The sequence below is a fragment of the Erithacus rubecula genome, assembly GCF_903797595.1.
Source record: "Erithacus rubecula genome assembly, chromosome: 2".
NCBI classification, from domain to species: domain Eukaryota; kingdom Metazoa; phylum Chordata; class Aves; order Passeriformes; family Muscicapidae; genus Erithacus; species Erithacus rubecula.
Window position 1 is genome coordinate 77255970 of NC_136685.1, and position 1143637 is coordinate 78399606.

General features: G+C 39.8%; 13 protein-coding genes and 4 long non-coding RNA genes across 34 annotated transcripts; 9 read left to right on the forward strand and 8 right to left on the reverse strand.

Moving 5' to 3' along the window:
• The first annotated feature begins 20252 nt into the window (after positions 1–20252).
• Positions 20253–44658, forward strand: SRD5A2 (steroid 5 alpha-reductase 2). The gene is made up of 5 exons (XM_079299084.1): positions 20253–20561; positions 39930–40093; positions 41633–41734; positions 42665–42815; positions 43346–44658. Exons 1-5 carry the CDS (start codon positions 20278–20280, stop codon positions 43410–43412), a joined length of 768 nt encoding a protein of 255 aa, XP_079155210.1. The 5' UTR covers positions 20253–20277; the 3' UTR covers positions 43413–44658.
• Positions 44659–63779: 19121 nt separating this feature from the next.
• On the forward strand, positions 63780–102318 carry LOC306812618 (protein ELYS-like). 6 transcript variants are annotated; one of them, XM_079327362.1, is made up of 37 exons: positions 63796–63919; positions 68631–68727; positions 68829–68955; positions 70127–70380; positions 73667–73847; positions 74636–74843; positions 75676–75792; positions 76528–76612; positions 79723–79873; positions 80601–80733; positions 80820–81001; positions 81436–81497; positions 82331–82459; positions 84482–84572; positions 84659–84748; positions 84927–85067; positions 85821–85925; positions 86015–86108; positions 86408–86531; positions 86636–86692; positions 87833–87979; positions 88626–88813; positions 88988–89132; positions 89230–89361; positions 89896–90043; positions 90129–90279; positions 90820–90927; positions 91392–91587; positions 92462–92656; positions 93823–94252; positions 94752–94851; positions 95770–95876; positions 97038–97198; positions 98086–99868; positions 100648–100781; positions 101230–101336; positions 101853–102318. In XM_079327362.1, exons 3-37 carry the CDS (start codon positions 68835–68837, stop codon positions 102040–102042), a joined length of 6747 nt encoding a protein of 2248 aa, XP_079183488.1. In that variant the 5' UTR covers positions 63796–63919; positions 68631–68727; positions 68829–68834; the 3' UTR covers positions 102043–102318. The 6 variants fall into 6 exon arrangements, with proteins under 6 accessions (XP_079183487.1, XP_079183488.1, XP_079183491.1 ...); XM_079327364.1 differs by lacking the exon at positions 63796–63919 and adding an exon at positions 63985–64001; XM_079327363.1 differs by lacking the exon at positions 63796–63919 and adding an exon at positions 64047–64227.
• A 1683-nt stretch (positions 102319–104001) lies between these two features.
• LOC306812650 (protein ELYS-like) lies at positions 104002–128013 on the forward strand. 2 transcript variants are annotated; one of them, XM_079327417.1, is made up of 27 exons: positions 104002–104458; positions 107785–107911; positions 108967–109220; positions 110640–110820; positions 111624–111831; positions 112962–113078; positions 113735–113819; positions 114617–114767; positions 116438–116570; positions 116657–116838; positions 117078–117139; positions 117859–117987; positions 119301–119391; positions 119478–119567; positions 119746–119886; positions 120660–120764; positions 120885–120978; positions 121278–121401; positions 121506–121562; positions 122585–122731; positions 123475–123662; positions 123837–123981; positions 124080–124211; positions 125387–125534; positions 125620–125767; positions 126251–126446; positions 127848–128013. In XM_079327417.1, exons 2-27 carry the CDS (start codon positions 107791–107793, stop codon positions 127875–127877), a joined length of 3459 nt encoding a protein of 1152 aa, XP_079183543.1. In that variant the 5' UTR covers positions 104002–104458; positions 107785–107790; the 3' UTR covers positions 127878–128013. The 2 variants fall into 2 exon arrangements, with proteins under 2 accessions (XP_079183543.1, XP_079183544.1); XM_079327418.1 differs by lacking the exon at positions 104002–104458 and adding an exon at positions 106868–107146.
• A 96-nt stretch (positions 128014–128109) lies between these two features.
• Positions 128110–138436, reverse strand: SCCPDH (saccharopine dehydrogenase (putative)). Its single transcript, XM_079327569.1, has 12 exons — positions 138046–138436; positions 137798–137910; positions 136970–137050; positions 136384–136513; positions 135021–135070; positions 133452–133582; positions 132783–132900; positions 131574–131693; positions 131425–131481; positions 130364–130475; positions 129483–129564; positions 128110–129043 (listed from the first exon to the last, which is right to left on the reverse strand). The coding sequence occupies exons 1-12, from the start codon at positions 138419–138421 to the stop codon at positions 128938–128940; spliced, it is 1476 nt and encodes a 491-aa protein (XP_079183695.1). The 5' UTR covers positions 138422–138436; the 3' UTR covers positions 128110–128937.
• Positions 138437–140601: 2165 nt separating this feature from the next.
• On the forward strand, positions 140602–159248 carry LOC306812822. 2 transcript variants are annotated; one of them, XR_013776910.1, is made up of 4 exons: positions 140602–140982; positions 141462–141595; positions 143660–143810; positions 152800–159248. It is a non-coding gene; the product is annotated as an uncharacterized lncRNA (long non-coding RNA). The 2 variants fall into 2 exon arrangements; XR_013776909.1 differs by having other exon boundaries at positions 140602–141595.
• A 4927-nt stretch (positions 159249–164175) lies between these two features.
• Positions 164176–209949, reverse strand: CNST (consortin, connexin sorting protein). Of its 7 annotated transcripts, none has more exons than XM_079327464.1 (13): positions 209810–209949; positions 207945–208041; positions 205660–205681; positions 195756–196190; positions 189292–189485; positions 186433–186463; positions 183857–183943; positions 183299–183413; positions 181291–181312; positions 181021–181117; positions 175161–176032; positions 167697–167832; positions 164176–166089 (listed from the first exon to the last, which is right to left on the reverse strand). In XM_079327464.1, the coding sequence occupies exons 2-13, from the start codon at positions 207945–207947 to the stop codon at positions 165884–165886; spliced, it is 2220 nt and encodes a 739-aa protein (XP_079183590.1). In that variant the 5' UTR covers positions 207948–208041; positions 209810–209949; the 3' UTR covers positions 164176–165883. The 7 variants fall into 7 exon arrangements, with proteins under 7 accessions (XP_079183590.1, XP_079183588.1, XP_079183589.1 ...); XM_079327462.1 differs by having other exon boundaries at positions 189292–189497; XM_079327463.1 differs by lacking the exon at positions 209810–209949 and adding an exon at positions 209763–209804 and having other exon boundaries at positions 189292–189497.
• On the forward strand, positions 209854–220106 carry TFB2M (transcription factor B2, mitochondrial; the record flags this gene model as incomplete). Of its 2 annotated transcripts, none has more annotated exons than XM_079327617.1 (8): positions 209854–210202; positions 211083–211171; positions 211923–212076; positions 212454–212602; positions 214181–214270; positions 216435–216497; positions 217719–217870; positions 219180–220106. In XM_079327617.1, the coding sequence occupies 8 exons, from the start codon at positions 209854–209856 to the stop codon at positions 219364–219366; spliced, it is 1233 nt and encodes a 410-aa protein (XP_079183743.1). In that variant the 3' UTR covers positions 219367–220106. The 2 variants fall into 2 exon arrangements, with proteins under 2 accessions (XP_079183743.1, XP_079183744.1); XM_079327618.1 differs by having other exon boundaries at positions 209983–210344.
• Positions 220107–225302: 5196 nt separating this feature from the next.
• On the forward strand, positions 225303–595159 carry SMYD3 (SET and MYND domain containing 3). Its single transcript, XM_079327644.1, has 13 exons — positions 225303–225428; positions 225459–225766; positions 270058–270121; positions 276911–277018; positions 278113–278170; positions 282451–282587; positions 518608–518675; positions 521128–521230; positions 527680–527790; positions 547393–547480; positions 550741–550915; positions 588740–588848; positions 594447–595159. Exons 2-13 carry the CDS (start codon positions 225603–225605, stop codon positions 594546–594548), a joined length of 1287 nt encoding a protein of 428 aa, XP_079183770.1. The 5' UTR covers positions 225303–225428; positions 225459–225602; the 3' UTR covers positions 594549–595159.
• Positions 595160–609735: 14576 nt separating this feature from the next.
• On the reverse strand, positions 609736–874109 carry KIF26B (kinesin family member 26B). Its single transcript, XM_079298877.1, has 15 exons — positions 873795–874109; positions 873156–873557; positions 789320–789853; positions 764562–764728; positions 706751–706934; positions 668019–668225; positions 667215–667308; positions 664891–665153; positions 662083–662266; positions 658147–658306; positions 630467–630629; positions 625914–629340; positions 614481–614680; positions 613292–613442; positions 609736–611762 (listed from the first exon to the last, which is right to left on the reverse strand). Exons 1-15 carry the CDS (start codon positions 873855–873857, stop codon positions 611614–611616), a joined length of 6348 nt encoding a protein of 2115 aa, XP_079155003.1. The 5' UTR covers positions 873858–874109; the 3' UTR covers positions 609736–611613.
• Positions 874110–891194: 17085 nt separating this feature from the next.
• On the reverse strand, positions 891195–921137 carry DRC8 (dynein regulatory complex subunit 8). Of its 2 annotated transcripts, XM_079298776.1 has the most exons (7): positions 921040–921137; positions 903264–903348; positions 898334–898406; positions 894260–894339; positions 892601–892643; positions 892436–892502; positions 891195–891442 (listed from the first exon to the last, which is right to left on the reverse strand). In XM_079298776.1, the coding sequence occupies exons 1-7, from the start codon at positions 921059–921061 to the stop codon at positions 891306–891308; spliced, it is 507 nt and encodes a 168-aa protein (XP_079154902.1). In that variant the 5' UTR covers positions 921062–921137; the 3' UTR covers positions 891195–891305. The 2 variants fall into 2 exon arrangements, with proteins under 2 accessions (XP_079154902.1, XP_079154903.1); XM_079298777.1 differs by lacking the exon at positions 892436–892502 and having other exon boundaries at positions 891195–891441; positions 892566–892643.
• A 6000-nt stretch (positions 921138–927137) lies between these two features.
• Positions 927138–937210, reverse strand: LOC306798620. The gene is made up of 4 exons (XR_013773416.1): positions 935948–937210; positions 934557–934645; positions 931746–931847; positions 927138–928126 (listed from the first exon to the last, which is right to left on the reverse strand). It is a non-coding gene; the product is annotated as an uncharacterized lncRNA (long non-coding RNA).
• A 3558-nt stretch (positions 937211–940768) lies between these two features.
• Positions 940769–954125, forward strand: HNRNPU (heterogeneous nuclear ribonucleoprotein U). The gene is made up of 14 exons (XM_079298774.1): positions 940769–941653; positions 942441–942552; positions 942675–942748; positions 944928–945067; positions 946653–946752; positions 947791–947903; positions 948303–948566; positions 948820–948939; positions 949563–949691; positions 950054–950222; positions 950761–951000; positions 951232–951431; positions 952512–952583; positions 953006–954125. The coding sequence occupies exons 1-14, from the start codon at positions 940918–940920 to the stop codon at positions 953057–953059; spliced, it is 2523 nt and encodes an 840-aa protein (XP_079154900.1). The 5' UTR covers positions 940769–940917; the 3' UTR covers positions 953060–954125.
• An 11292-nt stretch (positions 954126–965417) lies between these two features.
• On the reverse strand, positions 965418–968683 carry COX20 (cytochrome c oxidase assembly factor COX20). The gene is made up of 4 exons (XM_079298778.1): positions 968424–968683; positions 966911–967025; positions 966709–966772; positions 965418–966244 (listed from the first exon to the last, which is right to left on the reverse strand). Exons 1-4 carry the CDS (start codon positions 968454–968456, stop codon positions 966103–966105), a joined length of 354 nt encoding a protein of 117 aa, XP_079154904.1. The 5' UTR covers positions 968457–968683; the 3' UTR covers positions 965418–966102.
• Positions 968684–984881: 16198 nt separating this feature from the next.
• On the reverse strand, positions 984882–999548 carry DESI2 (desumoylating isopeptidase 2). The gene is made up of 5 exons (XM_079298775.1): positions 999101–999548; positions 992891–992963; positions 990955–991048; positions 990325–990466; positions 984882–988461 (listed from the first exon to the last, which is right to left on the reverse strand). The coding sequence occupies exons 1-5, from the start codon at positions 999137–999139 to the stop codon at positions 988228–988230; spliced, it is 582 nt and encodes a 193-aa protein (XP_079154901.1). The 5' UTR covers positions 999140–999548; the 3' UTR covers positions 984882–988227.
• A 20338-nt stretch (positions 999549–1019886) lies between these two features.
• ADSS2 (adenylosuccinate synthase 2) lies at positions 1019887–1056380 on the forward strand. 3 transcript variants are annotated; one of them, XM_079298784.1, is made up of 13 exons: positions 1019887–1020200; positions 1035117–1035219; positions 1037092–1037160; positions 1037887–1037937; positions 1039836–1039902; positions 1042680–1042787; positions 1043069–1043150; positions 1044820–1044946; positions 1047711–1047865; positions 1048300–1048424; positions 1049418–1049515; positions 1054170–1054319; positions 1055074–1056380. In XM_079298784.1, exons 6-13 carry the CDS (start codon positions 1042747–1042749, stop codon positions 1055124–1055126), a joined length of 831 nt encoding a protein of 276 aa, XP_079154910.1. In that variant the 5' UTR covers positions 1019887–1020200; positions 1035117–1035219; positions 1037092–1037160; positions 1037887–1037937; positions 1039836–1039902; positions 1042680–1042746; the 3' UTR covers positions 1055127–1056380. The 3 variants fall into 3 exon arrangements, with proteins under 3 accessions (XP_079154910.1, XP_079154909.1, XP_079154908.1); XM_079298782.1 differs by lacking the exon at positions 1019887–1020200 and adding an exon at positions 1020449–1020884; XM_079298783.1 differs by lacking the exons at positions 1019887–1020200; positions 1054170–1054319; positions 1055074–1056380 and adding exons at positions 1020444–1020884; positions 1051219–1051340.
• Positions 1056381–1090900: 34520 nt separating this feature from the next.
• LOC306798074 lies at positions 1090901–1101800 on the reverse strand. Its single transcript, XR_013773279.1, has 3 exons — positions 1101634–1101800; positions 1093141–1093237; positions 1090901–1091216 (listed from the first exon to the last, which is right to left on the reverse strand). It is a non-coding gene; the product is annotated as an uncharacterized lncRNA (long non-coding RNA).
• Positions 1101801–1117051: 15251 nt separating this feature from the next.
• Positions 1117052–1118300, forward strand: LOC306798230. The gene is made up of 3 exons (XR_013773302.1): positions 1117052–1117181; positions 1117381–1117439; positions 1118041–1118300. It is a non-coding gene; the product is annotated as an uncharacterized lncRNA (long non-coding RNA).
• The last annotated feature ends 25337 nt before the right edge of the window (positions 1118301–1143637 follow it).

Sequence of the window (1143637 nt, forward strand, 5' to 3'; positions counted from 1 at the left end):
ATCCTTATCTACAGCTTTGTTAGAGACAATAAAGATGGAAAATAAATTATCTTCCATGGTAATAAAACCTGTCAAATGGGCCACAAAGAGCGTGGCACCAAAAGGCTGTGAGTTATACTGTGTTTCCTTGAAATGGAAATGTTACCAAACATCAGCCAAGGCTAAATTACTGATCAGAGAGGATGCAGTTCTAAATGTTTTCCATGTAGCATCTAGCTAAGAGTGTTTCAAATCACTCCCCCAGGGTAAAAGGTCAGGTATCAAACAATTTGCCAAAAGAACAGATAATGTCTATGGAAGAAACATAAACATTAATTAAAGAAGAGATTGCATTGATCAAAAGAGGCACTTAATGTGCATTGCACCAATAAACAACCTGGAATTACTTCCTGAACAGAAATAAAATAAAGACAGAGCTGCAAGTTCTACAACACGACTCAGGAAAACTTCCCTTCCCTACTTAGTAAAACAATCAGTGTAACTGTGTCTACCCAAGTGCACCTCTGGAGAAACATAAATCTGTCAGCTCTTGGAACAAGCACTATATAAAGAAGAGACACACATTTTGAATAGTTCAAAAAACACTTTTTGCAGAAACTGAAAAGGAGCCAATTGCTAAGCCTCAGACAAACTACTGAAACTAAAATGGTTCATAGTCACTAATCCCCAGCACCATCACTAATCCAAAACACACAGCAGTTTTCATTCTTTAACCTTTATCATTTCCAGTTGCCAGGCTTTAGGTATAGAGACATGAATTTCAATACATTGATCAGGCATGCAAAACAAAGCAAAATCCAGAAAAAAAATCACTCCTATACCATCTTCAGATCCATCTATAAAACTGACCAAGCATATTCTTCCCAGGGTGTGGTGAGAGCAAAACCATCCCTGGTTCCCTGCTCCCAAGCTCAGATCTGTAACCCTCTGCCAAGATGGTTGTCACTCAGACCAAAAACTCACAACTGGTACACAAAGTGGACACTGAGTGGACACAGATGAAGAACACTTCATTAACTTTAATCACAAGAGAAGTTAAAGCAGCGTCCTTAGGCCTTGCCTTTGAAATCAGACTTCTCACAATTAGTTTCAAGAGAAGCCCAGTGTAGGTGGCAAGAGTGCCAGTTGCAGGTTTCTCTGATGCACCCAGAACCAGATGCTGTTGAGGGACTCTGGAGCTTCCCTTATGTAGCAATTCCTTCTCTCCTACATAACGTGCTGGGAATTTGCCTTGGAGATTGAGGTAAGACATGGCACCAGCTTTTGGCTAAAACATAAAGCTGACATGTTGGTACAAAGATGTGCTTGGGCAAATTCATTTTAAACCTTATCTTCTCAGCATCAAGTAACTTTATAGCTCTTAAACCCATGCTTAGTGCAACTGTTCTTCTGAAATAGGCTTGAGAGTAACCACATACATTGAGACAGGCACTCAGAAACACTAAGGTGAGCTGGAAAGAGAGAAGTGCATGTTGTGTCACCAAACACCATGCTTTGTTCAGGCCATGACCTCTGTTGTTTGGATGATGAGCCTTGGCAGACAAGCTGTGAAGTGGAAAGTTTTGATCACAGGCAGACAGGGAGAATATTGATGAGCACCTGATGTGTTGCACGAGGAGACCATTGTCACTGGTGCTGTGAAAGTGTGGCAGATGGCATGTGGCTGGAGTTTGGTGCAGATGGATTAAAGCCAGTGTGACAGACAGGCACATCAGAGCAGGAGAGACACATAAATATGGTGTGTCAAATGGCAGCAGACACCTGTGTTTGGGGACCTGCCTCCTGCCCTTGTGTGCTGCCTGGCCTCCCCAGCTGCAATGCTGACTGGGAGAGAAGGCAAAGGGCTGTGAAATACTGACACTTGCTACTCTGCCTCTGGGCATGGTGGCCCTCCCAGCGACCCAGAGTCACTGTGGCTGCACACCCTGGAGCTCCTGCTGGATTGTCATCAGTATTTATGGCAGCTGCTGTGTTCGAGGCTGCAGCTGTCAGGACAGCTAACAAGGTGCATCTCACAGCACTGCTTTCATGAGACTTTACAAGGTGTTGTTAAGACTTGTTTGCTGTCACAGAGCACAACATTTGAACGAGATGTGAAGTCTTCAGTGGAAACCCAGCACAAAGTGCTGAGACCCTGAGATGCCAAAGAAGATATGCAGGACATGAGCAGACCCTGAGGCTGTAAGTGGGCACTGCAGAACTGTGTTCACTTTCCAGTGAGCTTGTGGGTATCCACAGGGCACATCAGTGGGGATGACAGTGCAGCAAGGTCTCCATCTCAGCTCCTGCTGTGTCTGCTGTGTCAGACCCACAGACAGGGATGAGACTGGCTGTGTGCACATCACTACTCAGGATATCTCTGTGTATAATTTCCTAGGAAATTAAAGTGGCCTTGCATTCTTTTTTACTCTTTTTTTTTTCCTGGAGGAAGTGAGCTATAGATGAGAGTTTCCAAGCGTAAGTGGAGCTCCAAGAAGTGGGACTAGCCAAGAAAGTCACTGAGTGATGTGTGCCATTAGTTTCAGTAAATGGAAGAGCTTGAATATGGGGTTTTGCATCCCAAGGAAAGGCTGGCAGAAGGCATCCTAGGGCTGAAATCAGTGACCAGCACTTCATCTGCCTAGAGGCAAGTGAGCCCCCAGTAAAATTCCTCAGGGTGGGGCAGATGGGTACTTACACAGGTTCAGAGAGCCTGGGATGGAGACAGTGCATCTGTCTGCAGATGGAGATAAACTGTACTCAGTTCTTAGGAATCTGATATGAGATACAAGACCTGTTACTGACATGATTCAGCTGTGATTGAATTCTGAGCTGGTGATAAAAAAAGTAAATTAAATCCTAAGGCAAATTCTTACATTTTGGATCTTGTAGACATAGAAACAGCAATGCAGACATAGACAGGCATAGACAGCAACACTTATAACATTAAAAAACTGCAATGTAACAGTTAAAGGGAAATGGGAAGGATGAAAATAAACAGAGGGAGTTGGACTGCAATCTCTCATTTTAATTTTAAGTCATTCAAATATTATTAGTTTGAAATTTATTTTAGAATTCATACAAATGAATGAGATTTCAAAGAAATTGATTTTTCATCTGTTTTTAAAATAGTAGAGGAAATGAGCCTTTAGTTGGTATTAAGTGATAACACAGAGCTCTTACTAATCTTCAAACTTACATTTAAAAATATTGCATGGATGAAACAAACTCTTTGGAAGGAACTGATTTTCATTGAGCAAATTCCTGTTCATGCCAGCTGAAGCCATAATTTGGGTCAGATGTCTCAGCAATTCACAGCTTGTAATAGATGAAGAATTGCTGTGATTCACTTTGAAACACACGATGGGGTGAATTTCAATTGTCAAAATTCTTGTAAAATTGAAGCAGGGTAGGTTCCTGCTGACCAGAGATATTAATGAAAAATAGCTAGCAGCAAAAGAATGGAAAAAATGAGTGGCAAAATGCAAACCAGGGGAAACAGCAAAAAGCTTGAACAGGAAGCCAAATCCTTGGGAAACATTTTGACACCCAGAGCTTGAACCTATCTTCAGTGGGATCTGTTGTCCCCACGTTTCAGGGCACGGGTGCTTTCAGAGCAGCAAGGGTTTAGCATTGTGATGCAGCAGGAGTGCGTGGTCGCTCCTTGAAGCAGTGCTGTTCCCATGCTGAAAAGAGACAGTCTGGAGCCTGCAAATGAGACACACACAGCCTCTGCTGGAACGTGGCAGGACAGCTGAGAGCTGCCTCCTTTCATAAGTGTCTGGGATTTTCCAAGGCACCTTGGGTGCTTAGGTACCCTCTTCTCACTGGCATCCAGTGAAACCTGGTTTTCCCTCATTCCTTACCATGCCTTTAATAGAGACTGCTGCAAAGGGGCTGTTTATTTTTGGGGTAAACCTGTTTGCTTCTCACAGGGAAGGGAATATTCTCAACTTGCAAATATTCTCATCAAGGAAGGACAAAGCTACATGGGTCTAGGAGAGCCCAGGTGCCAGGGAGCCCCAGATCCACGAATATCCAGTGTCCATTGTTAGCATGAGTGGCTGTGGCATTGTCCCACATCTGTCCCTGCACCTCAGCATCCCCTTGGCAAAACCATCCATGGAGATGCTCACAGGGAGGGAGTCAGCAGGGTTTCCATGGGAGCCAGCATGTTGTAGGTACATGTGCTTCATGAGCCACTGCTCCAGGAAACAGGAATGCAGAGCTGAAGCACACCAAGGCCTCCTCCCACACAGGTCAGACTTTCTTAGACTTCCCTAAGAATCCAAAAGAAAATAATTCTAAAAGCACAGTAATTTCAGAAACAAACTAAAGATGCAAAGTCATCCAGTGCTTAAGTTCTGCTAGAACAGGGAGATCTTACCCAACCTTGCCTCAGCATGCTACCATGCACACCAATCAGAAAAATTAAACCTCTCTGCAATGGCAAAGTTTGCTTGACGTTTGACTTGTAACAGTGATTGCTAGATGCCAATCTCTCAACAAACAACAATTTTTTTATGCTTTTCAACTGAGCAAAGAGTATGGAAAAATGCAAAAGGAAACCTTATTCAGACCAAACTGACAGTGTTTTGGTAAGGAAAAAGCCTTTACAAACCCAAAGAAAACATGAGCTGATGTCCCCACAGTAAATCTCATTATTGCTAGCCACTGTTCCATAAAGCAAAGAAATGCTGTCCTGAAATTGCAGTTAAATTTAAAATGCATTTTAAATTTAAAATAAAACCAAGTTAGATTACTTTTTCAGTACCATGATAGTCTTGGTTTTCATCCAGCACTTATCTTGTGAACCTTTCTGCTGCAATATTCCTTCACTGCCAAATCTGTTTCACTTTCTTCCATAAAGAAAAATGCAGGAATGTGGTGATGTTTCAATGGATTGTACAACAGACAGAAGTAGAAGCTCAGTGACACCATGTTTGAACACAGGTATAATAACTTGGCCTTCAGGAAATGAAGACAATTCTTTGAATGTAATTGTGCTAACAAACAAATGTGCTCAGATCTAATACAATTTGTTCTCACTAAGTTTTGCATAGAGAAAGATGAAAAGGTAATTGGCCAACTAACCCACATTTCTAAATTAATAGATCAGTGGTAATATATTTGTCTCTAATATGTTTAGTGTACTTTTGTCACCTTCTAAAGTTTGTCACATAAAATCAAAAGCCCATACTGGCTGAAGTTATTCACCATAATAATTTATTATAGAATAGGCTGCTATGTATTTGAAACTTAGTTTTGGTAACATAGAATTAATTTTCAATACCAACTTTCATGTTGATTTTTCACCCCAATTCTCGGTTGGGAGCTGCTGTTAAAAAACATAGATGAGAATGTTATCTCTGCGGTCTAAGCAAACAAACATACACATTTGTATAAAATATCTTCTTCTCATCACCTTTCACTGCTAGATTCAGAGTAACTAAAAAAAAATGGTTCTTTTAATCCAAAAGGAATGGTGCAGAATGAGATTGGGATAGTAAGATGGAGTATAAGTGCAAAAAAAGAAATTAAAACTGAAAGAGAACAAGAAATGCCTCACAGCAGGCAACCTCAGGCAGAGATAAACAAATAATTGATCAGTGGCTTTTTTTTCAACAAAATAAAAACTCAGTTAAATAGGATATTTTAAAAGTTCTGCATGAAATATTAACTCATGCTTTACAGATTTAAGCAGCTTCAGCATTTTTTCACATTTTGAATTAAAACATCTTTTTGAAATGCATTATTGACTTATAGTGACTAATTTTTTCTCTTTATTTTCTTCACTTCTGTTGAAATATTGAACTGAACCTTAAAACACATTTCCATATTTCTGTCCCTAAATTGCCTTAGTTACATGGTCTACAAGGTACTGGAATAGATTCTCATGCCAAGATGTTTCAAAAGTAATTTGGTTGCATATATATTGTATCCCCCCCCACTTTCCATAGACTCACATTACAGACATTAAATGATCTGTTAGTACTACTGTTATTTTGATTTTATCTACTCTCAGGGTGACAGGCTTCTCAATAGAAATCTGAGAAAGATATCTTCTGAGCTACAGACCAATTTTTGAATAATAAGCATGAATTCTGGAAGAGGGAAAGAAAAATGGAGACATGTCAGGACATGGCTTGAAGCATTTGAGAAATTTCTGACTTGTGTTACCAATGCATATTGTGTTTTAGAATTTTCTAAAGGCAAATGCCTGCTCGGTGGGTGGTGGGACAGCAGAAAGCTCCTCTTAGCAGAGCACAGAAGGAGAGAAGGAGAGAAGGAGAGAAGGAGAGAAAGAGAGGAGGAGAGAAGGAGAGAAGGAGAGGGGATTTTTCAGTGCCCCTTTCAGCTGGGCAAGTGTGTGGAGGCACTTCTGTCTTCAAAACCAAGGAGCAGAGGCATCAGGTGTGACCCAGTGCCTCTTCATGCATTGATTCACATAGAGCCCCCAACCCTTTTAATGAGCTCATTATCAGTGTTGAAGCTGCTGTACATGTGTTGTCAATATGTTATGGTATTTGGAATTGAATATGACCTTCTGTGACATTGAAAATCTGCCTGTCCGTCCCAGAAGACATCCACATGTTTTAGGAAGGACAAGTGTGCTCCAATAAACCTTTTAATCAAGAACATATGCTCAATAAACAAAAAAGCTTTTATTGATTTCATAAATAGCAAGACAATGTCAACCCTGTGCCAAGCAAACTGTTGCACAGCTTACTAAAGTCTGTGGTACGTGTGTAATGGAGAATGGTAGCTGTATGCCAGAGGGACCATTAGTGGTCTCCTTGTCTTGGGGCTGGGACCAGTGAGACAGCTGTGCCTTCTTTCTGCTCTCTCTGGGGCTGCCATGGGCTCCCTGCACACCAGCAGCAGCTCTGCAGGATGGCAGGAGCACAGGGAGCTGTGATCATGCTCTGCATCTCTCCTCCGTGCCCATTTCCTTAGTCTCTCTACAGTTAATCCCCTGGTTGCTTTTTAAACACCCTCCAGTTCCTTTGGTTTTCATCCTGTAACATGTGTCTTGTATTGCAGTCTTTTAGTCATCTTTGCCATCTCCTGGGAATGACTCATGAGATCAACAGAGATTTCTCTGCAGGCCATGCTCAGGCAGGGGTTACCAGAACAGAGAAACCACACAGCTACATGGCATGAAAACGTTAGCCAACTGCCAGCAGCACTGCCAGATTAAATGGATATTTTCCCACAATTTCTTTTTCAGTTTTTGAATTTAATTTCTTTTTGCTCTTGCCATTGTGGGGAGTGCCTGAAAATGGAAAGGCATTTTTCCAGTTAAATCTACTGGCAAATTTCTGGTGCCATTGTTATGTGTCCTAATGTAACACTCCTTTGTCAGATGAGTTCCACTGGAGATGTTTTGATGATTATGAAGAGATGATATTATCCCCACTTTTTTTGTACAATCCTAATGCAGTTCACTGTTTTTGTCACAATACAGGGTGCGTTTCAGGAGTGGCTCTTTTCCCATATCCTTGATATATTTTTTAGCATTCTGTGGTTGCTGGGAAGGAGCCAGTGGGAAGGCTTGTACCCATGGCAAGACCCCTCAAGGTTGTTAGGATAGAGTTTGATCCTCCATCAGGCCTTCCATAAGCTCTTTGGCATATGCTAATAACTTTCAGAGAAAAGTGGGACATTCAGCCCAGGCTGTGACAGAACAATGTATGCACATCAGCAGGCATTTTTACATATTTTACTTTCAACTCCTAAGAAAGCAGCAAAATTCTTTCCAATTATTTTGAGAAAAAAGAGTGTGTTAAATTGGAAAAAGATACAGTATCAGTAGAAGTATTTTTTTCTCCTATTAAAAAAAATCGTCAGTTACTACTGTGTTCTTTTGTAGTTGCCTCTAACATTTCAGCAGAATAAACTTTTCTGTTCAAATGATCATATTATACCATAGATGAAGAAAATTGAATTGCCTAAGCAAAATTTAAAAAGCATAACCAAAAAGGGCATAAATAGACTCAGCTTGTTTTTATTATTCCAGAAGATATTACAAGCACTAACAATAATCATGCCTTTGCCTAATGTTACTGGCACTCAGTTGTAGAAAAACATATTTACAATTTCATACATGCTGAATTGCCTAGATATTTGTAAAAACACATGCTACTTTGATATATGATGCATGAATTCAGAACATTTCCCAAGAGGCCCCCAAATTTATTTTGAGTTGTTCCTAGGTATGAACTAATTTAAATGCTCATTCTAGTTTCAGAAATTTAATTTAGGCTCATTTGAATTCGTATTCCACTTGTTATCACAATTAGACATTTTTAGAAATTCTATAAAGCTGAAAGTAGACATTTGCTACATTTGCTAAATTTTAAAAGTGTATGAGTTCTGTATGCTTGCCAATACGTAGAACTTCTTAAGTTATGGGACTTGGCATATGGCTTAATGCAGGCAAAGTTGTTCCTCTCCTGTTCTCCTGTCATTGATGCCAAGTCAAAATGTTCTCAGTTTGTTCTTTTTCTTTATGTAGGTCAGCACTTAACTAGAGTTGTCCTCTAATTCTGCCAAAATCATGTTGATTCTTCTCTAATTCTCTTAATAAAAGCCATACATTTTAATTTTAGCTCTACTTAATGATTACAATACTTCTAACTTGAACAAATGTACGTGGGGCTTCAAGAGACTGGCAAATGCCACATTTCTGAAACAGAGCCTAGATTTCAGTGCTCTCAAACAGCAAGTCCCTGTCTCCAACCATGGAGGAGGCAAAGCTTAGAGAAAATGTCAGAATATCCCCACGAGGAGGTTATTCCCCTACTCCTCCCCCAGCCCATGCCAAGTCTCAGCGTGCTGTGGAGCTGTGCTGGCTTTGCACCAGTCCTGTAAACTCCCCGTGAGAGGAGAGCACAGCTGATAGTGAGATGATCGAGGAAAGCCACATCTTCTGCCACTGTGACCCGAGAGGAGACTTGGCAGGAAGGGCCTCTCTGCTCTGCTCAAGTGTTCACGCTGAGCCAAGCCTCTGGAGAGGGCTGCTGGCAGCCCTGCTGTACACAGGAGGACATCTGCTTACAGGGGACAATGTGGCTTTAGAACTGCTACTCCAGACATGCAGTTTTTGGTTCACATGCTTACCCCCTCCTATTCCTTTCCACTCACTCCACCCTTGCTCCTCAGATATTCCTAAATGGACAGCAGGATGGATGGTGTCACTGGACACCCTCAAGAGACACAAAAGGAACACAATAAACAAAATAGCAATCTAAAACAGTCAGTGTAGGCTTGATACATCTCTTAGTGCAGCCTTTAGGAAGGCAGGCTCAAAAGCCTGAGTACTGAACATAGAGATGTTGACTTCCTGTAGGATGGCCAGAGCAACCTGGCAAAACAGAAATAAAGAGTATTATGGCCTCTCCCTTATCACTAGTGGTATACCAGGCTTGCAACTAGGCAAAAAGAAAATAGAAGAATGACCAAAGATGCTTGTAATTAAGCAAGATGCATGAAAAACTATTCCTAAAAGAGTAGACTGCCATGAGTAAAAGAAAAGAAGTATGTTTCAGCTGCAGCCACAAAACCAGCGTGGCCCATGCTGTTTAGGGTCATGCCAGCTCCACAGGCTGTGAAGTCAGCAGTGCTCCATCACTGGTACAGTGGTTCTCTACCACAGATACAGCTGTGCTCCATCTCCGGTACTGTGCTCCATCACAGGTACACAGTCATCCATCCCATCTCCAGGTACAGCTGTTCTCCATCCCATCTCCAGGTGCAGCTGTGCTCCATCCCATCTCCAGGTGCAGCCGTTCTCCATCCCATCTCCAGGTACAGCCGTTCTCCATCCCATCTCCAGGTGCAGCTGTTCTCCATCCCATCTCCAGGTGCAGCTCGCTCTGTGCCCCGGGCACACGCTGGGCTCTGCTGCCAGCCATGAGGTCTCTCAGGGTCGGCGATGCACACTCCCCTCCCTGGGGCTCCTCCCGGGCTATTTTCACCAGCAGCCCGCAGCACTGCCGCGATGAAGGAGGTGATAGTCCCGAGCCTTCTCACCAGCCTGGGAATCGTGACTTTGCAGAGTGCTGTAATTGCCGCTTCACTGAACACACTCGGAGGGAGAAAATGACTGAATAGCTTGCTCAAAACTACCTGGGGAGTTTCTGGCAGATCAAAGAAATGAACATAGATCTCCTGAGAGCTGGATAAAATATTGGAACAATCTTTCTCTTGCTAAACTTCTATTCTTTCCTCAGGAATACACTTTTGAGCGGCAAAATCTGAAGAAACAATATAAGAACCCATCCCCAGGATCTCCTCTTGCATGGTACTGATGAAATCTCACACAAAATGGTAGCCAATTACTAATAAAATGTTCTCTTGAAATCTAAGAAAAGGTTACGTTCAACTTTTCTAAAGTCAAGAGGAGTCTTGTCAAGTAACCTCAATACATTTATGATGAATTTAGGGGGTGAGGAGGAGGCATGTAGCAAACAGAAAACAAGTAAGTGTTAATCAGATGCTATGCTGGCTAGCCCATGAAAACTACAGATGTGTACATAAAAAAACCAACAAGCCATAGCATTTGGTGTTAGCTCACAGTTTAGAAAAGAGTCCTTTTTGCTATACCTTGTCACCTGATAACTCTGCACTGAGCACATCACACTTGAGGTACTTCAAACATTCTGCTTGAATCCACAAACATATTTAATCCTATGTTCAGTACTCCTGCTCTGCCCCACATCACACACTTGTCCATCTCACATTTATTGCAGATCTAGCAGCCACCAGTCTCTGCTCAGTTCACGGCCAACCCTCCTTGTGTCTCCCCTCCAACTCCTGCTGGCACTTCAGACACTGCATTTCAGATCTTTAGCTGTAATAACAAATATAAATGCTGTGTGCCTCTCATTATACAGATGGCATTACCCTGATTCTTACTGTAACTGCCAGACACAACTCATTTCATTCTGCACAACACTTTCATAAGGGTCTATCCTCTGCTTATTATATTGTTAGAAGTGGAAGTTAGTAGACATTGGCAAACAGTGATTATGCAGCCAGGCTTTCAACAGTTACAACACAGCAACATGTGGTGTCCTGTTACTAGATCAGTGCCAAAGATTAACTGAGCCAAAAATTAAAACAAACTGTGAGATAAAAAATTACACTAAGAAACAATTGGAGATATGATCAAGAATATGAACTTCTAGCAGACCAAGTCTAAAAAGACTGGTTTTCCAACTTCTACATTGCACAATCTTTACTGTCACCATTTCCCTATTTAATAAAAACAGATTAAATTATTTGCAAGATGGTATATAAACATAAGCAATGAATTCAACAATCCACCTCACTAACTAACCACATAAAATTTCTTCATTAATCTAATATCATATTAATTTAGTGTTGCTGCAAATCTAATGGAACCATTCAGTGCAGGATGTGAAAGGCTGAACTCTAAAGGCTGGGCTGGCAGGTCTGTGTGTTGGTAGTTGTGTTGGTGGCTTTGTGCTTCTATTTATTTTCTCTGGCTTCTGTTGGAGAAACTCAGCCATGCTCCATACAACAAGTGGAAGTGGCTGGGTTGCCATGTCACACTGTTCTGGAGAGCTCTTTATTTCTAGGCTCTTTGCTGATTTCTGGAATGGTCAAAGAAGTGAAGACTATTTCTGGTATGACCACCACAGCTATAATCTCATGTTTATAACCTGAACAGAAGTGGATTTAACAGATTCAGTAATAATTTCTGCTTGCTTCTCAGAGGCTCACACTTTTCAGGGCCAGAAAGAACTTAATTCATCTTCTCTAAGTACCTAACAGAGGCCACTTCATTTTATCCAGCTGTTTATGTATTGCATTCAGTAATTATACTCACCTGAAGTACAATACACTCCCTGGAAATGCAGCCAGTCTTACTTGGAAATCACATTAAGCAATAGAGAATCAAATACTTGTCCTTGAAAATTTATTTTATTATAGTAATTTCCAGCTTTAAAAATAATGATTTTTTGATTGGCATTGTCTGTATTTTTATTCGAGATGTTGTTTTTTGTCAAACATTTTTCTGAGAAGCTAGAGAGTCAGCATCAGTATTTTATCTCTGTGAAGGTACTTTAACATGCATAAAGTCACCTCTCAATTTTTATAAGCAAGTAATCTTTAATTATTGATGAATTGGGGGGTTTTTTTCAGTCCTTGCACATTTTATAGATAATTTCAGAACTTTTGGAAACATTCTTTACAATAATATCAACAGCAAATTTGGAAACAGAATTCCTCTTGTAAGTGGCACTGTAACTTGTAAAACTTGTAAATATGTATTTAAAAGAAGTAACAGGGTAAATGGAGACAACTGCGAAGGTTGTCACAATTCTGCCCTGTTTGGTGTGAGGTCAGGGAATGAAGATCCTCATCTTACAAGGCATCCCATTAGGTCCCACCTAAGTATATTTATTTGAGACAGTTGTTTGCATTTCCTTTAGAAGTGCTGATCCCTTGTAGTTTGGGAAGACCAAACCTGCACAAGACGATGAGCAAAAAATCAGCAAGGAGCTGTCCTGTCAGGAGGGAGGGAGGATATCCACGTTCCAGGAGTCAGTTTCAGAGATGGCTCTGCAGATACTGAGACTGGAATGGCAGACACCCATAATTGCTCCTCTTGCTCAGATGCATGGCTCAAGGAAAATCTACTCTGTCACTATTTGCACTCTGCTGATTGGCTTACCAAATTGCCATCTGTACCACCACTTTAAAATCAAACCAAAAAGTGCTGATTTGTGACAATGAAATTTACTTTAGAAGCTGCTAATGGCTTCAGACAGATGTAGAGGAATCTAGTTTTCCATTAAAAATAAATATGTTCTGACAAACTTTGGCTGCATCTACTCTGCTGACTTGGATGATGTTGTGAATGGCACTAGAGGGGAACTGTTAAATTGCTAGAATGATCTTTGGCACACTTTTGGCCAAATAACCCTCTGTTGGGATCATAATGCATGCTTTGGCAGTTTCTGCTGGCAAGGGTCTGTTCCCTGTAAACATCTTACATGCAGAATGTTTCCATGAGTCTACAGACTGCCTGGAGCACCCTCACTGAAAATACAACCTGTTCTGTTCCTCTCACCAGGACAGGTCACACTTCAAGGTACATTTGCAATTCACATGCCAGTTATTCTCAGCTGTGTCACCAGTGGCTGTTTCTGGCTTGGATGAGGCTCTTGCACTTGCCCAAACTAAAGTTGTATCCATGATACAGCATCATCATTTTAATATTATTGCTACTTTTAGGTCTATTGAGTTTCGTTGTAAAGCCCTAAATATGAGGATCAAGAGTTTACATGAAGATATTAGATCCATTCAGTTCTTGTGATTCTAGCAGAGTAAACAATTTGAAATGGAAAACAGAGTACCACAAAGGACTAATAATCTTAAATATAAATGTGATTATGTGTATATGATCATAAAATCTGTGATAAAGTGAAAATGCATTAAAAGCACAAACAAATACACCCAGTTACTGAAAGAAATGTGGTACCAGCATTCAAATGGTTCACTTGGTAACTTCCCCACCTCAATTTAAGGAAACATCCACAGAATTGAACAGAATCACAGAGCAGCTGAGATTGGAAGGGACCCATGGAGGTCATCTGGTTCAGCATGCATATTCAAATAGGGTCACTTAGAGCATGCTGCCCAGAATCATGCCCAGACAGCTTCTGAATATCTATTTTCAAAGACAGATATTTCCACAGCCTTTCTGGACAGCCTGTGCCAGTGCTCAGTCACCATAGCTGTGAAAAAGCCTTTATTGACATTCAGAGGGAGCCTCTTGTGTTTCAGTGTGTACCCATTGCTTCTGTTCCTGACACTGGGCACCACCAGAATGTTCCTGGCTCCATTTTCCTTACACCCTCCCTTCAGGTATTTATGTGCATTGATGGGATCTGCCCTAAGCCTTCTCTTCTTGGGACTGGGCAGTGCCACCAGCCCTCTTGGCCTTTGCTGGCACAGGACAGGTGTTCCAGGCTGTCCTGTCTTCTTCTTTTTTTTTTTTTTTTTTTGTGAGAGTTTGGGCTATCCTGGTTTGTTGCAGGACACCTAGAGTTTTGTAGCATCTGGGGATTGCTGCAGGTCAGGCTCCACCTGCAGACTCTCCCTTCAGGAGAAAATTTGGGTACTGGAGTGCTCAGAGGAGCCCAAGTGGGACTGGTGCTTCAGGGCAGAGCAAACAGGCAGAACAAAGCAGCACAGCCCACTAGGAAGGTGCGTGCTTGTTTTGAGAAAACTTTCCACATCTCCCCATTGCAGAAAACAATTGCTAGAAGTTCAGCAAACCACAGACCTAAAGTATTCATCAAATTTCCTGTTTCCGAACATGCTAACCACCACAAGAGTTCAGAACCAACAGGCTCCCTAATTTCCATGGCTGGAAACAGATTGTACAGGGGCAGATGAGGTATAAAGGTGTGTCTGCAGAACCTGGATACTCAGGAGTTACTACCCAGTCAACTCCTATATAAGGACACCAGATCTAATCTGTCCATATCTTGCCTTCTTCCTGGATCCTCCATTTCCATGGAGGACAAACCCAGCAGTATCAGCCAGAGCTTCCACAGGGTGAGGCACTGCTGTCTCAGACCACCAGTGCCACCAGTCACAGGCTGGGCAGACAAACCTTTGCAGTCTGCAGCAGCAAACCCTGCTGCTGGGGTTCAGACAGGGAAACAGAGCACAGGGGCAGCTCTGCCTCATCTGTTACTTACATACATGGCAGGCAAGGGAAAAAAAGACCAAAAATCATTAAGGATGCCTGGCATTTCCCACAGTTAGGCTCTGACTTGTGTTGTTTTTAAATTTTCCAGCTCCAACCATACGGTCTGCCATTTTCCACTCTTGGTGCCTGCTCAAAGTTTTGGAAAAGGTCAGCCAACAATTCAACTGTTTCTGAAAAGAAAATAACTAACCCAGCTAAAAAAAATTGTGGCATTTTCTTTGAGCTGCTCTAGCACCCCCAAGCTTTGGAGCATTCACATGAAATCTGTCAGGAGGTGGTCTCCCCATCTGGGACATGCCAAGAAAGAAGCCTTTGAAAATATGTGGTTTGCAATGATCAGGAGAAACATATTACAGTTTATAAGTAATTTCCCCAGAGAAACTGTCTGCAACGACAATGTCCCAGCTTCTGGTGAGCACAGAAACTGCAGTTCTGTGCTGTGTGGGCTCAGTGCTTTACACCAGACACCAGATGAGGAAAATTCTCTTGTGCTCCTCAAGCTCCCCCTGCTTTTCATTCTGTGATTCTCTGCCTCAGCTTCAGTTAACAGTTAACCTGAGTGTGTTTCCTCATCTTCTTGTAATATTGAGTGGGTAGGATGTTTTAGTGCTAACGAACTGGAATAGGTGGGGCAGTGTGGGTGTAAAGGTACTGTCCCTCTCTGCTGAAAGAACTGTGCGGAGATCAGGATGTGAACACCATAAATCATTGCAAGAGTGTCACCAGATAAAAGATTAATTAAAGGAGAGAACTGGTTATTGTCGGATTCTGATCTCATGGCTTTTCTATATAGATACTGCTCAAGAAAATATGAAATAGAAGGAAAACTTTTAAAAGCTTTAAAATATTAAGCCTCCACCTATCCTTTGTGGGTTTCTGTTTGTCATAGATTTTATATTCATTCCAGTAATGATGTGAATACACTATTAAAAATAACTCACTGCAAAACTCTGTGTACACTGGGTTAAAGTTAATTCTGTAAAAGATGTATTCCTCCTTCCTCATACACACTGAACTAATGTGCCCTGTCTTCCTCAAAACCTATTCTCACACTTTCATCAATGTTAGGAATAGAAGTAACAGTTGCTTATTAAATGTCACAAACAAAGTTAATGCCCAGTTCTCCTGCTTTATTTGCTGTTTTACAGTTGCTTGCACAACTCGAAGGAGAGACCTTTACAAGGAGAGTTACAATAACCACACCTTGCTTGGTTCCCACTCTTCCTATGCACAAACATCTTTGACTGAAGGAAAATTAAAATAATTTTCTCTTTTAATCTGCTGGATCTAACATGCAACACAAAGTGGTCATGCAGCTTCTAATGTCAGTGGATGAAAATTCCTGCAAATAGTAAAAGACAACTTGTGACTGAGAGGGAAGTGTCTCTATCAGATTATTAGCTCTGTGCTCTTGTGGAACTAACAATTTTATGAGAATAGCTCAACAGCAAATAGACCAAGAGCAAATGGAGAGTTCCTTATGCAGCACAGGATATATATGATGCAAACCAAACAGTAAATGGCAGCTGATGGCTCTCAGTGTTTCCTAACTTCAGCCAAACTACATTCATGTCAGCACTAGAAAGAGATTTGTTTAAAGTTGCACCAGTGCACAGGCAGATCTGAGGAGCTGCCTTATGCAACTGTTCACCTTATTGAGCATTCTCATTCAGAACTTCATCCTGAGCTCTTCCTAAAGATTATACCTGTGCAACTGTTGTGGTCTAACCCCAGCCAGCACGCAGTCACTCACTCATGGAGTGACACTCCTGCTGGTACTCCCTATGCACAAGCTCCAGGTCCTTCTGGTAAAAGGGGCAGACCACTCCTGCCTTCCCTGTGCTCTGATCCTGCTTTACAGGAGCTCTCTCTCCCAGAGGAGTTTCCCTGTGCTGCAGGAAGGCACTCACACAGAGCCCTGTTCTCACCCAGAGCTGCAGGAGCACAGACACGCCGTGGGGTGTGAAAGGGGCACAGTGTGCAAGGTGACAGGCTGAGCTTGGGGATGCTGCACCCCAGCCATTCTGGGATTCTACAGCAGGCCACAAGGACTCTTGGCTACCTCCTGAACTGAGGGAAAGAGACCCACACTACTGCAAAATTACCTTGATTTTCATCTATAATTTTCTTCTGAAAAACCTCCACAGGCCTCTAGATATATAAATGACCCACAGCTTTTCTCCAGATGGCTCACATGTATAAATATATAGCTATGACATATGTAACTTCATACCTCCCATACATTTTGTACAATCCAATTCTTTGGAAGCGTTGGATTTTTCTTTTTAAAGATAAAACAAGCCAAGAATTCTGAAATCCTATCAGATATGCAAACAGAGCTTAACATGTACATTCTCCTCCTCTTCCTTCAAATTCAGCAGGCCTGCAAACATTTACTGTTGAAGTATGTTTTTCAACAAACACTCCCACTAAATTATCCACTGTTGAGACATAAAATGCATTCAGAATAATTTTAATTTACTGGACGGGAAAAAGTTTGAATTGAATGTTTTGTGTTTTGTAGCTTTATCATACTGACCTGAAATAACTTCAGGGCAGGATTTATGCAGGAGCAACTGACCTGTTGCTCCTTTGGGCGGATGAAACAAATATCCAAATATGCTTCCATGGAAAAAAATAAAGCCTGGTTAAAAAAAAAAAATAATGTTTTTTTGGTGATCCTATGCAAACCTCTTTTTTTTTCAACACTGGACTTTGCCACTTTCTCTAAACCCCTGATGAATACAAGGAATGATTTTGCAGCACTGCTTTCACCTTTCTCATCACCATCCCTCACATGGTACTTAGGCAAGAAGAAGAAATTCTCATGAGAAGATTTGTGCAGTGGTTGAATATGATGAATAATCATGCAGTGTTTATTTCCAGCAATGAACATGAACTCCATGATGGTACTTAACTCAGAGGAGCATTTCTTCTGAACCTTAGTTTACAGAGCAAGAGTGGGACTCAGTCCTCCTGACACAGTTCTTTACACATCTTTTAGAGCCAGTAGAGAGAAACAAGCTTTTCTACATTACTCATTGGTCTGTTTCATTACCTCCTTGGATGACATGAATCTCACCTTAAAAGTGCCTCCTTGGACTGGAAATGGTTTCTGTGTGAGTAGCTCACTGCTTCACCACTATAACCATTTCTGTTCATTAGTCTTCCCCTGCAAACAAGAACAGCTAGACCCCTTCAGCTTGAATCCAACCAGCCAGGGTGATGAGCAGGGGACTGCCTGAAGCTGCCAGTGCTGTTTGAGTTCACACCCCTCTCCAGCTCTTATGCTGTGCCTCTTTTAGGGTTTTACTTTGGATACAAAGCATTCTTTGGAGGTCATCCCACAGTCATCCCCAACTAACTACTGAGCTCTGATATGCTTTGTGAAAGTCTGAGTCCATCACTGGTTCTCCTCCAGAAGGCACTGTGGCAGAAGATGCACTCCATAAATGCCCCTAATGTGCTTCTATTCTATTCTATTGCTAATGTGTCTTCAATTCACAGGATCAGGCTAGAGGCAGTTCAAAGTAATTCCCCATGAAACTTGCATATTAAAGTTGACAAATTCTCATATTCAAATATTTTGCTACACAGCCATTTGTTTTGCATTCCACTTCTCGTTAATTAAGGCACAGATGCAGGTTTCTAAAATCTGTCCTACAGGCACCTTCCTCCGCTGGTGGCTCACAGCCAGAACTATTGCTTGGATACAGGTACCACTGCTGCCAGCCTGTGATGGCGTGTGCTGCTGACACAGCCCTGGTCCTGCCCTCTTTCCTACACAGCTGGGACACAGCATGTACCAGAGACAGCGAGCAGCAGGCAGCTTGCAAGCAGACAGGCATCTTCTGTGGGGGAAGAGTGCTCTGGCATGTGCCTGACAGCCATAACATGTCACACGTCTTGGAGGCCAAAAAAACCTTGACCTGCTTTACTCACTGCAACAAACATGACCTTAGCAAGTACAGCACTCTGTGAGAGAGAGTGAGGGAGAAATTGTCTATGGCTGAAAGAGTTCTGCTCCCCTAAGTAGCTGCCCCAAAGAATAGGCAGTGTAACAGAACAAGTGCCTCCCCTGGACTACAGCACAGACTACAGCCAGTGGTTTGATCTCCCTCTGCAAAAGGGAATCCCCTTAAGCAGAGGATGCAATTCTCTCACATCCTAAATCAGTGCACTTGCCACTCAGACCTTGAATAAAAATCAATTACCACCTCTGCTCTAGAAGATCAGTTTTGTGTGGCATCCAATCCTTTGCAGAGCTGCATCCAACTGCTTCCTCAGTGAAGCTGCAAAATGACATGGATGACACAGTGATTTATGGCCTTGAGTTGATAGGCTGTAATGGCCAGGGAAAAAAAATACAGAGTTTAATATTCTGCTAGCCCTCCTGCTGTAATTCAGCATCCTGTTAATTCTTACCAAATGAAGATCCCTGAGGAAACAGACAAAGAAAAGGGCTGTAGTTCTAGGCAAACTTCTAAAAACGACTTCATGTTGTTCAGACTGAAGGGTTACTGTGCACACCCCAAATCTAGCAGGTACCTTAGGACCACCTTCATTAAAGCTTGGGGCACTTAAAAAGTTTCAGCATGCTCGGGTTATGCCAGGACTCGTCAGACTCGTAGGACTCGGACCGTGTGTTCCTGATCCTACCGCGAGCATCTCCATTCGCTCGTTTCCATCCGACCTTTGGCACGTCTCTGCCTGGGCTCTCCGCCTGCCCGCGGTGAGCGGCGCTGCCTGGCACGGCTCGGCCCTGGCAGCACAGATGGCCGGGCGAGCCCGGGGCACGGTGACACCCCGGGGCAGCGGAAGGGAAAAGGGAACTCCGCCGCGATCCCACCGCGCCCGCAGCCATTTCCTCCTGCCGAGCTCACCTCGATCACCTCCGCGCCGCGCCCCCGCCTCGCCCCCGGCCCTTCCTCCTTCCCTTCCTCCTCCTCTCCCTTCTCCCACCGCCGCCCCGGGACGGACTGGAGCTGACCCCGACAGCGCGGAGGACGGGAGGGAGGGAGGGGGAGAGAGAGAAAGAGCAGGAGGGACAGGGGACTGCTCCTCTCCGGGCGGGATGGATGGCGGGGATGGAGGGGGACAGCTCCGCTTAGATGGGATGCGATGGAGGGATGGATGGACAGGTACAGCTCCCCTCCGGGAGGGTGGGGATGGAGAGATGGATGGATGGATGGAGTGGTACAGCCCCTCTCCGGGCGGGTCGGAATGGAGGAAGTGAGGGATGGAGGGGTACAGCTCGCCTTTGGACGGGTCGGGATGGATGGGTGGGTGGATGGATGGATGGATGGATGGATGGATGGATGGATGGATGGATGGATGGATGGATGGATGGATGGATGGATGGAGGGGTGAAGCTCCCCTCCGGGCGGGTCGGGGCGCCTCGCCCGCTCCGGCACGAGGGGCTGCACCCTGTGACGAGCCCGGGCGCTGGGAGGCAGCGCGGCGGGGCGGGGTGACGGCCGCGGCTCTAATAAGGCCGGGGCTGGCGCTGGCCGAGGGCTGTTTGCCCCCGCCCGCCCCCGAGCATGCAGTGCCTCCCCGGGCTGGTGCTGGCGCTGAGCTCGCTGCTGGGCGCCCTGGCGCTGCTGCAGCTCTCGCTGCACCTGCGGGTGCCGTCCCGCTACGGGAAGCACGAGGAGCGGCTGGCGCGGCCGCGGGGCCGGCTGCCGGCGCGCTGCGCCTGGTTCCTGCAGGAGCTGCCCTCCTTCCTGGTGCCCGCGCTGCTGCTGGCGCTGCGCAGCCCGCCCCGCCTCGAGCCGCTCGGCTGCCGCCTCCTCTGCTGCCTCTTCTGCTGGCACTACTTCTACAGGTACCGCCGCCGGGCGCGGCTCCCGCCGGCCGCCCCGGGAGCCCGCACCGAGGGGAGCTGCGGGAGCGGGAGCCGGGCGGGCGGCGGGGCCGGGGCAGGTCCCGGCTGCAGCATCGCTCCCTCCCGATCCCGCTGGCCAGCCCCGCAGCGTGCGGACCGGCCGGGGGGCATCTCTGGGACGAGCAGGTGGTGCTCGGGTGCTTGGAGCGGGGAAGAGGATGGATGCTTTGAATTGTTATCTTAGCGGGAAGGGAAAAGAAAAGAAAAAGAGAAAAGAAAAAAAAAAAAAAAAAAAAAAGAAAGGTTTCTCTAAGCTGAAGCCAAGGTTTGGATGAAACTCATCCAAATATTATGTAAAGTTCCGTAGGGAGCGCTTGTTGCGGGCAGGAAAAGCAGCGGCGGCCGTGGGAATAGGCGCGAGGCTGGCCGGGACTAACCCGCGGAGCGCCGGGAGCGGCACCGCCCGGCTCCGGCCAGCGCGGGCACCACCTCGGCTCCTTGGGCTCCGCTCCTCATCCTCGCTCCACTGCCCAAGCACCGGTTATGTCTGCCTTTCTTCCTTTTTCTTTCTTTCTTTTTTTTTTTTTTTTTTTTTTTTTTATTTTTTTTTTTTTTTTTTTTATTTTTTTTTTTTTTTCCTTTCTATATATTTTCTTTTTAGAAACCTGGTCTTGTCAGGCTACAACGAATGCTGTAACTTTAATTAATTCTGTATTTACTAACCAGGAGCTCAAAGAAATACTAGAGTTTTCATCCAGTGTTGGTGATAACTTTGAAGAGACATAGCTCTACGATTGTCACTCATTTCTGCAGTCAGCGAGACTTGGTTCTGGAGAATGTCACCAGAATCCATCTTCTGCTCCACTTCCATTTTCAGTGGAGTTCTTTAGGAGAAAGTTGAATTTTAGTTTTCTGTTTATGGGGAAAAAAAGGCTTTTGTTCACAAATGGCAAGTGCAGGTGAAAATGTTACACCATTATATAGTAAAGAACAATGTAACATCTGAGGCAAAACTTTGACTTGATTTGCCATTTTTCACCACCATTCATCTGTTTTTTATTTTGTTTCATATTTGATTGTAATTTTGCTTGTAATATTTGATGAGAAATTGTTATTTGCTACTCAACCAAAACCAGTATAATGAAAATCCAGTTGCAGTATCTCTACAGATAGTTTAGGGATAGAAACTCAAGGCTGTTGTGGAGAAATTTAAAACAGGGAATGGTTTACGGTGCTAAAACACTATTTTAGACGTGTATTTGTTATCACTCCCATTGTCTTTGCTGCAGGAGTCAGCTGGAGGACACACCCATGACATATTTGGCTTCCAGAAAGCTAGATGTATTGATTATATGTAGTCACACAGAGTTTAGTTTAATGTGCTCTGTTATTGTACAAGAATTTCTGATTGTTTGAGAAACACAACTATCAATGAACACCTCCAGACAACTGAAAGAAATGTTACCCTGCCAGCATGCATACATCTATTGACTCTGTGGCTTCTTTTACAAATTTACTGCTGGACTTGGGCAAAACTTTTCACACTTTTTCTTTCCCAGACAGCTCGAGGATCTTCTCATCTGTAGCTGGAGTATACTTCTTCTCCTGTAAAAGTAAAAGCCCTCACTTCAACCAAGTCTCTATAAAACTTTTCTTTCTAATACAGCATGTTACTCCAATATTATTCTCACAGAATGCAGCCCCTTCTCACACAAGCCATTCTGACATTCTGCTGAATCAATTAATATTTGAAATGTTGTATCAAATACTAATACTCTGCTGTTATGAAATAAAACAGCAAAATCACAAAATAGAAGTTTTTCTGGGTTTTGCCTGACAATATGTAGGACAGGCAGGTAGGTTCTTTGAGGGATCCTTGGCAGAATGACCTATGGCCACATAGTTGTGGTTATAATTTAAGTCTTATTGATAACATTAAAGTTTTAACAATCAGCACAACTAATTGTTATCTACAGTTTCTAGCAGGTAAGATAATTTATTGTTACAGAGAATTTTTTAGCCATTAGCATATTTTATAATTAAACAGTTTCTGCATCTTATTTTCTAGACTTTTTAGCAATCTAGACTTCTTGGTTACTTGGACACTCTGGAGGTTGGGTCAAATTCTTAGCAATCAGTAGGTGACCCAATCACAGTAATTTGGATTAAGCCTTTAACTAAAAGAATGGGACTTAGTCCGTGGAGAAAGATGACAACAATGGAGGAGACATCCCTGACCACTGGGAATTCACAGGTTTTGCCATCCAGAATCAGCTCCATTCTAAGCCCATCTCCAGCTCCTGGATTTTCTAGGCAGTATCTCATGGGATATTCATCCCTGTTCCATGGCTGAGTGGCTTCCCTGTTCCATGCTGAGTGCCACCACATCCTGGTGACAATGCTGGTGACCCAGATGTCTTATTGCACAGCTGAAAAAGGTGTAGAAAGAAGTGCACTTACATATTTTGTGCACATGCATATTATGGCTGTTTGCCTATAAAATGATGTGGAATAGATCATATTACCAAGGGTTTCTGGTAACACAGGATTAGAACATTCCATTGCCATACAGTGTTTGAAAAGAGGTTCAGTAATTTCACTGTTGAAAAGAGGTTCAGTAGTTTGATATAACAGTCAGGATATAGTTTGACTTTTTGGGTTTTCTTTTGGTTTGTTTTGATTTTCTTTTTTTAAATTTTATTATCTTGGAATAATCTAACAACAATATGAAATACTTCTGTGATTAAACTTGATTGCAAGGGTAATGAGTAAAGTGTTAAATCAATCAATAATAAAATTGCATCTACCTAATGGGTGTAGCCTACTGCATTTTCTGACTAAATTTTGAAATGAATAAAGATGTTCCACTCTTAATTATAAATGTATTTTGTTAATCCACTCCTCCTTTTACTACTCATCATCTGGTATCTGTACTTAAGCATTCCTCTATGTATGAAACAGTTTCTTTGTATATTGTTGCACAATTTAGTGACTTCTTTCTCTCCACAGGGAAGCTTTTATAATTCCTAATTTTGTCTCATCTGCTATAGCAAACATACATGAGCAAGGGAAGTTTTCATTTGAGGTATGCTCTGAAGGACATTATAGTCCATAATGGAGAAACACAGACTTTCAAAGGACTGCTGTGCTTAGCTGTTCTACCTTCTTGTATGTTCCAGCCTGCTGTGTTGCCCTAGTAGCTTCTTTTAGACCAAAGCATGTATCTCAGAGTAACCTCGAGTCTTGATCTGAAGATGCCCGAAAATGAAAAATCCATCATTTTTTTAATGGAGAAATCCAGTGTTTTCTTTGGTAGTGCTAACTTCTGAATTATTTTACCCTTACTTAAACATGTTTAAAATGTCTTGCTTAAATTTGACTGGTCTTGATTTTCTCCCAGTGGGCCTTTCTCCTTCTGTCCACCCTGTGCTAATTTGAAGCACTCCATAGTGTCCTTCAGTATTTTCTTACCATGGTATCACTTACACGGTACTGGATCATGTTTTAACTTGCTTGTTGTAGAGCTGTCAAGTTCTCTGTCAGCATCAGTTTGATCCAGATAATATAGGAGCACGATTGTATTTCTGGTGCATTAATTACTGCACATGATGTGGTATTTATGCTGAATTTATGGGCTTGTGGTGGACTTATGCCAGATACAGGGGAATAGACATTACCTGATCTGACACAGAGTTAGAGTAGTGCAGACACATGATACTTCATCCAACATGAAGTTGGTCAGGATAAAGTTACCTTTTCATAAATTTAGGAACAGGTTTAAGCCGGCGTAATTAACTTGTCCTGCATTTGGACATGGTGTCAAATAGCTACAATATTTTTTTTTAATTTGAACTGAGTTATCCTAAACTAGATTTATAATATCACTGAACCACAGCAGACAACTCTCAATGCAAGAATATTTTTCCCCCTCTCAGTCCTCAGATAATTTCTGTGGCTTTTTTTCCCCCCTCTCCTTTTCTTTTCTATCTCAATTTTAAAATGAAGACATCAGTGTGTGATGTGAAACACAGTACCAGAGTTGCAGTAGCGTGTCTAACATTACTTTCCTGTTCCCTCATCCTATCTGATGTTTACAGACTGGGAGAGTGCTTTTCTGTTTGGAGTCACAGAGGGACATCCTGTGTTTCCAGGCTACTTAGAGCACTCTGGAGCTGGTGTAACCCAGATTGTAACCAAGGTTACAATCTATTGCTCCTTAGGAGTGGTTTTCATTTATGTCACTGTATTTCTTTTATTTTAAAATAACTTTTATATGAGCACGCTGTCTAGAATTTGTGCCATCAGTGGTGCAAATAAATCAGTGGCAATTTTGTATTTATTGTCAGGTTCTTAAGGAATATGCTGGAGTGTTGAAAGGACCACCCAAGTCCTGTTCTGGAAACTGGGTTGAGGCTGATGGTGCCTCATTGACAAGGACTTTAGAGGACCTCTCTGCTGGCCAGCAGGAGTCCTGTGAGCAGCTCTGGCAGGTGCTGAGCCCCATCTAGCCCAGTGCTGACACAGAAAGGAGAGCTCACCTGGGCACTGACCCTGCCCACTGGGCCAGCCCTCCCCCAGTGCTGCCCAGAGCTGAGACTTTCTGTCTGAGGATTCAGGGGGAGTGGATGGAGCCAGGAGACCTCCCCTCCATCCTGCCTTGTCCAGTGGTGAGCTGTGACAGCAGCATGCTCTCTGCCTTCCTCTGCCACCGCTAGGCAGCAGCCTCTCTCTTTGTGGCTTTCAGGGAGGGACAAGGCAGGATGCTGCTGCTGCTGCTGCTGCTGCTGCTGCTGCTGCTGCTGCTGAGGGGAGGAGAAGGAATGGAGAAATCCCACCCCCAGCCTCCTTGGCTGCTCTCCTTAGTTAGCCAGCTCTTTGTATCTCAATGTGCACTTTAGTAGCACAGCATGGTGTGAATGTCATCAAATTCAAATCCTCTCTGCTGCTAAAGATAACATTCTTAAAACCTGAATTACTTGGAGTCTGAAAAGAACTGAAATCTGAGTTTTCACGTCTGTTTTCAGCAGTGTCTTCACTTTCCCAGGGTAGGTTCTGTGATGGTAGGAGACTCCAAAAGTGATGGGGTGGGAAGGCAGAGAAAAGGAAGGAGAAAGTGAGAAAATAAACGACTGCCAAGTCTGCCATCTGTGTATGCAGTCTCTGTGGAAAGCTGGTCATGAGCTGGAAATGATGAGCAGTGTAAAATGTATGTACAGGAACATTTCTTGTACTAATGACTTACAAAGCATTTTACTTTGAAATGTAGTTTGTAATACAGCCTTTCCTGCTGGAGGGGCAGTGCTGGGAATGCCAGCAGAAGCCCTTGGGTGGCAGGGAGAAACCTGTTTGCTGCCTTTCCATTTTGCAGTCCAGCTTCAAAAACCAAAGGTGGGAAACAACATGAGGCAATGAGAGGAAGCCTTTGCAATCCAATTCCATACAAACCTTAATGCTGCAATTCTCTTGCCAGTGAGGAAGACAGAGTGGTGAGGGAGCAGACGAGATGCCACCATGTGCAATGGCAGCAGGGAAGGCCCCACTGACTTACCAAGGGAATCCTCAAAGCAGAGGTGTAAGAGACAAGGTGCTGCACTTATCCCTTCTGTGCTGCCCTTAATAGCTGGGGCACAAGCAACTTAAAGAGGCACTTCAGTTTCAAAGACCACCTAGAATTACTTTACTTATTTATTTTCTTCTCTTGCAACTTTGTTTTAGTCAAGTCAAATCTTTGTTTCCTATTTTACTTTGTTATTATATTAACAAACCAAACTGCTGTTTTCATTTCTGGAGTGCCCTGGGGTGAATCTGAAAGACATGAAGGCTGCTCTTTGAGACCCAGACTCCTCTGGTTGCAGGTGACCCCTTTGGTGTGCCTGTAGCTGGCCTTCTACAAATTGACATATTTCTAAAAAGATCAGGGAACGCAAAATTTTGTGGCAAGACAATAAGAAAGAGGAGCGTTTGAAAACTGCATCCTCACATGAGTTTTTAAGACTTCTTTTGGCCAGTTCCCCTCTCTCTGGAGCTAAGCTGAGGGGGGGAAAGAAAAAGGCTGTTGCTCTCCCCTGGCTCTGCAGAAAGCAGATCCTGCTGTACTGCTTGGTTGGTCAGGCAGGTGCCATGTTTACCTGGACACACCTGGGCTGTCTCTTTTTTCAAGTGGGAATAGCTACTCATGATCAGTAAGAAAAGCAGCTCAAGCCTCCAGAGAAATGCAGGTGGATGGAGGCTCCAAATGACTAAGTCATTTATAAATGAATTTGCTCATAATTTTTAGAGGTATTCTGTATCAGTTCATTCAGGGTTTGAATTTGATTTTTGAAACATGAAGTGGATAAACAAAAATTAGGTTAAGTTTGAAGGATATTTATGTATTTAAGTGGTACTCTCCTTGCTAGTGGTGCATATAACCAGACTGATAATAACCACTAGGTCTAATAGTTCCAATTCACAGATTATTTTTTTCCCCCACAGAGATAGTTATTTCATCATTTGGTCTTAGAAAGTTACCATTACTAAATGTCAATAACTAAAGACATTTTAATTGTTGGCCTCTTGCAACCTCTATAATTAACCTCCCAACACAAAATCTGCAGGTATTTTGACAAATAAAAAATCCTGTTCTCTTTTCCTTCACCTTGATGCTTTGGAATAGACCCTGACCAGATTCCTTTTGGCCCTCACCAGCTACACAGTAGCACATTTACATCCTCTCTCCTGCTGTTTGGCCTTGGCAGTAATTCTAGATCTGTCAGCAATATCCCTAACATAGGCTGGCCATTTGCTCTGCCTCTTCTATGTATTCCTAGCTCCCCAGCCATCCCAGTGCATTCCAATAATGCTAATATATAATTTCTTCTCTTCTGTGAAAATACTAGATTCATTTCTGCTATTTTTTTGTCCAGATTCCTCATATTAATGTATTAATAGCTAACAAAAGTGTCTCTTCACATGCTTTGCCTCAGAATTGTAAAATGCTCATGTAGCCAGTGCTGGTGTGGAGTTTGCTTCCTTGCAGTCTTGTCTAGCATTATGAATTACCTTCCTAATTCTGCTCTCAAAACAGAATACTCTCTGATTGCCTTCCTAACAATTAGCACAAATAGTCCTACCTATACATTCCTTTCCCAATGGAAAGTAGGCTAACATTACAGAAACCTAATTGCTCATTCCAAATTGTGCCTGTGTGATTTTTTCCTTTTTCTCTTGGTCTGCAAAATTTTCTGTAGAGATAACTTAAGGCTTTTCTGTTTCTTCACTTCTTTTCAAGACAACATGCCTCTTGGGAGTATCTTTAGATGCTAATTGACTTGTGCTGTTTTGCTGGTACCAGGCAGCTTTACATGCACTAAAGAAGTTCCCATGCCTCTCTGAGACCTCACTTTTACTGTTAATTGCAAAATTACTGCCCAAACTGCAGGGGGCAGACACATGAGCCACCAGGACATCACCAAGGCACAAAAATGTTCCTCTGACCCCACTGATCCCAAACCTGCGTGAGGTTTTGAGTCCATTGAGGAAGTTAAAGCACTTGCTATCCTTATATCCTTAAATCCTTAGGATGAGCTTAAATCCTGATAAAATGATAATATTCTGAGCTCCAAACTCCACTGGGCTTTGGTAAGGCTGGTAGGGATATAAAGGTCTGGACTTGCATTGCAACAGTCCCAGTGTTGATATCAGAAAAACAGTTATAAAGTGTTATAATAACACAGAGACAGAAAAAATAATGAAATTATATGCAGGAGTTTTCGTAAATGTTTTTACTTGAAAATAGTAATGTTTCTATCAAAGAAGAAAATTATTTGTTTTAATCATGAGATGTCTGTAGTATTCCATTATTGGGGAATTTGTTTGGCTACTCTTTTAAGTAGGAAATAAAAACCAAGAGAAAAGTGTTAAGGTCTGTTCCATATGCCCAGTGGGAATTTGTGATGGATCTTGCTCCTTCGAAATCCACAAATCTGATTTTTTTTTATTTCATATCATAGTAGAGGCAGCCATTATGGAGGAGGTAAGCTAATAAACATTGTTTGACAAAAGGGCACACTTTAATAGCCCCTTTGTGCACTCAAAACCTGGTATAATTAGGTAATTTGCCAGTTTTATTGAGCTCCGTTAAGAAAAATAAAATTGTGAAATAACATCCTAGTAGTATGATTATAAATCAGTGTCCATTCTAGACATTGCATATTTCCCTTGGTGTAAGTTATATTCTTGGTATCTCCTTCAAAATTAATTATGGTCAAGAAAGGTTATGATAAAGAAACACCTTCAAACTTAAATTAAGAGAAAATTCTTAAGTTATACACCTCCAAGTCCTTCTTTGTTCAGAAACTGATTGAAATGTGGCAGCTGAATTGATCAGTAGGGTGATCCTTACTGAATTTGGTCAAATAATTAAATCCATATACATCCGCACCCATTTAAATGTAAGAGTTGCATGACCCTTTGCTGGCCACTCAGCTGACAATCTCATCATTTATGCAGCATCTCATTGTTACAACAATAGCAATGGGATTACTGTGTTATAAAACCCAACAAAACAAAACTAATTAAAACTGAGTTAAAATATTCCATATAGGGAAATGTGAAAAGGCAACTCATAAGGAGAAAAAACAGTATATTTTTCCACAGGTCTAAATTTATTCTAAGAACCAGCCAAATACTGCATAGCTGTGAACTTTTGAAGCACCAGTTGCTACTGTAATAATGCCTAAGGACGCCAGAATGTTTCACCATTCCTAGGAAGCTGTATCCAAATAAGACCTTCAACAACAGTGAAAAAAAGTGCTGTTTGAAGGAAGCTGGGTTTGACCTCCTCCTTCCTAGCCACCCTTTATAAACATAGAATAGAGTAGCAGCACCCACAGATAGCTTTTGCCAGGTGTAAGATACCATTTTGCTAGAGTTCACCAAATTAATCCAACACCTGCCATGCTGGGAGAGTGTCTCCCAGAAATGGCTCTGGAAAGTGTCACCTTATCAAGTCTGCCTTCAGGGAGATGTGTTGTCTGCTAGAGAAAGAGGGTTTGCCGAGGGGGGATGCTGAGGAACATATCAGTTCCCAGGCAAGACCTTGCTGAAGCAGATCTGGAGGCAGGGTGATGACCTGCAGCTCTTTGACCTGCTGGTAAAGATGGGCTGGGTGACTTTCCCACAAAGCCAAGTCTCCTTGATCTAGGTTGTCATGCCATCATTCAGGGTGGCCTGGAAAGCTACAGAGAGCTCTGAGTAAGTTAGCTGGGCTACCCAAAGAAATATAGCCATGTTAGCATGGTCTCCTGCAAGAGATGTATCTGTGAATGCCTCCAGACAGCGTGGTCCTAAGCAAACCTTCCAGTGACTCCTGTCACACATCTAGGGTAGGACAATGCATGGAACTCTACTAAACTTCTGCTGCTCCTGAGAACAGGAGAGGAAGAAATGCTGAGGGATGACAGAGAGAAAGAAAAGTACTTACTGTACGCTGCTGAGGGGTTTTTGCCTATTTGCTTCTCTTTAGATCCCTTTTTGTTGTTGTTTTTTTAAATAAGAAAGAACTATTAAAGCATTCACATTTTAAAACTTGGCCCAGATGAAGGTTGCTAAAGTGAGACACGTCTCTGGCTCTTCCTAGGGAAAGCAATTTAAACTTGGCGGAGTTGTGCGAGAAGCGCGTTTGTATCTGTGCAAACACAAAGGTCGTCAGCTAACATTTTTAGAGTCTGTTCCCCTGGTTCATCTGAGGTTATGAGCAGGACCACAGCACTCAAGCCTGCAATCCAGCCAAGTATGCTCTAGGCTGGCACTGTAGGGGCAGAGCAAGACTTTTCTGGCTGCTAGGATAATCAATGGGGAAGAAGTGGTCTCCAAGTTGCAGTTCTGGCAATATGTATTAGGAAAAATACAACCTGTCTTGAATGCAGGGAAATAAAAACCACTGTGAGGTTTACAGTCAGGGCTACAAGGTGGGAAGAGATAGAAAGGTCAGGTGAAAGAGCACAAGGAGGGACAAGTAGGAGAGTTAAAAACAGCTGGGGCAGTAGTGGGGCAGGAGTGAGGAGAAATGGGAAGGAAAATGTTATCATGTGAGAGGGCAATATCCAGGTATCAAGAGATGGTACTGACACTGTGCTGAGTGATTCACTCAGCAGCTTTCAGTGGTAGGAAATCTTTGGACATATTTTTTGAGGAAACAGAGACAATTGTTGCTCAGAATCAGCTCATTGCATTTTTTCTTTAAGAAAAAAACATGGCTTATAAATCTTCTAGTTATTTTAATGTAAGCACAAACTCAGAATCTGATCTGGTCACTTCAAATTTTGTTTCTGTCTATGTGTATGTACTGCCATGAGTGCCATGAGATCGTAGAGGTTCAGTATGTTGGCTGGATGTAATCTGACCAAGATTTAATGTTGAATAAGGATAGATTACCAATTGTCTGTCTTCCTTTGGTCATTTCTCAGGCCCACATGGACAATTTATGGAAAATAATGACACTATCTGGCAAGCTCAGTTGTAAGAGCACAGGTCTGTGCATCATTGGATTTTGTGCCAGTTTTCATGTAGATGCGTCCTTCTGCTCTGGTCACGATCTCAGCCTCTGTGAACTCTTAGAACTCTCTGCCCCAGTAGAGCAGGGAACTTTTTGAAGTGCACAGCATAGTGTCTGATTAAGTTACTCTGGCATGTATTTCACACTTTTGGCAGACTCCCCCAGTTTAGCCACAGGAACAAAGTGATCTGCTTTCATAAATATCAAGAGATTATTTCTGAAGAAGAAAGGAGGGAGATACCTTTGGCTGGCTCAGGCTTTGACACACTATGTCTTAGATAAAACAACAAATATTCTCATAATCTCCAAGTAATGTTGCCCTTTAGATGCTATTAAGTAGTAGAAGTAATCATGGAGCACTGTGAGATCTGCATATTTGTCATCACCTCAATCCATCTAGTCAAATTGAACTTTAATCCCAATATAAGTAGTCCTGTCCTCTAATCCCCATGAAAGTACAAATTTGGACCAAGTTTAGTTAGGGTTTCAATTGTGATAGCTGGCCTGGTTCTGAGTCCATCAGAGCCTCTCTCTGACCAAAATAGCACTATGTTCCCATTCCCAGGCAGCTCCTGGCCACATACAGCCCTCAAATTTTTTTCTCATTCCTGATGGACATTTGTCTGGTCTGTCTTCAACAATTGCTGCTTGTTCAGACTCTTAGTATGTTCCAATGCTTCATTGTCTTTCCCTAATATCTTAGCTGCATTTTCTATACACCTATTCAGGCTTATTGCTACTTACTGTGTTCTCAGCAGACAAGGAGGATGCTTGACTCCTTTCTTCTTTGCAGGAACTTTTTATACAGTTGCAGATTGTGGTGATGTCTTCCACTGGTTTTCTCTTAGTTATTTTAAAGAGCCCTGAGTCCTTCAGTCTTTCTTCATCTCACACTTCCCAGAACACCGTTGTTTTTCTTTGGGCTGCTTCCACTTTGTCTCTTACAGAGAGCTGGGCAGAGTATCATTTAAGCTCCTACTAGCACCATGCAAAGGGGAAAGATGACCTCAGGTGTCTCCAACAACATGCCCATTCCCACAATACATTCTTAACATTTGTCTTTTTCACAATTGCCTGACATCACTGGCTTATGCTCAGTTTGCCACCTACCAGCATGCCCTCTCCTATCCAGCCCATTTTTCAGCTTGTCTTTTACATTTGGTCTTAGTTAAATGCAGTATTTTGCCATTGTCTTTATTGAATTAAATTGACTGTTTTAAAGCTATCAAACATGTATTTCAAGACTATTCTAAATTCTGGCTTTCATTCTTGATGTGCTCAACATCTCTCAAAGCTGCTCCAGCCACAAACATTACAAATATTTTTTTTCCCCCAGAGGCATAATATTAATGAAAAAACTCCTGAGTAGGACCAGAAAAGTGTTTACAGAACCTCCCTCAAAAGATCTTTCTAGTTTGATAGTAAACAATTGTTAATTTTCTTGATATAATTTTTCAATCAGTTTTGAAGCTGCTTAACATTCTCTAAACCAGGAAACTCCAAGTTACTTATAAGGTTGACAGGTGAGACAGAGTAGACAATTGAAGGTTAAGACACAGGACATCATCTGCTCCTATAATACATCCCATTTAAGTCAATTCCTTCACTCAACAAACCTATTTCATGAAAATAGGGTTACCTAAGTCCCATGTTGAAATGAGTCCTGTCTCCTCGCACATATTCAGGACCCTGAGTCAAAGGGGCTGTTTCAAGTATTACTGCATAGACAAGAAGTCCACCAAGCTGCACATTCTGCACTCCACTAACTTGGCTCTCCATTGTCTGAAGACAAACTGAGTTTGTGATCTCAGCAGGGATCTGTACAGGGCACACATTCCCTTTGCTCTATTAGCTGCACTTTACCTACTTTGGCTATGAAAGAAAAAAGAACTTTTAAAAGATCCTCATCTTTCTGATGAATATGCCAAATTTAACACAGGGTGGTGAAAAAGGTGTTAATATTTGGTTCATTTGACTTTTGTTAATATTTGGTTTATCTGGTTCTTGTTTCAGTTGCCTTTGGTTAAGTGCAGTCAATCAATTCTTCCCTTTTGTTTAGTTCAGCTCTCATTCTGATCTCCTTTCCACACTACAAACAAAAATGTGAAAAATAAGTGGCTGGGTGATAGCAAATGAAAATGAAAGATTATTTTAAATTAGGAATATTTCAAATTTTTTGGTGTTATACCAAAATAGGAACATTTAAGAAACAAATATGCTGGTATAAATGTATACTGAGTGTAATTTGCTGATGGATTGTGCCATGCTGTGGCAGCTTGATAGCGCACCAAAACCAGCAATTCTGTTCTTGGTGTCTCTACAAAATGCATAATAATTGAAATACAGTGCTTTGATCCTATATTTGCAAAACCAGTATGGTACTTTTCATGATTCAATGCCTTTTTACAGAAGAATTCTCCCTTGTTGGTTCTGTCTAGATGCTGGTAGTCACTGGGAGATACCAGATTTTCTAGTGACATTTTCAAAAATAATGGAAGAAACCCAAGAGGAGTAATGAAGTAATTTATAAACAAAATTGCAAAACACTTTTGAAACCTGGCCCCTGTTGCAGTGAATTTAGAAGAGCAAAAATTTTTGCCTTGGAGTCAAGCCTACACAATTCTTCTCTACTAATTAAAACCAAATACCCTTTTTAAGGTCTTATTCCTTTCCTTTTCCCTAATTTGTTTTCCAGCCACTTATATTTTATTAAATATAGCACATCCAATAATATGTCTATTTAATGTGAAGAGGACTAAGCTTTATCCATAAACTATATTTATCCTTCTTACTTTGCTAAATGCACATCATGCCTACAATTTATATCAATCAATGAGGCATTACTAACTAGTTCTAGATGGTCACAATGACTAATTGAGGTGTTTATAATGTACAAACTGAGTATTACATAGCTCAGATGTCTTAAATTTATCCAGGGTTAAATGCACCACGGTCTTTTTTTCTTCAGTGATTGACACTGATGCAGAAGCACCATTTTTAGCCTTTCTTGTCAGATACACATGCTTTTGAAAATACTTTTCCCTATAACCCCCTTTATTCAAAGGCAGTAGTAAGAAACTAAGCTTGTCTGACCTGTCACTAAGGTTTCAACCTGAAGTCTGTTTTTAGCTCTGTGGCCACTAGTCAAAGGCAGCTGCTGATTCCTTCTGCAAGTGCTGTCACCCATGGTGTCAGCCTTCCTGGCACAGCAAGTACCACTCTGGAGCTTTACTCATAAATGCTGGTGTTAAGCAACTGCTAATCTATTCTAGGGAGTTTATCATCTTTGAGATGTGCAGTTTGTATAAAATGTTAGATGAGTCATGAGGCATTATGAAAGCCTGAAGGTGTCATGCTGGATTTGAGCAGAGGTCCCTCACAGTCAGCACTCTGTCTTGGCAGAAGCCAGTGTCAGATCATTCAGAATAAAATGCAGTAAATGGTGATCAATTGTCCTCAGCAGCTGTTACCTTCTGCCTCTCTTCAATGGAAAATAATTTATCCCCTGAAATAAAAAAATTAATTCCAAATCTTTGTACTCTCCTTATTAAAGAACATGCCTTTGTCTGTAATTTCTGATAATTCCCCTTCTCCCAGTCATCCCTAGCTTTTTACTTGAGTGCTTTTTCTATATTACATTTAATAGAAATGTCATTGCATTCAAACTAACTTCCTTTCAGTATCATGACAGTTGTTGGTCACAGCTATTCAGCTCTCCAAATAAATTATTTTCTAGTACTGTGTTTCATTTTTTATTTCAAGTAAGTTTATTCTTATTAATCTTCAGTACAAGTTCAGCAGCCCCCAGAGCTCAGTACAGCAGTCACTTACAAGTCTCTTCTCATTTTGCCTCTGAATTCTACTGCATTTCTGATGTCCTTGCATCAAATCAGAGCTGCCCAGACCTTCTCTTTCCCATTGCCTTTCTTCTCAAGAGCTCCTTGAAGCCAAATTGTGGTGCCATGTGTCTCAGGGTTTCCTCAGTTCTTCTCCCATCCCTTGATCAGATGTATGCCTCTATCTTTTGCCCAAGAAAGATGAGTCTGCTCCTGCCAGAATTCTTCCTCCAGCCCTGGACCTGATACTGAGAGACCACAAAGACAGACAGTCCCTACAAACAGGCTTCAGGTTGGATGAATCTTGGAAATGAACCACAAACATCCCAAGGACAGCAGATTGAGCCAATTTTTTTAGATAGAATCCTCAGAAATGAGCCTGATATGGCAGGTTTAGTATTGTTTTATACAGCCGAATCATAAGATTTTCAATCATATATCTATCTTTTTATTCCTTAAACTATAGCCATTGAAATTTGTCCAAAGATCTTCAGAGGAACATAGAAGTAGAAGTGGAAGTACAAGTAGAAGTAGGAGCATTTTGGATGTGGAAAAATACTGCTGCCTTGGGAAGGGGAGCTCATTCCAACTTTGTTTTCTCCACCTCTAGATAAATAAATCTGCATTATTAAAACAAAAAGTTAGTTCTCTCACTCCCCTCACTGACTCTGCTCAATGATTTGAGTTTACAAACTGGGCCACAGTCCAGCAAGTGATTACAGTTATCTGATGGTTTCACATTGTCCCAGTGATGCAGGAATGAGGAACATTCCTGCCCCAGTCAGGAAATGTGCCCTGCAGCTGGGATCACCCAGTGGCACTCACAGCACTGTTGTAGCTCTGGCTGGACATCAGCTCCAGAAAAAGAGCTCAGCTCCTGAATTTACAGCTTCCTTACATCAGGAGCTGAGATACAGCTGCAATACAGGAGATGAGGTCTGCTGTCTGTCCTGCACCTGCAGTGGGTGTTGGCAGAGGCTCAGTGGGCAGTCCGTGATTCCTGCCTGCTGGAATTGCTGCTGTGTCACCTGGGTGTAGCCCAGGTTTTGTTCCTGAGTCTGTGACAGAGCATGTCTCACTGGGCAGACCCTAACAAAAGGGACAAGGTCCACTCTGCACACTACAAATAGCTGCTAATAACCTGCTTTTTGTCTGAATATTCCTGGCTGATGATGTTCTCAGACTGTTGCAGAGTAAATGGGGAAGGGCAAAGCATCTCAGGGTAGGATTTTTGAGGAGAGGAATATGACAGGTGAGGAGTTTTTACTTGCATTGTGATGCTGGGGCATCTGTAGATATCATGATGAAGGAGGGTTAAAATGATTAATTTCACTTTTGAAAGTATTTTGGAATATTTTGTTTTACTTTTCCTTTAAACTGATAGCAAATTAGCATGCTGTTCAGAACTGAAGGCTTACTCATTGAATTTTTTTAAACCCAGTCTGGGATAATTGAAAATTTTTAATTTGCCACAGGAAAATTAGGTGCCAAGTTGTGTCCTGGTGTGGACTTTGGACAGTTTTCTCCTATAAATATTCAATGAGAATTAGTGTAACACAACTCAAAACCAGTAAAAGTTTAAAATTACCTCAGAATGCATTTAACCTACAAATAATGGGGCTCAGAAAGTATGTGCAGGCTAAGCAGCAGCAGATGTCTTTGGGACCTCTCATTTGACATACACCTTTTGCACCTTGGCTCATCCTCACCAGGGATTCAGGGCAGGCACTGCCCCCCACCATCTAAGGAGAACCCAAAAATCCCTGCAAGGACTCAGAGCATTCCTGGTCAGGGGAAGTCCATAAGTCTCTTCTGGAAGCTGGCCAGGGTCACAGGGGATGGGGCCAGGGCATTCAGACCATGCCCCAGCATGAGTAGGACAGAGCTGGGTCATGGCCAGCACCTGCTGTCGAGGAGAAAGGCACCACATCAGCCCTGCCCACCTTGCAATCTCTCTGCTTCCTAGTGCTTTGCTCATCCTGGTGAGGAGAACGGGCAGACACAGCAGCAGGCTGGTGGCCCACAGGCCTGGAGGAGCCAGGGGTCCTCCATTCTTGGCACCCTTCACCCAGTTGCCCCAGATGTAAAGCACCTTTAGTTTCCAGAGTGACACGTGGGCTGTTACTGCCTGAAATACAGCATCTAGGGTCTGGAGAGGAGAGGAGACAGCAGGAGCATAAACATCTGGTGACAATGTCTGGTTGTCATCTCTGACAATCTACTCTTAGTGGACTATGACAACATTTGGGGAAAGATTCCTGCCTTCCATGGAAAGAAGAGCAAACCTATACTTTCCCTTGGTTTAGGTGAGAGTCTCCAGAGTTTTCAAGAAGCTGGACTAATACCTTTAAGATGAAATTTGATGCAATGTCAAATGATTTTCTCATCAAAACTTGTTCTTTTGGAAAATAAATGATGGGGAAGAAAATGAATAATTCATTATTCATTCATTTGAAAAGAAGCTGTTGGCAATGGTTTAGTCAGATGCAGAGCCTTTGGCTGGTAAAGATAATAAAGGAATAATGAATTAGTCATCAATACTGCACCGAAAGTAAAAGGTCAAATTTGTCATTGGACTAAAACCAAAAGGCCAGATTTGTTCTATTATTCTAAAATGGTGGTCTTCAAGCCCCCTTTGATTTCCACTCTGCAAAATATCTCCAGCAGAGCTGCAGACTCCTCCATGGAATAGTTAAACCTATTAAATGCCCCAGCTTTATCTCTGCTGCTTTTTCAAATCTCATCAGGAGTAGTTTGTGCACCCTCAACTAGCCATGTAGTACAATCTGATACAGAGAATTGAATCTGGCCTCTGGTTTTACAGATCCACAGAGATTTCCTTGGGGAATTTGTTCCACAGCAAAGATTCTTGGATGAAATCCTGACTGGGCTTGTCCAAACTGTTATGAGGCAGGATTATAGTGATGCCAGGATTTTACTACCTCAACAGCTAAACAAAGCTGGTGCCTCCTGGCTCCCCTGCCATTGTACTTTTACTTTGCATGCAGATTCCTTCTGTCCTGTGTGTACTCCGTGGCAGAGAGGTCTGTGGCCTCCTGTTACTGCAGGAATAGTCACCTTTCAAGGGTCTATAACCTCTACCCTGCAACAGCAGAACCAGGAAACAGCACAGAAACAATCAGTTCTTCTGGGACCTGAGCAACTTCTGTTTGCATCAGCTGTAAAAACTCAGAGACTCTTAAAACTGACTGGTTTTGGCAAAGGATAAAGCAGTGCCAGTCCTACTTGAATCTGTTGTATAAATTCACCTCCTAAACTCATTTTGTGTGGTTTGCATCATTCTCTCTTCCATCCAATTTGCTGTCTTCAAGCATGCATTTGCAAGTTTCACATTTTTGTCATAATTGTTCAGGTCAAATTTGTCAATATGACTTCAACAGCAGATCAGAATGCTAAAGCTGGCCTCTCCTACTCATAACTCCAGCACCACATTCCCAAAGGGCAAGCCCAGTGATTATTGGTGACATTAATCCAAAGAGCATTCCTTTCCATTCTGTCATAAATATGACAAATGTGATACTACCATCTGAAGAATATTTTCCATACCTCTTACGTTTCTCTTTCTTTAAAAATATTTAGCACTTCTGCATCACAGCTGCCTTAATTGTTGGAAATCTGTCTTACCTTGCTTTGGAAAGCAGTGAATATATTAGCATGTTGCTGCTTGTACTCTGCTTACTCACTTCCAGACATAGTATGACTTAATCTAGATTTATAATATTATGACATTTTATGCCTCATCTTGCTTAAGTTGACACTGGCAACATGGGATGTGAATTACTTATCAGCAATGCTTATATACTGACATGATGAGCACCATCCAAAGCTCAGGAGGGCAAAAGAAAGAAATTGAGAGTGTAGATTTTACCAATTGGCCAGGTGAGAAAACACTTACTAAAAAATTGATTTAACTTCTCTGTTTCACTCTCCCAGGGATGATATGGATTGTCCAAAGTGTGAAGGGGAATACTCCCACCTGAGGCAAACATATATATAAGTTAAAACTATACAAGCACTGATTATTTGCTCACACAGATGTTAATGCTACTGTTAGCACAGCTGTCGTCTAAGAAACCCTAGGTGCTGTAGCTGCATGGAAATCTTGGTGTTTAGCATATTAAAGGGCTGTAGCTCTTCTTATTTTAAACAAAAGCTTGTAAGCCTGTAGGGGAGGCAGGGACTGGAGGCAAAGCAGCTCCCCAGGCAGGCAAAAACTGTTCTGCCTGTAGGTTAGAGTGTCCAAGCAGAGCAGGACAGAGCTGCTGTGTGTTAAAGATACTTGGGGGTCTCTTTCTGACTGAAGTGGGAGAGGCTGGGAAAGGAGATTTCTTCTTAGGCTGTAAGGGGGTGAGAGAGCCAGTGGGGTCTCAACACTGCCTTCAACCCCATCTGCCACCATGGATTAAAGCCTTCAGGGATCAGTCTTGTAGTGGGATCTGGAATGCCTTCTCCATAGCAAAGCTCCTCCAGGATGCTGATGCTCCCTGGCACAGTAATCCTCATCTGGAGAATCAGTATTGCAATGGGCACTGCCCTTCACCAATATCAGTGATGTCTGAACATCACTGTCCCCATGTCCTTCCACAGCAACCCATCTTCCCTTGGCTCACTGGAGCATTAAATCAAGTCTTAAAATGAAAAGGCTGATTGTGGGCATGAATTCCTCATTTTTGCCAACAAGTGCAGAGAAAGGCACAGAGACATTCTCAAAGCATCATTGAATCTGGATGAGCTTTCTAACTTCCCACCTTGTGTGCAGTCCTGAAGGACCAGGAAAAGATGAGTATCTGTAGGATTTCATGTTCCCATTAATTGCTGATCTTATATTGTTGCAGTTATTTTCATTTTTTTTGTCTTTATTGACCTATTTTCTACTTTGTGCTTTGTTCAAGTTTTTTTCCCCCACAGCAGAGAAATTGCAAATACAATGTTATCATGAGCAATGTGCTGACTTTTTTTTCTTATCTACCTTAGGACATTTATTTACCCTTTCTTCACTAGAGGCAGACCTTTCCCACTGCAATTGCTTTTCTTTGGCATGTTATTCTGTATCTATAATGGCTTCCTCCAGGGGTACTACCTGATTTACTGCGCTGAATATCCAAACGATTGGTGCACCGACATCAGATTTACATCAGGTAATTACAGCTGCAGGATTCCCAAGATATAATCTCCTAGCAATTTGTAAGCATTTTGAATTATGTCCTAATCTCCAGTGAACATGTGAGTCAAACCTGTTGTGATGGAAATCAGCATAAGACCTGCCTGCTGGCCCGGATAAAACAAGTAAATGTGCAGTAACTTTTTTATTATTTTTTTCTGCTAGGCAGCCACCTTTGAAGGTATATGATGCTATTTGATAGTCTCAAATCTCGAGCTTTGTTTTCTTGACACCACTGCAGAGCCTCCTGCTGCTGTGGGCCGTGGAGAGGCAATCTCAGGCCCCAGGTGCATGGGGGTGTGCCCTTGCCCAGCCAGAAGCGTGCACCCAGCAGCAGCTGTGTGCGAGACCAAGCTGTGGCTTTCTCTGCCCTGCCAGGGGGCTTTGCACTTGATACAGCTATTCTGAATAGGAGAGAAAAGGAGGGCAAAACCCCAGCATGAATGAGGCTTTAGGGACAAAGAGCTCTTTTTTCTCGTGTAAGGCACAGGGGAAGATTAGAGATCACGCACAGTCTGGTTGTATGTTAATACAATTCCTTTATATTCTGTAACTTATTAGCCTAGCTGGATTTCACCCTGTAAAATCCCTCAGAGAATAACTGAACAAGAGCAGTTAGATGGCATTACAGATTCGGTACTGTGCTAAGAGTGGTTCTTAAATGTAAACGTAGAAATGAGGATTTTGAGAAACACAGAGGTCTGAGGAAATGTTTTGGATATGACAAGCACAAACTAACCAAGGTATTCCCTGTACCCTGTTTCAGACCATGGATCCAAGCTCAGCGGTTTCAGACAGCATCATATATTAAAAATTCTGTACCTTGTTTAGTAAGACCTCCCATACCTAACATAGAAAATACCAAATCACCTAATTTGAATGATTGATAAAACATGTCTTTATTATGGAAAAAATCAGCACACATACTATTTCTTTTCTTGCTTTCCAGTCATTGTCACAGGTGGTTTGCTCAGTGTCCAATGTGGCATGAAATGCAGGGCATGTCACCTGCATGCCAGCATCCTTCAGCAAGAATCTGCTTCCATCCACGCCCATGCTCTGTCCAGGCAGCCTCACTGGCAGTGGACTGAGAGGTGCTGAGATGCAGGTTCCTTCCCCAGCTCCAGTGATGTGCTGGATATGTTTGTATCTCTGTGCTGCTCTTTGCTCAGCAGCAAAAGCAGGGTATTGGCACTTCTACAGCTCAGAGCTTACTCTGCTGTCATGTCCACAGCTGTGGGGTCCATGGGGTACTTTGTGAGCCCCCCTTGAGTGTTCAATAAATGGTGACAGTGGTAACCTGGAAAGTTCACCTGAAGGTGCTCTGGTGTCACCTGTGCTTCTCCTGTTCAGTAGCCTTCCTGGTAGCAATGCATCTTTTGACTTCAAAAAGAATCCACCCACCTGACATTATGACCCCTATCTGTCTGCTGCAAAGACAAACCTCATATATGAGCCTCAGTAGGGATATCTAGGCAGAGCTCTCCTTCTAATCCATTTCTTGTTGTTTTCTTAGGCCTCCTCTTATTTCTGCTGGGAATGGGAATCAACATCCACAGTGATCTCCTGCTGCGCCAGCTGAGGAAACCCGGGGAAGTCACTTACAAGATTCCTCAAGGTATTTTCTTATCCCCCATTTCCTTGAAGGAAGCAGGGCAGCAGAATAAAGGATGTTTCCTGACTGAATCCACAGGAGAGTGACAGTAATGGCAGAGAAGCTGGTCCTGCACAGGTGCTTGGTTCAGGTGCCCCCCTGACCTGCAGGGGCAGGAGTCTCTGGAAAACATCAACAGTGAGGAGAGATTTTAAGACATTGGCTGGTAATTCTGAGAAGTTTGAAGTGGGACACAGGAAGAGGATTTTAACTTTGCAAAAGGCAGCTGCAAAGAAGGAAATAGTCTTCTCTATGCCCAGTTAGAAGTAGTAGAGGACTTCTTACTGTGCAAAAGGTGGATTCAAAGTGTAAACCTTAGGGGAAAATAGTAACAACAAGGATGCAAGGTGCTGAGTTGCCTTTCCAGGAAATGTCTAGCTTTGTATAGCAATATTGATGGGGATCTATGAATTTCTTGGGCTTGGTATTGACTCCTTCTGCTGGCTTGTTATGGATGGTGATGTGTCTCTCCCAGTTTCTCCAATATTTACCTGCCTCTTGTAAATGCTGTGAAAAACTGAGATCCAGATTTTGCATTCTCCAAAGGTAGTGAAGTTGCAAAATATTTTTAGGGCATAAAAAGAATTGACTAATGCTAATTATTATAATTTATATCTAATAATGGTTTTTCTTAAGTTATTTTCCAAATGAAAATGAATAATTGTGAAAGTGCTGGAAACATCTGAGTCAGAGTCCCCCTTGGCTCCTGTATTTATACAAGAATTTCAAGAAAGATCCCCCTGTGGCATGGCTCCACTGGCTTCAGGGAAGTGTTTAGGTTCTGCTATGGGCTGAATAAGAAAGCGTACATATTCTGCTGCTGACTTTATGTGAAGAACCTTCCATGTGCAGGTGATGACTCTAAAAAATGAAATATTTTGTCTGTTGCTGCAGGAGGACTGTTCACCTACGTTTCTGGAGCCAACTACTTTGGAGAAATTGTGGAATGGTTTGGTTTTGCCATTGCAACCTGGTCCCTGCCAGCCTTCGCCTTTGCCTTTTTCACTCTTTGCTGCATTGGTCCACGTGCTTATCACCATCACAGGTATCAAACTGTTCCTTGCCATATGCTGCTACTTCCCCTTGGAATGCAGTGTGCAAAATGCCAGGGAGGACCAGAGCCAGGCTTTGGGATAAAACTGAAATGTAATGCCACGTAGAGGAGGTGCATTGGCTGATTTGTGTAAGGCAGGCAGTCAGCTGGAGCCCCTGTCAAGTGGGCCTGGCCTGACTCATTTCATCCATGAGCTGCGTCACTGCTTCCACCCTGCTACAGCCTCTTTTTACTGAGCCTCATGAGTGTGAGCCTTTCCTAAGCTTTCCCTTGCAACCTCTGCAGTCCCTTGGAGTAGGTATGCTCTAAATTCCTAAAATTTCTACTTAGACCTGTTAGAACCTTAGCAGTATTATCAGTTAATTAAATAACCAGGTGTAAATAGTTTCTGAACTGCTCTTTTGCTGAGTAACACACAGAGATAACAAAGCTTGGAGCAGCTTTAAGGCTCCTCAGCTGATCTGTATTGAAATTGTGCACTTTATGTATGCAGGTTCACTGTCTTGCTTATTTTTTTTCAGGTACTATCTCAAGACATTTACGGACTATCCAAAATCAAGGAAAGCCTTGATTCCTTTTGTTTTTTAATGATTGAAATATGGACTCTTTCTTTTGTTTTTATAGGATATTTTTTTCAGGTCCTAGTTTTAATGCTAGGTCTGACTATAATTAATTGTTTTGATGATAACCCAGGATTGTAACAGAAAAGAAGGTCATTTGGAATGGAAGTTCTTGTTTTAATTAGAGGGGAAATTGCAGATACCTGTGGGCAAAAGGACTCCCAAAAAACCACATTTGCTTCTCAGTGCAGTTCTATCTACAGGAAAACAAATATGTAACTGCATTGACATCGGAGAAAAAAAACATTGGCTAAATATTGTTGCAGAAAAGTAGAAAGTCTTCAGCAGCCACTCCAATTTATAGCACTTCTGCAACTGCTTCTTCCTGCCTCCACGCTGTAGCACGTGTGCCCTCGCTCTGCTGGCAGTGCCCCACGCGTTCCCACACTTTAAACCAGAGAGGGGTCTCATTTGCCCCAAAAAAAAATTACTTTTCAAGTAAATAAAATGAAATAAAATGAATTATTTTTCATCTAAAAGCCATCTTAACTCCCAGAAACATGATGTAACAAGAGGGAACTTGTGCTGGCACAAGGCTGGAGCAGCGTGCCGTGGCACAGAGGTGAGGCGAGGTACACAGAGATGAAAGCTGGCACTCACAATGTCTGTGTTCCTTCCTTAAGCATTGCTTTCCTCACTGTCAGATAATTAATCTTCAGCCATCAGGGTTTGTTTTTTAAATGTACTTTGTTATAGAAATTGCAGCTCCATTAGCATTTCTTTTCTCTTGCAAATACAGATCTTTTTTTCCGAATAAAAATTTTTCCACTCAAAACCGCTCAGTTGTTGTTCATAAAAAGATTTGAAATGGTGATGTATGACAAAAATTACAACAAATAAAAAGCTCTGTGTTGAAGAAAATGTTCTCTGACACTGGCAGTACATTTTGTCTACGGAGAATATTTTCAGATATTCTTATTAGGAAATGATGCAGAGGTATTATTGAATTTTTACAGAAAGACAGAATGCCTTTTCCTAATTTCAGGGTAGTTAGGAATTTTCCAAAAAATGTCATTAACCCAAATAAGGAAGAGATGTCTTCTTGGATGCTGATAGTTTTAGTTACCCTTTAGAGCATAAAATCCTGCTAAGAATTATGCTGCTGAAAAGAAAAAGACCAGACTGTATATATGAAACATACTACCTGCTGTTGGAGTAACCTGATTGATTGTATGCAATTTCCTCCAAAACACAATAAAATTTACATGAAACACTGAGCTGTGTTGGCCTATAATTTACTGTTTTCAGAAACAAGTCTCTGTGATGTCACTTACCAAGTTCTGCTCACACCAGCTTCCTCCTTCTGGAAAAACCCTCCCTTCTTTGCTCATATTATAAGTCATCTTCACTACCACAGAGCAGAGCAGCCAGCTGAGGCTGGGTCCTGCTGTACAGTCCCTCTTCAGCCCACAGGACAACCATGTGGAGGCAAAGGTAAGGAAGGAAGAAAATAAGATGCAAGCAGAATTATTGTTGCACGGGATGAGAGTTTCTACATTAGCACCACATCGTGTTTGCTTTGGGTACCTTATTTAAAGCAAGGCTGGAGGCAATGAGGATACCAGGTTGGAGGGTATGATCCCTTCCCCAGGAGTGGATGCTGAGTGTGAGCAGCAGCCTTGCTCTCCAGAGCTCCTTCCCTCAGCACATCCTCCTTGATCATCCTCCTTGCAATTTTTCCCTCCAAAGCTTTACAAGTGGAGATACATCAAATAGCCCATGTGTGCCAGTGTCCCTAGCTGCTGTTTTCATCTTTTTCTGAGCTGGGGGAGAGCAGGGACCATGCTCTGTTTCACCCTTTTGACCAGAACAGGACTGGTCATGGAGAGGTGAGCAGGCTCTCCCCATATGGAGATCCCCTGTGGGAGTGTACCAAGGCAGCACACCTCCTGAGAAATTTCTTTCATCATTCCTCACTTTCATAAGGAAAAGTATATTCCCCTTGTCTGTAGGAGAAAAAATGCAGGAATCATTTTAATATCCTTCTGCTCAAGCCTCTGAAGTTATGTACACATATACATATACAGTATTTTGCAAAGCAGCACCTCTCTGACTTTCTTTGCAATGTCCTTTTGTTCTGCCAAAGCCCAACAGATGTGTCCTCTGCTGGTTAGCATTTTAAATAACAGCTCATTCCTTTTCTACCCCTTTGCAATACTGTTTTTTCTTGTTTAGTTTCCTTCCATCATTCACATCATAGTCTTCATTAATCTTGGAGGAACATTTATGTTTAGGTGCTGTTTGCCTGGAAAGAGCCTCCCTCAGAACAGCTCTTAGTGCTGCTGCTCTGACAGAAAGACCTCTCTCTTTCACAGAGCTGCTAACCCAGCCTTCATCCCTGCTGTCAATCTACTGGGAAAATGAGTCCTTTATTCCCAGGACTCTTGTTAATTTAATTATTTTTGTACCAAGCGGTTTTTTTTCAAAACCTGACTTCCTGCAAACATGCACTATACTGCCATGGTAATGTACAAATGGTTTAATCATGCATCTGACAGTTTCTGCTGCAGAATGTATTTTCTGCTCCTAAGAGATCAGTCAGACCACTTATAAACTCCAGAATTTAGATATCTAATCTCTTCTGACAACCAAACCCAGAATTAAATGCTGTTCACTGGGAGGCAAAGTGGAGAACAATGGCACTTGCCAGCCCTCATTCCCATCTCAGTGTGCCACACACACTTCAGCCTTTGCCTGGCTTTAGTCCATGCTTCAGATAAGAGGTCACTCAAGACAATAGAAATCGGTTCCAGGCAATGTAGGGCACTCATAGTTGTTGTTTTAATGTACATGTTTTATGTAATTTATTTTACACAAAAGGCAAAGCACCCCCAATTTTGGCCCCTGAGTGACTGTCTTTAGCTCAAGCACCCATCTGAGAGCTGCACTCCTGCTCCCATTACCCTCCTGGAATAGAGCCTCTTATGTTTGGATAGAAGCTCTGAATATGCCTGCAGAAATACCAAACCATGGTGCATCTTGGTATCACAACTGCTGAGGAACTGCCTAGGCAGGCAGAATGCTCCAATGGCTCAGGCTCAAGAGTTCAGTTTTGTACTGTTGACTGATGAATTCCATCCAGTGTAACCCATCACTTCTGGGGTCTTTACCTTTCCCCTTCCCCTTTTCCTTTCCCTTTCCTTTTCCCCTTTCCCCTTTCCCCTTGTCTGCTTGTATTTGATTTGCTTGTCCAATTAACAAAATCCTTTATAATGCAAATCACCACAGGATCTCATTTAAATTCAAACACAGCTCTGGAAGCTTCATGTCTTCTCATCTGCACCTCTGGGTCCTCCTGAAGCAGTCTAATTTCTCAGAGCAGGCATAACTAGAGATGTCTCCTGTGTGACTGGAGCACTGCTGTCCCTGTGTGAGTAACGTGATCTAGGAAACACAAACATCCAACACCAATTCAGAGCCAGGGCTGCCAGCTCCTCACCAGCAGTACCATGCTCTGTGAGTAAAGCCATTCACAGCCACTGAGCTGCTTGGGAACATGCCATTATTTGCCTCAAAAAGAGGTAGCAATTTTGATCTTGGCAGAACCAAAGCAGGGGGGCAGATACCAAGAAGTGCCCAAGAGCAGCACCTGGAAATGTAATGGATCTGGTTCTGGTCTATGTTATCACAAGTTACTGCTGCCTTTCCAACAAACCAACCTTCAGTGCTCTGAGTCTGAAAGGTAAAAGAAAAGGACACAGTTTCTGGAAATTCACTATCACAGAATCACAGAATGGTTTGGTTTGGAAGGGACCTTAAAGGTCATACAGTTCTAAACCCCTGGCCATGGGCAGGGACACCTTCCACTAGATCAGGTTGCTCCTGGTCTAATTTAATATGCAAAGTTAGTTCCTTTGCATACTAAGAGAGGAGACTGATCTTAACTGATTCAGTGTTTGGAATAATCCCACCAGCATGCTTTTCCTGTCAGGGTCGAGGTCTTCCCCCTCCAGCAGTCAGTGGAGACATGAGCTCCTCCAGGCAGTAATTTACAACACCCAGGCTGGAAGGCTACAACCCCAAATAGCAAATACGGGTGCTAGAAGTACATCCCAGTAAGCCCACATCCATTCATTTAATGGCATGAGCATTGCATGTGATCAGGTGGGAAACACCTGTGTCTGGGTCCTCTGACCAGCAGTGCCATTCCAGAGCTGGAGTTATCCTATTTGAACACCTCTCATATCTGCTCCAGCATCACAGGATGTGACAGCATGCATTCCATTTTACTTGCCTACTTTTCTCAAGTTTGCCATGTAAGATCACACATAATGTCTTGACCACACTTTCCTACTAAAGACACTTTGTCTTTCTCATCCTCAATCCTGCCTAATAGGGGGCTGCCACATCTGGTGATGTTACCCCAGAGCAAAGCTCGTCTCACCCAGCACAGCAGGTACATATATACAGCCCTGAGTGAATCTGTTTTCTGTCATGGAAACTCCTCAAACAACTCCCACCTCTCCTCTCACCTGTGGCAAGAGAGCAGCTCACAGATATGGAAATCACTCTCTGCCAAAATAGGATCTCTGCCATTTGACCAGAAAATCTGTGTTTCAGATCTCTGAAGGAGCAGAAACCCTGTCCTTTTACCAATTAGAAACTTGGAAGGTATTCAAGTAGAGGAAACCAAGAAAATTATGTTCACGGTGGATGTTCTAGAGATGAGGGAAACTGGCTCTGGCAGGCCTACAGGCAATTTTAAAATACCAGCAAACAGCACTCTTGGGATCAAAAGCTGGAATTAAAGTACATTTACATCAATGGAGTCTGCTGATCTAAATCCTCTCTTTCCTCTGCTGGTAATTTATAACTGGTAGTAAATAGGAAAATGTGTATTTCAGCACTGAATGTATTAATCTTGCCTTCTGCACAGTGGGGTTACCCTTGCACATCCCGGCAGGCTTTTACACTGAGAAATATTTCTAGGTATGGTAACTGAGCTATGCCAGGCAGTCCTCTAAGATGTGATATAACTTTGGCTTCACAGCCAGCAAGCCAGAGCATTAGCCCAAAGGATTACAAGCATATCTACAGATACAATCATAAACAGAAAATTGGAGACTCACAAAACTGAGCTGGACACCCTAGAGCTGCACTGATAACATGGGGCTGAACTTGGGTTGGCTACTGGCACTTTGCAGCATGTCAAACAGTGAAAATCTCCCTGACTTCAGCAAGGATCTGGTTCACATGTGTTTTCTCTGTTCAGATGTACTAATGGCCTGTAGCCAGTGATTTTCAGCTCTGTTTCTACCCAGCATGTGTTAACTCTGGCAACTCAGGCAAGCTCTTTTTTTTCATAAAACAGCATTGCAGTTTCCCCTCATTTCTGCCAAGATGCTTCTTCACAAGCATTTCAGAATTTCTTCTCTCCCTGGGTTTTGGACTCTTAAACATTTCCTACAAGGAGGAGTAGGATAGGCTGAGTTTGTATACCTCTGCCTTCCCCTTCTTTTCTGGCTTAGCTACTAGCTCAGGTAGAGACTGCCATTCCTGCAGCCCAGCTGAGAGCATCTGTCCTCCTGGCAGGATAGAGGCCAACACAAACAGCTCTGCCTCAGCTTGCCACTATGGCAAAACCTTGCACCATTTGATTAACTTATTGTCTGCTCTGGGCTTTTTTTGTTGTTGTTGTGCCACAAAGAATCTCCTTGAAGAGTTTCCTCTCCTTCAGTCCCCTCCAAGGTTTCTGAAGTCTTCTGAATTGTGTGGCATGCTGCTTGGGTCTGTGTCAGCAAGTTCAGTGTCACCATTCAGACTCCACCTGAACTGGCAGTCCCTGAGCCATGTCTTGGTTCTGTGGGGTTTATGCCCTTCTATCTCTTACTTTTCCTCTAGTCCATCTCTTCTCTTTTTAAAATAGATCTGAGCATTTGAGGCTCTGGGCTCTATCTGATGCTGCAGTTGGGATTTTGCCACCCTGGGAGATGCAAGCCTGTACCCTGCATAGTTTCACTATGCACCTACCGAGCATGAAGCCTAAACTCTCAGGTGGCAAAGAGAAGCCAGTAGAGGAAACAAAATGGAGTTCCCTGCTCTAAAAGCAAATGAAGCTGGAAGACACTTGAAGAGGGCTGAATTTCTACCCTTCAGCAGGCCAGGAGGAGGTGATCTCAGAGGCAATTCCTTGTATGCCCTGGCAGGGACAAAAGGGTCAGGTGTGGGACTAGGGCAGGCAGTCCATGGCAGGACTGGCTTGCTAAGGAGGTCAGCCAAGGTCAGATGAGGAGCTCTATGAAAGGTTCAATTACAGTAAGAAATGGGAAAGCTGTTGGCTGGGAAGGTCAGTGGGAACTTTGAGGATGAAGTTCAGTATGGCATAAAGGCATCAGTGGGGCCAATGACCACTGACCAGACAAGCCATTCCCAGTCTTAGCACTTCAAGCTAAGGATGAAGGAGCATCTCTACCACCAGCTCTGATGAGTATCAGTGGACTGGTCTGCATGTTCAGGGTGCCATCCCTGCCCCAAGCATGGTGCTATGTTCTCTGAAGAGGGGTCATGCTAGTGGTTGATGCTGAGCTGTGAGGCCCCTGGGACTCTTTGCTGACCAGGACTCTTTTTAGACCCAATCTGTCTCTGACTTATCCAGACCAGAAAGGCTACTAATAAGTTTACTAATTGGGCTTCCTTTATTAGAAAGGTGCTTCCTAAGCCTGCTTCAAATGTACCCATTTGTGCAACGTTGTCTGGATGATGTCTAGATGTTCTTGTAATCCAGACATCACCTGGTTATATCCAAACAATTGTTTCCATTAATTTGAAAACAATATTCAGTGAAACTGACCCACAACTTCTGGTTGACCCCTTGCTTTGCAGGGCAGTGGTGTCACAGCACCATCTCCTCAGTTTTTCTTGCTGTGAGCACATCTCATTTGAGGTCTACTGACACTGTGGTGCTTTTGCTGCTCAGAGAACATGATGAGCTCTTGCCAGCCCCAGCCACCCCTGCTCCCTGGTTGAAGCAGTGACTGGGAACTAGTGAACTGGAATTTGAGCAAATGAAAGGAATGGGCTTAAAGGAATGCCAGATGTCCTGAGCAATTAGTGTGTTACAGAGAGGAAAAGATCTTAAGCACAGCAGTGGGTCTGCCTGGGCATCCCCCAGGAGGTCAGGGAGTGCGTGATGGTTTCTGACAAGAACACTATGCCTCCTTCACTGAACACAAATTTGTTTGGGGTTTTCTATTGTGCTTTAACTGTGAGAGGAGGAACAGCCAAGGAGGGATGACTCACAGCCGTGCTGGAGGCAAGGCAATGACTCAGAGGTGGAGCTGGCTTGCAGTCCAGCTGCAGCTTTACATCACAGGGCAGTGCTGGGGATGGAGAGGCTCCCAGCACACTCTCCTTACTAGCAACCCTGTCAAAAGATGCACTGAATTCTTCTTGACATCTTTTAGCACATTGTCTGCCAAAATTTGCCCCATACGTTCACCTGCTTCCATCTGACTCAATGTTCTCTGAACCCAAGTGACCAAGCTTAGTCCCAGGATTGCAGGTGAGGCCTCAACCTCTGCCTGTACATAATAGCAAAAAAGCCCACTGCAAATGCCTGGCCTGATGCATTTGACAGCTGTATTTACCACCTGGGTTTACATCTGTATCACACTGGGGACTCATCACAGTCCTGGGACTAATTAATGCACAGTGCCCAGCCATGACACCTCCTCAAAGGATGTCTGTGACTTGGAAGGACCTCCTGGGGAAGCCTCATCCAGCCTGGAGACCTGCTCAGCTGAGCAGGTGAGCCTTGCAAGAAGCAGCTTGCTAGCACTGGAAGCAGGCTGTGCTGTAGGAAGCTGCTGTGGGAGGCAGGTGCACGTTCACTCTCAGGAGGTGGATGCTGTGCACTCCCCACCCTGCTGTCTCAGAAAGTCCTTCAGTGTGGAAACACTGCCCAGCTGCTGTTGGGGGAAATGGCAGAAAGGGCTAAGAAGGACATGCAAAGGAGCCCAAAGAGTAATGCTGACTCCTTCCCCAGGGAAAAAAAATGTACACACCCAAGATGGGACAAGGATTTATTCCCCCACTTCCTAGAGTTGACAAAGGTAACAGGAGCAATGATCCATTATCTCATGTGGAAATGGTGAAAACAAAGGTGTTTTGGCCCTGCTGGTCTTCAAGGAGCAAGGAGTGAAGAAGAAAGGTGGCTGGAGGAGCAGCTCACCCATAGCACTGCCTGAGCTGGGCACTGCATGTCACCTGCTCCTGATGCCAGGCTCAAACCCCTTTGGTTTATTGGCTTTTATTTCTCTTCACTGGAAAGATTTCTCAGTCACAGCAAAGTGTGTTTTGGTGATGTTTTTGTCCCTTGGTCTGAGGACATGTTGATAATCTCACTTCCTACCAACTGTAACACTGCAATTGCTTAATGCAGAATGCTGTCACATTACCAGCTTCTCAGACAGAGCATTTCAAGTTTTTAACCTCTCATTCAAATGATTTCATGGAAGTGCCATGATAATTTTACTGTTATAGCCATAAACATCAGATGCTGTGCAAGTTTCTGTCCAAACAGCCCAAAACCCCATTTATTTCAATAAAATTACAATCAGTAATTTGAATCTTTTCATTTAAGGATGTGTTTCCACATGAAAGAAATTAACTATTCTCAGATAAAATCAATTATTGCCAGCAAATGACTATTATTTTGACTTGCACTAACAGTTGCTAATAATGCAAGATAGGGAGGGAGAGGAACATGTGTCTGTACCAGCTGTTATCTCACTCTTATCCAAAAAGCATGAACAAATTGCTGGCAGTAATCACAAAAAGATTTTCTTTCTTCCTCTTCAAGCACAAGTGTAACAGCTGTTGCCTCTAGCAAGTGTAATGTTTGCCTTGTTGATGCTCATCCCATACAGAGTTTTATAACAGACCAAAGACAAAAACAACTCCCCAAAATGGTAACAGTTGTGCAATGAATCAAACTTGTTTCCTATGGTTGGCACTCAAATAAGAAAAAAAGCCAAAACCAAAGTGGCCACATGAAGATGGGATGTCCCTACACCCAGACCTGTCCTGTATGAAGAAAGACAGTAACAGCAGAAATTATCACTCTGGTCTCCTGGCAGGGCACTGCCTGATTTTACCACAAATCCTTTTCTGCTGCTGTATCAACAACTGCACTCCATTCTCACCAGTACACTGTATTCTGGTACTGTCCAAAAAAAGTTTCAGGCTGAGGTGAAATAACTTAGGTCAACTCACTACCAAATAGTCTTAAAAGAGATGCACTAGTATTGGGAACTTGGAATCCCCTCTTTAAAATCCAGCAGGTTAACCTCAAGAGAATGTACACAACTCTAAGTGCATGCTCAGGGATCCAGTGTATCAATCTCCAGAGTAATGTTTCTGTAGTTACAGCAATACTTTTTTTTCTGGCACACCTCATGGGCAACATGGTCAAAAGCAGATTCTAGATCAAATGCTCCTTCACTGTCACATGCTTTTGATTAATAAATCAAAAAGCAAAGAACAGCTAAAATCTATAACATATGCAAAGACCTAAAATAATTTGTGATATTTTGGGACAAACCTCATCCATTCAGAAGGGCAGTGGGCTGGAGAGGAGGATCCTCACTGCCACGATTTAATTTCAGCTGAAGTGAGAGTTACTCAGCTAGCATGCAAACTGTAGCAGCATAATTTGTCATGCAACCAGAAGTCATGATTTGGATGTGGAAATGACTAGGTAAAATCCAGTGATTTGTTCTTATGCAGAAAGAGATTAGAATATTGAATCTGCTCCTTAAAGCTTGAAAAGTCTGTGCATTTTTATTCCCAAAGCCAGAGCCAAGTCATAGCAATTATTTTGGGGTAAAAATATCTGATGTGACCAAGGGCACATGTCGACTAGAAGTCAATGGTGCCATTTTGCCCTTCAGTAGGTCCTTGTCTGTTGTTAGCCTTACAAAATTCAAGGAAGGTGATGTTCATCATCCAGCACGAGTAGTGCTGCTGGAGCTGTTCCTTGGCTGAAGTGCTGGTGAGCCAGGGGCCAGCAGCTCCTTCAAAGTATATTTAATTTTGCAGTGTAAGTTTTTGAGCATGTTTCTTAAGAGGTGGTAGCCAGTGATATGAATAAATACACAGGTCCACCTGCTTGCCAGTTTGAAGCAGGTCTACTCAGATGCCAGGAACTGGGATAGCTGGTTAACATTTCTGTCTCAGCTTTTGATCTGTTGCATGAATTTTGGCAAGGCATTTCTCACTGTAGCTGCTTCCCTTGCAGTTTGCTAAGGTGCAAGCACTTTGTGTGACAGGATAAATGTAGTCTTGTCTTTATATGAAGCCTAATGAGATGGGACTCTGATCTCAGCCAGTGCCCCTAGACCAAAGTTGTTGAATTTAGGTTTTTTTGGTTAGGTACATCTGAAAACAAAACAAAACAAAACAAAACCAGCCAACCAACCAAACAAACAAACAAGACTCAGGAGCCTGTTTGCAAGCAGCAGCAGATCCAGGGGCCACAGTGAGACTGCAAGGAAATGTGAACTCTCCTCTTATAGGATGGGTCCCAAAGCAAAACCAGGCAAAAGTTGCTCTCAGTGAGATGCCCAACCCAAGTCCTGTCACTTCCTGGCACTGTAATATCAATGATATTAAGTGAATTCAGCTTGCTCACAACCAGATTTGGATCACACAGCTGGTGAGGTGTCCGACAAGGCCACATGCACTGGCTTTCTTCCTCTGGAGACCACTGGCAGCTTTTAAATACCCAAACCTTTTCCAAGTCATATAAAATTCTGCATGGGAAGAAGCTAGACACCATGCAGCTTCCTGGCACTAGTGGTTGCACCCAGGAGGAGGAGTTGGCTCTGTGGAAGGAACTGGTGCCAGGGAAGAGGCACCTTGCCCTATGTCCTTATTCAGATGTTGAAATAATTTCTATATTCATCCATTGTTTGAGGATCAGCATCAAGAAAATATATTGTATCTTTGTCAGCACTTTTTCAGAGAACTCTGTGTTTTTCCTATGGGCTGATGTTGGATGCCATACAACCTGCAGCGGAAATGTTTGCTAGCAGAAGGGAGAAAATAGTAAATATACCTCCCTTATTAAAAGGAAATGTTTTCCTAAAATCATCAAGCAACACAGGTTGGCAAACATACTCATCTTAAATGCTCATTGTAGGGCATCACCGTCCATTTATTTCCTGAAAGCTGCACTGTCTTGTGTAATTAAAATGGTACAAGCTGCTGGTGTAGTTTCTAGTGGAAGTGGGGAAACAATCCAGCTGATCCTTGCCTAGGGTGATGTGTTTCAACAGTTGGTGCTACACAGAAGCTGTGTGTCTCTGGAAGGAAAAAGATCTCTGCCCAGAAAGCCCCTTGGAGCCCCAAGCAAAGAAGCCAAGTCTCAGAGAGGTCAGGCAGTACCAATTCTGGGAGCTGTCCCAGCTGTGCCGGGAACATGAGCCCAACACAAACAATACAAACCAACCGAGGCATTGCAGGCAGGGGCTGTTAGGCAGGAGGGAAAACCATGGGGACTACCTTCCACAGGCTCTCTCAAAGCCTGGCTGGGCATTGCCCTATGCCTGAGGCTGCCAGGGAGAACCTCAAGCTGGTGCCACTCAGTTAATTTCCATTATACCACATCCAGAAAAATATTTTTTAGCTTTCAAGTCGTGGAGTAGAGAAAGCTAAAAGGACTATTTATTCACAGCAATTCTTTGTTCTAGCAGTTAATGAGCAGATTCAGCAGACTGAATGATGTCTCCTCTAAATTGCTCAAACCAGAGGTCACAGTGGCTCTTTCAAGGGCACGGGCTTTATGGCAGCTGTCTCTGTTTGCAGAGGATGGATCACCTTAATTTGTCAGTACTGGTGGGTCACAAACCCAACAAGGCTCTGAACACTTTCTGCAAGGCACCAAGCATGCACTGACAAATGAGATGTCTTAGCACTTCTCAGGAGGTGATCAGCATCTGGCAAAATAAAAGGCTGCAGGGCTGAACTATCCAGACAGCCTACACAAAAATAAATTACACATTGAAGTTGCTGTGCTGGCAAATGCATTAGTCACCCACACTCAGCAGTGCTTCTTGTACAGCTGGGCACATTGACATTAAACCTTACCTGCACTGGGAAATGACTCTTTCTCTCAAATATTTTCAAGAGCCAGCCTGTTGGAGATGGTTTGAGGAAACACAGATATCCTGAGCTCTCCTGCACAGGACCGTGAGCAAGTTCTATAATTTGCTTTCTTTGCTTATAAAGGAACTGCTGGGTACTGTGTGCTTTGCAAAAATCTGTCCTTTTCAACATGTACAACCACATTCCTTATGAAAAGAAGCCAGTCTGAATTTTTTTTTTCCAGGTTACATTTTCCAGCATTTGGGGTTTTGCTACATAAGTTTGGATTTGATTGCCTCCAAGTTGTCTAGTTAACAGGATTTGATTGCCCCCAAGTTTTCTAGTTAACACCTATTAGTACTTTGCCCTGGGGTCACACATGTAGAGATTAATCACCAAGGAAAATGTCAAATACCAATAATGTCATAGTGATCCCCAGCTCAGCTTGTGCTGAATTAGAGCATTCCAAATTTGAACATTATATAAACCACCTTACACATGCAGTATTTGCACAGTGATAATGAACTGCAGTCAGCAGAGTGGTTTTGGTGCAAGTGGAACTGGAGTGTTTTTATTTTAGACCTCAGAAAGCATCTGGAGGTCAATTTGCAGCACCTCAGCATAGCAACCCAATTCTTCAGTTCAGTTCACTGTTCCTATTGCACTACATCAATTGAGTTCAAAATACCCCTGCACCAGAAATCACAGAGAAACTATATTTCCAAGTTAGATGTTAGGACCTTATCCTTTAAGGTCCTAAATTTGGTTATTTTCCAAATATGCAAGCTCATTATTCCTTTATTTCAATATGAAGGGTAATGGGGATTTGTCAGAGCTGGAAGAGAGGCCAGAAAAGCAATGAATAAATTATCTTTTTTATTTTGTGGGAAAAGCTTGATTTTGGATTACTGATCATTGGGATTTATCATCAAAACCGTAGGCATAAAAACCATTGTGCTCAAATAGCACAATTAATTTAGCCAGATTGCACATGTGCTATGCAGGGAATTCCACTCCTTTCCTGTGTAAAGGGTTGTTTGTTTATGCCATTGAGCTCCATGAAACTCCATGTTTCTCAGGACATGCAATGCAGCCCAGGTGCTCCAGAACATGAAGGTCCTTCTCTGTTGGCTGGTGGGTACTCTCATTGTGTGACCTTCATGCTGCATGAGGAGGAATATCAGCTATCAAAAAGGCTGGGCAAGTGAAACACTGATGGTGAACTTGAGAATTTCTTGCGTGCTCAGCTAACAAAACAACTGAGAGGAAAGAAACTTCCTGCTCTGAATTGCCTGGTGTAAGACATGTCCCCATCAGTTGTGCTTACCCTTGGTTTGCTTTGATATGTTGGTTATTTTAGACACATTGAAGCAACCATCTACCTTCACCTGCACAAACCTAAAAATAAACATAAAAGGAGGGATAAGCAAATACAGACCATGGACTTCCCTATAAAGAACTGCAGTTTAGAGACTCCTGTATCTGGGGAGTTATTTTGCCTTTCATTGCATGATCAGCATGGATAATTGGAAGGTTTTAGAGCAGTCTAACAAGCACAACTCATGGGAGAAGCTCGCTTTAAGGAGATTTAATGGGCTATGCACTAAACAAGGTGTGCAACCACAGCCCCCTCCCAACTCCTGGTGCACACTGATCCCTGCCAGCCACAGGCAGCTACCTAAAAGTGAAGCAACCTTTCCTTGCCACTTGTCTAGGCTCCCTCTCATGTTAGAGGGAGAACCATGCACTCCAGAGGGTCTGACCTATCCAGGTGTCTTTCCTACAAAGGGACAAGCAAGGTCTGCTGAAATGAGTACTCTTTCTTCCAGACAAAAAAAAAAAAAAAAAAAAAAAGAGAAGAGGGAGCCAAGATGGCTTCTTTAATTTATTGGCAATGGTGCTGTAGCTGGGGCAGGGTATGACACAGGGCACTGCAGGGCTGTAAGCAAGGGAAATCTGATTTAGAGACCAGTTTTGAAGAAAAACAGTCCATGGGCGCACTTAAAGTCGATACCCATCTTTCTTACAGCCAAAGTCAGATGAGATAAATCCTACAGTAACAACCAGCTTGTTTCTAGAAGAAATAATCTCCCTTGAAGATACATCTACATTCCTTCTCAGCCTTGCTATTGACAGAACCATATTAATTTTGGGTTAACATTAAGGTTATTGCATTCTGAAGAAATACATTGACTTTAAGGGGTGAAAAAAGGTTTATGTGGGCAATGTAAAGTATTTGAAATCCCTCATTTCCTCACTTTTGACTGCTTTGTGCAGATTTTAGAAAACGATGTGATGCCTATAAATTATGAAATTAAAAGCCTGAACAGTGTTAGTCAAGCTACTAATATTACTCAGAGGTTCCTACCTGCCTAGCCAGACCTTGCAATGTTTGTGTTCTGTCTGCTGCTCATTTAGGAACACACGTATGCAAACTAAGTGTTTGAGAAAGGACAGGTCTTCCCAGTGTCCCAGCTCACACCAAACCCACTAGCCACAGAACCTCCCCAAATGCTACACACAGCAGAAGAGGACCAGAACAAGAAAACTCTTTCCTGTCCCAATTGATTTAAGAGAAGAAAAGCCATGTTTTCAGTCTGCAAGCAGATGATGTCTAGGCTTCAGATTACCACAATGGAAAGAAACCCAACAACAACAACAAAACATGAGAAAAAACAATTCCCAAACTTAGTAATGTGTAATGGTGTAATGCAAAAAATGCAGCTGGGAATAGCTCTGACAACTGAGCTGTAACATTTCCTACAGGAGAAATGGAGATGTGATAATACTCAGTAGGCTGCTCAATGATGCAGTTTTCCAGGTCTCCTAAGGTCCCTCTTTTTCTCTTTAAACTGAAATGTAGACACTTCTCTCCTTCCCTTTTTTTGTGATTATATGACTCTTCTGCAACTGTAGTTTCAACTCAACCACCACTTAATTTTCTCTTTCTCTGGGAAATTCTGGAGTGCCTCTCTTCATATCAAATTATTTCTGCTTTAGTGGAGAATAGAAGAGATCCCGTTATAATATGTTTGGTTCATTAAGTTTCTAATTACTTTGATTTTGATATGGAAAAGCTCTAATTAATTCTTTTAATGTGTAATATTATTAAAACCCTATAATTGATTCAATACAGTTTTAAAGGAAAAAATAGTAAATACTTATTCCAAATGAAAGATATAGTAGAATTAAAGGATGAGAATTCTTAAATATTACTTAAGAGTAAGAGATGTATAGAAATAATTGCTAGTATCTCATAACCAGGCATTCTGAGTTCAGAAAATTTAATTAAGATCAGACTTTAAAACCTTACAAAAATCACAGCTAGAACAATTCCATCAGCTGAAACAATTCACAGTGAAACCCCTCAAAAAGCCCAAACACCTGTCTTTTGTGCCTGAGTCTTTTTAATATTTGGCTTTAAAGACACCACATAAATTTTCAAAACAGATTCCTTCTATGTAATTACTGAAAGACAGTATTTAATCCTTGTTTTTAAACTTGTACCCTTGTAATTTGGATAGGTAATAGCCACATTGCTGAGCATCCTGTCTTTATAAACAATCCTGTGCTTGAAAATAATCATTACACCACTGCAGCATCTTCTTCTTTGCTTCACCTTTACATCCCTGATACATGATGACAGCACGAACTTCATTTTAACACAGGGCTTTCTTCATCTCAGTATTTGCTCACTGAAAATGCTAGACCATGAGAACCAAGAAGTGCTTGTAGAGGGTGTTACTGTACTCTCTTCACTGTGATTTGAAAAAAAATATTATCAAGCATGCAACACCTTCCATTTTAACTCTTTGAGGCAGAATCACAAATACTCAGACACAACATGAAGGCAAAAGTGGATGCCAACAGGATACACCAAAGCAACTGCCACACCACAGTGCTGGGGCAGCACAAAGCAGCAGAGTGCTCGTGGGTCTCAGCCATAATTAGATATTGACTTATCGACCTGGAGGAGAGGTTGTGCTGCCCAGGATGCCACCAGGGAGCTTGAACTTCACCTCCAGCTCCCTGTAATTCAAAACCTGCTTTTGGGGTCTTCTCCCAGCTTTCCCAGAGCAGAAGGCAGCAAGGCTGGAGCCCTTCCTTGGACCCAGTGCTGTGTTTCAGGCTTCCCAATCCTCTGTGGAGGGGCTTGCCAGGGCCAGGTACCCCATGGGTACATCAGGACCCAGTGTCCAGGCACCCACAGGCATACAGCAGCCAAATTGTGCCTGAATCTGGGGAGCTCCACCTCAGAGCTGCTATGCTGCTGCAGCTGTGGCTCCACTGGTTCCCAACCCAGCCTTAACAATTAGGCTTGGCAATCATTAACTTAGCTGGGAAGAACATTAGCTTTCTAACACAGCTTGTCCATCAGGTTTTCAACAGTCTTAACTGCCCAAAACCTGATGACATCTGGTACACCAAGCAGCCCAATTTTTACAGCTCAGCTGAACATTTTCCATTTGCATACACTTTGCATACATTTTCAACTGCAGAATCTTCCCTCTTTGCTGCATTTTCCTTTCTGCTTCCTTCTCTATTTGCACAACACCTCACTGCTTTCTTCCTGTGCTTTGACTTTGCAATCCCTTCATGTCAAACCCACTTCCACTTATCTCTCTACCAGTCTTTGCTGGTGCCACAGGCACAGAGATCTCTTCTTTGGTTTTGCCATCCTGTTCCTTTTCTTGCTGTTGGTTCCATTTTCTCTCACCTCCTTAATTGTCTCATGCTCATTTTACCTTGTTAATTGCTCAATCTTCTCTGGCTCTTCATCATTTCAATAAATTCATCGATTAATATTCTTACTGTTTACAAACCACCAACTGCTCCATCATTCCCCTCCTCAGCTGGACAGGGGAGAGAAAACATAATGAAAGCTTGTGGGTCGAGATAAGGACAGGGAGAGATCACTCATCAGTCATCGTCATGGGCAAAACAGGCCCGATCCAGTGAAAAGGAGTTTAATTCCTTAAAAATTGTATCAGAGTGAGACAATGACAAATAAATGCTAAATATTAAAACACCTTGCCCCCACCCCTCCCATCCTCCTGGGCTCAGCTTCACTCCAGATTTTCTCTGCCTTCTCCCCTTTCTGCAGCACAGAGGGATGGGGAATGGGGGTTGCAGCCAGTTCATCACACATTGTCTGTGCTGCTCCTTTGTCCTAGGGGAAGGACACTTCACTTCTCCCCCACTCCAGTGTGGATTCCCTCCCAGAGGAGACAGTCCTCCTTCTCCAATGTGAATCCTTCCTATGGGCTGCAGTGCTTCATGAACTGCTCCAGTGTGGGTCCCTTTCCCAGGGGTGCAGTCCTTCAGGAACAGGCTGCTCCAGCATGGATTCCCTGCTGTGGGATCACAAGTCCTGCCAGCAAACCTGCTCCAGTGTGGGCTCTTCTCTCCATGGGATCCACAGGTCCTGCCAGGAGCCTGTTCCAGTGTGGGTTTCCCACAGGGTCACAGCCTGCTTTTGGGTATCCACCTGCTCTGGTGTGGATCACAGGCTGCAGGGGAATCTCTGCTCCAGTGACAGAAGCATTCCCTCCCCTTCCTTTTGCACTGGCCTTGGTGTCTGCAGAGCTGCTCCCCTCACATATTCTCACTCCTCTCTCTGGCTGGAGTTGCACCTTGCTTTATTTTCTTAAATCTGCCATCCTATAGGAGCTACCACCATCACTATGAACTTGGCCTTAGTAGGCAGCAGGTCTGTCTTGGAGCTTCCAGACTCAGTCAGATACAGGGGAAGCTTCTGGCAGGTTCTCACAGAACCCACCCTTGAGGCTCCTCTACTACCAAAAACTGGCCCCACAAACCCAGTACAAACATGCACCTCAATTCTCTTTGCTTTGTAAGCTCAGTGAAAGGCTGGACTCCTCCTCTTGAAACTCCTACTCCCTCATCTGGCCCCTGTCCCCACATTCAGTCAACACTTTTTGTGGAAGCCGCAGAATGACCTTCTCTAAAGCAGCTCCAGCTCTCCCCTACATCTCCCATCACCTGTCAGGCACTTTCCACAAGTCAGCTCTCCCTGAGAGGTTATTCTCTGTCATTCAAAGCTCTACCCTCTCCTTTCCCTTCCCTCACTCAACCACCATGTCTTTTGGAGACTCTTTTTTATCTCACTCTCCAGACTCTAGAATGGGTGGTATAAAATTGTGTTCTTGTCCTCTTTCTCTTCTATTCCTTACCTCCATGTAATCCCTACCACAAACATAAATTCACCTGCCAAGCTACTTAAAAATCCAGTGCTCTATTCAGATGAATCTCTAAAACAGAGATCAATCTAACCAAAAGCAAAAGAGTACAGTATAGATGTCTCTACCTACAATGCCATCTAGGCTCCCATTACAGCTAATCCTACAGGAGGTATCTAAAGCCAGCCAGGACAGGCACTCAGGAAAAAGCTGTTTCCTTTCCCATCTAAAAAGGGAGTCCAGCTGAGTGGATTGATGACTGTACCATAGACACTTAAAACTGGGCAAGATGAGTCATAGACCCATTTTCCCAAACACACCCTTGCCCAGCTCCCTGATGTCTGCTCAGATAAGCCTTGCTGTCAGTTGAAGCTCAAGCTTGGCTAAACCAGCCCACAACATCCCACGGCCCCTCTGCTGCTGTTTAGGCCAATGTTCCCCTATGCCTATGACAGAGAGCACAGCCTGGGCCCAGACTGCTCCTCATGTCCTTATTCAGATCACACCCAAACCTTGCCAGCATTGTTCTACAAATACTTCCTGACATGAATCCCTTCTGTCTCCATGCATGGAGCTAAGGCTCTCATTCATGCTGAATTGCCACTTTGAATTGTGCTTATTGCTAAAGCTCTTGTCCTTCTCTTAATAAATGCAGCTCTGTCCTGCACACAATCACTTGAAATGTCTTTGCAAAGGATATGCTGGTTCTCGGTGCTGCCATACCTATCTTTGCATTTCTCCCTTAGCTCCCTACTCTCTGTCACATCAGATAAGAGCTGCTTGTCCTCACTTTCAAGCCCTTCCATAGTCCACCCCAGATGTGTCTCTCTCATGCACAGCCTCCCATGTGTGACAGAGTCAGCTCTGCCATCACCCATCAGCTGGTGACCAGGGCCAGGCTTCCTTCTTTGCAGACAAATTCTGTCCCACTGGCACCCTGTGACTTGCACAGCCTCCCCCTAAGGTCAGGGGCTGGGCTGGCCTGTGAAATCTTCTTGCTTGGCATGGCTGGTTCCTTCTCCATGACCTGTGCTCCTGTTTGATGCAAATTAATAGATCTAAAAGGGCAACAGCAGCCACTAAGTCACAAAAAAGATTTGTGTAATAATACCAAGAATGATGACTCAATGTTAAGAGGCACAGCTGTATTTAGAGATAACGTATGCTGGGAGAAATTTAATGTTTTTGTCACCCCTTTGATGATGCTGCCACTTTTTAGAAGTGTTGAAAATTTCATAGAATCATAGAATTGTGTGGATTGGAAAGGACTTTAAAGACCATCTAGTTCCAGCCCCCTGCCATGGGCAGGGATGCCTTCCACTAAACTATTTGTTTATTAATACCTGAAAATGTTTTTTTAAGTCACAGAATGTTTTGAACACATTACAATATATACACTGAAAGGAATAGCATTAGACTTTCACTTTTGACTTCATAGTTACTTTTTCTCCTTTCAGTGTAACATTAATCTTATATTAATTTGTTGGGTTTTTACATATACATTCTTAAAAATAGAAGGAAATCTGCAGCTACATAGCCTACCCCTTTAAAACCTTTTAGATTGGTGACCTAGTGATTGGCCTTCCAGTACCTGAAGGAAACCTACAAGGAAGATGGACAGGGACTTTTTACAAGAGCATGTAGTGACAAGAGAAGGGGGAACGGATTCAAACTGGAAGAGTGTAGGTTTAGATTAGATAGTCTTTTACTGTGAGGGTGATGAGGCCCTGAAACAGGTTGCCCAAAGAAGCTGCGGATGTTCCATTTCTGGAAGTGTTCAAGGCCAAGATGAAAAGGGCTTTGAGCAACCTGGTCCAGTGGAAGGTGTCCCCGCCCGTGGCCGGGGGGTGTGGAACTCCATGATCTTTAAGGTCCCTTGCAACCCAGAGCATTCTGTGATTCAGTGAAATCCAGACAGACGGGAGGGGGGCCGGGCGCCGGTACTGCCGGCCCAGGAACTACAGCTCCCGGCGTGCCCCACGGGAGCCAGCGGCCGCCGGGGCGGGAGCGGAAGCGGAAGCGCCTGCCGCGAGGCATGCCGGGATCCGTAGTCCGAAGGCCGCCGTCGCCAGCGCCCGGGGCCGTGTCCCGCGCATTTGAAAATTCCCGCGGAGGCCCGCTGCGGATCTCGCGAGAACTCGGCCCGCCCCCCATCCCGTCCCGCCCCCCGCGCGGCGGGTGAGCGAGCGAGGTGGGTGCGCGGGCGCGCGGGGCCGGGCCGGGCCGGGCCGTGCCGTTGTCGCCGCTGCGGGAGGGAGATGCCACCGGCACCGGCACCGGCACGTACCGGGAGCGCGGGCTCGGCCGGGCTGGGGGCAGCGGCGCGGACGGGAGGAGGGGGCGGCAACGGCGACCCCCGCCCGCCCGTCTGCCTTCGTTCCTCCCTTTCTTCCTTCCCCCCAGTAGCAGCGGGTACCGGGCGCTCCCGAGCCGCGTAGGCCGGCACGGCCGCGGGCGCAGCGCGGGGGCCCGGGGCGGGCCCGGCCGCCCGTCCCTTATGTAAGTGACCCCCGGGCTGCGGCGCCGTGCCCGCCACACGTGCCCGGCCCCCGCTGGCGGGGGAGGCCCGGGCGGCGCGGCCTGGGAGCGCACATGGGCGGGAGGCTCCGCACCGGGAGGCTCCGGCAGCCGGGGGGGCGTGGGAGATGCGGCGCCTGCCGCCAGGAGCTTTCCCTCCTGCCCGGCCACCCGCGCACGCCCTCTGTTCTCGCCCCTTCCCTCGTGTTTTTGGAGGGTTTTTCTTCACTTTTTTCCTAATTCCGCCTCCCCCGCCGTGCTGCGGGGTTGTATTCCATGAGGAGGCGGGAAATGCGCTCTGCGCGTAGAGCGGCGATTGCGGGACGAGGCAGGGCTGCAGTGGGGAGGCCACAGCTTTAGAACAATCCCGTGCGATTTGTGGCGGTCTCTGCGTCTTTGCACGAAGCAAAACATCGCCAAGCAAAGTTGCTGCTGGCTTAAACAAAAGTGCTCGGTGTCTTCCTTAGTAAACTGTGAGTCTGAGTCTGGAGCTTCTGCCAAGGAATGGTTGGTGTCAGTCTCAGGTGTAATGGTTGTTCGTGGTCGAGTCTGGGGAAATTGGAGGATTGATGGTGTCGGGATGGCTGCACCCCGTTTGGGTGCAGGGTCAGCGTGGCCGTGCAGGTGCCTTTGCAGGGCCCGTGGGTCTGGCTGGTTGTGTCAGCCCTGGCTGGCAGCTGTCCCATGTATTCGGGCACAGGGCTCTGGATCCTGGGGAGGACAGCTCCTCATTCACGTGCTGCCTCAGCTCTCCTTTCTTCATCGATTTGCCCGAGATTGGCTTTTTCAAGCGTGATCAAGCTTCTATTAATTTTATGTCTTCTGCCTAGTATGATGTCAGATACAGTTTTGGAGAAACAGTAGTGACAGGTCTTTCCTGGTGTGATGCTGGTTTACTGGTGTGGTGAAGTGAATAGAATCCTTAAATTGGCAAGAGTCACCCTGTTGCATGGTATTTCAGTTGATCTTGTCATGTTGCTGGTTGTAGAAGCCTGTTGGAGAATTAAATGTTCCAAATCCATCTGGATACAGCCTTGGGCAGCCTGCTCTAGATTACAGCTTCAGCAGTGTGTTTGAAGAGGTGAATGCCAGTGATTCTAGCTGATCTTTCTCTTCGATGTGATTCTGGAATTTGTACTGGGAAGGGCCAGCAGTGGGCTGGCATACCAGTGTGGTATGCTGGAATTGTCTTCCAAAATGCAGTAGTAGAACAAAGGAACAAATGCAGAGATGAGAGATGGCTGCAAGGTCTCTCTTTTGATGTCAGTGAAGTCAGCATGTCCTGTGAAATCTTGTCTTCAGCTGTGTCTGACCATATTTTCAGCTTTTTCTTCAGTGAGCCCATAATGTTGTTGGCCTTTTAAGCTGGTTTTTATGTAATACCATCAGTCAAAACTGACATCTCGGAACTCTGACTTGGCTGTATGGAATTCTGCTTGAACGTACAATATCTCTCTTTCTCTGTTTCTTTTCCCTCCTTCCCTCTTCCCCCTCCCAAGATTTTTAATCAAAAAATTTATGTCATTTCTGTTTTTGGAAATAGTTCATGGTGTTAAAAAGTTGTAAGTTCTAGGGTGAAGAAGAATGGTCATTTTGGCAGCTTGCACGTACTGCATTGCTATAGGATACAGCTGGGAGGTTGAATTCTGGTTTATTCCTGAAATTGGAGTAAGCATGTGACATTTTACCTTAATCTGATTTCTAACAGTCAGAAATAAGTATGTGATTGTAGTTATTGCTTCAAAGAGAGCAGAAATGCAGTTGCTATTGGATATATCTCTTAAAGGAGAGGCTTCTTGCCTTTAATGTAGATCTAAGTATTTGCCCTCTGTTTTGACTTCCTAGAGTTCTTGGTTTAAGTTAGCAAAGTGATGCAATGAAAGCATCCTTATAGAGAGGTCACTATATGATTTCATAATTTTATTCATAATTTGTTATAAAGTTTATCAACCTTGCTCCATGCTTCATTTCTTATGAAAAATAATAATAGGTGTTTAAAATGGTTATTACCTTACTGGAGGAAACCTGAGCATTCTTGTTGTTCTAGTATTTTCATTTCCTACAAAAATGGTTCAGGTCTTGGAGTTCTACTTACTTGATGGTTCCAACTGGTGTTTGTGGACTGATAAGCACTTTTTTTAATATTGTGGGCAAGGGTACACTGTTAGCATATGAGCTTTCCATCAGGGAAGAATTCTTTTTGAGATGCTGGGGAGTTTGGGATGGTGAGCGGTTTGTTTTTTAAACTCAAATCTCACCAGTAGAGGATGTTTAAATTTGATTTCCAGTTTGGCCACACAAGGTTCTGTGCTCTTGGCACAGCAAGTGGGCAGTGTCCCAGGCAGGGTTGCTCAGGGTGACTCATGGAGAGCATGCAGCTGAGAAGTTTCCTTGCATGCTCTTACCTGCCCTACTGCAAAATATTTGTTTTCTCTTTTCTTAAAACTATTTTGCTATTATTGTGGTATATGGTATTATTAATCATATACTTACCACACAGACATCTCCATGCTTATTTACAAAAAAAAAATACAGATTTTAATTCAAATTTTGTTCTCTTTTCTAAAATTCTTTAATATATGTTGTCAGAGTCTGTGCTTGGTCAGGCTGGAGAAATGGGCTGACAGGAACCTTGTGTAGTTTAACAAGGGGAAGTGCCAAGTGCTGCACTGGGGAGGAGCCACCCCAGGCACCAATGTGTGCAGGGGCCTGCCCAGCTGGAAAGCAGCTTGACAGAAAAGTTGGCATGAACCATCACTGTTCCCCTGCAGCAAAGGAAGCTGATGGTATCTATCCTGCCTGGGCTGCATGAGGAAGAACCTTTGCTTGCAGGTGAAAGGAGGTGATCTTTCCTCTAGTACAGCAGCTGGAATGCTGTGTCAGGTCCAGGCTCACCAGTCTCTGAAGATGAGAGATGAAGGTACTGGAGAGAGTGCAGCAATGTGCCACCAAGATGACAGAGGAGACTGGAGCTGCCTTTTCTCTGAGAAGAGGCTGGGAGACTGGGGCTGTTCAGCCTGGAGAAGAGAAGGCTTAGGGATTCTCATCAATGCACACTAATATCTGAAGGGAGGGTGGAAAGCAGATGGAGCCAGGAACATTCCAGTGGTGCCCAGTGACAGGAACACAAGCACACACACTGGAACATTTTAAAGATGCTATTCATCAGCCAGATGTGTCTGAATCAGTATTTGGTGCTATGTGTTAGTCCTAAAATATATCCACTAAATTGCAATTAAACTAAGCAAGAATGCTGGTCAAATTGTGGGGACTTTTACTCTCTGGAACCCCTGGATGCAGTGCAGAAGTTGTCACTTGAAACTGGTGACAGGGACCAAAAGAGAAGCTCAGCAAAACCACTGCAAATACGTTGTCCCACTTGGAACCTGATCTGTGCTTGTAGTAAATGCTGGCAGAGTGGTCAGGCTGGCTGGCTGCAGTACTAGCTTTGCCATCAGCAACATTTTTGTCAAAATGTTGACTTGTGCTTGGTGCAAGACCCTGACTTGCCATTCTGTGCTTCATGTGCTTGCTGTTGTCCTGCTGGCAGCAGATACAGGAATACAACCCAGCACTAATGACCTAGTGTATAATATCTTGAGATATCATGAAGAAAGCACTACTGTTTGAACAAGACAATTTAATTTGTCTTGTCTGTCAGAGGCCTTTTCTATAAGACAACTTGCAAAACATAGATACTTAAAGTAATTTGTATTTCCATGCATATAGATTATCTCATATTTAGCCATGTGTTTAATCATGTAAATCAGTCCAGCTCTTCATTTTTTTTTCACCAAAAAAAAAAAAATCTGTCTTGACATACTGAAATGTGAACTCTTGTGGAGCACCTGTGTGAGCATGAAACTGTCTGAGAGTTAATAACTTTTTTCTCTAATACTGCAGAGATAAGATTAAAAAAGGCAATAGGAAGGAAGGGACTGGAATAAGAAATACAAGGATTTCAGTGGAGAAAAAAAACCTGTATTTTGAGGTGCTGTGTTACAGTCTCCTTTTAAGTGTATGGAAAAATACTTCTAATTGATGAGCTATGAAAGTCAGTATTGTTTGCAAGTATTAACAGCATGTTTTCTGGAAGAATTGGAGGATGAATTAGGTCAAGAACTTTGTATTCCTGAATGTCAAAAATAGTCATGCAAAAAATAAACGAGACATCTACTAGAAGACAATTGACAACAAATAGTAATGTGTTAAATCAAGGGAAATGGCAGAGAGTTGTACCTCCTGCTGAGAAGCTTTTTTAAAATACAATTTTTTTGAGATTACATTTTGCTAACCTGTATGAGTAAGCTTGAACTTGGTGTGTTTTTCTGTTCCCTGTTATTTACCTTGTCCCTCTGTGTCACTTTTTGTTGGTGATCTTATAGGCATCAGAAAAGCTCAAGATTCTCCTTTTGCTGTGCTGTGAGATGAAGAACTGTCCCAGATGCCATTTCTTTTAAGCAAAAAAGAGCTACAGATGATGTATGGGAGATTTGTCACCGCATACTGATGAAGCTTGGGTCAGTCTCAAAGATATTTATGGCTGACATGAGTCTTTTTGCCTTTTTTTTTTTTATTTACAGTGAAGAATGCGAGACCTAACGGCTCAGGTAACGAGCAGTCTGCTGCAGTTTCCAGAGGTGACTGTTGAGGCACTTGGGGAAGATGAGATCACCCTAGACTCTGTGTTGTGTGGGAAGTTTTCTGGAGGTGAGCATTTTCCTTTAAATTTGGATTTGGTATAAGGTTGTTACTGCCTGAAGCAGAGGGTTGTAGCATCAGATTGGTTCTGTTAAATAAATGCATCAGGTTCTGATAATGCTAACAGGATATTTTAACAATCAGAAATGGTAGCATTGCAAGTGCAACAGCCTACTCCAGTCCTGTGCTATTTAAATAATATAACAGACCATGCTTCCCTCAGTTTTAAATGAAATAGAAGGCAGTTTTCAAGGAAGCAATGGTTTTGTTTGACAATGTATTTCTTTTTACATGTAGGTCTTTTTTTTTTTTTACATAGAGCTCAAGTCCTATGCAGAAATAGTTGCAGAGACAAAATATGCTCCTTTTTCTTCACTAGTCTAAATAAATAATGGAAAGAGGACAGCTTTGTTAAGTGCTGCCCATGTATTTCTAAGGTTTTTAATAGGATGCAGATGAGGATCCAGTGAGAGTTGCTGACAGCAGCAAAGCAGATTAGGCAGTTGACTTTCTAGGGGATCTGAAGGTAGAGCTGGATGCCTGTCTGAGAGTCTGGGCTTCTGTTAAGACCAGGTAGAATCTTATCTACCTGACTTTACGTGCAGTAATGGAGCTAATCCTTCCTTTGAGCTTGAAGTCCCTTGCTAAAGGAACAGATTCTTCAGTGAAAACAGCACTCGTTAAACTCTTTCTGGGATCAGCAGGTGAAAAAGTTGAAATTTATGCATGCAGTGCTGATTTTAGGATAATTTCCTGTCCAAATCCCTGCCCAGAGTAGTCATGTATCAAGCAAAATTCCTAACTGGAAATGAATTGGTTTAAATGGGCTGTGTTTGAAGTATGCTCAGAGGCTTGTATTCCTGTACATATTGAGGTGTTTTCTAGCAAAAGCAAGCCAAGTCTGGTGTACAGACTAGAACTCAGTCTATTGTAATCTTTATCCCCAACAGTCTTGAGTGCAGGAATGACAAGTACAAATGCAAAAGAATGGGTTTATTAATTTTAAGAGGTACTGGTTGAGGACGGCAATGGGCGGTTGAAAGGAATGGCGCAGATGTGGGTGGGTTGGCCTTCCTCCGTCCCTTTGGTGCATGCGAGGGAAAGGCCCAGTGTCAGTTGCAGAGCTGGTGTTTGATTCTTGTGCTGGGGATGTGCTCAGTGGTGTTGTTTCCCCCTGCAGGCAGAAGTGGCCTGGCCTGGCTGGCGTGTGGCCCCCAGCTGGAGGTGGTGAACTCGGTGAGCGGAGAGCGGCTCTCTGCGTATCGCTTCAGCGGGGTGAACGAGCAGCCTCCCACTGTCCGTGTGGTGAAGGAGTTCTCTTGGCAGAAGAGGACTGGGCTCCTGGTGGGCTTGGAGGAAGCAGAGGGGAGTGTTCTCTGTCTGTACGACCTTGGCATCTCAAGAGTGGTTAAAGCAGTTGTTCTTCCAGGGAGGGTATGTATCTTATTGGGAAAATGAAAATTTTGTGGTGTATGGTGCTTCATATTTGTGTTTCAGGAAAAGCTCTTGTGCGTCTCTTTGTACTTATCTTTTTATATTGCATTAACAGATTGTCACTTCACATTATCCAGTCAAGAGAGCCTTGATGTAAAATCTTGGAGTTAGCAGTAGTACTATCTCTTGAGTTTACTTATAGGAAAAAAAAAATATTGTAGACCGCATCGTGATGTAATTCTCCACTTTGAACAAAAACTGGCATTGAAAGCCGTTATTTTTCAGAGCAGAAAAGGAAACTCCACGTATGGTGTCTATTATAACTTTTCCGAATGGCTAATTTCTGTCATAAATTCTGTCCTTACTACTGTCTCACACTCCCATCATTGTGCTGTTAATGATTTTTACATGTTCCCATCAATTTCAGACTAGGAAGCAGGTGACTTGGAAACAACAGATTTTTCTGTTAATTTAGGATTGGAAAAAAGATTTTTGTGAGTTATCTGTCAGATTGTTGGCAGATTTAGTTTCAGTCTGCAGTCCTTGAATCTCTGGTTGTTGAATATAGTGTTTGTGTAGATGGGATACAGTGGTGTAATGTTAATAATTTTGTCTGCCTTCTATAGCCCTTGAACTCAAATGGTGTAGTGTCCCTGTGTGTTATTAGTGTAATGGAAACAAGAATCACATTAAGTTATCAGAATATCAAGATTCACTGTGTTTTTATCTTAGAATCTGCAACAAATAAATGCTTACTACTCAACTTTCCCTAACATTATTTGTTTGACTTGCTAGAGTACAGGTGGGAGTGTTGATAGTATTAGTAAGCGTTTGTGTTGTGATAAGTTCTAAAGATACGAGTCAAATCAGTGTTCCAGTCTGTTGTTTTAATATTTGCTCACGTTGTAGATGGAAAGTCAAGCTATGTGCTAGTATGAACATATAATCAATAAGTAAATTATGTTTTGGTAAGTGCTGTTGGTGTGTTAGGTTTTATTTCTTCTAAGTAAACTAGGAAAAGCAAAGGTGAAGAAGTAAGGATTATGTTGCGTGTCGAATCCGTAGCTGCGGAAGTGTTTTGAAATAGAAGCTAGTTCCAACAATCAGTTGTATTAGAGTTGTTCTATACCACAAAAACTGGTTCAGGAGCAAAGATGATGAAGCCCTGCAGGAAAGAGTTGGCTTTTGTGGGATGAAGGGTAGGAATTTTGAAATAAAGCCAAAGCTGCTCTGAAAGTTTTGGTCTTAGGCTCTGAAAGCTCTTGATTACAAGTATGTTTGGTCTGTTGCTTTCGTTTTGCTTCCTCTGTCTTTGGTATTGTGTTGCTTAAGTCAGCTAGTCAGGACACATGTATTGCTAATTGCACTGTTAACTTTCAGGCTGCGAGTGGGAGTAAGGGTAAGCAAAAACAAGTAGATAAAACTTGCACTTGGCTGCTGTCCATATTTTGAATTCTTTCAGAAACTCATATTTTCATATTATGTAATGTATAGTTTGGGGGGGGGAGCTGATCCATGTAAAAGTTTCTCTAATTTTCAGATTGATTATTTTTAAAGGTAAAATGTTGATCTTTTCTTAACATCACTTTTTGCAGTTTTGTCAATACTCTTTTAATCCTTTAATGAGCACTGTGTTGTCAGGACTGTTTTCTTAATGGGTATAACTTCTGTGGACAGCTGTACAGAGTTGTACAGTTTAGCTTTTAGTGACTCTGCTCCAAGGTGTCAAGTTGCTCGTGTATTATTACAGGGTGTTTATTGTGACTGTGTGACTGCTTTTTAGTGCAACAGTGGATGTTGAGTCATTCAGAAAATAAAGCAATGAGTTTAAAAACCCAAACGTGGGAGTTTAGAAATAATTTTGGCATAGTATTTTTGCATGTGTCTGTGATTGTCTGTCAATGCCCTCTTGATGTATGTATGAAATGCAGCAGGAGACTTGAAGTGCTTATAAGTATGATTTGAATTGGATTCTGAATTAAAAAACATGAATTCCATTGAATTGGTTTAAAACAGTTGCATGTTTCAGAACTGCTGCATGGTATTTTCCCAAATTTTCCTGGTTTGTATGAGGCAGAAGGGCAGCATTCAGATTCAGTGAGCTGAGAAGAGTTTTCTTTGTTCTTTCCCAGAATGAGTTGGCAAAGGACTGGGAGAATAGGAAAAAGCAATGCATAGCATAGTGGAAAAATATGTCATTCCAGGAGCTTCTACATGGAAAATTGAAGTAACCAGAGAACATTTTTGGAGAACTATGCAAAACTAGTAAAGATTCATTTGAAGCCAGTTGTACAATGAAAGAAATACCTTGAAAAGAAGTTAGAAGCAGCACTTGAACTTCGGCTAATTGCACAGCAAGATGTGTTCTATATTTCCTCGTCACAGTCACCAACACTTGGAATGCAAGAATCTGAGTAATCAAAATACTTTTATTAGTCCTCTGAGCAGTAGAAAGATTGAAAATTTCATTTGAATCATAGGAATTGTGAAAGAAAATAAAGTTGCCTGAATTTACTAGAGGTACCTGTAAGGCTGGTGTTTTTGTGACCAAGATAAAAGGTGGATTGTGTGGCAGGGGCCAGGCAGTGCAGTCATAAGCCAGTGCTTGATACAGGAGAGAACTTCAGGGGGCCTAGGGGTTTGGATATTTCCCCCTACTTCTGTGGGTAAAAAAACCATCCTAAAAAGATGGATTGCCTTGTGGTGCTCACGTCTTTGCTTTGTTTTCAGACAAACCTTTGTTGTTGATGTGAAGCTCTCTGTTTTCATGGTGCTGCATTTGTAAGAGGCAGGAAGATAGCCCCTGTTCTTGTGTTACCCAGCTTTAGTGCAGGAGCCTTGTTGTGCTTGTGTCTCTGCTAGAGCAGTCAGTGTTGTCCTGGGTGTGTGTGGGCACTGAAGAGGTCTGCCTTCACCTGGGTCTGAGGCTGTGGGGACTGCTTGGCCTGTCAGGGAGCAGAGAGAGCCCCTGCCTCAGGCTCAGCAAGTTCTTGTTTGGTCTGTTGCTGTTGTTTTAGACTGTCTTTTGCAGTTTTCCTTACCATTTCCTTAAAAGTGCTCGTGTGCATTTTAAATTTTTGTTGGATATTATCAGTCAAAGCGAGGACCAGCATAGATATTAGTAAGCCAGCATCTCACTCCAGCCCTTTATAGGAATGTTTCATTCCCATGGAAATCTTATCCTGCATTTCCTTTCCTGTTTCTGATGTGCTGATGCTGGCTGCCCTTCTGAGGGTTGCTCTTGAGCCTGCCCAAGAGCTGTGATGCTAACTGCAGCTCCCTGCAGGTGACTGCCATCGAACCCATCAGCAATGACGGCGGCGCCAGCGTGAGCACCCGGCACCTGCACCAGAGCCTGCGATGGCTCTTCGGGGTGGCAGCAGTGGCCACGGATGTTGGCCACGTCCTTCTGGTTGACCTTTGTTTGGATGATTTATCTTGCAGTCAGAATGAAGTAGAAGCATCAGGTAAGCTGCAGTTTTTAAACCTGAGTTTAGAAGTAAGGAAATGTGTTTCTTTCCAAAAACCAGCTTGTATCCCAGTGAAGATTCAGCGTGCTGATGGACCACTGACATTTCTGACATTGCTGATTGCAAATGGCAGTTTGACATGGTATGGTCCTGAACTGATCAAAAAATGGGAGTCTCTTAGTACTCCTCCTGATATTAACAAGGCCCCTTGCTGCCCACACCCCTTTGTCCCTGTGATTCTTACCAGTGGGATGTAGGAATTTTTCCATTTGAGTCAGAGCAGCTGTGTGATAGGAAGTTGTGTCAGAGGTACCTTAATTCTTGGGAGTGGTCTCCTGTTTCCATTAATGGGACAGGCTTTAAGGGGCAAGCTTCAGGCTAGTGTTTTAAAATAAATTTGGCTTATCAAAAATTCTGCATTTGAGTGAATGAGTATTACAATATGTTTTCAGGTTGCTTACACTGTTGTGGGTGTTGTAAGAGTGGCTTCAGGAGCTCATGTCCCTTCAAATAGCTTTATCACAAGGCCCAATAAAGAAATTTGTCTACAGTAGTTATATTTGTACCCAGTTTTGGAATAAGAGTGAGAATACCTGTCCCATTGGAGAATCCTTTTGTTCTCTGAATGGACTCAGAAACAGAAATAGCAAAAAAAGTGTTGCAGAAATGGCTGTTTTGCCTGGCACAGTAGAATTAGATTATACACATTGTGTAATCACATCAGTTTAAAAGGGAACTGAAGTTGCATAATGCATTAATTTCTTGCCTACTTTTTTTGTCTGTAGATCTAGAAGTTGTCACTAGAATTCCTGCTGAAGTTCCACAAAGAAGAGAAGCTGTGACAAGGCAAGGGAGGCATCTCTGTTTTCAGTTACGAAGTCCTTCAGGAACAGCAGTATCAACCCTGTGCTACATAAGCAGAAGCAACCAGCTCGTTGTGGGCTTTTCTGATGGCTACTTGTCACTATGGAATATGAAAACTTTGAAGAGGGAGTAAGTAGTCACTTTCACTTGGTCACACTTGGAGGTGCAGGGGTGTCAGTTTTTTGATTCAGGAAGTCATGCAGTAGGGATGTGATAGAGCTGGTTTTTATAAGTCAGTTCTGTGCAATAGTATTTTGTGAACCCAGGCAATGTGTGTGTTTACTTGAAAGATTTTGGGTTCAGAACCAGTTAATTGGGTCCAGAACCAGGCAGTTATGGAATCCACTGGAAGGCTTCACTGTGTGAATAATGTGATTTTGGTGATATTTTTTAAAGTGTCCATGATGCATCTGGTGAGACGTGATAATTCAGTAGCTAATCTGTGCCTGCAGATACATTATTTCCTACATTTCAGCCCTGAAATTGGTGCTTGACTCATTCCCAGACAAGGGTGCATATGTAAATGAAAGTTTATTTGGAAGACTTGGTCATCAGAATAAGGGATGCATAAATTTATAAGCAATAGTGAAATTTAGAGGTGATTTGAAATCTGCCACTTGAAATAAATGACCGCATTCAGATGGGTGTTACTTAAGGAATCTACAGTGGCTCACTAGAAACTGCATTTGTGTTATCGGTGCATTATGGATGTGTACATAGACAGTGGGCGCATGATTAGAGGTCAAGAAAAGATGGAGAAGGTGCAACCGAAGTTCAGAAGTTGGGAAGACAAATACTTTAGAAGTAATGGCTTGTCAGTCATCAGTTGTATTAGGTGGAACTGTGACCATCTGTACTTTGAGGGGGACCATGCAAGCTGCTTTTTTTCCAGAAGGTGCCGTCTACAAACAACCAGAGCCAGTAGACTCCTTTTCTCTATATTATTCTTTTAAACCTGTAGGCACCACTCCCAGCTTGAAGGAGGAAGGATTCCTGTCTATGCAGTTACTTTTCAAGAGCCCGAGAATGATCCCCGCAATTGTTGCTACTTGTGGGCTGTTCAGTCTACACAACAAAGGTGAATAAAATCTTGCCATCTTGTCACTGTTTTGTTGTTGTTGGTTTTTTTAATATTTCTTCACATTTGGTTGATATCTGTGTATTCATTTTGTTTATTTAACTGTACAGCAGATGAAAAGTGTTAAGCTCTTAAGCTTACTGTGCAGTTTTTTCAGGATTTTACACTTGCAAAGAGGCGTTGACTCTTTCCTACCTTGTGAAGATGGGAAAGGGAGCAGTGGCTATATTTTTGTGCTTGCAGTCTCAAATGCTTTCCCTTGTTTCTTGATGACTGCTTCAAGATTTGTTTGGTATTCCCACCATGATGTTCAGTACCATTTGAAGTGATTTAGGCTGCAGATGCAGAGCAGTAAACATCATCAGCAAGCTGCTTAATCAGCCCAGCTGTTCATAGAGTGACAGTCTTCTTAAGTTTGACTTAAGAGCAGTTTTCATGGAGAGCTTTACCGTTGTGAGCTATTTCTAGAAATTCAGTGGTTTTTTTTTTTCTCCATGTTGCATATTAAAACTTTCCAATGGTGCCATTAGCATTTGCCCCTGAAGCTGTTAATGTTAAAATTTCCTCCTTTCCGTTTTAGTGGCTAAATGTGACCAGTTGTCATGTTTTGGGAAACAGTGTTTTTCTTTTCAGGAAGAGCATGCTTTTAAGTGTCTCAGTCTAGATCTTATAAAATGATAATGAGTATTGTAAAGCAGCTTTGTAATCAAATTTCCTCATTTATACCCTTTTCAGTGAAGGTGATGTTGTGAGTTTACATCTGTTGCAGTTAGCATTTGGTGACAGGAAACGCCTGGCGTCAGGACAAGTCATGTACGAGGTAAGACAGGCCTGTATGTGAAATAGTAATTTGTCTAAGTAAGGATCAGTTAAGTTGGCCAGATTAATATTTACCAAGAAGGATCAGTGAGACTTAAGAAAAAAGTATTTTGATGAGTCTTTTTAGGCATTATTTTTTTCATGCTTTTCAAAACAAGTCATAGAATCATAAAATGGTTTTGGTTGGAAGACCTTAAACATCATCTAATTCCAATCCCCTGCCATGGGTATGGATGCCACCCACTAGAACAGTTCGCTCAGGGCCCCATCCACCCTGGCCTTTGACACTTCCAGGGATGGGACATCTATAGCATGTCTGGGCAGCCTGACCTGACCTCCAGATCCTCACCACTCTCACAATAAAATTTTTTTCCTAACATCTGATCTAAATCTCTCGCCTTTTAGTAGAAAACCCCTTCTCTTTTGTGCTATCAATATCTGCCACTGTAAAATGTCAGTCTCCCTCTTTTTTATGAGCTCCCTTTTTGTGCTGAAAGCCTGCACCAGGATGAGGTTGGACTTCTGGGTTGTAAGTGCATATTCCTTCTTGTCCACTAGAATTCCCATGTCCATCTTGGTAGGGCTGCTCTCAGTCATTTCTCCCAGTCTGTAGTCATGTCTGGAATTGCCCCATTGGCACCTGGGCACATTGCACCTTGCACTTGGGCTTGCTGACCTTCATGTCATGAGATTCCCATTGGCCCACCTCTCAGGCTTCTCCAGATCCCTCTGGGTGACATCCCAGCCTTTTGTTTGGTCAGCTGCACTTTTCAGCCTTGTGTCATCTGCAAACTTGATTAAGGTGTGCTTGATCTCACTGTTGGTGTCATCGATGAAGATATGGAAGAGCACTGGTCCCCACACAGGTTTCTGAGGGACACCATTCGACACTGGCCTATGCCTGGAGATAGAGCTGTTCCCACAACTCTCTGGCTTGGTCCTTCCATGTCTTAATGTACATGTCATGTCTTCATGTGTAGTTTTTAAATGACAAAAATACACAGTGCTCTAGGGGAACGGAACACCTTGTTTGTTTGAGGTTTTTGTCGTTTGTTTTTTTTTAAAGGGCCTTCAATTGCAGCTCACTCCTGCAGCATGTAGTGCTCTAAGCACTTTGGCAGGTTAATAGGAGAAAGTTTCTTTAATCTTTTCAAGATTTGCTTTTGAATTTCAGTTTTGTTTTATCCTCTTTTAAAAGTTATTTTTAGCTACAGTCTCGGCAGTGACAAAGACAATACCTTTTGCTGTGTGATGTATTGGGGAAAAAGCAATTGTCTCCATTTCTCTCGTGGCTACTACTTTTTTCCCATCTAAACAATTTAATACTAAAATGTAAGACCTTTAACTATTTGGCAGTTATTTGTCTTGGTTGTCTTTTCTGAACAAGATGTGACAGATATCAGTTTGTACCTCAGAGGGTTGAAATGTTTCATCAGTCTTTAAAAATGGATTTAGTCGAAATTCCAGTTGACACTCTTTAAAAACAAACAAAAGCTTACAAAGTGAGTAGAAAATGTTACTGTGTTTGTGACCTGGAAAACCTGTGGTGTAGTTAAAGTGAGACTTGGAACCCTCTACAGACTATACAACCAGTAGTACATTCTCAGGCATGTGTTAAAAGACAGTAACAGGAACCAAACTTAGAAGATTGTTGAAGAGAGCTAAACACCTGCACCCTCTGAAAGACTGGTTCTTCAGCTGGCTGGCAGATAAACCACTTAATTGCATTGTTTCATGCTGAGACTTGATAGCATCTACTGCCAAAAAATCCCCCTAAAACAATTCTTAGTCCCTCCCCAAACGATGCATCGTGACAGGATCTGTGCCCACCAGTGGACACTTAAGTGTCAGAATGCTTCTTGTGGTCCCAGGTTGGCCAGCATGATTTGATGGCTCTCTGCCTACGTGACTGATTCAAGCTTCTTGTTGGTCTTCAGTGACATAACACTTAAGAGTTGTTCCTGTTTGTCAGACCAAACTTGAGTAAACAAAGAGAAATTAATCTACTGCTGCTCCTTGTTCACTGAGTAGCAGTAACTTAAAACACTTGTCTGCTTACATCAGTGCTGTACGTCCCAGGAATCAGACTTGAGGCTATGAAACTGTGAATTTTTGACTTTATATCATGGTAAAAGTCACAAATGGAACTTTAGGAACATGTAGCACTGTTTTTGACAGTGTCAAACTTGAGTCTCTGTTGCCTTCAAGGCTGATTTAAATCTGCTCAAATAAGAAAACTGAAAGATAGGCTTAAATTAGACTTCCAGAGACCTCTTTTAGATCATCTCAGCAGCTGCTGTATCTTGTGGATCAGTTAATGGTCATGGAGCACATCCTTACCTTGTCTCTACATGCATATCAGTCTGACCAGTGCAACTCCTTTGAAAACTGTCCTGTTTAACTAGTCTGGAACATCATTGTTTAATACCTTCTGTGCTCTAGAGCTCCTTAACTTAGATTTGCTTGCCCCCTGTGGAAAACTTAAAATACGCAGCTTTGGTTAGGAAGTTGTCATTGGCAGGAACTGTTTGGTATTATTTTCTCTTCCCCTTCACACTGAATTTATGTGGAGTGGCTCTTCATATATGAATGAAAGCTGAAATTTCTAGTCATTAAAATTAATGCTGGACAGGTTTATAGAGTTTTAGTGCTTTATCTTGTGGAATTGTCATTTGGAATGGTAAACTTGTTCAAGACACCAGCTGTTAAAATTTGTTTTACTGTTTAGTTATCCTGCAGTAAAGATGAGTTTCTTTGTTTAGGCTTCATGTTAATTTTTCAAAGAGATGGTTTTGATTTTTCTTGTCTAACCTGAAGATATCTGTTACTTCCAAAGTTCTTTAATGAAATAGTGTGAACTGTACATGCTTCAGAGCAAAGTTTTGTGAAGGAAATGCTAATATTTGAAAATGTGCAAAGCCTTTTTAGCCACTACCTGTTAAAATTTCACTCTTAAGTCTCTTGAATGTCAGATGTAGTTTTTATTTCCTATCAGAAATAAGTTCATTAGAAAAGAACCAATACCATATGCATGTTTTATTAGATATATACATTCTTTCTTAGTAGAGCTAATGAAAATTATCTTCTTTTTTCATTTTTTTCCCTGCTCAGGGTTTGGAATACTGTGATGAAAGGTACAGTTTAGACCTCACTGGTGGAATCTTTCCCTTGAGAGGGCAGACCAGCAATACGAAATTACTCAGCTGCCAGACCATAGAAAAATTTCGCAACCATGCTGACAGAGAGGATAACATTAATGAAGGTTTGTTCTGGTGTCCCTGCTTGGTTATTCTAAACTATGTGGTTTGGAAATCTAAGCAATGAATGCTGTTCTATACCCATAGTTTTATATTCTTAAATAGTTGTCTATCTTACATTAGTGGGCTTATTGAAAAAGAAATATTGTTTGCTGAAGCTGCGTAGGACTTGTTTATCCCTCTGAATGTTACTCTTTAAGGGAAAAAGTAGGTTTTATTTTACGTTTGGTGAGATGCTAGAGCAGTGTATGGGGTCATCTGGGGCCATCTGTGTAAGGCTGGTGAATCAGTTTGTTCTGCCAGTTGTCTTGATTGAACAGTAATACCATTCTTTCTATTGCTTAGGAATGTTACCTGATTTTCTTTTGTTCCTGCTCCAACCTCTGGCTGCATCCATTTAGAATGTGGTCACTGGTGGTGTTCCCCAGGGCTCCATATTGCAGCCAGTTCTGTTCAATATCTTCTTTTGATGATCTGGATGAACAACTAGATGAGATAATAATTGTGTATTTGGTTTGTTTTGGAACAGATACAATTTGAAAAAGAAAAAGAGGCAGTATAAGTAAAACTATCACATGGAGTTTGCCACACCATGTATTGTGTTTTTCATTATTAATGAATGATATGTTTCATGAGTGAAATGACAGAATTAAGCAAAAATAGAAAGTAATGTTTTAAAACCAGCAGGCATCTCATTTTCTGTAACAAGAAACAATGTCTTGTCTTTGACAGTAATCTCTCCTGACACCAGTGTATCAATCTTCAGTTGGCAAGTGAATACCTATGGTCAGGGAAAACCATCTACTTATTTGGGTGTGTTTGACATCAATCGCTGGTATCACGCTCAAATGCCAGACTCACTGAGGTAAGTTTTAATTAAATGGTTTCAATATCCCAATAAAGGATTAATTTGAATATTGCTGTTGAGCTTATGCACTTGTTTTCTTTCAGGCCAGAAGAATTCCTTCACGACTGCCCCTATTTTGCACTGTGGTCACTGGATCCTGTCATAAGCATGACTTCTCCAAACCTCATTTTGGATATTCTAGTACACGAGCGTAGTCTAAGTCGGGGGGTGCCTCCTTCTTACCCACCACCTGAACAGTTTTTTAATCCAAGCACCTATAATTTTGGTAGGTATTTCACTGCTTTTCATTTGAATTGTGACAAGCTTCAGTGGAAGTCAAATGCCACTAAGTGGCTCTCTTTCTTCTTGTTCATTGTTTGTCACACAAAAACCAAAATAAAAAAGCCCCACAAACCTTCTCAAACCTAGTTACCTTGTCCTAACAAGGTGCTTCCTCTTGTGAAACATATCTGACAGGCTGCTGAGTTTTCTGGTTGGGGGCTCCTGTAACATAGTCCGGGAAGGGGTGATGGTCAAAATGAAATGCCTTTGGGCTGAGGCCCAAAACATAGCATCTGGGTGCCACTCCAGGTTGTGTCTACAGACAGAGAGTAACTACTTTTACAGGGTGCTGGAGGTTTGTCTTTGCAGACAGCACTATTCAAAAGCATCAGCTGGTGACAAGGTAACAAGGTCTGTCAAACGTTGTTGTTTCTGCAGATGTGACGTGCTTGCTGAACTCTGGAGTTGTTCACATGACTTGCACCGGCTTCCAGAAGGAGGTGACTTTTTTTACTATGTTGAGACTGTCAAGAGATGAACCTTTTCTAACTTTTCTCTTGCAGTGCTTTGAGTGTCAGAGAGCACTTTATGCTCATCCACAGGCATAACTGCAATCATATCCTGCCAGTTTCATGCAAATGGTGCTGTTTTAGGGAGGCATGAGCAGGGATTGAATGGCTAGAAAGGAATGCTGTAGTAGGAAGAAAGAGCATGGTGGAAGTTGGTGAAAGTGTTTACTTCTTTGTATGGTGTGGAGTTAGGGCTTTGATCTCTGATGAACTTGAGACAGGAAGAAGCAGGGAGAAAGGGAAAAGTGATATAACTGTTTAAGAAGAAATGCATGTTATTTCTCGCAACCTTGGCCAAGTTATAACTTCTGAGCCACTCCACAGCTTTTGACAAATATTTTCAAATTAAGTTCCAGCTCACTGAATATACCCATATAAATAATCTTTTACAGAAACAAGCATGGAATCTTTCAAAGAGTGATTTGTAGTTGCATTTGTTTTAACTTCTGCAGGATGTAATTTGTGTCAGTGTTCAGGGAAAAGCAAGGCCTTTGTATTGACAGAGGGGCTGGAAAATATTTTCTTTCCCTCAGAATTGCAAGGGTTTTTCTTCTATAGGATATTTTTTTATTTTCTAGAGGATATTTTTTTAGAAACTTGAATTGTTAGTGTGATGCTGTCTTTAGGACTCTACACTGCAATGCTTACCAAAATTGCTAAGCTAAAGCCTTCTGCTACTAATGCAGCTTTCTGACAGTCTAAGTGATTCAAAACCGTAAGGATTGAATACTGTCTTTACCTGTGTGTTTTCGTTGCTGTTTCAGACCCTGAAGTTTTTGAAGAAGTCTGGTCCTTTAATAAGTGAAGCCATTCGTGACAGCTACACTCGGTGTCTTGTAGCTGGCTTACTGTCTCCAAGACTGGTTGATGTCCAGCCATCCAGTCTGACCCAGGTGAGTGTATGTTGGGGAATCCAGAAGGAAATATGTCCATCTGGTTTGAAGGTTGTAGAGGCTGTAAGACCATGATTTTTGAGTGCAAGCTGCTCTGACAGGCAGGTTTTGAGATTCAGTTAGCAGAAGTAATAATATTCTTAGATCCAAACTTCTGACTGGGAACAGCCATGAGAGGTCTGTTTTTAGTGGCTGCTCTGTAAATTCCAAGTCCCAGGTCTGCATGTGGAAGCATTGAGTCAATGCTAGGCATGTGCAGCAGAAAGCAGCTTTCCCTGGGAACAGCCTTCATCCTCTGCATGCCCTCAGTGTCTCAGAGCCTTGGCGGCAGTAGGTGGCAGTGAAGGTGCCTCCTTCAGATGTGCACTACTGTTACAAACACCAGCATAATGCACTGGACATTATTTCCTTCTTAGGAAGTGCTAGCCAGTTAGACTTTTCCACTCTACCAGACAATTTCATCACCACTTCCTCTCATTTTCCTGTCGTCAGTAGGCTTCTCTGCACCCTCTCAAAACTGATCTTTACCTCTGTAGCCTTTGCCTTGAGCTGTGGTAGCTCGATTTCCTCCTCTTAGACTGCCCTCTTGCTACAGCACCTGCATCACCTGTATCTCTCAACTGCTACATTCTGTCTGTCACCACTGTGGCTTCACACCCATCTCTGATGCCTTTTCCATTTTTGGTGCAGCAAACTTTGTCTCTCATGTGAAGAGTTTCATGAAGGAAGGAGCCTTTCAGATGAACAGCCCATCTTTGTCCAGGCAGGGTCAAAGCTGAAGGGTTGGATGATCATCATGGAGTGGAGCAGCAATCACTAGGAAGGGTAGAGCAGTCTTCCCCCTGCCTTCATCTTCCTGTCTGTGGGGTTCTTCACCAGACTATGGAAATGTGTCATGAAAAATAGCACTTCTGCATAGTGTGGTAGCTAAAACAAATTTGGCAAGCAGACACAGCCCATAGAATGCTTATTTTGCAAGCCTGATGTAGGCTCTTACATTCTTATTAGATGTCCTGATGTCAGCTCTGGTTGGGAAATAACATGGGAAAGAAGAACTTTTATGATGACCTTTCCTGGATTGTGACTGTATTGTTCGGGTACTGCATTAAGCAGGGATTGCTTTTGAATACTAGAAAGAAAAATTTCATATTTAAGGTCAAATAGCTTGGAATTTTGCTTGGTAAAGTAGTATTTGGCATGCTTCCTTGTCTGAAATGCATTTTCAGAAAATAATGGAAATATACTATAAGTCTTCTGATATGTAGAAATCGCTTTCAAATGTCATGATTTTGCTTAGAACCCAAACTTCTAAAATTTGTTTGTAAAGAAATAGCATAAAGAAAAAAATTCTATGCAGGATCATTTTACCTGAAGGAAATGTCTGAACACAAGCTGAAATAAGTAACTGTATTGTTTCCCATATGTGTGCATGCCTGTGCAATATCCTTCTTAATGCTTGCCATGGCATTAGAATACAGCATTTGAACAGGCTGAAATTTCAGCCTGTTAGAACTGAAATGTTGCACTTCTTTATGGTACTTTACCAGATTGGAACTTAATGTTTTGGCTGTCAAAGCTGCTTCATGTCTTGCTAGTCTCAGGAGCTGCTTGGCCTCAGCTTCACTGTTCCCATGCAAACACAGTTTGTTTGCTCTGTCCCCTTCACGTGTTGCTGATGGCAAAGGGGTGTGCCCAGAGTGCATAATGATTATTAGCAGAGGATATTACTGAAAATACTAAGTTGGGACTCAGAAAATGAAGACTGAAACCCCAAGGCACAGAAATAGAGATGAGAAGTAGCCTGTGTGAAGTTGAAATGTCAAGAGGAAAACTTTCCTGTGTTCCTCAAACCAGCAAGCAGTCCAGCCTGTGGCTAGAATTAAGACAGAATCAAGAATATGGAATAAGTTGCATTTCCAACTAGTGTCTGAATGAGTATCCAGTTAGAAAGAAACACTTCTGTTGAGGCCCAGATATGAAAAGTATGTGAGGTAGTGATTTGCTTTTGTCTGTTCTGTTCAGGAGGAGCAGTTGGAAGCAGTGTTGTCAGCTGCTGTGCAGACAGGTTCTTTAGAGCTTCTAACAGGATGCATTAAACACTGGACTTCTGAAGGTAATGCTCCCTACGTTGCTTTTCTGTTGTGTCTGTTTTGCTTGGAAATTGTGGCTTCATGTCTTTTTTGTTTTTTCTTTTTAAAGAGCAGCCAAGTTCTGCTGTGAATTTACGGTTTGTTCTTGAGTGGACGTGGAACAAAGTGATCTGTACAAAAGATGAACTGGACCAAATCTGTGAGTACTGGTGTAGTCGTTTTGGAAACCTGGAGTGATTCTTTGTAAAGGATCTTCTTCAGTAATCTGCATGTAGCCAGTGTATGCTCCTGGTTCTTTAAGTCTTCTGTGCTTGTGTGAGTGTCCTTTGGAAGTCTGCAGTTGCTGTGCTGATGATTGACTATTTCTCCTTGACAAGGTGTTCCACTGTTTGATGGCTCGTGCAACTTCATTGACCCACAGACATTGCAGTCCCTTCAGCACTGCCAGCTGCTTCTGAGCAACCTCAGCACAGTCCTGAACTGTTTTCTAACAGAAGCCCGAGAGCTTACTGAGAGAGGTTGGTGGGAGCACTGCTAGGTGTTTGGTCTGATTGTTAAGATTTGGGAGGATGCTTGGGTTGTAACTGTGGAGACAGGAGCTGATTTTCTTTTTTGCATGGTTGGGAGAGAATCCGATGGAGCTGGGAGGTGAAGTTTAAATCTGAGCAGTTGATTTAAGACACTGAGTACAGGGGAGCAGCTTGTTGTGGAGTTCATGAGGCTGGGTAGGGGAGGCTACACTGATTCAGCAGTGAGCTGAGTAAGCTCCTGGGTGGCAATTGCAGCAACTGAGTGTGGTAATGCTGAGAATTGTTCCTAATTGTTAGCTAGCAATTGATAGTCGTGTGCAAAATTGCTAGGAAATATAAAGAAAACCAAAATGTGTAATGTTTGAAGCACATTTATTGATGGTTTTTTTAGCTTCTGATTTTATAAATTGTTGTTGGCATATTGAGGGAAAGACAGGACTAATAATCTGTTTTGCTGAAATAAAAATCTCTGCTACATTCTTCTCTTCCTGAATTAATTTAATAGATTAGGCTTTGTTTTTTCATTTTAAATTTAGTGATTCTGTTTCTTTGTAGTGATCAGTTTTTGTTTTAAGGGTGAATGATGGGTTTGCCCTTCAAATTCATAAGTGATTCAGAGGGGCATCTGTAAGTAAAAATAGTTCCGCCATGGATTTTTGTACTTTGTTTGTTCTGCTGAAGGAAGCTTTGTTAAAAGGAGAAGAATTGCAAAATCCAAATCATCTTATGCCTTTTTCCCAGGTTTTACAGATTTGACAAATAAGCAGATGGTAACCAGCCTCATTTCTTTGTATGCACAAGTGGTGATCTGGTTCTGTCGATCCAGTCTCCTTCCCGAGGGTTTAGGTAAGCAGAAATTGGTTTCTGTCTGTTTAGTTCAGTTTTAGTTGAAAAACATGGCCTTCTTTAACTTGCTTTTACTTTATTACCTCTAGATGATCATATGCATTTGTCTAGACCTTTCTACAATTACCCTCTGATTCAGAGCTACTATACAGGTCATCGAGAGAAACTCGAGCATTTATCAAGGTAAGACTCAGAGGAAATCTCTAGAAAGCTGCCACTGTGAGACTGTGTGAGAGTGGTTATTTTTGCAGTTCAAACCTTTTGTCTGCACTTCCTTGACATTGCATGTAGGAGAGTAAGAAAGCAAACCTGGAACTCAAAAGGTCATTGCAACTCTTCTCTTGGATTTGTGCTTGGACTCCTTAATTAATGAGTTCATTGTGAGCTAAGGAGTGTCTTTGCTGTGACTGAGAAATCTGTGCCACTGAGAGGCTGGAATGAGTGTTTTTCTCTGTCCAAGCCCTTGTTCCCTTTTGTTGCAGAGGCAAATGGGATTCTGACTGCTTGATGATTGATGGAATGGTTTCCCAGTTGGGAGAGCAAGTGGAGAAGTTGTGGCGGAGAGATGAAGGCGGCACTGGGAAATACCCACCAGTTAGTTTACACGTGAGTGTTGTGTTCACTGGAAACCCCAGCAGCAGCAGTGGTGCCCTAAAGGCAATGGTTCTGAAAGACAGGAGCATTAAAAACCTTTTCTTCTTTCATTTCAGGCACTGCTGGATCTCTATTTGCTAGAAAGCATTGAAGAAAGTGATAAACATGCAATTGTATCCTTTCCAGATATTATTATTCCTCCTTCAGTGTGTGCATGGAAATGTTCTTACATATTTGTTACCTGTGTGATAAACAACACTTTAATTTATGTCTCAGAGTGTAAGTGAACAAATTTAGAATAAAGTCTTTGACAGAAGCATTGCTTAATTTCTCTCTAGATTGGAATTTTTCTGATTTCTTAATTAAGTGTTACATTGCAAAGTCTCTTCTCGTATGAGAAAACATATTCTCTAAGTTATATTCAAAATAGCAACCTTGCTTAGTTCTTCTCAAATTTAACGCACTAATTTTTTAAGGCAGCCCTATCTGTAGCATAAGACTGCTTGTTAGAATGGTGCCCTAAAATGTAGTTTCAGAACAAAAGGGTTTGGAACAGTGATTTTCCAGTTGCTGATTTTTTGTCAAAATAATTTGTTTGCTAGCCCAGCTGACAGTGTTTGTCCTTTTTTGTATAAAATGCAGGCACACAGAATATTAGTTGAGCTGAAGTCTAATTTTTAGGCTGTTGAAACATGCAGAATTACTGTTGTTGTTTGTTGGCTGGACCAAGAGGGAGCCTGAAGAGCCAGGGGTTAAAAATTGATGTAGTCCCAGGCTGTCTAACTCAGATAGGTCCCTAACATGTGATGTCAGAAAGGAAAGATGACACTTGGAGTGAGGGATCCACATGCAGTTCTAAACACAGTTTCAATCAGTCAGTGCTAAGTTGCATTGTAAGGGGACCATAACCTGTGTTGTTTTGTGACGTCAGGAAATTGGGAAAACAGAAGAGCTGTAGAATTTGTTTGCTTGAATAATTAAGCATTGGATGTTCAAGTGTGTTGAGTGTCCAACTTTTTTTCGTAGCTTCACTGATGGAAGTAGATATAACAGCAGTATATAAATACCCAATATCTGCCTTTTGATTTTCTTACAAATTTCTACAAATATTTCTGGAAGTATTTTCAGAATGCAGTTCTGTGAATAGGACTTGACTATTGATACAATGAGTTGTAATAATTTAAAATCAAAAGATTTTAATAGATTAGGATTTTCTGCTTCCTATGATTATAATATTACTCTGTTTTTCTAAATGTTATGTGATACAAGTTTTTGGTCTTAGTGATTTATTCACCTTAATTAGTTACTCTCAGACAATTTACTTGCTGCTGGACATCATGCATTCCTTTCCAAATAAAACAGAAACTTCAATCGACTCCTTTCCAACTGCCTTTGCTATCCCTTGGGGTCTTGTTAAGCTGATCCAAGGGTTTTGGCTTCTAGATCACAATGATTATGAAGTAAGTATGAAACAGCTGAGTTAGACACACATTGTACTGTAGACCTGTAATTAATAAAAATCAATTTTAAAAATTGGTGCTTAGGTAGTAGGAGATGTTGTAGCATAAGCAGCTTTTTTGTAACACTGCTCTGGTATCTTCAGCAGTAAGTTGGGATTTGAAATTTTGCTTAACTACTTTGACAGGAAATTGATTAAAACAAAGGTGTAATCAGCATAAATAATGCTTCATATTTTAATTTTCTACGGTGTCTGTGCTAGGTTTTTAGAAGACTGGTTGGGCACTGTTTCTAAAAAATATTCTGGGTACTTGAAACATGGAAACTCTGATGGTAGTAAGAAGACTTGAGGCAAAAGACTGCAGAAGTGACTTTTCAACTTAATAGTTATTCTTCCTGATACTGAATTTTGTTCTTGCCACTGAGTCAATACAACCATTTCTTTTATATAATGTAAGTTGTCTAGTAATGTATCAATAAAAAGCAGTGTCTTTACACAGGGTTTTGTATGTCCTGGATCAAGTAATTTGTTAGATAGACATCTAAGTTAGTGTAACCCACATCCAGCCTTGCTGCAGAAAGTTTTGACTGTGTTGGTTGCCTGGCTGTGTGTATCTGTGTTAATGGAGCTGCTCTCAACTTGTCCAGAATGCCCTGGCCCTGCTGTTCCACCCAGCTACAATCAAGACTGTGTCATGGCAGCACATGAGGATAATTCAGTCCCTCATGTGCCAGGGAGAGCACAGGAGAGCCCTCAGGTACATCCAGATGATGAAGCCGTCGATGTCCAGCAGCAGGGAAGTGCGGCTGTTCCTCACCGTGTTGTTGTCCAACAGGTAAGGAAATCTCCCACTCTTGTGGCATTCAGCTGTTGGGAAATGTGAAGAACTGGTGATGGAAATGGGGCTGCCCTCCATTTCTTTTGCTCTTTGAATTAATACTATCAGTGTGGGACATTTTTTTGGCTCCAGTGTTGCCATTCCTTTCCATGTCCAAAACCTTAACTGCAGGTGCATGGTGGAGGCTTGGGGTCTGCTGCAGCAACACACCACCAAGTTAAACATAGAAGAGCTGCTAAAGCACATGTATGAAATCTGTCAGGAGATGGGGCTCATGGAGGATTTGCTGAAGCTGCCCTTCACAGACACAGAGAAAGTGAGTTTGGAGAAGAAAGGAAAAAATCTTCATTGTCTCTTTGGCAAGAGAAGAGACAGAATCGTAATTGATGTTTGAAATGTGTTATTTCCCACAGGAGTGTTTGGAGAAGTTTTTACAGGCCAAATCTGGTGTTCAGAACCATGAATTCCTCTTAGTCCACCATCTGCAGCGTGCCAACTACATCCCAGCACTCCAGTTGAATCAGTCCATGAAGACCAGTCTGATGGTAAGGGTAGATGTCCTGCTCTGTGAAATTATGATTTAAATGTTACAGACTCCAGTAACTCCAATTTAAAAAGTTTGTTTTCATCTGAGGAATAAATATGTATCTTGTCTTTTTATTCAGTTCCTCAGATCCTGTTATGTATGGTTTACCTTATGGCAGTTTTTTGTGTTACTTGTTTCTGTGGAATGAAGATTATGCTGCATGTCATGTCTTGTATCTTGCTTTTACCAAGAGCACTCTTGATGCTCCACAGGTAAAAGTTGCCTTATGGTTTTAGTTATGAGTTTTGGATTTGTTGAGGATTTTTACATTTTTGTTTTTCCAACTAGTCTTCTTGCTCTTATCCAAAACTAGCAGATGAAATTGCTGTGTGCTCCTGGGAGGAGCTTGGAGCTTGCTGTGTCTCTGCAGTGGATTTATTCTCCTTTGTCTGTAGAGCAAATTTAGGCCTTGGTTAGAAAGAGCAGAGATAGTTCTGTACAATGAGCTTCTGGGAAATTATTAAATTCTTGCTTTACACATTTCCTTTGTCAGAATGACCGTGATCCTCGCTTGAGAGAGAGAGCAGTTGCCAGAAATTCTCTATTAGACCAATATGGCAAAATCCTTCCCACAGTGCAAAGGAAGCTGGCAGTGGAGAGAGCCAAGCCGTACCGTTTGCCTTCATCAGTCTTAAGAGAAGGTAATTGTAGAGAAGGGAAATACAATGTGCAGCCAGCCATCACTGTGATTACACAAGGCTGATACTTTTCCCTCTTGCTTTACAGTCCCAAGGCCAAAGCCATTGTCAACAGCAACAAGGCAAACTAATGCAGGAAGTGTGCATACAAGAGCAACTTTCATCAGTAAGGTGTTGTCCAAAATTGGGGAAGTATGGTTTGGAAATGAGCAGAAAAAAAATATCTCACAGTGTGATAGGTAAGCAGCCTTTAATAAAAGTTGGTCTTGAACTATGTGTTTGGAGAGAGAGGGGCGGGGGGGAGAAAGATAATTCAGTTTGTATGTGTTAGTTTTTTGGTGGGAAGATGCACATGAATAAAGCTTTTTTTTTTTTTGTTTTTTGCACATAGAGTATGTAACATCTAAGAATTCATAAGTGGTGTTTGGAGAGTTTTTCTGCTATGTTAATCTTTTCTATACAAATACATGTATTTACATTATGGCAAGTATGTTTACAGTGTTTAAGACAGCTGAAACTTAATATTTTTGTCACTACCACGAAGCTGTTGCTCTACTTTTGTAGACTGTTGCTGACTTTTATAGACTTGTGTGATCACATAATAGTCTTTTACCAGTTCCTGCTTGGTTATTTAAAAATAAGCAGAATTACAAAGAGTGGAGAAGAGGCTCATAATTGTCAGGTGATTGTCCTACATGGGTTGTGGTTAAATAAACTTTAATTCTGGTATGGCTGGAATTTGATGGAATGAAATAGTTTTCTTTTCATTTTCCTTCTAGTCCTAGAACTACAGAGCCAGCAGTCAGTACCCATCCTCTCCCTGGTGCAGAGTTGCCTGATGCATTTCTTGGTACACCTATTACAAAACTTTCTCAAAAGTGTTCAAGGTATAGCAGATCTACAGACTTTATATTTCCAAATGGTATTGATTATCGTGTATATACATGTGTATGCTTTTTGCTTACCAAGGATTCTGTTGCATCTGGTTTTGTGTCTTAAATAAGTCATCAACTTAGGGACAGAATTAGGTGGGCAATTTGAAATGGTTCCTGCATTGAGATGTAGATGAGTTTTCTCCACTGCTGAGAATTAGGTCACTTGTGCACCTTAAAATTGGGGTATTCTTACATCAGGGATTTTGGAAATTAGGTATGAAATGTAAAGAAATAATGAAAAAATGCCCCAAAGTGCCTGTCACTCGTTTCTGATAAATCACCCCCACTAGTAAGGTTGTATTTCTTGTTCATCCAGTGTTTTAGTTTTGCATTATCTGATATGATCACAGCATGCTTTTTTACATTTATTTTTTGATGTTCCTAGTTTAGATTGTGTATTTTAACATTTTTTAAAGGTTGCTGGATTTGGTGGTTCGTCCTGTCCCTTCTGGCTCTGTGGCACAGGATGAGAGCCAGCAGTCCCCATGCAGGCCTTCTACATCTTTTGTGGCATCCAGCCCCCTGAGATCAAAAACACAGTGCTCCAGCTCCCAAAAGAATCTGCCAAGAGCATCAGAGTTGAATTTACTGGAAACTCCTCTTGTGGTCAAGGTTTGTATTTTAGAAAGTCAGTAGCAAACAACTAAATGAAAATCTTCTGAGATTTGTTTTAAGTGAAATCATCAAAATATTTAGTAGAAATGGTTTGGATTGAAATTTTCAGTATGCATGTGATTATTGTATACACAGCCCTTTTGGAAGCAGTAAGGTGGGAACAGTTTTTAAGCAAGGAACTTTAGTTCTCACTTCATTGAAGTGGACAGCTTGTCCCATGGCTTTGTGAACTAAATTTATTTTCATTGTATGGAAGAACTTATGAAGTATCATCCATATCAATGAACTAGTTTCATTCTCCTCTTTTGAAACCATTCCAATACTGTAAAATAATCTGAGATAAGAACAGCTGAATGCTTCTACATAAAGATGTGTAGGTACTTTTGCAGCAATGTCACTTCTCCTGTGTGGAAGGGAATTCTTAGCTGATTAATTAGTGAAAAAGAAGTTGTGGCTGTTGCTTTCCAGAATTGCTGTCAGATGCAGCATCTGAAAACACTGTTATACAGAGTAGAGTTGAAATTGTGTACCTTTCATAAGAGCAGTGCAGGAATTGCAAAAATCAGTGGGGTAGGAAATAACCTTGCAGAAAACCAGATATCATGTCCTTATTTCCTTAAAAAGTAATTTTGAAAAATAACTTCTGTTTTGTTGGCATTACAAAGGCAAACCAAGGGAACTGTAAAAAGCAAGCATTTTTTATCTTTAAAAGGTTGGTAGTTTTGGAAGAAAACAGTGCAGAGGCAAAACTTTCTGCTGCTATATACCCAGTTCGTAATTTAAGCTAATTTAATTTTTGTAATTTAAATACAGTCTTCTGTTTTGGAGATTTAATTGGTCTTAAATTAAGTGTTTTTATTTCTTTTCCTAGAGAGCTAAAGTTTTGGCCACGTCTTCTGGTTTTCCTGGGTTTACTCCTCAGTCTATTCTCAGGTCCAGCCTTCGCACTACACCCCTAGCAACTCCCTCTGCATCCCCAGGACGATCAGTTACTCCTCCTCTACGAGCAAAGGAACCTAGAATATCTTTCAGGGAAGAGAGCTCACATGCAAAGTGGACTGTTGGGGTAAGCTGGGCTGCAGTTAGTTAGTTTTGCAGATAATGCTGTGATTTAATTTAGACTTGAAAGTTTGCCAAAACTCCTTATACTGAGAATCTGGATTGCGAATGAGAATGGCAGTATTTGGTCCAAAAAAATTGTGTTGTGCTAGATATTCTCTATCATGTTCTTGCAGGAACATATTTGTAATAAACATCAGGGACCTTGGTGAGTTTTATTCAGATGTTGTTAGGATCTCTTGTTTTTCAGAATGTTAGTTCACCTTTCAGCTGTTCCCTTTCAAATGACAGTGTTGCAAGAAAATAATGAATATAGATGGAGCCTCTTGTTTGGGTTTGTTATATTTTGCAAATTGAACATCTGGGAAAGTAGCAAAAGTCTTAAAGATGCATTGATGTTCAACCTGTCTTTTTGCAATGTGGGTTTACTTAAATGATGGTAAAAAGAGACTTCTGATGAAGAGAACTGTAGTATTTTGTTCCCTCAGTGCTAAGTTCTCAGGTTTGCTTCTTGCATTGCACCAGGAATAGATAGCATCCATGCAGTTTTCAAGTGCAGTGGGTCCATCTGACCAGCTATGGTCTCTTCTGCTCCTGCAGCTGTGTAGCTGGATTCTGTGGCTCAGCCCATCAGACAATTGCCAGCATCAGGGGTACAACAGGGGCATGTGCTGCTATTCCATGTGTGAGTAGTTCATGTATGTTACAAGGAGCTACTCAATTGTAACAAGATGTGCTCTCTTATTGATATGAGCACCAGATTAATTTACTTGTTCCTTGCCGCAGGCATAGTTGAACACCTGCATGTTTTAGTAGTGCATATGTGTTGAAAGGGCAAGCATAAAATGGAGAAATCTTGAGTTAGGATTTTATTAGGCAAAGCTTTGTCTTCCTGAAAACATACTAGTAAACCCAATGAAGAGCCTTGAGATGACATGAGCAAGACTGATTTAAACTTTATTCTTCAATGTAGTGAAAACTCAATAAGCAATCTAAAGTGCGATTAATTTTTACACTGGGTATTAAATATAAGATAGTGCTAGAATGGGAATTAATTTATCATTGCCTCAGTAAGAGGATGTGTAACTTAGAAATATCTGTCTTTGTTGGGTTTTTTTGTTTCGTTTTGACAAAAAGCAGACTGATGTTGCTGATCTGAACATTTTTCTTTAGGTGACAGAAGATGATAAAGCACTCTTCGGAGCTTCATCTGAGCATCATCATGGCTTGGTGGAGGATGCTTGGTCTGAAAGTAGAGCTAAACCAACTCTGTTTACTCTGAGCAATCCTGGGGATGATGGTGCTGAATTGCAGGGGTCTTTAGAAAGCATTCCTGGGGAAGATTTGGAGAAGATGGATGTCAGCAAGGAAAATAGTAACTTCTCTGTCAGATCAGACCAGACTACTTTGGAATATCATGATGCAAAATCGCCTGGTGATTTTGAAGATGATGTCATCTTTATAGCTGCTAAACCAGCTAATTCTTCCACTGAAGAAACAGGTGATGTCCAAGAATTGGAAAAGGAGGAAGAAAGCGAAATGGTTGAAGATAAACCTTCGCAGATGAAACAACCAGATCCTTCAGGACAAAGAAAAGAAGCAGGTGTGTTTTGTCCTGTAATAATCCAAGTTTCTGTATTTTTAAATGTCTTCAAAAGATTGAATTACAGATGAGTGCAGCAATTAATGATGAGTTTTTACAAGCACCCTAGGTTTTAAAAATTTTCTGTATTTTGAGTCCTTTTGTGGGTATCCTGGACCTTATGGATATTTGCTTTCCTTGACTGACTTTTTTTTGGTGTAGTTGCAGCTGAAAGGCAACAGTATGGGAGTTTTGAAACTTTGGCTTCTCGATATGTTTTTGGGGTACATCTCTAACTTGTAGGAGTTTTTACATTGTTTGACTGAAGTCATGCATCAGGCTTCTTGTTCTACTGGAATGAGCACAGGCTGTGTGTGCATTTGAAGTCTTGGTAGTAGTATTTTGTTAAGTCCCTGTCCTAGATGAAATGCATAAAGGATTGCTTTAAACTCATATGAGCAGTTTAAAAGAAGTAATGTTGAGTGCAACAGGAAAGTCATCCATCTTTTAATTTTTGTAGGATTTGTGGAAGAATCAAATGCTGAATGTCCTACCCTTCCTGAGCATAAGTTGGTGTTTAAAACTGCTGAGGCTGCAACTTCTGGGGCTGGAAATGAAGGGTGAGCTTATGAAGTAGATACATCTTTAGGTTCACATGACATATAGCTGCTGGCTTTTCTGTGTTTGAAAACTGATTTTGTCCTGGGATTAGTTCTTTCCTGTGTTCTTATATGTAAAGGCCTGTCTATTCTGTTCTGTCTATGAGCAAAAGTAATCTGGCATGAATGTAATGCATACTGACTAGCTGTCTGAGTCTTTTTTTTTCAAATCATTGCAGAGCCCAGAGTATGATGGTAAAGGCTTCATTCAACAGTCCTGTACAGACCTTGTGAGAGTTACTAAGCAGATACTGTGAACATAAGCCCTGGTTTTTTTTCTGAAAATAATGTAGTGAAAAATGAATCCTGAGATTCCTGTAACTTCATTTGGTATATTAGGGAGTTTGAGTTCTTTCTGACAGTATTTTTTGCACTTATTTTATGTTTTCTGTATGTGCTCAACTATTTGTTTATGGGAAAGGGAACCTGTTTTCTCATCAGGTACTTTAAAAGCCACAACTGCTGAGTGATAAAGACAGGATGTCAGCAATGAGAGAGCCCTTAATTTCGGGTGGTAACTTTCACTTCTACTGGCTTTTGTTCAGTTGGTTCTGAACCTCTGTTATTGTAGTTGCCCTCTTTCTGCAGAAGACAAGTACTGCATTATTCTGTGATACACCTCTGTTATGTTGTTACCTAGTGTTGGATAGCTGGAAAGAATGTTAAGTACTTGATTAATTGCATAAAATAAGTTACAAAATTAATTACAAGTTGAGTCACAAACTGAATATGCTGATAAAGGAATTTCTAATGTTTCTTGTATTTTTTGTGTTTTGAAACATGAAGATTTTACAGTGAGAAAGTAACTTGTAAAGCTCTTAAAGGTTTGGAGTTTTATTTTTCAAGCTTTATGATGAATTTCTCTTTCTTTTCATGAAGTGAAACAATCTACCAGAAGTCTGAAATGACCTCTTCATCAGAAGAAAAAGCTGTACTGGTTACAACAAGTCCACAGCTCGCTGAATCCCAAGAGGCAGACAGTGAATGTATGTTGGAAATGTTCTCTGTGTTAGGGTAGCAGAGCTCCTCAAATGAAATGTGTAGTTTGCCCTACCACTGTAGGTGTCTTAAATTGAAATAGAAGTAGCATGTTACTATTAACTTTCATTAAACTATAGAAAGAACACCCTCCATAAAGAAAGTCCATGTAGAAAGTGCAGGGTGAATCTTTTTGTTCTTGATCAAAATATTGAGATGCTGGTAGAATTTAAAGTATTATAAGGAGAGATCAGTATTTATTTTAATGCTGTACACCACTACTGATTTGTCTGCCATGGGATCTGCTGCTTGGTTTACTATTTTAAAAGATGATGCATCCTCCGTATTCAGACTGAAGCAACTATCTAGCAGTGTGCCTTTCCAGACACATTTTCCTCACTTGTTCCCTTCTATGGACTTGATAGCTGGTTTTGTCCTCCTTTCTTGCTGTGGGGCTGCAACCTTTACCTGATCTGGAGTTGTCACAGTTTAAAACCTGTTGACAGCTAAGCCCTACACAGCCACTCACTCATGTCCCCTGGGTGAATGGGGGAGAGAATCAGAGAGCTAAAGGTGAGAAAACTCGTGGGTTGAGATAAAGACACCTCAACAAAAGGGGAAAGCAAAAGTCTTGCATACAAGTCAAGTAAAACAATTCGTTCACCATTTCCCATTGTCAGGCAGGTGTTCAGCATCTCCAGAAAAGCAGGAAGATGGGTCATGGGAAGACAAACACCATAACTTCAAATGTCTCCTGATTCTTCCTTCTTTCACTTGCCTTTTATGCTGAACATGATGCCATATTTTATGGGATATCAGTTGGGGTCAGCTGTCCTGGCTGTGTTCCCTCCCATCTTGTGCACCCCCAGCCCACTCACTGCTGGCTTGGTGTGAGAAGCAGAAAAGGCTTTGGCTCTGTGTAGGTGCTGCTCAGCAGTGGCTGAAACACCCCTGTTATCAACATTGCCCTCAGCACAAATCCAGAATAGAGCAGTATCAGCTACTATAAAGTTAACTATCCCAGACAAAACCAGCACAAAAGAAAGCCCAATGTATGTGGCGGGATGAAGCACCATATTGTTGGCTCTTGCTATCTCTATTACTCCTTTTTGCTTAGACTTAAGTCATTTATATAAAGGTTAAGGTAAAATTACATAAATCTCTTCTAGCTGTGATAAGTATCCATGACAGTGAGGACATGGTCAGTACTCCATCTGAAAATCGCCTTGAGGACAAGTGTGTGGATTTACCTGGAGAATGTAACCCTGAAGTTGCTGAAATTGAAGAAGGCCCTGTTTCTAGCAATCCTCCAAAAACTGAGGAAATTAATGTAAGTAAACTATTTTCCCATTTTCTACAAAATTGAAAATTGAGGACAGACCTGTTCTACTGACAATTAGAAGACACTCAAAAATGAGTCTGTTTCTTGAGCTGCTTAACAAAAGTGAAAAACCTCAGTGTTGTAAGGATAGATATGCTTTTCTCTTCTGCATTTTCTGTTCCTATAACATGAATGGAACATGTTAACACTTAGGCCTTTGAGGGCAAACAAAACCAAAGTAAAAGCCTAAACTGTTTATTAAACATCTAGTCATTAATTTGATTTACTTGAATTCAAGCTTTTCTGTTTAACATTAAAGCTACTTTTTTGAAGTAAGAGACAATATGAAAGTTACAGGTGTGCAGCTTCTTTGTACTGGTAACCATTTACCAAATGACAAAAAGATGACAAAACCTCAGAATTATTTAGGTGTTTCAGAACTGTACTGTTTGCTCCTTCTTAACACAAACAGAATTCCCAGTAATGAGCTCATTTTGGTGTCAAGATATTTCTTCATGCAATGGAGGTATTTATAAAGTATATGTTACCTCATGCAATCCAAGTGACTTCTCAAAGTATGGTGTTGAGTTGTTGGATGTGATACCTGGCCAGTCCAAGTGCTGCAGTCAGAACTATCATGACTGAAGCTTTAAGCATTGTGGACCCAATTGTATTTTACCCTGTTGGAGGCAGAGGCTGTGGAGCAGTGCAGAGACACTGCGATGGGATGGTCACTGCTGGTTGTGTACACAGCTTGTGTTGGGCAACTGCTCCTGGCCATGGGTGGTGGCAAATGGCCCGTTCTTAAATGAACTATCCTCATTTTCATCTAGCTTAGTGTGAAATTAGTCTGTTTGGTATTGTATAAAGTATTAACAGACATTTTTAAACTTTAGGTTATAGAAGATACCTCAGAACCGGCACCTGAAACATCACCATATAGTGAGCTAGATCCATCGAGTGATCTTCATTATAACTATGAAAATATAGAGCAACAGTTTGCATGCGATTTGCCTGATAATAAAGATAGTGAATGTGATGCGGCTGAGGGAGATGGAGACATTTATTTATCTCAGAGTAATTTTACCTTAGTTTTGGAAGGAGAAGAAGGGGAAGCAGAGATGGGAGACCCTACATCAGTAGATGCTTCTAAACCAAATGTCACAACAACAGAAGAAAAGCCTGTGGTCCATTTAGGAAATACTGAAAGCCAGGAGCATGTTACAAACTCAGTGTCCACTGTAACTGGTGATCAGGAATCTCAAAATATTGCAGAGTCACTCCCATATGTGCCTGAACCTATTAAGGTTGCCATTGCTGAGAACTTACTGGATGTAATCAAAGACACAAGAAGTAAAGAATTTACATCTGAAGTTGTAGAACAATCTATTCATGAAACCATAGGTAAAAAGGTAACTAGATTCCAGAAGGCGAAAGCTCCCTTAACACCTGTGCTAGAAGCAGTGGGAGAGGAAACCAGCAGACATCATTATGGCATTGCTCCAAGAACACGCGCACGGGGACAGCTGAGTAGAAGTCCAGGTGTTCTGTCAGCAGGCACTCAGCAGCTGCTGAAGACAGACAGCCCAGCTCTGCTTGGACTGTCTCCTCGGAGAAGTACCAGGAGAACAAAAGAAGCAACTGAGACTCCCAGACTTCAAACAGAGGAAAGTGCTCAAGAGGAGCAAATACCTGTGACACCTGTTACTCCTAGGAGAGGTAGGAAACCTAAACTGTCCAATATAGAAAAAACAGAAAGCAGCCATTCTGATGCACAAACCTTGTCTGACACTACACGACCTGTTACTCCCAGAAGAGGATCAAGGAGGGCAAAGGAAGCTGCATCTGAACCCCAAGAAGGGGTTAATGAAGAAACACCTCTTGCTGAAGGCAGCATTATTGCTCCTTCCAGAAGGACTAAAGGAGGAAAAGGTTCAACTGCAAATCTGGAAACTAGCAAGACTGACACTGATAATAAAATAAAAACAGTCAGTCCCAGTAGAAGTACAAGAAAATTAAAAAGCTTTAACTTACAGTTTACTGAAGATATTGTCAAGGATCAACAGGTGCAGCTTAGTGACCAACCCCTTTCACCTGTGCCACGTAAAAGAGGCAGAAGAAGAAAAATTAGTTTAGCAGAAGTTTCAGAAAATTCTGATCTTGATGTGTCTAAATCATCGCTTCCTCAAACAGAATTTAAACTTCCTGTTACGCCTAGAAGAAGTGCTAGGAAGGCGACACAAAACCTCTTGGCAGACCCAGAGCCTACCTCTTCTCAGGAAGACATCCATTCAGGTGTGAAAGTAGAAATCCTTGATACTCCTAAAAGAAGAACTCGAAAAGTCCCACATGAGAATCCAGAAAAAGTGGATACTCATGAGCAAACTCCTGCAGAGCCAAGTGAGGAGCCAGCTACACCCAGGACTATAGTAAGGAAAGGACATCGGGGCAGGAAGAGGAGATCAATGTCTGAGGAGACTTCCCAAGGACCTGTTGGCAGTCCTTTGCTGCTTGAAGACATAAACCCCTCAGGACCTGGTCAGACATCAAGAGCTCTGACAGATCGTGTTACAAGAACCAGATCCCGCAGGACTACCGTCCATCAGAAACTCTCTGTTGGGGAAAATGAGGCTTTCCTTTTCTCTCCTCCTCTCACAAAGCTGACAAAGAAATTTGAAGGTAGGTGCACTATGTTTATATGGGGAATGGGGCATATCCTCTTCTCTAAACCACAGAAAACAAGCTGTGAGGGTGGCTTTAAGTATTGTAAAGAATGTAAGCATGCAGAAAAGAAAAAATTGCCAAGAGGCAGTTCATCCTTTGGCTTAAGTCCGTGTGACTGCTTGCTTAGTTTTGGTAGAAACAGATTATGAAGCTGATCTAAGCTGTGAAATGAAATTCAAGATGTATTTCTGTAAGGAACTTAATTTCTGTCAGGTCTTGAAAACCAGAGATTATTTGTGAGTATGTGATTGCCATCCCTTGCCCACAAAACCAAGATAATAATGGACATGTGCTTCCAAATTCTGTTCAGTTTCCAAGTTCAGATGAGCTGCATCTTGCAGCAAACTGTGCAGCTGTTTAATTATGTGATTCTTTTTCATGAGTGTTTACTATGTCAGTGAAATTAGTGTACACAGGAGTCTTTTTAATTAGAGTACATGATACATTTTGTTGAGATGTGTAAGGACTGTTGATGACTCTGGAATATATCTTTGATTATTTAAGTGCAGGTAAAATCACTACACTGGCTTAGTTTTGTTTCACTATTTATGGTAAAAGAATGAATCCCAAGAGGTGGTTACTAGGGGGAAAAATACCTTTGACTGGAATGTTTATAAAGCTGATTGGATCTTTATTTTGGGAAGCTATTGTGCTCTTACTTGTCAGGTGTAATTTAGTATTACTGTCCCTCATGTATAGTGTATGTGCATGCTAACAAAGCATTGTCATTTTAGCTGGAAAGACAGACCATCCTGTGCAGTTGAAGGATTTAGACCCGGATTTGTCTTCTCAATTTGTCTTTTCACCCCCTCTTTTGAGGTCAAGGAGAAAAACTGTAGCTAGCATTTCCCGGATCGTGAAAGAAGTGGTAAGTGAAAACTCCAGCTGTCCTATGTTCTTGATTTTAATTCTGTACCATTTTTTGAGATCATGCTTTGCAATGCTTTGCCTTTTTCATTGGAAGCACACCTAAAAATAGCTTTAAATGAATCAACTAAAATTTTTATTGTTTTTCTTCATAAAAATTAGCTACAAAAGTTAATTTTGAATCTATGTATATCAAAAACTGATAAATACTGTTTTAACAAAAGGCATAGTAGCTCTCTTTAAACTTCCTTGGTATGTTACCTGTTAATTTCAGAATTTTAACTTTTGGGATGGTAAAATAATTTTATGTGGAAGGTTTGTTTTTCCAAACAAAGACTACTTTTGGAAATAACTTTGGCATGATTTCTTAATGAAAAAAAAAGAACATTATTATTCCACAGAAGTCTAAGAACTTGTTCATGAGTAACATTTTTGTTGTGTTAACATAGGAGCTTCCAGCTAAAGAGGAAGAGGATACCAAATCCGTAGAGTCTGGGGAAAAGCAAAAATTGAAGAGAGGCAGAACTCCAAAATCAAAAATGAAAAAAGCAAGCAAGTATGAAATAAGTTTTGTACAGTTATTTGCATTTTTTAATGTGGTGGTGGTTCAACTGTTAAGTACCTAACTACTTCTTCCTCACTTGGTTGTACAGCTTTTCTCTCTCACTCTATCAGCCTGTCCAACTTGCTGATCTAATAGGCACATTTTCCCTATTTAAGGGTTTGGTTTGGTCATGGAAATGAAAGAGGAAGCGAATAGGAAAGGACAGGGGGATACTAATTGCAGTGGTGACTTAGCAAGGCTCTTAATATTAAACCTTATGAAACCACACTCTTCCAGTTTAGTTTCTCATACAAGGTGGGAAGTGACCAGACAATGAGTAAAGGGAATGAAAGCAAAACAAACCTTGTTTATGTACCTTTTCTGCCTTGATTCAACAAAGGCAGATTTCTGATTTCTACAAAGAAACCCATGCATTCTTTTAATATTGATTTTGGAATTCCATGTTAGTTTTCTCTTTAAATACTGTTAGTAATGAAAAATTGATTTGATGCCTGTCCTTCTTTTCAGAACCACAAAAGAAGGTTCTTGGTCACCTCCACCAGTCGAAATAAAATTCATCTCTCCTTTTGGAAGTCCAGTGGATGGAACAAAAGCTAAACAGAAAGAAACTACAGATGCAGCAGGGAAGACCTTAAGAAAGAACAAAAAAAGACTGTCTAATTTTCCAAAGCCAGTTGTGCGTCGGAAGATGCTGTAACTGTTTTTTTAAGTTTATAATGTACACCACTGTTTGTAAAGTCATCAAAATTGTATGAATTAGTAAAAAGAAGAAAAATCATCTAATTTGGAAGAGATAATTTATATAAATTATTGTAAAATTTCATAAAAAATGGTCTTCAGTAAGTAACTCCATATGGAGTGTGATTTCCTCAGTCAATGCAGTTTTCTATTTTATATTAAGACTTCATACATTTATATAATATGTAAATACAGCTTATTTTAGGAATGTTAAATAAAAGTGTATACTTCTCAATGTGCTCACTGTCTGTTAGCTTTTTGAGGGAATACTGGGTTGAATGACCTGTATTGCTCAGAACTTTTAATGCTGGTTTGTGAGAGTTACAGACTCTCAAAAGTGATTCCAAAAGCTCTTTTAAAGTTAGTTTAGAATTCTTGTAACAAGTAAACATTTTAAACGTACTAGTTTTAATTTTTAAATTATGTTTGACCTTCTGGCACAAATAATTTGACTTAGAATACAAACTGGTAATTCCTTACATTCACGGTTAAGTTGTACTGTATTGAAGTCAGAATGTAAACAATTGTGTTTTGAGCTGTGCAATATTTTGTTTGTATTTGTCTTAAACTTTGGGAAAGCTGCTCTTTAGTTCATAAAATCAGATCACACCTCAGATGTGTCATTATTTCTTTAAATTTGTTGTCAGCAGAAAGTACAGATGGTGTGATGCTTGCAATAGCATATCAGATTTAAAGGGATACTACCCAGATACTTTGAAATTTAAACCAAAATTATTTTCATAATATGACTGCTACTATAATTGAAATACTTACTGTCTGTAAAAATACTTTGCAGTATTTGAAACCTGCATATCACAGCACTGAAAACCTGATGGTAAAGCCTATATAATAGTCTGGAAAAGGTACAAAAATGTACAGAAATCTTAGTTACAAACCATATTTTTGAATAATTATTTCATTATCAGTCTTTGTTCAAGGAGTATATGTCCTTATAAAGTTTCAATTTGTATAAATAAAGTCACAAACCTATTCTTTTAAAAGCAGACATGGAGGTATTATTTTGATGTGCAGTCTTTTAAACAATGGATTATTTTTCTGTATGTTAATTTATATATGGATGCAACTTTGAAGACTACATAATGGTGGAACCTGATATTAAACTTCTCAATTAGTAAAAACTACTACAGTTACTTTAAGACATAAGTTATTTATTAACTAATAGCTTGTACATAATGAATGTATTAATAACAGGCTAAGCTTGTGAAAGAAGATTGTTCTGGGGCTGTGATTTTTCTATCTCAGAACAAATCATTCTAGAGAAGCAATTGCATGCACTTGAATATTTTTCTCTTTGGGGAAGTATTCATGACTGAATGAAAGCTTAAAAAAAAGTCCAACATTTAAAATGTGAAAGTGGCAGTAAATTGAGACCTTTGAGTCAAGGTAGTAATTATTTTCTCTGTATTTTGTACTTGAGTGACTATAAATATGGTCAAAGAGGAAAGGGAAGGGAAGTTTAACAATATTTTTTTAAAGGTCAACTTTTCAAAATTGAGATAGAATACAGATGACAAATCTGATTTTTATAGTGTGCAAGAGTATTTGTAAAATACTCATGATTGTCAAATGGATTTGACTGATGAAATGTTAATGAATATTGCTTAATAGGGTTTTAACACATTTCTGTCATTTATACTATATATGTATATTTTTTTGGTATGAAAATTAATTAGAACAAATGAAAATACAGTGTTAGCTGATTTTATTAGTTTTTAGCTCCTATTTTATTTACACCTCAGCTAAAATATCCTTATTTGTTTGTGCTTAAGTAGAAAGCAAGCAATATCAAAAGACAATTGGCATTAAATTTAGTAACTTCCTAAAGGTTTGCAATTTTCCAGTAATTTTTTACTTAATGGAGTTTTAATTATGTGTTGAAATGTTTTACTGTTTTTTCCCTTTCTTTGTAACTGATTCAGTGCATAGTTCTCAAGTGGTGACCAGTTTCACCGAGGAGCAGTTTTAAAAGGAGTGTGAGCATAATGTGTGGGAGTGGGAGCTCAGAAATTTGAAGGACACAGAAGGAAATGGAAGCAAAACCAGACACTGTGACTGTGTTTAGAGCCTGAGAAAAGGAAGAAGCTGGGGAACAGTCTTAAGGCACCAACTCAAGGATGGGTTTATAACGAACTGGAGAAAATAGACTTCATGTGGGTGCTTTCTGTGTAGGCTTGCTACATACGTGAAGGATGAGTGAAAAGTTTTGCAGCTGTTTGCACATGGATCTGAGAGGGAGAGAATAGTAGTGCCAGAGAAGTGCAGGAGGAGCCTGTGAGAAGGAGGTGGGATGCATTGTGGTGGTGGATGCATGCAGGAAACTGGGGGCAGAGAGCTGCAATTTTCTTGAAAACAAGGTGGGAATTTCACAGGAACTACTGCTGGTTGCTGAATAGAACATTCTGAAGTTTTTCTATAGGAAAGTAATTCCATGAAGGGTGTATGTTTTTATCCCCTAAAGAAGTGCTGGATGGCTAAAAGCTGAAGCCAGATTGTGTTGTACCTTTGGGGTGTAACACCACAGAAAACTCCACTGGAAGGCTGACCACCTTGGGACAGCTGAATCTTAGCTTTCAGGAAGAACAAAATGGGGAGCAATGGCAGATTTTATTTCCAGGAAGCACACAGAAGGAGATATTAGTGATGGGAGTATGAATAACATTAAGGGCTGTTGTTAGAAGGTATTTTGTAAAGAAAATTAATGTTACAGTGGAAATGGTTCTCTTGACTTACCTCAAACTTTTTTTCTTCAGATATTTATAAGCTAAAGCTGATGGAAGTATTCATTCCAGGTTGTAACATAGAGTTAAATCTATTTAACTTTCAATAGCTACTCAGTGCTTGAAGTGCTAATTGATTCGTGTTGACTTTATTTGCCTTAATATTTCTATATGTCTAGTGTGCAAGTAAGGGCACAGATAACTATTTAATCCCCCATCAGAACTTCCTCTCATGGAAGATTACTCTCAGGGTTGTCAGTGCAATAAATTTGCTGCAATTTTATTACTTCCCATGTAACTAAAGTTGTTGATTTCTGGTGAGAAAAAAGCTGTAAGTAGAAAACAATCTACATTTTCTCATGAATAGTTAGGCAGTGCTTGCAACAAATTAGTCTAAGCCAGTCTGAAAATACTGAAATAATAGAATTGTAGGTAATAGAACAGTGTTTTTCTTTTGTTTGTATTTTTGTTGTCTGTGCAAACTTCTGGGTTTACCTTCCAGGAATGCTTTTTTCACCAAAGTAGTCAAGATGAGTCTCTTTGATATGCTTGAAGATAAATGCTCTGTGGTTCCTGTTGACTTAAAGCTGTTCCTAAAATAAAATGCATTTTTCAGCACTGGGCTGTGTGGTAGTATGTGAGGTAGAGGGAAAAATACAGTTTATGGTTACTGATGTATCCATTTGTGTCAGTTCCTCCTTGGCTGTGTCATGACTCAGAGCAGGCATTTGATGTGCTGTGCATTGCTGCAGAGCTTGGATTAAACCTGAAGTGAAACATGAATTATTAGTGAATGATTGCTTGCTTGTATTTTGATACTACAACTGGGATTTTAATAACATTGGGAGAAGGATGCAGGAGGTGGGTGTGTGATTTCTGTGAAAACCAACAGCACGAGCATGTATGACCCCAGGAGTCCAGGGCATGGAAAAAACCTTTGCTTTTGATCTGACCTGTTGTGTTTTCTGACCATGGTGTCTTCCTGAAAGAACAAGAACAGTGTGCTCATCTCAGCAGGATCCAACAGTTACATAGGCCAGGTAAGATCTTATTCAAAGAACCAACTAAAATCAGGTTTTGTTAATACACTGTTGTAAGACTGCTCAGATTTTTTTATCTCTCCTTATTAACATAAGTGTAATACGCTTCTGGTGTTCATTGGTTTGGAGTGGTTTGTAGCATTTCCTACATTTCTGTCATCCTGGCACTGAACACTGAAATGTAACAGATGCTCTCACACAGAATCACAGGATAAACTGAGTTGGAAGGTATCATTAAAGTCCCTATCCTGGCTCTGCACAGCACCATCCCCAAGAGTCACCATGTGCCTGAGAGCACTGTCCAGACATTTCTTGAGCTCTGTCAGGCTGGTGTGATCACTTCCCTGGGGAGCTGTTCCAGTGCCCAGCCACTCTCTGGATGATGAACGTTTTCCTAATATCTTTTTCCAATACGTAGGGGGCCTAAACCTCCCCTGACACAACTCCAGCCTTTTCCTCGGTTCCTGTCAGCTCGGTGCCTGCCCTGGCTCTTGCCCTCACAAGGAGCCATTGGCTGCACTGAGGTGTCCCCTCAGTCCCCTCCCCGCTGACCAGACCCGGCGACCTCAGACTCCTCATGCACCTTCCCCATAGGCCCTGGGGCCCCCAAGGCCCCTCTTCGTTTCCCTCCCCTGGATGCTGTCCCGGAGTTGAGTATCTTAGATGGTGTCTCCCAGCCCTGCAGGGTGCCTGTGGCAGGTGCTGGCTGTTTGTGGAAGCAGCCAGCGCCGGCTCTGCCCTGGGCAGCCCCTGCCGGGCGCGCGCCCTGCGCTGCCTGACAACAACATGGCTGCTGCCGAGCCAGGCCCGCGCGCCTCTGCAGGAGCCCGCGCTGCCTGACAGCCCAGCACTGCCCGACCTGCTGCTCTGGGAATTAAGGTGTGTGATAGAGTACTGGAGAAACAGTGGTGACAGGCCTTTCCTGGTGTGATGCTCCTCTACTGCTGTGGTGGAGGGAATAGAATCCTTAAACTGGCAGGAGAGTCATCGGACACCAGGCCCTGCTGCACAGATTGCAGTTGATCTTGACAGGTTGCTGGTTGTAGAAGCCTGTTGGAGAATTAAATGTTCCAAATCAGTCTGGTTACAGCCTTGGGCAGCCTGCTCTAGGTGATGGCTTGAGCAGCTGGGCATTGGACAAGATGACTGCCAGCAGTTCCAGAAGGCCATTTTAGAATTTCGTTATACAGCCAAAATTCTAGACCTTGTGCTGGGAGGGACAAGCGAAATACCACACTGCTGTGTTCTGTACTGAGCCCCTTGGCACTTGTGATTGTCTGTCCAGGTAAAGGAAGCAATGTAGATACAAGCATTAACTCACTACAGACTTCAGGAACTTTTGATTGCTTAGCCATGTTAGATAGGCTGCAACTCTTGAATAAAACCAGAGCTGTGTGTCAGACAGCAGATAGCTTGGTAAATTTGCTCTAATTTCAATTTCTGATCTTTGTTGGTTTTGTTTGTTTTCTCACTTAAAGGAAAATCATAATTCTGGTTAGCATCGAATGCACAATTTTAGCTGTTGGGAGCTGTTGGGATAGAATGCTAAAATCCTTTCTACTTCTTATCCTCTGCTGTAGGTTTATGCTTCCTGGAGAGCACACTTTTAAAAACTTTTCTGAGATCAGATCTTGCTAACCTGTATGAGTAGACTTGAACTTGGTGTGTTGCTCTATTCCCTGTTATTTATCTTGCTCATCCCCCTATGTCACATTTTGTTGATCTCATAGACATCAGAAAAGCACTCCTTTTGCTCTGCTGTGAGATGAAAAAACTATCCCGTGTTCAATTTTTTTAAGTAGAAAGAGCTACAGATGATGTATAGGAGATTTGTCACTACATACTGATGAAGCTTGGGTCAGTCTCAAAGATATTTATGGCTGACATGGGACTATTTTTGCCATTTTTCTTTTTTTTTTTCAGTGAAGAATGCGAGACCTAACGGCTCAGGTAACGAGCAGTCTGCTGCAGTTTCCAGAGGTGACTGTTGAGGCACTTGGGGAAGCTGAGACAACTCTAGACTCTGTGTTGTGTGGGAAGTTTTCTGGAGGTGAGCATTTTCCTTTGAATTTGGATTTGGTATAAAGTTGTTACTGCCTGAAGCAGAGGGTTGTAACATCAGATTGGTTCTGTTAAATAAATGCATCAGGTTCTGATAGTGCTAACAGGATATTTTAACAATCAGAAATGGTAGCATTGCAAGTGCAACAGCCTGCTCCAGTCCTGTGCTATTTAAATAATATAACAGACCATGCTCCCCTCAGTTTTAAATGAAATAGAAGGCAGTTTTCAAGGAAGCAATGGTTTTGTTTCAGGATGTATTTCTCTGTACCAGCTCAAGCACTGCCCATGTATTTCTAAGGTTTTTAATAGGATGCAGATGAGGACCCAGTGAGAGTTGCTGACAGCAGCTAAGCAGATTAGGCAGTTGACTTTCTAGGGGATCTGAAGGTAGAGCTGGATGCCTGTCTGAGAGTCTGGGCTTCTGTTAAGACCAGGTAGAATCTTATCTACCTGACTTTACGTGCAGTAATGGAGCTAATCCTTCCTTTGAGCTTGAAGTCCCTTGCTAAAGGAACAGATTCTTCAGTGAAAACAACACTCGTTAAACTCTTTCTGGGATCAGCAGGTGAAAAAGTTGAAATTTATGCATGCAGTGCCGATTTGAAGATAATTTCTTGTCCAAATCCCTGCCCAGAGTAGTCATGTATCAAGCAAAATTCCTAACTGGAAATGAATTGGTTTAAATGGGCTGTATTTGAAGTATGCTCAGAGGCTTGTATTCCTGTACATATTGAGGTGTTTTCTAGCAAAAGCAAGCCAAGTCTGGTGTACAGACTAGAACTCAGTCTATTGTAATCTTTATCCCCAACAGTCTTGAGTGCAGGAATGACAAGTACAAATGCAAAAGAATGGGTTTATTAATTTTAAGAGGTACTGGTTGAGGACGGCAATGGGCAGTTGAAAGGAATGGCGCAGATGTGGGTGGGTTGGCCTTCCTCCGTCCCTTTGGTGCATGCGAGGGAAAGGCCCAGTGTCAGTTGCAGTGCTGGTGTTTGATTCTTGTGCTGGGGATGTGCTCAGTGGTGCTGTTTCCCCCTGCAGGCAGAAGTGGCCTGGCCTGGCTGGCGTGTGGCCCCCAGCTGGAGGTGGTGAACTCGGTGAGCGGAGAGCGGCTCTCTGCGTATCGCTTCAGCGGGGTGAACGAGCAGCCTCCCACTGTCCGTGTGGTGAAGGAGTTCTCTTGGCAGAAGAGGACTGGGCTCCTGGTGGGCTTGGAGGAAGCAGAGGGGAGTGTTCTCTGTCTGTACGACCTTGGCATCTCAAGAGTGGTTAAAGCAGTTGCTCTTTCAGGGAGGGTATGTATCCTTTTACATAAATTAAGATTTTTGTGGTGTCTGTGCTGCATATTCCTGCTTCAGGAAAAGCTTTGGAATGTCTCTTCACAGTTTGTATGTTTTCTGTATTGTATTAACATATTGTCAGCCAAGAGAGCCTTTTTGTTAACACCCCTTTCTGCATTTTCATCAGTTTTGTTTTAACGCTCTAAGAAGCACCATGTTTACCGAATTATTTTCCATAGAGTGGTTGCATATTTCAGGACTGCCACATACTATTTTCCCAAATTTTCCTGGTTTGTATGAGGCAGAAGGGCAGCATTCAGACTCAGTGAGCTGGGAAAAGTTTTCTTTGTTCTTCCTCAGAATGAGTTAGCAATAGTCTAGGAGAACAGGAAAAAGCAGTGCATACCATAGTGGAAAAATATGTCATTTTAGGAGCTTCTACATGGAACATTTTTGGAAGACTGTGTAAAACTAGTAAAGATTCACTTGGAGCCAGTTGTACTATGAAAAAAAATACCTTAAATTAAAAATGTTAGAAGCAGCAACCCTTGAACCTTGTCTGATTGCGCAGCAAGATGTGTTCTGTATTTTCTCATCACAGTCACTAAGCACAAGAATTTGAATAATCAAAACACTTTTTTCTGTCCTCCGAGCAGCAGAGAAAATTGAAAATTTCATTTGAATCATAGAAATTGTGAAAGAAAATAAAGTTGCCTGAATTTACTAGAGGTACCTGTGAGACTGGTGTTTTTGTGACCAAGATAAAAGGTGGATTGTGTGGCAGGGGCCAGGTCATAAGCCAGTGCTTGATACAGAAGAGAACTTCAGGGGGCCTAGGGGTTTTGATATTTCCCCCTACTTCTGTGGGTAAAAAACCTACATAAAAAGATGGACTGCATTGTGATGCTCACTTTGCTTTGTTTTCAGACAAACCATTGTTGTTGATGTAAAGCTGTCTGTTTTCATGGTGCTGCATTTGTAAGAGGATGGAAGATAGCCCCTGTTCTTCTATTATCCAGCTTAAGTGCTGCATTTATCCTATGAAATGCTTGGCAAAGAAAGCCTGGACAGTATCACAGAGCTGCTAGGCTTTAAACAGTTGGAGAACTAGATCTAGCTTTGTCTTTCTTATTTAAATCCTCTACACATGATGAAGCTACTAGCATGTAATTGATTTCGTGTCTAAGACACAGTTATTTCTAAGAAGGAAATAGAAATTGATAAGCTGTAAAGACAGAATACGCCATATAAGTGGAGAGAGCTTTCTTTCTACTGATTTCCTTTTTGCTTGATATAAAAGGGAACAATGCTTTGTTTTTAAGTTATGAACCTGCATTTCCTTTCCTGTTTCTGATGTGCTGATGCTGGCTGCCCTTCTGAGGGTTGCTCTTGAGCCTGCCCAAGAGCTGTGATGCTAACTGCAGCTCCCTGCAGGTGACTGCCATCGAACCCATCAGCAATGACGGCGGCGCCAGCGTGAGCACCCGGCACCTGCACCAGAGCCTGCGATGGCTCTTCGGGGTGGCAGCAGTGGCCACGGATGTTGGCCACGTCCTTCTGGTTGACCTTTGTTTGGATGATTTATCTTGCAGTCAGAATGAAGTAGAAGCATCAGGTAAGCTGCAGTTTTTAAACCTGAGTTTAGAAGTAAGGAAATGTATTTCTTTCCAAAAACCGGCTTGTATCCCAGTGAAGATTCAGCGTGCTGATGGACCACTGACATTTCTGACATTGCTGATTGCAGATGACAGTTTGACATGGTATGGTCCTGAACTGATCAAAAAATGGGAGTCTCTTAGTACTCCTCCTGATATTAACAAGGCCCCTTGCTGCCCACACCCCTTTGTCCCTGTGATTCTTACCAGTGGGATGTAGGATTTTTTCCATTTGAGTCAGAGCAGCTGTGTGATAGGAAGTTGTGTCAGAGGTACCTTAATTCTTGGGAGTGATCTCCTATTTCCATTAATTACTTGGGGCAAGTTTTAGGCTTGTGTGTTTTAAAATAAATCGGGCTTATCAAAAATCCTTTATTTGGGTGAATGAATACTGCAATTTGTGTTTTCAGGTTGCTTACACTGTTGTGGGTGTTGTAAGAGTGGCTTCAGGAGCTCATGTCTCTTCAAGTAGCTTCATCATGAGGTCCAAAATCCTGGTTTAAAGGGTCCAAGAAAAATTTGGTTACGGTGATTACATTTGTATCCAATTTTGAAATAGGAATGAGAATACCTGTCCCATTGGAGAATCCTTTTGTTCTCTGAATGGATACAGAAACAGAAATGGCAAAAAAGGTGTTGCAGATACAGCTATTTTGCCTGGCATGGTAGAATTAGATTATACACATTGTGTAATCACATCAGTTTAAAATGGGACTGAAGTTGCATAATACATTAATTTCTTGCCTACTTTTTTTGTGTGTAGATCTAGAAGTTGTCACTAGAATTCCTGCTGAAGTTCCACAAAGAAGAGAAGCTGTGACAAGGCAAGGGAGGCATCTCTGTTTTCAGTTACGAAGTCCTTCAGGAACAGCAGTATCAACCCTGTGCTACATAAGCAGAAGCAACCAGCTCGTTGTGGGCTTTTCTGATGGCTACTTGTCACTGGGGAACATGAAAACTTTGAAGAGGGCGTAAGTAGTCACTTCCATTTGGCCATGCTTGGAGGTACAGGGGTCTTATTTTTTCTGCTTCAGGAAATAAATTAATTTGAAGAAAAAAAAATTATCTCTGTGACTGGATGTTGGGTATAACCAAGGAGTGTTCAGAAATCCCCTTCTGAAATAACCATTATCTCATACATGGATTAAGCTCAGTACCTTTTCTCCAGTGGACTGCAATTTATTTCTTACCTTATCTGTAGATAGAGGTCTTGGGGAAAATACTGGGTCATGTCAGACAGTAGGGATGTGAGAGATCTGATTTTTATAAATCAGTTTGTTCTGTTTAGTCATATTCAGTGAAACAGGGCAATGTGTGTTTTTCCATGAGACAGATTTTAAGACAATAGGACATGAACTGAAATGCTTCAGTGTATTTATAATATGATTTTAGTGATTATATTTTTTTAAGGGACTAGGATGAAACTAGTGAAGCATGATAATCCAGTAGCTGATATGTGCCTGAAAGCATATTCTTTCCTACATTTAAGCCTTGATGAAAGTAGGGGTTTGATCCATTTCAAGGCATAGATGTACATCAACCAAATTTTCCTTGGAAGCCCTTAAGGTGAGAATAAGAAGCATGTAGATTTATAAACAACAGAAAAAATAAAAAAATAAAAAAAATTAAAATCTTCTGAAGAGCAATATCATTTTTAATACTTGGTCAAATTCAGATAGGGTGTACTTTACCAATCTGCAGTTACTCACCAAAAATTACTGATACATAAATAGATAGTGGAGGCATAATTAGGGGCCAGGAAAAGATTACAAAGGTAAAACTAAGGTTCAGAAATCTGAAAGAAGAAATTTTGTTAAAATGTCGAAGAAATGAGAAGCTCTTTGTGTTTGGTGTTGTTTTAAATATGTTCAGATTTACTGCATTTTAAGTTCAATATTGAAATAGGCTTCAACAATAGCAGCAGTGTTTTCCCCAGCCACTCAACTAATCATTTCTGTTCCTCCTCCTTAGGCAGAGGAGGACAGAAACAGAAGTTATGGTTTTGATGGACAGATATCTCCTCACCTTGACTGCTGCATAAAAGGTAGTCACTTGCTTGACTCAATTATTTGTCTTTTCTGTTTTTTGTTCAAACCTGTAGACACTACACTCAACTTGGAGGAGGAAGGATTCCTGTCTGTGCTCTTACTTTTCAAGAGCCTGAGAATGATCTTCAAAATTGTTGCTACTTATGGGCTGTTCAGTCTACACAACAAAGGTGAATAAAAATTACCATAGGCCATTGATTTTGCTAATGTTTTTTTTAATATTTGTTTACATAGAACAGTCCCTAAAAGAGTATTGCTGGTTGCTTCATGAGAGCTTCAGAATTCTTTGGCTTCCTTGTATGCCAGTTCAGCTTCCCTGACAGAAAAGGAACCGTGTTCAGCAAACAAATCCATGGTTTCCAGAGGGGATAAGGCATAAGTCAGAGTGTGGAAAGGTGTGCTGTATGCAAGAGAGGGACTGGAACATAGGTGGGAAGGGGACAAGCATATCTCTCTCTCTCAGCATCAGCAAGCCATTTAGTCCAGCTGTTCATTAAATGGCAGTCTTCTTGAGCTTGACTTCAAAGCAGTTTTCATGGAGAATGCATTACTGTGAAAAGCTATTTCCAACAATTTTAGGTCCATACTGCATATTAAAGCTTTCCAATGGTACCATTAGCATTTGTCCCTGAAGTTGTTCATGTCAAAATTTCCTCCTTTATGTTTTAGTGGCTAAATGGGACCAGTTGTCATGTTTTGGGAAGAAGTGTTTTTCTTTTCAGGTAGAGCATGCTTTTATCTAAGTTTTAGCCTACATCTAATAAAATGGCAATGAGTATTGTAAAGCAGTTTTGTAATCAAATTTCCTCATTTATACTTTTTCCAGTGAAGGAAATGCTCTGAATGTACATCTGTTGCAGTTAGCATTTGGTGACAGGAAATGCCTGGCATCAGGACAAGTCATGTATGAGGTAAGACAGGCCTGTATGTGAGAAGATGGAAAGAAAGTTTCCCTTGAGTATCAGTTAAATTGCCTCTTTTTATATGAATGAAAGCTGAAATTTCTAGTCATTAAAATGAATGCCTGATGAGTTTATGGAATTGTCATGCTTTATCTTATGGATCCATCCTTTCTGTATATCTATTTCTGTGTATCTCAAAGCAGTTTGCTTACTCTGTAGTAATTTGGGATCTTAAACACATTGTCCATGTTCATCCCATGTCCTCTTCATAAGGAATTGAGTGATATTTCCCTAATAAGAGCTCATGTGGTTTGAAAGAAAGTTTTAAATCTCTAGGAAGTTCTCATTGTTACTAGAGAGATGAGTATTCACTCTACTGATGTGTCTGTCGATAATGTAATGTGACAGACCTTTAGCTGCTGTAATGTCAGGCTCTGTAACCAAAACATGAAGCAAAGTCTCTGTGTGAAGATGTGTTCCACTGTTTCAGATGTCTCTTTGTAAGTGCATGTTCAGGTTTGTGAAGACACCTTGATGATTCAAAGAACTCTGCAAAACATGTTTAGATCTAGACTAATGTTAGGCAAATGCTAAATTTTGAAAGTATGCAAAAGCCTTTGGAGCCAAACATGCCCATTATGACTTGACACTTCATTCTCTTGCATGTCAGATGTAGTTCCTATTGATGGGAAACATACAGTAAAAGAGATACATCATATCCTGTTTGCATTAATTAATATTTAGATATAATGTATGTTGTTATTTCAAAATTGCCTTTCATCTTTTTTTTTATTTTTTTCACCCAGGGTTTTACACACTGTGTCAAACTGTTCAGTTTAGATCTCTCTGGTGCAATCTTTCCCTGGAGAGGGCAGACCAGCAATACTAAATTCCTCAGCTTTCAAACCATAGAAAAAACTCACAGCCATGCTGACAGAGAGGATAGCATTAATGAAGGTTTGTTCTGGTGTTCCTGCTTGGTTATTCTAAACTATGTGATTTGGAAATTAAGCAATTAATGCTATTCTATACCCACAGTTTTAAAGTCTTAAATAGTTGTCTAAGCTTACATTAGTGGGCTTATTAAAAAAACCAAACTCTGTATTTAAGTTATGTGAGACTTCTTATCCCTCTGAACACCATTCTTTAAAGGAAAAAGTAGGTTTTATTTTATGTTTGCTGGGATGCTAGAGCAGTGTATGGGGTCATCTGTATAATGCTGGTCAGTCAGTTTGTTCTGACAGTTGTCTTGATTGAACAGTAATACCATTCTTTCTATTGCTTAGGAATGTTACCTGATTTTTTTTTTTCCTGCTCAAACCTCTGACTGCATCCAGTGTGCATCCAGTGAAACTAGCTCCCCAGGGCTCAAAACTGGGGCCTGTGAAATATCTTCATCAATGATCTGAGTGAGGGGATTGAGTGCACCCTCAGTGATTTTGGGAAACATCATTTGGACAAGAGTGTTGGTCTGCAGGAGGGTAGGAAGGCTCTACAGAGGGATCTGCACAGGGTGGATTGATGGACCTAGGTGAATTGTAGGAGGTTCAAACACCTCTTGCAATGTTACAGGCTTGGGGAAAAGTTCTTGGAAATGTGCCTGGTGAAAAAGTACCAAGGTGTCCTACGTGACAACTGGCTGAATATGAGCAACCCCAGCACATTAAAAAAACCCAAATCCCCAAAATAAAAAGAAGAAAAACCTTTTCTGTCTTGTTATTATCAAGGATGAGGCATGATGAAATACCTGTTAGTTTTTTGATGGTTTCTAATTAGGTTTTATTCAGAACTTGTTCAAGTTAAGTTCTTGGCACACATGAGCTTCTGCTGGATGTGTGTGGAGGTTACCAGTGAAGTTGTCTTCTGAGTTGTGAAGATAATTGTTATACTCTAAGGCAGTGTTAGCAGCTGGCAAAAGTGAAATGCCACAGAAGTTCACAATGAGGCATAGCAAAGTGTGTGAGGATCCCTAGTGAAGAATTGAAGAGAGAGCAGAGAAGGATTTTGCAAAACATACTGACTTCTTTTGTTTCTTGCTCTCTTAGAGTAAATGATATTCACAGACTTTGTTTTACACCTAGAGAATACATTCTTCCCAGAGAACACAAAACATTCTACTTACTGAGGAAACTGGAATAAAGCATTGGGAATGCTTTATGTTAAAATCTTTATTACTATGTCCTGTTTGTATTTTTAAGTATTATATCATTTATTTAGTCTGATAATTTCAATATTTTACTTTGACTCTTTAAACTTCCTCTTTGGTCATATATGGAACTAAAATCACACTAGCTGCGTGATACAACTGTATCACTCATGTAAATACAATTATGCTTTCTAAAAATAGCTATCTATGTGCTCCTAGCATATCTTTCCCTAAAATATTCATCCAGCAAATGCAATTAATAACATGCAAAACTTAATTCATAACTGTGTATTTGATTTTGTTTAAAATAAATGTAATTTGGATAAGAAAAAGAGGCAGTATGACTGAAGCCTATTGCAGAGTTAGTTGCTATTTCACACTTTTTAAAATTGCTCCTAGTAAAGTGTTATGCTTCATGAGTGAAATAATAGCATATATCTCATATTTTCTACAATAAGAAACAATGTCTTGTCTTTGACAGCAATCTCTCCTGACACCAGTGTATCAATCTTCAGTTGGCAAGTGAATACACATGGTCAGGGAAAACCATCTACTTATTTGGGTGTGTTTGACATCAATCGCTGGTATCACGCTCAAATGCCAGACTCACTGAGGTAAGTTTTAATTAAATGGTTTCAATATCCCAATAAAGGATTAATTTGAAAATTGCTGTTGAGCTTATGCACTTGTTTTCTTTCAGGCCAGAAGAATTCCTTCACGACTGCCCCTATTTTGCACTGTGGTCACTGGATCCTGTCATAAGCATGACTTCTCCAAACCTCATTTTGGATATTCTAGTACACGAGCGTAGTCTAAGTCGGGGGGTGCCTCCTTCTTATCCACCACCTGAACAGTTTTTTAATCCAAGCACCTATAATTTTGGTAGGTATTTCACTGCTTTTCATTTGAATTGTGACAAGCTTCAGTGGAAGTCAAATGCCACTAAGTGGCTCTCTTTCTTAAGTTTCTTCAGGCAGAGAGTAACTACTTTTTGTGGCAAGTTTGTAAGTGATGTGATGAGGGAAAGGGGTGCTGGAGGTTTGTCTTTGCAGACAGCACTATTCAAAAGCATCAGCTGGTGACAAGGTAACAAGGTCTGTCAAACGTTATTGTTTCTGCAGATGTGACGTGCTTGCTGAACTCTGGAGTTGTTCACATGACTTGCACCGGCTTCCAGAAGGAGGTGACATTTTTTTACTATGTTGAGACTGTCAAGAGATGAACCTTTTCTAACTTTTCTCTTGCAGTGCTTTGAGTGTCAGAGAGCACTTTATGCTCATCCACATGCATAACTGCAATCATATCCTGCCAGTTTAATGCAAATGTTGCTGTTTTAGGGAGGCATGAGCAGGGATTGAATGGCTAGAAAGGAATGCTGTAGTAGGAAGAAAGTGCATGGTGGAAGTTGGTGAAAGTGTTTACTTCTTTGTATGGTGTGGAGTTAGGGCTTTGATCTCTGATGAACTTGAGACAGGAAGAAGCAGGGAGAAAGGGAAAAGTGATGTAACTGTTTAAGAAGAAATGCATGTTATTTCTCGCAACCTTGGCCAAGTTATAACTTCTGAGCCACTCCACAGCTTTTGACAAATCTTTTCAAATTAAGTTCCAGCTCACTGAATATTGCCACATGAATCAGCTTCTGCACAAACAAGCACATAAGTGTGATTTAAAGTTGTGTGTTAGGTTTTTACAGAATATAATTTGTGTCAGGGAAAATAGCAGGGCCTGTGTAATGACAGACACCCTGGAAAATATTTCCTTTAGCATTGCAAGTGTTGGTATTTTCTTCTTCAGGGTTTTGGTTTTTTTTTAATTGAAACCATTCATTTGGCTGTTGTTTTTAAGACAGAAGCTCTGCGATTGAATGCTGTCTTTACCTGTGTGTTTTCGTTGCTGTTTCAGACCCTGAAGTTTTTGAAGAAGTCTGGTCCTTTAATAAGTGAAGCCATTTGTGACAGCTACACTCGGTGTCTTGTAGCTGGCTTACTGTCTCCAAAACTGTCTGATGTCCAGCCATCCAGTCTGAGCCAGGTGAGTGTATGTTGGGGAATCCAGAGGGAAATGCATCCATCTTGTCTGAAGGCTGTAGAAGCTGCAAGACATGACCATCTGAGTTTTATGTGACTTGCAAGCAGCTCTGACAGGCAAGTGTTGACATTATTTAGGAGAAGTAATAATATTCTTAGATCCAAACTCTAAATTTGACTGGGAAGAGTCCTCTTGGCAATCAGACCCAGCCCATAGAATGCTTATTTTGCAAGCCTGATGTAGGCTCTTACATTTTGATTAGATGTTCTGATGTCAACTCTTGTTGGGAAGTAACTTGGGAAAGCAAGAAATTTTATAATGACCTTTGCTGGATCATGACTCTATTGTTCAGATTCTTGTTATGCATTTGAGCAGGGATTGCTTTTGGATGCTAGAAAGAGAAATTTAAAAATTAGGTAAAGAAACTTGGTTTGGAATTTCATTGGCCACCCTAAGCAATATTTGGCATGTTTCCTTGTCTGAAACCAGATTTCAGAAAAAAATCGACCTATCGCACATGCTTTCAAATGACAGAATGTGTAGAAATGTCACTGAATGTAATAATTTTACTTTGAAGCCAAACATATTTTTGAATATATTCTTAAAAATAGAGACAAGGGGAAAAAAGAAAAAATGCAAAATTCTATGCAGGATCATTTTACCTGAAGGAAATGTCTGAACACAAGCTGAAATAAGTAACTGTATTGTTTTCCATGTGTGTGCATGCCTGTGCAATATCCTTCTTAATGCTTGCCATGGCATTAGAATACAGCATTTGAACAGGCTGAAATTTCAGCCTGTTAGAACTGAAATGTTGCACTTCTTTATGGTACTTTACCAGATTGGAACTTAATGTTTTGGCTGTCAAAGCTGCTTCATGTCTTGCTAGTCTCAGGAGCTGCTTGGCCTCAGCTTCACTGTTCCCATGCAAACACAGTTTGTTTGCTCTGTCCCCTTCACGTGTTGCTGATGGCAAAGGGGTGTGCCCAGAGTGCATAATGAGTATTAGCAGAGGATATTACTGAAAATACTAAGTTGGGACTCAGAAAATGAAGACTGAAACCCCAAGGCACAGAAATAGAGATGAGAAGTAGCCTGTGTGAAGTTGAAATGTCAAGAGGAAAACTTTCCTGTGTTCCTCAAACCAGCAAGCAGTCCAGCCTGTGGCTAGAATTAAGACAGAATCAAGAATATGGAATAAGTTGCATTTCCAACTAGTGTCTGAATGAGTATCCAGTTAGAAAGAAACACTTCTGTTGAGGCCCAGATATGAAAAGTATGTGAGGTAGTGATTTGCTTTTGTCTGTTCTGTTCAGGAGGAGCAGTTGGAAGCAGTGTTGTCAGCTGCTGTGCAGACAGGTTCTTTAGAGCTTCTAACAGGATGCATTAAACACTGGACTTCTGAAGGTAATGCTCCCTACGTTGCTTTTCTGTTGTGTCTGTTTTGCTTGGAAATTGTGGCTTCATGTCTTTTTTGTTTTCTCTTTTTAAAGAGCAGCCAAGTTCTGCTGTGAATTTACGGTTTGTTCTTGAGTGGACGTGGAACAAAGTGATCTGTACAAAAGATGAACTGGACCAAATCTGTGAGTACTGGTGTAGTCGTTTTGGAAACCTGGAATGATTCTTTGTAAAGGATTTTCTTCAGTAATCTGCATGCAGCCAGTGTATGCTCCTGGTTCTTTAAGTCTTCTGTGCTTGTGTGAGTGTCCTTTGGAAGTCTGCAGTTGCTGTGCTGATGATTGACTATTTCTCCTTGACAAGGTGTTCCACTGTTTGATGGCTCGTGCAACTTCATTGACCCACAGACATTGCAGTCCCTTCAGCACTGCCAGCTGCTTCTGAGCAACCTCAGCACAGTCCTGAACTGTTTTCTGACAGAAGCCCGAGAGCTTACTGAGAGAGGTTGGTGGGAGCACTGCTAGGTGTTTGGTCTGATTGTTAAGATTTGGGAGGATGCTTGGGTTGTAACTGTGGAGACAGGAGCTGTTGTTCTTTTTTGCATGGTTGGGAGAGAGTCAGGTGGAGCTGGGAGGTTAAGTTTAAATCTGAGCAGTTGGGACTTTGATTTAAGATTTATGATTTCAGACTTTTAATACACTTTGAATTCAGGGGAGCAGCTTGTTGTGGAGTTAATGAAGCTGGGAAGGGAAGGCTACACTGATTCAGCAGTGAGCTGAGTAAGGTCCTGGGTGGCAATTGCAGCAACTGAGTGTTAGTTGCAATTAGCTAGCAATTGATAGTTGTGTGCAAATTGCTGGGAAATATAAAGGAAACCAAAATGAGTAACTTCTAAAGCAATTTCCTAGAGATTTATAGCTGTTGATTGAAAAAAGTGTTGTTGACATATTGTGGGCAAAAGATGACTCTTACTTTGCTCAAGTAAAAATGTAGTTTTCTGCTACATAGAAAACAAGCACCTTCTTCCTGAGTATATCTAATTGTTTTGGGTTTTTTTCAATTTTAACCTTTATTGATTCTATTTCTCTGTAATGATTGGGGTTTTTTTGCAGGGGGAGTGAAGGTTTTTTTTCCTTCAAATTCATAAGTGTTCCAGTGGAACAACTATAAAGACAGGTTTCTAATGTGTTTGTTTATACTTTTTGTTTGTTCTGTGAGGGAAGTTTTGTAAATGAAAGGAATTGTAAAATCCAAATCATCTTATGCCTTTTTCCCAGGTTTTACAGATTTGACAAATAAGCAGATGGTAACCAGCCTCATTTCTTTGTATGCACAAGTGGTGATCTGGTTCTGTCGATCCAGTCTCCTTCCCGAGGGTTTAAGTAAGCAGAAATCATAGTAAGAGAGCACTTGAGGCTCTGTGATTTCCATCTTTCTAGTCCAGATTTAGTTGAAAAACATGGCCTTACTTCTTTAACTTGCTTTTACTTTATCACCTCTAGATGATCACATGCATTTGTCTAGACCTTTCTACAATTACCCTCTGATTCAGAGCTACTATACAGGTCATCGAGAGAAACTCGAGCATTTATCAAGGTAAGACTCAGAGGAAATCTCTAGAAAGCTGCCACTGTGAGACTGTGTGAGAGTGGTTATTTTTGCAGTTCAAACCCTTTGTCTGCACTTCCTTGACATTGCATGTAGGAGTGTAAGAAAGCAAACCTGGAACCCAAAAGGTCATTGCAACTCTTCTCTTGGATTTGTGCTTGGACTCCTTAATTAATGAGTTCATTGTGAGCTAAGGAGTGTCTTTGCTGTGACTGAGAAATCTGTGCCACTGAGAGGCTGGAATGAGTGTTTTTCTCTGTCCAAGCCCTTGTTCCCTTTTGTTGCAGAGGCAAATGGGATTCTGACTGCTTGATGATTGATGGAATGGTTTCCCAGTTGGGAGAGCAAGTGGAGAAGTTGTGGCGGAGAGATGAAGGCGGCACTGGGAAATACCCACCAGTTAGTTTACACGTGAGTGTTGTGTTCACTGGAAACCCCAGCAGCAGCAGTGGTGCCCTAAAGGCAATGGTTCTGAAAGACAGGAGCATTAAAAACCTTTTCTTCTTTCATTTCAGGCACTGCTGGATCTCTATTTGCTAGAAAGCATTGAAGAAAGTGATAAACATGCAATTGTATCCTTTCCAGATTTGGTTATTTCTCTGTGTGTGCACAAAAATATTCTTACAAGTTTGTCACCTGTGGGGTTTTTTGTGAAGTCTTTTCTGATACAAGAAAATAGGTTCCCTAAAATATTCAAGATAAAAACCTTGCTTAGTTTTTCTCAAAATGTAATACAGTTTTAATTTTTTAAAGCACTCCTTTCTGTAGTGAAGGACTATGTATTAGAACAGTGCCTGAAATGTGCTGTAACAGTGGTTTTCCAGCAGCTGTTCTTTGCCAAAATAAATAGTTTCCCAGCCCAGCTAATAGTGTTTTCTCTTTTTTTTTTTTTTTGTTAAAAGTGCAAGCACACAGAATAATAAAGAGGGGATTGAGAACAGTCATTGGGCAGAAGCCTAATTTTTAAGCTGCTGGCACATGCAGACTTGCCTTTTTTGTTTTTTGGCTAAACTGAGAAGGGAACATGGAGAACTAGGGGTTAAAAATTGATGTAGTCCCAGGCTGCCTAACTCAGATAGGTCCCTAACATGTGATGTCAGAAAGGGAAGATGACACTTGGAGTGAGGGATCCACATGCAGTTCTAAACACAGTTTCAATCAGTCAGTGCTAAGTTGCATTGTAAGGGCACCATAACCTGTGTTGTTTTGTGAAGTCAGGAAATGGAGAAATCTAAACAACTGTAGAATTTGTTTTCCTTAATCATTAAGTATTGGATGCTCAATTGTGTTGAATGTCCAACTGGTAGCTTCACTAATGGAAGCAGAAGCCTGAATTTATAATACCACTATATTAGTGCTGCTTTTATATCTCCCTTTTTGATTTCCTTTTCTTTCTAGAAGTATATTCAGAATGTTGATTTGTGGTTAGGACCTGAGTATTGATAAAAGAGGTTTTAATATCTTTAAATGGCAAGATCAATACATTGGGGATTTCTGCTTTCTGCCATTTAATACTCTTGTTTCATTGTTTCTAAATATAATGTGATAATTTTTTGGTATTAGTGATTTATTCACCTTAATTAGTTACTCTCAGACAATTTACTTGCTGCTGGACATCATGCACTCCTTTCCAAATAAAACAGAAACTTTACTTGTTTCCTTTCCAGCTGCCTTTGCTATCCCTTGGGGTCTTGTTAAGCTGATTCGAGGGTTTTGGCTTCTAGATCACAATGATTATGAAGTAAGTATGAAACAGTTAAGTTAGACACACATTGCACTGCAGAGCTGTAATTAATAAAAATAGTGTTAAAAATTGGTGCTCAGGTAGTAGGAGCTGTTGTAGCACAAGCAGCTTTTTTGAAACACTGCTCTGGTATCTTCAGCAATAAGTTAGGATTTGAAATTTTGCTAAACTACTTTGACAGGAGATTGATTAAAACAAAGGTGTAATCAGCGTAGATAATGCTTCATATTTGAATTTTCTGCATTGTCTGTGGTTAGGTTTACAGCAGACTGGTTGGGCACTGTTTCTAAAAATTTTTTTGGTTACTTGGAACATCGAAACTGTGATGGTAGCAAGAAGACTTGAGGCAAAAGACTGCAGAAGTGACTTTTCAACCTGTTCTTTGTAATGCTTTATGTTGTTTCTTGCCTGCCAACATACCAATACAATAAATTTGTTTGGCGAGTAACTTCATATTTAGTAACGTATTTATAAAAAGAGATGTTTGTACACAGAATTTTGTGAATTTAGGAAAATCTGATTTGTTCTTCTTAAAGCATTCTCTTTGTTTTTGTATGGTTGCTTTTTTTTTCCTGCAAGTGCAGAAGAATTTTTAATGGTATGTCCTGGATCAAGTAATTTGTTAGATAGACATCTAAGTTAGTGTAACCCACATCCAGCCTTGCTGCAGAAAGTTTTGACTGTGTTGGTTGCCTGGCTGTGTGTATCTGTGTTAATGGAGCTGCTCTCAACTTGTCCAGAATGCCCTGGCCCTGCTGTTCCACCCAGCTACGATCAAGACTGTGTCATGGCAGCACATGAGGATAATTCAGTCCCTCATGTGCCAGGGAGAGCACAGGAGAGCCCTCAGGTACATCCAGATGATGAAGCCGTCGATGTCCAGCAGCAGGGAAGTGCGGCTGTTCCTCACCGTGTTGTTGTCCAACAGGTAAGGAAATCTCCCACTCTTGTGGCATTCAGCTGTTGGGAAATGTGAAGAACTGGTGATGGAAATGGGGCTGCCCTCTAGTTCATTTGATCTTTGAATGAATACTATCAGTGTGGGACATTTTTTTGGCTCCAGTGTTGCCATTCCTTTCCATGTCCAAAACCTTAACTGCAGGTGCATGGTGGAGGCTTGGGGTCTGCTGCAGCAACACACCACCAAGTTAAACATAGAAGAGCTGCTAAAGCACATGTATGAAATCTGTCAGGAGATGGGGCTCATGGAGGATTTGCTGAAGCTGCCCTTCACAGACACAGAGAAAGTGAGTTTGGAGAAGAAAGGAAAAAAATCTTCATTGTCTCTTTGGCAAGAGAAGAGACAGAATCGTAATTGATGTTTGAAATGTGTTATTTCCCACAGGAGTGTTTGGAGAAGTTTTTACAGGCCAAATCTGGTGTTCAGAACCATGAATTCCTCTTAGTCCACCATCTGCAGCGTGCCAACTACATCCCAGCACTCCAGTTGAATCAGTCCATGAAGACCAGTCTGATGGTAAGGGTAGATGTCCTGCTGAGTGCAGAAGTTTCTGTTGGTGTGATTGATCACTTTTAATAGTCCTCAACAAAAAACCTGCTTTTATACTATTCTTTGAAAGACTTAGGAGTAAGTTCCTACATGTCAAGTTGTAGCTGACAGCTGAACCTAAAGGCTGGGTGAAATAATTTTACTACAGCAAACAGCCATGTGAAGTTATAAATGAAATGTTGCAGACCATGGTTGACTCCACTGAAAGTTTGTTTCTACCTGAGGAAAAAATAGGTATCCTTTCTATCATCCCATCTTTTCATTCAGATCCTCAGATCCCTCTGTTATATATGGTTTAGACTATGAAAGTTATTTGTGTCACTTTTTTCAGTGGAACAAAGAGTATGTTGTATGTTATGTCTTTTATCTTGCGTTTATCTGAGAGCAGACTGGACACTTGACAGGTAAAATATGTGCAGTGGGGTTTAGTTGGGGTTTTGGGCTTTTTATTTTCTCAAATTATAGTGCAAGCTCTCTGATTCCAGTAGTTTCATGCTACAAATTTTATGACATAAATTCTAACCTATGTTTCTCAAAATATCCAGATTAAATTTTGTGTTATGTGAACTTCTCTTAGGGACCCTCTGATGCATGTGTTGTTTTTTGAAAATGTATTTTTCCTGTAAGTCAAACTTAAAAGGTAGTCTTGGAAGGTTTAAGTCCCTTATGTATGTGAAAACTGTGCTCCAGACAGGAGGTATGTGTAGGAAGATTTTCTTAACTTGTTTTTATTTTCCCATCATTTTGTCCAACATAATTTGCAGTTTGCCTATGTATTCACTAATCTCAGACATCTGTATTTCATGATAAATAGAGCAAAGCCTGCTCTTCCATAAGCCATTTGAAAATTGCAGGTGCTAAGAAGTATGCAAGAATAAGGCTCTGCAAAGTGCCAGTCCTTTGAACTAGAAGTTTTATGTTCTGCTTTTATTCCAGTCTTTCCTACACATATTCAAATCTAGCAGGTGAAATTGCTGTGTGCTCCTGGGAGGAGCTTGGAGCTTGCTGTGTCTCTGCAGTGGATTTATTCTCCTTTGTCTGTAGAGCAAATTTAGACCTTGGTTAGAAAGAGCAGAGATAGTTCTGTACAATGAGCTTCTGGGAAATTATTAAATTCTTGCTTTACACATTTCCTTTGTCAGAATGATCGTGATCCTCGCTTGAGAGAGAGAGCAGTTGCCAGAAATTCTCTATTAGACCAATACATCAAGATCCTTCCCACAGTGCAAAGGAAGCTGGCAGTGGAGAGAGCCAAGCCGTACCGTTTGCCTTCATCAGTCTTAAGAGAAGGTAATTGTAGAGAAGGGAAATACAATGTGCAGCCAGCCATCACTGTGATTACACAAGGCTGATACTTTTCCCTCTTGCTTTACAGTCCCAAGGTCAAAGCCATTGTCAACAGCAACAAGGCAAACTAATGCTGGAAATGTGCATATAAGAACAAGTTTCATCAGTAAAGTGCTGTCCAGATTTAAAGAAGCATGGCTAGGAAATAAGAAAAGCAATTTCTCAGAGTATAACAAGTAAGCAGCTTTTCCACAAAGTTTAGCCTTGTTCAGTGTGTTTGAGGGGAGAAAGAAAAAGGAGAGAAATCTGTTTGGATTATGTTACTGTCTTGGTATGTGGTATGTGTGAATACAGCTTTGTTTTGCTTTTGACACATAAAATAGATAACCTTTGAGACACAGTGCCTCATAAGGAATACTTGGAAAAACCTATTTTTCTGCTGAGAATGTTTGTTATGCAAATGTGCTTGCAGAGTTTAAGACAGCTGAAACTAAAACTTTGACTACCACCAAGCTGTTGGTGTACAGACTTTGACAGACAAAAAGAAGTCCCTGTCACTTCCATGTGGGCCTAATGCATCACCCCAGCACTGAGGGTTCACCTATTTCTTGTTCACAGGATGTTTCTGTTCTGCATCATCTGATATGATCACAGCATGCTTTTTTAATTTAGTTTTTGATGTTCCTAGTTTAGATTGTGTATTTTAACATTTTTTAAAGGTTGCTGGATTTGGTGATCCATCCTGTCCCTTCCTGCTCTGTGGCACAGGATGAGAGCCAGCAGTCCCCATGCAGGCCTTCTACATCTTTTGTGGCATCCAGCCCCCTGAGATCAAAAACACAGTGCTCCAGCTCCCAAAAGAATCTGCCAAGAGCATCAGAGTTGAATTTACTGGAAACTCCTCTTGTGGTCAAGGTTTGTATTTTAGAAAGTCGGTAGCAAACAACCAAACCAGTAGAAACAAACAAAGATTGTGAACTTTGTTTAAAATGAAACCCTTGGATTCAAACTGTGATGTATTTTTAGCATGCATGTAGCTATTGTATATACACTCTTTTTCAAAGCAGTAAAATGAGAACAGAGGGAAAGTTTAGTTTTCAGCTAATTGTCCCACAGCTTTGAGAAATACACTTGTTTTCAATGCATGAAACAAAGTAAGTTGAACCTGGACTTTTCAATCTACACATAGCAGCTTAAAGATGCAATTTGTGACTCAACCATGTCAGTATTAAGTGCTGAGTAGCTTTGTGTAGTTTGATGTGCATTTCTACAACTAGGAACTGCATGCTTCAGACTCTTAATCCTGTCACATGAATGACAACTAAGCCGTGTCAGTGAAGTCAGTGTCAGATTCTGTGATGGCTCTGCAGGACTTTTGCTTATCAGTTGTTTGTATCAAATTGTATTTGCAGTCACTGCCATGAAACTGTTACCATGCAAGGCAACAGCACCTGACATGGCCCCTTGGTTCTGATCTTTTTGCCTTTGCCTACCTGAATGAAATCATTGCCATCTCCCTAAATTATAACCTTTTTTTGTTATAAAATATCACCTATACTATTGAACTAGCTTCATCCTTCTCCTTTCTAACTCTTTCAATACTGTAAAACATTTCTGACCCAGGAACACCTGAACACTGATACATGAAGGTATGCAGGTATTTTTACAGCACTGTAAAAATCTCATGTGCAGATTGATTAATTAGTGCAGAAATAAGCTGTGGCTGTTGCTCTGTTGACTGGCATCTGGAATATGGTAACTGAAAATGCTGCCATTTGGAATAATGACTGTATGCCTTTTACAAGAGCAGCACAGAAATTGCAAAAATTACTGAGATAGAACACTGTAGACAAGAAGATGCTTTATTCTTGTTTCTTCAGGAAATTTGAAAAATAACCTCTCTGTTGTCATGACTGAAGCTTTAAGCATTGGGAACCCAAAACTGTATCCTACCCTGTTGGAGGCAGTCACTCTGGCTGTGGAGCAGTGCAGAGGCACTGCAATGGGATGATCAGTGCTGGCTGTGTACACAGCTTGTGTTGGAAAACTGCTCCTGGCCATGGGTGGTGGCAAATGGTCAGTTCTGAACAGAAATCCCAGAAACAGAGCATGTGAATTGCACACTGCTCTGATCTCTGTGCTCAAATACATGAACTCTTAGCCCTAAGGCTGCATAAAGTGTGTACCTATGTTAAACATTCAGGGGTGATCAGAAAGGAAAAGCAGCTTTCCAGTGCCTTCAATGTCATCTAGCTCAATGTGAAATTAGTCTGTTTGCTACTGAAGAAAACATTAATAGATATTTTTTAACTTTAGGTTATTGAAGATAGTGCGCTGACAACATAAACTTAAGAAGCAGCACCTAAAATACCACCATATAGTGAACTACATCCATAAAGCAATCTTCAATACAGCTATGATACTATAAAACATCAATTTGTATGTGATTTGCCTCAGAATAATAAAGGTGAATGTGATGCAACTGGGGGAGATAGAAACTTTTATAACCTTTATATATCTCAGAGTAATTTTCATAGTTTTTACAAGTTCTACTCATAAAACAAAAAAAAAGCCTCTATACAGAAACAGAATTTAATGTATTCACACTCCTGAAAATCATGAAGGCTACCTTACAAATATCCTGTGCCTCAAGTCTTCCATTGCCCACAAATACAAACCCAGAAATGAGACAGCAGATCAACACACTCACATAATTCTTAATGCTAACAGCAAAGCTCAGGCTCATCAACCACAGAATCAAGCAGTGTGAAACTGTGAAACACAGTAGCAAGCCAGTGCAGCCAGAACCTGGATCACATCAGGACAGATTTCAAAAACCATCAAAGGAACAAGCCTCCTTCTTAACAGAAGCAAAAGCACAATACACTTCATGACTACTTACCTAACTACAGAAACTACACATAGATCTGCACTAAGAACAATTATTAAATAAAGATTAATTGAAGAAGTTAATAAGACATATACCAAACACATGAGGAATAACTGGTAGCTTCATCTGCTAAGGCACTTGTGTTCCCAGGCTGCCTGCTTTACATAGCTGCAGAATGGGGTGAAGCAAGGCAGCAGCTATGGTTACTTATGAACAGATCTACAGTGGGTCCATGAAACAGGAACTTGAACTTAGATGAATGAGATTAGAATTCCAGAATTAGTAACCAAGAAGTTACCAATTTAATATGTCTGTGAATTAACATTCAATACCCACCCTTTAGGGACTTGCTCAATATAGCAAATACTATTAGAACTTTTAAGTCAAATTTTCTTCTATTTCTGCTACAAACAATAGCATAGTGAAACTGTTTTATGATTAGGCTTTTGCAGCCAAATGGGTTTTATTAGAGTTAGACCCAGGAAAGGTGTTAGTTCATACAGTTATATTTTGACTTCAGACTTCAGGCTTGCTAATAACAGAGAACTCAACACCACGCTTGTTGAGGCGATCAATCAGTTTTGTTTTGGAGAAGGCAGCTCCTGGAGAATATACACCACCCCTGTTAATGAAAAGCAAAAAGGAAAACCATTAGTGGCACAGTTATTGAGGGACACCTTTTTGGGAACCTAGAGATGTGTCTCCCTGACTAAGAAAAAGTCACTTTGTCCAAGAACAGAGTGGTGAGGAATTTGGCAGGGAGATTATAATCATAAGCTCATTTCTGCTTTCATCAAGATCTATAGAAACAACTTCACTAACTGAACATGAAGACATTGATGCTAAGGCCTGACTAAAAGCCTATGATTAAATCCTTTCAAACTGATTGACTGAAGAGCAAGTGGCTTTAAACCAGCTTGTGGTGAAGCATCTCCCTTGCATAGCTAGTTGGGCGAGGTAACACAAATCCACAGGGCTGATTAAGTGTATTTTCAAAGAGAAACATTTGCACACAGTAGTTTTAAGGGACAGCAAGCTGCTCAGCATGGAAAGGCACTTACTTTTTTGGCAAAGAAGCTGCATCTTCCAGAAGAGATAGAGCTGCTTGAACCATTGCAATTGGTGTAGCAATATATCCAGGCTCTGACAAAAAAAAAAGCCCAAAACAAAACCCCTCAATGAAATACAGTGCGTTGAAATGTGCAATGTAATCTTGCTCTTCCCTACAGAATTCTGAAAAGTAATGTTTCTGGCAATGAAACAGCCTTTCCCATTTAATAACAACTTTTTTTTACCTAGTAATCAGACCAAGTAGTTGGTGAAATCCTTAAGATAAGGATTCACATAACGGCCTCTAACCACACAGCTGTGACTGACCACATCATGGTGTCAGAGGGCTCTCTGACACAGCAAAAGCTTCCCCCATTCTGTGCTTAAATTCAGAATTTTACCACGAAACATTTGCATTCTGTGATATCACATTTAAAGAAGCTATGCTACAGCAACTCCTTTCTGAAACATTCTTGCTCTCTCCAAACTTCTGATGTCATCTTCCCTCAAGGAATGACCTGAACAGAAGTGTGTGATAGTTAGCAATTATACCACACTGGAATATTTTCTCAGGGAACTTGAAATAAGCAAAGTACTAAGTTCAGGCTGCAACAACTATCTTTAAAGCCCTCTTCCTTTAATAGGTCTGCTCTGCAAAAATAAAAATTACACCAGGGAAAGTCAGAGGAAAGAAAACGACAATACTGCAAGTGAACTGGCTATTTCAAAAACCAGGTCACAATGAATTCTAGTATCCAAGATAATCACTGTAAAAGTTGGTGGCCTTGTTCATGTTGCAAGTGCTTCTCAAGGGTGAAAGGGACAGCAGTGCAGTCATAAATGTAATTTAGAGCAGGGATGCTGGGCAAAAACAGCTGCTACTAACACATACCTGGTCCTTTCACTTCAGTGCAGATCTTCACATTTGGTTTGCCAGTCTGGGGATCTTGTCCCTCACTGTAACCCTCACCAAAAAACGTCATTGTAAAAGAGGTTCCATCCATCTGTAATGGACAAGACAAGCATGGTTACCAAAAGAGAAATTGATTGCTACCAAGAAAGCACAAGTAGTAAATATAAGTATCCAAATTCTATATACAGAATCCTGCCAAATACTATAAGCCATTTAAACATGAGAGGAGTTACTTGGAATTACTTAAAAGGTATAATCGAAATTTTTAATTGCTTCCACTTTGTTGGCACTGTCCTTGTACTAAAGTCTGTTTATTCTCTCAGTACTTTCAGTCCTGCATTTTGCTAATCAGTCTCCCTTGGTCATCACCTTTGATAGAGTGCTCTGAGACATCCATAGGAATACATCATGCCCAGCAACATTATCCATTTATTCCTCATAGGAATTACACATATTTTGATGTCTAAGAGCATGATTATTTAAATACCCAGTAACCATCTGAACAGGCACACACAACATGCATTTGGGCCTAGGGGGAAGCTGTATGAGGAGTGGTTGAGGTCACTTGGTCTGATCAGCCTGGATAAGAGGAGACTGAGGTAACACTGCAGTGACACCTTCCTTGTAAGGGGAACAGGAGGGGCAGGCACTGATCTCTGCTCTGTGGTGTCAGTGACAGGAACTGAGGAATGGCTTGAAGCTCTGTCACAGGAGGTTTAAGGTGGATATCAGGAAAAGATTCATCACCCAGAGAGTGGCTGGGCACTGGAACAGCTCCCCAGGCAAGTGGCCACAGCACCAGCCCAACAGAGTTCCAGAAGCATTTGGGCAATGTTCTGAGGCACATGGTGACTCTTGGGGCTGTTCTGGGTCAGGAGGTGGACTTTGATGATGCCTGTAGGTCTTTTCTAACTGAGAATATTATTCTGGGATTAATTTAGAAATTATTTATTCAAGGCAAAGTAGTTGACTCTAAATAACTATTCCACAATTACCACAAGGAATGTATTCTACAATTGTGGTAGAAAACAGTCAGTTACCTGCTTCTGGGTTGGTCCTTCCTTTGAGAAGTATCCACCAGAGAAAAATTTCGGGTACTGGAGAAAAGAAAAAGAAGAAAAAAGACCAAATCAGAGGGGGGAAAAAGATATCTCCAAACACTAAATTATGTTGTGTTTTGAAAACTTACTTTTGTCAGAAGTTTTCTTCCAAAGTTAAACTTCACCAGAAGAAGAAATAACATGCCCATAAACATCAGCTTAATAACAGAGCCAAGACCACCTAGAGTCACGTAAGCGCCATACTGGACCTGCAGCAAGAATGTATTTTCAGTGATAGGATTTACATTGATTTATAAAAATCAATTGATGGAAAAAATTCATCTACCCCCTAAGTAAGATGCAGTTTTTTTATACAATATATATCAGTTTAAATAGGGCCTTAAACAATTATCTTAGTTCTAAGGAACTGTTTGAAGAATGCTTCACTTTATCATTCATTCTGGGAAGACAATGTAACTATAGAGTGAAGAGGGATCAGACATGCTAAACGGAAAATTTTACAGAAAGATGTGTTTTAGTATCCATCCAATTTCAGCCTTCTTTCCTAGATCTTCCTTTTGTCCTCTTTGTGCTTTTCTTTAAGAGAAACTGAAATAGCAATGGTCTTTCTCATTTGTAGATTCCAAGCAATTTTTAAAGCACCATCTCACTCTCATCACTGAACTGATGCCTGTGATTCTGCATAGCATTACAGATTGTTGGTGCTCATCTCCTATCAGGAAACCATGGAAAAAAAATTAATTATCTTTTCCCACCACCATTACTTCACACTGCCTTTACTCTGCACAGTGGAGACCCAAGCATCAAAGAAATCTTAAGATATATACAAGCATATTGAATTCTTTGTGAGAATATTTACTAGAGCTATAGCTACCATAGACTACAATTATGATGCTTTTAGATGCTCTGCTGATAAAACAAGAAAAAGCTCTGCACAGAAACAGATTTTAATATACTCATCATGAAGGCTACCCTTCAAATATTTCTGTGACTCAAGGTTTCTATTCCCTACATATACTCAGAAATCAGACAGCAGGAGAATCTGGCAAGACACTCGTAACTATCATGCCACAAGCCAAAGGCAAAGGCTCATCAGCCACAGTCTCAAGCAGCATGAAACAAGCCAGTGCACCCAGAAGACACAGTGTGTGTGTGTATATATATATATATGTGTGTGTGTATATATATATATATGTGTGTGTATATATATATATGTGTGTGTGTGTGTGTGTATACATATATATACACACATATATATGTATATGTATAGATATATATAGGTATACGTATTCATATATATAGGTATACATATATATATGTATGTAGCAGTAACTTACAGGTGTTTGCTGCAACTCGCTATGCAAATAACGCTGAGTCCTTTTCACAACAGAACCATCAGATCCCATGAATGTAATGCAGTACTCCTTGAATTCCGGACTGTAAAACACAAATCCTCTGCAAATGAAAAAAGAAATTAAGTCAGAAAAAAAAGTCCCAATCTTCACACAAACTGAAAGAAAGTGACCATAATGGCCCTATCATTACCAGTTTTCTCTCAAGAGTTTTTGTGGAATTATCTCTTTTCACTGAAAGCAAGCAATTCCAAATACATCCCTGGTTCTCTCAACATTCACTATATCACTATATATAATTCACTATATGCACTACATCAAGGATAAATTTGATAATCAATATAATAGTCTTTCCATTTTTTCCCCTCCATTCTACTAATCACTTCTGAAATCAAAAGCTTCCCATGTCACTAAAAGTTCTTTAGAACATGTTAACTCTGAGACCCAGTAAATGCTGGGACATGTTCTTTTTTCAGTAAGATATGAAGAAATCAGTAAAACTGAACTTACCTTCAATTCTGCTAGATGAGCATCTATGTGTTCATACTATACAAAGTCCTAAATGCATCTTTTTAGTATTTAATACTGTAGCAATCTGTATCATAAATACTGGAACTGTTAGGAGACTGCACATTCCACATCTTATGCTTATACCTTTTTTTAAGCTTTGCACCAACAACTGGAACAGGGGCATATCCTATCTGTTTTCGAAGCTTCTTCAAGTTGTCTTCATCTGCCAGGCCATAGACAGCTGACTTCCAGGTCCCATCGTGTACACCAAGACCCTTTTGACATACCATGAAACAGTGATTAGTTCAGTATTTAAAGGTTCCATGGATTATTTAAATAGTGATATTAAAATAACTACATGTGTTGCAATCATTACATATTACTGTTATAATGATGGTATATTGAAATGGTGTTGGGATTGACCTTGGCTGGATGAGTTTGGTGCTCACCAAGACACTATAATTCTATTCCCAGCTAAGATAAGGAGAGGAGAAAATAAGATGGAAAAATCCCTTGTGTGTCAGGATAAAGGTAATTTAATAAAGCAAAAGCTGCACATGGAAGCAAAGGTATAGTAGTAACAAAGGCCTCCCCACCCTCCTCCTCCTTTCCTCTGCCTTTATTGCTGAGCAGAACTCACACAGTACAGAATATCCCTTTGGTCAGTTTGGGGCAGCTGTCTGGGCTATGTCCCCTGCCAGCAGCTTGCCCACCACAGCCTACGAGGTGAGGGAGGGCATGCTGCAGAGACAGCCTTAGTGCTGTGCCAGCACTGCTCAGCAGCAGCCAGGACACTGCTGTGTGTGTTACTGACACCTCTGTAGCTGCCACACAAAGCACAGCACTGTGAGAGCTGCTGGGGGGAAATGACCTCCAGATCAGCCTGACCCAAGGCAATCTCCACCCCTCTTTCCACATGATCTGCAACATACTCAGGACCCACCCACAGAATTTAATACATATCTGTAGCTCTTCTAACCATCTCAGTGTAATCAATTCTCATTACTGAAATTCTTCTTACTAACACTTTGAACTTATGCTATATATTTAAATATCTATCTTCATACCCAACATACAGATCTATACACTCCCATTAACTACTATCGCCTGTTCCTTAACAGGCAAAGACTACTCTCCCATTCCATGGCCTTCTTCCACTCTTCCAGATGCTTTTCAGAATAAAAATGGTTTCTAAGGCAAGAAGGGTGCTCATGGCAAGAGCAGTAGTGTTTGGTTGTTGGGCAAGACTGTCTTGGATCACCATTGCATTGATTTAACAACATTAGAATTATTATATGCATTACACATTATTACAATTACTACCTACGGGTATTATCATAACATGCATTAAAGTACATTGAAACAACTCTCCCGCCACCAACAAACAAAAAGCCTGAACAGCCTAACACTAGGATTACTGGCAATACACTGTGGACCTGTTACAGTTTCACTTGTGTAAGAATCCTTCCCACATGTCTGCAAAAGCAAAATAATTCTTGGAACAGCTTACCAGAACAAAGTGTGGGTAGACAGCTCTGCAAACAGACCTTACAAAAGGTGTTTGCTTAGGATATTTTTAGTAGCTCCTAAAGAATAAATTATCATCAAAGACCTGCCAGCTTGCTCCTTGGTCTGACTTAACAGTTATTCTGACAGGCTAGGTGATGTTATCACAAATACTCCTGAGTTTCAGGAATGCAGATACCAACTAACCTCAGGCCCAGATTTCACCGACAGGAAACTCTCAACAGCAGTTAAGGTACCTGTAAGGGAGGGGAAAACATTACTTGGCACATGCAGTCATTAGTCTGCAAAACCAGAGAATGCTCTGGTATACTTAAAACAGCAGGCCACATTATCAGTTGAAAATGCACAATTTATATCTTTATCTCAGAGCAAAATAACCTAACATTAAGACACACATCTATTTGAGTAAGCAAGTATTAAATTTCTTATGTAAATTACTTCAGTACAGGTCACTACTATTACCTCTATTCATTAAATTTTCATTTCTCTTATCTATTTAATGAGATAATGTAAAAAAAAAAAAAGTATGGATAAATTTCAATACAGCAAGCAACTGGATAGACAGGGGTAATGCCATAAAGTCAAAATAGGAAGAGATAAAAGACATCTTTATTCAAAACGGGTATCAAACATCAAATTACAGCCTCATGAACATCCAGATACTCATTTCCATGCCTTGTTTCTCCTCCTCCAGTCAGATCTGAATTGAGGTTTCTTCAACTGAATGCTGACTCCAATGTAAACCAATCCCATTTAGCAGCCTTTCAAATAGTCCATAAAAGCAAAACATTTGGATACTCTTATGGGTCCTCCCAACTGAAAGTCAGACCTGATGAACAGAGTATCCTCATTTGGGATCAGGATCAAGTACTATTTACATAGAATGAAATCCTCTCACGTATTTTCTTAAATATACTTCTCTTTCAGTTACCCTCTAGCTGCTATTAAAAATGCACTGTATGGCACTGTCCTGTTACTTACACTCACACAACAGCTTCTTGGAGCTTGCAGTTGAAAAAGGAACTTGGGAAACCTCATTGTCCCCCAGTCTGTGGACCCCTTCCCACTATCTCTTCCCTACAAGATTCTCACTGCACAAGAAGCAGTGTGCTGAGGCTGCCTAGGGACATCCACACACTGGCTGAGCAGCCTGCTGCTGAACATTCTTTCCTCCCAGATTCACAGAATGTTCTGAGCTGGAGGGGACCCAGGAGCATCATTGAGACCAGCACTTAAGGGAATGGCCCATATGGGGATGGAACCCACAAGCTCAGTGTTATTAGCACCATGCTCTGAACATCTGAGCTCATCACAGGGCCCTCTTGGTGAGCAACGTGACTGTGAATCCCTCCCTTACCCAATGACCCATCCAACTGGAATAATATTTAAATTTCTCTCTACCACATCTGGCTGAAACTGGTCACCTGGCAAAGGCAGGCAAAAAGAGACACTGGAAGAGTTTCCACAGCACTACTGCTGCTTTAGGAAACCAGATGAGAGCATAATCTGCATTCCCTTTTCACCATAAAAATAGACTTATTCTAGTCACCTTTCAACTTGTCTCTGGTGTACAGTACTCCCATATCCGCCGGTATGGAGTCAAAGCCACAGCTTCCAACAACATATACTCCCTTTTCTGCAGCTTTTTCATTGTATTTCAGGTACATTCCTTCCAGAAACTGAAACACAAACAGAACAAATATCTTAAGCTGAAATTCATCCTTGGCCATACCCAATACTAGCCATCAGTGCTTCAGTGTCATATCATAGCACCCTCCATGCTTCAAACCACTTACAAGTATATTTGACAAATATATACAATTCCTGCTCTGTAGTATGAAAGTTTCACAGCAGTGAATAGTACAAAATTCCTATCCAGTATTATAACAGAGATTTGAAGCAGAATTCAGCAATTTGGGACTTACACAGAGAACCAAAGAGGCTCCTGTCTTAAAAGCAAGAAAACAATACAACTAAATACAGTGTATTTAAAATAATTACTGCATCTTAAAATTGTAGATCAGGAGGCAGAGTTTGTCACAATGTTCAGAATTAGCAGAAGCATGAAACATACAAAACAAACACTCCTTTTGCAGAGCCTTGATATAATGCAGTGTTTTTCTACTATCACATACCTGGGGTTCTCCACTAATGTCAATGCAGCTTGCACCATTTTCAACACAAGCTTCTACCACAGGTTCTCCAAAGAATCTATACTATAGAAGGAAAGAACACCAGATGTAACAAAAAACCCTACACACCACAACTCACCCAGTGTGCTTTACTTAAAGTACATCTCTGCAACAGAAATGAACATGGTAGCTATCCATTTTTCTAAGTGGGGCTAAAATGCAACAGCACTTCTATTTTTTGGGAGTGCGGGGAGAAGAAAAACTTCACTGTTGGTAATGGAGCTCACTGCAGGCTACTGCACCAGATTTCTCTCAAAATCAATCAGATCACCAAGACCAACGGAATACTGCCACTAATTTAACTGGACACTTTCTGCACTCTTATTATCATCATATTCTCTACTTAAACACTAAATTTCAAATACATGGTCATGACTCAACTTCCACCTCGCACACTTTGATGCTGTCTGAAAGCACCGAAAATAAATACTGCCACTGTAAGTTTCCAAAGAGCCAAGTGCTTCTGGCAGCAAGCCCTTTTCCAGCTCCATCTTTAATCCCAGCACCACTGACATTTTGGCCCAACCTTTACCATCAGCATCTTAGGCTGTCTCTGAAAGACTGAAAGCCGAGCCCGTTGTATTTCAGTGCGGAGACCTGTCCGTGAGCCGCGGCCCCTGCGACGGCGGTGCAAAGCCCTGGGCCACAGCAGCACACAGCCGCACCTGGAACCCCGGGGTCGAGTTCCAAGAGCCGCGCTGTCGCCGCGCCGCAGCGCTCCGTGCCCTGCGGGAGGAGGAGGAGGCCGCCCCGCCCGCACCCCGCACTCACCGGGCCCACGCAGTTGAGCACCACCCGCGTCTGCCTCGCCATGGTGGCCAGAGAGCCCGCGTCGCCCACATCGCAGAGCAGCACGCCGACCTCCTCCCCGGGCGCCGCCTTCCCTGCGCACCGGAGACCGCCATCACCGACACGGCTCGGCCCGGGACGAGCCCCCTCCTGCCCGGCGCAGCGCCCCGCTCCTCATCCCTCCCCGCGCTCCCGACCCGCTGCGCCCCCGGCCCGGCCGCGGCCCGTACCCAGCCGCTCGGCCGCCCGCTCCAGCACCGCCCGCAGCTTCTCGCGGCTCCGCCCGGCCACGGCCCAGCGCAGGCGGCCGCCGCACAGCTGCCCCTCGCCGCCGGCCGCCGCCCGCGCCACCTCCTCCACCACGAACTGCCCGGTGAAGCCCGAGGCGCCGAACACCACGATGTCGTACAGCCGCCCGCCCGTCTTGGTACCGCTGCCGGCCGCCATGGGGACAGCTGCCCTCGTACTGGCGGCGGCGCCGGGCGGCGGGGGCACCTCGGTCCCGCTGCGCTCCGCCCCGCTCCGCCCGGCCCGGCCCCAGCGCGGCGGGCGCGGCCTTGGCGGGGCTGCGGCGGGCGGGGCCCGAGCTGCCGACTCTCGGGGCATTGCCGTGGCCGCCGGGGAGCCGGGCTGTGCTAGGCCGCGGCCCGCGGCGCCTGAGCCCGGCGGCGTGAGCGACGTTTATTGCCGGAGGCCAGCGCACAGTCAGAGGGGTTCGCGTGCGAACGGCCTTAAAGGAGTGGTTTCAACCCCCTTGCCACGGGCAAGGGCTTTTTACTCGACCAGGTTGCTCAAAGCTTCATCCAGCCTGGCCTTGAGCTCCTTCAGGAATGTGGCATCCACAACCCCTCTGAGCAACCTGTTCCAGAGCCTCACCTCTCTTAGGGTTTTTTCCCTAATATCTAATCTAAACCTTCTCTCTTTCCATTTGCACCCATTCCCTCTTTCCCTGTCACTACATGCTCTTGTAAACAGTCTTTCCCAGGCTGCAATTAGGTCACGCTGATGTCTTCACTTTTCCAGGCTGAACAATCCCAATCCTCCCAGCCTTTCCTCCATCCCTCTGATAAACTTGCTGGCCCTCCTGTGGGTCACCATTGTTTGGTCCCAGAGCAGACATCCTCTCTCACGATGAGCACACCTCTTTGTTATGAGCTGCTGCTGTAGCCATTTCAGCACAGGTCATACAGGTGGTCAGAAGACTGTTACTAATAAAGAAAGAGAAATTTAATGACCTAGAAGTAAAGCGAAACACCGTTCACCCACAATTGCAGCAAATATTTATGCTTTGCTCAACAACAGAAGCAGAGCAACACAAAATGGGAAGTTCCTTTTGCAGCAGGGAGCACTTGCTTGTTGCAGACACACTTCAGTATGGAGCATCTATGACTGTATGGAGTGGTGAGGCCACGTTTTCTGTGTTTTTGATAGCCAGGCTGCTCACCTGAATTCCAGAGGCTCGCAGCGAGTCACGCGAAGGGAAGGATCTCAGAAGGGAAGCAGCCTCGTGAATCCTGCTCACTGGCCCATCTTCCCAGGCAGCACCTACCATATCGAAATTGTTCCCAGCAGAAGCCTGTCTAACCTGTTTGAAAACCTCCAGTGACAGACACTTTCAGAGCATTCCTCAGGCAGTGTCCTCCAGCCTCTGTTAAAAATGCAGCTGGAGACAAGAAGCTAGATCTTCAGATCTTGTAGATTTAGCCCTATACTATTTCTCCTGTTTCTTGAGGACATTGGCAAAAGATTTAGCCCCTGAGGACTATATACAAAGGTGCTGCAGAACTGGAAGCTGCCATGCATCTCCTTAGTCTTTATTAAAAACAGATTCCTTCAATTTTTTCCTTACAGGCCACTTTGAACATATATTTATCCTGTTTTCTTCTGAACTATCTTCAGCTGGTTTACATTTTTTGGAAACACAATGTCCACTACTAGACCCCACATTCACCCTGTCAGCGCTAAATCAGTTGAGAAGGTTATGTGATAGGCTGGAATTTGCATCTGTTTCTACATGACTCAAACATTTGCCTTCTTTTTTTCTTTTGCAAGTGTCATGTTGTTCCTGCACCTGCAGGTCATGATCTGTTCCACCTCAGAGGCTTTTTCAAATTACTGCTGCCTAGACAGTCTTTTCCCATCTCAGATGTGCACTGAAGAGTAATGACCTTTCTGAATATATGCTAAGCATCTCATCTCCAAGGCAGCAGATCCTCTCCTCCAAGCATCAGTAGCAACTCCTTGAGTAGTGCTGAAGCAGTTGTTTGTAGGCCTACACATCAGCTGTGTCAGTAAAACAACCCAGTCTAACAAAAAACAAAGAGTGGGGGAGGGAAGGACAAAGACTTTTTTGTGCTCCTTTTTAATTCAGATAATTTTGTTGATGTGATTTACAGAGCAATCCTGCAGAACCAGTTTCTTGTATATGAGGTCACTGAACATCTCTTAGTCAAGCTGTCTCTACTACCTTCTCCTTCCTACACACCAGGATAATTTCCATCTGTGCTCACAACACTGTGCAACTCCTCTGAGCTACTTTGCTGTCATGCTCAGTTTTTCCCTTCTGCTACGAACTCTCAAAGCAAAGTCTTCTTTGAGGCCACTGGTTTTGGTCTTCCATTCTCTTTTCTCTCTTGTGAAAGTTTTGGAAAAACATTGGAAGAATAAACATTAGATTTCTTCCCCCTAATTTGAAGTTGACAAAAATATTTTTTCCTAGACTTTTAAAATTATTCAGTGTGCAGATTTGCAGAGGGATCCTGACATAGCTTGCAGGGCTGGCTGGGATCCTCAATCTGATTTCTTCATCCCTTTGCTTTCACGTTTCTCACTGTTGCCCACTCTCCTTGTCCACACTATCTCCCAGAAAACAAGGCAATTTATAAACCTATGTTTCTGACTCAACCATTTGTTAAGAATTGCGACTGCACAAGGCTCCTTGGACCATATGTATTTGATGAGACCTTCATTGTGTAATTAGGCAGAGGCTTGGCAAGCACAGGCTTGCATGCAGTGCTGAGTGCCCTGGCTCCTCTTGATGAGTGAAACATTACACCAAATTGAGCAGACCTACCCCGTTTATCAATCCACAGCTCTCAAGATTTCACCTGCTCTTTCAATGTCAGCTCTGTTTCTTTAAAACACACTGCTGGTGCAAGATAACTCATGTAAGTTGCAACTTACACAAGAAAGAAATCAGGATTTAAGAATTGCAGAAGGACAAAAAACAAGCAGAGGGCTACCAAAATATGTGGCAAACCTAGGGGATTTTTCTTCTCTTTTTGTTTGCATAAAATATCACTATGGTAGCTCCAAGTAATTTTTTATTGGGAGAGCTGTGTTTGGCAAGTTGAAGAATTCTGTATGCAGTTTCACTCCAGTTCTCTGAATAAAAAGAGAACAAAATTCAAAATCTGTAAGCCAGTTTCCATTCCTTCTTTGAACTAACAAGTAGGCGGGTAGGTTTCAAAATAGCAAACATCAAGGTGATGTCAAGGCTCTGATTTTAAATGGGAGACTTACAGCAGATTTGACTAAAGGCAGAAGTTAACCTGTCTCCATAGTTAGTATCACCAATGCAGGATTGCAAAAAAAATATTCTGTGGGAAAGCAGTGGGATGATTTACAGGTTTTTTTTGTCCAATAGGAATACAAGAAATGCCAGATCTGCTGCCAAGTGCAGTTCTGCAAAGGAGGTTCCGACCTGAATCAGCTTCAGAAACTCACTCCAATAAAAAGATACTGCTGTTCCTTCTAAAATTTTGTTTCTCAGATTTGAAGGTAAGGGTTTTTTCCACCTGTATCCACATACAGATACTTAAGGATTTTAAGCCTCTATTAGCTAGATGGATTCAGTCTAAACCAACTTTAACTACTGTAGGTCCCTGCTGGTTTCTTTGGGATAGAAAAGCACATGAAAAACACAGCACTCCTGTGTGTGCTTTGCTGTATCTTTTCAAATTCCTGAAATTAGGTGGGCTTGCCTCCCTTAGCTAGCTTCTCCTGTTCCATCTGGAGCATCTGACAGAGTCTGAGGAATCTGTGCAAGCATTTATAAAAACACCCATATGCCCCTTCATTTCATGCAGCAGTTGTTCTAATAAACTCCTTTATATCAATATTTATATATGTTTTGGATGCCAATAATTGTGGTAGAGTTTTTTATACTCATTTATAACTTTAGGGCACTTTTTGTTTACTAAAGTAGAAATGCAGATGTTCTATTACTACTATTTCTAATTAAAATTTTGCCAAGGTAGCAGAAAAAGTGCAGCATTATGTCATTTATACAATGCTGTATGAAGGCAATTTTTAAATTTTCGTGTACCTCCAAGGATGAAATAAGATAGTTGACTTGCATAATTGCAAAAGTTACAAAGGAACATTAAAAAAATAGACTATAAGAGTAGGCAGAGGTGTTGGGAAATAAGGTTGATTAACAATGCATGGATAAATCACTGCAGAGTATGAAGAGTTATGTGGGTGAGTATAAAAGGGATTTAGAAAAAGCAAAAAGGCAATCATCTCTGTACCTGCCACAGTTGCTACAGTTACTCACTACTTAAGATCATGAGACCAAGAGTTTCTGGAACAAAGCCCACAATTTTTGGTGCCATTTTATCCTTAATTTGTGCAGATTATTATTCTATAATCAAGAGGCAATTGGCTCCAAAATACCAACCCATACAGAACTTAAAAATTTGTAATAGACTGAACTATCTAGACTGGGACAAAAAAGAGGAGCTCGAACTAAAAAACTGGACTACAAGCCAAGAGGCTTGCCACATATGGCAGTTCAGTAATGCTTTATTTATTTTACTTTTATTTTAAAATTAAAATGTCAACTAACTTAAAAAAAAGAAATTCCAACCTTGAATCATGAAATCATTTAGGTTGGAGAACTTTAAGTTCACTGAATCCAAATGTAAGTCTGACATTGCCAAGTCCATCACTAAGTCATGTCCCTAAGCACCATATCTACATGTTTTTTAAATATCTCCGGGGATGGTGACTCCACCACTTCCCCCTGTAGCCTGTTCCAATGCTTGGCCACTATTTCCATGAAGAAATTTTTCCTAATATCCTGTGTAAGCTCCCCATCCTTCAACTTGAAGCCATTTCCTTTCATCCAGTCACTTGTTCCCTGGGAGAAGGGAGAAGCCAATCCCCACCTGGCTACACCCTCCTGTCAGGGAGGTGTAGAGAGTGACAAGAGCCTGGGCCTTCCTTTCTCCAGGCTAAACATCCTCAGCTCCCTCAGCCATTCCTTGTAGGACCAGACCCTTCCCCAGCTCTGTGTCCCTTCTCTGGACACTCTCCAGCCCCTCAGTGTCCTGGCAGTGAGGGGACATTGACACAGCACTCGAGCTGTGGCCCCAGCAGTGCCCAGTACCGGGGACAGTCCCTGTCCTGGTTCTGCTGGCCACTCTATTGCTGATACAGGCCAGGGTGCCATTGGCCTTTTTGGCCACCTGGGCACTGCTGGCTCATGTTCAGGTCCTTTTCCACTGGGCAGCTTTCCAGACACACTTCCCCCAGCCTGATACGCTGGATGGGGTTGTTGTGATCCAACATGTCACAGTGTGTGACACTGTGGTGTGTGGGACCATCCTAATGTCTATGTATACATACAAATGTGTAATATGTATATTGTAAACATATATATATATATATATATTCAACCAAATATATACTTAGATAAGCCATAATAATGCATTAACAAAGCTACTTCTACCTATTTTGCTTATTTCTAAATTGGTGATTACAAAACAACAGATGGCAGCCTATAATACTGCAGATCCTATCCTTCCATTTTTTAATAAGCACATTTCCATTCATCCACAGCTCTAAACAGTCTCTTGAGGAAAGGAAACGAAGGCACCATCGACACACAGAAGTACAGCAGAGGTCAAAGCTTTTGATTTTCACTGGAGTTCAGGCTCTTCCTTGTATATTTACTGCAATTACCACTTCTCACACTGAACTTGAAACACAGGTATGAAAAGACCAATAAATGTACAGTTTTGTCACTTCAGGGACACCAAACAAGATAGTGTAGAGGAAGAGCATATTTTCTCTGGTGACAGTAAGTAATAACAGTAAATTAAGACTTAAGGAGTTAAATGTCTGAGTTCTTTTGCTGAGGGCTCTGCAGTACCTCACAGCTCAGTTTTCATTTTGATGACAACAATAAAAGATTTGAAACTTTCTCCCATAGCTGCAGAAAAATAACTTAAAGTCTGGTAACAAACTGAAAGTGAAAATATTCAGGAAATGCAAGCTAATCTATACTAGAGAAGTTAAAACTTGGAATGCAGCTATTCTAAAAGAAACAAGGATAAATGTTTTGCCCAGAGACAATAAATGTGGGAGACATTAGCTATGTAGAGCATCAGATTGCATAGAAAGAAATAAAAAACCTGTCTCCATTTGAAACTGTCATTTAAAACACTGCATTCCAGTTCAGCCAGTTTGTTACAAATTGAAGACAGTTGCATGAAAATCACCCAGGAAATAATGAATGTAAAAAAAAAAAAAATAAATCCCAAGTTCAAGAGATATTTTATTAAGCTAAAAATAGCTACAGAGGCATGATAACACTTTGGAAATGTCTGAGGATATAACTTTTGGGGGTGGAAGGTGAAGGACTTGGAGCACAAGAAAAGGTGCCCCCTGAGCAAACGTGGCTGACAAAGTGACCAGCACAGCCCATTCCTCACAGCAGGGCAGGTGTCCATAGGAGAACAAGTGCTGTGATTTTGCAGCTGCCAATGGACAGGACATCTGAAACTGTCTGTGATTTTGTGACAGAGCAGCAGAGTGTTAACTGTGGAGAAAGACTTAGGATACAACAAGAGGAAGTGGATGGCTGGATAGATCCCCTGTTCTTTTCTCTCTGCAGTCTTCAGTGTTAGACTGTATTGTAAAATTCTCTAGCCACCTTTCCTTCAAATGTTGTGAATACAAAACCAGAGTCTAATAGTCCTGGAAATACTGGTTGCATTTTACTTAAGCAGGGTCATTATAAAGGGAAATTATCTGTATGCTCTAATTAGCTGAAACTGTTCTCAGGCAAAAGCCTTGATGCTATTCTCCATACTCTACTGTCTTTAGCTGCCTACAGGACTCCTTGGGGGCCAGTTCAATGCCTGGTCCCACACCCAGGTGCTTCTGTTCAGTGCATTTGAATGATCTGTCAGTGCTTATGCAGTGTCCACAAGTACTTTTCTTCTCTCAACTTAAATACTCTCTGTTCACAGACAAAGAAGGACTATCAGATTATCCAGTTTACACATTGGCAAAAACACAACTTCTCATTTTTTGTTACATCTACAAATCACAGCTGAACTACACACCTATAACTCTTTGCAAAAGCCTTGTAGCTATCTTTAAAGTGGTAAATATTCCATCTTTTGACCTCCAGAGACTTCTTTTTTCTCAGTACTATCTTGAAGTGCTGTGGTGGGGGGCCAACTATCCACAACACCTATTTCCTTTTGGTTACGTGTTAGGAAAGATGGTCCTTTATAATACTCTGACCTTCATCCCAGAAACTACAGCATCTCAGTGCAAATCTCCCTCTCTCATTCTGCAAGCAGAGAACATAGTTATTTCTTCTGTTCCTATAGCAGTTTTAAAACCTTTGTGCCATCATAATTTTCCTGGAAGCCACCCTCTCTCTCTGAAATTTGTTGCAAATGAGTGGTCTGGGCTGCTTATGGAATTACTGGCAAAGGTATCAGCAGAAGCAAGATAAATATATGTCTTAGAAATGTATATGTATCATATTAATTTGAAAAAGCACAATGAAGTGTGATGGCAAGGTTATCTCTACCACTGTTACTCAGATGAAGCACACAAAGGAAAATCAGATTAGAACCAATCTAGAATGATTTATGAATAGACTGGAGATCCAAAAGTGTAAAGATGGAGAAAGGCAAGGGTGCCAAATGGCAAAGGGGCTCCTTTTGTTGACTCGTGAGGTTCAGAATAGACCCCCTTGCCAAACTTAGTGCCAGACTTGATCAATGGTTTATGTCCAAGCAATGTAGCACAACCTAGTCATTGACTAATTTTATTTACAAAATGATCCATTAGGATTTGCTATAAGCACAACAATAACTTAATTACAAGTCTAATTAAGCTATGAATGTGGGATGGGAATGCTTGCAGTATGTTTGCTGTACCACATTCAAATCAATTCATACTCAGACACAAAGTATGTACAAAGGTACACCTGTGAAAAACTCCCCCTGGGTTCAGTGAAGCACTCACATCAGATGCCTTTGCATCTCTCAGCAGCTGAACCTTGGGGAGTGGGGGGTATCAGCCCAGGCCCTGTCTCAGTGATCCTCTGAGTTGTTGAGCTCTAGAGATGTCCTGCTCAGAGAGAGATGTGCTGGAGCCCAGGGGATCTCAAAGGGTTTCACTCAGGGCCACCCTTTACAGAGTTGCAAGATGATTGACTCTGGTGATCAGTAAATTTCCACTGTGGCCACAGTCCAGGTCGGTAGTTACTGGAATTTTCCTTGAGAAGTCTAATAATAATATTATTCCACTTAGGCTGTTACTCAGACAAAAATAAGTTTTCAAGGCTATTTGCTAGAAAACAGGAGCTTGTTAGGCAACAGAAGTTCCTGGGAGCAGACAGTTTTTCTGATAAGCTCTGGGGGAGCTGACTGCCCATGAGCCAATAATCAAGGCTGAGGCTTTAGAAGTGTCCCATGAAGAAGCCAGAGAGGGGTAAGGGGCCAGATCTTGCATCACCACAATGCTACATCCTCAGGATTTATCAGAGATTGAAGGGCAGGGAGTTCCTGATAAGGTGAGAAGAAATGGTGCAGTGGTGGAGCTTTTTATTTCTCCCTCCTGTTCCTGTGGAAGAAAGTGGGAGAAAAGAGCACACCATTCAGTTTTCTGCAGCTGTCTTTGCTCTGTGTGGATGTTTCATGCAGCAGAATTGCTGCAGAGTTTTGGAGGGGTGAGAGCAGAGTTTCTAATGGTGCTCTCAGCCACTGTATCCTGATGAGGTATTCTGTTCCTATGCTGAAATAAGGGGAATGAGCAACATTTCAAAGCTGATCCCTCTGTGTCTCCCATGTAGTGACTATTCAACAGCCCCTAACTGACCTTGGCACAGCTGCAATTGAATTTAGATCTGTCTGTAGCATGGACAAAGGCAAGGTGTCTTCTGTCTCTGCATAGCAAAGATCCTAACAGATCCCTATTGTCTGTAATGTTGGAATGGGGCATATTTTTCAAAATCTTCTGCTCACAAAACCTCATTGAGGAGGTTTTCTTAGAATTGCCATAAGATGAACCAACTATTAAATTTTGATCATTCCGTAGCAAGCAGAAATTTAACTTTCACACAACTGCTTTGCCTCACTACTGAGTTTAGTCCTAAACTGAGCAGACAGTGCATGGAGCATTTACTGTGAAGATGGAAACACAGAATGTAATGCAGAGACAGCAAATTCCCATTGTTTTGTAGAATTGGCTGCTCAGCAGCACGAAGAGCTGGTAACTGAAGTTTGAGAAATCCTAAATAACTAAATGATCCTCTAACATGAGGAATATCTGCAGTGCAGCAGTTTTTGCCATGTTCTTGAGAGACCTGCATTGGTTTGTACCAGGACAGAGTCTTGCTTACCAACAGGGAGAGAATTCTCGCCCACTTTTGTGAATTTCTGGGTTATCACTAAGGTGTTTAACCTGGACTGAGAACTAGTTATTTAACACTTTACTTGAATAATGAATTATTTATCATCTACTGAAGTTGGTTCAACTCATATGAGATAAGGAATTGACCTTATTACCCATTTTCACTATGATCTGAACACGTGCAGGGTGATAAGGGTAAAAGTCCACCGTCTGATCTTCTCTGACCTCCTCCTGTAGCCCCTCCCCTCTAGCAGAGTGCCTAGGACTCTCCAAAGTGCTTTGGATTGTTTTTCAAACTCATATCAGTATTTCAGTCTTCTCCAGCAAAAAAAGGCTTCTGAGGTGTGCCAGTTAAAATTTTTTACAGGTGTTTTTAAAATAAAAATTCAACTAACATGGCACAGCAGCAGATCCCAAGTCTGCCATGTGCTGGCTCTTGCCTGAACAAGAGCAAAGGCTTCCACGTGAGCAGCCACTGCATGACATGGGGCAGATAATACCTGATGGCAGATAACACCTGACCACATTGTTAAAGGGCTTTATTCCTTAATCACTTGTGGAACAGCAGATAACACCTTCCCAAAGCAGTCACAGTGAGCCAACAGAGCCCTGCTGCTGTGCAGAGTGCAGCCACTGCTCCTCTCAGAACGCCCCCAGCAGCAGCACAGGCGGTGCCCAAACCTGCACTTGCAGCTCACAGGAAAAACAAGGAGAAACAGCCAGGAGAAACAAGGGCAAAGCATAGACAAAGCACACTGGTGAGACCTAATGTGCTGTGGGTGGGTGGGTGGGTGAGGTCGGGGCAGAGGCCAAAGGCTGGGCTCTGGCTGAGGTGTGTTACTCTGGAGGAGCAGGGCTGGGGCAGGTGCACTGGGGCACTGGTTTGGAGGGGCAGGACGTGCAGCAGAAGGGGTCAGGACACCCACCTGAGGTTCCAGTGAAGGGCAAGGGAAGCACTAGCAGGGAATAGGCAGGCAAGAAACGAAACAGAGCTCTTCTGACCCATTTCTATGGTTTCAAAATAGGTATTCTGGTAATATTTACCAGTGTAACAAACAAATTAGAGTTTTCCCTGCCCAGCTCTGTATTGATTTGAAAATTATCTGCAACTGAAATCTAAGTGTACTTTTCATAATGCAGGCTATGTAGCTGCCCACACCGGGACTTTAAATTAATCAACTGGAGAGATTTACCAACAAAATACATGGCAAGTGACAGGGTGAGGTGCAGTAGCTCCTTGCTAAGTTCAGAAATTGTGTCTGGGCTCCCTCTAGTGAGATATGTTGGTTTTCTATGCTCAGAGATAGCTGCCAGCTACTGTATAATTATTGACTGAAAAGCTAAATTCAAACACAAATGCTTTCAAAACAAATAAACAGGCAAAGGATCTTTGTACCTGTGCCATAAGAGTTCACACCACTTCTGCTTCACAAAGCTAAGTTCCTCTTTTCAGAAGTTTCTGGGAAAGCTCAAAAGAACAAATGCAGTTTTAATGGTGACAGAGACAGATTGAAATTAAACTGTTTCCAAACCACTTGCAAAACAAAATCAGCACAGTTGTATAAATTCCTTCTGCAGGTAAGATAAATATTTTCTAAAACGTGGAAGGGAGTGTGGTAGAGGGTTTTGCCACAATGAATGCAAAACAGGTGTCACAAATAAGGCTGCCATACAAATCAGTTCAGTGGATAGCTTATGGAATAAGCAAAGTGTTGCATCAGTAACTTTTTTAAAATTCAGACTGCTCAATTTTTTACATGACATATGAAATCTAAGACATGGCCACTGTAAGCCAAAAGAGGAGATTTTGCAATTAATTAAATCCCCCGCAGGATTTGGCATCCTCACACAATAACATCTTATTTGTAAAGTTTGGAAAATATTTGAATTTGTTCAAATTTTGCAATAATTAAAAACAAAACAAAATACAAAAACCCTAAAATAGAAAAAAAATTCCTCTTTAAACATGCAGCTTGAGACATGTTTGTTTTTCCTAATGTCATTTCTCTACCTGCCAGTTTAATTATTTCCCCATGGAATGAGGAATGGAAGGGACCTTTTTGTATGCAATGAACTTAAGGTACAGAGGAATAGTGAACCCTTTGTCTTGGTTATTCCCTCTTCTCTAGGCACTACTGGCTGCTACAGCAAACTGTGGGCACCAGCAATGCTGTTCCCAGCTGCTGATATCCTCTGTCTTGCTATCATTTTTGCTATGCTCATGAGACTGCATTTTACTGCATCATTAAGCCACACCCACAAATTATCTTCTGATATATATATATTCTTCCATTTTCAAGGTTCCTGTTTCACCAAAAAAAAATCTTGTCTCCTAAATATATGCCACTAATAACCTTTTACAGTCCTACCCTCTTCTGGGTGCAGCAGAGATGTTCCCTCATAGGTCCTGTCTTCATACTGCCCTGCCTCACCAAGAGCTCGTTTCTGGAGTTCTCAAATCCAGATACACATTTAGGAGTGGGCAAGAGAGCAGCTATGAATAGAGCAGAATGAGAAGTGTTATCCCACCAGGATGAGTGAAAGCTGTAAAATTAATTTGCCCAAGTGAGGACAAGGAAGAAGAGCTGCAGCTTTGCACTTGGTGTTACCAGGCATTTCCCTGCCTGTCACATCAGGCTTATCACAGGCTCACCAAGAGAAGTTTTGTTTGCTTGTTTTAGCAAAAGATGTCAGAAGAAGGGGATACGCCTAAATGCTGTGGTAGTAGAAACCACTGCACTGTCTCCACACACCTCCCAGGCTAGTTCACCATTTAATCACACACTAAACACTGAAATGGAATTTTTCAAAGCAACTGCTCTACCCTGTCCTACAAATCCAATGGCAGTTGAGGCTTCCCAAGAGAGTAACAGCCCCATTGACAGCTCTGCTCGGTCACCAGCTCTACTTGCTGCCTAATTCCAACATGCAAAATTTCCTAGGTTTAGTTTAAGCTGAATGCACAGTGATACACAACAAAATATATATAGCATGTGGGATGAAGGTAATTTGGAGCACTGTGATCAGCTTTCATATTAGAGGAAGAATATGATGCTGAAACCATCTGGCCTGCGGCTATGAAAACACCAAAGAGACATAAAACCGAGTTAATGGCAGCATGCCAAGGCCTTGTTAAAAAACAGCACATCACTAAAACAAAGCAAGTGCTGATGTAGCACCAGCAAAGGCTCATTAATGGGCTGGAGACAGAGTGCTCTTATATTTCATTATGTGCTTAACTGCCATACCTGCCTCTGCAGAAGAAAGGTAATTTCTAATGAACACTTTCTCATGTCCTATAATGATTCTATACCAGAGGCAAATACTAAGAACTCTGGTTGTCCTGCTTACTCTGTTTTGGTTTTTTAATTTTTTTTTTTTTTTTGCAACACCCTGTTTTTTTGGTTTTTTTTTTTCAGTTACTAATCTTCTTTAGAGGAATAAATAACAAGATGCATCAGGTAAAGCTGAAACTAAAACTAGGACATTTTAGCTTAAAAATAATTACAGGCCATGGATACTAAAGTATTGATTGGATACTAAAGCTCAATTTGGTGGAGGCATGGAGGGGTAGGAAAAACCCAAAGAAAGGCTAAATATGTAAAAGGCTCTATTTTTGAAGCAGCAGCCTGCAAAGTGCTTGCTGCACAAAGGTCAACATTTGTTTTGAAATAAAAATCTGGATGCTTGTTTGGGTTTGAGGTTTTTGCTTATCAGCATTCCCAGAGACTGTGACTAATTTTCTTTCTGTGGGAATGCTCAATAATCTCTTCTCTCAAATCATCAGGCCACACACTCCTTGTTTTCTCTCTCTTGCAGAATTGTGGAGAAGAGTGAAGGGATGAAAGTGAAAATAGTAATTTCTTGCAAGAGTAAAACTGGGGATGGACACACAGCTAGACTAAACACAGCAAGGGGCACTGTTGTATCTGGGCTCTTATTGGAACAAGATTGTCTCTAGATTTCCTTCTGTTCTTCCTTCCAGTTTTTGGAAGCCATCAAGCTCTGCCCAGAGCTCGCTCCTTCTATCTCCATCCTCCACTTATGTTGTCTTCTAACTTATGTCCTCTTTGCTTTGTTTCTGGTGCATCTGAAAGTCCCAAATGTGCACACAGAACACAGGAGCTCAGAAGGGAGACAGAAGGGACAAAAGTTTTAAATTAAAAATTCCAGTTCTAGTAAGAATACACACTATTGAGCTGAGACTATGTAAACACTGTTGGACCTGGGATAAAACACAAAGAGTTGGAAACACAGCACACAGAGGAAACCTTTACCTTTGGATTATCAGTCTCCTAGAAACAATTGGTTGTTATTGATAAAATATCTGAAATCTCAGTTAACATATTGTGTAATCATTTAGCATCAGGTAAGGATTTTAGATTACACAGAGGATACCCCTAAACAAACCTTGCAAATAGGGCCCATGAGGAGTTTCTCTTGCATTTAAATCCAAAAACCGTGGCTGTAATGTTTTCAGTTTTATTCCCTCCCACTCCCCTGGGCCTTTTTGCTTTCTCCCAGGCTGAGCTAGCATCACCATTAAATGCAGCTGCATCTCTCCCTGACCTACAGAATTCCCTGTGGCAGCTGGGAACAGAAGGGCAAAGGACTCTGGTGGGTATGCAGGGCACAAAAGTCTCCATGGACTGTTTATACATCCATACTTAGAAGGGAAAACAGCAGAAACATTAATAGTGAACAAGTTATTACAGAATTCAGCTTTAATCACTGAGCAGCTCCAGGAATGTTGCTCTGCGGATCCTGCCACCCTAAAAACCCCCCGGAGGCACTTTGGGAATTTGTCCAAGATTCCACCAAAAACTCCTGGCCAAGCAGCAATACCTTAGATCTGCATCCAAATCTAAAGCATAGTAAAAAAAAAAAAAAAAAAAAAAAAAAAAAAAAAAAAAAAAAAAGGAAGTTGAACTTACCTGAAGTCCACTGGAAGTTGTAATTACTAACAACTGCATTTTCCTTATGGACATCAGAGATTTATGTTGACTTACATGTCCAGGAAATGAGTCATTCATTGATGGAACTGGGACAAATTCCTGTTCTAGGTGGAACCAAAAAAAGTCATAGCCATCACCCTCACAGCTGCAACCTCTTGTCCAAGGTCAATTGGATCCAGCTCCTCCCCAAAACCTGCTAGAAGTGGCACAAATTGCCAAAAAGCTTTGAGAGAACTGATTTCTCCTCTCAGGACTACCAAAGTGAGAGCAAGCAAGCAAGAATCAGTCACCTGGAAGGGATGGCAAGAATCACCCAGATAACCTGCTTTATAACCTGCTTTTCTGTCTTCTTCCACTTTTTAACAGGGTCACTCATTCTGCGCAGTGCAGCAGAACCAATTACACAACGTGGGTTTCCAACTCTAATTACTGTGGCTGCTTCTGCCTCGGTATTGCTGGAGGGAAACATCCATGCAATGAAGCTGGGGTGTCCCTGACAACTGCATCATGTGCCATGCTGGTCAAATACTAGTCTGTGACTCAGTTTCAGTGTCACCCTTCCTGGCAGTAATTACACCTCACAATTAAAAAGGAATCATTGTCACAGCCAGGTACAAAGAAACTGTTTTCATATGAAACAAGGGACTCAATATGAAAAATATTGTAACATAAAATAATCAATAAGATATATTTTTTAAAAGTCTCAAAGGATGATGCTTTTGTGATAATGAATAGTCTAATTTTTCATAACTGGAACTAGGTCAACAACAAATTAAATTACCCAGCAAGCATGAGAAAGATGAATTGCAGGGAAATAAAAACCTGCCATTAAAATAGATTTCCAGCCTCTCTTGTTAACCTGGAAGGAAAAAACCAGTAATTTCAAGATGTCAGTGTAATGAAAAGGAATTAAGCAATGTCATGCTGCTTTCCCCCTTACGAAGTGCAGTGTTACAAGAACCAAAGAGATAAAATTTATACCAGAGTAGTAACATATAAAAACAGCAGAAGAGTGATAGAAGCCAGTTATGGGGTTCTTTCATTATGTCATTTATTGAAAAAATATGAGATTGTTAGCTTGGAATTAAACGGTGTCAAATCATAACAATGAGATATTTTTCTCTTCTCTAGCATTAAAGCAAAAAAAGTCAAGAGTGTCTCAAAGCATTTTACTAGGTACATGGTACATTTTATTTAGGTACGTGTCAAATGTACTTGAAATTGAATTCCTCTGTGGGGCTCACAGCAGTGGTGAGAGGGAAACTGAGCACTCTTCCACCCCAGGCATGGTGTGGCAGAGTCTGGGGCAGATGTGCTGCTGGAGCCTGGGGAGCTGGGCTGCTCCTGCCCTGCTGCTCTCTGTGGCAGTACCACACTCTGGGGAGGTGGAATAGGGCAGAGCAAGGATTGCCTGTGATCCCAATGGCTTTTGTCTGGGGAGATGCAGGCCTAGACCAGAAGTGAAGAAGGACCTGTGCACTGCCAAGCAGTATGGCACATAAAGTGCTTTAAATGCTAATTATAATAGCAATTAAATACTTGTCTCCAAGATTGAAAGGTCAATGACAAATCTATACAAGAATATCTGTGTCAGAATGGTTGTGAGCGTATAAAAATCTGGCTTTGCTCTAGCTAGAGATGACATTGCAAGACTATCAAAAGGCATTTTCAATTTCACTGTGATTTTGTTTTGGAAGAAAATAGCCTAACACTCAGAAGTGTTCTGATTTTGATTGAGCTGAATATTTTAAAGCAGTGCTGCTCTGCTGCTGCTTCTCTAAAGAGCACTGTTTATTAAGACTTTAAAGCCAGTGCCTCAAATCCCAGAAATGAGACTGCTTGAACTTTGTGATCTGGGCTTTTGGTACCTATGTGTTATGATGTTGTCTTTAATTACATTAGCATATCCTGTTGTTTCAAGGATTCCTGTTCATGTATTCACTGGGAAGCTGCTCAGTATTCTTTTTGCCTTCCTTACCCAATGAGTGGTTTCATGTCTTAGTTAAAATGCCTCCTCCACATCAGGTTCTGCTTATGGAACTATTCACTTGAAGTGATGGATTAGCACTAATTTAACTACAGTGTTTGAAGGCTTTCTTGTAAATATTGAGCTATTTAAATATTTAAATATTGAGGCCTTAAAAAGAGAGAAGACTCGATCTCTGCCAACAATTTTGCATAATTTGAGAGAAGGCTGCTCAACAATGCACATTAAATAGTGCAAGCTGGACCAAGTACAGAGACCATGCATGGGTCATGTGCTGGTTTGAAGCAAACTTGAAATTCAAAGGTAGTTACAATTGAAATTTGTAGTACACCTAAATGAAATTGTTCTTCCAAAGAAGGAAATCTCAGAAGGAAGCAAATATCTTATGATTGCTGGTGACATGCCCAGCATAGTGTATCAGTAATTTACTTTAAGAAAGCAGTGCTCCTCACAGTAATGGAAGCAGCAGCAGGAGTCTGAATTTTTCTTTTTGTAGAATGAGGTATTTGAGGTCAAGAGACAATGAGAAACAAGAAATAGCCTGCAGAAAGGACAATACAGTTACATTCCTTGCTTCTCTGTCTCTCTCCAATTTGAATAGATTGGCAGCAATGAGTGTTTCATCACAAGGAAAATCCCATTTATACGACCTATTTTCATCTAATTACATTACCTACCCTTTCCCTCCCCCTGCTAAAGGATTTTTTTCCATTTACTCAAACATGCCCTGGAAATCATGAGGTGCTGAAAAGCAGCACCTGAGTGAGAAGTGCTGAGATCAGTACCTCAGCTCACAAAGACCTGACAATGAATTTTAATAGGGGCTGATAGGATTGTTCATCTAACATCCATTTCTGGTTTTCTTGTGTGACATAGGCATAGACACCATTAGATGGTGGCTTCTCTGTATTCAGTACTCCCAGCAACAACTGAAAAGGATGTGCATGGGTCTGAAAAATGGATCCACAGAAATCTAACAATAGCCCCAAAGAATGGGTGCTACCTGCTGTGACCATAACATTTTTCTGTTTCAGTAAGAGATTATGATACCATTACTCTTCTCTGCCACCAGCTGGGTACACATTTGGAAGAAAATGGGTGAAACCTCTACCTTCTGCACAAAAACCTACAAGAAATTGACTTACAAAAAGGGGAAAAAAACCACAGAACCAACAAGATGCCTGAATTTCTCTGCAGTCAAGGCAGTTTCCACAGCTAATACCTGTGACAGAAGGGTGCTTCTAGAGGCAGCTGCAGTAGAGAATTTCTAGGTTGTGTTTGAACTGGAAGGTGTAACCTAATTTGGCTCATTTCTTCCTTTATATCAGCCTCCCACATTATTTTCAAGATTTCCAGTGAATAGCTTATGATGGGCAATTTCTCAGTGAACCTGAGAATCTAAATCACTAAATACATCTAAATCACTAAATCCCAACTAATCCTGTCACTACAGTGAGTCACACGTAGCAAAAGGCTTAATTGGTATAAATGTGAAAAGGATGAGGGACAGACTTCCACATTCCCTGCCAAAGCTTTTAGTACTGACACTAAAAAACAACCTGGCTGTATTTTCTAGTTTATTTCTGCCAAACCCCCCTCTCCTTTCCCCACCCTTTGCAGAGATCACCTGCAACATTAAGCCCATTAAAAGTTCTGCTCCTGTGCAGGTGGTATACAGTGGGAAGGACCAACAAGCCTGTGCACTGCAGATACCAGAAATGAAATCCATCAAGTAACTGGCTTTACCCCTCACTCCCACAGGGAAATGCAGGGAGGCAGAAGCAGTATTTATTTCTACAGGGATTTTAAAACAGTTGTAAAATCCCACAGTATAGTCATTATGATGGTAAAGTAATTCACAAAAAACCCCTGAAACTCAATGCAATTTATTCACCTGATGACACAGCACAAAAGGTGACATATATTAAGGAGTATCTCCCTATTTTTCCATACTTCTTTACTATATGCCTTCTGAAACTTTCATATTCACAGAAAACTAAAAAAAGAAAGTGAATAACAAGAAGGGTTTTCTTCTTTTCTCAGATGCAGGGTTCATTGCAATTACTTGTGACAATGCAGGATAACCGTTTCAGTCAAAGCGTGACTAGCAAGTTGCTGATATTGCTTAAAACGTTTTACTTCTGAAATTACCATGACTCCACTCCCTCTAAGGATCATTAGAATGAGCCACAGGGAGCTTCAGAGAATTGTCCCTGTTACATATGCAGTGTTCTGAAACACGGGAGAATTCAGTGATGTGCCTAAGACCACACAGGAAATTTGTGGAAGAGCAGACAATTGAGGTAAACTCTCCCAAGTTCCCAGGTTTGTGTTCTTACACTTCATCAACTCTTCTTTCCAACTACTTCAAACTGTGTCACAGCAGAGCCTTTTTCAGCCACAGCCATTTCCTTCTCTACCCATATTTAAAAAAAAAAACAACAAAACTGAGCCAATTAGTTAATAAGGATTTTGTCCAGATGCAAGGGTGAAGATTTGAGGAAAAAAAAAATGGAGAAGAATATAAAGACTAGGCAACAACAAAAAACCTGGAAAGAATGTGGTTTTCCATTTAACAGTGCAGTTCAGAACAACAGCCAGAAAAAAAAATTAAACTTGCCCTGCCTCTGATCTAGTGTGAGCTGTTAAGCCTATTTAAATTCGTGATTGTGATGGTGTTATGTGATGTAAGTGCCACAGAGTGTGGCCTTTTTACCATAAGAAACTTGTTAATATTTGAATGATACTGAGATAATGAGGCAGTCTCAGCAGCACTGCTTCCACTCATAACTTTCTACAAGTCTTTTTAGGCTTTTCACAAGGCTTTTGTCCAGGGATCCCAAAGTCTTCAATCCCTCATACTACACATATCTATTCAATTATCACAATGTTAATACCACAGGACACACTGTGCAGTCTTATCCATGCTGTACTGTAGCAAAACAATTTCAGGCTCAGTCCTAAGGGACACTGCTTGATCTGCTGGGAGCAGAACATTTGATTTGCAGTTCTGGGGTTTCCTTACTGCAACTGCATGTGTCTTTAAAGATCACTCTTGGCTGTTCTGTTCAGCTTTGAGAGACCTGGTCATCTCTGTGCTGAAAGGAGCAAAGGGAAGAATACTCCCTCCCTGCTTGCTCTGTACTGGGAAATTTTAGCCGTGCAAGATCCCAGCACAAATTCCAACAAAGTGCCAGACTGAGCTGGCAGTGTGGGTGGGCTGTGCAAGGCTTGCTACACATTGCAAAATTCAGCTAATTCACTGAAAATACTGTTTCATCATCCTACTGCATGACTTGATAGGGATGGCTCTTTTTAATGGGGCTGTTTTATAATACATGAGTCACTTATTGCTAATGGCCATCTACTTTGCCTTTGTAGGAAAATCATGGGCTATTACCCAGCGAATTGACTCAGAAAAGTAATGCCCTATTTATAGAAAAATACAGTACACACCAAAAACCCCCTCAAAAATATTGCATAATGTTCTTTTCCTTCAACCAAGGGAAAGCTTTCAGTAACCCAAAAATTGACATGAAAATAGGGTTAATAAAGTCATTTTTAGGGATGCCAAGAACATTTGAAATTATTTTCATCTTTCACATTTGCAGACAGTGATGACAACATCCACTCCATGGTCAAAACATTTCTGTGCCTCACAAGAACTTCATTTCTGCCGGGAGGCAGAATCTGGTGACTGTGGCTTCTTTCCACATTGCTTTGTTTGCTCCCTCTTGGCAGAGCAATAGGTATTGTGTGAAGCCCGGCAGAGCTGTGAGATCGTGCCTTGATTAGGATTCTCAGCAGGGCCCCTTCTGCTGAGAATTGTTATTTTCCTGGTACTTAACAGAGCATGAGGAGTAAGGGTGAGATGGTGAAACACAAAGTAACTGCAGACAGCCTGAGCCTCATTTTCTGATGATAGAAATTGCCATTATACTTTGTGTTCCCACAAGTGTGTGGTCTGTTGATACCATTTGTTTTAATACATGTAAATAGCAACCAGATACCATGGCTATGATGGTATCAAGCACTAAAAATACACTAAAAGGGCATTTGCATGTCCTGCATACTAGAAAGGAAATTCATCCCTTGAATTAAACGGATTCCTTAAGATCACCACAAAATTTATAAAAGTATCTTCAAAGAAAGTCTTCAAAGCTGTGCAAAGTCAAAGAGACTATGAACAAAAGGTACTCATTTATCTTCCCTAATCTGTGTTGTCCTAATGGAAACTGGAAACAGGCAAAAGATCATAAAATAGGATTTATAAGCTCTGATCTTGCTCTTCTTTCTTCCTGCTACATGACTTTGTACAAACCACTTGCTCCTAAGAAGTTGTACAAAGAATTTAACAATATTTTAATCCTTAGTCCCTTTTCCTCCCTGATGTCATTAAACTATTGTGTGTCTTTTTTCTGTTTCTATAAAATCTAATAAAAAAACCCCATCACTGATAGATATCTTTATCAGAAATATTTTTTATTCTTTCCAGTAAAAAATTACCATAGTTGATCTAAGGTCTTTGCTAAACTGTTTCTGCAGCCCTTCTGCTCATAAGACACTTCATCTTTACCTTTGTGTAACACTGAGAAGTTGTTCCCCCTCATTTATCAATTTCTACATAAATCTTCAGATCTTTGAAAAGTCACTAGAAATCTCAGAACACTTTTTTCTTTATAACTCTTTTCAAACATAATATTTTCTATTATTTATGGTGGATATTTTGAAGCAACCTTGGTGGTTTCTATGATAGTAGATACTGACATTTTGTCTTGCAGAAATTGACTGTATAGATCCTTAGAGATTCAACTGTTTCACTCCCTTTTTTTTTTTTTTTTTTTTTTTTTCTGCAAGTCCCTTCCATAGTGCACTGAATTCAGCTGGCTCAGAAAAAGTAGTGTGAAAATATTCTTGCTACTCTGATAGCCTCAGAGACTATCTATCAATTTCATTAGAAATTCTGGCAGAAAAGCTGTACAAGCATGAAGATTCTCAGCCAGCATCATGTGGCAAGATGCATGTTCGCTCTGGCAAAAAGCATTAATTCCTATATCTGGAAAAGAAACAGAGAAATTTGCTTAATGCTGTATTTCTCTAATAAAAAGAAAGAAAACTAATTAATGGTTCCTAGATGAAAGTTAAAAAAAAAGGAAGAAAACACCTCTATTTTTTTAGGTGTAAGGTTTACATGGAAGGAATATCTCCCATCTGACACTGTTTAACTCCTAGTGCATGCATGCTCTCACCACCTCTGAAGTAACCACGACCCTCTGAGGAGAGCAGAGAGAATCCTGGCCAGCTTAAGGGGTGCCCTGTTGGAAACACAGCACGGGCACTGCTCCCGTGCATTGCTAACAGCAACTGTGGAATCTGGACATGTTGTGGCAAAACCAGTCAAGTTTTCTCACTGCAGAACTTGGCACATGGTGCTTTCTGAAAAACATTTAGCTCTCACTCTGAAAGTTGTTTTTGGTAACAGCTTTAAAGTTGATCAGTCTATGAAAGCACAATAGTGGGACTTAAACTAATTTTCAGTGCCAGGCAATGAAATGGGACACGATCATTAACTGGCACTTGACAGAAATGTTGCTGGAAACTTCCCAGCAGCCTAACAAATGAGTGCTACATCAGGGGCCCAACTTGGCTAAAAGATGGCACTTTGCTAGACAGTTCCTTGGCAAAAAGCAGAGTGAGAGAACTGATGGATCTGATGTCATGTGAAGATGGATTCAAGCTTGTTTTCAACAAGAGCGACTTAACAATTTTAGATCAATGGAAGACTTTGGTCTAGTATTGGACATATATTAGAAATTTTAGGTGTGCTTCAGTGCTGTCTCAATATTTTCTATTTTAGGCTGTTTGCATATTAAAAAAAATCAGGATGAACCCAAGTGCATGATTTTGGCTGAAATTCCCTGGTATCAGTTCAGTAACAGCTGTCACAGAGCAACTGTAAAACAGCATGCATCTACTCCCCACCATCATTTTCTTGAGATGACCACAATATTTGGACATTACTGAAATCAGTAAATCCTATGCTCATGTTACGACAACATGAATTACCACAATATTCAATTCAAAGTAATGCAAATCACAAATGATATAAAGGAGCTTCAAACCACCAAATTCTAAATTTTCATTTTTAAAAAAGGACTTTATAGTTAAATATTTTAGGCTTCCTTGCATAGCTATTTTAGAGAAAAATATTTCAAGTATTTCATTAAGATATATAGGTGTCAGCATGCAGTCCTTTAAACACCAACAGTTTAAGAGCAGTACAAGAATCAGCATAAGTTCTGCAATCACTGGTATACACTGGTGAGCCAGTGAGAGTCATCAAGAGTTTTTACTGCAAGAGTAGTTGTAATTGCTATTTTGGTTTTGCCTGTGGTCTCACTGCTGATTTCTAAATCTTACTATTGAATTTCAGAGCGTAAGGTGGAAGAAGAAAGGGATGCAGGATCCCTATTTTAATAGAAGAATTCTGGATCCCTATCAGGAAAGAAGACACTGTGAACAAGAAAGTGAGAAGAATCAGGACAGTGGTAACAAACCCTGTATAGCCTGGAGGAGATGATTTCTCTAAGGAGGTTACTAAGAAGCACCCTTGCAGCAGTGAGTATTGGGAGGATGACAGACAGCAAATTGAATGAGAGATATACAGGGGATAAGGAAAAACACTGAGAATAGCCAGGCAGAGGGATATTCCCAGGGAGGATGTGCAGTCTTTATCCTTGGAGGGTTTCAAGACCTGACTGGATAAAGCCCTGAACAATTTGGTCTGATCTCAGTTGGCCTTGCCTTGAGCAGAAGGTTGGACTAGAGACTTTCTGAGGTCCCTTCCTCACTCCATTCCCTTATGGTCCTGTGAATGATAGAACATGTGATATTTCATACTGGGAAAGAAGTGGTGAAGTGGAAAGGAGACAGAAGGAATAGAAACGGGTGGAAAAGTGTTGCAAAATGTAGCACTGATATATTTCTGTTCAGATCACAGGCTAATAGGTTGGATTGACTTGCAACTGTTTGTATTTTTATTTATTTAATTGAGTTCAGAGAGCAGAATGTTTTGTGACCACTATCCAGGTCACCCACCAATTACTAGGAATTCTCAAACCATCTGTCAATTTCCTTTCACAATGATTTAGTAAAGCAACACTTTAGTACTTGGAACCCACCTGTCTGGTGGCACCAGGCTATGTGAGAAAGCTCTGTTTTTGTTTAACTATTGAAACAAAGACAAATCACCCAGGAAAACCACACCAAAAACCACAGCAAACCTTACACATTTTATCCTCACTTTCCATTCTGGTTTGGGCTTGATCATGAAATTCTTATTGGAGATATTGTTCTTTTACTTGAATTTCACAGAAAATCTCAGTCTTTTCAGACATTTAGAAATCACATCATGTATTTTCTTTGGGACAGTTTTTATTTTTTTTTTTTTTTGCTACAGTATGTAAATTACAAGCTTGGGTGACTTTCAAAGACAGTTATTTACTCCTTTTGCTAAAGGAAGCTTAAGATAAATTTGTTACAAATAACTTTGATTCCTTTCAGATGTTCTTGGTTTTACATTACAGTACAAAGTAGGCAAACACGTTTCCTTAGGAGGGTAACATCCCTTTAGGTTATAAGTGGATCAGTACCCAGGCACACAAGAATCTGGACTTCCAATGCACTCTACTTGATACTTCAAACTTGCCCTTTACTACCAAGAACCCCAAATGAAAGTTTCCCTTTTTGTTACAATAATTCCTACTCCTTGTCACCAGGGCTAGTATGCATTTTCCAGGTATGAATGCAAAGACAATGGGAAAAAAAATTAGAACACAGCCTGTGTCTAGATCACAAACTTCTGCTGGCATATCTGGGCTGTGGAATGTCTGTTCCTTACACTGCCTTGAGAAGAAGTCTGTAGTACAGTGTAGTATAGGCACTACAGCACAGTACCTTCTTGGTCTAGTCTAGGCTGTTTGGGGTGAGGGTGGATATTATGTGATCAGATATTTTTGTCAGTACAATGCTGATTCTACATAAAAAGCCTTGTTGGATTTTTCTTTATCACGAGAATCTCTTTGAAATAATTATGCTCAAAGAATAAACAGAAAGGTGGGGATTTCTAGCAGAGCAGGTGATTAAGTAGCACAACTTCTCTGAAGGTTCACTAGCAGCCTGAAATTCAGTCATATTTTATGAAAAGTTTTTTAAACTACTGTCAAGTATGGAACCATTTACTGAATTTTTCTACCAATCACAAATGTTTTCCACTCAGCCCAGTATGGGTCCCTATAGCCAAGCAGAACAGCCATAAAGACAGTGGCAGGGAAGGAAACAGAATACATAAAAAGTTACACACAAAAGGCTTTAAAATGCACCAAGCATGTGTGTGAAGGGGAAGCCTTTCCCCACTGTTTTCTTCCTCCTGAAAGAATCTTAGCTGTTGCTTGGTATTATTTTACCTCAAACACTCAGATGAGCAATAACTGTTCAAATCCACTATTTCTTTTTGCTTTGATTTACCTGTCTGTAAGATCCTAACCCCTCAGGTCACCCAGCTGGAAGCAATATACAGAACACATAGGAAGGCCAACATCAGGCCTTACCTGCACACTCTTTGGAGCTCCAGCATAAAGCAAATTTTGTTCTGTTGATAGCTGCAAGCTTGATAATGTACTACAGACCATGCAAACCAATTGCACTGATAGAATTGTCACACGAAGCAACAATCTGCTTCTCATAAAGGAATGCCAACAGAAATTGGATCCAGATTTGAACCCTTGGTTGCAACTGAGGAGCTGGACAGCCTGTGCACACGTGCCCCTTCTGCCCCCTCAAATCCTGGGAGACTTTGCAGGGGTGGTACCTTGGCATAGCTTGGGAGGGTGAAGAGCTGCCCCAAGTCACAGGTGTAGGTGTGTCTGGGTTACAGAGAATGTCTGGCTGCTCACTGCTCAGTGGGTGCGTGCTGGTGAAGTGCTGCCCGACCTCCTCCTGACCTCGTAGGCACCTCTGCTGACACCTGTGAGTCTTTGCACCAGGAACATACCAGGATTTGGACCATTGATTTGAAACTGAAATACTCATAAAAAATTGCTCTGACTTTAAATAAAATAATTGTTTTAAAATAGTTTTAATTAAATGAACCTACAAGTCGTGGATCTTTGATATCCATGTCTGATATACTTTTGAATAAATAGATCTATAAATACCTCTTGATCTTTTTGGTGATGAAGTGCAAAAAGTTAAACATTTTTTTTTTTAAGCTGAAATGAACAGTTGTCTCTTTAAGAATAAACTTAATATCCAGAAACACTCAATGCAAAGTTACAGAAACTCAAAATATATTCTAACTACACAGTCACTATAAATACATACTTTAACTGAAAGCATGCTTTTTAATTACTCTGAGAGTAAATTGCCAAAAAAGAAAATTAAGCTTCTCTTTAAAAGAAAAACTAAATAAATAAACAAACAAACCCAGAATTCCAATAATAAACTGAACCAGCAGTAACACTTTCAAATACAAGTGTCTTTCCCTTTCTCCTTTACAGTAGCCCAGTAATATGATACTTTTGAGGACAACAAACAAACAAACAATGAACCCCCAAACTACCAATCTCAAGTTTCATTCTAAAAGCCAAAGTTTTCATTAATTTGGGCATTTGAAATTTGCTAGTTTAGTATGAAGCTGCACATGAGGCTCCCCAGGGTATAAATAAACTAAGCCTCCACAGTGAAAACCAAAAGAGAAATCATACATGCAGTTTATTCTAGAAAAAACATGATTTTAACTTTCACTTTAAAAACCTGTTAAGTGTAACAGTGCATTAGGAACAATCAAGCTCACTGGAGGGACAATTTGCTTGCAAATGTCAGAAAGCATGATCTTTAATGTTATAATTCTCAGCAGTATCTCAAAGATTTCACTTCAAAGCTTTTTACAAAATAATATCCTAAACCTGAACACACTGCATCATACAAGGTTAGTAAGCAGAAAATCACAGAGTGGAGTGAAGTGGACCCCTCAAAAATGTTGTTTCCTGAGGTGTAAAGGAATCATTTCACACTCACACCATCAGCAGGGCTGGACCATTGTGCTCTGTGCAAGAACAGCTGCCACATCTTGACCAGAGTGTGGCCCAAAGGCCTGTGTATCTAATTCTCACCTTCACTGTCCTATCAGTGTTTCTCACCACCACACAGGGAGGGCTGAGCACCAAGTGATAGAAATACCCATTGAAAATTACTCTTTGTACTGATCTAAATTTGTCTGTAAAGCTGATAGAACAGATTTTACAACACAGGTCTCAGAACCGCAGGGCAAATAAATGCAAATGTGCTTTATCAGCTGGAAGAAGTGCCCTGGAATACTGTCAGGCTGTGGATCTGCAGTGAACCCCTGAACCTCTTCTGTGGGATCAGTCCCACTTTACATAACTTTCACTCACTGACAGAGGCTGCAGCCACAGAGTTCCCTGATCCTGTGCACTCATTTGGGATGAATCAGACACGAGCCCTAATTCCAATAAATATTCATAGACAAAGGCAAGGATCATTATTCCCCATTTATGGAGGAGAAACTGAGGCACAAAGTGATTACTCCAAGTCAGTGACATAGCTGGAGGAGAACTCAGTTAGCCCCACACCTGCTACCAGGTGCTTTAAAATGGGCCAAAGCCACTTGATTATTTAATATGAATAATTTACGAAACATCTCTTGTTTCTGTGTTTAGTGAGACCAGTGATTTCTTTTTTAACCTTCCATTTCTAAAACAACCCACATGATACTGCAAGTAAAGGTCCAAGAAATTTAGTGAAATCTGCCAGCAGATTTATCCCATTTATGATATTCACTGCAAGCTATAAGATACAGGGTCAGCCTGGTAATCACCAAATGAGGGCTCCACAAATGCCACCCCACTCTCTCACTCCACCCAAATAATTACATGGCTCACCAGGAGAAATAAAATGGATAAAAACATTAAGACTTAGGAAAAAAAAATAATGTTTCCATAAAACAGAGACTTATTGCATGATAGCTGGAGGCAACACCTTTGCACAAACAGCTGTAAATTAAAGCTGTCCTTTTACTAAGCTTCCAGAGATTGCTTACACAATGTGTGGCAATGGGAGAGAATACAGAAGACAGTTAATTTTCTTCCTTCTTCTTTGCTTGCTCATGTGGATGAAAAGCTACTTGTCTACTCTTAAAAGGATGAAGATAGCAACTCTTTATGCTCCCATACCACTCTGCTACAGTTGTGAACAGATGTGAACATTTTGCCACCTGATTGCTAAACTAAATTTTTCTTGATTTCTAAGTAAATGTGAAAGTATATAATGAAATACACATCACCTGCAGGTGGCAAGTGTTAGAGAACTTGAAATCACAATTTTGTTCTACTCTCTCCAGTAACCACTGGTGAGCTCTCAATGTGCTGTGTCCACTCCTTTCAGCTATGAGAAGGCTATCCAGTGTTTGAGCTCTTCCACACGCTGCAGTATCTGTGTATAATAGAAATCCATGTTGGCTGCAAATTCAGTACACACAGGGGATTCCATGTCACCAAAGGTGCAGTACAGTGCAGTTCCTCCAATGCTAAGGAAAACAGTTGCTATGCACAGCAGGATCAGCAAAATACAGGAGCCACCAGACACTTCATCTGTAAGTAAAAGCAGAAAAGGTAAAAAAGATGCTATGCAAAGCAATAGAAATGCATGTGAGAAAACCTGAGATAGGTTTGGATCATGGGTCAGGAGATAAACACTTAATAATGCTCACCATACCAAAGCCACCACAATACATACAAGTCTTTTCAGAAACCTAAATAATTACACTGCTTCATTTCTGCAGCCTGTGTACCTGTCCTTGCAGAGATCATTTGTGGAGTCATTTCATGCAGAAGCAAAAATACACTTACCTGTGAGATTGGCCACAACCAAAGCTGTCCTTCATGGAATAGTTGAAATGAAACAAAGGCTTTGAAATGAAACCAAATGGAAACATTCTTGCTTTGTTTGTAATGACACTGACTGCACTACAATAAACTGCTTGTGATAACTCACATTTTGACTATAGACACAAAACCTTCAGTGTAGGCTAATGTGAGGGGTTATTTTACATCCCAGTTATTCTCTGCTATTTTCTGGATGATTGTTTATTCCAGAGTAGGAGCAATGCAGAGGTTGCAGAGGTGCTGCTACATCCTCACAACCTCACTTGTCCTTGCTAGTCTGTATACATGAACAACATCTGCATCTTCTGTCAGACTGATGTGGCTCTAAGAAAATTTCTGTGCTCCCTTCACTCTACACCAGGGAGAAGAAATGGTGTAAAAAGAAACATTCAAGTGAATTTTTTTTGGTGTGTATTTGAAATAAAATTTAAAGCAATAATTGCAATATAAAACAACTCTCATTTTGAATCAGTAAATCCTTGGGGAAAAATAATAGAAAAAAACTCTAATTGGAATTTTAAATAAAACTTTAATACTTTAAAAATAGTTTCAAGAAAAAGATGGGATAGGGTCTCTTTTTTGGCCATGAATGATTGAGATATGCTAACACACTTTTAAGAATTAATTTATACCACTTAGTGGCTGGCATATACAGTAGATAGCACTTTCTATATCACTGGCAATCAGAAGTATCTTTCTTAATATCTCATCAGTTTGAATAAAAGAGACTCTAAACTCCAAAAAAAGGCATAACAGAATAACATACTGTGTTTCTCATAAGGCTATTTAGCCCATCAAAAAGACAGTAAGGTGTAAACCCAGATTTAATGACAGCTAGCAAATATGTATGGATGTTAAATCCTAATGCAAGGTTAAAATCTGACACTATCTAATCCCATGGTCTAGAAAGCATTGGAAGTGTACCCATGGACAAAGCACAACAGACTTGTTTCTTTTGCATCCCTCTATCTACACAGTAAATGGATTCAGGAAGAAAGCCTACACCTCTAAGCAATGAACATTAATGAAAGGACATCAATTATCTGTCACTTGTAAATCATTCAGCCAGAGGAAAAAAGCAGTGACTTCATTCTCAACAAGCTTTAAAACACAAGTGTGGTCATTGTATCCTGTAGTCTTGTTACCTAAACCTGGTATGGATTAACAATCTTTGATCAATCACCTTTACCTACTAAGTTTAAAAAAACCAAGAGAGTATGTTCAATAAATGCCTGCTCTGCTGTTGTGAACAAAAAGATCAACAATATCTGCACCTCAAGAGCATAACCCATGAATTAATAGCTTTAAACTACCTTGATCCAACGTGTCTTCCATTTCTTGGAATCTCACTCTTCTCTTTGTTTGCCTTTGCTGGACTTGAGCAATTGCTTTTCCATCCCTCTCATCTCTCTTCTTTAGTATAGACACCAGTCCTTCCACTGGGGTAATCTATCATGAAAGTCAGCAAGTGGCACAAGAAATGTTAAACAGAGCTCATGCTTCGATTTCTCACAATGATTCAGGGAGGAAACAAGCTAAACAGTTAATAGTTTATTTTTCTTAAACAATGCAGCACTTGTGAAACCTTCTTGAAGACATCAAGTCCTGAACAGACAAGACAGCTACAGTATCATTCTGCTGCTTGCTGACACTGCTTGCCCTTGATTGTTATAAAAGTTAAATACACACACGTTTTCTGCTTGGATCGTACGTTGTGTTCCTTTGTAAGCTCACATGGGCAGGGGCAGTGGTGAGGCGGATTTGTGTCAAAATCACTGTCATCAGGGGGCAATAAGAAGTCAATGACACACTGCTGCTGCCTCTCCAAAGATATAATCCTGCAGAGACCATCAAATACTTATTGTGGGATTAATTTTCCAGCACTGCAATTGGCTCCCCAGGGGAGACAAGCAGCTACAACAGTGCTACGAAACCAGAGGGAACACCAGGGAAAAAGAAGCTTCAGTGCTCTGGATAGATTCCCGCCCCACATTGAAATAAGCTCTCTGAAGCAGCAACTCAAAAGTCCTTCCCTACAGACTGGTCACCCAAACAGTTTGCACAAACAGCAATATGGTCAACAAATCAATAAACCACAACTTCTCTTTCATTTGCTAAAGCATTTGGATTAGTTAGAAAAATATATGCTAAGTAAACCATACTGGGTTGGCTGAGCAGTGTGTTAACTTCCTAGTTACTAATGAAATGAAAGTAGGTGAAGTATCAGGAGAAAAATGCTTTCCTAAGCAAGTAGTTCCTGATGTGCTAGAAATAAACAGAAATTGAAGTATAAAGTATGTTTAAAATTGCCCTTTTTTTTACCTTGTGAGCATCCTTGCCTCAAAAAAAAGATGTAATTAATTCTTCCTGGATCTTAGTAGGACTTTAAAAAACCTAATTCTGTAGATTAGCAGTAACATTTGTTAAACTGAAAAGTAATATGTATACATTTGTGTTGCAGATAAAACATATCACATTTACAACTGAATTTACAACTCATCTACTAGACAACCCCAAAGGCCTCTTATTTTCACAAAAACTCAAAAAACTCCAACTTTCCAAGAAACACTGCAGTTGCAGACAACGGACTGATAACATAAATCAGAAATGCAACATAAAAAATTGTTTGCACTGCATTTCCAAGAGCTGTAGAGAAACAGAAAACAAACAACTTGATGTCCTTAAGCTTGCCTCATGCCAGAGCTTATGTAACACACGGATGTGTGCTGTAGTCAGGGGGACGGTGCAGAGCACACAGAGAGACACAGGCACAAGCCAACAGGCACTGGAGCAGCTTTGGCTCTGCAACACTTCACTGACAAATGTGGCAACTGCACTTGCAGGTCTCTGGTCTGGCAGTATTTTACAGCCCTCAAATGGACAAATAACTTTACCCAGGACAACTCAGAGGATAAAACTGATCTCTGCCACACTTTTCATACTCACTTTGCTTTTTGTTTATCTGCTCAAGAGCTTGAATGTATTATGTGCATTGTATTAACAATGCAAGGAAGTACTTGGAAAGTAGTGAAAGTGTGGAGGCAGAGGAAATAAATTGTTTAAGTTAACATGCAGAGGAGCAGTAGTTGGCACAAATGATCCAGAAATAAGTCTGCAAGTGTCTCATCACAACAAATGAGTGCACTGAGGTGCAGCTTCTACTGGTAATGTTAAATTAGCCTTGCAAAACTGCCACAATAATTTAACAGGCCAACAGAAAAATCTACACTTATGTTTCTTTGTTGTGACAAGGAAGGGGGATTATGTAGGAGTGCTTTAATTTGACTTATTTATTTGGAAGGGTGGAGATGAAATGATATCCTTTAGTAGAGTAGATTATTTTAAGCTTCTGCTTACAGCATTGCTTTCATAAAGAGGATCAATGGCTCCTCCCACACCACCCACACAGCAGGCTGCCTGTGCCTGGCATGATTATTCCCAAGTAGCTTGGACAAGGTGGGAATGTCACCCAGAGATGGCAGGGCATTCCTGCCAGCCTGCCCTAAGGTTAGAAATGGTGGTCTGTTCTGCAAGTCACATTGCAACCTGAGCCACTTCATTCTGTCTGTTGGCTCTTGGTAGTTTCTGAATGACTTAGTCACAAACTCGCTTCTTCTCCAAGCTTAAAACCAGAGGGCTATCCTTGACAGGATTATGTGGAAATGTGCTTCAGTAATTACAGTTACATAAAAGGCTTTCAGGAGGAAAGTCTTGCTACAATGAGGCTCATTTACTTTCCCCGTCAGCCTACATGACTACATTTCAGGATTTATTTTAAATGTATAAAGAACTAATTTGATGTAGCACAGGTTTCTCTATTTTGAACATCTTTTGCTTAACAAGAGAGAGAAAGTGCTTTTGATTTTGCAATAAAAATCAGTGTGACTAGCATTACTTCCCTATCCCAACAAAAGCCATAAACTGTATTTTGAAAAATGGCCCTTTTACATGACATGTAATTCAAACCTAGAATAGAATCATAGAATATGTTGAGTTGGAAGGGACCCACAAGGATCATTGATTCCAACTCCTGGCCCTGCACAGGGCACCCCAAGAGTCACCATGTGCCTCAGAGCATTGTCCAAACGCTTCTGGAACTCTGTCAGGCTGGTGCTGTGACCCCTTCCCTGGGGAGCTGTTCCAGTGCCCAAACACCCTATGGGTGATGAACCTTTCCCTAATACCCAACCTAAACCTCTCCTGACTGAGCTCCATAGCATGACTATACTTCATCTGCCATACTTCATCTGCCTTTGAATTTTACGAGTTATGCACTTAAGGTTTTTTGTATTTGTCTTGAATAGACAAAGTGATTATATTAGATCCATCTCCCACTAATTAAACATTCAAGGAGAAGGATTTAGGTGCCACACAAGATGAAGTTTTACATCCCACTCTTTAGGAGGCAGGAGGAATTTAAAAAGGCAGAATATATTATTTAAATTGGAAGTTAACAAGGGAGCTGTGGTTAATGCAGTTGACCACAAGTCCAACAGAAGCTTGACTTGAACCACAGGCAGAAAAATACAGGCTTGCACCAAACTGCATGCAAACAGCTCTTACATGAAAGAGCTGTATGAAGGGCCCTATTGAAATGTCAGATATTTTCTTAGTTCTATGCTGGATAATTAAAAAAAGATGGTCTTGGAGCATCTGTGTAACTGAGCTTACTCAGCTCTGCTGGCCTTCACAAATCTTTTGACTGCAGCTTTTACAGTCCCTGTACAGGAACTGAAAGTGGCATGCAGGCCACTGTGTGGTGGCGTTTGCACCAACACTCAAATAGGAAAGTGGCAATGGCTGCTGGTTAATTGAAACTCTGTTAAATAAAGCTTTTCTCCTGCCCCTACTGCAATAGAAAGTGAATCTGCTTCAAGCAAAAGTGTCACACTTTTCAGATAAATTTTAATAAGGTTGCAAAATCAGAAGAAATGAACTCTAATTATAAAATACCTGTCCCTTCTGTGTTTAAACAGCATTTAGTAATAAAATATCAAAAAGCTTCTTACATTGTGCTTATTTTTAAGAAATATGATATGTATGTTAGATTTATAAACATACCAGACAAAAATATGAAAATAAAGCCTTGCAATTCAAGTTCCTAGAGAAAACATTGAAATTGACAATTAGAATTAGTAGTAGCATATAGACATAAACAAAAACCCCAAAATGGGGGCACTACAAATTGGGAACTAGGAAGAAAAGCTCATTGTATGAAGTAGTTTGGTCTGAATGCAGAAAACTAGTCAAGAAGGTTTATGTATTCTTCTATGGGCTGTAGTCCTTATTCAGTTGCTTAGCAGAGGACTGTAATTTTATTCCAAGCAATACCAGATTTTTTTAAAGCAGTAGTCCCTGAAATTATAAAACCCAAGACTGCCCTGTGTTATAATAAAAGCAGCAGACAAACCCCTTTGCTAATAAAATACCTTAGATAAGTGAGTAATTTGAGTTTGAAAAAGAGCTAACTCAGCAGATTAAGTATTCACACCACAGCTACAGACAGTAACTATTTTTCCTGCTGATACATTTGCCATGCAAGTACCTGAGCTCCTTTATACAGCAACAAATACCTCAGACACCCTGTAAGCACTTCACAAGGAAGTGTAGCTTTTACAAACTCAGAGCTACAGGACCCAAGCCATACAAGAGAACAGAGGATCCAAAACATTGCCTCCAAACCTAGTGGAGACTTCATTTCTTGGTATACAAACTGCCATTCAAAAGCTTTATTTTTCAGTAGACAGTCTCATTATCTTTGCTTTCTAAAAAGAATTTCCCAATTATAATTTTCTAATAAGGAAAAACTTTAAGATTTTACTCACTTCCCTAACTGTCTCACATAAAAAGTTTATGCTATTACCTTTTATTTTATATAGCAAAATGCAACTTCAGTGAGGTTACAATTTGTTTTGCTGCTGGTGTGTCATTTCATTCTCATAAAAATGACAGCAAAGATATTTAAGAAGAGCTATATATTTCTAGTATTTGTTGTTGCCATCTTCTGACTGTTTTTCAAAGCTCTTTGTTAGCTGTACAAATCTTGTTTCTATAAAATGACTGTGGTTTTCCATCATTTGCATGTTGTTGTACATGGTTTGTACTAGTGAAAAAATATCCATTGCAATACATGTACAATACAAAAACTACTATTTCAGTTTTGCAACTATTGAAATCCAGAGTCAGAATCTGGTGAATTTTCACTCTTGTAATTAGTTATTGTAAATGATAAACTAAAAGGAAGTGACAAAGTATCTAAATTAGAAAACTGCATGAGATGATTCTTGGATCTCAAGATGGAGCCAACTAACTGTAAATACATAAACAAGTATTTACCTTTCCCCATTTTCAACAAATTGTGATCACATGATAATTGAGGAACGTTAATGAAATTTTATCTTACCACATAGTTTTTGTCCCCAGATTATTTCAAAATCATCTTTACTTCCACCTTCCATTCTAATTTGTTTGTGGCAGCTCTGTAAGCACTTACTTCATGACAACTTTTATCAGTCAAATTGATTATTTTTGCTTTTTTGCTGCCATATTGGTACATTTTGTGTGATTCATTTCATTTCACTCATGTGGCTATCAATGGATTTTCTAGATACCCCATTAACAACCAGTGTATGAAAATATTGTTGTCCTCTTTGGTTGCCATAGCCTGAACAATGCAATTTCAAAGCCTTCAAGAGGACAAGAAAGGAAGAAGTGTTACAGCTGGGGACAAAGATGTCTGTCTGCTTGTCAGAACTTCAGTGCAATCTTATTTTAGCACTAAAACAGAATCAATGAACCCAAGTTAACAATGCTGCTTTCTCAGGGGTGCCAAACTCTTTAAAATGTGTCTTCCAAGAAAGCTGTGGATGCTCACCACTTCTGAAAAACAGCCCCTAGGCTACTGATGGGTGGTAAGATTAACTGGAACAACATCCCATAAGTGTATAATGAAACAATACAAGCTGGTGTGCTGTCCTTAACTCACCCTCTGGCACCTAGAAACCTCAAGTATTGTGAAACAACCCCAGATACTGCACATTACAGATTTTAATTGCTACTGACTTCCATTTGAGCCCCCTGCCTCACACAAAACTCAGGCATCTTGCTAAGAATGATTCAAGTGGACTCTCACCAATGCAGCCAACATGATGCTGTATATGGCCAGAAAAAGTACTATGGAAAAACTCAAAGTACTTTTTCCTCAGCAGACACTCAACTCTGCCATCAGAGTACTGGCAGTCCCAGCATCAGCAGAGCAAACTGGAATTGAAATTACATGCCCTGTACAGCATCATCATCAGGCACAGGGACAATCAATACAAGCATATTTTTTCTAACAGTATCAATATGCTGCTTCCTATCCCATCCTCTGAAACACAAATGGCACAAACAGAACTACTTAAAAATAGATGCTGTTGGATTAATTTAGACTTCATCTATGTGAAACAGAACAGTACTCTTCTGCTAAAATGCAGAACTTTCAGTGGGCTCAAAAGAAATTTAATGTTGAGGGATGATACTTAAATTATTATTTTGTTATACATGTATATAGGCTTAGCACAGACTGTCAACAAAATGCTCTTTTTTAAAACCACCCTCTGAGTGAACACAAGCCAATGGACTCAGTTGAAAATTTGGGATACATGTATTAACATGTATGTGTGTTTCCACATCTCCATTCCAGTCCTGGTACGTGGCACACTGCCTGAGAGCCCAGAAAAAGACAAGAGGCATGATCTTGGAAAGGTGGTAAGAAACTGTTAAGGTGGGGAGAGAAACAAAAATGCTCTCTTTTCTGTTCTGGAGACTTTACAAAACATATAATAACTTCAGCACTGATCTCCACTATTTAGTTCCCTGCTTGGCCACTGTCCTTGAGCAGTTGTGGGGGTTCTTGGTCTCTGTGCATTAGCTTCATCTATAGAGAAGTACTGTAACTTTATTGCCAAGGGGATAGTCTATTGTTAAAGATCTTAGAAATAGAGATGAACTAAGAAGATACATTTATACAAGTCTTCCCCCTCCAGCATCTGAAATAACATCATTTCACAATACACTCATTCTTTCATTTAAAAAAAAAAAAGCTCTTAAGGTCCCATAGATGCAAATGTAGCAAAACCAAAAGACAAATAAAGCAAAGATGTCGTCATTACACTGTCCAAAAAAGTCCCAAAGCAATAAATCTTCTCTATTTTCAGAAGAGCAATTTAGCTTATGAAGCACTCACCCTTCTTACAGGCCTATCAGCAGTGCTTAAGGAAGGTGGATTCAGGGTTAGAAGCTCTTTCTTAGCTTGGGTTGAACAAATCTGCCTAAATTTCACAAAATTAGAAGCCCATTCATTCATATACAGAATTTATATATACAGCTCTCACCTCTATGGAATAAGCACAAAAAGCAAACTTTTTTCTATGCATAGAAATGAATGATGGTACATCACAGGCAATATGTAGATCTCTGACACAAAATTAGATTAACAGGATTGTGAGAACATCTCTTAATAGACTATCTGAATTAAAAAAAAATTAAAACCCCCCCAGGTATCATATATAAGATCAATCTTATTTTTGAAACACAGTGCACTGCTGGTCAAGAAGGAGACAGAGAGGCAAAATGAAACTTTTTTTCTGAGTAACTCAGAAAATTAAACAGGTATAAATTTCATATCTGAAAAAATGATACATAAATGAATATTTAACACATTTTGAAGTTGGCAATATATAAAATATTTTCACGGAGATAAACATGAAAGATTTTATAGGATTCATAATATTTACCTCAGTAATCTCTATCCTTCTTGTAAGTTCATCAAGAGAAGAAAAGCTGTCATCTAGTGATAAAGCTTCCAGGGAGTTATAAGATGCTCGTTCAGATGAAATATCTGGGAGAGTGTCAAAGTCCTCTTGGTTTGCTAAGTTTGCAGATTCTTCAGTGTCTATTATGTTACCATTCAAAAATCTCAGAAATAAATCTTCTTGTTCGTTATTGATCTTCTCCTCCTGTCCTGCTGCTCTCTGTATTTCCTTGGACACCTGTGAATGGGCAGTACTCTCGTGCTCACACTCTTTATTACACCCAGAGCATTCATCTGATACAGTTCTGTCCCATGAAGACTGTTCATCATCATCATCATCAGGCTGTATCTCTTGCTGCTTCAAATCACTGTTTCCAAGCTGGCCACAAGCAACTTTTGAAGACCCAGCAGCATGTTTTGATCTAAGCAGATTTCTATCAGCTGGCACATCTTCATGAGAAGGAACCAAATCAGTAGGCATATAATCAGCATCTGTTGAAGCCAAAGCATCTACCATTGGCTCAAGAGGGAGTTTTGCTCCAGGCTCCCCAGCCCCTTCTATTTTTGCTGCATCCTTGGAGAGCTGTCTTTCCCTCAGCTGCAGACTGTTATCTTTACCAGCATCCCCAGATGATAAACAGCCCGAGGAAGGCCTGCCCACTGTCCCTGTGGACTGGGTGTGTGGCTCCAGTGCTGATCCAGCACTGCAGTGCTGCTCCTCCATGTGGTCCTTTCCTGCAGCTACCCGAAGCCTTGCTGCCTCTCTCTGTCTCTCAGTCTTGTTCTCACCTGGGCAAACAGCGCTCAGCTGTTTATCTTCTTTCTTTGGTCCAGCGCCAGCGCAAGTTTCAGTACCTAAGTGCAGTAGGAAAAACAGTTCCAGAGTTTTTAAATGATTCAAAGCATCAGCCCAGGGGGGAAAGAGTATACTGTGATTTGATAACATTGTAACCTAATGCTTCAAAATGCTCTCCCATAAAGGGCAGGCATTTTATGCTCCGGTCAGGATAACTTTTGTTAGTAGTCTCTGACTCCTGAATTGGGACAAAAAATAGTATTTGCACACATTCTTGCAGGTGAAGCACATGATTCAGTGCCCTTCTGAAAAAAGCTACTCCCAATATGTAAGCAGATATCTTTCTTAACAGTCACTTTTCTTCTAATGGATATTTTACATGAGTCATCTCACAGAGGCCTGGAGTTCAAGCAAATGCACTTAATTACAGAAAACTGCATCTTGATGCCAGTGTATCTATCACCTAGGGAGATATATGCATTTCCTTTAAAGAAGGTGAAATCATACAATTTAATACATTTTAAATTTGCCATCTTTAGCTCCTTTGGTTAACATTAAACTAAAGAGAAATTACATTTCCCATAAATGAACAGCATAAAAAGACGCTGCTTTTTGGATCATTATTAAAAATATTATTTGGATCATATTAAAAATACAATCTGATGCAATTTATTTCTGTCTTCATATTTTCAACACATATAAGAATTATTTTTTCTTATCTGAAATTTCACAGACACACAAGAGGTTCTACATAGGTTGGGAATTCACCTGCTGTTGGCATGATCTGCTGATGAAGGAGTAGATGGTTAGCCCAAGTTGTCTATGAAATTATTAGATATTTACCATTACAAGAAAGCCAAAACTCTGTTTTTAGGCTTAAAAAGAGAGAAAGGGGCTGTCAAGAATTAAAATATCAAAGTAAGCTAGCCATGACAGAAAGTACCTTTTATTCTATACTTGTTAAAAACTAAGTTAAGACTATGTTATAATAGGACTACTGTTGCAGTAATAGTAATAACCTCAATCAACAAATTGATAACTTTAGAAAACACTTATTTGTATTTTTTGGCCACAGTAAAGAGCAGAAAGGTCTTATGAACAGATTAATAAAGATATCAAAAAATGCCCTTCTTAACTGAGTTCTCTATGCCATTTTTATTCTTTCTCACCTGTTAAAACCTCTCTTAAAATATGAGCCATTTCCTAAACTTGTTACACAAAACAGTCACATTCATTAAAATAAGCATTTGCATTAATTCATTGTACTCAACTATTTTATTAAATTCCAAACTATCCCCCTTTTAATGGACATTGAAATGCAAGGTAGCACAGAAAAGACTTGAAAATTGAAAAAGATAATATCCAAGCAAATCAGAATGTGGAAAAAATATCAGAATGACATTAACAGAAAGAAAGAGTACAAGGAACCTAACTTCTGTAAAACACTGAAAGAATAGGTGTGAGACGGAGACTTTTTAAAAACTAGACGTAGATGAGTAGATAGCTCAAGGGATTTGTAATGAGATACTGAGCCCTTCACATACAGGTCAGGAGTTCAAACACAGCCTGGATTATTGGTACAAGATTTTATTACCATCTGTCAATTTTTGCTAGTGGATACATCCACATCACAACAGGCATCTTTGTTGGCAGCCCCAACAGCAGCAAAGATTAAATGGAATCGGAAATTAAATCAGATTCTTTACTGTGAAAGGTGTCCCTTGAGCTCAGGGCACTGTTCCTAAGAAAGTAATAAATGATCCTAGCACTGTTATCTAACCACAGATGTACAAGAATTGGGATGCAGTGATCATTCACATCAGGTTTTCAGCAGTGTTCAGTATTTACAACTACTTCAGGGAACCCTTGCCCACTACAGACTGAAGGCAAGTTAAGACAAATACTTGAAGACTTAATTAGAAAAGATGCCTTTGCCTACATTAAGTTAATCCCTACCTGGGGCATCAATTCTTACCTGACTAACAGAACTACAACCAAGTGTCTACTGAAAAAATTTTAGTAACAAAGCACTTGAGGTAATTTTAAAAATTGTTTCTTTTCCCCCTAACAGAGTTGCACTAGAATCCATACTTGGTTTGCTCATCACAGAAACCTGCAGGCACCACTTGATACTGTTAATCCAAGACAGCCTAGCAGACAGAGTACTGATCTACAGTAATCTACCAATGGAGAATTCACACTTCTCCATCCTTGTCCTTCTCCCCAGTTAAAAGCAAATCCCATAGGACCTAAAAGAAAATATGGTATAAAGCATTCCTCCCCATCCTGGAAACGAGTCTAAACATTATGTTACATATGTACATGCTGCAAACTTATGCTAAGGGTTTTCTTAAATTCAGTATTTCATTAGGAAGGTTTTCATGAAACACATTAATTTATCTTTAGTTAACACTAAGGCTATTAGGTTTCTGCTTTCACTCAGAAACTGAAGAAATTAATGGGTAAAGGATGTATCAAATCTCATCTTTTAATATACACACACAGTATTAAGGACCAAATTCTCTCTGTTGGTAAATTCAGAGTGAAAACCTGCCAGAAAGTAAAATGTAATAGAACAGACCATTCGCAACCCTTGCTCAGAAGGGCAGAAAACTAATTAGGTACTGTCCCAGGAATCTTGACTGGATGACTTCTTATAAAGCTTTTTGTTGGTCTCTGTAGCCCCAGGAGAGAGGAATGTGAATTCTTAGGATCAACTGCCTACAGAGACTCATGTGTTTCCATATACCTTAGCAGATAAATTGAATAATTTTTGCTTCAGATTACCAGGGAAGTTTGATTTTACTTCAAAGATGCTACTATAGTGCAGTGCAACTTTCTCTACAATTGTAATATAGATATTGCTACAATGCATTTTATGTATTCTTACTGATAACTGCTACATAAATTATTATTAAATATGAATCCATATGAAGTCCAGGTCTCAAAACACTTGAGAGTTTCCTTTTCCTGTCTTACTGTAAGTCAGACTTCTATTACAAGCAGCTAAATGAGTTAAGTAGTTCTTCCTGTGGTTTGGCAGATACATGTATAAGAAAAGTAAAACTTTACATGTTTACTTCTCATTTTTCATTTCATTTCATTTTTCTTTTTTTTGTAGAGAAAAAAAAGCCCCACACCTAAAAAGCAGAAGTCAAGCATTCTAAGTTTTCAGTGAGAAGGGCCATGCATTTAGGCTACTGCTTTTCAGCAGTAAAACAGGTAGAATATTAGGAACTGTATGTTTATTAAAATAAAGAATTCTGCTGGGGTTCAGGCAAAATCAAGAACCAGTCCCAAACAGCCATACTGCTTCTAGTCCTGAGGTGGGTCACTTGGGCACAGTTTGTTACCTGAATGCTATTTCAGATTATGAATCACCTTTGTCAATTTTCTGTACTGGTTCATACTGATGACTTCCCTACCCAAATCCTTCTAACTGCAACAAAACCCATTCATCCTCATGCTGCTGATGCACTGACACTGAAGGGCAGCAGAAGCTAATGACCACATGCTGCCTGAACAGCTGCTCACACTTGTCAGGGAGAGAATTCACTGCTTCCTCAAAATGCACTCATCTTGTGAAAAGCATTTTTAGCAAATCTCAAAGGGTTAGGGTGTTAGGGTGGAAATATTCCTATCTTTGTATTGAAAATATTTAGCACTGCTGAAAAATTCTCAGCAGAACTGCTTTTTATTGGATGATACAGCTCTATTAATTTACCAACATTTCACAGGAACCCAAAGATTTTGATGATATTTTGACAAGATTTACATTAAGAGAAAGGCATGAAAATATCAATTTGTGCCATTAATTCCTTCCACATTAAGTCAAGATGTTATACTAGAGTATTCCAACATTGTAACAAAATGCTCCTGAATTCAGAATGTTCAAATGTTCAGAAATTCTGCTCTCCAGAAAGCTTTTGTCCCCACTTGGAATAAAATCAGAGGGAACTCTGTCTATTTTTTTTCCATGGGAATTTCTAACCAGCCAAAAATATAAAGCACTGTGTTCTTTTGATCTGCTTTCTGAGCTGTAGAACATGTTTGTTCCATGTTTCTAATGCTTTATGTTTAGTTAGGTTACAAGAATAAAATGAGGAAAAGGCAGTAGAGGAGTCATGGTAAGACAGCAGGGAGGATCCACACATAGAGAACTGTGACTCTGTATCTTCATTAATTTCTGATTCTCCTGAATATGCTGGCTGATACACACTTGTAGGATAGTTTAGGTTCAAAGGGATCTCCTAGGATCAGTTCTCATCTTCTGAGGAATTCTAGCTGGTTTTGAGGAAAGGTGCTTAGCTTAAGCCAATTTTGGCAACCGAAATATGGCAAAATACCAAAAAATTTTTGCTCAGAGAGAGGAGAGATAAAGCACAGACTGGTTGTCTACCTATATACTTTCCCACTCTGTTCCCATTTTAACAATTCCTTAATTTGTAAATGTTTCATTAGAAACCAAAGTTTCTAACAGAATTCAAACAAAACGGCCACTGCCCCAAGGCAGAAAAAGGAAAATGAGGCTGACATAAAAGTATACACTGAAAGCAATTAACTGAATGTTTTCTCTTCAAGACCCCCCAAAGGCTTCATCATCTTCTGTGTTGCTTCAGAAAAATGCATCTCACAATCAGTACACTGCATGTAACTTAAAACAGTGACTGATACTGTTAACTATACTCCATTGCCACAATTCAGAATGTCTGTTGATCTAGTATATATTTGTATATATACAAATTATGCATTTTATCTTTAGTTTTATACAGTTTTCTAGCTTAAATAAGCTACTATAGATGCATGCACATTTAACACTTTTTTTTTACGGAGGTTATAATTACTTTACAATTATGAATATCAGTTACTAAGTAAAATTGCATTATTTATCCATTGTGCTGAGAACAAAAATCATCCACTGCATCTGTAATGATACAACAAATGCTGTAGCTTCAAATGAAATAGCTTCATTGTATTTATAGGAATATGTCATTACAATGTAATATTTAAAACAAATGTATGCACATGTACATACATACACACATACCTGATTTAAGAACAGTAGCTTCTCTTTCCTTTAAAGTTCTGGATTCCATTAACTGAGGTAAATGACTGCTTTCCCATATATTTTCTGCAGTTACTAGCTGTAAAATATGATAGTATTACCTGTAATTTTTGGAATTAAACAGGAATGCTGTGACTTTTTGAGACATTCAAACTTCAAAAAGCTTCTAAATTTGAAAGATTTTACCGAATATTTAAAATATATTTATTACCATTTTTTGACAAAGCAGAATTCAATTAAACAGCTGCTTACCTTATTTTTGGATGCCTGTGGCCTGCAGCAATAAAGGAAAAAAGAATAAATTAAACAAGCTAGTGACAACATTCTTCATAATAAATGTAAGTGAAATCTTAGAAACCTTTGCTCTGCTCTAATAAAATTAGCACAGAACTTTTCTTCCACTGTCAGCCTGCTAGCATAATTTCAAGCACACATCTGCACTTGCATGAACATCATCAGAAGACCTAACATTATTCCACCTAATTGAGGAAGCAGTCAGAAGAAAATTTACTACAACATATCAAGCAATGTACATTTCTGTAAAAGGTTATGCTCTGAAGAAAGTCTACCAATTTTAAAGATCATATAAGATCTTGATATCTAGTACTATTTAACATAGTGATCACTATAAAAGAGACTGAGGAATTAAACATCCTCCCCAAAAAACGTATTTCCCTCTCCACAGACTGGGACATTTTCAAGATTCTCTAATGTACAGCAGCTCCCACGGACTCCATTCAGATTCACAGGTGAATCAATGCTGCTCACAGCCAGTGTGACTTGCCAGCTGGATAGAGATTCATGCACAATGTGGTTTATCACACACAATCTGTCTTGCAGTCTTTCAGCAATGAAGATAAAACGTGGAGCATTTTATTTAAAGCTACTGAAAAAAAAACTGGAGAGACAAGGGAAGAGTACTGATGTTCATATTCTCCAATAAAAACTTCAAAAAGTTACATTGACTTTTAAATTGTACCATTTAAACTTCAAATAAGAGACACTCAAAACTATTTCTAAAGAGCAAACATGTCCAGTACGTAGCGGTAAAACTTGTGTATCAGAAAGTTACATTACTTTCAATTACAAAAGCAAAATGCTCACTTTTCCAAGACCTGCATCTATTAATTAAAAATTAAAGTGTAATTTTAATTAAAAAGTAAAACGAGTTTAAAGCCTAGGAAAAAAACCCTATACAAAACAATAGAAGCAAATAGGCTTTTGCCTAGAGAGGTTGACAACAGCAATAATATTAAATACAGAGCACTGATCACGGCAAATGAACACAAGCTTTAATTTTTATCAAATTGCAGGGTTTCTCAGAAGAGAGAATGATATTTCAAAACTGAAAAGAAGGAGAAAGCAGAGTTATTCTCAACAAGGTGACAAGCCAGGTGACACCAGGGAGGTGCTGCTCGTTGCAGCATATAAATCCCAGCAGACCTGAGCCTCAGCCCTTCTGTGGCTGGTGCAGTTGTGTGCAGGGGGCTGAGGCAGCTGCAGGGTTCAGGGCAACCTCTCAGCAGCTCCAGTGCTACACCTGCCCCGTCTTCCTCTGGGAATGCAGGAATGCCTTTCCAGGGGCTCCCTCCCAAAGGCAAGCAGAATACACATAAAAAATCCCTGCATGGGTTCTGGCTATCAGACAGGGTGTTTTCAAACGTTGGTACCAGACAAAGGTGCCATGAACTGAGATTTCACTGCTCAGAATACTTCACACTAGGAAAGTACAGAATCACTGCTTCAAGTAAATGTAACCTATATGAAATTAATAGAAGACAATGAGAACTACTTCAAGCATTTAGGAATTGTCCTAAAATGTGGAAATTTGGGAATAAAATTCTATAGGGTAGGTATGGCTGCTGAGGTCTGACATGCTGGACACCTGCATTTTGAAACAATTATTAAATCAGTAAGTATTAGACATTAGTTCTACAGTCTCTGTCTTCCTGAGTTAACACTATTCAGTTTTCCCTTTGGTTGAAATAATAAAACTCAAAAATTCAGTTCTGGAAAACTGATGATTTTCTAAAATGAGTTCAGATTTAGTCTTCATACATTCCTCAAACAATATTAAAACAATGTGAAAACGGATGGTAAAAATATTTTAGTTACATATCAGAAGGAACCACTACTCTATAACCAAATTCAAGTTGGTGATGAAACTTTTATTTTGACACTGGTTATTTTTAAACACCCATAATGGCAAGGAGACAACAGCTGCAGTAACAGAGGAGTAGCAATACTTTCTTATACTTACTGTTGATGTGAGGAGCAAACTCTAGTAAGCTCTTCCAGTTCTTGGCCACTCAGTTCTTTATCTGAATTCCTCGGTGCTGTAACTGGACTGGGAGCAGCTGTTTTCCATTTTCTTTCTAAATTAAAAATAACTTTTACTCAAGATACTGTTGAAGTAGCTTAATATAAAACAAATAGGTGAAACTAACTAATGGAAAAATATTGACAACTCTTCTGTGTATGTTCTACAGTCTCGTTTCAGACTATGGAGAACAGCATCCTATTCTTTTATTTTCATCACATCACCCTTACCAACCCTAACCCAAAAATAATCTTGAAAGAACTGTGGATCAAAGTCTTGATTAACAGAATAAAGAATTACAAACTATCTGCACCTTTATAATTAAATGTGTGCAAACAAATCCAAAGCAGGAATACTCTTCTTGTAACTATCTCAGAGAAATTCTGATATAAATGCTGCTTTTGCTATGTAACTTTTTTAGCCTGGAAATGTAACTCTATTACTTAGAGATACAAACTAAAGCTTTTCTTCTACCATATTAGTTTAGCTGGTACTCACCCCACTGTTCCTGTATGGAAGAAAGATTTGCAAGTAGCTGCTCATGATAAAGTCGTTCAAGCTGAATGAACTTCATGGCCTTCTCATCTGAATGGAAGGTTAAAGGCAAATGCACATATGTGGACATGGTATGACTTACTTACAACTGGCATCATGGTTGAAAGGGAAGCAATTATACACTGGAAATATGAAATAAGTGAATCAAAATTAATAATGTCTAGCATCCTGATTTCTGTGCAAGAAAAAAAACCAGCAGAAATGAAAATGGCAGGAAAGAATGAAAGTAAAGTAAGTTGAGAAACATTAAAAAAATGAAAATCCTGTTCTTTTCAGCAGCCTCTTCCCATGTGCCTGAAGCACAACAAAAGATTTTTCTGCAAAAGGAAATCCTGAAATGTTATCATGCTGATAACTTTTCCAAAAAAACAAAATCTCTGGGAGATGAAAAACAGAACAATGGCACAAATACCAGCCAATAAGCACAAATATATGCCAATAAGCATGACTAACTGAAAATATGGCTCCTTTCTACTGACCAGCTGGAGACAGTACTATAACAATTGATCCACCTTCAGCTTTTGAAAAATACCTGCCCCATTTTCAACCATTGCATACAACACTGACTGCTGAATTTACCTTCTGTCTTCCTGAAGATTTGCCCACATTTCTTCTATATGAAGAAAATATGCTTAGGGTTATCAATATGTTAACAAAGTACACTGATAATCACATATTTTACAATTGTCAGGACAATTCTAATTTCACCAAGACTGAATTATTAGTTGTGCTGTTTAAAGCTGTTTAACCAGCCATTAGAAATGTAATTCTACAATACAATGAGGATGTAAGTACAGTAGATGAGGCTCTCAGTAATACAGAAAAACCACTTTCCATTATTCATGCTAATTAAAATACTGGAGTAATTATTACAAAAACACAACCTATACTTGTTATTCTGGTTAGCCTCATGCAACAGCATGGATTATGAACAACAAGATTAATGGAAAGAATATTCTCTGTCTTCAGGAAATCTGTTATTAGAAAGAGAATTACAGATCACAGAGAGAGCCTTAGAGCATCACAGCAACAAACCCTGAATTATTGTTAATATGAGGTTGCACACTGGACGAATTAAAATGTCTGTCATGGATAATTAATACAGTGCAACATGATCAAGTAAGTTCTTTATTAACCTCAGGAAACTGATGGCTGGAGGTACAGTGGAGATATCCTTCATAAATATGTATTATATAGTGGTGTTGAATTCCACACATCAGGTGTGCATTGCATTAAAAAATATTTCCTTTGATCAGCTTTAAATAGAGCGCCTTTCAATTAAAGCAACTTAGATGAAAGAGGAACTGTTTCTACCATGTCATTTAAGTTTTAAATTTATTGTATTTCCTCCTGCATCATAATTTACTACAGATTTTTTTCCATGCCTTTCATTTATGCTGTGAAATTCACATTTTCTGAAGGACTGAATTAAGATGACCAAAACAAAAGTGCAGTCCTCCAAAACAGTGATGGATATTTTATTTTATATGTTGCTTTCATAGTATTGCAACTGTTAGCTCTCAGGTTTTATCTACAGGCTAATGTAATTTGTCTAGGTTTCTAATGCCTTATTACTGTTAAACAACTGCCTATTGCTATATTTTGTCAGTACAAATTACATAATAAAGAAATAATCTATATGTACAAATTCTGTAATATATAGTGAATCACATATACTTTAAGGGCTTACCACTGGCCTCTTCTTTCTATGATCTGATCATTTTTCCTTTAGGGCAAAGAGGAAATCCCAATCCACCTTTTCTAAAATTCTAAGTCAGCTTTGAAGTTTAATATTATTATTCTCTCACACAATTACTGAAATATATCAGAGTAATTATCAGCAGTTCAATTACTGCAATTTTTCTACCAAACTTAATTGCATTATCTAGGAACAAATCAAAATAAACTGGACTATTGAACTGCTCCCAGAAGGAATTACCCATATTTTCCTACAACAATTTCTCAGACTACATTGATATGATTTTGACTAGTTAGCATTTGTGAAACACCATTTTGCTAAATTGCTTGCAGGTTGCTGATCTCAGCTCCATGTGTTTGGTATTTTTATTCCAATCTAGATGTTTTTAGTACATATTCTAATCAACTGTTGTGACAATTTTATCATTACTATAAGTACCCTATTTGATGTAATACATATCCTATCTCTAAATTGGACACTTTCCCAGTTACTAATATTTAGAATAGAAGTTCTGATAAAAAAGAAATTATTTTAAAATGTTTTCTTACTTCCTTGCTTGTGTCCAGCTACTAATGATTGCAGTAGTACAGCTGTTGGAAGTGAATTTATCCCCTAACTCACAGTCCAAATGCTCCTTGCTTCATTAACGAGGATTTGTTAGAATATTGTGCATTCACTCATGGGTAAATTATGGTTGTTCACTTCTTTCTAACCCTGACCCATAAGATATGAGTTAATAGCAAAGCAGTTGAGTTGACTTTTATGCTTTATCATACCATGTTATTTTAATACTGCACAATTTCTACAAGCAAAAGGATACATTCCTCCTCTTGAAAATAGGTCTCAGCTATCTGCAAAAGTGAAAACAAAAATTAAGAATCTATGATTTTCATGATGGTGGTAAGGACAAAATGCAATTATTTTATCGTAGTTCTAAATATCTGGTTTGAAGGTTCCTATTTAGTGTGGGTAAAATATGGAAGTTCAGACAAAATACATGTATTCCCATTCTAGGAAAAATGTTTAAAAAGAGCATCAAACACCAAAGAAATATTAAGTCCTCTTACACAACCAAATCTTGTAGTGTTTTATGTTGCTACAACAATAAAAATTATTACAGATACATTTTTAGTTCTCTTAAAAGAAAGCTTTAAAGTGGCCTACAAGAGAAGGACTATTTCTACTGATACAAGTTCAAAAGTTTGAATTCTGTGCCTGACCAATGTTTCTTTATGTTTGATCAAACTGAAATCATTACTGCACTCTCCTGAGTATTACACTGCAACGTGTTAAAACAGAAATGGTTTCCTGACTGATGAGAAAAGAACAGCCTTTTGTCTCCCTGTAGACAAAAAATATTTGAGAATTGCAACAATAACTTATTTGTGCTTGTTACAAAACTGTGCAGGCTTTCCTAGAAAGCTGAGGAATACTGACATCTTTGTTTGTAAATGCAATGAAATACAAAATAATATAAACCTCAGAAGTATTCCATAGAGCTCTACACTACCAGTGACCTTTACAAGCAGCAACTAATCAGTCCTCAGGGACAGCAAATTTTGGCAGCCTTCCTATTTGCCATGTGTGGTGATGCAAGGCCAGAGCTTGCAAAATGTGTCCAGGACCTGCAGTTCTGATACCAGAACATTCAGGTTGAGGCACCTCATAAAGATTCCCCAATTACTTCTGTGGGAGCACTCAAAAATTCAGTCTCAAAATCTTTTGGACATACAGATTTAAGTTGCCACAATATGAAGGGCTCATAAAAGACAGCAACTTGATAGAGGAGTCTAGATTACAAATTGTATTTCCTGGCTCTCTGCCTTACTACTAACCACTAGATCATTCTGAGCCCAATACCTTTGAAAGAGAATAGGTAAATGACTTCTAATGTTCTTTATCTGCACATTTTGTATGCTGTCCACAATAGCCTCCTAAGAATTTTTGGAGCTGTCAAAGAAATACCTATGTTTTATATAAAAATACCTCTTAGATTCTGTAGCAAGTCCTAAACAAATCAAATGAATTCCATTCAAGACAGGAAAAAAACATTACATCCTATTTTAATTAGAAGTTTATTCCCTTTACATATTCAATACAGGCTTCCCACAAACACCATGGATTGTTAACACTCCAGAATATCTGACACAGCTCTTGATTTTACACTGAATTCTGGCATAGAGAATAGAAAAATAACATGATAGAAGAGGATTTGCTAGACTTGGTTTAATGCTACTGTCAGGCTGTATTAGCAATCTGAAAAAAAAAGAGGACTGAAGACGACAGGGTAATTCAATAGAAGGGGAAAAAAAATTCTTAATAGACTCACTTTAGAGGAAGGCTATGCTTAAAATCCCTCCCCCTCCTGTCCTCTATTAAAAAAACAGGTTATGAGCCTTGTAAGTTCCATGAACTTTCTTTCAAACACTCCATTCAAAATGCTTGATAATTTTTAGGAAAAAAAGAGATAGTGTTTGAATACATATTTCAATCTGAATATGCTGGTTTTTGTTCTCAGTTCTGTCACAGATCCTGTATGACTTTCAAAAAGTTCTTGCCCTTAGGGTTTGGCTTCCTCATCTAAAAAACAACAGATTTCACCTCCATCATGTGAAATTGATCCCCTTGATGTTTGTAGAGCTTTTAAAATTTTTGCCCTAACTTGTTTTCAAAAAATTACCTTTATACTGACTCATGAAAAACCACCAAGTTTGATGGGGCTAAAAGTACAAATTGTTAACCCTAAAGCTAAGTTGAGTTAAGAAGCAGCATCAAGTATCTGCACTCAAGCATGGATTAGAAACCATAATTTAAAATTCTATGTCAAATGTAGTTTACCTATAATATGCAATGCCAAAGAGAAACCTATTTCTCCCATATAATTGCTCACTTGTATCAAAGAGGATAAATGCAGGAATGTCATTGCAGTTTAGAAATTTAAAATATCTTCCAAAATAAAGACAATGCAGCTAAGTCAAATCAGACATATAGTATCTGTATGTGGCCCATATTATACATCACAGCCAAAAAAAATGGTCTTCTAGTCTGCTGTTAGTCTGATACAACTGAACTGTAAATTAATACAAGTTCTAGACACATATTCATTCTGCATCATAATCTCCAGAAAAATAAAGCAACATACTGGCCAGTTTGCATGAAAGATTGATTTTCAAAACACAGTATTTCCTTTGGTCTTGCAGGTGTGGCAACTGTGCTTATACAAATGTATATGTTAAGAAACCTTGAATCCTAATATTTATGCATAATATTTATGCTAGAAGGACATCTGTAGTAGTAAAAGCAACTCCAGATTTAGAATTTTATTTAGGTATCTGCTCTCCTGTAACTATACCAGTGTCTTACAAATCTTATTCAAGGTACATTAAAGAGTGATTTTTCTAAATCTTCCTGCCAAACTAATTTTACCATTTGAGAAATTAAAACTCCATCCTTAAGGGTTTCCTTTAACTAGAGAATATATTTCAAGGCAATTTATAATTTAACAAATATTACAAGATCTCAGAAGAGATATTTGCCTTGACCATCTGTTATGTATCAAAATATCCTGTCCAGATATAAGTATTGGCATAAATTGCATTTATACATAGTTTTCCTAATGGAAAAAAAGTCTCAAATAAAAATAAAATTGGGTGCAGCACCCCAAAATCATAGAAAGTACCTGATGGAGACACAGGGGCAGTATCTTTGAATCCATCTGCTCAACCTCTTCACGGAGCAAAGAGAAAAGAGACTGCAATGTTTGATTTTGGTCTTTTGGAGGAAAGTTTTCCTTTGCCTCAACAGTACCTTCAGCCTGCACAAAATCTGAATCTGTAATAAGAGTATTTTCCTCCTGGATTGCTGTGGTTCCCACTGCAGAAACGCCTTTAAAAAGAACAAGGACTCAGGTTAGGATTCCAAAAACATACATTGAATTTTGGTTTTTTTAGGAAATTTCAGCATGAACATTATGAATAAAAACTTTGCATGTTAAATAACATCACTGCTAAACTAAATACTGGTATTGTCAAAATTAGTTGTGACAGGTCTGTCTCACTGTCAGCTCACCTACCTGTCAGAACACAGCAATATATATCAGATACATTTGTACACTTCTAACTGGGACCCTGCTTTCACTTACGGGAAAAAAACCTCAGAACACTTATAAAGTGTTACACAGTTATTAATGAGACCAGGATGACCTAAAAGTGCTCAGAATGCAGTTCTGCTGAAAAAGGGCCAACAGCAGGTGGGTTCTCAGTTTGTCTCTTTGCTACTGGCAAGGACCTCAGAGAAGGAGGTGTCCTGGGGATGGACAGACACGGTAACACAGTGGCTCCTCACAGAGACAGCAGGATCTTAAAGGACAGAAAGAAGCAGATGATGCCAGTGTGGGATTCTATGGTAGGAGAGAGATGTCTAAGGGGGCTGTCCTGCTGGGTGAAAAGGAAGACCCCTCTACATAGTTGGATAGTTTGAGCATCCAGAGAAAGAGGCAGTAGTACAGATCTATGTTGGTAATAATGACACTAGACTGTGTAAACTGGATTTAGATCCCAGAACTTCTTGCTAGACAGAAAACTGCATTCTTCATGGGACATTTCCTGGCAGTTCACTGTTGCCTGTCCCCAGTTTTACAGAAGTCAGAAAAAGTCAGGCATTCAGGTGGAGATATGAAGAATAATGTAAAGCATAACATTAGAAGAATATTACAGGAAAAAAAAAACTTTCTGGGTGCAAATTCCACATTTTATTGTTAGAAATGAAAAACTTGTTATGTATTTGGATCATCAATATAATAGTTATGAGAAATGAGATTAAGAAGGAAGTGTCTTGTAGTAGTAGTGGGAGAAATCAACTACCCATATACTGACTTGATCAGTTTCTCACAAAGATCAGAGAATAAAAGCAATAAATTACAGCTTCCTGTAAAACATAGTCTTAGGAGCAACCAGAAAATTACAGCTGATTCCAGAAGTTAATAAACTCCTTTTTATTTCTCAATAAAACATTCAATTTCACACACTTGCATAAGACTGAACTTTAAAAAAATTCCCAAAATTATTTCAACAAAATTTAGAGAATTTGGCCACAGAAATGTGCACAAGAAACTTTTAATAAACTCAAATTATGATGTGTATTTTTCCTCAGCTACAACTATTTTCTGGAAACATGTTATCATCTGAAAGATGGACAGCTGAGGGCACTGTGTCAAGTATCTCTGTCCTCAGCTTGGGCACTTGGTTTCAGACCCCTTTATTTCGTTGCCACTCAAATCCAATAATGATGACTCAGGTTTAAGATTTAGACCTAAAAAAGGCATTAGCTTGTCCATGGAGGGCTCCATTTTACTTTTGATTATTTTAAACTCTTTATTTAGTAAACTGTCCAGGTTAGGAGTACTAATAATCTCTGTGGGTGGCTATTTTCACAGGGCTTACTGCCAGAAAAAATATGGGTGTAACTCAGCATTGCTTTTTCAAAATTAATGCACATCTCTGATTTTCTGGTATTTATTTGGGCTTCCTGTGGGCCAAAAGCAACAAGAGACATAACTGGATGAAAGATACAAACCAGGAAATACTTCTAGAGATGGAATTAAAGCTGTCTTTAAAAATACAGCTTTCTGTTTAGCACATTATCATGAAGCCAGAAAAGAGGGTCCTGATGTTCTGGCAAACCTTTTCTCTCAGAAAAACAAAGAAACCAAACATCACTTCAAGCTGTACTTTATTAAGCAGTTAATAATCACCTGTCATATCAAAGCATGAACATTGACTGCAACATGCTCAATAGCAACTATTATGAAAAACCTTAATTTTAATGTTTTTGTGATACTGTTGCTAACACATTATTTATAAACTGCATTATTATTTGTACATAAGGTTGAGCTGTCACTTGGAATCAAATTCTACCCTCAAATTATTCTCTGATTTTAAAAGTGAGGCCTTACAGTTATGTGGGTTAATTCTAACTTGTTTGATTTTCAACACATGACAATTTTTGTGCCTTAGAAGCGCTACAACAAAACTTTTATTGTAACACTTAGTGATGCTATTTCATCATAAAGATGTGAGGGTCCAAGACCCCTATTTTTTTCTTTTCTCCCTGCTCTTGAAAACAGTACACTACTTTTTCCAGGAATCAATCATCTTACTGTCCAAAGCAGATAAACTTAATTTATTTTTTACTAGATATCAGTATCTTACATACATTTTAATAAGAAAGGACTAAGTTTTTCCCTTTATAAAGCACTGATATTCACTCCACCCCAGAATGTAACCAAAGCCTTCATGAAAATCTATGTGAAAAGACATAGAAGACATCAGTGATTAGAACACTCAGCAGACCCTAAGCAAAGAGCAAACTTTCAATTTTCCCAAAAGCTCACAGAAGCAGCCTCATGTTTGAATAACAAAAACCACTTTTTTGAATAAAAAATCACATTTTTTAGTATGTCTCAGGTTTTTCTTTGTCAGTACTGCAAGTATATGGAATTAAGAAGCACTTTGTTGTCTGCCTGAGAATGAATCCAAGGTGCAACTATGAGGGATTTGCTACCAAAATAAAATCATGGATGTTGCTCTCAGTTTTTTATGTGAAATTGCATTTTTATATTCAGTGGCACTAGCTTAAGTCACCAGTAACAGAAGTTTCTAGTACAGAAAACATATGGCAATCTCTTTTTTTAAACATTCTTTGGTGCCCAATACAGAAAGCTGTTTCAGACTGATTCATTCAAGAACTACTGAGGAGAACAGAAAACAGACCAGCAAGTATTTAAAAACTATTCATTTTTAAGAGAAGAGATTTTGAGACAAAAGTGTTGGTGGTAAAGATACAACTTTAACTGAGCAAGCCCAGAATCTTGTTTAGTTTGGCAAAGAATCCTAAATAAAATAGCATTACTTGAATTTTAATGTAATTTGACTATCTTATATAGTTATATTTTATTTGCTTCAATATCAATTTCACCCCAAACACTTTCTTCCTTCTTCCACCTTCAAGCTGCTTTAAGAAATAAGTGGAATAATTTACAGAAAAAGCATATGTTGCAGAATTTACCTAGGGAAAAAAGATTGAGTGCAGGTTACTGTGCTATACTATATTAAGGAATCATATAATGATTTTACAATATTAATTTATGCCTTTTGAAAAAAGATGACCCTGGAGAACACGGACAATTTGAAGTCCATATTTACAAAAAATACATTGAAACACATTAAACTTGATGAATCACTGTCTCTACCACAGTAAAGTTAGTACAACTCTTTACAAGGTGATGAATAATCACCAAAGTTTAAATTCTGCAGTTAAAATTCTTTGGTCACCAGTCTTCCCTAACCAGATATAATCAACAATCATTCAAAACTGTGATGAGTATACAAAAAGAATGTGAGAAAAAATTGGGATCCAGAAGCTATAGACTCGTCAATCCACTCTCAATCTCCTACAGCATTAAGAGAGCTAAAAGGAGGTGTTTCTTCAAACAATAAATAGATGAAATCCAAGAATCCTTACTCCAGGACACTGAAATGGATGCAAATGACAAGCCAAGTGACAAATTCACTGAGATTACTGCAGATGGGGAGCAGAACATGCCAACAAATCACTTCATGTTTGCCTTGTCCTTGTACTCTCACCTACAAATCCTCTGTTGGCCTCTTTCAGGGGAAGAATATTGAACCAAATGGATCTTCACCCAGATACAGTGACTGTTAATCTTGCATTCCAGCCTACTAATAGGAGAAGCTAGGATAATTTTAGCTTCAACACATCTCAAGCATATACAGACAGATAATAATCCAACTTATAACTGCTCATTCTTCACAAACAACTATTTAGAGGTTTCAAACACATTGCAAGTGTGAGTACTTGTTCTCTCTTCTAAAGTAAAACATGTTGAGAGTGAAAGATTGGCTTCTCTAATGATCCCCAATATTCTGCTGAGCAAGTCACAAGTAAACAAAAATTACTATAATGTAATTTTCCATATCCCACTTAAAGTGCTTTAGTCACTATCAAGAAGAGGAATATGAACAATGTTCTTTTTAAGTCAAACATCATCTTGTCTAGAATGGCAACATTTAACAGCAATTCTAACAGGTGTGCCTACAGGGAAAAAAGATTCACAAATCTCTTCCTTAGTTATGAGTCAAAGTAACTCATCCATGATTTCTCAACAGTTTAAAATATCTTTTTATAAAAATCTCAACAACACATGCCATGCAATTATTTCGTTTGATATTTCAGCTTGCTTGTATGGTGCTCTGCTGTCACCCTCTCAGGAATCTTCCACTCTAGTTTGATTATTCTCTCCTTTAATTCTGAGTTAGTATGAAGAGAAGAAAGCTTGTTCGGACCTTTATGTAAAGGGTGTGCTGAGATATTCAGGAATCATTTAAAATAGCTGATTCTGGAAATTAAATAGAAGATTGACACTAAAATAATGACATTTGCAAAATCAAGGAATTGTGACACAGTCAGCTGCATTTTGTGAAAACAGAAGAAACATCACATGAGAGTATCGAAAAAATGACTAAACATATATTAGCCCATAAACAATGGGAGATATAATGTAATTTTATATTTTGATCTTACTCTCTAACAATAAAGATTCTTTACTAATAAAGTAACAAGCTTATTCATAAGAATACAACAAAACTCTAAAGAGTTTTGCAGACAGGATTTCCTCTTGTGTGGTTTTCTACACTGCCAGGCTTTCCCATGAAATTTTCTATATTTTCAGAATTCTACTTTTTCTCTTAAAACTTCAATCTACTGTGGACAGCTCGTTTTGTGGTTCTTCTGCATCAGTTCATTCAATTTATCAATAAGAATACTAATGGAGAGAGAAGACAAGCCAAGTTTAACTTCCAGTGTTTAGATGAGTTTATTCCTTTTCTTCCTTACTGTGCTTCAGATACCTATGTCAACACATACGTATAACTTCTCATCAGCTTGTTTTTTGTTATTCCTATCATACAGATGACTGGTTCTGAATTACTTTGCCAATCCAACTTTAATTATTTTATTCTGTCATTAAAACTTAACTCTGCAAATGAAATACATCTACTTATTAAGTGCTGAAGAAAGTTATTGAGAGATCCTTCTCCCTGAAAGATTTCAGAATGTCTATTCATATGTCTACTAGAAAATATAATTTTTCTTTTCAGATTTTGCCTATTTGTACAAGATAAGGAATGCAAGGCCTCCTTTCTTTCCTGTCTTAACCTATTCTATAATCTCTTGAAACAATAATCAGTTTTCTATTAGGTCACAGAAGACCTGCCATTTATGAGGAAAATTTTGTTTAAAAATTATTTAGTTTAAAATGCATGGAAAAAACCACACATTAATCAGCTGTTCTTTCAAAGAAACCTATGAATGAAACATACTGATTTTAATTAACATATGCAGCACTATGACACATAAGCTTTAGGATGTATGGCAAAAGCCTAATATAACACATTATGCTACACTAAATCCTACTCCTTCAAAAAGGGAAGAAAGATTTCAACTAAGAACATGCAATACACATTACATTTTCCTTATCCAATTCACATCCAAAATATCTAAAGAAAAAGTAAAATCAAAAATTGGTAGGAACACATTTTTTAACAATTTGTCACCCAAAACACACAACATAGGCATATCTGGTAAACTTTGAAAAATCTAAGTAAATTTTACAACAGCAGGGCAAGATTAAGCTATTTGGTACTCATAATGAGATTTCAAATCTTGACATGAGATCAAGATACCAAAACCTTGCACTCAATCATGATGTTCAAATGAGCAAAACCACAATGCCAGAACTTCTGTCTATTTTGATTTGGATGCCAGCCCAGTTTCCATACTGACACTGTACCTCCCTCTACTCCTCTTTACTTGATGTGTTACATTTGCTACATAGCCACTGTTTAAATACAGAAGGTGAAAACATGTAGAGTTGTATCTGATTGAAGACTAACAGTAGTTCTGGGGAAAAAAAAAAAGTAAAACAAACCAAAAACCACTAAACCTTTAGTGAAATGCTAAAAATAATCAATACAACAATTAAAATATATTTCTTATTAGCTCACAGATTTAAACTACAGTGTTACTTCTGAAGTAAACAGTACAAAAAAAATTTAAATGAAGTACCTTTAGATTTTTTACTAGAGCTTCTTTTGCTTCTTGGACTTCTTTTTCCACCTGGCTGTTTTTCAGTAATAGGCTTTTCCTCCAGCTGAGGGTCCATATGGACATTTACCGATCTCTCAGTCTCACTTTCCTTACAGCTTGGGATCCAGACTCCACTGTCCATATTCTCATTATTATTGATGTTATCCTGTTCACCTCTATCCTGTCGTCCCATAGCAACGCTGCTACTGGTCAGAACTTCATTCCCATCACTGTCAAGTTGGTTTTCATTTTCATCAGCTGAAGGAATCAAATGAGATGCCAAACTTTCTACCCTATAGTTAGCAGGAAGGCTGTCCTTTGAGTCTATTTGCAGATCATTTGGTGGAAAGTCTCTGTCATCCATTAGAGCGTTACTTGTTGAACCACTTAATCTCCCTCCAGATATTTTTAGACCTGAAATATAAAATGGAATGAAGCATTTATAATATGTATATTAGAACACATAAATAATGTCAGCCAGTGCCAGCCAAAGAAGATACACATTAATCAAGTGATGCAGCTTAAAAGTAGAGGGAATTTCTTTCATTCACTGACCCATTTAAAGTCTTAATGCGGGGGATATTTACAGTTAAAAAAACAATAAAGTTATATTTTTATCAAATTATAATTGTTTCACTTACCTGAGCAAAAGCACAGCTGTTCTTTACAGCAGTGCTGCTGTAGTTACAGCTGAAGTAATGAGAAAAAACAAAAAGATAAACAGAATCCACCTCATGTCCCCTTCCCCCCACCTTTAAATCCATGGCTAAAACAAAAGCATACTTGCCACATAAGATCATAGTTTGTGTGAAATAAAAATAAACCAGGAGGGAATAAAAGTAGAACAACTTTTAATTCTGTATGTAATGGTATCAGATCACACTTGCAGATAGATTAACTGTGTTATCAGAATTAGATGGAAGTGGAACCTGTTCATTGCCTCAATTGTCATATTATTTTCAAGAAAACATTCAACATGTCTTCAGTATACACAGAAGCAGATGGTTTGTTGATAAAAAACCTAAACCCCCACCTACTCTCAGCAGGAGTCAATTTTCCCTTTTTGTGAAGATGCAACTCCAATCAATGCTGCAATTAGACACATTCACAGGAACAAAAAAAGAGTAATTTATGAGAAGACCAACATGTTACAGGACCATTGTTGTATAAGTTCCTATCTTTAGCCTTTAGAAGCATGGCAATACTGCTGTTTAATTTAGGAACCTGAAATACACCTGAAATAAACCTGAAATACAGCTCCATTATGTACATCTCACTAGATTCAGATCACATTTTAAATAATGAAGCCAAGAATCAGCAAGCACTCTTGTATTATAGAAGAGCTTAGGTTAAACCTCCTACAGCAGCTTCCTATACTTTCCTTTAAATGAAAATACATTTTAGGACACCTGTTTTCACCAGACTTTCTTAACTCTGGGTATGCACAAGTTGAGTAAATGAAACGCACACTTGTGAAATATGCAAGGTAATCTTTCCTTTTACTTGCTAGAAGAATTAAAATTAATAAATGAAAAAAATCAAAATATTAAGTAAGTTTTCCTTCATACAGAGAAACGTTTCTGATAAAGTTTACTAAAGAGATTATCCCTAAATTATTCCTTCATAAACTTTACATTTGGTAAAAGGACTGAGAGGGAAGGGAAGGAAAGGAAGGGAAGGGAATCACTCCTGTCTTAGGTACAAGAAGGGAGATAGAGGCTGGTCTGCCTCACCTCAATCCTTGCAAGGTATTACAGCAAGTTAGCCCCCAAAGCATTCTCAAACATCTGAAGGATAAGAAGGTCATCAAGCACAGCCAGCATGGATTTATGATGGGTAAGTTGTGCTTCTACAAAACATTAACTTGCTTAGCAGAAGAAGCAGAAATAATAGATGTGATTTACTGTGACTGTGGTAAGGCTTTGAAAACTCTCTCCAACAACATGCTCACAGACAAGCACACAAAATACAGGCCTGAATAAACAGATGGTGAGGAGCTCCAGAGAAGCACACAGAGGACAAGCCACCACCAATGGCCAATACAAAAGCAAAAGCCAGGACAACTCCATCTCTGCTTCCAACCTGAAGAACTGGCTAACCACTTCCAGCCCTACCAGTCTAACAAAAATTACTGCCTACCCTAAACCATATAAGCAGCACCAGGGAAGGTCAGACTGGACATGAGGAAGAATTTCTTTACTGAGGCTGTGGTCAAACACTGGAACAGGCTTCCTAGAGAGGTGGTCAATGCCCCAAGCCTGTGTAAAAGGCATTTGGACAATGCTCTTTACAACACACTTTAACTTTTGGTCAGCCCTGAGGTGGACAAGGTGATAACTGTAGGTCCCTTCCAATGGAAATATTCCATCCTAGTCTAGAGCTCTGTATTGTACATTAGAGATGAAAGCTGCATTTTCCTTTGACAGCCACATTAGATGATAACTGGTGTTCCTTGAGCACTAGAGAGACAAAAGGAACTCTAGAGGAGATACTGAGGACTTATCTGGAAAAGGCATCTGTTCACTAGAAGGATGCTTCTTAATCAAGCCATTTTCTTTCAAAGAGAGTTAAACACAAAATGAAAGGTTAAGAGGAGGACAGAACTTTAATCAGACCAAAAAGAATCAGAACTAGACGTTGTTAGACACCCACACTACAGTTATGTTGATTTATTGATACCTGTTCTAAAGCACGAAAAAAATAATCCCAAACACAATACTGTATTTGAAATATTCATTTTTTAGTCTTTCTGTCACATGAAATAATAACTACTGCTGCTTTCCCCAGCTCATAGATCAAATGATGCATCAAAAGAGGTTGAAGTAAATTGCCCAAACTCGATGAGAAATTACTTTTAACAACAATAATTAAAAATCAGGATGTCCTACCACCACTGTCCTGCTTCTGTCCATAGAAAACAGTTTATCCTTTCAACAGCTAGCAAAGGGAAAGAAAAATAAAAATGTATTTGAACAAGGTGTTTCCTATTTGATTGTGAAAAATGAGAAAATATGCTTTTGACAAGTCATATTTGCTGTAGAGGAAGCTAACATTCTGATGGAAAATGTTAACTCACTTCCTTTGAACATTTGGTTAGAGTGATAGTCCCTCTGTAGTTGAGAAGCTGAAAAGCACAACACCTCTTGGTTTATTGCTTGAAACTCAGTATTTCTCCAAGTAAAAGTAGCCCTGAAAATCTATTCCCTTCTACAACCTTTAGGACTCCTTAGAGAATGAAAGCCCAAAAAGAGCTAGTTCAAAGAATTTAGAACAGTCTTGCCCTTGATCTTTTAAAATAATTTTCCCTCCTGCCCATATGAAACTTTTTGCATTCTTAATTTTCAATGCTGCTATTTGCCATTCTTTTTGAGTTCACCAAGGCACTAGGCAGGTATCAAAGTGAATCTCAATCCTGTGAGAATGAACTATAGCTCTGTCCACACAAATAGAAATAACTTATTTATAAACAAAAATTACATTCAAATATAGTTTAAATAACGATTTTACAGACCATTAACATGCAGTTTCTGTATTTACTGTTTTGTCACTGAAATGAATTGTAAACATAAACAGGTTAATAAAAATGTTGGTTTCTTCATCGGCCCATCTTTCCTCCCTTCACTGGTTGCCCAAAATTGAAATAAAAGCTAACACTGAGTAGAACTGTGCTGACCTTTGTTAAAAAGTACTGATGAATAAAAGTGCTTCAGTTGCCACAGATTCATACAATTGGCACATGTAATCATGGTGATTATAGGACAAAGTAAAATAAAATGGAAAATATTTGCCAAGTGGCTAAAATACAAAGTCTGTATTGCATAAATTACTTGTATGTATGTTTGCTTTAAAACAAACAGTATGTATATTAGAGAAATGGCCCTCACTTGTATTTTAAACCTTCAGTTTTAAAAGGCCCATGCTCATCAGTGTTCTCTCTCATGTACTTCATGCAACTTAATATAATTTTGACAGCTTTTCCAGTTGCTGACTTTTTTTCATCCATCTTTACTATGAAAATATAAAACCTTAAATACAGCTGTTCAGGGGAAAAAAACAGTAGTAAGAAGTAGGATGTTCCTGACCTGGCACAGATAAAATTTGAAGAGGGCATTGAAAACAAAACAAAACAAAACAAAACCACAAACACCACCAGGCCCCTTAAACTGTCATACTAACTCAGCTCCTCTATCCTGGACAGCTGGTGGGCTCTGTGAATGTTTACTGAACATATAGTGTAGTATATCATTTACTGATCTTGGATGTATCTTACAGAACAATCCAGATCATAACACTGTTTCTTCTAACATTTCAAAAGTTTACTTCAAACTGTTTGTTTATTCCATTTGATTGCCTTCATACAGCTGCCAAAGACACTATTTTCCCTCTCTCATTTTCATACCATTTAATTTTTCTGTGTTTATTACAAAGTTTAAGTCTTTGAATTCTTTGAAAGTCATCTTCCCCACTGTATCACCAACACTGTTCTATTCAAAATGAATGGGTATTTCAGATTGGTTCCCAGCATTGCTTCTATGCAATATTTTCTTCAATTTTGATGATAAACCACAATAGCACTATATAGTCTGCAGTTAGAAGCAGTTATAAGCATTTTTGAGATTTAATTCCAAATAATTTGTAGCAATAAGTGCTCCAAAAAGAGTAACAAACAATTCAGTAAGACAAACAGAATATCCCCAACCTTTTGGAATAAATAAGGTACATCTATGTGAAATAGCGATTAACTAGTCATTTTGTTAAGATAAAAAGCATCTCAAAGAGATACCAAACAGAAAACTGACCATGAGTCCAAGTTTTCTTTTTCTCCTGAGATATAATACAGCAAGTGTTACTTGCACATGTTACAAGAGAATTCATTATGTCATGTCAAGCACTAATCAATTACAGTTGTGGGGTTTTTTGCTGTGCACAATACACAGAACAAGATGTACACAAGAGAACCTGGAACCCAGCAAGTTAAGAGTTTTATGAAAGGAAGAGTCAGCACCACACCTGGCAATAGCAATTCAGTCTAAAAAAGGTTTGCTATGTAAACAACCAAACAGGCTGCCTAGAGGTTTTGTGGAATCCCCATCGTTTTAAATAAGATATTCAGCAAGTCACAGGTTTAAGGACAGGTAAAAACTAGGCCCTAGTATGAAAGGAATTTAGTTTTCTTTATTGTTGCAGGGGTTTTAGCATAATCTCCCCATTTTTTACTAAAATACAAGCAGCTTTACAAGTTCTAGAAAAACAAAAGACCCAAAACTAATTCTATGAAAATGAAACAAGTATTTTTAAAAATCATTATGTTTACAAAGTTGGTGTTCTCATCATTAGAAAAAAAAGGTAGAACGAAAAGAGGAAAACTGTAGAAACACTAAAATTTAAAGAATTACTAAACCTTACTCACATATTTCTTAAGAATAAATATGTTGATCTTTCTGATACCTGGTGTGAAGATACTATAATTTAAATATTCTCTTGTGATGTATCTCTTTTCATATTGATAAATATACTTAATATAAATTAATAAAAACTTAATACTTAATAATACTTTATAATACTTTATACTTAATAAATTAATAAAAACCAATGTGAAAACTATAATGGCCATACAGAATCAAAACATTCACTACAAATTCTTCTCATTGCCCATTACCATCCACATGGAAGGGAAAAGGTTGATCTCATTTTATGAACATTTATATTTAATACCAAAATGAAGATTCAGCCATGGGGAGGGGGAAACTCTAAATGACACAGTATCTACATGATACTATGTAAAAACTACATACAACATAGCATTACCAGTTCATTAGCTTGCTAGAAAAAGGTCAATGTCTACTATGCTCTTACTATGCTGTTAATAAACAAAGAGCACATATGGTCTTTAGAGAAATGCAAATGTAAATTCTCTACAACAGTTTGCTTCTTCATCTAATGTGGAAGCCAAGATAAAGAAGGCTGGAATATTATCACCAGAGAGCCCTTGCCTTGCCACAACTAAGAAAAGTACTAGTTGCTGAAGATGTGCTTGTCCATCACAGAGTTTGCTACAGAAAGAAAGAGACAACAGACAAAGGTGACAGGCAATTCATGGAGCTGTAATCATCTCACAAAGCCAGACCAATTCCACCTAACAAGATTCTGCTCTGCATTGTGTTTGTGTGAAACACAATGGTTGGAACACTGCTGTTTCTAAAGGAAGGGAAATAAAGATATTCATATGTATGTTACCATTATCCAACCTGACACCTCTGCAGGAAAAAACACCCCAAGCTGTTGTGTGCCTTATAGCATGGACTCATGGTAGCTTATCACTTCAGAAGACAGACTAATGTACAATCCCTTTACTGGATAGCATCACCATGAGAGACTCTCATTAATATCCTCCTGATTGTTCAGTTTACCCTGCTTGGCTTTGAAAAAAATGTACTAGGGGTAAAAATATCTTTCTACATGCTCTCTGCTTCTGTGCCAGACACACAGATTAAAATGTCTATTTTTTTCAAATGCGTTAAGTCTGCTGTTCTTCAAGAAGTATTCAGGTACAGGAATGGTTTATCTAATTTCATTGAATTTACAAAAACATCTGAACATGAACACTTTGGTGGTTTTGTACTTTCTGACACTGAAGTGACATTTCTCAAGTGGCAGTGGCATTTAAAGGCATAACGATCTTCACATCTATAAACAGCAGGAATAGTGAGGTTTAAAGAGGAAGTTCCACATGCTATTTTCAACTTCTAAGCTTCCTAGTCATACTGCTTATTCACAGTTTTAATAAACAATGATAAACATACTGCCAGGCATAATCTACTATTCCATATTTAACATCACTTTAAAAATATGTTTCAGTCATGTAGCCAAATACAAGAGGTTTGTCTAGGAACAAATAGAAGCTTTTAGTAGAACATATGACATTTCTGTCAAAAATTTCACACAACCTCTTTGTCAGCATTCAAAATACACAATGATGAGTCCCCCAAGTGTCTGAAAAGTTCTGGGTTTCAAGCCTCACTAGAACAAATCTAACTGAATGTTACAAGAACAAAAAAATAACCTCACCATTTGATGTGATTTTTTTTTTTTTTTCCTTGTCTGTAATAAAATACCAGAACATATCTTGGGCAGAGAAATGGTAGAAAAGGCAGTAGACCAGACTGCTTTAGGAGAATGGAGAATTCTCATCATTGCAGCTCTTTCATAAACAGTCTAGACAAATGCTGCTCAGTAAAGACCTATGAGTAACTTGTCTTGCCTTGGGATGCATGAACCTCCTTTCAAGTCTTCTGAAAACTAGTAATTTGCCTTTTTTGATTTTAAAATTTTTCTTCTAATTGAAGAACTCCCAGATTTTTATTATGCTTCAGAACATGTGCACAGGTTTGATTACATAGCATAACAAATAAAAAGCTTTCTACTAGACAAATGTATGCATCTTTTGTAGGATAGGTACTTTTTCCATATAGGGGAAAAGCAATAAAACCCAAAAAAACCCCCAAAAATGCAAGAAGAACGACGCAATTATCTAGAAGTTGCCCAATTGAAGAAAGAAGAGTGCTCAAGACTTTCTGAGAACTCAATTTCATTGTGAGAGTGAATTCCACAACTTTTTTATATTGATGAGATACAAGTTTTACAGCCCTCATCAACACAGAAAATTTGTACCTTAAAAATACTCAGTAAGGTCCTAAATCATATCAAGGCCAGAAGCAACCACAAGTAGACTGGAAAGCTGTCCATAAAAGTTATGAAACAATTCCTGTCCATAAGTATTAGTTACTTGCAGTCCCTCTGCTATCAAGCCTGCAGGTCCAGCCTGAAGGTTAATTAAGAACAGAGCTAATTGTTAGTTTCAATAACTACCGTCATTAGAAAATCAGAAAATCCAGAATCTCTACTAAAATCTTGCATCTATTTGCCTTATATTTCCAAAAGAAAGTCTAATATGTACATCATTCAGTGTCAGATAGAAATGAATGAGATCAAATCCCTTCTTTGCACTGAACTTCCTCCATGAAGTCTGTCACACTGTTACATTATCTGTATTGCATTTCTTAACCACAAAGTACTGATATAGTTCACAGGGACATAGCAAAAATTAATACACAGAGATTATGAAATAAATATTTTGGTAAAGGGAACCATACAAAGACTGCAAGGAGGTACAATACATTTAATCTGTTCTTTTTTCTTCTTTCTTTTTTTGGCCCTTAAATGCATGAACAAGAACTTAATCATGTATGAACTGTAAGAGACCTATGCTAAGCAAATCACAACCCCCAAAAAATTAATCACTGGTGTAACTTGATTGAAGTTAATGAAGCTGCAACCACTTAAACCCAGGGGTGAATTTAGCCTTTAGTGCTGTTTCAGATCTCCTCCTTCCAACAGGAAGTTATTATGGTAAATTCATTTCAGCTCTAATTGTGTAAACAGATATTGGTATATGAGCTGTCTCTAACAATTCACACTTACTTTTGACTAATAGATCTTAGAGAGGTTTTCTGAAGCACACAGTTACCAGTTTCTCCTTATGGAACTTGAATGCTTGCAATACCTGAGCTTGTAAACAGAGATCTAATTTGTTTCAGATCAGCTTTTCAAAAAAACATTATCAAGGTCACTTTAAGTAGTTTCCATTAAAAAAGATCTTTCCATTACAAAATCCCAAGTATCACAAACATGAACAAAAACTCAGTATTGTAAGGTGGTCAAAACTAATTTCATTTTAAACCAAAAGTGAGATAGTTCCAGTGATTCCATGACAGAAGTTTAGCAGCCCATGGAGAAACCAAATGAATATTATTTCTCCTTGTGTTAATGATGTTATATTTCAGTATTAACATAGTAGACTTCAACAGTCTCCCAGGAGAAAAAGAGAAACCCAGGTAAGAAACTAAGCAGCTCCCAAAACAACATTGGATAAAGAGTAATTTTATATGCCAACTCTTGCTAAAATCAAATCTTCCTAGATTAAATGTGTAAGCTCTGCAAGCTGTACATCACTTTATAAAAATAAAGACAAGAGTCAGTGAAAACGCCAAAGTATTACTGAGCAAGTGACAAACTTGTCATTTCAGTACAAGATGTACCCCAATTTGCTTATTTTACCAAACTGGGTCAACTGTAAAACTGTAAAAACAACACCTGAACTGTGATGCAGGTCCAGATAAAATGTTCATCTGAAGTGCTAAGATCATCATGCCCCCACTTAGAGGCTAAAAGCACACAAAATTTCAAGTGGTAACCATTAAGAAAGAACCTACAAAATGTACATTATGAATTTCCATACTATTTCAGTAACATATTCATCAAGTGAACCTAAAAATCTTCCTAACACGCTCATTTTACCAAGGTAAAATGAACACCATGATTAGTTTTAGGTTCTTTCTTCTTAAAAAGTTATTCTGAATTAATCCGAACTTGCTCTGCAGTGTAATATTAAAGTTCCAAACAAAAAAACATTGGCATGGACAGAGAAAAGCAGTGCTAAAGCTCACATTCTAAGGCCACACATTAGTAATTTACTTGGGACAGGTGGAACAGTGTATTGGAACAACAGTGGAAAAAACTTCACACTCCTAAGCAACTTTGTTCCTAAAAAGCAAGCACACAACACAGCAAAATTTGTCTACAAGAACCCCTGGCACTAACAGCATTTCACCTCTACACTTTCCTTATCAGTCAGCCAGACAGTTTCAAAGACATCACAGTTACACTGTAAGTAGATTAATAAGAAAAAAACAAGTAAAAAGATCTTTGGTGCGACAGGCTCTCGAGCAAGACAACATTTTAAAAGCTTTCTGGATAAAGACTTATGATGAGATAGACACACAAACACATGCTGAGTGAATGTAAATCAGCAGAATATGCTTACCAGTATTCAGTGAAGAGAAATTCTGAGAGAAATAAACAGAAAAAGTATCTATTTGAATGTTTTCACTCCTGCCCACAAAGGTTTAATAACACTTTTTTTGCATGCTCACAAACAATATTCGCAGAAAATTTAGTGCTGATGAAAGATGCCAGATTGATAGCCCTAGGGACTGAGATTCTCTGTACACACAGATAAAGCACAAAGTGAGAAAGTTTGTAACCCTGCCAAAATGCTTTGTGATACACAGCTTAAGCAACCATCTTCACACGACAAAACCCTTCACCCTTCCACTGAAAATGTAAAAAAATATTGCTTAGTTTTCATGAGAAGAGAAATAAAACATGGCCACTGTTGTTAGCATCAACAGGGACAGAATTCAAGGCAGCAGATCATTTTAAAAATATTTATTTTTGTTCTGAATGGTTCTTTTGTCATCTGTGAAGCTTGCTGCAGTGTTTGTAAGGCTGCAAAGTCAACCTGCACCTGGTATGAAAAAGCTTTCTTATTAAAAAGCATGGCATTACATAAGAAAAATAGCAAAGGAGTAGTTTAACTTTTTTATTCAAATAAGCTCATTCTAACATACATGACCACACACCTAGTGCTCAGAAACTACCTCAAAGGAGAATTGACTTGATAGTTTCACTTAATTGCTACCTAGGCAGCCACTCTCCAGTGATCTGCACAATTGACCTAACAGACTTTTAATGGACAGTAACTCCCTATTAATCAGGTTTCAGTGCTAGGCTGGAATCTACATTGTCACATGGAGCAGGCGGGCATCCAAGGAACCCTGGATTCTAATTTCCCTTGCTACTAATAGCTTGGCCAAAGAGCAAAACTCCCCCCACTCCCTAGCCACTGTCCCCATCCAAATGTCAAGCCATTTTTAATTGTCAACAAAGGACATGTAGGAAAGCAGTAAATTAAGGTTTGTAGACCATAACAGCTCTAAATAAAAAATTGCTGACCTCCTTATAAAGGCAGACTTTGGATTCAAAGGAAGATGTCCAACACAACCCACAGGCTGCAAACTCACTGGAGCTCAAACCAGATCCTGGCATAGGACTAAATGCTACTTCAGTTCTTGGGACATTTTCTATGTGCTTGGAGTGGGGGACAGTGATGGCTAGAAAATATGACAAAAGAATCAGGCTGCTCTGATAGATTTATCAAAATAATTCTTCCTAGAGATTCTTCCTGAGTGTGTAGTGCTTAGAGCACTTTTGAAAAAAATCTCTTACCACTCCTTCTACTATTTTCCTTTGTCACCAACCAAAACATTACAAAAAATTATTCAAGTATGCTTAATAAAATAAATGAAAACAATAATTCTGTAGAATCCTGCATCTCAGCACCAGCAGAGACATTTCTGCCAACTCAAGCATGTAGTAGATTATTTTACTTTCATATTACTGAAGCAAATAGGCTTAAGTGATTCTTTCAGCTGTATTGTAAGAGCTTTTTTCATTTCTGTTGAAAGGTTTTTCTAAAATTCACATCAGAGGTGGTATTTGGTAACATGTAAACCTTTCAAACTTAATCTGTACTCTGAGTCTTTAGAGGAGACTCTAATGATAAGTATCCACTAGGAGGACAAGGAAATAAATACCATCATGCAAATTTCCATTCACATACTCATGGGGTTCTTTTTGTGGAAGATAGAAATTCTGCCCAATTTGTACTTAAAATAAACATAAGAGTTTAAAAAACTGAGATCAAGATCCAGGTACTTCTGCAATTTTCACCCTTACTTAGAAATGACTACCAATATTTAGTATGGCTAAGTGGTTAGTTAATACATAGCAAAATAATACTAAAGGGCTAACACTTTAATATTATCTTGAAAAATAAGCTTTAAATTGAGCTAAATAAAGGTAAATGTGAAAGGTATTTAGGACCATTGGAAAAAAAAAGATCAAATTTCTTTACTATCTTTTTGACCATACAGCTAATGAGCTCTTTTGGTTCAAGCATAGATTGGAATCCAATAGAACAGGTAACCCTTTTGACTCCCTCTGATTTATTTCAGGAAACAGTAATTAGGAGGAAACCATTTCAGAGCACTCAACAATGCACATAAATTACAAAGACACAAGGCTGTATGGGGTAAGACTGTCAATTCAAATATTTGCATGTGGTGATAACTGGATTTGACTAGAAAACATACACCACAATCATCCATTAATGTAAAAATAACTGTCCAAATATCCCAAATACATTTAAATGTATTAAACAATTTTCTAAATTGTAATTTCTAAATTAAAAAAAAGTAATAAACTTACCATTTTCCTATGGTTTCAACAGTTTGTCAAAGATAATGACCAGGTCATAAAGAGGTAGTTCTTTATGCATGAGATATTCACCATATATCTGGCAGTTCTAGTAAGGGGGGAAAAAAACCCATGAGTTTAACCCACACAGACCTGTGGTTCAATCCAGGAAAGCACTAAGCTAAAATAAATAAAATCATGAAGAAAAGTGTATCATTCTACTGTATAAAGATTTGTCAGGGCATTTGAATAATCTCAGTTGCTCTGAACAGCCCATTCAAAGATGACTCTAGCATTTCTGAGCCCTCCAAATGACAACAAAAATTTCCAAAATTCATTAATTAAGCTTAAAACTGTACATAATCTTTCTGTGGCCATAGCTGTCACTAAACTTTGGTAAGGCATGCTGAATTAGGACATCACTAAACACTTGCTCTAAGAAAACCAAGTTCTGCTTGATGTTCTAAAAGTCCTACAAATTACTGAATTATCAGACTAATTAGTAAGAGAGGGAGAAAGCTATTAAAACATAAAGTCCAGTTTAAAAATGGATTGAGGTCTATCCCATCATCCAGCTGAACAATCTGTCCATTTCCCTTAAGGCACAGGGAGAACTATTACAGCACTTAGTGCAAAAAAAGCTGAGTATTTAAAAATAAATTGCAGGTATGAAGGACTGCTGCATTTGCTAAGGCATTTTTCTAAACTCAGCCCAGCCGCTCTTCATGCCACATGTAGGTCCCCCAAAAAGAAAACCACAAAGCCGCAATTTTCTATCCCAATTTCTGGTTTTGAGCAATATACCAAACAAAACGACTTGGTTTAGTAAGCATGGAAGTGTTAATTTCTCACTTCACAGGCACAGAAGCAAGACACAAGAAATTAAGCAATTTGCAGAAAATCATACAGAAAGTCTGGTTCTGAAGCATTAATTTGAAGACCAGCTGTACCCTGCGATTGCCAGATCACCCTTGCCTTCTGCACAAACGAGACAGGGAACAGGGAAACACATTTGGGAAGATTCCCTTCCCCATCACAGTGGGGCAACTGACCTGCAACTGACAGATTTTCGCACAGCATCCCTGAAGGATGAACTCCAGTTTGGCACAACTCGAAAACCTTTGGAAGATGGTCGTAAAGTTATTTCTCCTTCAGGCACTGGGGACGTTGCCGACAGCACAACGTCACTGCTATCGAAAATCACAGGTTTCGCCTAAACCGCAATCGCAACAGGCTATCGAGCAGAGGGAAGGCGGCAAGGAGCGATGCCGGAGATCCGCCGGAGCAGGACCCTGCACCTGCTGAGAGCGGCAGGGCGACACAAGCAGCCGAGTCCCGAAGTGACTGTTTAGCTGCAGACGCGGAGATCAAAGACTCCCGCGAAACACCCAGGCAAACCTCAAACTAAATACGTAGCTCCTGGGACTTGGCCGCCGCACGGAGCGCACATCGCTCCGCGGGCGCCCGGCAGAGCGCTGCCCGCCGCCCGAGCCCGCTCCCGAGCCGCCGCCCGCCCCAGCCCTGCCGGCGCTCCGCTCCGCCCCGGGGGCACCGCCGGGGCAGCAGCCCGGCACTGCCCGGCCCGCCCGGCTCCGGCTCCTGCCCGGCACCGGCTCTGCCCGGCCCCTGACCCTGCCCGGCACCGGCACTGCCCGGCCCGCCCGGCTCCGGCTCCTGCCCGGCACCGGCTCTGCCCGGCCCCTGACCCTGCCCGGCACCGACTCTGCCCGCCGCCCGCCCGCCGGCCCTAACCCGCCCCTGGAGCGCCCGGCGGCGGCCGACACAAGCAGAAGGCGGCGGCGGTGCGCGGCACCGGGGAAAACATCTCCCCTTCCCCTCCTCCTCCTCTCCGTGCGGACAAGCCGCTGCCAGCTCACCTCAGCTCCGCGGCGGCTCTGGCGGCCGGGACCCGGCAGCCGGCATGGCGTGGAGGCGCGGGGCTGGTGCTGCCGCAGGCTGCCGGCGGTGCGGGGCGGGCACCATCGAGAGGGCGGGCGGCGGGCGGAGAGCCCTCCGCCGGCGGAGCGGAAGCGCCTGCAGAGGCCGGGCACGGGAGGAAGTGACGGCGCGGTTGCCGCGGCGATCACGCGCCCGGAGCTGGGAGCGCGGCGATGCTGGCGGGCCGGGCCCCGCTGGGCGCCGCGGGCTGCGGCCGCCTCCTGGCAGCGGGGCTGCGGCCGCTGCTCTGCGGGCTGGCGCCCTGCTGGCTGACGGCGGGGCGGCAGTACCCGGCCCTGCGGGTAGCGGAGCCCGCCAAGGAGAAGCGGCCGGTGCGTAAGGAGCAGCGGAGCGGCCTCGTGGTCCGCCGCTTCATCGCCTGCCCGCAGCTGGTTCGCACCGTGCGGCGCTGCCTGCAGCTCGGAGCCGTCGCCGGCCCCGGCCCGCAGCCCGTCCTGCTCGAGTTCGCGCCCGGTGAGCTGCCCCGAGGCTCCGGCGCGCCCCGGTGACCTTGGGGGGTCAGTGCGAGCCCTCGCACCGCCCGCGCTGGCGCCCCGGCACGCGCCCTGCCTCTCCCGGGATTTCGGGCGGGGAAGGCGGCGTTCGTGTCCCGGACCCGCGCCCCGGCACCTTCCCGGGACACCGGGGTGTGCCTGGGGCTGCGTTTGTGCAGAGCTGGGGGAATGAGTGGGGATGCAGCCTGGAGTCACTCGTGTTAAAACTTTGCTGTAGAGTGACCAGAGATGAAATTTTCTGTCAGGTAATGCTGCGATTTTGTAGGCGAGCTTTATCAGTAAAAGCACACCCAGGATTATGGGCTGTGGCCAGACCTCTACAGTTACCTAATTTTTTTTTTTTTTTCATTTTTGCGGAATTTATTTCAAAGATAACATGGGTAAGGTTTCAGAGTATATTACAGTTGGCAGAGGAAAAAGTAATAGAAATAATTGAAACGTTATCTCCAATGCTGCTCAGCATCTAATTGCAATGCTATGCTTAGTGTAATACAGTGAGCAGTCTCGGGCATGCTGCCTGTAAATCATTTCTCTTAACTCTTGTTTTGAAACATGTTTAACAAACACAAACTATCTCCTGTGGAAGGGGATATATCCCACGTGCTATGTTGGGTAAATCACGAAAGGTAATCACTTAGATACAAAAATGCACTTCTAAAATTTTTTTTTTAATTTTTTCTTTATTTTCCTACTTCAGGTCCTGGAATTTTGACTCGATCTCTGCTTGAGGCGGGTTTTAGAGTGGTAGCTCTGGAAAGTAATGCAGATTTTCTTACAGAATTAAAGGTATGCTTTTGATTCAATTGCACGTTTCTGAAACATAATTAAAAGGAAAAAGAGAAATCAGCTTAAATTGTTGTATAATTGTTGGATCCAAAAGGAATTAGGCAGTGATTGTTACTTGCAACATCTGACATAGTGCCTAATAACAGTATGTAGTTTTGGTATTGCACATCACAAATGCAGATTATGTTTTAATTTATTTGGCATTTTGTGTATGTAGGAATTCAAATTCATACATAGTCTTTCTATGCATCAATAAAATTTCATGTATAAATTTGAAACTAATCAGATTCATTGTAGATATTTATGTTTAAGCAAGAGTTATGTATGAAACTAAGAAATCTGTAAAAATACTCTTTGTTATTCTGATTATCTCACAGTTTTATTTAATGTGTTTTCATACAATTGACACTTACATGCGTTGCCCTCTCCTGCTCACCTGGGCTTTGCATGGATTCAAAGGGGGTCAGACACAGAGCTGCAGAATTTGCTCTAGAAGTTTTGCATTACAGTGCTGTTTGAAACCAATGACTTCACACATTTTAAGTCATGTGAATCACACATATCTCCATATGAAGACTGACATGAAGAATTCTAGTTTTAAATTGTAAAACTGTATGAAGCAGCTCTGAGTTTGACCCTTGTTGACTGGGTGACAATTTTAGGTAGTGCTTGAATGCATTTTTTTTGTTGCGTGTTTTGCAAAACTAGTTACTGTATCCAGATTTCTTCAACTAAAGTTATTTTTATTCAGTCCCTAGAGAATAGCCTGGATGGGCAGTTAAAGGTGATTAATGGTGACTTCTTCAGACTGGATCCTTTGGCAAAGGGAACTTTGAAACCACCTGCTGTGTCTTCTGACAAACTTTTTGAAGCCATGGGTGTAGCAGCAGTTCCATGGAGGGCAGGTATGTATTTATGATCCCACATGTTACAGACAGTAACAGGCAGTTTGGCAAAACCTTTGGGATTTGCTTGAGCTGTGTTCTAGTTAATACACATGCTGGATTAATGCATACTGCTTTCTACATTTCAGCTTTACTTAAGACTCATGATAGAACCCTCCCCTCCTCCATGGCAATATCAGATAATTAGGTATTTTCTTGTCATTTAAAGTTTTAGTCTAATGCAAATTTGGTTTAGCTTTGACTAAGGCTTAATTGTATTTGTTCTTGAACAACATGAACTTACAGATTTTCTTCTCTTAATTTTTTGTAGTTTAGACATAGATTGTCTAATACATACTGCAAAATTTTAAAGATACTTTTGCTATTGTATGAAACAGATGTTCCTTTGAAAATTTTTGGAATGGTACCACAAGAGTTGGAAAGAAATAGACTTTGGAGACTTCTTTTTGCCATGTATGAATGCAGTTCCATATACAGATATGGAAGAGTGGAACTCAACCTCTTTATAAGTGAAAAAGAGTATACGGTACGTGCAAGGCATTTTACAGGTAATGAAGGTTTAGTGCTTCACAGAACACAAACCCATTTGTATTGGATACCTAATGTCTTTGCTAGTGAATTTCTTTTCTACCAGAATTTTAAAGTATTGTCAGTTTCGTACTTGTTTGCTTTATGCAGTGATAGCACTATTAAGAAACATTCTGTTGTCATATAACCACAGATCTTACAAATGTGAAGACTGGTCCTTAAGAAGTATATGCAGCAGCAGACTAGCTGCTTTCCATTGTAAATTGTGAGGTGATTAAATTCTGTGCCATGCTTTTTGCAACAGGTTTGTTTACTAGTTGCAGGTAATAGTTAAGGAAGACTGAATTCAAAACACAAGTGAAGAGGATTCCAAGTAACTAAATACCAATACAGTGAGATGACCTCTTGAGTTGTTTTGTATGCAGTACTGAAAACAGGCAAAATATAATGATTTACACACCATTTTATTAATGCTCTGTAGATTAAAGTGCAGACCCTTTTCTGGATTACATATTCCTAATTTATGCTGCCCCAAAGTTCTAGAACTGTACTTACACATCAAGGATGCCTTTTTTTTCTCCCCCCCCATGAAAATGGGAGGTTTTGTACAGAGTCATAAACCTGTAATTACTTGAAGAAGACAAGGACTTCCAGGTCTGCCTACACAACCAGTGTTGTGTCTAATACCCAAGTGAAAAAAATTAAATGCTTTAAGTATATTCTTCTGTGAAATGACAGGTTGTACACCACTTAAATATCCACTTGTATGGTATGTTTTAATGGTCAGATTTTTTACTAAATACAGGGCAGCCTGGTTTCATGTTTTGGTGTTTTGTTTTTTTTTTTTTTAATTAACTTTTCTGGTTGTAATGTGAACTCTGTTGCATAAGAGTTGGGTAATAAAAGCTATTGGAACGTTCTTTAACTAGGCATTTTTGACTCCTTTTTGTTGGTTGGTTTGGCTTTTTATCATTACAAGGCTGTGTATATCTATTACATGAAGTTAAATCTCCCTGCTACAATTTACTACTCTTTTTGCCCTTTTGGAGAATAATCACAAGCTTTTCTTTTTTCCTGCTCCAAGAGTTGTTTGATTTGTAGCATCGATCACGACGATGACTGTGCAAGTTGCTTAATGTTCAGTGAGGTCACCTGATGTTTTACTTTTTCTGCTTTGTGTGTCTTCTTGGGAATATTATCTTATCCGTGAAGGCTGATAATTCTGCCAAAGTTACGGTTTTTATATGAAATCTGATCCTTATTTATCTTCTATGTGAAACTTCTCTACCTTAAAAGGGACCAGAAAGCATATACTGGAGATTCATACATAGTTCAGTTATCCAAATAACTGCTGTGAAGAAATACTTCAAATATTACAATGTCTTCTAGCCCTGTTTTCTGACAAGATATATTAAATAGCACAAAGTACGTGTTTGAGGCCTAATGTAACTTTACCTTGGAATTTTACACTTAACTGAATTTCTTACTGTTTTATGTATACATGTGGATTTTGCTTAGATAAAGACACAGTCTTGATCTTTGCAACAATAATGCTTGCTCTTTGCCATTTTTTTAGGTATTAACAGCAAAGCCTGGGAAGTCAAAGATTTATCAAGCACTTAGTGTACTTGCACAACTAGGGTATGAAATTGAATTACTGCATAAGGTAAGAGTTTGTACCTGCAGATATGGGCTAATTCCATTTCATTTAGAAAAGGGTTTATAGTGGTTTACCACTGCAAACTAATTGGAACCTAATTTGATGTTTAAATGAGTTGGAGAACTGTTGAAAACTGTTGTAATAAGCTAAAATATAAAGCTTTATGTTTTGTGTAAAACTCTTCCAATTAAGCAACATTGTTATTCATTATGATGTCAGTGTTTTCACTGCAAGCCATTGTAATAAAAAACATTTATTCTCAGATTCTTGTACATAAAAAAAGAGATGTTTACACACCAGATAAACCTTTTCCATTTTGCTAATGATTGTGTGAAATTAGAAGTCTGCTTTTCCAATCTGTCATAGTCTACTCTTTGTTATAGTCTCTGAACTTTCCATAATGTATGCTTTTGACTTCCTAAGCTGTGTTCAGTAGAAATTTTTTTGAGTCTTGATGCTTCAGTGTTCCAAGCATACCTGCTTCTTCTACTAGTCAGTACCTTCTTACCTTGTGAAACATGCTATGGTTTAGTTTTAAAAGTTTTTTTTTATGTTGTCTCCCCAGTTCCCTATGAGCACTTTCAGTTAGTTTATGCTTTTCAGATTTATCTTTGTGCTTTGCTTTTCTAGAAACCTACCTTCATAATTTAAATGTTTTGCTAATCTAAAATTAGGTTTCACTGTCTACTGTCTCCCAAATACCTTATACTACAAGGTATACATTAAGGTAAATACTAAGAAGTTGAAGAATAGTACTTTTTAAAGGGGTCACCTGACTAACAGGGATAAAGTAGAAGTGGAAGCATTTGATCTCTTTTGGTTCAGTCTTTAATAATGCTGATAAGCCTTGAGCTGCCTGGCCCCCTGAGCAAAAGGACCATGAGTGTGAGAACAGTGAATTTCCATTTATGGAGGCTGAAGCTGTAAGGGATCAGCTGGATCAGCTGAATGTTCTCAGGTCCTTGCGTCCTGATGGAATTCATCCCAGAGTCCTGAGGAGCTACTGAAGTTATGGCAGGACCTCTCTCAATGCTGGCCAATGTCATTCCACATCCTCCTACAAAGGATGGGAGGGAAGACCCAGTGAACTCCACACTTGTTAGCCTAACCTCAGTACATGCAACCATTATGGAGTACCAGATTCTACTGGATGCTATGGAAAGGCATTTGAAGAATAATACACTCATCAGGCACAATAAACATGGATTCACAAAGCAAAGTCTGGTTTAACCCATTGGACACCCTCCTATGATAAGGTCACCTGCCCACTGGATGAAGGGAAGATTGTGGATGCAATTTTTCTGGATTCTGGGGAGGCTTTTGATACTGCCCCTCACAGCATCTTTCTGGAAAAGCTGCCCAGCTATGGGGTGAGCTTGTTCAGGGTGTGCTGGGTGAAGAACTGGCTGAAGGGCAGAGCTCAGAGGGCTGCAGTGATTTGGGTTATACCTGGCTGGCCAGTGGTCACCTGGGGCTGCTGGCTGGCAGCAGCTCAGTCTGAGTCAGCAGGGTGTGCCCTGGCAGCCAGGAGGGCAAACTGCACCCTGGGGTGCCTCAAACAGCATCAGCAGCCAGTGAAAAAGGTGATTGTCCCACTGAATTCAGTGTTGGTGCAGCCTCACCTTGAATACTTGGGCAGTTCTGGGCCCCACAATTTAAGAAGGATGTGAAGGTCCTTGAGTGCATCCAAAGGACAGCAACAAAACCAGGGAAAGGACCAGAAGAGAATGTCCTATGAGGAGCAGCTGAGGGCTTTGGGCTTGTCTTGTTTGGAGCAAAGGAGGCTGAGGGGTGACCTCACTGCTCTCCACAGATTGCTGAGAAGGGGGGAGGGAGGTCCTGAGCTCTTCTCCCTGGTAGCCACTGACTGGATATATGGAAATGGTTCAAAACTGTGCCAGGGAAGGTTCAGACTGGACATTAGCAAACACTTCTTTATGGAGAGGGTGGTCAAACACTCTGAGAGGTGGTTGATGTCCCAAGCTTGTCAGCATTTAGTAGCATATTGGACAATTTGATAACAATTTTTATAACATGCTTTAGCTTGGCCAGCCTTGAATTGCTCAGCCAATGGGACTAGATGATTACTGTAGGTACCTTCCAACTGAAATGGTCTATTCTATTCTAACAGAACACTTTAATTCCATAATACATTTGCTTCCTCCCATAGGAACCTTGGTCTTCATTCGCAACTAATTTGAAAAATGGGGGACTGGCAATACCAAAAACTGGGGTAAGATTGTTGTGTGCACTTTTCTTCTGAAGATGCAGCTAAACTAGTTTTAATTGAGGGTTAAAGTAACTTTATAGCAGCATTTACAGATGTACTTTTTTAAGAACTCTTCTAATTAAAATTTAAGGCAGCATAGAGATTCATCAGAAGTGGAGTGAAGAATTGTTATTATCTTAGAAATTGAAATAAACTAATATCTTTATTGTCTGTGATGGAAAAATATAGTGAATTAACAGCATAAGGGAATATGAATAGGTAAAGTATTTTTCAGAGAAAGTTACTGATGGTTACATCTACCTGCTTGAACAAAACAAAGTGTTACCACAGTTAACACAATTAGTATGCTGCTGGTTTTGATTAAAATAGTAATTCGCATGCCTATTATAGATTTCATGTGCAAGTTAATTGTGGAAGAGCATGAGTCTCCAAACTTAAATCTGAGAAGTGCAAAAATACCTTGTGTAAAGTTATTTACTTCTGTCCTTTGGAGAAGTAATGATATCCTTTTGTATAACAAAGGAATATTCCTATTTAACTCTGGTAGTATAAAAGCATGTTTACTTAATATTTTTAAGTTTCACACTCCCCAGAAAACTGCTATGGAGCTGTATTGAGTTTAGTTTGCAATATTTCTGTAATATGGAAATGACTGGTGTGCCTTGTATGCTTAGTGGTGTTGCTGAAAAGACACGTAGAGAGGCCCATCAGGTGGGCTGTGCAAGATGAACTCAGACAACTTCAGAAGTACAAATGTCAGATCTGATATATCCATTGCTGCCAGTACAGAAGTACATTTATTTCACTTGAAGACTCCACTTTAATAGAGTCCCAGTTTAATAAAATCCTCATGTTGCAGTAGTGTTACACTCATGTAATTCTATCTTTATATATAAAAGGCAGGTCTGATACCTTGCACAGTATAGAAATACAATAGACCATATGATATCTTGAAAACTCACATCAAGCCTGTATTGGTTATTTCAACTAAGAAAGTCCAGTTTTAAAACATAGAAATAAACCCCAAGTGATAGAATGTTTCTTTTGTTTTCTATTTCCTTTTCTGTTTGAGGCACAGGGAAGTGAAGCCTCATCTTCTGATGAAATCATCCTGTTAAGACTTTTAATGACAAATGTTACTGGTAGCAAAGATGAAACTTAGTTTAAGATAGATACTGTCTTAAAAAGTGATTTTTTCAGTGACATACTCTGTTTTTCTTGCAGCTGCTGCCAAATGACCATTTATGTTTGGTACGACTGACTCCTCAGCAAAATCTATTTACAGGAGGCTTGAAGCCCTCAAATGCATCTACCTTTATTTTCATGGTGAAACAGTCTTTTGCTAAACCTAAGTCTAAACTTACCGATAGATTATAGTAAGTAAGAAAGAATTACAGTTTTTATACTTCAGAGAAATATATGAAAATATTAAAATGTTCCCAAAGCAGTATTTATTTGCAGATGAGATACAGCCTTTTTAAAAACTAATTATTTTTTTTTTTTATTAATCATCAACATGTAGAATAGAAGATTTTATTTGTGCAACCTACTATGCAGTATTTTGGGGACTGTTCCTTCAGGAAGGTTGGCAAGTATTTAGAATGTATATGTGCAGTAATTCCTGTACCTCCAGGAGCTTAGGTCATGTATCTGCAAGAAGTTTTCACTTATTTTACAGATACAATAATAAAGGCACCAAGAGTTTTGCAGTTACAGGCATTAAAAGCTGAAAGAGATTTAGCTTATAACAGACATCAAAGTGACGCTAATGAAAATAGCTGAAGGTTATAGAAGGTGGAATGGGGATGTCCTCAAATGGCTGTTATCTAATTAAAAAATTAGGCGTTAGACTACCAATTATGCAAGCTATTCACGTTTGATCAGAACATTTCTGTTTCCCAGAAATGGAAGGTGTTCACAGTTTGAAAAGCATTGACTTCTTGCTGATGAAAATACTGAATGTACTTCTCATTTGCTGATAGGAGGTTATAAAAGTTAATTTCCAGAAAGGGGGAAAAAATAAGCTACTAAATTCTAGCAACTCCCTTAGCAAAGACAAGTACAAAGAGCCTAAATGGGTTTCTTTCTTAAAGCTCAGTGGTACACCTCATCTTCTACTTGATCCTTCAGCCAGGAAGTTGAAGGCTTCTAATATGCATCTTCCATGTATTTATACACCCTTTTCCTGTCTAAGAAATAGTTAATGTATGTGCACATTTATAAAAGTATAGCTTTCATAGCAAAGATGTAGATGGCAGGAGGGTGGATACATCTGTTTATGTGTAAAAGAAAATACCTGGGAGGTGTAAGTCACTAGTTCATGCTATACTGAGTCATCCTTAGCTTTAATTTCTCCAGCACTGAAACACCCTTTTTAGGCTGTAATGCCTGTTACTGACTTAGGCATTTAGGGTGGATGAGGGAGAGAGAGCACCTATCCTGTAATGAGGAGGTTTGTGTGGTTTGGTATTGTCTGTGTGTGCTGGGGGCTTTATTTACTATTCATGTATTTTAATAGCAGAGGTTTCTTCCTGTTTGCAGTATGGATTGAAAGTAACTTGTGTTGCAAGAACAGGTTAGCTGCTTCTAGAGGCTGTGAAAGAGTGGGCCTTCAGATAATATTTATTGCTTTTGAATTTTTCACAGAAAGAAATGCTCCATTATGTTTTTCTTTGTTTGTTTCAGTTCCTGGAGCTTGGACAATAGTGACAAATTACTGAAAGCACTAGAAATTCCCAAAAATGCTGCAATGTATAACTTGTATCCAGAAGACTATAAGCGTCTTTTCGAGGCTTTGCAAAACTCCGATATGTTTGCTGAAACCTTCTGCTATGATGAAGTCTTGGCAAGTACAAGGACCGTGAACATATAAATCTAAAGCTTTTGGAAGATCACCTTTGCTTCTGGAAGATTACTTTGGTAAAAAGTGATTTAAATAAAATCAGAGATACTGTTAGCTAGATGATTTCCTGTCCAAACAGGAAAAATTTAGCAAGTAACAAGAGCCCTTCTACATAGGATAAGAGTAATGAATTCACAGTTATCTTTCACAATCCTATCTGGAATGGACAAGCTTGCAACTTCTGCAGGAGCTCATTAGCTCTGCTACTTTTGGATGTACCACTTAAATGCAACTTTTTGTTACACTGTTGCTGTATATTTACAACATTCAGAAAAAAACAAACTCCAGACCAAATTATTATTTGTCTGGTTTGTATTTTAATGCTTAATGATTTGAATGCCCTTTTGACATATTCACAAAATACAAAGGTCTTCACAACCACTGAGTCTGCTACATTGTCTGCTTTTCTGAATTTGCAGCCTAAAGTCAACATAATTCTAACAAATTAATAATGATGTGTTAATAGAAGACAAGGTAATGACAGGGTGATAAAACCTTAACTGAGAGATGCTTAAAATAAAGATTGTGATATCCCTGAGGAAAAGTTGTAACAGTTATTTCTTTGGAAAAAACAGGGGCAACCTGTACCAGTTTATAATACAGTACACAAACACCTACATGTGTATAATTATTATTTTAGGTCTAAAAGTCACCAGACTATTCAGTGCTGTATAAATTATTAAAAAAAAAATAAATCATCTTACTTGAAACCTTTGCCAATATCTTTCTTTAATGTGTAATGTATGTACCAAAAAATTACTCAAAACCATATGCTATTAAAATTCTGTTTTTAGACACAGTACTCCATAAAGCAACCTGTTCCTAATTTCTCTTTCTCTCTTACCATGCAACTGTTCTGTTGTTCGACAATGCTGAGAGATTCTGTATTGTACCCTCTTGGGAAAAGCTGTGGTAAAAAATACACTTCTTTAGCAAAGCACTAGTTTATAAAATGGCACTTTCGTGAAGGCTGAGCTATTTTCAGGTTGTGGACAACAGCAGTGCCCCAAACAATGCAAATAGAACTGTGTTTCTTAAGCTTAGTGTGAGGTATAGATATGATAAGCATTCATCTCTGTCTTCTTCCTGCAATTCTGGCTGCAGATGAAAAATTGACTTTGAGCAGCCTTAGTTCACTCTGCTAGGCTGCAGCTCTCTCTTGAAACTGCTGCTGGGCTTCTCTAATGTTATGATGAAACTCCTGGAAAGGCTGAGGCTTAATTTGCAGTCTCTCTCAGAGCCTTGCTGGTGTTCTGGTGCAGGTTGTTAAAGACTTGAGGCTTCCTTTCTGTTTAACATCTCTGACTGTTTCAGAGATAGTAATTGCTAATTGTCAATGAATGGCAAACTTGCATTAACAGAAACAATTCCACCTTTTCCAGTCCCATTAGATAGCAACTGTCTTATCTACTGGTCTGCAAGGCTGCTGTGTCTCTTGGGCTGATCCCCACCCCCCCTTGAATCAATACATATTGTTCTTGTTGCAGCAAGATGTCTTATACATCAAACATACCAGGAAAAATATTCTATACAGGAAATATAAGACCACCACTGCCTAAATAAATTTCTCCAACTGTGTGCTGATAATATTTCAAATATGAAATAAAAAAAAAAGAAAATTGTTTTATTTTGATGCTGTTGGAAAGCAGCACTTAATGAGCCAATGCAGAGACTAACAGCAGGAGTCTGTAAGTGGAAGGAATATTCCATATTGAAATGGGATTTCATGCTCAACAAAAATGCACCATTAAGGCTAAGTGTAAGCAATGTTTAGCCCTGATCGCAAATTTGAAATGGAGAGAGAAATTCCTGCCATTATGAAAATGACTTTAGTATTCATGAAAAAGATGGAAAAAGTGAAAATTTCTTTGTATGTGAATAAATACACAGGGAGTGAAAATTAAGTAGGTCTATGTATTTCATTAATTTATACTATCCACTCAGTAATTCCTACTGTTGCAGGATTATAGCTTTTTGTAGGATAATGTTGAACTTCCACTTCACTTTCAAATTTTAAATTGTATCTAAAGGCTTGTCATACAGTTCTGTTACAATTTTTAACCAATGCTGCACTATTATGTTCCTTTCCTTTGCAAAACTGCCTCTTCTTTTTCTCAAGACTGATTTAATACCTCTGAAATATGAACCACATGTGATGCACTGTTCAGTAGAACACTTCTGAGTGTTGCTGTTACTCTTCCAATTTTTTTGAGGAACTGCCCAAAAATGGTTTGGCATTCCACATTAAAGCACCAGTATATCATAGCTGGTATATTGATTGTAACTTTAGAGATGCTAAATCTTTTCTAGTGGCCCTCATCATTTGTGCCATCTGTCTGGGAAAGAAAATTATGACTGTGCTAGCAATTGCCCAAGCTTTTCCTACTTACCTATATTTAAATCAAAACAAACACAAATAGAGACAGAAACAAACTTGGCCCAGTTAATAAGAAATCTTCCTATTTGGAATTAGGACGTCAGTTCTATAGTCAGTTCACTTTTGATGTAGAAGAAGGATTTGTGACCTTGCAGTAATTAACAAGTAGATGTTGTGATAAGGGGTTGTTAAGGTGGAATGTGTCTGGACTGGCTACTAAACCTGTTCAGCATCGGAAATGAGAGCTCAGCCTTGCAGGTTAATGATAATGTTGATAAAAATATCAACAAAAAACTTGAGAAATATTGTGTGGTATAGTTTAAGATGTGCAAATGTGATAGGAAGAAACTGAGGCTTCCTGAGAAGCATGTTGAATTAATTGTTTTGTCAGGCTGAACACAATCTGTGAGGCTGCAGATTGAAAACTCCAACCTGAGCTTTGTATGACTTTAATTAGCCAAACCACACCTTTCTTCTGTAAACATTGGGAAAATGGAAATAACAAGTAACTTTTCCAGAAAGGACAAGTCAGTAGGAGATGTTTATTTGCTCATTATATCCTTGTTTAACAGCTATTTCATCTTTCGTTGTGTGGGCTGTTTGACTTGTCATTGCTAAAAACAGGCACACAGACTCTCCCCAGCTGATGGAACACAACATGCAGCAAGCACATGAAGCCCAAAGGAAATTAGGGGTAGTTAGGATACACCAAATCAGTTGATTACTCATAATGTAAGTCTTTAACTATTGATGTGGCTGATCCTATTGATATGACCTCAAACAGACAAACAGCTCAGAACTTTGTAAGCTTGCTTCTGTTGTTTGAAGGAACATGATGTTTGATGTGTTTGAGACAGGCAAAATACAAATAAAATAGAATAGTTTGGTAAATTTCCCAGTAAAAAATCAACAGATAAATCCACGTGAAATTTATTATGAATTTGTGCTTTAAATGCTTCTGCAGTGATCTTTAACATTCTAGAATCAATTTTTCACTAGCACATCAAAACTGAAAGTGAAGAGACCTCTTCAAAAGATACGTGTTCATAAAAGACTTGTCTGTAGTTACAAGCTTTCAACTAATTAATTGATAGATATTCTGTGCTGTTAGTGACAGATTTTGTACAATCCAAAATTTAACATTTTGTGTTTTAAGCCATATTTTGATCCCAGAAAAAAAAAAATCCATTTTGTGCTGTGTTGTTTGGAATGGCTATTTCACATTTATGAGTAAGGAGCAGAATTTGAATTATTTCATTACTGCAGCTGTTTCTCTAAATTCATGTAGTAAAACATGCTGTCCTGAGATAGAAGAGCTGAAGTTCCACCACGATGTCTCCTGGCAGTAAGGATGTATGACTAATTCAGCAGCATCAGCCACAATTAAGTGATATTTCCTACAAAACTGCCTTCATTACACTCCTTGCCAACTGCTTCCTCCAGAATGTGTCATGCACTTCAAACAGCTGCTGAGAAGTCTGACCTGTTTAGGTCAGTGTATGACTTGGTCATGTAAAAACACCATGCTGATAACAGGGATTAAATTCAACTAAATATATTCTTGGGCTAAATAAGCACTTATTGGGATATGTAGCCCTAGCATCATTACGCTTTTGAGAAAATTTAGACTGATGATTTCAAAGACATCCAAGCTGGGCATTCCATTGATTACCACTTCCCAAAGACTGCTAAATGGCCATTCTAGGCAGATCCATCACTGTAGGTATAGATATCCAGAATCAGTTTTTCAGGCCCTGCATACAGATGTCCAAATATCCAACACCACATAAAAATGTTTAATGTTGTGTTTGAAAGCTTATCTATACAGGAAATCTCTATCACTGCAATTATGTTTTCATATGACTTGAAATGCAATGACAGCTAAAAGCTGTTTTGAAGTTTCTGTGGCTTATTTCCTGTACAGCTTATGCCAAGCTGATGGAAGTCCCTTTCTTTGGGTATTCATACTTCAGATTTTCTCAGAGTAGCTTGCTTCTTCAAGGTTGTGATTTTTATTTTGTGTGTCAGTGAGACAAAAGACTGGCATTCCCTCAGATGTGCTTTCGTACTTCAAAACATTTTTTTGTGTTACTGGCCATACAAGTGAAAAAACTTGTCAAAAAACCCCTGAGAAAATAATGAAAACTAAATCTGGTATTATACATTTATCTTAGTTATTCCCTGAGTGCATTTTTTTGAGTTCATGAGCTGGCCTTTAGGTTCATTGCTTTTTTCACTTCTTAAATTTATCCACTAATAGAGATAGATGCTAACTTCTGTTATTATTTGGCTTGTTTTTGGTACAGGTTTTGAGTGATGCCTGCCTAGAAACTAAAACAGCATAGACAGGAAAATGCAGAATATTTAATAGGTGAAGAAGTAAAACATACAGGCCAAATACAGAACTAATTGCCTAATGTTTTAATAATTACTAAGTTTAATTCTTGAGAAACTCACAGTATCACTGCAAATTAACACATTTTTAAAAGTTGCTAAAAGAGCTAAAAATAAGTATAGTAACATGCATAATGATTTCACTAACAGCTAAACTGCTAACAGTTCTTTTGATGATGAATTACATCATTGCAGCATTAAGCAAATGTCAAAATGTAATTTTCTGTGAGAATCCTCTGGCTTTAGGTACCAGTGTTTTAGATATGCATATTGCCATTCTTTGCTACCTTGTTGCAACTTGGATGAAAACAATTGCAGACTGAAATAATAGTTACCGAGACCGAAACTGAGTGGTTTTTAGCCCTGCACAGCTGCTTGGCAGAACTGTTAGGTCTGTGTCTGTGTTCTGTGACAGCAGGAATCGACTCTCCTTTCCAAAACACAAGCCCTACCTCCCTCTATAGGCGTGATAAGGAAAACCAGACAAAGTCCTGCAGAAAACCAGACCTGCAGTTTAGCACATGTAGCCTGTGTCATGTGTGTCATCTCAGAAATGAACGAAAGTCATGCAGACCGTACAGAAAGCACTCGTTTCATGGGCTTTCAGCATTATCATTTCAGATTAAGTGCTTAGTTAATTCTGCGAGTGTTTCGCTTTTTCTGTTGTCATTTTCTGGTCCAACTCATGGTTCTGACAAAAAGTAATCTGGTGTATCTGGTGCATTCTCAGTGAGAAACACCACCAGAGCTGAGTTGCCCACTCATATTTCTTTGTATTCAGATCACAGAGAGACCAGAAATATATCCAGATGCCAGCTCATAAATATAATGTGCTTTTTTGGAATGTCTTTTGACTGAACCGTTATCATATCACTTCCTTTGTAAATCAAATTGTTAAATATTTTGTGTGCAAGTATTGAAAGTGAGGGTGCCAGGAGGATGGGGCCAGGCTGTGCTCAGCGTGCCAGCCAACAGGACAGGAGGCCATGGCAGAAACTGATGCACCCGAACAAGAAGAAAAGCTTTACTGTGTAGGCGACTGAGCACTGGAGCAGATTGTCCAGAGAAGCTGTGGAATCCCCCTGACTGGAAATATTCAATATCCCTCTGGATGCGGACCTGAGCCGTGTGCGCCAGGTGACGCACTGTACTCGCCTCCAGCCTGACCCACTCTGGGATTCTGTGATGTGTATTACCAAGTGCCTCTATAGGCAAAGGGCTGCCCTGCGGCTCTCCGTGCGGCTGTGCTGTGTTATGCTATGTTATGCTGAGCTGTGCGGGCCCGGGACAGGCAGTGCCGCACGCCCCGGCTCCATCCCCGCCGCGGGGCCCGCCCGGCCCTTGCCCTGCTCTAAGATGGCGGCGGCAGCGCCGGTCACGTGCCGGCGGGCGGGGCGGCCCGCGCTCTCCTCTCCGGCGGCGGCAGCGCGGCAGGATGGAGCCGGCGGCGCTGGAGCGCTTCCACAGCCCGGGCAAGGGCAGCGGCCTCCGCTCCCGCCGGCGGGTGCGGCCCGGAGAGCTGCTCTACCGCGACGAGCCCTTCGCCTACGTCCTCAGCAAGGAGCAGCTGGGCAGCGTGTGCGAGCGCTGCCTGCGCAGGTACCGGCGGGAGCGCGCCGCGCCGCCAGCGCCGCCCCTTCCGCCGGGGCGGGGCCGCGCTCTGCTGCGGGGCCGGGGCAAGGGGAGCAGCCGGCAGGGCTGCGGTGCGAGCGGGTGGGGATGGGGATGGGGATGGGGATACGTGCTCCGGGGAGGAGCTGGCTGTGCCTGACTCCGCTGCCAGGGCTGGAGTGTGAGGCGTGCCGCCGGCGTGGCCCGGGGTTTTCCCGGTGCGGTGGGAGCTCCCGGCCCCGCTCAGGTGTTCCCGGGCCCTGGCGGGGGCAGAGGAGCCGTGCCCGGGCGTTGGCGGAGCTGGGCAGGCTCCAGCCTCCAAGGAATAGGCAGCGCTGGAGTTCGGTGTCACCTGCCCGTGTTTATCCCGCTCAGGAGCACGTGGGTTTGAGACATGCCTTAAATGAGTTCCTGCCTTCCTCCCGCAAATCCGTACGGAATCCCGAAATCCTTCCTTAGGTGGAAACCGACAAGCGCATAGTAACTTTCTGTGTTTGTTTAGAAGGAAACGAACAAAGCTCTATTCTAATCTTGAGCAGTTTCCCAGCAAGACGGATTGTGGTAGAGCTGTTAAAAGAACATCTGTAAATTAAAACCTGAAACACACTACTAGATAAACCAAACCCCTGTATAGTTGCCAAGACGTGAAGAAGAGAGGCTGGTGAAAATTCATACTGCTAACTTTTCTTTTTTATGCTTTTGCTTTGGCTTTGGTTTGATTTTTTTTTAATTTTTATTAGGGTTATTTTGAAGATATTTGAAGTTTTGTTTGTTGAAACAGTCCAGGTGATTTTCTTCATGTCCTTTACAGGGCTTCTATCTCAACTTCTATTTAAAGATATGAGATTGTGGTTCTCATTTAATCAAAAACGTTGACAATGTATTCCAGGTGATGCTTGCATCTTATAAGATGCATCTTGCATCTTCAGCATATTGAAAAGCAGCCCCAACCAAAGCAAAAATGCAACAAAAATGTCTCCAAAAAAACCTCCAAATAAATACCAAACTCAAAAGATTTTTAACTGTTACATCTCTGAAGTCTGACTGGTGGCATCAGGGTCCTTTTGGGTGGTGACTGAGCATTTTCCACTTGGTGGGAGACTGCAGACTTCAGAAGACAGGCTGAGTGCAGCAACAGGTGGAATAAAAGCAGAGCTGAGGTGTTTGGATGTGTAACCAGGGCATGTAGGGAGAAATAATGGTATTAGTAACTTGTTATATCATGAGAGGTTATTCATTTGTGAGGTGGGTATTTTCTTTTTTTCTATAAAGTGATAGCACTTAAATTTTAAAAAAAGTAAATAAGGAAGTAAAAATATATATTTCCATCAGTCTGTCTTCCTTTGCAAAAATGTTATGGCTAGACAAAGGTTATAGATCAAGACTGTCCAAGCTGGCATTTATCTAATTAAAGGAGATGTATACATCCATACAGAGACCTCTTTTTTTTTTTTTTTTTTTTTTAATAACATATGGAAATTAGGCAAATAATGAAATGCTGCTAAACTGTGATATGAAATGGAACTGTTTCATCAATTCGGTTTTGATCTGGTTGAATCTGGTGTGGTCTTAGTTAAAAGTGAGGTATCAGAAAAATGTTACTGCTCTCTTCCAGGACTACAGGTAAAAGTCACACTGTCCACTACTGTTCCTGTTTTTCATTCTAATCTTTAGGTGGCAGTACAGGAACACAAATTAAAAAAAGTCTACTTCTTAACGATTAAGTGTTTTAGCAATCCTTTTATATATGCAATTAATGTTTGAGGCATTATACTGCTGTGTAATTCTATGCTTGCATTTGTCTCTTGCTTGTAGTAGTGAATGTTGTTTGGTGCAGTTTTAGGCTCTATGAGAGGTGCTGGGTGAACCAGAAGATGAGTAATGAAGTACAGTGTATCTTCCTTCTGGACTGCCTGCTGAGTGGCAGCATGGTCTTGCCAGGATTTGGGGTCACAGGCTTGTGATGGTGCTGGCTTACCCTATGACCTTTGCCAAGTTCCTACAACAAGGGTCTGATGTACCAAAGCAGGATAAGGTTGGTTGTTGGGGGCAGTTTGCTGCTCTGTTTTAGAAAGGAAAACTCAGTGCAGTAGTTCTGCTTAGCCTTACCTCAATTAAAATGAATATAATTGTGGATTTGAAGTGCTGCAATGTTTATATACAAGGACATATATATACACACACACACTTAATGCATCTAATGGCAGAAAGATTAACAGACCTTCCTTATCTTACTGGGCTATTGGTACTGTTTCTATACTGACAGTAAGTTTCCAATCATTGTTGTTAGGTCTATGTTGTATGTAGAGCAGATGGCAGATTTTTGTCACTCTCCCCTTTTGTGATTTCTTCTTGCTTCAAACAGAACCCTGTATTTTCTAATGAAGAAGTTCATGTTGCTTTTTTGGGCTAAAATGCTCTGCTGTGGCTGGTTTAATATGATAGCTTAGCTGATTGAATGGTATTCTGTTAGCAATTATAAAAAATATCATCCTGAAATAGGATACATAATAAATATTTGCTCTGAAATACAAATTTTGATTGAGTGTTGACAGTGTGTATTTCTGTGGAAGCTGTGTGTTGGAAAACTATGTTGTAATTATTGCATGATGGTACGTTTTTTGCAAGATTATCTGTAGTGTGAGAAAATTTGAATGGCCAGCATTTTTTCCAACATTTTCCTGGAGAAAGCAACAGAAATTATTTTTTTTCTTCTCTTTTTTTTTTTTCTCTTATGAATTAAAAGTTTTGTTTATGGTTTCTTCCATGCTTTGATGCCTCTTTAATGTTGGTCTGATTCTCAGATTTTGGTTTGAAAATATACCCAGCCTCTTATAGATTGGAATAAAAAATAAATGCAAGTTAATGATATCTCTGGTGTTTATTTGCTTTTCACAGAACATTTCTGTGATGCCTTGTAGTTACAATAATCCACTACAAGAAAATGTAAGTCTTAGTTAATACTTAGGAGCAAGCAATCCAACTTTATAGAATGAGAGTCTCAAAAAAGGTAGGCAAAAGAGGTAACACTGTGCTATTTTAAAATGCCATACCATTTATGCCTTTAAAGGAAATGAATATGGGAGAATAAGTAATGAATAACATTATATATAGACTGTGGAATAAAAGGCATTAGTGTTTCTTGTTTGGGTAAGATCAGAGGTTCAGAAACTGGAATTGGGTTAAGGGGAAGTATGAATGTATTTTTGAACTACTACAAGTTTTCTAAACATACTTAGAAAGAGAAAAACATTAAATCTAGGAGTGGTGATAAGCTAGATGTGGCAGCAAGCATTATACAGTATGGGAAATATAACCAAGCCTGAATAGTTGGGTGATTACAGGGTACTAAACTCAGGCCAGCAGTTGTGTGGCCCTTGCTTGATTTCACCTGATTTAAAAATAGCCAAATGGAAACATCTTTAATTCAGAACTGTGCATTCAGTCCTGTGTCTTCAGCGTTGGCACACTCTTAAATTGCTGCTTTGTTATTATTATTACTACTGTTGTGATTACTGCTACCAATACATTGTACAATACAACTTCATCACCATGGAAGTTGTCATAACATTGTTGAAGTTGGAGTGTCAACGTTAATGGCAGCCTGAAGGTACAAAAATACCTTTATATTTTAACCACAGTGTGGAATTTTTTAAGTAAAGAGAAGCAGGGTTTGACTCAGAGAGTGACAGGGGGGGTGGTTGTGGTTGTGTGATCTTTCCTGCCTCTGTGCCTGTGGCTTAGAGTGATGTGGTTCTGCCTGAGGACAGCTAATTATTAACTGTGCAAGTGTACCCCTTTCACATTGCAGCAGGAAGGTCAAGAGAGGAGAGGAGCCCATTATTTTGGCTCTTCAGCAGTGGGAGTTTCTCCATGAAGATTCTCTCATTCACTAATAAGGCTGAGGTGCTTCCTTAAGCACCAGAGAGAGCATCCCTTTTAGCACAGCACCCGAGTTCTGCTGCTTCTAGCTTTGCTGGGTGATTAGGTGCAAGCTAATGGATCTTGTTTTGTTATGTGGTGTTTAGCATGTATGAGACTTCCAGTAATGCACAAGGCTATCTACACTGCCTCCTTACTTATTTCTGAAAAACACTTCTGTGACTGGTTAATACAGAAATAGCTGTAAATTTAAGCTAATTTCTTGAAAACATCCTGTTTTGTTGCTCTAGGTATTCTTCGTATATGTATATTTTGTTCTAGAGGGATTCTAAAGTGTGGAAAACGAATATTTGATGATACATTCTTTGACTTTTAACTTTTCATCAGTTCTCATCAAAATGAAGATAGTTAATCATTATAGTTCTTTAGATATAAAACAATGCCCACGTTTTATAGTTTACTTGTATAAAAATGTGTTTTTCTCTCCAGTAGAATGTTGTATTTCTGTGATTGTTTGTAGAATGGAACAATGTTTTAAAAATTCCATAAACATATGTAAGGACATTATTCTTAGACTTATCACATAAATGAATGAAGTTGGTCAGCATGACTTAGTGCCATGTCTGTATGTCAATAAGGTTTTTTAAATGTGAGATGTATGGTGTATTTGGTGTCCCTTTGGTGCCAGTCAAAATTCTGGACAGAGTTCCAGTAGTTTTCAGGATGTGTAACTTCTTATGGAGTAGAGGAATATAAAAAGAATCCTCTTAGTCACAGTGTGATTATTAGGAGCAGGTATGTTTTTGTGCTTCCAGGATAGGATAATCTTGGGAATAGTATGCTATAGTTTGATGGAGCATCCTGACAGAGTGAAATTGCAGCAATGACTCTTGATGTACCTGAAGTGTGAAGTAAGAGCAAAGCATGTGAAACAAAATTGTATGTGAGTCAGAAGCTATACAAAATATTATAAATTCAGGTTCTTGTGTACATTTGTGGGAATGTTTCCCAAGACCTAAGTAGTTGAACACCACCACCACCAGTAACATTTCTCTCTAGCTGAATGATAGCCTGCAAAAAGGCAGAATTTTCCTTAGAAGAGACTCTCCCTCCCCCATCTCAACTTGCTCCCATAGTGTTGTAGCAGCTTTATGAAAAGTAGTACAGAAATGCTTATTTTTCTGCCCTCATGCCAGCTGGAGCCAAAGAAGTGGCTTTCAGGCTGTTGTCCCATGCTGCCAGGAAAATCTTTAGTGAGAGAGAATGAAGACATAGCCTGTGCATTCCTGCAATGTCTCATCGAGGGAAAGTCTGTAGCAGAAATTACACTTGCAGTCTCCATCTCCCATTCCTTCTGTTTGGAGTCAGGTTGAAGCAGGGAGAGAAAGAAGTTCTGGCATTCAGGATAGCATTCATAAGAAATTGTCCTGGCTTGCCTGTTGATTTGGTTTACTTCCCTCACAGCACTCTTTTCAGTGTGGTCAGGAGTTTCATGTGTTACTCTTAGGAATATCCCTTGGTGGGTACTTTTGTCTAACTGTTCATTTATCCTGGAGGCTTGTTTTGAGAATATAAGTCAAATTCTGTTAGGTGTAAACCCTTCTTTTCATTGCATAGTCCTTTGGTCTTCAGTTGGTGCCTCCTCTCTGCTTTGGATATTCTGGGCTTGCTTTAGGTAATATATGGGTTATGCTAATCTCCTTCTTCCTTCCTCCCCTGCCTTCTGGTCTTGAGACTGTTGTTCATGTCTGCTGCTGCCAATCAGGCTCTGCTCCTGTTAATAATAGGAGAAACAGAAAATGGAGAGGCATTGTTAAAAATAAATTCTCCCAGGTCAAGTGTTTTTATTGCCATGCCTGTCATTTATGGAAAATGAAATTTTAGACATGCTTTAAAGGGCCCTAAAGCTATTACTGTGTTGGGATTTTGTGTATGCAATTTTCATGCTTATACTGCTCTGTAATTTGAAAGGTATTGTATCAAAATTGTTGTCCTGTCAAGCTGTGACTGACCATTTAAGTTGTAGTCATCTTGTAGATTTTACTCAGTTTATGTTTTACTGTGTATCTGCAATCCACACCTGGTATTATATTTCTGTTCTGCATGGTGGAGTCCCTAATATTAATGTTTTAAAATATTAATATGCTCTGTATAAATATTATTTGCTTGTGGTTATTGATAAAATGATGAAAATAAATTTGTGGGTTGGATTGTCTTTAGTATTCATTTCCTTAGGTTGAACTGTAATTGTGCAAGTATAAAATTATAATAAGCACTAGAAGGGAAAATGGGTGATTAAAATAAGGTAACCTCTAGCTAATGTAACAACACAGTTAGTTCCAGATATTTCCCAAAGAAAGTTTTTAATTATGTGTGAATTGCTCAAAGTTTTGTGCTGCATTAGGAATTTATTGTTTAAATTCTTTAGGAAGTGTTACAGGTATCTTGTAATTCATGAATTGTTAGTGGTTATTTCCATTGTGACTGTCCTCAAAAGCCTCTCTGTGCTTTTGCCTTTATGGAATGATGGTGTTTTCCCTTGAAGAACCTTGTTGTCTTCAGAACCAGTTGCAAGAGCTGTTTTGAATTATCCAAAATTAGATGGGTGAGGCTGATAGAATGTTCTGCACGTCTGTCTGCCCCAGCCATTCATGTTTTGAAGTGGGTTACAGATCTGCATGACAAGTTACTGATGTACTGGTTGGGAGCTGCTGAAAGGGCAGGCATTCTTACTGCTCTCCCAAGCCCTTACTCTCCTTCCTGCATGCACCTTCTGCTTCTCATTTGGCACTTTGCTGCTCATATGACCTATGATACACTGGTGCAGAGAGATAAACTAGCAGAAAACATACTTCACCAAAATAGAAAAGTCATAGTAGTTTATTGCTGGGGGAACAGAGTTGAAGTGGCCATTGAACAGGAGCCAAGGTCTGATGGTCAGGGCTGTGCTGTCTGGTAGTAGCTGGCCTTTAGTCTGCTGTAGCTAAAGATGAAACTCTAAGAAGGACAGCTATAGGAATTTCATAGCTCTTGTGGATGTCTTTTGGGGAAGTAGGGCTTTCAGGTGTGCAGGATTGACTGGCTTGTTAGTGTTGAGAACAATTTTTTCTGCCTTGTAGTCCAGACTAGTCCTGGACTGTGAGACCCCACACTCATTTTTTTACCAAGGCATGTTTCAGTCATATTTTACTTCCTCAGAAGCATATCCTATCTTCAGTTTAGCAGAACAAACACTGCAGACATTTGCAGTTGTTTCTTACCACAAACAAAATACTTTTTCTTTGACTGAAATCTTGGTTCTGTGGGAGTTTACCAACTTTTCTGATTTCAATTTTGAAACTGTTTTTACTCATTTTGGGATCTGTGCTTAATTCCAGCAATCACAATTCTCACAGTGCCTCTGTGGCTGGCTGGGAGATTTTATTTGGAGGCCAAGTGAAAGTTCTGAATCATTCCCAAGGGTGTTCTGATGACTGCAGGGTCATTGTCAAGTGGCACAATTGATTGAACACCAGTAATTCCCATGCTAACTCAAGCTGCAATCCCCTATTCATGCAATATTTAGCTTTCCTGTTTATCATCATAACTGTAGCTGCCTTCAGCTCAGGGCTTGCTTTACTATTAATTTCATTGTTCAAGCTTAAGTTAAATTAAAGACTGAGTATTTTTTTGAAGTATCATCTTGGCATCTGAGTTCCTCATTCTGCAGTCAATAAATAGTAAACACAATTTTGGCTTTGCTCAGGGTGTGCTTGCCCTGGCTGTTCATGTAGTGTTTGTGTGCTGCCTGTGCCATCAGGTTTAAGCATTCAAAGCAAAAAAAGCCAGCAAGTGTGTTGAGCACTACTTACGAGGGTGTGATTAGGGGTCAGAATCACAGAAGATGTGGAAGTGCAGAAAAGGAGTAAAAGATCATCACTAAGTAAAGAGGAAATGAAAAACGGTCTTGCCAACTGTAAACCCCTTCTTACAGTTCACCCAAATATGTCTCGTTCATACAATCTAATTCAACTGCTCAGAGTGTTCACTGGTGACCTGAAAAGACAACTGCTTTGGTGATTTTTGGTAGTGGGAAAGAGCATGGTAGGATAGGGAGAAAGAAGTTGAGATGTTTGGTGAAGCACGGTCCTCAGGGAGGAGGGATTTGTCTCAGGGTATAATGGGCATGAAATAAACTGTCTATGTTTCTTAGGATAAAATATTTATTCAGTGTATTTTGTGCTTCTCAGGCAGAAACTTGTTGTTATGTATTAGTCAAGAAGAGCTTGAAAGCATCTCACTTGAACATGAAGATTCAAATTGGAATACTGCCTTGGTATTGTGTGTTTTTTTTTTTTGTTTTGTTTTTGTTTTGTTTTGTTTTGGTGTTTTTTTTTTGTTTTGTTTTTTTTGTTTTTTTTTTTGTTTTTTTTCTCCTCCTGTTGTGTTAAGTACTATTCCTCCCTGTAAGACAAAATATTACACATCTTCTTTCTGTGGCCTGGATGCTGTTTTCCATCACAGAAACAGACCCTGCTACTCCTTCTGAGATAAGTGGCATATCAAGAAATGCTTTATACACAGCAAGTCTATCTCATAAATTTTCTCTCCACCATTTCCATGCACCATGTGTGTGAGAAATAAATTTCACTTTGCAGATCGTTGTGTTTAAAATCTTTATTGAATATTGTATGAGATGAGAAAGTTTATGCCAGGCTAGTACACTACAGCTTAATTTCCTTTGGAAAAAAAGTTAAGATTTTTTAGATCAAACTCTGGATACACATATTTTAAGCATTGAGTGAATGTTGGCATGGGTTTGTACTTTGTGTAGCTGGCTTCGATTTCTGTAATGTATTGACTCCAAGTCCTCCAGCTGCTGAAGGTATCTTAGACCAGATTTCTGAAAAAGCAAAAACAGATTGAAAGATTTGAGAGAAAAAATGAAGTGGGACAGAAAACCACTTCAGAGATTTATGGTCAAAAGCATCTATGTTGGTTTAGCAAATGAGATTGGCTACTCAGCTGTTTATGAATTTTATCCACTTGTCATATTAAAACAGTCGTAGTCATTGATATTCCTGCATAACAGATGGAATACCCATGGAAACAATTTCTTGAAATACTATTTGAAACTCAACATGTGATGATTGATTTATATTTTTCCTTTGTCCCATGAAAAAGAGGCTATGCAGTAATCCACACAAGAGATGTATAATACCAGGTATAAAACAGATATAGCTATGAAATGTATTTTATCATGAGTAACATCCTTTGCAGTATTATGTTGGGTCTTCTTTCTGTTTGTTTTAGTTTTGGTTTTGTTCCACAAAATAAGCACATCATACTTACCTAAGTAAGTAAGTATATCTTACTATAAAATGTCCCTTTCTGTGGCTAGGAAAGTAGATTAATTGTGCTGATGAGCACTAAAAAATATGACAGGTATAAAAATAGCAGGAAACTTATAGAGTCTCTTAGTTAGCAGCCCAGTTGCTGAAAGAAGTTATTTTTGCCACTTCCAAGTGATACCTAGTACTTTATTAGACATGTAGTCAGTGTATTGCTTGTGTATGGGTTTTGCTGCCAATAAATTGCCATTGCTGTTTTGGCAGTCATTTTGATTGAGTTTCATAGACTGTTTTATGTGATTACTGCTTTATTCTATGTTCTGATGAGTCAAAACTACTTAAATTCAGTTTTAAGTGAAATTTCATAACTAGTGCAGATTTGCTGAATGTTGTATGCAAAAGAATTAGACCCCTCTAAAGACTTTGTTAAAATTTGGCATGGGGTTGTTTTACTGGATTCACCTTTCTATTGAAAAGCATACTGACAGGAGATTCCTGTTGCATGTTTATAAAATGTGACACAGATTGGATTCATTAGTGCAGATGTAATGCCCCTTATAGAATTTAGGATAAAAAATGAATGTATGGAATTTGGTATGTGTGTGCTGAATTATGCATTCAACTCTTTTTCATTAACTGGGAAGTTATTGGAATTTTCAAGATTTTATTTTGATAGTGTTTGTTTTATTTGGTATTTCAGGGAGCATTTGCCACTTTCTGGTGCTGTTCACTGCATTTTTAGAAATTCCCTTTGCAATAATACACATTACATAATTGTGTTCACAACCCACTTACAAGGACTGGTTGTCATTTTTTCCCTTCTCCATGTACAGTATTTGAACACAGCTTGGGAGAGGCAGGGGTCAAGAAAATCAAAGAATGGCAATGCTCACCTCTTTTTTTAAAATATCTTACTCCTGTATAAAACTGATGATATTGTCAGCTGATTTGTATGTTTTAATGCATGTATGAGGAGTATGACAGATGAAGGATAACCTTGTAGTTCAGATATTGGAGATATTCAGATATTCAGAATTGGAGGATTAGAGCCCTTCTTTTGTCTGTTAAATTTAAGGTCTTTCCTAGATTACCTGTTTGAGAGTGGTTTGGGGCTTATTGCATTCACTCATATATTTAGAAGTTGTTGATAGAGTGTAAAATAAAAATATTTAAATTATATGTTTGTATATCACCTTAAGGGCAATATTTGACCTTAAACCACTTGAAAAATCTTAAAAAAGTGATTATAGGCAGTAGAAAGCATATCTGCTATAAATTTAATGGCACCACTAGGAAACAGTCCAACACCAACAGGTTTATATGTACACTTGGAATTAACGTGGCTTTTTAAAATTGGTGAATACATCCTAATTGTGCTAGAGCTGAAAGCTTTGCCATGCAGAACTTTATGGCCCATGCAATTTGCTGGATGTTATGATTGTTCCTTTCAGTTTCAAAAGCTGTGAAACTTGATTATCCTTAGCAAAAAGAAAAAAAGGTGTGTGGAAAAAACCCCGCAGCTTAACTGATATCATAGATGGAACAGTAAAGAGACCAGTGGAATGTGAATTACAACAGACTAAATGTCGGTGTGAAAAATTGTTTACTTGAAATGGACTCGGGAGACATCACCTGGAGAGCTGCTCATAGCAGAAGGGATATTAAATATTTCTGGGAAAACTGATCATAAGTGAAGAACATGACAGTTTTTTAAAATACTTGTCTACTGTGGATGTTATTGTGGTATAAATCAGTTATCTAATCAATGACAAAATTTAGAGATGGAACCTGAAGTTAACAATGTATTTATGGAATAAAAAGCTATGAAAAATACTTTCCAGTTTTTGTGTAAAAATCTCAGAGATTTGGAAACGTGAGACCTGAAGTCCTAGTTTTCCCTGGAAAGTTGCATGGCTTTCACCCTCTGCGTGACTCACGGGAACATTTAAAAAAATGACAAGGAAGAGATTTATAATTTCTGTACAAGATTTGAATTTCCAGAAGTTGCAAAGCATCTTATGGAGAGGGTAGAAATGGTTTAAATAGACAAGACTTTTTTTTTTTTTTTTCAATTGAAGAGATCTCTATGAGCTTGTAGGCAAAGTGGTGTGAAGTGGATTTTGAGCTGGGCAGTAGAAAGTTGTGTCTTTGTATTTGCTCACAGGGGCTGTGAGATGAAAGCACCAGTGTGAGGTGTGTAGCTGCAGAGCCTGGGGCTGTTTGCATCATGGCTTTGGGGTGGTTATGCTGCCTGGTGGCAGAAAATCACATGAGGTATCACCGTGTGTACCAATGAACGTGGATGATACCTGCAGCTCTGAATATCCTCTCCAAAGTTGGTTTTATCTTGTTCTTGAGTCTTGTGGGAATTGAATGATTAAAGGACATATTTTGTCTTTGAACAAGTAGCTCTCAGCAATGTCAGTGTTTGGCATGCACAGAATACAGCATTGTTTGGCTTTCTCTTGTGGGGAGCTGACATAGGGCTCTGGTCACTGCTGCAGCTTTTCTTCCCCTAATCTGTTTTTGAGGCAGATGAAATAATTTATAGCACTCCCAAGTGCATTAGAAATTATTATGGTGCAAAAGATACTGTCCTTAGAGATTGCCTTGGAAGTTGTGACTTTGGGAATATGTCTGTTCAGAACTACTGTGCTGTAGACTTACTAATTTTTAATTTTCATATCTTTTTTTAAATCTACCCCCATGGACTCTTGCAGGCTGTATCTGTCAGTATACATACTATTTTGTGACCCCTGTAGTTAGGGTTGCTTGTGAAGTACATATCTGGTACTTCTTCATATAGGGTTTAATATTAAAATTAATTTTCACCAAAAAGTACTTTACTAATAGCTGTTTATTGTAATTGAAAGACTATGCTTACTTTTATGCTTATAGCACATAAGGATTCAGAATCAGTTTTAAAAACTGCATTTGTTGGAACATCTCCATGTCAATTCATTTTATAGCTGGAAGGTAATGGCATTTTTAAATATTCATTTTATTTTCCCAATACAAAGTCACCTGTACTGTGTGTTTGCCTCCCTTTTATTGTAAATTCTTTGAGGCATGAAATAGCTTGCCAGTTGTCTCTTGTGCTCAGAAGTTAATGAATGGTTATCAGTTTATTGCAGATAATAACTCAGCTACAAACCATAATGCATGCTTAAGCTCATTGTGTAGAATTTTTGCCTTAAGACAATGTTTAATCAGTGGTTGTAGGTTTAAGAATGTCATTCCAGGCTGTGCTTTCTCCCAGGACTACACAACAGAAACCTTCTCCTCCCCTGCCATCCTGCCCCATTCTGTGAGCAAAACTTTTCCCAGCTTTGAAATGCCTCCAGTTTTCCCACAAACTCACAGTAGTGTTTAGTAAAGCAGCTGTTTTGTATTTATCTTGTGGTGAGTCCTTAGTATTCATTCTGACTGATGAAAATGAATGAACTCCAGTTTTTCCTAGGCTTGTGCCTATGAAATAAGCTCTATCCTTGACATGTATATCTCTTGTTTACTGCTGTTGGGGATGTGAGTTCACAATAAGGAAGAATAAAATCTCTGTGGACTCACCCCTGAAATTGTCTCCTATTAGAATAAAGGCAGAAAAAGCTCTTAATTTTGTTCAACTTCTATGACTCCTAGAATTGGTAATTTCCAAAATGCTTTTTTTTTTTTTTTTTTTGTTTTGTTTTGTTTTGTTTTGTTTTGTTTTGTTTGAGCGTATTTTCTTTTTATGCATATGTATGCTTCTTAAGCCATAAGAAGTTCTGGATTACTTTTAATTCTCTTAAACTTACCTTATAGCTGAAATAAATTAAAAAAAATATGTTTGAACAGTCTTTAAAAATTTAGTTCTTAATTTTGCAAAGTTATTTCCTAGTCAGTTTTAGATTAATTACAGAAATCCATTCATTCCTTCTTGATTATTATTCTAAAGTTACTGATGTTCTATTTAGCAAATTAATATGGTGTGCATTTGAGGAAGCAAGTTTCTACTAAAGCAATGCAATTGCTGCTGGCACTCTGTGCAAGGTAATATGGTGGTGGTAGTCCATCAAATAGAGTCATTACTTAATGAGATTTACCACAAAACTGTGCAGTATTGGCTTCAATATCAGGCTTCTGGAGGAACCCTTCAAAAAAAGTTATATCTTTTTCTATTTTAAAAATATCATAGCAGTTACTGGAAAAACATTAAAAACATTTGGACTCTCTTCTTGCTTTGTACTAGTTTTTGATCTGTTTCATAATTCTGTGTTGACAGCGGACAGGAGATTGACTCTGAAATGTGTACAGCATCAACACAGTGTGACTGTAGTTCCTACAGAACTGTCCATGAGGAGTGATATTTTCCAATTACACAGTCTAGTTCCTTAGCCTGTTTCATCAGTGAACTTGGAAGCAAATGTCCCTTCTCATGCTGAAAGACTGAAAACTGCTTCATTGTGCTGTGGGGTTGGGGATGTCAGTGCAGCAGTATCCTTGTGCTTTGCTTTAAAACCCCCTGTAAGAGCCGACGGATGCAGGACTCCAGGTGGCTCTTTAAAATGTTGTTTGTTGTATTCAGAGGATACAGCAATTTTCAGGGGTTGTGGGTAACAGGAGCCAAGCCCACAGTGGTCAGCATCAGCTGTAGTCTCATCTGAAGCAACTCTACTTCTGGTTGCAATGCATTATACACTTTTCATTGTAGAGCATTTTAATTTATGACAACCAATCAATACTTTACTATTACCTATAGCCTATCATATCTACTAACATTACCATATTTGTGTTACTGTTTCCCAATCACAGAAAGTATGTTATGGTTTAAGCTAGAAGTTGTTTTTCAGTTTTCTTGCAGTGGAAAATTTTGAGACCTTTCTTTCTACCTGTAACATGGCCTTTTTATTTGCTTATCAAAATCTTTTTGCTTGGTAAAAGCATCTTTTGTTCGAGGTGGATTTATCCTTTGCTCTGAGTCATAGAAACTCCTTCCAACTCTTTTTGCCTTTTGGCTTCTTAGTTATCCAGTAAGACTGGCTTAGCAATTCCTTTTTTTCTGTATCAAAACTTTCTATAATTTCTATTCTTTCCTCAGATTCTCCATTCAAAGATCTTTCTGTTATACATACGTATGTGTAAGACCTTCCTGTCAAATCCTTATTCTTCCCAACACCCCCCAAAGTGGTATTTAGGTCATGTTGTGAGAGATGCTGTGGGGTGTGGAGGTTGGGGTGCTCTGTGTTATTTCTGGATTACCTGCTCCAAGCAGAGCTTGGCCCTGTCTTTGGAACTGTGCTTTCCTTTCACCATGTGAATTCAGCTGTTGGGGTTTCACCAATGACCAAGGTTCTCTGTGGCTTGTTTTTTATTGGGGCCTCCACAGCCAAAATGCTTCCAAAAGGAGGGCAGATGTGTCCTGGTTTGCTGTGTAAACAAAGCTGTTTCACAATAAGAATTGTGAAATGAAGAATTTTTTCCAGGATGTTGTTGTGAAGAGAAGCGGTTTCTGGTGAACACAGGTAGTAGAAGCCCAGGGAATGAAGATTCAAGAGGTTCAATATAGCTTGGATAAGTGAATGGACATGATTGGGACTTAAAAATATGCCTGGAGAATAATTTACAATAACCTTAATTGTAGAAAAAAGCCTCTAGCCTAAACAAAAAAACCCACCCAGAATTAATCTGCTTTTTTATGTCATCCAAAAGCACTATTCTGCTTTTTTAAAAACTTAATCAACAATTTTAAGTTGCATTTGACTAGCATTCTTCCTAAACTCACTTTAAATACTCAACCTTAGAAAAGCTAATTTGTCTAAAATAACACTTTGTAGTGTGATTAGGTTTTTAATTGTGTGCTCAGTTTCACTGAAAAGATGATCATGAAAAAAATCAGTGCCAGACACAGAAACAACATTTAGTTAGGCTGTAAGACTTAGACAACTTCATATTCCTTGACAGATGTTAAATTTCTCTATGTAGATAAGTTTAAAATAAAAAAAAAAAAAGAGAAATTACTAGTGAAGCTTGTCTAGCCACTTGCAAAACAGCCAACAGCAAGAAAAGCAAGTGAAACCCACCAAGATTTAACTGTGGCTTCATGATGCTTTGGTTTTGTTTTCTAGTTGGCCAAAGTACACTTGTGTGTCTTTCCAACAGAATAGGAGCTGGTGTTCCTCAACACTAATTTTGGTTGATGCCTTCCATCTACTTCAGCTCATCTGAAATTTGAAATTATGCTCTATTTTAAAGATATTTTTGCAGTTGCAATCAGATTTCTCAGCAAGAATTAGGTTAGTAGCTTTCTATTCTCTGTGAACACAAGGTCTGACCTTAGGAGGTGTTTGGGTGTGTCCAGTCCTGTTGAAGGGATTAGACATTGGACATAAGGTACAGGAGATGGGTTATCTTCTAGGATTGAGGCATTTCACTTCATTTCTGACCTAATCAGTATTTGAACTCAAGTTTCACAAAATGAAATATTGCCATTTAATTTCTATAAGATGCTGCAATGGGTTGGAAAATTATTCTTCAAAAATACATGAGAACTCAGAACATCTGTTACAGTACTAGTGAAATGTGCATTTCACATGCCTGGCACAAGAAAAATAAATCCTTTATATCTTGATATATTTCGGAGTGGCTTTTTTATTTAAGCACTTCAACATTTTTCTTTTCCCTCTTATTTGCAGAAGACCTAAAAGTAAGCCTGTGGCATTTTTCAGGACTGTGAGTTGTTTAAACAATTAATCTGCTAGAGTTACTTCTGATTAAAACTTGGACTATGGATTTGGATTTCACTTAGAAAATCAAGTTTGAATTTTAAAGCCTGATTTATGTACATTAAGATCTTTTAGTTAGGTTTTTTTTTCCTCCTGCTTTTTTTTTAACTATTCTGTATAACATTTTTGATACAAAATGCAGATCCCTTTTGCTACCAAAAGATATTAAACTGTTTCTCTGAATGTCAGTATATTAAATATTCTAGTGCTGAAAAGTTTTCAGTAATACAAGAGATGATTTATATCTTCAGATGTGCCTCTGTTTGGGTTTGGGTTTTTTTTGTTTTTTCATTTCTAATAGCAAGTGAAGATTTTGATAAATTGTCTTTGTTACTGTTGATGCAGTTGTTCTTAAGTATCTTTGTTCATTCCTCATAGTTGATTCCATCCTATGACACTGCATGGCTGACATTGTTCTGGAGTTTAGCTCTGCAGGCAAAAAACCCAACCCCACTGGAAAAGGATAAGAACTTTCAAAACAGAAAGATGAGGAGGGTTCCAATCACACTGATAATATAAGATGTGTTCAGACACCCTGGCTTTAATCTGCAGATTCTCCCCAGATGTAAACATACCCTCAATTCTCATGGTTATCTTTCTGGTGAATGAGGAGGTACGGTCAACACTGAAATGAAAAAATATTTTCCAGTGATAGATCTGTGTTATTGGGAATTGTTTAGCAGAATGTGAACAATGACTGTGAGCCACTCAGTGACTAGAAGATGCTCTTAAACTGGGAACCTCTTGTGCTAAAGTGTTTAAAACTAATGTAGATAAGAGCTGTCATCTAAAGCTCTGTACCTACCTGAGAAATAAATATTTCTTTGTTCTGTATATTGATGCTTAGTGCATTTGTTGATTACTCTGCCAGCTAAGAAATGAATTTGCTAATGAGAAACAAAATGGCTACAAAGAGCTGGAATTATGAAGGATGAGTTAGGCTCTGAAAAAGGTGTGTAGATTTGACTTAAATAACAAGTAAACTGTGACTAGAAAAAAAACTAAATTGTGGATTTTATTAAGTAAAACTTAGTTGGTATTATAGTCTTGCATGTTCAGTTGTAACAGGCTGTGTACAAAATCTCTCTGTATCAGCTGTGGTTGCTATGAATAACTGAGTATGTTTCACATCAGTTGTCTCTGTGATGACTTCATTGGTCATAGGATTTTCTGTGAAATGGTTTTGGTGGCTCAGAATTAATTTAAGGCATACAGTGTAGAGTGAAGAAGTTATATGATCATGTGATATGCTTGTGTGAGGAAAGATTGATTTGATAAAAAAAAACTTTGCCAGCTGTTTTTCTTTCTGCCTACAGATCTCTTATATGTGTATGGATTTTAAGGGAGCTGAATGTTGCAGGAGTTTTGTCTTACCTTCTGCCAGAAGTAGTTTTCAGAAGTAGAGTTCAGTGCCAGTTCTAGTCTTTTCTTCATGGTTGTCATATATACCAGAAAAAAAAAAAAAAAAAAAAAAAAAAAAAGTTGGTATGTAATAGAGAAGGCCAGAACTTTTATTCAGCTTTAACTTTGCAATTCAGAACTATTTTCCTTAGCCTAGTTTGCATCATGAAATAACATCATGTATTCTTCAGCTGTTCTGTGGTAACAAGTAGCATCCTACTCTGTGGAAAATAAAAAGGTAACAATTCTGGTGAAGGACATCTGTTGCTGAGTAGTAAATTATAAGTGTGGGGAGTGCTTTTCAGCAGTAATTGTTTACATTCTGGAAGTGCAGGGGAGCCTACGTTAAAATAATGCAAGAGCAATCATGTTTGTGAGAAAAATAAAATGTTTTAAAAGATAATGTGCCTGGCATCTTAAGAAAAGGTTTGTGGGGCACAGTCTGCAGAAGAGTAGGCTCAAGAACTGAAAGTTGAGGGGAACCACACGATGGGTACTGCTGCTGTTGCCTCTGCAGAGGATAGTTAAATTTATTTTTTGTCTATTGAGGAAATAGACCAATTTTAGTAGGCAATGGGATGTTACCTCATCTGGAGCTGTCATAATGTCCCCTCTTACATGATGCTTAGTGGCATCCCAGATTACATGCTATTTAAAAAAACCTCCAAAACTTAACACAAAATAGAACCGGAAATGCCGACTGCATTACCTCCTGCTGTACTGAGCATCCTTCTATTTCCTGCATCCTTTAAACATGTGCCTTGAAGATGCACAAACCTCTCTCTCCACCCCACTAATACCTTGATTGGAAGTAGCAGGACTGCAGTGTACCCTTCAGCCATGTGCCATTCCACTATGCTGTGTTATTTCAGGATTGACAGGAGCAATCTTATTCTGCTGCTTGTCTTTCAGAACAGTGTGAACATTGCATCTGTCTTGGCTCACTGCACCAATTTCCAGTTGCCTGTAATTGCATCCAGAAATGTTTGTGAGTTAGAGCACTTGATGAAGTAAAGGTACACTCTGCATACCAAAACTTCCCTTCCACAGCATGGCTGGAGTATCGTGCAATAATAGGAAATTTCAACTGGCCTTCAAGAGTAACGCTGTGAAAAAATGCATTGCAGCAGATTGTTGCAGAAATGACACAGAGGACATGATTGCAGGGAGGGCTAAGAAATCCAGTTTTGTTGGAACTAAGTGGAGCTAAAGAACTGGGTATATGCACCATGGCTAGGACTTTGCAGCCTGGCAGTAACTGGTGGCCCAAGGGTGGACTGATGGCTCACTCATTCTATTGCCTGTTCCTACCAAGTGCAATGTAGTTAAAAGCCTCAAGCTTTCCCCTTTTATCCACAAATTTTGTCTTGCTAATACTAAAAAAGAAACAGCAGTGCTTTGTTTCTTCTTAATTAGTATATGAACACTGGAGTTTACTTCTTTTAGATGCTGGATCTGGGCTTTATCATATGCAAATTGTCCTGGGTCTGTCTGTTAAATTGTGTTTATTTTACAACTTCCTTAGCAGTTTCTGATGTTGCATGGATCCCATTTCCCCAAGAGTCACTTATGAATTTTAATGGTAATATTTTTACATGAATTTTTGTGGTAGTTCATGCATGTTTGATTTTAGATATACTATAATTATTATCTAAGCTGATGCTGTGGTTGTCCTCTCATACAGAACAATCCAAATCAATGACAATAAATGCAAATTTATTCAAAGAGTATGGGGAGTACTCCAAGATGTGTTTATAGCTGCAAGTCATCTGTATTCATAGTCCATCACATGCAGTGTGTCTGCTGGTCTGAATGATGGCAATGGTGCCTTTAGAGGAGACAATTTTGATTTCTTCTAAACCCCGTGAGAAGTGAACTCTTTGTTTCTTGTGTACCTGTTATGAATGATTAAGGGCTTCCTTGGGAGAAGCCAGCAGGGTGTTGTTGTAATAAGAGGTCAGCAATGAGGCTGTGCTGTTCACTGGGTGCCAGCATACAGCACTTAACCCGACTTTTGGGTGCTCTGCAGGGCACAAAGTACTGACAACTCTCTGGACTATGGTTTCCAGTTACTCTTTGGTAAGGGCTTTATGTGAGAAACAATAAAAAGTAAAGGTTGGGTTTCAAACTCTGTAACCTTTGTTCAGTTAGGTATTTGTTAGAACTCTGCTTCTGAGCAAAACCAGTAACTTTTAAATGCATACAAATATCTGTGTGCATTTTTGGATTTGTTCAAAATTCAGAATTTTCTGGAAACTAATGAAAATAACTGGTCGAAATAAACTTTAGCTCTATGCCTAAGGTATGGATCTTGAGCCTGAAAACTGGATTGGTTTGGTTCCAAAAGACAAAGGGTGAAGTAGTTTTGGTAGAACAGAACTCAGATTTCAACTATTGTAGACTGACCAAAATTGTGTACTGTGATAAGAATAGCATTTCTTTTGAAGTCCTAAGTAGTATTTTGGTGCTGTTAGGAGGTTTGCTTCTAATTGTTAAATGGTAGAGTTTTCATCCCTTGGATGCCAAATTATTTGTCAGGTGCTCACACAGTGATGCAGCCTCTGTGGTGCTAATCACCAGGTTTGGTATCAGTGGCCCTTACAGCACTGTGTGGTGGCTGACAAGATTTGGAGTCCCACAAATATTTCCTGGTAGGAATATGCAGGAAAAGGCAGAAAGGGCAAGTTTAGTTCACCAGAGAAAGCTTTGTATCCATGTATTAAAATTTCTTTTGTTGTGCAACTGATATTTTAAATACAGTACTGCATTAAAATAACCAGACTCGAGACTGTTTGTCTCAAATAATCTGTGATTACAAAATGAAGATATTTTCAAGAGTGTACTTATAATAATAGGGAAAAAAAGAGATAATTCTGTTTCAAGTTAAGTACATTAATCCTGGGTAACATATGTAGTCCTGGGTAATAAATTTATTCAGATTACCTATTCTTCTTAATTTCTTCCATTAAGAAAACTGTCTTTGTGAGAACATAATCACTGGCTTTGATGTGTTCATTCTTCAACTGAAGAATAATTATTTTCCTTAAAAAGCATATTTGAACTGGTAATCAGTCTTTAGAGTATGGAAAGTGCCATAGTGGCTATAAATGGGAAATTTTTACATTCTAGGCATCCCACAACTGCTGCCATCATTGTGTTAGCTCTTCCAAATAAATGGATAAAATTCCAAGATTCCTAGGCAGTCTGAAGAATTTATATTAAAGGTTGTAATGTTTGTCACATGCCAACACTGTTTAGTTTTTGTCATATGGCTTTAGTGTATTTTTAGGAGGTGTATTTAATTTTTTATTTTGATGGAAGTAGTAAGTTTTACATGGATACTAAATACTTTGTGGGACAGAGGCTTGTTAGCAGTATATTTTATAAGTGAAATTAATAAATATTCTCCACGAGACAAATTTAAAGTGAGAAGTTGTACTTTTTGTTTGCTTTTAATTTATGGCAGCTATCATGATACTTAAAAGAATTTGAAGATATGCAAATGCACAAGTTTTTTTCTACTGTTATTGTTTTGATCTTACTCCCAGTTGGTCTCAGTAACTGTACCTTACATGAATTGAAATTCATGCCAGTGTAGGAGCTTTAACAAATACTTCCTTACTTAGAGCCTTCATACTTTTATTTAGAAATGGTTTTTTTCCTAGGTATTTTCCTTGTTAATTAAGTTTATAGAAGAAAATACAATGACATCATGTGAAGGTGAATTCCATCAGGCTCAGAGTGGGCTAAGCCCCTCTGCTCAGGGTTTTGCAGAGCTGTTAGATACAAAATTTGAAGTAGCTGAGAGAGAGCGTTAAGTGGAGAAGTTTGCCTGGAGGGATGTGTGTGCTTTAGTTTCAGTGGGATGGCACAGCATGCTGGCCAGCAGTGTAATGAACTGTGTGTGCTGCACTTTGCTGGGATGGAGGGGTGAGATGTGAGACGGCAATGGTAAAGGAGTTTGTTGTGCAAAAAAGTATTTCAAGAACAGCACTTTCTATGTAGGTAGCCAAGGAATGGTTACCAGCTGATCTGGTCACATCCAAGATATTTTTTTGGCATTTAAACATCTGCACACCACTGGAGGAAGAGGAAATGTTGAATTCTTTGGAGGGGGAGGCTTATGGTCATATAGGTACTGCATATTTTGGCTAAAAAACTGTAAGGTTTGTTCTTAAAGAAAAATTTGCTGTAAATATGTGGCTTTCTGACAACCAGTATGTATTTATCTGAATTTAACTTTTCCTGTGTATTGTCCAAATTTTATATCAATTTGATTTAGACAGACATGTTCTGGATTCACGAAGCTACAGTGAAAAAAGCCCAGTTGAGAGATGCACCTTGACTTCTAGTGGTCTGGATTATGGCAGTAAAAATAGTTACATGGTTATTGAGATGTGTAGAGTTTTCTGTAATCTCAGGGAGACATTGATTGCTCTCTGGTTAAAATTAGGATGTAGTGTAGCTAATATATTTAATGGAAGGATTTATCCATTTAAAACAAACCAGCAGAGGGGTTCTGCTGTTACAGTAGTGAAGTTGGCCTTTGCAAGGCTCTGTTCTCAGTATCAGTTCTGCTGTATTTGTAGGTTTTCTAATCTCTGCATTGTAGGAACATAATTGTTGTGGTTGGAACTGTTCAATTCATTCCCTTTACTTTCCACATTGGCTGCTTAACTCTTCTGGAGCTTCTATGTTGATATCTTGTTCAAATGTTTAAATTACCTTAATATTTGAAATCTGGTTATCTTTGCATGGCTTCGAATTGCTTCCAAAGTGCATTTAAACTATCTGTGGTTAAATGGTTTTGGTTTTGATTTAGTCTGCTTATCTCTTGCATTTTGTATTATATTTCCCTTTTGTTTTCCTTATGTGTAAACATTCCTGAGAATGGTTCCTTCCTAACTTCCATAACCTTCATCATAATCTCCTGAACTTTTAGCATGATTATGTTCAATCATTCTCTGATTTCCATGAAACTGACAGCTGGTTTCCCCGAAACTGTTTCTTGCTTTCATTGTCCTTTGTATTAGAGTTTGATATTTGGCTAATTAAATTTACCTGCTTTTCTTCTCCAAGTATGTACTTCTTGTCATTTGATAATTATTTTCAGAAGATTTTATTACAACTTTCATAATGATGAGGGCAACTTCCATTCATAAAACCACCTGAATCCTTCTTTGTAGGATGATTTAAACTGTAAAAATTTAGGAGGAAAATGAAAATAATGGAAAAGAAATACCTGAAGCTCTGTTAATGCCTTTGTTGTACCAGAATTCCGTGTTATGAAGATTTTAGATTGTTGATCAGTTTAAATGATTTAAAAATATAAACTGAACTGAGGAGTTAAACAGTGCTAAATATTTATAGCAAACTCAGTAACTTTAGGAAAATGAGGTATTATGGGCTTTTTTTTTGAGGTTGCCAAGCCCTGAAAAAGGGTTAATCCAGATATTTTATATATACACACACACACACACACATATATATATATATATATATATATATATATATATATATATGTGTGTGTATATATATATATGTATATAATTGCTAATAAATAGCATATGTTTTCTCAATAAATTATTCACTTTTGCTCCTACTAGGAAATTTTAAATTCTATAAGAGTAGTGCTTCTTGCTGTAAGTAAATTTTGGAACAGTTACATTTGCATGCTATATTAGTTGTTTATGATTTTTTTGGGTGAATTATGCTTCTTTTTGAAGGGCCAATATTTAGAAAAAAATAATTTCTTTTCCCCTCTCCTTTGTTCCTGAAGCTTTCCCAGTTTTTAAACTAAAGATTTAAAATATCTTTTTTTTTTAATACAAAATGGGATGCAGTTGACTATTTTTTTTTTTTTTCAAACAGCCATCTTGTAACCTCATCTATTTTATATTCTATTGACTAAAACAGAATGCTTACACATAAATCAGTCTCTCTGCTCTTGATTATTGTGGGTAGTGATGCAGGAACCAAGTCTAATAGAATTTGCAGGGAAGAAGTCAATTGGGTTTCGACAGGGGTCATGTAGGATCCATAAACTCCCACGGGGCAGTTACCAAAGATGTAACTGTATGCAATGGAGCATAACAGAGCTAATGCCTTTTACTTACTGATTCTTGATTGAGCAATTAGTTTGACAGTGGTCACCATGCACTTTGCCCTTATTAGATAGGTTTGGTAGTACAAACAATCTTACAAGACATTTATAAGCTTCAAGGTGATTTTAAGTTCACAGGTAATGCTCCCAAAGCAGTGCTTAGGTATCAATTATCAGAGACTTTACTTTTGCCTTCTTGGGTTTAACTCATGCTTAATGTGTTTTTTCTTGATACTATCACTGCTTTATAAAACCCAAAAATTATGTGTTTGCCAACTCCCATTTTAAATCTTTGTTTTAATTGGTTAGTTGGGCTGCTGCTGCGTGGCCTCTAGAAAAAGGTGAAAGAATAAACTTACTGTACGTATTGATGTCTCTGTGTGTTTTTATTTTTGAACAAAAATTACCCTATGACAAACTCATTTTTGCTAAATAGAGGAAGAAAGTAATGCAGGTTATAATTAACAGGCATATCCCTTAAAGTAATATCTCTTGTAATTTTTTTAATGGTTAAAAATAATTGGCAATTTATTTCGGAGACATCTGCCTTAGCTATTTATGCCTGCAATTAATATTTACTAATTATACTACTTTCATGGTGAGAACATTACTGTAATAATAATAATCCTTATGGCAAAAATAGCACATAACACATAGCTTTTGTTCTGTACAGTATAATTTTTGTTGAACTTGTTCACTCTAAATTTATAAGCAGTATAATAATGTGTCGTCTCATTCATTGTTTGTGTTTTGAACCAATATTAAATTCAGATAGAGAAACGGGCAGGAAAACTAGAAGTTGTGCACCATTTTCAATGGAAACTTTAACAGATTGCCTTTTAAATTGGTTTATAGCTTTTACATATATAAAGTATTTCTGACCAAGTGTTGTCAGACAGTAAATATCTGAGAGATTTCAGTATGCACATATGTTACAATGTTGAATATTAAAGAGTATTCAGTGAAACAAAGTAACTTTAGTCAGATCCACATCTGGATATATGCTCAAGTAACGATTTTCCTTCTTTTTGGAGTAGGAATGTAATTATTTTGATGCAGTTCTTACATAGCAGATGAGTTCTTAATTCAGATGCATTTGAAACTCATTTTAGTTGCAAATCATTCCTAGCTGCTACAAAATAGTCAAGTTTTTCTTCTAGCAGAAGTATGGGCTTTTATCACCTGCACCTGTTGACTCATCATCAGCTTTCTGTGAAATGCAAATCTACATATACATTTTAAGAAAACTGTACTTAAAAACAAATAAAAAGACATTCAGAGTGAAACCAAACCTCTGCAGAATAAAAATAGGCTGTCAGGACAACCTGTTTCACAGTTAAGGCACCTGAACTGTTATTCTCTCACCTGGGAGCAGCACTTCTGAATCCTGCCCATGAGGAGGACCTTGCTTGCAAACACTGAGGTGTGTGTGAGCACATGGACAGAGTGGAAAGATGCTGGAATTGTGGGCACAATTAAAAGCCAAACACCATTTCAAAACACAAGGGTGAAGATCAGTGCTTGTGCCTGAGACCAGTTTCTGTTTGTTCACTGGGCAGCCACAGAAGGGCTGGCAGTATATTGCTGTACCAGGATGGTGCTGCTCCCCTCCCTTTCTCTCTCCTTTCTGTGTGCCCATCCTCTTTACCTAGTGTGGTGCCCTTAGCTCTCATCTGTGCCCTCTGTGCAAGGCGATGCCCTTCACATCAGTTTCCTTTGCACTATGGAACATCCCATTTCATGGTACCTTTCAGAAAGCTTCTACATACCCAGTGCTAATTAGAGTATTTTCAGGCATGGTAACAATCACACCCTTGAAATGTGCAGGTAGGCAGCAGTGAAAGTTATGTTTATATATACCAGTGCTTTTTGAAGACGTGATTTTTTTCCCCCCAAATTTTAAGGTAAGAGTGTCAGAGTACCAAAAAAAAAAAAAATAGAGAAGGTGTAGTGTAACTGTGTGAAATTAATTCTTCTCTATTATTGCAGCTTTGTCTGTTGTAGTTCTATTATGTTCAGTTTTGGCTCCTGAGTCATTGTAAATCATTGGATGCAAATGGAATAATGTGAAAATGGCAGTGATATGTGCAACAATTCTCTGTCCTTGTGATCTTAAATTCATTGTCTTTATTTGTTTTATTAGTAATCATCTTGCTGCTAGATTAAGGTTGTATTTGAGAACTATTGTACTCAACCCTCCATAAATAAGCAGTAAATACCCAGTTTTCTCTTCTACTTGACCAGGGAGAGCAAAGAAATTTTGCTGTGGTTTAATTCTTGTTATCATTGATAGCAAATGGTTGAATACAGACCCAGAATCTATGATAATAAGATAATCTGTTTCCATTTGCAATAGGCTTTTATTATTCATTCCTTGTAAACCATTTAGGAAGGAGTATGGGCTACCATTGATTAGTCTGTAATTAGTGCTCTCAGGCAGTATGGTTGGAGCTATGTTGGAGGGGAAAATTTATCAGTTCTTAAAAGCTGCATGACTTGTGTGGAGGAACTAAAGTGCAGACTCCAGAGTGTACTAAATTGCCATGTTTATCATTTGCCTACTGCTGTAAGTTCTGCTTTATGTGCAACTGTTCCTCAAAGTGAGGCAGGAGTATCCTGCATTATATTCGTAACAGATTGAACATGAGGCAATTATCAGTGAGCCATTTGATGCTGAAGCTTATTACCCAAGTCAGAAAGCTAGAAACAGGTATTCTGTAACAGATTGGGAAAAGGCTTTTCAAAATGACCACATCATCTGTGCAGATGCACAGTGGAGCATCTGTGCAACCTTCAGGCAGTCATTTATATACATTAGTGAGAGCATCAGTCTTTGTGGGACTCCTGTGGGGCATGTAAACACAGCTCAACTGTTATTTTGCTGAAAGATTTTCTTGCCAAATTTTATTAAAGTACATCATGGGGTAACACACAAATGGAGCTGAGATGAAATGCCTAAAAAGCCTCTCTGTAAGTCTGCCTTACTGCTCTCACTTGTATTTATTCTAGAGTTCTTTTTCTAGTAAGTATCCAGCCTTCACAGGTCAGTTACATTTGTCTTTCTTCAAAGCAGTTTCTGGTGTAGCACTAACTTTAGTCAAGCTGCCTAATGTGTAATGCTAGTGTAATGGCAGGGCTTGGTGATACTCTTAGTGTTTGAGCTCACTGAAGCCTCCAGTACATAAGAGGAGTTTGTGGCTGCAGTGACTGGTTGCAAGAGAAGTTTGGAGTGCACCCGTGGAAGAGGGAGAGGCAGCATGTCCTTGGCAAACAGGGTCATGTGTCCACCTGTGCAATTGTGTGCATTTCTTGTGGTATTTGCTCACTAAACATAGTGGAAAGACAGAGGGCTGAAGGTGGTGTTGCTCTGAGTCTGGGCACATTGCCTTTCTCTGCAAATGCTGGTCTGCTGCCAGGGTGGGTGATCAACATCTGTGGGTCTTTCTCTAAATCTCTGCCCTGGGCTCTTTTTAGAAAAACTTGTTTTTTTAAAGTTGCATGATTTTCTTGTCTGCCTCCTTATTCCTTGCACTTGCTTGATGCTTTTAGCTTGTTTCCTATTTCATTCTCTATTTTGTTGCTCTCCAAACAAATAAAAGTTAAATTCAATTCTGAACTCACATTACAGGAGGAAACTGTTGCTACAGTGCTTAAAAGTTGTCAAGAACTTATGACAGTGATCCATTGCCTCTTCCTGCATTGTGGAAAATAATCAGTTGCATAGAACTCAAAACACTGAAGTGAGTGAATTCATTGTTATCTGTTCATTTAGAGGTTCAGTTGAACCTGCAAGTGACCAGTCACAGGGGAGAAAATAAAGAATTCCCCATCAGCCCCCACAAAGTAAGGGACAGAAGAGGATTTGGAGAAAGCTGTCGTTCATAATTGCAAATAGTGTATCAGGGAAGATAATCTTCAATGTGAAAATGTAGCTTTTGAGGTTGCATCTTGTATTTAAGCTGTGACTGACACTTGAGCATCTATAGTTAAGGATATTGTTGTCTTCTTCTTGTTAGTGTGAATAGATACTGTCTTAAAATTATGTATTGTACTAAAGATTTGTATAATTATAGGTTGTCTTCATAGTTTTGTATCTTGAGCATGGACAAAACATTGATTCATGCAAGTTTTCCAACAGATCAGTGGTTGTTGGAAGGTGTTGTATGTGTTATGGAGTATCAAAATCAATTATGGATATTTTGAATCTATTAACCTGTATGACCTTTCCTTTCCTTTTTTGGTATGATAAATGGAGGAGTCTGTCACAAAACCACAAAATTATTGTATATGGATGTCCCATCCTCTTTCCGATGGATTTGCTAAATAGTTTCACCAGACAAAGGACTACTTTATTTTTAAGCAGTATTTCTGTAGTTAGTGAATGAGTAGGTAATTGCAAGCACTTTGAGTTTTTATCCTAAATATAGTAATCTTCCTGGTTCGTTCCAGAAATTGCAAAAAAAAAAAAGTGTTTTTTGCCATTTATAGATACTGGTTTATTTTGATTAAATATGTATACAGATTTTTTTTTTTTTTTGTAGTGAGTACTTTTATTCACTACTTTTTCTGTCCATTTGTCCCCAACAATACAATTCTTACACGTGTCAATTTATAAAGTAATCTTTTTCTTCTGCTTCTTCTTTTGAGTTTTTTGGTGATAGTTTGTGTGGGGGGGTGTTTCTCTTCATTTTTTGGGGTTTATTTTTTTGTTTGTTTGTGGGTTTTTTTATTCTTTTGTAGTATGGAAAGAGATTGTTAAAATGTGAAATGTATACTTGTTAAGAGTTCCTTTAGAGTCTTAAGACAGTTTGAAAGAACTGGATTTTCATGTGGTTTATGCATGACCTGTGCTTATTGATGCTAAATAATGGTCTCTTCCAGTAGCTCTCACAAAGAGGGATCTGCTCTGTCCCTCTCTACTCACTCTTGATTCTCTGTACTTGCCCTTGGATCCTAGGGTGGCAATTTGAGTGTCAGTGTCTGCTGGATGCCACCAAGAGGAATTGATGAGCCCATTCATGTTGGTAGCTGTTCGCCAGTACAAATAAATGGTTCAGACTCACTACAGAGAGATTAATATATAGATATATAGCAAGACAAGTGGAGTTGATGATTGTGGGATTTTCATCGGCACTTATATTTAAACAGAACAGATTGTGCTGCATCTGATCAGCCTCTGAAGTCAGCTCTGCTTCGGGCAGGAGGTGAGACATGGTGACTTTAGAGATTTCCCAAAACCTAACTGGTTTTATGGTTCTGTGATTTCTATGCCAAGCTGTGATGTAAGCATCTCTCCACAGCCGCACTCTGCTTGCTGCTTGGAGTTATGAGGGGTCCTGAGAATGGTCCCCACAAAACTTGATGTGAATTGAGAATCTTCAGAAATCTTCCCTCCAGCTGGTCTAATCTATACCTGCTTTTTCCTCTTCCCTTTGTTTTCCTAGTCCCTGAACCAGACATGCCTGTAGCTTTGGTGTTTGTTGACAAATATATCAGTGAGTCATACATTTGGAGAATTGACTAATTCCTGCCTATCATTATGCAGGTGGTTTAATGATGAATAGCAATCACTTAAACAGCTTTCCTTTACTGCTGAAGTTCTTGTCAAAGACTTTTTTTTCTCCAAGGTCAGGATTTTGTTACAAAATGTGTGTCTGAGTGTGCCTCTGTGCTGCAGAGTGACTGACTGGAGAGTACTGAGGTGCCTGCAGCTTTAGAAATACTAGGTTGACTGCTGGTTTCAGCTGGGTCATAGCACAAGGGCTGCAGCTCATAATTACCCTATTTTCCCCAACTAACACCATTAGAAAGTGGGTTTTTTTGCATTGTATGAGTGCACAGTCTACTGTGGTCTGACCTGAAACCTAGAGGTTGAGCTTCCCCTGTCAATGCTAATTTACTTTTTCACTAGTCAGAGTAGAGCAATCTTTGTTGGAAGAAACTGACTCATTGTGTAACTTGTTTTTCTGCCACTGCATTCATGCAGCAATAGTGTAGTTGGTGAAAACTTTGTCAAAGACTTCAGTGGTACAGTGGAAATCCATTGTGGAGCAAGGTCATGGCATTCTACTATGGAGGTTGGCATTTTTGGACTCAGAAATCAGCACTGGAGAGAACACCAGTTCTCATTCCCAGAGTAGGTAGGTAGTTTTTGTCCTTCCATTTACCTGGTTGCCTTTTTCCAGTATTTTTATTTGCAGCTCTCCACTCATCCAGCAAATATGTTTTCCACTAGAAAATGCTAATTTGTAAATTTTTTTCATGTTTACATCCTAAGCATGCTTTCATAAACAATTTTTTTCTTATCTTAGAAAATGTGCTTGAACAGTTTAAATCCAGTAAGTATAGGGGAAATTAATTGGTTTCTTCAAGTCATAACTAGGAGAGTTGTTACATTTTTTGGTAATTACACAGAATGATAAAATTTTAAGAGCAGGAGAGATCCAAGAACAAGTAATTCCTTTTACAAAACACATGACATGAATTCACTACAAAAATGGTCATAAACTGATTTTTGGTTTATGTTTTTATAAGAATTCCAGTTAAACATTATAGGGATTATAGGATGGTAGGATGCTTTATTCTGCCAGTTTCTCTGTTTGCAATTAATTTAGGCTATACTGAATACACTATTTAAATATGACAGAAATTAAATATAATGATGTAGTTAATTTAGTATTTCACTTTTCTTGCCAGCATTCTAAAATATCTGCACTTTAAAAAAATATAAATTCTAATTTCTAATTTTCTTTTCAAAGTCAATGTCCCTGAAAAAATAAAAGCACCTTCTAAGGCCATGTACAAGTGTTAATAAATTGATAATCTGTTTTTATCCTTAGCTAACAGACTCCAGATCACAATGACTTTTTTACCCCCAAATGTAATATTTTGTATGTGGTAGCACTACTAAATATCTAAAAATTTCACAATAAAAGAGAGTTGTACCATGTTCTTCTGGTGTCCTAAAGCAACTGTTCTGGCACTGCCTAGTTTACATTAATCTGTCTGATATTTTCATAGGATTTTTACTTTGGTTTGGGGTTATGTGTTTATATATATTTAGTTTTAGCAGATGACCACATATTTATTTATTTTGGCAATATCATTAATCGTTCAGAAGACTTTTATCCCTCAGTTTTCCAGACAGACCTAGAACATCTGTTTGTAATTCTGTCTTGGACATTGCCAACACCAATTACTCTTGGAAACTCACTTCACAGCTTAAAATGTTCACAGACATTTTCAGGGTTCATGAGTTTTACAAGAACAATAATACCAAATATACTCTAATCCAGATTTCCACCCAAGTTTTTTAAAAGTCATTACCAATATGAACCTGGAAGTTCTTCTTTCCAGTCAGGTAAGTTAAGGAATTTCTGCTGTCTCTTGCTGGTTGAGACACTACTGATGCTCACTTTATCCATAATTTAGGATGAGAAATGTAGAAAAATACTATAAGATGGTTATGTGTTTGATTCATCCATCAGTTCCATCATTCCTTGCCTTATGTTGCTCTTTGCCTTTTTTTTTTTTTCCTTTTTTTTTTTTTTCAAAAAAACCCCTGAACTTGTGGATTTATTTTGTTTATTTTTAAATGAAGGCAGGGGTCACAAAGCCTTATTTTTTATCTCTTGAAGAAGGGCTAATCTTCAACAGTGCAAATACCTAGTATCATGCTAGGATCTTTTTATCAAGTTAGATGAAAAAGTAGCATTGTATGAAGTACAAAAACATGGCCCTCCCAATTTAATGTTGGGAGGCACCTGGCACATATATATCCATATATTTATATATACTAGCATAAAGGAAAGCCTTTCAGTGAGTGTTTCTGTTGTGAAGAAGTTCTACAGAATTCAGGGGTTACTGATGTGAAGCTAATACATTTTATTAATTACGTGTAACCATGCATTACATGCACTTAGCCTGACTTCAGCCTGACCAGTGCACACAGAGGGGATGCCACAACTCAGCCCTGCTGAATAAGGATGTTCCAGAATATCAGAAATACCTATGTTAACAGCAGACTGAAAATTTAATCTGCTTTAAGGAAGAAAACAAGAATTATTTTGAAGTAAGATCACAGCTTAATTAAAATATGTAATTTCTCTAATTGTCTGCCCTGAACAAATATATGTTCTTTAAATAAAATCTGTTCAGTGTGAAAGCTATAATACCAGTAGAATATGCACTACATGCCCTTTTCAAAATACAATTTACTTTTAAATTAAATACCCCAAATCAGTGTGGATCATCTATGGGTTTGATTTCAGACTTGAAATCTGAGTGGTTTCTTGACTGAATGGAATTTTGTTCCATGATTTGGAGCTGTGAAGAAATCTCTTTGTCCTCAAAGGTGAACTTTTCCATGGTAACAGGAACTGCACTGTGCTGGGTTAAAGGTATTCTTTAGCTTTTTGTCATTAGTTTTATCCTTCCTGTATCGGGATGTTTTTATAGTTTTTATTTTGTATCAGCAGAGTACTGCATATACATGCAGTACTTAAAAAAGTGCTGGTATTCCTCAGACAAGTATTTTAGTAGTAGGACTTGGTTTTGTGTTTGGCTGAGCTGTGTTCCCTTTGCTTCCCTTCTTCATGAACCCAACTGATCTCTTTTTCAGATGGTGTATTCAGGTTTTGAGAACTCCACCAAAAGGAGAAGTCAAGTAATTTCATGTGGAATTCTTGTATTCAACTAAAACTGTAGGTGTAATTTGGGTTCTTTAGCTGTTTTAATAATCTATGTGAAATTAATCAGAGGCATTAATCCACTTGCTAGCTGAGAAATATACCACCAGTTATTAACAGTTGTATTGTTTTGATTAAAATGAAGCAAACCAAAATCCCAAACCCCCAGACTACACCTGAATCTCCTACTGTTTACACTGACAATTCGACTTTGCTTTTTTTGGTCAGATATTAAAAAGGGACCTTTTTGAGCAAGTGTTTCCTGCTCAGCCTAAGGAACCAGAGTGACAGAGGTTGTGTGTTTGCCTCTCAGTCTGCAAGTCACTTGATCTTGCACCTGTCCTGTGGAGGTACATTTTCCCTGCATCTCATGTACAACTAACACATATTGATGCTTTCATAATAAATACTCAGATCAGTTTTAACTGAAGTACCTGTTGCAATCATATAACAATGGTGGAGACTCAACATAAGCTACTTAAAGCTGTTGGCATGCTGCAGTGTGTTTGAGTGAAGCATGCACAAGAGAACATCTGGCTCTCACTCTATTTATAATGACAGAGTAACCAATTTGGATGTAAAGTTTGACTGGAGAATTCAAGCAGTAAAGCTAAATGTGGGGTTTCTGCAGATCCCTCTGATACTGAACCAGCCTTTCTAATGTGCACAATAATTTGTGTGCACTGACAGAGCTGCTGAAGGGGACAGGTGCCCAGGACACTGAGGATCCTTTTCTGAGTTTGACTGTGTTACTGCAGGAGTGCTGATGGATGTTCAGGAAAGGTGATGAGTTAGAGTGCAACATTTTCAGGAGATACAGGAGGAAATAACAGATATGAGATGAAAAGTCAGAACAGGAATAAAATGCCAGTAGAGGTAGTGTATATATGGATAAGAATATATTCATATATATGCATGCACTTAAAAAACTTTTTTATTTTGCAATCTTGATGAAAGTGAATCTTTATAAAGCACTGTGGTTGCAATAGATCATTTCTTCCCACAAGCTTTTTCAGCTCATTGATTTGAGGTATGGTTGACTTTAGAAATTACCAGAGGCTCATTTTTCTCAAACATGTACTGCAGGCATTTCTTTTATTCTGCAAAGCAGAGCATTGCTTTTGATTATTTAACTTTACTGATACCTATAAGCCATATCAGCAGTGACAGACATTAACAAAATCTCCCTCTCTCTCCCAGCAATTGCCTTTCACTATAAACCTTCGCTTTCTTCCTTTGCAAATGAGGAATAACATATTTCTCATTTTCCTGTACTGTGCTCTGCAGAGTCTCATTCCATGGTTGTTGAACTGAAACAAATAATCTGATTTCACTCATGACCCATTGCAAAAGCTATGGTATAATGATTAAAGGCTCATATTTCTTGGCCATGGAGAAAATGAAATTTAACTGAAGACTTATAATGATGTAAAAGTAGTACCTTCTGGAACATAAAACCCAATTTTAACTAGGTAATTGTGCAAAATCCATGACCAACCCATATCAATTTGCTATTTTCTTTATTAGTTTAAGCCTCGTTGCTGTGTCTATGCCCATTTGAAGCTTCGTCAACACCAGTGGTAATTTTTGAGATGGAAAGGTGTGCACTGATGTACTGTCATTGGGACAAACCAGCAGGAAGGTAAAATGCAATCTCTTACTCTATTACAGATATTATGGCTTGGCAGTTCCTCTTCTTTTAACATTTGCTGTGGAATGTTGTAAGAGAAACATGAGAACTAGTAGCTAAGTGTGGGGAAGCATGCTATATGCTGAAATTCCCATTACTTAATTAAGAAATAGTTTTTTTAATTAAAATAATAGCTTCAGATTTTAAAAATTACTTGGTTGTTTCTCATGTTGATGTAACATCATTATTCTGTTGCCTGATAAAATGAGCTGGAAATTGAGATGATTTCACTTAAAAATGCATGAGAATTTTTATTAAAAATTCAAGATGGAGCTAAAGTAGTTCAAGATTTGTCTTCATTTCTACAGTTCCACAAGAATTTATGAAGACTTTTTGCAAGTATTATCTGCACTTCCTCTCTAAAATAGTTTCTGGGAGACACTAAATTATTTTGACATTTCTGTAGTTTGAATAGGTCTCTTTTGTGAAGGTATTGGCTATAGTTAGAAATGTAGCAATACTAATTACAGAACCAGTTTGTGAGAGAGTGCTGCCATTTACAGGCATGCCTGAGCATGTGCATATCCTCAAGCACATTATTAAGATATTATAAGATGTTAAGATATTACAAGATATTATTAAGATATTAAGTTATAAAGATGGAAATTTTCAGGATTACTTCTGGGGTTTGATGTCTTCCTGGTCAAACTGTCAATTCTTTGGCAGGAAAAATTGTACCGAAGCTAGTGATGACATGGGGCTCTAAAACACATTTTGGAATCAGGCTGGTCTCTTTTAAAAGACCATTTTGCTGGAAATTGGTGAATTTTAAAACTTTGAAGAATACATAGGTTTTGCTTACTGAAAAATTCTGTAGAATGGGTGGGAAATAGGCTTAGGCAAATTAACACTAGAGCTCACAGCTATTAAATTATAATAACTTTTTTTCCTCTGAAAATATATGGGTGTCACTATAGTTAGAGGATTTATTTTGACTATTTTCTTGCTTCTCTACTGAAAAAAAAGGAAAAGGGAAGCTTGGATAACTGTTCTTTGAAACTGAAGAAACATCTATTATGCATTTAGCCATTGGATGTCACCAGAGTACAGAGAGTAAGTATTAGATGATGTGGAACTGATTTATGACTTCCCTTGGCTGTTTGTTTTGGGACTCCAGCCCTGGAGAGGCTTTCTTAGATCAGTAATCTCAGCATCTTGACCAGTTTCATCATGTCTGTGACTCTCTTACATTCAGAATATTGAGCACAAAGTGGGTTCAGACCTTGTCCTGCATCCATAGGGGCATTGACACCACTGAAGCCGGGGAGGAAGCAAGCAAGAGATTTGTCACAACACACTTCAGCCTTGATATTTCCCTGCCTGTTACAGTGGCATAACTGGCAGAGGCCTTGGAAACAGCTTGTGTCCCTCTGCACACATTGTGCTGGGATTGCTGATTAGCTCAGGTGCCTCATTTGCTGCCTGCTGTTGGGTGGTGGTGCCAAGGCATCTCTGCCAGGTGTGGGGGCATGGCCTCTGCTCTCTCAGGTGCCTGCTGGCAGCCCTGGCACTGCCTGGGCTGTGCTGCAAACACTGACCCTGCAGTGGCTCAGCTGAGTCTGGGGGTGTCTGCAGGAGTTTCAGTACAAACAGGTTAATCAAAGCACAGGAGACCCTCACAAAGACCTTCGAAAACCAGATGAAGCTCCACTGAGTCTTTAAGGACTTTATGCTTTGAGATGTGAAAAGTTAAGTGAGTATGTTTTTCATCAGTAATATTTCTTCCAGACAATGTGGCATTATAAATGGACTTTAGTACATGTTAGTTGTAAAGCTTAACTTAGTTTTAGCTATTATATGTATAGTCCTGGTTGAAGGTCTTGCTTTCCAGCAGTAATGATGCAACACAGATCTGTGAAAAGAACAATTTGGTTTTAACTGCCTTATAGTAAATAGTAAATATATATATGTTCTGCATTTTCTGGATAATTTCTATGTGGCATTGCTGTTCCAATATTAATATGAAATGCCTTCATTCTTACTGGTGAACATTTCCAAAATTAAGCATTACTGTGGGACCTATGGAATCCATCTTTCAGTGACACATAAAGGAGGGGCACAGAAGGGAAGACATCCCTTCTGTATTGAAATCTAGAATCTGTTGGGGAAACAAGTGAGAGATGTGACATAAGATATTTTATTTAAGCACTTGATAGGAAGAAGCTTTGAAAAATGTTTTCAGATCAATGCTTGGAAGTGCCACTCTGATGTGAAATGAAAATTGCTGGAAGGAGTGTAAAGTGAAAAAGGATTCGAGCCTGGTGGGGAAACAATAAGACTTCTTGGAGATAAAAAACAATGCCTTTGTTATCTAGAAAAGGAGAAAGATTCTGAAATGGGAAAGGTGTTGAAATGAGAGAAAAAATATCATCAGTGACAAGCAAACTAAAATGCCTGCAAAGGTGGAGATTATGAAATGACAGGAAAAGAATTGAAAAAATACAGAAGATTTGAAGAAAAATATGATGGAATGTGCCAGTTAATGGTAATTTAAAGACTATCCATCCAGCTAGACTGAGAGAGAACTGGCTAGGCAGCTATTTGTAAATTCATTACAAGTGTTTTTAGGTTGGCTAAAAGTGATCTTTCTTCAAGTTTCCCCTGTGTTTCACAGTTGTGTAGAATATGTTTTGAGACAGTGCTACTTTCAGCAACAGTCTGCATTTCTAAGAGGTGAAGATGGACTCAATATGAGAAGTCTTTTTGTCTGAGGAAAACTTATGTGCTTTTAAAGTGCATCCCAAGAGAAACAGGTACAGCAGGAAACCATCCTGTGCTGGAGGGAAGGATCGAAGAGGGAAGCAGGATTACAGATGTCAAGAATATTTTCACATCCTTCTAATGCAAAAGTCTTCATTGGGATTTTATGAGTTCATGACAGACCACTTCAGATGTCTTGTGAGACCTCGTGATATCAGATTGCACCTGAGCTTGAAACAAGCTATTTCTCTGCCCTTTTTTCTATTTGATAGAAGCACATTTTTCCTGCATTTTACTCTCATTTTCTATCTTTGCAGTTTCTTCAGCTTATAAGTAAGCAGAACTGACTATTCTGTTCCAGTCACCCATATTTGAATCTTAACTTGGATATGATCTAACCATAAGTGCTAAGCAGGTTGAAAATGAAAAGTTCACTTGATGTATATCCTTTCCCAATTCTAAATCTACAGGGCAAAAAGCACTGGAATTTATTTTAAGCCTACTATATTGCTATGACTGTCAAAGATTTTTGCCTGAAATATTTTACTTTTTTGTTCATCACTTTCAAAATCTGTTCCATAGGGAATGAAAGATCCTTTGGGCACAGATGTTCACATTTGGAAAAAAAAAGCAAGTGAATAGCATTGTGGGACTGCTATAAAATGTTTATGCTAAAAATATAAATGTGGTCAAGAAAGGAAAGGAGCTAAAAAAAAAAAAAAGCTCATGAAGATATTCTTTGAGAGGGTCAGAGGGGTTTGTATTTCATTGAAAATTATACATCCATATGATCCCGGAGGTAACACTAGCAGGATGTAAATATTTACATCAGTATGATATTTTAGAGTAACAGCTTTGTTTTGGTGGAACATTGACCTATGGGTTGAAGAAAAAACTACTTAGATATACAGCAGATTAATGAACAAATTAATCATTTTTATAGGGAGAAGTGAAAGATGGGATATTTTATTATACTCAGCTTCATTGGATTTTAACCACATGTTCCACAAATGAGCATTTAAAAATATTGCATGTAGCTATTTTTCCAGGTTTCTAAGTTATAGATATGACCTTTTCATAGTGTGAAATATAATCACAGTCTTCCACAGTATTTGGCTTTCTTCTTTGATTGAAATCCCAAGGTGGAAGGAATGTACTGTGTGACTGAAAATAATCTGTTTAAGTCTGAAATTGCTGGAGGCATGTTGGCATGCCCACTGCAGGGAAACCCTGGAGATGGCCTTGATTTGAGGGCAGCTGTGTCAAAGCAGCTTTGCAGGGCAAGGAGATGGCACAGACAGTTTGCAGTAGTTACCTGATGCACTTGGAGCCAACTTGTGCTGTGATGCTGTTTCAGTGCTCTCAGTGGGGGCCTACCGTGAGTTTTGCTGGGGGAATAATTGCAGTGTTTTCACACAACCACTGATTTCAGATGTGATGGTGTTTGCTTTATTCATCTTGAAGGTTGATAAAGTGTGTGTGTGTGTTTGTACATGTACCATGTGTGTACTTTATATATATGTAAAAGGTATTATATTCCAAAGCCAGTCTTGTCTTCTAGAACAAAAAGCTTACTGTTTTGGGATATGCTGAGTGCTTCTGCTGAACAAGTTTAAGGGCCTTGTACTACTGAAATTCCTTCTAAGGTAAATCTTTAGGTTTTCAGTAGAGAGATTTTCTTGTATTTTCATGTGCAGGATGAGAGGTGAATGTTGAATGGATAAGTAGAATTCAAAAGTAAGATTAAATTTCATGCCAAGTTGAGGGCCGTATTTTTTGATATTTCTTTTTATAAGTTCCTTCACTAATTTTATTGGAAAGAAACACATATGAAGCCTTTCATCATTTGCCAACTTAGTGGAAAGGAGTACAATTCTGTTCTTGGTTGTATCAGAATAAATACTACACTTCTTGCATCTCTATTTTCAAAAAATCAATGTGTTTTTTTTTTTTCAGTTTAACCACGGGAGTGACATCTTTGTCACTCGAGATAACTTCACAATATCAACAAGGAATGTCTTACCATTATTTTTCAAAATACTGCAATGTGGTTTTGAAAAATAAACACTTTCTTATCCAAATTTGGCAATAGTTCAATCACTGGATGAATGCAAAGGCCATTTTCTACATAGAAGTAAATGAAATCTAGTACTTGGATATGTCTTTTTATTGCCTCCCCTCCACCCCGCCTTGACTTTGGCTCCTGTAACCTCCAAAAGAAGAAAAAAACCCTAAAATTGCAATGTAGATTATCAGGAAAGCTTATACTGCAATGAACAAATGATTGTAGACCCTCACAAATCCTATTTAGAATAGGTTTTTCACAGTTTGCTGACCAGGTATTCTTTGGAAGAAAAAGTAAGATGCAGAAAAGAATGATGGTAAATGTACCTAATACACAAAGCAGATATCTGGGTATAAAAAGAATTATGGAAAATAACAAAAAATGGACATTCAGGGTTACCAGAAAGACTTAAGAAACCAAGATTTAAGTTATGGGGAGTCCCTGAATGCTGATTTTTTGTTTCTTTTAGTAAGTAGTGTACTTTAGAGTGCAATTTGTCTTGCAGGGTAGATGCTTTGGTTGTTCATATTTTCCCTCTTTTTATTTATTTTTTTAAAAAGAAAAAATCCTGAATAATGCCACTGAATAAATACCACTTCTGTAGAAGATTCAGATATTAAGTAGATGATAATTTTATTTGGAAATAAAGTAGGTGTGTGTTTTTCTTACATAAAAGGTCTTAGTTCTCATGAATGATGGCTCTGGTCATTGATGGTTAGCTGTAGTTGCTATCTTTTAACTCTAATTCCACCCCCCAGAAAGCTATTTCCCGGTGCCACTCTTAGGCTAAAAATATTAATTTGTATACTTAACACAATGATGTGTGCAAGTGGAGAATATGGGTGATTTTTTTCATTACTTTTAAGAGCAAGGAATTCAAAGGCTTCTTACCTGGTGTGCTCTTGTTTGTCTAGATGCAGTGTGTGACCTGGGGGCAGAGTACAGAATAACCTTGGGGCAGAAAAGTGGGACAGCCCTATTTCAGTGACCATGTGTCTTATGGAAGATGTCTTCTCCTCTGCCAGCTCATCCAAGACCCTAGAGCTGGTCCAGGGTCCTGGTGAAGGGAAAGCCATGAGCCTGCCAGGCTGGGCCAAGTCAGCACCCAGGGCACCAGAGGGGCTGGGAACCCCTGCTGTGGACACAGATCATGGCTGCAGGGCTCAGGTTTGGGATGTTGCAGATGGATATGCTCCAGGGTTGTGCTGCCTGGCCCTCAGCCCTGTTCATCTTTGTCCCCAGAGCCATCTGCCCCATGGTGCCTGGTGCCAGCAGTGGGATAACAGCTGGGGACCAACTGTGTTGCTGCACCTCATCATTGGGAGAGAGGTGTGGAGGGAAAGCTGTAATTGCATTTAACATAACCCCTGTGCATTCAAATCTAGGATGGCTGTTTGCTCTTCCCAACTTTATTTTTATTATTAGAAAACAGAGGCATATTAGTTAAAATGATGAATGACTTTTTAGCTTACTGTAGGTATTGATTGCTTTCACTTTGTGACAGCTCTGAAATGCACATACTTGAGAAAACCCAAGTAGACTTTATGCATTTGACAGGCTTGACTGAATTGCAAAGGTCTAAGAATTTGTTCAGGAAATTAGTTCAGCTTGACATGCATTGGAAAGTGCTGCTCTTTTCATTCCTGTATACAGGGCAGGATTATTAACTGAAAAGCAATATCAACCACAAAAATGCAGGAGGGCATTTGTATGAGATAGTCCTGTTTTCCTGCAAGATGTGGCAGAAGCAGAAGTGTGAATAAACTACGTTGAATGCAGAATGATAATCAGTTCTATCTGACACTTACCTTGTGAAGAGGGCTGAAAGTCAAGTGCCTGCAATCAGCAGAGAAGTGTAGATGCATTTTCATTATAAATTAAGTAATCTAATTGTATTTGGTTGACTTTTGTTGTGGTATTTGAAATTTTATTAGGGCATTTCCTGGCAAGCAGAAGTTATTATGTGATGTTTTTAAAAGTGCACTTTTTTTTTTTAACTTACAAGAGTGCAAGTGTGGCTCTGGTAGAACCTGATAGTCCAGGCAAACCCTTGTTAACCTCTTCACCTTGTTCCTAAGATTTTAAACATGTGTTAAAAAACAAAAAGGAAGAAAAAATTTCTGGGGAAGGTGTACCCACTGAGGCAATTCCAGTTGAGCTCTCCTACTTGTTTTCTCCCACTCTCGCAAGTTTTCTTTTGTTTCCTGCTAATTCTTTGAACCGTGTTTGCAGACTATAATGATGACAAGATTTAGCAATAACCAAATTACTTATAGGAAAGATTCTTAACCTGACCATAATACTATGCGAGAGATCAACTGACAACCCCTGTTTACTTTATGAATATGGGTTTTGGCTGTTTGTTATTGTTTTTGTTTTGGCTGTTTATTTTGGTACAGGCTAAGATGCTCACTTGTGCTTGTTGTTTCATAAGGGGTTGTGGTCATTTGCAAAATCTTGTTTATAGTGTGTTGGAAAATTAATAATTTATTTGTAATTACTGCATCTTTTTTGTTACAGAAACCTTTTTAGAGATTAATGTATAACTGAATCCATTAGATCAAATTTTGTGCATTTTCTCATCCATTAAATTAGTTGCATTAGGTGAGATGCAGCAGGTACCTTGTAAGAAACCTGATACTGTCTCCAGATGAAGTTTACAGGTGATAAGAAAATGCATGGGAGTATCTGACTTTAAAATTCCTTGAATAAAGCCTATGACATCAATAAAATACTGAGAAGGACTGAAATAAACCAGGAAAATTGCCTTCCTAAAATGTTCTAAAATACACAAATCCTCTATATATGAATTCATGAATCTGACTATAAAGGATTTAAGAGTTAATGCTTTAGATCATGCTGTTTTACACTTAGTATGCCATATAGTATGATCCAGAGATGCTATTAATAAAAAGGAATTTTTTTTTTTAGTCCAGGAGGGGGAACAAGGATTGGAAGAGAAAGCAATGATTTCATTAGCAGCTTTACTATTCAGCTCTGACAAGCATTCTACATCTTCTTGTCATTCAAAGAAACCTCAAAGATGAATGGATAATTCATTCATTAAATGGCACCAGGAGAGTCACCTTGTTCAAATAATCTGACTGATTGTGTCAGTTTGACAAAAATTCCAGTTTTGAGTGATGATCATTAGATTTTTGTGTATGTTTGTTACTGCAGCATCACTAACCCTTGGGGACAAAGGATACAAAGGAAATGTTAATGTAAAGTTCTGCCTGCTTGGCTGTCTCTTTTTGTTCTAGGTTACTCTGACATGAGCTTCTAATCTAAATTCAGAAATATATTCTCCTCTATCAGAATGTGGTTAAGGTTGTGTGGTTGCTCAGCCTTGAAGATGAAGCAGCTCTCCCCAGCTGGCAAAATGAAGATTTCACACTTGTTTCTAACTCTGAATCATCCTCAGGCATTGCACCCTAAAATCAAAAACCTATTGTGCAAGGACAAGATTTTAGATTCTGTTTATAGAAATCCAACACTTATTAGTTTTTTTTGTCTCCAGGGCTGACTTTTCAAGTAGTTAGTATACTCCTGGTAGTTAGTATGAATACCTACAAAATATTGTGTGACAAAATAGGATTTTTATGCAGTACAAATGAAAAGATTTTTACTTGATTGTAATGATCTGTTCGTAATGCTCTTCTCAATCTTTGACCAATGCAGCTATCTAAACTCCCCAAATGCCTAAAAGAGTCCTAAGATAATGCATCAGCTTTTATTTTTAATAATTCAGGCATAGCAAAATGTTGATATATCAGCAAAATACGTTTCCCAGTTGTGGGACTTGAGGGAAAGGAGAGGTTGGTTTTCACTAGAGGAGGCTCCATGGTACTTCTGGTGTGCCCTTACTCTTCAATTTTGGCATCATAGCTGAAATAAGTGGGCTACTATGTTTATCCAGAAGTTCTAGATTGAAGTTTGTGGGCATATTGGTTCTGTCTGGTTTGCATGTGGCCTTTTTGAAGTTACCCAGAGAAATTAGGATTTGGGAACAACTGAGTGGTGTAAGTAAAAGAAAGTCATGTTGTAAAGCAGTTGGTCTGGGAATCTGACCATATGGTATACAGTTTCTAGATGGCTGACAACAGCAGAGGAGTTTTCTTTTGTGACAGCAGAGACAGCAAATTACATCTTTTCATGGAATCAGATGGGAGTGCAAGTGCAAAGAGCACATCTGGTACTGATGTGCAGACACCAGGGATCTTGCAAAGTAAAGTCCTTCATCTGGTCATTTAAACTTGCCCCTTCAGTTTGACATGGGCTGTTTTAGACAGTTATTTCCCAATCAAATTTGAAAGCTGAATTAATCTACATAGTAAAATATGAGGCAACTAAATGTAAAAGACTATGGCAAGGCAAAGATACCATAACTAAAATTACCTTTAGAATGGGAGAGTGGCATGACTGACACCTCTTTCCTTGCCTTGTAGAAGGATGGAGGAGGGGGTACCGAGGAATAACTCCTGGTGATAGTTTGTTGGGTGTAAGTGAGCCATCTTCAGCCCTGTGCAGCTCACAAGGGCATAGTGAAGTACCCAGTGAGGTACCTGTGCTTCTTCACTAAGGTCAGAGGGGTGGCCAGGAGGAAGTCTGGGAGGAAGTAGTGAGGGTTGTGCTGTCCACAGAGCCCAGATAATTGCTGTATCTGTAATATAAATTGCCTACCTTCAGTTTTAACAACAACAAATACCTATCTTTATATGTCTAATACTATTTTCCCAGCCTAATGAGTGACTGTGACTCGCATAAGCAGCCTTGCATGTTAAGAAATGAAAGACACCGCTTTGCAATGTTACCAGAATAATACATCATGTTCAGTATCTTCTACAAGAAATTAAAGGGAAGCCTCAAAATCTGTCTCATTTCTACTCTCCTGAAGTAAATATCTTTATTTATATATTTGAGGTACAAGATTTGCTCTGCGTGTGCTTTCACATTTAACACTTACTTACTGTCTAAAAATGTACAGAACTTCAGTGATATTTTCTTGAATCATATGACTAAATTAAGACAGTATCAGAAAACAGTACTACAGTCAGGAGGTGCTTTTAATTTTTAGATTGTAATGTATAGGTCTGGTAGTTCTTCTAATTTTCATTGGATTTTTATATTTCCACCATGAATTTTTATTTTGGTTTCATTGTCCACTGATCAGAAGTGTTTTCTTAGAATAGAAATTTCTGCTGACATGTCAACTTTGGCCTGTGTTATAAAGATAAAATTTGATGTCACAGCCACAGGTTCACAGCAAGGTCTTGTTTAAGACAGATAGTGATGCTTGCTTGCTTAAGACAAGGCTTAGATAGTAAATAGATTAGCTAGCTATATTGCACAGCTCTAATTAGGATGTTATCTACAAAATCAAACTCCTCAGAGTTACAGCTACATGACAAGAGCACATTTGATAATTTCCTGCTGCTCTAAAGTGGCCTCAGAGGTGTGGACTGACACAAGTAAAGTGTCGTGCCCATAGCTTTGAACATAACTATGTATAATTTCTTCTTGCATTACAGGGCATTTTAGACTATTCTTGTTTATAAGATTTTTTTGTGACTTGGAGTAGTTGGAAATTTCTAGTTAGATAAGAAGGATAAATACAAAACTCCATCTATATTTATGACTCTTTTTTTTTTTCTTAATAGGAATGAAAAACTGCACAGGTGCTCTCAGTGCAAGGTTGCTAAATACTGTGGTAGATCTTGTCAGGTAAGATAAACATAACAGCTATAAATGGTTTAAGAAAATAGACATTTGAATACTTTTTTAATGGGCTCTCCATACATTTTGCATGTTGTCATACTTCCACACTGCAATTAATTTCTAGTTTTGGACAGGGTGGGCAAACATGCTGCCTTGTTTTATTTCAGCCTTTTTATAGCTACAAATATGAGTTTCTGATCAGTACAAAGCTAAGTTGAAATGTGTGGTGTTTGACTGTACGTGGCGAGAGGGGGAGGAATAATTCTTAAGCTTGTCTTTAGACTGAAAGCTCCAAGTCAATTTTGCAGTAAACCAATTTTTATTTCAAGAGTACTTTTTATAATGGTAAAATCTATATTCCAGTTTTTAAAGAGGAAATAAGGATCAATAATGTGTTGAGAAGAGAAGGCTTTAAGAAAAACTGCATCTCTCAGGAGGTTTTTCAAGAAGAAAGGTGATACATGGCAGAAGGACAAGTGACAACAGGCTCAAGTTGAAAGACTAGAGGTTCACATAGTATACAATAAAAAGCTCTTGGCAGCCAAGAGGTGGGACAGGCTGGCCAGGGTGTTTGAGGGTTTAGAGACCCCACTGGATAAAGCTCTGAGCTGGCTCTGACCCCAGAGCTGATCCTGCTTTGCAACATGAGATCTCCATAGATCCATTCAGCCTGACTCATCCTGTGATTCTGTCCTATGAGATATTTCTGAAAGATGAACAGTTCTCAAAGGCCTAAAATCTTAACTTTTATATTTGACTAGATCTATAGGATTGTCTTACAGAGCACTTGAAGTTTTAAATGGCTTCTCACAGTTTTACACTGTGATTTTCTGTTTTGCTTTTTTTGTTTGTTTGTTTGTTTGTTTGTTTGTTTTTGAGAGGGTAAGGCCTGGTAGTTTGGTGTTTTTGGGGGAGAGTGTGTACAGTGTTTTTTTCTTTTCCTAAATTGAGAAATGATGAAACTGACTACTGGTCAAAGTAGAGTAGCAGTAATGCTCTATAACTTTTTAAGTTAAGTCTTTGGCACTGAATGAAAGCATCGTAGAACGTTTTTTGTTGGAAGGGACCTTGGAGATCATTAGTTACATGGGCAGACACCTTCCACTAGGTCAGGTTGCTCTAAGCATGCCATTTAGCCTGGCATTGAACACTTGCAGGGATGGAGCATCCACAGCTTCTTTGTTCTGGTGCCTCACCACCCTTACAGTAAAGAAGTTCTTTCTAATGTCTAAGCTAAATATACTCTCAGTTTGAAGCCATTCTCCCTTGCCCTACCACTACATGCCCTTGTAAAAAGTCCCTCTCCAGCTCTTTTGTGTAGGTACTGGAAGGCTGCTGCAAGGTCTCTCAGCCTGTCTCCACAGGAGAGGTGGTCCAGCTCTCTGGTCACCTTTGTGGCCTTACTTTGGACTTGCTCCATGTCCTTCTTATGTTGGGGGCCCCAGATCTGGATGTAGCACTGCAGATAGAGTCTCAGCAGAACAGAGGGGCAGAATCCCCTCCCTCCCCTGCTGCCCACTCTGCTCTGGATGCAGCCCAGGACATGTTTGGCACTCTTTGCTAAAAGTATTCATGGCTGGGTCATGTTGAGCCTCTTGTCAACCAACACCTCCAAGTCTTTCTCCTCAGGGCTGATCTTGTCACATATCATGTGCTCCTATAAACAATTCTGCTTTAATATGATCTGTAGTGTTCTCAAGGTACCACAAATCCCTCCTTTTGAGAATTAAAACATATGGAAAGGGAAAAGAGGAAGATCTGTCATTTTGATTCATCACGTGGCAAATGTGTGCAACGTACATTAGGTGCTTACTGTAGCATCAATAATAATGCCACAGGTAGATTTATTATGGGACATCATAAGGAAAACATGGCCTTAAAGACTATAAAAGACCAGAGTATTTGCAAGGTAAGTTTAAAACAAATATCTTCTAGGAGAGTCATTGGTAAAGCTTCTGTTGGCAGGTCTCTAACGTGAAATGAGACTGGTGGCTCTGGCCTGCAGAAGCAAATCTGCAAGGTGTAATGCAATAACCTGTCCCAGTTTAGGTGCAGAGGCTATGGAGGTAGCAGCTGGAGCTTCCTTTTTGAGAAGCACAACTGTGTGAGCATTCTTCAAGGATTCATAAGGGATAGCCTGAAGCCATCTTGAGTATCTTTGCTTTGTGCTTCCAGCTCTGAGGTTCACATGCTTGAAACCATCCATAGTTGTAGGAAGTGAGACAGGCTACTGCTGCTAAAAGTAATCTGCACTTAACACACAGTGTATTTGCAGTTACATAATTACTTGAATTGTTTACATATATAAATTAATACTGAATTAATGTATATAATATCCTGTGATATTGGGTTGTGATAGAGAATGACAGGGAAAAAAAGAAATTATTTTGTAGTCCAAGCAGTGAATTTATTAGGATTGATGACTTGAAAGAAGTGATACAGATAAAACTGAGGCCAGCCAGATCTCTTTGCTCTTGAGAACTGTCCTCTGATTCATCTTTGTTCTAATAAGCCAGCTAAACCATTGTGCTGCTCTGGTTTTATAGCAGCTGTTAGGAAAGCTAAACCAAATGCTTTGTGCCCTACTTAGCCTCTGTAGCTGAAGTGCAATTCATTAATATGTGCACTTCTAATTGAACTAATTGGTCAACAAATAAACAGCAGGGTATTGATGAAGCTGCATTTTGCACATTTAAAAAAGTGAATATTGACAAAACAGGACTATTTTAGTTTTATAAATACAGATAACTTTGAAATGCAAATTATGCAGCTGAATTTGCAATTCACACTTAGTTGCAGAATGATTTGATTATTTTTGAATGTGTGATACTGCAACTCAAAACACTTAGGCTTAAAACCTGTTATTTTTCTAGTGTTTTGTAACGAATACATTAAATGAAATCAGAATTAATATAAAAATCTGACTTAAAACAATTTAATCTCAGTAGGTGTACTGGGTCTAGTATAAAGATAGATTTTGTGAAAGAAACTTCAATGTAAATGTAACAGGGGATTTATATTTCAGAGTGTATCAAAAATAGACAATTTTAAAGCTGCAAATATCTTGTAAACATCTTCATTTGTTTTAAAATGTCAAGAGGAACAAAAAGCTATCTTCAGACTAACCTTAAGGAGAAGAAATAGTCTTTGGAAATGTCTTTCTTTTTTGGAACTTGAAGTGAGAATAGTTATCCTTTAAGGTAATATGTATGCAGAGCCAGCAGTCCTGAGAAAAACCTATATGCAAATCAGAATATCCAGTTTCTACAAATCTCCATAATGTCAGTTTTAAAGATTATGAGTGAATTGTTCCAAATTTCAAACATTCCCATTATTTTTCTGTTTTAGGCTGGTTGAACCAAGATGCTTTCACTTTTACCACTTTCTTTAATTAAAAAAAAAAATTAGAAGTGTGGAACTAGAACCTAGCACAAGAGATATTTAGGGTGACCTTTTGCAACTGAATTCTGATTTCAGGATCAAGTACATATAGATGTTTTGCTTTAAATTTTTTTTCTTTCAGTCAGACCTCCTTGGTTTTTGCCCTTACTTGGCATTTCTCTGTTGTAGCCCCTTTTCCACTTTCTGATGCCTAATTTCATGGGCTGCCTGCTTTCTAGCAATGTTATGTTGGTTGGTTGTCTCACCAAAAGTAGGCTTATCACATCTGCTGCTCCTCATAATCACTGTTGTGGTCATTCCTGGCAATGTTTATTAATATGGTGTATCCCATAGATTGGGGACCAATGATATAGATGATAATCCCTAATAAATGGAAGAGTAATTTCAGGCAGAATTCAGAATATGATATTATCAAACATTGTTGAAATAATTTAATAAATGTCATAATTCAAAAAAAGACATTATGTAAAAATTGAAGCAATCCCTTGGAAATTACAGATTATTTCCTTTTAACAGATCAAAACCTTCCAATGGAAAAATATCCTTCTTTGATTTTCTTTTTTTCTTTTTTTTTTTTTTTGATTAAGCAGCTCTAGTCTTTAACAGCTTTTTATTAACACATTAATCTACAGGAAGTGTTCAAGTTTTTTGATCTTGCATAGAAGACAAAAGAAAACCTTTGTTTCATCAGCATTGCTTTAGGATCTTTTGCAGATTCAAGCTCCAAGGGGAGACAGCAATAGCATATGTCTGTGAAAGGATGGATGTGCATTGGCAAAATCACTCAGCTGAAAATATGCAAGACACTGCAGGCATTTGTGAGGGGTCTTTGCCTGTGACCTGAGCCAGCAGGAGGAATCCTGGGCCTGGGTTGTGCAAGGGGGTGTTGGAGCTGGTGTGGTGCTGGTCCAGTGGGCAGACTCTCAATCTACCCCTGGCAGAGCTCTGTGCTGCACCATCTCTGCAGCCATGTGGGTGCTGGCCATCTTGACTTGGGTGGAGCCTGAGGATTTGCACTTGGGATGCATTGACATTGAGGGAGGGACAATGCTTTGGGAGGAGATAGATAGAAGAACATTCTTTTCAAGTTCCTAAGTGTAGTGAAACCTTGAGGAGGAATGTTTTGTATCACCCTGTACTGTTCATTTTCTTTGCCTTCTTCTATTAGTGTTCATTTCCAACAGGGGTAAAAGAAATCTTTGCAAAATTTGAAGACCTTCTCTGGTGGTCATGTCCCTGCACTACAATGTTTATACTCATGCTGGATATAGCATATAAATACCTTCACTGAAAGCAGAATATGTAAAATTAAGAAAACTGTCCCACTGACAAATGTGAGACTAACATAAGTCCAACCAATAACTATTGTTAGAGGCTGACTTTAAAAATAGGTCTCTACAGGATCACAGATTCTTATTTTCATGTTGCTCTGTAATTTGCATCTATGTTGTATGGATAGTAAGAAGAAATATTGTTGAATTTCATTATATTTAGTGCATTTGGAGCTTTCCCCTCCCTGACCATTTGGGAATAAGTGACTGGCAATCCCTATTCTAGTTCCTTCTGCAGAGGAATCAGTGATTCCTTTTGGCATCAGTTTTGGCCAAAGTGCTGTTTCATGGAAGGTGTGTGTTTGAACTATTCTTATCACATGGGAATGCTCTCAAAGAAACATGGCACATGATGCTGTGTAGTACAGCATATTTCCTCTTATTAGAGCTGTATTGGTAGGGTAGTTATTAATCATTTTGATGTCACTTCTAGCATGTTTAAAATTCTGTACAACATTTATGTAGTGGAAAGAATATGACAGATAAAGGCTTACTCCTAGGAACATTTTTAGTTTAAGTTGGATAAAAATGCCAAGATAATTATATTACACAGAATGATGTCTGGACATTTACAAGAATGACCTTGTTTTTTCTAGACAAGGATAATTCTATTCAGCATTAAATACTTAACTTTTATTTGTCAGACAGCATGTGACACTAACAGTATTTGGATTAATGCCTTCTTGGTGTCATTTTTTTCTCCTGTAGAGTTATGGGTAAAAGAAATGAAATCACAAATCTCTCATGTATCAGAAAGAAATAAAAAGTTCCATTTATTTATTATGTGTACACCACAGGGGAAGAAAATCCTGAATTAAACATGCTAAATGCTACTGGTGCTGAAATCTAGTTACTTGAAACAACTCCTTCACTTAAATGCAACTGAAGAAAAATTGTGTGATTGCCTTTAGAATCTTTAGAACTCACATGTCAGCATCTCCAGGTCTGATGTGCACTTACACATAGCTCTGCTATTTTCTATGTTTTTTAAATTGCTGAACATGTACTTAACGTTGGACAATAATTTTCTCTGTGGCATTCATCTAACAGAAACTGTTTTTCTGGATTCATGTTTTTTTCCCTTACTGCATATTTGTGAGAAAATGTCACCTTCAGAACCCCTTGGTTCTGAATACTCATCATTGTTGAAAATTTTTGTTGTGCCCAGTTCTTTTAATTTGCTTTTAAAACTATTTAAAACAGCTGTGTGGCTTCAAACACAAACTGTGAATATGCAAATAAAATGTGTAAATATGTAGTATGTTAATAAATGGACTTGGAGGTTTTGTGCATTATAAACAGAATTTTCTGCTGGTGGAGACAGAAGACAGGAAAAAAAGTGTTCAGAGATTTTCTTTCAACATGTTTCTTTAGCTGAAGACTCATTCTTCTGCACTAATATTGGGGCAACAATCAATGGTAGAGAAGAGAAGATACATATTTCAGTGTTTTCTTAATCTTGTCATCCTGGCTCTTCCCTGCTATGGAAGTGTTAGTCTTTCTCTGCCATTCTAATCAAAACAGCCCATGAAACAAAAATTTCAGGTTTGGGTAATATCTGAAAATAAAATATTTTTAGTTCTTTGTTCTGTTTTGGTATCAGTGACCACTCCTGCTCCAAACTGTGCAAAATATCACTACCAGTTGTCCCAGCTGTGGGCATTGATACCTCATCAGCTCAGGGATATTTGGGCACAGATTTTGCAGCCCTGAAAACTTGGCCATTGTGTTAGAGCAGCTGCATTTCGTGCAGTGAATGGACTCTGAAGGCTTCTGCACTCTTGGTTGCTGAGTGAACACTTGCCTAGAGTTTTGTGTGTGTTATGTAGAATTCTTTCTAGCTCTCTTCAATCTTGGGAAGTAAGCAGCTACATACTGTCACTGCTTCATGCCACAACAAATGAGAATCAGGGTGCATTGTTTTGAGCTTGTTTGTGTGCATAAATAACTGTAAATAACTATACATGTAAAATGTGTGTGCATGTAAAAAAGTAGGATACAGGTTATGTAAAATAAAATGGACTTTATTTTCTTTTTCTTCCTTTTTAAAATATTCTGATAGAAAGAAGCTTGGCTGGACCACAAGCTGGAATGCAGGTGTCTTAAGAGCATGGAACCCAATTTTCCTCCAGACTCTGTCAGACTTGCTGGCAGGATTGTTTTTAAACTAGTAAGTGATGTTCTTTTAAATTGATTCAGTGCAGCAAATTCTGATAAATGCTCTCTTGTTCTAAATGTTTAATGTAATTATGAGCTACAAGGCTGAAGTGACTGGGAATGCTGAAAAAAAATAGATTGCAAATTGCATTACAAGTTTACTGATTAATTTACAGAAATGCTGAAGGGATCAAGAGATTCCAAAATGGACATAACTAAGCTCAAGGGCCATGTTTATTGACTTTCTTTTTCTATGGCTATGTGGTAGCATTCTAAGCTTATTCCTGTCTGGAAGGAAACATGGGGAGACACTGTTTTCCCTTCAATACTACTGAAGTTATTAATGCTTTTTTCTTAACCTGATGGAAGCCTCAGTTGGTGTTGTTTGAATGAGTGGTAAGGACAGAAGAACTGGTGGCTAGCCTTTAATTTAGAGGGCATAATGCCATGCCTTCCAAGTTGGGTTCTTTTAATCTCAATTACCTTTATTAATATTTTTCTAAACTCTCTTGGATGTGCTGGGTATTTGACATTCCCATGGTTTGATTACTTTATATGGACTAAATTTTCTCTGAGTTTAAGCAGCTTATAAATGTGTGGGATTGCAGATCAAAAGGGATTTTCTAATTTTTTTGCTGAACCTGTTATGATGATGTCTGTGTTGGATAAAAGTGCAGGCCTTCATTGTTGTCTGAGGTGACAAAACATGATTTCACATTTATTTTATACATTAATCCAAAGACCTTGTGTATGATAGCTTTTAAAGGGCAAATATGTAGCTAGCATTATTGTGCATTAATTATAATCACATGAACTCTGAAACTACAAACATCATAAACTAATTTCAATTATGCTCTAAAGGGCTAAAGTAAGTTACTAAAGGTAAGCTGCCAAAGTTTTAAAGAAATTGAAATTAGTAGAAAGTCTTACAGCAAGAAAGAAACTTAGTTTTTTAGAATAGTTTATGCAAGGCCCTGGATTTACGTTGATGCTGTTGGCCTTACTTCGTTATCTTACACGTCCATCACACAGAATAATCAGTCTTGTAGAGTGTTTTCAAGATAAAATATGCTATGTAAGTGTTAATTATCTGTTTTTCCTCTACAGCTCAGACAATCAATGTGCCCTTCTGAGAGACTCTACACTTTTTATGATCTTCAGTCAAGTAAGTAATTGCCAGCCAGATTTCAGGAAGTTAATTCCAAGGTCTGCTTTGCAAAAGGTCCATCTGATTTTCTTGCAGCTTGCCTTCTGAAGGTTTGCTCTGTAGAGTAACTGAATCAAAGATAAAAAACTTTGTGGAAAAGAAGAGTTATTTCAAAGATGAAAGGAAAAATGTGTCTGTTGTCTTGAAGCAAAACCTTCACCTGTATTTTTGCTCTAGTATTTTTATTTTTGCTTTTTACAATGAGCATCTTGCCGACTCATTTTTTGATTTACCCAATGTTTGCCTTACTACATACATTGTCCATATTTCTACATACATATACAATAGTACATACATTTTTACATTGAGGTTTTACTTTTTTAATACTTATGTGCTATTGCATGAAGCTTCAAAATGACTTCAGAAATAGGAAAGTTAAATTTAAAAGGGATATGTGTATATTTTTCTTCTACATGACCTTTCAATTGAGAAAAATGAAATTGTGCAGTTATTACTTCTGTGGCTTCACAAGTTTCAGCTGCTTGGGTAGAAAAAATGCCCGTTACAATCTCTCAGCAGGGCAAAAATGGAAACTTTTTTTCATGTTTTTTGGTATCTTGAAGACTTTGAAAGGAAGAAATACATTCTTGGTACAATTATGCATCTTGTTTAGAGGGATTTTCTGGGGAATAATGTGAATATTTTCATTACCTCAATGTTTTTTAGTATTATTCAGAGTTTTGGCTACAAACTAGCTTGATCAATTGATATAGTTAGAAATAAAACCTGTATAAACATAAAAATTGCAATACATAGAATTAATTTTACTTCTGAACATCCTGACACTGTTGCCTTCTCCCAAACTGCAAGGGCAAAAGACTTTAATAAGGCAGCAAATTAAACTGGATAGATTTCAGTTATTTAAAACATAGTGTTTTTCTACCATGGATATTCTCAATTTGTGTAACAAAGGTTTATGGAAAACAGATGCTTCAAACTAAGTTGAAGTGATGTAGAGTGTGGACTTTTATGCTTCATTACACTGCTGGGATCCAAGGAAGGAGTCTTTATAGTACCAATGGCTGATTGCAGAGTGGTGCAGGAGGAGATGGATGGAAGAACCTCCCTTTAAAAATTAGGTACTGATCACTTGTACAGCAGTTGTCTCTAGTGTAGGCAAAGATTTTTTTTGCAGCTGATCGTTCCATACAAACTGGGGTTTCTCAGGACACTTCAGGAGATGATCTCAGCTTTCCTTGACTTGACTGGAGACAAGGGGAATAGCTAAGTTGTCTGGAGAGAAGCTTGGTCTTGAACAGCCCTAAGCTGTGAAGGATAAATGGTACAAAAGTCTGTAGAGTGGCCAGAAGCTTCTGCTGAAATTCTCATTCTGAAGGAAATGATGATATGGCCTGTGATACAGATGGGATGACTGTCCTCTCACTGATATAGAAACAGGTGGTATATAGCTAGTCAGTTTAGGAGAAGAAAAATGAGAGATACATGTGTAGTGCTTCAGCTGTACTTACTCTGAGTCTTAATAACAATTCCTGTGGAATCTTCTTAACTCCACAGCACCAAGTGTTTAGGACATTAACACATTAACTGAAGTTGCTACTTCAGACCACAGTACAAATGGCCTATGCATAATCTTATGTAAAGGTTTTGGCTGACTTTATTTGTGTTGTTTTCCTGGCTCCCTTGTTAGAGTGAATAGATGGTCTCTATGGTTTTGGAGTTAAAATAAACCAAAAGTGTTTTGAGTTGGCGTGAGAACTTGTAGTAGCTGTGATTATTTTTTTGCTGCCTCTCTATGCTCCAAAAGCTCCTGCTATTGCATAACCATTTCCCCATTTGCTGCACAATTTGTGAACAGTGTTGACAAAGCTTTTCTTTCTTTGTGTACTTAGTGGAATCTATAGGACTATTAGAACTGCATTTTCATCAGAGGCCTAAGTATATAGGAGAAAAGATTTCTTTGAACAGAATCACATGAACTATGAATACAGGCTATAATCTGAAACAAAAATATTCTCAGGAAGCATCTTTGTAATGGAAGGTAATGTTTCAACACTAATCAGAAATATGACAGAATTCTCATTGATACTCTTTTTATCTTTTTTGTGTTTTTTCCTCCCACTTGTAATTCAAAAATATTTTATTTTTGAAAATTGTTATTGGCACTATGCTGTCTCATTTTGCTTTTCACTATTACTTTTCAACATTACTTTATACTGTTGATTGATTTTTAGTGTGGGAGACATGCAAGCTGAATAGTAGCCTATAAAGTTTTATACATTTATTGAATAATTTTCTGCTAAAACATATAATACATGAAATACCACAAAGCATATGGAGACATCCAGCCCTTTATGAGGTTCTTTTCCAATCTCCATAGTTCCTTGAAATTCTTTTATATGCCCTGAAACTCAGATTAAGTAGGAGGGGTCTCTCTGAGCATGATTACTTTTGCTAGTTCTCATTTATCTTAAGACTATTCCTTACTTCCTTAGTTCTCTGGTATGTTACAGTAATTCAGAAATCATCTTTGTTTTTACTGACCAAGACTCAGTATCCAGAAAATAGTTTATGTGCTGTATTATGGGGCAGATACTTTGCTACTTTACTTGTATAAGTATCAGGGTTCCATAATTAAATCCCCATGCCTTATTTAGAAACTTTTTCATGGGCTTTTTATAGAATTTTTTCTGCCACACCAGGTTTCTTAAACAATTGAAAAGTTTTTTTTAAAAAACAAAAAGTGAAAACATTCGCAAATTTAATTTCATTTTGCTTTTGGCCTTGTTTTCTTATGTTCTTGGAAAACCAGGTCTTGATCATTTTCTATTAAGGTTCCCATGGGATCTTTTTCTGAATCATTAGCTCTGATGTCCTGGACAGATTCCAGTGTGGCTAATTGCATTCTGCTTCCATCTCTATCAGTTCTCCCTGAAGTTCCAGTTGGTTTTGGTATTCATGTTCACATCTGTCCTAAGCTACACTGTCAATTTGTAACATGCTTCTTACGTGATTCCTCTTCTTTAGTCTAGGGTTGTTTTATTTGCCAATAGTGAAACAAAGCTTGCCTTTCCCTCTTTGTTGTAATTAATTTTGCAATGTATTATAGATAGTGTAAGTAATTCACGTGTTGTCTTGAATAATTTTCCCTTTGAAGGGAAAGCATTTTTTGTTTTCAAAGGAATATTATATAAAAAAGGAAAGTATATATTTATAATTTTTCTTTTATATTTTTTAAGAATCTGTTGTTTCAGTCATCTAAAAGTTTGCTGCTTCTCTTGAAGACACAGTCCTCATAGATACCCCACTTTTCTATAACAGAGATTTTCTGTACATTGTGAAAAACATATGTTTGGATTTCTAACATTTACATTCATTCATGTTTGCAAAATCACCTGCTAACATCCACACTGTTAGATGCACTTGGGTAGTGCTGTGAGCATCTATAGATGTTTATAATAAAATAACAATTCATCATTATGCAGAGATAAAATTGATTCATAGTGCATCATAAATCTCTGCCTTTTGTTATGGACTGCTTGAATATGTTCATCTTCACATTCTCCATTTTGTACTAGCTGGTAGGAAAAAAGAAGTGTGAAGAAGGTAGGTAGGCAATGAACTTGCTAGGGCAGCAGAAGTTTCACTTTCGGTGTTATCAGAGACCTGGTGCATGCATAATGATTAATTAGAAAATTAGTCACTATGATTCTTTCTGTTTCAGGATTTCTATCTGTAAACATGTAATAGTAGTGCTTTATAATAAGGTGATATTTACTTCATATTCTTTCATATTCATTGTTTACCAGTTGCTCTGTATGAAACTCCTTTTGTTCATAAATACTTTTCTGTTTCATCTGCTAGCATAAAGTGTTTCTGATACATCTATGGAGAATACAGTAGAAAAGAATGTACTACTGCATAAAGTTCCAAGCATTTTTCTAATGTGGTTAATGTTACAAACCCAGATGCCTAATTTTTGTCTGTAATGTTTTACATCTGCTTGCACATCTGCTTTATCTATTGGCTTTTGATCTTTACCATGCTGTCGTGTCGTATGAATTGGCAGTAGCAACCTGATAAACTCTACTGTGTGTTGATAGGTAACTGTCACAAAAAATGAGAAATGTCTGCCCTCTTGTCAAAATTGCCCTCTCTCAAGATTAATTCCTGGACTGGAAATGTCTAGACTGTATGGCTGCCATTGGATGTTTTCAAAATGTTGGTGAAATGTTCTGTTTATGACCTGGTCTACTTTTTTTTTTCCCTTTCCCCATAAGACACTGAACGGTTAAGTGAAGAAATGAAAGATGGCCTCAGGCACCTTGCACAGACTTTGCAACTGTATTTGAAAACTGAGATCCAGGATGAGTCTCAATTGCCACCTGCAATTGACTTTTTTCAGATCTTCACAAAAGTAAGTGTTAAAATCTGGTTGCTTGACAACTCATAAATTATCTTTTCCTTGTGTTCACGATTTATTTCTGAGTGGGAGTTCAGTAGATGCATTCAGAATGTGATATATGACAAAGTGAATTCAAACTATTTCTTTTTATTCAGTCAGTAGAAGTATAACTTTAATATAATTGCAGGACTTCAAAATTAAAGCAGTAGCCAGAGGATATTTTTTCTTTTCCTTTTTAAAAATTATCTTGTTAAAGTTGTTGAGTGAGAAGAAAAGCAAGAAAGTTCAAATATAATTGAGTCAATCAACCTGAGTAATTTTTTCAGTAATAAGGAGCATATAACATCATTTTTCAGCTTAGAATTTTTCTGCCAAGTGAAATGTATTTGCAGATGTACTCCCATCCCATTTTGTCATTTAGAGGTATATGCTGATGTTTATGATAGTAATGTATCCTACAAGTTGCTTTTTCCAGAGACCCATGGATTACTTATTCTGAAAGATGGCATATAAAGTATTTTAAAATTAGATTCCACAGTATATAAAATGTTTATTGTGTTACTGAATAAATATTGTTGGTTTTTGGTGTAGATATTTTCTTACATTTAATTCAGGAAACTAAATTCAAACAATGCTAGCAGAAATATTTTATATGAAGAGTACTTATAGTTTTAACTCCATTTAATTTTTTTAAAATTTCTAATTGATTGATAAATTCTGCCATAAGATTTATCTTATTTATGTTTTGGTTGTTTTAGTAAGTGTATCCTTATGAAGTAAGCTAAAGTGTAACAATTTTTTTCTTCTGATATAAATAAAAGAAAGAGTCTCTTTGAGGGAAATTAAATTAAAAATGCTATAAATTTTTTTTTAACATTTAAGAGAAATATGTTGCATAGTTAGAGAACCTTCTTCTTTTTTTTTAATTTTTTAAATTTTTTTAATTTTTTTTATCTGTGGACAGGAGTAGAAGCAATATAATCAAATGTGCTGTTTTTCTGGATTTTTTTTTCATTGTTGATTAGACTGCTATGATGTAAAATTGCAATTTTACCTGACAAATCACACAGTCTAAAGTAGACCCAGTCGAAAGGGTGCATAGATAAAACCCCTTAAGTACTCCCTCGTCTCCACTCAAACTATTTTATTGTCTTGTGTTGGCATGCTGGTTTGGCCTGAACTTTGTCAGAAGCATTTCACATGAAACATGCACGTTGTGTTATCTGGTGTAGAGAATTTGTGCAGCTGAAGATAAAACTGGTTATCAGAAGATGATCACTGCCTACTTAATTTGAACTCAGTTGCAGCTTGTAAGAAATTCTTTCCAAATGTTGTTGCCTTCTACGTAATGGTACGCTTAAGATGGGAAATAGCCATGTGGCTTTACAGAAAGTGTGATGTTTACTAAACACATTGGAACACTGTTGATGGAAATGCAGAAAGTTTTTAAAGAAGGTTTTTAATTTTTTATGTACACACGTGCATGAGCATGTGCACATATGTGCACCTCCTTTCCCCTCCCGTGTATTTTACCAAGGTGATGTAAGTGGCCATCAAGGCCAGAGTGAAAGCCAAGACTTCCCAGCTCTATATTTTGTTAATTGGAGAACTGGGAATGCTCCTGTTAATGACATTTGCCCCACTGTAGCTTTGGGATCACAACGATATTTCTAACACGATTTATTCCGTATGTTGACTGTGAATTTTTCCCCACCCTATCAAATGTAGTTCAAAGCATTGAGTTTTTAAGTTGTTGGTTTTGGTTTGGGTTTTTTTTGTCTATTAAACTAGGGCTCATTGCCTTCTTTGCTGGTTTTGCTTAGTCTGTGTGATAGTCTGCTCTGGGAAAATGAAGAGCAAATGACATAGACCTGTCATGTGTACACATACTTGATATCATTAATACTAAAAAGAACTGGCAGAAGAAATAGGAAAATCTGACTGGACAGGTGAGTGGTTGGTAGAAAAGAGTAGTCAACAGCCATGTGCTTTACATGAGTAAAGTTAGTATCTTGTTCACAGTTCAGTCAAGCACAACATTCAAGCTCATTGTCACTCTCTAATTTTCTATGTGGCATTTTGCAGCTTTCCCAATTTGGTTGTCAAACAAGTTTGTTATGAGTGTGATGTTGTATTAAAATATTAATTTAGTATTCCCCCATCCCTAGGGAGGTAGCAGCAGATGTATTCTGCCACTCCCATGGAATGTTCTTTGGAAGATAAGCTGGATGACCATGCAAATTATTGGTTGGTTTGTTTGTTTTTTTTTTTAAGCTGAATAGGGATGCTGATTCTCAGCAGGTAAAATTTAAGACTGGAACTGTAAAGTCTCTGATAAGACTTTTTCAGTTTCTTCTCTGTAGTATAACTCTAAAGAGGACCAGCTGTGATGACTTCCCTTTGTGGTCATAGAATAAAGAAATACTACAGATACATAACTTCAAGATGTAATCTTGTTTTCCCAACTACTTCCAACATTCCTTTCAAGTTCAGTAGGTGCTTATTCGAACACTGAACTTTTTTGGATCAGTTCTTTCATTGCATGCCACAAAAAGATCCAGTCAAAGGTCATTTTTTATTCTGTTTGATGCTGGATCCTCAAGAAGGAAAATAAACAGACTGCCAGACAAAAGAGAAAAATTATCCTGTGGTGAGGTGACTAAATTCCAGATGGTTCTTGGAAAATGTCCAACCTGATTTAGGTCAAAAGAGCTTCTTGGAAGCTCTTTTAAACAGCCCTCCTTCTCTGCTGTCCACTGCTCTTGTCTTTGTGAAAATTAATTATAGTTTTATTCACTTGCTTGTGATGCTTAATACGCAGGGAATCCCCCTGAGTGTGCATTTGTAGAAACTGCCCATTGAAAATCAAAGAAAATTTTGTGATTTCTTTTCATGGGCAGAATTTCACCCCAATGTATTTTTAGTTTGCATGAGATCTGTGGAAAATACCAGCTGTACTGGATGGGGAGGTGTTTTAGAAGGGTTATGCACCTTTCTTTCTGACAGTGTTGCCCTGTCCTTTCTAGACAATTTGCTTTTGAGCTGGTGTTGAATTTTCTCATTTTTGTTATCTGATCACTTTTTGCAAGCTACAGTTTATTTAACGTGCCATTTATCAAGGTTGTGACTGTTTTAAAATTCTGATCCTCAGAATTAAATAGAATTATCTGTAGCTAATTATGTGGTAAGGCTTTAACTCCGCAGAGATATTTTCTAATGTCAAGATAAATTTTTGACAGCGTGGTTTTATGGTTTAATGATGTTTCCATAACCTTGAGATAAAATCAGTCCTTGCTTTTTATTCTTCAACTTTTACTTACATGTGTGAGGAGGTGGCCTGGAGTCCTTTGAGACATTTAATGGATGCGGGATAAAGAATTAAATTTTTTGTATGCATTTAGGGTCCTTTAAATGCCAGCAGACAGAACAATGTGAACCACTTTAAGAAATTGAATAAACTCTGTACCTACCACGTTGACTGTAAACCTGTGGGTGACTCTACTGATGGGAATCAGGCCCAAGATGATTCCTTTTAGGCCAAATATAGGCTTAGTGTGTTACACAGAATTGCAGCTACTCATACTGTGTCAGAACTGTCTGTTTGCACATTTTGAAATAATTGGAAAATTTGTTTTCTAATTAATGAGAAATAAAAGAGATTCTGGTGTTCGATAGAATGATAGCCATTTTTAAGATCTCCTTATCTCAGATCCTGACATATATAAGAATAGTGAGGCATATGCCACCTCTGTCATTAACTTGCACTAAGATAAAATCCAGTGACACTGAATAAACTGTTACAAGCAGACTTCTAAGGCAGTTTAGTAAACTTGAAACAGAATTTTATTGGAAAGAAGTTTTCTAGAGGATGTTTTGGTGAAGCTGTTGATAAGCTTTTTGGGAAAGGATGCTGGATTGAAGATTTTAGGAAACCGTGAAGCCATTTTGGGTTATACCTTTTTTTTTCCTTTTATATGTTCTCTGTATTCTTCACACATTTGTAGGTCTATAGCCTATTGTTTTAGTGGCTGGTTTTCCCAGTAATTTTCCCTGGCCTTTCCCTAGGCATAAAGACAAAGCAAATTCCAGAGCTCCAAGCCCCTGGGTGTACAAGGCTCTGTGCTATCTTGGTTCCTCCTGGGAACCAAGGATGAGAACAACTCTTGGCGATGCATTCTCATGGACAAAACAAAGCTAGTGCCAAGGAGGGGACTCCAGAGAAGGAACTTGACCTGGGGGAATTGAATCACCACTTCTCCTCCTAATTGGTGGTTTTTATAAATTATGCTGATTTTCTAAAACCTGTAAAAATGTACTCATCCCTGTGAAGGTGGGCTTTGGTGGACATCTTTCCATAACTGTCCCTGAAGGCCTTCAAATAAGGCCTCATTACTAAAATTATACTGAGTTTCATTTCCAAATTGGGAAAAAGGCAACACATAGAGCAGAGATGATACCTCCTGAAATAGCAGTCTTCCTAATGTTGTGCAAAATTTCACTTTGGGACAGTATTTTAACCATAACATGGGATGATAGGGACCAGAAAAAGAATTTTTAGCTTACTGAAATTTTCAATCTTTCCTGCAGTTGCAATCTTGACACCTTTTTGTTATGAACAGATTCTGCTTTGAAAGTAGGTGTGCTGCTTTCTTTTAGTTCACTGGAGAGGTCACACACCTGTATATGTGGGAGGAGAGGAGTCCTCTTTATGCAGGTGGTGGATGTGCTGCTCACCCCTGTCTTCTCAGGCGCTGTTCTACCCTTTCCTTCTCAGGTCAGTTTAGAATTTACAGAGATCAAAGAGTAAAACCAGGTCTGAATGACTGTGGAGTTGTAAGTCTAGGATAGTACAAGAAGAAGTATCTGTATATATTAGAAACGTGTACAATTCTTATATGTCAGATTGATTTCTTTCTGTGTTAGGTTTTGGAGGTTTGTGAAATCAACATTAGAGTAAAGAAGAGATACAAGTTTGATGTTGTAGGCCAGTTTCTGTGCCCATAAAAAATTTTAACCAAAAGACCAGTTGTCTGTTTAGACTGTTGGTGTAGTTGGTTTTGTTTTAAAATTAAGAAATAGTAAGGAGGCTGTGTAAAGTGCAGAGCTATATCTCTCAAGAGGCAAAGTGTCCGAGTCTCTTTAAAATCCTTTATTTACCCTATCAAAATTTAGATATATTTCACTTGTTCTTCTAACTTTTTATTCCACTCAATGCTTTGAAAGAATTTTTTTTTCAACATAAAAGATATTAGTACCAATTAAAATGAAATCTTACTGCTAAAAGGATTTTGATATAGGCAGAAGAGAACTAGGAGCTAAGAAGTGTCACTAGGCCTTTGTAAAGTCTGAATACTAAATTATGGTAATTTATTTGTGTGAAAGTTGAAGGAGATACTTAATGATATGACTGATAAAGTGCATTTCATCTCCACGTTGCTTCTTCAGATCTTACAGGCTCAGTGTTCTCTGAGAAGACCTTGGAATACAAGATATTCTTCAGTGAATGCTTTCAGTAGGTTACTCAGGATTCACTGGTTAACTTAATAATTCTTGAATCAGGGAAATTAAAAATCGATTTGTATCAAGAAAGTCAAAAGAAATATTAGGATAAAGTTATAAGCAGGTTAAGAGTTGTTAAAGACATACAGGTGAAGGTTGCTTTCTGATGCTAGGCTTGCTAATCTAATTAACTCTGGATGAACTTGTTCAGTTTCCCTGTGTTTGGGAGGCTGTGAAGCTTTTTTTCCTGGAGGCAGGAAAAAAATGCAAGTGAATGTTTAATCCATCATTGTTCTTTGTGTAATTCAAAGCTAATGTACCTTGCTACCCTGTCTCATGGTAAATTGAAGACCAGTACTAACAAATTTATTTTTAGTCATGGCCCAGGAAACTATTTTGCAAAAACCTTTTAGTTTTGATAGTTTTCTTTTTTTTTTTATTATAAGTGCCAAAGTCTTATAATTTCCAGGAATTATTATACCTGTAACAACATTGATTAAGCTTAGGTGCTCAACATGCATTTGTGTTTGTTAATGTTCTTGACTCTTGTTTTAATTTTAGAGTTGTAGGAATATATTCCTGCTCATCAAACCATATCAGAACCTTTTTCTCTGACTTTTGCCATCTTTAAGTCTGCTGCATGAGATTTGTGATTATCTTTTTACCTATAGTGCTATTGATTTAGTTAATATGGGGTTTTTTTGGGTGGGAATCTGCACATGAGAATATGGACTCTTCAGTTCTCTGTGTGAGTGGTTTTAAGTTATTGAAAGCTTCACACTTACAGCTGTGAAGAACTAACTTGCCATCATTAGAAATACTATGTTAGTTACTGCCAAAATAATTTCAGGAGAGTTTTTCTGTACTCCTTTTCCAGTGTATTCCACAGCAACTTAACAAAAGTCATTCTGATAGACCTTCATAGTTGTACTGAGGAAACATGAATGACCACTTGCCTACCATATATTGTTTATTCTGTGTTGTTGTCTTATCTAGCAAGAAGGGAATAAACCAAGGTCAGCCTAAAGGAAATGGGAAAAGCTAAGTGTATTAGGAGAAAACTAAGCACTAGTTCGTGCAGCATAGAAAACAATCAGAATTTATTTGAATGTTGTATTTTATTGTTTGCATTCCTGACATGAATGTTCATGAATGAACTTCAACCTTTATTGCTCCTTTCTTGATGTGATCCAGTAACTGAGACAGGTTCAGGTGCTTGCACATGTTTCCTGACAAAATGGCTCTCTTGGATTCATTAGACAAAATTTGTTAGCCTTGTAGAAGCTTGGATGAGCCAGTGACACTTAATGAGCAGAGCTGTTTGGTACCTATACTTTGGAACAGTAGTAGAAAAAGTGCCTGTTGCAGACTAATCAGTGTCATAACTTCATTCTGGGTCTTAGCTCTTTTGAAGAAGGGTGATTTTTTTTTGTAAGTTCAAGGAGGTGTAAAAAAGTAAGGGGTTGGTATTTTAGCAAAAAATGGTGAGGAAAGACTTGGGGCAATTTAATAATTCGTTCCCTTGATCTGGGATCACAGACCTGGTATCCCTTGTTTCCCCTTCAATTTTGCTGCCCTTAAAAGCATAGGAGTATGTAGAAAAATCTGAAATTGACCTTATTTTTAATTTAAATTGGCCTGTGATTTCAGCATGTCTGTTAAATGCTTTTCACTTGTGTAGTGCTTCCAATAAGCCTCAAGAAGAATAAGATTTAGCAAAAATTCTTTATAGTTTTCTTGTACCAGACAAGTATTTATAAGAAAATGAAGGCTAATAGAAAGTGTTCTTATTATGAGCTTTTTATGAAAGTTCTGTAGGCCAGTCAAAACCAAATAAGCTTTTGCTAACAAAGCTTGTTGCAGTGAAAGTAAGATTCTAAGACTTAAATATTTCAAATTGAACTTATGGTGTAATTGGGGTTCCCTCATTTAGTTGTAATCTGTTTTACAAACTTCCTGTAGTGTAACAAGCACCAGGTGTACAAAATGAGGTAGAAGAGTTTTAAAGCAAGAATATATTACAAGGAGTGGTTGGGTAGAATTTGTAATAATTTGGGTTTGTGTGGTAGGAAGGAAAGCTTTGTTCTTAAAGGCTGAAGGGAAGCAAAAAGACTAAATTTTAAGGAAGTTAATTAAGCACAGCTTGAAAAGCATAAGCTGATAGAAAAGTTACTGACTGGAGTGAGCTAGCTTGGGGGGGTGTGAAAGGAAAGTTGTATACTTCTTGTTCACTTGACACTTCTTCTGATGTGCTAAGTTTAAAGTAATAAGATGGCAGAAACAGTTTAGAGAAATAAATGGCAGGGTAGTGTAGGCTATTTTGCAGCAAGTTTGGTTTAAAAAAAATATTTATTTATTTGTTTTCTAATTTTTTAGGTTTTTTTTTTTTTTTTTTAATGTAGAACTGAAAAGGACCCAGGTGACCAGAACATTAATTACTATTACTTTGCCTAATTCTGCTCAGAGCATATCCACAAAACACAGTTTTTAAGAATCCAGTGGTCTCTGACATGTGATACGGTGACACCAGTCTGTTTTCTGTTCTCTGACACCCTTATGGAAGTGGACTGGAAGCAGTGATGATTAAAAGCTTTAGTGGCTGTAGCAATTGGAGTCTATGCAAAAAAAAGTGTGGTGTGAGGTACCTTTTATGTTTAGAAAAAGCCAGCATGAATCAAGGTCATGCTTAGTAAAGATCTGAGTAGTAAATGAAAGCCATTTACATCCTCTATCAGCAATTTTAAAAGCCTCTAATTGAGGAGGATAAGACTGATACCTGCTTGTAATGCTGTTGGCAGAAATGTGTTTTATCCTTGTCTTTAGGATGACCTGCAGTGGGGTTGCTTAAAGCATTTTTTGTTTGTTTGTTTTGGCTGTGGCAGAGCTAGGATATGGTGTGGAAGGATTATTAATCAGCTCTGAGACTTGTTACACATGTTTAATGGATGAAAGGGCAAAAACCACTTTTTCTTCAGAATATCATTGCAGTAGATTGATAGTCAGCTGAAAAACACCATGCTCATGGAATATAGGATGCTCTTGGAATATAGGATGGAGAACAATGTATTTGTAGTGCTATTTGGTGACTTGCTATATTCTGAGCTGCTTCAGAGTCTCTGAAAATGAGGATAGTATATGTCTAAGGTATGCTGTAGAGCTAAATAGCTGTTACAGTTGAAGTATCAACTGAGGGTGCAACAGTTCTGTCTCATGTAGGCATTTCAGTGGATGCCAATTAAATGATACCTACCTACATGAAATTTAGTCCTCAAAAGTGTGTTCTCTCCCTATTCCTCAATATATGAGTATATCTTTTTGCTTTAACTGTAACTGTGCTGTGTTGTCTTCTATTTCACTAAAACTAGTCCTAAGTTTGTTGTAGAAATAAGATGGAGAAGAAACAATTAGACCATGATACTGGTTCAATATCATAATTTAATTAATCCTGTGTTTTAGTATGAGTGAGCAGCTGTCACAGTGTGGTTGTAGCACTGATGTGCTGTCAGCTGGTGTGAGATCACTGAGCTTGTGCCACAGCAACCTGAATCTGACAAAGGCTGTCTCAAATAGTTCATGACAGTACATGACAGTGCTTGTGGATATTCTGCAATAGTGGCTGGCAGCAGATCATGCAAGCAAGGTGCAAGAACTCTGCCATCAACAGCTAGGATGGTTTGTCATAGCTTTCTTGCTTGACTCACCTTACATGATATCCCCAGGGAAGTCAAATGTAGATTGACTGGCACAGTCAGATCGAGGAATATTCCCTTTAAGAAATCATCTAATTTGCCTTAGTGATTTAATTTTTTTTCTTCCCCCTTTCCTCCTGAATATAAAAATGTTGATTAGACTTTTTTTCATGCATGTAAACACCAATAAATTGTATTTCCTCTTACAGATCCTTTTCAACTTTCTTTGCTGGTTTATGGGCATTTTGAAATTTTAAATGTGTTCATTGAAATGTGTTCCTAATGTCATAGATACTGCAGATAATGGATTTGAACTTATATCTCATCTGAATTTAAAGTAATTGTGGGCTGTTATTAACATTTTTATAATCACTTTTGGAAATCTGGCAGTATTTTTCTAGTTTAAAATAGAAATCTGCAGTAGTAAAGCTTTTTTCCTTCTCACATGCTACAAAAATATTCTTCAGTCTGTCAACAAACCTTGTGCTTTGCCTGTACTCACGAATATAAAATTCATCTTCTTTCTTCTCCTATTACCATCAAGGCCAAGTTTTCATTCAACTTTCAGAGGAAAGTGGATTGGATGCCCACTCTTTGATGGGTCTTTTTATGCCTCACAAAGTCATTGAAGTCAGAGTTTCATCATGTAAATAGATAGGATGTGGTGATGTGTTGCTCCTAGTCAAGTTAGAAACAGTGAAGTGCTAACCTATGCTTTGTCAACATCCATTCAGTGTTGTGGGTGAAAATTACTTTCCTTGTTTGAGTCTTTAGTCTGGGAAGATGATAGAGAAGGGTGCAGACCTTGTCTGTGCCATCAATGTTTTCAGCTATGCAGAAATTACGTGGACTAGGTAATGCTGACGTGTTTCTCATTTTGAGTAATTTCAGTCTTGAAGCTCGTTCTTAAATTAAAAAATCAGTTTTTTAAACAGCAGTTTGCATGGTGTGCATTTGTGCTGTCAGATCTTCTGAAAGAGTCATGTTTGCTTTTATGCTTTAGGAGTAAAATTCCATAAGCTGGCTGATAGTGAGAAGCTGTTGCAACAGCATAGAATTGCTTGTTTTGCTTTTTAACTTCCAACCTTTTTTTTTTTTTTTTTTTTTTTTAAACCTAAGACAATATCCATTATCCCGGTGATATTCTATATTAATTACTTTGCTAGCTTTAGCCTATATATGTAAGGGAAGTGGGCAGGTGTGAATTTATGTCACTATATGGTTTTAATCACTTTGTCTTGCTGATACCCCTTTGACTGGAGTTGTGTTTCCAGTGTGCAGTTTGAGGAGATTTCTCTGGAGTCCATTTTTGCATTGCTGTGGTGGAGGGGAGGGATGGTGCATAGGCAGAAATAAGATGAAGCTTGTTGCATCCCGCTAGTTGTATCAAACAAGTACATGATAACAGTAATTTGTATTAATCTGCTGCCTTCTCCTGAACTGTTTTACTCCAGAGATCTCACAGTCAGCTTTCCAAGATGGGAAGGTAGGAGTGTGTTACATGCTGTCATACAATGGCAATTGATTTTTACTTGAGCTAGGGTTAAGTAGGGAATGCTTGATTGTCTGATGATAATTCTGTAATTAGTATTCTTAGTGATTAGAAGTCTCATTGGATCTCATGAAATGATTTATTTACATGTAGCAATTTGAATTGAGGTGTGTGTTTGCAACTTGGCAAGTTTTCTCCTGGTGTTTCCTCTTTCCAGTGGACAGCTGTTGTACATCTTCTGCCATTTCAGTGGGGAGATGTTAGTTGTCATAGTTCTTTATGGCAGAAAAAGAAACAACTCCTTTAGACCAACAAAATTTGCTTACTTGTTATGGTGCTACTACTCGCAAATGAGCTTTGAGTCCCACTTGTTAGAATCAAAATTGCACAGAGAATTTGGAAGACTTTCAAGAGGGAGAAAAGGTGAACTATTCTAGCCCATGAAAGCAAATGATATTGATTAAATACAGATAATGACCAATTGTGGAATTTAGAATAGTCAGGCAAAGTGACTTTGATTTATTGTTCCAAGTAAAACTGAGTTATCAGGAAAAAAGATACAGTAAAAGATCTGGCCATGGGATCCTACAATGTTCACTTGGTCTTTTTGGAAACTAACTAGCCTTTTTTGAATAGTTGATTTTGCTCTTCTATCACCACTGATTTTATAACTGGATCCATGTGAAAGAAAACCAACAGATTTTATATCCAGAATGCCTGAAAGATTTTTAAGGCTGAGATAGTGATAGTGATCTACTGTTGTGGTCCAGATTGCAGATCTGTAGGGGGATCATGTGCCCAAGTATATATGTGCTGTTTGACTTGGATATACATTCTGACCCTATGACCTTGTGTTCAGCCTTGTGTGTTGAGATTCCCATCATTAATTTAATGGAATTTGGGACAAGATGTGAATTTACTCATTGCTTCTTAAAAGCAAAGAGGGAACTTGAATTTTTCCCACACTGCTTTGTTGCCAGAAGCTGCCTGCATCCGCTCGCATGTCATTCTGTCTTGGTAAATCAATCTGCCTCCACATATTTGCCTTAGCTCTTCTGTGTTCTGGGAGATGTTATATTGGAATTATGATCAGCACAATGTATGTTCAATGTGAAAAGTACACCCTGGAATGTTAATGCTAGCAGCATTGCACATGCTGTTTTGCTGTAAGTTACGAAGAATTAATTAGTGCTGCTATTATTAAAGTGTTACTAATTAATATTACACTGTAGTCATATGCTGTAAAAAGTTTTCAATAATCTGTTCAATAAGCTGTTTCACATATGTAACAGACATATGTTGTTATGCAAAAGAAAGGTAACTGAAATCAGGATTGCCTGGGGTTTTATTGATGTAGATGTGTTTTCTAAGGAAAATGAAACTGAAGTCTTAGAGATCACACAAGACTTCTGTAATGTAGGTTCTACAGAAGGGAATATGTGAGTCTATGATCTTTGAAACCCTGAGAGAAGACCTTTAACAAAGCTTGACTTTATGCCAGAGTACTCTGAAACCAGTTTGAAAATATTATTGATGTGTTTATTAGAAGTTAAGGCACTCAGCATCATAAAGGAATGCTAGAGCACTTTGGAAGTTAGCATGAAAACTGCTATTGAAGTATTTCCCATGAAAACACTCTTGCTCTTTGATGCTTCCATATGGCTGTGGCAAATGTGTCTGCTCCTTTATTTAAACTGGCAGGGAACCTGTAATTAAAGTATAGAAAGATGGACTGGAAAAAAATCATGTCTTTACTTTGAGAATTCAGCTGGATTTCCTAGCTATAGGGATATTTTTATTTGTAGAAAAGTAAGACATGCTTGGAAATGTAGAAGGCTGCTTTGATGCTCTCTTGAGACATCTGTCCTTGATTAGCTGCTTGAACCAGTGATGATGTGTGTTTGTGCCTTGTTGCCAGGGAATCTGTCATTGATATCTTCTTTTGAGAAAGGAAAAGCAGCAGATGAAAATGTACTCATTTGCTGCTTCATTCTGAGGCTAAAACATTCCCACATTAACTCTTACACATTTCCGTTTTTTGAGGGCTTTTTGGTTCAGTACTTAATAATTGGGAAATAAGTTTGAAGACTATATGCAAAAGCATAAGGGATAGAAAATACACTGTAAATTAAAAAAGTTGTGCTACAGTTCATCCATCACAACTACCATGTGATTTAAAAGGTACTCTGTAAACATCATTTGATTATGCAGTTATTTGTATTACTTCAGATGTATTCCTAGTAGTTGGTGTGTTAATTAAAAGAATCAATTACCTTTTATATCTTCCAATGTGAGACAAATTCCTTGTCTGATGTCTAAGCTTCAACAGCCATTGCCAAAAACCTACCTGTCTAATCTAAATAGCTTTTGGATTGTGCCAAAATATTTTGAATAAAATTCTTTTAATAAGTGTGAAAATAAAATTCTTTTAATGAGTGCTTTTGTGAATTTCTGAAACTCCCTTAGTTATAAGGAGCTGTCAGTGCCTAAACTGAAAAAGATTGTTAGATTTCAATACAAATAAGAATATTTGGAAGGAATTCCTAAGGACTTCAAATCAATGTTGTTTTTTTTTTCTTAACTGAAATGCAACATCTTCACAGAAAAGGAGAGCCATTGTGATACTTAAAACCTCATAAACAGCTTTAGTATTGCTGGGTTTTTTTAGGAAAGATCTGTCTTTCTCTTTGGTTCTGAGTGAGTTTCTCATTGCTCTGTCCAAGTGGGCCTGGTAATGCCACACTTGCAGAACTGCATCTTGTGGAAATTTCTGGCTGCAGGAAAGCATTATTACAAGCAGAACATGTCTGTAGGCAAGGGCATCTCCTACAGGCTAGGGAGGTTTGAAGAGAGTAGAAGACACAATTCAAGGGTCATTTGAACATGAGGTTTTTTTATATGATGCAAAGTAAAATAAAGAAGACATTTAACTGCAGTGTTTATTTTCTCTTCTTGCAGTGTTACTGGATTAACAGGTAATCCACAATGTAAACAATATTACTGTTATTTGTAACTGCTTTTGACATTTTGGATAATGCTACTCTGTGTGTCAAGAAACCAGTACACAGAGATTAAACAAGAATATAAGAAATAATCAATTTATTTTGACCATGATTTGCTATTACCCTGCTGCTTTTGTGAAGACAGGAGTTATATTTGGGCATGACATGATGTAGAAATTTTCAGCAAAATCCCTCATGAATTTTATGGTTGCAGAGGAGTTTTTTCTGCCCTTTAAAAAGTATGTTACAGAAGTGATGTAAGATTTAATGGGACTATTTTTTCTTATAATTGAAAAAGTATAATTGCCTTTGGTGGAAGCTGAGCTAGAAAACAGGAAATGCTGATCATGTGTGACATGATCTAGGATTGAATTGCTTATGCTTTTATTCCTTTTGGCATTTATCTGAAATTTCCTTTTTTTTAGCATTAGAAAACACAGGGAAGAATAATCTCCATGCATCTTTATTATAACTGGTATTTCTGTGTAGGCTCATCTTTGTTAGGAAAACTAGTTGTGACTGCTGGGTAATTACAGGGTTGGGATTGTCCTTGGAAAGCCAGATGCAGTAGGTTACTGTGCGTGAATTAAAAGCTGGCAGAATTTTTGGCTTTCTTTAAAAGGATGTTGTTGTTGACAGTGGCTTTTTGTTTTTTGACTAAACACAATCTATTTTGATGAATTAGTTTTCAAACTCATTTGTCTTTATCAAAAAGGGACTATATCAATCTTTTGTAGGCCAATTTGGACTTTGTTTAGAATAACATGACTGGTGTTTAAATGTGGTCTTCAGAAACTGCTTTGTTAACAGAGGCTCTATTTGTTCCTGTTCTCTTACTAAAGAACTTGAAAAGGATAGAACTACTTCACATCAAAGCTCTGGTTTGTCTAACAGCCTATTAGCATCAAATAAATTAAGCTGAACTAGGTCAGTATATTGTGATCTAATCATATTAATGCAATGATTTGCTATTTTAAAAATACTATTATAATTTAAAAGATTGGTGTTTCCTGAAACTTTAACCTGAAAAAATAAGCTCTTGTATGTTTGACTCAACCCCTTTTTTCCCCTTTGTATTTAAATACAGAAAATAGTAACTGTTCTTAAGTTGAGAGCACAAAACCAAGAAACTGCTTGACATCCCTAAAGAAAAGAAGCAAGAAAGACAGAAGTAAGGGGTTGGATGGCCTTTTCCTGTTCTCCCAATTAGCTTCTGGTAGAGAAATACCAGATCAATGAGAAAAGGGCCAGTGTTCCAGTTCCAGTTGCATTTTATGTAGCATTTTGCTGTAAACAAGCTTTAGCTCTTATAGCAAATGGTTTTAATGAAGCCCTTTAAAAAAAGGACTAAAAAAACTAGTGTTTTAAATGTGGAGATTTTCACTGGTTTTGTTGCTATACCAGAGAGTCCAAGAGATTTATGAAATTCTGAAATGCTCTAGAACATTTTTACTAACTCAAAAATATTTTGGATTGGCACCATACAGAATAAATGGCAACTCATTCTCGTGGCTGAGCCCTGATCCCCACTTCCCCTGTTGTAGATAAGAAGATACAGAAAAAGTGTGGGGAGGAGGGACTAGAAAAGGACAAGTAAAGGTTTTCATTTGGTGATTTTTATTTATTTTTGGTCCATATGCATTGGATCCAAGATGCTGGGCAGCTACTGACAAGTTACAAGTTGGCAGGTTTGCCTTGACAGCTGTTACCTTGGATTTTGGAATATTTTCCCTCATCAGTGGTACCATCTGGCTGCTCTGACATGATATTTCTACTTCATCAGTCTTTGGTAAGTTGGGTGGAGCTGTGGGAGCCATTTCATCCTGTGTTTCTAATGCTCTGTGCTGTAGTACTGATATCTGTAAGAAGCCAGAGATCAAAAGGTAAAGCCTGAGGGGAGAAGGTAACATCAGATTTGTCCTGTCTTAGGCTGGTGTGACTGCTGGTCTGCTGATTTGAAAAAAAAAAAAAAAAGTCACTGTCAGTTTTAAAATGAAGTCTTTTCTGAGTCTTTGGCTCAGAAAATTCCTGAGGCAGAGGTTGGTGGATACTGGGATGCATATATTGGTGGAAAGATCCCTCTCTCTCTGTATTTACTGCCTGTTTTCACAAAGAATCTGGTGTAGGCTAGTCAGAAACATGTTACTGTGCTTGCACATCCACATTTGTTTAGACCTGGAATAGCTGCCCTTTAATGATGATTTGTTAATCCTGTTTTTGTCAAAAGTAACCTGATGATCTATGAGCCTGCTGGAATTCCCCATGTCAGCTCATGTTCATAAAAATAACAATTAAAACTCCCTAGCAGAGCAAAATTAAATATTACATATTTAAAATGCATAGAAATCTTTTAAATAGGTGATGTTATTAAACAGGATGGATATTAAATGGTGTATGAAATTGTAGCAATCACTGTAAACTTAACCTTATAATGCACACTGCCTTTTTTTGTTTGTTCATATGCTCTCTCCATAACATGTGAAAATCATTAAATTGGTATAAAATGATTCAGATAGCTTTGCTGATTTCAGTGGGGAGCATTGGGAACTGCAGCTCTATACTTTCCAGAAACAAAGTATAGTGGTTGCTAGCAAGGAGGCAGCTGATTAATAACGTGGATTTTATGGTCAATAGGTGGAAATTATCTGCGTTTGATTTTTATGTGGGAAAGGGAACAAATAAATTATTTGTCCTTTCACAGGAATCATGTTCATGCCTGCTACATAAAGCAGGTCTTTAAATGAGAATATAGAGCTGTTGATTAAAATATTAGCAATTATATTTATAAGCAAGTGAATAATCCATAACACCAGTCTGTATTTTTGCTGTTCTTTTTTTAAGTGTATTTAAAACAAAAAAATGTGTTGTGGGAGTTTATGTTTTATTTTAGTTATTTCTAATACTTGCTTTATTTTGATGCCATGGTATCTTTTTCTCACCATAAAGATGATCAATCAGTAATTAAAAATAAAAAGATTCAGTGTAGATCAGTTATTTTCCACTTTGTACTGATGATAATGTCACTGTCAAGTACAAAATATTCTCAATAAAGGCAATATATGGGTGAAAATCAAATCTTACCAAATCAATTTTAAGTGATTTAATCTGTAGAAAAGGTGGCACAGGGGGCATCTGAGTAGTGTGTTGGTCTCTTCCAAGTAACAAATGGTAGGACAAAAGCAAACAGCCTCAAGTGGCAAGTGTAAAGGAAGGCTTAGGCTGGATAATAAGAATTTTTTTTCATGGAAAGAGTTGTCAAGCATTAGAACATGCCTGGTGCTGTGGTCCCCATCCCTGAAGGTGTTTAAACTGTGTGTAAATGTGGTACTTAGGGGCTTGGCAGTGCTAGGTTTATGGTTGGATTTGATTTTCAGTGTATTTTCCAGCCTAAATGATTCTCTGACTCTTATGACCTTATGGAAAATAGATCCTTGCTAAACTATTTATAGAGTTTTATTGATGAGTTTACATGCTCAATGGAGAAAGATAGTATCGCTGTTAAACCAAGTTTTATCTTTCTGGTCATATAAATAAAGAAAAGAATACATAACACGCTAACTAAAAGCCTTGCAGAATTTTTCAGTTATCAGAGCATTCATTGAAAATGAGAATATTCCCTGTATGTGCTTTTTGGATGTCTGACTCACAGGGTAGATTCTTGACCTTGTGCTATTCAATACTTTAGTGAGATTCTTTGCAGGCAATGATGACTTTATTCGTTTGCCCAAGCACTAACAAAGACTAGGCTAAACTACGGCTGTTTGGTAGGATGTTGGGATGAACCCAAACTTTTAATTTCAATGCAGACAATATTTATTCCATTGTATTGTTACCCTGTGAATTGCATCTTCACTTGGCCAAAACCACATATTCTTGCTGTAAGAGAAATTGTTTATGGGTGTAGAGTGATAAACTTCTGGGGATTTTTAGAGTCAGGACTTCTTCATTATCCTGTTTCTGTGGTGAAAGAGAGCTGATCTATTTTCATTTATTTAAAAATTGAAGAAAACAAAAGGAATTATTCAAACCAGTCAGTGTGTAGAAAACACTGTCTTCTGTTTGAAAAGCTTAGTGTGGCAGACAGTGTTTTTCTCTCTCCATCCAACAGATTACCACAGTAGTGTGTCTTACTACAGATGATTGTTTTCATTGTGCTTGGATGACCTTTCCTGTGACTTTGAGTTTGACAATGCTTTTGTTACTTTTCTCTGTAAAAAAGACATGGAGGTCTGTGTAGTACAGAGCTACTCACTGAAGCTGAAATTTTACCTTACTAGTTTCTTCAGAAATATTTGGGAATGTTGTGCTGTTTTGATAATTCTTTACCAAAATGTCACGTGTGCCACAGCAGAAGTAGCTGGAACACACACCTTCTTAAGCTATTCTCTAGGATTTAAGGATTTTAGTTTAGTTACTAGTGAAAGGAGTGGCTTATGATGAACAGCAAAGGTGGTGTGTGTGTGTGTATTTTTTCCCAGCTTTTACCCCATCATGGCATGTTTTCCTGGAGGAAGAGCAGGAGATGGTCTCATACAGTGGAGAATTGCAAACATATATTTATGTGGGGTTTATACTCATAGAAATACTGTGGACAGTCTTGATCTAGACTTCGGTTTTGCAATGACAAAACATTTTAATAATAATATTTCCCCCCATGCACAATTTCATTGTACCCTTCAGATAGGATTAGCTTGTTACTTACTGTCATGACTAGATAAGGACGTTGTCTCTACAATGTTTTATTTGGAATTAAGTCCAATGTTCACTTCCAGTAAGTGAAAACAGCTAAAATGCTTAAAAATATTTAAATAACTTATTTTCCAGTTATTGTGGTAGAAAATCTTGGATTTGTGTAAATGTAAGCCTTTTGTATTAGGAAATCACAAAACTGATTGATAAATGGATAATCAATAATTGCACAAAACCTTATTTAAAACTTGTAAATCTTAGCTTCATAAAAGGAAGTCAATATGCAAAATTTCTTGGTAGACTTGTGACTGTCAGAGGGAGATAAAGCACATTCAAAAATACAGTATCCTCATTTTTTCTAGCTTACTGACAAAATTAATGCTGAGGTCACATTTGGAGATAAGTAATCTTTTGATGTTCTTCCTTATAATAAAAATATTTCGAGAAAATTCTTTGTGCTATCATAAGTCTATGTCTGTGCAGTCATTTTATGCAGGTGATTTTTAAAAGTAGATTTTTGACCTTATAGAAATGGAAATGTTTCTTAGAAGTGAGAAGGAAACTTCAGTGAGGAATATATGAGATTATGCTCTTTAAAATCTAGAAGGCAAAATTTGTGGACATTTTTTGAAAATTATGCTACAACTTCACATCACATTACAAGGACAATCTTGACGTTCTCATTCAATGATGCTTAACCAATTTTCATAGTAAGCCCTGCAGCCAGTATTCCCTGCCATGTGAGGAGAAAAAATGCAAACTTGGTCTGGTAAAGTTGGCAGGCTTTGCCTTCTGCTGAGGAGTGAGCTCTGGAATCAATGATTTTTCATAGAAAACACCTGATTATTTATGCTTTTTCTTCAAAGATTATTAAGTAGAGTGTTAGCTGGATGTTTGCTGGTGAATAAATGGTACCCTGTGTAGAGCTTTAAACAGTAACAGCCATCTGAAAAACAGTGTAGAGCTAGAGGCCAATCTACAGGCAGGCTGTATTATTTTGCCAGCATATAACAAAGTTAAACAAGCAGCTGTTTTCTGCACTGACTTCAGCTTTTAGCTGGCCTTGTGTGGTCTGGCTGGATTATGTTACAGTAATCTGGTCCTGATGTGACAGTCCTTGGTAAACATAGCAGTGAACATAGCTGGACCTGTCTTTTCTTAAATATTTATTTGTAGGAACAGAAGAGACAAACAAGTAGTGCTTACTTTTGACTCTCCATTTCAATAGGAGTTTCTCAAGAATTAATGAGACCCTTAGGTGTAATCTTGTATGACAAGAAATGCAGTTTATTTCTTCCCCAGAACAGTGGTGCACACTTTCATCATGTGATTGAAACATAGGCTTTTTCTGGGAATTTCTCTTTAAAATTTACTTGCGAGTTTTTTTTAAAGACCAGCCATGTATTTACTCCAAGAAGGGGAAAGGTTTCCTTCTGTCCTGTTAGAAATCCATTTCACCAGCTCTTCTATTCTCTGCATTGATTTCACCTGGCTGCTGCTCCTACCAATTTTGCCTTCATAGAAGCCTGGCACTGTGTCTAGATTGCTCTACCTCAGAGCAAGGCTCCATACTCTTATTGCAATAATTTTGTTAGTACTGGCAAGCAGAAGTATTGAAGTAATCCCCTACTGTTCTGATTGATGTCCTGGCTTTAGCTCAGTTTTGCCTCAGCAGCCTCAGCCATCTGCATCTGGTCCAGCTTCTGGCTGCATTCATGCAGGGGTCAGTAGCTCCAGTGAAGGGTGTATGTCTGATTCTTGGGGTTCAAGACTGAAGAAATTATTGACCCTCTGCTGGAAATTGTTTATATATCAACAGTTTTTTCTTTTATGGTTGCCACTATTTAATGTTTATTTAAAAGTGTTGGTGTGCTGTATGGATGAAAGTCAATTCAGCTTATCCTTCTGAATGAGCAATTGCAAATGCTCCCATATTGGTATTCTTCCTTAATTCTGTCAGATCTCTATAAGAGGTGACTGCTTTGGTGTGTATTATGAAGGTATGTTTTGTGCATTTTTGGTGACATATTATGGATTTTTGCTTTTTTCCTCTTAAACTACAGAGGGTAACCTATCCCTTCCTCAGATTTTCTAGTGAAAGAATGCTCTAATAACTTATGTTTTAAGAGGTAGGGTGTGAAGAATTGTGAGTACTTAAAACATGGTCAGAAATCACAAAAAAAGAGCTAGAGCACAAAAGTCCTTAATATGCCAGTTTATGCTTGCTGTGAGATTTAGCCAAGTATTTCAAGTTTTGAGTTATGACAAGGTTCTGCTGTGTTGGTGACATGCTTACTAATGGTTTTTCATGCACTGCTTGGTTATAGATTATAGAGATGAAACTTGATGCTGAAAATGGGAAATACTGAGCTAGTATTACTACTGTGGGATGCCATTCCTTTAGACCAAGGCAGACTATAGTGTTGGCTGGACATCATATGTAGACCCAGGTATCTCAGACATTTTATGAAAGAACAATTCCAGCTGTTGCTTATCCTTTAACTACTAGTTTCAACACTACTAAGTGAGGAACTAACACTTTGCTATTTGTAGTCACTTAAAATGAACTTGTGAGCTTCCTTAATGAAACATGAAGCTATTTCATTAAAAACCATCAAATCACATTATAATATTGTAGCTGTTGGAAGCATAGTCCTTTCAGTTATGGTTTTACAACTTGTCTAAGCCATAACATTTCTGCTTAGTAGATCTTGTCACATAGGAATGCTGCTTAATTTTTTATTCTGTTTGAGGAAAATCCTGTATAACAGCTTCCTATAAAACATATGATGAAGTAACTTCATAACCTTACCCTAGCCCCTGTACATCTGTAAAGGAGGCACAGTTTGTGTCCAAATACTCTGTGTATGCTTAGTATAAGTACCTGCCTCCTCAAATACTTGCAAATGGGAAACAATAGACAAAAGTAAAGGGTGTGAACACAGTGATAGAATGAAATTTGTTAACTTTTCTAGAAGAGAGTATTTGCCATTGGGAACTTTTACTATAGTATAAACAACTTCCCCCTTCTCTAAGAAATCTGAACATGGTACAAATGTGACCAGAAAAGAGAAGCATACCCAAAGATAAAAAAAACCACTAAAAATACATTTCTCCCAACAATGTTTGTAATTCTCATGAGACATTTCCTGATTAAATACTTTCCTTTTTATTCATTTATTCCTCTATGTATATTTGTTCATGAAGGAAGGTAATATGTATTTAACCAAAGATCATGTGTTGTATCAAATATCTGATATTTATAGTCATAAATAAAAATGCAGGTCTGTATTTTAGTACCTGTGTGTACTATCAGTCAACATCATTTAGTAACATTTAAATGAATTTTTTTTAGTGTATGAGTCAATTTAAATGCATTTGATGAGAAGGCACATGGGAAAATATGATATAATTGAGAAGCAGCATATGATGGATGTGAAGAAAATAATTAGAATTACAATAGGTTGAATTTTTGTTACCTCAGTAAAATAAGTTGGTTCTGTAACTTTCCGAGTTCCTTGGTGGTATATTTAAATTAAACAGTTGAAGAAAGAAAAATAATTTTTTAAGTGAAGTAGATGCCACACTGACACTGCATTTGAATACCTTACAGGTTTTTTTAAAGGAAATTTTATTTGTGATTAGGATGAGTGAGGTTTTTTTTTTGGTTAAAAAAGAGAACCTGAACATTCTACAAGTTTTCTGAACTATTCCAAACTTGAAATGCTGAAATAACTCCCTTATCTTTACTGCCTCTTTTGGACAGAGACATATTTCGTCTACATTTGACTCCTTAAAGAGAGAAACAGGTAAAATAAGACCCTTTCCCCCAAGCTATTGCTTCAGTCTTCTTTACCATTTTTGTTCCATTCTCCATAAGAAGCTCCAGACCTTTGGCAGCTTCTTTACAGATTTATTTCTAATTATTTATTTTCCCATATTCTCATTCCTTTTCTGGTTGGTGCTTCAGAAAAATGTGTTCTTGCCAAAGTTTGGTATTCTGAAGCATGAAACACAGCCTGCTGTGTAAAAACAGCAAAAAAGTGACATTTCTATGGGAAAAAGTAGTATATTGAAGTCAGTTCCTTGGTAAACAATTGAAATAATGTGTTCTCTCTGCCATTAAAATTATTTCTATCACAAAAAAAGTAATTCTTGAGCCAACTGAATTTGCTTATTTCCTCTCATGAATCAAATGTATACTTCTATATTTCTAGTCTATTACAATCTATACTTGCTGTATTGATTTGTGCGTTTCTAGCAAACAAGATCAATGATTTTGATATAGCAGAGACAGCATGTTATAGTCCACACAATCTTATTTCTAAATCTCATACAATGAAGTGAAACTCTGTTTAAAAACACATTTTTCAATTAGATTTCTAAGCATTCACATAAGAAAATAGTCTCAAGAGGTTTCAGGTGAAGGTAGGTATTATAAAAAGTTCCAGTCAGCTGCCAAATGAATATAATTAAACATTAGATCACTATCCAAAAATAATATCAGAGCAGAATTGACAGTTTTCAATTATCTTGTTATAGGACTAAGCTGGCTTTTGCTCACAAGGGATTAATTATCACTATGTCACCATTGTAGCTGTCACTTCGACTTTGGTTTTAAGTATTTTTTTAATAGGTGACTGTACAGTCATGAAGTGCTGAAAGTTTGCTAAATGTCTTAGACTGCTACCCTGTACTGTGTTCTGTATAAACAAACATCTGGCTTGGCTGTAGGAGTAGGTACCTGACCCTAAATTAGCAGAACAGTACATTTGTATCTGAGTTCTTATTACACTGTGAATTTTTGAATCATAGATTTGTAAGGCTGGGCTGATGAGAGGGAAGGTGTTAACTGGTGAGTTTCATGTGCCTGGGCCCCAGATACCTGTGCCAGAAATGGAAATGAATAGAAGAATGTTGGTGCTGCACTAAACTGAGCTATCTGCTGATAAAGAAACCTAATTCTCCAAAGAGTAGTGTGTGTGTGTGTTTGTTGCTAGTGTCAGCCCCTGGAAATGTCTCATCCTCTGCTTGCTGGGCTGTAAGAGCCTGGAGAGAGTAAAGAGGGAGATGGGAAAGTAATAAATAAAATAGTAGGCTTAAAGGTGGCATTATAATTATTAGTCCAGGCATAGCTGGACTTGGTGGTTCAGAACTCCTGTTGTGTTTGTTTTCAGCAGGTTTGTTTTTCAGTGTTTTCTGCTATAACCAATTTGTGAGTGACCTTTCAGTAAATTAACTGATCTCACACATTTGCCCTTGATATAATAGAACATTCCTTTTGGTTTTAAAATAATTAATCAGGAACCATGAAATACAAAAAGCAAAGTATTTCAAGATTTGATTCTAAATGTCTTTTGCTAAAAGTCTTACTGACCATACTAATATTTCTGAGTGAAGTATAGTGGCCCAGTTGTTGAGAATTCACTCTTACTACATTAGATTCCTTTAAATTGAACATACTTATCAGCAATTCTGAAGTGGTATGAAAAAGCTGATACTTGCTAAAGAGTAAGTAGAACTTGAATTGCTTTTTGGCTGGAGAAAGTCAAGGTAATTTTTTGAAAGTAAGGGAAAAGATGTTAAACTTTATTGTGCTTTATTGCTTGAAATATTCATGGAGAAATTTAAGGTGAGACAGATAAGCAGAAGGTTGTTTAAGCTAGACTTTTTGGTCCTATTCAGAATGTGATTTAGGGAGAACTGCAGATGCTTCTACTTTTAACAAGAAATTAAATTTAGATTTAGACATACCAAAATTAGTTATAAATATTATTTAGGCCAGTTTTTCTCATCAGGTGACAAGAATTGTAGGTGAGTTTATTTTCGTCTTCCCCATCCTCCTTTTTGTGAGTAACAAAAAAATTGTAAGAAAACAAAGTCTTTTAAGCAAAGTCATGTGTGGTAATGATTATAAACAATACATGTGGAGACCCTGTATTTTGTGTTTGCCTTGAGCCTTTGTTGTTAGAGCACAATCATATGCCAACTACAGTAATGAGTGCTAGCAAACATTTATGTTGATAGTTTGTTGTGGTTTTTTTTTTTTTTTTTTTTAGATGCTATTTCAGTATGATGTAGGTAAAAGAAAATGAGAAATGCTGGCTACCTTCCTTGAGTAGAGTAGTTTGTCAGCTGAATACATCTGGCCTTTGACAGGCATGCTTGTATTTGATTACCTACTGAAGATGTAGTGCAGGCACACACAAGTTGGGTAAACATGCTGAGGGGGCAGTTTCCTTACCTCCCATGAAGAATATTCATCTTAACTTGTTTTATGTAGAATTAAACTCATGCAGTTTCTGTTAGAAGGAACTTAGTCCTTCATTATTCATGTGAATTTACGTGCCATACTTTTGTCAAAAAATTATCTTATGATTTAATATGTAGTGTTAATGAATATACACAATAAAGCAGTGTTCTTTAAGAAGCTGGATCTTGAAAGCAAAAAGAGGCTTATTCTTTTGGGTGTGTTTTACCTGCAGATGATGCAATTACAATCTGTGTAAATCTACTCAGAGAGGAGGGCTAGAGAGCATGAAGTGCTCAAGTTTAGTGAAAGATTCAATGGCCTTCACCCCCAGACTGCTTACATGAGCAATGCCTACAATGGGACACAAGAAAGTCTTTGCTTAACCAATACAGGTCAGCAAAATATATCTGCAATATTTTTCTTTAACATTCTCCATTATGGCATTCATGAAAGTCATGTATTGCTGCATTAGTTGTTTGTCTAGTCTTCTTTTAGTTCCCATGATTTGGGTTGTTTTTCCTTTTTTAAAGGCAAGAAGATGCATAACTAAAACATAATGATTTACCTGCTGAATATTTTAAATGTAGCAAAGAAATTGAAATAAGATTGACAATTTGACTTACGATGTATGGTAGAGAGAAGAGAAAAATGTTTTAAGGGGACTGAACTGCTGGGAATCATTCAGAGAGCTCTGCAAATCAATGCTGAGAGTGACGGACTCATATATCAACCATGACTCTGCAGCAGCTAGAATGTAATGAGAACTTCAGTAATTTGGCTCTGCTATGGTTGAGTGCTGCTTCTGGGTGAAATTTCATGAGCATATTAGGAGTGAGACCAGGTCACTTCTGGCTTAGCAGACAGAGGTAATTTTAAAAATAGTCTTACTTACCCTGGAAATAAAACTTGGGTGAACAGCAAACTATAGCTGTAGAAGTATATGAGAGTAAGTGTATGCATTCACTTCAGCCATTTATTGTTTTGAGTTGTTGTTTCCTCATCAGGTAGATTTGAGGGAAGATCTGTAAATAAAGAGATTGAGAAATGTATTCACAGGTAAATTGTGAGAAACCATTGCAATTTATATAATAGGACGTTGGGATAACTCACTCTGTGGGAGATGTTAAAAAAGAAGAACGAAAATAAAAGAGAAAACCAACCCCTTATTATGTTTACCTTTTCTGGTGCTACTCTTTTCATGCCTCTCTTCCATTAAAAAGTAATGTGTTGACTTGCTCTTCTTTTAGCTGGAATGGGAAACTTTGCTGTAGCCTGAGATATTGTAAATTAAAGAAAGGCTTTTCTTTTGATACAAAAAGGGAAAAGACTTCAGATTTGGATGGGAAGCCTTTTTTTAAAACCAGTTTTAGATTTTCTTTGCGCTAAGACATCTTCTAGTGTAGTAGTACATTACCACCGTATTCTGATAAGGTTAGAATGACTTTTAAGAAAGTATTTTAATTGTTTACCAAAATAGATCAGAATCAAATGAAATTTGTATGGTGATGACAGTCCATCAGGGAGCCTCTGGAAGCCTTATGGAGAAAGCAGATTGACTGCTGTTAGTACATAAACCATGTTTAACTCATAATTCCCTAGCTTTTATGTTGCTTTCCAAATCATGCTGTTGTTTACAGAAGTCAGAGGTTTGTCCAAAGACAAGCTCTGTTTTTGAAAACTGGCAGAATTTTCCATTGGGATGGAAAATCACTCAGATGAATAATGGGAAGTATGTTGATTTTCCCCTCTTCCCCACATTTAAAGCAATTTTCTCTGGTTGCCAAGCAAGATATATCTTGTTCTTTTGGGTTGCAGTTACTGTTACCAGATATTCAGATGGCTTTAAGGGTCACAGAGTGGGTTTTTTTCCACTTCTTCTAAGTCTAAAAATGTGTTATGGCTTCTTTCTATACTTCTATATATATATTTATTTAAAGTGTAGAGTCTTCCATGTCTGTCCCTTCCATGGCTTGCTACTGTATTCTGGGATCATCTCAAGCATGGTGGGAAGCTGAATTTTGTCACTCAAATATGGAAACAGTCAAATTTCTGAATTAAAAAATCGCAGACCAACAACATTTTTCAATCCAATTTAAAAATAGTTTACATTTTTCTATTAAACAGCACCTCATAATTGTTTTTGAAAAAGCATATCAATATTTAAAATATGTATTTTCAACTGTTTTTCATTTGTTGTTTTTCCCATGATAACATTAATTTTAAAATATGCAATGATTAAAAAAAAGTTTCTATGCGACATGAGCAGATGGCGCTTCGGTATTGAAATGACCTTTGGACTAAAAAATAATTTTTTATACAAGAACTTTCTGACTTTCTCTTAGCTTTGAAAATAGTTCATGTAAGAGAGTCTGTTACAGCAGTTTTCACTGGTCCATGAAAAGATCTGATTTATGGCAGCAATCCTCAACTAAAAATGTGTAGCAGGGTAAAATCATATTTCTTGAAGTCTTATTTTCCTTGCTGCCTGTGTGATACACATGGTAAATATGGGCAGCATCTAGCCTGAACACCTCCCAGTACCAGGAGGGTAAGCAGGGACTCCTGAAGCATTGAGCTCAAGAATGACTGAAGTTCCATTGTTTCCAGGATCATCACAGCCTCTTGTCTAAGTGATAAGCTCTTCCAGTAAAAGAATTGCAGAATAGTGATTGTCCTTCCTGTAAAAGGCCTGATTAGATGCTTTCTCCCATAGAGTAGAACAAATCAATGACAGGGAGGGAGGAGATGTTTTGCCTTTGTTGTTCAGTCATGTTGATTTTCAGTATGCAGGTGGCATCTTCATGCTAGAGTGATAGACATATTAGAAAAATACACCAGTGGGACTCTGCCCCATTTCAGTCAAAATGCAGAGGTAATTAATGGTGTAAGGAGAAAATGCCACTCTGTTAGACACCTGTTCAGCACATTAGATTAAAATGTGAGTCACTTCTTTGGACAGGAATAGCCATTGCAGAGGAAGCTGTTGGGCTTTGACAGCTTGGATGAAGAAGGTTGTAAAAAGTCCTGAACAAGAATTTGAAATGAGGAATACTGTGTATATTACCAAAACTCTTCAGGAAGCGGTACTTCACATTCCATCTTAAAATTAATTCTAAAATTAAGTAATCTTAGGTATTTTATCTTTTGCTTTTCAGAATAAATCCTCTTAAATTCATTAGTTTTCTATATGTTGTCTCTAGGACATAATTTTGTGATAATTGTGTGTTCTATTTGTAATATTTGTTAGTTGTTCTTGAGGGGCACGTGGGCTTATTAGTGCCCAGAGCAGTAAATGCAGTTACCTGAATGGTGGGGCTTGTCTAGAGAGGGTTGGGTTTCATGTATCAGGTTTTTCTGCCTTGCAGGTTTTTTTTTTCTTTTCTTTCTAATTAGATATTGCTCTACAGATTTTTTCAGCTGAGAAGTATATTAAGAAATATTTGGACCAGGCCTTCTACAATAATCACAATCATCAAGGTTGGAAAAGGCTTTTAAGCATTAAGTAAATTTTTTCACAGAAGATCAGGTTGGTCAAACAGGACCTTCCATTTGTAAATCCATGTTGGCTGGGCTTGATCTCCTGGTGGTCCAGTATGTGTAAGGGCACTCAGGATGATCTTTTTCCATGACCTTGTCTGGAACTGAGGTTAGGCTGAAGGACCTATAGTGCCCTGGATCATCCTTCTGACCCTAACAAGGCTATATTAATAATTTGTCTGTCTTTCCTACTACTCTGACACTCCTATTGCAAACAGAAATTGCCTGGATAAGTTAACAGCTGATGAAGGGTTTCATCCATCCTGGTATCAAGCTCATTTTTAACCAATAAGTGCCCAATCTTGAAAATTAAATTAAAGGGTCATATTGCATGCCTCTTCACTGCTATCTGTGGAAGAAGCTGTACCATCTGACCCTTGCTCACTGCACATGGAAGCTTGTGTTGGTGGTGCTGGACTGCACATTTTCTGTGGGTTTGGCTGCCCTCCACAAAGGGAGGTGTGATGGCCAGTCCTGAGGAGCACTCCTTGTCCTTCATACTGTTAGTACACTTCCCAGTGGTTAATTTATCATGAGCCAGTGCCTTGCTGACCTCTGCAGAGAGCTAATATAATGTGCTTTTTAGGTTTTCCTGAGAGATGGATGCCACTTCCCACAATTCAGTTGAGTCACTTGTGATAAAGCTGTGTCAAGCCAAAACTAAATGTGAGTGAGGCTGTGCTAAGGTGCATGGGGAAAGAGTTGACCTATTCCCATTTGTTTTCTTTCAACAAACACTGGTAAGGCCTGAAAGATTGCAACTTGTCAGGAATCTATCTTCTGTTTCATCATTGTGTAGCAGCTTGATTTCCAGTCCCTCATTTTTTGTGACAGCCTTGTAAGAAACGACTGCTGCTGCTGTGACTGCTCAGAGAGGAAAAGGGAAAGGGATGTTATCTAGAATTGTATTACAAACCTGCTTTCATGTAAGGACCCCTTTACATTGCTTACAGCTTTTATATTCCACCATGTGCTTTGCTTTTTTAATCAGACCATACCTAATTCAGTTTTGGGAGTTTATTTTATTTTATTTAGCCTCTATTACAGAAGATGATTAATGAACAATATTTTCTTCTTTTAACCTGATGTGTATGCAGCGCTGCATGCCACTGCAGTTTGTCTCTTCTTTTGTATCCACTGAATGCCTGCTTTTTATTTTTGTTTTATTTTCCTCCCAGTATAAACTTATTTGTCTTGCTGATACCCCCCAGGAATATTTAGCCTCTTAAAAATTTGGTGTACACAATACATATGCAGATGTTTCTGTATGTTTTAAATTAGATGTCTGGAGTATTTAGTATTCAGATACAATAGGTTGTTTTGGGCACATGAAATTTAATTACAAGGCAGATTGTACTTGTCTTCAAAAACAGGGTACAAGACAAAAATCTAATCCATTTCTTTTCTTCTACAATAACCGTTGGAGTAAAAATTCAAATTCATAGAATATTTGTCATACGAACAACTGTTCTTGAAGTTATAATTCATAAATAGGGACAAGAATTAAATTCCAAACAGCCTCCTGGCAAATGCAGCAAAAGACAAGATGATCCAGCTCTGTAATGGGGAGTCTGTTGCCCTCTGAGACAAGCCTAGGAAGAGATAACGTGCATATGGGACTGATATGGAGGTCACGTACGAAGGAATCTTTTAATTTAATTAAAAGCATAATTAATCCTAGAGAGATTGTGTTACCCTCTATGGTTGGATTTTATGTGTCTGTAGTGTTTGCAAGCCAAAAAGTAAATGTATTTTTGACATTTAAAGATGAGAAAGTATCACTTTTTTTTTGCCAAGAAACTTATCTGATGGAGGAAGAATTAGTGAAATATTAAATGTCAATTTGCTGGCAAACGTAAAATAGGCAATGTGAACCTTTGCCTCTTGCAGAAAAGATAATGATAAAACCAGCTTTTTTCCACACTGACTTGTTCTGATAAGTTCTGCCTGTAGCATTTTTCATAGTAGACTGTTACATGCTGTTGTACTTATATGTGGTGCTGTTCAGTGGCCAGAAAAGCCAAGGTGTTAAGCATGCTTTTTAGAATAAAACAATACATTAAGAATTTAACAAAATAATGTTTGCATTATGATGCTGCCTTCCATTTTCTGAGAACAATAGATTACACTTAACTCCATTTTAACAGAAACAGTTGCCTATGATGAAGTGAGATTCCTTTTGCTTGATGAATCTTCATTTTACCAGCAGCTAATGAGCCTGGGCTGCGCTCCTCCAGCTGAGAAGAGAGAAGGGATTTGTTGTTTCACATGGCTGGAACACCTTAGCTCCTGCTGTGCTACTGGTTCAGCATTTCTTGTAATTGGTCTGATAGCAAAGGGTCATCTGTTATGAAGCTGCTGTTCATCACATCTGTCCTGCTAGAATGACATCAATTTATCTATCTATCATAAAGTTACTGGACCAGCAGTCTGAGACATTGATGGTTTATTTCAATATATAGTCATCCTGAGATGTAATGCATTTTGCTTCCTGAATTTTTCAGATGCAGGAATACTGAAATAATTACTAGCAAAATTGGGATTGTGCACACGTTTTGTAGTCTGTAACTTTTTAGAGATGGAATCTTTGGTACAATGAATGGTATTAAGTAGGTTTGTTTTGTTTTGGTTTTTTTTTCTGTTTTTTTTTCAAATTCTAGTATTGCACTCTGATTCCTCAGAAAAACATTAATTTTCATGCAACTAACAGTGGAAATTGACAGTTACCAAGACTGTTCAGAGTAATTTACCAGAACTATAAGAAAGGCTGTGTTCCTGAGTCTTTCTAGCACAGTATCTTAATATATTACTGTGACTCCACAGTAACATTAGCCTTTTGGAAAGTCATAAATGTTAAGCCTGATTTCCTGGTATGGGGTGAATGTACTAAAGGAAGGGAGAAGTTCCTCTTGGTTCCTGAACTGATAGAACTGTGTGACCTCTTGTCTTCCCCCACATTGTGTCATGTGCTCTTCTAACTCAAATAAATTATTCTAAGGTTCTTAGGTCAACATAAACATATGTTTCTCTTCTACATTCCCCCTTTCCAGAATTTTCCGACTGGTTGTTCTGAGTTCTTGCACTTAAAACTTTTATTCTGTGTTCAAGTATAATCTGGTATTGAAAATCATGGACACTCTTCATGGATTACAGTAACCAGAGCTACTGCAGACTCCTCAACTGCTACTTATTGTCACATTACCATGGCACAATTTAGAAGAAATGAAGCTATAGTGTAATTCATTGTTCTTCGATTTTGAGCAATGTTGAAAGTGTATGTAAGAGGTTGCAAAGTCTGAATAGCTGAAACAGACCATTGGATTTATAAAAATTGCCATGTACACTTGCATAATCCTGTGTATAAAACATGTAAAGAGAGAGATGGCTAGAACACAGCAGAACAAGAAACATAATGATTTCCTTCCAAGTATCAAGAAGGGTGTAGCTGAAGAAGGGCTTGGTGATAACAGTGCTTCTTCTCTTTCTCTGTAGGTTCTGTTGACATTTGCTCCTGCATGCCCACTGGTTATACTCCATTTAATTGCTCCTTTCTTCACAATTAAGCAGGAAGAGGAGGAGCTCCCTCAGGTGTAGGAAACAGAAAGTCAGGAGCTGTGCTTTGCTTTGCTTTGAAGAGAGGTAGGAGCATGGCCTCTTCTGATAGCTGCTGATTTCACAACTGTTTTCACAAAGAAGAAATGCAGATTAGTTACTCCAACATAACTCTTATTTCTTCTCATTTAAAGGAGACCACAGTGGCACAGAACTAGATCCTCCCCTGTATATTTTGCCAAATCCAAGTATGAAGTATTATGGCACAGCTTAGAAGTGACATAATTGCAACTTAGGAAAGAAGTGTGAAAATAAATCCTTTTAATTTTTATTTGCCTTTTGCTCTTCTGATGTGTTTTTTGGAATCTGTCTGCAGTGGACTTTAGCTGACCTTTCTCATTCCCTTTTCCCATTTTTTCTTCATTCCCATTACGTATCTTGGGAATTGAAAATGGGTCTGTGTATTCAACATGCCACAAGGCTGGTATGCACATTTCTGTGTCAGGGAAGAGTTTGGAAGAAAATAAGGAATGACTATGTTATATGTTGTGTTATAAAGTGGAACAGGGAATTTTGCAGAGCAAAGCAATTTCAGTACAAAGGTAGATTACAGGTGTCACATTCACTGAGGTGCTGCATCCCTGACTGGTCCTTGAACAGACTGTATGAGCTACAATATTTCAAGTACATTTAGTGTTTTGCTGCAAGAATTATGTTTTTTGAGGTGGGGCAGCAAAGCAGGAGGAGGGCACACTGAAATGAAGACCAGTAACAGAGAGCCTGACAAAGAGAAAAGGATTTGAGTAAGTATTTGAAAAGATTGCTTCCCAGGTACAAAATAAAAGTGACTGTTGTAGGGGAAACATAAACTAGAGACTGGGCTAAGGAGGAGAAAAGAAAAACCAGAGCATAGAGTGCAAAAAATGGGTAGTAAGAGGATCTACCTACATTATGATTGAGGGTGTTGGAAAATAGAAGACAGGAAATAAGAAAAGCTGGGAAGAAAACAAGAAAAACTGGGAAGGTGGCAAGAGCTGAGGTGATATATGATGTGGCTCCCACAAGAGGGGTGGTAAATATAGGAGATATGTTTCTTGCTGGTTTCACATGGAAGTGGTAGCATTGCTTAGTACATTTCTGTTAGGCCATCCTTCTCCAAAACACTTACTCAATTTACTTCCTATGTAGTGTGTGTTCAGTCAGCATGGTTTGAATTATAAAAACTCAACGCCTTGATGCATTTAGAAATGCTGTTTCAAATCTTTAAAAAATCTATTTGAAAGCTGAGAAAAGCTGAAAGTTAAAAAGTGCATCTTTGAGTGCAAAAATTAACTTTGTTTGTAAAATACATTAGGAGAGCCATTTTTAAATCTCTGTGCTTTCTTTGAACTTTGTCTTTGTTCTGTCTTTATGAATTCAGATCCCTCGTGTCCTTTCCTCCTTCCCGTTTGGACACCTCGTGATTGTTTCACAATTTATCTTTGCTGCCCAGGGAATCCAAACGTCTGGGGCCGGTGCCTTTATCCCGCCTTTGTGTCAAGGTCAAAATCTTTTAATTTTACAGGTAGAGTGAGTATCATGACCCCAGGGTCTGCTGCTGTATATTTCAATGCTGTCAAGTGTTCTCAGAATCACAGTGTCTGAGGTTTATATATGTCAGCTCCTTTATTGGGCTCTTTGGTGATAATTTGTCTAATTTCTCTTAGCAAGCATATAGGTATTTTCTTGTTAACACTAAAAGCCTTTGGCAGTAAAAACCCTCAGATAAAAAAAAAAAAGAGGCTTAACATAATTCTTATTATAATTAAATCAAAGAGTATATTTATAGAAGGTTAAAAACAATTTTGGCAACATCATAACAGAGATAAGTTTGTCTTACTACAGTTTCTGCATCGTATCTTTAATCAGTAGTTAAGCTAAAGATGTCTGTCATGTATTTCCATTCTTGGAAAAGCCATTGCAACAGGGAAGAATTTGAATTACATTTTGCATCTATAGGGTTTGGAATTTTTAACAAGAGATTGAGTTTCCTTTAGTCCATTTTTTTGCTGGTATGAAGTACTTAGACTTTCTGATTTGATCTGCCTGTCTTTCAGCAACAAGGTGTAGTAGGACTATAAACTGAAACATGGGATCTCTTGTGCATTTTCAGTATTACTTGGATCTTAGCAATGGTTCTGATCAGTATGGATTCACTGAATCAGTTGCAGTAGCCTCTTTGCACAAATATATCAACATATTTCTATGTTTTCCAAAACTACAAGGCAAGTAAATTAAGGAAGGTGACATGAAAAGCCAGTTACTCCAAAAGTGGCAAATACCATTTCAGTTGCACAAAGAAGTTGAGAGACTAATGTGTGTTTGGAGCAAAACTAGATGTTCAGCTCTAAGAAATCGGTGTTGAAATCTTTTATTCTGATATTTCTTCTAACTCTTATAAATTTGGTTTCTGGTGAATAATTTTTAGACCCATCTAACAAATTTTATTATTGCTTTAAGGTGTAGAAGTGTTACAGTAACCCAACAAAATAATTATATTTATTTTCCCTTATGGGTAAAAGAAAATATTTCTGTCAGCCCCTAATTGTTTTGAGATATTATTGGTTAAATATTTTACTTCTCTCAATTTCCAGTTTCCTGATCTTTAAAAAAGAAAAAAAACCCCCTAAATCTGACTCTGCTTTGAAAATATCAGCTAAAACTGATACAGAAGAATAATGATCCTCTGAGAACAGTTAATAACTTCAAGGGCCTAAGATCTATCTGGCGCTGCTGAGAACCTTTTCCTTTATCCACTACTCAAATATTCTTTTCCTGTTAAGCAAAACAAATAAACAAAAAAGAAAACACTTACAGTTTTCTTAAAATCTCATCTTCTTGATATGCTGGTTTGAACTGCAAGAAAGCACTTATTTATCTATTACGTGCAGTCTAAAATTCTGTTAGCTATTTATATGTGTCAGTTGACTGAATATTTTGAAAGGCTGCCCCCAAAATTGCATTCTTTCTGCTCATAGTCCTGTGACTAACAAACTGATGCACCTGTGGAAGCTAAACAAACTTCTACGGGCAGAAATTATGAATTCACAGATCAGCCTTTTCCCTTAGAAAGAAAACAAGAGGAACCTCACCCCAAACCTGATTCTCTTATTAGATTTGGTCTGCTGAAGATTTAGTCTTTGGTATTGAAAGATGTGGCAGCCATCATGCCAGATCAACAGCAGAAACTGTAATTCTGAGAAAGGTGAAAAAGACTTTTTGAAACAGAATCTGTCGGCATCCATAAAATCCCCAAATCCAGATAACTTATTCAGTTGAGTAGCTGTGTGTGCTGTATTGTTTCTTGTCAAAAATGTTTTTGTCTGCTCACTTTGCAGTAAGATAGATTACCCATGCTGTATGTGCAAATTGTGGCTGTACTCAGTGGTCCAGGCATATGGACATTTGTGCCAACTAAGCTATTTTAACAGCTCTTATCAACTCTGTCAGCAAAATATTTGCATATTTTTAATGTGGTAGTGTTCCAACTTTCTCAGCATTCATCTACCTTTCTTGTCATCTTTAAAGAAGACTGCTTCAATTTTGAGGAATCTTTATTTATTCATCTTAATTTAGGAAATTACCTTATCTGAAATTGAGTTGAAGTCCACATATAAATAAGCAGGACCCAGCTCATAGAGAGACCCAGATGCCATGGGCCTCCTACACTCCTAGAGGCCTCCAAACAAGTGGTCTAGTACTTCTGGCTAAGTGCAAATCACAAATTAGGCTTTCATCTCTGCTGTGAACAAGTAAATACCATTTACAGAACAAAACATTCAATTTCAGTTACCAGTTCTGTATGCTTGCTGTATTTTATATATATTCAGAAGTACAAACAGAGGCACAGTTTATTAAGGAGCTGTTTAATACAGTTTGCCAGTAGTGCTCTTCTAGAAGTACAGTGATGGGTGCTCTACTTGCTTTGTTAAAAATAACCTCATTTGGCTAAAGTTTCCTTGATACCCTAAGCAAAATTACCCTTTCTGAAGAGATGACTGAACATTTTGGTCCAGTGTTTTGCAGGCAGCTTTGAATGTACTCCTGTAAAGCTGTCAGGAGCCACATGGGAGGCTCTGAGACCAACACTGTTAGCAGGGAAGTGAACCCTGAGCCATTCCCTGGGTGGGGTTGGTAAGCTGGGACTCAGTGCTAAGGCAGCCCTGGCTTCTGAGTCAGAATATGGGCAACCTAAGCTTGTGCTTGCTTTCAGAGCAGTTTATCCTTCTGGGGAATAAAACTGATCTATTCCAGCAAGGTGCTTAAGCTCAGGTGCAACTGAGTGAATAAGGGAGAAGACTTGCCTTCTCAGCTAACCAGCTGAAATAGCATTTCCTTCTTATAAGCAGAATTACTGTGCTTATCTAATTCAGCTCAGTGCCGTTTTATATGGGCCCGTGTTCTTATGGATGTTTTTAGTCTTTAACTTTTCAAAATTTCTGAATGATTAATAGAAGATGCAAGGTAACAAAGCAGAGAGGTAATACATTTTACTCTTTTCACTGTTGAATTATTTGAGATATTTTTTGTGCCTTTAAAATGTTCCTATTTAATTTTTTAATATTATTGACTCCTTCAGTATTTTGCATCTATTACTCAGATGAAAAAACTGAGGCAGAAATTTATTTGTTGAGTATATTGAAAAAATCAATAATACATGCTGGAATTCTTGCTGACTTATCTCTTACTTGTTGGGTTACTCTGTCATTAATTTTTTGCTTGTTCAAGATTTTAACCTGGAATTGAGTTTTGGTGTGGGAGACATTTTTTTAACAGTGTATTTTACATTATGCATTCTCTCTGATTTTCTAGTCTTTTTTCTTCAGCTGCAGTAGTTTACTTTAGAGTGTTCTTAACTCATTTTCTTGTCACATACTACATACAGTTCCACTTGAATGCTTAGAAATATATTATATTTGCCTTGTTGAAATTAGGTTGACACATGGCCGGAAGAAATTTACAGCTGGGAAGTGACAGCAGCAAGTTTATATTACACAATTTTAAAAGGTCATAGGTTTTGTCACTATTCTCCATTAATTTGGATTATGATATTGAAGAAAACAACCCCCTAGCATATGCATGAAAGGCATGTGCTTCTTTGTATAATCCCTAGAAGAATTTTTTCAGGCAGCATGGTCTAGTCAAGGGGCAGTTCTTGGGTCCTGTCCCTTCATCAGAACAGGATGTAAATCTGAACCTCTTTCATGTTCTCGGTACTTCTGCACACTTTGCAAACAAATGACAAATTCTCTCTGGTGCAACTTGCAGAGTGGTGGATGGGAATAGATGTGTAGCCAGAAACAATTATTAGGGGGGTTTTTCCCTTTTCTTTAAATAGTTACACTTGAAGCTTTGTTTTGATTTCAGTTCAGTAGGAGGGAAGAGAGTGCATGTACATAATCATTGCCAAATTCAGGGGGAGATATGCTCCATGGACATAGGAAGCACTATTTCTCTACCTGAAGTAGCATTTTTGTCACTTTTTATAATATTTCTCTTCTGACTAAAAAACATAGGGTTTTTTCCCCCCTGTGTGTAGACTAATACACAGATTTGATAGCATTTGTATCCATATTGAAAATGAAAATTTTAAAAAATCCTCATTTAAGCTAAGATTTTTAGATCATCCTAATAATTTAATCATATAATTTCTGTGTATAAGTATTAATTCATGATATCAATTTTAGTATTGTTAAATGCTAAATAACAGCAGGTAATATTTCAGAATGTCCAAACCTATGTCATTACCTAAAGATAACAACAAAAGTATGAAGAGTTTTGTAAAAAATAATTTGTAGTGTTGTGATCCTATTTTGTCAGCTCTGTCTGGGAGTGTTATAAATACTTGGGCAATTGTTGCTTATCAGGACTGCTGATCTTGCTTTATCTAAAATATGTGCACGTTCACAATGACACTTCATCAGTCTGAACTCTCCAGATATTTCAGATATATTCTTCAAGTTTTTTATACTTATATTTTCCATACAAGTGTATGTGGAACCCAAACATGTGAAGAACAGTTTGCTTATCAGTTACTGGGGAGATGTGTGCACGTGTCTACAAAAATATACTCTGAGTCTGGTGGGATAAAATTTCTCCTGTTTCTAGTTTTTCCAAAAATATGTTTGGAGAATTTTAGTTTGTGTTGTCTATTGAATTAAACTTCGTCCTCCATCTTGGTATTTTCAATATTTTCTTTCCAAGCATATATAGTGTTGCATGATTCAACAGCAATTGAAAAGACTGAACTATTGTATGAGGGAAATGATTGAATTTGTTTTGAAAGGATCAAGAAAAAACATGTGCTCTAAAACATAGGGTGGATTTTGACCCTATTTTCCCAATGTAGTTTATTCAATGTTTTCAGTTTCTTTTTGCTGTCAGGCCATTTTCTAATTATTCTGTCCTAAGAAACCATCCAAAATAAAACATGTTACTTTCTAGCTCTTCTCTTCTGTAACTTCCTTTTTCCTTCTTTGTGATCTTTATTTTCAAGTCACATTTGATTTTGGCTTGTTTTCCTCAGGGAATATGTTAAGTAAGAAGGCAAGAGACTCCTTAGTGCCTTCACTAATGATATGGCCACAACAATGTAGTAGCAGACACAAGATAATTGAAGACCTTGTGAGTTCTGCTCTTTGTGGATTCAGTTTGTGTGAGGAATTTTCTGTGCCAAAACACATAGGAAGCACACACACATTATCATGCTTGTTTCATCACGGTGATGATGTTGATTATGGGCATATAAAATTAATTAGATGCCATTTACATTTATTTTAAAAAAGGGCCAACCTATATACACATACATGTGTGTGTGTGAGAAGAGACCTTGTATTAGCTGGGAGTTTTTTTTCTGTCCATCCAGAGGCTGCCATTTAGCAGACAGGGAATAGCAATAAAGGAAGTTTGGTAGAATTAGAAATGGAGAAGTGGCATTAGATCATATAACAGAAGTACTTTCAAGACCTTTAGGAAAATATGACAGTGCTTTTTCCAACTTTTGCATGACTTTTCTCCTGACGAATAGTTTTATTTGCAAGAGATGATGAAGCTTGGGCCAAACCCAAAATCTCAACTTTCCCTTCAAATTTATATTTATGAGAAAATTAAGTAATGGGATCCATGAGGGGGTGGAGGGGGATGGGAAGGGAGGGCAAGGGGGTTTTAATTACTCCAGTGCAACCTCATATTTGTATTCTCTGGGAAAAAAAATAACCTAATAGAGAGAAAAAAATCTTCAAAAAAACCCATCAGTTTCAACACTTTCTGTTAACATTATACTAAACCCCCCAAAAAGTCAAGTAAGTTAACCCTCAATTAATGCAAGTTCAAAAATGTGTGACTATATTAATATTATAAAGTATTTTTGTTGTGGCATAACTTTCTTAGGAAGAGTTTTTATGGTTTTAAGGTGGGGGAGAAAATCTCATGCACAGACTGGCTGAATAGCCACAGAATCTTATATGTCTCATTTCTTCTTTCCTCCCCATACCCTCATTGCTTCTTTCTGGGTCATTTCAGAAACTAATTTTTTGAGTTCCTTGTGTTACAAAGGTTGGTGCAAGGAAATGTCTTAGCACACCTTTAGGTATCATTAAAAATTTGTTTTCATCTTCAGAAGTCTTTTAAAATATCCAGGTGTTTTCAACAACATCGAATCATGCCAGCAGGGGTCAGTTTTGCACCAAAGGAAATTGAAATGGCAGTACTGTACACTTGAGAAGCTAGAACAAATTTGAAGGTTGTGTAATCAGACTACAAATAAACAGTGTGTATAACTTGGAAGAGAGTGACTAAAACAAGTTTTGCTATTCCTACTGGATTTGAATTTGAGTCCTTTTTTAAAAGTCAATAAATGAATAACCTTTTCTGAAGTTTTGCTTATTTCCCACACTATTTCCAGTATTTTGTCCTTTAAGAATATGTGAATGGTGTATTTGATACTTTGCAAAAAAAAGTGTATCTATCTTCATAACAAAAAAAAAAAAAAAAAGCATAGAAACAATAGAATATGAAAAAAATGACTGATTTCTGTGATATCTCCTATTTAAACTGAAAAATTTGAACCTTAGGTAGGTACATGAAAGATTTCAGGTGAAGTTCTTCAAAGACAGGAGTACTGGTATATATGCATAGAGCTTACACATCACCTGAACCTTCACATCCCTCCCACCTTCCTTCCTCCCATAAAGAAACCCTCATTCACTTCTTTAGAACCACTGGTGTGCTTCTGAACTTCTAGTGTTTGCCTGAGATCACCTCTGGCCATAGTTACTCATTAAGGTAAACATGTCTAATATAAAATAGAGAGCAGAAGGAGGATGAAGTAAGGAAAAACCATAAAAAAGTGTCTGATAGAGAGAGTTACTGTCAGCTTTATATTTTCTGTGCAGTTGCTTTTTTCTGCAGTTATCTGGCTTTGTCTTCTGTTTGCAGTTTTTGCCACTTTGATGTGTGCTGCATTTGTAGAACTACCTGGGTGCATCCATTTTTAGATTCTTGCATTCCATGAAAAAGTAAATGACAGCATATCTCTTTTAACTTTCTTGTTAGTTCAATAGTGACACCTGTAGAAATTCTCAGTTTGTATTTGATCACTCTTTCACAAGTAGAATTCAAATTAAGTCAAATACTAGTTTTAATGACATAATTGATGCAACATAAGGAGGTACCTGAGGCTAGGGTTACAAGGTTTTTTAAGTAAAGTATAAATTTAAACTGCAAGAGGAAACACACATTGAGAACACTCAAAAATTGTAGTTTTTATTCAAACTTGTTGCCCAGTCAAGACTGAAATAACATAATAAATTTCAGGATTGAAAGACTGGAATAAAATCATGTTATTGGAAAATTTATTGCTATTTGTAGTAGGAGAAGCATATATAACAGTTTTGTCTTGATTTATTTTTAATTTCCTTTTCTTTGAAAATGGTGTCTTCCTCCTGCTGTTTTCTGTTCTTCCAATGCTGCTCTAGCACATTCTGAGTATTATGTAACTGAAGTGGGTATGACTTTAGGGATTACTAAAATATATCTAATTAGATAACATGGAAATTCAGGGCAAGGACCTATCTTCTGTTTCTATTTGTCATCATTTCTCAGAGATTTTTCTGTGGTAATTTTGACTTTGGCATCTAAAGCTGGTTCAAGATTTTGCAAACTTTGGGACTTCAGTTACAAACCTTAGGTAATTCTGCCCATGTTTATGTTTCTTAAAGGTCTTAGTGGCTTGACCACGTTTTCTCTGGAGGAGGTTCATGAGTTAGAATACTTTTTTATTCACTGAGCTTTTAAATACTTCAAAAGGAATAATTTTCCCATTAGAATATAATATTCTTTTAAATGATCTTGTGTGAAGTTTGATACAGCAAGGAATAAATTAATTTTGAATGTTTGGGGACAAACTGTACTCCTTTAAAAACCTATACTGTCAATTATGCACCTGTTGGCTGGCTTTCCATTACAAAGTTAGCTTTGGGCAATTTGTGAGAAACTGCTGGTTGCAAGATTGCTAATGCTTACAGAATGCTACAAGTGTTGAGTGTCATTTTCCTTCCTCAATTAGAGAGTACTGTGTTGATAAATCTTCGTCTAAAAGTAGCTGGGAGCTATTGTTCTCCATTGTCCCTTTTGAACTGTCACAATTCAAAGTGCCTCATATGTGGTTCTATGTGTTTACTTGTCTGCATTGCCACCTGTAGTCTTTTCCCTCCCAGACAGACAATAAAAAAAATACTTTTCTCACCAATCTAGTTTGCCTGAGATGAATCTATGAGTCTTGGACACAGGTTTTGAGTCATTATTCTTCCTAGGCAGTTGAAGCCTTGAACACAAAAAAAAAAAAAAAAAAAAAAAGAGCTGATTTCTCCTCTTCCACAGTATTTTGTCACTTCCTTCCTCAGTTGTGTTCCTGCACTTAAATATACTGGGCACCAGCCTTTCAAGGTCTGTCCTCACATACTGTATCTTCATCTTTGCTTAAGTCTTAGAAACAGGATTGCTTGCTCAGAACTATTTATGGCTCTCCATTTTGTCCTCCACAAAGGACAAAACCTTCTTTTCTTGACTGCTAGTCATCCTTTGAATAAATAAGGGCTTTTTCCCATGAAGGGTATTCAGATGCTCTAATTTACTTAGAGGATGTTGTGAGTCTTGAATTAGTATGTCTTTGATTTGAAAAGTTCCAGCAACAAGATTTCTGCACAAATGTCTCTTGTACTGCTCTTCATGGATCCATAATGGCCCTGGGTGTCCCAGTATTGTGTGCTAGGGTGTTAGAGGAGGACTGCTATGTTTTCTGCAGAGGGGAAGTGGGAAGGAGCACCAAAATTATGAAGGTTCTTCAGTTCCTGGCCCAAACCCTGCTATTACCTTCAATGTCTTGTCAATTAGTACAAAACCTAAGATGCCCCAATCAGTCCTCTATTGCAGAGCTTTTAGCCTTGCAGAACATTGATGAGGTTTATAGTGTAATGCCTACAAGATGTGGAAAATGGCTCACAAGGACAATATTGGCAAAACTCTTCATGATATGGAAGTAATTTGCTATGATCATCAGGTTTTCAGATGCAATCACTTGATAATTGTGTACCTTGAGGCTGATAAAATACATTAACAAAGAACAGGAAACTGCTATGTCAGTGAGTGGAATATTGCTTTAAAACATGTATAAGCCCCCAGTGCATAAATGCCCCACAGGATGAGAGGTGGCATATGGGAATTTCTCCTATTTGTTTTGGAATCATCTCCAATAAAGTAGGTGGTCTGAGAAACCAGACACCTGCAGAGGACTAATGGTCAGAGGATTCTCTGGAGTTTGGGCAAACCTTGGCAAGGAAACATTTCTGTGTGAAGGTACCTACGATAGTGATAGTGTCCCCAAATTTAAACTGATGGGTAAAAGAAGTGTTGCACAAGAAAATACTACTATGCATTGTTAAAAACACATAAGCTCCATGTCCCCAACAACCATTACACACCCTGACATCTTTGCAACTGAAAGATGGTTAATTTCAGATGTCTGATTTCAATATCTTCCAATGGCTGAGGCAGAAGTTTGTTTGTGCTTGTGTAAATCAGCCAACCTAAATGGCACCAAAAACAATGTGTGAATTTTGTGGCTAATAAAGTTTCATTTCTCAGCCTTTCAGTTATATTTTGGCCAGAAGCCAGGGAATTCATCTTAATAGGGAGCTAAGAAAGCATTGATTTAGAGTGGATAAAATTCTTAGTACATAGATAATATTTGTCTTGTTGAAATGATGCACTGTGAGCTTCTCTCAAAAATTTGAGGGAACTATATGCTGATGAAAATGTTGATTGAAATGGACTAAAGGAGAACTAGTAGGCCAGAATGCTGAAGGTATTTTCCATTCAGTATTGTCAATATTTCCACCTCAATATTTTCAGGTGGTCTTTCATAGAAGAGTAAGACAAAATATGTGAGAAACGACCCTGTACATATAGGTAGAGGAATAGTGTTGAATATTAATATGAATATTCAGTTATGTCCATAGCTTCTCCCATGAAATAAACTTCAGCAATCCCTGCTCCAGAGGAGGACAACAGAAAGATTAGAAGACACACTGGGTAGAAAAGCATCTAGAAACAATGAAGATGGATGCTTAGAAACAGTGGGTTTCATATAGGATTTTCAGCAGTTGTTCTGTTCTGTGACTGGCAGGTTAAGAAAGCATCCTGACTTTTGAATTCATCTCCTCTAAAAAAAACAACATCTATGGATCTTCAGCTTTCAGAAGTAATCTTGATTAACTCTATTGACAAAACTTCCAGTGAGCAGTTCATTCTTCATTTCAGAGCAGGTATGGTCTCAAGAGGAGCCAGGAATTCAGTGAGGTCCTGAGGTTTTCAGCTGTGATTTGAGTCAAGAAGGAGGAGGGTTATTGTGGCCAGGGACAGGAACTGAGAGAATGGCCTGAAGCTGTGTCAGGGAAGGCTTAGGCTGGATATTAGGAAAATGTTCTTCACCCAGGGAGTGGCTGGGCACTAGAACAGGCTTCCCAGGAAAGTGGTCACAGCACCAGCCTGACAAGAGTTCAAGAAATGCTTGGATAATACTCTGAGGCACATGGTGTGGTTCTTGGGAAGGTCCTGTGCAAGGCCAGGAGTTGGACTTGGTGGGTCTCTTCCAACTCAGCTTATTCTGTGAGTCAGACAAGTTCATATTTTCACTAAGGTCAAGCTAAAGGTAGGCAAAAATAAGTTCTTAGGAAGTTTGTCTAATGGCTGAAAACATTCAGCATGCATTTTCTATACTATATTTAGGATATTTTTGGACCTAATGGTTTAAGCAGCTATGTTTTGTCCCTTGCTCTGCAAAACCATATTTATCTATCTGTATTGTCTGTAGTACAGTCTTTTATTATGACTTTTGATGCTCATTAAGCAACCTCAGTAAAATATGTAGAAGTAAAATTATTAGACTTGGCTTTCCTCTGCAGTTTAAGATGACGCCTAAATTAGGGATTTAAATTTGGCTCTTCTAAAATGAAATAAAGTTTACTATCTGGGCATTCTGCATGCCATTCTTAAGTGTAGTAGAAGTGAGACAGAAATAGTAGTATCCAAAACTATGTGGTGCAGGAGCTACAGAAGAGATGCTGACACACTGTACAACCTTGGGGTAAAGTCCTTATTGAAAGAAAAATCCTTTATAGAAATCTGTGCTTTGAATAGCTAAATACCTCTGAAGAGTGTATTTATTTCCCTCACTGCTAAACTGGTAAGAAGAAGGACTTCATTAATATGAAGCTGTTCTTTTTAGCTTTAGTTTCTCATTTGGTCCTTAATGTTGTTAAACATTTAGTTTTATAGTGGTTTTATTTCTAAGGCAAGAACAAAGTGTCAGTTTTTCTGTGAATGTAAAATGTGCAACGGTGAAGAAGTATAGACATTATGGGAAAGGATGACATTTCTTTGTGCTGGAGGAATATTCTAAATTGCATTAGAGGAGGTCTTCAGAAGAAAATCAATAGGGCACTGTTTTCTTGCTAGCAATAATTTGGATGACCTTATGTTTTTCAGCATTTGCCCATATTTCCTACAAAGAGAAACAAAGCAAAGTCAAATCTGTCTTAGGCCAGTGTCACTACACTGATTATATCAATTTGTTCACTATGCTGATAATATAAATTTATTATTGCTAATATTAGATTAAATTAATAGGAAAAATCCACTGATTTGTTCAGTTCTTTACCCAGCTATATGAATATGTGAGGAAAGAAGAGAAACAAGCTCATAAAAATGAATATAAATTAAATAATAATAGTAATAATAATAATGATAATAAAATAAATAATCATAATAGTAACGTAATCTTGTATTTTCTATGCAGCAGCATTTGCAGACCAGAGACAGGTCCAAAGGATTGCTAGAAATAATGATCTGTATGCTGGTTAATAAGAAAACAGACTAAAGCTTTATTGATCAGGTACACTGAAGGCATTTTAGTTCATTCTTATCTCTCTGCTTTATGCCTGTTCATAGGTTTTCCAAGTATTTTCCACTAGAGAATATTGAATTTCTTTTCCTTTTGAATTCTTTCAGAACTACTGCATTAAGATCATCATTGTCATTCTGAAAAGTCCGAAGGTGCCAGCTTTTCCTTCTGTAGTAATTTTGTTAAAAAAAGAAAAAGCACAGAATTTGTTCAATTTAGCTAAAAATTGCTTTAGGAAAACTAGTGAAAAAATCTTACTTGAACACTTCTGGACTTGTTTAAGTCCAGAAGCTAAGTCAGTATGAACTACATTGCACTGTTTTATTCAGATCAAGTTATCTTTCCCTGAGCTTAACAAATAATTTTAATGCTAATTTCAAACTGGTGCATTTGAATGCTGATGATGTATAGCAGCCTGGATTAAACTCTTCTATTGAAGTTTAATTCACTAGAGAGGTATGCCAGCTAATGAAAATATCTTCATTTTCTCATGATGTTTTTGAAGCTGAAATATCAAATTGAGTTTCATCTTACAAAGGAAGGAAAAGAAAAGAACTGAACCAAGAAGGAATGCCAAACCTCAGTGAGTTATTTCAAGCTGAGAGTGTAAGGATTTAGACACGTGAACCAAGTAGGTGTTGTTAACTGCTCCACAGTAGCTGTCCATAAACATACTCCAGCACTTCAAGGTAAAACACTGTTAATGAGCTCCTGTTCCTACACTGCAGTGAGGCTGTGCAGACTGTTTTTTCCAGAATGAACTGGAAAAAAACAGCTTCTTCTCTGATCATTTATCTTTCAAATGCCATCTCTAATAAACATTTTAGAAAGTGTTTGTGCTTTAAAAGAATGAACCAGATAAAATATCTAGCTGTTCTGAAATTTATGAAGGCATTTTGAAGAAACTTACTTCTGCTAAAGGTAGGAAATCAGATTTTTTGGCATCTCTTCCTTTGCTTTCTACCTCTGAGCTGTTGGAGGTCCTGCAGGAAGCATGGAAACAGGTGTCTGAATCATGGCAAGAGCCAATTAATTTAGATATGGCAACCATCTACAGCAGTCACTAAATTCCAAAGGTAATCAACTCTAGCCACATTGTTAAAAGCATAGATAAGGGTTTAATAGGCAGATATTTGAACTTATTTTCCCAAGCAATTGATTTGATTTGATTTGAGGAAAAATTGATTTGAGTAAGATTAACATGTCTCCTAGAAATTAATTTGAAATTGTAATGGTATTACTGACAAATGCCAGACTATCCATTCCTGCTTTGAAATATGGTAAGATTTTTTCACTTACTTTTTGGTGGAAGTGAGTTTTAAACCCATAATTTGAGAAAAGTATTTGATTTATCCATTTTGAATGGACTGTCTTTTGAGTGTTCTCTACAATTTTTAAATTCCTACATTGAGTTCACATCCGGTTTCTACACTATTCACAATGTCATATGCTTTTAGATTTTCTTTCCAAAGATAAGAGCCATAATTTGGTTTTCATTCATATGATTTAATATGATTTTCTTACTCTCCTGTTTAATCCAATAATTCAGTGATATCCTTCATATTTTAATCCATGTGCATTGCCATACTATTCCTTATTCATCTTTGTTGTTCCTTAACTACAACTGCTGTTGAGCTGATTTATTTTTTGCTCTACCATTTGTCTCTGAATTTCTTGAGTTGGTAATTTGGATGGTCATCTTTCTCACTTATTTTGCATTCATCAACATGGATTATATTTTGCTTTTGCTTTAGTAGTTCATTTAGTATGCTCTGAAGTGCCTTATTGCAATCTCTGGTCCTGCAACTGTAATAACTTCTGTCTTCAAGTACTACTGCCATTTTTAATTTACCCATTTCCACTTTTTCCCCCTGTTCTAGGTTACTAATAAAGGGAAATAAAAAGCATGTGTGGTGTGAGCTGAAAAGGCACTGCTATGCTTCCTTCTACAGGCAATCAAATCAAAATTGAAAAACCAACAGAATTCACTGTACACCAAATCTGTTGGCTAGTTTCAGTGGTGAAAGATGTGTGAGGGCTAAAAAATATGAAAGATAATAAGGCTGCCACCTTCCTCCTTCTCAATTTCAAAGCTTGAAGTAGGTAAATAAAATGGAAAAAAATTTAGCCTCTCAACTATAATTCCCCACATGTAATTACTGTATTGCATATTAATTTTTAAAACTTAGAAAACAGGAGAAAGAGAATTACTTTAAACAATGTCAGTTAATGAATTTGGACTTGAGGAATTGCTGTTTCCCATGCTTAATTTCCTGCATCAGTTCAAAACCACCTACTTTTTGACATTTCATGGTCTCTGAAGCAATTAGCAGTGATACCCCAATCTACAGTTGTGAATTTAGATGAAGAATAAGCTGCAGGGAGAGAAGAACTATGAAAAAGCAGAAAAATATTCTGCTTTGCTGTTGATATTTCTGGTAGTTGAAAAAAGACAAACTTAGAAAAGGAACTCCTAGCAAAACTGTCTGAAAGTGGAATATTTTTCTGAATTTTCTGAGTGACATTAATGGCCATGTTAAAGTGTCACTTGCATGTTTCACCTCCTTTTTCTACTATTTCTGAAAATACTTTTTGCTAATCATAGGTCAGTTAACTTCCATGGAAAAAGCAGATAAGCACAGGTATACTTGCAGTGATTCAAAGCACAGCTCAATATTGTAAATGTGCAGTGCCCCATTAACCTTTTAGATTGGAGGCATGTATCCACATCCAGTAAGTTTCCTTTTAAGTGACAGCTGCAAAAAATATTATTGCTGTTTGTGTCATTAATTGGGTTCTTTTATAGATTTAATCTCTGCTGCAGTTTCTGGAGAAGAAAACTAGTATATAATCTGTGAAGAGGAAAAGGGATTATTTAGTCATATTTCCAAAGGTCAACTCATGTTACTAGCTCATTTTTTAACTATTGTTTCTCCTCAGTATTGTGAAGTTTTTCTGATATTTTTTTTTTAATTTTCATAGCTTCTTAGATGGTTAGCATTTATTGAAATGCAGATTGATGACCTTCCTCAATTTAGTGAATGTCTTTGTTTGAAGATTATATAGCTTTGATGGCAGAAAATAGAAACTCTTTCTGTAAGCAGATTTATTTGCTCTATCAAGGTGAAATGATGGATTACTAACAAGAATGTGGTTTAAAACATTATATGTCAGATACTGCTTTAGTCCATGCATTTTAGAATCATTTATAAATTAGAACATTAATGCTAAGATACACAGAAGATGATATTATCCATTTGCTCCAAAGATAGAAATTATTTTCACTATTAAAAAATAATTGATTTAAGTGTCAAATTGATTTCATATTTTTAAATTATATTGTTTATGATTTTTACTTATTTTTAATATGATATTATTGACTGTGTGTTAGCTATTTCAGGGTAGTTATCACATAATTGCTTTTTTCATGTGACTGATTGAAACTTCATTGGTATATCACTTCAGACCCTCTTTCTAAAGATCAAGTATATAAAGTAGATATATAAAGATCAAGTATATAAAGATCAACTCCAGTTATAATCAATGATGTAGTTTCTACTGAAGTTTTTATTGATGATGTTAAAGGGAAAGTCATCCTAAGCCTTTTGTTAGTCCTGCTGCTTTCCCTGATGCCCTGGTGATGCTGGTGGTTTTTCTTTGCCATCCTAGTGACTGCAGTGAATCCTGCTGTGATATGGAAAGACAACCACCTTCTAGAGGGGTGATACAAATACTTGGCTTCCCTTGGCTCCTACTGCCTGTAGTTTTTGTAAGTTATTATGTAAATCTTGCACAAGTACTATAAAACTACAAAATTACTCTTAAAAATATGGTTCCTATTCTTTATGTGGAACTAAAGTTTTAGAAAAGTTATGTCAGTATAAGTGATAATTTGTAAATGTAATCTGAAGGATACCTTACATGGTTGTTATGCTTGGACTATGTGTAATTAGGAGAATGACAGCATTGTGCAGAGTGGCAAGGAGGTAAGGTTGGTTAGAAACAAGAGGCAGAGAGCTTGGGCATGCATGCTAGACAGAGCCTGCCATAAGATATTGCAAAGAGCTTTTCTGCTCTCACATCTGCTTCTGTCACTGTGCCCCTTGCTTGTTCTTCAGTAGATGGTATGGTGAACACCTACCTTCCTCATGCATAAATTATAGAAAATACAGGCAAATCGGTGGTTTCTTTTTGTTTTTGTATTGTAGTCTTTCTTTTACTTTTTTTTTTTTGCTTCGTTTGGTGTGCCAGCTCTGCAATGGAAATGCTGTCTCTATATGCTATTGATAACGGTGGGACTGGAACTAATTCTCAAGTGTCCTGTCATTTTACAGCTACTTTACCTTTTCCAAAGAGCAGTTGGTATCCAATGATTTGATTGAAAATTTTGAAACCACACTGATACACGAAAATGAGGTGAGAGAGGTGCTGCTTCCATTGAGATAATCAATCCTCCAACATCCAGCATACTTGTGTCTCTGAGCTCTTGATGTTTGGATAGAGATGAGCACAATTTTCTGAATTTCTTCATGGAGACTGCCATTTGTGGCCATGAATTGTGGGTCCTGTCTGCAAGTGTCAGCACAGGTGGTAGTTAGTGCCAGTAGTGATGGCAGTTGTATTATGAAGCAAACTGAGAGCAGCAGCTTAGAGATACGTGAAACAGGTCAGAGGATAGTGCGGGGATTTATTCATCTTCCTTAGGGTTCATCTCTGTGATTTACAGAGGGATTTTCCTGTGCCCTTTTGGAAACCACTGGTGAGATGAAAGAGCAGAGGTCAAGACAAGAAAGCTGATAAGTTCTCTCTTTCTCTGCCCTGTAGTAGAATATCAGCAGGGTGGGATTCACTGGGACAAGGGTGGGGCAATCAGAACAAAACAACAGCTGTGCGAGGTCAAGCCAAAATCCACCTAACCCACTCATTTGTCTGATAGTGACAGAAATAAATAATTAAGTACAAATAGAAAGTTGCCTTCATTCTAAGGGAGATTTCCAAGATATAGTATGCTGTAGTTTAAGTCTTTGCAGAAATTTGAATCTGGATTTATTTGAGGTATAAATTGACTTTTTTCCACTTTAAAAATTACTTTCCATTTTTGTTTTCTACAGCATTCTACAGAAATATAGTCTGTAATGTGATTATACTTTATCTGGAGTTTAATTTCTTGTCAAAATTCTGTTGTTGTCAAGTATAGAGTGGACTAGAATATGCTGAGTTAGAAGGGACCCACGAGGATCAGTAAGTCCAACTCCTCACGCTGCAAAGGACACCCCAAGGTTCACTTATTCTCTTATTTCTCTTATTCTGTCAGTGAGATTGACAGCCCTATTTCTATTCTGCTTCATATTTCTCACGTGAAAAAATGAGTATCTGTTCATGATCTCCATTCCATGTAAAATTTTTCTCATATCTAAGATGGCTTTTCCAATGTGAACCTGTTGAGCATCTCTTGATAGAGACATAGCTGCATAACTTCCATGCAAGGCACTGCTCTTCTCTGTCATGTTCCAGTTCTGTTACATTCCCTTTGAAATCAGGTGGCCACAGCTGTGTGCTGTGCTTGAGCACTGGATCCTCTGTGAAGTTAGTTGTCACAATGGCATTTTTCTGGTTTTCTCTGTTCTATTTCTTATAGCACTTACCATTTAATTTGCCATTTTCACTGCTGCTTGGCTTTCAACTGATGATACTTTAAGAGAACTTTAAACAAAGACACGAAAATCTCTGTTCCTAAGAGTGTCTGGATTTGGACTCTAAAGCACTGTATGGTGTTTGTGTGGCTGAGGTAATTTTTTATAAATGTGTTGCTCTGTTTTTATCAAAGTTGAATGTCATCATGTCATTATTTTTCAGTTGCCCATTTCACAGGTCTTTGGGATCAGAATAGGACTTAATTATTCTGACTAATTTTATATTATCATTAGGCTTTGTGAGCTCACCTCTATTTACACAGTAATTTTAAGCATAGATACATGTGAGACTCCACAGGATCTTTCTCCATCTGAAAACCAGCATTTTTTTTACAGTAATTTTCTATCTTTTAACTACTTAATAACTTGAAACAGGGTTTTTTCCCTTACTTGATGAAGTTTCAGATTCTTGAAGGGAGAGGTTTTGGTGAAAGCTTTGTAAAAGCCTTTCTTGGAAATTCAGGTAGGCTGAAAGCTAAATCATAGTCATCCATGTGCAGTTAACTGATTTCTTTGAAGAAGTCTGGTAGAATTGTGACGTGTCATTTCCTCTAAGAGAACTATATAGACTCACCATATTAATTCTGTTCTCTTTTTTGGTTTTTTTTTCCTTATTGCTACCATTTTACATAGTATAAAGGTTGAAACTGGAGGTTTTAGTTTCATAGGTGCCCTCTGAAACTGGTTTGAAAAACTGGTTTAATATTTTACTGGTTTAATATTTTTACCATTAATTTAACTTTTTGGTTTTCTGATATTAAAAATGGGTTTGTCACTTTGATGCATTTGATACATTTTCCTTTGATGCCACTCATATTCCAAGATGCTATGCTGACTGTAGCTCAGTGGTACAATTGTTTTCCCAACACAGAATTGTCTCCTCCTTTTTGATCCTGTCCATACCTGTCTTTTGTTGGAAAAAGAGTTAGTTTATGATAGAGCATAGTGATAAACAATGCTTTTTACACCTAACCAAAATACACTATTGAAAGCCACAGTGGCTAGTAAATGACAATTACCAATAAATTAGCTACCTTGTAGTTTATGATCTATTTTGCTGTAACAATAGCCTGAATATGTAATACCGGGATTAAAGTCATGACTATCTTGTAATGCCATAAAATACTCTGCTGAGCTCTAGTATCTGGCAAACCCCAGAAAATCATGTTGCTGTGAGATCTGTAGAGCAAATCCTAAGGTGGTTTTGGGCATGGTGACTGTCTGCTTTGTTGTTAATGAGACCTTCCTGATGGATGTTGCTGATTCAAGAGTTGAGCACTAAGCTGACCGAGGATCAATGTTGCTTACTTTCATATTCCCTGGGTGGTGATAGATTTCCCATAGCTACAGTGTGGTATTTGTGCCAAGCTAGATGTTCTAAAGCCAGTTGATATTGTACTGGACAGGCCCTGAAGTTTGGGCTGCATACCAGCCACACAAAACTGTGAAACACAGAACAGTTTCTAGGAGACTTAACAGGTGTGATTGACAGCTAAAAGATAAACACTCCCCACATGTGTCAGCTCCCTCTGTGGTGGTATTTGACTAGACTTAAGAAAATAGCTGTTCCAAGAAATCACATTAGCTGACTAAAAGGTCTGCAGGTTTGGTGTTGAGCAGGACGCTTCCAAAAGTGTGTGGTGAGTTCTGCCTGTAGAGGCCAGCTTGGCTTTGCTACATCTTCATTGGCTGTAGTAGTTCTTAATAAATCTCCTTACAGCAGTTTCTAAGTGTATATTGGGGTTACAGCTCCATTTGTGTGTTCTTGTGTGTGGTACTCTCTGGCTGCTGCTACTTATTCTGAGTAGGAAATGAGTGGAAGGAACGTGGGCTTGGGGTTTCACTTCTGGTGGGATTGCAGTTTGGCTTTGAAATGAAGGGAAAGATTTGCTTTCAGGTATAAAGGGAACACTTGGATTAGATGTATTGTATGTGACATCACTTTTTTATTTATTTGATATGAATATCACTGTATGATATGGCTCATTTGGGAAAGAGGGTCCCCCAAGAATGGGGCTGGCTGGCCTGAAGGGCTATGACTGGGGACTCACAGTCACCTTGGAGTTGGGCAATTGCACCTGCTATCAGTAGGTAGGAGCTATGAAGAAGTGATTTAGAGAGAAGTAAATATTCCATCCAAGTTTTGGCAGCAGACCCTTCTTATTATTTTTCTGGTGGGGCATTTACTTCTGACTTGCTGTGCTCAGTTCACTCAAGAGTTCTTGCAGATGGCAATTTTTCTACTTTTAGATGTATATTCAGAATAGAAGATATGTGGAGGAGACATGGGGTCACATTTAGCTTCAGAAAGTGTTGAAAAGCCTTAGACCTGAAAAGATAATTTTCATGAGAAGCAGAGACTGAGCATTGCAGCTCAGTGGGGTTCTCTGTCACTCTGCAACAGCAGCCAAAATCCATTGATCACCTGGTCAATGGTGTTGTGTCTCCACATGAAATACAAGCATTTAAGTCAGAAACAGTATTTAGTTTTCATCTTTCCACTCAATGAGCAACTTTTCATGCACTTGTAACACTGTTAAGATCTTATACCTCCACCAGGAAATTTGGGTTTAGGTTATAGAGTTTAGAGGAAGTGAGCAATTCTTATGATACTGCTCTTGTTTAGAGCAAGCACAAGAGCATGAAGGATAGAGACAATCAAAATGAGACATTTTATGTTTTATGGCAGAGTATATTCATAACACCTTGTGCTGTTAGAGTCCTGTTTATTCTTTGCTGTGTTGTAACAAGACCTCTGTCCCTGGTTATTTGTTCTAGGCTGTTGACAAAGTAGCATTGCTAATGTGTTTGAAATTTTAGTAATCTCCTTGACAGCACTGAGATTTGATTGCTACTGCATGCAGTATTGTATGGATCCTACTAAAACTGGCAAGATCTGAGTGCAGTATTTTGTAACATCTCTTGTTTGTGGTGCTCAATGAGAGGACAAGGAGCAATGGCCATTAACTAGAACACAAGAAGTTTCACCTCAACATGAGGATAACTTTTCAGTGAGAGTGGCAGGCTGCCTAGTGATATTGTGGAATCTCCCTGTCTGGAGATTTCAAAACTCACCTGGATATATGTAACCCTGGCAGGGAGGTTGTACTGGATGATCTCCAGAGGTTCTTTCTAACTCTAGCTATTCTTTGATTCTGTGATCTGAAAAGCTTTGTTTTTTATGTAGTTAAAAAGTGTAGTGACATGGACATGGGCACCGTGATAGAGGACTGTCATCTTGAGTTGATTGACAGGGACTCTCTTTGCTTGAAAAAGAAAATGTAATCATACCAGTATATTCCAGTCATTCTGTGTAGATGATTTTGTTATTCACTTCTATTTATTTGTTTTAGGAAAGATTTTTTTCCTTCTGGACTGCTGTACAGTAGTGCAGATTCAGGGACAGCTGTTCATAAACAAGTACAAGTCTTTATATAGAAACTTTTTGGTGTTTTGTAGTTGAAGAACTTGCTTAAAGAAATATTCTGCTTGTATAGTAGAAAATCTCATTTAATCATTAACATTAATGTCATGCCATTATCCAAGATAAAGTGGAAAAAATAAAACAGCATCACAGGATAACTTGTGCTCACCACCGTGCTGAAAGCTGTGTCTGCTCTGAGGTCACACCAGGAAGCCCAGACCCTCTCAGGATGGTGAGACTGCAGTCCTGCTGAGCAGCCTGATCTGAAATCCTGAGGGAGGCTGCCTTTGCAAACCTTTCAGCAACTCTTTTACTTCCTCTTTTATTACTGGACTGCTCTTTCCATTCATAGTGTTATGCTGCAACCATTGCTTGTGCATTTTTGAATTCTGTATGTTTTAATAAAGCTCTATTAACACCATCCTTTCTTATGGTTGGGCAATACAATGCAGGAGGGAAAAAAGCTTAACATCAAGAGACATTCATCAGATGATGTGGGTTGTGTTTCTAGCCCTCACTATGTGTATGGCAAAGAGATACTATCTTGTGTAATTCTATTGCAAGCTTGAGCTCTACTCCTTTACAAAGCCAAATTGCAATGAGGGATTGATCCACTGTAGAGTAGCTGAACAAGATTAATGTTAATTGATGGTTTCAGACAAACATCAGTGCTAAATTATATAGCTATGTTTAATGTTTAATATGATTTAAACTTACAGATATGGATTAGTAAAAAAAAGGAACCTCAGTACTTCCTTGCCTCTTAAAAGCTCCTAGTTTTATTTAAATTTTAAGAGAAGATGCTTTATTTATGTGGATTGCTTATTGAAAGAGAAAAAAAAGTCTTTAAAATCTCCTAGAAAAAAATTCACTTTAGAATGTCATTGAAGTGAAGGATAAATACCAGGAACAAAAAATCGTGCTAGTGTGATTGCTCTGTGAGAATTATAACTGGAAATTACAAAATGAGGAATTTTGGAGTCAGTTGCAGAAAATATTAAATTAGTAAAACTAGGAAAGTCTAAAGCATCTGAATATCTTCAGTTTAATTTCCAATAGATCTTATGCAATAAAAAATTTACTATGAGAAAGTAAGTTTTTTGTTGAATTTGGGTTAGATTACAATGACTTTCTTTAACAGTGTTCTAAATATTTTTTATTCTGTTTGTCTCACTTCCAGTCAGAGTCTGTGGTTCTTAAATACCATATATAAATATTTAAAATATAACTGTAACCATAAGCCTGATTTTCCTGCAGTTGCAATTCCCTGAGCTTTTAATAGTTTTAATTTCTTATATTAGTTAACACTGCTAAGATTTAATTTATAAATTTGGCTTTTGCATGTAGCATAACTTACTATTGAAATGTGCATAGTAAACCTAAGCCAGAAATTGTAAAGCATGCTGCTTTATATTTAATGACTAGAAGGTATTCTAAAATTATTTGTCTCAAAATTTCTCTTTCTGTCTGTGAAATTGTGTTAAATACTGCACTGTCTTAGTGCACTATTAACCCCTGACCCCATCCACAGCAGAGTCAGAGGTGGGATGGACCAGTCCATCCACATTAAGAAAGTTCATTCTGTGCACATAAATGTGCTGTCTGCTAAGTGTGAAATGCCAGAGCAAAACTGCAGCCCACCCTGGGTTTCTTTCCCTGATTTATAGCTGTCCAGTCCTTCAGATTCTTTTCCTGTTTCAGACATTGGGTGCCTTCATTTCTACCCAACTGCCAGAATTTTGGAATGAAAAGACTGATTTATATTTTCTGTATTAAGCAAATACTTCTTTCTGTAAGAAAAATCAGTGGAGGAAAGGAAAATAAAAAAAAAAGATAAAAAAGAGGTTTATTCGAAGGTAGTTACAGAGAACTACTTTTCTACAACTCTGAACTTGAATGTACCCAGTATTGAGATTTTAGGATGAAATACATATATTTTGCTTTTAATAGTGAGAACTTTCTTCTAATCAGAAGTGTAGTGTCAAAGGTGTTGGAGCACAAACATCAGCTGCTGCTGCTCTCTGGTACCACAGAATGTTTGCCACACTGCCAGTTCCTCTGCTTGCAGAATTCAGCTCCTGGGTTTCTTTAGCTTTTCTAATTGAGTTGTTGTTTGTGGGGGTGCTAGGTCCACACTTACACAAACTTGTATTTCCTGGCTTCCAGGTGCCAGTTGGAGCTCTGCAGGACCAGGAAACTGCTGCAGGATTTTAGAAACCTGAGATAACAAGGTTTTTATTCTCTGGTTTTAGGAAGGAAACTGCTGAATCTGCCTCTCATTTTTAATGCTACCAGGCATGCCACAAACATTTGTGAGACTTATCCAAACCTGTTTCTATTAACACATGTGTGTCTTTAAGAATCAAACTCAAGTTCAGAAAGGTTCCTGTATCACACAGGATACAGGATGTGATACTGTTGCATAATTTTATGAACTGGTAGGTTTAAACCATGTTATTGCCAAACAGCTTTCAGCATGCAAAGCAATGAGGTTTTGATGCCTCTACTTTTTTTAAAGGAGGAAATTTCTCAGCCTTTTTGCCTGTCACCATTATAATCTGTTGTTTTTGGGTTTTTCTCACTGCTGCTGTGCTTTTCCCTCTCCTCCACTGTTCTTTTGCTCTACGCACCATCACATCTCATATTTTGTGCTGTATCATTTCCCTTTTCACATGCAAATACAACATTATAATATTTGAAGACTGTGTGTTCTTTCCCTTCTCATTCTCTGTTTTTGGGCATCTGATAATTTTTTGTTCCTCTAATTCTATCTTTGGAATTTTAATAACTTTTTCTTCTTGTACAGTTCTGTTTCTCTCGTATTTTGTTTTTCATGTCCTGTCAAAGCTCATCCCAATATGCTGGCTGTCCTTGATATCTTTGTTATCCCATCCCACACAACTCCTCCATCCTTTTCTAGCTGTGTTCTGACAGCCTCTCCTATGTGAGCTGAGCTGTGTTGGTACTGTGCTCCTTTAGCCCTTGTAGTTGTGCCTGCTGGGTGTGAGGGTAGAGAGAAAAAGCCTTCAGCAGTGCCTGGATCTAGGGAATTTGGACAAATCTAGCATTTAGTCATGTGATGTGACACATAGGCAAGAGAAAAGGATAGCCACGTGCCCCTTGTCTTTAAAGAGAAGATGTTGTGGGAATTTGGGTGTAATAAACCTGAGCGGAGGATTTGCTTGATAGTTTACTTACTGGAGTACCAAAATCATATTGCTTTTGTTGATTCTCATTGGATTTTTTGTTTTGTTTTCTTTTTTTCATGTTTGTTTTGTGTCTGTATGTGTCTAGTTTTTTTGTGTGGGGCTTTTTGTTAGTGTGTCTATGTTTGGTTTTTGTTTTGTCTGGAGAACTATAGCTGGGAGTTGGTTAGAATTTGATTAATCTCCCTGATTATGCAAATGCATGACACGTGTTAATAGGAAGACTAAACCTTTCATTTATGCTTGAACACCAGCTCTGGTTTTTTTTTTTCCCCTCAAGTTTCAGAGGCAGCACAATCAAATTTTAAATGAGAGTAGAAGGGACCTTAAAGATCATCTAGCTGCAACTCCCTGCTATGATCAGGTACAACTAGACCAGGTTGCTCAAAGGCTCATCCAGCCTAACCCTGAACACTTCATGGGATGGAGCATCCTCAACTTCTCTGGGAAACCTGTCCCAGTGTCTCACATTTCTATATTCATCCCCCTTTAGGTGCAGGAAAGTGCTGTAAGGTCTCCCTGGAGCCTTTTCTTCTCCAGGCTGAGCAACCCCAACTCTCTGAGCCTTTCTTCATAGGAGAGGTGCTTCAGCCGTCTGACATCTTGGTGTCCCTCCTCCACCCCAAAAGGTTCATGTCCTTCTTGTGCTGCAGTACTCTGGGTGGGATCTCACAGAGCAGAGGGGCAGAATCTCCTCTCTTGCCCTGCTGGCCACTCTGCTTTGGATGCAGCCCAGGGTGCTGTTGTGTTCTGGGCAGCAATTGCACATTGCCATGTTAAACTTTTTGTCAACCAATGTTCCCAAGTCTTTTCCCTCAGGAGTGCTGTCAATCCATTCTCTGCCCATCCTAAAATAGAAATGTCTGGGAATAATTTAAAATTTTTTTCTAGTAGAGAAAAACTTTGAATATCTCTTTTACAGTGTCTTTTATAGTGTCTCAGATACAAAATGCTTCTAGGCTGCTGTTCTGAGGTAAGTGAGGACTGAATGTCAAACTGCCAGAAGTCATATTAATGAACAAAAGTATCACTGGTGCTATGAGAAGTATAGTAAATTTTGCACTTTTTTATGGAACAGGAATAAGTACTTAAAAGTGTATGCATAAATCCTATCTAAGAATATTTATGAAGAAAATGGTTACAGGTAATGAAGGATTATGGCTGGAATATGAATGTTCAGCACAATGAATATGGGATAAAAGCACACCAGCTGGGGAAGATTTTGCCTTGGTTTGCCTTGCAAACCAAAGAGTGTGATGAATGCATAGAAAGGGATGGACTGGGATTTGTTCCTCCCTCTTTGGTCTCCTCCCTGGAAGAAGATTTCAAACTCGAATAATTGGAAGCAAAGCAGACAGAAAGATGCTATCAACAGCAGTCATAATAAAAGTGATATACAACAAATAATAGTTGTTTACAAGGGAAGAAGCTTAAAGGAATTAAGTTTTTTAGCCTTTGTTGACAACTACGGGACAGAGCAGACTGCAGGAGGGGGCATGGTGCTTTCACCCTTGGACCTGTGTGTGTCCCAGGAAGGCCCAGACTCTCCTGCAGCTGTGGGCAGCTCTTTGGCAGGCTCTCCTTCCAGTCCCCTTGCTGCAGGCAGCTCATGGTCAGCCTGCTCTGCACTTCCATGCATCCCCCAAGGGAAGACTGCCCTAGCTGCTCTTCTGTCTGTGAGCCTCTCTGGTGCATGCCATAAAAAAGCAAAAAAACCCTTAAAGCTCAATTGCTTCTTAGAGCTCAAGTAGTTTTATTATTTTGCAAAGTAAGAGAGCAAATCTGAATTATTTACAAATACCATCTTTCATGGAATCCAGAGAAAGAATGAGATTGTGAAGCATACAGGCTAAGCACCTAATTTTTATTCCTCCCTCCTCTCATATGCTGTAAGTGCACCTTGAAATGCCATTACCTGCTGTAGCTGAAAACAAGATAATTTGTAATGTGGAACAGCTAATTTTTCATTGTGGTTCCACTGGGGCATAATGCAAAACAATCCAGTGTAGCTACATTGGTTCTGCAATAACCTGCAGGGCTGCTGTATCCTGGCACCTTTGGCCAATAATGAAGCTCTTTGCAAAATTGCCATGGGCTTTTAAATATATTTGACATCTTCTACTTTTTTTTTCAAAGCATAGAAACTTATGCAGGAGGAAATAATTGAGTTTGGGTCATTATTAAAGAGTTTTGTTTGTTGGGTTTTTTTGTGGTTTTTTAATTTTTGTTTTTTGTTGTTTGGTGTTTTGTGAGTTTTTTTCCCTAAATGTTAGAGCATGTGAAGGATCTGGAAAATGGCAACTGTTTTAGGCTGGCATCACCCTGTGGTATATTGGCATAGAGAACAATGCAGTTTACAACAACACAGAATTAAGCTGTCCCATAAATTTTGCTATGTCTAGAAGCTCAGCTTTCATCTGCAAAAAAAGCTTAAAAGTTTTAATTTTTTTTAAAGTTTGTCCTAAACTGCTTTTTGTTTAATTTATTGCTTTCTGTGTCCCTTCCAGATCACCTAAGAGGCAACATGCCCTGTGTCCAGCCAGAGCACTGGATCAGTGTGCTGATGTTCCCTCAGAGGGACAATTTTTATATTTCCCATTTTTTACCCAGCCTCTAATTTTCCTATAACTTGCTGAAATGTGATCTCTTCCAGACCACTCTTGTGTTGTTGAACAAAACCAGAATGGACTGAAAAATTTGATAGAAAGTTGGAGAAAATGTGATAGGATTGTGCAAGCCTAATTTGCATATCCTGTGACTAAAAACCCACTCCTGCCCTCAAAAAAAGGGGGTGCTAATTTTGCTAGAGGCAGTATCCAAATGTGCCAGTGTGTTTGATCTGCCTGTTTGGATTCAGCAATCAGAGCATTACAGTACATGTATCATTAATACACTGCTATTCCACTGTGGATTTTTCTTCTCAGCAGAGTAAATTTTCCTGTATTATATTTAGCACCTGGAGGAGTCCTGAAAAGTGACTGGAACTTTAAATCTTGAATTGCATTGTAATTCCTTCCTTATGAGACAGTCAGAAAAGCCATCCTGCAAAGCTAGATTGCATCTTCTTGCTGTAGATAACAGGAAAAATAATTTTTTACTGTGTAAACTCAATCCTCTTACAAGGCTGCCTGAATTAGGAATTCTGATAATTGTAAGAAGTGTGTTTCCTCAACCCTTATATTCACAAATCTTTTACTTACTCAAGGCTTGTCTACCTGAGTCAAAAACAACTCATCTGTTAACAAAGACAAAAGGATTAAAGACTGGGAAATCTCCTTCTAATATAAATTCTAATATTCTGATTACTATTTTCCTGGCTTTAATCAAGGTTGAATTATTTCTGACATTATTTGAAATGAGAAAGAACCTGAAAGCTCTTAAAAAAATAATAGTAATAAAGGTAAATTCTCACAATAAATTGCACTCAAAAATTTAAATTAAAGACATGTAAGTTAGTGTGCCTCCAGTGAGAATCTCTCTCATTAATATTAATTTCCAGACTCTAATGAGAACACTAGGCTAGTATGTAGTGCTAAAAGGGCACAGGTGTGACAGTTTTAGAGAAGGTGGAAGCCCTAAATCCCACAGGCTGTTTAACATAAATTGTGCTACCTAATTATTAGGCAATTTTTTGCCAGTTTTTTGAAAGGGGTAAGTTTTTTAGCATTTATCTGTAAAAACTAAATTCCCACAGAAGGCAATTTATCATACCTGAAACAATATATCCTTAAAATTCCCTGTAACAGAAAAATATGATGGAGAGGAATCTCTGACCCAACTGCTTTATCAATATGCTAATTTATACTCTATGCAGAAGAATTTAATGGAAACTCATCTTTTCTTTATTTTTTTTCTCCATGGATTTATGATTTCCTGGGCTGCTGTGTTTGTGTCACAGTGATGCTGGGTTGGCAGCATTGGAACTGCACTGTTGAACCTCAGGCCATTAAAATGAAATGCATTGATTACATGTGCTTTGGTAGAGGGCACACATGCCAAGGCTATTACAGGAGAAAGCAGATGTTGATGTTTAGGAAAAAAAACATATATATATTTGCGGTTTACAAACAGTAAATTGGTTTTTAGCTAAAATTTTCTTTTCCAAGCACCCTTTTGGGGGTTTTCTGTCTTTTCAGCATTGCATATCAAGGTGTTAAAAACATTAAAGCTTTGCTGTGTTCTCCACAGCTCAAGCATCCGTCAGTGGTCTGTGAGGGATGCTCAGTCAATAGAGTGGTTTAGTCTCGGGAAGGAAATCTCAGTTCACACCTTCCCTGCTGTGCTCAGGTTTGAGGGGATTAAAAAAAAAATTACAATCTAGAGTTTCTTTCTTGGGCAATGTCAACAACAGCAGCCTTGGTGCACACAGGGAGTGTATTTAATGTGTTTGTGCTCCTAGACTTCGCAGTGATGGATTCCATATAAATAAATAAAGACTCAAGAGATTTTGTGAGGTGCCATTGGAAGGTGATCACAATTTGTCTTCACGAGAAACCTTGTGGTAAAAACATCTATAAGCTGTATACAAATCCATTGTCCACTCCTACCTGAAAATGGCTAAAAATAGAGGAAAGAAAACAAACTTTTAAGGTGAAAATGTCCTTTCCTTGTTGTGCCTGCTAGTGTAGCTGTTGTGTTAATTGGCAATTCTTAATGAGTCCTCTAGTGGTGGAACATAATAGAGGAGGGACTGTGCTGTGTATGTTAAACCCACAAGTAAAATATGATTTTGTCATCTTAAACAGAAAGTTATTTACAAGGTGAACTGTACAGATGGCTTGTAAAGGAAAATTACTCTTCCTTCTTAAAAAAACACTTGATAAATCACAGGCTTCTCTTTCTGTATTCTTCTCTTTTAATGTCTAGAAAATCCAAAAGTTATGCAAATATATAGTACTCCAATCACACTAAACACCTGGAAAAGCATAAGTGCTCTTAACAGATTTCCTTAATATGCACTTTTTTATTTCTAATATTTGTTGAAAAACACCTGAAGTCCTAGGCAATGTTTTTTAATTGGAAATGAGATGTTTTCAATGTTAAATGCAGGAAATGAACGTTACATCTTTTGTAATTGACAGAACCAACCTTTTTGAGTGGTTTGCTAAATGCAACATATTATTTTTGCTTATTACTCTTTTTCTGTAATAGACAATGATAATGCAAAAGAGTCCATTCATAGGTTTATTGCTACTGAAGAGTGGGCTTGAATTTGATTTGCAAATGGTGATTTGATTGGACTTTCAAGTGGGACAAAGATAGGGATCCTGGCCCCTGATTATTCATGATCACAGATAATGTTGTGGGCTGCCTTGGTGTATGGAGGTGTTGCTGTTGAGGACAAACTGCACAACTGGTGCCTGTATTACTGTGATGTTGGGCTCAGCTAGACAGCAGGTGCCCACCAAAGCTGGTCTGTCACTCCCCTCCTCAGCTGTCAGGGGAGAGAAGATACAACAAAAGGCTTGTGGGTTGAGGTAAGGGCAGGGGGAGATCACTCAGTGGTTACTGTGACTGGCAAAAGAGACACCACTTAGCTAATTGTCAGTTAAATTTATTGTCAATTAAATCAGCAAAGTGTAATTAAAAATAAAACCAATTCTTAAAAACATCTTACCCCCACCCCTCCCTTCTTCCCAGGCTCAACTTCACTCCTAGTGTTCTCTACCTACCTCCCTGTCCTGTAGCAGCACAGGGGACAGGGAATGAGGATTGCAGTCAATTCATCACAAGTTGTTTCTTCTGCCCTTCATCCTTCCAGTCAGCCCCTGAAACTTGTAAACACGCATTTGAAACATGACAGTTGTGACACTGTTGTGTGTCTACCCTGCAGTCTTCAGGTGTTTCAAGAAAAAAAAAATTAAAATTGTTTTGATGAGGTGTGGAGAGCAACTGAAGTTAAAATAGAGTGAACTGCTAGTTCTTCTGGATTGCTTTGTTTTGTTCACTGAATATCTGTATTCTCAAAGAGAATTGTTATTATTATTTCAGCTGTGGCTACCTCTTCTGTCCTTATTTTGTTGTAGTTTGGCTGATTTTATCCAGATCTGTGAGCAAAACAAAGGTTTTCAGTCTCTCCCTGCTGTCTCCTTATTTGGGAGTGTTTTAAAACCATCACTGACTTTGGCAAGAAGATGAAGGTCTCACAGTTATGATATTTGCCTGAGCTTTCTCACAGTGATAGGTTGGTTTGGAAGTGCCCAGTGCAGGAAAAGGTTGGGGTGTGGTCTGCCTTTAGCACCAGAGATGCCAGTGAATCCATGTGAGCCATGGCTTTGTGCTGTCAGCTTGCCAGGGAGTGCCTTGGGCTCTCCAGCACGTGGGAGGTGACAAACATCACAGATGGGTCATGTCCTCCTTGTTCAGCCCAGGCAATCTGCATAGGAGCAATTGCTTCATCCTTATGAATCTTCCTCGTGACATAAAGCTCTGCTGTAGTAAACCCAGTGATTGAGCTGCATCAGATCTTTATCTCATGATGTGGTGCATCTTTATTGGTGATGTGGTAATTTTTATGCCATGACATAAAGCCACCATTGATTTAACTGGTGGTCTTCTTTGCTATCCTATAAGAGGAAGAAATAGTATCAGGTATGATAGATCATATTGTGTCCATTTCCTGCCTCACCCATCCTTGCTTGTCCCTTCTTCAAAGGGGCTGCCTGACTTTGGTTATCCCTCTGTGAAAACACAGCAAATGTCCTACACATTGCATTCCCAAGCTTTCACTGCCACCGAAGTCCAAAAAAATTCTGGTATCTAAAGTCCTGTGCTCTAAAACAGAAAACAGCACCAAATCTGATTATTACTTTTTGAAATTTACTTTAGTAACTATTTAGTAAATATTTAATCTTAATGACTTTGTAAACAGCTTGCTGTTTGTATTTGGGGGATAAAAAGAAGAAAGAATCCTCAAGAGAACCATATCAGATTATTTGTTAAGGAAAAAAGGTTTAATACTTGATAATTGCATGATTTAGAGTCTTCTGTTATTAGAATGGTTGTTTAAAGACAAGTCTTTCCCTTTAAGTAGTGAAAAAAAAAGTATTTTTTTTTAATCTTAAAAGCAAATAAAAAAAAACCACAACAAAACCTCAGTTTTCCTCAGGGAGAGGCAGTGCCACATCAAAAGAAAGTGGATAATGAGACAACGTAATGTTAAAATAATGTTAAAATTTGAAAATAATAATTAAAAAAAATATTGTGCTGAGTGAGCTGCTGATGTTGAGCCTGGAGGCAGGAAGGCTCAGGGGCAATTTTATCACTGTATAAATGCCTAATTGGTGAGAATGAGGATAGTGGAGGACTTCTCACTGATGGTACAAGAGGCAATAAAGAGCAGGAATAAAAACCCCACAAAGTCCCATCCAGACAAAAGAAAACCTTTTTCTTTCTTAGGGTGATCAGATACTGAAAAAGATTTTGTAAAGTCTCCACCTGTGGAGATGCTTGAAACCTGATGGTTGTGGGCAGCCTGCTGTAGGCAACTCTGTCTGAGAGGCTCTCTCTAGCAGTCCTCACTGTTTCTGTGAATTACACTGGAGTTCTGTGTGTTTAAAAGATGTGAAATGTCCATATCATGTAGCAAGGGTAATTGTTTAGGAGGTAAGCAGGTGGTTTTTAGCACTTCTCAGGCTTCCTGTGATGTAGGGACATGAAGTTAAGCTGTGGGAAAGGTTACTTGCTACAAACTCTGCATGTGGCATGTCACTGAATTCATACCAGAGTCCTGCCAGTGGAGGAACATATTGTGATTTAGAGCATATTGCAGGTTCTGTACAATTTTGTCTAGGCTGGTTGGGTTCTTAAGAATAAGAAGCTCTGGTTTTTCAGTGGTTATGCAGGTTGGTCTGAGCTTGGTCTTTTAGAAAATCTCATGCAGCTGAAAACAGAGATCTGTGTTCAGCAAATGGTCAGAGAGAACATATTCTTTGGGGGTTTTTTTTTGACCCATACTTTTAGATTCCCCAAATAAGTATTTACAAGGTTCAAGCTAAGGCTTGAATTAGTTCAAATCTTCCTTTGAATACAGATCATATACTTAAAGAGCTGTGTATGTAGTTTTTTTAGAGAAATTGATAATTCTGTACCCATAAGCTTGTTTGCCTCTTTTCCAAGATAATTGGTGGTATTTTAATGCTGTACTGGTTTGGACTGGGCCAGGATTAAACCACATAAAATACATGCTCTATTTGCGCAAATTAATTTAATCTTGAGGCTTTTTTTGGTTGTTTATTTTGGTTGGTTTTTTTCTTTTTTTTCTTCTGATGAATACTTGACTACTAACAAAACAACATTCTGTAGCAGAATTTTATATTAACCTCAATTTTTGTCCAGTTTTGGCTTTTTGTCATCTTCATGTTATCTTCTACAGTTTTAACAAAGACACAGCACATCCTGTCAGACCGAAAAAACATCATCTCAATGAAAAAATTGATGCAGATTGATCTTTCTACAGATTTATATCACTGTTTATACTTCTAAACAAATATTTACCTTACAGTGAGATTTATTTTGAGGGCTTCTAAACATATATTGTTTTTCAGGCTATATCCAGAATCTCCTACAATGGAGAGAAATATAATTTCTAAGTTCTAAAATGCATACCAGCATATACAAACCAATAACCAGCACAGTATGATCTGAAGAAATGACTTCCCCCTATACAGTGCATGTTCTTTAAAGAGAGCAACCACTGCTTTCTTGCTCATTGTAATTCACACGGCGTCCAGCACTACTGGAAAACTAATGAAAATGCTGGGAGTATAAGGCTTTATTTTACTGTTGAGAATTCTCAGTGGTTACAATATTATGTTGTGCCTAATTCTCCTGGTACCACATTTTTTTTAAGAGTGATTTCTATTTTCAACCCAGTGATCCATTTCATGCATTAACCCCCTATGTACTGGATGTACTGTGCAGCACAAAGAAGCTTTCAGAGCAAAGTGTTTTCACTAGATTAATTGTAAATAGGAAAAAACTGCTCAATCAGTTAGAAATCTTATCAGCACAGTCTCAGTGACATGGAAATCTGGGAAGCAGTGCTTTTTAAGTTCACCTCCAAGAAGATCAAAGCCAGAAATAAAAGGAGGAGGTGCTGGTTTAATTTTTTCGTCTGAGACTGCATGATATGAAGTGATGCAACTGTTGCCATAGTAAAGTTATATTGAATTGACTACAAGCCAGTCAACACCACTGTGTAATATTCCCTCCCACCCCCACAAGCAAAGCAGAAGGATAAACACTTATTGATTGATTTTGTTTTCCCCCTTGTAATAAGGAATTATAGGAACTGATTTTAGTATTCTCTTAAAAAAATTATAATTGCCAGCAGTGAAAAGTCAGCTGATGTTTTTGGATTTGGGGCATACTGTGTTTCAGATATAATTCATGTATTTTCTCAAAATTGTCATTCATGAAACACCTTCAGTTGTCAACTGTGAGATAAAAGAGTCATCTGCTCAGTTAACTGGGGGAGTATTAAAATGTGAAAGATAATACCACTAGAATATTTTAAATGTTATCTTCACACATCTGTTTAAGGTTTGGCAGAGTTTATTTTCATCCTTGCATTGTTACTCAAGTGTAATTTATAATGCATCTGAAGAATTCCCTTATCTCCCTCACCTTCACCCAACATATGTGTACATGCAGGGATTGAGAGTCCAGGTAATGTCATGTAAGAGTCTCTGTTCCTCAGTGTCTAATTTTATGAGAAATCTATGGTGGTGTGGTAGTAAAATTTGGTTGTTATGAAATAAAAAATAACTTCTGGTGGTGTTAGTGTTCCTATTTCTATTCATGAGTTCTGTTAAGGTTACACAGTGGGGTCAGTGTCTGAAGTGTTGCTACATTGTTAAAGCCATTAAAACATCAAACAAATTGAATTTCTGTGACCAGAGCAGCCAGATGCAGAGTACTGAGGTACATTAATATTAAGAACTATTTCTAAGAGTGCCCTCCTGCTGTGTAGGAGGTGAGGGATGACAGCCATACTCAGAGGCCTTCTTTACTTCAGAAGTTCTTAATTTCTTCTTATTGCAGCACTTGGAAACTTTGAGTAACATCTTAGGGGCCTGATGCTGCAGTGTGAGCCTAAAGCTCCACCTTCACTTGAGAGTGTTGAGTGCCCCAGCTGACCTCCAGGTGCTGGTTTCTGTCAGGTCCTGTGTCTTTGCCATGTCTGCTGCTCTCCAGGGTTGTTAAAGATGCACAGTGCATCTCTCTGGCTCTCAATTTTGTTAAGTAATCTTGCTTCAGGCAACTGATACCCTCACTAATGCGATTTGCTCTTTCAACTTTTCCAGAGAGGCAGGTGTACTTTAAGGGATTTTATTTTATTTGTAAGGGCTTCATGTGCCTATTTTGTGCTGTTGCTTTAGGGAGGAAAGGCAAATTGGATAAGTGTTTCTTGCCCACTGAAGGCAGAGATGCTGGTGTTGCTCATAAACTTGTGAAAAAACTATCTCAGTCATGGCTGTATTGCACAGATAGGCTTTTCTCTCAATTCTTAAGGCTTGGCCATGTAGGAGAGTTGACCATGGTCATTATTTTGGAGAATAGGCAGTGACTTCTATGCCTACAACCTGTGTCCCTGTTTGTCCTGAATATTCAGGTTGAAAATAGATGACTGATTATTTTTTTAAAATGAACAACCCAATAAAAGCCTTCCTAACTTATTACATGTCTGAGAAATCTTGAGTATTCTGTTTTTGCAGTGAAGTTATTTAGGTGTTAAAACTTGCCTTGTTTTTTGACAGAAATAAGTATCTTAAATCAGGTGCAACAAGCTGAAATCCCTCCCTGCCCATGATCCCATGGCCTTGAATTTGATTGGAGACTTTAAAGAGAGTGGCCTTTAAAAACAGCTTTTTTAGGTTAGAGGCTTAGAATTCTCTTAAAAGATGAGAAAAAATAAATAAAGGAAATATAAATATTATTTGAAATAAACCTGGGAGAAGAATAGCTGTAGATACTTGTGGCTCATCTCATAACTCAGAGAACGCAGTTGGCACAACACTGGACAGCAGGTTACACAGCAATAGCAAAGCCCTAGAAAAGTGAAATGCTACTCCTTCATGTGCATGGGAAAGTGCAGATTTGAAAATTTAACAAACAGGCAGTGGACCTCACTATCCTTGGCAAACTGGGAAGCAAAATTTCAGAAATATAGAGAGGAATGAATAGGCTAGAGAGCACCTTGCTGGTTGAAGAGCGTGTGTCTGAGTGGAGAGAAAGGAGAAACCAAGGTGAGCCCAGAGAGACTGGCCACAGTGATGGGGCTGGAACCCCCTACAGCACCATGTGGAAATGGATAGGAGTAAGGAACAACTACATTTGTCAAAGATAAGACTTAGTCTTGTAGCCTGTTATATCTAAAGACTTTATTGCTTAAATCTGCCCACACACAGATAAGGTTTCTGCTGTGCCAGTATATAAATACTCTTGAAAAATGGCCAACAGCAACGTGTGCCAATTCAGTTCAAATCACTTAAAGCAAATGTCTAGGAGAAAAGGTTTCCTTATTTATTCTTTACCTCTTCATTAGAGACACCAAAGCTGTGGTTAGTCAGATGTTCATTTTATCCAGTAGCTGATATTTTTCTGCAGTGTCTCAGCACGTTGGAGTGCTGCAGCGTTCAGTTGCTTTTGCCAAGGAATGTTGATTCTCCTTATGTCCTTCCCTCTCATGTGAAAATAAGGCTTTGGTAGTCAACAGTGTCCCTGGGGAGGCCTTGTTCTGCAAAATATAGGTGCTGTCTTCATCCTGCTGCCCTGTTATCTACTGAAGGGCTTTCTTATTAAAGCACTGGCCTGATATGTTTATGCTAGTGAGTTAGGTATTAGAAAAACTTGTTTTTGAAGAAGCATCTGTCAGCCAAGTTACACTGACTTATCACTATTGATTAGCAAGTGCTTATCATTATGTCTATTGACTACTTTTGTGGACTGGGATTTTTAAGAGATTATTTTATTTTATGGCATCCTCTGGCTATTACCAGTAAGACAAAGCCTCCTGTATCTCCAATGAGCTCATTCATTATTTTTCATTGTCTTTTCTATTACAGCCATTATCTTAGATCATGTAGATGTAGTAGAAGCAATATTTATAGGACACAGTTCAATCTCTATGAAAAGGAAACATTTCCAGATTCTACCCTGTGAGAAGAAAAGACTGCTGTGCTTTTAAGGAGATAAAAAGGAGAAAACATGCTACAAAGACATCATAGGTGTTACAGAATATCTAGTACTTCTTCAAGGCAAAATTTGCACCCTTAATTTACATAACAAAAATGTAATTGGAGTAGAACCATTGACATCAATGTTATGTTGGGCAGACTCTGTATCTGAACTGCATATGAAACTTTAGCTTTCATCTAAGGGGTGAAGGTGGTGATGTGGAATATGTGTATTATTCATGGGCTCTATTTGTCTTCATAATTAAGATTAATATTTTAAAGACTGTGGAGGGCCTCTGTGTAAAAACCCTACTCTCCCACCACTGCCAAGAATTTTTTTAGCTCTTTTTCCTTGTATTTCACTAACTTTTACAAAGGCAGAATACAGTGTTGCCATTTTCACCATTAAACCTTAATGGATTTAATCCTCATATTGTAGTCTTGTGTTTGGGGAAAAAACCCAAACACTAAAAGGCAAGATAGATGTATTTTTCCAGTGGTTATTAATGAGAGCTGTGTTTTGGTTAATAAAAAACAGAGGAGATATAAAAGGTTGCTACCTCGTAAGAAAGCAGGAGGAGCAAGTGTCTTGGTTTCCCCCATCTGTAGCTGTTGCAAAGCAAGAAAACTTGATAAACCCTGTGCACAGGTCAGAGCTTTCTCCAAGCCTGAGAACTACTAATGGGAATCCCTTTTGCCCTCTAGAGATAGCTGAAGGTGTAGTGGGCTGACTGGCTATTATATGAATGTGGCTTTAAATGTCTCTATCTACATTTAAACCCTTGTGACATATAAATTAGAATTTCAGGTTACAGGATGACATTTTCATGGAATATTTTTCATATTAAAAATACAAGTAGCCTACACCCTCCTCTTTTAGACAGTGTTTAGTAAGAAGTATTATGCTGTTGGAAATAAAAAGAAATGCTATTCTTTTCATATATGCACTTTAGCTTTCCAGTGTCTTTATGCATTCAGTCTTTCATTGGTTATTGCAGGTGAATATGACTTCCTTTTTTTTTTTCGGTGTTAATTGGCCTGGAGAAGGAACATGCATTGGTGGGAACTTCAGACAGTGATAGTAAATGTTGAGATACCTGTGCCTCTGATCTGTCTGCACTTACATGAAACTTAGCTAATGGCAATGTAATCCCTGATCGTTGAATGAAGGACTTTGAAATTAGAACTTAGGAAAGAACTTTTGTCAGGAAAGATGGAAAATGAAACAGATTTTGTCCCCTTTATTTTGTCTCCTTTTTCTCTCCTTTTTGTCATGTCATTAATTCAAAACTTTCATGTGATGGATGATCCCACTTAGTATTATATGGGAAGAACTTGCCAAAGCTTACAGTAAAGTCTCATAAACTCCACATGGAGAAATACTACAATGGTAGCTTTCTCAGACCAAAGAGTTTAGAATTACACAATATCTGTGTCAAAGACCAATGATCAGTTCTAAAATTTTCTATTTAATTTTAGAGGCGTTGGGATTTGGCAGAAAATTTTTTTCAGTCACATGTCAGCACAGTAGGCTAAAGGCTTATTGCCCCCAAGGGAGGTGAAACAGGGACAGCAAAATTTTGGTAAGCAAGAAGTTCTTCACCTTTTCTTTCAGGTTTTGTTGTCCTGTGATTATTTTAGATGTTCCAGGCTGCATGGCAATAACAATAGCACTGAAATATAACTGAATGAAATGAGATTTTTTTTTTAATTCTTGTTTCATTTATTTTCTGTAAATTTTAATTTCTTTTTTCCATCTGTATTTTCTTTTATTAATATTCATTTTTCTTCAGTGCTAGTAGTGTTACAACTCCTGTAATATACTTCAGAGATTGTGAAGTCTCAGAAGATTTCTGAGCTTTGAATAAAACCAAAATGTCCAGAAGACCAGAGATGCTTATCAAAAAATTCCTAAGCTTTCCCATAGCTTATTTTTCCCTCTCCAGCAGTCTCTCCAAGAGGGTTTTCATGGCTTCAGGCTGTTAGTCACTGAAACTATGTGGTAAAATAGTTTTGCTGCTGTGTTGGAGAATCCCAAGAAGCAAGGGCTAAAGTTACTTCCACATTTGCCTTGTGCATCTGTACCACAGAAGCAGATGATAATTCTCTAATGTAGGTCCTTGTCTTGAGAGAGAGAGCAGTTGCTGTGAGACTGGTGTTTTGGATTTTCCACAGGGGTAGACAGACCTATGGGAGATGGAAAAAGCTCCTGCTGGAGACATGGGGGGTTTGGCTCTGACAAATAAGAGAAGCTGAAGCAGTATAACAAGAGGAGAGGGAAAAAGTACTTTACATTGAGTTCATGTTTACAAAATGCAAATATTTCCAAAACCAACTGTAAAATGGAGATAATATTTTTTAAAGTTAAATCTTATGTATTATTTTATTTTTTCTTCTACACCAAATTAATTTTGACTTCTACTCAATTTTTGGATTATTAGTGGCATGACAGTATTAGTAGTTAAGGACATCCTTGATGTTTTTGTACACCCTAAATATTCAATTGTAATACTAAATCAAGTTATTGTGATATCTTGCCATTTTGGGCTATCAGTGGAAATCTACTGTCAGTGATGGTATGAATGAATTTGGGGAACACTCACGAGTGAATGAAGTAAAATATGTTTTATAACAGATGTTGCTGTGAAATAAAATATTTTGATTTAAGAAAAAACATTCCAGGTGTTATTTTAAATTAGCTAATAATACTTAGCAAAACCACAGTGCCTTCAAAGACATACTGTCATTGAAAATCGTTTTAGTGATAGTTTTTTGGTCAGCTGTAGTAGCAGTTTTCTTTTAAAGAAATGCTGTAATGACAATTTATATATGTACTTAAATATAGTAAGTCTCTCTTACAGACATGTGAAAGTCAATGAGATAAGATAGGCTGACAAAAGAAAAACAGTGCTAATGAATAATAATATGCATTATATCATTAATGCTATCTCGTCCCTTACAGTGCAAGAAAACAAAGGAGGGGTCACCAGAGAGAAAAGAATGAACAAAAATGTATTTATAAATATGGGGCTTTCCTCCCTCCCTCCTCCTCAAGCATCTCCTCTGAAATCCTTTCTCTTGTTAGGAAACTAATTATATAGAGGTTGCCAACCCAGATCTCTTTCATGTATTAAAACAATGGAGCATCTTTCTCAGTCCATGTAGTAATTAGCAGTCACCTATTTGCAGGGCCAGCACAATTGTGTAGATATTCTGATCAGAGAGCATTGATTTGAGTGAGAACAGTAGAAGAGTTCACATTAATCCATAATTAAATTTTTTTAGTTCACCATGTGCCTGATCTCCCCTGTAGTACATTGCTTTTTCTTGTGCTCCCTGTCTCCATGCTAACTACTGCTTATTTTGTTACCTGTTTTGTAAAGTTGCTTATTAAGCTCATGGTTCTGTGAGATGTGCAGTCTTCCCTCCCTGTGGCTGATGGGTTACCACCATTAAACTCCACTCAGGTCTGGGGGTTGTTTTGGGTGAAGTAGCTGTGAGCCTGAGGGGCAGTCAGTCCTTCCTCTATGAAGAGTTGAGTGTGCCTTTGGTGGTCCATGTGATGGTAAATAGATAAGCTGCTTTAGTAAACCAGTTCTGGCCAAGTCACCACAGTCTAGAAGGCTGCTTCTTGTTTTTAATGCTTCTGAAAAGCCAGAGGTTAATTAACTTCACTCCTCTTGAAAATAAAATATCTCTGCAGCAGCTACTGAGTATATCTTTAGTTTTTGCCTGCTCTGCAATCAGAACTGTATGTGGTTTATGAAGTCAGCTCTGTTTCGACAGCATAATTGATTTATTGAAATGAAATTTAAGATGTAGCTTTAGAATGTATTGTTTGCCTTGCTAATCATAAATGACTGACTTGTTCTGGTGTACTCCCTTTACTTTCTCAATCCTTATTTACTCATTGGTAAGTAGGACACTCATGCCAAGATGCATCTTTATTGCTCTCAAGGCTTGGTCATGTGTTCATGTATGAACACATAATTTCATGCACCTGAAATAAACGTCAGGATTTCCTCAAAATTTTGTAACAGACATTCTAGAAACATGACCATTCACTTAATTTGTAGAAAATAAATGGAGCAAAGGAAAGAGAATCTTATGTGAAAAAACCTCCCATTAAACAAAATTATTACAAAATCAGGGAAATACTAAAATAATAGCATGGTTTGTTCTTACAGTTTGCCTGAACTGTCTTTCCCTTTTATCCTAATGGTATGTATTGTATGGAGATGGCACTTGCTAGCATTGTCTACTAAAGTACTGAACGAGCACTCTCCTAGAAATTTGTGGTTCTGCACCCAGCCTTTTCTGATTCTGCCTATGAAACATCACATATTCCATTGTTCACTGTTGAGAGAAGGCTGTACTATGCTTAAGAAAATCAATGTCATTGAAGAAGTGCTTGCAGCAGTTTCTGAATTTTCTTTCCAGACAAGACTGGCTCATGCATTTAGCTATTAACTTATTTTATTATTTATATTAAATTTGGAAATATTAAAATCTAACATAAAACAGTATTAGATTTGTAACCAAATATTCATGTCTCTCTGTAAATGATTCTTTAGGATATCAAAGATTTCTCCCCATGCACCTTGAAGTTTGGACAGCTTCATGGCAATGCTGTCTCTTGAAAGTCTTCTTTAGATGTTTGTCTTGTTTAATCCTTGTTATCACTGTTTTGTTCCAGCCTATTGAAAACAAGAATTCATAATTCAAAATGTCCATTTTTCAGAGACTCTGATAGATTGTTTCAGAGTTTTAGGAAATTGATAAAAATATTGGAGGGCTTTTAGGGGGAGAGCAGGGAAGGCAGCAGGTGTTTTACATGAGTGCCTGACTAGCCTGGGTGCTATTTGACTTTGTGTATTTAGACAAACCCTTTCCTGTGTACTGTTATGTGTATTATTGTTTATGGTGAATGTAGAAGTAAGTTGATGATTTCTTTTGATATCAGCTGTGCCCTGGGCTGTTCTGTAAGTGGGATAACATTGCAGCAGTAGCAGTGTCAGGATGCAAAATCAATGTAAGCCAGTGGCAGGAGACAGCCACAATGCAGGGATAGTTTTCCAGAAGCTTATTTGAGGGACTCTGTATTTTTGTTCCAGCTTCAGTAGATAAATTACAGATAGTTAAAAGATGATTTATTAGTCACTGGCCATTCTGCTGTCAGGCTAGAAGACATGGAAAGTCTCCCACTTCTCTAGGTAACATTTACTTTTCAGGAGTGGTGCTTACATTTTATTCATTTTTATAGATAAATACTTGTAGCTTAAAGGATGGTTACCCCACTTCTCCCTTGAGCACTATGCTTATTTTAAAATAGACAAATAAATGAAACACTGTTATTCTATTAGTTGGTTTAGTTCTCTCTAGTTGTTCTTTGGGATTTAAAATGTGTAGTTCTGCATGTTCATTTATGCAGAAGTAGATGCTTGTAGTGCTTGAAAGCTTTTTTAATGGGGTGGAAAATTTTTCTTTAAACTTTGCTACCCATAAAAATCGGTATAGTTTATATTCAGAGTTGTCTTCTGTTTTTTGGTGTTGTCTGTGATTGTATGGGCTTTGGAGATCAGCTTCATGCCACTAAAATTGTTGGCAGGTATTCAAGCCTTAGAATAATTGCCCATCTGTGTAACTCTAAGTGAAAAATTAACCATTCAGAAAGAGTAGCTGTGACATAATTTGAAGTCTGATTTGACAACATGTAAGATAAGAGAATAAAGTGAGGGGTAACATAATACACAGTCTATCAAGTAAGATTGTTCATGCATCTCTGAATTAATGATTCACAGAAATGGCAACTTCAAGAATAAAGAGCCAAAAAAAATCCAAGTAGAATTTAAAGAAAAGTCTGAACATGAAAGAAGATGTAATCAAATGTTTCTAGCAGAAAGAACTGTACAGAGAGGAATGCAAAATTTGTGTGTCTTGGGGTCGGTGGGGGATTGCAAAGGGCTGAAAGGGAAAAGAAAAAGTAGTATTTGAGAGAAATATGGAGAGAAAAAGTGTTCTTGCTATCTATGAGTAGCTAAAGTCTGTGAGAATTAGCTTTCTTATAAACTACTGGTTTTGATCAATGATTAAAGAAAGATAATACAGAAAATGCCTTTCTCTTGCAACCCTTAACTCTTGCAACTCATTACTTTGATGAATGTCAAAATGCTGATATGAATTTCTTCTGCAGCTGTGTGTCTGAATGTCACTTGTTTGCTCTAGTCCTTTCAGGGTGAACTGAAAAAAAAAAAAAAGTCACCTCTGGTAGGGTGGTCAGTGCTGCATGTGGCATCCTCCTGTGCCTGTAGTGTATAGACTGGACAGGAATTTCTGCATCTTCAGGTACCATAACTCCTTACCATTAACAATTCCACCCCACACCTGTATACCCCTAATGTTTCTTCAGAGTCTGAGGTTGTGCCTACCACTGAAACTGGGATGGTTAAAGACAGAGAAGTAGGATTAGATGGAATTTGTTGTATGTCCCTGAATCAAGCATGGCAGGGGTGAATGATTTGATCTTTGAAGCCCCAGCTCTATGTCCTGCCTCCAGGTAATGGAGTATTTTGAGGCACTGGAGAGACATTTGGCTGAACTGGAAACTCCAGTTATGTCAAAATTGAATGCTCTTGTTTCCTCTGTGTTTGAAAAAGATATCTTCCCAATTGGCTCAGCTGTTTTCATGGCTTAGCCCCAGCCAGCAGCCAAGCCCAAGGCAGGCACTCACTCACTCCCCCACCACTGGGATCAGGGAGAGAATTGGAAAAGAAAAAGTGAGAAAACTCATGAGTTGAGATAAAAAAAGTTTAATAGGGGAACCAGAAACCATGCACAATAGCAAAGCAATATAAGGAATACATTAATTACTTCCCATAGGCAGGCAGGTGTTCAGTGAGTTGGGAAGACAAACACCATCACTCTGAATGCCCCCCCCCTCCTCTCCCAACTTTATATAGTGAGTATGAGATGTATGGTATGGAATATCCCTTGGGTCAGCTGTGTCATCTCCCCACTTCTTGTGCACCCCCAGCCTACTTACTGGTGGGGTGGGGTGAGAAGGAGAAAAAGTCTTAGCTGTGTATAAATAGTGCTCAGTATTAATTAAAGCATCTCTGTTTTATCAACACTGTCTTCAGCTCAAATCCAAAACACAGCCCCTTACCAGTTACTCTGAAAAAAATTAATGTTATCCCATCCAAAACCAGCACAGCTATGCATCTCCAGAGTGGGAGGTGGGGCTTGAAGTGCTGGGGCAAAGCCATGTCTTTAGCCATCTGAGATGATTAAGTAGCCAGAGCCTGACTGTCCTTCTAGCTTCTTAGTCTTGACAGGAATTTCATTTGAAACATTAATAGTGTTTCTCTGTCCGTTTAGCAAACAGCCCAAAATGATTTGGGAAAATATCTTGGGAAAAGCATCTTGTACTGCATTGTCTCTACAATGAACTTCCCTGTAGTACTAAAGATTTGGATTCAATCATGTTCCAGAAGTGCTTAGATGATAAATGTCTGTAATTTGTAAATGATGTTTTATTTTATACTTGTATGTGATATAGTCAGATTATGACTCACATCTAAGAGCATGTATTCACAAACTGCCAGAAAAAGGTGTTTCTTTGCCAGGCCAGTGACTGATTTTCAGATCTGCAATTCATATATATATCCTGTTTCTTCTCATGCTTTGCTTAAATGTTCTAGTCTATTTGAGTCTCAGAAAGGTTATGTATATAGGAAAGTATATGCATAGGAATATGTGTATGTCAATAGGCATATATATATATATATATATATATATATATGATCTTAGTATGATATAGATCATATGTGATGTATGATGATGTGATCATATAGATCTTATATGCATAGGAGTATAAATGTATTTATGCATGCTAGCTCCAATATGCAGCCTTCATGGGTTGAGCCATTGCTAGTAAAAGCTGTCATCTGGAAAATATAAGATGCATGAGAAAAATGAAAAATCCCCAAGAACTACACTTATTAACTAAAAAGTAAATGTATCCATTTACTGTTTCATGGATTTGCACATTTTTGTTAGATTCCAAATTTGTGAACTTTGAAACAGTTTTAAATTATTTTCTTCACTTTTTGTGAAGGTTAACCTGTTGCATTAAGAGAGTAAATAGTTGAAAAGAGTAAATGGTGGAGAAATGCATGAATGGTTTTACAGATTAGTTACCAGAGCTCTAGTAAGGCAGAAGGAAAAAACACAGCTCCACTTCAAAACATGATTGCTTTCCAGGTGCTTTGATCAGTGTGTCAGTTCCAATAACAGCTTAAATAGTTTCACTGTGTGCAGGATTTTGTAAGAGCAGCACATACTGAATATGTGTATTAATTTTTAAATATATGTAAAATTAATTATATAGTGTAATAATTTAAATATTACCACCTTATTTTCTCATTTCCATGTCCAGGAAATGATGTAGTAGACAGCAGAGATTACAGTGGAACAGTAACGATTCGTTACTGGTTCATGTTTGTTAAGATTGTCCTAAATTATTTTTTTTCTTTAGTACATTGTGCATGCTAAACAATTTGAGATGTTGCACAAGGTGGAGTGTAAAGGCCAAGCCAACTTTTATGTTTTATGTATGAGCTGTTGTGTCATTAACCAGAAATGATGTTTGACTGAGCAACTTGCACATGCCCTGTGTGGCTAGAATAGGCATCCACACAGTGATTATAACCAAATAAAGAGGTAGCTTGATATCAAATTTGCTTGTGCTCACATAGCAACATTATTTTTCAGAGTGTATGGCTGTGTTTCATTGCTTATCTCTGGGAACAAGAGATCAGAAATTGTGTTTTATTTCAGCATCTACACAAACTACAAAAAATGGGCTACTTTTGGAGGTCTGCAGTAGCAAAGGTGTCACTGCTGTGTTAATTGTGTGACTTTGGTCCACTGCTATTTGATGTATATTGAATGCATGTGCACAGCAAACAATGAATTTTTGAACTTCTGGAATATGCAAATATTTTAGCAAAATAAGCCACATTCCAATTTAACAGGAGATGTTAAATTAATAAGAGCTGTAATGTCCCACCACCGAAAATTACACGAGCTTTCTTCTTCTTGTACAAACAAAATTAATCAATCACTGAGAAATCTTCATTTGAGAACAAAGGGAGGATAATGTCATACTTTAATTATTTAAGATATCAGGTACAGTGAACATGAACTGTGTGAAAGGTATTGGTTAAAAAAAAAATAAAAGCCAACTTGTAAAAAACTTAATATAAATATTATAATGAAAGAATAAAAGAATGCCATAGGAGAATCTCAGTAGTATAATTCCTATATAAAATATTCCATGATAGCAAAATAAAATAATGTCATACAGAAAAGATATGGGAGACTCCACAGGGAGTAGGAATAGAGACTGTGGAAGTATTTAGATGACTTTTCAGAGGAAATTGCAAGAGAAACTGTTGAGAGAGTAAACTCATTTTGTGAAATTATAATCCAATACACCATCTGGGAATGTGCACAGTTCCAGCTGAGCAAAATGCCTTAGTGGTTTGGTGTGATAAATGCTAACTCATTGTAAAATCCCATTTTCTTGATGCTGTTAATTTATTTCTTCTGTTGAGGGGAAAAAATAGACATAAATATACATAGCTTTATATCTGAGAAAGAGAGTAGTAAGAGTAGAGAATAAATGAAAATATTTTCAGGACCTTGAATTGCTGAAAATTCACCATTTGTCAGAAAAGCTAATTAGTGTTTTAACTACATTGCACTACATGAATTACATTGATTTAAATGTTGAACACAAAATACATATTTTCATTTATGTATTTTAAAAGAAGCTGACAAAATTTGCTGTGATATGAGATGTCTATAAAATGCCCTTTGTAAAACTGTAATTTTTAATATATTTCTAGTCCAGCATGCACTAGAGGGCCTGAATCAAGTCTTTAAAACAAAGAGATTAGGTTTAAATTAACATTAAGTGAGAAATAAGAGGTTTGCAGATCCTGGATTTTGGATGCACTTCAACCCCAAGCAAGTTACCATTGCCAAGGCAATTCCTTTTCTCATGGGTTAGCAAAATGGGAAAAGCTCTGAGTTTTTGGATAACAAAAGCTTTAGCAATCAAATATGACTATGTTAGTGTGCACTAATAGTTATGCAGCATGCAATTTATTTTTCATTACTACATTGTGCACATAATTTCAAGTGTATTGTATATAATAAAATACTTATTGATGGTTACAGGTGCTTTGCACATGAAGCCTCTGAAGAGTGCTGTTAATCTAGATACTTATGTCTTTCTAAACTTGGTTTGTTACATCAGCAAATAATTTTGGGGAAGAACAGCTGCTGCTTTGTCTCCTCATGCATGCCTGAAGCCATCTCAGAACTTAGCTTGAGGTTTGGTCTGTCCCTTGCCAAGAGCTTCTGGGCATTGGGAGTTCTCTCAGTCGCCCCTGCTGCCCAGGGCTGCGAGCACAGTGCAGCACATGGGGGGATCTGTGGTCATCTCCTCCATTAAAAAACCATCCTGGTTGAACACAATTTTCTTTTAGCAGATGCTTTTATTCATCAATTACAAAATGGGTCCCCCTCTCCCTCTGCCTGCTCTTCCATGCCCGTTGTTCCCATGCCCACTGGGCTCTGTCTCTCACCCATTCCTTCTGTGTCTGTCCCACCCTCCCCCGGGCTCTGAGCTCTGCTCTCCCTCCTGCCTGGGGAGTGTTAGAGGGTTGCCTGACCCTTGGCTCCTGAGCTCACAAAGGTGCAGGCAGCCCCTCTTGCCCCCAGTGCTCTTTGAGGGGAGAGGAAAGGGAGATGGGGGTGTTAACTATGAGCTGCAGGAGATCATGGGAAATATGGAGCAGCAATCAAAATGGGAAATTGACTGGCTTAGGGTTGTTAATGTGGCAAGCTAGGATTGTAGTTGAAAGGTTTTTAATTAATCAGCTTTGAAGCACAGTGAGTTGAGTCTGTGAGTGAATTCCTTTATCTCCTGGGTCAAATTCTCAGTTAGTGCCAAGTCACAGTAGTTTTTAAGGGTTGCACTGAATGTTGCTGCTGTAGTATTGGTATAGAGAAGAGAGAAGTAAGGGAAAAAACCCCACCCTTGAAGTTTTGGAAGAATCATAGGGACAGTTAGGTTTGAATATCCAAAATATGGCATTCCTCTTTTGTTTGATCTTGATTTTCCTTCTTGTGCAACAGGTCCTACTTTGAAGCTGGCCTTGGGAGGAAAGATGTGGCTTATTTTGATTTTTTTTTTTTTAAGAGCAAAAAATTAAGAAAAAAGTAAAATAACATGATGCTTATTTTTGCCTTCGTTCACTCCTTGGTAGTTTTGTAATTGTCAAATGAGATTAGTTATAAATTTCATTCATTTTTTTATATTCCCTCCTTGATTGCTTAAGATCTTTGTGAACAAAGACTGCAAGGTAATAGATAAAGCACAAATAAAAAAAAAAAAAAAAAGCCAAAAAACCCCTAGCCCTTTTTCTTTGCAGTCTAGCCCCATGTCTCACTCACAAGCTCTTAGGATATTAATAACTGCTAATAACAGTTTTGGAATTGCCTGCTAATATGTGGAGGTGATAAACACCAGGAGAGCTGAAGGTGACAAATAATAAATAATGTGCCAACAGAAAATAGTTAATTACAGCACAAAATTGAGATAGCAATCCTTGTGTGCAGGGAGGAGTAAATCAGTAGCAGCAGCTATAATTAATGATAGGTCAAGCCATATATGAAGGAAAAGCTTTCATTTGTAAACATTGTCAAGCCCAGGGGGAAGCAATTACTGATGAGAAACAAGTTTCGTTGGTGTCAGTCTCATCACGAGGGTTTTTTTTGTTTGTTTTTAAATAAGGGCTTCTGCTGCTTTTCCCCCCCAGAAACCAACAAAAGGAACATGCAATATAATGTAGATTGAAGAGGACATTCACCTGTCAGCTTCTTGAACAAATTAATACTCATTGAGCAGACTTAGATCTCTGAATGTGTTTCTGGGAAGGCTGGATTTAGTTTCTGAGGCAGCTCTGAGACAGTACAAGCTGCTAGGTGCTGTTAAGTGTTACCAGAGCAGTAAAAGAAGCTCTGCTGCCACCAAGGCACCCTCTGAGGTGAGACTTTGTCCCATTTTCTTTTGCTGTGCATGTGCAGCAGTTTGCCCTTGGCCTACCCCAGTCTCACACTGGGATCTCTCTGACCATCCCAGGGATCCCACCCCTGTTTCCATGGATAAAACCCAGCAGCTGTCTGTCCTCACCCACCTGGCCACCCCTTCCTTGTGCCCCTGAGGGACTTCACATCACAGTTCTGCCTCAGGATATAGAGTCTGGTGGGGCTGGCTGTAGAGACAAGTAAATAAGTGCTAGGTTGGTTTTTTGTGGTTTTCTTTTTTTTTAATACTTGTAGAATTCTGCTTTGTTTGGCATGAAAGTGCTTCTGATAGCCTTTTATATGAGATCAAAGAACAAAAAGCATCTTTTATAAAGATATTAGTGCTACCTTGTGTCTTTGCCATAATTAATTTTTTATTAGTTTTTATCTCAGTAAAAGAGTCCCCACCAGTTCTGAGCTTTTATGAAGCTTGTGTTTATGTATGTCTTTGTAAAAAGAACTACATAAATAAGATAAATTTAGCTGCTGTGGGACTGTTCTGTGCAGAATTTTCTTTATAATTTTTAACAACATTGTAGAAGGCATTAGGTCCAACTAATTCTCCTTTACAGGAAAGATCAGTTTCAATTTGAACAAGGTGTAGATCCAATAAGAAAAATTAACAGGGCATTGTTACTAGGAATGTGAAAAAGTAGCCAAATGATTTAGTGTGAAGCTGCTTTGTTACCTTGTGACTTCAAGAAGCTAATGACATCCTAGTTAAAAAATTAATAAAATAAAAGCTCCAAGGTAAATCACAAAGCAGTATTTCAGAAAAATTGAATAGGTACTGTTGTAAAGATTGAAAATTATGGGTATGTTGCCCATAATTTATGTGAGTTTAAAGACTGTATGGAGAAGAGCCAGTACAGCAGTTGTAAAGAGCAGATATTCTTCAGAAATCAGTGTAAATCCCTGATGGTCCCTGCAAGTGTATGCAAGGGAAGTCTCTCATTAAAGGCCTTCAAAGATATTAAATTCCCATGAAGTAAGAGAATGATCCATTGATTGAAAGATAAAACAGAAAAGATGTATTGGGTAGCTCAGCTGGAGAAGAGAGGGCAGCAGTGAAGTCCAGAACAGTTCAAGCAGCACAGCATACTCACACATGATACAGGAAAGAGCTTACATACTGTGGTGATTAATGTATGATCCAATTCAGTGTAGAGAAATCCTAAATAATGCACAAGGGAGGGTGACACATCAAAACCTCAAAAACAGAAATGATTGCTAAAGGAATTGGAAAACAGAGCAGGGAATATCAACACCAGTTTGTGAGTCAGTGGTGCTCTCACATTTGGACTCTTCTTCCTTCTTCATTCATAAAGGTGTGGTAGATCGGAATTAGGTGTCTAGAAGAAGGATTGAGATTATGGAGCAGTTTGCATTGTAGAGAATCCCTTTAGGACTCTCCAGGCTGGATAAATCAAGTGTGAAGAAATGTATTTTTAAGCTGAATTTTGTCAGCCTTTAGCAGAGATATTTTTCCTGGGTTGAAAGAACAATAGTTTAACATCTGCCTTTACACAAGCAAAGAAGCCCCTATCTCTAAAGAGTTAAAATATGATTTTAAAGTAAATTTTCAAGAGTTGTACAATTATTAAGCAATCTTGCTTCAGACTTCTGGATCTTTAACTACTATTCTCACAGGATATGCTGCAGTTCTTCTGCACAAATATAGTGCATCTTTTAAGATTATGAAAATTGATACCAGCACAGATGCTGCTAAATTGTAGTCACTTGCATACATGGCTCGAGTCTCTGGTGTTTTCTGGAAGTATCAAAAGTCCACCTTGCATCCTACCATTTTGGTGTTTTTGTGTGAATTCCTGAATTTTGATGAAGTGCTGTTTACATTGTAGTTCACCCTTTAATCAGTGATAAGCACAGCAGAAAAATCAAGGACCTGCTTTTGCTAGAGTTGCTTTTGATGTTGGATTGCACAGAGCGTGGGGCACTGATATGAGGGAGAAGAAATGGGGAGAAAGAAAATCTTCAAAGCAAAGCACTTTCAACTTCCTCACCTTTATTATAGTTATGGACAAAACAAATGAAATCTTGCTCATTTTGTTGATTCTTTGCTTTACCTGGGCTCTTACAGGAGATTGCTGCTTGAGTACAAGTATATTCTTCTCTCTGTTGCTGCTTCATGCTTGGCTTTGTTCCATCAGGGTGTTTGCATAACAACCTGCTCCACTGGCTGCTATCCAGGTAAATGCTTACACCTAGCAAATAGCAGAGCCATTTTCCCTTTAACAATTAATACAGGAAAGGTTGTGGGGAGATGGAGGAATTAAAAAAATCGAATACCATTGAAATACACACGGACAATGTGTGTGGTGTGGAAGATGGAGAGCAAGGGGCAGCTGCATCAAAGGGAGGACATTCTGAGTGCTGGCTGTAGACCAGGACATTTGCAGGCTCAGATGCAGACTGGTCAAAGTATACCTTGACATAGAGGAAGAAAGGAGGTAAATAGGCACATCTGGGTTCTACCAGCCTCTTTGATCCTTCCTGCTAGCAAAGATAGCTGTTTTGTGATGAGGAGAGTGTGAGACCTTTATGTTCATCAGTAAGTCCCAGCTTTTTTGCTTCAGTGTCTTCAGTAAAAGCCTTTTAAATCAAAATTCTGCTCCTATTTCAGCACGGTTGGAAATGAAACTTGCTAAAACCTGATGAATAGGCTCTCCCAGCTTTCTTTGCTCCATGTTTGATTGATTTGGTTCCTTGCCTGCATAGCCTGTTTAATATCTCAGATACTAATTTCTTTTCTGTGTGTTGACATGCACTCTGCAGCACATCTTCTGGTATTCAGCTATTACACATATGATAAATGAACACTGTGATGTCAGGTATACTGAAAATCAATGCTGTTAATATGCAAACAAATAGCAGACCTGTAACCTCTCTGAAGGGAAAGCATCTCAGTAAATACAGGAATCAAAACCTTCATTATTTGGTGTTACCTTGTGAAATTTGCATTCAGAATGATAATTCAGGCTAATGGCTTCATGCTCCCGTGGGGCAGCTGAAATAGATTCGGAAATGACAGAAGAAAAGGGTATAGTAAATAAATGCAATGAGCTGTCAAAGAATATTTCTACATCAAACAAGTCCCTGAACCTTTTTGTGCTTCATAATCTGACCTTTTCTAGCTGCTCTGTTTTTTTGCCTGAATCAGATCATGAAATGTAACACGTTAGCTACAAAATAAAAATAATAACAATGATAATAAACCATTTATACAGCCACTAAAAGTGTTAGAATATTGCAGAGAAAATTTTATTAATTTGCAGTAGATTGGTGAAGGTAGAACACCCTTTGATTGCAGTTGCTAGGCAACCCTTTTCTGAGCAGATGTAGGTACCATTCCTGTTTGTTTAACACCATCCACACTGGAGCCTGGCCGCAAAATATGCTACAGCAGCAGCAGGGAAGAGCAAAGGAGAGCAGTTTTAGCACTGAGGTGCTCAAGTGTCTTTCTCTTGCATCCTTCATGCATGAGTAGTACAAATGAGACTGCTTAGAGAAAGCTTGGCAGATTGGACAAAATAAGCTTGTATTACTACGTTTTCACCTGTTGATCACAAAATGCTTTGTTAAAAAAAAAGTCTTTATTCCCATTCTGCTTGGGTGGAAATGGGGCACAGAAATGTTAGACTTCCCTATGAAAAGCTGCACATTAGGCAGCAAGAGGGCTAAAAGCAGACCCTAGGTTTTCCCAGTCCCACACTCTGTGGTCTGTGTGGAATTTGCCCTCAGAGCAGTACACTCCAGCCAGCTATGTAGGATGATTTTGTGGTATTTCTTTTACAGGAACCATCATTCATATTCAAGGGAATGTAGCAGTGCTTAGAAAGACAATAACCAGAGTGTTTCAAGAAATGTGATCTATGCTTCTGTATAAACACTGGTGTAACATATGTTTTTGTCATTTACACCTAACTCCCAGAATGTGCTTACTTATGTTATTTACTTTTACAGTTCAAAATTAAGTATATTTTATTCCAGACAAAAAGTGAGAGAGCAGTCTGTTTGGATGTCAATTGAAAATTCATGTTCAGGGTGTTAAAGTGTGGTGATTTCTTTCCAGAAGACCTCAGACTTAGAAGGCCAAATGTATGCAAAAAACACTTCAGAAGATCTTTGCCATTGGGAGTGGTGAAAATAACATTCTTTTGCTACTCTGTTGTGTGCCATTTGTTGTGATGGCTTTTGGCACAGGCATGTGAGTGAGGCAAAGACATAAAAGGTGGAAAGGGTTCATCATCCCACCCAATTTTTAAACTACAAATAATTAAACTGTAGTTTAGAGAATATGAGGTAAAATTACTGGAGTTGGTGCTGAGTATAAGGTAATGTCTTTGATAGTGATCAGTTTGTCTTTTATTTTCCCAGGTTGTGAGCAGGCTTTTTGTTTCTAAACCCTGGATATAGGAGGGAGGATCTTCCTTTTCTTTTTGGGAAAGAGAGTTTGGAGGCAGGAGGATTCCTTTAGATTAAAAGAAATCATGATCTGACTAATCTAGGTCAGATGGTTTGGGTGTATGGTCTGTACCACATTGTGTATGTAGCTGTGGTTGTTTGAGGAAAGCTGGGGTGTCCCTGTAGTGACACAGGTTGGGCACCCTTAGTTATTCTGAAAAAGTTCCTGTTTCCACAGCCTGGGAAGGAATGGTGGGACTGGAGGAAGTGATCCCCAAAGAGTTTTAGCCACAGGTATTTCAGTTTTGTTTCCCTCATTAATCAGTGCATGGCAAACTTCCTTCTCAACTTTGATGTAATTTCAGTAATTATTTGTAATGTAGCTGAGGGTCCCTGAGGTGATAAATATTTTCAGTACTGTGCAGACAAGCTGTTTGGTGAGAGCTCTGGGGCTGTGGACAGCCCCACAAACAGGTCTGGGCTGCTGCATGGTGAGAGAAGGGGGGATTTCTCAGGAATGAAGTCTAACACACATGCCCAGAATTATTATTTGAGTTTCATATTCATATCAATGTTTATTATAATGCTAGCATGGTTGTTTGTTTGTTTGCTTATTTTTAGGAAAAGGTAAACTAAACAAAAAGGCTTTTCCTGGGAATTCAGATGTTTTGAATTAGAAATTTTGTGTTTCACAAAAGGAAATGTAATTTTATAAGGACCCACATAAGAGTGCAAGAATGCTGATTATTAACCTGCCCATCAAGTCATAATTATGCTTTCCTCAGAACTAACAGAGCAGATGTTTTATAAACATAAATACACAAACATTTATGAAACAGAACTTGCAATATATTTCTGTTCATAGCAATCTTGACCTCACTGTTTAACCCTTACAAGTGTTCTTGTAGTTTTTGTTGTGTAGAATAATACCTGTTTGTTTTTTTCCAATTAATTAGTTCATCAAGTGGCATTTAAGTGTTGTACTAATCACAAGCAATGTTAGTCAAGATGAATTACATTCTTTTTGCATGTTGTGAACTTCCTTTTTCCTCCCCAGAAGAAAGATAAGAAGGACCCTTTGAGACTGGAGAAATCAATGTGTATTAAAAAAATATAAAAATACACATTTATATTTATGAGCAATATTTTCTTTAAATTGTCTTTGAATATATTTAAGTCATGAAATTTAAGGGAATAACTCCATTATTTCTGAAAGGGCCTTCTAAAGCTCAGTTTCTCTCATCCTCACTATTAAAACCTCATGAAATGAACAGGTGTAATGCCATCAAGAAAACCATCAGCTGTGGAGCACACTTTGATACAGCTTTGGTATGGTGCAAAAGAAATGTTTGCATTTCAGTTGCTTGGTATGAATGGCAGTAACTTTCTTTTCCATTTCGTGGTGCAGTTCATGGTCTCAGGGTGTACAGTCTCCCTTCCTCTATACATGCACTTTACATTAATAATGATGAGTATTACACATGTAGGCTCCATGATTAGGCTATTTTGAAATGACTTTCAGTAATTTCTTAGAGGAATTCTTATTTAGTGCTTCAAGTGTGTTGAAAGGTACAGATGACTTCAAGCGTGAGAAAAGGAAAGAAATATGCAGAAATATGCCATTTTTAGTACTTTATTCCAGTTGAGAATTAGATATTATATTAAAAACAAAAGCTAATCTTACCTAGTCTGTAAAAGTCATTACCATTGACAACTGTTGGAAGACTTGTATGAAATACATTAGAGGTCTCAATTCAGTTTCTAGAGCTTAGATGTCTTTACAGTACCATAAATATCCTAGAAATAATAGTGTTTTAGCTCTTTTTTTGTGTTTTGAGCAGATTATCTGTTTTTTATGGATGTGGAGAGGGAAGCTGAATGATTTTGCTAAACCAAAAAACCATTGTCTTTTGTCCAATAAGCAGCACACCTTATATTCTGGGATTTGAAAGAGCAGTGAAAAAGTGCTGAGGCAGCAATTGCAATCATCCAGTTTAATACAGAGCAGAGGGAGTGTGACTGTGGTTTAGGAATAAAAGAAGATATGTAAGTTTTGGATATTAGCTGCTCTCCTAATGTACTATTTTATGTGACAGCAGTGAGTACATATATCTGTGTCCCTGAAATTGTTAATTTTTTGCTTCACTGAATGAAAGTTTTTGAAATCATAACTTTTGTGACTGTCTGCTTACTTTCATTAGCCTTATTCATAATGCAAAATCTCCTCAGTCTGTGATATTTTATTTTTAAAAGATCTGTGGACATTTTTAAACAGCTTTTATTCATTTTGTTTTCCTGGCTCCTGAATGTGTGGCTATAAAGCATATCTAATATAACTTCCTTCTGGTTTTAACTTTTCACTGATTCTGATACATGGTCCTCTCTTTAGTTGGCTGTCATCTGAATCAGTGTATGAAAACACACTAGGCAGAAGCTGCAGTCCATGGAGTCATGTGTTTCAACTTGCTATTTATTTCCAGTGCCAGGCAATTTGTGTGTTTGCCCTTGCCCTTCAATGGGGATTCCTTCTCCTGGAACTGTGTCTCATTTTCTTTTCACTGTGCTGCAGTTTCAGGAGATTCTGAAAAACAGACAGTAACATATGAATTTCATACACATCCTACTGAGTACTGAAAACAGAGGAGGACAGGAACACATCCATGCAGGACATGGATTAAAAATCAGAGTCCTTGATACAGTCAAATGACAAATGTTGGTTTTTTGGATATAACATGGACAATCGGTGTAGTCAACATTGTGCAAAAGATAGAAGGGAAACGCAGATTAAAGTGAACAAAATTTTAAAAATATTTGTTTGGAAATAAACACTCTTAGTTGACCTAAATCCTGGTCAGAGAACTCAAATACAATTTTATAGTGTTAAAATTAGATGGTTTGCTCAACTGCAGCCAAATTTCAGCACCCAAACTGTCTCATCCTGTGAGATTACCAGAGTCTTTTGATGTACTTTGTGGTTAAAACTAATTTTCATGTCTCTTCTGTAGACTGGCATAAAACTGTTTCTTTCTTGTTTCTATAGCAAACTGGTGTGCCCACCAGTCAATGTCACTCTGAGAGAATGATGCTGTTCATACAGCATGGTCTTGAACTCACAGTGTTTATTCAAATGTTTGGAACAGTCAGCTAATCCTGACACCAGCCTTTCTTCCTCATTTTCCAATGGTGACATTTTAGAAAACCTGTGGATGCCTGGAGTACAAGTGGTTGTGGTCATGGTTAAAAATGGCTGATGCTTTTTCTCACTCTTGCCTCTCTCAGCATCAGAAACGAATATATTTTTTTAAATATATTTTTTTAAAAAAGTTTTCTGCTTTGCTTACATTTAAAAAATGTACTAAATATAAAACTATCTTGATTTGCCACCTGTTATCTACTGTTTGTGAGAAGGAATGACAAATATACTCATCTAATAAATGCTGAAGTAAGGATCGAGTGCAGCCAGGACCTAAATTGCTTTTGTGTACTACAGTGGATAAAAATCTAGAAAAGGAATTGAATATTGATTTTCCTAATCTGTTTTGGTTTTATATCAACAGACAATGCATACACATGCAGTACCCATACCAAAAAAAGCTTCTTTTTAGGTGTGAACTTTCTTACATTCTTAAATATATGTGCAAGAAATATGCAAAGATCTCACTTCTCTCATTTGCAAATCTTTTGCATTGAGTCCACATTTATTTTGACATAGAAAACCCTAATGCATTCCCTTAAATCCTTACCACTCTTGTTACCATCACCAGGCTATAAAAATTGTACCTCAGATTTTGCTAAGTCCCTTACTTAGGTCAGATTCTTTTGGTTTATACCTCAACTTCTGCTTTTATTTGTGTTTGAGTTCCTTTCTTCATGCAGTCTGGAGTGCTATATGCATCTGCAAATGATCTGGGTTTGCTAATGCAGAGATTGATAGATATCTTTTTTTCCTTCAACAAAATACCATAAATTAATGTATAATTTCTGTTTACTCTCACTTCAAATTATTTTCTAAACACCTGTGAGGAAACTAACCTGAAAGCAGGTGTTCTGGTCAGAAGTTAATATGTTTCCATATTCCCATAGTCTGTAGACTTGCTATAACCCAAACTGTAGTCACGAGTAACCCTGTCTTTTGGGAAAATTAATTTAGAAACCCCTTATTTTGAGTTTTTTTATTACAATGGGACCTGTCAGCTTCAGTCAGGTTAGATGCTTTGCTGTGCTTAACTCCTGATGGTGACAATTTAAGCTTTAAACTATTTCAAAAACGCTTCTGCTTGATCTGGAACTTAACTAAAGCTGATGGAAAGTCTGCAAGATGAGAAAGGTGTATTGAGAGCAGTAAGTCAGCAGGTCTTTGCAGAGATAGGCTGGCAGTGAGGTCATGTTGGGAAAGTTAATGACAAAGAGACTCCAGGGACTCCTCTGCCTGAAATCTAAAGATCCCAAGCTGAGAACAAGCTTCAAGTTTGAGGAACTTTGGATTTGCCTTTAAGTTTTGCAACACAAGCTTATCTTTAATTTTTTATGCCATTTAATTGTACTAAGCAAATGAGATAAAGCAAGATGCTTGCAGCTGGGTATGATTAGCATATATTTATGTCACTAATTTAGCATTATGCAAATTGTATTCTCTCCTGGTTAGCTCATTGAGCACTGGATGTGAGGTGTCTCAGCAGAGTGTGAGTCCTCCTTCTGTAATTATTTCATACTTTTCCCTTGCAGAAATTAAAATTGCTCTGTCTTGTCACACTTTTTACCATTTTTCTTTTAATATTGTAATTACATGGAAAGAAATGAGAAACACATGTCCAACTGGTAATTATTGGGGAAAAAAACAATCTGTGAAGCTTTCAGATTTATTGCCTTCCTGCAAAGGCTCAGGGACTTTGATTTTTGGGCCAGTCAAACTTGCAAGTATTTTTTTGGTTTGCAATGAGCTGAACATGGTGGGGGGGTTATTTTGATCTCATACATGTGTAAATCAAGAAAACTTTGAAGTTTATCTCCGGTTAAAGCCAGTGTGACTCTGATGGGACCCAAACCCCTGATGTTTCTGTAAGAGATGTGTGAAGAGTGTATGCTTGTGCTGCTGGACCTGTGACCTGAGTGGCCATGGCTGGTGCCAGAACCACCTCCTGCTGATCACTGCATCCCCTTTTTCCTTTTCAGCATGTGATTATGTACACATCCACTTACCAAACGTCTAAAAGCAGCTTAAGCAGCTGCTGAAGCACTGCTGACATTCTCCTTTCCTTCTATTCTAAATGGACAAACAGTGACTTTAGTGGAGTGGCTTGTTATGAATTAATGGGTTGATGAGAGCTCCCATTATAGCTCTGCTCACAACTCAACCAGCACAATGGACAAAATCACAGGATTTCAAGATGGGTTGTACAGCTCTGCACTCACAGAAAGTCTGGGGGTCTAAGGGATGGCAATGCTTTGCAGGGGTAAAAAAAAGCATTTGGCAGTTGTTAGAACAAAACAAAACAAAAATCCCTTCTACTTAATAGAAAAAAGCCTGGGAGAGAATGGCCCCATGCTGAGCCCAGCTGTGATTTTGGTGGGGGGGTGTGCAGAAGGGCAGGCACTGTTTTTCTGCCAAGACCTTGACTGTGGGAGTTGCTCCATCTTCCCAGCTTTTGTTGGTCAGAAATGAAGACCAGCAGGGGGTTTTGTGGAGTCTGCACAGCTGTGTTGTGGGGGCTTTCTCAGCTAGAGATGTTTTTGCTGGGAGTGGTTTTACTTCAGTTAATGTAGTTGAGCTGACTTGTTACTGCTGTTTTGTCAACAGGTGGTACCCAGACACAGGCTGTCCATGGTTCCTTGGTTGGGAGAGCTGGTTTTTATCCTTCAGTGACAGCATGGCAATAGTGGTTCACTTTGTGTGATCAGCATGTGGGGAGAGGAGGGCCATGACTGATGTGCTCATGGGCAAAGGTAGCTGTGATTAACTATGCAGTGTGAGTGTCTTCACCTGTGGCAGGGATTTTAATGTGTAACTTAACACCAGGGACATCATCACTGCTCTCAGGAGGAGTTTGGGAGATGTATCTTAGTGCTGCCATTGCTTTAAGGTACTGTAAGTCTGCCTGGTTGTAACATTCTCCTTTCTCAACTAGATTTTGTTGGATCAGGCCAGTTTCCTTGCCTTGAATGTATTAGTCCTATGCCTTCTATGTTAATGAAATTTATAGAGAATAGTGCCAAGAGAGGCATTTTTGTCTCTGTGTGTGAGGCAAACACCTGTGAAGTCAGTCAGACTTTGCACATCCTGTGAGCAAAAATGACATGACAGGGAGGCAGCAGTTGTGAGCAGAGCCCACTGTTTAGTGAAGCATCCTGGGAGATGAAAGGCAGTACATAAGTGTAAAATATTATAATTACTGAGCAGGATAATTGCCAAACCCACTTGTTCTCGTTTGCAGGAATGTGTGCTGCTCTCTTAATTTAAAAAGTAATTCAGATAGCTTAATGAAGGCTTATTGGCTCACTGAGGGAGAACCTGAGCTAAGGGAGATGTTAGAAGTACCTGTTGTTCTTTCTTAAACAGAAGGTCAAATATGGGGGAAACATTGTCCTGTAAGGGCCAGGCGGCCTTAAAAGGTTTTTTCCTATATTTACTGAGCCCATTTTGCTAAGTGCCCCCTTGTGGTGTGGGGTACCCTCATGCAAAGATCCCCCAACTAACTTGAAATGCTCAAATATTTTAAAGATCATGGTTTTTATAAGACATTTATGGTTTTGTGTTTGCAAACCATAAAACTAGGGTTTGTGCAGATAGCTGACAATGCAAAATGGAAGTATATAAGCCCTTGCAGTGAAGCAGGAGTGAGCTGTGCATGCTGAAGTCAACCTGAAGTAGGAAAGTGTCATGAGATGTGCATAAGAAAGGGAGACTGAAATAACTTCTCCCAAATCTTGGGTTAATTTAATTCTTAGTTTTGGGTTATTTTGTGATTTTTGTAGTGGGTTTGCTCTTTTGGATTGCTGATGAGCCTTTGTTGTTTCTTTTACTTTGTTTTACTTTCTAGAAGTTCAGATATTAGGAAAAATGAATGTGTTTGGGGCAAGGACAAAATCAAGAGCCTTATTTTGGTGCAGGAGTATTTCTAACTTCCCTATTTTTGTATATCATCATCTGCAGTATGGGTTTGGGTGGAAAACTGGCCCAAAGACTCATCTGCTCCTTATCTCTCCTCTTTGTCCAGCAAGAAATGCTTACAGGTGGCAAAGTACATACCTTTTCAATTCTTTTTCAGGAGCTACACTTCTTTGACTTTAGAGGTGACAGATAAAGGAGGTGAAGTAGATATCCTTTTCTCCTACCACTCCAGCACCCATAGTTCATCTGAGGAGGAGCATTTTTGCTAATATATTTTGTAGTTTCAGCTTATATAATCACCTATAGCCAAATTCTGGTCATAATTAATGTGCTGTACAGATATTTCGCTATAGATCTGGTGAGGATAATAAGGCTGTGGAGGCAGCATTTTACAGGTTGGATTATTTTCCATCTTTATTACTAAATGAGCAAGGTAAAATGTGTAGAATTCTTGTATTTAAAGCATCTAATTTCCTAGATTTAGCTTCTTTTTTGTAGAGGTGACACCAAAAGAGGACTCAGGAGGGAAAAAAAAAAGAATAAAGTGGCATGCATCTTTCTTTCAGTGTTATCTAAACTACAGCAAGATCAGCAGGCCAGAACAGCTGGTATTGCTGTACCTTTCCTGGCATTATTAAATGTTTTGCATACTGTTCATGCACCATATGTTTAGTTGTTCAGTGATACAATGAGCAAAATGAAAAGTAAAGACATTCCCACTGGCATTGTGTGTAATAGACTGCTGGAAATTCAGAGCAGTTCCTAGCTGCTTGCTTTGAGTGAGGTCCTATGTTTATTTTGGTGAATGACTTACTTGGATAGTTACTGGCAGCTTTTTGGAAGATTACATGCCCAGGCTTTTAGGTGCTGAATGTTCAGCACATGTATATACAACATGTTGTATATCTGGCACTGGCTTGCATGAGGGCCAGATTTTCAAGGGTCCTTGGACTTCACACAAGTGTTACACTAAGGCTGCATTCCCAAAAAACTGAATATCAACAAGAACTCATATTTTGAAAAACTTGACTTCTTGGAAGGAATTATTTTGTTGCCTAAAATAAAATGAAACAAGAATTTGCTTCCTGGCAGTGTTTGCAGAGAATGGGAAAGTTCTGGCTAGGGAGTAGTGACAGATAACTGTGTTTCTCTTGGTGGCTACTCTAAAGTGTGAGCACTCAGAGAAAGCCTAAATCTTTTCAGGAGCAATGACCTCCCAAAGTGAACTCTTATACGTAGACTGAAGGGAATCTTCATATGAAAAAACAAAAAAAAAAAAAAAAAAAAAAAGAAGGTAAACTCCATGTTTTTAAGGGTGTGACAAATGAAATGTGCTCTTTGAATTGTTACCCAAATGCAGAGGTTGTTGTCTAGGGAGCTGGTGGATGCCCTGGACACAATCAAGGTCAGGGGGGATGAGGCTTGCCCCAGATGTTGTGGGTGTGGAATGGCAGCATCTTTTCATTCCACGTGCTCTTAGGGTGTTACTCTGTACTGATTGTACAGGGACAAGCTGGGGTAGAACACTCTGGATCACACAGCTCCTATTTAGCTATCAGTTCTTAATGTCCCACTCACACATTGGTGTTTGATTTGCCTTTGCACTGAGAACTTTCCACAAAAGAAAAGGCAACAGAGCATTTATTTCACACACAGGTTCTGCAGTAGCTCACCTGAACAGGTTGAGGGCAGCCCTGGGGAGAAGGACTTGGGGGTGCTGGTGGGTGAGAGGCTGGACATGACCCAGCCATGGGCACTCACAGGCCAGAAACCAAACGTGTCCTGGGCTTCATCCAAAGCAGCGTGGGCAGCAGGGGAGGGAGGGGATTCTGCTGCTCTGCTCTGCTGAATCCCCCCTGGAACCCTGCAATCAGCTCTGGGGTCCCAGCACAGGAAGGACGTGACCTGTTGGAGCAATACTAGAGGAGGAACAAAAGATGATTAGAGGGATGGAGCATTTCTGTGCAGAAGGGCAAAGTGAACTGGGATTGTTCAGGCTGGGGAAGAGTGAACTTGGGGAGATCTCATTGCAGCCTTCCAGCACCTAAAGGCAGCCTAAGAAAGAGAGACAGGGACCTCTAAGGGCATGTAGTCACAGGACAAAGGAGAGTGGCTTTAAACTGGCAGAGTAGATTTAGATTTGATACTAGGAAGAAAATCTCTGCTGTGAGGATGGTGAGGAACAGGTTTCCCAGAGAAGCTGTAAATCCCATCCCTGGAAGTGTTCAAGGCCAGGTTAGATGAGGCTTTGAGCAACCAGATCTAGTGCAAGTTGTCCCTGCCCATGTTGGGGTGTTTGGAATTAGATGATCTTTAAGGTCCCTTCCAACACAAACCATTTTAGGATTCTGTAATTTAAAATAATAAATGGTAGTATTTCTGTAATTAATAAAAGTATTTCCTTTTGGCAATTTCATGAAATCTAGACACAAAATTTATGATGTATTTTAAATGGTTTTGTGTTTATTTGGATCAGCCAAGGGTAACTTTTTAATGACTTGTAATAAAGGTAAGTGCATGCTGGACATACTAGAAAAATCCCAATTTGCTAATGAAACTGATAAACTTTGATAATTGATGCCCATATTTTATTTTTCTGTTTTATACTGAGATTAGCACTTGCAGACAGAGAGTTAAAGTTCATCATTTACGAGTGCCAGAGGCACTGGTGGGCTGTGTTTACAAGCCTTTTAATGACTCTGGTAGGTGATGCCACATAAATATTCTTTTTAAAGACATATATTGGTAGGCGAAAAATTGCAACTTGCACTCTGTAGCTGTCTCTTAAAAATTAAATGAACATATGGTAAATGATAGGCATTTTAAAGAAGCTCCAAATAGTTCCATTACAGTTAGCTGGCAGTGATGGAATTTTAGAGGAACAAGAAGGAAAGAAAAAGGTTTCCTTCTGTGTGCAGACTGAAACTGTGAATACATTGGTATCTCATGTGTAGGGTAAGTGGGAAGGGATGGCTCATACCATCTGAAATTGCTGACAAATGTAAAAATCAGTCCTGTATCATGTGCAAAGGCTTTAATCATGTTGCTGACTACATCTCTTTTTGTGAAAGGGGACATGTCTTTTCTTTGAGGACATTTACCTGTCTAGAAAAGGCTTGTTTCCAATTGTTATGCAGAGCTGTGTGTCATCCCATTGCCACAGACTGTGAGCTCGTGATAAGAGCTAATTGACTCTCAATTCCTTATTTGCATCGCATTTTTGATTCCTGTAAATCAATGAGTAACCTGAAAGTCATGACATTGTGGAGGTCAGTGTGTGCACACATGCCAGCAACCACAAAATTTGATTAGCTGAAATAGTGACAGGGTTTTTGTACATTTTTTAACTTTGATATGAAACAGAGTCAGACAAGGTAGGTCTGGCTGAGAAGTATTCACTTATAATCTTTTTTTCTCTCTCATAAAACTACCAGCAATCTACTCAGGTGCCTTTAAAGCTTGTACTGCTGATATCAGTTGGAGTTTCTGGGGAAGTGATATGATGCTGAGGAAGCAAGTTTAATTCTTCCTGGCACTGGTCCTGTGCTGGTTAAATAATGTAGGATTTTCAGGACAAGCCTGGAAAAAGAAGATGCTCTTAATACCAAAAAGATGTGTGTTGCAAACCTGAGGAATAACTTTTTGTTCCTCCAGAATTGCAACTATTATTTCATAGTAAGCAGGATTTCTAACAACTAATCTAGATTTTTCAGGTTCTGCAAAGCAGTGTGAGGTATTCTGTATAAATAAAAACCAGCCACTCTGAAAAAAGGCCATTCTGCATTAAGCTTAAACTTTGGAAGTATGAATTAAAAATAATGCACTGTATGTACTTCATCATAAATGATATCTCAGAAAAGGTTTCTCTACACAGATAATTTTCATTAACAAATTGCATGTGAGAAAGGTCAGTAATCCTTGCTCACACAGTATCTCTAAATAGACCATGAAAATGCATGTTAACAGAGACATGTTTTTGAGAGGGAAATGCCACTTGTTTACGTCTTTTGTTGCTAATATGCTGAATGAGGTATTGAATTGAATGAGGTGCTGTCAGGAGGCCATAATGAGAGAAAGAGATAGAAAAAGAATTGACAAAAGAGAAGGAAATGATACAGAGAATATGGAAATAAGTACAAAGCAGTAATCTGTGTAGAAATGGAAAGTGATCAAGATGTCTACAATTAATTCAGGCTAGGTGACACTGAGAAAATGAGGCTGCAAAAATCTGCTACTGTTTTTTTGTTTCTGATTTCTTTCAACATGTGCAGTAGAAGAAAAATATTGTCAAATACAAGAAAGACTAAAGAGAAAGTAAATCAAGGAAAAGAAAGAAGTACTACTCTGGAAGTGGGTACATCTGTGTCTTAAACAAGAATCCCACTCTTCCTGATTCCACTTCCCTGCAAGCAAATGAAATATGTGCTAAAATGACCACTTGTATGAGAATTGGCTCAGAAAGAGCAGCTAGAGTAAAATCTAAATGAAGGCAAGATAATAACAGAAATCATAAATAATAGGAAGTCATGACAGGACCATAGTCTTTCCACCCTTAATGATTTTATTATTTTATGAGACATGGTAATGCTATGTAAAAATAAGGATCTCTGAAGACTTGTCAAAAAAAAAAAAAAAAAACAAACAAACTTCCTGTGTGGGATGGGTTGGTAAGTTCCAGTATTTGGGTATTTTTAAAATAGTAAATAGTGTATAACATCATTACCAGTGTTCTAGCTTTTGTTGATCTCGTATCTGATCTTCACAAGGTTGGGCCATTTTGTGGGGAGGCAGAGAAATACACAAAAGTTTTCTAACAGCAGAAGGGGGGGAGCATGAAACCATCTGTGGCTTCTCTCTTGCAATGGCATGATGGATCTTAAGGAGACTTTTGGAGGACTAAGAAGCTAGAATGGAGTTTAATTATTTATTTTCTTTGGACTAAAGTATGTGGTATTTGGTGGTATATGCAATAATGAACAAAATTTTGGTATGTTGCACGTTGTTGTCTGACACTTTCCCAGGATAGATTGTGTGTCAGGCCTTTTATACTGTAAGCATTTAGGAACAGCAGTGTTTGCAGCTAGAGGCTCTCATATTCTACTACCTTCACAGAAGTATTTCATGCTTAAAGAAAGCATATCGAAGGATGATAATTAGGGCAGCAGAAAAGAGAGTAAATACTTAGGTGTTAGCTGTTCAAATACTGTTGTTTTGTGTTGGTCTTCTTTGAAAAAATTCATTTGGTGAAATTTGGAGGAGAAAGCACAGTGGCAGTGAGGTGGGTGCTTTGCAGGGTACATCACTCAGCAGAGGGCAGAGGGCACCTGGGCTGCCCTACAGAACTGGAGGAGACAGGTGCTGACCTGACCTTTGGTGTTTCCTTCTCAGTGCTCTTGATTTGTTTCTGGTATTCCTGGCTGCTAGGAAATCTCAAGAAAGCGTTTTTCATGTCTCCATAAGAGAAACCCTGTGCCTCTCTCCCCTCTCAGTGATATTATGCTACTCATTTTTAGCAGCTCACTAAAACAAAGGTTTAGGCTCATCCTGAGATGCCAAAGATCCCTTCTGCTCTGTGGCTTCTGTAAGGCACAGAGTTGGTGAAACATTTTGAATGATTGAAACAATGTTCCTGTACTGCAGCAACACAGTGGGTCAAACTCTGTCTGTGGAAACTCGGCCTTTGTCATTTATGGTAATTTTTCATGATATATTTTTCTAATCAGGTTTTAGAAACACAAGAATGTGAATCTGAAAGTCTTCACTTATTTCTCCAGTCTTGTTAATTTAAGGTGATTTCCCCCCTATTCCAACTCTGTTAAAGATAAAATTGAAAAAATGTTTTTGCTGCTGTTCATAAATGTATGGCAAGCTACAGTGTTTCTTACTGAATAGAATTTGAATTCAAAATTCCTAAAATCTAAGTATTGGAGTCATGTAATCTTATCTCAAATATCCCTTTCTTTAATATAGGAGCTGGTTTCAACTTTTCTAATACTTAACTCCTCTGCCTTGTAAATAATGCATAAGTGCTATGCCACTATTAAGTATTCAGTTTGTTGTCTTCTATTTCTATAATTTATATGGTTTTCCTGATGTGAAATGAAGAAGATTCTGGACATATTCCCCCAGGACAGGAAAACTGTTAGTAGAATTCAATACTCTCTCCTGCAGAAATTCGAATATAATTTGAATGCATTAAAATTAGTCTTAAAAGGCAGCATTCTTTGTGACAAGGTATCAATAGGCATTTGCAACAAGTTAAAAAAGTTTTTGGTTTTTTAATTTTTTATGTCCTAGAAGTAAGTTTGCTGTTAGCTTTCAACAGACATTAACAAAACCTCAGAAAATGACTTTCAGAAATCATTTTGCAGTGTATTAGAATATCAATATAGCTCAAGTCTTACTTGTTGCAAATAAGATTCTTGAGATCACTTTGCAAGCAAATGCACTATGTCCTGTGCTACAGCATTTACTGAAAAATGCCATCCTGGAGACTGCCAGGAGACTGCTTCAGTTTGGGCTGATTTCCAGTATGCTGCTGGGTCTGAAAATTCACCACATCACCTCTGCTGGCTCCTCTGTTTTCCAAAGAGATGAGCTGAGGTACATTGTGCATCCCATGGTTGTGGATGGTGTTCCATAGGTAGTTTGCCTGAAACCATAACATTTTTCAAGTAAGAAATCCTCTCTTGAGGCTCAGGCTGGCATACCATACATGTGCAACTAAATCTTGTGCAGCTTTTTCAAAGGCAACACAAATTGTGAGTAAAAATTGCCTATGTGAAGATTGGTAGAGTAGGCATCAAATTTTGTTCTGTAAAAATGCCAATGAAAATGGAAAGTGAGTCAAGCTGCTTTATGCACTAGAAAAAAAGAAAAGAAGAGAAAAAAGCAGTGAAATAGACCTGCACGAATCATTAAACTGCTCTATATGTAGTAGTACAAAATGGTAAAGGCATAGAAACAACATAACTGAGACAAGGCTATGTGTAATAGTAGTTTCCTGAATAAAACAGCAATAGTGCCAGATTCTTATAGGCCATTAGTCACAATCTAGAAGATAACTTTCTAAATATTTTTAGTTTACAGCATATAAATAAATCATAGAGGAAAATAATTATATGTCAGACCATATGCTATCAAAGTATTTTACTGCAATAGGGGCCTTAGAGATCCTGTATCACTTAATCATTTCATAAATATGGGTTTTCACTGAATATGAAATGTGTACACAGTAAAGGCAAGCAATATGAATAGTACCAAAGTGACACATCCTACGGCAGTAAATAATCCAGATAACAGAATTTATATACTCAGGGATACTTAACTGGCACATTTGGAGTTGTATTGAGCAGCTACATTTATAGCAGTGTAGTATATCTCTTATTAGAGGTGGACTTTGACTCAGTTTCTACCAGTTACAATTTATTAAGTTGAAGAGTGACTCCTTTTAAACTCAGCTAATTAATTATTAGCTTAATATTTGGCAGCCCTGTAACTTTGCAACAGGGTCTAAATCCAAATTATTTATGATGGTAGTTCAGGCACTGCAAGGGATCACTTTTCATGAGCTCTGAGTTGCTGGGGTTTGTGGATCAGCACACACTCAGTCATGTACTTAGTAAGGAGAGGAAAGTGGAGCAGTGACAGGGAAATAACTGTGGAGGAATGCAGCTCCCACCATGGTGCAACAGCAGCAGGAATTGTACCAGACACAGGAAAAAAAAACAAACTTCATTTTTTAGAGGCAAAATCCTATTTTACAGTGACAGTTACTTTTGATAGGGGTGTGAATGAATCCATGTGTTGGACCAGGAATCCCATGTGTATCATGTAATCTCAGTCCCAGTTACCTTAGGCTTTTTAACTGGGGCTTCCACAGAGAAAGCAGAGCATGTGTTGGACACCTGCCTCATTTTACTGACTCCATGGTGACAGGAAACCCCAAGTATCTAATTTAAAGCCATAACATTAGGTACTAAACTCCTCCTTCCTGTATGTAGCCTAAGACCCAAAGAGATAATGTACACATATGGTGCCATGTCTTGATTCTGCCTTAATTTAATTAAATTTAATTAATTTAATTAAACTAAAAATAACAAAGCTACTCCACATTTTATCCTCTCTGGTGTATCACTGTATGTGAGATGTTAAAGCATTGCTTTTGTAAAAGAAACCCACACATGGAAAATTTGGGTTTTCTTTTGACATTGTTTACTAAGATCCTGGATGAACATATCTTGTAAGTATTACACATAGCAGTATAGGTCTAATTGTAATAATTGGTAAGTTTCCTGGAATTGCATGAATATATAATGAATTTTTATTAGACACAATGAAATAATTGAGGGAACTTTTATATATAGGTATGTATCCAGAATTGTATTAAAATTGTATTATGAAGTTGTAAAAGACAATAATGTCTACCAAAAGTATATTACAGTATTTTGGTTAGTATTAGTGTCAAATTCAAGCAATTGGTAATACTGGATTTTTCTTTTGTTTTAGTGAAGCTGATTGTGGGTGGGCTAAGTTGGGACATGAGGACCTGTCCAGGAGAACTCTGGGGGACATTTCTGTATAAAACCTCTCAGCTGTGTTCTTAAATTCAGATGCATCTGTCTTCTCTTATCTTTCCTTTTAGGCTTATGCAAGTCTTGCTGCAAGTAAATGTGTTAAAATACAGTGAAAGAGGAGAAATGAGACTGATTTTTATCCACAGGCTGTAGTCACATGTCACAGATCAATGTTACCAGAGATTGTGGGCTGCAATATGGCAGGGAGCATATGCTGCTGGCTGCTGTGCCTCCTGTAGGTGCTATTCCCGTGGGGAAAATGATCAGGCTTGGTCCTTCAGTCTGTCTCAAAGATGAATTGTGTATGCCATTGTGCTCCTTAGGTCAGGGACATAATTTTAACATAAACCCTTAGATTTCTTAAACAGAAAACTTAGGGGTGGTGCCATTGTTATTTGCAGAATCTAGGTTTTATACTTCAAATAAAAAAATGTGAGATGGATGTGATCAAAGGGCAGTTTTAGCCAGTCTTGCCATCTGAGCACCTCTCAGCTCCACTTCTGTTTAGCTGCAGAGCAGATGCCACAGAGCATGGCTGTGCCCAGTGAGCCCATGCCCTGGGCTCCCCCAGGACTGGAAAACAGAAATAAATTTCAGTTTGGGCCAGGCCCAGTTTGGTTTTTGCACCCAACCAACTATGTAGCAGACACAGAACATTCCTGTCATATGTCCTGCTCCTTCTATCCCTCTTCAGGTATCTTTTCCCAAGACCCAGGAGCAGAATAGGAAATGTATTGATTTCTTATTCTTGCTCTGTTAAAGAAGTAAGGCCCAGCAGCTTAACAAGTCTCATGTCTGGAGCTGCTGCACACATCTTTAGTGTCAGCACACTATTTTTGCAGACAAAAAGAAAGTCTAAAAATAAAAATCAGTGTTATTTTGAAGCACTAGAAAAGTTTCTTTTCTTTCTTTCGTAAATAAAGCATAAAATAAAAAGAGACTCCAAACTGAAATGCCCTGCTGCTTTTGGAGAATTCATATAAAAATCTCTTTGAGCATGACAAGTTACTAGAGCATGGAACTGTTTAAACTTAAGGTGTGGATATAGATGCTTTAAATCACAGAAACTAAAGACAGAGCAGACTTTAGAGTATTTAAGCTTCTGCATCTAAAATGATGCCATTGTTGCTTGTAAATATGCTAAAAGCCTCCTGTAGTGTCTTGTAAATATGCTAAGAATCTCCTGTAGTTAATTCTCCCACTATTGTTATAAATGAGAGCAAAAAAAAATTATTTCTTGCTTTATAGCCTCAGTTCCCAGGTATAATTCTGCTGTTTGGTTTGGCATTAGCAGCTCTGTGCCTTGACTGACAGGTTTCAAAGTTTTCCATAATTGTGAGCTGTGCTCATATTCACTGTGCTTTAGAGTCAGCAGGGAATAGCACTATGTACTGTTTTTCAAAGAAAGGCCTTTACAGTGGCAACATCTAATAAATCCTGAAAGCAGCCCACCTTCTCTTGGTATCTTTCAAATTCCTGTAATAGCACAGTTTCCTTTCCACTACAGCATCATAGTCTGAGCTTAGAACTGCCGTTATAAACCTGAGTTTCTCTGTGTTAAGGAAAGAAGTGGTGTAAGTAGGCCTGGCAGACTATTTCTCAAATGCTGTTCTTTGCTTGTTTCCTAAACATTCCATGAGCAAAACAGTATAGGGAGAGAAAGAAAAAAAAAGATCTGGGATATCCTAGTTAGCAAGAGTGAAAGAGGGGCTGACATTACATAGCCCTGGAAAAGATTCCAGGGCTATCCATGGGCAGCCAAAGCATCAGTCATTGGCAAAAGCCATGTGGAGTATTGGCATGGTACAAATTCCCCAGCAGTGCCATGGGGGGCTGCTCACAGCACAAGGTGCTTTTCCTCAGGGGCTGCTTTCTGCAGGGACCTGCTTGCTGTGGTCCAGTCCAGAGGCCTCTCTGGGTGCAGCCTCATGGGCTGACCCTCCTCAGAGTATCTGATGCTGTGTGGGTTTTCTAGGGGAGGATCAGAACAAACATCATCACTCCTGAGCCAGCTCCTATTTGCAAAACAGCACAGACCCCATCAAGGGCTGGTTCAAAGAGCTTTGTATTTCATTGAGCTTTGGGAGGGAGGCAGAAGTACTTAGGGTCAGTTTGGGGATCAGGGAAAAGGAGAAAATATTGTATTTTCATTGTGCAAATCTGATTTTCCTATTGATTGCAGAGGCTAGCTGTGAGGTACCTCGTTAAAATACTAATTCAGAAATAATTTATGATATATACTAAAACTGCAATACCCCTATTGAGTAATGTACTGTGAGCAGTAAAATTTATCTGAAATGATGCCATCTTAATGAAGAAGGACATTGTTTGGTCATCTCTCTGTTTAGTCCTTAATCAGCCTGCTTTTCTTGAAAAAACTGCTTGCAGTGTTGAGAATCAGTTTCTGATATTTTCCTGACTGCCATCTGTTTGTTTCACTGTATGGTTGAAATTTTATTATTTTGGCCAAATTGTCATATTTTATTGCATTGTTTGGTCAATATAAGATCTGAAGTCTTTGGACAGACTGCAGTGCTACGGTTCTGTAGGTTCTGCTAAAATGGGATCATATTTCTCTTCTTTAATGTAAATAGCATACTTTGCATGCCTATTTAAATACCCTCTTTCTGCTATTTATTAATTTTTGTGCTGTTTTTCTGCTTTCAGCACGAACCAATATAATTGCCTTTATGTACTTTCATTTGAAGAATGATTTACTCACCAGACCAAAAAAAAAAAAAAAAAAAGTAGCAGAAAATAGATTGCAAAAAAGTGCAGCATGTGTCTAAATAATTTTCAAAAATACTTCTATTTGTGGTGCAAGAAACAAAGAACTGTGAAATACGTGGTAAAACATAATGCAAAGTGATTTTTATGAACCAAAGGTGCTGACACATACTAAACTACATATGTGCTAACAAAGACCTTAATGTTAAAGGTCTGTTTTAAAACTTAATTAAATTCTGAATAGACTGGAAACACTCTGAAATATATTTTAAGTGTTTAAGACATTAGGTCTTTCTGCTTCCTTTTTTGCATGTCAGCTTTATTTGGGTTTTTTTTACAGTGTATTGGGTTCTGTCAGTTTTCTAGAAAGTACTTCTATAATGAGGTGTGTGTAGAAATGTGCTAGATTCATTTAACTCCTGTAACTGATTGCCCATACCCTGGTGCAGTACATTATTTCACCATGGGTTATTGTCTAACATTCTCCAGTCATACTTCTTCCTGCTTCTGTATAACACTTCTGTCAAATATTCTGTTTAATGTTTAGTGCAGTATGTTGGATGGATTTGTAGTGTTTTCTCTCCAGAGCCTAGAACTTAAACCACTAGAGAGGTGTTAGTGTTGCAAAAATGAAATTTTGAATAGTTCATCTCATTTGGTCTGGAAGTTTGTTACAGATTTTCAGTCTGGTCTGCACGGGAAATCCCAACTAATTTCGTAGTATTGTTTCATTAGTTGATAAAAGAAAACAACCAGAAGGTAAAACTTTAAAAAGTTACGATTTTTTAAAGTGAAGAAAGGCTGGTTTTGAGGTTCCTGTTCTTGAATTCCACAAAGTTTATTTATATGTCACTGTACTAATTTCTGAACAGATTCTTCTTCAGTTCTTCCTATTTATTGTGTTCTTGTCCCATAGAAAGTAATTTAACTAGCAAAACCATAGATAACCCTTTTTAGGGTTTAGCTTAATTGTGCTTCCCAAAGGAGGTGGAGTCTTGCAATTAAACAGTGCTAGTTTGTAAAAATATTGTTGGGTTTAGAATCCAGACTCTTTGAAATTTGGGATATTTGAGTGTAGGTGCTTTTCAATGTATAAGTACTGATTCTTAGTACACATTGGAACAGTCAGAATCAAAGGTTGAAGTTTAGAAAATGAATGAAGAATATTCCTTCCTTTTTTACCATATCATTTCTGTTCATCTTATTGTGACTTTTAAGATTATCACTGATGTTTCTTTAAAACTTCACAGTTGCATGATGATCTAAAAGATGTGAATTACACGGTAAAAATGGGAAAGATTTCAAATTCTCACCTTGGCCCCTGAGTATATAAAGATATTTTTTTGTATCCTCAAAAAATTAACTTAATAATTGCTTACAATAATATGTTATGTTTCAATGAATCTCCATCTTTTGCTGGGATATTCTTACTGGTTGTTGATTTCAATGCTGGATATTTTGTTTGAGTGTGATCTAATCTGTGCAGCTGTGTACTGGCAAACTGCTTCCTCCTGAACTTTGTATTTCCACTCATTCTGAATCCATCCATATATTTTTTCTTTCCTTCTTTCTGAATATCTCCATACTGTTGATAATCCCTAATGCAGTACCTTCCAGTTCCACTCTGAAGTGCATAAACATGCTGTTATACTAATAGTTTCTGCTGTTGTGTTGGCACAGGTCTGTTCAGCTAATAGTGCTGGTGAGAAGCAATTTAAACGAGCCCAATGAGTGCTGGCAGCCACTCTGCCATTTCTCTCTTCCACTTACCAAATGTAAACATTCAACACTACCCATTTCCTGCCTTCAGAAAGCTTGTAGCTTGTGTACCCTGCAATGCTGATGGGGGGATAAGGACCCAGGAGACACATTTTTGGCAAGGAGTTTATCTTCCCCACTTGCATCCTCTTCTCTCTCATTCCCTGCAGATCTCAAACCAGTGTTCATACCCTTCTTGAGTCCAATGAGGAGCCAAGAATCACAATCCACCCTTAATTATCCAAAGCTGGTTTTGAAAGTTCCCTGTCATACCTGGGAGGGAAAATGCCTTTTTGGTTGCCTTTGTCTATTCAGGGTTAGTCCTGCCCACATACAGAGACCAGGAATGGTGGTGATTTGCTACTTTGGCCTTGGGAGGCTTGTCTGTGCTTGCTGAACCTCATCTTGCTGTCGTTGCTGCCTCTCAGGGTAGTCTTGCTTTTTAGGTACAATCTTTTCTCAGCCACTGGATCTTGAGATCATCCCTTGTGCTTCTGTACCTGTGGGGAACTGGGCAGCAGGCTTTGAGGTCTGAGCAAGGGATGACAAGTATAGAGTTCAAAGTCTCAGCCCATCCACTTACTACTCCTCAAAGGGAGCTACTACTACTAATTATTTACACTAATCAGCTCCCAAAATATCTTAGATGTATGCTTAGATCATCATACAAGAACAGCTCACTGAAATATTTTGATATGTTATTATATGATATGTATTTCCAAATCAGAAAAAGCACTGAGCAAGTTAAAGTTGAGTAGGACTTTTTCCATCCCTTTTTCTCCCCCAGTTTTCTGTTTGAAGGCTTTCATAAATCTTTTATAAGCAATATCTCTCTTTAATTCAGAATAATTAAAACAATTTTTTCAGTGTTAAATGTTGGATACCCATTCTGCTGCTATGATGATAGGAAATGTGATATAAAGGTTTTAATTGACAGTCTGTGCTGAATCACTATGCCTGCTAACTGTCAGGGACAACCTGTCCTGGTGATATTCCTGCAGGTTTGCCAGATCCCTCAGCGATCCTGAGAAAACCATGGTAGCTCTGTCTGCCAAGTTTTTTCTATGTACAGCAATGTAAAAGCTGTCAGGGTACTGAAGTCTGCTTCTATTTTTGGTTTGTTTTGTTGGGCTTTTTCCTCCCCTCTCACAAACTAATTTGCTTCATTTTTAATGTAGATTTCTTTGCTTTATGTGTCTCTGCATCCACAGAAGAAGAAAAAGTAGTAAATAATTTTTATTTCATTGCATAATTTGATTTTCCATTTTTGGTGCTATGCTCCATGAACTGCTTTAGGTCTTTGTTGTGCTAACACTTTGGGCTCTTGATTTAACATCTCTTTGTTTCCCCATGCCTTCTCCCTTCTCTGCGAATTCCACCAAAAGAGTATTTAGATGTGAAGTGGGTCATTCCTTACCTTCCATTCATTCTCCATTAGAATAATGGAATCATCAAGGCTGGAAAAGATCCCCAAGATTATAGAATTTAACTTTCAATTGAACACCACCATATCAACTAAACCATAGCACAGAATGGATCTCATGAGCAAAGTGGATATTGGTGGCTGTTTTGGCCACGGCAACCATGAAGCAATTGAGTTTAAAATCCCTGTTGATAGGAGTAAAAGTGATAGCAAAACCTGTACTCTGGACTTGAGGAGAGCAGATTTCAGAATACTCAGGGAATTAGTGACTAAGGACGCCTGGGAAACTGTTTTTGTGGGTACTGGGGTCCATCAGTGCTGATCATTTTTCAAACATTACTTCTTAAGGGGACAGGAACAGGCAATTTCCAAATTTAAGAAGTCAAGCAGGTGAGGAAGAAGCCTGACTTGGCTGAACAGGAATCTTCTCTTGGAAATGAGGCAAAAGGGGAAGGTCTAAGGTCTGAAGTTGTGTCAGGGAGGTTTATGTTGGGTATTAGAAAAAGCTTCTTCACCCAGAGGGTGGCTGGGCACTGGAACAGACCCCCTAGGGAAGTGGTCACAGCACCAAACCTGACAGTTCAAGAAGTGTTTGGACAATGCTCCAAGGCACATGATGTGATACTTGAGGTGTCCATGCAGGACTAAGAGGTGGACTGGATGATTCTTGTGGGATCTTTCTAATTCAGCATAGTCTATGGTTCTGCGAAGTTCCACGTCAAGTCGCTTCTTGAACACGGCTAGCCATGGCGGCTCCACCACCTCCTCAGGCAGCCCATTGCAATGCTTAGCTACCCTTCCATGGAAAAAAATATTCCTGATTTACAGCCTGGACCTCCCTGGTGCAACTTGAGGCTACATCCTCTTGTCCTGTCACTTGTAGCCTGGAACAAGAGGACAATCCCCACTTGGCTACAGATCCCTTTCAGGAAGTTGTAAGGGAGTGAAAAGGTCCCTCATTTTCTTCAGGTTAAATAACTCCAGCTCCCTCAGCTGCTCCTCATGTGACTTATTTCCTTCACCAGCTCCACTGCCCTTCTCTGGACACACTCCAGCACCTCAATGTCTTTCTTGAGAACCCCAGAGCTGAGCATTGGATTCAAGGTGCAGCCTCAGAAGTGCCTAGAACAGGAGGACAATCCCAGCCCTGCTCCTGCTGGCCACACTATTGCTGACACTGGCCAGGACGCCATTGGCCTTCTTAGCCACCTGGGCACTCTGCTGGCTCATGTTCAGCTGCTGCAAACCAACACCCTCAGGTGCTTTTCTGCTGGGCAGCTTTCCAGCCACTCTGTCCCAGACTGTGGCACTGCCTGCTGTTGTCGTGACCCTAGTGCAGAACCTGGCACTTTGCCTTAGTGAACATCACACACCACTGTCCTTGGCTCACTGGTCCTTCTGCAGAGCTCCTATGCTCCAGCAGATCAAGAGTCCCCCCCAGCTTTGTGTCATCTGCAGAATTATTGAAGGTGCACTCAATCCCCTCATCCAGATCATTTGATAAAGATACTAAACAGGACTGGACTTTGATATTTACTTGTGCAGTTTGTCTGTTGATTAAATAGGTGCTTCTTTCATTTATGAAAAACATTTGTAGGTCTGTGTGTAGTTTCAGGATTTGCATGTGCCACCTTTCTCAGTACCAGTCTGCAGAGTGGATGCTGTGCCAGGGTTCCTGAGCTGGCCAGGTGCAGGTTGTGCACTGCAGGCAGGCTCTGGGCAGTGATTGCATGAGAGGCAAACAAGTCACAGTTTTCTTGAGTTGTGGGATCACACAAAATGTTAGTTACAGTCTTCTCATTTGTAAAATGGGAATACTAAGCTTCCCCATGTGGTCAGTATTTGAGCAACTTTGGTGAAAACATCCATAGGAATTGTTCATCTAACACAAGAGGACAATGAATGGAGACTGATATAAAAGTGGGTGTTGTGCTGTGTACTTTTCACTGAAAGCAATGTTCATACAGGCAGGCCATTAGAATGAGAAACTGTCTTGGGGAAATGTTCTTTTATTTCTTTAATTTTGTAAATATCTTGTCACTTGTTCAGGACAAAACCATCTTTAAATTTCTATCCTGTTTCTGCCAGTCCCTGGACCTCTGAATTTATATGATGTCTCAGTAACTAATTCTGTTTCACAAAAAGATATGCAGAGACTGTAGTGTTTGGCTTTCAGGGCAAAATTTTGGAATCTGCTCCTGCTTGAAGATTTACAGGAGCATGTTACACTGCCATGTTACCATCAGTCACAGAGATTGGAACTATAAGAGTTCTGTTGAGTTAATGTCCTAAAAATCAGACCAGAGTTTCACCTGATGGATTCAATAAGCTCTTTATTAAAATAATTAGATTTTCCTATTGCATAAGCAGCAATAAATTCTTCAATATCACTGTCAGATAATTAATAATGTGGGATTTTGATCTCTCTGTGGCAAAGTAGATAAAGAAAGGAACCAGAGGCAGAAAATCAAAGTTTGATCATAATATTAGAGACTAAAAAAAATAAAAAAAGAGTGGAAGAACTATCAGATTTAAAGAGACATCATGCAAATAGAAATGTGATAGAAGTGTATAATGAACTGGTAATGTATAAAAAAGGAAAGGTGACATAAGTAATGCAAATATATGTCATGTTTCAAGGGAGTATTTCAAAGAAATATCCTGAAATAAAAATAAAAATTTAACAAAATAGGCTTTAAAAGTCACAAGCAGTGTTTTGCAGAACATACAATTTCCTCATGGGTATGTACTACTGCTGGAGGACTGGAGATTATTCTAATTCAATTAACCTATATATACCCACTTATAAATCTGCATTATAGGACATATGCCCATGTGGTCCTCACAGATCAAGCTTCATATAAACACACTGTGAGATCAGTGAGATCCTGTGGGAGGACAGAACAAATACTGTCAGTGCACAGAAAAATAGCAAAAGGAGGTGCCTTTATAGCATATAACAAAGAAAATTTTGAGTTAAGGAATAAATTCTGCCCTTTTGACTTCAGAGTTGTTGGACCTTTGTCCTGTGGATCTGATTGTGACCTACAAAGAGTCAGAGTTCAGTGTGAAGCAGGGTTGATGGGCTGGACTGACTTCCTGCATTGCCTGATCATTTCTTGTGAAATGCATTTTTCGACGTGGGAGAAATATTTTGTTTGCGAAACACGTAGCTGCATATTCACTTAGGCTTCCCAAGCATGTGAGTGCATGGGGGGAGATGGATGGCAGTAATTTTCCCAGCTTAAGTTGCCACTTTATCATGGGGGAGCAAATAGGATCCATACGAGGTACATGTTATTGCAGAGTATGTTCCTTGTGTGTCGTTTGGCCGCAGTTAAAGCCCATCAAATCTCCTTTATGGCTCCTTACATCTCAAGATTCTATTTGCATCAGATTTCATGTGTGCCTTTCACTAGAGGCTGCATTTAAAGCAACATATTCCAGACAGGAGAGCAGCTGCTGGCTGCTGCCATGCTAGGATGGAAATTCAGGAGAAAAACATCTGTGTGATCGGGGAAAATTAGAATTCCTCGTGCTGAAGGAGATGTTGGATCCAAGAAAGCATTTTTCTATAATAATTCTTGCACAGTATACTGGAATTTGCTGTCCATTGATCCCATTAGGTCACACAAAATGCTTTGTCTTAGGATAATACATACTAGGAAAAAAACCCATGTTTAGCTATAAAAGCAAAATGCATACAACTGACTAAAACCACACTTCTTTATCAGTTGAAGGAGCTATTGCATCCTGGCACTCCTTGTACTCTATTTCTCATAATGAAACAGATAGGGACAGTTGTGCAATGTTTTAAATGCACCAAAAATGATTAAAGCTTGCCTGAAACACTGACTTGAAATTTCAGTACTGAAAGCATTTGATAGTGGCTGCCATTTTCATGCACCAAGAAAGCAGGGATATTAATTATTGGGAAACTACATTATCATAGCTGTCATTTGGAAGTCAGTTGTCCATGAGGATTCTTCTGGAAAGATATATCTTTTAAAGAGATGCTAATTTCTTTAGTGATAGTGAGCTTTCTTGGGCATTGTCAGGTCTGCCTTAGTTCTCATGCTCTGTTCATCTGTGCCATGGTTTGAATGATGAAGCTGTTGGATGTGCAGGTTGGTGCTCTCTGTTTGATGTGTCCTGCATCACCCTTGGGCGTGAGGGACAGGAGTTTGCTGCAGCTGCCCTCTCAGAACCTCTGCCAGGGCTCTGAAAGTAATTAGGTGGAATTATTGCGTATTAGAATATGTTGATACATTTGAAAAGATGTTGCTGTAGCAATGGTATTTTAGAAATGAAAGTTCTTTACTGTGTTTTGAGTCTGTCCTGGCCAGAAGTTAGCCTAGTAGGTAACAAAGCCAGCAATGCCAAGGTTTTAGCGACCTGAATTTCTGCTACAAAAAGATTTTACAGCTTTCATATATATTGATGAGGATAATCCAAAGAGAGTTTATCTCTGTCATCTAATTTGGAAGATTAATTGCTGAGCTGGTTTTTATGTATTTTATTCCTACATACACAGTATGCAGTCATCCCAATGTACAATTAATATTTTTTAAAAAAATCAATATAGAAATTGAATTTGTGCTTTTGAATTCCATGCTATCCCCTGATTTGGGCAACAAAATAGCATGGTCCCTTCAGCTGAGGCACTGTCCAGTGCTTTTCTCCTGTAGTGCCTGAGAATAACAGCCTAGATTTGCAGTCATGACATTCGCACTATCCCAGAAGTGCACATCAGGAAGCATTGCTTGCGTGGCATGGCAACGTGCTCTGCTCACTATATATAGGAATATATAACAATATCTATCATTTACTGGAGATACTCTTGCAATTTACATTATTTTCTGTCTGGCAGAGATTCTCTTCTGCTACCACTGGAGAACATTTCAAGTGGTTAATAGAAAATCCACTCCTGTATCTGTGAGCTTGTTACATGTGCCTGCCATTTGCTCATATTATCACAACAGCTTGTAGAATACTGTCATTCATTTCCAAAGCATCGAAAGAAGGCAATGATCTACCTCAATTCCCCTCCCTCTGCCTCCACAGACACATGCTCCACACAGCCTTGCAGCTGCACAGCGTGGGAGTTGTGTGGTTTTGTACTGCCCATGCAGTGCTGACAGGTCAGGAATGTGAGACAGAGCACTGGCACTGGTTTCTGAGAAATCATGGAACAGTGATTTTTAGCTGAAAAGAGTCTAGATGAGGTGCTGTGTAGTCTCCACTTGAAAGATGATTGCTCAGGAAGTGTAGGGGGAGGAAAGTGAAAGGGGGTGGCAGAAAGGTAGGGGGACCTTTGGATATACTTAGGCTATCAGGTTGTAGACTGCTTTGTGCAAAATGAGCTATGAACTACTCTGGGAAGCAGTAATATGGTAAAGAGGAGAGATTTAAAACATTTCTGCATGAGAATAAAGCATCTTTGCTGCCCATCTGATCTTACTTTTGTGTTGAATACTGAGGAAATTATGCATCAACTGACAACAGAGCTTTTCAGATGCCTCTGGCAGTTTGCATGCTACATCACACCTTAATCAGTGACAATTCATTCAGAAAATCTTGTAAACATGGGACTCGTGTAATGAGATCGCATATTCTTATGGGGAGCATAGTCCTCATCTAGAAAAAGATAACAGTGAGCTAATTTTGCATCATTCTGATTTGACATTTCAATGGAAGGCGTGTGGTAGCTCTGAATTGCAGGTGAGTCAGACTGTGGGAAAGCTTTCTGCACAACAGAAACCATAGATTTTAGCATTGAAATTTTAATTCTCATGGAAAACAAGCAAAGCTGTCACCGGGAACTTCCTCAAACATCCAGATGAAGAAAATGCAAATTTAGAGTTCAGCCAGGCTCCTCTCTAATTAGTGTTCTTGCAGGGTGGCAATGACCATGGTAGGTGTTCTTGAAGATTGTCACTTTCTGAGACTAGAGATGAACCATTAACTTCATTGAAGCAGTCAGCATTCCCTTTTGTGTGTGCATATTCCTGGCAGCTGAAAAAGTGTTGCTCTCTTAAATGAATATGTTCCTATCATAAGATGAACAATTGCAGTATGTTATATTTCACTGTCAATCTCCTTACTTAATTGCTTTTTTTTTTAATGCCAAGCCTATGATAGAAAGTTTAGTCTGAACTCAGTTTCTTTTTCTAACATACTGTTCAATGTAAATCTGTGGGTAACTAAGGAATTTTTTAATTTAGAGTATAAGTACAACTGTGGTTGATTAATTTTGTGGCAGGCATGCCTAATACAGTCTTGTAATTTTGAGGAATTATTTAAAGTAGCAGATAGCCTTCTGCTTTTTTAGGTTCTCTATTAAGCTAATATTTGAAATACCTCAGAACCAAAGGTTTCTGTAAGGAATTTTTGCAATGTAGAACTGCTTTAAAACATGTAGCAGTCACACATAGGAACTGATGGCATTCTAAGTTACTTGTTTCCTTGAGAACCAGCCAAAATTTCAACACAAAGTCTTGATATCCGTGCTAACCAGAGTTGATTCATGACTTATCCAGAACAAAATTTGGCACACATGGTTGCTGAACTCCAGCCCAGTTTAAAGCACATCACTCCTGCAATGTGCACAGCAAGTGGAGCCAGCTGTGTGTCCAGCAGGGAAGAGGAGGTGGATTGTGGATGTGGATATCCCTGTGCCATGTCTCTTCCACCCTGCCAGATCATGGCAAGTAGAGTGGCTCTTTTGGTGTGACCTCAAATCCAGCAAGTGGACTCAGCCAGCACTTACATTAAAAGTTATTCTGAAAAGTGGCAGGAAAACTTTATCCATGGGTTAAAACAGCTGGTTCAGCTTTGCAGATAGAAGGAAAATGTTTGGTTTGCTCTTCAACCAGCAGATCTGACTGTGTACAGGCAGCAAGCAGATTTGTTGCAAGATTTTATTCAGTTTTATTTTAAAAAATTTCACAATTGATTCTTGCTCTAACACTGTATTTAAATAGAATTTAGGGCATTGTTTTAAGTGAATATAACCCAAGGAATGTCACAGTGAATGTTTAATTACAGCAGTTGAAATCTTGTATTTTGATGAGGGAGAGGGCACCATCATTTCAGTCCTGTGAAATGTCTCTCAGGATCATTACCTTATTTGCTTATTTAGTTTTTGAGACAGTGAGAGCATTAATGAATGTCAGGAAAAAAACATGATCTGGTACCATTTTAAGCATTTTACCAAAACAGTAAGGAAATTTTTCCAATCTCTCTGATTTCTGTGGTTGTGCAGTGAAGCTAGCCTAGCTTTTGAACTGGTTCAGGGCTAAGGGGTAGCTTGTCATAAAGTGGAGATCTTTTCATTTATCAGTTTATTTTTTTTGCCCTTCAACAGAGACTGGCCAAATAAAATGTTTTCTTTGTGCCCTGTTGACTACTCTGGTGTTTTCATCAATTTCTGTCTCTGGGGCTACAAGTGTCAGCCAGCTGCAATGAAGTGTCATTTTTGCCACTTTGGTGTTTATTGAGAGTTCTCAGATATTTAGTGTCCCATTTCCTGGACCTGTGCCTTGGGTAAGCCACGTGGGACATGCTCTCAAGGGCTGTGGTAGAAATGTGTGTGGCTGATCTGGACACAGCAGTAATAAAATACAGAGCTAAGTGTCATCTCCTGCCCACTGATAGGCAAGCTCAGCAAACTCTATTTATGTTTCTTGCTTCATATAAATTTTTGACCTTTATGATTCAGAGAACAGCTTGAAAATATCCAAGTGAAGTGATAAGAACCAGTAGCCAAAACACCAGGAATCTTGGTTTTGTTGCTGATAGAGAAATAGCTTTCTTCATTTCCTTCATCACAGAAAATGACAGAAATCAGATTTTCTGTGTTTTTAAAAATTCTTTAAGCATGATGTTACTGCATCTGCTGCTTCTCCAGAACCTTTTGTGAAGCAGGCAAGCTAGATCCTGCTCCTGCATCACAAGTGCAGACACAGACATGCTGCAGCTGAGAAATCCTTCATTGGGACAGTCCTAAAATGTGCTGGCTGCTGAGGTGAAGCTGAATTGCCCCAGTGCCCCCTTCTGGGTTCTGAAGCAGGCAGAGTTGCAGTCTGGGAAATTAAGCAGCTAATAAACAATAAGTAGTTTAAAGAGAAATGGGGTGCAGAGGATTTTGAGACTGTGTTCTTCACCTTAACTATTTTGCCATGTTAGGAATTAATGAATTTGTTACCATTCTTCAGTGAGCCTCAGGATAACAACTCTGTGAGCTTAGATACCCTCAAGGTAATTTTTTCCCTCCTTTTAAATTGAGCCAGTTTTGTAAATGTCAAGCAGTCTGGACTAATAAATGACTAATTTTGTGTTATTTTAAATCTTTTGGTATGATTGTATCTTTCCTGAGTGTTATCAGTTAGAAAACTTGAAAAATTTGAATGCTCTCTTCTCTCTGGGCAAGGTAGTACTACAGCAGCAGTTAGCAATCCTTTAAGATTTCTGGAGCCAGAATTTTGTGAGGATCCCATGAAGTTTACAGGTGCATGGTGTGGTGAAAATAATGTAATGGCCCAAAATTAAACAGGATACTGTTCAATAATTGATGTAAAATAAAGAGAACACCTTCAATCAGTTTTAGACTCATATTTGTAGCTTGGATGAAGTAACAGGAGAAATCTTTCAAAAAAATAGTTTTGTGGGGCATACTGGATAGCCTGGCTTTAGATTTAAAAATGGCTTAAAAATTCAGTGTCCAAATTAGTTCTCATAGCACAGTTTGGACTTTTTGGTGTGTGAAAGGAGAGAAGATGGGAAAGAAAGGAATGGTCAAGTGGGTGTGCAACATTGTTTCAGACTGGTGGGAAAAGGGAATTTTATGGAATAGGTCTGCCTGGTTAGAAGACATTCTCCCTGCCCTGTGGGGTCCAAAATGGCCATCACTATAGGGAGGATTTAAAGAATTACACTGTGCTAGCTGAAAAGAAGGTCAGGGAATTTGAAATTTCCTATTACTATCTGTAGCAAAAAATCTAGTATCTTCAGATGGTTGCTGATGGGGTAGGAATGAAATACCTACCAAGTGCAGACTGAAGTGGACTCCCACAGTAATTCTACCACTCTGAGTTATAGCTGATTTTTTCAGAATCCCAGAATATTCATTCTGCAGCATCCCCAAGGTAGGAACAGAGCAGTGTTCCATACAAATTATGCCCTAATCTCACCCTAACCTTATGGCAGAAGAGAAAGAATCAGTAGAAAAGACAAGTGGAACTTTACCAAAATGAACTAACAAACATTGCTAACTAACATTTTAACATTAGAGCACCAAAATCATGATCTATCTTTGAGATTCTTGCAGTTTAAATAATTTTCTCAAATGAGTGATAAGACCTTTGTCCTGCTTCTGATCTTCATGCTCAGACTACACTCAAGTTTGAGGCTTTTAGATTGACTCAATAACTTCTAAACCATGCTCATGTTGAGAGTTTGATACTGCTGATGTTCTTTGCAGGATAGAAGAGATTTCTCACCAGCTTCAGGGCATGGGACACCTGCTGCCATCCCTTAAGCAATACACTGAAGATTTGTAACAGATGTTTTATAAGGCATTTTTATAATGTGTTGTTCTATGTTTCCTTTTGCTCTTCCTATTAAATCAAGATTTTTAAGCTGTTTTTTTTTTTAAAGAAAAGTGACAAGTGTATCAGTAAGCAAAGGTACAGCAACAGTTTTGACAGCCTATGAAAACAATAATCCAGTGTATGAACAGCAAAGCTGATTTGTAATTCTGGTTTATATGTTGCAAAATAGTGAAAATTTCTAGAAAAAATTGCATAGCTTTGGAATTTTTTTCTTTAAAAATAACCTTTCTCTGTGTTGTATGTGAGCATCAGCGGCTGCAGCTTATACTATGGTCAAGTACAAGGACAGGAATTTGAATTTGTTTTTGGCTTTGAGTTCTCATTGTCCATCAGCAGCTTTCTGCCTTCTGGTTCTTATGATTTCTAGATGGCTCCTGAGCCTGTAACTCCTATCCCTGCTTTGATAATAACATTTTGGTGAAGGCTTGCTTGGATTGTTTGTGTTTTTGCCACGATTAGTGGTTATTTAATCCATGATGCTCTAGGATGGGGTTTCTTTCCCTGTTCTTTCTGAATGTTTGTGCACCCATAGACACAGCTGGTGCTGAACACTGACTATATATTTCTCTGCAGTCCCTGTGAGGAGTGTTGGTGGTGGCAAAGCAGGTGCTGCTGGTGTGTGAGCCCCTCCCTTGGTGGCACATTGGTGCTGGGGCTCACTTTGAGCTCACTGCTGATTGTGACAGAACTGACATCTTCATCACCCCAACTGATTAATCAATATCTCTGTATTAAATTCTGTATCTCCTTACTGTGTGCTAGCACAGTAAAAGCTCTTTAGCAACTCATCAAAGTTGTTGTAGCTGTTCCCACAAAAGTGCATTACTTCAATGCTACTTTCACTTGTTCAGGGTTCTGTGAAGTTTTGAATGTCCTAAATAAGTTATTAAAATCTTAATGGTGTAGAATCAGTTGAGAGCTCAAAGACATACTATAAATTCTCTTAATATGATCAGGAGGATTGAATTAGACAGCTTTCCCAGCTGCATGCTGGTAACACTTCCACTGAAAGCACAGATGATCCCAAACTAGCTGATATTCTGAAATCCAGAGGCACAAAAAGATCTTTTTGCAGAGGTTTTCATTCTGAATACCTTAATTTTTTTTTGCCGTGCACTCACAGCCCAGTTAGTTTTCTTTTTTTTGGTCTTTCTGTGAAAAGCTGTTCCTTCTTCAGAGTCTTTTGCAGTTTGCCATAATGGCTGTGGCTTGATGCCAGCTGGGTACTCAACCTGACTTGCTGTGAGACAAGACTGGGGACTTTTCCAAATAGCTGGCAACTACAAATACCTGCAAAACAGAGACAGGCAGCTTTGCCAGCTGCCTCTGTCTTACAAAAATGCCATCTTGGGTTATATGCACAGAAGAGAATTAATAATGAAAAAAAAAGAAAAAAAGGTAGTGCTTTTTTGTTTGTTTGTTTCCCTTTGTTTTAGTGGGGTTTTTGTTGAGTCGGATGAACTAAAGAATCAAAATTTTCACAGTTTATATAGTACTTAGGAGGAATAAACATTATGACTTCAGCTTCAGTTTTCAACAAATTCAAGATATTTGTTGTGATCTTTACAAAAACAAGGTTATTTTTCTTATTTATGTTTAGCAAAAAAAAATAATTTATGTGTAGATGCTCCATAATATAGTTGTTCACATAGAGATAGTTTAGTCACTGGGAGGGAGCAGTTCAAGATAAATATGCATAAATATAAATCAACATTAGTAAAAGGAAAATTTTGCTTATCGCTGTTTGATGGAGTATTAAGACAAAGAAATATTTTGTAACCACTGGATTGAATGAAATTCAGTTGCATTTAAAAGTTAAATAGAGTGTTTTAAAAACTATAAACCAAATCTGCTTATCATTTAATTATGTTTAAAAAAATATTTGAAACACTTCAAACAGTCTTTTCAGAGTGGTTGATGTCTCATCATCTAATTGTCTGCTTCCTACTGCTCTGAAATCTAATCAGAGGGGAATCTCCCATCCTCTGGGAGGAATAAATTTAACCTTATTGCCTAAGCTATTTGTATTAAAAGAAAACATTTCCTGCTAGTCTTGCTTCCTTTTTGTTGTTATTTTGTTTTGTTTTGTCTACAAGGCTTATTTACAGATAAGTCTAGAAAAGGTCCTGCATCTACAGTAGGAATCAAGGAGATACATAAAAGCAAATATATAACCATATAGAGTAATGTGAAAATTATCAGAAGATTCAGGGTAACAATAAGCAAACTCTACAGACAGAAATGTTTAGTGCTGGTTATTGTACAAGGCTGATGCAGTTCTGAAACAGCAGTCCCACTTCATATGCAGGCAAAAAGATTTAAAAGAAATATTGGCTGAGATGAAGATGAGAAAATCTTCAGTTGCTGTAGGACTGCATTGAGTGAAGAGATCACATTTTCTGAGGCTTATGTGTCTGTCATCGACAGTATCACAATTAGGAAGTTTTAGGATGTCTTGAACACTGAACTCCAAGGACCCCAGAGGTTTTTTGCACCTTTACTCTGGGCTTGGACTTTAGGTTCAGGTCTGTATTTTGAACTGGCCAACACAAAATTTTCTTGTCTGAAATGCAGAACCAAAGTGGCATTAGGAGTGTTTAATTTCAGCTGTTCTCTGTTGGTTGCTGTAGGTCTCTCTCAGAGGACTGTAGGAGGTGATGTCTGTAGGTAAGAGTACAGGAATTGACAAAAGGCTTATCCCATCAATTTCAGTCAAGTGAAGGAACTTTCTGTTTAAAAATCTTCTCTTTCACCCTCAAGTATTACATTTCTGCTTACCCAGAAACTCACTGTGATTGCTTGAAAGAGCAGAACTATAATCCTCCGAGGTGCTGGTGTTTGAGGGGCCAGGAAAGCAATGAAAACTCCAATCAGTCTGTGTGATACAAAAGCTGCCAGGCAGAGCTGCCTGGGGACTTTGCAACAGCATGAGCAGCACTTATTTTTATTGCACCATAGATTAAGGGATGGCACTGCACTGCTCCTGCAGGATTGGGAGGAGGGTGAAAACTGGTGCTGCAGAGGAGAGCCCTGCTGAGCTGAGTGAGGGCTGTGAGTGTCCAAGGAGAGGGCAGTCTTTGCCAGACTGGCTCATATATACTGTTCCCTATGTGGGGAAGTGTGGCAGACCTCAGTCAGCAGCAGCAGTGTATTGTCACAAGTCAGATGAGAGAGGGAAGTGTACAGTCAGAATAAAAATATTAACAAGTAATGTTTACCTCTGACTTCCTTTCTCCTGGGAGGAAAAAGTAAAATAACCCCCCAAAATCTTTTTCTGTTCTGCTTTGTGATTTCTGTTCCACTGCAGAGGTCAGAGAAGCCATGGTGGTTCAGCTGGGTGGGAAGTGGGAGTTGCAGGTAATTCTGTTTGCACTCACTCTCCAGAGGATTTACCTTTCCAGGTTAGTCTGAGCTCTGCAGTTTAAAAGCAATCCTGTAGGACAGTAGCACGGGCAGGAATGGTGCAGTAGGTGGAGGGGTGCTGAGCTGTGATGAGCCAGCAGTGCAGTGGCACTAAGACACAGAGACCCAGGTCCCTGCTGTCCTCCCTGGCACTGGGATGTAGAGCCCACTGCGTGGTGCACACCCCTTTGGGGACATCAGTGTCAGAGCCATATCCTGGGGGCTTGTCCATGCCCTCAGTGCATGTCCTTGCTTGATGTCTGTTGAGGATCCTTCAAATGATGCTGTAAGAGCAAGTACCACTTCTCCCACACTCCTGTGTTGTTGTCAAAGTAGGTGATGGGTTATAGAGGGGCTGTGTCTTCTGAAGTGAAATGCAGCCTCTTGTTAATGAAAGGCCAGATATGTCTCTTCTCAGCCAAACCCTTCTTGTCAGTCCTATAAAGAATATCAGAAGTAGACTTCAGAAAAGTGAAATCTACTGTATGATGCATTTTTATTTGGTTACTTCTGAATTCACTCTAAAACCAGAGAAGGCCATTTTCTGACATTTTCAGCTGAGTAAAGCTGAAGGTCCCTGTCAATTGTTCCTCTGGAAGGGTAAAAACCTTGTTCCCCCTGGTGCTAGAAGCCATGAATGACTCCTTTTCAGGAGCAGAGCATCTCTCTTTCTAACTCTTCCTGAGTTGGCTCAGTTCTATAGTGAATCCATAGGCTACATGGTTTAATTTGTTGGGTTTCTTTTTTCAGAAAACCACACTTTATTTTGCATCAGGCATGAAGAAGATGTAGAGGGATAATCTCTCTCTACTCCCTTTTCAGTTCTGAAAAGCAGTGTCATTCAGGATGAGATTCTCTACTTGGGAATCCTTCTTAGAGTTGCTTATGGATTCTGGCTTTTCTAATTCATCCAAGGATGATACACAACTTGTCACTTTTCACTGAGCTCTTTTTACTCTTGGTATAAACATACAATCCCTATTCGTAAGACAAAAAACAAGGAGCTTTAGTTGTTCCTATCCACAGCAAAACCTGATTTGATTATGTGGCATAACTTAACCTTTTAAGGGCATAACCTGACCTTTTATTAGGGAGACCTGCTTTAACTAAGCTAAGCCAAGTCTTCTGTGCAGTTTTAAAGAGACAAGATTTTGGAAGTGCTTTGCATTGCTTGCAAGACAGGAGACAGCCAAGAGCCTGTGCTAACAGATCTTGCTGAAAGAGGCATTTGCAAGAGCAAGTGAGGCTTGGATATCTCCAGCCCAACCACAGCCTTACATATGCCAGCAGTGGTGGCATGGAAGCACTTTTCCACATTGCTTTTGTAAGGGAGAAGGTGATGCTTTTTAACCATTCTACACTTATTATGCTTAGTGTGGTGATGGGGCTTTGTTTCTAAGCCTCCTGTAGATCTCAAAGCACAGACAGTTGTCCTGCCACATCATAGCAACTTACTTGTAGCTGAATCAGAAATCCTATGCAAAAATCTTACTCTTGGTAGTTATTCAAAAGATCTTGACATTTCATGTGGGAGAAAAAGAGGTTTCTGTAAGCCTTCATAGATTTTTTCTTTTAATGTTACTACTGGGGACAGTCCACAGATAAAAGCTTTTATATATATTTTTTATAAATTTTTATGTGAGAGATAAATCAAGATAGAATCAAGATTATATGGAATGTTTCAGTAACACTAGTTACACATTTTATTGCTATACTTTGTGTGTAAAAAGTGATTATAAGTTTCAGAGTTAAGGTAAAATAATAAAATGGGTGTTGTTTTGCATTAATGATTTACATCAAATAAGTGATCTGGTAGTTAGGGCTGAAATTATGCTTGAATTTAAATCTTAAACTCTGGCATGCATAACTTCTCTTTATATTTCACAGGGTCAAAGTTTCACTTTTATAGCCTCAACCTTTAATTTTATTTAAAATAGTGATTGAAGAATAACTGTTCATCCATCATTTTTTCTTCTAAACTTGGAAGAAGCTGTTTAGATATTGTTCATCATCTTTTGGCTTTAAAACATAATTTTCAGTATAATTTTCTGAGCATGTGAAAAACAGTGTAGAATTTGTAGCTTGTGATCCATTTGAATGCTTTGCTGTTGTTGGATAGACAACACACTGATGGCAAAATGTGTGTCTGCTTCTGATACATGTATGCCTCTTCTCAGTGAAAAATTAATAGTTTGAGGAGCTCCCTGCAGTAAATGTCAAGGTGTCATGTACACAGGTTTCAAAATTTTAATCTCTCTAACTTAAACTTGCACAGGACCTAACAGATTTTCAGTCTGAAAGTCTAATTTCTTTGGCCAGTCTTTATTTCACAAGGAAGGTGACCATGATGTATGATGTATGCCAATATCAGATCCTCTTAGTTTAGCCTGTAGGTCCTTTGCTAAATGATTTTACAGAATTATGTATTGCATTATGGCACAGTCCTAACCCAATGCAACAGGAAAATTTCTAGGAAATTTGGTGGATCCTGATTTTTGTACACTGTTCTTTGAGAGCTTTGTAAGAAAGAGCCTGAAAACATCATAGCTAAAGAAAAATTAAAGAAACAGCCTAGCATTTGTTTTCCTGATTAAATTTTCACCAACTTAGTTGTCAGTTTTTAGTTTCCTAAATTGTCAGGAGTATGTTGATAACTCCTTTTAATAAGACACGAGCAGAGGAAAAGTCTGAGTTTACTTCACTAAATATTTTCTCATTTCTGGTTTTGGACTCGAATAAGGCAAATATGGTATTTTCCTCTTTGTCATCTTCAGTGCAGCAATGCAAGAACTGAGATTAGAAAACTTATTATGTGATAAGAACTCCAGCAATTATCATTGGGTTTTTACTTCTTAGTGCTCCCTTCTATTTCCTATGAACATTAACATGCTCAACAATTTATGCCCCATTGAAAGTCTAGTATTTGATAGTTTAGACTGAGACTTTCTTTTTCTCCAATGTGCAGTTTCTCTTCCTATACTAGAATCTTTAAATATTCAGTTGGCAATTCCTATTGTAGTTGATTATTTGGACCAGGGCAAATTGCTGAATAAAACGTTTGTATATTATCTGCTTTATATTTGTGCTGTACTCAAAGGACTGAAATTTGCATCGGGGAAAAGCAAAGGACCAAGTAATAACATTCTTTTTTTTAAAGCAGTGCCAGAAACTTAATTTCAGAGAGCTTTTTATTATTAAATTTCCCAGCCTTCCTTTCAAGCACTTTATTAGAACATGGCTCATTTATTTGGGAGGGAGAGGAAAGCGTTGAAGAAGGGGGAGATAAAGGTGAAAAGCAAGATCATTAATTAATGTTGTGGTCTAAGTGTAGTTTTTGTGTTTGCAACAATTTCAGTTTTCTAACATGCAGTCATTGTAAAAGACTGATTCTAACACAGAAAGTGAGAAAATTGTTTCTTTTTTCGTAGCTCATTTATATTGTAATTTTAATGCCTTTGGAATTTTTAAGTGGTTCTCCTAGAGCAGGTGAAAAAGACCTTTGCTCTAAGAGAAGGAGCCAGAGAAGGCCAGCTTTTGCTTGTTTTAATTACAAACTAGATAAAGCTTCAAGCACTGGGCTTGAGTCTGAGACTGTTGGAAAAGTGAAGTCTAGGTAATAGATGCAGTGTCAGGAGGAACTGATCATGCTTCTGGGTTGCGGTCTGTAAATGTCTTTGTGTTTATTTAAATTCATGGCTTTGCAGTTGGCACCTAACTTTTAAGAAGGGACCATTTGTCTCCAGCCTACAAAATACAGCTGGCCTGGAAAGGTGCAACAGAAAAGGTCAGTGCTTCTCTTAGTTACACAATAAATGCGTTTTTTTTGCCCCCAGTGAAAGGCAGAAATACTGTGAGTCCACTTAAAGCAAATTTAAAACATGAGGACAAGCCAAAGCCTAATTTTGTCAGTGATTCATGAGAAAGCTGACCTGAAACTGGAATTTCCATTCCTCAGGAGAGCTGAATATTTTCGAATTTTCTGTTATTCCACTTGGAAAAAATAGCATTCTCTAATATTCTGGTTTAGGGGCATAAAAATATTTCAAGTTCAGCATTGTTGAAATTGACAAGAATGTTCTTGTTTTCTTCTGTTTAAATGTTTACTAAACCTAATCTGATGAAATTAACATTTTCAACAGCAAAGAGCTTCTCAAGAAATGTCTTTGCTGTTTATTATCAGAAGATTGTGGACACACCCCTTTGAAGGAAGGCCTTCATTTTCTGCCCATTCAATTTAACTTCTTTTATGCTCTTTCTGCTAAGTGTCCAAGCTGCAGCTCAGAGCTGTTGCCTGTCCTTTTCCAGCAGCTCTTTCAGTAGTGCATGGGTCTAGTCAAGGAAAACACAGAATATATTTCCACTTTTCTTAGCACCATTAATGAGATGTTTCTGGCTTCCTGAAATCACTCTCAGGCACAGGGAGAGCTCTGAGGAGCCGTGTGTGTGTCTCTGGTGCTTTTAGAATTTGAGATCAGGAGAACTCTTCTATTCCACTTTTTCTTTAATTCCTTTAACTCACTCCTCAAAGTGCTGCTGCCTTATTTATACAACTTTTTCAGGCCTCCTTGTTGCAGATTTTGTCTTTCACAGGGCAGTCTGATTTGTATTTTGCATGCTTTTTCTGAGGATGACTCCTGGGCAGTTACTGTGGTGCAGGGCTAAGGACAAGGCTGCTCTACAACGAGTGGTCTTGTTTAATGGGAAGGGATGGATCTGCAATGGCTTTTGGGTGGAGGAAGCAGTGCAGATGATTTATTTCTTACAGGTGACTCATTGTAGGCTAGGGAAGTTCTTCATTCTAATTCCCTGTGTTGCAAAGAGGTTCTGTGGGGAACAGCAGGTAGATGTCAGGTGTTTGAAAGATGCAGTGTTACATTAGTGTGAAAAGTGAAAAAGCTATTGGCACTTTTGCAAGAAATGGAGGGGGAAAATATTGCCACCACTATTCAGCAATGCTAAAAAAAAGCAAACAAGTTTTGTGAAGTGTACTGCAGAGAAACACAGAGGAAGGTTTTAGAAAACAATCTGGTGCCAATATGTATCACATAGGAAGTAATTTTTCTACTATGAATGAGGTCGTGTTTCATCGTTTATTCCTCTGACCTTTGCTTTTCTGTGAATTTTTCTTAATTCATCTAAGATGAGGCACTTCCAAAAATCTCTGCTAGACTAATTTCTTCTTATTTTCTTCTAAAACCTATACCTGTGTGTCTTTTAGTTTAGTGTCCCTTTTGGACTGTTTAATTTGCCTGGTAAGTGACCAGACAGGAATACTGTCCTTCCTGTCCTGGTCCTGCTAGAGTAAGAAGTGAGGTTGCTCAGTCCTGCTGCACCAGAACATTACCTTGCTGGTTTGGAAGCCCATATCTGGGGCTGTTCTGATTGGAAGGACTCTTTCCAACATGACTGGCATTGTCCATAGTATTTCAAAGGAGGAGCTCTCAAAGGGACATTTACCATGAAAATTAATCTTCCTTTGCTCTTCTGAGTATACATCACCTGATGTGTTTACTCTCTTCATGGCTGATGATTTGCAGACATCCCATATTCTACAAATATACTTCTCCCTACACAGTTCCTCCATCTGACAACCTCACAGTTTATAGCAGAAAGTCTTGTTATTAGTCCCAAAGCTTCTGACCTTGCACACGCCTATTAAATTTCATCCCCTTTCTATTACCCTTCCAGATAATCCAGCCCTTGCTATGTGAACCCCCAATCCTCCCTCCAGACATTTAGGTCTCAGGGAATTTATTTGTTGGTTTTTATATTTTTGTGTCACTCATTAATAGCAGTGTTAAGTGAGGTTGGCCTCAACCCCAGTCTTCAAGGGGTTTTTCATTATTAACGTGCTTGAAGTTTAACAGTTCCCTTTCTGCCACAAGCTCCTCTGGCAGGCTGTAGCTGAGGGGAGGGGAAGCCTGCCCTGGCCCCTGTGACCCCAAAAGCAGATGCCTTTGGGGCACAGGGCAGGCTGCTCTTTCCCTGAGTGCCACTGGGAAAGCCTGTGGAGAAGCTGCTGGAGCAGAGCTGACAGGTTCATGTGCTGAGGTCTGCCTCTGCAGCCAGCAGAGAGCACAGACAGCCTTTGGGGATGGCAGAGATGTGTATGAAAGGGCACCAAGAAAGGCCTTGTAGAATTTCCTTAGATCTAGGAAATGAGCAGGTATGCTCAGCTGAAAGCCTGTCTGGAGCAAAGGGCCTGCCCTGCAAGGGCACAGAGGCTGGGGGAAGAGATTCATTTGTCCCTCTTGCTTTCACTCTTTTACCCAGCAGAGAGAATAGATATTTCTTCTGTTAATAGTGTTTACTGCTCCAGCAGGCAGCCTAACAAAACTGACTTTCTGAGATGCTGAGGTACTTAACTCAGGCAGTAGATCTCAGCACTTAATCCTAAAACCTCATGTTGATTTGAGGTCTGATAGTTACAAAAGAATTTAAGAAAAAAAAATAAAAAGAAAAAATAGAAAGCTGATAAATAACCTTCCTTTCACCAGACAGTACAACATAAGGCATTGTACTAAATCTGACTAAAGGTGTTTTAACAACACAGAACTTATGTAGCCTTGCAGTGCCAAATGTGTGAGTTAATGGGTTGACTTTGTTAATTCACTAATGATTGCACACATTTTGTCATTTGGAAGAATAAATTACTTGGTATAACATTACACACTAATGATACCTTTTTCTGTGTGGTCAGGAGTGATGTATAGAGACAGTATGCTGAACACCATGTTTCATGGGCAATGCTTGCTATGAGTAAAGTGTATTTTCTTTTGTTACAACACTCATGAACTTGTCAAAGTTGAGATACCATGCTGATGCCTGTGCTGATACTTACCACTTTGCATGTTCACAGCCCTGTACAAACATTAATGAACCAATGTAAACAGTCATTTTCATAATGTGGCTTAATATAATAAGGCACTGTGAACCTTGCTTTGCCTCTGTATGCACAAGGGATTGTAATTTACACCCCTTTCCATGTGCAATGAAGGCTATTCCAGTCATCTACCCTCTCACAATCATCCTTTTCCTGTGCAGTTCCCACTGAAGGGGGAAACAGGGCTGCAAAGAGCCTGGGCCATAATTTGTTTGGCTCTCTTCCAGCTTTCTAGATGGTGCCAGTTTGCTCCAGGCTTCCTCTGTGCTATATCATTGCAAATCCCTTTCTGAGGGGTGTTGTTTCCCCGACATCTGGAATTACCTCTCTCATTGCTCTGCCAGGAATAAAAGCCCACCTACATTTCAAAGGTGCATGTCTGGTACACTGTCTTACACATTTGTCAGCAGGAAAGCACTACCTACTTTGTGCTTTTTTTTTTTTTTTTTTTTTTTTTTTTTTTTTTTTAATTTTACAGTGTTACTCTTTTGCTTCAAGCTGGAAGTATGTGCATCTATTTTGGCAGCATGATTTCAAGGAGTTCCATTTGAGATATTGAGAAGTGTGTGCTCTTAGGACTTGAAAGAGTCAGGGCAAGTAAATTAGCAGAATAGAATGAAGTCAAGTGAAGTACTGAAGGGCTCCAGATGGCTTTCATATTATGCTTTCTCTTGTAATCCTAAACTAAGTGTACTTGGAAAGAGCTGAGAAGATACTAGCCTCCTACCAGCTGGTGCTAACTCCCACAGCACTGACTACAAGCTGAAGTGATCTTTATTGGTGGTATCTCTGTGTGATACCCACCTGTGAGCAGGGAATTACCTCTGTGGCCAAACTTGCCACATCCTGTGAAACCAGAGGGTTTATTGACTCCAGAGCAAGGCCAGGCTCTTTTGCCTCCAGGAATGGTTAGCTTCTTGACCTGAAAGGTTAAGGTGAAAGTGTGTGTGGGTGTTGACGGTATTATGCTGTTAGTGGGCTACAGAGGTCCATGCTGGCTAAAATGTGATTAATTGAGCAGAAATAATTCAAATCTCTATCCTGCAGATTGCTGAGGGGAAACATTCACCTGACAGCTGATACAGCTAAGCATTTGCAGCTCAAAGGTGCATATCCTCTGTGCTTCTTGAGGAGCAAACAGGAGTTGAATTATTCGTGTTACTCAGTGCAGATGTCTGGCTTTTAGTGTCATCGTTCATCATTGCTCAGCAAACACCTTTGTTCATACATTGCATCATAAATGCTGCAAAATTAATTGTGATTTTTATAGTCTTTGAGTATGACTCTGACTCACAGTCAACTATAAGATGCATGACAACTGTGCTGTATTACTTGTTAATTTTATATTAGAGAATGATGGTTGAACCCAGTTGTATCAGGATATATGACAGAATTCTTTACTCAATATGCTCCTGTACCAGCAGGGGATTGAGCTTTGTTGGGCTAGACTTAGGCAGGCCAAAATGATGTCAGTGAAGAGACTCCCTGTAATGCTACTTAAATTTCTTCTAACTTTGAAAGCATCACATATAAGGAGTTTGCTTCATATTGACAGCTGCAATGATGAGCTCAGAAACTCAAAAACTGAATGTAAGATCAGACTAGAATTCCATAGAAGTACAAAACCTGTAGAAAAGCCTAAATTATTCTTGTCTTGGGAAGAAGGGTGAAGAAACATTCCAGATCTACTTGGATGAATGACCACTTTCAAAACAGATCTTAAGAAGTGAACAAAAAGGCTACAGCAAATGGAAACAATATCTTATTGTTGCAGTTAGGAAAAATTAGGATAAAATTAAATTGTGGCTTGAATCTTGCAAAATAGGTGAAATGAGTAATACCTTATGTATAATAACTGTTGATCAGTCTTAAAAAACTGGCTGGTCAAGTCACTAGAATAAAAATACTCTAGAATAACTTAAGTTGAAAGAGACCTCCAGGAGGTCATCTAGTACAGTTCAAAGCAGATCTAACTAGATCAGGTTTCTGTGTCAGGGCTGTGTCTACTCACATCTTGATTACCTCCAGGGAGATCTGCAACAGCTCTGGGCAAGCTGTTTCAATATTTGACCACCTTGTCTTAAAAAACATGATCAACAGAACTGTATTGCAGTGACTGGGGACAGATAACAAGAGCTGCTTATGGAGTGTGAACCACCATTCCCAGAGACTTCCACCAGCCTGGAAACAACTGACCAGTATGCACAGCTGTGTTCTGCTAAGCCATACCATGAACCACCACCACCAGCCTCTAGGGACATGCTGACAAAAAAAGGCAAATGCATTCTTGAAAGTTATTGGCTCAGGAACTTCCAGGGATGGTTTATAAATGTAGCACAACTCCTGCTAGAGATGAAATTGCAGTGGAGCAGGTAAAAAGCAGGGCAATGAAAATGATTGATTATGGAGAATAGGGAGAAGTAAAAAGAGTTTGCTTGTTCAGAGAAGTCAAATGAAGACTTTAAAAGGCATCTTACTGATCTTTGTAACTTTATTACCACTAATAGGTATAATGGGAAGGAATAGATCAAGACTGTTAATTAGAAAAATGTTTTAAACAACAACATGGTGAGGCCTTGGAGCAGCCTTTAGAAGGAGCAGTTGTAAAAATACATGAAACAGAAACAAAACCAAACTGCCTTTGACATGGGGTCTGCAGGGGCAGCCTTTGGCTCAATACGCCGTTTGTGTTTTTCAGGGTAGACACTGAGCTCAGGAGTAATTTTAGTACATCTGGCAGCATTTTGGTTGCTCCTGTGGTGCCCTGCTGTTTCCTGAGCACATGGACAGGAATTTTCTTGGCAGAGCCCAGGTGCTCCCCATTGCCTGCACCTTGCATGCATGTGGGAAGGCTTGGCACATCATGGAAAGGTCGTGGTGCAGGGAGCACACATTAGGCCAGGGACTTTGCTGATGTTTCAGCTGGCTGGGCATCATCTTTGTATGTGCATTTCTGCTGAGGAAGTCCCAGATAAAAATTTGTCAGCCCATAAAAGAGACATTTGTGAAAGAGAGCAGATGATGCGTACTCAGTTTGTATGCTGGGTCCCTGTGCATTCCAACTCAAAGTGTTTTTCCATGGCTAAACAAAAACAGCCATTTCCATAGAACAGTAGCTGATTATTTCTCAATTTTATGTTTTATCTGGCATAATCTTATGCCCTTATAAGCAATTTAAACCAAATTATGCAATAGAAAGTTTAGCTTGTGCTTTTTAATCCTCTTAAGGGTTTTGTTTTGGATAACCTGTTGGTGAAGCAAACTAAATTAAAGTGAATTCCATTTGAAAACTGGTTCTAGTGTTTGTGATTATGAAGTCATGACTTGAAATTCTCCATAGGTGCTGCATTTCTATATTTTATATTTAAGAGTGTTATGTATCTAGTGACCATAAATGGAATAGAGTAATATGAGAGAATTGATGGAACAGGTATTTCACTGGAAAATAACAGATTAACATTAAATGCATGTGTAACAGTGAGAAGGCTTCAGCAGAATGCAGAATTATCAATAAACAAATATCGAGAGGCAGGGAATGATATTTGAGTTCAAAATAAGGAAAAGAAGAATGGAAATATTAAAATATATTTAAGAGAAAAGTATAAAGGAAGTTACCAGAGCAGAAAATGGCTGTGCTGATGAGAGATGGAATGATCAATGGTTTGGAAAGGCATATGCAGCTAGAAAATAAACAGAAGCTGCCTGTCAGAAAGGGGATTTCTGCCTAATAATCAGCTGATGTTTACATCAGGGTCTGTGTCTGGCAGTGACTGCAGTGTCTCCAAGTTTTTAGACCAAAAAAGTCTTTGAACTAGATTGATCCATAGGAGTATTTACACTGAATTCATGGAACTGGAGACTAAGTTGTATGAACCCCTGCTGTGCTGGTTTAGATGAGGTTTTGCCTAGCAAAGCTCAACATTACTGTATTTTGTGTCACTGGGAGTTTTTATTAATGCCCAAAGCTAAAAATAATGGTATATCTACTGCATTTCAAATGTCATCTTTTAGCACAAGCACAGACTTTCAGCCCTGCTGACCATTGAGCTTTTGAGATTATGTGTTAGGATGAATGACTTTATCCAAAGCACAAATTCAAAAAATCCATGCAAATTTTCCAGATTCTGGAAAAAATTTTCATCAGTTTCTTGTAGTGTATAATTGCATGTATGACCACAGCTATTATTGTGGCTGTTTCTAAATAGTTTTTGATCTGGTAACATGAATGAGTGTTTGATGTTTGGAGAGTTTTTGAAAATAAAATCTGGATCTTTTGCTTTGCCATACTGGGAAAAGCTGAAAGCAAGGTGATCAACCATGCTGCAGCTTTCACCCTCATACCACCACCTTTCAGCATGAGGGAGAGAACCTGTTTATAGGCAAGAGATGCAGATTATTTAAAGCTAATCAACTGAGTTTGTATATTCAGTAATAATTGCTGTGACCTGCCTGAAAATTTACCCAGATTAAGTCAGATCTGTAAGAGAAATCAATATATTGCATAAAGATCTGTTGGCAGGAGAAATTTCACTGTCCAGGTTTTTGAATCTACAAAATCTACAATACGTGGTCCATCAAAACCTAATGATTGTTTGAGTAAGAATTCCAGGATTTTGCCCCATAACTTCAAAAAATGTTAGGGCTTTTAGAAAAGAAATTAGGTGCATTGTTATGATAAGTGTTGGGGCATAATAGAAGTACACAAAGATCTACATTTAATTTAAAAACAATTTTTTAATACTATTGATTCCAAAAGTTGTTAGGTTTGATATAAGCCTTTGTTTACCCATTTCCAATACTTGAATAACAGTTGCTGTTCACACTTTATGGATGGAAAGAATGATGCAATTGTTGTTTGTTGAAAAGAAATAAAGTTCCAGTTCATACCAGAACACCAGCTTTGTGAATGCATGCTCATTAAAATTTCTCTTTTAGAAACTACTTAATTCATAATTTTGTAAGTATTATTTCTGAAAAATTAGTTTTAAGATATAGCTCCAGAACTGAATTAAATGTCTTTGAGTTCAAAGAAATATGCTAAAAAAATTGCTTTTTTTGAGTGCCAAAAACTCAATCCAAATTTTGAGTTCAACATGCTTTTGATTGGGTCAGTGTGTAATGTCTTTGAAGTTACACCTTAAATGCCTTTGAAAGCTGAAGCACTATTTTTAGGAAGCGAATAAAACTTTTTGGGCAAAAGATTTTATTAGTGTGTATTAAACATAGATATAGCCAAGTAGTTTAGTTATAGCACATATATAGTGGGGGTGCAGGGTGTGTTTGGGAAGCAGAAATACAGTCCTATCAGGGAAATAACATATGCATTACCTATATATATATATGTACTAAAACAGAATTTAACAATAAAGTATTTTTGTTTATTCTCCAAAGAAATGAATCCTTTTATCTGAACATAGGTAGAAGAAACCAGCTCATGGTATCTGTCCTGGGCTCAAAGGAAAGTGTTAGTTTTAATAAGAAATTTTTGGTACAGCCCAAATATTGCAAATTTCTTTTGGGATTAGGTAAAATGGTAGGAATTATGAAGGAAGCTATAGGGATGCTCCTTACCCTTTTTAGGGAAAGTTCTTCTAAAGATATGAAATATTGTGCACACAGAAATGGCGTTCTGCCTTTTTGCCCCAGTGGACATTGACATTGCTGGTGTGGATAATATGTATGTGTAAAAACCTGGAAGCTGGAGACCTTCCTTGGTGAGTTTAGAAATCTGTAGCTCTGCAGGTTTGCCATTCCTGTGCAAAATATGAGTAATTTCCTGTGAGTAACAAGTGAATCACAGCCTGTTCACAGCAAACATATCCTTGTATCTTGTAGCCTTTCCCAGCTATGCCAGATATTTATAAGAGTTAGCCACTTGATGAATATATGGCTTCAAAAAGCAAACCAAGAACACCTACAGTTTTTGTGTTGTTTTCCCCTTCCTTCCAAACCAAGTAAAACCAGCTTTTCCTGAGGTTGGCAAAGGATTTTCAACAGCTCTCTATAAAACATTGAGAATATTGTATTTCTTCTTCCTGGAGAAAAATGTGCATGGTAGGATTCAAGCCAGTGGTTTTAAGTGATCCTCAGGGGCATGGCATCAGATTGCACTGTGGGTGCAAATTACTGTCGTCGTATGAAGGCAGCAACTGTTGCATTAATGGAATTTTTGGAATGGGAAATTCTTGAGGCCAAATCCTGGCCTTGTTTTTGTTGCCAGCTTGAAGCAAGACTTGTCCAGTGTGCAGGAGTGAAGAATGGGCATGAGGTGCTATGAAAATGCAGGTCTGGGAAGGTTGCAGAGCCAAACCACGTGTACTTAATTGCTTGTCCAGAGTAGGAGCAGATGCAGAAGTGCCAGTCAGCTTTTTGCTAGAGAAGATGTGCAAAATTTGAAGATTCTTGGTTTTTCCTTAAAGCAGTGCACCGTGGGTGACAATTATTATTGCAAGCAGCATGTAGGTAACAAACCTATGCAAACACTGAGTTGGATCTCCTGGGAAATTCCTTTGTTCCCAGAGCTCACTTTAGCTGGATAAGCTTTCCTTAGCTGCTTTTCCTTCCCTCCAACTGGTTTGCAAGTTCATTTTCCAAGATTCTTGGAGACTCAAGCAGTGCCTATCACTCCCTGCCACTTGCTGGCACTCCTGTGTGTCTGTGCCCCCCAGAGCCCTTGCTGGCACTTTCCCTGGGCTTTCCCAGGGCTCACTCTTGCAGGAGCAGGCACTGGTGTCACGTTGTGCCCCTGGAGCCAGGGCACTGCAAGGCTTTGGGAAGCTGTTTGCTCACTTTTGGTGTTGGGGACAGATTTGTCCCAGGGCAGCAAGGCTGAGCTCCTCAGGGCCCATTTCTATTTCTTGTGCTAAAATGTGTTTCTGAATGCTAATTGCCATTTACAAATATTTTAATGTCTGCTTAGGAACTTTGCTCAAGGGAAGAAAAAAAATTATGGTAATTGTTTCAAAAGACCACAAAGGCCGCATTTTTTAGCAAAGCATTTGGCTTGCTTTACATTAAACATGCCCTCAAGTTCTATATTTATTTTTAATATGTTACTCCTACATCTTCTTTTCCTCCTCAGTGATTTTCTCTTACTGAACAACATCCTCTCAGCTTTCCTTATCTTAAATAGAGCTGTCAATCTTAAAGTTTAAATTGGCATCGTCCTTTCCCAGCCCCAGCTGCCCTTGGCTGTCTTCAAGTTTTTGTCACTGCCATCAAAGTATAGTGCACTTCCAACCATATATTTTAAAATCTGTACTGGGTTTGTTTCTTTTGGATAGTAACCAGTCTATCACAATGGTCAAATATGTTTCTGGTGTCCATGGAGATAATTATAGCATGTCATAATGTTGTGAATAGTGTATTGTATTAATATCCTTACATCATATGGGGAATTTGAGGTATGGAAAGCATTCCTGATAATCAGGAATCTAAAGATTGTTTTTCTATACTTTCTAGCATGATTGATTAGCAAACTTGGCTAAAAAAAAAGAATATACCTATGAAAATTTTCTGGATTAATTTTGACTGCACACAATACCTGTTTCAAATTTTTCCTTGAGATGAAATGCATTTAACAAAGGTTATGTTAGCTCAGTGGCAAAATTATTAGAGATAATTTCTTGAGATTTTTAAGGCTGCACTGTTTCTTCTGCCTTCATCCCTATTTTTATTTATTTATTTTTCTTCCCAAAACAAATAATTTGGTTTTGACAAGTTTTATTGTTAAAATTTGTATTTTATTTTAAATCTTAAAGCAAAAGACATCATTGCCATGATAGATTATAATAGATGATGCTTCCAAGTTAACTTGTCAGACTTCTCTGTTATGGAAACTGCCAGGACCCCGATATGAATGTAGGTTGGGTCTATGAATTTAAAATTTGGACATCATGTATGTGTAGCAAAAGCATGAATTTTATATGGTATGGATTATGCATTTTAAAAATTGTCATATTCATATTAATTTTATGATTTAAGGGATAATTAACATGTATTTGGTATAATAGTGTTAAAGATGCTGCATATCAAAGAATATTCACACAATTTCCTGCAAAATTGGGGTTTAAATGAGCAAACTTAATTCTATTAACTTCAAACCTTTGTATCTCCAAGTACCACAATAACAGTGTTTCTGCTTTAAAAATATGCAGTGCCTGACTGTAATGCATACTCAGAACTGATTTATCATAATGTTTTGTCAATTAAACATGGGTTGTTCCTTTATTTAAATTCTTATTTGAAATTTCTATTTCAAAGAACCTGAAAATCAAGAATTGATCTAATTTTATGCATTCCCAACAAAGGAAGTTGGAGTAGGTGATGTCCAGAGGCTTATTTCTATTGTTGTTTGATTAAAGATATGCTATTAATAACTTGCAACCTTGCCATTTTGTCACCTTTGACAGAGAGGTAGTAACAGATGCTTATAGTTTAATAGGTATTTATAGTTTCAGAATAATACAAGTTTTTTAGAAGAAAAATGAGGCCAAGACCCAGCAATATGCTTATTGTTGTTCAACTCTCAGTGAGCGTGTACAGGCCTTAGTGGAGTTTGATGATAAGTTAATATAAGTTGTGAAATTCTGTGTAAGATGAACAATATTGGTTCATGGTTCCTGTGAGGTTAGTCTGGAAAACAAATATGCTGGGGACAGTACCCCATAAAAAGCTTCTATCCAATGTTACAGATGCTCTCCTTAGGTGGGGCAGGAGCAATTCTGAGTCAGAGCAAACAAGTTTTAGTTTTGGCTGTTTCCCTTCACCTTGGAGACAGTGACATTCAAGTCATAAAGTGCTTTTGCTGAGACTGAGCTTTCCTCTTACATCATTAGTACTAGAGCTAGAGTTCTTAGTTATTTTTTTCCTGAATCCTTGGTTTCACTTTATTCTTTCATCTAAGTCTGCTATTCAAAAAAGGGATGATCATCAAGCCACCTAAATTATATCCACTCTGTAGTTCATTGTGCTGTGAAGTAACTCTCTGTTTGTTTCATTTGTTTTGTAGGTAAGTAACAACTTAGCACCCAGTGCTCAACAATTTATGGTAAGTATATTTTGTAATTAGGAAAACTAAAATTGAATTCCTGTTTGGTTTTTTTTTTTTCTTTAAAGGGAATAAACAAAGTAGGAGTTTAGTTGTACAATAACATTTGTTTCAGATGCTAGTTAGAATGTTTGCAGATGTCACTGCGTTTACATTTTTCTCCTCAAAGTGTTATTCATCTGTTGCAGGAAGAAATAAATATAAATACTAAAGGCAATATTTCAAGGAAATTGAGCAAACAATATTTACTTTAAGCACAATAAACAGATGAGGGTTTCTTTATTATTATCAACTCCTTTCAGCTAAAGCAATCTTGGAAGTTGTTTTAACTGAATGAAAATCACATACAAATGCTGTGTTGGTGTCTCTATAACTTTTTTACTGCAGGATGACTAACTTCTGCTTATCCAGTCTTTGGCTTAATGAAAATATTATTAACACTGAGTTATTATCTATCTAGTATAATTAATAGTGGTGAAGAGACCCTACTAGAAGCATGTGGTGAAAAGATATATCCTGGGTCTCTATCAGAGCTCTGACAGGGCTTGCCATCCTCTGTGGGTGCACAGTTGTTATAAAATTAATCTGTTTTTTTTTTTTAGTACACATCACTGGTCCCATTAATTTAAAGTCTTATTATGGTGCTCAGTTGCTGCCCAAGCAAACTTTAAAATTCAAATGTTAATTTTAGCTTTTTTGACTTCCCAACCTCTTCAGAGGCAGTTGTTATACTGTTAATATACTGTGAAAGGTGTTACAGCTTTGCACTGCAGTGTTGGCAATTTAATAAGTGTACATGGCACATTTTTTCTCGTGGTAAGACTGATGACTCTCAGCACTTGACACTGATGCTGTTTAAGCATTTGATCCTCTTAGAGAGTGATTGTGTTTCCTCCCTGTAGTTTTAACTCTGGAGAACACTTTTCTCATTAGTGCTCAACTCCATAGAACTCTTATTTAGTGGGGTTTTTTGTTTGTTTCTTTTTTCCTTTTGTTTGTTTTTTTGCTTGTTTTTGTTTTAGTTTTGGTTTTTTGTTTGTTTTTTCTTTTTTTTAAATAACATTTGTTCCTTTCTTCCTTTCACAGGTACCATTTTTTGTCTCCAGTACATTTTTGTTTTGAATTCAGATTGTTCTCTTGAACTGATCACACAACTCAACCTTACTCATGGAGGATTTTTCTTTCAACTTTACTGTACATTGACAAGAGCTGTAAGTTTATGATCTAGTCTAAGCTTATTTTCAAATCTAGTAATTAATTTGTGTTTGTTATACCTGTGCCCTCATTATCTGATCTTCTTTGACTATGTTTTCTCATTTTCCCATGGCATCTTCTCCAGAAATTTTCTTGTTCTTCCGCTTTCTACCATCTTTTGTAAACTGTTCTGCCAGAGGATTATTGCTGTACATCAACAATCACTCTCTTCCCTGGGATTTTTTTTTAGTGCATATTTGTACATGCACATACAAAAGTGTGGTAGCTGTGAAATCACATTTGAACACTGGCTGACAAATAAAATATGTCTAGTAAGACATATTGTCTAAGACCCAAGTCTGAATATGGAGTTACAAATTCTCTGCAGCAGTTATCTCTGAATTTCTTCTGCCCTTTGAGACACCATTATCACCTTGCATCACCATTTTATCTCCTGCATGCTTAGCTGGTTACATTGTTATGTTTCCATAAATTTAATTTTTTGAAGCTGGGTTACAGGGCTGGTTTATATAAATAGGAAGGGTGAATGGATGTTTTTCATTTGTGTTTTCATTTATTCTGTCTGCTCAGAAGTGAGGAGGTGAGTCTTAATAATTCTTCCTGGCAGACTTGACTCGTGGTTCCACTTCAGGAAAGGATTTCAAGAGGTGATTTCCTAGCTCTAGTGCCTCATGTTAGGCCTGGAATTCCAAAAGTCTAAAAGGACCTGCTGAGTAGGACTTGGCTGCCCCAATTCAAACCATTAGCAGGGGTTTTTTTGCTGAAAAAGTTACCTCTGAACAGAAGAAGTACAAAAAAAGCAAAACAACAACCCCTAGTCCTGGTGCCAATTGACTATTTATATTGTGGATTTTTAAAATATACTTTTTACATAACTTCCAATATGTTATCATAAGATTGTACATATGTCCTAGCATATTTTTCACTTTCTATCAGAAATTGAGTATATCACATATGCTGCTCATACTGCAAAAACAATGAGTCTTCTGGGTGAAGTGAGGACTGAAAAGTATCACAAGATTGTCTGAAAAAATATGATGCATCTCTTGAAAATAATGTCCCTTTATTCTTGAAGTGTCAAATACATTTTGTTCAATTTTTTCCACAGACTGGTTATTTAGACTGAGATAAAATTCATGTTTTAAAATTTTCTCATATTTGAGAAATTTCTTGTGTCTTCAGCAGTGTTTAATTTTATTGTAGCAAATATTCTCAAAGCAATGCCTTACATGCATGAAACTTCCTAGAGAAGGGACTAGTGAGCACACCTATGTAATTTATGGCAATATTTCTAGAGGTAGTTTCTCTTATTTGCTTTTACCTGGGAACTTCTATGCTGAAGCAGTTGAAAATAAGTTGTTTCTTCAAAGCAACTGGTGAAGATTTGTGGTCTTAATTTTTTTTGCCTCCTATTCTGGATGAGCCTGTTTGCTAAAAAGAGCCTTAACAGACAGATCATCTTATATTAATATGTTGACTGTGATTTTGGCTGCTCACTGCTGGGCATCTTCTCCAGACAGGCTTTCTGACAGTATTGTTAAGGGAAGTCTGTCCTCATTTCCAAGGCAGCAAGCTGCAACCATGATCATTTATTGTTTCACCACAACATTTCAGCCACTGTTCCTTTGCTGTTTTTTCTTTGGTATCTCTTTGTCTCCTTTAATCTTAATTTTGAAACAACAGAAGAAAAATCTGGTCAGAAAATAGGCCTATTACTAAGAATATCCTCAGCATTGTAAAATATTTTGTAATATCCCAAACATCACTTTAAAATAATGGTCTCAGCAGTTGTACAGTACTTCTCTTTTATAGACTGTCAAGATTAGCTCTTCTATTGGCTTTAGATGATAGGGATTTATTCCCACAGAGCATCAAAACCCATGAGCAATAGAAATAATTACACTGGAACCAGTGTAAGAAAAGCAGATAGATTATATATGTATTAAAATAATAATAAAATATCAGTTCATCTCAGTTTGACTCCATCTTAACCTGCACTTGTCACATTCCCCATTTTGTAACTCTTTCCTTACTGTAATTCCATCAGTGAAGGAAAGAATGAGAACACTGGCTGAGAGATGTATCTGAGACTTTCACTTCTCAATGGGCTACCCTGATACATTTGTGTCTTGTGGCACTTCTAAATATTTTATGCTAACTGCCTTATTGGAATATGCAAGATTAAAATTTAGGTGGTATCTTGAAAATGTGAAAGGTGTGCTTCCACTTCCCCTAGGCTTTCTAAAAGCTTTGGAAAAGGGATGATAGCAAAAGGGATCTTTCATATAGCAAGAAGACAAGGCATTAATTTCTTCCACTCAAAAATGTAAAATATTTATTTTGTGTCAGAAGATAACAATGTCAATGTTTGACTCACAAAAATTGGAAGGAATTGACTGACGATTTTGTAGTCTACTAGCTGTTGAAATGTAAAAGGTAATAAATGCTGTTTTGGTTGTTTTCTACTATTTCTTTAATATCCTTTAAAACTTTTTTAAACATTAAAACCTGCATCAAGCAGAAAATAGGTTGATGGGTTTCTTGAAAGGGTCTCATTCTGATATTGTATAAATTTCCCAGTTTCCAGGGTGAAGGAGGGTTTATAGAACAGCACAAGTGGCAATTTCACTGTTTTATTTTGTCAGTGTGCCTCAGGAGGAAGATCTGAGGGAGCACATCTGGATTTACAAAAGGATGTCCCCCTTTTTGTGCTTTTCATCCTTTTTCTCTCTGCAGGCCCTTTTTACAGTGTTGCAAATTAACACTGACTTCTGTGGTGGCTTTAATGATGTTGGGCACTTGCCTGCAGTCTGACTTGACACTGCCAAGATAATTTCCCTGAGTACTCAGGTGCTGATAAACTGTAGATGATCAAAATGTTTTTTGGGATGAATTCACAATAGTAGCTTATGGAGGAATTTCTGTTTCCTGATACAGTATTTTTTCTAAACTTTTATTTTCTTCTGTGCAATGCTTTCAAGATCAACAGCCGTTTTGCTAACTTGACTTTGAGGCTGAAAAGCTACAAAATAGAAACATCTTAAGTGGTGTTTATACCCCAGTTAGAGCAAGGGGGTTGCCTGAGCCCTGGTACTGCTACTGTGAGGATCCTTCCCTCTACATCCAGATCATTCTGAGTGTGGGCAAGAGCAGGATCTCATCCTTGAGCTGAGCAGGGAATCTGGTAGTGAGCAGGGATGCTGGTGTCCCTGGTGTGCTGGCCATGCCCAGGGTTCCATGCCCTGTGATTCAGTGAGTGATAATATGGAAATTTGGTGTATTTTTCAACATGAAAAATCACAGGATCTTGTAAAGAGGGTAACAAGCTGGTTCCAGTGGAAGTGAACCTGCTGAGATGGTAAGCTGTGATTAAGCTCAGTCTGAAAATAATTTAGCTGGTGTTGGAAGGAAACAATTCAGTGTATATATGCTTAAAGACCTTGAGGGGCTCTGCCATTGTCTAATGTTACTACAGCAAAAATTCAAATCCTATTCCTGTGATGAGCTTCCATGTGGTTATTACTGAGATATGGTCATTTGTCAAAACTTAATGGACCACAAACAGTAAGTGTCTCAATAAGTGCATCTATATTCATGTTTTAATTCAGCTCAGGGTGTTCCTCTGAAGTGAGTTTCCCAATCAGTCCCTTTTGGTTGGTTTTGGTTGGTTTTGGTTGAACAGCAAAACATGAACAGGAAATTGATGCTCTTTGTTTATGAGACTAAACTAGAGGATGTGCTCAGTCTTGAATGCACACCAGGTGCAAGTGAGCTTAAGAACAAGGCATCAAAGTAGAGCTGGACTGAAGTTTAAACAGGGAAAGAGAAAAAATCTGAAATACATACAGTAGGATGACAGATCCTCAGCACTACATTTTGGTCTATAGACCAGTTTCTATGTGTCTCTAATACTTGCTAATTTATATGTAGCCAGTGCTACCATGAGGCTTTTGGGTGCTTACCACCTCATGAAGTTAAACCATCTGCATTTTGGACAAAGATACTGTGTCCAGTTTTGTAATTTATACTTACATTGTCCCTACAAAAAACGTTACCCTGCAGTGCTTAAAAAAAACCAAAACCACACAAATGTGTGGGATTCTGCAGGTTGGAAAGTGAGTGAGGAGTATCAAAGCTGAGAATTATGGAAGGGGTTCTACACAGTTTTTAAAAGCATTTATGAATATTTAGCATTTCTGCATCTGTAAAAAGAATTCTTGATTGTATCCAGAAGGAAGAGACAGGTTCCTTGCTTTAATGGTACAGATGCAAAAACCTCTTCCTTCAGTTGCTGGGTGAGTGCAACTCCCCCTGGAGATCTGTGTACTGATGAGCTCTGCCTTTTCCACATACCCTGAAAAGCAAGTCCAAAGCAAAAAGGACTCTTTGGGGTCTATAGCAAATAAACCTTCCCTCATCTTCTTACAGGTAATCCTTAATCCTCAGGAAAATCAGAGCAGCTGGTTGTGCTGTGGCATTCTTGCTGTGTCTTAGCCTCACATGTACTTTGGAGAATGAAGGTTTCTGTGAGTTTTGGCAATATTCTGTTCCAGGAACTATGCAAAGCTTCAGCACCTCTCCATGTACCAGCTGATTGTGTCTGAGTAACAGCACAATGATTGAGCTCATGAAGTTTCTGAATGAAGTGCAGTGTTAGTGAAAGCTGAGGTGAGAGGTCATGAAGTGGCTGGTGAGACAAGTATAAACCAGTGTGGAAGTGTTAGCGGGGACTGTGGTGAACAAGAGAGAAAAACTGACTGGAAAAGACAAGGGTAAAGAAGCAGAGATGAGTGCCCTGGAAAAAAATTCATAGTCCATATCAGAGTCCAACAACTTTTTCTTTTTTTTTTTTTTTTTTTTTTAATTAGTAACACTGAAGATGGATTAAAAATTGCTGCTGGACTATTATTATTCACATATGTGGCAAAGTTTGTAAAGATTTAATTTCAGCAGTAATAGTTTCCTCTTATAAATAAAAATCTCAAGCTGCTGTACAAAGGAAGTTGCTGTTATTACCCTATTTCTGTGAGAGGGAAGAGAGATGCTGGAGGGGTGGCAAGAAATTGCTTGTTTGAAGACACTCAGCTGACCCAAACAGATTGAGCATCAATTCCCAGTCTCCCTAAAGTATCAGAGCAGGGCTCAGTGTGTGTAGTGTATACAAAACAACAAACAGCAGTTTGTGACTGTGCCACAGGATGGGGGTGCTCACCCAGCCTCTGGGAGCTGGGAAAAGTACCTGGATCTGGGATAGGGAGGAAGAAAACCGGGGGTGGACTTGTCCTTCCCCCAGAAATGCCCAAGGTTATCCAGCTGCTACCAAAATATATGAGCAGTCATGCAAAATGCATGTATAATCTAAGGCTGTGGATTGAATGGTTTATGTGAGCTACTGTGCTGGCCAAATTTTGTTGAGTGGCAATGCTGTCAGCAAGTTGTGCCTCATTATTTTGTGGGAATTAGTAAGTTCATTTTGTGTTCTTTGATAGTGCTTATTATCTAAATTATTTTAAATGGTTTGTGTCAGTTCAGTAAATACTGGTTATGATTTAAAAAGCATTTTCACAGGTGCTTTACTACATTTGTATTCAAGAGGCATATATGCTCCTTTTGCATACATCATATGGATATGCACTTTCAGAAGCAGTGGATTTCTCTATGGTGAAGCAGAGACTTCTCTGTCAGAGAAAACCATTGTCACTCCCAAATTCTGTGGTCTTGTTTGTTTCCGGAGACTGCAAATTCCTTCCAGGCATAAAACATCTCCAGAAAGAGTTTGTAACTTTGCATGAGGAGCCTGATCCAAGGGTTTCCTTCTGTCAGAGCTGCTGGAAACTGGGTAGCTTGTGTGTCGCTTGTCAGAGAAGCCTCGGGCAGAGGCTCGGACTCGCACTCAGGGCAGTGTTCGTGGCACAGTGCTGGCTTGTGCATCGGTCACCAGATCCGCTGTCACACTTTCGGACCGCTCCTCTTCCAGACTTCCGAGGGAGGTGCAGCCCCGTCAGGGAAGGGTGTAAGTGAAGCAAGGACGTAGGAAAGGCGGCTTTCCAGGGGTGCGGGAGGCGCTGGCTGTGCCTCCCGGCTCCGGCTGCATCCCGCCCTGCGCAGCAGATGGCAATGATGCGCCAGGAACGCCGCTCCTCCCGCCTTCCAGCGCCACGAGGGTGGATTGCATCCCAATTATTGCCATGATGCATTTGAGCTATTTTTTTCCCCAGATTAATTCCTTCTCATTCCATGTGAAAAGCTGTTTATGCCGCTGTGGTAGCACGATCTCGCTCCGTGCTGCCGCCCTTCCGCAGATGTCACCGATTCTGTGTGACCTGCTGACCTTTAATGTAATGCGTGCCATGGTAAAGGAGGATGGGCTACATGATTTAATGGCCCCTTCCACACCTTAAATATTACGAATCTCACTTCTATGGTAGAGTGAAAAGATGATTAGGACTTCCTAAACTACGAAGGAAGAAAGGGAGGTGAAATTTTTAACTGAAACTTCCAAATGTATTTCTCCTAATTCCACAACCTCAGGGTCAACTGCTTTAGATAACAGGAATTTTAATTACCTTTCATAACTTGCCAGGGACAAATGATATTTATGTGTCATATCTACTACCTTAGTGATACCATTAACAAGCTGCTCTTGGAAATGGTTTTTAATGCCTAATTTCTATGTAAATATCCAAAAATGCCTGAATTTTGGAGATGCTGGGGTTTTCTGGCTACCACTTAACTATGTGAAAACTGGACTACATTTGGTAAAAATTGTCTATAAGGCAAAGTGTCCATTCTTTGCACAGGCAAACCAGTAAAAAACCCACCATAAAATAATAATAATAATAATAATAATAATAATAATAATAATAATAATAATAATAATAATAATAATAATATTAATAATAATAATAATAAAACCAACAAATAAAATAATAAATAGTTGACAGTGACAACAACTTTTGTAGGTAAAAGTATTGCTCCCTTGCATTTCTGTCCATCTGGTTGTTTAGGCTTTTCTATACATTCTATCAGCATAATCACTAAGTGAATAATTTAATATAAAATCAACATTAGAGATTTTCTGGATTCTGATTCCCAATTTAAAAGTTATGTGCTTATCCTGTAAAAGATAGTTATGAGCAAAATGTATGTATGCACTGCTGCATGGAGAAGTATTTTTTACTCCATTGACTGTTAGGATATTTTTCAAGGCTGTTAATTTTTTAAAATTTTATTTTATTTTGTTAATGCAGCTCTTTTAAAGCTATTCTGAAAGGAGGTCCAGTCACTACTAATTCCTGTGTAAATTAAGCATAATCACTCAGAGAAGAGACCCTTTGTTTAGTGAGTTTAAAGCTCATTATACAGTTTCATAGGGGGAAAATTACCATGCCTTTAAATTAGATGCATTTCCTAATGAAATAACTTGGCAATTTTTTTTGAGCCTCTTTTGATAGGAATAAGAATTATACTGCATTGGAAAGTAAAATCATGCTATTCCTACTAGCAGTTTTTTCAATTGTACAAGAAATCATTACTGTGAGCACATTTTGATTCAGATTAATCTCAACAAGTAAGAAAAGTGTCTTTTGTCGTGATGTTTTTTCATGTCTTCTCCACCTCTTTTATTAGAGCGTAAAGTCAGCTCCATCAGCCTTACTCCTGGTGTATGATGACACAAATTCTCTTGGGATGTGTGGCTTTCTCAAGCAATAAAGCATCATAATGCTGCTCATTTATGAGGACACACTATTTTATGTGTGAGTTGTGTTTCAAGGGACAAACCAACAGAACTCATCATGTTAATTTTCCCAAAAAACGAGGCTTTCATCCTCCCATCAGGCTTGCAGAGGCGAGCATATTTACCAGAGGTGTCTGTGCTTGTCTAGTCCTACCCTGACACTTGTAGATGGCAGGAAATAGATGGCATTTTCAGTGCTTTGGCTGCAGCTACCAGCAACAGGAGTGGTAAAAAACAAAATAATTGCTCTTGAGCTGGCTGTCCTCTTGGAGCAGCAGCAGCCTCAGTGCACATTAACAAGCTGAGCCAGTGCCTGTGGCTCTGCAGTGCGTGCTCAGCTGGCTGCTGAGACAGGTGCTGTGACTCTGCTTCAGCAGCTGAAAGCAGAGGTATGTGGACCTGCTCTGAAATTGAAAATCATTTTAAGAATGCCTGAGATAACTGCTTCTTCCTGAAACTGGTTATGCTTTGTAATATAGATATTAATCTTTTAGGGCGTGGTTGGTTTTATTTCATTAGGGAAAGGTATTGATTTAGGGGCATATGGCTTAGTATCCTCAGCTTCTCTTTTCTTTTCCAGCTTTGGCCACTTTTCAGCTGTATAAAATAAACAGTTAGAATTAAGAATAGTTTGGCTTTGAAAAATAACATTCAGACCACCCATAAAGAAGTATTCAGAAAGGTCATCTCAGTGTATGGGTGCTTTCTTCATTTCTTCACACAACTCTCTTTGTTTTATGATAACAGCAAGCAGCAAGTTCTTTGAAGTCTTTGTCAGTGTATTAAAATTAGTGAAAGATTAAATGGGATTTTGTTACATTTGATCAGTGTGAAACTTCATATCAGTGTGAACAATATTCCTTCAGCAGTTATGACCAGGTACTGAAATTCTGCTGCTGGACAATGGTTTTGGGTATTGAAGAAGAAGGTCAATAGCTGGTTTCAGAGTTGCTTGCACTCTAGCACAGAAAAGCAAAGCCATTTCCCAAATACTGATTCCTCTGGTTTTTATGTAGATTCCTCTTTAAAACGTAGGGCTGTGTGTACTTGTTAAACAGGGCAGTGTAATGAAAAATCATATTTCTATTTTGGATAGAATCAGAATGTAGCTTCCACAAGTTAGGGTATATAGGTTTGGATTGTCAATACTTTTGGGTTTGCACTACTGATTTTCAGTGCTTAACAGTAGTTGCTCATCACTTCTTCAAGGTGCCTTATTTCTGCTTAGCATTTTCAGTATCTGAAGACAGACCCCTGAGAGAGTCACAATACTAAAATTCATTATCTTTGCAAATGTGAAAACAATATAGTATGAATTTCCTAGGGCAGACATTTCTGTGAAAAAAATATTGCTGATGAAATTAAAGTTTTCTGTTTGATTTCATCCTTGATGTATTTTATATCTATAAATTGAAAAGATGAAGAAAATTGGTTGTTGCATAGAGCCAATAGCTAGCACAAACAAAGCTGTAGGATAATGGAAATGAAAAATAAGCAAATTTGAGGTGAAAGGTGCATTACTCCATTGCTATTCTGATAATTACAGAGCAAAAATTTAATAGTTGTCATAAAGTATTTTATACATGAGAGTCTCATATTAGATTCTTCAATACAGTAATTAATCACTTGCAGCCACGTATGTTTTTTGCATAGTGGTGTGCAGCAGTGGCATTTCATTAAAACCCAGTTTAATAATAACAGGTCACTCAGGATGTCATCTCCTCTGGAGAATGTTGGGAAGCTGAATGCTGGCTGCTTTACCCCTCTTGTGCTGTGCCAGCACAGTGAGTTGAGTAGAGGAGATGCAAGTTGAGCACAGCAGGGCTGCATTCCAGAAACCCCCTTGGTGCAGGTGAAAATGCCCATGTGAGTGCTGGGAGCAGAGGGATGGGCACAGGGCTGGCAGACACATAACAGGGCAGCAGATGTGCCAGAGAGCACACAGAGTTCTGATAAAGACACTGCAAGTCACAGTCAAATTTTTTTATTTTTTTTTTTTTTTAGCAACAGTCATGGATTAAAAACTCACAGCTCCTGTGCTGCCCTGGTGCCTTAGCTGGTTTGCAGTGGGAGTGAAACTAAGAGAAATATGGGTGGACAAGTGGTTGGAGGTGCTCTGATTGTCATTCCGTTTTATTAATCCCTTAAGGAACAAGATGTCAGAGGGACAGATTTTGTCTGGTACATTCCAGGTTACTTTTAAGGGATAGGATGAAACATAAGCAAGAGTAAGAATGTGCCCTTGGTGCCAAGTGGGATTTGAGAATTGATTTGGGAATTCCATCCTCACAGCATGTAGAGTGATCCCTCATGAAGTATGCAGTAAATCAAAAATATTTTCCCATGCAGCCCTATCCTGCACCATCTTCTGCTTGTGACTTACCTGCCTTTGGAAATATATCTCACTGGCATTACAACAAAACACATTAGGCTCCTGGAATTGTTCTCAGAGTCAATTAAAGAACAACATAAGTTGTGTAGTTGCACCTTATTGATTTAGATTTTACTTTGAGAAGATGTTTTTGCAGTTGGATTGCTGTTGAATTCAACAAGGTACAAACATAAGGAGCAGAGTGGCTTTGAAAGGAGGGCACCTGCCAGTAGCTGCCCGAGGATTCTTTCTAATCCTAAATATGATTTAATGCTCTGTGAAAAGAATTAAGAGTCCCATTTTACACTGAAGCATGCTGTTAATGTGCATATAAAAACCTCAGCAATTTTATTGACAGTTATGAATTTACAGCTGCTGGTGGTGAACTTTTTTAAAAGACTTCTTTCCTTCACCCAGTTCTTTGCAGACCATTGTCATAGTTTGATATTAGCTAAGGCAGAATCTCATTTAGCAGAAATGCATAGGTCTTCAATTTCACTGTATACATCAGGAAAAAAGAAAATCAATGTGAAGCCTGGAGTTAGTCTGCTGATGCCAGAGATGACTATCTGTAGCACACAGAAAGAAACCCTGGCTCAGATTAGTTTTTCTTTACCCTTTAGATGTTAAAAATGACAGAAAGAGGCTGCAGCTGGTGAGAGTTTTTAGGACTATTATCCTCTGGTCAAATTTGTTGTTAATCCTAGAGACTGTCAGTATGTGTGTCAAATATTTCAAGTACTCAGCATTTATTTAATACTAATTTGCATTTATTATTAACAATTATATTAATTGATGGGAGGATGAGCATTAAGTAACAATTTGTGCATTTGAAGTTTTATGATTGCATTGACTATCCATTGTCTGTTTGTGTGCAGATGATTGCCACACACCCACGATTATGTGTATTTATATATATATAAACATAAAATATAAAATAAAATATAAATACACATAGATGTTCCTTTTTGTCTGTGTATATGCACCTGACCTTCTAGTCTATTTATATATGTAAGCATATGGGTCTGAATGCCTCTTTAAATTGAATATTCATAATTTTTTTTTAGATATTTATCCAGTAAATAAACATCAAGAATATAAAGGGGTGAAGATAAGTTTTATTTTCAAAAAAGAATTTGCAAAAAACCCAACCAACACCCAGCTTGCAGAGTCCAAACTTCACAGGATGGATCCCTGTGTGTGGAGCTTCTGTTAAATTGACTGTCACTAAGAAGATTCCTTATAAATAATGTTCTTTAGGCTTGCTAAAAACCCCACAAGGAATAGATTTTCATTAATTTTTTTGAAAATTTAAAAGTTGTTGTTCTGTTGGATCTAAAATAGACTTGTTTTCCCAATTTTTATTACACTTCCCATGATGTCTTTTACAGAAATGTCTTTAAATAATGTGATGTGTGTGTTGGCCAAGAATATATTTCTTAGTAAGAATTCATGCTTGATAGTAAATGAGAAATTTTAGTAAAACATTAAGCAAAAATAGGAAACTTTTGAGAAAATGGGAAGGTATGATTGTAGCAGCTCTGCTTTTGAAATGGAAAGGCTTCCTTAAATAATTTTTTTCTACCCCTACTGAAGCTGCTATTCTGGCCTGTGGAAAACAACACTGACTGGTCTTGGCATGGTAGGGTGGAGATATTCCTTATGACTCTACACTAAGAAGAAGCTGGAGCTTCCCAATTATTTCTATCAGCTGTTATATTTTTAACATTATTTGCAGCAATTATAATTCATGGTGTGTTTGTGAGGTCAGTGTCTCATCTACTATTATTTTCTAAATTATTTTATTTATAATTGTTTCTTTTTAATTCTGAAACATCATTGATATCTTCCAGTAGACTTGCAAAGTAACTGAATTCAGTAAATAATTTCAAGGGAATGTTGACCTATTCCTTGCCCAAACTCACTCTGTGGTTCTGGCTTTCCAAAGATGTGAATTCAGTATATTTGAGCAGAGAATTTGCCTTAATTTCCAGATATGCATAAATGTTCATAACTCAGGTAGGGAACTCCAATCTCAGGCTTGGAGCCTGGGAGATGTTGGTTCTGGACAATTTCCTGACAGCTGACCCTGATTCATTCATCTGATCTCTTTGAAGTGCCTTGGAATGCCTGGAAAATGTGTGTATATTATTGTTTGCTTCCTATATAAAATTATCCCTTGAAGATGCTGTAGTTTGACATAGTGCTTTAGATTTTAGTATGTTTGAGATATATTCCCCATTTTAACTTACTCAATTGTTCATGTTTCTTTTGGAAAAGGAAAAATTTGATTTTAGAAGGCAATCAACTTTCAAACTTCTTTTACAAATTTTTTTTTTTTTTTAATTTTTGTAGATTTTACAAATCTACAAGTCTTGCCTTTTTATATTGTTTTTTTCTTAAAGGTAATTTTTCTAAAGACTTTTTTAGAGATTCTAAGACATGTTCTTATTCCTTCAAAAATGCAGGATCTATATGAAATGAACCCCATGATAAACCACAGTATTACTTTCTATTGAATATACATGGTATGTATGATAGACAAAAGAAATGGAGAGACATGTGGCTTATCCTATCTCAGGTATTTTTATGTACTTAATGATATATGGTCCTTTCCCAAAGGTAGCTATTAAACCTTATATAAGTGAGCTAGTTCTAAATCCTAAATTTAATCTAATTCTAAAATTCATTCTAAAGGTGAGCTACTCTTAATTTACATATAGTAGTTTACATTTGCATAGCAAATATTTTTCTAATTTTAATTAATTAATCAGCCTTAGAATTGGAGTAGTTACTTCTTTATTTTTGTGAGCTAATTAGATATAATCTCACTTTCTCTGTTTCCACTGCCTTTAATCAGCTTTCTATGGCCAGATAGCATTCTTAATGCAGTTATTTCACTTCCAAACTGTAATTGTGTTTATATATTGTAGGCACTTATAGTAATGCTTGGTCTTGCTTGTTTGCATGAGCCTCAGCATTTCCCCATAACCCTCCAAATGGATTTTGATTTCTGTGATGATAATCAGAGTGAGGGGAAACTATTTCAGTAATGTGAACAGCAGTTTTATAATATTGTACATGAGAACAGAATGTATCATGGAATAGGCTGCTGCTGCTGGGGACTTGCTCTGTTGATCTGTTGCAAGGACTTGTTTCATGCACACGTTTTCATTCTCTATTTCTGAGCTGAGAGTTTGGGATGGCATTTATAGGATTCCTGTCTCACCTCTTACCTGTTCTACCTGGTAGAAATAGTTCCATACCTGGAGGATTAGTTGTACATGCATCAGTTAGGAAATAAATCAAGCCTTGGTCTAACCTGATCCCTCTGCACTCCTAACAAATATTCCATATCAAACTTTAATGAACAAAAAAATGTATATTTTGGAAAACTAATGATGTAATGTGCCCAATTTCTGTCCCCTGCCCAATCCACAGGGGCTGTCAGGGGTGCTGTGGAGATGAACCTCTCCATTTTCCTCTCTGCTGCACTGGCACCATTTTGCCTCAGAATAAAGTTTCTCTTACTGAAGGGTCTCCACTGGCACAAGGAGCCAGCACATGCTCCACGATGCATCTGAACACAAGTGTTGGGGGCCTAGAAATTGGTGAGGGCTGTTCTGGGTATTTAAAGTGGTGTGAATCATGCTAGCCCTGAGCAATATTTCAAGTGTTTAGATAGACACATGTTAAATGATTTTTGAATATTTTCCATTAATAATTTTAGGTAGGCAGTAGCAATTTAATTTAAATTAACCATTATGCTTATATTGTATAAAAACAATTAGAGTACGTGTTGCATATGAAATCAGATGTTTATTCTTATCTCAAATTATTTGGATTACATCATTCTGAGAATTCAAAGTGGAAAAGAAGTATTGAAAGTGGTAAAAGGATATCTATTTGTGTCAGACATGCTCATGATCTGCTGAAGAGACAATCTCTTTGCTGCTCTAAGATACTTTTTGCTTTCACTAACTAAAGATCAGAGCAAACTATTTGCATCAAAGCTTCTTATTTTAAACAGTTTATTGATGGCAACAAACTTGCTGAATTTTCAAGCAATCACCTTTATGTAGCTACAGCAGCATGAGGTGTGCCTGCCTTTTTTTTATGGAAAGTATCCAAGGACATCCTCAGCCTTTCAACTTTTCTCTGTGAGGTGGGGTTTTTGTTGCTGTTGCTGCTTTTCTTTCTTTCCCATACTGCAGTGATTTCTAAATAAGTGCTGGTTGATTTCTCCATTTGTTATTTTTCTCTTCAAAGTTAGGATACTTAGTGAACCACTGAAGAGATACAGGCTCATTCTTGAAGAACTTAAGGTAGGATGTCTTCCCTTTCTTTCCCTGGCAGTACTGCTTGCAGAGTGTCCCCCTGGAAGAACCCTGATAGCCCACACAATTTGTGATGGCCAGGGTACCAAAGGCTGCATCTTTAAAACAATACCTTGCACTTGTTTATTATTTTATTTATTTTATGGAATGATAAAAATGCCATCTTCAAGGCCCTTCGAGGGATAATTAGTTGTAGTCCTCCAATAATCCAAGATTCTGCTACTTGAAAGAGAGCAGTTGGAACAAAGGGTCAGATCAACCATTGCTTTGTCTGGATGAACCTTTCAAGGGACAGAATCTCTCATCCTGTTTGACAAGATATTTCATTGCTGCTAGCGAAAATATCTTTCCAGCTGTCCAATTTTAATCTCTGAAACCATTTTGTGTGGTCGGTTTCCTTGTTATACTGACACTAGCAAGGGGTTTTTTGTGGTGGTGTCCAAAGAACTGCCCTTCAAACAGTTGTAAGCAGATATTAAATACCTCAGTGGTTTCTGCTTTAGCAAAATTGTCATACCCAACTCCTTCAGCCTCTCTACATAGAGTGTGTGTGTTAGGCACCTTTGTTGAACCTTTCCCATTTTCTCTGCACCCCTCTAGGGTGCACAGGCTCACACTAGCTCACACTAGCTTCCCTTGAAGTGCTGCCAGGCTCCTCCCAACACAGTTCAGTGCACAATTCCTTCTGTTCACAGGGAGGGCTCACTTCTGTGAGTGGTGTCCACTGGAACATCACAGCCATGTTCTTGAGGGCTTTGCTTGGTGAGGTTGCAGTCAATGCATGGGGTTATTCCACCCTGCTTGAAGAAACCCATGTTTTTCCCTATTGAAGATAATGACATTTCTGTTTATTAAATTTATTAAAGTTCCCTGGGCTGAGACTGTCACTTATCCTGTCAGCCACTCTGCCTAGCTCAGAGCTGTCTGAGAGTTTGCTGAGTCTGTTAACTTCCTATCTGAGTGGAGGTCAGTCTACCAAAGCCTACTGATAAAGTCCATCCTGTTATTTTTATTTTGATAGCCTCCTAAGATAATTAGCAATGCTTTAAGGAAAAAACCCTCCAACATATGTCACATTAAACTCCTACTTGTCTGAAGAGAAGGAAACACTCAATAGTAAAGCAAAGTTGGTATTTTATTCTTATGCAGAGATGATGTAAATATATTTAGGTTGATGTATGAAATTTCACAATACCGTTTTTTCTGAGTACACCATTTTCTGTTCTCTTTATCTCACTGACTGACATGAACACTGCCATCTCTAGTTTTAGATACAATTCATTGTCCTTTTGAACAAGAAGTTCTTGGTTTGTGAAAGCAGTGTGATGTATGCTAAGAATGCATTTTCAGGTTAGACTCTGAGTCTCTTCTAAGTGGAGAAATCATCATAACTGGTCTACTAAAATTTCATTAGACACTTTAAATAGTTTCCACATAGTTGAAAGTTTATTTTATTTTAGGTACTATTTAACAATTTTATTGCAAATAATGGAAACTGACTGAAATTTCTGTACCATGATAAAAATATGGTCTAGTAGGCTTTGATACTGGGGAAAAGGAACCCATCTTCAATTATATTTGTTTTTTAGATGCTGTATATCTTGAATGCTAGTCCCAAGCCAGACTCTTTATATTTGCAAATTTTAAGTCAGGGAACAAAACTCTGGCAAAACAATACAAAGTTACTTTAATCTAATGTATTTAGAGTTGGTTGGGGGTTTTTTTTTGTTTTGTTTTGGTTTTTTTTTTTGGTTTTTTTGGTTTTTTTGCTTGTTTGCTTGTTTTTTTGTGGTGAGGTTGGTTGTTATTTAACTCTCATTATTTGAACCCATTAACTAAATGACCAAGTGGCTCCAGCTCTCAGTTTACGAGCTAGATGATAGATGCTGCAATTATTATGAAATAAAGTGTTATTTTTTATAAGTTAAGAACTGGTGCTTTGTAAGTGAAAACATGGTTGCTGAACATTAGGAACATGTTAATGGAACCAGAAGGAAAATCTACAGAAATTGAGAGGAGGTTTTTTGAGGCTTTCTGAAAGATCTTATGGAATGTACCCCATTGACAGTCCAATGTTAACTCCCCCCAGTGATCACTGGGTCCACCTGGACATTTAAGGCAGTTTTTGTGTAAAAGAAAGACATTATTTGACTCAGGTTATTATCTCAGTCTAGGAAACTTAGCTGAAGAAAAGCTTCTATGCAGGGGTAAATTTTGTGATGTGAGTCTATTTTTTTTTTCATTTAAATATCATGGTCTTCCTTTAACATAATTTGAAGAATTTACAAATCTGGTTAAGTTCACTTCCGCCTTAAATTTCTCTAGATTTCTTTATGTATTCTTATGTGAATTCATATGAATGCAGACTAAGCAAGAAATGCATTTTTAAAACTCTCCAAGAAATACAGCATACTGTGTAAGCACTTGTTTGCTGCCAATAGCTCAAGGAGCAATAAAGCCCTAGAATAATGTTAAAGAACATGAAGAAAATGATAACTCAGGTTCCCTCACAAAAATACAAATTCATGGCTAGTCCCTACAGGACCATGTTAAAAATTGAATTATAATTTATACCTAAATAATTTGAATAGTCAGTATGGTTGTTGTCCAGTACTTTATTATAAATTCTTTTGCATTAATTTTTGTTTGTATTAATTTTTTTTTTTAAAGAAAAGCCCAATGTTTTCATACTCACAGCCTTGTGACACTGTCAGTGTCACAGCAGTTTCTTTTTATTTTAGGCTGCTGAAAGGGCTTTCTTTGTGGATATCCTAAAATTAAAACCATATAGAATTATGTCATGTTAATATTTGGTTTGGTGATTTCTGTTTTGGTTTATAAACTTCTAACTCAACACAGGAATACTGCATTCAGCTAAAAGTTTGTTGTTTCCCTATGAGCCAAAAAATACAAACCAAATTAACTTCTTTCGAGTATTGCTTTCTTGTGTTCCAAATACCAGTATTTGAAATCACTAACTACTTGTGGTAAGCCTCTGAAAACAGATGTATATAATGGAAGTCATGTTTTTTAAGTAAAAAGCAGATCTGTGACCTCTGTTGTAGACTCTCTGGGTGATGAACCTTTCCCTGATATCCAACCTTAACCTCCCCTGACACAGCTTCAGGCCATTCCCTCGGGTCACTGTCACCAGGGATCAGTGCCTGCCCCTCCTGTTCCCCTCACAAGGAAGGTGTCTCTGCAGTGAGGGCTCCCCTCAGTCTCCTGTTATCCAGGCTGATCGGACCCAGTGACCTCAGCCCCTGCTCGTACTGCTTGGCCTCAAGGCCCTTCACAATATTTGTAGCCCTTCTTTGGGATGCTAATAGCTTAATACCTTTCATCCCATTCTCCAGCCTGTCCATACATCCAGGGTTGTCCCATCCCAGGTACAGAATCTGACACTTTTCCTTGTTGAACTCTCTATGGTTGGTGATTGCCCAGCCCTCTGATTTGTTGAGGTCTTTCTGTACGGTCTCCCTGTCCTCAAGAGACTCAACAGTTCCTCCCAGTTTTGTATCCTCTGTGAACTTGCTCTGTATCCCTTCCAGTCCTGTGTCCAAGTCATTTATGAGGATGCTGCTGAGCACAGGGTCTAAGATGGACACTGGTGACAGGTCCCCAATCTGCTGTCACCCCATTCACTGTAGTCTTTGTGCCTGGCCTGTGAGCAGTTGCTCACCCATCTCATGATGTGTTTATCCAGCTGAATATTGGACATTTTGTCCACAAGGATACTATGAGAGGCAGTATTCAAATCTTTACTGAAATCTAAAAAGATTACATTAACTGGCTTCCCTTGATCAACTAGGTGTGTTACCTTGTCATAAAAGGAAATCAGGTTTGATAAGCAGGACTTTCCTGTCATGAAGACAGGGCTGTGACTGATGACTGTTGTCTTTCAGGTGTTTTTCAATACCTCCCAGAATAATCTCCATATCTTTACCAGGCACTTAAATGAGACTGACAGATTTTAGCAGTTTCCAGGGTTCTCCTTCTTGAAAATCAGGACGTTTGCCAGCTTCCAGTCAGCTGGACCTCTCTGGATTCCCAAAACCACTCAAAAATCAAGAGGTTTTGTCATGATACTGACTAGTTCTTTGAGAATTCTTGGATTAATTCCATCAGGCTGCATAGATTTGTAAGGATCCACCTGGAGCAGCAGAAAATTTATCTGCTGGTGAACTTGGTCAATGACAATAGCCCTGGAGCCATCTTGACATCATGGAAATAAGTCCTCCTGATATAAAAAGTGAATCTTGCTGTCCTACCACCAGAATAACTTTGAGTTCGTTAATATTTTTGGCAGGCTAAGCATGGTGGGGTTGTAACCCAACTCAGAGGTGTTAGCTGTTGGACCTCAAAGGGTCCCTGATCCTCTGAACCTTCTAGATTTGCTGGAAAACTCTCCTTGAGTAAAACTTAGGTCATGGGGATTACAGAGCAAATGTCACTGAGCTTCACTGTGGATTTTGCCAGCATCCCAGCAGCAGGACACCACAGTGATCTTTGTCACAGCTGCAGGGATTCTTGTCACAGCCACAATAGTGATCCTTGTCACATTCAGCACTTTCTGCTGTGAGATAATTGCTGCAGCATCAGCCAGCCCCATCAGGGCCAAGCCTGCACGTGGACAGGGAGCACAAGCTCTGCTGCTGCTGGTAACCCAGATGGAGAGTGAGGTCTAAAGTCATCACCTGCTGCATCACTCTGTTGGTTTGATCGTAACACTGGGCTCTGAGACCCAGGTCAGCTCCTTTGGCAGGAAAGACAAAACCAGGAGGGAGGGCAGCTCTGCCTCTGTGGGCACTCTGAATCTGACCTGTGAGGAAAGGTTTAATGACCTAGAGATTCAAAACTTGTTACTAGGGGACATGATAGCAGTGTAATGGATTTGAAACATGGAATAATTTTGCTCTGCTGTTTTATTTCCCCATGTGTGTATATTACTTTTCAATCCAAAGCTTTCCCTAGCTTACCTGTGGCATTACTGAAGCACCTTTGTGCTGCTTCTTAATATTTCTACAATCTCTGTGCTTCATATTTCCCAACCTTCTTTAGGATCTGGCTAGGTAAAGGGATATTAAGGGACAGATATTAGACTTCCTAATATTATACAGGTACATTGTTTTTGATACTGAATCCAGCTCTTGATTTATTTTAATCTTGAGAAACTGAAGAATGTGAAATTGTGTAAAACACATTTATGAATTCATGTGCCCAATGCTATGTGCCCTTTACAATTTACATCTTATCTACTCCCACAGGACTGACTATAAAGACAATTAAAGACAGTCCATTTCTAATATCTTTGGTAGTAATTTCCTTTACTGACTATAATGTACTGTAAAACAAGTTTTATTAACCTCAAAACTGTCCTCAATGTGTGCCTGCACAGGATGGTTTATGTGTGTTTGCCTGGCACTGTCCTGCTTTTACCTGTACTCCTCTCAATATTGCAATGCAGTACTGGAAACCAGAATATCAAAAAGCATCTCTCGAGTATTAGCAGCTGTTGTGGGGCAGCTGCATTAGCCACAGATTTCACTGCCTGGAAATGAACAATAAAAAGCAATCCCCTTGATAACAGCCACTCAAGTGGCTTATTTATCTAACTGGAAATTAGGACTGTTCTTCCTGCTTGATTCTGAGCTAGTATTTCTATATTTCTTTATAAAAAAAAAAATCAAAGAACTTGTATTTTGCCATTGAATGTGATTTTTTAGAAAATTATATAGAATACTAGCAGGGGATATATGTATATTACTATACTTACCAAGGGAAAGTGAATCAATTTTTTCCCCTGTATGTGTTAAAATCTCATTTACTGGGGAATTCTTCTTTCAAAGGATATTTACAGGTTGAACCTCCTCTTTTTCCTTATGTGAGAGGCAGCCAATACTGCTGTGTAAGTGTATGTTCAAGCTGCTCTGAATTAATCCTGTGTTCCCTGGCAACAACTTCCCATTTCTTTCCTTATCTTTTGGAGGTGCTACGAGTGTTTGATCTGAGGCACCATGATTGTATCAGCTGATTAGAGACATCTAATGAAGTTTGTGGACATCATCACTGCTCAGTAATGAGAATAGTTCAAGAGAGTACTTCATGAGGCATAGAGTTGATTAAGAAGCTAAAAATCTGTCATTTTGCTTACAGCACTTAGGCAATTTTTCCATGTCCACATTGTAGTGTGAAGGGCCCCTGGTGGAAAGGCAGCTCATCTTCCAGTTTGGGTTTACCCATGTCTTTGGTGCAAGTTACACAACTTCCAAAGTACTGGGTACTCTGTGGGCAGTTACATTGCCCAGTCTCCAGCTGGGGCTCTCCCTGCCCACAGTACATTTATCTTCCTTTGCCAGAGCTGTGAGCTGGTGGCTGCTGCCATGACATGACAGGATAATACTGCATGTGGATGTGGTTAGTTGAGCTATGTAAAGTTCAGCGCGTGGTAGTTTCAAACTTCTTCACAGCTATAATAGGATTTCCCCCAATTTTGTTTGCTTTTTTTTTCTTTTCTTTCTGTGGAACTGCATTAATTACCAAGTTATTTTATTACTATTATTATTTTTAAATTTGATGGTGCTACTTTATTTTATTGCATCTATTTGACTCTTGTCAGAACCACTTTTGAATAATGACATAATTTAGGAGAGGGTATCAGCTCAGCTGCTCTATGAAAGCTTTATTTAAAGGGCTGCTCCTGGCATGCAGTGAATATTTAATCATTGCTTTTATTTTCTGCCCTCATTTTCCATTCAGTTTTCAATTTATAGGTTTTAATTATATAAAAAAAGACAAAGATGTGCTCTTTTCTTCTTTCTATTTAGTTTTCCTAAGACAGTCTAATTTGAATTTGTCACTGAAACCAGCCTTTTACTATTATCAAATTGGTTTTAGAGTCCTTCCAAAGTCTCAGAAATTATATTCTATTTAGTATTTTTGGATCCAGAAAAGTACTGGGTCAAATCTTGATGCTGTTAAATTTGATACACCTTTTGCCATTAACATCTGTAATGCTAGGATTTGCACATTTGTTTTTAGATGGGTTAGTAAGTTCACAATAATGCAGGATTTTTATTGCAAATGATGTCATCTTAGTACTTGATTACTTAAGGCAGCCTTTGTAAGGCCACGGTTAATTTATTGATTACTAGCAAATAAAATTACTCATTTTAACAGCTTAGGAATTACAAATTCCATTGGACACAATATGAGGTTTCTTTTTTAGAAGTCAGAAGATTAAACTAAGTTCCTCTAGTAGGAGATAAGACATCTAAGTTCAACTAACCTTTTGTTTGCAGTATACTGGGTCCTAACAGCATCAGGTTCACAATGGCCTTTAGCCCTTTCATGACCTAGTTAAATGTACAGGTAACAAATCAACAGCCTGAGATAGTAACATTTTCTGTCTATTTCCTGCTACTTCAATAGTGAAATTCTACAGTCATGCCAATTATGTTTGGAAATATAATTCAGCTTTGTTTTTTTTTTAACCTAGAGTAATGTGCTGAGACAATGCAATTCCTTCAGTTACATTCACTTGCAGAATGATTTGATGATTTCAATGCCTTTTTCTTATTAAAAAACAAAAAAAAACCCCAAAAAACCCAAAAAAACAGAAAAAAAGTAAAAAAAATTGTTATTCAAAGAGTTGTATGAAGCTAGTGTAATTATACAGCCTGTAATCCTGACTCCTGGGTTTTTCTTAACTGATGTTGTGGGCTGCTTGGAAAAGTTTAGTTTCTATCATGCAGCTGCCATAAAGCCCTTGCTCTTGAGAAAGTTTTCTCCCAGATTTTTTTGTTATGCAAAAACCCAGGAGAGGGATTGGGGCATCCTTTCTGAGACTCTGAAGTAAACACAAGTGTGCAGCCTCAAGTGAATAAAGTCCCAAAGAATTGGGATGGTACCTCTGCAGTCCAATTAATTTGATTTTGCCTGCTTTACCAAGGTTTAACATGGTGAATACTCCAGTTCATGATTGGACTGCATGAAAAGTAACATTCCCATTTGTTTGACTACAGCTTGAACTTTGGAAGATGGACAGTTGTTTTGTCACCTGGGCTTTTCCTTTTTCATGGACCTTGGTGTGATTTTGCCTGGCCTTTTGAGTTAATTCATAGTATGCTCCCTGTTCCTGTATGTAGGTGTGGAGCTATGACTTCATGCTTCCTTCTCATCTAAGGGACTAATGAAGCAGAGCACTGCTTGCTATTTTTCTGGCATAAAAGGAGAACTTAGAATGAGCAGAAATCCTAATTTAACTTGTATTAGGTTTCTGCAGGCATTTTTCATCACCTGAAAAATTGTCTTCGCAAACTAACTTTTTAATGAGAAAGCTTCTAGTGTTGCTGGTAGCAATGATTAAGCATCTAACTACCTATAGCACTTCTTGTTAGTTCATTAAAAGACTAGCCCTCCTAATTACATCTGCATGTCTTTCCATAATTTGTACAGACCTCAATAATTAAATGGGTGATAATCCGTCAGCAGAATTGCAAAAGACCTTGATCCTTACATATGCAAGCCCTTGGGCAGTATTTACAGTTATCTAATAGTATGTTGCCTTTCTGACTTGATTTTTAACTGAAAAGAAGACACTGTTGATGATATTAGCGTCACAAATAGTCTGTTGTGGAATGGATGAAGACACCTTGGGATAGATATAGGCAATCTGTCCCCTTCCTCTCTAGTTATTGCAAAGACAGATCTCATTTCTGGTTTAGTTATTTGAAACTTCTCTGTCTTTATTTCACTGATAAGTCATTTTAAAATCTGAAGTGAATGCTATTTTTTTCACTCTTTGAAGGCCAGATCTCCTTGTGATGCTTGGATGCCCAAAAGATGGTGACTAAACCGCACATTAGGTACCTGCAGTGTAATTTCTGATGGTGCAGAGGTGAAGCTGGGGAAATTGTGCTCACCCTCTGAAGGTCAGAGCATAGATTGAGTTGCATGACTGAAAGTATATTTATTTTCTTTCTTTTTTTTTTTTTTTTTTTAAACCTAGTCTTCAGGTTTAGTGTAATTTTACCTCTTTCATACTTATGTGAGTTAAATGCTTTAAGTCTCTATTTCACCTGGGAAATGCCTCCAAAGGCATCCATTTAAATATAGCAATTTTGGTGCATCAGCCTCCAAATAATTTAGAGAGAAACTGTCCATCATTAGACGAAATCTTGCACTCTTTTCAATGCAGTGCTCACTTTCTGATCATCATGAAAAGCTTTCAGACTCTCACCCATGAGTTCTGCAGTCGTCTCTGCTTATTTTCTAGCAGAATCCCAGTGTCTGCATGTGCTCCTGGCTCACCAGCTCCTCTCTTAGTCTTCCCTCAGAGAAACACAAGATGATTATCTTTCCAGCCCATTTGGCCTATCACATTTAAGACTGCACTTGAAGAGCAAGATCTCAGCTTTATTATCTGCATTATTATCTTCTGAAATATTTGTTAGATGTGCCATTTTAGCACTACGTTATACATTCTGTCCTCAGAACAAGGGAGCAAAACTGGAGCAGGGAGAAAGGAAAATGCCTGCTGTGTTTTGAGTTAGTGTTCCTACTGGGACATATCTTTGACACAGGGTCAGGTGGAGGTAGTGCAAATGGTGCAGGAAGGCACTTTGCTGAGTGGGAATGAAATATCACAGGCTGAAAGAGTGGTTTCTGACCACCTGCCTGGACAAAGTGATTTCATCTGGGCTGCTATTGAAACTGTCCTTGCATGGTTTGGCAACTGTTTGCAGCATTGTCACTATATTATTTCAGTTTGTTCACATGTTGTGAATAAAAATAAACTGGGAGAAAATAACAAGGAGATCTTCAAATTGTCACTCTTTTACAAAGGGGCAATCGTGAGAAAACTTAGATAAGAACATGTATTGAAAAAATGCAATCATTATGGTCTGAATGTTTTCATAGTGGGCAAAACCACGTACCTTGTAAGTTCTACTATTCAACTTTTAAATCACATTTCTTTAAAAGTTTATTTATTCTGATGAAGGTGGATATATGTTTGCTTATTTCACATATCTGTCTATTTTGTGAGCTTTACTGTTGCCCTGATTTTCATGTTAATTATGTAGGACCATCACTATATTAAAAAAATAAAAATCTCCATTAAAAAACCACAAGCCATGAATACATCAGCTGTTAACTGCACTTAACAGAGGTCTTCTGTGTCTCTCAAGAGGCTTTATGAATTATTAGGCTTCCAGTCCTTTCTGCTATTTTTTTATGTGTATTGAAGCAATCATATAATTTATCTAGTTTGGAACTCCTTTCTTCCAGCATATTCAGAGCTTACCAGTCACTAATGGAAAAGCAGAAAGAGATTCATCCCTTAATTCCTAAACATCTTGATAAATGTGCAACAGAACCTGCCAATCAGCTAATGTAACATGGTATACAGACCATGATATTAGTAGTAAGAGATTGGTTTGGCAGGATTTTTGAGTCAAGTGACTTGTAAGGAGGTGATACCTAAAATAGATAGCTTGCCTCAGTATTTTCCCCAGTACTCACATGGAAGTGACAACAGATTCCTGCTCTTCAGTTCAGCTGTTACATAAACTTGCCTACCTTCTTAATATTGAAACATTGGTGTGAAGAATTCAGATTGGATGCCTGGGTGATGAGAGAGTGAAAAAGATTGCTCGTCAAATGATGCTGAGATGATATGCAATGGAGCAGAACCCTTGTTGAATGATTGGTTCAAAGTAAAACACAAAAACATTAGCTTTTAAAAACCTTTTTTACTGCTCGTGACTCCTTGCTGTGCTTCAGATATAATTCATATTGAGGTTTTAGGATTTATCATTACTGGACTACCCTGACTTCCATCAGTGTCATCAGTACCTACAATACTGATAGTCTCTATAAACTGCCTTCATCACCTCAAAGTTAAACTTCTAGAAATTGCAATAACATTAAATAAATAATATTAAAGGCAAAAATTTCTGGGATTACCTTACATTTTCCCCTATGACTATTAACAGGAAGGAACCTGAATTTCAATTTCCTTCATGCAGTATGTGTTGGCTAAGATGGATTTAGCTACTTGACTCTGTCATGATAGATAAATATTAGAACTGTATAAATTAAATACTAGGGACACAATTGATATTTTTCTAACTAGAAGGAACAGCTAAAAAATTGAGGTTTGTACATCAAGTTGACAAAATACTGGATTTTGAAAATTCCCCTGTTTTCAATAATTTTTTCTTGTTCTTTTCTCCTTGTTTGGTGAGGCTTGCTTTATTTTTTCAGGGATCAGCTGAGTAACATCAGTGCAGTATTCATCCCTGGCACTGCTGTTCCTTGTTCAGTGACACTGTGTGTCCCATGTGGTCAGTCCCTCTAAGGGTGTTACTGTAAAATTTGCTTAAAGTGTACATTACAGTTTCTTTTCTTTCCTAAAATTAGTCTAAGGCATTTCAAATACTTGGTCTTTATGGCACAGCTGATTCATGTGGCAGCTTTTCAAGGGAAAAATGGCAGTAATGTGCCTAAATTTTGTTTTCCTGCTGTGGGAAAAGGGCACTGAAAGGACTCTATGCCTTTGAAAATACTTTTTCTACTGGCCCAAATTTGTTTTGGTTTTTATTACTTAAATACTGCCCATGAAATATTAGCTAGTTGTAGTGCTTGACTGAATTATGAGTAAGATGAGCTAAAAAACCATTGTTTTTCCATGTTTCTTTGTGTCATTCAATAGCTCTGATCTGACTTGTAAAACATATTTACACATTTTTGTTGGAGTTTCATGACATCATCACATCTGTAGATTTAGGGTTTTGATGCAAATGATGATCTGATTCTGTTTAAATGGTTAGTCTGCCAAAATATGAACAACATTTTATATTCTCTCCATCTCTTACATGGCTGAATATATTCCAATATTTTATTTATGTTATGGACTCTGTTTTGAATTACATTCTTTTGTTGCATTCATGAAGGTTTTATGAATCTTTCTTCCAGTATGTCAGTATTGGGAACAGCTGGTCCTCCCTTCCTCAAGCACCCAGTAAGTTTCATAAACTTTTGGCTACTTAAAAGAGTAGTACTTCTGGGTTTTGGCATCAATTTAGCCTCGTGCTGTTTGTAGTTAATTGTCTGCACAGAGAAAAATGAAAGGAATCTGGGGATAAGATAAAGATATTTGGATTAATTAATCCCCATCAAACTTCATTGAGCTATTTACATATATAATTTTGGTCCATACAGACTTTCATTTTAATTCATGCCTTTATGCAGCAACTTATTTACAGCCTAGATATTTACTTGCATGTGCTTGACATGTGAGCTCTAAAAAGTATGACTCAGATGTTGCTTGGACTTTCATTTTCATTTTAAGTGGAAAGGCTATTGTAGTCCCTACAGATTATTGCCTGGCAGTTGTTTTCAAAACACTAAATATAAAGAAATATAAGAAAACTCTTTTACCATGCAGCCAAATATTTCATAAAATATGTATGTATAGTTTTTACTTCAGCACAGAATGTAAGAAGTCATCTTAATTTGCTACCAGCGTGCTGTGTTTCAAAAAAGTTGTGCTTTGTGATCTGATAAAAAAATCTCAGCTGAAATGGTGAGGATGAGGGTCTTTATGGATTCCTATATGGACAAAAGACATTTTTTCTTCTTTATTATAAAGGAAATCATCCACTGATTCCATTGAAAATATATAGTTAGAAAACTGATACAGAAATGATGCACTGAAATAGATGACGTCAGAATGACTGTAGCAAATGCAATTATGCTTCAACCCACAATAATCTTACATGAGATATTTTATTAAATGTTAATAACTTGGGGGACTAGGCTGGTTTCTTCTTAGGTCTTCCCAGTAAGAGTTACTCTGTGCAACAAGATGCCTGCAATATAAAGAAGCTGGAATGTGTACCAAGGGATGTTTCTGAGGGCTTAAAACCATTTGAGGTTTATTAATTTTCTGGAGTTGGGTTAACATGGTTCCATGAATAGGCACAAGGCCTGGAGAGTGGGATTAGGAAGGTTTCCAGAGGCTCTGAACTCATGTCAAGCAAAACTGTCATGCCAAGCAGCTAAGTGAACTGAATAGGGAAAAGTCTTGGAAGTGCTTTATCAGTGCATAATGTTTGTAAATTTTATTCAATTAATTTACAGCTGCAGGGCTCATGAGGCTGAAATTAAAGTTTTGTAAAGTTTTGATAAGGAAGCAGCCAAAAACCAACAAAAAATGTGATTAGCTCTGGATGGTTTTTAACAGGTTGGCAGGGGAACAAAATTGCAAGCAAGTATTGCAGAGGAAGGTGCACCTAGTGTTGGGAGCTATTGTGTCAGCTGGGATGGTAGCAGAATTCCTGCCAGCACCCTGCATGAGGAGGCTGCAGGTGTACTTAACATTTGCTTTCCCTTCTGCCAATAGCTGCCTCCAGGAAAATCCATGTCCCAGAAAAAAGCTTCTGGAATTTCGTGCTATCAAAAGTACAAATAAACATTATGCTTTAAATTCCTGTTTTTCCTATGAAAAGATTAAATATGATTTACTTCAAATGAGAGAGAAAGTGAGATATACCAAAAGATGCCCTAGGTGCTAACAATGAACTTTGCACAAAATATCTGTGCCTCTATTGCAGGCTTGAAAATTACTGTGTCTTGAGTTGATGTTACCATGCCACTTCTTATTTGGGGGCTTTTTGGTGTTGTTGTTGCTATTTGTTTTGGTTTGTTTTTTAATTGCTGTGATTTGTTCACGTGGTTTCTGTGTAGTCAGTCAATTTTTAAGTCTGTATCATTATTCCCTATATTGCAAAATGCCCACATGCTGTTAGCTTCTATTTTGAAGGAATAAAGTAAAAGTTGTTTCTGTGAAGTCTAGCCTAGAGACTTGGGAGGCATTTCTGGGCATTTAAATTGATTGTATTTATCCATAGCAACTCAGCATGGCCCAGAAAATAAAAGCTAGGAGGAGCCATTTCCTTCACAACTTATCCTGAGTGTGTGCTGGAGAATTTTAATTTGTATGGAACAAACTGATCACATGACAGAGGGCTCCAAAGCATTCTGATATGCAGTTCCTCTCAGGAGCAGCAAGTATTTGGGAAATACTCTCCCTTTAAATGTTAAAGTCTGAGGGATGTAGATATGTTCAAGCAGGTACTATCTTTGTACAGTTGTATTTATCCTTTTGTTGTATTCCCAGTTCCCTGTAGCCTCTGCACTTTTTGCCTGGCTCTGCCCTTCCAACCATCCAAATACCTGGAGGTGTAAACAGCCACCATTATTTCCAGTCCACTGTATGTGTCCCTGGTGTGCTTCTTGTCAGTGCAGCCATGCTTGGAAGAGTTACTCTGTGTGCTCTGACAGGGATTTGTGTATAGAAAAGGTTGTGGGGGTAGACCTTGGACACAGACACTGTTGACATCTTCATTTAGGCACAAGAGGTGCAAGAACATTATTTGATAGAAGCTGGTTTAGAAAACAAACTCGTTTGGTGAGGAGGAGCTCAGTGAGGCTTCCCATATGAGAAATGTCCATCTTAGGGGTAAACATGAATATAAAATAAGCAGTTTCAGGAAACTGGTTTATTGTTTAATTATGGTAATAATACTTTGAATGCAGTAAAACTCTGGTGGGCTAAAAGCAATATTTAAGAAAGCTGATCTTTCCAGGACTGACTGACACATGGGGTTGAAGCCAAATGCTTGTTCCTGGTTAACTTACAGCTAAGACTTCATCCTGTTTTGTAGCTTGTTTAAAAGACGCTGAGTTTTAAAATGAGATCTCAGGAAATCACTGTGTTTTTCAGTCATCCTTTTCACTTTCTTTGGGTTTATAACCTGCTAATAATATGCTCTTACAAAAAATAGCTGTTCACAAATGGTAGATAATGTGAGGGAGATATAGTGACCTGTAAACTTTCTTCTAGAGAAATTTAATTTTCAGTTCAAGGAAGTCTGAACAACAAGAAGATAAGCTATGGCCAGGGGTGTGTTTATGAGTACAGAGATCTTCCTGCTATGGGAGCACTTGACAAGAAACAGAGAAGGCATGAGAAGAGCTAAACATGCAGCAAGATTGTTTATATCTCCCTGACTACTTCTCTCCCCTGCCTATGCAGAGATTTCTCAATTTTCAGTCTTTATTCCCCTCCTTGATTTTATGTAGCTTAATCCAGGATTGCTTATGGCAATTTGCTCTTTATAGTGCAAATGTTTTAGTCGCTGTCTGTTATGAGACAAGTTTTCTTTACTAAATTATTTTCTTATGTCTGTGCAATTTTTGCCCTGCTTCAAGTGGGGACTAAAGGAACAAATATACTGCATATAATTTTAATGTCTGCTGCAATATTTCTTTGTTGTTTTGAAAAAAAAAAAAAGAATGTTGTGGAGTAGTAGTTTAAACTTCTAGCAGTTTATCTTGGAAAGAAGAAAAATATTAAAAAATGCTTTATTCTTGTTATTCTTGTTAGATTTGCTGACTTTTCTCTCAACATTCCTAGTTTTATCCTAACTACCACAATATCTTTGGCTTCTTTCAAAATACATCTTGTCTCCCCACTATGGAATAATTTGCACTAGTTCCTCAGAAATATTAGCCAAAATCTCTGAAAGGCAGCCTGGGGATAAGAGTCACCTTTTGTAATGGCAAGAGGCTGCAGAAACGTTCAGCACTTGGTCAATCAGAAAAGACTTTCATCGTCGGAAAGAGAAGAAGTGCACAATCTTTGGTCAATCTTCCTGTGACTAGGTGATTACTGGAACATGCTAATCAATGTGATGAGTTGTTACTCTTTCCATATAACACTGATCCACAAAAGTGTGCAGGCAGAGGGAGGCTGGGCTGTGCAGGGTCCCGTGGCAGCTGCAGGGTGCCCGTCGCAGGGACCGCGCAGTGCGGAGGGTGGGTGCTGCACCTCCTGACATCCCTGTGAGCAGCTGGGTCACCCAAAAGGAACTGTAATGGGCATGCCAGAAGGAAAGCTAGATTGGCATTCAAGAGGTTAATTAGAATGGGAAAGAGCAATTAAAGGGACGTGAGGAAGTCTTCATAAAACTGTAATTGAGCACTCTTCAGTAAATGATCTCGTTAAATGAGGCAGAGGATTTTTGTTGTTGTTGAAATTCTGAACTTCCTATTAAGATTGTCTAATCAGCTTTCTGAAAGGGGAGTTATTACAATACCATAACTTTTGAAACCTTTTGTTGTTCTCAAGATACTGTGAGGATGTATTTTCCTTGGCATCAAAATGGAGAGATGGAAGTAATAATAATGCTTGTGCATGAATGTCACAAGTCCATTATTTTTATTTGCCTTACCTATGAGACAAATGAAGGTTTTGCTCCTAGTTTCAGTAATTGCATCCTTGTATTATGTATAGTGTGTGGTAATGTGGCTACACATACAGAATACAAATCAATACCTTAACAACAAAGTAACAGATGGATGGCTCCTGCAAAAGAACTTTGTTGTCCATTTATTGATCACAGTTATGTTAACAGAGACATACCATAACTACCAGTGCCAAAATAAACATCAGTTTAAATAGTGGTCCAGTGAGAACAGAATTCTTGCTGGTTTACTTCATGAGTGCAATCTTGTTGACTGCTGGTCTGATTCTTAAATTTTCTTGATTTAAACAAAAGTCAGGGACTCTCAGAGAGACATTTGTGTTGGATAAAATATCTTAAATATTGTAAAGAATTCACAACAAATAAAACCTGTTATGGAAAAAAAAATAATTAAAAAGAGGCACAGGGAAATGCTGCTGATTTAAAACCAAAAAAGAAGTAAGAAGGTTTGCCTAATGTGATGCTATTTATATTCCTTGCTGCATATCATTGTCTCAGTGTTTTCTGTTGGTTTTCTTTTCTACCTCTGTGTTTAAGAACCACAGAATTGCAGGCACACAGAAAGAGGGTACCAAAACTCAGTGTGCACCAGATATTGCTGTTGTGGAAAGTAAGCAAAATGAAAGCAGATGGAAAATGTTCATATGCCTCTAATTCCTCACCATGACCCTGGGTATGTGTGCTGTGGTGGTAAATGCCCACGCAGTGATTAGGTTACAAATTATTTTTGATGTTATTGATGTCCTTCCAAAATCTTCTAAAGTGCTTTACACGTGTGAGTGTGTGACACACATTTTGTGGATATGTTTTTGCTCTCATTTTGGCTTGATCTGTGTTTTGTACCATGGCCTCAGCTCTGTGACTGTCCAGTGTCAATTGTCTTCTGGCCTCCTCTTGGCACAAAACCATCTTGCTCTCTCATAGAGGAAACCCTGGCTGCTGAACACAGATATATTGACATATTTTCCACATATCCACTGGGGCCTGCTTTGTACAGAGCTGTGTAAATATAACCAACCTGGAACAGCATGGATGAAAGCCAATATATGCCTTTTGCTGCCAGTTTTTCTTCTGTATTGCAAAAGCAGTTTAGAGGCATCCACAATATACCCTTACTGTAAAAAGCATTGCTCTGATCAGTCATAGTAATAAAAGTCCATTTTTCTTAGATGGCCTTTCAGTGAAGTACTAATTAATTCCAAGGATTTAGAAATCCACATTGTGTAGCTTGTGTTTTCTATTACCAACATATGTAATTTATTGAAAAATTAAAATAAAATACAAACAAAAATCATGAGTGGAAGAGGAAGACACATAGCATTTTAGAAATGACAGGGAAGTAGAAGTCTTTAATCTCAGACAACCTCCTAGACATAAACAAGGAAGGACCCTGTAGGAAATGTGGCTTTTTGTCTCCTGTCAGTAGGAGATTTTGAGACTGCATTGCCTATGTTTGCTCTTGCCTTTTGTTCTTGAAGTTCAGCAGATACCATTACTCCTCAGCTATGTTCTGGCAGTTGCCCTGGCTGCATTTGTACCCTCAGAGTTTTAGGAATATGAGATTATAGGGGGAAAGAAGTGGCCCAGAAGCTGAGCAAGAGTTTTCTTTCCTCTTTTATCTTTTATACTAATTATCTATTTAAAGTAAATTACTGAATAAACTACCTGTATATTTGCCCAGTTCATCCAGATGTGCTGCAAAGCAGCTGTGGCAAATTCAACCAAAAGGCATGGCACATCAGTTCATACCCCTTCCCCTGAACCTGGCTCTCTTTTTTTGTGTGGTTGAATCCTGTAGTTCCTTTAAGGATTGAAAGGTCTGAAAAACCTTCGAACCACTGTCTTGCTTTTGTTCCCTTCCTTGTAGGGGGAGCACAGAACATCCCCCTGCCATGTTGGCTGCTGTCCCTTAGATCATGCATAGAAATAATGAGAGCCACTGCTCCTGAGAGCCTGCCTTTTTTGGGGGAGGAGTGGGGGGAAGAGGGAGGGAGCAGCAATTTTTTTTTTTTTTTCTGTAGATGTAAAGGTATGTCAGGAAGCTCAAAGAAAATGCAATGGTTTGCATAATTTAGCATATGGAGAAGATGCCCAGAATTCAGCCTGACATATAGGTCATATCTGTGAGAGGAAAAAGAAACAAAACCCAGACTATAATTTGCATCATCACTACTTTTTATTGTGAATTATCTTCATATCTGGCTGAATTTGACTTAGAAATGAGACTGACATTGCACGTACTCTTTGGCCCTCCTTTATCTTCTGCTGAGGAGGAAAGACACATCCACTCTGTCCTTACACAGAGATGTTGTCTAGGGGAGCACAAAGCCTCCAGCACATAAAAATTGGATGATTGTCCTAAAAAGAACCTGGTACCTTTTTTCCTGAATGCCCTTGTCAGACAGTCTTTCCTTATACTTGCCAGCTAATTAGCATCTAGTGATAGTTGTTTCATTTCAGGGTGATAACACAAAACTTAATTTGTGCTGTTAATTACTTTTCATCAATTTTCCCATCTTTGAATGAACAGTATATGTATCTATACTATTAATGAAATGAAAAAAAAACCCTAGATAAAGTGAAAAAAAAATAGTAGCTTGCCTTCCCTCAATAATTTTAATGATTTTTAGGAGATTAGATTATGATACATTACAATTTATATGTAAATGCTAATTAAAATTGACTGTAAATTCTAGCAAAATCATGAAGGCAACATGCAACTGAAAGAATTGTTTTCAAATTAATTTCTGGAATCTTTCTACATGCAATCAAAATGTTTTTAAACATGAATATGTTGGGTTACATGAAGAATTTTTACTTAGTCATCAGCTAGAAAAACAAATGGGATCTTTATAATATGACCTATTAATGCTATCTAAGGGAAATAATTAAGAAGACAGCATAATGTAACTATGCAGTGAATTCTCTGAAATATATGTTCTGAAAGCTGATGAGTTGACAAACTGGATAAAACTGCTGTGTAAACACAAATTGACCATTGACTGCAGACAACAATTTCTCTAATTATAGATCTTGATTTAGTGGGACTCATACCTTACCTGTAATTTTTCTTTCTGATGCATGGAAATGTAGCACTTTGTGAACATTTCTGTTTTCTTAAGGTCTATCTCACATCTTTGCTGACAGAAAATGAGAGTTGAATTTAACTAAGGAATGGAGGAAGTTTGCCAAAGCATCTTTAGTTAGTGGAATCATTAAAAAAGCCTAGGGAGCCTTCTACTGAAGTGTTACCAGGGCAGTTAAGTCTATATGCTTTGGGCTGTATCACTGTGGAAGTTTGTCAGTGTCCCTCAAAAGTTGGGGAGCCAACCCCTGCAGTCTGCTGTTGTCTATCTGTTTACTTTGCGAGGACCAAAGTTAAATAAATAACAGCACAGCATTCAAACTTGGCAAAAGCCAAAGCAGGATCTGTCAATGGCTACAAATTGTGACTTCCAGATCCATGTGGCAATACAGGAAGCCACCACACTAATGTACTTATGGTGTGACTGTTTTATTAGAGCAAGGCAAGCTATTCCTAACATTCATTCACTGGATTAGTCTCTGCAAAAGAGATTAAAATTATAACAGGAAAGGTGAGATGCTTCCTTGATATGTGACTGTAGTGTCCCTAAAAGAGCTGTCTGGGTCCTGGTGGGCTGCCTGTGCCAGCTCATGATACCTGTTCTAGAGGAAGGTGGGAAACCCTAGGCAACAGGAAGATTCCTCAGGGATCCTGCAGAAAGCATTTTAGATGAGCGATTCAGATTGTTTTGTTATTACTTGTCTAATTCAGCCAAAACTAGTTGAGGACAGAGCAGGACATTAGACTTCAGTGGTGTTTATCCTTCCTCAGAGTGTTACAGCTATTGAATGTTGGTAAAGGATTCATGCTTAAATTTGTGGGTGATAAATGCAAAGCAAAATGGAGCAGCCAGTTCTCTGTGTCCTGTGCTGTTAATCAGTGGAAATCCTTGCCACAGGCCATTGTGTGTATTAAAACATCCCACCAATTCCTGGCAGTGTTCTCTGGAGAGTTAGTAAATGAGGGAAAGCATGTTGGCTTAAGAAAAGCTGTGGCTGTAAATGTTTGCAGTACAGGAGAGTACTTGAAGGATGAGTAGTTCCTTCTCTTCACATGCCCATTCCTGTTGCTTTCTTTCCCTGGCCACTGTCATGGTTTAGCCCCAGGCAGCCACTCACTCTCTTCCACAGCAGTGGGACTGAGGAGAGAATGGGGAAATTAAAAATGAGCAAACTCATGGGTTGAGATAAAGACAGTTTGATAGGGAAAGCAAAGTCACATAGACAAGCACGAGGAATTAATTCACTCCTTCCCATGGACAGGCAGGTGTTCAGCCATCTCTAGGAAAGCAGGGCCATCACAGCTAACAGTGACTTGGGAAGACAAATGGCATCACTGCAAGTGTTCATCCCCCCCTTCCTCCTCCTCCCCCCACCTTAAATCCTGAGGAGGGTGTCATATGGGCTGAAACATCCCTTTGGTCACTTGGAGTCACCAGTCCCAGCTGTGTCTCCTCCTAACCTCCCGTGCACTCCCAGCCTCCTCACCAGTGGAAAAGGAAAAGCTGCAAAGGCCTTGGCTCTGTAAGCCCTGCTCAGCAATAGCAAAAGCATCTCTATATCATCACCATGTTCAGCACAAATCCAAAACACAGCCCCATACGAGCCACTGTGAAGAAAACCAACTGTACTCCAGCCAAAACCAGCACAGTGACATTCCTCATGGCTCTATTCTTGTGGTTTTGTTGAATGCTTTTCCTGATGGATTGCTTGTAGTCTTTTTCCTGTATATTTTTGCTTAGTGTCATGTGTCTATGTTTCCAGTGATTTCTAGTCCTGAGAAGATGGCTGGTTTTTATTTAAGTAGGATAATTTCAGAAAGTCATTTCCAGAATAACTGTTGGAGAGAATAGAGAGTTTGGAAGATTGCTATCAGCAAATGCTCTAGACAAGAACAGTACTATTAGGAGAACACAAAAGCACTAATATTTTATTTTTGAAGTTGGAAAAGGAAAGCTGGGACAGAGACCACTCAAGGGCTCTCTCATGACACTCATTTCCTTCTACAAATGCTCTTATGCTATTCTTGCTTTTACTCTTGCCATGATCTTACCCTCAATATAAAACTGAACTAAAAGAATTTTCAAATGAATCCAGCTAGAGAGCCTATTTGAAGTATTTTCCAAGATATCTTTGCCATGCCCTGTCTCTTAAAAATAGGCCTTAATTTCACCTATATTGTAATAGAACTATATCAGATATAATTGCAGGAAGGAAACAGAAATTGTTACCACCTGGAGCCAGGTAGCTATTATTTCACATTCCTCTAGTCTATGGGGAATTTATTGTAATTATTTTTATCTAATTTATCTATAGTTTCCATCAATTTCATTTGTGTTTATTATTTTTGAGGAGGAAGGTCTCTGTTTTCTATGCATATCTTGTGAACAGAGTCATCCAAAAGGACTCAGCCATTTCTTCTTAAAAAACCCAACTGAACAAAACAAACCACTCACATTGTAAAATAGTCTTTAAACTGTCCTAGCAAAATATCTTAAAATGAAGAGTTTCTGTGGTTTTAGCCCTCCTTACATGTTAAGGTTGGTGACTTGAATTCACATTCAGACTGATGCTTAAATAAACTAAACAGATTATTTATCTGGATGCCTCCAACATGACTAGCCAGGTTAAGATAATTGAAGCTTTCTGTGGGGGGAAGATACTTTGCTTGTGCATAAATCAATGCTTGCCTGCTGCTGACTGGAAAATGCACATAACATGTGTCCATTTTTTAGACATTTCCATGGATAAAGAATGCTCTGAAAGTTGCAATTGTGACTTAATGGTGTCCAAGACCTGTAGAGATGAAAGGAGCTTCCCAAGAAGTTCTAGATTTTATTTATTTTCCTCTAGATTTTCTGGTGCTGGGCCATTAGCAGCTGTTTTCAGCAAGGTTTGAGATTCTCACACTGCAGAACTCAGTCTTCTGTCACTGTGAAGGTGTGAGACTGAAAGAGGTGTGAAAATTTTCCCCCTGTATGTTTGCCTAGTCAGTATGTTGACCTCCTGTGTGATCTGCTTAATTTCAGTTTCCTATCTGTTTCCTTAGCAGTTTCCTAATTACTTTTGCAATATTCATCCAGACCTTAGTGGCTGTGCTCAGAGTTGGTCCTGTGACAATGCAGCTCAGCAGAAAAGGTAAAAAAACTCCTTTTGGCTATTCATATGCTCCATCCTCATAACCACCTTTTCCTAGGAACAAACAAACTGGAAAGGCTGTCTATTAGTCTTTCTTCAAATCAGGTGCAATTTCTGCAGCAAATTTGATTTTTACTTATACAGTCCTTATCCTATTCCTTCACTGCTGTGTGTTTTTAAAGAAAAGTGGGCAATGCCCCCTCTGCTGTCCCAGCTTGCATCCTAGTGAGCTGCACTTGCTCCCTTAAGCATATCTACTGATATCAGTGAGAATATGTTGCAAAAAGTAAATGTCTATTTAGCTTTGTTATCTAGTAGTTTATAGTCATTATGTAATACATCTAACTTTGGGCCATGGCTCCTGACATCAGTTTTACGTTTGATCTGTGTCTAAGAAGCATTTCAGATAGTTTTGGTTTAGCCTTGGTCATGATATAAGGAAAGAGATTCTTAGATTTCATTTGTTATCTGAAAAAAACAATGGCAATTAGTCAGTAACTACTATGGTTCATGTTGAAAGGACAGTATGTCACAGTCAGATTTTTGAATCTGTTAAACAATATGTGCTGCTTTTGAGCTTTCACAGCGTAACTGATTTGGGGGTCACAGTGATTTGATCTCAGTCATCTTTCATATTGTACCATGGAATTGCTGATAAATTTGTTTAGTCTGTACTGGCTTGAGAAAATAATCTGCTGAAGCTGATGTGGAGGGTGCAAATGTTGGGAGTGAATGATGTTCCCTCTCACTGACCAGTCAGCTTGAGGGAAGACAAAGAGCTGTCCCTTGGAATGACCCAAGTGCCTCTCTGGATAGCTGTGCCTGTGCTTTAGGGCTGTACTGTGCTTCTCTGCAGCCAGTTTTCTGGAAGGAAAGTGGTTCTCCAGCATTGTTTCATCCAGGCAGACTGTCACTGCTCACCACCTCAGCAAAAATCAGCACTGGCCTGTGCCTTCATCTAAGTTTTCACTCAGTTCACTGTACAGCATGTAGCCTAATGTGTGTGGCTTGGAAATTGGGACACATCTGGTGCAATCAGGTGTCTGCAGACACTGCTGCAGTGTCAGGAGGGTCTGTAACTTTGTACAGTTTTACTCAGCTTGTTTTGCACTTACTCAGATCAGCTCAAAGTTTGGGCAACATCTTTGTTTATTGTTTTTCCAAATGATATATTTAATTTATATATACACTCAGTGGAGTCTTGTATGAATGTTTATCCCACAGGCAGTGTTAAGTGTCTTTCATGCAGATTTCTCTGTGCTTTTCATGGTGTTCATTTATCTACAAAGCCTACTCAAGGCTGAGTTTCAGCACAGGAAATGCTGGAAATGCACAGTGCTTCAACAGTATGAGCTGTTTATCTTCAGATGTACCTTTCAGGGTCTGGTTTGTGTGGTGCATTGGAGAGAACAGATCAAAGTGACATATCCTGTAATTTCATTGCCTTACCAATTTTGTTTGGGTCTGTTGTCAATAGAATAGCACTGGGAAAAACAGATATTTGGAAAATCTTTAAAGTTTGGAACATATGGAGATAGAACAGACTTGGGACAGTAGACTCTGCTTGAAAGCTGAACTGGTAATTTAATATATTGAATGCATTATGGAAACTGTTCATGTTTAAAAGCATTGACAAAGCATCAGTTCCTAAAGAAAACCAAACTCTGGCATAGATTTGCACAAACACTCAGTTCCTGTGTTGGCAGTGAAACATATTTATCCCAGAACCACTTTTTGATGTTCCTTAGTGCTTTACATTCTATCTAGTTATTAGCAGCAAACTTCATATAAAGCAGCTGAAAAAAGTTACCAGGGCAGAAACTAAGCTTTGTGTTATATCCTTTTGAAAATGTTTAAATAATAAACAAACAAGATAGCTTCCAGCTAAGGTAGATAATGCCTTATCTTTCTAAGTTGAAAATTATTAATTTTACTGAATTCTCACAAAGCACAGCAGAGTGCACAATGTAATAAAGAATCCTGTAAGGAAGTTTTCTGTGCTTTTAATTCTCCTTGAAATCAGGAATGGGCATTAATGATCAAGTTTTCATCTGAGTCTGGGTTGTATTGGAAGATCAGATCCTTACATTTTTGGTGGGATTGTTATTAGCAAATTTTTGAATTTTTTCTTTGGTTTCTTTGAAAAACAAGTTAAATATAAATTGTAAAATAGTTTATTATTTTATTTGTAATCCTTGAAATGGTTATTTTTAGTTTAAAAGTGCAGATTTATACTTTAAAATTCCTAAAGGCATAGTAATTTTTGTGTGCTTCTCCTGAATATTTTTTTGAAACTGTAGACTAAACCATAAAAATCATAAATGAAACTTCAATTTGTCTAGGAATAGATGAATTACTTAGAAAAAAGAACACATGGAAGTTTCCCATTTCTAATAATCCTCAGAAATAAACTCTTCATGAATCAGTATTTGGGCTGATGTAAAATGTGTGATGCTGTTGATTTATCCAGCCATTTTTGCTTAAATTGAATATCCTACATTCATTCTTAAAGCTCAGAGAAAATGTGACTAAAGATGAGAAATGAGTTAAAAGTAGAATTTGAAAGTAATCCTTCACTAGCAACTATTAAGTCCTCTGTTTGATTCAAGGTAGAAATTTATATTCAACTCTGCCTGAATCATTGCAGTGAAGCTCTGTATGTCCAGGAAAACCCTGAAATGTTGGATTGATGAGCAGTGTTGGCCAAAATATAATTTGCCATGCATGTTGCTTTTAAATCTAGAAAAAGTAAACATTTTAGTTTTGAATATTTTAAACCTGGAGATGAAACGTGGGAAATGTGGTCCTTATTCTGATCCTATTTCAGATTGGGTTAAAACTGACTTTAATACCTTCCTTTAGCTGGTGGCATGTTTTGAAATGAACAGTTTATGAAAGGTATGTTTTCCTATTTTGGTGTTTCTGAACATAGTTGTACAACATGTGGCAATCAGGAAATTAGATGTTATATACATTCAAATAAGGGCATTAAATTTTATGTAGTCTTCCTAATTGTGGGGAATTCCCTCTCCATGTGCCATAGAAAAACCTGGTTGACAATTGTGGCTGTGGAAAGAAATATTCATGGAAATATTCATAAAAATATGGAAAGGTGGTGCTTCACTTAGGATTTAGAGTGATCAACAATCCTTTCCCTTGGTGCTTGCAGGCTTTAACTTGCAAGTCTTGCTTGACTGAGTCCCTGGTTCTGTCTTCAGGAGCTGAATAAGGAGATGTGCTCTTGCTCCCCAGTTCTCATCTCAGGTAGTCAGCTGGCCAAACTTCTCAGTGCCATCTTCCAGGCTGCACCAGTCTCCCTCCCCCCTATTCTTGTCCTCTCTTACCTCCTGTCCCTGCTGTGTAGTGAGGGGACTGCTTCTCACCCACGTGGGTGTGAAGGTCAATTTTTGCAAGTCTGTGATGCCCTCAAATATCAGAGGAACCAAGGAAATAACTAAGCCTAGAGAGTAATGTTTCATTACATAGATGTTAGTGTCCGTTCTTGTGATTTTTGTTGCTCTACACATCTTGCCTGTATTTTTGATACATTCCATATGCCTGCTCCCAAAGATTGTGTTCTGGACAGAAGTGACACTGCTGCTTGTTGTCAGGGCCCTGCCTCTTCCTGCACAACAGTACAGATGCTCAGGAGGATGCTGTGATCGACATGACAGCATCAGCTTTCTTCTCAACTCTTTAGTTGCTTCAGAAATTAATAAAATGAAGGAATTCCACCTTAAAGTCATAAATACATATGCAGTGACACTGTTTTCATGTCACTGAATGTATTTTTGAGTGCACTTGCATGGGTGAATATGGTCAGTGCCCACACTCACATCTTAATTTTTAGTGGCATACAAACACATAATGGCCAACAGCACAGACCTCTGTTAATATCCCAGAAAGTTCTGTGCTTGTCACCCGCAAAACAAAAAATGTGCATATGATTTTTTCCCAGATGCTCAGATTCTAGTTTACTTTGTAAATTCTGTGTTTATATCCAAGCTTTTAGCTTTAGTTTGATTTTGATCTAGGCCACTCCATTGCAGTGAGATTTTGATGTATGGAATGTGATGTTTCCACGCATCTGAATTTCAGAATGGCTAAATGCATACACTCTGGAGGTAAGGAGGCTGTTTAAAGATTCCTTAAGTCCTCTGGGGTCTGAGTTTTGGCAGCAGTTTTGTTCTCTAATGGCAAAGCCTGAAAAAAGGAAAACAGGTGAGCAGATAAACCTGGAGGAGCTCTTTGTGAAGGCTGGCATTAGCTCAGTGAGGATGATCTCCATCAGCTCCATCTGTACTCAGTCAAGGAGGGAGCATTTGTCCTCCACACAGGGACTCAGCAGTCAGATTAGGCTTCTCTGGGGAATAATTTTCTCTCCATTGGCTGGAGACTGTTTAGACACACCTGATTAAATGAGCCTTGATGAGTATTCTTTCTGATGGACTAATCTAAGAGCTGAGTTCCAGTCATTAGGAAAGCTGATATGCGAATGGTATCTCTGTATCTTGGGCAACTTACCCTAAAGATGGGCAAATTAAGCAGCATTATGAAGTTCTTTGTAGCTCATTTTGCATTAGGGTTGTGTAATTCTGAGTGGACTTTGATCCATATTACCATAGACAGGACAGTTTAATGAACACGGGAAAAGAGGAATAGGTGTTAGGAATAGGGAGGTAGAAGGAAAAAAGTCTTATTTGAACCTCTGGATTTCTGACATGAGATCTTCAATTTGTATTTTTTCCTCATTAAAACAGAGATGCATGTAATTTTCATTTACTGAATGAAAATGGAAATGTGGAAAAAGTCTGGTAACTGAAGATGTCCATGGTAGACAAACCAACTAACCCTCGCAGCTGAAAAATCTTCAGATGGCATGAAATTTCTGAAATTTCTGACCTTGTGTGGCCTTGTGGATTGCAAGAGAGTTTTTAGAAAATAACCTGAGCTAGAGTGCTGGATGCTAAGGGCACATTAAATACAAAACGTTAGCTCAGTTATTGTTGTGATTGCAAGTAGAAAAACAAAATGGAAAATTCAGTACAAACACATTCACAGTATACCTATTGCACTTTATTTACACAACTACTGCTGCTGCTGTTTGTTTTTTTCTAATCATTTGAGTGGGTGGCTCCACACAGAAAAATATTTATATCTATCTATATTTTCTTCTTGTGCAAATTTATCAGTTTCTTGTAGTATTGTAGGAAAATGAAAGTACAATTGACTGTCCAGCTTTCATTTTTCTACCATGGTAGCACCTCTGGGGTAACAGAGTCAAGAAGCAGGGAATAAAAAATCTGTGCAGCTTCAACCAGAGAGAGGTATAAAAATCGTTCCATTTCTCATTGTCCCTAGTCTGAGGTGACTGGCAATAAATTAATTTCCCTATTTGTTACCTGTTTTGCCCATGACAGTAACTGGTCAGTGATCTCTCCCTGTCCCTATCTCGACTCACAAGCTTTTCTTTGTATCTTCTCTGCTCTGCCCAGCTAAGGAGGGAAATGGTAGATTGGTGGGCACCAGGTGTACAGCCAGTGTCAACCCACCACAAGTATCAGCTTGAGATCTTGAGAAAGCAGGACAGGTTGAAGGATCACTGCCAGTCTTCCCTGGGAGTGCTTGTGCAGGGTTGTCTCCTGCAGTGGGTAAAACTGTGCCTGACCCATGAGGATCATATATCTATCCTCAAAGAGGCAGGGTAACAGGGAACATTAAAACTGACTTGAGATAAATTATTTAGATTGGTTAAAGAAATAAATATTAACTGTTGTCAGTTTGGGAGTTGCAGTTTCTCAGTATTAATTAGGAGTGTTCATATTTTAAAGTGCTTTAGAGTTTGTATGATACAAATATCAGAAATATGTTTAACTAAAAGAGGAAATCCTTTTCTTGCTCATTGAGTGTGTGTGTATGTATTCAGAGAAGGACACTTGCAATTTGATGTCCTTAGGATGCAGTGAGGCACGCAGAGGACTCTATGCTGTTTCAGCTGCACCCTGAACTATGGGCTTGTATTTCTGCTGAAATTGTATGAGCATTCAACACTGTGGAGAATAATTAAATGTCTATATAATATAATAGCCAATTTTTACTGCTGGAGAGCATATAAGGGGCTATATGTGATCCACAGTCTTTATGTGAGATGCCTTGAATATCATCTGAATGTGATCCATTTCGTCTAATAGGGAATGAGATCAGTGAGATTTAACCTGTCATACTTGTCTTCTACTACTAAACATCTATATTTTACAGTTCCACAATATTCATGTGACTGAATACCCATGTAAAGCAAAGCAATGTCTTAATATATTTTGATTAAAACCCAGAAAGACAGGAAATGAGATGAGAGACACATATTTCAGCTCTCACTTTGAGGAGAATGTTTCTTGTTTGAGAAAGGATTGCTTTCTGGTTTAAAATATTGTCCTGAGACAACTGATTCAGAAAGGATAACCGTATTAGAAGATTTAGGTAAGCAAATGCAGTTCTCTCCCCCCCTTTCCCTCAAAAAAAAAAAAAAAAATCTGATTCTGATGAAAAGATTTTTAGAAAAAAGCGTAAAGAAAACAGAAATGCTTTAAAGCTTTTTTTTAAAATCAGTTCAGATCACACCATTAATTTCTCATAATGGTTCATAAGATCATGGTAAGTAAACAAGTAAATATTTAGGAAGTATTTAAAATTGCTTCCTGCATAAATTTCATGTTAATAAATTGAAAAAATATTTTGATTAGGGATTAGCAACATTTAGTCTTTGCAACAACGATTTATTGGATAGTAAAAGTCAAAGTACAAGATACTTCAGGATGGAAACAGTGACATTCAGAAAACATCTTAAGCTTTTATTTTTACATTCTGATGTCAGCCCAGGAAAAAATTATGGACTTTGGACCTAATTGTAGAAAAGCTTTAAAATGATCTGATTGCTGCACTGTGGACAATTGAAAACTTAAGGCAGGCACAGCTCTTCAGCTGAGTTTATTGGTAATCTTCTCAATTTAATTGGTTTAATTTCAGTTTAATGGTAATTTTCTCAAATGTACATCACCTCAATATTTATTAGGTTCTGTCAGAGACAGCTGCATATAAAAAGAATTATTGCAGTAAAATTTTCTGAAATTATACAACTATATAAGTATTTAAAGCCAAGACACATTGTTTGAATTATTTTGGTGAGTTCTTACTAATCAGACCCCTGACTTTTTTTCAACCATGTTCAGTGCACCATGAAAAGAATATATGCATTTATTCCTTTTATGATCTGTGGGAGTATCTGCAAAGTTCATAGTTTTCATTTATCTCATTTTGATTTATGTAAATGTCATTGGATGAATGATTTGAAAGCATTTCTATTGCCCATGCCCTACTTCCAACAGTTCCCATTTAAAATCAGATTTGTGTTTCTTCCCATCAGCACTCATTGCACTCAAATATGTGGATTCTTCAGAATCAGAATGTTAATAGGAATGTGTGTGCTTCATTTTTTTTCTATTGAGAGCATTTCTTTCTTGATTTTGTATTATAATTTATATAATGTAAAAACGACATCATACTGTTACATAATATACCAATTAAAAGTTGAAACTAAAATGTTGATAGTGCTAAATATGAATCTATGAAAAACAGTGTTGAGATTTCCCACCTATTTTAATTCTTTGAGAAAGAACAAAAAGAAAAGATTGAAAAGAAAATATTTCACAATATTCAGTGTGTTTAGAACAGTTCAGTATTTACATTCCAGCACTTTAAGTGATGAATTCAGAATTTGTCTGTGGTAAATAAGACCTTAAAGATTCAAATGCATATTGCATTTTCTAGAATACTTGCAGATATTGATATATGATATTTGCACATAGGATATATGACTAAAAATGTAACTGCATATTGAGCACCAGTTTTATTCTTTATTTACTCTTCCAAATTTTAGGAAAAAAAATGTTGCAAGCCTTTAACATTTTTTTTTTCAGTAAGGAGCACACAGAGGAAGCTAGAATGTGAATAATTATGCTCCTTTCCTTAGAGTTTCATATTTCTAGTATTTGGCTTCTTCAATAATGGCTAAAATAATCACTTAATTCTGTATTTCTTAGACTTTTAGACAGTTCTGCTGATTGTATAAGGCTAGTCAGAGTAGAGAATGGGTCTGGTTTCTGACCCATTGAAAAAGCAGGACCATAGCAAGGCTCATTTTCTCTTCTGCTGTATTTCATCATCCAGTCAAAGCCTATTCCTGGTGTTCAGAGTCTTCATCAGTTTTGAATGCTAATCAGAGCAAAAGTAGGGTTCCAGCACACATCTAAAGGTCCAACATTATACCAAAATTATCTTTGTTTAATACCTTATTTTAAAATAATATTGAATTTCTTCTTGCTATTGCAAATATTTGAAATATTTTTCTTAACATAACTTTGTAGTCTATGGTTTACTATGACAAATATTGAATTTGTCTGCAATCTTGATTGTCTTTCAAAATAACAACCTAAACCTAGACTGAGCTTATTTTCCCAAGCCTAAATAATAGAAAACCCCTCCTAAAAATATCCAAAACTTTGTATATATATATCAGAATTAGCTTATGGAATTACTCATGTCTCTGTACTGTTATAGTTGCTAACATGCTCCTCCTGAAGATGCAGCATAAAATTTACATGTTAAGTACTGATTTAGGTTTTCTTATTGTTATTCATCAAGATGTGAGCCTGTAGTTGAAAGACATTATGGTTAATCTCTGAATTTAATCCTTTGCAGGAATAAAAAGTAGAAGGGGCTCAGAATTATTTGGCTTGCTTATGCCAGATGACAAGTACTTGAGTATTCCTGCACAGAAACAGGCTGCCAGATATGCTTTTAGATCTCCTTTTTCTAAAAAATTGAGTGGACAGTGAATAAATATTTGAAGTGGTTCCTCTTTTTGTGATTCAAAACTTTCAGCAGAATAAAAGCATAATACTGGAAAATCTTTAGCCTCTTTAAATTCTATATCAGATGCAACATTAGTAAAACTTTTTGTTTAAATAAAGAAAGCCAGCTGCTCTGTTATCTGCCAAGCAAGTTGCATAGGGCCTTCTCTTACAGTGTTTTTTTCCAATGAAGGATGGGTGTGGAATTCCCTTGCTTGTCCCTCCCTTGTTCCACATGTCTCCTTCCTCCCCTCCCCCAGTAATGCAATAACATTCACTGCTAAAGTCTCCCAGATCCTGATCTTTAGTGCTGGAAAAGGTGGGCTTATAACACATCAAGTACCAGGCACTGTATTTACCCAAGCTCACTTGAAATGCTGTTCCTATTTTTTTTTAATACTTGTCTAATCTCTCTGGCTTTTGGAGTCTTATGCTTTTCTCTGTCAACTTAGAATTTGGAAGAAATCTTTCTGTTTCAGTATGCTGTGTTATTTTTAATAATAGTTGTTCTTTCAACAAGAGTCTCAAAACTAGCATGCTGTCCTAATCTTTTGGCATATGTTATTGCTCTTCAAATTGAATCAGCTAGAATTGCTCCAAATAAATCTTCTCTTCTCTTAGTTTCAACTGGGAAAAGGAAGGATGTTGTATAGATGAGGATTTAACAATTTCAGAACTGAGCTACTCCAGAATGTGAGGCAGAGTCTGGAACATCATCTGGTCAAAAGGTGTTCTCTTCTGGGGACAATTAATCTTTGTTACATGCAGGATGTAGTCAGTGCTCTTTGGGATGTGTTTCATGGCATATCTTCCACCAATTTTTGCTTTCTGAAACCTCATCTTAATTATGGTATATATTCTTGAGACTGCTGAATTACAGTCATAAATTCACACTGAAGTCACAAAAGATCTGCTCCACTATCAGTTGAAAATGTCATTTTAGCTTTTAGTATAATGGAGAGATTTTGAGGCTGGTGGTCAGACTACACAGATAGCACATACAGAGTCCCCTGCACTACATGAGACTTTTTAAAGAAAGATGGGAAAAATTGGTGTAAAATTTTGATAGGACTTATTTTCACATTCTGTAGTTGAGCTTCCTTATTTTTGGCATTGCTAATTGTATCTGTATCTGTAGGCATACTACAGACTCACCACTTCAAAACTCTTCACTTGAGTTTAGACTTATTAATTTAATAAAACTAGCATCCAAATATATTGTTTGGATATATAGTCAAACATTTTGTTCACATATCATCCAGACCTTTCTGACTATTATGTGTGATGAGAAGTATAAAACTACAGCTTAAAAACAGATAAACTTTCAAATTTTGGACAAACTGGGATACTCACCTCTGCTAAAAGAATTAGCAATGAGAAATTAGAGGGGAAAATATTTACCCACAATGCACATCATAAATTCTGTCACCTCAAATCAGTGGGAGATGGATTTCTCAAAAGATGTGGTGGATATGCCTGTATAAGGCTAAACTGTGCCACAACACCCAAACCCTGTTAGAGAAAAAAAAAGCTAAGAGAAGATCATCACATTTTTGTGACTGTCATGGTCTTTATTTTGCAAGGATTAAAGTCAAAAGCATTGTTGCATAACTGTTGCAGAACTTTTTTCCAGAACTGAGCTTTTCTGGGTTAAAAGACATTTCATTCAAGTCTACTGAAGATGAGGATGAGTTTAGGAGTTTCCATGAAATAGCTAAAGCTGTGTTGGTATTTAAAGTAAACAAACTTCTGCTCACCATCATGGGCCTTGTCTTATAGATGGAATCTATCCTGTGGAATTCTAGATTTTTTTAAGACAGGTATCTATTTCAAAGCAGATTGGTTAAACTCTTTTTTTCAGGCAGAGGTTAAAATGTAAGATGGAATGAAATTAATCAAATCAATGTAAAATGGGATGAAATTAATCAAATCCAAACCAGACAGCATTTTTAAAATAAGATGACTCATGATCTAGAAAAGGCTATTTATCCCTAGTGATTCTAAAGCAAAACTGAATAGCTCTCTGGGATTTATGTCAAGAATTTGGTTGACTAATCTTAGCCTGGATTATTAATTTCTCATGTTAATTCCACATGTGTGTGTAACTATGACAAAAAAACCCCAATTAGAGATTTTCTTATGTCTTTGATCTGTAACTCTAGCTGTGATCTCCTTGTGTTTCATAGTCAGATGCTGAATACTATGAAACTTCTGATGTTTCATTTTTTTGTCAGTCCCATGATCTGTAACTTTTAAACAAACAATGAGAAGTAGTAAATAAGACAATGTTACCAAACCAAGTGTTCAGAAGTCCCGAATTTACTGACTATGTGGTTCACTTGAAAGAACACGAGCTCATTCCAACCTCAGTTTACTTCCATTTGTTGCCTGTCTTATATTTTCTGTTTTCTCCCCACTGTTTAAATGATCACAACTCTTTAAATTTTTAATTTTCATTTGCTTTATGTAGGGTTTTTTTATGCCTTTGAGTATTTGTACTATTTTATTTTTTTTTTTAATTTATAATTTTGGTCCTGGATTTCCCCATCTTGTTCCTAAATCTCACACTGTAAAGTCTGACTTTGGTCCAGAAAATGTGTGGTTATGATGTCCCCCGGCATCAAGGGCTGTGACAGAGAATTTTTAGTCTCTAAGGGACCTACCCAGTTGTCTTTCCAGTCTGGAAGAAGAGAATTTACCACAATTCAATATCCTGAAGGGCACTTAAGGGTTAAAAAGAAATGAAGTGAGATATCCCCTTATACAAAGGTCTGCACATTTTCCTTCTTCAGCAGTGCTAGAATCAGGTAGAAAAGAAAAAAAACCTTATTAAAAAGGCCTTTGGTTCCAGGGCTGCTCTCTGGCACAGGTTCCTTGAGACACAGAAAATGCTCTGGACAGCTGGGCTCCAAAACCAGAGAGGATGATTCTTCAGGTGAACCCTGTCAGCACAAGAACTGCTGACAGTTTCTAGTTTTCTGAATTGGTAGAGCACAACCTTTTACAGAAAATGCTTCCCTGAAGGACTGCTGTGGTAAGATCCACACCCTATCCTTTATAACTGAGAGTGGGTGGCTTACAACCTTTGCTAAACAAAAAAGCTTTTTAAGGAAGGAATGCACAGGAACATTTGGCTTTCCATCCCACAATAGACTTTCACCCTTTTTTGAACATTTTTCCTGTATAGTGCAGTTGTTAAAATCTCAGTTGTTTCCTGTTTGCTTTGTTGTAGAAGTTTGTTATGAGCATTTTTTTTTTTTTTAAAATTCAAATAGCATGATAAGAACTGGTTTAAATCATGTTGGTTTTTTTTTATTTTTTATTTTCTCTTTATTGGAAATTATCTCTTTTTAAGGAGTTTAATGGTCAACAGCAATGTCACCTTTGTTTGGTGTATTTGGGGGCTCATTCCTTGTTCAGATCCTGGAAGGCCTCAGCACAGAAAAATGTTGCCTAATCTTTAACAGAACTCAGAAGTCTTGCTGAGAAGTTGAAACGGGATTAGAAAACTCAGTATCTGATCCTTTGTGGACAGCTGCTTCAAAGGAGCTGTACAAAGCTAGAGAAAAAAAAAAAAAGAGTGAATGAACAAGCTTGAACCCTTTGAAATATTTACTGTTCAATGAATTTGAAAGGGGGGGTGGGGGCAAGATGAGGCATTCCCACTGCTGGAAGGTGATACTATCCTCTTGTTTTATTAATAGTAAAAACATTATATTACTACTTTGACTTTTTTTTTTTTGTTTGATAGAAGCTGGACACACCAATTTAAGTATTATACCACATAGATATGTGTGTGTGTGTATATATATGCACATACATGTGTGAAAGTGATTGATAAAAGCTTAAAAAGTTCCATTTATTTTTCAATTTTGTCTTTTTTTCCTCAGGAATACTTCAATTCCCCGTAAAATATATTCAATAACTGGATCAATAACCATCATATAGTAAATCCTAATCATTAAGAATCATTTTTACACAGTTTACATTATCACTGAGTGCTCTGATAGCAGCTCCTCTCAATTTTAAAGCAGTTGTGGAGCTTGAGTTCTTCTTTTGGCTCTCTGGATCAGATGGAGATGTGTATATCCTGATAAAAATTCAGACTCATCAGGGAAGTATTCCCTTGTCACATAGTGTGTACCTGTCCTGTGCCTGAATTTATTTACCCAGCCACTATTTGCAAACACCTGTGCAGTTCTTCTGTTTCCTCCAGTTTCTTCTCTCCCTTATATTTTGGTGGATTTTATTATTTTTTTTTAATGTGGGGTTCAAGTTTTTGTTGATAAACTTGAATGTTTTCATTATATAATTTTTTTATGCTCATCTTCTGAAAGTATCTTAAAGGATCACCTGATCCATAGAGTAAACTATAGTTTCATTAAAATTGGTGGGCTTGAGTCTCTCCAGGTGACCATTTTGTCATGGAGACAATATGATCCAAAGGACAGAGCATAGCACACCTTAGAAAGACTCAGCCAGTATTATCCATCTAGTGTTGTGTTTATATGAGCTCCTAAATGCAAGGGAAACTTTTCAAACACAAATCAAACATGGCTGTTAATGTTTTATTTGGCAACTTCATTGAGTTGCTTCATGGAGCCAATTAAACTCAATGTGGAGGAACAGCTCTTGAGAATAAGGATCCCAGTAACCAGGCATATCCCTTCCTGTGTGCATGGTATTGGGTTTTTAATTGCATTTCATGCAAAGGTAATAAGAGCTTTCTAATAGATTTAGGAAAAATAATTGTTGGAAACAAAACCCAGTCTTGAGTCAAAAGTTCGCTGGTTTTGAGCAGATTGTAAAAATATTTCAGGGGAGGCCTTAAATTCTTCAGTGGATTGCCATTTATCTATGGTCATGCACATGCTAAATAATGATATTAAATAAATTACTCTCTTGTTGTGTTTTGTAATAGAGCAAAGCCTTCCAGCTATATAAACAACATTTTATTTTTCCAGCATTATGGAATAAAATGGAGAGATGGCCTTGTGGGTTGACTATTTGAGGTTCATGACTGAACAGCAGTTTCCAAAGTTGAGCCTAGCTGTGATGATAAGTTATGCCTTTTGTAATGCTCACTCATGCAAATTAAGGCATCTTTTGAACAACCTGTGCACATTACATTTCATATTTGGTAAATCTTATGTATTTCCCATCATGCTGGATGGAGCTGCCAGTGTTTAACAAAAGCAATTTATTTTGTTGTCTTTGAAGTAGCTGCTGCATTAGTAACCCTGCCACCTTTGAAATTAAATAGGATTTTGTCTGCAGTTTGAACACTCTGAAGTGTTCTTCTATTTTTAAATCTCATATGCGTATTTGAAATGCCTTCCACTCTCCTGCAAATGGGTTTTTTTTAATGATTGCTGTTGTCTCTAAATGGGTCTTGGCATTTTTATTCAGTTTGTGATGAAGCAATTATTTTTTGTTAATTGAATGTACAGGGAATGACTTGAGACAGGGAGCAAACAACATCTCATAGTCATGGGCACGTTAGGATTGAGGAGGTAATCCAAAATATGGCACAGCAGCCTTTGTATTTCACCTTGTGACTCTCCCAGTATGTGAGTAATTTTAATATCTGTGACCCAAAGGCTTTATTACTTCCTCAAAGTAGAAGTGAGATATTCACTTTACATGTGTGCAGCTTGCAAAAGAGGTGTCCAAGTGATGTTTGTCAAAGCAAGGTGGTTTTGGTACACTGCTTATTATCATTAACTGCTCAACTGCTGCACTGGTGAGTACAAATAATAGAAAAATAGATGTGCTGTCAGTTTCTTCTGGTTACCTGAGCTATTTCACCACAGAATCACAGCAATGGAAGAAAAGACAGATTTGAGCCAGAGCTGCAGGTCTCAGATGCTTGCAGAAACAGTAGATGTTTGTATATGCTGGAAAGGCAGAAAAGACCCTGTCTTTTCTCTCCCAGTCCTTGGCTGACTTAGCTTGGAGCACTGTAAAAAGTACCTTACTGTCACTCCTTTCATGCTGGTCATCACCCAACATGAAAATAAATAAGTTTCAGGCTATATCATCCACTTAATTCCTTCAAAGAGTCTTAAAAACATACTGATTTCTACTGAGCTGTACTGATGAAAAATCTAAAGAAAGGAGGGAGCTTACTAATTGAGCAGTGAGATAGGAAAGCTTTGGGAGGGGATAAATTAACAAGTGAAAACTGAGCTGCATTTTAGAGAGCTGCTGCTCACTGAGAGCCCTGTTCAATGCACATCTGTGCCAAGGAAGGAAACCAAACTAGGTTTACTGAGACTGGCAAAATAAGTAATATTTGAAAATACCATATGGATAACATTAGTCACTTGCTACTGGACAAGGTGAACTAAGAGGTTAATCTAGTATGGAAAATCTCATTGATAATGTTGGCATGTGCTCCACAAAATTGGCTGCTATGGGAACAAAGGAAACATTGTGGTTTTTTTACTGTGTGACACAAGAAACCAAAACCAGTCAAAAATCCAGTTACTGGAAGATAGTACACACAAGATAGAAGCTATTTGCTAAAATTGCCTGTGCTGGACATTGCTGCCCTAATTGCCCTGTATAGCTGCTGGATTTGCATTGTGGTGTATACATCACTAAATTTCCTAAAACTCTGAAGAAATTTGATCAGCTTTGTTGAAGAGTTGTTTGTGTCAAACCTTCTAAAGTACTGATTGTGAATGAACCACGAAAGAAAAAGCCACAGAATCCCTTTAAAACATATCAAACAAATCAAGCAAGGACAAAAATCAGGTGACAGAAACTGCATTTATGAACAGGCAAAGATGGAATTTTGCTGTAAGCTTAGCCACACTTTGCCATGACTTAGCATCATTATTGCTGCACTAACATAGCATAACCCTTTTGTAAATGTATTTCTGTTAATTTGCTCGCCTTTGGTAACATTCAGATCTCTCTTAGGATGATGATATGTCCTGGGCTGAAAGGAATAGAGTGTGCAGTCATGGTTTATAGCTCATTTTAAAATTATTTTCTTCTTCAGAAGATTAAAGAAACCCATAATGGATGGTTTGTATTCTGTCTTAGCCATGTGATGGGGGATGGAATAAACACAAGTAAAAATTGGTCAGCATCCTTGCAGTGTGCTGTTGAATTATGCCTGGCCCTGGGAGGGCTGTATTATATTGTCTGCCCTGTCAGAGCAGTAATTCTCCACTCAGGTGAAGTGTCCCTAGAGATGCACCACAGTGTATTTGTCACCAACCTTTGGATATTGATGAATCCCCAAATTCTTGGAAGTTGAGTGTGTGTGTCTACCAGCTGCTTTGAACACATCTGGGCTAAAGATTGGACAAGTCATCGTGCTCTTAAGTTAGATATTACAGTTGGTGTTTTTTCCCATCTTGCATGTGATTATCATGGTCTTGTTAGATTTCCACATTCCCATGAAAATGAAGTTAGGATGTGCACAGAAATACTGCTATTCATTTTGTATTCTTTCCAGTGCACTTTTCATCTGCACATCATGGAGCAGAAAATGAGAGACTTGCACTCCCCTAATTCTCACAGGGGATCATTAGGATTCCCCACTGTTGTTAAATCATGTGCTGTCCCATTGATGTGTAGTCAATTGATGGGTAATTGTGTTTTGTGCAGTAGATCTCGCTTGAGTAAAGCAGTGTGTTGGCTTTAGTTATGAGAAACTGGTATGGATTTTAAGCTCTTAAATGAACAACAGATCATCCTGTGCCTCACAAAGCATAAGCACTAAGTATGGAGGACATAAGCAATGGAGAAAGGAACATTTTAAATTTATGTTTGCACACGGACTTTTGTATGGAAGTAGTATATCAGATGCATGGCAAATCAGCTTTTTTTTCAATCTTTGAAATGCTGGAAGGAGTTTATAAATAAACCTCTAATGCCAGTGCATTAGAGGGGCTGCCTTAGCTGCTGGAGTGTGCCTGTCATAACACACTGGATTGAAGTTCCTGCTGTGAGCTGCAAGGCCTGAGCAACACCAGGGAGAGCAAATGAGTGATGTGGAGGAAAAAAAGTTGTCTTCAGACTCTTTCTTTATTGTGTGTGCCTGATGCTCTGAGCTGCAGTCATTAGTCCATTGTGGGTGAATGAGTATGGCCCTGGCTGGAGCCATGCTGGGTATCCAGGCTCTGGAGATTAGTGCTGAGTGTTGTCTGCAATGGGAGGGACCCTGCAGGCTAATTTTCAGATGTATATTAGGAAAAGAATCCCTCAGCATCAGGGCACTTATGGTGAGCCCCACAATGTCTCACAGGCATAGGTCATTATTTATAAAATCAAACCTCTTCCTCAAAAAGCTACAGACAGGATGACTTTTTTCATAGAACTAGCAAATTCACTGATCCCATCAGCTTCATTTCCTACAGTCCAGCTGGTTGGCCCTGAAAGAGCATCTATCTTTGAGGGTTTTGCAGGAGGGGGAAGCATTTTGGGCTGTCTGGTCTGGCTTGGCCAAACCTCTGTGGGGTTTGCTGGGCTATTTTGAATCTGGTGGTACTAAGCTGAATGACATTCAACCAGGAACCTCCATGAGTGTGTGGAAATGACTCTCTGGTGCTGCAGGGCTGTATTGATTATCCTCAGTGTGAATCTGAGAGTGGCAGCACAGGAAAGGTTACTTAATATTGTTTTGTGCACCCAAGTTTTGTAAGTGGCTGTTCTGAAGGTCAGCCAATTGCACTTTCAGCTTTTCCCTACCTTCAGCTCACAGCCAGGCTGGTTATTATTTACAGCCATCTTTGTGGTTGTGTTTGAGATGAAGACAAGGGGTAGGGCAGATTATCAGTGATAACTGATGAGGTTGTTACAATGAGACATTAGCTAGGAGTAGGAGAAAAGGGAGAAAATGACACATGCACTTGCCTGTCTGATAATGGTGTTTGTGCACATACAGTGCTGGTAATGCCTGCAGAGTTGTTCCAGCTGCTGTTTTATACAGATGTACCACAGTATGAAATTATAAAATTTGCTTGTAGCAAGTTTTGCTTCCTCTTATTTTAATCCACATATGAATGTACAACTAATGTGTTTTACTATAAAACTCCATTGTTACCCATAGATTTTTTTTAATATGCACAGCTCTCTCAGACAAGGCAGGCACAATTATTTTAATGTAGTTTTCAGCAAAAGGAAGGAAAAAGGGTGTATTATGATGAATTTTGTGTATAAAGGTACATCAGAGAATAATCAGAATTAAGAAGACTTAATCCTTTGCTTTATATTTTTTGTTTCTTCTTTCTTATATAACTTCTATATTCTTTTTTCCTAATCCTTGTCTAAAGATTGGAAAATTGATGGTAAAAGATATATGCAATCACAATCTGATCTTTACTGTGTAGGCAAAATCTCCAGACGTTCAAACACATAATTTCTTCAGTTTACTGACTCTATTTATTAAAAAACTCTTAGATGAGGTGGAACTGTAAATGTTCACTAAGATTAAGAGGGTCCAAAAGGTTGAACTGAAATAAAAATCCTTAATTTGGCCACTAAAGCTGAATTTCTGAAGTGAAGTTATTTCTGTTGCTGTAAGGTAAAGAAGTACTAAATATTACTGTAGCATCACTGATTACTAAAATGGAGGTAAAAGCCAAGTTATGCATCCTTTATGAGAGGGCAGAGGAGCACTTCAAGAGGTTGTAAATATTATGACATATTTTTATTCCTTGACAGACAGCTGCTAACACCTGGTAACAGAAAATTTGGGCATATATGCCAAATAAATTTAGTTCTATATTGTTCATTGTGGCATTTTCAAGACATCACTAAATCTGTGATCCACTCACCACTCTCTTACTACCTTCAGAGACCTTTGCCAATACTTGACGAGTCATCATCTGATTTCTGCATTTGAGGAAAGTAAATGCTCCTTTCATGTGAACAGGGCTCATTCCACCCAGAGAACTTTGGGGTTTGCAGGTTTGTCACAAGTTGCACACCTGTTACCTTCTCAATATGGTTTTAGATATTAGAAGGATGAAGAATACTGTCTATTACTACCTCTCAACAGATACCAGGAGTATCCTCTTCATCCTGATGGATGTGTATTTGACCCAGCCACCATGCTAATGCTTCCTCAACTTGGGAATTTCACCTTGCTCATCAAGCATGAAATACCAAAGTCAACAACAGTCTGGAATTTAGTGTTTTCATATTACCATCTTCCCTGTTACTGGTATGGTTTTCTAAGATGTATTTTACATGACATAAAACAAGAGTTGGTTTTCAGTGTAAGAACAGCTGGTAAGAGCAGATTGGGAATGCAGGAAAGCAGAGATGAATTGCCCAGGCCTATCAGTTGTGCACCAGAGGGATGTAGGAATTGAAATGCCAGTGTTTTGGAGAGGGGATGATCAATGTGAGTTTGAAGCTTGTCTCTGCTTTACTTCAAGTGACAAAATATTCCTGGCATCAGCTTTAAGAGAGACACTTATATTACCTGTGAATTGGATAGGGACTGCCTTCATAGGAGAATTGCAATATTTTTGAAACAAACACAACCAAGAGTCATCATTTCACAGCAAGGACAAGAAAATAGAAATCTCAGTGGTTGACTCACATTGAAGGAAAGGAACTAAAAGGTACCAAGCCTACCTCACTCCAAAGATAAAGGTTGTTAGAGCAGCTCATAGACACCTCAGTGCAGAAGCTTGGTGCCATCTGCTGAGTAGAAAAAAATAAATGAAAGTGTGAAGTGTTTTACTTGGCATGCTGTAATGTCACATACTCATATCTCCAATTTAAGATTATAGCAAAAATTTTTATATTTTTATATTTCCCCGCTAAATGTTATAGTCAAGATTTTTACTTACAGCCATTACTTACAGTCCTTTTGTAAGTAAAATTAGAAATTTGTAAACTTGAGCCTAGATGTGTGTCTTGTTGGATCTATATATTCACCAGAAGCACAAGGGTCATCTAAGGTAGGAACCACCAACCTATTCCATGCATATCATTAAATATTCCTTGTAGATGATGGCTATGTGTCTTTTGTGAATTGCTGTGTTCATCAGTACAACTGGCTTCTCTAGGAACCCCTAGGTTTGTTTAGGCTGGAGAGATGTCCCAAAGCACCTCATGCACAACCATGGATAAATGATGAAATGTAGATTTGCACATATGATGCAAATCTGAAAATAAAATCTGAGCAGAAACACAAACCTGTATAAATATTTGATTTTATCAGTAACCTGGGTAAGCAGAGTCCAGAAAAGAAGGGCCTTTGTTCAGCATATTGTCAGCTTTTCGGTTGTGTCTTAAATTATTTGTTCCAGTAACATTTCTCAGGGTGTTTGTAGGAATTTCTGCATGAGCAAGGCTGCAAGTTATGGTTCTACTAATGTCCATACCTTTTCAGGTGTATGGCAGCTTCATTCTGTGGGAATTTGTAGTGATGGGTAGCTCTCCAGAAGCCAGCTGAAATATGTACACATTTGAATTTATGTTGGTTGTAAAATCACATGACAGAAATGCAGTATTTCTTGTGAATTATTACTGTAAGCCTAAGTCTCTTTCTTACATTACATTTCCTAAATTCATGGCAAAAATTCTGTGCTTTTTAGGCATGTATTTCAAAGGTCAGCATGTAGTTACATCCCAATTCATGTATAAGAAATAAAAATAATAATTGCAAGAAAGTGTTGCTATTCATTGGCTTTTCAATGAATCATCTTCTTGTTTTTACTTCATTTGCAGCATATGATTTCAGGGAATGAAGCCAAAGTGGACTTTTGCACCAGCTAGTCTCAGTGGCATATAGCAACTCCTTAATTATCACTTAGCTTCTCCTTTATTATGCTCTGTGCTCCTTAGTTTATAAGGGTTGCTTTCAGTAAGACAGTTAAACTCAATATAAATGTGCTTGGAGATTAATACCTTCCCTGTTAATTTGTTTCTAGCTTCTCATCTTCATTGTTAAAATGTACATCAGGTAGGAATCTGAATACCCAGTTTTGGCTTTTAGCTGATGGTTCTGGCTGTCTAACAAGAGTTCAAAGCCATAAAAGATATCTGGCAATAGGGAGGAAAAGAAATTGTAAATATTATTTAAATGCTAATTGTACTTCAGCTTTTTTAAGACATCTCACTAGAAGCCTTATTAGACTTTTATGTTCTTGCATTTCTAGGCTGGTATGACCTGAACAGAGAGAATGAGATTGTAATTTCCCTTCTGCTGGGGGTGAATATAATTTGTATTTTCTTATTATTACTGGACTCTCTTAGCAGGAATTAAGACTCGTTGCTTTAAAGACACATGCATTTAATAACAGGGATTTGATGTGTGCTGATCTCAGTGCCCATATGTAGTCTCCTACAGATCAGAAGCAGTGCACAGCTGCAGATATTTGTGCACATGAAGTGCCTTACAGGACCTCTGCCTAACTGTGTGCATTTTACATGCTTTTCTTCTGATATGGATCTAAAGCTGCCAACAACAGCGTGGGAGCAGCGAGAATTAAAAGGAGGGGAAGGAATGTTTCCAATAAAAGTTTTCCTGCCTTGCATAGTCTAAGTGACAGCAAGCATTTCAGCTTTGAGGGCTTTCAGTTGGCAGTGCATGAAAATATATTTCAAAGTGGGGACAAAAAGATGATTATAAAGAGGGGGAGGAAAGGACTGTGGCACCACTGGGCTTCATTCAGATTTGCAGCCAAGGCTGTGGGGAGGGAGGTGATGACAACTGTGTAGTTGTGTGTGCATAAGAGCAAAGTTTCCCACACGTGTTCTCATCAGTATCACAGTTTGGGGTGCTTGGTAATGGAGGTTTGGGCTACAGCCAGTAGGGAGGCAAGGCCAACCACAAAGTTCAGATCTGGATCCAAATGCCTGCGTGTTTGGGAGTAGTTATCCCTCTGGCTTGAAATTTTGCTCATCTTAGCCGTGCACAAGAATTAAGTAAGAAACATGAACAAAGATGATTTTCAAGTTGCAGTTGTAATACTTTAAGTGTTTAAGCCCTTTAGCAGTTTTGATTAACCAGGGGATTACATGAGATTTTCTGTGCCATTTACTTCACTTTATTTTAGCAAATTTATATATACGACAAGTCCTCTGCAATTTGTACTACAGATCAATCTTAAATGAGCCTGAAATCAAGTTTGGAGTAAACACCTCTTGTGCCTTCATATTAGATGTTGTGCTTTAGGGAGCACCTGGTTATCTGCAGAGAGGAGAATGAGCTCCTACCCTACTCTAAAATCAGCTCCTCAGCCATGCTAAGGGAGAAGAGATGGATGCCACTGTGCTGGCAGGGATGTGGCAGCCACTGGCAGTGTCACAAAACTGTGGGCAGAAATGGCCTCACTGAGTGGCACTTGCTGTAGGACATCACTGCATTTTGCTAAACAGCCCCATTTTCTGCTTGGAAAATCGGACATCTAACCCACATCTGCTGCTGCAAACATAAAAATGTGCTCATCTTCCTGACCTAAATGAATGGGTTAGAACATACAGAAGATGCTAGAGACTGCTTAATTTATTTGAGCTTGAGAAGACAGCCTTGGTTGCTGGAGACAACCTTCTCCCTTTTCTCTTGCACTTCTGTTGTGACAGGAGCTGCTTAATTCTTGAAGGTGTTAGAGAATCCCTTCTTCTTGTAAGAAATCTTTGCTAGAATTTCACAGCCTGAATCCTAAAAGGCACTTCCTCTGCCAGGAGTTCTGCCTTGAGCTGTGGCCCAACACAAGTCCAGAAGCTCCATTGAAACAGAGAGAATGGAATTGTTTTGATAATTTTTCATTTTATTCCATTTCAACCATGAATAAAACCAATGCAAATCTAATTAAGCAATCTTGCATATATTGACCAGATTTTGAAATTTGCATTTAACACTATAGTTACAGTGGCTTGTGGCTTATGCAGAATAGACAGGTTTTGAAGAGATTATTTGCTTTGCTGGTGGTGGTTTTGTAAAAATAGCAGCTAGTGGCCCTTTGTAAAAGCTCAGTATCCCAGGGTCTCCTAAATAATAAATGTCTGTCTTGAAAATAGGGCTGTCCCTGGCTTCCTTATGTTCTGGTGGTTAGGTCACATGAAGCAGACAATCCAGCAAGCACAGTAAGTCTGACAACAAATAGGTCCTTGGAAGCAGTTGTCCATGCTTTAGCAGTTCTTTTAAAATGGCATAATTCTAATGTAAACCAAAGGTGGTTTTTTTTGTGTTTTTTTTTCCCCCTTGGTCATACAAAAATAACACAGCTAAGTAGTTCTCATGCTTCTTCTAATTATACAAGTTACTGATTCTGGAATAATGTAGTTCATTCCAATTCAGACTGTTCCTGGTAAGTTGCAGTTGGCAAAATCATCAAAATGATCATATCTTATGACTACTACTGTATATGATATAATTAAGGAGTAATCCCTTTCAAAATTGGTCATTAGCATTAGCTAGCAATTTGCTAAATTTGCTTCAAAAGGTTAGTGCTACAACTATGGTAAACAATAACTAATTTCATGGGGTTTTATTACTGTTTAAAAGTATAATCAGTTTCTAATAGCAATACTTAATTTTTTTAAAAAAATATAGATTGGTTGAGTGCACTCAGATTGCTTTACAATGGATATTTTCCTGGCAGATAAGTAATCCTCTGCTAGTAATTTCAGTTCTGAGTTCTCAGATTTAGCACTTCAATTATGCATTCTTCATTTGTTTTATTAATTGTTTGGTTATATTTGAGGATGCTGAACTATACATGCATGCATAATGTATGACATATTATTCATGAAATTTTGCAATGTGACAGGCTCTGGTTACTCATGAGTAATACAGCAACTGTCACATAATAAATAGAGTAAAGTGACTTTATGTAAGCTTGTTTTAAGTTCTTAAACATAATTATCTGAATTGTTGAAAGGAAATAAGTGTTGAAATTACCGTGATGCATGATGTAGTAATTCAAGGAAATAAATTTTTATGCAATAGGTAGGATTCTTCCAAAGGTGTTTATGACAGGAAGAAATGAGATAAATTGAGATATTCTGCACTTAATACCAAAGTTGAAGGTGGCTGAGATTGTCATGCTAACCCTTGCTGTAAACTTCTGCCACCTTGTTAACTGCAGAACTGGACATAATTACATAGGCTTAAAATTTAGCTGTGAAGGAGTATTGCTGTTGTGTAGAGCTAAAGTTCTTTCAGGCTTGGCCCTGCAGGGTAGGAAACACACAACTGATGATTCTGTGAGTTGCAGTATGCTGACAGCCTGGTTTCATGTCTTTCTGGTCATAAAGCAGAAGAACCTCAGCTCCCTCTCTGTGCTTTCACTTGCAAATATTCTGCTGTGGAAATCTAAGGAGACCTACTGTCTCTGGTTTAAATCAAATGAAATGAAAACTGCTGAATTGCAGTTTCATTTGTGTTGAGGTCTGTGTGGCAGGTGTGTGCTGCCCTGGTGTGTTCTTCCCTCATCCTTCGCTCCTCCTGTACTGCCTGCTCCCCAAATCTCTGTGCACAGATATTCCTGCATTTGGCAAAAGGCTGGGAGTCTGACCACAGAATTTATAGCTGATGGAGAAGGTGAAGCAACAGCCACTGGAGCTGCAGCTCCCACAGTTCTCCAGTGCTGGAGGATTGTAAGTTTTGCACTGAAGTTGACTTTCTTAAAAAGTAACATTACATAAGGACTCAGAGAAATATATAGTGCTCCCATTAAATGTTTTGAGGCTTTGCTTTCAAAATATTATTGTCTGCATTGTAAGTACCAGGCAAAAATTGCTGAAATTTTCAAAAACATAAAAACAACAAATTCGGAGCATTTTGTTTTGTAAAGCATTTTGGTTTATAAAAACTTCTCAGTTTTTCCTGAGGCTGCATGCTGTTACACTGGTCTTGCTTTTAGACAGTAAAATATTTTCTAGTGATTTCTCAAATTATATTATAGGGGTTCTGTATGCAAAAAAAAAGAGAAATAATGGTTGGACATAAATATTGCCACTTACTGAATTCCATAAAATGCATACTAAAGTTCTTTGAACTTCTAGAGTAAAATTATTTTTAAAATTTCCAACTATTTTTTTAAATCCTCCTTCTCGTTGCTTTGTTTTCTCCCTCCAAAGCCCATATTAGCATTACTACTTTAGGACTTCTACCAATTGCTTAAATTATAAAACATTTTAGAAAATTCAACCTTTAAATAGCGTAAACTAGTAGAAAATTGTGGCTTAAAGTGAAATCACAGAGATCACACATTAATTTGTCTATCAGTTTCTTGTTGATTGTTATTCACCTGCCACCAGTCAGTATCTTGACAAGACAAAACCAGATTTTAGTAGAAAGAACATCAACTGACCTGTCAAGAGTAACACCTCCAAGTTTTTATTATATTTTATACTTATATTTTATTTATAAGCTCTGTACAGTCCCTCCAGCTTCATTAAGACAGGGCTAATACAAAATAACTGTTCTTTCCTGGGTTTCTTGAGAGAGCTAGAAAATAGTATCTGTTCATTTCCTTGTAAATCTCAACATTTTATCAGAAGAGGAATGCACAACTTCAGAGAGTTCCTTCATGTATATGTTTAACAAATTAGATTTAAAGATTTAAATAGGTATTCATTTCGTAATCATAATTTTGGCTTCTCTTGTGAATTGTTGTGTTTGAGGACAAACTGACAGCCTTGTAAATTAAATAGAAACTGTTATGGCTGAAATTCTTGTGCATTCATTAATATTGGAAGTTAGGTTTGAAAGAACTTCAGCCATATTATAGTCTTTTGAAGTGCTGCTATTGTATACTGATACTTTTCTCATGTTGCCTTCTGTTAGTAAGAATTAGATTCTGCTTTCATTACTGCAGCTGCAAACTAATGACCCTGTAGTTAATTTCCTAGTATGTAAAACTGAAATTAATACAGTGGTATCTAGTTTTGCCTGGTACAATACAAAAAAGACTTTCCCAAAAAATTTCTTATATGCAAAAGGAATTTTGGGATGTTCTAGGAGAGTGAATTCAGTGACTTTTTATAATCTTTATTTCACACTCCATTACAGAATTACATGGAATAATAGCACTGTTTTTTTCTAAGCAGAACTGGGTTAAGCTTGAGAGCAGTGAATCACAATTCAATAGAAAAAATTCTACACAAAAATTCTTTGCAAACATAACAGGAACATCTATGTTGACTCTGCTGGCCTTGTGCATTTCAGGAGACAGAGCAGTCTAAGGAGTCAGTACCTCACTAGCACAGATGGATGTATTTTACTCTCTTCTAGTTTCATTCTATTGGCTATGAGATTCAGCTGGCATCTGTGCTTTGGTTTTCATGCTACAGATCTGGTTGTATCAGTTCCAGTGACACATAAGTACTACCTCATCCCTATGCTGACTTTCCTGACACAGGTGTGCTTGAGATCATGGAGGTGTTATTTTTAAGTGCTCATTGTTACATTGGTCATGAAGTCACTCACCAGTGTTAGTTTCACGGAAAAATGTGTGTGAATGAAATGCAATTAGTTTTGAATAAGTAAGCCTCACTGTGGCAGTTTCTATGTATGAAGAGTATGAGAGGAGATCTGTCAGTAACAGATCTGAATAATAAACCTGAGATGTACCAAAAGCCTACTGGAAATGCAGTTCCTAGAGCTGTTCTCTCATACTGAATGCTAAATATAGGCTTCTGAGATGAAAGAATAAAATCAGCATTCAAAGCATATTTGTGTTAGGGCTGTTAAAGGATTTACTTTCCATTCACTACCAGCATTTTTGCTCTCACATTTCTCATCTGTTTACCTACAGACTTACCACAGGGCTTCATTTTGTGCCCTCTTCTGTCACACAAATCTGCTGGCTAGGAGAAAACCAACAAGAACATTACTGTATTGATTTTCTCTCATGCCTGCAAGTCATGAAGGTTTTGTGATTAATATAAATCAATATTTGTGGTAGAGCAGGAGGTGATTTGCGTAAATGCTGATGAAAGAGGGAGCACTGAAACTTTCATTCAACATGTGTTTTTTATTTGTAAATATTTTCCTTTAGAGGACTTCAATTGTATCAGGCTTCATACTGTGAAGCTTGAAGATTTTGATGTTGGATGTTTTGATATTGGAAGATTTTTCTCAGCTGTGACCCCCCAAAATTTTAGCACAAGTTAATTTTAAAAAGAGCTAGAATCTAAGCTGGATCTCGTGCTTTCTTACTACTTGTTAGAGTAGAGGTGTGATAGAATAAGATAGATGAGAATAGATTATTTCATTTGGAATGCAATGAATAGCTAATCCACCTGGCTGACCAAGGACCAACCAAGACAAAGCTTGTAGTTAAGGCATTGTCCAAATGCCTCTAAAAGCTTGGCAGGCTTGGGGCATCAACCATCTCTCTAGGTTTCAGTCTTTGACCACCCTCTCAGTTAGTTAAAAAATGCTTCCCACAGTCCAGTCTAAACCTCCACATGAAGGGTATTAAATAGTTTCTTGGAAACTGAAAGAGTTGTACATGGTGTATAGGTCCAAGGTGAAGGAGTGTACACAGTGATAATGCTGGGCTTTCACAGGCTGGAAAATTGCAATTCTAGCAATACAGCTTATCTGCTCTCCTCTGTAATAACAGGAGGTCCTGTTCACCAGTATTTCCTTTTTACTTTCCTCATGTAGGATTCTTTTCAGTCTGTTATCAACCCTCCATGAAAAGACTGAAAAACAACAACTGTAAACTTGGAAATTGTGACCAATAAGTTAATGTGCTAAAGGTATCTGTTCATATGTTAAATGCATACAAGTAAGTATAATATAGGAATGTTATGCAAGCAATGGGGAAATGATTTTCACATGGAGTTTTTATAGATATTATAGATGTGATTCAGAGTTCAAGTTTCAGCTTGAAATTGTATTGCTTCTGTGCTCTTTCAGGAAAAAAAGAACTATTGCTGTGAACTTGGTGTATAATCATTTTAAGGCATAAAAAGACCTGTATGGATTTTGAGAACTTAGTTACTGATTTTCAAAATTGAAAAACTCCAGAGCACAATCCTCTTTCACCCCTTTTTCAACTGCTTGTACAAATTCTGAGTATAAAACTGGCCTGCCACACATGTGGCATAATTTACATTGAGCTTTGCAGTGCTTCACTTTGCTCACTGTTATGACTGGATTTCTATCAACAAATCCACCTTTTAAAAGCTTCACATGGTAAGCACATAAGTAGCTCAGTGAAAACAGGTCTCTCTTATGGACTAGTAACTGAACATACTCAAAATACGTGGTGGTTCTGTATTTCTTTAAAGTTTTACATTACATGAAGGGAAGAGTATTGCATCTTAAGCAGCTACACTTTTGGGGGGTACATATGTTTTTTGTATATCTAAAGAACATGGTATAACAAATGGTCTAATCTGACTATCACAGCCTGTCCTTGGACCTGGGTGTGTGAAATGTCAATGACCACAATGATAGTCTTTGGCAGTTTGTTGTCTAGGAAAAGTGTCACTCCTAAGCAGACATCAGCAATGTAGAGAATCTCCATTTCACATTTAGATGGATAATTTTCAAAGTAAATGAATCAAAAGGGGAAGTGCTTCCATCCAGCCTGTCTACAGTATGAACTAAGACAGGAAAGAAAATAAGTAATAACATTCATCAACTTTTTGGAGATGTTTGTATAAAAGGACTCTTTTAATTCTTTATTTCTTGGTGTTAGAAATTAATGTTTGGCACAAGTAGGATTCATTATTAGTAAAGTCAGACTGCTTATATTTTTTGATGGAATTAAGTATGAAAAATGCAGGTGAATACTTGAAATCTGATACTGCATTCACTGATGAGAATTGTAGAATGTGCAAATTATATTTTACACAAGATAGTGATTTCTTTTGAATGCTGAAGATTTTTCTCTGGTAGTTCTTGTATTTATGTTGTTTGTGTGATTGCTGTAAAAGTCAGTGTCTCAGAAACAAGGAATTTGCCTGATGCTGATATGAGTCCCTGTTTATCTGATGCAGAAGCAAAGTTTGCATGTTCAGCAGTTCACATCAGTAGTTTGACCAGTAAATCATGTGTAGTTTTACTGCTCTTGTTCTGTACTTGTAGTTTGATATGCTGGTATTTGTCCCTGCCAAATGCTTGTCAGTCCACTACTTTCTGAATGACTACCTTGTATTCTGCTTTTGAATAACAGCAGGGGCAGGTGGCTGTGTAGTGTCCAATCAAGAAAGAATGCTAATGAATTAGAAAGAACTCTGACTTGCATTTAATAGCACTGTGACATGTTATAACAGCCTGCCAAACACAGCATTTCTTATAAATCACACTTCAAGGGGCAAAAATATCCACCTGTCATATCTGAGGCCTCTGCAAAAGTCAGTGTTTGAAGATGGTGTGATTTACTCCATCTCGTAAAGTACCCTCTTATGATAAATGTTTCTGTTTCTAATGGACAAAATAGGAAAATTAATATTTTCTCCCTTTTTCCCAACCACAGCAACACTGTGCACTTTATTTCATTTTTGGAAACACTCTATTGTTCTCTTACAAGAAGAAAATCCTTTTCAGGGATGGTATTTGAATAATAATTGGCAGCATGCCTGAAGTATTGACATTGTCTCATTAGGACTTTGTACACCTGTATGTCCATGCAATGCTTTATCTTTCTTAGCAAGTTATTGATTTTATGTAAGTTTTTAAAATACTGACAGTTTTTACATACCAATTCTTGTGGTCATACAGATGACCTGGAGCCATGACATACCATTATCTGCAACACTATAAAGATTGATGATTTATATCCTAACAAATGGTGGCACAATTCATGGAACACATACTAGTTCTTCACTAGACAGTGATGTGTAAATCAAATGGGTGAGGTGATTCTCTGGGATAAAATAGGGAGTGTTTGTTTCAGAATTTATCCTCAGGCCTTTGGGTAAGGAATTATTAATAATTTTCAGTTTTCAAAGAATAGTAAATAAAGTAAATTTGCTTCTGCAATTTGACCTGATTAGCAGATATTAGTACAGATTCTTTTTTTTAAGAGGTCAAATCATCAGAGAGTTATTTCTGTCTTACAAGTGAAATGAACAGGAAGGAAGTCTCAGCACTCTGAGGGAATGTTCAGCCATTTTAGAGCTTTCTACATTTTCTGTTACATACTTGTATAAGAGATCTGTACAGCTCTGTGAGATACTGTTTGGATTCATGGAAACAAGAAAGGCTAAATCCCCAGCTGGTATAAATCAGCCTTGCTTTACTGAAACAGCAGAGCTGTGCACTTACTCTGTACCAGCAGACAAGCTGGGTGGAATGAGACATTACAGAAAGGAAGCTTAGGTGCATACAGGTATTATTTGCTATTTTATTAGTGGTCACTACCAGTAATATAATGCCAGTGGCTCCAGGGGATACATTAATATATAATAAAATTAAATTAATGAAGTTTTTTAAATGTATAAGAATTTTAAAAATAGAAAATTAAAATTCAAAAAGTAATTCCATAGTTCTGCACAGATGTCAGTAAAAGCACAAACCTAGTCTTCTATTTCGTTTATATATTACTTATTCCATAATTTAATACAAACTTTGGTGTATGTTTGTGTTAGGATTAATATATTTAAATGCAAAATTGTGCCCCCTTTTTTTTTTCAATCATACTCCTGCTTTATGGGATCAAAAATCTTCTCTGGTCATATTGCCTAGTTTCTGTCATATTTCCTAGCATTATATAAGCAATGCATAAATTCTCCTGCATTTGCACCAAAAAAATCCCCAAACTAACAGACAAAAAACCTCCAACAAAACAAACAAACAAACAAACAACCCTTAGAGAAATAGAGGAAGAAATAAAATCAAAAGGAAGAAGAGGAACTGTGGTTGCTTTCATTTGTTTTCTAGTGAGCTCTTCATGATTAATCTCAATTGAGTCTTCATTCTTCCTAAATCAGGTGGGGATTCTTGAGGGTTTATTCAGGGAATGTTGTGTGCAGGCAAAAGAAGGTCATGTTTGCCTCTTCCCTTCTCCACAAAGGATGTTTTCCAGCACAAAAAGATATCATTGACTGTGAAAGCCAGTTACACCTGGCAAACTGTGTTTCCTGTTGTCCTCATTAGTGCCCTGCCTTTTGGACTGATGCAAGTGTTGGCTAAGTAGGGGTTTGATGTGAAGAACAGGGAGGTGGCTGACACAGATACAATAAGAAAGGACCCAAATATAAAAAAAAAAATGTATGAGTGCATACATAGTGAGTTAATAGTATTAAATCTGTGCAATGAACTCCATGTGTTCAAAGATGATGAAAAAATACTTTAAATATTTTTCAGCTTCCCTATAGAGTTATGCTTTTCTTATGTCAAACCTTGATCTATAGTTCTATGGAGGAAAGAAGCATTTGCAATGTTAAAACAACCCCTTTCACTTTAGATTTAAAACAGGATGACAGAAATATAAACATTGTATTAACCCATATTGATTTCTCTTTTCTTTTGGATCGAGAGGAACAAAAGTAATAAGAAATCTTGAATTTCATTTCAAAGCCAGTCCCTTCATGCTTATTCTGAAAGTTTAGTCTTTTATGTGAAAAAGTGCCTGCTGACATTATTGAGTGTATAAGTCAATGACAAATTTTCCTCTGAATTAAATGGAGCCACAATTTCATCTCAAGATATCAAACCAGATTTTTAAGCATGTGCTCATTTGCTTTTCGTTTAAATATAAATTGAAAGCTTAAGAACTGCATGGCAAACTATATATTTTCTAGATTATGCTGAGGAGCAGATTAGTGATTACAATTTGGCACTAGAACTAGACAGGAAGAAACCAAGCTGTTTATCCCCTTCCTGAAATATTTTGGATCTTCCTTTGAAATTGATTTCTTCTGTGGGAGTTCAGTTACTCTGCTCCAGATTTAGACCTAGGTCTATTCTGCGTCACTTCTCAGTAAATTTACAGAAAGTGATTGTTTTTGTAAAAACACCACATAAGACACAGATGGGACTGAGTTCAGTGTGATGGCTGCTTTTTGATGCATTCTCAGCAGAGGGCTGCGTTGGTGGAAAGTCGAATCACTGCCATTTGTTCACGCCCAGTCTGGGAAAAAAATGAGCATGATTTGTCACTTGGGAGCCAGTATGCAAGCAAAAGAATGCTGTTATGTGAGGGCAGGTCTGCACAGGTGTTAGGATCCAACCAGGCTAGGCAGGTATATCCTTTGGGGAAAGAGAAACAAAAACATTTTACCTGGTAACATCTGTGTTCTGTAGGGGAGCCCTCCTTCCTTGAGACAGTCCTGCCTGTCCTTCCTGTCACCTGAGGGGGCTGAGCCAGCACCCTTCACCCACCCTGCACAGTGTAACATAAAGCTGTCTCAGCACTGAGTGAGGTGTGCACTGGTTGCACCTGTAGACTTGCCCGAGCTGACTGCAGCAGCTCTGCTGTCCTGTCACAGCATACACCCCAATGCAGACTGTGCCAGCTCACCTGCACACAGCCAGCTGGCCAATATCACACTTTTCTCTTTTGGCTGATATTTGAATAGAATTTATTATTGTTGGAATCACTTTGGCTTGCTTAGAAGCACCTGTGTGAGCCAATCCAATGGCTTTGTGGATGTGCTGTGAAAGAACCTCAAGTTGCCTGTGTTAGGCAACAGTTTGAAAGAATTTGCCTCCTTGCTTGCTTAGAGCATTCTTGGAAGACAATTCAATCAGAATCTTGGTCCAGAAACACCATGGTAGTACAGGTACAGATGAATTCTACAGATTCACTAAAGCATCTTGTTAGTGTTGACACAATGATGCATTATATTATTGAAATTTCTATCTTAGCCACAAATATTATAACTTACTGTTAAATGGTAGTAATATATCATTATAATTGCTAAGCTGGCTACGTGTGTTAGAGGATGATAAGTACTATGATAAAATAATGAGGAAATTCTACAAATTCAGGATTATGTAGATTACATTATTGCTGTAAATGCAGAGATAGCTATTGTGAAAGATAAGGATGAATCTCTGAGGGTATATTCTATCTAATCAAAACATTTCCCACATGAAAAAGTAACAAAAGCAATAAAGTATAAAAGCAACATTAAGCTGTATAAAAATGTGATATGCAGACAAAGAACCTCTTTGCAAGGAAGGTTTCCAGTTCCTAAAGACAATTTTGACTGTTTGGTCCCCTCAGAGTTCATTAACAAACACTTGGGAGCATTTATTAGGGCCTGTATCTTTGTTTTCCCACTGGCATAACAGAAATAATTAATGACACAAAATGTGAAAAGATGGACTAAGAACCTGGTATTAGTTTGTGGGACATATTCTTAGCTTTAAGCTAATTAAACTGAAACTCTGAAAAAACCCTTCTGATCCTCAACAGTTGAACTTTTTCTCTTTTATGTTATTTGGAGACTATTTAACAATATTGATACCAGTGTGGAATAGAATAATGGTGGTTTAATTTGCTTGCTTCCTTTGCTGGCTTTGAAGATCTTCAGAATTTAGATTTTTACAGACCTCTAAAAACTCAAAATACTTATTTTTTAAATATTTTATTTTTATTTTTATCTATTTTTGCTGTAATTCTGCTCATACTTCAGAGTTTGACAAAATCAGGAAATAACTCTGATCTAGATTTTTGAAATAAATCAAATCCAGCAACTCCTTAAGGTTCTGCATTTTAAAAACACATTGCTCTTGCCTCATCCTTACATTATCAGCAGGTTTTTTTCCCATGGTTCATGAATTTCCAGTAAACCTCAGAGAAATATTTCAAGACCACAGATAATGCTTGTTAAACTAAACCAAGCCCATAATGATTATTAATTATTTTAAATGCTTCCTCCTTAGGCTTCTTTTCCACTATTGGCAGACTAGGTTTGAGAAAAGCCAGCTAGCTGAATACCAAGGAACACTTGCAACTAAAAACCAGGGAAATCATTAGAGTTATTTCAGATATGAGCTGCAATGTCCATCTGTTTTGCTTCATGCATTTTTCAGTGGCTTCCCATATGACATCTGATTTCAGGACTTCTGATGCAAAGTCCCCTAAGTCAGGAAGTTCACCATGGACTTTGGGAGACCTTGGACTATGCCATCAAATTCTACACCTGTTTTTACATCTGTGGATACTACAATGGGTAGAGGCCATCTTCCCAGCCTGAAGCTCATGGAAAGCACATGAAGTTTTGCTGAAGTCTTCTTTACATAACCACAGGCATACCTGTGGTTTAAATCTGGGTCTTTTTCGGGACATCTCAAGTCCTGGAGCTGAGGGCACTGTCCTGACTCACACACTGCACCTAAGTCACACCTCAGCACCTCTCTTGAAGAAGGGCTTGTATAGCCAAACTTGTCTTTTTCTTCCCTCTCCACGCTGTACTCTGTTGCTCTGATGAAAGAAATTAGCTTTACTTACACTTATTGCCTTGCCTAAATACTTAATCCATCAGGATTCCAGTGATGCCACACTTGGCTTCTGAGCTTGCCCTCCTCCTTAGCCACTGTGTCTGGTTCTGACTGGAGTGACTTTGGCTGTCCTTGGATTGTGTCTGCAGAGTGAGCTGCTGAGAAACTGCCCTTTCCTAGGAGCAGCTCCTGCTCTGAGCTCCACTTCAGCGCCTTCTCTTTTGTTCCTTTTCTCGTCCTTCTTTTTAACTTCCTTCCTAGATCTTTTTCAATAGCAAAGCTGCCTGGGGGCCTGCACTAAATAGAGATGTGAAGGATCAGTGTTTCCCTCCCCTGCTAGCTGTGGCTGGGCCCTGGGATATGATATGCAAATTTAGCAAGGGGTGCGTTCTCCCTCCTTCCTTCCTTCTTGTTTGGGGACAGGATTTTCCCTTCTCCTTATCTGGCTGCTTTTAACTTGCATTTCACTTGTGTCCTTTAATTAGCATATTCCTTCTAGCTTGGCTGGCTTCTTCCTGTTTACAGCATCTCCTCAATTGCTGCTACCCAGCTCTACAAATCAAACACTGCATGAGAAGTACCCATTGTAAATAAGCTGTTACTAGGATCATCAATTCTAGTTCGCTGGGAGCTTGGAGTATGAATTCTATATTACATATTAATAATGGAAATAGTATGTTAGTACTGAAAATGACTTCTTAATGGCCTTCCTTTTTTCTGTGTTTCATGGTACTGCCATACCTGAGTAGGTATTTCCAAGACAGAAAGTCCAAATATATCAGATCAAAAATCATAGAAATTAACTATATATATATAGAATATTAAATTAATCATTTTGTAAAGAACACTAAGTGGCAGAGTGTGAGAATACAGCTTGATAAAGGCATAATTTGGTTCTATTGCTTCTCATGAGGAAGAGGAGAAGGGTTGTGATGTAACCCACTAAAATTCTGCAGATAAGAGCATAACAGAGATGAAAGGAAGGAACAAAAATTAGGGTAACACTTTCTTTCCCCTTGAGAACAATGTGTCCACCTGGCCAGGCCAGATGTGCAGTGTGACAGCTCTTTGTGATAAAGGAACATCTATAACATTAATTGATGTGGGGCTCAAAATGTTCTCATTTAACAAGTTACAGTGTCAAGCAATGCAAAATACCTTGTATAGTGAATTTTAAAATACTTTTGGATGAAAGATTATGTACAAATGGTAGATGGTTTCATAATTCTTAAATGATACATCAAGATTTTGGAGAGTATCAGTGGGAAAATATGAAAATGTCTCTGCAGCATTGAGCTGGGCCTTCCATACAGGGCTGCCATGGCTTAGGAATGGTATTCTCCAATTTAATGCTCCTACTGAAACCACACCCCTCCAACTGAAAGCACAAAAGATTATGGCTTGAAATAAAAATGATTTAACAGCAATTAACTAAAAAAATTAACAGTAACAGCAAAGATACTAAGAAAAAAAGGAATAAGACAAAGCAACCATTTGCATGTAAAATAAAATAGTACTGGACCGTTTTTCCCACCACTTTCTCCTGCTGGAAGGAATGCCCTTATTCTTGGGAGCCAGAGTTATTTCCCACAGCCCTGGCAATGATGTGAGGTGGTATTGAAATACATTAAGGTCCTGGCCAAAACTAGGAAAAGTGCTAGGAGGGATTCTAGGTTTAGGAACTGTGTTGTAGCCATGAATGTCAAAAGAAATAATTGGGGCTTATAGACTGAGGTAGACTTTTGTTAGACCATCTGATATAATTGGTAAAAGATCAAAAGTTTACCTGTTATTTCCTCTGACATCAATCACTTTTATGAAAGATACTTCAAGATACTTTTATCATACAAACCTCTTCTGTTATATTTATCTTTCTAAGTGTAAAGGACATACATTCTTATGTCTAATGTGCACTTTTTAATATTGGTTACTTGAGACATTGTATGTGACAAAGGTAAAGAAAATAAAAAAGGAGCTTTGATGAATGTAAAGCAGAGTTTAACCCAGGCAGACTTTCAAGGCAGTGCTTATTAGAAAGCACAGGTCTCTGGTGAGCAGAGATTGCAGTGGAGTGGCTGGAATTTTACTAGACAGGGACATGAAGAAACACACTGAAAGATTTAAACTGAAGTATGCAGATTTAATTTTGAGACAATAATCAAAGATGGAAAAGAAGTTAAGGTGGTTTTTTTATCTCATTCTGAGAATCGTAATACTTAGTGTGACAATCCAGTCTTAATTTTTGTGAAACCCAGACTGCAACATTTTGATTTCTTTAATTGAGACCAATGATTTAAGGCTGAATTTAAATATTATCTTTTTGGAAAGGCACGTGCTCTGGTTTTAAGAGTGAAAATACAGGAGAATTTATCCATGTTCCTCAAAACTTTTCCAGAACTGCCTGTGCTAACTTGATAATCCACTTGGTAGATCCTTTGGTGTCTTTTCCCCAAAGACTGAGGTTTTTGGTGAAACTGATCACAACCAATTGCTTTAAACTTTCTGTTCTTTATGTGCTTAGAATTTCTTAGCACAATGATTTTTAATTGTTTTAACCTGTTCCATCTCAGAAGTCTGATGTACTGTAACCCCAGATGTCAGTCTTGCTGTGCTGCATGTGCCTTGAGCAGCCCAGATCTTTGGGCATTGCCAACTAAATGTGAGTGAAAAATCGGAAGATTTTGGATTTCCAGCATGCTGTGTGTACTGTAGCTTGACACAGATCAGTGGCTGGACTTCTGTTAATTTTGGTGCTTTCTCATGCTTGAAATATTAACTGAAAAATATTATAATATAATTTTTTGGCCTTTTATGGACAGAATGAAGGATCCGAAATCTGAAGCCTTCACAGCTCAGCAGAATGTTGTATTTGCCTGCTTAATATTGAGAGTCAGATTCACTTCCTATTTCCTAACAAAACTGAGACCTTAAATTTAACCATAATAAACAGATTAGAAGTTCTAATAGCTAAGAGTAACTAGATCATAATTGAAAGCTTTGAGAAAAAAGTGAGTCACTTGAAATAAAGAATGATCACCTGGTTCCTGATGTTGAGAACAATGGCAGACAATGACAATATAACAAAACCAAAAAAATACAAAAAGAAGTTTTGTTCTGGATTTTGTAAGTTGAGGGTGTTTTCAGTCTGCCAGGAGGAAAGATAGGAAGCGGTGGTGCAAAAATGTAAAAACATTTTTTCAGTTGTATGGTGTCAGCTCCCACAGATGTGAAGATCATCTATAGCAGTGCAGTTATGAGCTGCTCTTTTGAGGGAAGGGAAAATAGCAATGCTTGTGTCCTTGCTTGACTGAGCAGTCAGGAATGACATGGAAGAGCAACAGAGGTGTCAGGTTTGTAGAATTTAGCTGTGATACGTTTTACTTTGAGTAAATGTAACTGGGCAAGAGGAGATCAGTGAGCATAGGGAGCATAGAGGACAGTGATTTTTCTTAGTTTGTCAACACACAGAATAGTTACAGGTGTTCTGGACTGTACCTGGTTAGGCCAAGGTGGAGTTCACTTTCTTCATAGCAGCCCCTATGGCACTCCTGGAATTGTGACTATAAACTGTAGGAAACACACCCAAGTTTTGTACACCAGGGTGAACCCACTGCATAGCAGTTACATAAAGGGTTAATGGAGCATCAGGTTCTGTGGCCCCTGGTCATTCTGATCTGATTTCCTCAATAAGGATATGGCCAATTGACAGTTCTGTGCCCTTAAACTCTGAGTCACTGAGGAACACTTTCAGGCAACAAGAACATCAGGAGAAGTACTGTGCAGTTAAATGTCAGTGCCTAATGCTTTAGGATATATATTTGCATGTGGTAAGTCATCCAGTTCTCATCCTTTATTCTTCTGACAGACTTGAATGAAACAGAGACGTAATTTTTTTCCAGAATGAAATCTTTTATCAGACAGACTGATTTAATAATCATTCACTAAATAGGTGCATTCTTCATTTTAACTGCCTGCAGCATTTAGCACTTGACTCCTGTCAAGGTAATGCCACAACTGAATGCCTGTCCCTCACATTATATCTCTCACTGTATCCATGCAACCAAAAAATTGGAATATAATCTTTGTGTATCTGTTCTTCACAAGATGATATGTCTGACCTGAGGAAGGAAGGGAATAGAAAGGACATTTTGTGCCACAGCCACCTAGCTGAGGTGACTGGTGAAAGGCATTCTACTAGCTGAAAGGGTTATTCCTAGTACAGGATTGAGGCTGGGAAGTCCTAGCACAGTAGTTGATCACTTAAAATTCAGATGGCAAGTAAATAGAGAAAGACTAAGAAAACTTTGCAGTATCAATCAGAAGATGAGCATAATTTAATCTCCAGTTTGCAAATTTTAAACTTTTCTTTATTGATTGAGTTTTCCTGTGTTTCCATGGCGACTACCTTGCCATGTCCAATCAAAGATGTTTAAAAACTGTCATCAATACTATAATATAGAAAGGTAGGTTTTAACTTTATCAGTCATGAACATTTCTAAAGCTAGTGTTTTCCTGTGGTCCTGAGCAGGTAGCACCATCTGGCACTCAGCTTGAAACTTCTGTGGAGAGCAAAAATAGTATGTATAGTTATGCTGTTTTCAGTAGCTGCTACTGTGGTGAGTAGAAAGTGATGGCAGAGGTGGCCCTGTTGCACTACAACTATAGAAATTTACATTCCAGCTGGTCCTCAGACATCAGAGGAGTTGGCTGTGACTAATCCATTTCTGATTATGAGAAATTATGCACTATTGGTGCCTATATAGCTTTGTATCATTCCTATGAAAGCATAAACAGTTATCTTGGAAACACTTCATTGATCATTCTACTACTTCTTTTTTGGGTAAATGCTTTTGAATACTTTACTGGACTAGCACAAATTGGTCTGCAATAAGGATGGTAATGATAAATATGTGGACAATGAAATACTTTTTTTTGCTTAGTTCCTCAGGAAATTTTAATACTGCTCTGGAGTACTGCTGAAGATGATTTTAACCCAGAATTCTTTGTTCCCAGTGATTTTTTGGTGTATGTATTAATGTTCTATCAGAAGCAGTGGAAATGCTTTTTAGTACCAGAGCAAATATTGCACCAATTATATTATATATATATATATTATTTTTTTTTCAGAAATGGTTTCTATTTAAATATAATGATTATAAATAAAAGTTAGGAATAAAAGAAAAAAAATTCCTTTTTTATGGAGCAGATGTTATTCTGCCTAAGGACTGATGAAATAATAGTGTGAAAATATAATCTATTGTTTTCATTTTCTGCAAATCATCTGCTCTCAGATTTGTATAAAAAAACACTGGATCAAATCACCTTGAAGTCAGTGAGAGTTTTTCCATTGAGTGTCATGAGCTCTATGTCAGATGCCTGTGGCTCATAACTTGTGCTAACATGCTGGACATGGGGAATATGTCCACTCTTGTAGTGCTGAAACTGGGAATTAGTGTTGTTTTTCTGCATCACAGTTTGCCAGATAGCCAAAAGGTTTTACCTTGTCCTGTGCTGATGAACAAACTAACATCTTTTGGTGACTTCTTTCAGCCTGTGCAGAGACCAAGTATAATGTCTGTCCTTCTAATGCCAACACATTTGAGTTTGAGTGTTATAGGACAGATGCTGAAGACAGAATGACCTTAGTCATGACAGTACTGGGCATCTGCCTATAATAGCAGATGTTGCTGTCTTCTTCCTAACTTCTTCTGGTGGCCTTAAAGACCAAGGACAAAATTCTCTTTAAAGAGAGAATTTACTTCTCAATATATGAAATATTTTTGTTGGAGGATGTTTGAGACACATGAATAAGCAATTCCTTGAAAGAATGTTCATCGTTTCTTACCCACTCGTTGCCATCTGCGATAAAAAGAAAAATTTAGATCTGTTTGCTCAGTGATGACAATGTTTCATTATTAAATTTCTGTGATGTTATTAAGAGCAAGAGAATTCCCCATTTCAGTTGGTTTTGAGCAAGTAAAATTGCAACAAGTATTCGGGGCCTCTTTCAAGAAAACTTCTTCTTCCCATGAACCACAGTTTCTTTAAGCACTCAGTATTTGTTATTTATACTTTTTGTTTTCCTCTGGGATGAAAGTATAATTGAGTTAAAACAATCTTTCACTGAGTACTTCATTTACAATAAGCATAACTATAGTAATTTTATCTGTCACACAAGATGCTGCTACCTTGTAAAGCTGCATTTAAAGAACCTTGCTGTTTTCTATCCTGGAATAATTGAAAAACACAGTTGGTTAAGCAACATTACAGAAGGCCATGTTTTTTACAAAGAAAAGAAATAGAGGCTAGAATTACCCAAAATAGTTGAAGAAAGACCTCTGAATATCTTTTTCATGTAGAAGCGCATTTTTACATAACGGTGTTTGAGAATTTGGAATATATTGTCAGCCATATGAGACCATATAATCAAAGTCAGTTAATTCTGGTTAGCAGTTCAGTTATGTTTGAAGCAGTAATGTGAACTTGTTTGGGTTAATGTCACAGATTTTACATTCCAAGGGGTTTGGCTGTAGCTTGACTCTGGGCATATTCACTGGAAAAAACAGCGTGTGACATTAGGGCGAGTTGTAGGAAACAAGAACCAAGAGCCTGAGCTTTTTGTTGTTGTTGCATCACATTCTTATGAAATAGTATTTTAAGCCTCACAGGACAGGGAGAAAACAAAGAAAACTGGGATACAGAGCTGTAGAGTTAGTTAAAACAATTTCTATTAAAAGCAGAGCTCTGGGTCACATAGAGGGTAAGTGATTTGACCAAAGAAGAAGTATGTTGCAAGTCAAAGGCTGGAAAATTGGTGCTCATGTTCTCAGTTATTTTTCTGCAGGAATTAGTGGGCCTTGCAGGCAAATAACACTTCTTTTTCTCACTCACTGTCTTTATCACTCTCTTCCTATACTTGCTACATTTGTACTACCTTTTCCTGTGGCTCTGCAAAAAAAAACCAAAAAAACAAAACAAAACAAAAAACAAACAAACAAAAAAAATCAACAACAAAACAAAACAAAAAAAAACCCCAAAAAACCAAAAAACTAAAAAACCAAGAACAAACAAACAAACAAAAAACCAGAAACAGGAAGGCAGTAGCTGCTATATTTTTACTGATGTGCCACAGTTTGTGAAAACCCTATTAGTATGTTATGTATTCTACATTTGGCACCACTAGAATAATGATTTTTGACTGAGTGTATAGCCAGGGGACTGTCCTGATTTGCATTGTTACAATTTTAACTAATACAATGGTATCCCTGCAGGTCATTTGCAACCTGCATAATCTATTTGCTGAAGCAATGTCATGTAAATTAGAATTGTGAGAAGATGATTGTAAATTATTAAGTTAGCATGTCTTTAGAAGTTACTGCCCTTGAGCTGAGATGCAGTAACTGATTGTTGCAAGCCTCTCTTTCATGACAGGTAAACTCCAACTAATTTAATGCTAATTTAAGTCACTATGCAGTGCCTGACTGTCTGACCATACCTTAAAATCTAGTCTTTCAAATACTTAGATTTATTTATTTTTTTTTCACTATGAAGTCTGAAGTTGCTCACAAGCTATCTAAAGCTTATTTATCTGACAAAGTCAATACAAGGATGACTCGGGTGTTTCAGAAAATGACTTGGCTTGCATGTTTCAGAAAAATGAATTTTGTTCAGGGATGTGTGTGGCACTGGAGGCTGCTGCTGGTTGATTTTAGATTCTGTTTCAGAGCAGGTGCATGGCAGCCCACCAGCCAGAATGGTTGTTCTGGCATGGGAATTGAACACTGTCCTTGGGTACAGTGTGGCCTCTGTATCCTCTCTACTGCCTTTGAGTCTGCTGTGTTTACTGAAGCAAACAGTGTAAGATGTTGACTTATTTGTATTCAGTAGTTAATGGGGACTGCTTTTGGAAGTATCCTCAGTGTTGCCATTCCCTATTAGATGTCTCTACATAGATATAATTTTGGCACATTTTGGAAGGAAGGGCAAGGCATGAGGCAGAACGATCACTCAGGTTTCCTTTATTCAATCTAGTCTCACACAGTATTGGCACAGACACAGTGTTTTTGTGGCTGCCAGTGAAGTTCTTCATAGAGTTATATAGAGTTTTATATATATATATATATGTAGTTATATATATATAGTTATATATAGTTATATAGAGCCATAGACTTATCTTCAGAAGAAGGGGATTTTCAGAATGAGACAATAAATAGATATGTGCTGTTGAGAGAGCTTTTGGAACAAGACAGGCTTCCAGAATACAGAGGACAGACTGGCAGTCAGAAAGTGCTCAGATCCTACAATGAGTGCTGCTAAAGTAGGGCTCGAGCTAGACGGTCTAAAAATCTAGACAGAGATGGTATCAGGCGTATTTTTAGAAAATAATTATGCACATTCTTTTGCATATATAGAATGGTGGTGAAAATTGTGTCATTCATCAGGCATGTTGGTTTAAAAAAACCAAGAGATGCTGTTAGAGCCTGAGAACAGAGACATCGTATCTTTGTGAGAGAATCACAGAGGCTTGATTTCATTCATCCACCCACACAGTCTGAGATAAGCATAAGAAAATTTTTCTACTTCAAGAAGGGAAGTTAACTGACTTGAAAAGCTGTCTTGGAGGTCAAGGACTTCTGTGATAAATCTTCTACATTTTTATTTGATCAATTTGCTGATGTTTCCATGTAAGAGTCAGTTGGTTTTATGTTTTCATGTTCTCAGAGCAGAGAATCCACATTTTGACAAATATATTTCTGTACAGTAAAAAAGCGTGCTATCAATGAAACTGCTGTCAGTACCAATTAATGAACTTATTGCCATTTTCTTTTTTGTAATAATGTTTAATTAATTCTAACCTTAACAGAGATATGTGTTAAAAAGAAATGAGAGTGAATGTTGACAAAAAGATTTCTGCAAATTAGTTTGGCCTAGGTAGAATATTTAACATTACAAAGAAAGCAACCAACTTCCTCCCTCATTATATTACATTTTTGTCACTGTCTGATGAATTCTTCATTGTTATATCAGTACCATGTGAAATCTGCTTGAACTGTGCTGATATGCACAGTTGAGGAACTGGTCCAGTATTAAAAGCAAGAAGTTGGATGGTCCTAATTGTTACAAGCATGGTCACATTAGCACAGACATCTTCTAGTTCTTTCTTGACTTGAGAAATCAAATTAGCTCAATAGCATAATATGCAGACTGTTTAGTATCACTATTAGAAACATTTAATTTTAGATTAACATATTTTATTTTTGTGGTTGTATGTGCTTTGCTGGTTGAGCTCCAAGTGCCTGACTCATGCCAGTTTAGAATGAGACTTCATTAAAAAAAGAATCTTACAAATAGGAAATCCATGGAAAATAATTCAGAAAACTCCCCATATCTCATAAATTTCATCACTTAAGTTCAATGTGCTTGAATTGTCATTTCTATAAAGCACTCAAGATTATGCAAGACGACATTTACTGACAAACCATCAGTTAATTCTAATTTACAGGTTATCCTTAGTGTTCCTATGAAGGATCTTCTCCTCTCATTTGAGTGAACCCCAGCTGCTTTTGATTATAATCTCCAGGAGAGATAATGTCTGGGTAAAACATAGTTCAGGTACCCTGTCCTAACACCAACCACTGTAATTTGGTTAAAATCTTACTTGCTTGAGAACAAAGTGTCTGGTCTGCTAATCTAAATGTTTTTGCACTCCTATATTCATGGCATCTACAGACTTGCTTTCTTCTGTCTTGCAGGAAAACTGTAGAAAAGTTCTTGAAAGCAGCATGAATCATGCAGGAATTTGCATTATTCTTTCACTTGGTGTTGTTGAGGCTTATGGGCTGATCCTGGAAGCGAAAGCTGGTATTTCCAATGAGACTATGATTTGTATGACAAGAATTTTTTTTTTTCCTGAGAAAGCCTTGTACTTTTGGCATTATTCACAATAGGCCATATGCAGTATGCATACCTGTAAAAGTATATATGAAAGCTTCAAAGGACCAGAAATTTGTTTAAATTATTTTTGAGATATGATGTAAACTTGAGCAAATGCGTGTATGATCTGAAACCAAAATTTTTCTCAGTTTTTAAAAAGTTCCATATGGATTTGAATTAAGACTCTCTAGCTGGGTTGTTCTGTGCAAACAGAAGGAAATGAGTTGCCATTCTTCCCAACCTGTTCCTCCTGAAGTGGAAAATAGCATAGACTTCATTGTGCACTTTCAATGACTCCAAGAAAAACAATTCATAGTATTTGTCCACTGAAAATAGATACATACATACATCTAGATACATACATTGTTTTCCCACATGCATTACTTTCCTACACACATTTATATGTGCCATTTATATGTGTTTGGTTCTCCTAGGGAAAAATCCCACTTTTTTTCTTTCCTAAAAATCATTATAAATAACTTGTATTGGAGCCAGAAACTGCACATGCTTTCAATATACAGACAAGAGTATAATTTTGGAAAATACACTATTGATGACAAATTGTTTTTCTTGTATATAGAAAATGTTTGACTACTGAGGGCTATTTCCTCATGAAAGAAGAGGAAGGGGCATGACAGCCTTCTAAATATTTTCACATTTTGTTCTTTCATTGAAAGCAAATAATTTAAATTCTTCCAGAATCTGGTTTTCTTGTCACACCTGTTTTGAAGGCATCTGTTTACTGGTTTTCCACTAGAGCTGCTTTCTGTAGTTTTTTTTTGTTTGGAGTCTTCATCCGTTATGGAGGGAGGGGTGGAGGAACAGAAAGTATTTGCTGCTGGGTGAATAATTATGTTTCTGTTGTGATTGTGCCTTAAGTACTATAATCTTTTTCATTGTGATGTTTTGCTATGACCTGGTTGAATGAAGAAAGCAGCTCATGTTCATTGTGCACAGTCAGCATGGGGGCAGGGTGGGCGTTGGGCTGTGCAGCCTCTCTGTGCTCTGGCACATCACTGAATCACAGAACCTCTGGAGATCATCCAGTCCAACCCCCTGCCAAGGCAGGGTCACCTAGAGCAGGTTGTGCAGGAGCACATTTGGGTGGGTTTTGTATATCTCCAGAGAGGGAGATTCCAGCTTGTTCCAGTCTCTGCCACCCTCAGTGTAAAGAAGTGCTTCCTCATGTTGAGGTGAAACTTCTGTTTTAGTTAATGTTGCTTTTCATCCTCTCACTGGGCACCACTGGAGACAGAGTCTGGCACCGTCCACTTGACACTCACCTTCAAGATGTTTATATGCTTTAATGACATCCCCTCTGAGACACTTCTTCTCTAGGCTCAACAGGCCCAGCTCCTTCATCAGACTCCTCATCATCTTTGTGGCTCTCCAGTAGCTCATAGTCTTGTGCTGTTTGGCTGCTCAGTACTTCAGGGGTCTCCCTTCCTGACTCATGGTTGAGGTTTTAAAAGCACTCTGCAGCTTTGTAGGTTTTGGCTGCTGAGGAGATTTCTTTCCCTCCTCTTTGTGTTGCCCCTTTTGTGTTTTCTGTTTGATGAGTTTGCCATGTAATGGTCATGCAGTAATCTGCATAAGTGGAAAAAGGCAAGTGCAGGCTGAAAATGCTCAGAGATGTGCATTGGAGCTGCTGTTTGATTTCACAGCATCATGCAGCCAAGACTGAAGACATGAAATAATCCATGGCCCCTTAACTGGCATGACATGAACAACGCTGTGCCTGCAGCTGTACTACAGCACTGCACCATCAACATGTGCCACAGGGAAGTGTAAAGCCAGGGATCCTATTTCAGTTGTGGATTTTATGCTTCTGTTATTTTCCAAATAACATTAAGGATTTTTTTCTTTCTGACTGTAAACCTTTTGGATACAGTCAAAGACTTCAAGAAAATTCCTTTGTATGCCAAAATGCTGCTGAGGTGCTTTGTGTCCTTGCTGTTCCATTCAACATCTTTATGATTCAGTTCTGCATTTCCATTCTTCACAGGGGTGTTGTAATGCTTAACTAATTAATATCTACACATTGCTTGATGTCCTTGAGCAAATAGAAATATAAAGCTACACATATATAGGCAAAAAATAGTATTTCAGGCCTTCTGAGCTCTGGTTTCAACCTGTAGTCACAAAATTGAATTGCCAAAGTGAGAAGCAGGAAAGAAGCTTTATGAAAAGCTGCAATGAGGAAAGGGTATTCAAAACCATTATTTTTTCTCCCTACTGATGAAATGCTCTGTTATTTTATTTTCCAAATTTGAGGCAAGAAAAGTGACAAAAATATTTATTCCAATAATGAGATGATAGCAGGAGAAGAATATTTTATTCCACCAAAAGAAAATTCTCATCATGGTCTGGGTGACAATTTCTGTATGGAGTAAAAAATAAAGAATCAATATTTTCCAAGATTCATTGTTCCAATAATTACTACTGTATTAGGGGAGGACTTCTTCCATTTTGTCTTTGGGATTTTGCTTTACATTTAGCATCTATGTTGCAATGTAATGTAATAAACTAGAATAAGCTAAAAGCCTTAATTTTTAAGTCAGCATACATGTCTGCAGACTTAGCAACTATCACAATTTTGGTATTTGAGTGTGAATTTTTACTTGGCTCATGGAATTCAAAAATAGCACCAACAAGAATGAAAGGTTTCAGCTGATTTTACACGAATTTTGACAGATTTGTAATCTGCTCTCAGGGATTCCAAAATGAAAGAAAAAAGCTGGTTTTGGAGCATAAATGATTTCTTGAATTTTTGAAATGAATTTTTTGAATTGTTGAAATGAAGGGAATGAACAGGCTCAGGTATTTATTGAAATATTTAGTATTTTTATATGTGAATGATTTTGAAATTGATAATATCTAAGCTCAGTTATTGTGACGTTAGTAACTATGGATATTTAGTTTGGAAAATGTGTGGCTTTAGGGCTAACTTCTGCCAAAGACCATATTGTTAAATAACATCTCTTTTTTTAGAAAAACACATGAAGTGGCATGAGAATATGTTCATAGTCATGCACACAGATGTCCAGAGAAAAGTCTGAATAAGTAAATATCAGTGAGCTTTATTTTGCAATTGTCATTTTATATGTCTTGGAATAGATTTGTCAGATTTCCATAAATAAAGCTTTTCAAATAATGGCTTTTATGTAGAAGTTCAGTCATTTTTTTTGGTTTTGACTAAAACATCCCTGCTTCTGTCTTCCCACACACTGGTAGTGATGCAGCTCTCCTAAAGCCTGATCAGCTTTCCTGACCTTTGCTATTGTTATCCAATCTTAGGGAGGTATTGTAGCACAGATCATCTTTTAGTTATCAAGACCAAGTGTTCTTCACTTGATTTCCCACTTTAACACATTTCCTCTGGTAAAAGACTTCTGCAATAATTTTGTTAAGTATTGTCAAGTACTACTCAATGACATATTTATTAATAAGCAGTGTGTACAAAAGTCACCCTGCATATCTGTAATTGTCTTCTTCTGATCTCATGCACAGATCCTGGGATTCATGCTGGCTTTTCTGCCTTGGGAATCCTCCCAATTTGAGAAAAAAACCCCCTACCTATATTATTTTGCAGTCTGCATATTGTAAAACGTTTGAGGCTCCTGGTGGAAAAAATTAGCCTTGACTGGTATTTTGCCAGATTCTCTCCTTCACACTCTATCCACAGATTTTTAATAAGTGCTAATTACAAAGCAAGTCAGCTGTTTGATCTCGGTTTGGAATACATCATCTCATCTAATTTTAGGTTCTATTTTATTTCTCTTTATTAATTCAGTAATTTTATAATATTTGTGACTTTTTTCTTCTCCTGCTTGTTATCTTCTTTGTTAAAACTCATACACATGTACCTCAAGGTTTGGAGATGTAGTTTGGAGAAACAGATTTAGGAGTCTAAATTTCATCCTAAGGGATAATTTCCCCAAATTTGGTTTCAATATCTTACACAATCTGAATAACAGACTTAGATGACCATCAGGCTGTAATACCTCAAAAGATATTTCAATGTGGTGCTATATCAGTGATCATAAAATGACAAAAAGTAATAACAGTGAAGTTTAAGTACTACATTTATGTCTGAGCTTTGCTAATGAAAAGGGGAACCTGTTTCTGCTTCACCAAGGAGGTGATGTTACCTGATTGTCCATTGAAAAACAGTTGGATTTAGTTGGGAAAGACTGGCTACAAAGGCTAGATTGTGACTCAAACTTCCAAAATGTTTCGCATTTTTATTAGGATTAAAAACAAAAAAAAACCCACAAAACCCACAAAAGACAAAACTAAACCAAAACCAGAGAAGTATTTGGTATTTGAAAACTTGATATTTTAGATTATTGTTAGAAGACCTAACAGTTACAATTTTACAATTTTACACAGCTGATTTATATTTTAGATGAATGGCTAAATGTCATAAAGCATGTAAAATACTTTAAAAGTACATTTTAACTGTAACTTAAACAGGAATCGATGGAATGAATTACTCTTTTCTGTCATAACACGTAAACAAGAGAATTATTTCCACATTGGTGGAAAAAAGGAATGACTGTACTTCCTTTGTTCTCATATGGCTCTCATAACAAAAGCTAACAATGAAAACTTACCTAATGTAATTTTTAAATTTTTGCTTTAAAATCTTATTGTATCATGAAAGCTTCCTGAGAGGGAAATGTCTTGGGTTTCAGAATTACCTTGTAGTTTTGCTTCATTCTATTAATGAATGTATAAGAATTTAAAGGTAAAATTTTCATATGCAACCAAATCAGTTGCAAGACAAGCCATAAATGAAAGGAAAATATATTCCTTAGTAGTCATAACTCAATATTCAATTTTAAAGGTCTTAATTCGTGACAGAAGAATGTATTTTGACAGGTAGGTTTTTTGGCATGACGTTTGTGTAGAAAACAGTATGAACATAAGGAGAGGAGTCAGTATCATAAACTGTAGGAGAAATGCAACAGTAGATTTGAATAACCTTGTGCTTCATATTTCTGATCCAGTTTTGCACTTTCTTTAGTTCTGTGATGATTACAAGAGTTTTTGCTTGGAGGTGATGCAAGGAATTTGCTAGGATCCACAAGTGTTGTGGTGACCAAAAATAATTATGTTCTTTGCTCTCAGCCTGCATTTTGTCAGGCATAATAGAAATGCCAGCTGCTCCTTGTTGCTTGCTAAAATCACTTTTTTCTTGTTTTGGGTCCATGTAAAGACCAGGTGTGCATGAAAGGGAGAAAAAATCTCAAAGTAAGGAGAATGAAAACTGTGGATAACATTTGCTGAGAGTGAATCTGCATATCAGAAAAAAATAGCATGAAACACTGGATGAGTGTTCTGATTCAAAGGGGTATTTTGTAAATATTTTGTTAGTTTTGTAAATCCATCACAGCCTTCTAGGCCATCTTTCTCCCTTCGAACATACAACACAAGGCCATTGTGATTTTCTCAGTGAAGGGAGTGTGTGTTGGGACTTTGAAATGCAGAGGTGGTGTCCCTAAAGTTTCTGATATCCAGAATCTAGGTTATGAAAACTATTTACTTAACTTAAAAGTTGTAAAGAAAATCAAATGAAAGCATCAGCTTTCCAGGGTACACACTCATCGGGTCTTGTGTATCTAAGTGAGATGATACAACTTTTCCTGTAAAGAAACTTTGATACTTATTCATATGCAAAAGTGTCGCTTTCCCATGGAAAAATGTATTGTTATGGCAGTAAATGGCACTTCGTAAATGGCAATATATCATTTGGGTCCTGGAAAACATAAGCATTTTTGATAAATGCAAAGTTTCTATGCCTTCAATGTATCTCAAGTTAGGGGGAAATGATTGGGAAAAAAACAGCATGTTATTTTTAAAAATGTTTCAACTTCCGAGTTTCCCTGTTCAGGCTATCTAATGATATCACATCTACTGCCTTGGTTTTAAAAGAAAAAATGGATTTTTATTTTGTTATATAATTTTAACATGGGACATTTGTAGTGAAGAGCTTAGTTAGGAATTAAGCAAAGCAAAGTTTGCAGACTTTTAATGTCAGGGATTTGTTTTGTCTGAAATGTACAGAATTTTAACCACGTGGGATCACCCAATTTCAGTGAAAAGGAAATTTTATTTTCTGTTCAATTTATGAATTTTCTTCCTACCTGATTGCTGTTCTGTGTAACTCAAAAGATGCCACTGAAGTCACTGCTAATCGACATTAAAATAAGCCCAAATTTTGTGCTCTTACTAATGTTGCAAGCTTCAAAAAAAACCCCATGTGAAGTTTAGACAAAGATAAGTGAACTGAGAGTAGATTATTTTGTTTCAATTTGTATTAAAGTATGTCTTTTATCAATTAATAGTTGCTAAAATCATGGTTTTGGGAAGCTGACAGATTCTGTTCCTGACTGTTAGATTTAGTTCATCTTGTAGAGGTAGGGAAAGCCCTGTTCATCACAGAAATGCTCTCAGGAGGTTTCTTTGCTGCTGAGTTTGTGGAAGGGCAAAGGTGAAGGAGTGGGGAGAAAATTCTTTTGCTAACACAAGTATTTCCTGTAGACAGCAATTACATACAGGTCTGTGAACTTTAGTTAGCTGCCCACAAGCATTTGAACTGTGAGCTCAATGTAGTGTTTGTATAACCTTCCTTTATTTCCAAGATATCTGGTAGAGACTTTTTAAAATTAAATACTTTTTTTCCCCCTTTACAAGTAAAAGATAAATAATGCAATTATTTGACCATTTTCTCACCAATTTACAGTCTGTATACCCTAAGAGAGTTCATTAAGTAGAAAGAATACATAGGAGTTCAGCTTTTTTGTGACTTTTCCTGCAAGCTATGACTCTAACTGTGCTACTTTATATCTAACTGTTTTACAGTGCTTTTGTCAACTTATTGCTAGATGTTCTTTGACTCAGAGTTCATTGAGATTAATTTAGAGGAAATTTTTACATTTTCTCAATGCTCTTACTAAATAGAGGTGTTGCTTAATCCTAAATCTAAGTTGCTTAATGCTTAATCTAATTATTGTGTGTTTTTTTCCTTAATAGTAATAGTGTATAGTAAAAATGAAGAAAATCTGTGTATTGGCTACATCTGATCTGGTAAAATGAAGGAAAATACTGTTTCAAGGGGAAATGCATTCTATTCAGTTGTAGGTAGAACAATATGCTGGGAAATTTTTTTTTGTTTTGTTGAAGCAATGCCCTTCTGCTAAGGAATCCTGATGGATGGAGTGGTGTCTCTGGATATTGGTTTATGGAGTACAGGCATTGAGGGTTCTGAAAGCCTTGTTCCCATGTAACCATCCCTACTATGTACATGGTTCCTTCTCTTGGCATAAATAGCAGTTGTTTTCTACTAACAGTTGTTTTCACCTTCAAAAGTAAGAAGGACTCCAAGAAAAATGTGAAAAAGGCTTCCTGAAACGTGGTGCCAACTACTCAGTCATTTCTGACTGGAGCAGGTTGTAGGATCCAGAGCCTTTCAAGGATAATCTGTTGATCTGCCCTGAGAAATACAATTCTACAATGTTCTAATTTAGGTCCTGGGTGCCACATGCACCCTGTGATCCAAAGGAGAGCAGGACCACAGAGCAGGATTGGGGTTATTTAGATTCACCTCATGTCAAATATATCACGAAAAATGTCTTTGGTATTGATAGACCTCATTGACTGACTATGGTTTGTCATCAAATAGGATGGTCCAAGAATGTTGGACTAGAACTGGGGGAGTGAGAAAATGAGGAACATCTGCACAAAAGCTGTACCTCACTGCGACTGAACATGTATGTGCTGTGTTGAGACATGTTCAGTGTTATGAAATTCCAAAAGCTGAATTATATCAACTGTTTCCTGATCATAGCATTGTTTAAAAAAATAGCCCCAAAATAGAGAGATATAAGAGAGATGCTGTCTGAAAATCCTTGAGGAGTTGATCAGAGATACTAAGAATGCACACATTCTGTAGAAATCAAAGAACTCATTTAATACTGAGTACTTGAGTTATACAGGCCTTAAATTTACTGCTTCAGCTTTATTTTGTCCTGTGCATCACATCACATCTTTAAATTAAGTTCTCTTCTACTTTGTATTTCCATTGAATTCATCTTATGTATTCTGGCTTATCACATCCTGCTGTTTTCTGAGAGGGGCACATTCACCCTTCTGTGCCAGTGCACATACATGGAGCACAGTTTTCCCTTTCTGTCAGGAGCAGCTCTTCAGCTGTGGTCTGGATTAAACAATCTCTTCAGTGCCTTCAATAGGCCACAGCTCTTTTGCCCCAAAAGGCCTCTCATTAAGGCAATCAGCTAGTTATTCCAGTGTTTCAGAACTAGATACGGAGTGAGCTTTTGATTCACAGTTTAATTTTTTTCCTGTTAAACTTCTAATTTCCTCCTGGGCTTGATATATTGGATGAATGCCAGGTGGTACTCCACTCCTTTGCTGTCCCTGGGCAGGTCCAGCCTGTCTCAGACACATCACCTGCTACCACAGTAGCATCAGAAATTGTATGTGACAGCACTGTTTATACACTGCCTGTGGAAGGAAGGTCTAAGAGTGAGAAAAAATGCATCCTGCAGGCATATGCTAGCCAAACATTCAAAAAATTTAAAAGGGAATAGTTTATTTTGGATATTCTGCATTTTATGAACAGCTCATACATTTGTGAAATCATGGTTTTACACATAATTTAAATTACCTGCTCTCAGAAGATGTTGGACTGCCAGCTTCCTGTTGTCTTACTGATTTCCTAATGTCTTTAATGGGAAGAAAGGGGGTTGTAACACTAAAGGTGATTAATTTGCAAAAGGAATGTCTGATGCACTGCATTTTAGAACTAGTAATGTCATCCAGTTTGAATTATAGGAATAGACTGGAAAATAAACTAATCTAAGTAACTTAAAACTTTTTTTTATGCTTTATTGATATGATAAAAAGAACAATACTTTTTCCTTTTGATAAAACTGTATGTAAAAAGAAAAACAATAGTAGCTTATCTGTAGAGAAAGAGCATAAGAAAAATGGAAGGAACTGTAGAAGTATCAGTTTTCTTTTGGGCCTCAATGTGCAAACATCCTAAGAGCCTGAAATTTTGTTTGGTTAATACAAAACAAAGCAGGTTTGGGCTAGCCTGGCTTGTCATTGATCGTGGACACAGGCAGGTTGTCAATGTTGGATGCTTCCATGTGGGGTTTCTGTGGGTTTTCTTCCCTCATACTAAGAAAAAAAAAAAGTCTTAGATTCAGTTCTAAAACTCCTAAGTCATCTCTGTTTTAGCTTGTAAGTCAAGTAGCAAAGTGAGACTAGTGCTGGTTCAAAAACCACATGCTGCATATAAAAATGAAATTTGAAAATATGTGATTTTTTAAAATAAAAAGTGGTTTCCATGTTTCTAAATTAATTGAGTCAAATGGGTGTTGCTAGTTTCAGAAGAAGTTTCAAAATCAAGACTTTTATTTACATTTGTTTAAGTTTTTAAGATTTAAAAATACTCATTTCAGGCCATTAAATTTTGGAAGATATGTTTCCTTTTTATTTTCCTACCGTTTTTGAAATTTCCTTCAAACATTATTGGTTTTTGTGCTTTCAGAAATTTCCTAGTGGCAACAATTTTAAAGAAGTGTCATGAAAAAGCCTTCCCCAGATTTTTATAGTCTTCCTCATTCCCTATCCCTTCTCCTCAGTTGAAAATATATTGTTGCACAATAGTTAGAGTGAGGAAGAGAAGAGAAAATAAGAGGCAAAAATTTCACTGAGCCAGATAGACCAAACCCAAAGACTTATGGTTGATGAACTTCAAAAGGTAAATAAACTTGAAGGTCAGCTCAGCAGGTACCTCCAAAAGGAATAGCAGGTATATTGCCTCTGTATAAAAATCAAACACTGAAATATTTAGGTTAGAATTTCTCTGACCTATTAGGAAATCATCTGGGTAATGGAAAGAGGTGGCACATTGTACCTTTATTCCACCCATATTATTAGCTGAAATTAAGTGTAATTCATAAATATTTTACTTTTGCCTATGGAATTTTCATACAAGCATCCAGGGCTGAATCTCACCCTAATAATTCATATTAAGTCTAAATTAAAACAAAAATTTATATACCATTCAAAAGCATTTAATCATCTCTGTAGCAACATAGGCAAGACAAACACAACATCAGTTAATGACTCCTGGATGCCCATGAAGTTTGATCCCATTCATAAACAAGCAGCATGTTTTCAATAGGTGGGCATGCAGAGGCTGTTGGAATCAAGTTAATAACTCTGCCCCATTTCACAGGAGTGGAGTTACCAGTAGGAAAATGAGGATGAAGAGAAGGATGTCATGCTCCTACTCCACTCCAATTAATAATGCCAAATGCTGCAAGCATACTGTAATATAATCCATTAGTGATTTTGCAGCTCCCACTCTCCAGTTCTGCTCCAGAAATAGATGCATTTCAGTTTTGTTCCAAAAAGCAGGAGTAATAATAACATTTATAGGCAGAGTAAAAGCTAAAATTTCACCAGGGACCGTGAGACTTGCTGACTGGTGTCAGAGGAAAACTTGTGAAAAGGCTAAGACAGGTTGCACAAAACTTTTAATAGGAGTCATACAAAAATTCAAGAAATTTTGTTTTACACTAGGAGTGCAATAATTGTGCATGTTTCAAGCTTTACCTTTTCAAGTCCAGATTTGTAACTACATGTTGCACTTGCATTTAGAAAAAAAAAAAAGGAAAAAAAGAAAAGGTGCTCATAGCAAACATAACATTTGTCCTAGTAATGCTGGCTTTGAAATTTGTAGTAATCAAATATATTTAGCTGCATAGCTAAATATTTTTATTTGAAAGGTGGGAGAAGTATGTGTGAGATTAAGGAGAGAGGAGGTAATTTGCCATGACCTATTTTCATTCCATTTCAATCAAAATTGCACCACTTAGCTGAATACTATAAAGGGATGCCTGAAGCACACTTGCACTAAATTATCTGTTAATGTCAGGCCAAATATCTGGTCTCCTGTCTTGTAGGTGGTGACAGCCTATCTGCAAGGGATAGCTGTGTTCTGCACACTCATCAGAAAACTTCATGTGCTAGGATAGCAAAAAAGGCCTGAAATATTGTTAGTTAATGTGAAAAAAAGATGTCCAAAGGATTAAGATGAAGAAAGCATCTGGATGGTTTAAGAAAGCAGTTGGAAATTAATGTCTTTTTGTAACTAGCACTGAAGTAATGGTAGTCTTTAATTCAGCCAAAATGTTAATGCTTTGGCACAGGAGATTGATAGGAAGTTTTTGAAGCAAAATTAAATACTAGTTAATTCAGTCAAGGTGTGAAACAAATTCTTCAAATTTCATGGTTTTGCAGCATACTTTGGCTTCTGAGCAAATATCATAAACAGTTAACTACTTGTGCCCTTTACTTAGTCTGAAAATCTAAATAAGAAAACTTTCCCTAAGTTCTAATACGTTTTGATTTCTGTCTGGAAGCAGTTGGACAATACTCTTGGGCCCATGGTGTGACTCTTGGGGATTGTCCTGTGCAGGGCCAGGAGTTAGAATCAATGATCCTTGTGGGTCACTTCCTGCTCAGCTTATTCTGTGATTCTGTCAAAACTCTGAAGAAGATTCTTTTTTTCCTCTTCACCCATTTTCTTCCTTCATGTCGGAAAGAGATGTCGCCCTTTCATCCTGTTTTCTTTCTGTGGCTCCCATGGAAGCCAGTATGTATGTCCTGAGTTGAATGGAATGTGGAATTGGATTCCAAGTTCCTGATATAGTAAAAACATATAAGCATGTATATATAAGGCACAAAGGTCTAGTTTTCAAATGTGCTTTGTTCCAGGACTCCTTTCAGCACAGCGTTCAGGTAGCAGATGCCTTCCCACCATGGCCAGAGCTGAGACTTCAGAGCTCTGTCTGAGTAGAAATCCTGATGTCCTGGGCTGTGGCACAAGCAGTTGAGTGAAATCCACTCAAAACAGTGGCTTGACAGGTTTGTCACTGCTGTGGCATACTGTGCATTACAGTTTAGCACTGTTGCTCTAGTTCTCTGAGTGCCAAATGAAATCATTAGCAGATTTGAGATCTATCAACCATCTGTGCCTGTTATCTGTTCATCCTTGAGTGGGGAAGAGCTATCAGTGCAGAACTGTAGTGGGATGTGGTGGTTCTAGAAGGTCTCTGGGGTATGCCTTGGTCATTTGAGATAATGTGCCCCTCACATAGTGCTTACTGCTCATCCCTTCCTCCTGGAAAAATGTTGGAGTCTCTTGAGAAGCCTATTAACATGAGAATTCATTGCAGTATTTTTTGTTAAATAGTTGGCCATGACCAGCGATACCCAGGCAGCTTTGGTGTGAATGAGAAGCTTAATAATCCATGAAAGGGCTTTTTTCTATTATATATTTTTAATTTATGTTACATTGGGTTAGTAAATTTGGGGGGAAAGGCTTTCTTCCTGGTGGTGGATTAGAAGACACCAGCTGTAACACACCATTTACAGAGATGTCTGGAGTAATTTTGTATCAGAGCTGAAAATTATATTGACCCTATCAGTGCAAAATACCCTTTGGAAGTCCTTGGGAGGGTTTCTTACATGCTGCTGCCTCACTGTGTTGCAGTAACAGGAACACATGGAGACAAAATGATTGATTATTAGTCCTGGTGTTTGTAATTTGATCAGTGCAGCAAGTGTTAGCCAATAATGATTTGTTTTCTCTCCCTTACACTCTTATTGATGTGTTTCATTGTCTGAGTGTCTGAAATTCCAAATCTGCAATGTCCTGCCATTAAGTCTAACTCTGTTTTATTTAACCCAAAGGCAAATCCTCAGTATAAAGCTGTAGCAATGGGGTCTGAACTGAGAGCAAATTCAACTCATTATGTTGCAAAACTGAAGCCTCCATACTCTGTCAAATGTGAACACCAAAATAAATCATGACTGTGCACTAGATTGTGAGTCTGGCACTGGCAGAGATTGCACAGACAGTAGCTTTAGACATCTTGAGAACAATGACTTCTTTACAGGGTAAATTTACAGAGTTTACATTACCCACTCAGAGAGAAAATCAAATTTAACAGGTTGCAATAATTTTTGTTTGGTGATAAGGCATGCCAGAGAGTATTGCCCAGTCAGTAAAATTGGTTTACTCATTGTGTTTGCCAGTCTAGGAGAGATTATGTCTTCTACTTGTGTTACCTTACTAGGTACAGGGTACTTCTCTAAAATATGTGCAGCCTCAAAAGAACAGATACTTTTATTTAACTCAGTTTATATAGTATTGTTGGTTGTTTCAAATAGCAGCTCCTTTCAAATGAACTTGCAGGATTTATTGCCATGGAGCCAGCTCAAACACTCTGAAGTGATTCTATAAACTGTTAGTTTATAGACTAGAGCTCTGTGGCCAAACAGGCTGTGATGATAAACTTTGACAGCTCTAGAATATTGTGAAGTTGTGCATTTTGGAGGTTTGACAATTTTGTGACTCCACCCTGAGAATTTTCCCTTGCTTCTCATGCTGGGAGATGTGTTTTTTTCAGAAATTTTAGAAATAGCAAGGAATTTGTCTTTGCACTTTGAAGTTCTGAAAAATGTGACAATTTTCTTTATTTGTGGGTATAACAAACACTGAGTACTTGGTTCTGTTTCTATATGTGGATATGCTGTTTAGTAGCTGGATAGAGAGGAAATTTTAGAGGATTCAGAAGGGAGAAGCACAATTTAAATTACTGAGATAAATGATTCTTCAGGAGTTAAGATGACAAGGGGCATATCTCTGTATGGAAGAATTCCATTATTGAAGAACTCAGTTGCTGAGAATTGTTTATTTTTGATACTTTAAAATCTGTGATCACAGAATCAGAACCTGTTTGTAGTATAAGGAATAAGGTGGGATGGTTAAGGCAGAAAAAAAGCACAATATAACCATGAAACTTCAAAGCAATGCTGTGATGCGTGAGAAAATGTTTGCTTTGCCTTGGTTTTATGTGTTTGGGGCTTTTTTCCCCCCTAGAAACTCAGTTAGTTAACTTCCAGTCCCAATAGGCTTTGATGTGTAAACAATTGCCTCAGGAAAAGCAGCATACTCATGCTCTCCTGCAGAAATGTTGAATAGTCCAGATTTGGCTGCTATTTGAGCTACATCTGTGAATTTTGGAAAGCTAGAAAAACTGATTTTACTTTGGGTGTTCTCTAAAAAAACATGACATCTTCATTTTGTTCCTTGGGAGTTGTGGTCTACAACACCAACTCTTGTTTTGAAATCTCATAACTCCTTTTGATAGAAAAGATCTTTAACTCAGACTTAAAACATCCTAAAGGTTTATGTAAATAGAAACATAGAGGTGACTAAATAGATTTTTAGAAACTTTGCAACAAATCTAAAAGAGAGCAAAAAACCAACCATATAGTGACAGACTATGAATAGTTGATATTCCATATCATTGTAGGCTGCTGTCTAGGAAGGATTGTCATTTCAACAGAATTTCTCACACTGTAAATATGAGATCTTCCTCCTCTCTCCACCCTAATCTCAGTTCCTCTCTCTCCACTTGCTGAGCACAGAAAGCAGCCATGACTAAGGTGACTATGTCATGCACATTATATGTGTATCACTGTTGATTTTTTCCATTCTTGAGTTTGAAAGGGGGGAAGGATTGTCTTCTAGGAGGTTAAAAAAAACTCAGAGCACCTGACACTCCCTGTGCCTCTGGCAGGATTGTGCACTGAATCATATAGCTCAGAACTCATGGGGCCAGTTAGGCTTCTGCCTGTGATTGTGTACTAAATACCATTTTAGATTTGGCCCTGTATTCCCAGTATTATATTTGAAACTGTGAATAATTAGAAACTAGATGGCATTTCACTACCACACTGGATATGGAGATGCACCAGCATACTTTGGAAATATCTGAGAGGTTAAAAAGTTCCTCCCAGTGAACTACTATTAAAAATAGCTCTTTGTGTCTGAATCGTAGCAAATTCATTCATCTCAAGTTTTTCTTTGCATGTGTCCTGGTATAAAAAACTTGCTTATTTCAAAAAGGAAGAAGTAAAACTATTGTGACTTCTGTGTGTAAAACTTTTCACATAATATAATACATAACTAATAGAAAATGATGAAAGTCTCTATAGCTCTTTGGTGATCAAAATTCAGTATTATTAATATAAATATGTTATGGTAACAATAAGAGATTTGCAAGAAAGTGGAGTTCATTTGTTTCTAAGAGATGCTTGACCTCTGCTATTTTATGATTTGTTAGAGAGAGCTAAGGCTCACAAAAACTGGCTTTCTTTCTATTTTACCTGGAAGGTGTTATTTTTTCAATAAATACCAAAATCAAGTCAATATTTTTAGAACCACGATAATTGCCACTTGAAATGGACTAATCTTTGCTCAGAAGTTGTCTGACACTTTATACCCAATGTCAGCAGGAAAGAAATAATTAAGATGTATGATTTTGGTAATTGATAGGGAGCATTTGAATGGGTTACATAAATAATAGACTAATCAAAGTATTGTTTAACGGTTTGCAAAAACACATGCCCTACTGCATGTGCATTTATTTAAATTAATGTTGCTGTCAGAATTTATGAGAAATTTTGAAAGAGGATTTCATTTTCACCTCATGGTTAATGCCCTCATAAATAATAATTTGTCAATTTATAGGGTAAGTTGTATTATTAAATTGTTCAGCACACCTCTTTAAAACATAGGTGTGCATTTACTGTTCTGGACAATTACTCTATGGATAAAACTGCAACTTTCAAATCTCATTTTCATGTCTGTCAAATCCTACTCTTAACTCATTTTCTGTTCTAATGAGAATTAATGATATTAAGAATCCAGTGCTATGCAGAAGAGACCTGGGACTTTTCTTGTATATGCAGTATCATGCAGTATTTTTCTAAAAACTGACCAACATATGTAAAAAATAAATGTAATAAAGCCCCAAAACCAGCTCTACTGCCAAAATAAAATACTTTAAAATAAATTCACAATTGAATTCTGTTTTTTTTTCATTTAAGCACATGAAAGTTGTACTTGTTAATCATTTACTAAATGTTGATATATCTTGAGCACCAAAAAAGCTCAATCTGATAGTTTGGGGTAAGACTAAATCTGCTTACAGGAATGTTCCATTCTTCCCCATTCTTTTCTAAAATCACTTTACTTTTGTATGATCGTATGAAGGAAGAATACATTTACAATCTGACTATCTGAAATTAAAGAAAAGGCATTTCTCTTGGATGGCAATTTGAACATGCTTTGTTGTCAGATGCAAACCAAAATACCCATAGTGTGATAGATACGTTATTGCAGTCTTTGCATTTATTTGTGCTCATAGCAGTTTGCCACAACTGATTCTGCTGTTTACCTGAAAACACCCCATATATATTCTGTGGGCTCCACTCCTCCTTGAAAGGTGTTGTGGCAGCCTGGCATCAGCAGAGATCCCACATGGAAACAGCCACTCTTCTCATCAGTAGTCACTGGCATCTGTTAGGTTGGTTCTGGGCTGAGCTTCTCAGGCTCTGTGTAGGGTGGCTTTTTTCCTTCTCTGGACAGGAAAGTGGGGCCCCTGCATGTGTTTAACCCCACATTTTTTTTCAGGATGCTAATATTTCTGCTTTTAATTGACAGCAGTTTTACAGGAGAGTGTGTCCCAGATGTGACTGCTCTAAAATGAAAGAGCACTAGTGTTGGGCTTGAATGTTTCCCATCTAATTACCATTTGCCCCTTCGTTTTATTTTGGAAGGTTTTTTTCACTTGAGTGGGGTTTCCAAATGATTCTGGTAATCCTGGATTTTTCCCCTTGTTTTTACAGGTGACCTGTAACTCTTTCACCATCAGTAATGGAGAGATGCAGGATGTTGGTGTTGGCCTGTATCCCAGGTACTGTGGACACTGTTTCATTCACAGGCAGAATCTATGTCAGTTTTTTTCTCTTTTTTCCAAGGTAGCTGTAAGGACCATCAAAGCAGCAGGTAACATGTCTAAATGGGAAACTGGGAAATGGAAATAAATTAAAGGAGAGTGAAAAAATACAGTTTGGTTGAAAACACTCTTAATAGTCCTGATTACAGCATTTAAACAGTTTAGATAGTATACATCTTTATATTTTATTTTTGTGGAGATGGTAGTCTTTTCTAAGTAAGAATAAGTGCTGACATCAAGAATGTGCAACTGGGACTAGTTAAGGGAAACCTGTGCTTTAGAATACAGATATTTTGCAGCTGAGAGCCTTCAGAATAAGTAATTAAAAGAAAAAAAATTGTATATTTATAAGTAAATTACCATAACAAAGAAACTAGCAAGGTGAAAAGATAAGTCCCTTAAGAGATAGATGTTAATATTTGAATTTCATACTATTGTTTCTTCTTTGCATTGGGTAAAAAGTATGTACCAATGAAGGTTTATCTTCATACAATTAGTAACCTGTAATCATAAATATGGAAAATTAGTATGTAGTTTAAAAGTATGTTGTACCATCTAATTTTTTTGTTAATGCATGGTTGCATTATGTTTGTCAGTACCTCAGTGGGTCTGTGATGGTTGTTTCTTTTCCTTCTAGTCATATGTAAGATTTGAATAAGGACACTTAATATCTTGGTCTGTCTTGTAGTAAAGATGAGGAAAAGGTAGTTAGGAGGACATGGGAATTACTGTAATGAAAAGTGCAAAACAGTCATTTGATTTCATAATGGAATGAAACAATACTTGAGAAAAACAAAATATTATTTTGGAGCATTATTATTAGGAAAATGTTTACTTTTGGCTGAAAAAAAGCCCTTAACTGTGAAGAAATTATGTCTCTGTTCAAATAGAATGCACTGGCAAAGGATGCAAGACACTCTTTCCCAGGTCATTTCAGAGCAGTTTGAGTTCTGTTATAGCAAAAAAGCTGGGAAAATTGAGAACTTTAAATTCGTGGTTTACAAGTCCTGGGCAAATGTCCTTCCAGATGAATTCATTTGCTTCCAGAGGAAATTGTCATCAAATCCACTAGTGTCTCCATGAAACAAGATTTAACTAAAAGTTCTTTATTAAGCCTTATTAAGAAGTATATTTTTGTATGGATTGATACCTTCAGCATCACAATATATTTTAAAATAGGTAAAATCCTATGGTCCTGCTGTGCATCACATTGTGAGCAGCTTTCAGAGTGTGCCCAGTGATCTCACAATGAGTGTAATGGATACTCTCCCAGTGGGTTCTTGAGGAATTAACCACAGATATTTTATTAGGCAAGAAGGGATACCAAAAGAGTCATACCCCTGTTGATACCTCCTTTAGGAGTCAAAAAACTGAATAAACATGGTTTGGTACAGGGCCCTGACGCTTGGCAACATACTCTATTTTACCAACAACTGTTGGGATTTTAACTTGCTGAATCAGACAAGGACAGAATATAAATGCAGTCAGGAGGTGGATAAGCCAAAAATTCTTCTTCCAGGCTATAATGCCAGAATTATTCTTTCAATGTGTCATTCCCATAGGGAAAGAACCATCACCTCATTTCTGCTACAGCAGAAATGTTTGCCTAGGAAAGGCAGTTGTTTCTCAGCTAAGGAAACTCAGGATTCAAAAGTGTATAGCAGATGTTGTTAGCAGCCTCCTTCAGAGAGAGGGAAGGGTGTGTTTGTGCAGTGATTGTGTCTCTTGAGGGTCCCAGCCTGAGCTGTGCTGCCCCAGCTGCCACATGCCACAAGAACAGAGGCTGGGCCAAAATATGCATAAAGCAGAGGCAGTATGATGTTGCAGAGGCAATGTCCATGTTTCTTCTTTCAGCTCTATACACCAGGTTCTTTGGCTTTGGGACACAGGAGATTCCATTATCTCCTAGTATGAAATACAGGTTGATTGTTGGCCCCTTTGAGCGGTGCTTGCAGTGGTATCTGGGTAATCAATAAGGTTAGTGCCCTGAAGCTGAGCAGAAGCAGCAGAAATAACTCAGTTCCTGCTGCTCTGAGCTGTCGAGGTTACCTCGTTCCCCACTGAATCTTTTTCCCCACTGTCCCGAGTCAGGGCTCTCAGAGAGGCACTGGGTGGCCACTCCCTTCCTCCTGCCATGAATGCATAAAAGGCAGAAACACTTGAAGAGAGCCTGGCATGGCTCCTATTACCAATTAATATAAATCTACTAAGCATTCATTTTCCTCCTCTAACCAAGAGCAGGTGATTTAACAGGGAATTTATTTGTTTCATGACTTAATTGCTTGATACTTCAGATATAATCATGCTGGCTACTTTCAAATGATTAAAGGGAAATTGCAGTGGAGACTCCTCTCTTAAGTTTTTTTTTCTTTTTTTTTTTTTTTCTTTCCCCCTCTACCATCCCTCCCAGCATGTCTTTACTGAACCACAGCTGTGACCCAAACTGTGTGATCGTTTTTGAAGGATACCAGCTTTTACTTCACTCTGTCCGAGAGATCCACATTGGTGAAGAGGTAATTAACTTGTCCTCCCTTCCATCACAGACACCTGCAACAATGACATCTCCCTAAATAAATTCCAGACTGCTGGGCCACCAGCTTAATATTTTGATGATATATTGATGCCACTTTCTAGCACATAGCTATCAGGGGGGAAATGATAAATAGAATCATCTCTTCACACTGCCTGGGCCCCATAATCATTACTTCTCATAAATCACTAGCAGTCTTGATAAATTCCTGTTCCTCCTTTCCTCCTCTAGGCACTTCATTTTGTTTGTATTTGAGTGTCTTTACCCTGATGGAAACATTTACAATATTTCTGAGTGGAATGCAGTGTTCCCTAAGTCACTGCAACAATAACATTTGTCAGGCGGCAACCATGCACTTGTAGTAAACCTTCCATTGACAGTGAAAGCAGAGAAACAAGGTTTGTTTTCTTGTCCATTTCGCTAGGAAAGACTTCAAAATATCTTTTCCAATGTATTTCTGATTTGATCTAAGGTATTCTCTATTTTTACAACAGCAGTTTTATTAATTGGAAATGAGCATTTGTGACTAGAAATCAAAATAAATGTGTTTTGCAGCAAAGCAGTACTGAATTTGCTTAATAAGATCTGAAAAGAAATGTATACATATATGTAACTTCAGATGCACCAATGACCCACCCAATCCCAGCTATTGGTCATTTCAAAACCATGAACTAATGTAAGTATGGTTCACACCTGTTCTGAGAACTGTGGGAATATGAAGACCATAAATACTCCTATTTAGACACAGTATTTATTTACCTCCCTATGAAGTTAGCTCTTTTTTAATATATTTCTTCTCAAAGATAGTAGGGAATCAAGATAAGTAAATGGTAGAAAAAATTTTTAAGTGGTAGAATATTTTTTCAGCAAAAACATTGTTAAGAACCAGCAGAAATGTTTTTGCATACTTAGATTTTTGCTAAGAGAAATCTTTCAGGATGCAATATATGTTTGTGGAGCTATTAATTGTAGACATCTTTCAGTCCAGCATTCTTGTTTAAGTGTTATAGACACCTTCCTTCTATTTTATCCATAAACCAAAGCTTTCCTTTTGGCTTCCCAGTTCATTAAGATGGGTTTCTTATTTAAAAATACAGTAGATTTTAAAGTCCTCAGACCTTAAAAAAATCTTAAGTAGATTTAATGTCTTAAGAAAATGGGCTTAGGGCATAAGAGACAACGTAAAGCCAGAAAGTCAGTATTAAGTTAGACCCATTATGGGAAGAGGAAGGGAAATAAAATTTATGTGAGGTTATGTACAAGTCAGCAGTTCAGTATTATTGTCAGTACCTATTTACTTTTCCTTATACACAACTTCATTTTGTGTTCTGCATGATGACTTTGGTGCAAATTTTCACACTGCCTTACTGCTTGCCTGCAACAGGGTGAGCTCAGTTTTAATAATAACCAGGTATTGAATTTACACACATATGCACGTGAAACTGTGTCATCTGTTGTGAGCTGAGTTTTAACTTTTATTGCTGATGTCATGATCTGAGCTAATAGCAGAGAAGATACATGTTATGGAGGAAAATGATTGGGTGCTCTGAGATGGTAAGAAGAACATTATTTCAAATCATGAGGCAACAAAAAAATTATTACCACTAGAAATTTTCTCTTATCCTGTTCAACTTACTCTAGATGCAGGCAGAATGAGATCCTCTGTAAAATAATGATCAGAAAATAAGCACTAATATTTATCAGAAATAAGAAGCTAAGGAGCAAGTCAAGCTCAGATTAGTAGAAGAGGACTATGGCCTTTTCATCCATACAGGAGCAAATTTTTGCACAATTGTGGTGCTTTCTGTTGGAGCACATACAGCATTCTGCTCATGCCAAGGAGCTGCTGGCCACCTATAATTGCAGAGAAAATAGACATGGGGAGCTGAGATGACTGGCTGTTGTGATCATCTCAGCATTCTGAGCTTTGCTTCCATCATCTCAGAATTAACACCTTTCTGCTCTTCAGGATAATTACAGAATGTCTAGAGTTGGAAGGGACCTCAGAGATCATCTTGTCCCCTGCTGTGGGCAGAAACACCTTTCACTAGACCAGGTTCTCAGAGCTCCATCCAACCCAGCCTCAAACTCTACTAGGGATGGAGCTTCCACAACTTCTCTGTAATGCTGACAGTTTCTGTAACTTTTGGTGATGTTAATTTGACAACATACAAAGATTTCCTTTACTTGCAGTTCTTCACAATAATGAAATTTAAGTGTTGCAAAGAGAGGTGTGATATGGGGAAGGATTAAAAAATAGCAAAAATTATTCATCTAGAGATCATGAGGGCTCCTTTACTGATCAGCTAGTTTTGTCAAAAAGACAAGCAGCCTGCTCTGAAGAGGTCTTCATCATTTCCCTACCCTTAAGTAACCCCTTCAAACAGCATCAAGATGTGTGCTATAATTTCAATTGACTTTTTGTTAGTTGCTGAGTCTACCTAGTGTTTTGCAGGTGGACATGAAATGATTTCACCTCCTCTCCAATCAGCAGCTCTGTGGCTTTGAATCAATTAGTCTTGCTGGGAGACAGAATGGATTAGCTGAGGAGCAGTTCTGCTCCAAAATGAGTTCTTTGCTTCTCACCAGCTTCAGAGTTCACTTAGAGCAAATCTGTACCTTTCTTCAGAATATCACATAACTGACTGTACCTTACAGAGTAACAATTTTTTAAAACTAATACTGAAAACAAGTAATGATTTAAGATGATGACCAAATAAATCTATTTTCATGACAGATTTCAACCACATTATATATAATGTTTCTATTACTGTAATTCTGTAAGAAGTTTTGTGTCTGTGTATGCTTGACACATTACATTTTGTCCCATGAAAGTTTTTAGAGACAAATTTTTCTTTGAATTAGAAAGCATTTTGATCTTATATGCCAAAACAGAAAGAGTGTAGACTGTTAAGCCCTTCTGTAACTCTGTTTCAGGAATAGATTTCTGTACACAACCCTCCCTGAGATTCTGAGATACATGATTACAAAACCAAAAAGATTCCCCTTGGTTTTCTTTCCTGCCATTTGTATTGACATACTTAATTTTAATTTTTTTACAGAATTTTCTGTCTAGAAATTCTGTGGTTTATATTCTGTTAAAAAGAAAAAGAAAAAGAAAAAAAAGAAACAACAAAAAACCCCCCAACAACAAAACCCCAAACCCCCAAAAACAGAAAATAAAAAAACAACAACAAAACTCCACATAAATTAAGTCCACTGCATAGTGGCAGGAAAATTGTGTCCACCTCAGCTGACAGATGAGGAACATGAGAAACTAACCACCATATCCATGATTAAAGAATTTCTCTCTCAGAGCAGGAAGCAGGGCTCAGACAGTGCTATATTTCTAAGGAGAAAGTCTGAAGAGTCAATAAGTCTCATGGCTGTTAAATAATTTCTTGCCTTCATAAATGTTTTTAATATATATTCTCCACTTTGGGGGGAAAAGATTTACTGCATTCTTTATAAACAAAGCAATAAAGAGACAAGCTTTGGTCATCTGAAGTAATGTTTTAATTAGTAGCATACATCCTACATGCAAATACCATTAAGACAACCTTTGATAAATGGTCATATCTCCTAGATATGGACAAGTTAAATGAGCCTTGCATCTAATGAAGTGATACAAAATTAAAGCAAGGGTAGTAGAGAGAGTTGAATACAGAAATTTTGCATTTAAGCAATTAAATGATTAGTATAGGCTGAGTCACTCTTAACTTGATCATGTTTCTAAATATTCTATTTTTTTTTTTTTTTTTTCACCACTCAGCCCGCCAGCTACAAACATTTCTTCACTTATGGATTTCTGCTGGCAGGGCTGGGAATTTGAGCTTGGACAAGAGAGACCCTAAGTTGTTAAAATGCTAAAAGGAGAGATGAGTGTGATGAAGCCTCTTCTCCTCTTTCTATCCAGTCGTGTTTTAATCCAGAGAATGTTGTTATGTGATTGCTCATATCCATAACCGTTTGGCAAGCTCTGAAAGAGAAATGTCTTTTTTGAAAAGAGGATGGGTGGAAGCAAAAAATATAGAGAAAGGGATGAAGCCTGTAGGCTGGATAGGTAGGGTATATTTGATGTTGGCTCTGTGTTTGTTTTGCAGTATTAAAATTGAAACCTGCCTAACGATGGTTTCAATAGTAATGACAGGGTTTAAACCATTGTCTTAAATATTTTGGCAAAGAATAGACTAATCTCACATGAATTATTTTTCCCATAGGATTCCTACTGTCTTGCACTCTGTCTGAACTTGATTAAATCCCTTTTACTGCTGGATGCCACCTGAACCTAAAGCCCAGTAGGACATGAGTCAAAACCAGAGATGTTTATGCAGAGGACAAGACACAGGGAACAGCCAGTGTGTGAAATGATTTTGACAGAAAACACTTGTGAATTTCAAGGAGACGAAGATCATGAGGCTTTTGATGGGAGAGGGAAATTGGGTTTGGAATGTCTGAAGGATGAGGTTAGGACTGCAGCTTGGACGGAAAATGCTTTGTGGGAAGGAAGGGAGACAGATCTTTCTTACCACACCAAGGAGGAGGCAGATAGATTAGGATCAGCTGTGGAAAGAAGAGAGGACAAAATTGTTGGGGTCACTGAAGATATTTGAGAAATCAGAGTAGGGCAACAAGGACATGGGAAAGCAAGAGAACGGAGAGGAGAGGGAGAGGGAGAGGGAGAGGGAGAGGGAGAGGGAGAGGGAGAGGGAGAGGGAGAGGGAGAGGGAGAGGGAGAGGGAGAGGGAGGAGAGAGGGAGAGGGAGAGGGAGAGGGAGAGGGAGAGGGAGAGGGAGAGGGAGAGGGAGAGGGAGAGGGAGAGGGAGAGGGAGAGGGAGAGGGAGAGGAGAGGCATTGGTGATAATGCTCAGAAGAGTCAAAGCTTGGAAGAAAAGGATGGAAAATAAATAAGCAGCACAATTTCCATCCATTCAGTGCAGAAAGATCAGAGGGAAGCCTATGGCTCCTGTGTAAAATATTAGTATAGACTGTCTGTAAGCCAGTATTGGTGAAACTAATCCTCTCTTGGCTCAGACATGTACAAACTGGGACAGAACAACAGTATATAGAATTCTAAGCCTAACAAAGTTCTCACACTTTCTAACTTTTGATTAATTGTGGAATTTTAATTTATCTATTTCATTACTTACACTATTAATCTTCAATTATGAAGCCATATTTCTTTTAAATGCTTGACTTTGTCATCTCAGTAGACTTCTTTTAACACAGTTCTCCTTCAACATATAATCAAATTACACTTTAATATTAAATGAAAAGAAATGCAGGCATTGTTTTAGTTGCTTGTTAATTGCTCATTCGATTAGAATGCTCACTAATTTGCAAAATGCATGTTCTGACAATGGATTTCATGGTCATTACTAAAAATTGGTCAGGTTTTCCTGTAATTTCTTTGAATGGACTCTCATGATTTAACTGAAAACCATGTGAAAATTCTCCCAATTAGTTGAAGTGTCTAGGCTCAGGATGAAATAATGTGACCTGATTTTTTCAGCTCTGACCTCTCTGGAGTGTTTCAAAGTGTGTTGGGCGTATAGTGTAATCACTCAATAGCATGTGTGACTGTATGCTGGTCTGAACTGAGCTGGTTTTTTGTTTTCTTCTTTTCCTTATCATTAGTTTGTGCCTGTGCAGCACTTTAAACATTTCAAGAGCTCTACAAATGGTTAGTCCTGTGAAATTCTTTCTGGCAGGCGTCAAAGTGAACAAACTTCAGACTTCTCTGTAATTCATTGGAATTCACTCTACAGTGTAAGAAGCCAAAAATGGCACAAATGTAGGCACATTTTTTTTTTATCATTTTAATAAATCTTCTTGTCAATAGTTTCAGCAACTTAGACTGTAATGTTTTTGTGCTTACTCAGTCAAAAGGGAAACATCACAGACATACTGAAAATGGGTATGGCATGAGAGGAATTATCCTCAGGCTCAAACATATATTTGCAATAAATTAGGGACTTCCCTGAGGAAAAAAAAATTGACAATAGTTGGATATTGTATAATAGTAGTGGTAAATACACACTTGAGCTCTGGAGCTAAACAGAAAATGAGATTTCATGCACAAGAGATTCAGATATTTTTTCCAGCTTTTCCTTGCTATCTTTTCTTACACTCCTTTCTTATTTTATTTTTCTTCCAGATTAGGATTAAAAGTTATAGTGATAATTTTGGGTGGAATCAGTAATTGATCTTGAAATGAGAAGAAGTGTTCTTCCAAAGGAAATTATTTTTCTCTTTTTTCACCTTCTGTAAAAGTAGTCAATTTCCTCTAGAAAATAATCTGTTAGCATTTTATTTTATGCTGGGAAAAATGTCGTATCCGAAAAATGTTGGCTCTGCTAATAAATACACAGAGTGCTAATTTTTATAAAATATACCAACTCTTTTTTTTTTTTTTTTATGCATTGCATACAGCTCACCATCAGCTATGTTGAAACACTGGTGCCTACCAGGGAGCGCCAAAAGCAGCTGCTGCGCCAGTATTGCTTTGAATGTGATTGTCTTCTCTGCCAGAATCAGGAGAAGGTAGGTTGAGAGAAGAAATTCCTTGCCAGTGAAACAGAATTTTCCAAGGCCCATCAGCAGCTTTCCTTTCTTATCATAATACTTATCTTTTGCTACTAATTGAATGGCCAGAAGAGGGAAGAAAATTGCTACTTCCCTCCTTGCAGTTTTTGTTGCTATGAAAGACAGCTCTGAATGAATGAAAAGCAGGAAATATTGGCATTTTTCTATTCAAAAGAATAATCTTGAAACTTCCAACTAAAGCCAGTTGTCTGATACTACAGGAAGGTTGCACTTATCCTCAAAATAATATTGAATTAATTTTGCTGAACATCTGCATCTGTAATTTTCAAGAACTACCAAGCTTGTTCAGTAGTTATTAGAGAGAATGGTGAGCATCCTTGGGTGACTTTGTAGTTTCTATGCTCAGTTACATCACAAAGTTCTTGGGGTAGCAGGTCAGTGGTTGTAGTAGATAAACTTTTCTTCGGTGTGATCTCTTACTAGGGTTCAGTCTAGCCTGATTTGATTATCCTGGTTTGCTTCATATTTAAAGAACCTTGGCACAATACATTTGTTTCAGAGCCTGATGAGAGATTAAATGGAATAGGAAAAATGAGGCTGGCTTCATAGCAGTTTATGCACTTAGTCTCTTTTGTTACATGTACAGTTGGTCTTATTTTCACAAATGCCTGTTTGGAGTGAATCACCTGGCATAGCTAAATGTGTTCCTGAAAGATTAGAAATAGTAAGAAAGATATTGATGAAAATTTAATTCCAAGGGGCATAATATGATTCATGAAATAACTGCTGCACAAGAAAAAAAAATGAACAAAAAATTAAAAAAAAAAACCCAAAACAACAACACAAAAAAAACCAAAACAAAAACAAAAAACCCCCAAAAAATAAACCAGAAAAATAAACCCCCTGTGTTTAAACTGTAACAGATGCTTTGATTCATCAGTAGGCAGTTCAAAAAAGAAAACACAGAAATTTTCAGACTTATGACATAATGCTAAATTACTTCCTGTCCGTGTTGGCATTCTGTGCCTGCTAAAAGCTTCTGCAATTCTACTCAGAGGCAGTGAAGAGAAGACCTCTTTTTGTCTTTATTTTAAAGATGGTGACTCAAGTGCCGTGAAATCTCGGATTAGTTTTGGGCAAATGGCATCCTCACAGATGCAATGATGATTAAGAAAAATAAACAGGCTAAAGAGTCTTCAAGGATCACTTAACAGATTGTGAAAGGGTAGTGGTGTAAAGACCATTCAGCACGTGGAATGTTTTAGGAAATAACATCCCCAGGTTGGTGGGGATGTTTTAAGAATCAGCATATAACATTAAGAATTTTAAGAATCAGCATATAACATAAAAAAATACTGTAGTGAAATTACATGTGCATATATTAGTGAAAGCAATACTCTCATATATAGGTTAAAATTAATTCATTATTTTTTTTTTCTTTTTGAAAATATAATTGTCACTTGTGTTCATATTCTATAGATTTTTTTTTTCTCCTTTCACAAAATTTCCCTGGGAATGATATAGTGAAATGTTTGGAAAACACTTTGTGACTGTATTGTGAAATTTGGTGTTTGTTTGATTGTTACCATGTAGAGAGGTCTGTGGTCTTGTGGCAGCTTGGTCTGTTAATGTCTATGAAGAAGACATCTTTATCCTTAGCTTCAGTTATCTGTTATCTGTTATCTGCAGCAGTCCTCACAGTATTGTGTTTCATTTTTCTGTGACAACTGAATTTTTAAAATTTCTACATGACTGGCTTGTTTTGTTTTTTTTTCTATTTATCTCAGTCACTGCTAGTAAGCTGAGTCATGAAACACTGCTGGTACAGCAGGAGATAATATTTTTGGAAATTCTAGGGGTTTAAATGTTACAAAATGTCTAGATTTAGGTGCTTATTCAAAACATCCCTGCTGAAATATCCCTAATACTAAGACAAATTTCCTAGTCACCTTAAAATTTTATTTTAAAAGCAAAATCTTTGTGTTATCGTAAATCAAAATCTTAATCTTCAATAGAATAGGCAACAGCTGTAACTTTGGGTCATCTGGAGTGGCAGAGTCAATATTATGAATTAATATGGTCAGCTAATAGTAAATTCCCATTTTACAACATTGCTTTGCAGAAAAAAAAGATAGTTTAGTCAACAGCAATTCATCTCATGTATCTTTCTTATAGGTAAAAATGCAAATTCCAGAAATGCTTTATCTATTCAAGTAAGTTCTTGTGTGTTGGTGATTTTTTACAGTTGCAGTCATCAAAAAAACTGGAACCCTTTTGAAATCACATTTATAGACACACAAGCACTTACAGAGTTTGTGTTACTCCAGTCTTGCTGAGTGTGCTTGCAAGCTGCTCAACACGTGCTAGGGACCAGTGAAAGATCTCAAGATGCACACATCAATTATAGTAAAGTTTGTAGCCAAGTAATTTGCACTGTAGCTTTTACTCTACACTTTTATGATGTTTTAAAAGTGATCCTGCAAATCCTGTGGGAAATATACAAGTTTATATGAAGAGCCCATAAATCTCATGTTTATTTGTACTTAGTTACATGCATCCTTATTTATTCATATTCATAAAAATACTTGGTAAGATAATTATCATTGAAATTTATGTTTCCTGCTGTATTTTTAAAGGTCTGTTCATTTAGTGTTAAATGCCTGAGTGAAAAAGGAAGATGGTATCAAGTTTCTGCTCTCAAGTCAGTTACTGACTGCAAGTGACCTTGGGAAATTTGTTTTATTCAAAAGCAACCTTTGTGTTTGCTAAGATCCAACCCTTATTTTTTATAATTGGTAGGAAGCTATCATTTCAATTGGAGCTCAACAGTTTTTTGTCTAGAAAACAGATCAGACTGTCTGTATTGGAAGCATTTTTGTGAATGTTCTGTGAAGCTCTGGTTTGTTCAGTCTCTACAAACACAGTAAGAAGATCCTTTATAGGTAATTTATACTTCTGCTGAGTATTCTGATGCTCAAAGGATAATAAAGAATCATAGTGTATTTTTTAAGGTCTTTTAGTTTTATGTGATGGATTTGTTTAACTGAGAATAATTCCTTGAAGCAGAATGGTTTGGGGTTTATTTGTCTGCCTTCTGCCTCCCTCATACTGAGAGCAAAGACAAGCAGCAAATTCATACTGCCTTCAATAAAAACCCATGAAAATTGGAATGGATAAAAGAGGTTAAAGGAATGCCTTCAAGTAAATTGTCCACTATATAGATAGATAAAGTTTGGTGAAAGAAATTATGCTGCTCCATGAAATATATATAAACACAAAATCAAAACTGACATGATTACATTTCTGTGCTAGCTGACATGGATAACCAGAGTGCAGTTACAACACTTCCTAGATATACATGGCTCCCTTGCACAATTGGCAGGATCTCAGACTAAAATGGCAAGGGCTACATTTTCAGGTACCATGAAATGAGCTGCAGCCCAATCACAGGGACCTTGCTGAAGCCAAAGTTACTGAAGTTCAGCATCACCTGATACACACTGGCACTCAGTGTGAGCAGGCACAGCCCCAGACCAAGGCAAGAGTTCCATGGCTGAGCAGTCACAATGGCACTGCACATGCAAAATGAGAGGGAATGGTCCTCACTGGTCACTGCTGGTGAAAGGACTTCAAAGTGAATCTTTGCTATGCAGTAGTAGTTCTTTATCTTCCTCTCCACCTGTGAGCACAACCATGGAATAATCTAGGCACATAGCAGCTATCAAGAATGAGAAAATATAAAAGCAAACAGTGGCTGGGCTGAGGATCTTAAATAATTTTTGGTGCCTGAGCCTCAATGTGAGCTGAATTTTAATTCTAAGGATGTACTATAATGCTGGCCAGCATCTTTTAGCAGCTGGTCAAGCAGCCTGGCAAGTACAAATACACCACTGTAAGCTGGTTGAGATAAGGTTGAGGTGAACCTTTTGGTGGTTCAGTTCCTGACAAATTAAATGGCACTAATTACCAATCTAGACAAGACTTTTGTCCAAAGTTAGAAAAAACAAATCAGGAACTGAAAGAGGGGAAAAAACTCTTCCTAAAAGTCAGTCAAAGAATACTTCCTGTCTGTCAATACTTTAAATTAAGCTCCTGTATTGTCTTCAGTTCATTGTATCTTTGACAGCTTTGCACATTGTTCTTTGCTCCATTTTAAGATCAATCTCCACTGTAATTCAGGAATGTGTGCCAAGCTGAAATCTTGGCATCATATTACTATTCCAGCACATAAAAGCCCCTTACATTAATTATAATTAAAGATGGGTTTACATTGATGACAAACATTTTAAATGTAGAGCAGTTTTTTCCACAGTTGTGAGCCAGAGAATTGTTCATGTTGTACATCTTCAGCCAAGGATTTCAGGGACATTTGTGCTTATAAAATGTCTTTGTTATGAGTTGTCTTTCTCCTTTGGAGCCGAGATTTAATATTTTAGTCTAGCTTGGTTTTTGGAAAGCTTTTATTTATTACAAGGTCAAAACTGTGGAGTGGACTCTGAATCATTTTTATATTTGGCCAGTGTTTGAGAGTTGCCAAAGTTAATAACAACATATTGCCAGTAAGTATGGTATTATTTTAATTTTTTTTTTTTTTTTTTTGCTAAAAGTACTTATTTATATTGCAGCCAGAATTTTGGTAGAGAACATCACAACTCCAGCTTCCAGCTCAAGGGCCCTCAAAATCAGGTCACCTGAACAGCAGCCAACCTCTGCATAAAAATACCACCTGCAATTCTTTACCTGTTATTACATACATCCACCTGGCCTGTTATAACCATCCCCCTGCCCCAAATAAGTTCCTGAACCTGAAGTTTTGACACTATTTTTCTAGCAGAGGGAACAACACAACTGTAGTTTAGAACTCCATCAAATGTAAGTAAATGGATCAAATTAGTTGCTACAGCTTATGCCTGTGGTTGATTTGCCTCACCAAGTTTCCTGTTAGATGCTTGAATATGCTCAAAAGTATATTATACAACATTTTCACCTTTGATCTTCATGTTTGCTCTCAGCAATACCTTTGAAGAACATGTGCCTAAATTACAGAGGCACTGTTACATGAAGAGTGTTATTACTGACTGTTGTTTTTAATTAGGATGTAAAGGCTTAATGCAAGATCACTGTACTGGTATTAGTACAAAAATGTCACCCCTCCCTCAGGGATCATATATTTAGGACAAAGGAAGCACAAAATTATATGTTAAGAAGTGCCTTTTAAAATTGCTATATTGTCAAATTCCATAAGTTTTTGTCCCAGTTTTCCTAATATTTATTTATTTATAGGCATTTACATTCTCTGTTTCCCAAGTACAATATGAAAGATGAGACCTCCAAATTAATTCAAAAGATGAAGCCCGGGAAGCAAGGATTAAATAAGATTTTTGAAAAAAGTCTCTTTATACAGCTAACTGAATGTAAAACCCTTTGATCAAAGCAAAGAAAAAAATAGGAGCATCTGTTTCTCTAGTCATGATTCCAAAAAACTTTCTAAGTACCAATGTAACAGTCTGTTAAAAAAATAGTTATCAGGATTGTCTTCCAACAGAATTCTGGTTTAATTCATTTCCTATCAAAATACAGAGTTTGCAATAGTTAATTGTATAAATTGTTCGTTCCTCATCTTTTTTACTGTTTTGCCAGTAGAATTGCCTTTGAAGCAAACTATAGGATGACATCAAGCCAGAGGTCAGTCATGTTTCACCCACCTCCTCTCCCAGCCCAACATCAGTGTAACCAGAGCCTACAGGAGTCACTGTCAGTAACTGGAGCCCACTGGACACAATGCTGTTTCTCCCCATAGGTGCCTGGCTATTCCTTCCCTCTGGCAAGGCACTTGGTAGTGACATAAACCCTGGATTCATTCCTCAAATCCAGCAGACTAACAGTCTTCTGTTCCTTTCAGAGGATCTTACCCTCTTGGGATGGGTTTCCAAACAGCCAAGGACAGAGGGCTTTTATTTGTCTTGTGCCAAAAATGACAGTAGAAAACAAGGCAGCCGCTTCTAATTTCTGGGTTCTCTTGTTCATTAACAAAAGCATCATGTCTTCAGCTTCTTAGCATTTCTTACATGACTTCTGAGGCTCCTTCCGTCTTTCAACATTGTAATTTTTTTTCCTCTAAAGTGCAGTTCCAAAGACAGTGACAAATGCTCTGTGATAATTTTTCCATGACAACTTGCCTATCCCAGTTGCTTTGGGACTGCCTCAGTGTGCTCTGGTCACCACTTGGCAGCATCCAGCTGGAGCTCACTTAGGCTCTCAAGGTCATGGAAAAGATCTAGCTGTTCTTATAAACAGACATGAGTTGACAGATGTATGTAAACTCTTTTTCAGGAGATCATTAATAGAGCAACCTGTATCAGTTTGGTCCATCGAGTTAATATTTAAAGCAAACACAGAAGCTGGAAGTGTGGCACTCTCCTGGCAGTCTGGATATCCCATTCCTTTCAGACCCAGCCACCTAATAGGAAACTTAAATCTTCTGGCAGATGTTTTAAGGAGAAACACTTTTTTTTTCTTTTTTTTTTTTTTTTGCCAAGGGAAGAGAGGGCATTCCTATAATTGTTTTAGTCTTTTTCAGCTACATTTAAGTGCCTACATCTTTCTGGATCCATCCTTTCTGGATCCATCCTTTCTGGATGTCCAACTTCATTGGGAATGTTAGAACTAGCTATTACTGGTGGAATTTCTTTTTCAGATGTTGTTATTCCTATAGCAGTCACTATTTGGTCTGTGCTGAATGACAAACAGACATAACAAAAGTCTCACTCTGGATTAGCAATCTAAAATAAACATAGAATTTTTAGAGAGAAACAACAGTGATTTAAATATAAGGCTAGATCAGAAAAATCACTATCTGTGCACCTTTTTCCGTGATGGTTTTGGAGAGGCTTTCTTTTCCAGCCAGTCATTGCATTATCTGAGCTTGAATCTCTGAATTCTCTTTGCTGAGGTTCCTATAAAGTCTTGAATGTTTCAGCCTATCAAGGTGGTTTCTAATAACAGTAGTACCTTAGGGAGTAATCTTGATTTTTGGATGCCTTTTTCTTGATCTGTTTATCAGCCACTTTTTTTCTATTTTGCAGCATGTTTGATCTTTTAAAATCCCATTAATTAGGTAAATTGATTGAAATGTGATAGGTTTCAACTCAGATCCCATAAGTCATTAAAAAAAAATACAAAAAAGATGTTGCAACTTTAAACTGCAGATTTCTGGACTGATTGAGTTTCAATTTTCTGGATACAAAAATCTCTCTGGTTGAAGGTTGTCCAGTTTGGACAAAATAATATCTACATGAGAGCCAGAATGGCATTTTTTCCTAGGTGTTAGAGTAGACCCTAGGGGGTAAAGGAACCCCAAAACTCTCTTAGTGCTTCAGGCAGTGGGTGAGATTCAGTTGAGTCCAGGATGTGCACTGTATCTTTCCTCTAGATTCCTGTTCAAAATCAAGTTGAAATAGGAGCTTGGATCTTTCTCTTTCCAAGTGTATATTTCAATGAGCTATCAATTTTAAAGAAAAGGTAGAAGAAAATGGGTGCAAATACCTTTTTCTCATTGGTTCTCTGGATATTAAAAAAACAAAAAATCCTTTCTAACAGTAAAGCAATTTCTCATTTACCTTTAAAGACCCAAACCAGAACAGCAAAATTGTATGGGCTGACCATAAAGTCAGCCTTTGCAGGGATGCAGTATATTTTGATCCCTCCATTTTATTGTTTTATCTGCTCTGACTTTCAGTTTTTGGGATAAATACTTTTTTTACTCTGTGCAGTGTAAAAACCTGCAAAACTGTGTAGCTGAGATGCTGGTATTGCCAGTTTTACAAATAATAGCAACAGTAAAGTCAACAAACAATTTCAAATCACACTAACATGAAGAAAATGTGAAAAAGTACTGTACTATTTATCAGCAAATTTGTGAGTTACTTAAAATAGGACACAATTTTAATAGCTCTCACTGAAAATTTTTGCAATACACCATCTTTAAGTAATTTCAGCTAAAGTTTTTGTTGTCTTTACCTCATTCATTGTTGAAGACATTGCCTTGAAGAAATCACCCAATACTACTCCATGAGAACCTTTTTCGTTCTGAATAAATGTTTTCAGCTATGGTTCTTATGATTGTCCTCCATATCAGTGCATTTTGTGTCTTTCTCTGCAGAGTCTGAATATGCTTTCTGCATACTCCAAATTTCTGTTTCTTAATGCCATCCTGACTGTATACTATATACTTTATGATGCTCAACAATTTGTCTTTTTTTTTCATTTTTCTTAGCAAAAAAAAAAAAAGGTCCCTGATAAATTGTACCTTACTTACAGTGTATTTTTTTCTGAGATCACTTGCTGTCCATACAATGCCCAGAAATCACTAGAAATAAATACTGCAAATACAGTAGGTGTAAAAGCTTGTTCAAGATTTGCTTCATTGCAATGCCTGTTGTCCTAGTTTTGTGAAAATTCCAGTCAGAGAAGAGGAATAATGACTGGTTGTGTTAAGCAGGTCTGTGCACATTGAGCCCATAAGTATGATCATGGTTTTACCTTATATGGGTCAATGATGGCTTTAAAAACTCTGGGAAAAGTTAAATTTAGTAGTCCTGATTTTAATCTGGTAATTTACCCATCATTAAATCTATGAACTAAACCATTCCCTCTCTTGGAAGAGCAGCATATTCTGTGAACAGTTCACTGTGATTGCTTTTTGATGGAGTGGACATGTACCTACACTGGACAAACACAGCTCTGAATGGGAAAAGCTGTATTTTATGCATATGTATGTGCAAAGGTACACACATGGAACATGTGAGGACAATTTGAAAGATTTTCCTATTTCATGATTATTTTGCTGCTATTTGTTTTGTGTTCTTTGTTAAATATGTGAGGTCTATTTCATATCTCCCTCCATAAATTATATCCTGAAATGTTCATTATACAAGTAACATTAAAAAGGTGAATTGTTCTCTAGTATATCTCAGTATGTAACTTACTAGAAAGACTCACATTGCTACTTCCCAAGCCACATTGTGAAAGTGCATCTTTCACTCTAGGCTTCTTTAAATTAAGAGAGATGGCTTTCCTGCCAGCTGCCTCTAAACTTTTAGACACTCTTTGCAAGCCAAATTTTACTTTTCAAATATTGATTGACTGATTTAGAACCCTGTGGTAAAGTCATCAGGTATCATGACTTCATTCTAATTGCTTTTTGACACAGTAATAATTCAAAGTTTGAGGTTCTGGCTGAATTGATAGGAAGCACCACAGGCTGAGAAAGACAGAATCACGCTCTTCAGTGCCTCAATCAGTTCCAGTCCTTAACTAATATTCTCTGAGGTGTATTAAAGCAAGAATGAGCTCATTTGAATAACAAGGAAGCCTAACTTTTGAGACTGTAAAACTGCAGACTAAATGCTTTGGCTTGAAAAATTGCTGTGATAAGCAATGTGCCATATCAGCTTCTTGCCATAATTTAATTAATGTCACAACAATGCAATAGCTAAAGCTGTAGTTATAAATTTTGTGTTTATGAGCTCTAAGACAAGAAGAGAAACTATTTTGTGTGTGAAAGATGGCAGGCTGTAGAAGGCTGTATGTACTCCAGCCACAAGAGCTACAGCAGAGGATTGTGTCATTTTTTTGACCCACTGCAGGATGTCCTGCTGTTTTCCATGGGATTGCTCAGTGTACTGTATGATACTGTTGATTATACATAAGCAGTGATTTGAATTGGGGACTGAAGTAAAACTGTGCATCACAATTCTGTCCTAGATTTATCTGAACACCATCATTAAGAAAAATAATGTTGCTGCATCACATTGATTATGCTATGAATTTTTGTGTGGGATATAAACTAAAGCTCCTGCACTTCCTTTGACAATATCTAGACAACTAAATTTTTACTCTCCAAGTATTTCTAGTATATAGCTTTATGTAAAAATTGCATCATTCTCATGCACCAAAGAAATCCATCTGAGCTTTGAGAGCTTTAGATGTGATTCCAGCTGCTGTCTAATAATACAGTAGTTTGAATGTAAAGACATTTTGTGTAATGTCTTTGTGTAGTGAAGATACTGTGAGGTTCTGTAGCTACTGCACTCTGTTTGGTTATTGAAGGTGGGGGTCCATATGAAGCCAGCTGCTTCTCCCCAGCCCCAAACCCTGACCTGCAAGAGAAATGTTAAAAGCAAAGTGTTGAAGTAGCTTTTTGGAAGGGCAGCACTCAACTGCCTGACTGGGGAAAATATTTTACAGTTTGTCTGGTTTCATGAAATGAGCAAGGTACTTAGAGAAGAGTACTAATCAGGACATAGAGAAATAGATTACTGGTACTGTAAACTCCTTTTGGAAAATTGGAAACCCATTGTAGATTATGTATAACCAAGTTTTGTTCTTGCATCAGATCCCATACACAGTTGCTTTGAGGTAAGTCAAGATGTCTGATTTTCAGTACACATTTTTGATGCAGGCTGGCTCTCTGCTTTGAGTCACCTTGGCCCATCACCACTGATTGCTGGGGTGTGTAAGCACTTCTGACACTGGCAGTCAGCAGGAGCCAGCTCATGGTAGCTATCCAAACAGTAAATAAGGGCCCTGAGAAATATTCAAGGGTCTTATAATAGTTTCCATGAAATTATGACTTTTAGAGAACGTCCTTTTCACTTTCTTTCCTGTTTTTTGTGAAAATGACTGAAATGTTTGTAATTGAATTGCAACAACAGAGTACTAGAAAAATACTGGAAACTGTTTCAAGCACTCATTTGCCTTCTGGAATGTTTCTGGCTTCTTCCCTTAAACCCTGGAAGAACCTTTACTGTTTAAATTTGTGTCAGTTAGGGGATAGTCAATAATAATAATGCTCCAAAGAAGTTCTTGAAATTACTTAGACTCTATATATTATCTTTTTAACACATTTGCAAACCTCTTCTTTGCTTATATTAAACTAATATTTATCTAGTCAGCAGTCCAATATGTTGGCAAAATTCTAGAGGAAGAAACTCCAAGTATTTTACTCGCTCAAAGAGCTGTAGTTGTAGAAAATTAATTCAACCTCCTTTCTTCATGCACTTAAATACTTGAAAACTTGAGAGTATGGATTTGAGTACTGATGCTAAATATTAAAGAAGCATACTAGCAAGTTAGGCAACCAATTTTTATCAGTGCTCTAGGAATTTTGAGATCTAGAAAATATTTTAAGGTGTAGAGTGGATTGATCAACTATGTATGATCTTAATCATGTTGCATGTTCTTTTCTAAACAATCAGCTTCCTGTACTTCATACCCATTCATTCAGAAAGCATATGCTGAAATAAATACTATTTTTTACACTGCAGTATACATTAAAAAACAGAGTTACAATATCTACAATTTTATCATGTGGTACTGCATGCATTAAGATATTAAATTGTTTTGCTATTAGTGTTCAAAAATAGTGTCTAAATTAATGTCAGCATATCTTCAGTGAGAACCAATAATTCAATGGGCACAAGTTCTTCAGGTCACTGAAGCATATATTGAACTTCACAAGTAACTATGCTTCTGCTTGGTGAAGTATTTAGTCATTTGCATAGATATTAAATTCAATGGGATTTATATATGCTTTTAAACTTAGGTGCATATTTCAGTGAACTGATGAATGTGGATTGGATTATACTTCATGAATAACTGAAAATTCTGAGGATTTTGGACCTACAGATCTCTTCTGAGCCACTAAATGCACTCAGTGGCACTCCATATCTTGACAGGTTACAGAATTAAGGAATAAAGATTTGCCTTATAGCTGTCAATTTGTGTGCTAAGAGACCTAGAGATTGCCTTAACAAATGTGTAATGTCTAAGACAGTCTGTGAAATAGCAGTCTGTTGCTAGGGATTAGGGTGAACAGTATCCTTGCCCCAGTAAATGAACTATACACAGGGTTTGTTTTTGTACTGCTGATGGAAATTACAATGGAATTACAGATGTGACAAGAATTTTGGGATGATCTGGCATAAGACTCTCTTTCACTCATGCTAAGCTGTAACTAATTTCCTTTGCTTTACCTCACTTCTGGCTTTTATGAGTTGATAAATAGTGAACATCTACTTATTGTTCTTCCCACTGTCCAATCAATTTTTATTTCTGCTTGTAACCTGTGCAGTTTGGATGGGAATTGTGCAGTCAGCCCTAAGCTCCTGAGACAGGGAGGTTTATAAAGGCAGTGCTGTTACAGACACAAAACTCAGTCCTGCTGCTCATCATCCTGACTGGGGGTAGGCACTGAGCTCTTGGGCTTGCAGAGTGTCACCCCAGGGGCCTGAGCTGTGTGTGACACAAGGGTAGCCCCTGTGCAATTGTGACTCCAAAAAAGAGTAGTGTAATAGATTAAAAATAAATATGGTAAATGTTTTGGTCAGCAGCCAGAATAACCTACACTTAATTCAAATGCTTCAGAATGCATTAAATACTTGTGCCTTTCATTTGAGGAGTCTCCAGGCAGCAAGATGCCATGATGTAGTTTAGCTGCTTAGCCCTGTGTATTGATGATTATATTTTGACACTCCTGCCCTTAGATGCTATCATGCTTTCTTGCTAAGTAGCCTAAGATCCATTTTAACCTGCTTTTCAAGAGAGAAAATGCTGTCTGTAATATTATTTGTTGAGATTCTTATCACAAAGAGTGGATGTAAAAAAGCAAAGCTCTAATATCAACACCTGATCTGTGAGCATTATTGGATTAAAGAAGTTCCATTGGGCTCTGATGTTCTAATGAAAACTGAGCTTTTTTTGGTGTATTTTCTCTTCCTACAGGAATTTATATATATGCATACCCTAAATATGTATTCACTCTAAAGGTTGTTCTGACAACACACTTAAATATTAAACCACCCAAATAATTCTAAAGTTTGTCCATAATAACCCTGTTTGTACAGTACATAGCATTTTCATGAATGAAGTGGAAGTAATCACAAAATCATTGCCAGTAAAATTAATGGATAACAAAGACTGAGAGAATAATAAACTTGTCTGAGAAAAGGTAAATAATACAGAGTAAATGGAATTTTTGGCAAATTAGACCCATTGAAATATAGTGCACCACCACTGCAAAGGTGGAGCACATGTTCTACATCTGAAAGGGGATCTATAGCTGTGATTTATTTCACCACATCTCAGGCAACTACAGTCAGATGATAAATGTCATTACCTGAGCTAGTTACTCTAGACTTTCTTTATGGATGAGATGGAGAAGAAAGAACATACTTTGTCTGTTATTCATCTGGCATATTTTATAAGCCTGCTTTAGGATAATACAAATTGCAGACAGAGAGTGGTTCTTTGTCATATAGAGTGGTGGCCCAAATATCTACATTTGATCAAATGATTTTCAGCATGGGTGTCTGAACAGAAATAGAAAACACTGTGTTTTCCTCTGGCAAGGAAAGCTAATGTGACCCTTGAATCCTTGTAGTAGGGGAGTCAAGAGAAAGAATTATGTCAATTTTCTTCACCATAAAACATTTATGAGATTGCCTGCGTGTCATACAAAATACAGATGCAGTGGTCTTTGAAAAGGCTGTTTAAAAATGTGTGTGTCTAAAAAGATCATAGAAATTAATAGCTGAAATGGGATTGCAGTGAATAAGAATGGAGTATGACTCTAACAGAAATGCAACTATTTTCTGCTTTGCAGAATTTTGAACCTGACAGATATCAGACTTGCAACTGTAGAGGTTAAAAACTGTTTGTCTGTTTGCTCCTCTTACTTTATAGTTTGCCTTAATTAAATCTAAGATGGACTTATTTTAGTCCCATTTAATTTTATGAAATTAAACTGACTTCTAAAATTGACTTGCTGATCTTAATTTTCTCTTTATTGAAAGCATCTCATTTTAATAAATTTCCCACAGCTGTTTTTGATGTTACTTTTAAATGTCTGCATAAATATAGTAATGTTGTAACTAAGTTGGATAATGTTAAGGGGAAATTATTCATATTGCCCTCTGAAGGTGTTTGTCTTTTTCACTACTCGTATGCAGGGTCTGGGGAAACCTTCATCTTGATCTCAATGCCTAAGTAGAACACTTAAACGTGTAAGGTGTGAAGAACTGCTAAATTTTCCCATATCTACACGATTTAGAGTGTTACTAGCCTGTGCACTTCCAGACACCAGAGCCAGTAATCCATGAAGAGCTGGTATTGATTGTGTGAGGGAATGCAGCCTGCCTAACACTGAGCAATGTACTGCACAGACTCAGTATGGCATCCAGCTCTAATGCATCTTATTTCACTCTGAGAATTCAGAAATTAAAAGTACAAATACAATTTGTTCAGAAGTTGAAGTTCACCCCCTCCCAACAGCCTTACAGGGACCACAATGTTGTTTTTGTCTGCAAATAGTATTCCTTTGGAATTGCCATGGGTCCCAGCCACTCTCTTCAGAACCATGTGACAGAAAACACAAGGCTTCTGGTGAGGACAACTTATTTGGGTTGCAAAGGATAGATAAACTGCTATTTGTGAACCTGGCATTATTTTTCATGGAGCAGGGCAAGGGAATTTTTAAAACTTCAGAAATCACATGTAAATCTTGAATCGTGACAGGGCTGTGTGTGCTGATAATTTTGCATGCTTGTAGCTCTTAATGCAGAATCTACAGTCTACAATCACAAGACTGAAGGTGAGTGAATCCTCAAATGAAGCTGTAGGTTTGCTGTAAACCACAGCCCTCAGAATAAGAGATGAGAAGTCTTTGATTCTGAATTTAAACTTTATCCAGAAAATGTTTCACAGGAGGTGACCTCAGCTATTTTGGGGAAGCACTCAAGTGTGCTTTCCTTTGCTGTGTCTGTAGCTGCCTGCACCTGTGATTGCCTGCCAGGCCCTCATGCCCTTTTTGCTCTGAAGAACTCATGTCAGAAATTTAGTGTAGCTGCAATATCACAGCTTGCCTGTCACATTTTCTCACTGACACTTTTCTTCATCTTTCTGAAAGGGAAACTTCAGAAGATGTGCAGTGTCTTTACTCATTTAATGCTTTTCTTTGATGTCTAACATAAAACAATGAGTTACTGAGTTTACTGGAAATAAGCATTCAGTAGCTCCTGCACTTTGAAATAGAAAATAATTGTTGATGCTTTTGGAGTACAATGTAACAGAGATCTGTTCCAAAATGTCATGCTCTAATTTAAATATGTATCAACTGTTCTGTTCAGATGCACATCTGCAGTTGCTTAAAGTTTTAAAAATTAAGCAAATCATAAGCAATGGACAACAATTTCTATGAAATGTTTAGGTATTTGAGGTATCCACAGCTTTTAAGGTGTTAATTACAGTTCAGAAAACTTAAGGCTTCCACAAAAAAGAGACAACAGGGTTATCTACTGCTGTCACACTGTACTACTACTACTACTACTATTATGATTATTATTATTATTATAATATAGATTTTGTGTTCAGAAAAAAATTATTATTTACTATGATTTTTCAGTCTTGAAAAAATATCATATCCAATAATATTTCTTGTCAGACCCCTAATTTCTGTTTCTGACATTTGCTGGTGGTTACATTTCACTCTTTTAATCCATTTGTATCTTTAAAAGAGCAAATACTGGTCAGGAAAATCTTTACTCTTAGTTTTTCACTTGTCTCAGGGCAGCCTGGAAGTCCAATATCTGCTACACAGTTTTGCTTATTTCTGCCTGTGTGGGACTGGATAGCTGAATACTGAGAATAGACATGTAATGAAGATAGTCTTGGACATAGTCCAAGGAGGAGGAATGCTGAAAAGGAGGAAAAGAGATATAGGGTTATTTACAATTTGGATTTTCACCACATCTCCCTTCTCTGAAGGAAAGTGAGGTATACTTCATGGTTTCCTCTCTGTGGACAAGGTTGAGCTTGCTTCTCTACCTCAACCTATGAGAAGAAGATGATCTTTGTAGAGGGAGCAGAAAATCCATGTCTTATAAGTATACTGTAACCTAAATGTGAAAGTCCTTAATCTTTCCAAAGGTCAGGGGAGTTTTGGAGGTCCAGTGCATAATGGATGAGCAGTGTGAGCACTTTTGGGGAGAGGGCAATGGTGCTTATTAGTTAGCATGTGCTTGTTTTGGTGAGAGAAATATCTTCTCTCAGAGGACATGCTGTCCATGTGGGAATCTGTTAACAATCAGGATTTTTAATGCTGGGATCACAAAGAACAGTGATTGCTCACACTGTGTGTGAAAGCAGTGGTGCCTGAAATCAACAGGCAGGGAGCACTTTTAGGAAGTATAAGGAACAGACAAGTAACTGGGGGAAGAGGAGTGGTGTGAAGGAACAGGAAGGAAAGACGAGCATTTATCTGTACTTTGGAGACTGCACTCCTTTCTAGGGACAGTTCCATTAGGGATGGAATGTGCTCAGGACACTCAAATAGAATAGATAGGGAGAGAAGTAATTCTTAGATAGAAATAGTAGAGAATGGAACAGGTGATTATTTTCAAATGTTTATTTCTGTGGTGTCTGATGTCTGTATCTGTTTCAGGAGATTATGCTTTTATAATAAAACTTCCTTCACTTAAAGCTAGAACTGCAGATCATTTTATCTTTGACCAATCTTCAAACAGATTGCAATCCTCATCAGATATCCTCCAGTTTTCCTATTTCTCTCTCTTTTGTTAAAACTTTGTGACTAGATTATTTGGTCTAATTATTTTTTGGACCAAGAAAAAATTATTTTGTTGTTCTAAGAAGCAAACTCTTGTGTTTAGTGTCAGAGTTAGAAATAAGGAAAATAATTAGGCGGAAATTGCCAGTTCTTCCTTCCTTCAAGAGCCTCTCTTTTTTTTTTTTTTTTTTTTTTTTTTTTTTTTTTTTTTTTTTTTTTTTTTTTTTCAGCTGGTGCTCTTTCCTATAAATGAAAAGAGTCTGTCTGTATTGTTGGCAGCTCTGCACACCTGGAGGTTTGGGACATGGACTGGGAACATTTTCTCAAAAGAGACACTTTGAAAGGGTGTTATTTCATGGAAAGCTGTATCTCCCATAGCTATTATTGCCATGCTCTTAGATTGAATCAAACCATTCAGTATAACTTTAATAATGTCAATTATTTTCATAATTCCAGCTCCAAGGCAGCTTTGTGGTTTTAGCTGGTTTAATCATACCACATGGACATGACTTTCAAGTTGTTTTTCCAAGGGCGAGAAACAACTTACCTGGAGAAAGCTTATTAGGCTGTTTGGAAACAGCCTCCATTCCTTGAACCAGAGTGTTTAGGAAAGGACAGGACTTCTTTCATGTATGGAAATCTGATGAAGAATGGTAGAAGTGTTAAATGCCAAGCTAGATGCCATATCTCTGCTTGTTCTCACATCAGCCATTCCCTAAAATGCCTCATCTTGAGAACACAGAAGATGTCTCATTGAAACCTGTGACTTAAATTGCTCCCAGAGCTGGGAATCCTGCCCAGCTCCCTCCATCCCAAACTCTCATCCAAAAGGGATAAAGAATGAATCCAGAGAGGGCTGGGAGATTATTGGTCCAACAGACAGACAGTCTCTCTTCTCTACCTGGATGAAGTCAGTGTTGACTTGACCCTATGCACTAGTGGAGGATTGGAAACCTCAGCCTTGCCCTGCTTTATGCTGCTAATTAAATGCTAGAGACAACAGTAACTCAAAAGGCTGCACTAGACAGAGAAAGATTAATCCCATCTGAGAGGACACTTCAGTCATTCATCCATCAGTCTTACTATGTGCAAATTGAGCCCTGCTGCAAATTTGGCCTTGCTGCATACTTGTTTTCCTTCTTTGACTTCTAAATCTCTCTCAATTCCCATGGTTCTGAGGTTTTAGTTGCTAGGCTTACAACATGTTAGAGAAATACTATGAATGATACTTGGGCTAGTGGGAGCAGATAACTTAAACCATTTTTTCTGGTTTGGTAGTTCCTTATGGAAGATGTCACAGATATTATTATTAGTGTCTTATAGACTGGGTTCATTATTTAGTTCAATCAGTGAGCAGCACTTGATCCACGAAGGCATTTTAAAGAGATCGTTTCATGTTAACTTGGAACAGGTGTTCAGAAATAGATATAGTTCCATAGAAATCAGCAGAGGTTATATTGGCAGTAAGAGATTCAGTGTCCATCTACTGCAAAGCTGGAAGAGGGCTGGGCAGGCTCATTCACTGTGTTGCTAAAATTTCTGTGGTATGAGCTGGCTTGTCCTAACATTCACCTTATGCCTTCTGGTGGCAAATTCAGCTCTGCACAAAATTACTTCCAGGTGATGATTTTGATCAGAGAACTGATTGTAAAGGAAGTTATGTTCAAAATGCAGTGGGGTCAGGCCACCCTCCTCGTCAGGCTGTACAGAAGGGTAGGGCAGCTGAGAACAACCTTGATTTAATCTCGTTTAATCATCCCAGGAATCCACAGAGGTCTGCTATTTCGTGAAGCAGATTGAAAGACAAAACTGCAAATTAGATGTGAAACTGAGTGCTGGTTCTCAGTGTAAACTTTTTCTGAATTTTTGGCAAATGGAGAGCAGTGGAATAAGAAAATGATGCAATTCTAAACATTTGCAGATTATGGACTTTTCAGTGGAGGTGAAAATACTTCTGTAATTCCTGCTGAGTATCTGTTGGCTACAAAGTGCTTGGTTAGATTTTAACACACTTTCTCTGTTCCTCTGCAAGTCTCTACCCCTGCTGAAGGCTGATCTTTTTAGAACTGAATTTAAAATATTTCTGTAAGACTTTGCACTTAAAAAACCTCATGCAAAGTTGCAGCGCCTTTTATAAGGAGAGTGATGAACTGCAGTATATTACCGGCCAGATTTTTAAAGGTATTTAAGTTCTATAGCAATGCAAATTGAAGAACTAGATGTATTTGGAAATCCCACAAGATATTTAACTGAGTCTGTAGATACTTTAATGCATTTGTTCCAAGTGGTTTGCCTAAGGTTCAGTTAGTCACCACTAGAGAGTTGAAATGGGAAACTTTCTCTTTACTGCTGTAGCCATTAATCATTTTTGCTTTCTTTATGACAAAGTGATGGGAAAATGTAGCTGTTTGTAGAATCCAATGAACTAGGGAAAATTTAGTAATGATTTTTTAAATGAAAGTTTAGCTTTTTTCTGGGTTGTAGACTTCTGTAACTTCATGTTTATAACTGCAATGGATGAAGTTAAACTTCCACTGTTTGCCTCTATAATCACCCTGTGGTTATATTTGATAAATTTATAAATTTTAAACTTGCAAAATTATTTGCTAAATCCTTTCTACAGTGTGCTTAAGGGAAGTCTTAGGGGCAGGTCTTTGATAGAATTTGATCTCCTCAATGTATTTTTATGGTAAAAACATGCTATTATTTATTTTCTTTTGATTGACCATAGTTCTGATTTGAGTATTTAATGTTTCCAAATCTGCATTCATTTTTCTTTATATCATCTCATTTGCTTACAAAAACAGGGTGAGTATGAATTCCAGGTGAAATGGGGTTTTTTGTGTTTGCAAAAAATAGCAATACAGTCTCTACAAGTAGCTTTTAACAGTGAAATCCTTTTACCCTGTTTTTCATTGTTACTGCATATTCTCATTTTACTGTTTTTCTCATTATATGCATTTGTTTCTATTAACCAGGATGCTGAGAAATTGGCTGGTGAAGAGTATGCCTGGAAAGAAGTCAAAGATGCTGTAAATGAAGTGAGATATCCAAAATCAAAAGAAGGTATCCTTTCAGTGACAGGCTACAGTCTGTCATTCAGTTGTGAAAAAATCCCCTTAGTATGCAGTTCATCTCTTGAGATTAGTTTCCTTACATTTATATCCTTTTCATTGTAATGTTTTTTAATTCACTTGGTGTTTAAATGTGTAAAATTCTTAATTGTTTTATTAATAGAGCCTCTGATTACTTGGAATGGAACTGCTTTGTGGCAGGGATAGTAACTATCAGGGACATGAAAGGATATTTTGGCTCTGATTTAGATTTCTGCTACACAGCCCACCATTTCATAAGAATCCACTTCTAAATGAAAGAAAGCTTAATTTGGAATATTGTTAAATTCTTTGTTCCGTTACTCTCAGTGTGAACATTTACAGGTTCTCATTCTTTGCACAGCAATGACAATAACAAGGAAATAATCACAGACAGGTTCACAGCAGACATTATAGCATCATTATAATAAGATATAATAATACATAATAGTAATTGATAATTAAGCAAATTGAATGAAATGATCTTGCACTAATAAACAGAGATGGAGTCTAATGGCTGTCATGTAGATATTCAATCCAATTAAAGAAATTAGAGAACAGCAGCAACCAAGAAAAGATGAGCAGAAGAGAGGTGGAGATTTTTACTAGAATACTATGGGTATGTTGATCTCTTTCTTATCTTGGTCTATTCAGTGGAATTTCCCTGACTGGGAATTTGGCCTATTGTGGCAAGATGCCTTACCATTTTCAGAAACATAGGCTTTGTCTCAAGCTAGAAAGAATTTAATCTTCCAGTACTCCTTTTTGGCAGCATGAAAAACAAGTTTGCATAGTGATATTCCAGGCTGGAAACAAGTGATCACAATTTATAACCCACCAGAAACACAAACTACTACACTGAGTTTGTTTCTTCCTAATCCAGAGAGGTTAATTTTTTTAGGAAAGGGGAAACAATAATGTCATCTTGTTTTAGTCTCACATAGTTCTAGTTTGTTTTCCTCTAGTTTGTTCCTCTGTAGTCACTGGATTGAAACAGATGGTACTGAAGTAGATCTTCAGGGCCCCATTTCAACCTGCATGTTAAATTATAGATATGCAACCTGAAGTTGCAATAGTTCTTAAATTATGCAGTCAGAACTCTGGTCCAGTTTGATGTTCTTTTATTTAATTGCAGTAGAAATTGCATTAATGTCTTTTGTGAGTGTCTTTAATTAAGATTACTGATTTAACTTAAAAATTAATCAAACGCATGGTAATAAAAGGTATCAGGACTGGTTGGAAAAATCTGTTCTTGTTGTCTGTTCAGCTTCTGTTCTCAGTCATGTGCTATTTGAAATGTGTGATCTTTCCTTCCACTGCACCACAGTACCAGTGATAACTGACATGCAGTGGTGAGTGCAGTGTTGTATCCTTTTATTGACTTTTGTCCACTTTCCAATAATGAGTAGAAAACCTTCCTAGCAGACTGAGGCACATAGTTACTGGTTCCTGCAAATATAATTTTTTAACAAATTAAATCAATGGTTTCTACAGTTAAGGAAGTTGGTGACTCCCACAGTCTGACCTACTGGTTGTAACTAATGAGTTGTTGCAATGCTGAATTTACAGTTAGAGCTGCCTGGGGCTTCCTCCTCTGCTCCTGGGCAGATGCAGGACAGGCAGCTCTTTGGTACTGTTGCAGTTGATGGCAGGTTTTCTAGTTTGCAATTTTACGTTCCTACAAATTCAGTCCCAAGAGGTTTTGTTCTATAGTACATCTGCTATCAGATGCTAGAGAGTGAACAGAACAGAATAATGAGAAGCAAAAGCAGACATACTGTGCATCAGCTAAAATGGTAAAGTTTCAAGAATGTCAGTGGTTTGTACTTTCTACAAAAATTGTATCAAGTGGAAATAACATCCCTCGTTCTTCTGGTTTTTTTGTCCTTAATCAGCTGTAAAGAATACATGGATGTTTGCCAAAGATATAAAGGTTAAGGTGCAATTTTATAGTAACACATTCCTTCCCTTATATGGTTCTCTCAATCCAAGGGCATGAGAGCAATTCACAAATAATTAGTTTAGCCTTGTAACAACCATGCTATAAATCCTGGCCCAGGGTGGTCACATTCTTAAATTTAAGTATGTAAATACTCCCATGCTCAATATGGACTAATTACTTCATCACAGGTTTGTCATTTTACACTTTAAATTCATTGCTGGATTAGTGTGAATAGTACTTGCAATAATTTGTGAAGATAACTGTTGGGCTTCCTTGAGCTGATTGTGTAGAAAGGGCTATAACACAATCAATGTTATTACTTCTCTTGCTATATGTCTATTTTTTCTTTATTTCATTTCCTCTTACTTATGTGAGTGGAGTCTTTCTGGTTTAGGCTGCTTGCATTCTGGGACTCCCATGGGTACAATCACAGATGGCAATATTTACATGAAAACTGCAGGTTTTGGGGTTCAGGTTAGGTTTAGTCAGAGAGAGAAGAATCCACAGAGAAGTCAAATCAGTGTAGAATGTAATGAGAAAAGTGATTTGTGCTAAGGAATATCCAAATAAAGTGAATGCAAGGTTATCTTTCCTCCATTCCAAACTCACGAAAAATCTTCTTGTAGCATTAAAGGTGAAAATCTCCTTTACTGCCAAGATCATTAGTCCTGAACTACAGTCAGACATCAAAACTGTGATGCTTTTCTTTCTCATGCATAAAACGTGCATCTGTACATGAAAAAAAGATCACAATGCTCTTCATGACTGTTTCAAGGAGAAAATTAATTAATTTAAAGAAAATGTTCTAATTTCATGAGAAATAAAAAAAAAAATGGGAAGCATAAAAGAATGAGTCATTTATGAATATATTCTTAAAAATATTAAAAAAAAAAATTTAGCTGCTGGGACTTTTAAAAAGACATTTCCATGGCCTCTTGCCCTTGGCTTTAAGAACTGGAGTATCTTAAGTAAATAATGTTTCAGTATCTAAATAAAAGCTATTTGAATTTCTGTTATGTGTTCAAATATCCTTGCATTTTGACATCTTTCTTTTACCATTTATTGCTAAAAATACTGCCTTCTTTAGAAATTGTTTTGCTACATGCAAACAAAGCACAGTTACCTAAGCTACCACTTCAGCATTTAAGTATGTTTTCAAGAATTGTAGCAGAGTCTGGAATGATGGCAGCTTTTCTATTTTAATGCTTTGACACTTACTCCTCACTAAACAGCATTTAGAAGTTGTATTTTTGTTTGATTAAATGTATTTCTTTAACTAAAGTAAATAACAGAGTGGAAGCATATTCTGGCAAGATGCCAGAATCTCTTGAGCAGCCACAAGGGTCATCTACCAGATACAAATATCTATCAGCTGAAAATGCTTGACTGTGCCATGGATGCCTGCATTAACCTTGAATGCTGGGAAGAAGCTTTGTATTATGGCAGCAGGACTCTGGAGCCATACAGGTAAGGGATGTAATTGGTTCAGCTGGTTCCAAAGATGGGGGAGAGCTGGCTGTCTCATTAAAAGTGAAGACTGTGCTTCATCTTGATGCTTCTTACTGCTTTTCTTTCTTGTGCATATCTTACATTGCTTTCTAGGTTAGTGAATGAGGCAGAACACTCACTCTGCTTTCACAGGCTGGAAGCAAATGAAAGGATAATAGGAACTATAATAATAATAATAACAATAACTGATTTTTATCTCCTTGCTTTTTCACATGTTCAGATGCTGCCCCATCCCTGATCAGAAACTGACTTTCCCTTTCAGGCTCCAGTGACATCAGGGTACCAGTGTTTTATGCTGGGATAGGGCAAAAGTGAGGGACAGGTAGCTGGTGGAAATAATGTATGTTCTCCATATGCTCTATACATAAATTTTACAGAAAGAATAAAAAACTATTGCAAAATGCAGTTTCAACTGGGAATTAAAAAGCTGCTGGTTCTCATTTTGGGAAGAGGTCAAGGTAGTGAAATATTTGCTGTTCTTCTCTCCTGATCAGTACTTGTTCCTGTTTTATGTGCTGGGAGAGTTTCTGAGTCTGATGGTCTTTTGTTGATAAGGAAGGACAGTCTAGGAGATCATACATCATGTGGTAAGGTTTGAAATTGATTTTATCCTGGAGCTGTAATGCAAGTTTGGTCATCTAGTAGAGAAAGGGCAGGTGCTTCTGCTCTGGTTTGTGCTCTAAAACTTTGGGAGACTCACATCTTTGGGTTCTGAATAGTTGCATGGATTGTAGCTAAATGTAAGCCTGTGCTGAGTGTACAGGTACAACATCATTCATACAACGTTCATTCTTGGTAAGGTATTTTTAGAGCATCCACTTCTCTGTTGGTGCACTTTGTGATGTTTCAATACAATGTGTGAAGTTGAGAAGCATGAGGGATATGCTAGAGCTGAACAACATGCTCTGCTGCAAACATGAACATTTCAGATGTTTCATATTTTCCCTAATCAAATGGAGATGCCATCAGCATTCAGCATTTTGCCTGAGGAAATTCCATATGGCATCCTGTTTCTGCATAAAGCTCTCACTTGAGGAACATAGTATTTCAGAGCTTTCATTAAAAGTGATTGTTGATAAAACCTGCATAGGCTATGGTACATCACAACTGTGGAATAGCTCTGTGTTGATAATGGCTATTCATTTTCATAGAGGAGGACATGAGTGCATAAAAATTTTCACATTTCTTCATGATGTACATGTCCCACTTAACCTTTTATAGAGGGCTTATGTAGTACTGCAGCAGTACATGCTTTCTGCCAGTGTTCTACCTTGTGGCACACTTCAGATGAACAGAGTAGTCTGCATGTTTAAATGTTCCCTTATTAAATAAAAAACTCCAAACCTCAGTTGTTTTGGGTTGGGTTTTTTATAAGTTGTTAACTCAGTTCTTCACAACTGAAAACTGAACATTTTTTTCTGTAGACATTTCTGAGAGCAGAGATTGCAGCGAGACCAAGTGCAATCTTACCAGATAATTTAATAAAGCTTTCTCTGTTTTGCTTGCTGAAGTGTACTGGAGTTTTCAAGCTATTTAATGCAGCAGTTTGGAAATGAAGGATTTCACTGTGCATCCAATTAGTATCTCTTAAGTTAATAATTATTTACGTGAGATATTTGACCTTTTTTGCACCTTGGAGATCTTGTCATTATTCTCTCCTCACCCAAAGCATTATTTATAGAGATTTTCAGTTGTTTCTTTTTCTTTATACCTTCAAGTCATCACTACAAGCTTTGACACACCTGAAACAAAATCCTCAGTTTCTCATTACAACAAATGGTGCCCTAAGCAGCAGGAGAGCAAATCCTAGGAAATCCTTTGGGATACATTGAATTTCTCCTGTTGAATCAATCTACTGCTTGGCTGCTCCTGCAGTTCCATTATAGCTACCTATTTTCCTTTCCTCAGCTCTGGAAAAAGTATTCCTACAGATCTCCACAGGGAATCACCTGAGAATTCGTGCAGTCCATATAAATAGGAAATCATTGTTACAACTTTAAAGGCTCTGGAGATTTGGTCAGAACCAGTTTTAATTTCAGGTAATGTGTTTATTGTGCATTTTCCATTACTTTAGCAGCAGGATTACTTTTCAGTGCTGTGTGACATGTTGCATCATAATGTATCTTTTCATTATGATTGTTGCTGACTTTTTCAGAATCATCCACAAGTGGCAGAGATAGACATCTGAATTACATAAAACTGATTTCTCATGCTGAATACCACGCCCTGTGTTTTAGGTAGCAATAATAACCTCTAAGGAGCATTGTTCAGAACCTCTGAAATGGTTTTAGCAAAAAGAAAGGAAGAGGTCTGCCAAGACAAAAGCTGCCTTCTCCTCTTTTGCCAAACTCTAGCCATCCATTTTTTGTTAAAACCTACAACATGTACTTCCACTGAATAGCCTAAGCCAAGTGTATCTACACAGCTTTCCTTGTAAATGCCACATTAATAGCCTGTCTGTCCAAGAGCCTTTACCAAAGTTAAGACATTTGCCTATGTGAAAGCTGCTCCACTCATAGCCAGCACTCAGCAGCTTGCAAAAATAAACTTCCTTTCAAAAATCCTCATGAGGCTTAACCATAGAATAACAGAATATCAGCAAGAGGTGTTACATGGGTTTGTCATGTCTCAGTTAGCACATTCACACTCTGGGCTGACTGCTGCTCATGAAGGATCAGATTCAGAGATACTGAGAAAGACAGATTTCCCTTAGGTTACCTCAGAGGAAGGACCCAGCATTTAGCCCTTAAATTACTGACAAGGCACATATGTTCTGGGGATTATGTTTGGGGTATATTTTCCCCTTGTCTCAAGTATTCAGTGCTTTACTCTGTGGCCAGAGAGTGCAAGATGCATCTGTTATAAAACTCTGCTAGATGTCCTCAGCTATTGTGACAAGGGTAAGAGGAGGGAAAGAAATAACTATGTGACACCACAGGTCTGCTGGGCTTACCTGCTGGATAACACCATGTCACCTCTTTGGGCTCATGGGACATCAGGTCTGGTCAGGTTTTGATACAGAGACAACAAAAATGTTCATTGATTTCTGCTCTGCACTGCTTAAAATCCCCTGCTGAATTTCAAGCTAATGTAGAAATCCCACTGATTTTCAGATGGGTTTTTTTAATTAACAACCCTTCATCTCCAGTGCTGCAGCATTAGAAGTAACTGGAGGGTTTCAATATTAACAAGAGAAAATCCCTTCTTTTCATCCCATACAGGAGTGTTGTGCAGAAGTGCTGCTCTGGATCTTCATCCAGCAGCCTTGCACATCCTCCCCCTCCATCCCCTCTCCCCTGAGTCAGCACAATGCAGGGCTTGTGCAATGTCACTGCTCTGCCTCTGGAGTGGGAGGGAGCTGGGTGGGTGCCAGCACCCCATATTTGTTATCTTTTGTTATCAGTGCATCATTTGTCTGCCCTTCTACCTCCTCCTATTCTCTATCCCTTCCAGTAATATTTTGTAGTACCCCATTACTTCACCTTTTGTCAGTGACTGAGTTCATTCAGGGAACAGGGAAAGCAATCCCAGTGAGTGCAATTTTGGATTGTTCTGCAAATGGGCTGGATTTAAGAACAGTGGCAGGTGTGTTCCTGGTTTTTTTCTGAGAACATGGTTGAATTTTCATTGGGTTAATGAAATATCAGCCAGGAATTTTGGATTTAGAATTCTAATTCAATATACACGATGGTCTGTATTTTCTAAGTATGTGAACTTCAATCAAAAGGCAGATTAAAAATTGACAGTTGCTATAGTATCCTTTTATTGAGTCATGATCTTGTAAAAAGCCAAAAAAAGCTGTAGAGCCTAATATTCTTGGAACAAACTCTGAACCTATTTCCTCTTCTTCATGAAGGATTTCCAATAAAGAGTCTGATTTTCTTTTGGCCTCATTTTTCCACCTTTTTGAATATATTTAGAAAGAAAATAAAATTCTGTTTTTACAGCTATGTGTTTTGCAATACACATGTGATATATGCAATGACTGGAAATTATTTGGTTTTGGTCAAATATATATGGTTCTTTACAGAGGTCAACAGACTTCTGAGCACTGGCTCGTTCTGAGGCACTTGAATTTACATTTACATTTACATTGACAGCTAGAGAGCCAAAAAAATATCCCCAACACTGCACTGCAGTGATAGCCAGGGCCACTGGGGGATGCTACTGCTTAAGGGTTACAGCCCAGATTCGTTGCCAGTCGGCACCCTGGTTATGGAAGGTCCCCTGGGGGTTCGTGCATGGCTGCAGGATTTCTGAACCTGGAGACAGTACTAATTCAGTGACCAAAGTTCAATGTCTTAATCATAAACCATCAGTTGTAAACATAAATCTTGCCTCTGGGATCACCAGAGAGGGAGAGAAAAATGTCAAGGTGGAGAAAGCAATTTAAAGAAATAATGAAACAAAGAACAGAAAGAATTAAATCTTCCTTATTCACTTTGCTAGGGTTTTCGAAAATGCCCATGGCATTTAATGTTTAAATGTGTCAAAAGAAGAGGAAAAGCCAGTATAAATAAGAGAGTGTATTGTCTCTGGTTAATTACAGGTAATTCTTCCCAAAGACAGATGTTTGTAGCAATATTTGCACCATTTTTGGCTTCAGTGTACCTATTTTGTCTATACACAGGGAGAATACTTGTCACTGGGCTGATACATTTAGGAATCCACTAAAACACTTCAGCAGCCCACTTCTGTCTTCCATGCCTCCCTACTTCCTTCCCTCCAGTTCCTTTTCCAAAAAAATGAAAAAGAAAGGTTTTATACCTGAAGTGTGGTGCCTAAGTGCCTAAGTTATCTGTGACCTGATCAATCCCTTTCCCCTGTAGGAGATGGATTTTCTGTTTTGCTGGTTGCTTGCTCTGTACATCTGCATAGCACCATCACCTTCAATTCCTTGGTTCTTTCCTAGTTGTTTTTCTTGTATGTTTCCATTACAACCATAAATTGTTCCCCAAAGTGATACTCACCTGCATAGTCCTCAATGACTTCCATAAACTCACACTCCCATAAGTATTCCACCTTCTACTTTTCTTCATTTTCATGTATTGTGCATATGGGTAGGAATTCTTACTTTTCTCTCCAGACATGCCAGCTGTTTTTGGGTACAATTTTGATGTCACTGGTTTGTCCAATATACTCTATCACACATGAGTAGAAGTTCAGGAGCAGCAGTGTTAATTTGCAGTACCTTTTTCAGTGTATACCACATTTCTTAGGCTAGGATTTCCTAAAACAGCTTCATTGTTGCAAGATTTTTGTGTCAATGTATGTCCAGGAGCTCTGTATTTGTATACTAGTGCTTACTGTATTCAGTTTTAGCTTCTAGTTACAGGTTTAGTTTCAAATTTCATCTTTCACCTATGTCAAGAGCTATTTGAATTTTAATTTTACAGACAGTGATCTCCTAGTGATGTTAGTGAACTAAATCACTAAGTTTCCCAGAGCTGCATATTTCTCTGACACAACTACAAGTGCTGATTTCTTCATTTCTCTCATAGCATTTCCAGGTGTTCTTAGATTTCACAGATCTTGAAAGTTCTGTGTTCTTTGCAGTGATAACTTCATCTGCAGAGATTTCTTTTGGGTTGTTTTTCACTGTAGGATCACTTTCAGATTAAGATGTTAGACCATTCAGAGGTTAATGCTTTATCTCAAATAAGGATTTTGGTCAAAATCTGTTCTGCCTACCCTAAAGATTCAGTTTGGTTTTGATGTTTCTCCGTTTGTTTGCTTTTCTTTTTTATTTAAGCAGTAATAGTTGGTATTTTAATCAGGAGATCCTTTCTTGATTTTTGTACATGCATGCTTGCAATTTACAAAGTAAGGACTTATGCAGCCATTACCTGAGCTCTTTTCATTAGTCTGCTTACTATTAGACACTAGTTAAAGGACACACATTAAAAAACAGAAGTGAGTATATCATGAGCAGATATTGCAAAGACTTGTGTGGTGTGAAAAAAAATGCAACACAGTTATTCAGCAGGAACAATTTTGAGAACAATTTTGGGGAATTCACAGTGTCTGTATGGATTTTACTAAAAAGAAAAGGGTGGAATTGATGGCATACAGATTCTAAACAAAGGCTCGGTTAGAACATAAACTTAAATGGGGCTGGGAAGTGATTTCAAGGGAGCAATTAACAGTTAAAAAATAGAGACATATGAAATATCTATGGAGTTTTGGATTCCTTTGATGGTAACTGAACATTGCTTTGCAAAAGCTATTTTAGAGGCAGAAATCATGGTGAAAGGGAGAAAAAAAGGAAGGAGAATCACTTAAAAAGACAGGTAAATTACAATTCTATCTCTGATGAAAGAGAAAAAAAGAGAGGGCATGGAGGAAATAGGAGCAGAGAAGCTGTAAGGAACAATGCATTCTCTGAGGGGAGCATTAGGAAGAGTCTGATTTTAGTCATAAAATGCCTATTTCTTTTTTTGAATAAATTGTCAATTTGAGTTGAGGAAGCAGAGAGTGGAGACTTGGCAGTACTTCCAAGGAGGAAATCAATTAAGAGTTTCTTGCAATGGAGATGTGAACAGTAGTGAAAAAGTAAAATTGTGGTATTTTAAACAAGAAAACAGAGATAACAGAGATAAAGGCTAAAAAAGATGAAAAGGCAGTATTTTTTCCCTAGTGAAAAATCAGAAAAGTTACTGAAAAGGAAAACCATAGCCATGAGGAAGACAAGAGTAAAGGAGGCACGGATAAGGAGAGCAAAGAGATTGAAGAACATGGTTTGTTTAAAGGGTGAATCGATGTGAATGGCCAGTGAGACTGAGAGATGGAAAGATGGTGCTTTGAAGAGGGATGTGCAGAGCCTGAAAATCAAAGGAGGTACTGTCAAACAAGAACAGTGACAATGAATTACTAAGTTCCTAGTGAGATGATCCATTCAGCAGGGAATCCAGTGAATGAAGATCACAGAGGTTCTGTAGGTGGATAGGTAATGCTGAGTAAAGCTGAAATTTCACAGACTGATATTGACAGGAAAAGGAAGAAAGAAAACAGAAGAGCTTGCAGATGAGAGGAAAATGTGAGCAAATCCTAGAGACTACACAGTTAGGGATGTGATGGTAGACTACAAACTCATCAAATCTTGAAATTAGTGAGTAAAAGGGCTAAAAGAGCTATTTTTGAGTGCATAACATTACATTTGTTAGCATGCATACTCCTGTCCACCATTTCAAATCTCTGTGAGCTACATTTCACTTGAGCTGGACAAGATCTGTTAATCAGTTTTCCTTAGCCCCATAAAACCAGAAAATCTAGTCCTTCTATGCAAAGAACATTGGATATATCAAAACTAATTCTAAATTATCTAATCCTGGTATGAGAACCAACACAGCCACACTAGGATAGCACTCTGTCTTATATAATTAGCAGTAGGATTGTGCTACAGGGAAATGCTGAGAATACTGACTACTATGCAAACACTACTTGTTCTACCTTATAAATACAACAGTTTATTGCCTTCAGAAATTTAGTCAATGCCAAATATTTTTCTTTCTTAACAACAACTAATATTGGATTATGCAATTTTAAGTAAAAGACTTGATGTTGTGTTGACCTTCTGGTCAACTGTAAAACCCTTCTGCATGTATTCTGCAGGCTGCCACGAAAGGTGATTCCTTTCCACTCTGGTTTTCTATTAGAAATTCTATCTGCTTTAGGCCAGAATCCCAACTACTCTGGGTATCCAGCCCTGAGATGTTTTTCATCCTACAGATAAACCAGTTCCATGGTTAAGGAGGTGATTGAGTGCTTCTCCTCTCTTCTTCTCTTCCCCTGAGTATATGGGAAGAGTATACTCTTCTCTCAGGTTCAGTTTGTCATTTTATCATCAGGCAAGGCACAGAAGCCTGAGTCAGCTTTATTTATGTGACTTTGAAGCTGAAAGTAGGAAGGAAGAAACAAAAAGCAAATTATTTTGGGTTGAGAGCAGAACAAAGATGGTAACTGAATACAAATGCTGGGAGGCTAAAAAAAGGCAGGCTATACTGCTCCTAATGAAAAAGGTTCACAGAAAAAAAGGCTTCCCAAAAGGCCATGAAAACTGATGAAAGTGAGAGCAAGATAAATATATCAAAGAGGAAAGAATCACCCTCAGCAAATAGTGCAAGTCCACTGATTAACAATAAAAGGTATTTTACAACCAAAATAAAGTCATCTTCGAGGAATGCAATGCACATATGTCCAGTAAAGGGAGAAGCAACCAAAGAATGATGACAAGAAGCCTAGAAATATCTAAATTAGGGTGAAAAACCCTTTCTTTCAACTCCTCCCCATCATCACAAAAGATCAAAAAGGGAGAGGGCAAAGAAAATGGATACTTGCCACAGTTGCACACATTCTCCTAAGAGGAAAATCAGCCTTCTGTAGCCATGCAGTGTGCTCTTGGAAGATATGGTTGATGGGCTGCCAGAAGTGAAGATAAAGTTCTGGAATCAAAGTGTTTTCATTGTAGCAACATCATGAATTAATTTACATATTAATTCAGGTATGTTGAATGATGCAAGGACATATTGTTCTTTTAAGGCTGGCCAGCCTTTCAGAAACCTTCTGAAAACTGGCAAAAGTGACAGCCAATGAGTAGAAGCATCCTGAACCAGGTCTTTCTACTTGAATCACTGTCGATAAAATAGAAAAAAAAAAAAAAAAAAAAGAAAATATTCATGCAATAGTGTGCTTGGCAGACTTTGAAAAATGGAATTAGATCCTACTTTGCTACAGAACAAAAGTCTCAGCATATACAGTCATAACAAGGTAAAACATTTAGGAGATTAATTTTCTCATCATAAGGGGAATTTGCAAGATTTACCAAAGCATTTTGTGAAGTATGTCGCTTTAGACAGTGGCACAAATTATATGTTGTAAAAATGTTTATGTAAATACGGCTGGAGACATTGCTTAGGAAGAATGGGGAATTGCTGCATGGTGTGGTTTGAGATGTTCTGAAACACAGACATTGTGTCCTATGAAATGCAACACAACAACTCCAATCTTACCAAAAATCACAGAGTAACTTATGACCAGGGGAATGCCTTACTAATTATTTGCATGGTCTCATGACCATATCTAAAGATAAGTTATCTTAAATATTTGTCTCACTATCTCACCAGCATAAGGTCTCTTATTTTTCAAGCGATTTCAAATTGCCTAAGTTGGGTAATATTACCTCTACCAGTTCAACATCTCAGAATTTTGAGATGGAAAGCAGGTTTACATGCTTACAGTAAGATAACATCCTGAATGCATACTCAGGCTTTATCTGTTGCCATCTGTCTGGATTCAGTTCATCTGTGTATTGTCTTGCTGGTAAGTTTGCAGTTCAAGTGAGCTCTAGCAATACTGAATGTTTATCAAGAGATGCTATTAAATGGTGCTAGGTTTCTTGTGCCAGTAGAGAAAAAACAGAGGTGGAGACAGTGGGAAGTGTGAGTGGCAAGGTCTTTTCCATGTGAGAGAGCATCAACATTAATCTGTGACACAAACGTATATTGACTTAACTAAAATTGTTAAAGTACTCCATGCTTTCAACCCCCTGCCTTGCTCTGAGAGCAGCACTGTTCCAGGGAAGTGCTCCTGACTTCTGATACCTTGAGGAGAACAAGAAAGTACAGTGATGAAAGTAACCTATGATGTTAAACTATGTCCATCAAAGAAGAACCAGCTCCAGATACTGCAGTGGGACAGGACTTTTCCCATCTTGTTTGCAGTGGTGAGGACTCTCACCATTCTTGATCTTTGCATCTGAAAAACACCAGGATAAAGTATTGACTACATCCAGTGATACTAAAAAATCTCACAGCAAGTTGCACTCAGACCCTGCTAAGCTACACAAGAGAAGAGTGACAACAGTCTCTCATAAATTAAAAGGACACATCTTCATGGAAATCAGGGCAGGCTTGTGGATCCCAATCTCACCACAGCACTCAGCAACATACAATTCACTGGCAAAAGCTCTTCACTGGGGGTCAATCTCTTGTCCCAGGTAACAAGTGGCAGGATGAGAGGAACCTGCCACAAAGTGAACTGGGGGAGACTTAGATTGGATACGGGGAAAAATTTCTTGATTGAAAGGATGGTCAGGCATGGGAACAGGCTGCCCAGGGAAGCAGTGGAATCACCATCTCTGGTGAAGTATCAAAAGCTGTGTGAATGTGGCACTTGTAGATATGGTTTATTGAACTCTGTAGTGCTGGGTTAGCAGTTGAACTCAATGATCTTAGAGGTCTTTTTCTAACCTTTGTGATTCTAAGATTCACTGTTGGTGATAATGGTGTGGTCTACATAGTAGGGGATCAGTCTGCCTATGGAGTAAATTACTGAGCTTTCTTACATGAAATCTATTTCAGTGAAATATTTGCCAGGTTGAATGCAGAAAAAAATGTACTTACAATTTTCCTACTATTCACCCCAAAAATCTATCCCTTCCTTTTGGTGTCTTGTATTTAATCATCAAAGATAAAATTCTTGACTGCTCTGAACTAATAGAACTTGGTTGACATCAAATAAGGATGCAATTATTTTCCATGAAACTTCACCCTTCTCCCAAGCACAAATGCAGACATTCAAGGCATATGTTCACCTTTGCTGTCACTGCTTCTTAACCAGGTAAATCCACAATTAATCAATTAATTAGGTTGTTGATATCTTTAGCAAGTTGTGTTGTTTTTTACTTCAGTTTTTCAGTTAATAGTATTTTATTCATTAGTTCCTGTCTTTGCAGTCCTCTTACCAAGATTTCTTCATAAGGGGTTCAGGCAAATACACAAGTGCTTAAGCCAGGCAAATTGCATTCCAGTAAACAGCATGTTCCTTTGGCCCTTTCTGCACACTCCTCAGGTGGCTCATCCCTGGCTCTCAGGGCTACCCTTTGGCAAATTTCTGCTTACTTTTGTTTAACTGAGGCTGACAAAGGTAATTTGATTTCCAGGGTCTTTGGCAGTGCTAGTGACAGCAATGGCTTAAATAGAGACACCTTAGCCTGTTCCTGAAACAGAGTTAGTGTGTTGTATTTAAGGCCATAGCACTACCCCAACTTGTGATTAAGTGCTTAGTGAGTTCCATTTCCTTATAAGAACATGTGTAAGAACCCAAGAATGTATGCCACAAGTGAACTAAGCATTAATCTGTCAGCAGCTTAAGTGTGTTTGGGATAGTGCAATGGAAATATGTGGTATAGTGACACAGTGTTTGTTCTCTGGGAAGCATTTAAGAGCAGATGGAACCTGTAAAATAGATTGATTTGTGAAAGTGTGCAGCTTCTATCAGATTTGCTTGATGCTTACTTGTTTTAACCCAAATAAACACAGGCCACATATGTTTGAATTTTCAGTAAGGTGCTGGTAGCTACATGTGGGGAACCCAACATTAATAATACAATGCTGGAGTCTCATTACAGCTAAGTGGAAAATTAAGTCCATAGCAGGCATGTCTTAAAATTCTAGTATAAATCAATAACATCTATAATAATGAGGTCCTGTTGTGTGGAGATTGCATAAAAACCTGTAACATTTTTTAATTAAATGTCAAGCATCCTGCAGATCTGTTGAAGCACACTGTAAAACTCTGCAGACGATGGTTATGGTTGCAAGTTGAATTCCACTAGGGTATGTATGTAAGGAAGACATTACATTTCCATCCTTAAAGGTGACTTTCTGGTGTCTTCCACTTGCTTATCTGAAGAAATAATAAATCCTATGACAAGATCTGGGTGACTTTTACATTTGTGAAAAGCTTCACAACTACTTTAAGGACAGTGAGTTGTGTGCCACTGTGGCAGAACAATTTCGTTTTTCTGTCTCAGAATTTGGATGAAGTTGAACCTTGACAAGGAATTTGCAGACAGTCTGCACTGACATTATCCAATTGTTTTATACTGAAATAAATCAGTTTAGTGAGTGAATCAAAAGAAAGGCTAGATTTTCAGAATGAGGATTTTCTTCATTTTTTGAAAGCAAGCATATCAATGCATCTGCCAAAATTAACAAGAGTATGTGAATTTCTGCCATCTTGCCTTCTGTGTAGTGCAGAATTTCTATACCTGTGGCACAGAGCTGGTTTCAGCTGATCACGAGCAATTTGCCTGGGGTGAACAGAGTAAGAAATAATATTAAAAATGTGTCTCTGGAAATATAATTCTACCCTTGTGAATTGTGTGTGCTCCAGTCTTCAGTTAACTTTAGAACTACATTTTATATGTTCTTCAGGGTACAGTATATAATATTCTATTAAGCTATTTTGCATGTGGTGTTGGTAGGACACATCCTTAGCATGATTTTGAAAGGCTCAATAAATGTTGTACCTCTTCTAACCTAAGGGAGTCTTGACTATGCAAAATATGGCAAAATGTGTATAGCTGCACAGAAAAATGCAGACCCAAACCCTCAGGGATTCCCACCGCAATCTTGTGTCATGAATACTGTTTCTACCCAGAGCACTGGAGAGCAGAATGGCAAGTCAAGGGACATGAAAGATTGCTGTACATTGTCCCAGTAAGAGCTTGGTCTTTCAGCAACCACTTAGAAATTAAAGACATTTCAGTGTCAGTGAGGCTTCTCTGTGTTATCTGTGTGTGTACCTTTGCTTGTTAGTGCTACCTAGCAACTTGCATAGAGACAGAGATGTCAAGTGTAGGAGGTTCCTACAAGTTGTGGAAGGTAAGAGGCAACATATAGAGTGATTTTAAAGAGAGCAATTGTTCAATCTCATGTTTGAATGTATTGCTAGACACCAAAGTATCCACATAGCAAAAAGCAGATTTAATGTCCCAGTGGAGGGGAAAAGCTCCACACTTATCTTAGCATAAAACAACCAATAGTCACAAGAAGTTTGGTAAATTTATGTGCTCCTACAACTAGTTGAAAGCTGTGATTCTGCTGCTCATCTCAGTGGCACAGCTACAGGCAGAAGCTAAACCCTGTCACCCTCATTGAGGAAAGGGAGAAAGGATGTGAAAGCCATAAATAGCAGCCAATATATTTCTTTATTCTGAGGCCTGTTAGAAATTATGTCATCAGAGTTCAACATCTACATTTAACACACAGTGCTCCGTGATATTGCATCTCAATTAATGCTTTAGATTAACAAAACTTGCATAATATCAGTGAAAACACTTGCTTTCCTGCCTGCTTTTTTTGTGCTATGGAATTGTGGATTTGGTATGGTTTAATTATTTTTGTTTTAGTTTAAGTATATAGAGAAAAAAAGGTAAAAATTGGTAAAAATTTTAAAACCAAGGAAAATCTTAAATTGTGTCTGCTGTTTCAGTGCTACTTGAAGATCATGTGGAAAAAAAAGTCATTGCAAACACAGCAGTTCTTAGTACACTGCCTGGACGAGGTTGAGAGGTTTTGTTGAGTCTGCATTCTTTCATATATCAAAGTCAACACAGTCTTTGGCTAATGTTTTTGGAAAAAGTTCAAAGCCATCAGGTGGAATACTTGGCATTGTTGTAGTTATTGGCAAAGTTCTCTTGGCTTCCTCAAGGCTTGAGTTTCTTGTGCTGGTTCTAGATCAGTCAGCTGTAGATGGTTTATGGATGAGTCATAGGGAAATGTCCCCAGTATTCCCAGAGCTGTCAAGACTCACATGCCATGTAGGAAACTTGGTCTTATGACCTCCCCTTTGTACTCCCCCCTCGACAGAGTGCCTGTTGCTTGTCTTCTCTGTATCTGTTGCATCTGACAAAAATTCCTGGGAAAAGCCAGCTGGAATAATTTATCTCTGGATAATTGGTTGTCCAGGAGCAATGCTGCAGCAGGTCCTCCTCTCTCACATGCTGAAGTGCAGTCAGTCCCATCCTCATGCACGTGCCATCCCGTGCATGAATCATGTGCATGGCTCCTGCAGTGCATTACTCTCCCTCAGATCTCTATGACAAAGTGCACTTTCATAAATTCAAGACCTGACTCCTTTCACATACATAATTTTTAAATTAGCTAACTTCTCTGTAAGTGAGCTACACTTATGGCTTTTATCACTGCAGGAGTATTTGTTGCAATATGTTGACAGATGTTTCTATTTCTCCCTGAGTTCAATGAATCTGCTCTTTAATTTTAGCATAGCCACATTTTACATTTTTACTTTATTCTCAATATGGAAGATACCTGCTTTTTGCAGCCTGATGGAAATAACAATTTTTTTTATCATGTAACCCAGAAAAGCAGTTTTGTGTATCCAAAGATTGTGTATCCATTGGTGTGAAGATGGATACTTGCATGACTGCCACCTTCTTCTTTTTCACACCTCTTGGGTTCCGGTGACTTCAGTACAGTGGCTTTATTTCAAAATATTTTTTAAAAGCAGACAAAGAGTTTGGTGGATCAGAGGGACCAGAGGCAATGATACTATTTAACTTGGAGCATTAGAAAAATGAGGCCAGTATGTCCTTAGTAAGAATAAATCCAGCCTCTGACTGATGTAATGGCATTATGTTATTTGTGGAAGTGTTGTGGATGGCTCATCAGTCTCAAGAAGCAAGCCCTGATTTCCATACTGCTTTGTTTTTAATAGCTGCCACCATTTCTCCTTCCCTAGAATGAAAAAAATCTCCAGTTTTGTATATTGTCTTCCTTGTGTTTTGCCTCTGCACGTTGCCCTGTTTCATCCCCAGTGTCAATCTTTGTGTGCTCTTGGTCCCAGCTATCACTGGCCTTTAAGTTTCTGCTGATATTGATCCTACCACACTAGAGTCAAATTATACTTATGTAAGATATGTACACCACTCTGTGCCTAATAAGAATACTACATTATTTCAGAAAAAAAACCCCCAAAAAACAAAAAAGTAGGCATAAAGAATGTTGTCTGGCTTATTCTCCTCCTGAAGACAGCTTGCTAACAACAGTCACTCAGGAGATCTGTTTTTCTTCTTTACATGTAAATGTTTGCCTTTTGTAAACCACAGATTTTCCTGAAGTGCTATCCATAAATGTACAAGCATACAGAAAAGTTGGCTGCAAACATGTGCAATGAGCATATTGGAAATTTGCATTTTGTGGACTCCTCAAATCACAGGATTTCAGAGACCAACTCAGTATGGTCCTTGTAGCCTTTCACTGCTGGTTAATGCACAGGTACTTCATGATAGCTGTGATCAACACTGGGGTAGCTTCTGCCTGTAAAAAGCTCCAGGCATGTTAGCTCTAAAGTAAAAAATACCACCATGCCAGTGCTCAGCCACTGAGTTGTTCACTGGCCTCCAGAGCTAAGGGAACAATTGTTCCATTAGATTTTTGCCTGTGACTGACTGACTTTTTATGCTGGTTCACTGAATGATAGCTATAGTGCAGTGTTCATGCAGTGCCTGTTACACATCAGAGAATTTACTGGAACTCTCTGGAATTTTAGATGGGCATAATGAAATTTATAGTGCAGAAACAAGAGTTTCCCAGGAGCAGAGAATTTATAACATTTCTCTTGTGTGCATTCCATCATACCTATCTCAGGGCAAAGCTCACATTGTGTTCTTTACCTTGGGGAATGTACTACTGGTATCTATCTTCTGTTATCTTGGTGTTGTAGATTACTAGAACATCTTTGAGATTTCTACTTCAGTGCCAAATTTAACTGAAATTGACCAATGGATTCAGATATTACTAGAGAAGAACAGGCAGACAGATGATGGCCCCACAAATCTTGTTATCAGGCTGAAAAAGGGGATTTTTTTCCTTAGCTGTCACAGAAGATAAAGCCAGCAGGTCAGGGAAGGACAGGCTACCAGTAAGATGGAGTGTGACCAGGACATGAGTTCTTTCCAGCCTTAGCCTGAGTGTGTGTGCATGGGTGACAGGTCACCAATTCCTACATGATCGAGGCACTATCCAGGTGCTGTGACAAGGAGGAGTTCTAATGAGGGATCCGTTGAAATCTAACAAACCAGTTTTATGGATGGGTAAGGAAGCATTCCTTCCAGGTATGAAGGGCAGCCTGAGCTGCAGCAGGGAAAATTGAAAATTTAAACTTGATGGGGGTTTTCCCTATTAGTGTGACTGAGCAGTGACAACTGAACATCTCAGTTTGTTTGGCACCCTAGCACTGATCAGGAAGCTTTAGCTAATCATTGAAGTGGAGCATCAGCTTCTTTTTTCAAAGGCAGTTTTGGCACCTGCCAAATTTCTGTGAGTTTTCTCTCTTCTCCATATAGCATTGGTCTCACATAACACCAGACACTGTCTTCCTCTTTCCCCACATTCCTGCCCATCCCAGGACAGCTTCTCAGCTATAGGCATGTATTTTCTTTTCCAAATGCCATCCTTTTCCTCTTAGAAGAAAAGCTACAAATGACAAGCAGCAGCACAGGATTTTCCTGCCTGCCTGTGTTTGCCCACAAATGCTCTCACCACTTCCACTACCCAGATGTTGTCTTGCTCTAGATAATACTCATCTCACCTTTGGATGCTTTCCCCAGCATTTAAAACTGAGATATTTAAATCATGGGGAGACCCTTGCATAACCCAAAGCATTCCTCGAGGGACCATATCCTGGGAGTTTGTATATTAGGATAAATCACCATCTTGCATTTTGTAGCTCCCAGTAATGATTTTTCAGGAGCTGAATGTGCCACTCCCACACAACATGATTCAACTCAGCTGGAGGTCACTGGCCTTCATCAGTGTTATTAAAATTGGGCCTGAACAGAGCAAATTATTAACAGAGCAGAGAAAGGAATGAATAACAACAAATTTATTTCCCAAAATTACTTCCTCCTTTGCCTTCAAAACAGCCATAAGCATATGTGCAGCTTTCTCAGATTTCTTTTTAGTGGAGTTCTTTAAATGAGTGTAATTTAAAATATTTTACTATGTGACTGTATTGTGAACCTTTAAAACTAAAGCTCAGTCTTTATCCCTCAGGTAAAAATGCTTTCTACCGTACTAGATGAGCACTGAGGCACTTCCAGACGAATGCTGGTGTTAAAAAATTGAGATAATTATTTTGCAAGTTTCTTCACAAGCACAAAGTCATCTTGGAATCCTTACTAATGGTTTTAATTATGAAAACCAAGCTTTAACTTTACCAATTCACACATATGACTGGAATATGCAGACTATGAATATTTATTATAGTAAAATTCAAGTTGTCATTGACTGTGAAACAAAATCAAGGACCTAATAAATTCAGTCAAAATGCAGATAAGTGTGTTCTACTTCATTGCAAAGTACAGGATATTTTGTGCTGCTTCTAGCACTCTTCTGAAATGAGGAGGAAAAAAAAAGAAGCAACATATAAATTTCCAGATGCTGTTTATATGGTCAAAGGCTTAAAATATTTGCAAAGAGTTCTTTTTTAATATACGTAGATGTTTATTTTAACCATATGGTCTAAATTACTGTATGGTCTAGTTTACAGATCTTTTTTACCTCTCTTCTGTGTTCTAAGCCCTTCACACTTTCTGAGTGGTTCCTGACCTCCCAGAGGAACCCAAAATACTCCACCTAAGCCATTCATTCTGAAACAGAGAAAAGGAAGGAAAAGTGTAATGTGGTGTATTTCGGCTGGATCCAGTGGTGCCACTAGCAACAAAGATTAAAGTATCAATCCAGATGTTCAAAATCCCTTAGCTAACTTCTGGGTGAGATCAGGACAGCTAACAAATCTGTTGAGCATGAAAAACCTGGTGTTAGAGGTGAGAAGGTTGATTCAGTGGCTGCACATGCTGACATGCAAGATTGCTGACTCAGGTATATTTTGTTAGCCTGTCTGCCCAAGAAGACAGAAGTGGATGTGTGCAAGTGAATTCATGACCCCGTTGAGGAGAGCTGGCAATGGCCACTGTCTGCTCAGTAAATGTTCCAGGAAAGACCATGTTGCATCTTTGTTCTGGGGTTTAAAGATCTGTGAATGTTTGGCATTAGAGGCAGTATGGGTCTTCTAGAGCCCCTAAGTTCAGGTTCTTCTTTTTCTTTTTATCTTGGTAACTAACTCAGATACAGACACATTTTGAATCATATTCTTTTATTTCCCAAATCCTTTTCATAATCCTCACTGCTTCTTTGATTCTAAACTATTTATCTTCATTTCTTTGACTCCTCTCTCTGTTCCTTGGTGAATAGTGAGTTAAGGAGTGTGTTGGAGGGTGAATGGGGGGTGTATTTCTGTAATTTCTTCTCCTTTTTCCATTTCCTCAGCAACTTCAGAGTGTCAAATGCATGTCATCACCAATGGCCTCTCATTAGAGATAGAAAACGTCCTCCTTCCAGTAGCTCCTGTGGATGAAGAGGATGAAAAGGATGAAGACCCTAAAACTTAACTCTTCCTTTGTTCAATGAAAAGGTGGCCCTGACACACAAAATCCTCCCTCCATAAACTGTCATTCCTCCAGCCAAGCTCTCAGAGAATTTTTTTCATCTTCCGAGCATGGAGAGGGGAACTATGTCCCATGCTCAGGAAGTGCAGGCAAGACAAAAATAGTCAGCTTACTAGAGATTGGCTGCTCTATTCCAAATGGACAGATGAACACCTGGGCACCTGCTTAGAGGGAAATGAAACTGCAAGGGCATCCTCCAATGGTCATTAATTTCTATGGGGTTTGAAAGTGGTTGTTAGAAGGCTGATGTTCACGGTGGCCCAAGCATTCTTTACACAAAGCATCTGCAGATTGTATGAACTATAAGAGCTGTTTGAAGAAAGACCTTTCTTTTTTGAGAGTAGTTTTACCTTTGCTACCCATCACAGCATTACCTTCCCTAGGTTTATTTGCTGTCTTGAAAAAAAGAGCAAAAAAAAGAAAAAGAATAGGAAATAAAAGCTGAGTGTAGAAAGAGATTTATATACTATAACTATTTAGTCTGTCAAGTCAATTTCTTACTTATACTAAGATTCTATAGAACTATCTCCTTTACTTACATTTAAATGGACCAGCAGCTCCCATGGAACTACATTCTCTCCTCTCTCTATATTTATGCTATTGGGCAAATTCACCACATGGATGGTGCAACAAATGCTCCCCCAGTGCTGCTGTTGAGTTCTGCAGTTGTGTGGTTGATGGAGGGTTAAACACATTCCCTTGCAGTACGTGCTTTCTTATGAGTTTTCAGAGGTTTTTTATAGAGCTATTTTCTTTTCACCCCTTTCATCTATTTGTTGTGGATGCCCACATGACCCCCTGAAAATACAAACACACTCTTTTATTTGCAGAGCCTATTATCAGCCTTGTCTTTAGCCTCATGATAAAGGTCAAGTAGATTAGTTAGGGAGGCTCTTGCCTTTCTAAATCCACATTGGTTATCTCCTTTTAGATAATTACTATCCATGTATTTCTCTAATGTGCCCCAGGGTATAGTTTCCATTCCTTGAATACTGCAAGGTTAAATTCATCTACTTTTGACACATTTTGCTGGGTTTCAGCTCTGCTAGCAGGTTTAATACCAGTGCTTTTGTGATTAGTCATCCCAGACAGCGGAAATAGAGCAAAAGCTCCAGGAGAATATTATTTTCCAATGCAAATTCTCGAAGAAACACTCGTGTTCTAAAGAACACCAGCTAATGTTTCTGAATTTTCATGTAACAGTTTTCCAGCTATCCATGCTCTACCCTCTTCCTTCAATGCTGCATTGCCTATGCAAATTCATGCTGTCCATGGAAAAGCTGTGGGAATAAAGGAGCACAACAGTAAGAAAGCAATGACTAATATTAACCCCTCTGAAACCTCTACTCAGGTTTTAAAATGCCACTGAAACATAAAGGCTTTCCAGGAGCTTGTTTTAAAAAATATTGTTCTGATGTTTAAAAACTTACATTTCACAGTTGTCAGAAAAAAAATATGGTAAAAGATTTCTTTTATTTTGTACTCTTTCATCATGATAATAGTTGCAAGAGAAACTAGAGAGCTTTAAACATATATATGCAAGATGTCACTCAGAATTACTTATTTCCAGTGAATATTCCTTATCTATGCATTATCAATTTGGATAACTATTTTAATAGGTGCTTTATCCATAGTTAGCATGTGCTATTTTCCCACTGCTCCTATGAAAACAGGATGTTTAAAATGCTGCATAATATAATCTAAAATAAGGAATATGGGGAAAAAAGATTCAAGATTGTTTACTCTGAAAGGATCCTTGCAAGATCTTTAGTCTGAAATGTGCTAATCAAAATACCTGGTTCTGCCTCATTTAGACTTTCAGTGTAATAATAATTCCTGATGTGACAACAAAGTGAGAGCATTTTGATATTACTTGGACAGTACTGTATCTTTAGAGGCCAAACCTTTTATTGTGAGATGTATGTTTCCAGCAAAGCAGAGTAAGGATTTATCACAGTAAGTAGCATGGGTTCTTCTGATCATTTGTATTATTATTTAATTATTTTAAAATGGATATAATAATAATAATAATAATAATAATAATAATAATAATAATGTCCACATTGCTATGCCTGATGCACATTTGCCAAAGACAGAATTTCTTCATTCCCAGAGGTATATTTGTGTTTGTAATATTTACTTGTAGCTAATCCACGTGTCCTGTCATCAAACGTGTTACCATGGTAAGGAGCACCGAGCTTCACACATACATTTTCTTCCATCTTCTTTATAGCAGCATGAGTGGACAAATAAATATCTCCCTTCACACACTTCCTATTCTTGCTATTTCCTCAGTACTATGTACTAAATATAACTATATATTCAATTAAATAATTCAGCCACACTTTGATACTTAAGTAGCTCTCCTGTGCTGGAGATCAGCATGAACAAAAGCCATTCAGACCCAAATGAAGGCATTTGGTCTGGTTTGCCCATTTCCCCATAACTCTAAACAGAAACTCTTTTTAAATGTAGCTGATTTTCAGTTATGAGAAGATTTAACAATTTAAGATTTAAGAACAGAGATTTTGCCAATATGATGTAAAATTTTCTGCTGTTCAGATGACACTGTATGCATGTGGGGTGTGGTATAAAAACCAGCCTAGACTGCACTGTAGGCAGTTTAATAGTTTCATTAGCTCTCTACCCATTTAAAGAAATTCTTCAAAATGCTGAAATGTTTTTATTCATAAGGGGTTTTCTTTTATATGCAATATATGCTTTGCTATTCCTGAATGATTACAAAGTGTCTGGAGAAAGAAATAAGGCAAATATTGCAAAATACAAAATATTTTTCAAATGCTAGAGTGCTGACCTTATAAAATGAAGATGCAGCCTTGAGTCAGACAGCCAAGAGCTTTTTAGCAGTTTAATGCAGCAGAACTCGACCAAAGGGGCAAATTTTTGCATTACTTTACTACTGATGTGAATGCTGCAGCTGCGTTTGTATATCCATATTCATTATTGCTAGTGTTCCTCCTGGATTATGACTGATCCAAAAGAATCTGAATCTTCATTCTGTTTTCCTTTTTTTTTTTTTTCCTTGGCAGAAATAGACAGGAAGAATACTCAAGGCATCCATTATTTCTTTCCACAATTTGCTGGAAATGGCAGAAGGTATTAAAAAATGAAGGCAAGCATATCTCATGGTATTCAAGTGACTGATAATTAAAGTACCATTAAATTTTTCATGGTAGATTGTGTTTGTTTTCCAAACAAGTTAGAAACTGTGACCCTTTGAGAATTGTACTTTTAGTCTCTGGACATTTATTGCTACAGTATGTAGTAAATGTGATCATTGATGAAGTTTGCACATCCAGTGTACTTTCTCTTTGGAAGTATGTTGCTCCTATAGAAATGCACCATACTGAAGCTTTCCATATTCATCAAAGATTAGTAAATGAAAAGCAAAATCAATAATTCTGTATCCTCATTTCAATTTGAAGAAACAAAGTGTGACACAATTTGTGCCACAGTTAGGAGTCTGAGCCAACACGACAGAAAACTGAGCTCATAAGGTGATAATGAATTATTAATGATGAGGAATATTCACCAGAGGGAGTTGGATATTCTAAATTTCTTTCTCAGTGAGTCCTTGACTGTGCACTGCATATGCTGGGAAACTGGGAAGATAAAGCTTCCTGTCCTAGCATCTAAAGTTAGATGCCTGTGAGCTGTCAGCATGCATACACTGTTGGGATAAATCCTACACTTGCTGTCATGTAAGAGTTTTCTAGAGTCATGTTCAAGTATAGTTATTGATCTGATTATTTGTTAACTTGTTAGAATCAACTGCAGGAAGCTCTGGAAAGGAGTTGAACACAATATTAAAGTATGGGAAATGGTAAAAATTTTGCTTTCTTCAGGTACTGCAGAATATGTTGTTTCTCTAAACGAGGCAATGGTGATATTTTGGAAATTTGACATGAAGTGAAGAATCAGAAGTTCCAGAGACAAACACCCAAAAATTAAATTGAAAAAAATAAAAAAGTTTCCTCAATTCTGGTATCATTGATAGATCAGATAGGACCTTAAGGAGAAATTTCGAACAGAATGCAAAGTCTGAATTCCATATGCTTTCAGAACAAATTGCACACATGAAGTGCCTGAACTTTCTCTAGGAATTATAAACTCAATTTTTCCAGTAGTTTTTCCTCTATATTATAATTTAGCATGGATCCAAGTATTTGAATATTTGTCAAAACGTTTCATATTTCAAACAAAAATGCTAAAATTCTAGAGGTAAGTAGAGATTCCAGATTTCAGGATTCTGCCTTCCTTAGAAACAATGACTAATGCAGAAACATAAAGGATGGAGAAACATGTCATTACTAAGAATCCATGAATCCTAGATAATTGCTCATCAGGGATTAAATTCCAAGTCCACATATCATGAAATTTAATCATGCATCTTAAGTCTTACATTTATGCAAACAAAACAAATAATCGAAGGCTTGTGGACCTCGTGAGCTTAGTGCAGTATTTGTTGTTCTCTGCATTTCCTGACATAGAAATGAGTTTTATGGACTACAGCTAAAAACTCTTCCTTTAGAAGAGCAAGACAGAGAAATAATCTTTTTCTTCAAAGAGTACCATCCATTTTCCTCTTAAGGGCAGCTCAAATGAGAAAATTTAGTACTGTGGCCACTTTTTCTTGCACTTGCTTTGTGCTTGTAACCACTTTGTTTTGCTGTGAGAAAGGGAAGGGACAAATACAATTGAGGTGACAGTGTCTGCAAATTTAGATTTTGATTTGCTAACAACCTCCTTAATGTTCAGATTTCAGCTGCCTTGACAGGCATATTCATAGGGGATGCAATTCACATGCAGACAGCCCCAGGCTTATGCACCATATAAATCCTCTCTAAGCTTTTAAAATGTGCTTTAAGTGGGCTTAATTGATGTACAGGACCTGCATTGGCCCTTATACACATGGGAGAATTGCTTCCAGTTTTTAGTCTTGAAATAATTAACCATTGTACTTTCCTTTTATTCTTTTTGATCAGATTCCATTTTCCTAGTAAACTGCTTTCATGCTGCCTTCTGTTTAAAAACAAGCAGAGTGGAATATTTGAGATAATAATATATATATTAGATGCAAACACTAATTGAATGTATATTGGAAAGGTCAGTGCTCAATAAAAATTCAAATCAGTCATTTGAATCTGATAAGGCACTGTGTGATCTGTGCAGCGTGCACATGGGGATTCTGCAGAAAATCCACTAAACACGATTATGGAAAAGTACACATTTTGTAAGGGACAGAATTAGTCACATCCCTTAACAATTCTTGAGGCATAGGTAGAGATTAGAATTACTATAGCAACTGATTATGTGTTTGCTGGTGGGTTAGTATTTGCTAGTACATAAAGCACAATATGCCTTTTCTAACTAACACTTCATAATTTATAGTTATCGTAACATCAATTTTGGATCAAAATGTAGCACAACCCATTTATAAACCTAATAATGCAAAATAGTCCTGTGTCTAGTTTGACTCTTGCCCCATTTTCTCTAGTATATTATAGAAAAAATCTTTTTTTCCCCTCTTCCAGATTAGCCACTTTCCTAGCTACCTCCTGTTTGTTTGGAACAAGTCATATAAAAACCATCCAATTTTGTTCTGAAGAGAGGACAATTACATGATATTCATCATAGGATTTTATCTTTACATATGTTTTGGGCCAATGTTCACAAGAGTGAAGGGCTTTTCTTTTTTAAGCATACAATTTTTGTTTGACCAAAGTTTCTGTCTCAAGGGTAAATAATCCAAATTTTAGAGTGCTTTAATTAATCTTTTCAAATACCCATGTTTTTCTCAATTTGCTGCAGTCTGGCCCAGTTTGCTTTGGAAATGAATCAACCTAAATATGAAATAACTCTGTGTTAGTTTTCAGTGACAGAACCTCCAACATGGCTGAAGTGATTATTGAGTGATTAATTTTAAATTCATACCATTAATGAATTCAAATTAACCTTGAAAGTCTATAGGTAGACAAGCTGTCTCTCTGATATTATGCAGAAGAATTACTTCTACCAAGAATTGCAGTTATTTCCAAACTCCTCCTGAAAAACCAGTCTGCTTGCCCCTATATTGTAAATGCTGAACATTTGAAATTATAATTTGAGAACTGTTTCATATTGCAGTTACAATTTCTAATCAAGTGTGATAGTCTCATGTACACTGGCAAGTATAAATCTGAGCTTTGGCCAAGCACTCTTTCATCAAAGTATGTATAAATTGTCTTTAACCTATTTTAGTCATTCAATCTCTGTCTGTAAGGTAGAGAGAAATAGAAGAGGTGAATGTAAGTGCTCTGGCAAGGAGACAAAACAAGGCATTCCTGTACTCTCTAACCCAGTAATTTCTCAATTTATGGCTTCTCTGTTGAGGGGGAGATAGCCTCGTTCAGTGGTTGTTTTCTGATGAAATTATTTCTCCACATGAAATTGGCTTAACTGTTATGTCTTGTGTATTGTATAATATTGTATGACATACTATATTAAACGAAGTGATCTGCATTTTATCATTCAGGAATAAAAAAAATCGTGGCATGGATATATTTAATCTGTCTGGGCTCATCTTTCAGGCAATCTGCATATCTGCACGCATTCATTTTAAATCTACTTATGTCATGATGGAAATACTTTTCCTACACAGTAGTACTCATGCTGTCAGTGTACATCCATGCACAGCAAAATTTCCCTCTTGGCTCATCTCTATTCATAAACAAATGTCACAAAGAACTTAATTCACTGCAGTTTTATGGAAACTACTGTATCGTGCCTCAAACCAGCATTGGCAAAAGGTACATATTTTGTAATACTCCTTTGCATTACTAGCATTATTTGTACTTTACATTAACTTATAAAAACTTGTAAGAACTTTTTCTATGAAGGTACAACTCTCATCAGGTGTCCCTGATAAAGAACAATGCAAATAACTAAATAGCAAGGGCTCTGATGAGCTATATATATATATGTATGTTTGGGTTTTTTGGGTTTTTTTTTTTTTTGTCCTCAAAAAAGTCTGCTGAAAGCCAGTAATAAATTAGTAGAGCCCTTTCAAAGAAGTGTTTTTCATGAAAAAAGGGGAGAAAGTGGACCAAGAATATTACTTGATGTACCAGCATGAGCAGGGAAAGAAAGGTAATACAGATTAGAGGGGCAACATAAAATATTTTTTATTACAAAAGCTTGCAGTGCCATGCTGTGCATTCGTAGGGTAATTCCAGAAAAGATCTTTATTTTTCTGGGAGAAAAGCTGTCCCCTAGCAGAGGCCTTTTCCTGCACTCTATTAAGATACATCTGGTCCAGCATGAAATACAAACTGGAAGCAATACAAAAATCCTCAGAATGGATGCCATGAAAGCCAAGAGATATCTAAGCTATATTTCAGAGAAATCACAAATTGACAATCAAACTGTGGTACTTTGCAAAATCAGAAGGAGCCATGACATTTTATTTTTGCTTGAGGCAAGTAAATGCCATTTTAGAATTTGATGACTGCCTCATTCTATGGATTCACATTTAATAGCAAAGACTCAGTATGTGGTTTTTCCTGTGCCTCACAAAAGGGTATTGACAGATTTCTTCTCATGCCTGGCTCCTGTAAGAATTTAGAAAGATGCCCTTTAGGCTGCAGAGATTAATGGACATATCATAGATCAATGGGTGGTTTCCTGAGGCTTTATGCACAGTACACCATTGCATGTCTTAACATGTAATTTGCAGTGCATAAAGGGAGTTTACTTTGAAACAGCTGTTAGTGGTCCAGCAGCTCTTTCAAAGATGGGTATCTTGCATGTTGCACATTCAAATGAGCAGTCAGCCTACATAGGGCTTAGCACTTTGGTTATATGTAGCTAGAGAGGACCCTGAAGTGAAAAAATATTAAAATTGTGAATAAAAATATAATAAGAGTTGGTTAGAGGGGGGAAAAGGCAGCTTGTTAGGATAGAGAATACTGAAAGAAGAAAATATAAGGGTAAGGATAGAGAAGCTATGAAAGAAAGATGTAAAAACTAGAAGAGGAAAACAGAGAAGAAAAATATCTGGGAAGAGGGAGAAAAGGGTATTTCTTATAACTGTTTGAAATAATGAGTTGTGAGACAGACTGGAGTTCTGCCTCAAACACAGCTAGATATGTAATGGAAAACCAAAAGTAAATATTATGCCAGAGAACTTTAGCCAACAACAGGGCATAACCTGGGACATGGGATGAAGTAGTGGTCCCAGACCCACAGATTGATTACCCTGACAGCTTTGCTGCACTTGCACAGCAGCTTGCTGGAGCTCTCCCCCATGTGTGGCTAGTAAGTATTTGAGCTAGAGCTGTAAACCTGATCTCATTGCACAGAGCTTCACTACTGTGAACTGTGGGCCAAGTGTTACAGAGTCTTCCTTTAGCTCAGCAGGACCTGAATAACATCTGATAGAAAAAAGTAGTACTTGACAGAGTCCACATATGGCCTTTTTTTTGCTCCTTTCCCCTCCTCCATCCCCACTCATCCATAAATCAATGTGGTAATTGCCTCCATACAATCAGCTGAGAGAGAATGTGGTTGCTCACTGTTTCATAATTTTAGACTGTTACAAGCCATTGACTCGTGCTTTAGGCATGATAGTGCAGCTCTTCTTTTGTGCCTATCCTGCTCTCAGTGAGTGGGGTGCAGGGGAAACATTTACCTGATTGTTTCAGGGAATTCTTGTCTGAAGTGTGCTCCACCATGGGATACCTGCCCATGGCCTTCAGGGAAATGAGGTTGGACGCAGTTTGCTTGGGGTTTGGTTTGGTTTGGTTTTGTCCTGGTGGGCTCAAGGCCATATGCTGCAGTGACATGTTCAGCCACTGCCCTTGTGGTTCTGGCCCAGAGAGGTGCCACCCGCCCATGGCTCCCCTCACAAAGGGCTGGAGCTCTCAGAGCTGGGGAAAACATCCTTCCAACAGATCCATTATGGATTTTTATGTAGCTGGCACTAAGTAGAAGAAAAAAACCATCTAATTCTTTGGGAACTGGGTTTCTGTGTATTCTGCCCTTTATTTTCAGTCTGAGAATGCTTTGTTTCTGTTTTTATACAAGAGATTTATTAAGTAGATCCCTGAATGCATTGCACTTTAGCTTAAATGACTTGTTCATCCCTTTTTTTGCCTACAGAAATATATCCTCATCATGTCAAGACACGGACCTCTAATGACCTAATCTAGAAATTCAATCTGAAACCTCATACTGAGGAAATTTGATGCAAAGTGCCTATTGGAGAGTATCTTTCATACTCTCATGTCTCTAAACAAGGCCTGAGTGGCTGGGCCACATAACTATAGCTAGGTATAATTTTGAAAATCCTCACAATCTTTTGGGACAATAATATATAATTACAAAATGGTGGCTTGAGAGCTTCCCTTTAAAAGATTTTACCTCGTGCCTGTACTGCCAAGGTACAAACATACCCATTAATCAAGGTGTACCACAAACCTCTTCCCTTGAAAAATGCTTGCTCAGTGAACATGCTACTTTCAATTACAGACAGAGTTCAAGCATGCCTTGGTCATTTGAAGTATTGCACACTGGTTTCCATGCTGTGGAGAGGCACTGTGATGTGCTACCTGAAAAAAAATCTCTCCTTTATATTCAGCTAGCATTTCAGGCAGCACTTTGGAGCCTGGGAGAGATTATTGCTCGTGATTGCTGTTCATAAAGTTCATAGCTGGTCTCTTTTTTTTTTTCTGTAAAGAATGCTATTTTCCCCTTCACATTACTTCCAGATTGCTTTATTTCCTAGGAAGCTCTGGAGCAATTTACATGCCTTTTGGGTCATGCAAGAAATTTTGTAGCCAGCTGAGCAACTGGATGGAAGTTAGGTGTTCTCCAGCTCAGACAGATGGTCTTGTTTAGCAGTCACTTTTTAACTCTGTAGCCTAACAAGGATTTGTCACTCTTTTCAGAACTATTGCTAATATTTTGAACGCTCGCAGAATCTTCCTATGGAACTCTTGAAGCACTTCACAAACATGATAGTATTTAGCTCTTATATTAGTCTACTAAATAAAGAGATCAGTATTCTCATTTTAGATGGAAAAGCTGAGACATGAGGAGGAGTAAGGCTAGTTATCTAAAGGAGATATCTGACATCAGGTAATAGAGTTCTTGTTCAGACATGCTGGTAACAAGTAATGCATGAGAATGTCACTGAATTTTGCAAATGCTATTTCAGTTGTTATTGTTGCTATTATTTTTGACAACAAGAGTTGTGTCCAACACTACAGACAAACTGAAATGGCAGCAGGTAAAGCATAGGCCTGACAAATTTTGAAAGGTGACAACAAGGTGGGAGAAAGAAAAAAAAAGGCACAAGAGAGGGGAGACTATAAGGCACCTCTGTGGTCAAAAATGAGCATGTTATCCCTTTTGTATTACAAAAGACATCTGAGTAGATCTGAGCTACTGGTGAGTACAGAGAAGACATTTTGCACTGAAGATGTCAGTGCTAGTGGGTCTGTCCTTCCTTCTGCAGCTTGTGAACATCCATACCCACTCATCTGACTTCTGCAAGCTTTGCTGACACCAGTGGTATTTAGATGTGCATGTCTCAGATACTGGGGGACTTGTGTCATAGCAGAGGGAATCACTTAGAGGAAAGTCCTCTGTGCCTTGCACAGAGGCCAACCAGTGCTTTATGTTTTCCTGTCACTCTGTGTGCATGAAGAAGAGAGATCATGCAACCTGTAGGATTCTGATGGAGACCAAAGTCCAAACTTGCATTTCTTGTACCTGCAATCTTGTATTCTCAGCTGCATGAGATAGGGAAAGTGAGTCATTTTTCATACAATCAACAGCTGGTCAGAGGTTCATTGCTGGAGCAGAAAGTGATGCCAAGATCTTTGTCACAAATTACAGTGTCTCTAGTGTACTATTCTCTTCAGTTTCTTGCTTCTCTTCTCATGCATGTTCTCTTTAATTAGCTTTCCTTTGGTTCTTTGCTGCATTTCTTACCCTTCTTGTGTTTTCTGGCATTCTCCCATTGTAATCTGTATGGCTTTTTAAATCTTTTTATAAATCCTTTGTACTAAGCTGTTGATCTCAATCACTTACTCTCCTGGTTATACAAGGGTGGAGACAGTGTGTTCCTATCTGCAGTGACAGTCCACACTGCCATCTTTATCTACAGAGGTGGTGAACTTAGGACAAAAAAAACCCTAAGAGCTACAAGATGTTTTGAAGCTCAGCCAGGACACAGAGACAATATATTTAAAATATTTTCCTACTTCCATTCCAGATTGGGCATTCTTTATTTCCTTAACATCTCATAATAACAGAAGAGGAGAGGACATTGAAGTGGACAGTTCAAACTGAGAGAGTTAGCATTTTAAGTGGATAAGTTAGACAGATCAAGAGCCAAGATAAAAAATGCAGTTTATCCCATTTTTCTGTTTTATTGAAGTTATCATTCAAATCTTGCAGAGACAACATCTGGAACAATATTCATTTTAATGTGGCATAAATTATCATCATAAGGAATGTGGCAGAATGATCAGCAGCCAGAGAGAAATAATTTCTGAGATGGATAGCTAACATTTCTTGAGAATTCAGTCAATTAAGAAGTATGATTGCTTATTTGATCACATCAGCTAAATTACTGAAACAAACAGTAATGGAACAGTATGAAATGCAGATGTGATGAAAAATATTTTGAGGCATTATTTCACAGATCTAAAACCTGAACTGTTTCCCAGAGGCAGTTGTTCCACAAAAATAACAGGGCATTTCTTGACTGACAGCAGAATAGAAAAAAAGAAACAGAAAAATAAGTTGCCAGTCTGGCACAGAAGTTTCTTAACTATGGTTACCATCTCTACATTTTGTTTACAAAATACAGCAAGCCTGTAAAGCCTGTAAAATTATGTTTATTTTCATTTGTATTGTTAGAGCCAGACAGGTAGACAAGACAGTACAGACACAAGACCCAGACTCTGCATGAACCAAAAGCCATGCTAGAGCTACAATGAAATCTAGCTTTAACTTTCCCAGAGATTTTATCTTGTGCCATTGGACAAACTGTTTCATTTGCCTGGCCCTCTATATCTTACCTGTGCAGAATAAAGACTGTCATGCCATGCATTTTGCTGCTTAGTAGGATGAGGCTCATACATGAGTTATAGGCATTGGTGAAAATCTCAATACTTGGGGGATAACCAGGAGTTTTACCAATTCCAAAGAGAGAGAAGAGAGAGAGCACATTTAAATTGGGCTGCAGAAATGAACAGCCAGGATATATTTATAAGAGTTTGGAGTGTTCCAAATGAACTCTGATCAGAGGTGATAGGTCTGCACATCTGTACTGACATTGCCCCAGCTGCCTCCGAAAATGACGCCAGTTTTCTGCTATTTTGTTAGCCCAGAAGAAGTCTTTTAGCAATAATTAGTAGTTTTGCATACTAATTACAGAAAGTAATTTCTCCTGCTTTAGTTTGCAATAGACTTCCCAGCATAAAATTTTTTCCAATGGTGTTTTCCCATTGCTGGCAAAGCATTTTTATAATGCTTTAAGGATGTGCACTAGTGGTTTCCTCCAGGAAGACCTCCCTGCTGGTGCTGAGGATCTGATCCCAAAATCCAAGTGAGAGAGGTCAAATCTAGGAAAAAATGGAAAAGACTGATGCCAGAATTAAATTGTTCACTGATGCTTTGATCGTCTCCATGAGACACTGTGATGGGGAGATAAGATGGACAATAAACAAACCAGGGCAGCTGGAGTATATCAGGTCTGGCTCAGGTAAAGGATTTAGTCTTCTACTCAAAAAACAGCATGGCTGCAGAAGGGATAATGGGAGTTGTGAAGTATTGAACTGATTTAAACATACTGGTCATCCATGATAGATAGGAAGTTGTCAAGGAAAAGAAAAGACAGGGGGAAAGAGAAAGAAAAAACAGAAAGAAAACCAGGTTAACATTATTATTATTTCAATAGAAAAAATGTAATATTAGCATGAAAGCCAGGTCAGTTTTTTTTAAGGCTTTCACAGGGACCCCCTAAATATTTTACACAGGTTAATACAGACATACTGCCTGTAAAAATGTGAAAGTTCCAACCGTAGTTCTAATACTTAGCATTCAAAATAGTCACCTAATCCAGTATCAATGACACATTGCCACTTTTTCCAAAAATAACCCTGCAGCCTTGTTCATTCCAGGCAAAACTCTGCACGGAGCTCGTGCTCATTAAAACATAAAACATTGACCAAATTATGTATAAAGCTGCTTAAGATTATTTTCTATAAAAAGACCATTTCTTATTAAGCACTACTTTAGCCTCACATTGATGGATTTGGAGCAGGAATTCCTAGGTGAAATTCTGTGCAAGAGATCAGACTGAACAACACCTTTGACTTTAAGATCTGTAAACTACTAAAAGAGTAGAGTTAGTTTACCTGTCTTATGTTCCTGATGCATGTGATTTCTTTGACTATTTTATACTGTTTAGCACAAATAAATATTCGTCCTTAAATTTTTCCTAAAAATATTTATTATAGTTCTTGTATGTAGAACTCATTCAGCATCCCAGCCAAGGAGTAGAAATAATATGTGAATTAGTTGACAGTTTCACATCACTGACTAAAAAAACCCAAGTAACTGGACAACATAAAACCAATTTTCAGGCTTCAGTTCAGTGAACAGCTTTAATGAATGTACTCAGATACTGAAGAGTTCAGAAATCAAGAACAAATCAGAGAAAGAGGAGAAGGTTGAACTTACTGGTGCTATATTTGTGGTGTACATTTCTATTGTGAGGCTGATACTGTCCTCTTTGCATTCTCCTCACCACCACTGCTAAAGCCCTGGGCCCTCTTTATCCCTTCTACATTGTTGGGGCTTCTGAAACTGCTTTATGTCTTTTATGCTGTCATATTTACCTGCACCAAAAGGCAATGCAAACCAGTTTACAGTTATGTATAGCATCACCTTTTCCATGTTATCTTAGTAAAGAGACTTGTAACAGTTCCATTTTAAGCCTTTATTTCAGGTTTTATAAATCCCCCTGCTTCTAATTATGTCAGGCTAAAGACAGCAGTATAAATGTTAGACCCACAGACTGATCTACAAGGAATGGTAAACATCTATTTTAAAATATGAGTCACAGAAAAGGCAGTGATTTGGCATAGCCTTTTTTTTTTTTTAATGCTAGGCTTTTATTCACAGGAGAACACAAAAGCTCTGACTCTTTACCTTGTAATTGGAGATAAGTTGAGTGGATTTAATGGAACTACATTATTAAGAAATAGAAGAAATTGACTAAATTTTGTCAAGGGTCATGGTTTTTACACTGTCCCTTACATGAAACACAAGAGATTACTTCAAGAGATTCAGAACTAATACACAGAATGAAGACAAAAATACTTTTCTTTATAAAGTATATGAATAGTGACTGCTCTGGGGGTTAATGAAGGCAAACCTTGAGGGTGAATTACCAAGAGGAGCAGTGTATTTCCTTAGAAACAGCTACTGTTTTACATAGTATTGGCCATTTATGTGTTGAGTGAAAATTGGTATCCTTGTGTTTTGTGAATGAAATGCTGGAACTGCTGCTGCTTGGAACAGTAAAGAACTGGTGCAGGCTACCTGAAGACTGGGAAATGGCTTTCATTTGTGGTTTTGAATAGTTGGCTAGGTGGTGCCTTCTTTGCCTCACTGGTCACTTAGAAGTTTCCCAGGCACAAGGGTTAATCCAGGGAGTATCTGAGAGCGTGTGACCCCTACAGTTCCATCAGACTGCATGGTTACCTCCAGAAGAGGCACTGAGAGAGCTGGCCAGTGTGCTCACCAGTGTCTTTGCAGGCTGAGATGATCAGGGAGCCAGCAGCAGGTCAGGGTGCAATGGCCAGGTGAGCAGAGAGTTCACAGGTAAAATCCTGGCTGGGTGGTGCAGTGAGAGGACTTGTTTGTTGGGCTGTCCCCTGCTTGATGCCAGTAACAGCAGGGGTACCACAGGGTCTGTGCTGGGACTTGTCCTGCTTCACACCATTTTCAGTGACCTGGGGGAGGCAGCAGAAGACACTTCTGTGGGGTTTGTAGATGGCACCATACTGGGGGCACCAGCTGACAGGCAGGAGGGCAGGCTGGAGGGACAGGATGGATGCTTTGGGCATAGATGGGAACAAAGCTGTGCTGCTCCATAAAAGCAAAGGATGTAATACAAATGCACAGCTCTTTCTCAGCCCCCTCCAGCTGTCTTGTTTACAGTGCAGCTTTACTTGTTAGTTGTATTTCATTTAATCTCTCTTTGCAAGTGATCTACTGGGTATTGACCAGTGCCAAGGGCAAGGAAGCATCACTCCACAGAACTATGCTTACTTCAGCTTTCAGTATGTTACTGTTTCTCTTCTTGTCCCTCAGGCCCTCATAAATCTCATAAAACCCTTTTCAGATTGAAATCCTGCTCTTCCCAAGCTGTAACGTGTTTTACAGCATGTATTTCTCCACAGTTTTCTTGGTCTCTTGTTGACAGTCTTTAGTTATCCATTCCTTGGCTGGTAAATATCTTCCTTATTTTCAAATCTATCCACTTGGTTTTGTTCAGAGCAATGCATGGGGATAATGAGTTGGCCCACAAGTGCCTGACACTGCTTAGTTCTTTCTGGCACGCCAGTGTTTCATAATACTGAATCCTGGGAATGTCTTGAAGAAGCCAGCAGCATTTTCCCCACTTGCACATCTCCCAGAAGAGCTGCAAGCTGCCTGGATTTCTCTAACAAATTCACTCAATGGATGTCCTCCCATAAACAGTGTTCCAATAGTTTAATAGATTTATTCCAGAATATGAAAATAAACAGTTGTCTCAAATGCCAGTTTTAAGACTTGCAAAATGGAACTATGTACATGCATAAGATGAGAGCATAAATCAGCTCAGTTAAAACAGCTTTGTAAATATTTATGAGCACAGGGCTCCTCATTTCACACATTTTACTCTTTCTCTGTCCTCGTCTTAAGTTTTCACTTGCTTTAGTTTATGGCTAGTAGTTTGGGCTGAGTACCTGACTTTGATAAATGGCTGCTTGTTTTCCCTGGTATTGTATATGCCACAATCCTAGACCTTTAGTGGCTGCAGGTGTATGGTCTACAGGAAGAAACATGTTTGTATGGAGGGGCACATTCTGAATTCTGATGGACCCACATTGTGTGAGGTTTAGCAGGCACCACACACTGGTGAACTAAAGCACAGCCTGGAGTTTCCTACTTGAGCTGCCACCTCTCATTTGGCTGCAGGTGAGGCAGGAGCCACATTTCCTCTTGTGTTGGTATCAGAATGGGGCTGGTTATTCAGAAGGTGAGGAGAGGAAGATTAAAAAGAAGGTTGATAGGATGAAAGATAAAGGTGTGGAATGACAGAGATGTGAAGAGGCTGTGAAAGAGCAGTGGCAAAAGAATCAGAGCTGTCAGGCTACAGCAGAAACAGTCTAATGGGGCCTACAGAGATGGGTTATCGTCTCATGCAAAAATCTTTGTCTCCCTGGCACTTTCTCCTGTGGCCATGGTCCTTCCCCAGGCATCCTGGCCTTTTGGTGGCACAGAGGAGGGGAAATGACATTTTTACTCCTTTCTTTGCAGCAGTCACAGAGGAGAGCAGAAGGATGCAATCATGTAGTCATTTTTTTTCAATTTTTACAAAGGTGTGCATGTGCTTATTCTTTCCATTTGTATCCATGTTAATGCTGGAATTTCTATTGCTCTTCATTAATTCACACCAAAATCTCTGTCTTTTCTCCCTATTTCACTAGTACCAGATAGCACCATGTTGATATAATAACCAGAAACAAATTCTAAAAATAAACCTACTGATAATTTCCTAGTGTTTGACCAGACCTTTGAAGTTCCTGAGTGGTCAGTTTGGACTGAGATAAGTGCTATCATTTTTCTTCTCTCTTGTCTGCTGGCTTTTCAGCCTTTTTGAAATGCACCCCACAAGGGGGCTGAACAGGAGGTGCTTGTGGCAATTCAGGATGGATTATTCTCATTGAGGAATTGGCTTCTGCTGTTTCATGAGAGGCTTTGGCAGATCAAAAGCTGTTGCTGCTGAGATCCTGCCAGGCATGCTTTCCATGTATTTCTGTATGTCTTCACTGAAACTGCGTCGGATCAGTGGAATAGGGGAATTTGGGTATGAAAACATTTTTCATTGTGTTTACACATCCTAATTAGAGATTTATAAGGACAGCCAGATATGCTGCCATTTAAACAATTACTTATATTTAATTGTGTTTGTATTTTCATTAGTGAAATATAACTGAGAAAGACAACTTATTAATTTGCATGCAGACTTATCAGAAGATTTCTGTACATTGTACAAATTTACATCATTTAATGTCTTCGCTTGCATTTAATCATACTCATGCAGATTTAAGTGTCTTCCTGACTGCAGTGGTATCATTCATTAACAGTTACCCTGAACTCTGATGATCATAGGTTTGCCATAAACACAAAAAAAATTTTCTTCAAAAAGTAGATTTTGGAAAGCTTATTGGTGATTTTTCCTGAAGTTGTGACTCATTTTGTGTCTTTAGATACTGCTCAAGCACACTGCTGGTGTACTTGAGGAAATAAAATGCTCTTTGATCAAGTAGGATGTTTGTCTTTGGTGAGATGTGCTTAAGGCTTTTATTCTTTCATTTGCATAGTCTGTAGTCACTGGCATTTCCCAGGGATCAATACTGGCTCCATTCTTATCCAACTTGTTTGTCAGTGGCAGAGGAGGCACCTCAGCCAGTTTGCTGATGACACCAAACTGGGAGTGGCCGATGCACCTGGAGGCTCTGCTGCCACTCAGTGGGACCTTGACAGGCTGGAGAATTGGGCAGAGAAACAAAGGGGTAAAAAAGGGCAAGTGCAGGGTGCTGCTCCTGGGGAGGAATAGCCCCAGTGCCTGGGGCTGACCTGCTGGAGAGCAGCTCTGCAGAGAAGGACCTGGGGGTGCTGGGGGGTGACGAGTCGTCCATGAGCCAGCAGTGCCCTGGTGGCCAGGAGGGCCAGTGGTGTCCTGGGGCATCAGGAGCAGCGTGGCCAGCAGGACAAGGGAGGTGACCCTGCCCCTCCACTCAGCCCTGGTGAGGCACCTCTGGAATACTGTGTCCAGTTCTGGGCTCCTCAGCACAAGAAAGAGAAGGAGCTACTGCAGAGGGTCCAATGGAGGCCACAGAGACAGTGTGGGGTCTGGAGAGTCTCCTGTGAGGAGAGACTGTGGGAGCTGGGCCTGCTCAGCCTGGAGAAGAGAAGGATCTCATCAATGCATTTAAACCTCTCAAAGGAGGGTGCCAAGAGGAGTGCCAGACTCTTCTCAGTGGTGCCCAGCAACAGGACAAGAAGCACTGGCCATAAGCTAAAACATGGGGAAGAGCTTCTTTCCATTGAAATTGGCAGAGCACTGGAACAGGCCACCCAGGGAAATCATAGGTTCTCTGTCTGGAGACATTCAAAACCCACCTGGATGAGTTCCTTTGTTACCTGCCTTGATGGGAGGATTGGACTGGATGATCTCCAGAGGTCTCTTCTAACCCTCTTGTGATTCTGGGGTAGTTAGTAAAAAAGTACATAAGGTCTTTTGTAAGTAACTTAACTTCCAGCTGTGTCCCTTCACCTCGTGTTTCCTGATGGCCAGTTCCAGGCAAGCTACATCCATGGCTTTCTGCAGCCCCCAAGTTGCTTTCTTCAAGATACCATGATCTGCACATCCAGAACAGGGGGCTGAGGTGCAATCCACATATGATGAGCCAAGGGCCAGTGGAATGTAAAAATGTGGAGCAGCCACCAGGAATATTTCAAGAGCCTCTTGAGAGAAACTAATGATGATACCACCCTCCATCTACTTCCTAGAAAAAAGAGAGCATCATTCTGGTTTTTTTAACAGAAACTCTGCTTCTGTGAAATTAATCAAGAACAGGAATGTATCCTCATATGAGCACATGCCTCATGCAGATGAACAAGTGTAGTCTGAGATATTTCCTTGAATGTGCAGAACCAGTTCTTTTTATGCAACAGGGAGCAGCATGCAAACCCTCATAAGCAGTGGTCATGATGTTACATACCTGCTTTCACTGCAGTCCCACTCCTTCATCTTGGACAGTCCAGGACTGGGTTAAAATTGTGCCTCTCCAGAGACCTGAGATTGTCAAGGACCTCTGTTGGCAACACTAAGTACAGTAAATGCTATTGTATTATCCAACAGTAGCAAATTAAATAATCCCACTCCCGTCACTTTCTAACAGGATAATGTTAAAGGCATTCCTCTGGGATGGAGAGTAATAATTTGCTAATTCCCCTCAGTATTTCAAGCTTCTCAGTATTGCAGCTAATTTTCTCTGAGTACCTTATTAACATTCACAATGACTTTGCAGTCCCACCCTAATAGCTCTCCGCAGAGGCAGTGACTGTGAAGGTGAGAGTTGACAGTGACATGTTTTCCTCCTTTTTCTCTGCAGACTGTATTATCCTGGTTTCCATCCACTGAGGGCTGTCCAGCTGATGAGAGTGGGCAAACTGCAGTGCAGTCAAGGCATGTTTCCTCAGGCACTGGAAACCTTGAAACAGGTCAGTATAGTGAAATATTTCTTCTCTATCCTCCTCCCTTGCTTCCCCCCAAACTGCTGTGTGACTCCCCCCTCATGCCTTTGGATACTCCTCACCACTTCTTCCATCAGTGATGTTTCCCCAGGCTGCAGCTGGGTATGGTGATGGGTCACTGTTGCTTCAGCACAGCATTTCAGGCACTGACATTCTCCAGCATCAGTCACAGCTAATTACAGTTTGATAGCTCAGAGGTGCCTGGATGAAAAATTACTATTAGAGCTGAAGAGATAAAATTATCTCAGTGCTTCATATGTTCCTTATTCCCATAGCAAAGTGATTCTGAGAGCACAGAAAGTACAGGAAGAGGAGGAGAGCTGCAGTTTCTACTTACCCTCCTTATTCCCTATTAGATTCTGTGATTTCAGACTGCAAAACTTTGTCTTTAATGTGTGCATTTTATTGTGAGCCACACTGAAATCAACAGGCATGTTTCTTGATCCCTCCTATTTCTTAGCTTTGATCTGATTTTGCAGCTGTGCTTTGTTAGTTACATTTCAGCTTTAAGCCATCCCTCTTGTACCTGAGCTGACTTTTATATTCATTTCCTTGTACCTCAGGCTCTTATTTGTCCTGCTGTTATATTGCTGTTAGTATCATCTTAAATATATTAAATAATCCCTTTCCATGTGCAACATGTCCTCAGGATGTAGAATCTTGCCTCCCATCTTAAGTCCTCAATCACTGCTGGTGCTTTGGAAGATGTGCTGCTTCTAATTTCCCTCTCTCATGTTCCTGACTGTCCTGTGATCAGCTTGCCCTGAAGGCACCACATGCTCCTTGTGGCTCCCTGTCCTGGCTCTCCACTCACCTCCAGTCCTCACACAGCTCCTCGTTGCCTTTGCTGGGTGCTGCCAAAAGCCACCTGGCCCAGATATTTGCCCGTATCTGCTGGGCAGGAGCAGGACCAGTTGTGGCACCAGTGCTGGAAGGAGGTGAAGAATTAGGCTCTACATTCCCTTTGATTAATCCTCTTGCTATATGAAGTGTTTTTATGAAAGGGTGGGGGCAACTGATTGGGATGGAAGGGGATGGGTGTCTCCCTGCAGGTGGGGGAGAGATGCTTTTCCACTCCTGCCCAGGTTCCCCATAAAGATAATATCAGTCATTAATCTCTAGGTATTAGTATTTTGTATTTACCTTTTCTTCAACCCACATATCTTTGTGGTTTTAACATCTGATTAATGATACAAGCTGAAATTCTGATAATTTTCATATGCTGAAGTAATAAATTAGAATTTAATATGATGCCACTCTTGCTAAGTCTTGGTATAACTTAAATCTTCACTTGATATATTTTACTTAAATTATAGCCAATTCTGATCATAATAAAGCAGACAGAAGAGTAATCAATTTTATTTTTATGCATTATTCAGAAGTATGTCATATATCTGTCATGTGCCAGATAATCTCTCTGCTCTTTCCCCTAAAATATTTATAATTTCCAAACATTCAGACTTTCATTTTTAGCAGTGGAATGAGACTTCAGACAGAGGAGCTTCTGAATTCATTGACACTGCTACAATTATATCAACAGGCATTGTTCTAATTGCATTTCTAATGTGATACTGCATTAGATTAAACTGGAGCAAATTCCCCTAGAGACAAATGCTGCTGGCCAGTGAAGGAGGACATTGCAATGGAGATTGATATGTTTTTGGTGATGCAGCTGCCCACTGCAAGCCAGATTGCTACTCTATCATCCTTTGGAAACTGAGCAATGCCTAGCACAGAAACCTTTTCTAGGCCATGACCCCCCCCCCCCACCTTTCTCTGAAAAAGGACATTAAGGTGCTGCTTGCCCTTCTGTGTCATACTTCAGTGAGCTTCCAGGGGAGGCTCCAAGCCATTGGTGCTCCACAGGGACAAAGTAAATGCTTTACAACTGAGAATCTGTCATGGCATTGCCTATTCCCTATTCAGCCTCCCTTTTTTCACCCAAGTGTGGGACAAGGAGAGACTGAACTCCCACTCCCTGGGAGCACAGCTGAGAAGAGGAAAAGCTTCTTGTCATCCTGTTTCCCCATGTAACTTCTTCAGATGAGCAATTGATTCACTTCCTTGCTGTCTGCACCGGAACAAATTAGAGGAAGAATATAATTCCCAGTTTGTTGTGACTAAAGGATGTGATTCCTAATATTACTCAGATAATGTCCTAGAGTTATATGAGAACACAATTTGCCCCTTTGTGATTAGATGTGTCAACAGAGCATGCCACATGCTCAGAGCAGAAACTCGATTACCTTCTCTGCTTCATTACTCTCCTTAATACACTCTGACACTGAATAGCAGCACCCTGTTGGAGCCCTCGTCAGAGTAATTTCACTGTGGCATTAAGAAGGATATGGAAGGTGCAGAGGAACTGGGACCTGAGCAGAATTCACCTCAGATATAAATCCTGTTTAATCAGGCAGAGCCTCAGAGCTGCTGGGGATTGACAGCCTCTCTGCAGCAGACACACAGTCTGTTAAGAGCAGTAGATCTTCACACTGGGTTCTGCAGCCCAGCCCTCACTGCTGCTCCTTTGCCACAAGAAAATGAATCACTATCATAACCACCTTGCTCTTAGAGCCCTTTGGGTTTAGCTCTCTGCCCTGTGCCCCCAAAGAAGGCTTAAATAATGTAGAGGGCTTTATGTTGCCCATTAGGAAGAAATCACCCCCTAAACTTGTATTAGGCCCTGCAGAATCTTATTTGCTAGATTTTGAAAATATAAGTTTTACAGAGAGGCAATACTCCTCTGGAATAAAAACTGAAGGTAGCCCTTGGTTTATTTTACAACCAACATGCTATTTTTAAATTTATATACATATATATGAAAGACATAATAGAGGACAGATTGAATTCTAGATCTGGAAAACTTTTGTCAGCAAAAGACATGAACTGGAGCCCAGTCTGGAAAACAGTTTGAAGAGCCTGGCGTGGTATGGTCATGGGAGTCCTTTTGTCCCCCATGAGCTGATGGGTACAGCTGTCTTGTCTCATGAATGTCTACAACTACTGCATAATTCCCCTTTTTATAGAAATCGCTGCTGTAGAGGCAGAGAGCACAGGAATTGAGGTAAAATCCTTTTCACAGCAACACTGAAGAAATCCCTTCTCTAACTGTTTGCTTGAAACAATGAATTGTTTACCAGCTGTCATTGATGGTATTCCTGTGCCTGCTTTAACAACTTGCCCCCTTCAATCAAGAGAGATGGAAAACCACAGATACTCCCTCTGAAATACTAGCCTGCACTTCCTGCCACTCATTTGCTTGCCCTGTGACAGAGCTGAGCCATCCTGCATTGCCCAGGCTTCCCCACTCCATGGCCATGTCCTGTCCCATCCCAAACCAGGCACAAACACCTGCGCTGCTCCTCATTTGCATTCACGGAGCAGCAGCCCTGACTCTGAGCTAATGAATGGGTTTTACTCTTCAGGGGGACAGGGTGTGGCTGATTATACTGTGGGCTGTGTTGTAGTTTCATAATTAGATGTGCTCTTTAAGCCGGGAGGGAGACCAGATTCATTCATGTGGTCACATGAATCTGCTCAGCCTCAGCTCTGCTGGTGACCTGTGGGATGGAGGGGAGCAGGGGAGTGGGCAGAGAGACCACTGCTTCTGTCCAGTAAAACAATTCCTTGCACTGGAGCTGAAATTATCCCCAGTTTTGCACTGGCCTTTGCCAAAACAGCTAGATAACCTAATACCAGTTGAATTTAGGGATTACACAAGTCATTGTTCTCAGCTCCTTCTGACTCGCACAGCAGCGTGTGAGATGGTACATTGCATAAGAATTATTTCCTCCAAGGAAACAAAAGGACAAAGACTAAGTGCTTTTGTCTGCCATACTTAGGAAGGAAAAGGAGTGGAAAGAAAATGGAGGTGGGAGAAAGGCAGCAGTGGTACCATTAATCAAGAATAAATTTGATATTAAAGATTATTGGTTTTTAATGGAGGTATATGTATTCAGACATCTCTGGCTGTGCATCTCAGGGTGTCAGGGCCCAAGTCCATCACTGTGAGCCTGGCCTCTATCCTGTAGAGGGGCTGAAGATCCAGGTCAGCTGTCCCAGGAGCTGTCACTCAGATGTACCCAGATGCACAGCTCCTAGCATACATCATTCACAATAAATCCATCAGCTTTCTGGGACAGGGCATGCAGGCACTGTGCATCAGTGTGGCAGGATCCAGGGCCGATTCACTCAGCTCTAGGGTGATCCTGTCCCCTCCTAGTTAGCCTGGGTACAGCTGCATGTTACAAAAATTTAGTATTTATAATTTTGTAAAACACTTTTTTGCCATTTCTAAAAGCAATGAAAGCATTTCCATCATTCTTTTTAACTGAGTATATTTTATCATTTACTAGTAGGCACTGTGTTAGCTTAAAACATATTTGACTCTTTTTAGAGCTCACTATGATTGTTTTGACTGATATTTCAGCTTGTTCTTCCAATCTTGTGCTGCCTCCCTCTTCTAAGTATTAGTAAATTTGAAGCAAAAATAAACTGTGCTGGAATTTCCATATGCTTGCCAGTGTCTGTAATTTGGAAGTAGGCTTTCATTCATTCCACAAAAATATATATTTACTTTTACCAAACCAATTTAAATGAGGCCCCTTCCTCAATTTTTCTTCTCAAAACATATTTCTCTGCAAGTCAAGGCCATTTTAGCTGAATTTTGTCAGCTGACTGAACAAGGAACCCTTTGAAACACAGGCTGCATTTATTTTTTTGCAATTTTTCAGTTTAGGATGATGAAAGTCTGTGATCTTTTTCTCCTGCCAGTACTCTACTAGCTCCCTTATTCCATCTTCAGAAGTGCTGAGTCAGCTCCCATCCAGGACTTCCCTCCTTGCAGGAGGAATTTAATAGAAGGAAGAAGCAGAAATGCCATATGAAAAGTGATGATCTAAACATGAGCTGGGCAAAGAGCATTGCAGACGTATCTGTGGTAGGAAATCAACAACACTACAGGCAATATCAGCAAGCATAAATTAGCCCAGCAGTAGAAGATGACAAACACAGAGAGAAAATAATCCCTGGGAAAAGCAGCAAAGACCCATTCCCCTGCATGCCTTTTGACAGTGAATCTATTAATGTACTCGTTTGTTTGATGCTGCGTTTAGTTGCTCCTGATAGAGTTAAGGTAGTTTATTCCATGGGTTAAGCATTAATCCATTTCTATTTTTACAGGACTTCCAGGCTCCTATCATCATGAACATCACAGTCATCTTTTAAATAATGTATCAAAACCTTGAGTGTTATAGTTGGCTTTTTGGTGGACACAGACCTTCATGTCAGTGCAAAAGTTTCTCTCTCTGCTCTTCCAAACATCCAGTTGGGCAAGGTCTTTGTGGGGTTTGGCACCTAAGAACAATGTGTCAGTGCCTCCTCCTCTGCCAGGGACAAGTCACCATGCACTTTGGGATGCTTCAGTCTTATTTCAGCCATGCTGTGCATTTGAGTGTGTGCCAGTCCCCTGAGGACCAGAACTTACAGCCCACCCTGCTGCAGGGTCCAGCCCCTTTGCATGGTCTGCACAATGACTAACATGTCCCTTTCTGTTCTTTCCTAAAGGCCTATAATGTTATGAAGGTGACCCATGGGACAGATCACAGCCAGATGAAGGTTTTGATGGAGATAAAGGAAGAATGTGAAGCCATGATGAGATTACAGTGAAGATAATCTCTAATCTGGAAAACAAAATATTCAAGGATAAAGAAAATGGGTTTTTATTTCATTGTGTAGCTTCTCAATGGTTTTAGTGTCTTTTCTTTAGGTCCTATTTGCTTTACAAAAAATGTTTAATATTAGTTTTGCTGTATGGTCTGAATTGAGTTGGTGTTTGGCAGAATTCCTGTAATTTTCAGAGGATTTTTTTATCATCAATCATCATTCTTATTGACAATAACTAACAACACCTAATTATTTGATTGTCAGTATTGGGAAAAGCATACAGAGTCTTCATGAGTTACAAAGTAATCTAATTCCATTGATATCAGCAGTCAATTTTTTATATCAGTTTATGCCAGCAATTAGGAATGTCTTGTCAGATACATTATAAATTAAGAGAATATACTTTTTCCTTTTGTTTTGCCCTTTGGTATGGTTTTCAAAAGCCTGATCAATGCTCTTTGACATCAAATAAGTTTCCCAATGTTTTAAATGAGATTTTCTTCCCTCCCCACAGATCTGCAGGGTTTTGTCCCTCTTCTTCCATTTCATACCTACATTCATTTCTATACTGAATAGTAAAATGGATTAAATAAAAAATTTATCCAAAGTGGAAATTGCTTACTCTGCTTTTTCCCATTTTGCTAGCTTCAAGAGTTTCTCACTTCATAACAGTTTTAAAGACAGATATTTGGACCTGTGAGGGCAGTGCTGTGGCTTCTAGACCTTTCTGAGTTTCTGGGGTTTGAATGTCACATCCTCAAATAGAGAAGCCCAGAGATCAGATGTGTCATCCGTGGGGAAGACAAGGATGCACATGCATGCTATTTCCCCATGCTCATCAGCAAGAGAATTGTTCTTGCCAGAGCTGTTGATTTCCATTTTTAACACAGAAACAAATATTAACAAAAGCCAATATTTATGAGGAACATTGAAACTTAAATAATTTAAGGCCTTTGAAAGTATTGCTTCAGGTGTGTCACTCCTCTAACAATTTATTGCTGCTACTCCAGCCATGACTGTTCTTCATTAATCCATCGTTGTTGTAAAAGTCAGGCTTTTTTCACACCAGTAACCTGACACCATTAATTATTACAAGATGAGAACACATTTAGAAAGAAAATGAACACTCTAGGCGTAATTTACAGCCATGGCACACGAATGCCAGTGCAGAGGAAGATATCTCCTTTCAAGACGTTTGAATTTGTTCCAGCGTTTGGAGCGTTCAGTTGCCCGGCAGTAATGTGCAAGCAATAACCTCTGAAATGCAGAGCAGCTCTGGAGTACACAGCATGGCTTGCTGCCAGAGGCCAGGTCGTATCAGCCACCCAAGAAGTGCAGTAATCCTCACAGAAATTCACTGCTTGGTTGGGTCTTCCTGCTGTTATAAAAAGGAAATTGTCTGGGGGAAAGGTCAGGCTGTTGGCAATCTGTCTCCACCCAATGCGCAATGCAAGAAACAGAATTGGCACCAGGATGGTGTGAGGCTCAGGGTCTTGGGGACACCACTGCCTTTCCTACCCTGCCTGTCCTTCTCTGGGCTGGTCTGAGGAGGATCCTTGGTGTGGGGGCATAACCCCTGCTTTATATTCATTGCTGTTGATGCAAAACTTCTTCAGCTTGGTCAAGGCAAGAGTCGCATTTTCTGGTTATTTTCAGTCATTTACTGAGCAATTTCCCGTGGAGATTTCCATGCACTGACACCACCAGAAGGGCTGACAGTGCTGTAGGGGATGTTGTTATGGGCAGATTTTTTCTCCTGGTGGTCCTGCTCCAGTCTGTTTTCTGCAGAGAATGCTGGTCTGTGACTGTGGAAGGATTTACCTGAATGCATCATTTGAAAGTGTGGCAGCCAGCAAGGGTGCCAAGGAGGAGGCAACATTAGATAAGCACTCATTTCAAATCAAGCAATGTTATCTTTGCACAGACATCATGTTTCAGTTTTCATGAATAATATCTGTCACATTTTTCAGGTGCTGGTATTAATGGTAAGATAAAGATGCTAAAGTCAGAAAGAGGCAGACTGAAACATTATCTGTAATGCTGGCAGATTTGCTGCTTGCTTCCCACAGGTTGGAGGCTTTTCTGGTGCCTTTTGGAAAGCAGTAGTTACTTGAGTAACTCAAGTTTAGGATTGCATTTTGAGTTACTTGTGTTTTGTCATTCTCCCTTAAATTAGTCCAGGAAAAGCAGTGCTAGATTGAACTCAGAGGGAGCAGAATTGCACTATGTGTTTGGAAGAAAAACAGTAGCAGAACACAGAAAAAATCCATAGGGAATGATACAGTTTTGCTAAGAATAACTGATTACAGTTGAGCAGAACATTTGTCTTAAAAAAAAAATGCTCCCCAAACTCTGTTATTTCTTTAAGCATGACATATTTCTCTGTATCCATGCCCCTCAAGGGTGCTGACCTGACGTTGGAAGTAAAAACTCTCCAGGACCTTGGCATACAGAGTATTGTGCAGTGCACAGTAGAGGTAGTAGGAAGTAAAAGAAAAGCAGTGAGGGAAAATGCAGCAAACCAGGTTTTTAGAGCTTTGACCTCTTTGAGTCTATCAGCCTGTGTGTGAAGTCTGTCATGCATGAGTTTCTGCCAAGAAAACTCACCCACTACTCAGCCTTTTTTCTGCTTCTCATTGTAACCTTCTTCTCTGATTGCTGGGGTTTTAACTGAGCTTTTCTTAGACTTGTTATTTTTTTTACAGAGCATGTTTATGGAATACAGAGGCTATTTCCCCACACAGTATATTTCAAGTAGTCCCTGGCCACTGCAAAGCTCTTAATGAACAGAGTTTTATTTTTCACAGAGGTTGTGCCAATTGTGAGGATTTTTTCCTGAATCAGAATTAAACCTCCCATAAGACAAGAAGGAGGAAGGTCTTGCAATTATGGACATGGAGTTCTGGCATGACTTCTTTTCTGCACCAGAAATTGTGTCTGACCTTGGGCAAATCATAAGGAGTTAGACATCCACACTTGAGTTTCCTTATTGTTGATCTTTGGAAAACAATGGGAAGGGAAGGGAAGGGAAGGGAAGGGAAGGGAAGGGAAGGGAAGGGAAGGGAAGGGAAGGGAAGGGAAGGGAAGGGAAGGGAAGGGAAGGGAAGGGAAGGGAAGGGAAGGGAAGGGAAGGGAAGGGAAGGGAAGGGAAGGGAAGGGAAGGGAAGGGAAGGGAAGGGAAGGGAAGGGAAGGGAAGGGAAGGGAAGGGAAGGGAAGGGAAGGGAAGGGAAGGGAAGGGAAGGAATTGGCTATGACACTTTTAATAACTCTTCCTCACATGAACATGTCCAGATTGGTGTCAGAGCTGTAGCAACAGCTGTGTTTGTGTCACAGCCCTGCCATCGCTGGATGTGGGTGCCAAGGGGTGGGAATGGCATCATTGTAGCTGTCATAACTGCAGGTGTTTCTCTGTGAAAGTTCCTCCACAACTGAGTGTCAAACATGGGCAGAGAGCTGTGAACTGCCCCTTCTATGCTGTACTTCCTTCAGAACAGATCTTTGTTTCCACCCATGGAGCTTCAACAATATGTAAAGAACCATCAGAAAATCCAAATCCAGTGCTTTTGTTCAAAGTCGTGTTAGAATTCCTCTTTTCTCTTTTATTCAGATGACTATATTCTCTTTCCTTTGAATGTACATTTTTCTAAACAAAACTCATTTCCTTTATTACAAATTTAATTAGCCTGAAAATACATTTGTTATGGACGTTTTATAAAATGCACTCTACAAGAACATCCAAATGTGAATTTTCCCTGCCCTAAGCAAAAGCAGAGTACCTTAGTTGAAAGTCTGGTCTGCAATTCTTGCCATTTAGCACAATGGTTTCTGTTTATCCCCACAACAGTGATGTGTAAGCCAGGCCTATGTGATCCCCATTAATATTTCCTGGGGAAAGCTCAATGTTTTTGTTTGCTCTGCACTTCTGATTAACATGGACAAATCAATTCTAATTCCATCATTTCTTAGACTTTTTGTAGGTTTTAATAAGAACCTTAGAGATTCCCTCCCCCCCATATAAAAGAATAACTCAGGATTAGTAATTAGGCTTCATACAGTCACAGCTCACACCAAGGAACCTAACAGGTTCTTTATAGTTCCCAGGAGACCAATTAACCTTCTTTTAAACATATCTCTATATAGCCACTGAGACAGGCACACACAGAAATGCATACACACAACAAGCTTTTCAGCAGTCTCACATATTCCAGCTGCTTGTTAACCCAATTCTGATGGGGCTTATGGCAGGAGGGCAGGGCTGAAGCATCCTGCCCAAGTTAATTTTAACTCTAAAGATGACTAAATCACAACAAACCACAATCTCATCTAATTTCCTTGCCTCCAGCACAGAAGGAAGAGAATAATCACACAGCCTCTTCTATAATTTAAGTTCCCCTCCATCCCTTGGGGTGGGGCAGGCACCACTTGCTGGTCCCATTACCTGCTCCTGAAGACACCAGCTAAAGAGCCTGCTCTCCCATCTCTGTTTCAGTTAAGGGCTGGTCTAGTAGGGCTAACAAGATGAGGAAAGAGCAGTGATTTCTTCCTCCGCCCCTCCAATTCAGCAGCTCTGATTCCCAGTCCCAGAGGCTCCGAATAGGAAGGTGGCAAATTTACATATGTCTTGAAGGAGGACTGCACTTTAAATCACAGGTGATCCCTCTTGACAATTCCACTTGACTTTCAGAGCAGGAGCCAGGAGACAGTAATAGAGAAGGGTGTCTGATGAGAAAATTAGCAGAGCACCACTCTTCCCCTCCCCCAGACCCTGTGCTCTGAGCAGTTCTTGCCTATTTACTTTTAATGAAGCTCCTTTTAATGAAGTATTTCTTGTGCTGTCTTCCTGTTTCCATCTCTCCTTGTGGTGCTGAGAATCCCATGATAAAAGAGATAGAGAAGAGGTCTGGCCTGATCCTCCCTGTTCTGTCCCTTGGGGACACCCAGGGGATGTGTTACGAAGCCATGGAGCTGCCATCCCTCCCACCAGCAGCAGAAGCCCACAGGAAAGGCTGCTGTGATCTTTGAATGGAATTTCAGGTATCACACTGCTGTGGGGAGGAATTGCTCTTCATACCTATAGTGGCAGCCATACAGCTGAGGGACAGCTGGTAGTCTGAGAACTGGAGTAGCAAAGATCACAGGAGCACAGAATGAGCTGAGCTGGAAGGGACCCTCAAGGATCATTGAGTCCAACTCCTGGCCCTGCACAGCACCATCCCCAAGAGTCACACCATGTGCCTGAGTGTATCACTGCTGGGATTTGCCTCTGCTCTTCCCATTCCCCCTTGTTGTACTTCAGTCTCCTTGTCAAAGTCATGTCAAGCTCTGCGGAGTCTTCAGTGAGGTACTGGTAATGTCTGGATTTCTGTTCTCTCTAATGTCATTAACATTGTGTACCCAGCTTGTGCCATGTGTAAGACTGTGATCAGAATACAATTACTGGGGAGTGATGTTCCCCATCATGCTAACAGAAATTATGATTGAGGAAAATTCTTATAATGACTGGGGAATGTTAATTTCTGAACATCTGTGGCTGAATGCACCAGTAAACAACCGTATTTTTAAAGGTCAGAGTAATGAGGATATACAAAGGCTACTTATCATTACCAAATGTTTTCTGTGGGGACTGTTACATAATTTGTGAAAAATAAACAAAAATCTGATTTTGTGTTTTCTGCAAAGACCAGAGGAATGCTGATCCCAAGTCTGGGAAGGGGCAGCCTGCCAGCAACCAGGCAAGGATGCTGCTTTATTTACTGCTGGCAAATAGAAAAATCAATGAAAATCCTTCAGATGGGCATTGTCCAAATTCATGTCACTGGGGCCCCAAAGCAGTTTATGTAATCCATGTAAAGTGAATGATACACCCAGGCCACAAAACCATTTTACCATTAAGTTCCAAAGCCTTGGCAAAACGTCCTTCCAAGGTACTGGAGAAGCTCCTCAACAAACCAACATTTCTTCTGCTGTGAAAGAACCCTTTGAAATCTGCTGCTGAGTGACATAAAATGATGGTTATTGGATGATAGGAGTGAAGGGCTTTTCCTGCTGGTGAACTGGGGAAGGACTGGTTTGCTTGGTTGCTCTGCAGAGTCGGCACAGGTCTGCAGCCCTGCAGTCTTGCTCCAGTCCAGCCCATGGCCAGGCAGGTTTTAACTCAGTGTCTTCCTCTTGACTGAGGTGTGTCAGGCAGGACAGAGCTGGGCAGGTATCCCAGCTCAGACCAGAGCCAAATGAGGAGCTGAGGGAGGCAAAGATGGATTTTATTCCTGCCTGATGTGACCCCTGAAGCAATACCATCCTCTACAGGTGGGGGAATGCAACCATGTGCCAAAGCCAACTTCAGAGCTTATTCCACTTTCCTCTGTGCAGGACAAAGGGGCCTTGGGTGTTGTTTGGAGCCATCCACCTCACTGCAATGTGAGCACTTTGTGAGCCTCAGGATCTTCCCTTTTCCCTGCTCCTCACTGCCCACTTTGTGTCCTGTTCTGTCTCTGACACAGCAACATCAGTGACATTTACCCTTGTAAGAAGATATCAAGTGTCCAACTTCTTTTGCCGGGGGAGGAGGGAGGGAAGAGAGAGCGAAAAGCTCTCTAGAAAATAGCAGCCACAACATCATAATTTCTGAAGGGGCATGGAAACGTTAGCTTTTGGCAAATACCAGAGAGGAATGGTAAAGCAGGACAAGTCCAACCCCTGCCCTGGCTTTGGATCACGGCAGCTGTTCTGTGCCTGCTGCTCTCTGGTACCAGCTGAGCCAGGGCTGTTCTGGCACTGCCCTGCGAGGGCAGTTTGCAGGGATTTGGGCTCAGCTCACCAGCAGTTTGTGGGGCAGGGCTTTGCCACCTCGGGATGCCCATGGAGGGGGTTTGCAAAAGGCAGCCAAGGAAAGACAATCCCCTTAGGATTAGGCTGGGATGCCCTCTGCAACTGCCATTGGCAACTCCCATGAAAAAGCTTGAGCAGTTTACCAGGTCAAAATGGTGAAACCCTCAAGGCAGCAGAGAGTCCCAGGCAGAGGAAGCCAGGTTTGGCACCTTGTCCCTGTGTCAGTCTTCACTCAGCCCTGCCCTGCCCTCAGGCACTGGATGAATTTTCTCACAGTGAGTGGCCCAGCTCCGGGCCAGCCAGCATGGTCCTGCAGCCAGGAAGAACTTCCAGGATGTGGCCAGGTGTAGGATTCCTTAGTGAAATGGGTTTGCAGCTTTCCCACCTAAAACACAGGTTTAACTAGAAGTCACCTTGCTGTGCGCTTATAAAAAAAAAAAAAAAAAAAAAAAAAAAAAAAAAGTCCTATTCCATCTTGCCTAGGAAAGAATTTCTAGGGTCATAGAATTTAGGGCTCAAAGGTTTACAATCCCAACAAGATAAGGCAGTATAACAGCCTCCACACTTTATGGTGTAAGCTTATGAAGAGGTCAAAATGGCTTAGTATGAGGGTCAGTTTTATTCAAAGCCCCTGTTTGAGGAGGGGAAATAACATCCTAAATCTTCATAGCTGGCTTTGATATAACTATTACATTATAGGAGTTTGGATTGTTTGTTTTTCTCTCCTAGCCTCAGGTTTTCTGTTTCCAATGAGACAACAAAATGAATCCCAAAATGAAATGATGCCTCTGAGCAGGCCTCTGTCCAGCTGGTGCCATTCCATGTCCTGTGCCTTTGTAGGGATAAATGAGGAACTATCATTGTTCTGGGACATGTCAAGGGGCTGTGCACAGGCAGCACCACTGTCCTGGTGTCTGTGTGATGTACAGTGGTGCCAGTTCAGAACGGCCTTAAAAGCACTTTAATAAGAAACTACAGATAGCTTTGCAGCAACCTCCTAGAATGCTTGCATGCCTTGACAGATGACTATGCTAAAATACCACAAAGAACTGGGAAATCTCCATCTTGAGCCATCATGTGTTGCAAATATGTGGAAAACTTGGGAAAGGAAGGTATTAGCAATGACATAAAAGCAAGCAAGGAATTATTCAGAGGAACAATACACAAATATTTCATCAAATGAGTCATGGATGTCTAGGTGATTCTACTGAGTGGAGATATCAGTCCCAGAACAATTTTTTACCAAGAAAGTATTTCAGTGCCCTGGTACTCTCACACAAACTGCAACTCCCATCACAGATTTCAGGTACAAAGTTGTCTTGCCAGGCTACAGGTTAATTTAGTGTGCACACAGCCTTTGTGACTGACCTGCTCTGTGGTCACCTCATGCCACCACAGTGTTGATTATCAAGCAAACTGGAATAGGTACTCCCATTGTTTTGGCAGCAGAAAGAAGGGCTCAGTGCAAAGTCTGCAATCCACCAGCTTAGGGGCTGTCCAGAGGGTTTTCTGTGGATTTCACAGCATCTTAATGGCTTTACATGTAACCTTCAGAAATGTGTTTTGAGCCTCTGGAAACTCAGGGCAGGTTGAGCCTGAGCTCTGCCAGCCCCAGGGCTGCACAGGTCACCAGCCACGGGGCCAGGAGCCAGCTGTCATCTTGCTCATTATTCCAGTAATTGCCGTGCCTTCCGTTGTCCCCAGAAATCAGGAGAAAATGCTGTTTACAGTGTCTTGCTTGGCTCCCTCAGTGCCTCTTGCTGGGTACTGTGAGGTTTCCATCAAATATGGTTTAGCAGCAGGCAGCTTGCTCTTTAATAAAACCAGACAGCTGCCCTGACTGTCCACAGCATCCCTGGGCATCCAGCTAAAGCACAGGCAGGGAGTGAGCAGAGCCCCTCTACACGGGTGGGCACTGACAGGCAGGGTGAGGGGGAGCAATCTGCTCCTTCAGTGCCACCAGAAGCTCGTTTCAATCCAGCAATTCATCTTTTGAAAAACTAAATATAGCAAAACATCAGGGTTTTCTCCCACCACCCTGGTTTTCTGTCGTTCAGGGAATGAAGATGAGCAAGGATGGGAAAGGGCCAAGGACAGTCCCTGCTCTTTTTAAAGTGAGTGACAAAGGTCCCTCATTGCTGGAGGTGTGACTTCCTCTCCACAACAAGCCCTGAGTCCTGCACATAATCCTGACACGTCTGGTAGCACTTGGGTTCCTAGGAAATAGAAATGGAAACATGGATCTGTGCCAGACACACACACAACTGAATACGTTTGGCTGTCATTTGGTTGGCATGAAACTCACAATCTGATGCAGAGCATGGGTGCCAAACCTGTGCTGTAAGGGTCCACAGAAGAGACACATATAAACATATATGAAAATGAATGCAGGTCTTTTCCCCAGACAAGCATCCATTGAGATGGACTGGGTTTTGGCTGTCTAGAAGCTTTTCTCAAGTCAGCACTTGCCAGGATAGTTCCTGAGAGTGGACAGGACCTTCTTCTACCTACTTGTTCCTGGAGGTTATGAAAGTGGTCTTTGAGCAATGTAAGCATTTGTGTGGTCACAGCCAGCAGAGCTTTGCTCAGTGGTTAAATAGCAGATGCCATCCTCCAAAACTGCCAGATCGGCAACTGTCAAGACTATTGACTGTCATAAACCGTAAAATCCACAGATGGCCTTTTGCAGAGCAACTAAATATTAACTTCGTGTTCATCTCAAAGACCGGGAACTGAATTTTCTAGCCTTCATCACTCTTCAGTGTCTCCCAGGCAGATATTGTCAGCCAAAATGAGGGTGAGCTCCTGAGAGCCTGGTTTGCAGATGGGTGTGGGAGAGGAACAACCTGACCTCCTGGTTTTCCAATAGTTAGAGCTTATTTGGGGCCCTAAGGAGATGGGGTTTGTCAGGTTTCCACACTAAACCTAGTTTTTAGTCTGGCAAGTTAGTGGTTTTAAAGAGAAAACTTGGTCATTGCTAGGGCATTGCTTTACAACATGTATCAGCAGTTTTTAGCAGGGTCATAAGGACACCAGGCCTTTGCCAGGCATGAGCCCCTGCTCCCACTCTGCAAATGAAACCTTTCCTTGCTGTCTTGCCCCAAATCAGAAGTGTGAGGCATTGAGGTCTGTAAGGCTCCAGGTTTGACCAAGAGTGAATTGATTGTGTTTTGAGCCCATCAAGAGCTCCTCACCATCAGTTCTGTCTTAGACAAAGTCTTGGACTTGCACTAACCCATTTTTCTGGTTTTGTCTCTGGAAGGCACTTCAGGCTCCTTAATACTGATGCGGCTGCATGATAACAGCAATGAAGATAAATTGCCTCAAAAGTAGGCAATAAGCCTTTTAGCTCTTTAGAGCAAATCAGAGCTATTCTGAACAGCCCACAGACAAAAGAAATGGTTGTTTATCTTCATTTACAGCTACTGTGGAGAGGCACAGCATGCAAATTCACCAGCCTGGGGCAACAGCTAAGGTAGTACAGGGCTTGCTGCTCTGAGAGGGGAAAGGAGGAGACTGTCTCCTCCCCACCACCTTTGCCAGCCTTTGCAACTATATCCACCTCAATATTTTTTCCTTTAAAAGAGGTCACCATAAACAACTGCATTCCCTGCCACTGTGACTGCTAGATCTGCCACTCTATTGTATAACCAAATATTTAATTTATTATTAAATTAATTTAATTTATTGCTAACCAAATATTTAATGCCTAACACCCCAACATATCCCTCCTAAAGTAAGGAGCATGAGAAACTTACCTGCCAGCAGATGATGGGTGTTAAAGCATGTTTTGCATGATTTGAGGTTCTTTTAAATCTTTTCCACAGGAAACAAGATCCATGGTTTTCTTCCAATGGGAAGAGCCCAGTGTCCCTATCAAGGCTTACCCAGGTGTTAGTGGGTATGTGAGATTTGCCAGAGAGCTGTTCCCATCTTGTCCTGCGAGCCAGGTGCTCACTGAATTATCAACAGGAATGCCACAAACATGAGCTAAAGGCAAGCAGATACTGCACACCTCAGCAGCAGCTCAGTGTTACTTACCCCCATACTTACCATGGGAAGTGTGACACAATTGCTAAAGATGGTAAGAAAAACATATTTTTATATTTGTTTGGTGTCAGATTTTTCCCCTGCTCACAGATGCAAAAGAGCAATCCCTGTGTATATGCATAACCAGTTTATGTAACAGCCTGACCATTTCAGGTCTGTGACTGTTTTCTTTGTTTCTGGGCAGCAGCAGGGGAGAAGTTAATGCTTGCTTGTAGTATTTCTGTCATTGGTAACAAACCCTGCAATTCCTTACTGTTTTCTGGTGAATTTGCTTCTCAGTAATACTTGATAGAAGCCCTTTGGTCATTTTATTTTCAGGTTTGATCTTGCTCTCTTCCTCACTTTCACTGTAATGATACCATATCTCCTTGTGGGTCAAAAGCATTCTCTGGTATGAAATGCCATTACATGCTCTTATCTAAAGTGAAAGAGTCAGAAGGAGGAGGCAGATATATTGGTAAGATAAAAGTAAACATTTAATGCCACTATAGTTTGATTTTTTTTTTTCCAGACATCATATTTTTGACAATGTTTCACACCTCAGATACCACAAAAGGGATATTTTTTAGCCAGCAAACAATAAACTTTACAATTTTAATGGCAAAAGGTTCAATGCATTTGTTGACAAACTTGGAAATGGCTGTGACTTTCCACATTTTGAACTTGTCCTCATGCTGTTCTTTCTCCTTTTCCCCCCCATAAAATTTAGTTGATAAAATATATATATATATATTTATACTACTGATACATCCTCTTCTGGAATTGCCCAATGATGGGACCAGCATAAGTTCTATATCTATCAGTTTCTCTCCTCCTTAGCTCTATTTTATACCACTGTTATAATGAGAAAGAACATAGCCACGGACAGAGGGAAATGGATTTAGCAAACATACACTTCAATGCATAGCACTTAGATAAGCATTTCCAACCATGATGTGTAAATAAATTATAAAATACAAGCAACTCTATAAAACAAGAACATCCTGAGTTTACAAATAAATTATATCCTTCATACATAGAATATGATGTGGATGTGGATGTTAGTAACCAGCAGTTTCAGCTATGGGAGGGAAAGAAGTAAAATGTAGAAAAGTTAGTATCTATGCATACATAAAACATATATGTATGTGTGCTACATGTAAATACTCACACACATACATATACAATAAAGAGGGTGAATACATCCATATCTATAGTATATAGAGAATATGTAATATAGCTGAAACTGCCTCAAGCACCAATTTATTACCATTATTATAAAATTTGCTCAATACTTAAGTAGGACCACTCAAAGTAAGATGGTTTGGGTTGTGTTTTATTTCCTGTCCAGGAGGGTTTGAAGGTAGTTTGAAATACTGTAGGTGAATGCTACTGAATGCTACTGTTTGACTTTCAGCACCTCAAATGGTGATTTGCAGAATCATCATGCCCTTTGTGAGCTTCAAAAGTTTGCATAAGTGAGCATGAGACTGCTGTTTGTGAGTTTGGTGGCAAAAGGGTGCTACATTTCCAAGGGAAAATTAATTCTTTTTTGTTTGTTTTGAAAGGTTGCTTGAGAAGGAGAAAGAAGAAAAGATAAAGACAATAATAAAATGGTTTATTATTTCCAGGAACGGGTATGGAAGCTCAGATAACCCTGGGATGAGCGCACAATAAATGCAAGAGAGTGAGAGAGATTATTAACTTTGCATTGACAAATCATTCACAGTTTTGTTTGCTATGGTTATTTGGAAACCTCTTACAAATCTTAGGATAGCTAGCAACAGCCAGCTTTGTGTCTTCAAAAACTGCTGTGTGTTGCCAATGCAAAAGCCTGTGGAGTTATAAAGCACAGACCATGAGAATATCAGGATTAAGCAAGGTATCCACCTTCCATGGAGTTAAGAAAAAATGCCTCTCTATGTGATCATCAGCCACTCCTGTTGGTATTTAATGGTACCAATGCTCTCATCTCTGCAGTGAGCTGGTGCATCCCTGGTGCTGTGCAACCATCCTTCCCATCATATAAACTGGCATCAGAGATCACTCAGCCTCTGCCTTAGGAGAATTGAATTTGCTTCTGCAATCCAGAAGGTTCAATTTACAATTTTAAATCTGCTAGGACTAGACAGAAAGTTTCACAGACCATTAAGAGTCCAGGCCCTCAGTTGATATTGCTATGCCTCAAGCATATGCAGAAATTATTGTGTTAAACAGCTGAAATTATAAAATATCTTGCCATAAATTCATGACACCCTGAAATACAGAGTAGTTCATCTGGAATACTTTTACAGGCTTTAACAGCATCTACATGAGAACTGCAGCAACTTGGCTACACAGGCTGAAAAACCTGGGTAAGAAAGAACCTTTTAAGGAACCTTGAAAGAGTTTCAAGCATAATTTTCCCTATAGTGTGAGATAAGTTATCTTCATCCAGGTGAGTGAGTGCAAGGGGAATGCTTCTGCAGGCAGGCACTCCTTGGAGGAGGGAAGGGGAGTGGTGGTGGTGCCATTTGTGAGCAGCTCTGCCAGGTCCCCACAGCAATATCCAAGGGGCTATCTCAGGCTGTGTGCATGTGTATTTACCTGTGCATGTACAACTTTTGTTTCTAAAGTGATTTTTAGCTCATTAAAAAGGATGCAGCAAAATCACAAACATTTGTAAAAGGTGATTTTTGCATAAGAGTCTACATTTTTCAGCTGTCATCCCATTTGAATTCCATGCCACAGGTCCCTATTTTAAGACAAGCCATATTATTGAAATAAATGAAAAAAGTGGAAAAATAAAACCCACACTTCAAGATAGACTGACTGTGTTCTGTGAGCAAACATGGGATTTGGTCTGTATTACTCCCAGCATCACTCCCAGCTTTCAGCCTCTATAATTGCCATGTTTAGTGATAAAAGATAAAAGTGTGTATCTTCGATCTCTTTTTGTACATTTTATGCAACTCTCACTAAGAATCATGTCAGAAGATCATGCCATTGCTTGGTACCAGTTACATTTTATGGACCTGCAAGTCTCAGAAGCCAGGGTTTATAGCAGGGGCTCTCCTAAGACTGGACTGAAGACAGATGTTCAGCAAAAGCCCTGTGTCATTACACAGAATGAGGAGGTGTAGTAGCATGATCTTCTACTATATAACAAACAGTAAAAACCCAAAAAAATGGCAGGTGGATGAATTTTCCTCACAACTGGGTTCACTCTGTTATAACTCTTCTGATTCTTATTGCAATTGTGCCACAGTTTTATCAGAGCAGGTGAGATGAGAAGAAAACCTAAGAAAGGAGAGTTAGTTTCTTTCCTTGTCTTTCTGTAAATACTCAGGATTACGTAGATCTGAATGAATTGACAAGGAACTGATTTGAGGCAAATGCAGAGCATGCATGGCAAAAGAAAAGATGTGACAAATATACCAGGAATTAGGGCTCTCCCACACCCTTCAGAGCACAAATTGCCCCAGCACCCAGAGCAAACTGAGATCAATTTCATAATAAGATCCTGAATGCTTTATCTGTTTTGTATCTTTTTGTATCTTTTTTTAATACTTGAATTATAATAATATAAATTCTGAAATAAAAACCTGTATTCAGTAAGAAAACATCTTATCATGTCAAATCTCCACAAATTCTATTTTTTGTATTAAGCCATCACAGTTTTTAAAAACATAGTGGCAAACTCTGAAATGAAATGACACAAAGTCAAGAATGCATATGGATTTTAGAATATGGATACTAGTACATTATGGGAGTTAATGGATACTCTAATTAGGTCCTCAGAAATAAAATATTTGTAAGTGTTGTGATTCTGCTCAATTAATACCTATTTTTTACTATGCAAAATTAATCCTTGGTGTGATCAATTTGGTTTCAGGGATCAATTTTTGTCCATCTTGATAAACAGAGTGAACATATGCTCTTATTCTTTAAAATAATGGCTAGGTACACGTTTTTTCTTTCTGTTATGCCTCCTAAGCTACAGAAGTACCAAATGGAGAGTCAATGAATAATTGAGTAATTGTGAGTGAGGAGTATTAGATGCAATAGGTATTCTACAATAGCTCCAAAATGTGTCCACTTGATTTATAGAAACATCACCACTCCTGTGTAAGTCATGGACTGTGTGCAGGGATGATTTCCTTGGCTCTTTGCAGCTGCACTCAATCCACAGGGATCTGCAGAGAAGAGATGGCCTCTAAAGAACCAATACATAGTAACTGCTACTGAAATTGCTATAAAGAGAAGAAAGCAAGTTAAATTGCATTGTTTGGGGGGATTTTCAGAGTTGGTTAGGATTTTTTCTTTGAGAGAGAAAGGGATATGTCTTTAATACTTACTTAGAATATAAGTTTCATGGTAGGAAATTGCTGTGGAACAGACTAGAAAGTGATTTTCACACAGGACCTTTTTTCCTTTCCAAATAATCCTATAGATCGTAAGTAGAATTTTCTACAAAATCCAGTGACAAGGGTAATAGAGTAAGATTTGTTATTTCCAGTTGTAGAGCACTAAAAGAAAATAAAACTATACAAATGTTACTTCTACTTCTTAAAAAAGCTTTTCTGTTCACCTAACCACTAGAAAATCTATTTTTTTCATTGGGACTTGCTGCTTGTGGTATTGTAAGACAGCATTGATATTATGGTGCAAGTAAAAGAAGAGTTACACTTAAGTACAGCAGTTAACTTATGCATTTTGAGTATATTAAATGAGAGTCTTATTTCCTCATAAGCAACAGGAGGGTAGCACAAATGTATGTGAGAGAGGAACTTTTGTGAATGTGCTTATTTCAGTATAGAAGAATAAGAAACCTAATTCAACAAAATAATTTTTCATGCTCATATGTAATTAAAATGGAAGTTTTGTACAATTTTTTCATGAAATACAAAGGATATTCCTTCCTACATCCTGTTTTGTAGATAAAGAGGCCAACTAGTAGAATAATTGGATGTGCATGGAGGTGCAGACCCTTGTCCTTTTGATGTCAATATGAATTTTGCCATGGCTTCATGTACTAAGGATTGTTAAAGATGCCATAGCCAACATGCTTGAAGTGCTGTATTACTCACTTGCTTTATTTCCAGATGTGCTGAGCTGAGCAGAGCCTGCACTTCTCAGGTACATCTGTGAGCATGGACACACTGGGCCAGGGGTCAGAAGCTGACAAAATACAGCATTTGTTTATGTTGTAAAGAGGCAAAGCTATATTTTATCAGTCATAGTCTCAAGAGAGAATATATCACTCATTTTGGGACTAATAAACATGGGAACCCTAAGCCTAGAGGACAATCTTCCAGCAAGTTATTAGCACCAGAAAAAGGAGTTCGGATAAAACTTCATAACTCCAGCCAGTACAAAGTAAAACATATATGAACAAGAAAACAAGTTTATAGGGGTTGGATCAAACTGAAAATATATTTACTTCACAATAATGTCACTTCTCTCTCATACACTGCAAAACCTGCAGGCTGGGAAAATGATGGGGTTCTCCAGCATATAAAAGAGTACAGAAGAGTATTAAACAAACCTTACTCTCTGGTAGAAATATATCTGTGATCTGGGAAAGCTGAATTTCTCTTTGAGTGGCCTTACTCTGGTAACAAGAAAAGACAGTTAACATTTATTCATATGTTGTACTGATTAGGAAATATCTCTACAAACACAAGTTACTCAGAAACAGCAAGTCTGAAATAGGAGAAAACACCAAGAGAAAAACAAGCTGTAAATACATTTCAAAAGTGTATTTGTTTTTTTTTTTCCTTTTTCTTTTCTTGACTAGCACCATCTGTACACAATAAAGTATGAACATAAATGTTTGGATAACAAAGATTTGCAAGGCACTTGAACAGTTTTTCTGGATAGGTTTTCTTTTAATGAACCTCTCAGTGGAAGTCCCACAACCACCTTTCCTCCTTCCTCAGCTAATGCAGGGAAAGAAGTGTCTTCTGCCAGCAGTTCTTATTTACAGACATGTCCTTAATAGGTTCCACAAAGTGCTCTTTTAGGCTAAGAGTATCAACAACCTTCTGACTCCATTTTCCATGCTTATTCTGTTTGTTTTTTTAGTACTACTCCTCAGTATAGTATAGCAAATCTCTCATACACACAGCTGAGACTTGACTCCAACCTTCATCCTCATTCTTTTGTCTTTGGGATGCTGTTTGGAAGGGAAAAGGAGGATGGCATTGAAATTCTCTTGAGGTTCATGCTTTATCGGCGCCTAGAGGTGATGTCGAAACAGGTGATCATCATGAGATGGGCCTTGCAGAAGTTGACACGGTTTTCCAAACGCTCAGTCACACATTCCAGGGCCTCCAAGTATTCCAAAGAATCCAGCTCAAATACCTGCTCCAAATCAACTGTGAGAAAGAAAATACACAGATAGGAAAAGCAGACAAAACTTTGTGATTGCTGGTGGGAGAGTTAGAGCTAATTCAATTTGACAAACTCATCAGTACTGTATACATTACCTCTGACTTGCCATTGTCTTTAAAGGTTGCCTTTTCTGTTTAATGGTTATTAAAATGACACATCAGCTTGTCCACATTGAAAAATACTTTTAAGTTGCATTGGATGCTTTTTGGAGCAATCTACTCTGCCATCCTCAGCATAACTGCAGATTCCTTTGCCATGCTCCATCATCCTCCACCAAATGTTGAACGCTAAGCATGTACTGACTTTCTCACACATTCTGCTGACCAGAAAGAGCTTTAAATAGCTGCTCTTTCCTGGGAGGGCAATCTCTTTGTTGAATTCAGAACTGGGAATTTAAACCAAACCTCTAGGCTTTTTGTTCCTCACATCTCTCCCTATTGCATGTGATTCCCCCTAGACCACTCCAGCAAGGCAAGGGAAGGCACACACATCGATCCCTCCAACGCAGGTGCCCAGCAGCTTCCATGGAAGCCAAGTGTGGGATACATTGTCTGAGACAGCACTGCCCACCTTATCTGCTTCCTGAGGTCTCTGCAACCCTTCAAGCTTTCTGCACTTACCACAAAGCAAAGGCATCACATAGTAAGTGGACAGCAATGCATAGTAAATTCTCTCTCTCTTTAAAACTGTCCTAACCCTCTTTCTTTACAGTGTTCCTGAAACCTGTAGAGTAGTTGCTTTGCAGGATGTACCAATCTGGTGTCAACTTAAAGCAGCTGTCAAAGGAAGAGTTAGAATGTTGTAAGGGAACAAACCAGCCAGCCTCCTTTCACTACTTGCAATTATCCTAAATAAACATAGTGGGGGGCTTTTTCTAGAACTCTTTGATATGAATTTATCTGCTTGCTAATATTAAAAACTGTTGTATAACTACTGCAGTACTCTTTATGGTGTTTTTCCTTAGAGTGCTGAGGTCTTTCTTCATTTGAATGTGGATGCCCTTTAAGCTCTCTGAACTTTACACATCTATAGTTATAAAAAATGGGCCTAATTTCATTTCATTTCATGTAAGCCCACTGCTGCCAAGGGACAAGTTTGCTCCACAGTGTTATTTTTTGTGGTAGAAGAGCAGATTTATAATATTGCTCATATGTTTGAGTGATCTGAGGCCAAAAAAAAAAATCTCATTTTCAGGAGCTGTGGACTGAAACGCATGAACGTTAATCTACCAATGGCAACATCCACCACTAGAATGCTGTACCATTTCAGCATTCAGCTCTCAGGCAAAAAAGATTGTTCAGTTCTACTGCTAACATTTAATAAGAATTATAGGAACTAGTTCTAGAAAGAAAGTCAATCTAAAGCTTGCCCTTAGGTCACATGTCGGTTCATTTTAGTTTACAAACAGTAGCTTACATCTCACTCTTACCAGACATTTCTGCTTCCTTCCATACTCCTTATTAAATAAACCAAAGGAAACCTATGGGTTCAGGCAATAAAACAGTGCCCTTACATTCACTGAGCCACTTATTAGGATCCAGCATCAGGTACTGTTTGGTCACCTCCAGTTCTCTCATTAACCACTCATACTTGGCCTTGACCTCAGCGATTCTCTGCTGGCGATGCTCCAGGATTTTCAGCTTGGCATTGAAACATATCACCTCCTGCAAGCCAGGAAAAAGAAGCAGGGGAAGAATAGGTGAAGAGGAGAAGAAATACCCAGGTCCATTCAGTGAAATGATCTTCCAATCAATAATACTGACAACGAGCCATTTATTCTGGAAGCTTATGAATCACTGCATGAAATCATCCATCAGCTGCTTCATTTTTATTGCTTTTGTTTGGTTTTCATGTTTTTCCATCAGTGAGCTTTGGAGACTTTGCAATGGTAGTTAATAATAAACTGTAATAATTAATAACAGACAGCATCTTGAAATTAGATTAACTGTAGGAAAACATTTTTTTTATCACAGTTTGGCTAAGAAAATCTAAGCTCTTGGGAGCAAGAAATCCATTGCTTGCTGCATTGAAAGCCTAAATACACCCCTGTGCTTGGTGCTTAAGTAATGCATTAGTCATATTTTAAAATAAGTGAACTGGTAGCAGTATCAAATTTGAAACATCCTTAAACAAAGGGAGTATGTTATGAAAAGCTCCAGCAATTCACAGTCATTAATAAAGAAGATGTATTTTCTGTAAAGCTCTGGGGCACAGTAACAGCATGAGGCGCAGTGCTGGAGACAGCCAGCCTGGCCTCACATGACTTCTGAGGGGTGGCAGCCACCAAGACGTGCAGCTAATGAAACCATCCGAGATCTGTGCTACCCTAGCTAGTGTGGAAGCAATTCCAACAACAGAACTGTCCCCATCCAAGCCTGCGTGAAGGTCTCAACACCATTTCACGTTCTCCCCTGTAAACAAATCTGCTGTGAGAGAAGTGCAGTGGAAACCCCGCTACAAGAAGTTTCTCCAAACATCACAAGTGTCAGAGGCAAGGAAGAAAAAATGCCTTAAAATAATAATGAAGTCTACAATCCCTTGTCACTCTAAACTTCTCAACCTCAGATACTCCCAGGTGTATGTTTCAATAATGAAGTCTACAGTCCCTCGTCACTCTAAACTTCTCAACCTCAGACACTCGCAGGTGTGCGTTTCAGGCGCTGCCCTTTGCGGTTTGCCAGGAGAGACGCGATTGTGCTCACCTTGCAGTCGCCGCCGCGCCGCCGCTGCAGCCTCTCCACGTCGTCGATCTCGTAGACCTTGATCTCGAAGGGCTCCGCCAGCCCCCTCTGCCCGCTCAGCGGCCCATCCACCCAGCGCAGCCCGGGGCTGCTGGCCGCCTTCCGCGCCGGGGACGCGGCGTCCAGGGACAGCGCCGGCATGAGCCGCCTCCTCTGGGAACCTGCGGACGGAGAAGTGCCGTGCATGCCAGCACAGTTAGCTTCTCCTCCCACTGCACACAGGTCTACACAACTCTGTTTGGCCTCTCAGGCATGGAAGAAAACGGAGGGAAAACCCAGGGAGGCCATGGGAACTGTAGCTGCAATGTGAGTCACCGTAAGTGACAGCCTCAGCATCCCTTGGTGCCTGACGCCAGGACTGGACACTCAGAGGGCATGGGTATGCTGAAGGTCACAGAGCCTGTGTCTGGTCTCAGCACATACAGGTAAGCCAGTGAAGGACCCAAGCCAGCAGGATGGAACTGGTCCAGCCTGGCTTTCCTCTCTTTACTGCTGCTGACCCTTACAAAGGACAAGCATTAGCCAGGCTCTGCAAAGTGTCTGCCACATCTGGTGCCAAGCTTACAGCAGAGCTCTACTGTACAGCAAGGAGGAGAATGTATGTCCCTGGCCTAATGGCAGTGGTTTGTTGGGAAAACACAAAAAAAAACCCACAAAAAAAAAAAAAAAAACAAACTAATTTACTGCATTTCCTTGTCCGGTTTAGTACAATCAGAGCAATGGCTTGGTTTAAAAAAACAAACAAAACCAAACAAAAAGTTTTGTAGCTGACACCCCTAAGACACAGCAGGAATAAAAAGGATGGGGGAAGCCAAAACCAAAAGCTGGAACCAGCAAGTTTGAATGAAACTATTAACCGGCTTTCTTGGCTGCAAGTACATAAGTGATGCCAGCCAGCAGGGAAGAGATGCCAATGATCATGCAGATTTTATTTAAAAAACAAGATAAAATCATTTATAGGAATGATTTCCCACATCACATTTATTGAGACTTGAATGCAAATAGTTTCAACATGTCTGTCAGCTTGGTGCTTCAATAAAGGCTAAAAAACCCCCAAAATATCTATTGATATTTTTGGATTTTCAAGTAAGAAAGTATTGCCTAGTTTCATTCATGGGAATCTGCTTCTGTGCTGACTTTGAGAACTATTCACATCGCATGATTTCTGAGTACAACAGTCAGTGCTAGAAAGCAGTAGATCTGTGTTAGAGACAAGTAAATTCTAGCTTTAAAATGGATGAGAATGGTCTATTGGAAAGCCTAGTCTACAGAGCTTTTATTTGGATACATCTGAGATAACCCAATGCAGGAAAAAGAGAGCACAGCCAGAGCTGACTGACTGGGAGTTCTGACAGGCAGCTCTACAAGGCCCCTTTAGACCAAACAACCTGAGACTGTCATCCTGTGACACTTACCACAGTTGTGTTTATCGCTCAAACTGCAGCCCAGCAAAAAACTTATGCCAGAGCAAATGAAGCCTTACAAATACCAGCCAGCAGGAGTTATTTTAGTTCTGTGGTACCAGTCACTGGAAGACAATGTCAGCATTCCCTTACCTTGAATGCATTTCAGTTAATCTCTAGATTAAACTGCCTGATCAAGAGAAGAGTCAGATCTTGATAAAAGGAAAAGCAAGACCTGACCTATTACCATAGCCAAAAACTGAGAACAACAAGAGAGACAGTTTGGGAAGACCCCAACAAACTGTGATTTTAAGGGTGACTCTTGTCAGCAGTGCTAAAGAAAGGCAACCAAGTGCTGGGAGCAGCTTTAAGAGAGGTGGGACTAATTTTATTACATGCAGGGAGAGATTTGAAATAGGGCCAGCCCCTCCTGGGAAACAAGTCCTCCACTTGTTTATGTGGGAAGGGTCCAGAGTATCATCCTAATGTCTCTCAAGATCAAAAGGATTCAGGCATTAAATATGTTTTTAAATATTTTTGAGGCTTTTGGCCACGGTGTTTCACAGAAGCAGTCTCTCAATTCTTTTCTGAGTGTAAATACAATCTCCTTGCTGTTCGACAGCTTTTAGAGCCAGTGATAGCTACAAGCATCAGATCTGACCTTCAGTTTAATTCACCCAGTGCTGTTAAATATTTTTTCTTTCTGCCCCACAATAATGGTCACATCTCCTTTCCTGACATGCCTTCAGACTAGCTCTAGCATTTCAAGGAAGCAGCTGAGCAGACTGGAAATTCCTTCTGCCCAGCTCTCCATGCATGGTTGGATTATGATAGTGCCTTTTTCTGTGATGTTTGATTTTCTTCCTCTTTTTCCTGCTGTGGCAGTCTAAACCACCTTCTTGCACTTTTAAACTACCCCATTGGAAAAACCCTGTCTCCAGCCAAAGTTCAGGTCCAAGACTCTCTGGAAATGTAGGTGGATGGGTCCAATGCACCTTGCCACAAGAGCAGCTTCAGGCTCCTACTTGGAGCAAAGCAAAACAGATTGCTGAGCTATGAAGTAGAGGAATGATGGTAAAATTATTTGCATTTTGTTCCCATTCATATCCATTTGGCTCAATGGGAAGCAGAAGCCTGTGGTCTAGAAGGGCTCCAAGCTGAGGCTTCCTTTGATAGCACTTAGCCCTTGGGAGACGGGCAGCTGAGAGTGCAGCAGTGGCAGGAGACATTAACTCATTGTGTTTTTCTAGCCAGAGCTCGTGTCTGAATTGCCTGTGGGTTATCACAACAGGACAGGCTGCAGCTCATGGTGCACTGGGGCAATGCAGCAGGGCAGAGCTGCCTCACACAGCCACCCTCTGCCAAGGGGCTCCTCTGGGACACAGGTGACCTGCAAGGGGCTTCCAGGGGATACAGCTGTGTGTGACACAGGAGAAAGAAGAAGGGAGATGTTGGTTTATCTGTACCTTCAGTGCTGACTCAGGATGATTTATCTGAGGCATAGAGTGCTTTGAGGAGAAATTAAAATGAAAGATCTTCTTCTTCTTTCCAGTGCAGTAAAACTGGATCTAGTTTGTTCTTAACATGCACTGATTAATAGGCTGTTTATTAGCCCAGGTACAGAAAATAATGGTGCCATTTGACAGGAGACTCCTGCCTCTGATCTCTCAATTTAGTCTCTGGTTTTTATTTGATTTTACCTTAATTGGGATCAGTAAGGAGGTACAGCCTAAGCAGAGCTTTGGGGTAAATATCACAAAGCAACTGACAGCTTGCTCATCTGTAACAGCACACAACAATTAGATTGTTAAAATTTATGCAGTTTTCCATTCATATAGAAAATATCCACCTGAAGTCACAAATTTATTGGGTGCACTTGATGGAGTTAGGATCTCATCAATTTTGACTGTGTAATAAATAACATGCTTTGTGTGAATAACAGCACACTACTCCTCTATTCCCCATGTATGACTTATGAAGAAAGTGGGCAGCCAGGGAGCTCAACAGGAGCAGATCTCAGGCCCTCCCACCTCTGCACCCTGGCAAACTGGCTGACCCTTCCACTGTGTAAATAGAATTCATTCCTCCATTCAAAAAAGAAATTTATACCAAAAATCAATCTGAAAGAAACCCAGTAAGATGAAGCCAGGGTTAAATAACTTCACACTCATTTATGACAATGCAGTAGGTAAAGCAAAAAGTCATTTGCTAAATGCCCTGAAGAATATGTTTTTCACTTAGTTTGAATTTATCCACTCCCAGAATAACCCCTCTTGAACTTAAGTGTGAAGAACCAGGCTGTGAAATAGCCATGAAAATACACAGGACACAAGATTTGCCTTTGCAACAGATCTATGGTTCTGCTTTAAGCTACAGGTTAAGGCTTGGCCAGGTTAAGTTTAAGATAGAGAGCATTGAAGGTATGCAGTGTAAAAGTAGATCTGACTGAAGAATGGCACTGAAGTTACAATGTGTTTCAACAAAGGTAAACCCAGAGGAGCCTTAAGATACAAGAAATACAGACTAAGGTATCTGAGGGTAACTTTAAGAATAAGAAGGCACACTGACCTCAGCAAAATTGCCAAACTGCAAAAGGATGTGTGCTCATAAAAGTGTATGTTGACCAGGGCAAAAGCTCTAAAAAGTCTGGTTTTGCTTAAATCCTGTATATTTTGGAGTATTCCCCTTAGGCTGCTTTCCAAGCATATATTCCAGATTGAGCATCTTTTCTGTGAAAAAGGTAAAGGCAAAAACTGCAAGTACAAAATCTTAATGAAGAACAGCATGATGTGTATCTCTTCTAAGCAGGATACATCCAAATGGGATGCAAAACAACTGCTATCCTAGAAATTTCAAGGTGTTTCAAACAGAAAATGAAACTGTAACTTGATATACCATCATTCCAGAAGTTTATACTGTCTGTTCAAAGGCAGGATGTGGAGCCAAAGCTATTCCCCACAGCATTAAATGTTCTGGGATGTAAAATGCCTTTCTATACAGAACCTGTTCTTCAGCATTTTGGTTTTTCCTACCAGACAGTCCAAGGAAATTACAAAAAATAGACCTGGCTAACTAGAGCCATACCCCTAAGCTCACATTATTCCTTCTGTGGCTCCAACAGCAATAGATAGCACTGTCAGTTGCTGTTGTCAGTTATAGCATCAAACTTTTCTTACTAGCAAAGATTATCTATCCTATTTCCCCTGCTGCTCCTCACTGTCTGACAACAGGATTCCTGCTCTGTTTGAGTCAAAAATGTGATGCTGACTTTGCCTCTCATTTCCTAGTGGGATCTGCCCTCATGGTCAATTGTCCATGACTGAACCAACTCCTCCCCTTTCCTTTGACCTCCTTTCTCCTAGTTTGTTTTATAGTGCACTTTGCCCAGTGCAGAGCACACAGCTATTCACTCCATGGATTTTCATACATTTTGCACAGTTCCCCTCCTGAAGGGGAAGTCATTGCCAGTGTTTTCAAGTGGAAGGCCCTCTGATGATGGTGCCCATCTTGAGGTCAGTACTCCAAACACCAAAAAACCAAGGCCTATATTGCCAGAAAATCTAAACAGCAATCACCCATCCTCACAACTCAGATTACACAGATTGCATAGAAAGGACCATGTTACACCCAAACACCTGGAATGGGATACAGTGAGAGGATCCACCATTCAGAAGAAAATTTTTCTGTGTCCATCTCACTGTAAAATAATTCAGGCAATATTCTGTATTGACAGTTATGCAAGCCCACTGTTGTGAATTGATAAGAAGTATCAAGGACACTTGAGGCAAGAAATCACATCCTGTTTTATCAAAATTAAGCAATGCTTTTTAATAATATTCCATCCACACCTGTGCTATATATGTTGTTTCTACTGGTATAAGGAATACACTGATGTACATCCAACTTCTAATTTTTTTTCTATCAACACAGTTAATTTCTATCTACCTAGTTTATTTCTTAGCCTTGCTTTCTGAATTACTGTCTTACTTTAAAAGGAGCTTTTCAGGGCAGTTTAGAGCTGGTGAATGAGCACTGCTGAAACCAGATCAGAAATCAGCCCTCCTGCAGAGTGGCAGGTTGACAAGTAATCGGGGAGATGCTCCAGGGAAGATGCACATCACCCACAATTCCTAGCAAAGAAAACACAGCCAGAGTCTTTTCTAAACAATTCTCTCTTCAGGCTGCATTTTGGTTTAACAGGTACTTGTCAGCATTGTGGAATTATATAAAGAAGCTGGTTATTATTACTACAGCAGTGCACTGGAGAGCAGCTTCAGTCACTTGGACAGCAAAGGCAGAGGCTGGAGGGGGAAGGGCTCTAAAGCCAGAACATTAGCTCCCAACAGGACAGTGGTGGAGGCATTCCAGTGAGCCAATTCCATGGCAGTGTCAGGAGCAGGTTTTATTTACACCCAGCCTAATGGTGTGCGACTCAGTCATGCATGTTACATGGAGCCTTCACTGCACACAATAGCCTGCTGCCACTTCCTCTATTAAATCATTCCTATGTTCATGTGGCTGAAAGCTCAGTGCTGGCATGCAGTAGTCAAGCGTGTAAAAAATGATTACTCTGATCCCTTTCAACACAGATTTGCTGCATGAAATGGCCTGGCTTTGACCTGGGAAAATCAATGCTGTTGTTTTAATGAACAAAAAAAAAAAAAATTGGAGCTGAAGCCTGCACTTCCCCTCCCTCTACTCACCCCAGGGCTGTCCAGTCAGCAAGTCACATGCATAAAGTGGTCACCTGCATGCAAAGAAGCATTTACTCATATAATTCCAAACATCCTTTGTCAGGGTAAAGGCATAATACAGGATATCAATTAGCTACCATCACTTGTAAGCAAGTTAAAGAAGAAATGCTGGAGGTGCCCTACAGCTTTCTGATACAAAAGGCAATTTTCAGCTCCCCACACTGTGCCTTAGGCAGTCTAAACATGAACCAAATTCCTTTTCACTTGGATTCAACACGAAAAGCTCAGACACTCTTTGTCGGTGTTTTGTTTCGTCATTATCATTTTGGCCATGTTTCAAAATGTAATGCTTTGCAATATTGGTTAGAGACAGACATTCATAATTTACAGTCCATAGATTCAGCCTCTGGCTTTTTCTGCTGCTTTCATAGAAGGGGCTAAGTGCTTCCAGAGAGTAAATATGTTCAAGTATAGAGTTTTCAGGAACGTCTAAATCTCCATCTTTAAAACTATCCCAGTAGTGAAACCCAGAGCACACTAACATGAGAAAAAAGAAGGCTAATTGTAGATAATTAGTCATGTCTTACCACTCTGTCTTTTTATTAAAGTGTTTAAAATCACGTAGCAATTTGCTCTTCTTTGGTGTTGAAAGTTACTACTGAGAAAGATCAGCAAGGAGTCATGAAACTTTACTACAAATGTCATCAAATGCTGAATCTTTAATTATGTGATGTCAGATAGCTCCCTGTGCAAAGAACAAACACACACACATACACCCAAATCCTATCCTGTACTGACAAAAGCAGGGTTCTCCAGATTATGAGATATGCAACCCCAATTCAGGGCATAGCTTTAAACTTCAGGAATTCAACCTTTGGAATTTTCCCAAAGCCTTGTTTCTATTTGGCTTGACTTTCAATAATATCTCTTAGATTTCTGATGCTCACTGATACTTAACATTCAGGAACATGTTAAGAATCAGTGGCTCTGACTGACCCAACTGGAAAGTGCTTTACTGAGAAGGACTTTATGCCCAAAGTCTGATGTCTTTGAGCTGCCTCACATCTTTTTCTCATGCCCCAGTCCTGGTTCTGTGCACATCAGCTGTGAGGCAGTGGTCCACACCAGCACCTGCTGCTCACTTGCTGCTCCCCCAGCCCTGCCTGGGCCACTGATCACTGCCCTCAGTGTTTCACTCTGCTGGCAGAAGCCCCAGCACCTGCAAAACTCCAAGCTCAGAGTCAGCTCCAAAAAGTCTCAACTAGAGGAATCAAAGGAGAACACAAAAGAACACAGAAATTACACAAGTTGCCCAAGGTGATACAGCAAACCAGCAGCACACCAGAGACTACAACACAGATCTTGCAGCCCTGATTTGCTGCCTCCATCTCCTATCTGTTGCACCCCAGGGATACAAATACTGCTTTGGTGAAACTGAAGTTCAACCAGAATGCACCTCCTGATCACACACAGGAGTATGTGTTATAAAAGCACCCTCATCCTGCCTTTCCATGGAGCAGCACTGGAATTTCTGAAGACTTAAGAAATAATAAATAACTGCTGTAACTTGTAACTGTACAAACTATACCCTAGCATTTCAGTGCCCTGCTCAAGACAGCACTGCCTACCCAAGGGAGAGGAGGCTGGAGCTAGAGACAGAAATATGGCTGAGATGCCAATTGTTTCTTGCAGAGAAGAGCTAATGGAGTGAGCAAAGAAATCAAAGTACAACGTCGTTTTGCAGATGACTGCAGGCAGAGAAGGAAGAAGGGCCTGCTGCAAAAAGAAAATAACAAATGGAACTGTTTTCCATTGCTCAGCAAGGGCACAGGAGGATGCATGGCAGAGCCAGGTGTGGTTGAGGTTAGGAGCCAAGGGTGCCTGTAATTCAACCCTGGATCTGGCTCTCACTTGACTGAGGGCATTAGGCAAGTCAGTAACACTTCTACCTTCATTTCTCCATCTGTAAAATGGGGTCTGGAATAATACTTACAGCACACTGTGGATTAAAGAGAAGCTACTCAAAGCATTGAAATGTTCAACTGTAGATCAGTGCTAAATAGATTTGTTTCTGCCACAGTCACTTTGGGCCAATATATGCTGATATGTTAGAGAACCAATGTTAGCCGCAAAAATGGAAATGTTTATTAAATTCATAAATTAGCTTCTGGGGAAAGGCTTATGTACTTCATGAGGCAAACACATGATTTTTCAATAGGTAACAAAATGCAAAAAATTTAGTTTCTTCTAATTTTTTTACATACGCTATTTTGTACTGCGCTGTTTGTGAACTGTACAGGTACCCAGGAACAGCCCAAAAATTAACCTTAGGCTAACAGTGAAGGATATGAAATAGCTTTATACTTCAAAAGCTGTCAGTGCAGGTCTGATGCTTCATGTATGACATTCAGGGCAGAAGCACCTACACATACAAATAATGCACTTAAGAGCACTGAAAGACAAGATCTTAATCTCAAGAAAAAAATGATGTCTCTCAATGTGTCAGAACTTCAAAAGTAATTGTGAGATCTTCTGGTGATTCTCTTAAAGACTCTTTATAGCTCCTTTTACAGGGGCCTTGGGCTGATTCATGTTGATCGTGTCTGACAGCTAGCATTTCTGTTAATAATAATCATAAATAAAGTGGACAAGGTTGCCTGACCTGAAATGAGCATATCTATAGTGCCATATCCATTACAGCACAGTGGATGTGTGACCGCAAATCAGGAAAGGTCCAATGCTCTTGACACTTTGTATTAAAATAATATCTGTCTTTTAAGATCTCAGAACCTTTGTGTGCTATCTTTTTCATTAAAAAGTGTTCCTTAAGAGATAACACTCACACTATAAGAAAGGAGATGCTACAGAGGATGAAAGATTGCAAAACTTCACACTTTTTCATTATACAATAAAAATACATTTGTGAACAGCTCTATTCTCCCTTATATCTTAAATCCTCCTTCATGTTCTCCTGCATTGAAGTAATAATGCTGGTTTTATGCCATCATAAATCTGCTGACATGTGAAAAATTGTACTATTATCAAACACATCAAAACAGAATTATGATTTCACTGCTGCAGGACCAAATGCAAACAGGAGCTGGGTTTTATGAAAGTGAAGCCTGATTAATTTCTGGGCAGTGGTTTTCTGCTAGAAATAGGGATGGTGGTAAAGATTGAATTTTTAAAATTTCCATAAAACCCCTGGTTGCACTTATACACGAGTCATTCCAAACAATACAGGAATTACTTGCTGATAAAGGGAATCCATCTCAAAAGTAAAGTGTATCAGTGTATCAGAGATGATACACTGAGAATCTCTCCACATCAGGTGGCATACTGAATTAAGAGAGAAATTTTGTAAATTACTTTAAGGGAGGTCAATGTGCCAGGCTATGCTGAGTCTATGGGGGCAGGCAATTTCCAAGCACACAGACAGGCCCTCATGTGTCACTCATATTTCCAGCCTTGTCCAGACTCCAATGTTCTATCAAAGCAGAGAGAAGTGAAATAAAACAAGCAGTTTTGTGAGCATCACAGTAAAAACATCCTGGACCTCTAGTGAATCAGTTTGGACATAAACTCTAAAGAATCCAGAGATTCTGCCTGAAATTTTCTCAGAGTATTTTTGTAAAATATGTCCCTTTGGGAAATAAGGTGACATTCTCTAGCATTTAATCTGTTTCCTCATCTGCACAGCTGCTTGTTTTCACAGAACCTGGTGTCCTGATGTCTAAATGACCAATGGAAAAAGTCCATATTAGATTGGCAGCTTCTCCACAAGACACAATATAGTTGTCAGTTTACACCCTCAAATGCCATCTCCATGGACAGCTTTGTTTTCCTTTTCCACAACATAGAAATTATCCTGCTCTTCGTTGCAAGTTATTATTAAAAAGTTTATATTTGAAAGGGGTTTTTAGAGGCAGAGCTCCTCAGAAAGAGGACAATCAATTTAGTACCACTTAACTGAGGGGCTAGGAAAAGAGATTTTCTTAGAGGATACAAAGTTAACTTTAGAAATATTCAGTCATTTGGTCTGGGCTTGCATTATGCAGAATGATCACTTTCAGATGCATCCCCTGAACAGGTACAATCAGCTATGCTTTTATGGATGCTGTTTTAATAGCAGTTATCTATTGTATTCATATCTGTGCTGCACATGTTCTTTCTGGTAGGACAGTCAAGAGCATAAAGAAAGTGAGAGTTATGCATTACTCTGTTCACTGTAAATTAATTCCAGAGGAGAGTATCATGGCAAGTGGAATGGCTGGAGAATTAGGAATACTACGAGAAAAACAAGTTTTGGATAAGAACAGCTACTGTAGAATAAATAGCTACTGATATTCCACATACCTGTGCCACCAAGTCCACTGTCAACCTGGACTATTTTCAGAAGTAGATTATGAAGGACTTGCACTACAGGTTGGGAAAACAGCACCCAGGAAAAATGTGAGCTGACCAGCTCATGAATAGCCCCCATCCCTGTTCTGCAACTTTATGAAACTAGCTCTAGTGGAAAGAGTTACCTGCACAGACTCTTATGATATGACCTAGGAGGCTCTCGCTGTTTAATTAAAGAATCCTGATGTAGTGTGAAGCTACTGGGGATTATGTTGGAACAAAGATGAAGCCTTTCCAATCCATTCCATGATCACTAAAAGAGGTTCAGATTTGAAAGTGCTACAGTGCAGTAGTTCCCACATATTGTTCTTAATATTATCTATTATTTGTTATCAATAGATTTCTTGGAAAAGGAGCCACAACTCAAAAGCAAGAGTCTCAGGTACAGGATAACATCTTTCAAGGGGCATTGACGTATTTTTATTCCATCTTCTATGTGGGGAGAAGGAACTCAGCAGTGGTTTCAGATGTGGGGCATCTTGCACCTTTGGGCATCCAGAGCAAACAAGGAGCAAAAGTTGGCTTACAAAAGATACAGCAAGACTGTGGTCTTGGGCTGAAATGTACATATTAAAGAACCTTTCTGGAATCAAATCAGAAGAATATTTGTATAAATAAATACTTGAATGTGGCTGTCACTGGCAACACTAACCAGCTTTTGTTCATCTGAAGTAAACCAAAGTGAAAGAGGTCAGGAGGAGACTCCACGGCAAAGGCAATACAACCACACAGGATTAATGAATGTTCCAAAAAAAGGCAGAGCCTAGGATACTTACCGTGTCCTTGCTTCCCAGCTAAGAGATGGAGCTGGCATTTAACTAGCTCACCCTTAGGCCAGCCTGGTACTAATCTGCTTTGGTCTGTGTCCCTCTTTGCCAGCAGCCCAAGCTCACCTGCATTCAGTCGCTTCTTTGGGGTTTTGAGGCTGCGGCACCGGCCGCTGGCAGAGCTGCTGTTCTCGCTCATGGAGTCCTGCGCGGAGGAGGCGCTCCCCGTGGCCTCGCTGTCCCTCATCATGCTCTCGTAGCCGCTGCTGCCCCCGCTGTGGTAGAAGAGGGCAGTTTTCCCCATGGCAGGGGGCAGCTCCCCGCTCAGCACGCTGCTGTTGTCGCTGCCGTGGCCGCTGCTGCAGCGGTGGGGTTTCCGAGGAGGGGTGATCTTGCTGTAAGGCGAAGGCAGCATGTGAACAGCTGGCTTCTCGTCCCCGGGAAGGGCCCCGCGCTCCTCCGGCTCCACGCTCCCCTGCGCGCCTCGGGCGCCGGCGCTGCCTTGGAGCAGCTCTGAAATCCGCCCATTGACGGCTCGGAGGGGCAGCTTGGAAGCAAGGCTGGAGCCCCGGCTTCTGCCCAGGGACTGCATTGACCAGGACATGTTCTTCCCGCTTGGGGGCAAACTGGAGCTCTGCCCCACGGACTGGGGCAGGGACTTGGTGGAGAAGCTGAGCGTTTTGGTGGCGGAGGCAGAGAGGCTGCGGGCCTTGGGACTTGCCAGCAGGAGCTTGCTGACAGCGGAGATCTTGGACTGGCTGGCTTTTGGGGAGGCACCTGCGGACTGAGACAGGCCCGAGTTGGTGGGGGAGGACATGGCACTGCGGCTGAGGCTCCTTCCAGCCCTGGGCATGGTGGTGTCTCTGCCAGGGCTCATTTTGGAGCTCACAGAGGACAGACTTTCTGCTCTTTCCAGCGACAAACACTCATAGTGGCTTCCTGTGGACCTCCCTAGGGAGTTGGTCCTGCTGGCGAGCTGCTCCAGCTTGGCACTGAAGAGCTTGCTGCTGCTGTTGTTGATGCTGCTGTCTATGGCAGGGCCTTTTTGTTTGGCATTCTGCTCCTCGGGGAAGCTGGCCAGGAAGGACACAGGCTGGCTAGAGGGACTGCTTGTGGTGCTACTGGCTGCACTGTGCTGGGGGCTGGCTCTGTTCTTCTGATCCAAGCTCGATTTCCTCACAGGTGGCAGAGGAGGGGTCCCTTTGGGACGAGTGAGTATGCAGTGTTTGGGAGAGGCCATTTTCTTGTCAAGACTAGCCTTAGAAAACTGGGGGAGGGCAGGAGAGCTGACTCCACTGATGTCTGTAGAAATAGGATGGAGATGACTGTCAGATTCCTCCACCTTACTTGCCTTTGTGAGCCCTCGAGGGAGGCTACAATTCTTAAAGCCATCACTGGAATGAACAGGGCTTTGGGTTGCAGAGCTGGATGCTGCCACCTCACACCCATCCACAATCCTTTTTAGACTGTCAGAGCCTGGGGAAATAGAGGTGTCCCCACTGCTGGTGCTAAACCTGTCCACAGAGGACTGTTTCATGCTGTGCTCAGGCTTAGCTGAAACAGCGACTGTATCAGGCCTTGGCCCATCACTGCTCCCAGAAGTGTCCTTTTTAACATCATCTTCTCTCTTCAACCAAGGGTCTTCAAATTTGATAACCTTCTTAGCAGTGGGTTCTTTCCCATCATGGGGATGAACAGCCTTTGCATCTGCAGTTACAGCCTGTGCAGTACCATCAGTGTTTTGAGCTTTGAAGGAATTAACAGCAATACATGGATACACAGTTATGTTTGTCTTCATTGGGATGTAGCCTTCACAGCTGCCAAGACTTGCTGTGTTTTTGATTGTGACAGTAGTTTTGCCTAGAGCTGATATTTTACAGCCTTTGATGGGTGGCACTTTGCCGAAAGCTTCCTCCCCCATTTCTGACAGTATAAGCATGTTGTCAGTCAGTGACTTCTGTTTGTCACTTACACAGATCATGCTGGCACTTTGTATGGTGCTTGCAAACTCGGAGACGGGGGGTTCTGCCATAGCTTCCCCATGCCCATAGCATGCCTGGGCTATGAAGCTGTGGCATGACTGTTCACCGTCACTCCCCGTGCTCATTTCACTCAACCACGAGCTGATGGATGAGCGCCTGCTGCCATCATCTTGGGGTTTGTCATCCAGACTCAGTTTTGGAAGAGGAAGGAACTGTGTGATGCTGACTTCAGACACAGGAGCTGCACTGGAATAACATTCAAGATCTTCAGAGATGCTGCTGATGATACTGACTGGCCTAGAGCCAGAGGCCAAAGCCTGCACAGAGCAGTCACTGTTAAAACTGATGATACTGGTCGGGCGTCCATTGTCAAGGACACCACTAATGGTCAGCTCTTCCACAAGGGTGAACACAAGCTCATCCTCTCCATTCAGCTCCAATGGCTGCTGCACAGTCACCATGGTTGTGCTCAGAATCTCCTTCTTGGATTCTGGAGAAATGCTTTGTTGCTGATCTTCATTGAGAACAGACTCTTCAAAATCCCCATTGTTGGATGACACTGACTTTTTCATGATCTGAGGGCTCATGCCTACTGGTGGGGTCCGGATTTCTGGCTGTAATAAAGATTCAGTAGATGTCATGGCAGCATCCTTACTCAGGGGAGCTGGTGGGGGAGTGGAGCTGGGCAAGACTCCTTTCTGTGTATAGACCTTGCACCTCTGGGAAGGAGAAGTTGGTGGTTTATACTCAGATGTCTTTGAGAGGCTTGCAATGCCAAGCCGGGGTGAACCCATTGGCCGAGGTTTGCCTTCCACAAATCCACAGGTGTTGAGCCCTTCTCTGCTGCTCTGCAAGCTGGTGCTGTGTGCTAACTGGCAAGAGTTAAGCTCTTTACTAGAGCTGCCTGTTACACTTCTGGGAGAAGAAGGAGTTGAAAGATTGGTAAGAGCTCCAGAAGGAACAGGGGAGTGATTTCTCCTAGTTTTGCTGGGTGTTGTATTTGTATTTTCCTTGGCTTCTCTATCAGGATGCTGACATTCTGGCATGGTATCTTCCTTATCTGACTCTGGTAAGTGGCTCAGCTCTGCCAGCTGGCTTGAGACAGCACACTTAGACATCTGGTCTGAGCTAAATTGAGCAGGCATCTCTTCAAAGGGAAATTTGTCCGTCTCCTCACTGCCATCTATGCAATCCAGTCTTTCCTGGAGCTCTGCAAAGGTGTTGCACTTCAGGCAGTCTCTTTCAGATGTGCTGGGCCCTGATTCACTAACTTCCTCCAGCCTGCCCTCATTTTTGGTCTTTTGCAGAGCAGGAACAATCGGAACAAAATCAGGGGGACCTTCATTATCCGTCAGTTCCTTGTCAGAAAGGGCAGTGCCATTGGGGCCAACATAGATCACCGTGTCACACGACTGCTCGCTGCTGGATGAATAATCAGGATCACTTGATAAGTGCAAAATAGGGAAGTCTGGGTCCACAGTGTTTCTAGAATGGAAAGGCCTCAGCTGGGTTGGCCTCCGCATCCGGCCCTCCTCACAGGAGCTCTCTCCTCCAGAAGAACTTGATGTGTACTGCAACATGAGAGAGAGAGAGTCTATGACATTTCAGCATTGCAAGCTGCCCCTTGCACATACACAACAAATTCATGGTCATATATGAACTGCATGATCACTAAACTAAGGCACAGAGCTCTGAATTTGTTTATCCACAGTTCTAGAGCAAACACATAGCTATGGTCAATGGAGAACCCAAAGCCCCAGCTCTGAGTTTCACTTAAAATCATACGACTAACAAAAAAAAAAAGTACTAAAAATATGGATTAAGATACCTCCCTTAATCGAACCGGACCAAAGAAATCAGATATTTGGCAAAAGTTTTCCTGATTTTGTGTATGTGTGTGTACATTTGTGTATTTGAAGAGGAATAAGAAAACTCATTACATATGACCCCATACTACCAGTGTGTGGAATTATATAACATGCACTCAGAGGTCCCTGGAGACACAGTGCTCTGATGGTGTGTTGACTGAACCCTTCATTTGTCTCTCTTCAATCAATTGACAAAAAAAGCTTTTGTTAGTCTGCCAGTTTAAATTAAAGGCATAAAATTCACTTATTCTGTCCAATTCACATCTTAAGTTGCACAGAAGCAACCAGAACTCTCTAACATGAAAATGGATATAGTCCATCTTGACTCTACTTCTTGGAAAATCTATCACCCATATTTAGAAGCAGTAGGAATAAAAAGGTCCTCAATGCTGGCAATAGACACAGTTGTTCTGTGTTTATTTTGCTTCCACTCTCTCTAAGAAGCATAGAGAATCTAATTCTTAATTAATCCCAATTTTCTTTAACTCTACAATAGTTTCACTCCTTATTATTTCATTAGAACTAAGAGCATAAAGGAAAATAAATGCTCCCTGACAGCTATATTATTAAATAAGGTCAGCTTACAAACCTGCTGCAACAGATGTGTCTGAACTTACCCGTCTGAAGCTGAAGCATTTACTCCTCTGATATTGCTCTCTGACACTTGCCTAGGACTGGGTACATACAACACATACACTTTGGAACTGGTTACTGATTTTGTTACATACTGCTACATTACTGTTACATACTGTTACATAACTCCAGTTAAGGATCCTTCACAATCCTCCTTCCTCCATCATTATAAGAAGGGAGTTGCACATTGTCTTACCTTAGTTTTCTTTTTCTTCATCCTGAGGACCCTTGAGGCAATCTGGATGGTGGAGAGTGTCTCAGCATAGTTTCCTGCAGCAGCTGAAATGTGAGCTATCATCGTGGTGCGGCAGTTCATATTCCCCAAGGACTCTCGGAGCAGCATGGTCAGCTTGCTGTCTCTGCAAAATAAAATTAATTAAGGCTGCATTAGCCACCAAGGTTTCACTTTGGCCACCATGATGTAACGTGGGTCTTGGCAAGTAATCTTCTCCTCTTTTTAATGGAATCCTAATTAGTTTCCTTCCTCAGGTTTGCACTAGGTTGTGCAGCTGAGCATGCTGAAAGACCCTGGACAGCAATTCAAACTTCTTTTTTCTTCCCACTTTCCTTTTCTGTCTCTTTTTGGTCTCAGTCCTTATCCATTGTTACTATTGCCAACAGAGAGATGCAGACCAGCACTGGAGACTTGTTAAGGAGCCACAGCAGCAAACATCAAACTGCTGCTCTTTTCAAGTGCACAGACAAACCATGGCCCAGCTCTGGGGGACAAGAGGCTACTGGATTAGATTAGAGAACACAATTTTTTTTGTTGCCTTCTAGGGCATTGGGTAACTTGATATTAATAACAGTTAAGTCACCGAAGTCAATTTTGGATGGTGCTGGCAAAATAAAAACCAATCAAATCTTCAAACTTCACACAATTGTTCTTTCATATTAGATCTTTTCTTTCACTGAGGCAGAAATCAAATTTTCTGTTCTTGCCATTTACTCTATTGTTCAGCATCAGATGGCTTTTGAAATGCTGATGCTTTATTATAGGGCTGTCTGTGACTAGACCGAGAATATGAATTTTAACAGAATAATGGTGCATATATAATACCTTTGAGGTGATCCTGACTAATCATGTAGTCAGAAATGCCCAATATACAATTTTTACAGAGACCTTTAGCTCCATGGTGTATAGGTCAGCTGGATGGTTTTTTGGGAAATGGCATTCCCTTGAATAGTGTCTCCCCTATGCTTTAGCATAGGAAGAAAAAAGGATGTGGATGATGACTACATACATCTGGAAACAAAGATAGCAACAGCCTGATATTTTTCTATCACTAAAGGAATAGCATTTGCTGTTGTAAGGATGGTGGTACTTTCAGTGGCTACAGATTGGATTTTTGGGGCTCACTGTTAAATATCTGAAAATGGTGCATGTGTGTCCTTGTTCATTCACTTGAGACTTCTGCATAAAGCTGCAACTGCTGGGAACTGAACCTATGTCTACTGGATGGAATCAGTGGGCAAACACCAAAACTCTTGGACCTCTCTTTCTGATTGAATAAACAACAGCATTTGGGCTGCATATTTTGATGCAATAGCTCTGGAGAGTTCTCATCTCCTGAGGCTTCTACTACTTGCAGTTTCAGGTCAACTAGAAATACCGAAAATAAAACATTTTTTTGTTTCAGGATTTCTGCTTCCATCTGCTCCAGACACATTGATGACAGTTTAGTGTTTTTGAGAAGCAAACAAACATCCACAAAGACTATACTGAGACAGCCTCTCTCCTTTCACTTGTGACCTAAGGCTGCTTTGAATCCACAGATCCAGAGTTACTAGGCTGCTGTGTCCCAGGTTAGTGTCCCTCCTTTCCATCACGGAATAATTAAGATGTCCAATTTTGTACATCAGTTACTGCCACTCCAATGCAGAGTAATATGGAAATTATTAACACCTCCACAGAAATCAATAACAAGCCTTTCATTTGCCAGTGCTTCTATCATAGCAAAACATGAGATGACAGGGGAAAGTGCAAAAGAATACATTCTAAGCATGTTGGTCTCCTGAGAATGCATTACCATGCAGCCAGCATCAGCACTGAGGCATGGCTCTCCTAGAGGTGTATGCATTAGGAATGTAAAATAATCTGTGCCATCTGCCTTGTACTGAAACACCCACTTGCAAGAAGAATAATGATACTGAAGAAATATCTATTTATAATTCATCCTCTGACATGGATGGGAAATAAAGGGCAGATTTGTAAAGGATTGAAGCATGAACCTAGCAGTAAAAAGCCCAGCTAGCTCTGATTTCTAATTTCAGACTTTGTTCATTCAGCACAAGCTACATCTTGACTCTCAACTTCCCCTTCATCTCAAGTCAATAAAGAGGAATAAAGTTACTAAACACAGACTTTTTGCCAAATCTGGACATTGTCATAAGACAAGTTCAGCTCTCACCTACTAAGTTTTGAATGAAAGAATGAAAGAAAATAAAAGAGAATATAATACACAAAATTGTGTGGCCTAATTTTTTTAATTCACTCTATTCTCTTCAATTGAAATATTGGTAAAATGTTTTGGATGTCTCACTGAAATTTGCTTGGCAGTCAGTGTGAGACACAAAGTAAATGCTTTGTTCTTCTGAGTGCTGGCATGATATTTCTGCCTGAAAAAATTGAGAGGCTATGAATTATATCATTAGGTCATTTGCGAGCTGTTATTTGAAAATGCAAAATTTCCTGTGAAAGCAGAGGTTTTACAAAGAGGAGATCTCCATTCTGCACTGGGAAAGCTTTGAGAAGCAAGACCTTTGTTGATCCTCTGACTCTGCAAACCAAACAAAGGCACAGAAAGTTTTGAAGAAAGCAGAGGATCTGCTGCTCCTAGGTGTATGTTGCTCACTGTGTTAAGCAGAGGCTGGCCAGCAGAAGGTCCCAGATTTCTCAGAGCAGCAGAGTGAAATGCATCAATGTCTTCATGGCAAATAAGAGAACTTCAGGAAAGCTAATGGTCTATTTCTATTCTGCTCCAAAAGTAATAAAAATTATAGGTCAGAGCAGCATGATGACTCCATTTTATATAACTGTCTTCATTTTAAATGTATTTCTATCCCATCCACTAATATTTTTATAGTTCAGGAAATTTACCCTAAACCATCATGATTACGGGGATATAAAACACACAAGAAACTGAAGGTGGGGTCAGGATACCACACTTCAGACTCCAAAGCCTATATAGAAGTAAGTAAGTCAATTTTGCAGTCTTTCCAGTACTTAAAAGTCACCTCATTGTTTTTCTAACTAGATCACTTGGTGTAATAAAATACAGTACCTTTACTTGTAAACATTTTCTTGCCTAGCTTCTTAGACAATCATGGCTACAGGAAAAAAAACTATTAAATATTATTCATATATATCCCACACATAAAAACAAAAAATGAAGCATGCAAAGCTGTAGCTATGGAAAAATCCAGAGGCAAGAGCCCTGTGCAGGAGACTAAATTGGGTATCTCTACCATGTATGTCAGCAGGTATGGCACAGAGGCACAGACTGCCAGGCACAGAGCTTCAGTGCATTCCATGGAGTAACAGCCCTCCAGCTGAAGGACTTACCTGTTTTCCTGCTGGTTTTCTGAATCTCTCAATAGGAACCCTGGCAGGTATTGAACCTCACCAAAAGAGAGAGATGGCAGTGCTACAATGAGCAGTGTTCTCTTCGGAGACCACCATGCAAATTGAGATCAATGTAAATTAGTCCTTTCACTAAGGAGGAAGATGTAGTTCTTCCTTTCAGTAAGGAGAAAAGATGTACATCTTCATGCTCCTCTTATACATACCTGTATTTCCCTTCCTCATGAAAGATTAATTATACTCAACTTCAAACAACACAGAATCTTACACTGAAGAATGAAGCATGTAATATCATGATACGTGTCCTTGGACACTGCATAAATCCCAGTTGCCTGTGTACATTTAGTCTTTAATTTTATGACTGGATGCTATTTTTCCACTAGAGCCCTGCTTTGAAACCTGCACAGAATAAACAGTGCTCACTGAACCATAAGTTACATTATCTTTCATTTAATCCTTGCCTTGCAATGTATGGATTTATGCATTATTTACTGTTAGAACTATACAAACTCTATTCTGAATTCTGAATGACCAATTTCTTCAAAGGCTCTTTATCATTTTTTCTTCTCCCTGTGGAGCTTGTCAATGAGTGCCTGATGAGTGCCTCTGAGGTGAGGTATATATTCCTCTGATAACACCTGAAACATTGAAGACTTCATTAAGTATAGGAGTTTGGTGTGAAGCACAGATCTTTTAGAGTATTGATTATTACACAGTCTTCTTATTCAAAGTACAGCTAACTTAGACTCATCTTGAACAGCAAAGGGGCAGCTGGTTCTCCAATCAGGATACCCCAAAAAGCCAGGAACATACAATTAGTAGCCCATCTAAAAATTTTAGGAACACATTGTCAGAACTAGTCTGAAGGTAGTATTGGGTCCTTTCAGAATAACTCCCTTCTTTTCCACAGTCCTCCATCTCATCCTCCATATGTTTATTGACAATGACCACATCACTACACAGTCCTTAGTCATGTCTAAAGCAGGTCTTTTATCTGTCTCAAAAAAGATGGACAGAGAACACTGAAAGGACACAGTCCATAACCCATTAATTTTCTGACCCTTTAGCAATTGATTTCATGATCCAAATGCTGTTATTATATGTATTTTATGTAATTTCATGTGGATTTATGGTTACACTTCAATGAAACACCAGCAAGCCTGGAACATTCCAGTGTATCAAATAGCCTCAGTTGCTAAACTAGCTGGCAGCAGCAGCTGGCTGCCACCTTTCGTTTGGACAAGCAGTAGAGAAGGAGAAGAAGGTAGCATTTGCTACCTGTAGAAAAGCACCAAGACTTGGGAGTAACATACTCATTTCCTGCATTGTAGGAAAGCTGTGCTGTCATGTGTTCATATCCTTTTTGACATGCTCTTGTCTGATCAGACAATCCTACACTCTTCTATCAGCAGTGTCTGTCCTGGGATTTCCCCATCTAACCTTTTTGCTTGTTCATATTCATACTGTGACACTCGTCCCCAGTTCCTTCCCAAAACAGCTTGGCAGAGCTCAGTTTCATCCTGCAGTGGCCTAAGCAGCTACACCAGACTTCGACATTCTCCAGCATCACTGCTAAATCTTCTTCCAGTATTAAACTCCTCTTTTGTCCCCCTCTTCCTTCTATTAATGTCCTCCACTCCCCTCTGCTGATCTTCAAGGACCCTTTCCCCACTCAATCTTCCCCCCAGCTGTTCACTGACACCCAGCAGAGCAGCCCCAAAATGTGGCTATAATTTGGCATGGCTGCTGTATCATGCTGCCAGGTGAGGGGTCAGAGACTGCTCAGTGCCTTCCTGGATCTTCCTCTGCCATGTCCTCCAGCTTTAAGAAAATCTGTGTGTTCAAAGTGAGCTACATAGAAAAGAGGCAAATGGTAATTGCTTTTGTTTAGGGCTGCAAAATAGAATTCATGAATAGAAAATGAAGCAATAAGAATAAATATTGTGCTCAGAAAATTTGCAGGAATTTTTGTTGCCCAGCATTTTATTCTGTGTATGGGAGATACAAACACAGAATTGTTTCACAAAAATGAGGCAATACTAGAGAGAAAGATCCAGCTGAAGTTATTCCAGTTGGAATAATGATTTTTCTTTGGAATTATTTACCAAATTGTATTACATACTTTGTTTTGTTTCCTGCATCCCCCCCACCTTAAATAACAAATATTTTCTTTGTTTTCCCTTTCCTCTCACCCCACTACTATGCGGATTTTGGCTATTCAATGACAACAGCAGCATCATCAGAAATAGGAATAATAACATTCCACAAGGGAGACAATACAATAGTACAACTAAGCTTTAGGAAGTGCAAGACAGTGTGCTATCTATTAATCATATACCTTAGTGTCTTCCTAGGCACTTGGCCAAAAGGAGAAAGTTGTCAACTCCCTCCAGGTGTTATTGCTACAGCATCAGATGATGTATGCCCTCAGGTGTCTTGCAATCTAATTATTTATAGAGGTATGTCAAAGGAAAAAAATCTCAGCAACTTTGACAGTCATTTTTGATCATCAAGTCTTAACTCTGCTCTTTTGAGCTGATGCACTGCTTTATTCACAGTAATAAATGTTTACATAACAAAGGAACCACATAAAGACTATATTTGGTTTTGGCTCTTACTACATGGGAATAATCTCTACAAAGGACAGTTTATAGCTGAAAAAGCACAAGCCCAGCAGCAGATGTTACAGGTGTGTAACAGCTGAGTTCACTATGAACCAGTACAGTTTGCTTAGTTATGTCTTTCCTTTCTGGTAATAATTTTGATAGAGAAAGAGAGAGGAAATGGGAGCAATGTGTGTAGGCACAGGCAAAATGAGTCCAGGTGGGGAGATAAAGCCCTCGGCGGTTCAGCCATGTAAGCCTGGCTTTGTTAGGAGAACAAAATGAGGCAGTGAAAGAAAGATGGGTAACGTGTTGGACCTTTAACCTGGGAATTCTTCACCTGGTGAAACGAGGCGTTGGGGAGACAATAGACTTGTTCCAGGAGGAAACTGACTAGCCTTGAAGGGAAAATGAAGCAGAGTGGAAATTTCCAGTGCAGTTAGTATATCTTGTATGAGGTGCACTAGCACAGAACACTGTGCTCATGGCAGAGGGGGAGCCAGCTGAAAGGACCACACTGAGGGGACACTGTGCTCAGGTTCAGTACTGGGGAACTTCACATCTGGAAGGGATGTGACACTACAGCAGTCAAGATGTCAAGACCAGGAAGAAAATGTTGCTGCAGCCAAATATGGGACTTATCTTAAAATGTACTGGTACAAAAAGGGTATAAAATGTAGAGGCATTCCCCCTACAATTGTTGTCTTTTAAGAGAAAATTTCATATTGCTGAACAATCCTTGTGCCTGTGACAACTTGTGAGCATGTGGCAGATGCACAAAAGAGCATCTTTTGTTTCTTTTTACCAAAGGCAGAAAAACAAATCAATGATAGAAGGACAAAACCCATTGGTGAGGCTGCACCTCAAATGAATTCAGTCTTGGGCCCCTCACTGCAAGAAAGACATTGAGGTGCTTGAGCATGTCCAGAGAAGGGCAGTGGAGCTGGGGAAGGGTCTGGAGCACAAATCACATGAGGAGTGGCTGAGGCAACTGGGGTCATTCAGTCTGGAGAAAAGGAGGCTGGGGGAGATATTATTGTAGATTTTCTACGACCATCTGAAAGGAGATTGTAGCAAGATGGGGGTTGGCCTCTTCTCCCAAGAGCCAGGGAACTGTCCTTCTCACCATAAAAAGGACACATTCAAGAGCTATAACTTTTGTATAAAAGTTGCTTTAAAGCTGATGAAGCTTCAACAGTCCACAAAACTGACAAGAGTACCCTGTTACTCATAAATTACATAGAAATCCCCCATGTTTTCAAGGTCTTGCTGACTGCTATCACAATAGAACTCTCTCCAGTAAAGCCATTGCTATCACTCAACTCCACTTTTACCTTTACATACTAAAGTCTGCATGGCTTCTGACAGTGCCAGCCCAGCTCTAAGCTGGGCACCACCACACTAGCTCTAAAGACACACACTTCCTCCATCTTCTCATTCCTGCCTTGTGCCAGCAGTGGAGAAGAAGTCACATAAGCTTCATACAAAAAATTCAACCAACAAGAGAAAGAAGTTCCTCTCAGCCTTTGCCCCAGCTCTGGCAATACCAAGCAGAAGACATATACCCTTCCAGCTCAGTGTGCTACTCTAATGAGAGCTCAGAGATCCAGACGTAGCTTAAAGTCACAGCAAGTGCAAGTTCTGGGGTGGGAGAGGGGAGGTGATTTAGGAGCACAGGTCTGCTGAGGGCCAGTGATTATTCCAGAGAGAAAACTATACTGAAAATGGAAAAAATGATCCTTCTCCTCTCTGTACTTTGAATCTCGGCACAGAAACAAACACCGTTCACAAGCAGCCATTTAAAACATCCAAACAAAGCTCAAAGATAAGCAAAATGAAAAGGATCATGGTGGTCTGTCTCATTACAGTGCCAGCTCCTAATAAATGCTAGTTGAAAAGCAGAAACTCAATTAATCCAGGGAGTTAATTAGGCTCAGCAACTCTATGTTAGAACTAAAGCCAGATTCCCCAAAATCAGCAATGCCACTTGTTAAGGAAACATGCTCAATAAGTAGACTGTGATTTACAGGAGAAAAAAAATCCTGCAGTTAAAACCAGTAATGATCCAGATTTTAAAAAATAGGGACTCTGCATTTGGCTAGGCAAACTTCTACCATGATACACTAATGAAGGGAAGGAAAATATCCTCTCTCCCATGTCCCTCCTTCCTTGGCTCCCTTATTTGGAAGTATTATGGCAAACACAGGTTTGGCTCAGCTTATCTGCATGGTTTAGTTACTTTATATGAGAAGACAACATAGCTGCTATGGAATAACAACTGGAGCAGCTCAAGAGCCTGCCTGCCTCTCCTCCAGGCTGCCTGTGCCCTGACAGTGCAGCGGGAGTGCTGGGAAGGGAAAGGCTGGAATGCAGCTGAACAGTGCCTGTGCCTCCAGGGCAGTCACAGGGGGAAACACACAGGGAGGAAAAGCCTGCAGAAACACTCCCTGACGATCTGCTGAGGACAGTTCTGGAAAGCACCTTCACACCAGCCCCAAGGAGGGCTCGATCCACATGTACCCAGGGGTGGAACACCAGGGCTATTTCCTCAAATGAATATCAACTGCAAATATTTGTAATTGATACATGAATATTCATGATCTTTGGGAGGCTCTCATAATTACTTCATTCTGCTTAGGCTCATTTGATCTGCACTAGTGACAGCAGTAGTTTACACTCCTTCATCAAGACACCAACAATTTGGCAGCATGACCTTCCCAGTTTCCTGTGCTGGAGAGCAGCTCTAGTTATTCTAATTGCAATCCCAAATGGAGTGGTACCTGAAAATAAATTGACTGCTGTTCAGTTTTAGAAACCACTCCACTTGGCATTGCTCCTTGTGTAAATAGATAACATCTCCAGGAAACTGGGAAGGTCACTAAGCAAAATACTTCACATTTTGATAAGTAAGATTTTATATGTCAACCTCCAAGAGCCTTCAGCCCACAGCATTATAGCAGAGGGCAGTGAAAGTGCACATACTCCCATGTGGAAAGGGAAAAAAAAAAGAAAAAAGAAGGCAGACTTTGGTTTTCATTAATATTATGGAAATTTTACACTTTATGTATGCCACTCATTAGATATATTCCCCAAAGAAAGTTAGGCTAAGGAGTTCATACTGCCTCTGCACCTGCACACAAGGTTGCCTTATCACCTTCAGCAATAAACTTCTAGGCTTTTGGCAAATTAGAAAAAGGTTTGAGAAAATAATATGCAAAGTTTGAAGATAATAAGTCTCTGTAAATGCTGGAAGGATTAGTAGCTGAGTGGATGTAGAGAAATCTTATTTGTTCTCCCACAGAAATGACATAAATGCCTTCAATTCTATTCTTGAACACACCAGAAAAAGCACATAGATGAGAGAAATTCCCAAGCACAGGAATATTTTTGGCCCATATTTACACCCTTTTGGATGCCAGACTGAGAGACAAGTTGTTAGAAACATTATGTTCTTGATGCTGGTGCTTACAAAACTGTTCATTTAGTTCAACAGCAAAAAAAAAAAAAAAAAAGGCACTTACATGATACTGGGTCCAGACTAAAAACTTCAAAAACCCAATGTAAAGCAGTGAAAACATGAAACCATCAGTATTAAAGCAAAATATACAGTCAGAAGTCCCTAGTCATGCTTCCTTTTCTGCTAATCAATGTCATACCTTTTAAATTTCCTTTTCAAATATAGTTCCAAATGCTTCACAGAGATGCATGAAACTGCTAAAACCTGATAAAAGAAGCAATCCCTGTCTGTTGTCAAGGAAGATGAACTTTGCAGAAGCCAAGTGATCTGCCAACTAGGGTGGGAATTAAGCAGGTGAAGTGAGTTCCAAAAAAAGGAGGATTTTTTTATGTCATCTGCCATTTCCAGCAGACAAACACTGGACTCAGTTGTTCAGCTCCAAACCATATACAAATTAAATACCCATTACTTCCATTTAAGAATAATGTATTGGCATGCACAGGGAATACACAAAGATTCCAGACAACATGCATAACCCTCTAAAAATCAGGATAAGTAATAGGGGTAAGCATGGACTTAGCTAGCCACCTTTACGTGTTCCTTTTCTTTAGAGAAGAGTAAGAAAGCTGACTTTCTCCATTACACCTACTTCTTTAAAAACCTAGGTCTGGAAGCCAAATGCACTTCAAGGTCTCTATTTACTTTACTCTACAATTTACTCAAGGGTCAAAATAAGTTTCTTAGACACCTGCAATGGTGCTTGCAGAATCAAATGAACAGAGCACTCTCTGGCCTGCAAATCCTTGGCCTCTATATTTGTGCTGCCAACAGTCAATAGGGGTGGGGTGACCTTGTTAGGAAGTGGAGAGACAGCAGGAACTCCTTTCACATATAAATGAATGGCTATCAGATAGCCAAAACTCTCATCCACAGATGGGCTGAGCTACTCAACAACTGGTTGATTTAGAGATGTGATGCGACAGGCTGAGCAACAGCAGTGATGATGGTGACTTGCATGGCAAATAAGGATCATAGATAAAAAAATCCCTGCCTGTGCCTGTGTTTTGGTTAAATCCACAAACCAGCCCCCAAAACCAGGATTTTATTAACTGACATCTACTGGCACTGTGGTCCAAACCCAGCTGTCACTGAAATCTCCAGAAAAGCTCCCATAAGCTTCATCAGCATCTGAACTGGGTTTTTTCAGATTTAGTGACAGGATACATGAGGCAAAGACTAAAACAGTCCCTTCTGACGTCAAATACATGGCAGTGAAATTAAACTGTGGAACCACAGGCAGGTTTATGATGACAGTTTTGGCAGCACAGGACCAAAGCTAGCAGCTGGTGCAGGGCAGTGGGAATTCTGTCATCCATAAACACAGGCATAAGGAAACGAAATGTTTTTATTCTTTTATATCTCTCACACTCCATCATACTTCATTCACAGAGGAGCCTAAAAAAAACCTGAGGGACTCCAGGCTATGCAAGTGCAATGTACTGTAAGTAAAAGTAACAAAATTGGTATATAAATATTTTTAATGCATTTATTTGCTATTTAAATCAACTGGAGATAGGCCATATCAATACATTTATCTTCATCCATGCAGCAATTTAAAACTTAAAGTGATGTACATGCATTTTTCATATTATCTGAAGTTTCACTCACCCTTTAAATGGATTTATTTTGACCACTGTAGTAACATTGATTAGACAAGATTCTCAATAGCCTCTTGTATGTCTGACACTTCAGAGATCTTCTCATAGCCTGCCACAGCAAAGGGAATGAACCCTTTGAAACTTGCTGGTTAGCAATTGCTACATTTGTAGTAATAAATGTTCCTACAGCTGCTTGCTGTTTTACCTGAGGTGACCAGAACATGCTTTAGAGCCCAGTATTATATCTATTCTGCTCTGAAAAACAGCTATAAATTTGAATATTTCCATGTTAACAGCTGCCTCTCCACAAGGCTGAGAGTCAGAACAGAGGTGTGAGTGGCAGAAAGCAATATACGATACTAAAGGTTGTACGTATTTAGTTTGAAATCACAAAAAGATCTCTCTTAAAGTTAGCTGTTCAAAATACAAGGAGCACTAAAACAAAATTTCATAGGTAAGTTGAACCAGTCTTTCATAAAAAGATCCTTTCAAACTTTAACTATCTTTAAAAGGCCTCAGACTGGAATCATTTACAATGTGCCTGGAAGGTCCTACTTCTGTTTACAAAGCCGCTGCTAATACTCAGAAATTCCCACAGCTGAAAATAGTTGAGGCTTGAATACTTTTTGGCAAAGTACTTATTTTAGTCTTACACTCTATCCTTGGCATCTGCTGTTGAGTTTAGACAGACAGGATGCTATAAGGACATTTGGCCTGAATCAGTACAGCCATTCTTACATTCTTAAAACTGGCTTTTAAAGGTTTACAGCCCAACTGCAGCCTCCTTCCTGCATCCCCTCTGCATGCCTGCTGTGAGCTCCTAAGGACACAGCAAAGAGTTCCTCAGCATTCAGTCAACCAAACCCTGGCCAATACGTCAGGAGACACAGAGAGGCCAGGAGGAAAGACAGTCATCATGGTAAAGACAGTACATGGGCAGCCACCACAGAGGGAGGAGGAGGAAATAAATGCATTGCTTGGTCCTGTGAGCCTAAGCCCCATGAGACAGCAACAAAGCACAGGTGATGCATGGGGTGAGAAGAAACTGAATTTTTAGCTCCTGCCCCTAACCAGTACAGAGAATAATATAGTCCTCCTTAAGCATTTAGAAAACCCATCCTTAAAATCATTATGGCTTTGTAAAACTGCCCCCACACATTTCCATTTAGTAGTGGCATGCCAACTACTTTTCTATTTGTTCATGCTCTTTGGTTTCCATTGCTCTCCCTCCCCAGGGATGGGAATGCTTCTGGCCACATGTACAGACACGTGCTCTCTATCCCTTAACTCTATTTGGGTATGCAAGCCAAATTAATTTCATTTTCTCTCATGTGAAATACTCCCCTTGCCAGACTTTCTTGTACTTGCTTCAGTCTCAATTTATCCTTCATCTATATGGGAGAATAGCAGTGCACCCAGGAGAGGAACTGCTAGCTCCTTGCATAACTATTATTATTTTTCTGCTGTCATTCCTAGTATCTCCTCAGATTTCATTACCTTGTCACTGTTAATTTGGCTGTGGACACCTGTGATCATTAGTCAACATGCTTAAATCAGCACACACCCCCATCCCCTTTCTAGCTGATGAGCTCCCAGATTGCATCAGAAATTATTAGCAGTCCATCAGGGACCTTGCATCAGTGCCATTTGTATTACTGGAGCCCTCAAGGTCCCACAGCTGCTCCCATCTGATGTTCTGATCTGCCTTTGTACAGATGATGGCTCTCAGCTTTGTGGAAGCAGCCACTATGACTAGCATGTTCCTGCTTTGTGTGCCAAGGCTGCTGGTAATAACACCAAATAAAACCTCTCCTAAAACTGCTCCTTGAAGATCTTCCCTCGTAGCCTTCCCTCTAGTTTGGCAGCTCCCACTTTGATGCTAGCTACAGTGTCTCTGCAGTCTTCACTGCTTGATGCATGTTACTGCTCCTTGCCTTCTTCAGCTGAACTAGTGAATTCTCAGGGGACACCAGTTCAAGCATTTACTCAGATCTAGACAGATTAAATTTCTTTCATGTAGACATTAGGTACCACATCTGCACAGAACAGAGGGTGAGGGCTGTATGCAGAAGGTAGTATCCAAATGTATCCCCATCTTGAAAGCAGGGTTGAATTTAAATGCACAGACATCTGTTCCAGATTTCCTGGTCTTGGGAACAGTCAAGATATTTCAAGATTCACCATCTGAGAAGGCAGTATTTGTTGTCTGGATTTACTTTAAAGTCAGTTTCAACTCAGTTTTGGGTTTTGTTCCTCTCACATCTGAGTGATAATACTGAATTATTGTTGCAGCAAGACTTTCTCAACATCTCAATATTAACTTTTGCAGCTATTGCACTAACAAAAATTGATCATTTAATTCAGATGGTTTAGCAGTGAACTCATTTGAAATCCTCTCTTTTCTCTACTTTTCTCTCTCCTCCTCCACACACTGATGAGCAAATCATTTAGAGAAGTTTGCTGACTTTATGAATTTTACTCAGTAGGAAAATATATTCATGTAATTGCATTTCAAATGGAGAGGATCTGGATAAATGAACAAGTTGTTCTATGAACAGAGGAAGTAATGAAGGTTAGTTTGTCTGAGTTTGTGTCCTATATTACCCCATTTTCCGTACATTGGCTGTTCCCTCAACCCCACCTTGCCACATCCCACCTTACTCACCTCCTTCAGTTGCAGCTCTGTCCTCTCTCCTTGCTGGCTCATGGATGCTGGCTGGCATTTGGCTCAGCTGGCTGGCAAACCAGCATGCAGGAGAGCAGTGTCATCACACCTTCATAGCTCAGCCTGCTTCTGCCCCAGCCCTCTCTCAGTCTCAAGTCTTGCACAGACCTCACATCTAAAGGCCTGTGCCTGTATTAAATCTGATTGGAAAGGGCCAATTTAACAGCCAATTACAAAATGTATTTGGATGACTAGTGATGAGATTGTGTGACCATGTATGCTTTAGCCTCTCAAGAGATAGCTAAAATTCTCTCAGATCACACATGTCAGAGGAAGTTCTGCTCACAGAGCTTGTCTTGGTTCACAATTTGGAAGCACAACTTTGTGCACAGCAGTCATTCCCACCACCAGCTACTGAGGACAGACAGGACATTTCCCGTATTAGCACTATGAGAGTGATTAGAGACACCTATTTATAGCTGTGCAATGAAAAATATCTCAGCTCACAGATGACAAGTTAGCCAGGCTTTTAAGTCTTTCCTATCCAGTGGCTTAGATTGTTCCTGCCTTATAATTTTAGATCCATATTATGACTTTATATCCAATTAATTCTGTGGGAGGACAGCAGCTCTAAAATAAACAGAGAGTAAACAAAATCATTAAGAAAAGGACTGCTACGAGAGTTCGAGTTGTCATTGCATTGTTAATATTCTTCAGTAGTTCAGGTTTAAGGGATTTTTTGTGTGTTGTGTGACACATTAAATACATGCAAAGGGCTTAAAGGGCCTTTTCTGTTTTCAAAGCCACTACTGTACGAATTTTTAAAAAACAATGATTACCCAAAAGGGACCAGAGAAGTTTTGACAACCCATGAACCTTCCCTCAGCACAGCTGATTTGCATATAGTATAGCTAAGAGGTGTATTTGACCCAAGCATTTACAATTAACCTTTAACTTATCGTATATAAAGGAAAGCTTTATTTTCATTTCAGTGATTTTGTTGCACTGTAATTCCAAGAAACACCAATTAGCTATCAAATGCTGACAACTTGCACTTAGCACTGATTAGGGCTAGATATGAACTATAAACCTATCACATTACTGTAGTGCAACAGCTCATTACCAGTCTAGCTTTCCTAGCTAATCTTTTCTACTAATTTTTATTTAGGGACCTACTGGCCAGCTCATCTGAAAATTATATGCTAATGATCCGCAAAGAATTGAGAGCTCTAAATGGTAACATGGGAGAAAAAATAATTCAGTTTGATCTCTTTATGTTATGATAGATGCCATTTAATCTATTAGGACAGCAGAACATATCATTCCATTCCAGACCCAGCAAATGAAAACAGGAAAGGGTGAATGCTTCACACATCTTGTCTCTTCCATAATGTAAAAGAGCATCATATATAGTATGAGAAAATATTTAGAAGCACAGTGACTCAGACAGCAGTCAGACACCATTTCCTGTGGGTCTCCTGCAACAGGGGCTTACCAAGGATTGCTGCTAGGAGAGGGGACCTGCCACACACAGGGTCACAGCATTGTCCACTGTGTCTTGTGGAGAGTGTCAGGCATCCTGGGGTGCCTGCTGCCAGTTAAGCCTCCTGAACATTTAACATGGGAGGCAGGGATTATTATTATCAGGAATTATGATTCTGCCTACCTCCTTCTCCCCCCTCCCCCCGCCTGAGATTATTGAAGTGCTTGGAAAACTAAAGATACTCCAGCAGTGGCAATGACTGCTTCACAGTTCACAGAGTTCTGCTTGCCAGAATCAAAGTTATTTCTGAGATACACTGGAGATGCAGAAAGAAAAGAACACCATGTTTCATAATGTTACCACTTGTTAATGAGAAGAAAACATTATAGATGGAAAGACGTAGGTAGCATCAGGTATGAAGAGGTGTCTGATCTGTACTCTGTTCCTGGGATACAAAAGTCCTATATTGAATAACTAATATTAAAAAATTGAGAGCAATGACAGAAATAGCTGAAAATAAGAACATGATCACATTTAGGGGTTATCTCATTTCCTGCAGTCCCACTGGGCTGGAGTTTCTTTTCTGAAGACCGTGATATTCACCCAACAATACCAATATTGTTTCCTGTGCTCACTGTTTCCAACACTGAATGAGTCAAAAATAGACATGATCACACATTGTTGCCTAAACCCCCCAAATTATGTCTCTAAAACAACCGCTCAAACACATCCATTAGTGGTCTGTACTCGTGCAATTCAAAACTTGGAAAAAGGCAGAGCACATTATGTTGAGCGTGTTCTCAACACTCATCTAGCCCTGACCTCAAGACAATAGGCCTTCAATATGCCAAAAACTGGACTTTTTTTTTCCTAAATATGGCAGTAGAGTTTATTTTCTTCCTGTTGAGGAAGGAGCAAGAATCCCTTATGACTGCCCTTCTTGGAACCTGCACAGCAAGAAGAGTGAAGATCTGCCACTCTGCCCAAATTTTTAAGTCTCCCAAAAGAATATTCAGTGCATAAATATGCAAAGGTTTTCAAATGTAACTGCCAGAAATGTTTCAATATGAGCATAATCAGACCACAGGGTTAGGAGATGTTCCTTCACTATAATAAAGGAGCCAGAAGGAAAAAAGCACTGTACAGACAGGCCTATTGCATACTATGAGGTTAACCAAGGAGAATTTACTCACACATTCAGGTATTGCAAAGTGCAGTGAAAGATCATATGAGCAGCCTATAACTTACAATGCCATCATAGAATACTTAACTCTTTGTTAGATAAGTCTCTCTGTATTTATTTATTTCATGAATACCAATGTCAATACCAATGACAATAATCATTGGTAACATTTTTTAGTTGGCTTCTGGTGAAATGAAGACGCATTTTCAAATTATGGAGTCTTAAAAAGGAGCTTATATGAAGTTTCAGTTAGTGGCATAATTAATGGATAATATACAGAGAAGACTACAGAATTCATTAGCTAATATGAACTACAGATTAGATATTAGTAGGAAACATTTGGTATTTTTTATTTCTGAGAGATTATTAAAGTGAAATAATACACTGGTAACACTTATATCCATATGAATATGAACACAAAATTATTAAGAAAGTTATGTTTGTTCTGGATTGAAGTATAGTTCCAATAGAGAGAAAATATAGTGTTTAATGCATTAAATAGATGAGTAATTGCTGGCCAAAATGACTCTCACATACCCACACTGCTACTGTTAGAGTTGAATATTAGCTTACTGTAATTTCATACACAGCCTGCAACATTTTTTATTCATAGACAACAGCTAAATGTTGCCGGTTTAAAAGATCTGGTGTTACTCTCTTCAGTTGTTCTCTGCTTTTCCATGGGAGGAATATGCTTAGGAACAGCAATTTTCCCTATGATTAGCTATCAGCTGTTAGTGTGATGTTCAAATTCCTTAAAAGAATCAGGTATTGCTCCACAGAGAAGCACTGTTGATGGATGGAACCTGGCCAATGGAATTAAAAATTTATTTATACTGTCTTATGCATGGGTGTGATATAATAGTGTTTCCAGAGGAACTATGAATTTTCTTGGGAGGATGAAAAAAGCCATTCCCATTTTCAGAGTACACCTAACATATGAGGTTGTGATACCACCAGAGACCAGGTGAGCTGTGCTACAGTGGCACAGAAGCATTATGTCTCTGCCTGGACTATCCCTGACCCTGCTGGGAAGAAGGTGGCAGTCCCTGGGAACAGGAACATTCAGATTCACAGCAGCCAGAGGCTTCCTGCAAACAACATCCTCATCACCATGAGGCTCCCTGCACTGAGATGGGTGTGAAGAGAACAGACACAGCACCTGCAAATGGACACACAGGACTTTACACACTTGATTTTTACATACACATAGATGATTCCAGGCAAAGGAGCTCACAAAGGACTGTGTCCTGGTTTCAGCCCTGACAGACTGCAATCATGAGTAGCACAAAACCAATAAAAGCCACTGATTATAATGCCACTGCACAGCACATAGCCATCCAAAATGGCAACAGTTGCCTAACAAAAGAACAGAAATTCTGGTACCAAATTAACAGTCTTATTTTGTACTCTATATGATACAAAGATTTGAAAAATTACCAAAGCATACCCTCACTTTTTCTGTAAAACCCACTCCACAGTAAGCAGCCTCAACATTAGCTGAAAAATAACAGGATTATTTCACAAATCTCACTGGAGCAGTGTTTCATTAGGTACCATAAGGTTTTCTTTCATAAGTATTTCCAGAGTCAAATCTTATTCATGTTTGATCCCTCATCAGCCCCTTCTCCCACCATAGTTTATAAATCTAAACTACTCTAACTGCAGCAGTTACTCCCAGTTTCCTGTGACATGAGAACTGTCCTCCATCACACCAGTAATGTCCAAACACAGGAGAGATGTCAGGATTCAAGAGCTGCATGTTGGTACGATCCGACCAAGAACACAGAGCTCCTAGAACTCTCTCTCCCTGTCCAAAAAAGTGCAGCTATTTCTCCAACACCATGCCTTTGAAAACATTTTTGTTTGTTATGCATACATGCCAGCTGGGTAGCAGATCTGGATACTGCATCTAATTCCAGTCTGCCTGCATAGGCACGTCACTTAAAAACGTTTCACTCGGAGTCTGTGAAAACTGCTGTTTGCAAGAGAGAAGGAGCACAGTCTAGGAACACAAATGATGCTGCTACTCTGTTTATAACTCCTAGGAGATTCAGGTTGCACTTGCACAGAGGTGATGAGGTGCTTTTAACAGCTCACCTTGTACAGGCCCCCCCTCCTTCGCTCTCTGCTGCCTCTGACTGAGCGATGTCTGTCTGTACCAGCACCCAAAACTGCCACCACCACTCTCTGCAACCACCTGTACCAAAGGGAGCCACAAGGGCTGGAATTTCTGACCGTGTGGACACACATTTGATTTTCAAAGAGGGGGAGGCTTTGTTTCTGACCAAGAACATGAACTACAGAATAGGGAGAAAACAATTTAGTAAATTCCGCCATCCCTTAAAAAAAAAAACCTACAGGAAAATACTTTTAAATTGTAGCAACTTTAAATACAGCATGTAGGACAGTTTTTCTGATGGGATGATAAGGCAAAACAAAGCTAAAAGACAATACAGCTGAAACAGTTAAGTCTGCTGCCTGATATTAATTTTACTGAGTCTTGTCAGATATTGCCAGAAAGCATATCACCTGGATGGCACTTATAAAAAATTTTTTAAAAACAAAAATAATCTAACAAGTTCATCCTGCAGCACAAAAGAGGTAATTTTCTTATTTCAGAAGACTGTTCTAACCAGACTGCTTAAATCTAAAAAGTCAATGCATACTTTAAAAAATCCACTTCACATCTGTTCATTGTGTATAGACCTGGAGGCAATCACCAGCCAAAACTTTGATCATCCTGCAGAATCTGGTATCTGAAGAGCACAAGAGGATTATTTCCATTGCTTTACTCTCAAATGTGTTATGAAAATAAGAACTTCAATAAAAAAAACATCTTGCAGTTGTAATGCCACTCAAATACTCTTGAAGCAGTAAGGCCAACTGGCTGAAGTATCCTCCCTTACAACCACACAATTCTCTTAAAAGCTTCTAGGGCCTGTCACTCCATTGAGAGGGTGATGTCTAAACAGAGTCCAAGAAAAGAAAGAGTTTGAAGAAAAAATGTTCAACTATTTCCCCAGAAAATGTAAGCAAAGGTTATGTTTATTCTCACGTTAAAGTTACAAATATTATTTATATATACTGAAGAGGAAAATAAAATAGTCATGCTTGTGCCACTTCAGCAGTCTCAAATCCCCATTTGTGTGGCAAGTTTCTGTATAAATCTCTTGAGCTTCAAATTCATGGTCACAAACCCATTTGCAACTAATCAATAGATGATTGTACTTTTGCAATTTTCACATTCACCAATTCCATCAATTATGTCCCTTGCAACTCCAAACAAACTCAGAATTAGTAACACTTAACCACATGCTGCCTCTTTCAACAAATAAGCTGTTAATCATCAAATACAGAACATGAAATATCCCTTAGCAAGGATTTGAGGATTATCTCATCTAATTAGATATAAGCATGTTTTCTAATCTGTGGGTTTAAGCCAAATCCCAATAAAAAGATTTCCATTGATTTACATAGAGTTTTGTATCAAGCACTGAGAGAACTTGATTATGCAATTCAAAGAGAAAGATACCTTAAAAAATGTGTAACTAAATGATGAGGGGAAAAAGTTGTTAATTGAGCTAAATCATTAGGCACAGTAAGGGACTGGACAGCCCATATCCCTGTTCAGGTAGGGTCTCAAGACACACACCACTGAGACTTTCTGGATTTCTCTAACATCATGAAAGTGGAACAAACCATCCAACCACTGTTTTTCAGGCTGCTAAAAGCAGATTTGATTCTAGTAAATGCACTAGAACACATTTTATTATTTATTTATATTGCTGCCAGCCATCCACAGACACTTGACAAGCAAGGACAAAGAAAATTTAGCAAAAGGAAGTGCAGCTATTTAAAATTGTCAAAGATTTGGACTCAGAACACTGCATTGAAATTGCATAAGCCTAGCCCTTAACCCATTTTCAACAGTTTATTATGTAACTGTTAATGGATATTTGTTAGTTACAATTTTATTTTGATTTTAAATTATTCTACCAACTAAGTTCCCTTCAGCTCTTGAGTAGTTATTCCGCTAACAGAGACCCCTGTTAGCATGCTTTGAAGTTTATATTCCTCCACATAATTACTTAAAAATAAGAAATCATTCTGCCACTTTGTCTCGCTAGAAACAATTCTCTCCTCCTGTGTGTATTCACATCTTTGAAACACTACAGAGTAGTTGTCATCTCATCTCTCAGAGGCTTCCTTTTCCCTACAAGCTATGAAGTTCTATTTCTGTCACAGTGTTCTTCCAGGTGAGTAACCCTTTCATTTCAGACCATTCATAATTCTTATTGCTTCTCTTTTAAATTCTCTGCAGTCTGCAACCTTTTCGTAGCAATGAGATGCAGGACTCCAAACAAGCTGCTATATACTGGCAGATAAATAGAAAAGCTATTTTCTTTGGTCTACTGCAGGGCAATGTCTTTTTGCTCTGAGTCACACTGGTTTTGTACAAGCAAAGAAGAATCAAAATGGAAATGAAATTTAATTTAACACATCACATCCATATGCAACTATTCATGAAACTGGAGATAACCAAAAATGTGAAATAAGTCTAATAAAAATTATTACATGCTTTTTGATAATTTGCTGCATTGTTCAAGAGGTAGTTATTCCAGGGATATGACTATTTAAAAATTGTTCAATTATACATGAAATGAATTATCACCACATTTCCATGAGGGAAAATGTATTAATGTTCAATTGAGCCTGAACCAGTGGTAGAACAGGTGAGAATAAACTGCTGGATACCCTGACTGAAGGTTCAAAATGGCATTTTAATGAATTAAGTACGGATTAATTTTTGTATGAAATTACCACAATGGCCTATTTGGGTTCCACTCAAGCTATATTTCAGGAATAACTGCACGCTACTGGATTGCTTGTTCATTACCAGCCACGTCTGTGCTGGCCCAGGACCAAAGTAGTGTCCTTCTGTGATGCAGCTATCTGCTGCTCATAGGAATGGCTATTTAAATGCAATTAGCAATTGCTGTTAAGTCTGACTATAAACCACAGCACTTCCCTTCTCATTTCATTTTGCAGTCCATCATTATTTGCTGGGTACAGTATCCATAAAGTACTAATTTGCCGAGTGGTTCAAAGAGCATTCAGAGAGATACTTCACGAGGCCTGATTCTTCCCACTTGAATGCTTGTGCAGAGTGGAGTTTGTCAGCTGAGGTTTGCTGTAAAACTGGTGCAACAGGAGTTCAGGCTCAGTGAATGCAAACACAGCCACTTACACCCATTACACATGTTCACAGACACCACAGCTCCAGCTCCTGTCACACTGCTGCACCGGCAGGACTGGGTTGAAAACCCAAAGCTGGGGAATGGCAGCTCCACTGCAGCTTTTCTTTTGAGGATTTTGTCTACTGTCTCTCATTAAGCTGATGATGAAGCACAATGCTGTAAGATGTGTGCAGATAAAGGTCAAATCTGCACTATCAGCTGTACAAACTATCCTACAATGAAGTGCATCATTGGTGAACACTACAACAGTAATTATTACTGGAGCATTCAAACCCATCATCTGTATGCTCCTGAGCTGCTGATTAAATTATTCTAATAAAATGCAATAAGTTTTCCTACATTCACAAACTCTGCATCCCTAATTCCACTTATTTTATGTAGTACCCTGGAATAAAGAAGGAAATTGCTCAAAATTCAACCTAGCAAACTGTCAAATACAGAATCGCCCCAAAGGTGAACATAATTGCCAGATGCTCAAAGTCCTCATTTTATGCATGCTGACAGAGTTTCATTGCTCTTGCAGGCAACTACATTGCACTTGCCAGTGACAAAGGGCATGCACCTAAGGCCAGGTCCTCCACTGGTATAAGGTGGCATTGCTCCAGCAGCTTCACTGTCTGCTAGCCAAGGTTCTAGTCCACATGACCTGGCTGAAAACATCAAGGAAAAATTCTTTTCTTCATGAGAAGACGTTTTTGATAGCTAATTAGGAACTATTTCACATTCAACAAAATGTCCATTGACCACTCTCGTTCAATTGCATCATTCAGGGGTATTTCTTAGGCTTATTTCTCTTTTTAAATAGGCTCATTTCTTCTTCTTGTTTGCTTCCCAGTTCCTCTCTGTGGACTGTTGTCTCCTCTACACATAATTCAGGGTCTCTTGGAGCTTTCCCATTGATTTCAGGCCATTTCCCAGCCCTGTGACTCTGTTTCATCTGTCTCTCATGTCCTCATTCCCCCCTCCCCCCCTTCTTTTGCTCTCACATTTCCCCAAGTAAAACAGCAAAACAGTTTTTCATCTTCTTCTAGTATATTCAATGTTAAATTAACACAGAAAGATCAACAGTTCTGAAGGGCACATCAGTTTTTTTTCTGAGCCTATGATCTTTGTTCCATATTCTCATTGAGGAGGTGCAAAAGACAAGGAACAGAAGACATAGATGAAGTGGAAAGTAAAAATGATTCAAATTTCTTAATAAAAACCAAAACAAAAAAAAAATCCTAGTTTCAGGTCCTGATGAAGTAGCCATAAATAGATTGCTCATTTGACATAGTTCAAATGTGTCATTACATTCTTAGATGTCGTAAGCAGACATGATTGTGTAAATCCAACAAAGCTAGGACTTAATACAAGCTCAGAAAAAAAAGTAAAATCTCCCTAATACTACTTATTGTCCAAGAAAATCCTAACATACTCCTGAAAATGCTAACATCTTCTCTGAGAAAAATAATGTAACTCATGCTAAAAATGCAAAGGCGAGGCATATAAACAAAAGATCCCTGGCATTTCAGTTATTCTCATACACAGATTTTTACAAAGATGAAAGAATTTCAGATAGATACATACATCTAACTAAGGAAAGAAACTGAGGTACTGGATCCATCCAAACCCCATTTTCATTTTTTCCATTAACTAACAATTTAAAAAGAAAATATCTGATATACAGCTCATTCTTTAAACTGGTATACCACAACACTATAATCCAACACTTTCCCTTTTCTTTCTACTTAAAAGCAATAATATTCTACAGTTGATCAAAAAACCCCTCACATTCTGAATGCCATTAGGACTATTTATGCAAGCCATTAACTCTAAAGAAAGGGGAAAAACAGGGTAACAGTCCTAGCAATAGTGAAAAAGTATATAGTGCTTTTTGTCAACTCTGAATGCCCTTTACAAATCCTATTTGAGTTTTTTCTAATTCAGTTTTATAAATGTGAAATAAACACTTGAATAAATTATTTTGCAAAGGTCATGCAGAAAGAAGAAATGGATTAACCCATGCTTTAAGCACCAGATTAGATCTTAAAACATGGTGGCTCTGCCATGAAGCCTCTTGTGCAACCTTGCATCAGTCACTTAATATAATTTTGTTTTCTGCATATGGGATCGAATAAAGCAATACCAGCATGCAAGATCTGGGAGGAAATGCAACCATATGACAGAGAAGCAGAAGTGCCAAGAATAAAATTCATGCTTTTAACTCACACCCATCTATTTTACAGACAAGACTCATGCCTTGGATAAGCATAAGCATCTAGTTCAAAATATAGGATGCCTCTAGAAACACACCTCTAGCACATTAGGATAGCACATTAAGAGAGAAGCCTATTAAATAAAACAAGCAACAATTTCTGGAAGAGAAATTCATACAGCCTTGCACTTTTCTAAACAGTTTTCTCACATTCTCACAGTCATTAAAATGCATAAAACTGATTATTTCCAAAACAGCATTACCATGAATTATCACCACCCATGTTGCCTAGCAACTGGAGTAATTTTTGAATAGTGAGCTATATAAACCAGTATCTGGAGTTTGTGCAAATGGGTGTTCATTTGAGGGTTTAAAACACATTCATCTTGGAAATCAGAGGCAGATAATGCAGCACTAACATAAAACTGAAATACTCCTAAAAACATAAACTGGCACTAACAATTACTGCATCTTAGCAAAACCTTCCTGTAGCAGATCTAAGCACAACCATATTTGTTTAGGCCAGGAACTGACTCCCTTGCTCTTCCTTGAGCTTGCAAGTGCCCCTTTCCAATTTTTTTTGAAGATATTTGACATTCCCATGGAGAAAATAATTCTTCCCAGTTTTCTGAAGGATTTGTTCATTCCTCAAGAGCAAAGGATACTGGTGACATAAAATGGCAATGTATTTAAGTCAAGTAAAAATTCTATTTTTATATATTACACTGAGCTGGAAGAAATCAGTGATTCATATCATGACAGAACAAGGTGCTTACTAAGGTTCAAAATAGGTCTGGAATAGTAACAATAATAGTGACACTGAGAGATTAAAGGTACATATATGAAATATACAAACTCTCAGAAATCATGGCCTGGTCACTCATTAGCTGCAAGTATTTGCCCAGTGTAGGGATTCCTCAGACCAATGTGAAATTTGGCTTGAATATAAGACAAGAACTCCCATATTGTTTGATGTCTCAGAATTTCTACATTACTTTCCTACAGATTCAGAAAAGAAGTTCCTGCTAAAACTAGCCTAAACCTTTGTTACTGTTCCCAAAACACGAGTGTATGGGGGCTCTTCCCAAGGGAGAATGATTCCAACTGGATGGTTTCCAAGGCTTAGCTTTATGGGTAAAAATTAAAGAAAAGCAACATGTGCTGAAAAACGGCATGTGTTTCTCACAGAGAGTGCAGGTGGAGAGGAAAATTCATCCCTGGCACAAACACAGAGACCACTGAAGGCAATGCAGTGGCATCTGCTTACACCAGCTATGAAACTGAACAAGCTATTCCCTACAACTACTACCTGTGGAGATAAAGCTGGATACAAAACTGAGGCAAAGAGCCTGCAGCCTCTCAGAGTTTAGAGTACCAAATTTTTGCAGTACGAGAAAGACTGTGCATTGTGAGTTTCCAGGTTCCCAGGAAGCCATGCAGTGCCTACTGACAGGCTGCCATAAAATACTTAATGGCTGTTTAATAGCTCAGATACAGAGAAGATGCTCCATTTTGTCTGCTGCTCTGTGAAATTTACTGAGACCACACACAATGTGCAGAGCCGTCACATAAGAAAAAGCTTCCATTGTTTTCCTTGGGTCCGACTCAAAAAAAGGCTGTTAACAATAATAGAATTTTATACTTAACAGTGAAAGAGAACACCCCCTAGAGAAAGGGAATTACCCCAGTTAAAAAGGTTTGTCACTGCTCTAAACAAGAGGTGCCACTGAACACATATCAGTGTCTCCATCTGTGGGGTACTGAGCCTCTCCTACAATGCAGCACACACACACCCAGATCCCCCTTCCTCTCACCTCCACTGAGGAGCAGGACACATCTCTACTGCTGGATCACTGAGCTCGTAGTGTCTGTGCTCCTCCAGCCATCCTGCTTCTTATTTCCATTGCTCAGGAATAGACCACATTCAGGAAAAAATGTTTTCTGGATTCTTCTCAGCAAGAAGAAGAAAAGGCTTGCTCCAAAACATGCCAGCTATATTTTTCAAATTATATTTTGAAAGTCATCTTAGAAATAGGACATTGACACTGATTTACAGATGACCAACCACTTCTCTACACTCTATAGAACCTTCTTATAGGAAGAATTCTTATTGGAGTGAACTAAAGAGAGGATTGTGGCCTGAAGAGAGCTTTGATCTTTCAGCAGTACAGACATTGATGAGAAAATATGCTGACATCTCTGACTGTGCAGGCTCAGAAGTGCAACAGCTGGGAGTCAGAGGAAAAAGAGATTGAACACACAGCAATCAGAAGATTTGTTTGGTAATGCTTTTCTCCTGGTCAGTCATTGCCAGGAAAGACAATTGTTGTATTTGGTAACTATTCTTTGTATGTCTAGTTCTAGCCTAACGAGCATTACTAATGTTATATCTTTTGCATTCCTACCAGTGACCTTCTCTTCAATCCATAAAATCTAACAGGAAGGAAGACAGGTTTTTATAAGCATTGCCTGAGTAAGACTTTGTGAAGTGCAGAATTCAAGCTATTTTCATGCTATGGCAAGGTGCATGATTCACAAAACATTTAATGAATATTTATACATATAAATTTGGTTAGCCATTAACTGAATTCCAGTCTGATTGAGCTCCAGGAATGGGAATATTTCCAGAAAGCATGGTTTAAGTCCAGACTACCAAATAATTTTTTGAAACTAAATATTGGAAAATAAACACATTTATGACCAATATCATTTCATTTTTACTTGCCAAAATGAAGACAAAAACAAAGAAGCAATCTTGAATGAACATGTGTAAATAATCATGTTTGCAGCCTTTTAAATGCTAAAATGGGTAAAATGCATGGACTGAAATATTGCTCTGTGGATGACTTGGATGATTCTTCATCTCATCCTATTGTTCCTAACTCCTGATACACCTGTTCTTCATGAATGGTGACATTCATTGGCAGTGTGATTACAAGATGCTACTGGAAGCCATTCCCATTATGCTAGTTGCTACTCCCTAGGCTCTAGGCTAGAGAAAAGCAGCACCACCCACAAAATCAGAAACTTCTCAACAGGAAGGCAGTGAGACTCCCTGGGCTGGGAGATGAATCCAAGCTTCCTCTCAGACCTGCACACATGACACACAGGGAGAGGCAGTGATGATGGGAAATGAGTACAAGGAATACCCTCTAGGTGAGCAATTCCTTTTGTTTCCCAAAAGCCACCTGCAGCAGCAAAGGCCACAGGTTTACTGTGGCAAATAGGGCCTACTTTTTTTGTACATGTAGTGCTGACACTGAGATTGAAACCACGCAAAAAACTCCCACAAAGCAGCCTTAGATCACAGAAAGAATCTCATGACAAACATGCATGCTCATTGTGACATAATATTTCCAGAAGTAAATTCCATACAATGGACAGCAAGATAATTTTCTCTACAGTGCTGCATTATGGCAGCAATGTTCCTCTCCTTGCAACAAATATGAAACACTCTCACGTGCTTTGAAACATTAAAAAAATCTTTGAACAGCCACAGAAAACAAAACCTTAATGTGTTGAACTTCAAACCTTAAGATCTTTCAGCCACCTGGGTACTATTTCAGCAGGCTTCTTCCTTTGAAACCTATTTGTCAAACAGTGTAGCTACCAGGGGTAAGGTCAGGCAGGTGTCACTGAACCTCAGGCAGCTTTTGCCCTGGCTCAAGAGAGCTGCACTGACCCCAGCAGACTGTTTTTCCTCCTTAGCCAAACCTGCCCCAGGCCCAGACAGACCAGCTGCTTTCAAGCAGCCTCTCATTAGGCACAGCCCAGAGCAGCACTTACTTGTATGGGATGTGTTTGCTTCCATTGACGAGGGCGAGGATGACGTTGCCCAGCGCTGGCAAGGAGAGGCAGAGGCCGGAGCTTCCCTCGCGGTTTTTGCTGAGCACTTTCACACAGCTGCCCAGGTCAATAAGGTGCAAGCGGCTGCGACCTCCAGACACTGCCAGAAACAAAAACAGACAGTTAGTGTGGGCCTCCACAAGCAGCTTCCCAGGGAAGCAAAAGACTCCCCACGACTTGGGAAGAGGAAACAACCCAGGAGCCTTGCCCAGTTCCTGTTGGCAGGCATGGCTGTAGGGGTCCTGCTAACACGCTGTCAGCCTTTATGGCTGTACATTGCTGTGCACTGCTCTCTACTGCTTACAAATTCCTGAGAACTCACTCGCTCCTGCAGGCTTAACTCTGTGAGAGCCACCAATGTGACCATATTATTTTAAATATAACTCTATTAGCCCCTACCTGAGTTCACTGTTTCTGTCTCTGTCACTACTGTTTCTCTGTCTGGAAAACCACAGACTAGGAATTCCTGCTTAGTAAGCAAGGATACTTCTCTTATTTTTCCCATCCTGAATACTGTATCTTAAGAAGATGTTCAACTTTTCTTCAATATACACTTTCACTGTATCATTTTTGCTAAGAAAAGTTTGCCAAGACAGGGGTGATGGATTATGAAGTAGCACCTCCATTCTAAGAACAGTTACTGTGGAACCAGCAATAGATCCTTACGGTTTTTTTCTAGTTTACTCTGCATCAACACACCACTTCCAGAGTGAAAAGCTTCTACCATTGAAACACCAAGATTAATAGACATTTGCACTCTTTAAAAGCCTGTGGTTCCTTATGAATCCAGGATGGGAACGATGCAGATTTCAGAGAATTACTTCTAGCACTCTACTATCTCAAGATGATTTCCTAGGTGAGTTTTAGAATCTGATCTTGAACCACTCCTCCTCATTCCCAAGAATGAGTTTAGAAGCAGTCTGTAAGAAAACGCAGATTTATCTCTAGGATCTTAACTCAATAGATACAGAACAGAACAGAATCACTGTGTTGGAAGAGAGAGATAATAGCAATATATGAGGACAGAAACACACCTTAAACAGCAGCAGAAATACTTTCACATCTGAGTTTACCTCTATGCAAGTTAATCCACAGCCATTTCAACACAGGATCTCAACTTGCACATTTGGTAAGAAAAAAGAGAGATGAACTTAAACACGAGACCTCCTATGGGATTTGTGATTAATATTCCATAAATGTATCCAGTATCTCTGTCAATGATTGTTAAAATACAATGACTTCTGTTGCTTTGAAGTCCTGTTGGTTTTTCGGTTCTATCAGGTGTTAGAGCTGAACTAACACTGGACTTCTACGTATTCCCCTCACCAAAACATATACACAGACACTTTGGGCTCCTGTACTCACTGCAGAAAATTAGGCTGCCTTGGGGAACCAGTAAGGCACATGCACCTCTGAACTGATCATGGAGGACCTATGTCTCCCCTCTAAAGTCCTAAAAACCCTTAAAGAGTCCCTGAGTCCTCTAACATTGCTATTCTCAGAAGGCTGGAATTTCTTACTTGAGTGTCTCCCAATCATTTACTTAGAAAAACTAAGAAATGTATTTAGTTGCTACTGCAAGTGACTGTAGGTGACTTTACTGAATCATATATAATAAATATTTCTGTTGCTAAGATTACCAGATGTCAGGGAAACAAAAGAAAATGGAAAAAATCACTACCTTTCAAAAGCTGTCATATTGCTTCCACATATACTCCTATTATACAACTTGAGGAAATCCAGAGTAAGATAATTTACTGGCTGTTTCTTTCTTATTTAATTTACATGTCGAAGTAATATTTTTGAGATTGTAGATCCACTTGATTACTCTGAAAATGAAGTTGTTAGAAAAGGTGTCCACTAATGTGCCTGGCTACTATAGAGAAAAAAAGTTGAACTTCCTAACACTTGTATTTTTTCTGTGGACACAGAGACTTTGCAGAGCTGACAGCTGAAAAATGACAGTGATCCAGTTCTGCCACAATGTCATTTATTTCAAGGGTGCTAAGCCTGCTTCATGACATTTCTGGTAATGAATCTAACAAGGAGGTAAGTACAGTACCAATGCCTTATTCTAACAGTCATTTTTTACCAAAATCACACGTTAGCCAGCCCTTTAATCTCTTATCCTTTAGAAGCTGGGTTTCTTTTTTATCCCCTTTCTTCCTATCCTTTTTTTAATCCTGTTACTGGAATCTATATATCTCTAGTATCTTCATGTTTTTTTTCTGAGAAGTCCTTCATTACAGCAGGAGACAGTGATAATCACTAGGCGCCCTTTCTGAGCAGCTGGAATTCCCCCTCATTCAATTATCAGTGGGATCTGACCCTGCCTAGCTTGTAAGGCCACTCAGATATGGGAACTTGAAGACAGGAGTATGGTATGGCCACGAGACAAAGATATAACTTGAAGCAGTGGGCAAAGCATGCTGTACTCTAATCGAACAGGGTCATGTCTTCTTTTTCTGAAATTATAGCCACAAGAAAATTATATTTTCCCTTTTATTAATGGTATTTGAAAGTAGTGGGAAAGGACTGTATGTGTGCATCTACTTTCATGTAGGAATAAATAAGGAGCATTAAATAATTGCAATAATTATTCTCTCAAAATTTTATTCCTATAAACCAGTCTGTTTGAGCATTCACTGTCTTCCCTTACACCACAGGGTGGTTAATTAATAAACCTTTAGTTAATTGAGATTTCTGACTGCCAATTCCACAGGGATTATTACTTAAATACATGCAAGCTGCATTTCCATTTAGAACAACTTTCTGTTTCTTTCTCCTGTAAGTACAGTCAATGCAAATTTTCTTCATTTAAACATTAATACTGCAGTGGTGAACACCCACTACACATCATGCCTTGCAATCTATTCCTTATTACCAATAACCTATGCAGAGCCAGGAGCTGAAACATATGCTGTTTCTGCAGAATTGCTTAAGCACATGAATTTAAAAAAGCAGATGTCTCTGGTGTCTCTCAAACAAACATTTTGCTCTGTTAAAAAAAAAAAAAAAAAAATTAAAAAAAAGAATTTTAATGTCAGAGTTTTCGTTTTCAGCGGTGGTGCTTCCTGCGTTATACAAATCTTTTATCATTGGAATTTACTTACAGAAATCTCTCTCTGTATATCTTCAGTCATAAAAAAATTGGGAGACTTGAAACAGAAGACAAATATAATAAAATAATATAAATGGTGTGATAAAAAAGCTTTTAAAATTATAGAAACATGAAAGTAGACATGGAAGCACCTATTCCTCATTTAAAAGTGGCATATGGAAATAGAGACACGCCAGTGAAAGCATACATGGCAAAGAGAGGGAACAAGCCTATCTGAAAAATCCAGATCCTTTACAAAGAACCACGAGAGTCCTTTGTGCATGCATACTTGGGCCAGCAACTAAAACAGCATGAATCTCCAAGAAAGGGTGTAGTTTATGGGTTGTCAACATCAGCTTCCCAGTTTATGGATTGCCAGCATCACCTTCCACACACACTGCCCGATTTAGGTGCCAAAGAGGAACAGTTAACATAAGGGTGGCAGGGAATTCCAGTCACCGCAATATTTTAATCCATGACCTCAATGCTATCTGTAAAGATAATAACAAAGGCCAATTTGAAAAACACCTTTTTTTTTCAGATACAGAGGCCCACACAGGGCTGAGAACTGGTGTCTCCACAAGAGCAACTAAAGTGACAAGTGATGGCAATAATGGCCTCTTCACCAGGCACGGGACCGCCTGCTTGCATGCACGGCCCCACTCCTCACCGAATGGAGGACTCTGCTGATTTTCCCCACTAAAGAACACTGTCTGGAGGCCCAGTTCCAGACAGGCTGGAAGGGGACGGAGAGGAGGAGCGAGAGGACAGCTTACTTCCGCCCTTGCCGCTCTTCTCCATGCGGTACTGGTAGATGTGCAGCGTGAAGAGCATGTGGGAGTTGCGGTGCTCCTCCTCGGCGCAGTCCCGCTGGCTGCTGCGGCGCGAGGCAATGGCGGCGTCCAGGAAGAAGGCGGCCTTCTCCGCCGTGGGGGCGCGCAGCTCGCTCTGGTTCTGGAGCTGCAGTCAACCCAGGGAGACATGGCTGAGAATTCCATAAACACACATAAACACCGCCAGACAACTTCCTGCAACCAACGCACGGTGGGGATACACTGCTTTCCACTGGGACCACAAAGGAGGAGGTGCCCGTGGAATGAGACCCTCCCGACACTGGCAGTGACAGTAGCACGCCCTCCAGGAGCCCTCATGGCTGAAAGTGAGGAAAAAATTGTGGAAGACACATCAATCCCAAACCCAACAGCTGGCAGAAACAGCGGCATGTTAACCTTCAGAAAGTGCTAGAAGGAAACAGCCCACAGGTAAATCTCCATAATAACAGGACTGAAGCTTGTGTTCTGCCCCATAGCATACGAGGAGCAGCCTGGAAGAGAAGTCTTTTCCTTGCCCCTTCACATCAGAAGTTTATTATGCACCTGCTCAAGCCAGGCAACCCATTAAATGGAACAAGGCAGGTAATGTACAAAAATTCATATTTGCTGGACTTCAATTCCTGTCACCAGCCTGCTCTTAACTCCCCTAAGTGACAGACAGCATAGGAGGACAGATATTATTAACCCCTCCTAATATTAGGAATGCATGTATGTTTCATGGCACCTAAGACTAGTTTGTCTGAGCAAGGGACACATGACTCTGCAATCTGATGGCATTCCTTTTGGCACTACACAGAACTGGCCCACAGGATAGATTTGTCTGGTATGCCATAAAAACAGCAATGAACTTCCTGTTCAGGGGGTTTGTTCCCCTGCTGTATAATATAGCTGACACTTAAGTTCTCCAAGACTGTACTTCTGTTTTCTCTTTGCGACCATTAATCAGCCTGAGGAGGGACAAGATGAGGCTGTGCATAGGATTCGGTGACACTGCTGAAGGCTGTGCTCTCTCAGGAAAGATGGAAAAGGAACAGGAAGGAGTTAACAAGGCCAGCAGAAGGCAGGCCAGTTTGTGGGCTGATCTCACTAATGTAAGCAACGAGAAAATGTGCATACTTGGAAAGGTCCAGTGACAGACAGTATGACATATGGTGATCACTCATTTGCTATACACACTGCTGATTCTGCATATCTGTATGGCTATAATATAATATCCTCCCTTCATCTGAGGATTTGGGGAATTCAGGTGTATGACACAAGACTCCAGAATGTCTTGTAAGCATACATAAAAAGGCTTCTTTCCTTGCAACTTAATTCATTCTTTCACACTGCAGAAATGCACAGGTATCTCATGGAGCTACCTCTTCTTCGCTGATCTAAAATAATTCATTTTGCATATATCTGTACTGTTTATCTATATGAAAATAAGCTACCACAATGGAATATTTCTTATTATTGCTATTGTGCTAAAATACCTTAGTAAAGAATTAAGCTCTTAGGAGATGCTGGGTTGTGACACAGTTATGTAACACATGCAACACATATAGAAATTCTTAACTGAGCCATCCATCACCCCAACGGGAATTGTGCAGACCCAAGTCTCTCATATTTATTAGACTGCACCAGTTACTGGATGCAAGGGAATGAGATCTCTTGTGATACAGTAAGTATTTCATAAAACACTGAAGTCTGGAGTTAAGTGAAAATGAGAACCATAATTGCTATTTAAAATCAAAACACAACTTTATAATTCCTAGGAAGAATGCAAAAGAATGGAAAATATGACCTAAATATGCCTAAAAACCTTAACCCACAAGGAGATAAGACACAAAATTTATTACTTGCTGTTTAAAATCTCACAGATCATGACTCATGTGGATGTGAGTCATGATCTCTAGATGCTTGCAGCTGGATATAGGGTACATCACCCTGTAGGTCTGTTCCCTTCTCCCTCCATTCCCCATCCTGGAATACACAGGGCTCTGCAGGTTCTTAACAGAAGCAGCCTTTGCATTTCAGGTTGCCACAATGTTTTCAAGCTCCATCACCTTCTTCTGCTCCCTCTTCATCTACTCATACAAAAAGCAATTTACTCCCTCACAAAGAGCAAAATGAAAGAATAGGTCCCTTTTCTCCTCAAACCAAGAGAAGGGGGAAAAATAGGTCTGCTGAGAATTTCTCATAGCTACACAAAAAATAGATGAGCCAGTTACTCATTCCTGCTAAAACTCTGAACCTGAGTTTTTCTTGACTTGCCCAGCTCAGGAATTTACTTCTTGACAGCAATTAATAAGTAGCAATTAATGCTCCCTACAACACTGCTAATGCAAATGCCATAAATAATGTCATTTATAAAGAAATAAACAGCCATATTAATGGCCTACAGCAATTTGTGCAGTACTATAAATATTTTAGCTTGCTGTTTTACAAAAGAGAAATCACACTTTTGTTTCTTTTTTTTTTCCTTAAGAATGAGGAATTTTTGCTTGCACTGAATGTTTTCATGTTTTATTGCAAACACAAGCTCTTGCTCAATATCAGTTATACTAGAGGTACAAATATTTAGGCCAAGAGAGCAGATGGCCCTGCAGCTGCAGGTCATAAAGTTCCTGCATGTTTTAAAGTAAACACTTTCAAGTCTATAAACTCTATGCTCTTGGTTCTTGAAATTGAACCATCTCAAATAGGTCCAGAAAAAAACCCAGAAAAGTCATGTTACTTGTTTCAGTGTAAAATTAATCTCGGATTCACCTGCATGCCACAAATGGGGTCTTCACAAAGGTAGACACCTGGGGACTGGCCATCTTGCAGGCTGCCTGTAGCCACGTCTGACAGCAAGTCTCTCAGATTTTCTTCTTTCCCCCACACCTCCACTGCAGAAATCCGGACTGAGAAGCGTGCTCCTGTCTTCTCTTTGCGTTCATTAATCAACTTGAATAGCCACGAGATGGCACAAGGAATTATTCCAAGATTTTGCATGGAATCATCCTTCCCAATCATGGTGTATGACTTCCCTGTCAGGAATGGGAGGATGAAGAAAATAAAACATCACATAATTTCCAGGACTTTGACAGCCTTCTGCCAAGAGAGATTATTCTGGACACCTTCATGAAAACAACTTCACTACAACAAGAACAGTCAGCAATGGGAAAATACAGGCAAGTAGACAAACTGGACACAGAAAATACAGATGAAATCTTGAGCTTCTTTAAAAAATCATTTCCTCATGCATCCCCTTGACATATCCCATTCCCAAGGCAGGGTGCTGCAGGCCCCCACCTGCAATGCTGCATTCTCTAATGTGGCTGAATCATGGAGGGAATTGAGTAGAGCAGGAGGGCCATGGTCTCAAAAAACCTCTACTTTGAATACTGTAAGTGTGGTATTCTTTCAATACCATTTTATTTCAAATAACCAGATTGTATTTTAAATGCTGGAGTTGAGATTGACATAAACCTGGTCTCAGAATCACACAGATGTAACTTAATTCAGAAAAAAAAAAAAACAAAACCAAAACAAACCAGGTATATGTGAGCACTTGGTGAAGAAGTGGATCCACAACAAACAATATTTCTGGGTAAAAACCATCCCCTGGTTAGGTATTTTTTAACTCTCCAATTATAGCTCTGGCTTCTCTTTGCTGTAAAAGCTTGGTGATTAAGAACACACACAGAGTACTTTCTTAAACTGCTTTAGTGTCACTACATATAATGCTTTTAGATAAGTTTCCTAAAGCTCCTAAATTTATAAGCCAAATGATAAAGGGATACATCTTTTCAGGCAAGTACTTGTGGCTTCTTTACCTTGTCCAATTTCTTATATTGAACCTATGTGGAAGAAGATCAGTGGAAAAAATACTTCTATGCACATCTGTGTCAAGGTCTGGGTATATCCATGGTTTATGGAATGGTGGTGGTGCAGTTAACAAAGCAACTGCAGAGACTCAACTTGTGCTTCAGCAAAACCCCAGCTAGGATATCTCTCTAAAGGATGTGCAGCACTTGTGAGAGCCTGTTATGTGGTGGCTTCCTTTTCCACCTCATTTGCAATCTTGTGCTTGGCAGGTCACAGTGGGGTTAAATATCTAAGAGCTCATCCTAGCGTCTCTCTTGCCTGGTCCAGAGGTGCCTTCTGGTGTAACTGGAACACCAGCCAACCATTCATTGTACCAGACTTGGCTGCATTGCAGCATTCAGTGCTCTCCAGGCTTTGTTGCCTATAATTTGGGACAATCATGGCCTGATCTTCTTTACCACCTGCGAAACTGAATTATCCTTTTACGTTAGATGTGTACACCTGTGGTTCTTTGAGACAGTCAAGAATGGAGATCATTGCACACACGCAATAAACCCCTCTTCATTCCAGAGACAATACTTCCAAAATTAGATAAACATGAACAAAATGTATGATTACTCTCAAAATCTAGTTATTTCAAAATAATAGTGTGATAATGATGATGATTCTCCCTTTTACTGTCCTTCCATGAATACCTGAAATGCTACATAAGCATGTCCAAAATGTTGATTTTGATCCATCAGTAACATTCAGTTAACCATTAGAATAATATTTGTTGGAGACACAGTAAGAAGAGGTCAGTAATGAGTGAATTGTCTAATCAGAGAATAGAGTATAAATCAAACTATCTGCCTAGTCACACTCCATAAGTGTGTTATCACAAACATCAAGTACCTGAGTGAATACTCATAGTACACAGCTTGATAAAAGTAGCATTTGGGCAAACCCCCACCAACACAAATCACATCTGGAAAACTGCAGATCATTGTTGGATCATTCATTAATGACTGAAGACAATGCAAGATGGAATTGCTATAATATTTAAGGGCTAAAATGAAGCAATAATTCAAAGGTAACTTCTGTTCCAAAGAGCATGCTGTCCAACATTTACACAATAAGCAAAGCGAATAAATGTGTAAGCAAGAGGTGAAGGTGCAGAACAAGATCATGCACAGATACTTTCAAATACAATTAATATACACAGACAAATTAATTACTAGCAATCCTGGGTTAAAAATATTCATTTTACAGCTTGAGTAGAGAAATTTAGCAATACCAACCAAGCTTGGCATGACCAAAGCAGAACACGCAGCCATCTGCCCCATTGACCACAGACTGGATCACCTCAGCCACAGTCCCAGCACATACTTCAGCCTGTCAGAGGTATTGGGGAATACAAAGAAAAAAAAGAAAGAATAAAAAAAACAGGAAAGAAAGAAAACAAAAGCATGAACAATAATAACAAAAATCATTAATTTCACTGGAAAGTGGTAGTAATGTCGTTCCTGCTTGAGATACCACAATGAAGTATCAAAAATCTAATCCTGCTTGTCTTGTTCATGCAACCTGTACTGTTGATGGGAATTAAACACATGTTCATCAAACCAGAGTCTAATAAAGACAAGAAACCTGAATATATTCTCATGAATAAAGACTTGTGGATTAAAATCCCCATCTTCTTAATACAAACTGTACAATTGAACACTGCAAAAAAAAATCCTTGATCCCTTAGTTAATAGAGGACTGCATTAGAGAACTGTAGTACTGATCACATCTCTGTAAACACCAAACAGTAATATTTTATATTACAGAGTAACTTGTTGATACTGAGGGTTTTCCTATTAGGCACCATTTAGCACATTTACTGAATGTATAGTGTTAGGAGAAATATTTACAGTAAAGAATAAAGAAAGCACACCATTATTCAGCTAAAATGTAATAAATAGAATTCAACATGGTGATCATGGCAGACCAAATTCAGCCCTGGTAGAAGTCCACTGAAAGCACTACTGCTGCAGCAGAAATCAATTTGGCTGTGGTGCACGCTGCTGCTTCGATAACTCTTGGGATCATACAGGGCCTACCTGAGATGCATCTTGAGGGAAAACTGCATCAAAAGCAAACATCTTGGGAGGAACCTGGCTGCCCCTTTTCTGGAAAGCATTCTGACCTCCACAGGCCAGTGGGTCGTACAGGGTGATTTGCTTCTTGCGGGGGTCAACTTTTAAGAAAGAGCTGGACTCAGACGTGTCTCTGGCAAGGGTGGAAGAAATGCGCACCATGACTTTGACCTGGCAGCAAACACACAAAGAGATGAGCACGTTTCATTAGTCTGTTGATTGCTCTACAACCCGTATGTTGCATGAATTTTCCAACTACACTTGACCACCAAACCATATTTGCTTGTTGCAGCTAGTGTCTCAGTGGAAGTCAGTGAACACGCAGAAAGTGCTAGGCAGAATTTGTCCTAAACTACAAAGTGAATGAAGCCAGAACTCTCAATCTGTTTCAACAAGCACCTTGTGTATTGAGAGCTACACTGCACATTGTGGTGTTTTAGTGTCGATGCTACTCAAGTACAATGAGGAAGTATTACATCATCTTGTCTTACTCTCAATATAAATTGAAAATTAACCGTACCCTGGTGGCCCAATTAAGAAAGCTGAAAGATATTCTAGACTGCTAAGCTTTCAGAACTGCTGTGGTTTCTGCGAAACAGCCTGATCAATAAAAGCCCATAAAAGCCAGGTCTATAATTTACACCTTTACAATTCTAATTCAAATGCAAAGATGAAGTGCACAGTTCTGAGTGTCATAATCAAAGAGCTGTGAAAAGAGTCTCATTTTAATGGTCAGATTTTGAAACTACCATCAAGGGAGTGAATGCAATAAGCGATAAAAGATTTGTTAAAACATGTTAGCTCACAACTCATTAAATAGCTACATAATAAGATGTTATTCCTGAGACAAAAATAAATCTTCATAGATTTAATGAGGTTATGCTGTATCCTTAGCTGAGTAGGTAAGCAATATAAGCAATACATATGTAAGTAAAACTGATGACAATCAATCTAGCCTTGGTTGTCCCCATAAATTCACCACCTGCAGGCATGTGAGCTCCTGACTTTAGAGGGTGAACATCACCTCTCTGACAATTCTAGTCACACCTGCACACACTTTCTCCTAGAGCAGATTGGCTTTCACACCAACTAGACAGAACTTTTATGCTAATGCTCCTTAATTGTGTGCCACTTCTATCAAACCCACCCGGGTTTGGGATGCAAGTGACAACAAAGGGTCATGTCAGCACAGAGTGGGAGCACATCTGGAGCTGGAATGGCAGATGCATTCCAGGAGGAGGTTGCAGCCCCAGAAGTTGGGCTGCAGCTCCTGTTGGTCTCCTGAGACTGGTGCTCTTTCTATGTAAGTCTCATTTCATGCTGGCCCAAGCTCACCCCACATGCAGATAAATCAGCTGGTTTGAGAAGTAAAATCTGGGAAAAATTATTTTTGACACAACTTTGAAGACAACAGAATGAGACCAGAGATTAACTGGTATTATTCAGCATTTCTGTGATGTCTTCTCTGAATGTCAAACTAGTAAATTGACTCCAGTATTTTTACCTGGCCAAACAAGTTATTAAATTATGAAGTGGTCACAAATCTGCTCACACAATTTCAGTTTTACACAGTTATCTAAGGAAGAGAGGAAAAATACTGCTTGGGTAGGAATGTATTCTGCTCCTGCTCAGCTGAGCTGCTTATGAAACCTAACCTCTAACTGTAAAAAGCCACCTCTAATGTCTTGCCAAAGGCATTCTTCTGGACCCAACCCTAAGCAGAGCTGACTTTTTCTGAGGACAACAGCAGCCAACACACCCAGTTAGTCCACATGAACTGGGCAAGGTCTGTTTATTCCAGCCCTAGGTCTCCTGGAAGATCGGAAGGGAAGCACTGGTCAAGTTAGCAGGGAAGGAAGGGAGTACAATTATAAATCCATGGAGAGCAAGAAAACAAAGAGCAGAATCAATCTTGTACTGTTTTCCTATTTTCAACTTCATATGCCTTTGGCTTTCTTCTACTGTGTCCCACATTTTCAAGTAGACACCAATATCACAAGAATTAGACTTCATATGCCTTTGGCTTTCTTCTACTGTGTCCCACATTTTCAAGTAGACACCAATATCACAAGAATTAGACTAATCTGGTGGAAAACAAAATAAATGCTATTCTTCATCTGCTCTAAATAAAATACTTGCTTGCTTTAGGAAGCTCTTTCCCTATAAGTTTATGTGTATTTTTGGCTGCTGTGAAACCATGTCCCTAGATCCTTGATCTTTGTGTGCAAAAGAGAGTTAAATGAATACTCTGGGCTAAGTTTTTTTGGGTTTTGGAGAATGGACAGTGTGTGAAATTTAACAACCTTTCATATACAGGCAGTCTAAGCATTTTTTCTGTCCTCAAACTGTATGGACATGCAGTTTTAACAGGAGCTATACCAGCTTTGTTATGGTCTAATATCACTGGTATGGGTCTGGATTTAAACCTGTTCACACAAAATCAGATTAATACCTGCCACTTCTTACTGAAGTAATACTGCAAATCCTCCTAACTTCTAACAGCTATAGTGATGGAAGCTAAGGCTCCTCTTTCCCAAGAGTAAAATATCAATTCAACTGAAATCCAAAAAATTTACTAGCATCAGATAAACTGAATGAGCCTCTATAAAAAAAAAATTTTAAAGAAGTGCTCAATTCAGAAGCCCTAGGAACTGTCAAACAGAACATATTGCTCCTCAACACTGCCGAATATAGACATTTCTCAAGAAAAATACTGATATTGCCATGAAACTTTGTACTTCCTGTGCTTTGGGGATTTTGGTTTTGAGACCTAATGCTTCACATAATCACAGAATGGCATGGGTTGGAAAAAAACCATAAGATTTTGAGTTCACCTGTTAACATTTAACAGCCAAGTCCACCACTAAGCCATGTCCCTAAGTGCCACATCTGCACAGAATCCTAGAATAGTTTAGCTTGGAAAAGACCATGTTCATATGTGCTATGGCAGAAGAATATCATATTGATTACACGTGGATATCTTCTTAGCTGGATCACTTCTTACTCATCATGAAGATGTCTGTGTGCCTTGGGACACTGTATCATAGGTAATTCTGCTCACCTTCTTTTAGATTAGCCTGCAGGAGCTGTCTCCACCTGAATCAGCTATCTGACCTCTTTGCAGGCAATAGAGAGGAACAGACATTTTCAGCACTTAATTTGCATGTTCTGTTTTATAACAGATGAACTCCACAAATACCTCTTGCTTTCTTTATAGCACCACAGGTATCTTAAAAGTCTTCCTGAGATGCAGGTGCCTATATTGTAGGCTACCTAAAGTTATTCTTTTTGCTCCAAGCATAATGAAAATGCTCTTTCTGGGCAGCACAGTGCCTGGCCCAAATTCCATAGTTCAAACACACACACACACACACATCTGTGTGACAATCTCCAGCAAAAATCACATGCCAGCAAAAGTAAAGCACAAGTGTCATGGACACAGAATACAAGTAGTAACAATAGATTATTTGAACTCGTCTGGTAATTTGTAGCCACTTAAATATTCTTCCAGGTCAGTTTCACACTAGTGCAATCCTTTCAAATTACTCTTGATTTACATTACATTAACTGAGAAAACTATTAGATCCTATCCATGCAGACTGTATGTCCCCTATATGCCATGGGAGATGTGACAAAAACCCAATGGGCAGGCAAAATACAGGCAAACTTCAGTCCTGAGAAACACATGCAGAACTATATATGCAACAGTGGCACAATAAACTAGGCAGACCAAAACAGATTTTAAAACATCTGAGCCAGATATATCTTCTGAGAAGACAGCCAAGCTTGTGGTCTGGGAATTACCCTGTGACTGGGGACCTAGGACCCCTCCTGATGGCTGTGTCAAATCCAATATGACTGAGCTTTTGGTGTACTCTGTTTCACACTGTCCACCTGTACAGGATGCAGAGTCTCAGCTTACTTCAATGCCAGGCACACTGAGAGATTCAGTCACTGCCTAGCCTCAAAGAACTGGCAGTAGCCATTTTTTCCACACCCCATTATAAAATATTATTATGCTTGTAACCTAAATCCAAAGATTCAGGCAAAGCATTTCCCAACAGTGGTTATGGCAAGAGTAAATCAACTAACAGCAGTAGAAATGATGGGAGACCACAGCCCCCTGCTCTGCTGTTTCCCAGTCCTTCATGCAATTTATAGCTGGGGGTTAGCAGGGGAGGCTCAGAGTCTGGGCTGGCCCCTGAAAATCCAAACCACAGGGGAGGCAGCACAAGGATGGGCAAATCCTTGTAACTCAGCCAGCTATGGGGATAGCACAGGAACTTCCTGGACTTACAAGACCTCAGCTCAATTTAAGGAACAAACAGGCTGAAGATCATGGTGCTGCTCTGAGGAACTCAGAAATACAGTCTGGCTAATTTGAACTGAATTAACTGAAGAGTGAAGTTTAAGAAGGCTAATTTTGTGCTTGCAATTTATAGTTAAATAAACTATAAATTGAACTTCTCTTTAAAAAGAAGAAAGAAGGTTTTCTGCCTCACTTCCTATGTGTCATTACCCCTTCAGTCCACTGCTACAGTTTCCCACTAATCTCTTGTAATTGAAGCCTGTGAGAGACACCACTTGCGATTAATGGGACCACTCAGTCTGCCAGAAACTCCCGTTTGAATTCCAGTGATGAGGTCTTGGCATTGCCCAGCCTCAGATGTACCTCTGACTGTTTCTATGGGGAAGCATGAAAGCAATCTCCTGAGACATGCACTCTTGGCTAAACAAAAAACCTGGGCCTAATTTTGATCTAATGCTACGCACATGCAAATCTGGCTAAAGCCAGCAAGAATTACTATAGCTTAGGAGTGGAGAGAGAGAAAAAAAGAAAAGGTCACTTACTCTGCTTAACTGCTGTGCCTTTTTGTAGGATATAACTTCACTTCTTAGTTCTGCTCATGCTGGATGTATTTTTTAATGTGTTTTCACTTATGAGTTTACAGTATTTCATGGACAACTATTTAATCCAACAGAACCTCCATTTACTTCTCTGCATTTCAGTTCCTGCCTTCAAAGACATGACTGACATGACTTGCACTTACATGAGTTCTACAATCATTGAATTCCACAATAATACTCCAGATGTGAAATGCCACAAATAAAAGCAGAATTAGAGGAGGTTGGGTGTTTTTGTATATTTGTCTATGCACTTGTTTTACACATATGTGTGTGCATTTCAATTATATACACTGTTTTTTAAAACATATACATTTTCTGAATATATATAAAATATTTTTTTTCAGAAATTCCTCTCCAAACAGCAATTATTGGCACTGATGGGTTCCTTCATGGGTACCATTCAGTAGCATCAAGAGATGACCTAGGGAAATTGCTGTATTATCACTATACTACTGTACTGTAAAAATAAGGATAAAACTTTTAATCAAGTCTATGAAAATTTCAGTTGCCTGAACCATTTTTCTTTCTCCTTTTTTATCTAATGCATCCCTACAAACACATTACTATTTCTCAAAGAAGGAATTTGCTAATTGCAGGATTTTCCCCAGATAAACTCAATTTGTGACCTGTCATGGACCTTTTGTTATGTTCATACTCTGTGGAGAAGGACAAAGGTTCAGCACACTCTGCAAAGTAGAACTGGTGCCAAAGAAATAAAAAAAAGAAAGCAGAGTGCAGCCACTGACACTGCCATGTCTCCTGTGCCCACAGGGGTCTGTCTGCAGGAACAGCAGCAAAATGAGCAGGGAAGGTGGGAGAGGAAAGCTGTGTCAAATCTGTGTCACACTCACAAATAGCTGCAAACACAGACTGGAATGAGGCAACACAGCAGAGACCGACACTGGGGATATTATAACTTCCTGCTACTCTTGCCTGTAAGATTTCATTTGAGGTTCATTTATCTAATTACTGCAGGGACAGGGCTAGACAGCTGTTGCTTCAGGCACTGTGCTTGCCTTTATGAGCTGCTTTTCTCATCAATCATTTGAGCAGCTTCTGCTGGATGTGTTCTGGGTAGTGGTGGGAGGCAGGAGCTGCAGTGCAGTCACAGGAGAGACAGCCCAGCCAGGACTATTGAGCTATTTCAGCACTCCATCAATGTAATGGCAATCACTGGCTGTGGGAACAGCCTTATTGGAGGTTAATGAAGAGTAGGTTTTGTAATTTCTCACTGTTACAATTGTAAATAATAGTGTGAGGCATACATTTTTACTCTAGCCAGCCACAAAGTACTACAGCACAAGAAAATTTAGGCCATCCCATATGCCGGAGCACATACATTCTTTTGCACCTGTTAACTATGTTAAAGGATTTTTCTTACAGATCATGAGACAATTAGTTGATCATTTTAACATGAAATCTAGGGAGTCAAGATAAACAGACTGACCCAGAATACAATAAATGCAGGATTGTATGAATGGACATGGCTTTAATGGAAATATGGTCACATTTAGAAAAAAAAACAAATAAACTCGGGTGAATTATGCCAGTGTAACCTGGTCAGGAAGCATGTGCAAAAGGCCTTGTTGTCCTCTCTTTCTGTTTTCACAAAGGTGACACTCCCAGGCTTCAGTGCTGTGCTTCAGCACAAATTGAAAAACACATAGGGCTGATCACTCCTGCTGTTGGTGGAAACAGCTGTTACTGATACTGATGCTTTGGGAAAGCAGTAAAAATAACTGAAAAAGGAATGGCATTAGAGCATGCAGGTCACTTCCTTTTTAACAGTACCTCTGTTTCTATCTTGTGTAATTGCTAAAATTTTCCTGGGTCAACCCCATCCTGTACAGCAGTTAGGACTTCTAGTAATAGCGGGAAGTGGTGGCAGCACACTGTACCCAAACACCAATCATGTTATTAAAAAAATTTGCACTTACCATGATTGCACACTTTTTCAGTTGGACAATGCAACTTTAATAATGAATTCAGTAAAATCTGGTGTGGAATATACTCAGGTCACAGGGCACGGCTCAGTGGTTTCCTGTACTGTTCATGGAGCAGTAGCTGTGAGTTTGTCACTATGGTTTAGCACAGTTGAAAGACAATGCTGAGCACCAACACTGTCTGAAACCAGCATATACATCAGACCAACCATACAGCTCCAATATTTCTACTTCAGCCTTTACCAGATTCTAAACTAACAGAGAGTACTGCAACTTTCTTCTACTCTTAAAAAATTAAATTAAAAAACCCAAACAAACAAAAAAAAAACCAAACCAACCAACCAACAAACAACAAATAAGACATAAGGACCATCCCATCATGGAAAGCAGTCTTTTCTTAAGGCTCCCCACATGCAGACTGGGTTCCTGGCTTTCTTTTTGTTTTCTTATGATCTCTTAAGGTAAGTCTGTGTTTCAGAACTGCATAACTGGGCAGCCTGTGTGTTGCCTCAAGCAGGAGGAAGATTTTTGCCAGCTTCTGACATTCTCCATATATCTGTACCTATGATGGGACCAGCAACAGCCTAACTCAGCCCATGTGCTGGGATTAATTATTTTTTTTTTCCAGAGAGAATATCTTTAAACATCAAGGAGAGTGGCATTTTCATAGGAACTGAACAAGCCAAAAAAGCCTTCAGAAATCCCAGCATGAACAACAAGGGATCAGCTGGCAAATCTTGTCTTCCCTGCAGTGGGTCTGCAGGTATGTAAGCATGCACCCACTGCCTGCTGGTACAGTGAGCAGATGCTTACTGAAGGCTCCAACACACTACAGCAAAAATTTCCTCTGCTTCCCCCACTCTGACAGGAATTTATTTCCCTGTGCACAGTACAACTACAGTTCACTGCCATGAATTTCAAGATCTCATCTTTTCCTTGGTACCTTTCAAAATCAATCATATATTTTGCTTCACTTCAGTGATCATTTGGAGCGTTTCCCCCCTTCCTTTCTTCCTACTTAATACAATTTTTTTCAAAAGGGTATCACACAGTATCTATGTAATAAATTAAACAAAATAAAAACTGTTACCTGGCACAGTCTGCAAGATGCTCCCTTGCCCATGCTAATTTAAGAACCATGCCTGGAATTGTTTGGGAGACACAAGTGTCCAACACCATGCCAGGGACCTCGTTAACAATGCAGGACTATGATGATTGAGTGCCAGTGCTGATGAATATTTCCTGTTTAATTTATTTTATAATCCCTACCAGGTTTAGTTCCTTTACAGTAGCTGGTATGGGACTGTGCTCTGGATTTATGATGGAAAGAGTGTAGATGACACAGGAACATTTTAGTTACTGCTGAGCAGAGCCTATACAGAGCCAAGGCCTTTACAGTGTCTCATGTCACCCTGCTGTCAAGTAGCCTGTGGGTGCACAAGAAGTGGGGAGGAGACACAGTCAGGATGGACAACCCCAAGTACCCAAAAGGATATCCCCCACCATATGGCAGCTGAGCATTTAAAAATGGTGGAAGAAGGAGAAAGAGGGAGATGATCAGAGTTATGGCCATTGTATTGAAGGAAGCCCTGCATTCATGGAGATGGTTGAGACCTGCCTGCCCATGGGTAGTACTGGATGAATTCCTTAGTTTGCTCCGCCTGTGCATGAAGCTTTTGCTCTTTCTAGTAAAATATCTTTATCTCAACACACAAGTTTTCCCTTTTACCCTCCTGATTCCCTTGCACATCCCACTGGGAGAGAGTGAGCAAGAGGCTGGGTACGGCTGAGCCGTCCTCAAGCCACAGAATTGTTCCAGTCACAGATCCTTGCACAGCTTAGCCATGTTTAGCATTCTCTAAGTTAAATACAAGAAACTCAGTGTGTGCAGGAGTGGCCTCCCAAGCATGTGATGTGCCATATGTTGCACTGTTCTATTCCAACCTGGCTTGATATCCACAGATCCTACAGACAGATCGGCCAAAGCCATTAAACACATTTGCAGCATCAGCAAGGCGTGCTCTCTAAAGGAGCTTCTCTGCTCCTGTGATTGATGACAAGGCTGCTGTCGTTCCTGCTGCCTGCATGAGGCTGCCATCAGCCCTCTGGGGAGGAGGGAGACAGCAGTGGTGAGTCACTTGGCCCTTTCTTACAGCCCTGCTCTTATCCTGCTGCTGTGCAGAAAGACTGAAGAAAATTTCGTTTTGCTTAAGCTGCCTCTTAGAAACCTGCCCTTCCAGAAAAACTTGACTGAACTGCCTCGGCTGTCACAAAGACTGGTGTTGGTAGAAAGCAGAGGCAATATCAACAGTAGCAATATCTCAAGCACGTGCCTTGATAATTATGTCTGCTGTATTATTTCTGAAAGCCCCAGTTTCCCTTTCTGTGAAGCTGAGAAAGAGATGCACAGGATGCAGCTTGGTAAGTATAAGCAGCAGGTCATCTTACCACTAATTAAAGAAAGTGTGGCACTGAGGGCTTCACATTATATATTTTCAGGAGATGAGGAATTTCAAGATGAACAAGGCTCTGGTTATTTTATCTAAGGAAACAAGAATTTCTATGGAAAGAATGCAGATAAAAGACAAAGTTTCCCTTACACATGCCTTTGAGATGTCTTTTCAGTGCTACAGAAACAAAGGATATACAGGTATTGCAAAGAGATGTATAATCACAATTGTAAGCTTTTCCATTATTTATAAAGATGATCTCCATGACTGCATACAAAAGAAGATTCCCCAGTCCGCACATAAAAGTGAACGCCGTGGCACCATAAATAACAAGCAGCAATACAATCAGACAAGAAGGATTTACATTATTTAAACCAAGCCAGGAGTTAGAAATTGCAGTTTAATGCATATAAGTGTGGGAAAAAAAAAAAAAGATGTGTAAAACTTTGGAGTGGCAGTTGGTAAAGACAGACAGTAGATAAAGGGGATTATTCTGACTAGAAATCTGGGAATTCACGGTGAAGAAACAAATCCCAAAGAAAGCACAGGGTCACATTGTGAAAGAGAGTTAATATAAATGGAAGGGGGTACAATCATGATATTAGGCAATATAGGTGAGACGTCTGCAAGTGCTTGGGTATTCAGAGGAGAAATCCAGTCTCCAGAAGGAATGTGAGCAGCCTCCAGCACCATATGTTGCATGAAACAACTAGTAGAAACTTCAGGAAGCAGAGCTAGATGATTTAGTGAGGAATGTAATACATTATATTGTCATTGTATGCAGCACTAATTCCTTATTTACCTGCAAGTACATGAGATGAGGATTTGACCTTAGTTAGGAACAACGAGCAATAAAATTAAATTTGGAAAATGAGGAAATGAGAAAACTTGAGTCCAAGCAATGATATGATCTATATTGCTAGTGATGATTTCACCTGAAGATCCCGCAGGACTTTGCAGTCTTATGACAGGATCAAGATGTATATTTACAATTATTCTTAATTTTCAATGGCAGAAATAAAGCCTAAGAGTAAATGAATCATCTAAGATCCCATGAAAGGTGTGCCTTATCTAAACAGACTAACTGAACTCTGGTTCTTCCCTTTCTTATCCCATACTCTAGGCTATAATTTTGTTTAAGTTTGTAAGGGCATAAACAAAATATTAGATTTACTTTATCTTTCATGTTGTATCCTATTTAATGCTACCCTCATTCTTACATCTTTGGTACAGGGAGGCACAATAACGTCAGAGTCCAAGCACCCACTCAGAATTAGTGAGATCCATTTCTAATGCTATATCTCAATTTTATCTCAAATTAAAAGTGCTTTTTTTTTTCTTTTTTGAGCCATAACGGAAATCCCTGCAACAGACTTTTTTGGTGGGGATTGATTCTGCATTCCCTTGAAACAAACAGAATTATTTATTGTACCTGAGAGAGAACAGAAGACAAGGTCATAGGAGATGCATCTGAAGGTTCATATACTCCATAATATTTCATGTCCAAAAGTGAACCCACATTCTGCCCCATGAGCCTCCCTCCCACTGTGGTGGGCTGCCCTGCCATCCCTCTGCTCCCTCCCAAACTGTGCTTTGCCAATGCCAGTATGGCTCACTGCCACCTGCTTCCTATCAAGATGAAAACTGTGAGGAATACACAACAGCAGGAGAGAGCCACAGGCTCCAATGAGTCACCTTGTAGTTTACATCAAATCTGCATTCTGCTGGGAACACCACTGGGGTTGGGTATGTTCATAGTGCCATTTGTGGCATGTTGTCACTCCTTCTGGAGGTGGGGTGAGAACTGCCCCACAGAAGTCTCCCCTGGGTACATATAAGACATGAAGTTGTCTCTCCCAGCTCTTCCAGAACTAGTTGCTGAGACTCTGGCTCTTGTTTGTGCTTCTCAGACTCTGGGCTTTTTAATGCTTTCCCCAGTCCTAACATTCTATTGTTTTCTCATCAGTAGTGAACATTGTATTGGGATTTTCAGCAGCCTCTAGAAGACACTACAGCCTGATGCTTACCCCTTAAGGAAATAAAATCCAAGGAAGTCATATATCTGAGCAAATTTGTTCCTAGAAGCAAACACAGCCTCTGGTGGTACAAGGATGCTCTTACATATTTGGAAAAACCCAGACACGTATTAGCCAAGTCTGCATTGCTGGTTCTAACGATCTCTGTGTATTACTCTGTGATGCTGACTCCTGGGCATCTGTCTGACTCCAGGTACAGTTCAGCTCATCTCCACTCCATCCTGTGTTCCCATGGGAAGAAATCCAGGTATGCAGACGAGGATGCTGCTGTTTGCTTAGCACTGATCCTGGCCTGACTGATCACAGAACCAGGAGTGTACTGCTTTCCTGTGGTTTTTTTGTTTTGTACTAAACATAAACGTAACAGAACAAAAATTATACCAAATCAGAGAGGCAGACAAACAAAAATAACAGACAGAAGACTGAATGGGAGCCCCTGATGGGAACTAAATGCAAACAGTACTTTGACAAATGGAACTTGTCTCATGTCACAGAAAGCCACTAACTTCTCTTACCCTCAGCTGCAGTATAACAGCATAACACTGCCACTGACCCTCCTCCTTGATAAATGCAACTCTATAGCAATAAGAATCAGCCAGCAAAGAACCATCTGTCTTGTGACCCCTACCACTAATGATTTCATCCACTGTTTGCTGCTTTGTTAAATGTTGCAATAAATAACAGCAAAATTTGTGAATAGATCAGTAACTAACCACTTGCCCTAGAATGAATATCCAGTGCCTGTTAGCAGGCTTTCTACATGCCCTTAGTTGTAATTCTGCAATCTTAATTTGGGCAAAATTTCCATCATCTTCAACATCAACTGCCATTTTCTGACTTCTGAGTGCTTAAACCATGCAACCTTAACATTCCTTTCTACTGCTATTTGTCAATCGAATAATTCATTCTGCTGTGTGCAACTTAGGAACTGTGTAATTCTTCTAGCAAGTAGCAGCCTTTAATGAATGGCACTTGATCAATAATGCAGAATTCAACATTTGAGAATAAATAAAAAAGCCTTTTTCATGAGAAGTGTCTGCAGGAAATGTCAAAATCATTTATCAAGGGTCCAGGCTGATAGCCTGCAGCTGCTGTCCACAAGAATTATAAAAACATACATTGTTGAGTCCTGAAAATATGTTTTTCATACTGAATATAACTAGGTTTTTCCACAAAATAAGGACTTATTGAGTATGAATGCAATGGTCTTGACCAGAGTTTAGTTAAAGCAAAACTTTGCCACAATAGTACTTTGTTCCTAAGATGCTAGTTATACAGGATTATTTTAACTTGGTTTCCAGGTGCACCTTTAAAACAATCCTCACTGTAATTCTAGACAGGCTGAGCTGCTTAATACAAATGCAAAATGCATTTGTATTTGAGATTTTCCAAAATCTCAGATTAACAAGGTAATCAGACAAACATTACAAACCAAGACAAGGGTAAGAACCTTATCTCTTCCTGATATCTAGGTGCAGCATGTATCAAAGGAACAAGCAGTATTTGCAGGTTTGGAAAGCTTTTACATTTCTTAATAAATGAGCTAACAAGGTAACTCCATTCTCCTTTGCTGATAATTCTCATCCAGAAGTATATACAGTAGCATTAGTTAAGGGGTACAATTCACAAGCATAAGATTATAAAAATATAGAAGGCTTTAATGAAGTTTGCTGTAGTCCTACATGGCTTAAAAACTTCTAAGTGGCAAAGTTGTCAGATCCTGAGTACAGTGTGATCAGTTTTCAATGTATGTTATTTAAGAATAAGCTTAATTTAAATAAAAATAATCTCATCCTGGACTGTACATACCCAAGCAAAGCTCCTTTTATTGTACCTGGGATGCAAGATGATGGGGGACTGCAATAGCTTTGCAACCTTATTTTCTAAAGATCAGCCTCTTGATAGGGTAGGAATTGATTAAGAAGGCTTTGCTTTTATCTAGATAGAACTGCACTGGCCACTTGATTTTTCTGATGCAGGCAGAAAGAGTGATCTGGTGGTGGATAAGAACAGGTGGAAAACCTTGATGAGGCTGGACAGGTCACAATTCTGTAGCTCCATCTCTCTCTGACTTGGCTGCTACATATCCTTTCAAATCTGAAGATTTCCATTTTGATTGCTTTGGTGCCTCAGTGGGCACCAATTCCTGTGGAGAGCCTGCAGCTCTGTTGATACTACTGGAGATGCACTAGCTATTACACCAATTAACCTGCTTCTAATCCATCTCTTTAAACAGTGCTTTTCCACCTGTGACAATTTCTGTGGTGACACTGCTATTTGTCATTGGTGGCACTGCATGCCAGACAATGCCTATAAAAGCAGCAGTCAGTGTACAGGTTTCACAAATGATTGAAGCAACTAGCCTTTTCTTGAGCAACAAAGGGATCTTTCACGTTCAGATAATTCATCCTCCATGCTTGTCACTACTGTAGCTTAGCATCAGGAAAGAAACATTCTTTGATGCTTGTAAGGTTTTATCACTCATCACCAAATAGAGATTAATGAAGGGGGGAAAGGGGGAGATGAAGATTACTTTTTTTTTTTTTAATTAAAAAGCATCTTCCCTCAACAGATTTGAGCACAGGCAGAACAAATAAGCAAAGTAAAATATATCAGAATGATAAAAGGGAGAAGGTACCACAACAAATTACACTTACAGAGTCATTTTTAATGTGCAGCACAGAAGGAGCTTTGATGAAATATTCAAACTTCAAATCTAACGTGATCCTAAATCAGTGCTGTGTGTTAGGGAAGGAGACAGATCTACTGCCTGTCTGTCTGGTGAAGGATGGTTTTACACTACTAAACCTGAAAAGGGTATGTCTTGAAATGACTTGAGTCAGACTGATCATATACATCAGTATGAAATGTGAGAAGCACAGAAAACCAGTGTGGCCAGAGCTGGGCCAGAATCCAAATCAGAGTCATGCCAACCACAACAATATTCAGATTTTCACGGGTGGAACCATAGCACTAACTTGGATCAACCTGGGCTTTCTCCATTTATTTCAGTACATAAAACCTTCCAAATAGTTCCTGGAACTGACAGTACTACATTTTTACAGAACATAACACATATCAGTCCAGCTGGGAAGCTTGAGGTACAGTAACAGGCATTATGACAACTATTAATGTGAAAAATTAACAACTCAGGCTTTTAATTGCATGTCTAAAGCTGCCTCTATCACCTGGTGTCCATTACTAAAGCCATACTTTAGTCCTTCTATTTTCTTAAGGACTCTTCCCTCAGCAACACTCATCTGCAGCCCTGTGCTTACCTATTCAACAGCCTTCAAGTATGTTTCATTCTGACATAGTATTTTTGCTATACAAATGAAAAATTGGGATATATATATCTTTGGAGAGTGGGCATCTCAATTTGGGTATATTTACACCTAGACTTTTTTCTGATTATTCCATAAGATAAAGTGAATAATTAGTATTATGTCATGGTTCACACATTTTTTTGTCTTCACCACTGTTCTTCATGTATTTCTGTTAAATGCTGCTGTGAATTCTTTTAAAATCTGTTACATTACCTGACTGCAGGTGAATGCACATTATCAAATATCCAATAGAAATTTTGGTAAGATAAGAAAATTTGGTAAGATAAGAAAAGAAAATTTATGTAATGTATGGCATGTAATGTAAAAATTCATTCTGTCATTAATTTCTACTGATTTGTATAGATGTTTCAAGAAATGTAGTCTCTGTCAAGGTGCTTCAGGACTTACCCCATTCTGTGTGCAATAAGATAAAACAAGGCAGGTTTTCAATGGAGTGGCTATCTCAGGATGTCCTCAAATATTGTGGGATTCAGTAAACCTCTTAATAATATTTTAATTATGATGCTACAATTCATCATGTCAAAACATAAACATACAGATTATATAAAACTGCATAAGAAGACCTTACAGAGCCCTGATTAATGGTCTCATAGGTTGTAAAATGAATCCAAACTTAAATTTATACTGTGGGCTTTTCTAAAATGTGAATTATTGACTTACATTATAATAACTCTTTCCAAGCTATTGTGGTCTATGGTTCAAATCTTTCCTGTATAGCTCACTGACATGCACAGTAAGCCTAATTTACTGTGTCTTGCTGCATGAACATCACAAGCTGCAGCATTCTCCAAAATGTATTCCAAAACATTGCAAGTGACCAGAAGGACAAAGGCATGAGGAAGAAAATGCCTTCAATCAACAGTGACTTCCAGATGAGAACAACTCAGAATCCTCCCACTAGCTCACCTGGCAGAAAAGTTTCTACCATTAACAAGGTACACCAATGCCTGAATATGTGACAAGGAATCTGCTCTGTGAATCAGCTGCTTTGGCTCTCCTGTGATTTCCTTTAGAAAGAGGTTGTTTATTTGCTGGCTCAGCATGCTATGATTTTCTATAGGCTAACACAGGAGAGAAATTTCTAACACCTGGCAGATTATGTCTTGATTGCAGTATTAACATGAGCCTCAACGAAAAAGCCCCTTGAACCCAAAACTTCTAATCACCTTTAAATACTTCTGAGGACTGGAACAAACCTCAGCCCATTTAAGAAACTGCAGACTGTAGGCAAAGAAGCCATTCTGCTCCTACAGACCATCCAGATACAGCTGGACCAAGACACTCACCCTCACTCAACTCTCACTCACTGCTCACTGCTGCACACACCTACAAAAGGCATGGAAACATTGTCCCCTCTCCCTCAAAAGCCAGGGATGAACTCAAAGCCTGCCCTACTGAACCTCTACAGTGTAGATTTTTTCCTCCCCTGAAGATAAAATTCAAAACTCAAATCAGGCAACATATTTTGCAAAATGCCTTCTTTTTTCCTCTGGGTAACAGAAGGATATATCCAAACTGAAAATTGTTATCTTGTTGAAATATACAATTGAAGCTCTTTTGGGTTACAGGAAATAAATCATATTTTAACTTGACAACTTTCAATTACATCTTTAAAGACTGAAAACTCAGCATTTCAATTTTTTCAGGACAGAAATTTAGTTTCATTTGAATAGAAATAAAAATATGAAAGACAAAAATTTTCCGAGAAATACTGAAATTATTTTGGACTCATTTAAGAAGTCCGTGTTGGTAAAACAGTTTTTTCCTCCCTGACTTAAAAAAAATACTTTGAATCTATAGCCTATATGATGTACTATATAAACAAACAAACAAAAAAAATTATTAAATTAAAATACTCCATACTTATAGAGAAGTGTAAACACAATTTTTGGGGGGTGGGGGAAAAAAACAACTAAACAAACAATAAACTGACCAAGCAACAATGGACTGGAAAAAATTTCAGCTATTTTTAGCTCAGTCTAGTTCCACTTTCAACCATCAGTTTTAAATAACCCAATTAAATGGATATTGACAACTAACATAACCTGACAGGGAGCAGCTATCTTGAAACACAGGCATTAAAGCAAAAAAAAAATTACATGAAAAACTAAGTTTCTGCTTTACTAGAACCAGATTTACTCAGTGAGCACCTATTAAACACTTAAGTGCTGAAAGAGATAAGAAAATCCAAGCTAAACAACAACAAAAAAAATCCAGCTATTTTTAAAAATATTTACACTAGACTCCATAAAACTGAGGAAAGTAAGGTTGAACAAATTGATATCTATAAAAAGTCCAAATCACACAGTTATGTTATCTTCTTGAAATAGTGTAACATGTATTTTGCAGAGTTAATCTACACTTTCTACATTTCTCTCTAGAAATGCATATTCAGGGCAAAGTCTACACACATACACTACATTTTCCCATTTAAAAAAATTATCTTAACACAAAGCAAAATAAGTTTTGTTTCTAAAAAAAGATACTCTAAAATCCAGCCTAAAAGTCAACACATTTTTGTGTGGAAATTTTTGAAATTTCTGTAGATGTACATGGCATACTGTTCTAAATCTACATTTTCTAAGGAAAAAGTAGCAATACTTTCTACATATAAACCTAGAACTGGTGAAGGTTTGTGACTGACAGGAAGATGAAGCTGGCTTTTCTATTTCTAACATCCCATGTTCCTTTTGAATTCTCAAGCAGGGGAAGCATTTCCTTTCAATATGAAGTACTCACTGCTGCATAAATAACCAAACCTCCTACCACACCATGCCACCTAACTGTTCACAACCATTAGTAAAGGGTCCTTCCTCTCATTTTCCACACCAAGCCTGCTTCAGTCTCCCACTGAGTTGAAGATGTCCTTTAGTCCACCAGGCAATGGCCTTTGATGGCCCACCAGGAGACTGGGCTGTACAGACCACTGACCTGATCTTGGCCAGTTACAGACAGGCATGTAGGTGAGTCTGTATAGATCTGCTTGATGTCCTTGCAGCTGAACCTGTGCTCAATGCCTTCAAGGATTCCCTCCATTCCATTTTACATTTATATACAACTCAAGTTGCTGTGACTCATTAGGTACATATCATTATTACTTTGCAAGAAACTCAAGTATCTCTAAAAGAAAAGTTAATCTCTCTGCCTTCAGCATCTGACAATCAATAAACCCAAGACATAATTGGGATAAATATGACTCTCTCCTGATAAATTCTATGGATTTTTTAAGTAATGCGTTAATGCAAATCAACATAGTAATTTTATTTATACTCAAAGTGCAAAATTACTCTCTAAATTACTGAAAGAGTAAGTGTTAAGTAACCCCAGGACTTGCAGGATCTCCCCTTCCTTTCAGCATCATTCAGGCATACAGGTGTGCTGGTCTGACCTAGACATGTGCCCATCAAAGCTGCTTTACCACTCCCCTCTGCAGCTGGACAAGATGGACCCACCACCACAAGGAAGGCATAAAGGTGCTGAACTCTATCTGTCTGGAACAAATGGCACTCTGTAAGTGTCCAAACAGGCATAAAAAATGCTGCATGGTACTGGTGGTATTTCTATTCATCTACCACAAATAGAGCCAGAGCAATTTTCTTGCAGTTCTCTATCAGCACTCTTCGTTTCTTACCTGGGAAAGCTCTAATGCTATTCCAGTCTTAAGTCTTTTCTGGACAGAGATGGAAACCTGCCAAAATATGCAGGAATACTGTGAATATTGTGAATGAGGTGAGCTAAGGAGTCCTCTGGGACTACAGACTCATTTTTACACAAGGTCTGAGCAAGGGTATGAACCTGAATGTCTAGAGGTAGATTGCTGCATTAACCTACTGTGCCATTTGTCTGCATCTGTAACAAACTCATGCTGTATTTAATGGACAAGGTTGTATTTCCTTCAGCCACATGGTGATAAAAGAAGTGCTATAATATTAATCTGTAGGGGAAAAAAGTTCCATGTGGAGCCATCTTTTGCACTGACAGAAGACACACACTTTTCCACTGACACCACAGAGGACAGTAATCAGAAATGAAGGAGGATTTTTTCAAAAGCCTTCAATGACCCCATAAGGCTGCCACTGAGGCCAGTGATAAAATTCCTTCTGCTTTCACAGGAATAGGAAAAGAAGTGGGTCCCCACTGTGCTCTGCCAAAGCTTCTGCCCTCTTAGCCATGTGTAATGCCACAGCTCAAACTGTTTTCCTCAGGTCATAGGACCATAACCTACTCCTATATGTCATCTTGTTTTCTAAATCTGGCTAGAAAAGTAGATGAACATCACTGAACAAACTGATGGGAAAGATGAAAACAACAACTGCCACTAACAATTTTTCAGTGCTTGATGGGAGATATGCCTCATCTGAGAGCTGTAAAGATTTTTAAAATACTGCTCTAAAAATTATGCAGATTGTTAATTGAGCATTCATATTTTAACACCCTTATTGTGACCAACCAATAAGCATATTTATCCAGTGGATTCACTGCCATGAAATTAAAAAAGAATAGGGTTGTTTTGTTTTTTTTCCTATTTCAGCCCATGATAAATTCCTCTTTATTTTACAAGCTCTCTCACATTGTATTAACAGAACTTTATGAAGTGTTTGCCAGGCCAAAGGCTAATCTAATTACATAGACTTTTCTGGATCAGAGCCATTTGTCACAGATTATTTCAGTGACTTGGCTTCTGTCTGTGGATGTATGTTTCTTTAGAAAATGATAAAATCAGTGTTCTCTCCCCCAAGCTGTGAGTTTCCATACTTTTATACACATCCTTCTGAAAATATTCCAAATGTATTTTAAAAAGAAAAGCAAGAAAAGAAAAGCAAAAAATGGAGCCGTCCTTTTTTAGCATGAGTTCTGAAATGATGGTTTACACTGCGAAATTACTGTGTATCAAATAAATATTTTTCTGCCTGGGATAGTCTTCAAAAATATTCATTAAGCCAGAGATGTAACTTCCTTTTCTCTTCTCACTCCTCCTCCTCCTTTCTATGATTCCCAGCTGCTTAAATCATTACTTTTCTGCAGCAAAGCCAATTTCACAATGATGTAGAAGACTGGTTTATGTGGTGAAAGACTGAGTGTGTGCTTAGGTAGCCAAGAGAAAACCCACAGGGTATGATGTACCTCTTGAGGGTGTAAAGTGTCTGTTGAGGGAATCAGAAACAGATGTCAGGTTAGATTCACCCTTCTCCTGTTCCAGAGGGTGAAACTCTGTTCGCGAGTCACGTAACAGCAAATTGTGTGCACGGGACAGCTGCACATCCACCACACTGTGCAGGACCCCAGAGCTAGTCCAGGAACATGCACTGCTCCAGATGCACCACTCCTCCTCCCTGGCACAAGGCACAGCTAGGTAGAACATCAGTCAGCAGGGCAGAGAGTGAGGAGGACACATCACCTGGCTTTGAAACTGGGAGACGCAGCTTTGGCTGTAGGGGAGCCTGAGATGGAGTGCAAGCACAGTCAGTAATCCTATGTGCATCATAGAAGGTTTGACAACCTTGTTTAAATCTTAAACCCCACTAAAACTGTTACTGTTTGTCCCATCTCTGGCACTGCAGCCCTGCTGAGGTGCTCCTGACTAACTGTTGATTCCCACAAAGTGCAGAAAGTCTACAGAATTCCTAAATAGAAGAAAACCTGGCTTTCTGGAAACACCAACCATTGAAGGGCTCAGCTAATTGCACACACTGAAAATCCTAAAAATCCCAAACAAAAGTTATGTAAGACTTACCTTCTGAGGTTCTTGAGAATATGCTAGCTCTAAGGCACTAAGTATTTCCCCATCCTCAGCAAGAACTCAGAGGTATTTCAGGCATTCATGTTGATGGAAAGCTTTCTGTTTTGTTACACAAAAATTTCAGTTAAGCTATTCAGCCATCAGCCCACCTGTATATAAAGTAACTTACTACTGCTTCTCCTGCTCAGCCTCTGTTTTGTCTCCCTATCTCTTTTCCTTCAACTCCTAATAATTTTGCTATAAATCTGATGACCAAAAGTGACACAAGCAGCAAATGTGACAATACCAAAGAGTAAACTGCTAACAGGTGGAGAAACATAATGACATCTAGAAAAGGTGGAAGTGAAGATACTGCCAAAGAACCTGGCTTCTAGTACTGCCACCTTTAATAATTTTCATCTTGATTTTTGCTAAAAGATGAAAATGAAATCATTTAACTCAGATGGCTGCTGCCAGTCTGTCTGCCTGTCAGCCTCAGAGAGCAATTTGGTTTCTGTAGTTCTCTGCAGCAGCACAACAAAGTGATTGAGCTACTGAATCCAATATTCTCACAGTACCCATGATAGAGGGGCTCCCAAAGTAGAGCAGCATACCTGGGAAATCTGTATTCCTACTGAACAGACCCAGATGGGATCACTGTGATGAAGGCATGCCAAGACCAAAGGAAATGCTGCAGGAGGTGCCCTCCTCCAAAACTCCCAGGCAAAAGCAATGGTTGCAGCAGGACCATGGAAAGCACATGAGAGGAACCCTGCAGCTCCTGCAACCAGGAACAGAAGATAGTGCTAAAACAGGGAAGGTCAGGAGTTGCCTAGAGCCCCCACCATGCCTCATGTCATTCCCATGAAATGAAGCACATGGGGGACTGAGAATATGGGGCAGTACTACCCATCTGCAGACTCTGCAGTCTGAGGAATGGGAAGGAGCAATCTGTACATCTGGTTTCTGGTAGTGTTCAAGTTAATTTTGAGTCACATGCATCCAGCCCCAGGGTCCCAGCAAAAGCCCTGCACAGATGACCCCAGGCAACATTCAGGTAATAGACTTTTAAAGTTTACTTGACTAAAGCTAAAGAGTGTTTTCTGAGAAGCCATAGCACACACAGAAGAGAAACCAAAACGTTCTAATTAAAGGCCTTCTCCTGTTATCAGAGGATATTGGATTAGTGTAAAACACATCAGAGGAAGCTAGTTAATCCATGTCTGGCTGATTTGTACACTGGGGAAGCCAAGAGATTTTAGCAGTGACTATTTTTTACAGCAGTAAATGTCACTTTAATGACAGAAAATCCAGCATTATTTTTTCCACTGAATGATGAGGATTTTCTTATTTCAATATGTACACATTTCTAACTCTCTGACTTCCAAAACAGTAGTATAAATATACTTTGATTTGTGATGTTAACTTCTAGAATATCCATGACACGTTAATTAATGGTGCTGATAACCTCCAGAGACTTACAAATAGGAACATGATGTACCAGACATGGTAAGTCATTTCAGGAGCACTTAAATTTCACATGACAACAGTTCTCTTGGGTGGAGGAATGGGCTAGGAGAGCCAAAATTTACCTGGGATTGCCTTAGATTACTAGGATGAATCCTGACACAACCCCTATAGTTATTTTCAACAGGAAAGCATGAGAACTCTGTCATGTCCCACTGTATGCATAAGCCAGAATGGCCTATTCAGCTTTTGAGCTGCTTTATGGGTAAGCATACTAAAAAATAATGAGCACACCTCTAGCCACACTCTTTGTTAAAATGAAAAAGGGGTTCCTCATTTATGGTCCTGAAGTTTCCACATTCCAGGTGGGTTGTTTCTGGCCTTTTCTCCTTGGAACAGTTTTTAGACAAAGAAGTGCCTGTATGTTTCACTAACCCTTACTTTGTACTAACTCTATACTTAAGCTTTCAGGCTAGGTGATATTTTTCCCCTTTTCTAAATGAATGCCTTGTTCAACACATTGTTGATACAGACTGAAGAGAGGTATACTGTACCATAAGGGACCAGTTTACATGCAGCAATACACATTTTTTTATTAATGCAATCCATCATTTACCTTATCCTCCCTCTGAAGAAAACAAAAGGATCAAATTTATACGTAACTGCCCAATGCAGAGACTTTTGTAAGACTTGTTTATGGAAAGAGAAACCAGCGTGGGAGGTAAAATATAATTCATAACATACAAATACTTCCTAAAGGTACAATAAAGCTCATGGCATCAGCAGAAATAAAAAGCATTATGGGAGAAATAGTAGCAGATCCTTGCATTAGAAGGCAGTAGAGAGAGGTCAGGAAGGGAGGATGATGGGGAGTTGGCAGCACCACCCTGGCCCACACTGTGAACAGCACTATTACCTGAGAGGAGGGAAGAGAATGTGAAGGTTCTGTCTATAGTAATTCTGTTAAGATGTTGTTTCTGGCAAGCAGTGTCTCAAATACCAGCTAATACAGACATTTGATATTGCAGTAATGGCATCTGCACCAATTATAGTTCCTTTGTATGCCTCTTCACATAACCAGAGTGAAACTAAGTTCTCCTTCTTCCATCTATAAAAAAAAATTAAACGTGATGTATCAGGCACAAGCTACTACTAGATCTTTAGCAGATGTGAGCTTAGATCAGCAGAGCTGACCTCAGAGAACTTTGCCCTGATCTACTAACTCATCTTCAGCTGTGTTTCAGGCATCTCCCTCCTTTTTTACTAGAGTATGGTTGGTAGGACTGTGGGGAAGAGCTCATGTGAGTGAAGACATAGATTGGTGTAAAAGGAAAAGTCAGATTACAAAAAAGGGAGACAACGTGGAAGATAAATGTGGGAGGATGAAAACGTGGCAGCAAATAAAAGAGCATGGACAGGTCATATTTTGGAAGCAAAGGCATGAGGCAATGAGGGGCAAGGTGTAGTGAGGGGCTGAATTCCGTAGTGAAAGAATGGCATTGCAGTCCAGAAAACTAGAGACAGTAAAATAGGCAGGCTGGAAGAGTTAAATATCAAAGTCATTAATGAACTAAAATGAGACTATAAATCCTTTCAATCTCTCACCCTTTGTGGTAATGATGTTCTGCCTCTTCATTTCACTGCAGAGACTATTTCTGCTTATGAGGCTGTATGCAATTAGAACAAGAGCCCTTTCACCATGAAATACCTCAGAAGACACACAGATCAGAAAACCAGAACACCTCAAAATACACACTGGTGCAACTACTGTGAAGTGTGTAAAAATTCAACAGGATAGAATTTGGCAGCTGATGTCAGTTAAGAGAAGAAATAGAAAAGATAAAAAGCAAAAATACTATAAGGCAGGAGGCTGCAGACAAAACTTGTCTATCAGAAATGGAATGGAAAGAAGACAGTGACCTATTTCACTCCATTAGAAGGTGATCACTTCTCTTGTTATTGGTGTAAGGACAAGCAATCCATACTTGATCCTGTTCTGATTTATGTACTCTGGGCCTCACAAACTTATTTAACCTATGAAAACAAGTATTCTGAGAAAATAAACAAAAGTTTAGGGGGAAAAAAAAGTGACAGTTTTTATAGCAGCACGAAGAGGCACTGAATTCCAGCTTCATAGCACTGCTGTACTCCTGGCTGGCAGCTTTCAGAAAGAGAAGCCTCCAGGTCTGGGGTTTGTAAGCAATTTGCCACCCTTGTCATCCTTGCTGTATAAAAGCCTTTCCCGAAGGACATTGTTCTAACAAAATTACCCAGTGCAAAGGCCAGCAGCACGCTCACCGTATCTCAATCAAGGCTGCATAAAGAGGAAAGTCAGCCATGCATGTCTATCATCTGGACAATTAGTCTTTCTGACTGCAGACACTATTCTAAAAGGCTGGTCCTTAGAAGCACCTAATCTTTCAGTTGGAAATTATTTCTCTTTGTCTGGCAGAGGCATACAGCAATGAACATCCTGTGAGAACAATATTCAGAGGCTTAAAGCAAATCAACGTAAATACATCAGAAGCATCCTTGTAACCTCTCTGTGACCAAACAAAAGAGAAAAAAAATATTTTAAAAAATGTGTATTTGTGATATGAAGTAGCTGAAAACAACAACAAAAGAAAGATGAGCAGAGTACACTGGTCCCTGTGCACCTCAATTTACACTTTTGATACTGCTCCTGTCAGCCTCCTTTGTTTAGCCTATCTGCCCTCAGCACATCATCATTCTCTGTATTAAATAGAGAGGAAAAAACTCACATGGTCAGAGAAAAGGAAGAATTATTTCCAGGGAACTCTTCATAATCACAACACACTACCTTAGTATCTAAACTGCATTCTGTGTCTCATTTACAGGAAATTACACTACCTTCCCATTATCAGTTAAATTATTTTAGCATTGTCCCAGCTGGCAATTCAAAAGAAAGAAAACCCATTAATTAGAAGTAACATCAAAAAAATTATTGCTTCATCTGCAATAATGATTTATCTACCACTTTGTGTACTTTCTGCGAAGGAAAAGCTCTCAGTCAGGCAAGGTCTAAGAATTTCCAGTTCATTCTTACTTCTCCTCCTCCATTCTTCTCTGATATTTTTAACATCTGCTCAAAAGAAATTCTTCAAAGGGACCAGATCTGAACCATGATGACAAAGGCATGTCAAGATGGAAGTAGGAGTAAAGCTGGGGATTTTTTCAGTCTGAATTGACAGGTAGATTCACTTTTCCTTACCTGTCTTATCTAAGATCAGTAGCACAGAGACAAATTGGCTTCCTTATGGGAGGAAAGAAGCACAAGCAAAAGCATTTTTATACTATGGGGTCACAACAGCCCTTATTTTCAAGCTCAATAGCATCAAATGCAAATTAACATCTCACTTAATATGAAGCTCTCCTTGCCAGTCTACAATCCTCCTCATCCCTCCACCTCATCCTGCATACTCTTGGAAGTGATGTGGTCTCTGGCAGCCACTTGATTTGTGCAAATTAAAAGGCATCACTGCATGACAGAGGTGTTTTTGTTAGACTTTTGCATGCACAGGCTGGGATGTGAACCAAAGGTATGATTGCTGGGTCAGCCTGCCTAATGTGCATAAATGAAGATTTATTTTGGGGGTTTTCTGGTTTGTTGGTTTGTTTGATTTTTTTTAAATGAAGTGACTTAAAAGCTAGAAAATGGCAATGTTCTCCAAACAGACCAGGTACTGAATCAACTGTATCCAGATCAGTTTACCTATTAACATACCTCAGCTGTATTTGACTAGGGCCATTTCAAGGGGCAAAAGGATTGTTTATTGTGAGTGCCTGTTTAATTTCGGGCTCTCAGACTGCTAACTCACAAACTGGTTTTCCTGATCTATTTCTCTATTCATTGAGAGACCACCAACAGCCTTCCCTCCATGGCTCTGAATCTCTACTTGTCTGAATTTTGAAAACACCAGGTGTTAAAAAACCCTCTTTTAATGAACTGTCTCTGCATTCTGCTTCCATTTTGGGATTCAATAAAAGTATCAAAATTAAACAGGCTCTCATGGCCTCTTTCAAAATTTGATTTCTCCAGCATATCATCCCTCTGAGAAGGGAAAGAATAGAATTCCTGTATGTTCCCACACAGTATTGAGCAGTTGCCAGAGGGGATTTTGCTCACTGTGCAGCCACTGCTGTCCTAAATAATCTTTAAACTCCAGTCACCATACATGAGTGGTGTTTTTGGGTGGGAACATGGGCAGCAGATCTGCAAATATCTTCCTAGGCCTGCAGAGCAAGATAAAAGCAAGGTGCAATTTATACTTCCATTCTTGAACTCCCAGTAGCAGAAATGTGGCGTTTATGAAACAATATTTGCCTTCTGCATGTAAAAGTCATAACTGAATTTGGTTCATAGAGTTTCCCAAAGCAGTCAACCTTACAGAGCTTTACATCTTTTTGCCTTTTATTCAAAAATCTGTATTGGTATCTAGTTCTAAAGAAATTCACTTCAGATGGTAACATTTAGATGGCAAATACTCAATTCATCTTCCGATTCAGACCTTAGTTATTTGTTGCATTTCTGCAGTTTACTAAAACATAGCTCACTATGAAGTATGAAAGGTTGAGTCTCCAGAAAGTATCAAAATAAAATCAATTACAAGTCCTTAACTGTTCATAGTTAGTTTTTTATCAGCTGGACTTCTGAACAACCATTACAAAATTGGACTAGAATAATTTACATCAAAACAAATCAGCATGTTGCAATGCAAGGCTGTGGGCATTTGTCTCGGCCAGCAAGGAGGAAGATGCAAACACTCCTCCAAGGAGATGATCAAGGGACACAAATGGGCAGTAAGGATTAAGGTGTTTAGAGCAAGTTACTACAGTGTGGGAGCAGCTGCACTGGAAGCATAGCCCTGCTGGATGATTAAAGAGCAGTGACTAAATTAATTATAATTGTATCTTTTGTACAGATCATGACCAGCTGAATAACTTTAGCACACAAAATTTATAGCAAGAAGCATGCAAAAGCCATCACAGAACAGATAAACAAAGCTTATGTTCTTGCAAAGCAGAGTGCCCCACATCACTGCTCTAGCCCCACAACTCCCCCATTCAGGGATGTTAGCCTTCTGACTGAAGGCTGTGGACACTTAGTTTCACTGTTGGATTAGAGGGTCACCATCAGACTCCAAGTAGTCCTCACACGGGGCACCATTTGTGGTGACTGAGAAAGCACAGGTTCACTACTGGATGCCACACTAATGTTATTTTCTTGATTATTCTTTTATAAGACAGATCTAACTATGCAGCCAAATAAGATATTGTACACCCATACCCACTTACACAGACTGCTTTGCCAAGTAGGCACATTCCTCAGTGGTGGTGGTGGGCACACACTCCCTTCTGAACATCTGATTCAGCTGGTCGTGATCCATACAAAAGACACAATTATAATTCATTTAGTCACTGTTCCTTAATTATCCAGCAGACCTGTGCTTCCAGTCCAGCTGTTCCCACATTACAGTTTTGCTTTATCCATCTTATCAGGTCATTTAATCCTGGACTAAGTAACAAACATGTTTACTTAGTAGTGTATTTTTAAAAGATTTCCAAACGGGACAGAGAATTTGGTGAATAGTCTTCTATTTTACAGGAATAAAAGAACCTCAGCAATAAGGGGGGAAAAGAAGAATTGTTCTGTGAGGGTGCAGTTCACTGCTAAGCTGCTGCTCCATCAATTGGATGTTCAATCAAATGCTCTTCCCTTGATAGGTTTATCTCTCAGTGGGCCAGTGCTGCTCAGATGCAGCTGTGTGAAATAACTGCGTGGCACTAGCTTCAGTCCTATTTCACTGAGAGCAGGACTTGAGTGTCCTGACAACTGCTTAGCAAAGAAGACTTGAAATCAAAGTGACAGCAGTCTCATGACCTACGTAAGGCACATTTTGGTACCCAGTGTAATTCTGAGTCATTATTTCAATTCTATGGAAAAGAATCATATGGAGGCCACAAAATCTGATAGAGCCCTGACAGGTCAGTGACTGACACAGGTAGTGCAAAAAATGTCACAATCATCCAGTGCCAAAGAACCAGATACTCACATTTCTCTTTGCCCAACCCACCTATTACACCTCAAGAGATTCAGGGACTCCAGGGATTTCATGCCACTACAATCCAGAACAATCTGGGGAACAATTGCATCCATTTGTCCTGAAGCCTGAATATCTGTCACTTGTACTTCCTTGTCTGCCTTTATACTGTGGAATGGGAGTGGGAGGAGAATATGATAAGAGATTTTTGTAGACAAAGGCTAATAATCAGAATACTCTTCTTATTCAGCATTATTAATCCCTGCTGAATTAGATGCATTAGCAAAAGGTACTTCATTTCTTTGGAGATAAAAAAGAACAGTCTGAATTCTTGAGGAAATATTTTGCCTATTAGTGTCTATGTAAAACCCTAGAAATAAAGCTTTCAGAGATAAAATGAAGAAAAAGAAAATAATAAAGGCAAATTTCCCTCTATGTGCTGCTCTGCAATTAACTGTTTGAAGTAATTCCCAATACCCTTAATCTCAAGAACTCTGCTTATCTGCCCATCCAGTTATTTTTAATTTGTACTTCTATTATTACTACTGCATTATTAATATACCCTGATAAGATAGGAAATAGCCTGGTAGTGTTCTTTCTCAGCAATGCCTTGCAGGGCATAACAGTCTTTATGATGAACAACTCCTTCCCATCTGAGGAGATCCATGATTCCCTCTGCTCACAGACTAGGGAGCTCTGGGAGAATCCCATTTTGCCCCCTGAGCTGGTATTCCATTTTCCCAAAGCAGCCTGGGCCTCCCTGTGCTCCCCACATGTGCACACACTGCTGTCAGCCAGGGTGATGCCTTCTCCTTCTGTGTCACCAGGAGAGACCAGCCCCTGGTGCCTCTGTTGGAGCTCATGCAGCACAACCTCACCACTGCTCCTCAGAGCTGGCAAGGTGCAATATTTAAGGTATTTTATTAGGAGTGGATGGGGAAGGGAGGGCAGCTTTCCTGGCCACTCTCCTTCCACAATCTGGGCTCAGCTGCTGCAGCCAAGCTAATCAAGAATAGGTTTCTATTGCAAATCAAGATTTCTATTTGGAGGAAACTCCAGTAATACCAAATGTTGGAAAGAAGGGGTTTATTAAAGACATTAAAGCAAAGGTAACTACTCTCACACCATATGGTTTGAAGTACACACATCATAATTTTTTGTGGGGAAAACGGGGGCAGGGAGTAAAGGATCAACAGGTTTTAAGGTTTCCCACATCTGAGTTTCTGTAATGGGGTATGTGATGCTGTAAAGGTTATTGTATAGCTTTCCTCCTGACATTTTAATTCATATCCCACTTTACCAACACAACTTTTTCTGTCTCTCCTTCAGTATAAGCACTGTAAATTGCACAGATCTGTGGAAAAATCCAGCAGCAATTAATAGAGGTGAAAGCTGTTGGGATCTACAGAAACACAACAGAGCCTCACAAAAACCTAATGAATTTTATGTAAAATGCTGCTATTTGTATAAGCATTTTCAATCACCACATAGGAGAAAAATGAAAATGTATTGATTTGTATTGTATTGTATTGAGATTGAGCTAAGCAAGGAAAAAGATATTAGTCTGGATTAAAATCTGTGGGTTTAATGACAATAGTTGAGTCACCTTTAAAAAAATCTGCTCAATTATTAAAAAAAGTCTATAGCCAGTTAGCCTTATAATTTTATAGACAACTTGCTCCAAAACTTCATATATAGCTTTTTCCTCTATATTTCCACTGCACTGGTGAGGAAGAGGAGATGAATACACACATATATGCACCTAAAAGTTTATAAATGCAAATTAATACACCTCATGTATAGTGAGAATTACACATACATCTGTCCATCCACACCCATCAGAAATGCACCTACTCCAGTTCTCACTTCTGAGTGCTACAAGAGAGGTTTTGAGCCTCACAGGCCTTAAAAATACATGGAAATGCCTTCTGATTTTTCATATCAAACAGGTCAAGGATTTCATCAAACTTTTTTTTTCTCCTTTACTATATAAAAGATTCTTTCATAGTGAAAAACAGAAACATTGAAGCATTACTTTTCATACCTGGTATTTTATATCTCACTATCCAGTGAAAGATAATTTAACTGCTAATCGTTTTGGGAACAATACAGAAAAGGAAGTCTATTTACATTTGCAAAACAAAATGGCATTTGGTTATCAGGAATCCAGATCCACTAATGAAATGTTCCCAAACCCCAAGCCACACTGCCTACACTTCTGGGAAGGAGTCCCCCCTGGCAGGGATTTGTAGGTCACATTACAGAGCAATGAAAAGCTGGCCATCCAAGGTGTGGCATAATCTAACAGGTGTGGCATAATTTAACATCATGACCATCTCCACAGAACCACCCTGACAGAGCTACAACTGAACATCTCCAGTCCTTTACTCAATAAAGAGCAGTTTAACTTTGCTTTGATTTGCCTAGGGCCAAATGTGAAAAAGTCTGCTTGGCTCTTCTGCAGGCAGGTCTGCCCAACCAGACCTGGGCACCATTCAAAAAGGAAATTGGAAAGCAGAGGATGCAGATTTCCATCTGAGGAGAGGCCAAAGTACCTAGAACTTTCTGCAAGCACCTTGTTACTTGTATTTCACAGTAGCTGGTTTTCTATTAAATGTTCTGAGCAGAGCACAACAAGAGCCCCTGTTTCTACTCAGGGAGAGATTCATTTCACCTTACTGGAGCTAGCCAAAACACAGATACATCTTTCTGAGGCAGCTGTCCATGCTGCCTTTGTAATCAGCTGAAATAGAGAGGTACATCTCGTAGGCAAGTCAGCCCAATTCTCCCCATTTCTCCATGAGAGGAATAGATAAGACCAGCCTGGATCAGAAGGCCAGTGATCACCTAAGCTAGCAATATGAATCACATCCCAAGGTGGCAATAACTGTGGCACTAAAGAATGAAGGAAAACATAGGAATATAATAACTGGAAACATGGAGATACATGCTGCTCATAACAGCACAAAAATGGATAAATGAAAACAGAGAGATATTCCCAAAAATGGGTTTTAATCCTAAAGGAAAAGGCAAAAAAGGGGGAGACAGTGAATAAGAGGAGATACATTTTAATGGTATTCTCCATATTAAAATGCAGTTCACGTTGGCTCTTACTCAGCTGAGCTAGTTATCTATTGAAGTCAACGTTGTACCAGAGAAATGAGGCAGACCTTTAGAATAAGAGAAAGCAGAATGACCTTGCAGTTGAACCAAGAGGCTCAGACAAATCATTAGCTCATGATGTTCCAGCAGTGCTACAGCAGTGTCACCAGCCCGCCTGCACCACTGCTCTCTGACACATGCTGAGAGGAGTCAAACACAAAAAGAAAAGGCTGGGAGGAGAAGAACTTTTGGAAATTTTAAAGAAAAAAGAATTGTAATAAGGTCTACAGCTGACTGCTCAAAGTACAGTGGCTGTTACTTGCCTAACATCTCAGAAAACTCACCATGGTCCTGGGTTTAGCAAACTATCCAGTATTTAAACTCCCTCTTCAGCATCGTCTGAGAAACACTATTGAAATGTTCAGTTTCTGTCATCCTGATTTTCCTGATTCATATTAATCTCTTTGTCATGAATTTAAAAATTAATTCCATGAGGTGAGATGTAGAGGAGAGAGCAGGGAAGAAGGGGATATTTTGGGAAGTACTACTGAAAGTCTTAAAAAGGAAATGGAAGTTATTAACCAGAACTATCAAAGTGCTCAAAAATATCAACCAGCGGCACCACCTAAACTAAAAAGGGTTTTTATAAAAAAAAAAAATCTCAGAAAAGCTGTGAGATCAGTATTAAAAACAATGATTTTATATGCTAGAAAAATCCAGTAATTTTCATTCAAATTGCATGTCCTTCAAAGTTTGAGACTTTTAAATATGTATTGCCATGGTATTTTCATACTATTTCAACAATATGAGAATATTTTGAAAGACTGCTTACTAGGTGAGCAAGAGGAAATGTTTCTGTGGCTTCATTAGGTTATCAACATTAAAACAGTCAAGCTAATTGATCAATGTGAGCCTTGTGTATAAGGCCCACAGCCCAGTAGGAGCCCACAAATTATGGTCATTCCTGCCACTAAGTTACTTGAAGCAAGAAAACAGTAAACTATCATAAAACTTATATATTGCTGGGCATAAAATCATATGACAATTCAGAGGGTGCTGGAGAAAAAAAGTCACTTAGAAACGTACAAAACCTGGTACCACCAGCCTGAAGTGATTTGAGCAAGCTAATTTCTCATTTGTTCACCAACGTTTACAGAAAAATTCATCAAAACAGACCAAGGTAAACAATACAAAACTAGACTTTGTAGCTCTTTCCCCTGAAATGTATTATAAATGTACTATAAAAGAAATACGGAGAAGATTGATTCTTCTAACACAAAAATAAAGAATGTCATCAAATTGAGCTGAGGTACAGCCTTTTTCATATTTTTTCTGTCCAGTCCAATTCCACCTGGAAATCTCCAGCCACATCTTGTGCTCACAAACTCATCAATTTCTGAATACACCTAGGAAGATGTCACTATAGGGAGAAACAGCATTTTCAGTATTTTTTGAGAAAAAAAAAAGAATTTAATGAGCAACAGTTTCTTGTCCATATTTGCCATCACCAATAACTAGTACTCAGATTAAGATACAAGTTTTTCTCTGTGGTAGATGGAAAGAGATCTTTTTTCCCAAACCAAAGAGTTTCACTTAAGGACTAAATTACTCTAGAAAACCTCATTTTCTCTGCTGCAGTTTTCACACCACCCTCCCCACCAGTGAAGAGGAAGATGTCTGCTAGTTTGAAAGATGGCTTTTTAATGGAAAATCAGCAGAGACAAAGGAATTAAGAGAAAGATAGGTTCCTACATTAGTGGAGCACTTCTAATGCTCCTAGTTCCCTTGAAGTAGCAGCTTCTCGAAGCTTCACAAAAAGAAGAAACAGCAGTTACATCATGGAAAGTATGAGAACATATAAATTTCTGTAAAATACACATCAAAATACACTTTAAACCTCCAAGTCAACCAAAATGCAATCTGACAGGCTTCTGGCTGCCTGGCTTGGTACTGCCCCATCCAGAATGAGCTCTACTTTAGAGAAAGGCAAACTAAGTGTTCATAAAAAACTTGACTGACAAAGGTAAGTGATTTTCAGGAACAGCAATTCCTCCAGATTCTAATACTTTCACCTTTTACTTAAAGCAACTTGAGCTTAAAATTCCTCCTAGAAAATCCCATCTAGCAGGAATGTAGGCAAAGTGCAAGAAAGCTTCTATCAGGTCCAAACAGTACATTTCGTGAGGAAAAACACAGTTCTGAGCAATTCTGACTGGAGGGCAAAAGGCCACCTGGATTTCATTCCAAGTGGAACTAACTAATTTGTACAACAATCATGTTGACAACAAAGATGAACACATATGTCTCCTTTAAATGCCTCAAGGGGTCATCTTCCCACCTTTCAGTAGCCATGGTCACTTTGGGGGGAAAAAAACCAGTGCTCACCTCAGAAATTGTTTTCTGTGATAGAGGGTTTAAAATCACTTTTGTCATCTATCTGCTAACTTTTGCCCCTATACACCTGAAAGATGAAGCTTTACAAAGGAAGGATCTCTGTTTTACAAAGGAAAGAGAACTTTTTCTCATTCTTTCTGGAAAAACCTTAAAGATGGTTGGCAGTGAAGTGAAATACAAAACATATCTTGCAAGTTGGGCTGGGTGTTTTTGCTGACCATAGCACAGGTTTTCATGAACTCCTGCTCAATGTATGACAAAAATGTAGACAAAACTGCATGACAATTGTAATGTAGACAAAAAAATCCTGACATTCATCAACCAGCAAGTTAAAATGAAAACTCATAGTAGAAAAGGAGGTTTCCTGTACTTTTTGGACTTAAACAAGATGTGAATCAATTTTATTCTCTTCAAATCAACTTTGCAAATCACATAAGTGCAAGAACATCTCTTTGCTTCCCTGCACTGATACAAAGAGTTTACATGACTATTGAAAACATCTTTTGACAAAGACTATTCACATCATGACTCATACAGGCCACAGCCAATATGAGAGTTATTCATTATTAACACCCTTTTTGCATTGTTATGTAGCTTGGATTAAAGCATGTCAAAGACAGTGCAATAATTGTTGCCTGATTTAGTGAAAAGTAAACAAAAACTATTTTAAGGCAGTGGACAGCTAGCAGTCTGTGAACCCAAAGCATTGGCATATGCTTTTGTCCCAGCCAAAAAACAGTTCAGTTCTGAATCTACTCACAAACCAGAACTTCTTGGGCATTAGAACTTTCTTCAATTTACTTTTGACAAATACTGTGTTTGTTTGGTAGCTGCACTTTCAGGTTAGATAAAATGTTGCTGATGCTTCCATGTACAGTTTTATGCAAATCCATGTGAGAAAAAGGTAAGCTGCAAACTTGTGTAAAGTGAGTAGTAGATTTTGGGCTTATTTCAATCAAATACTGTGTTGTGATGAAACATTAGATTCTTTAGGCAGGCACCGAAAAATTATTTTTAACTGAATTTTCTTTATTGCATGATATAGATCCCAGGGAGGAAGGTGCATGACTCAGGAGTATCTGTCACAATTACAGTTGTTCTTTTAAGAGGTAGAAAAGACTACGTAGAGAAAGCTCAATGGTGACTTGCTTCTCCCTGGCAGAAACCTTGTGCATAGGGATGATTTTAGTGCCCAAGCATTGCTATTTTATTTTGAGATTAACAAGTACCAAGTAACAAAAATACACACACACACAAATATTTATATATATGTATACACACGTAAGGAAAAATAAACTAATCTCTGCCCAAACATTCAAATACCTCTCAGTGACAAATTCATAAGGCTACAAACAGAAAAATAATAAATGAAAGAAAGCACAGAGACCACATCCATTTATCCCAACCCCCTGCCACCGGAAAACAACCTATTTATTCAGGCTGGCAGAAAATTTTTCATTCCAGCTGTTTTTCATGTCAAATCTGGGATTCAGCAAAACAACATCTTTCACAGAAAGAACATTTCAGATTTTCATCAAAAGTATTGGTTTACTTTTGATTTTGTTTGACAGGAAATGGAAGAGGAGGTGTAGAGGGAGGGAAGCAGACTGGAAAGCAAATCTAAGTAAACCTTACTAGAATGGCCTTAAGTAATTAATCTTAGTGCAGGCCTGGAATAATTCATTATTTCTGCACAGAAAACTTTTTTCCACTGTTGTTGGCTTGTTGTAAGGAAGGGCACAACAGACTTCAGGAGCATCTTTCAGAAAACTGAGATTTGGGGAAACATCATGTACAACCATCCAGAACAGCAGCACTCTCTCTCTGGACAAACTCCCTAAAAGCAATCTGTTACTCAGAATATGATGATTCAAAGACAGCAGAGAGAGAAAAACTGATGCTCAAGCTATTGCAGTTTATGGAGCAGAACTGTCACTCAGCCCAAAGGAAAACTCTCAAAACTGACTGTGAGGACACCATATTTCCATTCAAGATCACCTCCCTCTACCAGCAAATGTAAATCCAAAGAAGGCAGATAAATTATAACCCATAAAAGCACTCTTGTTAATTTATATACAACAGGGTAACATCTTTTTATTTAGCATCAGGAACAGCTATTTGGAAATGAGTGCAAAAAAGAAACTGATCCTTTACTTGTTTCACTTTGGCATGTGGTATTTCTGCTAGGCTCAGTGGTGTATCTAACATCAAAGTAAAACGCTGATTATGCAGTCCCACCATTTCATTATTAATATCACCTTCCAGCTTCTGTGAAGCTGAACTTCAGATTTCAAATAATACTTCTTGCAAAGTCCAGGCTGGCACAGTTGTGATTTGTAAGGCATTTTGTAGCAAAAGGCATGAAGCATGCAACCTGAATATATATTCTCTAACCCTCTTAGTTTAGATGCTTCAGTGGGGAGGTGTACCCATATCCATCCTAACTTAACTGCTAATTAGCTTTTAAATAAATTAGTGATAGGCAGATCTTACTCTTTTAACTTAAAAATTATATGCCTACAAATGACAGGTAAGAAATTCTATAATTTTTAATAAATCATTGTCATTAATTTTGCAATGAGAAGGAGAACCTTTGAAAATTCTAGTAGAAGTGAAAATATAAAATAGCAACTGTTTGCTTGCAATTTTGTTTTAGAAAACTGTGAAATTAAATTTACCCTGAAAGTCAAAGCTTTGATGTACCCAGCTTCCTATCCTTCACATCTTGGATACCCACTTACCAGGGAAAACTGACAGCTCTCAAGCTGACACGGAGCCAGTAACACCCAGTGTGTGCCAGGGCTCACAGCCCTGCAGGAGAGAGCCTGCCTTCCAGGCAGCCTGTGCACAGCTGGCCCCTGGAGTTTCACAAATCCTCAATCCCTGGCAACAGCCATCCTTCCAGATCTGCTGAACCAGAACTTCCAGAAACGAATTAGAGATTGCCCAGCCCTCTCAAACCCAAACTGAAATAGACTTTTATCACACTGAGGTTGCTTGTAAAATGCTATTTAAACACAAACCAGGCAAAAAACCTCAAACATTGAAAGCAATATTTTGCTTCCCTGAACCTGCTTCCTCCACATGGGTTCACATTTTATAAATTTATACCCTTACAGAAAACACTATATGAGAAAAAATGCTGAGAAAAGTAACTGCTTTAACACACTCTTATCAAAACATATCCCAAGCTAACTGAACAGAACACATAAACGAGGAAAATGAAAAGCAAAAAAATTGGAAATTCCATTACCTCATACCAAAATTTTTCCCAGTCTGACAGATAAATTACATTGTTATCCTGAAGTTATTTACTTATTGTGCCTCGCACCTATTTCTGACATATCAAAATAAAAATTGTGCTACAGAGATAAACTGATGAGAAACTGACAAAAGTATACAAGCTTCAGGTCATAATTATAAGGTAACTCCTAAAAGGTGCAAAATTAAACTGGCTTCCAGAAACTACAGGTTAGACATAATTTTGCTAAAGGAAATGTGGAAAAATTTAATTTTCCCTGGTATGACTAAATGAAATAACCTAGTTTTATTTACTGCTTTGAAGAAGCACATGTCATTAAAACTTCTTAGCTACTTATACACTCTGATAATTTTGGGACAGTAAATCTGAAATGAAAATAAATTCCTCCTCCATCAAGTGGACTGCAAAATTTTAGTTTTATTTATATAGCTGTTCTTGTACATGGTTTTGACAGAGCAAATCACAGATCTGTATGGAAATATTGCAAAACTGCTTCCCCAGCCCTCTCCACTGGAAACCAGTGGTGAGAGGAACAAGAAATCAGCTTGGAATGTTTAGACAGAGCTATGTTTGTGTCTCTGTGTGCAGACCCTTTCCTTGGGACATGTGAAAATAATAAAAAAATGGAAAGTACTGAAAAGTACGGATGCAATCCAAGATGGGAGTGAGCCCCTGTTTCCAAGAACACACCCTTGATTATTCCTCAATGGAATTTTTATTCAGATGCAACCCATCCCAAGCACAGAAAAGTAAGACTCCTGAGAGGATGGCTTCTATTGTTCACCTATTCTGTAGCAACTTCTTAAAACAAGGAACAGGTTCAAGTTTACTCTTCTTTCCCCCACTAAAGTCAGAATACACATCCTTGTAAAAGTTTTATAAGACAATGACAGATTTCTACATTTCTTCCCACCTACCAGGCCAGATGAAAGGAAGGGAACCTCATATGGAGGAAATCTCTTTTCAAAGAGGCATTAAACCAGCCATAAAGTACTATCTTTTTTCTTTGAAAGGAAACCCTGGAACTGCACAATATAAGAAAATGAGTATCCAAAAACATAAGTGAAAGTTCTGAAGCCCATCCTATGGCCAGCAGTCCTAAGATCATACATTACAATTTCTCTTCTAAACAAAAACTTTCTCCAAACTCATTGTCACTGCTTAGTATTCAAGGAATATGGAAAAGCCATGCACACAGATACTTGCATAAGAAACCACCTTGATTAAAGCAAACAGCTTTTCTCAGCAACTGCATGCTCATATTCCCAGATGTAGTATGCCAAGCTCTCCACTTGTAACAGGGAAAAAGGGAAGGGCCACTCAGACAAACTACAAAGCAACAGTAAACTATATACCCACCCCTCCATCACATTAACATAAGTGTGCACCTAAACAGCATTTTAAGAGGGAATGATTATACAGAATGAGAGGAAATAACATGACAGAAGAAAAAAGGAGCAATTTATCATTATCAGCATAGGATTTGTTCAGGTAAATGTATTGGAAGAAAGCCAGCAAACATGAACCAGAAGCAAATTACACTGTGTCCAAGACACCAGTCTGGAAAGCAAAGGGAGCAGGAACACAAAATATGCCATATCAAGCAGCCACTAGGCAGTTTATACACAGCCACAGAAATAACCACTCCCAAAACCAGGAATGGATATTTCCTCCTGGCAGGATGGACATTAACTCCACCCAGCAGCACTGTGGTGCCAGTGCAGGTGAATTAGTGTAGCTGGGCTTTGAATATATTACTGCTGCACAACTAGGTCTGTCTGTCTTGAGTCAACTTAAACTTTATTAGAAATTCACTTGCATTAGTTAACTCAAATTGTTAGGACTTTTTACACTTTTCACACTTTTTTTGTTCAGAGACCAGCTACAGCAAAGTCGACTGAGAAAGGGCATGGCTTTCCAATTCCCATCCCAAACCAATGTTTTGCACAAGGATAAAACCTTCTCCCAGAGAAAATCAGTATTTTAGTGATATTTGGAAGGCCTACCTTGCCCAAACCAGGAGTATCTTTCACTTTGCTGACTGCCCTCAACAAACATGGTGGTGCAGGGGGTGGGGAAGTCTGAAGGATGCTGCTGAAGCAGGTAGAGAAGAGAGGAGATTCAGGAACAGATGATGCAGAAGGCCTGTGCTTCTTCTTTTTGGAAGACAGGTTCAATTTCTGAGCAGCTCTGGGGAAAAAACAACAACAGTAAGCTAAAACAACCTCAAACTCATCAACAAGAATAAATAAAAATATTTATCAGGTTAATATTTACATAGGCTCTCAGTTTTAACCTCATTGATCCCAATACTTTTATGATTCTTGCTCTTCCCTCCTTAGTACTATTTTAATGCCATTGACCACAAACTTGCTCCAAATTTAGAGTCTTCATTACACAGGGTCACAATCAGGCCTCTGTCACTATTTTATCTGTTGAAGTAATTCAGCCTGCAAGAAAGCTCCAAACCCAAACCAATGAGCTGTATGGCAATTTCTGGTTTAAAATTATAAAAGGGTCTTATTGTAGGTCATTGATTAGAAAATGAGCACTTCTGCAGAGTTAATTAGTGATAAATGCTCAGGTGACTCTGCTGAGATGTAAGAAGCCTTGCACTAGCAGTTCAAAATTTTTATCACCTCTGAAAACATACACCTGTGCAAAAGCTGAACAAATGTTGACCAATGAAATATTGGTGTTTGTGATGGGATGGAGACAATCATATAAACTTCAGCTGTTTTAACCATTAAGCAGGGGAAACAGTGAAGACTGTTTTCATTAGTACAGAATTCTCTGATAAGAATGCTGAAGTTTGTCTGGAGTTTTATTAAAAAGCTAATATTTTCTGGAGCAGAAACATTCAGTACTTTTTTTTGCAAAATGCTTTATTTTGAGAGATAATGCAACATTCAAGTCTTTGTTGCAGCTGGTTTGTTCCAACACTTGTGCACCCTGCACTGCCCAGGGATAACATCAATATGAATCCTGCTGTCCCATGGTTTCCCTACTGCAAAACAGAGCACTTTAAACAGAGCAGGTCAGCAGGAGTACCAACTCAAAGGAGAGATGGATAGAACAATTTTGTTTGCTTTGGCAGACAAATTGGGACTTAATATATGTATAAAAGCAATCTGTGCTGACAGTAGCTCTCCTTCCTTTGCTGAAGTGCATCACTCAAGACCAATAATTCTAAATCCTTCTAAGTTTTAAGAAGCTTTAACTCCATTATACTGTTATCAGTTTATATTATCCGACTCAAAACTTACAAAACTAATGACATCATTTTACCCAAAGGAGTCAGGGAAGAAAGACTAAATATATACTCATATGCATATACACACACATTTCAATATGCAAGTAACCTGTGTTTGTATCATATGTCTCAGACACATGGACAAATTACTGTTTGGTATGACTTTGCCATATGGCAGCTGGTCACAAGTACACTGTGTGCACCACCAGGGTGTTTTCTTTTAGCCTATGCCAAGTGCAAAGCACTTTCAGATAAATTTGTTTGTAATAAAAGAAAAACACTAGGAGATTTTAACTGACCTGACACAGAATTAGAACTCAGAATTTTCTGTACCACCTCCTTGTCCTTTCTCTTTACTCTGACCTCAAGACTGCAGTTCATTACCTCTCCCTCTCATTTAAGCATACGCTTTATTTTCCATAGAAAACATACTCAAAATGTGTTGGTCAAAATCATTTTTCCTTTCCTTGCAACACTTTCATGGTTTGAGAGGATTCAATTGTTTTAGCTTCCACACTGTCTCTCACTAACACTTTTAAGAAGCTGTCCATGCTGAATCAAGATCTTCTGCACATCTTGGTTTCACTATAACATTATTTTAAGAGAAGTCTTGTACTCCATGGGCACCACTGAAAATGTAAATGTTGGTCAAACATACTGAAAGCTTTTCCCCTGTGGTCAAGCTCATTCGTCCAGTCTGAAATATAGGAAGTGGCTCCATCCACTATGGTCATCTATCTGGTCTCACTGACTCATGCCCTGGTGAAAATATATTTCTTAAAAGCTGTTTCCTGAATTGACTGACAGAGCCATTATCCCTCTTGCCACTAGTGCTCCTCCAGAATTTGCTGCTCTTTTTACAAAGCTGACAGTGTAATACAAGCCTCTCTGTGACCCAACCAAGCACACGGCCAACATTTTCTTAAAGAAAACACATTGTTGGTGGTACCTGGCCTTTTCAAAATCTTGGAATTGCATTATAGTTTGACAGTTATAACCTTTGAAATTGCATACAAATGGAATAACCTGCATTTTCCTTGTATTTTTGGCCTGTGACTGGGAAAATGTATGAAAAACAATGAACTATTTCTCACAATTTCATGGGGTTCTCTAGCTTTCCCAAAGTAGAAGAAATCAATGCATGGTAGGCTAAATAATAATTTACAAGCCCTATCAGACTGGACTGAATTTTAAAGAGGATCAAAAAGGCAATAAGCATCAGGTAATTGCCAGAGCATTTAACTGGGAAGAGAAGGATAGTTTAACCACATGTAGGCTGCAGTATGACACAAATACACACTGTGGCTTCCTTGTGAGCACATTTGCATGAGCAAAATCCTCCAGCCTGAGTGCTAGCATTGCTCCAAACACAGCTGGTCATGCCAGCTGGTACTGATTTGGCCCTGTAGTCTAGCACAGGAGGTTAGGAATTCCCATATTTTACTTTTCCAGGCAAGTCAGAGGCCTGGCTCTCCCATGCAGACCCTCTGGACCACCAGGCAAAGCACCAGGCAAGACCTGAGGGCAGTGCAGCTCAGAGCTCTGCCAGCAGCTGTTTAGGCTCTGTTCTTTGTATAGGAGCCAGCTATTTTATTTTTTTCATTTAATATCTAGTATTACAGGACTCTGATTTGCACTGGAGACTCTGCATAGTGCTGCAGTAATGGTGATGGCAGCATGGCTTTATGTACTGACAATAAGCTGGTCATACTCCAGGTTGTATCAGCTCCCACTTGAGCCAAGTGGTATCAGCCATGGAATATGCAGGGGTGTGCAGGGGGCTCCAGTGCATTGCAAACACTTCCCCACTGTGGGTGGTATGGCTGTGGTAGGGACTGTGTCCACAGAGACTCACAGGGAACTTGATCCAAATTCAATTTTTGAAGTGCATAATTTAACCTGCATTAGACCACTGTGTGAACATACTCATTCACAACAGAATTGTCTTTATTGTCATTTTACTGAATTATCTTCCAAAAGAATGCATATTTAATCCAGTTTAGCTAATATACTTTGGATTAACACCGTCAGATAATTTGGACTATTTCTTCCCTGGGAGTCCTGATGCAAACAAGCAGCTGGAGACTTTTTGAAGGCTTACAAGATTTCTGGCAGAGAAAATAATCACAAGATCAAGAGTTGAAATTGCAGGAGGGACATTAGAAAGCTGATTAAAGTTCAATCCAAATAAATCTAATACATTGCCCTGGCAGGAAAGGAGAACTGCTTTGAAAGGCCACCTGATCCATAGCAAAAACAGATAATTTCTTGAAAGGAAAGAAATTTGGTTTTTGTTTTTTAAAATAAATCTTTAATGATGTATACCTTTGGGCAGTCAGAATAGTTTTCACACCCCACCTATGCAGAAATGGTAATGTATTTTTTCCCCTTAAAACTTTACAAGCAGGCTGGGATTTTCAAACACAGGCTTCTAAATTAATGCTAATAAAATTCAAAGGACACTTGTTTAGCTTGTTAAAAGAATTTTTTTTTTTTTTCAGCAACGCATCATCCAAGACAAAGTTAACACCTTAGGACTGTCAAAGTAAAGGTCAGCAGGCCCATTAGATTCAAAAGGAGGTGGAACACTAAGTGCATACTTAAAATATTATTCCCATTTGAGTCAGCAAAGATCATTGATAAGAAGTAGTGACTGACACACTCTATCACCAGTGACATCAGAAGAGATTTCCTTAGGTGTGTATCTCTGTACAACTATTCCTTACTGGATGTTCATACTACCCCCTAAGATGCATCCAGTACTTATTACCCTTGGAAACAAAATTCCATCATAGAAGCTACTGAGCTGGAATATCAGTTTCTCTGTCAAAATAGGAACTGAAATTTCATTTTCATATCCTATTTTCCACTCCGAAAATTACTCACAAACTGGATGTTAAACAGCTATGTATTAACTAACTTTATTGTAAATATTTACAATTCTAATTTGAACTAAAAAAATATTTTTCTTCTTTATTTGGAGATACAGTCAATTTTATAACAGAGAATTATTCTGGCTGGGTACACCATACAAAGAGTAAGGTATGAACTTTATCTGTGCAAGGGATGGCTTGCCAGAGCCTTGATTTGACACTTGATTTGTCACTTTGATCACTTGATTTGACAAGCCCAAAGTAGGTTAATGACCTTCCCAAGCAACTAAAACACTACCTTTACTTACCAAAAAACTGCCTTGCCTGCTGTATCTTAATGTACATTGAAAACTAGATGGAAATTTACTTTGGAAATCAGTCTTCTGAGCAAACTTTCTAAGCATATTTGTGCAGCTATATCACCAGTTATAAAATGAGCCAATATAGCTAAGATCAGCAGTGATAATCCAACATTTGAATCATGAATCATTCGAATTCTATGGTCTCAGGTTGAGCCCCTGTAAGTGAAAGACACCATTATCCAACCACATCCTCAAAACAACAGCTGTATTGATGTCCTCTTTTTTCCTTTTTTTTTTTTTTTTTAACCCAAGACATAATTTCTCCTGTAGAAAAAAGCAAAAGTTCTTGACTGTCACCTACAAAGTAAAACATTAGTTAACTGACTGTGCTGGGTTCAGCTGGGGTAGAGTTAATTTTCTTCCCAGTGGCTGGTGTGGGGTTGTGTTTTGGGTTTGTGCTGAACACAGGGTTGATAACACAGAGCTGTTTTTGTTATTGCTGAGCAGGTCTTACACACAGCCAAGGCCTTTGCTGCCTTTCCTACAGCCACTGGTGAGCAGGCTGGGAGTGCATGGGAGGTTGGGAGGGGACACCAGAGTCACCAAAGGGATATTCCAGATCACATTGCATCATGCTCAGGATATAAAGTGGGGGGAAGAAGGAGGAAAGGATGGAATGTTTGGAATGCTGGTGTTTGTCTTCCCAAGTGATCACTACATGTGATGGCCCTGCTCTCCTGGAGATGGCTGAACACCTGTCTGCCCATGGGAACCACTGAATTAACTCCTTGTTTTTCCTTGCCTGTGTGCATGGCTTTTGCCTTCCCTATCAAACTGTCTTTATCTCAACCCACAAATTTCACTTTTTCCCTTGGCTGCTGGCTGGGATTAAACCACGACACTGATAGAATGTCAAACAAAGGTATCCTGGCATCCTGCCATTAGTTTTGATTATTTCCAACTCAAATATTTGCCAACATGATTTCCAAGTGCAGTTTCTGTTTTGGGTAAATATGTTTATATTAAATGAGTCATCATATCATACAAAAGTCCTCATGTAGCTGGAAGGTAAAATCAATGGGATACAGCAAATCTACAATCATGCAGATTCCTTTTCTGTGAGAAAAGCCAATCCTGACTTTCACACAGGGTCACTAAAGAGTGTTTTGTCCAGGATCTTTCATTACTGAATTACATCACCTATATGCTGCCCATACAAACTGGACAGAGTGCACTAAATGGGATGTCCACATTTTCTTCGTATAGGGATCTAACCTACCTTCTCTGAACTTTCACCAAAATTGATTCAATGTCTTTCATTCACCTGGATAGGTGATGTAGGCTCAGTATTATATTACAGTCAGGTTGACCTGACTATTAGCACCAAAAGGGGGGACCCCACACCTGCCACTGCCTTGTCTGCATACTTCCTTTCCCTCTCTTGCTTTTTTCCTCACATTTATTTTGGCTTGGCTGCTGCTGCTTTTACCTCCTAAATGGGCTTGTGCCGAGGGTGTTTTAAATCATACTTATTTGACATGGCTAATACGCCTGAATTGCTATGGCAAGGTCTTTCCCAGCCTTAAAATCTGAGGCCTGTGGTATGAAATGTGGTTTCATACAAATCTCATATTTCTATCTGGAGGGGCAATGAAGTGGCCAGGAGCCATGGCCTCCTCTGTGCCATGCCTTACCTTGCATCTCCTGAAGCAAAGAGCAGGAAGATGCTTTAGAGGATGTTGAGCCCACAAGCTAACAGCTTGCTCTGCCACCCCTCCACCATGTGCTGTGAACCAGGGCGACCACCTGGGAAGCTTGTTCAAGAAACAAGAACAGCCTCCAAGAGCTTTTCCTCATATCTCTACGTGGAACAGTTTTTCTCACCCAGAGTGAAAGCAAAAAGGGTGATAAAATCTCGCAGCTGGCTTGCCATGTCCCTTCTCAGTCCTCCTCCCTGGTTTCCAACAGGAAGCTACAAGCTATAAACAAGAATCAGGACAACTTTATTCCACTTTAATTCTCAGGGTGGCCAAACCCAGGGCTGTGGTGTTGCAGCCCAGTAAGATATGTAAGGAATGAAATAAAAATCCTCAGAGGAACATTTTCAGGATTTGTAGTTCCAGTAAGATTCTTAGTATTTGTGTTTAATTATTTTACAATGCCTTTAAAATCTGGAGATAATTTGAGCTTTCTGCTTATTCTGTAGAAGGTATAATAAACATCTCTCTAATGCCCAGTAAACACTTGCCCTGTATTGTTCTCTTTATTTTTATGCATGCATTCAATTTCATAGCAACAATAAAGCTGTCCCTAAAGCTGTAATCTTTCACATCTTGGGTGGCAGTTCAGGTATTTTGGCCACAGTGCTTTAGTGACTGCACTTTCCCCAGGAACTGTACTATAACTGCCAAGAAACTCATTATTTTTAACATATTTAATTCTAAAAGAACCAAAATAGGGCTTCAAACTTTATTCAGGATATGTCTTATAAAAGCTGAGGCACACAGGCAAACTCAGTGAATTTAACAGCACAGACATGCTCTTATATCAGCTTCAAAGTTGAGTAAATTCACTGGCAACAGAGCTGCTCCTAGATGGCACCAAAACAAAGATGAGGAATATGTTTGCAGACCAATAGCTTAATGAGAAGCTCAAAGTTCTACACAATTGTACTGTGGGACAGAGGACTCATATTCTGCACAGTTGATATTTGAGGGAAACTCCCAGTTTCAGAGAAGGATATGACAAGATCTGAAACAGACCCCTTCTCATGCCATTGCTGTTTATTCACAACATTCTCTTCACCAGCTAGCACTGTATTCCAGCAGAGATCTTTTTATCCAACCTACAAATTCCTGAAAAACACTGATTTGGTGACAGTTGTCTTTCTGCCCTTGGCAACAGGATCATTCATTAGCACTCATGCATAAAGGTAATGTTGGCAAAGCATGTAACAACTCAAATGAACCATCATACTTGGAATTTCTACAAGAGCCCATGCCTCTGTTCTTCAATGGTACCTGTCTAGAAAACTACATCTTGACTCTATATTTTGATACATTTAGTGAGAGAAAGATCATTTCAATTACTTTGCTTTTTTTTCTCCTCATTCTCTTCTCTTCTTAGTACGGTTCCTAAATTTCAGGCATTACCAACCAAGTTAGTGGTCACACAGATGATAAAAATGACCAGATTCACTATTTCTGCTGTGTTATTGACTACAGACACACATAATCAACCTGCATTTTTAGAGGAAAAAAGTGATTTTGGTAATCAGAAGAAGAGCCCAACCATATGAAAAATGATCGGCAATCAAAGAAGAGAAATAACTAGTTAATTTTTTTAAGAGTGGGTAAAGGTTTTTTCTACTATTAATCTATCTTATTGTTCTCTATGAAAAAAAGGTTATTTAAAAAATGGTAGTCAGACAGATGACAGTGCTCACATTATCCTTGGGAAGCTCTGAGGATCAATTGGATATGTGTCACTGCATGCTTAATGCATGAAGCAATCTGACCCATTATACTTGTTTAAATAACGATGCTTAGCACTAGTTTATTATAGGAAGAAAATCAGATATATTTACTATAACTCAAATTAATTCATATATCTTTATCATTTACCACCATGGTTACTTGTCAACCCATTTTTAGATCAGAGTAGCCCTTTCTTTAGTCACACTGAGCTGAGGGCAAGGGCTCTAGCATCTTCCAAGGAAAGGTCAGAAACAGTCTCTATCCAGCTCAGCCTTTGGGTGTTAAGAAGTATTGACTATTTATAGTGATGATTTATTTTGCAAGGGCCCAGCATTGCCACAAAATAACAAGGAAGGAGATGTGCACTCCTTTATCTTGCTGTTGTTATATTGCTATTGTTTACAACAAGAAATATACACAGACCTTACAGTTGTTAACTGTAAAATACTAAAGGTACAAATGTACAGGTACACTGCCTTCTCATGAAAGTTCCCTAAGTATAGCTGACAGGTTTTCCCTGTGTCAGATAACACAGGAAATGCCAAACTATTGGACTGGACTCCTGTTAGTCAGCCCCTAGCTGACTGTCCTCATCAGCAGTCATGACAGCTCAAAAACATGACTAACAGGAGCTTTGCAATGTGGGGCCCACAAACCACTGGCCATTTAATAACAGTCCTCAAAATCACATAAAGAAAATTCTTTAGCTGTAAGTTTTATGGAGCTTATACGATTACAGTTATTCTATTACCTTGAATGCTAAAGCCTGACCACATACTGTGCAGAAAGCTATTCTGCTTCATATCTGCCCCATTCAGCAAAAACCTCTCATAACAGCAAGAGAAAAAGCAGCCAGCACACAGATTCACAGTCCATTTTGTCATTGTTTAACTTTCCGGTTGGCAGAACCATAAAAAGGTTAAAAGGCAGGTATGTTTTACAGGGGGTTTTGCCTCATCAATATTTTTGAGGTCAGCACACTTAAAATAACACCAGCATACAAATGGTAAACTATTCTGACAATGCAGATGCACTGAAATTCAATGCACTTAAGCCCAGCTCTGACAAGCCATCTCCTGTTGTAGTAAAAAAAATTTCCTCTAAGAGTTCCTGTTAGTTTTGCTTTGTACTTATTTAAATCCCCACCATGAAATAGTGATAATTATTTGATACAAGTTGATTTCAGCTACTGGAGACTACAACAATTACTATAAATAGCATGCTAAGGTCCAAGTCTGAGGTACTTCTTTCAGCAGACTAAATTCATCCAGTCCCAACAGCTTATAAGGAAAGTAGACAAAACAAAAGAAAGAAATTTTATGATCCCACCTTCCTAGAGATAGGCTGAAGCACAAAGAAATTCGTGAATGGTGGGAAATATTAAATTCATCTAGATTTTCTTGGCAGATTCTCACAAATAGTTACAGTGGTTTTGGAGTTGCATAAGAGCATCCCCACCAGTATCTACAAAGTGGGTACCCAGATGATGGGCTTGTGCTCCAAACCAGGGCATGCAGGAAAACTAGAGCTAGGGGGCATATGGTGAAACAAGAGGAGTTTGGACATGGTGTAAAGAAAAGATTTTTCACCCTGAGGGCAGCCAAGCAACACTGTGAAGTTTTTGTGCTTGGGAAAGTTTAAGGCCCAAATGGGTAAAGGCCTGGGCAATGTGTCTCAGAGCTGAGCCTGCTTTGAGCAGGCAGAAACATCCTGAGGTGCCCTCCAGCCTCCATGATCCAATGATGCTATAAAAGAAATGTTAATGCAAATCTGTATTTTTTTTCTTTCACAATTTTCTCTGAAAATTTTCAACAGAATCACCTAGAGTCAGTCTCAGAAATTTAAGAAATTCAAAATTAAAGCTTTAAATTTTAGAATAATAATCTAAATATAAGTGGAGAAATGTCACATTACAATTCCAAACTGAAAAATATAATAGCTACTTCTTCTTGCAAGGCTGTAACCAAAATATATTTAAAAGCTTCTTGATTATTGTTTACTTTCTGGCAGGACATTGGCTAATCAGCAGAAGCTGATGAATTTAGCTTAAATGAAATCCACATTTCTTGTTGAGAAAAACAATTGACAGAAATTTCACCCACATCACCTTCAATGTTTTGTGATAAGACCTTTTCCCTCTATCTACTGAATACTCAGGTAATAATTCTACACCACACTAAATGTCCTCATTCCCTACCATTTGTAGGAAGTCCCATGTGCCCAGCCTCTTGCAGGAATGCTCAGCATTCTGCTGGCTTGGACCCCACTTCCTTTGGGAGCTGACCTTAATATTCAACCTACTTTAATCATGCTGCAGAATGACTATGAAAAATTATGAAACTGGAAAACACTATTAGTGTTGGCAATTACTCATATTTTTAAAACAAACCTTTTGTTCCTTTTTTTTCTATTTCCAGTAAAGTGAAATAAAAAAATAAAAATAAAAAAACCCCCATGAAATTAAATGCACCACACAGAGTAGTAAGACATTAAATTGTACAGATGTGTGGCACAGGCACCAAAAAGCAGAATTTATGACATGTAAAGCCATTAATTTGCAGCTTTGCTTATTACCTGTTCAAATTTCAGTGAAAGCAAATTAATTTTCAGTTCTGCAGGCACTCTTCAGATAGTTGGACAAACCACTACACTGAACAAGTTTGTTTCTTAGCAAAACCAAATTTTTGAAAATACCTCTAGAAGTGGAAAAAATAAGTTAATTAAAATAGCTCAAAATTTTATGCAAAAATGTTTCTCTAAACCATTCTGTCTCATATACAAAAGGCAGGGAAATGCATTTGCTGTTTGATTTGGCATCTCAATCTCATTTGTGATTTGCTGATAGCACCAATATTTGCAACTCTGTTCCACCTGAATAAAGTGCCAGTAACTCCTGTTCAATATTGCTGAAATACAGCTGAGAGTGAGGGGTGCAGGGAAGGATATCAGAGGAATTAGCAAGGATCTTGACTGCTCTTCCATAACACCAAAAGGACTGCAGTCTCTGAGTCTCCTGGGTCCATGGTAGATATTACAAATATAAGGGGGGGGTAACATTACCCAGAAAAATCTTTTGACTTTTAAAATGTACATGGGCCCCTCTAAGAATAAGACACAAACTGTATTTCTCAGTGTATTTCTTTTATACAAGAAAGGACAGGAGAAGAAAAGAGCACTTTCTCCATATAGAAAAAAAATTGAGTATCTTTTGATTTCCAGAGCAGATGATAACAGAGAGATTAATCTGTTTCTTTAGCTCTACTACAGTCACCTGCAGCAAGGCACAAGAATGCCAAATGCTCCCTCAGTCTCCATTTGCAACAAGAAAAGCCATTATTTTCCATTCTGGAAACTTGATCACACTCACATATTTGGTATATTGGTCATTTTAAATAACCTAAACTGGCCATAAAATAAAACTCAGAATTTTGCTTCCAACCTCACAAGATTCTGCTCTCACTTGAAATGCTTTTATCTGATTTAAACAGGAGAGGATGGAAGCCTTATTGACTGGGAAGTGTAGCTAAAATTAAGCTGACCAACAGATCTGGCATGTCTGGGGTTGCCTCTTTGAATTAAAGAATTCTCCAGCTCCTTCAAAGAGAAACATATTCTGTTGAAGCTTCAGAACAAAATGAAAACTTCATTCAATTTGGAAGATATTGATCCATTTGGGACTTGTTCAAGCTGGCTAGCTTTATCAGTTTAGGCCTCCTTGGCTCATAACAAACCTGTGCAGTACTGTCTGAGCATCCTCAAGCAGACTGTCCCCTCATGCTCCCACCCTGATTCTTCTGCGACCCAGTACCCAGCAAATGCAGCTTGCAGTCAGCCCTCTCTAAAAGGCTTTTTGCAGGTATCAGTATATTGTAGCACTTTGATTTCTCACAACCAAAAACTCCCCCTGCACCCTGTCACTGAGCTGCAGAGGTTAACACCAGAGTTTAACAGGACCCAATAGAGCAGTAAAGAGTGGGGCCCTGCACAGCTTTGTAAACAGCCACACATGAGGTCATGCTCTCTAAAATTAGGTTATTTTTAGTCAATCTTCTGTTTTACCCACTTGCAATATCACCATAAACTGTGGGCATCACTAAAGTAGCCTCATTCAAGCAGTCATTCAAGAATGAACATTGCAACTCGAAAGACTGACAAATATTGGGGGGTGAGAGGGATTTAAAGTACTTTAGCTTGAAGTAGCTGATAACAGAACCTTTCTACACCACAAGACATAATAGATTTCTAAATATAAACTTTATTCTTTTCCCTGATATGGTGCTTCATTGGGAAGGTGGGAAAGCCATAGGCATCCACTGTGTGTCCACAATGCAAAAGCACTGCAAAGATGATATACACAGACCAACCACATAAATACACATTTTTTTTACCACTGCCTAAATATAATTTATCCCACTATAATTTCAACAGTATGGCTACAGAAAATGGCCTTCTTAGTGTGAAAGTATCCATTCTGGTCAGTTTATTCCTAAACAGCAGGGGAAATAAGGAAATACAATGTAAAGTACTACCTAATAATACATTTGCCATTACTCAAGTGCAGCTCTACTGAGACAATTATTTTAGCAAGAAGAAACAAACCAAAAAATGTTGCTTTGTAAACGTATGAGCACACACATGCAATACAGCCAAGTTCACTTTCCCTGCACAGATCAACACCCACACCTGCATGCACAAACCAAAGAAAAAAAGCCCTGTGGAGCACAGGACAGGGAATCCATTTAGGTGCTGTTAGTGTGAGCAAACACTATCACACTGCTTCACACCTGAGCTGACACAGCACAGCTCTGCACCAGACAAAGCCACTGGCCATAGATCTCTCCCTTTCAGCCATCAATATCACTGACTTCCTTTTTCCTTCATTTTTTGTTCTCTTGTAGCTATTTTCCATCTGTTGTGTTACCTGTTTTTGTCTGGTTATATCGATTCATTTGAACAGGTACTATCAAAAACACAGCAGGCAGACGAAATGCTCGTCACCAACTCACCAGTGCCCACTCAGGGGTGATGTTACAGTCTTTATTTTATTATTAGTTCCTGTCCACTGCACCAACTTAGACTTTCATTTGTTATTCTGTTCCCCCAGCTAGACAGCATTTATACTCCCCTCTGGATTTATTTTCTGTTCTAGATACCTATCTCTGAAAAAGAAGATCTGGAAGGAAGAGCCATGGAATATGTGACACAGTACCAGGAGAAACAGTTTATCTGTGGGACCTTTTTGCATGGTTGTATTTCACACATCAACACTGCAAGGAAACACACTCTGATCACATTAAATTCAAATCAATAATATAAGGGGCAGTTTCAATGTCTCTCTGGAGATACAGCCGTGCTCCAAAGCTCACTGAGGCCAATCTTGGGTCACTTTTTCTGAATGTATGATAAATTTCCTCTGCAAGTTCCATTTTGCAAAGACCCAGGCATCTCCTGGGCTATGTGATGCATGCCTTTAGTTCCTACTAAATGGAACCTTAAGGGGCTGCACAAATTTCTAGAACAGGCATTTTCCAAATTATAAAAGCAATTCCTGTCTGAGGACCATATCCAATACCACAGTGTATGCCCTGTATTGCTGCTGAAAGCAAAGGAAGCACAAAATACTCATTCTCTTGAAGAAGGAGAGTACAGAAAGCCCTGAAGTTAGAACACAAGGCAACCAGCTCATGCATGGAGCTCATCAGTATGATCCTTAGGAGGCTCCCAGGCAAGTTGGCTGGAGGGGCAGCCAGCCAAACTGGGGTTACCACGATGGGGGTTAGGAGGGGAAGACATAATTACACTATCATTATTTACCAAGCAAGATACAGAAGTTTTTCAAGCATGACTGAATTGCATCTGCCCTCGAACACCTGGCTGGGAGTAAAACTGGCTCACAAGCAGAGAAAGGCTGGCTGCCTTTGCTGCAGATAAACTCACTATCATGAGAACTTCAAAGAGCAAGGCATTTAGTAATTAAAGGAGAATAAATACAGGGCATGTGACCATGCCATTTCCCCTTCTCTATCTGATGCCACGGGAAAGCACGGAATGACAAAAACAAAGCTTGTTTTCATGTTCTTTTCTACCAAGACTAAATAAGATTATAGCAGAAGCAGACAGACAGTCACATTGACAGTTCAGTAATAATACTGTGAAGCTAGTTGAGGGGAAGAAAAAAAAAAAGCACCAACTCAAAAAGTCTCTCAGCAGTCTATTTTAAGGAGGCATCTTATATAACAGGAAACAAGCACAGTTATTCTGGATTCTTGAACACCGTCTGTCACGCTGCCACAAGCAAAGGAAGTATAAAGAAGTATGTGACACCATTTGAAGACTGTTAGTTTTAATTAGTCTTAATAATGTTGGTTATATAAATCCTTGCAGGTTGAATTAGAGGAAAAAAGTGCCATGGAGATTAAGCCTCCATAATATCTAAATCCAAAGCTGAGGGAAAAATGTGGTTTTTTTATTATTTTGCAAATGGTGAGCTCAGACATGAGGGTGGTGATCAGTGTGTGACAGGCACTAACCACTAACACTGGTCTCAATTCAGGGCAGGAATACACACTCTCAGGAAGGCATGGGACAGGTGGCTGCTCCTTGGCAAAGGACCACTTTTCTGTCCAAAAGCTATGGAGTGAAGCATCAGATGTCCATGTAGAATTTAGCAGGAACACTGGAAGGGTCCCTCAAGGTTCTGGTGCACCAGCTGACTCCTTAGCCACTACCCCATCCTGCAGATGCTACTGGGGTGCCCGGAGCTACTGGTGCCAAGAGCTAACACACCTTCTCTACCTTTTCCCTATGCAAGTGCAGTCACATAACACAGGGCAGGAGGGAATCCTCAGTTTCTTAGGGTTCTAGTTTAGGGGTTAGAATTTGGCTAATTGCTTTGGTCACAGACAGTGTTTAGGATGAAAGGATGTACTAGAATTTGAAGATGACCAGTGAAACATTTCTGGGTCTTAATACCATAAACGTTTGTTTTTTTGTTTTTTTTTTTTTAAGCTTTAACGTAGATGGAAAGAGAAATAAAATTGTCTGTTAGTGGTTGAAAATAATGTTGTGTCTAATTCAAACCAGAATTTTGATTGTTTCATTTCTGATGCCAAACCGAAAAACAGTGATTCATATATCATTACTTTGCTAGCCTGACAAGAATTAAGGGAAGAATTGTTTGGACACTACTTAGGTTTATGGAACATTACCCCAACCAACAACCATCTGCTTCTCCCAGGGCTGTGCAGGTGTATAGATCTGAAATAGCCCATATCCAGAAAAGCAATGCCACAGAGAAGCTTTGCAAACCTCAAGAAAAGAAAACATAATTTAGGCATTAAGATGTAACTGAGCATAACACATCTGGGACAGATTTTCTGAAAATCTAAGTTAGCTTTGCTCCAAATACTTCTGTGTGATTTCACAGCAGCTGGTTCGTGGAACGTTTGAAATTTTCCCCTCTCTTTATCCCCATTAGATACAAAACTAAAAGCTTCCTAATCCATGAAGGACTGCTAAAATAGCAGAAGAAAAGATGAAAGCATAGAAGCTAGGTCAGCTAATAAAAATATTAAAAATATTGAAACTTGCAACAACTGAATATTACTATATGTTGATGTAATGCTTTACCAGTTTTTATCCATTTACTTCCTAGTATGCTGACTCAAAAAGAGAAAGACCCATTTAGGCACATCTTATGCATGTAATATTAAATCCACCCTTCATGAAAAAGCATCTGTATATCTCAGTGTTAGGAACTTTTCATAGTGACTAATGTCTAAACCAAGGAAACATATTGTTTTGATTATACTTTTTAAATGGGCATATTGAAACTTATACAAGAAGCAGAGAAGGCAATAAAACTCCTCCAGTTCCCCATCCAAATAACTATAATCACATTAATTATACTGCCTTCCATTCCATAGTTATCATTACTACATTATGGTCAGAAAATCAAATGCAAGAAACTTTTCTTTGTGTCTGATAACAAAACATTTTGCTCAGATGTTCCTAGTTAGAGCTGCAGTTTCCCTCACAGAAGTACAACAGTAGGGAGGTGAAGACATGAAGTTCCCCAAATCCACAGAGATGGTACAAAGCCAGAAGGAATGGCAGAGTTACAATTCCCTGGGCAAACTCTGTTACTGCTTAACAGACTTCATCTGAGGAGGTGCCTTGGCTGCATTTCACAGTAACTTCCCACCCCACAGGGCACCCGCTCTAGCAATACTTTTCTCATTTACAGGAGGTTTTGAATAGCACGTTACAAACTTCTCCCTGCAGCTTTCTGAAAGAAGTTGCATCTGTTTCTTTCTTCTGTGCTATCCAGCGTGCAGGAGTGGCTAGGAAAGAGCAAGACACGCAGCATGTGTGTAACTGGGAGAGGCAGGGAGAGATGCAAACACCTGCTGGCACTCCATTTAACCAGTAACCCAACAATTCCCTTGCAGAGAGCTGAGGAGGTTAAGCCTTTACCCATTTCTTTATACACACAAGCACAGAATGTAATTTTTACCTCTGTAATGCAATGAGCAACATATGATTTACATAGCAAAGTACACATAAACATAAATAGACATAGCATGTGTCTTTCTTGTATAGATGCAAACTCTGGCTGTTGGAACAGCTGATGAAAAAGGCAAGTCCAATTACTTCAGTTCAAAAGCCAATGCTCACATGTAAAGCCAAGATGAACCTTAGTTCCCTCTGCTGCCCTGCTGGTCATGGCTTGTCATGTCAGGAGAACAAGCACACCCCTGATGGGCTTCCTTTTTAGCCTACCAGTGATCCAATTTACAACACTGACCCACACAGAGTTACATTGGCACAACACCCCAAAGGAAAGGGAAAGGAGATCAGTAAACTGTGGCATGAAATCAAGATGTAGCCAGAAGCACGAAGACAAGTGATTCTCTCTGCTGCTCTCTTTTTCTGTGCCACCATGGTCCTTTCTTTGATCTTCCTTCCAGCTGTTGCCATAACATGGCTTTCAATTTCATTTCTCTAACTACAGTTTGATTTAAGCATGTTAGCAAAAACTCTTCTGAGATTTTAGAATCACTGTTGCATGACTCCTTGTTCAAATAACAATACAGCCTGCTCCTGAGAACCTCAGGCCTGATTTTACATTATTTTGCAAACTCATTACTTGTTTACACCAGCATAAAATTCAGATGTTAAAGCTTATAAACTCAGGTGGCCTCAGTCTAAATGTTTGCACAAGAGGCAGAATGTCAGAGCAAGTGAAGCATGCCCTCCTGGCAGCAAAGAAGCACCCCAAGCAACACTGCACCATGTCCCTGCAGCTGGAAGAAGCTCCAGTAATGGCATTTGCATAAACTCCCAATAGTACCAGCTCCTACAGCTCACACAGCAAGCACTGTGCACTCTGCTCCAAAGAAAGGCACCGCCAGAGGCAGCACAGCACAAAGGGCATGTGGCTGAGAGCAGTGTCAGGAACATGCCACTAAGGGACAGTGGGGAAGCTGAACACAGCTGTGCCTCAGACAGGCAGAACTGTCTCAAGGACTCCATGCTGTTTACAGTTTCCCTGAGGCTCCCTTATTTTCCAGGTAAAAACAAGTGTATCAGCACAGCCCAACAGAAGAGGCTCTGTTCAAAGCAAAATTGTGAAGACCTAACCAACAACAAGAAAAAGTTATTACCATATATATTATTAGGGGTCCAAGGTGCTGGTACTGCTGAAGACTCCTATTAGGCATTTTTAAAATTAAATAAAATAAATAAAAGCTGTCCTCCCTGGCACAGCTGCTCCCAGGCAGGCAGGAAGACCAGCCTCCCATGGCACAAGGGCAGCTACACCTATTCAGGTATATCTGCCAAAATACTTTGGAATTTAAACTGATTCCTCAGGGAAAAAAACTTCCAAACATCAGGGAAGAAAAACAGGCTTGAAGGAATGTGTTTTTCCTTTAGAGAGCATAAGGGTGGTGAACCCCTAGACCTTTTCTCTTCCCTCACACTAAGATTAAGATTGCTCCAGTTGTGTGTGTGATACTTTTACAGCCAAGTGTTTAATAAAGGGAAAACTTAGGCTCCCACACTTCTTGAAGATGATTATTCCAGGGGGTAATAACTGAACTCTAATTCAGGAAATTGTTCCCAATATTGAGATTAAGTTCTTCTTTGTCTAATTTCCTCCATTTACTTTTAGCTACAACTCATCCTTTATGCTAAATAATTCTTCTCTCTCTTTGTGGGAGTTCCATCCCTCAGATATTTGTGGGCTGCTCTATCCCTTAGGCCATATTAGTCACCACTTAGCCAAACTATGCTCATTTAGTCCTTTTTATTAGGACTCCTTAATTATTCTTAATCCCTTCCTCTGAACTCCCTGGTTTCCCAATCTCTCTCACAACACTGGAGCCAATATTCCCCACGCTCCTGCATTGTAACACTGTAGAGAGGAACTCTCCTCTCCTCATCCCAGTGTTCCCAGAAACACAGGATACAGTTTAGCTCTTGCACACTGCATCTCTCCATCCCTATGTCTTCATTAGTATTATTGCTTCCTAATGCCAAATCTGGCTTCCCTTACCCACACAGTCAGCCCAGCTGGAGCAAAGCCCACAAACAGGATTAAGAGTTGGCTTTTGCTCCATCTCAAACTGTGTTCACTTCTCTTAAATACTTTTTTTCTTTAAAATTCATTGCTCTCTCAAGGTTTAGTACAATGTTCACTGCTGCAGTAATAAAAGGCCCCAGTTTTGAAAGGCTTTTTGTGTAGTTTCAGTAGTATCTAAAGCTACTGGAGGTTAAGCATCTAAATACCTAAAATCTGGCTAAAATACTATTAACAACATATTGTGCTCAAATACGCTTGAGAATTCAGAGACTGATATTTAGGAATGAATTTTCTTTCCAAGAATGGTATTTTCAGTGCTGAATAGTTTAGTTCCAATAACAACGTAGGTATAATTATGTCTCAGCACTGCCCTAATTATTTTTAGAATTTCAATGACTCTATCAACATGGGTACGTTTCAGTAAGTTATGGTTGCAAAAAAAAGCTCTGACTTTAAGAAAATATCAGCAGAGCCCTGTTGCCACTAATGCCCTTAATAATTGGCTAGTATTTAACAAAAACACCAATTCTGAGTAATTAGTGAGATACTGCCTCACCAAAATAATGTGAATTCGCTGCTGGTATCAGTGGATTTTGCTTACACTAGTAAAGGCTCTGAAATGCTAAGGAGATGACACTGAATCACACCAACAGGAAAGATGGGTCTAGAGAAAAGGACTGGGGAGCAGGTACAGCAAATATTTATAGGGTACATCTTACCTCCCACAGAATAAATCCTTCTCAGTGGCTACAGCATACATTGAGAGAGTTAGAGCAAACTCTTATACCTTTCTCCACCTGTTGGGAATGGGATGCTTTGGAGAGGTAAAGAGGAGGCAGGGAATGTGAACTGAAATCTTTGCTTTGCCTTTGTCTGAAGGCAAAGGTGCATCCTTGCCCCATTTCTCCCACAGCCTCAACAAATACCTACATAAATGAAGCTCAGTCAGAGACCTCTGTGACATAAGCAGTAAGAGAAGGCAAACCACAAGCATGACAAGATGAGAGATGGTGACATCAATACTCATCTGCTGAGCAGCCCTGGTGGTTAATAGAAAACATTTATCAGAAAAACAACTTCCACTCTTAGAGAGCAGCTTTGGCTGAGTATAGAAACAGTATCTTGAGCACAGGTGTCTGTAGCTACTAAAATAACAGTCTCTGACTAGGGTGAAATGATGAAACAGTACCTGAAGATATATTTACTAGATCCAAATTTACCTGACAGGTCAACATATCTTTTATCAGGTGCTAGGACTTCAGAATATGTCAGAAAATTGATAAAGCTCAGAGGAGACTTGACTACAATAGTGAAGAGCTTTGTTTTCCACTGACACTCTAAACATTCTCATCACTACTTAAATAGTGGGTCAAAGATCAACAAAATAACATTGGCTGGTATTACACTCTTTCTTTAGCAGGAACCTGACTATCCTGACCATTTATATTATAAAGTCCAAATGTCAGCGACATATCTTGAACCTATGCTCAACTCTCACCAACCTCTGACTTCCCTTCAGATTCAAGTCACATTTTATCTTTTGTGCAGTAGTGTCTACCTCTAAAAATATCTCCTAGGGCTTTTTTAGATCCTACTTTCCATGTCTACAGTTTACACACAGTTAGACTGGAGATGTCTATAAGCACAGTGTGGCCAGCTGCAATATAGAACTGATTTATCCAGAAATTGTTCTATTGTAGTTGGCTAAGTTGCAAAAGTCCTTTTGAAAAAGGTTCTGGGCTTTGTTGTTAATAGAAACAAATAGGTTTTTTCCAAAATTTTTCTACTGTCTAAAGATTAGAGCTGTTTTTTTTCCACCACTCAATCCTATCAAAATTTTGGTCAATTTGTTTGCTGAAAATCTACTGTGAGCTAGGTTATTAAATAAATATGGTTAGACCTTAAAAAACGGGAAGAAATCTAGTTTGCTGTTGTTTACAGCTTTACATGTTCTCTGCAGTTGAAGTACTATAATGGCAAACTCTGGTATGAAGGTACTCAACTCAGCACTGAATTCAGAATGCTGAGAAAATGCCATTCCAACCCAGAGGACTTGCATGACAATATTTCCTTCATTTCTGCAGGGTATTTCTTCCCCGCCCTCATCTTTTAGGGAACCAGTAGTGTGCAGCTGGTCTTAGCCAGGAAGACACTGTGCCCCACTTGACTGGCCAAGCTGATGATGCATGGGTTGCTCCTTGAAGCAGATTCAAATGAACCACACAATTCTACACTACAATGTGAATTAAAAAACTCCAGGGCTAGAGATGTCAGCTAGAAGTACCACAGGGAGCCTATACAAGCCTTTGTGGTAAGAAAGGCATTCCATGACATGAACATGATCATTGAATAATTAGATTAAAATTTTCTGCTGACAATCCCCATGGAAAATAAAAGAAATTAATAGAAAGAAAAACACAAAACTGTATTCATAGGAAATTAGGAAAACAAACAAATGCAACCTAAGGCAGTGCAAGATATCTAATTGTCACTTGCAAAACAATACTTCTATTCTGTCTTTCTTCTTTTTTAATTGGCAGGATCTAAGGCAAATGATTATAATAATCTAAATTCATTTACATTCTGGAAAGACTATAGGAAAAGAAAGCAATCTTACCACAAGTAATATAGCAACAATCAGTGGAGATGCTGTTTCAAGGCAAATATTCTAACTACAGCCTATGGAGAACATTTTTTAGGAGTTTTTCATTAAAACTGATACAATTTTCATTCCAGAATGCCTTTCATTTAAGACAGCAGATACACTGTACGACTAGACTGCATCTAGCATCTCTGTGGGTTGATCTATTAGTGAATTCACTGGTCCTATACAATTCAATGTACTGTCTGAGCTTCAAAGGATAAAAGTGCTGTTTGGGAAAGGATATAAGAATAACTAGAGAAGGGCCCTTAGGCACCCCTCAGGCAGCACTGACATGCTCTAACCCAGAAAGAAGCCCAAGAGCAAAAGCCACAGTTAGGTTCCTTCTGAAAAGGTAGTTCTGACAGCAGCAAAAAAAATAATTAGACAGCCATTGCTGAATCTGTAACTTCCTTTTGTCTTCCCATACCTGCACAGAAATTCATGTTTACGTCAACTCCAGTGAGGGGAAGTGCACAGAAAACAATTAGGTATATACATAATGCTGAATCACATGAACCTGATGTAGCTGTTCAAACAGTACCTCTAGCCTCTATATTGTCTGTGGAGATAGAGAAACTATTCTAAAAGACATTGAGAGCATCTCTATCAGGTGAAAATATCCTTCACTCCCTGCACTGGTTTCAGCTGGGGTAGAGTTAATTTTCTTCCCAGTGGCTAGTACAGAGCTATGTTTTTGATTTGTGCTGAACTGAACACAGGGTTGATAACACAGAGCTGTTTTTGTTGTTGCTGAGCAGGGCTTACACACAGCCAAGGCCTTTGCTGCCTTTCCTACAGCCACACTGATGGGGAGGCTGGGAGTGCATGGGAGGTTGGGCAAAGACACAGCTGGGACTGGTGATCCAGACTGACCAAAGGGATATTCCAGCCCATATGGCATCCCATTCAGTGTATAAAGTGGGGGGAAAAAGATGGAAAAGGGGGATGTTTGGAGTCATGCCATTTGTCTTCCCAAGTCACTGTTAGCTGTGATGGGGCCCTGCTCTTCTGGAGATGGCTGAACATCTGTCTGCCCATGGGAAGTGGTGAATTAATTCCTTGGGTTTTTTTGCTTGTGTGCACAGTTTTTGTTTTTCCTACTAAACTGTCTATCTCAACCCATGACTTTTCTCACTCTTACTTTTCCCATTCTCTCCCCACTCCCACTGGTGGGGGAGAGAGTGAGTGGCTGCCTAGGGCTTGGCTGGTGGCTGGGGCTAAACCACAACACATACAAATCAGTTACTACTGATATGACCTCCTGCAGAGATTTGCAGAAAATCACAAGGCTGTAACTTCTGCTCTTAGTTGCACCTGCAAGTTTTCTCATTTTCAGATTTAGAAGCAGCTCTAAGTATTGCTGTCCTTTATAATCACTTTTCCAATACACATTTTCCAAAAAACTTGTTTTCATTTTCTCACTCACAACAACTTTCTTTCATATAGGCTCCTTAATCAAATGTATGTCCACATCTCAAGAAGCAAAATATTTGGTTTTCATTAGACAACTAAATATTGACTCATAAGCATACTCACCAGGAAGAAGAACATACATAATCTATGATCCTAGTTAGTACTTCCACTCCCAGGCCACTGACAATTAACCAAGAAACTTTCAAATGAGCCCTGTAACCCCAAAACATCAGAATCAGCTATAGGGGACCCCCTTTTCCACAGTCTGGTCCAGTCCCACTGAGGTTTGGACTGCCAGTGCTAGCAGGGGGATCATGGAGTATTCAGGAAATGTAGGGTGAGGGGGGCATTGTAGCATATGGGATGGCAGTGACACAGAGGGACATGCAAAAGGCAAGAAGACAAACAGAACATGCCAAGGCAGTAAGGGTAAGAAGTGTAGTGATGAATGATAAATCACAATAGAGGCAAATAGAAGCAGCTGACTGAAGGTGAAATCATGAAGGAGCACTGAAAGAGTGTCAAGATGCAATTCATCAATGAGCACCCTGCTGCCCACCTGAGCTGCCATTATCTGCCTGATCCAGGACAACTCATTTGCTGAAGTTATAATGCATATTGCATCCACAGCCAGAAAACCCTTTCTCTGCAGAGCTTTCCCAAAACAGGAAACCAGAGCAGCCCCTCTCCAGAAACTCCTTCACACAGAAATACTTCATCATGAACTCCTTTTGCACATGGAAAAGCCTTTCAGCAGCAAAATCCACTCATAGTGAATTAACAGATTTGCGAAAAGTTTGCAAAAAATATCATTTGCAATTATCTGCATCATCAAAATCATTCTTTGTACATAGCCAAAGTGTGAAACCACTCAAATAAAATCTGCAATAATGTTATTCTTAAGCACAAGTTCCCTTCAGTTACATCTTTATATTCTGGTCACTTCCTGACATGAATAACAGTTTTGGAAGATATAACCCATTTATTTATTTTGCATTCTGAAAACCTGCCTGAAAAAGTTTCAATCTTCTGTGCACTGACAGATTCAAGTTTTCCAACCACAGCTGACCGTGGTGCACTTATCCTGCATTCGAGTAACACCCTGACAATCTTTTGGAATTTATAAACAAGACTGAACAAAACAAAACAAAAATAAAAAACACACTGCACAACATGAACTGTTTTAACTTTGAAAATACTACTTGCCCTGTTCAGAGCTTCAAGACAGAAAATCCTAGAAAAATAAAACAATTGCTGCTCTTAAGAGTAAAAACAGGTCTGCATCTTTGCCATTGATAATATGCCTTCCAAGCAAGCACAGTGAGCTCAGACTGCAGCATAACCTATGGTGGTAAAACCTCTGTTGCCTTGATGGATTGCATGCCACTGAATGTTTCAAATATATCATGACACTACATTTTCAGCTGCTTTTTTTTTTTCTTTCCCCTAAGTGGGCAGCCTTAGCACAGCCAAATGCACTGTTTGTAAACAGAAAACTCATTCCTGTTTATGCCTCCAAGTAGACACAAAGCAGCCCTGGAGTAAGCTGCAAGCCAAGTCAGAAAGCCTTTACATTCAATTAGTGGCTTTACTTTTCCTCTTGGATTTGTAATTGCAGAAACCAATTTATGATGAGAATGAGCACAATCCTTGGAGCTGTCAGGAGCATGGCAGGGCAATAAGCAGAAGTCTGCTTGATAGAAAGCACACAAAGAAAATTCAGAACTCACTTCTCTGCCCTTGGCTCTCAGTCACCTTTGCAAGCCCTGCTGCCAGGTTCCCTCTCTTCTCGTATTGTGCTTGATGTACAGAACAAACACATGTACATGAAAGGGAGCCAGGGAAACTGATTGGAGGGATGCACATCATTATCTGCTTGCTCACTTCTCTTTTATATATTTCTTATAAAATAATTCTCTGCTTGTTAATTTAAGATGAAATCTGAAGCAGGATTGACAACTTCTGTGACTTATGTTAACTACAAGAGGATCTATTCCAGTGGACACTGAGAGCTACAGACTGCAAGCCATGATAAGGAAAGAAAGGGTGGAAAAAGCACAACATTTAAGTCCTTGTATTACTCTTAATTTTTAAAATTTTAAAATACTGATTGATTGTTGTTTAAATGATTGGTGAAGTAGTATTACCAGTATTCATTCTGGGGTATCTTTAAGCACAAGTCTGAGAGGATCTTTTCTCTCTCAGACCACAATAGTAACAAGAAAGACTTTCCTCAATATTAATTGCTCTCAGGCACCCAATCTAGCCACTTACAGAATCTATCATATTAGGTCTCTGTTTTAATCTTACAAATATCTGAAATTACATTAGATCTAAAAGGAATAACCAATAAAATATGTCACTTAGCTTCTTTCTGAGGATGACTAATTTATGTTTTCAGAATTCTAATTACACCACTAGACCCCAATTAACCAATACAATGGAATGATCCATAACATCCATATGGAGAAATGCCCTGAAATTTCATTTCAAATCAATTTTTACCCTTGAAACAATACTGCTAGGATACTCAGCACTCACCAAGGGTGTGTTCTCCAGAACAGCCTGTGTGTCCCAGGAATAAAGTATCAAGGATGTAATATCTACAAGCTCTCTTCAAGTGTTTGAGAGAGATTAAAAATAGGGTTCTTTACCCCTTCACTGAAATTGTGCACTACTTGGTACAATGCCTCCAGTTTCCTTGCAGTCAGGGAATGCCAAGGAAATTCTTCCTGGGATGACCTGTTTTTTTAATGTCTTTTGTAAGCATGGTTGGTCAAAAACAATTCTTGTGAAAAAGTTCTAACACAAAATTTTACTTTAAAGAAATATAAGTGTTTGGGAACTTCTACCAGAAATTTTTCCTTCATGGAAGGCACGCACAGTTTTCTACCATCAATAATGCCTAGACCAGGTAAAGAATTTAGCCCACATAAAAGATTAAGGCAAAAAATTACTATAAGGCAAAGTTCCAACTAGTCTCCAACATCCATTTTTTGTTGCAAATCTTTCTTTTCATAGGTTTGGGGGGAGTTGGGGGTTTTGGGGTGTTTTGCTTTTTTTTTTTAAGGAAGAGGTAGGAAGTGCTACTGCTTCTTTATAAAAAAAAAAACTTAAACAAATATAAAATCTAATATAAATTCTAGACAGCAATAAAATGCTTAAATTTTCAAAGATATCTACGTGCATTGTTTTTCAGACAAGTTCTGTTCACAATTGCTCTGGAATTAAAGGCATGTTACAAAAAAAGCCCACTGAGGAATCTTCTATGTACTACACTTGCTTTAAAGCACAAGATCACATCTCCTTCCAGTGGCTGAATTTAAAATCTACCTCTTCTACACAGTTAATGGGGAAACAACTATAACACAGAATTATGTTACATGTGGGTCGAAGCACTCAGTGCATAATACCTCTCTTTTACTGTAAGACAGCTTCCAAAAACAGCAAACAATGTTATACCTTCCAGAATATATGCATAAAATATCAGGCTGGTTTACTGAAGAATGAGCCCCTAAACTGGATGTTTGGGTCACAAGCCTGTAACCAGTGAATGGCTGTGTGCTGGGACATGCACGTGCATGTGCACAAGCTCATGTGCACCAACACATGCTATGCAGCTAATGAATTTTCTCAAAAATAGCTCATTAGATTGTAAACTGTGTTGTGCTGACACTAACTAACCATGGCAACTGCCAAATGTATAAAAAGCATACAAACACTCCTTTCAAAGCACAGACTGTGCTTGAATCTGTCTTTTTAAAGCTTGTATGAAAACAGTGGGATGCAATAATAAGAGCCTAATTTGTGAAATTCTACAAAATAGAAGGAAAGAGTTCAGTAATCTTCTGAAGAAGTTAGGGGTTTTTTGTATTAAAGTCAAATCATCATCTTACCACTTTCTGACCTCTTGGATAACACAGGCCACACAAACAACTCAGCAAGTACCACTATGAACCCACACCTTTTGTTGAGATACCATGTCATGTTTAAATACATTAGAGAGAAAAAATTAATTCACTGCAGAAGTCCCTTCCAGTCTTCTGAGGTTGACAGCACTAACCCTCATTTTTAAACTCTGTGCATCTTCTTAGAACATTGATGGGACACACATGTTTCCAGGTAGCTAATTAATATGCATGCAAACCAAATCAAAGGTGACATTACCAGTAAGCACAAGAGGTCTCTGCTGCAGTACAAAAGATGACTGTAAACTGAATTTTACTGGGCTTGAACTATAAAATGCACTATATACACGTTTAAACATACTCAAGTATTTGCCTAGGATATTTTATTGATAAAAACCTCATAATTTTAAGAAGAAATTATCTATGACCAAAAAAATTTTGAGTCTTCTATATAAGGTCCACAAAAAAACAGATTGAACACATTTGCATGGAGAGTGTTACCCTTTCTACACATGGGATCTTTTTTAATTAAATTGAAATACTGTAAAGCTTGCCAAAGGAAAGGGAAAAATTTAATTTCAAGTTTCATTACAGGGTTTCTTTTCATAGCTAAGACTTTTGGAAAATGGCTAGTAGTCCCAGCTGTGTGCACATTATACAGCAACAACAAAAAATTAATAATTAAACAAACAAATAAAGGAAGATATATGCCAGGAAAGCTAACATCCTAGGCATCCAATCACCATGCTTATAAAGCATGAAGCAATTACCCCTCTGCCACTTGGGGCTACAGCATCATTTTGCACCTTCCTGAGCTCACAGAGGCTTCAGAATGTAACAACTTGGCTTTTCTAATTCAGCACTATCCCAGAGCTGGCCATGAGCCTGTCTCTGCTGTGACAGAGTTTGAGGATGACATAAGCCACAAGGTACTCCTGGTATTTTTCTGAGGGCTCTAGAAGAAAGTCAGTCAGCAAAATGAAGCTGCTGGCAGTAACACCAAAAGCCCTGCCAGCATGCACAAGGCATTCAATATGCTAACAGGTAGTACAGCAGGTGCATTCACATTACTTCTGTTGAACTTACCTTTGACAGTATTAGGTGTTCAGCAAAAAATTGTCTGTCTCACCATCAGCACTACCAACATCACAACACTGCCATCAATCCAGAAACTCCAATAAGCCCAAGAAAGGAATGATCCCTGAAGTATCAGCAGGTACCACTCCTACAGACTGCAGGCAAGGACCAAGCTATCAAGTTACTCCATCCACCTGTAGATGATTTCCTGCCACCCTTGTCCTGCAGCACCTTCAGCCATGGGCAGGGATTGGGCTGTAGGAAGATGAATTGCTCTGGCACCATCAGCCAACTCCTGTCCTCTCCCTTCCCCCCAAGGGCTCTGTTGCCTCTCCCTGCCCCGTGCCCTGATGCACATCCATTGCATGAACAAGATATAGGTTAGCACTGTGAAATTATGGGTGAAATCCACAGGCTGATCTTGGGATAGGAACATGTTCAGTTACATGAGGGGAGACACTCCATCAAGCCACAGGTACCTGCAAAAAAGAATGGGCATTGCTGCAAACTAGGCAGCAGAAAGAAATGATAAATAAAGATTTTGGATGCAGATTTTTCACTGCTTCATGTGTTGTCATCTCCTAAGACATCTCCCCACTGGTACAAGCCAAGGGAACAAGCAAACCTCTCTGGAAGTTAAAAGGCTTCAGTTAATATTCTTGCTACATTGCCAGGAACACAAGCATAGAGAAGGCATTCATGAATCTAGTAGGTTTTATTGCTCATATCAATTAGTGGGGAAAAAAATAGTAAGTTTAGATCTCTGAAGCTCCAAGGATAATTCCCTTTGTTTGGGTGAAAGACTGATTTTTTATTTTGTTTTAAGAACAAGCAGCAATGACAATAAGGCCATTACTTCTCACAGTCTAGAACAATTACACATCTAATTACAGAACACTTCTACAGGACTTTCATCCAACTTCACTGCTCTATACAGAAGAAGAAATCCCTGTCCTTCTTTATATACTTCCATACTGAAATGCTCCTGTTAAACCAGTAGCTGTTAGCATTAGGAACAGAATTGAAATCCAAATCACACACTCAACTCTTGCCACTCACTATTTTGAAAAAGCATTTCCCGTTGTTCAGAATTGCTTCACAAGCACAGACTGTGTTAAGGGAAAATGGGGATCTCCTGCTGCTGCTAATGCATACCAGAGATGTACCACAGATAGAAGAGACACTAAAAAACCATGATGAAAATCGTCTGGCAGTACATCTCTTATGAATTCAGCAGTTAATGATTTTAACTAAAATCTGCCTTCCTTAAATATCTTAAAATCTCCCTTTGCCCATCTAAGCCACTAGGGCTTTCTTTGTGACTGCTCCCCACCTGTCTGTTAGCATTATTTAAATAAGTTATCTGATGAAAAAGCACTGGAATAAATATGAGCTGAGGGTGGAAAAGCAAATGCTGTGGCTATCAGAGCTAGCAGAGCCAGCCTGTCTGCAAGCCTCTGCACGCACAGTGGGATGACGTGCTCAGCAAGGCTTGGGAAGGGTCCATGGTGTCAGCTCCAACAGATTGTACCTCTTCACTCTCACCACTAATGTTCAGGGTGGTTTGGATTTGGCTAGTTTTTGGTTGGTTGGGACTATTTTCTTGTTTGTTTGTTTTTAAGGTGATAACATACCTGAACAGGTAAGATGAAGTTCGCTGGCTGCCAGCTATAAATATGGTACTGAGGGTCTGGGGGAGCTGTTTTTTAAAACACAGGCTCCAAACAGACATAGCATGTATTGAGGAAAATCACATAATCCCATCCACAGTCACAGAAAATGACTGACCTTGATCCCAGTGTTTGCATCTGGACACTAGTTCTGCATTGGACTCCTGTTGTTTTTGTCCAGTCTTTAAATTCTGTGCTTTAAGGAAAAAGGAAATGCCAGCAACTGAAAAGCATAATTTCTCTAAAACAATAACCTTCCCTTTACCCCCACCTCCTCACAGACTCATTTCAACAGCTCCACAGAAGTTCCAACCCAAATTCATTCACAGAGCATAATGCCAGCCAAAGCAATTCTCTCTTACTCTCTCCAGTGGTTGCCCCAGATAAACAGGCCTTAGTTAAGGTTCACAGACTGTTTGCCACACGTTCATCATCAATAGTTTCATTTCTAATGAAGGTTTCGACACTGCTGAAGTAAAAGATAATCTGCTACTGAACTTGGAATTAAGCAGACAGAGCTAATAGTGTTAACCTTAGCATCTCTGCCTGACTTTTCACTTTAGAGCCCTTGAGGTTTCCAATTCAATTTCTGGCTTCTCCGATCATGCAAGAATAATGAGATGGAAAACGCAAGCAGTGCAATATGGCACACATCCTCAATGGCACATGCAGGGGGCAGAAACAAAAACTGTGGAAAGAGAAAGACCAAGACAAAGCCAGCAGAGACACAGGCATATTTTCATTTCAGTCTCTCATTTGACCTACATTAAAATATTTGTAGTCTTACAGTCATTGCATTTCTCTTTGTTCAAAAGCCACCTTTTCCATTAGAGAAGGTGTGTAAATTGAAGTGCTGATCTTTCTGTGCCTGGCTGTTCCAAACAGGATGCACTCAAAATTGCCCTTTGCATTTCTACTGCATTAGTATCTTCTATGTTCTTAAATCTAAACATTCTCCTATACCTGTAGATTTGCTAAAGTTTTATGATGTTAAGCATTCTGTAAATTCCCTCATTTTCTTTCCAGATTAATCAGCCATGAAATCCAACTTTAATACTTGAAGGGACTGTAAATAACATGAAAATAGCACTTATGTGTAGCATAATTATGTTGAGAAGCACAAAGTTTGGAGTCTTGACATAATCAGAAAACAGATATATGGAAGAAGTTTGTGTGTTTTCCTCTACTAGATATGATCCTATAAGGTATCAAAACTGTTGAATGCTCTGACAGCTCTAAGGAATCTTGAATCATAGGAATTCATACTGTGGTTTGCCTTTCAAATTCTACACCTGATATGGCAAAGCTGCTCTTGCAGTTCAAACCTCTTCTTCAGCTCACGCACAGTCTAACTGCTGGCTTTGCATAATGGCCAAGACATAAAGGAAGTTACAACAATCCTAGACAAAGCCTCTTAAAAAGAAAGCAAAGCCAAACAAATTGTATTTTAATATTGGCGCTATCTAAAATCTTATCATATCCTAGATCAATGAAAAGCACTATTGCATTGCAGATACCACTATCTGGAATGGACAAACATATGAAAAATATTTTAATAGAAAACACTGTATTTACAGCTCCAGAGCCATAGCTTGGTCATATTACTTGAATGTACAAGAGGTTCAATACAAACCACCAGTACAGGAGACAGAGTGCATTTGTATCAAGGAATGGAGGGACCATATGACAAACCTTTCTTTTGTGCTCCTATCCACAATCCAAAGCACTGATTAAATTTTAAAAGTCAGTAATAGCTTCAAGCTCCATAGGACACTGTTTCTGTGCTTTCAGAATTTCAGAAGAAAGTGCAACTGATAAAAAAATTCACCACTTTTAGAAAAGGCACTCTCTGCATTTATATTTATGTTGAAATGCACAGAAAAGTCATACCAATAATACAGTGCTATGTTCTATATTATTTTGTGGTTTATTTACTCTGATATAAAGTTTTCTCTTACAAAGTACATATTATTTATACTGTGGCATATTTAATACCACACAAATGTGAAGTTCAGAAAGTAATGAAAGCTGAGGAAAATGGTGCAGACATCTCAATGTTGCCATAATGGATGTTTTTTTAAAGAGGAGTTTTTATTCAATCTTTTATAAGCTTTTTCTATTTTGAAAAACATTTGTAATTTCACATTTTTTCCCAAATACAGTATAAGCCTAAGAGAATGCAGGCACATATATAAATTTATTATGCTACCAATTAAGGACACAGTTCTACATCTCTTCTACAAAGAATGTATACAACTAAGAGGGTATTTTTTTCAAGTCATACTTCATTGGGTTTTTTTTCCTCTTCTCATGGGAAATTCCCATCAAATATAATAAGGATAAAACCAATAAAGTTTGAAAGAAATTAAACAAACTGTATAAAAATTATTCTAAACATCATATGGGTCATAGGAGAGTTCAAAAAATATTTATGTAAGAACTGAATTCTATAACAGAGAGGCATTACCCTAATAAATCCCATAAGAAAGTTATGAATAGGAGACAGCCCTCCATCAAAATTTTCAGGGCTTTTTAATGAATGAAACAAATACCCCAGCTCTCCCCAGGAGCAACTGAAGATAAGAATGTGCACAAGAGCAAGTTTGCAGAATAAAGAGCAGCATAGGTGAAGGCAGGAGGGAAGCAGGGGGAAAAGCCAATCTTGTGATTGTGATTGAAAGCTCATTCTCTGCACCTTAGTAGCTGATAGGAAATGATGAAGTACAAACTAAATGAATGAAGAATTTAAAATGTTACGGATGGAAAAGTACCAGTGGAAAGAAGGGCACAATGAGATATGAGGTATACTAGCATAAGAAAATATTGAGTAGGCAAGAATACAGAGGAATTCATGCTGACTCTTACTCTATGGGTCTCAATCAGAAAAAAACTCTTAAGGCAAAATGAAAATTTTTGGTCAGTGGATTTTATTAGGTGGAGAGTTGAAGAGAACGGGGAAGGGGATTTTTACTTTCCTTTTTTAGTTGGAAAAGTAGGTTTGACCAGCACTGAGTTAATGCACTTAAAGGACATTTTAAAGGAATTCAAATACACTATTAAAATTACAAATGCTGAAATGGAACTGTTGAAAGAACATTTCTGAAGGCTTTCCTGCTTCATTTCCAGTGCAAGGTGCTTGTCTTGGAAATGATAAATTGAGAACACTGTCAGGCTCCCTTGGTGCCATTACACCCAATCTTACAGGGTGGCATTTCTTTGATTTCCACTCTAAGATTTCATTTCATCTTGTATAATTTCCCACAAAAAAAAGAACTCAGAAGGAAATAATTCAGTTAGTGTACAAGTATATTTTTCTATGTCTACATCTCTGTTCTATGTATATTAATAATTGATGTATTCATGCAATTTGACAAAATGATCAAGCATTCTCATTTTAATTTCTGACTTTACAAATCAAACCGCAGTCTTTAAGTTATGTTTTAAATAAATAGTGTCTAAAATTACTATATATCCTTGTAGTAGGAAAAAAATTGCATCTGACAGTTTTGGTTCTGGTGTTAGAAAATGCCGACCCAACCTTCAGCAACCTCTCTGTGAGTTTCTGGCCTAGCCCACACAAGTTCTCTGCTGAACACTCAAGGCTGAGTGCCATAAAACTAGCAGAACCATAAAACCTGGCAGTACAGGCACTTCCTCATAGTCTGGTTCAGAACCACCTGTCCTATTATGAGGCTTCTGAGTGAAACAGCCACTACAAACAACCAGAACTAGAGGCCCTGTAGGGTACTGGTACAGTCTCAGTACCACAGCATTATCAAGCTCCTTCTTCTGGACAACTCTTAGAAACACATTTGAACAGATCTCCTGTCTATTTATCCACTAAATCTTTTTCCTGCTGGTGTTCTTCACTGCCTCTTCATCCACAATGAAGGCTTGTGGTGCTGTGGAAAATTGCGTTATTCATCTTCAAAGCTTTTGCAACATTTTTTCAAAGTCCAGTGGAGCGTATATTACAAAGGAAAAAATGTAAAGCAAGGGTGCTGTGCCAACCACAAACACAGTAAGACTGCAATTCAGAAAGGATTACCAACTTCTTAGCACTGACTTTGCAGACACTGTCTTACAGTGTATTAGTGTATTACAGAGATTGCTCTGAAGCCTTCATGGTCAAAAGCAGACATCCTAGAAGTAAAAGGAAAGACATTTGCAGCTGAGTTTGCCAATAAAAAGATTCACTGTTCCAAAAAGAAAAAATATACTTATCTTCTCCTTTTTGACTAATGCTCTTGACAAGTTGATGGCTCTGCCTCTCCATCCTAACATTCTACCAAACGTGCACACCAGCTTCCACAAACACAGTGGAAAGTCTTTTTCTTGGACTTGTTAAATACCCCTACTAGGACAGCAGCAGACCATGACACACACCAAAGAAAAAATAAAATGGTGTGAAAGTTCATAGTGTCAGCAAATAACCAAGACAGTATTGGTTCTACCAGCCTTTTTTTAAAAATTATCTTCCAGAAAAGCTTCACAGATGTTTCCTCATTCCATAAGAATCATGTTGCTGATTCAGCAGCATCCTGTTACCCCTGTATCCCTCCTTCTGCCTCCTGCAGTGCCACTGCAGAGCCCATGCCAATAAGCCCAGCAGATGTAGTATCCTGGGCTTTGGTACATATCCAGCTTCTTCTGTGGCTGTGTACCACCAGGACAGCCTGGAGACCTGACTGGGAACAGGTGAACAACACACCAGTTTGAGTCAGCTCATCAAGTCATTTTGTTCTACAACATACTTTGCAATTTAGCCTACATATTTACTTCTTTCTCTAATTTTTAAAGGTTACAGTCATACAGTCTACAATGTCTGCATGTTTCCCCTTTACTTAGCAGCACAATCTGCTCTAACAAGGAGAAAACCATACAGTTGAATTTCTCCTGACCTAGCTACATCACTGTCTAGAGAGTTCATGCTGGCATTTCTGTGAGTGTTGGGAGCACAGATTATACTCAAGCTAATTAAAATAGTCTATAAAGCCATGTTAGCTCTTCACAAAACTTAAACAAACTTGAAATGGCAGAATGGCTTGACATCATTTCAAAGATTTGCACTTTCTACCTGCTGTCTTTCACCTGGTTCTGAGTGGCCTTAAAACAAGTTTACCAGAACAAAAGCAAGTATCTATGAATCAATTCCTTGATGTGTTTTTTTACTTGGTGCTTCCCTCCCTTCCCAAAAGAAACACTTTCCATACTGAAAGATCCAGGTCCAGAAATCACTGAAGTACACTTTCAACATTTTAAAGTCCAACTACAAACTTCAAGAAGTGCTTGATTTAAAGTCCATGCTTCAATAGACTGAGGTATATGAAATACATAAGGCCTGATTCATGCAGAGTCTGAGTCACCAAAAAATGTAATAAAAATCAAGTGATTTTTGTTCCTCTGCCTTTGATACACGCTTATGCCATGTTGAGAGTAGGAACACCATGAACACAGATACTCAGTGCAAAACCTAAGAGCCACAAGACATGATACACACACAGGCAGAAATTCAAGTGCTTTAGCTCATGTACAATTCCAGTAACAAAGATCTAATGGCACCACCTTGCAGCAGGCTGATAGAATGATTTGTTGTCACTATTGAATTGCCTTAAGGACCTGACAGCTGTCATTGAGAGAGATACTAAATGTGTAGCACAGCATGTTTCATTTATTTTTTAAAAACTACATTAAAATTTCTTGGGTTATCTGGTTAAAGCACAGAAAATTAGGGCAATACAAGAGTTCAAACTCTTCAAGCTATCAAGAGCCCACTGTTCAGTCTTTAAAGTGTCTTTTTTCTTTTGCACAGAGTGCACAAATACAGGAAACATCTCTCCATAACTGTCCTGCAAAGAACAAGAGTGACAAATCATTGTTCTTTTTGTGCATATCAACTTTACACTAATGGTAGATCAAGACAGCAACTCATCTGACCCTACAGAACTAAATCAGGGGAAGCAGTAGAGTGCAAGAAGCAAGGAAAGAAAATGCCAAAGATAAAGTACTATCAGAAAGAACATCAGGCTCTTCAGCAAAAGAAGAGAAAAGAAGAGCTACCTACCGAAGAAGTGCCAGCCTCCTCAGATGCAGGTTCCTTTCTTCAGAAAATCCAGAATGCAGTGGAAGTCAATGTATGAAACACTGTGGTCTACAGAGAGAACTAGAAACAAATGGCAGTAGGTGCCTAAGCAAGACCCTAATGTCATCATGTGAAAAGTGCAGCAGCTTGGACTGTGTCGTGGGAGTAGGAGGATAAGCAGCTAACTCAAAAAGATTTGCAAGGAAAGGAGAGGATCACAGGAAGAACAGTTAGAAATGTTTCAATGTTTTATCTCCTTTCTCACTATTTAACTTTGAATGAATGAAAAATATACTTATCCTAATGGCTGCTTCTGGATCATAGTGAACCTATGCTCCTGGAGAGATGTTTTTCCAATGCCTAATACAACAAAGATGTGGCTATGACTGGCAGCTCAATTGTGTCTCAATCCAAGGAGCTCCCCTAGCAAAATTAACCCATAGCAGTCAACTTGACACTGGGCATCTCATGACAGAAAACTGCCCTCAGCACCTCCCACTGCAGATTTTAAGCATTATTATTTCCTTCCCTTGACTCCAGCTTTGCATTCCCTCTTCTCTAGCACTGGCTTTGGTGCAGACCTAACTAAACCCAGTCAATAATTTTCTGCTAATATGGCTCAGTGCTGATACAGGAACCATTCAATGAGAAACACAGTACTTTGTACTTACAACCCACTGTTCTGCAATTGCTTTCTGTCTTTAAGAGACTCATTACTCTGAAAAAAAACACAGCTTTTACTATTTATGGCTTTATCCCCTTCATGTATTTGTGGGTTTCCTGTAGGCATTTAAAACCAATCTTTAGACACCCTCTGGACAGAGGGATTTTTTTCCAAACCAACTTAATTAGGAGCCAATGCTTCTTTTGATTATTTTGATGGTGGTTGGAATGGGGTGGTGTGCCAGAACTGGCACATTGTGGAAGTCTACCATCACCATCTATGGACAGAAAACAGCACTAAGTAGGAGCACATTGGATGTTTTTTTCCATTTCATGCCTATTCTTTAAAACTGAGATTATACTTCATTCTATTCCAGACTGTCCATCCTTACAAATATGTCATGTTTTTCATAGGTTGTTTGTTTCGATTTTGTTTCTTTTTTAACAGACATTATGCATACATTGAAATATTTCCCTCTCTTTGTCAAGGGTATCAAGCCTTTTTCTGCAGTAACTTCACAAACCAGTCAAGTTTCACTCTCTTATACACAGTCTGTTTAGCTGTAAAGTGCAACATCCCTGAACATGAATGCACACAGCATACACACTACCATGGGACATGCAAAGAGGCATGAATCAGTTTCTGCTATTAATTAAACTGAAAACTTTGGGGGTTTAAGGTATAATTGCACCTTTCCCTACAGATGCAATAAAAACAAGTGTTAACATTACCTTTAGTTTGCCTTTCTCTTTGCTCCAGAAACACCACTTCTACTTCTCACAAAATAGTGACAATTGAGCCTGATCACCTCATTCAACTTCAGGTTTAGGGATAAGAAATATTTAACCAGTAACCAGTTTCTCAGAGCTGCTTTCTCCAGTTGATGTGTCATTTGTGACAGAATTATTCATTAGTTTCATGATCCTGTCATGACTTAGCAAGTCTCACTCAACTACTTGCAATACTGTTTAGGAACTGAATTTCCCAAAGTGGTTTCTCACTCCTTTTAAATGGCTACATAGGTAATTTTTGAGTTGGCACTGGAGTGGAGAAGGAAGCCCAGTAAATAACCTTCAAGCAAATATCCTGTACAACAAATGGACAAGTTAGTAAGGTGTCACAAGCACCATTTAATGCCTCTGTATATCATCCAGAGTGGAAAACCCTGAACCCTCCAGCAGTTTTCCCTCTAAAATGCTGGTAAAGAGGCAGCTTTTTAACTATCCTCCACCGTGAGCAAATTACCTCTGCTTTCAAATTCACGAGATTATTATTCTCCCATTGCTAACCAAGCTCAAGCTGAAAGAAAACACTGTCATTTGTGACTTTTTCAGTGCCAAACATCTCTGCCACATGGATTTATGGGTTCCATGCTAATGGGCCTTAAAATGGGACTTAATATTTTCAGTCTTAATTCCATTATAGCACATTTCTGAAAAGCAAATAGTGTTCAACTATTCAGCAATTTTGGCCATGGCTCCTTGCTGCTCAGTCAGTCCCCTCACTGCTGCAGGGGAGGCTCTGTGAAAGCCAGGCTGATACAGACAGGGCTGCCTAATCAGCCCTCAGAAAGAGCTGAAGCCAGACAGGGCTCTGTCAGTCAGCAGAACAATGACACAAAATTAATGGATTAACAATGAGGGCAGATCTATATAATCATATGCAAATAACACTCTGTTCACCACACACCAACCCAAAGGCAGAGGGACAGTAATAAATCCAGGATATTTTTAAGATCTTGTCTGCAGAACTAGAATGCATACAGGAAGAACGCAGACATGTAGTGCAGAGCCACAAATTGGTAAAATTTCACATTTCAACAATTACAGGATGAATGAATAAATAACAAACTGGCAAGATGACCCATCAGTTAAATGCTAAACAAAGTACTATTTATATTTAAATATGTATATATTCCATTTTTTTTTTCTCCTAGACAGAAAAAAAAACAAAAAAGAAAAAAAACAAACCAAAAACAAAAAACCCAAGGGATGTTAATGCTGAGATTCTTCAATGCTGAGCTAGCATTGAAGCCAGAAGGAAATTAAGAATGACCTTGTACAAATGAAGCAGCAAACGATGCTCATTAGCAAGCAGCCCCAGTCAGGCAGTGTTGGAGGTATCCAAACACACAGTGAGTGAGAGTTTCCATGGCCACTGGTTCAGGGACACTTAGGAGGAGCAGAAGAACAGCAAAGAGAAGTGTGTCAACAGCATTAAATATATGTAATGGAAGCCATGCATTAAGAAAACACTGAGCTAACATTTATTTAACAGAGAAAGGAACTCCCCTAATGCAATTCAGAAAGCCTTTGTGCATAGAAGTATTGATTTGATATTACTGATTAGGTAACTCCTTCCCCCTCCAGTTGTCAACCAAGATCATAACATAAAGGCTTTCAGCACAAATGGTGCCAGAACATTCTGTGGCAGATAGATTTTTTCCTCTTTCTTACTGACAGGTTATGCCAACTGAAATACCTCTTAATAATTTTAATTAGTTCCTTTTCTGGTTTTTAGTTCAAACAAAATTTAAATTAAAAATTATCTCTGTAAAAGAACAAAGTTGCCTAATGCTGTTCAGCATCATTTATTCAGAGCAAGCTGCACTCAGATGACTGTCCAGTGGCCCATGACATTGTGTACAATTTATAATCCAAATGCCAAAAAGAAAAAGAGAGGGAGAAAATAAATTTCATTTTAATAGGAATATAGAGTTAATGAGTTCTTCTTATTTTATTATCTAAACTACCTTGTCTGGCATGGAGTTAATTATCAACTATGCCTCACAGAGTGTTCTTTTAAAAAGTTTCTGTACAGCTAAAGGCTACTTTCTCCACAAATAAACTTATTCCAGAAAGAAGATGAAGACCTGAGCTAAGGTTATCTTTTCCAAAGCAGTGCTGTATCTGTTTATGGTACTTTAAAAGTGATAAATATCACTCAGCAGTTATCAGACACCTTACAAAGAACCTGACCCTACTTCCATCATATTAAACACTTACATTGGTCTCAGTGGGAACTGGATCATTCTCCAATATTTATTCACGTACTGTCACAAACAATCTGTGATGACTGGATAATGCAGGTATGAATCAGAGAGAGCCAAAGTGGGGGACAACATGAGGAAATGTGAAAGGAGCAGAAGAGCCTAGTTAAAGATAGGCTTAATACTTCTAAAAGGCTTCAGTCTGCCAGATTTATTAAAAACAGAAATAAAGAAAGGCTTTGCATTATTTCTAGCTTCAAAAACTGACAAGATGTTTAACAGGCAAATATACTTTTTCCCTCTGAACTTTTAAATGAGGTTGCTCATATTACAGATGAGTAGAAGGCGTACATATTACCACAGTGGGGGGAAAAGAACACTAACACCCACCACTCTGAGGGGGTGGCACTGAGGTGCTGAGCTTGCCAGAAGACTGAAAGCACAGCCAAGAGCACACTTGACTTATCCCTTTTCCTCAGAAGCTTTTAGTGGAAGGCAATCACAGAACAAAACACAGGAAGCTTATCACCAGGTGTATTTAAACATTACAGCTTTTGTTTCAGATTCTTCTTGCCACACTAAGACAGTCTGCAATTTGTGCAGATCGGTTATCCTGTTTGTTCTTGGCAGGTCTTCTAACTGACTTCACACTAATACAAAGACAAGATTCTGTTCAGGACACTTCTGTTGAGAAAGGAGTTTAAGTTTTAAAAAAACATCATCAGAACTGATCCTTTTGCACCACACTAGGTAGGCAGGGACTGGATAAGAAGGTGGAAGGAAGGTATTATTTCAACAGCTACTTTTCCCCTTGGTGCAACTGAGATGATTAAGGGATACTAAAACATGTAGGAAGCTAGTCAGAAGGAAATTACAAACGCTAAAATCTGACCTAGAATGAGTGCATAGAAAGGAAGGAGGTGTGTCCTAAAGGAACCCCCACAATTCTTCCAGCTCAATTTCACTCGAGTTTAAACGAAGGCAAAACACTTCTTGTACCTGTTCTCAAAGAGATGAAGCTTGAACACCGTGTCATATTCTGAACAATGTCTTTCCACAGATTTAAATGGTGCATTAGTAGTAGAAAGTCATGTAAATAAAAACTGGCAGCAACCAAATATGTAGTTATGTGATTTTTTTTTTTTTTAAGCAATTGGTCACCATGGTTGCTCTCTTATATAACAGGCCACAGATCTGCATCACACATTTATAGAAATCATCATTAATAAGCTTTTACCAGTCTTCAATCTGTAATGGTTAACTGACTTCAGAGCAAATACCTTATTTCAACTCTGAGCCTGTCTTTATTCCCTAGCCTTTGCCTGTCTTTACACACCCAGTAGACTTAAGTCATCAACTACCAAATTTCACATCAATGCAATTATATTTAATCAACTCTACTTGATATTTCTTTTTGATGAGATTACAAGTCATTTTGACAAGTGCTATTTTCCACAGGTTCATGCTGATTGGCATTAATTACATTGCCTTCTTTTAATTCTTTATTAATTAATCTTTATTAATTTCGATAGCTGCTGTTTTGCAGAGTGCATAACTGGATTACCATGAGCAACAGTGTGCTTTCAAAATGGGAGAGAAGTTTGAAAAACACAGTAAAGAACTCAACTGTAGAAGCTGCAGGTCAAAATCAAACACCATCTAGCTTTAAGCTCCCTGTCCAGTCCTGACCCAGCAACTCAGACCCACTTGGCAGAGCAGAGAGCTCTGAAGATGGAAGATAGCATAAGATGAAGATAGCATAAGAGGGAGATGCAAGTGTTCTGCATCAAGGAAAGGGTGAGCACAAACATAATTTTTCCTGAAGGAAGTGAGGAAGAACACGACTGAGAGTGAACAGGGACATTCTGTGAGCACTGTACCACTTCGAATTTATTTTCTTTCCTGTGCTTGCCATGGCAGATGTTGACTAAAATTCAGCAGATCCAACTAGTCAAGAGAGACTGAGCAAGCAGGCTAAACTCCTATTCTGACACCCATACTAAAGAGGAAAAGTCTGAAGACAATTTATAGACAAAATGTATTTGCATGCTCGAGTACCATTTTTGTGTCTTCAACTACAAGGGTGTGAAGGGAATTTTCTGTTTGCAAACAGACACATAAATAGTTAGAGCTCAACTTAAAAAATATAATTAGCACTTGCTGCTGTTTTTCTGTGGCTTGTATGCAAAATGATTTCTGCCTGGGCTGAATTTTCTCTTTTCTATTCCTCCTTTCACTAGTAGCTGAAGCAATAAGAAAAACAAAGCAGTGCTAGTTAGTTGTCAATGTAATAAGGTGCAGAGAGATGAGTGTCACTTCTGTACTCATCTCTGATGACCCTCCACAGCAGGGGTCAAAAAAAAATTTGGATATATACAGTCCCAGTGTAAAAATAAAAAACTGAGCAGTCCAGCAAAAAGCTACAGTTCAGACAGGTCTATCCACTGCTGTGTCTCCCACGAGTTATGAACACAAGATTGCTTGGAGAATCTGGTAGATGTTACAGTACAGTGAGTTTTGCAGGCAATGCAGAAATTCCTCCCATCCCCTATATTAACAGTCAGCCAAATTTCTCAACAAATCACTGAAGGAGAAATCTTTGTGCAGGCTGCTCAATAACTTCACAGCCTCTTTGCAGCCCCACAACAGATGCAGCTCAAGGCTTACACTTTCTAATCCTAATCCTAGGCTTTGCTAAACTGCAGCCCCACCAGTGCCAAGGCCCACATGAAGCAGCTGACAGGGGAGAAGCCTTTCCACAGCCTGCACTGGGGTTTTGCAGCCCTTTCCAGCCTCATCCCCACGGCAGGTCCAGGCTCCATCTCCCCACAGCCCTGCCCTGCCTGTGCCGTGCGAGTGGCCCTGGCCACCAGCTCCTGTCACCCAGCCCTGGCAGCACCTGACAGGACCTGGCACTAGCTGAGCCTTCATCCCCCAGAGCCCACAGCAGCAGCCTGTATGGACAAGATCCCCAGGGAAAAATCCTTTTGGGGCCTACACAGTCATGTGGTGCCCAAATCGGCTCAATCTGCACTGATGGCTTTTTCCAAGAAACATCAATATTTAATACTTCCTGAGCATGTGAAACAGAGGCTCAGCTGTCAGGGCTGTTTGACTTCCAGCCAAGGACTTTGAAAAGCAAATATGAGTGATCTGCCATGGGTTCCACAATATTGCCCATATTCACTACTAAAAGAGCAAATAAAACACTAGCTAAGAAATTACTACATCTGAAATCACACATCTTTTTACCAAATATTTAATAAGTTCAGTCTCTCCTAACTATGTATTGCTCAGGTAAAAGCAATGGAAAATAAAGCCAGGGTCAGAGACTAAAACCTCAATCTCAAATTCAGATTTGGAGGATGATTTCTAAGTCCAGTCCCAGCACAAGCTTAACTGCTTGCTCCTATATAAGTAGTTGATATATCCAGAACTGTACCCTGCTGAAGGTGCACCTCCACAACATTCTGCCCAACGAGACAGTGATCTCTCTGTCCATTTAGGAAGTTCAGGGGTTGGAGCATGCAGCATGGGAAGAGATGGCACAACAAGATTAATTTAGTCTTGAGTAGGAGCTCTTGGTGGAGCTCTTGGTCCTGTCTACAGCTAAGGAGAGTGTTTAGAGAAGACAGGGACAGACCCCCTCTTGGAGGTGCAAAAGGACAGAATAGGAGGCAAAAGACACAAATTGCAAGATAGGAAAGCCAAATTATACATAAAGAGCACCTTTTTCCACCACAAGCACAGCCACTGGAACCTGGCCTCAGAATTTTAGAAAGTCCATCCAGAGATAGAAAGCTCCATGAAACACAGCCCTGAGTAACCTGATGAAACTGGATCTGCTCTGAGCAGGGAATTAGACAAGATGACCTCCAAGAATTTCTTCCCATCAGAATTATTCTGTGATTTTACAAACCTTAGCTTTTAAGAAACACGCAAAATACCGCTATAGATATTTTAGTATAAGGCTTTAAACATTTGTTTGCTTGACAAATACAAAGCCAGCAAGAGATAAAACCAGATTCTGCTGTAAATTAAAGAGGACTTTTTTTTCCAAGAACATCTGGAACCTGTATGTGCAATTGCCATACTGCTAAACAAAGAGCTGGCATGAAGAAAAAGAAAAGGATCTGTTTTCATTTAGGCTATTGTCCCTTGGAGCTAACATAATGTATAATGTGTTTGGGGTTTAAGTGTAGTGATTTGTTTGGAATTAAATATAAACATAATTTCCAAAATCCAAGAATAGTGGTAAAACCAGAGATAAATCTGAATCAGAACACAGCTATAAGAGCTGTTTCCTGAAAGTACTGAAAATGTTGTAATTACTTCACAGGTACTGTTTCAGAAGTAACCTAGGTCTGCAGGTATCTAGATTTCAGTGATAGTCACTGTAACTTAAGCTCCTAAGGACTTCAATAGTCTTTGAAAATGGTACTGAATTATTTGAAAATGGGCTCTGAATTATTCCTAACTCACTTCTTTTGGAAGCCTGACCTCTTCAGCAATCTTGCATTCTTTCTTTTAGGAATATATTATTTTGTATTTGTCATTTTCTTGTGCAAGATGAACCCGAAACTTTACACATTCTTCATATCCAGGTGTAAACTTCAGCCTAGGTCTATGCCATCCTTATTCATGGTCATTTCTTAGCAACTCTATTAATGAGAGAGTTAAAACCTCAGTTAGGTACCTAATTTCCATACACAGAGTATAGGAAGATTAAGACACTTGGCTTAATGCCACCCAAGCTTCCTGTGCTGCAAACACATAAACTGGTCCACAGGGAGCACTGAAAACAGATATTTCTGAAACCATGTCTTTTTCCTAGACAACAGCTCTCTTGTAGCTCAAAACTAGGCACCTGTGTGGAAAAGGGAGTCACAGTCACTAATTTCTTTCTGAATGTAGTCACAAAGTCACCAATAAGAGCCAGCAGCTCTCTTTTCTTCTAGATGGGGCTGCTGGAGGAAGAGAATTGAAGCTACAGCACCTGCTGAACTCTGCTCTCCACATCTAAGGAAGGGCTCTTCCCTCACCCACTGCCAGTGGCCCTGTGGATCCTGCACTCCTCCCTCTACAGTGAAGCCTTCTCACCTGACATCACTGTTAATACAAGAGAAAGCAGCAATTCCACCCCTGCATATTATTTAAAGACATTATTTTGCATTGCATGAGCTGTCATTTTAATGTTTTTCACATTCAGGGATGCCCTGAAGTTTCCTGAAGAAGTGCACAAGTCTCTTGGTCACTCCACAAATCCAGCACATTCATACAATACAGTGTGGTTACCTGAGGCACAACATATATCTGTTATCACCTCTTCCATGTCTATTTATTTATATATGTGTGTGTGTGTGTCTGTATAATCTCTGTCCTGGCATGAAGGCCAGCTTCATTCAACCACAGAACTCCAATTCAAAGGCATATTGGTTTGACTCTTCTTGAGTCTGAATCCATCACCAGCCATATGAGAAGCAAAAATTTTACATGTTCTATTTTCTTATTCCTACTATTCATCAATGTGCTAAGCACAATATATAAATGAAAAAATCATGTGTCTATGCCCATGTTCAAGGCATTCTAAAGATTTTGCTTTCTCTAATACTAGATGTCAACAATATATTAAAAAAATTATTTATTTATTTACTCTTACAATTTCACATTATGTGCAACTACTGCTTACACACAAGTCCTGTGTTTATAAAGTAGAAGGCATTGGAAGGACAAAATCAATGAGCCAGAAATACCTGAGACAAATTCTGCTTTCCTTTTCAATTGATACTAAATTCAGTGAAATTATACATAGAAGAGTCTCTGTATTTCCTGCTTATATTTGTGGACAATTAGTTTACTGATCCTGTTGTTTGAATTCTCTGTGAAGGACACAGCCTCTGGGAAAGCTCCTGACCCTTCTTGCCTTAGCTGAGCCTTAGCTTACCTTCTTTGACTGATTAATCTTATTGACTCAGGTGTTGCCAGCTTATCAGTCCACTCTTCACAGGTGAACAAAGGAAATTTTACACAAGGGCTGCTCCTACATCTTATGTTAATCAAAATTTACTGATTCAGGTTTTGCCTCCTCCCCAACATCTTTCCAGCTTGCAGACAATTACATTACATTACACACTGCACACTTGTCTGCAGCATTTATCTGTGTTGTAGAGCTTCTCTGCAGCAGACAGCATGTTGGTGCCTGTGGAGTCTGAATTCCCAAAGATGGGAACCAGATGCTACCATAACTATGCATACAAAAAATACTATCTTCCTATAAAAAAAACCCTTGAAGGACTTTATTCAGATTTTATGAGCCATCAAGTGGAACAGCTGGGATTTTTTTGATAGGGTTTTTTTGTTTGCTTTTTTTTTTTCAGTTCAATAATTTTCAAGCACAGACATTTGCCCCAAAGCATTTCCCTTCAGATACAATATGTTTTTATTTCAGCTTTCCCTGCTAAATTCTACTCTTCATTTATATGTCAAAATATTAGGATGCTCTTTTCCTACTCTCATGATTTTTACACATATACTTGTGTCAAGAGTGAAACAACCATCACCTTTTTTGACTGACAGTCTCAACCCAAGAGGCAAGGAAGAAGCAAAGCCTTTATAACTTTAGGAAGGCTTTTTATGTTTTTTTTTTTTTCCCCTAATGATATATACACTGAGATACTTTCTGTAACTGACAAGAAACAGATAGAATTTCAAAGGAACAGGAAAACAATGCACCACTACAGCAGATGCGTGCCCAGGGAAACGATGAAAAAACAAAGTTTTCCACATCTTGTTGCATAAAAGGTCAAAAAAGAAAATCACAGATGATGGCAGTTTAACGCAAACAAGCAAGCAAAACCCTCTGAAGTTAATTTACAAAAAAAAAAACCCCTTACAATTAAAATACTTACTTTTAAATCATTATTATACAAATTAAGAAAAATAATAGTTTACTCTTCACGGCAATTTTTTCTCATGCTGTGTTTTACAGTGTTGCTGTTTGAAAGAGCAGAAGAAATACTCTTGTTGCTACACCTTCACTTGTATTGCTACACCTTCACATACAAGTGAAGGTGTAGCAGATTGTTAAGTGCAACAATCATGACTCTCTAATGCAACTTCCCACACAGCAAAAGCAATGAATCTTCCCTACATTAAGCCTCTTAGAGCCCACACAAAGTGTGGTTACCTTCAGCTTTTTTTTTCCCCCAAATATCAATTCTAATTTGAAAAACAGACTCTAAAAGACAACTATTTGCTGTTTGCTACCCTTGTTCACTTCAGCAGGTCATTGCCCTTTCCTAAATGTACTGCCTAAACATGCACATTTCATTACCATTCAGAATTTGTCTAGATCCAACTTCCTGCCATTAATCCTGACATGCTTTTGTCTGCTAGGCTGAAGTCCTCCAGTATCATATTTCTGTTCCCTGCACACTGTCAACACATCTCTCTGTAAATCTGTTTGATAAACTAAAGTCAAGCTGTTTGAAAGCATGGTTTCTAAACTGTTAATCATCTGAGGGTCTCTTCCCAGAGCCTTCTCCATTTTTTCAACATCTTCCTTGTCTGTAGAATTAAACAGAGTATTCTATCCATGGCCATATTGACTTATAATGCAGAGCTAATTCTTCACAGCCTCACTTCATATGTTCCTCTTGGAGATATTTGAGAGCTGCATTAGCCCCCCTGTCCAGTGTCCCACTGTGAGCTCATATGCAAACAACACAGATCATGACAAAGATCAAGATAAAATCATGATACAGATCTTTTCCAATAGCCACTTCTCAGTCTTCTGGTCCCTCTTCCATAGCCATGGTCTGCATTCTTTACTGTTGGTTTTATGACATTACATTTGACACCTGTGGCAGGCACACATCACTGTTACCAGCCATCTTCTCAACATCATTTGAAAGGTTTAACAATGTTTTTCCATTTAGTGCTCTATGGAATTCTGTATCTCTACTGAACCCCAACAGGAGCAGAGTCATTTAACATGATACAGAATTTCATCTAGTTTCATCTATTTAATACATTCCAAGTTTGTTTCATATTGCTGTAATGTATGAATCAAGAATTCACAGGGTGTTAAACCAAACAGCTCAGTGATGTGTATATATATCTATACAGATATATATAGATATATATATATATATGTAAATGGTATTGTATCAGTTGTACTCTATTAACTGAACATGCAATCACCTCAGGAGAAACATTTCAAGCCTCTATTATCAACACATTTTCCATAATCCTAAACTCATTGACAATGTTTTCTTTTTCTTATTGTATCCCATCACAGGAATCTTCCTCTTTGCCCTGCATCAATGTCATGTCCAGTATGTTTTATGGAGACCTGGACAGTTCTACTAAAGTCTTGAATAGGTAATAAAGGTAGTATGCCTTAAATAGGGGCATGTTACCTCTCTGGTGTCCCCAGAATTTAATGATTTAGTGAAATACTTCTATTTCTTCTTCAGAGTTTTGTTTTCCTTCCCTCTAGTCCCATTCCCATGCATTGCTTGGTGGAAAAGGTACCTGCATTCTTATTTCTATCAGCCCTATTTCATGACTTCTGTAATATAAAATGTTTCTCTTCAACTTCTGTGATCATAGGAATACTTTTTTCAGATTTAATTATGCAAGTCGACTTTTGATCTTCATGCATACAGAGAGAAATTGAGAAAAAAAAGAACTCTATACAATCTAAATATGTGAATTCTAAAGACTCATAACTCAGAAATCCAAGGATTTATTTTTTTTTCCTGATGGTTTGCATCTCACTCATGATAGGTAATAGTTCAGGCTGATAGAAGTGCTAGCTTTGGAGCAAAAGCCAAATTGAGAGAACCAAAATAAATCAGAATAAGCAAGTTTCAAACAGAAAGTTTATGGCTAATTAAACGACCTGAACTAGAGGCCATGAGGCCCTTGGGGATCTCTGAACAGTGCTATCTTTCAGATTTTCGAAAAAAAGTAGTTGGACAACTCAAGTGTCTCTCACCTTGCACAACAAATCAGGCATTTCCACATAACACAACACAGCTCATTAAAGTAGTTGTGTCTTAATACAAGGTTGATGCTGCTCTAGGAAAGGACATACAAAGAGGTATTCAGAAAAGAAACAACTATAATTTCTGCTAATGTTGTATTTTCTGTCTTTGCCTAGATTTCCACAGTTTTCACTTACTCAACATTCTTTCTTAGATTCAAAGAGATTCTTGCTGCAATTCTCACAATACAGTAACTGTCTTGGTTCCTTCCTCTCATGACTGTTGGGATGATAAAACTAAAGATCACATCACTAATTAGCAGCAGTAGTTCTTTAGCCTGGTTATTAAAAAAATACACTAATATATAACCTATATGAATCTCTGACTATAACCTAAGAGGAGATTTGAATCCATTGCCCAGTTTTGAGCAGAAGAACAGACATATTAAAGAAATTATGACTCTATTGATTTCCTGAAAATAGACAGCTGAAGAGGCAGACCCTGTCAACACTTTGATTGAAGATATAATTGAAAATTCTTTATTAAACAACAGAAAATACACTTGGAAGGAAAACCCTCTAGAATTCTCCAGTCATACAAAAATCCCTAAAGCTACATCCCAAAATTGCAAAATCTCAAGAAATGTGTTCACAGGGATAACTGTGGCTGTTAGTTGCAATGTTCCCGTAATTACTTATGAATATACACATTCATTTCTTGTTTTCTTCTTTAACAGGTCTGTCTCCTGAAAGGCAACCAGTATTGTCAAATCAAGATGTGTGGCAAAAAACCCTGGAGTCCCTGTCCAGCATGCAATGTATTTGTATATTCCTGAACTTAAGTAACTCAGAAGAGACCAAGAATTTTACTAAAATATGCCAATGAGCAGCAGTTGTGAGATATGTTCAATTTACATCATCTTCAATTTACAGCTGAGCAAAGAGGTGAGATTCTAAATCTCTATTTGCTGTGAGCCAACTAGTCATGTGTACAGGTGCACTGTGGCCTTATGTTTTAGAAGTACAACACAGGGATGAATATATACAAGCCCAACTGGCAGTTGTCTACCTAATATTAGATTATGTGGCAATAAACAAATACTTCAACATTTCAACACATTTTCTTGTTTGGTTTTTATTATATGAGTAAGGAAAACTAAAATTCCTTGTATTCCTTGGTAATTGTAAGAAAAGCCAGTCATTCAGCAGTTGAACAGATTGTTCTCAAGGTTAAGAAAACACTGACTGAGCATGTGATGGAGAATGCTACAGACAAGGTAGAACACAGCTGAATTTCAAGGCAGCTGGGGCAGCACTATAACAATACTTGTAACAGGAAAGCAGTAATCAGAATAAAAGTTTGCCATTCTGAACTTCCAGGTGTTTAGGAACAAGTCTTTTTACTATGGATTTATGGTCTCTTTGAGCAAAGGTTATTTTCATGTTTTTAAAAACAGAGAGAAAAAAAACCCATGGTGCATATAATTTTCTGCTATAGACAGTGCCACTGCATCAATTCATTTTTCTCTCTCCACAAATCAAGATAGAGACACTGTAAATCAGAACTCTTCTGTGAAGGTTTAAGGGAAGCATGAAATATGCAAAACACTAAATCAACATGAGGTTTCCTAAACTATAGTTGGCAGTCACAACTATACTAAAAGTCAAAAGATTAATGCTGACCATTTTCATTTCCACTGCCCTAAGAGTAAAAAGCAAGATTGAACACCAGGAGTCTTTGGTAACAGGTGCTGAGGGATTACTGCATATGCTGCTAGCAGTTTTTCTTAAATGTATATGACAGGTTTCAGGGAAAGGCAATGCTGAAGGAAGGAAATAGCCTTAGTTCCTTTTAAGTTTTTCTAAATCAATGCAGGGAGTGGATGTTCAAGTAGCAAGTATTCTGGCACTCAAGAAGCCTTGTTACAAATTACAAGACAAAAAAAAAATCTATGTTTAATTAGCCCCCCCCCCCCCCCTTTTCAATCTGTTGAAATCAGCAGGAAATCACAAGATATGATGAGAAGTAGGAAAGAAGTTGCCTCTGTTTTAGCATAGTGTATGGAGAGCAGCAGAAATTCAACTTCTATACACCTAGGTACTTTTGTAGTGAATGCTTGAAATCACCCAAAAGAATTAGAAACACAAGCCCATGAAAAAAATTGCCTCCTTCTTTAGCAAACCACTAAAATAACCAGTGCCAGATTACCAGCATCCCATACTCTTCCCTGTATGCAAAACATCTATTGATGCAGAGCATCTAAGACATGAGAGTCTCAGCCAGAATGGGCCAGCACAGTCCTTTACAGGTCTAAAGCCTCTTATCTGTAACAGCACAGATAGACAAGGCAAACTTTAAACTAAGGGAACATCTCAGAACATGGGAAAAAGCCCATTGCTAATTGCTGAAGACAGGAAGTGTCTTGGTTACCTCCTTCTGCCATGATGGAGGCTACAAAACACTTAGTGCTTCTACAAAGCATCTGCATTGCATGAAGTAGATTAAGTAGGTGGTTGCATTACTGGCCCCTTTCACTGTAATATAATCAACTGTTGACTCTAGGATCTCAGAGAGATGGAGGGTGCTTGCTTACTAGGTAAATGGGTCTTTGGTTATCATGTATTTCATGGATTTTTACTTGAGAAAATAAGCAGGCAGCGAAAAAAAGGAGGGAAAAGCACATTTATATGCATTGTATTCATAGGTGTAATTTTTTATTGAAAAACTTAACACAACTTATTATATAAAAATTAATAGGACAAATGAATTCCAGACATAAGGTCAAGTTTTTTTATCTAAGAAAGTTAAAATTGAAATGGTGCAAAATAAACATTTGCAGAAACAAAAGTTTATAATTAAACACCACTGATTCCTACAGGAATCAGAAAAAAATCTGAGATTCTGGGTTTTAGGAAATATATACCAGGAAAAAATAATACAATGAATTATACTTAGGAGACAAGACATCCATTTTAAGACAATCTCTTAAGCAGAAAAAAATTCCACAGAATGTGTCCTTTGCTTTACAGAACTATATATTCGTTGTATCACAGAGAAACATTATATCTCAAAACTTTATAAAGAAAAAGGAAAGAAAGGGGAAAATTTTCTTGTGAAAGGTTAGTAACACAAGAAACTGCAAATCTTGCTGACTACTTTAATAACAGAATCATTTAGTGATTACCATTACCACCAATACAAAACAAACCATATGTGGGGCAAGTGCAGGTCAGAAAACACACATCTTTTGCAACACATAAAAGCAGGTGTAGCACATTTCAAGGAAGACATAACATCAAAGTAACATACCTTTCATGGGCTGGAATTTTAATTTCTCTGTTCAATGGTAAATAATTTGTTCCTGGATAGTAATCTTTTCCTTTAAATTCTTCTAAACAGTTATATTTTTAAAACATGCTTAGACCAGAAAACTACATTTGTTAACTTTAAACATAGAGTTGTTTACCTTAAGTGGATTACTTTGATATTGGGAACATGAGGAGGATTTATATCCTTTTCATAAGTTACATGCTTTGAGACTAAGCAGATGGCACACCCCTGCAAGTCAAGTATTCTATGATAATCGAGGGTAGTTTTAGCTTATTTCTTTTTATAGCACCATGGATCACTCCCAAAACCCTATTTAAAAATCAAGGTCCATTATCTGTATTTTAAGATATGAATGCAAGCTAATAATTTACAACCAATTTGGAGTGGATGTAATTGGCATAAAGATTCAAATGACTTTTTTTCACAGCCCAGTGCCAACTTAAACCTATTCCAACCAGATTTCCAACCCAGGTCTAAAGAGCATATATATTTTCTTAAGCTTTTATTTAAGTAATGGCAGCATGCAATACCCAAAGATTCAGATCCCATTGTTTCAGATACATACCCTACACAGTTCTTATTAGAATTGGACATACTCTGGAATCTTGCTGTGAAGCTTGCATTTTTTTTTTTCCAAACAAAAGTGTCATGGGGAGTGTGTCGGCTTTAAAAAAGAAAATCACTGGAAATTGTTTGGGATCAAAGACAGAGCTACCATGCAAAATGAGAGATCCCTGAAATACCTTTGCGTTCCCTCTCTTCCAGATGTGGCACTGAAGTCTTAATTTTTTCATTGCATATCACATCGTTGTCTCCACTACTCCACACTGACTATTCTTACACGTAACTCTCATAGTCTTTCTCACCAAAATTTTTGTTTACACTGAACCATAGAAAGAGAGTATTCCTTATGCCTCAACTGCCAGCTTTCTTTCGCTTCAGCAGAGTCACAATTCCCATCTGACTGGCATCAATTTATATACATGAAATAACACCAATAACAGAAAGCAGAAACAGCCTGTTAGTTAGGGCTCTCACAGCAACAGGAAGCACAGAAAAGCAGTGACTATGAACATAGATCTCTTACATATACTGAGGAATGTTAAGCAAGTATGAAAAATCAGCCACTGAGGTTGTGCACTCAAACCTAGGTGCCAATTCTAAACATTTCATGGTCTTTCAGGAAGACTGAGATCATTGTGATTAAAATTTCCTCCACGAGCCAGACCAAGACAGGCTTTGAAGGTAGAAATATTTGTGAAAATGATTTACAGATGTTTCCAAACTTGCTGCCAGCATTCCTGCTGAAAGATAGTCAGTGGGTCTTTTATCTTAACATTCTTTTTATGTATTTCTTATGCAGTATATGATAAGGATGAGGGAAAAGAATCAGAAATTCTGATTAGAGTTATTAATACATAGTTCTTCAAAATACAAGATTCCTCATAATTCAGACAGCAAGAAACCAAAATGTGTTTCCACCCAAGTCTCAGAAAAGAATTTTTTCTTAAGGATGCTGAAGTGACAACTATTTAATAACAAGAACTTCCAAAGCGGTGCCCAAACTAGGGAACCACCAGAGCACCTGGGTCCACCACTCTTCAGCATGAAGAAACACTATCATCTGAGTCACCAGCTGCTCAGACTAAAATATTCTTTAGGAAGGCACAGATGAGCACTTTCACTTTCTGACAATGTTCACAGGCTCTTTCCTGAGAGGTCTCTGATGCCTCAGCAGCCCCAGTGCCCTGGGTGCCTGCACAGCCTGATGTGCACCTGCTCCTGCCAGGAGAATCAGCAGCAGATTCCTGACCTGGCTCTCACATCTGCCAGTGGCACGCTCCAGCTACCCCAGTTAGAGCCAGACAATCCACACAAATCCAGGGCTTCTCCTGTGCACCTTCACATGCCAACAAGATATATCCTCTTCAATCCTTTCCTTCTCTACTAGCTGCTGCCTCTGTTTCTTACCTGTTTTCCTGTGCATGTTCTGACAAAATCTTTGTTGAAGTGCCAGAAAAAATTTATTTTTGCAAACTTGCCCCAGATCTCCAAAAAATTTAAGCCAGGATGTTAAAATGGTGTGCCTACAATACACAGTAGTCTTTAAGGGAAAGCTCTGGTGTTTCCTGGATTCCTTTGAGCTTTAAAACAGACATATACACAAAGGCTGTATGGACTAACTATAAGGAAAAACATCAAACATCAAAAGCTGTGTGATTAAATGAAGCTTTCCACATGTATGCAAAAAGAGAGGCATGAGAGTCCAGGATTTCTGAAGTTCAGCACAGCAGCTTTGACAAGAGGGCCCCACAAACACTGTCTTCATATCAGCTTTGTAGTCCGTGCAAGATGCAACAGAATTTTTTAAAAATGTTCAAAAACTATTCTCTGGAATGGAAGAGAGACCTGTGGAACATTCAGCAGCATTTTGAACACAACATTCACTGTACCCCGTGGCCACAGTGCACTGCCTCACCTCTTCCTACCTTGCTGCCACACAGGGATGGGGAATAAGTGGGGAAAGGGTCACCAGTTTTTCCAACAATTAAGGTAAGTGTAAGTAGACCTGATCCCACACTGAGTAGCTGTGTATGCATTATACATCCAACTAACTTTTTCTATTCTTATTTTGCCTTAATGCAAGAGCTTTTAAAGAAACAGGACATTCCATTTGAAAAACATGCCATGCAATATCTACAACAGTAGCATTGTGTGGCCCTTTTTAGTGTTTAGTTGCACAAAGATGTGGAAAATGATCCCTAGAACAGATTCTTCAGGCTACTTTCAAGATTATCTATATTCCCATTAGGCTCAATTAATCCAAATATGACTGTATCTGATTTCAGACTGAGGTGGGCTTTTGTTCCAAATACACTTACACTTCCTGACAAGCAACAGGAAACAACTTTAAAGACTAACATTCAAAAATATCTCCTCCTCAAAAGTTTTTTTACCTTTTTTTACATCTCAAGTGAAATGGGCTTTTATCTCTCTCCTTTATTCTGATGCAAAGTTCTTCCTCTCCAATAAAGCAAGTTTACTGTGATGGAGCAAACAAGAAACAGCACAGAGATCCCAAAATCTTTAATGAGTTGTCACAGACAACAGAAAGGCTCTGGTCTAGTTTTGACTTCTAGTTCCTGCATCATGCTATCACCCTCAGAGAGATTATTGAAACTCTACAGCCCAGCCACAAGAGAGAATTTTTATTCAGAAGGGCAGGTTTATTAACAGAGTAGTCAGGCCAAAGCTGAAGTCTGAGTCCCAGAAGTTTACTCCATGTAGAAACCAGCATAGATAGGAATAAAACTCCTGTGCCCCTTGGCCTGATAAAGCTTCACAGAGACACCAGTGAAACAAGTGCCAGAAGGCCCTTCCCTCAGTTCTTTGGCAGCATCAGCAAGGAATTTACTAATCCCTTACCTGGGGTGGCACACTCCTACTACAGCGTGCTGGGAGGACATAAGGCAAGAGGCTGGCACACCAAAGATGCTGTGCTTCTTAGAATAAAGACCCAAACTGGAGGCAGAAGTTAAGTCATGCAAAAAAATTCTAAAATGCTCTGTAAATGATTCATTAGGAGTAAAGTATCTTAACGTTATTTCACATTCACTAAATGAATTATTCTCATCATGAATGTGTACTGGTAAGAAGCAAGATGAGGCTAAATTAGCATGATTGAAGCATATCTGAGACAAAAATGAGTGATAGCCCTAAACAAAAAGGCAAATTTAGTGCTTGTCACTAAAAGCACAATTGATTGAATTCAGTTTCTGTGTCAGAATCACCATTAGAAATTCATTATTCATACCTGTATCATCTAATATTCATAAGCCTACCAGCTGAGCACTTTGGACAATTTTCAGTGTTTGCTCCTTTAAAGCATTCACATACTGTCCCAGGGGAAGCCTGATGTGTCATAAGTTCCCTCACAGCAATATCCCAACAAATGACAATCCACAGAAGCTGCAGCCCTTTTAGCTGGTTTGGAAATCTGTCAGCTATAGATCATGAACTGTAACAGTCAATTATTGAGACATCTGATAAGTCTCCTGGTTTTTTAAAAACACTAAGAGTCACCGTGGCCTTAGGATACTTCTCCATGGCTCAGTGCCAGCTACAGGCAGTCAAATGACTGTGATTGTTGAACTAGTAATGCCTGAGAACAGAGAAATTACGAGCTCCCAGTATTCCATGCCTGATATTTCTGAAGTAATTACAACCAAAATTTCCATGGATGCCTTGACATTTCCTCCATACTACAGTATTTCAGTTAATTGGGTTTTTTCCTGATGATTGATGACTTATATCTGTGCCTCATCAGAGGTTTGCTTTGCTTGTTAGGAAAGTTAGACTGAAATACTGTGGGTCATTATTCAAATTTCTAAAGAATAGGTTCTACTCTTCAACTCTGAACTTCATACTTCAGCAACTTTCTCTGGCTTTGTAATAATTTCTTACTTACTCACCGTGAAAACACAATATATGACACACATTCAAAAACAGCATATGTAGCTAGTAGTCACTACTCCTTGTGCCACTGACAACCAGAAAAAGCAAAAGTTTGGAATTCATAGGCCTGGTACAAAGGACTGTTTCACATTGTAAATAGTGCACCATCTCAATGAGTTAGACAACCAGTGCCTTCTACTTCGCATTTTATAATACACGTACAAGTACGTCCCTGCGCTTCTCACCCCAACTTGACAGAAATACAAAGAGACACAAAAGATGCAAAACAAAAATTAGGGATCCAGATTTGGCAAACAACTTGGCGATTTTCTTGTTAAAAGGTCAAGCAGTGAACAACTGACTTGAATTTGCTGCTTAAATTGCCAGCAGATGATGTAACTTGAAATCCAGGACAAAACTGACTCACATAAGCAATATTAATCTAATTGTGCAATACCCCAAACTAAACCAGGCACTTTTGTCTTGCTAAGTACAGTTTAAAAATAAACAGTCTAAACATGAGATCTCTGCTGGATGAAGCGCACCCAAGAATTCACAACATCAGCTAGAAGCTAACAGAGTTCTACTTAAAATGCTATGATTTACACAAGGGATTTTGAGTAAATTTAATTAGTTTCCTGCATTTCAGCAGAGTATATTAAGAGCAAATGAATTCTCTCAGCATAAACAATGAAACAATGAAGAACAAATGAGTTAAGTCATCTTCATAAATCAATTCATGCTAAAATATGTGCTAATCCCAATCTGCACTCCAACTAGATATTACCATGTGTGTACATTCAACAATTTTAATTTAAATTGCCTGCAGCTAAACAGAAAAGGGCAGCAAACCAAGACCACTGTCATCATTCACATTTGCTATTGCAGCATCTCATCTGTCGAGAAAAAATGGCAGAGTTGTCCCAAACAACTGGATCTTCTAAAATGCTACGCTTAATCCTTTTACACGACTCACTTGCTGTATGACACTGATCGAACATGTGCAGCCCTCATGTTGGTGAGGAAAAACAGGAGAGGAAAATCTTTATTCCAGATTTACGGAGTGCAACAGCTTTATAAGTTTTCCATTTACCTTTAAAATAAAGTAGAAGCATGTGGAATTGCTAACAGTTTGGCTCTCTCAAGGGAAGGAAGCTGATCGGAAAGTGCTTGAGGCGCTCGCTCATGTTTTGAAATCATGATCTCTCACTGGATTGGATTGAAAGTGCTACAATAATGGCTTATTCTCCTGTTATTTCATTACTCTTCCCAAGCCAATCTTCTACTTCAGAAAAAGCTTTAAAAGACAAGGATTATCACCATGTCTTTTGATACATAAGGATTCAACTGGGCTAAAAAGATTCTATTCTGCAAAGAGCACACTTCTGCACAAAAAAAAAAATTTGTTAGTAATAATTGATATTTCACTCTTTAGCTGATATGTCCATTTAACAAAATGTTTTGCTAACAAATTAATCAAGATAGCCATAAGATCTTTTTAATTAAACTTTATCCCATCTATTTTTTAACAATGTCTGAATATTCAACATAAAGCTATTTCCAAGGCTGAATTTAGACTCTCAGGTCAATTTAGTGGAATGACGGGCACTGAAGCTGAAATCAGAAACCTTAACTTTTTCAGTCTGAAAGTGAAAGCTTGATAATTTCCCTAGATGGAAGTAAAATTCAATAAAGTCTGAAGATTGCCACCAAACTGAACTAGCCACCTCCAGTTAGCTCTACACTTAATTGCCTGTCTCAAGAAATTACTTGGATGGGCTCTTCTCATTCAGGGATACACCCCTCTAAATATGTCACAAAGTCAAGTGCTATTCTGGGAGTGCAATCACATTTTAACCCAAATCAAGCATTAAAGAGATATTTTACAGAGGAGAATAGAAGTATCACCCCATTTTACAGATAACTGCATGTAGGTGGATTAAATGACATTTTCATGGTAATTTCTGCAAGTTTGTGATAGATCTGTATCTACACTCATGTTTTGATGTATACTGCACCCCTGACAATCCCACTTCTTCAATGGAGTTGTCTCCTTTAAATGAAATTATGTGTCCAGCAAAGGAAAATCTGAGAAATTTCTCTTACCTGGCAAAAAATGATGCTGCAACCGAGGTGCCTGTGGATACTTCACTGGCAACGTAGGTGCTCTGGGAGGCAGGGAAGCTGTACAGGGAGGGTTTATCTGCGTTGTAGCGGTTCAGTGCTGCTTCAGTCAGGCCCTCTCGACTGGTCTCTGTCATAAGCTGAGATATCTGAAGACAGAAAGAAAACAGAAGTGTCATCAGCTAAAGCTCACTGGCTGACCCCTCCTTACCCAGCAATGCCCCCGGACTGCAGCTGGAGTAAGAGAGAGGCACTTCATTCACTCCCTCTTCACTGCTCTCTGAACTAGCTTACTGCTGCTTTCATACTAATCTACAGTACTTAAGCTCAGGTCTAACCTTGTCTGCATGAAAACTAATGGGGTAAATTTATCCCATGGCTAAATATGTCAACAATGTATACGGTTTTCCATCCATACAGAAAAGAATGAGTAAAACGTAATCCTTGCTTGGTCTTACCTCAAGATAAAAGAAAGATCAGATTTGTGCAAAATATGTATATTTTACTTCAGGGCAGTGATGGGGGAATTTAAGAACAACATTTTTTCATCTTTGTAAAACAACACCTCTCTAGTGTATTAAGCATTTTTGTTGACCTTTCTCAGGCAAAGGAGGGAGTTCCTTGGGATATTAGACAATTTATCACCTCTCTGTAAAATTGGGATCATTACTATTCACTTCCATTGCCTTTCTTAAAAGGTTTTAAACATCATGTGATTTCTTTCTTCTGATGGCCCATCTAACATGTTTTTCCTGTTATGAAGTCTCCTCTCAGCCTGTCTGAAAAGAATCAGAGTTCCACCAGGCTTGACCCAGTTCTCCTCAAATTAGCTGAAAGATCTCTGACTTCAGAGAAAGCTGGGTAAGCTCTACTGAAGCAACTCCTCAATACTTTGAATTTAGTTTCTTGACTTCTTCTGCATGAATTTACAATGCTGTAATGTTATCTCCATTCTTCATGCAATTCCTAACAAATTCCCTTTCCTCCTTACTTCATTTCCACAACAAATAGCTTCTGTTCACCAATTCATGTCACAAAATTGCAACATATGCCTAAAAAGAACCCTCTCAGGTTATTGCTAACAATCATCCACAGCATAGTTTCCTTCTCTCTGCAAAAAGTTTCCAAGAAGTAGCCTCTCACCTGTTCAATTTCATACTTCAACTTATCAGCACAAAAACTACTAAATATCTTTGTGAGGCACATCAAAAAAAGTATTTGAAATCATCATTTAGTTCTTTTTCCACTTAGGCTTGCTTTATTTCACCTGTTAAACATTTCAGTTATTAAAAGGAAAGTTGAAGAACTGATTTTTATTTGTGAGGGAAAGAAGACGTGATATGGCAACATCTTTTAGGCCAACTACCATGCAACTCCTGTTTCTCTCATAGAAAATTGCTATCCATTCTGCTATAGCTAAGAAGATAATCTGTTTATCCTTATTTTACATACTTTCAGATCAATCAACTGTGATACTTCAAGAACAGGAATGCTAAACCAGCCTCTCTATTTTTATGAGGAACCAGAAGAATTGCTCAAAGTGCCCCCATCATGTTAATCCCATGCTGAGCCATTTCAATTTACAGGATTCACTACACTGAATGAGCAGTGCTCTCAGAAGGCTATAGCTGAAAACCAGGACTTAAATCATTTCATACTACTGGTAGAATGCAGGAATTTAGGCTGTCTGCCAGGATACCTTCTTACATTTCCAACATGCAGGCAGACAGTTCTTCAGTATCCTGCTACCCTATATATGTCCAGCACACTTGAATTCAGTAAACAGTATTTCTATTTCCTTAAATATTACATAATACTATATAACTCAGCTGTTTATCTTTGCAGTGAATTAACACAAGACTCTTCTCTACCCCCTTCAATTATTCTGAAACCAAATTGCTCACCTTCCATGTTGGGAGTTGCTAAACAGACAGATTTCCCTTCAGAGAAGAGTGCACACATAAACCTTGCCTCATCTTAATTCATCCAATGCAAATATATGCAATCAGGATGGATCATCATTAATTAATTACCATTGCTGACAATGTCACTAGGAAGTGCTACTCCCATGGCAAATGGCCAGCAGTTAAGAAGTTGGTGAGTTGATTTATCTCAACTGCAATCATAACCTCCCCATCTTCTGCCAAATAAAGATTTGCAACTCCAAATACAAATTTCCACAGCCAGTGCAATACACTTCTGTTGGCATCAGCAGATACCCTGAAGTTGTGAGATGGTGAGGCTTGAGAGAGGTATTTCAGACATTTGCAAAACAGGAAAGTATTTGTGTGTCTTGATGTTCAGGACACAGAAAAGCCATGTAACATTGGTGACATGGTTTCTGCAATTGTAGAGACTTTCTGATGATCCTTGTCCATGTCCACAAGTCTAACATGAACTTCACAGAGCAATAAATACTTTAAATTGATTGTGCACATTGCCTGAAAGTATCACTCTCAAGCTTCCCAGGAACTGTCTAAATGCTTGGTCTCTGAGTTTTTTGGATAAGTAGTTCTTAAACACAAGCACTCCAAAACAATCATTTACCAAAGAGGCTGTGAATCTTTTATGTATCCACAGTATTGTTTATACTGCACAAATTTGAACATGTGGGTTAATCCACAGGCTGAGCACCTCACTAGACACCAAGATATGTGCCCACAATATTTGACTGATAAGTCCTCATTTGTTCCCAAAATCCAACACATATATGTAAAGTAGGGGGTAGAAAGGAGCCCAAAATATTCACGTACCCAAAGACTACTGACTTCAAGTCAGTTATTTTGCATTTCTTTCTTCTGCCTCACAGATTGAGTGCAGAAACCATTCAAACTATTAAGCCAAACTGAAGAGTGGGATTTGGAGGCAATCTTACCATTTCATTTACTCTGTGCTCCAGTCAGAGTACCACTTCTGCTTTCTGAGGTCACACATATACAAACTTGAGTAAATCATCCAGGATGTATCATGCATTTAATGAAAAATACTCATAGAACAGACATTTCCAAAGCTCTTGGAGAATTTATTTTTTCCCCATCCCAGTTAAAAAGACATAGCTGAAAATGACACTTTGAGCATTAACAAACTCAGGTGACTTTATTTTTTTAACCTTTTGCTTTTTCCACACTAACATAGGCCTGGCAAGCACAGTTCATGGAAATCTGCCTCTTTACTGTCACCATTTCTTTTAATAGATAACTGTTTCTGTACTTAAGGGGGAAAGACTTGATTTCTAAATTCTCTTTCTTTTCTGTGAGCACCCACATAGCATATACATGAGATTTAAGATCAGCTAATAGGATATATTTTGAGAAATTCCTTTATAGAATTGTTGGCAATACATCACTGCCTGGATAAGCAACAAAAAGACAAAGCATGAAACAATGCAACCTTTCATTCCTCAATAAAAACTTTTCAAGTGCACATGGAACAAGACAGATGTCCCTCCCAAGGCTCCATTTTTTTCTTCTGTCTCATAAATGCAAGGCAACCATTAACCTCCTCTTTCACTGCTTTCTGGCACTATACAGCAAGAGCTGGAGATAAATCATGATTTAAATTCTGTACTTCATAGGAAAAAGATGGCTCTGCAGTTAAACCACAGGTGTCAGCCGGGCTGGATTCTCTTCCCATTCCAATTACAGAGTCTCTGTGCATAAGATTTGCCATCATGCAGTATGAGGTTAATTATATTTACATAAGGGAATTTTATAGCCAAGCTCATTAATGTTTCTAAAACTCCTAACAGAGGATTCCCAACTGAAATTACCTTACAAATGAAAGCTAGCATTTATGAAAGATGTGAAATATTCGAGGCTCTGGAGGTAGTAAAGCATTCAAGAGCAGCCCCATAATCTAGCTAACATATGAATGATGTGGGTGCACAGAAATGGGGGAAATATATCCATATCTGAAACTAAATTCAAAATATAAATCTGTGTTCAAGTTCACTATAAAGCAATTCTCAGTGTCCAGAATTCCTGAAGAAACTGGAGGTAGAAAGGCTCTCTTTCATAAATGCACATACACTCATGAATGACTTCTTTGGCAATCCACTCTTTATTCAGGCAGAGAATTTTCTGCCCAATAAATACTGACTAAATTGCTTCCTGGGTTATTTTAGACAATAAATGTCTACATTAACCAAGAAAAAGGTTCTTCTTAAAGACTAGCCTTTTAAGGATGAGTTGAGAGAAGCACTAAAGGATACATCTCTCAAAGATCTGCTTTTAGAAATCACAAAAACATCATAAATTAATATAAACCCGTTTATAATACAAGCTTAACAAGTTAATACCAAGTTTTCCATTACGCACAATCAGGAATTCTGGCTGCTCTACGATATTAGTCTTTTACCTTCCAACCAACTCCTTCTGGGTCATCAGTTTCTCCTCAGTCCTAACAAAATTAAGTTATTCTTCCCCTTTGGTTTCTGGTGTATGGGAGTGATGAAATAAGCAGTGAGAGGCACAACTTACAGTACATCCTGCATGTGGTTTTTCTTCTGACACATGCATGGAAAAACAAATCCTTCCCAAGAACTAAGCAGCCTTGTTTTTCCTGGGTTTGATCTACTAATTCTTAAATGTTGAGGCAAGACTCAAATTTGCAAACTAATTTCAAAAACTGAAAGAATTTGTCTGCTTCCTTTAGTGCATAAGAGTTCACTGTCTGATGTGATAGTGCAGTAGATTGCAGAATGAGATAAAAACCTGAAGTTTTCTGTCAGCCACCAGCTTCCCAGCCACTAAAACTGTCAGTGGAATTACAGAAACTTGCCTATAGGAAGCAGCATCAGAAAACAAATGGAGCAAGAGCTGACACTTCTTGAGTCTTTTCTGAAGGGAGATTAATGAAGAAAATATTGGAATTCTACCTCACCTGGAAAAGGCATTCCTCACCAAGGAAATTTATCAGTAAGTTGTAGACCCTCTTCCCATAAATTACCAATTTTCTCTGAGCCCTTCTGGTAATAATGATTTCATCCTTTTTGCCTAAAAGGGAACTTCTGCATTAAGTTCTGTACAGTAACAAAAAGGTGGAGCATAAATTTATGTTTGGTAGCATTCAAAGGGCAAGATAATAGCTGTAATTCATTGTATTCAGTCTTAAAAAAAAGACTGAATGTGGGTAACTTGACATTTATTAGATTTAATTTTCAAAATTTTACCGTGTTGTGGGGAGACATTACCATGTGAAAATAGGAAAGATTAATAATAATGGGTCAATTTCAAATATCCTTGTTAAATATAGCTTCAAATGTTTTGAGGTAAATCTGGTAGAGTGTTTATTGAACAACAATTAAACTGAAGTTGGATTTTAAGGGCAGAGGGATAGAGTAAAAGAGAAATCTTGTGCTGCCCACACAGATATCAAATTATCAACACATCCTTCACAGGGCAAAAAGGAACAATTACACCATTCAATCAGACCAACTTGAAAGTGGTGGTGATTTCCAAAGTCATTCATCTTTTAATACACCACAGAGTACCAAGGACATGCTCTGCATCTTTCACAAATCACTCACTACAACAGAAGACACATTTAAAGAATTATTCAGGACAAAGTTCACCTTTGAAAAAAATATAATTTGGAATCAGTAAGCAAGTTCCTGTAGCTAAGGGCACTGACATAATCCTACAGCATTCTGCCATTTGATTATGACCTTTCTCAGTAAAATACTGAGCTGCTCTATAGCTAGAGACCACTGCAACTACTGATACAGACTGTTTGAACAAGAGCAAGACAGCAGATCCTGATAGCCTTTTCCTTGTCAAAACAATGTGTTCTATAAGAAGGAGGCTGACAAAAGACACACATATTGTCTGCTGCATTCAAACTCTTTCTTGGATGTAGATATACTGAAGCTGCTTTAGACAAGGCACTGTTAATTGTGAATACTGAAACTCCAGTGAGTATTTCTGGGCATGCTTTGCTCCTGCTTTACACCAACTTGCACACAAAATCTGATATATTGATCTAGCAGAAGCAGCTACTGTAAGAGCACAGATTGTGTGTAAACACAAAACAAGACAGCTTAGAAAGTGTGAGGTTTTTCAAAGGGGGAATCACTGGCATGGCAACAATGCTGATTATGCTTTATATTTAATCAGAGTCAAGATTTAGCAAAAACTACTTTTATTTAAACATAAATTAGTTACCATGACAGCAAGTAGAGTTTAATTACAACCTTCAGCTTCCTGCTGTCCAAAAGAAAGATGACCTTTGACTGTTGCAGCCACCTCCCATGTCCCTTTATGAAGCAGATAATAAAGATGAGGATTGTTATCATTATCACTATTATTATTATTATTAACAAAGACCCAGCACACTCTTCAGAACAGAAGAAATCCACATTTTGGCAGGCATAGGCACATCTTCCCATCAAAGCTGCTATGATATATTTAGTTCCATGTCACACTCAAGAGCTCATTAAATGAAACATTTTGCCACAAACCGCTAAATGTCTCAAATCAGCTACTTAGAGGCTGATCAGACATCCAGGTGGAGTTCTTTTCTATAAGATATTTTCCTCAAATTCTTACACGTAAGAATTCTGCCTTACAAAACAGGGATTATTTTCCAGTTGGATCCCTCTAATATGCCTGGTGGGATTTATCCAAGAGTACTGTTCAAGTGGATGGCAGACATCATGCTGAGACATCTCACAATGATTGCTGAACAGTCTTGGAAATCCAGAGAGGTCCTGATTGATTGAAAGCTTGCAAACACTGTCCTAATTTCCAAGAGGGGTAAGAGGAATGACCCTGCTGACTACAAGCCTATCAGTCCACTTCAGTGCCTGGTAAAATCATGAGGAAGATTATGCTGGGAGTTACTACAAAACACCTGAAGAACAACAGAGTCATTGGTCACAGCCAGCATGGCTCTGTGAGGGGGATGTCCTGCATGTCAAACCTTCCTTCTATGACACAGTAACACACCTAGTTGATCAAGAGAAGACAATTAATGTAATCTTTTTGGATTTCAGTAAAGCTTTGGATACTGTCTCTCACAGGATCCTTCTGTACAAAATGTCCAGCTGGATAAACACATCATGAAATGGGCAAGCAACTGGCTCATGGGTTGGGTGCAAAGGGTTATAGGCAATGGAGTGACATCAGATTGGAGACCTGTCACTAGAGGGGTTTCCCAATAACTTGATTATAATAACTTTGAGCCCTGGACACAATATCAAGCTGAACACAAGTCAGGGAGCCTGGAGGGGCAACCCTGTCCTGGGCATCAGGCACAGCATCACCAGCCAAGCAAGGAAGGGGATTGTCCCTCCTACTCTGTGCTGGTGCCACCTAACTTCAAGTCCTGTGTGCCATTTTTGGGTGCCACAATATAAGAAAGATATAAAGCTGTTAGAGAGTACAAAGGGCTCAAAGAGGGTAAAGGATCTTCAGAGAGGCAGACTCCACAATTTCCCTGGGATGCCCATTCCAGTGCTCTGCCCCCCTCAACATGAAGTAGTTCTTCATTATGGTGAGGTAGAACTTGTGTTTACTTAATGGCCATTGCTCCTCATCCTCTCACTGAACACCACTGAAAAGAATCTGGTACCACTCTCTTGGCACCCATGTTTGAGATATTTATATGCACTAGTGAGATCCCCTCTCAGACAGGATTTCTTCTCCAGGCTGAGCAGGCCCAGCTCCCACAGTCTCTCCTCACAGGAGACTCTCCAGACCCCACACTGTCTCTGTGGCCTCCATTGGACCCTCTGCAGTAGCTCCTTCTCTTTCTTGTGCTGAGGAGCCCAGAACTGGACACAGCATTCCAGAGGTGCCTCACCAGGGCTGAGTGGAGGGGCAGGGTCACCTCTCTTGTCCTGCTGGCCACGCTGCTCCTGATGCCCCAGGACACCACTGGCCCTCCTGGCCACCAGGGCACTGCTGGCTCATGGACAACTCGTCACCCCCCAGCACCCCCAGGTCCTTCTCTGCAGAGCTGCTCTCCAGCAGGTCAGCCCCAGGCACTGGGGCTATTCCTCCCCAGGAGCAGCACCCTGCACTTGCCCTTTTTTACCCCTTTGTGTTTCTCTGCCCAATTCTCCAGCCTGTCAAGGTCCCACTGAGTGGCAGCAGAGCCTCCAGGTGCATCGGCCACTCCCAGTTTGGTGTCATCAGCAAACTGGCTGAGGTGCCTCCTCTGCCACTGACAAACAAGTTGGGTAAGAATGGAGCCAGTTCTGATCCCTGGGGAATGCCAGTGACTCCAGGCCTCCAGCTGGATTCTGCTCTGCTGATCACAACACTCTGAGCTCTGCCATGCAGCCAGTTCTTGGTCCACCTCATTGTCCATTCCTCTAACACATATTTCCTGGCTTACCTACACAAATGTTATGGAGATAGTGTCAAAAGCCTTGCTGAAGTCAAAGCAGACAACATCCACTTCTCTCCTTCAGTACCCATCAGTATCTATCTACCCATCCTGTATCTACATCACAGCACTGCATATCAAAAGAAATCAGTATAGAGACAGAAACAAGCCACCTTCTTACTCCCTCACTTTGTTTTGAGATATTTATGAATCAGAAGAGTAAACAGAGGAAAACAATATTATCTGAAAAATTCAGGACAGCAAATATCTACCTCAAGTGAACTCAGCCCCTGCACACAAGTAGATTCTAGTCTGCAGTACTCGTTTATTCAGAGTGACACAGCATGCCAATTTTATTTATTAGCTACTTCTTAATGATCAAACTATTTTCTGAAAGGTAAGGCCTTCTTACTAAACCACAACAGCCATCAGAACTCCTTTTTCAATACCCTCTAAGTTTTCTCATGTCCATTCAAAATTTTGCTAGCCTTTTCTATTCCTCTCCAAGGAAGCTACAGGCTGGATAACCATCCTGGGATGTAAATATTCAGGCCCTCAGTGAAGCAGACTTGCCACAGGCAGATTCCTGCAGGGCTGTGAGCCATCCCTTTCGAGTAAAGCACCACCAGCCAGGCCCACATTGGCCTCTCATTCACAGAGTTCCACCAGCCAAGTCTCTGCTGACAGAACAGCAATGCAAGGTTTCCCAACTGGCATATTCCCATACAGACTCTGCAAATGAAAAATAGGAACATCAACTAGCAAAGAGAGGTTCTGTTCTCAATTTTGTGTCTCGAAGCATTTCAGCAATGCAAAAAAGGCTCTGTGCAACAACACAAAACTGCTTCCTTTCTCATCAAGAAGACAGCAATAACATAGCAATCTATGGGAAAGCTGAGGCTGCCTACAGTTTTCAGAAGTTTTTTGTTTTTAATCTACTTTTATGAAACTCTTAGTTACCTGCACTTCTTGCTGCATTATAAAGTTGTACAGCTGGAAATTAATTTGATCTTTTTCCACTATGACTTATTCTCTATCAGATTGGTAACATTTTACAAGAGAAAATGTCTTTCTTTTGTGTGACTTAGTTGAAGTTGATTTCATAGATCCAGATTCAGCACTCTCACTGTAATCCCTTGTTGCATCAGCTACCTTTTGAGTCCTCAGCAGTCAGACTAATTGTGCTAAAATAACAAGTGCAGCAATCAAAAGAGAGGTATGTCTGACTCCTGTCTGTACACGTGGGGCAGCTGTTTAATGAAGTGACTGCATTTTTGAAGGTGAGGCACAGCTCTCTTTCACTGTGTGCAGGACTAATACATTTGTTATGAAAACAAGCTTTCATTTCTCTGATCAGTTACCAACTGCCAGCAATGTCAAGACATCATAAGGAGTTCAAATCTTACTGTAGCTGTTTCCTTATCACAAACAACAATCTGAGACACTGACCTTTCACTTGTCAGTTGACAAGAACTGCTCTAGAAGCTACCAGAGTGTGACAGCATGTGGGCTTAACTTAAATGGCATTATTGACCCAGAAAGGAACCTCTTTCTGTAGCTAGCAAGAGAATAAGGACTACAATTAGTTTTTCCACATATAGGTGGAATCATTAGCCTTTATTTAAGCAAAGACATATAGTTAAACTCTACGATGAAAATACAAGGAAAGAGAACTACATAATTTCCAGTATGGAAAAAACAACATCTGACAGGCTTAGAGATTCCCATAATGATTACTGAATAAGAATGCAGCATAATGCAAATTCAGTTCACACACAATCACCTCAAGGTCAGACCTTTTTGGGGGCTAAGATCAATACACATCTGACAGGTCTCTTACCAACCTTCTCATGGAAAGGTGCATGGGTTTGACCCCCAGGGATCTAAAAAGTTTCCATTTGGAAACCAGTACTATTCCAGTGGCTTCCACATTGGAAAGAAATCATGAGTATCAGCTTTTTTATAAACTGCTGACACAGATTTAATTATATTGCTGCTGGCAGATACCACAACGATCCAAATTGCCCTTTTCTGTCCCTGCTATAAATAGTCTCTTGAAGATGCTCCTTCCTTCATGTACCAATGTGAAGATGGGGCAACAGCTGATATCGAGTTATCAGTGCTCATGGGAGCAGACATGAAAGTGTCTCATTGCCAGAGGAGTCTTTAGCTTTTTTTTTTCTGAATAAAAAAACCCTGATTGTTCTGCAGAAGTTACACATCATCAGGAATGACCTCTATAAATTTAACAAGGTTGGTCTTTCTAATCTCTGTCACAATACATGAACACATCTTTCTTTCATGTTAATAATAAAAACATCCTGCTAACATTTTAAAAGTATGTTATTACAGCAACAATTATAACTTTTAGCAGGAACACATGAAGAGAATTCAAAAGGTTCCAGAAGAGCCTTCAAATGAGACCAGCAACTGGACAATAAAGAGCTGCTTCCTGCTCTGAAGGTGAATGCCTTAAGCCATACATTTGGTTGCCCTATAACCTTAGTTTGCATAGCTACAGCTGTTATTAGCAGTCATAAAAATCACCCAACTGTAAGCATTTGACTCAGGGGCCACTTCCTGGGGTGAATTCCATAGGCTGAGAAGGTGCTCAGTTATGCCATGCTGTCTTCTGTTTGCTCTAGATTTATTGCCCTCTCAGCTAATGAAAGGTAAAAAATAAATAAATAAAAAGAGAAGCACATCCTCAACTGGACATCAGATTAAGTTTAGTTGGTGCATAATGTAAATTGTTGGTAAGTGGGCCTCTCTCTGTTCTGGCTCCCTTTCAGTGGCACAAATGGATCAGCTTGTGACCATCAGAGACACTTGGTATGGCACTCTACTTGGAATGGGATAAATCTTTCATACACAGCACCAAACAGTTCAACTTTTTACATATGTTCCTAGACTACTTTTATTTTCCAAGCTAATCATGTTTTTGTCTCCTCTCATTTGCTGCAACTTCTATCATGTTTTCCATTCAAATTGTTTGTTTCAGCTTAGATTTGCAAGTCTTGAAGGGATCCAAGCCAAGCACAGTTTTCCAGGCTCCAATTGAACACTGCATTATCCAAAGCTGACCTAGCATTTAATTCAAGTGCACACAATGATCTTTTCCCAGTTTATGCAATTTGCATTTTGGTTTGCAGGAGCCATCATAATCTGTCTTCACTGTGACAGCTTTACTGTACAAAGATGACATTCCCACGTGTCCCCTTAGGGCCTTTGTACTCTAAGAATTTTAAACATGCTAACTGCCCATTCTCAGCTTTAATTTTGTGCACATTCACTTGAAGACTGAGTAATTAATACCAATCCCCATCTCCACTGACCAGCTAAATAAGGTCAGATGAAGAACAGTATTTGGCTCTCATCAATGATTTTAAATGATTCTTTTTTTAAAAAAATTTTAAATCCCATTTCAGAAAAGTAAAGGAGTTGTGTCTCAGCATTTTCTAAAAAAAAGTCATCACTTTAGAAGATATAGACTACAGACATGCATATTCTCAAAATTGCACCATTCTGAAAAACTAATTAGGGAGAGGAAGGGGCACAGGCTCAACTCTGGGTATGCTCTACAGCTGTTTCTGAAAAAGCACAAGAGAGAACAATTTAATATCCACTCAATACTATGCAGCACAAACAAATGGCAGTCATTCCTCAAGAGATTATATTCTTTCAAATTCCATCAGTATAACCTATCATGGCAATTTGGAGTGGACAAATAACCTGATTTTTCAGGAATAATCTTCCACTAAAACAGAACTCAGATCAAAGCAAGGGTAGGCACCACACAGGTTTAATGATTGTGTATGATTTGCTGTCTAGAAGAAGTGTTGTAAAAGACAAATACAAGACAGACATATGCAAGGTCTTGTCCATCTTGTTACCTAATGCATTTAACTCTGGAATGCAGCACACACAGTAAATACTACCAATTCTTTACTCATAGCTACACTGTGAATACTCTCACAGCACAACTCATCACAGTACATACCCACAGCTGGCTCTTCCAGCTTTTGTTATACATGATTGCCTGTCTCTGAAGTACATTAATCTCACGTAGATTTGTGCTTTGTAAATTGTCTAAGATTCTTGTTATTATTTAAAGTTTTGAGTCCTTGTAGGCTTATTATTTCCTAATTTTTACTAATAGATTTTGCTCATTTTTATTACTGTCTGAAAGTATACTATCAAGTCTTACAACTATATTCATTTCTTTCTCTTTAAAGTCAGCCTCAATGAACTTCAAATGGCACTGTTGTACTTATTTTTCCTTCTTTTTATCTTTTTTTTAAACACTGTGACAATGAATATAAAGTTTCTTCTACACAAGACACAAACAACAACAAAAACTCATTGCCCCGAGGACTTTGCACAAAAAACTGAACAGACAAAATGCACTTCACTATTGTTTAAAAAATAGACAGTGATTAAAATAATTGCAGGAACAATTGGTTGATATTTTTATAAGCAAACAGAAGGATTATACTAACTGGCCCCTTGGGGATAAAACAGATTTACAATAGATTTAATTAAGTGCATTTAATGAAATCCGAATATAACAACAACAAACTAGCACACCATCTGAAATTATGCCTGAACTCCAGTAAACTATTCTGAACTGTAACAAATGTCTCATTGTTATCTTCAGTTTTAATTTTGGCTTACTGCAGAGAGAATTTTTCTTTGCACATGAACTGTTTTGAATGCTTCCCTTCTAACTTTTTAGTGGGTTTGCAATGTAAAATTTTCAGAAGTTACTTTTCAACTAATTTTTGAAAGGAATTATTTATTCTATTTTAATTACTTTTTAAATAGAACATCATGGAGAGATTTGCTGCTCCATAGTAGCATGTCAAAGGAAGGACCACTGACCACAGATCAGTGCATGTATAGTGCTGTAATTTATACCACAGGTCCCACTGTCTCTTCACAAGGTTTACTGTAGGCACTTCATAAGTCATCCTGCACATTGACTCTAGGACAATGGGAATACAAGATGGGCATTAACCAGCTCCAAAATGTAGAGCAGTATTACACAGAGAGAATAACAAAGAATCAAGCTACCTAGAACTAATGCTTGCTGATGCTGACTGCAGTGTCCCCTATGGACAGTGGGGCTCATTCACACAAGGTTCAGTCTTACCCACCATGAATAGATGATTATAAAGCTCCCACTAAAAAAATACATTACTGTTTTTGTTGATTTTTTCAATTTTCCAGCAGAAAAGCAATACTGTAAGGTTCCCTAGGAAAAAAACAGAGCACTGTGGGAGAATGACAGGATTTTAGAATTTCCTGGAATTACTTTTATGAAGTCAGAAATCAAGGCAGAGTAAACAAGAAAGATATATCCCAGACTCAGGAGATTTTTGAAAAAATATGTTTCAACAATGCTAAAACCTAAAAACTTCAGAGGTCAATTTAGAACTTCTGCAGTCTTTTTCTTTCCCAAGGGCATGCTTTCAAGTGAATCCCACTAAAGCAAAGTCCTTATTTGCAAGTTTCTTTTCTTCTCAGAAAGCACAGTAGCAGCTTGTTGTAAAAGGCAGAGTGTATGAACTCTGTGCAGTTGATAAAAATTCCAGCTCAAGCTGTATTTGAAGATAAAAAAAACAATCAACCAGCAAGATATTTTTAGTCAGTCCCTTCTGTTACCAATGTTTTTTCAGATTGTTCTGAACCCTTATGATTTCTGTTTCATAATCCACTCTGATATTGACTGTTTCAGGCAGGCACAGACAAAATGACAAGATGGTCCTTTTTGCCCTGAGTGTAACAGGAGAAAAAATTGTTCTCTCATCTCTTCACAGACTACATAGCAGACACCCAAGGCGTATCCTTTGACTTTCCTGTACATACACTTCTTAACACAAAGTGTAGCATAATAAAATTTGTTGCCTTCCTCCAAGTATTTTTTATCATTTTAGAGATACAGACTTTAAAGCCTGCAAAATATTATAGTTACCAATTCAACTGGGTTTACATTATACGTTTCCGGATAAAATCTTGCTTTTCCCCACTCCATGACCATGCAATGTTTAAAAAGTTTCAGGAGCAAATTCTCTAATGGTCTAAGCACAAACTCTTGCTTCTCTTGCTGTAGTAGAGTTGTGGCTACTGATAAGTCCTTTGGCTTTCTGTGGTAGCATCTAAAGATTCTTCAAGAAATTATGAAGGGGCATTTCTACTCAATGTATTCAAATCGGGCAAAAGAATACAAGCAGCAATAGCATTACCAAAGAATTTTTTTACTGTGAATAATAGAAAATTTTACAGCAGATAGAGTGGGATGCTGAGGAGCAAAAAAGTTGTTTTCCAGTATTTCTGTTAAACATTTGTAATTTATAGGGGCCCTCCCACGCTCAAAAGGAAACCAAGCCATAATAATTCTCCACTGGCACACTTGAAATCACCTTCCCTGGAGAACAGAGGAGGAATAAGGTGCTTTATTATTCATATTCACTGAATCATAAAATGCCTGGAGGCCACAGAAGTAATGACCCATTGCACCAGAGCCAACTGTCCCTGTTTCAGAGACAAAGCATTGAGATGGCAGGGAGAAGTAGCAAATATTCATAATATATGATTAAGGTGATTGAGCAGAGAATGGAGAAGGAAGCAGAGAAATCCACATCACTGAGATTGGAAAAATCTCAATCTGCACATACATAACACTCCTGTCTCCAGCCCCTTTCCAGAAATCTTGAACTAAAGCAGATCAGGTGACTGCATTTCATCTACTTTTACATAAATAGGAATAAATCTTGATAAGTTGGGCTGAGGCAATGTTTAAAAGGATCTTTACAAAGGTTCTGAAGTGCAAGACAACAGTCAGGAGATCATAAGCATTGCTACTAAATCCTGGCAGCAAATGGCATATCCTGGCATTTAGGATTACAGAGGCAAAGACCCTTGTGACAACAGACTAAGGATGGAAAACAATGAAAAGCCAGTAACATGAGAATTAGATTTTTCCCTCCAAAGCACTTAGCTGCATGAAAACAACTTGATCCCTCATTCAGCATTTACATTTAAAAGTAAAATAAAATAGATAAGCTTTAGGACACCCACTGATGCTCTTATAAGAAGCATGGTGGCTAGGAACCTTTTGCTGCTTTGTTCTCCTAAGTCACTTGAATAGTATCCTGTTAAATTATTTACTGGACAGGACAAATGATAATATTTTGGTTTACATTGCTTCAAAGAAAAAAAAAAAAAAAAAAAGAAAAATCTTGACACAGCTTGCAAACTAAGCCTACTTAGCATTGCAAGACTCAGACTCTTCAAAGTTACTTTTGTAGAAACTGGTCCAAATGCAGACAAAGCTTCCTGAGTGCATTTTCCCTGTCAGTCCTATCTCTGATCACTGCCATGATGTATCAGTATTGTACAATCACAAATTATGTCACATCCTTTTCTACCTCCTGCAGACTGGCAACAAACAACACAGGAAATCTTCAGGGATCAGAGAGACTGATCAATTAAGAACTGATAGTATCTCATTACTATACATTTTCTTGAAATGCACTCTGCATAATTTCTTTAATAGTACTTGAATTAATTTTCCATTTTCTATGTTGCACTGCAATAACTGAGAAAATATACAAGAATAAAACAAAGGGATGACTGTGCTTGTGATTTGTGTTTAAATTCAGCCACACTGCCTAACTCCAGCAGCCTGAAAACTGCCAGGAAGGAAAGCAACTATAAATCATATCTGTCATCTATCTTTTACAGGAAAGAGTATATCACTATATGATTCCAAAAAGTGGGGGTTTTTTTACAAAACTAGGCCTAAACTCTGCTTTTATTAATAGCTTTGGTGTAAAGAAATAGCAGGATTCACATTATGGGTGCTATATAATTATCCGATGACACTGAGCACGCAGCCACAGCAAAGTCAGGGAAGCAGAAGTGATTTCATCAAGCACAGCTCCAACTTTTAATTCTTTTCCTGCTCTTCCCACTAGCCAAAAGCCTTTACATAAGTTTAGTTAGATATTTAATATACACATACACATGCCACTTTCCCAAGCTAAAGAAGTATCAATTTGAAGTTAAGCTTGACAGATCTAAGTATGTGATTCAAAGAGCTCTCACAATAGAAACATTTCACTTGCACACAACTGTGACCTTTCACTGGTTGCACCTTAATCACTTGACACATCTAGTAGACCTGAGACTTTCCTGGTGTATAGAACCCAAGTGCTCAGATACCTGAATGACAGATGTGATGGTACTTTCAGTGCTCTCATACAAGGAAGAGCTACAGATCCTTCTGCTGAGGTTTGCCAGCAACATTAACCACAATGAGCACCAACCAGCCTCTTGGAAGATAAAAGTTCATTGCCATGCATTTAACCTTTGGAGCAGTATGGAATTCTGCTTGAGAGGTAATGTGGAAGTGAAAGGTGAAGTTCAATTTCATTTCTTCTTTAAATCAGCTTGCAGATTTAAAATATGTTTGCATTAGCTGAGAGGGGCTTTTTCTCACCCTTGTACAGATGCAATTCTCCCTTTTTCTTCATAAAACACATCTTGACACATTTGAAGTTCAAAAGAAGCTGGGCAATCAGGTTTCTGCTTTCATTTGTCAAGAGCAGCTCCAAGACTCTTCAGAGCAGGGTGACACTAGAAGAGCATGGAGAAAAAAAAACCTTCCCCATTCACCAGCCCAAAAGAGAACGAGCCCCCTCTGAGTGCAAGATGCCATATTTGCTCCCATCACACAGCTGTTCTCACACTCTGACTGATCAGATCTTACAGGGCTGATGTTGCTCTCACTCTTATCTGTATTTCACCAATGTAGTCATGTCAGTTGCAAAGCCATTATCCTGGAGTGAGACAGAAGAGGGTCTGGTCCCAAATGTATTCTATCTGACAACACCCACCTCTCAAGTCCTCAATGCCCTGGAATATAAGTGGAGAACCAACCACTTTAACTCAAATCTACTGAATTAAAGACAACTGGCCCAAAATAAGTTGATTCTCTCTGATGCCATTTCAGAATCACTTTGGAGAAAAGAAAACAATGGCTTTACATGATAGCTCTGTGGAATCACATTTCAGAGTTACCCAGGGCTCTAGCCATGCATTCCTTTACTTCCCATAAGCTCAGTCCCAAAGCTAAAGGCTTTGCAAGTTTATTTTTTGCATAGTAACATACTTCTTCATATTTAGTCTCAAATACTTTTCTAAGAAGTCAAAGAACAAAATTCTACAAAAGGCATAAAAATATGGTGTTTCTAAATCTAATCTTAATTCTACATCCCATTTATATTAAGCAATATGAGAAGCAAATGTCTCAGTCAATGAGACAGTACATTGATTTGTGTCTTTGAGTTCTATCCCTTGGGAATTTAAAGAGAAGCTCCTAAAAAATTGCTTTCCAATCCCTTTGTCATCCCCTCCTGATCTCAATTAGAATGAGTTGCCATTGGTTTAGTACATTTCTTTTTCCTCTCTTTGCAACAGATGTTGAACAATTAGTAAAATATAGGAGTATCACCCACAAGACTCAATCTTTCTGCAAGAGTAAAGACCAACATTTTGCTCAGATGAATGATTCAACCCAAGACAACTTCTAGAATATCCACACACTTCAGCAAGGAATAAATATTTTTTTTAAAGTTAAAATAATTCTGAAACATATAACACTTACATAGAACTCTGGAATTATTGTAGAAACTGTTGGAAAAGCACTTCTCACTGATCTGTTTGTCACAGGCCTTCCTCCAAAACACAGCACATCTCACCCACTTTCAGAACAGAGGGACACAGAGTTCATCTGAGTATCCTCCTCCCAGGGAACCCAGTTACACCTGTGCCAGCAAGATTCAGGGGCAGTTTCAGAAATTTTAATCCTTACATATGGATTGGAGGTACTTAAAGAGGCCTTCTCCACAGATTATGAGTGATCAAATACGTTATTCTATATAGCAATTTGGATCCCACCTTTTTTATCCTAATATCATAAAGGAGGGGCCTTTTTATTACCCACATAAACACATAATCCTTTTATGAATTTTCCTAAGCTTTTGGCGTCAATGCTTTCCTAATAAGTTCCAAAAAACTGTACATTGCATAAAAAGTTTATTTGCTCTTACTTTCAAATTGACTGTACTAGCACTCTATGTTCTCAAACTATGAAAAAAAGCAGGAGTGATCATTTTTCTCTCTAGTTCTGTGCCACTTTGTTTACACTGATGAAATAAAAGGACAGTTTTGCCTCAAGGTATCAGTTTGTCTTCCCCCTTCTCTATCCCATCTCTATATCATTTTTTTCACTGTTAAAACACCTTCTCAGTTTATATTTTTTTTCAATTAATGCAAGCAATCAGCATAGCTATTATTTAAGAAATGAAACTAGTCTCACATGTGGACAAATCCTTAAGCTACAAGCAGGGAAGGAAACCAAGACTCCAAATCCTCACTAATTGTGATCTTCTGGCTTTTGCTAATTTGCAGGATTAACTCACTCCTATAATAGTCCAGATTTCTTCCTCACATCACAATTGAGTCACGGGGTTTTCATATTCTCAGGATAAGCCTATTTAGCTCTTTTCAGTCCATGGGATACCCTTTACCTCTTTCTTCCCTTGGTCACCCCAGTATCATGAAGGGGAAAAGTAATGATTCTAAGGTCATTAAGCCATGCATAAAAATGCCGTAAGAGATCAAATCATGCCAGAGTAATGCAAAAAAATAAACCTCTCCTACAGTTCACACAGACTCCAGTTTCCCCCCCAGATGATACTAGAAAAGCAGAATACAACTGGGCTGTTAGTTGAAGGGGTAGACAGGAGGAATGAAATACAAATAGCCAACTCCTGCAATATACAAATTGGATGATCAAACAATCATGGCAAAATGTCAACTGATGACATGCTGACTTTAGTGGGGTCATATCTAATTATTAGTGACTTGGTTTAAAAAGGCTTTTAGTCAGAGGAAGGCTACTTCAGAGATAACAACTAATGCATAGGGGAAGAGGGCAAGAGAGATAATCAAGCAAGGATATCATTTCAGTGCCAATGAATTTGTTTGACAATCTTTTTCTTGGCTCAGTCAAACAATCTTTGTAAATAAAATTCTTGCACTTTCAGTGTATAGTCTGATTATGGAGTCACTTTGTTAAGAGTCCAGTTCAATTAAAAAAAAAAAAAAAATCAGAGCAAGAATTTATGCATATCTGCTCAGCATCATCATTCATGAGCTCACAGTAATAGGAATAAAAAGATTTTTTACTACATTCAGGGAGCCACCATATCCAAATGTAGATTTCATACATACAGTGACTGAATTGGTTCTGAAACATAAGCAATCCAAAAAATTCTGGACAAAAGCCTAACTGCACAAAGGCAAAATACCTCCAGCATTTGGTATCTCAGAGAACTGTGTGTGGTTGCATAAGAACACAATACTAGAAAGGTCAGTATACAAATCTCTTTTTTCGTTGTTGCTAAGATGCTTTTGTAAAATAGGTCTGGCTCTAGTAAGCATGGAATAATTACAGAAGACACCTGTTAGTCTGCAGATGGAGCAAGTAACTTGATTTCTGTACTTTGCTTTATATGCTTTAGAAGCTACTTAAATTACCCTGGCACCAATGCAGCAATCATTAACATTTTATCTTTATCCTGGTGAACACTAAGAACCAATAGAAGCAGCAGCAAACAGAAGAGAAACAAATTATACAGCAAAGACCTGAAAAAAAGCTTGGAATCAAAATCCTGGATAGAAATGCCTCCCACACAAGCATTGGCTTTCCATCTTACACCCAACTCTAATCATCACCAGTTTCTTTTTAGAAGCCTGGGCCTGAATGAACTGATGTGTTATATGACAGCCATGACCTAAGTAAACTCCAAACAAATCATTCATCACAGCAAAGCTCCAGAACAAGCTGGTGCAATCTCAAAGAACTGTTCTTCTAAACACATGTAATGCAAAAAGAGGTAACAGAAAGCAACATATTGCAGGCTTTCATCAATTGTACACAAACAAAGCCTTTTATAATTCCGAATAGGCTTGAGATCATTATGCCTGGGGCCAAAAGCCTCACAGTAGTTTAAGATCTAATTTTCCAAACTTTTGGTCAAAAGAGTCTTTTTAAGTGCAGAGGAGAAAGGAACACTTTTTGCATTAATATGTTCTATTCACAAAGTCCCTACTCAAATCCTTACATGCACTGTTTTGTTGCTTATGAAAATCAAACTTCACAGCCTCAAGGTCAGGAGCAGAAGGTGCTCACCCACATCAGCCCCCACATTTTCTGCTACCCATCTTTCCCTTTTATGGCCTAAATTATTCCTGGAATTGTTCACTTTCCCCAGTTCTTGGGCTCATTCTGACCTTCCTATCACTCAAATCTACCAAGCACAGTGTGCTAAATTTCCTTTTGTTTGCCTTTTGAAATTATCTACTTCAAAGACTCTCATGCAGATCCAGGAGAGTAACTAGCAGACAAAGGAAATGCCTACTGTTTTATGCTCTGGGGCTCCCACCATGATGAAGTTAATGCCATGCAGTTTGTTTAAAGGCACACCAACACAAGAGCCAAACTGGCAATTTTTTAAGTAAAAACTGGAGGGCTTTGACTCTAGAAAAAGTACAACCAGCTTTATCTAGTCTGTTATCAACTCCTTTCCCTGTGAAAGCAAACCCTGAATCAGTCTAAAATCCTAAGGACTCCAATCTTATTTTTTAATGTGGTGTTCTTGTTTTAGCTACTTTATCAGCTTGCGATAATGAAGTAATAAAAGTGTTATGCATTAAATTTAATATTGCATTCTTTATAAAAATTACAAAAAGCAATAACTTCATCAAGGAATTTAGACTTTTTGCATTAGTACCTCAGGCCCAGAGGGTTTTTTTCTTTTTAAGTGTTCAGTAATCATTGGTAACTAACAGAAGTGTACTTAACACTGTGGTACCCTGTAATTCACACCAGCAGCTGCACAAATAATTACAGTTCTTCTCAGGTAAAACCTCAACAATTTAATAGAGTTTTCTCTGAGCAGAGAAGGACTGAAATCCCTTTGAATGATAGGGAGATCCAAAGAAATCTTTACAAGTGTCTGATCCACAGGAGCATACATATGCTACTTGCTGATGAGCATAGAAAGAACACTATTTTCAGGCTGAATCAAATGCTACTAAATTTTGGCTGGTACTTTTCTACCTGTATTAAGCAGAAAGAGGCCAGTTTTACCCTGACCATTTCAGCATTCCTGTTTCTACAGAAGGGTTGTAATGGCCATGTTCTTTAAGATAAATCAATTCAATTTCCCTGCCTCTGATTCACTGGTTTTGAGTCAAGCCTAAGGGACATCATAGATCTTTAGAACCAGGTTTTTGTTTCTGTTTCAAGGAGTGCCTAAATATGGAATCATATAAAACAGGGACAGTGGAGAGTGACAGGGTCATCTGCCCCATCTCCTCATCTCCAGGTAGGATCAGTTTTGCCTAAAAAAATTCTTAGGAGACTCCATTCACTAGTTCAAATAATACATTCCTTAAAATTACTAAAAACTTTTTACATTTGACATGCATTGCCAGTTAAATCTGGTACACTTCCATTTTCTCGGATTTTAAACATATAATATTTTAGTAAACCTGGTAATGTCTAAATTCCAATTTGTTTTATTTTGGAAAACGTTCTTTTTCTGCAAAAATCAATTGAATAGTGGCATTTCATTTAAGACTTATCCTAAAGTATTGCAGCAGTTGAGCCTTACAATATCACAACACTCCTGTTAATATTAACTTACTTTTATTGTTTTGCTACTGGAACTGAAACAAAAGTAGTAACTAACTACCCATAACAAGGTTCTAATTTTAGGCAGTCTGGAAGGGAAGATGCTAAAAAAGGAGCAGGATCCTACAACTTACAACCATAGGAATACATTTTAATGCTTAAAATTGTAGTGAGTCAATTCTGAGCCACAGAGTGTCACTTTCAAACTATTTTGTTTTCTCTGTAGTGTTTTCTCTTTTTTGATGATACTATAAAGAAAGACATCACAGTCAGTTTTCAAGGTACTCAACCATTTCTCTCAAGTTATCTAGACTGTCTAAGAAAAGCTGATTTACAATGGGAGGTGTCTACCACAGGTGCCATTAAGTCTAGAGCCATGAGACTGACTTCTCCCTGGACATCTATTTAACAAGATTATGCTGTAGAATGATACTGCTCCTCTCTGTGTGAAGTGCAAGGCTTTTCATCCCAAAAAATTATTTTCTACTCCTCTTAGCTAATGTACAATGAAGTTTTTCTAATCGCCATTCTTAAGGGAAGGCAAAAAAACTTAATATATAGACATTCACAAGTAAGTGGGCTAGCATGACTTCTTTTTAATTCACCTCCAAATCAAAAAGCATTCTTATTAAGATGAGATAACAGATTCATCTTCCTTGTGCTCTTCCCCAGCAGAGTTTTGCAACTGTAAATGCATAACAAAAATGTATTTATATGAGATAGAGATGTAAAATATTCTGAAAATGTGCAGTAAGAAAGATTGGTTTCTGCATACAAAAGCAGAAAAAACAGAAAAGCTTGCATCTTACCAATATTTGAAATTGCCAACAAATTACTTTTCAGTTTTTCTTCTTACTTGTCTAATTCCCAGTCTAATACAGATACTATGTAAACAAACACAAATTCTTTCAGGGTGATTAAAGACAAAAGCTATCCTTATTATTTCTCAGCTGGAGAATAAAGTGTGGCAACTTGAGTATAGTGAGAATTTTAACATTTGAGAGTAGAATCTTAAAGAAAAAATATGAAACTTATGACCAACGTATTCTAACACAGACCAGCATTGCTAGGCTTTGGGATTTTGCTTTTGTTCATAATTGTTTGTTTATTTTGCTGTTACATGGGGCTTTTGTTTGGGTTTTGTGTTGGTTTTGGGGGTTTTTTTTTGGCTGAGGTATCTTGAGATCAGGCAGTCTTTTCTATTTCAAGGTTATTGAAAGTCAAGGGTAGGGAAGAGTCCTGAATTTAACTGGATCCAAACTACAGAATCTGTCTAGACAATTCTGAATATTAGATTCTTCCTAGTGAATAGTTTTAAGACAAAATTAATCATCAAGGAAATACAACCATTATAAAAGGTAAACAAAACTCACATTTTCACAGAACAAGAACCTAAAAGATAGTGAATGCAATAAAATTGAAGCAATTTTCCCAATACAAATAACAGTCATTCAGATTTAAGTTGCATTCTTTGTTTAGTTGCTGGTTTTTTTATTAGCTGAAACATAGAACACTTTTTTTTTTTCTTAGATGAAAGCAAGATACTGACCTACCCAAATATGATTCAGGTTCAATAGAGCATAAATCCACAAAAGCATAAAGTCACATATTTTCCAGATAAAATAACTGTACTTCATTTCTGGTTTTACCTAGTTTGCCTTGGTGTACAACAATATCTTAGTGCTTATGAACAACATTTTTTTTTTCTGGCTGTAATATCAGATAGTCATACTAATAAATGTTAAATATTAATTTAGGGATCTGTCTTGGAATATGTTCATAATTTGGTAGAAAGACCAGGTTCCAAAGTTATTTATGTGCCTAAGGAAGCCAACTGGGACATTTGTGAGAACATATGAAGAACAGGCTTCTGCCACAATCTGCAAGTTCTTGGGCACTCTGAAAATCCCACCAGCTGCAGTTCAGTGTGTCAGAAAGCCCACCTCCTGTCACACAAAAAAACTTCTTCTGTGTCCTCTGGTGTGCATAGGTTCTACCAGGTACTTACAGGTGTGTTGTACTATAAAAAAATTAAACCAAAGAGGAGGAAAAGAATATGCTGAAAAGTACATGAAAATCTCCCAGAACTGCTAGGATCTGGATATTACTGGACCCATTGAACCTGCTGGCATCAAGAATGTAGGCAACTTAAAACATGTCAAAGAAGTTAGTGCCTGCTATATGTACTCTAATGATCACACACACAGAGAATAAAAGATCATCTAGATCCTTCCTGAATACCAGAAATCACTGGTGCACATGTGCCACTTTCCACTTGGGAATAAACAAGTGAGGCTGGCTCCCAGCTGTTGCTCAAACTGAGTATTCTGAGTGACAGTGAGTGAGAACTGTGTGAGTCAATAATTGAAAATACTGTATAATTAGTTATCTGCCATGAAAAACAACAGCTCAGTTCTGCTATCAGTAACAGCTGTTTTAATAGAAGGTATTCTCATTAATACTGCTTTTGATATGTCTCCCCCAACCCCATCCCCTATCAGGGAGACAGTGATTTACAGCTCTCCTTGTTCTAGAGCTCACTTACACAGGCAGCTCAACTTCCACCCACAGGAGCAAAGAGTGTCAGGATGCTTTGCCAGCCTCAGTAGGAAAAAAACAAGTTCTGTTATTTGAAAATACTTACTTGGTAGGGATAGAGGGTGACTCCATTGGTTCTTGACAAAGACCAGGTGCCATCAAGGTACTGGTGGGCCTGGATAGCCACAGAGTTGAGAACATTGCCATTGCTGGGGCTGGTGGCCATCTGAAAGCTGACCTTGGCTTGGTGTCCAGGAGAGCCGTTTTTCTTCTCCACCCCATTTCCAATTCCGAGACTGTTGGGTTTTCCACTGTGTTTGTTGGCAACAAAGGCTGTATAATTAGATGGAGCATAAGGAGCAGGCACGTATGCCCAGTCCCTGGGCTGCAGGCTGCCCATGTGCCGGGGACTCACCAGCGTGGGGATGTTGGACAGAGCGGGGGGAGAGCCTGGTGAGGCATCATAGTGTTCTGAGTTGGCAGCTTGCTCCAAGGTCAGCACCATCTGAATGGCCTCTTGCTTCAGCTGGTTCAGGTGGGTGGCACAGACATCACATCTGTTGTCCTTCTCGTTCCACGCCTTACGGATGGTATTGGGAACCTGGAGCTTCTCATGAATCACCGAAGAGAAGCCTGGGTCCTAAAAAATCAAACAGAGGAGCATAAGGGGGGGACAGGAGAGAAATGTTTAACCACAGTGAAATATTATTACTGCATTTCAAAAACAAATTTATGAGATAAGCTTAGAATGCAAACAAAGGCCATTAGATATAGCCAACATATGCCAGCAGCAGAGCTGAACAACACTGAGAAACTAGATTGTGTTGGAAAGGAAAAATTCCTTTACTGATAAGTGGCAAATATTATAATTCCACTGCAAGCTTCAATGCATGGCAGAGAAAAGGAATTAACCTGCTTCACACCACTGCACCTAATTTCTGGCTTGAATGAAATCTGTTCTTAGTTACACAGGTGAGATTAAGAGCAGCTCCACTACAGCCAGTGAACTTCTAGTAAGGTTCAGAAATCCATCTACTCATCAACTTCTGCTATTCAGAAAACACAGGAAATATTCTGCAACAAAAATTTAACACTTCAAATACAGCAGTAAAAAAAACTAAAAAGTACTACCACTCTTTCAAAAATTGCTTTCAGAATTCAAAACAGATGGATAGCTGATGAAATTACCAAGAATACACTTTTCAGCCAACAAAAAAAAAAAAAAAAAAAAAAAAACAAATTAAACAAACCACCTTTCTGTTAAAGAAAGTTCCAGCACTATTTTGTGTATCTGCTGATAACATAAAAGAAAATAACAATTTTCTTTTAAAAATACAAAATGTATAGACTTAATCTATACAGAATTATTTTCTTCTCTGAAAGCACAGTTTTAATGCAAAACCACATAATCAGGTTTAAAGCCTCTTGTCTCAGCTTTACCTCATGGGTAGGTATTTGAACATCAGTGGTGCTGCCCACAGGGCAACGTGCATCCTGATCTCACTACCATCACTGAAGTGCAAATTGTGAAGCCAAACAGCAATCTTAAAGCAGGCTTGTCACCAAACTTGCCTGGTTCTTAAAGTATCCCACAGTTTTAGAAATTCACAGTAATAGTATGTGCATTGCACAGAGCAAAAAGTGACAGTTATTTGATGGAAATATTTCCTGGAATTTTCACGCCACATTTCTGCAGTTTTACAGATCAGACAGGACAGACTTCAGCTGCCCCTCCCTAATTTTTACAGACTTACTGGTGGGTTTTTAATGAGTATGCAAAAAAGTTTTAAAAATCAAGAGCATCAGAATCTTTTTCTCTTAATCTTTGTGGCTTAAACTGCTTTAGCAGCAAAAACAGTGCGTGTGTGATGGGGGAAAAGACACCACAAATAGACAGCACTCTTATCAAGTAATTAAGTAATTTGATGAACCCCATACATCGAGATAGACAAATTTCATGTCTTGATAGTTTGGCTGTGCTGGGAAAGTGAGTAGGGGGTATAATATAGGGAGGAAGAGAATTCATTGGTAGAGGGTCATATTCATTATGATCCGTCTTTATTATAGACTCAAGCATTTTATTTTCACTGTTTAACTACCGTGAACAGCTCCTCAGCATGCAGTGATTAATTGATTCATAAATCATGGTGCCTCTTTATGCACAGCAGCAAAAGAGCAGTTCCAGCCACAGAAGCCCAGGAGAGTCATATAAGCTGATGGGAAACAACAGGAGGCTGAGGTCTGATCAAGCCTCAAGCTGGTCATTTCTATTCTGTGCACAAAGGGGGTCAGAGCATCAAAGTGTGTCAGGAAGGCAGGAACTGGATTCTGCACCAGCCCTTCCCCATTAACCTTTGGGAAAGGGACTGGTGGAAATCAGGGGGAAAAAACAGGATACAAAATCTGTCAAATCATGTTTTCCACCCCAGACCATAACTAGGTCAACAGATCACATCAGATATAGGCATCCACTCCATGATGCCAGGTGTGCCAGGAAATGATTCTCTATTTTCACCATAATGAGCTAGGCAAAGCTGCCTATACAGCTGAAGTGAGGTACGAGTCTCCTTTTCAGGCTGCTCCACGTCAGTGCAGGAAAAAAAATCCTTGCTAGCTCTTCTTTCAGCTAGCAAGTGCCACAGAGGTGGTTGCTGTTCTTTGAAAGTTAACTCCCCTAAAGCAACTGGGCTTGGACCCAGGTAATTATATACAACATTCAGATCCAGCAGCACTTGGAACATGGAAATTCTTGGATACTATGATAAATATTCCAAGGAAATAAAGCCTTCTCTAATGTAAGCAAATGTCAGCATGATATAAATATTCAAGTAGCACACCAAGTTTAAAGAGTGCTGGACAGCAGTGAATTCAGCTTCATCTCAGTGTTAAAACAAACATCAGATTGTTCTGTGATACAACAATAAACAGACAGAGAAAGAAAGAGAGGGAGGGAGAGAAGAGGGCAGACTGTTCCTCCTCAGGAGCAGAAAGAAAAAACAGGCACAACCTGAATTGATTACTCCCAAGATTGGTCCTACTAATCTATCATAATCTATTAGATGGATAGTTCAATACTGGATCCAAGTCCAGGATATGAAACAGAAAAGGCTATGGAACAGCAAATAAATTTGGATAAACGCAGCTTCCAGAAAGAAATTAGTCATATTTTGTTCTCAAAACAAAACAGATAGAGCCTGGAGAGTTGACTTCCTTATTTTGCACTAGGCAGCTCTACTATAATTCCACAGAAGTGGCTGATAGTCTTACAACATATTAGCAGGCAAGAGGCAAAAGCTGAACAATTCCTATACCTTTGCTAGAAGAGCAGATACACTGCACTTGTCGTCTCAGTATTTTATCTGCACGCAATTGTCTGCACACATTCCCCTAGAATGCTTAATAATTCAATAACCAATATCTTGCCCCATATAAAAATGACAGGCAAGCCTTGCTGGATAAGCACTTTGAGCCAGCTGCACAGAGGAGCAGGAGTTGAAAAAGGTTAAGTTGAAAAAGTCTCTAGAGAAACATGTGAGGTCTAAGAAACTCCACACTCCCTGGCACAGGAGCAGATTTGCTTGTGAAATCTGAGGTTGACACTGGAAATACCATTTATATTTTGGCACTCATTTCCAGTCCTGACAGAACAAAGCATAGTGACACTGAAAACTGAAACACAAATTTAAAAATCACAAGAGAGTTTGCTGTGAGTTCAGGGCAAAGGTTCATGATGGTTTCTCTTCTTGCTGCAATGGTTCACCCAACTTTAGTATAAACAGCATTACTGTAAACTCCTATTCCTATAATAAACAAATGAAGGCATGTAAGAGGTCTGAAAGCTTCAGGAGATCAGCCACAACACAGACCATTGCATAAATGCACGAGGCAAGCAGCAAACTAAACAGAGTGCACACTGAGCTATTCTGCAAGAAGCCTTTTCACATTACCTTCGAGCTCTCAAGGTCAAGTAAACACCAAGACAGTAACTGATCGCTCACCTTTGTTCCTGAACTAAAAACCCATGCAGGAAAAAAAGAAGATGGAAGGAAATTTTGTGCATTAGAGACCTGTCACAGGTGAGCTGAGGAATTCTTGTTTTACACAGTGAAAACACACACAGAGAACAGGTACTAAAAAAGAAACAGTGAAGTACACAGACAACTCTACCAGGGTTAATGCAGTCCTGACTTCATGGGGAAGAAGGAACTGCCTGATTACTGTATGATAAGGTAATGCAGAGGCATCCTGCAACTCCTTCATACCCCTTCATAAATCTGTACCTTGCTGTATAGTGTTCAGTGTTCTAACTCCATTGCTAGGAAAGCAGATGACAAAGAAAATAATCCTTTCCTTCCTGCCACTCAGCTTATATCCCATCTTCCTCAAGAAAGAAAGCAAACAACACTTCCAGCACGAAGCACCCATACACATTCTACTCTTTTGCAAGCATAGAGCAGGCAGATACTAATATAGGTCACATTAAGATTTCATACATAACTGTATTTGGTCAATGACAGCCTATGCACGTTAAACATTGTAATCTCACATCACTAGCTCTGAGAAAAATCAAATATACAATGGATCTTAAGACCTTGAACAAATTGTTTTCTTCAACACCAATATTACTCATTGCTCTTTACAGAAAGACAAAGTAGTCAATACTAACTAAATCACAGAGGCCAGGTTCCCCTCGAAGATGCTCATAGAAGACTCATGGAGTTCTTTTGTTTCTGAAAGGATCTGTGCAGAAATGACTGCTGGTATGTAATCCATCACACAAGGTAAGGGGAGATGTAGGGGAAAGCCACAATCAAAGTTCTTCCCAGGAAGAAGTGTGTTTTCCAGATTCTCCCACTCCACAGGCAGGGTATAGAAGAACTAATTAAGAAGCTTTAGTAGGAGGCAAGCTTTAGTCTGATTAAAAACCCCATGCTATTCCACAACTGCACAAATATCTCTGCTCTAAACAAAATCCTGTTAGCCCATACATAGTTGGTCTCTATTTAGGAAGAACAAAAATAAGAAAGATGAGGGGTGGGGGAAAGGGAAAAAAAATCTCCTCCATTATTCTCTCTTGAGGGTGTACTTTTCAGCTCAATAAAGAGATTATACATGTAATTTAACTTTGCAGAGGCACTTAGGCTATTTTCCAAATGACTCTGCATCTTAAGTTAAACATATCCTGTCATCTTCTAGGCTACATTTGAGAGAATTTCTGTTTGCAGCATTCCAGAGTCCCAACAGTTGAAAAACAGCTCCTCACCATTACAGTGGCACCACTTCTGTTAAAGTAAAAGTAAGTCCAAATATACTGAAGTCAGATAGAGATTTTCTTCAAATAAGCATGACAGGATATTCACTATGACTCTAAATTAGCAGCACTGCACCATCAAACTGAGCTGGGAACCCTTGGGTAGAAATCACTTCACTTCAGTCAGTAAAGCCTGAATCATCTGAATTATTTAAGTTGGTGGGATCTCTGCCAGCACAGGCAGTCTTCTGGTAAGTAAAAGCCAAGTTTGCACATGAGTGAGACCAAGGGGGCTGCAAGGTGGCCCCCCTTGTTCTATTGTTCTGTACACAGCAACTGATACCTTCTCTGGGCAAGATCATAATCCTCACCCTCCCTGCAACAAGTCAGCCCCCACACCCAACACAGCATCTTCAAATAAGCCACCCATTATCACTCCCAGCTGAGCAAACGAAACCATCTCCCCACTAGAGAAGAACATATTCCACTCTTCCTCCTGAAACTCTCTCCCTTCCCTAGCAGGAACATCCCCCACTGTTACTCCATGCTGGGGACAGTAGAGACAGTGGTCATGAGGAAAGCATAGCAGAATAAGAAAGAGCCTTTTACATTAGCCTGTTTCCAGAAAGCACTGTCTTACCCACTGCAGTAAAAACCTCAGCAGCATTACTATGCCCCACCTCTTTAACTAATGCCATTCTTGTCTGTCAAACTTGGCCATTCTGCTACTGACTTGAGCCTTTCATTTCAAAAAGACAATGAGAGCACACCCTGTCCTACATGAGTATCTCCAAAACACATCTGGGAGACTGGTTCTCTTCAGAAAGAGGGAGAATTAAAAAATCAAGTCTTAATCCTGTCTGGTGTAGCCCTCACAACATTAGTATTTCAAGGTGTTTTTCTTGAGCTGGCACACACAACTGACATTTGGACTTCCATAATTTAACACTTGTCAGTGTTACCCAGCCACTCTGCAGCCAGAAAAATATGTTCCTTTGGTTTAGGCTGTTTTCTTATCTGAAAGAGAAAGTCTGAGCAGGGCTCACCTTACAAAACTTGCAGCAGTAGGAAAGGAGAGAGAAAACCCTGGGAAAATAGAAGGATTAAAAATGGGACAGAAAAAAAGGAGGAGAAAAAAAAGCCAAAAAGTGTTTTCCAATTGCTCCATGGACTGGCTCATGGCTCTGCTGATGGATCAGCACTGACGGACTGACAGACTTACAGCTGTCCACATCTGGCACACAGGTGTTTGTGTTAGCATTTGATAGCTAGACAGCAGCCAGATTTTTAATTGGGTTGGGAAGAAGAGATGAAACAGCAGCAGGAAAATCTAAATACACATTCAGTGGTGCAAATCCAAGTCTTGACCAAAGAGCTTTGCTATGCAGTTGTCTAGAGCTCTGTTAAATCTCTGGCCACAGCATAACAGGGTCTCCTGGAGGGAAGATTCTTCTACAGTTATGTGGCAGACAAACTCAGCTGTTGCTGAAAGGGCAGCATTTGTCAGCACCCTTTTGATAGGACAAAGAATAGAAAAACTGAGAACTGCAGAAACCTCAACTCTTATGCTGGAAAAAGCAGCAGCTCTGTTCTACTTTTTTGCATTCTACTTTCCTGACTGGATATAGAAAGATTGCATTTGCTTTCTTAGCCACCAGAGCACACTATGAGCTTGTGTTCAACTGATTGCTCACCTTGACCCCCTAGTACCTTCCCTGCATCATTGCTACATGCAATTTAGTGTCATGCATGGAGACCAGATGTACTTCAGATGCATTTTGCTCAGGTTTCCAGTCACCTCACAGAAGTCAGTGGCTATTGCTGCCTCTTCACTCAGCTGAGGTCCAGCAGCAAATTTGCCCTAGCTATCATCAGGATTAGATGCTTTCATGATGTTTACATACTGTTAGCCTTATCAACCAAATATTACAGTGGCAGATATGATATCTTTTTGCCATAAAATCCCTCTGATGCTGTTCACAAAGACATTGTTCTGAGTAGCTGGGATTCTTTTAGCCACCCCTTCAAGCTCCTCTGGGATAAGCATAAAGCATGACTGACCTAAGATTACATGAGCCAGACATGTTAAAATACTGGAGTAACATTAGTTTTTCTTTGATCCCTTCAGACCTCTCCATTATTAGAAATCTTGATAAATATCCACTCAACAGATCATTGGGTCCTCTTTGAAAAAACAGGCTACAGTAGCAATTTTTGGTCTGACACACCCCTAAATTTTCCAAGTTTATCTTGCTTTTCCTGAGAGGAAGGCATTGGAGTTCTTTAACAAATGCCAGCACTAAGACCCTGTTGACACAATAACCAGTGACTTCTCAAAAAGCTCATACCTGAAGTGAGGTAACTAAATATCACAAATGAGAAGGTCACAACAGTATTTGTGACACCTATATGCTTACTGTTTCCCTGATTTAAAAGAGGTTTGAGGCAAGCTAAAACCACTTGTAACTGTTTTTCAAACATGAGAATCTTTTATTTAAAGCAAATAATTATTAGAAAGATTACTGTGGGGTTTAAAGATCTAGCAATCTCTAAAGAACTATTCAATATGTAAAACTTTGTCAGCAAATCAATTCAGCTTCAGCACATCTACAACTGACAAAGCATCAGAGAACCAAAAACTTTTGCTCCTCTTCAGCTAACTTTTGTATCCTGCTTTTTTAAACCATTTCTGTAGCTCACTCTAATGCTTTTCTCTCCTAAGAAGCATTATTGTCTTTAAATTGCATGCAAGACCACTGTTTTGGAAGGGAAGAAATAACTAAAAAAAGGAAAGAAGTCAATAGATTGATACAGTTGGTGGCTTACACAATGGGTAAAGAACTTTGCCTTTGCAAAACTTCTTTTCGACTTTGGGTTATTGTATTCTGTTTGTTTTAATTTGCTTGACTTTTGGAAACAATTTTACCATTTTGTCCACTTTACTCTCAGATTCCAATGAGGTGCAGCAAAGCTACCTTTCATTCATCTTGAATATGCTCTCCTCAAGCAACATTCATTCAGGCTCTCTTTTCCGAGTTCTTTTCTGCTGCTATCAGATTTCTGCCCATCTCAGCTGGACTGGAGAGGAGTTGGGAACATCAAGGATATGGCTTGATTAGAATTAGAGCATTGCAATTCTTAGAACAGAATTAATAATGGACAGTTAAAACCTGAAGAGTTGCAGTTTAACAGGGACATTTGAAATTGACACTTTAATCTTCACGTCCCTGAAAATGAAAAGACCAAGCAATCCAAGAAATCTTAATCTTAGCAAATAGAAGTAAGTTTCTTCCCACTTAATTCAAATTAGATGAGCTTATCTGCTTATCTGCACAATAAATATTGTTCCTAACCACTTGGAAAGGGGATCACAAAGACAAATTCACAGTAACAATGAAGCCTCTCCCATGCACGTTCACAGTCAGAAGCACACAAAAAACGAAAATGTATTTGCCTCTTCTCTATGTTTCAACTTTGCATTAGATAGCTGACATTGCTAAGAATGTGTAATTTGGAAATAGGAATGAGTCTCCTCTCTGCACTGGTTCTCAGGTCCTTGTACATGCAGAGCATTCCAAGCTGCACACAAGCCTGCTCCTACCACTCAGTGGCAGTCACATCTCACACTAGTACTGCTGACTGGGGACTTCCATCAGCTTTTCATCTCAACTGAACTAAACATGCATCTCAATACTCACAGAGCTCTTACACAGCCTCTTTAGAAGTTAGTTCCTTCATGGGAATGCACCCAGGATCAAGCAAGTAGGCATTGAGTAAGCTGGAGGGTTAATTAAGAGATCTTGAGAACTGTCCTAAGATGACTATACAATCTTTTAGGCTACAGAAGAAAAAGACAGAATACCTACTTGAAGCTGATGGTGAGACTGGAAGGGGATGAAGGAGAGAGAGAGGAAACAAAAAAAAAAAAAAAATCAAGGCAATAACCTTTGGAAGACCTTTTTTCTCCTAATTTCTGACAAGCAATTTGAAGGTCTGTTGATGGGTTAAACAATTGCTGACCTAGAAGTAAGATCACAACTTTCCTATTAATGAGTTGTATGCTACCCTGCTTTCCCAAAAGACTTTATGCTGTATTTTGGATAGACAGAAGTTGCATAAGAGCATTCTGTAAGCAGCACTGAGGTTTGACACTACCTGTCAAACATCCTCCTTGACACATATCACGTATCAGGCCAGCAGTGGGCTGCTGCTTTAAATAGTGGCCACATACCAGGTATTGACAGCCACTTGCTCCACAGGCAGCCACAGTCCCCTGCTGTCTAGCCATACAGGCTCTCACAGTCTCACTGCCATCTGGTAAATCTTTCCCTCTCAGCAACATTTGGCCTGTTATCCTTATCACCTTCTCACCCCAAGCTATTCACCCACAGAAGGACTCTTCTTCTTCCTTCTACACCAGGACTCTGCAAACTCTCACCGTGTCCAAGACCAAACCACCTTTCAGTGAATCAGCCCCTTGGAAACCACCTTTTAACCTCAGAGAAGGAAAGGCACCACCATCCTGTTCCTTTCCTGCCAGCAGTACAATGGCCATGCTCCCTTCCTGGTTTGCACAGCCTTTTGGAGTCCAGCCTCAGGCTCACCAGGTGCACAGCTCCCAAATGCAGCAGGTGCCCTTCAGCCCTGCTCCTGCCCCTCTGCTGTGACACCCCAGCTCACTCTGCATTCTAACCCCAGCTCAGGTTAACTGACACCATACTTACCACTTCAGGTGTGCATAATATTTATTCATTATTTTTTATTAGAACTTAGGTTTGTTTCTATTAATACTGTGAACTGAGAAAAGAAAAATCTCAGTGCAACCCAGTGAAATTTAATTCTAATAGTATTACACTCTCACTGTGAGTTATGTTTACTTGTGAAAGCTCCTCAGCTTTGATGTAATACCAGACTGTAACCAGATATAGTTTTGCATTTAAAGCTGTTCTATTAGCACAGTTATATTAAGAGCTTGTTAATGATCTAGTCATCAAATTGTCTAACTATAGTTTTGCTTAATTTCTTTTGTGCACACAAAATCACTTATAACTACTGCCTGTGATCCCTGGAACACCTAAAATGAGGTGTAACATATCAAAAACTTATCTTTGGATGTGAATTTTGTATCTGCATGTATGCTTCTTTTATCACTTCTAATCTCATAATATTCTACAGATTTTTCATGTACAATAGGTTAAATATATAGATGCCACTTTTACACTTGTTTATAATATTTTATGCAAGTGAAAACAAGCAAAAATGCAGCAGAAAAATTGAAATCTACCTTTGAGGGTGTTACATGCCCTAACTTCCATGTGACCAAATCTAAAAGCATTAGAGCAGCCATGAAAGAACATTTATTCCACCTAGGATACAGTGCAAGATGCAGGAGCACACCTCAGCTTTTCAGCTGGGAGCAATTTCATGAGCAAAGCTGTTTGCAGATTTCCACTCCAGTTGCAAGATCAGCTTATATTTTATTAGCACAGTATAAATATTTGTGATATGCAAAGGGGAAGAAAGAGAAAAACGAAATCCTGAAGAAACTCATGAAAGTAACAGAAATCTGAACTACTCTCAGTGCAAACTGAGTAACTCTGTCATGACTCCCTTACATACAGCATAAGGAAAATTGCCATGCACAGGACACCTTTTCTCCAGGCAGAGCTCTTATCCTTGGGATATTTCACTGTTTAGCCATGCCAACACACATGGCAGAAAGTGTGTTATGACTCACAGCCTTTTTTTTCTTAAGTCTGCTGCAAACATACCTGCTAAACTTCATAACCCTGTGTCAGTGTGTGACTTTCTACCCAAACTATAAACTCATGTATACTTCAGCTCCACTTCAGCAGTCTCTGCCTGCCTCTGCTGAGGCAGGAATGGCACAGGTTTTGGTATTTTGTGCCAAGAGCAGGTGATAGTGGTGCTATGAGGGGCTGGTGAGTGCAGGAAGATGTGTGGGGAAGACAAGAAGCAGTGGTCAGGACGGAAACTGTCAGGATTCTGAGTGTGGCTTTCCATGACAAGAAGACAGCTCCAAATTCACTCACCATGGTTTTTGCAGAACCTGCATTTGGCTGCTTCTGTGCCAGGTGATCCAGAAGGCACTGACTACACCAGCACTGACTCAAGCTGCCCTGAGGGAAGGTACCAGCTTGGGTCCAGAGGCTGATGGGCTGCTTGGCTGCCAGGCATCTGGTGATGTGAGGATAGAATGAATCTGCAGGCAACTGAACTTGGTACAGAGCACAGTATGATCCTGTGGGCCATGGTCAGCCCCCTGAGACCACTGCTGCTTCTGAACACTCACAGCCAGAAGCAAGCAACATTTACCACTGTGCTTCTCCAGGCTGGTAAATGCTCTGTTTGAATACATATCTTTACAGACAAATTAGGGGAGCTTTGGAGTATAGCTAATAACCTCCTGTTGCTGTCACCTATTAAAAAAAGAATAACACAAACTCAAAAAGTAGGCATTGTTTCAATGCAGAACTATTGGGTTCGTTCAAAATTACTCACACTGTGAAACCCCAGGCTGCCACAGCCAGTATCCCATCCTCTGCACCCTCACAAAGTCCCAAACAATTCAAATGGTAAAGGATGCAAGAGGGCTCAGCTGGAAAGAGTTCTCACTGAGTTCTCAATGAAAGCATTCACAGCTGAAGGAGGCCAAGCACTCCCCTCCCCACATCCATTCTCTGCGAACAGAAGCCTCAAGCCCTTGCTGAGGGACCACAGGGGACAGGCACATAATGAGCCTTCCCTGCCAAACAGCTCAGTGTTGCTGGCCCCCCATGACACCGATCTACAAGTGTGGGCTAAAAACATGTCCAACCCATTCCCACCACAGCTCATGTTCTGTCCTGATTAAGCTGACTGCTGACAACCCAAGAGGGGATCAGCCTCTTGACTTGTGTGGTCTGATAAAGGCTAAGATTACAAATCTTTCTCCAAATAGTCCCCAAGTGAGACACACACAAAAAAAAAAAAAAAAAAAAAAAAAAAAAAAAAAAAAAAGAGGGGAAAAAACTTCCAGTAGAGGCTGGTAACATTAGCCAGTCTTAAACAAAAATACAATATACCTCAAGTTACAGTTTCAGATGAAAAGCTCTCTAGCCACTGAGAAGTATTGATTTCCAGCTTCTGTAAAGATTAAAAGACAATGATCACAACTTCAGACTAGTACAGGACTTCTTGTGCACCCAGTCACAGCATTATCAATAGGGAAATGGGAATTACATCTGAATGAACAAAGCTAATAGTTGCAGAAACAATCACTGCCACTATGGCACTGCTCTTCCCTTTCCCCTCTAACCAAGGGATCCTCTCACAATTAATCTGCAAAGTAACCCTCTAAATCAAGCTCCATGTTTCCCCATTACTGATTCAGAAATCAAACCCAAGAAAATCCAGATATACCTTCTTAAAAAAAATCATTTATAATCAGCAGAATAAACCAATGACCTCTTAAAGTACTTTCTACAAATTTCAGCCACCACTGATTTTTAAAATCTACATACATGTATAACTCATACAGCCAAAAAAAAAAAAAGAAAATCTGATTTTTGTTATTTATGGACAGAAAACCAACATCTGGATTTAGATTTTTAAAAAAACAACTAAAAAAAATAAACAACAACAATGGCGTTAACATCATCTGAGAAAGAAAACAGTGCAAGGAAGGGACAAACAAGGAATAGTTATTTTACTGGTTTAATTTTTTTTTTTTCCCCTAAATAGCTAAAAGCTACATATCCAGAAAGAAAACAATTGTGAGAAAACTCTCCTACCACTGCATTACCTTATTTTCCTTAGTTTCATTTCCAGAGCTTGGGTCTCATTTTATTATTAATCTCTATCTCTCATACACACCTTTACTCCTGATCCAGGCAGACCCAGACAGTTCCCAGACATTATTCTTCTCTGAAGGAGATGAGGCACAAGCTAAGGAGCATGATGTCCTGGAATTAGCACCCAATCTCACTATTTCTATTTCTAGTGCTGGAGCAGAAGAGTAGCACTGAGATGGAGATAAGACTGAGAGTCAGAGGGTTGAGGGAGCCTGAGCGGGTCAGCAGTGATTTAAAGGTGCCACTTTAAAGGTTTTAGGCCAGATTCCCAAAGCATGGAGCACTTTGCAGCCAGCTCCCACAGCAGTATCTGCATCCCTGACCTTGGTGCCTACAGCTCTTAGATAAGCCATGAGGAGCAACAGGGACTCTTGAGCAGTGACACCTGGCAGGGAGGCCAACAACCTTGCAAAGAAAAGCTGCCAAACATGAGGTTGTTTATTTAATGAAACATTAATTGTCCATTGTCATCATCCCTTCTACTCAGGACCTGAGCAAAGGTTAGAGAATGCCCTACAATAATTCACTCTTAGTTTGTATTTACTTTTTCTTATGAGCAAGTGACACAAGCAGAAGGATCCTAGAATTCTGCACTACTCAAACTAGCAAGAACACAAGCTGTGTCTCATAGGAAAAACAGACTGCATTTGCAAGCTGGAAGCTGCATGCAAGTACTGATTCCTGTATGCCAACCACTCATTATTCCACTTTGGAAGCATACAGTGGCTCCACCTGATATGCTGTAAAGTGGAGATTTTTTTTTCCACCTATACTTCAATTTTGCAGATGGATATATAGTTGCACTGCACAATCAAATTATTTGGCATTTTTAAGTACAAGCATTTTAGCTACTTTTACATCCATCTGTACCTTAAAATTTGGTTTGATATTTGTAAGCAGAACTGTGGCTCCAGCTCACAGGATCTGAAATTATTTTATCAACACCACACAAGCTACATCTAAGGTCCTCTAAGGTTTTCCAGATGTGATACTAGAACACTGGGATCTTTTTGTTTTATTAATGCTTACAGTGTCCCCATTGACGACTCCACTGATTACCAAAGGGACTGGCAGTCTGGAGTTACTGGAAAGCTCAACTCCCCCTCCCCTCCCCTAATTTTAAATGCTCTTCATGTTCTCAACTAAACCCTGTATTTAGTATTGCAATTTAACTTACTCTCCCAAGTTACCATCCACAGAATGTTTTCTGGCATGCTCACAAAATTTCACCAGAGACCTTTTCTGGCATCCACTTCTGTAGCATTTTCTGAATTTATTATGCAAAACTTAAGGGACATGGAAAGGGAAGGATTACAGAGCCATCAGCTGGTATCCAGTGCAAATATTACTAATGAAATCCGATGTGTATGTGTATCAGTTTTTATGGGTTTAAAAAAAACCCAAACCATTGAATACACCACTACTTATTACATTCATTTTATTTCTAGGGAGAATTATACCTGCACAGCTAGAACATTCTACACCATCTTCCACAACAGATGTGAACCTCTCATTCCCCACCCAACCTTCTGCCCCTGTTCCCAGCCAGACTTTGTACAAAATTGGTTTCACACTTATACTTGGCAGCAATGCCAGACATATAAGATGCATAAGGTGTTTGCAGCCCTCTTCCACACAAATAAGCATCTCTGTCCTGAACTTTGTTATGGCTAGTTTCCTCATGCCCATGTTGGTATTTAAAAAAAAAAATCCACACAGAATAGTGTCTTTGCTATTTAATAGCATATAAAGAACTCTCAGAGGGCAGTACAAAAAGAAACCTCAAAGGTTTGAAGACAGCCCAAGTTATTCCTCTCAATCACATTTAGAAGTGTTTTGAACTTCAAGATGGAAATTTGCAATGCACTGAATAAATAATTCCGACCCCTTCTTGCAAAATCAGTTCCAAACAGAAATTGTAAAACCATGCACTTCCTATACTCTACTTGCTCAGGTCCCCCGTTCTGGCTGACCCAAGAGTACTTGTATGTTCTTCAGTGAAAAGCAAAGCAACAGAACCTCAGAACAGCTGAGTTTGGAAGGGACCCCTGGAGATCATCTCTATACAACCTCCCTGCTCAAGTAGGAACACCTAAAAACAGACTGCCCAGGACCAGGCCTGGTCCAAATAGAATTTGAGCATCTCCATGGACTCCACAACCTCTTTGGGCAACTTGAGTCAATGCTCAGTCACCTGAATGTTCAGATGAAGGCTCCTGACTTTTTTCCTCATTCCTTGGGGAGCAATCCAGATCTGTGTGGGTTATGGCACCTGGCAGAACAGATGTTCAAGTCACCATCTGGGACATGATTGCTAAAGATTCCCCATCATTGTACAAACTCACTATATACCACAGCAACCACTATTCAAAGTCTTTCTCCCTTGCTTCCTCAGATGAGGGAATCCTCAGGCTTCCTTTACAGTGACAGAGCAGAAATCACTGACTGTACATGTACAAACTGGGCTCAGAACTCAAATGGTCAAGTCTACATTGTGGCACACTCCAAAGCAGGAGTAAATGTGCAGAACAGTGCTGTGCACCCTGGGACAAGCTCTGCCTGGGTGGGAAGCAACTGTGGTCCTGCTGACAGATTTGGGACACTGCCTTAAGCCTACCCTTGATTCAATGCATTAAAATGTCTTTAGGTCTCATCTCAGGAAAGTGATTCCTATGTCATGTTTCATTTGCAGCTTTAGTACATCACTCATGAGAGAGATTCATGAAACAGGTTGCCTAAGTCACTACGAGCAATGTCTCAAACAGAAAGGATTTCTTTAGGGTAAAGTCAGGCTGCAAGCCAGTGCTCCTCCATGTAGCCAAACAAAGCTGTAAAGAGACTTCCACAGGGAGGGACATACTTGAGCCACAACTTACAGAAATGTTGTCCCTTTGCCTTCTACAAAGTTCATTTAATTTTAAAACAAGTACGGAAACAGAAGTAAATAATATAAGAAACAGCCCAGATGGTCATTTTGAATTATATCACAGCAGTCCTACATGCAGAAAAGTCCCATGTGAGGGAAATGTGTGTCACAACTACCACAGAGCTGTAAAAATCTTGGCCAGCAAACATGGTGTGTGGGTAGCTGGAGACCCACAGCACCCTGCTCACAGCTGAGGAGCTCCTTGACTTGGATCACTGAGATTTGATGCCTGTACAAAATTCAGTTTTCAGATGTTTGCCATATACCACCCTCTCAATTCTGCTCTTGGGAGAGCACAGAGGAACAGACATGAAGAGCTGTGGGTGCTGAACTGGCCCCCTCTCCCTTCCCTTCTCAACACTCTCCTGCCCCTTTGAGGGTTTCCAGCTACCAGAAACTTTTCAGGAGTCAAGATACCACTGTGATATGTTAGTGACTAGAAAAAAATTAAATAGCAACCCTGTAAAGCTAAAAATAAATGTAAACTCTTCTGGTATTGGTTGGGTGGGGCAGATGGGGAAGTAAAATACAGTAACAAATCCAGATATTATGCAACTTACTCCGCAAAACATCTTTTCTTGATTATGCTTATTAGAGAGCTCCTATCCAAAACCTCAAATTACCCTAATTTGAAACACATTAGATTTTTCAATGTAAAATACTAACCAAAAGAAACTAAATCTTGCAAGAGCAAGAAGGAATCTGATTTTTTGCCTCTAATGATAAACAACTTTCACTGCAGTCAGAAAACAAGAGCAGGTCTTTAGCTCTTTAAAGTGCTCTATATCCTTTAAAACACTCAGGGCCTGGTTTTGCTCACACTAATTCCATTAGTACTGAATTTCAGGACTGCATCTTTCCATTTTCCCTCCACACACAGCCCTAAAGCTTTCTTTTATTCCTCCCTCTTCTATAAGTATTGCAGAGACATGCAGCACCTTTACATTCTTTTCAGCTTTTTGTGAATTAAAATAAAGTCCTTCCATAAAACATAGGATTTCGTTGTATATGGCACTTCAAACAACTGTCAGCAAACACAGCACACACAAGTCACCCTTGAGGGAAATGCTAGATCACTGCATGCTGAGAATTAACTCTCTTTTCCACTGTCTCTGACAAATGGAGAAAATAGTATTCTCATTTAAAATTAGAGAAGCTTAAATAAGGAAAAAATTGGTTCTTGAAGCATTTTATTTTCACCTTTCAAAAGCAACAAACAGAAAAGCAAGTTTCTGGAACTTTGACCATGTTTTCTCTCCATAAGCAACCTTCAACCAAACAGCTGAGCAAATTAATACCATCAAATTATTTGTTTGTTTCCTCAGCACCCACTACTTCAAAACAGCTCATGAATATCAACCACTCAACTGAGCCATAATTTGAAAAGCTCTGACTTTGAAAGAACTACTGCTCAAGATTTTAACTTTCATTAAAAGGGCTTCTAACCAACACCCTGTCAGCTTAGCTGTGCATGTAAAGATTTAACATTTTAAATTTTTTAGGTATGGTGGAGAAACATTAATAGATGGAGGGTGTTGACTGAAGTGAAACACAAACTCTAGTGAGCAGACATTATGAAAGTGGATATTTGGACATTTTGCTCTGCCTAAATTCTACTGCACTCACCACTACAGTATGTGATCATCTTTCAGCTCTAAAATTAAACTGTTAGTTTTCATCTTCTCTCCAGATGGAGAAGCAAATAAAATAGAGTATGAACACTTCTTTTGACATCCCAGGTGCTTAGACCAACTGACGTCGACCACACAAATCACAGTGTATTCAGCTAGAGAAAACCAAATCAAAGAAATAACTTTGTATGTGAAACAGGCTACAGAGAGATTTGCAATGAGTTTTGAGACTCACCCTCAAGCTAGGTGCACAAGGGCTATATTTCAATCAGAAATATGCATTTTTGTAGTTTCACTCTGACTAGCCTTGGATATTCAGTTTCTACTCCAGAATTTTAATTAATAGTTCAGTTATGCTAAGCCCTGAGCACTCCAAGCTTGGCACTGTGTTTCCCTGGAAGTCATTGCACAGAGGGGAGAGCAGATTGCATTGCCAAGGAGGCTTGAGCAGTAGCAGAAATGCATCAGACTGAAGGCTCTGTGCATTGCACATTTCTTTACACATAGCCACTTCACCTTTTAAGCCTAATTTAAATCTTTAAGGTATACACAAAAGCTCAAGGTACAGATTTATGCCCCCCAAGCCATGTTCCATGCAGCACAGACTAGCTAACAGATATCACTCAAATTCTGATACTTTCTCTATTGGATTAGCACTCTTAATTAAGAAAAAATAAATTTGTTCTCTGCTTTGACCGCCATAAAGTTGTTTCACAAACCCACAGACTAGCAAGAGTACACTGCCAGTCATTCTCCTATCTGTTTCCATACAGATCATCACTGTGTTTGACAAGTGACCAAAGCCCTGATATCAGGGAACAGAGAGAGATACTAAGAACAAAACTAGAAGCAGTTACACCCCACCTGAAAGTCAGCTCCTACCCAGATGGCAGATGAATTAGCACTCGTGTGAGTGGAAGGAGTATATTAATTATTTTCCCCCTACCAAGACTCCCTTAGTGAGCTGATGAGATATCCACCTTTTTTCCATCCAACAAAAGATTTAGCCCATCTTGGGAAGCAGGCTGTTAGTCAAAGACAAAAAAATTCAACATGATGAGAAGGATACAGTAAGCCAGTACAAATGGAATTTGTGCAGGAAGTTGAAGCAAATGGAAAAGAAAATCAAAACAGTCAGCAAAGTGAAACTTTATTGACCAAGGGAAGGCTCATTCATCACATAAAAAGTTCAGCATAGAAAACATTAGCCTTCCTGACCTGGAATCTGTGATAAGGTCAGGATCCTTCATTTAGGGATCTCTCAATGACAAGTCCAACTACTTCAGAGATAAGATTTTATTAGTGCTACTAAAATACAAATGGAACCTGGAATTGTTTTTTTTTTTTTTTGCTAGTGCAAGCACAGTTTTTGTCTTAGGAATCCATGTGGAATCTGAGAACCAGATCTTTAAATTACAGCAGTCCACACACTTGGCAGACTTTGGGGCACAGTTGCAAGTGCAGTTGAAGTATTTTGTGGCTTTCATATTCTGTACCACAACTTCAATCTATTCTGAAAAGCTGACAGTTATACACACCTAAAAAAGACAAAACCAAGACTATTAACAGTTCCTCACTGACACAGCAATAAATCCAAATGTAACATCAGGCATGAAAAGAAGATATGATGCAAAAAAGAGTTCAATTCAGTTCATACCTGAACAGCAGTTGGATAGTATCATAAAACTATATACCAAGATGGGATACCCTGATATCACTTGAGCCAAAGTACATACTACAGTTAGAGGAGGAAAACAGGTCACTTTTAAGAGTGTCTGAATTGGTAAAGTCACCTTTTGAGGACTTTCACAGGCTATAAAAATACCCTAAATACATCAAATGGTTTGACTAAGCATTATACTGCATGTAGTTTAGCAAGGATAAAATACTGAAATACATTGCAAGTCATTTTCTCCACTGAAAAAGCAAAATTGTTGCTGGTGATTTATTTACATGGTTTCCTAATACAAACATCCTGAAATTCCCTAAACACAAGGGCAAAGACTTTGCTTTGACCAGCTTTGCTTACATTCTCCCAGAAGTATGGACATTCCATATGGACACTCCAGATAGTATCTATGCAGAGGAAAGGTCACAGGTAATAGAAGGAAAAGTACTCACAAATTGTGGAGAGAATGTCACAAAATAATACAGCATAAAAAAATACTACACTTCTCTCTTCCACAAGCAGTTTGAATAGGAGCAGGGATGAAACTTGATGAGTCAGCCTAGCACCAGATAAAGTCCACGACCATGTCACTTTGTTTCAGTTCAGACTCTTTACCTTACAATTGTCAGACCATTTCTTCACTTTGAAAAACATCACCAAGACAAAGGTCTCTTAAGATCACCACACAAAGCACGTGTTTATGTTCTGGAGAATCATACAATACTGTCAAATACAAATCACAAACAGGAAACTTACCTTAAGCACAAACAAAATGTGATTTCTGCCAGCTCTCATCTTTTAAATCAGCTTAGGCACTAAAGAATAATTCCACCTACTGCTCAGAAGAACAAAGGGTAATGGGGTGATTTAAGGCTTGGTTCATGCAGTTCCTAAATGACCAGAAGACTATTCCAAAAAACATACCCTTTAAAGTGTTTGGAAAAACCAACACGAATAAGAGAAGTGCAGCAGCACCCCTGAGATGACAGAAGAACAACAGATCTGTAATTTTTTTCTCCATCAACCCACAGACTGGATATCAACCTTGGACTCCCCTTTGGTAAAATATTGGTAAATAAAGCACAGTCAGGCATTCTTGCCCCTCTGGTCTAAGTAATGACAGGTACAGGAAAAGAGCACCATCTCATGAGAGGATGAATCTGTCTCTGCTGTGGCAGGTGTATTTATATCCAAGAAGCATCCAGAGAACACAACCAGGTTAAACTGAGAGCCTTTGCAGAGTCAGGAACCAAATCCATATATTCCAAATCCTGCAAAAAGGCATCAGTTGTCTTCAGCTAGGGTAAGAGGATGCTTTCAAGATTATTTTGTTAATAGTAAACAATCAGGGAACAGAATGTTTGTTCTTTGTCCTTTCTTAATCCACACTAAAGACAATTTATGAAAGAAATACAGCAAAACCCATAAATATGTTAAAATTAGATATAGATTTCTGAATACTGAAATTAACAATAGCCTCATATAAGTCTGCTTTATGAAGTGATGGCTCCTTGGGATGCGAAAACAAGCAATATAGGTGTTATATAAAAGAATAAAATAAAAAAAAATTTAAAAAAAAAATCAAACAACCCATACATACACACACCTTCCCATAGAAAATAAAACCCTCACGATAATCAAAAAATGGTAAAGCAAACAACACCAGTTTAGTGTATATAAAAACAAAGAAAAAAATTACTACACAATTGAAAATTTACAGTAGTTTTCAGACCAGGGAGGCTAAAACTTGTTCAATAATCAGAGTTCCACCCAACATAGAAGTGGCCTTTTCTGCTGGCTGTAGATTGATTTTCTTAGGTTTATCCCTGAAGGCAATGTATCTTTCTGAATGGATCTCTTTCACTCCTGTTCTCAGGAGCAGCAGATTAACAATTGATCAAGGTTCTCCAGTAAAATGAAACTGCTTCAACTTTAGCATCATCCACAGGATGGGCCCTTAGAACTGTTGGGACTTCAGCACCTTACAAAAGAAGAAAGACTAGTGAATTTCTGATCTGGAATTCACTAATGATCTGCTTGTCCTCACAAACCCATTTCTGACAGCTCCAGTGCTGATACAGATTAGCAGAGAGTTTAGAATCATGGAATCGTTTAGGTTGGAAAACACCTTTAAGAGTATTGAGTCCAACCATTAACCCAGCACTGCCCAGTCTACCACTGAACCACGTCCCCAGGCACCATCTTTACACATCTTTTAAATACCCTCAGGGGCAGCAACTCAACTACTTCCCTGGGCAGCCTGTTCCAATCCTTGTCAACCCTTTCTGTGAATAAGCTGATATCCTGCCTAGACCTCCGCTGGCCAGATTGAGGCCATTTCTCCTTGTCCTGTCACTTTTTCCTAAGAAAGAGAGCACCACCACCTCACTTTAATCTCTTTTCAAGCAGTCCTAATGACTGACAAGATCTCTCACAAGACTCCTTTTCTCCAGGCTCAGCTCCCTCAGCCATTCCTTGTAGGACTTGTGCTGCAGACCCTTCCCCAGCTCCGTGTCCCTTCTCTGGACACTCTCCAGCCCCTCGGTGTCCTGGCAGTGAGGGGACATTGACACAGCACTCGAGCTGTGGCCCCACCAGTGCCCAGTACAGGGGACAGTCCCTGTCCTGGTTCTGCTGGCCACTCTATTGCTGATACAGGCCTGGGTGCCATCGGCATCCTTGGCCACCTGGGCTCATGCTGTATGCCTGAAGCTTGGCCTACATCTCTTATACATTTTGTATCTACAGTTCACATGTGATTTCTGAGATTAAATACAGCTCTTCAACAATCTGACTTCACAGTGGAATACATTTAGAAAGAGGGGGAAAAAAAATTTAATAAGCATCTTTATACACTGTCTACAACTCAGTGCTGCCTACATCTGGACAAAGTACAGAAACTGATTTTAGAAACAGCAGGTCCTGGTAATACTCAGATGGGAAAAAACATGGGAATCCTGTGTACTAGGGGGAAAAAAAACCCACATATGCTATTGAATATTGGGTCACCGCTAAATACCTGATGAAAAGGAATTAAAACCGAAATTGTCTATATGCAATGGCATATTTAGTTACAAGGTTATGAACACCACACTTTTAGACATGTTACAACCTAAGCCTATCATCTTTGCCACACTAGAGGAGGAACAACAGTATTAAGGAGCAGAAAGGTGACCCATAACAATACTAGGAATCTAGATCCCACACATGTTCAGGTCTTTATGAAGAGAGGCCATGATCAGAAAAGTCAGGAAATTAAAATTGTTATCTTCTTTAAATATAGCACCAGGGCAATCTAAATGGAGCTGAGAAGAGTAAAGAGGTACTACAAGTCAGGAGGAAGCAACCTGCAACATTCCTAAGGGATAGTTTTACTGCCAGCTCAGCACCCAAGGTCTCACAGCCCCCATTCTTCCTTGCAGAGCTTTTGTTATTGAGCACCATGATACCTGCAGTCCTGGGCACTTGCCCAACAGAGTTCAGCTACTCAACAAAAAAGCCACACTCCAGAGAATGGAGGTCAGGAGACAACAAATGGACCCTCAAGCTCTTAGCTTGACAATTTCATTGAATTTGGCCATAATGGTAACTCTGCTACTTGACTACTTGATACAGTGCCCTACACACTTAAAAACAAAAGATTAAAATTAAACAAAAATCTTTTCAACCAGGCACCTTGTTAGAGGACACTGAACATTGTATACCTGGGCAGAGAAATGCAGAGTTGTAAATCCCACCCATGACTGGACAAGTGGTCACATCTCTGAAGTTGCCCTACCCTACATCCCAGCTGCAAGGCTGCAATGCTCACAAGTCCCCTGCCAGCCCTCAGCTGGGGTTTATCCTCTCCCCTCCTCTCTTCCAGCTGCATTAAACCATCTGTGCTAGAGTGAAATGGCTCCCTGCTTCTGATAGATTGTGTTTATGGCTGCCCCTGGAATACACTAGTTGTACCAAAGGGATGCAATTTCAACATATCCATCCTTTACAATTGTATTAACATCTGGCAGCTACTGACTGGCTGTCGAGTGCAAGAAAAAAAAAGGGCACAAAAACATCTCTGAAACAAAAAGATGAGGTGTAAAATGGTGTTGGGTTTTTAATTAAAAGCCAGTTTCTGAGGTTTCTTCCCATAAACTTAACCAGCAAAAGACTTTCACTTTTAGAAACAGGGGAATTACCATCAACTTTGAGCTAAGTAGGTACTTTGCAAGCAGCATTGAGAGAGAGTTCATGGAATCTGTTCTCTATCACATGCAGAACACAGCCCAGCCACCTGCAGATGTGCCTCAGCCTCCAGAGGCAGGGGGCCTTGCCCCAGCTCTTCAGCAACAGGAAGCTGTCAAATCACTGAGAAAAGCCAACAAGACTCCCACAGTTAAACTACAATTTCATCCCCATCACCACTATTCTATATGCATCTCAGTATTCAGCAGTAGATCCTTCAAAATCATGTCTACATTTCTGCTTTATGTGTTCTGTTTCAGCCCTTTAACCTTTCTAAAAACCACAATAGTACAAGAGAAACCAGAGCCAGAGCCAAATCTAGGCAAATGTGCTTCCCAAGAATGGGACTTACAAGCAACTCCAAGTCAGTGATAAATTCACACTGCTCTCAATAATCAGAGAGTTTGGTTAACAGTGAAATAATTACCTTACTTGTCTGATGATAAATAAATACCATTTTTGAAATCTCTTCTCCCACAACTTCCTGCTGAGAGATCCTGCAATCAGTATCTCTAAGGTGTCCCCCAAAAAAGCCTGTCCAAAACACTTGGAGAACAAATGCAGAGGAGCAGAGCTTGCAACCCCATTTACAGAACAGCAGGTTCCACAGGGAATGCATGGACAAAAAAATATTTCAGACACCAAGATCTGGCCTGCTGTTGTAGAGAATGTCTTTGTGCCACTGCTGATCAGATGGAATGAGAGTATCTCTCCAGAGTTTAAAGAGTCAGAATATTTTTATTCTTGTTATACATGCCTATGAAATACAGTATTTTGCTTCTATCTTTTGTGTCCTCACTCCACAAAAGTCTGGATGTTTGTGTAAGGCATGGACTGTTTCCTACCATCAAACTCTTATACAGAATACCTACCACTGTCTCAACCACCAAGCAATATACTCAGTTGCTCAGGGAGAAGTTTAATCTCCTCATACAAAATGGTTCAAAAATGGCAAACTTTCTCCTAAGTCCTGTGTTGGCCACTCTGTCTCACTCAGGCAACATGAGTTAACCTATGAGTTACAAATACACTTAACCAAATACTCAGACAACACATTTTGTTCTCAAAAATCTCTTTTCCTAGATGCTGCACCTCAGACTCCAGGAAAATGTTTTCCCCATGGAGGCTTTGCAAGCACTTTCTATATCAAGTTTGCTCTGTCAATTGCACTACCCCACAAAAAGTTCCTTCAAAATAAAAATCACTAACTATTTCTGACCATATAGGGAAAGGAGAAAGGAAATCAGCAGTCCCCAGGTAGTCATGGGCTGTGCATGGCCAGTTTTGTCTCCAATGGTTAGATACAGAATTTCTTCTATACTGGACACTTGAGGACTAGAGTCAGGACCTACACATTGCTGCACAGGCAGACTCTTTGCCTGAGCCCACTAATTGTAACATTCACATGGAGCCTATTTACACGCACATAATATTTGACGGATGTCTCATATCTTTTCTAAGCTTTTTTCTTACTTTGTCTTTGCAAGATGCAATTTTTTTGCCCACACCCCTGGTAAGTTCATTATAAAGTGAGAAAACTTAGTTAACCTGATGGAAAAGAACACCATAACAGGATTTGATCTCACTTCCTTTGATACATGAAACAAATACAGTTACTCCAGGAGACTTTGAGAAACACTTATGGAAAATTACAGGTGATGAATAACCCACAGGAAGACTTATTTTGTTCCCTGAATGCAATACTGAGAATTAAAATAATAGAAAAGAAAAGCTACTAAATCAAATCACATTTTGGTTTCTACCAAAAGCTATATTCATTCCAGTTCTCATGATACTTTTCATCTGCTTCTCCAAGCTTTGCTTTGGCAAGTACGAAAAAAAAAATCTGGTGAATCCATAAGCAGGTCAGATACTGTAACTGTTTTTGTTCAATGCCTAAGTATTTATTTCACAAATTCAAAGAATAAACTTAACTTTCCTGGCTCACAAACACTGTCCTGCTGTTTTCCCTTGGACTAGCCACACAAACAAAAAAAACCAAAAATTTTCCAAGATGAATATAAAATTAGTATTTTATATTCTTGTTTTGTTATATTTTTATAAGCAACTAAGAACCAAAGCAGTGCCCATTCCAAGTCCAATGCAAAACAGCCACTACAGAGAGCAAGGAGCCCAAGACTAAACCTTGTTCTGTTTTTTGGAAGAAATGGATCCATCAGCCTAAAAGGACCCATGGGGCATCACAAAAAACAGCATAAAATATATAGCAAGTCTTCTCCTGTCTGACAGCTAGGAACTCCTTTGTGAAGAGATTTAAATGAAAATCTTGATTCTTAATTACAAAAATTTAGGCCTTTAATGTTTGTTGCACATACTTCTGGTGCATCTGTCTTTATTAAATAATCACATGGAAGACTGTGCAACAAACTTCCAGCTACTAGAGAACAGAAATCCAAGACAAACATGATCTGACCAAGTCATATATCATTTGCTCGTAACAGATCCAATATGCAGCTCCGACAAAGTCATCTGTTACTAAGCTTGTGCTGAAGACTTCAGGGATCACCTTCATCACAGCAGTTAACAGCCCAAATAAATCTTGTGACAAGACTCTCAGGATTTTATTAACTTTTTTTTTTTTTAAGAAACAAAAAATGCAGCAATTCAAGGTTTCCAAGAGGCTTTCACAGAACAGTGCATGGCTACTGGAAGGAACTTGAAGACAGTCCCTACCTCCTCCTATCGCACAAAGTCTACATCTCTCCAAGCCATTATTTTGGCATAGTCCTGAGATGACAGGAACAGATTTACATTAGGCAAGGGCATCATGTGTGTAGCTTTATCCTGATGTGAGTGGCAGCTGGAGACATTAATTGCCACAGAACCCTACTGCTCCCCTCTAACTACTACCAAGTATGCTGTGAGCCACAGCTCAGAAACCACTGTCAAATTTAAACCCAGCAAAGGCAAAAAAGGAATTTGTTAACACTGTGCTATCATACCAAGCACACTCCATATGTTTAAGATCTGTGATCTTGAGACAATGAACTAATACATTACATAGACCTGCATAAAAATAATAAACTTAGCAGAACCACTTTGTGTGTGTGTATATATGTTTGACAGAAGTCTAGTCACAGATACCAAGCAACATAAAAATCAGGCAACCAGTAGGTAGCCAAAGAAATGCTAAGTTACATTGAGCCTACATCTCCTGACACTACTGATGCCTCTATTCCCAGTTCAGATTTTAACTAGCATTGTGCAAAACAATCACAACAAACTCCAAAGCTAAAAGAAACTGTAAGAGATAGACGCAAGGTTAAATTATGGAAATAAATTAGCTTTGCTCAAACCATTGCAGTTCCAGTAAGAGTCCAAAGCAAAAGGTATCCTCTTTAAATAAGTATTTTCAGATTTTTTTTTAATTTTTTTTTTTATCATAAACCCAAATAAACTGTGTTTTGGAGCACCAGATCAGATGTTTTTACCATCTCTCCCTGCCTGAGATTCTGGCCACAGTAAACAGACCACAGAATCATTTTCTTAAAGCCAAACAAAGGCAGGCTGCTATTAAAAGAACAAAGGAGTAGGAGCCCCAGATCTACTCTCCCTTCAGAGAAGAAATTTATTCCCCAGTTTCACAGGCTCTCCTGCCTGACACCCTGCTGCCAGTCTAGAAAAGTAGAGCATACACTTTAAAAGTTGTTTCTATTTCAGAGGAAACCACACAACTTCACAGACACATACATGGATACAAGGGCTATCCTAGTTTTACATGAATCTTGGTTTTGCTGTGTGGGTTTATACACAATAAGTAAAATCCCACAAAAAATAAGGAAAGGAACACTATCCACTGCTAAGCAGTCTTACATGAAAGGCAGCAGCCTGAAGAAAATGAGACACTTCCCTTTAAGCAAAGTTATTTACAAGGTTCACCATAAAAATAATTTGTTACAAGCCATTTAAATATTCAAAACTAAAAACACTGAAAACTATTTCTCACATTCAAGTGGGCAAATTGTCCAACAACACAAAATAGTAAATCTCCAGACTGGTATTCTTTAGCAAAGCACATTTCAGATAATTCTTCTTATTAACGATAGATATAACACCTAAACTGGGAACATCCATCTTGTTTCCTAGCCCTAACTATAATCAGAGCTAAAATACATGTCAATAGTGCAAAGATCACCAGGTGCCACTACACTTCAAGGGTATTCCAACAGTGTCTCTCACTTCAGAACTTAACACTCTCGAAGAGTACTGAAGTGAGAGATATTACTCCTAAATTGCACTGTTAATATAAATTTGGTGTCTGTGATAACATTCAGTACTCTTGGAGAACCCACAGCTCACAGAAAAGTTGCACAGAAAGATGCTATGAGCCAGAAATCATCATGCAGAAAGTTGCATGGTTGGCTGCACAATTTACTCTCAGATTAAACTTTACACACCACATCTAACCAACTTGAAGCTTCACTTACAGATTTTTACTTCCCATTCAAGCAAATGGGAATGTTGGGTGCCTGAGTATCAGCCACCCAGCCACTGGGATCTCCAACCAGTTCAGCAGAGACTTAATCTCAGAAAGATGAGCTCCCTCAGATGGCTGACTACTTTTAAAACATTTCTAGTGCAAGAGCTGCAGGATATGCTCGATGGCATCTTCTCCAACTGCACACTGGCAATGCCCAGAATAAACTGCAGGGACTAAGGTGATGAAGCCTTGGTTTTGTGAGAAGTAAGAGCAATCAATACAGCCCAGCATTTGAGAAAAGTTTTGTAAGAACTTTAAAGGAAACTCAGACTTAGTCATAACCCTGTTTAATTTATTGCAAAATAGTTATCTTGATTTGTCCATACACACACAAACTCCTCCAATATGGGGTCAGGATTCACAACATGATGACATCTTTCTAAAGGCTAGTGCTTACTCAGATGCAGTTTCCAGTTAAGCAAAATCTGATAGCCAACCACAAGTATATATTTAGATTTACTCTCTCACTTATGCAACATTTTGTTACAGGGAGAAAAAAAAATTTGACCCTTGGAGTTTCAGAGAAATTTTTAAGGCTACAAAAGTAAGAAACATCTAACAAGTGCTGACCAGCAACAGATACAGTATTAAGAAAGAATATATTTAATAGATCAAATATGACATTGCATCAACAAGTTTGATGCAGAAAACAGTCTCTAGATACTTTTCTCATATTAATTCAAGCCAAGACACTAATTCACAACAGATATAATTTGACAAATCTACTTCACATTTTTTTTAGCGTATATCAACTATGATGCTCGATGCTCTTTTAGAATTTATTCCATAGTGCTTTGTCAAGATTTCTGCTCCACAGAATAATTAGTGTGTTGACTATTTTTGATGTGCAGAGGCTAATTCTAACCCGTGCTGTGTAACAAAGACTGGGCAGAAAAGCCACTTGAAATAGTTTCTGGTATCTGACTGGACTGAATTTTTAAAGCACTTCCAGCATGAGCAATCATGCTTAGTAATTCCAAATAGGATTTCCAAGAACTGCTATGGATGTGATTTTCAAATTAAAGTTGCACTTAAGCAGAGAGCACATTTACTGGATTATTTCAGTGTCCAGAGACAAAGCAACATCAATATCATGAGAACTGTTAAGAGCAAGTTCAGTCTGAGATTTGTTTGCATATGTGGAAAGAAATACAAGGAAGAAGAAAGCTTTCTGTATATTCAGCTGCCTCTATTTTTAATTGATGGCTATTTTTTTTCAGATCATTGGTGAAAAGAGCTGTTTCCTGGGAGAAAATCCAAATTCCTTCAGGTTTTTTTCAAACTATTTACATATAGAACTATCTAGAGAAACTTTAACCTCATAACATTGTAGTGAAGTCGGACTGTTAAAGAAGCAGAATTGCTAATATCGCCTACTGAAACATCACATTTCGGAGTCAAATATTAAGTGAGCTGAAGTGGCAAAACACTGTTAGAAGCTTTGCTAACAGTCCACTCCTGCCCTACCTCAGGCCCCTTGGTACCACATAACCTGGCAAATGCCTCCAAGTAGGAGTGGTTCAGGAGCTTGGATAACTGTCCATGCTTTCTGGTATCCTCCTCTGGGGTAAAACCCTCAATAGCATTTTCTAGTTCTTATTTCAATTTCCCTCTCAATCCCTGATCATTATCTCTACAGTACTGGAGAACCAGTACTGTAAACTCCAACTGCTCAGTTATAATTTTAGCTCTAAAGGGACATGGGTTCAGTTGACTGATTTTGTTACTTTGCATGGTTGCTTCCTTACTTCTAAGTAGGCACCTAAAAGAAATGAGAGTAAATCCAAAGAAGGTCATCTTTACATCAGCATCAAGTTTTCTTTGCCCTCCAAGATATGTACAACTGGAGACAACAGTAGGAGGAAGCAGGAAAATAGCAGGAACCCCATTAAAAGTTTAGGAGCAAAATATCACAGCAAAGACACACACTGGAGGTTACCATCTTTAATTCTAGAGAGAATAGTTCATGGAAGCCCTCTCCCTGCTGAAAACTTCAACACTGAAAACTGAATTTATCAAACAGGCAGAAAGAGTTAGTTGATGAAATTTGAATTACAGGAAGTAGAATAACATATAGCCTTGTGGGAAGGCACCTAATAGAAAAATGTAGTGAAATAAAATTAAAATGAGCAAGTCACTAAATATTTTGAAATTGTGAACATTTGCCAATAAAGTGAACAAAAAGAATTCTGGCAACTGAGTCAGAATTTTAATCGAAAACATTGAGGGGGGGGGTTGGAAAGGAATTACCAATGAATATTCCCTTCATTCAAAGACATCTACTAGCCACATCATCTCTAGGAGTGGAGAAACATTGTTCAAGTCTAAAATGGCAGTGCTTGAATCTGCCATTGCCAGATTAAGAAAAAATAAATAAAAAAATTGAACCACTGCATTAAATGGTTACTATGAAATCCAGAGAGAGCAGGGAATCTCTCACAAAAGGCTCCTTGAAATAACCAGATTACACTAATTTCCAAGACAGAAGTCCTCTTTGCTATTTATTTCCTCGTTACTTTTCTACCTTCTAAAGCCGACACCACCTTCCTCCCTTTCAGAGGGACTGCCAGGCACAGTTGTTGTCAGTGCTGGAGAACAAAGCCAAAGGAAAGGGTACAAAGCAGTAACAGCAGTTCCACACCCTGACCCTCCCTCCCACTGAAGTCACTCCAAAAAACAGTCGCTTCTCTGGGGGCATATCTTACCACAAAAAACTTGCTTGTATTTTTCCAAGTTTCCAGGACCTCCATTTGGGCACCCTTCACACCTATGTCCAGAGTACAGCACAGTCCTACTCCCTGTAACCCATCAAATTACAGGATTCCTCAGCAGGACCATTGCAATGACAATCCAACACAACAGTTGCTCTCTGTGCTGCACAGCAGCCCTCCAATGTTCTTGGGTGTTTCTATAGAACTAGCTGAATACAGCAGACCCACACCAAGAACCATCCCAGGCACATGATGCATTACTCTGCAAGAAGCCCCAAAAGACACAAACAAAGTAGAAGGAATAAAATAAACAAGATTTTCTGTGACCCTAAGGATGGGATTATAACATTTTTTTTTTAAGCTTGAGCAGGAAGCCTTTCTAAATTACATTTCTTGGATTTTATTGTATTATCTTCATGGCACAGTTATTACACATTAAAGGTAATGACTCTCTTCTGCAAGTAACCTAATATTGAACATGATTGATAACCTCTCTCTGAGCTTTGGAGAATGCTGAATTTCCTAAATGAAAGGAGGGAACTGAGTTGGATGAGGCGAATAGGGAATAGCTTGAGTGGATTATGTGCATGCATATGAAAAACCAACTGCTAGGTTTTCATTAGAACACACAATTTTCTTGAAAATACCCACTAATGGCAAAAAAATGGGAAAAAAAAATCCCCAGATCTTCCATTAGAGGGTAATTCTGCTCAGACTCCAAAGGTATATATTATTGTTTTAATATCCACTTGATAATTTTTAAACACACATATAACACAAAGACATACACAGAGTACCTGCACGTGGGCACACCAGTGCTCACACACTGATGGGAAATGCAGGTTCAGAATCTACATTTCAAGGGAAATATGGTCCATTTCTATTTCACTTGTTCCTTAAATTATGTTTATGGGCTAGAATCACTGAGCAGAGTACTGATACCTGATTATCTTGAGACACTCTAAAGTACCAGGTTTGTTCAGGCACTAAATGGGGCAATATGGGCAGTGCCCCAATAGGGGAGGGCATGCAGAGACTTCCACTGGTTCCCAGGCAAGGCAGAATAAAATGTCTACACTCACACAGACACCATTTCTCTACTAGATCTGATTACTTCTGTCTTTTTAAGACTGGGTTAGCCATCATCTCCAGTGAGTAAGAGGTAAAAACAAACCTAAGGTAGAACTGACTTCTTTCCCTCTCATACCTGATGTTAATAAGCAAAGATTTGCCTGGGTATTCCTCAGGTCCTTGCCCATTCCCATAGTAGTGTTTTGACTCTCTAGCCCACCTACTTATTAATGAATTATCTCCTGCTTCAGCAAACCTGGCCCTGTCTTGGCTACATTTATTACATTGCTTTTAACTAGGAGAGAAAAAATGCCACAAAAAGTATTTTTTTAAAGTAGCAGTTGAATTCAAATGGTTCAATTATAGAATAGAACTGTTTCTTTGTGAAACAAAAAGTATTACTTGAAGGTGTGGGGTTTGGGTTTGGTTTTTAACAGAAATTAGAGCAAAATCTGAAAATCCTTAAAAGGCACTATGCAATCAGTTAATAGCCTCCTAATCACGAAACCAGAGCAAGCCACTGACAAGGAACAGTCTCTGGTGTAACTGCAAAATACATCAGCCCTTCTAGCTGCTGTCACACTTCTCTGGCAAAGTTTTCCTATGATTTTTAAAGCTATTTTATTCATTCAGGCACTCACATTCTTAACTCTACCCTCAAAAAACCACCCCAAAATATAGTACATTAAACATAACAAGTCAGTAGAGAAACTTTGATTTGGTAGAACTTGACTGTCTGTCAAGGCTTTGGGAATTGCATTTTTTCCCTTCTTGCAGAAGGGGAGAACATTCCTCTTTTCTGCCCAGCAGAGCAGGCATGGGGGAAAAGGACAGGGAAGATTACCTGGCAATTATTCCCTTCAGCCCTGTCATTTGTTAGAGAAGGAACCACCTTCCTCCCCATCCTTCCCAAGATCTCAGCAATCTCTAGGAGGCAGCAGGGTGCCTGCAGGGGAGAACAGCATTTGCTAGAGCTTGTGTGGAGCCAGCATGGTGGCACTACCAGGGGGTGGTAAAGGTTATTCTAGAGACACTCTACCAAACTCCCAGAAATTCTGAACCTATCCCCACTCCTCTCATCACACAGACACTGAAAAACAGCAACATTGTCAAGGTGCATTTTAAAATCAAAGTGTCTTATTATGGAAGTTGGTATTTATCATGTCAGTCTTTTGATTTTTGAAGGCTTGGCAACTCTTGTACTTATAATAACAATCAAGTTGTGGAAAGATTTTTTTTCTACTTCAAAACTGCTTCCAGTAACAGCTTCCTGAGATAAGTCTCCATCAATAATAGCCCAGAATATTTGTCCTTTCTTCTCAAACTTGTGTCAGGTACAATTTGGGGCCTCTATGACATAGGATATTTTCCAGATTCAAGAGCTAACAAACAGAACAAGCTCATGTATTCAAATACTAAAGAAGGAAAACAATGAAAAATAAAAACAAACTGAAAAACAACTGCTTGAACTACGGAGAAGGAAATAAGTCATCAGTTCAACAGCTCTTGACATTATTTATTCTCTCATTCATGTTACAAGGGAGGACATTGCACAAAGTTGAACAACCTATGACCTTCAATAACAGAGTAAGGGAAGAAGTTTTGTCCCATGCAAGTTTTGTAGATTGTCCATTTTCACAGACATTTTTGCCTGTTGATCTTTCAACACAGTAGTTTTACATCTTTACTGAGCCAATAGACTCTTAGAACACATCACACCCTCTAAAATAGAAAGGTTCAGCGCTTTTTCTAAAATATCCTCAAACTTAAGAGCAGGAATTATCACTTTTTCTTTTTTAAATTATGTCCAGAATGAATATTGACTTCAAAACTTCACCTCCCAGTGAAGCCCATCAGAGGAAGGCTGAGGTCTGAAGCCCAAAACACCAAATGCTCTGGGCTTACCTACAGCAGCCCCTAAACAGCCAAGTATTTATCTGTGCAACCAGATCCAAAGAAATCAGTAAAACATGAAGCATGCAAGAGATCTCATGAAACATGCCGTTTACCTCTAAGGCTAAGTGGAACTTAGAATATTTGGAAATTAATGGAACAAACAGGGAATGTTATCCCATGATAATGAAATCTACTCAAGTGACTGAAAAGCTGTCTACATAAATGATATGCAGACCACTGGACTAAAATTTGTGCACAATGACTGAAATGCAGTCTCTGGCATAGGTTAAAAATTACAGCATTAAAATTCTGCAATTTTTCATCCTTTGTGTTTTAGTTTTTTCCTTGAACTGCTCTTAGAGTCATTTTTCTTGACAGAACTTTTAAACTTGAATAACCTCACTCTTCTCCTAAACTGTCTTTTTGAGCTTCTATTCCAATGCATCAGAAGAGCAATGTATGGTCATAGAAAGTAATTTGCTCAAACCATACTCTCACTACTTAACTTTGAAACAAATACACTCAGGTATAAGTTTCTAAGAATCTGGTTTTTTCCTACACTGGTTTTAATGTGGTAAATTTTACACTAACTTTGCTTCTTCCAGCTTCCCCCTCTGTTAACTCAGAATCAGCCTTACACCACAGTGAAGAACAAAGCAACTCCCAGCTTGCCTCCTTTCCAGAGGAGCAAGAAGTAAAACTGCACCCTCACACACACTTAAAATGTACAGATAAAGAAGCAGTGCACAAAAACAGGGAGATCTAGACTAGTCTAATACGCTGCTGAAAATTAATCTGAAAAAGTACATTTTTGCAGCACTTAAAAATGTCAGCAATCCAAAAAAATCCCGAAAATATCAAAGCAATAAAACAAAACACCCACCTCCACCCACTTCTGCTCCTTGAGAAACTTAAGCAGTACTCAGCCCCAAAATAAGAGCTACTTTTGAATGCAGGTCTTTCCAAACAAGGGAGAAACAGAGGAAATAAGAAAAGCTACATACAATAGAATTATTTTTCCCCACTTCAGATGAAAACAACTAACCTACAAGAACCTTTAGTGACCAGTGCAGGACATTCAACTAGCTACTGAAACTCACATGTTATTTCAACTTCTACATCTATTATTAAACTTAGTTTCTGAAGGAATATGTATTGGGCTTGTAATATCCAGAAACCATTGTAGTTTGACATACATTTCATTTATGCTAAGAACTATTGTAACTTTTGAAGTAAGCCAGTGTATTGTAAATGACCTGCAATTTTGGGAATAAGGGAAAGAAAACTAACCAACAGGTTACCAAAATTAGCTTAACTCTCCAAGCTTTCATTTTCCAAAATGATTTAACAAATGCCTCTTTATCATACACAAGCAGCAAGTTTGTGGGCAACTGAAAGCGAGTAGTTGAGCTCTCAGACTAAAACAGAAGTGATGAATGATAAGAAAGATCTTGGAAAGGGGTTAATCTGTCTTTCTGACAGCTGAGTTAAGATAGGGGTCATTGAAGTCTGTCTCAATCCTACAAATTAGGCTTACATTCTCAGACACGAAATTTCAAGGTTAAATCTACCCAAGCTGCTATAAATAGCAACTCAAGAGAATCCTTCACTGAGGTTTTAGTAGCTTTCCTACCATACACACAGAGCCCATCTACAGACACCTTCTGTCGAGAATTATGTTGACTTGTGGTACCATCCCCTCTCCCCAGCTTGCTATCCCAGCCAGGGGAGTTCAGACATATCCCAATCACCTCCATGGATTTCCACTCACACAAACGAGTTCTGAAGCTCAGTCCAGCTTCCCACATGAATATTGGATGAAAGGCAAAGAAACGCTCAAGCAAAAACTCACAAAAGAGGAACTCAGAGCTTGGAAGGAGGTGTCAAAGCAACTTGGAGACATGCAATAAATGGTCATTTGTGGACCATACTGCTTGGACAGGAAAACACCAAGTAGGTTCAAAGGCTTTGAGCCACTGAAGCAGGAATGACTGAAATCAAATCTTCATAAACATTTCCAGCTATGATCAGGAAACTGCAGAAGAAACCCTGAATATACCAGTTAAGCAACTTTTTTCAAGTTTACTATTTCTTAACACACTTACGCACAATATCTCTTGCTTGTTATATTTTTCTCAAGAATGTTCTGAACTCTTGAACCTCATAGGAGGAAACAACGTAATTTCAAATAACTGATTTCAAATCAACTTTTTATTATCCTGTTTCTCACATGCCAGTAGTTATGTTGAAAACAGTTGGTACTGACAAGAACAAAACTGCACTTATTGATCAAACAGAAAGCTCCATGCAGGGTATTTGTATTGGCTGTAAACATGATACCTTCAGCGTGCTCTGATTTTAAAAAAATGTACCTAAAACTCACAGGTTCAGCTCAGACAAAACCTCAGACCTTTATGCTTGCTTCTACTTTATTCTCATCACCCTTTCTTCAAGAGGTTATGAAGAGCAACTCTCCTAAACAAACACGAGTATCTTATGGGATGCCATGAGTCACATTTTTAATTATCTTGATCTTTTCCATACAAGGCCCTGCCACCACCTCACAGATATCCCTGAACAACTGTGAACACACTTAAACCACACAAACTTATTTCATGGCTGCTCTGTAAATCAGCTCTCAGATCCCTACACTTCCCTTCAGGAAGCCAAACTTTTCTTCAGGACATGTTCCAAGTGCAGAGTATGTGCCTGGGTACTTAGAGTTGACTTGCAGCATTCCTCTTCTTCTTTCTAAAGAGCTATCAAGAACTGCAGCAGGGGGAGATAATGCATTAAAAACCATCTCTATCGTGGCCATTATGACCTTTTTCTGTATCTGATAATGAAAGCCAAACCACCTCATTTACTTTAGAAAAAGGGAATAGACACGCAATAACTGTTCCAGGCATTCTGGAATAGTAACTAGTTCCTGATGCTCCCCAGTACTATATCTAGTAACAGTGGATGACTTAGGAACAAAGAATAGTTTTATTTCTTCATTTGGGCTTTTCTTTTGGTGGGCTTTTTTTGTTTGGTTTGGGGTCTTTTTTTATAAAATCATCACATCAAAACACTACTTGTGCTTATTAGTCAATACCAATGTTTGCAACATAGGAGGAGCTAAATCTTCTTCTCCTGTATTATCAACAGCCAACTGATCATTTAGATCTAGATATACTACCAACATTTCACAATACCACAGTAGATCTTGCTGACAAGAAAATGGACCTGGAACCTAGACTTCTGCAGAACATGTAGGTGTCTCAAAGGTAGAAGGCATGCCAGACTTTCTTCAGAAAAAGGGCTAAACCCAGTTGTGTTTTGCTTTGTTTGGATTTGGTTTTCCCCAAGGAAAAGGTGACAGGGGAGGTAGGAGAGGGGAAGAACAGAAAAAAGAAAAAAGCCCACCAGATATGGGAATTGGTGCTGTGGTGGTCCTGGGCAAACAATTTCTCAATTAATTAGGTAATAAAAAGTCCAGATAAATCCAATCTTTAATATGGAATGAACTTTACAATGAAGATACTGTATGCAGTTTAACCTACCACATGTCCTATTTCCATTCCTTACTAATAGAGAGCCAGAATTTGATGCACAATTTATGTGAGGAGCCACTACAGGTGCCACATGTTATACCAGCTCTTTGTTCCTGACTCTGCATGGCATTATCCATTCAGAACATTCTCTGTGTGTGACAGGAGTGTCACAGGCACTGTGTGACTTTCACAGCACCCCTTCTACCAACAGGCTCGTCCTGAGCCTCAGCATCTGGAGGCTGCAGTGCACATCTGCCCTGCAGATACCTGAGAGAAGAGAGATAAAAAGGGAAAGACCTCCTGCTAGCAGGAGGTCACACAGGAAAACACTTTGCACTGGTTTCCTGGATCCAAGTGTGTGCCATTACCATGTGTTCTGTAGCAGAAGGAGAACTACAGGAAAGCCACGCAGCACAACATGGTAGTCAGTACAGACCATGCAAGGCCTTTATTACTATCTATTCAAGCTCCTCAGCATGTAAACAGTGAATGAATTGCTAGTAATTTCTCATTTATTTCTAGTTCTAAAAAACACTGTCAGGAAAGTTTTCTAGTAAAGGTTGTTAAAGAGACTAAATCACTAAGTAATAAAATCTTGGATCAGCAAGGAACCAACAGAGAAAAAGGACCCAATTATTCAGTACAGCAAAAGATCAGCTGTAAGTTGTGATATCTGTTGGCTTATTTTATAGTGCATTTACCCTCAAATGGATGTCCAGAATCACATTTGCTGAACACTGTCTCCTGCCACTTTGAAAACCCTGCAGTTTGGTAGCCCACCAAGAAAAAAAGTGAAGCCTAGAAAGAAGCCTGCTGCTAATCAAACAGGCCTGAAATTACTAAAATCAATGTTAATCCCTTGTCACTAACCTGTTTATTCTTCAGCTATTTAAAACAGAAGAAAAAGGAGCTTTGATCCAGCTCCAAGAAAAATATTGTTGTTTACATACAGTGTTCAATATGTTCAGCCATGATCTGGAATTATTTCAGAGATTGGTGGCATATTTCAACAACTCTTTCTATTAACACTCAAGATTCTTCTGGCTCAGAAATGCTGGACTGACTTTCTTGCAGGTAAACATTTATTTACCTGGAAAGAAAACAAACTTTAACAGCTGTTGCCATATCTACTATAAAGACTTGTAATAATAATCTCTCCAGAGGCTAAAGAGTGTCAGACACAACTGGTACCAATGAGTTTTAGAAGATGTTTGAGTATCACAGAAAAAAAAAAAAGGTGGACTGAGTTTGGGAACTATTGCTTGGAAAGCTGTATTGAGACACTCAGATTGGTTTTATTCCTTTTTTTAAATACTATGAAACATTCAATTTAATATGATGGAAACAGATACCTCTTTTTAAAAGACAGCTGGAAGGCTGTTAAGTATTTTACTGTATGGTTGGTACCTTGGTGTGGCAGCCTTGAACACACCTTCACATTGAATAGGAACTGGTGGAAGGCTTGACACCCATCTATTAGCAGCAGCTGTTGACATTTAGTAGAAGCACAAAACATTTGTTGCATCAGGAATATAATGAAGGACTGCAAGAGAAATCTATTCACTTATATATCTGATCTAAACCACAGTGTCCACTGAAGCAGAAATAGCACTTGCCAAAGATTTGGGGAAAAAGCAGTTCTTACATGCACCAGGTGACAGATTCTGGTGCAACCATGGTCTCAGAAATTAGAGTGCCCCTCTGGACAGGGCCCTCACATTTTCAGGACTTGCCATCCAGCTCCCCCAGCAAAACTGAAGCTTGCCATCTTGAACCAGGAGGCATCAGGCTCTATTTCCTCCCTCACCATGCACACAAGCCTGGCAGCTGTAGAGCTGTAAGGTCAGCTTGCACAGGGGCCACTCCTCTGCAGAAACAGATTTCTCCTTTTCCCCAGGAATGCTACCCCTTTTCTCTCCACAGCCCTTAAACACCAGTCTTAAAGCTAAAGAATTGCTTTGTGCCTACAGCCAACTGAGGGAAAGCCTAGAAAAATATTTTTAAACTCCCCATCTGAGCACAGGAGATGCATGATGGGTTGACCACTATTCTTTGCTTTTCACAGTTTGCTTATAGCAGGAAGGTGTTCTCAAGATTTAGCCAGACAAAACAAACAAACCAGAAAAAAATACACACATTATTTTTCACCTATTTAATCACATCTAGTGCTGTACCTTTTAAGTTTTAGGTGGAGAACTCTGTCACTCTGTCTGTCTAAACTTACATATCAACTATCTTTGGGGATGTACAGCTACACAGTATTTCACATATTCACTTTGACACTAAAATACATCAAAGTACATTACAACTCTCCAGTATCCCAAACATATCTTGCCACCATCTATCCTGACAGCCACAGACAACAGACAAGAGGAGATTGTGGTTTAGGTCAGACTACTTCAGAAGAGCTTTATTTACGTTCAGTTAACACAATCATACAATTAAAATTTTGGATGAAACACCTTTGGCTAAGATTTAATACCTTCAGTTAATGCAGCTTCTTGCCACCCTAGACCATCTATTTCAAGCTTAGCTTTGATAAGATAGTTCATAAACTCAATATTCCCAACACAAATGAAGAATACAGACAGAGAAGAGAATAAGGCAAACTTAAAAGTTTGTACTTATAAACAGAAATAAACAAATCAAAGGCACAAATTCCAATTGCTTAAAAACCACTTAATAAAAAATATCACAGAACCATAGAATGGATGGACCTTAAAGATCATCCTGTTCTAACTTTCCTGCCATGGACAGGGACACCTTCTACTTCACCAGCTTGCTCATCCAAGAGCCCCATCCAAGCTGGCTTTGAACAACTCCAAAGATGGGACATCCACAACTTTCCTGGGCAACCTCCAGTGCCTTACTACCCTCACAATAAAGGTCACCCCAATATCTAATGTAACCTACTCTCAGCTGAAAGCCATCACCCCTTGTCCTGTCACTACTTGCCCTTGCAAATAACTCTTCCCATCTTTCTTGTATATGCCCTTCAGGTACTAGAAGCCTATAGCTGGGTCACCTCTAAGTATTCTCTTTTCTAGACTGAACAATCCCAATGCCCTCAGCTGGACATCCTAGCTCTGGATGCAGGGTTACAGGTGGGGTCTCAGCAGAGCAGAGGAGCAGAATCCCCCCCTGACCCTGCTGGCCACCCTCTGTTTGATGCAGCTCAGGACAGAATTGGCTTTCTGGCCTGTGAGTGCCCATGGCTGGGTCATGTCCAGCCTCTCACCCACCAGCACCCCCAAGTCCTTCTCCCCAGGGCTGCTCTCCATCTGTTCATCCCCAGCCTCTGTTGACACCAGGGGTGCCCCAGCCAGTGCAGCACCTTGCACTTGCTCTTGTTGAGCCACATGAGATTCCTGTGGGTCCACTTGTCCAGCTCACCTAGATCCCTCTGGATAGTATTTCATCCTTCAGGAGTGTCAACCACACCACTCAGCTGGGTCTCATCTGCTAACTTGCTAGGGGTGCACTTGATCCCTTTGTGTATGTCATCTGCTCCTTCTAAACACTTGCTCAGGCAAGAACCTCCTGCCTTGGCAAGGAGACACTGATGCCCTCTCCCTCAACGTCTGTGCCAGTGAACCACTTAAGGTCTTAAGAAAAACTGCTGGATTTGTGAGTTTGACTTTTGAGCTATTTCATAAGAAGATGAAGGTCAACAAGAATTTAAACAACATAATTTAAAAAAAGAAAGGCCATTCTGACTTCTTCTACTTCTCCAGCCAAACACAGGATGTCTGTTAGATTAGCCAAGGGGCATGCTCCTTGTTAAGTACCCAGTGTTTTAACACAACATGCCTTCATTCTGTTATAAACACTTAATAGCAAGCACACAGCACAAGACACAGTGGAAGAGCTCCCCTACTGGGCTGATTGCTCACCATTCAAAAGCTTACAAGCCACTTGAATTAACTGCTAAATAAATCCCTATACCTACCCCTCTCCCCCTCCCACAGCACTGTAACCCCCAGTGGCTGGCAGTAATCCAAGCCAGAGCTTGTACTACTGCAGAGCCAAAAAACCTCTTCAGTTCACACCCATTCCCTCTCTCCCCTCCCTTCCCTCATCCCAACTTACAGCTGGTCCTTTTGACTGAGGGTATGAAACATTCTTAATAAAAGGATAACTTCCTGCTTCTCCAGGCAAGAAAGGGAAAAGGGAGTATCTAGAACTGGAAAGCAATAAGCACAAAGTGTATTTGGAAAACCATGGTGAAAAACACTCGCCTTCTTTGTACTTCAACTACCAGGTGTTCTCTGAATTTCATTTAAAGCACAAAGGGTTTGCTATAGTGTGATGCAAGATAATAGAAAGCCTGTTTGCCAAGTAAATGCCATTTAGCAGATCAAAATCATACTGCACATTGAAGCTGTGTAACATCTCTCCCTTGCACTGCATCAAGGTATTTGGAGTCACACTGCTTTTTGTACAGTTGGTCATGGTGCATAAAATAAAGTAGGTACTTAAGTACTTTCAGGATTGAACAACATGGCAGCCAAACAGACAAAACATGGGAATGCAAGACTAAAAGGTATGACTTTCTAAGCAGCTCTTATGGATGGATTCCTCAACAAGCATGTTCTTTGGGTACAGTTTATTATTAAAATATCACATGCTCCCCATTTATTTGAAATCCTTCTCACACCCTACTTGCCCAGCATGCATAAGATTTAAAAACTTCAGTGATCACTGCTGTTTCATATTCAGCCACTAAAAAGGAGTTAAAACATAGCATTGGAAGTACCATGTAAAAATACTACACCAGAAAAACAGCCCAGCTAGAACTTCAGCTCTAATCAACCAACTGTATCTTGTTGAAGAAGATGCAAAACACTTTAAATTCAGTCTGATGTACAATATACCAGAAGTCACTTTCCCCTTCCTCCAGTTACAAGGCTGTCCTAAAAAGTGAGGACCAGCATCACACAGCTGGTTTGAGAGCACTTGCATCCTGCCTACTACAGCCACAGTAAGTTTTTTTTATACGAAAGATGAATATAAAAATAAATGACGGAGTAATACCTTCAGATATTTGTTTCAGTATTGTATCTTTACATGTTCTGCAAGTTATCAAGCTCATTGTAAGCTTGCTCTCATTTTTGTTGTCTTTGTGTTTCAGTGGTCAGGAAGATATTGGCCCGACAGGTAGCTTTTGATGTTGGATATATTCAGAAAAGCACTGGGGACCCAGGGCAAGGCAACTGCTAGGAATGCAAATACAAATCAACAGCTGGATACAGTTCCACTCTGTTCTTTTAGTTTTTCCCACAAAACCACGCACACTGAGATACCCTGTTTCTGGAAGCCCCCCTCACCAAATCATCTGCAGATAGATAATGCTTCACTGCAATTTTATCTGTTTCCAAATCACAGTAGAAGCAAGCTAGGTATGTCCCAATTCAAACATAGGCAAGGTTTATCTCCCCTACAACAAATGTAATCCCCTCTCACTGCCCGCATTTCCCAGCAACTGAGGACACTCAAATTCAAGACACTGGGTAGCTTCCACTTTTTGCAATCAGCACTAATTAAGAGATTAGTATGAAATATTTAATAAAGCTGTAAGCAGAAACTCAGCTCTTGCCTGTGAATGCTGATTTAGAACAAGAATAATTCTAGTAGTGTAAAAATAATTGTTTAATCAAAAGCCAGGCCACATTTTGCCTCTCTACCTATACCATGGGCCAAATTCTACTAATGTCCTCAGCTAATTTGGTTTTAGCAACATATTACAAGCATGCTGGCAAGCAGCCAGAAGAGATCATCAGCAGATGGCAGAATTGACTACAATCTATTTTGTAGTTAGACCACACGGCTGTGTCTGCACTGAGTGGGGAAATAAGACTTTCAAAAGGGGAGGAGAAAAAATAAATTGGATTCAGGAGGCTTAGTAGCTTATTGCTCTCCCCCTCTCCCTCCCTCCCAAAAGGAACAAATGAGAAAGATAAAACTCATATGTGCTACAGAGAAACATCTTGAATGGAAAGCTCAGCTGTAGCCTGCTCATTCCGTAATGAGCATGTTCCTGATTTCCACACAATTGCTGTAGACATATTCCTGGTCAGTCAGATGATTCAGGTGTCTAGGGGGATCACACAGCAAGATACGCACCCAGACATACAAGTCAGAATTAACAGGCACCAACATACAGCACAGCTACAGAGTCAATTTGGGTCAAGGTTCAGAAAGATGCTACAACAACCTCTGAGGTGGCTGCACTAGCTGTCAGAAGACAGGAACTTCTAAATATTATCTCTCCACAGAAAATCCTTGTTCCTGTACTAGAACCAGGAGATACAAACCATCATCATCAGCTGTATCATGGTTTAGAGAAATTCTTTAAAGCCAGAGTGCGGTGTACTACATACTTGCTCAAGCTCTCATCTAAAGATTACACCTTTCTTGGACTGCTTGCAATTCCTGTGAAACAAGTCAGGTAATATTTAATTCCACCATTTTTTCAGTTTTTCACAGATGGAGGAAATGAGGCTCAGCATCACTGCCGCTTTCTCAGCTTAACAGCCTGTCAGAGAAGGTTTTACTACTAAATTTCAGTGGCATAGCTCATCACATAGCCATGCCCAAAACAAATTCAAAGAATCTAGAGGACAGAGACCAAGTTCACAGATGGAATGAAAACCCACGAGTACCTCCAGCATGCCAAGAGCTACAGTACATGTAACAGTAAGTAATTCTCATCTCTCAAGAAAACGAGAGAATGGGAAGATTGGAGGCATCTGGGAGTGGGGAGGAGATATTGTTAGCAATGTTACCACTGTCTTCCCTCAAAACCTTTCCAAAAAGCCTTGACATGATTGTCTGAGTTGATGTTTTTCAGATGAGGTAACAAAATCTTGCTAAGCTAGGGATCATAAACAGCCTACAACCAGCCAGTCAATTTATACCATTATTTGCAGTTTTAAGCTTAATCAGCACCATGTGTCCCCACAAGATGACTGAGTAGCACTGCACAAGGTTAGACCATCTGGAGCTGGGATTTTACTTTCTTTTGATTCTTAACTGTTACCACTAATTCTGGTGTGCCCGCTGTCTCCCTGAGCTTTAGCCCCTTCTGCTAGATCAAGGTCTTATGCACAAATATAAATGCTGACATGGAAAACATTTTTGCCTCCCACCTCCACATTAACTCACAAGCACATAATTTCTCATGCACTTCCATCCTTACAGAATTCTTTTCTTTGTCTTCTTCAGTTTACTCCTTCCCCCTCTCTTCTGACAATTTAGGGAAACAAATGTCAGACCGAGAAACCTCACGTCATATCTTCCAATGACAGTCCATGTTGACCAGATGACCCTTACTGAGATTACATAAGAACAATTCAGCACAACCACACCTATTTTCATTCCCCAAAAGAAGATCCAGTGTCTAAGGAACTCAAGTTTTTTCCCTACTCAATATAAGAGCTCCAATAAAAACAAGTGTGCACATGCTGCTCATGCATCTTGCTCACTCCTGCAAGCACATGCTCTCAGTCATCAATACAACTTCTAGAGTGAGTGAGTTTAAAAACAACAAATTCCATATTCTGGAGCAGGACTTGATATTTCAAAATATCCTCCTTAGTCTAAAACTAAAGACAATTACACTAAATAAAAAGCACCCAATAACAAAGAGCTGTGATAAATCAATTTTCCTTGCCTGCAGTACAATCTGGATTTAGCTGCTTAGTACATCTTAATAAACAAGATACTCAAAGCATAATAAATTAAATACTTTGCCTTGAGGGACAGTTTTACTTAATAGTTTGGTGTTACAATGACAGAACATGTGATCTGTCAGTATGAACATCTTTTGTTCCCTGGAACATTTTTTGAAAATGGGTGGTCTGCCTGCTTCACACTAGATCATGCTTAAGACACATAGCACCCTTCACACTCACAGCAATATGCTTTACATGGGAAAAGCATTTTGCTTTGATAAGGAAATCAAACAGAAATCCCCAAACAAAACAAATAAAAACAATGCTTCCCTGGTTTCCAAAGTCTGTGATGTACTTTATACCAAGTCACAGAAAACCCTCACACAGAAAAAGCTATTTGAGAATATGATTTAAACAGTCAAAAAAAAAAACCCCAAAGACACCACCACAGAAACACAAACCAATAAGCAGCAGAAAGACAGATGGTGCTTTTTCTTAGCATTAGAAAGTCTGATAAAATAACAAACTTCAGAGCAACATTATGGCTGAAGCTTCCATCCCTTTTTGCCATACACTTAACAAATACGGACATAGGAGCAACTGAGTAATCTGTTTCTCTGTGCCCAAGTAGTCATGTGTCTGCAGGTATCTACAACACAATCATGAATCATCATGAATGGACAATAAGCATGAAGCCAATCCTGTCAACTGGAAAATGAAAATTACTGCATCTTCAGTTATCTGTCCCCACACATAGGTATTTGCTATGGATGTATTGCATTCATAAGCAATATTATATGTTACAAGGGTAGATTTAAAATAATTCCACAAACCTTAAATAAATTCCTCTCCATGAACACCACCATTAGAGATATTGGCATCTGATCCCATACACAGCTCACATACATAAATAATTCCCATCAGTTGTAACACTGATGTTCATTATGATTTAATCCCTACCCCCAAAATACACACATGTTGACAGACAGTGGAAGACAAAATTACTTTCTTCCTTTTTTCTGACAGACCATACACCAATCTGCCACCTCTCAGGTTATCAGCCAAGCACAGAAATAGCTGTATCTGATCACAGTAATGGTCCATCCATCTCTTCCATACCAATTCATTTAGGGGTTCATTTGGCCCTGATGCATGAGAGTTTCTCTCCTTCTAGATATTTAATCTGATTTTGAGTAACATAAACCCTTCTGGGCTCAAGTTTCTTTCAGACTCTAGTCTGTCAATTATATCAAAATTAGTGATCACATTTGTAACCCCCTTGGCAACAAATGCCTCTAGTAGCCAGACTAAGCATAAAAGGCATTTTAGATTGAAGTGATTCTGCAACAATGAGTATGAATAGGGAGGGGAGGAAGTGGTGAGGGACTTTGGGATCCCATAGGAAGCAACTCAGAAGGGAAAAAATGAAAAGCTGCTCTTTTCTATAGGAGAGTAACATTAAACAGAATTCAATAGCAAAATATTCTTCTGGGGATGAAAGTCAAGATATATAACAGCAGTTCAATAACGCTTCATCAAGAACTCTTTCAGGATCCTAAAAGTAAAAAAAAAAAGAGCTACAAAGATACATTGATACAAGTGAGTATGAAGAGACACATACAAACAGGAGAGATGCAAAAGCCAGAAAGGCTAAGGCACAGGCACAGTATGAGTCACAACCACCAAGGGAAATAAAAAGTTACAATAAGTTAAAGTTAGAAGTTAGATTAATAACTAGAAGTAGAAAGAGGCAAAACAGACAAATCTATTACTGTAGGAAAGTCTTCTATTAACCAACAGAGAATGAAGAAACACCTGATGGCACAGCTCAGACGATTACTTTTAACTTGGGTTTTTAATTATTTTTAGTAAGAATCAAGAACTATGATATTAAGATAGGAAAAAATAGAAAAAAGAAATTAATATAAGTAGGTACAGAACATATATTTAGGCTGCAATGGATAAAGAATGAATAAATTAATGAATAAAGAATAAAGAATAAACTAGTATGTAATAGTTCATACAAAAGAGATAGAATCCCAAAAGGGGAAACTGAATTACTAACAGTTGAAAGGGAGAGATTAAAAGGGATGGTCAGTATAGCTTTGATACCCATAGCAATGCTGAAGTGAAAGAAGAAAACTTCAAATCATGTAGGGGATAACAACAGTCAACAGGAAGCAAATACTGCTTAAGCCAATATATGAAAATCAATATATGACTTAAATTATGAGATGTATAACTTAACTGCCTGAATGTAATTGAGTTACACCACATATTTCAGTTGTGGACTATGGAAGTATGGTTTATATCAAATTCCAGCTAAAGAAGCACACAGCTGGATGAAGAAAACAGAACACTTTTTTGATCAATAGCTCTTGGTAATTCATGATCAAGCTAGGAAAGCATGAAGCATGGCACAATAAGGTTTTACTCACAGTCCAGTACTACATGATAGTGTAAAAGAAAGACTGAACTCACTTGCAGATTGAGTGGAACTTAGTACAGGAAAATATTACAGGTACCTCAAAGGCCACGGTTAGCATGCAACACCATTTCTCTGTTTCCAAATAAAGACATTTCATTATTTCACCAACTGAAAGTGATTGATCCAGTAAACAGAACACACTCAGATTCAAGAAGAGTTACAAGTGTTTGAGCAGTAGTCTTGCAGCACTTCAAGAAAAAAGAGTCTAACACTTTCTAACGCTCTCATCCTACAGTTTTGATGTTGTTCTTCAAGCTGCTGTCTGAGAAGCACAGTGTTTGATAGGCTCAGGTTGGGAAATCATTCTGCCAGGCAACAGCAACAATAACCTGATTTAAGTTCTGAGTCACAGTTTATTATAAAAGCTTGAGTATATAGTTTCAGAAAGTTAATAATAGCTGATCCTTGTATTGACAACTAGATTGACAGCCTGGGCCCAAACACATGTTGAGAAAGCTGCTATCAGGCAGAACAGAAATACTCAGACATAAATAGTTCCATCACATTTTTGAAACCATAAGGGTTTCAAGTCTCCAGAGACAGCTAGATATTAAGTGTCATGATGTGGTTTAAACTGGCATCAAAACACCTCTGAAGGGCTCATAAGAGCATGCCTGCAAAACCATGCTTCATGTGCTCATTTTCACATGAACAATAGTGCCCTAAAGCAAAGAGGATTGCCACCCAGAGATTAATGATCATTTGGATTTAACATCACAAAGTTTCATTTCAGGCATCATCTATGTCTAGACCCCAGAAATGTCTTATTTCTCAGCCATCAGGAGCAACTGTGAGCACCCCTGTACCTCACAAAACACATCACTGGCTAGAGGAGATGAGGTAGAACAAAAGGATGGGTTTTGGAAAGAAAGTAGTTCGTGTGACACCCAGAGCTCAGCACTACAACCAGGCAAGCCAGCTGTTACCAGACAAAAAAAAAAAAATTCCAGAATGAAATGTCAGTTTCTAGAAAGCTTTTGTAAGGATTTCTTTCCTACTACTCTGTTCACTACATCAGTTACTGCTCCTGAACAAAACAGCAGGGAAAAAAACATCAAGCTTCATTCAGATAAAACAGTAATTAAGCATAAGAGCTTTGCCTCCCTAAGCAAGATTTGCACATCTCTCTTCCCTCAAGTATATCAAACTCTTATCTCCCCTCCCTCAGTCATGGAGGGTGAACCATCTGAAGGTCAGGTTCTCCTTCACTCATGTAATCAAATCCCTTTTTCAAGGTCCCACATCTCCCTTGGGACAGCAGATCCGAGGAACAGGCAGGAAAATGTACTCTGCATACAACCTCATAAGAAAACAGTTAACACTGCTTCAATAAGTAAAGGGAGAAAGAATTTACCATCAACTCCACTCTAAAAATTTAGACTCTTGAAAATTTGATTCCAGATTTTAGAAAAGGGACACATCACCTCGTGACAGCAATCCCAAGCCTTCATAGAACCTCCAGATTGAGAAAAACCACACACAAAACCTCAACAGTTTATGAAATAATGAAAAAAAATTACTATATAATAAATAAATGTGACACAAGCTTCTGAAAATTTAACTCTTTTATACAGTTCAGATAGAGCATCTGCAGGCCCTAGATGACATAGTAGATGTCTCATCACTCATCCTACAACTCCCTCTGTTTAGGGACCAGTCTGTTTTTTGAATGACATGTTGATGGGGCCTCTACCCAGGGCTGGTTTTTGGTTTTCAGATGCTGTATCTCCAACTCAAGTGCCAACCTTTTAAAAGTTTTTATTTTTTAGTGTTGCAACAGTTACAAGCTGTATAATCAGCACACTAATACCAGGAAACAAGCCATCAATTTTTCTCCCAAACAAAATTGTTCAGCAGGATTATCTGGCGGAAAATCTTATTTCTCAGAAGTGTATGTGTGAGACAGGACAAAGACTAAGGAGAATATATTCCCCTGAATCCCAGTGTCCTTATTCACCTTCCTACTTCACTACAAATTCATACCATCACTGGGATCGGCTTAATTTACAAATCTGAGCCCCTGAGAAACTATTTTAAATGCTACACACAGAGACACAAAAAAGTAACCCATGTACCACAGAACGAGTAGTACACACCTGCCCAAATGGAACTTAATTCTCTGGATTTATAATTCATCTCACATTCACATCCAGCCACAAGCACAGCTGAAATTATCTTACAAATAAGACATTTCTACCTTCAATAGTGAAATACTTTTCAAGTTTGGCAAGAAGACATTACATACTATGACTAAATATTATTCTTGGTAACAGAAAAATTAACTTTCCTGTAAAAAGGCACAGGCTCATGTTTTATACATCAGTTATGTGCAAAACCAGTCAACTTATGTGGCAAGCCATTCTGGCACCACAGACCTCCTGAGGACACTCACAAGTAAGATTTTTGGAGGGAAAAGTGGGAAGAGGGGAAGGAGCTGAGAGCAGGGCATTTAAGGCAAGCATAAATATCTGTTTAGGAGTCAAAACTAAGTCTTCAATCCACTTCACACTAAGGCAAGTGCATCACAGAGGTGCCTTGTGCACAAGACTACTCTATTCCCCTGCAATAGCCTTCAATGGCTATTAATAAAAACAATCCAAGGCTTGCTTGATGATATTTAATGCTGTGAATGTTAGCAACTGGCCCTCATTCTCTTCTCAAAAACTGATAAAGACAGACCTCTACTAAAGGAAACTGAATAATACAGTGAACTTTGTGGGAAAAGAATTACCATGGTTTGTGTTTTAGGGGGAGAATCCTCTGAATTTTCTGGGGTTTGCTTAGTTTTTAAATAAAGGATTAATCCCCCTGCTCTTTGCCCATGTACACTTAAGGTGTCATTTTCTAGACATCACAGCAGGTTCTAGCCCACCCATAGCTTCAGGGATTAATTAGATATTCACTGTGTCTGAAAGAGACCATAATTTCTTACCCAGTGATTACTATTTGCAGGCCTGTTTGATTACAGGTCTCATTAATAGCATTGTTTCTTCAAAACTGACTGAACCAGCTGAAGCATTTCCAGTGCTGCTACCTGCAAAGCTGAAAGGAATCCTTCATTTTTATGGTTACTGCCACCCCCTGAAAAAGATGAAGGAACCATGATTAAATGAATAAATTCAGTGTTAGATTAACTAATCCCTGTATTCAGACTTGCAAGCTTTTTGTGCTTCACTCCATTCTTTCCACCAGTTCAGAGCAATATTTTTTCTCATTTAAGATCTACTTGCTCTTGAGATCCTGTTTAAAGGAGAAGGTAAGGGACAAGAGCTGTTAAACTCACCATTGGGAGACTTCCCTAATGAGAATGTCATCAACAAATTTATTCATACATTCACAAGCAGAAAAAAAAAAGTCACAACCAATCTTCTATCATCAGCTTTGGAGATGCAACAACAACACTGAACACTTTTATTGTGAGCAGTGCATCTCTGAATCCCATATTTCTGCTCCTCCTGAGCAAGTCAGCACAAAGGCAAAGCTAGCAGCAACAAATGAAGAGTGAAAAGAAAAGGGGGAGAGAGTTGTACCTTCCTTTCTTAATTGCACCAGGAAGCATCTGTGGAAACATTCCATAGTTCATCAGATAAGCAAGAAATTCAACTGTTTACTAGACTGTGCTGTTCACAAGGGCTGCACAGTGACATATTTCTGCATCACTCAAGGAAGTGAGAAAAACTGTCTTCACTTCTTTTCCCTCAGCCTATACTACCCTTCCCTGAATTCCACAGCACTAAGGCATCAGTTCCTTCTGGGGACAGGGAATAAGAAGATGAATTTCAGAGCATTTCCTCTAAAAAAGTATATTTGAATATAATCACTTATTTGATTAAGCAAAGTAGTATATTTCATATACTAATCCTAAGGCAATATTAGACATGTATGTTTTGTACAAACATACACAATTTCAGTTACCAAGAGATGAAAATCCCAAGAAGGCTCAGCAATCAAGATAGATCCTTGTCAGAAGTTTCCTGCATGCTCTTTCACTAGAGAGTAATATCAAGTCTGTGGATGGAGTTATACTTGCCCTAGGTAGGCATTTGTCAGCATTAGAATTCACAATAGGGAAATTAATTGTTTAATTGAAATATCTCCTCCTCCTCTCCCTGGTGAGACAAAACCCTCTACAACACAACACCACCTGCAGGAAGCTGGCAGTAATACCTCCCCAGGTATGGCAGCAACTGATGGAAGAGAGACCAAACCAAACAAGAAATCACTCAATCATATGCATTTCCATTACATCTGTCACAGCTGGGGAGAAAGTCAACCCAAAACTTTATGTTTACTTCATTCCCTCTATCCCAAAACACAGAGCGTTGATGAATAAAGCAAGAGTGGAATTGTTCATTTTCCCCTAATTTTTCTGCAATAGTCTTTATTTACTCAAACCCATAATATTTGAAAATATTTATGGGAAGAAATGATGCACATAAAAGCCTCCTCTATTGCTCTGTTGGAGAACTGCTTTTCCTGATGTTTTGATCCCAGATGACTACTAGAGCTTCAACCTAAAATAAACTTGCCAAAGCAATGCTACAAAAGAAGGGAAGCATTTTATACAACATAGCACAATAATTCCTGCTCCTCAGACTATGGTCAGCTTGGCTGGAACACATGGATAAAACATACATTAATCACAGAATAGGATTACAGCATCCCTCAGACTGAAAGGGACCTCAAGAAGCCTCAAATGCCATTTCCTTCCCAGAACAGGGCCAGCTGGTAGGAATATGCTCAGGTGAGCTGATTTCAGCATCAATGAGGAACTCACACTAATTTGGACCAAGCTCACTAAGGATAGTACATCCATGACCTCACTGCAAGGAAGACAGAAGGGAAGAAAGAGTGGGGGGAATGTCAATGAGCCCTACTACCCAAAATCAGGACATGTGAAAAATCAACAGCACTTATCCCTCCACCTGACCCTGAAAGTAAACAGTAACATCCAAGTCTGGGGAGAATTTGTTCATTATATGCAGGACACACAAGGAAATCTTTTATTCTTCATCAGATTTATGTTCTTGGAAGTTTTATGTCCTTGACTTTGCTGGATATGTAACAAGATCAAGAATTCCCACAATTACCTCATTCTACCTGTCACTCCTACTTGCTTGTTCCTCCCAGGAGTAGAGCCAAAACACCATAAATAAACCATAAATTTCAACATGGCAACTTAGAATTTCTCTCTCTGCGAAGATTTGTTTCCCCATTTTTTTTTTTTTTTACTGCACATTCATTATTCATTTTTCTTTATATAGTCATAATGATAGCACAATATAGAAACTTACATATGTAAATCTTTGCTGAATCAGGATCAAAAAGATTCCTACCATTTCCCACTATGTGTAAAACCACTTCTCTGTAAACAGCATTATTATTTTAATTTTTATTAGAATTATTCTGGGTGCCTGCAGCTAGCCTTCCCAAAATGTAAAGAAACAGATGCATAATAAAAACTCTACTTATACCCTGGATGAGACTAATCAATACAGCTCTAAATTGTGTATTTATTTCCACTTTTTTATGGGAAACAGCAACTGAAAAGCAACAACTTGTATCTGGAGGATGGGTAATTATGGACAGCAAGTGTCATTTCAATATAAATAGGGGAAATAAATGTAAATTACAGAACACTTAACTCTTACAAATTGACTGTTAACTGAGACAATAGTCTACAAGATGTTGTTTGGAGTATCTCATTAATAAAATTCAAAATTGTTTTCAGCAATTATGTGCAATCATTGTCATTTTATCACTGGCCAAAAGTAGTCTCTCACTGCAAGCTCCAACATATAATTGCATTGCAGATTGCCAAGAAAACCATCCTGCCTGCAGGGGAGATCTGGAGCTGTACCACACCAACACAGAAGTCACATACTAGCAAAAGAAAATGCTAGTTCAGAGAAGGGCCTGCTGCTAGAGAAGACCAGTAAATGTTCTTAAAAGACCAAGAACAGCATTTGCAAACAGCTATGGGTCACTTCTCATAATAATAATTCTAGCTACTCTAGACACGCATCTTTCAGGCCTTGTTTTCATTTAAGATGTTTTCTGTAGCTGGGTTTTTACTCAAGATTAATTTTCTGGTGTGATTTATAACATTAAGCATGTCCCACTCATTTGTAAATTACCCTGACAACCTGCTCTGCAGAAGGCAAGTAAGACACTGGTTCTGCAGCAGCAGAAGTAATCCCACTCCATCCCTGTAATAGCATTTTTGGGGGGACATAAGCAACAAAGCTCTCCTGCAGCCTTGCACAGCTACTTGCCCAAGAGACCAATTACCATTTCCTTGATTACTGTGGAGGCCATGCCACAAGCTGTGCTTGGCTGCTCTTACCTGTAGGAAATGGAGCCAGAGCTCAGTGTGGGACACAGCAGTCTGGGCAGAGGCCAACACAGAACCTGCAGCTGAAAACACCTGTAGCACCTGGGTGTCCCCTCTTCCTCTCCCCATACCCCACATCCAAACCCAATGTTCCTCCCACACATCCTAGCTCTATGTTGCACACTTGCAGGCAACCCACATCATAATTCCATCAGTCCCCCCCTGAAAATTCCCATAGCTTATCCTTCCCCTTGACCTTACACAAACCTTCACATCCTACCTTGTCTGTTACTGGCACATGTCAGCCTTAGAGGCACAAAATTACTGACAGCCCGGTTATTTCTCTGATTTTAATACACTGCAATGTCAGAATCTCCTCAGCTGGAGTACTATTCCAGCCCTTTTTTTGCAGGGACTTGTGCCCACTTAGGCAGAAATAGCAACAACAGAAATAAATATAAACTCAAATCAGAACATCTAGCTCCTTCAGCATCTCCTGCATACATGGGGACTCACCCACATCATTGACAGGAGCTATTCTCAAGCGCCTGTGACATCTGTAGGCTACCTGAAACCTGCCAGAGTGGAAAGATAGAGGTAATTAAGCCTGGAACATTTGGTGGACATGTATTTGGGAGCCAAATTTCCCTCCAATTTTTGTGTCTCTTACTGCATCTTTTATTCTCCACAATATAATTGTAAGCAAGATTCTAGAACACTCAACAAACATTATCAGAAAAACTCACCTTCTATGTCCAGCTTTCATCAGCAATGAAACTTCCCAGCTTTTGCCACCCATTCCCTCCTCTCAGATACAACTTAACACAAAGAATGTAGAGGGTCTTCCTCCACTGTCATTTGCTAATTTTCTGAGATTAAAATCTGATTTTATAAATTTTAACAGCAATGAAAATTTGTTTTTATAAGCATTAAATATTTTTAAGAGCCCAACACATTCAACAGGGTTTCTTCAGGCTACCAAAAGCATAAAACATATGTTTCTAAGGAGAAGTGTGTAGCACTTTTATAAGAACTGAGAAAAGTTAAAGATAGAAAAGTAAACAACAAAATTAAAAGGAATCGAAGGAGGGAGTCACTTCTCCTGTCAGCACTGAACTCAGTGAAGTTAACAGAGTCATTCAAGTGAAGAAGGAAACATGACCAGGCTTCTCTTGCTGATCCAAAAGCACCTAAGTCTTAGGTCTATTGATAAGCTATCTCCAGCTCTGCAAGCAATGCTCCCACCAAAAGTCAACCAATGCCTTTCAGAGGGGGCAATTTTAGGCACCAGCTCAAACTGAGATCCAAGTCAGCTGTGCTGTGCCTCCCGAGGAAAGGGGGACAGACCAAAGTAGGAGCAGACAGAATAACTGCCTTACATGGGGGATAATGACAGGTAGCTTGACAAGTACCATAGTGACTTTCTAAAATGTTTCACACACACAAATTATGCAATGCAGCTAATGACTCGAAGGGGTGGAAGGAGGCTGGGAAAGCAGAACACTCCTCATTCATTCTGATGTCTTGTTGTTCCTACATTACAGAAGCATCCGTCTGTGTTTTGACAACCTGTCAGTCCATCACTACCTAAAGCACACGACTTGCTGTAGGCAATTTGACCCTTTTCTTCCTTTCCTACGCCCTCTTGCTTATTCTGAAGAATACAGGCTCTCCAGTAATAGCATTTGAGGTTTTTAAAGGCAGGCCACAGTTCAGGATAATTTTGCATGCTAAGAAAGCCCACAGGCACTCTCAAGTATTTTCTGTGTAATTGCAGCTAGCTCTGTCATGAGGAAGAATGGAAATTATGATTTTGTTATTGAGATGTTTTTAAAGTTGGGACTAAAGTGAGAGTGGGTCTAGAACTTCACCCACAATAGAAGATTTCAGCAGCTTCAGATAATTAGGTTAACTTAGTGTGGACTTTGGCCTTGTTCCTTTACTTCTGCTTGTTCACATAGTTTTGGCTATAAAAATAAAACTGTGCCTCCAAATATAGAGGCTCACAAATATAAGGTTCACATTCCTTGGTTTTTTTTTTCTCCACAAATTGTGCTACCCTAGTAAATGGACAGATGAAGATATCTGGCTGTACCAAGTTCTTCAGTTGCCATCCAACAGCAGTTTAGAAATGTGATGGGAACTGCTTGAATTACAAGATTTAAAATAAGGAAAAAGTGAAGGTTAAGTCACAACCTAGTATTTAAAGGGGAGAAAGTGATAAGCAATACACTTTCCACCTTTACTTTCTATACAAATCACATGTTTACAGTCTGTCCCCACAAGAACCCTCAAATAAAAAACGTTACCCATAAAGAACCCACTACAATATTTTGCATGGTTTGTTTTTCATCGTTTTTAAGCTGTCTTTGTCTCATCCCACAAGCATTTCCTCCTTGCTTTTGCCCTTCAATTCTCATCACCATCCTGCTGGAGGCAGGTCCTGAGGGGCTGACCTTCCAGCTAGGATCAGCCCACCACTGTGGTTCTTGCTAGGTGGCACTTCTACTGGCAATGGAAAATTGGAAGTGGGGTACATCTGCAATTTGAAATCCAGAAAACACCATTTGTTTAGCTTTACTCACATACAGCTGCATTGAACTAGAAATTTAGCTCATCATTGCACCTGATTAGGCACTGCCTCTCAAATCAACAAACCCTTTTCAAATGCATGCCTACCCTGATAACAAATTGCTTCTGCCTTCACCGTGCCAAGTACCCTTACAGGAATTTAAGGCAGAATTTATAAGTGCTTAGTGTCCTGAAAGGTGTTAATGTTTAGTCACTCACTCAACACCTGATTAGGGATTCACAGCAAGTCAAAACTCCCTTTTACCCCTTCCTGTAATTCCCTTCTACTGCTGCTCACACGATAACAGCAGTAAAGCACTTAATGCTGTTTTACACACAGATGAAGCATTGCACATTAAATAATCTTTTAAAAAGCACAGGCAAAGGCAACTCATCTCCAGCTCATGTGACCTCTCCTCCAAGGTATTTCTTTTATACCTACATCCACCGAACTAAATGCTGCTATCCTCATCCAAGCAAAACTTACTTGGAAGCCTTAGGAATTTCTCAACAGTACTTGACTAAGTGTTAAGGTCAGCACAGCACTGATTTCAAGCAGATAAAAACAACTCTATTTTATAGACACTTGAAAGAAAATAACAGAAAATCCAGCAGGTCTGAGTATTAAAATCTGATGTGAAGACATGACACCACCAATGACAGAATCTACTTAAGTTGAGAGCACCTTGTGCTCCCTGCTGCCTTGCACATTACATTTTCACTAGGACCCGGTTATCAAACAATATGTAATAATCATTTCCACCTCATTTTTCTCTAGCCCAAGTGACCACAGAGAATTAAGAACCAAGCTGTGCCTAAGTCTAGATGAAGTGTTCTTATTCACAAATCAAGGATTTCCTCACACAGCCATCCTACCATGAATTTTAAGAGACTGAAGAGAGTTATGCTCCTATGACCACAGTCTAAAGAATTTAGCTGAAATGTCATGCACTGGTGCACAGAGAAGTGAGAAGCAGGAGAGGGGGCCTGTGGCATCATAGGAGTAACCCACACACCATGTACCTGACTGACATACCAAACAACAAAACAGATGCCAGGACACCGTGCTGCCTCTGACATACATATGTGGACACAGATCAGCCCCCTAGTGCTTAATGGAAAGCCCATAGCCAGCAAAACTTGCAAAAACTGGAATGCTGCAAGAGGAGACCAGGCACCACATTAAGGAAGGAGGAAGGCCAGATAGAAGTGTTTGCTGGCCGGGCAAGGTGGCACTTGCACTGATAATACAAGAACCAGTCACCTACACCCAGGAACCCATTACTAACCCTCACAGACACACTGGCACAGAATTACCCTGCCAGTTCAATTGCTTACAGCACCAGGGCTATAGCCACACACAAAATGACCACTGAAAAACAATCCCCAGAAAAGGGCTGTCACCACACAAGCAGAAGGGTTTGATTGTGTTGACAGTTTTAGCTAATCTGAAAGCAAGGTAATAACCTGTGAGAGCACTTCATGGCATTTTATTTCTCAGCCAACATCTTGTCTCCACCTGTGTCTACAGAGCACTAAGCACAGGGCAGGGTGAAAGAAGCAAGACCTAGAATTATATGCCATTTACTAAAGTTACCTCCTCTTGCCTTTGGGTAGAAACATCCTAGAAGTGGTATAATGATCCAGGTGGTAAATAACCCTTGCATGGTAAAATTTCCCTACAGTCATGAAAACTGCTGCCTGGAGGAAAATAAAAAAGTAGAGATATTTGAAGAAACATTTTCATTCTGTATAATGCTTTAGTCATTGAAAATTCAGAGACCTGGGGAAGCTTTTAATCCGTATAACAACATTTTATCCTTCATTTGCTTCTACAATAAAAACAGAATAAGCAGCTGTATTTACAGTTTACAGCTTAGAATTAATTTTCTTTATTACCATGTCAAATCTTTCATGTTGACAATTGTAAAATCCATTTATGCTATTACAGTTGTGGTGATAAGTTAGAATAATACAGTTTAACCTCAGCACATCTAAATTTTAGAACTTTCACCTGAAGATCTCTGTAGAAAACTTACACCAGCTTAGTTTCCTGTGGCACTTTTAGAATAGGTTTTTTGCTTGTGGTACTTCAGGCAGTGAAACTCAGGCACAGGAATTTGTAGAAAGTTCCATGGAAATTCTGTGAAACTCATTTCCATCCCATTGCCTCAGTCCTAAAATCCTTCTACAGGTTTTCTTGAACACTCTGAAAACATATGTAGACACAACATTTAAGCTTGGCAACCCCTTTTCTGGGGCTACACAGCATTTAGAAGTGTTAGAAACCTTTCAGAACAGAAAGCTGTCTGGGTGAATAACTACTAGAGTAACTAGTGATTAAACGGTACTCCCTTGCCGCAAGAAAGAGAATAAATACTCAGAGCAACACCTCAGACATTCTACATAGTTTAAGTGTCATTGCTATAATTGTAGAGCAGAGAGCAGTCCTTTCTTTAGTGTAGATAGTGCACACCATTATAGGACCCTCTTTCCCACAGACAGAATTCAGCATAAGATGCAAATAATTAAATACAGCAGTCAACATGGAGTCTGCCCAAGAGGCATGAAAAGGTAAAAAAAGCAGGAGACAACTCAACCAGTACTAATGAAGCAAGAAGGAACATGACACTGTATAAACTTTAGTAAACAATTTCAATGAGCTGTATCTTTTTTTTTTTCCCCTAGCCTGCCCTATTATGAACAGGACAATCTCATGTAAGACACTGGATAACATTAAATTTGCCCTTCAAAACATAACATTGTTAAGAAGTCTGTCTTTTTCTTTTAATTAATGCCCTGCTGCATCTGACAGACATCAAGTGTTCACAGCTCACACCAATGAATTTCAGCTTTGAATGTTGTGTAGGTGTCAGCAAACACTGATTTTTGATGGCAAACACAACCAAAAGGAGAAACATTATTGTAATCAGATGAGTTGTTAACAGCTCAGTGATGGCTACAGGTTAGGAGGCATGCAGTGGAAATCTGAATATATATGAGAAAGAAGATAGCAATTTTGTGTAGTGATGCCAATTCAAAAAGAATGTTTCAGAAGAAGGTAGGCATAGTTAATAACCCCGTGTGAATATTATTCCAACATGTACATCCAGCATGAGGTCAAGCACTGGCATGCAAAGGCCACACAGTCTGCCACTGAAAACTTCTCATTTGCCCACTTCCACTCGGGGCCAAATTGGGAGTAAACAGCCACCAGCCCACAGAGGACTCAGTTACAACCCCAACTTTCATGTGAACAGTCAGAGTGAAATTTGAAGTGCAACTGGTACCTTGGCAACAGCAGAAAACAGCTGGACCCTTTGCAAGAGTTAATCTTGCTAATGTCGCAAGACAATAGCAGGTATCAAACAAATATTGTGCAGTGACTCACAGATGTAGACTGAAGATGAAAAATTATTATCAGAAGGCTGATTTAATTAACATATAAAGATTACTTGTAATAACAAGGACTGACTGTAATCTGGATGCCTTTGAACTACTGCACCAGGAAAACTCAGTTGCAACTGAAGTACTCTATCAGCTCAAAAGCCAGAGGAAATTCTCCATTTGAGGTTGACAAATCCTCTGAAGTGTACCCAAAAACCTACTCATCCCTGTTTTACTCCAGTCAGCCTTATTCTCTGCACCAAGTTTAGGAGAATTTACACAGGTTTGTATCTTGGGCTGCATTCTATACAATACATTGCATTCAAATTGATTCAAATCCATCTGCGACACACTGAACAGAAGAAAAGCAGAATGAGGCTGGGGAGAACTAATCTTGCCAGATAGAAGCTGAGCTGTGTTACTGACCTGCCAGCTAGAAAGAGCTCTGAATTTAGCTGGTCCTTCTGCTCAAAGAAACTTGCTACTCAGCTAGATCTGTAGCTAAATAATGTATATATGTTCACAAATATACACAAAATATTCACATATCATACACAAAATATAGACACACACATATATAATATGCATCTGTTAGGTCCCTGTACATAGCAACCTGTTAGAGCACACAAAAGCAATAAACTCATTCAGCCTAATAAGATAAATAATGACATACCAGCCTTTGACAACCTAGTATACAACATTATGATCTCATTATGGTTTGGTGTTGACTTCCTTCCCTTCATCACATTTGTTTTTCTTTTTTTAGAGAGGAGGTTCATGGATCTGACCAAGAACTTAGTTTATCAGAATATCATGTAGATTAAAAAAAACCTGCCCCCCTCAATCTTTGGGAACTGGCTGGTCCAGTAGATATATTTATAAATTTTTACATTTATCTTTCTAATTTGCAAAAAATTAGAAAACTCCTCTGCCACTAGACAAAGTTAAACTGCAGATATTTAACAGGGAACAGTTGCTGTTCTTTTTTTCAAAGTACTACTCACACGGAAATGTGGATCCATTTCTCCCCCTCTACATGCCTCTGGATGCTCCTTGTTAGGAGGCATTAGGCAATATCAGAGTGCTGAAGGATTATAAACAGATTTGCTTGCTGCCACAGGCCATTCCACTGGAATTAATAATGCTTCCCTGCAAGGTGCATAATTTGCAGGAGGCTGGGCTGCTTAGGAGACAAGCAAGTCTGTGGAAAGTTTTCCACACCTCCTATAACAGGCAACTGAGACGCTTCCAATTTTTTTAAGTAGTATACAAAGAAACCCTGTTTCTAATACATACACAGAAAGCCCACTCATTAGCTGTGTTTATTAGTTATTCTTCAAATGGTTTGAAGTCCAAACTTGGATTAACTTTCATTACTATGATTAGGTACTAGAAAACAACTCCACCCAAATTTGCTGATATAGAAAAAATTGCTCTGTTGCTTTAAGACTTGCATAATTTAAAAGTGTTTAGAAGTGTCATCAACACCAGTTTTTACCAGAAAACAGGAAAAAAGTTACTCAGTGCTTCCTTCAATGCCTTTTCAACAAAAGTGTTTATTCTACAGTCAGGTATGGTGAACATGGAGAAAACACCCGAGACCTGGCCTCTTTTGTGGCCAGAGACTATCTAGTTACCTTAGATCTGTTTCATCTATATCCAAAATTAAATTTCTCTTGAAACACTTACAGGGCTCTGGAGTGAAAAAAATAGTATTAACAAACAGTGTAGCTTGCATTTATCTGTATTCTAAACACTGTTCTATAATGGTCTTTCCACTTCACAACAAAGAATGCCTCTTCACCCAACTCTCAGTTTAAAAATCCTCAGGAAATAAGAGTCACAGGGGTAACTCAAATACTTCAATGAGCAGCTAGACAGATGTGGTTATGATTCCTGCTCTCTCTCTAAAAAGAAAACAAAAATCTCAAATCATTTCATTTCCAGGGAACCATCCCTGTCTGCACTCTATGCAGCATTCACATTCCTGAGCAAACTGAACGAGCACATGTTGCTGACTGATGGGCAGCTTGCTTTCAGGAAGGCTCCTGCCTCAGCTGCTGCCAGGGGCACACCACTGCCACAGCCTAACCTGCAGCCCAGCCCTTCAGAAATATGCTGGCACATGGATGGGGACCCAGGGAGTACAGCTGCCCATCTCAAACACTGTTAAGGCCACAGAAGGACTTTGCCATGAGATAAGCACAGAAGGGAACTTGGACTGTAAGATAAGCCCCCACAGCAGGAGCTTGGGATTAAAGGTGGTACTATTGTCTAGGTGTTATCTCAGACCTAGGGGGAGGCTAACAAAGCTGGGGGAGAAGAATGTATCACTGATAATGGGCAGAAAAAAAATACAGATTTTATGGGCCAGTTCCAAAGCCAACTCAGAAACGTACAGCTCTCAGAAACGTACCCAGCTCTGACTGGGTAAAATGCAATTCCATCAGGAAGAGACCACAACCACCAACTCATGGCCCACTGACCCTAGAAACCCAACAACCCAAAAGAAGAAAAAAGCTGAGCATGTGGACTAATTGGCATTACAGAACTGTGTAGCCATTAAGTCCTCTGTTAAAATGCATTAATAGCAAAAAAACTATTTTGCTATTGAACATCCTCAGGATCCCCACCACCAAGAAATCTAGGATGAAAAAGGAACAACAGGATGCCACTGGATTCACAGGTGCTGTCTTCTACTTGACTGACATCTCTCTCTCCCCACCCACCCCACATTTCTATTTCTCTCTACCTCACATTATTAAATAAAATCTGTACTATTGGTTTCAGTATATGGTCTTATTTGCACCTTTATTCAGGCAGAGGCATCTTTCATTAATTGTATCATAGCAATGTTGTATGTGCAAAGTTCCATTGAGGTTCATGAATTTACTGTTGACTATCTTGTACTATGACATTATACAGCTGAGCAGGAATGTGCAAGAGTGATACAACTTCAAAAATTCAGGAACTAATCAACTCTATAGCATGGTAGTGTCAACTATATAGCAACTGTGACATGCTGCAATTTACAATCTTCTCCCTGTCCCCAGCTGTAGATCTTCATGTCCAGAAAAAAGCTTTAGATCCTGATATTTTCTCCAGACTTGAACTCCACTACATTGCCAAGCAGGCTTTTCCCAATATGAAAGAAAGAATTAACTATTTCTCACTGTTATACAGAAATGTCCAATAGACAAGTGTTGGAGAAGAAATTTATGCAGAAGTACGACTATTCTGATGCTCAAAACATTTCTCTGAAAAGATACTGAAGATTCCATTAGGATTTCTTTTCTGTACTTAAGATTCTCTGCAGGAGTTTCTGCTTTTTAACTTTAGTTTAAAATTATTTAACTAGAACATACTGCACAACTCATGATAATATGTATTTATTGACTTTACACATGGAGAACTCCAAGGGTTTGTAAGATTTCTCCTCATATTCCTGCAGCAGCAGGAATGCAATGCTTTATCAGACATATGAAAAGCATGGATGGATTGCAGAAAGCAATTTTGCTTCCTGGTCACAAATACTGGCTGTTTAAACTCCTCTTCTGGTCTCAAGTTCTTCAGAGGGACTTCCTTTTAATCTCATCAAGTAGAAACTACAACACTTCAGATGAAATCATTACCATTAATTATCATCATATCATTAACAAATGAACCAAAGTCACCTCCTCCATCCAGAAGTACCCTTTCCCCTATTAGCTCTATTATTTAAAGAATCTCATCATACTCCTCTCTGAGCTACCCTTTTCATGAGCTTAACAGCTATGGTAGGGTTTTGACTGGCTTATAACCAGCATACAGAAACTGAGCCTTTACCAAAAAGAGTGAAGTGAAAGAGGATAAACTGACAGCAATCACTGCTAATCCATCCCCTATCCAACCCTGCCTCAAACTTGAGAGCAAAGCAAAACACTCAGCACAGTGAGATATCATAGCTGGGGCAATATGGAGCAGGGCACAGGGCAGTTTATAAAGAACACTGGTCCAATTAGGGAAGTTTGAGTGTCAGGATGTTGAATTCCCTATCATTTCCTGGCACCATTGCCTTTAATTAGGCCTTGGATTGATTACTGCCTTTGTTCTCCATTAACCTACCACTGGCTCTGACAGGGGCTGTATTTTCCCCTGCTACAATTAGAAGACAAAATTCTGAGTGTCAGCAAGCATTACACAGGCAACCATGCTGCTTAAAACTATAGAGCCCTTAAAGAGAGGATGTGTTTCTGACATTAACACATTCTTCTTTCTTAACAGGATACAATAAGGTAGAGTGGATCCTGGTCCAACAGTAAATTACTGTGGAGGGTAATTTAAATTTGTCAGTACATTTATATGCAGTATAATATAAAAACAAAAAACCAAACAAAGAAATAAAAACAAAAAACAAAAACAACAAAAAGACAAACACAAAAAAAACCAAAAAACCAAAAACACAACAAAAACAAAAAACCCCCAAAAACCTAACAAAAACAAGTAACAAAAACAACAAAAAGGACAAAAGAAAAAAAAAAAAACAAAACAACAAAACCAAAAAACCCAAACAAATAAAAAACCAAAAAACAAACAACACCACAAAAAACAAAAAAAAGACAAAAACAAAAAAACAAACTATGACAAAAGCAAAACAACCCAACAAAAAAAAAAAAGGACAAAAAAACCCAACAAAAAACCCCAACAAAAACCATGAAACACCATAGAGCAGTAGTAGCTAAGTCAAATGTACTTGGTTCTTCCACAATTCAAAATAAGAGGTAGGTAAGTGAGAGGGTGAAACAGACCACTGTTTGAGCATTTAATTTGTATAACAGCAGCAACTAGACTTGAGAAAGTAATATTCTATGCAATTAAATAGAATATAAAGCTTTATGGCAATCTAAAGCAGCAATGCAGAAAAATACATTAAGGAAAGTAAAACTTGAAATAGCATTACACAAAATCTTTTTCTACGTTTATTTTATGTTTCACATGTTGGTAGCACTTAGAAGCAACAGCAAAAAAACCAATAACTAAAAAAATCAAGATCCTTATGCCATGCACTGTAGAAGCCACAGCTTTTTCCCCAATGAGAATTTATAGTCTTAGGAGAGTCACAAATGAGTCAGGAAAAACAAAGGCAAAAATAACTTGTAGGTAACAGTTTGTTCAAGGCCATAAGATTTGTCTATGCTAATGTAAGAAAGACTTTCAGCTTCCATATAGAAAGTTAGGAACTATTCACTGTGACACATTGCTTTTTTCCATACGACACAGGCCCTGGGAATCACACTATCATGCTCTCTGACTGTGGCAAGTCACTTCATTCCTCCATGCCTTTGATCTCCAGTCATATATCCCCCAGGGCAGACAAAAGCCTAGAGGATAATTCATTAATACTTGTGAATTATTTGGGTGCACTTTGAAAACTGAACTAATGTATTTATTACTAGAAGTTGTCCTGATATTGAAAAAGTCTTAATGCATTTTGAATAATTAAACTGTCTGAACATGGAAAGGTTCTTATTAAATATGATTTCCATTGCTACAAGGAGGCAGCTCAAAAGACATTAGAAACTGACAAATTAAAACTTGGGGTGGATTTTTCTCCTTCTCTGTCCATTTATTTTTCCATCACACATGCTCTCCAAGGTCTCACGGTGTAAGACAGCAACCACTTGTGGAATCAAAGCACCACCAGTCATTTTGGCCAGGAAAACTAGACCAACAGCCTCCAGAGGTAAAAAATGGGTACCGAGGATCCACATTCCTTTATTTTATATGTGTGTTCCTACAGAGCAAACCATTGTCAGGGCTCATTTCTACCTTTCCACTCCCTAGTTACTCTTTTGGCCCAAGAGACAATTGCAATAAGTGAGCTTTGGTATTTGTGCCTTGAAAGAGACCAGGGTAGACCAAGTTCAGAATCATTTGAAGTTAAAAGGATACTTGCTCAGTGTCTGGCAGCCAGATCTGAGGTTAACCTCATTATCTCTTTAAAATTTGAGGTATGGTTTTATTTTTACTAAGAGGGTTACTCACAAAAGGACCCAAAGTTTCTTTTAAGTTTTCAAAATAGCTATAATGAAAAAAAATTTAGAAGGGGGAGCTGAGACAGTTACTGGGTATATAGAACAGAAATGTTAACAAAAGGGGAGTGGATGATGCAAAGGAATTTGATCAATGTTTACTCTATTCCTAGGATTCCTCCAACTTTATGAAATACCTCTAACAGATATAAGCACCCTTGTATTGCACTAAACCCCAAAGTATGATTGGTAGTGACAACCAAAGGACTTATGGGTTGTTGTTTTTTTCTTCCACCACAGCTGAAGAGAAAGAGAATCAACAGCACAGGCTGAAGCCCTGAGCAACTAAGGGACATGGTCTAGAGGAGCTTAATGGCTCACTGCCTGTGCTGAGCACAGAGAACCTGGACAAGCCCCAAGCAGCTGCTGTCACACTCCCTGCCAAAGGCAGGCACCTGCAGAAGGCTGTTTAGCTACAGTAAAAGCAGATCAAGGTAAAGCCCTGCATGTTGTGCAGTTGCAGAGAAGCAGCTTTCTGTGTTGGGCTGCCTGGTAAGGAGACAGACCCCAGCACAGCCCAGAACAAGCACCTTGCTCTCAGCAGGGTTAAATCCCATCTTTTCGGCACAGGCAGGGGAGCTTAGTGTCTATAAGACCCATTTATGGATTTCAAGCACCTTTTTCTTTCTTTTAGGCTTTCTTTGATTAGATGATATATAATGCACTATTTGTCACTGCAAGTGGTCACCCATGACCACACATCAGTAGAGCACAAAACACTACATTTAAACTGCTACTGTCAATACTGCACTTGTCCATCTACTTGCATTGCCATACAAAATCACTGCCTTCACACCAATTCTAAGGGAAGGCATTCTCATTTAAATTGATTGTCTATCACCTTAAAAAAAAAGGTAACCCAATAAAATATGAGGCATGCTAACAGAAGTGTAATAACTAGGACTGCAGTTTGTGAAAAGGCTGGCTTTTTCCCCTCTAGTTACAAGCATGTTTTTTCATTGTGCACTCATATACTGTGGGGGAAAAAGAAAAAAAAATTGCTTGCCCATGGCTATAAGTAGAAATAGTGTTTAAGCATAGTAACGTTCAGAGCAGTTCATGTCAGTCAGGTGGGTGTAGATTTGGTTGTAAAAAAACAAAAATATTTCCAGACTGAAAGATCATAGGTGAAACAAGGTCTGATTTACTAAGCAACATCTAATGCATTAAGCTGCCTTTTTGCCAGTACCATGAGTTCAGGGAAGGGTTTGACTTTGCCCCATAGTTCCCTAACAAGATCACCAAGAGATGAGAAAAGTAAATGCTGGCACAAGACAGGGCAAGAACATGCACTTGAGAGGATAGGATTGCAAAAGCAAGGGCAACAGGGGTACAGGAAGATGTACAGCATCTGGCCTTGTAGATGCTCATCGTTTCACATGAGCCCCAGAACAAGCTGATTTAACACTGAAGTCCACCCTGCTTTGAAGTGGAAGCTGAGCTTGGTTTGAATTTTCCATCTGGGCAAGAGAATGATTATGGGGGAAATGGAGGTACAAAAACAAGCTATAGCTTTATTAGCCCTGTGTTTGTTTGTAGGCAGATCTACCTTTCATGCAGCCAATTCAGCAGGCTGAGGTTAGCCCTACAAAGATTTAATTGTGCCATGCCACCCCAGCTCAGACAGCTTGTTCACATTATTGCCTGTGATGTTAGCTGAGAGGTGCTCTTTGATAACACCTGGTGTGCAGAGTGAGGCCTGCTTTCAGATACCTACACACACACTGCTCAGTTCCAACATTCAAAACTCTTGCTTACACATCTGGTGTTAGTTACTCGTGTGTGAGCAAGCTTGCTAAAGACAACACTGCACTCCCAAGGCCCTAACTTCACTTAAAACTGGATTTTCATTATTCTATACCACCAAGTCAAATACTAAGGCTTTGCTAAACACCACTGTAGAATCAAGTCTAACATGTAGAAGAAAATACTGTTATGATAGTGTTTCCAGCTGTAGTTCTCAATTCCTTTAACCCTGTCAAGAAGCCCTGTTTACAGAACACCCAAACCCACTCTAGTTTGCTGTAAACAACTCACAGCAACTCTGAAAAACTAGTCAACAGATTTTGGAAAAACTTGGCCAACCTGAAAATGGACAAGATCCTTCAGAGTAAGCTGCTTGTCTTGAAAAAAAAATCACTTTACTTTCATTTTAATCTTGTTATTGAAGTGTGATCTGTTCTTTTTTACCAGCTCCTGCAGCCCCTGGCTGCCAGGCAACACAGCAAGCCACTTCCTTAGGGTTAGAGTTAATTGCTATAATCACAGGGCCAGCAGCAATCCTGTCCAGGTGAGCCATTAGTTAGGGAAAATAAAGTTATCAAAAGGGAGCAGAAAATAGGGTAGAGAGGTTAAAAAAGCACAAAAGTTTTTTAAAGGGAAGAGGTATACAGTATGTTTCCTGGTTACAGGAAGAGAAACAGCAGTATGTAAAGAAAGGACAGGGCTGTGAGCTAATTAGAAACTCTGCTTTGGGTGCTCTAACAAGTCTCAGACTGCCTAAATGGAGCCTTCAAGAGATGATGATAAAGGGAAGCACAAAGTCCAGTATGCTTCACCTAAAAGAAGGGTGGCCTTTAACAAACACTGGAACAACTACAGATGCATTTCACCCTTGTTTTACCCCCTGCCATTTCACAGTCACTACAGCTGACAGAATAAAAACAATGGGGTCTGGTGTGGGATATACAGTTGGGAATGAGAATAATTATTTTCCAGTTAATTGTAGGTGCACTACAATAAGTTTCCCGTGGATTTTCTACCTTAATTCCCATGCTGGTCTGCAGCTCTCTCACAGCATGCCACTGGAGGTCTGACATAAAAACAGCATTATAACAGGGCATGCAGGTTGCCACAGATGGTTCAAATTAAAGGCAGCCTAACGAGGCATTCCACAGACAAAGAGGCAGCACATCCAGCACTGCCCACACTGAGCAGTGTCTCCAAACACCTCCTGAGGGGACACAGCAGCACTGACACCCAGCTCCCAGCACAGCCACTTGGCTGGCACCCATCAGCCAGAGCTGCAGGGCAGGACTTCAAAAGCCAAGCAAAGCCAGCACATACCTGATGACCAACTGTCCAGCAAGGCTGGGCTGGCTGCAGGGAAATTATTCCTCTGCACTCAAAGCAGCCAGCACCAGAAGCACCTTAACAGATCCTCTGCTGCCCAGAGGGATATGCAACTTTTATGAAGCCCAGCAACATGTAGTGGACTCTGGTAGGCACCACGAAAATACATGAAGACAAATAGTTTTGAGGAACTCTGGAGAACTTGTGCAAGATAGCTACAAATTGAAAGGCTGTTAGAGAAGCAACCTTCCAACACTCTTTAATTACTGATGATAAATTTCAGTGTTACCCTAAAAAGTTACTACTGACATAACAGCTGCCAGGAAAGCCGGTATTAAGCAATTTACCCATGATAAAAAGTGTTTCTATTTCTTGTTCTTGGCATGGAGTTTTTTTTTTCTGAAAGATGAAACTTTGTCAGAAAGAGACAAAGAGATCACTCCATAGAATTACTATACAGCATTAACCTGGTTTCCCAGTCACCTGGCAAAACTGCAGACACAATCTCAGAGTGTGCTTTTTGCTACTGTTCTCAGGGTCTCAACCCAAGGCTCATGAGGGTTACTGACAGGATCTAATAAATACCTCAAAGATGCTTATGTTTGGATCAGAAAGGATGGAAACAAATTTATAGATGCCTCTTTTTTTGCTTAATGAGAACCATGACAATAGCAATTAAAGCAGTACAATACTCAATGAGGACAAAGAGAATTAAAATCCAAAACCTAATGTTTTTGCAGTTTAAAACTTGTGACAGTACAAAAGAATGTCTAGGGAAAGAGATGGAACACAATTGAGATATCATGTAAGCCAATACAAGTTGTTACTTGTAAACTCTAGACATCTTCTCCAGACAAACTTTACAAAAAGTAGAAAAACACTTCACAAACATTTACTTCTCCACTGAAAAGAAAAACACTGAAGAATCTATTCCAATTAATGTTCTAACTAATTAAATGACAAAGACCTTCTTTTCTGTTCTTTCAGATCCAGTTTAATAGCATTTATATGTTGTCAAGTCTTGCATCATCCATTTGCTCTCTGGAAAGGCAGAGAGGCAGACAGAATACAAAACAAACACTACATGAATACAAAATGCCTAAAAGCATGTCATTCACACCAGCAAACAGCCAAGGACAATTAAATTATTCATAGACATGAACTGTCCAAAGTAGTAAGAAAGAATTAATAAACACACTCTTGAAAAAAATGACATAAAAACATACCTAACCCCATTAGCAATTTTTTGTCGTTGTTGTTACTGTTAAACCAACAGCCAATTTCTGGTACCAGACAAAGAATCAGAAGTCAAGGTCTTTCCAAATAAATTTTTGTTATACCTGGGTAATTAGTTACCATATATTCAACTGCCATATTCCAATTCCTTTAAGGCTGACAGCTCTGGAATGCAAAGCACAAGTCCCTCTCCCTCTCTGTACAGAGTCAAAAGCCAACACCTAGCTAGCACAGAGCTGCTGGAGAATGGGATGACCAACATTAGCAAGAAAAGGAAAAGTCTATTAGTCAACATCACAAGCAGGTAAGAAACCTGGGCACTATTTTATGCAAGTAATAAGTTCACCATATTGCTCTGTAACTCTTCTCAGCTGTAAAAACAGAAGAGGCAAATATTTCACTCAGATGAAATCTATGAACATTGGTAATGGGCACACTGGTGTGAATATTCACAGTTCTGTGACATCGGTGACTTCTGTGAGCATCTTAATGTTACAAACCACCTAACTATCTCTAAGAGTCCTCTTCTACCAAGTGATTGAAAAAGGTCTTCACCTATGGAAAATTACATGGGCAAAGTCCCATTCCACATCACCAGCAAATATTCAACACTTTTACTGAAAGCCAGCAAGACATACATAAATAGCCCAAGGGCAAAGGCTAAAACAGCAAGAAGCTAATAATGAAGCAACAATTTCAGACAGCTGCAGCAGCAGGGTGGGGAGAGAGCTGGGGATAGCCATCAACACCACAGCAGGGTGGTGGGACAGGACATCCATCCTCACCTCAGCTGCACCCAAACTCCCTGCCACATTTATTTGTGCACATCACCATGAAGGCAAACTTCGGCTAAGGTGCTGCTTAGTGTACCCCAGTAGCTAAGTTTTGTGTATGTGCTAAGTCCTTCTGGCCTGACACAGTGCTACCTTTCTGCTCCTGCATCAGAGGTTAGCATTTTAAATCCTGCAGGTAAATTCACAGCAGCTTAGAGCCCTGAAGCTTGACATACTCGCTGGAATTTAGAAGAGCAGGGAACCTATCGAGATCTTTATGTACTGGGAATATATGATAACTACAAAAAATTGCCTATTTTTTTCTGGGTTGGCCAGAAATTCTACCCTGATCTCAAGAGACCTGTTAAAGCTTAAATTACCAGACTTTCAATAAGTTATCCTAGAAAAATCACCACAAAGACAGGAAAAAAAAAACACCACAACAAATATGTTGAAAAAAGGCAAAAAGCAAGTCTGATTCTTGTAATGAATCAGTGATGTCCAGTGATAACAAGGAAGAGATGAGGCTTTCCTTCATTGCAGAATAGATTTGAAGACCATCTCACTGCCTTTTGAAGACAGTAATTACTTGGAGACAGTAATTATTCCCTCTTCAAAAAGGAAAACAATCCAAGTTTTTCCATTTTCCAGCCACCACAACCTCTACTAAGACAGCCACAAACAAAATAAATCAACAAAAACCAAACCATGCTTATTACTTACCTTTAATTAAACATGTGTCTAATAAAAAACCAGAATAAATAAAACACATTTCATTTTAGGTTTCTGGAAGGAAAAGACCCATCCTTTACCCTGAAAGCCATGTTATCCCATTTCAGAAAGCTGGGTGCCTAATCAGTGAGAGAACACCAGGAGTTGTGCAGCCATTGCTGCAGGAAAAGAAATACATACACACATACATACATAAAGAGAGCAAACTCATCTGAAAGCTGCACTGAAGCAATGAATCCTATCCTCTCACTTCACATGGAGGTGGGTAAATAATGGCACAACAGAGATTTCATTCATGCAGAGGTCTAGGGTATGCTGGGAAGTCTCAATGTGACAATTTGCTGCAGATGCCTGCTTAGAGGAGCCATTTATCAGTGTCACCCATGCACATTACTACACACAGCTTCCTCAGCAGCAGGATTCCACAGCAGCCTTCCACACAGCCCTCTAGTCCTTGGTATTTCAGGCACAGAAATCACCCTTATCTAGGCCTTAGCAGTGTGTGCTTATTGCAACAATTTGTATTACCCAGAGCACACAGGCTTGGAGTAGGCAAGCTACGAAATTTATTTTCTTTGCTGATAAAAAGAACAGCAAATTAAGAGAAGTCACAACAGTTTGCCTCCTGCTCCCTCTCCTCTTTATAGCCCTGTTTAGCTCATTGCTTATAAACAGCTAACACAAGTATTCCCATCAGTAGTGCTGACTCCTGGAGGATACAGGCATCTTGGATGTTTCATCTCTTGTTATACTTAAGTGGAATATTAAACAGGCAAGACAGTGGCAGACTAGGCTAGGAAGAACCAAGTAACTAGGACTGACAAAGAAGGATGGCAATTTAAAACACTTCAGTCTGTAAAGTGCTTCATTTAGAGCCATCAGTGCCAGTGCATTCAGACTTCATGTATAACCCCCCCCCCCCAGCTGTCCTCTCACACCTTAAGTCTATTCTGCTTTTAAAGTATTAACAAGCAGTGCTACTTAATAGCATGCCTCAGAGTGTCTAGGATAATAATACAACAGAATTATTAGGCTTAACGCTATAAGAATTCAAATTAATCTGGAAATCAAACATTTTTTCCTTCAGAGACAGGCAAAGGGAAAGGAAAAGAGATTGAATTCATTCCTTTTGCTGATGCACTAAAACATACATAATTTCTTTGTTATGCTGGGTAAAATTGCTAGTGCAACAAACCAAATTCCTATTTCATACCAAATCTCAAATTGAGATGATAGAACATAGATGTCTTTGTGACTGGTAAAAAGAGAAACAAATCAGTTAGATGTAAGAAAGAAAACCCAGTCACATCTTTAGATCACAGGATACACCAGCACCTTAGTCTTTGGATAAAAAAAAAAAATAAATTTCACCAAAAAAATACCAAAGTACATTAAAGCAAAGACAACTCTGAGTTAATGCTTTCTACTCTAACTGCTTGCTCGTTTCTGCTTTAAGAGAGAGAAATAGAGACAAATTTTAGGGACAACTTTTTTAAGGAAATATAAAATACAGCCTTCATATTCATAATTTCTGCAAGACTTTAAAGCGAGTCCAGACTTGTACAGAGCCCTGGTTTATTACCCATTTCTCCTTGCTTCCCCAGCATGTCCCATAGCAGTACTGTTGCTTTGCTGACTGGACCAACTTCATTCTCCACTTCATTTCTGCCTCCACATCTTGTATTCCTCCTCTTGTATGTCTCCTTGGGCCCTTTCTATACTCGCAGCTGCTCATGTCTTTTAGGACACCACAATGTAATGCACAACCTGCTTTAAGTGCCTACTCCACTCCTTGCAACTTTCAAAATGGTTAAAAACTATTAGGAAGTCAAACACTGAACAATTCAACAGTGGGACAAAAAAACCAAACACAAATGACAAAGGAGAGACGTGATCAAAATTAAGCTCTTGTCAAGAGCTTACAAGAAGCAGATCCCAACTGTTCATTTAAAATGAGAAAGAATTTCAGTGAGTTGCCTGCCCCATCTCATACTGCTCACCAAACAGCCTCCTTGCCAGAGCACTGAAACCCATGACTTTACAAAGATCAACTCTGTAAAATCATGCAGAGCCTTGTTTTCAAGGTGGTGCAGAAAGCTCACAAAAGCCAGTTTCTTCTCTTACCCACCATAACTTCTTTCACCCACCTCTAAACCTAACTGAAAATCCTGAGAATTTTTGTTAAATCCATTATTCAGAGATGGATTTGACACAAAAGAAAAAATAAAAAAGGAAGTCTTATTAGGCATACTAAAAGTACAGATCTGGATTTAGGTTTACCACCCATGCTGCAGAGCTGCTTACAAAGCCACCATTAATGGCCTGCCAGCTACCCATCATTTCCCCACCTTCAGTCTGCCCAGACAGCAAGCTATTCCTTTCTAACAAATACCATTTTAATTGCATCTCCCACTTTGTTAGCCTTCTCGACCTCCAGTAAAAGCCATTATGGTCTAACAATCTCTTAAATCTGACACTCACACCGACCATGCCTTCCTGTAGGGTTCACACATATGCAGGATTATTGTCAAGAATTTCCATTAGAAATCTAACAGCAGATGAGATGAACTGACAGCTTTAGGGCTAATGAGGAGAGAAAAGCAAGGAGGGAGTGAAAAGGGAGAGGTAAATAGCAAAGAACATGTATGTGTATTGTAAATTCCCCCATCACCAAAGACCTGATGGTGCCTTTCTGGTGCCAGGGCTACTCCAGCCGCAACACCTCCCTCTGAGCAACAAATGCCAGCCACAAAGCCTCGGCCACTGTTAACTCTTCCTGTGGGAATGCTGCCAGCAATCTCAGCATTTTAACCCTGGGACTACTAACATGATTTAGAGGACTTGTTAAATTTTAATGATACCATTAGGAAAGAGAAAAACACACAAGTCACATTCATCCTTTGGTGCATTTGGCTGCTAGATTGGATATTAATGTTTTTCTTTGCCCATCACTATTAAATGAGCAGTGAAACTAATAGAGAAATGAAGAGTAATGACTTCTATTCTCACTGTTCAGCACCTGCTTAAAGCCAAGGCTGCCTTACTGCCCACTAGGCTTTCTGCTGGAGTCCATCAGGTGGATGGAGTAAACTGGTAATTCTTTCAGCATTTGGCACTTAACAGGTCAGAGGTTCATTTAGCCAAGAGGCACAGAAAAATAAAACTGTCCAACTGAAATAGTAGCATGTAATCATCCAGACAATCAGTTAGCAGGCAGAAGTGTGTTCTCCTGAATAACTTCAGCATAATAAAGTCTGAGTTGGGCTCTGGTAAGATGGGAGTTTGCCCAGGTGACTTACAGGAGCCAGGACAGAAACATGCTGAGGCCAGTTTTGCCCTGCTTTTAATAATGGGGTCCAAGAAACCACCTTCTTCAGCACTGCAGGACTCCCTCATACCTTCAAATACACCTGTGATAAAAGGAATGGGCAATTCCCACCAGAGCACAGGGGCCCACAGAAACTGAGGGTTTGTATTCCTGAATCCTCATTCATATTCAGTCTGTTTTGAGGGTGGTAGAGAAAGAGGGAATTAAACATGCATGACTTGGGCAAAATTAACTCCATCCTGAGGCAGTTCTCCTCAGACAGTTCTGAACAAAGTTGAAACCCCCAAACCACTGTAAAATTTCTCTTTTTCTTCAGTAAAAGAAAATATTTACTATAGTAGATATCAAAGTCTCCTTTCATTTGCTTAAGCCCAAACATTCATGTGAGTAGAATTTTGTTCCAGTGCAAACCCATGGAATAGAGAAGCTGTTGTGAATACTCAGGTGCAAGTAAATGATCATGTCAAAATATATATGATTTAGTGAGCATAGGGAAATACAAGTTAGAGTAGAGGCTTGCTATTAATAGACCATAAGAAATCCACAGGTCAAAACACATTTGTAAGGAACAAGTACATGTAAAGCAAGTTCCACTTGAAGGTAATCTGGAAGCCAAAATACAGACTGTATTCCCCATTTAAAATTTTCCTATAGAAAAGGAAGCTCATTTCCCTAGAGCTAGATGGATGTTTTACATCAGTCATAGTGCACTGGATACATATCTCCTACATTTAGCATACACAGTTCCTTTGACACATACCACCAGCAAGAAATTTAAAGTGTTTTCCAGATGCACACTCAATTTGGCTTGGAATAGCTCTGACTAGAATAAAGTAATTTTTCAAAGACACTTGATGCTTTTTTCCTGGATTAGCAGATCTATTGAATAAAAGATACTAACAAAACAGATACCATGTGGCCTGTAAATTAAGTCATCCTGTTTGGAAGGCAACAACGTGAGAAGATTCAGCCCTTCTTCGTTTAATAGCAAGGTGTAACAACTTTAAAACATGAAATATAAACATTTTATACTAACAAATGCTTTATCTAGAAGCATCCAGCTCCTTCCAAGGAAGGTCCTTTAATTTCAAGGCAAATTGCAGACCAAATCCAGTTTAATACCCCATTGGTTTCCTTTGGTCTCTTGAACAGAATTTCCCTGGCAATTTATTATTTTTAAACCTACAACTCTACTACCAAATAGAGTTTCAGATGAAATCTGAGAAGAGGAAACCAGTCTGAAGTTTCTTCAGAATTAAGTCTTTTCTGTTTCCTCACAAAAAACAAAGTGTCTTATATAAGAAATTCCAGATCAACCACATACTATGTGACTTAATAATACAGATTGAACAGGAGATCCTAATGACAAGGTGCTGGTTTCAGCTGAGGTAGAGTTAATTTTCCTCCCACTGGCTGATGTGGAGCTGTGCTTTGGACAGCATTTTGTGCTGTAGACAAGTGGAGTGATGGTGTTTGTCTTGCCAAGTCACTGCTAGGTGTGATGGGGCCCTGCTGTCCTGGAGGTGGCTGAACACCTCCCAACCCACAGGAAGTGGTAAATTAATTCCTTGGTTTGCCTTGCTTGTGTGTATAGCTTTTGCTTTCCCTATTAAGCTGTTTTCATCTCAACCCACAAATTTTCTCATTTTACTCTTCCCATTTTCTCCCCAATCCCACTGGTGTAGGAGAGAGCAAGCAACTGCCTGGGGTTAAACCATGAAGACAAAAATAAACACAGCTGAAGACAAAATAATTTTTAAGAAGTATACCAACATTGGAACAATAAGTAGTTTTTGACAGCCTTACTACACTGCCTTATTTTAAATTAAAAAATTGAATTCTGACACCATAGCAATAAATTCAAGCTGCAATTGAACACACCAATTCCTTAAGGCTGATTCTTTTGTATAGCTGGTGCCATATTTTCCGTTACTGTCTCTTTTGTAAAGTAATTAAAAAGTAATCCCTGTATTCTGCACTCCAGTTACAATGGAGGCTTTGGTTGGCTGCATTGTGCTGCTCTCATCAGTAGCTTGCTCAGAGATCACTGGCTCCTTGCATCTGCTGTTGTAATAGCACATCTAGTCACTCCCTGATCAAAAAGATCTGAGTTTAGAAAGAAGCATTATTGGAAGTGTTTGAACTACCTATCATCTTTATAAGAACTTTGGCAGGGAGCAATCACTGTGTATTCACACCAGAGCCCTGCAGTGATGCTAACTTATGACCTTCATATGGAGAGGACAAAGGAAAGGCACAGGGGAAGCCCCCAAGGGGCCAGGAGGTCTCAGACCTGCTCTGTCTGAGCAGCAAGCCCACTGTGTGGAAGACACAAGTATTCCCCTGCTAGTCCCATATCATACATAGAGCTGTGACCTAGATTAAAACCTGCTGATTTTCCTGAAGTCCAAACACCCTCACTAAGGTCAATTTCATTTAAGTCAATAGACTGACAAGGTTCAGATCCCGACTGAAGCAACAGTCGTGCTAAACAAGGGAAAGAACTTTCAGATTCTGCTGTGTCTTGCAGAGTGTTTCAGCCTTCATGAAAAGCTCAAAACAGTTCAGTCTCTCCCCTGCCCCATGAAGTACCTTGTGTTGGTCTGATTTTACCTAAAGAAACTTGAAACTCTATCACCCAAATATTACTAAGCTATACTGTAAGATTTTCTAAACAGGAGAATGGAGGGGAAAGCAGCATTAGCAGATTCATATACTGGTTGTAGATGATACAAGGCATTATAACTGTACAAAAAAGGTCTTATCTGTACCAAGTCTGATTATATATTTCAAGTTTCAAAGCCAGAGACAAACAATTCTTAGCAGCTTCACTATGCTCCTAGTTATGAAAAAAAAAACCAAAAAACAAAACCCAAGCCTAGTTTAATGTAGGAAAATTGCATAGAAAGCAATTGAAAATAAAAATGGGCAACACAAGTCATTGGGTTCTTCTAAACTTACTGCTCTTAGGATACTACTTTGTGTGTTTGCTTTGAATTAAGCAAGCTGCTTAATTTGTAACAACACCCCAATAAACAACCTGCTTTTCTACAATTGGGATACTTCTTGAATTGCAGCTGCAACAACAGATACTGTGGGCTAGGGATTATTTATTCAGTGGCAGGAGGGGAAGGTGCATGCCTGTGTTCCTCCATTTCAACAACATCAATGCCTCTCAAGCCACAGATGACACTAGCAAGATGTAAGCTAGCAATTTAACTGAGAACATCTCTCATGCTTTTGACACATGGACCTCATGTCACAAAAGGCTGCAGTTCTGACTACATCATTATGTAGAGCATGACAGTCAAGTTTGTAGTGGTGGCAAGCTGCAGGTTCAGTGCTTGGAAGCACCCCAATTACATGATGTCAAAGGCTACGTGCTGCTGATGTGGCAAAACCACCGTGTCTTTCAGCCCTGCAACGTTCTAATAATCTGCTGATGCTGGCCTGACTCCCATTACATGCCCACAGCCCACACTGGTAATGTGTGACATTTTTTCAAGCACTGTCTGGGGAACTCAGATGGACAATCTTTCCTCCTTTTCCCCTTCCAAAAGTATACACTAAAGTCCTACTCTTATTATGCAAGATTTCCATGGATGTTGCAACATTTACTTCTAAGGAAATGTAAGACTGTCTGAAGGCACAAGGTGATTTTGGACATCAGTGCAGCATTCAGGGTGTGCATAAAACACCTTAAGACACTCCATCACCCTGCATGAAGACACCAGTTAAAGACTCAGCATTGACTCCATATTTCTGAGCACAGTGTTTTCAGATGCACAACTAAGTCTCTGTAAACAAAAAACAACAAAAAAATTCTCCTCCCTAGAGATTTACTTCATCAATATTTCCCTCTTCACCCTCAACAGCAGTGTCTGTGGTCTAAAAGTATTTTCTCATAGGAAACACTATAGTTTCAATTCACAAAATATAACCATAGGCCGGTTTCTAATTTCCAATGCACTTAGTAATGACAAGCCTTTTTCATCCCATAAAGAAAGCTGCAGAGCTAATGGTTTTGACAGCTTCCTGAAGAGCAGTCTTTACCACACAGCATCTTCACCCTTACCTCAAAGACATTTGCAAGCTCAAAAGAAATAGTTATATTATTTCACATGTTGACACTGCGGATTGCAGCGGCAAGACTTCCAGCTGCTCCTAGAAAAGGGCTTACATTAATTCATCAGCATCAAAGGCATATCCGTTTGTCTCTTCTAGACCTCTGCAAGCAGCTCTAATTCCAGTGCAAGTGAAGTAGCTCAGCTTCCCAACTTGCCAGGAAGCACACAATTGTAAGGAGATTCACAGATGAGTTATGCTAGATGTTTGGTATTGTGACCTGTGATGCAACACAAAAGAATGGTTGTTGTTGCCTAAACTTTAATGGAGTTAATCCTCCCAAATGCTGACAAATTACTGCCTCAGGCCATTTAAAATCACATTTCTAATGCAATAATCCTATCTGCATTACAATGAGTTGGATGAAATGATTAGGTGCCTGAGATTTTTTTGCACAGTGAATTAAGTCACTGTACAGACTGGCCGTGCTTGTTCACAAATTAAAGGTCTGGACGGAAATGAAATTCCATTATTCTGCCACTTGCTAAGCTTTGAGGAAGGGTTTATTACTGTCCTGTCCCTAATGGGAATGTCTCTAAAGTAGCTACCAGCTAACAGAAATCTGTTTCTCATTATATCATCTTCAGGGCTTTCTTCATTATTAGTAATTAAGAGTCAAGTCTTTGACTAGTAAACACCCCTGAATGAGAAGGCTAATTCAACAATATGTAAGCAAAAAAAAAAAAAATAGGATAGTGCCAGTGAATGGGTGAAAAAAAACAAAACAAAACTGTACCCTGAATGCCAGTTCTTTCTTTTATTCTTGTGCCCAGAGGGATGGGAAAGACTGTGCTCAGAATTTACCCAATTCTTATACACAGCACAGACTTTTTAGGTAAGGGGAAGTCCACAGTAGAAACCACCTAATAACATCAGTGCTATCCATCCTTACCATTTATAGCAGACCCTTACTTCCTGACCCAGTCACAATATGCCCAGGCAGCAATTTATGTCTACACTCTCAAAATACCTCAGTTTAAAAGCTACAATCAGGATTTTTGGAACCACATACTAGCAAACTTATTGTCAGCTTGTGAGCATTCTTATTAGCATTCCACTGATTATTAACACAATATAATTTGTTACACATCAATATGGCAACTCAAAGTGTTAGATGCCTCTGAGGTGTTCATTGAAGACAGGCCATATCACAGGTTTGAATTCAAAGCAAACAGATTTCACACAAATTTTGATAAATTTGGGAGTATAATGCCATAAATTTCTATGCTAAAACTTTGTCTGATACCCTTCTAAAAATATAGCCTAAGAAAAACCTTAGCATTAAAAAAACCTCTATTAGTAATTTGAGGCAATTTTTATTATCATGCAACATAAACCCTACAAAAAACAGCACCAAAATCTCCAAGATGCCCTCAGTCACAAACTGCAGTGTGCAGCCATACCAGCCACCTGTGCCAGTCAATACCCACAGGCCTGCTTCACTTGGGGGTTCCACTAAGATTTAACTCACATGAAATATAACCCCTTCTATGCATGTAATTGCTGAACATCATTAAGTCACATCTGTATCACAAGAGGAGGAAAATAACAATAAGCTTTTAGCACTATTCTTTTTGCTATTGGCAGGGAACCTGGCATTTTTAATGGCCAAAATAAATTCATGCAACTATAATTTATATATTCTTCACCTTTGTGCCTCACTGAAAAAAAAAAATTAAAAAAAATCCACCAGTTTCCATCTTGTTGCTGCATTAAGAGAGAATGTTTCTATTTAAAATGGGAAGCTAAACACCTCAATACCAACAATGATCTAGTCAGAAGCAGTTTGCTCTAGGCTAAGTGTGGCTTTTTCTCAACCAAATAAAAAGCTTCATGCACAGAGGCTGTCCGTTTATGAAGCAATTAAGTATACTATTACACTTAACAGATATATACAAACCTTTACATGATTGCACACTGTTAAAAACATGAATGTAGGTTCACATTTGCATAGATTAATACAGATTTTGATATCTCCTACTAGATACACATTAAAACATAGTTACTCTCATATTCTGCTTGTTCTGCAACACACACTATCCCAAATCATAAGCTTTTCTAAATACAGCATAAATGAGAAACAGGTGCCACAGACTGTATTCATACCATAGAAGTTTCGAGGCTGTCTTCAACAGCAACAACAGAAAATAGATGTCCAACCTAGTTGACTACAACATGACAGACATTTTAAATGCTTCATTTAATAGTTCTAATAAAGGAATATCACTAGTTAGCTGTGTTCTTACTAGCACCACTCTTGAATTGCAGGATGATCTGCAAGCTCTGAGGGAATACTCAGAATCAGGAACATGATCTGCTCCTTCCATTTAACTCAGTGGCAGGATCTATTCCACACTCAAAAAGCCCCTATTTCCATAGCAGCAATCAAGAGCAGACCTCACAGGACCCTGAAAAATGCCAGCTACATTAACACAGTGTGGCTAGACTTCAGTCTCAATCCAAACTAAAGCGGTTTTGCCCCAGACACAAACAGGTTTCCTTCCACATTTCTGAGAAACCCTGTACATCTCACCCTCAGAAGGGACTCCCAGAGTGTTGCTATGCCACACACAGAGGCAGCTCACAATCCCTGACTGAAGTGGCAGAGCCCATGCCAACACCTTGCTTTCCTCAAAGCAGACACTGATCAGGTGTGTATTTCCATGACACCAGGAAAAACAAACATCAAAGACCACCACAGCATACCAAAGAAGCCAATGGCACCAGCCACAATGTTTGTGTCTCACATGATCCAGCCCAGAGCCTCACTCTGCTGGGCAGCACCTGCTGATGGCAAAAGTCACAGGCCCAGGAAGTTCCTAACAGTCACAAGCCAGAAAGGAGGAGAGAAAGATGTTTCTGCAAAAAGTCCCAGGCAGCAGCACCCACCACAGCAAGGAGCTGTGTGCCAAAGGCTGGAGTACCTCAACAAGAATGAGCCTATGAAGCATAGAAAATAGGGCAGAGGGTCATCCATGTCCATGAAGACCACCTTACTTGTATCTCCTCCCTAAATGCACAAACTGGACAGCATGTTTGTCAGTGGCACTCCTATAGAAATGGAAGATTTGGAAAGGTGTAAGAAAAAAAGAACATAGGTAAGAAGACTAAAAGGCTACTGATACAAATAAAGATTGGCCTGTACAACACCATCAGCTAAACTAATGGAACAGCAGAAACATAAGGGTAACCTCTCAGAGAGGCTGGGATGAGCAACATCAATCACTACTGCAGTAAGGGAACCCTGTGCAAACATTTGCATGACTAAAATCAGTCAATTTCTATCTAACACTGTACCTTGATGTTAGTTTTATCCTCCCCTCCACCCCTAATCTCAGCTATTCTCTTAGATGACTCCCCTATCTGTATCAATAATTTCCCACAGCTAGTAATCACTGTCAAATCACACAGCCTGAAATTTGACAAGATTTTGGTACAGGGCCACTTTAAAATTAATCAACCATGTATTAAAGGTTAAATTTACTATTAATTTTGGTGGATCCACCTTTCCCTGTTCATGAATAATTCAGTTAAGTCAGCTCTTGAGACAAGGTAACAACCAGCCCTTGAGTCTTTTGTTCATGAGAGCAACAACTCCCTCTCAGAGAGCACATAGATAAATCATGGAGAGTACAACACAACAGCAATACCAGGGACCCTGTCTCAGCAGTCGGCTCTTTTGCATGATACCTCTTTATTGTAACCACTAATGAAAACTCTTTGAAGTGGAAGAGTAAATATTATCATTTGATAGTACCTGGACCCAACAAGGCAAACAAAATTGCATTGTACTGCATTCCAGGAGCTGTAGACCCATTCACAATACAACGCTCACAAGGTTGCTATGGAGGAACCCAATGCTTAGTATTTTAGTAGCATGAGGTCAGCCAAGGGCTGCTGGTCACTCGTTTAGGGCTGTTAGCCTTAATCTTTTATGCACAACAAACAGGGAAGAGGAAAAAAAATAAATAAAAACACAAACAAAACAAAACCAAGGAGTTTCAGAGGATGCCTTTGGAATACCTCAAGAGAGGCAGAAAGCAGGTTTCCAACTGTATTCAGGATGAGTCACCTCTTAAAACATGGGACCAAGTGTCAGAAATGCTTAACATCCTCTTTCGGCACGGGATTATTCAACCCAATGGTCAGAGTCCAGCAGTTTCCAGTATTTCCAAGTCTTATTAGGAATAAAAAAAAAACAAAAAACCTGTCACTTCCCTATAAGGGAAGCAACACCAAGTTATCCTTCTGCTAATAACTTCTCACCTGGGAGAAGTGGGTTCAATGCTATGGTCTGCCGCAGCCTCACTGGGTGACCTTTGGGCTCACACAGCATTTCAGTGCCTCATGTGAACCCGGAGCTACAGGAGGGATCCTCCCTCAGTGGAAGTAGATACCACTGGCATCAGACCATACGTACACACCTCACTCTTAAGGTGGCTGCCAAGCCTAAGGATTATTTGTAAATCCATCCTGTAGAAATCAAAGATAGCAAAAGGGCAAGGGACCAGTGATTCCAATGTAATGTTCCCACCCTTCTTTACCCCACCCCCCGAAAAAAAAAAAAAAGACCAAACCAGTGCTCAGGAAATAGCACAGAGCCACTGTCAATACAATGAAAGACGGAGAAAAGCGCGCTGGAAGGACTGTCACAGATGCCTCTGAAGCCAGGCAGCCCTCCGGAGACAGAGGCTGCTCCACATGAAGCAGGAAGAGGAGATGGAAAAGGGAACAAGACCAAGAAGGGGGAGAACACAAATAAACCCCAGTGCACTCGGAGGTGACACCGGCAGAGGCGAGCCCAGGTGGCCGACCGCCCCGGCGGCTGCTGGGGGCCGCTCCGGGCACAGGGACCCCCCCGCCTCCCCGGCCCCGCTCACCTTGCTGCTGACGGGCCCGGGGATGAGCAGCTTCAGCGCCTGCCTCTTCAGCTCCGCCAGGCGGGCGTTGCAGTGCTCGCACCAGACGCCGCGGTCCGAGCCCGGCGAGGAGCCGCCGCCGCTGCCGGAGCCCGGCGAGCCGGTGCCGAAGCCCGGCGAGCCGCCCAGGGAGCCGGGGGAGCTGGTGCCGATGCCGGGCGAGGCGGGTCCCGGCGAGCCGGTGAAGGAGCCCGGCGAAGAGGTGCCGGAGCCGGGGGACGGGGTGCCGGAGGAGCCCAGGGCAGAGCCGGCTCCCTCCGGCGCCGGGCGCCCGCCCGCCCGGGACTCCTCGTACGCCTTCCGGTACCAGCTCTCGGGGGAGAAGGGGGCGGCGGGCTTGGTGGGGGAGCAGGGGTCGGTCACCTGGAGCGGGAGAAGGAGCACGGGTCAGGCAGGGAGGCGCGGCGGCGCCGGCAAGTTTCGCTCGGACGCTCCGCGCCCGCGGTGGCCCCCGCGCCGCGCCCCGAGCCGCCGCCGCCCCGCACCGCGCGAGTTGCGCGGGGCCGGGGGGCGATCGCCGGCAGCCGCCGGGAGGGAGCCGCAGGAGCCCCGGCACTGTGGCGACCACCGCTCCGAGCCGCCCCGGTGCCGACAACTTACCCCGTATTTTCTGCTCCGCGCCGTGACCGCAATCCTCTCCTTATTTCCAGCCACTGAATTCATGGTGGCTTCGCAAGGCGGCGGGAGAATTTCCTACAGGTTTCCCAGTCCGCATCCGAAGGGAATAGCCGGTCCCGGGAAGTCCCCCGCGGAGCGGGCAGGCTTGCTCCCTCCGCCGCCTTCGACGGGATCGCTCAGCCCCAAAACACCCGTCAGTTCTCGGGAAAACGCTTGCGGCTGGGGTTCTCTCCAGGTCGGTTTTTCTTCATTGTCTCGCCTCTCATTCCCTTACAACCCTTGTTTTCACAGAAACAGCAACATCCAAATCAGGAGCGATCCCCCCGATAGGGAGCACAGCTCTCATCCGCAAGTGAGGTGCAGCATCCAAGGTAGCCTTGGGAAGGCGAAAGGAGGAGCGGGAGCCGCGCTCTCCCAAGCGGAGGCGCTTTCTGCCTCCGCTACAGCGGCAACTTCTTCCCTTCACTAAGGTTTGTAACTGAGTTAGAAGAAATCCTCCAAAAATATCGGGATCCAGGCTCTGGGAGGAGCCTCGGCGCCCCTTGCAGCCAATATCCTCCTGCCCATTTGTGCCTGACAGTTTTGCAAGGGAGGGAAGGGAAGACCCGGGCTGCGGAGCCCCGTGCGCTCCCGGTCAGCGGCGGAGCTGCAGGGCTGGCGGCGCCGGAGGCTGCCAGCACACTGCCGGAGCCTCACCGCTGCTCTGCGCGATGCCTCGGCTGCCGGGAGGGTCCATTTTATTTTGCAGTATTTCTTGATTGACGTCTGTGATTTCCCCCCGTTCTTGAGAAGGGCGGGTGGGTGCGAGGAGGGGGGAGAACCTTGTTGCTTCCACCGCAGTTATTGGTTAGTTGCCTCTATTCAGGCTTTAATGAACGTTATTTCACAAGTGTTCCCAATCCTCCCTAAATAACTGGGAAAGAAAAGCAAGCTGTATTTGTGACAGTCACTAGCATCTCTTTTCCATGTTGTAATTTTACATGTATTAATTTGACTTGCAGTCAAGGGCATAATAAATTGATCTCTTAACAATGAAATTCTACAGACTTGTGTCCCTGTTTAATCTTTCCTTTCTAATTATGATTTCCTTTTGCTGATCATGTGTATCTGTCCCATATCCTTTTTTTTAATTTCAAATCCTGTAGATAGAAAAATCATCTATAATAAATCTTCGCCCTCAAAACGAGTTGGTCATTTTCTCAGAAATTGAGGCAATAAAGAGCTAAATGCCAGATCCCCTGATAGGATCATAATGTGGATAGGTTGATGCAACTGAGAGGGCAGAACACACAGGAGACTTGCATCCACCTTTCTAACCTCCTATTGTTACTTCAATATAAATGCATCCTTGCAGCATCCCTAATGTACCTGGGCCACCACAGCCGTGGGGAAACAAAACCAGCCTGCTGAATCGCTGAGCAAGGAATCTCCCAGTGCTTGTATGTCTTTAAAGATACTCTACCAGTAGTAAAGATGTGTAAAATGCTGTGCTGTGTTTTAACTTCACTATGTTGTCACTCTGACAGAGGAATGATGTGTTTAGGAAAGCTCTAATCTAAAGCTGACACAAGTGATGCTATCCAAGATAGCCAGGCTGCATCGGTAGTGCCTTGTGCCTTTACATAGGTGACCCCAAAGAGATGAACAAACGGGGAAACAAAGAAGGTGCACCCCAGCTGCTGTTGCATGCGAATGGGTTTCACATAAATCCGCATGCGGAGATGCCGTGGTTTGTTCCGTAGGCAGACGTGAGAGGGATGCCAAGGTAAGGCAGGGAAATGCCGCGGGAGCCCGCGGCGGCACAGAGCGGTACAGCCCGGCCCGCGGCGCTCACCGGGGGCCGCTCGCACCGCGCACAACTAACTGCTCCTTCTCCGGGCTCAGTCCTGGTGCCCAGCTGGTAGATCTGCTTCGTTTTTCGGCAGATCCTGAATTTCCCCCGCTGCCTGCTCTGCCTGCCCACCCACGTCCCTTCTGGGCACAGCAGCCCCGTGCGGACAGCGGCGCTGGCCCCTCCCGAGCCGCACGCCGGGCCCGGGCGGGCCGGGACGCCGAGCTCTGCCGGCACCGCACGGGTCCTGGGGCCGCGGCGGCAGCGCCCGGCGGGGCAGGGGCGCACGGCGGCTCCGCGGCCGCGGCAGGCGGGCGGGGGAACGCGGGGGACGGGCACCGTCCCGCGGGAGGCGAGGCGGGCGGAGTGCCCGCGCTGCTGCCCGGCCCCGGCAGCAAGACCCGGGCCCGGGACGCGCCGAGCGCGGAGCCCCCGGCCCGGGGCGGGGGCGCGGCCTCGCGGCATCGGCGGGCGGCGCGCGCCCTCTGCCGGCAGCGCGCGGCACCGAGCGGCGGGAGGCGCTGCCCTGCTCCGGGGAACCCCCCCCTGCTCCTCCGGGGAACCCCCCTGCTCCTCGGGGAACCCCCCTGCTCCTCCGGGGAACCCCCCCTGCTCCTCCGGGGAACCCCCCCTGCTCCCCCGGGGAACCCCCCTGCTCCTCCGGGGAACCCCCCCTGCTCCTCCGGGGAACCCCCCTGCTCCTCCGGGGAACCCCCCCCCGCTCCTCCGGGGAACTCCCCCCTGCTCCTCCGGGGAACCCCCCTGCTCCTCCGGGGAACTCCCCCCTGCTCCTCCGGGGAACACCCCCTGCTGCTCCGGGGAACACCCCTGCTCCTCCGGGGAACCCCCCCTGCTCCTCCGGGGAACCCCCCCTGCTCCTCCGGGGAACACCCCTGCTCCTCCGGGGAACCCCCCCTTCTCCTCCGGGGAACACCCCTTGCTCCTCCGGGGAACACCCCTGCTGCTCCGGGCAAAAGGCTGCAGCTCTCCTCCCAGGAATCTTAGAGCCCGGCTGGGTGAGGATTCCAGCATCATCCCAAAGGGAATGGGTTCATGGGTTCGTGGGTTCACACTCACTTCGGTAGGATGCCTGCCAGCAGCGCGGATGAAGATGCTCCAGCAGCGCTGGAGCAGATGGAGTAGCCCAGCAGGACAGAAACAGATGCATTCCACATGGCAGGATCTTGAGGAGGACGGTTTTCTCAGTCCTGAGCTTATGGCTAAGTTTGGTTTGAGGTGGAGAAGTAAGGTCATGTCTGGTGAGAAGGCAGAACACCTCCAGCCAGGAAATGAAGATCTCAGGACATGGTGAAATTGAGCTTTGAGCTGTAGGAAATTTGCGTTTCCCTCATTTCTCATGTGTGCGGGAAATGTTTAAAAGGTTCGTTTGGAGGGCACCTCTCACAGCTTGCAGGTTTGCAACTTGGTTAGTCAATAGCTCTGTTGCTGTTGAATCAGCTCTCCTTCCTGATAGGTGTCAGTATTTTGGTTTTCAAGAAAGACTCTATTGAATTGTGGACAGTTTTGGAAGCTGAGAGATATTCCAAAGTTTCTAGTTTGAGTTATTCTGCTGCTAAAATCTTTCCCATTCTTGTTATTTTGTGTTGGACCAAGTATGGGACACACTAGTTTCACTCCAGCAAGATGTTCTGCTAAGAACCCTTTCTCTAGGTTAACAATTTTGTCTCGGAAAAGCATTGAGGTATGGCTTTCTCCCTCTCTTTAGGCTCTCTAATGTGGAAGTTGGTTTGGTTTCCCCTTATAAAAACCTTACACTCCACATGTCACTAATGAATGATGATTAGCAGAATCACCAACATGCCAATGGCAGGCAGCTCCACAGCTCTCAAGTTTACATATTTGCTCTGTCCTTGTAGCCAGTAGGCATGGGAATCTGCCTTAACCTTAGTCCTGGTAAATCATTTGTGCTAGCAGTTCAGAAGTTAGACTGATTGTTGTTCTTAATTTGAGACAGAGCTGAAAAAATGGGGCTGTTCTGACATTTATGAGTAAGTGGGCGAGAGCCAAAGCTGTTGGATGCCGGTTTAAGTGTCAGAGGTTCAAGCTAAAGCTGGTCTCAAAGCATTGTGGCTGGATTTTGATCTCAATCTAGGTATGACACATCTGTGGACTGTTATGACCTGTCTTTTAGCAAGTATAAAACCTTCCAGTTTCCCCATCATACCTCAGTGTGTTTGCCATGGTGTACTATTTCTCTGCTGCCTTCAGTGGATTTCTTCTGAGTATTTCTCAGTGTGAGTGCAATTAAATCTGACCTAGAAGTTCAGCTTCATCACTCAAATCTGAGATGCTGGCACAAGCGTAGTTCTATCCACAAAGAGCAGTTTATAAGAGCTGGAAATGTTGGCTGCATCAAAGAAGTGCTTTGAGGTATTCACATTTTTTAATAAATTTCAGGGTAGAAAAGGTGACAGCAACTGTAACTTGAAGAGTCATCACTGCCTGCACAGAAGCTTTGTTTCCAGGTTTGGTGCTAATAAGTCTCAGTATCAGGTCTTACTTACAATTTTAAAAAGCTTCCTAGGGGAGATTTGAAATGCATGACAGCTCCGATACCTGCTTAAAGCTGCATATTAATGAGCTGGAGTCCACTGGGGGACAGTGAGGAAATTGAAGGCATTTGTAGTAATACTGACAAAGAATTAATTGTAAAGATAGAAACAGCTAATTATTAAGAGCTACAAATAAAATCACTAGAACTTTGTCAGTTTGACATACTTCATCTCTAAAACCATTCCAGTTCTTGCTCTCTTCCCCTTGCCAAACTATAGGACCTTCTTAGTAAAAAGCTCTGGTACATCAAACACATTAAGTTCCTTTATCCTATTGTATAAGCCTCCATATGAGCAGAAGCACACATAATCACAGTTTGAGTATTCTGCCAGGATTATGAATACGTGCAGTACAGGAGGAAATTGGCTGTATGGACTGAATGTGTTCTTCTGGCTGTAGGTAATGTTCCTTCCATAGTATTGGGATATACTATGTGTCTGTAGGGTGTTTTCCTACTTGCTCTTGACAATTGTTGAGCATGATGTGGAGAATGAAGGCTGGGCATTTCCTCTGTAAGAGCTGTCTGTTGGGGTGTTTCCTATACCACAATTTCTAAGTCAGCCCCAAGATTTACCTTGTGTGTCAGGGTAAAAGTAGACTGAAACCAGATGGTGTACTGTAGACAGGGAACCCTCCAGGTTGTCCTTATTACAGCTTCTGCTTCCTGCTGTTACCAGCAGACCCCAATCAATACACTTTTGAGTACAGCTTTTCCTACAGCAAACAACAGCAAGGATTGCCTGTCCTCCTGACAGGGCTACCTCTCCCTGTTTGCTTGGTGTAGTCCTTTTGCCTTCAGGGTTATTGCACAGATGTTAGCCTGTACTCTCGAGGCTCCACTGAGAGCCTCCTTAAATATCTCCATAAAATAAAAGGAAGCCACTTGTGTTCAAGTTTGACAAAGAGTCTCATTCTGTTGCAAACTAGTTGTCTTTAAAATTCACCTCAATACCAGAAGCAATCTGTTTTCCACAAAGGACTGCCTATTTGGATTCTTTGAATGGCTTTTTTTCTGTATTTCAAATGTAAAATATTCCATAGATTTTTTTAGAAACTGCTGTCATAGTTTGTGCCACACAGCTCTGCCTTCTTCCATAAATCTTTATGTTCTCAGTAAAAATCAATGTCTGCTTATTAATAAAATATTGATGTTTTTTTCATAAGTAATAAAGGATACAGTGTCATACACATACATATACTCGTGGAGCAGGGTTGCATGGAGAAGTTTGCAATCATTTTATGCAGTGGGATGCATTGCAATGACAGGCATGCAGCCAGTTTTGGTTAAGTTCATAAATTCAAATACTGAAATTTGACATAATCCCATTTTCTGTTTCTCAGGCACAATAAGCATTCATTGCAACTCTAGAACTGAAGGCAAGCCTGAAAAATTTGGAGTACCTGTAAAATCCCAAAACAAGTCCTAGCAAGGCAGATATTACATAAAACAGCAACAGAGCAAAAAATCATTGGACTAACAACAGCTAGTCACAATCTTTAACGAAGAAAGATACAGGCTGCTTCTTGTCTTAGAAACCTTGCTTGTCTCTGTGGGCCTCCTGAATTGCCAGGAATTGTCTCTGGAACACTGCTAGCAATTTTCCCTGAGCACAGAGACATGGCTGAAGATATTAGAGGGCAAAGGATTTATTTTAAATGTTCTTCAAAGAACCTTGAATGTGAAAGAAGATGTGAAAAAAATGTGTCTTCCAAAAGAATTATTCTCAGTAACATCTTTGGGCAGGAAATGGGAGAAGGTGGTATTAATGGTATTACCAAATTACAGCATTAATAGGAGGAATATAGGCCAGCATGTGCTAAAGTGAGAAAGCACTTTGGAAAGGAGGGCAGCAAGTGCCAAACCAGTGTGTGCCTGCTTTGCCCTAGGAGCCTGGGACACAGTGCAGATGGTGTGGAAAGGGGTAAGTGGCCATAGCACAGCAAAGGGAACAAGCAGCCCTGAGAAACAAGCAGCAAAGCATTTATATCATCATATTTTTATGCTGCATCCTTTCTTGTTGCAGGAGTAATTTATAGCAGTGCAGATCAGCAACAGAGCTGGCATCACAGGCACTAGTCTATCATAGTCATGAATGTGTAAATGCCTTAAATGAAAGATGACATAGAAGGCAGCAGGAATTTCTTTCCTGCCCCTCAGCTCGCGTGAGGTGAACTATTCAACTCAGTGCTCAAGCAACAGAGAATTACATTCATGATTAGCTGCATCAGGGGTCTCACCACAGTATGTTCCTGAGATTTTTATAACAGTAGGCACTCCAGATCTCACAGCATCTGTTTCATCTGAAACTCTTTTTCGGCTCTTCTTCAAACAATTCATACACTCCTTTTATCCCCAGTTTAGGGTTAAAAGTGTACCTTAGAGCATACAGGTTTCCAAAAATTTCATTGTTACATTTTTATCTTTGTTGTAGATCATTCCACACTGATTATATTCTTTATGAAGCAGCTGCAGAGGGCTGGTGACTGGCTTATATGCCTGCCATTCCCCTGAAGCCTTTTTGTTACCTGCCCCTAGTTTGCTTTGAAAGACACAGTTTGGTCCCTGTATTCCTCTCTTCATCAGCTCACTTGCAGCTGGGGAGGCAGAGCCATGGCTAGACCTTGTATATCTTGTGGATGCAGATCAGTGGACAAGAAAGGTACAGAGCTGCTTTCTTTGCCCTTCCCTGTCTACTGCAATGAGTTTTTCTACAGTGAATTCTGCTCTCCTGCTCTGACTGCATGAGTAACCCAGAGGGGAAGTCCAGGAGAGTTCATGGCAGGAATACTCACAACTTTATGGAAGTCTCTGTTTTGGCCCCAAGCTGTGCTCCCTGGAAGCAGCACAAGCACAGGGCAGCTGTGCTCAGCAGCATGTCCCTGCCCCCTGCATTTTGATGTGGCTCTTTTCTGATCCATAACTTTTCTATCAGACACCATGACAGAGGGGAAACAATTCCCATGCCTAGACAGCTAGCAAGACAAACACAGCTTCAGAGGTGGACTGGCAGAAACTGATGGGCATCTCTTCCTACTGCTGGAAGGATTTGACAGAGTGGAATGCATTACCCCATGTTACCAAATTCAGCAGAACTAGGTCTTCTCTTCTTTAGATAGAGCTTGTCTGGTCATGCAAGTTTCACCAGTTTAACATAAATGGTTCAAATTTCCTTAATGAAACCAGTATGACCTCCTTGATGATTATTTGTTTGAATTTAAGTATCTTTTTACTAGCTACACCCATTTAGTTTGTACCCATGTGAGCAGGTGCAAGTTGAATAGGAGAGCACCAGCTTTATATTCAGACATAAAACTGCATCAGTTCCAAAAAGCCAATTTAATCTAACAGCCTGTCGTGGTTTAATCCCAGCCAACAATCCACCACCTCACAGTCACTGACTCATTCCCTCCCAGCAGGGTGGGAAAGAGAACTGGAAAGGTAAAAGTGAGACAACTCATGGGTTGAGATAAGAACAGTCTAACAATTAAAATAAAATAAAGCAATAATACAAAATTGTAATGAAAAGGAAAATAAAGCAAAAAAACTCTTTAGTCTGCCTGCACAGTTCCTTACTGCCTTTTCCCCAGACCATCGGGATGTCTCTTTATGCATAGACAAGGCACAAGAGTGTTTATTATCACTTAGATTTTAATTTGGTTGTTTAGTCTTGTCCATATTACCCATGCAATTAGCATTATTGAGCATTTTAACCACTGCTAGCCTCACCATTGTATTCACCGCATGCACTCGCTGAATTCACTGATCTGCAATAATGGAACAACATCAATTTACAGTAATGCATTTGTTCCAAATGTCCTAGCATGAGCTGGGTGAGGGCCTGGAAATGGCTGGTGCAGTAGGAGACTTACAATGCTATTCTGTGATCATGGAGTTCTTGGGAAGCAGTCAGGTATGCAATAGAAAAACATGATGGGGTGCAGTGACAGCTGAGGCTGGTCCTATTTGAAAGTATGAACCAGTATTCTGGGATGAACATTGCTAAGTGAGGGCACTTGTTGATAATTTTGATGTTTACTGAGAAGCCTTGAGTGCCAGTATGTTCACACAGTTCTGTCTCTAATGAGACTACAAACTGAAGCATGCCTTTGGCCCAAAAGAGCTGGAATCTGTGCCCTGGAACTGGCAAATCTCTGTGTTTGTGAATGTGTTCAGGAGCCATTCCATACTGCTGGGAGAAGCCAGGGCTTCACTGTTCACTATGGGAACAGAGTGCAGCTGGGGAGGCAGCCTGAGGACAGGGACTGGTGATTTTTTGTTATCTGTGTTCTTGTTGGCAGTGGGAGGCTTGGTGTTTGCTCCCATGTTGTTTACATTTTAGAGTGTGCAAGGATCACATCTTTTCTTGGAAGAGATACCACAAGCCTAGGATGTTCTTCTGTGTCTATGTACAAATAAATAAATGAACCAGTACCACTGAGTGGGAGATCTTAAAAGAAATGGAGCATGCTAGCATGTAGCATGCTAGGCTACTTAAAACAGAAAAAGAAGTGTACTGATTCTGATTCTTTTCCAAGGAAATGCTGCAATCTGCCTCAGGATAATGATGACTCCTGGTGTAAGGATCACCTGCTAGAAAGGAGTTTGTGTAAGGCTGTATCATTCAGATGGGGGTTCAATTTGATGTATTTATCACAGAGAAAACATTTTTGTTGTTAAAAAGTATGGAGGAAGCTCCAGAGGGACCTGTAAGAGCATTGTTAAAATTTCTAAAGTTGAAATTCTCCTGTTGGATGCCACAGAGCACTTGGAGAATCTAAGTGGAGATAGAGCCTATCCTATCAGTCACCCTTGATTTCACTTGTAAAGGCTGATGTCTCATGAAGGTGTTTTTCACACTTACCTGGAAAGCAAACATATTTTTCTAAAAAGTGCAGCTGACTGACTTACCATTTTTCTGCATGTCAGGCTTGTCCAGTTGCTCACATTCTTCCACGTGCTTGACTGGAACAAATTTTCATGGACTTCAAAAGGAAGGTTAGAATCTTTTAAGGAAGGTGCTCAGATGCTAATCAGTGGGGGTCCACGAGTTGAAGCATCTTTGTTGCGCGAGTCTCTGAAAAACTAGGCAGAAAAAATTGCTGCCTATAATTCAAGTCCATCTGGAAAAAGAATGGGCATCCAGGGCCATATGGCAGCTTCAGGATTAGTAATTGCCATGCAAATAGCATCAAATAAAGGTTACAATCTTGTCTGCTTCTTCAGGGGAAGGTCCTGACAACATTCAGGAGTCTGGCAAAGGGTGAGTGGGTGGGTGCATATGGGGTTTTTGGGTGACTTTGTGTTTATCATTTTCTGTGTTTAAAGAAAAACATGCATGTCTAATCTTAAGCTGAACTGTTTACTATAAAGCCTGCCTACCTGCCTTGACACTTGTTCCTCTTTTTGTTTATTGCATACTAGTGAGATAAAGCTGGGGTTAATTAGGCATTAGAGTTGTATTCCTATTGTATTGTACATTGTATAACTAAGGAGATATTAAAACTTTTAGAAGGGAAGCAAGAAATCATTATAGACACTTATTTTACACACCTCCTAAGTGTTAAAAGTAATAGTCCTCAGTCTTGAATAATGGTCAACTCAAATTCCCTTGAGCCAAGGGAATATTCCCAACAGGCCAAGGAGGTGTGTTTTAGTGGATTACATAAATGAAGTTAGTTTGTCAGCTAAACCAAACGTCCTGCATATTCATGACTGCTTTTCAAGTTTTAGCCACATGGGATACTGATAACGGCAAGCCTTAACATGCAAAAACCTTACACATCTTGTCTTGATAAATGAAGATAATTTCTATACATCACAACCACAAGAACTTTTTTTTTCATGGAGCACAAGACTAGTCCTAAAATTCCTCTGCATGCTTTCTTCAAGCAGGTAAGATTTAAATTTAAGATTTTAATTTAAACAGGGTCTTCATTCTCTTATTCACAATATCTGCCACATGGCTGGTGCAGGATGGGGCATCTTAATAAGACTTTTTTGCTGGTGCACTTTGACATCACATCTGTTGTAAGGAAGGTCCCAGGCTACCTCTCTGGCTTCTCAGGCTCAATTTATCTTCACGGTCTTGAAGATGTCAGTAAGGAGAATAAATACGAAGAGTTTGTCCTAACAAACTCTGCTTAAGAGGAAACAGCTTCCTTTAACCCATGGATGAGACTGGCCATGCAGGAAAGTGGGTCATGGAGCCCAAGTTAATGAGTACTTGAAAGACTGTTCTGCAAAAAGGGAAACCATTTATAATCTATGGATGTAGCAGTGAGTGGCCAATCTACAGAGTTCTGTAAGAATCAGGCATCCAAAGAATGCAGCTGACGCCACCAGAACCCCTGCAGAATGAGGCATTCTCTCCAGGAGGAACAAGATACCAGTCAAAGTGTGCTCTTGCACATGAACTTTTGACCCATGCAAGTACTGTTGAAGAAGGCACAGCTCACTACCCACACTTTTAGTGTAGGAAATAATGCTGTTCTTTGGTTGTATCCGTGTGAAGACGTAGATGATGGGAAAGCAGTTTGCCACTGTTGGTTCCCTAGGGACGGGTGTCTAGCACATCCAAGAATCAAGACAGGCAAAGAGAACTCAAAGGAAATATTACAGGTTGCAGGTTTTAGAGCAATGAGAGATCGACACAATGCCATGAAATTGGGTACCTTAACTGTGTTCCCTTGGTTTGCCTTCAGTAAACTGCTCGAGCAAGGCACAGACTTTACAACAGCCCATTAGCTAAAGACCTTGATGCTCCTGCAATTTACACATTTCACATTGACATTGTTGTTGATTCACCTTCACACATAGTGACTAAAATGGTATAGGTCCTTATCCTCTATTCCAAAATATACAGGTCCCTTAAGAAACAGCCCTATTCTGCATTCAACAGTTCAGGTATTAATGGGCCAGGAAGTACTTAATTGTACAAACCAGACTCAACACACATAGCTCAGTTAAACACACTTTTCAAAGATGCTGATTTCTTCTCAATCTACAGTGATCCCACTATATGAGGACATAACCAGTTGACTAAAGATTTGTATGAAAATGGAGTCTATGATGGGAACACAGAAGACACAGAACTTGCAAACTATAATCACTACAGCTGTGAGCCCCTTTGACAAAGACCTGGGAGATGGGAATTTTGGGACCCTTTCCTGACATATCCAGAGGCACCTCTGTACATCTGTACAAAGTAAATACCCTCAGTGTGAAGGAAAAAGATGATGAAAATCTTAACATCTCAGTGAAATGAACACTCAGTGGATGGTAAAGCTGGACCTTTATAGAGTGTTGTAGATTAATGATGTTATTGGTAATGCAGCAATGAATGTGGAGAGTTTAGTTTATTTTTACAATCCTAAGCAAGAGGATTGTGACTCTCAGTAACCAGGCTTGTCATTAATGTAATTTCTTTGACATGGGGCACTAATGGAACAATGCAAGGTTTCCTCCCCAGGTGGGGAACAGCTGTTCAGAGGAACACTCACTGATCAGCAGGGACTGAAGACAGCCATTTCTGAACAAATTTATTTACTCCAGCTACTACCTAAAAATGCCTGGCAAACAGAATCTTTTCTGTTGTTATTTAACAAATATTGTAAGGCTTAAAGATTTCATTGACAAAGCAAAAGTTTACTATAGAGTTCTACCTTACAGTTTATATCTGGTGTAGATCATAACACAGGGAAAGTGAACTTACTGGTCTTGGCTGGATACACATAAGTGCTGAACAAACAGAAGGTAATGACAATAGAGAAAGTGCAAGAATGTTCTTCTGTTGGCATTTTTATTTTCCTTGTTATGAATTTTTATTGAAAGGTAAGTTACAGAGTTAAATTTTAGCCACAATGAATGCATTGTTTTTCTGTCGCTCCCTGAGCTTTATTCATTAACTGATGCAGAGAACTGGTCTTTTCCTCACCATTATTTACCTGCAGTTTCTGACAGTGTCCCTCACAGACCTGACTGAGTATAGAAATTAGTCGTATTTGAGCAGCACTAATACAAACTTGGTTCCTAATAAGGGACAGTACAACACATATTAAATACAAGTTAGAAAGGCATACCAGAGCTACTTGCTTTTAGATGACTTTTATTGTTTTTGAAGCTATTGAGAGAAATGAGGAAGTATTTCTCATTTCTTCTTTAAGTGAAAACTGAGAATGAATTTGTCCAAAAGCTTCTAAAACCAAGGCCTTCATAAATGCAGATATGTGACAACTGTATAAAAAGATATTACAAAGCCTTTGCACCAAATAGTTTCCTATAGATGCCAGTAAGAATATTTTTGTTTAAAAATAAAACCTGTTTGCACTACAAGCATCTTTTTCAGTGCACCTCTGTGTTTGTGGGAGCTCTGAAGAATGGCATTGCTTCTCAAGGCAACAGCTTAAGACCACATGAAAACTGGCTATGGTGGGGTTTTTATAGTTTTGTCTCTGCAATATTGAATGCAACTTCACCATGCAAATAGGTGTTCCAACAAAGTTGGAACAAAGTCCTTAAAGTTGCACTACTGAGTTTTTCCTGGCTGTGTTCCTATGGATTACAATTTCAGTCTTTACTATCAGTTTCCAAACAGACCATAATACAACCTTCATTGTAAAATCTATTGCAATGCATAAAACTTTAATAACTCACAGATGTGGAAGACCTCAGAGAGCTTCAAATTCTTGCATTATCAGCTCAAAACCACACCTCTAGAAACCCTTAGAACTCCACTCTGGTTTTTTTAATCACTAGGGTGATGCCTAGGGGAAGACATGGTGCATAAGGCAAATCTTAGGACCTGTTCTGCTCTGGGGGATGCTGCTGTCATGGCAGGAAAGAGACTTCTGTTGACAGCATGTAGTCAAGGGCTTTCCTCTAACTGAAACATCTTATTTTGAAATACTTTTTTTATCCTACTATTTAGGCAGGTATTTGCAAGAAGGAAGCCTCTTCTAAAAGGCTTCTAGAAGAAATAGAGTCCAGAATAAAAGGAATTAGTTTAGTATATGAAAACAGAGAAGCAACATGTGTGCAGTTTTAAGGCTGCAGTGTTTCCAGGATAATAGCAGAAAAAAGATAATTTTATATCTCCATGCAGAAGCATGCCTAGTTTCACTTTTTGTGCTCTGAACAATATGGAAAAGTTCTGACTGCTGACTCTTGCTGACTCTTGCTTGCATAACTATAGACAAGAATTAACTACTTACACCCACGGTTTTACAGTTTTGGTCATTTCAATGACACAACTTGCAGCTGGTTGGACATCTCTGTTGGATCTTTGACAGTTAAGTCTTCTTTAAAGAGACTAAAAAGTTTGAACAATGCCTTGTGAGCCAGTGCATCACTATTTCTGAAGCTCTTCTGTAGACAGAAGTCCCTTTGAAGTCAATGGGAGTTCTCTCTGAATAAGAGCTTTAGGATTTGGGCCTCAGGACACCAGTGCTGTGATCAAGCTTTTGAGCATAGTGAGTAACATTTTCTTGGCTTTCAGAACTACACCAAGCCAAACCGTAGCCCCAGGGATTCAAAATAGGTTAAACGGGAGAACGTGCTTTGTTTCAACCTACATTTTTCTTTAGCTTTTAAATCAGCATAGTCCCCATACCTAGTACTGACCTGCCAAAAACACCCTCCAACAATAAGAGCAGATGTTTTAATAGTTAGTTTTGTAGTCAGACCTATCATGGCATGAGATACTATGAAACAAAGTTGTGTTCAACGAAAAACAAACATTCTTGATGTGGACTGACTTGTTTAGAAGTTGAGACCTGTACATACATTCTGGAACAAAAGACTTGAAGGCTGAGAACTTCATTAATTTTGTTACAGGGAGATCTGTAGGCACTGATTTCAATCAGACCATCATAGTACAAAACACCGTGCAAACATCAGAATTAGTGATACAAAAAGTCAGCAATAGGCAAGATTGATACTCAGTGTCTCCTATTACTTATAATTCCTCTGACCTTAAACATGGGAAGGCCAGGTACCAAGAGATTGTGTGACCTCCCAATACCTCTCACAAAGTCCAAAATGAAACCTCTCTGCCAACCTCCTGTCATTGTCAAGACTACTCTCCCCCTTTCACACAATTTACCAGTGTATTTCTGGACTAAAAACCTGAACATTTTATGGGCTCTTACCTGTGTGATATCATGGGTGGAGGAGCATAGATGAACAGCCCATTTCTTTCCCTGGAGTCCCAGGTCTGATGTTGGCCCATCAGCATTTTGGTGGAGGAAGTTCTGCAACTTCTGCTTGTGCCCATGGAGAGTCTCAAGCAGCTGTAAATATCATGTTGGTATGCATTGCAATGGGAAAACATTGAAATCTTCAGGTGTGAATATTTATGAGACTATCACTAAAAGACAGAATAGTATTTTGGAGAAGCAACTTCAAAGCTGATGAAGAAAACACAAAAAGCAATGTATTACCTAGAATATGAGCAACTGTACTACCAAGCACAAGCTCAGCAGCTGGAATTCCTGCCCAGCATCAGTAAGACTGAGGTCTCCACTACACACCATATATGCTGTGACAGAGCTGAACCTACTTAAAATTTTAAACAAGTAAAATCTTGTCCAGCCTACGCACAGCAGTGATGTAAACAGTCTGCTGATTAGTTGTACCTGTAGATGGTTTCCAGTGTTTGCTTCTTTGATTTCTTCTTCTTTTAATTTTGGTGGTTTTGGGGGTTTTTTTTTTTACATCTGGATAATGAGTTCCTTTCCCTCTCTCTCCTTCAATTAGGTCAAAAACCCTCTTACTTGCCCAGTTTCTTCATTGCCTGGGCTCTACTTCCCTGTGTGAAATCCAGGTGCTACACTTCTTCTCCCTGGAGACTTCTCCTTTTGTTCCAGTTCCTTACCTTGGTTCCTAATCTTGAGGGAAGAGGCAAAACAGCCAGCAGGGAGAGGCATGTAATAAGAATTAGCTCAAGACCACTCACGAGTTCAATTTGTTCAACTCCAAGAAGAGGATAAAGTAACATATTTTTCCCTTCAAATTTAGAAACAAAGAGGGTGTTTCATTCACTAAAATGGTTCCTTAAATCTTCTCTCCCTTTCCCTAGGCTATGGGTCCCTGCTCATCCCCAGGGAGCACAGAGAAGCAGAGCACTCAGTCCCTCAGGCAGCCTACCACCACCATGGGGAAATGGGTGGCTATGACCTGGCAGGTCATGAAAGGCACAGGCAAGGGAACAGTCGTGTGTGGCATGGGGCAGCTACTTCATGAGCCTGTCAGCTGTTTGATCCCAGCTGGTAGACTGCACTCAGGATCCTACAGAGTCTGAGATTGGTTCTCGACAATTCTTTCATCCCCAGTTTGGAAACTCTCTAGGCAATAAAATTTGCTTGCTTATGCCCAAAGAGAAGACTGCAGCTTGTTTTTGTCCTGTTTGCATATATCTTTTTGGGGGAGAGATATAACAAAATGGAACTGGAAGAGCTGCTGTACAATAAATTCAGACACAATCACAATCACACCTTTTACTTGCCAGAATACCTTCTTTCCTTGCATTTGAGGACTGAAAAATAAAAAATTGTATATATTATAAAAGACTACATGTTAAGATTCCCATCTACACTATGAATTGCAACAGTGTTGTACATGGACATACTGATTTGACACAGCTGAGGTGGTCTCTGGGGAAATACCACTAGAAACAAATTGTGCTCTCTCTGGAGCACTGGGAGCTATGAAATGATATCCTGAAATAAGCATCTTCCTGCTGATATCCAAGATGACACTGACAAGGACTCCAAGATTGCATATGAATGAAACTTGTACTCACACCACCTGTAACAGAAATCCAGTATAACACACTTCCACATCAAATGGAAGAAGGATTCATCTAGAGGAAATAATTCCAGCTTTGAAAGAGAGACTGAAGAAGGGTAATAAAAATATATTGTCTCAATAGGCCTTAGTTGTCCTTGCTTTAATCTTCAAAAACTTGTATCTTCCCCCATTATAACACTAATGATTGCTTTTGGTTACCCTTCTCACTGGCAGTGAAGTGGAACAGAGTAAATGTGTTAACCAGAGTGCATTGCTGAGCATCCTGAGTGCAGGATGCTACTCTTGAGGGGCAAAACAGAATCTCCTACAAGCTGAGACTTCATCAGCTGCTGGTCACTTGTTAGACGATGATGTATCACAAGAACTTGAGGGGAAAGATCTTGAATTCAAGTAAAGAACAGTAGTACAGTAAGAGAAAATTGTCAAACTATAAATGAGAAGAGCTGTGAGGCCTCTGATGATCTGCTAGCAAGAAAAACTGAGACATTCATTCCACACTAATATCTTTCAAAAAATGGTGCTTCATCAGTTTATGAAAATCAAATTCTCATCTTCTGATCCTATGTTTTGAAGAGTTGAAATTACTGACTTTCAAACTGGCTACAAAAGGGGAGCTGTCCATTGCCTATAGTAACAAAAATGTTCTCAAGGATTAGGTTGACTTTGGAAATAGTTGGAGTGTTCACTGCATGTTTAAAATAAAAGCAAAATAACATGTCAGTGGATTAGTAACATAAACTGGAACTAAACGGTCCAGTTCAATTGCCTATGGTAAATGAAACACAAATACTTGAAAAACACTAGAAATTATAGAAATTATTTGATCTATTACATTATTTCAAAAGGTGTAACTTACCTGGTTCCTTATTAGTTTAACACAAACAAGGATTACAGTTAAATATAAAAGCTTCATCTTACTAGTATTAGTCATGTTAAGATACTCACTTACCTGCTTATCACGTGTTTCCATGGGTCTCATTTTCTGTTAGTTTTTCAAAAGCAATCATAAAGTTATTTCTTGACTTCATTAACATGATTTTTCCTGCTATTTTCCAACAGAATGCCATGATTTCTTTTCCAGACCTTGCACAGTATTTCTGTCAAGAGGTCTTTTTCCATGACCTCTTTATATGTATATATATAAACACACACAGAACCCAAGGAAACATACTACACAGATTTTATTTTAATATAAGCACCAAGTCACAAGTTAGCTTTGTTATACTTTAAAATACATATTTCAACTATCTGTCAAGCCATGGTGCTGTTACCAAAAGGCATCTCAGATATTAAAGGGGAAGGTCTTAGTTTCATCTACTACCAGCTTTATACGGTAGTCTCTGTAGTTAAGAGTATTTGTTTCTGGATCTAAAGCAACAGCAAGCATGTCCTCCATTTCCTCCTGACTAAAGGGCTCACCTGAAAGACAGCAGAGAACAACACTTTATCTTGGTAAGTATCCTTTCAAGGACTGGTAAATTCCACTGCTTTTCCCTTGAAAGGATCTATTTTTGAATCTCACACAGAGGAGAAAAGGAATAAAACTAAGGATCTTATTCCTTCTTTCTGCCAGTATAAGTCCTGCACACCAAGTGAGCCAGTGTAAAAGAAAGGAGACAGAGGATCTGGATCTGTCTGATCTTTTAGTTCACAGACACCAAAACATCCTGTCCCTCTCTACTATGGATTTTGAAACAATCATTTTTGTCAGAGTTTTCTCCTGTGTACATTAGAATTATTATCTCTATTTGGCTATCCTTGCACTTGTGTTCACATCATGAAAGACTTCTGGTTTTTCTCTTCAAAGCTGTTGATGGCCTACTTCATCCCTCAGAGACACAGGTTACCATTCTGAGGCTGGGTCTTGCACAAAGCCTGCACACCCTTTTGAACACGAGGCAGGTGGGCATGAGTCAGCCATGCAAGAAAAGCAGGATTTTCAAGGGATATTGAGGATTACAGAACGTACAACTTAAATCTCGTCTTTGAATCTCTTTGTTTGCATGCGGCTCTAGAATTAAGATCAAGATAATGGAAGAATGAATGAGCACTGAAACCACTGAAACATCCGGAAATCTAAGCTGCAATTTTACAGCAAAAGAGTCACATACTTACTGAGCACAGAGGTGTGCACGGAATCACAAAATCTCCAGGCAGGATTGAATTATGAATAAGGACAAGAATAAAAATTTCTATTTTATAATGTCTGCAAGCAGGCAGATAAATGCTCTTTCCCTGCATCATTGACCACTGAAATGTCCTAGTCTGCAGCTACTCATCACAGGAGCAGCATTGTTTCAAGACAATGTATCTACTCCTACAGGTTTTGGTCCCCAGGGTAAGGACCTCAAGGTGCCATATATGTATGTAATGCTTTTTACTTAAATACTGGTATTACAGAAGTCATGTTACCTTTTTCAGTCAAATGTTTGACCAGGTCCTCTTTGGTAATATATCCACATTTATTCTCATCCAAAGCCTTTAAAAAAAATAATAAAACTTGAGGTTTTAAGCTTATTGTTTCAAAATCAGCAACTTCTTCCCAGCAATTAGGTACTTGAATATTTCATTACAGACCTCAAATGCATGTAGAATAACATCTTCTGGAATAGGCCGGAATCTGAAACCACAAAATCAGAAAAGTTAAGTAACTGCTCGCCAGTGTTCTGAAAAAGCTAAATACAAGTAGTAAAGGAAAATGAAAGTTTATTTTCTATGAGAATTTACTAAGTTTTGTCTATCAAATATTTAATTGTAGCCTGGCCTTTTGGAACTGTCTGTACATTTAATTCTTACATCTTTTGTTGTACTCCTGTTTAATATCCCTTGTGCTGAGGAGCCAAATGAATGTCTTCTGCATGTCTGGGCTGGCTTGGTGGGTTAGTAGGAATCAGCAACAGATGAATCATTCTACATAGCCAATGCAGTGAACAGAAATGGACAAGCCAAGAAAACAAAGTTTTGTCCAGGTAGGCTAGTAGCTAGGCAGCAGATCACCTAGTGGGACTTGGGCAGTCTAATGAGCTGGTGATGAGCAAGGGAGGCTGCTGGTAGCTATAAAAGAAAAGGTCTGTCACTAACAATTTCAGGGAGAGGGGAGAACTGGGCACGGGTATGCATGCTCGACTTTGGAGCTGGAAAGAAAGCTCAGTGCAGCAATGGAGAACTTCCATATCCCAACAGGCTCTCAACAAACCCCAGAATACTAAAGAGAAGGAGCTGAATCCAGGGAGGTTCTAACTCTTGACTGCTTTGTCCGGACCCGCCTCAGTCTTTTACTATCTAAAAATCAAATGTGCTAAGAAGTAGCCTTGTGTTTTGTGATCCAAATCTCATGTGCACTTACTTAAGTGAACTATGGACACAGTGCCCCAAAAGATGAAGTGGGTCTTGGCAAGCCTGCACTAGCCTGGGGAAAGTGTGCAGAGGGTATTTGTGTGTGTGTGTGTGTATGTTTTATGAAGGGGGTGTGGAGGAGGAAGAGGAGAGCCCAGAGCAGCAAGGCATCTTTTTGTGAAAGGGCGAACAGCTACTAGTAGCCACAGCTAGTTCACGTGTAGAACACCAAAGGCCTTTGTGTGCAAAATAACTTCTCAGGATTGGACAAGACTGAGTTTCTCAAGAGCCTTCAGTACCATATTTAAAATTAAAGATAAACTCCTTGTAAATAATCTTGCTTCAGTGCCAAATGTCAAAATAGGGCAAGTCCCTGTGTATGTGCAAAGACTTTTATGCACCTTTGTGACCACTTTTAGATCAGCAGTCTTTTAGAGTGCTAATTGTACAGGTTCAGCTGTACTTGGCAGTTATTTTGAGACACAAATATGAAGCTTGTTTACACAACTTATTTAGAATACACTGTAACACTCTGTGGTTCTCAGTAACTCTAACTCATATGTTCAGAGAAAGCAATATTTATGACCTTAATTTGCATACAAAATATTTCAGAGATACACAAAGCATGTTGAATAGCAATTCTGATTCCAATTAAAAATACAAAAGCTACATATTATCACAATTATGATTATAAGCTGGTATTATTTATATCATCAGTAGAACATAATGTAGATGAACTAATTTTTAAACAAAATCTATATAGTTAATGTAAATGAGTTTAAATGACAAAGAAGATCTATACTCCTTCCAATTACATAAAATTTGTGTAGATATCTTTATTCGAATCAACCCTGTCAATCTGGAATAAGCTACAGACACATAAAATTCACTTTCCATTACCTTTTGTCAAGTAGAACTTTTGTCATCACTGGAAGAAAACTTTTCAGATGAACGAATCCTTCCTGTTCTTCTACTTCTATCTAAAAACAAAACTTAAGTGTGGCAGGGTATATGACCCATTAGCAAACTAATCAAAAAAACAGAAAATTGGGGTGGTCCCTGCATTAACATTGCAGCATTAGATTTTGGACATTTATATCAGGTCTTTAATATCACATGGCACCATAACATCTGAGCGAAAGGCTTGTGACCAAATAGAGATTCAAGGAAGAGATAATATCCCAAGGAAACACAGGTCTGCTATTACAGAGACTTGCAGCGACTCAATATTGCCCTCTTGTGCTTCAAAACCATTCATGCAAAGGAACTGGACACCGAGGGACTGATCCTATCTGCCACAGTAACTCAGCAGAGGTTTAAACACTCAGGCTGAAGTCATACTAGTAAAATCTATCAGGATCTGGAGCATTCCCAAGCAGTGTAATGTGAACACCCATCACAGGAAACCATGAGCATGCTCCCTTGGCACCATCTTGAACTGTGCCACCCAGCTTTTCCCCCAGCAGATCCTTGCTTGGACCTTAAGGACTTTTCCCCAGCAGGCTGCTTGGTGCAGCCACTCTGCATCAAACATTTACCAGGAAGGGCATGAGCTGCTCTGTGCCAGCTGGCTTCAACACCCAAGGCTATTTCTGGGCATATTTAATTGGCTACCTTGTTTATAGCTCCAGTCAAGTGCATCTTAATGATAGAATTTTTTGCTTTCACGTTTCATAGTCAAAGAAAGTTGTCAGGGGAAAGACTAGAGAGGCAGGCAGACTGAGTCAGGACAGACTGAAACAGCCACAAGGAGTCTATAAAATGCTACCATTTGCTGCTCAAATAAATTAAGAAATTAGTCCTGAAACACTGAGGACTTCTAGTAGCATTCTCACTGAATTCCTATACTTCCACAGGAGATAAGCAACATGGTAAAAACATGCTGTCTGTCATTGGGGTGCATCCCTTCCCTGAAAATTATAAGTTTTGCTCCCAAAATGAGTCCTCTTAATTGAGCTAGCCTGCTCCTGCCTGTGTTGAAACTGGATGCATGCCTTGAGGTCTCACATGGCAGCAGCAACACCTTGCTAGGCCCCCTGAGACACAGTGCAGATTTGAAATCTTCCAACTGAGCCAGGAAAAACTTAGTAAGGAATCTTCCTCCTGGGAGCTGGGTCAGAGCTGGGGCAGTTCCTGATACATCCAGTTGCTTAAATGGAAAGCTGCAACTGCTGCTGCATGCTCTTTTCCAGTTTTCTGGAAGGGGGTTGGGTGCTAAGAGAAGACAGCCATCACATCTTGCTGCTTTAGTGGAAACTGGCTTGGAAAAACACATTTTCCCTTCTATTTGGTAAGCCTAGCAGAAAGGATCTTTAGCAAGGAAATGAAGATGTTGTGGGCTTCATTCTAAACCAAACTGAACCTTTTACCATTACAGAATCACTTGTTTTGCTGCTTGCTTGACTGAAAAGATATAATAAAATACCTGGCAAAACCTAACCCTGGGAGGTGATTGGTAACCTCAGCTTCCTCTGATGTGGAACAAACAGCTTCCATTTCAGAGTCTCTATAGATCCAGCAACATCCTGAGCAGTTAAAATTAATCCAATTTCTATATTTCTTACTCTTTCTTGTGCTCAGCCCTGTTTTACATCTCATTTCTCATTGATGTTTTTCTGCATTTCCTCCTCTTTTCACAGTAAGAATATTTGCTTGTTCAAACTCTGTGAGTTTCTCTCTATTTTTTTTCTTTGGTACATCTACAGCTCCCATATCAACTGTATTGTAGCACATATAACGTTTTATGTTTCTGTTCTCCCAGCCATAACATTGGGGTACTTGAAACACAAAGAAACAAAAATATCTTCCAGAGTAACCAGGCAGCACTGTACCAAACTCCAGGCATTGTAATAACCCTTAGATTAGTTTTCACCATCTCTAGATTTAGCATTTAATCTTTTCTTTGTAAGTAGGCCTAGAGATATGATATTAAGTACAGAATTAATTATGAGGCAGTATAAGAAACATTATATGATAATTTATAAAGATAATTATATAAATGCTGATTTTGAAGCTATGAATAATGTGATGACAGCATGTGCTAGTTTAGCAATAAGGCTAGTAGGAAGATGATATGACAGAGACACTAGTAGTGGGAAACAGAAATTAATCATAGCTCACAATGGGCAACAATACTGGGGAAATACCTTAGTTACAAATTGGTTAATAGGCACATTTTTACCGTATCTTGATTAAGATAAAATGGTATTACCACAGCCAACTATAGTGACATCTTACATAAATTAAGATATTATCTGTGATTATCATCATATATTAAGGGTTTCACAAGAAAACATTGTTCTTCTGTTACTAAACCTATGCCAAAGTTTCATTTACAGGCACCATGAAACATTTTTTGCTATTTATTTTCTAGTTCAGTGTTCTTTTAGATTAACCATTACTGTTGAAAGTATTCTTTCTTCTTGCAGTATTTGTATTTCAATTTTCTTACAATCAGCATATTCGTATATGTTATAATGTTGTATCTCAAGAATCTTCTGCCTCGTGGCTACATTGCATTGTACTTTTTATGTATTACTTATCTCACATTTTCAGTAATATTGAAAATTGGAAAAAAAAAAAAGGCCAATCTCTTAATCTCTTCCAGAGGAAGAGGCAGTCCTTAAATTCTCCTGGTTCCCCTGGACTTGAACAGGGTTGACAAAGCATCCCCTTTTCACAAATCTGTATCTTCAGTGAGGAGTTGCATTGTTGATTTCTTGTAAAGAAAAGTCACTGTGGGACACTAAAAATATCATCTGTATTAAGCACTATAATTTTTCTTTCCATTTTGTCTTGTCAGTGGGAGCTGGGACAATCTGGTTCTGAGAGTACAGACTTAAGTATCATGTTAAAAGAGCTTTCTCCTCTGATGGTTCTTTGCACTTCCTCATCTAAAGCAGCTGCATCATTTTCACAAGACTTAGTGCAAGACTTCTCACACTAAATTCTGATCTACAAGAGACCAAACAAATGTAGTGAGGAGAGACTATTACTGCAACTATCCAAATTTTTGTTGGAGCAGGAAAAAAACAGTAGGAGACATCAATTCCCAGTATCCTGACCTACACATGGAAAAGAGAAAAAACCTTGCCCCACCTCTCAGCCCCAGTACTGTCCACTTCTTAAAGAAGCATACCCATTTGCAAAAAGAGTGTGAAGTCTTTTTCCCACTTCTTTGTCCCATTTATTAACCACACTATGCCCAAGCACCAGCACACCACTTTTCTATTACAAGCATGATGTAAAGAGACATCTAGTGTAGGAAAAGACTGTGGAGAAATGTGATTGATTTCCTTACCTTACCACTGCATATCACTGAATGAGAGGATCACTAGGTCTGGTGATGTTTTACGTCCCAAAGCCTGATTTACAAACTTAAGCAATCAAGTAAGAAAAGATTCTCACCTATAATTCAGAAATCTGAAGACTGAAAAAGACCTCATGAAGGACAGAATGTTGAAAGGTCTGGCTCTAAGACAGCAATAACAGGACCTAGTTCAAAAAATGGCAGGCCTTCCTTCTGGGTATTTTTGGAATGTGATGTATAATTTTAACACCTGCTCAAGAACTAATTTTTACTACCTCACCCTGCAATGTGTCTCCATGACATGTTCAGAAGAGTGACATGGTTAGAGTTCAGATATCTGAATGAGGTTTAGAGCATTCTTTCTCATCAGACAAAACCAGTTTTTCCTCCATTTTCTATAAATATCCCTCCACCTTGGCACAGTGTCACAGTGCCTCTTTGGGTAAAATAGAGTGAAAGACTCCTCATTTTAATTCATCAATGTTGTTACCTCATCAGGCTAAAGGTTATCTTCAGAGTAATCTGCGAGACTGTCTGTCTGCTGGAAACACTTCCATAACTCTTCCAACATCTTGGAAAAGAGTTTATTCCCATTCATCAAGGCAGAAGGGCCAAATTTGTGCAAGTTAAAGACTAAAAAAAATACAACAGTTCTAAACATTTACCTGTGCAAGCAGTTCCTGTACTTCTGCCTCATTTGGGAAGCAACCCAGTGACCTGATAATGCAACCAATCTCCCTGAAAGAAAATAAGAGAAAGAGAGAAAAATAGAAAGAGGGAAAAACAGAGAAACAGAGGAAGGAAGGAAGGAAGGAAGGAAGGAAGGAAGGAAGGAAGGAAGGAAGGAAGGAAGGAAGGAAGGAAGGAAGGAAGGAAGGGAAGGAGGAAGGAAGGGAAGGAAGGAAGAAGGAAGGAAGGAAGGAAGGAAGGAAGGAAGGAAGGAAGGAAGGAAGGAAGAAGGAAGGAAGAGGAAGGAAGGGAAGGAAGGAAGGAAGGGAAGGAAGGAAGGAAGGAAGAAGGAAGGAAGGAAGGAAGGAAGGAAGGAAGGAAGGAAGGAAGGAAGAAGGAAGGAAGGAAGGAAGAAGGAAGGAAGGAAGAGAAGAAGGAAGAGAAGGAAAGGAAGGAAAGAAGGAAAGGAAGGAAGGAAGGAGAAGGAAGAGAAGGGAAGAAGGAAGGAAGGAAGGAAGAAGAGAGGAAGGAGGGAAGGAGAAGAAGGGAAGGAGAGGGAAGAGGAGAAGGGAAGGAGGGAGAGGAGGGAGAGGGAAGGAGGGAAGAGGAGGGAATGAGGGAAGGGAGGGAAGAAGGGAAGGGAGGTAAGGAGGGAAGGAGCAGGAAGGGAAGAGGAAGGAGGGAACAGGAGGGAAGGAGGGGGAAGAGGGAAAGGATGGGGAGGAGGGAAGGAGGGAAGGATAAGGAGGGAAAAAAAAAAAGGGAGAGGAGGGAAGAGAAGGAGGGAAAGGAGGAAGGAGGGGAAGGAGGAAGGCGGGAGAGGGAAGAGGAAGGAGGGAAGAGGGAAGAAGAAGGCGGAAGGAGGGAAGGAGGGAAGGAGGGAAGAGTGAAGGAGGGGAAGGATGGATAATGAGGAGAGAGAGGGAAGAGAGAGAGAGAAGAGAGAGAGAAGAGAGAGAGAGAAGAGAGAGAGAGAAAGAGAAAAGAGGAGAAAGAGAGAAAGAGAGAAAGAGAGAAAGAGAGAAAGGGAAAGAGAGAAAGAGAGAAAGAGAGAAAAGAGAGAAGAGAGAAAAGAGAAAGAAAGAAGGGAAAGAAAGAAAAAGAAAGAAGAAAGCAGAAAGAAAAGAAGAAAGAAAGAAAGAAAGAAAGAAATAAAGAAATAAAGAAAGAAAGAAAAGAAAAGAAAGAAAAAAAAAAGAAAAGAACGAAGAAAGAAAAAGAGGAGGAAAGAGAGAAAGGAAGAAAGAAAGAGAGAGAGAGAGAAAGAGAGAGAGAGAGAAAGAAAGAGAGAGAGAGAGAAAGAAAGAAAGAGAGAGAAAGAAAGAAAGAGAGAGAGAAAGAAAGAGAGAGAGAGAGAAAGAAAGAGAGAGAGAAAGAAAGAGAGAGAGAGAGAAAGAGAGAGAGAGAAAGAAAGAGAGAGAGAGAGAAAGAAAGAGAGAGAGAAAGAAAGAAAGAGAGAGAGAAAGAAAGAAAGAGAGAAAGAAAGAAAGAGAGAAAGAAAGAAAGAAAGAAAGAAAGAAAGAGAGAAAGAAAGAAAAGAAAGAAAGAAAGAAAGAAAGAAAGAAAGAAAGAAAGAAAGAAAGAAAGAAAGAAAAGAAAGAGAAAGAAAGAAAGAAAGAAAGAAAGAAAGAAAGAAAGAAAAGAAAGAAAGAAAGAAAGAAAGAAAGAAAGAAAGAAAGAAAGAAAGAAAGAAAGAAAGAAAGAAAGAAAGAAAGAAAGAAAGAAAGAAAGAACATCTTTGTTAATAAGTCTGCAAATACAAGATCTGTGGAGAATACAGATGCCAATTCAGAGCTTGCGTATAGGGGTGTGCCCCTAAAAGCACACAAGAAAATCTATGTGGAATTCTAAGATGATGTCTCAGTAAGCAATGTCTACTTCTTCAGACATTAAATATTCTGAAGCTCCTTGAAATTGTTCTTGTAATTTCCAAAACAATTTTTTTACTATTGTGTTGCATTGTACTGTGTGCAAGTTACTTTTACATTGCTGTTCTCTAATTGTTATGCTTATTTTCAGTAAAGCCTATATTTATGTAGTTAACAAATCACTTGGAAATCTACTCAGATGCAAGGTAACAAATAAAATACATGCTTCCTTTGCATTCTATAAAGATACAAATTCTAACTTCATTCAAGAACAATTACAAAAGGTCAGGAAGAAGGCAGCTCTGCTGTGTCCATGCTGTGCTCTCAAATGAGTCAAACAGAGGAACAAAGTGGCTTATCACCACTCTGTTTATGCTGTAAATATATTCATAGCTTGAATTTATTGCTGAACCCTGTGCAGCTGTTCTGAGGCTCTAAATAAAATTCTGACCAAACTGGCAATGCTCAGAGTAGTCTAAGATGAACAATGTCACAGACTAGAAACAAAAGTATTGTAAGGCTGTCACAAAGCTTTAATAAGATTTATGATTAAAAAGAAAATAACAGAAGCATTAATATTGCTTGTGACTTACAATTCAATTCAACAACACAGAAATTTAAGCATATTCGAATATGTATTCACAGTGCTGGTGGTTCCCATGATCCAAACCTCTGTGGTTCCTTCCTTTTCTTTTGTACAAAAATCAGATTGCCTAGTAAAAATGGTAGATAGAAGGAGGCATGACCTTTAGAAAATCTTCTTATGGCAGTAAGACCCTGAATGTAGCACACCAAGCATATGCATAATTATATGTGTAAGTCTGTGACCTCCTCAGACAGGTCCCAAGGAGTTCCTATTCTGATTGAAAATGAGTGAGAAGCACGACAGTAGACAAAAGAGAGAAAAAGGCTGGCTGCACAAAACTAGTTACAGAGCAAAACCCAACCCCACACATCCACATGTTCTGAAATGAAACCATCTACTCAAATGACCCTGCCCTCTGGGTGTGAATGGCCAGTGGCCTCGGGAGGTCAGCCACTTGGACATAATCCTTGTCCATGTACCCTACTTCTAGTATGCATAATATTGCATTTGTTGTTCTCACTCCTGCACTCTCTCATATTTTCCAGCTACTTGTAACTATTCCCTGTCTCCACCAGAGAAACATCCAACACAAATCCTGCCTCCTTGTTGTCCCACTCTATTTCTGCTCTCACAGACTGCCAGGGATGGGAATGCTGCCATGGCCCTCCTGCATCACTTCACTCACACCCAGCAGAACTGTGATGTGACTGAGGTAAGTCAGACCCTAAAAGAGTCTGCAAAATCTGGCGCTGCTAGATGCTGTATCTGGCAATCTGCATGCATGCCAGCACGAGGATGTTGCTTGAAGTGCTTGTGGTAAAAAAAAGTCAGGTCCCATTTGGTAATAACATGGAGTTTAAAGGACCTGATAGGAAACTATTTTGCTCCCATCCCCTTCTTCTCACTTAGTTCAGCAGCTGCAGTTTCTGCTGGGTAGTTTCTAGAATACAAACACGATGGTTAAAATCAAGTTTATGATCACAAAAGTTTTGTAACACGGATTCAATGAAAATTCTGCGTCATGGTTTTCACATATAACACTTTCAATGACAGGATTTGCAATATCATACCCAGTCCTTGACTGAGGGACATGAAACATGCATGAAAAAATGCTATCTTCCTCATGCTTTATTTCTTACTAATTTGTACTAGGAGTCATGGAATACCAATGTTGGCCTGTCAAACCAGTATAATTTTCCATTCTTCACAGGTATCTGATATTTCAGGCAATAATACTAATACAGCTACAGTTGTGGTTAAGAATTGTGCTGTGCTGCCACCTTCTGATACAAGATAATCAGCCATTAATAATCCCATTTGTGACACAGCCCTGCAATATGAACCTAGGTATAATTAGACAATAAGTTTTTGTTCATTGTCTGTACCTGTACTACAAAAAAATTAATGTGAAATTGTGCATTTGCTATGTTAAATAGAATTTTGGATGTCCCCTGTCTGACTGAATAAATTTTAAAAGAGACTACTTGTATCATTTCATTGTTGTAACATGCTCCCAAGCTGTATATCCATAAATAATGGAGTGAGAAGTGGAGAAAATTCTACAGCTGTTTAGCCAAGACTGCAGATGTAAATGACAAACAAGCAGTGAGCCTGCCACGATGCAGTGAGGGCTGGGGGATGGCAGTGGTGGGGGCTCTGCCCCAGGCCAGGCAGCCAGAGCCCATCCTAATGCCCAGACAGGAGCAGGGCACCAAGGGACAGCCCTAGCCCTGGGCACGGAGCAAGAGATTTAAAAGATCACTCTCCCCTACAGAGCCCTACAAGGGAACAGCAACTATGCTGCATTTAGAGACATATCCTGATATTCCCCCCATGGGGTATAGCTGATTTCATATTACTTCTATGAAATACCTACTATTTCTTAAATTTAGAGGCATTAGTAAGCACGCATTGCTACAGACATCACATAGATTTTTTTACCTCCCTTTCCTCTCAGTAATGCAGAAAAGTTGTTCAGAACATTTAAGTATTTTTTTCAATTTGTCTTCATTAAGGATGTCTAACTACAACAATTTCACCAGTTCTCACACTCCACTGTAGTGCTTCTACTCATTAAATGATTTATAATTAAAAGGATATTCTTTTGAAAATATCAATTGTAAATATGAAAAACTACTCCAGTAAACTTTCATGACAACAATTTATAACCTCTGAACCTGCTCTCTGAGACATAAATATGTGATGCATGCATTTTATAACATAAGTCATATGTTTATTAATGTCTATGTTAAAATTAAGTAGTCAAATATTCAAACTTTTAAAATACTAGAATTAAAAGCATCTAGGGATTTTTAGGCATCCATCCAAGGTCAACCCACTGCAAACATACTGGTCCAAACAGGGCCAAAAGAACTGCTTCTATGAACATTTTCTGGTAGAGCAGATGCCAGTTTAGGGAGCTGTTTATCTCTATTGAGATTCTGTAATAATTTTGTGAATATATTTACAAACCTGACATCCACAGTTTTATTGGATTCACGGTCAAACACTTCAAAAGCTTCTGTAATCTTTTTCTCAATTTCAGCTACTATGCTACCTGCAAAAAGAAGCATAAGAAAAAGAATGATTCACTGAGCTGTTACAACTAATAAATTTCAAATTTGAGACTTATAACAGCAGAAGCACCAAAACTGATAAAAAGCACACAGGAAAGGTACTTTGAAAAAGCAAAAGTTATGAAAAACTCCCACTCTAAATGCAGGATCTGTCATTTATATTAGTAATATTGCCTTGCTATGGCTCTGCAGCATCAAGTCTGATGGCAATGGTATGCCTCAGCTGCATACACAGCTGCCCAAGTGTGGACCCTGCCCAGAGTGTGCCACAGCTCTCTCTGGACCACAAGCCTGAGCCCTACCTGGATGCCACTGAGCCAGTGGAAGGAGCAAAGCAAACATTGGCCCATGCTTGCCCTGAGATGGGGCTGAGTCACTTTTTCCAAGTTCCTGCATCCAGGGAAACATAAGTGCTGTCATGTCCATCCAGTTAGTCATAATGTATGAAAAGCTGAGAGCCCGGAATAAGATGTATAAGATCTGTGCACAGTGAATATGGCTCATGGTAAATAATTCATAGTAAGAGTCTGGAAAATAAGACAGTCTCAGCAAAGGAGAAGAAGTAATTTGCTGCATTTGCTTCTCATATCTCAGTCTCAAAGAATGGTGAAAGAAGAACCACAAGTTATCAGAGGTATATCTCACATAAGCCAGAAATTGCATTCTTGGGGCAAGCTAAGAACCAGGAAATAAATTCTGAAGAAAAAATATAAGGAGGGGAAAGGGTCTATCTCAAAAGGAAAACAGCCTGGCAAGAAAGCCAGGGCAAAAAAATAGTGAACTGGTAGCCTATTTATTAGTTTGACTCCAAATGACAGAATATAGGAAGCAAAGTGACATGGAGTTGACTTCTTGGTCCCTGTGGCTCGATACAGCCCCAAACTCTGTTTTGCAAACCAGCTCCCAGGAGGCAGTATTTTTTTAAGCTATCCCCCAAGCCTCCACAGAGATTCCAAAGGAAAATCTGACTGACAGCCAATGAGGGACACTTGTTTCCTCATTTTCATACTTGATATCTGTCTTTTCAATATAAATATGTAAAACAAAACTCTCCTCTAGTAGACAATTTATTTCCTTCTTTAGCTGATGTGGTGTTAAGTGGGGTTGGGCAGCTCAGGCCAACATTAAGCCACCAGATCTGTTTTCTACAAGCATAACAAATTCATGCTAGTTTTCTACAATCCCAATAGTTTGGGAACCCCTGAGGCTGTGCAGTGTGCAATCATTTTTTTCATTTGCTTTCTCACCCTCGTACAGAAATGTCATTTTGCTGACAAAGGGTATCAGAACTGAACATAGCTGAATGATACATTGGCTTTGTGATCTCCCTCTCTTTATCTCAACCCATGAGTCTTTTTATTGTGGTTTCTCCCCTGTGCAGTTGAGGAGGGCAGAGAGAGGCTTTGTGGATGCCTGGCAGCTGGCCAAGGCCAGCCCATTGCAGGCTACAAGCACTTCAATACAGCAGTGGACTGACCCAGTTATAAGGAACCCCTTCTGCTAGTAGAAGAGAGGTGCATCCCTTATGAAAAGCTACAGCTGCCTGCTGCTTTCCATCTGTGTTTGGTACTGAAGTCCCCAGAGGATACACAAAGAGAAGACAGGAACATATCCTGTTGGATATGATGGAAGCATGGGCAGGTATATGTGTGATGGACTGGAGACTGGAGCTCATTGAGGAAGAGGAGCCCTGTGCAGTCCCCAGGCACAGGACAAACTGTATTTTATTCACAGCCTGACAATAATGCCTAGCTTTTCTCTGCCTATGCCAAGTCCATATTTAATTACTTTTTAAAACCTCCATATTAAATCTAAGTGGACCTGATTCCTTGTAAAAACATCCCTAAAGACTCTCAAAGTACTACATTTGATGTTTTTGGGTTTTTTTTCTGGTTATTTCAAAGAGTCTTGGATCTTGTCTCCCACATAGACACAAGGCGTTTAGTTCTTGACACTACAACTCACAATAGAGAAATGTCAAAGGAATATTTATAGCTGTATATTTTTGGCATGATGTATGAGACTTCTGTAGAAATAAAAATTAGCCAAGAGAAGAAAGGGAGAGATTTTAAGTGCTGGAACACTGTAGGCATCCAGCCTTTCCAAGTTTTTTTCCATGAAGACAGTAAACATCAATCTTACCTTTTGAAAAGGCCTGATAAAGAAAGGTCCTGAAATGAGATGAACTTGCTTTAACCTAGGTATCAGATAACCTATATCTCTTCCATGAACAGAGAGCAACTGAGTGACTAAGAGCCATATGCTTGGAAGAAAACATAATATACTGTTGTCCTCTCAAAGACTCTCTATGAGATGAGTAAACATCTAATAAGCTATTGGCTAAATTTGTTGTCTTACCTCCAGGAATGAAAGCCAAAGATGTTCAACATAGTTCAGGATGGCAAAGCTGTTTATCTGAGGAATTCTACAATTCACTCTAAACCTCTCTTTCTGAGGGAAAAGAACACAGATTTCCACTCTAGGATAAGAAATGGGTAAAGTTTTGAAATTATCCCTTCAAGAAGGGCACGAAGAGGTCAGACACACAGTTAACTCAATGGATGTGATGCTCTAATGCACTGAAATAGTTCTGTACAAGGAGACTCTCCACCATGGGCAGATCAATGAAAGTTTCATTTTGCTCTGTGTTCTAGCAGTTTGTCAGGACAGAAATACCTACACTCCGACAGAATAAGATTTCACTCACTTATTCTACTAACTATAAACACAGTATACAGTGTCAAGGATAGAATTATCTCACTTCTTGTAATTATTTAAATAAATCAACTTTGAAACATACCATGCCAAAAAGGATTCCAATAGCATCATCTATTTATTCCCTCAAAGAAATCTTGTAGGTATGATGTATTATTTCCATTTTTATGCTGTTTAAGTGCTTGAGATACTTGCAATGCTGTCCCATCCTTTATTTTCCTACCACATATGCAGTAAGAAGAAAAAATGTCTTAAAATCTATTTTTCAGATACATGAATTGAAAATGTATTCACTATCCAATTTTCTTTCCTATACTATCCTTTGCTATTTTCCCATTTTGTTTAGTGTGACCTAGATAAAAACTCTTGATACTGCCAATTAAGTAAGACTGACAGAGAGCTGGGACTCCCAAGTCAATTCTGATGGTTCTTGAAGAATGAGTTGCTCCTCTTCAGCTTGTCCAGACTGTTCCCCAACACTGTGAGGCCCATTTGAAGCCAGCCCTTAAGCAGAACACCTGTTTTAATTGTGACATTTCTTCTTCAAAGACCACACTTCCAGCCTTTATAGGGAACAGAAACCATTAGCTAGATGTGGCTCTGCCAAACTCTTGAGTAATGAGAATTTTAAAAAGGGATTTCTAGTTGATACAATTGGCTAGATTCTACCATTCACTTAATGAATTGGCTAGCTTGCTTTCCTTCCTTGGGGCCAGTTGCTCTAATGGTTCAGAAAGTCAACCCTTCCTTTCACTAAAGAGAAAAATTGAATTATCATAAGAGGTAGTCCAGAATTAAACAGCCACCTAAAATGCTGGGGACCTGCATTTGTCTGTTGCTCACAGGAAAAGATGCATCCTGATGAACCTATTTACACTATGAAACGCTTTTAAACTCTTTTTATGTTACTTGAAGGAGTAAAATTAAGGGGTGCTTTGTAGAAGTGCCAGTGGACTTGATTTTATTACTTAGTGCTACTCCTCACACACCTGAAACATTATTCTTTACAAACATTAATTTATGTGTATTTTAATAAATATTGTCAATTTTATATTTAAGCTTCTATATGCATGTGGGTATCTTATTAATTATTAGTTACTCCATTCTCTGTCCATAACACTATGCTATGGCTACAGGCAGGTGTGAGGAAACCCCTGAGGTCTCTGCTGACAGGAACCTTTTCTCATGTGGGGCTGCTTTGTGGAACTTGTCAGTCTGAAGGGACAGGGACACAACCAGGTAAGCCCAGCTCAGTGACAGTTTCAGAGTCATTTACATGTTGTTATTCCCATTTTATTTATTTAAATATTACTTAAATTGCTGCTATCTTTTGTAGATTTCCCCAACCAGTAACCAGGGCTTATCAGCTGGAAGTACAAAATCTTATCAGTGGCTTTACACTCCAGCACCATTCCTTCTCTTTTCCACTAGCCATTATTTCAACCAAGAAAGTAGGCAGCAACCTTGGTCCTGCCAGCTGAACTGGGAATGAGATACAAAGACTGCCATGGAGAAAAAGGAACATTTTAAAGAAGGTCATAGAAACAAGAGAGGATGTGACTGTGCAGGCAGCCACCTTAAAAATGTGCATCTTTAAATCCACTGCAATCTGCACTCAACTTCTGTCAGCATTCTATTTCTGCTCACAGATCCAACCACTCTACTCCAACACTTCCATAAGGCTCCTATGACCACTCTTGGCATGCATTTAGGATGAAAGAGACAAAATAAAAAACCAAAACAGATTTGCCTTTGATGTTTGCAGACACTGTTTCACATGACCTCTCCCAGAATCCTTCCCAAAACCACAAATGGAAATAGGGGCATAAGAATTGGGGGGTGGGGGGGGGAAGAAAAAAAACAAAAAAACCAAACAACAACACAAAAACAATAATGAAATAAAATCAAAACAGAACAAAAACAAAAAAACACCTCCAAAACTGACAGTGATTCTAATGAGAAGAAACGTACAATGTATATTTGTTAAAATATAAAGAAAAAAAAACAGTAAGAGACTTCACAAAGTCTGAGGAGGTTATCAATGAGCTCTTGTGAGATCTAATCAGGCTTTAAACCAAGTTCTAACTGGACTATCACCTAGGTCAAGATGTTCAAAAACTGTCACAGTACTCAGCATCACCTGTACAGGTGAACTCTCAAACATTCTAAAATAAGCTCATCAGAATTATCAAGGCATTCTGTTTCCAGAATAAAAAGGAAAAACCAGTGTGGTCTCATAACATGAATTCTTGCTGATGATATCAGCATTCTGCCACAAACATTCAGGTTGAATTCATATGAAGTGTGGGGAGCTTGGCTGACAGAAAAAATAACTCAGAAATCTTGCCCCACTCCAAAGAAGAAAATCTTACAGCATTTAACTAATGCTATTTTAAGGAAATTACTGAGGGATAGGAACATGGAGAAAACCATCCTAAGGCCACTTGAATCTGACTTACTGTGAAGATCCTTCTGCTCTGTAGAGGAAAAGGCATGTGTTAATTTTTTTCCTAGTGACCTTCTCAATTCCTTCTGAAAGGAAGCTAAATGTAGAGTCAGCCTAATATGCTGAACAAGCAATTGTATGCCATGTTCTAAAAGTACTGAGGTAAAATGACAGAAATACTGTCTTCTCTATGCTGTACCTGCAATAGCATGTATGATATCAATATATTTGGTATCAGAAAAAAAAGGAACAAGAGGATTAAGCAGTAAGTTTGCAAAATATGCAATGTTGTTTCACTGTGTCTTGTGATACATAATTAAATAATTAAGATATGTTATCATTGAAGAATCTGCATTCTAGAAAGGCAAATCAAGAATATTTTTAAGAAATGCAAGAGGTTTATGGAGCTTGATTCCTCCAAGGAAGAGGTAAACTTATTCCTGAATGGAAATCTAAAGAAAACAGATGGATCCAAAGTATTGGTGGCACCAATGAGAAATGTGTTACCTGAGTTTAGACATTCAGATTATGTGAAGAGATAAAACATACAGTTTTGTGAAATTTCACATGTCAGTTCCCAAGAAGTGACAAAGTTGATGTCTTCACTGGCTGTAACACCTACTCTAGCTTGGGGATACAAGTCATGGCCTGCAAACTTAGGAGAGGGATAATGCTTTCTCTCCTACATACAAAACATCCCATGTTATCACAGATTATACTCAGGCAATCTGAATTTTAGTCTGTGTGAAAAAAAACACAAGTTTAACTGGCTGACGTAGAGGTCACTTTCAAGCATTCCTAAAGGAGCAAAAATGAAATCTCAAGAACAGCAAAAGCTTTTTCTTTCATGTTTTTCAGAACTGTTGAGAACTAGCCAGGTCACTGCTCTCCATTGTTTATGTTTGTCACAGCACACACCATGTGGTATCCAGATGAGAAGCAAAGCCCATCACCAGTGTGAATCAACAAAACCAAAATCCTGCACTCATCATAATCAATGTGAGCAACCTTGGACCAAGCACATCACCTCACACTGTTATCACAGCTCTTCTCCTAATGGCAGTACAAGTGAGAGTTGAAAGTTACCTAGTTTCCACCAGAGCAACTGCCTTATGGAAAACTAACAGGGGGGAAAAAATTAAAAATAAAAAGACTACATTTTAAAATAGACAGAACAGAGCCTTCAGAGTGGAGCAATCAGAATGATCTTTGCACAGCCCCATGGCACCTAGTGTGAACAACCATTAAAAAAAACCTCCAACAGCAAATAGACTTTTGGAAAAATCAGGTAAATGATTTGATGTCTGATTTAAAATCCAGGCTGTCAGTTAGATGAAGGCTGTGCGAAAAGTTAACTGCAAATGCTACTTCATATTCTGACTGAAAAATATTAAACACAATTTTTTCCTTTTCATCTTCTTTACATAAGATAATTGTAACATGGGCAAAATAGCAATGTAAAAAGAAAGCATTATCTTGACTCCAATTTGGGCTACAAAAATAAATTTTTTTTATAGAATTCTGATAGCAATTAAAAAATTAGAGTTCAGATCAAGTACAATGGAAATACCTTGTTTACTTTGTTTAGAAGCAGAAAAATTCATTAGAGACTTACAAAAAATTATACAGCAACTGTGCATTTCAACCTTGAAGTTGAAAATTTAATAATACATCAATTTGCAAAATCATTTGTGCTAGTCAGCTGGCAGCAACTGCTGGAGTTGCAAGTTGCCAGTAACTTTTTACCTAATGAAATAAGATATCCTGAATATTATCCCGGGTTTTGACTGTTTAATAGATGGCATTTTAAATGCCATGGCATTCTATTCTACCAGATTCAGATGTTTCAATACATGTGGGAACTAAAAGTAACAAAATTAATGGGGCAATTAACAACTCATTCAACTGCTAAGAAACAAAGTGTAGAAACTATTGCTGCCTTGATAAGCAGTCAAGCTTCTAGTTGCTAAAAAAATTCTTAAACTATTTGACACTGTATCACGGAACAAAACAGGACATGAAGAATGGCACATCAAGCAGGAAAAGAAGCCGTGAATAGTCAGTGTCTTCCACCACCTAGAATTTCCAAAGATGTTTAAACCCACAGTTACACTATCCCTAAACCAGTTCATATTAAAATGCCATTGATTTGAAAGGAAATATCCACCATTGACAAAGTTCTTGTCCCAGTTATCTCTACCCATGGACAATCCTACTGCCATCCCTTCTGAATCAGACATGATTCTTCATCAGCAGAAAAAATATTTCTTTCTCTCATGGTACACATTCATGTTGGTTATCAAGCCCACTTTAACGATGTCACTTCTGGCTCCTCCTGCAAGATGCCATTATTTTCCCTGGCCTGTGCTGGGCAGACTGGGCCCACAGCAGCCCACAGAGATCACTCTGTATCCTCAGTCCTTGATAATTCATACCTGTCTGCCTGAGTCATTGTGATATACCACCTTGGACAGCTGCTCTATTAAACTTGACTCCCACATCCTGACCAGGATCCTGTTTGCCTCCTCTACCCACTGCCTGCATTTCTTAATTCTGTGTTTCTTGAAGCCAGGGGATGTAGACAGCAAAGTATGTCAGCATGAAGCCCCAGTGGTACTACAACCTCTGCCTGGGCTTTCCACAGGTAATGCACCTGTGAGAATGGAGAAAGGCAAAATATGAAGGATACCCCTGATACCTCTACAAATTCCTTAAGAGATGCTTGCTCCAAAACAAAATGATCTGTATTTTGGAGGGGACCAACAAACCATTCTTTTCTCTATCTTCAGCTCTCTTCTTGTGCCTGCCTTGTACAGGCAAGATGAGGGAAATCCTTTCTTCCTGCTGCTCAAAAAGTTCCTGAGCCCCCTGGTGAGAGCAAGCTCAATCTACACAGTCCTGGGACATACTGAGGCAGAACACTACATGGAAAAATCATTCCCATGTAGGTAGCTAGTCTGAGTGATGCACCACAGGTATATTTCAATCCATGCACATCATGTATCCCAGGAAAAGCTCAGCAAAATATGCTCTGATGTTTTACTGTATGCAATCTGTAAATATGCTAAATCTGCATATACATCTATAGATACTGAACTATCATTCTTCATAAGCATCATCAGAGAAGCCTATGATCCTGGAAAACGATCAAGGAATACTACCTGTACTAAGATGGAGTTCAGTCTTCTTAAACCTGAAATGAGTGAGCAATTTCTGTCTTTTTTTTTTTTTTTTTTTTTTTTTTTTTTTGAGGGGGTGTTGTTTGTTCGGAGTTTTTATATTTTGATTGTTTGTTTGTTTGATTTGGTTTGGTTTTTGTTTGTTTGGTAGGATATGGAAAGAGTCCTTCCTACTTGCACTTCACAGAACAAATTTGTGATTTGATCCACATCTGCCAAAGAGGACAAATGGAGGTGCAGTGGCTGGCTTATTGGTATGACCATGCATCTGGCATTCAGCGTGCATCATGTTCCAGGTCAAAGCAATTAAGATGACACAGACTCTGCCAGGGATTCCTGAGCTGCTACAAGCCCAGGCATTGACCCATAGCAGCAGTTAGCTGAGATGGACTAGCCCAGGTCTTGGAAGTTTGTAGGCTGGGGCTAGAACGTGGTTACAGCTCCAGATTCTCCTGCTGATTAAGTATTCTGGACCTACCAGCATGTTCAGGAAAAAAAAAAAACCAGAAAAAATTGGCCCTTTGGCAGTTAAAATTGCAAGATATTCTGACAGATTTTCCAATGAGTAATTTTTAAGCTATTCTAGAGCATTCCTTTTACATCTACAAGGAAAATGTTCCAGTGGAGGTTATCACCCACTACCTTGCTGGTGATAGTGGGCAGAAACCCTTCCACCAGAAAATGCAAAGTAAGCAGGATTCCCACACAGGCAGCAGCACAGGCAGGTTTCTGCTCTCTGTTTTGACCAGCCAGGATGGCACTGGGCGGGGAGATTATTGTGATTACCTCCTTTAAGTAGCAAGGCAGTGCGCAAGCAAATGCCCAGCCCTCCTCCAGCTCCCACTCGCTGTTGCTCTGCTCCTGTTCCACAGACCTGAGCTCCTCCTGCCATCCCCCTTGCTGGGGGTACCACAGCTCCTGCCCAGTGACAAGCACCTTGCTGTGTGACTGCATAGCCCAGTCTTGCACCTTTTCCTGTAGCCACAGCTTAGAGACTTTTATCACCATGAGTACAAAATCTTTCTGCACTCTGAAATACTCAACAGTGAGAGCTAATGCTCTGACCTGATCTTCTTAAGTCCCTTATTCCTTGTGTCCTAACCCACTGTCACCTCACACCTGCTGTAAATAGTGCAGGGTCATGCTGTGAACTATAACATACATCTTATTGTCTATATCCTCTAGAGAATATGTAACACTGGGAAGTAGATGGAATGCATGTAGTGGTTGCTCTGTGTATGTACAAATCTCAGATAAAAAGTAAGGATAATCTCTTGGAGTTTGAATGAATCTGGAGTCATCATTACTTACAGCAGAAACACTTGGCAGTCCTCCTGAGCATCTTTCATAATCCACCAGCACCTACCCTAGCCCTGGGGGTTTCTCTCTTCCCAGATTTCACACAAGTCTGCTTGCCCACACTTTCTTGTTTGTTGTTGCAGAGTCCTTGCAGAAAAGCCAGTTTCTTCTTTTTTCACCCCAGTATTTGGTCAAATTTTGAAACAGATTTTTTTTCTTCAAGTCCATTTAGCCTTTTTGCACTTCTTAGAAGGAAGTTTGATGAAGTGGGCCTCAAGTCCCTGGGATGGGAAAGTTACAGCAGTATTACAGGACAGAAAAACTATTGAGTCCTGGATTACAGTGACACACATTTTCATTTGATAAGCATTTTATCAAACATTTTATGCCAGAAGTAGGTGTAACATTTTTAAAGCAGTAATAGAGGGATATAATGAAATGTTCCACTGCATCTCTCAGGACCTGGCCCTGCCTGTCTTCCCAAGCAGTCAGCCAGAGCCATGCTGCTTGTTTCACAGGCCTCACAACTGTTTCAGGTTATTACTTTGGAAGCAGCATGTAATAAGGACTCTTAAGAAGAATCATGTATCCAAATCAGACCTAATTGGTCACAATCATGAGTTGAATTTCAGCCAGCAAAGCACAGCACCATTTTGCAGCTAGTCAACTAGTGGCTGAGTCTGATTTCAAATAGCCTGGAGTCATTTGCATGGGTCCAGCTCTAACAGCAAAGGTCTCCCACTAGCTGGTGTCCACAGACAAGTTGCCAAACATTTGCTATTGCATGCAGCTGCAGCCAGCACTGAGGGCAGTGAAACAACATGCTTTGTCACACTACTTTGCAGAATGATGGGGGAAATCCTTTCCTTTTAATACTAAAGGTTTTGTCTTGAAGAGATGTGGGGCAGATGATATCGAGATGTGCCTCCAGTCATCCAAAGAAAGCAAGGAAGTAAAATCTATGCATAGATCTGGATTGCTTTCTGCACAGCTATGATTCATAGGTAATATGCAATGATTATCTTATACTTCATGATGTTATCCTTCCGTCAGTGAAGTGAAAGAAATGTCAGCACTTGACATTAGTTAGCCTGCAAAGAATAACAGGGATACTTTTTTAATAGCAGCTTCATGCAGTGTCCATTTTCACAAGGCAGAGATAAACTCAGCATAAATCTCCATTAGGAATGTCTTGCACATCCCTGAAATCACAACTCTGGCATTTGCACCAACCAGCACTCTTGTGGCAGCTCAGAGTTGGCAAAAACAGTAATCTCATTGCAATTTGTTCTGTATCCCTCCTCTCACACACACCTGGGATATAATGAAAGAGATATGTCTAGCCCATATTTATATCCTCTTTCATCCCCAACAGCATCCTGCCCTGTGAGGATATACAGCTCTCCTGGTGATGCTGAGTCGTGCTGTATCTCCAGCTGCAGCTGAAAAGAGCAGCTTACACAGGCTGTGACACTGGCAAAACACCGGCCTGCTGCTGGGCTGTGCAGTCACAGGAGGCATCTGGCATCTGTCTCCATTTCTCCTGCACTCTCCACACTGCAAACAGATGGCAGAGCTGCAAAGGACAACTCTGACACCCATATATGCACCACACCAAGTTTCACCAAAACGTGGCAGTGCACACGCTGCCATGGGACCCGCAAAAGCAGCTCGCTCTGCCAAGGATGTGGGACAGTCCCAACAGGGCACCATGCCACTTGTCACTGACAATGTACACTTGATTGCATGTGTGGCAGCAGCAAATGTCTCATAAATTGAATATTCCTCCTGAACTGTCTCTGCACACTGATTGTCCAAGTGGTCCAGAACCAGCAGCAGAATCAAACAGATGAGTGCTCTGAGAAGAAATTTATTTTCAACATAAGACATTATGAAGTTTAACTGCAGTACCACAGTACTGCTGCCAGATCAGAGCAGTATGTAAATGTTCTTCTTTGGGATCTGCAACATGATGTCAGAATGAGGGGTTTAAGTATGACTTAATACAGGCTATTATTATGTAATATACCAGAAACCCTTCAATTTGGTGTCTTAAATGGGTTAAAAAAATAATTTCTAGACTGGTGGCAATTCTATCTGCAGTACTCTGTCTTTGCCCAAGCAAAGGAAGACTGCTATAGTGAAATAAAACAGCAAGGGATTACAGGGGTAGCTGCTGCAGCTGCTTGGTATTTAAGGCACTGCCTTGAAAGTGTTGCTTACAGAGCAGAATCACTTTCTTTACATACCATGAATGAACACAAACTTCCAATTTTCTTTTTGTTTACCTAAGAGTAATATTCTGAATTTGAACAGCATTTCAGCTGACAACTGACATACACATTTAACATCAATGGGGAATAAGACATTTCTGGCATTCATCATTTCAGGCAGACTAAGCTAAAGGAAAAAGTTAGCAAACTTGGAAAAGTTGTTCAATACAAGCTGTTGAAAAATGAACTTCAGAATTCATTTCTAATTTTCCTGACCATCAGCAGTAGTCAGAACCTCCTGTGAGCTTACACCAGTGACACAATAATCCTTACCATTTTTAAGATGGTGCTTGGAAAGTTTTTGAAGGTTGTGATTCTATACAACCTTAGGCTGCACTCAAGAAAATCCCTTCCAATTACACATTCATGAGGCTGTCACATCCTACCCACACCTATACAACATTGAACAGCAAAGACAATATATTTCCAAACAGTTGGGACTTTGTATTTTCTTAAAGGTGGGCATAGACAATTTAAGGCCATCTACAAAAATATTACTGAGACCCATTAAGCAGCACATAGTCCTGAGGTTGGTTTGGGACCTCCAGCCCTTCCCTGTGCCAATAGCTTTTACCTTCCCACTGGGTATCTGCAAGCTCTGGCTCTCTGGCCATTCTGCAGCACTCCAAGCTCTGTCACTGACTGTCCCATTGGCTTCCCACGTCACTGCCATGCTGAGAACAAGGCCCACCTCTGCATAGGCTGAGCTAGGACATCACTGCTGCAGCTGCTGCTTCCCTCAGGATACCTCACAGGATGTGCAGAAGCTATTTTAAGCTTCTTCCCCCACCTCAGCCATTATCTCAAGGCAGAAAACAGCAGCACAGCTGGACCCCATGGCAAAATTTGGCCAGGGCAGAGCAATGGTGTGACCAACACCCCTGTCTGCACGACTCCCTCCCAGCTGGAGACTAAACACTGGCGGTGACAACATGTTCATGTCACATTTCTGTTATCCAAAAGACCATTTTCCTTCCATAATCTTTTGCCCAACACATCTTATTGCCAATAGCAACAAAGCAGTATCTGTTCACACAAAATTCAGGTACTGCTAAACTGAAAAAACCTCCCAGCCCCTCAGATCTCAGAGTAATTAGCGTGTAGACATGGAAATTCTTAATAACATGTTAACTATTGTTGGGAAGATAATTTGTGGGAGTTCTCGAGCTCACTGGTTGGCATTGTTGAAAAGGAAAAAAAGTTTAAAGCCTTTCTTTGCACACCATCCAATTTTTTATGCAATAAATCAGCTAGAAGTAGAGCCAAACTGAAAAATTTCTGCCATTTTATGCACCATGGAAACAAGAAACATGTCAATCTGCAATTACCTATTCTATATTCATTTGAGATCAATTTCTGCTGTGGGAGTACAGCCAACAGGATCAGATCTACAACCTATGTTTGTCATGAGAGATGGACACCATTTATGTTTTGTTTTGCTCTCAAATAAGTAAAAATACTAAAACATAAACCAGATTGATATCAGGGTGGATGTCAAACTGCATTACAGTCTAATAAAGACTATAAATTTTTCTCATGTAATTTCTTACATCAATGTCAACAAGAGGATATAAAATATTCAATGTGTTCATCTAAAAATTCCACTGTGATAAAACTGCACATTGATTTCCTAAGTGATCTCATAAATTCAGATTTTCTTCTAGAGCTGAAATACTGCTTGCTTGAGAAAGCTACTTATTTTTAACAACTCATACTAATTTCATCTTTTTTCCCCCCATAAATTAAAAACTGACACTTTTTAAATTAGAGATAATTTGTCTGATGGACTACTTTAGCCCAAAGGTTTATTGTATTTAATTCAGAGCTTTTATACCTTTCAAATTCTGGTGCTCATTTGTGAAACTCTCAAAAATGCATTTTAAAATTCTCAGTGTAACAAGTTCTTTTAAGAACTCACGTGTTTCAACATCATGTGCATCATCCCTTTCAGTGGGATTCCCCAAAGTCGTGCACAGCTTAAGTGCTTTTCTGTGTCAGGTTTGAAACTCTCATGTTAATTAAGTGTGCTCCAAACAGAATTAATGGTTATGACTGCCTACAATGCTCACGGCAGCTACAAGGCTCTCTCAGCTTTGATTCAAACTATTAAAATAAAATAAGCAGTGACAGCACATTTTCAGTATCTCTAACAATACAAAAGGCAGGCAAAGCCAGGTGAGGTGATGTGGACAGGGAAGGTTTAGATCTTCCTTCTAGGCATGAGAAGATTCAGCAGGACAGGTGATACAGGCATAACTCTGCTTCTCTGAAAGAGGGTAGTAGTTGAATGTGTAACTAGTTCCCCCCAAATTTATCTCCAGTATCTCTGATTTCACCAGCATGCCAGGCAGCAAACTGGGGTAGGCAAAGAGCAGACATCTATGTATGACTGAACACACTGTTACTGTATGTACATACTAAAATAGGAGTGAAAACTTTTTTCCCACAATCCACACGATGGTGTGTCTTCATCCGTGGCACAAAGAGGTTTTGTGAGGCCTGATTACAAATTGCTACCCAGAACAACTACTAATCATTTACCAGAGAAAACCATCCTTACTGAACCCTTATCCTTCATAGGTCTTCACAGCAGAATCAAGCAACTTTCTGGGGACACCGTTATCCACAACTAGTTATTTGGTTCCATACAGGTGTAAGTGGGTGAAGTAGCAGCTCAGACTATTCAATATATTTCCCTTTGGATTAAAATTCATGACTTATTAATTGCATTTTAAATGTGCTCTATCTGGCACAAAGAATATGGTCTTTGAAAAGCTCTAATACTGATCAATTACATAACATTTCCATAATGATACAGGAACCCTGAGCGTTTTCTCCTTTATGTACTTTCATGTGATTTCTTAAATCCCAAATGGAGAATAACTTGTCTTCAGTCTAGTTCTACTTGAGGCACTACCAGTCTGACATTTTGCTTTCACGTTCTAGCAACATCAGTATTGAGATCAGAGGTATTAAGACTTAGAAAATCTGACATATGTCAAAGACAGTATCTGAGAGCAAATGGAAGAACAGACAAACTGAATTAAGTAGCAGAAAAGGGGAAAGAAACAGAATGATAGGAGGGAAGATAGGGACAAAATTACAAAAGTGAAAGATTAAACAAACATTCTAGCATAATCAGATGGGTGTGAAGAAAAACATTAAATGTTGTTGAAAGTACAAATGTAGGGATATAAACACAGGCATAAAACATGTAGATACATACAGTATGGGCATGGTGCCATTTACATTTATGTGCATACAAGATTTTATTCACAACATTTGCATAAGGTAGAAGGTAATACTCATGTGAGTAACATGTACAAGTAGCAGGATTTGGCCTCTCACTCTTTTTCCTTGTGTACATCATGTATATCTGTAAAACATTCAAGCAGGCATTTCAGCTTCGAAGAAGACAGAACTTGGAACTAATAGGACCTAAGGGAAACCTTTCCAGGAAAGCTGGTGGAATTGCAGTTCTGCTAAGCACTGAGAGGAATACCCTAAGGACTAATTATTTGACAATACAACTAATGCTATTACCTTGAAACATAACAAAGTTAAACCTGCAGCTTGTGTAGATGTGGAATACTTGCTGGAGGAAAGCACAATCAACGTGTGAATCCAGAATTGTGAAATCCTAATTAACCCTCTAATGCTATCAGCAGGAAGGCTAATAGCAACTCTGAAGTGGTGTAAGTGACTTAATCCTAAGGGATTGCTTCTGTTAATGAGACACTGACTGTTAGCTCTCCTCAGCCATGTTTACAGTAATGAGGGACCTTTAAAGGGCAAGAAGCAACTGGTTTGCCTAATAACAGGCTGGGATTCTTGTGAGTTACAGAAGTTACTGGCTGTGTGACACGAGTTATTGTCCTCATTCTACAGATAAGAAACTAAAGTCCAGTCTGCCACTTGCCACTGGTCAAGCCAGGGGTGGAGTTTATGGGTTAAGGTCGTTTAGGATGACACTAACAATTCTCCTCTACAAGGTGACATCTGATGCCCTACTGGGAGTAGTGTTTTACGGGATGTTAAAAACACATGAAGCATAAAAAATCCCAAGAGAGTCTGTCTTTAGTAATACAATAATTAAACTTCTTACAAAATATTCTCATTGTGAAACTACAAAAAAAAAAAGACATTAAAAGTCTTTAATCTAGCAATCAGTAACCCATGGCCTTCCTTCTACAAGAGTTTACAGCTGTGGCTTGACAAAATAGCACAAAATCTCAATATTATCCATATGGGTACCCAAATTATATGGAGCCAGGCTTTCCACTACTACTTCTCCCATCTCAGGTGGTTCAGCAGACTGCTAGGCTATTATACTATCCTTTCTATCCCCCTCTGCCAGTACTGTGCCTCAGCTTCATTTGCACCACTAGAAAGATGCAAAAACATAGACTTCCACATTAAAAGTAATATTAAAAAAAAAAAAAAAACAACACTTTGAGCAGTTCTCAAGGAAGCTATGTCTTATTGTTTAAATTCAAGATATCTATGTTACAAAGTGCAGCTAAAAATACTTGTACTAAAACCAAATTAGTCATTTAAGCACCATCCACAGCAACCACTTATACAAGACTTTTCTGTGACAGACATTGTTTCCTAAAAAACATTAAATAATCCATTGATTATATTATTTCAATTACAATGTTTAGACTTTGCAAACCATTGCAACACACAGAAGTTTAGTTACAGAAAGGATGTATTTCAGTAGCTACAATATTGTGGGATTTACAGAAAGGATGTTTTTCTTGAAATGATACTTGAATATTCTAGAAGAAGGAATTACCTTTAGCCTATAAAACAGAATTTCTGGCAACACTCCCTGAAGTAGAGCACAGTGGCCTCTAAAAATAAGCCATGGTGCTATCAGCAGCACAGATTACTTTTTTGTGACAGAGACAGCCCAATGCATCCAGGAACGACTGAGGGGCTATGACCCAGCAGCAGGTTCAGCCATCTCAGCCACCCTGGCAGCCGCCCCATGCCATGACAAGGGCGCTGGCTTTGTCACCACCCAGCCTGGTGGCAACACCACCGTAAGGCTGTATTTCTGTTTGTGGGAATATGCACGTGTACCTATATACACACATCCACGCACAGTGTACATGCAGATAGATAGATGCACATACGTATCTAAAATCACACAACGAGCTGAGGTGGAAGGGACAAGAATCATTGAGTCCAACTCCTGGCCTTGCACAGGATCACACCATGTGCCTCAGAGCATTGTCCAAACGCTTCTGAAACTCTGTCAGGCTGGTGCTGTGACCCCTTCCCTGGGGAGCTGTTCCAGTGCCCAGCCACCCTCTCGGTGATGAACCTTTTCCTGATATCCACCTAAACCTGCCCTGACACACCTTCAGGCCATTCCCTCGGGTCCTGTCACTGTCACCAGGGATCAGTGCCTGCCCCTCCTCTTCCTCTCGTGAGGATGTCGAATACACGCACACAAACAAACACGCACACGCGTGTGCCTATATATGTAGATGTATGCATGTATGTATGTATATACGTGTCTCTGCACCCGCCCAGTGCGTCCCTGCGGCCCCGGCCCCAGCCCCGCCCCGTGCTGCCCGCGCAGCCGCCGCCCGAGGCCCGAGGCGGGCGGGCTCGCTCCGTCACTCGGTGTCCCCGGTCCATCCTCACTGCGCCGGGCGGGGAGCCCCGGCCCCGGCCCCGGCCCCGGCCCCGGCCCCGGCCCCGGCCCCTCCGCACTCTCCGGGGCGGGGAGCCCCGGCCCGGCCTTACCCCAGGACCTCTTCTGCGTCATGGCCGCAGCGCCGCGCTGTCGCCGTGGCGACGCGGGCCGGCCGGGCCCTCTGCTCACCCCGCGAGTGCCGGCATGAGAGAGGGGGCGGACAGCGCTGCGCCCCAGCGCCCTTCCAGGCGGGGATGGAGTGAACCCCTTCAGCCTGACACCTCAAAGGACTCCATTTCTCTTACTAACACCGCTTTCCCCTTACGGAGATTTAGAAAGTGAAAGAACATTTTATTCTAAACGCCGTCACGCCAAAACAGCTAAAATATTCTGTCTTAGTGATATTAAATAAAACTGTGTGGTTTAAATTTAGCTGTGTGTTTTAGCAGACAGGCTTGCGATCCCTGGTTCTTCTGACTCTAAAACAACTGTGAAAGTAGAGAAAAATACAAGTATCAATATTCCGGCAAGATGCAACCATATATTCGTAGAAAATAAATATTTATGAAATTCCTAGAACTAAAACCTTGTCCTCACTGCAGCAGGTGCTTGTATGCCAGATGTTCAGTTTTGCAAAGCCCGCATGGATGACTCCTCCTCACACATTCAATTCCACCTCTCAAACAGTTAATGATGCCCTCAGTATTCATGGAAGCCTGAAATTTCAAAAAACACATGGCACACAAACAGGGCTTCTTTGATTAAAAAAAAAAAAAATCACTTTTTAATAACATTTTAACATTTGCTATTTGCCTTTTAGCCACTTATTTTTGCATTTTTTATTGAACGTGGCTCAGAGTAAAGAGGGTATAATAGATACCCAAGAGAGTACATTTTTACTCTGTTGGGAAAACAGCTGATTATGCTCTCTAACAAAGCTGATGCCTCTGAAAGGTTATCTAGTGACTTGAGCAGTTTATTAAAGTAACTAAATATTGCAAACTACATGTACAGATGAGAGGAGTACAGATTTGTTTCCTCTCAAATTGCTAACAGAAATTTTGGTGAGAACAGCATGGCAGATGAATTTAGAGGATGCAGCAGCAGAATAAAAATCCTTTATCTTTCAGTCTTACAAGGATCCTATTTCTTATTCCCTCACCCTCCACCCCTTTCCCCAGAAAACTTGTGTTTCCTGGTTGTAGATCTATGGTGGTGGGTCAGTCACATGTTTGAAACTGGAGAAAAGTGCAAAATACATTGTTTTGGCAAGGATGAACCTCTGTTATCCCTTCCCTCTCCTACCCCAAATGTAGAATTTCATGTTCTTGAAGATTGTGCCCAACATTAGATTTCTTATATTATTTTCCATGTTATTCATCATAGGACACTCGCAGCTCTTATACAAATGCTACACTAGTTCAAAGTTTTTACTATATATGCCTAAAAAAAGCTTAATAAAATCCTGTTCTCATTATTTGGGTTTTCATGACAAATCCATGCCCAAAATATGAACTCTTAGTTTTTAAAATAAATACAACTATTGCATATTGTGTATATTTATTGAGATTACTGAGTGTTGTAGTAGACTTGGAATGGAAGTAAGTCACTGCAACTATGACATGACAAGACAGTAGCTCCACTCAGGAATCCACCTTTAGCATCTTCCCAGCAGTTTCTCCAGGGCTTGCACTTGGCTTTCCTCACAACCCCCTCCTATTTGGCAGGTGCTAATCTTTGTTTCCTCCAAGAGGAATGTTAAGAAAAGCAGTGTGTAAATGCTGATGAAGAAAGGGGAAATCATGAAGTATGCCACAGCTATGACATGTCCTTTACACCACAACATCTGTGTCCTGTTGTAGCTGCTGACTCTGGCCCTCATGAGCTGCTGGAATAGCTCTGTGGGGAAAGTGTTTTATGAGTATATAAAGGCTTTGCTCAAATCTTGGATGTTTGTATCAAACTTGTTAAGTTTGATAACTTTAGCCCAGCTGCAGAATCTTGAGTGGCTCAGAGATCATACAAATTTCAGCAAACAGCATTTTGCACTGTCCTGTCTGTGCTGTTAAGATTCTACTCAAGACAATTACTGTAAATCAAAGTGCTTCATTTGCATTGTCCACTCTAGACTGGAGTTTCCTTTTGCTTCCAGTAGCTTGCAGCCAAGCATCTTTATTCTCCCAGTTCCTAACACATTGGGCTTTGGTGTCTTGCCTGTCTCCAGGAGCAAAAGAAAATACAAAACAAGAAAGCACTTCAAAATGAAAACTCACTGCTTTAAAATTTCCTGGCAATGCATCTTGAAAAATCTGTGCAGGGAAAAAAATGTTAACAATTATAATGCAGATCAAATACTGGACCTGAACCATATAGCTGTTCGCCTTTCAACTTAATGCACAGATATCTCAAACCGAGGCTATGAGTGGGCTGAAACAACTAATCACATTTTGGCACAGATGAGTACAAAAGGAAACCCAGAACTACTAATCCAACAGCTTGAAATATCAGCTGCTGCATGCAAGATCTTTACAGAGCTCCTCTGAAGAGAACATACCCTTTTAAAATGGTGATTTTTCATTTTAAAAATGTCAGAAAAATATCTCAGGAAAATTATGGAAGAATCTAGCATTATTGATAGAAAGCGTGAATCCACTGAAGTCTCATAGACATAAGGTTCCCTTACCTCCACTCCTAATTTCATCACATACATTCCTCTCAGCTATCAGGGTCCTATCACACATTTTGCATATTTTCCGTGCATATGTTCAGAAATGTTATTCAGCAATAAAAAACAGGTCTAAAATGGGAGAAGTGACATAAGAGAGAGCAGTTCAAGGAGGTACAATAACATCCCACAAAGCTGTGTCCCCCCATGGCTTCGGGGCTGCAAGCATCTCAACACATCTTTGCTCCATTTGCCAAAGACCTTTACTATAGGACTCCCTCTGTGGGTCCTTGGGGACAATATAACTGAAGGCACAAAGAAGCATATTCATTTGTCCTTCACAGAGAAAGCAGGTGGATAAGTATGAATCTGTGACAGGACCCTTACCTATAGCTCCTCTGCAGCTAAAGGGGTGCAGCTGTGCTGTTCAGCAGGAGTTTCCATGTCACTGTATCCTTTTTCACCAATGTGACATGGATGACCCAAGTGTATCTTCATTCCACTCTTCCTCTAGGATCAGCAGCTGATTTCAGTGACTCAGAAACAGACTCTTCAAAACAGAGTATTATCTAAACATTAGCTGTTCACCCAAGTGGTACACAGTAACCAGATAAAATGAGAAAAAAGACTCCATCCTTTGTTGCCTATACTGTATCTTTCCTTACAGAACTTAGGTAAATTACACTTGAGAGCAGCTACCTACTTCCTTCATGTGTAGGAGGGGAAGACAGCTTCTCCTCTGGCTTGTTCTCTTTGTAACTGCAGGCTTTGATCCTATGCTTGGACTAGATGAAGAGAAAACTAACAGAGTGGGCAGAGATAGACATACAGATATGCCCTCCATATTTTCCTCTACCACTGACCTGTTACAGGCTGCTGGTATGTTTGTATTAATCTTAACTGTAATAATTTTACTTTCTTTAAAAAAAAAGAAAACACTGCTGGTTCTCATCTACAGAACAGCAAAAAGTACATAAATTGACAAGGGATTTACTTTATATTTTGTACAAGTAATAAACCTAGAAGCCCAAAATCTGACCTCTTAAGAAAAATGACAGCATATGATTCCTTGACAAATATGGAGTTCATCAGTGCTGAAAGGGGAAGATCCAAGTCTTGCCCTTCCTTCCCTCCTGCTGGCTGCATATCTTCCTTCTACCTTGTGCTGCCTCTACCATTCACTGAGAGCAAATATGAGTCACAGAGGTAGTAAAAATACAATCCATCAAAAAGGGAATAATGTTCTGCCCTATTAAGAAACTCAGAAAAGGATCTGACAAGCATCTCAATCAGCATATCCAGGAAGTTGGACACTGCAATTAGAAGAGAGGAAAAATTAGAGAGAAAGGCAGGAAGGGTGAGATGTTCTTTCGGAGGGAAAAAGCTCTGTGGCTGAGTCCATAAGTAAAACACTGAAGGAAGAAAGGGGGGAAATCAGGTTTGAAGGCTTCTGATAATAGCAGCATCTCAAACCCTTCTCAGCCATGGGAAGGCTTTGGAACTGTCCTGGCAAATATCTCTTACTGCTCATGTACAGCTACAACCTTACGGATCTTTAGCTCCTCCTGTCCAGCTTCAACAAAGCTGCACTTGAGGGAGAGTGACTGAACGTACATTAAAAATGAGTTGCTAGGAAAAAGGAAGCATTTCTTTACTGCAGCAATATTCTTCAATGTCAAGGAGCTGCTGGCAGTGCTTGGCCTCTGGGACTATGCCTAAAGACCTGCAGCAGAAAAAAGCTCTTTCTTTTATGTGAAAGTGCCAAGATACTGTTCCATCCCACCCAGGCACAGAAATGGCCCTAGAGATCCATATATTTTAACCTTCAGACTTTATTACTATTAATTATATCTGGAAGTGAAGCCAGGATCCCCAAGAACAAGGCAGCAGGAACAAAACACAATCATCCATCTGCCTAGCAACATGGGTTGCCATGAGTACTTCTCCCCATGCTCCACAGGCAGCAGGGGCTCACCACTGAATCCTGAGCTAAGCTCAAGGGCCCCATACTGGTACAGAAGGCTGCTTCCTCAGATGGAGACCTTGCATTCCATCTCCAACCCCTTCCTCTGGAGCCTGGAATGTGTCAGCCAGCTGCCTGAAATTTGGAAATGAGGGGCTTCTGGAGTACTGAGACAATGCCAGTGGAATTGCTCTTGCAAGAAGCAAAAGCAATGATGTTGGGGACATCAATGCCATTAAAACTCCATTCTTCCCTTCTCTGTTCTTGGAGGAAGTTCTTTCCATGTTTTAATACCATGCAAAAAAAATCCCCAATAACATACTATTAAATCTCTGACTTCTCACACTTATGAAGAAAAGAAGAAAAACCTGTGAGTGGTACTGGAGACATGAAAATACTTTATAACATCCCTAGCTCAAGATATGTTTGAATCACAAACCATTTGTATGAGGTTGAGAGGCAGAGTTTTTAAGATAGTCATTGTGTGGTTCTCCAATGAGCACCTGCTTTAGGCCTCATTAGAAGAAAGGATACTCAGAGACAGGTTTTGGCATGTCCTAGAAGGTTCCTTTTGCTGTTCTTAAAAAAGCAAAAGATTGCTTGATAATTATTTAATATTTAAGGGAGCCCCCCTTATAATATGGTTATCTAGAAGCTGTTTAAAAATAGAGATTCATGAGGAAAACACAAATACAAGGTTTCAGACTGACATTTGGACAATTGTAATTGAAGGGGACTGATGAATACTTGAATTATATTTATCTTACCAATATTGTGAAGTTAACCTTTAAAAAAAAGCTCTTACTTTGTTGTTTGCTATATCATAACATGCAATTCAAGAGTATGAAGGCCATAGCAGAGATAAAAAGCCCAAGGTGCATTTTACAAAGATATCAACCATGACACAGAAGTAGTTAACCTTGGGATGAGAGAAAGAAGTAAAGATTATACATCTGAATGATCATATATGACGCTTAATCAGTTGAGGCATGATGTAGTACTTTTTAATACTTAGAAAAATCTTCCTAGCTCATGAGTAGCAGAACTATTTCCTTTTCTATTACCTGTCAAAATTATTTGGGCATGAAAATGTTGAAAAGGTACTCACTAAGTTAGTAATTATCAAAACCAAAATGGACCTGGGTATAGAAAATTTAAGCAGTTCTGATTATTCTACTTTCTTCCGAATGCAAATATTCATTTATTAAAAAAAATTCTAAACTATCTACTTGTCAAGATGATGTTTGGATAACTGATATAACACTATCCTTTTACATCTACAGCAGGATAATAAGGGAGAAAATCATCTTCCATAACAAGTCCCATTATCATGTTCAGGACTTGGCTTTACAAGTCTGATCCCGCGACTTGCTCAGGTTTACTTCAGAATTTCAGCGGAAATAAAGTTAAGGTCTGGGGGAATGATCTTAATTCCCAATTTATTCATCTCCACTAATACAAATGGCACAGGATTATGCATAGTGTATAGCATAAGCACCACCTCAATTCTCAGTCATCTCAGTGGTTTTTTATTCTAAAGACTAATTGCATGGCTAGCTTGTTTTTCCAGGTCCATGAATTTCATTTATTACTTAAATACAAGCTTTAACTTTGCAGATATCAAATGCATTTTTATATTTAAACTTAACTCTGGTCTAACAAGAGATACTGTATAGAGTATGTTTTCTAGATTTCCTATACAGACTTACTATTATAAAATGAAAGTTGCATTGAAATAAAAATATACTTTGTTATTTTAGCAGGGGGAAAAAAGAAACAGAACTAAGACACATCCCAGAAACATTTTCTGTACCTTCAGAATAAGTCCTATTTGATTCCCTTATGAGGGATAAGGAACTTCAGTGCACTGTGGCAAGAAGATATGTAGCTGTATTAATGAAAATCTAATCTGTGCTCAGAGACTTTGCATGCTGGATATAAATATAAAATATTCATACCACGATAGACTGTTAGACTGTCAAAAGTTGAAGTTCAGCCAATTTTACCAGAAAGAGTTGACATTTTGCTGTATTCTTCATTCTGGGGAGCTGAGAAAATAAGCTATCAAAACCACTCCTCCACTTGTAAATTTTGCTTGTGCAACTATTTAGATACGGCATAAATCTAGAAATAGGAAATGTTTGTCTACTGCACCATTTAGATGCAGTAACTCAAACTAAGAGCAATAACAAATACTTTGGATTGGTGAGTCTTCATAGCATCACTTCCTTTTGTATCACCTTCTCTGCATGACCCAAGGAACGACCATGAAAGGATCTCAGGAGAAAATCGATTAAGCTAGAAAATCCTTTTTTGTGTGTGTGTGGCTGTGGTTACCAGGCTGTGGGCTGGGCTAGTGTAGCAGAAAGGACAGTGTAAGAACAACTGACAGGAGCTGAGGACACCCAGACCTGCCACCAAGGAGCAGCCTGACACTTTCGGCACAATCCTCCAAGAAGGGGCTTTTGTTCTGTCACTGGTTTGCCTTCTCCCAAAGCAGATGGCTGCTGAACTATCTTCCAGTCATGCTCCATTCACATGGAGGTGCACCAAGGAAGCAAAAGCAGGGCTTGCAAAAAGAAACATCATCATTTATTAGACTAGCTGATAGAGCTGGGGGGTAAAAAAAAAAAAAAAAAAAAAAAAAAAAAAAGCAAAATTACAGTGGTTTTGGACATATAATCCCTTTTTCAGCTCTGAAATTGCATCCCTTCAACAGAGCACATCGGTCACCATTTCCAAATTACTGCAGCTTTATTATCTTTCTTCATTGGAGTGAAATGGCTAGGCAGAAGCAGCAAGGTAGAGGTGTGCATTTGCAAAGGAAAACATGATAAGGACATTAGCCTTGGGGAATAAAAGCAGTTATCACATGCAGAGCCTTAAGGAGCAGGGAAAACTGCAACATGCTAAACTGATTCTAATAGATACCATAGATAGATGCAAATAAAGGAGACTTAACAGGAAGAGGCACTTAAGCATCCTGATAAAGCCATTTAAATTGCCTTTGGTTTGGACATTCAGAGCTCCACCACTTAAGAATTTATGAAACCAGGCAATGAACCACACCAGGGAAATGACAAATGACCTGAAAAATAACTCAGGAAATACAAACAGGCCACAAAGTACTAAGGGTTATTACTCTGTGAGATGAGTTCTCATTTGCTGAATAGCCACATAAAGACATGCACAGCATAATGTAGGGAGCAACAACTGCTTAAGCCATGGCTGCTGATGAGACAGTTGCTTGTCAGACACACTGATCACACACAAGTGAGTGAGTAAAATTCCAGCATATAAAGATTTAAAGCATAGAAAAGCTCTAATCAATTATGTCCTCACTTAAGGAAGCCATGGCTAAGACTACACAGGATAGTGAAAATGCACAACTTAATATAGTAAGTTTTACCTGCTAACTGAACTTTCCAAAGTGGAAATACAAGTTTAATAATCCATCTGAAACTCTGGGTCTGTAAACCCTAGATAGGTGAACACTTCCCAGTTCAATTTCATTAGCATGATGATTTACCCTCAGGAACAGGATGGCTATGGAAATAAACCTAAAAGTGGTATCACTTACAGTGCAATATAATTACTTTTTCTAATTGCTCATTGAAATATATATTAAAACAGAACACAGTTTTTATCTGCTTTATATATATTTGCATGATACAATAGTGTTTATAGGCATTGCTGTATATATCAGTAACACTTTGAGAGCTCTAGCTATTGTCAGTTCAGATCAACTCAACCAGTTTTTAACTAAACCTCCTATTCTGGAAGCCTGAAAACTAAACCTTGCTGCAGTGGTTTGAGGCAATAATGCCTCTTAGTGACCTTACCTTCCACTACCAGCAATAGAAGAATCTGGTGACAGTGGATGTGTATGTCCTGGTATGTCTCCTTCCACCTCCTTTCCCCTCACCTTGGCTGTTCAACACAGCACAGCATATTTAATAATTTAAATTGATAAATATAGCTGTGGCCCAGGGAGTGGTCACACATCCCATTTTGTCATTTCTCAAACAGTGCAGCTGCTGGGACAGTAAAATCTTAAACCACAGTAGCTAAACTAGAGACAATCTGACATTGAAATTAGTGAGTGTGGGTCCTTTGTTATCAGACCTCAGCAGGGAGCCTGGATAAGTATTTTAACCCCCATTTTTCAAAGACCAAGACATGCTAAGTGAATGTTCATCTGCAGTTGCTCACCAGGTTAAGAACCAACCTCCAAGAGCTCAGGATGCCCCAGCTGAAAAGTATATATCTGTTGCTAGTAGGCTGAGTATCTGTGTTGTGAATTTTAGGATATCTTTAAGATAGTAACTGTTTCTCTCTCCCCATTTGCAAGTCGTTTGTCATTAATTTGCAGCATGGAGCACCCAAGATGCAGTTGAAGGTACAAATGGCATATCCAAGAGCTGAGCCTTCTGTAAAGGTTCTCCTTTTGTGTCCTGTGTGCCTCTTTAAACATGCAAAGATGCTTCTGGAAGCAGACACAATACCTGAAGCCTTCCCTTCAGTGGCACCACCACTTTTCCTCCTCCCATAGTGAAATAACTCCATGCCAGAAGTCAAGGTTTCACAGAACTGTAGAGAGACCTGGATCACCAGATGCCAAGACACTAAACCAACCAACCGTTGATCTCTAGCCCTGACACCAGCAAGGTTAACAGCATCAAATAATAAAGTGGTGCAGGAATATGTTGTCCCTTCTGACTCATGGTCAAATATTTATAGCCTTCAGAGTGGTTAAGGTTGGTAGGGATCAGAGATGGGGCCATTTGGTCCAACCTCTCTTGGTGTCCCCAGCAAGCCTGCATGGCCACAATAGTCTTTTCATTAAGCAGTTTATCTGTGAGACCTTCCAAAATGGCTACCAGAAATCTGCCAGGATGCTCATGAACTGATCTGGTAGCCATGGAGATACATAATTGTTCTAATCTAAAATTTCAGGAGTCTGAGAACCTCTTGTTCTCCTAAACAACTCTAGCAGCCAATTTTTTAGTATATTTTCAGAAGTCCCGTTCCCAGAGTGACTGAAGAGCTCCTCAGTAAATACAACACAGTCCCAGAAAGGACTAAAAGAGGTTTTTTTGTCTTTGTGAATTACTTGCATTCGGTATTGGAAGCAAGAAGCTGCTTTTCAGAGCTCTTTTTTTATCATTTTCCAACCTATATTCATTGACATAAAATATAAATGCATAAAGTTATCAGCCTAGAGCAATTGGCTTCCCTATGGATTTGAGAAATAAGAAACACAGAGGAGAATGTCTGATTTGAGGCTTTGAAAGAAATAAATACCCATCTCTTTTTCTCAGTAGGGACAATCTTCAGTAATATCAGTTAGAAAGGAGTTGGAGGTGAGGGACCTCCATGAATTCACAGATCACACAAAGCTCCTGGCCTGGCATCTTATCTGCATAAGGTGTGGTTGGCTTTGAAGGGGCCGGTGCCATTAGCAGCAATTCAGTGGTTGGGAAGATATCTTTTGTTTTTAAAAGAAGCACTACCAAATCCTTTTCTCCATCCTCCCCACATCTTTCAATAGCCCGGTGGATTGCAGCAGATAAGAGTTGGATTTATAGTAAGGTTTCACAGACAATCTAGCTTGTAAGAGCCTTTTTTAGTCAACTTTGTGATCACAAATAATTGCATGGAATTAATCACTTATATTGTCACTTGGAAATCAAGTATAAAAGTGCTAATTTCTGGAAGCTGGAGAGAGCATATGTGCTATCTACTGAGAAAAACTGATGGAAAAATGCACTAGGGAAGAAAAAGATCTGTGAGGTACTACTGTTGGAAGAATTAGAATGAAACTCAAATGAGAGAATTTAAAAAGAGAACAAAAATTAAGAACAGAAATGAAAAAAAACCACCATCAAATACTTGAAACAGAAGCATCAGGGAAAAATGAAAAAAATGAAAGTAAAACTCCATATAGATAGTCAGATAGAAAAATTGTATTTGTGAGAGTGTTACATAAAGAATCTTTAAGTTTGGAGGGGGGGGGTGGTCAAAAAAACAGCAAACCCAAACAAACAAAAACTGAAAAATGAAAGAGAGGATGATCTAGTGATACAAAATATCAGCAGATCTAAATGGCTAATGGAAAAATCCCAGTCTTGAGGCATATACTTATACTCTATCCCAGTCATAAGGCAAATATATATGCTTAGCTTTACCTCACACAACACCAGTGAGTTCAGCAGTAAGCTCCACCAGTGTAAATCACACTTCTCCCTCTCTTACACCCCCAGTTTCAGCAGATGCAGCCACAGTAAAGGCTGGGGGGAAAAAAGAAGACAGGAATGAAATGCAATTTCCAATTCAGATAAAACATCAGACTGTTAAAAGTACTGAGAGAAAAATATTTCTTTATCCTTACAAATGTGGTTCCAAAAAGACCTAAAGGGCAGAAAAGGGAAAGCTAACATACTGTTACCCAGCTTTAAATCTTTAAATTTTGAAAAAGAGACTGTTCGGGTTTTATTAGATCTTGGTGCCCTGCAATAAGCAACTTTATTACTAATTGGAATAATGTTTCATAAATTTTCTTCTCTTAATTCTAAGGAGTTTTCTCAGTTTTGATATTCTCTAGAATTAACAGAATCTTTAATGTGATTCCAGAAGGAAAAAGCAGTAAGCTAGTTTAATAAACTTGACCAAAGAAGGAAAGGAAATTTCAATTTCCAACAGAAATGCTTAAAATCCAGAACACATTCTGGAAGATCACAGTGTTTACCACTAGTATTTATTAAATGGCTTTTTAAAAAACTTTTCTGTATTCAAATTTATTCTGGATATTACCCAAGAAAAGCCCTGCAGCATCCCAGCACGAGGCAGCTGACAGCCCAGTCCTGTGCATGTGTGCAGGCAGGCTCCTTGCTGCTCCACCAGTCCTTCTCCTGCAGCCCACGCAGGGTGGGCTGCTCCAGCTCCTGCACTTCACTCCCTTCCTGCCCTCTGGCAACCTCAGACTCCTGTAAAGCCATGGTACACATCCCAACCAAATTCTTCCTTTTCTTGTGTCAGGCTGCAGACTTCTTCCAGCCTTGGCTCAGAGGTACCTTTGGTCTCCAGGTGCTTATTCCTGAGCAGATCGGGCCCAAAGCACTGCTGGCTGTGGGTGATGGTGCATGCTCTTGGCTCCTGCAGGGTTTCATTTAACTGTCTTGCAAAGGGAGGTGCTCTATCCCTGGGTCCAAAAGTGCAAGCTTCCAGTGTGGTCCCCCATCACGCCAGTAACAGTTTGTGTGTTGGGAAGAGGAAGGCATGAGAGAAGGAGGGGTATTTTCACAAGATTTGCTGCTGCGTATCCAAATGGGTTTCTGTGGATTTGTTACCTGTTCACAGCAAAGAAAGTGAAAAGTGACTCAGCATATTCACTTCCTTCCCAGGCTGTCAGTTTGGGGGTTATCTGGGGTAGAGTTATCCAAAGCAGCCCTCATTCACTGGGAAGCAGACGGAGATATTCAGCTCATTTCATGTGGGCTGCTGCAAGCTGCGATCCGCTGCCAGTGCAGGTCATGTTCTAGCCAGATTTCAAAATGTTCCAGCAAAGTTCTGCAGCATTATGATAAAGTATTTCAAGTATATAAAAGCATTTGAGATGCATGCATACAGGTTAAGAATATAGGGAAAACTATAAATCAGCAAGAGAAGTACAAAGGAACAAAAGGAAATATTGCCAGAAATATTTTCTCATAAGGGTGCTTCAAACAAACAGTGGACTTAAAACTTGCTTCTGATTTATTGCTGTTTGCAAAACCATGGCATTAGGTAGAAACTCATCTTGGTAAGCTTAAAAATTTGGACAGAGTTAGTTACTATGGAGTTAAAAAAAGTGTTGGCTTTTGTGATGAGACCAGCTTCAGAGAAGAAAGAGAGGATAAAGGAAAAGAAGTTGGTTTTGAGCATACATTTAAAGATTTCCCATCTGAATCCTCTGCATTAATTTCCTCTAAAGCTGATCAGTTATAACAGCTTTTCTCCTTGTAATTGCTTATTTTTTGAGTGTTTTGTGGCTATTTTGGTTTGTTTTTTACTAAAGTATCTGAGACTTTCCCATGTGGAGCATACTGGTGATAGAAAAAAATCTTTTTAGATATTATGGACAGTCTGGCTCTTCTCTGTTTTGAAGGTGTGAGATTTGTGCCTGAAGTACATGTCTGTTTTCACTCCTTTATAATGATACTTTCGGTTGTAATTTTTTCAAGTTTGCCAATGATAGACAAGCACACTGTTGTCACATAGCAACCAGCTCTTATTTCAGAAATACTGTCTTGTCTGTGATAATAGGATTGTTAAAACAGTTCTTTGTTAAGACTGTGCTCACCTTGCTTCTTACTTTCTTAACTTTTGCTGTTGAGGATCTCTTATTTTGCTGGTATGTGAAGCAGAAGAAATAAGTGCAGATGCCTTGTCTCACAGAGGAACTGCCAGGCAGTTCTGTTTTCTTTTGTATGAAAAAGAACTCATAAAATCCAGAATCTCATTGAGGCCCTGACCCTGTAATGAACTCAGCAGTCACATGGGTCTGGGGACACAGGAAAAGCTATAGGATAGAGAGCCCTGGATTGCAAATACTGATAATTCAGGATGCAGCTCAAAATGTGTTGGCATGATGTTATTTGAAAGAATCACTTTATGTTTCTATCAGAAAATCTTAGTTAGATAGTTTAGAAGATTGATAACTCTAGATTAGCTACCTTGCAACAGAAAGAAAACTTTTGATCTCCCTCCTTCCTGAATTTACTGACACTGTTCCTTCAGAACAGCGTGACCTGATGGGATACCTGGTTGTGATTCATAATACATGCTGGAAGGGCTGCCTACCTTCTGGCCAGGGTGCACTCCCAGAAATATTCTGGGAAATGGATGTGGAACAGCAAGGTTACATAACAATGCTTTTCTTTTGCTGTTTATTGTCAAATAATTGTTCTCAGAGTTTGTAGGGGACTCACTGACTTCTTTATGCTTTCCTAGGAAATTACCTGTAGTCATTTGCTAGCAGTTGCTTTAGTGTGTTGCCAGAAGAGTTTCTGTTGCTAAGTCCTATGAAATGATGCTGGTTTCCCTCTGCCTGGAAAAAAAAAAAAAAAAAAAAAAAAAAAAAAAAAAAAAAAGAAAAAGAAAGGCTGAGCAGATTTGCTCTAGCAGAGTGGGTTAAAGAGTAGTCTATGACAAAATGGCTTTCTTTCCAGAGAGCATTCTACAGTGAAGTTAACTAATGCAGTTTCCTAAAATGAATCAACTGACCAAACCTCTGGCCTCATTTCTTTATCCTTCTTTTAAAGATTATATAGTGCACAATCTTAAAGTTAAGTTCTGCTAATGGTTGTGCTGTGATTTGCTAGTGCATAGTTAGGTTTTCTGTAGTTTTCTGAGCCCATGATGTGTGATGGGAAGCGAGTGGGCAGAAAGGAAAAGGCTCCCTTTCCTTTTCTCACTCACTGTGGAGAGGGGTTTTCCTTTTCTTTTTTGAGCTGACTTCATTTGAGGCTTGAAATAAAAGTAACTGGACTTGGGATACTGCTTCCAAAGGTAAAAGCCAAGAGATCTGCAACAAAGACTGCGAGGAAAAGCAGCTTTGTACTCTCTGCTCAGCACAACTCAGGATTTTATAACAGCTGCCTTGTAGGATTGCTAGGGCATTGCCTAAACAGGGAAAGCTACCTGGGGTCTATCTATCTATCTGGGCTCCAGATATGTGTCATGCAGAAGTGGCCACCTCAAAAGCATGCTAGCATGTACTAATGAGTATTTTTAAATAGTTTGTTTACTCAGCTTTGCCCATCACATATTTAAGGTATGCAGTTGGACCATGGTAGTACCTTTTTTACCATAAAATATTCTTTAAAATTCTAGGGGGTTTATGTAGGTTTTTTAGCATGGCACTCCCAATCCATAGAAAGCCACTCTTTGTGAACTGAGGGGACAGAGGAGATTGTGTAAGAGCTAGCAGTACTCTGGTGCCATAAAAAGTATGGGGAAACTTTTTTTTTTTTGGCAAGAGCATCTTATGAGGGAAAGCAGAAAGATGTATTGAAGAAGTTTAAAGAGTAAAATTATGATAGGCATGTACTGTGTGTACTACAAAGAGCATTAAGCACCAGGAGAGAAAACCAACCCAAAAAGGTGGTTATCTGGACATCAGTGGGGTTGTTTTTCAAAGTCAGATTGAACAGAAAAGTCACATTAGGCAAGAGCTGGTCTGTGGCTGCCAGTTTTGAATTGTCTCCAAGTCCTGTCTCCATGATTGTTTGGGTTTAGTTACATATCTTGACCATATGTGAGCAGAAAGGTACACTGAAACTGATAGTCAACTTTAAAACCTACTTATGATTGTTTTAATAGTCCCTTAGAGAGATTAATTGATACTCACTTGAAATGGTTCTTCCACATTGTCTTCTCACAGCAGAACCATATTTTGGAAGCTGACCTACAATGCTACCTCCTCTTCCACAGAGTGACTGCTGTCCAGAGGGGTTTAGTCCATCTAAATTTCCAGAGGTCAAAGCTTCACTCTAGTGAATGTGTATACGTGGCAAGTTGCAAAAAAAAAATCTCCAGGAATTGCAGATGTCTGATTTGTGAGCTAAGCATCTTCTTAAAACTATTTCATATATAGGACTTGAGATATGTGTAGTCAATAAACTTCTGTATGGCTCTGAATAAAGCCAAAATGAATCCTGGTTTTAATGTTGGAGAATGCAGCCTTTTTTCCCAATGCCAGGCTTAGAAACTGTGAGTCATTGAATGCTCTGAACTGAGAAACTGTTTCTCAGAAACTCATGGGCTTGGGTTTTGGACTTTTTTGTTAAGCAAAAAAGTTACTCCTTGGAAATGGGAAAAGGGGGATTCTTTTTGGTATGGGGTGACTGTGGGGGTGACAAACACCAGTTGTGGCTGATATGTGATGTCCTGGTGTAGCTTTGCAGTGCTTTCTTCTGCTTGGTGAGATTACTCCACTACGTCATCCAGCACACAGGAAAAGCAAAGTAGCATTAGTCTCTTAAAAATAACTTGTTTACTGACTCTGAAGTGGCAGTTCACCTGGAGGCCCAAAAGGTGCTATGGCAAAAAGTATAATAAGAGAAAGATGCTTCTGAGGAAAACTAGCTAGCCAAACCAGTGCCAGAAACCTGAATTTCAGTCCCTTGAACCCTGGCAGATCTACTTGTAATTAGACACTAGCCCTTAAGTCCTGAGGATGCTTTCAGACCTAACTAATATCTGGTTCCTGTGTAATTAAAAGGCCTTATTTTGGCATATGACCCCTCATTTCTGAGATGAAATGAACTCCTTTGCTATTAAAATATCATGGAGAGATTATAGATAGTACAAGGCAAGGTCAATCTAGTTCAGCATCCTGACTCTGATGGTGCCAGTAGTGCAGGTCAGGGAAAAAGAAGCACAGTGCTATTTCTCCAAAACAAACTCCTGTACTCCTGGCAGACAGCTCCTAAGATAGAGCACACCTATGGAGATAAATAAATAAGGGCTAAGAAATCATCAGAACTGCCTGTTAGTCATGCAATCTAACTTGGGACAAATTAGCACTTTAAAAATGCCTGACAATTTCTCATTTGGTCTAGTAATGATTAATGAGTATTTCATGAGCAGGGGTGAAAAGGGAGAAAGAAAAAGACTCGCTCCACATGCTGCCTGCTATCATAAAAGGCAGCAGAGTATTTCAATAATGATATTCTCTTTTAAAGTAATGGTGTGTTGAAAGTGGAAATCTGAAGGCAATATTAACTGAGGATTAAGGACATGCAGAAGAGACCAGGAACATACTGTGATGGTCAGATGTAGGGTAAAGCACAACAAGAGGAGCCAGAACAGGACAGGCAAGGCTCTAAGAGAGCAGAACAGGGTAACACAAATGCCTGGGTTCTCCTGCAACGCTGAAGGTGTGTGGAAAGGTTCAAAGCCCAGGTGGGATTAGACTCTTGTGATTGTTCAGTGCCTTCCTGAGAGCTTGCTCTTCTTTTGTTACTTCTTGTCTCTGCTTTTGGGAAACAGGAAGAGGAGAGCAATTTGGAAGGACTAAGGGTGAATAATGGAAAGAATATTATAGGTGAATAGAGCAACTAATTGATGTCTAAAGGAGAACAAACAGAAATGAAGGAAACCAGAGTAAATGATTTGTTGAAGGGCCAAGTCACAGAGGGAAGATCCCAAATTACTTTTGAGAAGGAAGACTGGTTAGGAGAGAATAGTTTAGGTTAGAAAGTAACACAGGTAGGAGAAAAATGGTATATAATTGATTAAAAGTGCATAGGATTGCATCTGTTATATATAGGAGTATGTCACTTTTCATTTAAATGGAGAGGAAGATTATGTTTCAATATATTTTGAGACCAAAAAAAGGCAATTTTAATGGAGGAGTAGTGTGGTTACCAGCAATCCCGTTTTATTTTTCATGTAGCCATCATCATAAAAGTAGCAGCTTTGCAAATTAAAGCTTAAAGTGCTTTTCTTTAGTGCTTTCTTGTTTCAGGAGGTTGCATTACCAAACACACATTTTTGATATGGCTGGCATCTATCTATCTGCATATTCTAAGAAAAGCAGAGTTGAAGGATTCACTCAGTATCTGAACTAAGAGAGCGTATGGCAACAAGGAGAACATACATCTTTAACTTATTTTTCTCCTTCAAAGTATTAATAAGGGAAAGGCAAACTCTTGAAACACAGAACTCAAAGAGGACAGGGGAGTATCTTAAGTGAGATTTTTCTCAGAGACAGATGTGCAATAAATACGTATTTCACTTACATATAGAAAACTTGATTAAGACTGAGAGGCAGTCATTAAGTTACAAATCTATTTCAGTTATGTGTGTGTTTTATTTACTTAGCTTTATGATTATTTACAACTCTGTATTTAGTTAGTTTTTACAATTGAATCACCTGACATCTGAAAATCAACTGGGATTTCTCATTTCTGTAATAACAGGTAACATAACTGTAGTCTGTAAGCAGTCTTGCTACACCTGTTTGGTAGTGTAATTAAGTGTGTGGTTAGATAGTAAGCATTACCCTTATTATGATGATATGAGTTAATCTCCTTTAAAAATAATAAGTTTATCCTTCTAAGTGGTTGAATAAATAGACAGTTGTAGTTGTCTATAGAGAGCTGTCTCAAGTTAATTGTGCTAAGTTTTGGGGGAAGAGGGAAGGGGAAATGACTTTTACTTGATCTACTTTGTATACAGGCTTGGATGCTTTAAGGTAAGGAATCTCTCCATGTGCCTCAAAGCTGTTAGCTGTTTTGTTTCTCCATGGAAACAGGAGTATAAAGCAGCATGAGCATGTTACCGAAGTGGGGAGACATGAGATCGTTTAGGAATGGGATTACATGTGACGACTGCAGCTCTCAGTGATTTGAATGAGGGTGTTTCCTAGCACATGGGCACTGTCAGTATGTGCAGATGCACTCATTTAAGGCAAGGCTTAAGCTGGACTACAAGAATCTATCAATCCATAAAGTTTGTGGTGGTGGGAGGGTTTATCAAACATGGAGGTTGTTTAACCTCTTCCAGAAATATGACTCAACATGTGAAAAGCCCTGTGCAAGATCAAGGTGTCAATACAAGGCTCAAGTTAATATGTGAGGTTGAGATAATACAACTCATAAAGAGTTAATGATGTATTTTCTGTTAAAATTTGTTTACGTACAAAAAAAAAATACGGTTGGATAGGCAAATGACATCCAAATTAATGCAGAATTATCTGTAAGTTTCAGTAAGTAATCTTGCAATATTAACTAGTTTAATTCTGTTGTCACTTTGGCAGAACAGTATGTATATCAGGAGTCCCTCAGCAGACTAGCTCAGATTGTTCTTTCATGAAGAGATGGACAAAAGCAATGATTTAGAGTGGTACATCTCAATCACACACTGACCTCTCCTTTGCATTGATGCACTCTTACCCTTTTCTTCTGTTGTTGAGGTGATTCTGACTTACTGGACTGAAATAAAATCTACTAACCTGACCTTAAAGTAAGGGAAAGGTTCTGGCAACTTTTTTCTCATCCATACGTATTGCATCCCTTCCTGTCTCTGTTCAAACAAGCTGTTGTGTAGTTCTGGGTTGAGCTAACCCTGGCGACCGAGTCGTGTTTTCCCCAAGCAGATGTAGCCTGACTGAGGACAGAGCAGTGTGCGTGTATGAAAGAACCTTTCTTTGTGCAGTTAAAACAGGATGACTTCCTTGTCTCTCTTCCCTTCCTCTGGGGCAGGTAAACGTAATTTGTTCTGGTTCAGGAGGTCACACAATCTGTACCAACACAAGGCAACTTCGGGGCAAACACACCTTCCCTTCTGTGGTGCTTCACACTCATCCTCTGGTGGTTTGACTTGCATTTCTTTTCCTGCAAGTGAAAATTAGCTTTTTATCCAGGTTCCCTAAGGAAACCGACTTGTAGATCCGTGCTGCCCTCCTGCTCGTGTGAAATCCTCCCCACTGTTTGTGTTCGTGTTACTTTTGACCGAACTGGAAAAACCCAAAATTCAATGACTGTACAACAGCCCCATATTAAGGCTGTGCAGAGGGGGAGGCAGGGGGGAGAAAAGAGGGCAAGGTGCGCAGTTTTGGTGAGCTCCAGGCCGTGCAGGGAGAACCTTTGTTACCCGGCTCTGTGGAGGCTCATCCCGCGCCTGCCTCCCGCTCCGGGGCTGCGGGAACGGGCGGCCCCGCTCCTGCCCTTACGCAACCGCGCCAGCAGCGCTGCCTTCGAGCAGCTGTGCCCCTCTCCACAGCCCGCACGCAATAAACCGGGCGGGACTAGGCCCCACACGGCGCAGAGGAGCCGGGGCGATCACGACACGGCGCTGCGAGGCTGCGGCTGGGATGCGGCCCCGTGGCGGGGGGCACTTCGGACGGGCTGTGGCCTCAGGCGGGCGGGAGCCGGCACGGGGGTGGCCCGCAGCCCGGAGAGGGTTCATCCTGCCGGAGCGGTGCATCGAGCGATTCCGCCGCCGCGGAACCCGCCGGGACGAGCGCGGCCGGGTGTGCTGCGCCCGGGCGGGTATTTACGGTAATGCGGTCGTTACGGTAGCGCGGGAGGGCCTACGTGAGCGGGGGCGGGGCGGCGCGCGCGCGGCGCCGGAGCGTGCGCGGCCCCGCGAGGCGCGTCTCCCTCGCGAGCTCGCGGTGAAAGGATTTGGCGCCAGGCGGGTCCGGCTCCGCAGCTCCCGCAGCCGCACGAACCCCCCGCGCCTCCCGCCCGCACCCACCGCCCGCCGGGGCACCCACACACCGCAGGCAGAGCCAGAGCCGCCCGTCCGTCCCTGCCCGCCGCCGCCCGCGCGCCGCCCAGGGACCGAGCCGCCAGTGCTGCCGCCGCCGCCATGAGCTGCTCGCCCGTGAACGTGAAGAAGCTGAAGGTGTCGGAGCTGAAGGAGGAGCTGAAAAAGCGGCGCCTTTCCGACAAGGGCCTCAAGGCTGAGCTCATGGAGCGGCTCCAGGCCGCGCTAGACCAGGAGGAGGCCGGCGGGGGCGGCCCCGCCAGCGGCGCGGCCGAGCCCGGCAACGGCAGCGTGGAGGGGGAGGCGGCCGAGAGCGGCGGGGGCGCCGCGCAGCTCCGCCAGGGGGGAGGCCCCGGCCAGGCCGCGGCCTCCGCCATGGAGGACGACGACGAGGAAGGGCTGGAGGCCGCCGATGGCGACGCCATGGAGCTGGGCGAGGAGAACGGCGAGCGAGCAGGGGCCGGGGGCGGCCCCATGGAGGAGGAGGCGGGCGGCGAGGAGGAGGAAGAGGAGGAGGAGGAGGATGAGAACGGCGACGACCAGGGTTTCCAAGAGGGGGAGGACGAGTTGGCCGACGAGGAGGAGGCCGCGGCCGGGGACGCCAACGGCCACGGTGACCAGCAGCCGCCGCAGCCCCAGCAGCCGCAGCAGCCCCCGCCGCTCCTCCCGCCGCGCAGCGCCGCCGCCGCCAAGGAAGCTCCCGGCAAGAGCGCCGGGGGCGCCTCGGGGCCCGCTGCTGCCTCCGGCCCGGCGGGCCCCGCCAAGCAGCAGCAGCAGCAGCAGAAGAAAGCGGAAGGCGGCGGCGGAGGCGGCCGCCCCGGGGCGCAGGGCGCCGGGGGTGAGTGAGCGTGGCGGCGGGAACCGGGGTGGGGGGGCGGAGATGGGGGCCATTAATCCCATCCCCCCCCGCCATGACGGGGGTTGCCCGGCCCGGGGAGGGGGGGGCGGCTTCCGGGGCGCGCGCGGGAGGACGTTGGCGGCCCCGCGCCTCGTGCTGCCCCGGCGGGGGGGGCGGGGGGAGGGGCGCGGGAGGAGGGGCGGCGGAGAGGCCGCTGGGGCGCGCTGTGCATTGTGCGCCGAGCAGCGCTGGGCGGCGTGACGTCACTTCCGGGCTGGGCGCCGCCGCCGCACGGGATGGCGCTGGGAAGGCCTGGCGGTACAATGGAGGCGGGAGGAGGAATCCCTTCCCTGGGGCTCCCGCCCGCGGCCCGCCGGGAGGAGGCGCAATCGTGCGGATCGCACGGTGCCCTTGCGAGAGGCCGGCAATGTCCCGCTGCCCCCGTGGTGGGCGGGGGGTGATGATGTTGCGGGTCTGGAGGCGCGGCGGGTCAGGAGGGTTTTTGGTTTTTTTTTTCCTTTTCTTTTTTTTTTTTTTTTTTTTTTTCTCGACGGGGATTTTCAGTGGGGATCATAACATTGAGGGCCGCACTGGCTGTATTGGCAACTTCCGTGTGCTAAATAATTTCTAATTGTCGATAAGTTTTGAGTCTCCTGTGAAAATTCAAGATGTTACCAGTTATCTCGTGTTGCAGCTTGCTGCTTTTTACAAAGTTGAAACCATCGTATAAATTTTATTCCAAATCAAACTAAAACTTAATCAAAATAAATAATTGCTTCTGTTACAGGAGATGGTAAAACGGAACAAAAGCCTGGTGAGAAGAAGAGGGGAGTGAAGAGACCACGTGAAGACCATGGTCGGGGATACTTCGAATACATTGAAGAAAACAAATACAGCAGGTAAGCAGAATTGATGCTGGCCAGTATTTTATGATGAGGAGGAAGAGAATACAGAAATGTTACTTTCATTTCGTGAGAATGCATGTAGCTTTATTATTTTTTCTTTGGTTTTGTTTTTTCAGGGCCAAGTCCCCTCAACCACCTGTGGAAGAAGAAGATGAACATTTTGATGACACAGTGGTTTGTCTTGATACTTGTGAGTAAATGTGCTTTCCTTTGCTCTGGAAAGATGTGGTGTTAAGGCTTTTAATCTTAATGCCACGCTTTCTGAAACGGGGAGGATACATTTCTTGATATTCATTACCAGGTAACGTTGAAGAAATTAGAAAAACACTGTGTTTCCACCCGTTTCTAGCAAATAAAAGAACAGAAGGGTATTAATATACTCAATTAACAGGAATAAGCTTGGTTTTCCTAGCTAGTCTTTAGTGATAGACGGTTCTGTGGAGAAATCTTAACCAGAACACTAATCTCATATGGGATCTTAGGTGGATAGGTGTAGAATGCACATAGAACACCGTAGAGACAGCAGTTTAACAAAAAAGTTAAAAAATTAGCAGCATCTGGTAATGCCTCCTCAAAAATGACCCATTCGTGTTAGCTGTGAGTGTGTGGGCTTTGGGTGGTGGATTGTGTTAAGTGGTGAGGCAGAGAGAATTGGTCAGCAGAGCATTGAAACTGAGGCAGATTATAAACATTATTGTTACTGTAACATATCATAATGGGAGAGTTGACAGTTGTATTCTTGAGGGTAAGTATAAGCATTCAGTGCAATATTAGAAAACTTGGTCTTAAAGGAATGCTTAAACTTTTTGGATTCTTACAGTGCCATGGAAGGAAAGCTTAAGTTGTGGTGGCATTGTCTTGGCATATCTGTTAGAAGTTTCAGGTGGTTTTATTCCACAAGAAATGGTTTGAAGTGGAAAGAGGTATTAGTTTACAGTCACATAAATTGCTGAATATGCCATCCCTGACATTTTGCTAAGTCTCAAGTTTCTAGCTGCTAACGTGGTGAGTAGCTGCTTCTGTGGGAGCTTTGGATTTTTCCAGTAGCTGAATAAATAGCTACTTTTCATTATTACTGTTTCTAGTAATAATCATATTTTCTAGCAGAAAATCTTGTTACTGGACAAATTCTAATTTAAAGTGTTGCCAGACTCTTTAAGAGATAAGATTCAAACACAGCTGTAAGGCTGAATTGTGTAACAAATTGGCACTCTTCTGGATAGTGATCCAGACGTGTAAGAGGTTTAGCCATTACTTGTGTCTTACAAAGAAGCTGTAACTTCAAATTCTGTTCTCATGTTCTGTTCTGAAGGTAGCCAGCTGCAAAGGTGGGTTTCTTCTGTATAATTTTATCTTCTTTTCATGCAACAAATAAAAGCAGCACTAATGAGAAGACACTTGGATCACTAATAGTATTCGTGGAATTGGAGATGGCTGTATCCAAGCAAAACAAAATCTTGTGCATGAGAGTTGTCAGTAGTCTGCATTTTAGTGTATTCTGGCATCATGTACACCAGAGAGAATTTCTTACTTTTTGCCCATTTTGCACCTTTCTTGTAACCATCCAGACGGGTTTGGAGTTGCTTCTGTAGACTCCTTGCTCTGGGGAATTCAAGTGTTGCATGTTGCACTTCTTGTTACCATTCAGCACTGTGATTCTGAAACCTACGAGGAGATTCATTTGCAGTTTTGTTGTGTGCAGCTCTGAAGATGCTTGTAAAACCAAGGTTTCACTGAGGTTCTTAGAATGATAGGTGAATTCATAGTGTGTGTCTGGGCTGAAGTAGGTTCTCTTAGCATACTCTCTGTTTAGCATATTTGCATCTAACTTAACTGCCTTTATTTTAATAGACGTCATTTAATTTGACTTGCTGATTGACTATATTAACTAAAGGCTATGTTCAGTACTTTAAGAAAACCATTTGTGTTCACATTTACTTCTTAGCAGCACTTAGGTTTGAGCTTGAGCAGTGAGACTGCTTCAGATTCAGGTCTCTAGAGGGTACTGTGGAGAGCACAATGCAGATGGCTCTGTATTGATGGAAAGAGGTAACTGACAAAAGAGGGTTCTAACAGATAAGGTGAAAGGGATTTTTAAGCAGATTGAAAAAATAGAAGAAAATTGGGTGACAGAAGTGAAGATGGCACCTTGAGAATGACTTGTTAGCTAGCTTTTCCTAAGATTTTTGGCTGAGCTTCAGTATGGAGTTCCATTGAGAAATGTTGCTTCTCTGAAAGGCCCTGGATACTTGCTGGCAGTTTGTCTTTAAAATCACCTTTTATAGCTGGCAGCATCTTTAATGCATAAAATTGGACACCTGTACTTTATTGTGTGATCAGAGTAAACAGAATGATTTTTATGTTAACAGATAACTGTGACCTGCATTTTAAAATCTCAAGAGACCGGTTTAGTGCTTCCTCTCTGACCATGGAAAGCTTTGCTTTCCTTTGGGCTGGAGGGAGAGCCTCCTATGGAGTTTCTAAAGGCAAAGTCTGCTTTGAGATGAAGGTGAGTTAACGTTTATGGGAGCCTTTTGCATGCTTAAGTATAATATTTGTACTTGTCACATTTTATTAACTTGATTGAAATTAATTGAAGGGGACTTTTAAACAGCCTTCTCTTAAAAGAAGATGGCTCAGTTTGCAAAAGTTTTCAGTTTTATAAGAACTTCCATTTAACAAACAATAATCCAGAAATTTAAGGGAAAAAAAAAACAACAAAACTCCCACAAAACACTGCATTTGTTCTGAATGTGAGATTTCTGATCTCATTTTTTAACCACAATTCTATTTGACAGTTCATGCATCAACACTGAAAGTATTTTTATACTTTCTAGTCAGAAATTTGCTTGTACTTTCTGAAGACTACAGAGAGCTTGACTTCTTTTTCTTTTGTTTTCTTTGTTTTTAAGAGATCTAAATTACCCTAGCAGTCCTTTCTGGTTCTGCTTAGTCTTTGAGTTTGATCTGCTCTAGTTGGGGATTTGGGCAGGATGACCTCTAGAGGTCCCTTTCAACATCATTAACTCTGACATGATGCACTGAATGTGAGTATTTAGCAGATAGTTGAATTTTGAGAACAAGGGTTCTCCTGAAAGGTAAAAATGGCAAAGAGCAATCTGCCTTCTAATAAACTGATTTTTCCAGCTTGGCTTTAGAGGAACAAGATCACAAAGCTTAAATTTATTTTTCTTATTCCTTTTTTACTTAACGGTGTTTAGGCTTCTTTGCATATGATGGGCCTGTGTATATTATTATCTGTTCTCCTCTTCTAGTGCTTTCAAAGGTAGCTGTTACCATGAGAATTAGGTAGTGATCTCATTGTCCAAGCTTTGGCACTCGTGTCTGTTGATACCTGTAACTTTGGAAGGCCAATGAAGTGAAATTCACATCACTGTTTGTTGTCCTGTTTGTTTTCAAATGAGTTTCAGCTCAGTCACCTGACTGGAATAGTTGCAGAGGTTGATGGGATACTGATGGGTTGTTCACTTTATTTTAGTAAAGTTTTTCTAAAGACAGTTGAAAAGCAGCTGGTTGCATGTAGATTCCAGTGCATTTAGGTGGTTTGTTGTTTTGTTTTTTGGTTTGTTTTGTTGTTTTTTTAACTGGTTAGGTTGTTTGAAAGCTGGCAGCTTGCCCAGGAAGTCTGCTTACAGTGAAAAGGGATAGTGTAATACGTAGTCTCTAAGAAGCAGGTTTTTTTAATACATTACACATTTTCTTAGCTAAGTAATTTACTGTTAAACCCGACTTCACGGCAGCTGGGGGATTTTTAATAAATACACATATTGTTTGATCCTAATACAGTGTCAAAAGAACTTAAGGCTTTTGACCACTGGCAGGAACTGCTATGACACAGTGATGAAGATTTGCAGTCTTCATCATCTTCTTCATTCCTAAGTCAGGAAATGAAGCTGTTCAGTCAGTAGTTGTGGTCTCATATTCTTGAACATTTTATTTTTGCAGGAGGTGATCAGTTAGACTTAGCAAAGATTTAACCCAAGTGTAAAGGTTCCAAATGTTACCTTTTGTTCTTTTATCTTGTTAGTGTATAATGAATACTGCTTACCTTTTACCAAATAATTTAAAAATAGGTTACAGAAAAAATTCCTGTTAAGCACCTGTATACAAAAGACATTGACATACATGAAGTGCGAGTTGGATGGTCACTGAACACAAGTGGAATGTTGCTCGGTAAGACTTAAAAATGTTTGATTGCTTTTGTGTTGATATGCAGGGGGGACAAGCTTAGTGATTGTAATTTGTATTGTGAAAAGTGGTCTTAATTAGAGTCATTCACTGGGCATGGTGTGAGGAAGTTCATTATGAGGACCAAATAAAGTCATAAAGTATTTAGACCTGTAAGGGTTAGGTCCATAATTTAAAAATTAATTCTTCCAGTGATCATGTATGGGTTGTGGAGAACATTGTTGAATAACTGACAATATAAAGGATTTGATTTTTTTCATGTAGTGTCATAAGTAGAAAAAGGGGAGTTGCCCTTCCCTCCACTTTTAAAGGGTGGGGCATGGTATAAAATCTAACCCATGGTAACTACATTACCTTTTTTTTTGGCTTGATGGGAAAATCCTTATTTCTGAAAATAGCTGGAAAGATAGAAGTACAACTTCATTATAAATATGGCAAATTATAATAATAATAACTTGTGCTGAAACACATCTTCGGGGAAAAAAAATTGGTGCGTTGGTATGTTCTGACACCAGCAACAGCTTTCTACTTAAGTTACACCTGAGTCCTTGTGTTTGACACTTCCTGTTAGCTTGTTCCTTGCAGCTTCATCCTCAGCTATTGCATAGGCTGACTGTCTGCTTAACTCCCTTTAAAATGGGAGGGGTAAGTGCTCCTGGAGACTTAACTTCAGAAAGCCTTTCTGACTACGTTACAGCAGGTATACAACTGCATAATCAGGTCTTGACGGTTTAAAAATATTTGTTCATGTCTTTATCTGACACTTCAGCTTTTATTGTCAGCATGAATCTGGTACCAGCAGCATTAGGCTCTTAAACAGGGATGAGGAAACACTGCTGTTCTATCTCAAGTGAAAAAGTATTGAAGAATGAGCTCGTATAGCTGTTGGGGGGTGTCATAGCTTGTTCTGGCATTAATAAAAATACTCTGAATAGCAGCTTACTTAAGTAGCTTTAAGGTGATTCATGTCTAAAAGCTTTGATGGGAAAGCCTATTTGTAATTAGTTTAAATTGTTCCTTCAGGTGAAGAGGAATTTTCTTATGGGTATTCTCTAAAAGGAATAAAGACATGCAATTGTGAGACTGAAGACTTTGGTGAGAAGTTTGATGAAAATGATGTGATTGGATGTTTTGCTGTAAGTTTACACTTTTGTTTTCTTTTGAGGGAAAACATCCTTGAATTTTTAGACTGCCTTGATGTTAGAAGCAGTAAAGCAAATACATAAAATCATGGGAGCAAGACAAGTTGTTTAACATAGGCAGGCAGTAGAAGCAGCAGCTATTACTAACTGTGACTGCTGGCAACATGATTTCATATTCATGGACAAATGTCTTTAAAGCCTTTCAACAAAAAATGAGATCTTGAACAAGACGATCATTGACAGTGACTCATTAGGAGAGAAAATTAGCTTTAGTTCCTTTGTGAAATAACACTGTTACAGAAGTTGAGTGAGCATAGCCAGTAGAGTGAAGTGACTAATTAACTGTATAAAGTGAGCTAATTTTATCCAAAATGATTCTTGTCTGAAAAACAGAATTTTGATGGTGATGAAGTGGAACTCTCATATTCCAAGAATGGACAAGAGCTTGGTGTTGCATTCAAAATAAGCAAGGAAGTTCTTGATGGGCGACCACTCTTTCCACATGTTCTCTGCCACAACTGTGCAGTTGAGTTTAACTTTGGTCAGAAGGAAGAACCTTACTTCCCTGTACCTGAAGAGTATACCTTCATCCAGAAGGTCCCCCTGGAGGACAGGGTCCGAGGACCAAAGGGACCTGAGCAAAAGAAAGATTGTGAAGTAAGTTTCTTCTGATCATCTCAACAGTTGTTAAAGCAGATGGCTGGAAATGGTAGAGTTAAGGAGAGTATTCCACCTCACTCCTGACATTTTTGTTTGGGAGCTTTAATACTTAGTGTCTCGTGGCCTGTTCACTGCCACTACCTTCCCCACCCCTATATCCCCCTCAGTATCCAGTAGGCTTCCAGGGCTAAGTTGTGTATTAGAGAAAATCTTTAAAGTAGTATCTTAATTACAGAACTTTTTGTCGTAGGTGGTGATGATGATTGGCTTGCCTGGAGCTGGCAAGACTACATGGGTTACCAAACATGCAGCAGCAAATCCTGGGAAATACAACATTCTTGGGACAAATACTATTATGGACAAAATGATGGTAAGTGATAAGGCATTTTATTTCTTGGTATGTTGAAAACTTGCTGTAAATCCATGGTCTTTGGCTACCATGGGGTTCTTTTTCATCAGAGAAACTGACTATTTGTTAGCTAGTGACCATTCTTGTTGAAGAAAAGACTGGCTGTGGCACTTAGTGCCATGGGCTGGTTGACAGGATGGTGTTAGGTCATAGGTTGGACTCAGTGATCTCAAAGGTCTTTTCCAACCTAATGATTTTGTGTAAAGATTTTAATACTTTGCTGAGCTGCTAATTCACACATGGCAGGATTCTGAAGCTTTTTGTGGTAAGAAATAGTCTGCTGTTGTTGATTGTTGAATGCATTTCTACTTCTCTATACATCACTGTTCCCAGAATAGAACATGTGGCTGGAATTAGTATTGTGATGAGTATACCTTGAACTGAGTGGCGCCAATTCTCATGGAGTCTTTGTTTATAAATCTCTTATGTTCTGTGGAGGGTTGAGAATTTCAATTACGAGTTTGCAGCACCTGTGGCCTTGAATTGAATAACCCTTGAAGTGTGGTGGAAAGCATTTAGCAAAGAAAAATGTCAACTGCATGTATCAGGACTACACTGACTAACTCTGAGACATCTCTCCATAGGTTGCAGGTTTTAAGCGTCAGATGGCAGACACTGGGAAACTTAACACACTGTTGCAGAGAGCTCCACAGTGTCTTGGAAAGTTCATTGAGATTGCAGCTCGCAAGAAGCGGAATTTCATTTTGGATCAGGTAGAAGCTTCAGTGGAAAACGGTTAAGGAAATTTGTTATAAGCTGTATTTTAGTAATTAACTGGGATTAAAGTTACATTATAATAGCCATTGTTTCAGTTGCTACTCATTCAGGGGACACAAAGTTGAGATATTACTACGAATGCTTGTCTGAACTTCTCTAGATTAATGGGATGTGGGAGGAATAGTGTTTTAACACGTTGATATGAGCTCGTAACTTTGCATTATGCAGCATCTTTATGTCCAGTTATTTGTAAACTTCATTGCAAGCTCTTGTAGAGGTGAAGTCTATACACCATAAGTTGACTTCCTTAACTCTTACAATGACAGCTACGTGTAGTAAGTTACTGCATTTTTTTCAGACAAATGTGTCTGCAGCTGCGCAGAGGAGAAAAATGTGCCTGTTTGCAGGCTTCCAGCGCAAAGCAGTTGTTGTTTGCCCAAAAGATGAAGACTACAAGCAAAGAACACAAAAGAAGGCAGAGGTGGAGGGAAAAGATCTTCCAGAGCATGCAGTTCTCAAAATGAAAGGCATGGAACATAATCCTATACTGTGTTTTAGGATGCTGAGTATCTGTTTAAAGGATTAAGTAAACGTGAAGTCTAAAAAATCACTTTATCTTAAAGAGTTGTACTTATACAAAACTGGAAGACTATTGTAACTTGGTAGGATAACAACACTATATTGTGTTCCCTCTGCTGCAGTCCTTAACACTACTCAGTTATGGTGATACGCTTCATGCAGATGCACAAAGCTGTCTTGGCATAAAGTGCCCTATATACGTGACATATTTGGCAGAAACTGGTGTTCTGAGTGGAGGCTTATAAAAGAAAATAAAAAAGATAGGCAGAATGTTTTCAAGGTTTGGAACAGTACTGGCAACTCCATGAAGACCTGTTTATTTCCTTTGTCACTGTTATATTTCCTAAATGCTCAGATTATTTAATTTTGTCCCTATGCTGAGGGGATGGAGAGGGTGGGAGGAAGAATGGGGGAAAGGTGGTTAAATTGCAGCTTTGATTGTAGCTGAATGTAGATGCTGAATACTCAGTGTTTTTGCAATTATAGGGAACTTCACACTGCCAGAGGTAGCAGAATGTTTTGATGAAATAATCTATGTAGAGTTGCAAAAAGAAGAAGCTCAGAAGCTTTTGGAACAGTATAAAGAAGAAAGTAAGAAAGCTCTTCCACCAGAAAAGAAACAGAACACTGGCTCAAAGAAGAACAAGAAGAGCAATAAAAATCAGTTTAATAGGGGTCAGAGAGGACGTGGAGGATTCAACATGCGGGGCAACTTCAGAGGAGGAGGTGAGCTACTTCTGAAGGTTGCTGCTGCTGGGGAAAAAGGTTGTAGTACTTGCACTGCAATTAACATGTAGTGGGAACTTTGATCTCAGTTTCAGTAGGTGTAATGTTTTAGTGCATAGTTAATTGTGGAGCTCGAGAGAGAGGCTTGTCAGACCTTGGGTTGCACTGTTCCTCTTTGTGAAGTAAGTAGGACTGAGCAATGACTTGATTAAAGTAACTCTCTCCCTGCAGTCCCTGGCAATCGTGGTGGATACAACAGGAGGGGAGGCAACATGCCTCAGCGAGGCGGTGGCGGCGGCGGCGGCGGTGGCAGCAGCGGAGCGATTGGCTACCCGTATCCTCGCGGCCCTGTCTTTCCAAGCAGAGGTGGCTACTCAAACAGAGGAAACTATAACAGAGGTGGAATGCCCAACAGGGGAAACTACAACCAGGTGATGCTTTGAGGGGGGACTGATTGACTAATTGAACTACAGTACTTTGGATTTGTTGTTAGATAGTCCTGGTGCCTGTGAGGAGGCTTAAACTTGGTTGTGGTGCTATACTGATGCCATTCTGCAAGGCCTTTCTAGCTCAGTGCATGTGCCCAGGGCTCTGAATGTTGTGTAACAGCTGCTGATGTGGGGGCTGTACATCTGCCCTGTTAGAAGTGAAGATTTTTAGTGCATGTATATGAAGGCTTGTCTTTGGCTTCTTGTGTGTTTGCTCCCCTATAACTGTTGATTGGACTGAGAGTCCAGTTGGACTGAGCGTATCTTTAACAAACATGTAGGGAACTTTCTGAAAATAGCTCTGCAAAGAGTCTTTGTTTTGGTGTCTGGTATCAAACACAACTGGTAAAGACACACTAGCCTAGATCTTACCTCATGGAATATCGCTGGAAGTATTGGAAAACAAAATTTGGATTACTGAAGAGCCAGCAGATGGAGCCCAAGCCAGTAAACATGGCTCAGGTTTGCCTAATAATGACAAACAGGGGAAAAGCAAAATTTTGTCTACTTGTATCAATGGCCCTTTGTTGTACCATAACTTCTGTTGGAGGTTTTGTGGGCTAGCTCTTCTATTTTCAGTTCTGTGACCCATATCCTTTTGTCTGATCAGATAACATACCCTTGTAGCAACTACAGCCTTTCCTAACTAAAAATAGACAAGCTCTTGTATTTTTAGTTGTCCTGGTGCTTTTAGCAGCTGGAAATAGGGTGAGTCAAAACTGGATTAGCCAGCTTTCCAGACCATGCAACAACAGTTTGAGCTGATTTATTAATTCTGAGATTCTTGCCCCATGCTTAAAAAGCAGTTGCTTAGAGGGAAGGGAGAAGGCTTTTGGTATTCTGGTGTTTTTTCAGGGAGGGATTTTTTGGTGGTGTGTTTTTCTGTTTACCTGAGCTGATAGTTCTGTGTACATATATATATTTCTATGTGTGATGCTTTGGTATAATAAAGGTTGGTGGTATTTGGGCAGTTCTAAACAACGCAAACAGATGAAGTAGCAAAAAACTGTTGTCCTCTTGCAGAACTTCAGAGGAAGGGGAAATAATCGTGGCTACAAAAACCAATCTCAGGGCTACAACCAGTGGCAGCAGGGTGTAAGTAGTCCTAGCTTTACCTTTTCTCTGATTGTTAACTTAAATGTTGCAAAATGCTGACTAAAATAAATAGATGCATAATTAAAAGTAGATAGCAAAATCTTCTAATACCAGGTAATATCACTATAAATAGCTTCCTATGCAAAACTTAATCTGCCTTGATGGTCTTGATATATCAAATACCAGCTGTGGCTTAATGCTCTTAATGGTATGTAGTACTTGGCTTCACGTTACTGCTGTGAAGTGAACTCTTAACAGCCTTCAGTTGTTCAGGAACTTGCTGCTATTGGAGAGGACTTTAATCTTCTCAAGTTCCAGGGGAACTGGTTATTTGTTAAATGTTGTTTCTTTTTCTCCCGAGTAAGAAATTTAACCATTATGTGATTGCAGGTTAAAACTAACTATTTATTAATCTGTTGCAGCAATTCTGGGGTCAGAAGCCATGGAGTCAGCATTATCACCAAGGATATTATTGAATACCCAAATAAATGAACTGATACATATTTCTCCAAAACCTTCACAAGAAGTCGACTGTTTTCTTTAGTAGGCTAACTTTTTAAACATTCCACAAGAGGAAGTGCCTGCGGGTTCCTTTTTTAGAAGCTTTGTGGGTTGATTTTTTCTTTTCTTTTTTTGTACATTTTTAATTGCAGTTTTAAAGTGATTCGTAAGAGAACCTCAGCATTGTGCACGAAAAGAGAATGTGTCAGTATTTCAGGGTTCTACATTTTATCTGTACAATGTGACTTTTTTTTTACCACAACAAAAGTAAAACGTTGCTTTGTACCTGGTGTCTTTTTATTAAAGAATTTTCTCCTTTTTCCCCATCCCCCAATTTCTAAGAAACAGTCGTGAGTCATGTCACAATACTATAGAAATGTTAGCAACCAGATTCATATGGAGGTATCTTAGTAGCCCTCAAATACCATGAGATTATGTAAAGCTCCCTATGACACTCCATCCTCTCTATGAAGCTCTTGGGTGGGGAGGGGAGGAGGGGGAGGCAAAAGTTTCTGGCAATAACTAGGACTTTTTTGTAACATTTGGAACTCTATAAGATGTTGGGGGCAAAGAGGAAACCTGAGGCTAAATAGTGATGGTGGAGTGTATGTAGAAGCTCTTAAAGTTGTAAAACTCGGTTGCTTTATTTGTGGAGGCTCAAACTTGTGAAGGTACAAAACCATAATTTTTTTTTCCATTTGTTCTGCATTTTGATTCTGAAAAGAAGCTGGCTTTGCCCATTTCTTATTAAACAAAACTTGTTGTAAATCCAGTTGTCTAATGGGATCTATATGAAGTTAGCTGTGTGTCTGTATAACTCTCCCCACAAAATACTGTATACCTAGTGTGCTTGTAGTAGTTACTCCACCATTTTGTAAGCTAATGAAACTGTGAGTCACCCATTTTATATCTTAATTTTTAATCATGTCAATTCTCAAATGGGTGTATCTCCTTAGCCTGCTGATTCCTTTTCTCTTTAAAGAAAGTGGGTGGAGAAGTTTAACTCTAGACGTTTGTTTGCAATAAAATAAATTCATTTTACTCTTGTTTGGGATTGTCGCCATCAAGGTCTAAAATCCCGTTAATGCTATAAAGAGGAAGAGAATGTATGGAAGCGATGATGTTGGACAGTTTTAAACTCATTACTGTACATGCTGAAATACTTGTGTTTCTTAAAAAAACCTGGTGGTTGCTCTGTTAGAGATCTATCACATGTATAATTCACAGTTTAACATGGTTATATGTATAGGGCAAAAGTCTTTTGAGTTGCGTTTGCATCATGTAAATCCACTTCTTTATTGTAAAATAGACATTAGGGAAAAGCAGGAGAAGGACTTGGAGAGGGAGTAGGACGAGGAAGGATTGTCATGGAGTTTGACAGCTTCAATTTGTTTAACTGCTCTTCTGTTCAGCTTTATGCTTCTGTAAAACTGTAGTGGCAATGTTAGCTGCTAACTTGCGTTTTAATGCCATAGGACAGGGAAAGGCTGTACCCATTGCAAGAGGGACACGGGTACACGCCTGAGAACACGCGGCACTGCCGCCATCGGGCCCTGGCCTGTGCTGGCGGCCCCTGGCAGTGGCTGCACTAGCAGAGGCTTCCTGGCTACAGTCCTGTGCTGTGCTTGAAACTTTCTCCAGTGTTAGTCAATTTCTAGTAGTCTTCAGAAGTAAAGATAAACTTGTGTTGCTCTTCTAGCCTTTATAGCAGATGCCATTGCATATTGACATTAAACATTAACAGCACCACCTTCTTGTTAATAGTGCTTTAAATCATCCCTTTCCTTTGAATGAGAAAAATGTAAATCGTCTTAAAAGAAACACTATTTAATGAAATTTGGGAATTTGAAACCCAAATATGTTTTGCTGAAATGGAGTTTTCTTTAGACTTGCAAAAAAACAGTTTAGTGTCATTAAAGTCCATTTCCCTTCTACCCTCCTCACAAGAACTAACACTTTGTATGGAGTGCTGATCCTTTGCTTATTTTGGTACTCTATAAAATTATATAGTCTTAAACTAAAATACAAGAGCCTACACTTACTATGGTTGTATAGCCTGTATTTCAATTCAAAAGTCTGGGATGTTTTGGTTTCAGTTTCTTTGCTATATGGTGTTTAAAAAAAAAAAACAAAAAAAAACCAAACCAGCCCCACATTAAGTGCTTCAACTCTCACACTCAAAAAGGAGTATCCTGTTTCTATTAAAAATAGTCCTCTCCAACAAAAGCTGTTTCGTAAGTTCAGCACCATCTGAGGAACAGGACTTGAGCTTCAGCACATGCTCTACCTGGGACACGTGTAGCTCAGGGAGGGGGTGGAGAAGTCCACTGCATCCTACTCGTGATTTGTCACAGCCGAGTGGAGAGCAGAGATTGCATGGAGCCGTATATTGAGCCTGGGTCCGCCCACACACACTCACTCAACGTAGCTGAATATTCCAGAGAAGGGATTTATTTTGCCATATGAAAATGGGTTTTATAGAGAAGCGGTTACCTAAAGGGTCGCTAATACTTTAAAATACGCAGTTTGCATTTAAAAAGGACAATATGCAACTTAGCTGGTAGCTGTAGGAAGGTGAGGAGGGCACAGCTGTTCATTGCCAAAACGAGAGGGCTGAACCATCTGTCACGTCCAGTGATTTCTTGCAGCTTACAAGGGCTTGTTTACATGCAGAAAAGTACCTGGATTAGAGCCGCCGTGCTGCTGGAGGCGGTGGCACAGATAGTGGCACACAACACTGGGGTTTGGGTTCAGGTTTTGGGGTGTTTCTCCTTTTGGAGGGCAAACTGGGTTTGGCTTTTTTTACCTGCGATGGGCTTTTTTCCTAACAGAGCACAAACCTGGGTAGCCTCGGGCTTGGCTCTGGCAAGAGGACCGTGGCACACGGTTCCCGTGCAGCTGTGCAGCAGTGCCAGCGGTGCTCTTGCAGCGCTGTCGATGCAGCCGCTGCCCTCCCATCCCGCAGCAGGCTGTGGCCTCGCCGAGGGGCCGTGCACGCTTAGCTGCAGGCTCCAGGCAGGGCTGTGCTGCGTGTCCCGGGGGAAGGGCTCGCTTAACAACCAAACAATCTCCAGTTGTATTTCTGCCTCCGCTGGAAACAGTCGCTAGGATACACCCTGTGTACATGGAGGTGCTTCCCCGACACGCCACGGTCTTGGCGAGGCGCAGTGTCCAGCGTGAAAGGACTTTGTAAACAGACTCAGCTGTGGGACATCAGGGGCAGGCTTTGGTTCTGGGGTGGCTCACGAGGTCCCTGTCCCCAAAGCCGGCTCTGCTGTCAGGAGCTGGCCTTTGCAGTGTGCTGGCTGCTTCCTCTGCCGCACCGAGATACTCGGCAGTGCTGCCACCTGCGTGTAGGAGCTCAGTGTAAGTGGCACCTGTACACGGCTCCTTTCAGTGCCTACTGCAGGACAGCTCAGCAGCAAAGACATTTTTAAATGTGCCCACTTTTTCTGATAGTGGAATGAATTAAATCCATCTTCTGGCAATACTCTGTGCAGTCCAAGCCACTTGCATTAAAAGCAAAAATCTTACTTATAGGGTAAGCCATTCATTTTCTTTTCCTTCTTGCAACACTCCCAGCAATGCTTTTAATAGAAACAGGTGATGAAGTCATATTTTAAGATTAGGAAGTTTCCTTGTCCATGACCTTTTGAAAAACTAGGCCAGTGCTTTCTAATAGGGCAACCTCAGACTAAGCCACAAGAAATCAAACTGAGTTGCAGAGATGTGAAATATTTTGACACTTCTGCAGATGTTAACTGCCAGGGGCTGGGCTCTCCCAGGCAAAGAAGCGTGCACATGCTGTATTTGTGAACTAGCAAGGAGGAGTAAGTACAGCTGGAGACAACTTGGCCCAAATCATTGTGGAGGATGGGGAATGCTCCAGGGTGTCAGGAAAAGCTGCTGAGGGGAAAGCAGAAACTCAGAAGAGCAGCTCTGTAAGCCGGGTGTGTAGCAGACCGGCTGTGGTGAAGCTAGAGCAGCGCCTCTCACACAGCCTAGTGCCAGGCAAAGTCCCCGTGCAGGCAGAGAGGGGAGGGAGGCTGCCTCTTTAAACAGTGGCAGATTAGAGGTTAGTTTTGTGCAGCTTCTCTGCTTTGCTAGGCACCAGCCATCTCCTCCAGCACAGAAGGCCACTCCAGAGCCAGCCCTTACAGGGAACTGGCTGAAATCAGGACTTGGCCTGCAATTACTCTGGATGTGACTCTTGACTTAGTTTGTCTTTCTGCCAGTACTGGGAGTGGCAGAAGGATTCACCAATTAATTTATAGCTACATAAACTTAGCTGTAGCTTAAAAAAGATGCTCAATACTTAACATGTGGTCAACATCAATAGCAAAAAACAAAGGCAAGTGTAAAAAACCTAGAAATACAATTACTCATGGATGACTTGATATGCAAGTGTTACTTCATAGCAAGTTTTTGTTCTCTCTTCTGGTTCAGTAGACAATCTTTGATTTTGAGAGTACTTCTGGTCCTAGAAGTTACTAAAATCAAAACTATGGGTAAGTTTTTTCCTCAAACTTTTTCATGCTCAAAAGTTTTTTACAACTTGGTAGCCCAGGGCAGATTCAATTTCCACTAATGATGAGAGGATCCGCTGCTTGGTTAGCACAAAAGGATAGAATGGCTACTCATTCTCCCAGTGTTAACTCTCCCTTAGCTAGAATCAGATGGCTGTTACTAGGACACCTCTGATAACTCCTGTGGCATATAAATACAATCTAGTCTGATGTGGCCTTTGTTTATGTCACATTAGCCTGCAATAACTCTTATACCACTGTGCTCTGGAAGTTTTCCTCCAGATATGAACAAAGATTTGTTTGCCTTAGACATGGGGAGTTCTGAAACAGTGCTGATGCCCAAGACAGCTGCAAAATTAAAAGGCCAGGAAAGGTACTGAAGATCTGCCTGGACATAAATACACACTTAAAATACCAGTGATTGTTTACAAGGTGGGACATGCAGGAGAGGTCTGATTCTCTCTTTTCAGTTTCCATGTAACCTACTCATATGCAAGCTAGAGCTATATTTGGGCTCTGCTGAACTTTCAGCTTAGTGGGGCTGTTGAGCAAGCAAGATAAGCTTTATATTATAAAAGAATTTTTGTCTTTGCAGTAAGAAAGCAGTGAAAGATGGGGGTAAGAAATGAGTAAGTCTAGAAGGAGGTATTTACTTGTAGTAACTTTTTCTGACAGAAATGACATTGGGGTTTGCTCACATCATGCTGAGAAACAAGACTCAGAAAGGTTGAGCTACCAGAAGCGAGTCCACATGCAGCATCACATGCAGGTTGTGAGCAGCAGAGTTGTGTATCCAAAGCCTGGCACCTCCACATGCTGCACACTTTATCTCCTCTGCTCTGTGCTCCCTGCTGCTGCCAGAGCACCTGTGGTGCTGTGGGGCCTCCCACCCAGCCTGGGAGAACTGCATTGGAGAGAACAATTCCTGAAGGCAAAAAGGGATGTTTTTGTGTGAGTCAGGTTGTCCTCTGCATGGCTCTGGGCTTTTCCTGACTTGGGTTTTGCAGATTCAGTGTCTCTCTGTAGGCTGCAGAATCACTGAGATTTGCTTCTGGAGTCCATCCTCCCACTTGCAGCAGGACTGGCACCTGTGCTTAGGTCAGCTGGGGCTTTGTCTAGATGATGCTTGAAAACCTGCAAAGGGTGGAAATGACGTGGCCTCTCTGGGCTGCCCAGTGCACTGGCCTCAGAGTAAACCAGACCTGTCCTCCTGCCTGGCCTGGAGTCCCCAAGCTGGAGTTGTGGCCAATGCCCCTGCCACATCTCCTGCAGCTATCAGGAAATGCTTGGCTTCATCTTTGTAAATCTCCTGCAGATAATATTAGGCTCTTATTAGTTCACCCCACAGACTAAATCCAACTCTTTCCACTCTCTTTCCAGAAGGTAGGCCCTGAGCTCTGTGGACACCTTAGGTGCCCATCACTGGAGTCTCTACAGTTTTTCAACATCCCTGTTGAGCCAGAAGCCTAAAGCTGGACAGCCGTATTAGATGCACTGCTCAGCAGCGTCAGTACTGGTGCATCCCTTCATTTGTTGGCCACATATTTCCTGATGGAGCCCAGACTGCAGGTTGACTTATTTGCAGAGAGAACACTCTCCTGGCCCACATTCAACTTGGCAGCCCCAGTAAGTCCCATCCTCTTCAGCAGGGCTGCTATTCAGCTAACTGCTTCCCAGCCTCTAGTGGACACTCCATTAGGCAAGCAGCTGCCTTATAAAACAACAACAACAACAATAAAATCTGATCTATTGTTACATAGTGAGACAAGCACCTAAAAAAGAAACACTAGTTGTAAATTACTTATGCAAATTCAATGTCTTGTGTGTTCACCCTGTTTCTGAGAGACCTTGGAGAAAGCAGCTGTAAGAGCTCAGTAAGAACTATTTCAATATTTAAGTATCAGTGAACATAACATTTAAATGTCACAATCTGGATGTTTGCATTCCAGACCTAGGCTATTCCATCAATCACACCTTTTGCATGAACTTGCCTGCCCCTTTGTTACAAGAAGTATGTCCTGTGTGTAGCAGAGCCCACCAAGCATCACACCAGCTGCCAAAATTGAAGATGACTGGCTGGTTCCCATATGTGGCTGCAGTGGGAGCTGCTTCCTCCAAAGGAAAGGAGGTGGGAGCAAACGCTGCGATCCAGTGCTCCAGTCCGCAGGGCTGCACAGTGACCCCAGCCCTGCTCAGCACTGAGAAAACTCCAGCGCTCGCTTGGCGGTGGAGAAGGTGGTGGAGGCCGGGAGACACTTCCTGAAAATCAGCATCTCCCCAGCGGCTCCCGGACATTCCTGGGACTGGGCTGCTCCTGCTGCTGCTCTTGCTTCAGCGGCTGCGTTGGCACAGCCCCAGGATATTTATGTGCCTCCACAGCCTGGCAGCTGGCCAGTCCCTTTTGATTTTTTTTTGCCTTTAAGGAAACACCCGCAGAAGGGAAACGACAGACTCCAACCGTTTCTTTCAGCAGATCCTCGTGCAGACAACGAAGAAAAGTTTTCAGGAACGATCTTGCTTTTATAGGTACTAACTGCCTTGAAAGGTCCATTATTTACCAACTACAAGGATCCTTCTCCAGCTCCAGAACAAATCCAGGGAAGATTACAGTGCTGAAGGCAACTGAAGGGCTGGTGGGGGAAGGGAGGGAGTGCACGGACTCCTTGAATGGTGGCTGTATTCCAGTAAGCATGGATCCCACAGGAGGCTGTCAGTAGAGGGACAGTGCTGTTGCTATCTCAGTTTCTGAACCGCTCCAAGTCTTGTCCTGTTTGGTGCCGTACCAGGAGCGTGAGACCACAGGAGCTGTGGTTCATGGCATCTCACAGCATTCCTGAAACGAGGGGAGCGTGGCTGCACGTGTGTGTCCACACAGCCCTGTGTGGGGCATCCCTTGCTCTGCTGGAGCCAAGCAGTGCTCCGGGGAGCGGCTTCCTGGCCACCTGGTAGGCAGGTGGCCACTGTGACCCACTCAGGTGCTCTCGAGATAGAGTGTCTCTTTGGGAGCACTGGTGTGGATGACAGAGATGTACAGACTGAGACATGGCTCCCCAGCAGAAGGATGAATGGTGACAGAGAAATTTCTGAGCAGAAATTAATGCTGACTGGCTTGAGGGAAGGAGAGGGCCACTGTGCTTGTTAGTGGGGGAAAGAAACTCTGGTAATGGTTCAAGTGAGGTTTAGGAAGAAAAGGCTGAGCTCTTTTCATCTATCTGGGAGTCTCAGTAGGCAGTAATAGAAGAATATGACAGTGGGATACTATGAGAGCTAAGAAACCAAGTCAAACAAATTCTGTCATGGCCTCCCAGTGCTGCCTCAGGACAGCCCTCAAGGGCTTTAAATATTGGAGGAAAGCATTATAAGCATAGCACATAACAATCACTGGTAGCTTCAGATTTCTTTGGGGGCTCTGAATAAGGTATTTTCCCCTGTATTTTGAGGAACAGACTGATGGAATTTTTTTTTCTCTGTATTTGTTGTGAAGGACTCCTGCAACAGCCATTTGTGGTAATGTATCAGCCCAGTGATAAACCTGTTATTGGCTTTTCATCTTCAGAGATATTGCCACTATCACAGCCAGAGACTGAGCAGTTTCCTGAAAGGGAGGGGTACGGGCTTCCCTTTAATTGCTTAAGTAACATAACAAAGAGCAAGGGGCAGGTGGGCTGCATCTCTCATCCTGTTTCCACAGCATCTGTGCAGTGTCACAGTGATGACAGTGGAGGAGAAAGATCTCTCACTGTGGCCACCTGGCACAGGTAAAGGTGGTAAGAACTCCTGACCTGGATGACAGAAAGCATGAGTATCAGCCAGAGTTGTAAAGCTTGTAAGTGAACTTCGAAAACCTGCCATGCAGTATATGCAAGATTGAGGGCCAAGATGTGTCATGGATAAAAGCACCCTGTGAGCACTAGAGTTATCACAAGCCATTTGCCATCAATAGGAGAGATGAGGATCTATTGTCTAGGGAGAAATCTCACACCTGCTGCTCTTTGTTACAGCATTTGACAAAATAAACAAGGAGTTAAAAAAATATGTAAAGCATGTGCTTCCTTCTCTCCACAGCAGGAGAAGGGGGAACCTTTGTTCCTGTTAAAACAGATCACCACACTATACAATCTGGGTATTTTTGGAGCTGTGGCCAGTCTAAAGAGAAAGATCCCTGCAGTGGTAATTGTCCACTCCCATGGTACATTTTAGGTACTGCCAGAGGGCTCCTGGCATGTTCAGGACAGTTGAGGGTTTTGACGCACTCTTGCTCATGATAGATGACAGAAGCTGGCAGGATTAAAATAGCCTCAGAACAAACTGCACTTAATCTTGAAAACAAGCAGACATAAGGATGCTGTGACTTATTCCAGCAGAAACAGGCAGACCCCTGCTGGATGGCTCTCAGGCAAACTATGAACTCAAGCAGAAAAAAAAAACAAAACAAAGGAGTGTGTGAAAAAAGGGGACTTACCCTTAGTCAGGGTGTTTGTCATGAAGGAAAATCTGTTTTCCTCAAACTGTGTCATCCAAGGCTCTCTCATTAGCCTCTCCTCCACCACCATTAAAAGGTTTGGCCACTGTATATGCTTAATGTAATATTTTAATTTTAAGTTTAAGAAAGTTACCTGTTCCAAGGCCTTGAGTCACATTGACTAAAACTCAGTTCCACTTCAGATATCACTTATTGGTTCTTGCTTTGGGAAAAGAAAAATAAACAAAGGAGCATCTGAATATACTGCAAAACTTTGTTTTGATCAGTTTTTCAAGGCAAGAATAACGTATTTGTTTTGAGAGTTAAATGGAGCAAGCAAACAATTTTCATGGGTAACCACTGAACTCTTGAGCTAAATGTCTGGATAGGAACAAGTATGGGAATTAGTCTACTAAGCTGGAGAAAATATTTTGCTTGGGACCTCATTACAGCTGAATTCACACAGTACTTCATTGTTACCTAGATTGCTTATACCAGAAATAACAAATGCACTTCCTGCAGACCCAAATAAAAAACCCTACCAAAAGCCAGGCTCGGTGACAGGAGATGGCCTTTCCTTTGAGCACACAAGGACTCGGGGTGGGCAGTGACACACAGAGTCTGGAAGCCTGCAAAATGCAGCGAGGGCCAACATCTCCCTAAAATCTCTGCTTGGGTGAAGAGGTAAATGACAAGTTTGGGATGGCAGCTATAACTGCCTCTGCCATCACCTTCAGAAAAGTTCCTGGGTTTTGAGCCTGCTGCATCTGTCAGTGGCTGAAGAAGGACATCTGCTCCTGTGGGAGGCACCGAATAGCAGAGGCCACCTGATCACAGGCAGCTCAGGGAATGGGGCTGGCAATTAACCTCAGATCTCCATATTTCAGCCTGGTACCTCCACAGCGACTTCCCTTCCCAAAGGACCCGGAGGACACACCTTGCACAAGTGGCCTCTGGCTGCTGCCAGAGTCCCAAGTGTGTGCTCCTGCTGGAGGAAGCTGCAAACGCCTTTTCCCAGAGTATCACTACTGCAGGGAACAGGAAGAGAAAGGTGTGGAGGAGCAATGGAGCAACAAACCCATCTCTTTATTTTGCTGGTGGTTTAGGCTGCTGTAAGGAAGGATTTCACTAACTTCAGGGATAAAAACTAACCACTTGTCAGTCACCATTCAGTGACCAACTAACATAACTGTTGGCAAAATAAACAGGGTTTTAACAACTTATGGTTTCAAGTTGCTATACTTCATTCTCTCCCTTTTTATGGTTTATTCTGAGGGGGCTAAAAACCAAACATCTTCAAAATTATTCTTTATTTTCCTTCCTAGTAACTGTCTGGTAAGTTTTAATTTAGGCAAAGCAAGCACTATCATTATCTGTCATCAGCTGCAATACTTTTACATTTCAAGTTTGATAATAAAATACAGAGGTGTGGTATGTATTTCCACCAATGACTTAAGATGTATGAAATCAGCAGTAACAGATAAATAGGGATACAACTCACTAATTTGAAAAAATACTTATGTCATTGTTTAAAATGGTTCCGAATTACTTAAGTAACAGAATTTTTTGTTTTCTTGACAATGTATCCTAATTTATGAGAACTAATAGCTTTGAGGTTTTTTTGTTTTATCCTTTCTCTCACTCTTTAATCAGGGTAACCCATCAGTCACTTTCAATTAACTCTCCACAGCTGACACAGAAGCAGCTGGAGCCAGCACTTCAAGGAATTATGCCAGACTTTTTCCCCTGCATGTTTGACCATGAGCATTCTTCCCTCTGCTGTTGCAGGCCTCTCCTTTCACATCGAGTCAGCTTCCTTGTCCTATAACCCTGACCTATTAAGCAAAGGCCTCCACTTTTAGTTAATTCCACCTCAAGTTTTAGTAAACATTGAAGCTCCAGTATGCTGGCCAGGCTGCCTCTTCCCTAGTGTTTCTGTGAACATGTGGCACGCTCATTTTACACTCTGCAGAGTGAAGCAGAAGTATTAGGTGGGTTATCTATGCAATGCAGATACATCTAGTATTTCATAGTTATTGTTAAAACTGTAGTTAAGCTGCTATAGAGCTAATATCCTTAAATGCAGTAACTTATACCAACACAAATTAACACCACAGAGGGTTTAATGCTGCAATTTTCCCCAGATTTTTTTTACTTTATAGCACCATAATTCTGCTTCTATTTTCTCACCAGTCACAGTATTTGTGGTTTTTTTTGAAGGATGCCATTATGCACACACTAACTTCTTTCCCATCAGCACAAAACACCTTCTCTTCTTGCTCTACAACTGCTCTTTGCTAAAGAGTAAATTTTCATCCTGGTGCTTTTGTTGCCTAAACCCTCCAGCCGACCTATGACCTCACAGCCAAAAGACCCCCTGCTTAGGTTGCACTTTCTTTTCTTTTCTTTTACAGATAGGAAAGAGCTCAACCATGTATTAAAACAGGAGCTTGTTAAGACCAGCTTCATGGCTCGCTCAGTTTCCCACTGCTGCTCCAAGGACTTTATGAAGCAACAGCTCCCATCCCAATGAGAAGGAGCCTCCTTGTCCTCTTGGCCCCCCATCCCACACAGAACCAGGAGAAACACTTGTCTCCTCTGAATTAGCTACCAATTAACTTCTCAGTTTGGATTTTGCAGTGAGGACAGGAAGTGTTTCATTGCATTAGGTCTTCTGAAGACTTTTTATAAAAATATTGAAATTAATGTCCTCAATAAAATTTATCTTTGTTTCCTCCAGAAGAAACATGAGGAATAGAGAGGCAAAAAGGAATTAGAGTATATAGGTTTGTTTTCTTCTTATAAGAGGCTAATCCATAGAGGGTAGAAGTTTAATTTTCCCAGAGTAAACAGCATGTTTGTTTAGTGCTCTCACATATATTTTCATATAAATAAGTGGAGCAATACTGCTGTTTACATCTGGATTCCCTAACCTCTCTGCATTAATGTGAATTAACAACAGATCACAAACTCTCTCAGACTAAGTACAGGGTGGGGGGAAAGGACTATTTTTCCTTGGTGAAATGCCTTTAGACCAGAAAGTGCTTACACCATAATAGACCACAAATAATTATATAAAAAAATAAAACCATTGTCACTTGTGCAGACAGAAGCAAGCAAGGAGTATGATGTCATCAGTCATCTTTTTACTAATATGTTATTAGACCTAACACTGCATTTCCAAGTAAGATGGTTTCCTTGAAATTATGTTGTGATATTTCTTTTAACTGAAAAATGTACAGTGAAATAGTTAAGTAGGACATGCCTTTAAATAAAAATTGAAAGAAAAAACATTGCTACTTGAAAATAATGTAATTATTATTCCATAAATAGTACAGAAGTGTCTTAAGTAGCAAGATTTTTAATGAAGTAAAAAATTAGTTACTTACATAGTTTAGGCTGCTCTGAAGTGTGATTTTATTCACAGTTTCAAACAGAACAAAGACTGAAATCTTTCATCTTCACAGTGTATGTAAGCTATCTGGTTATCCTGCAGCTGAAATCTTACAAAGGCTGCTGCTATCACCCATCTTGCATAACCAAAGCCTTCTCCTACACTGCTTAAATATTCCTGTTTTAAAAACAGCACTGTTAATAATAGCACTGAAGGATACATCAACTCAACAGGTGATGGAAATATTTTCCTGTATTTAAATGAAATGTAATTACAACTTTGCTAAAACAAACCATGCTTTGTTTATAATGGAAGTTAAAGCTGTCCCAAATCACTGTTGTTAATCCTCTGAGACCCTGCAAGAGAACACATCAGCTCCCAGATGTTTAACAGGACATCATTCCAAATGTGTGCAGTCTCACACACACACACACACACACACACACACATACATACATGAAACAAAGCAAGGCTTGTACAGACTTAACAGATTCACTATGAATTTCCTGCCCAGATTTCCTAGGAAAACCATGATTTACCAGTTTTAGACATGCCACAGGCTTGCAGTGTAGACTGACTTTCTTTTGGACCACCTTTTCCCAAAGATGTATTAAACCACAAGTCCTCTAGAGCAACCTATGAATTGCTTCTTTCACTGCCACTTTGTTCCTTTTCTGGATCAAGATAACTGCCTTCATATAAAATTCTGTTTTTCATTCCTTCTTGAAGCATTCTTTGCTGGATCCTTTGCTGGGCCAAGTTGAACCTGCAGTAAAACCTAGAGAAGGAGATGAAAAGAAAACACAATTCCCTGCTTTATATGAGTGGCAGTATCATACCAGAGTCATTCAAGCAGCTGAAAAGTTGCAACCACATGTGATAATGCTAGTAAAATTCAGCATGCTGCCTTTGGAATTAGGACATAAGGACAGGGTATGTAAAGGAAAAAATAATTAAGAAAAATGGAAATAAGTGGGGCAGTTGATTGCTTAGGATTCAAGAAACAATAGGAAGTATTTAAAATATATATACATATGTAAACATAAACATTCAAACATATTGTTTTCCTTTAAAGAAGAAAAGTATTTTGGGGAGAAAGAAGAGGACGCTTTGCTAGGCAATCTTTTTACTGTGGTTTCAAAACCAACATGAAACATTGTTTCTGAAAACTGAAACACAAGGATCACATTGTACAATTCAGCCAACACAAGTCTGTCAAAATTGAAGACTCATTTTACATACCAGTATCCTAACATGGTGCTAATAAAGCCACCAACTGCAACATCACAAGATCTTCTAACTCTACCTGAAAGAAAAAAAGAAATCTTCTGAAAAGTTAAAACAACTTGCATGACTTCCCATTATAAATAACACTTAACAGCAAATAGAACCTTTTTTTTTTCTTGCAAATAATATATAAAACCCAAAAGGAGTAGGTACTTACTAGTTGCTAAAAAATGTCCAAGACCCGTAACTAAAGACCCCAGGGAGCCATAGAGCACTGACTCTCGTGCACATGGGACATTCTTAACATCAAGAAATCCCAGGAGTTTAAAAGACTGAAAGACAAAACAAAACAATCACAAAATAAAACAAATATAAATTTTAAAAAAATCACTTCTGTAGAAATCTATGATGCCAACTCCACTGTAAAACTGACTTGTTATCTGAGCAGTCAAGTATAACCAGTTGAGATCTTACTGCATCCAGGGTTATAGCTGACCAAAAGTGAATAGGTACAGATATATCAGGGATGTTTCTGGAAGAGTTAACTAATAATTTATTTAATATAGTTTTGCACAAAGCCTTCCTTCTATTTCTTTTTATTTCTATTGAATACTAAAAAAATAACTACTTCATTTTTTACCTTTACAAAAAAGGAAGACAGAAGAACCTTAAGAATCCAGGATTTTTGTTACATCACAACAAACAAGGAAGGTTACAATCAAGTATGCAGTTAGTCATGCCATATAATTTTAGTACCTGCAACAAGTTAAGTTACTGAAGAACGAACATGTAGCAGAGAACTTTATAGCAGATACTGAATAAAAACATTTATAAACCACTAAGAGATGACCTGACCCTTTGTCTAGGCTGAGCACATGGGTCAGGGTCAAGGCAGCTGCCCCTCTAACACCTGCACATTGTTCTGCTATCAATCCTTGGGTCAGGGACGGTGTGAGAACACGTTTCGTTCTTTTGTGCTTGAATCATTAGAGCATGAAGAATCACATGTGCAACTGTACCAAAATTCATCAAAGGTGATTGTTTTATTTCGTTATGGAGGTACTCCACTCGGTCAAAGTAGATTTTGAGGACGTACAGTACTCAGCTGCTTGTGGAGGGCTGAGAACTCGGCGAGACAAGTCATTGTGTCTGTGTAATGGGGATGGCAAGCATGGAAATGCCCATCGTTAGCTTTATCCATGCTCCCCAGGGACAGCCATCAGCTGGCCCTGTGTACAAACCAGACAGAAAGGATGCGGTCTGTGTTGGTCGAACCTCCTAATGAGTAATTTCAAGTGCTGTCATATGGAAGAAGTCACTTGATACGTCGCTGTTGTTGGCTAAGAAGGTATTCCTGCTACATCCCTGCAGCGTGATGCATCCTTTTAAAATAGCGTCTCACCTGTTGCCAGGCTGGGCGTTATTTGTTGTGTCTCTGACCACTGAGGGTCACCAAACCCTCCAGCTCCCCCGCTAAGAGAAAGTCCCACGGAGGGAACGGGGGAGCACAAACAAAATCCCCACCCGGGCCCGCAGAGCCTCAGCCCTGCCGCGGGTTTCCGTGTATTGTTCCCCAGTTATTTCCTCGGGCGGTGGAACGGCGGGCGGGGCGGTCACTGCTGCTCTGCAATGACCTCCCGCGTCCCCAGCAGCGCCGCACACTCCTCCTCGTCCGCGCTCTCCTCCTCACGATCCTCCTCACGCTCAGCCTCCCCCCCGCCCTCCATTACCTTCCCCGGCTCAGAGTCGCCCTCGCCCGCCATGCCGCGGCAGCGCCTTCCCGCCCGCACCAGCGAGCCGAGGCCGCGCCCGCCTACAGAGCGGCTGCGGCGAGGGGAGGCCGCTCCGCCCGCCCCGTCTCTATGGCGCCCGCGGAAGGGGCGGGGGCGGCCGCGCCGGCGCCATTTTAGGTCCCGGCGCTGAGCGAGATTCCAGCGCGAATCCTTTGTTCGGCGAAATGGGTCACGGCGCGGGGGGCGCGCGCGCGCGCGGGCACGCGGCCGGGGGAGGGGCGGGGCGCTCGCACTCGCTCCGCCCCCCCCCCCCCGCCTCGCGCCTCCCGCCCGCTGCCCGCCGCGGGCGCGCGCCTGGGCCGGGCGGGGCTGAGGGCGGCCCGGGAATGCGCGGGGCTCCGGGATCCGCGCCCATCCCGGCGGGAACGCGCGGCCGCCCCGCGCTCCGGCACCCCGGAGCCATAGGTCCTGCCGCGGTCGGGCTGAGCCCACCTGTTAAAAGCTGAAAGAGAAAGCCCGGGGCTGGCCGGAGCCAGCGCGCTCGGCGGGTAGCACCTAGCGGGAGAAGGAGGTTACGGGACATTGTCCATCCTGAAGGATGCGGGGATGTTTATCCTCCACCGCAGATGGGGAGAGCTGATTGCCATGGGAGCATCCCGCGGTGCTGGAATGGGAAAAGATGGCTTGTGCAGCTGGGCGAAACGTCCCCGGGGAGGGGAGGAAGGATGGATTGGGAAGTGGTCTGGAAAATGGCCCCTGTGAGGCCATGGAGCGGCCCCAGCGGGTCCAGCCGGGGAAAGCCTGGGCTGCACCACCTGGACAGGCTGGAAGCGACCCCCAGGAATGTCGCTGTGCCTGCAGTAAGGACGAGAAAAGGTGAAAAGTGCCAAGTGATTAGGACTGAGGAACAGTCCTCCAAGATACTCTAAAAGTAGATTTTGCCTCCAGAAAATGTGGCTCTCCCTGCTACGTAGCAAATTACAGGGCAGGTTCAATTTAGGAGCTTTTCCATCCTAGCAGTGAAGTATAACAAGGATGAGAGATGTGTAATACTGCACCTTTATCTAAAATATAGTGTGTCCTGACTTATGAGGCATGAGATATCTTCAGACCATGTTAAATATCATTATGTTTTCGGGGTATTTTTAATCCTATGCTAAATAAAATTATCTTTTTCACACACTGGAATTTATGTCCATTTGGATTCTCTGTTACTACTTCTTTTTTTTCCTGTGTTTGTGGGATTTTGAAAACAATGTACTTTGCCACAATCAATTTCCATGTTTCACTAGCTGAGAAGGGCTACTGCACATTTGCATGCTCTATTTTAAATCTCCCATGGATTAGAAACAAATCTCAATCCTTCCCAACAGTCCAAATTATCACTTATTGGTCATCTTTATAGACATTGCAGGCAGAGCTCTGAATTCACAGAACACACTGATATAATACATTTGCTATCCATTTTGAAAAGATCAGTAGGAGTCACTCAGCTTGTGAGTAGTTTGGCCTTTTTAAAGCTAATGTATATTATGCAAATAGTGATGCAAAAATAAGACGTTTTCTATATGATGCAAAACCCAAAATTATTGTCATAATCTACCCTTGGAAAAGTCTGTAATGTCTGGTTTTATTTTGGTTGATTTAAAAATTAAGCAGTGACAAATACTGAGGAATGTAGCAAGGAATCCCAAGAGACTGCTGACATGTCTGAGATGATCCCTCATGTGCTCTGAAGGGTCCGGGACCAGGGTCTTCTTCTGCACATCCTGGGTTCAAATAAAAACAAGGCTAGCCACTTCTAGCTCATTGAAATGCAGGCTTTAGCCTGTAAGTTGATAAAGGAGGTTGAGGCTGTGTGAGCATGTGGTGCTTTATAAGGGTGATCGCACAGGGGATGTGAGAGCTGTTGGAATATGCCCACTGCCTTGCCAATGTGACCTGCTACAGCTGGACTGACTTTTATTTAAACATTGGTACACCTGGCCCAGCAGAGGCACATACCAGAGCATCTTCCACTGCATCCTGCCAGTGTGCACACAGGGAAGGTGGTACAGGAAAAGCCCCTGTATGCATGTCTTCCTCCATTAACAGGGATACTGTGCTGTTTCTGGAAGTCAGATGCCTTGTATATGCAAGTTTGGAACTGCTGCCTTGAATTTCTGACCCTAAAGGACACAACTGACATTTCTGAACATTCTTCTTTCCTTAATGGCATTGACTGGAGCTGGAGACCCTTGGCAGACCTGCTATGCATGGTCAGTTCTATCCATCATAATGTGCTGATTGCCACCTGCTCTCCGCTGTTTGAACTTTTCGTATATTTATGCAGTTCTTATTTTTCCTAGCACTGATCAATAAAGTGCAGCATCCTTAGCTGTATGCCTCTCCATCCTGAAATTGACAGCTGGTCAATGGTTTGGATTGGTCTTTGACAGCATCTTTGTTCTGTCACCCTTCTCCTCTGTGTTTAAAGGTCAGGCCAGACAAAACTCTTGTCAGTCCAGCAGCAGGAAAGAAGCCACCGTGTACAGGACATGAAGCAGCAGACAGAAAGTGATCACAACACAACAGTGCAGACAGGACCCTGGCTCACTGACCTCTCCAGTGCTTATTTCCTTCAGCAGAAAACTTCACTGAGGGGTCTGATCCCTACATGCATAGATCTTGTCACTTCTGACACAATTTTGGCCTGTACTTCCTAGAAGGAGGAAGCCATCACTCAAGGGTGGAATTTCCTACCTTTAGCACCTCTTGGCCAGGTAAGTTATTCCTATACTATTGGTTGTTTATGTAGCCAATTTCCAACGTTGTGGAAAAGCAAGCTCCTGCAAAAGCTGTGACAGCCTGTCCTAAGAAAAGAAATACATTTATTAGATGGTGTGGACAACAACCTCTTTAGGTTGATGGCCACCATGGACAGATAACTAAACTTCCTGGCTAATTCAGCATCTCCCAAGGGCTCCATGCTCTGCCCAGGGTGTTTGCAAAGGCTCTCCTGGTCTGTCCATAGCAGTTGTTACTGGCAAGCGGAGGCTGCTCTGCCTGTTCATATCCATAGATATGCTGTTCTAAGGTGGGCTGCAGACACCAGAGGTGGCCCAGGCTTTCTTCTTCTTTGCTGTGCAATCCTGCCTCCTCTGTATCACCAGCTCTGCCATCTGATGCAGCTGAAAGTTAGCATTACACAAAGAAAGAACTGCTTCCTGGCCGTGATGTGGGGACAAACAGGCTGGTTTTTTGAGAGCCGTGCCAATTTACATCAAATGCCTCAAGAAGTACTCTGTTGAGCAGCTCTTTTGAGGATGTTTGGAAGGTAGCAGGCCATTGGGTTCCTGGGCTAATAGCTGAGGCATGCCTTAAGGCAAATTTTGGAGATGTCCAGCAGGGTTTTGTCTTCATGATCTCCTTGAAGCTTAAATAGCAGTGAAGCAATTGCTTGTGGTAACCCTGTGCCATTTTGTGAGAAAGCAAGAGGTACTTAAAATTGCCAAAAGTCAGGAAGAGGATGATTATTCCACTCATGTCCTCAGTTGCCTTGAGGGCGTTTGTCCTTCCAGAGAACATTATGTTATTGAATGCAAGTGTGTAGGAATAATGTGTTCTGGAGTTACGTATTTCTGAGCTGCACTTGCAGCCTGGAAAGCCAACTGTGTCCTGGACTGTATCAAAATAAGGGCGGCCAGCTGGTTAAATTCTATCTACTCTGCTCTCATGACACCCCAGTTGCAGTGCTGCATCCAGCTCTGGGGTCCTCAGCACAGGAAAGGCATGGATCTTTGGAGTGAGCCTAAAGGAAGGGCACAAAGATGCTTAGAAGGCTGGAGCACCTCTATGGAGACACCCTGAAGGTGCTGGGGTTTTTCAGCTGGAGAAGAGGCTCTGGGTGTATCTTATAGCAGCCTTCCAGTACCTAAAGGGAGCCTGCAAGAGAGCTGGAGGGCATCTTCTGGCAGACCTCTTGTGATAGGACAAGGAGTGATGACTTTAGAGTGAATGAGGGTAGATTTGGATTGGATATTAGGAATAAATTATTCTCTGTGGAAGTGGTGAGGCACTGGCACAAGCTGCCCAGAGAGGTGGCAGATGCCCCATCCCTGTAAACATTCAAGGTCAGACTGGATGAAGCTCTGAGGAAAGTGATCTAATTGAAGATGCCCCTGCTCATTGCGGGAAAGTTGGATCAGATGTTCTTTAGTAGTCCCTTCCAAGCCAAGGTACTCCATGATTCTGTGATGGTTTTTGGGAGGTAAATGGTTATTATGACAGCTGCAGAGTTTCTGTGCTGTAGGTTACGTCAGAGTAACCCTTGTGGGGTCAGGGCAGGCATGAGGAGTGTGTGCAGGCTGCTCGTTGCCAAGGCAGTCAGCAACCACACTCGTGCAATTGAATTCAAAAAATACCCTTTCCCCCCTAAGCATTAATGTTAATGCAAATTAACTTTCAGCTGCATGACAGTTATATTCAGGGTTGGCTTTGGTGATTTTTTCTGTAGGTTGACTTTGCCTAACTTATTCCTAACTGCTGGTACAAACGATCTTTTCATCTGCAACACATAAGAGATTTTAATTTAATGTACTCCTCTGAAAGCCAAGGAAATAAGGGCAGGCTTCTAATAGCTTTATGTTTTTCTGCCAGAGCTTTTAATCTCTTTATGTTATTTAGGCACTTGATTCAAAAAGGAAGAGGGTTTTATATTAAAAAAGGCAGCTTATATAAAACATAAGGGTTATAATTGCAGCTATACTATTGGATGTAGAGCTAGATTTAAAATTTCCTGACTAGTATAAATTGGACTAAAGGATACTTCTGACTAAAAATAGAGCAATTTTTCTCAAATAATCGATTTTTAAAGTATAATGTAAATTACTTTGTCTATAAAGCATATATTAAATGTATTAGTGACAAATACTAACAGGCACTTAAGTTTTATGACAATGTCATCTACTTCAAGCAGATGATGGTACTATTTATTTCAGAAGGTTTGGTCCTTATTTCTTAATTTGCAATTCTGTAAGTTGCAAATTTGTTCAGTCTTTTTTTTTTTTTTTTTTTTTTTTTTTTTTTTTTTTTACTGAAGACATTTGGAGATATAAACTGCTTCTGACATAAATTTGAATGTTTACTTCATAACCACAGGGTCATAGGCACAATAGTGTGGAAGGGAATCCTTTCTTGCCTCAGAGCTACTTTACTTCTTAACACGTTCATCTAACTTTACTTCAACACTTCCATTTCACATCTCCATTTTTCACAGTAGCTGCCCTGAGGTTTGTCTCATGAAAGTGTGGAGGGTGGTTATTATGAACTCTGGGCCTCATGTTCCACGTCTGTCATAAGAATGTGTCAGGCTTAATCTTTATTAATTCCTGAGGGAAAACTGAATACTAGAGCTAATAAGGTATTTGTATGGTAATTGTTTCTTTTGGGACATGGTTTCTGTGAATTCATAACAAACTGAAAGGAGTTGCACGAGTATGAAATTTATTTAGAAATAAGCTTTTTAAATAGCACAACGAAATTAGAAAATTCATAGGGGATAAAAGTACATTGAAGATTATTTAGTGCTCAGGCATCCTCTCAGACATAAGAATTTCCTCACAAGTCACTGGAGGCTGCAAGGGTATTCTGAGGAGGTATCACGGTGTGCTTTTCCTGTCCTTACACTTTTCCCTATATATCCAATACTAGATAAATTAAATTTTTGCATGACTCACTGGGGCTCTTGCATTTTTGCCAAGATTAGGCTAAAGCCCAGAGAAGGGAAAGTGATATAACACAGACAGTGACATCACTGACCTGAAGGATAAGAGAGGAAAGAGATGGTGTGCCAGGAGCCAATTTGGTGATGTGTTTTGCATGCAGTGTGCCATTCAGGTGGATGTGTAATTAGCAGTGTACACAGAGGGGGGAGTCACATTCAAGGAGCAGAGCATATCTAAGTAGACACTCAAACCAGACACCTGGAGAGGATGTTGGGAAGCCATACCATGTATCAACTTCAAAAAATTATGATGTATCAGGTAGATCTTATTATATCTTGTTGGGATTTTTCCTTTTATTTTTTCTCTTTAGCAGGTGGGGGAGGGCAAGGAGTTTGTGGGTTTTATTTTGGTTTTGTAATCAAGTTTAAAGTAGACTTCACTGGCTTCTTCCCACCCCACATTGTCTGGTGACATGACTGTCTGCTAGTACCCTGCCAGATGCAAGGTGCTTTGTTCCACTGTAAATTACAGTATATTCCTGAGGCATCCAAAGCACATGGAGAGATTCAGAGAAGTCAGTGTACGTTGTTTTATCGTGCTACAAAGGCTGGTTTCAGTCTGCTAGGGCAGGATCTCCTACACACAATAACACACCTTTGGCAAGGGGTAAAGGAAAAAAATTGCATGTGACTTCAGAAGGATCTTACAAGAAACAGTCAGTCTGCAAAGATGAGATTTGAGAGTTCAAAGTCAAACACAACATACTATTTCCAAACAGTTGTTCCAGATTTGCAGGCACCTTAGGTGTCCTGCTGTGGTGTCCAGATCCCCTGGCAAGAATTCAAGGTTTTTCTCGTTCGTGACAGAAATGACTTCATGTCTTGCACACTGAGAGTGTTAATTTAACATATAAATATTTCCCTACCTGGTGTGGTTTCTGCTGCTTTCTGAGAAGTAGCAGAGATTAAAAATACCTCATATCTTGTTGCTTGGTGTTTTTGGATCCAATATTTTGCTCTTTTCCTGATGCCTCACTGTGACCTGGCTGAAGGCTGAGTTAGTCTGTTGGTGACTGGTTACCGAGGGCTACAACCTTCTGTCATATTTTGATTTTGGAGGATCCTGGTTCCCTGCCTAAAGCATTGGGTGCTGGGCTAAAGTCATTAACTCTAGAGAGCACGTGATGCAAGACAGCCATCAGAATTTGGTGGGAGGGGGAGAGCATGTGTAGTGCAGAGGCTGAGCTCTGAGGTTGTGGAACACAGTAGGACACCTGGAGCTCTTTGGGTTGCAGGGGGAACTGTTCCCAGATAACCATGGGGGGGTCTGTGTGCACTCTCTGCACTCAGCTGTTGCCATCCCAGCCAAGTACTGGTGCTGGGGAAGCCTTCTGGAGTCTCTCTAGGGTAGGGCTCAGTGCTGTTACCCTCACCAGAGACAACTTCCTCCTCCCCAAATTGAGTTTCAGACCTCCTGAGCACGGGCATCTGTTCAGTGGCCACTGGATTATCCAGAAGGTTCTTTTCCTTTGTACTGGTGGTTTTATTTTCCCATGCATTTTGCTGTGCTGATAATTCTATTTTTCCAGCATGTCTGGCTTGTGCCTTCTCAGTACCTCTGCAGGAGCAAGAGCAGAAGCAAAACATGTGCTTAATTGCCTCACTTACAAACTGCTTAAAATTCTTAGATAATTAATATCTGATAGATTGGTTTTTCTGGTCTGCTGAAGCCATATTAGGCTAACACCAGCCGGAGGTGGCTGGTGAGTTATTCTTCCAGTCCTGGGAAAGTCTGTGTCGTCAGAACATTCAACAACAGCCATCACCAAATCCTGTGCTTCAGAAAGAGGCCATTTCTCAGGTGAGGAAGAGAAAGGAGGGCTTATTGTGATGAATGGTCCTTCAGAGCACTAACTTGGGCTTCTGACAGTAGAATTCTGAATAATGGTGTTGGTTCCTTCTGATTATCATCTCATTCTTGTGCTTGGGAGCAGTAAGTGCATTTCCCTAATTTATGGTTTCCTTTTTACATTTGTTTGCCTTTAAACTCATCACTCAAGATTATCACTGGAATACACCAGTTTGTCTTGCATCCCTCATCTTTTTCAAATACTTGTCATGAATACTAAAAAACTAATAGTGTTTGAAGTTCTGGATTTTTTTCCCAACTTAACTACAGGCAAGTCTCAGATTTTGAACATACTAGAGATCTCTTTAAAATCTTATCTATAACTGATATAATTATCTGCTCAGACAAGTTGTGGCAAAAGACCAAGTCCTAAGAACCTCAGGCATTATGCTCTTATTTTAAAGTTAAATGATGGAATGGTCCCCAAACCCTCATAATTTCATTTATTAGGTCCTTCTCCAAAAAATGCAGAACTGTTGTGCATTCAGAATAGAATTAAAGCACTGTTTTTTATTCAAGTCTCAGTAACATCAGCTCCTTGGTAACTAGGGGTGTGTCTGCTAAGAACAATCTGTCACCTGTCACTGGGATTTTAAGTGACTGATTTCACATTCAGAGCTAAAACAGATAATTGACAAAGTCGTGCAGACTTCAGCTGAAGAAAGTGCTATTTTTTAAAAAATATTATCCACAAAAGTGCTGCTTTTTCAGTTAATTTCAAATTCTTAGACAATTTCAATCTGTAGTTACAAAGAATGGCATGTGGAATAATTGTAGCTTATTTGTAAAGCTCTGTCAGATACAAGTAGTCCAGACTCTGCAGATTTATATAGGTGTTGGTTAAAAACAATTTTTTCATAATTAAACCAGCTAAATTTCAGGAAAGTTTCTAGAATCCCTTTTAACACACATTAAATTATATTTTAGCAAAACATTAACATCCCAAAGTCTTAAAGCTTACTGAATTTATTAAATTTGTTAGTATAACTCTTTGGGAAAAAACAAGTTGTAGGGAAACTTAAAAATGGGTCTGAAGGCAACAGCCACAGATGGAAAATGTGATAAACGTTAGAGAGGTCAGAGGTGAAGTTGGTGGCTTCTGCCCTGAAGGGTTTGAAGGAACCTTCTCAGCAAGGAAACTTCCTCCTGCAACTGCATTATTAATACCTTTCTGTCTCTGCCCCAGTTACTGACCAAGGAACTTCCATCTGAGGGGAAAATCTGCTAGTTCCTATGAGTGAAGTTCTCACATACATATTGCCCTCAGAGAAACCAAATGCATGAGCCAGTTAAAACAAACAAACAAACAAACAAACAAACAAAAACTGTACTGTTTTATCACTGATGAGCACACACAGGTTTTGTACATGTCCTTTGCTGGACTCACCTGCAGCAGTTCTGGGTATATCTGCCAGCCCTGGTTTCTTCTCCCAGTGCTGAGGATGCTCCAGTCTCAGTGCTGCAGCACAGCAGTGCCAGGGAGCTGAAGGGATGCCTTGGTTTGTGGACAGAGCTACAGAGGAAATGTCCAGTGGCACTGTCAGAAGGCCCCTCTGGTGTGTTATCACTGAGTGATCAAATGGCCTTTGGCAGATTCTCAGATAACAGTTTGCACAGGGCTGTTGGGTGATTTTCCTGTACATTGTGTGCTGCTATGGGAAAAGGACACTGGGAACCAGCTGTAAAACTTAGTCTCCACTCCTGTCACAGCTGTGGGTCAAGCAAATTCTAGACTGGTTTGAAAGTTGATGTGTTTGGCTGAATAAAGAAGGATCAGTTGAACGATCTGGAAGTCAGATGTGAGCATTCATTCCCTGATCTGAGAGTTTGTCTTAGGGGCAGCGTGAGGCTTTGAGAGCAGAGAGAGGTGGGACTGGCATCCCTGAGCTGGCAGGGTTGCTGTCTCTGCTGGGATGAGTCACCCAGGGTACTGAGCTGACCGTGTGCTGCTGTTCTCCACCTTTTATCACACTGCTGTCCAAGGCTGTTTTGTTAGAACAGAAAAGGAGTTAAAACTGACAACACAGCTCTCTAAATTACATTGTAAGACACAATAAAGATTTTGAAAACAAATCTATCCTTTACTCACTGGATTTTTACAAGGCTGACAATCTTTCCTTTACGGTTTCCTTGAGTTCCTCTCTTCTGTCCAGGCTCTTGCCTTGTCTTCTGACCATCACCTTATCTTCTGACCAAGCTTCCTCCTTAGTCTTAGTTGGATACAAAACCTGGTCCCTCCAGTTGCTTTGTGGGACCCATGGGACCCATCTCTTGACTCTATTCTGGCCCCAACCACCTGGCTCTGTGCATTTCCTAGAAGGCTCCTGAGTGCTAAGCCATGGCTGGACCAGCTGGAGCACAAAGCCAAGCACTTTGCAAACTCATCAGGGAAATACAGAGCTGTTCTCTCAGGGATCACTGCCCACTTGGGTGAGAGGTGTTCAGAGGAGGTGGAGTGCTTTGAGATAAATTGCTCATCCAGGAAGAAAGGCAGTAGGCTGGAAAGCTGATTCCCTCACATCAGCCTCTACCCTCTCTGGCAAGGCTCCAAGGAACATCTGAGCCTTTTCTGACATGAGCTGAGATGAAGGTTCTGGAGGAAATGCCAGTGTGTAGGTAACTGAATCATGCCCTGACTGTCCAGCAGCTTGAATCCAAAGAACCCAAGCAGAGCTCCCCTCTCTGTGCATTTTATAATTGCCTTATATATATCACATAATGCATTATTCTTTTGCTGTCCTCTTCTATGGAGTGACCATTATGTTCTTTTAAACACTTTGTTGATTGAGGCTGAACTTACATCTAAAAGCAGGTCTTTGGCAAATCACATGTCTGTTCATGCTGTGTATCTTCAACACTGCAGTTACAGGCATTTGGGAGCAACACACTTCTTCCATAAAACACCAAATCTGTCTTTATGGGGCTTTGTTCCTCCTTTGATGGACTATAGACCATCAAGTTCTGCTTCTAAATTAAGAGGTATCTGATTGCTTGCTTATTGGCTGTGCTGTAAAGTTCTTTATGACTTCAATAATTAGTGTTTATACTTGCCAGGCCTGCTTAGAAGCACTTTATCATAGCATAAGGAGATGAAACACTCCACAACAGAGGATGCATTGGTCCCAGGATTTCTAGTTTTACATCCTCAAGTTTTGTAGAGCCTTGCTGAGGGAGTCTCTCCAGAAATGGGGTCATGGGTAACCTGATGTAGCCATTTTGAGTGGATTTCACAGCAGAGATGCAGAAAAATATTCACAGGAAGATACCAGGATCATACTACACTTTTGTTAGTGCTATGATCAACTGTCATTTGCAGGACTTGAAATTACAAAAAGTTCAATATCTGATTTGGCTGCTTCTGCATTTCTGTGTCATTGACAATATTTTTGTAAATTGTTGGATCAACTTCTAGAAACATCAAAATTCATGCTAGCAATGAATTCCACCCTACTGGCATCTGTTTCCAGATGTGCTTTGTGATTTGCCTGATTATTACCCAAGGCTGTTTTCTGCTGAAGGTATTACCTGCATGTGCAAGCACTGCATTAAGCTGAACAGGCCAGGGCTCCACACATCTGTCCTGCCCCCTTCCATGGGAGATGTGAGTCACTGCTGTGGTGGGCACAGCTGGGCTTCACACCACCAGTCCTGACCATCGACCACAGGCCTCCCCCACACTGCCTAACCTGGGCTGTGGAGCTTCTCTTGTTGGGTTAAATACCTCTTTATACTTTCATGGACTCCCTCCAAATGAAACTCAATTGAGTAATTAATAATATGGAGGGAGAGTTAAGCTTTTTAAGTTCTGCATGCTGTTGTGCCAATTATTCCATCAAAGACTGGCTTGCTTTGTTGTTACAGAGCTTCTCAGTGAGGCATGACCTTGGTTTATTAAATAATGCATGTATTTCTGAGAGCAACTTATGTAAGAGTAGGCCTATCCAACAAGGCTGAAGTTTGACCACTAGGTGTATGAAAGCAAACACTGAACAAAGAATCCCCTGCTCAGTAGCTGGGTAAGAGGGACAGCAGCCTCACGCTGGCTGCTCCTGTCTCTAAGCCACCATTGCTGCCTTTACTATTTCCACCCAAGGTGCTGCAGCACTGTCTCCTTGCAGCCTCTCAGGTATCTCACCACATGCTCAACACATTGCAGGTGCATCTGCTGGCTGGATGCTGGCCTGGACTTTGCAGGGCAAACAAAATTAATTTCTGCTTCCAGAGATGGCAACAGCACTGCCTCTTGTGGTGGTGTGAGCTGTGCCCACCAGTAAGGAGCTACTGGGACCTGAAGTCTCTGCTTGTTCCTTCTCCTCCTCCTCCTCCCCTTCTCGCCTGGCTGGGGTTTGGGGCTGCACAGACTGTCAGTGACACAGAGCAGGTGATGCAGGCTCCCTTGGGGTACCTGCAACTTCTCTGAAACTGCTTTCACACCACATGCAGGGCAATATAGTGGCAAGTCTCTCTGCTCCCGTTAGAGCAAAGCAAATCTGCTAGCTTTAAATCTCGGAAGTGATTTTCATAACATCATTTCTGCAGCAGCCAGTTTCCATGGAAACCAAGAAAACGACTGGCAGCATGCATAGGAAAGAAGACAGCTGACCTGATTGTCCTTCCCTGGCCCCTGTGGATGGGCTTCCCTCAGTCTGCACATGCACATCCTTTGCTCATTGCTGTGAGGTGGACAAGGCCAGACTCAAAGGCTTCAGCTCATTCCACTGGCAGCAGACTGAGTGCAGCATCTCTCCTGGCTGCTGCACATCCTTCCTCACCCCACCTCATCCTGCCTCTCAGGGCAGCTTGTCCTGCACCCAGGACAGGAGGGCAGAGGGAGGAAGGGTCTGTAGATGCTTTCATCCCTCTTCCAACCCCTCTATCATTCCCAGGCCTTAGCAGTGATGGAAGGACTTTGAATGTGCATGTGTCCCTTTATTTTTGACCCCCTGACTCATTTATTTCACATACCTTGTTTACTTACTTATTCCACTGCTGCTAGAATACTCCTGTAGGTCAACTTGTTGAAGATACATATTTATAATGAAGCCCTATATGCATTGCATTAAATTTACAAATATCCTTGGAATTCTACCTAACTACTACCAGAAATACCTGCTGTCCAGCTGAAAGTTCTGTTCCCTGTGGTATTCCTTAAGAAGCCACAAACCTATGTCACAGTCTTCAAGAACCAGCAGTTTTGTCTGTGTGCTTGGGAAGAGAGGGGACTTGTCTGACCCAGGCTCAGTTTCAGCTTTTGGTTGCATTTCTTCAAACTGTATTCTCTGTAAACCTCCCCAGATGATAAGGAAAAAGAATAGATCAGCTCATGACACAGTTAGGGAAGAGTGTCATGACCAGTAGGATTACCTGGTCTGCAGGTAAAAAGCAGATCCTCAGAGACCATTTAGGAAGTTGAACATCTGCAGGGGACAGACTGAGGAAGAAAAAGTTGACTCTCAAGAGCTGACTGCTCTGGAAGTGCTGTACATATAGGCCATGCCATAGGAGGCCAGGACCAGGAAGATGTGTGGTCAAGCTCTGAACATATTCCATTTTGTACTTGCCTTAATTCTGCAGTATTAGTTTATTATCAATAAATGATGACATGTCAGTTTATTCAGTACAAAAGCCCTTTTTTCTTTCTCATCTGGAGACAGTAATATTAGCACCAATAATCACAGCAATATTAGCACTAATCAATACACCTTTGAAGCTCAGTGCCAGCTGGAGAGGTGCTAGAGGCTGCCTGTCTGTCTGAAGGATGCATTGCAGGTTCACCTGCCTTGCTCATCCCTATTCTCCAAAAGCACAGGCTGAGCATGGCATCCCTGGGTGCATGTCATGGTGTGCCACTTCACTGGCATTTGTGCAGGGAGCCATGGGCAGAGGCAGTGCTCCAGGCCATGAAGTCTGTCCTTCCTTTAAACCTCTTAAAATGCACAGGAGCCACGAGGCTCCTGGAAGGGCAAAGCAGCTTAAAGAAAGCAATTGCAGAGATGAGAGCATCCACAAAAGCCAGGCACTCCCTGAGGTGCTTCTCTGCCCTCAACTCCAGAGTGCTGGAGGGAAGAGCAAGCCCAGACAGCCTCCACAGTGCTTTTACTAAACTTTCCAGGTCTCTCTGACATAAAAAATAATTGACCTTTACACTTGCATTTGAGCCAGCTACACTGCCATCAGCTCCTGCAAGTCCTCACTCTACAGTTCATGTTTGCTTAATGACACATGAATTAATTTGTTGGAAGCTGACACTTCACTGCAGGATTAGTTAGTGACACTAACACTGGGCTGGTGCATGAAATTTAAGATGCAGAGCATCTTTTTTTTTGGTAAAAAACCACCAAAATAAAGGAGGCAAATGCCAATTCTTTTAGAAATCTTCATTTTTAGGATGCTGTGACTGAGTAATGAACGAACTGAAGTACAGAAGAAAAATAAACCCAATTCCAGCTATTAAAAGGCTCAGGAATTCCTCCCGGGCAAAAAAACAAGCAGCTATTGTGTGCTGGCACTGGGAGGGCTGGGGGAAGGCAGCGTTTCCCACAGGCAAATTAGGAATGGGGAAACCAGGACAAAACCCGCAAGCCTCGGCAGCCCAAGTAGGGAGAACAAGGCATTTTCTGTTCAACATAATTTGTGTTGTCATTAGGTGGGTTTAATAGGGCTTTATACTTATTCTGGGAGGAAAGCCCTAGCTCTGCTTCAGCTGACAGTAATGACCATTCCAACTTGGGAAACATGAAGGAGCATTTGCCATGTCACTCAGGCACTCACTGGGAAGAGGGTCTCCTCTGCCCCCATTCCTTCCTGGTGAGGGAGTTTGGACACATTTCACTGGAGCCTGATAAAAACCTGTCTGTGCCCTGTTTGGCCAGGGGGTGTCTGATTCACATCACTTGTCTCACTGTAAGGAAGAACCCATATCGACCATCAGCCTCACTGGGACCAGAGCAGAACCCCACAAGGAGTTTCTGAAGACCCCCACACTTGTACCCCACAGCTGCCTGGGGCAGCAGACAGGGCTGGCATCATGGACGTGGGAAAAGCTTCTCTCATCCACGATGGCTTCCTAACTCTTCTCCCATGCTGCCATGAGCCCAGCAGGAGCAGTTCAGCAACACAGTCCTGGCATCCTGAAGTTCTGTGTCTGAGTGCCTTGTTTCAGGCCGTGTAAAGGTGAAATGGGCTAGAGAGGTAAAACAGCTCCCTAGAAAGAAATCATGAGTTAAAGCCCATGAACAACAGCTCCTGCAGAGCACACATGAAGCCCCTCCTTCACCTTCACTTCGTTCAGGAGACACTAACAGTGGTTTCTCTCCTTTCACACAAACACATGGACTGGAATCACACACAGGTCTGGAATCAGCACAGCAGGTAACCAGCAGGTGCAGCAGCCTTGCTGCTTTGAGGATTCCTGGATCAACAACTTTCTAAAGACCAGGAGAACTGCTGGTTCCCATCTTAAACCTGCAGAAGCAGCAGCATTCCATAGTTCTGTATGTCCCAGGCTGCCACTCAGAGATGGATGGGGTGGAGAGCCACTCTGCTATGAGCAATGTCCCTCTCTAAGGAGACTCAGAGGCAGCCTCTGTCATGCCCAAAGCAAGCTAAAACTATGTCAGTGAAGGACCTTGCATTTCTTTATGGCTAGACCCTGGTTTAATTTGCTATATGGTAATTTTAATGAACCAGATCATGTGAAAACTACAGGATCCCTATTGTAGCCCAGCAGGAATGGGAGTTGCCAGTGGAGCACAGCTGCTTTTCCAAAGAACTGCCATGGCTTCCCTGACAAGTTGTTACCTTGACAAGTTTGAAGTGTTTTTATGATCTGATTTAGATGAAACCACAGGATTCCAGAGAAAGTCAGGAACTGTCCAATAGCCATTCCCATTGCACTGTATGAAGCACTGCAAAAGAATGTATTTATTCTGGGGTGGTGATAGGACTAAGGTGCTGTAGCCACAAAAAACCTCTTCCCATTGTGAAGCCGTTACAATGACAAATTTGTCATATACTTCTGCATGGCTGAAGGAACTTTCAGAAAATAAAATTTCATTTGGAACATTTATCTTTTCTTCAAGAGCAGCTCCATTAAACACAGCCAGCAAACAATGCACTAGGTACTTTTGGGTATTGATCACCTTCCTAGAAGGTGATAGGCACTCCTGGCCATTGGATGGCAGAAGTGAGTTCATCTGGAACTCACATTAGTTTTAACTGATGAACGATTGTCAAGTTTCCTTTCAATAGGTTGCAAGTTGCTCAAACTCTCTTGCAGGTTTGTTGATGATTAGTGAAATGCAGAAAAGGGAACACATCTCTATCTGGGCAGCTTCTCCAACAGGTCATGCCCTAGCCAATGTTCATTAGCAGTGCACATGGACATGTCCAGCTCAGCACACACAACATGGCAAAACACATCCCCTTCCCAGCTGTGGGGAGAGATGGGTAGGGACACCACCAACTCAGCCAGCCACAGGACAGCACTCCCACTTATCAGTGCCCTCAACTTGCAGAAAAGTCTCTCTGCTGCTAGAACACAGGTACTCACCTGCAAATTCCAGTGCCAGCACCTTTCAGTGCTGGCAAAGCATGTCCTCAAGGGCTGCTGCCAACTCTGTGCCAGAGCTTGGGATGTTTGGGGAAGATGCCTCAGCATCAAACCAAACCACAGCACCTGATGCTTATGTCAGCCTAACAGCCTAAAGCTTAACTACAGGAAACCCTTGGATAGTCTTATTGTCCTTCAAAACCATTGTTCAAAACCAAACATCAACTTGGGAGGCACTGCAAAAATGAGCTGTAGGTACAAGGGGAGTAACACACAGAGCCAACATTTTTTTTATAAAAGTATTTTTAATAAACTGATGGATTTAAGTTTAAGATGCTAGACAACTTGTTGCCATGTACAGGTAACAAAAGTCAAAATTCTTTGAATTTTATACAAATACTATGTAGTAGAGTAAACTTGAATACAAGTTTACAAAAAATGCATCAGTGAATATTCAGCTTGTAACCAACTTCCAACAGTGAAAATTATCATCTATCAATAGTGATCAGAATTGCATTGCAAATTTCAAAAGTAATGCAACTATGTTTTTTATTACCAAGCCACTCTGAAGTTACTGACAGTACATTGGATTTTTTTGGCTTGCTGAACAGAAAATGGCATTTAAATAAAACGACTGAGTTAAACAATGTAATACATATCAAAAGTACTATCTCACAGAAAATTAAACAAAAATGAGAAAGTAAACAGAGCAGAACCCTGAAGTGGTGATATTTTTCTACCCGTTTTGATGGAAAAGATTCCACAGGTGTCCAGCTTTCTCACAGCATTTTGAAGTGTTCTAGTCCTAGCACAGTGTGGTCATTAGTAGACTAAAGTAATCCCTGCTTGGCAGTAATGCTGGTGAAAGGTAACTTGCTCTATTGCTAACAAATTGGAGTAACCACTGGCAGGGTGACTTGTTGCAGGCATCCAGCAGAGGCTGAGCTGACAGCACACGATTGAAGTTACAGTACTGCTCGCTTTGATACAATACCCAACAACCTTCAGGGTTCAGGTGTCAGTTTCCTCACAGGATTTACAAATGGATGGTTTCAAAACAAACAAAAAAAAGTCATTATGGAGCACAAGACAGTATTTTCACCTGTACAGCTACCAATAAAATGAATGTTTTTGTTACAAACTTTCCAGTCTGCTTTATAAAAAATAGTCTTAGTTTTACTTCTAAATAAAAACTGTGCTGTGATCTGTCATGTTCTTGCATTGTACATGCTGTAATTGTGTGTGTTAATGAGGGTGTAGAGATTTGTGACCTAGCGCTCTGGATGTATCAGAAGCCTAAAAAGCTGATTTTGGTACATAAAAGGTAGCAATGAAAAGTCATTCTATTTATTTTTTCCTAAAGCCTAGGAAAAGCTACAGTACGTTGCTAGATCAGTGGCCTCAACCCTGAGCTGAAATAAAGGACCTGCCCTGGCCAAGAGCCTTAGTCACATTACTACCACAGCTGCACAGCAGAGACAAAATCACCTGTCTGCAGCCTGTTGTCTGAGCTGTGAGTAGTGTGAGATTCAGTTCTGTCATGCTTGAGAGCTGACTGGAGACCACCATACTCATTTTCACTACAGGGAAAAGAAGGAAAGGAGAACAAATTCAGAGTGGGAAGTACTCAGCAGGGAGGGTCAGATATCCAGCTTCTGGAGATCAAAGAGAGAATGAAGTTAGTGGCAGACTCACCAGTCTTAAGCGCTTCCCACTTGGTAGAAGAGATTATTAAAACACGTACCAAAATACAGTTATGGAGACTTTTACTATTATCTTGCTCTTTCCAGAAAGAGTGTCACTTGATTTTCCCCTCCAGAACTGAGCATATCTGTCTCTGTACTACACTGCATCACAGAAGATAAGTGAAAACCTAAAGTCTGTCTGATGAAGGATTCAACCCAGGTGGCAGCAGAAAAACTTCCACTTGTTTCTAACACAAGTTGGAGCTGGCAACCATAAGAATTCTTACTATGACACAGCTACTGCACCTTCCCGTAGGGCTTAATGGCACCACTATCCATGGCCAGGAGCATTCATAACATGAAGCATTTTGTCTCCCAAGAGGACTTTGTTTTTGCTTTTGAACAGCAGAAACTGCAGAGTCGGTATTTCATTCAACAGGAAAACTAAATCCAGCAAAAGTAAATAAAGCTCATAAGAATAATTTGTATTTCTAGTAATGCACACTTCTTTGTGAGCTGATCAGTTTAGGGATGGTATGGTTTTTGTTAGTTTAAGGCAGCAAGTCTTATAAAATACTCAAGCTCAGCTCCCTCACGTTTGTGCTACTGTAGCCTTAGGTGCACAATAGAACCACACTAATTTACACTAATGATTGGAAGAACAATTAATTCTCTTTGTAAATCAACAAGAATAAGGCATTCCATTATATATTCTGATCACTAATTATAATTTAGCTCTAATTATAATCTACCAGCAAACATACTTCTGTGTTTTAGAAAATAATATCTCTTACCTTCAGACATAATTATGTGTGCAGATTAGTGGGTTCTGCTGTGTAAACACACAGGTGCATAAGCAATTTTCAGGTTTTTCTTCATTACATCTGATAAGAAAGTTAATGCCACAGATAGAGACTGTGGGAAAATAAATTAGGATTTCTCTATCACTTGTGCGGATATGCACAACTGGGCAGTAATTTGTAGCTCAAAGAAAAGGACACAAAGGTTTACAAACTCAAATGAAGCAAAATCAGCAGCAGGAAGCAAAGGCCATTCCCCAACCATAAATGGCTTGTTTTACAAAATTCCAAACTATATCAAACAAACAATAAAGGAATACAAGTACTAACTTATATATACAAGTCTGAAATCAAGTAAAGCAAAGAAGTAAAAATTTTGTTGATGCTTCTAGAAGATGATATTCATATGTTTAAATCCTGAAGTAAACTGCAAGTAAAGATACAAGACAGGATGAAAACTACATGGCTGAAAAAAAAAAAAAAAGGATTGATGTGCATTGCAATGAGATAGAAATTTCCCTTCATATGTGCAAAAATCCACAGTTTCATTAATGTAGAGGTCATACTTCTAGGAACAGATTTTAGACCAAACCAGTCTCCCTACATCCTGGAATCTACCTGTTTACATCAGCCACTTTAAGTGCACAGTACCCTGTTCACATCAACAGTATTCAGCAGTTTCTGGCATTCCTCAATTTAATCTTCTCCTGCCTTAAGTCTTGAAAACAAAGGGGAAAGTTCATCCAGGGCATCATACCACTGATTTTGATTTATACCAACAGTTAAATCAAACTCAAATTCTTTCTTCTTCCATGGTAGCAGGAGTCCTTATAGGACTTGTAAACAGCAGTACACAATACTGTAAACAAATAATTTAAGTTCTGCTTTATGCAAGATGTTAACTCAGGTCTACCAAACAGGTGAAAATGAAAAGGGTGGCTTCACACAAAATCCTTCCCTTTTCTCCCAGCAATTCCTTTCACTACATAAATAATCCTGAGCTGAAACAGGGGTTGATGAGAGCTTTTTTTTTTTTTTTTTTTGCATATAAAAACAACGTTCTAGAGTTGGCTCTCATGTTCTGTCAGGAAGTCAATTGCTGAAGAGATCAAACTGAAGTATTTCAAACCATTTGCTACTTTGGAGGAGGACTTATAATTTGGTGTGGCGTCCAGTTCTAGACCCAGATGCTGAGCTTGCCAAGGAAGCTGATGCTGCTGCATCCTCAGCTTCCTCCAGCTCATCATGTAGCTCCTGGCTAACACTAGACTGGAGGGCTGCAGGAGTTAGCCACTCCTTTGGCAGGCAGCTCTGGAGGAAGGGTATACAAGAGCTGAAGTAGGCAAGGCGATTCACCCATCGTGGAATCTCTTTTCCACAGAGAATCTATGGGGGAAGGAAAAAGAAAGGGTTAATTTGTTTTCTGGGTTCAGAAGTAACAAAGCTGCAGTACTGTAAATAAAAAGCAAAAGTTGCAGCAGCCCTACAGTTTACACATCACAAATGCCAGTCAAGAAGTGCCCAAGTTAGCTGCACTATGACAACTTTCACCATCAGTAAAGGCAGCATTTCAAGTCCCACAAAGACACCTATACTCCACCATTGTGAAAGGTGGACACATGGTGGGTTCTATGATTTTCTTAGAAGAAGAAAATTGGAAAAAAAAAATAAAAAAGCCTAAACCACCTCAGTCTTTTTGAATAACTTCTATAAAAGGCACAGAAATTAGTTAAGCTATGTTTTCTATTCAGTGCTAATTCCTCAGAAACAGAAATTGCAGAAGGAAACCCACTCTTACAAAAAAGCACCCCAAAATCACATGGCCAGAAATACCACAGTTGTATGGAGTTACATACACAGCTGAGGCTCTTTACTGTGGTGGCCTCTGCTGACTTCCACAAGACATCACTATCCTACAACACAGGCCAAGCACACACTTTGGTTCACTGCAACAAGAGAAACTATACAATGCACAGCTGGGTTCAACTCCTCAAAAATATATGAAGTTGCATTAAGTACTTATCTTTACTGCACATCAGTCATTAAATAATTTTGTTGTCACTATTCAAGGAGTGAGCTGCTTTACTTTACTATCTCCATATTCACTTTTGGTATTACAGTGCAAATCTGGAGAACATAAACATTACTCTGCTGTAACTGAGCAGCACTTAACTTGCAATTATACTCACTTTTATAGCCAATTATAACACTAAATAGGACAGACCTAAAACAGAAACAATATGATCATGTAGCTGAAGAGTGTGGCAAAACCCTGGCCATATAGGCCAGATTTCACACCAACTGCAGCTTTGTGTCTCACCCTACTTACTTGTACCAGCATTGCACATGAATCATCATCTCAATAAAATTTTCCACTACCACTGGCAAATCAGTCTACATAAAACATAGGCTATATACTAAGTATGCATTAACTGTTTTGGAAAAAAAGCCAATTAAAATCTATGAAATTTCACATGGGAAAAATAACCATCCTTGTTTTGGAGTGTTTCAGTGAAACATTAAAATAAATTCTGGCAAGCAGAGATTACCAGCTGTCAATGAAAATCAAAGTTTCCATTCCCCTCTTTGTCCTGGGTTACTTGTTCCTGACCCTTTCCCTTGTGTGGATACACATGTGAATGATCAGCATTCAATCCTATTGGAAAACTGATTATACAACAACAAAGGTGAGGGGTATAAAGCAAAGCCCCTGTGACTCCTTGGTCAGACTCTTTGCATGACCACTCAAGTATCTACATCATCTACATCAGGACACAGGTGCTGGCAGAGCAATAACTTGACAAAAGCCTCTCAAGCAGAAGATTAACATTATCTGAGTAACTTTAATGCCTTTGCTATTCTTTAGCACTAGGTCAGAGCTTTGAAAATTATTGACAGTGTGATGGTTCTGTGGGGAAATACAAATAATCTGATAAAAATAACATCTATAACATTGCTAGCTTCAGTAGCAATTCCTGAAATGACTAAAATTACACTGAAATCTTGTTAATACTTTATTTACTAGGTACCTCTTTCGGAATGCACCTCTGCACTAACACAAGCTATGTATGACAACAATATTTAGCAGCAAAATCTGGTGCTCTGGACATAAGCACAAATACAACTTGAAAAATTATAACATTTGCCCAAGGCAGCAGAGATAAATCAAACATTTCAAAGTACTAGAAGGAAATGATGCTCTGTAGCCACCTGTGAAGCACCTTTCTATAGACCTTTATGTTTGTTTACCTCAGATAAAGCTGAAGAAAAGTGATTGCAGTTTTTGTGCATTAGGTGATAAGCATTTCCTTTGAATTCCTTTCCAAGCTCTTCTACTATTTTTTCTATATCATCTTCCATAAAGTCAGTACTGCCTAGAACCACAGCCTCTCTAGAAGAGAAAGAGAGTAGAAGGTGATCAGGTTCACATGATATAGGTGGACTACCATTCACACATTGCTCAAAAGTCACTCCACTCTTGGATGGGGTAGCAAAATCTTTCTGTTCTCCAAGAATAACAAAAGGCTCTTTCTATTCCATTTTATGGCACCACTTTCATCTTTATCACAAGAGATGATGTTTCCTTGCTGATTACCCACCTTGAAAAAGTTACTGCATTGCTTATGCTGTATGAGTAATAAAATAAAAAATTTGCATGCATTTTAGGAATTTAATGGTATGCTAAAAAGAGTTCTTTGCTATAGACACTTCCTTGCCTCATCACCTCTGTCCATTGTACATTTCTACGCAAACACATTAATTTCTCAGAAAGTCAGAAATCCTGTACAATTCAATACATCTATCCTCAAAAATAAATGCAACAAATTGTATTTTTCATATACTTTCTCAAAGAGCAAGAAAATAGGTAATCTGTCTTACTTAAATTTAAATGTTTCTCCTAGCTCAGAAGCATTTCCTGGTGAAATCTCAAATATTCCAGAAAAAGGGTATGGATGACCACCATAGGCAAATTCTGAAAGAGAAAGCTCAGATTTAACAAAACCAGCATCTGATGACAGTGAAAAACAGCCTAGCTCACTGACTGGAAGGTGACTTCACAAGGATCTAAAGCTAGCAACCAGACATGTTATTTACATGGGGAGCAAATGAAATGAGCTGGAAATTAATAGTTTTGTCAGTTACTACTCAGCCTAAGCAAAAACTGACATCGGTGTACAGGTTTAACTTGAATAACTTAGCAGTAAGTACATATTGTTTTCATTGCATAAGGAAGCATTTACAAGTTAAACTGTACATCTTTATACATACTTATCTTTAGAATTCCCCTTATATATGTCTGAATTGGGGATTCAAAGCACTGCATCTTCAGAGATCTGATGGCACTTCCATTCAGTATACACTACAGTCCTCAGTGTGGTAGTGAGTAGTGGCCTAATAGGTTCCTTGAATGTCTTGATTTGCAAGAGTTCAATTGTCAAATTCTTTACTATAACAAGACAGTAAACCAGTGCATGCACCTCAGATCTGCACACAGCATCTGCTGGCTTAAGCACTCACACTACATGAAGGAATTGTGGTGTGCTGCAGCTTCCGTCTGTGTCTGTAAGATAACAGAGCACGCCGCACCCAGAGTGCAATAAAAAAGCTTTAAGCATGACTTCACACTTCCTTTCCTCAAAACTCCTAGCACATCACCCAAGTCTAGCACTCGGTTTTGTGGGTAATCTTTTTTACAACAGGTTAATAAATAAAAGGGTTGATGTGCCTGGAAAAATGCAAGTCATTGTTCGAGCAGGGGCATGACCTGCTGTATGAGAAAGCTGCTATAATCCCAACAGGAAGGGAGGCACATGCATTTGGCACAGCTCAAAAACTGGGCTTCAGGCAGAGCACTATTAAGAGTCAGGTCTTTCTGGGTCAGATTAAAACAAATTTTAAAAAAAGTTTTAACAATAAGCATTGTATTTTGTCAATTTGTTGCTCTGGTAACACTTGCAAAAATAGATACAATATGATCATTACAGCAGCTGAAACATAGTTTAGGATGACTTTGGGCAGTGTGGTCTTCGGGGGGGGGCATGGCTTGCCTTTTGCTCCTTCCCTGCACCTCCCAACATACTCAAAGAAAAACCAACAAAAAAACCCTACTGCAACAGATTTTTCTTCCTTAACTGCAACACCATTGCCTCCGAGTGTCATTATACTTTGGGCAGAAACACCTCAGACGTGAGCCCGTGCTATGGCGAGCACAGAAACACCTTCTGGCTGCAGTGCAGGCTCAAAGTGCCCTGATCAGACCAGGAGGCTATTTAGCAAAATTGAAAAGCATTGCTGTTATTTATCACAAGGGCTCTTGTTATGAACAGCATGCATTAGACATGTTTCTTTGAAAGAAACTGTCTCTAAAACAAATCAACCTACCAAAATGGAATAGACTTTTTCCAGAGCATCATGCACTTTTGGGTGCCTCTCTGCAACAGATTATTGTTAAAAATTACCTCCTTGCACTAAGTGCTGACAAAAAACTGAGGAAAGGATTCAACCATGCTTACACAAAGCACACATTTGTTTTATGTAGGTTTTTTAAAGTATTTCCAAACCTAAAATAAAGATTTCTATGCCTGGCTGAATAGGTTGCACACTTTTTCATAGCTAAACAGCTTTATATAAATGTATGCACATCAGTACCAGATTATTTGTGTCCAAGGTTTTTTGTTTTTTTCCAGAGGCAGAATAGATGAGAAAAAGAGATGAAGATGTTTCAGGAGCTAGGCTCCTCTCACTACCTGAAAAATGCTTTTTAAATAGCTGTATTACGGAAACAAAAAGTAAGTTATGCTTTTCTTGTACATACCTCGGCCATACACCTCTATACCTGAATGAAACACTCCAATTCCAAGGGAAGAAGTATACTCATTCATCCAATACTGAAAGGAAAGAAAGAAAAAAATACCCCAAAACTCTAGTTAGTTTACAGTACAGATTTATATTATATTTATATGTGAGATAAACACACTGACTGTCATTAATAGCAATAACTACACCTACTTATGAACAGATAAGCACAAGACACACTCAGAGATGGACTGAAATGACCTTATTATATTTTGTCTTTGAATACTCAATTAGAGGTCACCATACAAGATAAAAAGCTCTCTCCAGGCTGCAGATGCATAGGGCTCCAAACATGAGGTTTTAAGTCCTTTGCATATGTCTGACACTTGTTTCCAAAATATCACTTGTATTGTAGTCAGTAGAAAACAGATGCATTTCCAAAGAAATCAGAAGTGAAAAATTTTAAGCAAAGGGAAAAAATAGCAAAGAAAGGAAACTTCCCTTAGTGCTTTCTCTCTTCTTTTATGAAAGTGCAGCAGCAAATGTCTACCAGAAGCTAACTATTACCCTCAAGACCTCAAAGGTGCAGAACTCTGGAAAAGGAAAACCTCAAAGTACTCTTTCCCTGTCTTCATCACCACCCTCAAACTATCAATCTCCAAGTATGAAAAGATCTCAAGTGACACACAATTTGAGAAGTAACCTGAAACAAAGTCTAAAAATAAAAAGCCTCAGTTGTGTCCTTAAAACTGAAACTGGCTAGTAAGAAAAACCTCAGGAAAATAAAAGAAAAACATTATTTTGTCAATTACACTAGTAATAGGATTTTTTCTTCCCAGAGCTTCTCTGTGAACTTTTACAAAGCAGACTTCAAAAAGTCAACTGGAGGGCAGGATACAGGCTGAGGTAGAACCCCCAGTAAATTAACACTGGTTTAGCAAGCAGGCAGAATAAAAGAAACTATCTTCCTCACACAATCTGTTGATATAATCAGTGTTTTCTGATGCAAAGCCACGAGGTAGCACAACTGATGATAAAAACATAAAAGGTTGCAGGTGTCACACTTGAAGATGTGCTGGCTGGAGTCTGTGTGTAATTTACAGTGCCATCACAAACATTACAGCATGTAAGCTTTTTGTCTCCCAATAAAAATGATACACTAAACCTCAGGTTGACAAGCTATTAATAAAAATGAAAACAAGTTAAATGGCAAAAAGAGCAAGTCATGCCAATGGTTACAAACAGACAAGCCAGCAGTGGGAAATTTTGTCAATACGAATAAAGAGAAGGCAGATTTTGTGCCTCATATTTATTTAAAGCTCAATTGTGATCCATGGATAAATTCTGCTTAAGACTAAACTTTACCAATTTGCTTTAATCTCTGGCTTTGTCAGTGTAGTGCTATGTTAGCCAGTGGGGGTATGGATGACTACACTAAATCATCACATTAGTCTATTTAAAGGGCTTAGCAGTTCTTTCCTTCCACCCCCCATAAAAGAGCAGAGAGCAATTTGGTATGAACAAACTACATCCAGAAATACACTGCATTAATTTACTCTGTATAGAAGGACAGAGAACAGGGAAAATACAAAGAGGGCAAGAAAGGAGAAGGATGTGAAGACTACTCATCTTAATAGGTTTGTGAGCATAAAATAATGGATTCTGCTCATGAGAGGAAATCAAGGCCAGAAAACAGAAGAGCTACTGCAACATAAATGTGTTCCAGTTCTGAAGCCCTTCCTATCCCACAGTTTACCAGCTCACCATTTCAAAATAGTTTCAGGTTTATATTTATAGTCAAAACTGTGGGCACAGTCAACGTACAATTTGTCATCACTGGAATAAAGTACATTTGCCTAAGGGGAAGGTGGATCCAAATGAACCTAACCTAGAACAGGCACTCTGGTACTCTAGTCTGTCCCTTTCCTGGGCACTTGTGGCCAGAAAACTCAGAACCTGGCTGCTGAATTCCAAACAAGCATATCATGTACCCATTGGATCTGTTAATGCCAAGCAAGGTTATGGTTACCCTCTGAAAATAGAACAAAACTTACACAAGATAGCCCACAGGCAGTGGGATAGAATAAAGCCTAGTTGGTTATTAGACAGAAAAAAACGAGGAAAAAAAGTATCCACAGTACTCCCAACCCACAACCCCATGAAACCAAACACAAAGTATAGGGAGGAGAGAGAAAAGTGAGTCACCAAGCCTTTTCATTGACTGCACAGAAGTGGATGAGCGGGATGGAAGCTGATCCAACAAGGCATTCAGCACAGCCCACTGCTATCCAAACAAGTGCTCCTGCTTAATGGTGCCACCTAAGCACTTGGGGCTTGCTACACTGCACAAAGTGAGCACTGCTGGCAAATAAAACCAAAGTTAGCAGCTTTGAAGAAGTGCCTGAAGCAAGCTGGCACTTTGCTTCAGATTTCCAGTAAGAACAGAATAGGTTAATTGAAGAAAAAAGAATTTCAACGAGGCAGAATTACTTCCCCCCTAGGAACAATAATTATATCTAATTATTACTTAATCTGGATGAACCATTGGAAGGTTGGTCCCATTTACTCATTTAACAAAATGCCTTATCTCACTGAAGGAAGAAATGCAGGACAGATGCAACAAAGGGTGCTGAATTTAGCTGCAGCTGAAAAGATTATATACAACTTACAAAATAAAGACTGTAAATGAAATTACATATGTATAGCTCACTGGTCCAGTAACATGCCCAAACTGATCCCAAATGCTACATCCTTGTTTCCATTACACAAACTGGATTCCCTTTAGTCTTGATATGGATTTTGCCATAACAGTATGGTGCAATCCCATATCCCCAATATTTTGCAATATGTCAGTCTTGTAAAACAGGATTTCAGGTTTAATCTATCATAAGGAAAATACTGGAGAAGTAGTCTTCTATGTGCACAACAAAGTCATGTCACTACAATGAAAGAAAAACACTAATCCCAGCGCTTCAAAAATATCTTCAGAGCTTTCATTTACATTAATACTTTAGCTTGTTATCACCTTATTTGACAAGGGAAAAAACAGGATACTACTAGTTGGGCACAAAAAAATGAGACCCCTAAAAATAGCAGTTAGTTAAAATGAAGCTATAAAGTACTCCAGCTCTCAAAACACAATATATCAAAGCCTTCACCCTACCCTTTTAATGATCATAAAAGATGTTCAAAGGCATGAACTCTACCACATAAATACGCCCTTAAGCTTCTCTCCCTCCATAAAGTTACCACTACTTGAAAGCCGACTTTCTTCTACAACACATGCATCCCCCTCACACTCTGGCTGTATCAAAGATTTTTACTTTGTCAGCACTAAGGACATTAGAAGGGTATATCCTCCAAAAGCAACCAACTCAGTCCTGTAAGGAGTTCCAACAGTAGCAAGGTCACTAAGTATTCCCCTGCATACCTAAGCAGCTGCCTGGGAAATGAAGCCACAGTTTGCATTCAGGTTAAAATAAAGCTGCTTGTTCTTACAGTAACACTGGTTCTGTCAACCAGGTGAATGACAATGGTCTCTTGTTCCAAAGGAGAAACAGAAAACCCAATCCCAAACCTAAACTACAAAAAAATCCCAGACCCATTTCCAAGTGACATGGAACATCAGAAGCAAAGAGCTGCTAATGTTGCAAATACATGCTGGCGTGGTTTGGTGAATAAACAGAACTTCAAAACTGCTATTACAGAAGACTCCTGTCTTCCACCCACTCCTAGTGCCCCCAAATAAAGCAGTACCATTGATTTCAGCAGGCTGTTGTACAAGCAGTAAAAGCTGCTATGCAACATGAAAGTGAGGCTTTGGCTTCAAATGGACTGAGATGTGGTTTAGCAGATGAGTTTGATGAAGGATGTACACTGGCGGTATCTTTCAGACATCACACAAACCTGGTGTTTTTCTCACCAGTTTGAAGGAAAACTGTTTCTCTAATGGTCAGATAAAGTAGATACAAAACAACAAACAGGACTAAAGCAGGAAACAGAAATATTCTCCTTAGTGGTTTCATCTTATACTATGTATAATCTGTGGTGATGTGCAGCTTCAACCATTAAAGTTTTCCCTACATGTAATCAAACATCTGCAAGTAAATGTGCCTGGCTGCTTCTTTTCCAGAGGAAGCTCCTTGCACAGACGGTGGCTTCAGAGACTGTGAATTGTCCACGGAGGCAGAGCCCCAGTAATGGCAACAGGACAACCAACAGTCCCTAATGTGTCCTTAGGCAAAATATGACACCAGCTTTTAGGAGCACACCCTTCCTGTCGCTTTTTTTCCTCACTTCCCTCATGTTGACTGCCAGCCTTCCTAGGATTGCTGGAGTAAAACTGATCACAGAAATTCAGCTCTAGAGGAAAAAGAGAGGGTGATGTGAACGAAAGAGTAGACTATCCCAAGAGAAAAAGAAACAGTATGCTGAAGTCACACCCCACCAGTGCTACCATCATAGTGAGAATGAAGGTTCTCAGAGGCCATGGCACTACTTTATAGGCAGGCATTTACACAGGAGTCAGTCCATTCTGTTAAGGTCTCACAGCCTGCCTGTGAACTGGGCCCACTTTGCACAATTAAGCAAGTCTTTGTGAGAACAGTGGGTCTTCCATTTTGGTGAGTCAGAAGTGCGTCAAGCCTAGACTTCAAAGATATTATTATGTAAGAGTCACCGAAACCAAAGTCCTACTTCTTTCTCTCTACAAATATTTATAGTTAATTTATGTAAAACCATCATTTTTATGCTAAAGAGATTCCCCAATATACATATTCACCCTGTAGTCCAGAGAAGTCATATGCATGTGACAGGGCATCCTTTCCTCCTCAAGCCAAGTATAAAGAAGGCACACTGTGACTTTTTCTCATATTAGCATCACATATGAGCTCACCAGGTGAGCAAAGACCCTTTCTTTTTTCCTCCCATCTCTCAGAAAATCACAGTGAACAGACTGCTCCTATCTCCAGTCTCCTCTCTGTCTATAATGAAGGAAACCAAAGTCCAGGTAACAGGCTATATTCACTGGAGAGGGAGTTCAAACACAGGATTGGGCTAAAAATCTCCCATAACAGGACATGGATTTCTAAGGTAAGTTCCAGACTGAAACAAAATAACAACAAAATTAAGGTTAGTTACTATGATATTGTAAATATATTTGATTTCAAGCCAGAAAGCTTTCTATTGATTGCTGTTGAAACATTTTAGCATTTGAATGTGACTGTTTCCAAGCAAAACAAGCAGCATTTTGTCACTTCCAACAGCCACTGACACTACACTATATACCTTTAGCCCTTCAAAACAACCAAGGTTCACTTTAAAATGGTGGTAGTAGGAAAGCCTATCCAAAATAAGCTAGCAACACAACCAGTGTCACCTGAAGCCAGTTCTCCATCTTACTGTCCTTTATCAGTAGGCTCAAAACTTGGTCAGAGAACTACTGCCACTCGTTCTAATTTCCAGATTGGAACGCATTAACGGATAATATTTTCTTATTACTTATCCAAACCTCCTGTTCCATGCAGGTACTTACACCTCATTTGTTACCATGGCATTTGAGCAGCTGAACATAAGACAATACCACAGTTGCTGTAGGTGCCACATAAAGATTATCCAGGAGGGAGGGAAGGTGAGCTCATAGGCTGCAAATCAAGCTGGAGCAATTATTTTATTTCTACCAGGTCTCAGCCATAACAAAACTGTAACAAAAATTATGGTCTAGAAAAATCTTCTTACAGACACCGTGCTAGAAAGCTCTTATCCTTGCAGAGACAGAGGTTATCCCGAACTACCATCCTCCTGGAAAACCGGAGCCTTTTCTGGTTTTGGCGAGCAGGAAGGCAGGGCCCCCCGCCGCTGAGCTTTGGGGCAGTAGCAGAGGGAGCAGCACAGCCCAGGGGCGCTCACAGCAGGGAAAGAAAGTTTCCCCCGCCACAGGGAGGGGATCCACCTGTCACTGGAAGACCCGGCCCGGCAAACTTTCGTCGCAGGTCACAGAGGGGCTGTAGAAATCGTCAGACCTCCCAAATCACCGCCCTCGCCCTCCCCTCCGCTCCCGCGTTGGTTATTCCTCCCGCTCAGCCGCCCACGGCTCCAGCTCCCGCGGGGACAGGCACGGGAAGGGCAGGCAAAGTTTCCCAGCCGCCCTGCCCCCGCAGGGCAGGACACTCCCGCCGCCGCCCTGCGGGAGGGGGCCGGACCCCCGCCCAGAGCCGTGCCGGTGGCTCACCATGTCGTAGACGTTCAGGATCACCAGCTGGTTCGCCATCGCCGGCGGCCCGCGGGCGCCCCCCGCCCGCTCGCTCGCTCGCTCCCGCTGCGGCGGCGGCGCCGCTCAGGCCGGCGGCGGGGCGGTGCGGACCCCCGGGGGCCGCTTCCTCCTCGTCCTGCCTGTTGCTGCGGGGCGGCGGGGGGCGGCGGGCACCATGGAGCCGCCGCCGCGGAGGGACGGGGCCGCGCCCCCGGGAGACGCGCTCAGCCCGCGGCCGGCAGCGGGGGGCAGCGGGCGCGGGCCCCACCCCGGCGGCGGCGGCAGCGGTGCCGGTGGCGGGCGGGGAGGAGTGAAGGGAGGAGGAGGGAAGGGAGAGGCGCCGGGGCGGGCCGCGCCCTGCCTGGCGCCGGGCCGCGGGACGGCCGGGCAGCCCCGCCGACGGGCGCAAAATGGAGCCGCTCCAGCCCGCCCCCAGCGCCCGAGCGGAGCGGCACGGCCGCGACTACAGCTCCCGGCGCGCCGCGCGGCAGCGCGGGCGGCAATGGCGGCCCGGGGCCGCTCGGCCTCTGGGTGCTCGCCCTGCCTCCTCCCAGCCGCCTCCTGGAGAGGGGTCCGGGCGGCCCGAGAGCGCTGCTCTGGCATCGTCGGGCTCTGGGGACCCGACCCGGGCACGCCTACCCTGCGCCGTGCCCCTGAGGTTCCCAGAGGAAAATTCGTTAGTTCTCGGTCCGTGTGGTGGCGGCGGCGTTCACAGCATCCCCCGGCGCCGCCATTTCACGTTGGAGTTCGGTGAAGAGCGGAGATTTTAAGTGGCTCGGCAGAAAGAGCGTCTGAGCCGTGCGGAGCTGGGGATAACCCGCATGTGGGTGCTGGTGGCGGCATGGCCGCTCCTAAGGCGGCAGGCACCTTCCGACAGTAACCTTGCCGTGTAAGCCACGAAAAAACAATGGCTAAAAGCCGGAGAGAAGCGGGAGGAAAACATGCATTCTCTCTTTCAGCAGACTCAGTTTTATAAAGACAAACAGTGCCCTTTCGTACCACTTTAAAAAAATGCTGTTCACAGCAGGTTGTGGATGTGCCCTTGGGACAAAGGCGCTGCAGGAGGGAGAGTGTCCCCACCGCAGAGGTTTCCTGGCTTCCACTGTCATTTCTGGCTGCAGACATTTAGATGTTTAGCCCTTCTTTTCTAAGCTAAAATTCCCCTTGGCTGCTGAGCTCCATTTTGTGTGCTGAACAGCTTTGTCCCTCGAGTACTACAGCATAGCGGCTGCTGGCCATTAAAAAAGCAATTCCTGCTTTGGGGAGCGGTCTTTGATCAGAGGGAACAAGTACTGTCACAAAAACTTACAACAGGTCTGGCTTCTGATTGTCAGAATATGTAATTCATGCACCTGAGGGACCTTATGTGAATGTGAGGTTGGCAGTAATGCCTTACTTTACCACTAAAATATGTGGACAGGTCCATAAGTCCATTGGGTAATGTTCTTTGTTCCTTTGGCTAAAAGCTAGGAAACTCGTGGTTATTAAACTAAAATGTTTTGTGGGAAAAAGTTGCTTCCATGTTGAGGAATACTGAGGACAATATGATTGTTCCTTAAATCTGCAGAGGTCCAAAACCTTACCTGATAAAGCAGGGGCTCCATTTCCAGCTATCAGTGTGCATTAACTGGAAGACAGAAATAGAGTGTTGGAATGACTTGTAATAAATCACTTAAGTCTTCATTGTCTGTTGTTTGTTTTCTGTCTATAAGATACATTGTAAAGCAGAAGGAGAGGAAAACATAACTTGTAGCCTGCAGTGACAGGAGAGTAGAAGAATAAATCCCAAAAGTATCATTTATTAGACTTAAAATTTGAATTTTGCAATTTAAATGCTAGACTTAATAGACAGAGGAATAACACAGTATTACAGCTCTGACTTCCTCAGTGATGCAGCTTATCTTTTTATGCAGTTATCTGCAAAAGACAAGATAATCCTTCTTTTGAGCCAAAAGACTGATTAGGCAGGTGTCAGAAGCAGTGTTAAGCATGAGTCAGTACTGCAGAAGGCTATGCCATGTATGGTGTGTGTTACAGCAGTTTGCATTTACCTGAGTAGTTGGGAGACTGAGGAAGTGTGGTATGGGACACTCTGAGATGCTCACAGAAATCAGTCTGGCTGTTTGGTCACAGGGCAGAGATCAGTCATAGGCACCATCACCATATAAGAAGCACAATGTGTGAATCCAGGGACTTCTGCACTGTAAAACTGAGAAACAAGGTGCCCGAGCCCTTAATGGGAACACAGAAAATCTCAGAGAAGAGCACAAACCAAAGTCATTGTTTTTCAATCTGTGCTACATTTACTTTATGCAGTGACATGCTTCTATTCTTGTATTGGAGCAATACACTCAAAGAGCAGTCTGGTTTCTTTGTCTTTATGAAAAAAGCTGTTCAAAGACAACAAAGAGTGGCCTTGCCATGGCATCTGCCAGGTCTCTCACAGCAGTCACAAAGGTATCCTGTCTCATCCTGTGAATTGTCCATGTCCAGCTTATCTAAGTCCCTGTTTGGATCCATTGATACTGTAAGTAGTAACTCCTGTACTGTACTGTACTGTAGATAGTAAAACTTAATGGACACCTGGAAAAACTGAAAATAGAATTTATTTAAGATTGAGAGAAGGAAAAAGGCACTAAATACTTCAGCCATCTCTTTATCCTTTGTTAGATCTCCAACCTACCTAGCAATGGGTTCACCTTTTCCATTTTCTTCCTTATGCTATGGATGCACCTACAAACCCATCTTTTGTTACCCTTCATGTTCCTTGCTGGTTTCAATGCCAACCAAGCTTAGATTTTCCCAGTTCTGTCCCTGCATGTCCTTGTTAGCTTGCCTTGCTTCTATCTCCTGTATAATTTGGTTTTGCATTTGAGCTCAATCATTATCTCATGTAAGCTATGTTGCTGGACCTGATTTTGAGTCATGGAGATCTGTTTATAGCTACAGTATATTAAAGTGCACTTCTATTTTAAACATCCCACAGTCTAACAAGAAAAAAGGTCAAATGCTCAGCTTGTCTTCTCATTTGGACACAGAATTCTCTTGCCTATGCCAGGGGTAGTAACATAAGATCTTTGTGGGTCAGCCAGAGAAGCTGCAGTGGCCTTGTGGCAGAACCCCTCCCAAAATGAAAAACCAAAAAAACAACTACTGGAAGATTGATTAATGGGTTTCTTTCTCATGGTTCTTGCTGATTCAATCTGGAAATGGTACTCAGGTAGGGTCTTCTGTGAGCCCTGACTTCTGTTCAAAAATAATCAACAAGAAAATTATTTCAGTGCCTTGACATCCTCTCATGGCACTGTCAATGTGCCTTTTGATGGTACCTAGAGGTCATTAGCAGAAATATTTATCAAGTCCTTTTATGAAAATATTCTTGGCAGTATCCTTGGCACCTGCAGATTTTCCTTTATTAGCCACGTAAGAAGAAGCAACTACCATGGGAAAAGACTTTATGAGGTTTCCTTAGGCTAGAATAAAAGGAATTAGTAACAGTTGCATTGCATTTAGGAATTTCGCATATCTTCTATATGATGCTGTGACTGTAATCCAAAAGTCAATGCCTTAAAATGACAGAAAACTGTGGAATAATCTCTTTTTGATGTAGTGAAAAGTTATCATGCCATTTTAGTCACCTTCACATGGCAAAAATCAAAGTTATCATGCTGTTAAACTTCTAGTCAAACAGAATATGACAAAATAATCAAATTATCTTCCTGTAAGAAATGCTAAGGCTGAAAACCATATTTTTTTTATTAGAATCATACTGCTACAGATGCAGGTTTACAATATCTGAAGAATAAATAGCTCTAGTTTGCTAACTGTCTTTGTGATATATCTGTTAATCTAAAAATAATAAATTACAGTCTTAACAGACCAATAAAATGAGTTTTTCTGCTGCTGTCATTTACAAAAGGGTAGCTTCAATGATCTTCTACCTGAAATTTCTATTACTTTACCACTTAATTAAAAAAATATATACTCTAAAATATTATATATTTAACTGAGAATAATTGGTAAGAATAGTGATCCCATGAAGAATTTCTTATAGAGAAGATTTTGATCCAAATACTTGACAATAAATATTAGCAGTGTTGTTTTTGTAAGTATAGTAAATGCATCATCCCAGAGCAGCCAAAATGATGCTGCATTTATGCATGTCATCCTCATAAGAGACATGCAAGGAACAGGTAAGTAAAAATTTTTTAAGCCTCAAAATCATCTGTGTTCAAACTGAAAAAAAAAAAAAATAAATTGGAGGAGCTGCAGCCGCACATCAGCAACAACATAAATTTAGATAGGACTGAGTCATAAATAACAAGCTCTCTAGATAAAGAAGCAGCATTTTGAAAATTCAAGAACTTCATTCAGTTTGCTGTATCACCTATTTTATTAAATGTTTCATTATATCCAAGAAAGTGTTCATGCTGCCAAGTACTTGTTTTCCACTCTGTTGGAGAAATGACACAGTGATTAGGTAAATAGTAATGTCTCCTAAAGTTTCTATCAAGGATGTACATTAAGAAATCAAGATGGTTTGGGATATATTTGCAGTTAATGTAATTGGAAGAGCTTCACTGAAATGCATTTACAATTGAAAATGTGATCCCAAAAATGATTTCATATGGCTGCATGAGCTCATGCAGTGAGAACCAGAGACAGTGTGCTAACCTTACGTCAAAATGTTCTTTAAATAAACTTGTTGCTGTCTGGTCATTTTTAATTCCAAAACCAGCATTACATCAATGGAAAGTAGATCTAAAATAGATTCATCCAGACATTTAATGAACACCATCCACATCCTAAATGTCAAATTACAGCTAGAGATAACCTGCCCGCACTGGATAGATGGATGAACACCACAATCTTGAATGTATTCCAGTTATTTTACTTTCAGGAAGATTGGGTTTTACTCCTTAGCTTCTCATTTATTAGAAGAACCATTTATTAAAAAATATGATTCAATTATCTGCCATGTCACATCAGTTACACTGTTATTTAGGCCTTGGGTCAAAGCACCTGGGGCTACTTTTGTTTCTGTGTAAGTTCTGAATCCATCCTTTATATAGGAAGTTCCAACATTTTAAAACAAAACTGTTGTTGGGAAACATACAGACCGTTTAATGGAGAGGTCACTGTTTTCTGGGGAACAGAGGGAGATACACATTTTCATGGCTAGGAAATTATTATTTGGGCCTTGGAATAAAAAAATATATATCTAAACCAAAGCAATCCTGAAGTACCATGGGCTTTCCATGCACTTTTGCTATCATTTCATCAGATACTGCAGGTCCATTGAAAGTTCATAATCTGAAAATTGAAGAAACAGCAGATAAACAGAGAAACTGGAAAGATGGGAACCTCAGTTAATTGAACTGACTGAAAAAAAATTCAGCAACATGATTAATGTCACATTCATAGAAGAATTGCACCTTCAGTGTTACACAACTATTTCCAAATTCTGTTCTAATTCCATAAGACAGATGACGAAATAAAATTAGGGAGAAAAATAACAAAATTTGCCTGCAGCTGGACTTTAACTGCTAAGCTTACCAAGCCATGGATATTGGTATCTCCGTGCTGATTGAGAACTGCACCTGACTAAAAGACCTGGCTGAGTAATATTGTAACACTATGGATTAATAGAGCTTTCAGTATTAGTGAGGATACCTTCTCCCTGCCTTTCCCACAACCTCCTTGGAGCTGCTAGGAGTGTGTAGAAACAGGTATTTCAAGGAGAACTAATAGCAAACCATGTTGAGGCACACCAGGCAGGTGATAGTTCTGCCAAGAGTTGTGTCGATAAGCAGTAAGAGAAAATGGGACTTAAAAGAGACAATCTTTGTGTAAGAATAGGCTTATTATAAATCAGGTAGACTAGCAAACTTGAAAACAGGCATTTCTAAATCTCCAGAAGAAGAGATCTTAGTTTCTTAGACATTGTGTGTGTGTGTGCATGTGACTGTATCACACTGACAGTTACACATATATCCCTAATGCACTGAAAGCAGAAAATGTTAGTATGCTTGCTAAACAGCTAACTTAGAGAATCCTATAAGAATAACAAATCACATTATGCAATTCTGTATTCTTATATGCTTCACTTGGCCATGCTCAGTGTATTTGCTACATTATTAATGAATTCTAGTAAAGCATTCATTGACGGTTCCTTATAGAGATCAAGGATCTGTGTCATCCTCCCAGTTACAGGTACAAAGCATACTGCCACTTTATTTGGATATATGCTGATATGAGCATGGCTCTGGTAGCTCAAATACATCAAGTCTGGAGTGAGTTTGAAACCTATGAGGTTTCCTTGAAAACATTCCCAGGAAAAAGACAATGTGGATAATGAAAGTTAATTAACAGCCTTCCAATATTGCTTTCTTAATTTCAGTTGGCAGAATATGACTCATTAAATACACAGGATAATGATGGATCTGGCTACAAAAGACCACCATCTCTGAAGCTGATGACCTGTTCAAATATCAAGGCCAAAGCAATTCTGTTTCAATACATCAGAATACAGCAAGGCTAACAGAAACTCAAAAATCAAACTATTCAACTCAGTATTAAGCTTTCTAATTATAGCTTCAGGAGTAAATGTGATGCAGGACTATTCTTACTTTAGCAAACTGTTTTGAGTTTCCTGAGAAACTGAGTTTCAGAGAAGGCTTAAGAAGCTGAAGAGCCTCTCACTAACGGTTTGCCAAATACCAAGCAAAACTTTTGAGTCTATTTAAGGTTCCAAAACCAAAGCAGCTGGTAGCTCAGTTAAGGTCTTGTTTCTTTTTCTCTCATTTCACTGGAAAATGTATCTCCAGAGAAACTGAGCTTGACATTTCAGTTGTCATACCTTGTCTAATGACTATCTTCCTGTCCAGTCTGACTAGAATTTTAATTAGTCTATGGGCTCAGTGCTCTCAAGAGGGATGCATATGATTAATGGATACAAGTTGCTTAACCCCAAACTTACTTCTGTTGTTTCTATCATATATTAACTTCTAGACTTACCTCAATAAGTGAAATATTTGGAAAGTCAAAAGTTATGCAAATTCTGCTCTCCTAGATGTAAACACGTGCCACTGGTTTCAATTTAAGGTGTTTCCACAAATAACCAAACATATGTGAGATAATTCAGATGAATCAATGGATTCTCCTCCTTCCAATGGATTTGGTAGAAGAAAAAAGACTGTAAATAAAGCAATTTTATTTTCTCTGACTTGATTATTCTTCAGTTGTGTAAAAAAGTAGCAGATAGTAAGTAATGCTAGAACTAACACCATTAAGAAGCAGTTTACTGAAATTGCCAGAATACATAAGTTCCCATTTCATGGGGAGGAAGTGAATTATTTAAGCCATGCTGTGAAAAATGGGATAGGAAAAGCCCAGTTTCTGGTTATAACAACATTTGATCTGTAGTTATGTTATGTTGCCATCTAGTGATAAAATAGAAAGGTACAATAGATGGCGGCCGAGGGAGAGGAAACCAAACCCACATAAATGGCATTGTTTATCCCTGTAAAGATCATGCCCGTTTCTTGAAGCATAATAAATAGCATTAATTACATGCTGAGAGTAAACTCTTTATTAAAAATAAGGTAAAGCCACAAAAATAGAAGTGAACATTTTATAGTTGGCATTAAGATGGTGTACAAAATGGGTAAGATTGTGAATATGCTGCAGGAAACATCTGCAGTTGAGAACCCCTTGTAAAATCCATGTTCAGAGTCATCCTCACTACCCCATGAAAATATTTGCTTTGATAGATTTGGATTAGCTTTGGGTTAGGAAGGCCTGTGATGGATAAAATTTTACAGATCACAAAACCTGTGGCAAATACTTTTGCTACCTGGAGTTCCTGATATGTTCCCATCACTGTTAGTTACTGCTTTGTTCTATTTTCTTATAAACTCTCAATCCAGTAAAAACTGAATTTTTGATCTTACTTTCTACTTACTCCATAAACTTCTATTCAAAGAAAGCAGAACAATTTTAAACTGAAACTGATTTTGAGGTTTTTAGGACTGACAGAAAGGCTTACTTAAGTTTAAGTACTATGGTGAATGAAACATAGGGCAGCAAAATGTGCAGATGACAGCTTATCATCTACTGTCTTTAACCTGCCTTCAAAGAAAAGGAGAAATGGCAAAATCATTATTGAAGCACAAAGTTATCTCAAAGTAGAATAAAGAGACCCAGACATGGGCATCTCATCAACAGCTTTCTTTCATCATGGTCCTACTCATCATTGGCTGCTTTTAGAGTTGCAGTGTAACAATTGTAAGTAGCACTCAACAAATAAACCAAAAATTATTCTGTATTCTTGAGAATACTTCTGTTTTTCAAATAGGTACCTGTCTCAAATTCCAAAAAATTTTGCACAGTCTTTGAGAACACTGTTTAAGTAGAATGAAGTTTATTATTAATTATATTTTAGTCCACCTAGGATAAGGCTGTTTATTACATAATTTCTTTTTTTTAAATTTCTGGAAAATGCTTTGGTATTATAAAATAAATTTTCAAACAATGGCATACCATTAATACTATATTTACTCAATCTAATAATATCAGGATGTACAACATTCAGTTTTCACCACATTCTTTCCATAGCAGCAGACAGATAACAAAATCAGTTTCCTAACATCTAGCTATCTAACAGCAAAAATGCCTTCACAATACAACTAATATTGCTATCTTTCTCTTCTCTTTCATTTTAATCTTGAAGATTGTAAAAAATGTTAAAAAACCTGTAAAGATATAATGATGGCAACCTAAGAATAAGGAAAAAAATCAAATTAAATTGTGATGCCATGGATGTGTATCTTGTGCCAGATACTGTGCTAAAGACTAATTACTTTCCACCAATTGTTTAGGTCAGAAACTCATTCCTAACAAAAATTTTTGTATATATCAATCCCTACAACTAATCCATGTGGGATAATCTCTTACATTAATCTCCATTCAATTCAGAGATCAATCTGTAGAGATTAACTTGTACAACAGGTAGTCACAATTTTGATCTGAATTAAATAAGTAAATTGATATTCCTGTTGTTGACATATCATGACTTCCACAATGCTTTTGCCTAAACCTTTTTTCTGAGTTTGCCAAACAGGTTTGTGAGGAACTCTGAGAAGAGTCTTTGGTTTGACTGTCATGTTACTGCCAGTTAAGATTTCTGAACAAAATTTTCACAAAAACTAAAATTTCACTCAATCACTAAAACTTACTAATTATTCTATCTCAATGAAATAGATAATAGGCTCCATCTTACTTATTATACCTGTGTTACTGCTGCAGTATTGTCAGGAAAGAAACCCCTGCAAATTTATTTTTCCTAGCACAATTAAAGGAAATAAATGAAGATGTATACAGGCAGTATATTTCAATAAAACATTTTCACTTTCAACTGATATATTGTCCCAAGACATGCATTTAACTTTTTCTCTTAAGTAGCATAATTTCAGTTTGTGATGGAATAATTGCAGTGAGATCTATTTGGAAGGATCTGCACTTTCAGGACCATATAGCCACAAAATTAACTTGTAATGAGTGAAAGAGACACACATATTGGTAGTTTTTTAACAGATACTAATTCATCACTACAATAGCATTTCTTCTTGTGACATCACACAAGATGTAACAATATTAACTTAGCTAAGGCAAGTGCTGTAAGGTAGTCTTATACTCTATTTCTTTTTGGTTTGCACATGCAACAACCACTGACTCAGTCCCTGGAAAGGTCATGGGGTGCCTCATTTTGGAGGCCATCTCTATCCACATTAAAGACAAGAAGGTGATCAGGAGTAGACAGCATAGATTCACTAAAGGCAAATTATCTTTGACCAACCTGATTGCCTTTTATGATGAAATGACCTGAATGGATGAGGGGAGAGCAGCGAGTATTGTCTGCCTTTAATTCAGTGAGGTTTTCAACAAGGTCTCTCGCAATATCATCATAGGCAAACTCAGGAAGCGTGGACTGGATGAGTGGACAGTGAGGTGGATTGAGATCTGGCTGAGTGGCAGATCCCGGAGGGTTCTAATTGGTGGCATAGGGTAGTGTCCCCCAAGGATCAATACTGGGCCCAGTATGGTTTAACTTGTTCATCAAAGAGCTGGATGAAGGGGCAGATGCCTCCTTAGCAAGTTCACTGATGACACAAAGATGGGAGGAGCAGTCAATACCCCAGTGAGCTGTGCAGCCCTGCAGAAGGACCTCGGGTTGGAGAGATGGGCAGGGAGGAACTGTCTGAAATTCAACCAAGGGAAGTGCAGAGTCCTGCACATGGGGAGAAACAGCCCCAGGCACCAGTGCAGACCTGCTGAGGAGCAGCTCTGTGGAGAAGGAGCTGGGGGTCCTGGTGGACAGCAAGCCATCCATGAGCCAGCAGTGTGTCCTGTGGCCAAGGAGGCCAGTGGAATCCTGGGGTGCATTAGGAAGAGCACTGCCAGCAGGTCAGGGGAGGTGATCCTGCCCCTCTACTCAGCCCTGGTGAGGTGCACTTGGAGTGCTGTGTCCAGTTCTGGGCTCCTCCGGAAAACAAAGATGATTAAGGGACTGGAGCATCTCTCTTATGAGGAAAGGCTGAGGAACCTGGGCCTGTTCAGTCTGGAGAAGAAACAACTGAGAAGGGATCTCATCCATGTCTATGAGTATCTAAAGGAGGAGTGCCAAAAGGGTGGATCCAGGCTCTGCTTGGTGGTACCAAGGAGTAGGACTGGAGACAATGGCAGAAACTGAAGCACAGAAGTTCCATCTGAATATAAGGAGGAGCTTTACTGTGTGGATGACTGAGCACTGGAACAGATTGTCCAGAGAGGCTGTGAAGTCTCTGGGTGCAATCTTGTGCTCTAGGATGACCCTGCTTGAGTAGGGAGCTTGGGCCAGATGACCAACTGTGGTTCCTTCCTACCTACCCCATTCTGGGATTCTGTGAGGGAAGGAGCACTTCCTTTCTCAGAAATAAAGGGGAAAAGGATAAGACTTTATGCAGAAGAATTTTTTGTCCTTTCACAACTCACTTCCCTCAGGAGCCCTTTCTCAGTCTCTCTTTATTCTTGTGTGCTATGCAGGTATATACAGCCTGTTCTGCTGCAGCAAAGGAAGAGGAGTTACTCACTGCTGAATTTGTCAAGGAAATGTTACAAAGCTGTTATTTCAGTGTGTATCACGTATGCTTCCATGACTGGCACATTGCTGACATACTGCTGTGTCAGTCATGAAGACTAACACCTGGTATTTCCATCTCATGGTACATGCAAGAGGAATAAACATTCAGTGGGATGGAGTCACCACCTTCCCCATGAAATATAGCAGTGTAAGGATGTGCACAGAGGCAGTTTTTATAAAACAGCTGACAGGCTGCAAGTTTCCATCCTACAGTTTGCATCCTGCAGTTTCCTATTCATCTGCTCAAATCAAAATGCCGAGTCTTGCAATCCATCCTTAGAATAGGGCAAGCTGAGTAATCATACAGCTGCTTGCTCAGAGGTGGCTGAGTAGAAGAACTTGCACAGGAAGAATATAAGCTTGCCTCCACAGCTGTGAAGTTCAATCATTTTTAGCAGACTGCAAACTACTTATGAATTCAGTTTGTTAGCAAGGACACTTTTTTTTTACTATTGAAGGCTTTCATATTTTCCCACATGATCACAATTTCTCAAAGAGGGGTTGAGGTAAAAAATAATGTATGTTATCAACTCTTTATATTGAATTTGGCAGATGCTATGAAATAAGGAATTTTATAAATAAGATGGTATTAGCTTACTGTACCAATAGAATGTTTAATCAGAGTCATTGTATGCCACACACATTAAAAAAATTTCAAACAAGTACAGAAATTCAAAGACATTAATAATGGGTTGGTGTGCCAAAGTCTGTCATAATCAGCCTGAATTTGTGTCAAAATTATTTTCCATAAAAATGAGAAAAAAATTGGAAGATCTAAATTAAGATATAAGGCCAAAGAATATATTAAAATTTAAATTTACCTTGCTTTCACTGATGGAGAGTGGATCAGTTCTACAAGAATCACAAATGATGTATTACTTTAAATTATCATTAAAAAGATTGCTGTTGAGTATTTCACACAATTTAAATCAGTCTGCTTGTATGAGATGTATATACAGTGACTAAAATATTGTTTTTAACATACTGGCTTTGGTTATTTTCACTGCATCCATATTTTAATACTTATTGGCTGATGTTTCACATTTTTAAATATACTTTAGGCATTTTTCATAGGTTTTTTTCTAACATAGCTTCTCTCTTACCAAAAATATGTACTATTTAAAGAAAGCATGACTTCTGAAAATGTCGCCTTATTTAAAGTTATCAGATTAAAAAGATCAGCTTTCAAGGAAGTGCACAATGGAGACCTTGTGTTGTGCCCTAGATGAGGAGAAGATTCACTTCTCAAATAGAGGAGACACATCCCTCTCTGTAACATGCTGGAGCAAAGTGCTGCTTGTGTTAAAATTAGAACCTCAAAGTTTTCTGCAGCCATACTGCAAATGTTATGAACAAGGCCCAAGGATGAGGGAAAGGCAGGGAAACTGTTATATCTTGGATGTCAGAAATACAATAGAGTTAGGTTTGCATGAAATCAAAATGTTAAATTAAAATTTAATTTAAATAAATAAAATTGAATTTAAATGAAAAATGTTAAATCTGATTAAGTTAATGCTAAATCATCCACTGCCTTCAAAAGAGCTCAAGAATTCATCCATCAGTTAAAGCGGGAAAATGAAGTTGTAGACAGTGATCAGAGTTTAAAATGTGGAAGCATGTTTTAATCACTCTTCAGTAAAATGTTAAAGACCTATGACAGAGCTCAAGGGTGATCAGCAGAGTAGAATCCAGCTGGAGGCCTGGAGTCACTGGCATTCCCCAGGGATCAGAACTGGCTCCATTCTTACCCAACTTGTTTGTCAGTGGCAGAGGAGGCACCTCAGCCAGTTTGCTGGTGACACCAAACTGGGAGTGGCCGATGCACCTGGAGGCTCTGCTGCCACTCAGTGGGACCTTGACAGGCTGGAGAACTGGGCAGAGAAACACAAAGGGGTAAAAAAGGGCAAGTGCAGGGTGCTGCTCCTGGGGAGGAATAGCCCCAGTGCCTGGGGCTGACCTGCTGGAGAGCAGCTCTGCAGGGAAGGACCTGGGGGTGCTGGGGGGTGACGAGTTGTCCATGAGCCAGCAGTGCCCTGGTGGCCAGGAGGGCCAGTGGTGTCCTGGGGCATCAGGAGCAGCGTGGCCAGCAGGACAAGGGAGGTGACCCTGCCCCTCCACTCAGCCCTGGCGAGGCACCTCTGGAATGCTGTGTCCAGTTCTGGGCTCCTCAGCACAAGAAAGAGAAGGAGCTACTGTAGAGGGTCCAATGGAGGCCACAGAGACAGTGTGGGGTCTGGAGAGTCTCCTGTGAGGAGAGACTGTGGGAGCTGGGCCTGCTCAGCCTGGAGAAGAGAAGGATCTCATCAATGCATTTAAACCTCTCAAAGGAGGGTGCCAAGAGGAGTGCCAGACTCTTCTCAGTGGTGTCCAGCAACAGGATGAGGAGCCATAAACTGAAACACAAAAAGTTCCATCTTAGCATGAGGAAGAGCTTCTTTCCACTGAAGGTGGTAGGCTGGAACAGGCTGCTCAGGAAGGTTGTGGGGTCTCCCTCTCTGAAGACATTGAAAACCCACCTGGACTCATTCCTGGGCAACCTGCTCTTGGTGACCCTTCCTTGATAGGAGGGTTGGACTGGATGATCTCCAGAGGTCGCTTCCAACCCTATGGATTCTGTGATTCTGTAACTATACATTATTTTCAAATCTGCTGAAAAAAACCTCTATGACTACAAAACTAAATTTGTAGTTATCAAGCAAACACACAAGTAATTTTAACTACTGTGTCTGAAGTGGAAGAATAAAAAATCTCTATGAATAAAAATATCTAAGAATAAAAAATATCTATGTTTCTTCTAGGATGAGAGATTGCTGCTGTTAATGCTGGTTTTGGCTTCTTGTCAATCTTGTTTTGTTTAAGTTTGGTAACTGTGCTCAGTGGATTCCTTCCAGCAAAACAAAATTTAAAAGAGCAATTAAGTGCTTGTTTCTACAATAGTATCTGGGAAATTTAGGAAGATATTCTCAGAAAATACTAACACTAATGAAACACAAGACATGCAAGAAAGATTACCCTGGGGTTGATTGAAAAAATCCAAGTAAGAAGCTTACTAGCCTACTGTACAAATAAACAGAAAGTTACACAGCTTTGAGGGAAAGCACATGACTTTTTAGATTCACAGGAATTATCAGAAGGGTTCAAAACCCATGAGAAATAAATCTACTGCTATTTATTTCTATTATGTTTAGAGAAACAGGACTTTGTATATGCATTTTGTAAGCAAAAGTATTCCATTAAAATATTCCTGACTAGCATTAAGGATGTTTTCCTCCTCAGTAAATAAAGCAAGCCAAATACTAGCAAACTCCATGGAGCAGAATGCAAGTTACTGTTTTCACTAAAATGCTAATGGGTTTATTCAGAAAATCTACTGAGCTTTTTTCAGTAGTCTCACAACCATTAGACTTTTCCTTTCATTTTTTGTAATGCTTCCAAGTATAAGGTGATCATAACTGTGGTAGGGTTTCCAGGGCTCCTGTCAGGTCCTGCTATGGTAAAATATGTGCTCTTATGCTTCACTACTCATTTTTCTCTGGCACACTTCAAGAGCATTCTCTTTCCCTCCACACCAGTGGCACCCTCTGTTCAGTTACTCTTAATTCCTACTTGTTCAAGCAGATGTTTTTTATCTGCAACTTTGTTCTGACTCCCAAGTCTGTCTCTTCTTTGTAATCTATTGCTCATGAGCTGCTTTTTGCAATTCTGTCTTGAAATGCTGATTTACCTTGGGCATTGGGTAGTGGATTTTTGCAGTGCTACATCTTAATTCACATGTTAATATCCTTCAATTTAGATATGTTCTAAGTACAGAAATTTCTTACGGTTTTTAATTCAAAATGCAAACAAATGCAAATGACCTGTATATAGATATATAATATCCAACATTACACAAAAATGATAGATTCCACACTGGTAGTTTTTTACTTTATCTACATCAGATCATTAAATATTATCTGTTATTTCTACAGAAAATGATACTATTACAGTTTATAAAAAAATATTTACACAGAAAAAATCTCTACCTGTCTGTTTGTGAAGCTGCCATCACTTACCACATGCAAAAATTTGAATGATCAGGAGTACATTTTGCTTTGATACACTGTTCTTCCTAGTCCTATCAGTTTATATTTTGCTTGTATCAATATATTATTCTACATAATGCTTCATTACTTGTAGAAAAAGCTTTGATTTATGGATAGGCCAGTTGTGTTCAGTAAGACTATTTACAAACACATGGACATGCTTGGAAACTCAGAGAGTTACGAAATACAAACAGGCATCAATTCGTTTTGGTGTAAGAGATTAAAATTTGGTAACATCTTGCATTCCTTTTAAGCCTTAATCGTGCTACAGAATACAGAAAGAGTTGTAAAAACACAGTGGTCATTACAAAAGCTGAGGGGCTTTGCAGCTGCACACGAGAACCAGCTGCCTTTTGTCCCCAGAGAAGGTATGGGATGCCACTAGAGCAAACAGAGTAGCTGGATGCTAAAAGGGATACATGCAAAATATTAACTATAGACAGAAAATAAGCAAGGCTATCAGAAGTCTTGGATTCATTGATTCATCAAACTGTCTCTGCACTAATGAAACTCTGTTCTTGGCAGTTTTCTTTCACAATCTTTTAGCAATAAAGACGGGATATTTTGTAAATAGCATGTCCAGTTCTGGAGCTCCATTTCACTACAGACTATGGTCTATGAGACACATCTGCATCCAAAGTATTATGAATATACAAGTATCAGACCACACATTTATTTACACAGACCTTATTTTTTGTTTTACTATGTAAGTCTCAGCAAATGGATAGTTCAGTGTTGGTTTTGGTGAACTAAAATTATTTTAAAAATAACACACAAATGCTTAACTCTCATTAGCATGAGATAAGGACAACTAAGAATGTATTTAGATTAAACCTTGAAAATTTAAGATTTCAGGAACCTCTGAGAAAAAACTCACATTTCTTTTAAACTATATATCTACAGTTCAGTATTCCAATTCCAATTCCAACACCTCTGAGACTGAACGATTATAGAATTATTTATAAGCACACTGGACCACATGTATTTAAAAAAAAGAAAGAAAAAAAGAGAAATAATAATTTGAGAGAAACTTGAGCCTAAAAGCAAGTAAAATATTCATAAATCTTTTGAGTCCAGTTTGTCTTAGATGTATGTGAGACAGCCTGGCTACTGTACAGTATCAGTGACACTTTGGGGAAGTACAAGATGACTGTCTCTCAGCAGCTCTATAAACAAGTCTCTGAGTGCCAGGCAGCTGGCAGGGTGCATTTCCCAGCCCTAAGCTCTCTGAAAATGCGAAATGGGTCACATCTTGATCACCTGCCTTTAAGGTCACACTTGGCCCCATTCACCTGCTTAGTCTATCATGGCCCAAAACATCAGACAGGGTTAGTAGCAAAAGAAATTAAGGGTTTTTAAAGACTTGAGTATATGGATTTCAGGTTAACAAAGACAAAACTCTTTATTCTAACCTGTGTTTAACAACCAAATTGAATTTATGTGGGTGCCAGTAGCTCTTACCCACAGCTCCAGTTGCACTTGCAAGAGTTTATGAACTCAGGGTGCTGTTTTCAAACAGATTAAGCCTGTGTAAACTGGGGCTACTGAGTTCCCCTCCCACGAGCTGACACTTTTGCAATGACCCAGATAAGGGAACTATTCTAACAAAAAAGCAGACCTTGGAAAAAGGAAATGCATTCAGCGAATTTGGTATCTTTCTTTGTCACATATTGTGTGATTTTTGGCAACTTGTCTTAAGGAATAAAAACAGATTTAAACCTTCTTTAGGGATTTCATATTTGTTTCTTTCCTTTCTAGAGTGTTTCATTCTTTCTGACTCAGAGAGACATATACTGAGAAATTTATATACTTATAAAGTCCTCAAAAAAAAATGAATCACCCAGTATCTTCCACGTTTCCTTTCTATTAGACTTCCAATGGCTGATGCTGTTAGAGACTGGGACACAACACAGTGTCTTTGTACATGCTTAACTTGTAACACTGAGGAACAGGGAACTTATTTACAGCTGCCTGGAAGGATACCTGCTGCTCAAATGACAAATATCAGTGAAATTCTGGGGGAACACTGTAATAAAAACATATATCTCCATTTTCATATTTAACATACTATAAGTCCTTTAACATCTATCTAAATTACAATATCATACATATAGAAATCTTAATGTCTGCTCTGCACAGACAGCAATTTGTGTGCTGTTCTTTTAGAGTAGAATGGAGTATACAGATCTGAAGAACACAAATTGTTGGTTTTTTCAGTATTATTATATAAGATAGTTGTATTTGTCATACAACTACAATACAACAAATAATCATCTACAAATCTCATTTTCAGGGAAAGGATTTAGCTTTACAACTTATCAACCACAGTATTTTATTATCCTGTCTATCTCCAGTCTTGTCAGCTGCTACCTCATATACACTTGTATGTAAAAAACGTGCATTTGTAAATTGCTACTGAAATTTCAAAAGTATCCTTTATTATCAGAGCTATTATCTCACTAAATTCAAACTCCTGCTATTGTGGTGATGTTATGATTTTTTACCTTTTATCTTCTGCAGTACACACATCAGGAAATTTCCACTCGATAAATGAAGTTCATTCATATTCTAGATACATCTAACCAAAGGGTTGAAACACTTACTAGTGTATCCAAATATACAATTCGTTATAATATACAAAACCTTTTTAATGTTCTTTATCTCATTTTTTTTCATGAGGAAAAAAGACTAATGAGTGCAACAAAAATAATTAAGGGAAATTTTCAATGGAAAAACTAGTTTAAAAATAGTGATAACGGACAACAAGCAGGGATCAATTACATTAGCAAACTATTCAAATAAAATTATGTATGTCCTGACTGTATAATGATTTCTCTTCCTTCTAAGCTAAGCTGACAGCATTCTGGAGAGTTTGAAGTACTACAGATGCCAGCCATGTCTGGCACAGTGATTCTTAGGCTTTTTTTGACTTTGACATTTTCAACATCAATATTTTTTGCGAGTTACTGTACTTCTTAACATCAACTTACAATAAGAAATTGCTCTAAAGATGTTGTAAATAAAACTAACTTATGTTTTACTGGATGTTTTAATGAGATTAGTGAAAAATTTCAAAATCTTATTCTTTAACACTGCTCTGTAGGACACATGCAGATTAGTCAACCATGGCCCACATGGCCCACAGAGTAATTTTCTGCAACCACTGTTTTAGTATAGATAAGACCTCCCTGTAAAATATCTGTGTATTACATCATTATCACAGGCAGAACCAATTTTAACAGAAAACTCTTACCATAGGCCATGTGCCCTGATATTTTCATTGCCAAGGGTCATTTCTTCAATCTATATCTTTCATGAGACTCAGAAATTGCTTACAGTAGGAGAAACCATCAGAAAAGTATTAACATCACTCAGTAGTCCTTCAACACAATTAAGAAGTATCATTAAGGAGAAAAAAATAACACACTCTGACCCATGAGATAACAGTCCAGCTGGCCTTGTTGCTTGTTACAGCACTTTCCCTTTATTCATGCTCACTCTTGATTTTCTGAACTAATGAAGTTCTTACCCAAATTCTCCTCTAAACTACTTGGTATGTAATTTTTTAAATGCAAATCAGAATACATGGTATACTTCATTAGTATAATTGGAAACACAAGGATGTAAAAATTTCACATGTGTCTATGACACATTTGAATGAAAAGCAGATCTCACACTGCTTCTGTTCAGTGTTTATCAAAAATTCCTGAGTCTCTTGCATTTATTGTGAGGCAGGAAATGCAGTCAGATGAAAAGCCTGAATGTACCCAAAATAGAGAAATTTGTGATAAAGGTAGCTGCCTCAGTTCCTTGTAGCCAGTCACTAACACTGTAAACAATGCAGAAGACAATACAACCCAAGCTTTAGCCGTGTACACTTCTCCCATGGGTTCAGTTTGACAAAGTCAATTCTACAGACCATCTTGCTAGTGCCAAAAAGGCAGTCACATTCTTTCATTCCTTTAACACAAACTCTTGCCATTTTCTGCTACCTTTAAATGCCCACCTGACCTCTCCCAGCGCAGATTCAGCTTGACCAAGTAGTGAAAAAAGCAAATACAGTTCATGCATATTAGAGGAAAAACTCAGTACAGTAAACTGCATGTTCTTGCTGGTTTTCTTGCTTATACCAGATAAGTCACAAGTGCACTGCCTGATTTTGATAAAGGGCATTAGGCACCAGTTGTGTTTGTGCTTTGGTCAAAAGTCACCAGGTTTTAGAACTATACTATAAATACAGTTAGTGAATTGTGCCAATAAAGAATATTTTGTATCTTTTAGTATTGGAATGAAAGCCTCCATTAGTTTGCAAAGAAGATGGATTGATGGACCCACATGATATCATATATTACATAAAAATTCTAAACCTTGCAGTACTAACCAGTATTAACTTGATCTTCATTAAATATTTGCAGGTTTTCTGGAAGTGTTTTTTCTTTTCTTCCCTAACAAGAAACCATCCCAAAACATAATCTCAGAGCTCTCTGACAACAAATTAAAATAGCAGAACAGCAGATTCCTGTGTCTAAGATGCTTTGGAAAGTGACATTACACTAACACCCCAGTACTAGGACACTATGAACTCAAATTTATTTTGAGATGCAAGGTAATATTTGCTTTGGCAACTGTGAAGTGTTAATATGATTCAGCTATACTGGAAAATCATATCCTGTAACAATCTTGACCATTGCTTGAGGAATCATGAGATCATCTATGGCCTCAGAACTGACTGCACTGGAGCAAAGTTTGTCATTGTGTCAAGAAGGCTGGAGAAAAATTACTTCGCAGCTCCATGTGGTTTTAGTGACTTCCCATAAGCTCTGTGCGGGGATGCAGAAGTCATGACTGCATTTTTTCCTGTTTGTTTGGTTTAGTTTTTTTGGTTTTTGTTTTTTTTGTTTTTTTTGTTTGTTTTTTTTTTGGTTTTTTTTGTTTTTGTTTTTTTTTTTTGTTTTGTGTTGTTTTTGCAAAAGCAGACATAATGTGGACTATAAGGTACCTTTAAGGAACTATGCTCCACAATTGCCTCCCATCATTTAGTTGCTCAACATCTTTGTTCTGAACTGACTCGTCATAGCATCTGTTAGCACTGACACTCAGGATTTATATATTCCCAGTTGTTTAAAACAAGTTCTCTGTCAGTGTTCTATTTAATTATGCGTTACATATCTCTCTAGCTTTACAAGACACAGTTAAACTTTTCTCCAGCGGCTTTTGTAGATCCTCAATTTCTTGGCTGGAGTAAATGTGAAGGAGCGAAGAAGCAACTAAAATCAAACACTACAGCCAGCCAGACAGCTGCAGACTGTGACTGCTCAGTGACTCAGGTCTTTGAATAACTCTCTTGGCAATAATTATTACATCATTCAGATTTTTATGCCTTTTTAATAGCTACTTCACAGAAAAGAAAAAAAAATCTTCCCTCGGGGTTGTTGGTTCTGTGAAAGAGGAAGGAATGGAAACAGCCGCTGAGACATCAGTTCCACTTCTGAGGGTGCATGGTGAAGGCGTTTCTCTACTATGGTTTTTTCCATTATTGTTTTTTTTCCTCATGAATAAGCCTGGGGCCATGTTCCGGTGTTTCTGGAGAAAATGGCCTCTTATATTCAGCCTTTATTGTCCGAACTTTAATTTATAGTCTTGTGATCATTAATCCAGCAAGCCCAAGCGCGCAGGCAATGCTGCGATACCCTGCACACCCCCAGCAGGAGCCGCAGGTACCGCGGCAGCCGGAACCCCGGGCTAACGGGAGCCAGAGCCAATTCTGCGCGACGGGCACGGCATCAGCGCCCCGGCGCCCTCTTGCCACGGCCGCCAGGTACAGGCCCCACGCTGCCCCCGCCATCCCGGCCCGGCCGCCATGGCCGCCCCCGCCCTGCCCTTCGGCCTCCCGCCGCCGCGGGGCCGCCCGGGGCAACCGCCAAGGCGCCGTCCTTGCCGCAGGTGCGGCCCACATGGACTACGCGCCCCAGCGTGCTCCGCGCCCGGCTCCCCGCGGCGCCCCGCGTGGGGGAGGCCGCGCGGCGCGCCGGGTAACGTAGTCGGGGTCGGGAGGCGTAGTGGAGGAGCGGCAGGGAAAAGAGCTGCCGGGAGCGGCGGTGGCCGCTCCGGTTTATCCAGGCGAAGGAGCGGCGAGCTCCGGCTGAGGGCAGGGGTCGGGCTGGCGGGGAGCGGCGGGGCGGGTCAGGCCGATAGGCGGCGGCACCTGGACGCGAGAGCGGCGGCACCGCCCGCCCGCCTGGCGGGGAGGGGAAGGAGGAGGCGGAGGCGGGGGGAGCGGAGCGGCCGCCGCGCGCTGCCGCATGTGTCTGGAGCGGCGCCGGAGCGGGCAGCGCGAGCCATGGCGGAGCACGGCGGCCCCGGCATCCCCAACGGCGAGTGCGCCGCCCGCCGCCCCGGCAACAGGGTCACCGTCGTGCTGGGCGCCCAGTGGGGCGACGAGGGCAAGGGCAAGGTAGTGGATCTGCTGGCGCAGGACGCCGACATCGTCTGCAGGTGCCAGGTGAGAAGGAGGAGGGAGGCGGCCGGGGCGCGGGGGAGGCCGCGAGTGTCACCTTGAGGCGGGCGGCCCCGCCACCGGCCCCGCCGGGCGCTTGTGGCCGCCCCGGTCCTACCCCGAGCGCCCGGGAAGGCGCAGGGCCGGGGGCGGCGGGGGCTCCAGAGCAGCGGAGCCTTCGCTGGCCGGAGCCCCGTGCCGGGCTCCGCAGCCCTCCCGCGCCTCCTTTGTCCCGGCGCCGGGGGAAGAGGAGGAGGAGGAAGGCGCCCTCCTCGCCGCCCAGAGCTGGCCCCCGGCAGGAGGAATGCGCCTGGGGTCGCGTCCTCCCTCCCCCTCAGGCCTCCCTCTCTTTGTGTCCGGGGGGCGCCGGGAAGGGGCCGCGCTCGGCGGCTCGGGCGGCATCGCCGCGGGGCCGGGATCCTCCCGGAGCGCTCCCGGGCCGCGGCGCCGGCAGCGGCGCGAAACCGCCCGCCAGTTGTAGGATGCACGTGGGGCATTGGTGTAGTCCGCCACAACTCGCTCGTCTTCAGCTAAAACTAGCTGGCAAATGGCTCGCCTGCCCCTGCTCCAAGATCCTTGTTGTACCAATGGGGTCCCGCATTTATCTGTTTATGTGTTTGTATTTTTTTCCCCTTTCTGCGGAGGCCTTATTCCAGCCAAAAAACAAAAAACCGAGTCTAGCCTGCAAGCAAAGTACTGCTTATAAAACAACACAGATCCGAGGAGATGTTTTTCTTAGCATCTCTAGTATAGTAATTCTGTAGAGCACAACACAGTGACCTGAAGCTACACAGTATTTTCTTAAAGTTGAGAGATACAGCAGCATAAAATGCCTGTAGTGTGCCAGGTTTCACGTAAGTGTTGTTATCTGTGTGCTTTTATTGAATGCACGAATTTAATTGCTCTTAAATAAATATATTTTGGAAGTGCGTACCATTCCCCAAAGAGTGTGAACGCTGAATGGTTGTTATCCAATGAGAACTGCACATAAACTGCTGTTTTGAAAACAAGTCAGTTGCAGAGCTGACAAATCAATACCTTAAACTTCAGAGAATTAAATTTTGAAGGAAACAAATGTATTCTTAAATAGCTATTTTCACAAATTGTTTTTTTCCACTTGTCTGTTTTTCGGTTTGGTTTTATTTTATGTTTTTTTGGGTTTTTTTTAATAATAAAATCTGATGTGGTGCTGTGGTATGACTGCCTGGCTTTGTGGGTCAGAGAACAGAGTGACTCAGTTCGCCTTTTACGACTTTGTTCTTGAAACTTGAAGGGCACCTAGGTGTGTGTGTATGTTTAATATTAAGTTTTGGAGGAGAGACAAGAGAGGCAAACAGTGAATTTCTGTGTGCATGTGTCTTAATGTGCTTGTTACTTGTTTTGAATCAGCTGGGTAAAGGATGAAGGGAAAAATTCTCATGTTATCTCAAGCTTGAATTTCGTGGCCATATCCCAAGCCATGAACTTCTGCCATTTCTAGCAGCTTGTTGCTTCTGATGAAGGAAGGAGTTTTTCTTCCTCCTTTCTTCCCTTTCCTGTTGATGGCTGTGCACCCTGAGTCTCCACCCATGCACAAGGTCTGGCACTTAAACACTCCTGTAAGTTGATTTGACTCATCAGAGTGGTAGGAAATTATTGACCCTTGGATTTACTTTCTGCTGTTCTAGTAAATAAAACCGGATTTGATTAGTTCAGAGAACCTTGGCAAAAAGAGGGGTCTAGGACAGGGTAAGCACAAAGAATAATTTCTCATAATGAGAGGAGAAAATAGGAGTATTTTCCTTCAGTGGCACTGATAAAATAAAATTATTTTTTATTATTGAATATTCTTGCTATGTATACAAGCATATTTGTGAACTCTTGGTTACTGCTGGTAATTCAGGGTGACCCTTGTGCTTTTTGTAGTGGTACAAGTCCAGAAAGAAAAAACAGTCACACACTTGTTCTGGAACTTGCTTATATCAGCTTTCTGTAATTGGAGCTTCTGATTTTTACTTCACTGTTATACTTACTTATTCCAGGATAGTTCTTTCTGTTCATCATGCCACAGAGTTGCTAGAATGCCTGTGGATGACATCAGATATTTCCAGTGTGCTCTTGTGGAAAATTTATTAGTACAAGTGTTGGAGGCCTAGGGAAGTTGATGTACCAGGTCTAAGATGTCTTGGAAAATTGTGTTGCACTTGCAGTGAAACACTCTAGGGTTCTTCTCGCTATCCTTTGTTATGGGCAGATGCAGAGCCTAAAAATGGTCCTGTCCCAGAAGTGAGATGTGACTTGTCACTCGGTTTTACCATGCCTGTAGAGGCATTGTGAAATGGTGTGCTCTGAAATCTGTGGCCATGCTTTCTTGCATGCTTCTAGGTAGTGCAGGTGCTGATGGCCCCAGTTTGATCAACCAACTGTGGCATTTGGAACCAGGTGCTTACCTTGGGTGCAGTTAGCTGAAGGAGTGTGTCAGGAAGTAAGTTGCTTTATGACTCTACTTCTAAATAGCACCCTCTAGAGTATTTTATCTTAGGCTTAAAGGTCGTGAAAAGCAGTCTTGTGCTCAGAGGAAGAGAATGGTACTTTCTTTAAAGCAGACAGCTTCAGAATTTGTCAGAGTTACTTATGGTTTCAAAAACAACTGATTGAAGAAGCTAAGCTAAAATTGAAATATGTCCAGGGGCTGCATGTATGTGGTTGCTAGTGCAACTGCACTGGCAATTATGATAGTTTTGTGAAGATACTGCTAGTACTGCTAGTGCACAGGGTTCAGATACAATTAATACAAACGTGTCTACATGACCGGTAAAGTATGTAGTTGTTCTTCCATTGTAAAATCTGAATTGCTCGTGATTTAACTCGGGGTTTTTGGTAGAATGATACTACTGATAAAACAAATACATTGGTGAGACTTATGTACTGAAATCTATATTTTTAGTGTATTAAAGAATAAAGTCTGTGTACCTGCTATCACATAGATCATAGTTCAGACAGTAAAATGGAGCAAAAATTGATTTGAGATTCAGGAATAATTACCAGAAAAACTTTGGTTTTGTATTATTTGATTGATACAATTTCCTTTTAATAAGCAGATATCCTTGACATCAGCAAACCTGGCAGTTTTTAAGGTTGCATTGTGTTTTTTTAAATTTCACAGTTAATGGGCAGTTAAAGGAAAATGTTTCTTGTTTAAGGAACTTCCTACCATTACAGAGTGCAGAGTTTCATTTGTTAGCAGGAATAATGGAAATGGCAAATTAATGCAAGCAAGTTATTTTAGATAATATTTTTTTCTAAACAAATACAGTACCAAAAGATGCTGTGTATCTTACATTAACAGCACCCCTCCACCAAATCTACCAGTGTTTACCATGCAGCAAAAAAATACAATGTCTGCACTGATTCTCTTTCACTTATTTCATCAGCAAGTTTTTGGTCACTTCCTTTTCTTACTATTGGAGGTAAGTGTAAGATTTCTAAGTAAGATTTCCAAGCTTTCACATTTTTAATGCCATATTCCTCTTGCTAAAAAATCTCATTTTCCTGCTTCTTTAGTTCTCTCCTACACTTTTTTGCCATGTCGAAGCAGAATTGGAGGTTCTTACCAGATCTTCTCATCTGGTTTCAGTGTGATCTGCCTGCTGTGGGATTCTGCTCTTGAACTGCTAATGCATAGGGATTGCAGTGCATGGAGTCTTTGTACTGCCTTTTCCTCTTCTGCCCAACAGCAGTGTGTACAGCAGTGCCACTGCTAATCACTTGATAATGTGGCAGCTGTAGTGCAACATCTAGAGAGCTTTTCAGTGCACACATCCTCGGGGTTAAGCAGTTACCATCAATTGGCTGATAATTGATTGATAATGATTACCATCAATCACCTGCTGACTGAAGGTCTCACTCCAATGCTGCCTGATACCTTCACTAGTCTTTAAATGGCTACTTTAAAAAGAAACTGAAATTGTTTAATCTTCCATTTGCAAAGCCCACTATTTTTCTAAATATTCTCATTTGAAAAATATTATAGTGTAAAGCCTATGCAAGCCATGCAGACTTAAGAATACCAGAATCAATAGCTATAGCTGTTGGTGCTTATTTTTTAGCTGCTCAGGCATTCAGTAAGTAATGCCTAGCTAAAGGTTTCTTTAAGTGCTGGGTGCACTGCTGGACTTTGTAGTGGTTGGCAGCATGCCAGTGGTGTGCTCTGGTGAGGAAAGAGTCACAAAAATTATGTCTTTGGCCCAGTCCATGAGTCTTATGCTTACAGGCCTACTTTAAGGCATCACTGGCAGGTGATCTCTTATTTCTGCAAACAATCACACAATGTCTACATTATTTTTAACAGAAGAACAGTTTAAATGTGATTTTCCAGCTCATAAAGTTTGTATTCTTAACAAAGAAGACCTTAAAAGCACTGAAGAGCAAATTATACCTTGATCTACTGGTCCCTTAATGCTCTTCCCATCTTACTGTTACCTTTTACTACAGAAGCTTAATGTATGTCTTTGTTGACCGAGATGCAGTACTCTGTAGCTGCTCATTATGATTTCAAATGCATTTTTTATTTCTACTGTACTACTTTATGCATTTGAAAGGGGTTTCCTGTAAGTGTTCCCAAAGCCACTTTTTGTTTTTCATGTCCTTTCTTGAATGTTTTTGTGACTGCAGCAGACATTGATGGAGTTTTGTGCATTGAAGCAATGCAGTGCTGGACATATCTGTGCTTTGAATGTTTTTCTTGTTCCTTATCTTCCTGCCTCACTTGATTTATTTTATCTCTTAGGATAGATTGGTCTTCATTCTGCATTGAATAGTGACTCATGTTTTCTACCTAGCATATATAGGCCTTGCAGCAGAATCAAGTTTTGCAAGTCAAGTAAAATGTAGTCAGAACCATCTCTAAAGAGTCTCCCTGAGTAACTCCTTTCAACAGTAATTCTCAGAGCTAATTCTATCAGTACTGACATATGCATGGAGTTTCTTAAGATTAATAGACTTCAGTAAAGTTAATGTTTTATTTGTTAGGAGAAAATAGGTGAAGATGTAAAACACAGTGTTCTTATTTTGTTATATTCTGCCTCAAACCACATTCTTGATGCAGCAATGCTTGTACTACACATTCAGAAGTTTCTGAAGTCTAGCCAAAGTTTGAGAAACCTCTGTATAAAGTGTGTAACATGATGGCTTCTTGTACTGGGTTTAGATTTTGCAAACATGAATGGATTTGTAAATGATGAAAATGGCTGGCTGCAGTTTATACTTAAATTTGGTAGCAGATTATATATCTGGGTTTGTTAGCTGTTTATTCACTGGGGATGGAGAGGGGAGTGAAAGAGAGAAACTAATCACCAAATGTATGAGAACATGAATTCAAATCAAAACCTTGTGGTTTTTTGAATTGTCTGTACATTTTTAAAGTGGGATGGTTTGCAGACTTAAGTTCAAAATTCGTTTTTGACAATATGTCTTGAAATGAGGAGTGAGTAGCACAATAATTGCAAAGCTGTGTCTGCTTGGGACCCATCATGGGGTTCAGATAAATCTCACTAGACTGATAAACTTTTTAAAGGTATGCTCAGCATACTGAGAATCTGATTGTGGCAAGAAGCAGCCTTTCATATGTTTCTTGTAAATAATGGCAGTATCCAGCTTTCTTGGTGTATTTTTTACTTTTCATCTAAGAGTTAAATGAAAATGTTTACAACCATATGATGCCAAAGCAACATCGACTTGCTTCTTGCTCAACTTGGCAGTCACTTGGATAGCTAGCTCAGAAACAACAGTGGTTGCCCTGAGCTAAAAATGAATGCTGGAATGTGGTAGCAATAAAAGTAAACTGTAGAAAAAATTATGCACACACACATCTGATGGAGAGAGTTGAAAGGAGTATATGGCTTCTTCCCTAACGTTGCATGAGATAACATCTCTTTAAAGTAGACAACTAATTTTTATTCTAGAGGAAATAACTTGAAAGACTTCTTTGCTCTTCCCTGAGGCATCATATTTTTGAGATAGACAACTTGGCATGATCATGTCATAAGAAAAGGCAGTGATTGTCATCATAGACTTTTTGGTTAGATGGTTCTCATAAATGCACATGTCAGTATTTCAAAGCTGCTCTGAATACTCTTGTATTTAGTACCAGTTTAGAGAGCCATTTCACAATATGCTGTTAATTGTAATTTCAATCTGCTTTTCTCAAATCTTTTTCTCCCTAAGCACCTCCACTGCTAAGTAAAGTTGTAGTACTGTAGACCAGTATTAGCAGCTATGGAAGGACTGCTGTAGGCAAGGGGTTTTGAACTGTCTTGATGTGTTCAGAAGGGATTTAACTATTCTGGTGTTTATGCTAACATCTAGTCTGCCCTTGGCTGATGAAGATGTGCTCTGGAAATAAAATGCCTATTTTCAACGGATGTAGATCTAAAATGGAGAAAAATATGCTGTTGTTCCTTTGTCTTAGTTTCACTATGTTTGTGTTCCTGCAATGATTTCTTACTAGCATCTTCTATTTATATATGTGCTCATGTAATACTTGATTGGTCCATTCAAGTTTCACATTAGATTGTTGACACTGTTTTGCAAAAAAAAAAAAAAAAAGGGGAAAACCCCAAAGTTTTAAGCTAAGATGAATTTGAAACTGAAAGGGACTGTCTTTCAGTGAATGATGGATATACTAAGTGTGTATAGTTTTCCTGAAAGAGTCTCATGTGCCAGGAAGATGGAAGAACTGCAAATTCTTATCCCTTAAACTGGAAAGACAAGTGGTGACGTCCTTTGGATGCATTTCAGGCAAACCAGTGAGATTGGCTGCAAACTGAAGAATGAGGAATTTCTCTGATCAAACACACCAGAGGAAAAGTGTTCTGGTTCAGGATGTCTCTATAAGCATTTGAGTAGAGCTTTGTATAATTTTCAGTCTTTTTGGAAAATGATATTCCATGTTTTCTGAGTTGTTGGCTTCACTCAGCTTCACATGAGCTCCTAAGTGAACAGGCGTTCCACATAAAATATGCCAGAGCTTCTAACATCCAGTTCCATTAGCTGAGTTTTGGTAATGGCTGGTTACATGCTGTAAACTTGATGTCTTAGCTGATAAACTTTCTTGTGCTATTTTAATTCAGTAAGAAAATAATACTTTGAATTAAAAGGAGCATCTCTCTTTAATCCTGGGGGCTGAGTCATGTTGCAAAAATGTTGATGAAGTAGTCATCAGTTCAACTTTGTGAAGACCAGCATAGATCATTACTGTTTTGTCAAATTAGCTGTATTAAATTATCAAGACTCTTACATAACTCCAATAGAAAGATTGGTTCTTATTTGTCCGGTGAGTCAGCTTAATACATGAATGTTCCTTGGGGGCTTTCCACTAGTACAGTAATGCAATTCCAGAAGAAAAATTGCTGTTAAATATTATTATCAATGCTTCTTCTCCATGCTGTATATGTGATTAGAAAGCTATTATGCATGGACAGAATGTAGCAATCTAAAGAGCTTTGGGAAACTTCAAAGTGAGAAGACTTACCCTGAAAGTTGCTAATACATCCTTAAAAGTTCACCAGTCTGGGTACAAAGTATGACTCTGTAATATTTACACTAAGAAAAACATATTTAGTCTTCAGAGCTGTAAGGAAAAAAATTGTAAAATTGCAGTCAGGTGCTTGCATAAATATTGTTGCTAGTCCTGTTCTGTTCTTTACTCAAAATGCTGGCAGTTATGGTATTTAAAAGCTGTAGAAAGCAAAAGAAAGTAAGTAATTTTGCATAGCTAGGGGAAGAGCTGAAATGATTGACCTTAATATTACCATAGATGTCCTATTAGAATACAGAATACTGTTCAATCTGTATGTTTAAAATGTGTCCTCTTTGATGCTGCTCATTAGTCTTCATTGGTTTTTCCAATGATGCTGTCTGGACACAGGCACAATATTGTGTCACTGTTGTGTTTGTGTCAGGTGCACAAAAGTAATGTTTGGTGGTAAGTGTTGCTTTCCAGTGCTTTGATACTGACATTTGGAGAGCAGGAGTCACTTGTTTGATTTATTGATGTTTCAAGCTTGTTTCTAGTAAAATGTCAGCTAGCAGATAATGACTTTTCCCCCTTTCAAATTAGTATTTTCAGGCACTCAATACTCTTGTAAAAAGCATGTTTGCTAAGAATGTTTATCAAACAGCTCCCAGATGAGCAATGCTTGCAGCTGGCTTTGCTATCTTAGGACCCCTCTGTGTGCATGTCACTGATTCTGTTCACATTTGCCAGGATAGGTATGTTTTAGAATGGTATCTTGTTTTGTGTGTGGTACTGACCACCCTATCTGAATTGAATATGCAGATTCTTGGGTGTGGTGCTTACACTGAAAAGGATTTTTGGGCTACTTAATCTTTTACAAACTGAAGAAAAAAAAGCCAAACAGTATTTTTGTGTACTTTAAGAGAATATCTCTGAGCAGCTTCCCAGTGTAAAATATTTCAAAAATAGTGTTTTGTAAGGAATGTTTTATGAAATTGTGTTCATAGAAGGCAGGTAGGTATGAGGTTTTGTTACAAGGATTGCTGTCATTCTTAACAGTAGTAGTATAATAATTTGTGTATTAGTGGGCACATTTCTGTTTCCTGTAAATTTAGCTCTTCTACTGCTGAATAGCTTGGATATTTCAAGATTACCAGCTAGTGGTCAGGGATCATATGCTTTTTTTAATGAAGTGATTTAAGCATACTGCACAAGTAAAACTGGAATAATGCCTTTTGAGAGTTTATTTGTTCAGTTATGCTACACAGATTTTAAGTATAACAGATTAAGTAGTGATCATGTACATGATATTACTTTCCCTATTCCACTTGAAATACTTTAAAATAATACTGTAATTTGATAGTGTCAAGATTATGCAAGGAGAAAAAAAGCTACTATCTCTTACAAGGATTTTAAATTGTTCGTCCATCAGAGCATCAAACCAAGTCCTTGTACTGAAATCACAGAATAGTAGAATGGTTTAGTTGGAAAGCATTTTGAAGATCATTTAGTTCCAGCCCCCTTCTACTCTGGATGGGAACACCTTTCACTAGACCGAGTTGCTCAGAGCCTGACTTTAGACACTTCTAGGATACTTCTCTGGACAGCCTGTTGCAGTGTCTCATCACCCTCACAGTAAAGAATTTCTTCCTAATATCTAATCTCATCCTACCCTCTTTCAGTTTAAAGAAACTTTCACCTTCTTGTGTCATTACACGCTCTTGTAAAAAGTCCCTCTCCAGGTCTCTTGTAGGTCCCTTGGGTACTGAAGGTTGCACCAGAATGTTCTCTTCTCCAGGCTGAACAATTCCAACTCTTTCAACCTGTTTTCAAAGAAGAGGTGCTCCAGCCCTGATCTTCTTTGGGGCCCTCCCCTGGACTTGCTTCAGCAGCTCATGTCATGTTGGGACACACAGCAAAGTTTCATGCTTGTTATTCATGATGATTTGCATGCTGTGTCTCCTGATAAATGGAAGGAAATGTTTTCATTCTAATCCAGCTGGCAGCCTTTTGAGCTGGATTTTACATTGTAATTTGATAAAGCTTTGGGCTGCTGAAAGTGCTGATTCTTTCTTTGGTTACTGAAAATCCTTCAGGAGCCAAGAGAGAACTGTTCAAAGTACTGTGTTGAAAGATACAAGGGGAAAAAATAATGGAAGGAAGGAATACAAACAAACCGAATGCTTTTAACTTATTTTAGTGCTAAGAAGGTTGCTGACTTCTGAAAATCCAATTTTGGAAACATTAAAGTATGCTTAGACTGCAATGCTGTGTCTTGATAAAGATGTACAAATAAATGGTACTGTATTTAATTGAAGTATGCTTGGGACTTCAGGTGTAGTGCCTGAGTTAGCCCCTTAACAGGAGCATGGGGTTACTGGTTGTTGCTGGTTCTTATTGCTCTTTGTTTTGGGTTACCAGGTGGAAAATTTGTTTTGTGTTTTGTTTTTTGTTCTATTCCTACATACTCATTTTTCTGTGATGAAAGAGTCTTCCTCTGCTGTTTTTCTGTAGAGGGGGAAGAAAGTATCCCAGTGAACAAGTTCTTTATTCAGAGTGGGATCTTACATGTCTCATGTATAAGAAGTCATCTTTCACCTCCATCAGTCCTTTTGTGCTCCTCCATCAGTCTTTTTTGTAGCTGAATCCAGAGTTGCTTTGCCCTCAGAGCTGAGTATCTTGGCCATGGCACACTTGTTGGCTCAACCAAAGGGAATCTTGTGCAGGGAAACAGGCAAAAGAAGCCACTGCAACATGTGTATAGTGTATTCCAGACTGAGCAGGAGCATCCTTTGGTCTTGCTGTACATTTGTCCACTGCCTGTGTTGGCACACAGGTATTTCAGTTTTCACATATATGGGAGAGGAGTCTTGTTGTTTGGGTACCTAGAAGATACTGAGATGTGGTAAACTGATTTTTTTATTTCATTAGCTAGGGAATATTGCCAGCCTCAAAGACTGTATATCTTGACTGAAATTACTTTTATATCTTAATTACTCTCTGGCAAAAGCATTATGTAAGGTTATGCATATCATTTGAGCATGAACTTTGTCTAACTAATAGTGAAAATAATTTTTGCAGTTAGTTCTCCATTAGTAATGTTTAAACATGTGAATCAAAGGAGTGTTAGTTTGAATGACCTAGTTGGTCCCATTTGGTTTAGTTGGAGGTGGAAGGAGGAGTGAGAAATCCAGATGGAGAGCACAGAAGCCAGGAGTGACTTCATCAGTTTAAAGCTAAAGTTATGTTCAGAGGCAATAGTTGCCTGCATTAACATCCATGTCTGGAGAAGACAAAAAACAACCCAAAACAAATTCAAACCCTGTAACGTAAAAACAACCCTCCCCTTCATCCCAACACCACTAGAACGCTGAGTTCAGATTTCTGTAATTAGAATTGTTTACCAAACCCTTGTTGAGCAATGTCTGAGCACACAACATGTGTACACTTCACTGCAAGTTCACTGTAAAGTGTACAGTGTAAACCATTATTTTAATATATTACAACTCATACTCTGTAACCACATGCTTGCTCTTCTGCAGTTAGGGTAGAGCTTACCTGTAAATCAGTAGAAGAATTTTGAAAATCGAGTTCATGACATGCTGTTACTTTTATGCCCTCTTAAAAAATAGGGTTTGAGATTAAAAATACTATTCAAAATGACTCATTTTGACAGAATGACATCAAGAGCAGTGTGGGGACTGACTTAATATTCTATCAGACAGCTTCCATCAATAGCACTTTTGGGATTGAATCTTTTCATGTTGTAGGCATCATAATATTATAATCAATAATTTCTGAGATTCAGATTTGAATCTAATCTGAAAATATGCTTTTAGAAAGCTTGAGGTATTCATATGGCTTAAGACGGTGATTCATCACATGTTTTCTACTTAAGTCTCCAGCAAAATCCCTTAAAGTATAGTTGCTCATGTAAACATGCAGAATTAAATACCACCAGTTTACTTCTAGGTGAAGCATGAGCTTTGTTGCATGAACAGTTCAAGATTTGAAAGGTAAATTGGCATTTTAATTTTGTCAGCCCTGGGGTATCTTTCAGTGAGCATGGAAGCAGCACCTTTGTCATCACTCAGCAGTGCGAAGATGAAATCTTGACACAGCCAGAAGTCAGCAGTTCTGCTCTCATAACTAGCACAGTCAGAGGCTGCATGCTCAACACCTTGTTCAAGCACATGTGACTGCTGAACTTTAAGTTGCCATTTCTGAATGGCACTAGTAACTTGGCAAACTTTAGGACACTAAGAATTTATTGTTGATCATGATCTAATTCCTAGAGTGGCTAGTTTTCTCTTTTTTTGGCATTCATGACACTAGAGAACATTTTTCTCTTTTTTAAAAAATAAATTGAGAAGCAAAACATGAAATTAACTTATCCATCTGGTAGAGAGTTTTAAATGAATAGTGATTCCCTAATGTTAGTGTTATTTATGGGTTAGTCCAGTTTATTTATGCTGCCGTGGGAGACTTTGGACTTTCTTCCCATTTGTAAATGACTAATACCTCAGTATTTCAGTGTTGTACTTAGACCTATCTATTGAATTTTCATTTAAAGCACTTCAGTGCTCATGTTAAAGTTGTCTGGACTGATATTAGCAGTGAATCTAGTAGAAAGGAGTAATTTGAAGGAATCTGATGTAGAATAAGGTAACTACCACTTTCAGCACAAATACTTGACTATAAATGATACTTTAGTGCATAACTGTTTTTCTTTGCCAAGCAAGGTTTTGCTTAGCCTCTTAAACATTGAATAGAAAACTAATGTCTTGTATTGCTAAAAATATGTAGTGCATTTTATATAAGTATATAACTTTGTAGTTCTTAAAATTACTTTTGGAGTAACTTGCAGTATCTCAGGAGTATCAGCATTGCATTTCAAAAATAACTGTAAATGATCTATCTAGTTAGCATAATTTTTAATCAAACATACAATTGTGGAGTGATGGACTGCTAAATAACCTTTCTTAAAGCTTTTGGGTAGAAAGAATGCAAACAGGAACAGGAAGTTTATTCCTGAGCTTTTATTACTTTCTTAAAGAGTAGAAAAGTCCACTTTATGTCCTCGTTCAATACATTTAATTTGTTGTGAATTGAAAATTTATAATGATCTGGTCGAGTCTGATCACTTGCAGTGAAAATCTGCATCCAAAGATCTTTATAGCTACTTCAAGATGTTGTTTACTGCGTGGAAAAATCCTGCAGTCTGTTACTAAAAGAATTTAAACTTTTACTAAACTCGGGTGTTTCCCTTCTTGTGTGAAGGTTTTAAGTTTTCTCTCTTTTCAGAGGAGGTGAAATGGTTGCAAGTCCTCAAATAAATAATGCTGAAATTACAAAATTTTCATTGCTGACTTCAGTGAGATTAGGCTTGTACCTGTGGCATGTGTGTTTGTGTACTGACACAAATGTTTGATGTCTACAACTGCTTTCTGTTTGTACTGTCACATACAGCTTTATGTACTGGATTCATGCTTTCTAAATCTTGTAAAAGTAGTGGGCAGCTGTTGAGTCCATTACTTAGAAAAGTCCATCTGTGATGCAGTATTCTGAAATATTTCATATTTATAATTCCATGGATTAATAATTCTTCTAGTTTCTTTTATTTTCATATAATGCCTTTCTTCATTCTTTCTTGTGCTGAAAGATGGCTCAGCCTAGAAATCTTTAAGGTTTTCTTTCTGTGAAGCAGTTTGTTTAACTTCTGGTGTGAGGTGCCTGTAAAGGATGTTCCTGTGGTTATGGCAAGCAGACCCATTTTGTATGTAACCTTGTCTTGCACAAATGACTGGGTCACAAGAGAGTATAAGCTTATTTTCAAAAGTACAGCAAACAAGAACTGGGGATATTTGGTAACTGTTTTGTAATCTTTTTAGTTTCATAAGCCTTTCTTGACCGTCTAAGACTTGGTCACAAGCTTCTTTTAGTATTTTAGATGGATTTCACAGTTTAATGAATCTCTTAATGCTCTCTTTGTCGTAATGAAAAGAGCTAGAAATGTTTGAAGTGTTAATTTTATATAAATAGTTTCCAGTAACTTAAAAAACTGCAGTTGTTTTAGTTGTCTTTAGATTCCCCCCTTAAACAGTATGTTCAACATAACATGTATTTAACTTAAATGACTTGTTACATAACTTTTCTTATCAGGAAGGAGGTGTGAAATGAACTAGGTAGTTTTGCTGTTTACTATTCATAGAGAAACACTCAAAAGTCTGAACCCAAAATTCAGAGCAACAAGCCTGCATGTTGCCAGATGATGAGACTTACCTATCTCAATAACTGTGTGGTTTTATACTCCCAGTTTACCTGGGGATTTGTTTTTTTTTTTTTTTAACTTTGCTAGGGGTGCAGTTCCACTCTTAAGTATTGACTTTCCCTTACTGTAACAGAAAACTAATAGAACTGATGATGGCTTTTAGAAATGTTTGCATCCCCTAAAATATTTATATCTGATAATTTTAGAAACATTTTAATCTCATTCCACGATGTTGTACCTTTGATGAACCAAAACACTGTCCAAAGTCTATATGGCAAATAATACTGATGTTGAAATTGTCCAGTTTGACAGAACAAGTTTGGCTGATTTCTTGGGAAATCTCTGAATGCTCTTTTGTCAGTAACAGAAATTAAAACTCTGCAACCCATTTATTTGATCTCTATACTGTGTGTTCATTTGTCTCCAGTGTCAAAAACTGTTAACACTTTTTTTCTCCCTCACCCCTACTCAGGGAGGCAATAATGCAGGGCATACAGTTGTTGTGGATGCTGTGGAGTACGACTTTCATCTTCTGCCAAGTGGGATCATCAATCCAAAAGTCACTGCATTCATTGGTAAGTGAGACATCTTTAAAAAACAGACAGTACTGTGGTTGCAGACTTCTGATACATTAAAATAGCAAAATGTATCTGAGGACATACAGGATTCTATTATTTTTTCAGTTTTTCACAGGCCTAGATGGTTTACTGTCTTTGTAATACTGTCCTTACTCATTTGTAAAGTTTGTATTACAGAAATTTCTTTTGTCTTGGATAATTCACCTTTGTTCTTATCTATTCTACCAATGTAGGATATCTATCAATGTATCTGTCTTGCTCTGTTTATCTTCATTCTCCAATCCTCTTTTATTTTCTCTACCATTTCTTTCTTTTATTCTCAGAATACCCCTCTCTCTTTTAATCTTCATCCCTGTTAAGTACTTACCAGTACTTTTTGAACCATAGATCTTCCCTCCCTTTTCCATTGGATTTTGAAATGAATGCTTTACTCCAAAAGACTTCCACACTCTACAGTTCTTACTAAGAAGTCCTCTCAAGAAAGTACATTGGAAGGTTTAGGGCAGTGGCAGTACTAGGTGATGTCAGGATCTATGATCTGTTTTTTTTTGTGAAAAGGGATTTAGGCTGTCTAGTCCGTTGTCCCTAAAAAAAACCTACTTACCTCATTACCGCTCTCCCTTCTTGGAGAATTGGAAACAGGATTCCATGGTTGGTGTTTTTCTCTTTGGATTGCTTGGATGGCCAGCCTACTTAACAATGTGGTGTAGCCCGTAGAATTTCCTTGTGAAAAGGAAGACAAATATAAAACATATGTGCACACCATTATAACTATTTGTGCTTGAGTGCTGTTTCACCAAACAGGTTGGGTCTGTGGGTCACTGAAGGCTGTGACTTAGCAACACTTCCACATTGCTCCTTTGATACCTTAGAGCTCCTGTCCCTTACACTGTGTACTTCTCCAAGTCAGAATTCTGTCTTTTGGTCTTATTTGTTCTGAATTTTTTTCTAGATTCTTTTTCTTCCTGTGTATAAAATCTCTTTCAGGGGAAAAAAAGGGCTTAGGATTCTGCTGAAAGAGCATATATGTTCCAAAAAAAAAAAGGGTAAGGGCACAATGATTGGAGTATTTATAATAGAGTATTCCTATTGTTCAGGACTATATAATGAAAGTAATAGTAAAGAGGTCTTAAAATACTTTGTGTTTTGATGTTTAGAATGATTTTATCGCTGTGAAATTAGGTGATATGCAAATAGTTTTGGAAGCCAGATCTCTTCTTCAGCTAGATGCTGTACTGGAAACTTTGAATCTACTGAGTTTGGTATGGCTTTAAGATGGTTCAGTTTTGCTGTGAGAATGCTCCTTCCTAGGTACTCAGTGATGCTGGTTAATTGTATGGACTAGTAGTCTTTTTCTGAGCAATGTGACAGGTGTAGGAAGGCAAGCTTGCTTTTGGCAGGGCTTTTTCTTATGTTCTTTTTCCTAGTCTCTTGACAGTCCCACCTCTATGTACAGAATATTCTGTGTCTGTTTACAGCAAAAAAAGTGCCTGCAAGGATGCTAGTGTTTATAATAGTGATAGAAACGTGCCAAGCTTTTAGAAAACAGTAGGGTTATTAAAATGAAGCACAAACATAGAAGTTAATTTTAGATATGAGAAAGAGGAAATCAGAGATTCTGTTACTGTTTGTACTGGTCTAAATTGAAAGTTTCTTGCATTTGCTAGGAAGATTCAATGCATGTAGGTAGAAATGTATATTTTAGGAGCAAATCTGGCTTAGGCAAATTCCTAAGAATCAAATTTGCATTAAGTTAAAAAACTTAAATAAAATGCTCTGCACGCAAAATGTGAAGTCTCTGAACTCTTCGAAATATTTTTTCCCATGCTCAACAGAATTAATTAAATATTGTATAATGATTTTCTTCAGGAAATGGTGTTGTAATTCATTTGCCAGGACTCTTTGAAGAAGCTGAAAAGAACTTAAAGAAAGGAAAAGGTGAGAATTTGAAGATACTACTTTTAAAATAGTTTGTGTGACACTCCTCAAATGATTTAGATTGAGTATGCCTTTGTAAAGTTACATACAATGTATTTTTCCATAACTCCGTTTAACTGTTGCTGACAGGAGTCTTGCCATAAGTGTCAGAGCCCTCATGGGAACGCAGATAAAAGGAATCTGTACAGTTTCAGAGTATAATCTAAATCAGAATTGTCTGCAAACATTTCTCTTTGCTTAAAAAAGTGAATTTAAGAAGTAAAATAGCTTTTTAAAAGTATGTTAACCTGTTCAAAGCCATTTTGCCTCTTACAATATTGGTGTACACTTTGATGACCATGTTAATGTAAACAGGTGCTGTGGTAATCACTTTTTGATTCGGAACTCAGTTTTTGGGTACTTCATGTTGTGTCTATAGCCATGCTTGGCAGCAATCTGCTATAAGTGAGCAAAATGAATGGTCTAGATTATCCAGAACCAAAAGAGCTACTAATTGTCTGCAAAAATTGAGGAGCTAGTAGCTTGAATTCTTCTTGAGAATAAGCCTGATTTTTTCGGCTTTAAAGGTTGATGCCAAGTTTTAATTACTGAAATTACTTTTTTTTTTTTTTTTTTTTAAAATAGATTGACTGAAGACTAAGCATGAAAAGTATTTATATTTTATACATCAGAAGACAAAAATGCTATACAAAACATAATTTAAACTATTTCATTTTGCCTTTAAAGGACTCGAAGGCTGGGAAAAGAGACTAATAATTTCTGACAGGGCTCATATTGGTAAGTTCCTGTTTGTGGTTGGTTTTTTTTTTTTTTTTTTTTTTTCCTGTTAATTTCTGCTTTTTATGGATTTTCTGTGGCAGCAGAAGTATGATAATTTTTAGCCATTTCTTTATATAGGTACTTCTGTTTGGATTAAATCTCCTTGTGTTGCTTTGCTTTATTGACGGTCCTAGAAAAAAAAAATCACTCAGAGCACTCCCAGGTTTATATTCTAGTGATTATGTTTAATCCTATTCCATAAGCATCACCTAGGCAGGAAAGTTAGTTAACTTTCTAAGTCAGATTAGAAGCACAGAGTGGTCAGAAAGCATTTAGAAAAGGATTAATTTCCTCTTTTGGTGTAAAAGTGTTGTTGCTCACAGTAACATTTCTGCTAGGAAATCAGGTGACCGGGTGTGACAAACTAATGGTGTTTCTACTAAGGATGTGCTTCCTAAAGGAGATTTTGTGGGAAGGACTCTGTAGGGATGAAGAGAATGGCTGTGCTCCTTGCAAGGAGCTCATCAGTGAAGCACTGAATCCAGCCTATGCTTGAGATAGCACTGCAGTTCAAAGCCTGAAGAAAGATAGCGTTGAGTCCAGTCCACCAACACAGAGCTTTAGAAACTCTTCCTGTACCATTTCTACCACATCTTTTATTACATAAATTCATCCTTTAGATCAGCCCCTTAGCTATTACAGCTTTGTTGCTTCCTCTGGTAGTCATTTTCTGGACATGCAAACTGTTTAGGATCTTACAAGATTAAAGCTTGTAACATAGGGGAAAATGGTTTTGCTTTTGGTTTTGCTTTCTTTCATTTTGATTTGTTTTGTTTTTTGCACCAATCTGGAATAGCTTAGTGAATGAACTTAGTGACAGTTATTTCAGAGTAAATATGTTTTTTTCTTTGGAGTAACTAATGAGTTTGAAATGGTTGAGTAATTGTTTCTGAGTTACCAGTATCTTTTCTGATTAGTAGAATCATTGTAGGTGAATTATTTGGAAATTGCTTGATTACTAGAAAAACTGTTTTGTGGTGATTATATTGCAATGGCAGTGCTGTGAATTTTTCATAATTAAACAGATTATAAGTAAAAAGGACCAATTGCTGACTGTCACTCATAGTCATTTAACCTCTCCACAAAAATGAGCTTTTATAATGCCTCCAGAAAGTTTTTGATGACAATTTGAAAATCTGTTATCGTGATAAAAAAGTCTTCTCTAAAATGGGTATTGATCTGTGAATGATTAGTCTGTAACAAAAGGTCAGCCAAAGGTAGGTTCACACTGCTGGGTATAATGTGATTCTTTAAAAACAGGAATGTTTGGAAATGAACACAAAGCCAAATTGGTAAGGCAAATAGGAACACCACTCTTGTTCTGGAGATATTAGCATACTTACTAAGTCAGTCTTTCCTGTGCAATGTGTAGGTGGTTTTTAACTTTCAGGAAATGATACTTAAGAAAATCAGTTAAATGAATTCTGTTAGCTTATAAGACATGCACTAGCCTACCAATCTTGGTATTTGACATAAGTCCTGTAAGATTTTTGGGAGGTGAGGTGGACCCTATAGCATTTTTTTAAACTGCATTTTTTCTTCATTTATCCATACATTTTTTGGGTCCACCACAAAGCCAAAATGGCTTAGTTATTCTATGGGATGTGTATACTCATTCTGCAAATATTCTACGAAATAAACACTTTTTAAAAAGTCTCTGAAAAGCCTTAGATCTCTTCCCTGTGAGAAAATGTAAAAGAAAAGAAAAACTCGTGTAATTTTATTTGCTTTTCTTCAGTGTGTATATTTATTTTCTACATTGGTAAACAGGTCTAGAGTTGGTTTGAAGAAATCATTGCTGATATAATAAATTTGTTTCACACAAATTTGCAATTAAAGTTATTTTATTTTCTTAGTGTTTGATTTCCACCAAGCTGCTGATGGCATCCAAGAACAACAGAGGCAAGAACAAGCAGGAAAGAAGTAGGTAGTTTTATTTTGTTAAACATGGGATGATTTAGTAGAAACAGGACTCAATATATTGAATTTCTGTTTTGCTTTGTCAGTGGGTTAAAAAAGAATTATCCATATAGCTCTTGAATGTGGGCTATGCAGGGATTATTTTTTACACTTTATCTTCCAGTGAAAGATTATATGCTTAATTTAAAGGGCTGTGTCTTTATATTTTGCCTTATGAAAAGGTTTCTAGTCGTTAATTTGCTAGTTTCTGCTTCCTGGTGTTTTAATTGCTTTCTGGAGGTATTTGTTTCTGTAAAAATATATTTCTCTTTATGAATATTGAAGGACCCCTTTGACATATCCAAGTAACTGAAAGTCAGACGTACATGTAGATGTTCATATTGTCTTCTACAGAATGCCACTGACCTTCTGAAGCTCTCAAAACTTTTAGAAACTATCTTGCTATGTTTTTAACTTGTGCTTTCCAAGTAGCTCACTAGTTCCTGGAGATGGGGAAAAAGCTGGTAGAATTATCAGTGACCTATCTACATCTGAGAAGCAATGCAGTACTATAGACTTCTCTGATAACAGTAAACTCAGAAGAACTTCCAAAATGAGAGATTACATGGATGAAAAGCAATTCAGACATACTTATCTGAAATATATTTTATCCATGATAATAAGCTTTAAGAGAATGTCTGATTTGGATGTATCTTGCTTCACACAGGTTGCCATTGAGTGATGATTTGTCAGTGATTTTTACAAGGGGTCATTTTCACACTTGCCTACACTGTACCAGCTCCCTGCTGGTTTCAGATTTAAAAAGCAAACAGAAGATATAGATAATATGGAAGAATATTCTTATTTTAATGGGCTACTATCAGCTATTATCAGTGTGTATCAGCTGTTCTTGAATGTTTGTGGAGCACAAGCTATATGTTGCTATATGACAATATTTGCAGTCAAAAACACTCAGTCAAATAAGCTTCTTGAGAGAGTCTTAAGCTTCTTTATTGGTTAGTGTTAGATTGTTAGGGAAAGCCCAATTAATTTACTTTAAATAAACCGAGGAAAAAAGTTACGTTCAAAGCAAAAAACCTAAAATCACTGTTAAAATGCTCAATTTCTTCTTTTTGTGGAGTTCCTGATATTCTGCAACATGCAGTTTTCAAGCTTATTAAAATTACCCTATTTCCTCCTAAACTTCAAGGCTAAACAACTGTAATGGGGAGAGTAGTAAAGGCTGTCATGGATTATCAAAAGACTGTCTCATGTTTGTTAGGGGCAGGGAATTGAAATAGTCTGCTAGCATGTCTTACTGTGGATTTAACTACGTAACATAGTTGGTGTTAAAATTCTTCTGTGCCTTCTGAGACTTTAAACATTCTAAATGGTAAGTTTTTTTCTTTTAACTGAATGCTTTTACTTGTCAAATATAGTTGAAAAACCATCACCAGTAAGGCTCATCATGTAGCTTCCCTTGCAGAAAGGTTATAGAAGAACTAATCTAATACAGTATATTCTGCATATACAATTGTTTTAGCTTCTGTAAGTACAGTCTTCTGACAACCTCTGACAAGATCTTTTTTATTAATTGATACAAATGAAACAAAGTAAATGAAACAAAATAATGAAACAAAATAAGTGGAAACCAACACTTCCTTTAAAAGATTCTTTGTGGAGAGTATGAATTGGGGTGAAGGCTATAGTCAGTTGTTTAAACCACAATGTCCTGGTCTGGTTAAAGGATACAGTGTGATGCAAAGTTCATTAGAATTTTTTTTTTTTTTTTTTTTTGACTAGAGGTAAATATCATGCCCTGAGATTACTTGATATTGAGTTTAATAGGAAGAATTCATTTTATTTCCCAAGAATTTATAACTGAAGAAGAGAAAGCTTTCTGTGAGTGATGCAAGGAGGGGGGGAACCCCAAACCAATTAAAACTAAGTGCACAATTAAGCTTAGCAACATGTAATACACTTCTGAAAATACTGCAGACCTGTTCACTTCTCCTTAAAAAGTTACTTAATGTATTGAGCATGATGGGGAAGATGTTTAATAATCTGTCTGCAATGAATGCAATTTGGCTCCATTTTGATAGCTACTTAACATGAGTATGGCAGAAGACTTTCTCTGAAGTAGCTGTACTTCTCTCACAGTAAAGTCAGTGCAGGAAAGTTTTGTATTCTGTTATCAGGACTTAAGCTGGAAAAGGCTTTTCGGGCAGGTAAGGGTTAGAAAAAGAATTCAGATTTTCAGAGTCAGCAGCAGTGGAAAATCCATACCTGAACTCTTAACATAGAGAGAGCATTTTGAGTTCCTCTATCACTTTTGGATGTTTGGCAGTGTTTTTTGTTTTCTGGCTCCAACTGAGGTATTTAGAATGAAACTAAGTATTTCTTATATACAAACTTAAAATCCATACTCTTTGTGTTGTTTTATTGAGAACTTTCTTTAGGTCTTCAGGACAGTGTTTTAGGAAGATGTTTATTTTGTTTTGGTTCATAATACTGAAGGATGTTTTCTTGACATTTGATTCCTTAAGTATAAAAGTTGAGGGAAAAAAAAACTGCTTTAAAAACAGAAGTATGTAGAAGATTAACATATTTGCTTGTGTAAAGAGAGATGTTCTGACACCAGGTTGCGTCCTGTAAGTATCTTTTATTTTAAATGCTTTCAACAAGGTTAAATGCTCACAATTAACAGCATTTCATTTTATGCTAAGGATGGAATAGCTTTAAAGTAAAAACACCATTATGTTAAAAGTTATGTCAATAACTTTATTATTATCTTTTTGAAGTCTGGGAACTACCAAAAAAGGAATTGGTCCAGTATATTCTTCGAAGGCAGCTCGAAGTGGACTCAGAATGTGTGATCTTGTTTCTGATTTTGATGACTTTTCTGAGAGGTAATTAGTATACACAGTTGTATGCAGAGTTTTCAGTTTCTGGAAAGTGTCCTGTGCAAGCAATTGCATCTGGTTCCTGTTATTTTTTTTAATAAAAAGTTCTTTTAAAATAAAAAAATATATAATTTTATTATGCAGTCATGATTATTGTAATAATTCATTGTTTGAAATTGTTAAATTACCAAATAACTGCAGATATGCAACCAGTAAAAATCAAGGGTTGGTGGGGAGTTGAGGAGCAAAACAAACAGAAACCTCAATGAAGCATTTTTGCCTTTCAGGTTCAAAGTGTTAGCCAATCAGTACAAAGCAATATATCCTACCTTAAAGATAGATATTGAAGGGGAATTGGCAAAGCTGAAGGTAAGGCTGCTTCTGTCTCTTCGATTGTATAATCACCGTGTGCAGTTACTGATACTCAAATCCCTTGGTGTGACTGGTGCTTGTGTGAGGAGTTAAACTGCATCATGGGAAACCATATGTGTCTGTGTTGAGAGTCTGCTGCTATCCTTATGGACACTCTCGGTCTGTTTTATGCAACTTTTCAAAACTTGCTTTCAAGAGAGATGCTGTGAATTTTAAGAAAAAGGCTTGTATGGGGCAATTTCTTCCTGACTTACTTCTACTTGCTCAAACAGTCTAGGAGAAAAAACAGGATTGTAGTTGGGGAAAGTATGTTTCATTCTTAAGCAAAATGTCAAGTCCTTGTCTCAGGAAGTTAAGAACTGAAGTAAATGGTTTTTCTAAATAATGAGCTTTAGAAAATAATACTGTCTAGCAACATAGTAAAATGGAAATTGATAGCAGCAGAGCTAATGAAGCCTGATTGCCAGCAAACTGGTTTTGTGATTAATTATGGATTCTGATCTGATGTTTTCCCTGCAATAGGGACAGTTGAGAGTTTCCTCACTGGTATTAGGTTTTATTTGCACAGCATCCAAGTGAGGTGTCTTACCGTTCTATCCAACCTTTTTGTTCATGCTTTTGTAGAAGCTTAGTTGTATGAGATTTTGTTTTAACCTTAGGATGACAACCAAATGTGACATGGTTTAAAACCATTGAGGTGTGTGGGGAACAGCGAGGGCACACACAATTACATGTTAATTCTTTAAGAAAATCAGGCCGAAGTATTCATCCTTCCTCTACCTTTAATTTTTGCAGCTCTAGAATAGAATATATGGGAGTTCTTAGCACTTCTATTTGTTTCACTTTAATTAAGGCGTGTTGCACATGTTGAGTTGTATTTTTATTAATATGTAGGTCTAGAAACCAGTTACAATTGATTGCTTCATAATGCTTTATAGTTTACTTAATGCAATTTGGGATTACAGAATATTTGAAACTCCTTGTTAAGGTGGAAACACATGTCTCTGTAGCTTGAGAAAAATTACTTGTCTTATGCTAATGCACTTGATTCCATTCTGACAGACAAAGCGTTACATTTCATGTGGTCAAGTGTTAAAATGCGAACTTCCATGTGTCCTCATGGAGGAGAAAGGCTGTGTACCAAGTGATAATCTGAACATTATTGGTTTCTTACATCCAGCTACTCAATGGCATTCAGGCATTTGATGCTTTATTCCAATAAATAACTTCACTTTTACTTAAAAATTGTAGCTCACAATTGTGTGCATTTGTTAGGTTCAGATGGCCAGTAGTGGAACTCCCTACATGCTGTGCTGATGGAGGGGGAGATTTTGAACACTTGGAAGTGAAAGACCAAATGCAGTAGTGATAATACTCATGCTTGGATATTTCTAAAGCATTCCAGAAGTTAGGATTCTTTCTTTCCTCCTCATCCTTCCCCGCTTTTTTCTTTCCTCCTAGGAAAAGTGTACATATCTGTTGTGTAAATCTGAGTTTCACATTCTTCCTCCCTTTGTTCACATTGTGGCATATTTAACATTTCTTTGTTTGCTTTTCCTCTTTAAAAGGAATATGAGCATTGTTATGAGGGAACAATAGCAATTCTACTCTGGCTGCCTTTATCATAATGAAATTGTACTATACAATAGTCTTTTGTGTTATTCAGGGCTACATGGAAAAAGTAAAACCAATGGTAAGGGATGGTGTTTATTTCATGTATGAGGCTTTACATGGACCACCAAAGAAGATCTTAGTTGAAGGTGCAAATGCAGCACTGCTGGACATAGATTTTGGTAGGTATGGTCTTTTTGAGACACACGTTGATATAAACTTGTGTTGTAAAAAAGGAACATTAAATATAAACTCTTCTATGATAAGCTGTTCTCACAGCAGAAGTGGTTTCTGTTTTAGAAGAACAGCATTCTATGACTAGCAAATAATACAGGGGTGGGTGAGTGGGTGTGTTAATTAAATTATTTCAAAAAGCTGTAGACTCTCCCAAGAGTAGTAATTGAATGACAGTAAAGATCAAGTGGCTGCTCTTAGAGTGTAGCTATTACTTCAGCATCTCTGAATTTTAAATGAAACAACTCACAGGTTTATTGCATCTGTGGAAATCACTTGAGAATAAAAATGGAGAGCTTTGAGAGTCAAAGCATATATTCAAAATACTTATTGACTTATGAAAAATCAGCTCACTTTTTTTTTAAAGTCTTTATATAAACAGTTTTCCACTGTTTCACATTGTTGGGAAAGGTGTTGGTTATCTGGATTGCTAATGAGGCACGACTGGAAAGATTATCCCAATCTATTTGATATTCAAAATTATGCAGTTTTTCTTGAAACACTGTAAGTTTTCTAATAAATTAGAAGATTGTAGGTGTTAGAAGCAGCTTCTTTTTTATGAGATGATTATGTTTGGCTATTATGTTGTAAGGACAAGGTGATCTGCGACCTCTGCGTAAGCATAAACAACCTGTGTGATTGGCTTCTGCATTTTGTCACATTTTTCTTCAGTCTCACCTTGAAATGGCATAATTCTTATTGTTAAGAAGATGTTAACACCTGAAATTGAAGCCTGCTGTCAAACAGTTATGAAACTGGCATGCACTCAGCTTTCAACCAATACGAGTTCTGGTATTGGGTGTATTCAAACATACTCAGTTTGAATGTCTCTTTTAAGAGTAAGATAAGTTGTAATTTAGTCACTGTAAATATAAGCACCTAAAGTAAACTTTCTCATGATAATCTGAGTATTAGAAGGCACATCTTTTTTAACATGACAAAAATAGGAAGAGGAAAGAAGTCTGAATTCAGATATGCTTGTCACAGGAAAATCTTCGATGCAAAACAGATATTTGCAAAAAAGTCTGTCTAGGGGGGTTGTTTTCTTGTAAATGCAAATTTCTTGTATTTTGGATTTCATGTAAATAGAAGGTGCAGATAATCTGAAACACATCAGGTGTGTCTATAATACATACAGAGTTGTTCAGTTTAGTTAGATTTTTTCCTACCTCTGCTGTGGGACCCAGACACACAAGAAAATCTGTTCTCCATAGGTAGACACCAGTAGACTGGACACTTGTATTAACAACAGACAAGCCCTAGTCAAAAGGTTTAGCATTGCCACTTTGATTATTAAGCATTCTGAATGAGGCTGTCATCTGTGCTTTGTTGCATAGAAGTCTTAGTATTGAAGTGAGTTTTGTGAATGTGTGTCTTTTGGCTGTGAGGATAGTAAATCCCCAGGCTTGCAGTCCATCCCACTTTCCTGGAGCCTATAATGAAGCTCACACGTGCATTTGTCTGGGAATGGGGGTGCGGGTGTGGGGATGTGTGGTCTTCTGTGTTCTTCAACAGAGTAATGATAAAGCAATGCAAATATATCAGGCTGGGAGGGGAAAGTGAATAAGAGTTGTTCATTGACTTTGTTTTTGACATTCACTAGCTATATTCATCTGTCAGTACTAAGAAAAGCTTTGCTATTGTGTTCTAAGATTAAAAATTAATTAATGCTTGCAAACTGCTGTTAAGTATCACCTGTAAGCCTGGGTGTTTCTCTAGAGTGATTTGATATACCTGAAGCTAATCTGTGAAAGCTCACTTACCAGTCTTTGAAGGATTTTTTACTTTGTGAAGATGTCTATATCACTGAAAGGACTATATTGCTTTTAGTTCCTTTCATCTTGGTTGTTCCTCTCTTACCTATCTGATTCATATCAAATGACATACAAAAATGTCTGACACAACAGGTAGTGGTTTCTTGCTTACGTGCAGTTACAGTGAGGCTGAAGTATTTGTTCAGAATTCAGCTGAGAACTGGCATGCTCAGTTTCATTTCCCACTACTTAATTTGAAAAGGTATAAGCCTAAGGGTTTTGAGATGTTCAACTCTTTTCTTTGCAGTCCAGGCTGCATTTTAAATGACAGCTGAATATTTAACTAGAGACAAACTTGTACCAGTAGACTTTATTCAGGAGTCTTCTTTTTTATTTATCTTTTTTCATTTGGCTATGTAAACAAAGTTGTTCTTTCCAGAATTTTGCATTTCATTGCAGTTTCTTATCCTTAGAATATGCTGATCAGTTTGTAGGGTCTTTTTTTTTTGCAAAAATTGAAAATAGTAAACCTCTATTCTCTAACCTTTTAGTACTGTTTTCCTAAGAGTCTCCCTTCACATTTTTGCATTGTTCAGTTAGTGAGTATATTTAATGTGAGAAAGGAAGGCATGTTTTCCTGGTGTCTTATTCCAATTTTTTACCTGTACAGTTATTCAGAATTGTTATATAGTCCATTTTTACCAGTTGAAGTAAGTAGTAAGATTTCTATCTTTTCCAGTGAAGGTGGATCAGACAATGTGCATACAAAACTAAGAGCTCATGGAATATGTTCTTGACTGTAAAATACATTTATTGTGTGTTTTGGTTTTGGGTGTTGTAAAATCTAGGTAAGTGCAGTGCAAGTACTATTTCCCACTAAGTTAGACTTTCTTGAAAAAAAAAAACGGTTCAAACCCAGTGTTTTAATAACTTACTAAACTTTGTGTTTTGTTAATAGGCACATACCCTTTTGTGACTTCATCAAACTGCACAGTTGGAGGTGTGTGCACAGGTCTGGGCATGCCACCGCAGAATGTTGGGGAAGTGTACGGGGTTGTGAAGGCATACACAACCAGAGTTGGAATTGGTGCCTTTCCTACAGAGCAGGATAACGTGAGTATTGCAGCCTCAGGTGTCAACTGCTGGGTGAAATAACTTGGTGTGTCTTGTCTGTCTTTTATTAAGTCATTGTTAACAATGGTTAAATGCAAGTACTTAGGTAACAATGTGTTTGGATGTCTCAATCTTCTGATTCTAGACTGAGCTTACAGGACTGCCAGATGTGAGTGCAATTTGCTTAGAAATTTCTGTGGAATAGAAGGTTAGAGCAGAAGCAAATTTTGAGAAGTTTGTCTAAAAATCATTCTCTTGAATTAGAAAGAACATTTTGTATTGCTGTCTTCATCCAAATGGACAGCGTTGTGAAAAACTGGGGGAAGGACTTTTAAGGTAATTAACATTACATTGTAAAATGTTAGGTAAACACGTGCATCATGTATTGCAGCACAAAAGAAACCCACATGCTCATGTGTCTTACTCTTTGTTAGGAAATTGGAGAATTGCTGCAACAGAGAGGCAAGGAGTTTGGTGTTACCACTGGTAGGAAGAGAAGATGTGGCTGGCTGGACCTTGTCTCACTCCGATACGTCTATATGATTAATGGATTTACTGCGTGAGTTGTTTGCTGAGCTTTGCTGGCAACTTGACAGAAAAGCATGAAATACTGTAGATTACTGTAAATTGCACATACACTTGTTAGTAACATTTGCACTGTTAATATTGGTCTGTTGATTAATTATTTTGATACTTTGATAAATTAGCTGTTCCTCATTTTTCCTGTCATTAAATATTTTTACATTTGACATTTTCATACATGCAGATTTTTCTCTCCTCGCTTTATGGAGATTTCTTTTCTTAGTTTGTCTTCAAAATAAGATAGACGGGAACCCATCAGTGTCTCCATTAGTATTTGTAGATATTAAAAATATGGATATGTCTTTGGGATCTTAATCAAAATGAAAGATGGATGCCTGAAACAAACTGGTATAAAATTTCTAGCAGATTAAATAGTGTAAATACGTATTTTATTTAAATATTTGGTTTTCTCTGTTTTTTGGGGGTTATGTTTTAAATAAGATGAAACCAGATTTTGTAGAGCCAGTGTCTGATTATTTTTCTGCCTTCACTGTAGAACAGGACAGGAACATTTGGCAGAGGACAGGAACAGATACCAAGAGGCATTATGCAATGAAACGTTCATCTTAAATGGCTATACCTTAAATGGTTAGGTATCTTGGCAGCACCTTACCAATTAAAATTATAACACTTAAAGCCATAGACAAATTTATTCAATTGGAGAATACCTTTCTTTTGATTTTTTTGGACATTTTCTTGTAGTGATAGGTTGAAAGATGCAACAAAAACTGTGTTTAATCCTTTTTTATTGCTGTTGTCTTGTTTCAGTGGTTTGTTTTTTGGGATGTTTTTTTAAGTCAGAGCATAAAACAGATTAGTGCCATATGAGATATTTTTCTAAAGAAATGAAATTAAGTGCAGGAATAAATTTTGTTTGATTCTTTGTTGTTTTGTTTGTTTGTTTGTTTTACAATGTGATAAGATTCAAGAGTTTTTTGACTTATTTAACCGGAGTAATGTTTCTTCATAGATTGGCACTTACCAAATTGGATATCTTGGATGTATTTCCAGAAATCAAAATTGGTGTTGCATACAAATTAGATGGTGAAATCATACCTCATTTTCCTGGTAAGACTGCTTATTTAAAAATTTTCTCTTGTGCTGAAATGTAACGTGGTACTTTTAAATGCATTTGACTTCTACTTGTAAAACTTACTAGAACAATATTTTACTTCAGCATCAAGCTATTAATATTTTGCAAATGCACCAGATGTATCTTTTACCCCACCAGTACCTGCACCCTAAAATAACTGTGCCAACTACTGGGTTTTGACTGCTAGAAAGATTTGAAGAGCTATATAAAACTTATAAAACATAAATGTTGCCACTACCTGTCCTTTTTATTTTACATAGCCTGCATCATCTTCAAGTTAAATTGTTTCATACTCTATTATCTTGTTTCCACTTCTGTATTTGATGCCCATTTTTAGCAGGCCAGGTCTTCATTTAAGAATGCATTGAACCCCATAAGAGAACTGGTCCTGTTGAAAAGTCAAATTTTTCTTTCCCTCTATTTCTTTTCTAACAGTTCATTTCCCTTTAATGATTCGCAGAGCAGCCAAAAACCTACAAAAACTGCACAGTGCAAAAGAGGGACAAGGGCTGGGGCCATAAATGAACAGGTAGTTTAGGTGAAAGCAAGACTGTTTTCTAATGCATGATCAATGTACATCTGCTTAGCATGGTAGAAACTGTAGTTCATGAGGAGGACAGTGGTCATTTTTGCTTGAAGAGGTTTACCTGCATGTTGAAATATTCAAATATCACAAGCCAGTGTTTTTATCATGATGCATCTTGTTCAGTTTGCAATAGTTAGGCATAGTCCAGAAAAAAAGGAAGAACATAAAACAGTACTTATGATTGGGCTTTTTGATTTTCATAATGTGCACACAGATGACCATTTTCATTCTATATTGGTACCTGAGAGTTAGGGGCCGGTCACAGGTTATGATTTTTCATGTGATATAATCATCATTAGAGCACTTCTTGTGGGTAAGGAGATCAACTCTAATACTTGGATGCAATTTGCAGCAGGATTTATGTAGTACCAAGATGTAATTATGTATAAAGGAGTAAGTGATGATCAGCCACTAGTCCTTGAAAATAGCACATATCTGTTAAGAGTAATTCATAAGGAATTTTAAAAAATCTTTTGTTTCTCCATGTGCTTGTGGGAGTTCTCTAACTGATTTCCTGTCCAGGATCTTCCAACAAAAGTGCCAGTTCCAACTGAATGCATGCTGAATGACTGATACAGGAAATTTAGTATTTGTCTTGCACCAAACCAGGGAATGCTTTTCCCTTTTTTATACTCTGCTATTACCTGATTGATACTCATAATCAAAACATCAAGGACGTTGGTGTTTACTTGAAATGGCCATTGAACGTAATTGTGCGTTTGAACTGAGAACTACTCAGTAAATGCTTCTCCTGTAGCCAGCTGTATGACCTTGTGCTCAAGCCAGGAAGATCTTTTCTGACAGTCCATCCTTAAAGATGACATCAACAAGTGGCCATGCTGTACAGTACTAAGATGTCAGTAATTTGTGGGATTTTCTTTTCATTCTTTGTATGTCTCAGGGCCAGAATCTTGTTAGATACAACTCTTGAGGGAGCAGACTTTGTTCCCTATATACCCCTAGGTAACAGCTGATCTTTGGTCATATCAGCACAATGTGGCTTGCCTGCCTATATTTTTCTTTACTGTATGAACAGTTAAGAATTCTGGTGGAACTTTAGTAGAAGCTGTTGATATGCTGTCTTCCTTAAAGCATCAGGAAGGAGTTAGGGCTGAACTTCTGGTAAGCTGGAAGATACTGTCTCTCACAGTGCCTCTGTGTTCCACACCTCTCTTTGCTATACTCCTCAACATTTGGCAGCATTTTCAGCACACATGCTGCAGGTTGCCCCTGCCCCTGGCATAAAAAACAAAAGGTAACTTTATTCCCACTTTGTGTTTGCAGACCATTAGACTGTTTCTGATGTCTACATTTCTGCATGCTGTGTGCTTGTATAATTTTATTTTATTTTTTTTTCAAACATGCCACTGACATTTGAATTTAATTTAGAGGAAAACTAGTCTAGGAAACTCTTCCTGGCAGGCTTTTTGTCTCTCCCCTTCCTACCTTCCCACTCTCTTGGAGATGTTCATGATTTACCCTTCTTGTGGAATGACTGTCTCTAAATTAGACACAGTACCCACCATCTCAGGAAAAGCTTGCCGTGTTTCAGATATTGTTCCTTTTCCCTCCTGAATCAGAGAATCATACAATTGTCATTCAGGGCTTTTTTAGCTTAACTTTCTGTGTGCATTTCATAATTGCCTCTTAAGCAAGAACCTAAAATGTCTTGTAAATTTACAGCTGGCTTCAGTTGGTGTTACTGAGGCTGTAGTCTTTTGCTGGCCAATGACAGGAGTTTATGGAAGACAGAGCTTCCTGCTAACTTTGAGCCAGTCAGTTTAAAAAGAATGTGAAAGCTGTGGTTTAGTTCTCTAATGCCTCCTCTCCATGTTCAGACATCAGTTGATTTCAGGAGAGACATAACCTCTAGCTCAGGAGACTGAAAATACTGATGCTTAGGAAATTGGGAGATTACTTTGGACAAGCTTTACTTTCATGCTTGGTTGTTGTTGTTTTTTTTTTTTTTCTTGCACTTTTTCCCTGGGCATTCACTGTAGATTAAAGAGCTGGCACACTATTCTGGATGCACCTTTTGACTGATCATGACTATTTTCATGTTCAGTTTCTGGAAATTGCTGGAGGACCTTTCTCTTAGAAAGGTTCCAGGGTCGCAAATCTGAAATGTTTTTTCTGAGTTGGAAGTAGCATCACATCACTCTTCAAATTATTATGTCATTATATTTGCTCTGTCTGTTATATAGTGAAGCTGTTGAGGAATGTTCTAAAAACCCTAAAAGATAAGTCCCCTCAGTGAAAAGCTGAGAGAAATCTAGATGGTTACTAGATGTGATGTTACACTGAGCTCAGTTTGTGGCTTGTCTAACACTTATCATATCACACCTGTTAGAACAAAATTAAAGAATAATTTGAAACATCAAACAATGCATCCCTTCTTTTTCTTCTCTCTTAGGGGGAAGTAAGGAATTGAACAAATACAGGCTAATGGAAAATTGTAGTCAATGTTAGACCGTTCAATACCAAATGCTTTCAGCTGTCTCTCTCTAACCTCATCAGAGAGGCTTCAAAGAAAAAAGGCCTGTGGACATCCAAGATGAGGTGTTCATTCTCTTTCCCTCTTCAGAAAGAGGAAGGCTAGCAGCCATCTATCTGCACTGCTAGGAGATCAGTTTGTGGTTTTGCACTTTGAATGTGTCCTGTTGTGCAGATCACTTGGACAGCAGACAACACCTCAATTGTTACTGCTGACTATAAAGTGGTTATCCTTGGCTTCTACAACCAGATATCCTTAATGTGCCTCTCTGTTCTCATTGCCATGAGCATTGGTTTAGGATTCCATGAACCTGGGAACACCTTGGTCCAAAACTTTGCACATTTATTCGCTGTTACAGACTTTGAGGACAGCAGAGCTGTCTTCTTTCAGCCTTTCTCAAAATACCTAGTCCATTAAGGCTGTCCTTACAGCACTGCTGCTGTTGAACTGTTGCCTGTATCAGGACAAATTGTTTGATGTGCTGAGCTTGAGTTTGTTGGCTACACATATGCTGGAGGGGATCAGCATGTGGTTTTGTATTTGCACCTCTACAGTGCCTCTTGCACCTCAGACCCTTTACCAGGCTGACTAGCTGTCCTGGCAGGAGTGACTTGAACGGAGACACATAACATTAATTACTACATAACATTAATTACTATATCCTCTTCATGAAGGCAAGAAGAAATGCCTGACTCTTCCCATTTTTTTATCAATATATTTTGATCATTTTCAGACTTAAGCCCTTTGTTTTGCTGCCCTGTGGCATTCCAAGACTTAATGTTCAGATAATTTCTGGAGTGATTCAGTTCCAGAACAGTATGGCTAGCATGTTTTTCAGTACTAGAAATCATCACAGAATTCATAGTTAAAAGACAACATTGTAGCAAGTTACTTAATGAAGGACAAAATATTGTTTCTGTTCTGAGAAAAAGTGGGAACACTTACTGTTCTTACGCCCTGTGGGCTCCAGACTGGTTGATAAATTCACTGCAGAGTTTTGGAGCAAAGGATCTGTGGGCATCAGAAGTCTGTTAAGTCTTAAATACATCTTCTGACTATGCTTAGTAAAAGGCACACTCCTGTGCCATTTTAAAATATGTTTTAGTTGCTTGATACTTACAAGCTGGTTCTTAATTTTGCTTTCACAATTCCCTCATGAAGAGGGATCTGGTTCTCAGTATTCGTTCAGAAAAAAACCCCCCCCAAAAAAAAAACAAAAACCCAAAAAAAAACCAAAAACAAAAAAATTTTTGGGAATTATTTCCCTGAAAAGTTGTTTTCTGAACTGAAAAGATTGTGGTTTCAGCAAATACATGCATGTGACTGAGCACTGGAATTCCTATAGTCTGAATCCTGATAATTACTGGATATTTTTCCCCCATGCTTATATTAACAAAAACCCTGACACTTGAGTGGCTGCAGTGCTTGGATTATTTTATGAGCAAACTTCTTTGTGTGAGGAAAGAATAAAGGCTTTACCCATTAGTGTTTCATAGTAGAGAATACACAGCATCCATAGACATAAGATTTTTGTTTCTTTGCTTCTTAGCCAGCCACGAAGTCTTAAACAAAGTAGAGGTTCAGTATGAGACACTCCCAGGATGGGTTACGGACATATCAAATGCCAGGACGTTTGATGAGCTGCCTGTAAATGCACAGAATTATGTTCGTTTTATAGAAATGGAGTTGGGTGTTCCTGGTAAGTAGAACAGATTTTCTTCTTGTTGTCTGGGTTATTCCTGCTCTGTGAAACCTGTTTGGTATTTTGCATCAATGAGCACGTAAAATACAGAAAACTAATTTCTAACTGTGCTTATTGTGATGTACCTGGTGCCACTGGTGATTATGATGTCAACATAAAAACAACTTTTTATTTAGTTGTTGAACTCAAAATTTTCCAAAGTTTTAATATACATTCCTTGTTTGGCTTTTGCTATAGTTCTTGTTCATTTAAGATTTTTTTTTTCGTTACTTGCTCAAAACTCTTTTAGACTGATTATAATCAGGGTTTAGTTTTGCTACTATATTACTATCATAAAGTCAGTGAGGTCTATGGGTTATTAGTTAGTATGATGAATTATTTATGAGAGTTAGAGGTCCTTAACTGTTGCATTTCTCTATGCTCCCTAATAAAGGTGATCATGTGGTTCCATTTAAAGCTGGGAGTTAGGAGATGATACAAATTTTTACTTTTCTGATAGTTTCTATCTTTTAATTTATGATCTGTAAAAGTGATTAATTTATTATGGCAGTTTCAAGAATACCTGCATTATGAAGTTATCAGTGTATTCTTTGAGAACAATAGATAAAGTTATAATTTCTTAATGTGTGAATAGTATATGCTGCGTTTTTCTTCAAAATGTGGTGCTTAAGAAGATGAGTTTATATCTTAAGATACAATCCACTCTTGCTTTGTAATACTTACAATAGAAGTTTGCTTTTCTCTCCTGCAGTTAAATGGATTGGAGTAGGGAAATCCAGGGAATCAATGATCCAGCTGTTTTAAAGATTTCAGATGCATGGAAGAAAGCACACTCCTCAAAAGACTGCTCATTCTTAAATGCATTAGTAGCCCGCAAAGCAAAGATGTTGGAAAGATAGATTTTTGCATGGGAAGAAGTGCTAGAGTTGATACCCCCAGATCAATTGCTACTCCTGAAAGAGACTCTTACTATGAACCTGTATCAATTCCTGTTCAACTGTAATTACCAGGACACTTGTCACTGTTGTTCAAGGTGCCATCAAATTTTTTTTCTTTACCTAATATTTACTTCATAATGTAATTCCTGTTTGATAATCTTAAGGTAGCATTGCTTTCATGACTGTTTGTCTTTGTTATCCTCTCTCTGCTTTTGGCGGTGTTACTTCCCTAAAATTTTAGACAGTAAAAATAATGCAGTTTTGCACAGATAGTTTTACATCCTCATTATTTGTATTCCTAAAGCTGTTGTATTTGTAATGACTGCTCTTGTGAGTGATTAAGGAGGGGGAGTCTGATTTTATAATGCTATAAATGCTGTCTAAATTATTGTGTGATCTCTTTTTTAAAAGAAGATGTGATGCCAAGTTGTTATGAATGTCCAGGTTTTTTTAGCTGTATAACACAGGAAACTTACTCTTTGTAACTCACAGAGGATACTCAAGTGTTTACCAGGAAGTGTGCCCACAAAGTTAGAAAACTGATATTGTAAAAATTTCATTTGCAGTTATTAAAGAACCATTCTGATTTTGAGTTAAATGTTTTATAATGTTACTCTTTCTTTTCATAGCATTTTAAAAACTCTGTGCTTCTCTGTTTCCAAGGCGTGTATCTTAAACTGTTCCCCTAATTAAATGGGGTTATATTTATATTTTGTGAGAAGTCTAACATTTTGATGCCCTTTTAAATTCCTTCCTTCAGAGTCAATTGAAAATCCTTCTCTGGAGGATTGCCAAAGTGCAGACACTTCTGTATTTATTAATTGAACATGCTTTAGAAATAACGTTTAATGTATTCCCATGTATTTGCTTTGGGTGTGGGGTAAATAACAAGTGCTCACCTCAAGACATCTGACATATTGTTGGGAAATGTGGAAATGTTCTAGAACTGTTTAAATTTATAACTATTATTATCTCGTCCAAAGAATCGTATTTCTTTTTGCAACAACCCAGTAATTACATTTTCCCTTCCAGATTACGGAGAATGACTGTTTTTACACACTGTGCTATGGTGTTTGTGTGCTTCCTTTTCACTTCAAATAAAACTTACTTTGTTTCTTAAGCCCAAGTTTGTATCAGGATGGGGCAACAGTTTTAGATTTAGTTTAGTAGATTTTGACTGCATATAAAAATATATGAATGAATATAAGAAACTTCTAATGGAAAATAAAAAACACGAGGCCTTTTTGTTTGTCTTGAGTAACCACATGTTGCCTGAAATGGAATAATTTGTATTCTGAATTGACACAAAATAAAATTGCTTATCCTACAAGGAGAGACAGGAGGGTTGAAAGATAAAATTATTGATTTTTAAGGAACATTTTTTAATGAGTTGCTTGCATGTGACAGAGCAGCTACTGGGGTCTATATTTTACTTGTGTAATATAAGGAAAGAGGTGGGTACCACAGAATATTGGGACATTTGCAAATACAGTGAGAAGCCTTTGTATCAGCATTACATGTAGAGATCATTCTCATCAGCATTAAAAAGCAAACAATTTTTTTTTTTTTTGTCTGGAGAAGATGAAGATCTAGACTAAAGGCTGTCAGCCTTCAGTCCAGGGCAGAGCCATACCATCCCTCCCTAGCTAAAGGACATCTTGAATTGAAAATATTTTCCTAGTTCCCAGATGGAGAAAAGAAGGAGTAGAGCTGTGTGAAACATAAATTCTAGTGTTTATTTAGAAGGAAAAAAAGAGTTACTTTTTCTAGGCAGTAGTGAAAATTGATGCTGCAATGTGAACAATAGGTAATCATTACTAAGAATTCTTGTTCCCCTGTAGCTGCAGGAGGCCCCAAGGTGATCTGTGCCGTCAGTGAAACTACCAGACAAAGATTGTGGGCCTAGCTCTGGTTCAAGAAGTGAATAAATAAATAAATGAGGGCATGTTTCCTTCTACAGTCAGTGAATAAATAAAATACATCTATGGAGCTGTGTTTCACTTCTGCCAAGCAGAGACCTTGATATGTTGAAGGTTTCAGTTTTTCCACTGTTGTAACCCCACTGTACAGACTACCATTGTTTTTCAGTGGAGGAATTAATATTCCCAGATGCAGAGTATTTCTGAGCAATACAACTTTAGCCTAAAATGATACAAAGTATTTGTGTAGTAGTTTGAAAAACACAAAAAAGAATTGCCTTGGATGCAATAGTGATTCATATATTCTTTTGCTGTCTTTTCAATGAAGCTGAGATTTTTCTTTGGTTCTTCCATTCAAGGGCAGGCCTGGAAAGTTGAAAACATTCTCCTGTCAGTACTGGTCCAGGATATATGTGGTCTAGGATCTGTTGGTGTGTATTTACTCCCATGACCTGGAAAAAAGAATTTTTCAATTTCAAGTGGTTGAAGTTGGCATCTGTAAAGTGTTTTATGTTGTCCCCGCATCTAGTTTTGCCCAAGTTATCCTGGAGTGAATTCTTGGACTGGTGCACACTTTCCTTGTGTCAAAGAATGGTTATACCCTACCAAAATTCCCCCTCCTCCAGTGCTACATTTTCTCTCCCTTATTTCACTTGTACAGATGAGGAAATAGATGGGATATTATCACCAACCTGAGTGTGGTGGGGACAAATACCTTAAGTTACAGGGATTTTTTCAGGCTTCCTGTTCAACAGTGGAACCAAGAAGGAAGAAGAAAACAGTGATCTAATACTTTACCTTCAGCTCTGTGTCCAGCATAGGCAAAGGTAAATGGCTTTGAAGACTTATATAGTTTTTAGCTCTAGATAAAACTCTGTGTTCTGCCTCTCCACTACTTCATCAGTCAAGAAAGGAATTGAACTGATTCTCAAAGGAATTGCCCCACTCAGTGGCAAAAGGCTTTTTGTTGTCTGTCACAGGCTAGTAGTAAGCTGTGGTAAAAAGCAAAACATTCTTTGACAAGCTTTTATTTCTCAAGCCCTTCCTCTGTGCTCTCTCTCTCCAAAGGCTCTTCAGTTGCTGCCATGTAAGGGGAGAGGATGGCAGCATAGGATAATAGTTGAAATTGATTCTCCCCCAAGTGTCCTCTCCTGCTATTTGGATGTTTACAGGAGGAACAGATACCTGTTAGACCAGACAAGGCTGATGACAGACAAGGTATTTTGATCTCTCTGTTCTTGCTGCCACTGAAATATTTACAAGGCTCAATCTCCCCAGGCTTGTGCTGTAGCACAGCATTTAATAGCTCTTATGTCCCTACAGATTAGTGAGCCTCCTTTACTAAATAAGGGAAAGTGAGGGATACTTCTGCTGCTTAGCCTTTCCATTTGTGTTCCACGTGTAATTGGGTTTTGACATGCAGCTAATGGACAAAACCTTCAGATGGAGGGGCAGATACCATGTTGATGTGCTTTCATCTACCATCATCCTGGAAATCTACTTTGTAATAAAAATTAGTTTCCTTTTCTCAGCTCTGTTACTGAGACATAATCAAAGGTGTGACTAATTTAGAAAAAGTAGAGGGCAAAATAGCTGGGAAGGAAAGAGACAATGCAGTCAGGTGAGTTTTTTTCTCCTGCCCATACTGTTCATAGTTTCTGAAGCAGTGAAACTAAACAAACCTGGTAGTATAGTAATCAAACACACTTTTGGTGTTTGACAGCTTTACATACTGAAGGTAAGGTATAGACTGCTGATGAATTATTGACTTAAAATTTTACACCATTTTTGTAGATCAGAGTGTAATAACTAATTTAACATATCATCTTTAAAAACACATTTGAATATCCTCCATTCAGCTTTAGACAGATGACAGTGTGTTAAATCCCAGTGTCCTTCTTTGCCACTTTGGAACCACTAGTCAAGTGTATCAAAGCAATGTGTTTTCTTATACTCCATTAGATTTTTTTCACTGGTTAATCTATTTGTGCATGCATCCAGGTACTTACTCTTTAGCTCTTTTGATGCATGCTGCTGAAGTTACCAATAGTGTATTTGAGTAACTGGTTTTAGATAACAATTGCCCAAATACAGATGGTTTTCCTTGACTTGTTCATTGGTTTGCAGTTATTGTCTGGTGATTACAAAAGGTGGTTTGGTTATTACAGAAGGAACTGGGGTACCTGTGTGTTGGTAGTTGGTATGACTTTGGGGGCAGCTCTTTTTTCCAAAACATGAGATGACTAGTCGCATTTTTTCCCTGAATGCAACTTAGGACTAGCTTGCTAATAGTGAAGCACACCTCCCCAGTTCATTCTCTGTGTGCCCCTCGACAGGAAAACCAGCATGGATCACTCAGTTGTGTTGAGAAAGGGAAAGCTGATTGTTGCTTTGAATGAAGGAGGCATGATTGTACCAGTCACAGACCAGGTGGTCTTTTCCTGGGAGCTGAATTGTCAGAGTCAGGATGGGATGGCGTTTCAGCTTTGTAGTTAACGGAGCCAGTTGCAGTTTACTGAAAGGCCTGGTCAAAAAGCATAAATCATTCTGTAATCTCATGCTGACATATGGTATGTAAATACCATGATCCACCCAAAGGGTAGCCAGCAGTATAAGTGTACTTTCTAATCTCCTGCTGAAATGAGCACTCAGTGTAATGCAGCTGTAATCTAATAGATATCAACAGCCCGAGAATGTACGGTAAGACCTTAATAATTCAGTACTGTTCGATTGGCTCCATCTGACTTGTAATTAGCCTGATAAGGGTTCTGCCTCTGAACTGCCTTAGTTCAGTATCAATAGAATTTTCAAAGCCTTGACTACCCATTATAAATAGCCTACAACATTTTACTTTTTTTTTTTTTTTCATCAAACACTTCAAAGTCAATGTGCAAGACAACAGATTTTCATAGGGGAGAAAAAAAATTCTGGATTTTTTAATAGTAATTTCCATTCTAGATTCTCAAATATATTATAAATTCAGGCCATGCAGCACTCCTAGTACGGCTCAAAACTTTTGAATGTAGCTTTGGTTTCCTCTGCCTGGGTTCTCTTATTCCTTTTGTAGATCAGAGTCATGAAATAAGTCTCTGAAAGTTATTGCAGTGCTGACCAGAATAGGCATAAATGGGGGGAGGCTTATTCCATGGGACTCATGGGTTTACTTTGATGTACAAATTTACCCTGGAGCTCCTCTGGATGCATGTGACTCGTGGAGCCATCCTAGCTGCCCATGACAGAAACCAGACATCCTTTCCAGGATGAACTGCTGAGCTGATGAAGCAAGCAAATAGAGGATAGTGAAGTGAAGTGAAGATATAAGCAGCATACTATAGAGTAAGAATCTCACCCAAGCTGTGGAAAGGTGATTTTTTATTTTTGTATAACAGTCATGGAAAACAAATATTTTTGTCCCAGTACAGAATTTACAAATGAATACGGGGATGACGTTGTTAACAAGGCACAATCTTGCCTCTGTTGAAAGAATGTGAGCTTGCAGATTAATGCATTTTTTAAAATATAGGAAATAAAAGCTGGGCAGACTTCCCCACCCCCCCAAAACAAAGAATGACTCTGAAATGCTAAGAATCTTCTGTGGATTTTTTTTTTTTTTTTTTTTTTTAATGCAACTAACTGGTAGCCTGACCTGTGTGCTCTGTGGTTTATGAGGCTGGTGTCAAGATTGGTGCAGGATCTGTTAAAATCATTTAGCTTCTTTTTCAGAGTATAACATGTCAAATTCCTACAAGCATTGGTGTAAAACATTTGGGTGTTCTATTTGTGCTTTTGTTAAGGATCTGCTGCTTAATCTAAAATAATTTGCTTGCATGGCTTGAAAGTATCAATCTCCATGTTGATTCAAAAGTCACTGTGGGATAGCATGCCTTTTAGGAATCCCCCAGGAAGAAAAGAAACAGCTTCTGCATGTAATAGTAAAGCTTCTACAAAAGGTTTCATTTTGCAGAGCTATGGGAATTTCTAGAATGAGTTGCACAATATTAGTGGCAGGTCTTAGAGCAGAACCTAATGCAGGAATCAGTTGACTTATTTAAGAGTATTTTATTTCAGGACAAAAATGTGCTGTTCTGTGACTCAGGGCAGAATTTCTTCACAGACTGATTCATTATATCCGTGGTCTGATATGGTCTGCTTGTTTGTCACAATTAAGTAATAATTTATTCTACCTCCTGAGGAGTGAAATTTGGCTGCTGTGTGTAAAACACTGACTCACCAGTATTTGGAAAACAAAGTAGATGTTTTCTGTGTTTTGTTGCCCATCAAAGTCGGTGAATTATGTTTTGGCTATTCCATGGCAACTACTTCACTGGAGTGTGAATTAATATTGCAGCTCCAGGAGTTTGATGTTAAAATTGGTTCTCACCAGAGATCTTCAGTAGGAGTATTGTTTTGAATAGTATCATGACACAACCATCTCAGAAACTCCTTGAACACATCCACAGTTCAATTTTTTTCTGAAACTAAGACCAATGCATCATCCACTTAGTTGCAGAGCACGATGTAAAAACTCCTTATCCAATCCAGTCTACAAAAGAATGTATTTTCATGCTTTAGATAATTTCAGTCAATCTTGGAAAATGTAGCTATACAACATACAAAAGTGACAACTCCAACACTCACACACAATATGAGCTGTTGAGAATCACTGTTATATTTACCAACATTTCCATATCCCTGTCAGCCAGTTCTGCACAACTGTTGTCCTCATCATAGTCAGCAGCACCAACAGAGATTCCTCTCCTCTCCCCAGCTCGTCCCCGGGGGTGATTCTTCTCCAGTTTTACCCTGGCATGGCTTCAGCAGGAAGCATTCCTCATCCCCCATCTTTGGGAAGAGGGGGAGGTTGCATCTTCCTTCCTCCAGCAGGAATCATGTATTCAGGTTGCCTGCCCAGCTACCTGAGAGAATGCCAGTAGTGACTGTCTACTACACAGTCTACAAGGTTTCTTCCAAACTTTGGGTTTCTTGCCTGTCTCCTGGTGTACATTCAAGGATCCTCGTTTCAGAATTTTATCTTTCACCCTGGATATACACCCAGAAATAGTTTTTAAATTTGCCATTAGATGCTTGGGTTACATCTTTATCTTGTAAGTTTGCACATGAAGCTGTAGTTACAAGTCTCAAAAGCTTTTCAGACCTGCTGTATTAAAAACCCACATCATGCTGTGAGCAAGACTGGCTCCAGTCGTAGCAGACAGCCCCATCAGGAGGAGAGGAGCCTAAGGCAGAGGTTAAATACTTCATGTAGGGACCTGCAGGGAGCATGTGCAGTCAGGGGGAAGCAGTACATCCAAATGCCACAGCCATGCAATTAAAATTGCAGGACCATCTGTAATCTACTTGTTGTGCTAAATAATAATAATCCACTCAAAAATAACCTAATCTTGGTTTTGAACTTTCTTGAACTTAACATGCTGTAAAGGAATTATTTTTCCAGGAGGAAGTCTGTACTGCTTTTGAAACCAGGAAGGCCATACCAGTAAAATTCTTAAACTAAGTGGTATTTCTACTTACAGACTGAGCAAAGACCAAGGCTGCAATGTGACCTTACCTTTCCTGGTCCATGCAGTGAGGTTACAGACTTAGATAAATTATTGAATGAAGATCAGGAAAGGCAAATCTTGCAGGTACAATCATGGATGCTGCCAGCTTGAGCTCCTCCCTTTGGCTTGCTAAGCTGGAGGGAGCAAGACCCTCTGCCTCACTAGGCCTGGCTTTGTGATTGTGATCTTTCCTTACTGATTTTCAAGGGGAGCAGTCCCACAGGTGTCAGCCTTGTGAGTGCATTTTGGAGTGCTCTTTTAGCCAGGTTACTATCAATGTTGCAGTTACCTATATATACAACAAAATGGAGTGATGTCTTGGGAGACTAAGAGCTGGACAGGGGAGAGGATCTGTCAACAAATCATTTGGAAATTTGTGCCCCTGCACACCTGAGCCACCATCCTGAGTGCTGCTGCACTTGGGTAAATTAGACTGTAGTACCTGCCAGTACTCAGGTTGCATTCTCCTCAAGTTACTCCCAGATCTGGGTGTATGAGCATCTTCTAACTGATGAAGTTTAAAGAAGCAAGTCAAAGGGTAAGAAAATAAAAAAGATCTGACATGGGAGGGAGCCCAGGGCTGGGTCTTAAAGGGTAAATCTTTTTCTGATGTCTTATTGGTCATACTCTCCAGTGCATCTTTCTTGCTGTAGACAGAAGGTAAAGCTTTCTTTAGCCTTTCTGGAATTAGAAGCATAGGCGTAATTTGAGTCTGGATTTTTTAATGCACCCTTCTGTCATATGAGCTACGACCTACATCTCAGCACTGGAATAGGGAGACCTCAGGAAAAACAAGGTGGGGCAAGGAAGAAGGAAGGGCTTTGCTTTCTTCTGAGAGAGTGTCCTGGAGCCAGGAGAGACCATGAGGTTCTGGGATAGGAGGAGCATTTCTGCCTTTAGTGACAGACCTAACCTCTTACTCTGAGACCTTATAGCCTTCTGTGCTAATGTGCTCCAGTGTTTCACCCTTGGAGAGTTTCTCCTACCAGCCATTTAGATCCCTCCTCAGCAAATTTAGGTTTTACTGTTCTGTCGTCTGTTTGCTGTGGATAGGGAGGACAGGTTATTCCCTTTTTCCCCTGCAGCACTGTTTTGGGTATTTGCTGTGTCCCAGTTTTTTCCTCAGGCTAATCAATTCTCTGAGGCTCTGCTTGGAGATGTCCATTTTTAGAGATGTCCAAGGCAGTGTGTTTGGTTTATTTTTTTCTGTCCCTGGGGAGTTGGGACCTGAAAATGATCACAGTTTGTTCACATGTGAGTGTAAGGGATGGAAGATGTCAAGTATCTTGTATCAGGAAATCTAATTATGGATTGTGGTATGATATTTTCCAGCTTTTCAATGTCATAGCTTTGCTGATTCGTATTTCAGTCCATTTTACATTTGCTTTATTGATATTTTTTTTGTTTACACGTAGAAGCTTGCCCACAGCCCTAGTGCATTGTGGCCTCTTTTTCTCAGACCATTTCTCTAATTGGTTAAAATAATTTTGAACTATTACCCTGTTTTCTAATGTACTTTTGGTTCCTTTCAGTTTTGCATCACCTGCACATTTACTAAGCACACTCTTTTTACCGTTGCCAACTTCACTGATGAAAAATTTCAATTGTATGAAAACAGGATCCATTCACTGAATTGCTTGTTTGAAGGTGAACCGCTTTCTAGGTGTGATTTTTATTTATTTGCTTGTTACCTGACCAACTCTGCACCTACTCCAAAGCAGTTTCATCTAACCACATTCCTTTGTTGGCTTGTGAAAACATCCTGCAAGTCTGAATATGTCACCATTTGAGCTGATACCAACAGCTTGCCAATGCTGTCAAGAAAATATCCTGATCTTTGCTTTGTGGCTGCTGAGCCTTGTGCCAAACCATTTAGCCTTGCTCACCTAGAGGTGATGCTTGCTGCTTCCCATGAGGGGAAAGGTTGAGTTTGCTTGTTGGATGAAGAATTGGGAGGCAAATAAACAGTATTTTCATTAATTTCTAGCTAATCATAACTAACTACTACGTCTAGGGTGATCTTAGATAATTGGCTGTAGCTAGATGATTTTTTGGTGCCACTTTTCTTTTTGTGTGCAAAGCACTCTGAACATACTTGTTCAGTCAACCACAATTCATTAATTAATATGGATGACAGCTCTGAGTACTGAATCACTAAAAAGAAATTCCAAAAGGGACAGACATCTCATCTGCACCAAGCAGCCTCCAGAGCAGCAGGGAAGGGGGTCTGTTCACACTGGCTGCTTTGCTTGCCCCGGTCTCTGGCCATTGCTGCAGGAGGCCAGTTCAGATCTCATCCAGAAACAGGTGATGATGGTCAGGTTCAGCCCTTCAATTTTCTCCTTTCAGACGAAATTATATCAACGTGGTAATTTTGGTGCAGGTGGAGTCTTGTCCATGGAAGAGCAGCCAGGATCTGAGAGCCAGAAACTGCCAGGGACAGAGGGCACGTGCTTGAGCTGGCCCTGGACCTGGCAAGTTAGAAGAAAAATTCACAAATTCAGCACAGCCAGAAAGGGAGAAAAATAGACACAGTAAATAAAGAAATAGGTAGAGGGTTTTTTTGTAGCCATTCTTGAGGGCAGAGCTGGAATTTAAAAGGTTATGACAGCCATGGTCTGTGCCCAGCAGCAGGTGAGTGCCAGAGTTCAGGAATCCACCTCATTTCCATCATCCTAGAAGTTTCCCAACAACACCGCGCTTGCATTGGATGTCAGGTCAGCATTTCCCTTTGGCTGTGCCCTGTGCAAGGGAGGAGCTGGAGGAGCTGGAGCCCCGGCAGAGCCTGAGCACCTGAGCGCTGCCGGCCGTGCCGGGGCCGGCGCTCGCCCCGCGCCGGGAGACAAAGGGAGCGCATCTGAGCCCTGCCGGAAGAAACCTAACAATTCTTATTTACCAAATTGACAAAATCCTATCATTGCAATTAAGGGGATATGTAATTAACTGTGTCTTAATTACAGCAGCTGCCACTTCATCTGAATGCAGCAATTTGCGGAGAAACCGGGGGAGATGCTTTAAATTCGTGTGTGTAAACAGCGGGAGCACAAACAGCGCGGCGTGCGCGGCTCCCGGGCACGGCCCAAGGCACAGGCGCCCTGGTGGCCTCTAGAAATCCCTCGGGAGCCAGGGAGCTTCAGGAAACCCTGCCGCAAACCCATCGGGCTTGTACCTGGAGCTGCCGGGCTGAGCCCAGCGCCGCAAAACCTCCCGGCAGAGATGCGCTTTGAAGAGCATCTCCTGACGCCCGGATTCTCCTGATTCCGAGCCTCTCCTGATTCCCTGCCTCTGCAGGAGCAGCAGTCCCCGGTGCGTGCGCTGAGTGCCCTGGGAGAGCTGAATTTCGCTTGTTCTCTCGCCGTGCACTTTGATGGCATCATCGCTCCGGGCCGGCAGGAGCACCGCTGCCCGCCCGTGTCCCCCGTGTCCCCTCTGGCCGCTCTGCTGGAAGCCAGGCTCACCCCATCCAGCTCCTGTAGGTCTGTGTGATATTTGAAAAGCATCTTTTGCTGGTGCATCCTCCCCTGGCTTACGTGGGTCACTTCCCGGGAGCTGCTGTCGACTTCCCAGTGTGACAGAGTTTTCCCTGCTGAGATACCCAAAAGGTCGGGATGTTTGTGGGTTCACTTGGGTACAAAGTACTTGAGCTTTGCCACCTTTCCAGCCCACCTGAGTGGCAGCCGGCTCCTGCTTCCTGCCTGTAACCAGAACTTGGTGGCTGGCTGTGCTGGTTTAGGGCAGTGAGCTGTGACAGGATGGATGTGGGTTTGGATGTGGTTTTCCATACCTGGAGGCGCAGCATGGACGCCCCAGGCAAGAGCCACGGGCGCTCAGGATGCAGGGAGAGGGCGGTGCCCCGCTGGATCGCTTCCCAGCTCTGCTGCTGGAGATCAGGCGGAGGGGCCGTGTAATCCTGTGCCTCAGTTTACTGCCGTCAGCACAGAGCTTCTGTGCCTCAGGTACGGCTCACAAATACTGAGCTAAGCCCAGAAGCATTAACTGCTGAGCTGCAGCTTGCAAAGAGCCTTGCACACCCCCCTGCCACTGCTAATAAAAAGGATTGATGTCACAAAGGCTGAGGACTGTGCCTGCTCAAGTTGGCAGACATCACTGGGGCTCCATATTTCAGCTGCATTGATTTGTCCTGTGTGTTTCACGTGTGAAATTAAGCTTCTCTTTGTCAAGTCAGCACAGGAAGGATATCCTGCTTGGTGCTAGCAACATTCCTCTGGTTTCCTAACTGAAACCCAAGCTCTTTTCTTAGTGTTTCAGTAATGGGCACAAAGACTGGATTATTAATACATGCATCAAGAATTTGAAAACATGGGATGACATCCTGTCACTATTTAAATGATAACACAACTTCCATGGATGCTGGTGTAACCAGAATTTCACCAGCCAGCACTACTCAGCTGTCACAAACTCCCTTTTACATTGCTCTGGGGGCCTCTGTGTTGCAGTCAATGGCACTTCGAGAAAAAGACACAGTTAAACTTGTTAATACTTGTCCATGTTAATCTCGAAAAAAGCACTTAGTTGTTTTAGATTTCCATGCTGAATCAGGCTTCATGGAAAACTACTAATGTTTCTCTTTCTGTCTTCTTTGGGATGGAGCATGTGACACTCATGGTGTTTTTAATAGCAGTTACATTTGCATGGATATGCAGCCTTTGTTTCATCAACTTTCACATTTTGGTGCCCACCTTTGGGAAGGTGAAAGGATATTCTCACCCAGTTGTTTCCTTGAGACTTGTCTGTGGTGTTACTAGTTGTGACTTGTGTACAGTCTTAGCAAGAGAAGTTAAAAAAATAGAAGAAAACAAAGCAGCCTTTCAGTTTTTTTTCAACCCAAGTGGAGTGCCCGGGCAGGAGTGATGTAATTTTCAAAGCTGTAGACAACTTCAGCTTTCACTGATGTATTTTGTAGGCTCCAGTATGAGTGCCAGCAGTCTGGCTTTTGGTAACAGGATTTTGAAATGCTACCCAAAGGTTTCATTGTCAGCCAAGTGACCTTAGCAATGATCATAAAAGTAATGCAGAAAACCAGACACCAGAAAAATATCTTTTCTCCATGTTCCCTGTTTGATAGGTGTATGGTTTCATCCCACCCTGCTGACACTGCCACCTTCATAAGATGCATGAATGCTGTCAGCACAGGCACCTACCAGACTTCCCTCGACCCTGCCAGAGGCTGAGTGAATTCTGGTCACTCTCCCACGTGTAAAACCGGAGAGACAAACCTGTGATCGGTCACACTTAGACACTTTATATCCGAGCACCAGTGTGCAGTTAAAAATGTTTTTGTTTAACATCAAGGTGTTTCACAACAGTGAATGTCCCATACCCAGGAAGTGGTGTGGTAACACTGTTGATTTGGGAAACCCTCTCTACCCCTGTCCCTGTTGTTCAGTAGCTGAGATCCCTGGATCAGAGGGACTTGCTGGTTCTTGCTAATTCACAATACACCCCCTCCCCAGCCCACACCATCTCTGTTCCCCAAAGGCTGGCCCCTCTCTGCAGGAGGCAGGCAGGGGCTGCTGCCTCTCTCAAATCACAGGGTGTGAACAAAGGACCGTGAGGAACTGGAATGAGATCACCAAATCCATTTGATTTATTTGGGATTTGAGCCTAGGTCTTCTGGGTGAAAGTGGGTGCATTAACCCACTGTGGGAGTTAATTCCTTGCCTAGTCATTATTCAGGCATCATTAAAGTATGCATTGTGCTGGAGGTCAAATCAGATTACTCTAAAGAATTTGGAATGGGAAAAATGCTGGGGTTTTTTCATCAGCCTAAGTGTTTGGTTATCTCAGTGTTTAGCTATTTATATTGTGCCTGTCACTGTGGCATGTCACTCTATAAACAAAGGGATGCTCCAAATCTCCTATTATTTTAATGGCATTAATGTACTTCATCTGGGGAAAAAAAATAAAATAATTTCCCTCTGGAAGATAACAGAGTAAGTAGTTTAACATAAACAGAAACTCTGGGAACACTGCTCTGGGAGGCTTACCCAGGCAGAACGTCCCACAGCTCTGCATCCTCAGCACCAACACTCACCCTGGCACACCTGGAGATGCTCTGGCTCCCCCACAACGCCAGGGACAGGCACCCTCTGTTGCAGGGAGGGCTGGCCTGCAGTAGCAAGAAGAGCAGAGGAGGGTGACAGGCTGGATCTAAGCCTGACAGAGAGGAGGAGGAGGAGGAGCAGCACTGCTCTCAGCTCTCGTGCATGAGCGTAGCTTTGGTGCAGAGCTCTCCTCGGCAGGCGTAAGGTGGGTGCTTGTTCAAATCACACACTCTGGCACCAGGGTGCAGGAGAAACACATGGGCTGGAGCAAGGAGTATTCTTTTCTTGGCTATTCCTAAAGATACAACTTGGATCTTCCATCCAGATATGTGATCCAGACATATGCTGCCCTTATCACAGGATGGAAAGATGCAAGGATAGTAGCTCCGTGCTGGAGGGGGATCAGTGAGGCAGAAGCAGGAGCAAACAAAGGGTGCCCGAATTCAGCTCCCACCCCAGAGATACCTGTCTGGCTTTCTGAGTGTGGCAGCAAGGGGAAAGGAGCCAGGGACTGGAAGCAACTTGAAAACCAGATTGAACTAGTCTGTTACTGTGAAATAAGATGATGGTCCCCTAGGGGACACAGTGGCTGGGAAGGAAGTCTAAACATTGAGACTATTTTAGTGCTGAGAGACACAGGTCATAGTCTTGGTGTCTGGCACAGTTCTGTGAGGAGAAGAGGAAGGGTGAGAGCACCAGCTGGCTGTACTGGGGATGACAGGCAAAGGATTCTCCTAAGGCTGAAAGAGGCTTCCATAAATTTTTATCTGTTGGGTTATTTAACCTTGCTTCATGTGGAAACAAGGCCAAGATAGTCATCCTGTTAGCTCCCTCCAGAGGAATCCCAAACTTTCTGTCCAGTTTGATGGAGGTGATATTCTCAAAGATGTTCAGTCCCTGCAGTTTGGTTCCTTTTTCCAAATGGGTACTTGAGAAGGAAACAGAACCCCAGAGCTGCAGGACCTCAGGGGCTGCTCAGGAGGTGCCATGAAGGAAAGGAGATTTACCAGCACTGAAGCAGCAGGTACCTGCCTTCTGCAGCACAAAATGGAGAAAAAGGGAGCACATTAGACATGAGGTAACCCAGGAGCAGGACATGCAGTTGCAGATCCAGCCTGCAGAATTTCATCTGCCCAGCAGCATTTATTTGTAATTAGTTACAAACTGAATCTGAAATTCCCATGAGTTTCTCCATCCACGGACTGAAATATGTTTGTGTACTCTGAAATTTACAGGATGGAGTTTAGGGGACACAGGAAATGTCCTGGACTGCACTGAGCTGCAGTGAATGGCAGTGCCCAGCCAGCATGGGAGCACAGGGTGGAAATATGTGCAAACCTGAGAGTTGGACAAGCATTCTCCTGCCATCTTCACCTCTCTTTGTGTGTGAGGGGCTCAGAGAGGCTGGAAGTCCTCTTTGGGCACTTCCAGTCCCACTGGCTATGAATCATATACAGAAGTGAAACAGGGTGCATCCAAAATGTCTTGTTTCCTGGCCAGTAGCACTGGGAGCAGAGTCCATCAAATGCCAGATGAGGATCCAAGCCATGCAATTCGTGTTTCAATCTAGCATGCAGGTTCTATTGGTTAAAGGAGGGATACAAATTGTTGCCTCTGTTTCTAAATACCCTGGTGCAGGCCTTGCCTTCTCCCTACAGCAAGAGATCCTGGAAGAACAGTGTAAGATCAGCTTGCTAAGGGGGAAATTACTTGGTGCATGGAGCCCCAGAGGTGAAAAGCACTTTGTGCCATGTCAGGGATGGTCCTTCTGTTGCATGCTCTTGAATTTCACCCAAGGCAGATCTATGCTCTCATTGGGAACAAGAACCATCTATCTTCTGTGTATTTCTGTACATTGCAACATAAAAACTGAGGGCAGTCATTAGTGCCAGCCATTCAGGTAGTGGGGCAACCTGGAAAAATGTCCTTATGGCTTCTTTTGCCTTCTCTCCCATATATGAGGAACCTGAACCAGTTCCTCACTGCCTACACCTTTACTGACCTAGGGGCCTTACCCTTCCAGAACAACACTTGCAGGACAATGTCTAGAGTCTCCTAACCTAGGAACTTGTTTCTTGTGGCACGTGATGGCATTTTGGACTGACCTTCTACAGGTGCTGGCACAGGAGAGCCAGCCCCTCAACACACAAATGCCTGCTGATCAGCACAGCTTTGTTTTTCAAGGATTCATTACAAGATAAACTGGGATGATTGCACTCCTACATTGTAGGGCCTGCCTGCTCCAGCCTGGAAGCTTGGCAGGGTCCTGAATCTGGCAATAGTCAGCCTGTAGTGTCTGCAGGAGGGTGGGAATGGGAGACGATGCCCCATTCTTCCATAGGGATGAGGCTGCCTGGGAGAGACCTAAATACACTTGATGTTGACTGGGTGGACCAGTGGGTATGTGAAAGCAGAAGCCTGCTGACAGTGTGCCCTGAACCAAACCACTGAACCATTGGCCTGTTAGTTTTTGTTTTCAGTGTTAAAGAAATATTACAAAAACATTGCCCTGGGGGTTGGTGATTTAACCCTTGAGGGAGCCCATTTAACACCTTGTTGGGTGACTGTGATGTTTACCTCCAGTTCTGCAGTGGTAGCAGTATCCACTGATATCTTTTAAAGGACAACTGGGGCAGAAGTGATGCTGATGCTGTGAAATAGGTCAAACGTGATGCGACACCTGATCTGTTGAGCTGTAAACCCACCACTCCTCCTCAGCCTCTGTATTGATTATCTGGCGGGTTTAAAACGCTGCTGAAGCCTCTGCCTGTCGCCTCACATCACTGCATGAAGGAGGAGGCACGGCCCTGTGTCCTTTCAGCTCAAAGGATCTAATTATTGTATCTCATTTCTGTAACCCAGGAAAAGAGAGAGGGCCATCTTAATGCACAGATGGCCTGCGACTTACATCAGGAGCCATGGGATTAGGGACTGTCCCAGCAGAGAAAGCTCACTGGCCTTTCTTTTATTGAACTGTCTGCAAATGATGTGCAGCCAAAATCCTGGCCACATGTGGCCACTAAACATCCAGTGGTGCTTTTTTTGCAGGACTAACAGCTACATCCTGAGCACATTCAAGGTGGGGTGTGCGTGTGTGTGTGTGCATGTGGAAATACACTCCAGCTTCCTAAATCCCACTTCCTGACCATGCTGCAAGAAAGTGGCATTACCTCCTTCCTGCCCTGAGTTTTCCAATAATGGTATTAAACTGTAGGAAATCAACAGTTTCTGCATGTTGTCCCAGAGCTGGGGATTTTTCCACTGTGAATTCAGAAGATCCAAATGTGTCATTCTGGTTTGTGAAGTGCCTGGGAAAAGCTCTTACCACCTTGAGAAGAAATCTTTAGTTCAGCAGGCATTTTAATGAGGTGGTAAAATATCCCAGAGTATGCTAAAGACCAAAAGATTAGCAAAAAAAAAAAAAAAAAAAAAAAAAAAAGGAAAGGATTTTAGGTTTCACCTAGAGACTAAGACAACTAAAACATCCATGTAGGATCTGAACTGCTGGGGGAGGAGGCTTGGTTCTGACAATAGCAATGATGCAGCCGTGGTGAGGAGATGCTTTGTGATACAGGGTGGAAATGTCTGGAAGAGATACCAACCCCACTCAGGCTTGTTCTTCCCCTAATTGCCTGACTTTTATCGAGGAATACACAAAACGAGCACTTAAAATTAGATGGTGAGAGCTCTTGCTTAAATGAAGAGACTGTCAATATTTGCAGAGCGATGCTGCGGCTCGCCCAGACGGTATCCGAGCACACAGCACTTGAATGGCTGAATGCATGGAGCACTCTCTTCCCTTTCTCTGCTTAATGAAAAACTAAATGGGGAGAGCCTGGTTTTGCTTTTCAGGCTCTTTGTGTTCATGTTTTTTCCAGATTTTCACAAACTTGGTCTTGACTTCTCAGAAGCTACTTCAAACAGCAAGCTCAGCACAATGGTATGCACAGGACTAACACTATATGAAACACAATACAAGAGGGGGAAAAAGACTCTTTCCCCCCCCAAATGTTGTAAGTTTCTGCTTCTTTAATCTCCTGTTTTCTCTGGATTGTCAGATGAAATGCTCAGAGCAGACATTGACTGGTTCTGGAAGCAGAGCAGGAGTGCATTGCCTGAAGGCTGAATTGAATTGTAACACAGCTTGATCTTGCCAGGACGGCAAGGTAAAGCCTCCCACACAACACCCTTGTTTCTTGAACTTTTATCACTAAGAAATTATAATTTTGAAGCTGATGGGCATTAACATCCCAGGTGGTTGGCATCTCTTTGAGAATTTTTTATTTTACTTTGCTAGAATAGCAAAGGCACCTCTTTGTGGTTTTTTTATTTTGCTTTGCTAGAATTGCAAGAGCCTGGTCTGGAGCAATTTCATGCTCCTCAGGTAGGGCCAGACTCTGTAGGATCTGTAATATTACAAGCTCAAAGCATCGACAGTGAAGGCTTCTACCCTCTAATCTTTCTGTGCTCAAAGCATTTCTTATCCATTCCTGACCTCTGATCTTCTTGGATCTCTGGCTTTTGCAGGCAGTCAGCAGTCCTCCCTTGCAAAACCTTCCCTGTCTCTGTCTCCCCAGTGATGTGGGATTGATTCTGATGCAGGGGATAGAAAATCTTGCAGCCCACAGCAGGGGATAGAAAGTCTTGCATGTTGCTTCCCTGCCTTGCTGCATGTCACCCTGCACAGGTGCAGCTGGGTCCCTGCGATGGGAGCAGCCAGAGCATGGGTGTGGTTCATGCAACAGCACTTCCCACCTCTTCCATCTCGACCTCCATTTAATAAATGTCTTGTAAGCCTCTGAGTACTTTATAAAGAAGGCTGAATGCTTTTATCTTCCCTCTACAGCTCAGATGCTTACTAAAGGCTCCATCACATGAGGACCTCATTTTCAATTTTCGTGATGTCCTGGCCATGGCACCATGATGCAGACTCCCCCCATTTCTCCCACAGCAGGTCCCTGAAAGTGAGATGTTCCCCATCCTGGGAGTACTCGTTAGCCTATCCCTGAGGTCAGGGCACACAATTCCAACCCCGATTTCCTGGAACAGACCATCCATAAAAGCAGAAGTATCTGACAAATTTGGTCTGGCACAGGCTGTTCATTGCAAATCTTAATGCAAATAAGAGAAATGTCAGTGCTAAAAGAAAAAGAGTATTTAGGAAAAAAAAATCTTGCGCTGTTTTGTGGCATTTGTGCATAAAATAATGAGGCCAAATATATCACCATTGGATTTGAGCCAGATAAGTTCATAACGTCTAATCCAGCTGGTGGATCATGACTCCCTTCATTATTTAAAGCAATGCTGTGGGAAAAGACACACAGCAAAGCTAACAAGATGGTGCTTGAGCTGCCATATTCCTGGCAGCCGAACAAATGCAGCGTGCATTTTCTCACACCAGCAGGGAGAGGAGAGGAAAACGTGGAGCTAACAAGGAGCCCAGCATTCCCTCACGACGCAGGCTGAGCCTCACCCACTGCCTTCTCCCCTGCAGCCTGCTTCTGTTCCTCTCCAGTGAGGCATTTCCCTGCTCCTCCTGGACCATGGCCCCTGGAAGGTGCTTGCTGCCCAGCCAGGAGCAGGCTGTGCTGGCGCAGAGTGGTCAATGCAGCTCTGCAGCCTGTCCCTCTGATACCAGGAGACAGATGGCAAGCACCTGCCTTGCAAGGCTTCCCCTGTGCCCACTGCTTGGCAGCTCAGGGATGGAGTTAGTAACTTTGCATGGATCAGCCCTTCAGTGATTTATTTTTTTATCCTAATTCACTGGTCTCCCATGCAAACTTTCTGGGTCACATGCTGGTGTGGAGATCATGTCTTGGTTGCATTCTCTGGTCTGCAGCACCCTCAGCCATCTCCTCCTCTCCTGGATTCCATGCCCCTCTGCACTCATCTCCTTGCCTGAGTCCACCCTCCCCTACTCAGCAAATGGGGCCTTGTGGTTTTTGGCACTGCTGGTTTGGGAATGGTCTATAAACTCCAGCACAATCCTGCTCCTGCACATGATTTCCTCAGGATGGTTGACAGGTCCTTGTCCCCAAAGAGCCTCCAGCAGCTTTCAGCCCCAGAAGGTGTCTTGCTGCCTTGGGTTCAGGATGATGTTTTGCAGTGGGTCCAGCACAACTTCCACAGCAGGGAGGACACATGGGCTCTGCATAACTCAGGATGTACTTGGCTCAGAGGCAGCCATGTGTGCATGTCTGCATCATCCTGTAAAACTGTGGGAAGATTGATCAGGGTGAAATGGCATCCCCATGCACAATTCTGCTTCTCCTCCTTCATACTGAGGTCTTTCAGCTCTTCTTTGCCTGTTTTGGAGGTTGCTTTCTGTGGAAAAAAATAAAAAGACACCCTTGCTTTACTGCTTATGATATATGGCCACAAGGGCAAAGCATTTGCTATTTTTCTTGATAAAATGAATAAAGATATCCCAGTCATGACATTTGTTTTCCTTCTGAGGTTCATTTTCCAGGAACATTGATTCTTGTCTTGGAAAAGTCATTGGGCACCTCAGAGAGCATGGCACTTGTCACTGTGGTCCTTAATTGATGCATCAACAGGATTGCCATGTATCTCCATGTAACTCCAAATATATGAGATATGCAGATATAAACAAAAGCTCAAGGAACAATGAAAAGTACAAAAAAATATGATTTAGTAAGTTCCCTGCAAATCAATTTTCACCTGAGTTTTTCCTCTTCTGTCTCAGTCTGACAAGTTCCTCTGTCATCCATTCAGGCTTCCAAGAGAAAAAGCAGGGCAAGACAGACATTACCTTGTTGGGTGGGAAAACAGACCCCTCTTTGTATTGTAGGTGATTTTCCCAGTTCTCTTTCACATAAAATAAAGAATACAATGTTGTCACACATTTGTAACTCAGCATATGAGTCTTGGTGGACTCAAACAAGAGAAGACACAGAGCAGGAATCAAAAATAGCTTTATTGTAGTGCTGGATGTTTCATCAGAGGAAGGACAAAAGAGGTAAAAGAGTTCATAAATGCCCAAAAATCGGTGTGGTGATTTCACAGTGTACTCAACTGCTGCCTGGGGATGGTTTCCTTGGAGGGCAAGCAGTGACTGCCTGTAGGCTGAATTCAGAAGGCAATCATTATGGGCAAAGACTTTGGGCAAAGGGAACAGGGGCTGGGTCTGGACTGTGGGGAGAGAGGAAGGGGCAGAGATACCGAGTGTCAGAGCCCTGAGGCTCAGGATGCTGAACATCTGCCTGTGCACCAGCTCTGGCACTGCACTGGCTGCTGGTTCTGCAGCTCTGCTGGACATTTCGTGAAATCAACTGGGCTGCTGCTTTCCCCAGGCTCCCAAATCTCAAGATGTACACACTTTGAGGTCCCTCAAGACAACCCCTTTGCTTCCTCACTTGTTCAGGTGCCATCCATGGATGTGCAGGTGCCCAAACACTGCTGCTGGTCCTTGTGCAAGGCAGGGGAACCTCTGCAAAGAGCGCCTGCACATTTGCTCCCCAGGTCTGGTTTAAAAGCCCTTTCCCAGAAAAAGGGTGAGCACAGTGCATGCCTGCTTGTCACCTCTCTGGGTGACACTCTCCCTTGCAGACATCTGTGAGTGCCACTTCCCTCTCTGCTTCCAGCCAGCATGAAAATCTGCCTCTGTCTTTCCTCATTAGCGTGTCCTCCCTCGGTCTCCTCATTTCTAGAGTGAAGAAGCCCAATGCCATTGACCATTCCTCACCAGTGGTGGCTGCTGGCTGGTGAAGGCTTGTGTGAAGTGGTATCAATTCTATCAATTCCCTATGCTAAGGCTGGCTGTGGCTGTCTTGGGCTGTGCTTTTGGAAAAGTGAGGTGCTTGCCCCTGCATGGTGGAGTGATGAACATGCCAGAGAGGGAGTGGGATGGGTGCCACAGCATCACCTCTGCAGTTCATGTGCAGAGTTACAAAATGCAACCTTTCTACTCTTTAAGGTCACTTTTGGATTTTCCTTCAGGGAAACCCATCAAGTTTTGCTCTTCTGCTGCTTTGCACATAGACCTCTTGGCATGGGATGAGGCCAGGGAGGGGATGCAGAAGGGAGCAGGGGCAGGGGCAGAAAGAGGGCCAGGTAAGCCCATGAGCACACAAGATGTTATTGAACTGCAGAGGGAAAAGCCAAGAGGCCTCCAGAGCTGCCCCCATACAAAAGTATGTTTTATATTTATGTGCAATATTTATTTATAATATGTATACACATACAAAGGTATGTTTTGCATTTTTGGACGCGGCCTGAATGTTATAAAGTTTCGCAAAGTGACAGCAGCTGCCCAAACACCAACTCCCCTGCTGCCCCTCCAGAGAAAAGCACGGTCCGACACAAACTCGGGCATCCCTACGAGAAAGAGCCGGACCCAGGCTGCCCTTCCCGAGAGGGGCTCTAAAAGAGGAAAAGAGCCCCCGGACTCCCGGTTGCTGTGCAGACCCCTCCGGAGCGCCGGGTGCTGAGTCGAGGCATCCCCGGGGGGCAGACAGGAGCGCCGGCCGCGCTCACTGCCGGGTTTTGCTGGTCCTTTCCCGCCCAAGGAGAGCGAGCAGCTGGGGCGGGGCGGGCGGCGGCCGCCAGGGGGCCCTCGCCGCTCACGGTTCGGGACCGCGCGGGCGGGAGCGGCGGGGCCGGGGCCCCATCGCCTTTCCCTTCCCTTTTCCCTTCCCCTTCCCCTTCCATTCCCATTCCCATTCCCATTCCCATTCCCATTCCCATTCCCATTCCCATTCCCATTCCCATTCCCATTCCCATTCCTTCCCCGCCACCCCCGGGGCAGCGCCTCCGCTCCGCCGCCCGCCCGCACCACCCGAGCGGGGTCGGCGGGCACCGGGCAGAGCGAGCGGGGGTGAACGGGGCTGCGAAGCGAGTCAGCACCCCGGGCATTGTTAGCGTGCCCTCGTCTTTGTGTTTCTCGTTCTTTTCTGCCGTGCTGCGCCGGTAATCCCGCCGTGCCGAGCGGGTCCCGGGACGCCGCGCTCAGCCCCGGCTCCCGGCCGCGCTTGACCCTGGGGCAGCGCCGCAGGGGCCGCCAGCGCCCCGCACCTCCCACGGGAAAAGGAATTAAAGCCGTGGCCGGGTCAAAAGAGGGCTTCCCTGGCCGATTTTAGAGCTGCGACGAGACCAAACTATAAAACCCGACTGAGAACTGAACCACAATCGAAAGTGCTGGAGGTGGATTTTTTTTTTCCTTCCCGCAGAGACTCTGGGTTTTGTTTCAGAAACTTCATAGGCGTAGGAGCTGGCTGCAAAGGTTGAACCAAATCTATTCCAAGTTTTATCTGCCTCACAAAAGTCATTTTGGCAGCCAAGGAACCGACAAGACCTGAATCCAAAACCAAGCAGAAGTTCCCTGTTAGAAACTTTAGAGCAGGAAAATGTCTAGCACTTCAAAACAATGTAGGCTTTCATGTGAAGCTCTTTGCAAACTTGCAAAACAGTACGAATTTCTTGGATAAAACCCTGTTTATTTGCAGTGCGCACCAACAACAAGTCCAGGTTCCTGTGCCCAAGGTGAAGGCCCTGCAAGAGTGTGCAAAAATTGGCTCTAAGTGCATAGTTGTGTATGGCTCCAACACAAAAAAGCTGTGACAAGCAACTGAATGAAGTAAATGCTTTTCCTACCAGAGTAGTGCAGCGAGTGCATCTGAGGCCATTCCTCTTCTCCTTCCTAGTTTGACATTTTCCTGGCCTCGTATGCTAATGGAAACAGTCCTAAACTAGCAGGTATCACCTGCCCCTGCAGGGAAGCAGCATTTCCCTCTCCTAGTACTTGCCACAAGTGAAAATTTCTGGAAACAAGTGAGAAAGCTGAGTTAAAAGGCTTTATCTTGCACATGTATCGCTGCTGCTGAACGCGATACAGAGCGTCGAGTATCTGAGCCCGGTACAAAAGTGCCATTCAGCACACAGGCAAGTTTCTGGAGCATCGCAGTGTGTCCCCACATTGCCCTTCCGAGGTCCTCTACAGGAGCTCTTCCTCCTGCCGAAGACCTCACAGATGGGGCAGCGATTGCTGGGGCAACAAATTACAGCCGAGGAAAGTGGAATTAGGCATCGTGCAGCCAGGGCTTGTGTGTCACTGCTTCCCCTTGAAAAAAATTTACTCATTTTACTTGTGATTTGAATTGCAGCTGCAGTCTGAATTGCAGGACCCTCTGCGCTGTGCCATGCACAACTGCATAATTACAGGACGGCATGTTCTCCTCCTGATTGCGATCTGAGCAGGGTGCTTCCTCCCACCCCGCCAAAATGGCCCCCAGCCAGAGCCCATCAGCCTGGGGGAGGGAACCGGCTCTGCCGGGAGCGCAGGGCACAGCTCGCAGGGAAAAGAGCAGGAAGAAGCGCTCCCAGTTTGTGGAAACCTGAGGGGTATCACAGCAAGCTGCAGAGCCAAAAAGGCAGCTGGGAATGCTGCAAAGAGCAGGAGTGGAGGGGGCTGGCTCTGTGTTGGCTGCTTGCAGCCTCACAGGCTGAGCTCTGGCCGTGCTGGGACATCAGGACTTTGGGGGTGACACCTGGAAGCTGTTCGCCTTCACACAAACAGTTCTCCAAGCTGCTCCAGGAAGATGGGTGATTAAAAACAACATTAACCTTCAGCACACATAGTCCATGACTGTCTGGACATGACAGCTTTTAGAAGAACATTCCTGATCTTAACATCTTTTACCTGGGGAATCAAAACATCCTAATGTGTGACTTCATGGTGTATGGGATAGCAGGGGGCTCGTGCAAGCAGGAGTCCCAGCTCTGTGGCTGAGGAAGTCACATTCCAGTGTTTTTCCTACTGATGTATTTACCTTCTTATGTGTGTCGGGTAAAGTGCACTGAGACAATTTAATCAGCGTTGTCAGGAGATGTTTCTTGTCTTGGCTTCGGAAGCCTTGTCTGCATCCTGTTTCACTGTCCATCTCTTCCTGTCCAATAGTTGTTATGCTACAGAATTTACACTTGGAAGCAGGAAAACTGCACGGACAGATGACCCAGAAACTTTCTGGAAGCACGATCAAGGCAGACACGTAACTTTTAAATTACTTTTTATATTTAAATGCTTTCCTCCTCTGCTTTATTTCTGGGTTCATGTCAACAGAGCTTTCTTCTTTATCTACCTCAAACGTGATGTCTCCTACCAGGGCTACTATTTAATGTAATGTGCATCTGTAATGTGCATCTGGAAGCACTGCAGATTCTTTCCTCTGTATTGCAGAGCATGTGATTTGTTTTCTTGCTTTCCAGCTGGATCATGCTTTTTGATAGATGAAGATTTACTGAAGTGAGAATCCTTTCTCCAATTAAATAGTCTCAGTTTAAGAAATCATTCTCATTTTATGTGCAAAGGGATCTTGAAGCCAGTCCAGGCAATGCAAGGTAATTGATGCTTCCTCCTTTGTGAGGAGTTTTTTCTCAAGTTGTTTATGTTGTATCAGGGACACCCCCATGTAGTCAGAAGGTTATTCATAAATAACGAGCATACAGAACTCTTGTCCCTCAGCTGAAGGACAAATGGAGAGAGAACAAGTCCACAGCTCCTCCTGAGGCCAGGTGCCACCATCAACATCTGCCCCAAGGTACTGGCTCTCTCAATGGATTTGCCCTTTCCCGGAAAGGTGCTTCTGCCGAGGTCCAGACACACGTGGGGTGATGCTCCGACCACTGCGACAGGCAGAGATCAATTTTAAGGCAAGAAATCCCTTTTGTACAGTAATCTGGGGAGATGTTACAAATTTAGGGTGCTGAAGCCACTCTTTATCATTTGAAGATTTTCTTTGAGACCTCTACCTGGACAGCACGTGCTGCAGATGAAATGTCAACTCAATCATTCTTCAGTGAGGTGTTGTTGCTTTTTTTTTTTCTAAAGATACATTTAAAGGGCAACTCATTTGCATAAGATTTTCATATCCTTGGTCTTAAAAAGGCTTGAGGAGCCAGGACTGTGATCTGAAATCTAATATTCTTACCTTTTGCAGTGGCAAAGGACAGGAGAGTTGTCATTAAAGAATTATTCAATTCTCTTTGTAAAGGAGTATTGTATAAACTGTGAAAGACATGGTTAAAATAGTAAATAGTGTTACAGTTTTGGATTTTTATTGCTTTACCCCAGGTATTTACTGTGGGTTCACTGTGTGGAATGTGATGGAATTATTGTGAAGATGCATTGTTTAAATATTAAACATTAATGTTCTTCTTTTGATGGTGAAGCCAGTATTAAACCTGTTAATTTTTCATTAAAGCACCTAAAGCCAAATTTGTTTAAGCTCTCAGTTTGCTGTCATCTTCATAATAGAAAACACCAAGTAAAAGCCACACAGACTTGAGAATAAATAGGAGTGAAATGTGGGAGCCAGCTCCAGGCTTCCTCTCAAGGTGGAGGGGAGGTGGGGGGGGAAGAGAGGAGCAGCAGGAGGAGAAGGAAGAAGAAAAGCAGCTCAGGGAAGAGAGGAAAACATAAGGATCTACAGAGCAGCAGCAAAAGGGTGTGTAAGTACTAAACAGTACAGGAAAGGGCTGATCCATGGAAAGCAGCTCCTGCTTGGCAAAAGGCACAAGGGGTGCAGGGCTGGAGGCAGGTCAGTGCTGGGGGATGGCACAGCCACTGTGGGATGGGGCCTTTCTGAGCCACAGCCAGTGCCCTCACAGCATTCCCAGCAGGAACTAAGGCAGGGATACTTCAGGGCCGAGTTTGGCCCCAGGTGCTTTATTTGATCTCGGTGTGAGCCAGCTCCTGCTCACCATTCCTCACATCAAGGGCTGCACCTGTACAATCACATCCAGATGGGAACCTGTGCCATCTCTGTTGTTTTGTGATCGCCAGCAAGAAAAATAACTTGCAGGAGGTGTTTGTGTGTGATCCTTTTGAGCATAAATGATTTTAAGCTGTGGTTGGCGGGTAGGGTAGTGGCTGGGCAGGGAGATGGAGTAGGAAGCGCTGGATGAGGCTGCATTTGCCAAGCAAGGAGAAGGATTTTACAGTAATTGAGATGTGAAATACTGAGAGTCTTGACAAGAGTTTTAGCTGTACAGATGGGTAAGGAAGGCCATATCTCAGAGATGCTATGCAGAAAGAATCTGCAAGCAGCAGAGAGCGAGCTTGGATGGGAGCCCGGGGGAGGCACCACCGGAGCCGCTGCCCAGGTGACTCCGGGGAGAGGCAGCGGGAGGGGCGGGTGGAGCATGAATGGAGGCAGGGACGGAGGGTGGCTGGGGAAGGGATGGGCTGTGCCGGCTCTCAGGAGCAGGCATCCATCCACAAAGGGTGAGGCAAGAGACGGGAAGCTGTGTTTTACCCTTGCTGTGTGCAAGCTGATCCCTGCTTGTCCACGCAAAGATGAGACTTCAGATTTTCATCCAGGTAGGCAACAAGTCTCCAGTAATGCACTAGATCTAGGACAAAAAAATATATTTGTGGCTAACAAAGGATTAACACCTTCCGCTTCATCCACTGAGATTTCTGTCTGTAAAGAAGACCAAAAAGCAATATATTAGTACTTAATATAAGCTATTTTATTTGAAATAATAGGGCGAAAAGCCCATATTTAACTTTACTTATTAGACTTCTTTTTTTAAACACCACTTTTCTGTTGTTTTAACCAATCCAATTAACCCTGATAGAAAAGTCCCATCCAATTTAATGAGGATAATATTGACAAGGACTTATAGACATGCCATAGAATAGACTGCAAAATCTGAGGGGCCCTGATACACGTGAGGCCAAAACTGAGCTGCTGGCACACGAGCACTGAAGTAAGCAGGGATGCTGAGGCAGTGGGAAGTGGTCCAGCCAACTCACAGGGCAGCAAGCAAGCAGCACTATATTTCATTGGATTGTGCATAGCAGCCCAAAAACCTACATCACTGCTGCTGGTCATATTTTTCACCTGAATTATTTAAGCTCTTTTCTGGACGGGCAATCTCTGTGTATTCCCCTCCTTCATCCTTCTCTTTCTCCTCGTTTTTCTTCCCTCTCTGCCTTATGTGACCAGCTCATTTGCAACATTTCTGCTGCAATCCTGCCGAGATTCATTTTCACATTTTTATTGAAAAATCAAAATCTTTGGAATTAAAACCTCCCAATATTGAATTTTCAATAACAGGTGAAAATTATGCTCTGCATGACGATGAGGAGAAGGATGCACTGAGCTGGGAGCGCAGTGACGTAGGAACCAGTGAGTTTGTGTTTGACCCACACGAGACAACTGGGGAAAGTATTTGAAGAAAAGCAAGAGCGCAAAAGGCATTTGGGAACTGCAGCAGTGAACATGGGAGAAGGAACTTCTACATTCAGGGCAGAGGTGGTAGGAGGAGGAATTTTCCTGCCTTTTGATAGCCAAGCAAAAGCAGGAGCAGCATGCAGAATTTTTGGGTGGTGGATGAGTTTGTGGAAAAGCACTGGAGACTTGAGGATTTCCATCAGGGGAGAAGCAAGTTCTTAAGTGCTGCTCTGGCAGCTCCCATCTGTCCATTCCAGGCACCTCATGCCTGCAAATGCCTCACTGTGCCCCAGGTGTGGTGAGCAATGAGAGGGCGGGTTACGGCAACGAGGGGTGAACCCCCCTGCTGCAGCAAATGCAGTGAGGTGTTCTTTGTTAAACCTTCCCCTGAACTGCTGCAGATCAGCAGCAACATCACCAGCTTCACTGGCACCCAGCATCCCTTTAATTGCCATCCAGGCTTACTGGAGGGGTTAAGCAAGGCCATGGAGGCTCTGCCAGTACACGCTGTGACTGCTCGCCTGGCTCGCAACAACGATCCACATCTTGCACTTTTCTGGAGTAGCCGCCTTTTTCTGCTAGGCCCTTTGGACATGTGCCCAAGTGAGAGGTGCACATTCAGAGAGTGACCACCCTGGGAGCCACATGCCATGAGAAAGGCCTGTGTGTGCCAGGTACTGGGTCAGAGACCTTCAGTACAGTAAAGCTTTTCCATCAAATCTCCAAGAGCACACTACTGCTCAAGCACTGTTTCATTTCCTGTGAGTCTTTGAAGATGAGGAAGATCATGTAGGTCTCAGTTTCCAGTGAATGTGAGACTCCAAGATTAATTCAGAAGAGCAATGGTCTGCTTCTCCAACACTGCCCACCCAGAGCCCAGAGCCCACAGCTGTTCCTTGCAAAGTCAAGGGAAGTTTTGCTGCTGGCATTGCCTGTCCTGGGCATAAAGTAGGGCAATGCAGGGGAAACAAAACACACAGTGAATCTCTGGAGTGCCTGAGCCATGCAAAGTGTAGGGTAGCTGCACCAGGGATCTCAGCTGTATTATCTGTATGGGAAACTCTTGCTGATCTAGAAGGAGCCACCAGGGATGTTCCACAGCACAGTCCCAGACCCTGGAGGGAGCAGCCAGCATCCTTGGGTCACAGCACCTGTGAGCCCTGCCCTGTGCAAGGAGACAACAGGAGCATTGCTAAGGAGGATGCAAAGCACTGTTTTAAAATTTCACTGTTGCTCCTTCCCTCCCACCGACCCCATCTCCCTTCCCAGCTGGCCCCAGGGAGAGGAACTGGCAGCAGCACGTGGGAAGTGCTGCAGATGGATGGTGTGTCACGGGCACAGCTGGACAGATCTGGCACACAGGTGTCAGTCCTGTGCCTGCCAGATGCCCAGCAGCCCCCAGATAGTTGTGGCTAAGAGATTAAAGGGGAGAGGAGTTTCCCTCCTCACTTGGAGCACAGTGAGGGAAGGAGCCATGCTGGGGAAGTTGGAAGAAGGCATTGGAAAATACCATCTCCTAAGTCAGGTGATCCTGCTGCTCCCAGAGGGGTCCTCTACTGGATGCATCTTGAGAGATGGAGAAATGAATAATGGAAATAAAAGTTGGCAGTTGGCTAGGTACCAGATGATCATGACCTCATTTTTTTTGGTGCAAAAAGAAAAGTTAAAACCCAGTACTAATTAGGGACATTTGGAGCTTCCATTGATAGAGATTATGGGCTGAATAACCTGGCAGAGAAAGCAAGAAAAATGTTAATTGTTATTGCTGAAAGATATTTTCTTAAATGCCCAAATCCCTAAACTCAAAGGATTGAGAGGTTATGCCCAACTCAATTAGAAGGGAATAAAACTGAAGTTATGTGTGTATATTTCTAAAGAAATATGTTTGTGAGGGTTATGTGTGAAGCGTGCCCACATATGAATGTTTGCACATACACATAAATGAAGATGGGAACCACTAATAAGGGACAAGGTGCTGTGTAGTCTTCCCTGGACACTGGATATCTGCATGAGTGGCCTTCAGGAATGGCCAACAGGAGAAATGGATTCCTTCCCACTTTATGACTCCCACATTGATCATGATGTTTTTGGAAATCTCAGTGTTTGTGTTACATGGACTTACAAACCTCAGTGGGTTGCAAAGGAACAGCACTGAATTGGTAAAACAAAAAAGAATCTATTACAATTATACAAAGTTATAGTTAAAGACAATTAATGAGGGGGTTTTTAAAGCATCTTGGTAGCACAGGCAATCTGAGTAACACTGTATCACTCAATGGGAACCATAAACTGTCAGTCAAACATTATACAGAAAGCAATGAGTAAATATTCCTCCTGTGCATTTGGGAATGAGCATACACTATATCTGCATCACAAGAAGATGACAGTGATGAGGATGTCTGGTTTTCCAGCTCCATGTTGGCTCGGTCTCTGCAGGGCTCCAGGGTGCTGCAGAGCTCCCCAGGGTGATGAGGGCTTTGGCCAAAGACCTCCCTGGCAGCTGCTGCTGTGATCACACAGTCTCCAGGCCTATCCACTGTGATGGCCTTCCACAAACACACACTCCCCATCCTTCTTGGTGTATTTTGTGAAGCCAGGCTTGCACAGTCCTGCTGGAGGGGGTCCCTGGTGACAGCAGAGGGCTGTCCATCCTGCTGTGGGCTGTGCTTTGGAGGGCTGTCCATCCTGCTCCCCTCTGCATCTTGCCTGGACAAAACCCACCAGGAGCTCCCACAATGGGACAGATTTCCCTAGGCCAGCTGGCCCTGCAGAAGGTGAGGCTGCCCTCACCTGGGGCTGCACATCATCTAGAGGCTGCCCTTTGAGTGCTGTTTTTACCATGAGCCATTATATTCATGGGGCTCACAGTGCAGGTTGTTTTCTGATGTGCAGTTTGTGCAATAAACAGAGATTTCAATACCTGTTAAAGTTGAGTCACCTGCTACAGACTCAGCTTTAACCAACATCTGGGAGAATCTCTCAAGATGATGTTTATTTTCTGTTTTCTGCTCAAGAAGATGCTCAATTGGCTTCTACTGAGTCAGCAAGCAAAGGCATATTTCTCTAGACTGGTCTAATATGTAATTTTATTGGTTACTCCTCTTTTTAAAGAGGCTGTTGGAGATTTTAGATTTCTTATAAGCCATTAATAAAAATTTTAAGGGAACTTGAGTTTAGTTAGCTGCTTCTAGATGAAATTACCTTGCTTTATCTGTGAATCCCTTGCACCTTCTGCAGGATGGCCCTGCTCTGTTGACAAACTGCATTCTGTGGCCTCTCAGCCTGGATGTGCAGGAAGATTCCGAGCCAAGCACTTCCACACTGTCTTTCCATCACTCTGCCCAGCCTGTGATGTTCCTGTGTTATCCATTCCCATCACACCACCTGCTGCACTTCAGAAAGTTTGGAGATGTATGGTACCTGACAGCCTGCAATTAAGGGTTCAGCCAGGCTGTGTAGTGATAGTGCTTTGCCCTTCCTGAAGGATGCAGACTGCCTTCCTTCAAAAAGGCTGTGTGGCTCATTCAAATTGCTTTTGTTTGTCTTTCTTTATGAAGCAAGCTCTTTTTAATTGCTAAGCCTCCCTTTCTGTCCCACTGGAAGCTGGACTAAGGCAAGTTACTACAGAGTTTAGCCTCAGAGGTGCTGTTCTGTTTAGTTCATAGATTTACTGCTGATTAACAAAGTGAAATAAGACAATAAAGAATCATTTTCTTGCCTTGCCTGGCCTCCCCAGAAAGCACAGGACAGACATGGGTAGTCCATACTGACTTCCACAGTAAGTGCAACCTGGGGACATTAAACTGAGATCCTTGAAGTGACTTAGCAGAAGCGTGGGAAGGCTTTCCCAGCAGCATGGTGAGAGCAGCAAGGCTGGAGGGAGGCCCTGCAGTGGGGTGGGGGGTCCCCTGCTGTCCTTGGCACCCTGTGGAGGGGAGCCCTCTCTGCCCTGTCTGGGGACAGGTGAAAGTCACCCTGGCACCAGCACCTGGGCAGGCATTGAGGTAAATCTTGGTCCACATGTGCAGGGGTAAAGGGGTGCAGAAGGGTCATTTGCAGCACAGCTCCCCAATTTCTTTGCCCTGAAAAAAGCTGATCTGCTTGGCCTGGAATGTGGTTAGAAGACAAAGCAATGCAAGCTCTGTGGGGAACTACTGGTGGCACCACAGTGGTATTTTTTGGTGCTGAATATGTTAAAAGGCCAGCCTGGCTCACCAGCTTCAAACACACATCTGTCCCTTTGAAGTGAGACTTGACAGATAAGCTGCTAAACTGACCTGGAGGCCCATGACTGGCAGCCAGCTTCTTTATGCTATAAAAGTCCACTCTACTTTGATACAAGTTAGATTCTTCCACATCCTTTTTCTGAAGTGGGAAGTGTGGAGTTTCTCCCATGGGTTTTGGGACACCTTTTCGTGGTTCCTACTCAGGGATTGAGAGAAAGGGGAAGTACTCCACAAAGAGAAGTGTGGTGAGATACTACCTCAACTTAATGTTTCTATTGCTAGATTTAATATAATTGCTTTAACACAATTGCTTTAACACAGTGTGCTATCCCATTTATGTTATACTACAGTTGCCTAGCTTTTATACTGTGTACTAAGTAATTCTGATTAAGATCTTCTGACTGCTCATTTGTCTTAATAAATGATTCATCCTTTATAAATACATCTGATTTGCCATCATTAAAACTTGTGGGGCAAAGTTATAAGGCTTAAACCATTGACAGTCTGAAGCTAAAATCAGATCCAGCTGTCCCTAAGCTCCTCTCTCTGAGATTAGAAAGCAAGGAGGTCCTCTCAGCCCCTTATGACTCAGCCAAAGGGCTTCTTTAATTAAACTTTGTCTGAAGCTCCCACTCCACCTATGGCACCCAGGAACAGTAAAACTTTGGGACACAGGCTAACAGGCAGGCACATGGAGCACAGATGTGGCCAAAGCCACTGCTTTACCTGTAGTTGGGGAACTGTGGTTGTGGTACTAGAAAAAGACAGATGCTTTGCTGAGGAGGGGTGGTGATCACATCACATGGAACAGGCAGATTTTCCCCCTGCTAGGACAGGGAGGCTGAATTATCTCCTGCCCTTCTGGTAAAGAAGTTATCAATGCCTTGGAGCAGCCTCAAGCCAATTCCAACCTGTGGTCAGACCAGCAGCACTTGGATTTCAAACATCTGTGGATGCAGGTGGGCACAGCCCACTCTGAGATAATACCTTTCTTGCACAAGGAGCCCTTTTCTCTGAAAATAACTCACATGGGCAGTTTCCATCCTGCTCAGGGTCAAGGGCTTCAATAGTCCAGAGGGATCACTTCTGTGGGGGCTCCTCACCAGCTCCTGAGGCTGCTCTGATGTAGCCCAGATGTGGGTTGTCCCCACATCCCCACAAGGTTGGAGCTACCACAGCCCTGGGGCACCCATGGCAGGCCCTTTGCCTCCCTGTTGGGGTGCCAGAGAGCCCATGCTTCCCCACTCCATAGGCAAGACCCTGTTGTGGCTTGCACACAGCACCAGACTCAGATCACTCTGCAGGAATAAGCAGAGGGCTCAGCATGAGGGCCAAGTGCCTTGGATCCTGAATGAGTTTGGGATGCTGTGGGGGGGTTGTTGTATTCCTTCTCTCAGGAATTTCTTTGGGATGGCAGCCAGGGTGCGGGGACAGCATCCAGAACTTAGTTACTGCATTTGCAAAATTCACACTTTGCAAAACCCAGTTCAACCCCAGTGTTGAATGGGGTTAAAAATGAAAACCTGCACCATTACAGCAATTGCACAACCACGGCATTGGAACCCCCATGGCTACGGAGGCTGAGCCCCAGGGAGGGCTGGGCTCAGCTGTGGATGGGGGCTGCAGGGTGGTCCCTCCATGGGTGCCTGGGGGCTGTGGCCTCCCTCGCTCCTGCCCTGGATGAGAGCCCTGAGTGCTTCTGAAAAGAGAAGGGGCAGCTGCCTCCTGTGCTTGAGCCAGGTGCAGGGATGAAGGGAAGAGGGGCCCAGTGCTGTGGGGCTGCCTGGTAGTGCAGAGCTACTGACCTGCTCTTGTTGGGAACGCTGGGATGAGCACCCCTCACTGGCTGCATCCACTTTGACACTGCCCAGGGGATGGCTGGGCACAGGGAGTGACCTGTGTCTCCTATGAACTCTCACCACATAGGCAGGCTGTTAGGGGAGAAACTGCAAACTAAAGAGAGTGCGAGAAGTTAGGCTGCACCGTGCCATCCTTGTTTTCCCAGGTGAGAGAGAGAGCACTGAGGTGCCCAGCTCTGGAGCCAGGGGCGAGTGGATTTCCTGCTTATTTGTAATGGTTCTGCTGTGCTGATAATGGCAATTTGTTAGGGTTAACAAACAGCTTCTTCATGAAGCTGGCTGGGAAAGGGTTCTGTGCAGAGAGGACTCTCCCCTCTCCCTCCCCAGCTCTGAAGGGTGTCCCTGCTGGATCTGGGAGAGGCAGATACAAGGGGATTAGCGCGCGCTGGAAGGGCTGCAGCCGGAGGGAAGGCTTGGCACCGCCGCCTGGATGAGAGCTCGCAACAATGGCGAGCTGCAGCCTGCCAAATCTCAACACAGCAGGCAAGGCTAGGCTCAGCTCTAGCTAAACGGGAGCCGTGTAGGACCCTCCATTTTGGAAGAGCGCTAGCAAGGTCTGGCACTTGGAATTCTTGGCATCCACAAGTGTCTTCGCTCTTTCTTATCCCCTCCTGTTCCCAGTAGATTTTGCATCCTTTACAATGGATAAATTATACATGCAGAGTTTACTCTCCTACCCGAGCTTCGAGAATACCCCAGTGCCAGCCAAGGGAGCTGGTGCATGGGGGAATAGCCAGGAATGTTTAAAATAGTCTGGCCATGTGACTTTGGGGATTGGAAAAGGAAAAAAAAAAAAAAAGAAAAAAAAAAGAAAAAAAAAGAAAAAAAAAATCCTTTCCCCCAATACTTGAAACGCAAACCAACTCTTTTTCCACGGGAGGGAGTCATGAACTGGTGATCAGTGCGCCAGTCACGAGCCAGCAGCTCTGGTTCCCTCCTGGATGCAGAAGTGGCTGTGTCTGGGCCCTGGGGTGCTGCACGGTGGGTGGCTGGATCCAACCTGGGCCAAGGTGGAGGCGGCTGCCATAGGGAGAGCGGGAAGGTGGCAGAGCCTTCCTGTCCCTCCCACTTTGGCTGGCGCTGAATGATTAAAGCTAAGGGCGGGTGTACCTGCACTTGCACATACAGCTTGTTCTGTGTCAGCTCTTTGTAGGGGGAAAAGCCAGCCATGAAAAGGGAGACTCAGGCCATACGGATCACAGTTTGGACACAGAGACATCTGGGAAAAGTGGGGTGCTCTGCCCCACATACTCCTCCCTGTTCAGCTGCCCACGCACACCCTGTTTGTCTGTCCCTGCATCTCCCTGCCTGTGGTGGCACCCACTGCATCCATCTCACCGTGTCTGGTCACAGGAGCACCCCCACTCCCCAGGGGTAGTGACAGGGACAGTGTTCCCAATATTCCAGCACTGCCTCATGCCCGGGGTCGGCTGCTGCTGCTCACCCCACTGCTGGGGAGCAGAGGGGCAGCAGCATTAATGAAGGTTTTAATGATGGCTACCAGCTTGTACTACAAGCATCTGAGTCTCATTTGAATTCAGGCAACTTTAAGCTCTTTTGGCAGTATAAAAGGGCCTGAAAGTGGATTCCAGTCACATGTGCATTTGCTTTTAGACTCCAGTGCAGTGCCAGCGTGATGTAAAGGGGCCTCCGCGAGCCGGAGAATCAGGCCCTGCATATTTTACACTCTTTTATAGCTTACTGTGACTCTGCTTATCTCTAACAGTTAAAAAACGAGTGCCAATGGTCTACACGCTGGATACGTATCATGCAAAACCAAATATAGCACGGCTCAAGAACACTCTTTGCATAATGTACATATGTATTTCATTTATTTTTGTAAAAATTCTGCTTAAGCATATGGAAGGGAAGGAGTGATAACACTGCCTAGAGGCAGATATAATGTGGTCAGGCAATGTGCAAGCTTCCTCACACAGCTCGAGGAATGTGCCTGAGTTTGAAGTTGTTACATGAGTCCTGGACAATTCCATAGCGGCGAGAAGCAAGTAGGTCATACAGATGACTTTGTGACAGGGGTCTTCATTCACATCAGATGGCAGGGATCCTCCAAATGCACTTCACCTGGGGCTTATGTTTTCTAACCCAGAACCATGGATGTGCAAGACTCTGGCTGAAAATAACCATGTAGATCCATATTTAGGAGCCTGCATGCATGAATTTTTCTTCAAACTTTTGGCTTGCCACATCAACGCTGTCCTACCAGTAATTCTACAAACCCTCTGGCTTATATTGCATAGCACAACCACAAATGCCAATTGCAAAAAAGAAAAGAAAAAGAAAAAAAAAGGTAAGCCATTAAGAGAAAAAAAATTAACCATATTTAATAAAATTTAAAGCTCCTTGCCCTTCCCTGGCAGGGACAGCCAGACAGGACTGACCCCAGTGCCTGGCCTGAGAGATGCTGGGCTCCTGCCAGTGCTTCAAACAAGAACTTTGCTTCGTTCATCTTAAAGTGTGCCTCTGTTCATGCTGCTTTTTCCTACTTTCCTTGTATGAAGACAAAATTATATTTTTAAAAATCAGAGTGGCTTCTGCTACAGATTGGAGTAAACCACATGTCAGTTTTAACTTGGGTATTCATCACCTCTCAGCCACAGTGGGAGTCACCAGGACCTGTTTGACACTGCATCACACATACCAGCCCCTGGATGCTTGGCCAAAGCCAACCCTGAGCCTTCTGGGGCCCTTGGCCAAACCTTGTGACCTTGCTATGCTGAGGGGATCTCCCAGTCCTGCTGCAGCTTCCAGTAAGCAGGAAAACTGGGAGCACTGAACTGGCCAGCATTTCACTTCTCATTAGTAATCTCTCCTGGATTTACCCCTGATTTTTACAGGTGCAAATGACAGACAAACTAAATATTTTAGCACTGGCTGGTGTATGCAGATCCAACAGCTTGTGAGGTGTTTTGAAGCTGGCATGCAGAAGGCAGCTGCCTGTACAAGAGTACACAAAATTTAAGGGCTGATCTTCCAAAGAGATTGTACCTTGGGTGGGAAGATTCTCAGACATAATCTTGATTTCATGTTTAAGTTAATTCTGTTCAGGAAAACACCAAAGCATGTATTTATCAGTAAGTGGATAATTTAGTGTAATTCAGGATAATTTAGTGTAGCTCATCGAAAAGGGGTGCTTTGTTAAACAGGGCTGTAAGAACACACTTAAGCTAAACTGAAGTCAATAGGCTTTACTTCTGAGTGACATGACCTGGTGTCTGAAGCATTGGCATCAAGATCTAAATGTCTTGATGGAGAAGGGAAGGATGAAGAAATAGAGATTACAGTGACACTAATGTGGTTAATTGTGGACACAAGTGCAGGACATGCATTTTACCAATGGATTTGTGTAGATTTTGACTAACAGGTTTTGTTGTAGGAACTGGGGGATCCGTGGTCACGACGTTTTCTTACTGGCTTGCAAACACTTTCTGCTGAGAGGCTGTTTTGCAGAAGAAATTAGACTGGTCTGAGAGAGACAAGGTTGGAGCAGAGATGTTTTAAGAGGACAAAGAGCAATCAGAGTATAGATATAACAGAGGCAGTAACATCCAACAAGATACCTTTTTGTGTGTCGTGCTCTCCCTTTCTACCCTGAGCCAAAGCTTAATCTAATTTTTTTTACTGGTATAAAGTGGTTTGCTTAATATAGTCTCATGCAGCTGTAACTGAGAATAAAATTAGATCTTGGTGTGCTAATTGGGGCCCTGACCCAGAGGAGCAGTTAAACATACGCTTAGCGTGAAGCAGGAGAGCCACTCCACCTGAGTCAGTAAGGGTATGCTTAAGCTTGAGGTTAAGCATCGTTTTAAGTATTTGGAGCACACAGTTCACAAGAACTGGTTTCCAACCTCCTCCCATTTCTGCTTGGATACCTCAAAGCTCCAAACATTTTCATCTTAAAATAGTGAATGTTTCACAGGGAACTATTATAATTTTCCTACCTTCCTTGGAGGAAAATTGCCCTCCAAATTAAGGGGTGAATTTCATTTTAGGAGAACTGCAAAGACTAGAGACAAAGGCATCTCTCCTCTACTGACCTTCATTTTGGTAGCAGTGGGAGTTCCTGGTTGCTCCTTCAGTAGAGGAATTAGAAGGAGGTGCTTTAGGAAAGTCTGTGGTTCACTGGCTTGCAGACTGTAGAATACAGGAAGACTGGGCTTTAATTTAAACTATTAATTGGAGGGAAGCAATAAAAGATAAAAGATTTACTTGCCTACAAACCTCTGAAATGTCTTCTATTTTTAGAATTCTCTGCAAATGCTTTTCATGCAAATGTACACTCACGTATACATACGTATGTATAACTCTGTTATGTAAATCAACTCTTGATTTCTTATTCACTGTCTTAAACAGCTTCCAAAAGGCTTTGGCATTTCTTTTACTGTGATAGGATTTTTATTTTTGAAGAAATAGTTAAATCTGTGTACCATAAAGGTACTTTTAAAGCAGCCTGACTCTGGTAGCTGTATTCAAGCTAAATATGATCTCGTTGGGCCAGTCCCCTGCACTACTTCCCTAAATACTGTTCAACTTTTAATTGCTTGCTTAAAGCTGATGCTGAAGTATCTGGCTGAACTGAGCCTTATCCATTGACCCAGAGTGTTTGCTCAGTACCTGGAGAGCCAGGCACTTGAGGTGGGACAGAAATACAAGGAGTTGGCTCAACCTCCCTGGCCTGCCAAAATCCATGGATCTGGCCCATGGAGCCATGGGAAGCCTTTACCTGCAATGCAGGGTCACACCCAGTCTTGTGTCCTTGGTATGTCTGGTCCTCCACTCAGCAATGGCACTGGGCAGGCAGCTCTGGATGTGTGTCTCTTGGAATAAAACTTCTATTCTTTAAGTCATCATGAGTCTCCATCCTGCTGGCAGTGAGTCAGGAGATGACTACCATGGACCCCTTCAGTGCAACACCACCTTTTATAAAGTCATCAAAATCCAGAGGGAAGCCAAGAATTCCTGAGGCTGGATTGCACTGCAGTGTGCCCAGTAAGCAAAGATGTACATTACATATATGCCTAAAATGGAAACACGAGCTGGTGCTTGCTTCAAAGGCAGCAGCCAGCAAATTCTCTCTGGAGCCCAAATGCTCATCCCAGCAGACAGCTCTACTGGCTGAGAACAAAGGTGAGAGGCAGACCCCAGCCCGCAGGTGCTGCAGAGCAGCAGCCAGATCTGCTGCAGGATACCTGCAAATAAAGTGCTTGATCCCACCACATCTGTAAGAGGACTAAAACATTCAGCAATCAGAAAACATCTTGGCAAATATTCTTTTCCCCCTGTAAGCAGAAGGATGTTTCCTAGTAGCAGCTTCTGCCTGTGCCTGTTGTCAGCTGCTTTGTGTGACTTCCCTTTTCACTTTAAGCTGTCTGTACTGAACACCAAAGGAAATGATGAGGGATTATTTTACACCCAAGTTGTATATCCCATTAAAAAAGGAGCACCCTGCTGTGGCAAGCAATGGCTTCTGTACAGTGGCAATGCATAGAAAACAGACACCGACTTTGAAAAGTAAAACACACCAGGGAGTCACTGCTCTCCCTGAGGAAATAACATTTACTGTGCACCAGCTCCATTTGTTCCAGGGATATTTCTAACCTGTTGTCTGGATTTTAATGCAGTTCAGGTTGTCACATCACACCAAGTTATGAGAAGCCTTTAGTGAATAAGAACAATGGCCTCAAAGAATCGGATTTTGTTGTTTACAAATATTGTTTATTTATGACAACTAATGAAGGAAGAGCCAGTGTGAAGCAATCAGGTAATGAAGGTAAAATAGAGATGTATCTTTGCCCTCCTAGAATACCAAGACCAATTGCCCCTCAGTTTTGCTTTCCACTGGGGTCTCAGTGCTGAGCTCCAGCCAGAGAGGTGAAACTGAGCAATTTCCATGTTGCCTGCGTTCCCTGAATATTCATCCCTCTTGCTCAAAAAGGAAAAGAAAAAAAAATAAAGAAGAAAGCAAGCCTCACATTTTCTATGGCATCTCAAGCTGGGGGGAAAGGCCAAGATAAATGGATACTTTCAAGGTCATTAGCTTGTGGAGCTCACAGTTTGTATTGCCCTGCCAGAGCATGGCTTGGAGAGGTTATAAATGTTTTTCGTCTGGAGCAGGGCGCTCATTGTTGGAGTTTGGATCCTCTGCTTGGCTGACAGTGAAAAATCCAAACTCTGGTGGAGCAGGGCCCCCCTCTCTGCCCAGGAGGTCTTTTGTCTATTCATCTGTAGCAGAACACACAGGGAATTAGATTTTGAGTTTGAAGATATTGCGATGCCTCACCGCTATGGTCGCCACCACCAAAAATGCTGCTGGGCAGCTGACCTTCCTGGCAGCCCACCAAGACAGAAACAAGGTCAAGTGCTGTTTGCTCTCCAAGAAAATTACACCAAAATGATGTCCAGTCCTCTCCAGCCTCACCAGTCAGCAGCCTCATAGTCTATGGAGAGGAGACAGGCAAGGGACAGAGTCAGAAAAGAAGGGTGTGGGGCAAGGCACCATCTGCTGGTTGCATATTTTGGGGGCACCCTGAGCCAAGGCAGTGATGTGCCTTTTGCAGCTGCAGCAAGTGCAGCACTGCAGCAGCTGAGCCCACCTGCTGACATGCAGGTGTCTTCTCCTCGCTGATGCTCTCAGGCCTGCCAAAGTCACTGCTTTTGTTTGTCCCAGTAAATAACCCCTGCACCTGGCTCCCTTCCCTACTGCTCGGGGCCCCTGGGGGACTGGGAGGGGCAGGGGCACAGCCACAGTGCCAGTGAAACCCAGCCTCTGAGGGGGAACTGGTGTCACCCTGCCTGGCCATCTACATCCCTCCTGCCTCCTCCCACTGTTTTGCCACCCAGCAGTGATGCTGGGTGCAGGAAGGGTGTGTGTAAGGGCAGGCATCCTTCAGTCTCACGGCCCTGCCATGAAAGCTGCTGCATTATGCTATGTATGGCTGTAATTCTTCCTTCAAAATCAGGTTTCTCCATTCTCCCAGGTGTGGACTGCTTTTGCTCAATGGATTAAGCTTCTCCCAGCATCTCAGGCCCCATGGCTTCCAGGGCACTCATAAATGGTGCAGATAAATTGTTGTTTGGGGTCAATGCCACCAACTGAAATGGCTAGAAAATTTCAGCTATTTGGTGCACAGTCAGGCCAGATGTTTTATGGCCTCTGGCGGAATATCAGTAGAAGTATTTCACAGTGGTAAAGGTCAAAGATGGACTCTAAAATAAGCGGAGCCAGCATTTTTTATGGCTCTCCGATTAGAGGAATATTTATTGGCAGATAATATCTGCAGAATAAAAACTTCTCACTCAGAAACAAGAGAAGTTTTAGCAGTGGCCTCTGAGAGCTATCAGGCCACCCAGACTTCATATTGGCACAGGGGATCTACAAGGATTTTGTTGTCTTCTTCCAGGGCATGAAGGCCTCTGATGCATGGAGTCAAACCCCTGTGCCTCTTGATTGTGCACTGGTGAAGAGATTTCCTTGGTGGTTAACCACAGGGATTTCTGTTCATCAGTTCCAGGTCTCGACACTGAAGCAATGTTTGGCATCTCCATTGCTTCTACTTCTCTTGTCCCACCAAGCTCACAGGTCTGGCTTGCACTGGTTGAGGAGCAATGGGAGACATTTTTCCAAGCCTCTTCTCCTCACCACCTCCAAAAGCCCCCAAAAATCTGCCACAGCACAGAACAACAAAGATTTTATCCCACTTAGCTGCAGCAGGATTTGCAGGACAGATGGACCAAGCTGAGATTTAAGTGCCAGGTGCAAGTCCATTTTGTTCCTGAATTGTATGCCCAAGATAATATTCAGTGGAAGTTTTACTTTATATAAAGATCCATCCCCAAGCATATATAAACTAGAGTCTGAGATAATACGATTTGAAAGTAGGCAGGGCATGAATTAGCAGTGCTCTTCCAAAGATATTTCTGAAATGGCACACAGAAATACTGAGAGCAGATGTTAGATTGCTTTCGGAGGACAAAAATGGGTCAGACCTTATAGCAGAGTTTCTAACCACTGTGTAGTCTCTGTTGTCCTATATTTCTCAGGATGAGAGTGAGGAACACTAATGCTCCTGCTCCAGGTGTCCTGAACCGCTAGAACTGAGGCAGTGCTGCTATGTGTGAGAGGAAGGTCTGCCTTTCCGTCTGTCATTTTCAGAAAAAAAAGCTCTCCCCACATCTGAATCAAATAAAAGCAGAATGGTCAGCCCAGATGTCACCATCCTAAGAATGAGAGTTTGGGGAGCAGACAGATCCCAGGAAACATGGGGTGACGGCCAAGCAGCTGCAAGTGCTCTGGTTGTGGTGCTACCATGTGGCCAGGGGCTGGAAGGCAAGGAGGAAGACTCATGAGACCTGTTCAGCACTAGGCATGGAGCACAGACCTGGCAGCTGGGACAGGAGACATGCTGGGGCTGGAAACCAAGGACCAAGTGGCAGGTGTGCCTGCAGCCGGGGCAGGGCTGACCTTGGCTGAGGTGGAACGGATGGATAGCCACAAGGCACTGGCAGGACCTCCCTGACAGACAGACTAGCCTGAAACATGAGGCCTCTGGATGGGAGCCAAGTCATTTGCCATCACCTTGTCAGTGTCCTGGGATGACCTGGACACTGAACCACTTCAGGCTGACTTAGTGGCTGGAGAGCCTGTAGCTCCTGGGACAAATAGCTTACCATCACCTTAACCTGTTCAGTTTTGCAAGCAGAAAGGCAGCAAACAACTCTGTGGTTTTGGTTTTTTTAAAAAGATTTGATCTTTTGTCAAGTTGTGATTTCTTATTATAGAAGGTCTTCCTGAAGAATTGCCTTCAAGTCATCTGATGCTTGCTGGAAAGGGAGGCTTCCCTGTGTGGCAGTGGTTATAAGACAGAGTCATGTTCCCTGCATATTGCCAAGGTCTGTATCACTCCGTGCTGGCTGCAGGCAGCAGCAAGTCAGCTTGTGACTGTAGCAGCAGGAGAGGCAGGGGAGAGGGGAAAAGTAAGCACGGGCAGTGTACCTGTGATTCCTGCTAGCAGGAGTCCAGGATAGCAGAAAGCAGGCAGTACCACCTTAACTCTGCTGAAAACACCAACAAAAGTCCCCCTGCCTTCCCACACAGCCCAGCTTTGGCTTCAGTATTCCTGTCACAAAAGCAACTGGGACAGGAGGGCTGTGCTTGGCAGGCATGGCAGAAATCCCAGATGAGGTCTAAGAGAAAGGACGTCCCTTTCCCTGAGTGCCTGCAATGCCGGGACAGGGCTGCGGGAGTGGCCGGAGCCGGCGGGGCTGTGCCCGGCTGCGGGGTCACAGCCCGATGGCTCCCGGCAGCGCTGCAGGCTAAGGAGGACGAGCCTGAGGGACAGCATCTCCAGAGCAACGGCGGGGACAATGGCAGGAACGCTCCCTGGCCCTGACCAAGCAGACTGTAAGTCAAAACAGGCGATCACACCCAAAATCATGTCAGGGAACTTGTTAGTGCCAGGGGAAAGCCTACTGGGTTTCATCTTTTAAATATATGGACCTAAAATATCCTAACAAAATACCAGTCACAAAAACGCCAACAACCAGCCAAAATCTTACCAAAGCAGCCATTAACGCAAAACAGCATCTCAGCCATTCAAAACCATTTGTTTTTCACATTAGTCCTTGATTAATAGGCACTTAAATTAAGTTTTGTTTGTTTGTTTGTTTGTTCTTCTGGGATTAGTTGTCTCACTTTGAAAGAACACAAGCCCCTCAAAAGACAAATGGAGGTGACATGCTGCAAATGTTCACCCAGCCTTTGTTTATTTTTGAAAGGCTTAGATAACTTCTGACTCTCCTTCTGGGTTTTGACCTGCCCAAGGCATGAAACAGTAACATGATGGGTGCTCAAGGTGGCAACAGGTCCAGCTGTGCTGGACTGCAGTGAGGGCATTGGCACAGCTGGGCTTTGGTGACTCAGAATGAAACAGGAGGAGGTTTTGGGTTTTCACCTTATCCTAAGACAACATCCCAGGGAGGTGACACCAGGTTCTGAGGGCTCTGGTGGAACAAAGGTTGGATGTGCTGCCCATCTCAGTGAGAGGAACAGAAATTAAACTTCATGAACTTGAACAAAAGACTAATCTCAGTGAGGAGAGAGAGGAGGGACAGAGAGAGGAACTGCAGACAATTAGTACTCTACAGGCTCTCACAGAGTCATTAATGAGGGATAATATCCAATTAAGGAGGAGGATGGGAAATCTGGGGAATGCCTGTATATATTCCAGTAAATTGCTCATGGCTCCTCCCTATTCCCCTCCCCAGCTTTGATGATTGTCTAAACAGGAAAGAAATGTTCAAGTGAAATATAGTTCATGGAAATATTTAGAGCCCACAGGTAGGTGGCTTGCTGCCCAGACGTCCTGGGAGCCGTCTCTGCTCACATGCCTCATCAGAGATGCACACATTGAAGGGTGTGTGAGAGGGAGCCTAAAAGGCTCTGGCAATGATTTAACTCAATTAAAGTCTGTGGGAGGGTTCAGCTTCACATCATGAAGCTAACACAGGATGAGTAACTGATATAAAACTGAAAGGCACTTTACTTGTGTCTTTTGTCTTTAGGATGGCAGAAGAGGGATAATATTCCTCCACTGACAGGGTATGGCTGGAGTTGGGCAGACTCTCATAAAGCACTGTGGATTTTTTGTGTTGCTGTCAAAAGGTCATCAACAGCTTGGAAATGCAGATTTCCTTCCAGCAGGAAGTGTTTTTTTTTTTAAAAAGCTCAACTTTCTATCCATCTCAGCATTTCTTTAAATGGAACTGTTAGTCCTGTTGATGTGACCTAAATCAGCAATGTCCTGCATAAGAAAGAGAAATAACTCGCAGTCCCCAGTGCCTAAGAAACACTTGACTGGATTGGCAGAGTGAGAGCCTGTTTCCAGAGAGTGTCCTATAAAAATAGCTGGTAGTAGTTTCCAGAAGTTTGAATTGTCTGGGTTGGGGATATTTTTTGAGTTTTGGAGGGGGCATGGGATTTTTGCATAATTGTATTTTTAAGGCAAACCCCTCAAACATTAATTGTGCCAGCAGTGCTTTAGTGCCTCCCTTAAACTGATTCTCAAAGTAGTTTTGGGAATAAAACTTAATTTGCTTAAGTCTTTGCATGTGCTGAATAGGGTGAGAGCTGGAAGAACTCCTAAGACTTTTCCATACCTTTTTTGAAAACAAGTAAGTCGCTTGTCTGCTCAAGCTTTATGACTAAATCCTCTCCCTAAGGTTACTGCAAGCAACAGAAATCCTAACATGTCTGCATTTACAGATAGGTTCTGAAGAGCAGAAGCTTTGAAGCATGGGACTTCACTTGCTCTTGCTGTTGCTCCTTTTCTCCATAAATATATATATACACGATTATATTTAAAACCTCTCTCAGCACCATTGTATGCAATCAGTGGCTATTGCATCAGTGTTACAGATCCCATTTTTCCCAGGGCAGAGAGGGCCCTTAGTGTGCACAAAGGCACAATGCAGGGAAGATTAATATCAGCTTCTGCTTTGCCATTCCAAGCCCCTGCTAACTGTAAATAATATTCTAGCAAAGATCTTGATGCATCATGATCTATTGTGTTGCAGCAATGATGCTGCTTGTTATGTCTTTAGCAGTGATTTATCATCCTCTGCAATGACACAAATCATGGATGGCTCATGACACTCCAGGATGTATGATCTCTTAGTGGTGGCAGTGATGAATCCTGTGCTTAGATCATAACATTTTGAAACCTGGGATGTGAAGCTGATCCTTTGCTTTTTACTTCTAGAAGGTACCTAAAGCAATAAAAACCTCTCTTTGTTAGCAATATGTCAAGTAACACATCTCCCCTTTTCACAACACCTCGATACGGTTAATTCTGGCTAAGTCTCAAAGGGTGATCAGGCAACTCCGGATTACTCACTCCTTTTGCTTTTCCCCTACTACCTCCTAACCTTTACTGCCCTCCTCCTGCATTCTGGTCCCAGGGACATATTTTGAAATTCTGCTGCATGTATAATGAGTATAAAATGTTCCTCTAGGAGCTGGAGAAAGCTCAGATGTTTGGGTACAGTAGGCCCATTCCGACACAACAAGCCTACGCTCAAGCTGTGATCCCAACAGAGAAGAAAGCGTTTCAGGTCTGAGCTGCTCTCATCCAGTGAGCTACTGCCATATCAGCTCTGCTCCAAGGAAGTGGAAGTACTTGCTTTTATTTATTTTTATCCTGTGGCATCAAAATGCCCCTGGGTAAGAGAGGACAGAATGGGGAGGGGAGATGGGGATGATGAAGGTTCCTGCTCTTCACTGATGGATTCCTGCTCTGAGACAACGTGCATTTCTTATAGGCAACACAGAGATTATTGTGAGAATACAAGTTTACTAGCTGGTAAAATAGACATGGATGTCAAAGGCAAAAAAAAAAAAAAAAAAAAAAAAAAAAAAAAAAAAGTTAATTCCAAATAGATGAAGGGAGGCCAAATGCTGCCCTTAGTGATGAGCACCTTAAGCACCTGACAAGCTGCTCTGGCTGTAGTGGAGGGGCCCTGCAGGCTGCTTTCACCTTGGACACAGCTGGCGACCTGCGGCCCAGGATCGCTCCAGCAGCCAACACTCCCCGCTGGGCTCATGCTGAAGGGGCCCCTCCTGCCCTCGGCTGCTGCTGCTCTGCCTCACCCCAGAAGCGACAGAGAAATCCGCACCCAGCCCAGGGAGAGCTCGGGCAGGCGGCCGAAACGCGGGGCTGCGGGGCAGCGATGGCGCCCTGCAGCCAGGGAGGTGCTGGAGCCCCAGGCCCGCCGCTCTGCACAGCGGGGCTCCCGCGCTCCGCCGGCCAGGGAGGAGCGGGGTGCCGCTCCCAGGGCTGCAGGGAGCTCCCAGGCACCCCGTGCCCCTCGGCTTCACTGGCAAAGCCCGGAGCCTCCAAGATGGCTCGTCACCACTGGATGGAGCAAAAGAGGTGGGCGAAGACAGCCGAGGAAGCCTCCCGGGATGCTGGGCTGGCTGGCTGCCTGCCCTGGCCGCGGCCCCGGCTCGGCTTCCAGGGAAGCTGTTAATAACTCGGAGCCGCTCTCCCCTCTGCTGCGGGGCCGGGGCCCCTCGGGTGCCCCCCGCCGCTCGCTGCCCGGCCTGCTGGCTCGCCAGCCCCGCTCTGCCGCAGCTGCTGCCGCCGCCGCCAGCTCTCCAGGTGCTGCACCGGCTGCAGGCACCCCCGCGGCCAACAAGGCCTCGGCGGGGGCACCGGCACCGGCACGCTCGCCGTGCCCGAGCAGCACACAGGCTCCGGAGGGCCGGGGACCGGCTCCGCTGCCTGCACGACCCTCGGCAGCTTCTGCAGGGGCCGGGCAGGGTGTTCAGAGCCCGGGGCACCGCAGCCCGCGCCCTGCTCGGGGCGGCAAAATTGGAATGGGAGGTGTTGCAGCAGCAGCAGCAGCAGCAGCAGAGGTGAGCGAGTGGCACTCAGGGTGAGGTCTGCCCCAGGAGGTCGGTGCTTGCCGCCTCTCCATCTCTGCATTTTGCTGATACACATGTAGGTATCGAATCTCAGACAACTGACATTTTGTTCCTGTTTCTTCCATCAAAGAAGTTGTAAATCAGTCAATCCAGTCAATTTCACAGGAGAACAGGGCCCTATTTAAGGAAGGAGCTCCTTTTTTTTTTTTTTTTTTTTTTTTTTTTTTGGTAAAACTTAGCAAAACAAGAACTGTAATTATCAGCCTGAGACAGCCAAGCATGATGGAAAATTTTACCTCAAATGGTGAATGTTCAGCCAAGTCGGAATATAACAAAGGGAGATTTTAGAATAGAAAATCTCAGGCAATGCTGCTCACAGTCTTCAGTACTCATTGGTGCCTGTGTTTTCTGTAATGTTGTAATTCATTCTATAGTGTCATACCATGATTATGATGCTGCTTCAGTAGGCAATGCTGTCCTCTAAGAAGAGAGTTACACTCAGCATAAAGGAAATGTATCATAAGAATTTTTAGGCCACATACACAGGTATAAAAACACATAGCAGCCTTTCAAACCAAAGCCTTTCTTATTGCTAGTCTTAAATATTTCACTCCAGAAAAGGAAACATCTTCTAGTGGTGTGCAAAGGTGAGAGAAACAATTTGAGATGCACCTTGTCATGGTAGCACATTTCTTCAGTTCTCAGTGTATAAACATGGATGGCAGTGAAACTTGTAACAGCTGGGATTCTACACGTACAATAAATTTATCACATATAATGCTCTGTAAATATAAATATGTATTTGGAACTTAGATGCACCAAGAATAACCTTATATCCTTTAGTATGTAACACTTTACAATGTATTTCTCACTATCTTAAATTCTTTATTTACAATAATCATATTTCCATACCTCATATTTCACCAAGTGTTTTTAACTTAACCTGTTGAAGATGTTGTAAGAAGGATTGTGCATCTATTGAATGTGGTTTTTGAAAGTATGAATAATTTGATTTGATAAAGAATTAAAATTCGTTAGAAAAACAGACAACAATTAAAAAAGAAAATATAAAAATGAAGTGAATGAGGTAAAGAAAATGACACATCTTCCTAAGATAAAACAATTACAATAAAAGGATTTCAATTAAAAATATTAATGAAAAGTAAGGGACATAAAAGATGGCAAGACAGAATGGGAGAGAAATGAGCCAGTATCACAGCAGCCAGAACAGTTTTGTTAATGTGGAGGACTCATGTTTAATATCCAATATTTTCCCATGCCCAGAAAAGATGTGAAGCCACATCACAGCTCTGTTCAGACAACACCCTGATGTGGGAAATGTGAAACCTCACAGGTTTCATTGAAACTGAGTCTCCTTGTCCTCAGTGACAGCTCTAACCACTGTGCTATTGAATGAAAGATCCCTTGTCCTTGATTTTGTAGGAAGCCTCCCCCTTTTTTTTTTTTTAAACAGGTGCCTGAATCTTTTGACTATGCTAAACCAGCTAACAATGAAAATCATGGGACTAGTTTGTCTACCATGTTCTGATTCATTTCTTTCAGCTGAAAGTCTCTGGCAAAAATGACTTAAATTTGTAAATATGTTTGAGCTGCCCTGAAACATAATTTGTGGAAGCACCTGCTATTTTCCAAAATATGATTTGATGATGATGATAAGGGTAATGATAACAGCTGTTATTGTTCAGATAACTATGAGTATTTTGTTATTTCTTCTTTTACATCACTTTTTTACTGCTTCCTATTTCTTTGCCTACCTGCAGCATATTACTTTATATGTATTTTCTTGTTTATTTTGTTTCCTCCTCTCTACTGGATTTTTGATGGTGCCCTCATGGGCTAATATATATCCTCAGGTGCACAGCCACACAACTCATGACTTCTTTTTATATTGCCTGGGCCAAATCTACTCCAGTTTTCCTCAGGTGCAATGGCAATGAAATTAAGTTACATCAACAGACTTGTGCAACTAGAGAAAAAGCAGAGCCCTTATCAGTATGCCTCAATATATCTTTTCTTTCATAATGTCTTCCTCATCACATATCTTTATTTACAGCTTCCTTTATTATTTCTCTGCACCTCATTGTACAAACCTGGCTTCTTTACATTCAGTAGCCATCATTGTGTCCATCTGATCTAGACAGCTGTGCCGACACAGGGGATTTTGGAATATTACCGTAAAAAACTGGAAGCTTTTTGCCACACTTGTATTCATTTTAGTGGTTATCACTGTAACAGTTAACAAAAGACACAAAGACATCCATACCCAAAACAGCATATGAAGATTTATTTTTTTTTAAAAATGGCACATACATTTAAATAGCTCCTACTTTTCCCATTTGGCAAGGCCATTGTTGTGGCTAATGTATGTATTTCTGAAAACAATGATACATTTCCAGTAGTATCTTCCACAATTTTTTTTCAATGAGCAATAAAGGAGGTTGAGGTGGGATGTGTTTTATCCCACCACATTATATCATTCCTCTTTTTCCTCTTTGTTGGATGGCAATCAGGAACCCTCATGCCAAGCTTGGGAAGCAACAGCATCTGGTTCCTTGGCAGATTCTGCAGGCGGTCTTGTTGCCAGCCTTTAAGCTGTGTCTGGGTCTGCTGCATGGTTTGGCTGCAGATGGGCTCTCTGGGTTGCCTTGTGCTTATGGGTGCCAGTTTTGGCTTACCTTTGATTCTGAGGACTTTACTCATTTTTATTCGTTTGTGAATAAGGACCCATCCAAATGCTCCATGAAACCAATATCAGAGTGTACCGATATTTAAAATGAAAAAAGGGAAGGAGGCAGTTTCCCTTCCCCCTCCCCTCCCCAGGATGAAACATTATAATAGCATCTGCAAATGGATCTGGATCTATCAGTATTTCCATTATAAATCAGAGGCTTAGAGCTTAGCCATGAATATTCCTCCCAGAATGAAATGCAATGCGGCCACTTGTATCAAAACAACACTGAACGTTTTTTCAGCCCATCTAGGCATTCCCACACTCACTTCCCCTTCCTTCCAGAGGGATAAATCTGAAGACACAACAGTCTTAAAACAAGCATATGTCCAAAAACCTCTGTATGGAATAAAAATAACCCCACTTCTTGCTGTTTCTGGGTGCTGAGGTTCAATGCTGTTTTGGAGCCAGGTACAAGAACAAGTGCTTAGACCTGGAAGAAAAGCCTTGAAGTCAGAGACTTGGTGAACACTGAGGGAGCTTTGGCTGTGAACACAGCCCTCCTGCCTCGCTGACCCACAGACCCCCAAAGCCTGGGAGGGTGTGGTAGGGAAGTGATGTATCTGCCTCCTGTATGTGCTGTCAGCTCCCTGGCCACCCTTTGGGCTGGATTTGGGCACCCGAACACCCTCTTGGCAAGAGCTGCCTCTCCTGGGGGGTATGGGGGGGATAGCAGGGTGTGGGGAGGCTGTGCTCCCTAATCAGAGGTGTCAGGCTGTTGTCAGGGGGGAGCCAAGTGCCTCTGCCCAGCCAGGAGTGCAGATACTGCTCAGCACAGATGGCCAGGGGGGTCTGCCCAATTACCAAATTAAGCCTTCAAAACACGATGTGACTCCTAGCATTTTGGAAGGAGCCTTCTTGGACCCTGGACTTCAGTGCCTGCACCTCCACATGCACAGCCGGACCAGGACGGCTGCTTTCAGTCACCTTGGGATGAGTGCATTTGGGGCAGCTTGATTCTCTTGGGAAGCAACAGTTCTGCTGACTCAGGGGATATGCAGGGACCAGCATCCCAGAGAAGTGGGTGGGATGGGGTTGGGGGGAGCAGGGGAGCTTGTTGGCACCCTCTCAGAGTGTGCATCCGGTAATACAGGTGACAGTGCCTGGGGAACAGAGCATTTCCCTCGCCTGCGACAGGGCCCTCTTGGCAATGCCAGATACTGGGCAATGCTGGGTCACAGCTGTCCGTGCTGATTCCCAACATGACCCTGTTTCCCTGCTGAGTGCTTCTAAGCAAGCTCTGAGCAGCCAGCCAGGAACTGGGGACAATGCACAGCAAACCTCTCCTAATTACAACAGGATCCACAGGCAGAAGTTCCAGTATTGATAATCACAAAAGAAAATTAAAGTAAAAAAACCCAGCAACACTTTTTCAAAAGGGTATTCCTATTTTTCTCTTAGCTATTTGCAATGTAAAATGCCAGTGCACAAAATTTTATGTTGATGAATATGTGCTGAAGGAGTCATGTCAGTGACACATAGTGTTACACGAAATTCAGCTAAACGTAACACAACATTCAAAGTAGCAGTGTTTCTGGTGTCCCTTGCTTCCATTTTTAAACCAGTCTTTTTTGTACTTAGGAAGAAGGATTCTTTCCATGTTACCCTGCAGTCTACAGACAGTCTCTGCACATGATTTACAGCAGTCTTTCTTGTGAAGTCTCTTCCAAGATTCATCTTTTCACAATCCTTTGTAACAATCTCATGTTCTTGCAATCTTTCTTAAATGATCAAGGCAGAATGTAAAAAAATTAAATCACTATGAAATTGTTACAGATTCTATTTTGCAGGTTATTTGGGGAAGGGAAGCGATTCACCTTTAAAGTGAGTGATGCTCCCAGTCTGGTGGAAGGCTTAAGCATCTGTGCAGTTCCAAATATGGGAGGAAGCTACCTGCATTTGATGAAATCACTTGCTATTTAAATTACAGTACTTAATAAGTTTGAAATGTCAGGTCTCATTTTTACATGTAGGTCTTGCCCTTGTCTAAAGTTAATTTCTATTTTAGGCTGTTAAAAGCATGCATTACAGATCAAAATAATAACCAAATAATCAGTTAGTCTCCTTAATGGGAACCTCTCCCCTCTTCTGCATGAGTAGTAATAGAATTCCTAAGGAAATCACCACTAGCATTAAAAGTACAAGCTAATGTTTTCTTCAAGATAGACTCCAACATGACCAAAGACAGAGGGTCCCAATAACAGAGCAGATTAAGTACTGAAAAACAGGACTGGTGAATATTTGCTTAAATACTACTTGAATTATCATTCCTTGCTGTGCCTTCTGGATAATTCTTTAAGGAAGTGAGCGTTGACTATTGTCAGAGTGGTTGGTTGCTCTTTGTAATGTTCTTATTCACATAAAATGTGCAAATGGTTATGAGTTTGTGGTATTTCTTTGTTTACTGTTCTCTTTGACAAGTTTCACCTACCCAGAGAGAAACAGACAAGGTACTGTGTGGTTTAGGTGATCAGCTCAATACTATGAGGGGTGAGTAGCAAATAGGAGACTGTCAACCCAAACAGCTCATAAATAAGGCACAGGATGAAAATCATGAGTCTAAACCATTGACAGCCAAAAGTAAAAATATACCAAAAGCTTAATGAATATGCTCAGTGCAGTTCCAGCTGGTCCATCAATCATCCACCAACAGAAGTGCTACAACCATGACAAATAATATTTAAACAATAGTATTACTATTGCAAGCTCTGTTGGGCATGACCGCTGTCTCACAGAGGAGGGTCAGGCAGGCATGTCCTGAGTTTAGAACATATCAGAGGTGCTCCACAGCCACCTCTCCCATCTCAGGTCTTTGCCATATAAGCAAAAAAGTAGAGGATTCAGTTATTGCTGCTGTGGCTTGCTGTGGGTCCAGGCACACCGGTTGAACAGGGCATCTTTATTGCTGTCTCACTGTCCAGTTTCTAGTGGGCCAAAGAGCACAGTACAAAAGCTGTCATCCCACTTGGCTCTCTTTGCTCTCAGTTTTGGCACCAGTAGCTGAGGCCAAGGGCTGAATGAGCACAGGGGATGAATCCTGCTTTGAAAGCTTGCAGATCAGAACTGAGCCATGTTGGAAGAGCAACATGAGATGCCTGCACACTTCTTTCTTGCATGCTCCTATTCTCTAGCTAGCAAAGGAAATTATGATCCTGTAGGGCTAAGAGGACTCTTCTAACAATTCTGGCATTCTTGCCAATGGTTTGAGAAAATGGTCAGGTATAAAAACTGTACTCCAGGAAGAGGAACTTCTGGATAAGATTGGTCTATCCCCTTGATTTCTTGTCCACAGGCAATTTTTTGTTTGGGAAGACCTGCAGAAAACCCATCTCAGATATTTTATTCTTTCTTTAGTTCGATTTTCAAGCCAGGCTTTGCTATCCTTTGAAGTCATGTGTAGAGCATTTCAACCCCTCCTTATTTACAATCTGGCCTATCTTATTTATTTCCCTTCCATGGCATTTCACCTGCAAACTTAAGGCTCTTGCCATTTGCCAAGAAACATCCTCAACTCCTCACTGGGTAAAAAGCATGCACACATGAGCAGCAGCTGCTCCTTTATGTGCCTGGAACCAGCAAAGCTTGGAAAGTGGGGAGAGCCGTGTAGTGCAGCCCAATGTATGCAGAACAGGGGATCTGCCACACAGCAAGCCAGCTGTGTGCACGTTGGCCCTGCAAAATGGCAGAAGCCCTACGTGCCTCCTACATCTGCCCTCTTCAGTCTGCTCTCCAGTAGGGCAAGGCAGCCCAGCATGCCTCAGGTCTCTGCTGTGCCCCTGGCCATCCTGCCTGAGGAGGGGAGGGAGGCAGGGGATCCTCTGCTCTGGCCCCGGTTCCTGAAGCAGAGGAGCCACCAGCCAAGAGCACAAGTAAAACAATTGAAGTAAATCTTAAGGTTTCACTAGTTTGTTTGGGTTTTTTGTTGTTTTCTTTTCCCCTTTTCTACTGTGTAAGCTGTCTCTTGTTTTTATTTTTCACAGGTTTGGCAAGCATTTTGCTTTTACAGCTCAAGCTTTGCCCAGTCACAGAACTGCATATAGGCTTTGCTTAGCTTTTGTCTTGCATATTAAACAAGAATTAGGAAATAAAAGAGATATTATTGGGGTTTGGACTTTCTGATTTTGGAGTCAATAGGAGCTTTGTTCTGCACTTCTGGCAGAGGAGAAGGGAGAGCAGACTGCCTCCCATTAACATTGTAACCCAGGGAGCTTGCTCTTGAACCCCAAACCAGGTACGAGCCGCCCATCTGACCTCTTCCACAACCCTGCTTTCAGTCCCTGGCAAGAAAAACCTTTCTGTTGGGTTCCACAGAAGCAGGATAAGGTCCAGGATATTTAAATCCTCAATACTTTCTGTTATTTCCTGACAATACCCAATTCATTGGTCCAAGATTTGAATACACATCTTCCTCGCACCATTTCACAAAAGGCTTGGACCCCAAGAATAGAAGAAACCTCTGCAATACAACAAGGACATATAAATATGAATGTCAAACTGCCCCGTCAATGAAATGCTTTAAAATGCAGGGAGTGCCATGGTGCAGTGGGCCACAGAAACACAATGAAATGATAATGAGGACAAACGGAGATGAAGACCACCCACTAGTAGTTTTATGACTGTGACTTGGAACGACAGTTCTCAGCGGGGCCATTGCGACTGGACGCCATTGTCATTTTTAGCACATGCTAAAGTAGCAATTGTGCACGGACATTTCAACTGTTGCCTCTGACAAACAGCAGCCAGACTATTTATGAACAACCCCCAACCCCATTCTTGTGCGTTTGGCTGTGTCTGTAGGTAGGAGAGAGTGGAAGACTGCTACTTTGTTCTGACAGGTTTTCCCATAGTCACTGTCTGCTACTCCTTGCATATGCTTAATTTCCTGAGGATTTATGCTGGCCCCTTCCTAGACAGCTCTCCAGCATTAATCTTCTTTAGCCAAGCTTCTACCCCACTTACGCTGTAGTCTCCTTCATGCTGCATTGTGTTTACCCTCCTTTCCTAGAGAAAAAACCAACATTCAGAATTAGGGTATCTGAGAAAACTTTTCTAGGGCTTGGCTGTGCACATAAGACAAAACTTGGGTTTTGGAGGAATGAAGAAGACGAGGGAAAGACAAGGCATGAGTCTGTTCCTGATATGTTTGTTCACCCTGCCAGGGAGGTGCATGTGCTGGATCAGAGCACCTCCCAGGTGTCCTGGCGTAGGTTTCTTCCTCTCTATCCCCAAATGCTGCCACTCATTTTCTTGGCAACTCTCACCAACACCTCATCTCCAGCGCAGGGCACAGGGGGTGCAAACAGGGTGCAGGAGAATTTTCTCCCACCCAACTTGCATGCCAGAAACAGTTTGGCTCAAGATTTAGGTAAGCAACAAGTCTTCAAAACAATGATCCAAATGCAAATCTTTTCTGTTTTGTAACTCTGCTAGAAAATTAGCAAATCACACTCAAGAGATGCAGCCTTTTAGGTTTGTTCACTGTTTCATAAATACCTGTAGATTACACAGCACTCTACCAACTTGCCTTCGAATTTTATTGTATTAAGAAACTCATCCAAAAAGCAGTTGATATTTAATATATTCTTAATCCGTCACTCTTCAGATCCTGTCATAAAATGTGTAACTGAGAGAAGCTGTTCACATTAGCATGCCACCATATCAGGTCATCACTCCCAAAGCTTTCATTATGGGATATTGCTGAAAGGTGCCATCTTCACAGCCAAGATATGCCTAATTTATCCATTAGGCATTCCTTCAGTAGGCATTTAAAAGTGATTGGGTTTTTTTAACTGTCTGTGCTTTACCAAGAAGACAGCTATAGCATGGCTCAGAAAATAATGTTATTCTCGATGGGCTGTGCAGAAAAAAAAATGTTTAATTTGCATGCACATGATGGTAGAGGAAGCTGACTCAGAACAAGCTGTTGGTGCTTCTGGATGGTCAGAATTAAGGGACTGTAGGAGCAGTGAGAGGTCTCCAGCATGGACCAGGGAACACTGCATGTGTGGGTGTTGTTCTATGTGTTGTATAACCCCTTTAAAATGGGGAGTTATGTATTCATCCCTGAAGGAAGGGATGAAAAGAAAAGGAGCTAGAGAGGAAGAAGGAGGGGAAGAGCAATCCACAGCATACAGAAATACATAGCTGAAGGTACAAGGAGACAAGGCACAGCATCCCCAGCTTATTAACCACTGTGGGGAGCATTGCACGTTCAGGTCTGCTTTTATCTTATCAAAGCTTTGGGAGGAGGGCTGAGACACCTCACTGAGACACACCTTAGGTAACCCAGAAAGGCAATGGACAGATAGACTGGAGGGCAGTAATTTCATAAGACAGTTCAATAAGCCTCAGATAAGAGAGTTTCCTGGAGCTACCATTTTTTGTCCAGCTTGAAAAGTGGGGTCTGTCACTGTCACAAAAGCACAGATATGGAGCAGACAGCCAACTTTGCTGGCTCAGAAAGCCTTCCATCAAAATCTTCACAAGATGGATAATCACAAAATACATAGTGGGAACTGAGTGGAGCAAGAGTTCCTGGATCATATCATAGGCGGGTGGTGACCATGGCTCTGCAGGAGGGGTGTGCTCTGGCTCTGTGACTCCTCTGCACAGGTCCTGTGCTGGGCCAACAGCTCAGGGCTGGCAGCAGAGCTCTTAAACCAGAGGACTGTCTGTGTAACCCAGACTTCTGCTTCTAGAAGTAAGAGAGCCAGAAAGGCCTGCACCGTGGAGTTACAAGGACTGACTGCATGCCCAATCCAATCCCATCCCTTACAGAACAGAGGGATCCCTGGGCAGCAAATACTGTCTTCTGTCTGGGCACCTCATACTTATCTCAGCTTTTCAATGCATGCAAGGTAGGAAGGAAGTGTCCAGTGATTCTCTGCCATGAACAAAATTCTGGTTTATAGATACTGGGTAGGAAATTTAGCCTTTCAGTGAAACATAACAGTCCAGTTAGAAAGCCACTGGGTCTACAATGGCTGTAGGAGTGATTGAGAATAGTACATGAAACTGGAATTTTCCCTTGCTCTTGGTCCTTGAACTCAGTCCTTGCATTATCCCATGACTTCTCTGAAATTTTAGTTAGGGAGTGCTTTGGTTTGCAGTGGAAATCTGGTGCAGGTAAATAGCAGTCATCTTTCACATCTAATGGGGTGTTTGCTGTTGTGTAGAAATAAGGGTCACCTTACAAGAAGTTCAGCAGACAAGCTTGGCAATAGCACTGACATTCTTTGCCAGGCATGAATCCTCAGGCTGGTGTTTCCAGACCTCAGAGCCTCCGCTTCCTTTTTATCCTGCTTAGTTAAAAGCTTCTCTGTGGTGCTAGCCTAAGTGGGATCTCAGAAACTCACAAATATGCATCAAGATACCCAGCAAGACCTCGTGGTGTGGGCTGTCAGGTTTCATCATTTGACAAATTACCCAGTTGAGGCACATGTTGGTGAAGCGGCATATCCAACATTGTGTGGGAAAATTTCTGGAAGAACTGAGAACAGAAATCATGAACTTCAGCTTGAAGTTCTCTGGCATAACCCTCATTTCTTCCCCTTCATCCCTGCTCCCTGAATCCCCATTCTTCTTAAATGCTTCAACATAGAGATTAAATAGACCTTATGAAGGAGAGGACACGTGGTTGGAAATCATAACATATTTTCCAATAATATGCTTTCCAAAATATAATTATATGTTTAAATTCAGCATAGCTGCGAGAACAGGCAACAAGAAATGGGATTACAAACAGTCAAACAAGTTCACACGTGAGTTATGTCCAAAGAGAGTTGCTCTCCTTTGTTGCAGTGTGCTTCACTCATCTGTGCAGCTGTGCATCTGGCCTTTTGTTTCTCTACCTATTCTCATAGGTGACTGTTGTAATGAGGAGTGACAGAGATGGGGCCCTGACAGGCAGAAAACCTCCCGGATTGGGTGAAGCATGGGACTCACATGATTAAGGCCCTTAAAGCAGAGGAATCTGGAAAAGATATTCAAATATATACAAACCCATAAATACAATACCAATACCAATAAATACACGAGCAACACTACCATATGTCAGTTTTGCTTTCCAGCAGACCTCTGTATGCATTCAGCCTCACACTGGACTCTCTAGCAAACCTCTCCTGTTTATTCTGTCTGTGTTCAGATACCATGGTGGAGACTACACGATTGCTCTGTTGAAGCACCTGATCACGAGCGTATAGCTGGTCCCTCCTCTGGACTGTGCTGAGCTTCCCCAAGCCCAGCACAGCTTGTGCCAAACACAGACCAAGTTACCTGGAGCAGCATTTTTCAAACTCTGCCTCTGATTTTTAAATGGTGGGTTTGGTACTTTGTAGGGGAGATTGATGCCTGGCTGCCAAGAAATGTTTTTTCTTGTGTTCTTGCCTAATCATTGTCACAGATGATTCAGCAAGAGCAGAACTGCCACTCTGCCTGAAAAAAAAAAAATCTGCTGGGGCTTGTTCTTGTTCATTTTGGAGTAGAAATGAACAAAAAATACATAAAAAGCCATCCTTGTGTTCCCAGAGGGTAATTTTTTGCATTTTGAGGAAGGAATATTGGGTTAAAATTAGAGAAACTGCATAGGTAGAAGCATTATTAACATAATTAATGGCTTATGTAAACCAGAAAGAATGTTTTCTGGGAGATGTTTTGCTGTCTGCAAAAACTCAGAGACCTAATATTGTTTAGCCAATTTTCCCCTGCCATGAGGAGGTCAACAGTCATGTACCTTCTGTGTTGGACACTGTCAAGCCTTGTTTACTGCCATTAGAAGGTCCCAGGAGAAAGCTGGTGAGTTTTTGGCAGTTTGTGGCAGAAGAGAGAGCTACAGCTGCAGAGCAGTTGTTGTCATAACACCTATTCATCATTATCCCTCCCATCATGAATCACCTACTGATAACCAGCCCCTCTTTGTTTACATTCATCACATCTAGAAAGCCTGTGCTTGCTTCCAGGAGCCACATCTCTACCTGGGAAAACTGTCTGCTTTTGTGCCAGCATTTCTCCCCCAAACCCAGAAAATTCTCGAAATCTCCCTGCTGAGAGAACAGGGACAGCTTTTCAAATGTTTTGTTCACTTCCACTTAAAATTCAACCGGAGTATCTAAATTAGGAATGCTGCTACATTCCAGCTCAGAGAGCTGCAGTGCTCTGTTACAAAGAGGGGCTACGTCTCCTTCTCTCCATCCAGAATCCTGTCTTCCTGGATCGTCTGGCCCATTTGCCTAGGTGGAAAGCTCGGTAGGGGGCCCATGTTGTACCCTTCCTTCTGTGTCTGGTACAGCATGGAGCACCATGTCAGCGATGCACTAATACACAAGAATAATCAGCTCATCAAATCAGCTTCATTAGTTGGAGCTTGAGAGCACAGCTCTGCTGCCCAGCCCTGCAGACACGCAGCCTGCCTCACCACTCCATCTGCTGCAGCCGAGCAGGAGGGGTCTGCCCACTCGGCTGTTCACAAGTGCAAAAGCCCGGGACACTGGGGGTACTCCGAGCATGTGCCATGTTCCTGCCTGACACATGTCACCAGGGGACCACTGCTCCTCCCCTGTCTCTCATATGGAGACCAAATCCAACTCCAGAGTGCCAGCGATGAAGCCAAGCCGCCAGAGCGAGGTTTTAGGCCACTAATGATTTTCCTGGGTTTTGGGGGGAGGGGAGTGGAGTCTGGTCCAAGAGGTCTGCCTCACATCCTTATAACAATGTGGGCTCCTGGAGGCCACCACACGCTGCTGGTGGGTGGCTGAGCGCTGGGGACCCTCTCTGTGTGAACGGAGAGGTGGCAGTGCACAGGCTGCTGGAAGGTGGCTCATCTCCACAGCAGGCTCAGGTCCCTGCATGTCGGTAGCTGAGGAGCAGGACATTGGCAGGTCACGAGTTTCACAGATTTGTTCACTGCTTGGAATTTCTGAGTGAGAGTATTTATGGATAGCTCTGGAGTTATTTTTACGGGAATGGCTCTGTAACTAAGCACTTCAGAAAAAAATCAGGCCACCATGTAGATGAAAAGGCAGGTGGAAGGGGCTTCACTTGAATTTATCCAGCTTGGAAAGGGATGGGTGTAAGTCCCTAGCAGGCATTTGCTGTGAAAACCCCTAGGGCTGGTTATCTTCACAAATGCTCTTCCTCAAACAATGATGAATAATAAACACATGTGTAAATTTCTCAGTCTTTGGTATTGCCAAGGGTCTGTGCAGAAGTATCTGTTGCTTACACTGAAGTTCTCTCTCTCTTTCTCTCTGTGTATTTTTAGCATGGATGGAGATATAGTCTCAGAAAATGTAATGACATGTGACATGCAGGATTCATATGTATCTAGGCAGTATGGGAATGTACCATGTAGGAGGAGATGTAACATACTGCTTGGCTTCTAATACCCATTACTTAAGCACAATAAGGCGCCTTATGGAAGCAGATAAGGGGGCTCCCCATGGAGCCTAAGCATTAGAAGACATATGTTTATCCCATACCTGTATTCTCTCTGTGCTTTATGTCATTACGTTTAAGTTACATCATGCAATATTGACCGACGATTTTTACTGTCTTGTTAGAAATGCTCTGGCCATTCACCTTTAGAAGATGATCAGTTTTCACAAAAAAACAACTAAAAACTTTATTCCACCTCTCCCATATCATTAACAAATATCTGCTAATGAGTCCAGCCCGATACCAATGCAATCCTATGGCAAATCATCTAAAGCTCAAGAGAATTTCTCTGCTGATTTTAAGACAGTCAAAAGGCAATGTTCTGTCCTGGAGTCACCTCTGTAACTTTAACAAGGTGAGACAGTGAAGTTTTGCCTTGTAAGTGGTTCCAACAAAATGGTTTTTTTTCCAAAAAATAGCACATTTAAGGAAGCATTTAATGTCCACAGTATCTTTGCCACTGAGAGGAAGTGCCTCAAACAGAAGGGATCAACCTCTTCCCTCCCTTGTTTTCACATTGCAACCTAGTTTTAACAGGAGCTGTAGCCTGCAAATGGATGCAGAAAAGGAATGCTAAAGGATCTTAATATCATAGTTCAAGCAGAACTGTCTATTTTCCTAACTAAAGTTTGAATTGCATTGTAAAGATAGACACTGGAACGGTTGACAGCTTTAACAAGAAAACTGTGACTGCAATCCTAGTGCAAACCATACATCTTGTGAGATCAAGTGGAATGCTCTGTACAGATGCCAAAAGAAGCTGAATGTTTAAAGCCTGGAGTTTTTTTATTAGTAGTTAATGGTGTATATTTAGCACTGAAAAGATCATTTGACAGCACATCAGTCTTGCCAGATACATGAGTAAAAGGAAATTCAAAAACCCTACATTTGTGTGGGGTCTTTTTCGTCTGAAATTTTAGGAGGAAACAACCTACTGAGTGCGAACTCTGCTGAACTAGATGGAAAGACTGCCATTGATTTCCATGGACTTCAGATCAACCAGAAGGAGAGAAAGCAAAATGCATGCTAGGATGTTTCCTTGGTTATTTGCCTGTCCTTTTAAATGCTATATGTGACATTTTAAAGTTCAGGTGTTAAAAAAGGAATGATAGCTTCATGAAGGGTTTGTCAGTGAACTGCAGAGTTTAGAAGGCTGTTAAAAATATGAATATAAATGTCTCTGTGCATATACACTACAGGGACAGAATTTAATTTAGCTGGAGCTGGTGGTACCTGACACTTTCTGCTATGAGAGCCTGTTTTCAGTTTTCTATAACTTTGCCAAGTTTTAACCATTCAGTGTCTACCTCACACTGAATATTTTGCATCTCTTGATTCCACCAGCAAGGTGATGAAAAGCTACCCAGTACTGCAGAATGGAGAAGGCAATCAGGAGATCTGGCCACAAGGGAGAGGGAGTAAGTGACAGTGAGAGAAGCATGCACATGGACAAAGGAGGGGACAAAGTGAAGTGGAAGGTAAATCAGACGGGGGCAGCCAGACATAAGAGAGAGTGATGGGCTGAGGTTAAGGGCTAGGCCAGCAGGAGAGGCAGCCTGGGAGAGAAACACAGGAAAGGTTGAGGAATAAAAGACCCCCAAAGCAATCTGAGCAGTAAATCCTTGAATCATGCATTCATCTTCTTTAGGTTTTTGGGTTTTTTTCTTTTTCCCCCAGGCTAAAGAAAATGATTTATGCAGCACCAAGCATAAGGGGGCCCCATTCTCCACTGGCTGGTAAGTATTGCTGTGAGGAACACAACGGCAGCAACAGCAAAGGCAGGAGATGCGTGTTGTCATTTCAAAAGCTCTGGGAATGACTCACTGGTCAGACTGCTCCCAAGAAGAAGTTGCTTGTTGCAACTGTTTCCTTTCTTTTCCTGTCAAGATTGCAGTTTTTATATTAATTTTCCAAGCAATAGGAAGAGGCTACAGGACTACAGAAGTAGGCAGTAAAGCTGAGAGAGCAAGGATAAGGATTTATGAACAAAGGCACCCAGTGAGGAGGGAGACAAAGCACAGATGAGGAATGAGAGCAAGTGAGGAGGTGCAGAGAGGGGAAGAACCACCAGATGGGGGGCAAAAAGCCACATCACAAAATCTCTCAGCATTTCTAATTGTTCCCCAATGTATGTGTATGGTACTTGTGCAAACAATTCTTCCCAGAGGTGCTTCATCTTCTGGGCAGAGGGATGGATGCATAGTCAGTTGGAAGGACAGATTCATTAGTAGATTATTAGATATTGGTATGTCAAAATATGTTCTCTGGTACACCACATCAGTAGAAATGCTTGAGGAAAGTCCCAGCTCCTGTGTTCTCTCACTCTCTACCTGCTAGGTTTAAAGCTTGATGTCCAGAAAGGCAGCACTCATTTCCTTGTCCTCTGACCCTGGGACTAGAAGCCAGCCCCACCTGAGGCACGATAAAAGTTTCCCATATTGAGGTCCACTGGCACATTGCACATAATTTCCATGGAGCTATTTACACAGAGTCTCACTCTTGAGCTGTGTCTGTGTGTGTCCCTGATCCACAGATTAATGGTAAGATTATGCTTGTGGTAGCTGCCAGGTTGCACTGCTGCTGGGAGACAGTGTGTAGGCAAGGAGGTGTCCCTCTTGCTCCAACTGCATGTACCCATCACAGGCATTTCTGCAAGGGAGGTTATTTTGGAAGTGCCAGGAATCACATGATTCCAGAACAAATGTCTCTAGGAGATGCTGCTCTTCCCACATCTCTTCCAAAGGGGAAAAAAAAAGGGAAAAGGTAAAGGGAGACTTCCAACCAGCCCCACTAGCTTTTGCAGATGAATTCTGATAACAAATTAAACCTTATTGCAGCATTGATTTTGTATGCAGGTTATACCAAGGTTTTGGACATGCCCCTGTTCATAGCTGCCTGGCAAGTAATTTGGAAAAAAAAAGAGAAACATGTGAAAATGCTACCCTGGACTTTCCAGTAGATGGGTTATTTGGAGTTTTGGCTGACCAGTTTTTGTGATGGATGTCACCCAGTCTTAATGGTACTGCCTCCGTGCCATGTCACAGTATAGAAAAAAAAAAAAGGTTTTGTTCTATTTTTTCCTGTTTCACACATATTCCCTAAACATTTGATAGGTCTTGGAGTGTGAGGGTTTTCCAAATGGCTGCAAAAGCCCTTCTGAGGCTAATTTATCCATGTGAATATTTACTTCCCATAAATGCCACCATCCCCCAATGGATGTAATAATCTGTTAGGCTGCCTTGCAGCACAGGACCCTAAGTGATGACTGAGAGGAGAGGAGAACATAAGGATGCATGAGTGGACTGGGGCAAGGAAGCCAAGCCAAGCCAAATAGGATGACTGCTGTGGTTTAAACATCCTCCAGCAGAAAAGAGGTTATGGCTTCTCCTGTTGTCTGACTCTTCCTTTCACAGTCTGGTAACTACAACAGCTACCACCGCCACCACCACCTTGGGAAGTAAATAAGGTCCAAAACACCAGCAGAGGGAATCAGTAGTTTTTATTCACTAAAATACGTGTTGTTAAAAAAAAAACAACAAAAAACAAAACAAAAAGCAAAAAAAAAAAAAGCTGTAGTCACACAGCTGTAGTCTGGTCTCCCACGTTTCAGCTGTTCCCTCTGTCCACAGGCAGAAGTAATGCGTCACTTTCTGAATTGTCTCTTTAAAGCAAAAACAAGAGCCCAAATCAGTTAATCAGCAGCACAGTGCAGCCGAAGGGCACGGCGGGCTGTGCTGCAGCCGGCAGGCACGGCCCGGCCCCAGGAGTGCCGCAGGTAGGGGCGGCGGGGCGCAGGGCTGCTCGCAGCGCGCAGTGTCCCGGCCCAGGGAGGGTCTGTCTGCCCTGCCCGGGCAGCTCCCGGCGCTGGGGCTCTGCTGGATGCAGCAGGCTCCGAGCACGGCAGCTTCGAGCAGCCTGCGGGGCCCCGGCGCCACGGCCCGGCCGCGGACAGGGCAGGAAAGTGCTGCGTTCCCCGGCAAGACGCACAGGATTTCCTGCAGCGGGTCAAGAAAACATACCTTCCCATTGTCCCCGCCATGTCACGGGGAGTCCTTGTGCTCCGCTGGGGACAATGTCAGCTCCTACCCTGGCAACCAAGGAAAACAAGGCCGGTTGTTTGGCATTTGACGCGAAGCTGCCGCCCGCCTCCCTCACCAGACAGGCCTGGCACCGGCAAGGACGGCCGCCCTCACGGCCACTAATGAGCCTCCCTCCCTGGCCGTTGGTTGGCCCCGGAGGTGGAAAATCTGTGGCAGCCCAAGGGGAAAAAAAAAAAAACCCAACAAAATCTCAACTTAAGACAAACAACTGTTTGTGGGGGAGGCGGCGAGGAGCGGACAACCAGCAGCCCTTCGGAGCGCGGAGCTGGCTCCTGCCCTGGGCCAGGAGCTGGGCTGGGCGGGCAGCGGGAGCCCGGGCGGTGTCCGGCCGGGGCCGTGCCCGGCGGTGCCCGGAGCGGTGTCCAGGCGGGAAGGGCTGTCCCACGGGCTCAGGGCTGGCGCAGGAGGCCGTGCCCACCCTGCAGCGTGCTGGGGCGGGCCCAGCGCCCGCTGCTCTGCGGGCAAGCTGCAGGGTGGGCTTCCTGCTTGGTGCTCAGTGTATTATTCACTGTTGCTGTTGCCTTTTGCCTCCTCTGAAAATCACTTTATCGTTCAAATATCAGCCGCAGAGACGAAACGGCTGCCTTATGTTCGTGCAAACAGGACTCAGTCTTTTCATGGGCGCGGGATGCACAGGAAGGGATGTGCCATGCTGGAGGCCGGGAGGTGGCACGGCCCCGCGCCCGTCGCTGCAGCCTGGCTCCTGCAAACCCCGGGAACAGAGGGCAGCGAAGGCTCAACTTCGATACTGGGCTGGCACATCTCCAGGGTTAAAGGCGCTATTTGCTTCCTGCAATGCTTTCGTGAACCTGGTTTTTTGCTTTTTGCCGTAACACCCAACCAGCAAGTGCAGGATGAGACAGAGCACCCTGGAAGGCAGTGGCAAGGATTATAAGAAACTGACCATTTTACAGAAACTTAAAGGAAAGAAATCACCACTCTGACCCTTTAAAATAAGGTAATCTTAAAGTGTACATGGAAAACGTGTAAATCAGCTTGGTGTTAACAGCAATGTGGGTACACACAACCAAATATGTAAGACTTTACCTCTGAGCTCAAAGTGGTGTTTCAGTTTCTGGCAAAATACACATTTCACCCCTCTTTGCAAAAAGTCGGTCTGTCCTATGTTTCAGTGCCCCCTAGAATACCAAAACTGTTGTTTGACTAGTACAAGTTATTTGCTTGGGTACGGATTATTAATAAGCTCCAGCATAATGGGAAGGTGGAAATACTTAAAAAAAAGCCCTAGAGATAGAAGCACATATAAGCCAGGCTCTTAGGCTTCAGAAGTGCCCCTGCCACTAAACCAGGTGCAGGCTCAAAATGCTATGAAATACAGCTGTGTCTAGAAGCAGTGTTACTGTACGGCAAGATCCTCAGAGGGTATCACATAGAAGGCTGCCCATTTAAAGAAGGAGAAAAAGACATATGTAAAGAGGTTTTACTGTTAGATTAAAAAATCCTCAAACAGTTGAAAAGTGTTTGTCCAAGAAGGGGGAACATGTGTCTTTAAATTTATCATAGATAAATGAGCAGAGAGAATAGCAGCCAAGATTTCCTTGTCTGAAAGGCTGAAGCTAATACTGTCATCTGTGGTTAAGACCCATTTGTCAAACAGAGTATGCTGAGAAAAAGGAAAACCAAGTCTGCCTTCCCTTTTTAATTTGACTTAATTAGCCATAATTCCCCTTACTGAAAGAAAGGCATTTTCAATTGCAGGACACATTTCTGTGCCCTTACTTCTACTAATGCAAATACATAGCTCTGCATGCAGGGAAAGCAAAAGCCAGACAAATGTGCTGCAAAAACAAGATGCTCCACTACACTCACCTCCTTCCTTGGGAGAGGGGGACAGAACAAACAACACGTGGCAGATGTTAGCCACACAGTTCAGTGCCCTACTGGGAGGCATGCAAATACTATCGTGATACACAGGCTGGGAGAAGCTACATAGGAGAAAACAGGGCACTTGTTGTATGTATGTCAGATTTGCCCCTCCATAGCTAGGAGGAGGCATGCACTCATAGCACGGCACAGAGTACATAATGCAATTATAATTGGGTGCAATATGTTCACAGCGCTTAAAAAAACGCTGTCTTAAAAAACTGAGTGCCACGTTCAGATGGCTTAAATTCCCCAAGAGCCCCTGTGCCTACTGCTTCCTACTGGCTGCTTCTGGTCCTTCAGCGGTGCCCAGCCAAGAGGAAACTTCAGGGCACAGATGGAGTTCAGGCTAGACAGTCCATAACCTTCACTGGATCCCGCTGGCATCCTGTGGTGCGAAACCTGCATCCCAGAATTACTTGGAGCAGTTGTCCTCCCGAACCTGATGAGCACACTTGCTTAAAATAGGCACTTGCAAAGGTGTGGCGGGGCCAGCCTTAGGGCTCACAGAATTGCTGAGGGGGACTGTGAGCCTCAGAATATCCTTGTAATTCATCTGTAATGTTAAACTTTAAATAACTGTCTTCCTCTTTCATTCCTTTTCTACCTCGGCTAAGAAATGTGACACGCACTGTGTAAAGGGACTGTCACCAGCTGTTAATAAGAAAGCAGCTTTAGCTTCTCTCCGCTTCTCTTGTTCACACGTAGACAGTGTTGCAAATCAGTGAAAACGGGTGTAGCCCCTCTGCTACCGCCACCACCACCTCCCACAAAGAGAGCAAGTGAGAAAGGGAAGAGGAAAGGTTGAAGAAACGGGCTGACCTACTTAGGTACTGCGAAGGACGAGCATGCAGGCTCTGAGTGCTGGGATGGCTGCGCGCGTTTGTTCTGGGCACCTACTGTTACCCTGGCATCCCTCCAAACAAATGGCTTTACACCCAATTCCAAAACAGCTCCTTCCTCCTCCTCTTCAAAATATGCCCTCCCCACCGTGCACGCTCTCCCTGTGATCCTTGCCGCCTTGGTTTTAAAACGGCCGCTTCCCTGAGCAGGCAGCCAGCCCCGGTCTTCTCACCCACCTGTTAATACCTGGCCTCCTGTTTGTCACATGGCAGCTCTGGGCTCTGGACCAGGAACCCCCCCTTGCTCCTGTGCCGCAGCCACTGCTTCCGGCATGGGCCACCTGTCCCTCCTGTCTCAGCTGAGAAAGGACAGGACCTAACTGCAGGGTAGGTGGCTGTCAGGGAGCGGACCCGGCTTGCAAGGAGTGGTTTCCAGAAGCAGGAAGGAGAGAGGAGGCAGGTCTCCTTGCTCTCAGGAGCCCTGACTCAGACCCCTTCCCGTGTGTTGCATGCCGCCCCCTCTGCTCCGCTGGCTCTGAGCCCCTGAGTGGCATCACTCGAACCCTGCGAGTTAGCCAGCCTGAAAATTATACCCACTGGGATCTGGCCAGTTTGCAAAGCCTAATATCAGTGATTGCAAGGTGGGATCAACGCATTCAGGCGACACAAAGATTGCATTATAAACCCTTTTGGATTTAGATGGAAAATGATCCTTTTGCTCTTCAGACAGTATTTCTGGCAATTCAAAGCAGTCACAATTGCTTGTCAGAACAACCAAAAGTGCTTCCCTGGCAGCACGGCATATCTTACTGAGAGACTGGAAGAACCTTCTTTGGTTTCTATATAAAACACACTTATGACTCATATAGGACTCAGAAATTGTCTTAGTTAGAGATAAATGGGAAGATACACTGCAGATCCGGAGAGTGATGCTGGAGTCACAAAGCTGGAACTGTGATCAGAAGGCAAAATTCCCCAAAGTTTGGGGTCTTACAAACAGGGGTTCGTTTGCATTTACACACAAGCATTGCATTTGGCATTTCTTCTTTTCTTTTTCCTTCCCACTTTCTCACTGAATGTGTTCTGGAGTATAAGAGGCCTCATAATTCCTTTTATTTACCCCTGCTACCACTCTTTGTCTTTCTTCACACCAGTATTGTCTCAAAAGCAAGTAAAAGCAGTTCCACTGAGTGCCACAATTCCATGTCAGCTTCAGTCCTTTACCAAAGAGTATGTAATGATATTGTACAAACTGCAGTGAAAGATCATTAGTAAGGGTGACAAAATCAAACACTGAGAAACTAGAAAAAGCCATTGCTAAGCTGACTCATGGAGTTGCAGTTTGGCCCCTCTGTGAATGCACACGTTGCAGCATTCTTCAATTACATGAGCATAATCCTGCACCATTTGTCCCACAGAGCCCTGCCTCATCCAGCTCATGGAGCAGGCAGTGCTCAAGTAACAAGCAGCTACTTATACTGGGTCTGTGCTCAGTACAAGACCCCATGCTTTGTTCACTGAACACTGCTCAGACCCCAGTGAGATGATGGAGCAATTCCTTTCCTGAAGGCTCTGCTGTCCTATGAAGACAGGCTTAGAGAGTTGGGTCTGCTCAGCCTGGAGAAGAGAAGATCTGGGAGACCCTATAACATCTTTCCAGTACCTACAAGAAAGTTGGAGGGGAACTTTTTCACAAGGACAGGTAGTGATAGGACAAAGGAGAATGGCTTTAAACTGAAAGAGAGTAGGTTTAGATCAGATATGAGAAAGAAAATCTTTACTCTGAGTGTGATGAGGCACTGGAACAAGTTGCCCAGAGATTGTGGATGCCCCATCCTGGAAGTGTTCAAGGCCAGATTGGACAGGACTTTGAGCAATGTGGAAGGTGTCCCTGCCCATGGCAGAGGGGTTGGAACTCAGGAGTCTTTAAGGTCCTTTCCAGCCCAAATCATTCTGTGATTCTAGTGTACTTACCAATGTTTTGTCAGTGGCTTCATTTCCATAACACCTTTTGGAGATGAGAAGGTGAAAGGTGGAATTATTCCCATTTATAGGTGGTAGATTCTACAGGGGGATTAGAGGGTTCCAGTTCTTCAAGGTGATCCCTGTGGGGTTCCTGGGCTTTCTGTGTTTCACACACAGGCTCCCACCTGCATGTGAAAGCTTGGTGCTTCTATACAAAAGACTGTAGTAGGCACTTTTATCATCTATTCACTGTGGAAAATTTGCTTCCAATGATTTGCCTTATATAATGTAGGATGTTCTGGAGCTTTCTGGGATTTCCTTCATATACAAATATTTGCCAAAAATAGTAGTGACAAGGAGATTCTCTCAGCAATTTTTTTACAACTTTTGCATGATAGTTTCCAGAACAGCTAATTTAAAAATATTAATCTCTTTAGGAGTCATTTAATAAACCCTTCAGTTATTTGTAGATTGAAAATTACTTTCATGTCTTCATTTGATACTGGTATGTTGCCGTACTCTTTTCTGAGCATAATGAAAATATGCATTGTTTCTTCATTATTAACAAGTTGGCATTCCCCCTCTTCCCCAATAGTAGGCTAATGCAAATTTCTTTTGCTTCCACCATATTAAATAAAATGGTTTTGACCTCAGTCTCCTGTTCCCCCTGCTCTTTGAATCTACTTTGTTTTTTAAAATATTTGTTAGGTTATAATGCTGCTTGTTTGGTGTTCCATTTGCATTTTTTCCTGTAAGAGATGACTCCTCTCTGCCTTGCAAACGAGTGAGTTGTCAGACAAATCTGCCTTCTTTTTCTTAATTGTGAAAGTTTGACCACTTGACCATATAATGACCTCAGTATTCTTACACACCTTTCTTGGTGTCTCTGCAAATTTTTACTCCTAGCTTTCCTCACGTTTCTTATCACCCTGAGGTATCAGCCCTTCTCAAATGTCAAGTGCACGTACCTACTGGAGATACTGTCTCTGGTGTAGTGAGTACATTCAGGTCATGAAAAATGTCCCTAAGCATCCACCAGCTTCCAGTCCATCGATCTGCACACTCCACAAGGAAATCCAAACTGGAATTCCCTCATGCTGGCTGCCACATCTCTCATTTTAAGGAAGTCTCATCAACAGTGCTCTCCTGAGAACACACTTCTCCAAAATGGAAATCCATTGGACTCCCCCATAACAGTACAATTCTTTTCAGATGCTGTGACAAAGTCACTAACATGTGCCCTTTATTGCTTGTTGATTGGTCTGTACGTTCCTCTTCATGCTTTGGCCTGTTCAGTCTCCTGCCCTCCAAATTATTTGTGCCACAGCCTCTCTGCTCCCTATTCTTGCCTTCTAGGCTTTAAGTTTATTTAGCTCCTTACCTCACTACATCCAGTCGCTCCCTGACAGCTTGCTCTGTGTTTTATGGTCTACGCTTTTTTTCTCATACTCTCAACAGGCCTAGTTAAGCATTCCTGAGCTTTCTGTCCAGTTCTGGTGTTCCTATCCACCTCCACTTTGGCACTTTAAGTTCTTGTTCCCAGGCCATCCTCTGTAATCACTTTACCTGGTTGTGTTCTCCACTTCCACTAGTCTCACCATTTCCTAAGACCCAACCTTCCTTGTGCCTCAGCAACACAAGTGATCCCATTGTCTATCCACAGTTTGTCTCCAGTGCTCACTCACTTCAACACTCCTTCCTGCCCCAGCTCCTGTTCCCAGCCTACTTGTGCAGCTAATCCCAACCCTAGTTATTCTTGCTCTCCTGGTTCTCTAGGTCAACAGATTCTTGTTTCAATTTTTCCATCCCGTTTGCCATCTTCATTCCATTTGCTGTGTCCTCTGCATTTGAAGCCTCCTACTTAAACAAAACCTACCAGGAGTGTCACTGAGACCATATGTTAACGAAGCAAAAAGTGCTCAAGGTTTTGCCATTTGCAGTCCCAATTCCCCAGTTAATTGCATCAGAGACCGTGGCAGAGCCTCTGGCCACCCCTCTGGAAGCCAGTCTAGTGATAACCTAATGAGTACCCATATCTGCAAGTCCACCAACCTAAGCTGTTGTTACATGGATAAAGCTCTGTACACTACAGATATGACCCCTCTTCTCAGTGCTGGCTCTAACTCAGCCTAGAAGAATTATTACAGGAAAAAAATCTGGCTTCTGTTCCTGTACTACTGGCCTCAGACATGCTCTGCTATTTCATGGAGAGGTGCATGTTCAGCCTCTTGTCTCTCAGAGATAATGATGACATGCAGCATGCACCATGACAGTGGCATTTTGAGGGTCTTTGTTTAACATCTAGAAAGTCTCCACAGAGCAGCTATGAAGTGACATTTTTGGTTTTCCCTCAAAAGTAGGTGTTGGCCAAATTAGGTGGATTTTTCAGAACTGTGATACAAGGCATATCCCTGAAGTCAAGGCCAAACCCCTGCCAGATTCCAAGCCCTGCTTCAAAGCATGGGAATGATGCAATGGTTCCAAGAAAAAGTTGCCAGAACATTTAAATTTGGGCAAAACAACATATTTTCCCAAACCTTGTTCTTGGAAAAGCCAAAGCTGACAGATCAGAAATTTTCCCCAAAAATTAATCAATCAACCTGAACAGTATGGAAAATTTAACTTCAAATCATTAATGTTTGGCACAGCTGTAAGATGCCAAACCCATGATTTTGTAATACAAAGGTGTGGGCAGTTTTTATAACAATAAACAGGCCAAAATCACTTGTAATAATTATTATCCCCTCTTTAATTTTTAGTATGCTTCCATCTTCCTCTGTTGTTTACAAGTTAAAGCAGATTTTCATGCATCCTAAAAGATCTTTTAAGGTCAACACTTCATGTTAAAATATGCAAAAAAATTAGAAATTGTGCTCTTGCATTCAAGAAACAAAAATCAAAATTACGAAACAAGAAATAAGACTAGGAATTTGCTGGTTTTTTTATTCAAAAAACACACCTCACAAATGTCAGATTTCTTAGCTGTAGAATTAATAAGTGAGGTGTAGAAAATCACTAAATATTTTTTATCCTGGTCTGAGTAAACATACAAAAAGTGACTTATTTTCATGGAAATGCATGGAAATGTCTCTGGCTCCAAAATTATTTGCCACATCCACACCAGTTAAAATTGTAAACATCTGAATATGAAAAAGTTCTGTTGACCAGTTTTGCACAGACAACTGAGGGCTTGTTATCACTCAGAAGTCACTAACTGAAAGTGTCCAGTTGCTAAAATTTTAAGCATCACCAATTACAGCATTACAACTGTGTGTCAGTATCTTTCCTTTCATGATACACTGTGTTATTGCTTGGTGCCTTGCTGCAGATACCGTTTAGCAAAAGCTTCATTGACTTGAAAGTGCCTTTTTCTGTGGAGAGAATTTAATTTTAATTTCTGTTTTACCAGCTGCAGATTTTTTGCTCTTGTCTCAGTGTCCTTGTTTCCTCAATACACAGTGTGGATTCAGATACCTTTTGAGAGTTGTCTCCTCTGGCTTCCCCAAGACAGCAAAACCACTCATTTCCCTTCACAAAACATCTGAGTTCCATCTATTAATGGAACTTACTAAAACCATTATTAAATGGTTTTATAATCGACATGAAATAATGTAGAAGTCATCTGTGGAAAATTGCAAAGTGTGGAAATGATGTCATCATATATTAGCAATGCTCAAAAATAAAACAAATAGCTCCACAGGGCTTTTCCAATATTTGTGGAGTGGCACACCTCCAAAGCACACTCAGAGAGGACAGGGTGCTTTTGGAAAGCTTATTTGCATGCACCCAGGCATGCAAGCACGCACACACACACACCTGGACTGCAGGACCTGGACTGCAGGCACAAAGCTATTCCATTTTGCTGGCTGGGAAGAAGTCAACTGTTGGAGGACACCAGTCAGTGCTGCCTGCTGCCAAGCTGAATAGGGTTTCTCTGTTTTTCTGTTCTGGGGGTGCATCACAACTGGGAAGAGCAGTCCTGCCCTGCCCTCTGCTTCCAGGCCACTCCCCAACAGGGCAAGAACAGGCAGAACTGACATCCCCCGTGGAGGAAAATGCACAGGAAGATGCCAGCAGTGCACTGGGGGTTGTGCTGGCCTCCAGAAGGGGAGAGTGGCAGCTGGCATGAACTCATGCCCCAGGCCAAAACTGGTTGGGGATTACTTTAATCAAAGGATAATATTCACAAAAATTCAGAAAGCTGTATATAATACCTAGCAGAGCCATCCTTGCATTTCAAAGCACAGTGCTTAGTGATGACAATCTCCGTACATAAATGTGGTGTGCCCTCCTTGCCTCTCATTAAGCATATTAGACCTTCATGTTAGACCTTCCTCCAAGAGGAGGGTTGCTGTTGAACCAGCTTAGTTACTCATTTTCTCTCTGTCCTCCTTAGCACAAAGTAATGAGCATGCTGAGGCTCTGAAATGGGTAGACAAAAGATGACAGCACTTCCTGAGATTCATATGGCACATAAATATTTAGCATTTGATTTATGCTGTGTTGATGCTATTCATCAATTGCCTTATTAAGACCTAGAAACTTTGAGAGAACTTTGTAGATGGGAGAAAGGAAAGTCATCCCTCTGATGCTAGAAATATGGAAGAGTCAGAGGTCTACGTGTTGTGGGAAGAGGGAACTGCTCTGTTGTGTCTGATCACTGTGGAAACTGCTGCTCTGCTTTTGGGTTCACAGCCTGAGGGAACAGCAAGGATCTGCTCCTTTCAATAGGCTGATAGAGCTGTATTAAACCCCTCCACATAAAGCTGGGTAGATCAGGAGTTGCACTTCATTTTCCTCCCCCGTCCCCAATTTAGAGGCAACATAGCTGTGAGGACTTTGATGTGCCAGTGCAGGCAAGGGTGAGCTCAGTTGTGCATCATTTGCCAAATGCGTGAGAGTGTGTGAGTGCATGGGGCTGAGTCAGGGCTAGGGCATCTTCTGCCAGGTCCTGGGGGAGCAGAGGACAGAGACCAGCAAGACTGCAGCACCAGAAACTTTGTGCTGGTTTTGTAGTCAGTAGCCACTGCACCAGTCATCTCTGCATATTTTAAAAATGACAGGCAGTTTGGGCATCTGCTTACATCAATATTCTGTAAATACAAGGATAAATTGGTAGCCCAAAACAGTGAGAAAGCTTTGCATAGGTTCTGTTTTGAATGCTATTTATTACACAGCATGATATACACAGCACTCTTATTCATGTCAGTGGGAGTTTTATGCAAACATGGAAAGCAGAATGTGGCTCAAAATTGTAACTTGATTTGCTGTAGACAGGCCTTTCTGCATGCAAAGCTGTGAAGGCAAGTTCTCCTCTTCACACAAAAAAGGTGCAAACCCAGTGTAATACGGAGTCTGTGGTAAAGTGCAGAAAGGTCCTGCTGCCTGGTGTGGTTTTACACCAAGTCTTCCTTCACAAGGAGTGATCCAGGGAAATAAGCATAGATAAAATTCCCTGCAGCATTTGGTTATATTCAAATTTGCAACTCATTGTTTTTAAGGAATAAGTGTGCTTCTAGAGATGGGACATTATTATGGGGAACTGGTAAAGTCTCTGTAAGTAACAATGTTCTTCGATTGCTGGAAAAAACCTGATTTCTATCATCCTAGTATAATCTAACCTTAAATGACTGACCTAAATAATCATGCATAGATTTACTCTTTTGATAGATATTTTCCTTTTTTTTTAGAAAATGTGTTGAGAAGACCTGCCTTCCTGACAATATGGAGGTTTAAAAAATAAAGGTATTTTTTCAGATACTTATCTAAATTTTTCTTGCCCTAAGAGTTAGAAGTATTCTTATTTATACTGGCCTTAGCACTCTGACTTTTGGGTGGTGCTGTAGTGGCATTGTAATTTTAAATTTCAGGGAAGTATATACCTTAAGTATGCCTTAAAGTCACCAAATTTTATTGTATATTGAAACAAGTGGCCACAGGGTTTGCGTAATTTGGAGTTCACAGATGAAGAAATACTGCCCATGGGAAAATCCAGATGCTTTGACAAAGGAGCATTATTACCGTGCAGCATTACAGCACTGATAAAGATCTGCCACTGAAGGCTTGGACATATTTATCACCCAGAACTGCTTCTGTGATTGTTACTGCCACAAATAAAGCTCCTGCAGAGCACATAAGCTTTTCACAGAACAGACTTTTCCCCCCCTTTTTTTTTTTTTTTTTTTTTGCTTAGAATAAAGATGATCTCCCTTCACAAGCAAGATTTACCCAAGACCATTTTGAAGAAAATGTAGCGGAAGGAATCCCTAAAAAATTGTATACCAAAAGCTTAATTAACACACTTAGGCTGTAAATGCAGATATGTACTACAAGGAAAAAATAGTCTCCTATGTTGAGTCTATTTCATATTCAGTTTGGAAATTCTAAACTAAGACAAAGTTTTCAAGATATTTCAAAATATACTTGAAAGATTCAGTCTTAGAGCTCTGTGAACCTTAACTCTGACTACTACTGGTAGCACAGTGCCCTGTGTATCACTACAGAGAGCAGTGCACCCTGCATATGTACTGCTGAGGACATTACCTATTCAAGGAGTCACAGCACATTATGACTGAGAAAACCTTTTTAAACACAGTGAACTGCCTCTTAGAGTTGCACTCTGTAACATTCCATATCTTTCCTACATGGGCCCACTGGCTGAACAGCAGCTTTGCAGGAAAGGTCTTGGGGCATCTGATGGATTCCCAGTTCAACAGTAGCAGGTCCCTGCGACAGAGGTGGATGGCAATATCCTGGGCTGCACTGGGAGAAGTGTTGCCATAGGTCTGGGGGAAGTGATCCTTCCTCTCTTCAGTGCTGGTGACACCACAGCTGGAGTTGTGTGCCCAGGCCCAGTGTAATAGAAAGATGGAGTTACCAAAGATGATCAAGCCAAGGGCCATAAAGATGGTTAAAGGTCTGGAGAAAAGGTTGAAGAAGCTCTGACAGTTCAGTCCAGAGAAGAGAAGGCGCAGAGGAATTTCTCATCAACATATACAAATATGTGAGGAGAGGGTGGAGAGAAGATGGAGCCAGGCTATTTCCAGTGGTGTCTAGTTACAAGACCATGAGCAAAGGCCACAAACTAGAACACAGGAGGTTTCCTCTGAGCATCAAGAAGTACTTCTTTACTGTGCAGCTGACTGAGCACTGGCACAGGTTGCCCAGAGAGGTGGTAGAGTCTCCATCCTTGGAGATACTCAAAAGCCAACTGGATGCAGTCCTGGAAAACTAGCTCTAGATGACCCTGCTGGAAAAAAAGGAGTTGGACAAGATGATCTCCAGAGTTCCTTTCAACCTCACCCATATGGTGATTCTGTGATACTACTAAACGTGCTAAGCAGCACATCTAGCCTGCTGACTAGAGGTGTCCTTTCCACACATCCCTTCCTCAGGTCTATCCAGAAACATCTGGGCAACTGAAAGCAACTTGTCTGTCAAATATGCTACCTTGCAATCAAAGCATTGCCCTGATTTTTACCTTTAAATAAGTACTGACCAAGCAGTCTAGCATTTGTAAACCTCTGAAGCAATTAGAAAGATTTTGGGCTTTCATACTGTAAAGAGTGGATGTGCAGGCTACAAGAACACCTATCGTAACACCCTTGATGGAATCAGCTTTGATCACAGAGATGGCTTTTATTATAGTAGAATATAGGGGAAAAGTTAGTGTGTGTAGGCTCATCCATTTTTAAAAATGTCTACTGCTTTCTTTTTTAAAACCTTTACTTTCCATTTCAGAATTTCGACTTGAAAAAAAAGTCCTAATTTAAAATGTCAGGATTTTTTTTTCCTGTATTTGATTTGGTTTTGCTAATTCGTCTTCATTTTCTGACCAGAAATAACTAATTTAACTAGTACTGCTATTTATTTTAGTAACTGATTTAGAACTGGTACAACCTGGTGGGGCTGCGTGTGCCAACAGCATGACGGTTACATCTGCAGCAGAAAACCTGGCATCATTGCTTGTCCTGAGGAGTAAGGAATCCAGTTTGGAAATCATGGCTTTTCTAACCCCCACCCACAAATCCAGCCTCGTGCACATGTTAAATCCTATCTGTTTGAGATATGACCTGGCTGTGTGCCAGTCCTGTCCCTGCAGCACCATGTGTACCAGCAGTTCTGACCTGCAGAAGAATTTGCTGGGAAAGCATTGAGTGGCTGCTGAGAGGAGAGAAATGAAGAAACCAGGATGGGACAAGCATCCCAGGGATGGGAAAAAAGGGTCACGAGCGGAGCACTGTGAAGAGGGGAAGCTCCCTCTGTGCACCAAGATTTCACCTTTGTGTGCATGTGTCCTGTAAGTGATATTTGGTGCACGTAGCATTCCTCATTCAAATCCCTCACTGAGGCAAGTCACTGCCAAAAAGACCGCCCCCCCCACCCCCCAGGAGACTTCAGTCCTTCCTCACATCATATATTAGCACCTCAGATCTCCTGCATTACTGCTCAGACTAAATGTGCATTTAAAAAGAAAAGAAAAAAAAAAACCCACACATTGCAATCTTCCTGTGAAAAAGAATCACAAACATGAGGATAACACCCCAGTCCCGGCTGTTGGGAAACAGTCTCTGCTGGGGGGGGGTTGCTACCTCATCCTCTCCATGGTGGCCGAGCCACCTCAGTGCACAGGCACTGTAGCGTGTGGAGCCCATGGAGGAGCACGTCCCTTCTCCTGGGGTCGCCACTGCAATAAACATCTCGTTAAATATCTGCAGCTCTGGAGGTACATGGAGTGCTTGGTGACCCTCATAATTTCTCATTTCTTCACTCGGATGAAGTGGTCGGCAAGTTGTGCTTATGGTGGTAGTCTGAAAAACGTAGGAGCTCTTGGATGATCTCTGCAAGATGTGCTTTCACTTATCCATGTGCATCTCTTTGTTTCTGAATTTAAAATGTGGTACATCTGAGTGAAGAAAACTAGGTTTCTATGCAGGCTGCCTCTTTTCCAGCTCAGAAGTAAAAGATGTCAAAATATGCTTTTTGAACAAACCTGCTTAGAGGCAGAAGGCTTTCTCTATTGATCAGAAAAGCTCAGAGTGACCAAACTGAAGTAAAAATCCCAGAATGGTGTGGAGGAGGGTATCATTATTTTTTGCAGATGGCATGTCTGAGCAGCATTTGGCTTTGGTTCCTGGACTAATGCAGCATGTTCTTGCTACTGGTAAATCCAGTCTACTAGAGATGTGGGTGCTGCAAGACATCGCTAAAGGCTCCCCAAGATCATTACACCCCTGCCTCACTTGTGGTCCTCGGTCTCTTTCTCCATCTGCAGATCTGCAAGTGTCAAAGTTGATAGAAAACACAGAAAGGAGGAATTGAAGAAAATCTGAAAGGTTTTCTGTGGGAAGGCTGAGCAGGAATCCCAGAAGTGCACAAAAGAGTTTAGTCTGAGCACCTGTGTCACCTAGGAACCACTGAAAGCTTTATCTGCAGCTTTCCCTATCAAGGGATGGGTCCTGGCAATGCAGTTGCTAGCTGCATTCTATTTTTTTAGGGATTTGTATGTCTTCCTCTCTTGAAGATTTACCACTGCAAATATCTAGAGGTGTGTGTAGCCCAGGACTTGTGAACAGAAAGAACTCTGCATATTTTGTGTTTTTGTTGAGTGGCAGTGCAACCCAGGTGGTGTAAGAGTGCCTCTGATTTCCTGCTCTGGTACTTCTTTCTTGGAGAAACCACTAACCTTCACAGACACATGGTTTTTCAGTTTACACATTGGCAATGGTGGTATGTACTTGCCATCCTCTGTAAAGAGACCCCAGCAGAGTTGGGGAAAGTTTCAAAATCAGCAAACTTTCTCATCATCTTGGAGCTGCACAAAGAGGAGCAGAGAGTTTGTGGGTGCTGAACAGGCTCAGTATGTCTGTCACAGCTTGCTTTTCTCCCCAGATAGCAGCTATAGAGTACTGGAAGCTCAAATGACTCAGAAGGGGAAGGGGAACCTGTGAAGTCAATGCTAGCAAACCCAGCAACTAAGTGGTGAGGGAGAGACTTCCTCACTTTTGTGTCTGTGAGTAGGACAAAACATTCCTGGTGCCAGCCTGGAGCCAAGTAACCCACAGCAAGCTGTTCTGTGGGCAGTGCCAGTGGCGAGTGAGCTGAAGTACTGCAGCCAGGTAAACAGCCCTGCACGCTGCTCCACAGACCCAGACTGCTCATTTGGTTGCTGTCTAGACGGCAGTGCCCCGACACCTCCTAGCCCGTGCCTTCCTGCCCTTCTTGCACACACTGGCTTGTGGGCCTCCCCATTGCACGGGGCTGCAGTGCCACTCACTCCTTGCCTGCTGCCCATATAGGCAGCCAGGCTTCATTTACCCCTGAGGACACCAGCTCAAACATCAGCTGGAGGGAGGAACTCGACATCAGGAGAGAAAATGAGCAGTTTCTCCAGACACCCCTTAAAGATGGTTTCAGCAGTTTTTATGTGCCGCCTGGTGAAATGCAAGTTAGCTGTTACGTTGGCAAGAAGAACTTTTATGGACTGTTCACGCCCTTTGGGCACGACCCCGGCCCCGTGTCTAAGCTCTCTCACACATGTGGGAAGCAGAAGTGCTATAGCAGGCAGCACAGTCACACACACCGAAGTGAGATGAGAACCAGACTTGCCTTTTTAGTAGCCTCTAAATGCCGCTGTATGTATCCAAATGAACCCTATCATTGGAAGGGTGTGCAGAGCAAATCCGGGTGGCAAACATACGAGATTTACTCACAAGGCAGAGGTCGAACCATCACAGGGAAGAAATTATGTACTGGTGTAGGCATTAGGCACCCCAAATATCCACTGGCAATGTTCTCCGGAAAATGTGAGCCCTAAAACTCCAGCCAGTGTCTTGTGGAAGGGACCCCCTCTCCCCCTCCCTGTTCAGCAGTTTCAATTTCATTTTTTGAATTATTAAAAGATCAAATGTTGGAATGCTGGATAGCCTGAATTCATTTGTCAGATCACGAAGTACTCATAACATTTCTCAGCCTTAATAACACATCTGCTCTTAAAATGTGGTCTCTTGATAATAGCTGGCTGAAAGTGTCTGAATTTAGGGATTATTTGAGACAACAGATTTCCTTCTATTTGGAATTGAATGAGGCATCTGCTCCCTCACCGTCAGCTTTGTGGGATATTCTCAAGGCAATCATAAAAGGGCAGATCATTTTGTACATTATGAGAAGGAAAAAAGACCTCTGTTGGCAATTACGAGACTTGGAAGGGTGAATTAGAGACCCGCAAAGGTACCACTGCATGTCTAAAAATTCTAGCTACTCTATCCATTCTCCCCTCTGTCTAGGGTGGGAGACAGATTTATCTGATGAGTGGAGAGGGAGGGGGCAGTTCTCCTGTCAAAAGCAATGTTGGCAAAAGGGAAAGGGAAAGAAAATTAATCAGAAAAGGATATGCGCACTCCATCTTGGATAACTGACCCAACAACATATTAGAGAGATTAGGACTCAGGATGGAGAGCAAGGCATGAATCCCTTGGAGGATTAAAGGAAATTTTGCCAATATTTATGCCAGTTTGGTACATCGGAAAACCAGGACAAAAAAATGAATGCTTGCAAATTATTTAACACATATTCATCATCAGAATCTTCTCCCACATGTAAGCAGAAGATGATTAATAAAGAAGTAAAAACAAAAGCAACTGGAGCTGAGGGAATGCACTGCTTTGCACTTTGCAGGTATAGAATTAATTTCTGGATGTAACACATGACAGGCAGTGCCCAGATGATGCCATTTGCTATGGTAGGACAGGATACATGCTCTGGACCACCTGTCCTGGCCAGCACACAGGTGAAGGCAGACAAATAAACATGTGCATAAATACACACAGTTGCATACATGTGGATCTGCATCCGTGTATAGCATAGGTATATACTCACATGCTTGCACACATCTATACATATAGATGTATAGATAAGTATATTTAGCTTTTTAGTCAAGTGACGCAAACTGCTGCAGCTGGAAATAACACTGTCTGCTCATGAAAAGACAGGCGTGTACTTAGATTTATTTATGTGGTAGAAAATGTGTTTGAGGGATGTGAGCTGCCTCAAAGCTTTTGTCAGAGGAGAGGGGAGCAACCTGTGAGACACCTTGGATGCATTTGCATCTGGGAATAATTATTTACCATAAGACTGGTCCCAACATGAAATACCTGGAGGAGGACCTCCTGCTGCAGGATGGGATTCCGGCAGCTGGGAATGTGTGCCCTATGGCCTTGCTGTGATGCACAGGAGCCCCCAGTGTGTGGTGGGGAGGACTTTTCTGGTTGGTAGGAGGTGAGCTGCTGTTTAACCTGAGATGGGCAGAAGGCACCTGACACTGGACACTGGTGTGCAGGCATATTTATGAAAATATGTAGCCTGAGTTTGGAAAGGCCACTTAACCTTAAGGGAGTTGGTAATTATTTTGTGTTTTCTAATACCTGTCTAGAGTCCAAAGACTGCCTTAGGAGCCGTGTGTGAAGGTCCTCTTCTGCAAATTATGACCCTTCATTTTCAATGACTGAAACCATGCAATAGAAGTCTCAGACCTCACAGCTCTTCCACCCTGCTTCAACTCTGCACCAGTGTCATAGGCAATACAACTGCCTCTGTAAGATGGGATGAAGCAGAGGATGGACTGTGCTTTCCCAGCAGAGTGTATTTGATACCTCGGCACAATGCAGTGTACGCAGGACCCTCCCAGAGAGGGAGCAGCAGCGGCTGAGCTTTCTACCCTGGGCAAGTGGCGTTACTGTTGGATCGGGGCAGGTTTTTGGTTCACAGCTGACACGGGGAGAAGGAGCAAATGCTCTGCATAATACATAATATACCCACAGGTCAGTGAGCATCGCACATCCTGCTCCACGGCTGCGCTGCGAAGTAGGAGTCTGTTCTTGCTCTCAGCCCAGGAGACTTGCTCTTTAGCGAAAGCTGCGGGGGCTTAGGCTGAGAAGGTCTGCGGTGCAATCCCTGCCTTGGCGGGGATGTTGGCAGCACCCCGAGCCGCTGCGAGCGCTCCGCAGCTGCAGGGAGCCCGGCCAGGGGCCGGCGATGGATCCCCGTGCGCGGCTCCCAGCGGAGCTGCGCTCCCGCACGCCGCTCCTCGGGGTGACGGCTACGGGCTTCGCATGCCGGGATGCCTTGGTTTCAAAGGCGGCTTTTTAGCACTTTGATCGAGGCTCGCATCAATTCTTCATGTTTTATATTAGATATTGCAATTTATATTAGGAGAGGTGTTTGAAGTTTCTGATTTTCCCCTTGGCCACCTTTAAATCTAATTTCTAATACCTTAGCCACTCTAATGAAGTTCTCAGTAGTTTACATTGTTATTAAACCTCTGATTGGGGAATATGGCTTTAATCCTCATTATATACCAAATATGGGTATCGAATATTCATTGTGTAATTGCAATTAAAAAATACAACCCCCAGAGGATCTTTTATATTAATTTAAATTATCCTGCATTTATATTATGGTTTGAAATAACCTATACTGCTGCAATGTCTTTATTGAAGACATTTCAATGTCTGTAGTTATACTTAGAACTCCTCCTTTCTCAGTTAAATCCTGTTCTGTGACACTGTAGTCATGTAGATATAGATTTACAGCAGTATTATATTTGAACCTTTCCCCCCCACTTTGTATTTTAAAGAAACAGTTGAAATCACTAATTTTGCATTCAGTGTTAGCAAAAGTAGAGTAATTAATCCAGGCAGCTTTTTCATGCATTTGACAAAGCTTCATGTCACATGAGCTGTTTTCTCTTTATAAGCAGGCAGATTCTTAACTCCTTGCAAGTATTGAGAAAGTCATCAAGATAAATCCCCAAATAATGCATTGAAGGACCTTAAAAGACAAAATATACTGTTTACAACTTAAACATGATAAAAACAATTTATAATCCTCTGCATATAGATAGCATGATTTGGGACGCATTTGCAGTGGATTTCAATGAAGTAAACTGCTAGCAATTTACAAGATTATTCATTTAAGCTAATGTTTATAGATAATAATACCAACTTATCTTTAATGTATCTCTCTTGATTCTTACACTGAACATCATTTACAAGAATAAAAGGGCTTTTGAAGTCTTTAGATGACAAGTGCTATATTTGCAGATGATGATCTCTGTGTTTGAAAGCTGCATTAACTGGCATCATCTTCAAGGGGAAATACTCAGGTAGAGCCAAGCTTACTGCTATGTAGCAGCTCAGTTACAAAAGAGGAGGCTCCACCCGTGGCCTCCAGGAGTCACTACTTGGAGCAGACACAGCAAGACCCATCACTGGCTTGCAGTCTGCATAGATATGATTAGATATTTTTATTTTAACATTGACAAAGAAAGCCTAAAAGGTCACCCTTCTGCCTGCAACAAAGTTCTTTTTGTTTTTACAGCCACAGAAAGTATTAAATGGAGAGGCTGCCAGGCTACAGTAGAATTAGCATTAAAACAAATTCTGAAATTCAGAGAAATTTGGTGGAAGTTTATATATTTCTGATGCCCATTCTCACTTTTTTTTTTTTTTTCTTTTTTTAACTGACAAACACGAATGGGAGAGCCAGGGCCAAGTTTCATACTTGCTTCTGTCCTTGTTTTAAGTGTGATCCCCAAATGTGAGAGATGGGAAAGGGGACAGGAATTGGCACAGGGGAGGAACTGGTGTGTTCCTCCCTCTTTCTGTGTAATAGCCTGCTGCATGCAGTCACTCAGGAGAGGAGTGTCCCAGCAGTGTCTCCAGAGAGCACAAGTACTCGGGATGTTTAGATGTTGTGAGCTAATGGCTTTTGGAAGCTGAGTACTCTTCCCAAGAAGACATAACAGGGGGCTCCTGAGAGTGGCAGCTGCTACCAAAACCATAGTGGGAGTATTTGAACAACAGTGGGAGAGACTTTCTTCTGTTGCAGTTGAAGGAGGAGAAGGAAGGAAAATTAAAATGCGTTCGGACATGAAAGTCATGTCCGTGACTCCTTGTTCCCTATAAAAACTGATGGCAGCAGTCCAGCTAAAAAGGAGTTTGAAGCTTCTTGTGACCCCCAGTGCCATCTGAGATTGCTCAGGCTTACAGCTCTGAATTTTCTGGACATCATATGTGTTAGAACTGGGCCCTCCCAGTGTTGTGGTTGAACCTGTCACAGCACATGGACAGCACAGTTTCCACTCCAGTGCTTCATGTCCAGGAAGTCTTATTGCTCTTCCTGTTTCATCTCCTGTCTTTCTACTGTGTGCAGCCTGCACATCACCTGTCCTTAACACACAACTTGATTCCCTGGCCACCCACAAGGCAGCTGGAGCCAGGGGTCTCCTCCTTTTCCTGAGTAAGCAAAGCCAGGTGGTGCAGGAGAGTGAAACCCAGCTGTTGCAGGTGGGCAAGGGCTATCAAGCTCCCCACCTATGTGGTGATTCTCATCAAGGTTACCAGGTAGGAAAGACATTGGTTCAGTGCTGGATGCTCTTGGCCCATTCCATTGCTGCCAGAGGATTGGAGGCAGCTTGCAGGTACAAGTAGTGCCTCCAACTGAGGAAGGGGAGGAGGCCTCTCTACTCTTCATGTGGATCAAGGTTGTAAGTGACAATTCATATATTGCTGTGATTGTCTGCAATGGCATGAGCCAAAGCTCTTGCCAAGATGAGACCTCACCTTGCCTGTGCCTCCCTGTCCTTCCACAGCTCTGCCAGAAGATGCAATCACAGTGGTTCTGGTGCCAATGACCCCATATGACTAGCAGTTTAATGTTAAGGTTGTTCCTGGGTGTCCTCTTGGGAAGACTTTTGCCAGGCTGGTTTCTGGGGGCACCCTGTCTACAGGAGTTACTCCATGGAGGTTAGGCAGGGCTGGGTTTATGGCAACAGTCCTGGGGAACATTTTTCCAGGGACCTCAGGGGTGTGGGAATGTTTTTTAACTGCCAAACTTGACATCACTTCTTTAGGGGCCGGGTCTCAGCTTTTAAGTAGTGATCACTGCAGGTTCACTGTCCAAAATTGTACCCATGAGATACCTGCAGTTATCTTATCTCCATCCCCATCACTGATTCCATGCACAGACAAGCATTGTTAGTACTGTAAGAATTAATCACATACTGTTTGAAAAAAAAAATTGACATTTGCATTTCAAAACTCTTACCAATTCTAAACATTTATTCTACAAAACTTGGAAAGATTGTAGTTCTGTTTCAAATTATTCCAGCACCGTGGGCATTGCCACAGAATGTAAAATTACAGAACATATGAGACTGAAACCTGACACCCGTTCTTCCCTGTTGTGAAGTGTCGTTGATGAAAAATACACTAGTTAGAAGAAAAAAAATTATGTAGGAGCACGACCTATTCCCAAAGCAGCTAGCCAAATTCACTCATGTTTCAGAGACAGCTGCATATGTAAATGGAGTAGGGGACACTTCTTTGAATACAATCAAATTGACTTAAAATAGTAAGGAAACATGAAATATCTCCTACAGAATAATCTCCTGATACTACTGCAAGGAAGTTCAAAGTGTTAGCAGATAAAAGAAAAGGCATGATACTATTTGAAAGTACATCTCTTTTGTAATGAAAACAACACAAAATGTACTGAAATCAGTCTTTATTGCTATTAAAGTTCTTCCTTTAAACATTTTCCAAATAGACATTTTTAAGTTAAGTACTCAGAGATGTCTTTTGCATGAAATGAATAATCTACCCAGACATTTCAGTACTTTAAAATGATCTAGAAAAATGGTGAGACATAGGTTGAAAGGAGCATTTATATGGAGGTGACATGATCACTCAACTGGAATTGAATATAAATACAATTGTATTAAATATAAATATGGCATACATGTGATTTAACAAAACCCCTCATCTGTGTATTTGCACATATATGTGTGTATATTTTGCTGCACACACACACTCACACACTGATGTATCTATGCAACGCTTTCATCTGAAGACTCCGAAATGCTTCAGAAAGCTGAGTATTGTGCTTTGCTGCTCTCCTTTTACAGATGGGGATGTTAAAGTGCAGAGAGGTTACATGTGCTAAGCACATTTCTTTCTTGGATGTAATAACCAGTAAATGAGCTCCCAGCTAGCATAGGAACTGCCTCTGCCACCTTCAGCAAGCCACCTGTTGCTTTAAAATGGAGAATTAGCCATTTTGGTTCCAGCATTTCATCTTTCTTTTCCAGCCGCTAGTTTTCACTCTACCTGAAGAAAGCAAAGGCCCCAAAGAACTTTTGACATGTTTCAAACAGCCCATTCTTTAAAAAAACACAAGCCTAACCTCACATAGTACCCACCATTAATTTCCCAGATCTGGGCCTAAGTCCTGCTTCTCACCCATGCAGTATTTAATTCCCTTTCTAAATCTCTTCTTTATCCATGAGTAAGTAGGAGTGTTATTTGAGTAAGGAATGAGCAAGAGCTGTAGGCTTTAGCCTTTGAGTTACAGAGATGAAATAGTTTACACTCACAATATGTTGTATTATTTGAAACAGGGAAATAATATTTTTCTCTGCAAATTAAATTTAAAACATATGTCGACGATCATCTACATCTTTTGCAAAACATTGCATGTTCCTGAAGGTCCTTATTTCACAAAGGTTGGAGAATTTTAGTTTGATTCCCTGAACTGTTCATTTATTCTTCTTTTTCTGATTTGTTTTGCCTCTCTCTTTCTTTTATCAAATTACCTGGAGAGATAAAAATGAAGTGTCCCACATAGATGGCCAGGCCTGGAGCACACATGTAGCAAGAAGCTCTCCAAAATCTCAGGGCTGCAGAGGTGGCATCTCCTCCCACCCAAACTTTTATACTGATCTGCTCAGTGGTCCACCGAGGAGTCCAATTTTAAGCCATGAGTTTGCACATTCTCTGCCAGCAGTGTCTGAGGAACATCAATAAAGGAAAATCTCTCCACTACCCATATGGGCAGCCTTTGCTGTAGAACATAAAACCCTGGCAGATCTCCCCATCTCCTTACTCCTTCTTCCTCTTTCACACCAAAAATGCTCTTGGAGAAATTTAATTTTAACTGTTTCCTCATCACATTGTAAAACAAACACTGCTAGAGATTTCTGTACTGGATGATCAACTGCTCACACAGCCCAGCTTCACTTCCCTCCCATTTGGGGAGGCTGGGGCAGAGCAGAGGTGCACTCTAAGGTCTGTGGTGGACCTCAAGGTCTGCTGAGGACCAAACCAAAGTATCAGTTCCCCTGAGCCTGACCCCTGTAGCCCTCAACCCTGTTCCTCTCTCAGATGTTTGCTTCTAGGGACTTCAACCTCACCCCAAAACCTCCTGTTAATCCCAGTTCTCCACCACTTTTTCTTCACTGCTGCCCATTCTTGCTTTCCAGACTCCTCACAGTCAGCCCTGCTTCCTTCTGATTCCCAGCCCACCTGTCTTGAGTCATGCCCACATCTGGGATGAACATGTTTGTAGCCTTGGAAATAAAGAACAGCTAGAGGAGCCTGCCTTGTGGGTAAGTGGAAAAAAAAATTCCAAGGGCAGGGTGGTAGTGGGGTTAGAGGGAACAGAAAAGAGGTATGAACTTCACCTCAAATCTGGTGGTAGTCAGAAGGACCTTGATACTGGTGGTCATGAGTTAAACTGTGGCAAGATTAAGATTTTAATAATGCTCACTCTCAATATTTAAGGTGGTGGATCTGCAACAAATGCTGAATTAACTCCAAATATTTCTGTAAAACACTTTTGGTTTCAGCCCCTTTACAATAGTCACACTGGGATTTTGCTGAATAGTGTGCTCCTCAGTAGTGTCTGATTCAGAGCCAGATTTATAAAGACATTTAGGTGCTCCTTCCCACTGATTAAGGAAGTAAAAGCCTAAATTGGTTTAAAAATCTGCCCTTGAGAGCTGCCATGTGTGTCTGGGCACCCAGAGCACTTTAAGATTTACGGCGTATAAAGACACAGCAAAGATCAGAGAAATTCTTTGCCAAACACAAATGGCAATGAGACATACTTTGAACCATCAGTAATGCCTTTAATTTTCTTCTCTAAAGATCAGTGTCCATGAAGAATATACTGAGTTTGGGTATAGGGGCCAGTTCTGCAAATTGGATGTAATGCTGCTGCCATGAGACCAACTGTTGTCCCCAGCGAAGCCAGACCAGATCTAAACACCTTACTCAGTGACACATGGCAGTGACTTACTTGACATGT

Bases quoted from the DNA above. Each gene is read 5' to 3' on its own strand.
- ADSS2 (XM_079298782.1), top strand. From the start codon at position 1,020,723: ATGGCGGAGCACGGCGGCCCCGGCATCCCCAACGGCGAGTGCGCCGCC. The intron at 1,039,903-1,042,679 runs GTAGGTAGTTTT...ATCTTTTTGAAG, and splicing joins CAAGAACAAGCAGGAAAGAA to TCTGGGAACTACCAAAAAAG. The intron at 1,049,516-1,054,169 runs GTAAGACTGCTT...TTTGCTTCTTAG, and splicing joins AATCATACCTCATTTTCCTG to CCAGCCACGAAGTCTTAAAC.
- CNST (XM_079327462.1), bottom strand. The intron at 186,464-189,291 runs GTACTTTCTATG...TCACTTTTGCAG, and splicing joins TGCCCCTGTGTCTCCATCAG to ATAGCTGAGACCTATTTTCA. The intron at 166,090-167,696 runs GTAGTTTAAAGC...TTTTACTTACAG, and splicing joins GGAAGACACGTTGGATCAAG to ATGAAGTGTCTGGTGGCTCC.
- SCCPDH (XM_079327569.1), bottom strand. From the start codon at position 138,421: ATGCCCCGAGAGTCGGCAGCTCGGGCCCCGCCCGCCGCAGCCCCGCCA. The intron at 137,911-138,045 runs GTACGGGCCGCG...TCCGGTGCGCAG, and splicing joins GCGGGCGGCCGAGCGGCTGG to GGAAGGCGGCGCCCGGGGAG. The intron at 131,694-132,782 runs GTAAGTTACTGC...TTCTTGCTGCAG, and splicing joins GCGAGTTGCAGCAAACACCT to GTCCAGTATGGCGCTTACGT.
- DRC8 (XM_079298776.1), bottom strand. From the start codon at position 921,061: ATGACGCAGAAGAGGTCCTGGG. The intron at 903,349-921,039 runs GTAAGGCCGGGC...TTCTTTTTGCAG, and splicing joins GACGCAGAAGAGGTCCTGGG to GTAGCATAGTAGCTGAAATT. The intron at 894,340-898,333 runs GTAAATGTTTAG...TTTTGTTTTTAG, and splicing joins TACAGGAACTGCTTGCACAG to ATAGAAGTAGAAGAACAGGA.
- LOC306812618 (XM_079327361.1), top strand. From the start codon at position 68,835: ATGCGAGACCTAACGGCTCAGGTAACGAGCAGTCTGCTGCAGTTTCCA. The intron at 75,793-76,527 runs GTGAATAAAATC...TACCCTTTTCAG, and splicing joins GTTCAGTCTACACAACAAAG to TGAAGGTGATGTTGTGAGTT. The intron at 90,280-90,819 runs GTAAGCAGCCTT...TTTTCCTTCTAG, and splicing joins AATATCTCACAGTGTGATAG to TCCTAGAACTACAGAGCCAG.
- HNRNPU (XM_079298774.1), top strand. From the start codon at position 940,918: ATGAGCTGCTCGCCCGTGAACGTGAAGAAGCTGAAGGTGTCGGAGCTG. The intron at 948,567-948,819 runs GTAAGTTTCTTC...TTTTTGTCGTAG, and splicing joins AGCAAAAGAAAGATTGTGAA to GTGGTGATGATGATTGGCTT. The intron at 952,584-953,005 runs GTAAGTAGTCCT...AATCTGTTGCAG, and splicing joins ACAACCAGTGGCAGCAGGGT to CAATTCTGGGGTCAGAAGCC.
- KIF26B (XM_079298877.1), bottom strand. From the start codon at position 873,857: ATGAATTCAGTGGCTGGAAATAAGGAGAGGATTGCGGTCACGGCGCGG. The intron at 668,226-706,750 runs GTAGGCCTTCCA...GTTTGCTGCCAG, and splicing joins ATACTCCTGGTTTGGGCAAG to GTCAAAGTCATGGTGCGCAT. The intron at 630,630-658,146 runs GTAAGTGCTGCT...TTTATTTTGCAG, and splicing joins AGCAAACACATCCCATACAA to AGACAGCAAGCTGACCATGC.
- SRD5A2 (XM_079299084.1), top strand. From the start codon at position 20,278: ATGCAGTGCCTCCCCGGGCTGGTGCTGGCGCTGAGCTCGCTGCTGGGC. The intron at 20,562-39,929 runs GTACCGCCGCCG...TATCTACCTTAG, and splicing joins TGCTGGCACTACTTCTACAG to GACATTTATTTACCCTTTCT. The intron at 42,816-43,345 runs GTATCAAACTGT...ATTTTTTTTCAG, and splicing joins CGTGCTTATCACCATCACAG to GTACTATCTCAAGACATTTA.
- DESI2 (XM_079298775.1), bottom strand. From the start codon at position 999,139: ATGGCGAACCAGCTGGTGATCCTGAACGTCTACGACATG. The intron at 992,964-999,100 runs GTGAGCCACCGG...CTTTCCTTTCAG, and splicing joins TCCTGAACGTCTACGACATG to TATTGGATGAATGAGTATAC. The intron at 991,049-992,890 runs GTATGTACAAGA...TTTCTCTTTCAG, and splicing joins TATAGAGGTGTATGGCCGAG to AATTTGCCTATGGTGGTCAT.
- SMYD3 (XM_079327644.1), top strand. From the start codon at position 225,603: ATGGAGCCGGCGGCGCTGGAGCGCTTCCACAGCCCGGGCAAGGGCAGC. The intron at 270,122-276,910 runs GTAAGATAAACA...ATATTCTGATAG, and splicing joins ACTGTGGTAGATCTTGTCAG to AAAGAAGCTTGGCTGGACCA. The intron at 588,849-594,446 runs GTCAGTATAGTG...TCTTTCCTAAAG, and splicing joins CACTGGAAACCTTGAAACAG to GCCTATAATGTTATGAAGGT.
- COX20 (XM_079298778.1), bottom strand. From the start codon at position 968,456: ATGGCGGGCGAGGGCGACTCTGAGCCGGGGAAG. The intron at 967,026-968,423 runs GTAATGGAGGGC...TTTGTCTTTCAG, and splicing joins GCGACTCTGAGCCGGGGAAG to TCTTTTAAACTCCTGGGATT. The intron at 966,245-966,708 runs GTATGTAAAATG...CTCCTTCTCTAG, and splicing joins AGCACCATGTTAGGATACTG to GTTTTACTGCAGGTTCAACT.
- LOC306812650 (XM_079327417.1), top strand. From the start codon at position 107,791: ATGCGAGACCTAACGGCTCAGGTAACGAGCAGTCTGCTGCAGTTTCCA. The intron at 107,912-108,966 runs GTGAGCATTTTC...TTCCCCCTGCAG, and splicing joins GTGTGGGAAGTTTTCTGGAG to GCAGAAGTGGCCTGGCCTGG. The intron at 119,392-119,477 runs GTAATGCTCCCT...CTCTTTTTAAAG, and splicing joins TAAACACTGGACTTCTGAAG to AGCAGCCAAGTTCTGCTGTG.